At 36.9% G+C, this 1,058,263-nt stretch overlaps 2 protein-coding genes, 1 non-coding gene and 1 pseudogene across 3 annotated transcripts; 2 read left to right on the forward strand and 2 right to left on the reverse strand.

Moving 5' to 3' along the window:
• The first annotated feature begins 114,241 nt into the window (after nt 1–114,241).
• Nucleotides 114,242–952,454, forward strand: NKAIN3 (sodium/potassium transporting ATPase interacting 3). The gene is made up of 7 exons (XM_072604673.1): nt 114,242–114,889; nt 566,153–566,290; nt 573,577–573,657; nt 751,162–751,359; nt 891,798–891,858; nt 932,222–932,301; nt 951,580–952,454. The coding sequence occupies exons 1-7, from the start codon at nt 114,836–114,838 to the stop codon at nt 951,601–951,603; spliced, it is 636 nt and encodes a 211-aa protein (XP_072460774.1). The 5' UTR covers nt 114,242–114,835; the 3' UTR covers nt 951,604–952,454.
• On the reverse strand, nt 340,219–340,325 carry LOC140502949 (U6 spliceosomal RNA). The gene has a single exon (XR_011966666.1). It is a non-coding gene; the product is annotated as a U6 spliceosomal RNA (small nuclear RNA).
• On the forward strand, nt 853,110–854,910 carry LOC140501277 (N-acylneuraminate cytidylyltransferase pseudogene; annotated as a pseudogene).
• A 52,767-nt stretch (nt 952,455–1,005,221) lies between the features above and the next one.
• Nucleotides 1,005,222–1,023,085, reverse strand: GGH (gamma-glutamyl hydrolase). Its single transcript, XM_072604674.1, has 9 exons — nt 1,022,815–1,023,085; nt 1,020,196–1,020,310; nt 1,015,123–1,015,173; nt 1,012,773–1,012,857; nt 1,011,289–1,011,427; nt 1,009,357–1,009,463; nt 1,009,170–1,009,260; nt 1,007,440–1,007,577; nt 1,005,222–1,005,422 (listed from the first exon to the last, which is right to left on the reverse strand). Exons 1-9 carry the CDS (start codon nt 1,023,044–1,023,046, stop codon nt 1,005,301–1,005,303), a joined length of 1,080 nt encoding a protein of 359 aa, XP_072460775.1. The 5' UTR covers nt 1,023,047–1,023,085; the 3' UTR covers nt 1,005,222–1,005,300.
• Between the last annotated feature and the right edge of the window lie 35,178 nt (nt 1,023,086–1,058,263).

Raw genomic sequence — 1,058,263 nt, forward strand, 5'->3', positions numbered from 1 at the left:
TCAGAAAGGTAGGTCACTTACTCCTTGTCATAGAGCAATGTCTCTCTCCTTATTCCAAGCACAATATTGTATAAAGGGCTGCTAGGAGGCCAGTGCTAAATGATTTCTCAATCCCAGGAGCAAGAAGATGGCACTTTGCATTTAAAGAACTCATTAGTTCTATTTGCTGCTAGTACATAGCAAGAAGCAGAGTGCAGAAAAGAAAATAATAATAACCTCTTACTTCTGTACAGGCTCAGTGTAAACCCTCCACTGCTGGGCTGCTAGGAGGCCAGTGCTGAATGTAGAACTAGAGAGAGATCAAGAGGGGGCTTCTCCTCTGCCATGTTATGGAAAGACACTAAGAGCCTTCTTCTGAGGCTTTAGGATAACTGATCTGGTCCCTACATATGGGGAAGGGGACTTAATGTTGGCCAAGAAACACTGACTTTTCACACAGTATCTTCGTTCAAGATGGTGCAGTGTTAAGTATTCTATTCCCACTGCTTTGTAGGATATTCCACTAAAAGTGGGAGGCAGTGATGAATACCCACAACTCCAGGTAGATGTAATTACTACTGAATTTTTTTATCAGCAATTCTGAAAATACGTATTTTAGAGAAAATCTACCATTAAGAAAAATTGGAAGGTGTGAGGTGCCTTACTGGCCTATGATTTTTCTCTCAGAATCCCCTACCTCACTATTTCAAATTATTATTAACATTGCTTTGGAGCATTTCAAATTGTCCCTGGTGAGTGGTCTGTTACAAGCACTGGAGCCTCCTTCCAAGAAGAAGGAAGATTGAATATTTCTAAGCGGTGTCTAAAAGCTCCTTAGATCAATGACTTGTGAAGAAACTAAATGTGATATTTGGCCTTCATAGGACTCCCAAATCCTAGATCCAGCCAAGAGAACGACTGACTGATGGTCTCAGAGGAACAGCGTTGAAAAAAACCCACTTTGTGTTTAGCACTTTCCATCCCTATATTCTTTACCAACATTACTTATATTCCACTGATGAACTTGGGGAATATGTCACTTTTTGTGGCAGAGAAAGAGAGCTAAAGTGACTTGTTTAAAAACATTGTAGACAAAACACAGAATTAGAATTAGAATTCCAGAGCTCGAGTTCAGGCACATCATTCTCAAGTCTTTCTTAAACATGGAGGGTTTAAACTGAGCCTGTACAGGAAGTAAGAGGTTATTATTATTTTCTTTTCTGTGCTCTGCTCCTTGCTATATACTAGTAGCAAACAGAACTAATGAGTTCTTTAAATGTGAAGTGCTGTCTTCTTGCTCCTGGGATTGAGAAAAGCTTTGAATTGCACTAAGAGGGCGAAAGAGATAATATGAAACTTAGCACTGGTTAGAGTTTACCCATCGTGAGAAAATATTTCTTTATCCTTAGCTCTCAGTGCCAATAAGCAAAAAGAGAGGGTGCAGCATGGAGGTGAATGGATTGACATTAACCCCCTCCCCCCTGCCAAAGAAATACACATGTTTGTGGATATGAAAATGGTAGCTATAGAGAATCTCTTGGTACCTCTATTGAAATGAACAATGTTCAATTTAAAGGGGTTATCAGAAAAAGGAAGCAGAATGTAATACTATAAAATACAATAACAGTGCTGAGAAGGGAGAAATTTACCACAGTGTATCAGTCAATTTGAATTTTAAAAAGATGTATATAGAAGGTAGCATCATGAATGAGGAAAATTGGGAACAAGAGAAAAGTTCTTTTTGTTTGTTTTTATTTTTAACTTAAGAACAGTGCAGTGTTATGCTGCTTTGCTGAACTGGAGAAGACAGGGAGCCCTCATTTGTTCTCACACTTTTCTGGGTTAAGTTACTCCTCTCCTACGTTGTGACTTCTCCCAGTCACTCTTTCAGACCCTCTCCCTGGAGGAGGATTTTTCCTTTCAAACTGAGGAAGGAAAGGGCAAAGAAAATGGTGGACACTCCAGCTTAATATCATACATACACCACAACTCCTGACTCAAGCCTAGAGGACTCCAGTGTAAGTATTCTTTCTACCTTGTGAAGCACCAAAAATTAATCACCAAACTCTCTCCGGGACCCCAGACAGAGATTAAGTTCTGGCAAAAATCACAGTTTTAAATTTCTCTCTCTCCTTTTCTAGGAAGCTCTCTCTCAGTTGGCTCCAGATTCACAATGCCAGTAATTAATAGCATTTGTAATGATTTCTAATTTGAGAAACAATGTGAATGTTTAAGCACAGAAAGATAAACATGAGAAAGAGTGGAACCATTCCAGTGGTAGGGTGTGAGAGTGGAGAAAAGGCATCAGGCTCAAGGGTATAGACTTGCCTCCTTGGGAGGGCAAGGGAAAGCAGATTAAAATCACCTGGCTTTGTCTGCAGCCAAAAGGGGATTTTTGACAGCTTTTTCCTCAATCAAAGTCATGGCCCACCAGCCCTTAGGTGACGGCAAAGCTGCCTGAGAAATTGAGGAAGGGAAATTCTGGGAGACTTCAATCTAGTCATCAGGCATTCATCTGCAGCATCCTGTTGCATCCCACTATATTATAGACAAGAGGAGAATCAAAGAAAGTAAAGGCCTCCATTCAGGCTGCATGAGATGGGACAATGGTAACAGATGACAGAGAAAAGGGAGAACTGTTCTATTTTTCTTATACTTACTGCCAAGAAAAATAGTATTTTGCCTGGAAAGAGTAAAACAAAAAAGAATTAAGTGGGAATTGATGCTCAAGATAAGTAGAGAAATAGTAGGAAGGGAATTGGATGTCTTTGATGAGCTTGAATCCGAAGATTGAACCAGATGAGCTCATGATGTGGAAAAAGCTGACAGATGTGAGCACTGACCCATTGTCAGTAATCTGTGAAAGATCACGGTGCATGAGAGCTTTTAAAGTCTAGGTTTGGAAAAGAACATAAGTTGTGAATTTCAAAAAAGAAAGTGAAGTATGCAAATTTGAGGCCAGTGAACTCTCCCTTACCTCCTGGGGGAATTCCAGAACATATTATTAAAGGGAATATTGGTGAGCACTTTTAGAAGGAAGTGATGATTACAAAAAGACAGCACCTTCATGAAGAAATAGTCATGCTAATTCCAAAGGACTTATGATGAAAAAGATAATCCATCTCCAGAGAGAAAACTATTGAACTGCTGTGAGTACAAACTGAAGTATAATTTTTCACTTTCTTTACTTTACTTGCTTTTTTTGTGATATGATTAATATGGTTTTGACAATTACATATAGTTTAAGATCTACTACTACTAAACCTCCTTCCTTTACTTCTTTTTTCACTAGTTTCTTTGATATCCTTGACGTTTTTGTTCTTCCAGATGAATTTTGTTATTTTTTTCTAAATCAGTAAAATATTTTTGTAATATTCCACTGTTATGTAAATGCTTTTTATTTCTTAAGTTCAGAATAAAAATAAATAACATCTTTAAAATGATAAAAATATGGCTAATATAGAAATATGTTTTGCATGATCTCACATGTTTATATTGCCTGCCTTCTCAATGGATGGGAAAGGGGATAGGGGGAGCAGGGAAAGAATTTGGAACTCAAAATTTAAAAAAAAGAATGTTCAGAGTAAATAAAGAAAAGAAAAAAATAATCATGTAAAACTAACCTAATTTCTTTTATTCATGTGGTTACTGGATTAATAATTTAGGGGAATACCATACATCTATTTTATTTTTATATTTTAAAAGGGAGGCAATGTATATTTATTTTTATATATTATATATCTACAATATAATACGTGTGTATGTGTGTGTAAAACAGATACCAAGTTACCTTGTGAGGAAGGCAGTAGTAGCTGGGGAACTCATGAAATGCCTTATACAAAAGGTGGTTCTTGAGTGGAATGTTGAAGCAAACTAGGGGTCCTAAGAGGCTGAAGTGTGTAGAACATCTACATTCTAGGCAAGGGTATAGCCAGTGCAAATATATAAAGAGAAGATGTAAAGAAACAGTAAGATGACCAGTGTGACTAAAGTGTAGAATACATGGTAGATAGTAATGTACAAGAATAACGCAAGAAAAAAAAGAATGGAGCCAGGTTGTGAAGAGCTTTAAATACCAGAAGAGTAAGTATTTGATCCTATAATTTAGAGTCAGTGGAATTTTTGAATAGAGAGGGGGTGATATGTAATTTATTCATGGACCTTTGGGTAGACATATTCACACAATTACAAAATCTTATTGTCTGAAAGGTCCACAGAAGCCATATAATCAAACTGATACCAAGTGAGCAAGAATTTCTCTACAGCATATTCAATACATAATTATCTAGTCTTTATCTGAAGATTTCCTTTGAGTGGAAATTCACTTCCCACCAAAGCAGCCCCTTTCACGTGGTATCAGACTAGTTGTTAGCTTTTTTTCTTACATCAAGTCTAAATTTAAGCTACAAGCTACAAGCCAGAAGGATAAATGACTCTCGATTTCACTTCCTGTGAGTTTGGAGAGGGGGCGAATTTTGCAATCACCTTTATACTGGAGTTGTCTTTTTGCCACTGTTGATTAACTTATTTCTGCTCAATGTACAAATCAATCCCACTCCTACACTTGGACACTGTGCTTATCTGAAGCTATTGAAAAATGGAAGAAAGTCTTCAGTGTGAGAATAGGAGGAGGCAGAGGGGAATACTCATCTTGTCAGGAGGAGGAAGGGTGGAAGAAGATGGATCACTGAAGTCTTGGAATTAAGTGAGAGATAAAAGGCTCTTTCTGAGGAGGAGGAAGATTGACCTTCTGAGGAAGAAATAACCGCTGGTTCTCCAAGGAATTATAGAGCTGCAGAAGCTGGCAGCTGAGAACTTACCCAACAAGGGTTGGATAAAGAGAAATGAGTAATTGTTGGTGTCCTGGCAAGGTAATACTTAAGGTATGATTTTTTTTCTTCAAAACTCTTTGGGGCAGTAGAGAAGTTTGTTATCTTCCTGGAGACCTAGCTTAGAAAGGCCAAGGTCTCCACTGCATTCTGGGCCATCACCAGTCATCCTGATCTGTGTTTTGTCACTGGATTCCAATGACTCTGGAGGAGAGACTGAGGCACCTCTCTGCCTCACTTAAATCCAGTTTACTTGCAAGTCAGGACATCCTCCTCCTGATGTCTTTGATCGTTTTCGAAAACAAAGGGTGAACAACAACAACAATCTATAATGTGACAGAAAACTTCCCAAGATTTGTCAATCCACAAATAATACTGATGGAAAGAATTTCAAAGGATTATAAAGTCTAGAGCAAGAAAGAAAAGACCTTAAGGGAACAGGTAATGTTTCACCACTCCTTCCCTCCTAAGGCAAGGCATTTGGAAGAGGAAGACAGATTTGGGAATTGAACAGCTAGTTAAGAATATATTGTCTGATAAGAGAAGGTGGATTTCATGACTGTGGTTTGAAATAGAAAAATACAAGCCACCTGACCTGGTATTAAATGGTCCTAATTAGTATTGGTGACAATTATACTTGTCTCTAGTCTTACAAATCTAATCAAAATGGTTTGAAACTGACAAGGCAGGGGGAGAAAGAAAATGTCTACCTATATCCAGTAAGTTATCTAAACTGGAAAGTATACCAAGGGAGTAACTAGGATAGTTAAGGTTCTCTAGATCATGCTTTAGGTGAAGGATTATTTGAAAGGGGGAAAGAAGGAATAGGCATTTATATGGTGCCTGCCAAGTGCCAGGCACAGTGCTAAGTGCTTTGCAAATATCTCATTTTATTCTCACAACAACCTTGGAAGGTAGATACTATTATTATTTCCATTTTATGACTGAAGAAATTGAGGCAAACTGAGGTCAAGTGACTTGTCCAGGGTCATGCACTTTGAAAGTGTCAGTGACCAGATTTGAAATCAGGTCTTCCTGATTCTAGTACCAAAACTCTATCCCTTGAGGGATGTTAAGCTTGAAGAAAAGAAAAATTTTGGGGAAATATGGTCAAGTATTTGACAGGCTGTCATGTGGAAGAATGATTAGACTCAATCTGCTTGGCAAAAGAAGGCAGAATTAGGAGTAATTAATGGAATTTGAAGAGAGGCAGATTTAGGTGTTGAATAAAGAGGAAACACATGCCAACAATTAGAACTAGCTAAAAATGGGAAGGGATGTTGAGGGAGGTAGTTCCTCTTTTTGATATAGGTCCTCAAGCAAAGGCTGGATAACCGCTTGTTGGGGATGTTATGGAGGGCATTCTTATTCCGTTCTGGGTTGGTCTAGATGGACTCAGATCCCTTCCAGCTCAGTCATTCTGTAATTCTCTCATTATTTTTTGATTCTGTGACTCAGCTTCCTTGCTTGTAAATGAGAGAGTGGAATGGATGAGCTCTATGGCTTCATTCACTGCTAACATTTTTTGATTCAAAGTTTTGAGCCAGGGTAACTATATTGTTAATGCATTTTTAGTGTAATTAATGTATGTTTAATGGAATGGTAAGATTTTTCCCTTCTATTAACAGGCCTATGTGACCTGCATAAATTGTCACATGGAAACCTAAGTCACATGTGGTGAGAGGAGCTTGCTGAAAGACAGAACAGGAAAGGGTGGAGCAGGAGCAGAGCTGAGGGGAAGGTGGTCAGAGTAGTCAGAGCTGGGAAGGACAGAGGAAGCAGACAACTAGCATGAGTGGGAGAGCTAGTTGGTGATTTTATGTAAAAGAGCCTGTTTGTGGGAAGACCTGATGATGTGTATAGACTTCTTGGTTACTATGATGGATTTTTTTTGTTGCTATGATGGATTTAGTTTTCTGGTGGTGTAATGGCAATCAAAATATGATCTTTTGCTGTTTTTATTTTACTAAAAGTGGTTCTGATTGAATAATGTGATTAAAGAAGATCTTTCCTACCCATTGATGGGGATTAGGGGAGTTGTTTTGTAGGAGGGCTCTAAGAATGTTTTGCTTTTTCTATTGAGGCACTAGGTCAGAGTGTCATGGCCTCTGGCTCTAAAAAGTCAATAAATACTCTGAGGGTGAGGTTTTATTTTGGGGCTTGGTGTCTCACTTAAAGTGAGAATGTGATACCTTAGCTTGAAAGGGTCAGGGTCTCACATTGCATCCTGGGCCATCTCCAGTAGTCCTGATGAATATCAGGCCACTGGACCCAGATGGCTCAGGAGAAGAAAGTGAGGTTGGTGACCTTGTGCAGCCCTCCCTCACTCAAATCAAAGTCAACTGCAAGTCATGTCATCATTTTGATGTCATGGTCCTCTTTGAGAGCAAAGGACAAACACAACAACAAAAACTTTGGGGCTTACTGATTGGAAGTGTTTGTTTGACCAGATGAGGACTCTGGGAAGTCGCTTTAAGGAGCCCCTTGGCTTTGAGAACCCAGATGTCATGCTTCCCTCTCTGGTAATTATGGTCAAATATTTTTCTGCTGAACTATGGTCAGACATTTTAGAAGCATGTCTATTGACTTTTAATTTCTCTGTATTTTCTTCGGGGTGCTGACTCCCCTGAACTAGGTGAATGATATATGTGCTTGGTTAAAGGATTGATACATGTGCTTGATTAAAGAGATTGTTGACCCCTCAAAAGTTGCCTTTCCTTTTATGAATGAAGATCTAAGAACCTTTGATAGCTGACACCTCCCCATCCTGTGTATGTTGGGGTGCTTACTGTTATAGCTACTGGGATCCAGCTTTCTGGTATTTGAATAAATGTTGTGGTTTTGTGTTTCATGTGGAGAGTCTGTTATATTTTGTGATTCAGAACTGTGCTGGCATATTCATAGCCGCTGTAGGAGCTGTGACTATCACATTGGTGCTACAGTAACCAGTAATACAGTGATGCTGTTGAAAGGAATAGAGAAGCAGGAGCTGAATGATGACTGAAGCAGAGAAGTAATGAATTGCATTTTGGACATGTTGAATTGCAGGTGATGGCAGGGCATTGAAGCTTATGTCTAGGAGCTAGGAATCTAGGAATATTGGATGTGATTCTGGAAAAATACGTATCATCAGCTCTAGTGAATTTTTTTATTCAAAAATGTCTTAACCACACAAGTCCACCATGATCTCATTCTTTTATTCCATAGAACCATGGGGTGTGTGTGGGGATGTTCTGTGAGGGCTTGCTGAGGTCTTTTCGGGGCTGTGGAGAGTTTAGATCTTGGTCAGACATCAAAGAGGGCAAGGTCATCCACTACAACCCAGGCCATTGCCAGTCATCCTGACTTTTGTTTTACCACTAGATTTTGATGTCTCTGGAAGAAAGAGTGAGGCTGAAGACTTTGTGCAACTCTGCCTCAGTTAAATCCATGCATGAATCAAAACATCACCCCATGATATCATTAGTTCTCTTTGAAAATGAAGGCAAACAGCAACAGAATAACTCCACATTCCTATAGCTGTTTTATAATTTATAAAAGATAGCCATCCTGTGAAACAGTGAGGAAACTGGCACAGAGAAATGAAAGCATCAGAACCCTGAATCGAATTTAGTTCCCTCCAATGATGGACCTGGAATCAGGAAGACTCATCTTCCTGAGTTCAAATCTGGCCTCAGACACTTACTAGTATGACCCCGGGCAAGTTATTTAACACTGCTTGCCTCAGTTCCCTCTTCTGCAAATGAGTTGGAGTAGGAAATGACAAACTGCCCTGGTATCTTTGCCAAGAAAACCCCAAATAGAGTCATAGAATGTCAGACTCGATTGAACTTGATGAACAAGGCTGGGAAAAAGGCCAAAGTTCATGTCTTTGGTTTCATTTGTATACCTTATCGAACTTTCAACATCCTAGTACATAGGTCTGCAATAAATAACTATTCAATAGAAGTGAACTCCAAGTCAGGTCAAAAGGAATTCTGGCTCCTCAGTTCAATATTGTTGATTGAAAAAAATTGGTAGAGCTGCATGATACCAAGCTCTATAGTGAAGCTAAAGGGATGGAAAATCTGCCACACTCCAGACAGCATGAAGTAGAAACCCTAAGGCTTCAAGGGTGAAAATCGAGTATCTCTCTGAACAACAGTAACTGAAGTCATGACATGGGAGTTTGCATGGTTCAGTAAACAGTGACAGAGGAGGAAAAGAAACAGAGATCGAAACTGTTATGGAATTATTATAGAAGTACTATGACTTTCAAAGCAATTCCCACAGTAAAAGAGATTATTATGGTTCAAAGAAACCATAACAGAGAAGTCTAAGCAGATGGGAAAGTTCCTTGACTTAAAAACAAATCATGTATAGTATAGTTGGAGAGGGGTAACAGGAGGTTGTGGATTGAGGGCTGGCCTGGAGTCAGAAAGATCTGAGTTCAGGTTCTATCTCTGACACATACCAGCTATGTGACTTGGGATAAATTACTTAACTACTGAGCCAGTTCAGTAATTCACCAATTGATTCACAAATGGACACTAACCAAGTACTGCTATGTGCCAGGCAACATGCTAGGCATTGGAGTTACCAAGGCAAAAATAAAATAGAATTTACCTTTAAGGAGTAAAAATTTGATCAGGAAAGACAACATGCACTTACATAAGTACATATAGAATAAATACCAGGAGGAAGAATGGTGGGAAGAGTTACTAGCAGCTGGGAGAATCAAGAAAGGTTTTATGTAGAAAGTGGTGCTTGAGCTGAGTTTTGAAGAAAGCTAGAGATTCCAATATATGGAAGTGAGAACAGAGTTTATTCCAAGCATGGGTAACATTCAGTGCAAAGGTACCCTAAGACTATAAATTTCTAATCTGTATTAATAATGGGAATTTCCTCCCTATGAATTACTTATAGTGATGAGATCACCGAACGACACCAAAAATAAAACTGAGAATATGAACCTTTAGACAGGGACATTCTGACCCTACCCCCAAGGAACTTGTTATCCCAATACAGAGGATAAGACAAAGATTCGAACAGCCAGAAATCAAATGATAAAACATTAAGTTCAAACGAAAACTAAAGATGTTTTATAAGAAAGAAAAAATGCAGTCAGCTAGCAATCAAGGAATGCTTTATGGAAGGGGAGGCGTCTGAATAAGGCCTTTATGCAAATGGAGGAAAAGATGAATGAGAAAGAGGGAAATCATTATAATCACAGTTTGAGCAAATGCATCAAGACTAGGACACATGGAATGAGAAAGGACAGTGAGTAGCACTGTTTGAGGTAATATGCTAAATATATGACGTAGTATCTTGTGCAAGTTATTATGGTTCATCACAAGGTGAACATGTTAATTGTACTGATTTTTTTCTGATGACAATGACATTTATCCTAAAGTGTGTACACACTTTATACCAATAAGAGCTAATTTCTTAGTTCTAATTAAAGGTATACCTTAGCATTTTACAGAGGTAATTTAAGATTTTTGGCCAGGAGGGAACTATAGAAATCATCTAGATACATCCTGTCATTTTATAGATGTGGAAACTGAGTCTGAGAAAAGGGCAGTGACTTGACCAAGGTTGTCCAAATGGTGTGGGGCAGAGCTGGGACTTGAACTTTTCTGATCTTTTTTCTAGTACATCAATTGAAGCAGCCTTAATCTTTGGTGTAGTAGAGAGATTGAAATCCTACCTCTGACATATGACCATAGACTATTCACTTTACTTACTTTTCTCCCCTATAAAATGGAAGCACTTATATCTATGACCTTTCTTTTATAGGATTGTTGTGAAGATCAGATAGTGTGGGCAAACTAATTCCCAAACTTCAAAGTGCTATACAAATGATTGCTATTGGAATTATATTTACAAACCTTTAAAAAAACATAGTTAACTGATCTGAACACTCTATCTCCTTTCTCTTCTCCCTATTAGAGTTTATAATTGAGAACCTAGGATAATTTTTTGAAAACGTCCTGTTTAATTTTCCATCTATAGAACAGAACTCTGTGTATTCTGTGTTCATGGCATGAACAATCCATTGTACCCACAAAAAGGTGATAGTCATTCCTGAATGACTCCCATGAATTTACGTCTACCATTGGTGGATTTTTTTTTCTGAATACTTTTGTGTTGATTTAGAGATTTGCTCCTGAATCATTTGTCTTTTTAGAGTCAAACCACTAACTTGTTAGAACAAAGATCAAAGTTAGTACGAAGATAAAATAAAAATTAAAAGGAGAAAAGATATGATATGACATGCATGACCTAATTAAATGACTCATTAAATAAATGAGTTTATGAATAAAGTTGTTGTTTGTCCTTCATTTTCAAAAAGGACCCATGATATCACAGATGATATCTTGACTCCTGGGTAAATTGCATTTAAGTGAGGCAGAGTTGCACAAAGTCAGCCTCATTCTCTCTTATTAAAGTCCAGTGGCAGGACAAAAGTCAACACAATTGGCAACTGCCAGGGATGCAGTGGATGACCTTGACCTCTTTGATGTCTGGCCAAGCTCTAAGTACTCCACACATCAGCTTCCACTGCCTTCATGGTCATTGGCAATTGTTCTTACCCACTCATTCCATAAGGTGAAGTCTTCACCTACTTGGGGTAGATATCTCCTTAACTCACTTACTGGTCTGAAGCCTGTTGGTTACCCTCAACCTGGTTTAGCCCATCTGCCAAGATGGCTTATCCTAGTGTAACCACTGCCCTTGCTATAGTTTCTTGGAACCACAGGTGAGATTTAGGTGCCAGGTGGATACCAAAGTTGATGGTTCAGCAGCTCTGAAAGCGTCTTGGCAAGCCCTCACAGCAGAGGTGCTAGTCTTCTTAGAATGCCCCATACACCCTACTGTACTAAATAATGGGTCTACAAAGAGAAAAAATCAAATAGTCCTACTCTTAAAGAGCTCATACTCTTATTGAGGGATGCAACACATATACAAAAGTCCAGCTGTAGGAGGAATAAAAAGAAGGGAAAGTTTAAGGCCACAGAAGCAGGAGAGATGACAAGGTACAGAGATCCTTAGGGCAGTTGACAGGGACCATAGTTTATAAGGGCAGCCAGAGCAGGTGATAAGGACTGGAGGACTGGAGGATGCAGTGGCAAGGCAAATTTTAACCCTGATAGCCTTCCATTTCACTGTAAATCTCATAATTTTTGACTCCCGCCATATCTAAGTGATGGGAATAGCCATTCTAATCTTATAACCTGAATACTTTGTTTAAAAAAAAGAGGGTCTCAAGTTGGGGGTATGTTAGAGGCAAAGGGAAGACAAGGAGGAAAGGGGCATTACCAGCAGTTTTTCCCACACAGCTTCCTCAGGGGGATGGGATGGTCTGGAGGCAGTTAGGGAGATGTGAAAGAAAGGTAAGAGAAATGGGGGGAAAAGACATAGAGAGTACAATAATTCAACGCAGAAGTTTAATCAGCATATCTGAATTGTCACAAATGGAAGAAAGAACAAACTACGCAATGTGATCTTGAAGGCATTTAGAGATGAAAATGGAAATAAAAAGAATTGCAAAAGATCTGCATAGATTTTTATGATAAACTTATTTACCCTAAGGATGGTAAAGTCACCATACTTGGTCTCTTTATAGCCCCAGTTCTTATAGAAGAAGTAGAAATGGCATCAAGAAAACAAAAAAAGTACAAAGAAAGAAGAAAAGATAGCTGGATTAAATCAAGAATTCGTAGAGGAAAACCAAGTTGGAAGTGAAGTAGTTGCTGGAATATTAGGGGATCAATTCACAAGAAATCTGAAAGAGGATGACACCAAAGATGAGAAAAAAAAATGGACTCTCCTAATACCAAAAAAATCACCAAGAAAACTTAGAGGCATCATTAAATACTGAAAAATAAGTCTTCATAGATACATATATGTATGTTTATATGTATATATGTATGTGTGTATGTATATGTATACACACATATATTATACATATATAATTTCATGGGAATAATCTAAAAATGCTTTGAGATTCTCCTCAAAAGTGACTCTGATATGATATAGGCAGGTTTTAACAAGTAATATTTAGAGTAATCACATCTTTTACTTTATATGAATGAAAAATGTGGAGAAAATAAAATATCATTATGCAAATTGATTAGAATGTTGCTACCTTAAATACTCTTTTCCAGTTAGGTATCTCCAATTCATATGTAAAAATTATTAAAAATTCCTTGAAAGTTATAATAAAGACAACTTTGTTTGATGACTGATTAATATCTGATATGTTACAAAACAGAGACATATGCTCACCAAAAATGTTTATGACTCTCATGGAAGTGATCCAATTCAGAGTTCCAGCTGAGAAGGGTTTCCTTATAGTTGGTGAAACCTTCTAGATGCTTCTCTTTACAAATAAAATGGTATTCATTGCCTCAAGTCCTTGAATATTTCTGAACTTCCTAAGAGAGATCAAAAGAATTTGGATTAACTACCCACAGTGGAATATTCTACCTCTTTTATGGTTGTGAGTCTTGAAATATTATGGTCTCTGAAGAATTTAAAAAGTGATTACTGTCTATATGGCAGTAGAGAGGTCCATGGTAGAAGTGATAACACTGTAAAACATAAGTAATTTTGATGTCATGATCAAAAAGATGATGCCCTAGTCACATGCCAACAGTGGGAAATAACCAGAGGACAGCACATGAGCTTCATTGATATCTGCCTGATGTCAGAACATAAGAAAGGTCTTTATCACTGGATAAATCCACTGAAGTAAACTTGTGCTAGGGCATGAACAAAAGTTTCATAAGATGGACAGACATGTATGGGCTTTGACCTGCATTATTGGAAGACTGTGTGCATTGATGGGATCAGAGAGCCATTTCTCCTTTAAATGTAAGTTTCTCCCATTTCTGGAAATTAAGATATTATAGATTAATAAAAAGTATCTCCTCAAACCTTTTCTTTCTACATGAAGTCTTCACTAACAATCAAAAGTGAAAGAAAATCATCTTAAATTCTTGCCAAATAAAAACAGAGTTTCTATAACTTAGAATCTCATTCTTGGAGTTTGGGACTTGAAAGGAACTTGAAGATGATAATTTAATCTGATCCCATCATTTTATAGATGAGGAAACAGGTCAGAGAGTTTAAGTGACTTGCTCAGTCACATGGCTTAGGTTTACTCCAACTACCATTCTGTAATATTAATTTATTGCTTTCATTTATATATGCTTAACGTGCTACTTTTGTATTTGTTTAAGAGCTGTCTTGTTATCAAGATATATGATAATACATGATCAAATGAGATTATATGTCTAAAGTGCTTTGCAAACTTTAAAGCACGATTTAAACGTAAGCTACTATTACCTAACATATGTTTATATGCATCAATGCTGTTTCTTTAATTACAAGCTCTTTTAGAGCAGAGACTGTGTATTTAACTCTGTGGGATGTCAAATCATAATAGCTTACCTCATATAGAATTTAGTAGTTACAAAGCAGTCTTGCATATATATCTTAAGAAATCCTCACAGTAATTCTATGAGATAAGTTACACAAGGTCCCTTCTGTGATTTATGATTGGATATGGGTACACCTTCCATTGATGTAAATTATAACTCTTCCATGTCTCAGCAGATTCAGTGTATTTAATGAATTGCTGTGGCTGAAAAAATGTATATAAAGTAGCCAGTTTAATAGTGATGGGTTGTCTGAATTTAGCTGGTCCTAAAATAATAGAGACCAGACCAATTTTCAACAAACATTTTTTTAAAATCCCCGTTATACATATGAGGAAGCTCACAGGTTAAGTGACTTGCCCAAGGTCACATAACCAGAAAAAGTCACGTCTAGTACTCAAACTCAGAGTAGCATGGAATAGTAGGAAAAGCTCCAGATTTGGAATCAGAAAATCTGAATTAAAATCCTAGTAATGCCGATCACTATCTATATGGACCTTTGGCAAGTCTCTTAACCATTCTGAGCCTCAGTATCTGCATTTGAAAAATGAAAAGGTTGGAGTAACTACCTTTAAAGCAGCTTCTAGGTCTACCTCTATCATAGTCTCTGATAATAGTGTTTTCTTTTTACTAAAAGTCCAGAATTCTTTTACTATATTGTGATTCTTCCTGTGCCAATACATTGATACTTAGAAAAAAGAGCTTAACGTCAATCAATAAATGTTTATGAAGCACTTAGCAAGTTCCAGGCAGTGTGCAAAGTGCTGGGGGTACAAAAGGAGCAAAAGACACTCCTTGACCTCAAGGAGCATATGATCTAAGAGAGCAGACAACAAAAAGGAAACAAATATAAAGAAACAAGCTAAACACGGGATGAATAGGAAATAATTTATAGAGTGAAGATATTAGAATTAAAAGAGTTTGGGAAAGGTTTCCTGTAGAAGATAGGATTTTAATTGGGACTCAAAGGAAGCCAGGAGATGGAGATAAGGGGGGGGGAGCATTCCAGTCGTGCAGGAGAGCTAGATAAAATGCCTAGAGCCAAGTCTTGTTCATGGAAAACCTGGGAGGTCAGTGCAAATGGGATCAAAGAGTGTGAGGAAGGGAGTAAAGGTAGGATGGTTCTAGTTTAGGAAGGGCTTAGAATCTCAAGCGGAGGATTTTGTATTTGATCTTGGAAGAAATAGCCACTGAAGTGCCTCTGTTCTATTTAATTAACTGATTTAAGGCAAGTTCTTAAACTGGATACAAATACAATGAATGAAGCAATCCCTACTTTCAAGTAGCCTATAGTATTATCAGTGGGACAGCAAGTACATATAAATGTATATGCTGAATAAATATAAAGGGAACAAATACAAATAAATTTTTGTTGTTCAGTTGTTTTCAGTTGTGTCCAGTTCTTCATGACCCCATTTGCAGTTTTCTTGGCAGAGATATCAGAGTGGTTTGCCATTTTCTTTTCCAGCTCATTTTATAGATGAGGAAACTAAGGCAAACAGGGTTAGGTGACATACCTAGGGTCACACAGCTGGACAAGTGTCTGAGGCTGGATTGGAACTCAGATCTTTCTAACTGCAGGTCCCACACTGTATCACTGAGCTGCTGTACAAATAAAATAGTTAAATATCAGATAACTTTTGGGCGAAAAGGTAGTAGCCACTGGTGTGTGTGTGTGTGTGGGGTGGTAATCAAGAAAGCCTTTATATAATAGGTGGCATCTTGAAGAAAGAGAAAGATTATATTAGCAGAAATGAAGAGGGTATGCATTCTAGGCATGGAGGATAGCAAGTAAAATGGCATAGAGACAAGGGATGGTGTGTTGTGTATGGAAAATAGAAGGCTGAATTTCAAAGTTCAGGAAGCAGAAAATACAGGTTGTGGTGGCTACTATTTGATCATGGAGGCACTAGAGAATCCCTATAATTTATTAAGTCGAAGAGTGGCACAGTCAGATATGCATCTAAGAAAACTTTGGCAGTTGTGTGTGGGATAGACCGAAGTAGGGAGAAACTAGAGGCAAAGGACTATTTAGACAATTATTGAAATAATTTGTGGGAGGTGATGAGAACGTACATGAAGGTGGTAATTATGTGACTAGAAAGGGCTGAATGAGAGAGTTGTTGTGAAGGCAGAAATAGCAAGATTTGGCAACTGATTGAATATATGAAGTTGGAAAGAATGAGAAGTCAAAGATAATGCTGACGGTGTATGCAACCTGGGATGCTGGAAGAATGCGGGTGCGTTCAACAGAAATAGTGAAGTTTGGAAAACAGATTTGGGGGAAAATATAATTAGATATGTTTTGGACTTGTTATGCTTGACATGTCTCTGTTTAATATGTCAAAGATGCATTTGAGGTTAGAGACTAGGACTGGATATATTAATCTATGAGTCATCTGCATAAAGATGATAGTTAAACTTATGGGAGCTGATGAGAACATTGAGAGAAAACACAGAGAATGGGGAGAGGATTCTGGGAAGATGGCCGAGTGGGTCAGAAAATTTCAAGCTCTCAAGATTTTCCTCCACAAGAGAGATAAAACAGCCCCTCTGGGAGACCATAGGGCACAGAAACAAATAAGAGTAGGAGCAGAGCAGGGTTTCTCTTGGGACAATTGGAGATCAGAAGAAAATTCCTAGGATGAAATTTCCTCCTTGTGAAGAGTAAACACCTTCAGGCTTAAGTCAGCTTTAACAACCTGAGGCAAGCTGCTCAAACAACAGACACCAAGCCCTGAGGTTATTGGTTTGAAAAGCTACCTCAGCCCCAGCCGCTGGAACTCCCCTCCCCACCCTCTTTGATGAGGCGAGTTGGGCATCTGACCTAGGGAAGATCTGGGGAACCTCTGCTGACAAGGAATGCCAGACCCAGTGGTGCAGTAAAGAGTGGCAGGGGTGAGAAGGAAAGATCACACCCCCAGTCAGTGAAGTAGTGGAGCCAGGATGCCACTGACTGTGGGCACTTACAGGAGGCTGGAACTCGGCTCAAATTCAAAGTCAGAGGGGAGAACTGAAGAAGATCAGAGGCCAGAGGCACTATCCTCCACAGCCCAGGACTAGAGATGATTATAAAAAACTCATAGAGAAGAGAAAAGAGACTGGGTCAGAACTTTGGGGAATATTCTTAGGAGTGATATGGATGATGAACCAGTGAAGAAAATTGAAGAGTGGCCAGCTACGTAGAAAGAGAACCAAGAGAGAGCGACGTCATGAAAATCTCAAGGACAGAGAGTATTCAGGAGAAGAAGGGGATCCATAGGATCCAATCTATCACATAGATCGAGAAGATGAGACCTGGGAAAAGACCAGATTTTGGCAATATGCACCAGGGAAACAATAGCTTTGCTCAAATGATTGCAAAAGATAGGCATATTAATCTATTTATAACAATGATGGAGAAGCAATGCAGAGAAACAGTACTGTGTAGGGGCAACTAGGTGGAAAAGTGCTGGCCCTGGAGTCAGGAAGACTGATCTTCATAAATTCAAATCTAAATTCAGACCCTTACTAGTTGTATGACGGTGGGCAAGTCACTTAATCCTGTCTGCCTCAGTTTCTTCATCTGTAGAATAGGTTGGAGAAGGAAATGGCAAACTACTCTAGTATCTTTGCCAAGAAAACCCCAAATGGGGTTGTGAAGAGTCAGATATGACTGGACAACAAAAATAACATAAAACACTAGACTTTGAGGCAGGAGAAGCAATGTCAGATACTCCTTTCGATACTTACAAGCTACATGCCCACATGTCTGAACAAACAAACACTTTAACCTTTCTGAGCTTTCTTTACTGTACTGATTTGTTGGGAGGATAGTGTTTTGTAAAGGCAACAGGGGACTAGAAAAGCAGTGAACTAGGAAGCAACAGACCTAAGTTGGAATCCTAGCTCTCCTACTGTTTAAGTGAGTCTTTTCTTCCTGAGTCTATTTCCCTATCCACGATAGATAGGAGGACTAGATGGTCTCTAAAGTCTCTGTCAGTTTTAAGAGTTATCTGAGTCACAACCTTAAATGCCACTATAAATGTGTTATTATTATTACTTTAAAAATGAAGACTGTATCCACCAAGTCTTGACAAAAAGTAAAATGGTGAAGTTGAAAAAGTCTAACAAGATCTTTTGCATAGAGGCAACAGGAATTCACCATGGAGGTGGTTCATTTTCAAAGCAGTCCACATGATTATTTAAGGATTTCTTGTTGATATGTGCTGAATTGAGCTTCTGCTTTTGGGGGAGAAAAATCTCTTGTGGGGGAAAGGACTTTCCCAGATTTCTTAAGACTGAATCACTTTATCTATGTCAATAGCTTTAGGATGTCCATACATGACTCAAAGCATTTTCTTCCATTCTATCAATGGATGAGGCCTTGTATAGGCAGAGGCTGGGGAATATTCTGTCTAAAAATGTGCATAAAGGAATCTCCTATAATTTCAGAGTTGCCTCTTCAGTGTAGAACTTCCACTAGACCCTAAGCTTGTCACAAAGAATAATGATGCTTAGATTAAAAAAGAAATATCAGCACTGGTATAGTGCAGAGCCCACAAAGGGCAGGTCTATACATTTTTCTTTTACTCCAATTCCCATAAACTCAGTAGAACAGAACAATAAAACACACCAGATTATGACAATTGCACAAGGACAACTATATGTCACTGGTTCCTCATGAAGGATTCACAAATCTAGTCTAACTATTGCCACATGAGGACCCTACCCACTGATTTGCAGTCACTAGAGCATAAGGGATATGTTGGGAGAGGTATGGAATTACATTTGAAAGGTTGTTTTGCCAGCCAAGACAATGAAGGCTCAAGGCCAGGGCTTCTAATCCTGTGTGTGTGTGTGTATGTGTGTATGTGTGTGTGTGTGTGTTTGTGTGTGCGCGTGTGTGTATGTCTCTGTCTGTGTGTGTGTGTGATGGGCCATCTGATGAAGCCTAAGGATCTCTTCTCCGAATAATGTCTTTAAATAGGTAAAATACAAAGAATAGGATTACAAAGGACACCAAAAGTTAGTGAAATTCAAGATTTAACTTTTTTTCATCCTCATGGACCCTTCAAAAATCTATGCATGGATCTATAAGGTATCCATGGACCCCAGGTTAAGATCCCTTCATCTAGGCTTTCTTCCAGAAGGGAAACTCCAGGCACAGATCAGGGTATATCAAAGCTCAGATGGCAGAGTAATTCATTAGGGGTGGGGAACCTCGAGGCCACATGTGCTCCTCTAAGTCCTTAAGTGTGGCCCTTTGACTGAATCCAAACTTCACAGAAGTTTAATAAAAGGATTTGTTCTGTAAAACTTAGACTTAGTTAAAAGGCTGCACCCAAGGACCTGGAAGCCGATATATGGCCTTGAGGTCTCAGGTTCCCTGCCCCTGATTTAAGATTTAGCACATAAATCCTAAGGAATGCCTACAGAGCTCAAAAATTGAGACTTGCCCAGGTTTACCCAGTTAGTTAATGCTTTGGGCAGAATCTGAACCCTAACTTTTTCAAAACATCAAAATTATTTCTGTACCAGCATCTTCAAAACATCAGTGTATAATGACTACAAATGTATAACCTATGTCAGATTCCTTGCCTTCTCAAATGGGGGGGAGAAGGGAGAGAGGGAGGGAAAGAATTTGAAACTCAAAATCTGGAAAAGGAATATTACAATTGTTTTTACATGTAATTGGGGGAAAAATAAAATATTTAAAAGAAAAACATCAGCATAATGTTAATGAGACTGCAGAAGGGAACTGTGAACAGGAAACTCAACATTCTCTGACTCTCTTTTTTATTCTTGTTCTTTTTTATAAAAATATGAGGAATTTTGATTTTTAACCTCCAGAAAGATGATCATATTCTCTTAGCCATGAGATATGGGAAGCTGGGAAAGAGGCAGGGATGGAGAGAGCAGAATGAAGTTCACTGACACATACATGAGTGAGTGACCAATGCAAATTTGGCGTGTCAAATAGGATTTTTTTTTCAGGCCTCATTTTTAAAGCAGTTTTCAAGGCTTTGTTACCAAGTTTTTATTGCTATTCAGATAAAGCCTGAAATTGATTTTCTCCCTCCATGGAAGTGCTTGAGTAAGTTTGGTAGGTGGTCCATCTATTTAATCTTACCAAAATGTTAATGGTAAAATTAGATTTAAAAACTGCTCAGAGAACTCAGAGATACCTCTTTCTCTTATTTTTAAATAGCATTCTATTTGGTGCCTATTACTTCAGTGATCTGAATAATTTTTAGCTTTGGAGAGGGGGCTATTTAAAAAAATGGAATTATTTGAATATAGATGAATAATCATCAGCCTCATTGTACACACTTAATATCCCTCTCCAGCCTAACCCACCTACCCCAAGTGAAGCCAGTGTAGCCATAGATCATGGAACATGAAGCAATCTGAAGAATCACAGCTGTGGGACACCAAAAGGTATGGAAAGATTGGTAATTCTTTGTTATTATTATTGTCATTTTATTTGTTTTCAGTGTCTTATAATCACTTCCATATATCTTAGATTTTTCTCCTCCCTTCCCCACTTCCTTCCTACCTCCCCACTCTCTCCCTACAGTTTTATATAGTTTCTACACATACATAGCTATTAAATACATTTTCACCTTAGTATTCTTGCATAGAAGAGTTAAAATGAATGGGAGAAATCATAAAACAAACCAAAACATAGTAAAAAAGAAAATGATCTGCTTCATTCTGTGATTGAATTCCAGTGTTCTTTCCCTGGATGTGGAAGGCATTTTGCCGTAAGGGACCACAGGGAATTATTTAAGTCCTTGCACTGCAATGAAGTACCAAATCTACCAGAAAAATTTCTCATACACTGTTGGTTGTTGCTGTGTACAAAGTTCTCCTGGTTCTGCTCCTTTCACTCAGCATCAATTCATATAAGTCTTTCCAGGCCTCTCTGAAGTCTTCCAGTTCATCATTTCCTATAGCACAAGAGTATTCCATTGCATTCATATACCACAATTTATTCAGCCATTTCCCAATTGATGGGCACCCCCTTGATTTCCAGTTTTTGGCCACCACAAAGAGAGCTGCTATGAATATTTTTGTACAAAGACTAGTAATTCTAATTGTAGGTCTAACCATTTCACCTCCCTACTTCCAGAACCTTCAGTGGCTTCCCATTACCTCCAAGGTAGAACAGACTCCTCAGTTGAGCATTTAAGGTCCTTTCCAGTCTTACTGCAATCTATCTTTCCAGGCTAGTTGTACAAGACTTCCCCTTACATGCTCAGTGTTCCCTCCACGCAAAAAGACCAATTTGTTGTTTCTCATAAAAGATGTTTTATATCTCCCTAGGTAGAGGGGTTTCATATTCAGATAGATAATTCTGAAGGACCTCTAACTCAGAGATTCTGTGATTTCTAAGCTATGTTACCCACATCAAGAAACATGCAATCGTTAAACTTCTGTTAATGTCTATCTTATTGAATACCTACTATGTGTAGTTATCTAGGTTAGTGTTGGGATTGGAAGCTCAATTCCGTGTGGACGGTCTCGGGCGGGTAAAAGTGGGACTTCTAAATCTTAGAGTCTTATGAGGCCCTCCATGAACAGTGGGGGTTCGAGAAGGTCAGACTGAGCTAGCTCGGCTAGCTCGGGTATTTCCACCTCTCCCCTGGAGATACGTGATGGGTGGAGTCTCCCTGCCCTTGAGGTCGTCCCGGATTGGAGCACACCTAGTTACCTAACAGCACGGTATTGAGATGCAAACTGTGTGGCTGAAGATTAAGTAGGATTGAGGAAGCCAGAAAGCTCTCTCTTAGCACGTGTGAAGCCTAAGAGGACAGTAGGCTCCGCTCCTCTTCTTTCCTCTCTCCCCTCCCCCTCTCTCCCTGCTTGTACTTCTACTTCCAATCCAATAAGCTTAGCCTCCTTAGGAAATCTCCCCCTCTTCCTCCTAAGGAAGATTCCCCTGCACTTGTAACTAGACCCCTGTAATAAAGCTCAACCCCTGTTCGACTCTGGAATGTCCTTTCTCTCATATGTGCATCCGGCTTGGCCAGCCGAAGACCTTGGAGGTGAGGTAGGAAAGACTCGGGTAGCCCAATACAGGCCTCTAGGCCTGGCAGGTTAGTAACCTCATCCTCGGCTCCTCACTCTTTCTCATCCTGCACATCCAATCACTACCCACATCTTCTTAATTCTATCTACATAATATCTATCTTCTCTCCACTCAAGCACCCACTATTCTATGCCCTCATCATCCTTCTCTAGGCTAGTGAAATAGCTTCCTACCTGATCTCTCTACCTCATCTCTTTCCTCTCCAATCCATCCTTGATAGAGCTGCTGAATTGATATTGATAAAGCGCAGGTCTGAACATGTCACTTTCCTAATCAATGAACTTCCCTATTACTTCTAAGAAGAACCATATACTCCTCTGTTTGACATTTAAACCCCTTTTTAACTTGGCTCCAACCTACCTTTCCAACTTTCCTGTCATTTCTGTTTGTACACTCTATAATCTAGCCAAGGAAGTCTTCTTTCTGTTCTTCACACAGGGCATCACATCCCTATTTCTCTTTGTTTGCACCAACTTTCCCCATGCCTTTCTTCTCACCTTCATCTCGCCTCAGTTTCCTTGAAAGTTCATTTCAAGTACCATCTTATAAAGGAAATTTTTCTAGTACCTTTCCCTCATAATTACCTTGTAATTGTTTTGAATAGACACAAACATAGTCACTATAAGAAATGTGTCTATTTAAGGAACAGACTATTTCAGTTTTGTCTTTGTATCTCCAATAACTAATGCAGAGCTCAGCAGATATATAGTAGGCACTAAATAAATGTCTATTGATTGATTATAGAGCTTTGTGTTAAGCCAGGCTGCTTATGGCCCTAGGGCTGCTTGTGGCAAAACATGATTTCCAGTGGCCCACAACAAATGTAGAGAAAATATCCTTTGCATATAGAGGAAATCCTTTGACTTTTCACAAGCAACCCAAGCGTCACAAGCAGCCCACAGACACAGGTGGTACAGGCCTGTTAGGCACTACGAGGCAAAAAGATTTAATAAGAAATTTATGCTGACCTCACTTTACTCCCAACCTAATTAGATTGATGAAAACATATAATAAGTACATCAACAAAGTCAGTGACTTTGGGTATCTTCTATGACAGACGACTCATCATCAGTTCTCCAAATTTCACCACAGTAGTAGGAAAAGTGTTATATACATATATCTTCTAAGAACCTTATAACTATTAGGGCAGTAAGAAGGATTCTACACAGGAAGAAGGGTGAGTTAATTATGTTGGAAGGAAGTTAGGAATCATTGGAGCCTTTCTTAAAATGATTAGTAATATCTATCTAAAAGATATTACTAGAGAGCAAGCTTTATGTATAATGGGGATAAACTTGAAACCCTCCCAATAAGACCAGGACTGAAGCAAGGATGTCAATTATCACCAATATTATTCAATATTGTAGTAGAAATGCTAGCTATAGAAATAAGATAAGAAAAGAAAAGAAAGAAAAATTGAAGTAATAAAAATAGTCAATGAGGGAAAGAAAACTATCAGTTCAACCATTCTCCAATTGATGGGCATCCCTTCAATTTCTAATTCCTAGCTACCACAAAAAGAACTATTACAAATATTTTTGTACAAATTGGTCCTTTTCTCTTTTTTATCTCTTTGGTATGCAAACCTAGTAGTGGTAGTGCTGGGTGACACAGCAGATGATATGATGGTAGACTTAGAAAACCTTAGAGAATTAACTAAAAATCTAGTTGAAACAATGAACAACTTTAGCAGAGTTGAAGGATGGAAATAAACCCACTTAAATCATTAGCACTTCCATATATCACCAACAAAACTCAGAAGGAAGAAATAAAAAGAGAAACTGCATTTAAAAGAACTATAGAGAAATTTTTTTCACACAAAGACAGATATGAACAATTAGAAAATATTAATTGCTTATGGGTAGGCCAATACAAAGTCAATACAATAAAAATGGCAACTCTATCTGAGTTTGCTTACTTATTTAGTGCCATGCCAGTCAAACTACAAAAGAATTATTTTATAGAGATAGAAAAAATGCCACAAAATTCATCAGGAAGTAACAAAGGTCAAGAATATGAAGGGAATCAATTAAAAAACACGTGAGAGAAAGTGATCTACCAGTTCCAGATTTCAGCCTATATTTCAAAGCAGTGATCATCAAAACATTCTGGTTCTGACTAAGAAATAATGTAGTAGATCGGTGAAATAGATTAAGTCGTAGTAGCAAATGACTATAATCATTTAGTGTTTGATAAGCCCAAAGATCCAAGCTTTTGAGGTAAGAATTCAACATTTGACAAAATATCATGCCATAAACTAAGATAAGATCAAAATAGATAAATGATTTACACATAAAGAGTGATATCATAAGTAATTTGGAGGAGCATGGAAAAATGTACTTGTCTGATCTGTGGGTAAGAAAATACTTTATATACAAACAAGAGGTAGAGAAAATTCTGGGAAGTAAAGTAGATTGTTTTATTACATGACATGAAAAACCTTTTGCACAAACAAAACTAGTGCAGCCAACATCAGAAGGAAATCAGGAAAGTGAGAAATTTTTTTTACAAGTTTCTCTGATAAAGAGCTCATTTCTCAAACATATAGGAAACTGAGCCAAATTTATAAAAAAAAAAATAAGAGCCATTCCTCAGTTGATAAATGTCAAAGGATATTAATAGGCAGTTTTCAGAAGAAGAAATTAGTCACATACAAGCTGCTCCAAATTACTACTGATTAGAGAAATGTAAATTAATACAACTCTGAGATACCATTTCACACCTATTAGATTGGCTAACATGATAGAAAAGGAAAAATGATAAATACTAGAGGGGATATGGATAAATTGGGACACTTACGCGTTATTGGTAGAGCTGTGAATTAGTCCAACCATTCTGGAGAGTAATTCAGGAATTACCGACCCAGCAATACCACTACTAGGTTTGCATACCAAAGAGATAAAAAAAGAGAAAAGAAGCAATTTATACAAAAATATTAATAGTAGTTCTTTTTGTGGTGGCTAGGAATTGGAAATTGACAGGTTGTCCATAAGTTGGGGAAAGGTTGAACACGTTATGGTGTATGATTCTGATGGAATAATATTGTGCTATGGGAAATGATGATCAGGATGGTTTCAGAAAAACCTGTGAAGACTTTAATGAGTTCATTCAAAGTGAGATCAGAAGTACACAGTAGCAGCAATATTGTAAGGATAATCAACTTTGAAAGACTTAGCTATAATGATCAAGACAATGATTAAAGACAATTCCAAAGGACACGTGTTGAAAAATGCTATCCACTGCTGGAGAGAGAGAATTGATGATGGAAGCATACTTTTTAAACTTTATTTTTATTACCTTATTTGTGTTTTCTTTTGCAACATGGCTAATAGAGAAATATGTTTGGCATATTATATTATTTTTTGGGCTCTCCTGGGTCAGAGCAAATGTTAACAGTAGTTGTTTCTCTTTTGGCCAGCAACCCTGAGGGTCTTCCCCTTCCAGTTTGACTTTTTTCTTTTATTAAAGGGGACACCCCTTGATTCACTTCTTAAAGAGACCTATTCACTGAATGGGTGATAACTTACTCAAAGAGTGTAGGGTGTGTTCAGGGAAGATTAGTACCTTTGGCATAATGGCTGCTGAGCCCTTTTCAGGGCTCTTTCCACCTTTGGTGTCCGCCTGTTCCACCCAACTCTCACCTGTTGCTCCAAGAAGATGCAGCATGCGCAGTGGCCACACCGTGGCAAACCATTTCAGCAGATGGGCCAAACCAGGCTGAGTGTAACCAAGGGGTCTCAAACCAGTTGGTGAGTTGGGGGGATGTCTACCTCAAACATGTGAAGACTTCCCCTGATGGAATGGGAGGATGAGAATAATTTGTTCCAAGGGCCATGAAAGATCTGAAGCAGGCAATGTGGAGCACTTAGAGCTTGATTAGACACTGAAGATGCCAAGGCAATCCACTGCATCCTGAACTAATGCTGTTTGCTAAAATCTAATGCTTTGTGTTCTTGGTAAGACTTTGCATAATTAGAAGTTGTTACCACTCTGCTGGCCATGTTTGAAAACATAGGCCACGTATTAAACTAATACTGTAGTTGGGTACCATATTTCATCTAAGCAAATTATGTTTTATAAGAAAACAACACAATCAATTGCACTTATTTTCTTCTGAGAAAGAATGAAGTCAGCCTTCTATTACAAAGGAAATCTCATCACACATTTTTTCAATTGCATTTTCCTTTCTGGCTGCACTACCTGAAATTTTATTCAAGTGCTCATTTGTAGAGATATTAAAATCAAGTAAGACACAATGCTATTCCCCTCTTAGGTAGGAAAATCGACTAATCAAAAAGGTCACTTAGTGGGTGCTGAGAATATGATAATAACTGGTTATTAGAACTTTAGAAAATAAATGGGTGAAATGATGTTATGAAGAAGAAAAACTGTCTAAAATCCCAATGTTCCTTTTGGTTTCTATGTATTAATTCATTAACCAATTGATCCCAGGACAAACTCTTTCCTTTGCTATACAAATAGATATACTTGGGCATCCAGGACTAAGACTCATCAATGGAACGTAGTTCTTCAGTGTTGAATCACCAGACCAGCTAGCACCAGGGAAATCAGCAGAAGGAAAGGAAAAATTAGTCTCTCAAATACCTCAATGGGAATCTCTGATGGAACAACACTACTGGAAACAACATTACTACTGTTCTGGGGAGAGTAGCTTCTGGGGAGAGTAGATTTGATGCCACAAATCCACAAGCTCAAGCTAGTTTTGGACCTGTAACTATGCTATATCAGAGTTGAGCTAAGCTACAACCTGATCCCTTTCTTTTCTTTTCTTTTTTTTTTAATTTTAATTTTTTTATTTTTAATTTTATTTATTTATTTAACTTTTCAACATTCATTTCCACAAAATTTTGGGTTCCAAATTTTCTCCCCATTACTCCCCTCCCCCACCCCAAAACGCCAAGCATTCTAATTGCACCTATCACCAATCTCCCCTCTCTTCTAACATCCTTCCCTTCCCTTATCCCCATCTTCTCTTTTGTCCTGTAGGGCAAGATAAATTTCTATACCCCATTATCTGTATTTCTATTTCCTAGTTGCAAGAACAATACTCAACAGTTGTTCCTAAAACTTTGAGTTCCAACTTCTCCCCCTCCTTCCCTCCCCACCCCTTCCCTTTGGGAAGGCAGGCAATTCAATATAGGCCCTATCTGTGTAGTTTTGCAAATGACTTCCATAATAGTCGTGTTGTATAAGACTAACTATATTTCCCTCCATCCTATCCTGCCCCCCATAGCTTCTATTCTCTCTTTGGATCCTGTCCCTCCCCAAGTGTTGACTTCAAATTGCTCCCTCCTCCCACTGCCCTCCCTTCTATCATCCCCCCACCCTGCTGATCCCCTTCTCCCCTACTTTCCTGTATTGTAAGATAGGTTTTCATACCAAAATGAGTGTTCCTTTTATTCCTTCCTTTAGTGGAGTGTGATGAGAGTAAGCTTCATGTTTTTTCTCTCACCTCCCCTCTTTTTCCCTCCACTGAAAAGTCTTTTCTTTGCCTCTTTTATGAGAGATAACCTGCCCCATTCCATTTCTCCCTTTCTCCTCCTCATATATTTCTCTCTCACCACTTAATTTCATTTTTAAGATATGATCCCCTCCTATTTAATTCACCCTGTGCTCTGTGTGTGTGTGTGTGTGTGTGTGTGTGTGTAATCCCACTAACTACCCAGATACTGAAAAAAGTTTCAAGAGTTACAAATATTGTCTTTCCATGTAGGAATGTAAACAGTTCAACTTTAGTAAGTCCCTTATGACTTCTCTTTGCTGTTTACCTTTTCATGCTTCTCTTGATTCTTATGTTTGAAGGTCAAATTTTCTTTTCAGCTCTGGTCTTTTCATTAAGAATGTTTGAAAGTCCTCTATTTCATTGAAAGACCATTTTTTCCCCTGAAAAACTCAGGGGAATAAATACTCAGGGAGTATTTCCCCTGAAATACTCAGTTTTGCTGGGTAGGTGATTCTTAGTTTTAGTCCTAGTTCCTTTGACTTCTGGAATATCCTATTCCACACCCTTCGATCCCTTAATGTAGAAGCTGCTAGATCTTGTGTTATCCTGATTGTATTTCCACAATACTTGAATTGTTTCTTTCTAGCTGTTAGCAACATTTTCTCCTTGACCTGGGAACTCTGGAATTTGGCCACAATGTTCCTAGGAGTTTCTCTTTTTGGATCTCTTTCAGGTGGTGATCGGTGGATTCTTTCAATACTGATTTTGCCCTCTGGTTCTAGAATGTCAGGGCAGTTTTCCTTGATAATTTCGTGAAAGATGATGTCTAGGTTCTTTTTTTGATCATGGCTTTCAGGTAGTCCCATAATTTTTAAATTGTCTCTCCTGGATCTATTTTCCAGGTCAGTTATTTTTCCAATGAGATATTTCACATTATCTTCCATTTTTTCATTTTTTTGGTTTTGTTTTGTGATTTCTTGGTTTCTCATAAAGTCATTAGCCTCCATCTGTTCCATTCTAATTTTTAAAGAACTATTTCCTTCAGTGAGCTTCTGAACCTCCTTTTCCATTTGGCTAATTCTGCTTTTTAAAGCATTCTTCTCCTCAGTGGCTTTTTGAAACTCTTTTGCCAATTGAGTTAGCCTATTTTTCAAGGTATTATTTTCTTCAGCATTTTTTTGGGTCTCCTTTAGCAAGGTGTTGACCTGCTTTTCATGCTTTTCTTTCATCTCTCTCATTTCTCTTCCCAGTTTTTCCTCCACCTCTCTAACTTGATTTTCAAAATCCTTTTTGAGCTCTTCCATGGTCTGAGGCCATTGAATATTTATTTTGGATGTTTGGGATACAGAAGCTTTGACTTTTATGTCTTTCCCTGATGATAAGCATTGTTCTTCCTCATCTGAAAAGATGGGAGGAGATATTTGTTCACCAAGAAAGTAACCTTCTATAATCTTATTTTTTTTCCCTTTTTTGGGCATTTTCCCAACCAGTTACTTGACTTTTGGGTCGTTTGTCAATAGTAGGGTATACTCTGGGGACCTTTAAGATATCAGTTCCTCCAAGGTGGCACAATCAAGTGTGTGCTGGTCTGGGCGCAGGGAAGGATTTTTGTGCCTAGAATCTTAGCAGCGCTTCTTCTCTACAGGCACCTGACCTCCAGTTCTGCCAGACTAGCACTGGGGGATTCAGTCATGCTGTGGGGGCAGGGCCTCCATTCAGTGCGAGACAAAGACCTGCTGCCTCAGGGTGTCTACGCAGGGCTGAGGTAAGACTCAGCTCTTCAGGGCCCCAGGGGTTTTTACCATCCAGCTACGGTCTCAGGCTGCTGTAGGGGCTGCCACCTGCCTGATGTGAAGGCCCTTCTCCCTTCCTGGTCAGCTGAATAAATCCCGTCACTGACCTTTGTTGCCTGTGGGTTGAGGGATCTGCCGACCCTTTGCTGCTGGGACTGGGGATTCTGCGCATGGATATGCCACCCCAGAGGGCTGTTCATGAGTGGTGTGTGCTCAGCCAAAGCTGGGCTGGGCTCTGTGCTCCAAGCTCTGCTCTGCGTTGGTGCAACTGACGTTTCCTGTGGGTCTTTCAGGTCACTCTGGGCTGGAAATCTCCTCTACTCTGTTGTTCTCCACTTCTGCTGCTCCAAAATTTGTTGAGAGTCCCTCTCTACAGGTGTTTTATGGGCTGTGTGAGGGCAGCCTCCGTATGTGTGTCTTTCCACTCCGCCATCTTGGCTCCACCCCTCCTGATCTCTTTCTTCTGCCTAGAAAGTGACGTGGTAAAGGGTGGGAAAGTTATACTCTGCATGTTGGGGGAGTGTGGGCATATTTGTTATTATAATTTTGAAGTAAATATTTCTTTATAAAAATTGACCATGCTAAATGGAATTGTGGAATCCTACTCTTATGTTGGTGAAACACAGAACCAGTGGCAAAGTTTAGATACCCTAACCCCTTTTAAGGGTACTGATGAGCTCTGGAGGAGGAATGAAATATATTCCTGGTCTTCAACCAGACCATAGTTGTCACTGACATATTCTATTCTCATTTTTTTTCTGGTTAAAGTCTTGGTGCAAATACTGTCTTAGAAGATTTGTGGAGGGCTGACCCAAGATCTGGTCAATAGCAATCATTCTATCTTACTCCAAACTTCATAAGACTATGGATTTAGGTTAGATAGTGAATTCAGAGACCACCTTTGTCTAACCCCCTCATTTCATTGATTAGAAGACCAAAACCAATGAAAGCTAGAGTCACAAAGTTAGTAATGTGGCAGAGAAAAGATTTGAACTCATTTTCTAACTCTAGTGTGGGGATTTTCAAAATTATCTAATCTGCTAGAAAAACCACTGAGGTAGAGAGCTTTGAATCAATGGCACTTTATTAAAGGGTCCATGGCCCCCTCTAATGAAATGGACCTCAGATCTTCCTCATGATCTGATATATTCCCTTCCTCCAGGGCCTTAGCTTTATACTGCTTGACACCCTGACAATACAGGTGGAGCCAAAAATAGAGAGTCTAACTGGTGAGTAGACTTTGCCCTTGATCATCCAAGAAGATCTAGACAAAATACAGAATCTCACTGGTTGACAAATGGGCTAATGAACAGACCTTAACAAACTTATCTTGACTTTCCAAAAGGTCCTACCAAAGTTGATAAGCATGCTCATGGGGCTGAGCTGATGAGCAGATGCCAAAATATCTACATGGGCTGATGGGTTGGTAGAAGGGCAGGGAACAGGCTGGCAACCAGGGTCATTAACTGGCCATGTGCTCATAGTCATCTCCCCATGTTGGGCAATAGAGGAATGACAAGGGATAGAGGGGCAATAAAGATAGGTGGGAGACTTTCCATGTAATTGAGTCACCTCTGTCATACTGTGCTTGTTCATCATAACAAGGGTGGAGAGCCTCTAGTTAGTTTCCTATGATTAAGCAAATAAACTTAAAATCTGTGGTTCATAGCTCTGGTGCCTAAAATCAGAACTTATAGTCACCACCCCTGTGGAATATCAAACTGATTGAAACAGATTGTAATAAAACAGAGGTCCAATCAATCATCTACCACACTGGCGACAGTGTATTTTCCACTACTCCATGTTGCCCTGATTGTGGTCACCAAAGAAGATCACAGCCCTTCTATGCCTTGGGCTCCTCCGCACCCCACCAAGCAGAATATGTCTCTTAAAGGCAGGGGCTATTCTCTTTTGTTATTCTCTCTGCAACACTTAGCAGAGTATCTTGCATACAGTAGGTATTTATTTAATGTCCATTATTATTTTCTTTATGAGTTTCTGCAATCTAAAACACTAGCAACTGTAATAAACCTTCAGTAATGACCCTCCCTAACACAGAGTTTATTATCAGTTTGTCAGAATCTGTCCAAGATTTTGCATCTATGGTATTATCTTTAAAACTCAGGATTACCTCCAAGTTGCTTTAAAGTAGTGGAAGAGCATCTGAATGGAGATATTCTAACTTCATGCAGAATAAATATAGCTTAGGAAGTTGGGTGTAATGGATGGAAAATAGCTAAGTCAGGTATTGAGAGGTGATATTTTCAGTTTACTCCCTACATATAACACTTTTTAAGATTCACTGTAGGAATTTATTTCAATAGGAAAGGAAATTTATACTAGTTACTTAGGATTGAAGCTCTAAATCCATGTACCATTGGTAATTTAGATTAGATATAAGGAAGGATTTCCTAAGAGTAGGCTTGACTAAACAAGGAAACAGCTTCCTTAAAGGAAGCCATAGAATTCCTATCTTTTGAGTAATCTTTAAAAGTAGACTTGATGCATGTTTTTCAGCATGGGTAAAAGCATGAAACCACCTGAAGACAGGGGGATGGAATCAATGATCTGTCCAAGTCCTTTCTAGTCCTAAAGTGCTATGTCTGGTATTTCAAAAGCAATTGATGGAGTTAAGCAAAACTGAATGTAATCAGAATGGAAAGAGAGCAAATGTAAAATGTTCTAGTGGCAATTATGAGCATTTATAGTGTACTAAACTAATGCTGCTACTTAGAGAGAGAGCAAGACAGAGAGAGAGAGAGAGAGAGAGAGAGAGACAGAGAGAGAGAGAGAGACAGAGAGAGACAGAGAGAGACAGAGACAGAGAGACAGAGAGAGGCAGAGACAGAGACAGAAAGAGAGAGAGAGACAGAGAGAGACAGAAAGAGAGAGACAGAAAGAGAGAGACAGAGACAGAGAGAGACAGAGAGAGAGAGACAGAGACAGAGAATCTTTCTTAAAGAAAAATCCCTCAAGTCCAGAATTTTATTATAAAAAAGATTTAATATGAAGGTAACTGGTCGAAAAACATAATGATAAAGTGGATGGTTTTAGATTCACTATGTGAAAACATTCAAACATGAAAATTATACGTAAATATCTTATTTTAATATAGTTTCCTTCCTTCCCTTTTTGCTTCTTTCTTTCTTCCCTTCCGTCTTTCTTTCTTCCCTTCTTTCTTTCCTTCTTCCTTTCTTTCTTTCCTTCTTTCCTTCCTTCCTTCCTTCCTTCTTTCCTTCCTTCCTTCCTTCCTTCCTTCCTTCCTTCCTTCCTTCCTTCCTTCCTTCCTTCCTTCCTTCCTTCCTTCCTTCCTTCCATCTTTCTTTCTTTCTTTCTTTCTTTCTTTCTTTCTTTCTTTCTTTCTTTCTTTCTTTCTTTCTTTCTTTCTTTCTTTCTTTCTTTCTTTCTTTCTCTCTTTCTTTCTTTCTTTCCTTCTCTTACCAAAGTTTAATAATGTTGGTAGTTCTCAGCTAATAGCTGAATTGTGTTCCAAAGCCTACTCACAAGGCAGTTCTTTGGAACTTGGAATCAATTTTCTCAGAAGAAAAGTGTGACACATGATGACTTTGATTTTTAAACCAATCTACAAAAGCCTGTGAAAAATACAATGTAGCCAAAGTTTTTGATGGAAAAAGCATACTAAAGTCCATTTCCATACTAGTAAATAGACAAAGATAATAAAAAAGAAAATGAAATAAGTTTTTGTTTATCTTAAATACTAATGCAAAGGAGGCAGATGGCAATTGGCAGGAACCCTAATGAGGAATTTCTAAGCATTTCTACTATCCTGAGAGATTGATAGCTCTTGGTTCTACGTCTTAATTCACTGGATCATAAATTCAGAGCTAGGCAAAACCTTAAAGGTCATCTTGTCTAACACTTCATTTTAAAGATGAGGAAACCAAGATTCAGAAGTGTTAAATGACTTGCCAAAGGTCACGCAAGTAGAAAGAGGCAGAACTTCTATTTAAACTCAGGTCTGTGACTCCAAGTTCAGCACACTGTATTCCCATACCAGGATTCCTCTGATTCAGTTTTTAATGGCTTTTCCACAACACAGGTGTTCCCCTGGCACTTCCTCATTCTCAGACACAGTTGTGTCACAGTGGTAGTGAGGGTAGAAAAGAAACATTTCAGACTCACATGGGTTAGAGGAGGGAAAAACTGGGAAAAACTAGGAAAAGGAATATTGGTCAGAGCTGGCAGGGAAATGGCAGAAAGAATGGAAAAAAAAGGAAGTGGGTTAAATAAGATCTGTGTTTATAGACGAGAGATTGCCTGAGGTGGAATTAACTGAGCTGTGTGCAGTGAACAACAGGGGAAACAGCACAGCATTTGTATGGCTCCCCTGTGGGGGAAAAAGGAGGTCAAGATGGCGGAGTGGTCTTGAGGTGAGGGATCAAAGAATTCAAGGTTTTTATATAGGACATAGTTGAGTGTTTGCAATTCATGGAGGGCTTTACATGAAGGTTAGATTTACCAGGCACTGTCTTTGGCCACTTACAGTTCCTCAGGGCTTGCTTTACTATTACCTCTTGCTCCAGAAACCCTCTCTGGTGACCTATAGCTTCACAAGGCTTGCTTCCAGAACCCTCTGACACAAATTCTACCCCCTTTCCAGCCACTCACAGTTCCTGGTACCAGGACAATTCCACCAGAAACGGAAGTCCTGTGGATAAAGAAAACTTAAATGAACTCATTCCTCAATGATTAGCATACACATTCACCTCATTCCATTGATTGTGAATCTCAAGTCATCATCATTCAAACTCCATCCTCCCACCATTTCCTTATTTTCACCCTATTGAATACATATCCCTCCTTCCTAAACTGCCTCTCTAAAGCTACCCCGTTCTTCTACTGTGCTCTTCGATATGCCTACTCCATAGGTAACAAATCAGCTCTTAATGTAAACCTTTTCCTTTCTTGTACTGTCTATTTTATTTTTTTAAAATAAATTTACTTATTTATTTTAAGTTTTCAGCATTCACTTCCATAAGTTTTAAATTTTTTTTTGCTTCCTTCCCCTCCCCCTTCCCCTCTCCAAAAGATGGCATGCAATCTGATATAGGCTCTCTATATACATTCTCATTTAACATATTTTCACATTAGTCATGTTGTACAGAGGAATTAGAACAAGTGGGAGGAAACATGTGTAACAGCAAGGACCCCAGAACACACAGGAGGGCCTGCTATACAGGTTCTTAGATCTGTTTTTCTAAAAGAAAAGGTAACTTTTGAGGGGTCAACAACTACTTTAATCAAGGACATGTATAATTCACTTAGTTCAGAGGAAAAAGCCAGCACCCTGAACTTCAGGGAAAATACCAATTCAACATTGTTCAGGTGCCTACCAAATAATTGTAGCTGACATTTGTATACCACTTTATGGTTTACAAAGTCTTTTACATACATGGTGTCAATTGATTCCCAATATGTACCCTTGATGGAAGCAATGTGGTGCAGTCAAAAGAGTGTAAGCTCTAGAATCAGAGGAACTGCATTTAAATCACACCCCTGACACTTTCATGACTCTGAGCCAGAACCGTTTCAACTATAAAATGATTGAATTGGACCAGATGGCCTTTGAATTTCTTTTCAGCTCCATAGCTATGTTGAACAAAAAAAAATTTTTTTATTAAGTACTTACTATATGACAAACCCCATGCTAAATACTGGGATATAAATAGATACAGTTTCAGTTCACATTGTAATTGGGGAGACATCACCTAAAACAAAGCAGAGCTCTGAATATGTAGATATAATATTTATTAAATAATTATAATGAGACTCCATTCCAAGCAATAGGATTGCAAATAAAGTAGAGAGAGACAGACAGACAGAAATTGAAGACAGAGGGAGGGAGAGGAAGTACCCATGTAGAGGACAAAGTGAAAAAGTTCAGAGTGTCAGGGGTGAAGTCAGAAGAGAAGTGGGCATGGATGACTTAGTCTTTACATGAAAATGGTCTCAAGTAGGAACTCACCAATCATAGGAGGTGCCATCCACATGGGAGGAGCCATCTTAAGAGTGAGATAGCTATTGATTGGAAGGTGGAAGAGATTGGAGAGCTAGAAAGATAGCAAAGTCCAAAGGTCTTGGGTTACACATGTAGATCAGTTGACAGTGCTAGGGAAAGTAGGGCATTAGAAAGTAGGGCAGATAGTTAGGTCTAATGGCTTACCTTCTTTCCAACCCCCCTGTGGTCTCAGAAGGAATGGAGTGACTCCCAGCTCATTTAAGCCTTGGGGACAGTTAAGAGGCCCAGATGAAGGGGTAAAGTTGATGGGGAGTTTTTCTGTGGTAACTCTTCTCTTCATTTCTTACCTAGCCTTAATCACTGAATAGGTATTGCCTTAGTCAAACCGAGACCTGGGAAAGACCTTAGCTTAGAAAAGGTCAAGGTCTCCCACTGCAACTGGGCCATCTCCAGTCATTCTGATCTATGTCTTGCTACTGGACCCAGATGGCTCTGGAGGTGAGAATGAGACTGGTGACTTTGTACTTAAATCCAATTCACTTGCAAGTCATGACATCACCTTCCTGATGTCAGGGTCCTCTGGACAAACAACAATGACAATCTAGTTTTACTTCTATCAGGAAGACTTGGATGGATTCTGGAATAGCCCAGGACTGAGTTGGAAACTGACAGAAAACTGAAGCTAATGAAGTTAAGTGATTTGGCCGCTAATCCGCTCTACTTTTTTTAATGCAAAGCATCATTTCTGGCAAGCTACAAAAGCAGTCAAGGTTGCAAAAAGGTGGAAGAAGTCATTTCCCCTTTGAAAATAGAAAGAGGAAATTGGGGAAGTCTTGTAGGAAGGTGGCTACAGATTCTGGCCCTGAGGGAAATGAACTTCAAGATTAGAGTGAGGACGGGGAGGAGGAGAAATTCCATTCCAGACAGAGGGGACAATGTAAACAGAAGCATAGAGATGGAGGAGCATAGGATAAATGGTCGTCTGGTTGGAATATAGACTATATGAGGGAAAATGGCAGGAGATGACACTATTGCTGTGGTTCAGTTGTTCTGTTGTGTCTGACTCTTCTGTGACTCCAGGGACCATAGCATGCTAAGCCCTTCTATCCTCCACTACCTCTTGAAGTCTAATTTCATGTTCATTGTTTCCATGACCCTATCTGTCTATCTCATCGTCTGCCATCCTTTTTTCCTTTTGCTTTCAATCTTTCACATCATGGTCTTTTCCAATAAATCCCATCTTCTCATTATGTGGCTGAAGCATTTAAGTTTCAGCTTCAGTATTTGACCTTCCAGTGAATAGCCTGAATTAATTTCTTTAAGCACTGACTGATTTGACCTCTTTGCTGTCCAAGGAACTCTCAAAAGTCTTTTCCAGCACTGTAATTCAAAAGCATTGATTTTGCGGCACTGAGTCACAGAGGCAAATTGTAGACAGATTTGCTGAAGTTTGGCCTGAAAGAATGGCTATTTGCTTAGTCAGTTAGATAGAAATGTTTCTATGTGACTAGTTTGAAAATATATATTTTTTTATCTCCTGTGGATCTTCCAGTAACACAATTATATGCTGAAGAGCCTCAGGAGAAAACGGTTTGAGAAAGCCATATGACTGCAAAATTCAAGAGAGCATCAGTATGACCGCTGCTCCCCACACCTAAGAAGTCCCAGACAGTCATCAGCCAGGCTTGTGGGTATACAATGGAAAGAAACTAGGTTATTCTAGCAAAATGATTTATACTGTAGAGTTTCTTAAGAGTCATAATTGAGAATTATAAAAAGGCTGCATAATTTCTTGGAGGAAATGTACATTATTTTCACACATTCTATTTAGGTCTTTATCAGGAGTACTAAACTTCTGGCCTGCCAACTGGATCTGACTCTCAATATATATATTTTATTCAGCATATGACATAGTACCAGAGGGTGGGATCTTTTATGTTTCTAAGAGTAAACCAATTTTAAATGTCATAAAAATCCACAGGATAGGTATGCTATTTCATCAAATTGATCTCTGTGTTTCTGTTTGTGATTGTCTATCTCTGACTCTGCTTGTCTATTAGAGGCATAAAATTTTAAAGTATCCATGCCCAAGGAATTTTCTGCCTTGTCTTTTTGTGAAAGGGTGTGTGTGTGTGTGTGTGTGTGTGTGTGTGTGTGTGTGTGTGTGTGTGTGTGTGTGTATGTGTGTGTGTTTGGGTGTATGTCTATGTATCATTTCTTTTTCCTGTCTCTTACTGTTTATACATATGCATGCATATAAATACATATATCTATCTCTGCTTCACTGTCCATTTTCATGAATTTTTCTGTCTCTCTATCAATTTCCTCTTAATTTCTCCCATTTGCTTGTCCCTTATTCCTCAGTGTCTCTGGTTTTACTGCCTGTAATACACAAATGAAATATGTATTTATTATTTATTAAATATATTTTAATGTTCCTTAATCTTAATTTTCAAACATAATGGCAGGGCCATTTTGTAGTTTATGCTCTTAAAAAAAGTATTGTTTCTAGCCCAGTTAGAGGCAACAGGATATAGTGAATAAACTATTAGACTTGAGTAAGCCCTAGATTCAAATCCTGCCTCAGATACTTAACAACTTTGTGATCTTGAACAAATCACTGACCTTCTCCCTGCCTCATTTCCCTCATCTGTAAAATTAAGAGACACAGTCACTTGATGATCCCTTCTAACCCGAAAGCTGTGGTTCTATGATTCCTAGAATTTTTTCTTTTGATTTTCAACAGAAAAGAAATTCCCCACCTCTCATCTACAAAGACTGTTGTTCCTATTCTTTAAGAATTTTCCAATAAATATTTTATTACTTTTATATTTTATTATCCTGAGTTCTGCATAAATTTAGAGTATCCCCCCAAATGTTCACATGGACTACTTGTGTCCGACCTGTGGTATATCATTCCCAGCTTGCACTGGTGTGATCAGCTACAGTCAGACACACTGAAACTTGACTCTAGCATAGTGATGTCATTTTGGTCCTCTTCTAGAATGAAGGGCAACCATTCACTAACCATATTTTGTTATTATACTATAAATGATCATTTCCTGATATTTAACCTTTGTTCCTTTTCAAATTCACAGTCCTTACACCAAAAATATATTGCTAAGGAAGATAGACAAATTATATATACCAAGACAAAGGAGGTGAATGAAGTTTTCATTTCTTCCTTCCTTCCCTCCTTCCCTCCTTCCTTCCTTCCTTCCTTCCTTCCTTCCTTCCTTCCTTCCTTCCTTCCTTCCTTCCTTCCTTCCTTCCTTCCTTCCTTCCTTCCTTCCTCCTGTCTTCCTTCCCTTCCCTGCCTTATTATTTTATTTCTTCCTTCAGACATTTCTTAAGTCTCTACTACTCTATATTCCAGTTATAGGCACTGTGGCAAATACAGATGTGAAAATGTCATGGGTCCTGCCTTCAAAGACCAGTGAAAAACAGTGAAATGATGCTTTGAGTCAGCGTGGGTTTTTTTTTTTTTTTAGTCACGGTCTTATAATGAAAGACATTATCTTAACAGAAAATGAGCCTTTCCTGTTCTATCCCCCTCTCACATTTCCTCTTAGTGTTTTAACAACATCCATTTTAGTCGCCTCTGAGGGTTCTGTTTAATGTGAAGGTAAAAGTGGTTATCATATCTTTTAAAATTAGATGAATGGTAGACAGGGTTTATCTTGTGTCAGCCAGACCCCATGAAAAGAGAGTGTAAACAGTATTCCAGCCTACCTGATCCTCAGTACTTCTCCATTCATATTGAAGTAATGTAGGAATGTGTCATAGTGTTTCTTTAAATTAATGTCTGGAATTTAAACCACTGCTCATGTTTCCTGCTGATGGAAATGGTTAACTTATTATCCAACTCTAGTTTAGTGTGTACTAGAATATGTACATTCATCCTTATGAAAAGAAATTTATCCCATAAAATAGCAGAGAGATAAAAGGATATATGTATAACTTTGTCCACATCTTTCAGAATGTCTTTTATGTTATGGTTGTTCAGCTGTTTCAGACTATCTACGACCCCATTTGGGGTTTCCTTGCAGAGATGCTGAATGTGGTTTGCCATTTCCTTTTCCAGATGAGCAAATGAGGCAAGCAAGGTAAAGTGACTTGCCCAGGGTCACACAGTTAGTGAGTGTCAGAGGCCAAATTTGAACTCACAAAGGTAAGATGAATCTTCCTGACTTTAGGCCAAACACACTATCCACTGTACCACCTAGCTTCCCCTGTCCTGGCTCTTCCTAGTGAACATTTCACTTAATTCTGAATACTCCCAAGTAGCTAAGAATTATTTTTACTGTAATCTATATTTTTGTATGAATTTGTTTCTGTTTTCAAAAGCTATTCCAGTTTGGTGTTCCCTACAAGGCATGTGTGGGGGCTTCATTCTTCATAAGACTGTGTGTGTAAAGTACAACAGATATACCCAGCATAGACTGGTGGAAGGGGAACATTGGCAGTACTCTTAGTGAGAAGGTACAAGCTCTTTTGGGAGCCAAGGAGGGGGAAGGTTTAAGCCAGAACTGCAAAAGGGAGAAATGAGAGGGAACAAGAAAATGGCAGTTTGACTTTAATGATAGTGACAGAAACGGCACTCTCAACACTGACTAGGGCTTCTGTCACGGCTGCACTGAGAAGCCAGGCCATCTGCGCTGCTGCTCCTGCTTCTCCGAGAAGTCAATTCTCCCAAAATTTCTGCTATCATGCCATGATGGGCAGAGAGAGGAGCAGTCAGGCAGACTGCTTCCTAAGCCACCACATCTGGCAATACCAAGGGTATGAAGATGATAGCACATTACTGTAAAAGTTCCAGGACCATTTGGTGAGTGGCCGAATTGATTCAGGATCCTACAGGAGAAATGGGAAAAGAGGCTGTACAGATTTATTGCCAATCAAGCTTTATTTATGGTGTGTATGTAATGTTAATTTTATAAGTAATTACAACATATGCTAGTTTCTACTGTATATGAGCTATATGTATGGCCTAAAATATTATGCTCTTGTATATGACCTCTATATTTGATTATGTATGCAAAACAGACATGATGCTATACATGATGCATTGCCTGCTACTTCTGTATTTGGCTACTATATGCAATTCAGATGAGTGATGCTCTATGTCATATTTTATATAATTCTTCAATCTGTATGCCTAAAACCAGAAATTTTAAGTACAAGGTCTGTGAGTCCTATATCTGCCTCTACGGTTCCTCTTCTTCTCTGAATCTGGTTTTCATATGAATGATTTATGTTAAGGTCTATCTATAATTTATTTTATTTTCTATCCTATATATCCTAAAAGATGAGGGCCTACATCTGCATTATATGCTGATTTATTATTATTTATTACATAAAGGTGTGATTGACTTGTGCTGCAAACTCTTTATTTGAAAGAGGGTGTAAGGGTTATACTAATTTTGGCTGTTGGTGGAAAGTTGCCAGCTCCACCAAAGCCCACTCTTCTTTGTTGGTCCTGCTCCCAAATTGACTTGCAAGGCAATAAGGAACATATTTTGGTTCAAAGGAATCCCCTCATCACAGATCTACAGCTTCTGTGCATTTTTTGCCTGGCACATAGTAAGCTCTGTATTATTGCTGTTCAATCATTTAATTGTGTCCAACTCTTTGTGACCTCGTGAACCATAGCATACTAGGCCCTTCTATCCCCCGTGATCTCCCAAAGTCTGTCCAAGCTCATGTTTGCTGCTTCATTCATACTATCTGTCCATCTCATCCTCTGCCATCTCCTTCTCTATTTACCTTCAATATTTCCCAACATCAGGGTTTTTTTTTCTCCAGTGAAGCCTGTCTTCTCATTATGAGGACAAACTACTTAAGTTTCAACTTGAGTATTTGATTTTCCAATGAATACTTTGAATTAGTTTCTTTAAGTACTAACTGATTTGATCACCTTGTTGTTTAAGGGGCTCTCCAAAGTCTTCTACAGAACGCACTGTGGAAGGGTCATTTCTGGTGCTCAACTTTCTTTATAGCTATTTACTATTATTATTAAATTCTCCAGGATGATTCTAAGAATCCTTGGGCTAATAATCCAGGAAAAGAAAGAAGGTAAAGGAATGATTTTATTTTAAGTGAAATAAAAGTTTCTAAATAGAGATTTTTAGGGGCAGCAGGTAAAAAAAAAAAGGAGTTAAAAAAGGATAGATTTCATCTAAGCTGGAGGGCTTCTGTTGGCCTTAGGTTGACAGCCTAACAGATTTTATAACTAAAAGATCTGAGGTTTTTTCGTGCAAAGGTGGGAGAGAGAGGGGAGATGCATAACAGATGAACACTAGTGGATGGTAGCTAAGAAGAGTAGCACAAGCACATGGTATAGAGCAGCTTGGTAAGTCATGGTAGAGAGATCAGAGAAGCAGAGATGCTAATTTACTGGAGAAAAGAGCTCACCCAATGACATCAATCAATAAACATTTACTAATTGCCTACTATGTGACAGGCACTTTGTTAAGTACTAGAGTTACAAAAAAAGGCAAAAGACAATTCCTGTTCTCAAGAAGCTTACAATCTAATGGGAGAGACAACATACAAATACACAGAAAGAAGCTATATACAAGATAAATAGGAAATAATCAACATAGGGAAGACACTAGAATTATGAAGAGTTGGGGAAGGCTTTCTATAGAAAGTGGGATTTTAATTGGAACTTAAAGGAAGCCATAGAAGTCAGCAGTTGGAACAAAGGAGTGAGGGCAATCCAGGAAAGAGGAACAGCCAGAGACAATGCCTGGAACAAAGAGATGGAGTGTTTTGTTTATGGAACAGCCAGGAGGCCAGTGTCACTGGATCAAAGAGTATGTGTTGGGGAGTAAGATGTGAAAAGGCTGGATGGAACTAGCAACTAGGTTATGAAGAGTTTTGAATATCTAACAGAGCATTTCATATTTGCTCCTGGAGGCAATAGGAAGCCAATGGTATTTATTGAAAAGTAGGATGACATGATTCGAGCTGTGTTTTAAGAAAATCCCTGTAGTAGTTGAGTGAAGGGTGGACTGAAGTGGGGAGAAACTTGAGGCAGGCAGAACCACCAGCAGACTGTTGCAATAATCCAGGTGTGAGGTGATGAGGGCCTGTACTACAGTAGGGGCAATGTCAGAGGAGAGAATGGCGCACACTCAAGAGATGTTGCAAAGGTGAAATCAATAGACCTTGGCAACAGCTTGAATATGGGTAATGAGAGGTGGAGAGGAATCCAGAATGACTCCCACATTGTGAAATTGATGAATGGGAGGATGGTGTTTCCCTTTGGTGGGGGCAGTTAGGGAGAAAGAGAATGAGTTCTGTTTGGGATAGTGAATGTGAGATAGGGAGTTGATAAGGGAGGTACAGTAGGATGGCCTGGAAGGCAGTTGAGGTTCTGTAACATAAATTTGTAGTGATTTTCTCCACCTTCATTCAGTAGCAGGAAGAGGGAATAGGTATTTATATAACATCTACCATATGCTAGGCACTGAGTGAAATGTTTTTATAAATGTTATCATATTTGATCCTTAGAATAACCCTATGAGGTAGGTGTGTATTGCCAAGACAATACTCACAGAAGCAGCTATGGATATCCCAGAATATTTCCAGGTTTGAATTGCAAGATATAACAGACTCTCTTCATGGAAGATGGAGCCAAGATATTTATTCATACACTAGAAAGCCAGATCCATTATAGTAACCAAGAAGTTATCTTACACATTATCACTGCAGGGAGCACTGCCATCCCCAAGCCTTCTCTCCATCAGGCCTTCTCACAAACAGGCTCCCCTAAGCACAATCCCTTTTCTCACCCAAGTTGGCTGCTCTCTATCTCTCTGCTTCCTTTCTCCCTTTCTCCAAGCTCTAACTGACACCAACCTGTCCCACACCTTCCTGCTCTATGTTACTTAGACTCATGTGACTCAGGTTTCCATGTGACTGTAGCAGGTCATATAGGCCTATTAATAGATGGGAAAGATCTTCCCATCCCATTAACAATACATTAACAATACAAGGTACTATTATCTTTATTTTACAGTTGAGGAAACTGAGGCAAACAGGTTAGATGATTTACCCAGGGTCACACTGAAAGTATATGAGTCCAGACTTGAACTCAGGTCTTCTTGACTGGAGGCCCACTGCTCCACTAGCTGCCTTTAGGTTGCACATACTCTAATGTATAAATTGTTAATAGGGAAGGATTAATTGAAATTTCAATGATTTGTTTTGATTTTACATTACAAACATTTCCAGATTACTCCCACTCTAAGAGTAGTAGGAGAAAAGTGATAGATGAATGGTGGGAGTGATCCAAAGGTGAAGCCTGGCTGGGCATAATCAATAATATGAGAAGGAGGCTAGGGATTCAAGAGAATAGGACGATAGAGAATTGAATTGGTTTACCAAGGAGTCCTGATGGGGAAAAGAGGAGAGAATGGCTAGTGCAGGGGAGCTAGCTTGGGAAAGGATTACAGAGTTAAAGGATTGGAAGTCAGAGTATGGATGAACGGTAGTGTTCTGTAAGAGAAAGCAGAGGGGGAGATGAAAACCTAATAGATCACAGTTGGTTAAAGGGATTTCAGAATTCTTGTGGAGGTGTTACATTTGTGGGTGATGGCCAGATCAAGGATATGACCATCTTTGTGTGTGACTGAGGTGGGATGGAATAGCTCATGAGAAGGTAAGTAGGTTGAGGAACTGAATGATTAGGGAATTTGAGGGAGAATATATATATATATTCAAGTCCCCTAAAATGAGGGCAAGGGTTAAGGAGGAGAGAAAAATTTAAGCCAGATATCAAACTAAACAACCTAATCAAAGTACAGCAAGAACTCTGTGGGAAAGTAAGCAGCAGCTGTAGACCTGTTCCCTGTGCATGCTCCCTTTCCCCTGGTGTCCTGTGGGAGAGTGCACCCCTGCAAGTAGAAAGGCACTCCTTGTCACTCGTTTTGCTATACTATTTACTTAAATGACTTTTTCTTTAAATGAATGTTTCTTCAGATTGACGGTTAAAAGAAACACGTTTATTAGAGCTCACAGTCTACGGTTTTAGTGGATAGTACCCACACCCACATTATGCCTTGACCCTGGGTGACTTTCTAGGGGTCATGTGTAAAAGACGGCCCTGAATGAATACGTAGAGCTTCTCTGTTTGGCCCCTTTATATTCTCCCTGAACAATCGCAAACAGTCCTGTTCATACGGAATAAGGTTCTGCTACATAGAACTTCCCTAAAAGTCTGCTTCCCAAGCTATACAAGCCTCCAAGATACTTTCATTTGAATTAATCCTCATAAACATAATTATAAAAATGATGTCATTGTATTGCTAATTTTGCTTAATTGTTTTACTTTGTTACAAGAGAGCTCTTAGAGTGGGTGTAATCTGGAAATGTTTGTAATGTAAAATCAAAGCAAGTCATAGGAATTTCAATGAATCCTTTTCACAACTTGTATATTAGAGTGGAATGTGTTACTTAAAGGCAACTGGTGGAGCAGTGGGCCTGTCAGGAAGACATGAATTCACATCTGGACTCATACTTTCAGTGTGGCCCTGGGAAAAATCATCTAACCTCTATTTGCTTCAGTTTCCTCAACTGTAAAATAAAGATAATAATAGCACCTATCTCATAGGGCTATTCTCAGGATTAAATGAGTTAATATTTGTAAAAATGATGAGTTGATGGGACCTGAATCCCTAAAAGGAAAAGACCATGTCTTTGAAGGCTGCCCAGTCCCTGAATTTTCCCACACATTTCAGCAGCCCAGATCACTGGCATCTAGCCCAAGGCTTCTGGTCCATCCAGCCCACCTAGATATTCAACAGTCCTTTCATAGTGGTTCTCAGTCTACTCCAGACCTCTTAACTCCTTTCACTGTCCCCTCGTCCAAATCTTCTTACAATCTTTTTTTTTTATATAAGTATCATTCTCACCCCCATCAAGACACAGATTCTTAGAAATCTAGCCTGCTCTATTGTTGCTATAATAAACTTTGCCACTTTGATTGAAAGAAGGCTTGAGTGCTTGAATTCTTTCCAGGCAGACCCCCATATCCTGATATTTTGATGTTCCCAGAAAATCTAAATCATATCAAAAACACTTAGCTCAGTTCATGGCACATGGTAGATGTTACATAAATACTTATTCCCTTTTCTCCTCTTCCATGACTTCTGGAGAAAGTTGGAGAGATCTCATGTATAAGGTGGCATTTGAACTAAACTTTGAAGGAAATATTAGTCACGAGAATGAACCTAAAATCTGAATTGGTTTTAGAAAGAAATTTATTTGGTCATTGGGCAGAGGAAAGAAGAACAAAGCTCCCTTACAGGCTCTGCCAAGTTTATATTATATATGGTTTCACAGAAGACTGCTAGTAGATAAACTATTTAGTAGAGAGGCCAGGACCCAAGCAAAATCCATTGAGATGTATATCAGTATGCCTAAATTTCCAAATTAAGGGAATCCAGAACATAACCATTGGGTGGACCCAAGACCTAGATGGGATCCCAGCATTCCCTGCAGCTATCTAACCTCCCTGGGAGCATTTCTGAGGCAAGTCTCACCTCTAAGTAAAGTTTTGGGTTAGAAAATTGTTAGCCAGAGAAAACTAGGTTCAAATAGTATTAATAAATGTTTTCCAAACAATATAACAAAATATTTCCCTACAGAAACTAGAGATTCCAAGAGGTGGATGTGAAGAAGGAATTCATTTCAGACGTAAGACAACCTATTCAAAGGCATGAGAGTAGAATACCATGTGTGAAGAAGGGAAAAGTGACAAGTTAGGTTGGTCCTGAGATTAGGTGAAAGGGAATAATAGATGATATATCTGGAAAGGTAGATTAATGCTACATTGTGAAGTTTTCTTTAAATGCCAAATAGCAGGGTTTTTTTTGAGCTTTAAGGCAGTAGGTAACCACTGGAGCATACTAAGCAGGTAAATGATACCAATTAATTAATCAATATATACTTGTTAAATAGGCACCGGGAATATAAGTATAGTGAATAAAACAATTCCACCTCTAAAGAAGCTTACTTTCATGGCCTCATCTGTGTTTTAGGAATTTCTATTTGGCAACTATGTTGAGGATGGGTTAGAGAGGGGAGAGACTTCAGACAGGGAGATCATTTAATATAGAAGTTTATCACAAGGTTCAAAGGGTATATATTATTTAGTAACCTTTTGTATATAAAGGTTGCGCCCATTCTAGGTCTATCTATCCAAGAAAGAAGAAAAAGGTTCTTTATGTACAAAAATATTTATAGCAGTTCTGTGTGTGTGTGTGTGTATGTGTGTGTGTGTGTGTGTGTGTGTGTGTGTGTGTTTGTGTGTGTGTGTAATGGCAATCAAATTAGTATCTTTTGCTGTTTTTGTTTTACTAAATGTGCCTCTGATTGAATAATGTGACTGGGGAGGATCTTTCCCACCCATCGATGGGCCTGCCCATTGTGGGAAGCTTGATGGGGGAGTTGTTATGTAGGAGGGTCCCAAGTACCTTTTGCTGTTTTTTTTTTCTATTGAGGCACTGGCTCTGGCTCTAAAAAGTGTATAAATACCCTGAGAGTGAGGTTTTATTGACCTGCAGTGTTTCTTTGGCCGGAGAGACTCTGGGAAGCCGCTGAGGAGCCCCTCAGCTAAAACCCAGAAGCTGATCCTTCCCTCTCTGGTAACTGTATATGTATGTAATGGCCAGACATTTTGGAAGCATGTCTGTTGATTTTTGATTTCTCTGAATTTTCTTTGAAATTTTGATTTAGATTTTCTCTGATACCTGTGCTTGACTAAAGTGATTGGTAACCAATTGAAAGTTGCTTTCCTTTCATGAATGCAGACCTGAGAACCTGTGGTCACAGGTCCCCCTGTGTACTTTGGGATGCTTCCTGTTACAGTGTGGTGGAAAGTAGCTAGAAATTTAGAGGATGTCCAACAATTGGGAAATAGCTGAATAAAATGTGTTATATGAATGGATGGAGAACTACTATGTTACAGGAAATAAAGAAATCAACGATTTCAAAGAGACGTGGAAGGATTTCTATAAACTGATACAGAATGAAGTAAGCAGTATCAGGTGAACAAACAAATTATAAACTAACTAATTATCAACTGAACTAATTATAAACTAAAGAAGAATGAAATGAGCTGAATCAGAACAAGACAATAATGATAACAGTTTAAAAACAAACAGCTTTGAAAAATATTAAGAACTGTGATCAATAAAATGACCATTCGTAGTTCCAGAGGACCAATGATGAAATGTGCTACATATGAGAGATAGATTGATTTATGCTATAAAATTTTGTATGTATGTATGTACACATATATATGTATATAATATGTGTGTGTATTTATATCTATATATACATGCATTCATACACACACATATATATTGTGGATAGGTATGAGGTTTTTTTTTTTTTATTCTGAACATAAGAAATGAGATGAGCATTTGTATAACATGGTAGAATATTAAAAAAAAAGAATTGCACAGAAGCGGCAAATCTATTATGTACAACTTGCTATTTCTTTTAAATATAATAAAGTTACCCATCATCAGTGCTTATTAAGTGCCTACTATGTGCCAAGCACTGTGGTAAGCACTGAGAATACAAAAGGAGGCATAAGAAGTCTCTGCTTTCAAGGAGCTTACAACAACATGCAGAAAAGTATATATGAAACAAGAGATATATATCGGAGAAATAGGAATATATACAGGATAAATTTGGGTGATTTGTTTTGCTTGACTATATGTATTTATTAAATTTCCTTTCTTTTCCAAAGGAGTAGAAAGTTTAGAGGAAGAGAAAATAGATCTCTATCCATTCTTTTTTAAATAGAGAAGTTCGGGGTGTTATTGTTTTGCTACAGAAGTGTAATGTTGCATGCACTTTCAGATGAGGCTAGGGCATTATTAATTTACTTAATTGTTTTACTTTCTTATAACGGTTTTTTCACAATGTGGGGGTAATCTGTAAATGTTTGTAATGTTAAAACAAAACGTAGCAATAAAACTGAAAGAGACCAAAAATTCTTTAAAAATTCCATGGTAACTGATTATATATAGGAGACAAGGGATAGTAAGGAGCTTCATGATCGTATTTGTGTATAGAGCAATGCCAGCTGCCTGTCCTTCAGCAGTTATGGTGACCGTAGCAAAATATCTACTTTCTTCACTCAGTGGCCTTTCTAAGATCTCTCAAGGTACTGCTGAAACTTTCATACCAGGAGGTGCTCAAGGAGTTCTTTCTAATTATCCTGTTGTTTCTAGCCATGTTCAAAGGAGCAGTCAAGGGTTATGTCCAAGTGCCATATATCAAAGGACTGAAAGTAATTGGGGGAGGGTATATCAGGGTCAGAAGCAAAGGTTCAAAAGATAGAATTTGGATTTTTTCCCCAACAGAATATTTCTGGGCAGCGTAGGGTAATAGCCCCATGTAGTGTCATCAGAAGGGATCCGGATCTCAGTGATTGCCAGAGGATGAAGGGAATGAGAAAAGAAAAAAAATTAAATTGAAAGCAAATATGTTAATAAGAGGAAGCTAGGTGCTATAGTAGATAGAGCACTTGGCCCGAGTCAGGAGGACCTTATTAGTTGTATAACTCTAGGCAAGTCACTTACCCCTGATTGTCCCAGTTTCCTCATCTATAAAATGAGCTGGAGAAAGAAATGGCTGTGAGAAATAATTCATTTGAACCCCGACTCTATTCCAATCAGTATTAATCAGTTTGACATGAATTCACAGGGGTACTGATTATAAAATCTGTATATTAGGTCACAGACCTGTGAACTGCAAATTATAAGTTCACTTGCTTAATTATAGGCAGCTAGCTAGTGACCTTCCACCCTTGTTTTGCTTTGTTATGATGGCCAAGCCCAGTGTGGCAGAGGTGACTCAATTACATGGGAAGTCCCCCAACTTATTTTCGTACATCTGGACCACTCTCTCTTGTCCAGCATGAGCAGATAACCATCTTATGACCACTTAATCAGTGGAGATGCCCCATGCTTGTGATTCCCCTGCTGATATATCAATTTTTGACTCGTGAAACAAAGCCTATCAACCACTGAGATTCTGTACCTGGTATAGCTCCTCTAGAATTCTCAGGTATTAAATCTGGTATCAGACCCTATAAAAATAAGACCCTGAAAGAAGGGGGCATCTCAGATCATGAGGAAGATTTGAGGTCTACTTCATTAGAGGAAAGCATAGACCCTTTAAGAAAGTTCCATTGGCTCAAAGCTCTATCTCTGTCTCTTTTATTATAGGTTGGACAATTTTAATACCCACATGGGAAACCACATCAGTATCTTTGTCAAGAAAACTTCAAGTAGGGTCGTGAAGAGTTGGACATGACTAAAATGACTGAATTACAACAATAAATGTGTTAATAATGAAACAAACATTCCAGAGAGCACAGTGGTAGGTAGATATGGATAAGAACATTGTAGGGAAGCATAAGGTTGAGGTCAATGGGAGTAAAGGACTGGGTAGAGGGGAATGGGAAATGAGGTATGTCAAATGACAGGAACTGGGGAAGGTTCAGAATCATTGGAATTAGAAGAGTATGACAGGGTTTAAGTTTCCTGCCATTGAGGCAGAGCATCAGTGACTCGGGAGAGATCTGTGGAGGGAGGCAGGTGATTGGACTTTTCTAAGCCCTCTCATGAGGTCCAACCTAGTAATAGGTGGTAATATTGAGCTCTGTAAGCCCCAGGAAACTGAATTCCTAAATAGTCAGGACCAGGTAAAGGTACAGCTTTGGGGAGTCTGGGCGGGTAGCAATTTGGTGACCTGGTAAATGTCTCAGAACTGGAGCAGGCCTTGGGGTGGTCTGGATCAGGGATCACGCAGAGTCTCTGTGTCAAGTCTCTGACATGTGACCTTTTCTGTCTCCTTCATCACCTGGTGCCAGCTCCAGAGGTACCTGACAAGCAATTAAAAACAAGGTGGCGTTTATAATATATTCATGTTTGTCTTTTAAGACTTCATTACATCTAGACAGAGATAAAATAAGTCTTAAGACATGTCCCTATTACTCAGCAGGAATGACTCCTATTTTGAAAGATATGAAAAATTACAATTCTTACTGGCTAATCTCCTCTAACCATCTCTAGCAATCTGCACCTTCTTTTCAGTCTATTCGCTTGAGGGTAATGAAGCAAAATAATAACAGTCATGATAAGATTTTACAACTATCATGAGCTAAGCTCCAATAGAAGCGTCAGGTTTTTTCCTATTTTGATATTATAATTTTTAACAATGACTGATGATGTTGGAGAAAATTGAACTTTCAATAACTCCATGAATGCCTCAGGTTTTGGTAAACTGGAATCTGATTTTGGCATATACTTGAGTTCCACAGACTGTGAGGAGCACACTTCTTTTCAGGTCTCTCAATTTGTTTGTTTCAAGATAGAAGCGCAGTCTTTCAGCATACAAATCATAGGAATACACTGTTCTCAGTGTCTTTAATATGTATGCCCAGAACTAGCCATTTTAAGTACAAAGTCTGTATATTCAACATCCAACATGATGTCTGCGACATAGTAGGTTATCAATAAATCATTCTTGATTAATTTAATTTAAGAAAGGCACAATACTCCCTGCAGTTGTCAGTCTTTCACAGGATCCTGCCCTGCTCCATATTGACAGAAAACATGTTATGTCAGGAATCAATAAAATCTGCTTATAGCCAAGCAAAACACATGGTGCCTCAACATGATAGTTGTGAAGGTTGGCTGTAAAGCTGCTCTGTGCAAACACCTCCCTTATGTCACTGAATATCAAATAGCTAAAGGAATTCAAAAGGAAGAAAGCAATAGCATTGTGCCATAGTAACCCCAGCATGTGATCATTCACATCTAAATCATATTTAGGACAGGTCCCAGGAATTTGCCTTGGGTCTTCACTGGAGTGTCACATTGGTTAGAGATTGTCCTGGAGTCTAGGAGGCTTGGAGAAGAAAATAGAAACTCAGGCATCAGAAGAACATCCACAGGTCAACTGAATTCTGAAGAGTGAGAGTAGAAGGAAAAGCATCTTTTCACAGATCCTGACTTTTTTTTTAAATCAACACAAGGAAGAGAGGGTCAAGAAGTGTCCTCTTGCCAAACATGATTTTTTTTTTGGGGGGGGGCATGTTATTAAGCCCAATAATTGGGAGATGGGAAATAGATTTTCTACCAAAAGGGAGACAAAAGATAGGATCTCTCCTTTTCCAGCAGTGGCATAGTCAAGGAAGGAGAGTAGTTCTCTCTCCAGCACCACTTCCTTTTGGTTGTCTGGCCTCTAGCCAGGAAGACCAGCTATTCTCCTTAGACATAGATGCACCTTCCTGTCTAAGTTTAGAAAGATGCTCTAAAGAAAGAACATTGACAGGGAATTTAAAGGGCAATGAAAACAATAAAAACCATAAACGGGCCAATTGATCTAAGGGAGACTGGCAGGAGAAGCACGCTAAGCCTGTTGGCATTAGCGGACCAGAACTGCAGGTATAGAACATGCTTAGTCAAGTGATGCTTGAAATTACCAGTAGGAAAAAAAAAATTTTCTCCACTGTTAGAGAAGAATTGTTTTTTCCTACTGGTGATTTCAAGCACATCTGTCTCCAATGAATCTAAGTGAGAGAACTTTCATTCAGGGAAATCTTTTTGCTCTGTTGCCTGAATCTTCTCATGATGTCTAATATGGAGACACCAAATTTAGAGGCCTTTAGAGTAGCCAAGATAGATCCTGGTCAGACTGATTTTTTTAAAGGAGGTATTTTCTTTATGGCTCTCAGTTTTTGAAGGGAGAAAAAATTGTAGCATTTGCCAATTGTATTTTGTGCCATCCTGGGCACAACACAAAACCAAAGGAAAAGACCTAGCGCCTTATTAGAGACGTTTTCAGTCTCAATGAATGATATTGCAAGGAAACAGAAGAAAAAACAAAGAGGTAATAATACTTTCATCCCTCAGACATTTTTGCCACGTGGTCCTGGGCAAGTCACTACTTTCAACTTCAGTTTTCTCCTCTATACATGGGGATAATAATAGCAACTGAGCTGCTGTAAGTGTGAAATAAGAAAATGTATACAGGGTGTCCCAAAAGTCTTAGCACACACAGATTTAAGATGTTATAAGTGGGCAGGTAGGTGGCACAATGGTTAGAGTACTGTCCCTGGAGTCAAGAAGACTTGAGTTCAAATGTGACCTTAGACACTTACTAACACTGGGCAAGTCATTTAACTGTTTGCCTCAGTTTCCTCATCTGTAAAATGAGATGGAGGACATGGCAAACCATGCCAGTATTTCTGAGAAAACCCCAAATAGGATCACAAAAAATCAAACACAAGTGAAATCATTGAACAAGAAGAATAAGCCTTTATAAAACACTTTGCAAACTTTAGAACACTATGTAAGGGCCAGCTATGACTATTCTTTTTCTAAGTTCAAGGAGGTCATCCTACGCAGTCACATCTTGTCTAGAAGACTTCTTTCCTTCACTTTTACCCAGGCAATCACCACTGAACAGATGAGGAAACTATTCTCTAAATATGTTCATCTATGTTAGAACTTCATGAAGACAGATTCCAAATCTAATCAAAACTATAAAATTATAATAAATACGATATGTCCCAGAGAAAAATTTTTTTAAAAAATGTACCCTTTCCCTCTCTATGCAGGAGCAAGGTACCATGGGTGCATAATACTGCATGCATTATCAAACTTAGCTGGGTCGGTTTTGCATAATTGTCTTCTTTCTTTAAAAAAATTTTTAGAGAGTATGTTTTCCCTGGGTAGGGAAGCCATAAATACATTTAGAAATGAAAGCAATTTAAGAAGAAAGAATAATAGAATAAAAGAAAAAGAAAGATAGAATTAAAAAATTTAAAAAACAATAGAGGAATATTATATATAAACAAATATACACATGCACTTAAACCAGAATCAGAGGGTTGAGGGACACATCATCTAGTCTAACCCATTCCCTGAAAAGTAATTCCCTCCACAATATCCCAAAGAAATGAAAACTTCTATGGATGGGGAATATATTATCTCCAGAAGCAGTCATTGTAGTTTGTGAAAATGAATTATCAGGGAGATTCTCCTCACATCAGACAAAAATCTACTACCTTCTGAATTACAAAATCTCCAGTTCAGAAAAGGACCTTAGAGGCCATCTACTTGAGATCATAGGTAAACAATAATCAACTTTCCACCATCTCAAACAATGAGTCTCTGTGTTTGAATAACTCATGCAGCTCATTTCTCTTTCATTATAAGGGTCTTTTCCACCGTATATCAAATTTAAATCCACCACTCTTCCATTTCCACCTGCTGCTCTAAATTCTGCCTTCTGTGTCCAAACAGAACACAGTCATTGCCTTTTAGTTAAGCCATACCCCAGCTCAGTTCCTACAGCCTCCTGTTGTATTCTTTTCAGGGCTCACTTGTTCCCTTTAACCCATAATTCTTCCTCTTACATGCTTTTCAGCTGCTTGAAGGAAAGCTGATTCCCTCTGGAAGGACCTACCTATATTTTTAGTCACATTTTTCAGTGCTTTGATTTTCTTTCATTTGTCCATTCATTCCTTATCATCTGGACTACTGCAATAACCTTTTTATTGCTTTCCCTGCTTCAAGTTCCTCTCTATTTTAATTCCTCCCCTATTAGCTACCAGGGTGGTATAATGGTAATTTAAATGGGAAGATCTTTCCCATTCAATAATAGACCCATGTGACCTGCCTGGGTCTGAGTCACATGGAGCCTGTGGTGGGAGAAGCTTGCTGAATGGGTGGAACAGAAAGGGAGTCAGAGCAGTCAGAACTGAGAAGGACAGAGGAGGCAGGCAGCTGGCTGTGAGTGAGAGAAGGGCATTTTGCTTAGGGGAGTTTGTTTGTGGGAAGGCCTGATAATATGTATAGACTTCTTTGTTACTATGATGGATTTCTTTGTTGCTGTGATGGATTTGGCTTTTGGGTGTTGGAATTTGGCTTTCCGGTGTTTAAATAAATGTTTTTCTTCCCTTTTATATGAAGAGTCTGTTATACTTTGTGATTCAGAATTATGCCAGCATATTCATAGCTGCTGTAGGTATTGCATTGGCACTATACATGGTTTTTCTAAAGCATGTGTCTGATAATGTGAAATTCCCTTGTAGTACCACCTCCCCACCTTTGTTGTTATTTAGTCATTTCAGCCATAACTGTCTCTTCATGAGCCCCTTTTTTGGGGGGTTTTCTTGGCAAAGATACTGGAGTGATTTGCCATTTTCTTCTCCAGCTTATTTTACAGACGAGGAACTGAGGCAAACAAGATTAAGTCACTTGCCCAGAGTCACATAGTAAGTGTTTGAGGCTAGATTTGAACTCATGAAGATGATTATTCCTAATTCCAATTCCAGTATTCTATTCACTGCCACCTAACTGCCACCTCCCCATGTACTCCTACTCATTAAAAAGCTAGTTATTTTCCTATTACAAGAATCAGATGCAAAATCTTCTGCTTGACATTTAGAATTCTTCATTGCTTGGCCTCTGCCTAACTTTCTAGCTTTCTTACATCTTATTCCCCTCCACATACCTTAGGAATCTGGCTTCACTGGCCTAATTCTAGCTCCTTAAAGATGAAATTCTGTCTCTTGTGTATGGACCTTTATAGCAACCATCAATCATGAGGTACCTGTTTTTTATTTCTTCTTGGTTTGTCTGGTTTCCTCCAAGATTTTGCTCAAATTCCACCTTCTATAAGAGGTCCCTGACAAAATATTGGGTGGGTCACAAACCTTGCTGGGATTTGCTTCCTACTTTGGGAGGAAAAAAAAGTAATTTGAGATCAGCCTTTAGAGAAGGGTGGTGGTGAAGGAAATATTTTTCATGTATGGCAATGGCAGAAATTTGGGAGATTCTTTGGGAGAACAGGGATAAAAGAAGGGAAAGGCAGCTGTTGTCCTAGGCCAATCAGCAGCAGGAGGCAGGAACAGAAGCTGGTGTGGCCGAATCAGCAGTTCTCCTCTACAAGATCATGAGAGATAATCTCCTTCTGTATGGATGAACTGTGAAGTCCATGTGATTGTGTATTTTATAGCTTACCCAGGACCAGACGCCAGGAGCCAACATGAGAAGAGCCCTACTTGCTGCCAAAGTCCAACATCTATTTCTTTTGTCTTAAATTTATTGTTAGACAATCAATTTGATGGATTTTACATATTATTTCTTAAAAATATCTATAGTCAACCCTGTCCTTACATTGATGGATGTTCTTTTGTGGACAGAGGGTATAATGGAAACATTTAGCATAGAGAGGGAGAACCTATGGCCTCAAGGCAATGTCCTCAAGTGCAACCCTTTCATTGAATCCAAACTTCACAGGGCTGCACTTGAGGACCTAGAGGGCTACATGTGACCTGAAGGCCAAAGGTTCCCCACCCTTGAGTGACCACATAACTGGCACATATTAAATGCTTTATAAATACTTATTCTCTCCCAATGAGAGCCATAAAGGAGAGAGAGAGAGAGGGAGAAACTGACAGACAGAGACAGACAGACTTCCCAACTTTCCCTGGGGTATGTCTAGGAGCTCTAAACCCAGCCTGTTTTGAGAGTTTTGCCCTTTAAATAGGGTATAAGTCCAAGGAATTTCATAATTACACTTCTGAGTGAATAATTGCTATGTCTGTCTCTTCATGATCCCCTTTTTGGGAGGGTTTTCTTGGCAAAGATACTGGAGTGATTTGCCATTTTCTTCTCCAGCTTATTTTACAGATGAGGAACTGAGGCAAACAAGGCAGACACTGTGATATAAATCTACCTCAAGGAATCCAGATTACACCATATGTACATATACATATTCATACACACACATATATATGTATACATATATATATACATAGTATCTAAAATACAACCTATATACATGCACCTTGTATGTCCTTAATTATTTCCATGTTGTATTCTCTATTAGGGTGTTCATTACTTGAAATGAACTTGAAACTCTCCACTTTTTAAAATTCCTAGTAGTTAGGACAGTACAGAGTTCATGGTCATCATTTAATAAATGTTAGTTGATGAAAAGATTGATAATGATTGAAAGAAATACAGTTCACTCTTTGGAGATTTGGGTTTAGTTGAATCTGTTTTGCTTACAAGCAGATTTGGGAAAGAAACCTTCACAAGAACAAGATATCTATGATGAAGGGAAGTTCTTCTCTTAGAAATCACAATTAGATCATTTCTAGTCTCTTACCTAGAACTGGGAAAACAAACAAAAAGACAAAAGAGGGTAGCATAGATTTGGGACAATGAAGCACAGCCTCTCAGTTGTGGTTGGAACATGTAAGGATTAATTAATTAATCAATTAATTAATTAACATTAAGAGGATACTGTTAAAGCAAATTGAATAGGGTATTTCCATCGTTCAACCTAGAGAAAGGAAGGAAAGCATACTGTAGTAATTTTTCTCATAGGTTTTCAGGATTGCTAATAGTCTGGTCTAATTCTACTTTATAGTCACAACACAACAGGCAAGAAAGAGGAGTAGGACCCTTCAGACCTCAGAGTACATTTTAAAGCCCCAATGTCTCTTCTCAATTCAGTCTCTCATCACAAAGCACTCAAAAGACCTTTCAAATTAAATATTAATAAATAATAACCAACATTGAAATAGCACTTTTAAGTTTGCAAATTGCTTTACAAATGTTCTATTATTTTATCCTCACATTAACCCTGGGAAGTGGTTGCTATTATTATCTCCATTTCACAGATGAGAAAACATAGACAGAGGTTACTAAGTGACTTACCCAGGATCTTATAGCTAAGAAGGCTTTCTGAGGTTGGATTTGATCTTCAAGTTCACTGTGCAGTGGAGTTGCTGAGGTGGATATTCTAGAAACATCTTCAACTGAATTAAAGCTCATTATGTTCCCCCTACATCACCTGTTTCTGTGAAGTGTGGTCTCTCTGTCCTTACATGTTAATATTCTTAGTATCATCCTTGACTCTTTACTCACCCTCACCCCACAAATGCAAATAGTTGCCAAACATTATTGTTTCTTTCTCTGTAACATCTTTTGCATCTAATACCTTCTTTCCATTCACACAGCTACCATTTTATTTCTGGAATCAGGAATGCCTGAATTCAAATTCAGCCTCAGACACTAGTTTTGTGACCCTGGGCAAGTCACTTAACCCTGTTTGCCTCAGTTTCCATATCTGTAAAATGATATGAAGAAGCAAATGGCAAACCACTCCAGTATCTTTGCTAAGAAAGCTCCAAATGGAGCCCACATAGTTCTATATGAGTGAACAACACCACTTTGAGCTTAGTGTAGTTTAATAGCCTTCTAATTTGTCTCCCTGCCCTAAGTCTCTCACTACGCTAGTCTATCTTGCACACTGTTGTCAAAGTAATTTTCCTTATGTGCAGATCTGACCATGGGACTTCTCTTTTCAACCTGCTCCAATGGCTCCCTATTGCCTGTTTTTTGTTTACCTTTTAATACCCAAGTCTACCTTTGCATGCTCCTCGGACATAACTCCTACTCAATTCTCTGCAGTCCACCCAAATTGGTCTTCTCTCTGTTCTTTACACATAGAACTCCATCTTCCATCTCTGTGCCTTTCAAGTGACCCTCTCTCATCTTTACCTTAGCCTTAGGGACTCTCTCTCCTAACTTCTGAAAAAAATCTTTCCTGATCCTCTCCTTTCTGCCTCCCAAAGGCTAGTTCATTCACTCTCAAATTATCTTCTATTTAACTGATAAACAGACATGTATGTATTTATGTATATATATTTACTTTATATTTACATGTGTCCTTATCTCCTCCATTAGAATGTCAGTTTTTTGTGATTAGAGATTATTTCTTTTTTGGTGATTGTATCACTAGCACTTAGCCTTGTTCCTGGAATACAGTAAGTGATTCATAAATGCTTGTTGCTTGGTTATTGGATTTGGTTAAAAAAATAAGTTGGTCAGTGAAATTGACTGCCTAAACAAGAATCAGAAACAGCTGATCAGTGAGCATGATGTCCTTCAGATCACAGTCGATCTCAGGCACACACTTCACAGAAGCATAGAATCTCATCTTTAGAAGGACCTTGGAGACCAAACCTACATACTATCTAAAGGAGAAATGAAAAAAGAAGTTCAAGGAACTCAGTATCCCCAAAGAAGTTTATTTTGGCTATTTTTTCTCAGCCTATTCTGAGTTTTGTCCAAAAATCAAAAGGGAGAGTCCTAACCTTTTCTTTCTTTTTTTTTTGGTGGAGATATGGCTAGAAAAAAGAAATAAGATTTGGAAGAAATATCCACCAACCCTGCTGCTTGTATGAAAAGAAGGCATTAAAACTGAAGGGAAAATGTGAAATGAAGATTACTGAAGTGTAGACTAAAGAAAAGCTTGTTAGAGCTAAAAATTCCCTCCACAATCCATTTTACAGTCATTCAATGTGTCTTAGCATGAAGACATGCAACAAGGGAGGGCCAAGTTGATTACGACACACAGATGACTGCTGCTGCTGCTGCTGTTAGGTGGCACAATCCATAAAGCTCCAGGGCCTGAACTCAGGAAGACCCATTCATCTCATTGATTTGGAGACTCCAGGGCCTGCTCCTGACTACTCTGAGAAATTAGTGATATAGGACTTTAACGGAGAATCTCTTTTGCCCTAGGCTTTTAATTTTGACCTATTGGCAAAATTCCCTTATTAAGCTATAGTTAAAAATGAAAACTTGAAAGTACTGAATGAAATAAAAACTAGACAGATCTCGTTCCAAGAGTGTGTCATAATCTGAGCACTATAGAGTAAGTTCATTAGTATTTATACCTGGGATAGAGAATTCAGGTGAAAAGTGAGTTGGGTTCAGAGTTGAAGAGGAGTAAGGACAATTGGTGGTACAGTGGATAGAGTGTTGAACTTGGAGTTAGTAGGTTAGTAAGAGTTTGAATTCTCCCTCAGACACTTACTAGCTATGTGACCCTGGAAAAGTCACATAGCCTGTCTCAGCATCTGTTTCTCTGTCTATAAAATGGGAATAATAATAGTGACCATTTGAAAGACTTATTGTGAGCATCAAATGAGATCGTATATGTAAAGTACTTTGCAAACCTTAAAGGGCTGTGGTAATGCTAGCTGTCATCGTTTTTATTTAGATGAATTACCTAAATTCTGGGGATTTCAAAGCACCTTTAATGACACCAGGTTTCCCCTGGAAATAAAGACTTCTCATATTTTTAATACCAATAGATCAGTCTTAGTATTTCAATATTTGTGTGCCCTTCCATATTCATGTCAAATATATATCCAGAGCTTATGGTAGAATATGGTATAAAAACTGGTCTGAATTTTAATTTCTGCCAAATTGCTTTCCATTTTTTCCCCAGAAGTTTTTATCAAATGGGGAATTATTCCCCATTTAGCTTATGTTTTTAGGTTTATTGAATACTAGGTTATTGACTTTGAAGTTTCTGATTCTTTTTTACTAAGGTGGTTCTATTACTGTACCTTTCCATTTCTCTTTAACTCTTCCTGAAGAGTTTGATAATTGCTGCTTTTAAATATATTTTGAGTTCTAGAAGAGTCTCTTCCATAGTCCAATGATTTTGACATTCATAAGAAAAGAGATAGCTGTTATCAGAAGATGTGGCCAAGATTGTAGTGTCTTCCAGAAAGAGTCGAATTTCCTCGAAGAAGGAGAAAGCTAGTATGGTGATGACAGATAAGATAAAGGGGAATTTGTTAAACTAGAGTAGGTGCTTTAGAGAGCATAGCGAGATAGGACACCATAGGAAGACAGAATGTGAGGACTGGCCTGACTGAACGAATGGGGATGAGATATCAAGGCATGGTAGAGAGGAAAGGAGTTTTTGCATCACTATGAATTATATTTTTTTGTATTGTAATTCCTTGGAAGATCTATGCACTTAAAACAATAATGATGGATTCTTAGTCCAGTCTAATCCAATTTAAAAAATAGACATTTATTAAATGCTTACTATGTGCAAACAGTTACTATGGTCATTATGTCCAGATCTTAGTACTGTGTCTGACACATAGTAGGCTCATAATAAATGTGTTGTGTTGTATTATATCATATTGTAGCCTATCATCATATCAAATTGCAAGTCAGTGACCTGATCTTATGAACAAGGTAACACTTACAATGTCCAATGTAGAAGTGATCCCATAGATCAGTGAGCTGTAGCATAGTGTAAAAGTGATGTATTTTGAATCTAAAGATGCGGATGTAAGACACAAAATCTAGGGGGCAGAACCAAGATGGAGAAGTAGAAAGATGAACCTGCTTGAACTCTCCCCCACAGTCCATAAAATACCTATAAAAATGACTCTAAACAAATTCTAGAGCAACAGAAGCCACAAAATGACAGAACGAAACAAATTTCCAGCTCAAGACAGCCTGAAAGGCCATCAGGAAAAGTCTATCACACTGGACTCAGAGGGAAGCACAGGCCAGCCAGGACCACATGACAGGGACAGGACTGGAGCATGCTTCAGGGCATAGAATCACAGGTAGCAGCTGTGGTTCCCAGATTTCTCAACCCACAAACACCAAAGACAGCTTCAAAGGTCAGTGAGAAAGTTCTTTCACCTAGGTGAGAGGGGAACACAGTCAGGCCCCAGCCCCAGGGCAGCAGCAGCCATTGTGGCAGCAGCATCCACTTTTGGAGTCCTTGGTCTAAAGACCTTGGGGGAATCAAGTAACTGAACTGGGTCTCAGTTCTCAGTGGTGATCCTGAGGTGAGGAAGAGCTCTGGTGTGGTAGAGCTGGGGGTAGCTGTGGAGAGAGAACCCTAATCTCAGTTCCAGGGCAGAAAAGAGTGCTTGTGATTGCTCACAGTCCAGAGTGCAGGCCAGGAGAGGAATAAACTCCTCTGCCTTGATTGTGCCACCTTGGAGGGACTGAGAACTTATAGGTCCCTAGAATATATCCTTCACAAAGGACTCAAAAGTCAAGTAACTGGCCAGGAAAATGCCCCAAAAAGGGGAAAAATAAGACTACAGAAGGTTACTTTTTTTGGCAAAAAGGTGTTTTCTTCTATCCTTTTGGATGAGGAAGAACAAAACATACCATCAGAGGAAGACATCAAAGTCAAGGCTTCATCAACCAAAACCTCCAAAAAAATATGAAATAGTCTCAGACCATGCAAGAGCTCAAAAAGAATTTTGAAAATCAAGTAAGAGAGGTAGAGGAAAAATTGGGGAGAGAAATGAGAGTGATGTAAGAAAATCATGAAAAGCGAGTTAACAGCTTCTTAAAGGAGACCCAAAAAATGTTGAAGAAAATAACACCTTTAAAAATAGACTAACCCAAATGGCAAAAGAGGTCCAAAAAGCCAATGAGGAAAAGAATGCTTTAAAAATCAGAACAGGCCAAATGAAAAAGGAGGTTCGAAAGCTCACTGAAGAAAATCTTTAAAAATTAGAATGGAGCAGATGGAAGCTAATGACTTGATGAGAAACCAAAAAATGATAAAACAAAACCAAAAGAATGAAAAAAATATTAGACAATGTGAAATATCTCACTGGAAAAAACAACTGACCTGGAAAATAGATCCAGGAGAGATAATTTAAAAATTATTGGTCTACCTGAACACCATGATCAAAAAAAGCCTAAACATCATCTTCCAAGACATTATCAAGGAAAACTGAGCTGATACTCTAGAACCAGAGGGTAAAATAAAAATGGAAAGAATTCACTGAACACCTCCTGACAGAGATCTCAAAAGGAAAACTCCTAGGAACACTCCAGAGTTCCCAGGTCAAGGAGAAAATATTACAAGCAACCAGAAAGAAACAATTCAAGTATTGTGGAAATACAATCAGGATAACACAGGATTTAGCAGCTTCTACACTAAGGTATTGAAGGGTTTAGAATATGATATTCCAGAGGTCAAAGAAGATAAGATTAAAACCAAGAATCACCTACCCAGCAAATAATACTTCAGGGGGAAAATGGAATTTCAATGAAATAGAGGACTTTTAAGCATTCTTGTTGAAAAGCCAGAGCTGAATAGAAAATTTGACTTTTGAATATAAGAATCAAGAGAAACATGAAAATGTAAACAGGAAAGAGAGCCTTAAAGGATTCATTAAAGTTGAACTGTTTGCATTCCCACATGGAAAGATGTTATTTGAACTTTTTTTTCAATATTAGGGTATATATCTATCTATCTATGTCTATATCTATATCTATATAGATATAGATATATACACACACACACAGTGGGCACAGGATGAACTGAATATGAAGGAAGAACACCTAAAAAAATAAAATTTACTGTACTAGGAATAAGAGAAAGGGAGAGGTAGAATGTAGTAAATCATCTCACATAAAAGAGGGAGGAAAGAGCTTTTACAATGGAAGGGAAGAGGGAAGAGAAGAAAGAAAATAATTGAGCCTTACTCTCATGGGATTTGACTTAAGGAGGGAATAACACACATTCCCTTGGATATGGAAATCTATTTTATCCTGCAGGAAGGCAAAGGGGAAGGGGATAGGAGAGGAAAGATAATAGAATGCACAGCAAATTGGGGAAAAGGATAAACAGAAATAAACACTGTTGTGGGAGGACAGATCAAGGGAGAGAATGGAATAAATGAAGGACAGGATAGGACAGAGGAAAATGTGGTTAGTTAGTGTCAATAACTATTATGGAAGTGCTTTGCATTGTTACACATGTATGACCTATATTGAATTGCTTGTTTTCTCAATGAGGGTGGGTGGGGAGGGAAGATGAGAATATAGAACTCAAAGCTTTAGGAATGAATGTTAAAAATTGTTTTAGCATGCAACTGGAAATTGAGATCTACAGGTAATGGAGTATAGAAATCTATTTTGCCCTACAGAAAAATAGAGGGGAAGGGTGATGGAAGAAGGGTGGGCAATAGAAGGGAGGACAGAGTGGAGGAAGGGGTAGATGGGTTGCATGCTGTCCTGGGGTTGGGAGTGGGGAGAGATGGGGAGAAAATTTTGAATTCAAATTCTTGTGGAAGTGAATGTTGAGAACTGAAAATAAGTAAATTATATATTAAATCCCCAAATCTATAACATTACCACTTGTGGCCTCGGGCAAATCATTCCACCTTCTCTGGGCTTCTGTTTCTGCACTTGTGATAAAAATGAAGCTAAAAAGAGGGTAGCAGAGTAGATGATTTCTAAAGTCCTGTCCAGGTTTAGAATTCTGTGATCCCAGTTCACTGTGAAATTGCCCCCTGGGATAGTATGCCTATGGCTTAATTTTTTCTGACTTTTCTCTTAAAAATATTTTTGTCATATCCTTTTTTATTATCTAAGCTTCATTGCATTTTAAAATTCAGTTAAATATTTCTTAATTACATTTTTATATTTTATTTTTTTTTCAATTACATGTCAAACAATTTTTTCATTCATTTAAAAATATTTGAATTCTAAATTATTTCCCTTCATTTCTTTCCCCCTTCCCTTTGAGAAGGCAAGCAATTTGATATAGGCTATATAGTGCAGTTATGTAAAACCTATTTCTATATTAATTATGTTGTGAAATAAAAAAAAAAAGAGAACAAAACAAAACAAACCCAGAGAAAAATGAGGAAAAATATTATGATTTGATGTACATTCAGACTTTATTAATTCTTTCTCTGGAAGTGTATAGCATTTTTCATCATAGGCTCTTCGGAATTATCTTATATCTTTTTATTGCTGAGAATAGTTAAATCACTCACAGCTGGTCATCATACAACATAGATGTTCATTATGTACAGTGTTTTTCTGGCTCTATTCACTTAAATTTGCAGCACTTCATGTTTTTCCATGTTTTTCTGAAAGCATCCTGCTCATCATTTCTTAGAGCACAATAATATTCCATCACAACAATGTTCCATACGACAAACTGTTCAAGCCATTCCCCAAATGATGGTTATCCCTTCAGTTTCTAATTCTTTGCCATAATAAAAGGAGCTGCTATTACTTTTTGTACATATAAGTCTTTTTAAAAAACCAGTTTGGATTACAGACCTAGTAGTGGTACTGTTGGGTCAAAGGGTATGAACAGTTTTATAGTCCTTTGGGAAGAGTTCTAAATTACTCTACAGATTGATTGGATCAACAGTGCATTAGTGCCCCAATTAGAATAATTAAAACAAATGGGAGAAACCATGAGAAAACAAAACAAAACAAAGCAAAATATAACACAAGAGAAAAAATTCTACTTCATTCTGTGTTCTGATTCCATAGTTCTTTCTCTGGATGTGGATGGCATTTTGCATCAAGAATCTAAAGGTGTTATTTTCTTCTGTATTTTTTTTTTTGTGCCTCCCTTACTAACCTGTTGACTCATTTTTTCATGATTGTCTTATGTCACTCTCATTTCTTTTCCTAAGTTTTCCTCTACCTCTACTATTTGATTTTAAAAATCCTTTTTGAGGTCTTCTAGGGATTCTTTTTTTCTGTGGGGGAGAGGGAGAGATTGCGACCAAGCCACATTTTTATTTGAGGATCAGCATGTAGCTGTTTTGACAGTATCTTTTTTCCTGTGTTTGTATTTTGATCTTCCCTGTCACCATAGCAAATTTCTGTGGTCAGGTTCTTTTTTGTTGTTTGTTCATTTTCTAGCTTATTTTCTGCCTTTTAACTCTGTTCTCAGGGTGCAGGATCACTTCAAATTTTTTTTCATGCTGCTGTTTTCATCCCTAGAGATCTGTAAGTTTTCAGTTCTTCCAAGGTTCTGTGATTTAAACAGAGGTGTGGTCACTGCTCTCCTGTACCGTGGTCTGTTCTGTGAGTTACCACAAGCACTCTTTTCCAGGTTGGAACAGTGTCCAAGATCCCTGCTCCTGCTATTGCTCCTCCTAGCTTTGAGACTGTGATCCAGAACCATGTATGGGAAATGCAACAGAGTGTTGCTTTCAGTGTCAGCAAAGAGTCCCGTGTCATTTCTTGACCAGTTGTCTGACCCCCTTAATATCTATGGACTGACTGCTCTAGAAGGCTCCATTTCCACTGATTCATTTGCCCCCAGAGTATGCTGCTGGACTGCCAAGCCTGACCTGTGCTGGACTGTACTCCACTCTCACCCCAATGAGACCAACATTTCATGCCAATCTGAGTTTTCCTCAGCTGGAAAATTGTTTCATCCTGTCCTTTTGTTGACTTTGTCATTTCAGAATTTGTCTTGAGGTGTTATTTTAACATTTTTGGAGGGAAATTTAGAAGAACTCGGGTGAGTTCCTGCCTTTACACCACCATTACCATTTTTGCTATTTCTTTATTGTCATTCTTTACTTTCAACATGTAATTTACTTAACACCTTTATCTTACTGTGGTTTTTCTCTTTATTCCCCCCCCCGCCCCGTGTGTGTGTGTGTGTGTGTGTGTGTGTGTGTGTGTGTGTGTGTGTGTGTGTGTGTGCGCTTTGAGGGGAGGGAGTCTGGAGTAGCCTTTTCTTTTTTTTTTTCTTTTTTTTTTATTTAACTTTTAACATTTATTTTCACAAAATTTTGGGTTACAAATTTTCTCCCCTTTTATCCCCTCCCCCCCCAAACCCAAGCATTCTAATTGCCCCTGTGACCAATCTGCTCTCTCTTCTATCCTCCCTCTCTGCCCTTGTCTCCATCTTCTCTTTTGTCCTGTAGGGCCAGATAGCTTTCTTTACCCCTTAACCTGTATTTCTTATTTCCTAGTGGTAAGAACATTATAGTTGATCCTAACACTTTGAGTTCCAACTTCTTTAGCTCCCTCCCTCTCCACCCCTTCCCTTTGGAAGACAAGCAATTCAATATAGGCCAAATCTGTGTAGTTTTGCAAATGATTTCCATACTAGTTGTGTTGTATAGGACTAACTATACTTCCCTCCATCCTATCCTGTCCATTACTTCTATTCTCTTATGATCCTTTCCCTCCCCATGAGGGTCGACCTCGGATTGCATTCTCCTCCCCATGCCCTCCCCTCCATCCTTCCCCCCACCCTGCTTGTGCCCCTGGTCCCCACTCTCCTGTATTATGAGATAGGTTTTCCTATCAAAATGAGTGTGCATTTTATTCTTTCCTTTAGTGGAATGTGATGAGAGTAGACCTCATGTTTTTCTCTTGCCTCCCCTCTTTATCCCTCCACTAATAAGTCTTTTGCTTGCCTCTTTTATGAGAGATAATTTGCTCCATTGAATTTCTCCCTTTCTCTTCCCAATATTTCTCTCTCACTGCTTGATTTCATTTTTTTTTAAGATATGATCCCATCCTCTTCAATTCACTCTGTGCACTCTGTCTCTATGTATGTGTGCGTGTGTGCATGTGTGTGTGTGTATTCCCACCCAGTACCCAGATACTGAAATGTTTCAAGAGTTACGAATATTGTCTTTCCATGTAGGAATGTAAACAGTTCAACTTTAGTAAGTCCCTTATGACTTCTCTTTGCTGTTCACCTTTTCATGGTTCTCTTCATTCTTGTGTTAGAAAGTCAAATTTTCTTTTCAGCTCTGCTCTTTTCATCAAGAAAATTTGAAAATCCTCTATTTCATTGAAAGACCATTTTTTCTCCTGAAGTATTATACTCAGTTTTGCTGGGTAGGTGATTCTTGGTTTTAGTCCTAGTTCCTTTGACTTCTGGAATATCCTATTCCATTCCCTTCAATCCCTTATTGTAGAGGGTGCTAGATCTTGTGTTATCCTGATTGTATTTCCACAATATTTGAATTGTTTCTTTCTAGCTGCTTGCAATATTTTCTCTTTCACCTGGGAATTCTGGAATTTGGCCACAATGTTCCTAGGAGTTTCTCTTTTTGGATCTCTTTCATGCGGTGTTCTGTGGATTCCTTGAATATTTATTTTGCCCTCTGGTTCTAGAATCTCAGGGCAGTTTTCCTTGATAATTTCATGGAAGATGATGTCTAGGCTCTTCTTTTGATCATGGTTTTCAGGTAGTCCCAGAATTTTTACATTGTCTCTCCTGAATCTATTTTCCAGGTCAGTTGTTTTCCCAATAAGATATTTCACATTATCTTCCATTTTTCCAATCTTCTCGCTATGTTCTGTGATATCTGTCTTTCTCACAAAGTCCTTAGCGTCAATCTGTGCCATTCTAGTTTAGAAAGAACTATTTTCTTCAGTGAGCTTTTGAATCTCCTTTTCCATTTGGCTAATTCTGCTTTTGAAAGCATTCTTCTCCTCATTGGCTTTTTGAACCTCTTTTGCCAATTGAGTTAGGCTAGTTTTCAAGGTGTTAATTTCTTCAACATTTTTTTGGTTCTCCTTTAGCAGGGAGCTGATCTGCTTTTCATGCTTCTCTTTCATCCCTCTCATTTCTCTTCCAGTTTTTCCTCCACCTCTCTAACTTGATTTTCAAAATTCTTTTTGAGCCCTTCCATGGCCTGAGCCCATTGGGTGGGCTGGGACACAGAATCCTTGATTTCTGTGTCTTTGCCTGATGGTAAGCATTGTTCTTCCTCATCAGAAAGGAAGGGAGGAAATGTCTGTTCTCCAAGAAAGTAGCCTTCAATAGTTTTATTTCTTTTCCCTTTTCTGGGCATTTTTCAAGCCAGTGACTTGACCTCTGAATATTCTCCTCACACCCACCTCCCCTCCTGGTCCTCCCAGCCAGCCTTTGGGGTCTGAGATTCAAATGCTGCTTCCCGCCTTAGGGCTTTTGGCGGGGGCAGGGCTGCTATTCAGTGTGAGAATTAAGTTCAGGTGGTCAGGTGGGGCAGGGCCGCCTCTCAGGCTCAGTTCCCTCAGGGGGTTTATGTACAGACCTTCCACAATGCATCCAGGCTCCCGCCCGCTTGGGGAGCCCCTGTCTGCAGCCGCCTCTCAGCTTCTATCTCCCGGGGGGGCCCGAGCCATGGGGGCACCCCACTCCCCTCTCGACCCGCCAAAGAGACTCTCTCACCACCCCCCGTTGCCTGTGGGTGGAGGGGCTTGTGCGGCCGCTGGAGATCCCATCCCTGAAGCCTGCTCGGATTTGTACCTCTCAGAGCCGCGGCCCGCCGCAGGTCTGGGCTGGGCTCCGCGTCTGCAGCGCGACGGACCTTTTTCGAGAGGTTTGCAGGTCCCTCTGTGGGTGGAGGAACCCGTGTGGCCGCTGGAGATCCCGTCCCCATAGCCCACTCGGATCTTTTCCTCATGGTGTCGCGGCCGCTGCAGGGCTGCCCTCTGCTCCCAGTCCCAGCGCCCAGTCCGCAGCGCGAAGGACCCCCCGCGAGAGGTTTGCAGGTCTCTCCGGAACAGAAATCTCCCTCGCTCCAATATTCCGTGGCCTCTGGGTGCAGAATTCACCGTGATTTGGTCCCCTCTAGCCGTTCTGTGGGTTGTGGGTTCGGAGCTATGTGTATGTGCGTCTTTCTACTCCACCATCTTGGCTCCGCCCCCTGGAGTAGCCTTTTCTTATACTTGAAATACCACCAAGGTTGGGAGAACTTGAAGACATGCCCACCTCGTCATGAGAGCATTTCCTTTCTTTCAGGGCTTCAGCTGGCATTTTGTGTCACTATAGAGGGAAAGGAGGAAAACCGGATGAAGTGTTTCCTTACATTTTTTCTGACTTTGTTGTTTGTCTTTAATTCTCATGTTCTTCTGTAACCTTGATGGCTATTCCCCTGAACCTACTGGAATCCATTTGCCCAAAACTGAAGCTTTTTTTCCTTTTCCTTGGATCTGAAACTGTTGGTTTGTCATTGCTCTTCGTAAGGTGGTCAATATGATAGACTCGAAAGAGTTGACGTTGGCATCTGGAGCAAATGAAACATCTCATGCCTCAGTTTTATTGTCTCTAAAATGTACAGGTTAAACTAGTTGACATTTAAGGTGCGTCTGTCCCAGTTATGATTGTCTAAAAATCTCTCTTTAGATCATAAGCTGACTCTTCTCTCTTTCCAAATAATGAATTAATAACATATATATCTTAGCTAATTACTTTTTTCACACTAGAAATTGTTAGCAATGGACCCTGTTGACAGGGTATTTGCTGCTATGTTAATTCTAATATCTAAGTAGATATTAGATATTCACTGGGCTGTTTTGTGACTTGGTAGCACTGGCAGAGATATTACTAGTAGTAACTCTAAAAATCAGTTAATGGGAAGGGGTAGAACACAGTGACTACAGCATAGAGGACAGTCTGACTTTGGGTGCAGTTATGTCAGGAGGGAATATAGCCCATTTGGAAGGAAAAGGGAGGAGGGGAATATAAAGTGGGTTCTGAGAAAACTGGGTACCACAACAACAAAACCTTGGACATAGTGGCTTAGGGCCGCTTAATACTGTAGGACTGCTAAACAAGTACAGTAATGTCAGTGGCATTTCCCCTGAACATTGATACCTTGGGAAAAAGCTCTTTTCACTTCCCACTAATTACTTCTATTAGTGCTGATAAGGTACAGCAAGAAGGTAATATTTATAGGTGATAACTGGAAAATTCCACTTGCATAATTCTATGTATCATGAATCTTCTTCTTTTCCCTTTTACTTGCTTCTTTATCTACTGCCATTGGGTTTTGTGTGTGTGTGTGTGTGTGTGTGTGTGTGTGTGTGTGTGTATGTGTGTGAATCCCTTTTAGGTTTAATAGGATAATGGGCAGAAATGTCTTTTGATGAAATTTCACAGAAATTTGGGCAGAACAATTGGCTAAGACCTATAGTTTGGGTACTTATAAGTTTTGCAGTGTATAAAGGATCTGTTTGGATAAAAGCAAAGCATCAGCCTCATAAAGTAGATACCAATAATTGTCAAGGACAGCAAAAGGAAAAGTTCGCTAACTTCAGCATTTGATCCACTTATTAAACATATCCTTAGACCCTTAGTCTCTGTCTGTCTGTCTCTCTGTCTCTGTCTCTCTCTCTCTCTCCAGGCTTTGAAGATACTGGAAGAAAAGAGGAATGCAAAAACAATGAAATGGAAATAAATCATTAGACAATTTTCTTCCTTCTCTGAAAAGCTTTTCTCATTTTAAAAATTCAACATTATTTTTTTTTCAGCTTTGGAATCATTCCTTCCCCACCCTACTCCCCACCCCCCATGTTGAGAAAGCAAGAAAAACATAATCCCTGTAATAAACATACATAGGCAAGAAAAACAAAATTTCCCATTAGCTACGTCTACTCCCCCTTTCCCCTCTCAAACAAAACCCAAAGTACAGTTCCCAGTGTGCACTCTGAGTCTATCACCTCTCTGTCTGGAGGTTTATCATGAGTCCTCTAGAACTGCGGTTGATCACTGTGTTTGTAATTGTCTGGCAATTTTCTTCTCAGGGAAGGAGTTAAAACTACCGGTTACGAAAAAGCCTGTGGCTTACTTACTGCTGGTGTCATGGACATTTAAGAGGTGTTTTTATCTGACACTCTAGGTGACTGGTGCCCAGCTTGCCTTGTTACTTGCTAGTAGTCAACCCTTAGCAATGTGGGTACCTCAGGTCACTCATGAATAATAATAATATTCATATTTATATAGATCTTTAAGGTTTATCAGGTACTGTTGTCACAACAAGCCTATGAGATAAGAAAAGGTAGGATAATTATTCCCATTGAGGCCCGAAGAATTTTAACTTGGCCATGATCACACAGCAAGTCAGCAAAAATCGACCTGAGTCTTAGGTCTTCTGAATCTTAATTCAGGATCTTTCCCACGACATGAGGCTGCCTCTCCTACAGTTCAGTCATTAGCTAGGAGAGCGTCAAGGATGCTCAGTAAAGGTACCTGTTCACAGCTACACCTCTGTCCTTTTGTCTCATTTCTCCAAAATTGTTGTTGGAGTCATTCTTTGCCTCAAAAATGTCTTCATGTTTCCCAGCTATACTCATGATTTTCTCTCACATAACTGAGGTTTTTTTGGTGGATGTGGGGAGTTTCTCATTTAGTTATTTGCTTCCTTTAATTCTTTTATTTTGTTTTAATTTCAAGGTCATCAAAAATAAGAAGAGTGAGGTCTCCAGTGGAACCTGACAGTGAAATCAAGTTAAGTAAATGAAAGAGTAGAAGAGAAAAATAAAACAATGATTATTCATAATTTTTTTAATAGGGAAGGGAAGATATTTCATGACTTGAAGTCCCAATGAAATATTTTTTTTAAGCTGAAGCTATCTACATAATAAATCTTCACAGCAGGGCTTCTAGACATCTGTGAAACATGAAAGCTCTTAGAGAGAAGTGTTTTATTTGGGCAAGAACTTTGTCTTCTTAAAGTATTCAGTTTCTTCCTACCTTCCTTCCTTCCTTCCTTCCTTCCTTCCTTCCTTCCTTCCTTCCTTCCTTCCTTCCTTCCTTCCTTCCTTGCTTCCTTCTTTCCTTCCTTCTTTCCTTCCTTTCTTCTTTCTTACCTTCCGTCCCTCCTTTCTTTCCATCAGGGTCACATAGAGAGTAAGTATCTAAGGCAGGTTTTGAACTTGACACCCAGGTCCAAAAAGTCCAATTGCTATGCCACCTGACCACCAAGATTGACAACATAAAGTTCTTCCAAAAACTTCCGCACTAGGAAAACCAAACCCTGGGAGGTATCAGAGAGGAAGGGAACAGAAAGAAGTGATCTAGTTGCAATAATGCCCTTTGTAGGATCCCTCCAAGGCTTTGCCAGAAATGGAATTATAATCAATGACAGAGATGTGTTCAGATTCAACTGACCTTCCCCTCCCCTGACCCCATACATGATCTCATTTAATCCTCAAAAGAACTCTGTGTAGTAGGCATTGTAGATTTGTTTTCCAGACCTGTAAATTCTATTTATGTCAATTGAATGAATTTCTAGAGGGTCAAGAATTTACATGGGATTGATTTTGATATAACTGACTGCATTTGTAATCCTATTATGTATTTTACTTTGTGCATTTCATTTTGAAGAAGTTCATAGGGTTCACCAGATCACCCAAGGGATCTAGGATTCACAAAAGGACAAGAACCTGTGCTCTGATCCCTCCCGTGTCTCCTCTACCAAGGAGAGCTCATGATGCCAATGGAAACTTCAGGCAATTCCTTATTTTAAGAAATGCATTTTTATAATGATCCAAAAGCTGTATCTCTACAGCTAATTCTACCCTCTTAGGTCAATAATAAATTCAATCCCAGTTTAGTACAACAACCATTTACAAATATGAAGATATCAGTTATGTTCCTGAAGTCTATGCAAGTCCACAGCTGTGTTTTCTTCACTTGAGGGAGAAGGGAGTGTGGCTAACACTCAGCTGACATAAATGGAGCTCACGGGTCTGGAAAACAAAACTGCAATGCCTCTTTTGAGGATTAAATGAGATAATATATGGGCATAAAAAGCCAGGTTGAATCTCACCACATCTTTTTTATTGCTCATAATTCCATTCCTGGCAAATGTTGCGTGTGAAATCTGGGGCAGCGGGAGCTATTATTCTGAATTAATATTGAACCCTGCCCACCTGCTGACAACAACCCAGGGATCCAGCCCTAGAAACCTGAGTTCTTCTTTTCCCTATCTATTGACTGCAACCAGAGACATTGGATCCCTCCTCACCCTGTAGCAGCAGCTACTCCCATCACTTCCTACCTCACTGAGAATCCCAAGGGTTGGAGGAACTTTCCTAATTCTTTGGCCTCTCTGACCTCCAGCTATGGCACGAATCAGTAAAGGTTTCCATTCTAGCTATGACTAGTCCTGGATTTAGAAATCCCTGGATTTGCCCAGTGAGGTGTACAACACATGTATGCCAGGTGAACAGCATTTGCTGACCATGCTTATGTTAAGGGTACATCCTCTTTTTTTGAAAAAAAATCACATGTATATCCCAAGTGCCCATGAATGACTACTTATAAACCCATTACTTGCTGATCACAGGTACATGAAGTTCTGAACATAAAAGGATAATGAATATCTAGGTTGAGATGCAGTACTAGAACCTTGCTGTATCCTCTGACTGGCCCATATTCAAGTATCCTTTGTTCTTTCTGTAGAAGCTGGAAGCCAACCTCACACCTCTTCTCCCCCTGACCCACTCCCTCCTTCACCCATCAGTCCCAGATAGAAAACTACTTCCATCAGCTTCTCTGAGCTCCTTCCACCCAATGAGGATGTTAGCAGCTCAGAACCCTGTGCACTGACAGCTAAGGATCGCTTAATAAAAGCTTTACTCCCAAATGGACCTCAAGACTCCTCCTCTAATGACATGAGATCTGAGAAAGCAAGTTCAACAACCCCTTGTTATAAATGTACAGACACACATTGATCAGCCCCCTCCAGTTACCCAACCTGAACATCACTCATCTGTGGCTCATTGGCCCTGAGATCCCTTCTTTGGAAATGCAAACCCTTGGAGCTCATTGACTTCAACCAAAAATGACCACAACAGCCACTTACAGCCCTTCATACTCTGCTGAGGAGGACCCACCTCACTCTTCTAGTGTCAAGCCTCTTCTACCCTGAAAGGGAAAAAAAGCAATAGCCTTCCATAGCAATATTGAGGAGTCTGACCTTCTAATTGACAGGCATTCCAAGCACACTCACAGGAGACCCAAGCATGAATTGGGGACCTGGTTTCTGTCCCATTCCTCACAGTATTCACTTGGAAAACCGCTGTATGCTGACATGGACCCCAATCTAGGGATCTGTGGGCAGCAGCTGATACAAGCCCCACCTACCTCCTCTAGCCCCTCTCCTGCTCAACTTTGTTACCCCTTCCTAACATTCCCCTCCCCCCAGGTGGCTGCTATAAGTACCATCTATGAGCCCCTCTGAAGCCCTATTACTTGCTGCTCTCTCTGCAACCCAAAGCTCCTAACACAGAAGCTGAGACTCATATTCACTCATTTATTAGGACCAGAGATCACCACACCAGATTGTTACATCACCTCTCACTCTTCTGAGATGAACCTATGCCCAGTCATAGCAACTCCAAAGGCCCTCCTTCAGATTGAGGAGCTCCCTTTCCCCAGAATGGGCACCAGGGCATGAAGTAAAAGAAAAGAAAGAGATCTGTGAGGATCTTTTGATGGATGCAGGGTGCAGAAATGAGTGCCAACTGGCAGCTTTGTCACCAACAACCCAGTTCTGAGTCACAAATCCAGGTTTGACTAAGGAGGGTATCTATACCTAAGAGTGACAGAGATGGGAGGTCACCTAAGAGTTTGAAGCATTCTGATCACCAGTTATATGCCAAGGAAGGAACAAATGACAAAAAAGAGCAGTTATGTGAATCTCAACCCAGAACAGGAAGTCAGATTTAGCCTCTAGTTCAGGCTGAATGAAACCCATAGTAGAATAATTAAGGTAAGAATCCCAGAACAAAGGAGAACCTACACAGCCTCCCAGAAAACTTTATCAGTGGCTGAGTACATAGTCAGTACACTGAAAATGTTTCAAACCAGGGCCAAGCTGACAGACCCAAGCCTGGTTTAGTAACTTGTAGAATTCAGACCAGGAGGGCAGTAAGCAGACTTTAGTCTGAATCACATCAATTTAGGAACACTGAAAGCTTGCAGATATTCAGCTTGAACTGCAAAGGTCCAAGAAGAACACAAGAGGACAGAAGTTCAGCCCAGACATTCTCCCCAGAAGTATGCAGGGCTCAGCCCTGGCATAAAGTTGAGCATCAGGTCTGGAGGAGCAAACAAAAAAAGGATCTTCCCATGAAGAGTTATTATGTCAACAGGGATACTCAAGGCACAAACCCAGAAGGAGAGAATGACCAAAAAATTTATAAGCAGAACCTTGAACATAAACACAGCTAAGACGTAAGTCTGGCAAGAGTTCCTGGAAAAGATAATGCAAGAGTTTTAAAAAAAAGGTTCAAAAATTATTTTAAAAAACAAATTAGACCAGTAAAGTAAAAATGAGAGCTTTGGAAGAAAGATACAAAAAGAGAATTAATAGCTTGAAACAAGAAGTGCAAAACATTATCCAAGAAAATAACTCCCTGTAAATTAGAGTTAACTAGATACAAGTTAAGACTATGTCAAAAGACTGAAAACAATAGAAAAAAATATGATATCACATTGCAAAGCAACCAAGATTCCCTGGAAGCTACGGGCAAGATAAAGAGCCTAGAAATAATATTTCAAAAAGTCATAAAAGAAAACTGTCTACCTCTTAAAGCCAGAAAGAAGAAACTGAAAGAATCTACTGGTCACTTTCTGAAAGCAACCACCAAATGGAAATTCCCAGCAATATCACAGGTAAAATTGAGAGCTATCTCTCATCAAAGAAAAGAACAATACAAGTAGTCAGAAAGAAAGAATTCATGTGCCACTGAGTAACAGTTAGCATCACACAAAATTTAACAGCGACCATTCTTCAGAAGTAGAGATCTTGAAATATGATATTCCAGACAGCAAAAGATGCAGATTTATAAATAAGAATAACATCAGCATAATCTTACAAGAGAAAAAAATGGATCTCTAAGAAACTGAATACTTGCAAGCATTCCTAATGATAAAAACTGAGTAGAAAATTTGACACACAGAGAGTATACATATGGAGAGAGTATACATATATCCCCTCAGAACTGATGATCATCAGGGGAAATAGAGTAAATCAAATTAGACAGAGGGCCTAGGAGTGCTTTTTTATCTTTTGATGATCCTAAAAGGATAATGGAAACAGAGGGAAAGAGGAATACACTGGAAGGGGAAGAAGAGTAAGGACCAATAAGGAAATTATCTCATGTAAATGTGGTGCAAAAATAGAAGATTATGTAACATGAAACTTTCTTATATGAAATGGTCAAAGTAGGGAAGAATTCACTTATACACAGTTGAATATATAATTATGTTTTGCCAAAGAGGGAATTAGGAAGGAAAGCAATTAATGAAAGGGGAGAGGAATAAGAGGGAGGGAAAGTAAAAGGAGAGGTTACTGAGAAGCAAACTTTTTTTGTGAGGTGAGAGGAAGAAAGAAAGAGAAAAGTACAGGACATTAGCATGGAGAGAAATAGTAGCTAAAACTGTGAATATGAATGGGATGAACTCACAAAATGGAAGAAAATAGGAGAATGGATTGGAGATCAGAATTCAACAATCTTTTATATACAAAAATCACACTTGAAACAGAAGGTTACACACAGAGTCAAAATAAGGGGATGTAACAGAATCTATTATGTTTCCCCCCAAAAGGCAGAGATAACAGTTATGATCTCAGACAAAGAAATAAAAAATGAAAGAATCAAAAATAGATTCAACTAAAAGACATAAAAAGTTATAAAATTAATTGGAAACTAAATTACTTAATCTTAAAGAATAGATGGGTTAAAAACCAAATCATAGTGACAATTAATAATTTAATTAAAGATAATGATAATAATGAGACAATAGAGCAATTTTTTTGATGCAGTCAAAATATTGCTTAGAGGAAATTTACAACTTTAAACAGCTGCATCAGTAAAAGAAAGAACAGATCAAAGAATTGGCCAGGGGAATAGAATTGAGTCATTATCCCTTTCTTCTTCTACTCCAACTTTTAAAGAACTGCATTTATTCTTTTTCAAAAAGACTGCCCCCTGATGTAGACATTTGTGCATATCCACATCTCAAGAAGGAGTCTGAATAATAATTTCATATATATCCTAATATTTTTATATCTTTAGAAAAGACTATCATTTTATTCATCTGTGCAATTGTTGGCTAATAACCATTAAACATAGGATAACAATTGTGAGATAGAGGCTTTTTCTTGATCTCTCTCTGAATTCCATCAAATATAAAGAGAGAAGTATATTGAAGTATAATGTAGGATACCAAGGACACCAAGAAAACACATTTCTAGTTTGTTAGATATTGGGTTTACTCAGCTATGTTTTATTTAAGAGGCAGTGTGACACAATGGACAAAGAGACAACCTCAGAATCAGAAAGACCAAGGTTCAAGTCCTACCTCTGATACTTATGGGCTGTGTGACCCTGTGAGCCCCTATGTAACCTCACTGTATTTTTGGCAACTAGGACTCCAGGTTTCAGAGAAGGTTACCTGTAATGGGTGGAAAATGTTAAATCCCAAGTCTATTTTTTATTCCTATATTTTTCTAAATGCTGGGAGTTGATTCAGGATATTACCTCATATTTTACATGCTTATTTCATTAGTTGTCTGTTGATGATTATCAACAGGTAGCCTTGATTTTTTTTAAAGAGAAACAACAGAAGGATAGAAGACAAGGACAGGGACAATGCCTGTCTTTATAATAGCTCTCTCTTATGGTCCATTAGCTCTTAAATATCCCTCCTAGGGAATTTTCAGGAATTCTTTCCTTGAATCTCATTATCCCATTTGTTCTTCTCTTAAGCATTTATACCATTCTCCTTTATATAATGGTTCTTTGTATAAACAGTCTAGCTCACTGACTCGATTGCAGGTTAGTTCATGGTGGGCAGGGATCTTGTCTTAGCCATATTTGTCTTGCTTTATGAACTTCTGTGGTTTTGAACAAGGGCTGCTTAGAAAAATTGTGTTGAGAGACATTGTGATAAAACTGGTGCTATCCTGAAGCAGCTTCTTTCTTCATACAACCTGATAAGGCTTTGCCTCATGTAATGGGGCTCCATTCATACTCAGAACATCTAAAATAGGGACACCTATGTGGAAGACAGTTGAAACTTGCTTCTAGGAAAACGCATTCTGTATTCCCTACCACACAGAGAGAGCAACCTCTTTCCACTGATTGTGTACAGACTACATCTTTAAAACTATCAGATTGGGACAATCTTGCTTTTTAGAGTCATGGTGGGGGTGAAGGTCTGTTCACCCAGAGCATGGACACCATATACTAAACTGGGAGTTGGTGGAAGGTCTGTCTTCTCTTTAGGCCCTGTGGTTCTGAGAATCATACTTGGAATTTGGGTCTGTTTCATGTATCCTTTTCAGTTCTTGGTATAGGCTTAGACAGTGGAGTCTCAGACCTAGGAGCTTGACTTATAGAGATCTTAAAGCCAGGATCCTAGACTGGAAGTTGCTGCCAGTTGATTTTGGAAGTCCCAAAAAGCTAGGGTTCCAGAATGTAAGCCCAGGGAGGGCTTTGAATTTAGAACTTGATGGCACTATGCTATATAAGGCTGAGTGAAGCTGTGAACCTAATCCACTATTTTCCCCAGATATTGAAGAAGGATGAGGGAGGATTGTGCTCCTCCCTAGGTATTGGGGGAAATGTTTCAAAGTCTGCTCTTGTTATGCTTTTGAGGTGATTAATCCTTTGTAAAAAAAATTAAACTAATCACAGGATAGTTAAACAGGAGTAGAATATAGGGGACTCCTTAGACTGCAGATTCAGCTAGTGGGGCTTGAGCCAATGCAGAGAAAGGGGTGCCCCAACCTCCTTAAGGTCACTGGAGAACTTTGGATGAGGGGGTGAAATATATAGTTGGTATATTGAAATACCAATACCAAATATACCAAAATGAAATATACGTGGTAATCCTTTTTAAACCTAAAAGACCAGTCTGACCCTGGAAACTGATTGGCCTGTGTTCTTTGCCCCAGTTTTCTGAAAACAACTTCCTTCCCTGCTCCACACAACCAACATGAGTTAGGCCCAGGACAAAGCTGCCCTTGAGACCTGATTAACTCAGCCTTCCTTAATCTGGTCTCTTGGTCATCATCTAAGGGCACAGAAGTCCCATCCATGTGAAATTAAGGCCCCTTGAACTGGGTGGATTTTGAAGCCCCACAAGAGGCACCTCACCCTGTCCTAATGGCTATGTTCATTTCCGTGTAGAGCAGAGGGGAGGTATATACAGAAAAACTGAGTTCCACCATATCCTTGTTGTGTTAGGGCAAAACAAACTTTCTTGTATTAAATGTTCAGTACTCATGAGTGCTGTATTTCATACCAATATCAAACATGAATTAAGAGACTGCTGGCATTAAAGCTGTGCCTCTGGTGAGGATGATAATGACTTTGGTGAGAGAAAGTGTCAGAGTGAGTATGCCAATGTGTTTGATGAGAGCTAAAAGACAGAGTATTTAGAGGCAGGTGTGTCCATCGAAGTCTTATTTTCCTGTCAGATATCACGCTCGAAGTTGGAAAATAGATCTCATTCTGACTACTTCTGATGTTGCTTTTGTCCTACCTTCATTGCAGAATCTTAGAATGTCAGTTAGAGGAGATCTCAGTCCTTTCATCTAGTCTTATCCAAACCTGAAAATAAATAATAAAGTTTGTGAGTGAACAAGAATTTCTTCTATACATCCCAAAGAAGTTGTCATTCATCTTTTGCTGGGAATCTGAAGTGAGGTGGAAACCACTATTGCAGTTCCATTACTTCCTACCTATGCTTCTTTAGGTGAGTCACTTAGCTTTTCTGGATCCCAATTTCTTTATCTGCGAAGGAAAAGGGTTTGACTGAATTTCCCTTCTTGCTCTAATTCTGTTATGCCAGAATCACTTGAGATTGTCCATTCCCCTTTCAGACCACTCTAAAATAGAAGACTTAAAATCAGAAGGAACCTTAGGGGCCATCTAGTCCACCCCTTTATTTTAGAGATATGGAAACCAGGACCTTGAGAATCTAAATGATTTGCCCAAGGTCACAGAAGTAGTTAAGTGACAGAGATGGGATTTGAGACCAGGTCCCTTGGCTTCAAATCCATTGCCTTTTCCACTATGTCCTTGCTGCCTGTCATTTTTAGAACATTTTCCCTTTTGTCATGCTTAAATTTGTTTCACTGTAACTTCCACCCATTCCTCCTATTTTGCCCTATGGGCAGAACAGAATGATTCCCACTTCTACATGATAGCCCTTCAAATATCTTGAAGGTAGCTATCATGTCAGTCTGGTGGGGCATTTAGAGTTGTTCAGACTCCTATTTCAACAAAGAGCTTTTCCTGTCATGCAGTTTATCCTACAGTCTGTCGTTGCCAATCAAATAAGTTTGCTGAGTTCATCTTATGCCTGGTTGATAAAATTCTGACTGTGCCACATTTTCTTTCTTCCTTTTTTTTTTTTAATAAGTAGCAGTCTTTCTCTATAAAGTTCTCATCAGTCTGGACTTAGGGTTCAGAGTTAAGCCTTCCTTCCACTTCTAAGTAGCTTCTGAGACAGCACTGTCTCTGTCCTGTCAGATTCAATGTTATCTCGTGTCTTTTTTAATTTAGCAGCAGGTGCATTGCAGAAAAGGGAAAACAGCACAGCCTACTCAAGACTTCTGAAAGCTGCCATGTTGAAGAATGCTTAGTCAGTTTCACTTTACTGTCTACAACAGAGCCACTTGAAACATTTCATCAGTAAATCAGTCAGTACTTTGGCAAAATAAGTGTCCTAAGTCTCTTCCAGGGATGTATTCTAGCCTTCAACTTTCAACTGAAGGATAGAGTTCATAATAACCATTGAGATTTATGTTGCATTTTAAAGTTTGTAAATCCCCTCATATATATTGTCTCATTTAAACCTTCTAGTAGTGCTTCACAGTGGATATTACAGGACTTTTTTATTTCCAATATAGGGCTCACAGGATCATATCCTGAAAACTGGATGAGCTCTTAGAGATCATCTGGAATAGCCCCCTCATTTTGCAGTTGAGGAAACTTAGATACAGGTAGGATAATTGTTCCCAGGATTACATAGTTGGGAAATGACAGAGACAGGATTTGAGCATTTATAGCTCCAAATCTTGTACTTTCCCCCATTTTATAGGTTGCTACATTAAAGGACAATGAGGTAAAATGACTTTTCCATTTCTACATGGCCTATAGAAGTCAGAGTTTGAACTCATGTCTTCCTCGCTTAGTCCATCAGTCTATATCCCATGTTACACTATACTTTCTCTTCAATGGGGTGTTCTGATGAAGGGATCAGCATATGACATACGTTGGTCATGGATAATTTGTTCCTAGAAATTCTTATTCAGTCATCAGAATATCAGCACAGCACAACTAGTAAAATCCTCTACAAGGACATTGGATAACACTGATTGCCCTCTGTTCACATCCATCTTCAATGCTTTCTATGGAAGTCATCCTTAGCTCTTATATTCCAATTGTCATCCGAAGATCTAAGTACTTGACAAACATAAGTTAATTAGCTCTCAAGTCATTCTGCTGAAGTAAATAAATTGCAACATGAAGGCTTTGGCTCCAGAGTCCTGAGATAATGACTTAAAAGAGTCATTGGTGGCCTCTTTATTTTCTGCCTTTGGGGCATTCTAATGAAAAGTGTTTCTGCCAGCTTTTCTCTCTTACAGTACTTTATTTAATTAACCAGCTAATGTCTGGTTTATACAGTCAAAATGAAAAGGAGTATTACACAATTATCTGGATGATTCAGGCCAATACATTGTACAGCAGTGTTCCTTAATTCATAGAGCTAATCAGGCCACTCACTCTCTAATTCACTTGATGCAGTAAGGTAGCTTTCATACCCATGGCTAACTGGGCAGTTCTATTTCTCACAGACATATGTCAAACATTTTATTCATTCAACTTAGTCAAAATGGAAGCATTTGTTTAATTAGACCTCCTATCTCCTACTTAACTCCTCCAAAGGAATAGAAAACAAAAATCCAGGAGATTCATTCCAAAGAATTCAAGAACTACCTTATTGTTTCCCTCTTATGCTACCTATTTTATTATTATTTTTTTCACATTTATGACAAAAGCACCAGTTGGTTTTTTGGGGGGCAAATTTTCTTTTACTCTTTTCATCCTCTTTGCTACATTTTCTATGGGAAGTTGTTTGTCATATTTCTTATTCCATGTTACTGCTTGTTGTTTTTCACTTGTGTCACCAGTTGGCATAAAGTCACATTTCAGGGCAGAGTAGAGAGATTTACATTCCGTTCTTGCCCACCTCTTTGACCTTGAAGCTTGACATTTGAAATGACTGACAATATTGTTTCCCAATCTGAAAAAGCAAAAGCTTTGAAACCTTAGGAAAACTTTTGTGTTCAATTCTAAGGCAAACTACCTAGAAACTATGTCAACAGAATGATAAAGACACACTATATTTGATGATAATGATTATTGATTGTAATATATTCTTTGTTGTTCGGTTTCATTCATGTCTGACTCTTTGTGATCTCATTTGCTGTTTTCTTGACAAAGGTACTGGAGTGGTTTGCCATTGTCTTCTTCAGTTCATTTTACAAATGAGAAACTGAGGCAAACAGGTTAAGTAACTTGTCCAGGATCACATAGAGAGTAAGTGTCTGAGACCAGATTTGAACTCATAAATGTGAGTCTTCCTGAATCCAAGCCCAGTGCTCTGTCCATTGTACCCTGCTCTTGTAATAAGCTCTAGTATCATTCAAATCCTATGACTGAGATTTCTTGAAGGAAGGACAAGACAGAGTTGACTGTAATCTAGACTTTGTCATTTATCTTGCTATATGTGACTTTGATGTGAAAATTTAAAGGGAACTTTCACAAGTATTTTCTTCAATTCCTTTTCCTTTTGAAAAAAATAACAAGACGTTTTTGAAAACATTGTTCCTACCATATTATTGTTTTCTGTGGAATAAGAGACAATAGGAAAGGGCACTAGCCTGGGTATTAGGTTTTTCCAATCTATAATAGTCATCATCAAAAATGGTGTGTCTTTATCATTCTGTTGACTAGGTTGCTGGATATTTTGAAATTAAATGTTTAAATGTAACAGAATTTTCCTGGCCCTTTTTGAGAACTTGAGGAAAAGGAGAGGTGAAAGGAGTAATGTGATTGGGGTCCAGAGACCATCTTTGCTCCCTGTAATTCCACCTTTCATTTATCTCCCACTCCATCTGTTTCCATGGACCTTCCAACATCCTACCTCCTCCATAGCCTCGCCACTGCACAACCTCACTCAGCCTTCCTCACACTACCTTGATTGCAAAAAGAGTAGCAGGTGAATATGTTCAGCCCCATCTGAAATTTTCTTTTGGCCTAGAGAGCAAGTGATTAGCAGTACTGAGGGAGGTGTGGTGGTGGGGCTTTGGAGAATTAATAGTACCTCTGAAGGTCACAGTGACCTATCATTTCCCATCTATATTTTTTATCCCCACATTGTTGAAGTATCACTTTTATGAATTGTTATAAATCTAAATTGAGATTTCAACTATTTAAAGACAAGACAAAAGCAGCTCAGAATTTTTGATGTTATTGTTGTTACTTAAATTATGTGTTTAATTTTTCAGTTCATATTCATAGAGCTACACAGTTTACTCTGGTCAGATAACCAGCAAGACCTCCATATTCTACAACATGAACAAGTTCAAAATGCCTGTTCTCAGGGTCTATGTCATAGAAAACAATAGAAGTGAGAGGGACCAAGAGGGAGAAGGGAGATTGAAAGAAGATATTGGGAAGGCAAGAAAGTGATTGAAAGATAAAACAATTCAGGAGAGAAAAACTGGGTCTAAACTAAAGCCTGAAGGAAAAATGAATAAAAATTACTTAAAAGCTGAAGAAAAAATTAGGAAAAAAATTGAATCCATAGCACATTGGGTTATATTATAAGAGGAGTGAATTCCCTAGTGCAAAAGGAGAATTCGGAAAAATACAGAAACAACTTGAAACATTATCAAATCATTTAATAGAAGGTTAAATGTGAAGTGAGAAATTAGTCCAGAAGTTAGAGTTCTCAAAGCAGACCATCTATAGAGTAGATGGCTTAGAACACACAATAAACAATCTCTCAAAGATATTAGAAAATGGAAAAGAAAATGACAGATTTGGAATTCAAAAATATGGACCTGGAAGAGAATTTGGTAGAAAAGAAGCAAAAGGCAAAAACTCTGAAAGAACAAATGAATTCTACACAAGTATAAAACACAAAATGAGCCAGGCTGGTAAGAAAAGCTAAATGCAATAAGTTGTGTTTTATCTAAGGGAACGGTCATTCATTTTTTTAAGCTCTGTTGAGGAACAGGAAAGTAAAAGAAGCAACATGATTTTTGGTTTATGAAATGATTATAAAAGATAAAGAGACTGTTTGCTCTGTTAAGGAAGGATACACATTTATCAAAGGTTTTCTGTATGCCAAGCACTGTGTTAAATTCTATCTCATTTGAAAGAATAGACTTCTTTGGATTAAACTGTTTAATAAACAGTTGAAACAAGATAAATAAGGAATCAGTAAGAAAACACATCTGCCTTTGATGATTTCAAGTCATTGGGTTCAAATGAACTACTTTCCATGGTACTGAAAGAAATAGCCTATGTGATCACTGACAGGGATTGTTGAAAAGTAAAACAGCAAGCTCTCAAAAGAGTTCAGAAGAGACAGAAATGGTGCATGCAGAAGGGGAAGGGCCATTTCGTTATTTGAGACTGAATCAAAGAAGGAGAAAATGGGTGAAAATAGGTTTTTGAATGGTAGAGAAAAGGAGATGAAAGGATTCAATATTCTCTCTAAGTTTTTTTTTTTTAAAAGCAGTCATTGACTGAAAATAGGATATAAAGTCAAGCCCTCAGAAACTGACCATAAATTGAACCCTTTAGCAAATACTTTACTGATCATTTTGTTCTTGGGGTTGTTGAAAAAAATTGTTTTATGCATTGTGTTCTTCACACACAAAATGTTCTGTAAAGCAATGAGACTCATTTTCATATGCTTCTTGTAGAAATCAACTTTCTCATTGTTTAATCCTTGTTTTAAAAAACATAGTATCTAGATCTGGAACAGTCATTAAAGTGACTTAGTCCATCACTCATTATACAGGGGAAGCTTTTGAAGTTTCGGGAAGTAAAACGTCTTGTTCAACTACTCACAAGTTATTTAAGTAGCAGAGGCACGTTTGGAAACTCAGATCCTCCTACACTATAAACATCGCTATTTCCACTACACCATTGAGAACTTGGCAAGACTTTGTAAGTTCACATTATGTGAAAATATAGTTAGAACTTCCTAGTCTGATGTGTACTACTGCTTAATCCCACAACGTCTTTCAATACAAAATGTACATGCCCCATCTGAATCTGGAGAAAAATGGTAGTCTCTGACTAAACAACTCCTTTTCTTTCAAATTCACTTTCTTTGTCATCTTTCTGTTGTATAATAAAGAAAATTAAAATCAGTGATTGATGGTGTTCAAGTACATTATCATCACGACCGAACCCATAAACAACGTACCAAATGAAAAACTATTTAATCTCCTTCTCTACCCTGTGTATCTAACTCAGTATATCATGGGTCACATAACTGACATTTATTTTATTTGAAGGGGAAAAAGAAATTATTTTTTCAATAAGATTGTTTCTTCCACATCAAAACCTATTTTTATTTTATTTGTGGTATTCCTATTTGGGAAAATATAGAAAAATATTTTATTTTATTTATAAGTATTTAAATTTTAAAAGTATTTTGTTTTGTTTCTGTTTGCTATTTTTTGCCCTCAGAAAATTTCATTTTTTAATACTAAATTTAATATTTGATTTTGATACGATTTAATATTAATAATTTAATTTAATATTATTTGTTTTAATATTAAATTTAATATTTCCTCTAGTTTATGGTATATTTCTGTTCAACAAATCAATAAGCATTTATTAAATGCCTATATGCCAGGTACTGTGGTAAGTTCTAGAGACACAAAGAGAAGTGAACACTTTTTCAGATTTCAAGGAGCTCACATTTTAATGGGGGAGATAAGCATGCAAACATCTATGTGCACTTGTAACCTGTCCATTTGGAACAGTCTCTCCTTATTGATTGAGCATTTTTACTTTATGGGGAGTTGGCAAAAGCTTAGGGTGAGAGAGACCTATGTCTTCTGGCTTTCAGTTTTGAGTCAGGAGAGATGTGATGTCAAATTCTCTCCAGGGAAATATTCTTAGAGGAAGAGAAAGACTCCAAAGAAACCAACATGTAGAAGAGTCAGCACTTCAATTATGCTACATGCTTCAGGTAATTTCCCCTTGGATAACATCTCTGACTCTTATGGGTGAGCTGAGATCTTGCTCTCAGTGGGATAGTTCAATCACTTTCTATATTGTCTGGCATATTCTAATCTGTATAACCTATGATTTTTTTTTCTGCTTTAGGTTTGGAGAAATGGATTTATTTGCTATTCACTATACATGATGATCTTGGTGGAACTGGCATTTGATGGGAAGGGAGTCAAACATTTGGAATTCTACCTTGAAGCACATCTCCCTCCTTAAAGGAAAGCAATCAAGAGTAGATAAAATCTAAAATGATTTCCTCTAGACTAACAATAAGAAGGGTAGATAGACATAATTTTAGCCTGGAACACTCTTTCTGAGGAGAGCAGAATGGCCAGTCTTGGTTCCAGTGTCCTTTATCCATCCTGACAAGAATCAAAGTCTCCCTTAGAGAAGAATGACTGGAGGAGAATTTAGCTGTCTGTTTATACCTCCTGTATACCATATCTAGACAAAGTTTTTTGTAGAGAACTATAATCTACATAGGCATCGTGCAACCCTACATGTTGGAATAGTAACAAATACCTGATCAATTATTTTTGTGACAAAAAAAAAATAATACTTTGAACATTTTTTTTTGCTGTCCTTTTGAGGTTCTATAATATTTTGCCTCAGGAATGGCCCTTGATATCTTAATGGCTATATTTAATATCTTCAACATGAATAAATTGGGGATAGTGTCCTCAAGGCCTCAGAATTCAATTGAAAGGGGTCTGTCACTTCAGATTTATTTAGACTTTTGCTAACCTTTAATGGATTAAAGTTGGGATTTTTTTTCCCTAAAAGGTGTAGGGCTTACTATTTAAATTTTTTTGAGTAACTTTTTTTGAGAGTAACTTTGAAGGACAGATGTTTTGGACAGTTTTTCTCCTGTGATGGGAACTCTTTTGTTTCCATTTCTTATGTAGCCTTTTGCACTGGGTGCTGCCTCAGGCTATCAATCTGAGTGGGAGAAAACTTCTTTGACTTAGAGAACTTCAAACAGATTTTTCTCTTGTCAGTTTTATTTCAGAAGGATATTTTGCCCTTCTATTCTAGAAAACACATTTTTGTAACTCTTTTTTTTCCCTTCGTAGGAAGCAGATTTTGATTAGAGGCACAATTTTGTTTCTTCTTAGTTATCCTGGAATTTTTTTGTATGTAATTTTTATTCTGTTTTGTTTTATTTTTTTGAAGTATGATGAGTTTGCCCAAACTAACTTTGCTTTGCCCTAATGATATTAGCATGAAAATATTGTCATGAAAATGATAAATTTGTTGATGAATTTAAGTAGATCCTAGAAGTCTATGTGCTACTATATGTATAACTGGTATATGCAGCTACATGAAAAAAGTCATTGATGAGGTTTTCATGATTCTGCTCCTGTGTTTGTGTCTGTTGTATTACTAAATCGTACTATATTAATCTATGAATTCATTGTTTCCGTCAGGCTGAAATTTTTTATTTGTATTAATATTTGTGTATTAATATGGAAAAATCTCTAGAAAAGATGGGAACTAAGACAGTTAAGTGATACTACCTTGTTTCTGTACTTGAAAGACATAGAGGTTTCCAAATATAAGAAGTAGATCTAGGCCTTAAAAATGAAGACATTTTAAGGATAGTAGGAAGAAAAGTGAAATAAATGGGGAAGTGTAACTAAAATTAAGGCAGGTGAAACAATTCAGGAAGTTTTCCAGTTCTACCTGAGATTTTTTGATGATGGAGAAATAACTGACGATTTGACAGTATGAAGCTTTTTCTGAGAATTTCATACTAGTCTACCTTCTAAGGATGAAGATTGTTTCAAATGATAGGAGCCCTTCTAGTCAAAGGAGACTCTCCTATAGAGAAACAATGTAACAATTCTACTTCTCCAAATTCCCTTTCATCTGTGAGTAAGGATGAGACGATCATCCTTGAACTGCAAGATGCCAGGTATGAGTAAGGAGGAGATTAATTTCTATGACTTCATCTATGAGTAAAGATGAGACCATCAAACATCAAGAGATACCACTGGCCACCTCTTGGCTTTCTCTCAACCATGTCCCCCATGAGAACAACACTGGAAGATTTGAATTGAATAGACAAAGTGGACATGAGACACTGGTCATCGCCTGAGTCAAAGTGATGATATTGACCAGGAACTTAAGAGGAGATGCTGCAAGGGCAGTAAATAACTTCACTGATACACAGTCACCTGGCTTGAATATATACAAACTTTATCTGAGCTTCATCAGAGGGGTAGATCAGAAAAAGCTTATGCTAATTCATTCTCTCACTCTGGACAGCACAAAGAAGAGGAGGCTTTTCTTTAAGGTGGACTGATGTGTGCAGAAACTAATACAGATTGTGACTGTGGATCCTGAGATATGGGTCAAATTATATTATGGAGGCTGATTCGTTGTGTCATATATAAGCATCATGCATCTGATATCATCACAGTTATTCAGATACAGGAATATCTGAGATAAGATGCATACTCCTGAAATTCAGGGTTCAATATAAAAGAAAAGGTTCAACCTCAGAACGCATTTTTTGAGCATGAAAAACAGAAGTAAAGCAGGGGAACATCAATTCCAGCATAGGAGGCAAGTAATCATTTTCCACTAATGAGGAGAGTTTTATGCAAATAGGCTTGAGGCCTAAGTTACACATACAAGATCCATGCAGGATAAATTGGCATTAATCTCAGACGGAATTATATAATAGGAAAAGTCTGAAACTGGGTAGAACCAGGGTCCTGACCCTTTTCTTCTGGCTTCCAGATGCTGCTGTAAAGAAAACCAGTTAGATAGATGAAAACTGACAAAAGGATATTTTTGTGAATCACTCACAGATTCCCATGCCCCATCCCCACACTGTGTTCAACATTATTCTGATAAAAGGAGAAGGAGATGGGGTTTTCTAAGGTCACACACATTTCAAAGGTACACGTTTTTCTTTTGGTTTTATATTGAATAGTTTTCCAAATACTGAATGCTAGGAGAAAAATGAATGGAGATTTCAAAAGTGTCAGGTAATTAATATGTTTAAGGGCATAGTTTCTTCCAGTGAACCAGATTTTTCCTGTTTGCCTATTTTTCTTTGGAACTAAGATAAGTACCTCTACATGGGTGTGTGGTGAAGGTCATGCACTGTGTTAGGCACTATAAAAAGAGAGAAAAGTCAGAAGTCCATATGCTTTCTGAATACCTAATTTTCTTACAAGGATAAAACTATCTTATATGATGTTTTGTCTTTGGTTAATAAACCACATGATCTGGTCATAGGAAAACTGATCATTTTATTCTTGCTACCTTTAACCTTATGGTAACTGTACCACTGCAAGTAAAACAGACAGGCATTTTGCAGTGGTATCCATGTTTCAAATGACAACATGTTACCAACAAAACTTGGTTTTCATAAGGCAACAAAAATGCCTGATGCACTTGGGGGCAAGGTGTGAGGTTTATTAGTCAGTCAGAGGACGTAGTTACTTCAAAGTAAAGATATTTAGTAAAATAACTTAGTCAGAACATTATTAACACAGTATTTCCTCCATAAACTTCAGGTCCATTTTTCTATAAATATGAAAGCCACCAGTAGGAAGAGCTGACTCATGTAATATATGTCATGGAGGAACACATATATAGAGAAGGCATGTGACCAACACACACACAAGCACACACACACGCACACACACACACACACACAAATAGGACAACTCAGGACTCCTATACTGCAGGGACACTAATGTAATATAAAAGATGTCATCACCGTGTCCCCTGCTAGTCCTGCCTCCTATTGGTCCTGTGGGTTACTGCTGGTTGTTAATAGGCAAAGACTGATTGGGTATGATGATTTGGGGCTTCCAGCTTCTAGTTTCAACTAGAGGTTTCATAGGAGGATAGGGATCTGTTATTGCTCTTTTAAAACCCAGAGACTTTTCTGCTCCATCTCCTTTTATGAAAGCAAAAACTTTAACATATTTAGCCACTTAATTGAAGAAAACCCTTTGGGCATAAATCATTACTGCATTGCTTTTTCTCCTATAAAATATTCTAGTGGAAACTGACCAGACAAAAGCATTAAGAAACGAAGCCCAGACAGGAGTGTTAAACTCCTCCTAAGGAAGTAAATGAGTTCACCTAAAGAATAAGTAAGAATGGCTTGCTCTGGGCACAAAGTGGGTTTTCTTCCTATAAAAGTCTTTCTGTTTCTATTGGCATTGGTCTAAATAAGCATTTCCTCCATGATTATGGAGTATCATGGTCCATCAAGATGGTACCTCTATATGTTAAGTGTGTCTACTAATAGTAGCTGCTCTCATATTGTATAGTTGTTATTGCTGTTTTCTGCATCAGTCAACTTGAGGGATGAATATATACATGACTAGGAAGTGTGGCATAAAGTATTTGTGACCCATGATAAGATGCTCTTTATGGAGAAACTGGATCTGTTGGTCTCCACCAATCAATCAACCAACAAGCATTTATTAAAGGTACACAATATACCAGACACTGTACTAAGTGCTAAGGAAAGAAATACCAACAGCAGTTGCTCACAGGGGGCTTATATTCTAGTGTTCACAACTGACTAACATACATATATATATATGTATATTTTATATATATAGATCTGAAATGTACAATGTAATTTCTGGAGGTTGGTGATAAGAAATAGGGGAATCCAGAAAATAATACTGAAATAGTTACATTTGAGGAGGGAACAGAAGAGAGCTAGAAGTTCCAAGAGATGGCAGTGAGTAGGGAGATCTTTTCCAACTCTGATATTCTATGATTCTCTCTAAATCTAATAAATTTGTGTAACTTGCTTTGATTAGAAAAGAGTTGACGACTTCCTTCCCTTCCAAGATGCAAATAAATTGTGTTTTTAGCCTTGCTTCACCAACCACTTCTAAACATACTTGACCTTTAGTGGTAGATACTTTATTGTCCAGTTGTGTTTGAGTTTTGAGACATTTTCTTGTCTGTCTATATTTCTGGTATGTGTATTTCTATTTCAGTGTTATCTCGCAGGTGAGAAACTGGAATAGCATTCCTTTTTGTCTAGCATTTAGCATGGTATCTGTGCAATGAAGTATACAACAAATGCTTTGTGTTGGTGTTGATTTGGGAGTTATCAAAGGTAAATGTTATGTAACATATGATTTGCCAGGAGATGGTAGACAAAGGTCATATGGAGTTTAGTGAGTAGGCTTAACGGTAAAGCTATGTACACATATAGAAAGAAGATCTGCAAAACAGAGCTGCTGCACCTGAAATAGCATTAAAATGTTTTTAAATTGTATTATACTCAGATTATACAAGATGTTAAACATAGAAGAAAATGTTTTTAAATTAGACTAACTTTTCATTCCATTCCTACTCTCTTTTGATTTCATGTTCAGAGCCCAGAACAAAGCTTTCTAGGGATTATGAGCCAATCAATTTTAGTATTTAAAGTTGGCTATTATCTCATCATAGAGCCTAAATCAAGGCCTTTGTTTTCTTTTTTGAAATTATGACATTTTCACCAAACAATGAAAATGGAAAATATGACAAAATATATTTATCAAATACTTACTGTGTACAAAGCATGATTCTAGGTTCTGGGACAGATGCAGCATTTAGATATGACATGTTCCCTGCCTACAAGAAACTTTCATACTAATAATAAGACAACAAGACTTATAGACATAACACATAATATTCCAGGGTAAAGATATTACAGAACTTTATAAAATAAGGTACCGTGTGAGGTTTCAGAAGAAATGTAGCCTCAGAGTGGAACAGGGAAGCATCTGTGAATTGAGCTTTAAAGGACAGGAATTTAGTAGATGGAAAGAGTGGTAGTAAAATAGGAAATGGTCTGAGCAAAGGTATGAAGGAGGGAGAGTGTAGTGTATATCTGGTCAACATTTTGGCTAGAGTAGAGTACATGCATAGAAGGGATTCATGGGACATAAAGCTGGAAAGGTAGGAATGTGGGGGACTTCGAATACCAGGAAAAGGAGTTGAAACTACTATTATTTTTTTAACTCTTAACATAGTCCCTTGCTTTGTTTATTATTTTGGTGGTAGGTAAATAATTATTGAATCACAAAGAGGGGGAAAAGTCCCAAGTTTTAAAAACAAATGAAAACAAATTGGAAAAGTTTTGTGTTTACTGCTAAAGTCTAAAGTTTTGTGTTTACTGCTAAGTCTAGGTGGGTAAAATACTAGAAAATACTTGTCTGTGCTCATTATCTGTTTTCTCATCCGCCTCCCTCTTCACCTTTTGCCTTCTAGTTTTTTATGGTACCACTTCAGTGAAATGACTATATTGAAGGTTGCCAAAGATTTTTTAATTGTTATAGCCAACAACCTTTTCTCAGTTTTTTCTTCTTTGGCTTTCCACAGTTTTTGATAGTGTTAACTACCCAGGCCTAAATATTCACTTCTCCCTTGATTTTGGTGACGATGCCCTTTCCCGGTTCTCCTCCCATCTGCCTGACTCCTATCTTCTCAGTTTTCTTTGAAGCATCATTACCCATAGATGTCCACCAAATATTTTTCTTGGACCTTCTTTTCCTTCTTTAAACAAACTCTTGGTGTCTTGGGGATCTCATCATATGCATGGATTTAGTTATCACATCATTTAGATATTATTTATCCTTTAGTTATCATCTTTACACAGATGATGTCAAAATCTATTTATTCAGAAGTAATCTCTTGTCTGAACTCCAGTCCCACACTATCAAATAATTGCTAGATCTCTTTGAATGGATATCTCATAGATATCTCAAGTTGAACACTGGGAGTCAATGTGGTACAGTGGATAAACACCCTGGATTTGAAGTCAGAGCACCTATATTTAAGTTACAGTTTTATCACTTATTACAGGCATGACCTTGGACAAGTCACAAATGCTCTGGGCCTCAAGTTCCTTACTGATAAAATGAAGAGGTTGGATTAGATGACTTATAAGGTCCCTTTCAGTTCTAAACAAATGATCCCATGTCTAAAATGGACCTCATTATCTTCACCCCCAAAACTCACTCCTCTTTTAAACTTTCCTGTTTGTGTCATTTACCTCTATTTTTCCAATTACCAAAGTTCCCAGCCTCAGAGTGATTGTTGAATTTTCTCTTTCTTGGGCCCATTCATTCCCTAGCCAGGAAGTTACCAAATTCTACTGAATCTATTTGCACAATACCCTGGCATCTAACCCATCTATTCTACTCATTTTGTTTTTTAGTCATTTTTCAATGGTATCTGACCTTCATGACCCCATTTGGGCTTTCCTTGGCAGAGACACTGGAGTGGTTTGCCATTTCCTTCTCCATCTCATTTTACAGATGAGGAAACTGAGGCAAACAGGGGTAAGTGACTTTCCCAGGGTCACACATTAATTAGTGTCTGAGGCCAGAGTTGAACTCAGGAAGATCTTATGTGAATAAATTAATACAATTTACAAGAACAAAACTCTGAAGACACAAAAAGAAAAAAACAACAGCAGTTATCTGTACTATCTGAAGCTGCTTCTCTACCAGCTGGCCCCATTCTATTCTACATTTGCTTTGCTTCCGAGCAAAGCCACTCTCCTCTTTAGTTCTAGAGCCACTAAGCAATTAGATGCTCTTTAAGATCACAGCCACCTTTAACAGGATACTGAAAAAAAAGTGTTATACTTCTGTGAAAGCAGTTCCCTTTAACCAAAGAACTTGCAAGTTTCCCAAATAATTCTTTATCCAATCAGCTTCAAGTTCCTTTTCACTGAAATCATATCTTTCTCTCTCTGTTTCTTAAACGAGAAAAGTCAGTAGGGACTAACGTGGGTACTTCATGAGGCTTTCCTCATCTTAGGCTGTAGATGGCACTATAGAGCAGTAAGTCCAGGTAGGTCTTCACATAGCAGTAAGATTTAATTTTTTTTAATGAGCTTCTAGCATTACTCTAACCTTTCTCCAATAAATAAACAAAGCAATATTTCCGCCCCACCCCAATCAGCATGGTCCCATTAAAACAGCTTACGAGTCAGCTACCTCAATTGGCAGTCTTCTATGTCAGGTGCCCTTGGTTTCCTAGGTATCCTCCTACTTACTTACTTCCTGCATCATCTACTATGTCCTTCTATAGCTTTTTCTCTAGTGTCTTATACTTTTCTTCCTTTTAAAAATATTTATTGATGACTTGTGTTTCTTACATCATCATAATTATCCCAGGTATTTTTCCCTCTTCTCCCTGAGAGCTATACCATATAACACATATTTTTTAGAGAGAAAAAAAATTCATCATGATTGGATCTATACACTGAAAAAACCCCAAACCCGTGCAATGTAGACTTCTCACCTTCATGTATGGATGGGTTGGGAGTCATTTGAATCCTTCTTGATCTTACTCATCTTGTTACATTCATTTTTTTATTTTTTGGTGTTTATTCTTTCCAATTACATTGCTGTAATCACTGAATAGATTGTTTTCTTGACTCTCCTTACTTCACTCTGTATAAATTCATATAAATCTTTCCATGTTTCTCTGTATTTATTTATACACGTTATGGCACAACAATATTACATTACATTAATGTATCACAATTTGTTTAGCCATTTATCAATTGATAGACATTTACTTTTTTCCATTTCTTTTCAATGACAAAAAATGTTGCTATAAATATTGAATATTTTGGTGTATATGGACACTTTCTTCTTATCAATGGCTTCCTTGAGAAGTAAGTCCAGTAATGGAGTATCTGGTTCAAAGGATATGTATATTTTAGTCACTTTATTTGCACAATTCCAAATTGCTTTCCAAATGGTTATACTATTTCACAGCTCCATCAACAATGTATGAGTGTGTCTATCATTCCATAACCCTCTAACCCTAAGTATTGCCATTTGGGGTCATTTTTGTCAATTTACTGGGTGTGAGGTGAAACCTCAGAGTTTTTGATTTATATTTCTCTTCTTATTGGTGACTTAAGAACTTTCATTTGATTATGAATCCTTTGAAATTCTTTTCTTGAGAGCTGTTTGTTTATATCCTTTTGACCACTTATCTATTGGACATTGGCTATTAGTCATATATATATATGTGTGTGTATATAATTTTAATACCTTGGACATCAAACCATTATCAGAAAAAAATTGATACAAAGATTTTTTTCCCTCATTAAACCATTTCTCTCTTTATACTAGGTGTGTTAATATTGTCCATGTAGAAGCTTTTCAATTTCATAAAATCAAAGTTATCTATTTTATATTTTGTAATTACCTCTATTTCTTGTTTGCCTAAGAATATATCTCCTACCAATAACTGTGAAAGGTATATGATATTCTTCTAATTTTTTATAGTTTGGTCTATGATATTAAGGTAATATATCCTTTTAGAATATAGTATAGGATTTTTGTAAGGTGTTGGTCTAGCACTATTTTCAGTCAGTCTGCATTTCAATTTTCCTAGCAGGTTTTTTTTAAATCTAAAATAAGGAGTTTTGTCCTAGGCAATTTGTATTTTCCATTTTGTTAAGTAATAGGCTATTGAGTTTTTATTGTTCCTTTTTCTCCCGTATCTAATCTGTTTCATCGATCTCTTTATTTATTTTGTTAATGAATATAAGATTGGCTTTAATAACTGTTGCTTTCTAATATAGTTTTGAAGTGCTGTTCTCCCTTTATTCCTACTTCTTTTCACCATTTTCTTTGATATTCTGGATCTTTTATTTTCTAAATGAATTTTGTTGTTCTTTTATCAAGTTCTAGATAGTTTCTCCTTGGTAATTTGATTTGTAAAGAATTAAAAGTGAAAATCAATTTTTGTAGTATTATTATTTTAATTACATTGGTACGGCCTAGCCATGAGCACTCACTGCATATTCCTTCAGTTATTTAAGTTGTTCTTTGTTTCTTTAAGGAACACTTTGTAACTGAATCTATACAAGTTTTTGAGTTCTTTAGTAAGTCAATCCCCAGGTATTTTATGTATTGTTTAGTTATTTGAAATGGGATTTCCATTTCTAATATTGCTTCTTATGTTTTGTTATTATTGTATAAAAATATTGATTTTTGAGAGTTTCTTATGTAGCGTTCAAGCTATTTTCTCAATTAGTATTTTTGCTGATTCCCTATGATTTTCTAGGGCAGTTAGATGTGAGAGTGGATAGAGTGCTGGGCGTGAATTTAAAACTGGCCTCAGACACTTAGCAGCTCTATGGTTCCGAGCAAGTCACTTAACCCTGTTTGCCTCAGTTGCTTCGTTTGCAAAATGATCTGGAGAAGGAAATCACTCTAGTATCTTTGCCAAGAAAACACCAAATGAAATCACAAAGAATCAGACATGACTGAGATGATCGAACGGCAATCAACTGCAATGATATCCCAAGTATACTATCATATGATCCGCAGGTAGGGATAGTCTGGCTCATTTTTACCTAAATTTATGCCTTTGATATCTGTCTTTCATCTAAATGATGTTGCTACCATTTCCAGAACTATATTCAAGAATAGTGTGGAGAGTGGGCATTCTTGCTTCGTTCCTGTATTTGTTGCAAAAAATTTTAGATTATCTGCATTGAAAATGATGCTTGCTTTCCATTTAAAATAGATACTTTTTATGATATTTATAAAAAGTCCCTCTATGCCTATACATTGAAGTATTTTTTAGCATAAGAGAGTGTTATAATTTGTCAAAGGCTTTTTGGGGGTATCTATTGAGATGATCATGTGCTTTCGATTATTTGATTTTTAAAATGATTATGTTGATTGTTTCCCCAGTATTAAACCATACTTGCATCCCTAAAATAAATCCCATTTGTCCATAATGACTGATATCTTGGATAAATTGCTGTAGCCTGATTTTTTTTCTAATTTGAGTCAATATTCATTAATGATATTGTCCTGTAGATTTCCTTATGTGTATTTTTTTCCTTTCTTTGACCTAGGTATTATTACTATGTTGTCTCATAAAATATGCTTTTTTTCTCAATTTTTGAGAATAATTTGTGAATTATGGGCACTGATTTTTTTTTAATTTGGTAGATTTATTTTGTGAATCCTTTAAGACTAGGAGTTGTTTTCTTTTTAAACTTGGTTGTTTTCTTTCAGCTAGATCTATTTCCTCTTTTTGAGATTGGTTTACTTAAGATCTTTATCTGATTTTCTGGTAGTTTGGATAGTTTATATTTTTGAAAGTATTCTTTTTGCTTCTTTTGTATTTTCAAAATTGTTAGTATCTAACCATGAACAATATGTTCTGATTATTCTTGTTATTTCTTCTGGTTTTATTGTGATTTCATCTGCTTATTTGCTCTTTTTTTCCCTTAAAATTGTTTTGCTGGTCCCTTCTTTTTAAATCACTTTACCTAAGGACTTGTCACTTTTATTGGTCTTTCCAAAGAAGCAGGTTTAGTTTTATTTATAATTTCCATGTTTTTAATGTGTCCTCTTTCATGCTTGTTTTATGCTTGTTTATTAATTTGCATTCTAATTTTTAAAATCCATATTCATTTCAGAAATTTTCTTCTTTTCTTTTTTGTTAAGGTATGTTTACCTGGATGTTTTTCCTTTAAGAACTGTTTCAGTTATGTCCCAGAAAATTTGGTATATTTTTTCTGCATCATCATTTTCTTTTCCATAGTTTTTAATTGTTTCTCTAATTTGTTACTTGGCCAACTCATTATTTAGAATGAAATTTCTGTCTCCATTTGGATTTGTATCTTTTGTTTGTGGTCCCTGAACCAGTTGCTATTTTTGTTATACTACAGTGTACAAACAATGTATTAATTATTTCTATCTTTTTCTATTTGTTTGCAAAATCTCTGTTCCCTAGAATAGTGTCAGTTTCTGTAAAAATCTTATATGGTTTTGAGAAATATTTATATTTGTTTGCCTTCTCATTCAGAAGATACCACATATCTTTTAATTCTAGTTTCTTCAGCAGTTTTTTCAGTTCCATATTTTCCCTCCTTTTTAATCTTTCAGTTAGTTTTCCAAAACTGAGGGATACTGAAGGATTCCAACACTATTGTACTACTGTCTGTCTTCTTGTAGCTCAGATGTTTCCTTTATGAATTTGGATAAGGAAATCAGAGCGTATAAGTTTAATGCAGATATATTTTTGTCTATGTTTCCTTTCAGGCAAATATAGTCTCCTCAGTTTTATCTTGTGTACATTTAAAAAAATGTATTCCTTACTATACCCAAAAGACTATAAAACTGTGCATATTCTTTAACCCAGCAATGCTGCTGCTAGGTCTGTATCCCAAAGAGATCACGAAAATGGACAAATGAAGCACATATGCAAAAATATTTATAGCAGCTCTCTTTGTGGTGGCAAAAAATTAGAAATTGAGGGGGTGTCTTTCAATTGGGAAATGGCTCAACAAGTTGTGGTGCATGAATGTAATGGAATACTATTATGCTATAAAAATGATGAATAGGCACACTTCAGGAAAACCTGGAAAGACTTACACGAAAGGATGCTGAGTGAAATGAGAAAACCAGGAGAACATCGTACACAGTAACAGCCACAATGTGCAATGATTCGCTTTGATAGACTCAGTTCTTCTCAGCAATGCAAGGATCTAAGACAACTCCAAAAGACTCATGATGGAAAATCCTATCCACATCCAGAGAGAGAACTTTGACGTATGAATGCAAGTGGAAGCACACTATTTGTTCTCCTTTTCTTCTGTTGTTTCATTTTGTTTCTTCTTTCTTGTTGTCTCTCCCACTAGTTCTAATTATTCTTTACATAATGACTAATGTGAAAATATGTTTAATATGAATGTGTATGTAGAGCCTATATCAGATTGCACACTATCTTGGGGAAAGGTGAGGGGAGGGAAGGGGAGAAAATTTAAAACTCAAACTCTTATGGAAGTGAATGTTGAAAACTAAAAAATAAACAAATAAATAATTTTAGAAATAAAATATGTGTTGCTTTAAGCAACAGATGGTGGGGCTCTGTTTTTATCCAATGTTACTCTTTTTTGTTTTATTGTATTATTTAATTGGTTCATATTTGAAGATATGCATTAGATTTATATTTTCCTCTATTTTCTCTAAGAATGTTTCCTTTTTTAAAAATTAATTTTACCCACATGTTCTGCTTTAAACACAGAACTATGTTACTTCCAATATTTTAACTTAATCTTTTTTTTCAGAGGTGGCCCTGTTGCTCCTGGCTCTCTTCCTCTCATCCTTGGTCCTGTCTATTGTTTATTAGCCCTTTCCTTGGGAGGGTTTTTGTTATTAGTTCATTTTTATGTCCTGCTTATCTGGTTATATAATTCTTCCTCTTTTTTTCCTTCTTCGTTAGCCAAGGAGCTTTTTCCTTTCTTTTTCTGACCTTTCAGTAGTCCTATTCATTAGTTTTAAAATTTCACTTATTTTGCTCTCCTTCACAGAATTCCTCTTATTCTCTTCATTATCCATCCCCTCTTCCCATCTTCTCTAGATCCTCATTCCCTGATTTGTGACCTCCATACTTATTTAGTTTCCTTCCATGCTCTGTATTCCTCGTGCAATCAAAAGTTCCAAGGCATCCACTCTAGAATCTTCCCACTAAGCAGTTTCTGCCTTGTAGAAGTTGCCCCATAGATTATCTTTTTTTGTTGTATCTCACTCCTAGAACAATTACAATTCTTACAACTGCCAGAGAGGACACTGCCATGTGGCAGGGCCCCTTCATCGCATTCCTGATTTTGCATTCCTCTTCTGACCTGCATCCTCTTTTGGGTACCTTTCTCCCCCTCCCATTCATTTCCAAATCTCCTCTCTGAGCTCATACCCTCCTATTCTAAAAGGTTCCTAGCACTCCTAGAAACTCAGTCTATACCCTAAGTCTAGAACCTCTCTATGTGGAAGTGCATACCTTGCTCATCATTAGTTATCTGGAAGTATGGTTGGTTCCATTGTGTTGTTCAGAGTAACTAAATCTTTCAAAGTTATTTGTCTTCGTAGTATTGTTAGTATAAATTTTTTTTCCTGGTTCTGTTCACTTCAATTTGTTTCAGTTCATACACATCTCCCTAAATTTTTCTAAAACTGTCTTCATCTTTCTTAGAGCACACTAACACTGTATCACATGCCTATACCATAAGTGGTTTGGCTATTCTCCAATCCATGGGTAACCCTCAAATTCCAATTCTTTGCCTGCATGAAAAGAACTGCCATCGATATTGTACATATTGATCCTTTTCCTCTTTCTTTAATCTCTTAGGTATATGGAACCAGTAATGATATTGCTGTGTCAAAGAGTATGTGCAGTTTAGTAGCTTCTGAGGGGAGCATAGTTTCAAATTCCTTTTTAGAATGGATGGACCAGTTCTCAGAGAATCGTGGTCAAGCTGTGAATGAAATGGACATGGCTAGGGCCCCCTTTTAAATGGAGATATGGAGATCAGGAGAGTGGGAGCTTCAGGGTAGAGGATTCACTAGGATGGGAAGGCAGCTGACAAAGAAGGAAATGAGTAGTCAGAAGAGTGATTCAGTCTAGGGGCATATCACACTGATCAAAAACCTTAAGTGCCTCCCTATTGCCTCTGACATAAAATACAAACTCTCAATCTGATGTTTATAGCCCTGAACAATCTGTCTCTCACCTACCTTCTGAATATTTCATATTGCTTCTCTTTACACACACTATATTCCATTCATATTGGTCTACTTGCTATTGTCTAAACTCAACATTCATTCCATTTCCCACCTGCATGACTTTGTCTGCTAGACTTGCAGGGTACTCCTTTGTTATCTCTTCACTGCCTCCTGCTTGGTTTCACCTTCAACGTCATCATCACCTCCCTGCATGAGGGAGCCCCTTTCTCTTTTCTGCTACCTTTTATGTACCTTCCTCTCCATTAGATTGTAAGTTCCTTGAGAGCAGGAACCAGATTTTTTTTTTTAAATTTGTATCCCTAGCACTTAATACCATATTGTTCACATAGCAGGCATTTAAATGTTTATTATCATCACTTTTTCCCTTTTGAATTGTTAATTTCCTTTGAGAATCAGCTCAGATACCACCACCTATGCTAAGCTTTTATTTTTCTAATTCTCTTGAATTTTAGTTTTCCCTCCCTGCTTTACTTATCAGAGTGCATATTCTGTCCTCCCATCTCTGTAGTAGGTAAGCACCTTTGAAGGCAGGGAATGCTATTTTTCATATTTTTAAAAATATCTCTAGCAGATCATGGTGCGTTGTACATCATAAGTACTTAATAAATGTTTATTCAATCGAAATAAAACCATGAGGCCATAAGGAAAACAAGACTGTTGATAGAACAACTGCGTTCTAATTGGAGGAATAGTATGTAGGAGCTGGGGTGGGGTCAGGGAGCATCCAGAGTTCTAACCTGCAAACCCAAATTCATAATGCTAGAAAGCAGCATAGTATTGGAGAAATCATATTAACATCCTTTAGTCATCCAAATCAGATGTATTTTACAAATTAGATAGAAAGGTTATTTTTTATAGAAGAATTATTTAGCATTACCTTATTCACTTTAATGGCATTTATATAGAGGCTCAATAAAAGCACTATCAACTGGAAAGTGGTTATATATTTCAGCTGCAGTATGGTTGGGATTAAATGTCATATTTTCTGTGTATACTTTCCGTTAGTAGTTGTGTATTATCTTTTCTCCACATACTTTGTTCCTTTGAAGTCCTTGCATGCAGGGGAATCCTTATACAATCCAATCAGACTGATTTCATTTTTTATGGGAGGAAGAAGAGCAAAGTTTTTATCTTTATTGGATGGAATCATGATTGGTCAGTTAGTGTTGAGTTAGTATGATTTCCAGGACAATGTAACACAAGGATTTTCCTAAGCACCATGAACTGAAAATTAGAACATGAGACTTCAGAAATATTCACTTACTGGTTCTTTGAAAATGTCTATTAATACATAAACTCAACTGTGATATACTCTGCTTTTTATTTACTATTTTCTCTAGTGTGTTTGTTTCCACAGTATGGTAATAAGTTGTCAAAAGAAGTACCTGCCTATAATGATCTGATACAAATAAGAGTGAGTACAAAGTAATGCAGTTCCACATTAATTCAGATATACTGACTAAATTAGGCTTCAATGAATCCAGTTATGGGAACTGAAAACTGAAAATATATTTATTTCAAAGTGACACATAATTATATACTTCTATTTTGCTTTGTCTGGCTTAAATTACTTTATGCAAATCTCATTTTCAAGGATTATAGAGTGTAATTAGATAAACACTTAAGAACTAAGAAAAATAATTTTTAAATTGTCAGATATACATGTATGCATGCAAACACATAAATCGTTGAGTAAAAAGTAAATTGTAATTTGTAAAGATCTTTGAGTTAAATTCAATTTAAAGAAAATTGAGACTTGCTTAATTATTTTTGCTAATTTACTTTGTGTAGCCTGAACTCTCTCAAAGGAATAAAAAGATTAACAGCATAAAAATAAAGCAAAATAAAAAGATTATCTTAAATGGAATCTACCATTTACTAGCAATTAGAGTCAATAAAGAAGAAGTATTTTTTAAATATTGTGCCAATCACATAAAACTTTAACATCAGATTCCAAAAAAGGACTCATTTCATTTATTATTCAACAAATATTTATTAATTACCTATTATTACTCTGGAGAAGAAATAATGTAGTGAAGCTAATATTATTAGGAGACAATAAACCTGGGTCTTACTTCTTCTTCTGCTACCACATAGTTATGTGAGCTTAGAGGCATTGATTTAAGGACCTCAATTTTCCCATCTGTAAATTCTACCATGTAGAAGGAACTTCACGCAGGGAAGTATAAAATTAAAAATAATGTTCAAGGAGAGTTGGAATCCAAGAAAAGTCTGGAGATATTATGAGAACACTGAGTTGCTCTAAAGACAGTCTCTGGTAAACTGGAGATGGACATGTATTTGATTTTCAAAAAAGGAAAGGGGGTGGATACTTAAAACTTTACATCAATTCTAAAGGACCCATGATGAAAAACATTCCCCTCCTCCAGAGAAATGACTGATAGAGTCCAAATGCAGAATAAAGCATATTATTTTTTACTTCCTATATTTTGTGTGTGTGTGTGTGTGTGTGTGTGTGTTTTTCTCTTTGGATCTGTGTCTTCTTTCACATGACTAATATGGTAATATGTTTGGCATGATTGAACACATATAACCTATATCAAATTGTTTACCAGCTGAAGGAGGGGAGAGATGAGGGAGGGAGAGGGATAATCTGGAACTCAAAATTAAAAGAAATTAATATTAAAATTGTCTTCACATGTAGCCAGGGAAAATAAAATATTATTGAAAAAATAAAAGAGCATCACATAATTTTTTTTAATAATCCAAGAAGAGAAAGAAAAGGTATGAGAAGACACTTCCACTCTATCCTTTTGCAAAGGTGGGAAGTCAGTATGTGTTGTATGTCACTTATATTTTCATACTTTTTGATGTACTGATCAATTATGCAGATTTTTCCTCTTTTTTTCTTCTTATCTCAAAAATATTATAGGTTATATGCGTTCTATATGCACCTGAAGGGGGAGGGATTCTGGGGGAAGCTATAATGATATTAAGAAAAAATTGTCAAAAATTCGTTAAAAAATAAAACTATGTCAGTCTGTTTGCTATTGATTCTTGGTAAAATTCTGGACTACCTCTGAGCATTGAGGAAGGGAGGAGTAAAATCAAGAAGCATTTATTAACCATTTACCCTGTAGCAGGCACTGGGTTAAGAGGCACATGAAGAAAGGAAAGGTTAAAGTCGAAGGGTTCATTACAAGTAAGCTATGCCAGACTAACCTCTAATCTTTTTTTTTTGTTATTGATATTACATTAATATCTCAAAGGAATGACTTTCAGAGGTCATGAGGTAGAAGTGGGGTTATTTCATATGAGAAGCTGGCTAGAGATGTTTGCATGTCATTGGTGGGAACATAGATTTGAGCCCTCCCTCGCTCAAAACAAAGTCAAGTGCAAGTCATGTCATCATTTCTCTGATGGCATGGTCTTCTTTGGCAATGAAGGGCAAAGACAACATGTTTTTATAAGCGCTAGAAGATGGAAAGAGTGTGAGAAATAGCTGTCTAAGGTAAAATGAAGTTGGAAAGACATCCTAGAGAGTTTTTCCGTTAGAATCTCTGTCTCTCTTTGTCTGTCTTTCTGTGTCTCTCAGAACTTACTTCTAGGTTACAACTTTCTCTGCTATTTGGAAATATGAGTGAGAGATGATGGAAGGCCAGTCCATATGCTCTACAGATATCTTTGGGATACCCTGAAAACTCAAGAAAAGATGTGAAATGAAACCTACTAGCAATCAAGAATTTCACAGGATGGGGAGGCTCAGGTATGCTATGCTCTGCATTGCAAGAAGTACTCACATTGAAGAACTCATAGATCCACTTAGAAATAATTTCAGGAATCATAATTCACTTTAAGTTGTTTTCAAGAGATTTAGCAAAATGTCTTTCTGTTTTGTTTGTGTTTGTGTCTGTGAGTGTTTTTAAATGGGTTACTGATTATTCGTAATTCAAACTATTTTCTCAGTATTGGTAACCAAAAATTCATGTAAGACAGTGTTTCATTCCAGTGTAGGTTGCACGTTGCTATACAACCAACTGATTAGTGATACTCAGCACTGGTGCATGCCCATGAAGACCACTGTGGGAATGAGTAAGTGGAGCAAGAATCCAGAGAAAAGGGGAGAGGTCCATGGGGATCAGATATGAGCTGAACTATTTATTCCTCTGTAGCTCCTTGGTTTTGGAAAGATTTTGACAGATGTTATTTCTCATTGGGGAATCTGAGCAGATTTTTGGCTCGGGACCACAAGCATAGAGATATGCTTTAGAGTGATACATGTCCTTGATTTTATCTGAGGTGTTGAGCCAGAAGAAGGTTTCCTCTCTGCTTCATCTACTTATGTGACATTTGGGAGAGACCTTGAGGTGCCGCATTACTCCTGCATTCATCAGTGCAGTCTAATCTGTTGCACCTATTTGTGAATGACTTGTCCTCTATGGGAAGAAATAACAACAGAATCTATGTTATAATGTCCTCTGTCATTTGGGGGCTCAGAGCAATTAGATGATTTTCCTAAGTTACATAGTGGCAGTTCTAAGACTCTGGTCATTTGAAGTCTTGTTCAGTTGCTTGCTGTAACTCATGAGGCCCCCCAAAAGTCTCTGGGGTCACATAGACTGGTTTCATTGCTGGAAGCTGACTAAAAGAAATTCCTTTTGGGTGACTCATTGCTATACATATAATGTCACCATATATAACATTATATATTTTATATGATGTATATATATATATATATATATATATATATATATATATATATATATATATATATATATATATAATGGTTATTCATGGATGAACTCCATAGATTGTCCATTTTGTTGAATGCAATCCTCTGGACAATAGTCATTCTTTACGCACTTGGAGATTTATTGAACTTTGTCTATTCTTCTAAAGGCTAAGATGAGAACTGTAAATTGCATCCTAATAGCAGGTCTAGTTCATTTGGATTTTCTTTACTGATGATGTGTCAAAGACTTTTTATTGCTGTCTGTCTTCTATCCCAGGGCAAAAAGTGCATTGCTGTATCTCAGACTAAATTCAGAAGAGAGAAGTTCAGACCTATATTTTGTTGCCAGATCCTAAGAATCTTCTACTTTCCAAAAAGTTGAGTAAGTTTACACAAGCTATGCCTGGTTCATATGTAGGTCATGCTATGCAGTGTTGAATCTCTGCTTTGCTAGTGCTCTCCTCATCTAGGGTGTTTTAATAAAACTACCAGCCTCATTTTGCTTACAAAGATTATTCCTAAGACTAGTTAACTCATTCATTCTATGTAAACTGTCTCATTTTTAATGAAGAATGCTATTTCCTAGCAGGAGACAGAAGCATAAGATTTTAAAATTAGATCATTTATATGTCTGTCTTTGGAAGGATAAGTTGAAAATAGGATTTGCTAAAAACATGGGTGGTATAAAATATTCAATAGTTTCCATACAAAAAAAAAACTGCAGCAGAAAGAAAAAGTCTGTATTTTGTTCTCAAGGATAAAGTGGTCCAGCCTGGACAGAGGTGACAGGTGATCTAGATGATATTTTAGAGATAAAGAAATTGAGATTCAGGGATAGTGATGTGATTCGGGATATCATCAGGAGTGCTAGCAAATAAAAACACCAGACCAATATATTCTGGGGATCATTTAAGGAACTGGCCCCATGGATTTTATTTAGATACTTCCACAGAAACCAGGAGCAGCAACCTCGACATTTTTGCTTATGAAAAATTATTAATATTTTTGTAGTGTATTGCTCATTTGTTAAACTCTAAAGAAATGATGGAGAATCCTGCTATAACATGTCTGTATTATAACTGAAATGAAGCTTACTGTCATATAAAAGGGGGAAAAAGACTAATCTTTCATGTCCAATACCATTCCTGAACAGTGATTGAAAACTGCTCAACACTCTGATGGCCATCTTTGTTCACAAAAGGCAGAAAATAACATTCATTCATTTTCCACCCTCCATCCCACTATGTAAAATGCAAAGGTCAATCCCTTTATATCACTTATTTTACTGTAATAAAAAGGAATATATCCTCTTAAAGCCAGACACTTTGGGACTTACTGTAAATCTTCAATTGTTATTCATGAACAAGGAATTTATGTCCTGGAAAAAAATAGTGTGTATTTTAGTGATACAGTTATATAAGATGAAGAAAAAAAAGGATTTGTTTGGTCATTTTCCCTGAATATTTGACAAATTAGAGAAATAGTACTAACACATCAGATATGAATTAAAAAAATCCTTTGCAGACACACAAAAATGATAATGTTGCCATTCACAGTTAATGTCTATTAGTGCTGTGGGCTATATGAAGAATACAAGTTCACTTTTAAATAGGAATGGTGATTCCCCCCCAAAATTAGGGGGAATAAGCTAGGCATACAGTACTCTGAAATCTGGTCCATTCTAAGACTGCAATGGAAGACCTTATTTAAATTTCAGTAAAGATAGAAAAGTTGGAAAAAATATAACAATATAAATTCTAAACAGAAAAAATCTGATTTTGACTCCTTTCCCTTTGAGCTGAAAAGGTATTACCGATCCATATACCCAGGTCTGAACTAGAAAACTAATTATTTTATCTCCTTTCCAAATTTCCTACTACATTTAGTAGTACTTTGAGTACTTTACAGGTGCAAAAAAGTTGATCTTTAATCAAAATTGCATTCTGTGCTGTGTGGTTCTAGGACATGAGTGGCAGTGTTATTTATGAACAAATTTCCTTGTGAAAATTACTGGTCTCTCCACAGAACGTTGGAGGGAGGGAATAGAATATGCCTTGACACATTGAATGGAGATGCAGTAGACCTGGGCTGCCCTACTGGCTCTTTTACTAAGAAAGCTGTGTAGACAATTCACTTTAACTCTTTGAACCTGTTGCATCATTTGGAAAGTAGTTATGATAATGACTGTCCTCTGTGCTACAGAAGGACAGTGAGTTGGGTGCAGAATTGCATAGGAGGAGATAAGTCTTCCTTGAATTTCAGAAACTGCACAATTCTTTTACTGATCACAGTTGTTTACTACTTTTTTTAATTTATGGAGTTAAACAAGCATTTCCATAATATAGTATAATAAAAAAGATAATTGCACATGAAATTGAAAATCTATTATGTACAAGTTGATATTCCTTTTAAATATATAATAAAGTTATCATGTAAATTTCTTTTTTTCTCCTTTTTTTCTTCACTCCCATCCCCTGCCCTAGAGATGGCTATCATCAGACACAAATATGCATATATTTGTATATGTCTGTATACATATACACACATATGTAATCTTTCTACACATATTTCCATTTATCAATTCTTTCTCTGGATACAGATCCTCTCAGTGATGCTCTAACAACACTATGTGGGAAAATAAAAATTACAGATAATTCTGAGGGCAATGGAGAAATGTAAGGTGAATGCAAGTAGGATGAAGATGTTTCTAATAATGATTTGCTAAAGATGTGTCATTAACAAAAGTATGGAAATTTCCATGCCATGGAAAAAGAAATGGGCTGTCATATATCATATATCAAGAATGAAAGGCAACCTACAAACACCTGGGATGGTTCATTCACAGACTAAAAGAATGAGGGGAAGGTCTTCTTTTTGTTAGGAACTTGGATCATCTGTGGAGAGTACTCCCATACCCATAAAATCACACAGAAATCACTATAAGATTAGAGCTGGAAGGAATCTTAAGGTTAACTAGACCTCATTCATATATCCATCCTATCCAGAAATCTTGATATTTGTTTGTCACTATACAATCTGCCCTCTCTCTCCCTTCTTCTTTTTTTCAGAAAGACAAAAGAAGCCCAAAGAGGATGTGTGCACTGCCCACAGTTACAAAGACAGTAAGTTGCAGGGACAGAATTTGAATCCAGATTCTATGATTCCACAGTGTACACTCCTTCCAGTGTCTTAGACGTCAGGTGCTATGGTGGAAAAAGCACTGGTCCTAGAGTCAGGAAGACTCCTCTTTCTGTATTCAAATCTGGCTTTTGACACTTACTAGCTGTGTGACCCTGGACAAATCACTTCACCCCATTGGTCTCAGTTTTCTCATCTGCAAAAAGATCTGGAGAAGGAAATGACAAACCATTCCAGTATCTTTGCCAAGAAACCCTAAAAGGAGTCACAGAGAGTCAGACATGACTGAACAAAAAGAATGAAGCTTCCAACATGTGAGGGAGCCATGGAAGTGTCAAAGTAATGGCTACTATGCCTGAAGTATCTTGTACGGTTACTTTCAAGTTCAAATGAGAATAAATATGAAAGTATTTTGAAAAATATGAAGCAATTGAATTGCTTTATCTAGGGATTATTCTCACCCACATGTCTACTATATACCTTCACCAAGTCAAGAACAAAACCAGTCCTGTAGCCCACCAAAAGGGTTACATGGGCAAAGGAAGCAGGGGATGGACCTATGTTTTCCATTGTAACATTTATTCCTCTGGCAGCTTTCTCTTACTGTTTTCAAGGTTGCCCACTACTCACTACAGATGCAGACTACAGTTTTCTATGAAAATTGGATCTAAACCTCATCAGAGGCAAGCATTCAAGGAGGAGGTAGACAGGATCTGCCCGACTACCTGCATATTTCCCCAGAAGGGAAAAAAAAAGACTCGTTGGGTATTACATATTTTTTTTTTAATCAACCCATTTCAGTTTATAGATAAGTGTAGTGCCAATATATAACCTTTTGTGGCTTTCTCACCTTTTATTTATTCATATTGGGAGCTTTAGAATTTTGCCCTGGGACACTTACCTTACAGAGTACTTGTGAGGATCCAATGAGATCATACATGTACAGTGTTTTGCAGGACCTTAAAGAGCTAGATAATTGTAAATGATTAAGTGCTCATAACAACATGCATTCATATAAATACATAGAAAATATAAATGTTCACTGTACTTATGATGAGGTTTAAGTCCTGCCTCTGATACATACTAGCACTGTAATCATGTGTGAATGAATTAACCCCTTAGTATCTGAGATGATATTGTTTTCCAAGTTATATCTAAGTATTTCTAAATATCTAAGATTATAAAGTATAGATGAGTTGCCAATTCGTATCAGTGGAAGAAGTTTCCACACCAAGAGTTCCTAATGTTAATAAAATCTTAGGTCCAATGTTTGTCCTCCTCTCTAATATTCCCTATCCCACAACTTAAACATTTATGGGAGCTCTTTATCACTGTGTTATACACATGAACAATGTAATATACAGGACAGCCCAAGATGAGACTCAAAGTCCACTAAAGTGTAGTCTCATTTTGCAAACTGTACTTGACTCAGACAAGCTCCTACATTGATGCTTTTATTTGTAATTTATTTAGTCAAAATACACAGGCTCAGTGAGGATACATTTGGGACTTAGAAAATGTAAGGAAAAACAATAGAACTTAGCACTCAATGTCAGTTCTACTGAACTTCAAAGAAGCACTATAAAATTGTAGCATCTCACATGAGAGATTACTTCACCCTTTTAAAAAAAATCAATCTCAAATATTCATTTCCCCCTTTTGTGGATGTGGTATGAAAATTACGCAGTTATAAAATTTTAGATATTTTAGAGAAGGTCATCTAGGTTTTATAATAATAAAAAATAATACCATGTTCATTTTTAAAGAATGTTTGTCCCATCGTATATAAAAAATGCCACAACAATTTTGCAGTGAATCTGAAGGCATAATCATATTTCATTTTTAATTTAAAATGGCATATAAACTTTCTTTGTCACCTTCATTTACCAATATGTCCTTGACCACTTCCTCCCACTCTCCCAGAAAATAATTTCTTAAAATAAAGAATAAAAATGAGGGAGAAAAATAGTTCAATAAAATTAAGCAGCCCATTGACTGAGTCCAACATTATATATAATGTTCAGGGGATGTGTATGGAGTTTATTTTTTAATTTCTTTAGTAACTAAATGTTGTAAAACTCCATAAACAAATGAGAATATCCAAATTTTTTCCCTTGTTTTGGGAAAAAAATATCTATGAGTCAGTGTCCTTGAATTTGAAATTTCTAATGGACAGAGACAGATACCATCTTCGTTTGGACTATTCCAGTGTCACCTGTCTGTGAATGTTAATTTCATTTTATAAAGCTGTGAGGAAACTTATCTGGAAGGTCTGCTGCCAGACAAAGAGATTTTGTGCAATACTTGTGCTACTTTGACAACCCCTCCAAAACCCAATCTTTTCTTGACTTTTCTATTCCTGACTTAAGCCAGACCCCCCACCTTAGTTTTGTTGTAATGAATTGGATATGTAAGATGCTTTTCCTTTCCTTATTTATGACTTACTGTGTGACTTCAAGATCTAGCAAGAAGTTACATTAGTGCCACTCACTTCCTTTCAGCCACATTACCTAAGACCACTTGTGTGCTACTTCAAATTACTTCAAATTGTGAGGGGATGCTGCCATGCTCAGGCTTTTTGAAATCTCATAGAAGTAAACAGAAGATAGTTGAAGAGCTCCTTAATGCCACAAAGCAGGATCTGTATGACATCTTTATGAAGATTCTGATATATCTAAAATTCCCACTGACTGTCACTGACCACTTGGTAGTAAATAATGTGCTTAGAAAGAAAGACTCTTCTTGACCACTAGGCATACATTAATATTAACAACAACAACACTTTACATTTATAGAGTGCAATGTTTCAGCAAAACACAAAACACACCTTGCTTTAGTAGAACCAGACAGACTGTAATAGTAGCAGCATTATTGTAGCAATCTCAGGAAAAACCCAAATAACCAGTTACTGTCAAAATTTACTATTAACTCAAAGGTGGTTTTAGAAAATGGAGCTTAGACATCCAAAAAAAGGCTCAAAATGTCAATATAAGGATTATTTTATAAAAAAACTATGCAAAATCAGGGTCCAAACATGGTATAGGTAGGTATTAATGTCTTTTCTCTCCATGAACATCTCCTTGTGCCCCTGTGTAAATATCTGATAACTCAGAGAGCTATCACCTCCCAAGTTAATTGCATTTCAGCAGGGGTAATAATAACAGCTCACATTTCTATAGCTCTTTAAGTTTTTTGAAGAACTCTTTTCAGAAAATATTTTGCAGGCGAAGAAACACTTAGAGGGGTGAGGTAATTTGTCCAGGGTCACAGAGTCAATAAATATTAGAACTACTGTTTGAACGCACGTTTCTTGACTCCAAGTCCAGACTTCTTTCCATTATAAACCCTTGTTAATCAAAAGGATGAAGTTCTGACCAGAGAGATATCAGTTCCCAGGTGGAGACTATTTTGAAAGGGTACCTTTTTGGGCCCCTGAAGTATGCCCACAAGCAGGTTGTAAAAATGTGTGCAGTGCAGATATTATGGGTCTCTGCACAGTCTTTTCTAATGTGAATCATTTAAATGTTTTTTCAAGTAAAAAAGGTTCAGGGATGAGTTCACAAAGATGATTACTTCATCTTGACAGTTTCTCATAGACCCTACATTTAAAACACAAAGAACAAGTTTCTGCACCTACTGACAGAAACCTTCTCTTATAAGGTCCTTTCAATCCTCATCCCTACCTTTTGTAGCTTTCATAGCAAGGAATGGTTTGACCCTTTCTGGCAGCAGTAATACTCCCTGCTCTCTTTACTATGCTAAATTATTCATTGACTTGTGTCCATTTTCCTTCCTTATGGGTTCATTCCCCAAAGGGAGGTGGGCTTGTTCCCTTAGCTCAGGAGAACCAGTGATCTCATCATTTTGGCTGTGATACCATTAAGGACTACTGATCCCACTCCAGTCACTCCCTCTCTTCTCTACCCCTTCTTTTACTGGGCAGAAAAGGAAATCAGAAAGTAAGCATCCTCTACCCCTTCACTGTTCTTAATCATGGAGTTATTTATGAGCCCCTACAGGACTGGAAAGGAAATTGTAGTGATTTTCCTTGGGAGCTAATCACTATCTTTTAAGTTTAAATTGTGAACTCTGGAAGCAAAAAAAAAAAAAAAAAAGAGGCCCTTTTACTCAGTTAATTGGGAAAGAAATAGATCTACAGCAGAGTAATCACCATAGATTTTCAGCATCTCCCAAAAAACAACAAACAAAATCCTCATAAATGAATGAACTGTTAGGTTAGTATTTATAATGAAAGTTTTGTGTTCTGAGCCTTAAAACCCCCTTTCTATATCCTCTAATGCAAATCAGTAGCAAACTGCAGGAACAGGGAGGGGTGTATTTGAGGTTTAAGTCTAGCTCTGTCTGAAAGCCTCTGTCCTCTGCAAAGTACTAAGGAATCTCATTCATGTGTGGTTGCATTGAAGGTGTGTTTCAGATGCATTCAAAAAGAAAAGCTACCTGTCGCTAATTCCACCCATGGCACTAGATGCCAGTGAAATCAGAAATGAAATACTAGTGAGAGTCAGTCCTCTTCATTATTCTCCTACTCGGTTCCATAAAAGAGAAACAACTGCAGATTCTTTGCAGGTTATGCGTGTCGTTACCCCAGGTTCCGACCATCATTTATCCAGTCCTGCTTCAGAGATAGTCTCGGTCCAAATGTTTTCCGCAAAGTCTCTTCCAGAACTTGGACTCCTATTTTCTCCATTCTAACCTGTGCCTCAGTTCTCATCCTGCTTAAACACCTTCGTTCCTGCTTCTCATGGTGATGATATCGAGGGGCTTTAGTTCCACAAAGGAAGGCTCTCCTTAAGCTCTTTCACATCTTCCATCCAATCTAGAGTTCTCTTCATTTTTCTTAATGTTCAGTCTGTATTTCTCCCTACCTTTCTGATTTTCCCGAAGGTCCTCTTCGTCTCCTAGTTAATTCGATTCAACTTTTCCTGTGAACCTAGAGCATTAGCGCCCTTCAGGTAATCAGCTGTTGAAATGTCAGTACCCAGAGCAGCACCCTCCACCCTCTCCATATCCTCTGGTCCACAGCCATTCGCTTGCTCCCTCTTTCAGGTTCTCATCCAATCCACCTTTCTGTCCGCAATCTTCCACTTCCCGACATGACTCTCTTCCCAAAAAGGCAGTTACCCAAACTACCATCTTTTGCTGCTATCCTCTCTTATTCCCGTAGATTCGTACCTACCTTGACCCGTTTCCCCTGACCGACATCCCTCAATTTATAACTCTCCAGAGTCACCACTGCCTTTTCTCTACCCCAATGAGCACCTGCCTAACTGATTCCCTACACATACTCCCATCAGTTTGCAGGCACATTCATCTTCCTCACAAGGCATGTATGTATGGACAGAATTCCAAAGCCAGGCAGATCTATCTACTTCATCTCTTCAATTACACTCATATTCATTCACCACCACCACCAGTACCTTCGCTAACACCACACACACACACACACACACACACACACACACACACACTCACACTAAAAATATTCCGACATTCTGAACAAGACTAGCTGGTCCTCTCTGGTTACACTGTCTTTCATTCATTCCTTCCCACCTTCACACACACACACACACACACACACACACACACACACACACACACACACACAGAGACGCAGACACACACACACAGCTCCTTCAGCCCACTCCACTTACCAGACACCCACCTACTGTATACCCCTCCCCTAAACAGACATTCACCCACTCACCATCTGTAGCCTCCCTTCTCCCCCACCTCCGCCCACCCTCTGCTCCCCCTCCTCAAGAAGTAGACCTGCACAGTGGGGAGGCAAGGACCCCAGCCAGATGCTCCTGTCCTCCGGGCTGCACTGACCTCAGTTCTCTTAGTCCGAAGAAACTACAACAAAGGAGCAGAGAGACACCCCCTCCCCAATCCTTAGCCAAGAAACCACTGTCCCCAAGCCCAGAAACAGAAAGAGGAAAAAGAAAGCGCTTGGAGGCTGCAGAGGCGGTGGGGTCTGTCTGGAGGCAGTGAGCCTTCGCCCCAGTGTGGGGGCCAGGGTCGGTGCAGGAACCGGGGCAGGCTTAGGGGACTTGCATTAAAGAAGACAAGGAAGGAAGTACGCTTGCCGGAGCTTCGGGGCTTTCTCTCGGGCTCGGACGCCGCCAGTCACCATGGGATGCTGCACCGGGCGCTGCACTCTCATCTTCCTCTGTACTCTGCAGCTGGTGAGTGAGCACCAACCGAGTAAGCCACCTACTCTTAGTCTCTTCCTAGGACCTCCCTCGGGCACTACCAGTCTGCCTGGCGACCCGGAGGCCCCTCGACCCCTCCAGCCTGTCCTTTAGTCCCTCGAGTCCCTCTTGGGTGCGGAGCTCAGCTCCCCACCAGCTCTCCTCTTTGCGCTGTAACTCAGGACGTTGGGAGCGCTTGCGATCTAGTGTGTGGATTGAGTGATTGCTGTTTCTGCGGGCTCCCCGCCCCCACCGGTTCCCCCACCGGGGGATAAGCTGTCGGGAAGCCCGGTACTCGCCTCCGGTCACCCTCCTCTACAGCCTGTGAGCCTGGGCGCAACCTGCTTCTCCAACCCCACGTCGGGCTCCCCCACCCCCTCCCCAAGGCACTTGGGAACTAGCGCTCTCTCCCTCCTGGGGCGGTCACCTAGCCATGAGCTCCCCCAGTTGTTCTGGGGATGCTGCAAGGGACGCTGTGGCTGGTGAGTGCTTGCACCACTCCTCGCTTAGAGCCTGAAGACCGCCACCTCCCCTGTAGTGATATGAAAGTTTAGTGGCGTGGTGCGGGTTTTCTTTGGAAAAGTAACAGTTTTGCATGGGTTGAGTGTGTGTGTTGTGCGAGGAGGGCAAAGTGGGGTACAATTGCCCCAGATTCCCAGAGAGAGGAGAAGCATCCATTATGTAACTGTATTGAAAGGGTGAGGTGATTCTTACCAGACTTGGGTTAAAAGATAGTCATTGAAGTCTTTCAGAGCGCTGAAGGAGGATTTTTCTGTGTGCCTGGGTTACAGAATCCTCATCCCTTTTGTTTTGGTTCAGTTCAAATGTTACTCTTACACAGATTTACAGTTGTCCTTAAAGAGAGAACAAAGTAGGCAGGGCACGCTGTTGGGTACTGCTTGTTTGGGAAAGCAAGGCTAAAGGAGAGTTGAAAGATATTAAAAAAAACAAAACCCTGCAATTTTCTTATAGCATAGAGTACAATTATCTGTCTGTTTGTCTGTCTCTATATGCTCCTTTTACCACGCAGTATACTGGGACCTACACTCTTTTTGCTGTGTTTTTTTTCTTAGTCACTTTCTGGAGGTCAAGGTTATTGACCCTTTCTACCAGGCATTGAACTACATACTTCTTGTGGTGATGCATGAGAGGATCCACAGCACCTTCTAGGGCTTTTCTCCAATGTTTTACTATGTGTAAAAAACAAAACAAAACAAAACTCAATACATCTGTAACTAGCATAATCTGGGCTGTGATTTAATAATTTCTTTTGCTAAAGTTTGGGTATTTTTCCCAAGGAAAGAGATGTCAAGATGAACTTTACTGAGTAATAACAATCCCCTGTATGGCTCGTTAACTAAGGGATAAAAATAATACTGTTTTTTTTAAAGCAGTTAGTCCTTAGTCCCATGAGTGTTTTAAAAGGTTTTCACTTTTCCACTGCTTCAGAGTGCTTTCTTTTCTCTCCCTCCCCCCTTTTTGGAGACACAGTCTCGCTTTTTGATATGCTTTTCACTATGTATAAACAGTGCAAGGATGAACCTTTGTGTTCAGAAACTTGATAGTGTAGTTCATTTCTCTTAATATTTGACAAAGTACCTTCTGTTGCCTGACAAATTTTAAATCGGACCTATTGTGTATAATTATTTTACCATGAGAAAATGTTTCACTCAAACATGATTATTTCTATCTTACCAGGGAAAAGAATGTAAGAAAGACAAAATTTGCTTTACTCAGTAGGAGGAGAGTCTTTACTGGGAAGGCAGATAATGCAGTCAGCTCTTGATTATATGTCTTCGTGAAGAAGAGCAATGATGTGGAAATTCCATAGGAGTATAGAGTAGGAAAGTGATTTTTAGTAGAATAGAAATTTGTAACTGGAAAGAGGAGACTTTACAGATCATCAAGTCCTAACTTTTCATCTTATAGATGAAGAAACTGAGACCAGAGATCAGATTACTTGCTCATATAACTTTTTTTTTGTTCAACTATGTCCTATTCTTCATGACCTCATTTGGATCATGAACCCATTTGGGGTTTTCTTGGCAAAGACATTGGAGTAGTTTGCCATTTTCTTCTCCAGCTCATTTTACAGATAAGGAAAATGTGACTTTTAAGGTTTAAGTGACTTGCCCAGGGTCACACAGCTAGTAAACGTCTCAGGCCAAATTTGAACTCAGGTCTTCTTGGCTGCATGCCTGAAGCTCAATCCACTGTACCACCTAGCTGCTGGTCATTTAACTAGCAAGCGATACAACCAGTTCTAGGGAAATAGAACCGAATCTCTTGACTATGAGATTCTTTTAGCTTTACATTACTGTGCTTCTTCTGAACTGTGGACTCTGGGATATAGTGTTGTTTAGTTTGTCTAATGCATCAGATTTGTCTTCCTAAATATCCTTTTTGTTTTTAAAGATTCATATTAGCATCAGTTTGAACTCTGTGAGTACACACCACTGGAAGGGATGAGGAGGTTGTGTACAAGTGTTGAGTAGTAGTAGAAAACAGTCAACCTGTAATAAATTTTTTGCGAAGGAGAATGCCTGCTAAATATTGAAGTAACTCTAAATGACCCTTAGAAAGACAGAAGAGGATCAAGTTCTAAAAGTTAGAGAAAAAATAAAGCAGCATTATTGCATCAAATCCTATTCAATCCATAAACAACATACTTGGGAGCTCCAATGGATCAGACTAGGTAGTTGTGTTCTCATTCACTCTAGGTCTCAACCTACATGTAATTGTTGAAAGGTTAAATTTATATGAAGATATACCTATATGGTTAACTTTGTAAGGATGATTACATTGAAGAAATGAAGACAAAATGTGAATAAATCCAATTATTCTCTTTTCAGTTATTCTATTGAAAACTACTATCAACCATTTCACACCTTTAGGGCTTTTTAGGTCAAACCATTTAACAACTTCCAAATATCTAATTCTTTTAATACGTAAATCTTCTCTTGAGACATATTTTGTAATGTCATTACTTTTCTGTCAAATATAGGAAATCTAGAAGTTTGTTTTTAAAAAAATGGAAGCATACTTATAGTACATTATTATCTGGTACATACATGCTGCCGAATTGATACTTGTTGAATAATATTTTTATTCAATGAATAAGAAAAATGCTGCCAATATCACGTATATTTTAAGTAAAAACCCAGTAAGCAGAACCAGGTGTTCTGAGGGGTCCTGGTGGCAATATTGTTGAACTTATGTTCACGTGAGTTGTCCCCACAGTCAGGGGGAGGGCTATGAGGTCTTTGTTTAGCATGGAAGAGGTCACAGGTATAAAACATGTCAGGCAGAACTTGGTGCTAAGACGTTGTTATCACGAAGGAAGACTTCTTGAACTTTGAATCCACTTTTTGAGAGGTGAACATATTACTGAGGATAGGCAATGTTTAAGTCAAGAGGTAGAAACACAAAATACTTTAAGAAAATCAATTTGGAGTGACAAACAAAAATGATTCAGGTACATCAAATGCCCTTAGATGATATTCTTTTATTTAAGAAATAAAAGCAAACTTCTCTCTAATCAAAAACCTCCTCCCCTACACACCAAAGGAAAACATTTATTTTTACCTTTCCCTTCATGCTGCATGTGGGACAATTTGCAAACCTTTCCTTTGGCATAATATTGAAATAGCATGATAAGGATGTGCATGGAGAGGTCTGGATGACTGTTACTGCAATAGCGATTTTTTGCCTGAGCCCTGTGGAATGTAGTACTCACCTCTCCCTGGATGTTTGCCAGCTCATGAAGCAACAAGAAAGCTTTGTGCTCCACACAGAACATTTCCTTTACTATGTAGATTTACTGATATTTTTCATTTGAAAGCATTCGCATTTCCATTGGACCTTGTTTCTCCTTTTTTGTGTGATATAATCTGGCACATGTATAGAGTGCAGAATTTAAGAGTCAGGAAGGCCTGGGTTTGAATCCCAGGTACTGGAGGTCACAGAGTACAGTGAAAAGAGTACTGGCTCTAAAGTAATGGGGTCTGGGTTTAAATTTTACCTGTGATAGAAGCTGTGTGACTTTGGATGGTCTCTTAACCTCCCTGAACCTCAGTTTCCTCAATTGTTAAATGAGGAAGTTATACACTACATGGCTTCTGAGGTAGCTTCCAGTTCTAGATTTATGATCTCTATGATCTTTATGTTCCTGCAGTGTCGCCTTGGGTAAGTGTAAAATCGGGGGATTGGACTAGATGTCCCTTTTAGCTCTGAATCTTTGTTTCCTATGGATATTCCAGCTGTGTGACCTTGGGTAAGCCACTTTACCTCCATGGCGTCAGGTTCCTCAAGTGTAAATCAAGGGATTGAATTAGATGTTGCTTCAAGTCCCTTCTAGCTTTAAATATATGTTCCCTTATGAGTGTTCTGGCTGTGAGATACCCAGATAGTCATCTCACTCCTCTGAATCTTACTTTCTGCATCTATAAAATGGGGATGATAATACTATCTGTGCTACAGGGTTGTTGTCAGGATTCCATTGAGATAATTTATATAAATATTTTCCAGAACTTAAGGTGCCATATGGGTATTATCTATTTAATTCTTTTATTTTTCCTATGTACACATCCTAGGAATTATTTCAAAGACGTTAAAAAGATTATGGCTCTGGAAAATATAAGCATGAGAAATTATAATACTATGAAATGTACTTGATGTCAAAATTCTTATCCTATGTTAGTTTAACCATGTTTCCAGAGATGCCAAACTCTGCTTTACCTCTTTCTTGATGTATTAAATATGGACTTTGCTTAGAGAACATTGAATTCTGATGGCATTTTGCTTGTCCCGTGGTACTTACAGTCTGTCTTTCATTCTGGTGATTTGTATACCTATTTATCTCTTCTACTAGATGGCAAGTTCCCAGAAGTCAGGGACCGTATCTTAGACATCTTTGTATCTCAATTCTTACCAAAGGGTCTTCCTTTCACATAGCTCAATAAGTATTTTGCTGATTGAGTGAATATTACTTTGGAAAAATATCATAACTTCTACTAATAAAAAACCTTAAAAAGAACCTCCAACTGCAATGGTATTATAAAAGATTTGTCCCGTAATGTTGAAATCAATACTATCATTTAAATATATGTAAATTATAAAATATGTAACTTGCTCAGTTTTTGTAATCTCTCTAAATTCTGAACCTTCAAAGATGCCATTGGATATGCTTTCTGTCTATAATAAAGATGATGATGATGATAACATTAATATTGCAAATATTATATCATTTTATCCTCACAGTAGCTGTGAGAGGCAGGTGCTATTATTATCTACATTTTATAGAAGAAGAAACTGAGGCAAATAGAGGTTAAAGGACTGTCTGGAGTCACAGAGCAAGTAAGTATTTGCGATCTGATTTGAATTCTGGTCTTCCTGACTCCAGCAATCTATCCATTATGACACATAGCTGAAAGGAAGGTTTTTCCAGGAATGTGTAAATTAATAAACATATTTTATTAATCATTTCAGGAAGTGCTAAGCAATCATTTAAATTAATTTAACATAAAGTTGACAAACTTGAATCTAATTAAATTGAAATTTCAGTTCATTAGAATCTTATTCTGTAACTGACTTTTACAAGAAAAAAGAAAATGTTTGGAAATAATCTGATACCAGGTATTTTTAGGGAGAAAAATGCAACTTTTAGAATGTTCTGGTGTCAATACATATTCAAATAGGTCTCTGAAAACTTTAAAATCTATAGAATGGCAATCAATTTTAAAGTTTTCAGAGACCTATTTGAGAAGTGGTCTGGTAGAGGGGCCTGGGACCTGGATTCAGCAGAGTCCACTTCAAGTCTTGACTCTCTATACTTACCAACTATGTGATCATGACATGGGTAAGTCAATCTCTCTCTCAACCTCATTTTCTTTTTCTATAAAATAGGAGTAAATAGCATCTGTGCTACATATTTTATTGGTCTTTCATGAGAAAAGTGATCAATAGACCTCAAAATGCCGTTTAAGTATGAATAATTATTAATAATATTGAAATAAGTATGGAACTATGAATTGGCAAAGAAAGGTTTAATTTTGTTGATTGTACTCCTACTTAGGAGAAACTAAGTGGTGCAGTGGATGCAGTGTGAGCTCTGGAGTCAGGAAGACATCTTCCTGAGTTCAAATCTGGCCTTTGACACTTGCTGTGTGACCCTGGAAAAGTCACTTACCTTATTTTTCTTAGTTTCTCATCTGTAAAATGAGCTGGAGAAGAAAATAGCAAAATATTCAAGTATCTTTGCCTGTATCTTCGTGACACCCCTCCACCAAATGGGGTGACAAAGAGTCAGGAGTGACTGAATAACAACTCCTTCTTAGAAAGATCAGTAAATACGGGTAATAGATAGAAGGTTGGTCTCAGGGTTAGAAAGAACGTGACTAAAGATTCATCTCGGACACATATTGATTGATTAAGGTAAATATCTCAACTTCCTAGGGGCCCACGCAAATTTTAAAAATTAGAAGTTATGGAATAGTCACTGATACACATTGGTGGAGGGAGTTTCTTTATCAGACACTATCCACATTGGTGAAATTCTAGCTTTGGATCAAAAACCCCAAACAGAAAGAAACTGTATGTATGAAAATTTGATTAGGATGGAAAGGCAAATTAATACTATTCAGAAATATTTCAATAGTAATGGTGGAAAGAAAACTGGTTCATGGACTGATATCCCCAGATTGATGGGGAGATAAGATATCCAGGTGGAGAAATAAGGCTTATCCAGGCAAGCTAGAAGCCTGTATGTTTGGCTGGTGCCTGTAGATAATAGCAGTCAACTTGCTCAGGGCTTTGGAAGAGAGATTTGTTTGTCATTATGGTGAAAACAAAAGCAGGTCCATTGTCATCCTCATTATCATCATCTTCGTCATCTTCATCATCATCCTTGTTGTCATGATCACTAGCCTTCAAAAAGCACTTTAAGATTTGCAAAATGCTTTATGGATATTGTCTCATTTATTCCCACAACAAGAGATAGGTGCTCTTATCATCTTCATTTTACTGATGAGGAAACCAAGGCAAAGAGATGTTAAATGATTTGCCTAGGACCACAGAGCTGGTAAGTTTCTAAGACTACATTTGAACTCGGGTCTTCCTTACTCCAGGACTAGGTCTCTCTCCAGTGTTTCACTTAGCTGCCTCAGTGTAGACATGTAGACTACAGAAGAGTCTAGGAATATAGCTAATGCAGGGAGAGAAGATGTGTTCAAAGTGACAAAAATAGCTAGATGTTAGTTATACTTTCTACTACTGTGTCTACCTATACTCTATACATGCCTCAATCAGTACTAAACCTTCCTCTCCTGCTACCCCATCCCTACTAATAAGCATTCAGGTGAACTGTATTCTTACCAGGGGCAAGTCCTAGCAGTTTCTGAGCCTGAGAACCCTCCTGGGCTGTCAGAATGGTTGAATCTGAGTGGAGCAGTGTGTAGCCTTACAGGTTTTAGTAGTAAGGGAAGACACTAGCTGGGGTCACTGCTCTACAGCTGCTTCATTCATTAATGCAACACTAAAGAAAGAGAGTGTGTGTACCCCAGTTCCATGGCCACTCTGAACTAGTGTCCCAGGGTAGACAAAAGAGTGGGAATCTAAGATGTAAGCCATGGGGATCAAAGATCAGAGAAGACAGACAAAATATCAGGTCAACAAAAAAGGAAGGAGCAAATAGGATGTAAGAACAGGATATAAGAAGCAAAGAGGAATCCAGGGATGGTCAGATAACATGACCAAGACAAATTACAGACTGATAGCAATGTAGGAATGAAACATTTTGGTGGTCAAAGGGCTTACTCAGCCCTTAGCTACTGCTGGCCTAGAGGCCTGACAGTTTCTATTTGACTTAAGCCCTTCATAATCTGACCTTTTCCCACCATTTCAGTCTTCTTCTTCTTCCCTCGCCTCCATGCAACCTGCCATCCAGAGACACTGACCATCTTGCTATTGCTAGACAAGACAAAAACTCCATCTCCTGACTCCTACTGTTTTCACAAGCTGTCCCCCATGACTGGACCTCTGTCCTTCCTCTCTTTGTTCTGATTTTCCTCATTTCTTTTAAGGCTCAGCTCAAGTTCTACCTTCTGCAAAAAACCTTTTCTGGGCCTCCTTAATCTTAATTCCTTCCCTCTCAGACTTCTCCTAGTTTATCTTAGATGGATCTTGTTTATATGGGATTGTTTGTATGTTGACTTCCCCATTAGACTATGAGCTCCTCAAGAGCTGGGTTTGATTTTTCCCTTTCTTTGTGCTCACCAGGACTTAGTTCTTTGCATAGTGTTTGGAACATAGTATGTACCTAAAAAAATGTTTGCTGACTTGATTTGTATTATTGGCTATGAAGGAGCGCCAGAGATAAGTCTTTAAATTTTCTTCCCTCTTTGAATCTATGATTTATTCAAGGACATCAAATAACCCTCAAATCAATGCTCAAATTCCTGTACTCAGAAAAGCTCATTCCTTGAGCATTTCAGGTCATTTAGATTTTTCCTATATATTTACTTCTATTTATTTAGAAATAATACACCTGAGTAATGTTATACTCTGCATGGTGTGATGTTAGTAACTATGGCACAGTACTGTGTTATTATAAAAGTTGATACCATTCATAAGTCATTTGGGGGCATGATATGCAAATGAAATGCTTGTTATTCTTAATGGGGGAATTACTTCTGTAAAATGAGCAGAAAAAATTATTCAAAATTTGTAAACTTTTCATCCTTCTTCAGTCTTTAATTCTTAAAACTTGAAAAACTAAAGGCCGTAAACAGCATCACTGAAGTGGAGCTTCTGAACATCTTACAATACAGGTCACACAATGGAACCTAAGGGTTTTAAGATTACATATAAAGACAAATTTTCCAATTGAGGATACTGTTAGTTAATTGTTAGCAATGAAAAATAATCTGAATTTTTTTTCTTGGAGGTCATTATAAATGGGGTGGATTTGGCTGGGACGAATAAAATATGGTGACCCAGAATGTCACTACAGTGTTCACTGCTATTCCAGAACATGGTTAGGCGAGGCAGCAGACATTGGTGGAGGTCAGTAAGACCAAGAAGGTCATGTGGTTGGGGGAAGTGACTGGTATCAGGGATAGTTAGAGTCAGTTAGTCAAGGTCCAAGACAGGACAAGGCAAAGAAACAGAACACTCAGTTTCATTGGATCAGGGAAGTTTTAAGCAGTCAATCTAGTATCCAGTGTAACTAACTCCATGGTAAAGGGAGGTTGCTGTGGCAATTTCTTCGAGTGTATAGAGACAGACCTCAAATCCTGCTTATTTCAATCTATTCTCACTCTGAATATCTACTTATTAAAAAGCAACCTACCTCCTAGAGGTGCTATTTCCTCCCACTGGACTATCAGCTTCTTGAGAAGAGGAACTGTCTTTTTTTTTAATTTTTGTATCCCTACTCCTTGTATAGGAAACTCCTAGGTGGGAACACTCCCTCTTCTAATGTAGATGATCACTTTCTCTGCACCTTATGAGTTAATGACTTGCCATAGGTTTAGTTTCTATCCCTATCCTCAGTGCTTAGAATAGTGTCTAATGTAAAGTAAGTAAATAATAGATGTTTTTTTCATTTCTTGCTTCTATGACATATACTCCCTATGAAGTCAGAGAATCATGTCCATCTGTTATGATGAACTTTGTCTTTTTTATCCCTGGACCTAGCATAATAGCTGGCATATATGCTTAATAAATACTTGGCAATTAATGGATGCCATCAAAGAGAAATAATTCCCAACTGGGACTTCACTGGGATGCTGATGGGTTTGACTTGGTCCATGGGCCTTTGTGTCTTTGCCTTCACAAAATTGTTCCATCTTTTGGGCCTTCTCTCTAGAAAACAGAGATTCAATAGAGTAAAGCTTGAATAGTAGAATATAAGTTTCTTGAGTGGTTCACCTATATTTGTGTCCCTAGTATCTAGACCAGCACCTGGTCCATAATCTGTGTTTAATAAATTGCTTATTAGTTGATTGTTTCAATGGCAAATAACGAAAAGTTTCTTCACGTTCTGATTATACAGTTTTAGTTAAAGATATCTTATGAGGTAAAGAGAATAGACCTTTATTAAGTGCTTACTATGTACCAGGCATTGTGCTAAATGCTTTACAAATGTTGTTGGATATTATCTCATTTAATCTGCAGAACAACTTTGGGAGGTAGGCATTATTGTTATCCTCCTGAGTAGAAGAAACTGAGGCAGACAGAGGTTAAGTGACATGGCTAGGGCCACACAGGTAGTCAATGTCTGTGACTGGATTTAAATTTAGGTCTTCTTAATTCTAGACACAGTGCTCTGTCCATTGTACCATCTGACTATGATTGTATGGAAGATGGCATGGGACTTGTAACGCCTAGCAAAGATTTTCTAGATTTTGTCCATCTGGGTCCACTCAAGTGACTCTGAAGCCAATTGATGATGTGGAAACAATTGACTACCCCATCATAATATTTTAGGTTTGTAACCCTACAACTAACGATCTGAGATTCTGACATGAACTACGTTATTATGATGAGGTGTTTAATCTTTCAGAGTATCAGTTTCTTCAACAATAAAATGGAAGAAACTGAACCCTTTTTGTAATATATGTATGTTTTTGTATGTTCTTGCATTTTGTATGTTTGGACATCTAAACTCTGATGGCTTTGGTTGTCCTAATATAGCACTTAGTAGGTACATAATAAATGCTTGTTGATTGATTGCACAATCTACTTTACATGTAGGTTGTAATCCTGAAAGTTCTATATAAATATTAGCTATTATTATAATTTATTCTTTGTCAGCAGAACACCAACCTTGTTAAGTTCTGGGTTCTGGGCACAACTGAAACAAATGAACCTAATTCTGAAGGAGAGTAATCAAAATGGTAGCAGGTTTTGAAATTGTGCCACAGGATCATAGATGTAGAGCTGGATGTGAATTTAGTGATCAGTTAGGTCAATCTCCTCATTTTACAGATAAAAAATGAAAAGATAGATAACTTGTCAAGGGTCACATGGGTAGTAAATGGCACAGCTTGGATTTGAACACAAGTCTTCTGGCTTCAAATCGAGTGTGCTTTCTGTTGTATCCTGCTAAGAATGTATATCACAAAAAAGAGAAGACTGGGGTGAGGAAGCGACATTATCGGTGGTCTTCACATATTTTAAAATCTATCACATAGAAGAAAGGATAGAGTTATTTTGTATGAGAGAGCACAACTAGGAAAAATAGTTGGGAGTTACAAGCGGAGGAGCAATTTTGATTCAATATAAAAATTATAATACAGCTATTCAAAAATAGAATTGGCTTCTCCAAGGAGGAATGAAATGACTGCATGTTTCTTGGATGTTGTAGAGGGTATCCCTACATTAGATGGTAGGTGGTACCAGATGACTTTTGAGGTCCTTTCCAACTGTAATTCTCTGTGGGTCTGAGGGGAAGGTACAAGTATTTATCAAAATCTATTATATTTTATGAACTCTGCTAAGCAATAAAATAATAGTTATAGTAATAGCTAATATTTATGTAGCACTAACTTTGTTCTGGGTACTGTGTCAAGCATTTTACAAATATTATTTAATTTGATCCTCATAGCAGCTTGGAGGTAGGGGCTGTTATTATTTTATTTTAGAAATGAGGAAACTGAGGTGGGCAGAGGTAAAGAGACTTGGCCAGGGTCACACAGCTAGTAAATGTCTCAGGATGGATTAAAATTCTGGTCTTCCTGATTCCAAGCACAGCACTCTTATCCGCTCTTGCTTTTAGCTAAAGAATGGACTAATAAATAAAAATATGCTACATGTCATGTGCCTTTAAAAGCACTGTATAAGCATTAGCTATTATTATTTGAAATAATAATAACAATAATTCATGCCTTCTGTCCAATCCTTTCATCTATATTTAAGCTTTTATTAAGTGCTTACTAATTTCCAAGCACTATACTAAGCACTTGAGGATAAAACGAAATGCACAACATGGTTTCTGCTTTGAGGGAATTGACATTGTAATGGAGGGGACAACACACAAAAAATTATGAATTTATAAAATGTGTTCAGTGCAAATGGAAGGTAATTTCAGAGGGAAAGCAATGAGGTGGAAGCAATGAAGGAGGAGGGGAGAGCAAGGAAAACCTTCTACAGAAGGTAGTTTCAGATTTGATCTGAATCTTGAAGGAAGTCAAGAAAAGCCAGGAGGCAGAAGTAATAGAGAGAGTATTCTAGAAATGGGGGTCAGCCAATTCAAAGGCAAAGAGTAGGGAACCAGATTATCATACATGAAAAATAGGTATGTCAGTATCTGTGGATCATACAGTATGTGGATAGGAGTAAAAAAAAAAAGTCAGAAAGCTGGGATCATAGGAAGGGGACAGGTTGAAGAGCTTTAAATGACAAAGGACTTTACATTTGATACTGAGAGTAATCGGAAGCCACTGGATTTTATTGAGGGAGGGGAGTAACATGGTCAGATCTATGTTATAAGAAAATCATATTAGCCTCTGAGGGAGCATTTAGGAAGCAAAGTGGATAGAGCGTGGTCTGAAGTCAGACCTCAGACACTTACTAGCTGTGACGTCATTTAACCCTGATTTGCCTCAAGTTTTCATCTGTAAAATGAGCTGGAGAAGGCAATGGCAAACCATTCCAGTATCTTTGCCAAGAAAACTCTAAATGGAGTCATGGAGAATTGGACATGACTTAACAACAGCAACAACTGGAGACAGATTGGAGTGGGGAGAGATCAGAGGCAGGAAGACCAACCAGAAGGTCATTGCAATAATCCAGGTGTGTGGTGAGGAAAGGCTGACCAATGTGGCAGCTAGGTGAGTGGAGAGGAAGGCAGGCATGACACAGTTTGACAACACAAGGATTTGTGAGAGGAGAGTGAGAGAAGAGTTCAGTAGGATAGCAAGGGTGTGACCTTGAGGGGCTGGGAGGACAGTTGGTGCCCTAGACAGTGGCAGGAAAGCTAAGAGGACCAGATAATTCGGGAGACTAGAGAAGATCAACAGTTCTCTATCATGGTTTAAAGAATACCATATTTAGAGTTAGGCAATGTGTACTGGAATATGAGCTTTGTTACTTCCTGTCACCTTAGGCAGGTCATGTCATATCTGTGCCTTAATTTACACCTCTGTAGGAGGAGATTATCCCTAATTTCCTTTCATTTCTAAATCCTATGATTCCCAACTTCTGATTGGACTTTGTCATTTGTGTGTTCTGTCAGCACTTGACGTATCTAAAACTGACCTTATCCTCTTCTCTAAGTCAACTTTCTTTTCAGTCTTCTGGTTCTTATAAATGGTATCATCATTTCTTTGTCAACCAGATCAGAAACCTTGGAGCAGGCTCCAACTTATCCTTCTCCTTCCCAATATTTAGTAGGCCATCACTTTCTGTACATTTTGCCTTTGAAAAGTCTCTTGTACGTGTACTTGTTCCTTTATAAAAATGGCATTATTTTGTATTTAGATAATTGCCAGTCTTCTCTGAGCTACTGCCTATTAAGCAGCTAGTATGTTTACCTCCTAAATGAATTCCTTGAGTAGTGGTTCCTTCTCCTCCTGCTGCTCCTTCTGCTCCTCCTCCTCCACTTTCTCCTCTTCTCTCCATCCAGAATTGCTTATTGAACTTTCTTAAATACTACTTTGATCAGTTCAATTCAGCAAATGTTTATTAAATGGTCACTATGTGTAGGGCACTGGAAATATAAAGACAAAACCAAACTTTTCCTTGCCCACGAGGAGCTCATATTCTCATGGAGATATTTCTACCCATATTAAGAGAGGACAAAGAAAATTGAAAGAGGTGAGAACAGTAACAACTGGGGAATCAGAGAAGGCTTCATAGAAAAGGTGGCACCTCAGCTGGGCCTTGAAGGAAGGCAAGGAGCAATGATGAAGAAGGAATTCATGTCAGGAATAGCCTGGGAAAACAAGTGGAAGTGAGTGATGGATTGTTTAACTAAGGGCACGACTAATAGTTCAATTTGACTAGATATGGCCCCCTTTTGTCCAGCACCTCTCTACTAAAGTTTGAAGACATGGTTCATCATGAGCCATTTGTAGTTATGGTTATTTACAGCATTGAACAGAACATTTTTCACAGATATTTTCCTTTATGTTATTAAACTCATTATGTGTAAATCTTTGGATTTGGATTGTAAATCTTTATTCTTTGAGAAAAGAATATGACTATCAGGTTAAAAGATAATATTTCAACATGATAATAAATATAATAAAACAATAATAAATCAACATGTCAGTGAAATGGGATTGAAAACAAATTACCCATAGTGTGTAGTGTGTTAATTTCAAATCTTCGTCTCCCATATTTTGTGCTGGTTGTAGTCACTTCAACTCTGTGCCAGTTCATCCAATTCTATTCAGGTTTTCTCTCTTTCATTATTTCTAAGGGGAAACAATATTCAATCACAGTCATATAGCACAATTTGCTCAGCCACTCCTAACTGATGAGTATCCACTCTGTTTACAATTATTTGCTATCACAAAAGTGTAGCTATAAATATTTTTGCACATGTTGATAATTTCTCCTAACATATAAATAATCCAAAGAGGTACATGCTTAATAGTTGTGTTACTGGGTCAAAGGGTATGGATGTTTGGTCCTTCCCTCACCCTCTTTTAAAAGGGTAATTCCAATTTACTTTCCAGAATGACTGGACCAATTCAAAGCTTCACCAATGGTATATCAGTCTATTTGTCTTACTACAAAAATCGTATTCTCTTCAGCAATTGTTATGCAAAGCAGAATGTTACATAGCAATGTTCATTCTGAAGTATTCAGAGAAAGGATGATTTTTTTTAAAGTAGAACATTTGAAATTCATATCACTGTAGAAAAAATGCAAACTATAAGATGTACAAATTCCATCTATTCCATATCAATTTTATTTACATAATTATAAATTCTCACAATCATTTGAAAATTTCAATTTCTGTTTGAAAGTGAAATTAATTAATAATTTCATTAGGTTTTAAAGTTTATAACTCAGATGAGAAAGCAAGAAAGAAAACAATACATGTTTCTAGACTTTTACAGTTTAACTCTGTTAAAGCTGCATTTTAACATTTAATACTGACTTAATTTGTTATGTTAAGTTGTTCAAGTAATTTGTGTAAATTTGGAGGGGAAAGGGAGCTGGATGGTAAAAAGAAATAGAATATTTTTTCACATTATGAATTAAGAAACTGATGAATATTTTGGTAATGTTAAGAGATTAATTATTCTTTTGATGTGCTAAAGATTTATGTTTATAATCCCCATTAACATTAATTAGTGTAATATATGTAAATCTTCATGTATTAAGAAAAGAATATGTCCATTAGACTAAAAAATAGCATTTCAAAATTGATTAGCAATCAACATGCCAATTAAATGGTATTGAAAACAATTATGCATAGTGTGCAATGTCTCAATTTGAATTTTTCATCTCCCATATTTTGCACAGTAGAATAAAATGAAATTATAGCTAGTTACTAATTACCCTTTATGAAACATTTTGATCTTAGGCCAGTGCTGTTGAATGCATATGTTATAGTGGACATAATGCTAAATGTTTAGCTAATGGCACCGAGGTTTGCTAGATGTGATAAATTAGAGAAAGTAAAATCCTTGAACTGATAAATTGCTGCACCATTTGATGTTGGTGAAAGAATCACCAGTTCATTGATTAGGAGATGAAACATCTGTCCAATGGTAAAGGAAGATGAGGGGAAGGGGCATGAAAGGCCATGGTTAATGACACTGACAAATGTATTGATTGCAGGGTTTGGATGGATTGTTGTTCACAGAAGCAGGTGCAAGATAAGAACGGCAATGCTGGTTCAGCGTTAGAGAATTTTTTTTGTATATGGGGGCTGCTTTTAAAAAAATAACCTTCTTGACTGATTTCATACCTGAATCACTTGACTGATTTCATACCTGAATCTTTCTTCCCATCTCCTCCTTCTGAAGATCACATTATTATGAATGTTTTCCTACAGACACATAAACCTTTGATTAATATGAGGCAACGGAACAGAGTTGAACCATCACATTCTTAATTTGGGGAAAAATGAGAATAAAGTCATTAAAGTGAATGATGAATCATAACATTTCTGATGATACCATGTTCTAATTTCCTCTAGGAATTAGGGAGATGCTTTTGCTATAATAATGACCAAAATGTGGTAGACATAGAGGAGGAGGAAAAGGAGGAGTCCTAGATGGTTGATTTTCTCCTTGACATGATAATTCTGGAATTTGGCTATAATATTCCTTGACTTTTCAATTTGGGCTCTCTTTCAGGAGGTGATTGGTAGATTCTTTTGAGGACTATTTTACCTTCTGATTCTAGCACCTCATGGCAGTTTTCCTTGATAATTTCTTGGAAAATGCTGTGCAGGTTCTTTTTTTCATCATGGTTTTCAGGTAGACCAATAATTCTTAAATGATCTCTCCTGGATCTATTTTCCAGGCCAGCTGTTTTTCCAATGAGGTATTTTACCTTTTCTTCTTTTTTTGATTTTATTTGACTGATTCTTGATATCTCAGAGAGTCATTAGCTTGCACTTACCCAATTCTAATTTTTAACAAATAGTTTTCTTCAGCTGGCTTTTGGACCTTCTTTTCCATTTGGCCAGTTCTACTTTTTAAGAAGTTTTCTTCATTGTACTTTTTTCCCCATTCTGTCAATTATATTTTTAAAGGAATTGTTCAATTTTTCTTCTACCTCTCTAAGATGACTTTTAAAATCCTTCTTGAACTCTTCCAAGAAGGTTTTTTTGGGCTTGAGACCAATTCATATTTCCCTTTGAGGTTTCAGCTGTGGATATAGTGACAATGCTGTCCTCTTCTGAATTTGTGTTTTGATCTTCCCTGTCCCCATGAGAAGAATCTATGGTCTTTGATTTTCTATGTTGCTTCTTGCTCCCTGTTCTAGCCTTTTCCCTGTCTTTTTAAGTTGGTCTCTACCTCTGAGGGACAGGGGGCATTGAGCCACACTACTTGTGCTGGGGGGTAAGGGCCTGGTTATTGGCTTTGTGTGATGAGGTCTTTGGTTCTGGCAGCTGAAGACTGTAGCTTACCTGTTGCTGAGATTACCTGTTGTTGGTGGTATTGGCTGGTGTGTGCAGATGCTACATGGGGTTTTACTTCATTCCCTCTAGGTTACACAGAAGCTTGTGGATTGAGGTGTGGGAGTATCGGTGGTTGGGCCACTGGAGGTCATGTCCTTATCAGGGCTATGCTACAACTCTGGTAGGCTCAGTTGCTAGTGGACACCTGTCAGTCACACAAGTGGTGATTCTTCATGCTGGTGTCTGCATGTTCCCCATGCTGGTATCTGCCATTTGCCCCCTCTGCATAAAGGCTGAGCAGTGAGGAGTCTTGGTGCCAGCCCTTGTCTGCATCACTACCTTAGGTTTCATGGTCTCTCACTGGTTTGCTGAGGTAGGGCTTGCCAGGATGCCTCTTATCCTGTGCTGATTCCCTTAAGCCAGAGAAAGAGGGACCTTTCCTATTACTCCCCCATAGCCTTATGAGCTAAATAACTGCTGCACCCCATCTTTGTGCTTTCTCTAATGTTTCAGGATTTTTTCTGGGATAGTATTTTCTTAGTTTTTCAAAGCCAGTAAGGGAGAGTGAGAGTGACTTACTATTTACTCTGCCATCTTGGCTCCCAGAAGTCCCTACATAGTTGATTTTATAGAAATTTCCAGGGTAAAATTAGGAAATTACCTAGCACTGAGGGAATAGGTAAAATGGTGCTTTTGTATTTTGAAAACAGAATTCAATTGATCATACTTAATGTATGAGGAAATATCAATGTTATCTAAGATTATTTTTATAATTTATAGTTCTAGAATAATTCTCAATGATAGAGTGTTGACATAATTGAAGGAACTATATAGACATTCCTCTGTCTCCAGATAAGACTGTGTCCAACCCATCTAATAATAATGATGGCTAATGTTTATATAGCTCTTGAAGGCAGGGCTGTCTTGCTTTGCTTGTATTTGTTTCTCTAGTGCTTAGCACAATGTCAGGCACATAGCTAGTGCTTAATAAATGTTTATTTCTTTGCCTGCCTTTATGTTTATCTCATTTTGTTCTCATAACAATCTCCTGGGATGAGGATTTGAACCCAGATGTCCCTTAGCTGCCTCTTCTAAGTAGATGACTGTCTATATGATTGTTAAATATTTTGGGGAAGGAGATTTCATAATAGCTAGCAGTTGTAGCCTGCTCTAACTTTTGATCCTACCTACGAACAGAAAGTTTTTCCTTATTTATCTTTATCTTTCACTGGAATGGAGAACAGTAGGTGTGTGTCTTCATATTAGGGAGTCTAGTCATCTTTTCCATGAATGATGCTATACTAACAAACTATAATTATACAATGTTTTAAATTTCATAAAGTGATTTCTTTATAAAACACTGGCAGGAAGGAAGTATAATTATTTCATCTTTCATCTTTAACTTTGTTATCCTCCCTTTTCTTTTTAATCAGGTTGGTTAAAGTTTTATCACTTTTCTTAGCAATTTCAAAGAAATAGCATAGAGTTTTGTTTCATTGATTCTAGAGTGTTTTTATTTTCCAATTTATTTATTTCTCTAATTTTCAAGATTTCTTGTTTTGTCCTTATTCTAAGTAGGTGGTAAATTTTTTACTATCTCCATTTTACAGATGAGGAAGTTAAGTAGGTAAGAGATTACCCAGTGTCATATAGCTAATAAGAAGGGAGGATGAGATTAAAACCTTGGTATACATTATTGAAATTGAATGTTTTATCCTCTGCCTTTGAGGACTCTGTGAGGGGGGTGAGTATAAGGAAGTCAATTTATCAATACCACTCATGCGTTGCTATGCAGTGCAGAGTATGGAAAGAGTATTAACTCACATTTAATTCACCTTTTAATGTATCCTAGGAAAATGTTTATTTAAAAGGAGAATAAAAGAAAACACTAATCTTTCCCCTTCCTCTGCCATCATGCTAACCACCAAAACACTGGTATTCTCTGAAGTTAATGATCCTAGTTTTTCTTTGTAATTCTGATTTATAATTATGCTCATACCATTAGTTAAATTTCACAGAATCAAAATATGAGTATTCTTGTAAAAGTGTAGTTAAAAATAGTGAGATTGTTATTTTTCAGGACAGGTGAAATGTCATTTTTACAGAAAACAAAATGACATTAGAGTCTTCATGTATTTTGAAATAGATTGCTGATATGGGACTAAATAGTTTAGAATTTTTAATGGTTCACAAATTTCACATCTTGGTCACTGGTTTGAATCTAGTCCAATCAATGGCTTAAAGTCATTACTATTGGCTTAGTGTTGATTGGTTCCTATGAGTGAATTGAGAATCACACTCTAATATCCAGATCACTAGTTAACCTTCATGATTGGTCCTAATTAACTCTCCTACATGAGTGGCAAGTAATCAATGATCATAAAGATTAAATTGCCTGTTTATACTGATACTTCTGGGCCCTAAGCTGATGACTTAAAAAAAAACTCTTGTAATTTATCATTTATGGAACATATTTAATTATTCTTTCTGGAAAAAAAAAGAGTCTAAGGACTTTCTATATGTTATTTATTTTTAGTCATTGAGTTTTATTAATGCTTGTTCAGAGAACACACTTTGAAAGACATTTTCCAGGTAGCATTCACATTCTATAGTTTAGACAAAGGTGACTTTTGGCCTTCTAAGCAACAAAGCCAAGCAATAATCATAGCTTATTCTATTTTAGTCATTAAAATGAACCAGTTTTTGATTTAAGATCAGCCTTCACTACTGACACAATATTGTCTGTTTTCATGCAATTGTCCACATGGTACTAGAAGAATATGTAATTTTTTGGATGAAGATGTCAAAGTTTCATTATTAAAATATTCTTTCTAAAGAATGACAGGGATCTGACATCTTAAAGAAGCAAAGATATCATCAAAATCTTTGGGGCGTGCAATATCTTACAACCCCTACTGGACTGCAAGAATACCCTAAAGGCACTTGCTAGTCTTTGTATGTATACGTCCAACTGTAAAGCGTAACTTTTATAAACCTTTCCAGCTTCGCTATTTCATACATTAAGTTATGAACATTTTCATGTCTAATCTAGAAGGTCACAACACTAAGAGACAAAGATTTTTGCCTATTTATTGTGAGAATGTGGTTTTGTATCCTTTCAGTGGTATTTGAGAGTATTTGGCAGAGCTGAACTTTATTTTTGGAATCCCCCAGGAGGTACCCCAAATAATCTTGGAAAAAAAAGAATGAAATGTCAATCTCCACCAGGCAGAGTGTTCCATGATATTTTTGTCATATATTATTTTCATAAACATAATAAACTACATCTCACAAGAATTTCCCATTCTCTAGACAAGGACTAATAATTTTTCAGGCTACTACATTCACAAAAAAACCACATCTTTCTCCCTTAGAATTTATGTCATGAATGGTTTTTAACATCTGAGGAAAGATCCTTGCTGGTCCTTGAAGAACATGATTGTCAAAGGTCTAAATGGAGCAGTTCTGCCCTTGGCTTACTTCACAAATGCAGGCCCAATTCGAGAGGAACCATTTGATTCAGTCACTCAACCATTAGGAAGCAAAAAATAAAACTGGAACAATCTTTTGATCTAAAAAAGAACCGTGGTTGAAAATATATAGATGGAGTGATCCTCTAGGGATGAGTCCTTTCACACATTTGGGCTCTGTTAAAGCATTTCGCTAGTACAAGACTTAACATTTTATAACATTTCAGATGCCTACATCATACCCAATAGCACTGGTTATCTATTATTAATGCCTTCTCCCTCTCTAGATTATAAGTGTCTTCATCCGTATTTGTGTTAACCCTTTCACAACTAATAGTATTTTCATTAGAGTAGAGAGAATTGTTTGGCTTTGGTTGGAGGGATAAGTCATTTCATGATTCAATAACTCTATTTTCCTCCAGGACAAGCCAAAGAACAGAATATTGATTTTTGTAGCACACTTTCCTTTAAGGATGACAGACTGGTTTAGAGTTGCAAAAATTCTGCATGGATTCTAAGAGAAGAAGCATTTTTCTGGGAGGTAGAAAATAGACAATGATTATACTTTCACATGATCAAGAACAGACAAAGAATGAGGAGATACTAGCATTTAAATGATCCTTGATGGGCGAGCAACTAAAAAAGTTAGAAAAAGAACAAATTAAAAATCCCCAATTAAATGCCAAATTAGAAATAATGAAAACCAAAGGAGAGATTAATAAAAGTGAAATTAGGAAAACTATTGAACTAATAAATAAAACTAAGAGCTGGTTTTATGAAAAAATAAAATAGATAAACTTTTAGTTAATTTGATTAAAAAATCTTTTACATCTAAACTGAACATTTCTTATATTTGTATTCAACATAAAACTGATTTCTCTTTTGATTTGATACAATTTTGGTTGTTTAGCAACTATGAAAAAGTTCAGAGAAAAAAGTAGCCTATTTTAAATTTCATACATCAAAAATATCCTTAATTTTTAAAATTTAACATTGTCTTCTGTAGTGAATTATGATGATTAATATTTTATTTTGATTTGGAATAAGACTCATTCATAATACCTATGTGCCCCTCTTGACCTAAGTGGCAAGATAAAGTATGGAGGAAAAATACCTCACAGGTGTCAAGTTTATTCTCATGTATTTTAATTACAATGCACATTTATTTCTGAATGTTATAATAGTCATAGTATGGAGAATTGATAAAGAGTAGTCAATTGGCAGAAGTTCTGTAAATAGACAACTTACAGTGATATGACAATAATGGAAAGAGTGTTGCAATCAAAGACTGATTGACCCAGGATGAGGCAAAATAGAGGTGAGAGACAGTCTTAAATTGTGTTAGAGAAAAGATGATCTACGTGTCCATAATAACGATTGAAAACTGAATGGGCTTTGTTCTTTTCTAATGCATTCATTAAAAACCATTAGGGAAGAAACAACATGTAGAATTAGTCTAAATCTTTATTTATAAATGCTCCTGGTATATTAGCCATTTCAAAGTAGAGGAGATAAAAATCTGACTCTCAGTGAACCAAACATGATCAATAATACTACTATTTGAAAATGAACATGAAGATGGGATGCATAAACAAGAATGAAATAAGCAGAAAGCTACACTTCTCAAAACTGATTACCAGTGATCACAGAACTGGATGGAAAGAGAATTTAGGACATGTTCAGAAGAGAAAACGACATAAATGAGAAAAGGAGAGAGAATTTTTATCCCAGAGGATGAGCTGCAAGTCTAACAATTATTAAATAAAAAAGAAAGGATATAAAGGAGACAATTTTTCAGTCCTAATAAATGAAAACAAGAGGAAGGAGATTTAAATTATAGGAGGCAGACTTTGATTAGGTATCAGGGAAAAAAATGGGGACTTGTAGGTATTATGTGGGATTAAAATGAGTTACTGAGAGGACTACCATCTCTGGGGCTATCTCTATAAAAGACAGATACTTCCTAACTTAGTCCAAGATACTTGTCCTAATTTTTGTTTCTTTAGTTCTCCTATAACTTATTAGCATAACTGGATAAGAAAATAGGACAAGGGATATTTTTCAGGTGAAAAATGCAATGGGATACCTATAGTCCAAGTAATTTAAAAGGTGTCTCCCACCTATTCCTTCCATTTCCAGAATGATCTTATGCTGAAACAGGGACTGCTAAGGTCTCAGTGGCTAATCATATTTCTACTACACCCCACTAGAGAAGACCCACCGATGCAGCAAGATTCCAAGACTGGATGAGATGTAATTTGCTGTTTATTTGCTGTTATTAGTGACCCACCTGCTACTTCTTGCAATTCCATCCTTTCCTTTGACAGCAGCTGTGACTATGAAACTGTCTTTTTTTTTTTTTTTTACTTTTTGATTAATTTATTTAACTTTTAACATTCATTTTCATAAAATTTTGGGTTCCAAATTTTCTCCCCATTTATCCCCTCCCCCCATCCCAGAACACCAAGCATTCTAATTGCCCCTATCACCAATCTGCCCTCTCTTCTATCATCTCTCCCTTCCCTTGTCCCCATCTTCTCTTTTGTCCTGTAGGGCCAGGTAACTTTCTATACCCCATTGCCTGTATTTCTTATTTGCTGGTTGTGTGCAAGAACAATACTCAACAGTTATTCCTAAAACTTTGAGTTCCAACTTCTCTTCATCCCTCCCTCCCCATCCATTACCTTTGGAAAGCAAGCAATTCAATATAGGCCATATCTGTGTAGTTTTGCAAATGACTTCCATAACAGTTGTGTTGTGTAAGGCTAACTATATTTCCTTCCATCCTATCGTGCCCCGCATTGCTTCTATTCTCCCTTTGGATCCTGTCCCTCCCTAAGTGTTCACTTCAAATTGCTCCCTCCTCTCATTGCCCTCCTTTCCATCATCCCCCACTCCCTGCTTAACCCCTTCTCCCCCACTTTCCTGTATTGTAAAATAGGTTTTCATACCAAAATGAGTGTGCATTTTATTCCTTCCTTTAGTGGAATGTGACGAGAGTAAACTTCATGTTTTTCTCTCACCTCCCCTCTTTATCCCTCCACCCATAAGTCTTTTGCTTGCCTCTTTTATGAGAAATAATTTGCCCCATTCCATTTCTCCCTTTCTCCTTCCAATGTATTTCTCTCTCACTGCTTAATTTCAGTTTTTAAAGATATGATCCCATCCTATTCAATTCACTCTGTGCTCTGTGTGTGTGTGTGTGTGTGTGTGTGTGTGTGTGTGTGTGTGTGTAATCCCACCCAGTACCCAGATACTGAAAAGTTTCAAGAGTTACAAATATTGTCTTTCCATGTAGGAATGTAAACAGTTCAACTTTAGGAAGTCCCTTATGACTTCTCTTTGCTGTTCACCTTTTCATGCTTCTCTTCATTCTTGTGTTTGAAAGTCAAATTTTCTTTTCAGCTCTGGTCTTTTCATCAAGAATGCTTGAAAATCCTCTATTTCATTGAAAGACCATTTTTTCCCCTGAAGTATTATACTCAGTTTTGCTGGGTAGGTGATTCTTGGTTTTAGTCCTAGTTCCTTTGACTTCTGGAATATCATACTCCATGCCCTTGATCCCTTAATGTAGAAGCTGCTAGATCTTGTGTTATCCTGATTGTATTCCCACAATACTTGAATTGTTTCTTTCTAGCTGCTAGCAATATTTTCTCCTTGACCAGGGAACTCTGGAATTTGGCCACAATGTTCCTAGGAGTTTCTCTTTTTGGATCTCTTTCAGGAGGTGATTGGTGGATTCCTTGAATACTTATTTTGCCCTCTGGTTCTAGAATCTCAGGGCAGTTTTCCTTGATAATTTCATGAAAGATGATGTCTAGGCTCTTTTTTTTGATCATGGTTTCAGGTAGTCCCATAATTTTTAAATTGTCTCTTGGACCTATTTTCCAGGTCAGTTGTTTTTCCAGTGAGATATCTCACGTTATCTTCTATTTTTTCATTCTTTTGGTTTTGTTTTGTGATTTCTTGGTTTCTCATAAAGTCATTAGCCTCCATCTGTTCCATTCTAATTTTGAAAGAACTATTTTCTTCAGTGAGCTTTTGAACCTCCTTTTCCATTTGGCTAATTCTGCTTTTTAAAGCATTCTTCTCCTCAGTGGCTTTTTGACCCTCTTTTGCCAATTGAGTTAGCCTATTTTTCAAGGTGTTATTTTCTTCAGCATTTTTTGGGGTCTCCTTTAGCAAGGTGTTGACCTGCTTTTCATGCTTTTCTTGCATCTCTCTCATTTCTCTTCCCAGTTTTTCCTCCACCTCTCTAACTTGATTTTCAAAATCCTTTTTGAGCTCTTCCATGGCCTAACCCCATGGAATATTTCTTTTGGATGTTTGGGACACAGAAGCCTTGACTTCTGTGTCTTTCCCTGATGGTAAGCATTGTTCTTCCTCATCAGAAAGGAAGGGAGGAGATATCTGTTCACCAAGAAAGTAACCTTCTATGGTCTTACTTTTTCTCCCTTTTCTGGGCATTTTCCCCGCCAGTGACTTGACTTCTGAGCTTCCTCTTCACACCCACCTGGCCTCCAGATCCACCCAGCCAGTGCTTGGGGTCTGAGATTCAAATGCTGCTTCCCAGCCTCAGGGCTTTGGGTGGGGGCAGGGCTGCTATTCAGTGTGAGATTAAGTTCAGGTGCTCAGGTGGGGGCAAGGCCACCACAGGGGACTCAGTTCCCTCAGAGGGTTTATGCAGAGACCTTCAACAATGGATCTGAGCTCCTGCCTTCTTTGGGAGCCCCTGTCTGCTGATGCCTCCGCTGCTGCCTCCCAAGGGGGCCAGAGCCACGGGGACACCCCACTCTCTTCTCAGCCACCCAAAAAGACTCTCTCACCGACCCTTTTCACCTGTGGGTAGAGGAACCTGCATGGCCGCCAGAGATTCTGTCCCTGAAGCCTGCTCGGAACCACTTCTCTCGGTGCCCCGTGGCCAAGGCAGGGCTGGGCTCTGCTCCGGGTCTGATGCGCGATGGAACCTTCAGGTCAGTTTTTCAGGGCTCTCTGGAACAGAAATGTCCTCCACTCTGTTGTTCTGAGGCTTCTGCTGTTCCAGAATTTGTTGGGAGTTCTTCTTTACAGGTAATTTATGGGTTGTGGGTTTGGAGCTAGCATATGTGTATCTTTCTACTCTGCCATCTTAGCTCCTCCCCTGTGAAACTGTCTTAAGAGTCATTTATTCATTCATCAAAACGTTAATGGACACCCACTATATTAAGAGCACTGGAATAGAGCTTAAAAAGTCACAAAGTTTAAATTAAATGCAATCTCTGCCTTCTGAGAGCTCCTAGCCTTCTAGCCTTCAGAAGATGCCACTGGTAATATCTATAAGTAATCTATTTCTACACACATGGAGAGTATTGTTTTGTTTTCTTTTCAGAAGAGAAATGTTTTGTTAGGGACCTTCTTTTCTTCCCAGCCCCTCAATGGCATAATATATCAGTTAGAGACCTTTAAAATATAACGTTTCATTGCTAAAATTTGGTTAATTTAGTAGTTTGCTGACCATAACTCATCTACTCCTATTTATTTCTTCTCTTCCAAAATGATTTTTTGGGGGGGGCACATATACATATGGACAAAGATGCACTGTCTTCTAGAATTCAGAGTAAAATTACAGTCGGGGTCATTTGATGTCTTGTAATTTGATAAGAACATGCATGATACTTATTCTTTCACTTAATCATCTCCAATACAATGTGTGAGGCACTGATGATGGAAAGAGAAAGTGAAAAGATCCACTATCTATTGTATTCAATTTTTCAGAAGCAACAGAATCCTAGTATCTCAAAATTACATAGGTTATTTAGTATAGGCTTGAGCCTGAATATGAATCTCCTTTACAACAAAGCCAAAATGATCATCTAGACTTCTCTTGAAGGCTTCCAGTGAAGAGAGGACTTACCACCTATACTTTTCGACTGTCTTAATTGTGAGAAGCTTTTATTCTTCTATAAATTATGAATTCATCACTTTTAACTTTAACCTTTATTTATAGGTCTGCCTTCTGGAGACAAGAAATAAATTCTAATCTTCTTAAATGACAACCCTTCAATACTTGAATAATTCAGGTTCCCCTGAATTTCCTCTTTCCCAAACTTTTTCAACAAGACCTCAAATGTCATGGATAAATTGCTGTTCACCTTTACTTTCCTCCAATCTTTTTTTTTGAATTATCTTTCCCTTAATTGAGTCTGCTAGAAAATAAGAGAAAAGATAAAATTTGGAGACACTCTTTTGAATCAAGGTGTGTTCACAATGTATGGTGGACGGATGGTTTGGGCATTCTTAAGGAAGTTTTCAATGAAAAAATAAACACCTGTCTGAAATGATTTACTCCTCTTTTGGCAGAGGCAGATGCATTACACAACTCTAGAAGTTATTTTTCCAGATATTGACTACCTGCCGCTTGTAAAAATGTATTTTGGGCACATTTAAGATCATTCAAAATTGTGACATTCTTAATTGCATCATTCTAAATTGGGACCTAAATATATTTTGTATCTAGAGTCTCTCAGGTTGCAATAGATTTTTTTATAAATGTTTTTTCATAAATGTTTACATTCTTTCAGAAATATAGTGAAATTATATATGTATACATACATACATATATATGTGTATATATGTATAATTTTTCTCTGTTTTGAGCATGAGGAAATTCAAAACAATCCCAAGCTCAAAATATTATATTGAACCAGTTCAACTACCTTTGAGATTGTAAATAGATAAAAGAGAGTGAACTCAAAGATACAATTGCCACATTTATCCAACACACATAAACATTGCCTGAGGAAACTCATTGTCAGGTTATTCTATACCCTGCAAAATTGATATGAACAATTTCCATTGATTTCAAAGGAAGCTTCTTGTTTTGTTTAGCTCTTTCTGACAGATCAGAGTAAGGAAAGTATTAACATACCCAGTAACAGAAAATACTATATTTGTACAAGGGAGTGAATCATTATTGATTTGGAGGATCTCTTAAAATTGCTTAATGTTTATACTTTTAAAACAAGAATATTTTGTAACTTATTTATATAGTCTTTTCTATTTGATATGCTATTTATTCAGCAATAAGCCCCTTCCCTACCCCTATCACCCAAAATTAATCATTTGGGTACATTTATGAAGCCAGATCTACACAAAGTAACCCAGGTAATTATGAAGTGGTGCCAATTTGGTCTAATATTCAAGATTAATTATACTTGTTGACAAAATTTAGCTAGTTACAATAAGCCCCATTAAATAAGATATATCACTCTCAGCACTGGGAAAACTAGAGACCTTCACTTTTAGCTGGCTAGTATCTATACTATCCAGACATTTGGCTAATGACAAAATTCCGTAGCTTGTGGTAGATGCTTATCTTCCCCAGAAACTCTTCTGACTTCCTGTTTTGGAAGAAAGTAGCTTCATAATATTAGTTAGTGGTGTGTGTATATATATATGTATGTGTGTGTGTTTACTTTTAAGAAAGTAGAGAGAAGCAGTCAAATTACATGGAACAGATGTATTTGAAAGATAAGAAACAACCAAGATGTGGACAAGAAATGTAGATTTGTGAGAAATTCCAGTGTCTAGCTCAATTTATTTAATGGGAATAATTAAAGAATGCAATAAGATGTTGACTTATTGACATATCCACATTTAAAATTTTTTTTTGGAAATGTGAGAACATGAGCACTATGTGCTACAGATAAGTTAAATTGTAAAGATGCTACACCTGGATCATCCTCTTTAGGAATTTTCTATCTTTAAAGTCATGCAAGTTCTAGGCTATGCATTCCCCATCCCTGTTCTAGATCTGAGATCTTCCATTTAATTTCATAGAGAAGTCTTTTTATGTAATGACAATAAAGCACTTAAAATAGGAAGTAGAACACAAATACTAAATATTAACAATAATCACCAAGATGGCAGACTAGAAGGATGGACCTGTAGAAGCTCCCCTTCAAAGCCCATAAAATACCTGTAAAAAATGACTATAAGCAAATTTTAGAGCAGCAGAAGTCACAAAACAACAGAGTGAAAGAGATGTGCAGACCAAGACAGCCTGGAAGGTCTACAAGAAAGGTCAGTTGCATCGAACTTGGGGTGGAACTCAGTCCACGGAGCACAATCCACATCAGACAGGACTGGAACAGGCTTCAAGGCACCAACAGGAGCAGCAGTTCCCATATTGTTCAACCCACAAGTTCCAAAGACAGCACCAAAAGTCAGTGAGAAAGCTCTTTCACCTGAGTGAGAAGGGAATGCAGTCTGGCCCTACCACCAGCAGCCACTGCAGTGGCAGTGTTCATTTTTGGAATTTTCAGCTTAAAGACCCTGGGGGAATTGAGTGATTTATTTGGGTCTCAGCCCTGAGTGTCGACTCTTGGGTAAGAAGGAGCACTGGGTGGTGTGGTGGAGATGAGGGAGGTTCTTGAGAGGGAACCCTACTCTCAGATCCTGGGCAGAAGAGTGTCTATGGTTGCTCCCAGACCAGAGTGCAGGCCCTTGATCCCTTGATTGTTCCATCTTGGAGGAACTGAGAACTTACAGGTCCCCAGAGTATACCCTCCTGTTGAAAAAGGACTCAAATATCAAGTAACTGACTGAGAAAAAGGGAAAAAATAAGACTAGAGAAGGCTACTTTCTTGGTGAACAGGTATTTTCTTCCATTCCTTCTGATGGGGAAGAACAAAGCATACCATCAGAGGAAGACTCAAAAGTCAAGGCTTCTGCATCCAAAATCAGCAAAATAAATATGCAATGGTTTCAGACCATGGGAGAGCTCAAAGGGAATTTTGAAAATCAAGTAAGAGAGGTGGAGCAAAAATTGGAAAGAGAAATGAGAGCAATGTGAGAAAATCATGAAAGAGAGTCAATAACTTGCTAAAGGAGACCCAAAAAATGCTGAAGCAAATAATACCTTTAAAAATAGGATAACTCAACTGGCAAAAGAGTTCCAAAAAGCCAATTAGGAGAAGAATGCTTTAAAAACCAGAATGGGCCAAATGGAAAAGGAGGTTCAAAAGGTCACTGAAGAAAATAGTTCTTTAAAAATTAGAATGGAGCAGATGGAAGCTATGACTTTATGAGAAACCAAGAAATTACAAAACAAAACCCAAAGAATGAAAAAATAGAAGATAATGTGAAATATATCTTTGGAGAAACAATTGACCTGAAAAATAGATCCAGGAGAGACAATTTAAAAATTATGGGACGACCTGAAAGCTATGATCCAAAAATAGCCTAGACATCATCTTCCAAGAAATTATCAAGGAAAACTGCCCTGATATTCTAGAACCAGAGGGTAAAATAAATACTGAAAGAATTTACCAATCACCTCATGAAAGAAATCTGAAAAGAGAAACTCCTAGGAATATTATAGTCAAATTCCTTAGTTCCAAGGTCAAGGAGAAAATATTGCAAAGAGCCAGAAAGAAATGATTTGAGTATTATGGAAATACAATCAGGGTAACACAAAATCTAGCAGCTTCTACATTAAGAGATCAAAGGGCTTGGAATATGATGTTCCAGAAGTCAAACGAACTAGGATTAAAACCAAAAATCACCTACCCAGCAAAACTGAGTATACTACTTCAGGGGAAAAAATGGTCATTCAATAAAATACAGGACTTTCAAGCATTCTTGATGAAAAGACCAGAGTTGAATAGAAAATTTGACTTTCAAACACAAGACTCAAGAGAAGCATGAAAAGGTAAACAGGAAAGAGAAATCATAAAGGACTTACTAAAGTTGAACTGTTTGCATTCCTACATGGAAAGATAAAATCTGTAACTCTTGAAACTTTGTTCAGTGTTTGGATAGTTGGAGGGATTATACTATATATGTATATATATGGAGAGAGACAGAAAGACAGAGACAGACAGAGAGACAGAGAGACAGAGACAGAGAGAGACAGAGAGCACAGGGATGAATCAAAAGGGATGATATCTAAAAAATAAAATTAAGGGGTGAGAGAGGAATATATTGGGAGGTGAAAGAGAGAAATGGAATGGGGTCAAATTATCTCTCATAGAAAAGGCAAGAAAAAGCTTTTCCAATGGAAAGGAAAAAGGGGGAGGTGAGAGGGAAAAAGCGAAGCTTACTCTCATCACATTGGGCTTAAGGAGGGCATAACATGCACACTCAATTTTGTATGAAAATCTATCTTACCCTACGGCAAAGTAGGAGAGAAGGGGATAAGTAGACTGTGGGTTGGATGATCTAAGGGAGGCCAAATGAGAGGAGGGCGTAATTAGAAATAAACACTTTGGGGGAGAGACAAGGTCAAAAGAGATAATAGAATAAATGGGGGACAGGATAGGATTGAAGGAAATAGAGTTAATTATACACAGCATGCCAATTTTGGAAGTCTTTTGAAAAACTACACATATATAGCCTATATTGAATTGCTTGCCTTCTCAGTGGGGATGAGTGGGGAGGGAGGAAGGGAGAAAAGTTGGAACTCAAAGTCTTAGGAACAAATGTTGAGAATTGTTTTTTGCATGCAACTCGGAAATAAGAAATACAGGTAATAGGTCATAGAAATCTATCTTGCCCTACAAGAAAAAAGAGAAGATAGGGATAAGGGAAGGGAGGGGTGTGAAAGAAGGGAGGGCAGATTGGGGGAAGGGGTTATCAGAATGCATGACATTTTGGTTTGGGGGAAGGGAGAGATGTGGAGAAAACTTGGAACTCAAAATTTTGTGGAAATGAATGTTGAAAACTAAAAATAAATAAATAAACATTAAAAAACGAAAAAATAACAATAATCTTCCTTCTAGCTCTATAGACATTGTCAACATAGATTGGATAGTAAAGTTACATCATAAAAGCTTACATCCTCTTTATTGGGAATAAAAAATGCAAAGTTTCAATCTAAGTGGTAAAAATGAATGGTTGCCACCATTGAAATGATCTTAGTATAATTTTTGATGCTTTATCTCTTTCCTACAATATAACTTTAAACTCTCTATGTCAAAAAGTGAAACTACAAAAAATGTGTCTGTGTTTATGTATAATCAGCAAATTCTTTTGTGTTCTATTATCCAGGTGGATGAGATTAAAAATCCTGTTACCCCAGGCTAGGTTCCTGAATCACTCTTTTCCTACACAAGCATTTATTCCCAAATAGGAATGAAAATCTACACGTTTGTTTAGGATCTTTCCTTAACACTCTTGTGATCCAGAGAATTTCAATACTGTCTGTAGTACCAGTTCCAGAGAATCTGCCAGCATGAATGTAAAATCACTATATTTTAATATACCTTTAACTTTGAAGATGGTCACAACAATGATACTTCTATCAGTGGTTGCCAGTGTGACTTTAAAGACCTTTGGTCCTTTGTGTATAGCATGCCTATATGATTCAGTTTCTGAGTAGCCCCTGTCACCCCTTTCCTAAGCTGACCAGTATTTGGACAACCCTGGTAAAGCAATTTCATGTGAAGAAGAACTACAATCACCACATGAGGCCTTTTTACAGGAATTTCTCTGCTGGCTCCAAACGCATCTGTCTGATACTTTCATTTTCCAGTTCTTAACAGCTGTGCCACATTAAAAGTGCAACCTGGTGCAATGTGTCATTGTTCGTAAGGGATTTAGAGCCAAAGAGCAGTGTTGTTGTGGGGATAGAGTGCACTGTTGATTGCCAGCAGAATACTTATGTAAGTCAGGATTCAGACCTGGCAGACTTCATAGCATTCAATAGTTTTCTTTTGTCTTTGGTAATATACAATAGTTAAGTATATTTGAAAGCATGCAATTAATAATTAACCAATTTTATTAGTAGTAGTTGAAAATTACATTAAAGAAATTCTCTCAGGACTATTTGTAAGATAATTTAGGGAAGATAGATGGAGAAGTACCTGGTGTGCTTTAGTGGGCTTCAATATATTACAAATAGAATCACCATGGAAGTGGCTTAATTAGTTTCCATCAAAGAAATATCTGAGCAAAAAAAAAAATGAGCTGGTCACATGGCATGAACAAAAGATAACCAATGCTATCCTTGTGGATGTCAAGACAACCCCAGGACAACCCCAAATGCATTGGCTGGGGTGCTTCCTCTTGTGAATTGTGATAGGTTGAGTATGTGATAAGAGGCATGCTGGATGGACAGAAATGAATAGGTTATGATCTCCACTGGGGGATGCTGATGAGATCATGTTCTACTCCACTTTTCTACAGAATATGGCTCAAGTCAGCATGAACTGGTCCCTGATAGGAAATTTCTCTTATTTCAGTTTATGCAATAGGTGATATTTATTGCTATAGCTGTATATTCATGTTTATGAAGTAATTAATATTTATAAAAGCACACCAGGATTTATACACTTAACTGTTTGCTGTCCTCTCCATACTAGTCCCTTTGGAAGGCCATATACTCATTTTAATGATGGTACCATGGCTCAAAGCATGTTTTGAGCTCATGTTTATGAATCAAAGTTATGACCCAAATCATATTATCTGAATATGCTTGGTAGTGAGAAAATCTTTTTGAAGGTTTATTCACTTTTTTTGAATTAGTCAAAATAACGTGGTTGATAAAGCTAGACAATGGTGCTTTTGGTTAAATATTAGTTATGACAATTTCTTTTTTACTCATACACTGGATTTGAAGACAATTCTGCATTATGTCTAAAATATTTTGAGCAATTGAAACAGTTGATAGCACACCATTCCATGCTCCCCAGGTAACTACTTTGAAGGAGACAAAACTCATTTAAATATATAAATTCTTCTTCATTTCTTAGAAAGCAAGACTCATTTCCTTTTCCTATGCATGATACACAGTCATTTAAAAAAGGAATGAGGTTATATAAAGAAAAGTGTGAAAATATTGAAATATTTTAACATATAAAAACACTCTAAGTTCAGAGGTATGAATTTATTTTATGCTTTCAGAAATTAAAAATTTTTGCGTATGAGGCCATGAATGTATTTTTGTACATTTTTCCCTTTTAAGTATGGAAAAAGAATATGTATTTAAAAATATTCAGTATTTTATTTTTCTCCAGTTACATGTAAAAACAATTTTGACATTCACTTTTAAAACTTTGAGTTTGAAATTCTCTACATTCCTCCCACCCCCCCTAACCACCCCCCGCATTGAAAAGGCAAGCAATTCAATATAGGCTATACATGTGTAGTCATGAAAAACACTTCCATGATAGTCACGTGAAAGACTAACTATATTTCCCTTCATCCTGTCTTCCCCTCATTTATTTTATTCTCTCTCCTTTCTCACTTCCTCAAAAGTGTTTTATTTCTGACTACCCCTTCCCTAATCTGCCCTCCCTTCTATCAACCCCCATCCCTTTACCCCTTGCTTTCCTGTAGGGCACAATAGGTGTCTATACCCAATTGAGTGTATGTATATTCCCTCTTTGAGCCAATTCTGATGGCACTAAGATTCACTCCCTCCCTCTCACTTTCCCGCTCTTCCCCTCTACTGTAAAAGCTTTTTCTTGCCTCTTTTATGTGAGATAATTTACCCCAGTCTACCCAACCCTTTCTCTTTCTCCCAGTACATTTCTCTCTCACCCGTGAATTTTACTTTTTAGAGACCATCCCTTCATATACAACTCATACCTGTGCCCTCTGTAAATATATATTCTTTCTAACTACCCTAATAATGAAAAAAATCTTATCAGTTACAAATATCGTCTTCTCATGCAGGAATGTAAACAGTTTAACTTTACTAAGTCCCTTGTGATTTCTCCTTCCTGTTTATCTTTTTATGCTTCTCTTGAGCTTTGTATTTGAAAGTCAAATTTTCATTTAGCCCTGGTCTTTTCTCAACAATGCATGAAATTCCTCTATCTCATTAAATGTATATTTTTCCCCTCGTGGATTATACTCAGTTTTGCTGGATAGGTGATTTTTGGTTGTAATCCTGCTCCTTTGCCTTCCAGAATATCATATTCCAAGTTCTCCAGTCCTTTAATATGGAAGCTGCTGAATCTTGTGTTATTATGATTGTGGCTCCATGATACTTGAATTGTTTCTTTCTTGCTGCTTTCAGTATTTTCTCCTTGACTTGGGAGCTCTGGAGTTTGGCTATAATATTCCTGGCAGTTTTCATTTTGGGATCTCTTCCAGGAGGTGATCGGTAGATTTTTTTTCAATTTCTATTTTACCCTCTGGTTCTATAATATCAGGGTAGTTTTTCTTGACAATTTTTTGAAAGATGATGTCTAGGCTCCTTTCTTCACTTATGGCTTTCAGGTAGTCCAATAATTTTAAAATTATCTCTCCTGAATCTATTTTCCAGGTTAGTTGTTTTTCCAATGAGATATTTCACATTGTTTTCTATTTTTAAAATTCTTTTGGTTTTGTTTTATGATTTCTTGATTCCTCATAAAGTCATTAGCTTCCATTTGCTCCACCCTAATTTTTAAGAAATTATTTTCTTCAGTGAGCTTTTGAACTTCCTTTTCCATTTGACCCATTCTGCTTTTTAAGGCATTCTTTTTCTCACTGATCTTTTGGACCTCTTTTTGCTATTTGGCTTAGTCTATGTTTTAAGGTGTTATTTTCTTAAGTATTTTTTGGGTCTCCTTTACCAAGCTGTTGACTCATTTTTCATGATTTTCTTGCATCATTCTCATTTCTCTTCCCAATTTCTTCTCTACTTATCTTACTCGATTTTCAAAATCCTTTTTGAGCTTTTCCATGGCCTGAGACCAAGTCATATTTTTCTTGGAGGTTTTGAATATATAAGGTTTTTACTTTGTTGTCTTCTGAATGTGTGTTTTGATCCTCCTTATCACCAAAGTAAATTTCTGTAGTTAGAGTTTTTTTCCCATTGTTTACTCATTTCTCCAGCCTATTACTTGACTTTTAAACTCTTTGCTAAAATAGGGCTCTGCTTCCAGTGTGGAAGTCAAACTGTTCCAAACTTCAGGGTTTCCATGCAGTTGTTTTCAGAGATCTTTCTGGGGACCTGTAAATTTTCAGTTCTTCCAAGTTGATATGATCAAAGGAAAGGTGTTTTCTCCTCTCCCAACCTGTGCTCTGGTCTGTGAGTGACCAAAAGCACTCTTTTCTGCCCTGGAACTCTGAGGAGGGTTCCTTCTTCACTGCTGTCATAAGCTCTGCTATGCCAGTGCTCCTCCTAGTTTCAGGATTGCCACCCAGAACTATGACCCAGATCCAAGTATGTGAAAAACAATAGAATCCTGCGTCAGGGCCAGCAAAGAGATTCCTGTAATTTCCTTCTCATCAGTTGTTCAGTCTCCTTACTGTCTGTGGACTGAGAGCTATGGAAGCAGCCACCACCAATGCTGCTGCCACTGCCATCACCCTGGGGCTTATCTGTGCTCCCCTCTCATCCAGGCCCAACAGACCTTTCTTGCCAACCTTCTAAGCTGTCTGGTGTTTGTGGACTGAGAAGTCTGGAAACCACCAGTGATGCTAGTGGTTCAGTCCCCTGAGGCCTGATGCAGATTTGTTGGACCCAGTCTATGCTGGTGTGGCCTACACTGGACTGTGCTCCTCTCAGCCTAGTGCAACAGTTTTTTCCTGTCGACCTTCCAGGTTGTCTTGGCCTGAAAATTTGTTTGACTCTGTCTTTTTGTGTGTGTTTTGTTTAGAGTCATTTTTAAAGGTACTTGGAGGGGTTCAGGAGAGAGTTTCAGTGAGTCCTTACCTTTACTGAACCATCTTGGCTCTGTCCCACCCTAGATTTTCTCTAAGGGAAGTGCAGACTTTATTTCTTTTAACATTTTGCAAAGATGTAAATAGCTTTGTAGAAAACTAACTACGGGAAAGCACTTTTATAAACAATTCTCCCAGGGACTATTTGACTTTGTGGATATTGCAAGTTGGACCCTAGAATTAGTTTTTATAGAGACAGTTTTATAAATGATAGCTGTGGTCAAAATAAGACAATTACAAGTGTCCTTCAAGTATGGTCTAGGTTCAACTTTTGTGGACTAGCCTGAGAATTTAGCCAGAATTTGTTATGAGATATAAACTCTTTTCCAAATAACAGACTCAGAATTTGTTGGTGTGTAACCTGTCAAAAAGTTCATGAGTTTCTATTTCGTTTTTATAGCACCTTTAAAATCAGAGACTGCTATGAATTTCATTTATAAAAGGTCTAACGTAGTCATGCCAGGATATCTGAGACAACCTTTGTAGTGACCTTCGTTTGGAGTTTTCTGCCCTTCTGAGATGACTATTCAATCCTAATTGTTTTTTTATTGTGGTTCTTTTCCCATGCTTTATCTTATTTATTCGGCGTGTTAAGGTTCATGTTGCTATAAAAACGGTTTGGGACCCACAAGTCCTTAATGTCAGAGTACAGTTTTAATTATTTTGCTGCAGAATGCAGCTTTTATTAGACTCATTAAATGGTGTGAATTTCCTTATTATTCTTATAGTTTGTCAGTTGTACTGGTTAGTGAGGTCCTCCAAGCTAGGAATTATATTCATCTATCTTCTATGACTTCCATTGCATTAGGAGCCATACATTACACCGAGGGCCCTCCAGTGTCTGTTGATGTTGTCAATACAGCTCTTGGTGAGATAGTTCCTGTGAGATACTAAAATGTCCCTCCTAACTTACCCCTATAAATTAGTTTGAGACAGGGAGAGGAGAAACTATTGAATAGATGCAATCATGTATTTTTCAGTTACATAAATATATTCTTATATATGAAGGCTTTCTAAGTAAAATCTGGAGTGAAAAAAACTTTTTAAAAATCATTTTAAGATGGTTTCAACAGTGAATTTCATACACCTTCTTCCAAAAAGAGAAATAATCATGAAAGATTAGTGTATTAATTTTATTTCATCTTATCTGGATGTTCTTGTTTTGTTACACCAGTCATGCTTGCCCAAATCCCATAAAGGCTATGAATTTGGAGAACTTGACATGAATAACAAAGAGATATTGGTGAATCCTAAAGGATTATTTTTAGGTGTCAGAAAACAGAACAATTTTTAAGTTGTCAACTTTCTGAAGATCTAATATTAAGAGTATTCATAACTTTTTTTCTGCAATTTCATTTAAAAAAATAATTACATTTGAGTTACAGTTAGAAACAATTCAGTGTCAGAATCTCAACTCATCCCACTCTAAGTGGATCTCTTTTCCCAGTAGGTCATATTGTATAATATGAGCTACTGTGAATCAAACATTCTATAAACTAGTTCGTAACAACTAAATGTGAAACCAAATGACTTCTTTCTTGCAATAAACTTTTGGACCTTTCTGTTCTTGTTCTTGAAATTTCTTGTGAGATTTTGTCAGTTACATAAAAAAGAGAAATTTAGATGAAATGTTTAAATGACACTGATGACCCATATTCAGTGTCAATAATGACTAATTTCTTTACTTAGTAGCTCTCATGTTCTAATAAGAACAGGGATATAAATAAATCAAGATTAAGGTGTTATTATTCAAAGATTTATAATATGTTGATTGGGGTTTTTTGGTAGATTTTATTTTGACCCAGAAAATTTTAACTCATTCTCTTAATTCTTTCACCTAAGTTACTTGTTAGAATTAAATACGCCTTTATCAAGGAATTCAGGATTTAGTTCTATCAGAATATTAAAAGTATGATCTGAAATCATAAAATGAAAATGAAAACCACTGCTTTTCTACTTTATGTCTCGATTAGTGAACATGGTGTCTTGTGCATAGTACATCTTTATTATATGTTTAATTCAATTGAATGTAGGCAATACCTACTTTTTAAAAGAGTAAATCAAACATCTGAGAGGTTACATGAGTTATCTCATGAAGTATCTAGAATTTTCTATTCCATTCTTTTGGCTTGAGTGTTGAGTCTTGAGATGTAACATGACATGCTTAAGATCATTTGGCAAATGAGCATTTAATTTTTTTTCTTTTACTTTGAAATGGTAAACTTGTGATCTTTGAAAAGTCTTTATTTTTTTTCTTCCTGCATACAAGGAATTTGTCCTGTGTACAAGACAATTTAGATCTTGGATCAGATAGATTGACTCTGTATCTATGTCAGTTTGGTGCATGGCAATGTCATACCTAATGCTTATGTCAACTTTGCAGAATAGAGAGGAAGATGTGGCTGGTCGAGAATGAGTTATAAGAGCATAGTGGGATGACTGCCATCTAGTACTTGGAATATGGACTATGAAGAAAGCCTCTAGTCAGATATTGTCAAAATCAGAGAATCCTAGGTGACAGAGTTGGAAAGAACTTACTGAAAGGGTTATCTGGTTCAACCTCTGTTCCAATCCAGGCATTCTGTCTACATAGTCTTAATTTACTTGGAATCTTCTTTAGCATCTTTAGTGATGGGGCTTTATAATATGTATAATATCTTTTATTTTTTATTGACTTTTATTTAGTGTCCTTTTAAATTTTTAAATTTATAATATTTGTTTATTAATAGTATCATTTTTTGTTGGATACTTTTATTTCTCAGAATTTTTTTTTATGTTAAGACAAAGTTTGCTACCCCTCATTGACTTTATCTGGGTGTGTTCTCTAGAACAAAATGGAATGATTTGGAACATAGAATCATAGGTTTGGAGCTAGAAGGGGATCTAAAGATCATCAAGTTTAACTCTTTAATTTTACAGATGAGGAAATTGATGCCCAGAGTTGTTAAGTGTTTTGCCCAGGGTCACACAATTAGTAAGTGTCTGAAATCAGATTTGAAACAACCTCTCTGATTCCAAGTGCAGAACTTTGTTCGTTATACTACACTGCTTTTAGAAACAGTTGAATTTTCTCATTCTAAAGACAGGAGAACTGCATTTCATAGAGGTCAGGGGACTTGCCCATATGTAGTAAGTGGCAGAAAAAGAATTAGAATCCTATTTGTTTGATTTGCTTCCCTCTCCCGGCCATACCACAAAGCATCTTTCTTTTTTACATAAAAATATTCAAAACATTTTAAGATAAATTTGATGACCATGCTGAAATTTTCATGCCAAAGTTTCTCAGCTCCCTGAGCCATTCCTCAGATAATATAACACCCAGATCCTTTACATTGGCCTGGCTGTTTTACTTTCCACACACAGGATTTTATTGATATCCCTTTTACAATGTTTTATCAAAAACTGAAAACAGTACTCAGATATATTCTGACCTATGCAGAGGTCCTTGAGGCTTTAGCATTCCATGATCTGGAATACTAGAATAATTCAATCTTCATCTAGTTTAATAGCTATGAAAAGCTTTAACCCCCTCCATAACTTCTATGAACAAATTTGATCATGGAGAGCTAGCCCTTGTGGTAGGCTGTTAAATTTTCTAGAAAGTTCTAATGATTGGAAGTCTTTTCTTCAATTAATCTAAAAGCTCTCTCCTTGTAATTTCCATCCCTGATTCTAGTCATGCCCATTTGGGGCCATCTACAGTATGCCTAATTTCTATTACACTAGAAAATTAAATATTTGAAATTAATGTTTATTCTTCCCAACCACAGTTTTCTCTTTTTCAGGCTAATGATTCTCAGTTCCTTCAACTGATTTTAATGTGCTTTGATTTGAAAAGTCTTCTCATCATTTTGATCACATTTATCTGGACCACAGGAACTTGTGAGGGAATCTGCTAAAATGTGACACTTGGAGCAACAGATCATTCCAGATGTAGTTTTGCCTGTGTGTAATATTAGCAGTATATAATATTCCTCTTCTTATGGACGCTATGCTTACATAGCTTCTTTTTTGGTTGCCATGTTATAATTTTGATTACTATTGAGCTAGCAGTCCACTCAAATGTCTAGTGCTTCCCCCACCCACCATATAATGCTTTCTAGCCGTCATGTTTACCTCAACACTAAACTTATGAAACTGAATCTTTTAAACCTAACTGTAAAACTTTACATTTATCCTAATCATATTTCATCTTATCAAATTTGTCCCAGCTTGTTGGGATCTTTCTTGACCCAGACTCTCTGCTGGCCAATATAAAGTCATCCTTCCCTGATTGTTGTCAGCTGTAAATTTTATAAGTATACCATCTGTCTTCATCTAGGTGGTGCAGTGGATAGAGCAGCAGTGCAGGAATCAGGAGGACCTGAGTTCAAATCTCACCTCAGACACTTGACACTCACTAGCTGTGTGACCTTGGACAAGTCACTTAACCTCAGTTGCCTCATCCTGGGTCATCTCCAGGTCATCCTGATGAATATCTGGCCACTGGATTCAGATGTCTCTGGTGGAGAAGTGAGGCTAGTGACCTGTACAGCCCTCCTTCACTCTAAACAAAGTCAAGTGCAAGTCATGTCATCGTTTCTCTGATGGCATGGTCTTCTTCAGCACCAAAGGATGAACACACACACATAACTCAGTGATAAACATCTCAAAAGAAACTTCTCTCCAAGTTGATATCAAAACATCAAAATATAACTTTGTTGCTAACTATTAAATTGGTTATGAATCCACATTTCTTTTGTCCACAAGGAAGTGATGAAAATTTTGTCTTATTAATTACTCCAATATGAAAAAAAAAATACCAGGGGACCTGCTCCCTATCAAAAGTCATAAAATTGGAAATGGTAGAACAAACATGGGAAAGAATTAAAGAAAGAATGAGGAAAGAGTAGTCCTACTATGAGATAGACGGTATGTATAATATTAAAAAAATAAAGAATGGTTCAACTCCTAAAGTTTTTTTAAAATATTTATCAAGAAAAATAATCTTGAAAATGGAAAGAGTGAGAAAAAATTAGGTGACAAGAATTGAAGCCAAAAATAAGTTAGCTAGTAGGAGAGCAGCAAGCCACTTTTGAGTTCAGATCTCCAGATCTAGACGAATGACATCTCAGGGTGCTGAAAGGAACTTCGTGTAGTATAATAAAAATTATCAAGACATACAGTGATTACTGTATTTCTAATGACCCTAAGTTCTATTCTAATGACTGAATATAAAAGCTAAAGGCGAAATGCTATAAAATATTTACATCTTTCATATTAATTCCTAATTCACCTGCGTATAACATTGTGCATGTTAAAAATTACCTTTTTGTACCAAGTTAGCAAATTACTCAGTTCATTAGTTCATCATTTGTTATAATAAGTTAAAGGCAAGACATATTCCATAAAGTGCAAAGAAGTGTTAAAATTATATAGCCAGGGATTTACTGTTGCCAGCGATCATGCTAAAAATACATTGGAAGAGAGTGCCTTTCATTTTTTTGTGGCAGATATTACATTTTTCCTAATTTTGAACTGGACAATTCAGATTATTATTTAGTTTTCTTTTAGGTTTAATTGAAAATGTACTTTTCTCATCAATAGTAATTTTGACTAATTGAATGAAACTCATTTGGATTCTCCTATATTTTTATGCTATTCCATTTTCTCTATTGTGCCTTTAGCAGAAATGCTCTCATTTCATTCTTTGACCTTCTTTGACTTTGATTTTCATCCTTATTTATTAATTAATAGCTATGCCACATCTTCAGAACCATTGCCACAGTACTGCTTCTCTTATTGTGAACTTATCGTGTATTCAACAAGCGTTTTTCACTCTTTCATACTACTCCTCAAAACTAGAAAAAAATGTCTTGATGTATGGAAATGTGGCAACATTTTAATAATCTTTTAGAAAACTGTTCACCCTTTGGAACGTGCGGTGTAAAGAACATCTCACCTGCATTGAAAAGCCACAATTCAAGTCCTTGTTATGAGGCAGATTTGTTTGGTGACCATGAACACATCAGTTACATTCTCTGGACTCTAATTTTCTTCTCTGTAAAATGGAGCCAATAAAACTTGCCCTATCTCACAGAACAGTTGTGAGGGAAGTGTTTTGTAGATCTTAAAAACCATATGAAGATGAGGTATTATTGCATATTGAAAATAATGAGTGGCTATTGCACCACTAGCGTAATAGATAACTATACACTATATATGTGTATATATATATACACATATATATGTATATAATACTATATACATAGTATATAGAGAGCTGACTTTGGAGTTAAGAAGATCTTCACTCAAGACCTGCTTCCAGCATATCCTGGCTGTGTGATTCTGCAGTCTCTTCACTTCTCACTCTCTAAGTAACTCTCTAAGGTGATAAATTGCAGAGAATATACAAATATTTATTGATTTTGGAGGTTCTTGATCTGAGAGCTCCCTATAGCAATTAATTCATAACCTAGTCTATATCTCTATTATTAAACAAGAAATCTTTCTTTTCCACATTAACATTTTAATGTATATGTCTTTGCATTCATCAGATGGTTATGGGATTGTGGATGAACAGCACTGAGAACAAAAATCTCTTACATAATTCAAATCTTATCATACTCTGGTATTGAGAAAATGGGGTAGCCAGATGGCAGAGTGGATAGAGTGCTGGGCCTGGAGTCAGGAAGAGTCATCTTCATGAGTTCAAATTTGGACTTAGACACTAGCTAAGTGACCCTGGGCAAGTCATTTAACCCTGTTTGCCTCAGTTCTCTCATCTGTAAAATGAACTGGAGGGGAGAAATGACAAACTACTCCAGTATCTCTGACAGGAAAATACAAATTTGGATTTATGATGAATCAGACACAACTGAAAAGACTGAACAACAATGAACACATTAAGAAAATAGGTTTTAAGGTTTCTATTATTCAGAATAGCAATATTTTTTCTTGGAGTCATTAAGATTCATATCAAATTCTGAATAATTTATGTAGCTACTTTTGTGCAAGTACTCTATTGCTTGTTGATACGGATTGAATGTTCTGCCTTGACTTATGCAGATGGAGGTGTAGTCATAAGTATATTGTAGGTGACAGTCTCCCAGAGATAGTAATCCAGTGGCCACTCACCCAAGAAAAGATAGATCAAAACCAGCTTTTCTGAAGTGTTTCTCTGCTGGTGAGAAGTTAACCCTCGGAACTTAATTAGATCAAGATAATGAATCTGAATCCATAAATCAAGTGGATTCTTCTCCATTGAGTAATCAAGCAGAATTTTGAAGTCCAAGTTTTATATTCCTAATTTTACATGGGTATTCCTGGGAGATTTAAGCAAATGGGAATGAAGATCATCAAGATAGACTCTATGAGGTATAGACTTACCTTCTGGCCATGGAAGATGATCTTTTATGTTGGAGAAGGGGCATCAATTATATTTTTCCCATATTGTCTACTCATTCTACCTCTTCATCTTCAGAAGCTATAATGCTAGTAAAATTGAAAACTATTCTCTTCCTAGGATTCCTCTCTGAACCAACAGGGCCTCCTTTTGGCAGAGTACCTCAGATGTTGCAGACCAGATGAGATTAGTAATACCTTCTCAGGTTTGGTCTCTCCCAAAGTGGATCTGGATTCAAATGGAAGAGGTAGTTACATACAGAGGGATGTATTACTATTAGATTAGCTTGATTAGCCCTGCTAAACTTTGTACTTTATTGGCCTAGACTTGGAGAACTAGCACTCACTCCAGCACCAAAGTGAGAGATTGGGAAAGAAATTTAGTGGAGGTATCTCTTCTTACCTTTCCTAAATTCAACTTTCTTCTGTATTGAGGTCAGTGATAGTAAAGTAGATGTTTAATGAACATGTTTCCTTAATGATTACATATGCTAATCACACATTCTTCAGGATTGTCTGAATAGCCCTCTCTACAGACTCTTATTTTTAATGGTAGCTCATTGTAAACCCTTTTGCAATTAACTTTGGAGGAGGATGAATCAGATTGCTTTATGTGAAGTGGTTTCACTGTTTATCTAAATGTGTCATCACTCAGTGTGCCTCTTGGTAATTAAAGGAACTGTCATGTGGTATTCATTGACATGTGGCTTGTTTGCCACTGGGAAAGCAAAAGAAAGAGAATATTTTCTTTTTCAATGTCCCAGGCATCAACAACAACAAAAAACAGAAAATGAGCTAAGGTTGGTTTAAATGTGTCCTTGAAGTTAATGAAATCAAGTTAAAACTTGTCTCTCTGACAGCTTGTTGCAGATACAACTAGGTCCTAACTAGTGCAAGCAATGAATCCTGCAAGGTGGATGCACTATTTGAAGTTATATTTATATGAATAATAATAGTTCTAGCCCAATGGAAACATATTGTGCAAATTTGAATAATGGGAGCACTACAGAGGCCTTATCATTCTCACTAACTGAGACTCTGCTATACTCTCTGTGTAAATTCCTAAAGGTTGAATTCCTCTGGAATAACCTTGAAGAAGACAGACTCACTTTTATAGTATGATGTAACAACAGATAAAGACTTTGATGGACAGGTTTTTTTTCATTTAATAAAAATATATCCTTTCATTCTAGCTGGGCTTTCTTAGAGTCTCTTGTGAAAAATATTGATATAATTTTTCTATTAGTCTTAGGTCAAGTCTTCATTTGTTCCTTCCATTGAAAAGAATATAAAAAAATTTGCTTCCAATATAAGTATGTGCTATCATCCTTTTTTTCTTGTTCTACTAAATTGTTAATACATTTTTCATGTACTCCTGAAAGAAGGTCAATAAACGATCTTACTTTCAAGTGCTAACTTTCTTCTATTTCTGTACGTATACTGAAGTCTTGTAATTAACTCAAGGAAAGTTAGGAAATCACCTTTTAAACCTTGAAGTACCTTTTAAAAATACCTGCTAATTGACCAAGCAGGTGTGAGTACAACAGTACCTATTATTTCAGAGAGTCTACAAAGTACTTTAATCGTTTCTGGTGAAGGTACTATAGGTGCTGTTAGCCACAAGGATTTAAATTAATATGGAGGATGGAACACAATCCTTCAATATTCCAAATGATTTTTTGACACCTCATCATGAAATAAAGGAGAAAAATGTTTTTCCTTAAGGTTATTTCATATGCAAATTAGAATTGTATATTTGTGTAAAAAGTGCTAAATAGTTACAAGCTGGTCTGTATTTACTCCTAATCTATATCCTTCTAGTGAGGCAGCTAGGTGGTGCAGTGGATAGAGCACTAGTGCAGGAATCAGGAGGACCTAGTTCAAATCTCATCTCAGACACTTGACACTCACTAGCTGTGTGACCTTAGACAAGTCACTTAAACCCAATTGCCTCATCCTGGGTCATCTCCAGGTCATCCTGATGAATATCTGGTCACTGAATTCAGATGGCTCTGGAAGAGAAGTGAGGCTGGTGACCTGCACAGCCCTCCCTCACTCAAGACAAAGTCAAATACAAGTCATGTCATTATTTCTCTGATGGCATGGTCTTCTTTGGCAATGAAGGATGAACACACACACATATCCTTCTAGTATAAAAATGAGTTATGAATAAAAATGAAATATTGAAAAAAGAAAATTTCATACTTAGAAAATTCTGAAAAATTTTACTAGGATTTTAAGGCAGGCAGGGTTCTTACTAGAAGTTTTGTTGTTTAAACATACATTTAGAATTTTATATTTAACTATTAGTAAATGGGTGGGTAGGGCAGTTAGGTGGGGCAGTCGATAGAGTATTGGGCCTGAAGTCAGTAAGACTCATATTCCTGAGTTCAAATGCTTCAGATACTCACTAGTTTTGTGATGCTGGGCAAGTCACTTAATCCTGTTTGTTTCAGTTTTCTCATCTGTGAAATGAACTGGAGAAGGAAATGGCAAACCACTGCAGTACTGTTGCCAAGAACCCCAAATATGGTCTTGTAGAATTGGATGTGACTGAAATAACTGAACAAACTCAACAAGCTGATGGGGAATATTCCCAATTCTAACTGAGCTCAATTCTTGGCTCTGCCAAATACTATATGATCTTAAGCAAGACACTTGACTTCTCCTGACTTCAGTTTCCTCTGCAAAATGAGGAGTTGAATGAGATGATCTTTAAATTCCTTTATGCATTTGGATCCCATGACTCTGAGGTCATCATCTGAGAGGTCATTTTTTTGCCTTATCTTGTCTGGAACAGAGATTTCCACCTCACTTTTCATCCGTTCCCAAACTATACTGCCATGTACATACTGATGGGACCACCCTTTTCCTCTTCATGTGGTGCTTTCACTTATTAGAATGTAAGCTCCTTACATCCCTAGAGGCAGATACATGGTGAGTACTTAATGCTTTAATGTTCATTTATTCATAAGATAGAAGGTATGGGAAAGGTTTTGTAAAAAATAAAGCACAGCGTAAATGTTAGCTAACAAGAACCTGATAAGGAGCATGGTATAATGGCTAGACACCCAGTCTTGGAGTCAGGAAGACATATGTTCTAATTTAACTTCTTACATATACTGACTCTATGAGTCTCAGAGAGTCGCTTAACCACTCAGTGTCCCAGGAAACTGAAAGTTGTGGACTACATGCCCATCTGCATTAGTAGAGGGAGTATCTTAGACAGGAATTCCGTATTAAAGTTACACATTCAGTAAAAGCAAATAGAAATATTATTTCTGCTTTTCTTTAGTGAGAAAATTCAAAGAATATCTCTAAATATAAATTAGCATGATTATATGACTATATGCTTAATAAAAAAATATTTTTAAAAAAAAATATTAGAGTTTTCCAATCCCTTAAAGTTTTCCAATGTCTAATATCAGTCTTGAGTAAGACTCACATACTTTATTACACACACACACACACACACACACACACACATACACACACACACGTCACAGGTAATAAAACACTTTGCTGGGAGTTGAGAAGACCCAAGTTCAAATCTGGCCTCAGATATTCATTAGCTGGGTGACTTGGGGAAGTCACTTAACCTCTGTTTGCCTCAGCTTCCTCTTCTATAAAATGAATTTAATAATCGTACCTCCCTCTCGGGGTTATTGTGAGGATCAAATGAAATGATAATGGTAAAGCACTTACCACAGTGCCTAGCACATAGTAAACTCTTTATAAATATCATATATATACATATATATATACGTGTACATGTATATATCTGTGTATATGTATATGTGCCTTTATGTATACATACAGACATACACATATTTTTAAACCCTCCAGGCTTTAAAAGTATCCTAATTTTAAAAAAGTGTTATGATCCTGTATTGAAGAATATGTATTGTTAAATTGAAAAACTGGCAAATCACATTTTAGGAATTGTATTCGTGAAGATATAATTATAAACATATAGTCCAAAAATTCATTTACAGAAAGTTACGTGCCTTATAAAAAGATTAAACTGAAATAGAAATATGTGAAAACATTAATAGCTACTACTAAATGACAATGCCTTTTTCCCCTTAAGAATTCTGACATTATTGCACTTTACTCTAAAAATTGATTTAAAATATTTATGTTCATATATAATATATATTTGTCATACACATAAAGCCTATAAATATGCACACATATGTACAATACGTAAAACCTATATGTTATATATACACATGCGCACCCTGACACAAACCTTTCTAAAAGTATTTGTAAGTTCCTTTCACTTGTGACGATACAATTGTCCAAACATAGACTGCCCCTAAAAGTAAGCCATATTCCTAAAATGTGATCTTGTTGAAAGAAAAAAATCATAGATACATCCTGTAAAATTAAAAACAAATACTGTACCAGAACATGTTTACTGGGAAAGCTAAAAGAAATGCTTTCAAATCTGATAGACATTATCCATTCTTGTTATCATTAATCTTCATTTCACTATTTTCGTATTTTCATTTTAAGCATGATCATGCACTGTGCTTGGGTTTTGTAAAAGTCATATCTCAGGAAAACAGTGTTTTCTCCATTGGAATCAATAAAAATTATTTTATTCAATTTCTTTTATGTTTGTATTCATATGTATATGTGTGTGTGCTTGCATCTGTGCTTATATGTATATGTGTGCATGTGTGTGTATGTGTGTAAAAGCTGAGAGGTCAAATTAGACTTCAACTTCTTTGATTCCACATAATTCAGATTTTTACTCATTTATTAAATTGATAAAATGCCTCTTGATGTTTGGATTTAGAAATTTGTTCTATATAAATGCAAATGCTCTTTAACCAGTTGGTTCTAACTTTCAAATAGTGCAGTTGTTTTCTTTGTGAGCTTTCTTTCTCTCTCCAGTTACTCTTCTTTCTCTGCAATGAGACAGGTAGCATTAGATGATCTTTAAGTTTCTTCTGGTCCTGACAGTCAATGATCGAAGTCTTTGGGGCCAGCCATGTTTTTCAGGGGTAGTGCCTGGATGACTAGTTGATAGCTATGTTTCCTTGAGCATCCTCATTTGGGTACATGTTCTTCTTTCACGTCTCTTCTAACTTTGAGATCCTGTGATCTGTGATTTATTCTATACTTCTAGGAGTAGTTTCTATGGTTTACAGGTTCAAATAGAGGGCAAATTAAAAATTTATGGACAGAACAAAGCACAGACCATCAGAAGAAAGGAGACGATGGTACCACGTATCTGAAACAGATTATTAAAACTGGACAAATAATGTGATCTCAAGCACTTTCCATCTCCATTATGCTCTTTCTTTGTGATGATAAATTGGTTGGTAATAATTGTCTCATGGATTCCTGAAAAAGATAATTAAACTATTTTTTCTTTCAGTATTGCCTTTCGAGCAGTGAAGGCAAAATGGCAATGAGTTGCCTAGTTTTAGTTTTTAAATAGGAGAAAGCATGCAAATTTATCTACAGAGAAAATGTTTTCCCTGAAACTCAAGTAAGAGTTTTTCACATAGGCCCTTATATAAAGGACATTGAGGAGTGTAATAGTCAATATCTTCAACTACAGTTTTATAAAAGATATATAAATACTGTACCAATGGATAGTTCTCATGCCGACACTCCATAAAAGCAGAGGAACATTGCAATAAATCATAACTCAATGAAGACATTTCGCAAGAGGCTGAGTCTAAGAATTTTTCTCATGGTGTCTAATGGTAATAGAATCTAGAGAATTTCAGTGTAGGGATACTTAACATGGCCATTAGACTGTTTCAAACATAAGATGCTTTAAGCTAGCTCTTGGCAGGTTGTAAACTGCTGTAAATCTACATTTGGAACCTCTAACAAGTGTCTGTAATGTAGATATTATAGTGTTGGTTAAAGAGAAAACCACATATATTAGATACCAAGTGTAAAAAAAAAAGCAAAGTTGTCATCTTGTGGGTGGAAATTTTAGAACTTGACATGTATTCTCAGAGAGATAGAAAGCCTTCAGGAAGAGGCAATACATGCTATTTAATCACATTTTTTGTCTCTACTAAGAAAGAAATGATGTGTTTTTTATTTGAGAGTTATTTTTAGGGGGGGGGGAGGAATTGCTGACTTTCTTTTTACCCCATGGTTTTGTACAACTGAATCTAAATCAAAACCAGAAATTCTTTTAAGTACTCTTTTCAGTAAAATCTGTTTTTGCCAGTTCCCTATTTAATTATTGGTCTAGTCTAATTTCTATCTTGTGAGAAAACTTTATTTAATTGTGGGAACTGGGAGAAAATCTTATTCCATTGCTTGAACCTAGCCCTGGTTTGAACCTGTTACTGGAAAAGTCTACCATTTCTCTCTGATAGTTAGAGACCCTTAACCACAGATCTAGGTTATGCTGACCAGAAACTCAGTCAGATCCAAAGACTGATGCAAAGAGTTTTCTGACAATCATACAACTCAAGTAACCCGTATTTCTTACCTGAAAACTGGCCCCATACTGATCAGTCACTTATTTTTTCCATCTTCCTTTGATTGTTATAGACACTTGGTAGAAATAAGACACCTCTTTTTCTAAGTTCAAGGAATTGTAGCTGTTTGCTCTCCCTACCTTACTTGGAAAGTCCCTAACTTTTCATCCAATCAGAAATCAGATGACCTAATATCTTATTGTTTCCCTTTAATTAATTGACTTTATTTGATTGTTTTTAATGTATGAAAATCTACCTCCCTTTTTATTCAGGGGTCCAGCCCTAAGCTGAGGAATCAGCCTGGTCATAATTTGTTAGGCAATTGACAGACGTTGCTTAATATTTTTATTTGGAAAATCAAACCATTGTTTTCCTCAGCAATTTACTATTTCACTTGTCACCCTTAGTTGTGTTTTATTATTTTTTTTGCATCAATATTCATTAGGGAAATTGGCCAATAGTTTTCTTTCTCTGTTTTTGCTCTTCCTGGTTTGGGCATCCTCATGATATTTGTGTCATAAAAAGACTTTGGTAGGACTCCTTCTTTGCTTATTTTTTCCAAATAGTTTATATCACACTGGAATTCATTGTTCCTTAAAGGTTTGGGAGAATTCACTTATAAATCCATCTGTCTGGAATTTTTTCTTGGGAAGCTCATTTAAGACTTGTTCAATTTCTTTTTTCTAAGACGGGGTTATTTAGGTATTCTATTTCCTCTTCCACCAATGTGGGAAATTTATATTTTTTTAAAATATTCATCCATTTCACTTAGATTGTCAGATTTATTGGCATATAATTAGACAAGCTAGCTTCTAAAATTGCTTTAATTTCATCTTTATTTGGTGGTGAATTCGCCATTTTCATTTTTGATATTAGTAATTTTGTTTTCTCCTTTCTTTTAAAAATCAAATTAACCAATTATTTATCTATTTTATTATTTTTTCATAAAATCAGTTCCTAGTTTTATTTATTAGTTCATTGGTTTTCTTACTTTTAATTTTATTAATCTCTCCTTTGATTTTCAGGATTTTCAATTTGGTGTTTAATTGAGAATTTTATTCTTTTTAAGTTGCATGACTAATTAATTGATTACTCTTCCTTTAATTTATTGATGTAGGCATTTAGAGCTATAAATTTTCCCTTAAGTACTGCTTTGGCTGCACCCCATAAATTTTGGTGTTATCTCATTGTTGTCATTTTCTTTAATGAAATTATGAATTATTTCTATGATTTGCTCTTTGACTCACATTCTTTAGGATTAGATTATTTAGTTTCCAATCAATTTTTAATCTATTGAATATTTATTGAATATAATTATTATTGGATTATGGTAATGAATCTTCTTAAAGTCTATATCTTCTCACAGTGAAGCCATTGAGGCCATGAAAACCATTATCTAGCTAAGGTTCTAAAGAGGATAGAATATCAATGAATCTGTAACTTTGAATTAGAATGATATTAGAGCACTATGCCAAGTCTTAGATGATTTGATTTAATACAGAAATAAATTTTTAACCCTATATTTGATCATGTTCACAAATAATCAATAGCACAAATATAAGATGGGGAAGACATAGTAGGTAATAATTCTTTCAAAAAATTGAGGTTTTTATCAGACTAAAAGTACAATATGAGTCAAGGGTTTGATAAGACAGGCAAAAAAGTTAATATTATCATAGGCTATATTAAAAAAAAGACAGTATCCATAATGAGGCATAGTCAGAAACCAAATATCATCTTCCTTGTAATTACTCTTGCCTAGTGTCTTCACAAAACAAAATTAACAATACAGAGATAGTGGATTCAGGGGGTTTCCTGGTAAGTGACAAATGTTATGTGGTGATCTTTAGTGACTAGGTCATAGCTACTACATACAACTGCATACATACTACATACAACTCTCTCAGTGCCTCTTGCTTCTCTAGTTATTTCTTATATCTACAATAGGTAAAAATCAAAACTAGTTATCTATAATGCTGTCTTTATTTTAATCCAGTGTACTTGTTTTCATTATTCAACAGTATATAGATTTCTGTATTTGAATTCAGGAATACATGGGCACTTACTAGCTGTGTGAGCCTGGGCAAAGCCCAGCCTGTCTGAATCTGCTTCTTCATTTTTAAAAAAAAGAAGTAATGATAGTACCTGTTTCACAAGGTTATTGTGAGGATCAGATGAAATTTTATATTATTTACATCATAAAGATATACACATGAAATTATATATCATGTTATGTGTAGATTATGTAATTAAATTTTCTTATACACACAGATATATCTGTAAGTGTACATACATGTTATTACTTGTGTGTATATATGTATGTATACGTACTTTTTAATATAATCCTCATAAGAAATCTATGAGGTAAGTGCTATTATTAGCCCTGTATGTATGTGTGTACTTGTGTATATGACTTTTTAAACCTTAAAAGTAATTGTGAACCAACATTACGTAGATGTACATGGGTACCAGTATCTGTGTAGATGCACAGGCACGTACAGTGCTATATTTTTTTGGATAAATTTTGTTTTAAATTCTGCCATAATTGTCTCAAAACTCTTTAAAAATTATTATTCGCTTGTACCAGGACAAATTCTCTTTGCCTTGAAAAGTATGGGAAGTGGTAATATTGGACTCTTTTTCAACAAAGATTTCAGAGTTCTGCTATGAAAAGAATTATCTCAAATCAGTATTTACTGCGAGCTGTTTAATTCCTTCTGGGAATAAGAACTCTCTCCATATCAATAATGTGAAGTCTTATCAGAAAGATAAAAGGGTTCAGGTGGGCTAGTTCATGGGAAAATTGCAGCAGCTTATAAAGCAGTTCCTTGGCTACAGATAGAAAATAGAATACTCTGAATTTGAGTAAGGCAGTAATGTGAATAGAGGTGATAGGGGTAGATGAAAAGGAACTTGATTACTTATATTAAGTATCTAGGTATAACAATTCTACCCATTTCACTCTTTAGTGTCTATAAGGGTTTTTGGTTTGTTTTTTGTTTGAACCTATACTTTCATGAGGGTAAACTCCTGGGAGGGAAACTCCCCCTACATCACTGATGCAGATAGGTGCTACTTGTCTATAATTTATAATCTTATTTTAGTCAGTAAAGGTTAAGTGACTCGTCCAGGGTCACATGGTCAGTCTGTACCAGAGGTAGGGCTTTAAGCCCCTATTTTCTCTACTCCAAATTGGCCCTCTGTCTACCACAATGCCTTTCTGCAGCTTGAGTCATTTTTTTTTCTTTTTAGGATCCTTTGCCTTAATTTGGATTTTAAATCTTTCTGCCTAATAAATAATGGAGATAAGTTCAAGTGTTTTTGGCTTAATCTTGAATGCTTTACCTTATTGTGCAGGAAATGCACTAGAGCATATTGATAGGAGAAAAAATCTACAGGAATCTTTTGCTATTGTAAATGTTTCGAGTACATGACTTGATTCATTGATTAAAGGATTGAATTTCCAGGACTAATAAATGTAGAAATCACTGTTGAACCTGTAAATCTAGTAAATCTAAAGGTTTCTTCTCTCACCTCATACTTTGGAGTCTTGCATGTGAAACTGAGAAATGAGAACACAAGGTACTCTGGACAAAACTGAGAACAAGAAAAAAAGAATGTGACCCATTTATATCACTCTTATAGAACACATTGTGTCTCTGAATTGCCTTTAATGAAAGAAAATTGAGAGCCTTTCAAATTATTTGGTTTTCTATGATAGGGATAAGAATTGGACCTGTGATTTCATGGGTAATAGGGAACTCTTGTGTGAGGAAACTCTTCCCAGTAATTCAGGTCAGCATCTTCTATACAAACTACAGTCTTGGAGAGTCATTTTTAGCACGGAGAAATTGACTTCTCTAAAGTTACACAGCCAAAGGCAAGATTTGAACTCAAATCTTTTTGGTTCAAAGTCCAGCTGTCTATGCCATACTGTGTCTTATTTGATTTCCTCTAACTCCAAAATATTACAGAGAACAAACTACCCTACATCTTGATTTATTTATCTGTGTGAATTGTCTACTAATGATGATCTGGTAAAAGTTCTAACTTTTCACAGTCTCAGAGTCAGCCATGACCTTATAGGTTACTTAGGTGAACCAATACCTACCTAAAGGAATCCTTATGAAGTGGTCATTTACCTGTGATTGAAAATCTCTAGTGGTAAAGAACTTATTGCTTATTGAGGCAGATGATTCCACCTAAAAATGATTAGTTTATTTAGCTTTAGTTTTCAACATTCACTTCTATAAAATTTGAGTTTTAAATTTCCCCCGTCCCTTTTCTTCCCTCTCCCCAAGATGGCAATCTGATATAGGCTCTATTTATACAGTCATATTAAACATATTTTTACATTAGTCTTGATATAAAAAAGAATTAGAATGAATGGGAGAAATGATAAGAAAAAAGAAACAAAACAAAATAACAAAACGAAAGGAGAGCAAATAGTATGTTTCCATCTACATTTAGACTCCAAAGTTCTTTCTCTGGATATGGATAGAATTTTCCATCATGAGTATTTTGGAGTTGTTTTAAATCCTTGCATTGCTAAGAAGAGCTGAGTATATCAAAGTCAGTCATTGTACAATGTATGTGGTTGTTACTATGTACAGTGTTCTGGTTCTGTCCATTTTACTCAGTATCACTTCTTTGCAGGTTTTTCTGAAGTCTGCCTGCTTATCATTTCTTACAGCACAATAATATCTGATTACATTCTTATAGCACAATATTATTCCATTACATTCATATACCACAACTTATTTAGCCAATTCTTTGCCACCAAAATAAAGAGCTGCTAATAAAAATTTTTGTACATGTGCATCCTTTTCCAATTTTTATGATCTCTTTGGGACACAGACGTAGAAGTGGTACTGCTGGATCAAAGGGTATGCACAATTTTATAGCTCTTTGAACATAGTTTCAAATTGCTCTCCAGAATGGTTGGATCAATTCACAGCTTCACCAACAATGCATTAGTGTTCCAATTTTCCCACATCTTCTCCAGCATTTATAATTTTCCTCTTTTGTCATGTTAGTCTGATAGGGGTGGTGTGGTGTCTCAGAGCTGTTTTGATTTGCATTTCTCTAATCAATAGTGATTTAGAGCATTTTTATATGACTATATACAGCTTTAATTTCTTCCTCTAAAAACTGCCTGTTTATATCCTTTGACCATTTATCAAGTGGGGAATGACTTGCATTTTTATAAATTCGACTTTATCAGAAATACTGGCTGTAGAAATTGTTTTCCATGTTTTGCTCCCTCCTTTCTGATCTTGGTTGCATTGGTTTTGTTTGTGCAAAACCTTTTCAATTTCATGTAATCAAAATCATCTATTTTACATTTCATAATGTTCTCTCTCTTGTTTGGTCATGAATTCTTTCCTTTTCCATAGATTTGACAGGTAAACTATTCCTTGTTCTCCTACTTTGCTTATAATCAGCCTTCGTATCTAAATCATTAAAATCTAAATCTAAACTTTGACTTTATTTTGCTTTAGGGTGTAAGATGTTGGTCTATGCCTACTTTCTGCCATACTATTTTCAAGTTTTCCAAGCAGTTTTTGTTAAATAATGAGTTTTTTTCTCAGAGGCTAGAGTCTTTGAATTTATCAAAATAGTAGATCAGTATAGTAATTGGTTATTGTGTCTTGTATTCCTAATCTATTCCACTGATCCACCACTCTATTTCTTAGCCAGTTCCAAGTGATTTTTATGATTGCTGCTTTATAATACAGTTTAAGATCTGGTGCACATAGGTCATCTTCCCTTGCATTTCTTTGCATTAATTCCCTTGGTATTACAGAAATCTTGTTATTCCAGGTGAATTTTGTTATAGTTTTTTCCTAGCTCTATAAAGTATATTTTTTGTAATTTTATTGGTGAGGCACTGAATAAGTAAATTAATTTGGGTAGAATTGTCACTTTTATTATATTAACTAGACCTACCCATGATCAACTGACATTTTCCCCAATTATTTAGATGACTTTATTTGCATGACAAGTGTTTTATAATTGTGTTCACATAGTTCCTGAGTTTGTTTTAGCAGGTAGACTCCCAAATATTTTATAACTACAGTAACTTTAAATGGAATTTCTCTTTCTATCTCTTGTTGTTGGACTTTCTTAGTAATATGTAGAAATGCTCATGACTTATATGGGTTTATTTTATATCCTGCAACTTTGCTAAAGTTGCTTGTTATTTCAAGTAATTTATTTTTGATACTCTAGGATTCTGTAAGTATACCATCATATCATCTGCAAAGAGTGATAATTTTCTTCTTTGCCTATTCGAATTTCATTGATTTCTTTTTCTTCTCTTATTGCTAAAGCTAACATTTTTAGTACAATATTGAATAACAGTGATGATAATGGACATCCTTGCTTCACCACTGGTCTTATTGGAAATGCTTCTAGCTTATCCCTATTATATATGATGCTTGTTGATGGATTTACATAGATGTTATCTATCATTTTAAGGAAGACTCCATTTATTCTTACGTTTTCTAGTGTTTTTAATAGGAATGGGTGTTGTATTTTGTCAAAAGCTTTTTCTGCATCTATTGAGATAATCATGTGATTTCTGTTAGTTTTGTTGTTGACATAGTCAATTAAACTGATAGTTTTCCTAATATTGAAAGAGCCCTGCATTCCTGGTATAAATTCTACCTGGTCATAGTGTAGATATATAGGTGATAGTCAAAATAAGTTGCTGATATTTCCTTGCTATTATTTTATTTAAAAAATAATTTTGCATCTATATTTATTAGGCAAATTGGTCTATAATTTTCTTTCTCTTTTTTTGGCACTTCCCAGTTTAGATATCAGCACACTATTCATATCATAAAAAGAATCTGGTAGGACTCCTTCTTTGCCTATTTTCCCAAATAGAACTCAAATTAATTGTTCCTTAAATGTTTGATAGAATTCACTCATAAATCCATCTTTCCCTGAAGATTTTTTCTTAGGGAGTTCTTTGATGATCTGTTCAATTTCTTTGTCTGAAATAAGGTCACTTAAGTATTTTATTTCTTCTTCAATTAATCTGGGCAATTTATATTTTTATAAATATGCATCCATTTCACTGAGTTTCTCAAATTTATTGGCATGTAGTTGAGCAAAATAGTTCTTAATTATTGTTTTGATTTCCTTTTTATTGGTGGTAAATTTGTTCTTTTCCTTTTTAATGCTGATAATTTGGTTTTATTCTTTCTTTTATTTTTTTTATCAAATTAACCAAAGGTTTATCTATTTTATTGTTTTTTTTTAATAAAAGCAGCTTTTAGTTTTATTTTGATTATTATTTGTTTCTTAATTTAAATTTTATTAATCTCTCCTTTGGTTTTCAGAATTTCTAATTTGGTATTTAATTGGGGATTACTAATTTGTTCTTGTTTTGCTTTTTTACTTGCATGCCCAATTCATTGATCTTTTCTTTCTTTATTTTATTCATGTAAACATTTAGATATATAAAAATTGCCCTAAGAACCACTTTTGCTGCATCCCATTAGTTTTGCTATGTTGTCTCATTATTGTCATTTTCTTGAATAAGGTTAGTGATTATTTCTATAATTTGATGTTTGACTCACTCATTCTTTAGGATTAGATTTTTTAGCTCCCAATTAATTTTTTTCTATCTTTTCATGACCCTTTATTACATGTAATTTTTATTGCATCATGATCTGAAAAGCATGCATTTAATATTTCTGCCATTCTGTATTAGATTGTGGGGTTTTTAATGCCCTAATAGGTGGTCAATTTTGTGTAGGTGCCATATATCACTGAGAAAAAGGTATTTCTTTCTCTTCCCATTCAATTTTCTCCATATTAAACTTTTCTAAAATTCTATTCATATCCTTTACTTTTTTCCTTTTTATTTTGTGGTTAGATTTATCTAGTTCTGAGAAGGGAGGTTGAGGTCCCTCACTAGTATAGTTTTGTTTTCTGTTTCTTCCTAGAACTCCCTTAATTTCCAAGAATCTAGATGCTATACCACTTGGTGTATATATATTTAGTAATGATATTACTTCATTGTCTATAGTACCTTTTAGCAAGATAGGATTTTCTTCTTTACATCTTTTAGTTGAATCTATTTTTTGCTTTTTTTTTCTGAGATCAGCAATGATACCTTTGCTTTTTTTCACTTGAGTTGAAGCAAAATATATTTTTCTCCAGCTTTTTAACTTTATTATTTGTATTGCCCTCTGCTTCAGATGTGTTTCTTGTAAACAACATAATATAGGATTTTGGTTTTTAATCCACTCTGCTATCTGCCTTTGTTTTATGTGAGAGTTTAAGCCATTCCCATTCACAATAATGATTACTAACTGTGTCTCTCTCCATCCTATTTACCCCCTGTTTATGTTTTTCTTTCTCCTTTCTCCATTTCCCTCCTCACTAGAGTTTTGCTTTTGACCACTGCCTCCCTCAGTCTGCTCTCCCTTCTATTAGCCCCTTCTCTTTTCTTTTACTTTTCCCTTAATACTTCTTCCCTCCCTTCTATCCACTCCTCCCCTTTTCTTTTCTCTTTCCCCTCCTACTTCCTATAGGATAAGTTAGATTTCCATCCCTAACCAATTATATTACTCCCTCTTTGAGCCAAATCTGATGAGAGTAAGTCTTCTCTTCCCAGTTTGATTTTTTATTAAAGGGGCCATCCCTTGAGTAACTTAAAGAAGCCTATTCATTGAATGGTTATATCTCACTCAAAGTGAGAATGTGATAAGACCTTAGCCTGAAAGGGCCAGGATCTCACATTGTATCCTGACCTGTCTCCAGTCCGCCTGATGAATATCAGGCCACTGGACCTAGATGGCTCAGAAGATGGTGACCTTGCACAGCCCTCCCTCAATCAAATCAAAGTCAGCTGCAAGTCTTGTCATCATCTTGATGTCATGGTCCTCTTTGAGAATGAAGGACAAACACAAAAACAAAAAGCTAGAAAGTTTTTTATCATAATGAACCAAAGTCTTGCCTCACTGTGTCTAATTCTGCCGTCTTTAATTATTCTTGTTTAGTCCTCTTTCAGTTGTGTCTGACTCTTCATGACCCCATTTGGCTTTTTCTTGGCAAAGATACTAGAGTGGTTTGCATTTCATTCTCCAGACTATTTTACAAAGGGGAAAACTGAAGCAAACAGGATCAAATGACTTCCCAGATTCACACAGCTAGTAAGTGGCTGAGGTCAAATTTAATAATTGCAAATTACCATAATTTCATTGCCATCATTGACAGAATTTATAGGGGAAAGAACACTTGATTTAAAATCATAGCACGTGGGTTTTAATTCTAGCTCTGCTATCTGAGTGACCTGGGGCAATAAAAGCAATTAATAAATTAACACCATCTGGTGTTTTTTCATCTGCAAAATGAGAGGTAGACCATATACTAGGTGATCACTATGGTCCCTTCAGGTCTAAGTACTTAGAAATCTTCTAAATTTTCTCTTCTCCAGGTTAAACATCCTTATTTCAGCTTATCCTCATCTGATATGTGTATTGATAAAGGATAGCTTCCCATAACCCTCCTCCCACCATACATAGGCACCTCATACCCTTGGCCATAGAAGGTAAAATGATTTGCTTATGACACACTGTAATTGTTTCATGACTTTGAGCTCTCTGTGGGCCTTCCCTTTCCTTGTATCTCATGTGCTTGTCTATCTCCAGTGTTATAGTATAACTATAAAGGTATAAAATACATAGTTTTCCTATCGTGATTGATCACTGTAGAGTGCTTGATACATACTTGGCAGTTTCCCAACAGAACTCATTGATGTATTTGTGTTGACCCATGATGGCTGCAAAAATCACACATTTCTTTATTATTCCCTTAATTCCTTCTCTCTCATTTTCAGTCAAATGAACCTGCTAGCTCTTTTTGCATTTCTGTCTCTCTAATACTTACCTGAATGCCTGAAAAGTATTTCCCCCTCAGCTCTGCTTCTCAAAATCCTTACCTTCCTTAAAAGTTCAACTAAGTTTCATGTGGACTTTCCTGTGTATTGCTTTCTCTCTTGTCAAATTATTTGCTTTTACCTATCTGTAAATGTTGTATCTCACAGGAGAACATAACCTTCTTGAAGGAAGAGCTTATTTCCTTTTGGGGTACTGAATAAATGCTTATTGAATATAAGCATTATATTATGTCATACATATATTTATATTATATAAAATACTATCTTTTTTAGCATGATGTTTTCAGCCATGTTGTCAAATGCTTTCAGTGAGGATGAACATGGTATCAAGGTCAGCTACTGCACTGATGGTAAATTCTTCAACTTGAAAAGGTTACAAGCCAGGACCAAAGTGGAGGGACTGTTGGTGCATGGTTTTCTGTTTGCAGATGATTGTACACTCCATGTAGTCTCTGAAGTTGAGATGCAATAAAGTGTGGATCAATTCTCTGCTGCTTGTGCTAATTTTGGCCTAACAATTAACACCAAGAAAACACAGGTGCTCCACCAGCCAGTTCCACACCACCCATACAAGGAACCATATGCCTGTGAAAGCTGGACAGTCTACCAGCACCATGCCAGGAAACTGAATCACTTCCATTTGAATAAGAGAATAAGAATAAGAACACTGAGATCCTTATTCGAGTTTAACTGCCAAGCTTTCAAAGTTTGCTTCAGAGAGCGCAACTCCGATGGGCTGGCCATGTTGTTCAAATGCAAAATGTACACTTGCCAAAAAGTCTATTTTAAGGAGAACTCACACAGGGCAAGAGTTCACATGGTGGTCAGAAGAAGCGATATAGGGATACTTTTGAGGTGTCTCTCAAGAACTTTGGAATTGATTATGTGACATGGGGAAGACTGGCACAGGACCACTCAGTATGGCGTGCCCACATCAGAGAAGTTGCCATGCTCTATGAGCAAAGCAGAATTCAAACAGCTCAAAAGAAATTCAGGGTGTGCAAATTTAGAATATCCACTCCAAATGTTCATATGGACTGTTTGTGCCTAACCTGTGGTAGGGTATTCTGAACTCATATTGGTCTGATCAGCCCCAGTTGGCCACATTAAAACTTGTCTTTACCATAGTGACATCATTTTGGTCATCTTCAAGAATGAAGGACAACAATCAACCATTGAATATATTAACTAGAGAAATGTGACAGACACTACTTTATCTAAATGGAAAGGAAATTTGGTATATTCCCAGGCCACCTAAAAGAGCATCACTCATGCAGGATACTAAGGGACCTGTTTTCAAGAGACAGAAAAAGTGGCACAAAATTGGAGACATTCTTCATTTTTACAACATGTCTGGGAGAAGTCTTTTGGAATTGGCTGCATAACTGGAACTCTTCATGTCTTTGAAATTGCCTAGGCGTGATTTGAATGATCCTTTGCCTGAATTCACGTCCTAGAGTGAAGAACTCACAACTCACTCACAACAGGTGACATCATATGATAAAAGGGGAGGGCCTGAAATATAACATGGTTTAACTAAGGTCCCACTGACTGAAGCCTACCCTGTTACATCCTCCTTCTCCCCATTAGGTTCTTCAGTATTCTGAGAGGTTTGGGAAGTTCTTCCAGTTTTTAATGGCTTTAATAATTTAAAGTACCTCAATTCCATTTCACAGCTTAATATTAGATTAGCTATTTATTGCAAAAGAACATTTAATCCAAAGATAAAGCAAGAATAAACATGTAAACGTTTCCTCCAAAGTTTGGGTAGCATAATCTCTCTATACCACCTCAGTAACTGGTAGGAAGAGGGGATTAGGATCACAACTTAATTCATTGCATAAAGCCCATCAAGTTCAAGTCTAAATCCCCATTCAGTGAGTTTCCCTTGACCCTTGATCCTCAGGTCACCTGGCCTGGATTCCTGGATTCCTGGATTTACATGGCTCAGTCCCAGATTCGAGTCTTCATTCCTAGCACTTAGAAATGAAAAGCACAAATTAAGAAAATGCTCCAAAGCTCCATTTTACTTCTCAGGACCACATGGTCCATGGCATAGCTTGAGCCAGCCTTTGGTTATACAACCAATGGAAAAATTTACTCCCTGCCCAATGATAGTCTAATGCAAAATGTCTAATATGTTTCTGTCTCTTAGAAGCAGGACCCCTAGTGTCTTCTATCTGGGTGATGCTCTTTTAGGTAGTATAGACACACCCTAATTACGTAAATTAACAGTCTAGTGTGATCTATTAGCTTTAAGTGTTATAATTTCTTTGGCCCAACTCTGATACCTAAAACCTACAGCAGGATTTCACGCCTCTTTCCCATCTTTACCATCCACAATTAACTTTTAACTTAAGTAATCCTGACATACTTCCCTTCTAGGATTTAGCCAATCTTTTCTGTTTTTTCTTGGTCATACTCCCTTGCCTCTTTCTTCTGTGTATGTCTTCTCAGGCTGGTTGGTCCATATCAATTGTTTTAGACCATCCCTTTCCTTCCTAAGCAGAAACATCTGTGTTTACTTGGGTATAATCTAAAAAATGATATAATGATTTCTGTTGAAATCCAAGGCAAACCATTCAACATAATAGTAATACAAGTCTATGCTCCAACCACTGATACCAAAGAGGTCAAACTTGGTTAGTTCTATGAAGATGTATAACATTCTCTAGAAATAATACCAAAAAAAAATGATGTCACGTTTATCATAGGGGATTGGAATGCTAAAGTAGGAAACCAAAAGATAATTTGAATAACCAGCAACTTTGGCTTTGGAATACAAAGTGAAGCAAGGCAGAGACGAATAGCTTTTTATCAAGACAACTCATTGGTCATAGCAAATATCCTTTTCAATAGCCCAAAAGGCTACTCTCCAGATGGATATCACCAGATAGTCAATATTAAAATCAGACTAATTGTATACTTATAGCCAAAGGTGGAGAAGCTCTATACAGTCAGGTAAAACAAGACCTGGAGCTGACTGTGGTTCAGATCATGAGTTTATCTTTGCAAAATTCAGACTTAAACTGAAGAAATTAGGGAAAACCATCAGATCATATATAACATCCCCTATGAATATGAAATGGAAGTCATAAGTAGATTTAAGGGATTAGATCTAATAGAGAGACCAAAGAGCTATGGACAGAAGATCATAATGATGTACAGGAGTTAACAAAAATATTCCAAAGGAAAAACAAGGAAGAAAATTAAATGACTTTTGAGGCTTTAGAAATAACTGAGGAAAGAAAGAAAGCAAAAGGTAAAGAAGTAAGGAAAAGATATACTCAATTGGATGCAGAATTCCAGAAAATAGCAAGAAGAGATAATGAAGTTTTCTTAAATGAGCAGTGCAAAGAAATGAAAAGAAAAAAAACTATAGAGTTGGAAAGATTAGATTTCTTCAAGAAAATTGAAGATATCAAGGGAATATTTCATATAAAAATGGGTAAGAGGAAAACCAAAAATGATAAGAATTTAACAGAAATAGAAGAGAGTAAGAAAAAGTGGCAAGAATATATGGAAAAACTATGCAAGAAAAACCTTAACATCACTGATAACCATGATGGAATGGTTATTGATCTAAACCCAGATATCCTGGAGGATGAAGTCAAGTGGGCCTTAGAAAGCATTGCCAACAATAAGGTTAGTGGAAGTGACAGAATTCCTACTGGACAATTTAAAATCCTGAAAAGATGATGTTGTTAAAGTGCTGCACTCAAGAAGCCAACAAACTTGGAAAACTTAGCAGTGGCCACTGGATTGGAAAAGATCAGTTTACATTCCAATCCTAAAGAAGGGTAATGCCAAAGAATGTTCAAATTAAGGAACAATTGTATTCATTTCACATGCCACCAAGGTTATACTTAAGATTCTGTGAGCTAGGCTTTAGCATTATATGAACTGAGAATTACCAGACGTACAGGATGATTTTTGAAGAGAGAAACTGGAGACCAAATTCTCAACATTTGCTGGATTATGGAGAAAGCAAGAGAGTTGCAGAAAGCACACACACACACACACACACACACACACACAAACACACACACACACAAATCTACTTCTGCTTCATTGACTACATTAAAACCTTTGACTGTTTGGATCACAACAAAATGTGGCAAATCCTCAAAGAGATGAGAGTACAAGACACTCTTACTTGTCTCCTGAGGAACTTATGTGATAGTCAAGAAGAAACAGAATTGAACACAGAGCAATTGATTGGTTTAAAATTGGGAAAGGAATACAATAAAGCTGTATGTTGTCACTTTCATTGTTAAGTTATCTGCAGAGAACATTCTGCAAAATGCCAGGCTGGATGAAGTCAAAGCCAGAATTAAGGTTTTTGGGAGAAATATCAACAATCTCAAACATGCAAACCATACTTATCTTTGACTTCTTTGGAATAGGTGCCCAATACTAAGATTGCTTGGTAAAAGGACAGATGGTCAATTTCGATATGTGGCAGCTAGGTAGTGTAGTGGATATATCACTGGACTGGGAACTAGGAGGACAAGTTGAATTGAGGCATCAGAAACTTCTGACTTGTGTGACTGGTCAAGTCACTTAGCCTCTGTTTGACTAAGTTTTCTAAACTGAAAAATAGAGATGATAACAGCACCCACCTCCCAGGGTTGTTGTGATGATCAAATGAATTGATATCTGTAAAATGTGTAGCACAGGTCCTGGCACATCATATATACTTAATAAATGCTTCCTTCACTCCTTTTGTCCCTCCTTCCTTCCCTCCTGTCCTTCCTTCCTTTCCCCCTTTTATTGTATAATTCCAAATTGAGACCTAGAAATATTTCTATAACAATAATTTTTAAATGTACAGTGTATCCATACAAGAAAATAGCAAATAGGTGAAGACTGCCTGTTGTCCATACTATGAAATGCAGTTGGATTGACAATCCATGAGGGTGATCCACCAATATCTATATCTTGGACAAAACACTGCAGATAGACAACGAATGGGCCCTAGAACTGAATAGGACATCAGGCTAGTTTTCACTTTGGAAATGGCATAATTTTTAGTGGCTAAGAAAATATAATTACTGGTTTATGAAGAAAGCTATTTATTTTATTCCAACTCCCAATCCTGGTGGTCATGTACTGGAGATAATAGCGTAAACAAAAATTAAATGTCTATAAAATCTCTCCTGATTTCATCTAAAAATGACACTTTATTCCTTGAGTTCCTAGAACAACTCGTATCAATCAATCAATAAGAACTTAAGAAGTACTTACTATGTGCCAAGCACTGCGCTAAGTTCTGGGAATACAAAGAGCTGTACATTCTAATGGAAGAGATACCGCATGCATAAATTGGTGGAAAAGAAGATCCATATAGAGTAAATGAAAGGTCACCTTAGAGACAAAGACTTTATGATCCACATAACTCAGCTGGTAATTGATTATATACTTCCTGTTTTGTATGCATCTTCTATTTTATCTTAAACCATTACTAAATGTTAAATTTATTATGTTATTTTTCATGTGTTTAGGTCTTGTTTCCACTGCTAAAGTATAAGTATCCTAAAGTCTGAAACCATACACTTTGCAGTCTCCATGGTAACTAGCACGGTGTCTTACATATAGTGGGTGTTTAATAAATATTTATTGGTTATTTGATTGACCGAACTTGCTTTGCAAGTAACTCGTTATGGCACTCGGAGGGCCCATGAAAGACCACTTGGTAACTTCTGAGATTTTTTTCCAATTTATCTCTTATATAGCTTGTCTGTGGATAGTTGTTTGCATCCTCTCCTCTATTAGACTGTGAGATCCTTGAGAGTAGGGCTTGTTAGTGCTGTTTGCTTTTCTTTGTGTTCCTAAAGTGTGGCATAGAGTCTAGCATACAGTGATCACTCCATAAATATGTGTTCACTTAATTTCACTCCTCTGGACCTCAGTTTCCTTAACTGTAAAATGAAGAGGTTAGTTAAAATGATCCTTAAGATCTTAAGACCCCTCCCAACTCTAAATCTATGATTTAGGTCTATATGAGTATGTTTTATCCTTCTAGTTCTAATGCTCCAAATTTCCTGATTTGGTAATATTCCTTTGGACCCTCTTCAAATATCCCTCAAACACAAGCACAAGTATCAGTCCTTAGGGTCCTATGCAATACTATATCTATGAGAAAGAGTGCCATACAGTATGTTAGTACTTTCAGTGCTTGCTGTAGTTTGTCTTGTCTATATTTGCTACATTACGGCCATCCCTAAAAATTTAGATCCCCTTTATTTTTTTATTATTATTTTTTATTTTTTTATTAAACTTTTAACATTTATTTTCACACATTTTTGGGTTACAAATTTTCTCCCCTTTTTTCCCCTCCCCCCCCCCAGATCCAAGCTTTCTAATTGCCCCTGTGACCTATCTTCTCTCTCCTCTATCCTCCCTCCCTGCCCTTGTCTCCGTCTTCTCTTTTGTCCTGTAGGGCCGGATAGCTTTCTTGACCCCTTAACCTGTATTTCTTGTTACCCGGTGGTAATAACATTACATTTGGTCCTAACACTTTGAGTTCCAACTTCTTTGGCTCCCTCCCTCTCTACCCCTTCCCCTTGGAAGACAGGCAGTTCAATATAGGCCATATCTGTTTAGTTTTGCAAATGATTTCCATACTAGTTGTGTTGTATAGGACTAACTATATTTCCCTCCATCCTGTCCTGTCCCCCATTACTTCTATTTTCTTATGGTCCTTTCCCTCCCCATGAGTGTCGACCTCGTATAGCATTCTCCTCCCCATGCCCTCCCCTCTATCCTCCCCCCCATCCTACTTGTGCCCCTGTCCCCCACTCTCCTGTATTATGAGATAGGTTTTCCTATCAAAATGAGTGTGCATTATATTCTTTCCTTTAGTGGATTGTGATGAGAGTAGACCTCATGTTTTTCTCTTGCCTCCCCTCTTTATCCCACCACTAATAAGTCTTTTGCTTGCCTCTTTTATAAGAGATAATTTGCCTCATATAACTTCTCCCTTTCTCCTCCCAATATTTCTCTCTCACTGATTGATTTAATTTTTTTTTTTTTAGTATGTGATCCCATCCTCTTCAATTCACTCTGTGCACTCTGTCTCTATGTATGTGTGCGTGTGTGCATGTGTGTGTGTGTGTGTGTGTGTACTCCCACCCAGTGCCCAGATACTGAAATGTTTCAAGAGTTATAAATATTGTCTTTCCATGTAGGAATGTAAACAGTTGAACTTTAGTAAGTCCCTTATGATTTCTCTTTGCTGTTCGCCTTTTCATGGTTCTCTTCATTCTTGTGTTAGAAAGTCAAATTTTCTTTCCAGTTCTGGTCTTTTCATCAGGAAAATTTGAAAGTCTTCTATTTCATTGAAAGACCATTTTTTTTCCTGAAGTATTATACTCAGTTTTGCTGGGTAGGTGATTCTTGGCTTCAGTCCTATTTCCTTTGACTTCTGGAATATCCTATTCCATTCCCTTCTGTCCCTCAATGTAGAAGGTGCCAGATCTTGTACTATCCTGATTGTATTTCCACAATACTTGAATTGTTTCTTTCTAGCTGCTTGCAATATTTTCTCTTTCACCTGGGAATTCTGGAATTTGGCCACAATGCTCCTAGGAGTTTCTCTTTTTGGATCTCTTTCATGCGGTGTTCTGCGGATTCCTTGAATATTTATTTTGCCTTCTGGTTCTAGAATCTCAGGGCAGTTTTCCTTGATAATTTCATGGAAGATGATGTCTAGGCTCTTCTTTTGATCATGGTTTTCAGGTAGTCCCAGAATTTTTACATTGTCTCTCCTGATTCTATTTTCCAGGTCAGTTGTTTTTCCAATAAGATATTTCACCTTATCTTCCATTTTTCGAATCTGCGCGGTATGTTCTGAGATATCTGTCTTTCTCGAAAAGTCCAAAGCTTCCATCTGTACCATTCCAGATTTGAGAGATCTATTTTCTTCAGTAAGCTTTTGAATCTCCTTTTCCATTTGGTTAATTCTGCTTTTGAAAGCATTCTTCTCCTCATTGGCCCCTTGCACCTCCCTTGCCAGCTGAGTTAGGCTAGTTCTCAGGGTGCCAATTTCTTCAAGATTTTTTTGGTTCTCCTTTAGCAGGGAGCTGATCTGTTTTTCATGCTTCTCCCTCATCCCTCTCATTTCCCTTTCCAGTCTTTCCTCCACCTCTCTGACTTGATTTTCAAAATTCCTCTTGAGCTCTTCCATGGCCCGAGCCCATTGGGTGTGCTGGGACACAGAATCCTCGATTTCTGTGTCTTTGCCTGATGGCAAGTATTGTTCCTCCCCATCAGAAAGGAGGGGAGGAAGTGTTTTTTTCTCTGCGATAAAGTACCCTTCAATAGTTTTATTTCTTTTCCCTTTTCTTGGCATATTCTCCACCTAGTGGCCTGAACTCTGAATGTTCTCCTCACACCCACCTCACCTCCTACTCCTCCCAGCCAGCGTTTGGGAGGACTGAGATTCAAATGCTGCTTCCCGCCTTAGGGCTTTTGGCGGGGGCAGGGCTGTTATTCAGTGTTAAATTAAGTTCAGGTGGTCAGGGGCAGGGCCGCCTCTCTGGCTCAGTTCCCTCAGGCGGTTTATGCACAGACCTTCCACAATGGATCCAGGCTCCCGCCCGCTTGGGGATCCGCCGTCCGCAGCCGCCTCTCAGTCCCCACCTCCCGGGGGGGGGGGCCCCGAGCTATGGGGGCACCTCACTCCCCTCTCAACCTGCCAAAGAGACTCTCTCACCTACCCCCATCAGTCACCTGTTGGTGGGGGGGCCTGTGCAGCTGTTGAAGATCCCGCCTCTGGAGCCCTCTTAGGACTGTGCCTCTCAGAGCCGTGGCCGCCGCCACAGGTCCGGGCTGGGCTCCACGTCTGCAGCGCGAGGGACCTTTTGCAAGAGGTTTGCAGGTCCCTCTGTGGGTGGGGGGACCCGCGTGGCCGCTGGAGATCCCGTCTCGCAGCCCTCTCGGATCTTCTTCCCACGTTGTCGCTGCCGCGGTAGGGCTGCTCTCTGCTTCTCGCCCCGGCGCCCAGTCCACGGCGCGAAGGACCCCCACGAGAGGTTTGCAGGTCTCTCCGGAACAGAAATCTCCCTCGCTCCAATATTCCGTGGTCTCTGGGTGCAGAATTCGCCCTGGGTTAGTCCCCTCTGCCGTTCTGTGTTTTGTGGGTTTGGAGCTATGTGTATGTGCGTCTTTCTACTTCGCCATCTTGGCTCCGCCCCGATCCCCTTTATTTTTAACACCTTTTCCACCTTGGCATGAAGATGTGAATTTCAGTCAACTTTTTCAGAAACTCCTGACCCAGATCCTGGGAATGCTCTTTTGTAGGTGGGCAGATAGTCAAAGTGGTTTATGAATATTACAAAGGATATGAGACCTTGCACATATTGATGTCATGCGGGTTTCCATTTAGCATGTGCTCTCTAATGTATGCTTAATTTCTGTGTGAAGGTCTTTTTCTTTGTCATCATGCACCTAAGAAAAGCAGCAATTAGATCATGTTTTGAAAAGAAGTTGTAGAATATTAGAAGCAGAGGGGAAATCAACTACTCTAACCTCTTCATTTTATAGATAAGAAAACTAAGAGTTGAAGTGACAGAGCAGTGATCAGAATCCAGATATTTTCCCATCTAGTTGAGGACTATTTCCACAGCACTATTTGGTCTTTCTGTGTCAAGGGTTGTCATGTTTACTCACTTATATATTGTCCTTAATCAGTGGTTAGAATTTATTCTCCTAATTAAAATGTTCTTCAAGTGTTGCTTATCTGTATCATGAGAATCTTACTGTCTAGAAAATTGTTTTAATGCTTACATTCAGGAGGAAAATCATAGTACTTTTCAATTTTATATTGTACCTTATAAATGCTTCTTAAATGTGAATTGATAATTAAAAATGACATGCTCAGTCTTTGTACTATCTGGTTAAAATTTCTCCCTCTGACCAACACCGTCTTTACTATTATTGCGGTATCATGAAACAGTGCCATCAGTTTTTGAGAACCTTTCAGGAGCTGGTCTTTCCCTTCTTTTTCAGCTATAGCACTTTGCAATTCTTTTTTTAGATTAAGCCTGAGTACTCTTTGTAAGGGAGGGAAAACTCTCCCTCCTTTCTCACCAAGTTTCTGCCTTAATTGAGTCAATATTTCTGTCAAGTAGAGGTTTTAGTGTGATGGGGCTGCTCAGACTAAGGAGCTGTCATAGACCCGTTTTACAGTAAATGGATTCATGATGGATTAGTTCAGTGTTCCATCCCAGGGAGAGAGAGCCCCATATGACACCAACTGAAATGCACCACAACTCTTCAAACACTTCTGGGTCCCAGGGAGATGGATTCTTATATTATTTTTCCAGATCTAAAGGCTTCTCAAATCACGAATTCAGAATTGAAAGTACAATTCCTTGGATGATAGTTTCCTCCACTGGGAGGCTTCAGCATAAATATATTTGTTTTAAACCATCACTTCTTTCCACATGCAGAGATGGTTTGCATTTAGGTTAATTTATAGTTGCTGGCATTTGCATAAATTTACTTTGGGTGGGGTCAGTCAAAAGAGGAAACTCAGGTCTAATTATTTGTCATATTTCTTCCTTCTATTTATAATGTATAAGCCACAGTGATGCATTTAAATGAGCATTGTAGCACTGTAGGGTGCTGTTTACAATAATACTCTTCAAGAATGTAAAGAAATATGCATAAATTTTTATTGTTCATTTTCCCTTTTGATATTTCTCTTAGTCTCTTGTTACATGTTACTTACTTAATAGAAGAATTTTATATCCTAGATCTCATTAATGTAACTAATAAGATATTCAAATAAGTTTTTGATTGAGTTACTAGAACCAATTAGAGCTTTAAAACAAGTGTGAACAATTCCTAGACACTTCTGTTGAATCAATCAAGGTTTCACCTGATAAAGATATAAAGGCTGTAGAGCATCTTGTTAGTTACATTAATTGGGGTTGAGAAGGCATGAAACATCTATCTTTACATTTGAAATGATCAAGTCTTTGCACAGGCTACTTGGCTCTTTAGTACTGCTCTGGGAATTCTAATTTGTGCATTTTACATTAGAAGATCCACAACATTTCTTGATTAGTGACTGGCAGAATTTGAACAGTTTAGCTCGTTTGAAGTGCTGTAGCAGGTGCCTCAGTCTTGTTGTTTGATACTCACTTTGTGTTTAATCATTATCCCAGTGTGGGGACAGATTGGTTCATAGGAGCACCAAACACCTATTGCTTCCTAATATATTGTTTTGCACCCCAAATGTTATAAAGCTGATGATAATTACTTTCCCTGAATGTGGTTATAGAACTTGGGAGGAAAGTTACAATCAAATAAACCAGTATATTATCAACAAATTTTCCTATGTTATGTCCATACAACTATTGTTTTTTTTCTAATGTTAGTGTTGCCTCTACTTTACAAATCTTATCTTTAAAACAAAACTAAACTGTGGTCTTTGAAACTCAAGTTTGACCAAAATCCTTGTTCTCAATGAGCATCTACACCTTGAAGGAGCCCAAATCCAATAACTATGGTGACAGGATTAGAAAGGAGGGGGATAAGGCTTACTCAAGAAACAAACGAATAAGTAAACTCTGGAAGGGAAGAAGGAGTGTGGGAGAACACAAATCTTAACAGCAAGTCACAGTTCTTATTTTAAGTCAAAATACTCATGAATCTTCTTTGAAGATATATACAACGGAAATTAAAAAGTGAGGAAACATTTAAAAATAATCCAACATGTCACTTGGGCATCTCACAGGAGAAAAACTGAATTTCAGTATGAAGCTAAGATTATTCATCCCATGGAAGAAAGAAGAAGAGAACCTCCTTAATAAATTTTCTGTTGAGTTTCAAGTAAATTTAAAAATATAGATGTAATTTTTATTTCTGTTACGTCACAAGTATCATTCAAATATCAATACATTGCACCAAGTAAAAATAATATTAAAGGATTTTTGCTGATGAGACATTAATTGGAAGATTTTATTTCCCAGTTATACCATCTTTGGTTGCTATTCAGTCATTTCAGTCATGTCTGACTCTTTGAGACCCCATTTGGGGTTTTCTTTACAAAGAACTTGGAGTAGTTTGCCATTTCCTTGTCCAGCTTATTTTACAGATGGGGAAACTGAAGCAAACAGTATTAAGTGACTTGCCCAGGATCACACAGGAAGATGTCTTCCTGCCTCCAGGGCTGATATTCTATCCACTGCACCACCTAGCTGCCACAATTATACAATACTAGTCCTTATATTTTTTAGATTGAATGCTAAAGTGCAGTATTTGGCACCTGGAAGTCTAGTTAGAAAATCAGTCAATCAAAAAGTATTTATTAAGCACTTCCTGTTAAACCAGGCACTATGATAAGTACTAGTGATTCAAAGAAAGGAGGAAAAAAGTGGTTACTACCTTCAAGAGATAACATGCAAATGACGATTTATATGCAAGATGCGTACAGTGTAAATGGAAAGTAATTTTAGAAGGAAAGCATGAGCAAAGTGCATGTGGGGAAAGGACTTTTGGAAGAAATTTGGACTGTCCTGAAAGTAATGAAAATCTGAGAAAAGTATCTGTTTTTATAGGAACAATATCCTAAACCCTGATCCCATAAACAAGTTAGCTCACTTTTTCCTTAAAAGGTACTGAGACCATCCCAGGGACTTAATTAACTCAGGGGACGAAAGGCTCCTCTAAATATCCAGTGGGAGGGAACTCCATGAGCTTTGTGACATTCAGCTGGTGGATAATGATTGGCAACTCAGGCAAAGGGAACTGCTTAGCTGACTCAACTTGAGATTTCCTAAATGTTATCTTAGTGGAAGATCCTTCTACTTTGGCCAAGCAAATTTCCTTCTGTTAAGTGTTAAATGGCACCTGACTGTGTCTCATTTTGTTCCAGTGTTGAACCTCAATTATCAGAGGATGGGCCTGAGTGAGGTCCAACCCAGAAACAATGTGCTTAGCAGTATTCTTTATCAAGTGATAATTTGATTATAATTTATCATCTTGACATTTAATGTAAAATTGAACAACTGCATATACATAATTTGTACAAGTAAAATATGTGTGGATATGCTGTGTTTTGTGCCCATGTAAGTTATGTGTGTTTACATCTGTCTGTCTAGATGTGGCTCACAAGGAGGCAAGAATAGATATTTTCTAGAGTCTAGAAGGGAGACTGATTCCTGCTAGGAGGGAAAATAAGAGTTTGAGGCCAGAGACTGGCCACTCTACTCTTCTCATAGAAAGAGTAGCAACCTATAGTTTTAACTACCTGCTATCTACACTATTGATATACTATTTACTGCCTATATCTATCTATTCTCTTAAATATTTTTAGCAGAAGAAAAATAATTTTTTAGTTTAATTTTAGAACATCAAGTAGTGTTCTTGATCACTATCTGTTAATGGAAATTTCATGTGTTCTTTATTCTTGAAGAGGACTATTGCATCAAGGTGATGACATGACTTGCAGTTGACTTTGATTTGAGTGAAGGAGGGCTATGCAAAGTCACCAGCCTCAATTTCTCCTCTAGAGCCATCTGGGTCCAATAGCCAGATATTCATCAGTACCACTAGAGAGGACCCAGGATGCAATGTGAAACCCTGACCATTTTAAGCTAAAGTCCTATCACATTCTCATTTTGACTAAGATATGGCCATTCAATGAATAAATAGGCTTCTTTGAGTATCATATTGAATCCTAGGCCATCTCCAGTCATCCTGATGAATATCTGGCCACTGAACTCAAATAGTTCTGGAGAAGAAAGTGAGGTTGGTGACCTTGCACAGTCCTCCCTCACTCAAATCAAAGTCAATTTCAAGTCATGTCATCATCTTGTTATCATGGACCTCTTTGAGAACTAAGAACAAACACAACCTGTGAGTAGCATCTCTTCTCCTCTCTTCTATTCCCTCTCCTCTCCTCTCCTCTCTTCTCCTCTGTTCTCTCCTCTTTTCCTTTCCATCCTTGCCTGGGATGCTCTACCCAGGAAAAGGTACACTTCCATGGCCCAAAGCTGACTTCTTTCTTTTGGGTTTACTGGATAGATTTCTTGCTCAAAGACCAAGCTTTAATCACATTCACTTTGGAGCTCACATACAACAGGTCCCCACCTACCTAGCACAGAGTGAATGTAAGTACTAAATAGTGACTTACCCTTTTACTCACGAACCCTGAGGGTCTTCCTCTCCCAATTTTTTTTTTTTATTAAAGGGGTCCATTCCTGGAGTAACTTAATGGAAATTGAGTAGCCCAAGCTACATATCCAAGACTTCACTTCCATTCTACCAAATGCCAGTGCTACAATAAATACATCTAGTGGATAGCAAAGAAATCCATTTCTGTAAGTTGATAGCAAAACAGAAAGTATACAAAGGAGAAAGATACACCAGACAATACCAAGAGGGAATGAACTCTCTTATAGGGCATGATGTAACTGAACCAAGAGCTCAACCAAATCCCAGATCTCACTCAAGGGGAAATTTTTCAAAGTCTCTAGTATAGTAGTCTGGGGATAAGAACATGATAGGAGTTTCAGGATTCTCTACATGTCAGTTTCTTCCTAGCGTCTAGACTCAAATAAAGTCTAGAGCAGCGTTAATACTCTTGAAATTACAAGCCAGGAGACAAAGATCTCTCTTTTCTCAAGCTCTCAAATTCCACCCTAGCAGGCATGAAGACTTGAATAATTAATTTCCACCAATGAGGAAAGTAGCATGTGAATGGACTTTGAAGTACAGATTACATATATAATAACATCACTTTGATTTCATTATTACATTTATTTTGTCTCCTCGGTTAAGAAAGTATGCTTCCTGAAGGCAAGGATTTTTTTTTTTTGCCTTTCTTTGTGGTTTTAGTCCTTGACACAAAGTAAGCATTAAGTAAATGATTGTTAAATGACAATGGACAATATTTTAAAATTACATTCTGCATAAAACCAACTTATGCCCCATAATTCATTCCCTCAGGCTATTTTATAAAACCTACCATTGAGGTGCTTAATTCAGGTCAGCCTGGGCCCTTTATGCCCTGTTTTGGAACTCATGGCCATCCCTTTCCATATACGAGTTTCAGTTACCTTATTTAAAATGTGAAGCAGTTGCGCTTCAGGTAGTTATGTGACATTCCTTTTAGCTCAAAGTCAGATCATACTATGATACTTACCACCATCCTCTTATCATCCATTATGTCACCTGAGATGTAATAATTCTAAAGTTAAAAGAGAATGATAGATGGGAAAATAACAACAATGAGTTTATTCAGCTAAAGAGATTAATATTGTGTAATTTGTTATTAGTAGGGGGTTATAAATGAATCTTACTTTAAAATAGTTTTAAATATATATTATCGTTACATGTTAAACTATAGAAATTATTGCATATTATTATAGTGAAAATGATTTGATATTTTTAGTGATGTATAGCTTTGTTGTGGTTGAGAACATAAATATTTTTCTTATTTTTATTGTTTAATTTATATTAAACATTCTTATAATTGAGCATAAGGTCTGACTAAATGTATATACACAGTCACACATGCTCACATACATGGACATAAAGGCAAATAGCTCTTTATAATTGTCAATCACCATGTAGCCTTACTTCCATGTTCTCTTAATTAGCCTTCTCTAAGAAAAGGAACAGTATATGTTTATAAAAAATTCTGTCCCATTCTACAATTTTGCGACATAGGGCATCAAAGATTTTATTAGTCAGATAGGAAAGAGAATGGTAATTTGAGATTCTTTACTGGACTATCTTTGGCCCCTGAGAGATTATTCAAAGTAGGTACAGTTTTAAGCTGAAAAGTATGAGTATGTAAGATCTCAATGGGATATTACTTTCAGGAGCTGAATTGGATAGTCACTTGGACAGAGGCTGGGATATTCCATTTTAATTAGACTTCTGAGACTTGAAGAATGTGAAATCAAGCAGTCCATTGTTCACTGCAGATGACAAAACCCATATAAAATGCTCAGCAGTGCACTTGAGGAATAATTAGGAATTGCAGCTTCTTCAAGAGATGACTTCTTTACTGTTCATGTTGTCACGCATTAGGACTCCAGGGGTTGATCTAGGCATTTTCTTTATCTGGCTACAATAAAGATTTATGCTTTTTGTTAAATTCATTATCACTCTTTCAAAGCCCCAACCAATCAAAAAAAGTCACATGGCTCCTGCTTTCTTCTTTAGAGCCCTTCAACTTTATCCTTTTTGCAATTTTCCACTGGAGAGTGGTATAGGATGGATGACATGGGGGCTGTAGTTTGTAAGCAGTGTGTAAAATACAGAAGAAATGGTTTTGTATTGCCTGAAATAAAGCAGAACACTTCTATGATTCCTTTCAGTAAGTAAATACCTGGAAGACTTCACTGCAAGACAACTTTAACTGAGTGTGAAGCTCGGATTCCTTATCAAAAAGATATCAATAGTTATAATCCTTATTGAGCACAAGTAATTCACTAGATGTTGTGCAGAACATAAAATTGGGCATGATCTTTGCTCAGTGGGTTTATGGCTTGATAGAAATACCCCTAAGGAAAATAGTGACATTGGAGAAATGTGTAGTGATTTATCCAAGAGAAGAGGGGACAGCAACAAGAATTCAGTGATGATTTTGTAGTTCTTGTTTTTATTGGTAAATGACTCACTGAAAGGGGCAGCAAGGTCACTTTAGATATTTTGGATTCTGGTCTCTTTGACAGGATCCTGTTTTGTTTAGAAGGAAAAAACACAGCTGCTTCCCTGTAATCAGTTTAGAGGGAGAGTTGAAGCCTATCAGATGGAACTGTGTTAAAGGGGAGATACTCTTCAAAAGCCTAGGAGTGGTGTTTAGAAAGAGATAGGTATATTTTTTCAGTTTCTAACACAACCACTTCCCATTCTAGAAAGTACAGAAACAAACTAGTGATCCCCCACATCAATGACTGATCTAGAAATCCTGGCGATAAGCCAACCTCTGCTCCAGTTAAAAGTTTAGGGATGCCATCAGGTGAGGACAAAGCATCACAATCCTCTTTGCAATTTCTCTAGAATAGTTCTATGGACACTAATGCTGCCCTTTTGATTTATTACCTTGAATGATGGTAATTAATTAATGAAAGTATGAAATGGGGCAGACATGCTTGGTCCTTTAGGTACTTTCTGGGAAAGACTATGATGGCAGTGGGAAGTGAGGCTGTAATCACACTTTAATGAGGCATAGAGGATACAGAGGCAAATGGCACAGAGAAGGTACTAGAAGCTGGTGTTTTAGGGATGGACTAGAAAGTGGTGAAGTGAGGCAGACAGCAAAGGAAAGGAGGAGAAGGGAGAGACACATAGAGAATCACTTATGTGCTCATGGATTCAAGTTGCGAACACTTAGCACCATGGACCCAAATGACATGGAAAAGTGTTTGGGGTGGGGCAGAAACACAGAACACAGTTAAGCACACTTGCATTGACTGAATGACGAGTTAGACTAAACTTCGGATTTTTCACATGTGGCACATTTCACTGAATTACGATTTCCTTGGTTCAGGGGTCCTTTTTCATCACAGAAAAATAAAGCAAAGCAAAACAAAACAAATGCTATAATTATCACCAGTACTAACTGAGCTGGCAGCTAGGTGGTGCAGTGGATAGAGCACCAGTGCAGGAGTCAGGAGGACCTGAGTTCAAATCTCACCTCAGACACTTGACACTCACTAGTTGTGTGACCTTGGGCAAGTCGCTTAACCCCAATTGCCTCATCCTGGGTCATCTCCAGTCACTGGATTCAGATGGCTGTGGAGGAGAAGTGAGTCTGGTGACCTGCACAGCCCTCCCTCACTCAAAACAAAGTCAATTGCAAGTCGTGTCATCATTTCTCTGATGGCATGGTCTTCTTTGGCAATGAAGGATGAACACACGTACTAACTGAGCAAGATATTCACCAAATTGTCTTTCCACTCTGAATCCCTTCATGAAAATGGATTAGAGAAGACCACCTGCATATGATGTTGAGGTAGTCTTTCACTTGGTCACAGATGGCTGAGGATTCATTCAAAGGTGCTAGTTTGATCTTCATTTTGATCTTAGGAATTTTCTGGATTGTATCTTAAAAAATTCCTGTCTATGGAAAGTGGCAGATTCACCTCATGTCACAGCAATCTGTTGGCCTGTATACAACTAAATCATTTCCCATGCTTAGTAGGATTGCCTCTTTCCTTACAACTCATCAAATCATTCAAGTTTAATTGATTATTTTGAGCAGATATGTTCAGAATTCTCTTAGAAGGTTTTTTATTTTAAGGATAATTTAGCAGTATTTTCTCTTTGGGTTATCCAAGTGATCACATAGGATAATGAGCTACATTTGATTTGGGCCACTATTTATTGCTGGTTGTGTTTGTCCTTCATTTTCAAAGAGGACCATGACATCAAGATGATGACATGACTTGCAGTTGACTTTGAGTGAGGGAGGGCTGTGCAAGGTCACCAACCTCACTTTCTTCTCTTGAGTCATCTGAGTCCAGTGGTCTGATATTCATCAGGACAACTGCAGATGGCCCAGGATACAATGTGAGACTCTGGCCCTTTCAGGCTAAGGCCTTATCACATTATCACTTTGATTGAGATACACCCATTGAATGAATAGGCTTCTTTAAGTATTTACTCAAGGGATGGTCGTTTTAATAAAAAAAAATCAAACTGGGAGAGCAAGACCCTCAGGGTTCTTGGAAAAATGAGAAACAATTACCATTTAGTAATTACTATTTATTATAAAACAAAACACAACATTATAATTAGTCTTTCCACCTCCCTATTCTACTTCTTTTCTCAGCTGCATTTGGCCAACAAAGTAAGGGACAACTGCTTTTTTTTCTTCTCCATTTAATGAAGTCACGAGAGAGAGGACAAATATAAATAAGAAATGAACTGCATATGGATTATTCCTTGGCTCTTCCAAATATTCTACCAATACCTAATCTCTCTCTTGCTATTTTTCTATATATATTGTCAGTATTTTGCACATAGTAAGCACTTAACACATGCTTTTTAATTTTACAAAGTTGTTTTCTACATGGATGCAATCACAGTTCTAGACAAAATGGAGAAGGGTATGAAATGATAAGTCTTGTTGTTTATTTGTGTCCAACTCTTTGTAACCACATCTGGGATTTTCTTGGTAAAGATACTGGAATGGTTTTCCATTTCCTTCTCCAGTTCATTTTACAGATGAGGAAACTGAGGCAAACAGGGTGAAGTGACTTGCCTAAGGTCACATGGCAAGTGTCTGAGGCAGGATTTGAGCTCAGGAAGATGAGTCTTCTAGACTCCACACCTGGCACTCTACTCTGCTGAGAAATGGGTAATATATTTAAGAAGTGATTATTATGAAATTTGGTTGTGTTTTTCCTCAAGTGGCACTTTTAAGCATGGCACACTATTTCCTAGCAGATTTAGGATTCTCTGGCTTCCTTTAAGTCCCCACTAAAATTCTACTTTCTAAAGAAATTCTGTCCCCATCCCTACTCATTCTACTACCATTCCTCTGTCAATTATTTTCCATTTTTTCTGTATATAGATCGTACAAATTTACTTGTTGTGAGATTACATTGCAAACTTCCTGAGGGTAGGAACTCTCTTTTGCCTTTTTTTGTGTGTGTGTCTCCAGAATTTAGTACAGTGTCCAGCATAAGTGCTTAATCAATGCTTTTGACTGACTACCCAATGAGCTGGTATTTTAACAAGTGGATATTTGTTTTGTGTAATAAGAGGCAAATACTGAATATAGAGTTTTCCTCTTTTCAATATCTTCTTTTTATGGAATTATTACCAATAACTAGGCAGAATAGGTTGTTTTGAAATGTAGTAATAACTGATAAATCTCTTTTTAACATTTGCAAAGTTCTCCTTATACTCTATCTCATCTGACTTTCAGAAAAACCCTGTGAGTTCAGTTAATTCTATTTTACAGATACAGAAATTGAGGCTTAGAGCAATTAAGTTACTTGGTCAAGGTCATACAGTTAATAAATGTCAGAAGATGGATTTGAAAATGATTCTTCCTAATTTTAATTCTTATACTGCATTTGTTTTTCCAAGAGTAAACAATTATTTTCCTTAACATTTTAATTTTTACTTTATCTGACATTTTAATAGTGAAAGAAAAGCCCAAGTTGATAGTTATATCTGGATGCCTGTAAAAAATGAAAATAATTTGTAGCTACTCCTAACTTCTTATATCCCTCATAGTTTGGGAGATGAGGAAACTCACCTCATATATTACTGTATGAAAATTGAGGCCACTTACTGAGAATTCCCTCTTCTCTCCTCCTTATCTCACATCACCCAAGTGCCATCTGCCACTATCTCCTCCTTCACCTGTCTTCCATGAATAGGTGACTCTTCTTGCCAAGGCAAACCTCTCTATGTGCACAAGTGATTCCATCCAATTCTATTTTCTCCAGTAAATTGCCCCCTCTAAGACCCCCATTCTCTCACATCTTCAATCTCTCACTCTTTATTAGCTATTTCCCTACTGCAGACAAATATTCCTGTCTCCCCATCCTCAAAAAACCCCCTATCTCACTCCTGTGTCTTCACTAGCTATCATCTCATATCTCTCCTCCTTTTTGTAACTGATCTCAAGAGGCCATCTTCTCCCCTTCCTCTCATTCTTATCTTAACATTTTCTAGTCTGGCATCCAAGCTCATCATTCAACCAAAATTTCTCCAGATTTACTAAAGATCTCTTCATTGCTAAATCTAATGGCTTTCTTCATACTTTTTGACTTCTCTGCAGCTTTTGACATTGTTCATCACCTTTACTCCTTGATACTCTTTCCTCTAGAGGCTTTTGGGACATTATTGTCTCTTGGTTCTCCTACTTACCTGCTTGCTTATTCTGTTTCCTTTTCTGGATCTTGATCAAGATCATTCCTGCTAACTGTAATTGTCCGACAGCTTTCTCTTCTGGGCCCTCTTCTCCCTCAATACTATTTAACTTGATGATTTCATCAGGTGTCACAGATTGAATGATTAGCTCTATGCTGATGATTCTCCAGTTTAGTTACCCAACCCTGCTGACATTGTCCCACATCTCCAGATGTCTGCAGGTTATCTTTAGCTGGATGTCCTGTAGACCTCTTAAATTGAAAATTCCAAAAGTTAAATCATTATTTTCTCTCCTTTCATCCTCTCCCTTTCCAATCTTACCTAATATTTTTGAGAGCACTATCATCTTCCCAGTCACCAGCCTCCTAATTCAGGAATTATACTCAATCCTTCACTCTCTCATCACCTCCCTCCTTTTCATGTATCAAATCTCTTGCTAAGGCAATTTTTGATTTTTACATTTGTACCATCTCTCCCATGCTTCTCCTACTCTTTTCTGATATTGCTAAAACCTTGGTTCAGGCTCACATCACTTCATGCCCGGACTGCAAAAGCTTGCTGGTTGGTTTCCCTGATACAAGCCTCCCCAAACTCCAGTTTATCCTCCACTCAACTGTCAAAGTAATTTTCCTAAAGTGTATGTATTACTATGTCACCCACTTGCTCAATATGTCTTAGTAGATCCCTATCATCTTGAAGATCAAATCTATAATCTTGTTTGACATTCGTAACTCTTCAGAAACCCACTCCACCCAACTTTTCCAGTCTTTTTACACTTTATACTCCACCATGTACTCAGACATCGAGTAAATAATCCTTTGCTGTTTCTTGAACAATTGTGATTTCTAGACTCCAGGCATTTTTACTGCCTGTTTTCTGTGCCTGGGACTGAGTTAATTTTATTTTTGTTATGTGTGTTGATTAAGAAAAACATGATGGGGAAGGTTAATCTGATCATAAATCAATATTCTTTAGTCTTAAATTCCAAAGCTTTCCTGCTACTCATTTGCCTGATGATAGTAAGGTGTTTTTTTTTTTAATGTTTATGATAGAGATAATTATACCTGTTAATTGAGGTTTTCCTCTCTCTTGGCTATGCAATATTTCTTAAGAAAATATACATTTTTGCCAATTTTGAAATTTTCTGGAACTCCCTCTGTAAACTAATTATGTTGTGAATACCAACTAGTGAAATGAGAGTACAGAAAGCTTTAGCCAAATGATTACATGTACTTGGAAGGGAAGGAGGGGACTTTTGGTCTCCTGAAAACAACAAACTTAGAATTAGGACAAGGTAGAAGTTATTGTGAAAATATGCTCTCCAGGGGTTGATTAAGTGATTCCTTTGCAAGCACCTGTGGTCTTTGAAAGCTAGTTCTGTGACAATTAAAAGTGAAATGTGTGAAAATATTTGATTATTCCTGAGTATGCATAATGCACCTGAATATGCTTCATATTGTAAGATCTTTTCATTCTAATTTGCTAAAATTCTCACACAACTCTTGTAATATAACCTATCACTGAAGAGTTGATTTCCATCCTTCCATGCCCTACCTACTTCATGAATTTTTAATATGATCCAACCTCTCAAAAGGTGTCTCCTCATCCCTAACTATATTTCATAATACCCAAGTGGACCATTCCCAGCTGATATCATGCTATTTAATTGCAGATTAAATTGCCTTAAATTTGTGACTCTTTTTGGAATTTGTAGGTTAATGTGGTGAGAGTTTCAATTTATTATTTAATAGTAGAATAAAAATATAGTCGGTCAGAGAAGAACAGGACCAGCTAGCTCTGTGGTAACTGCTGATTCTCTTTAGTTTATTTTAGAGTTACTCTAGGCTGGCATATTTCTGCTGCCTTGTGCCTTTTAAACTACGGAATGAATTAACTTAGACTTTCCATCTCATTGTCTGAACTTAAATAATTGCAGACTGAGCTTCTAATTTTCAGTCTTATAGGATATAAAATTCACAAAATCTAAACTGAAATTCTAACTGAACATATTTAAGTGGCAAAGAATTAAACTTTTCACAGTATTTTAATACTAATTTTAGTCTTCTTGGATTTTAAATCCAGAATTATTTAGAATGATATTTTTGGGAAACTCATCAATTTAAGTTTTTACTTTTTGCCCTCATTTTCACATCCAGTCACCTAATACCTCCTAGTCTTTTAGACTGTCAACATATTTCCAGTTTCACCAGTCCACCAATCCATCCTGGGTTCTATGTTTTGTTGTTTCAATGATGAAACTTAACACTTCAGCAGAATTTTCCCATCTGACCAAAAAACATGCAAATCTCCCCAATCCTCCCCCACCAAGAAATTATTCCCTTGTCCTTTCTGATCTATTTTTCAACTTATCTTTTTTTCAATGTCAAGCTTCTGAAAATAAGTCTGTATTTCCTGCTTCCAATATCTCATCTTCCATTCATTCCTTGAACCCTTATAATCTTTCTTCAGTCCCTGTCACTCAATTGGAATTGCTGTCAGAGGTCATGAATGACTTCTTAATAGGGATAAGGACTAAACCTATGATTGCTTTGCCAGAGGGAACCCTTGGTAAGTAGCTTCCTCTATGTAGGTTAGCCCAGTCTCTAAAATTTATGGTCATAGACAGATACCTAGAGCGCTATCCATGGTCACACAGCCAATATGTGTGATGGGACTTGAACTCCCAGGTCTTCCTGACTCCAAGACTATCTTTCTATCCACCATGTCATACTGCCCTTCTATGCTGAATTGATGTAATTAATGGCATTTTTGGTTGATATATACCCATATTATACTCGGACTTCAAAGGAGTCCATAAAAATGGTTTTGTGCCTCCTAATAAAGATAATCTCTTTGTCCTTATTCCCTTGACCTTTTTGTTATTTTTGATAGTCAATCACTCCCTATTTGTAAGAAATTTGCATTCTTGTAAGTGTGTGTATGTGTGTGTGTAAACAGCAAGTACATGTTTACATTTATAAAAAATAAATATTAGGAGAACAAATATAAAGAAGTGCAAATTAGTTAAATATTAGGTAGTTTGAGAGGAAGAGCAATAGTAGTGAAAAAGGGTGGGAAAGGCTTTACCTAGACATTTGTGCTTCATCTTGAAGGAAGAGAGGGATTCTTTAAAGCAGAGGATTAAAAAAAGACATTCCAGGCATGGGTGGGGGCAGCTATTACAAAGGAAAAGAGATGTGAGTTGGGAGGTCATCACATATGAGAAACAGAGAGCTAGTCAGTTTGGCCTGAAAGCATCATGTATAAGGAGAATTAATATACAAAAAGGCTGGAAAGACAGGTTAGGACAAGAGTATAAATTAATATAAATAATATATATAATATATTAATATATATATAATATAGATAGTAACATAAATATAAATTAATTTACAAACTGAAGAGCTGAGTTTTTATTTTATCTGAGAGATAATAGGAAGCCACTAATCGATTGATTTGGGACTGACATGGTCAGATCAGGGCTTAAAGAAAATCATTTTGGCATCTTTGTGGAGGATGGATTTCAGTAGGGACACATTTGAGGCAGGGAGACCAATTGGGGGTTGTTGAAATGATCTAAGTAAGAGGTGATGAGGATCTGGTAGCTAGGGGAGTAGAGAGAATGAATCAAATCTTACTGATGTAGAGAGTTAAAAATTCAAAGATTTGGCAACTGATTAGCTGCTTAGAATGAACCTAAGAGACTACATAAAAAATGTTTATTGAATGTGGTATTTATTAAATCAGAGTAGGAAACTAGAATGGAAAAGGAATGGGATGCCTTTGACATAATGAAGTTTGGAAGAGGGATGGATTTTAGGGGAAAGATGCGCTAGGCATGTTGAATTTGAGGTCTCTCAGAATACAGTTTGAAATATCTGGAAGGCAATTAATTCATGATCGAATTAAATCTCAGGAAGGGACTGGGTCTGGATATATAAATCTGGGAGTCATCCATTGGACCCATGGGAGCTGATGAGTTTGTTAAACAGAGAGAAAACAGAGGAAGAAGGATAGGGGGCAAATGACAGAGCCCTGGAGAACACTCACTGTTAGGGGGAATGATCTGGATAAGGGAAAGAGGCTGAAAAGGATCTATTAGAACGGGGAGAGCAAGGAAACAGTATTGTCACAAATATCCAGAAAGAAGAGGGTGAAACAGAGGAGCGGTCAGTGGTGTCAAATAATTGAACAATGAATGTAAATTATTTCTAAGGCTCTTCCAAGCATTAAAATTATGATTTTAGGATTTCCTCTTTCTACTTCTTCCATATTCTACTACACAAAGTATTCAATTCTTTCTCTCAACATATTACTATCAATTGTGTCTGAAAATATTATCCAGTTTAAGAAATGGAATCTGGTTTTACAGCAAGATAAGAGAGAAAAGTAGTTTCACATAGATTTTGGCACTCCAAGGTGTTTCTAGAAACTGGTCAGATGCTTACAGACAAACAGAAAATACCACGCTCTTCTCACTGAGCAGACAGTTATGTGGAGGAAGTGATCTGTTGATAGAAAATCATGTATAACTCAATCAGATTGCGTTGTCCAATGGAAAAATAACTGGGCAGAATTTCTTTCTGTCATTCCTCATCATGGTCCCCTTAATTTCTGCATAGGTGGTTCAGGGAGCTGTTTAAATAGGTCATTTTAAGAGGTGTTGTGAGGGAAGCTCTGTATTCCCCAAAATATGTCCCTTCCCTATCCATGATGAAGCCATTTTTTTCTTCTCCTCAGCCTCAATTTTTCACTATTAAGGTTATTCCTTGGGTTATATAGCGAAGTCAAGATTATTGACTCCAGAAGACCATCAATGAAATGAAAATACATCACTTGGGACACAATGTGTCAGTGCATAGAGAACTAGCTTCAGAATCAGTTATAACTGAATTTCTGCTTCTGATATAGGTAGCCTTGGGCAAATCACTTAACATCTCAGTGCCTCTTATGATAATAGCTAGCATTTATATAGTCCTTAAATATTGTCTTATTTTATCTTCACATTACAAGCCTGGTGGTAGATACTATTATTATCTCCTTTATATAGAAAAGGAAATTGAGGGAGAAAGAAGTTAAATGACTTCCCCAGCATCTGTGTGAATGGATTTGAACATGGGCCTATTTGAATCTGTATCTAGTGCTTTATCCACTGTGCCACCAAGCTGCCTCTGAGGTTCTAACTTGCTATCTGTATAGGAAGATTCCTAACTGGAGTTCCCTGTATGAATGAAAGAGAGGTATCATCTAAAAAAGATTACCCAAGAGAAAAGAAGAGCTCTGGATTTGTGGTGGAAGTTAGGGGAGAAGGAAGAGAAGAGAAGGGGCACTCTTTCCATTAGCATAGTATAGATGAGTTCATTTACCTTAGAAATTAGTAAACAGGCACCAGAAGGGAAGGGGATCTAGATAAGATCAATGTTGATGGGAAATGAGGGAGGTCTAGAATAAAGTTTTCTTTTTCAGAAAAGCAATGGGCAATGTCCCATGGTATGGGAAGCCAGGGAACAGTGAAAAACACCATCAGATTGTTTGGTAGAAATGTGAGGCATACAAGGGTTATACTAAAACAGGAAAATAGGCAGCAATTTTGCTCTCTTTCTTACTGTGGTGTGGGGAATGAAATTGAAGCTACAGGTGGAAATGCTAAGTTACATGAAGAATAATTTTCTCATTATGTAGCGTTCCTAAGGCCTAATTTTAAATAATCCAGAGAATGTTCACTATGTCCACAGTAGACTGTCTTTTTTCTCTTAAGCAAAAACAGAAATCCTTGTGAGAGGTTATTTTATGTAAGCCTAGTGACCAAATTTCTATACTTGTCTAATTAGAAAAAATAACTCAGATGTTTACATTTAATTGGATGTTTCACAAAAAAAGAAGCTTTAAAAAGGTGTATGAGACATTAGGAATAGCCCTGATCTTGGAGTGAGAAGACCTATCTCGAGTCTGAACTCCAAAAATTAAATTATAAATAATATATATATTATATATATGTATATAAATTGTACGTTATAAATAAATCACTTAACTTCTCTGAGATTTAGTTTTCTAATTCATGAGATGGGGATAGTAAAATTTACACTAGCTCAAAGAGTTGCCATGATAACCATATGAGAGCATGTATGTCAATTCTTCATTACCATAGAACACTTTCTACCTGTTATTTTGAAAGTGTTGGGTAGTCCAGTCTCTGAGTAGTGGTTGTCATTTCATTGAGGTTAACTGTAGCAAGTACTTGCTCCACTTCAGTAATTCATTTGTGATGTGATTTATTCAAACTTAGTGGTTTTGTCACATTCTGTCACTTGCCAAAATTTCTGCTATCTCCATCTTCCTGTCCTTTTGATGACTGTGATTATCACTGGTTTAAATAAACCAAATACTTTGGATTTTACTTAACCCGGGATTAGAGTCAGGGTGAGTATTACTTGTTAACTGGAATAAATGTCTGGGAAATGGCGAATTTAAGGGGAGAGAGTATTTCATCAGATATATTGTGAAAGATGATTTTTGGTGTAAAATGCAATTTGTCTGGAGGATAAGTTAAAGCTAGACAAAAAACCAAAGGGAGCCAAAATGAAGTTAGTTGTACTGGGTCAAAGCAAATGGATGGATGAGTAACAGGAGACAAAGGAAATGTGACGAGAAATAGAACAGTAGAAAGAAACTTTGAATCCCAAAATGAGCCATATGTAGAAGAAAAGGAAAGTTAGTTTAAAGGAGAATCAGTTTCAGAGGTTAGTGACATGATTATCAAAATGGTATACAAGTAACATTTTTGGGCTGAGTTATAATATTAACTTCACTTTATTTCTTTCTTTGTTTTCTGATAGTATTTTTAAAACTATGGACTTTGTTCTTCTATAATGTATTTTTTAAAATAATTTTTCTTATCATTGAGTCATTTTAGTCATGGCCAACTCTTCATGACCCCATTTAGGGTTTTCTTGGCAAGAATACTGAAGTGGTTTGCCATTTCTTTCTCCAACTCATTTTATAGATGAGGAAACTGAGGCAAAGATATTAAGTAGCTTGCCCAGGGTCACACAGCTAGTAATTGTCTGATGTTCAATTTGAACTCAGGTCTTCCTGACTCTAGACCAGGCATTCTATTCACTGTGCCACCTAGCTGCCCTTAAAAAAATAACAAACATACTTAGGAAAATCCCAGTGCTATTCATGGCTTGCTATGATTATTTATAACTATAAAAGAAGAAATATTTCCTTCACATTCAACTCATGTGGGAACACATTCTTCTAGTTGTTATAATTGTTGGTGGCTATTTGAAAACAGACGAGTCTTTTGAATTTGTCCCCAGAACTTGAATATTTACAGATATGTTGGCAGAGTTTATCTGAGTTTTGAAGGTAGAAGGGAAAAGTGTTTTTTCCTTGGGAATTCCATAATAATGCAGAAAAAAGTTAACTGATGGCTATTACAAATTCTTAACAGTTGTAAAAAACAGTTTTCCTAGAGGTTAAAATATGGATAAAATATGTGATTTTAAATTTTAATATATTATTCTATATTGTCTCATAGATTATTTTCTTCACTGATGCAGACTCAATCCCTGGGGGACAATCTTTTTTTTTTCAAAGCAACTTTTAGTTTCTTTTGTGTAGAAGGTCTTCACTTCAACACAAGACTTCCTTAAAATGGACTATAGATTATCCAGAGCTCTATAAATTTACCCAGAGCTCTCTGTGCAATGATATCAGCTGGGTGCTTCTTATTTGGAGTGTCATTTTACCTTGAATCCCATCTTCTCTCTCTGTTGACTTTGCCACCATCTTACTTTTCACCTAGGCTCACAGCCTGACTCACCTTTGATTCTTATGGCTTCCCTCATCTCTCTGCCTTCAAATGTAATCAGTCAGTTTATATTTTTGTTATTTTACTTTGTAATCACTCTCCAAATATCCATTGAATTTCAACAACATAAAGCTATTACAAAAATATGATATTGCTGCAAGAAAGGGGGTGAAAATAAGAACCCAGTCTTATCCATTGGTTTGTTGATTATTCAATGCTTCTTTCAATAACATCATGACAAATAATGAGATTTGTCCTTTCTCAAGTGGTAAAATGTATCAGTTACAACTACTTGTAGTTATTAGCACTTATAATGAGATTAAGTTTGCCAGTAGAATTTTTGGAATATTTATTTAATAATTTGAGAATCTATAATTCCATGTTATATATCTTTACTAGTATAGACTCTAATGCCTCTAGGATTTGGTAGATGAGTCTTTCTGACTCCAGACCTGACCCTCTATTTACTGTACCACCTCCCTGGTGGTACGATAAAAGTTTTGATGTACCAAACTATTTCAGTTGATGCGCACAATAAGTGCTATAGGTATTACCACAAATGTGATAATATTTGTAAAGTGCTTAGCACACATTCTCTTCCCTTCTCCTTATTGTTCCTATTTTACAGATGAAGAAACTGAGAGCCAGAGAAGGTAACTGACTTACATGTGGTCACAGAGCCAACAAGTAGCAGAAGTAGGATATGAACTCAGGTCTTTTTAACTCAAAATCCAGCCCCTTATTCACTTTGCACTTCTACTCCTTAAGGGATGATTTTCATAGAGGGATGTGGACAAGAATAGTACAGAAAAAAGAATGCACAAATGCATTGCAAGTTGCAGTTTTAGAGGTAGCATCCACACCAGTGAGATTTGAGGTCCACTTGAGGGCAGAAGAATTTTGTGTGCGTGTTTTATTATTTTTTAAATTATTTTATTTGTTTTCAGGGTTCTACAATCACTTCCATATATCTTAGATTCTCCCCTCCCTCCCCCTTCTTCCCCTTCTCTCACACTCCCTTTGTTCTCCTCCTTCCCCCTCTCTCCCCACTCCCTCCCTGAGACAGCATACAATTTTATATAGGTTCTACAATACATTCCTTTTAAATACATTTTCACCTTAGTCATGTTGCATAGAAGAATTAAAATGAATGGGAGTAACCATAAAACAAAACAAAACATCACATAATACAAAAGAAAATGGTCTGCTTCATTCTGTGATCCAATTCTATCATTCCTTCTCTGGATGTGGAAGGTGTTTTACCTCAAGAGTCCATTGGGAATTTTTTAAGTCCTTGCATTGCTGTGAAGGACTAAGGCTACAGAAAAATTCCTCGTACACTGTGGTTGTTGCTGGGTACAAAGTTCTCCTGGTTCTGCTCCTTTCACTCAGCATCAGTTCATATAAGTTTTTTCAGGCCTCTCTGAACTCTCCCTGTTCATCATTTCTTATAGTACAATGATATTCCATTACATTCATATATCACATGTTCAGCCATTCCCCAATTGATGGGCATCTCCTTGATTTCCAGTTTTTGGCCACCACAAAGAGAGTTTCTACAAATATTTTTGTACATGTGGGACCCTTGCTCATTTTTATGATCTCTTTGGGATACAGTGATTTTGCTAGGTCAAAGGGTAGGCACATTTTTGTAGCCCTTTGGACATAGTTCCAAATTGCTCTCCAGAATGGTTGGATCAGCTCACAGCTCCACCAACAATGGATTAGTGTTCCAACTCTGCCACATCTTCTCCAACATTTATCATCTTCCTATTTTGTCATGTTAGCCAATCTGATAGGTGTGATGTGATGTGATGAGTTGTTTTGATTTTCATCTCTCTAATCAATAGTGATTTAGAAATTTTTTCACATGACCATAGATAGCTTTAATTTCTTCCTCTGAAAACTACCTGTTCATATCCTTTGACCTAACTGATAATCAATTGATGAGTGTGTGTGTGTGTTTTAGAAGCAAACTTGAATATTAGGTAGGGTGAAGGCCAAAAGATATGAGAGGTATATATGTGTTTATTTAAGATTACCAACTCAGCATGTAATCTTTCATTTTGGCTACAGTGATTATTCAGAGACATTCTTCTCAGGAGAGAACTTCTTGAATAATATGATACCAGGCTTTTAGGAGGAGTGTTTTATTCACTTCAAATTCTTCCTGTCTTACCTTTTTGTCCAGTATTGAAATTCTATGATGGACTCTTAATTCTTTTACCTTAATCACTTAATGCCTCTTAAAATGAAAGTTCCCTGAGTAAGGTAACATTTTGATTTAACAGTCATTTACTCTTTAGTGTGAAAGGATTTCATATTCTTTCTCCAGTAAATCAGTTAATACATAGTCAGTCCTAGTCAATGAACATTTATTAAGTGCTTACTATGTGGCAAGCACTGTAATAAACTCTGAGGATGCAAAAAAGTAGCTCACATGTTAATTAGGGGGAAAAAACATGTAAACGAGTACGTACAAACAAGCTAAAGAGATAGGTTGGAAATAATCAACAGAAGGAAGACATTAGAATGAAAGGGGAATGGCAATAGCTTCAGGTCTTTGATAATGAGAAAGCATGAGGACATTGAGGATAAGAGGAAGAGAGAGACAGACAGACAGACAGAAGGACTGATAGAAAGACAGACACAGAGACACAGAGACAGAGACAGACAGAAAGACAGAGCTGAAAAAGACCTAAACAAGTAGTCTGGAATTCAGAAGATGTATTTTGCCTTTTTCCCCTAGAACTAACTATAATTAAAAAAAAAAATTCACTATTTTGTTTTTCCATAATTACATGTAAAAACAATTTTCAATGTTCTTTTTAAAAATTTTGAGTTCCAAATTCTCTCCTCCCTGCCCACCCCCCTCATTGAGAAAGCAAATGATTTGATATCTTGTACATGTGTAGTCATGCAAAACATATTTCCATATTATTCATGTTATAAAAGAAAATATAGACCAAAAAAAAGAAAAGAAAGTTTTAAAAGTGTGCTTTCATTAGCATTCAGGCTCTATCAGTTCTTTTTCTGGAGGTGAATAGCATTTTTCATCATAAGTCCTTCAGAGTTGTCTTGGATTATTGGTTGAAAATAGCTAAGTCATTCACAGTCGATCATCATACAATATTACTTTTAACTGTGTACACAACATTCTCCTGATTCTACTCATTTTATTTTTTTATCAGTTTTTGTAAATTTTTACAAGTTTTTCTGAAAGCAACTAACTGTACTTTAGAAACTTTTGTTTATTAAGGTGAACTACTTTGTACCCTATGTAATATATGATATTAGTCCTCTGCATTCTAACTTTGGAAGCTATTTTGCTTCACCCCATATTAATTTTTCTATGGACTATAACTGAATTTTTATTTGAAAGTTGAACCACCTCATCTCTATAAAAGCCAGCATGTACCTGACAAGTCCATCCACTATGGAAAGAGCCCAAGACTCTGTACCCTAGAGTTTTAGGAATCACAATCTTTCTTGGTCAGCATTTGACCAACATTCCAAGTAGCAGTGCCTACAGAGATGCAACCTAGCAACGGCTCTTGCAGGTGCTATAGACTTATTTTTGAAGACATCTCCCACCATCAAGGCAGTTCTTGGTGCCAAAGTCCTTGACACTGTAAAATGATTGAACTTCAGAAATGGATTATGATTTTGTAAGTGGGAATGGCATTAAAGAAGAGGTATTACCATATATTTTGTTTGCCCCAAAGATTATTGGACATTTCCATCTGACTTGCAGCTGAAACCTAAAATATGTGTTGTCTTCTCCATTAGAATATGAGCTCCTTGAGAGCAGGGAATGTCTTATTTTTCTGTTTGTATCTCCAGTGCTTTGCACATATTAAACACTTAATAAATGCTTCATTCATTCATACATTTATTTTTTTCGTATGCCGTCATAAAAAGTAAACAGATTTCAAAAGTAGATGATACTCTAAATGAGCTGAGAACAATGGTTGTAAGACAGAACGCTACCTTGATGTTATTTAGCGTTTGGTTTGGTAAAAGTGAGAAAAAGAATTCTATTATGCATGAACATATAGACACACAGAAACAGATACATATTTATATAGCATGTTCATACAAATGCACACATATAAATGCATATACTTCTCACCAATATCTATTCCCCTCACCACATAAATACATATTAAATTGTATCTGTTAATAATCTTTGCTTTATTTCTTTCTTCTTTTCCTGATAGTATTTTTAAAACTAAGAACTTTGTTGTTATGGAATGCATTTTTGAAAAAAAAATCATTTTTGTTGTTGAGTCATTTCAGTTATGCCCAACTCTTTATGACACCATTTGGGGTTTTCTTGAAAAAGATTCTGTGGTGTTTTGACATTTTTCTTCTCCAGTTTATTTTGCAGATGAGGAAACTGAGGTAAACAGGATTAAATGACTTGCCCAGGGTCATACATCTAATAAGTGTGTGAGGCTGGATTTGAATTGAGGTCTTCCTGATTCCAGGGTGATTCCAGGCCAAGCACTCACGTGAGCCAACTAGCTGCCCTTAAAAAAGAACATACTTAAGATAATTTCATATCCTGCTTATACAGGGTGAGTTATAGACATAAAGTACTGTAATATAGAATTTTCACCAATGGTAAAAGAATTTTGTTTATTACCATAATAAAACATATTTATTTCCTTCTTAGGGATGTGAGTGATCTTTTTTTGCCATATGTTGACATTTAAAAGGGTGCTGTTGTTTGCTCCAAGGTTATCCTGAGAGTTGGTGACATTCAGACATGTAGGAAAATTAACATTTCTGGACTGTGGGATACTGAAAGACTTTTTAGCTTAAAATTTTTATCCTTGACAAAATTCTCTGGTAAAATAGCAAAAAGTACAAATCTAGAAGTTTCTTTTTGTAAAATGATGTTCCTTTTGGCCTCCTCCCTGTTTTAAAAAAAATTATAAAGTCCACAGATATATACTTTTCTAAACTTAAAACAGAGAAACAGTGGAGATTTAAGAAGATATTGATTTTCCTGCAACTTTTATTTCAGGGTTCACACTGACTCATAAGCTCCCTCAATTTATAGATGAAGAATTTGTTGTTGTTCAGTCATTTCAATTGTGCTTGACTCTTCATGACCCCATTTGGGGTTTTCTTGACAAAGCTACTGGAATGGTTTGCCATTTCTTTCTCCAGCTCATTTTACCTATCAGGAAACTGAGGCAAACACGGTTAAGTGATTTGCTTAGGTTCACTAATAAGTGTCTGGAGTCAGATTTGAACTCAGGAAGATGAGTCTTCCTGACTCCAGGCCTGGCACACTATCTGCTGCACCATCTAGCTTTCCCATAGATGAAGAAACTCAGTCCCAATGAAGTTAAGTGATTGGTCCAAGGTCACACAAGATCTTAAGCAGAAAATGACATTTTCAAAAAGGTATTGTGGCTGGCATCTCCAGTGTTTTCTCCAATAACTGATGCAGCATATTATTGGTGTTTATCTAGGAAATTCTAATTATCATGTTTCTGGAAAATATCTGATGCTTACTGGGATGAAAGCTGGAAAGTAGCAGAAAAAAGAAACTTTATTCCTTCTGCTAAAACAAACAAACAAACAAACTCTTGAGAATATTTAGACAATGATCAACCTAGCCTGTAAAAGATTTTCCTTTGGCAAAAAACTGCTCATCTAACTAAATAATTCGTAGACAGGAGACAAGATAATCACACACCTGGGGCAAAATGAGTTGGAAGAAGCTTTCATTGAGAATGTCATAAGCTACTTTTCATTTGAAAAATTGTAAATGGAAGACAAATGCTTGGACTGGTTTGTAATGGAGTCCAAGTCCTCATTCTGGAATGGACATGTTTACTTTTATATACTTAGGCATACAAGTACAAAAAATACAACAGAAATTTAAGTTTTCAGTGCTTCCCTATTTTTTAAAAGTTAGCTTAGCAAAGTGGAAATTGCCTAATTTGTTTTGCGTTGTCTAAAATGGAGCTCCCTGCCTATGCATAACTATGGAAGGAAGACTCCAATCCTCTGCTTTTCAAAGACAACTAGGAATTTATACTGGCCACTTGAACCATCAGTAAGGACTCTTCAATGAATGATACAGACTGCCTTGTTGCCTGCTGCTTATCAGCTTTGCTTCAAGCTTTATGCATTCTGCGCTTTCTGTCTCATTTACAAATATATTTAATGCAAACTGAGTCCATTTGTTTGGGAGAAAATTTCTATCATGATTTTTCTTCATCAATTAAAAATGCTTAATGACACATATGGAATCTTTATGACTTGTTTATTTTAACTTTGGTTCTGCCTTTAAACAACATGGAGGCCATTTGTATGTCTGATTTTCCTTTCATAGTGTCACAAAATGCTTTCATGAAAGAATCAACTATGTGATAAAGAGGAAATTTAAATTGAAAAAATCACTTGGAGACTCAGATAGGAGGTAGGGACAGGGATTGAATTTAATGTTGGAGTAATATGAAAATTTCTTCCCAATCTGTGCAGAGTATAGAGGGTTAGAGAATGATTATTTAACATTTAGTTTGGTTAATGGCAATACTAAAAACTGCAGTAGCATCTATAGTTTAGATGTAATTTGCCCTAAGGTCTTATCAAAGCATATTTTAGATACTGACCATTAGAAATCATAGAAGGTAAAATTTTAGAGTAAGAATAGAAAAATAGAACATATTTAAATAATTTAGATTCCTATTACTGTGGCAAGTAGCCATGTTAGATTGGTGCTGTTTCTTTAACTAACACACACACACACACACACACACACACACACACACACATACACACACCCCAGACCAAAAATCATTTTACAATTTAAAAACATTTTATCTTTAATATGAAATCTACATTCTTGGTATTAAGTATGACAATCAAAAAAGCTAATGTGATCTTGGTTTGTATTAAAAGAAGTATGGTGTTCAGAATAAGGGAGGGTAGAGACCCACTACTACCCCTTTCTTGAAGCTTTCCTTTTTTTACTTGATGCATAAAGTGGTTTCTCTGTCCTTCTATTTCTCATAGCATTTTGTACCTCTCTTTTCTACTTATTAGATGCTCTTTGTATTTTCCTTTAGGTTAAGGCTTATTCTTCTATCAACTGTAAGCTATATATGACAACTTTCTATAGTTCTAGAACTTGATATAGCACCTCCTACATATAGGTGTGTTTTGTTATTTTTTTTAATTTTTACTTGTTTGTTGAAATTCATATTTCATAGTTTTAATTGGTTTATAATTTTCAGTAGAGAAACTCAAAGCATCGAGTTAACTCTGGTGTCAAATGAGCTTCTAAGAGTCATTTTTCTTATTATGGATAACCTTGGGTGTCATTGAAACTTCTACCTCAGTTTCTCTCTCATACTGATAAGTTATGCCAGCTTGTCTGGGTTGGAGCATGAGATGAATTTGCCAGACAATAATCCAAGCACTCACACCCTTCTCCTATACCTCCCCACATGCTACCTACTTTACAAGATTTGCCATTACATTTGCATGAACAATTAAAAGGACATGCTAAAGATTTGAGAACTTTGAGAAGAGATTAAATTGACTGCCATTTATTCTACTTCTCTTTTAATAATAATGGAAAAGTTTGGAGTTTGAGGAGTCAGTCAACCAATAAGCATTTATTAAGTATTTATTGTATGACAGGTTCTGTTCTAGGCACAGGGAATGTAAAGGCAAAAATGAAACCTTCCTTGCCCTCAAGGATTTATATTCTGTTGAAGAAAATGTCACGTATAAATGTATTTTAAAAATCCATGCAAAAGAAACTAAGGTAAATACAGTCTACTCAGTAACTGGTCTTGAGTGAGAGCCTTTTCCCTGGTGATGGATGGAAGAAATGAATATTATAGGCAACAACTGTATATGGCATGCACAACATCTTAATGGTTTATTTGGTATAATCATAATAGATACAGCACTCATTTTGGAGTTGAGGATTGTGTTCAAATCCTTTCTCAGAGATTTATTCGTTATATGATTATGAACAAATGAATTAATGAATGCCTCCAAACTTTGGTTTCTTTACCTATAAGATGAAAATATTTTTTGACCTTATTTCAACATATAAAAGTGAATTGATACAATAATGATAGTGATGATGGTGATTTGATAATGATAATGATGATGGTGGTGATGATGATAGAGTCTTGTAGGTTTGTGATGAGCATTGCCTAGTCCACTGCAAATTAATATGTTCCAAAAACTAAATAAGTCAATACTAGTGGTGTCAGTAAGGGAATTCACTAAGTGACACACTTACCATAATACTACTCCCACTGGAATAAATATTTTGAATTTGTAACTTACAGCTGGACAGGGTCAAGATGACAGAGTAAACCTCACTTGAGGTCTCCCCCAAATCCCTCCAAATCCCTTTAAAATGACTCTAAACTAATTCTAGAGCAGCAGAACCCACAAAAAGATGGAATGAAACAAATTTCCAGCCCAAGACAGCTTGGAAGGTGAATTGTTAATGAATTTTTTGCTTAATTCTAAGATCTTTCCCGCTCATTAATAGGACCATGTGACCTGTTTAAATTACATGGAGGCCTAAGTCACATGTGGTGGGAGGAGCTTGTTGAACAGGTAGAACAGAAAAGGTGTGTAGCAAAGCTAAGAGGAAATTGGTGAGAACAGTTAGGGTGGAAGAGAGAGAGGACACAGGCTGGCACAGTTAATCGTCTGGCAAATTCATCTCATTTTGTGGGAAGGTCCTGACAGGAGGTGGGGGGGGAAGGCTTGTGAATGGCTTTGTTCCCTGCAGTGCTTATGCATATTGACTTCTTGTTTACTATGATGGATTTGGCTTTCTGGTGTTGGGATTTGGCTTTCTTGTGTCTGAATAAATGTTTTTCTTCTGCCTTCTATATGAAAAGTCTGTTATACTTTGTGGTTCAGAACTATGCCAGCATATCTGTAAGTCAACTTTTATGCTATGAATATTGCCTTGGCTATGCAGAAGGTTGGCAGAAAAGGTCTGACCAGGCTAAGAGAGAAGTACAGTTCAGCACAGGCATTGCCAGCACATACTATGCCTCAGCAAAACCCGAATAGGCCTCGGGGTGACTCAATCACTCACAGCATTGGTGTTTTCCAGACCTTTCATCCCACAGACACCAAAGACAACTTAGAAGGTCAGCAGGAAAGGTCTGTCACATCTGGGTGAGAGTGGAATGCAGCTGTGCAGGCCATGCCAGCACAGCCCTGGCCACAGCAAACCAGGAACAGGTCTTGGGAGTGACTAAATGAGCAGTGGCAGTGACAGCAGCAGCAGTGGATCCTCCTAGAGCACTGAGCCCACAGATGAGCTTGCCACCTTGGAAGGACTGACAACTTACAGGTCCCTAGAAGTATCCTTGAAAACAGCTGCCCAATTAAATCCCCTGAAACCTGGGGAAGTGAGCACTCCACCCTGGAAGCAGAGCCCTACTTTAACAGACTTAAAAGTCAACTAATAAACTGGTAAAATGAGCAAATAATGGGAAAAAAAACCCCAAATATCTAACTATGGTACTCTTTCTTTAAGTTTTGGAATTTGACTGGCACATATATTGTATCATGATGTAAGGCAGTTTTTCCTTAGAAGGAGTCCTCAGGGGCATAGGTGTCAGCAATTTTTTGAGAGCTAGTACTAATTATAAGCTCCATAGGACATTAGTATATATTACTAATGGGAATATTTGACAATGAGGGTTGTATTCGTTAAAAAAAGTTTGCTCCATTTTCAGGAATTTTCTCCACATTTCACTCATAAATTGAATGGCACTGAAAGTTCATATGTTTTGTACCTAAGATAGGAAAATTTCAGTTGCTTCCGTGAAAGACATTGTTAATTTACACATCTGGGCTCAAAGCATTAAAGCCCACTTTTCTTTCAGTTCTAATGTGTATATGCATACTTTTCTGGTATATGTTATATGTTAACCTATTGTCTGATTATTATCTTCTCAAGATTTAGAGGAGAGAAGAATGTTGAGTTTCAGACATCAAGATCTTCTCCTAATAATTAGTATGGAACTGGATACGCAGTTTTTGAGCAAGATTTTAATTGATTGGGGCAGAACTGGACTGGAAACAAAGTGGAAAAGATTGGAAAATGAAAAATTCTAGCCACAAATGGGTTTTTCAGTTACTTAAGAGAATTCCAGAGTAAAACTTTCACTTGCCTTGAAACCATATGATTCTAAACATGTGTGAATAAAAAAGAATGTGAGCTGTGGCTATAATCCTAGGTCACCAGGGACTTGTTTTAGTATTGGTTAACAGTGATATGTTTTTTTTTTTTTATCAGAAAGTCTAATTATACTTCTATACTTCTATAACAGTTCCATGATAAGTGAGGACACCTGGCTCCTATCTCCATGGATCTCAATGAGATCTCTGGGAGTACAAAGTCTATGTATGACAATGTATGACACCAGCATAATTTATTGAAGAAATATTGCCCTGTCTCAACTCTGTTACAAAGAGTCCCAGCCCAGGCTCTGTGTGATGAGAGACAAGAATTATAATATCAACATATCCTTGGATCTCCCTCCATGGTATTTCAGGATAGAAGCTTTTTTTATCACAATCCAAATCAATCAATCAATCAATCAATCAATCAATCTCTCTCTCTCAATTAAGACAGATCATTCATTTAGAACATTAGTGATCAGAATTCCTTTAGGTGTATAGTGACTTATGGAAATGCTTGTAATGATTTTAGCTGTCCAAAGGGACACATTTACAGATAAAAAGTCTCTCATAATTGAAGGTTATATGTGAAAACACATAGTACTCTCACATTTATCGAATGCTACTATATATCTACATTTATTTATATAGGATGGAATATGTCAAGGCACATGGGATGACAGACCAAGAACTGGAAGGGACTTCAAAGGTCATCTAGTCCAACCCTTATATTTTGTACATGAAGAAACTGGGGTCTATGAAGATTAAGGGGCTTGCCTAAGGTTATACATATAGTAAATGTCAGAAGTAGAATTTGAACCCAAGTCTTCTGACTTTTGACTCCAGAGTCAGGTGTTCCTTCCTTTGTACCAAATTATGATCAGGAAAAAAAATTGCCTGATATTATTAGTTTGATTATCATTTTTATTAGGAACCCTCCTCTCCCCGACCCACCATGTACTGTGCAATTGAATGACAGCTCATTGAGCTAATATATGTACGCATATATGTAACCATATATACATATGTGTGTATATATGCACACATTTTATATCTATACATACACACATTCTTATACATACACATAAACACACAGTAGCTATACCATATACATATCTATATATGCATTTATACAGAGGGACTTATGTGTGTATCATACAATTGCACACAACTATATTCTATAGAATATAAAGACATTGATTGTTTGTATGTTATATATACATACACATATAACATACACAGACACATATATCTTAGATGTAGATGAACAATATTATGGGAGATTTGGTTGGATCTCATTTGGGAAACTGCAGTGCTTTTAGGAATTCCAGTCTTTTAGTGATGTCAAGCTTCTTGTTTCTTCTAATCTTTAACTTTTTAGGACTAGTGTTCTTCTGATGGTCTCTGCCAACCACAGGGCAGCATGAGCTCAGAAGAGTTCAAATAGCAATTGAACTAAAGAGCAATGGAGGATGCATCTTAGATATGTGTAGAATGAAGTATATGGGCAATAATAAATTTATGTGAGAAGTAGTATAAATTCAGGGCATGTATGACTGAAGGGGAAATGACACATTCATGTTGTGAAAATGAGAGATAGTTGATAGACATTACAAGCAAAAAGTCAGATGAAACACTTCAGCACGTTGGGTGGGTTTCCTATGGAGAAATTTACCGATAGATATAAAGAAGACATTTAATTGTTGTGATCTGCTTCAAAAGAGGTTATCTATGTACCATTATGATTCTCCTTTGAGTGTAAGGCATTATGGTTTATCAGAAGGTTAAAACCTAAAAATCCTGGGTCATCCAAATAGCAATTTTCCTTTACAGATGGTGTTGTTTTGCCTATATTGAGCCCCGCTACCAGATTGTCTATGCTGGTTGTCTGATTACATTTGAAATGCAGGAATCTAGTTTGGCTCAATTTTTCAACAGGAATTTAACAAATGCCTAAGGGAGAAGTAGGATCATTGACTGATAAAATGTGGTTTCTCCAAAACTATGATTTAGATAAGGATATTTAGATAATAGCTGTTGCATAGCTATTTTTCACAGTTGTCTTAAAGAATTGTTTAACTAGTTTGGAAAATATTGCTTGAAATGGAGCTTAATGAAAACTATTATGGAATGAGCTTATAGGGGTCACCTTCACTTTTCTTATTATTTAAAAATAATGAAGTTAATGGTATTAGGCAAGGGACCAAGAGAATCTCCTCAATTTGCTTCTTGGATTTATGCCCAACTTAAATCATCTGAGTGGATCCTGAGCTACTTCATGGTTTGGACCATAGGATTTCATTGGTAACCCTTATAATTTGTCTGTGGACCCTAAACTGCCTGTTTCTGTTTCATTGGAACTGATAGAACAAAGAAAATATTTCTAGATAATTATTTTCTAAGGACAGTATGGTGTCCTTCCGTCCTTCCCAATTTGATCCTTCTCCTAGTCTCTGTCAATAGCCCCAAACTCATTCAGTGTGCTTGATATCTACTATAACTTAGATGAGATGGGAGTCATCAACAGTACTTTGTCCAGTGAGATAGAGGCTTTACCATATGCCCTGCCCCTGCCCTCTAACGTCTTTTGAGCCTTACCATCCCATCTGCTGATCTTCAATATCTTCCGGAACCATGCCCCTGTCATCTGACCTACCAATGTAATCTAAGGGTCCCTGCCATGGAACTTAACCTTTAGGTCTTTAGAGCTTTTCCATCTTCCCTCCAGCTGAATTCTCTTTACTTCATTTTTTTTTCTTTTTATATTTTTGTTCTTAAGCTTCACACAATGCTTGGCACATATTGAGTAATCTATACATATACACATATATACATATATATATTTAAATTCATTCATTCATACCTGCTTTTGGCTTAATGAGATGCAACACAGCAGAATGAAAACAGTTCAGAACTGCAAATTAAGAAGCCTGTCTCTGTCACTAATTAACTGCATGACTTTGGATATCTATTTATCTTCTTTGGACATGAATGTCTTCATTTGTGAAATAGGAAGGGTTGGGCTGACTAATCTTTAATGGTTAATCAAAGGAGATAATACTTGCAAGCCTTAAAGCCCTATATAATTGTTATCTATTATTAGTAATAATAATAATAATAGATAAGTAATAATAATAATGTTTTCCCAGAGGAGAAATAATGATAGATTTGGAATCATAGGAAATTTGAGTTCTGCTTCTATATGCTACTACACATGCAGTACATCATATTCATTTATAAAAATGTAGGCATTTAACTAGTTTACCTTGAATCATCCTATAATCATAAATCTCTGATTCTATGATTCAGAATCTAATATATTCAATGAGATGACTATGGGACAGGATAGTTAAAGAGAGGATCAACTGAAAAAAAGGCTAACCAATGCTTAAGAGAAATAGACTATAAACGAGTAAAGAGTGGCAGAGAGTAAAATAGGTTTGACATGGTTCTTATCAATAGCCTATGAAGCTTCATTTTGCAAGGATGGCAACAGTTATAAAATTAGTGACCCCCACCCAAGAGATGCACAATTCTTTTGGAATTTGTTGGTTAGTTTTGAAAAAATCAATTACCTGATTATTTTATAATAATGTATTACAATTCTAACAAAACAAAAGCACTTCCATTTCATTTTCTTGTATGGCCAGTATTTCAAGTACTTTGCTGAGTATAATGTGATGGAGTATTAAAATGAAAGGCATGAAGGAGTAGATGGTTTCAAAGAACTATGGAAAGACTTGTATGAACTGATAGAGAGTAAAGTAAGTTTGACTGGAAGGAGAATTTATACTATAACCTTAATACCATAAAATGAAAGATTTTGAAGACTTTTATAAATGAAGAAGATGAAATTAGCAGAACCCAGGAGAACAATTTATGCTGTAGCAAAACTCTTTAAAGGCACACAAATTTTAAAGCTGTAGGAACTATGGTCAATGAACTAACCATCAATGATTCCAGAGGACTAGTAATGAAGCATCCTATCAACCTCCTGAAAGAGAGACGATGGATTCAGGATATAGAATGAAACATATTGTTTACACATAACCAATGAGGGAATTTGTTTTGTTTGACTATGCATAACAATTACAAGAAATGTTTTTTTTTTTTTTTGTTCAGTGAATTGAAGTAGGAGGAAGGAAAAATAAATTTCTATTAAAAATGAAATTTTAATTTTACAAAATGAGAAAAATTCACTGACTTTAAGGAGCTTGTATTCTTTGGTGGAGATAGAACATTTATGCAAATAAGTGAAGATAATGTAATTGTAAAATTTAAAAAAATACTTTCAGGAAGGAAAAAATCCTAGTAAGCAGAAGGAGAGATCAGGAAAGTTTTTATGTAAAAGGTGACATGTGAGTTGTGCTTTTTGTTTTCATTCTTGCTTTGGATTAGGGGAGGTTGGAGGACACTATCAGTAAATATTACTGCAAGGATGCTCCATATGTTGGAATTATTTATTCCAGATTTTATTAATTTAAATGAGGCTAGGCTAAAGTTTATACTGCACTATGATTAAAGAGCTTGATAAGTAAATTAACAGTGTAAACAAGACCATATTGTATATGTTCAACTTGGATTTTAAAAAAATTCCTGCTTTTATGGATTTTAACTATCGACTAACATCATCAAAATAATTTTGAAATAATTTATTGAGTGTCTGTTGGGTATAAGGCACTGTGCCAGGCATTAAAGTGGTGGTGGTGGTGGAATACAAAGTAGAACAGAATAGGATCATTTCCCCATAAGCAGGTTTTGCTGCTAATTATATATGGATTTTATTTCTCCACCATGGTAGAGCTAATAGAGCTTCACCTTGAAGACATTTTTCAGGGGTTGGTTCTAGTTTATGGGATTCCACAGCCAACATATTTTTAGTGTCCCACCTACAGATAATGAGTTTCACCTTACTTCTCAAAACTGGTGCTTCGAAAACACACCAGTAATAAGACCAAGATCATACTTGAAGTCTTTCCAACATGGCAGAATCTGCCTGAGTTTGTGCTTTGCAGGCATCATTAAATTATTAAATCTTAAAGATGCATTAAACCTTCTGGGGCACCCACTGCAGATTTTAAGATTCCTTGCAGAATAAAGGGCTATAGCAGTCAGGAAAGTAGCCTAGAAATTGTACACACACACATGTACACACACATACACACACATACACGTACACACACACACGCACACACCTCCCCCTCTAAATATTGTTAGTCTGGGGGGGGGGGAAGTGAGTGTATTTGTTGTCTGACTTATCTGCTCTGACTCAGTTTCCTCATAAATAAAGAGAATAATGCTGACAGGGTTCTTACAACGCTTAAGTGAAATAATGGGGATGAAATTGCTTTGTAAATAACAATGCCCTATATAAATACAGGGTGACGTTATTACTGTTAGTGGCAATTTCAATAATAATAATATCAAAAGATGAAAGAGGAAGAGGGGGGAGGAAAGCAGGGAAGGAAGGAAGGAAGGAAGGAAGGAAGGAAGGAAGGAAGGGTGGAAGGGAGGAAGGGAGGAAGGGAGGACGGGAGGAAGGGAGGAAGGAAGGAAGGAAGGGAGGAAGGGAGGAAGGAAGGAAGGAAGGAAGGAAGGAAGGAAGGAAGGAAGGAAGGAAGGAAGGGAGGGAGGGAGGGAGGGAGGGAGGGAGGGAGGGAGGAAGGAAGGGAGGGAGGGAGGGAGGGAGGAAGGAAGGAAGGAAGGAAGGAAGGAAGGAAGGAAGGAAGGAAGGAAGGAAGGAAGGAAGGGAGGGAGGAAGGAAGGAAGGAAGGAAGGAATGAAGGAAGGAAGGAAGGAAGGAATGAAGGAAGGAAAGATAGTAAAGACAAGAACAAGTACCATTCTTCCCAAATGTCATTATCTTTGTATTCTAGGTTGAATTCAAAACATGGGATATGGAAGGAAGGGGCATGGTGCTATTTTATTACTCAGAACACATTAACGACATTTGCTTTATTTAAACGACATTATTAAACATAGCAACCAGGTCCTTTTAACTCATCTTTTAACCAGATCTACAGACAATCATGTTTCCATTCAGAATACTTGTAAGGAAGGACTAATCCCTGGCGGAGTCAACAGAGAAACAAGGCACATTTTAAACCATTCCGAAGTGTCTGCTCGCTAATCAACGGTGGGAACTCTGAAGATCAGCAATTTGATAAATGGTAAATACTCAATCAGAAAGAATGAGATGTAGCATTCTACCATTTTGCTGGCAGTCCAAAGTAGCAAATTGGTTATTCTCTCAGTTGTTTATTTGTTAGAAGCTTTGGGACTTTGTGTCTTTTCCTGATCTAGGATCTTTTCCTGATTCAAGGTACTAGAATCTCTTTGTCATTGTTTCTTTCTACACATCAAGTTTATTAAATAAATACTGTTTAATGTGTGTTTTTCCTGTGACTTCTCTTGGAAATAGTACAAAGCAAAGCCAGGAAAAGGAACAGGCAGGTAGAAGCTGCCTAGAATGCAGCACTCAGTACGGGTGCACTAATACACCATATTTAATATTATTTTCTATAAATTCACATATTTTGAACGCCAGGAATTCCCACTCTCCAAAGGACATGGGTGTATTTTGCAATGTCAAGTCTCATGTGTTACACTGAAAGCCCAAAGTCTCCAGTGGATTGTAAAATACAGAGGAGCAGATGTAAGGGATTGTGATTTTCAAACCTTGCCCAGGATGCACCAATGCTTTGTTGAGATTCTGGTTCAATTCCCATCATACCAAATTATTCTGTATTGAGCCTATTGCTATTCTGTAGTGAGCCCTGTGGCTAATTTTCAGTATTTGCTATCATCTAGTTCAAATATTGAGAGTACCGAATTTAGCCTTTCAAATACAGTGCGGCAATGATATTTGAGTGCTTTAGACAGTCCTTTATAAATGTGATTTTTCCATTGTTTTGATTTTCTTTTTTCAATTTTAATTGGAGATTTCATGTATCACCATCATAAATTAACTATTACTTCTAAGCATAATTTTCTAAATGTTATAATTTCAAAGCAATTAACTTAATAATGATTTTTCATATTGGTTCTGTCCTCAACACATTAATGACTCATTGTACCCTTGCTTTGTGTATTGATCTATCTATTGTGCTAGCTCATTTTATTCTTACGCATAGAGAAGTGCTTATCAATTGCACCCATGAGCCTCAATTTATTGGAACAGTTAAATGACATTTAATGCAGTGTAGCTGGGAAACAGTGTCAGTAGACAAACCTATTATTATACTAATGGAGTTTCTGAATCACATCTCCCTAAACTCAGCACTATCTGCTATAGTATTCACTAGCCCAATGATAGGTAAGATAGATTAATATCTTTTTGCCTTCTATATGGTCCTGATTTTCTTGCTTAATGGGCTTGCTATTTCCGAAATAGTTTTCTTTTATTTCTACTCAGTTTAAATGTTTTAAACTAATCATTAACCAATCAACAGGTCAATCATACAGCAATGGGAGTATTATGAGGGGAGGAACATCAGGAGTTGTTATCCATTCTTTCCCTCCTACCCCAAGATCCAGCAGATCCCAGTCCCAAATACCAGTCCCTCACTGGTTCTGCACTGCCTCTGCTTAGCCTCCTCAGTGTAGCTCCTTGCTGTATCTCCTTGTTATATACAGATCTTGGAATCTTAGAAAGTAATTCTTCCCGTTCCAGAGATCTGATGTTTCTTTTCTCTTCTCTCATTTCCCATCTTGTCCCCCAATACCAGGACCACTTCATTTTCCAGAATGAAACAAAGCAAGGAATAAAACAATGATTGCACGAATGATTTGCTGTCCATACTTGAATAGTATTGATGGGTTCCTTTCTATCATTGACATCCTTCCACTGATTAAATAAGAAGCATAGAATTGGACAGGAGGCAGACATATGCCCTTTTCCTTTTGAATAGGAATTTGGAGACCACAGGCAATGGTTGTAAATCTGTAGTGATTTTTGCAAGCAGAATTAATATTAATTTTTGAATGCTTTCATATATAATTGCCTATCTCTCCCCTCAGTCATCTCCCTTGATTCCTCTCTTCTTCTTTCCAAAGCAAACCCCTCTACATATATGATCCCATTCCATCACATCGTCTTCAGCAAATTGCTTCCTCTATCATATTTACTCTTGAATTAATCTCAGTCTCTCCCTATCAACTGCTTCCCTGCTGTCTATAAACATACTCATGTCTCCCTATCCTTAAAACAAACAAATAAAACAAGCAAGCAAACAAAACAAAACAAAAAACCTTGTACTTGATCTGTCCATCCTTGCTATCTGAGATTCCATGTATCTCCTCCTTTTGCTTGGCTAAACTTGAGAGCGTCACATACAATAAAGTACATGCTTCCACTACCTTTCCTCTCACTCTCTTCAACACTGCATTCTGGTTTCTGTTATCTTCAGTCGACTAAAACTACACTCTCCAAAGTTATTAGTGATCTCTTAATTGCCACATCTAATAACCTTTCCTCAATTCTCATCCTTGTCATTCTGTCTTAAACCTTTGACACTATCACCTTCTTCTGCATACAGTATCCTTTTTAGGTTCCAGTGTCACTGATGTCTCTTGGTTCTTCTTGTCTAACTGCTTCTCCTCTTTGCTGAATTTTCATCCAGGTCTTACCTGCCAACTGTGGGTAGCTCCCAAGGCTCTGTTCTGGGTCCTCTTCTCCATCTATACTGTTTTACTTGGTGATCTCATCAGTTTCCATGGATCTAACTATCATTTCCCTGAAGATGATTCTCATATATATATTTAGCCAGCCTAACCTTCATACTGACTGCCAGTTTCACAGCTCTAACTTTCTATTGGACATCTCAAGCTGGAGGACCCTTGGGCTTCTCAAATTCAACGTACAAAACAGAAGTTGGTACCTTTCCTCCCAAACCCATCCTCTCAGTCCCTGAGGTTTGCAACCTAGCTGTAAGTTTCAACTCTTCACTCTCTCTCATCCACAATATTAAATCTGCTGTCAAGGGCCGCCAATTCTACCTCCACAATATCTGTTGTGTATATCCTCCTTCTCCCTTCTGATGTTGTCATCTCCCTAGTTTAGGCCCTCATCACATCATGCCTGGACTGTTACAATAGCCTTCTGCTTGGTCTCCCTTCCTGAAGTCTCTCGCTATTCCAATCCATTCTCAACTAAGCTGCCAAAGTCATCTCCCTAAAGCACAGGTCAAACTATATCATTCTCTTATTCAATAAACTCTAGTGGCTCTCAAATCTTCTCTTTGGCTTTTAAAACCCTTCCATAACCTGCCACCTTCTGGCCTTTCCAGTCATCTTGTGTTTTCCTCCACTCTACACTCTGTAAAGTTTCCCCTGCAATGCAGAGACACTGGCTTCCTTATGTTCCTCACACAGCACTCTGCAGCTCCCAGCTCTGTGCCTTTGTATCTGCTCTCCCTTATACCTGGAACACCCTTCCTCCTCACCTTTGCTTTCTGCCCTCCCTTGCTTCCTTCAAACCTCAGATAAAATTTTACCTTCTTCAAAAAGTCTTTCCTGGTCCCTTTAATGCTCATATCTTCGTTCTGTAATTACTTTCAGTTTAATTAGTATGTATCTTAGATACACATGGCTGTTTACATGTAGTCTCCCCCATTAGAATATGAGCTTCTTTAACGTTGGGACTGTTTTTATTTTGTCTTTCTTTGCATTCCTACAGCTTAACACTTTGTCCTGTCATAAATTGTACATGTTTGTTGATAGACTGACTTTATGCCATGTTCTTTAGAGATGATTCAGTTGAGGAACATGCCATAAGGAGTTTCTATTACAATCAGTGGGAGCTCCTCAGTCGGATCAGTATTGCAGGAGCATTCATCAAGATGAGGAACACACCCTGACTGAAAACCACATAAATTTCAAAGGAAGTAATTAGGGCATATTCCCATTTGGATTCCAATACTAAACCTTTCCATTTTAATGCAGTGGAAACTGCATGGATTCTAGCTGAACAATTTCAGTGTAACTTTACATCACAGCTAGTAAAGGAATATGAAAAGAAAAATATAAAACCATATATACTTCAGAAATAGAACAAAAGTTGCTGTAATCATTCAATTCTTAGCTCCTTTCCATTGGCGCAAATTCTCATACCATATTGGGAGAAAGTAGCATCATTATCAAAGGACATTCATTTTACCTTCCCGGTTATAGATTCTCATACAAATTCTACTTTTCATATTGACTCTTAATAAGTGGTCTACTTGCTATTCATATTTGTGGACATGAAAAATAAACATTTTACCTTTGAAAAGATTAAGTATCCACATGTATTCAGGGGAGATACACTTTGCAAAATGTACTTCAGGTAAACTTTGATTTGGGAATAAAAAAGTCTTGGGTTCCAGTCCTGATTATACTGTTGAGATCTGGGCCCTCTCTGGTGCAACTGAAGCTGCTACCTACTATATTCATTAAGCATAGTGGAAATGTGTATAATTCAGTGCCTTTAAAGGTATTATTGGAACTTATACAAAAGTGGAGGCAGAAAGGTGAAGTTTTATTTTCACCCCTTTTCCCATTACATGGATTTTCTTTTTCTCATATTTGGTATAAGAGATAAAGTAGCCTGTAATGAAAGTTTTTTTCCCCTCAAATTTTCATTAATGCTCTTTAATTTAAAGGTTTATTTCACCTTTTTATGCCTCAAGAAATTAGATGTTTCTTGACATGACTACAAAAGATCATCATGATTGTTATTATTTATTTTTATAGCTCAGATGAATGTGATGGTAGCTCATTACATACATATGTGTTCAATTGGTCTAGTACATTACAACCTGGTAATACTGTGAATTACAGTAATGGTAGTAAAACACACTGGCAAAAATATCTGTATCTAGTGAAGCATACTGTAAAAGGGGCTGACACGTAATGGTTCATTAAGAAGTGTTACAAGCTCACCCCAAAGCTAGTTAGAGTTACATTTATTGATCTCTTTTTCCTATGTCCATGTTTAGACTGTCTCCTCTGAGCAGTGCTTAATCAGCATCACAGTTCCAATAGTGTTATGTCAGTATCTGTATTGCATACTTCTTTTGATGCCCAACCAATAGAAGGATCTTCTCAGAAAAAAGGAATTGGTTAGAAGCCAAATATCATGTCATAAGATCAGAGCTGTGAGATGGAAGCAGAGGAGTTGCTAGCTTAAAACATTTTCATAGTAATGTGGTTTCTGGTGGCTTCTAAGGCAAAGTGAATATGCTCAATTTGTGCTTCTTCTTGTCAGTAATTGGCCCTTTTGAATTCTCTTGACAGTGCCTTTGGTTTGGTTGAACCATGGAGTTGCTTACAAGAACGTCATTGAATCCTTGTGTACCCCTTTCACAAATGGAAATCCATATTGTATAAGAGGGCTTGCCATTTGAGGCATATGACATGGGAAAAAAAGCAATTTTGGAATAATTTTATATTTATAGAGTGCTTTAAGGTTTGCAAGATGCCTTACCTTGTATTATCTTGGATCAGAGTATGATGGTTATAGAGCTAGAAAGCACTTCAGATGCCATCTAATCAAATCTCGTCATTTTGTAAATGAGGAAACTGAGACCCAAGGAGGTTAGTTGACTTGCCTAAGGCCAGGCAGCTAGGAAGCATCAGAGGTGGAATTTTTGAACCCAAATTCTTTTACTCCAGAGCCACTCTTTCTTCAGAAATTATTGCTGCTATCCCATTTTACAGATGAGGAAACTGAGACAGAGAGGATAAAGGATTTTCCCAAGATCATACAGATAGTAAGAATGTAAGGCAAGACTGAAACTTTGGTTTTCTTTACCCAAATTCCAACATTCTATGCTTTATGCTACACAATAACTAATATAATCTTTGAACTCAGGCATGCATTCTCAAAAGTGGTCTCAGAATTTGCATACTGAATATTTTATAGTATCTCCTCCCTCCTACTGTCCCTTATGCCATGGAAATATGTAAATGTTATCACTATAATGAAATACATTTGGATGAGTAAGCCTGAAAGATCAGTTATCTCTTTTCCATTAAGCACTAAAATGTTTCTCCCATTATCACTCAAATTACAAAACAACTTTGACATCTGGACTTTTTCTCCATAAATTTGGATTGTTTCAAGTTTTAAAAATGTCTTTGTACAAATGAAATTCATTCCTAGAACTATGTCAGAGAGCATCCTGCATATATTTGTTGTTGTCATAAATTCCAAGTGATGAATAGATATAATAGGCTTTATGTAAGGAAAAGGCTCAAATGGGATTTCTTTTAGATGGAGAAGTTGGAAGGTCCCATTCTTGAAGAGATTTAGGAATCTTTCACTTTACTTTATGGTTAATTGCTAATTATATTTAAAATTTTCCTCTTAAGTTACATGACCAGAAATGGCAGCTCTTCACCTTAGTATTATTAGATTACTTTTAAAATGGCAGCCAGTGATAGCTGCTTAAATTAGTGCTCTCAGGACTCAAATAGGCAGCTGATCTGTTATCTACGTATCTAGCCTTTTATAGATAAGTTACTAGAAAAGTTGCAAAAAATAAAAATCCCAACAGCCTGGTAATTTACTGATTGGGATGATATTTTATTTTAATCTGGTAACTAGTAGTGTGGAATCTTCATTTCTGATTTTGATGAACTAAAATGACAGTCTACTTTCATATTTGTATCCCAAGTCCTTGAGAGGCAATTGGGTTATGATGGATAGAAGGAAGTATCAGAATGACTTGGATTCTAGTCTAATCCCTGAAACATAGTGATTGTATAGCCTTGGACAAGTTACTTAACCTCTCAGTGGCCAGGACATTTAAACCATTAAGTTATAGAATAGATCCTCATCTGTAGGGGGAGGAAAAATAATCTCTACCCGTAGATGCCTCCACCAATAAAATTACAAATTCAGGCTTCTCTCACCTCCTAACACTCACACCAAAAATCCTCATTGTCTGTAATATACTAGATACATAATGAATACTTGTTGATTGACTGGCATAAGATGCTTGAATGCAATTCCTTCATAAGTAACCCAGGCAGCATGCATTAACAGCAATGTATTAATGACATTGTGCATCAATGTTTACTATAAACATACATATAAAACTATAAATTGATTTGTTCCAGTTATACATTTTAGTATTTTTACTTTGTTAGAGAAGGAAAGATTGAAAAATGTGTCACTAAGTTTGAAAGTATGCTATCCATTGAAGAAGTTTATCATACTCTAAATATAATTTACTATGGAAATCACGGAAAATTATAGCTGGAAAGCATCTTAAAGATCCTCTAGTCCAGGGTCCTCAATATATATGAATAAATTGAGGCTTAGAGACTTTGAGCGATGTGCTTAGAACACAGGGCTGTTTAGTGGCAAGAACAAAGACTAGAATGCAAGTCTTCTTATTGCATATTCAGTGCCCTTATTGCTGCATGTTTCATCATAGGAGAATCAGATCACAGCAAGTGACCTTAGACAGTAGGTATTCCATCCTTCTCATTTTGTGCTATTAAAAATATTTCCCCAACACAATCAATCATGGGGCAAAGCAAAAAGTCAGCAATCTCCAGCTGCAAAAGATGTCAAGCAGAACAACATGAAGAATGGTGGTCAATGATTCTATTTTTGACTATGACATGAAGACTATGTTCATTAGCTTCAGCCAAGTAGCACCAATATTGTCCACTTTATTTGCCATAAATTCCTAGAGTTGAATTTAGAATGTAAAATTTTGGGGTTCTTTTTTCACTTGGCATCACTTCAGATAAGGTAGCACGTGTTGTTTTGTATTCTTCCTATTCGTCATTCCTTACAGAGCAATATCCCATTATGTGAATATAATCCAATTTACTGAACCATTCCCATCATTGGGCACAAAATTGATTATTATTTTTTTGCTATGATTCTCAGAGCCAATCTGACTAAGATTAGCTTTTGTCATCCTTTTATCTTCAGTGTCATTTTGATAAATATAAAGTGTCACCAGAGAGTTATTTGAATTTGCATTTTTTTCCTGATTGTTACTGCAGCTTAACATTTTTTTCAAGTGGTTGTTGGTAGTTTGGGTTTCTTCCTTCCTTTCTTCCTTTCTTCCTTCCTTCCTTCCTTCCTTCCTTCCTTCCTTCCTTCCTTCCTTTCTTTGTTTCTTTCTTTCTTTCTTTCTTTCTTTCTTTCTTTCTTTCTTTCTTTCTTTCTTTCTTTCTTTCCTTCTTTCTTTCTTTCCTTCTTTCCTTCTTTCTTTCTTTCCTTCTTTCTTTCTTTCCTTCTTTCCTTCTTTCTTTCTTTCCTTCTTTCTTTCTTTCTTTCTTTCTTTCTTTCTTTCTTTCTTTCTTTCTTTCTTTCTTTCTTTCTTTCTTTCTTTCTTTCTTTCTTTCTTTTTCCTTCTAGAGAATGGCTCTTAATCTAGAAGAAAGACATGTTTTTATTTCCTTTAGATTTGCAATAGCAGTCTTTTATCATAGAGATTTAAGCCAAAGATTTTTCTCAAGTGTGTATCTTTTTATTCTAGTTGCATTAATTTTATTTATTTGAAATTTTTTATTTTTATATAATCAAAATGGCCTATCTTGTATTTTATTTCTACACCCTTAGAAAACCACAAATCAACATTATCTATGTTCTATTGTATTTTTATTTACTTTATTAAATTTCCCAATTACATTTTAATAGTTTGGGCCAAAGAATACTATGCATGGGCCACTGTTTAACACCTCTGCTCCAGAAAACTCAGTAAAATTCATATGGAAGAACAGAAGGTAAGGATTAAGGGGGAAAAGTAGGAAGGAAAAGGAGATGGCACCACAAAATCTCAAGTTATACTAGATATAAAGTATAGCCCTACAAAAACTTAGGAAAGCAGATCATTAGATTGCTGTTGAACATTTAGAAATAGATGAGTACAGCAACCTAATTTTGGATAATCCCCCAAATACAAATTTGGGCAGCTAAGTGGCTCAGGGTATAGAGTGCCTGACTTGGATTCAGGAAAATCTGTGTTCTGCCTAGCCTGGAGTCAGGAAGGCCTGAGTTCAAAAACAGCCTTAGCTATTTAATAGCTGTATGACCCTGGGTAAATCATTTAACTCTTTTGCCTCTGTTTCCTCAACTGCATAATAAACTAGAGGAGGTAATGGCAAAACACTCTAATATTTTTGTCAAGAAAATTTGAAATGGAATCATGAAGAGTCAGACACATCTGAAATGAATGAACATTAAAAATACAAATTACGGGGGAAAGAATTCATTATTCAGCAAAATTTACTTAGAGAATTGGGTTGTATTTGGGTAGGAAATGGGATGAAACATGTAATGCAGTACTCTACAATAAATTCCGAATGAATCAATGATGCAAATATAAACAATCACAACATGATATTAGAGAAAAATGGAAGGTTGTATCTTTCTATGGAGAGGAGAAAAAGTTCTTAAACTGTTTATAATAGGAATGAAATACTTGAACATGTGTAGTAATCATTTGAGGTTCACGCTATTCAAATATAATCATCTCATCCAGATCTTGGTAACAGTTATCCATCAACCCCCAGGATATTTTTCTTCCTTCCTCAATGAATTTAGTGCCTGTCTATAGCCATTCTCTCCAATATACCTCCAGCCCTCGTACTAGAGAACTTCACCACAAATATTAATTTACTCAGTTTCCATGATCGATTCCTTCCTTCTACTTCATCTGTACACAGAGATGGCATTCCATGACTGACATGGTTTTCTTTCTCACTTCTGCCTGACTCTCAGCTCAGTTCCCATTTTCTGCAGGAGACCCTGTGTTATATTTCCCCACCTCCTTCCCACCACTACTAGTGCGCTCCCTTTGACAGATTAGCTTCCATTTGTAACTTGTTTCTGACACAGGAGGTACTGAATTCTTTGCTGAATGAATGATTGAATACTTACTCTACACCTTGTACTGTTTACAAGGTATGCAAGACAATAAGAACCGCATTTGGAATTCATGGATTAGGGTTAAATTCTCATTCATTATGTACTACATGTCATTTAATCCATAAATCAGCTAAGCTCTCTGGGCCTCAGTTTCTTTATTTGTTTATGAAGGAGCCAGACTGGACTATCTCTATGATAACTTTCAGCTCTAAAGCTATGACACTACCAATTGTTAAGTAATGTAAAATACAATATGAAACATTAAATTGACATTTAATTAGGGAATCAATGACACCATGTGTGATTCAAAATTTTGTACTCTTGGCCCAAATTTATCAGTAACTAATAAGTGAGCTTTTTTGCTATTTTAAATTTAGAAAGAGCAACTACCAGATCTCCCTGTTACCCATTCCCCCAAACACTCATAAAGACAAAATCCAAGTAAGCAGAGAGGTTATTTTTACTTTAAAATGTACTTTAAAATTCTTACTCATAATAATGTAGAATGTTATATAGCACTTGATGGAATGTATGTTTTCACAGGAAAGATTTGGGAAACCTTCTGAAAGCAGGGTATCCATGAAGACCAAAGCAAAGGAAACAATTCCAATCAAGCGTTTTCACTGTAACAAAAGTGCTAGTCTCTTGCTTCCTGAATTCATTAAAACTGTTTGAATATCTCTCTGTCACATATGGTTAGTCCCAGGGTTGGCTCACCAGTGCAGGAGCCTTGAGACTTCTGGACAAAGGAACTCTCAGAGCTCTTGATATTTCTGATCTAGTGGCACTCAATTACAGGACTCCTTTTATTGATGCACTGAATGGGAGAGAGGTTATCAAAACAGCCACAGCCAGTGTGGCATAGCCTGCCCACATTCTTTGTCATATTCCCTGAAAAGAATATATTACTGAAGTCAAAAGTTGAGTGGGGTTGTCAGTCACAGAAACAGTCTGACTTGGGAAGTTAAGATTAACTTTTCTGGAATGGATCCTTGGAAGATATGTGACTAGAGAGAGTCATAGGAGGCATTAGAAAGATGGAACTAGGCATTTAAAAAAATTTAGCCATTGATCATTCTGATTAAATGGATTTTTTTGGATGAGGAATGGACATTGTGAAAAATAGATTTGTATTGTCAATGAAAAGGAATGTGATAATTGAAGGTATAAGCATAGATTGTTACTCTGGCTTTTTAATTATTTCAAGACAGTCTTTTTTTAAAAACTGATTTTATATAACATGATTTCCTACTGAAGTATATTCTTTCTTATCTAGTAGCTTATTCATTAAGCTACTAGAACATATGCCTTTTAATTTCCCTGTTCAAGACATGTCCTATTTAGGGTTTTACATTTTTAATATAAATCAAAAATTGCCATTGAAAATATTTTTTCAGTTCCTTTTATATAGTTAATGCTAAGTAATCTCTTCAAGCGGGTGTGTGAATGTCCCCTCCAATTCTATAGATCTTAACCAAGCCTTGTCAAGGCAAATCAAATAAAGCCAAGTTGCACTTATTAAGTGCCTACTATGTGACAGTCACTATGCTCACCTCTAGTTGCCTGGCCATCCTGTGCGACTCTTGTCTAAGTCCTCTAGTAAATCTGCTACTGCTAATACCCCCTTTGCACTCATGATTTTCCTTACTTTTTTCTGACATTAAGAAAATACTAATGAAGAACATGGGCTGTCCACTGGTTATTCTTTCTTTTGGAAACACATGACCAGCCTATTTTCCTTTCCATCATATACTTCTTTAATTACATCCTTTATTTCAATTCTTCTTCACAGTTCCCTATTGTTTTAAAGCATTTTAGTCTGCACACTCTCATGCACTTCTTATGCGTCAGATATGCTAATATTACCTGACTCTCAGCCAGATAGCACTGGTAGAATACTCAAATTAAAAAATAAATCTTTGTTTTAGGGAAAACTTTAGGGTCATTAAATATGTTTTAAATTCCCCCCCCAAATAATCCACTTTGTTTTCCTCCTCCTCCTGCTTAATATTACATTCTGGACCAAGTTGTCCATCAAAGATGATATCTAGCTAGCTAGATAGCCTGACCTGAAGTCAGGAAGACTCATCTTCCTGAGCTCAAATCTGGCTTCTTGCTGTGTGATACTGGGCAAGTCATTTGACCCTGCTTGCCTCAGTTTCCTCATCTATAAAATGAGTTGGAAAAGGAAATGGCAAATCGTTCCAATATCTTTGTTAAGAAAACCCCAAATGTGGTGAAGCAGAGTTGGACATGACCAAAACAACTGAATGCCATGTATACATATACATATATACACACATACATAGATATTTATGCAGATATGTTGACTATATGGACATGCACACCGATACGTGAGTTCTATGTGTTGTTCAACTAAGTGCACATAATAATCTGAACAATATACATCTTTATTCCCTGTGAATAGTCAGAGTAAATTCCTTTGAATCTTTATGAATGTCTTACAATGCACTTTGCATTGTTTTCAGCTTGATTCAACAAGTAAGCCACAAAAAAAAAAAATCTGCAGGGCCTCATTATCTTAAGGAATTTTCTCTCTTCAACTTGAACCCTATGATAGATTTTCTTTATGGTAGCGGTGATCACCTTTGGTAAGTATATGTCTTTCTGTTTTATGCCTTGCCTGCATTATTTGATTACAGTGACACTGAGAAAGATTATTTGTGTTGTCATCTATTCCATCTTTCATGGAACCTTGAATTAACTAGGTATATGGAAAGGAGATTTCTTCTTGGAAATCAACAGTAACTACAGAGTAGAATATCATATTCTCTGCATCTTTATTCTTCTAATGAATGATTTTATAATGATGAAGATTCTTTTAGCAGTGAGATATCACTGGAAAAAATCCTGTACCCTTCTAATGACCTTATAAAAACTGACCATTCTGCATATGTATTCTATTCAAATAAAAATTTGATATCCATGAGAAAGTGGGCAAACAGGTCAATTCGTGATGTTCTCTCAGTTATCTCTTTGGGTGCTGTTAAGACCTAATATATTTCCCCTTCCTTTGCTATTTCACCTTCCTTCATATATTTTTAAAAATATATGATATGAATTGTCAGATTCTCAATGTTACCTTCAGCACTGACAGTCTCTCTCCTTGGTGTGATTCAGGTGCCTTTCCCATCTTTGTTCTCATTATTTCCATTCCAGCCTCCTCTATCATCTAGGACTGAGATGTTAGAATGAAATCATGATGACTCCTCTGTTCCTGATGGTGGAATTATTTTAGAAATAAAAATCTTTGCATATCTTTTCTATTTATCTCCACTTGTTGTCTTCCTATTTTCATCCTTAAATGTCTTTGAAAGACTTTGCTTATTTGGAATTTTCACCAAGCTTCCTTTAAATTGGTCTTACTGTTCCTTTTTTTTGCTTCTTGTTTTTTGAGTTAATATTGCCCAGAATCATCCCGTATCCTGACTGGGTGAAATAACATGGAAGCACTTTGCCAAACTTGAAGCACTATATGAATGCCAAATATTATTGTTACTATAATTGTCCTACTTAAGACTTTACAGATTAGTTTATCTTCTAAAATGATGTTTCCTATAGCTGTCATACCTTTCCTCTTGTCAAATAAGTTTCTATTTTATGGCAATTGAGTTACATCAGCTAAACTTCTATGTAGTCAATGTCTTTGGCTTTTCTTTCATAATATCATTTTTATTCTTTCTTTTAGCTTTGAACTACTTTGTTCATTTAATCTAACAAGTCTATGATATAATGATCTTAATTGGTGCTCAGACTGTACACAGATAGCTTATTCCAGAATGACTCACATTAGTAATGAGTCAGTTCTTCTCTATTAAAATATAATCAATTTCATTTTTTGAGTGATATTTGGTGCTTGCCGCATCTTGAGCCATCTGATTATTTTTCCACGATAAAATGTATTCATTGCATATCGACATGAGACTCACATGTAACATATAATTCTTTTTCCTCTCTTATTTCTTATTCCCAATTCATATTTTACAACAATCTTTTGCCATCCTCCTCTCTTTTTTCCTCTGCATTGAAGGCGCCAAGTATCAAAGAATATATAGATATAATTTGGAGGTTCTTTTTGAATTTTTCTGTAGAATTTCTCTACCTTTTCATTTTCTGCAACTAATATGGGTGCATAAGCTGCAAGTCTTTTCATAGTAGTCACTTTGAAAATATTTATCATTATTATTGCAGTGCAAGATGTCCAGATTTCATGAAATAATGTTTCTTATTGCTTTGAGGCACACGATAAAACTGATTCCATCAGTTCCTTTATTTACCCCTCCAAGGAGACCTTACGATCCATCTTTATATATACATTTAGAGTGAGAAAGTTAAGATAGGTCCTACAGTATTAAATCTACAATCAGTCATTGGCCAAGGATTTCACAGTTAGAGGGGCAACAGGTAATTCCAAGTAAGTATCCTACATTTACTACTAGTAAGCAGACCTTTACTGTCCTTTGTTTCCTTCTACTCCCACCCTCATTCCACCATTTTCACTGCAGATATGAATGGAAGTTGCACAGGACTGAGGGACATTTTCTGTTCCTCTTTTTTAAGGTTTGTTATGAAGTAGACCTCTTTATAAAAGAATATGATAAAATATGATCATAAGATTATAGCACTTTGTAGCTTATAAGTGCCTAATACTTTCATAAGCTCATTTTATCCTTACAACAATATGGTGAGGGAGGGAAGCAAAATAATATATTTTTTTTACTGGATGAATGGTTATGAGCATTTTACAAATGAGAAAACAGATTCAAAAACAGCTGACTTAAGAACCTCACCTCATGCCACAAAAAAAATGAGGCTACTTGCCAAAAGCTCCCTCTTCTTTCCTCCTTCTCATCTCACATTATTCAAATTCTCTATGCCACTATCCCTTCTTCCATCCCTATCTCACATGAAGAGGAAGTCTTTCTCCTTGCCTGAGCAAACTTGCTCTCTATGTACATGTGAGCCCATTCCATTCTCATTTCTCCAGCAGGTTGCCATATTTGTCATCCTCATTCTCAGCAATCTTCAATCTCTCCCTACCTGCTGGCTGCTTCCCTACTACCTACAAACATTCCCATGTCTATGCCATTGAAAAAAAACTCTCTGGATCTTAGCATCCTTATTAAATATCATTGCATGTCTTTCTTTCTCTTATGAATAAACTACTTGAGAAAGAATTCCATGATTAATACCTCATCCTTTTCCTTTTACACTATTAATCACCCTCTTCTGCTTGATACTCTCTTATCTCTAGGTTTCCATCACACTTCTCTTTCTTGATTCTCCTACTTCTCTGACTAGTCCTCAGTTTCCTTTGCTAGATTGTCTAAAATCTAGATTCACTCAATACAACTCCTAGACCCTCTTATTTTCTCCCTCTATATTATTTTGATTGGCCATCTCATCAACCCCAATAAATTCAGTTATCTATACTGATGTTTTTCAGATCTACCGATCTACTTCTAACCTCTCTCCTAGCCTCCAGTCTTATATCTCTGTTTCCTGAATGTCTCAAACTGAATGTCTTATAGACATCTTAAACTCAATATCTCCATAACTGAACTCATTTTTTTTCCCTTCACACCATCCCCTCTTCTAAATTTTCTTATTACTCTCAAAGACACTAATATTATGCTATCACCCAAGCTTTCAACCTAAGTATCAAATTCACCTCCTCAATCCCCACTCTATATTCAATGTATTACCAAGACCTGCCAATTTTAACTTCACTACACCCCATATCCTGCTCTTTTTCTCCCCTGGCACTGCCATTATCTTTGGAAAAGCCCTTATCACCTGGACTATTGAAATAACTTTCTAGTTAGGCTCTCTGTCTCATCTCTCCCTGGTCCAGTCCATCTTCCATTCAACTATAAATATGAGTTTCTTAAATTGCAGGTATGACCATGTTGCCTCTTCCTCCCACTCAATATACTCCAATAGTACTCTATTAAAACCTCTGTTTGGCATTCAAAGTCTATCATAATCTGCTCCCCTCCTACCTTTCCAATATTCTCACACCTTACTCATTGCTACATAATTTCTGATTTAGTGACTCTCTTCTTACTCTTCCTTGAACAAGACACTGCATTTCTTCACTATATATATTTTTATAGGTTGTCCTCAATGCCTCACACTTAACCCCTCCTCACTTTTCTGGTTTCCTTTGAATCCCAGCTAAATGCTGGTGCCTTTTCTTTGTTGATTAGCTCCAATTTATCCTGCATATATTGGATTCATATGTAATTGTTTCCATATTTTCTCCCCTGTTATATTCTGAGCTCGTTTAGAGCAAGACTGTCATTTAACCTTCTTTATATCCCCAATACTTAGCATAGTGCCTGACAATAAATCACTTGGGTGCTTTATAAATATGTATTGACAGACTGACTTTGCTAAGGTCACTCAGCTAATATGCAGAAGGGTTTAAATTTAGGTCTTAAACATCCAAGTCTCTTTCCACTATACTATGCTAACTTTTGCTAATTTTTAAAACCATTTTTGATTATTGCTTATTTTTTTCAAATTAAATTGTACTTAAGAAGCAACCTCAGCTAGTAGCAGATAGAAGAAAAAAGAAAATCATACTAAGCATTTGGTTTGAGATTGGAGTGCTTTGGTTTTGACTTTTATGGCTCACTCTTTTTTATCTGATAATGAAGAATGTGGGTAAATTTCCAAGTTGCAAATTTGACCCCAAGCATGCAATTTGCTGCCACTGATCTCCAGGACTTAAATGTTGCAGTTCTCTAAATGACACAATGTTCATTTCTAAAGATCCAAAGTGTGGATAATTATCACCATAGTAGTGTTCAAATTTTGTAGTATTTCAGTGTTCAACACCCAGAGACATGCTACCATTAAAAACATTACGACGTCAGGACATTACATCTCTACCTATAAAACAGCTCAATAGAAAGCTCAGCAATTATGCTCATTAGTCATTTAATAGTGAATTGCAAAAGTTCCCAAATATTTTGCTTCTCCTCTCTCTCATGGCAGTTCCTTTTAAGCTGGCAGGGGTGAAGGGTGGACTACGTAGCTTAATTATATGTTTCCAGATTTAATAGCTGCATACTCCACTCTGCAGCCTTTGTTGCTACGTAGCCCTGGTAGAAATCAGTATTTGCAATATATTGCCAAACAGGCTGTGATTCATTGTCAAAGCCGAGACAATGGGGGATGTATTATCAAATTTTAGGCATCTGTTTTGTGACACTTTATGAAAATTTCAGACTTCACTGCAACTCTTGTACATAACAGAACTGCATATCTTGGCACTAGAATGGTTTTAGAAAGAATAAATCACTCAAGTGCTTTAAGATTCTGTGTAGGCAGATGAATCAAGCAATCAGAGCTTATGTGGATGGGATGGGTGGACAGCTTTCAAAGGTCTAAAGACATGTTTTGAAAGTGGGGAAATGACACAAAATGGCCATTTCCCAGGCCATGTGCTTCATTTGTTTTTAGCTATCCATGGCTCCTATAACAATTGATGAGAAGTCATAAAGGTCACTTTGAACTCAGCTTTGTTGAAGCAGCTGCTCAACTTAGAACTCATCAGGTCTTGGCCAAAGAGGATTGAGTTTACTTTTTGTGCTTCTAAATGGTAAGTCAGAGGACACAGCAGTTTAGGAATCAGCCGTACAGTGTGCAGCCAATTCAGGATTCTAGAAATGAATGGTAGATTTCTTAAGGTCTTTGAAAGATCTTTTACTTACCTACTCCAACCAAATGTCCTATGGGGAAAAATGAAATTTAAAGCCATTTTATTATTGCTTATATTTTCAAATTAAATTTTACTTGTATTAAGAAACAACCTCAGCAAGTAGCAGACAACAGATGAAAGGAGAAAAATGATTTGCTTATTTATAAGAAAAAAGGCATTCCACTGGATATAGTTAAATGCCTTGAATCAAAGACATGAGTCAACAACAGTTTCTCCTTTGACTTTAGTGTGCCTTCTTCTAGATATGAAATCAAGATTGAGTTTGACCATGACCTATTTCTTTCTCATTTGACTTATTTTTTATTAGAAAGAGTTAGAAAGAGCAGTTGCTAGTGGTGCTGGCATTGGAATCAAATAATATTTTGGTCATCTATATCTGCACTAGATAAAAGGGTGATATGGACCAAATGGTTGCTGGTAACAGCTTCTATAAAGCTTCCAAATACTTACTATATAATATGACTTTCCTGATGGCAGGGATTATTTTTGTGTTTTGTTTTTATATTTCAGCAATTAGTACAGTACCTTGAACATAATAGAAGCATATTAATGCTTATTCAACTTGATCTTGAACAAGTAAACTGAAGACATTTTAGAAAAAGAATCCAGGGAAGAATCTTTGCCCCATGAGCATCCCAGAGAAATCCTTGCGTTGCATACTCTGAATCTACTGTAATATACTGCTTACTGCAGAGCCAGGACTAAGGATGGGAAAGATAAGCAGCCACACACAATTGGCACAATACAAAGAAGAAAAAACCAGGGACACTTTTAAGCATGGTATTTTATAAATGAATTACTTCATATTAAAAAATTCTGCTGTTCATGCTATGTAAGTATTTTCACATGTCATGTTATATTTGATATACTGAACGTTCAAAGCCTCCTATGGATAATAACACAGAAAGAACCAAATTTTTCTACCCTACCTCATATACCCAAGTGCTTTGTCACAGCAGTGGTTTATTGAATGGGATGAAGTGGATAGAGAATTTCTGCCAGGATAATATTGAAATTTGGAAACTACTGATATCTCCTTCCCTCTACTCACTCGCATAACCTTGCCATCCAGCAGGATTTATCAATTTTGTAAAGTCATTGGAAATCTGAGGAAGATACAGAAAAAAGTCTAAATAAAAGTAAAACCATATACTACAAAAGTGTGACGTAGAAAGGAGAGAAATAGAAAGAAGAACCTAGTAATTATCTGGACAAAATAACAAGGAAGAAAGCCAGGGACGGTATGTATTTTTATTGGGTATTCAGGTAACTTCTCCCTTGTTCATAAGGAAATTCTTTTATATATAAGGAAGAAGATGTGGACTTTGGGGAGAAGAGATCAAGACACTATATTCCATGCATAGCTAGAGAGAAGAGCATGTGTCTTTGTGGTTTCTTCAATGAACAAGTAGTAACAGTTAGAGACTTGATTAAAGAGAGATACTTGAGAGGAGTGTGTGTCTGTGTGTTTATGTGTGTGCTTGAGGAAGGAAGGAAGGGAGGAAGGAAGGAAGGAAGGAAGGAAGGAAGGAAGGAAGGAAGGAAGGAAGGAAGGAAGGAAGGAAGGAAGGAAGGAAGGAAGGAAAGAGTAGGGGAAAAAAGGAGACAGAGATAGCAGAGAGACTGACAGAGACAGGCACATACATGGGGGCAGATATGCCAGACAGGGGCATAGACATTTAGACTTGACAATAAATATATATGACCCCACAAAGGAAGAATCATCAGCCTAACAAGCATCTCTGCAGAAACAGAAGCAGTCCAGACCTATCCCTTTACTGAGTCTGTGAATTATATGCACTACATAGGTATCTAGGGAAATAGAGTACTATCAAAGGAGAAGTTGCCTCGACTCTCTTTGAAAAGAGGAGAGTTTTCCTGATGAACTCACTTTTCATTTTCCTTTAGATTAAATAATATTTGTACTGTATCTAGTGTCTTCTTATGCTCATTATTTGTAGGGAGACTAGATCTTTTTTGGGGGAAGAAAAATAAAAGTAGATATTTATATTCTCCTTGGTAAAGGCATGAAGTAGAAAGGTTGCATGCGAGAGACACACTTTCCAAAAAAAATTGTACTCAGTTCCATTGTTTCAGGGGCTAGAGCACAATTGACATGTGTTAAACATGTATGTATATCAATATGATATATAGGAAATAAAATGAACTTGAAATTGTAACACATTGAGGTAAATTTGCTATTATGATTAGGAATGGGACACATGACTAAAAACAGATACGAACTGGTATATTTTAATTCAGAGACACATCTAAAGTAGTCCTGCTTTTCATAATTACTCATCTTTCTGTCTGTATTTAACATATTGAATAAGAATTAAACAGATTTCTTCACTTGTAGAATGATCTCCCCATCACTGAATATCTTTGATTAGGTACTGGATATATTTTCAAGGGTATTGTGGTTGGGATCCGTGGTTCATATAGGCATTAAACTGTCATGGTAGAATGGTCCAATGTAAATTTGAGAGCAGGAACTATTTTCTTTTTTTTATTATATCCTCCATTGCTGAGCACTTATTAGGTGCATAATAAAAATTCATTTAGATATCTTAAGATTCTATGATTCAATGGTGAAAGGGAGTAACTAAAACACAAGTGGACATTTCAGACGATGGGGAGTTACAATGTGCTTAACATGGGTTGGATCAGAAAAAAGCTCTTGGTTGAAATTAACTGACTGCCTCTTCTCAGAGACATAGTACTGAGCTGAGTAGTCTGTGTGCAAGATTCCACTCAGTCTGTCTATGCTGCTATGGTGATATGTGGAGTCGTGTATTTCCATCTTCTTGAATGATGAGTTTGTGGTTCTCTGAGGGCTCCAGTTGGCTCAGATAGGAAGTGTATCTAATGTCTGTGTTCCCTTGGGAGAGTTCTGAGAGGAAAAATAATGCCTAGGATTATGGGTATGGTCAGAGCAGTATTATCATGGGGAAAACACTAGTAATGAAGCACCTCTCCTACCCACTCCAAGCCTGGGCTATTAGCCCTGTTCTTTATTCACTTGTAGTAATCCATACCCCCTATTATTGACAACCACAGCAGAAGCTTTTGACCTCTGACAGGGTAGTCGTACAAAATTGTGAAATGAGTTGTTACTGACACCAACCAAATCTTGGGATGTGTTGGATGGTCTTGAAGACTGAAGATTTTCAGTCTAGGACTTCATTAACTATTTCATTTAATGTGGATGAACTGCAGGGAGATGAGATATCCAAGAACTTCATCTGAATAAGGTTGAACTCACTCTTCTATATCTTATAAAGTCACTTATAAAGATATTTCTTTTGTTCTTTTTTATTTTTAAAATATAGTTTATTTAATTTCAGTTTTCAACATTCATTTCCACAAAATGTTAAATTCCAAATTTTCTCCTCACCTCTCCCCTCCCCCCACTCCAGGGCAGTGTGCATCCCAACCTTCCCTCCCTTCTATCACCCACCTTCTCCCATCCCCCTCTCCTCTGTTTTCCTGTAGGGCAAGATAGATTTCTATATCCCATTGCCTGGACATTTCCCATTTGCATGCCAAAATGATTTTTAACATTTATTTTTAAAGCTTTGAATTCCACATTCTCTCTCCTCTTCCCTCCCTACCCACCCTCATTGAGACAACAAGCAATTAGATATAGGTCACATCTGTGTAGCCAAGCAACACTTCCATAACAGTCATGTTGCAAAAGTCTAACCACATTTCCCTCTATTCTGTCGTGCCCTCCATTTATTCCATTCTTTCCCTTGATCTGTCCCCTTATAATAGTGGTTGTTTCTGATTACCCCTTTCCCCAATCTGCTGTCTGTTCTATTATCCTCCCTCTCTTATCCCTTTCCCCCCTACCTTCCTGCAGAGTAAGATAGATTTCATATCCAGTTGAATGTGTGTTATTCATTCCTTCAGTCAAATTCAGTGAGAGTAAGGCTCACTTATTTCCTCTCACCTCTCACTTTTCCCCCTCCATTCTTGCCTCTTTTATGTGAGATGATTTACTACATTCTACCTCTCCATTTCTCTTTCTCCCAGTACATTCCTCTCAACACCTAATTTTATTTTTAGGTATCCTCCTTTCATAGTCAGCTCACCCTGTTCTGTCTGTCTATACATATATACACACACAAAAATATACATGCATATAAATGTACCTACACACGTATATACATATACATATACATGCATATACACACATCTACACATATATAATATGTATACATATACACACATATATATTTGTATATGTATATCTATATACACATATATATTCCTTCTAACTACTCTAACACTGAAAAAAAGTCTCATGCGTTACAAACATCATCTTTCCATTTAAGAATGTAAGCAATTCAAATTCAATGAGTCCTTTATGACTTATCTTTCCTATTTACCTTTTCATGTTTCTCTTGATTCTCATATTTGCAAGTCAAATTTTCTTCTCAGCTCTGGTCTTTTTCAATAAGAATGTTTGGAAGTCCTCTATTTCATTGAAATTCCATTTTCCCCCCTGAAATATTACACTCAGTTTTGCTGAGTAGGTGATACTTGGTTTTAATCCCGTCTCCTTTGTCCTCCAGAATATCATATTCCAAGCCCTTCAGTCCCTTAGTGTAGAAAGCTACTAAATCCTGTGTTATCTTGATTGTGTTTCCACAATGCTTGAATTCTCTTTCCTATGTACCTTTTCATGCCTCTCTTGATTCTTGTGTTTGAAAGTCAAATTTTCTATTCAACTCTGGTCTTTTCATCAAGAATGCTTGAAAGTCCTCTATTTCATTGAATGACCATTTTTACCCTGAAGTATTATACTCAGTTTTGCTGGGTAGGTGATTCTTGGTTTTAATCCTAGCTCCTCTGACATCTAGAATATCATATTCCAAGCCCTATAATCCCTTAATGTAGAAGTTGCTAGATCTTGTGTTATCCTGATTGTATTTCTGTAGTACTTGAAATGTTTCTCACTGGCTGCTTTCAATATTTTCTCCTTGACCTGGGAGCTCTGGAGTTTGGCTATGATATTCCTAAGAGTTTTCCTTTTGGGATCTCTTTCAGGAGGCAATCAACGGATTCTTCCAATATTTATTTTACCCTCTGGTTCTACAGTATCAAGATAGTTTTCCTTGACAATTTCTTGAAAGATGATGTCTAGACTCTTTTTTTTTTGATCATGGCTTTCAGGTAATCCTATAATTTTAAATGGTATCTTCCAGGTCAGTTGTTTTTTCCAATGAGATATTTTACATTGTCTGCTATTTTTTAATTTCTTTGGTTTTGTTTTATAATTTCTTGATTTTTCATAAACTTATTAGCTTCCATCTGCTCCATTCTAATTTTTAAGGAATTGTTTTCTTCAGTGAGCTTTTGGACCTCCTTTCCCATCTGGCTGATTCTGCTTTTTAAGCCATTCTTCTCCTCACTGGCTCTTTGGACCTCTTACCATTTGGGTCAGTCTCTTTTTAAATGTGTCATTTTCTTAAGCATTTTAGGAGTCTCCTTTAGCAAGCTTCTCTTATCTTATTTTCAAAATTTTTTTGATCTCTTCCATGGCCTAAGACCAATTCATATTTTCCTTGAAAGCTTTGGATGTAGGAGGTTTGACCTTGCTGTTTTTCCTCTGGTTGTATGCTTTGATTTTCCTCATTATAAGAAAATACCTCTTCACCAAGAGAGTAACCTCTATAGCCTTATTTTTTTCCCTTTTTGGTCATTTTCACAGTCAAGTACTTGAATTTTGAGCTCTTTGTTAAGTGGAAGGTGTACTGTACCCAGTTTCAGGAGTTTTGTGCAGCTGTTTTCAAGAATGTCTTTAGGGACCTGTAAATTCTCGGTTTGTCCAAAGTGGTATGATCAAAGGAGGGGTGTTTACTCCTCCCCTGGCCTGCACTCTGGTGTATGAGCAGCCACAAGACCTCTTTTCTGGCCTGGAACTGTGAGTAGAATTCTCTTTCCACAGCCACCACCAGCTCTGCCATGCCAGCACTGTTTCTCATTTCCAGGACCACCACTCAGGACTGCAATCCAGATCAGCCATTTTATTCCTCCATCAGCTGATTCCCTTACTGACTGTAGGTTGACAACTCCAGAAGCAGTCTCCACAACGTCAGTGGCTGTCGCCCTGAGGACTGGGTTTCAGGCAGGGATGGGACCAAGTTCATCTCCCACGCAGAAAAAAAGAGCTTTCCCACTGATCTTTGAAGCTGTCTTTTGGCATTTGTGGGTTGATAAGTCTGGAAACTGTTACAGCTGTCAGTAATTTAGTGTCCTGAGACCTGTTCTAGACCAGTCTATGTGGATCACAACCCATGCTGGGCTGTGCTCGGCTCCACAATCAGTGTAATAGACTCTTTCTGTCATCATTCCAGATTTTCGTGGGCTGGAAATCTGTTTCACTCTGTCATTTTGTGACTTCTGTTTGTCTAGATTTGTTTGGAGTCATTTTTAAGGTATTTTAAGGGGTTTGGGGGAAGAGCTCATGCAAGTCCCTGCTTCTACTCCACCATCTTGGCTCCACCTCTAAAGATAAAACTTTTATTTATATAAAGCCACTTCTCAGAGTATAGCTGGTACAACTTGAGAGTGGACCAAGATACCATTAAAATATATTGTTATGTCACAGTTCTATGGTTCCACAAGACATCAAGTAGGGAAAAGAAGGAGTGGTAAATCCCCTCGATTAAGCTTGCCTGTAGTTTGATGATTCTGAAATTCTAGTTGCTATGTAGATGGTTAAAGTGTGTGTGGTTCTTTCTGCCTAGACCCTAATGAGGCATTAATGAGTTAATGGATGAAACATAATGAATTGCAAAGGCCAAATGGCATCAAGATATATGTAAATAGGATTTGATGAGTTTGCAGTAAGGATACTAGTTTTTTTATCTTTTATTTAATTATGGAGGCCTTATGGAACTGGCCAGTTAGAGGGCATCTCTATTCCAAGCAAAGTTCTGGGCATACAAGGGTTACATAGAGTCTAAGATAATCTTGTGAACTTGAGGGAATTGCTTCATCTCACGGTGACCTTCATCTTTTGGAGATCTTCGAAGTTCATCAATGAAATCCTATCAGTATTCAAGCAAGGATTAGTTTGAACGTGTAGGGCATACTCAGTTTGAATGGGGCACCAACTAGGTTGGGTGAAAACAAAGCATATTCTCTCTTAGTCCATAGAGAAGTTTGCTGGCTATAGTTTTATAACCTTGTTGGATCATGTATCTACATCATCAAAGCACTTGAAAGGCCAATATAATCCAACTTCTATATTTTCCAGACTAGCAAAAGGGAGCCTCTATCAGATGAAATATTATGGAGGTGAAATTACTTGTCTAAGATCACATAGACAACAAAAGAGATGTAGGATCTTAACCCAGATGTTCTAACTCCAAGACTAAAGTTCTTTATCCTGTATCATACTGTATATGAGGCTACAATCACAAAGACATAGAAATGTGTAAATAAGGTGTGTACTAGTACCAGCTATACTAAAGAAATAGACATAGTCACCACAGGTAAGAAGGACAAAAATTCAGACTGATAAAAACAGGAGCAAGAAAACCTAGTAAGGAGCTCTTCTGGGTAGTGATCATATGCTTATTTTGTGGTAAAGAAGAGAGACCTGAATGGACAAACTCAAGTTGTATCCATTGGATGGTAAGGAGTTACTCTTTCTTTTTTGTCAAGTTGGCAAAGATTTATTTTTATACTTTTCAGCAGGCAAAAGTTCTTAAGGAATCTGCGATATTAGAGGGGTACAGTTAAAGTTCATATATGATAAACTACAGTAAAACATACCAGATATGCTAGTTAGATGATTCAGGGTTGGAATAAGGAGTTGGTAAGGAGTGGTCAGTTCTTAAAGGAACATGCACTTTTTGTATGTACTGCGTGGTTTTATCTGAAGTTCACCAAAAAAAGCTCGAGGGGGAGAAGGTGTAATATCAAGCAAAGTAGGATTTTTTGCTGCTGTAGGATCTTGTTCCAGACTGAATTTTAGCCAGTCAAGTTCCTTTGACTAAGTCTTGCCTTTCTTTGAATAAATCAAGAGTCTTCGATTAGAAATAGTATCAGAGCTGAGAGAGAAACGATCATGAGTGGGCTAAGAGAACTTGTTTGTGGGGAGGCCTAGCAGAAAGAGAGTTTGTGATGTCGAAGCCCTGTCTGTTGGTCTGTCTTAATTTCTCAGACAGAAGCCCTGTCTGTTGGTCTTTATGAGTGGATTGAGATGATGCCATTGGTAATGTGTGTAAATATTTTTATAGCACTGTTAAGCTTTGTTTTCTTAGAAATGGGGAAAAGTTTGGAACAAAACAGTCCCAGTGAGTTGAGACAAGGAGCAGAAGAGAGCTGCCCGTGTGTGAACTCAAGCAAGAGCTGGGAGCAGTCAGCCTGCTGAGGAGGAGTCCATGGAAGAGGAGCCATGGGGTTTAGAAGACAGACTCAAATCAGATTGAGAGAAGACTTTATTGGAACACTGTGTATTGATTAAGGAGATTATTCTTTCAGTGTCCTAGGGGTGGATGGTGTGATATTTTCTGCTACCCCTTAAGGATGCATCATGCTGGGGAAGACCCTAGCCTAGGACTCCCTGACTATGGGAATGCAGCGATATATGCAATGTGCCATGTGACATACTGAGTGTTATGAACCATATATATACATATATGATATATTTTACTGAAGCATGTTGCTACGGATGTTGTATTTTACTTACATGAACAATGTTTAGTTTATTGCTGAATAAACAGAGTTCATTATACTACATGATTAGACCCTGAGAATCATTCACAGCGGCAATCTTCAGGAGCGCTGCCACGAGCGATTGGCTTTACAGGGGGCACAAGGAGGTGTGGTTTGGGGCCTGCTACATCACTAAGTTGACTAGTGGTCAGGGTCGACGGAGGATTGCCCAATCTAGCACCCATCAATGTCTTCCTTGACAAGAAAGATGTAGGGAGTGTATATATATACGTATATAGATATACACACACACACACACACGTGTGTATATATACATACACACATATATGCACACACATATGTATATACATACATGTATACACACATATATACATGTACACACATACACGTATATAAATATATACGTGTGTGTGTGTGTGTGTGTGTGTGTGTGTGTATATATATATAATGTCTAAAGTCTGGGATACACGTAATATAGTCCAGGATGCATATAATGAGGTAGGGAGTCAGTTTTTGGGACCTGGGAGCAGAAGCTCCAGGTTCTAGAGGTATGAGAGCAAGGACTAGGGAGAGGGGGTTGTGTGGAGAGGTTCATCTGCTTGTCTAGAGGGATAGGCTTCAGGGTGCCCAGGGTCCCAGGGCTGTTCCCCATGGGACTCCCCATGTAACTGCTGTACTTCTCCCCTCCTTTCAGCAGGTGGGAGTGGGAATTGCTCTTTTTATTGAGTGAGGGGACCCAGGCTCACTGAGTCATATTATTCTTTCTGTAGAGTCTTGAGTACAACTGTAACCATTCCATTATGACGAATGAAACTGTTCTGATATTGGTAGGCCAGTGGGGCTACAGGGTATCTAAGCCAAGAAGTCTGTTAGAACAGGCTCTAGGCAGAGTATTACTGAATACAGGTTTAAGGAAAAGATGTGGTTGAACAGAGTAAAGAACTAGACATAGGTATTAGACAAAGCAGATTGAAGGATAGGGACTAAGGAAATTTCAGGGTCAGAGTAGGAAACAAGGCATACTTTTTAGTCTGAGATTGTGGTGAAGGAAGAACTTAGTTTAGGACATTACTGGGTACATGGAGGTCAGAAGTGAATTCAAATACCAGTAATGCTAAGTCAATTATGTTAAAAACAGGTCAGGGTTGGGGCAATGGATAGCCAGTGGATTGAGTTACTGGTCCTGGAGTCAGGAGGTCATAAGTTCAAATTTGACTTCAGACACTTGACCCTTAACTAGCTATGTGACCCTGGTTAAGTCATTTGCCTTGCCAAAAAGAAAACAAACAAACAAAAACAAGTGAGGATATCAACAGGGACAGTAGGTTAAACATGTAAGTGGCAAGCCAGGCCTGAGGCAGGATCAAGAAGCAGGGAGGACATATCTAACCAGGTAGGATGAAGTATGGGGGTTTGAGGTAATCTCTATGAACAACCCTGAAGAGATTGCCCTGTCTATTAAGGATGATTATTTATCTGGAAGCAATTTGGGTATACTCCCTTTTGCCGATAACTGTCTGTGTGACTTTGGACTTGGCTTCTCTCAGTCTCAGTTTCCTTATCTGCAAAAAAAAAAAAAAAAGGAAATTGGACTAGATGGCTTCTAAGGTCCATTTCATGTCTAGTTCTACTCTTCTTGGTCTTAAAAAGTAAGGAGAATTAATGCTGTTTCGCATCCTGAATGTTAGAGACTATCTCCTCATTCACCTTTGCAAGACCCTTCTGTGCTTATAGCTGTGTGATGCCATAGCAATTCAAGAAATATGGGTCTCATTGAGAGGGTTCTAGTCTCTTGGCCATACTTTGGGGATCTTGGTCTTCCCTCCTGAGAATGGCATAGGATGGTGGAAATAGAATTAGACTTGGAGCTAGGAAATCTGTCTCGACTGTGTGACTAGAACCCAATCACTTAAAGTGTCTGAACTTCAATCTCCTTGTCTTTAAAAAGAGGAGAAAATGTTATAATGCCTATGTAACAGGGTTATTTTAACCCTCTGTCCAAAAAGATAATGTATGATCAGGACTTTGTAAGCTTTAACTTCATCCCTCCACATCTTCTCCTCCTTCTCTACTACTACCTTCCTCCTCCTCTTTCTCCTCTTCCCTTCTCCCCTCCTCCTTCTCTTCCTCCTTCTCCTCTTCTCCTCTTTCTTCTTTGTCATCTTCTTCTCTTTCTCCTTTACCTTCTTCTTCTCTTTCTCCTTTACCTTCTTCTTCTTCTTCTTCTTCTTCTTCTTCTTCTCCTCCTCCTCCTCCTCCTCCTCCTCCTCCTTCTTCTTTTTCTTCCTCATCATTTCCTTTTTCTCCTCCTTCTTCCATTATTATCTCTAATCAAACTTCAGTTAGTATTGTGTTTGTGTGTACGTGTGTGTAGATTTTTAATCCAAAAGAACAAGCACATATAGGCAGCTTTTTTTGGTAGTGAGTTGTCATTGGCATTGTCAAATCGGAGTGTATGTGCTCTTCTGTCAGGGACACTGATAAACACAAACGTCTATTGTTGTTATTATTGGCATTTATATATCACTTTATAATTTTTAAAGCACTTTATACATATTAGCTCATTTGAACCTCATAAAACCTTGTTTTGTGGACATTCTGGTAATAATATGTCTATTTTGCAGATTAGCAAACTGAGACTTTTAGAGAGAGGTCCATTGTCACACAGGTAGCAGTTTTCAGAAGCAGGACTTTTAGTAAGTTCTTCCTGACTCCAAGGGCATGATGCCTCAGGATGAGGGAGAGAGGCAGCAGCAGCTGAAGACATGAAGGGGAGGAGGGGGACTTGGCACATTGGGAGAAGAGATCACTAGAGGACTAATTGTAAGGTCCATTTCCACTGTAATATTCAAGGATTCCATGAAAAAATGAAGTTACCTCATTTTCAAAAAGTTTATCCTTGGAGATACAGCAGTAAAAGAGGACTATTTGTACACCCAAGAAGTAAATGTAAGCAATTCTACCTGATTCTGAAAACATTATTAATGATAAATCACCAACAGTTACTTTATAGTAACTTTAATTTTTTATTGCTTCCCTTTTTAAAAAAAATATTTTTCTCAATTACGTGTAATTTTTGAAACATTTGCTTTTTAAAATTTTGAGTTCCAAATTCTCCCCCTCAGTCCCCATCCTCCTACTCTTGTGAAGGCAAGCAATTTAATATAGATTATACATGTGAAGTCATTTAAAACATGTTTCCATATTAGCCATAGTGTCAAAGAAAAAACCCCAAGAAAATGAAAAAAAGGTTAAAAACTATGCCTTCATCTGCATTCAGATGCAGTTCTTTCTCTGCAGATGGATAACATTTTTCATCATGAGTCCTTTGGAATTGTTTTGGATCGTTGTATTGCTGAGAATGCCAAACCATTCAAAGTTGATCATTGTGCACCACTGCTATTACTGTGTGCGGTGTTCTCCTTTATGGTAACTTTATTCCAGTCTAAGGGAATTTGTTTTCTTATCCCTTTGAGAATCAGATTTATGACATTGTGTTCTGTGGTTGAACCAAAAGATCGGGGGTCTCTTCCACCTCTTCTCCACTACATAAAACAATTGAAATGTATAGATGTCCTAGGTCACAAAATATACTAGTCTGCTATCTGCTAGATCAGAACTATAAACTGCCAAAATAGGGTCCAGTGTAAAAATGGCCTGAGGCAACAAGATGTAGTGGTGAAAAATATGGAACTGTGGATTTCGAATCCTACCTTGCAGTCTTAGTCCTCTGGTGAATGTAGCACTGCTTAGGAAAGTATGGAATAATGTCAGTGTAGGATTCAGTTGAACAAATTCAATTCCATAAACATTTATTAATTATGTATCTTGTCATTTATGCCCATTGCAACTCTAGGTATAGGAGAGACAAAGATAAAAAGTGAAACTATTTTAAAGGAGCTCAGTGGATAATATGCTAGGCCTGGAGTCAGAAAGACTTGGGTTTAAATGTGCCCTCAGACACTGAGTAGCTTTGTGACCCTGGGCAAGTCACTTAACTGCTTCCTGCCTCAGTTTTCTCTAAAATGATGCTATAATGATAATATTTACCTCCCAGGGTTGTTGTGAGGATCAAATGGGATAATATTTGTAAAGTGCTTAACACAGTGTCTGGCATATAGATGTTTAGCAAATGCATGCATGCTTCCTTTCATGAAATAATACTGAAGTAAATCTGCTTTGACATCTGCTTAGTGCATACCAAACATAAGATATTAGCAAAGGAATTCAAGGGAATCCTTCAATTGCTATCTAGATTTTGACTTTTCTCAAAGAAATTCTATTTTATTAGAAGCATTGATAAAATTTGCCAAATACCAAAAATTTTGCTGAATGAATGGTGAAATAAAATCTTGCTAAATTAACAGGAAGAAAATTTAACATAGCCATAAGCTGCCAGAAGGGATTTCTTCATTGGAATGAAATGGCTGACATGATATTAAGTGAAATATTTCTATTCTAAAATAGAATATATCTAATGGATATAATCACTAGAACTGATAACAATAACAAGGACATAAAATTCAGGCATAATATAGACTGTGGTTTAAGGTCTCACAGGTGTGAGGTTAACGGGCTTTTTCTGGTTTGGGGGGAAGCCTTCGATATAGAACCTATAATTGAATGATTTCCTAGAGGAAGTGGGTGTACAATAGAGATGTGAAAGAAGAATAGGTGGTTATACTTGCGTCTGATCTGTTTAGAGATTTAGCTTGGCATGCTTGGAACCACGTTTTCACAAAGCAAAGAAAAAATGTGCCGGCTATCTTTGTTTCTTGAGAAAGAAGAAAAGAAAAAGAGATATTTTCTTTTCATATCTATATATTTCCCTAAGCTTTAGATAGATTTGCTTTGGAAAAATAGATTTTGAATTTTTAAATAAAAAAATAAAAGATGGTGTTTTACTAAAATACAGATATTTTCAATACAGACAATATTTTGAAGTATAAATTGAGTTTCATTGCTTTTTATGATTCATTGGCATAGTTTTTTAGTTAATTAGTTGTATCTTAATGTTTTGAAGTTTTCAAAGCATTTCGCTCTTTTCTGCCTCTGTACCTTTGCTCACATTTGTACCCCTACCTCAGGATTCCTATTTTTTTAAATTGAAATCTTACGCGTTGGCTGGGGTAGTTAGGTGGCATAGTGGATGAAGCACTGCGCCTGGATTCAGAAAGACCTGAGTTCAATTCTGACCTCAGAAACTTACAAGGTGTATTATCCTGGACATGTTCACTTAACCCTGTTTGCCTCAGTTTCCTCATCTGTAAAATGAACTGGAGAAAGAAAGGGCAAACCACTCCATTATCTTTGCCAAGAAAACCCTAAATGGGGTCGCAAAGAGTTGGACATAATTAAATGATTGAACAGAACATCCATTGACTTTTGGAAAGATAGGTACACTAATGTAAATTAATTCAACCATTTTGGAAAATAACTCATAATTGAATAAGTGACTAAAATATTCATACTCTTTGATCAGGAGATTCTACTGCTAGGCATATCCCTGAAGGAAATCACTTATATAAAGAAAGTTTCCGTATGTATAAAAGTATTTATGAATTTGTTTTATTGTAGGGAAGACTTAGAAACAAAGCTGATGACTATGAATCAGGGAATAGTTGGATAAATTGTGATACATGAATTAGTAGAATATTACTATAAGAAATGATGAACATGTTTAATACAAAGAAGCATGGAAATGACTAACATTAATTGATGCAAAGTGAAGTAAACAGCACCAAGAAAAGCATATATAAAGTCTATAACAATGTAAAAGGTAGCAACAAGAACCACAAGTCATTCACAAATTAATTTTATGAAATTACAAAGAAGAAATAGAGGATTGGAGAACATGAGAGAACCTAGAGATAGAGAGAGAATGACCAGTGTCATCACACGCATTGTCTTGACTCACATATGAATTGGATTTAAGTGAGGCAGAGTTGCACAAAGTTGTCAGCCTCACTCCTTCTTCCTGAGTCACTGAAGTCCAGTAGTAGGACAAAAGTCAAGGCAACTGGCAATGGTCCAGGATGCAGTGGGTGACCTTGGCATCTTTGATGCCTGACCAAGCTCTAAGTGTTCCAAAGCACCTGTTTCACCTGCCTTCATGGCCATTGGAATAAATTGTTCTTATTCACCCATTCCACCTGGGAAAGTCTTCACATGCTTAGGGCAGACATTCCCCTAACTCACCAACAGATCTGAAACCTCAGCCTGGTTTAGCCCATCTGCCAAGACAGTTTACTGGGATGGGGTTGCTGTGCTTGCTACACCTTCTTGGAGTCACCAGTCAGAGTTGTGGACACCTAAGCTGAATGGGCAGCCTTGAAAAGGGCTCAGCAAGCCTCACATTAGAAGGGCTAGTTCTCCCTGAACACATCCTCCTTGTATGGGCCACCACCAAGTCCCACAACAGAACCAAAGTCAATAATGGAACCAAAATTTGCACCCAGGCCTTTTGGCCTAGGCATTGCTCTTTTGACTGTGACTATCTTTGGAGATGTTTGTCCAAGTTATTTGCCTTACTAGAGTATACACTCCTTGAGCAAGAGGATCAGATGTCATGGCAATGTGGTGAAATGGAAAGTCCACTAGACATGGAGTCATTAAAGAACTGGGTTATGTCTGCCCCTTATTAATATGATCATGGGCAAATCACTTCTCAGACTTAGTTTTCCCATCTGTCAAATGTGGATAATAATACTTATAGATCTTTACTGAAGGAATTGCAAAAATACTTCTATACATAATCAAGACCCCTCCATATCCTAGTACTCCCTATGCCATTAACTAGCTACAAATCTTCAACTTGACACATCTGGGCACCTATTTCATCATCAATAAAATGGGTGAAGTGATCTCTAAGATCTAATCTGGAATGGTGGTATTGTAGTGAACACTAGAAATCTGAACTCTGTTTCTGATCAATATGGTGATATGTTGCTAATTTTAAGACTAGAACATACCCTGTTCTGGAACATCTGAGGTTCTCAGAAACCTCTGACTGCAGAACCACTGATATCTTCAGATGTTCTCATTAAACAAGTTGCTTTCTCAGCTGAACTGGAGTCCTCGGCTACTCTGTTTGCACTCTGCTGCTACTATGGATCTCCACTGGGTTTCTGTTGCTGAAGCTCTCTGCTACTCTCTGGTGGTCTTCAGTTTCTGTGTTGTGGTGGAGTGGCTTGCCCTCTCTTTAGTTTGGTAGTTTGGTAGCCTGTTTCCATTTTTATTTATTTTATGGTATAAACTCCTTAGTCAACAGCCTTTATCCAGCTATAGAAGTCCTTGAACATTAAGTTAAAGTTAATCTTTTAAAACTGTTTTCTCCTGCTATGGCTCCAAGTACCTTAGGCTAAACTTCTGTTATCCAAAACTCCTTTTAACTTGTCATTGGGTCACTAGCCCTGGGTTCCTTTAAATCCTCTTGTGTACTTTGCCAAATGCCAAAGGTACTGGCTGGAGCTTTGCCTAAAGATTTCTTTGGATACCATCATGTCCCTTCTTACTATGTTTCTATCTATTTCTCTGTCTGTCTGTTTCGGGTGAAGATGGAAAAGAACTGGTAACCTGTCTTATTCCATACTTCTGTCTTTTTAAGCATTCCCAGGAGTATGACAATTTCTGGTCTGTCTTCATTATCAATATCATCATCATCATCATCAATACTTCTATCACCATCACTTCACTGGTGAATGTAACAATAAACAACTCAGTCAAGCTGACACCATCTCTAGATTGTTCATTTTAAGTCCTTTCTTGATAAAAGAATAAATTAATAAAATTAAATAAGTTAAATTGTAAAGAATAAATACCCTCTTATTATCTTAAAACTTTAATTTGCGAGTTTGGTGGACTATTTTTATTTTAAATTTCACAAATGTTTTTGTTAAAGTGAAAACTAAGGCATAAAAACTTGATAAATAATGTTTTAATTTAAACATTTAATTTTACAGCAAGCCTTCTTGGAGATGAGATCTAGGGGGGGTTTAAAATTCATACTGTAAGTCAATATCAATCACTTGGCTCCACTCTTTAATTTGCCTGTGATGATTAGTCTTGACCTGTGATTTTATTGGTGTAGGGAACTCTTGGTATGGAAATATCTTTTAATACACATAGTATAACTCGTGTAATTTAGTCCAAAAGAGTTGCCTTAACAACAATTTCTCTAGAGTCTCAAATTTGGGATGGGAATTGTAAAGAACTAAAAAATGAACTTGCTTCTCCTAGCCATCCCCAACTCCTCCCACTCCACTATGTCCTGCTTCCTTATAATATCTGATAGATTTCATTGAATTAAAGAGTATTTTAGTATTAGACAAGATGTGAAGACTTCATCCAGTCAAATCTCTTCCTAGCATAGATAAGAAAAATAAGGTTTAATGTAATTAAGAGTCATTCCTAAGGTCACTAAACTAGATGGTAGTAGATCAAGGACTAGACTCCTGTGCCCCAATTCCTAGGTCAGTGCCCATTCTGCTATGATACCTTGTAATGAATATCTTACAGAAATAATGTGTGACTATACAATTGTTGTATATGTTAAGACTTTGTCATAGAGATCAAAGGATCTCTGATTTGTCGGTGCAGATCTTCCCTCCACAGTATACATAACAACTCATTTTTGCTGTCTTATCCTTGGTGAATCTTTTGCAATATGCAAACAACTACATACAAATGAGATAAGTACAGACTCAATTGGGGGTAATCTCAGATGGAAGACAATAATATTAAGGAGGATTAAGAAATCTTGTGCAAGGTGGGGCTGTAGATGAGATAGGGGGAAAACCAGGTGGGGATGAGGAGAAAAAGCATTGCAGGCATGGAGGACAGCCAGAAAAAATACTCAAAGTTGGGAGGTGGAAAAGCAATGGGGTTAGTATCATTGGAACTCAAGAGTACATAGAAGGGAGTAAGGTAGAAGAAAACCAGAACAGTAGGAAGGAGTTAGGCTATAAAGGGCTTTGAATATCAACTAGAGGATTTCATGTTTAATTCTAAAGGTAAAAATATAACAAAAACCCACTATTGTTCTTTGAATAAGGGACTTGTATTCTCTAGATCCTTTAACATTTTTTTTTTCAATATAGCATTTGGGATATGGATCTGTTGTCCATTTCTACTATTACTCTTTTCCTATTAGATTTTTCCTTTATCACTTCTCATGGCACTTATTGTAGATGGCAAATGGTTGAAATGTGTCTATCCCTTTCCCTTTGAGTCATCTGCAGTGTTCATATTTCAGACATAGTGTGATTTGAGGATTCACAAATTAGACAGCCCCACTGAGAAACACTCAGCATTGTGCCTATTGAGAAAATGTATGCTATTAATAGAGATATAAGCTGATACTGTTGGTAAAAAAAAAAAAAAAGGAAAAGAAAAGAAAAAAGAAAGGAAGAGAGGAAAGAAAAGAAAGAAGGAAGGAAGGGAGGAAAGAAAAGAAAGAAGGAAGGAAAGAAAAAAAAATTGAGAATTATAGGTTTAGACCCGCAAGGGACCTCAAAGCCATAGAGTCCATCTCCCTCATTTTACAGATGAGGAGACTGAGATGCAGAGAATTTAAATGACTTGCTCAGTATTACACTGCTAATAAGTGTCCGAGGCTGGATTAAAATGCACTGCTTCCAGTCCAGCATGCTACCCTTCAGACCATTTCGTTGTCTTCTAGAGTTTAATGCTAGTGAGTAACAATTTATGCAATTTCTCCAGTACAATATAGCTTACTGTTCTATTGAATTCATTTCATAAAAAAAATTAAAACATTCTTTTCAAACATCCCTATGTCTCTTACCTCACAACAACCTTGTTAAGTAGCTATTTTGGGATTATTATCCCCATTTGACATATGAGCAAATCGTAGATCAGGGAGATCAAAGACCTGGTCATAGTATGAGGAATTATGATAGGTGGGATTTCAGTGGTGGGAAATCAAGTTCTTCCTAACTCTAAATCCTATATTCTCTTTATTATCTCCATTTTTCCATTCCCACAATTTTTGTTCTTCAGCCATTTAAAAAGTGTTAAAATTGTACATTGAAGATTGTAAATTTATTGGTCTTTGGCTAAACCAGACATTAGTGGGGTTTGGACCTTGAGTTTAACACGTTATAAAATAACAAAAGTCTTCTAACGTCCTTCTCTGATTCTTCTTTATGGCATAGGAATTATCATGTGTTTTTAAGGTTTTGTTGTAGTTTTTCAGTTGTTTCAGTTGTATCTAAATCTTCGTGACGCCATTTGGGATTTTCTTGTCAAAGATACTGGAGTGATTTGCCATTTCCTTCCTCAGCTAATATTACAGATGAGCAAACTGAGACAAACAGGGTTAAGTGACTTGTCTAGGGTCACATAGCTAGTAAGTGTCTGAAACTGGATTTGAATTCATGAAAATGAGTCATCCTGAGTCCAAGCCCAGTGCTCTATCCAATATGCCACCCAGAGAGAATAGAGTTCATCTCTGATAGGTATTTCCCAACAAGAAAAATTTCAACTGTATCAGCCTGGTGACAACCTGTGTGCTATCTGAAGTCCAGTCTAGCTGGGTTCACAGAGAATCAGCAATGGATATTTAATACCAGTTGAACTCATGGAGTTCCTTTTTTCAGGCTTAGAGTGGTTTTAATCCGCATTACTTGAGTGCATAAGGTCAATTCAATAATAACTCCTTTACTGTTTTTAGAATTAATATAGGAAATGAAGCCAATAAATTCATCTAAGCATATAGCTATGTCTCGATTAGTGTGAATAGCAAATCCCCATAAGTGGTTTTGTGCATTTGAGTTGGAATTATTCAAATATATAATTCTGCAAAATGTGATAATTAGTCCCAGCCCAATGGAAATATGCAGTGTGAATTTGAATAACACTACCACTTCAGGGTAATTCATTATTCACGCTAATCAAAACCTAATCTGTATTTTCAAAGTATTTTATCTTAGAAATGTGAACAAAAATATTGTCAACTTCTCATTACAGAAAATACAGGTACTAATGTATTCTGATGTATTAATGATGGTCTGAGCATCAAAAAATATGATATGTAAAATCCTGTGAAAAATGAAAATTCACTTTGTTTATTGGCTTTCCTTGATATTATCATCTTGTAATGTAAGGGGATCCATGTGAAGATAAACATAAGTTATAGCTGACTAATCAAAATGAATAATTTTTAATACCCCAGTCCCATATATGGGAAAATACGGAATTGTTTCATTGATAGTTTCATCAAGAAATGCCTAAGTTCATTAAAGAGAATAGAAACTAATTAATGTGCTTTTTGGGTTTTTTTCCACTCAAAGGACCTGAAGATAGTAGTTGGATAATTAGACTGTTCTTCATTTTTAGACAGAAATTAGAGATGATTAGGAATGCTGAAGCCTGGTGCAGGTCAATTGCGCATCATTATTAAAGCCATTTAATGCATTTTAATGGTGGCTGATAAGGTGCAAAGTGCCACGTAAGCCCAAAGTAGACATTTTATTCCATTTTACGTTAAACGTAGGCACAAATAGACTCACATTTGCATTTTTTATACTTCAGCTCAGAAAACAGAAACTTGTTCTCCTATGATGGTAGAATAAGTAATTGCCAGTGACATAATCATTGCCGATGCCAGCATCTCCTAACACTTCACCTTAGGATTCTGAGGCAAATTGACATATTGTACTTTTATAGTAAAATAAAGAAAAAAAAGGGAGTGGTTTTAGTGCCTGCTTTATCTAAGGAGTCATTATTCAAGTTATAAACTCAATAGCTTCTGTGATGGTTTCTTCCTTCAGCTTAAATTTGATTCTAGAAATACAAAAATCTCCTTTGCATATGTTATTACTTGTATTTATATCAGGTTGTAAGTTTCAGCTTTATGGAGGTAGGAAGCAATTTGCATAAACAGTATCTTGGGTAGGGATTTTGTCATTTACTATCCTCAGTTGCTTCAGAGAAGAAAAATTAAATCCCACATTGTTTTTTTCAGTAAGAAATAAATAGCAACAGGATTTTGGAGATAGATGGGTCCTTAGGTATCATCTTGTCCAATCTCCTCATTTTCTATGAGAAAATTGAGGCTCAGAAAGGGGAAATGGTTTGACTGAGATGACAGAGCTGTTTGATTGTATTAGTATGTAGAATGTAAGTTTCCTGAGAACAAGGACTGCTTTAAAAATATGTCATAAACAGAATGAATGCTTATCTCACAGTGTCATGTTACCTTAATATTAATAAAGTTGCCTTGCCTTTTTTTTTTTTTGGTAGGAAAAGAGAAGGCAGAGTTATCACCCATTTCTATGTCTCTACTTTTTAAAAAAAGTCCTGGAAGGTCATACAAGGGGTGTGCTTTTAATGTATGTTGCTCTGAGGACAATACCATGAATGCCGCAAGCAATCATAAGGAAAGAATAGGAAACCTAATCTTGCTTTTAAACTGTTTTTGTTGTGCTTTCAAAGGGAAATGGAATCTGATGCTGACCTATACAGAAAACAGCTCCTTGTTAAGGGAGATAGATCCAGATCCCTGGGGCTGTCGTGATATAAATAGCAAAAAGGGCAAAGTTCCAAAGTCAAACAGTTCAAATCCTCTGAAACAGTCAGCCCCCAAATCTGTTTCTCACCTGTACTGGCTCTCAGGAGCTCCCACACATCAGATAAATCAGTCAAGCATGATACAACTTCTGCTGAAAATGGACTTGACAGAGGGTCCTTTCCAACTTGCACAATATGTAATAGTCTAAGGGAAATGCTGCCAGGAAGGAGAGCTGAAGATATCTGTCTTGATTAAGTAGTCTCTAGTTAATGAATCACACACTATGGAGACAAGTCTCTGCCACCTGAATTTTATAGATTGCCTCTCCACAATTTTTGGCCCGGAGGGGCAGTGTGCCGATTGAGATTCTCAAACGACTTGTATTGGGTTGCTTGAAACCTACTGGGATTCTTTGAAATCTCTAGAAAAGTGTCAAAGAGGAGTATGTAGATACATTATGAAGTCGTTCAGGAGTTGGACCATGACTAAGGCTGGGAAGTATTGGTTAATGCTTGAAAGATGCTATATGAGCCTTGTGTATGTGTCACCAATGGCTCTTAACAATGAAGCACTGTACCTATTGGCTTGAAGTATACCGCAGATTGTTTCTGAACATATTCCACATATTCTGGCAGTTACGTTCCTTGAAATTGTTGATACTTGGTATACAATATGGAAAAGAGAGTTATTTTTGTTATGTTGAGTTGTGAGTGATGGATGTCTTATAAGTTATATGGCAGTCAAATCCATTATTGAATCTAGGGCACTATTTTCAGCCAGGTGTTTCTTCACATCTATTTTTTTTTAAGTTAACAAACATTTATTAAATGCTTACCAGGTAGCAGAGACTGAACTAAGTGCCATGGAAACAACGAAAGGCAAAAGACAGTCCATGCTCTCAAGGAGCTGACAACCTAACAGGGAAGGAACATGGAATCAAGTATGTGGAAGTAAGGTATAGACAGGAAAAACTGAGATGTAAAGGACTAACATTAAGGAGGACCTGGAAAAGCTTCTTCTTTTGTCTTTAGATTTTAGTAGACAACAACAAAGAAACTCTACTGGAACCTCTATTAGAATTAGCCAACATATTTAGTGGGATATTAAAAAAAAATAGAACAATTATTCTTATCAACAGATGCTATCAATTGGTCAATAAACATATATTAACCTCTTACTATCTGCTAAGCACTGAGGATATAAAGAAATAAAAAAGTCAGACCCTATTCTCAAAGTGTTTACATTCTAAAGGGGGAGATGTTATACAAAGTACTATCTATGAACAAGCTACACTCAGTATAAATTGGTAATAATCCATACAGGAAAGGTGCTAGAATCATGGGGGATCAGGAAATTCTTAACTAGGACTTGGAGGAAGCCATGTGACTGAGACGAGGAGGCCTATTCTGGGCATGGAAGATAGGCAATGAAAATGACAAGGTTAAGAGATGTAGCGTCTTGCATGAAGAATAACTGAGACCAGGATCACTAGATCACATAATATGCTCTTGCTTGCAGAGGATGAATCTGATAACTTAGAATTTTTTTCAGCTTGATAAATTCATTGAATGATTTATTAAATGAGTCCTGTATTCTTAATGTAGTAACTTCGTTTACTTGATTAAAACATCAATATAGAAAACTAATAATTCCTTGTATTTATGTAACTTTTTGTATCCCTTTTCTCCAGTCTTATATCACTAATTACAGTAGTTAGCTCAGTGCTTTACATGTACTAGCCATTCAATAAATATTGACCTTGACTAGATTTGATTTTGATTAACAGAGATCTTTGATTTTCACTTATTCATTCAGCAAATATTTATCGAAGACCTATTATGTACAAGGCACTACAGAGTAATAAAAAGATGTCTAAGTTAGTTTCTCAAGATACAATAATCTAGTAGGGGAGAATAAAAATACACATGAATAATTATGACACAAAGTAATATGTGCCTAGTGCTACAAGAGTGGTATAACAAAATACTGGGGTAATTCAGGGAAGGAAGAGATAATATCTTATTGGATTGAGGACTTTTTCTTCCTTATTCTACTCCTGAATTTCTGGGTTTTATTAATGTGCCCCAGTTGCTGTTTCACCCTGGAATTTCTGTGAGTATCTTGGGCATCCTCACCCTGGAATATCCGTCTACTCTTGTGGCCTTCTCACCTTGGAGAATATGTCTGTCATGCAAGCACCCTTCTTCTATTGGTGAGTTCCTCTCAGTTCTTCCATCTTGTGAAGAGACCCAGGATGGCCAACCCTCAGTCTTCTCTTGTCTCTACCCAAGATTTTCTGGATGTACCTTCCCCATCCCCTCATCTTTTGTGTGTTATCTCAATTATTAGAATATAAACTTCTTGAGGCAAGAGACTATTTTTTCTTGTATACTTTTTTGTGTGTACTGTGTGTGTTTCCTCTGTATAGGTTATGTGTGTTCACTTGAGTCTGTCTAGAAAAGGAAGCAAGGGGAGCTCTAGAGTTTATTTCCCCCATTCTTCTTCCTGCTAGGAGGGGAATTAGGCAGTTGGGACCACTTTGATGTCCTCAGAGAAATGGTACCAGGCTAGAATTATATGTGTCTTCTCTCTTAAATATTTTAGGCTAGAAGAAATAATTTTGAAGTTCAATCTGACTCTTGATAGCTATCCTTTAATGAGGAAGGTGTGTTTTTGTTTTCGGTTGTTCATTCATGTCCAACTCTTCATGACTCCAAGGGCCATAGCATGCCAGGCCGTTCTGTCCTTCACTATATTCCAAAGTCCGTCCAAACTCATGCTTAGTATTTCCATGACATTACTAGCCATCTCCTCTACTGCCATTTCCTTCTCCTTTTGCCTCCAATCTTATCCCACGTAAGAGTCTTTCCCAATGAATCCTGTCTTCTTATTAGTCCTTATTAGTCCTGTCTTCTTATGGTCAAAGTATTTAAACTTCAGCTCTAGTATTTTTCCTTGCAATGAACAGTCTAAATTAATTTATTTAAGTATTGAATGATCTGATCGCATTGCTCTCCAGTGGCCTCTCATAAATTTTCTTTAGCATCACAATTTGAAAGCCTTGATTCTGTAGTACTCAGCTTTCCCTATAATCCAGCTTTCACTGCCGTACGTTACTTCTGGAAAAGATGGTGTTTCTGCTTTTTAGTATGCTGTCCAGATTTCTATAGCTTTTCCTTCAAGGAGCAAGTGTCTTAATTTGAGGATTGTACTCTCCATTTGTAGTGATCTTTGAGTCCAAGAAAATAAAATCTGACCTTGCTTCCATTTCTTCTTCCTCTATTTGCCAGGAATTGATGGGACACTTGACATGATCTTAGGTTTGTTTTGTTTTTGTTTTTTTTTTTTTTGTTAATCTCCAAGGCAGCTCTCATTCACCCTTACCAAGAGCCTTCTTAATTCTTTTTGCACTTTTTACCATGAGAGTGATATCATCTGCATATCTGAAATTGTGGCTCTTTTTCCCAGGAAACTTAAGTTTCAGTTTGTCCAGGGTGCATTTCACATGATGTACTCTGCACAGAAGTAAATAAAGAAAGTGACAATATATAGCCTTGTCATACTCCTTTCTTAATTTTAAACCAAACAATTGTTCCATATTTAGTTCTCACTGTTGCTTCTTGGCCCACATATGGGTTGCTCAGGAGACTAGTAAGATATTTAGTATCCCCATTTATTTAAGGACTTGCCACATTTTGTTGCGATACACAGTCAAAGGCTTTAGTATAGTCAATGAAGCAGAAGTATATGTTTTTTTTCCTGGAATTCCCTTGCTTTCTCCATAATCCGTTGATGTTGTTAATTTGGCGCCAGTATCTCTGCCTCTTCAAAAATCAGCCTCCAGTTCTGGTAATTCTCAGTTTACATATTGCTGAAGACTAGCTTTGTAATATCTTAAGTATAATCTTGCTGGGATATGAAATAAGAACAATCCTTTGGTAATTTGAACATTCTTTAGCATTCTTTAGGATTGAGACATAAACAATCTTTTCCAATCCAGTGGCAACTGTTGAATATTCTAAATTTGTAGTCATATTGAGTGTCACACTTTAACAGCATTATCTTTTAAAATTTTAAATAGCTTTAACTAGAACTCTGTTACCTCGAGTAGCTTTAATGTTAGCAATGCTTCTTAGGGTCTACTTGACTTCATTCTCTATGATGTATGGCTCTAGGTCAGTACCCACATCATTGTGGTTATCTGGTTATTGGTGATGTTAATATCTTTCTTGCATAGTTCTTCTGCGTGCTATTGCTACCTTTTCTTAATCTCTTCTGCTTCTGTTAAGTCCCTACATTTTTATCTTTTATCATGCCCATTTTTGTATGAAACATTCCCTTGATATCTCTCATTTTCTTGATGAGATCTTTTATCTTTCCCATTTTATCATTTCTATTACTGCTTTACATTATTCATTTAAGAAAACCTTATTCTCTGTCCTTACTGTCTCTAGGATTCTGCATTAAGTTGAGAATATTTCTTCCTTTCTTATCTGCTTTTTGCTTTCCTTCCTTCTTCATCAAATAGCTATTTTGCTTTTTTACTCTTCTATTTCTTGGCATTTTTTCTGCTTTCTATACAATAATGTAAATCTCTCTCCTTAGTTCTTCAGACACCCTGTATACCAGGTCTGGTTCCTTAAATCAATTCACCACCTCCCCTTTATATTCACAATGGCTGTTATTTTTAGGTCATATCTATATGACCTGATGGTTTTTCTCACTTTCTTCAATTTAAATCTAAATTTGCAATAAGAAGATCATGATCTGAGTCCTAGTCAGTTCAAGGTTTTGTTTTAACTGACTGTATTTAGCATCACCACGTTTAGTTGCAAAGTATATAGTCAGTCTAATTTTGTTATTGACCATTTGGTGATGGGCATCTGTAGAATTGCCTTTTGGACAATTGAAAAGGAGTCTTTGCTATGACCAGTGAGTTAACTTGACAAAACTCTATTAGTTTCTGCCGTTTCATTTTATATTTCTTCTCCATTATTCGAATTACTTTGACATTCCATTCCCTTATGATGAATTTGACATCTTTTTTTTTTTTTTTTTGGTGTTATTTCTAGAAATTGCAAGTCTTCATAGAACTGATCAGCTTTGGCCTCTTTGACATCAATGGTGCAGACATATTATTGTAATGCTGAATGGTTTGTCTTGGATTTAAACACATATCATTCTGTCATTTTTTGAGATTATGCTTCAGTACTGCTCTTCTCATCCTTTTATTATCTGTGAGGGCTACCCCACTTTTTCTAGGAGATTCTGGCACACAATAGTATATTTAATGATCACCTGAATGAATCCATTTAAGTTCACTGACATCCAAGATATTGAAATTTAAACTTGCCATCTCCTGTTTGACCACAATCAGTTTACCTTGGTTCATAGATCTTATATTCCATGTTCCTATGAAATACTGATTTTTGGAACATTGGACTTTTTTTAGTTAATAGACTCACCCACAGCTGAGCTTCTTTTCCAGCTTTGGCCCATGTGCTTCATTCTTTCTGGAGCTAATTACAGTTGTCCTTCGTTCTTCCCCAGTAATGTGCTAGGCACCTTTTGACCTGAAAGGTTTATCTTTTGATGTCATGTCTTCTGTCATTTTAGTACTGCTCATGGGATTTTCTTGGGAAAAAAATACTGGAATGTTTTGATGTTGTGATCTGTTCTTCTTGGATATCCCTCCATGACATAGCTCATAGTTCCACTGAGTTACTCAAGCCCTTCCACCACAACAAGGCAGTGATCCAGGAAGAGACAGGATAGGGAAAGTAATGTCTCAAGCTATATATTCAAGGTTTGACTTCCCACCAAATGCCAAATCCACAATGAACACATAGAAAATTGTGAATAAACCTGTTTATCCATGTTGATAACAAAACAGAAATCATAGAGGATATACATATGAAAATTTAACCTAACAATACAGTGTGAATGAGTTCTCCCACAGGAAATGAAATTACTCAATTTAAACAAGAGAGATTCTTAGCTCTCATCGAAAGGGAAATCCCTTAAAGTCTCCAGTTTAGTAAGCTGGGATAGTGACATAATCAGTGCTGGCTCCTCCATATTTTGGCTTCTTTCAAGAGAGGGTGTGTTATTTTCCCTTCAGGGACCTGAAGACAGTTTGAAACCGTGTCTTTTCCTTTGAAGCAAAAGTCAGAAAATTAAGACATCTCTCCTCTCAAGAAGATCTCACCAACTCCATTCATTATGAAAGCATAGATCAATCTCCAACCAATAAGGAGAGTTTTATGCAAATAGACTTTGAGGCTTGGGTTGCACTTGCGTTTTTAGCCTTAGCTTAACACAGTACCTGACACATAGTAAGTTTTTAACTTAATTAATTTTTGTTACCTTGCCTTTCCTTGAGAATTATTAAATTAGTCTGCTCAACTGTCTAGTCACACTCTGAAAAGTGTACAGAAATGAATGATGACTAATGCAAAAATTTGCTTAATGTGAATGTATATGTAGAACCTGTGTCAAATTGCATACCATCTTATAGTGGGGGAGGGGAGAGATAGGGAGAAAATATGGAACACAAAATTTAAATCTAAAAATAAGTAAACTTGTATAAAAAGAAATGAATGGCTTATCTGTAATGGTTAGTAGAAATTATCAAGGTGAGTAACCAGCTCTACCTCTTTATCTTTCTACTTTGAAGTACCATTGGATAAAAAAGAGCATAGAATCATGTGTATATGACAATGTGATCTTTAGGACATTCCTTCATTTATTTTCTGCTCCATAAGGGGAAAAATACGTATATGTATAAATATACATATGTACACATATAGGTATATATGCAATACATTATATACATATATATAAAAATATTGTGTGTGTATATAGTAGATATTTCACATGGCTCTCTTTGATCGCATCAAAGTATAGGGAACTAGTGAATTTTCATTAGCCATATTAATGAGTAAATGAATGACTTTCTGCATACAATATGTTGTATTTCATTAGACGGGAGCATTAAAACACATTAATGCATTATTTAATGTGGTATAAGCCTATTAGCATACAAAGGTCCATTAAGAAGATAAAAATTTGTAGTAATGCCACAAAGGTGAAATAATAAAGTATTTTGCAAGAGGGTTTTTTTTATTTTAAATTACAGCCTGTAACTTACATAGCAGTTTAGAAAGCATCTAATCATTAAAATCTTTAGAAAAATGAATATCCTCTTCCTGTTCCTATTATTCCTTTGAATAACTAATTTTAATTTCATTTTTATTTTTTACATTGACATACTGTTCCTCCAGTGTGTTCTTTTGGCACATTTCGTGGTATAGATTTTTACGTGATGCTTATTGATTGATTGATTGAACCAGGGAAAAGTGTAGAGTAACACTATTAATGGAGGAGAAGCACGCTATAAATCCAAGGAGCACCATCCCTAGCTGGTTCTATCTCATGCTGGTATCAGTAACAGACAAAAGATGAGAAAGGTTTCCACAAAGCTGGACTTTGTGACTACAGAAAGTATTTTAAGATTACAGAATTTTTTATTGGGAAAAGTGGCATTTTGTCAAAAGGTTAGCCATGGCTTGAGGGCAAATAAACATTTTTTTCCAGTGGCCTTAGAAGTGACCTTTAAATTTTGAACTTTTCCTGGCGGGAAAAGAATCATATATCAATCAATTAATCAATAAATGTTTATTGATCACGCACTACATGCCCAACACTATGGTAGACACTAGAATAGAAAGACTCATTTAGTAATAGACTAGGAATTCAGCTTAATGGTTTATCCTAATAGAAACTTGCTCAATTCAGTTTGTCCTATCTCCAGGAGATAAAGAAAAAAGCAAATGCTTGACAAAAGCAACCTAATCTTACCACTGCATCAACTACCTCCAGTTCCATTCCTAATTCCTCCTCTTTCAGTTGATGAGTTTATCCTGCTCACTTCTGAAATTCATTTTAGAAGTACCCATCCAAGTCATACTCATTTTTAACTCAAATCAGCTAGACTATTTTTCTGTCTCTTCTTTTTCTTTCCTCCCCCTTTCAAGTTCCTATCATGTGTTGGTTTTTGCCATTAAATGTAAGCTCCTTGAAGGCTTATTTTATTTTATTTTTTTTTGCTTCTGCTGTTTAGTACAGTCACCTAGTAGGTGGTAAATATCTACTTGATGAATCTTATCTAAAAACAGAATAACAAACTCAAAAAAATCAGCTCTACACAGCGTGTGGTTCATAGAAACTTAAAATGTTTGAAATATGTATTTGAGACCTTATGGAACATCCAATCCAATCCCTTATTTTCTAGCTAAGAAAACTGGGAGTCTGGTTGGTCAAGGGATTTGCTTAAGAAGGCATAGCTACTGTAGGTGCTTGATAAATCCTTGTTGAGCTGCATTGAACTTCACATAGAGAAGCCAGATTTGCTTTTGTACCAAGGCCCTCTGGAGAGGGTAAAAACTAAATTGGGCACTTTTCCACTAAGTAAGATATTAATGAATGTGTTTCCATTGTAGTCAGCCATGGCCATAAATTACATTACCTCAAAAGGTCCAAACATTAAAGGGTCTAGAGTCACTATATTGCTCTCTGGACTTGCCTTGGAACACATAATGTACCCTTCCCCTTAAACAAGATAATCTTTCACCTAGTAAGATGGTACCTTTTGTGGATTGTCTTTTGAATGACACTAGTGGGTGTGGAGATACTAGAGGACTTACTTCAAGAGTTTTACAGGAGAGAAAGAATGATTGTTTCCTTATATTTGTGTTTCACCATGATTTCAAAAAATATTTTCTGAGACATCAACACCAGAGGCATTGAGAAGATTCTCTTGTTAAGTTATTTAGGGAAGAAAGCCTTTGTAGCTCTTCAGAATGTGGAAGACACAATGGTGGCACTCTAGACTTTATACAAAGTCTAACCAGATGCCCTTAATTATACTCAGGCAATAATTTAGGTAAAATTCCACCTTAAAAGCCAACTCTTACATTAGGTTTTTTTCTGATTTCCTCCCCTATTATGCCAATGCTCCCTCATTATTACTTTGTATTTATTCATACACATGCAGTGGTGTATAAGTTCTTGAACTTAGAAACTATTTCCTTTTTGTCTTTGTATCCCCAGCACCTAACATAATACCTAGCACACATTAGACACTTTATAAAAAATTCTGGTATGTAGGTTGGTTGTAAAATCAGTAAAGCTTTGATGCAGAGAGAATATTATCCAAAATGTTTTGTCTTTTAATCTTTAGATGGAAATGACAGTGGTAAGTCAGGAAAGCATACAATGAATAATTAGGCAACATTATTTTTTTTTTAAATCACAGATGACATTTTAGCCAAAAATCTAACAAGAATTGTTCATGGATCTGCTTTAAGGCATCATTAGTACATTAGACCCAGTTTCCCTGGCAACTCTTAACACTATAATATGCAGAACTGTGACTGATCTGCTTAGGTAGAGGGAGTTCCCCAACCTATCTGTTCTTGTTAGCTTTTTTTTTTTTTCCAACCTATTTAGTAGGTACTGAGAAACTACTCAGAGGAAATGAGTGGAGGTTATTAGGCTCCAGCAACAGTCTAGTGATAAAGATTAGATTAAATAAGGTTCTTCTCCAAACAAATTCAGTTACTCAAATAGGTGGGTGACCTCTTGTCCATGGCCTCCTATAAGTTTGTCAGAAGAGGTCTGCCCAACATGCTGGTGCTATGTTCCCTTTCTCCTAATATACTGAGGACATTGACAGAGTACATAGTTGTCTGTTGGTTATCCCTTGCTCTCATCATACAAACAGCCCATATTCTTTTCCCATCACATATTTTTCTGATGAAATCACTGGTTTTTCTTTGAAGTTCCTTGTAGTGTATTCTAGTTTACCTGCACCTAACGTGTTCTTCTGCATGACCCAGTGAATGATAGCCATTTTTAATTTTTCAGAGATAATAATGTCCTAGGACCCATAGTCAGAAAAACACTGATAGGTAATTAGTACTAGCAGCATGTGCCTTGGTTTCAGGGAGAAGTTTTGGATCATTAAAGGAGTAGTGCATTGCTTGAAGGCAATCCTTCTTTACCCTTTGAATTATGATTCTAGTTTCTTATCTACTAGAACTGTTTTTTTTTCATATATACTGATGCATAAGTTCGGTAAGCTTGTTTTGTTCATGTTTTTTTTATGATGGTGATGTATATGATAGAATAGTGGGAAGTCATGCAAGTGGGAAAGGATATCAATGGCCATTTAATTTGTACCTGAAAAGAATTCCTCTTATGATCTACTTGATGAGCAAACTACCCACCTTTCTTTCCCCCAGTAACAATATTTCAGGTAAGTCTACTTTTTGAATAACTGTTACAACAGAGTTGTTACAGAGTTGTTTGGGTTATTTTTTTATAGAATTAGGAGCCCTTTGAACCATTTTGAGAAGCCTACTCCTATGAAGAATATTTTCCCCAGAATTAGTCCTACAAAATAAATCCAGATTTTTAATTAAGCCTTTTTTGACCACTTCCCATGAAAAAGTAGATGCTTTCAAAGTATTATACTGAGGAACCTATTTGATGAGCTTATAGAGGCAAGTCCTGGAGGCTTGCACCTTCTAAGCTTCCAGTGGCTGGGATACAACAGAATTTAGATCTGTGGTGATTTTCAGTTTGGGGCAAAGTATCTGCTATTTCTCTTCCATTCTTATAAATATGTGCAGTCATAAACCACAATCAAAAGACTAGCATTGCATATCCCATGAGAGCAGCAGGTGTATGCAGATGTATTTTCTGAGAGATTATTCTTATAGCGCTAAGCCACTGATGCTTCAGGGACAGCTGTTTTGTGGCTAACACTCTAAGGGAAGGAACACATCAGTCAAGAATCAGAGCTTTATGTTCAACATATATTTCTAGCACAGACTCAGAAGTCAAAAACTAAATAATAAATAGGTAAGAGGTGCTGTGGACAGAGCCTTGGATCCGGAGTCAGGAAGACTTAAGTTCAAATGCAACCTCAAACAATTAATATCTGTAATAATAATAATGCTTATTCATCTGTTTATTTGTTTATTGCTTTAAAATTGACTTTAAAGTCTTTACAAATTTCATTTGATCCTCACAGCAACCATGAGAGGCAGGTACTATTTTTACTTCCATTTTTCAAATAAGAAAGTATAGCAAACAGCTAGTAAGTATCTGGAGTTGGATTTCAACTCAAGTTTTTCTGACTCCAGGTTTAGTACTCTATCCACTGTACTCATAATATATAACACCATTGTTGATTGTTGACTGTTAGATTTTCTTCAGTTATGTGATTTATGACCAGCTATTGATAAGATTGAGTATAGCAAGGATTCAAATGGCTATAATCTCTGGGGATAGGTGTTACATAAGTTCCTTTGTTATTTTACATATTTATAAAATGTCGAAATTAGCTTTGTAGTATAGTGGAGAGCTAGGAAGATATGAGTTCAAGTCTTGTCTCTGACACATACCTACTATGTAACCTTTGTCAAATCACGTAAATTCTCCATGCCCCCAGCAGCACCACATTCTAATCTACCTTTTATGGGGAAGAATAATAGATTCTTCTCAGGGACTCCACTCAATGCACTTTTTGTTCAGGGGTGGGGAGCCTGTGGCCTTGCGGCCACATGGCCAAGGTTCTCAAGTGTGACTGGATTCAGTTAAAGGGCTGCACTTGAGAACCTACAGCACCACATGTAGCCTCAAGGCTGCAGGTTCCCCATCCCTGCATTAGTGTAATCCTTTATAGCCTGTGCAGTTGTTATTGTATTTGAACAAATCTGAAAATATTGTGACTCATGCATTCTCCATGTTCTGCTTACTCCTTTGACAAGATTTATCTGCTTGTATGTTATAGACTACATTGATATTTGTAATGGTAATTTAAATGGGGAGATCTTTCATATTCATTAATAGGTCCATGTGACCTGCCTGGGTCACATGAGTTTGAGTCATATGATGAGAGGAGTTTGCTGAATGGGTAGAAAAAGAAGAGGCAGAGCTAGAGCAGAGCTGAGAGGAAGTTAGTGAGTGAGCAGTTAGAGCTAGGAAGGATGCAGGTGAGTCCAACCAGGGCTGGCTGTAAGTGAGAGAAGGGCCTTTTGTTTAAAGGACGCCTGCCTGTGATTTGTTTAAGGGAGCTGATTTGTGGGAAGCCTGGCAGGGGGAAGGCTTGGGGATGGTGTTATTCTCTGCATTGTTATTATGTATAAATTTTTGTTACTATGATGGATTTGGCTTTCTGGCATCTGACTTAGTGTTTTGGTTCTACCTTCCATGTGGACAGTCTGTGGTATTTCATGATTCAGAATTATGCCAAGATATTCATGGTAGCCCTAGACACTGTGAATGACACATTGGTGCTACAATATTAGAAAGTGACTTTTAATTTCTATGATATGCAGTGACATAGTCTTATTTTCTAGGAACCTTACAAATGAAACATGATACATGCCAAATTTGGTTCAATGAAGAGATGTCACTGGAGAGTTTCTCAAAACAAAACAATATGGCATTGAAGAGAGCTTCCAGATATAAATTTTGGGTCAAAAGATTCATTTTGCAGTCTAAAGAGTACTTCCCTCACAAAATTGTTGATTCCAAGTAGGAAACTTAAATTTAAATCTCTGAAATAATGAAAAGTATACTTTCAATAACTTCATTATTTATTAAAATTTTGGTGATAAGTCCTGAAAAATCATATTATTTCATGTATTTGGCTCCATGGACTCTCAGGAAGTATAATATACTTGTTTCAGATTCCTTTATTCCCTTAGTTTAAAGATAGAAGCATGATTTGCATCCAAATCCCAGTCCTTGGATTGGCTGGTATCAAAGTGACTGATATTCCCCCAAGTGACGTAGCTCTTGCTCAGGATCTAGAGTAGTAGTTATACACAGTTTATCAGAAGTACTCAAGGGTTAAGTCAGTCAATAATAATTTATTAAGTGTTTACTATGTGCCAGGCTAAGCCCTAGTGATAGAAAGAAAGATAAAAACAAAGTTTCTGTCCTCAAAGATCTCACAGTCTCATGAGAGAGACAACATATAAGTAACTACTCAAAATATATGATAATTTCAGAAGGGGGAAAAAAACTAAAATTAAGTACTGGGCTAGACTTATAGAAAGTGGGATTTTTAATTAAAACCTGAAGGAAGCCCAGAAGCCCAGAAGGCAAAGATGTTGAAGAGTTTAGGTATGGGGGACAGTCAGTGAAAAAGCTTGGAGCTACGATATGAGTAAATAAGTCATTTTGACTATTATAAATACCTAAATTTAACTATTATAAGTACCCAAAGATATCTGCATGTAGAGAAAGAACTGATAGACAGAAATATGTATAGAATAGTTTTATATATGTATATATATATATATATATATATATATATACACCTATTTGTGTCTAATGGTAGCTATCTCTAGGGTGGGGGAGAAAAGAAAAAATTTATATTTAAATGGAACTACAAGTCGTACATAATAAATTTGCTGTTTCACAAACAGGCATCTTTTTTATTATACTATATTGTGGAATTGCTTGTTTTGTTTCATAAATTAAAAATAAGAAAAATTAAAAAAAATACATTGTATCTCATGTAAGGAACAGCAAGGAGACCATTGTCACTAGCTGATGGAGTATGTGGAGGAGAGTAAAATGTGAGACAACTAGAAAGATACCAGGAAACCAGGTTGTGAAGAACTCTACAATCCAAAAGGAGGTTTTCATATTTGATCATGAAGGTTATAGGCAGCTGCTGGGATTTACTTAATAGGGATGTAACATGGTTGGATCTATGCTTTAGGAAGACTGGTTGGTTAGCTGAGTGGTAAATGGATTGGAGTCCTTATAATAGTCCAGGTGTGATTTGGTGACAGCAGTGTGGTGGCAGTATCAGAAGGGAGGAGAAGGCAAAATGAAGGAAGAAAGCACAGATTTGGAAACTAATTGGATGTGAGTGTGTGGAAGAAGAAGTAGCGAGAGGGAGGGAACCTGTGGACTTGAGGCCACATGTGGCCCTCTAGGTCCTCAAGTGCAGCACTTTGACTGAACCCAAACTTCACAGAACAAATCCTCTTAATAAAAGGATTCTAAGATGACCTCTAGGTTCTGGACCAAGGAGAAAAGGCATAAATCTTCAAGGAGTTCAAAAAAAGTAAAATTGCATCACAATCCTTTCTTCCCTAAGGCAAAAAAAAAAAGCCTTTCTCTTTGAAAACTTTCCTGCTTTACCCTCAGATTTCCCAGATTACCTCTCTTTCTCTTTTATCAGGATGTTACTTCTAAGCAGGTTTATTGTGTCGGAAGATTTTCTTTAACAATAGGTTTTCAACTATCATACAGAACACTGTATTTTCCACCTTTTACTCCTTTCCATTGATTCACTTATCCTAATCATTTATCTGGCAGGGCACCATCTCAAACTGCCCTTCGAAAGGAATTAGTGAAGCTTGAAGTTTGTCTGTGCATTCTACTAGTTAGGAGATAATTTACTGATTTGTTGACTTCTGGAGACCTAAATGAGGTGTAGGAACCACAAAAGGATGATATCTTAAGATCAGCTAAGTCCAAGGTACTTTGTGTCTTCCATCACACCCTGCTCCCCACCCCCTTTATTGATGGCAATGCGTATAGTGTTTTGCCCAGAAGGTTTCCTAGGAAGAAATTTCTATTTTTCAGTTTAATTCTGAAAGAACAGTGGTAGTGAATATAAGCTTTTATGGAATTTGTTTTCTAGCGAACAGTCTTTAGGTATTTTTACTCTGCTGAAATGATGGAAAGTAATACATTGAAAAATACAACCCTGGTGCTTTCTAGACACTGTGATGGCCCTGGTGCAGGCTCTATCTCACCTCACAGCTGCATTTTTGCAATCATCTACTAGCTGGTCTCCCTGCCACAAGTCTCTTCCCACTTCAATTCATGTTTCATTCATTCATGTCACCCCCCACCACACACCCCCACCCTAATTCAATAAATTCTTTCTTTGTTAGCAAAATCTCAGTTTGTTCTTATCTAAAGACCTCATTCATCTATTGATAGGGAGGTCTTTATAGCCAAAAGGATAGAGAGGATGACAGATCTTAAATGAATAATATTGATCACATAAAAAAAAAAAAAACACCTTTTACATAAACAAAACCAATGCAGCCAAAGAGTAAAAATAAAATGGATAACTGCAGGAGTCAGGGTGGAGGGCACTTTGTAGCAAGTTTCTCTGAAAAAAAGGTCTACTTTCTATGATATATAGGGCACTGATTCAGGTTTTTAAGATTAAGAGCCACTGCTTAATTAACATCATCAAAGGATATGCATTGTTTTCAGAGGAAGAAATTGTTGTTTTTTGTTGTTCTTTATCCTCTGTTCTCAAAGAGGACCAATGACATCAAGAAGGTGATGTCATGACTTGCAAGTGAATTTGATTTAAGTGAGGCAGTGCTGAGCAAAGTCACCAGCCTCACTCTCTCCTCTGAAGCCATCTGGTTCCAGTGGCAAGATATAGATCAGGACAACTAAAGATGGTCCCAAATGCAGTGGGAGACCTTAGTGTTTTTAATCTAAGGTCTTTCCCAGGTCTCAGTTTATCTGAGGCAACACTTGTTTGGTGATTAAGGCTAGAAATAACCACAAAAAGAAATATGAATTAGCAAAATTCATATGATAAAAAATACTTCAAATAACTAATAATTAGAGAAATGCAAAATTCTGAATTTGCATCTCACACTAATCAACCTGACAAAATTGACCAAAAAAAAAAAAAGGAAAATGACAAATGCTGGCAGGACTCTTGGGGGAAAAAGACATAATAATGAACTGTTGTGTTGCTGTAAATTGTTCAAGCCAAAGCATTTTGAAACTGGGACCCAAAGTTTCTAAACTATGTGTGTCCTTTGTATATCCAGTAATAACACTACTAAGTCTAAACCTCAATGAGATCAAAGAAGGAGGTAAAGGACCCACATGTACGATAAGTATTTGTAGCAGGTCTTTCTGTAGTGGCAAAAAATTGAAACTAAAAAAAAAAGTGCCCATCCAATGAAGACTGGGTTAACAAATTATGGTATATTAATGTAATGCAATACTATAGCATTCTAAAGAATGATGAAGATGTTTTCAGAGAATCCTGAGAAAACTTGTATAAACTTATACAGAGGGAAATAAGCAATACCAAGGGGACAATTCATAGAAAATAAGGCAGCTAGCTGGTGCGGTGGATAGAGTGCTGGAGTTAGAGCCAGGAAGAATGGATTTCAAATCTGGTCTCAGAAACTTCCTGCATTACCTTGGCTGTCATTTAACCACTGCCTGCCTCAGCTTCCTCATCTATATAATAGGGATAATAACAGCACTTATCTCCCAGGGTTGTTGTGAGGATAAAATTGGATGATATGTATAAAGTACTTTGCAAAATTTAAAGTGCTACATGAATGAGAACTATTTTTGTTATTGTTGTTCCAGTTACACCAATGCTGTAAAGACAATTTTGAAAAACTTAAGAACTTTGATCAAGGCAATGGCCACCACTATTTCAGTGGTTGATCTACTATTCTATGGTTTATGATGATACACCCTTCCTAACAGAGAGATGAACTCAAGATGTAGATTGGAAAACTATCTATCCATCCATCTATCTATCTATCTATCTATCTATCTATCTATCTATCTATCTATCTATCTATCATCTATCATCTATCTATCCATCCATCCATCCATCTATCCATCCATCTATCTATCTATCTATCTATCTATCTATCTATCTATCTATCTATCTATCCATCTCTATAATTATCACCATCTATCTACATGACATGGTCAAATGTAGAATTAATTTTCTTGACTATTACATATTTGTAACAGGAGTTAGTTATTTTTTCCTAATGAGGGATGATGTACGGATCAGAGAAAATAGATTCTTGTTAACCAAATAACTAAATTTTAATTTAAAAAATAAAGAGCCAATTTACTCTCATATATTTTCTGATATAATCTCTTGTGTAGAAATCTGATTTTTCTTCAGTATTTGTTTGCATGCAGTTTACTATCTATTAACTATTTGTAAAGATCTTTTCTGTAAGTAGCAGTTAATGAGAAGAGAAGAGACCATGCTGATAGAAATAAATTTGAGATTCTCTTCCCTCTTAAAAGAAAGTGACCAAGAAAGAAACCTTTCAAATCTAAAAAAATAATTCCTATCCTGAGCACAGCAATATTTAGAGGGGGATTAATAATCTAGTTCATTATCCATTCTATGTCTCATTGAAAAAATAAGATTAACTAGTCATCCATGGCTCTCCTCAAGATAGGGATCACAGTCTCATTTGAAAAGGCTGGGCAAGATCCCAGAAATATCTATTCATGCTTCACCTCAGGCCCCTTGTCCACAGGTTTTGACATCCCATGGATATAATCTTCATGGGGCAACTCACACATTACACTTAAATCCAGTCTAATTTTGCATCTTTGATATTTTTACTACTCCTAATTATTTTCTCTGTGGCAGGCAGAACATACAATCTTGAACCTCATTAAGAATAGTTTCTGAAAATTATGTGGTGATGCTCATTCTGCACTCTACCTTGGTCAGACTACATCTGGATTATTTTGTTCAGTTTTGATTTGTAAAAATTAAATTAATTGATAAGCTGGAGAAAATCCAAAGGAGGACAGCTAGCATGATAAATGGAAATAGCAAAAAAAGGATATTAGCCTTGTTTTTCATGGGAAAAATAACTTCCTTACAATTGGAGCAGTCTAAAAGTAGAATGAGCTGCTTCAGGAGGTGGTAAATTGCCCTTCAGTGGATTACTTCAAGTACTCACATGAAGTACAGTATGGTAGGGTTTTTTTTTTTTGTATTTATATTGGGAATAGATGATGAGTAAAGTTCCTTCCAACTCTAAAACTCTGGGGATGTTTAGTGTGAAGAAGAGAAGACTGGTGGAACAAAACTGATGTCTTCAAATATTTAAAGTGCTATTGTATGGAACATAGATTAGACTTTACAAAACCACTAGGACTTTTGAGACATCCTGTATATATACTATAAGTGATTGTCTAGCCTCTACTTAAGACCTTAAGCTAGGAGGAGTCTACCATCTCATAAGGCAGTCCATTCTATGCTTGGTCAGCCCTAGTTGTTGATGTACCTGACATCAAGCCTCAATTGAAGTATAATACAAATATGGGAAACAGATCACATGCCTGGATCAGGAGCATGATACAGTATTGAAGGGAAACTTAAATTATGTAGCTTTCTTTTTTAATTTCTCTCTACCAAAAGCAGAACCAGGAATGACTTTTTTACAAGATATAGAAACCAAAACCAAATACTCAAGAAGCTTGTGTTTTCGTAGTGAAATATAACATTAACACAGACAAATACAGTATATACAAAGTAAGGGCAGCTAGATGGTGCAGTGGATAGACCTTGAGTCAGGAAGACCTAAGACAATTACTATCTAGGCAAGTCATTTAACCTTGTTTGCCTCAATTCTTCATCCATAAAATTCTCTAGAGAAGGAAATGGCAAAGCACTCCAATATTTTTGCAAAGAAAACCCCAAATGATCTTACAAAGAGTCAGGCATGACTACTCCAACAACAATATATAAAGTAAATAACTGATCTTTATATTTTTAAGTTGCATTGGTTCCCTTAATATTCTTCATATCCCAAATATACTTGATTGCTAACAACAGTTCAGTGGATTGTCTTCTACTTCTGTGAATTCATAGAAGTCATTCACCAAGTATGAAATGTCCTCCCTTTTTCTGTGAATATTTATCTTCCTTCATTAAGTAAGGTACCATATCCTTTGTGATGACAGGCCTGTTCTCACAGATACTAGTATACTCTCCCCTGTAAAACAAAAACAAAAAATCCAAAGCATAGTATCTAATTATCTGTGTATATGGAGTATCCTCTTTGTTAGAAACTAAACTCCTTGAGCTAAAGGATTGCCTCATTTTTTGCATTTTTTGCCCTAATCCCTAGAGAAGTTCCTTGTACCTAATAAGACTTAGAGAACCTAGGACATCAAAACTAATGATTATTTAAGAGGGGACTTACAGAGGCAGAGGCAATATGGCAAAGAACTACAGGTGAGCTCTGCAAGTATTTTCCTCCAAATAATTTTAAAATAATGCCTCAAATCAAATTCTTGAGCAGTATAGTCAATAAAAAGTTAAGGTGAGATTTTTTTCCAGCCCAGAACAACTTAGGATGTAGAAGGAAAGGCTTGTGACATTGGGGTGGGATGCTGGCTCTGAGCACATGTGGCAGCAATATTAGCTGTGGGCCTTGGAGGTGGCAACAGCAGCAGCAGCTTCTGAAGCTCACAGAAAAGAGACAATAAGGGGACCAGGCAACTGGTCATTAAGAGACTATAAAGGACCCTTGTGCTAGAACAGGGCACAGGCCAAACAACTTCTTTGCCTGTACCAACTTCTGGGTCACAATTCCAGGATGAAAAGGAACACTTTCAGTCACAAGAGAGCAGGGTTGCTGAGGAGCAGTATCCATTCCAGTTACAAGGGAGCAGTGAACACACCTCTCCCTAAATCACACCCCTTTTGAAGCACTGGAAACTTCCAAACCCTTAGAACTACTTTTTAAAACATCAATGAAAAGGTCTAAAACTTGGAACAGTGTCTCCCTGGCCCCTGGAAACAGTTCAACTTTTACGTAAAGTTCAAAGTCAGAAAATAGGTTGTAAAAATGAACAAACAATAGCAGAAAAGAACCTGAAAATAAAAATCTAATATGATAACAGGGAAGATTAAGACACAAACTCAGAAGAAGACAACCATATCAAAACAATTACAAGGAAAGCATAAAAAAAAAAAGTAAATTGGATACAAGTCCTACAAGAACTACTAGAAGAAGTAAAAATTATATTAGAACACAAATAAGAATATTAGAGGAAAATCTGGGAAAATAAAGAAGAGTGATGTGAGAACATTATGAAAAAAACAAATATTATCTTAGTAAAAGAAGCACAAAGAATACCAAGGAAAATAACTCCCTAAAACAAAGTAGAATTGATCAAATGGAAAAGAAGTACAAAAGTTCACTGAGGAAAATAATTTATTAAAATTTAGAATTGGGAAAGCAGAAGGTAATGATTCCAGAAAACATAAAGAAATAATAAAAGAAAATGTGAGATATCTCATCATAAAAAGAAATGACTTGGAAAGTAGATCAAGGAGATACAATTTAAGAATTGGAGTATTGCCATGATCAAAGAAATAGCCTACACATAGTTAATGTATTCAAGAAATTATAAAGGAAAACTTCCTCACTATCCTAGAACCAGAGGTTAGAATATAAATTGAGTGAATCCAGTGATAAATTCCTAGAAGCCTCAAAATGAAAACTCACAGGAATATTATAATCAAATTCTAAATTTTCCATATCAAAAAGAAAATGCTTCAAACAACTTGAAAGAAACCATTCAGATGTCACAGAACCAAAATCAGGACCACACAAGATTTAGCAGCTACTGTGTCAAAGGAGTTCATGTCTAGGAATAAAATAATCTGAAAGGCAAAAGATCTCGGAATATGAACAAGAAGAACCTACCTAGAAAAATTAAGTATAATCCTCCAAGGGAAAAATACGTATCTAACGAATCAAAGGACTTTCAAGCACTCCTGATGAAAAGACAGCACTAACTAGAAAATTTGACATTCAGACACAAAACTCAAGAGAAACATAAAAAGGTAAACTTGAAAGAGAAGAGGCAGCCATTTGGGGCAGTGGATTCAGCAGCAGACCTGGGATACTTGAATACAAATCTGACCTCAGACGCTTACTGGCTGTGTAACCCTGGACAAGTCACTTAACCCTGTTTGCCTCTGTTTTCTCATGTGTAAAAGGAGCTGGAAAGGAAATGGCAAACAATTCCAGTATCTTTGCAAAAAGCAAAACAAAACACCCCAAATGGAGTCATAGAGAATTGGACATGACCGAACAATGTGAAAGAGAAATAATGAGGCAATCAACAAGGTTTTTACACTATAATTGGGAAGATAATACACATGACTACCAATAACTTTATCATTATTAGGACAGGTAGATGGACTCTCCATAGACAGAGGCCATGGGTGTGAATTTATTATGTTGGGATAATCTCCAAAATTGAATGTTAAAAAAAAAAGGAATGCAGTGGGAGAAGATGGAAGGGAGAGGAAAAATGGGGAATTATATCTTATGTAACACAGGGACATAAGAAACAACTTTTATAGTGGAGCGGAAAATGTGGGAGGCAATGCTTGAACTTCATTTTCATCTGAATGTTCAAAGAGGAAAGAATGTGTATATATTTTACATTTATATATATATATACACACAAATACCCAATTGAGGGTGTGTGTATACATTCTTAGTCAATTAGCTGTAGAAATCTGTATTATCCAACATGGATCAGTTTCTATTAAAATGCTAGAAATTATAGAAATAAATGGAACCTTTTGTTAAAATGATAAGTAGCACCTCTCTAATACCAAGAATAAGCATTATCTGTAATGGAGATAAACTAGAAGCCTTCCAGTAACATCAGAGGTGAAGCAAGCATGTCCATTATCACTACTATTATACAACATTTCATTAGAAAAGCTAGTAATAACAGTAATTCCAGGGGAAAAACTAATTGAAGAAATAAAAATAGGCAATGAAATAAAAGTATCATCTTTTGCAGATGATATGATGGTATACTTTGGAAATCTTAACCTGGGAGTTTTTCCATGGAAATTCCAGAGCAGGGATGTAATGTTTCTTTTCCACTGGAATCTGAATCTTCAAGTAATATAATGCAACTTATATTAATACATATATTAATATATATTAAAAATACATGAAAAAATTAGCATCAGCAGTTGTAGGATATAAAATAAACCCACATAAATCACTAGCTCTTCTATATATTACTAACAAAATGCAGCAAGAAGAGATATAAAAAGAAATTCCATTTAAAATAACTGCAGACAATATGAAACACCTAGAAGTCCATCTGCCAAAATAAATTCAGAGACTATTTGAACACAATTGCAAAGTATTTTTTTCTCACAAATAAAGATGGGTCTTAACTATTGGAGAAATATTAATTGCTTGTGGGTAGGCAGAGCTAAAATAACAAAAATGACAATTCTACCTAAATTAATTTATTTGGTCTATGTCATACCAATCAAACTATCAATGAATTTTTTATACATCTAGAAAGCATAATTTTAAAATTCCAGGGGAACAAAAGATCAAAAATATCAAGGAAACCAATGGAAAAAAAACATGTGAAGGGAAGCAGCCCAGTAATACCAGATTTTAAACTGTATTACAAAATGATAATCAATAAGTATTGACTATGAAATAAAATGATGGATCAGTGCAATAGATTAGGGTGCACAATTCACGGTAGTAAATGATCATACAGACAAATCTAAAGATCCAAAACTACTGGGGCAAGACCTCACAATTTGACAAAATTTGCTAGGAAAATTGGAAAACAGTTTAGCAGAAACTAGACAAAGACCAACTTCTTACACTGTATACCAAAATAAGGTCAAAATGTGTTAATTATTTAGATATATAGGGTGATATTATTAGCAAATTAGGGGGGCATGAAAAAATAAACCTGTCAGATCTATGGATAAGGGAAAAGGTTATGACAAAACAGGAGATAGAGAAGATAAAGGGAAGTAAAATGTATAATTTTGATCACATGAAATTAAGACTTTTTCACAAACAGAACTAATGCAGCTAAAATTAGAAAGAAAGGAAGAAGTTGGCAGAATTTTTCAGTAAGTTTCTATAATAAAGATCTTTCTCAAATATAAAAGGAACTGATTTAAATTTATCAAAATAGCTATTCTTTAATTGATGAGTAAAACAAACAATCATTTTTTAAAATGAGTTTGTAATTCTCTCCCTCCATTCTATTCCTTTCACTTCCTTGAGAAGGCAAACCATTTGATGTCGACTAAACATGTGAATTCATGCAAAGCACATTTCTATATTAGTCATCACAACAGAACCTCTATTTATTTTTTTATACAATGGTTCAAACCCAGCCACAGACCTTTGAGGGGCAGGCTTCCTGGCCCTCCTGCGTATGCTCTACCTTGTGGTGGACTCAAAGACCCTTCTCCAAACCCATGAAATTTTCTGACTTTCCCAGCACCACATCCAGGTACACCTAGCCTGGGTATCTGTGAATATCCTCCCATACCCTAACTGGCACTGTGGCTAGTTCTGGGCCAAGTGAGGGGTGGGGGAGGTTCACAGCAGGCCACAGGCTTGAGGATGGTAGCTTCACTGTAACCCCAGACAGGGGCCTCCCATGAGACTGAATTTAGTGTTCCATTGTAGAATTCCTATCCTTGCTTCTTCTCAGTCCTTTACATGAATCTTTATTCTCTGACTCTAATAGGGGGAAGTGAGAATTTTATGTAAAGTAAAAGCACTGCCCGAGGTCACACACAGTATATCCTGGAGCAGCATCTGAGAGCCGGCAAGCCCATTCTCTGCCCAAGCATTTTTCAAGGAAGGCCCCCATTATTCATTGTGGTAATCAGGAACCTCTTATGCTATCATAGTCCAGCTTCAGACTTGGTGAGTGCAGATGAATCACTGTCCCGCTCAGGGATCCAACTGTCTTCAATTCATAAGGCACAGTGCTAGGCATCTTTGTCAAGAATCTAGTTCCTGTTGCCTCTAAGATAAAATAGATCCCCTTGTAGACATTTAAATCCCTCTTCTCTGGCTCCAACTGTCCCCCTTCACTCTCTCTACCTCTTAGAATCCCTGGTTGACTTCAGAGGTCAATTAAAGTGAGAGAAGCCTTTCTGATTTCCCCCAGCGATGACATTCTTCTTCCACCTTAGTGCCAACCCATCTCTAGTTGTCCCAATCTATGTCTGGCCACAGGACCCACATGGCTCCAGAGGAATGAGGCTGGTGACTTTGCACAGCCCTCCCTCACTTAAATCAATTCGCTTGCAAGTTGTGGCATCAGTTTCCTGAGGTCATGGTCCTCTTCAAGAACAAAGATCAAACAAAAAACAGCAACAAACCCACCCTCCAATTCCTTTATATCCACTCTCATGGTCAGCTAGGTGGTGCAGTGGATAGAACACTAGTGCAAGAGTCAGGAGGACCTGAGCTCAAATCTCACTTCAGACACTCACTACCTTGGCTAAGTCACTTAACCCCAACTGCCTCATCCTGGGTCATCTCCAGTCTGGTCACTGGATTCGGATGGCTGTGGAGGAGAAATGAGGCTGGTGACCTGCACAGCCCTCCCTCACTCAAAACAAAGTCAAGTGCAAGTCATGTCATTGTTTCTCTGATGGCACGGTCTTCTTTGGCAATAAAAGACTAACACACAATTATAAATTATCTTTGTGTCACTTTACAGTTTAAAGGAAAGTTCACATAGCTGATCTGTACTTTATTGTGGAGAAAGAGAGTCAGAAGATGATCACAAAATGATTGTTGCAGTTTGTATGAAATTATTGCACTTCTTAGAAGGAATAAAATTCTTGTCTTGCGTCTTTGATCCTTTTTTCTCCTTTAGTTTTGATCTTTCATTCCAAATATTATCTGACTACATGTAGAAAACTTCCAAGGGCTATCAAATGCCAATTTGAAATACTAATATCTTCATAAAATGTTCCAGATAAATAGCAGAAAACTTTTCCATCAAGAGTCTCTGATGACAGATTGCTTATAAAACAGAGAGAAAAAATTGCTTATCCATTTTATTTCCATTTTTAAGTTAAAGATTTTGAGCAAGTCATTTCATTTCTGTTAGTTAGCTGATAGAAATGCCATAGTATAACTGAAATTATGACTCATCTAATGTAAGGCTTACAAGACAAGCAAAGTTGATAAGCAATTTACTTAAATGAAAACTTAAACAATGCTTTTATTTCAATTAAGGAATAAAATGCTACTAATTGCAGCAGTCTGTTTAAATAGGCATTTTCTTATCATAAAGGATGCACTTTGATTTTACCCAGATGCAAAAAACTCCTATTACCTTCTTTTGAAATCATACTACTTGGCTCCTGAAAGTCTCTTCTAAAATACCATCCTTAAAACAAGAAAAATATCTGTGGTCATCTTTAGGAATAAATACTTTTGAGTGATGCTGTTCACCAAAAATTCAATTTCAAACATTTTCATTGGTGAAGGGAGAACCATCTGCAAATACTGAATATAGTTTATTAGTGCTGACAATCATAATCTCATTCTGGCCAACCTGAATTGCACAAGGTAAAGTTTAGAGTATGCTTGACTTCTACATTGGTGATACAATCTTGAGAGATGTCTCAAGGTTCAAGAGTGGTCAGAGGAGGATGGATTGGCACAAAGGTTGAAAAGTGAATGATGTCTTTATTTTAATGTTACAGCTATAAGTGTTATGTGTAAAAGACTACTTGACAACTAAATTACACATTGATGAACAAAGTTGTCTCAGTTATAAATACAGCCCAGGAGGCAGAGCCAAGATAGCAGAGTAAAGTCAGGGACTCACCTGATCTCCCCCCTAAACTTCTCTAAATAATGATTCTAAACAAATTCTGGAGCAGCAGAGCCCATAAAAGGATGGAGTGAAACAATTTTCCAGCCCAAGACAACTTAGAAGGTTGGCAAGAAAGGTCTGTTGTACGAGGGTGAGAGCAGTTCAGTCCAACATGGACCCAGCCAGCCTAGATCAGGTCCTAGGAAAATAGGAGTAGGCCTCAGGGCAACTGAATCTATAGTAGCAACAATGGTTTCCAGACCTCTCAACCTATAGACAATAAGAAGATCAGACAATGAGTCAGAAGGAATCCCCAGGGGCAGGACTTGTTTCAATGCCTATACTTGAATCCAGGCCACAGTCCTGAGTCTTAGTTCCAGTGTGAGGAGGAACACTAGAATAGCAGACTTTGCTCCTACATGTGAGCAGATACCCTGGTCACAGTTCCAAGGTTTAAAAGAGTGCTTGTGGTTAACCACAAACCTGTACACAGTATAGGGGAGTAGTAAACACACCTCTCCTTAGATCATATCTTCTTGGATAAATCAAAAACTTACAGGTCCCAAGAATTACCTCTGAAAACAGCTGCACAAAAAAGCCTGATGTTTGGGATGGTGCTTCCATCACTTGGAAAGCAGAGTCCCACTTTAGCACAGAGTTAAAAGTTAAGAAATAGACTGGAAAATAAGCAAACAACAGAAAAAATCTGACCATGGAAAGTTATTATGATGACGAAGATCAAAATATATACTCAGAAGACAACAAAGTTGGAATTATTGCATCCAAAGCCTCCAAGAAAAATATTAATTGATCTCAGGCCATGGAGGAGCTCAAAAAGGATTTTAAAAATCAAGTAAGAGAGGTAGAGGAAAACTTGGAAAGAAAAATGAGTGATGCAATAAAATCATGAAAAAAAGGGTCAACAGTTTGGTAAAAGAAGCACAAAAAATACCTAAGAAAATAACACTTCAAAAAAAAAAAAAAAACCAAGAATAGACTAAATGGTAAAAAGAGAAAAATACAATGAAGAAAAGAATGCCTTGAAAAGCAGAATTGATCAAATGGCAAACAATGCACAAAAATTTAACTGAAGAGAACTTCTTAAAAAGTAGAATTGGCCAAATGGAAAATAAAGTACAAAGCTAATTGAGGAAAAGAACACTTTGAAAGTTAAAATTGGGCAAATGGAAACTAATGGCATCAAGAAACAAACAAAATTGAACAAATGAAAAAAATAGAAGAAAATGTGAAATATCTCTTTGCAAACATAACTGACCTGGAAAATAGTTGCAGGAGAGATAGGCTGAAAATTATTGGACTACCTGAAAGTTATGATAAAAAAAAGACCTTAGATATAATCTTTCAAGAAATTGTCATGAAAACTAATGTACTATTCTAGAACCAGTGGATAAAATAGAAATTGAAAGAATCCACCAATCACCGACAGAAAGAGATCCCAAAATGAAAACTCCCAGGAGTTATATATATAATTAATATAATATAGTATAATATAATATAATATAGTATAATATAATATAATATAATATAATATAATATAATATAATATAATATAATATAATATAATATAATGTAATGTGATGTGATGTGATGTGATGTGATGTGATGTGATGTGATATGATATGATATGATATGATATGATATAATATAATATAATATAATATAATATAATATAATATAATATAATATAATATAATATAATATAATATAATATAATATAATATAATATAATATATAGCCAAATTCTAGAGCTCCCATAGCAAGGAGAAAATACTACAAGCAGCCAAAAAGGAACAATTCAAATATCATGGAGTCACTGTCAGGATAACACAAGATTTAGCAGCTTCTACACTAAAGGATCACAGGGCTTGGAATATCACATTCCAGAGGGAAAAATAGCTAGGATTACAATCAAGAATGATCTACCCAGCAAAACTGTGAATCATTCTGGGGAGGGAGAAGTGGATATTCAATGAAATAGAAGACTTTCATGCATTCCTGATGAAAATCCAGGGTCAAAAGAAATTTGATTTTCAAATATAAAACACACACAAAAAACATAAAGAGGTAAACAGGAAAGAAAAATCATAAGGTACTCAATAAGGTTGAATTGTTTATATTCCTGTATGGGAAAATTATAAGTTTTAAAAAAACTTTTTCATTATTAGGGCAGTTAGAATGAATATACACAGACAGAAAGCAGAGGCATGAGTTGAATGTGATGGTGCGACTGTATAAAAAATAAAATCAAGTGATGAGAAAGAAGAATGCACTGGAAGGGGAAAGAGACAGGTAGCATGGGATAAATTATCTGATGTGGCCTGAAAGAGATTTTATAGTAGAGGGGGAAATGGGGGAAGCAGGTAGGGGAGCAAATGAACCTTAGACTCATTAGAATTGGCTCAAAGAGAGAATAACATGCACACTCATTTGGGTATAGAAATTTATCTTACTATACAGGAAAGTAGGAAGGTGGGGATAAGAGAAGGGGGAGTGGAGCTGATAGAAGGGAGGGCAGTTTGGAAGAGGTAAAAGTCAGAAGAAAAATGGTTTTGAGAAGGGACAGGGTAAAGGAGAGAGAGAGAGAGAGAGAGAGAGAGAGAGAGAGAGAGAGAGAGAGAGAGAGAGAGAGAGAGAGAGAGAATGATAAATGGGAAAGTAGGATGGAGCAAATACATAATTGGTAATCCTGTGAAAACATTTTTACAGTGAATTTCTCTGATAAAGACCACTTCTCAAACATGTAGAAAATGTAGTCAAATTTTTTGAAATAAGAGCCATCCCTCAACTGATAAATGGTCAAAGGAAATGAACAGGCAGTTTTCAAAGTAATCAAAGCTATCTTTGGTCATATAAAAATGCTCTAAATTGCTATTAATGAGAGAAATGCAAATTGAAACAACTCTGAACTATTACTGTACACTTGTCAGATGGACTCATATGGAAGAAAAGGAAAATGACAAATATTGGAGGAGGTGTGGGAAAATTAAAGCACTATTGAAGTTGTGTACTGATTCAACTATTCTGGAGATCAGTTTAGAACTATGTCCAAAGGGCTATAAAACCACGTATACTCTTTGGCCAAGCAATAGCAATACTAGGTCTGTATGCCAAAGCAATGACATAATAAAAATGGAAAGGAAAAGGACCTGTGTGCACAAAAATTTCTATAGTAACTTCTTTAATGGTGGCAAAGAATTGGAAATTGAGGGGATGTTCATCAATTGAGGAATGGTTGAACAAGTTCCTGCATATTATTGTGATGGAATACTATAGTGCTATAAGAAATGATGAGCAGTATGCTCTTAGAAAAGATTTGGATGAACTAATGCAAAGTGAAATAAGCAGAACCATGAGAACATTGTACACAGTAACATCAATATTGTATAGTGATCTACTACAAATAACTTAGCCACTCTCAGAAAAACAATGATCCAAGACAATTCTGTAGAATTTATGATGAAAGCTAGTGCCCATCTCCAGAGAGAGAACTGGTAGAACCAGAATGCAGATCAAAATACATTTTCTTTATTTTTCTTGGTGTGTGTGTGTGTTCTTCCACAGAATGACTTGCATGGAAATGTGTTTGGCATGACTACTTATGTAAAACTTATATCAAAATTGCTTGCCTTTTCAGTGGAGGGGATGGAGGGAGAGAATTTGGAACTCAGAACTTGCAAAAAAAAAGAATGTAAAAATTATTTTTGCATATAATTGGGAAAAATAAAATTTTAAGTAAGATTTAAAAAGTAAAATAAAATATAGCCCAACATTTTAAACTTTGAAAGAAGTTCAGATAAATAAATCAACTATAGAGGTGCGGCATGTGGTGGTACATTGTAGAGATAGCAGTGAATTATAAGTCAGTGATGTCAAGTAAGAATAAGGCATATCTATTTAAATTTATTCAACAAACAAACAGTTAACAAACAGTTAATAAAACACATTATGTACAAAGTACTATATTAGATGCTTGGAGAGATACAGGGAGAAAACATGATGCTTGCCTCAGTTTACAGTTGTAAAAGAGACAAAAATTATATACAAAAATTAACAAAATTAGAATATGGCATTTAAAACATTAAAACATTCAGGATTGTGTCACCTTTTGCATGGATTATTTCCATATATCCTCTGTCTTGTCTTGTGACTATATTCATCTTTTTTAATGTCATTCCTACTTTTTCCTATACCACACTGAAGCTGAGATGTTAGACTCTAAATATTAGTAGTTTCACTCTCCTTAATGCAGTGTTATAGAAATATTGACAGATAGGTCATTTTTTTCTTGGGCATCTTTTGTATTCTGTAAAAGTTTGCTATAAATTTACCTGGAATGACCTGGCTTGATGGAATCTCATATCAAATTTTTTTCAGAGTACTTTTTCTTTCATGTTATGTACTGTTTTATGTGGCTATACGTACACAAATAGATACATAAATCTAGACAGACACGTCTTAACCTGTGATTTCATTACTATAGAGAATATCTACAAGACTATATTCCTACTCTTAGGGATTCAGTGACTTCTAAACTCAGTGACTTTTCTGAAGTGTTGAGAGCTTAAATGATCTACCCAGGGTCATATGGGTTTGAATCAAGGCTTGAAACTAGATCATTCAGGCTAAGGGTTGCTTCTATCCTTTATACCATTCTGTGGGAATACTGCTCATAAATGATAATAGCTAACATTTATGCCTTATTTTAAGGTTTAGTCAGTGTTTATACAGAAACACAAACATATTATATACACATAAGGTCACATATATACATATATATGCATATACATATATATATAGAAAGAGAATATATGCATAGTATGTGTAGTGTAGTGTATAGTATATATGTATATGTAATGCACATATATATACATATATATAATAGTGTGCATGATGTGTGTGTACGTGAAGTATGTACCTTATATGTTAAGTCCAAGTCTAAACTGTGCCCTATTTTACAGATGAAGAAACTGAGGCTAAGACAGATTATAATTTCTTCAGGGTCCTCCAGGAAAATTGAGGTATGATTCAAATTCAGGTCTTCCTAATTGCAAGAGCTTACCATGTGCAAGCTTTGCTCTATACTGCCTCTCTTCCATTATCTTTCCTGCTAAGATTTTGTAACTGAGTTTATATTCCAACTCAATGAGACTTTCTACCCCCATGTCTTTGGTGCCAAGAATATGCTGTTTGTGGGTCTCAAGAAGAATTGTTAAATATGTCATTGAAGATTCCTGTGCTAGAAAAGGATCTGCATAGGGTGGATCCTTTATGAAGGACCTGAGGGAACACATTGTCATGAATGGCACAAACCAAGGAACAGACAGGTTAGAATCTGCACTGCAGGTAGAAATACCCATATCAAAGAGATCCACTGAAATATTAAAAGGTAGAATATACTATGTGCATACAGGAATACAAGTTTTGTAGCATGAGGAAGTTATGAGATCAGATAAGTAACAATTCTATTTGTGACAATCTCAAGTTCTACCTGCTTCATTATAGTATTTTCTCTACATACATTTTGACATTGATAACTTTATCAGAAGGCATTGAACATGAAAGATGAAAGCAAAATACACTCATGATAGCAAACTATAATGTGTTGTAGCATTTGCGTGATATCTTTTCATTATACACATACACACATGTATACATACATACACATATGTTTGGTGGTGTCATTACCTATGTACTGCTTTGATGATAATACTCCCACATATTCTTTATCTTAAAAACACAATCTTGAATTAGAATTGAAATAAAATTCTAAAGTATTTTTTTCAAACTTGACACTTTCTATTAAAATATAAATAGTGTTTTGTAATGTGATTTTGACACAGGTATTTGATATACCATGAAACAGTATATGTGAACTACTCCCTTGTTAAGGGGTTTATTAAAGCATCCACTTGAAGTTGCTACTATCAAATACAGTTGACTGTATGAAGTCTGCCCTGTAGCCCCAAGATAATTAAAGGCCTGATAGGGAGCCTCTATCTGTATCTAGTACATCGGATAGATCATTTTTGAGGATTTCTGGGGTATTATGGATGAGAGGGCATGGGCAGGTTAATGATCTGCGCAGGTGGAGAGAGTACAGTATTCACATTGTAGCAAAATGTAAAATTACAGAATAGAAAATAATAGAAAAATATACAAAATATGAATTTTAATTCATATTAAAATCATTTCTTTATGTAGGATTAGAAAGTCCAAAATGTGATTTTAAAAAGCATTTTAAGTGTAGAATTATGTACAGAAAAGAGAAGTAAGTATAATTTAAGTTTTTCTATATTTAAGAGTGCAAAGTGCAGTCTAAAGCTGAGAGAAAGCACACTTGGGTCACCAGGCAGGCACAGCTTATTTGAGAAATGAGTGAAGCGTTCATTATATTACAGGACACTAATCACCTTTCTGACAGACTACCTATGAAATTCTTTTTTTTAATCTCTCCATACAAATAAATAAAATAGACATGTAAGGTATTTTAAAGAAAATATCTTACTGCTTGGATGGTAACTTAGACCAAGGTGAATTGGTTTTCAGAATAGCAGAATCTAATAAAACCAAAATAAGATCTAATATTTTGATATCCCCAGTCAAAGCCCTAAATATGCCCTAACTATACTTGGGGCCAGGCCCACGAAGCAAGTGACATGAATGACAAACTTTGTTGGAAGTGGAAAGTGGACATTACTCCATGGAGGGGATAGACCAAGATCTCAGGGGGTTATCATGAGACAACTAATGAGGAGGATGCCCATTCCCCACATCTACCCCTTGGCAGCTCATTTGGTAGCTTCCTATTGAAACATGATTCTTGATAACTAGAAGTTGAGGCTAGTTGTTTCTTTACATATAACATTCTGTGAAGTAGAGATTTGATAAGTAACCTTTTACAGCAAACAGAGAAATGCTTTTGAAGATGGGTGTAAAAGAGTGCTGGAAACTAAAATCTCTCTCCCTTCCCTCCCCCAAACTTTCAAGGTATCCTTTGACACCTGGACAGATACTCAGAGTTGAAATACAATGCTTTGATTTTTTTCAGAGACAGAAATTCAGGCCACTGGGAGCAAAGCAAGAATGCAAAGGAAGACTTAGTCACCTCTTACCAAAAGTGAAGGTGCGCTGAGGTAGAGTCAAATAGAGACCATATTTCATAGATTCACAAACTTAGAGATGATCAGAACATTCCTGGAATACTCTCTCTCTCCTTATATCCACTGCTTAGAATCACTGGCTTCCTTTAGGTCTCAGGTCAAGTACCACCTTCTGAAGGAATGAATTCCAGCTGCTAGTGTTTCCTCTCTAAGACTACCTTCTGTTTACTCTACATGTCCTTTGTATGTACCTGTGTATGTACTTGGTGCTTACCTATGAGATTGTAAGCCACCGTAGGGCATCCTTTCTTTGTATTCCCAGTACTTAGCACAATATCTGGTCCAGAGTAATCACTTAACAAGTGCTTTTTGACTGAATAATATCAAAGACTATTTTGTCCAACCTACTAATCTGCAGAGCAATCAATATTGGATCAAGGACCAGAAGCCAGTTTTCTTGATTCCTGGATTAGGACCTTTCCAGTCAGGTTTTAACAATTTATCTTCTATCAGGTCACAAGCTCTGACCCTTGCTGAGCAGAAGTTTGTAGTCTTAGGATTTTGTATCATTAGTTAATGGGAGGTGAGTGGGCCCTTTGGTCCTTCTGTCTGGCATCTATGCTCACCATTCCCCCAGTTTCCATATATTGGGAAAGTTTAAGCAGTTTGGAAAAACAAACCTTTGACAAGTTAAGTTGTTCATGAAGGAGAGGAGGCATTCTCAGAAAGGTTTTTCATCAAAGGCTGGATCCCCTTCTGCTGCCCTGCCTAAGGTTCTCCTATCCAGTCTTCCTTCTTTGTTGCTGGGAATGCTGTTCTGAGAGTCAGAGGAGAGATCCTAATCCTCAAGAAGCACTTTTCCTCTTTGGGGTAGCCTAACCCCTACAGAGATCCAGGACCCTGAAGTATTCTCTCCCCTTTCTTAACAGGACAGTCTAACACACTTTCGACTTGTCTTTTCTCAGCTCTTTTTTCCCCTTTTGAATGGGATATAGAGTGGTACAGGGGAAAGAGGTCCTGACTTCCTATCCTTGCTTTGCCTCCCTGATAACTGTGTGACCTTGGTCAAGTCACTTAATCACTCTGAGTCTCTCCTTCCCCATCTGGAAAATGGGATCATTTTCAGTGTTTTTTTTCCTATCTCTAAATCTGTGACCCTGTATTCTGTTCAAATAAAGAGCTTGGTATAGACTAAAGCAGGGAGAGACAAAATTTCCTTGGAAAGGCAAGTTCCCAGGGGAAGGGTGTCCTCAGGAATATATGATCCTCCAGCAGGGACAGAAATGTTTCCTTTTTTTCACTTGGCCTCCCCCAAAGAGGGGTCTCCCTTTCTATGGAAAGATCATGGGAGTGTTGGGGAGAAGCCTTTACAAATTTACAGTTGGTCCTGGTTGGGGTGAGATTTGAGGAGAGGTAATTTTCAAATGGAGTTGCAGCATTGAGAAGCCAGGATCACTTTCCACACCTAGTTTGGATGGGAACTTGGGTCCTACAAATCTCAGCCCTTTGCAGAAGAACCATTCTTCAGAGAAATATGCTAGAGGTCCTTTGGCTCTTCCTCTCTGGGGTAGCACCTTTGACCTTTGATCATTTGAAGTCCTCGTAATATCTAATCCAGGAAAACAAAATTAGAAGGAACTGCTATTTGTGTATACTATTTCAAAATCTCTGTGATTGACCACTTTTCTAGGATAAGAGCCATTGGAAGATTTTCCTAAGTTAGAAGGTTAAGTATGTGAAAATGTCATTCCTCTTGGCAGAGAAGAGGTGGGCTAGAGGCAAAGAATAAGATTTGCAGTTTCAAACAGGGCCAATGTATTGGTTTGTTTACTTGACTGGATATTTGTTACTATGGAGGGTATGTATAGATAGGTAACTTAAGGAAAAAAGGAGAATCAATAAAATATTTAATAAGGTAGAGAAGAAAACAAAAAAGTTAAATGAAGAGATGCAAAGGAATTTATTACTTCTTTGTTAAATTGTATGTGTGTGAATGCATAAATACATACATGCCTACATATGTGTGTATGTATGGCCCCAAACTCTACATAATAGAAGTTCGTAATTTCTTATACAATTCTTATACACTATTATATTGAAATGTGAAATTTTTAGTACTTAAATTAACAATAAAATATAAATATATTATTATATATTTAAAAGTCTATACTTAATCTTAATGGCCACAAGAATACAAACAGTGAGATTCTTATTTCCTAAAGAGATGGGCAATGCCTCAAACTAACTAGTCTGTTTACAGGTTTTGTATTGGAATAGAGTAGGCAACATAGGAGACAGCAGGAAATTAAATGGCTGTGAGTCAAATATGGAAGGCCTTACATGTCAGACTAAGGAGTTATGGATTCATCCTTTCAGTCTGTCAACAAGCACCATTAACAAAAATGTGTTAAGTACCTACTATGTTCTTAATATATGGCACTCTGCTAAGTGCTGGGGATATAAGGAAAGGCAAAAAGTAGCGCCTGCTCAAAAGGAGGTCAAAGTCAATATGCAAACAATTATGTCAATCAATAATCATTTATTGCTTGACTATAATGTGCCAGGAACTGGCGTTGAGTGCTAGGAATACAAATGAAAATAAAAGACAGTCCAAGCCCATAAGGAGCTTGCAAAGTCACTAAGTGCAAACAAAATATGTATAGGATGAGCTTGGGATAGTCCAAGAAAGAAGACACTAAGATTAAGGAGGACTGGGAAAGCCTTCTTGTATAAGGTGACACTTTAGCTGAGACTTGACAAGCTAGGAGGCAGAGATAAGTAGGGAGAGAATTCTAGGGGTGGAGGACAACCTTAGAAAGTGCAAAGAGTGCTGGGTTTGAGGAAAGTAAGGAGAGAGTTGTTACTGATTACAGAATATGTGAAGGGGAGATAGGTGTAAGAAGACCTGGAAAGGTAAAAAAGAGTCAGATTGTGCAGGACTTTAGAAATCAAGCATTGGATTTTGTGTTTGATACTGGAAGTCATAGGGAGCCATAGGAATTTATTGAAGAAAGAAGTGACAAAATCAGTCCTGCACTTCTGGAAAATTAATTTTACAACTGATTGGAGGACTGATTAGATTGGGGAGAACTTTGAGACAGGGGAAACTGTTTTATAGGTAATGGGGAGTTATTGAAGTTTTTAACAGAAGGTTCTATTGACTCAATCTCCAATTAATTAAAATGCTTAATTAACCAGAGCATCATAATTCTGGACCATGTTAGTTAAGTTTATTTAAATACGAGAATTAGGCAAAGAAATGAGATTAAATAAACAACTACCATAACTTTATATCATACCCAAACTTTCTCTAAAAAATTAAGTGATTTCATAAGGAATGAGGAATACAGAAAACACCTTTCTTCTTTAGAAATTAGCAAGTTCATAGTTCAACTTGATTTATTGTTTAACATAACTTTACATTTTACATTCTTTCAACTGGAAATGACATTTTTCTATGGGATTATACCAGGTTAAAATAGTAATTTCTGTAGGTGATGAATTTTGTTTATAATAAGCTTTTCCTCTGAAGAGTTCAAAGACAGGACACTAGAAACATCTACATTTAAGTATTCCAGAATGTTTTATGAAGTTCTTTCACTAGAGAATTGAGAAAACAAAGCAATGTTCTGACGGGAAGGTTAATGTAATGGAAAATTAACAATAGAACAAAATCCCATTTTACCATCTAATTAACATTTAATTAGAATTGAATTTTTATTCTGCAACATGAGAAAATGTTTCCAGAGAAATATAGTTTATATACTAATAATTTTATATTTCCCCTCATACCAAAACTTCTGACTCCCTCTTTCCAGTCTTTCTTTTTAAAATATTCACTTTTCTTCTTTAAAATTTCTTTTCTTTTTTCCTCTCAGAATTACTTTATCTATGATAATTCTCCCTCTTAAAAAAAAAAAAACAACTGTTTTACTCTATTTCTAAGCTTTTTAGCCATAGGAATACTTTTTGAAATCTGGTATATGTTGGCATACATACACATAATATGCATTTGTGTATGCACACACACACACACACATATTTATACTCCCATACACAGATCTTTGTGAGGTACAAAAATCTGTTAAAGGAACTGAGATTTCTTAGCCAGGAAAAGAAAAAGAAAGAGTTGAACCTTCCCTGTGGTTAATGATAGTTGTCAAATATATGAACCTATTCCCCACTAAGAACTAAATAAGAAATGGTCTTGATCTGGTTACCAAAGGAAGACTTTCTTATCAGTAAGAAAGAGGTATTAAATATCAAAATTGGTTATTGTGGAACAGTGGCATCTATTTCTTTGGAACTATTTAAAATAGGATAGAGTTTCCATGTGTTTTTGGAAGGTTTCATCAGTCCAAGGCTTGAAGAGAGAAAAGATAATCTTTCATATGATCAGTGTCTATTATATGAATTTTGAAGTTGCCAATATCTTATTAAAAGAGATCAGCTGGAGCTGGAGTCAAGATGGTGGAGTAAAAGGAGAATTCTGTTTGAACTCTCCAAACATTTTCCTCCAAACAGCTCTAAAAGAACTTATTAAATCAGTTTCTTGAGCAGCATAACCAATAAAAAGTTGGGATGAGACAATTTAGGAGGTTGGAAAAAGAGGTCTATGATATGCGGTTTGGGCTAGCTGGTATCATAGTGAAGCAGTAACACTAGTTGTAAGCCTTTGAGGCAGTGATAATGGTAGTGGTAGCAGCTGCAGCAATAGTAAAAGTTGTTACTGTCACCAAAATTGTAAGGACATTAGGTACTTGTTAAAAAAAGACTACAGAAAAGCAGGAAATTAAATGCATCATTTTCAGATTATAATGCAATAAAAATTATATTCAACAAAGGGTTATGGAAACATGGATAAAAAATTAATTGGAAACAAAATAATCTAAACATAAAAACTTGTGGTTCAAAGAAGAAATCATTGAAACAATCAATAACTTCATTAAATAAAATGACAAAAATAAGACAACATATCAAAAGTTGTGGGTTGCAGCTAAAAATAGAAATCTGAGGAAATTTTATGTCTCTAAATGCTCACATCAATAAAAGAAAAAGCAAACCAATGAATTCAATATTCAAATAAAAAAACTAGAAAAAGACAAATTTTACAATCTTCAATTAAACACCAAAACAGAAATCCTGAAAATCAACAGAGAGTATTGATGAAATTGAGAGAAAACCATTGAATTAATAAGTAAAGCTCAAAGCTAGTTTTATGAAAAAAAATAATATAAGCCACTGATTAATTTGATTTACAAATTTCAAAAAATTTACAAAATTCAAAAAATGAAAAGGTTGATTTCACCACCAATGAAGATGAAATTAAAGCAATCATTAGGAGTTATTTTGCCTAATCATATGCTAATACATCTGGCAATTTAAGTGAGATGGACAAATATTTGAAAAAATATAGGTTGCCTAGATTAACAGAAAAAGAAATAGAGTGCATAATAATCAAATCTTAGAAAAATAAATTGAATAAGCCAACAAAAAGCTCCAAAGGAAAAAAATCTCCAAGACCAGATGGATTTAGAAATAAAATCTACCAAACTTTTAAAGAACAATTCATTTCAGTACTATGTAAATTATATGGAAACATAGGCAAAGAATGAATCCTACCAAATTTTCTTTGCAGGATGAGTATGGTGCTGATATCTAAACCAGGAAAAGCAAAAATAGAGAAAGAAAACTATAGACCAATTTGTCTAATGAAAATTGATGAAAGAATTTAAATGAAATATTAGCAAGGAGATTATTACAAAGAAAATACATTCTAAACAGGTGGGATTTATACGAGGACTACATGACTGGTTCAATATTAGGAAAACTCTCAGTATTGTTAAACAATTAAACAAAATTGTTTGTTGTTAAACAAAAACAACAAAGTTCATGATTGTCTCGATAGATGCATAAAAAGCTTTTGATTAAATGCATTCTTGTTCCTATTAAAAACATTAGGAAGCATAAGAATAAACAGAACTTTCACTGAAATGATAAACAGTATCTATCTAAAATCATCAACAGATATTATGTGTATTAGAGATAGGCCAGTTTTCCCATTAAGGTCATGGGTGAAGCAAGAATTCACTATTGTTCTAGAAAGGTTAGCAATAGCATCAAGAGAAGAAATAAATGAAGGGATTAGAACAGGCAATGAGGAAATAAAGCTGTCACTCTTTGCAGATGATGTGTTGGTATACTAAGAGAATCCTAGAGCATCAACTAAAAAACCAGTTGAAATACTTAACAACTTCATCAAAGTTGTAGTATATAAAATAAATCCACATAAATGATTCAGCATTTCTATATAACAGAGCAAGTGATAGAAAAAGAAGATTCCATTTAAATTAAAAAGAAAAAATTCCATTTAAAATAACATTTAAAATGCAATATTAATACTTGTGAGTCTACCTTCTAAGACAAATCCAGGAAAATGATTACAAAATATTTTTATACAAACTCAGATTTAAACAATTGGAGAAATATTAATTGCTCATAGGCGGATCTAGCCAATACAATAAAAATGATAATTGTACCTAAATTAATTTGCTTATTTAGTTGTGAAACCAAATTGTCAAAAATATTTTATATAGGTAGAAAAATTAAAAACAAAAATTTATCTGGAACAATGAAAACAAGAATATTGTGAAAATCAATGAAAAAATATGAAGAAAATTGACTTAACAGTACCAGATCTCAAACTATATTGCAAAGTAGTAATCATCAAAACAATCTGGCATTGTATCAATGGAAGAAATTAGGTACACAATACATGGCAAATGACCATAATAATCTGGTGTTTGACAAACCAAAAATGCAAGATTTTGGACACTATTTGACAAAAATTCCTGGGACATTTGGAAAGAAGTTTTGTAAAAACTAGATATAGACCAACTTCTCACACTATCTACTGACATGAAGTCAAAATGGATATATGATTTAGACATAAAGGGTGATAACATAAGCAAATTAAAGGTGCATGGGGTATTTTAACAGTCAGATTTACAGATAAGGGAAGAATTTATGATCAAACAAGAGACAAGAAGCATTACAGGTTGTAAAATGGATAATATTTTGATTATATTACAAGCAAAATGAATGTAGCCAAAATTAGAAAGAAAACAGCAAATTAGGGAAAGTTTTGCAGCAAGTTTCTCTGATAAAGACCTCATTTTTCAAATACATAGACAAATTTGTAAGAATCCAAGTAATTCCCCAATTCATAAAATCCAAAGTCAAGAAATAGGCTAAGGAAAAAAGCAAACAATAACGATAAAACCACACCATAAAGAAAATGTTGTGGTGACAAGGAAGCTAAAGACAATTACAGAAAACAATGGGAAAAAAATCTGCAAGAAAAGCTTCAAAGAAAAACTAGACTGGACACAAGCCCAAAATGAATTCCTGGAAGAGTTAAAGAGAGAGATGGGGGAAACAGCAAATGATGACTAAAAATATCAAATAAAAGGAGTAGAGGGAAAAATGGGGGAAAATGAAAACAGTGCAAGAAAATTGTGAAAAGAGAATTAAGACCTTTCTTTAAGAGAACAATATATACTACTGAAAATGATTCCTTCAAGAAAATAGTCAAATGGTAAGGGGAAAAAAGGTACAAAAACTTCACTGACGAAAATAATTCCTTAAAAACTAGAAATGGTCAAGAAGAAGCCAGTGATTTCATAAGACTTCAGGAAAAAATAAGCCAAAGTAAAAAGAATGAAGACAATATGAAAAGTTTCATCAGAAAAACAACTGACATGGAAAATAGATTGAAGAAAGATGATTTAATTAATGAACTTCCTGAAAGCCATGATCAAAACATGATCCTAGGCATTATTTTCCCCCGGGAAATTAAAAAGGAGAACTGCTTAAAACCAGAATGTTAAATCTTAAAAAAACAAAAACAAAAACAAAAAACCTTGAAACTGGAAAACAAGATGAAAATTGTAAGAATGTACGTTTTGAAAGAGATCTCAAAATGAAAATTCCCAGGAATATGATAGCAAAATCCCAGATCTTCCAGAACAAGGAGACAATAGTTCAAATAGATATAAAGAAATAATTCAAATACCATGGAGCCTCAGTCAAAAATCATATAAGATTTAGTAGCTACCATACAAAAAGGCAAATATGATATCATGGAACCAAAGGAACTAGGATTACACCAAGAATAACCTTTCCAGCAAAACTGAGTATAATCCTTCAAGGAAAATGTAGACATTCAATGAAATACAGGATTTCCAGACATTCCCAGTAAAAAGATCAGAGATTAAAGAAAATTTATAACTCAAACCTAAGATTCTAGAGGCATAAACATGAGTGAGGAATCAAAAGAAACTTAATAAGGTTCCCAAAAGGAAGATGATAAATGTAACCCAGTTGGAAGGAGTATATATAGAAAAAAAGGGAATAGATGTAAGTCTGCTTTGATGGGATGATTTCAAAAGAAAAATGGAAGGTTGAGAAAGATATATGGGGAAAAGAAGAGGTAGAGAAAGAATGGGGAAATTATCTCATACAAAAGAGAAACAACAGGAAGAGTTTTACAATTGAGGGAAAAATGTGAGAGGAACACAGGCAAAGTTTGAACCTATTTTTCCTCTAAACTGATTCATACAGGCAAGAATAAATCTATACACTCACTTGGGTATAGAAATTCATCTCACCAAACAGGAAAATAAGAAGGAAAGGGGATAAGAAAAAGAGGGAATGATAAGAAGGAGAGTAGATTAAAGGAAACAGTGGTCAGAAGGAAAACAGACTTTTGAGGAGGGACAGGTTAGGGGAGAAAGAGAGAGAAAGAGAGAGAGAAACAGAAAAAAACAGGATGGAGGGAAAGACACTGTAAGTATCACTGTGAATATGAATGGTATGAATTCACCCATAAAGTGGAAATGGATAGCAGAATGGATTAGAATCCAACAGTATGTTGTTTACAACACACTTGAAGTAGAAAGGCATATAAAGAGTTAAAATAAGATTCTGGAGCAAAAACTATTCTTCTTTAGCTGAAGCAAAAAAGACAAGAGTAGCAATCATGATCTTGGACAAAGCAAAAGCCAAAATAGCTCTAACTTAAAAACAGTAATCAAGGAAATTGCATTTCACTAAAATGTACCATAAATAATGAAGTAATATCAATGCTAAATATATATATGCATCAAATGACATAGCATCCAAATTCTTAAAACTTAAATGAATTATAGGAGAAAATGTAAAATTAAACTATGTTATGGCTTTGATATCTAAACCAGAGAAAGAAAAAATAAAAAGAAAACTGTAAACCAATTTCTCTAATGAATATTGAAGCAAAAATTTTAAATAAAATACTAACAAGGAGACTATAGTAACATATCACAATTATACAATATGACCAGATAGGATTGGATGCTAGAAATGAAGGGTTGGTTCAGTATTAAGAAAACTAAGAATAATTGTCAATATCAATGACAATAAAAGCAAAAATCAAGTGATTATATCAATAGACACAGAAAATGCTTCTGATCCCTTCTTATTAAAAACACTAGGAAGCACAAGAGTCAATGGAGTGAAATGAGCAGAATCAAGAGAACGTGGTATATAGTAACAGCAATATTGTTTTAAAAACTTGAAAAAGCTTTCAGTGAATAAATTATTTTGACTATTATAAATATCTGTACTATAGAGGGCATGAAGAAAAATGCTATCTATATCCAGATAAAGAGCTAATAAATGGAAGTATGTATAAAATAATTTTACACACACACACACATACATATGTGTGGGTGTATGTGTAGCGAGATAGAGCTAGATATGTGTACATATCTAGGCTGGGGTTGAGGGGAGGGAAGAAAAAATTTACATGATAATTTTGTTATATATTTGAAAAAAATAGCAAGTTGTGCATAGTAGATTTGCCATTTCATATGTAATCATCTTTTTTATTACACTGTTATGGAAATGCTTGTTTTATCCCACAAATGAATTTTAAAAACTGAGAGTTAAGATTATAGAGAAGTGTTTAGAAGACTATAAAGAAGTCTTCGCAGTTCCTTAGGAGCTATGAGGTTTATCTACCAACTTGTTTGAAAAGTAGGGTTCCTTTGGCTGACTGAAGGAACAGCCCCAGCTCTGGTAGCCTTTAAAAAGTAAACTAACCAGCTCTTCAGAAGAGGGAATTTCTGGCACTTGAGAAGAAAGGTAACTACGGAGGAAGAACTCAGCTATTGAGAGGCCATTGCCCTTTATCTTTTTCAATGTGCCCCCTCCAGAGTGCTCTCAGGAAGAGAGAGGATGTCTCTTTTTCACATCCTACATCCTCTAAAACAATGGTGTCTTTATGTGAATTAATTGACCCAGTAGAAAATGCCAAGATTAGGAAAGAACTGACCTGGAGAGTTTATAGATTGAGTCAAAATGAGTAGGATATGCATGGAAAAAAAAATATATATATACACATACATACATACATATATACATATATATATACACACACATGCATATATATATAATGTGTGTGTGTGTATATATATATATATATATATATATACATATATTGGTCTGGACCTACGACTTCATCAGTAAAGAAAATTCCAGTTGTGGACAGATGTTTTCACCCCTGGCAAATCAGAAACTCTCTTTAGAGAGTTGCCTGAGACACCAAGAGGTTAAGTGATTTACCTGGAAACACCAAGCTGGCATACAGGAGAACCAAAGATTTCTTAACTCCAAAGCCTAAATTCTATCCTTTCAAGCTTTCTGCTTCTTGTATGGCGCACAGTAGGTCATTAATAAACATTTGCTGAAATAATTAAGAAGCTTTTAATGCCCAACACCTTTTGATACAATGTAAGCACTTACATGTTCATTGACTGAGGAATGTAAGCACTTCAGTATTCTACAGGCATAACAAAGACAGGCAAGATAGATTAAGATTGTACCTCAGAAGTAATGAGAGTGTGTAAATAAACAGAAATGTGTTTTTATATCTCTATCTTAAAAATTGAAATAACGTATAAAAAAGAGTCATTAAGACATAAAGTTTAATGGTTATCTTAAATTACCTATCAAATCTATTATAACTGTGCAGTTATATATGCTTAAACAATGAACATCTTAAAAGAATGAAATCATTTACTAAATGAACTCATTTACAAAAACAAAACCCAAATGTGAAGAGCATTTTCTACTTATCTGTTTATAGTTTGTTCCATTTAAAGCATAGCGTTTAAAAATACATCTTTGGGATTGGACAGTTATTATTGCTAAGTAAACAATGTAAAGAACTCATTTCTCATTAAAATAGCCTATATTGTCTTTGAATTTATATTATCTTCTTGTTATGCAGTTGTTTTCATTTAAAGTAACAATCTATTCTCCAATGTAAGAACTTAACTAGATTCAGAGAAAGATTGTAGCTATTTTCAAATTCTATTTAATTTCATATTTTAATTTTTATTTGCAGAGGAAGATCTAGCCGTGAAGACTAGGAAATAATGATAGGTAGCATCTATATAAAGGTTTTTTGGTTTGCAAAGTGTGTTGCATGCGTTATCTGATTTGATGTTCACAACTACAGGAGGGAGGTGCTATTATTATTATGCATATTAGGTTATATGATTTGCCTAAAGTCACATAGGTCGTGTTTTAGGCTGGATTTGAACTGAGGGCTTGACTTGAAGTTCAGAACTCTATTCACCAATACCTTTTAACTGCCTCTGTAAAAAGTGCTACCCACAATAATTCCTCTAAGGATTGCAATGTTTGAGCTTTTGTTTTGGTTTGTTCTATTAATTTTTTCTTGTTGGTGGTATTTAGTTTTATTACCTTCTCTGAAATAGGTCATTCTGGAATCTTTTCCTGGTTAATTAAATTCTGGAACCTGTTGCCCCTGCCCCATCTAAAAGTTCCACAAGTCACTTCTTTGAGCTTTGCTTTCCTCAACTATCAAATAAGGACAATCATACTACTACTACTACTACTACTACTACTACTACTACTACTACTACTACTACTAGTAATGCCATGTAGTATTGTTGAGAAAGTCAAATGGGGATATAAGTAAATGAACTTGGGAATTTTAAAGTTATTTAATGATGGCATAGATTCATAGATAGATTTGGAGGTAGATGGATCTTTAGAGTTATCCTATTAAACTCCTCTTTTATAAATGAAGAAAAAGAAATTCAGTAACTAGGTGGTGCAGTGGATAGAGTGAGTACTGGACATTCAGGAAGACCTTTCTGAGTTCAAATTTGGCCTCAGACACTTAGTAGCAGTGTGTTCCTGAATCTTATTTGCCTTAGTTTCCTAATCTGTAAAACGAGCTGGAGAAAATGGCAAACCATTCCAATATCTCTGTCAAGAAAATCCCAAATTGGGTCATAAAGAATCAGATACAACTGAAAATGACTGAAAAACAACAAAAAATAAATTCACCAAGATTTTATGACTTGCTCAAGAGAATATAAGTAATACTCAATAAAGCAAAGATCTGAATCCAACTCCTCCAGAGCCCAGGCTTTTTTCACTCTGGCACACAACCTCTGAAAGAGTCTTAGAGATGGTGGTGATAAAGGTGATTTTTATCATGGCAGTGGTCATGGTGATCATGGTCATCACTAAAATAACACTGAATCAAAGAAAAAAGCTGGAGACTAAAATGGAACAGAGAATTGTGCAGCTGTCTTCCAAGGGTATGTTGAAGAACATGTGATGATAAATATATGTTGGAAATGAAGGCTTATAAAAACACGTGTTCATTGAAAATTTTTATTTGTATAGATGAAAAAATATGAATAAGAGGCCACCCAACAGTCAATATGCCATAGAATTGATGGTCATTTTTTTCTTTTGGCAGGCAACATATAGGTTAATTAATACATTGCATTTCTTAGATATGCAGTGCAGGATGCATTTATTTTTTAAGTATTTTCAGTTTTCAACATTCACTTCCACAAAATTTTGAATTTTAAATTTTTTCCCCATTTCCCCCTCCCCCCACCAAAGGGACAGCATGTATTCTGATTACCCTTTCCTCTAATCTGCCCTCCCTTATATCATGCCCCGCCCCCATTCCTTTCCCTTCTATTTTGCTGTAGGGCAAGATAGATTTCTATACCCCATTGTCTATACATCTTATTTCCTAGTTGCATGTAAAAACAACTTTTAATATTAATTTTTAAAGCTTTCAGTTCCACATTCTTTCCCATTCCCCTTTCCAACCTACTTTCATTGAGAAGGCAAGCATTTTGATATAGATTATGCATGTGTAGTCATGCAAAGCACTTCCATAACAGTAATGTTATGAAAAAACTAATTATATTTCTCTCTATCCCGTACTGCCTTCCATTTATTCTATTCTCTCCTTTGACCAGTCCCTCTACAAAAGTGTTTGCTTCTGATTACCCCTTTCCCCAATCTGGCATCTCTTCTATTATCCCCCTTTCTTATCCCCTTTCTCCCTACTTCCCTGTATGATAATGTAGATTTCCATACTCAATTGAGTGTGTTTGTTATTCCCTTCTGAAGTCAAATCCAGTGAAAGTAAGGATCATTCAATCCCGTTCACCTTCCCCCTCTTCCCTTCCATTGTAAAGGTTTTTTCTTGCTTCTTTCATACGAGAAGATTTACTATATTCTATGTCTCCCTTTCTCTCTTTCCCAGTACATTCCTCTGAACATTTAATTTAATTTTTTAGATAACATCCCTTTCTATTCAACTCATGCTGTTCCCATCTCTGTCTCCGTCTACAGATACATATGTACACATGTATATACACATATGTATATACATACACATACACACGCATTGATATACAAATATATACATACATGCATAGATTCACATACACATATACTTACACACACACACACACACACGCACATATATATGTATATGTATATTCCCTCCAACTACCATAATACTGAGAAAGGTCTCATGAGTTATAAATATCATCTTCCCATGTAGGAATGTAAACAGTTCAACTTTAATAAGTCCCTTATGGTTTCTCTTTCCTGTTTATCTTTTCAGGTTTCTCTTGATTCTTGTATTTGAAAGTCAAATTTTCTATTCATCTCTGGTCTTTTCAACAAGAATTCTTGGAAGTCCTCTATTTCATTGAAATTCCATTTTTTCCCTAAAAGTATTGTATTCAGTTTTTTGGGTTGGTGATTCTTGGTTTTAATCCTATCTCCTTTGATCTCTGGAATATCATATTCCAAGCCCTTCAGTCCCTTGGTGTAGAAGCTGCTAAATCTTGTGTTATCCTGATTGTGTTTCCACAATAGTTGAATTGTTTCTTTCTGGCTGCTTGTAATATTTTCTCCTTGACCAGGGAACTCTGGAATTTGGTTACAATATTTCTAGGGATTTTCCTTTTGGGATCACTTTCAGGAGGTGATTGGTGGTTTCCATTTCTATTTTGCCCTCTGGTTCTAGAATATCAGGGCAGTTTTCCTTGATAATTTCTTGGAAGATGATTTCTAGGTTCTTTTTTATGATCATGGATTTCAGGTAGTCCAATAATTTTTAAATCATCTCTCCTGGATCCATTTTACAGGTCAGTTGTTTTTCAAATGAGATATTTCACACTGTCTTCTATTTTTTTTCATTCTTTTGGTTTTATTTTTATAATTTCTTGATTTCTCAGAGTCATTAGATTCCATTTGCTCCTTTCTAATTTTAAAGAATTATTTTCCTCAGTCAGCTTTTGGACCTCTTTCTCCTTTTGGCTTAATCCAGTTTTAAAAGTGATATTTTCTTCAACATTTTTTTGCGTCTCCTTTAGCAAGCTGTTGACTCATTTTCCATGATTTTCTTGTTTCTTGTTTGTCTTTCCCAATTCTTGTCTACTTCTCTCGCTTGATTTTTGGAATCCTTTTTGAGCTCTTCCATGGCCTGAGACCAATTGGTATTTTTCTTGGAAGCTTTGGATGGAGGAGCCTCAACTTTGTTTTCTTCTTCTGGTTGCATGCCTTGATCTTCCTCATCACCTAAGAAAATACCTTTTCACCAGGAAAATAAGAATCTATAGTTTGTTTATTTTTCTCCCTTGTTTGCTCATCTTCATAGCCAATTACTTGACCTTTGAGCTCTTTGTTAAGTGGAGGGCTTCAGGACAGTGATTGCTTTGGCAGCAGCTGAAACCAAGCCAAGCTCCCCTCTGAGCCAGGTGAGAGACCCTTCTCTCTAACCTTTGAAGAATTATGGAAACCACTGTAGCAACCAGAGAGTTAATCCCCTAAGGCGTGCTCCAGCTCTGTCTGTGCCAGTGCAACTTGCACTGAACTGTGCTCCACTCTCTGCCTGGTGCAATAGACCCTTCCTGTGAACCTTCCAGATTTTCTTGGGCTGGAAATTTGCTTCAGTCTGTCCTTTTGTGTCTTCAGCTGCACTAGAATTTGTTTAGACTCAATTTTTACATTTTTTTTAGGGGTTTGGGGAAAGAGCTCAAGCGAGGGCCTGATTCTACTCTGCCATCTTGGCTCTGCCCTCAGTTTGTCAAATTTTTAAGTTTTATTGTTTTAATTTGGGATTTTCCCCAGTGGTCTGATTTCCTTTCCAAAATATTACAGAATACATGGAAGTTGTACATATTCCTTTATCTTTTCCCAAAGGTCTATGGATGTTAATATGATTTTTTAAAGTGGCTAAAATTAGGTGTTCAATGAACTTTGCTTTCTGATTTATTTTAAAAGGCTGATTCATGGAACTATGAGCTATTTCAGTTTGTGGTATATGTTTACCTTTTAATTTATTTCAACTTTTGAACACTTTAAGTTACTGCAGAGTTTCCAATCTGTATCAGTGGAGGGAATTTCCATTAGAGGAGGTGGCTATACCGACAAATAAATGGCGATATTCTCTCCTCAAAAGTTGTCCACATTGGAAATCTGTCAGAGTATGCATGATAGTCATTAGAAATGTCATGCTCAAAACTATTATTCTAACTATTTTAACAAAGTTCCTGACGATGACTAATTTCCAAAGGATAAAGAAAAAATTGTTCTTTAGAAGTCAAGTGCAGGTATTTAAAAATATTGTGAAATCCAGTCAAAACAACCTATTTTCATAATTCCAAATTATCTCATTTTTGCCAAATCTAATGTTGTTGTTACTTGTGTCCAACTCTTCATGACCCCATTTGGGGTTTTCTTGATAGAGATACAGGAGTGGCTTACCATTTCCTTCTCTAGCTCATTTTACAGATGAGGAAACTGAGGCAAACAGGTGACTTGCCCAGGGTCACTTAGCTAGTAAATATATGAGGCCAGATATAAACTCAGGAACATGAATCTTCCTGAGCCCAGGCTTAGCGCTCTATCCACTTTGCCACCTAACTGCCCTCAGATCTAATGAGCACTTCTCAGTTGGCATCTTGACATCTCTGACATTTGACACGAGTGATGACCATCCCCTAGTTACTCTTTCCTTTGGATTTGTGACATTGATCTAACTTTATTTTCCTTCTGCGTGTCTGACCACTCCTTTGGTCCCATGAGGGTTTTAACCTAAGTCTCTTTCCTGGGCTCTCAACTTTTTTTCCTCTATAGACTATTGCACTTGGTTATCTGTCTCATCAGCTCTTATGATTAAATTATCATTTCTACATAGAGGCCTCCTGGATCTATGTATCCAGACTAAATCTTATTTTTATTTTTACACTTTTCAATTGATGATGACTATTGAATATTTTGAATTGGATGTCTGTAGGCAACTTGAACTCAACATATCTAAGACACAACTCATGATCTTTTCACCCTCTCCCCTACTCTAAAACTCAGGCCAACTTCCAAACCTCCTTATCTGGGAAATACTATCTTTTCAGTCACACAGATGCACAAGCTTGATGTTATCCTTAACTCCTCATTCTTACCACACATATCTAATCAGTTGGTAAATCTTGCTATTTCTTTCTCCATAAAATCTCTTGGATGTATCTTTCTGCTTTCACAACCACCACCCTAATTCATGTTCTCATTACCTCTTGCCTGAAGGATTTCAATAGCCTACTGCTTTTTTCTCCCTCTCTCAAGACTCTCTCCGCTCCAATCCATCTGCCACTCAGCTATACATACACGTGTATATATGTATATCTGTACATGTATACATATATACATACATATATGTGTATATACACATACATACATACATATGTGTGTATGTCTTTCAATGTCAACCCATTACTCAATAATTTCCAGTGACTCACTATCATTTCTAGGATGATATATAAGCTCCTCTGTTTGACACCTTCCCCTCAAGAAAGTTAATAGCCCTAGGGATACATAGGTCGTGAATTGGATGGATAACTAGGCCTTGAGTCAGGAAGGCAATTATTTTAATTCCAGTCTCTGACATATAGTAGCCCGCTGTGTGACCCTGGGCAAATCCCAACTTTTATCTCCTTCAGTTTCCTCAACTGTGTACAATAGTACCTGCCTTCCAGGGTTGTTGTGAGGATCTACTGAGACAATAATTATAAAGTGTTTAGCACAGTGCTCAGGCAGCAGGGGATACAGTGCCAAGTCTAGAGTCAGGAAGATTCATCTTCCTGAGTTCAAATACAGCTGAAGACACTTCCTAGCTGTGTGACCCAGGGCCAATCACTTAGTCCCATTTGCCTCAGTTTCCTCATCTGTAGAATGAACTGGAGAAGAAATGGCAAACCACTGCAGTATCTCTGTCAAGAAATCCCCACATGGGGTCATGAAGAGTCAGATTCACCGAAATGATTGAGCAATAATAAAGTAGCACAGGTCATTGCACATGGTAGGTGCTTTACAAATGTTTAACCCTCCCTTACCCCTCTCCATTCCAAATAGATCAGATAGTATCATTTTGTAGATAAGGTGAATCAAGTGAAGAGACTTTAAATGATTGATGGGAAAGAAAAACAACAATTTAGTGGCAGAGAGGGCAATGAGACTCAGGTCTCCTGACTGTCAATTCAGTGGATTTTTCTATTATATTGTACTAACTGAAGTACTTTTGTGTATAAGAAAAATTAGACATTCTGTGTCACTTTGAGGGATGGGCCAATAGGTAGAAATTATGTAAAGACCTGTTGTGACTCAAGATAAGACACTTCTTGAAAATTAGCAGTACACAAATGAGATGGGTTATTTTGTTAAATAGTGAAAACCTCATCCCTCAAAGTATCTGAGCAGAGGCAAGATGGCCAGGATCACTTGTTGGTTGCATAGATGTTACAAAGATTTTTTTTGCTTGAATGGGATATTGGATTAGATTGCCTTTAAGATCCTTCCTAACTTCAGGACCCTACAGAATTAATACATATAGCTATATAACAGAGACATAATGCAATCTATGTGTTTATGGCATCACATATCAAATGCTAGGCTTGGAGTTAATGTGCTTTCTTTGGGATTTACTGAGTGAGCATATTAAGAGCTTATTTAATCTAACTAAGCCTCAGTTTACTCAACTGTAAAAAGGGATAATCACACCTGTGTACAATTTATAGAGAGGTTCAAAAGAAATAATATATGTATTTTTAAGCTTTAGAAATCAGTTGTTATTATTCTGTCTACCTAATAGAAAAAGTAACTCTCAGGATACAATTTAGTTGTTTGGTAGAGTGCAATTAAATTTCTAAGTCCCTTGGGTATCACTAAGCATATTTCAGCAGTAATGCATTATCTCAAAGAGTGAGTGTTTCCCTTTTCTTATTCTTTGATTCTAAAGGATAGTCACTGCGGTGGGATAAGAGCTGTTTTATTGCTTTTCTGGTGCCTTTAAGGTCAAGTGATCCCAGGAGGCAATAGGACATCTGCCTGGTATCCTGCTGCACAATTGGCAACTATAGTTTATGAGAGGTAGCCAGGAAGAAATACTGATTTGCCACTTCTGGAAAGTCAGCTTAATGTCATGACATCATGTGGTGTTCAGATACTGATGGAACCTCAAATTTCGTACTCTGCTAATTGGTGCCCCATAGTTTTTCTCAGCACTTATTGGGATGCCAGGAATGTGTGTCTTTACCAACGCTTTTGAAATTTTTATCACATAGTTCTTTTAGAAGATCCCACAATTACTCATGTACAACTTCAGCCCATCTTCCCAAATATAATTGTGGAAAACTTTCCACGCCATTGAGATGAGAATGAAAGTAACATTTTTCCTTTGTTATAGCCCATTCAAAAAGTGAATTGATTCTCTCAAGAACTATATTGTACCTAAATTTGTAAGCTAGGTAGAGAAAAGAGAACTGAAGACAAAGACTAGCACTTCAACAAGTGGTAATAGAGGGACTTGGGTGAGAGCCAAGATAATAGTATGGGACAAAGTAGCTAAGAGCATTGCAGTGTAATATAGATGTAGACAGCTTGTTGAGCACTCACACTATTTCAGTCATACTTATAGTAACGAGTTCCGTAAAGCCCTTGTTTATTCCAAGTGGAATATTTACTATATTGATCATATTTAATATTTATTCAAATCACAGTGTATAATCAAAGATCTCTGCTATATTCCTTTGTTTTGCATTTAGAGTTCTTCATGATCAAATTTCTATCCTCTTTATACATTACTCTCTTTCCTGCACTCTACCATCCAGATAAATTAGCCTTATTATTTCTTCCAAATAACACCCCCATCTCTCATCTGTGTTTTTTTTTGCATTAACCATTCCTCATGCCCAGAATGTACTCCTTCCTCACCTGTTGGAATTTTGTACTTCGAGACTTTAAGTTCAAGACTCAACTCAAATACCATCTTCCCCAGGAAGCCTTTACCTTTCCTACTTCTAACTGGGTAATTGATTTCCTTCCCCAAATTACTAGTATTTATTTTGCATATATTCTGTATATGTAAAATATTTTTCTCCTGATACAATATAAGCTGTTTGAGGTCAGAGATAATTTCAGCTTTGTCTTTGCACCTCCAGTGCCTAAAGTGTGATGTTAAATTGTGTTCAACTCTTCGTGACATCATTTGGAGTTTTCTTCCTCTTTCCACTGTACCACACTGGTTCCCACTGTAGCTCTTAGACTCACTCTGTTGTGTGTTTCAGTAGAACCAATGACCATTGGTTACGGTTTATTCTCAGTGTAGAATATGATATATTTAAATATAGAAGGGACAAATATTAGGACTCATTTTTATTTTAAAGGTCAATTTCATAAGTATAAGGTGGAAGAGATCTGATTATATAGGAAGACAAATGATATGTAAGCTATTTGAGGACAGGGACTGTTTCATTTTTATCTCTGAATCCCAAGTCATTAGAATGGAGTCTGACACTTAATAAACATTTTTTTGATGAGTTGATTGATGGCAGTTCATCTGAAAAAGATCTCTGGATTTTAATGAACTGCCATTTCAGTATGAGTCAACTGTGATACAGACATCATAAAGGCAATATTAATAAAGGTACAGTGTCTAGTCAGAATGAAAGATGCCATTATCACACATTACACTTCCTTGGCCATGTCAAATCTGAGGTGTTGTGTACAGTACTTGGTGTTACATTTTAAGGAAGACATTTGATAAGCTACAAGCCAATGGTGGGGGAAGGGAGCAACCAGGATGATAGCAGGCCTTGAGATCATGTTACTCTTCAGATATATATTTTGAAAAATCAGCTTTTGAAACATATTGATCAGGAGCACCTGAAAGAATTTCAATAAGAGAATTGTCCATACAGAGGTAACACCTATGATAATTAACCCAATAATTGACATAGCAATAATACTAGTAGTAACTATGATAACCACAAATGAGTGACCAGTAGAAAGATCTCGAAACTGACTTTCTGGTCAGCCCTGGGCATCCTAGATCAAAGGATTGTTTGAAAAAACTGGAGATGCTTACCGTCATGAAAAGGAGACTTATGGAGGAGTTAGCTGTCATCAAGTAACTGAAAGGCTTCATATGAAAGAGGTATTGAGCCAGTTCTGTTTGGCTAAAAAGAACAGAATAAGCACCAATGAGTCAAAGTTGGAAAGAAACTTGAAATTAGGGCTGACGGTGGTGGAATTCTTAATAATCAGTGCAATGCAAGAGTAGAAGGAGCTGACTTGCAGGGTATAAGTTGGTCTTCTCTAGAGATTTTCAGACAAAGACTGGATATCTTCTTATTGGGTACAATGTAAAGGGATTCTTATTTAAGTAAATGTCAGACCTAGAAGTAGCTAGGTAGTGCAGTGGATAGAGTACTGGGCCTGGAGCCAGGAAGACTCATCTTTCTGAGTTCAAATCTGGCCTCGGATACTAGCTATGTGACCCTGGGCAAGCCAGTTTGGCTCAGTTTCCTCTTCTGTAAAAATGAACTGGAGAAGGAAATGGCAGCTCACTCTAGTATCTTTGCCAAAATACAAACAAACAAATAAAAACCCAACAACTTTAAAATGAAGTCATGAAGAGTTGAACATGGCTGAAACAATTCAGCAACAATGACAAAAGTGGGACTAGAGGTCTTACCACTTCCATCTCTTAGATTCTGTGGATAAATATTATGTATTATGTGGTTCAGTACTCATTGATTAACGTCAATTGCTTTTCATAGACTGGCAAAATCTTGCTTTAAACTGATAAGCTTTGTAGAGAATCTCTCCTTTTGTTGCTCTTTCTTTTGCTTCCTAAATCTCTGTCTATTTCCCTGATTTCTTGCTACTATCAGTTTGTCCATTTGTATTCTCTGTATTGGTCTTTATTTATGTGTCTCTGTTGCTTTTTATTGATCTCTATCTCTTGTCTCTCTGTCTCCAATCTCTCCTCTAAATTTCTACATTGCAATGGAAGATGTCCAAAAAGAACTAGTGTAATTATAAACTACTAAAGCTTAAAATACATTTATGTTTCAGAGTTCTTAAACTTTCTGCCTAACTTCAGCGTAATTCTCAATGGAAAAATTAAACACTGATCATAAAGAGAAATGGATATTTTTAAATTGAAAAAATGTATTTAGTGACAATGACATATTCCTTTTTAAAAAAATCTATGATTTGGCATATTTTAAGGCAATATTCAAGGCTTCTCAAAGCAATATGACAAAAGTTTGATAAGATTTTAATAATAAAATGGAAATATTTGCATAATTTTCTTACAATTTTGTATACATTAAGTTTAAAAAGTTGTTTTGCTTACCAAATCTCATGATTATGAAACGTGTATTATTGTTCATTATCTTCATCAAACCATTCAGTGGGAGTCCAGCAAGCCATTAAAACTAATAGATCAACTTAGAACAGGGTGGATATAGATGAAAAATCCCAAAGTGATTAGCTGTCGAAGTGTTACATCTGTTTGTCAAGATGAATGGGGGAGTCACACTTTTTGGTAATAGTCTTTCCATTTTGCTCCATTATAATGCATGTGTGGTTGTCATTTTTAAAAGTTGCAGATTAGAATGAAATGAAAATGTTACACTCTCCCCTGGAAACAACTCTAGAAATAAATTATATGATCTAAAGGTGTAGAAAACTGATTTTATATTCAGTGCTATTGGTTTCCTCAAGAACAACAGAGTGGGTGAGATAAGTCCCAGATCTTCATCTTAATAACCTGTACAGATATTTTCTTTTTTATGTTTTATTGGCCTTAAAGATCAAACAGACTTGAACAACAAAAAGAAATATCAATGAATAGCATTCTAAATACTGTTTCCGTTGATTACATGTTCTTTAAAAGTGGGAAGGAGCAATATCAAATTGTGTTGCATCAACATCATGTGGGTTGCCTTTTGCAAGAGGGATAAAAAAGCTGTCAGTTGTAATACTACTTACTTCAAGGTGCTTGTCTCAGGGGTAGACTTTTTCAGTGGTGAAGTCTCAAAATCATGTCTTGTTTTACAATCTTATTTTAGCATGAGTAATACTTTTACTGTAATTTTCAGTAATCAAATTGTTTACACAGTGAATAACTCTTTCATGACCACAGACTTTTTGCATATGCCTACATATAATTTTTTAATTTGTCATGAGGACCATTGAGAGAGTGAGAATATTTCAATGTACAGTATTAGCTAAACTGAAAAAAACCAAACACACCTGAATATGAAGGGCACCACAAGTGATCTCTATAGAATGAAATAAAGGGTTTTAGTGCACTAGAGTTTTTCAATGAAAACTCTGATTTAGACCTGTGAAAACTAGGAAAGGGAAGAGAAGCTCAATTAAATATACGCTTCTAAAAAATAACTCTAAATATTTTAAATCTCCCTTATAAGAACTAGAAATACCCTGATAAAATATTCTAAAAATAAATGAAGTCATCAGTCTTTTCTCCTCTCATGTCATATTCTGCTTCTCGTTCTGTGTGAATGAGCAAGTGCTTATTTCCAGGATATTTGTAATCCTAACAGGAAAATGGTAATGAGTGCCAGCTCTGAAAGTCTTTCTAATGCTATGCACAGAGGCAATATACATTTGGTTAATTCCTTTGTGATAGAGTGCATATTTCATTTTCTTTTTCCAAATAAAACAGTTACTATTGTATGCATTCATAGAGGGATTCACCTGGCCAAACATGTTAGATTTTGTTTCTGTCATGGTAACAATTTCCTTTAGGACTAACATTTATAAAGAATGTCATAATGCATCATGATGACTCTTTTAGAGAAAAGGTTATTTAATCTAACTACCAGAAATTCCATTTTTCAGCCACTCCCAATACTATCCTTAGTATGGTCTCATTACTTAGTCTTGGAGAATAATCCAAGAAAGTCAAATTTGCATCCCATCTATTAATATTGGTCTTTTGGACAACCGAAAATTGAATTAAATATAATTAAAGCTAGCTGTGCTAATTAATTATACCAACAGGTAGGGTTCACACATTTTAAGACTAGAAACAAAATTTATGTCAGGTAATATGAATATAAAAATATATAATAAACATGTCTAACAGTTTTGCCAAAGTGCAAAATAACCTTAATTTATTATTGCCTTCACTGTGACAAATAAGAATTATTTGGAGATGAGCAATTAGTGAATTTGGAAGTACATAATACTCCTAGGAGATTAAATTTGTGAATACTGTCATCTAATCTGAGAGATAAAACTCAAAAGGCTATATTCAACAGGGGGAATATGGTACCAGAAATTTCAAAATAGCAATTTAACTCCTGTTGTGCATTCGGTTCAGTAAGTCATTTCTTCACAACTACTTTGTGAGGCAAGTAGGCTTAGTACCATTATCCTCATTTTACAGATGAGGAAATGAGATAACTGATTATCTTCTTCTCCTCAGTCTTATGTAACAAAGTAGTCCCTCTTGTCAAGGCAATGATCTGTGCATGACTCTTTGATCCTTTCCTATTCCATTTTCAACAGTAGATTGCCTCTTTTATAATCTCTAATCTCACTAATCTTCAATCCCTTCTTATTTACTGAATTCTCTACTGCCTACAAATGTACTGACATATCCCTCATTCTCAAAAATAAAAACAAAATCCTTGCTTCATCAAACCATCCGCAATAGGTTTGATCTTCTATCTCTCCTCCATTTCATCACTAAACTCCTTGAGAAATCCATCTATAATTCAAACCTCCACTTCTTTCCCTTTCACAATTTGGTTTTTGTCCTAATCATTCAACTGAAACTATGAACTTTCCTTGCAAACCACAACCATTATGAACTAACTGTATGTTGAATCATTGATTATGGAGTTTTTCTAATTACCATACTTAGATTTGAATTATTTGCATCTATTTGACTCCAGAATTCTTTTTTGGACATGCGAATCAATGCCTTATATGTGTATGGATGAAGCAGCATCCAAAAGAAACAGATTAAAATAGAACTGGGAATGTCTGCATGGTAAAAACAGATAACTTGTTTATGAACAAACTACTTTTCTCTTAGTCACAGGTTTACAGGTGGAAGGAACTTAGAAGTTGTAAAGTCACTTCTGTAGCTCATTGCATCACATTATGGATAAGAAAGCATGGCCCAGTGAGATATGACGTTCTCAAAGTCATAAGGGTAGACAGAAGTAGGATTTGAAACCAGGTGTTCTGACTCTAAATTGAACACTCATAACAGAATAGATGCATCTTTGAAAAGTACCACTAAGGACGTTTACGTCAGTCTTCCCTGAATTAAAGGATTAAGATACTGAGACAGAAAAGTTAAATAACTTTCTCATGGCCACAAAGGCAGTAAATGTCTAAAGATGATCCCTTTGACTGTAGAGTCAATGCTTGTCTTTACCATAGCAGCTGAGTTCCCAACCATACAATTCCTAATACATGCAGTAATGGATCGAAAATAGCTGGCAGGCTAGAGATGAAGATTGCCATGGACCAGAGAACATTTCCTCTCCTCTTGAGTAAATGATGAAACAAGTGAACTCTGTTGTAGTGTCAGTGCAGCAGTGGTGGCAGTTGTTTATTTGTGTGTGTTTTCTCCTTGCCTCCCACACTGGTGACTTATGGAGGAAGTGGAGTTCCTTTTCCTGACTTCTTAACGATGATATAGATTTCCTGCTAGCAAGGCAGAAACCCTTCATGGTTCTCTAATTCCTTTTATTCTTCCTGGGTATTCTGAAAACCAATGGTACCATGGGTCCTTTGGCATGGCAAGGTACTCTGCTACCACAAATACTTAGCTTAAATAGAGTAGTTGGCTTTATTTTTTCAATATGCTTCTCACCTCAGTGTATCTTTTGTTATTTGATCATACCTGAGTTTCTATCAATTCTGAGTGGGGAATAAAGTTTTTGGATCTCTGTGAGGCCCAGTTTTTAAAGAAAGTCCAAGATAGTGCTTTATTATTTGGTCACAAGTAGCTCTTACCTTTTTGGTTTTGTGTACTGTCTAGTGGAGAGGATCCAGAAAAATATTATAGGGTTAAATAATTGGAAACACTTCCCTTGCATGGAAGCAGTAATAGAGAACTGACCTCTGCCAGTCAGTTATTTAAAAGATTTTTTCCTTGATAATTAGTAGTATGCGGTATTTTTCTTTAGAACAGTTGTCAAGTAGAAAAAATTCATAAAGTAAATGTACATCATTTATCATTCTAGTAGTACCAAACACTTGAGATATGTACTTAACTTTTTAATAAATGACTGTTTCCTTCAGGAGTTACATTAGTGATGGTGTAGTTCCTCCTGTAAATGATCCATTTTGGGAAATAGTTATGTGAAGGATACCCCATTTAATTTTATCTGACAAGAGAGGCCCCTGGAAAGAACATGAATGATTTACAGGATAGTTTAAATGAAAAGGAAGTAGGTGTCAGTTTCACGAGTGGTTAAAAATCCACATTTTCCCTAGAATCTTTTTTCTTTTTATTCTGTATCTTTACATTCATCCTCTCCTTGAATTTGTATGTATATATATGTATATTTATATATATGTGTGTGTGTGTGTTATTCACAATAGCATTAATATTGCATATGTCAGTATAGATTATAGCCATACTGACTCAATAGAATGTCTTTCAAAATTGTGGTCAAAAAAGTCTTTTGGTGACCAATTTTTTGATGATGAGACTTTCTGAACTTGCCTAGCTGTCTAGTTTTGAGATCTTAGTGCCTAATGAATACTTGTTGACTTGACTTGACTCATGGCTAGGTCCATACTCAAAGTCTTTCCAACTTGGTGGCATTTGTGAAAGCTTGTACTTCATTGGCATCATATTTGAAAACCCAGGGTCATGGCTATGACAAAAAGAAGCATTAGAGTTCAACTTTGGTGGAAAATGCTTGCATATTTAGAGAGGGTGTATGTGTGTTTTTATGTGTGTGTGCATGTATGTGTATGTTCATACATGTGTGTGTGCTAGATGCTTAAATGCTTACTGAAAAGTTTAAAAAATATAATCTCTTTATGCATACATGCATACATATATTAAATATATGAAGCATGATTTCCTTCCGAACAAAGCCTGTCAGGGGGGTATTTATCTCAACTAAATTTATTAATGTATTGATTGCACTCAGAAATAACTTACTTGAATTTCATTGGAACCACCATAGCATTTCCTTCCTCATCACATGTGCATGGACCAAGTAATACTGCCTCTGTAACTTAATAATTACATCAAAAAAGAGAATTTCTAAACTTTTTACAAAACAATAACACTATTCTTATTTTAAATTAAACTGAATACACTTCCAAGTTGCAAAAATATGTTATAATATTAAGGTAGATAGAATTGGTACTTTGGTAAATTTCTACAAGTTTTCAAGTATCCAATGTTTTTAATGATGAGTGTAGAAAAATTTACCATATCTACCCCATATTTCAAAATATATAAAATGCTAGTTAAAAACAAGAAATACAAATGGTTTATACCAGAAACTAGTGATGTGAATGAAGAGGAAGTGTGGATAAGTGACAACTCACTAGGGAAATCACTGGCATTCTCCAGAGTATTTCTCCACGCCCTCACTAACAGATGTGGAATCTCCCAGCAATAACGTTACAAAGGAACACAAAGTAAAACAATGTCTTAATGAATTATTCAGTTTGTCAATACCAAATCGAATATGGGGAATGGAGCTAGGATTCTGGTTAATACAGTGCTTTCTTGTCCATTACATCAGAAGAGTAATGTTGCACTTAAATTTATATTGATTAGCAACTGAAAGCTTAAAGTGCCAGCATCTAATTATCACTTCTATCTTCTCATTCTGTTTTAATTACCAGTCTTTTACCCAGTGTCTTCTGTACTAATGCTGGCTTACAATTAAGGAAGATAAGAACTGTTTGCCAAAACTAAATCCATTCCAAGTAGAATGTAATATTAAAGACTGCTTCTTTCAAAAGAGATCCAATGTGATGAGAAGTTATTAGTAAGTGATTATTATCTTAAAGGCTATCAAAACTTAGACAAAACAGTCTAAATATTATGTTATGAAATCTTGTTGTATTGTCTATACTCCCTATGCAATTTGGAGTTCTTTGTCTTATGACTGATGCTTTCATTGAGACAAATTGGCAGTGCGTAGCAGTTTCCAAAGCATGACTTAGAATTGTCGTTGGAAGTTTAGAAATGTTGCAATAGAAAGTGATATTCAATCATGCCCCCCAGTAGTTTTGTTATAAACAAAATGAAATAAAAATGCCATTTATAATAATTTTTCATTTGTTCTTCACATCTAAAGAAACATTTATATAATCACAGAACATTAGAGTAGGAAATAATTATAAAGGCCATGCCATCTGACAACTCCATGACAAGTGATCATACAGTCTTTTGTTGAAGAATGCTAGTGAAGTGGAAGTCATTCCATTCAAAGTAAGCCCATTCCATTTGGATACCACTTCAGTTGTAAGTATGCATTTTCTTACATTGACCTAAATCTGCTCTTCTGCAATTTCAATCTATTATTCCTACCTCTACCTTTTAGAGACAATCAGAATAAATCTAATCCCTCTTCTACATGAAAAACCTTTAAATACTTGCAGAATATCTATCATGTTTCCCTTATGTGTTTTCTTTTTTAATCTATACCTATGCAGTTTATGTCATAGTTTCAAGTTCCCTTAAAATGTTGGTCATTCTCCTCTAGACCTACTGTAGCTTATCCATGTCTTTCCTAAAATGTGACACTAACAAGTGGCCATAATTATACAAGTCTAGCCTGGTGAGGGCAGTGTATAGCAGGATTATTGCTTTCTGACCTGCCTTCTCTTAAGTCACCTAAGATCATATCCATTTTGTCATTGTTTTGCCACACTTCATTATGGCATATCAACTTTGCACTTCACATTTATTAAAAAGAACATTTCCATATCACATAAACTATCAACCACTGTCATCTCCCTCAGTCTAAAGTTAACTTTTATAAAACCTAAGTATTAAACTTTACATTTATGCCTGGTAAATTTCGTTTCATTAGGTTCATCTCATTGTTCTAGCCTGTTAAGATACTTTTGAGTCCTGCTATTACCATCCAATATGCTAGTTCTCCATCTTAGTTCTGTGTCACATGTAAAATTAATAAATATACTAGCCATATTTCAATCTATGTCATTGTTACAAATGTTATATAGAATAGGAACAAGGAATAAACTCTGAGGTACTTCCCTATGTACTTCCTTATAAAAGTAACTCGATTCATTAATGATTGTTCTGAGCAGGGGCAAAGATTATTCATTCAGTTAAGTTCTTTTTAATTTTAACTATGTATTTGCTTATTTTTAACTTATCTATTTTTCTTTTATTGTATTTTATTAGTCTCCTCAATATTATAGGTACGAGTTTATACCCTAATGTTCTTTTAACTTACATATCTTTGATTATAAAGGAGAAAAACATTGCTTTGAATGATTATTTCAGTTAACCAAAACTTATTTTTTCTACTTCCCTACCTCCAACTCCAGTGCAGAGGAAGGGTGCCCATGCATGTAGAACAGGGGTAGGGAACCTGTGGCCTTGAGGCCACATATAGCCCTCTAGCTCCTCAAATGTGGTCCTGTGACTGAATCCAAACTTCACAGAACACATCTCTTTAATAAAAGGATTTGTCCTGTAAAACTTGGACTCAGTCAAAAGGCTGCACCCAGGGAGTTAGAAGACTGCATGTGGCCTCAAGGTCGCAAGTTCCCCACCTCTGGTGTAGAACATTGTATACAATGTCAAATTTTTTTATGAGAAGTTGATTAGTTTTGCTGAATTTTTATCTGCATCTTTCTATCATTTTTATTTTTAAACAAATTGTTATAAAAGAGGTATTTCATTGACAAGGAAAGGGAGAAGGAACCTGAAGTAATCTAGGTGAAGTAAAAATTAAATATCAATAAAAAAGATATAATTAAGATAATCTGACATGGCTTACTCTTGAAATCATACTTGTATTTAGTGATCATCATTTTTTATGTCCTAGAAAAAGTGTTTTTTGCCTTGAGTCCATAAATTCCCAAGGAATCCATGGATAGATATCAGGCAGTTTGTGAACTCAGATGGAAAAAAGACATCTTTATTTTCTCTCATCTCTAACAGATATTTATCCTAAGAAGAAGAACAACAACATTTTTTCTGACAAGTTGTTCATTGATGACCAAAGAGGTCTATGATAGGAAAAATGTTAAAAGCGCTACAGTTCTACCAGAAATCAAAGCCAAGTCATAAATCAGTTAATTTTGTCTTTGTCTTTTGCATCTTTCCTCTTCTCTATGGTTTTCCAGTTCTTTCAAAACCTGTGACAGAGTTCATATGAGACTGATGATTTTACCTCAATGAAATCAGCTTAGGTCAAATATCTTTCCCCTTGGCAAAGAAAATGAAATTAACATCAAACCGAGTAGTTCTACCTTCTCTATATTACCTGTTATCATTCTCTTCAACTAGAACAGTGGCCCTTTCATTTTTTTGATCTTCCCTTGATCAGAGAGTAACTTTAAAAATTCCCTTTTGTTGTCTTTAGGATTTATTATTTATTATTTTATCGTAGTTCATTCTGAACTGTTGGAGATCCTGACACTATTTTTATAGGACTCCACTTCTTTTTCAGTGATAAAGGCTTTCCTAGAAGTTTTCAAGATAATTCTGTTTAAACCAGCAAACCAAGAGTGATTTCCAGGGATCCAGTAATGTAAAAATCAAAGGAGCCAAGTATGAAGATCCATGTCCAATAACACTTAGGCAATTGTGATATCAGAAAATTTAGGTTATTTTAATGTTATTATGTAACATAATCAAATATTAGGATAAGATTAGAGAAGTATCATCTGAAGTCTAAGATTCTGAAAATGAGTGATGACAGAATCACAAGAGAAAAGATAGGAACTATGGTAGCAGCATTAAAATAACAAAATTTTCAGAAGAATCAAAAAGAGGTACTTAGGAATAATTAGCTATATAGATTATGGAGGTGTTCTGATGCTTTTCTGCTATAGTACTCTAGCCCTACATACTCTTCTTTTTCCTGCCTTGTTAGCTTTTCTAGTCTTCAAGTAGGACTTCCTTATGTTCAACTTATGACCTTTGGTAAAAGTTTGGATAACTAATGTCCTTGGGAGCATCATAAATATGTACTGTGGGGTTAATTTTGAGATAGACCCTGTAATATTTGGGAAATTAGTTTGATGGATTGAGTGGAGTGATTGATCCCCAGGTTACATCTGTCAGAATTGTCTTCCAATGCCTGGGTCCTAGCCACAAAGATTCTGATAGATAGTTGGACATTACTGGAACAATCTCAGGCTTCAAGGCTTTTGGAACTACAACTTATTGAATGGATGCTTATTTTAAAATCTATAAATATGCATATTTTGTATGTATTCCCATATATGCCTATTGTATAGTTCTATCTATAAAATTGTCACCTGTTAAATTTATTCTCAAGTGTGTAACATATTCATGCATACAAATGGATTAAAAGCATTACTATAAAATTAAGGCTATAAATCTAAGTACACAACAGTTACGAAAACACCTCCAAATTAATTTTCATATTGTAATTGTTTAACTTTTTAATCCCTTTCATTTACTAATGAAAGAGATAAAAACTTAGGTCATTCAGACTCTCACAGACAGTAAATGCTTAACAGCACAGAGCCAAACACAGATACCTCAATAGAGACTGCCTTTCTATTTGATGCCAAACTATTACTATCTGCTTTGGGGTCTGACCACTTAATCAGTTCTAAATTTATGTAACTGTTTTCATCTAGCCCATGGCTATTTTGTCTATAAAATTTGCATGAGAGATTTTAACTACTTTGATAAAATCTAGGTAAACTATGTCTTTGGCACTCCTATAATGTACAAATCTATCAAGAAAGAAAATGAGATTCATCTATAATGACCTGAGCTTTAATATTCAATCAGTAGACAAGTTCTTTTGTTTCTGGACAGCTAGGTGGTACAGTGGATAGAATATTAGACCTGGAGTCAGGTAGACCTGAGTTCAAATCCAGCCTCAGATGTTTAATAATTGTATGACCCTGGGAAAGTCACTTAACTCTGTTTCCTCATCTGTAAAATGAGCTGGAGAAGGAAATAGAAAATCATTTCAGGGTCTTTGCCAAGAAAACCCCAAATGGGGTCATGAAGAGTTGGACATGACTGAGTTGACTGAATAATAAAAAACATCTGTCCTATAAGTTCCCTCCTCTTCTCTGATACTGCAGTCAGCTTGGTGTAGGCCTCATCTTATATCCGGACTATTGTAATAACCTGTTGGTTGCTCTTCTTGCCTCAATTCTTTTCCCACTCCAATTCATCCTTTATTTAGCTGTCAAATTGACCTTTCTAAAGCTGAAGTCTGACCATGTCACACTCCTGTTCAATAAATTCCAGTGGCTCCTCATGACCTCTAGTACCAAATATAAAACCCTCTGTTTAGCTTTTAAGGTCTTTCATGACCTGGTTTTTTCCTGCCATTCCAGTGCTCTTACACCTTACTTTCTGCAATCTGGTAACACTGCCCATTCTGCTGTTCCAAAACCACAACAGTCCATCTCTGGACTCTGAGCATTTTCACTGTCCTGGACCCTAAGCCTAGAACTTGCTCTCTCTTCATTATCACCTCCTGGGCTTCCCTGACTTCCTTCAAGAATCAACTGAAGCCTCACCTTCTTTAAGAAGCCTTTCCCAATCTGCCTGCTTCTTAGAGCTTTCCCCCAAGAACACTCAATTAGTTCTTCATACAATTTGTTTGTACATAGTTTGAATGTTGTCTCCCTCCTTAAACTGTGAAGATTTGGAGGGGAGGGACTGCTTTTTGTTTTGTTTTGTGTGATCTTTCTTTGTATCCTCAGCACTTAGTTATAGTACCTGGCACAAAGTACATACCTAATAAATGCTAGTTCATTTGCTGAAGATATGAATACTCTTCACCATTGTTTTTAGATGATCACTATTCTTTTAATAATGAATTTTAGATCTTTCGCAAGGTAAAAAAAAAACCTATTACTGGCCTATCATTTATACATTCTATTCTCCTTCCTCTTTTGAAATTTGGGGCAATCTTTGCCCTTCTCCAATTTTGTAAAACAGGGGCCTCTTTTGTCCTCCTGATTTTGATCTCTCAACAGTAACAACTGAATTGGAGATGGAAATTTGAGGGAGGAGGATGAAAATGTGATTTTGTCCATGTAGGGAACACCCAGTGAAAAATTTCCTTTACTCCATCAAATCAGCAGGTTCTTTGCAACATTTTTTAGTCTTAGTGAGTTGCCTGTGGCCCTGATAGATTTTACCCAGGATCAACTTGTCTCCCACTATGTGGAAGAGCTAAGATTTTGACCCAGGTCTTACCTTGAGGCTAGCTCTCTATCCTCTATGTTGTAAACTCTTTATTTTTCTAACACTAAAATCATACTTTTTGGCAGAAAAATATACACAGAAGCAAAATAAGAGTTGAGCCATTTTATCATGTCTCCAATCACTGTCTCATAGACCTTAAGCAATAATTATGTCTCTTCTCTCATCCTCCTCTTTTCTCCTATATAGCAAAATAAAATCAAAAAGGAAAAAAGGCCTTTCCACTTTTCTTAGTATGTCTTTCTAGGCTCAGTTAACCCTCAACTTTGATATGTATGAGACTATTCTTAGTAGACCAAGTCCTATTACCCTTGTTTGTCTTTTTAAAATTCAAAGTGGGCAATATGAGTCCATATCAGTCTTTTAAAATTACTCTTCTTTTCCTCTTCATCAGAAATAGTTCTGTTTTTATCTTCATAACATCATTCCCAGACTATTTTTTCTGTCCCTCCTGGGTTGACACCACTTGTAGAATTTTCATGAAAAGAGTCCTACACATTTCTTTAAAACTGACTGTCCAACACCTAGAATGAAATTTAAACTATATTTCCATTTTCTTCCCTATTCCATAACACTCCCAAGATTTTCATAGTTTTTATTTCAGTAACTAGTTCCTCTGTGTTGGTAAGAATCAAATCTGGATGCAGGAAAAACTTCTGACAAAATACAACACACATTCCTGTTAAAAACATGGGAGAGCATAGGAATAAATGGAACTTTCCACAAAATAATAAGTAGTATCTACCAGAAACCTTTAGCAAGCTTTATATACAATGGAAATAAGCTAGATGCATTTCCAGTGAACTCAGGGATGAAACAAGGATGTCCATTTTCACCATGGTACTAGAAATGCTAGCTATAGCAATCAAAGAAGATAAAGCAATTGAAGGAATTAGAATAGGCAAAGAAGAAACTAAGTTATCACTCTTTGCAGATGATAAGATGATATACTTAGAAAATCCCAGAGATTCAAGTAAAAAACTACTTGAAATAATAAACAACTTTGGCAAAGTTGCAGGTTGCAAAATAAACCTACACAAATCTTCTGCATTTGTATATATTACTAACAAAGTCAAAAAGCAAGAGACAGAAAGAGAAATCCCATTTAAAAATAGGGTAGACACTATAAAATATTTGGGAGTCTATCTGCCAAAACAAATTCAGAAAACTGGGAAAGAATTTTTGCAAGTAGTATCTGTGATAAAGGCCTCATTTCTAAAATATATAGAGAACTAAGTCAAATGTACAAGAATACAAGTCATTCTCCAATTGATAAATGGTCAAAGAATATGAACAGGCAGTTTTCAGAGGAAGAAATTAAAGCTATCTATACTCATATGAAAAAAAACACTCTAAATCACTATTGATTAGAGAGATGCAAATCAAAACAACTCTGAGATAACATATCATACCTATCAGATTGGCTAACATGACAGAACAGGAAGATGATAAATGGTGGAGAAGATGTGGGAGAGTTGGAACACTAATTCATTGTTGGTGGAGCTGTGAGCTGATCCAACCATATTGGAGAGCAATTTGGAACTATGCTCATAGGTCTACAAAAATGTACATACCCTTTCACCCAGCAATACTGCTTCTAGGACTGTATCCCCAACAAATCATAAAAATGAGAAAAGTCTCACATGTACAAAAATATTTATAGCAGCTCTCTTTGTGGTGGCCAAAAACAGGAAATCAAGGGGATGCCTGTCAATTGGGGAATGACTGAATAAATTATGGTATATGAATGTAATGGAATACTATTGTGCTATAAGAAATGATGAACAGGAAGACTTCAGAAAGTCCTAGAAAGACTGATATGATCTGATGCTGAGTGAAAGGAGCAGAACCAGGAGAACTTTGTACACAGAAACAACCACAGTGTCTGACGATTTTTTCTGGCAGACTTAGAACTTCATCATAATGCAAGGACTTAAAAAATTCCCGGTAGTCTTTTAAGGCAAAATGCCTTCCATATCCAGAGAAAGAACTATGGAATTCAATCACAGAATGTAGCAGATCATTTTCTCTTGTATTACATTTTGATATGTTATATGATTTCTCCCATTCATTTTAATTCTTCTATACAACATGACTATAGTGAAAATGTATTTAATAGGAATGTATGTATAGAACCTATATAAAATTGTATGGTGTCTCAGGGAGGGAGGGAGGGGGTGAGTAGGAAGGAGGGGAAGGGAGGGCAAAAAAATCTAAGTCATATGGTAGTGATTGTAAAACACTGAAAATAAATTTAAAAAAAGAATCAAATGTGGAGTCATAGTTTTCGTTATGGATTCCTTTGCCTTGAAAGCATGATATATCATTGAGGCACAGACAACATGTTTGTTTCAGCTTTACTTTTTGGAAGGAGGTGAAGAGCTCATCAGCAGAGAGCTATCCAGTCTTCTATTATTACTATGCCATAACTACATTCTAGGATTGTGAATTTCTATTTTAACTGCTCAACTATTATATATTTCTATCCAAATGGTCTATTTGCCTGACAATATTGCTCCTCTACTGCTTTAAACATCTACATAAATACTCTCTGCCATACTTTCCCTTTTTGGTTCATGCATTTTGTTATGTGACCATAGCTTCTTAAGAGGCTGTATTGTTTTGCTCTTTACCCAATATTCCCTTGCCTTATCCTTTTTCATCAGAAGAAGGATGCTCTTAGAGAGGCATATTTTAGTCATTATTCTTATTTCACCAGGTTTCATGGATAATTACAGGATAAGTTTTACTATCCTTCCTTTAATTAAGTTATTTATTTCATTTTCTAAGTTATCAGACTTTTAAGGCCATGGAATTCATTATTGGCATTTTTTTGTATGGGTCTCTTGCTAATATTTGGACATTCAAGTACTATTCTTCTTCTACTATGTCTCTCTTTACAGTTTGTAGCTTAATAGATGTAGGTACATAGTTATCTTCTTACCTTATCCTTTGAACTCTAAAGAACAGTTACAGAGAGAATTTGAAACTCAGAAATTTTTTAAAAAATGAATGTTAAAGGAGTGGAGCCAAGATGGTGAAGTAGAAAGGCAGAATTGTAGAAGCTCCCCCACGCAACCCATAAAATACCTGTAACAAATGTCTCTAAACAAATTCTGGAGCAGCAGAAGACAAAAAACAACAGAGTGAAAGAGATTTCCAGCCCAGGACAGCCTGGAAGGCTGACAAGAAGGATCTTTCATACCAGGAACAGAGCAGAGTGCAGCCAAAGATGCGCAGGGGATGGCAGGGGCAGAACCTGGAACAAACTTCAAGGAGCCACTGGCAGAAGCAGTTCCCAGATTGCTCAACCCACAAATACCAAAGTCAGCTTCAAAGGTCAGTGAGAAATCTCCTTCACCCAGAAGAAAGGAACATGGTCTGAACTGCCCACAGCAGCTACTGCAGCAGCAACATACATTTTTGGAGCCTTCCTCCTAAAGCCCCTGGGGGAATTGAGCAGTTGATCTTTATCTCAGCCCTGGGGGTAGGAGGAATGCTGGCATGTTGGAGCTGGAGGCAGTTGTGGAGAGGGAATTCTACTTGCAAATTCTGGGCAGAAAAGTTTTTGGTTGTTCCCAGACCAGTGCACAGGTGAGGAGAAGAGTAAACTCTTGCCTTGATTATGCCACCTTGGAGAAACTGAGAACTTACAGGTTCCCAGAGTATGTCTTCCTTTTGACAAAGGACTCAAAAGTCAAGTAAATCAAAAGTCAAGTAACTGGGAAAATGTCCAAAAAGGGGAAACAAAATAAGAACATAGAAGGTTACTTTCTTGGTGAACAGGTATTTTCTTCCATCCTTTCAAGTGAGGAAGAACAATGCATACCGTCAGAGTTCATTTCTGCATCCAAAACCTCTCAAATAAATATACAATGGTCTCAGGCCATGGGATAGCTCAAAAAGGATTTCAAAAAACAAGTAACAGAGGTGGAGGAAAAATTGGGAAGAGAAATGAGATCAATGCAAAGAAAATCATGAAAAGTGAGTCAACAGCTTGCTAAAGGAGACCCAAAGAATGTTGAAGAAAATAACACCTTTAAAAGTAGGCTAACTTAATTGGAAAAAGAGGTCCAAAAAGTCAATGAGGAGAAGAATGCTTTAAAAAGCAGAATTAACCAAATGGAAAAGGAGGTTCAAAAGTTCCCTGAAGAAAATAGTTTTTTAAAAAATTAGAATGGAGGCTCAGATGCAATCCAGCTCAGACTCTGTCTAGCTGGGATTCTATCTGGCCCACTTGTGAATACAAGCATTACAAATGCTTAGACTCCTTAAGAGGCAACTCAATTTGGCGAATCTTTGATAAACTTTGTTTTCTTTGGCTTTAAGAAGGCTTGAGTCAAATTCATTTGAGCATGACCTAGACTGTCGGTATTTGGAGGTCCCTGATCACCCCTGAACCTCTGCAATTTACTCATGGAAAATGATCCATTAAATCTCTTCATTTCATTCTGTGGAGAAGACAGCCCTACTAGTGCTATTGGACGTTGAAGATAAGATGGTGCTAAATGGAAAAGGTTAAGAATAAACTGTTTGCCTGAGCCTACAAGGAGCATACAGCTGACTCATGATTCCTCAAACTTCAAGACAGACCTGAGTTTGAATCTTCTTCTGACAATTTATGCTGAAACTATATTATTAGCTGTGTTACCATGGGCTTGTCATTTAATGTCTCTGAGCCTCAGTTTCTCCATCTGTTAAATGAGGATAATGATACAATAAAACCTACTTTGGGGAGTTTATTCAAACATCAAAAAAAAATTAGAATGGAGCAGATGGAAGATAATGACTTTATGAGAAACCAAAAAATCACAAAACAAAACCAAAAGAATGAAAAAATAGAAGACAATGTGAAATATCTCATCGGAAAAACAACTGACCTGAAAAATAGATCCAGGAGAGACAATTTAAAAACTATGAGATTACCTGAAAGCCATGGTCAAAAAAAAAAACCTAGACATCATCTTTCATGAAATTATCAAGGAAAAGTGCCCTCATATTCTAGAATCAGAGGGCAAAATAAATATTGAAAGAATCTATCAATCCCCTCCTGAAAGAGATCCAAAAAAGAGAAACTCCTAGAAACATTTTAGCCAAATTCCAGAGTTCCCAAGTCAAGGAGAAAATATTGCAAGCAGCTAAAAAGAAACAATTAGAATATTGTGGAAATACAATCAGGATAACACAAGATCTAGCAGCTTCTACTTTAAGGGATCGAAGAGTTTGGAGTATGATATTTCAGAAGTCAAAGGAACTAGGATTAAAAGGAAGAATCACCTGCCCAGAAAAACTGAGAATAATACTTCAGGAGAAAAATGGTCATTCAATGAAATAGAGAACTTTCAAGTATTCTTGATGAAAAGACCAGAACTTAATAGAAAATTTGACTGTCAAACACAAGCATCAAGGGAAGCATAAAAAGGTATACAGGAAAGAAAAATCATAAGGGACTTTCTAAAGTTGAACTGTTTATATTCCTGCATGGAAAGATAATATTTGTAGCTCTTGAGACTTTTCTCAGTATTTGGGTAGGTGGAAGGGAAGGAGAATCAGGGGGCCCACACAGTATTAGGAGAGATAATTGAGGATTTTATTCAGCAGGAGGTCACAGATATTTTGAATCAGTTCACCCAAAGGACTAGAGAGTTGTTATCTTGGATTGTGAGAATCAGTGAAAAGGATAAATTTTGGGGCAGAGCCAAGATAGCAGAGTAGAAAGACATAGAAACACTAGCTCTTCCCCCACAGCCCATAAAATACCTGTAAAGAATGACTTTCAACAAATCCCAGAGGAGAAGCCATAGAATGATGGAGTAGAGGAGACTTCCAGCCCTGGGTGTCCTGGAAGGCTGAAGGAAAAGGTCTGTTGCACTGGATGTGGAGTGGAGCACAGCCCAGCGTTGGTCCCAGGGCACTGGGAGGAGGATCAGAGGGAGCAGAATCTACAGAGGCAGCAGTGGTAGTTCACAGATCCCTCAACCCACAAGTGCTAAAGATCAGTGAGAGGGCTTTTTCAGCTGGCTGAGAAGGGAGCAGGATCCCCCCACAGCTCTGGCCCCAGGCGATGGCAGCAGAGGTGACTGCGGGCAGCAGCAGCTCCTATGGCAAGCAGCATCCATTGTTGGAGGCCTCATCATAACCTCTGGGATACTTGAGCAGCTGATCTAAACCTCAGCTCTGAGTTGTGGCCCTGCCCCAACCTAAAGCTCCTGGGGGAATTGAGCAGGTGATCTGAATCTCACACTGAGTGGCAGCCCTGCCCCTGCCTAAATACCCTGGGGATACTGAGAAGTTGATCTGAATCTCAGCCCTGACTGCTGGCATGGGGGAATTGAAGGCTAGGTGATTGTGGAGAGGAAATTCTACTACTTGAAGATTTTGGGCACAAAAGTTTCTGGTTGCTCCCAGACCAGTGTGCAGGCTTGATTGTGCCACCTAGGAGGAAATGAGATCTTACAGGTCCCCAGAGTATACTCTACTCTTGGCAAAGAACCCAAAAGTCAAGTAACTGTTGGGGAAATGCTCCAAAAAGGGGAAAAATTAGATTATGGAAGATTAATTTCCTGATGAACAGGTGCCTTCTCTCATCCTTTCAGATGAGTAAGAACAGTGCTTACCATCAGGAAAAGACATAAAAGTCAAGGCTTCTGTGTCCCAAACATCCAAAATAAATATTCAATGGTCTCAGGCCATGGAAGAGCTCAAAAAGGATTTTGAAAATCAAGTAAGAGAGGTGGAGAAAAGAATTGGGAAGAGAAATGAGAGTGATGCAAGAAATCATGAAAAGTGAGTAAACAGCTTGCTAAAGGAGACCCAAAATATGCTGAGAAAAATAACACCTTTAAAAATAGGCTAGCTCAATTGGTAAAGGAGATTCAAAAAAGCCAATGAGGAGAAGAATACTTTAAAAAGCAGAATTAGCCAAATGGAAAAGGAGAATCAAACCTCACTAAAGAAAATAGTTCTTTAAAAATTAGAATGGAACCAGATGGAAGCTAATGACTTTTTGAGAAACCAAGAAATCACAAAACAAAACCAAAAGAATGAAAAAATGGAAAATAATGTGAAATATATAATTGGACAAACAACTGACCTAGAAAATAGATCCAGGAGAGACAATTTAAAAATTATAGGACTACCTGAAAGTCATGATCAAAAAAAGAGCCTAGACATCATCCTTCATGAAATTATCAAGGAAAAGTGCCCTGATATTCTAGAATCAGAGGGCAAAAAAATATTGAAAGAATCCACAGATCACATCCTGAAAGAGATCCCCCCAAAAAAACCTCCTAGGAATATTATAGCCAAATTCTAGAGTTATCACGTCAAAGAGAAAATACTGTAAGGAGCTAGAAAGAAACAATTTGAGTGTTGTGGAAGTACAATCAAAATAACACAAGATCTAGCATCTTACACGTTAAGGAATCAAAGGGCATGGAATGTGATATTCTAAAATTCAAAGGAACTAGGATTAAAACCAAGAATCACATACCCAACAAAACTGAGTATAATACTTCAGGGGAAAAAAATGTTCTTTTAATGAAATGGAGGACTTTCAAGCATTCTTGATGAAAAGACCAGAGCTGAAAAGAAAATTTGACTTTCAAATACAAGAATCAAAAGAAGCATGGAAAGGTAAACAGGAAAGAGAAATCATAAGGAACTTACTAAAGTTGAACTGGTTACAATCCTACATGGAATTGTAATTCTTGAAACTTTTCTCAATATCTGGGTAGTTGGAGGGATTATACACACACACACACACACACACACACACACACACACACATACACACACAGTCAGAGAGCACAGAGTGAATTGAATAAGAAGGGATGATATCTCAAAAAAACAAAATTAAGGGTTAAGAGAGGAATATATTGGCACGAGAAAGGGAGAAATTAAATGGGCAAACTATCACTGATAAAAGAGGCAAAAATAAGCTTATTCAATGGAGGAGAATAGCGAGGAGGTGAGAGGGAAAAAGTGAAGCTTACTCTCTTCACACTTGGCTCACTCAATTTGGTATGAAAATATCTTACACTACAGGAAAGTAGGTGAGAAGGTGATAAGTGGGGTGGGGGATGATAAAAGGGAGGGCAAATGGGAGGAGGGAATAATTAGAAGCAAACACTTTTGAGGAGGGACAAGATCAAAAGAGAGAATAGAATAAATGCGGGGCAGGATAGGATGGAGGAAAATATAGTTAGTTTTACACATGACTATCATGGAAGTCTTTTGCAAAACTACGCATGTATAGCCTATATTGAAATGCTTGACTTCTCAATGTGGAACTCAAAGTTTTAGGAACAAATATTGAGAATTGTTTTTTCATACAACTGGGAAATAAGAAATACGCATAATTGGGTATAGATATCTTTCTTGCCCCACAAGAAAAGAGAGAAGATGGGAATAAGGGAAGGGAGGGGTGTGATAGAAGGGAGGGCACATTGAGGGAAAGGATAATCAGAATGCAAGGCGTTATGGGGTTGGGGGAGGGGAGCGATGGGGAGAAAATTTGGAACTCAAAATTCTGTGGAAATGAATGTTGAAAACTAAATATAAATAAACATACAAAAAAAGTAATTTTTAAACTCAAATTAACAAAATGAATGTTAAAAATCGCTTTTACATGAAAATGGGGAAAAAACCAAAATGTTGTTTAAAAGATAAAGAACATTCGATTAGATTGTTAAGTTTCCAGTCAAACTCATTTTTACAAGTTGTCATAAGGCAGACTTCATCTTTCTCTAAGTACTCATTATGCATATGTTTTGTGTCATGATCCAGAAATACAAATTTCTGACCCATTTGTTCAACTTCTGAACCAGGTTTTTTCTTCTTAAGTCTGCTATTCTCTCTTGAAGTCCTTACCTTCAATCAACAGCAGTGATGAAAACATTGGTTATGTCCCTTAGGTTTTTGCTGAAAACTTAATATTTGTCAAATTTCACTGAATCAAATGATTTAGAATTTCCATGGTTTTGCATATTTAAACCTGCACTCTTAATAATGTGTGAATACACTTTGAGGCAGAAATGAAAGATAGATTCAATTTAATTTAACTAATGTTTATTAAGCATGTTGATGGACATTGAATACCTACAAGAAAGCATGTTAGACTCCTGGCCAATTGTGAATTTTTGAAAATTTATTTTGTATGGGTATATTGTGTGTGTGTGTTGGGGTTAGTAGGAATACAGTGCTGAATGAAAATAAGATCCCCAACAAAAATGATGAAAATTTCTAAAATACTAGGAGAATAGTTTAGAGATCAATTTCTGTCATTTTAGAAAAAAAAATCAATTGCATGTTCAGGAGGAAAAGTAAGCTTCCCCAGATTTGGGATCAGTGTATATTTGGATTTTCACCAAATATACTTTTTTGTGTGAATTCACAAATACTTCAGAACATGGAGGATTATTAAAATATCTACATTGTCTATTTAAACATAGATAAACATCCCAAGTCATGCATACATATGTAAATAGGAATTTATACCCTTGCCACAAAATGATGGAATTATAAAATCCTTAAATACTCAACTAAATCAGGTAGTCAACCAACAATCAGTCAGAATTAGGTTTTAATGTGTAAACTAGAAATGCTTCTATCCCAATACCTTCATAAGGTTTGAATCCATCTCTCAACGAATATAAGACTACATTCATCGTTCAATATGAACAAATGTTAAAGAATTTTCTTAAGACCACGTGAATAAGTTTTTAATCAGAGAACCTTAGTTCTCCCACTCCTATTGGATAAAGACAGATGATACCATATAAGAAGCATCTTGTAATCTTGAGATTTGCTGAAAGAATCAGAAAACCCTTCCAAGGTTGTGTATGAAAACAACAATTAATTGAATGGTGAGACATTACAATACTCAAGGACTTCAAATTTTACAGTTGGGGATTTGTATCAGTAAGCACTCCAACATAAACTGGGGGGCCTGCTATCACAGGTTCTTAGATCTGCATTCATAAAAGGAAAGCAACTTTCAAAGGGTTTATAATCACTTTAATCAAGCACATGTGCCATTCCTTTAATCTACTTATATAACATATGTGTATATACACATATATCATTCAGTGAGTTCAGGGAGTCAGCACCCTAAATTTCAAAAAAAATACAGAAAAATCAAAAGATCAACAGACATGCTTCCAAATAAGTAGAAGGTTCACATTAAGAAAAATATTGAACTGATTTGCTATATGTAACACAATTCTACAGATATAATTTATCTAATGAGTAGGAAGTATATATCAAAAAAGACAGAGCATAGTCCAGGATGAGGCTATAGCACTTTCAGATTCCAATGCCTACTAACAAGGAACCAATGTTTTGCACTTGTAAAATTTGGGAATTTTTATAGAAAACCTTTTACACTACCAATATAAAGCATTCAAATTTGTTTTGGGCAAAATAACTAATGCAAAAATAATTAATTTATACAAAAATACATTTCTATCTTGTCACTGAAAGGAAATATACTCTATAGAAATCCATAAAATAAATTTCATTAAGCACAATTTGTTCTGCAAGGATGGTAACTGGGGGACATTCTGTCAAAACATTGAAATGTCATAGTTTAAAAAAAATGGATGACAGAACTGATATTGACTGTATTAATCTGTCTCCTATAGACACACAATAAAAATTGATTTAGGGATGTGGTTAGCTTTTATTTTTGCTTGAAAAATTTAATATGATTATCTTTTGTCACCTGTATATAAGCACAGTGGGAAAGAGATTGTTCATCACTTCTTTGTTGTTGTTTTTGTTTCTGATATTGGTCTCTATTCATATATGGTTCACAATTGTTCATAGTCCTATGAGGAATGTGTATTTTTATAAGGCTATTATTATAGTCTTATGTACAATGTATGTGTTGATTATTATTCAGTATTTCCATATTTAATTTAACATGTCTTTATTAAGGCTAAAATAATTCTTTGCTTCCAAGGAGCTCATGTACTTTTCAAGCTAACCTAGATTTCAGGTTTTCTTACACTCAGGCAATGGAATTTCTCATCACAGTCAATTTCTTCTCTTGAATATGAAAACAAATTGATCTTTCTCTTCCTTGCACCAATGTAGTAACTCAAATTCACCCCTTCTAGAAAAGAATGCAAGTTTCATAATAACTACATTGTTGTTTTCTCATATCTATTTATTTTAATTATATTAGCATGTTTAATTATATTTATGTATATATGCATATATATATATACATACCCATACATATATGCATACATACAAACACACACACATATACAAAGAGAGACAGACAGAGAGAGACACACACAGAGAGACACACAGAGAGACATACAGAGAGAGAGAAAAAGTTCATGTACTTCCTTCTCAGGAACATTATCTACTCCATGGATGATAATACACTTAGATTCCCCAATCCCAATGAGAGTTGTGGGAGATTAAATAATATGACTAATTTCCAGACAGGACAATGGGGATAAATTAGTATAGTAAGACTCTCAAAGTCATGGAGTGAAGATTATAATGAAATTCAGGATGGAAACTGACTCTCTAGACTCCCGATGAGAACTTCATCCATCAGGTCACACTGACTATCATTCATTACTTGGAAAATGAATGATCATTTTCATTTGGAGTGAATTCTCAATGATCTGTGCACAGAATGATCTGAGGTTAACAAGACTGATCCCTGGGATTCAGGCTTCCACAGCCTAGATGATTCAACTCTTTCAGTCCAACTGAATAAGGATTTATTAAGTGCTTACCATGTGAATGACAGTGAAACAAGCATAGTTTATAGAGATAGAAGAAGAAGATGATGATGAAGGCATTGTTCTGACTGATGGAAATAACAGGGAAAAATGGAGAGCTTTCATAGCCTCACGGAATTACATTTTATAACATGCCTTCACAAAAGGAAGTATGAGGTAAGGAAGGAGAACTAATCATTGAGGAGGAGGAGAGAACTAACAAGGGATGGGAGTAGGGGTGGAGGTGGAGGAATCAGAAAAAAAAGAGTTGATGCTGGAAGTAATGCAGGAGATCAGATTGGAATCAGGGAAGCTAAGAATATGAAGAAGTAGAAGTGAGGAGGACAGGCATGCAGAAAAGCACAGAGGCAGGAGGTAATTTCTAAGTCTCCTCAAATCTTTTATCCTGTGATTTTAGGATTTCCACTATAGAAACCAAATCAAATGCAGCATTATCCAACTAGTTTTACTCATTCCTGGGGGAAAGTCAGGGGAGAGCAGTAGAGGACAAAGGAGAAGGAATTCTTGTGGGGGGAAAGGTTAAGGTAGGAAAATCCAGTTTGAGAAGTGGCAAAAAAACAATTTAGATTTATGTTATGAATGCTACTGCCTCAATGGGAGTGAATATGTGAGGACTGACTGTGAATGGCATTGCATACTCATATGACTGTAGAGAAGTCATTTTTTCTTGAATCTTTCATAGCATTTCATAGACCTTAGTATGTCTGCTATACAGATATTATATTCTAATCTGTTATTTCTTTACACATCTTATCTCCCCTGCTGTATTGTATGTTCTTTGAAAGCAAGGGCATCATATCTTACTGATGTGTTCATTATAAGTGGGCGATGAATACATTTTGTTGAAAAGATTCAGATGGAGAAGTCTAAATTCCAGAGAGAAGGAATATCCTCTAAAACTATTGCAGTGATGAGAGTAAGCACTTATTTAGTAATCTGAGGCTTATATGGACTCTCTATATAAATTATGTATGCCTAGTGAGGGCAGATAAGTGTTGCAGTGAATAGAGTGCTACACCTGGAGTCAGGAAGCTCTGAGTTCAAATCTGTCCTCAGACATTTACTAGCTTGTGATCCTGGGCAAGTCATTTAACTCTATTTACCTCAGTTTCATCATCTGCAATATAATGCAGAAAACAGCAAACCACCCCAGTACCTTTGTCAAGAAAACCCCAAAAGGGGTCAAGAAGAGTCAGATACAACTGAAAAATTATTAAACAATAACAAAATACACTGTCTCATTGATCCTCACAATCATCCTCTGACATAGGTAAAATATTATTATCTCTTTCATATGGAAAAGGAAACTGAGGGTCAAAGAAGCAAAGTTACCATCTCAAGATGACATGTTTCAGAACTGAGAGTTGTTCAGGTGTCTTGGTTCCCACGCTGTTCTCTCTCATGTGTAAAATGGGAGTGATGAAACCAATATAGCTACCTCAGAGGGTTATGGTAAGGCTGAAATAACATAATAATAGATTTAAAGTGCTTTGTACACTTTGAAGCCCTATGTAGATGTTAGCTATAGTTCTTATTATGTTAGTCTCATTTTTTGTTATAGATTTAGATATAAACAGACCTGGGACAAGTCAGTTTTCTAATATTCATTTATATATAATATTCTGTGAACATTTTCTACACTATTTCATTACTAGATTAAAAAAAAACCCTGCTTTTGTTGTTGAATAAAATTATTGAGATGCAAGTTCATCCTCTGTAGGTTTATTAAGTACAGCTTCAGTACAACCCTTATAGTAGCAATAATTATTTTTATCATTATACTGTATTTCCTAAAATACAAAGATGCATTCCATGTGAATTTTTGGAAGAAAAACTATCAATTTCATGGTAAAAGTTAAGGGTTCATAACATGGTCAGCCCAAATGCCCCTACCCAATTAGTAATATATAGATCAATATGGGCAACGTGACAGTAGATGTTGCAGAGAAGGAAAAACCCTGGGAAGTTAGAAATTTTTTAAAAAGGCAGACATGTCTGGTTTCCCTCTTCCAATGGAATAAAGAAGAATTTTTTGGCCTACAACCTCAAAGAAAGTTATGATAGAAAATGTTTCATTATACTATCTTATTTTTATCCTAATTATTTTGGTTTTGGTGTTCTGGAATATTTGTGTAGGTTGCTAATTTTAGGATAGCATGTTATACTTTTGAATTCAGAAAATATTCACAATTCAGATAGAAGACTTTACTTGGTAGTTGAGTTGCCTAGAGAAAGACAGTAAGATGACCTTTTTCACAGAACAAAGTAACCCTGTGGCACAAAATGCATTCATATTTTCTTTGGAGAACTGTTGAGACAAGTGTTTGTTATAACATAAAGGCAAGGGTAAGTTTAGTTAAGTACTGCAGGAACTATATAAATGAATGACATGATTGTGAAAGGGGCCCTTGGTCATATTTTGAAGACAGCAGATTGACTTTTCCCCCTTCAGTGGTTTCCAATATGTGTAGTGATAAACTTTGATGAGGGCAAATATAATCTAGGCTGTTGTGTTACTGTTTTGTTTGTTTCTTTGGAGGGTATTATTTCTTCCCTTGCCTGACTATCAAAACAAGAATATTTATTTATCCATCTTTAATCCTTCTCCACTCTCCCAAAGAGATTCCCTTAATTCTATTTTGCCACAAAGCCAGCAGCACTACAAATAATCTTCTGTTCAAGGGCATACACACACACACACTCAAAACAAAAACAAGCAAAAAAAGTGATGGCAAAAAAAAAAAAATCCTCTTCAAAGACAATTGTGAGTTTTGTCATTGACAAACAATTATTATTTAATGTGGTGTCTGGCTATTTGTGTTCTTTTGTTTACTCTGACATTCTTTCAAACTGGATTCTCTCTCTCACATTGTAGATGTTGAAAAAACTGTGGGATTTCCGGTCCCACTGTATGTTTAACCTAATCTGGGAAATTTCACTATGTTTCTTAGCAGTATTACCTATAGAATCTTCTTGCCTGGATCATTTTGCTACCATCTAATGACTTCTAAATATAACTACAAATAGATTTTTTCAAATGAAGGGATTTTTGGAATTAAGCAGAAAAAAATATAAAAAACATTCCGTTGTTTTAATGTTATAGTTTCAATAAGTTTCTGTCCAATATAATTACTTTTTGCATCTGCCTAACCTAAGAGAAATAGATTGTTTATTTCAAAGTTTTTTGTTTTGTTAGCTCAGTATTTCCTACATAAAATTTCACAAGAGTCATAGTAACACTATATTTCCAGTGTTCTCAAATCTATAAATCCTTGGAGAACTATATTTGCATATCTGCATTGCTAATTTTGAGAATGGAAAAATATTTTGCATTGATAAGTACTTTGTGAATGCAAAACAGACTTTTGTCCTAGTTTTACATTCTTTAATATTAATATTGAATGCCTGCGTCTATGCCACATATCAATGTCAGTAAAATCGGTGGGTGGAACAAGATGTGAATAAATTATTTGTATGCAAGTAGGTACATTGATGTTTTTTTTCAAAAGCTGTACCTTGGGAAACGTTGAGATGAGACAAGAATGAGTGAATAGAATCTTTTTTTTCCAGGAAGAAATTGCAACAAAGCTTAACTTGTTAATTATTGAACGTCATAAACTTATATGAAGGCATTCATTAATGTTTAAAGGTGAAATGTAGAATCAATTTTCAAGTCTTGCAGATGAATAACCACATATGAGTTTTTAAGTCTAATTATACTCTTTTCTTTAAGAATTTGTTCCAATTTGAAAAAAAGATAACACCAAATACATGTTGAGGTAAGACAGTTCTACTGTTCTAGATCTTCATGTTACTTTGTGTTGTGCACATTATCAGAGTCTGTAAGAATTGAAAGAGGTTGAGAACTCATTAAAACCCTTAGATATCCCTAAGATTAAACCCCTAATTTTGGGGAGGGGAAAACAGAAAGTTTTTAAAAATAAAACATTGAATTACTGGCAGGAAGAATGTCTCATAACTAAAATTTAAAAATTTCTGATATGTTGAATATTGATAGTTATAATCTATATAAATTGATTAACCTACAAAAGCTCTTTGTGGTCCTTACTAATTTTTTTTAAAATATGGAACACCTCATGAATTTGCGTGTCATCCTTGCACAGGTGCCATGCTAATCTTCTCTGCATCATTCCAATTTTAGTATAAGTGCTGCTGAAGCAAGTACATCCTTAATAATTTTTAAAGATGCAAATGGGTACTGAGACCAAAAAGTTCAAGAACTGCAGGTTTGGGTTATAAGGAGAAGAAACAAAAGAAAATGAGAGGATGAGGATGCTGACTTCAAATCTCACCTAATTCAAAACTTTGCCTAAGGCTGGGTCTGCTCTTTGGAATTGTATTCATCCACAATTTTCCATCCACAATAAGGTTATAGCTTACTAGAAATTTCAGACCTTGTAAGATGTTCAGTTTTATTGTATGCTATTGTCCATTCTTGGGAAATTTCTGATGGAGTTTATGAAAGTTTGACCTAGGTATAGAATATCTGTCATGTAGAAATGTTCAAATATTTCTATAAAGCCTGCTAGAACAATTAGAAAATAATGAACATTGTATAAAGAGCGAGAAAAACTCAAAGTGAAATCAGGGATAGAGCATCAAATTCATCTTGTCCCAAACACAAATTGTGTCATCATGTACAGGTCACAACCTCTCATGACTTTAGTCTCCTCATCTGTAAAATTGGGATAATAATACTCGAGCTTCCTAACTACTTCACAGGCTTGTTATGAGGAAAGTGCTTTGTAGAAATTCGAGAGCTATATAAATGTATCCATTAAAATGAATTCATTCAAGTCCTGGTAAATATAAGTGAATAGCATGACAGGTAAAAAACTTCTTTTATCTTATTACATATCCTTTTATATGTCATCACTTAGCTATATAAGAGAAACTAATATTTTCCAATCTTAGAGGCAGTATAGTAAAAATTTTTTAAATGGCATTTTCTTGGCAAAGACACTGGAATGGTTTACCATTTCCTTCTCAAGCTCATTTTACAGATGAGAAGCTGAGGAAATTGGGGTTAAGTGACTTGCCCACAGTCACAGAGGTAGTAATTGTCTGAGGTCAGGTTTGAACTCATGGAGATGAATCTTCCTGATTCCAGGACCAGTGCTCTAGCCACTGTACCACCTTACTGAAGTCAAAAGAATCGTACTTTAAATCAAAAGGTATGGGTTTAAATCTTAGTCACCAGAGTTTATTGAGCAAGGAGGTGACATGATTGGACCTACTGATTAAATGTTTTGAAAAATATTAAGTACTTAGAAAGACAAATTCTATTTTTTTATTTATAGAATACCATCTTGCTAGAGGCAGAATAAAGTCTATTGAATACTCTTGATCTGGGGGATTCTGACTATTATGATAGTAAGATTAAAAAGACAGTATTTTAAAGAGAGAAGAGTTCCTTTGGCCTACCACATTCCTTTCTTCATGTCATTATGTCTTTATCAGGATAATGGTATGAATAATAAAGTTAATATTTCCAAACCTATTATCTATTATAATTGCAATAAGAGAAGCAGGATTAAAAGTTTAAAACTCAGTGCAAACAGTCATTTTAAAATTATTTTTCCAAAGACTTTTGTGAATGAAATCCCTGTTCCCATAATTAGGTAAAAGGCATATGGAGACTGAAACCATCTAAAACCTATTATCCAATAAGAAGACAGTGGGAATATTTGAGATAGCTGGACTGAATGAAACCCAGTAATATTTGTCAGGGAGCAGTTAAAAATGAACTTCAATAGAATTAGCTATTGATGACCACTTAATTACTTGATTTGAAAATTGTATAACATACCCATGCTTCATATATATTTGGGACTAGCTAACTTTGAAGACCTCTACCTGCTTTCCTCTTCTGTGATTATATGTCAATCAATGCACAACGTTTTTAAAAGCATTTATTACATTTCAGACATTGTAGAAAGTGCTGGGGATAGCAAGAAAAACAAAGATAATCCCTACCCTTAAATTGCTTACTTACTAATGGAGGAGACAGCATATAGGAACTTACAAGGTACATAACAGCTTTGATCTCTTTCAAGGGCAGATGGTGAAATTTTTAGATGTGGGAAATGATCTCAGAAAAACATGGAAAGACCTGCGTGAAATAATCAAGAGTGGAATGAGCCAAACCAAGAGAACATTACATACAGTAACAGCAATATTGTTTTATGAATGTCTTTGAACAATAAGTCATTTTCACTATTGACAATACTCAAATTAACTATAAGGGGCATATGAAGAAAGACTTTCTTTCTCTGCATCCAGAGTAAGAAATGGCAAATAGATGTATAGAATAATTTTATGTATACACACACACTTACATACACACACACACATTTGTGTGTCTAATGATAGCCATCTCTGGGGCAGGAGAGAGGGAAGGAAAGAAAAAGGGGAAAAAAGAAATTTATATAATTTTGTTGTGTATTTAAAAGGAAGAGTAAGTTGCAAATAGTGGATTTGAAGTTTCATGTGCAATAACCTTTTTCATTGTACTATGTTATGGAAATGTTTGTTTTATTCCATAAGTTAAAAATTTAAAATAAGAAGAATTTCCACATCAGAAATTGGCAGTGGCTACAAATCAGGGCACATTTCTTTGCTATGTTTATTGTCTAGATATAAGAAAGTGCTACTAATGCAGATTAACCTTTCAAGTTTGTATTCATAATTTTTTTCCCCTCTGGAAACACTGCCAAAAAAACATTTACCAACCATAACCCTCCTTGTCTTGCTCTATAAATACTGCTTGAGCTCAGCTGGTACATAGTGGAAGACTCAGAGAAAGAAGTTACCAAATTGGAGATCAGCTGAATGTAGGCTGCTGCTGCTGCTAATAAGGAAATGATAACTAGCATTTACATAGTGTTTTAAGTTTTGAAAAGGGTTTTAAATCCATTTTCTCCTACCACCTATAGGGAGAACCTGGAAAAGTTTTAGTAGATGACAGGGTTTAAGCTGAGTCTTTGAAGGAAACTGAGTGTTCCAACAGGCAGAGGTGAGGAGGGAGAGGATTGCTGGCCGAGTGGACAGCCATGTCTATGGAATATAGATGGCCACAAGTGAAAAATATCAAGTAGCTCAATACAGCTGGACCATAGAAGTGGAGAAAAGACATTATATAAGAAGATTGGGAAGACAAGAAGGGGTCAGACTGTGAGGACTTTTAAATGGCAAGCTGAGAGTTCATGTTTCATCCTAGATGTAACAGGAAAGCGTTGAAACACACTGGGTAGGTGTGTGTGTGTGTGTGTGTGTGTGTATGTGCGTGCACGTGTGTGTGTGTGTGTGTGTGTATAAAACAGACAGACAGAAAGACAGAGACAAAGAGACAGAGATGATTAGGTCTACACATTAGGAAAATCACTTTGGCAACTGTGAGGAGCATGGGTTGGAGAGGTGAGAGGGGAGGCAGGCTTTCCAAAATTTGGTATTTACCTACGTTTAGTAATTGGCCATTGAGTTTGACTATCAGAATCCAACAAAAAGGGAAAATGAGACATATTGTTTAAGAAATTTATTTTTGTTGTTGTTGATCTGAACCTGTGATTTCATTAGTGTATGGAATTCAGAGCAAGGAAACACCTTCTACAAATGCAAAATGGCAACTTTTCTGCCACTTATAGCCTTACAGAGTTTCCTGTGTTGCTGAGGCTAAATGACTTGTCCAGTGTTATGTAACCAGTATATGTAAGAGTTGGGAAGTGAACCAGCTTTTTCTGATGCTAAAGACAAATCTCTATGGTTATATTATATTTATACTAGGAGATGTAGATATAGTATGTTAATTTAAATATTATACTGGCTCTCAAATTTTCATTGTCTTCATGCACTTACTGTGTCATCATCTAAATATGGTGAATATTAATAGCCTAGCACTAGGGCCATGGCAGAAGACTTTTTTAACTGAATTTTTACATTTCAAAGCCCTATAGTCAATCTTATTTTGAATTCTATGCTTATAGGTCAATATCGCTTTGCATGAAGAGTTAAGTAGACTTTTCATAATAGAGAGACAAGTAACCTCTGTTCAATTAAGGGCTGTTAAGAGCTTGAAAGGAACTGTGACAGATGTAGGTTTTATGTGACACCTGAAGTGGTGTAGTAGCAGTAGCAGTCTGTGCTGACTGGTGTGTTGCCATCTTTACACCTAAAGGAAATCAAGATATCATTTTTTTAAAATCCAGTGAGAAAAGGCAATAAATAGTTTGTCTGACAGGCAGGGCTCTTCTCAAGACATCAATCAACGGGTCCCATCCAAGTTACTCTGACATCTGCACAGAAGATCCTTCACAAAAGACTTCAGGACCACCCACAGTCTATTAGAGGTGTGTTAGTCTGCAAACTCTCCAGTGGTTCCTTTCCCTATACCTGCAATATACATGGACATTGATCAGGTTATGATTTTTAATCTCTAGGGAGATATCAAACACTGCATAAGATGATAAAAATTGAAGAAAATAAAGGTCACTGGATCCAAATCCCATGTTACACCTGAGATGTACCTTCATTTCAATCTTAACCCCTCTCCACTTCACAGAAAACAGGCAAATAGCATCCTGTGGATGCTGATTTTATTGTATATTAAAAAAAATTTAAATGCTCCTCCATGGTATACTTCCTCTAATCTAATTAATCTTCCTGACTACCCTTATTATTCCTAGTGGCCTTGAGAGAGATACTGAGTTCCTGAAATCACAATTATATAGAGAAAAGGGCAAAGAGAGGGTATATGGATACATGTATGTGTTTGTGTGCATATGTGCCTGTGTAAATGCATGTGTGTGTGTGAGTGTGTGTGTGTGTGTGTGTCTAAGGTCCCAAGTTTAGACTTTAAAGTTTAAATAGGAAAGCAAGGTCAGTCCAGGGAGAAAGATGATATCCCTCCCCTCTCTTGAATTGAAAGTCTAACCCTTGAAGTATGCTTCCAAGAACCTGGTGCTGAAAGAAGTTCTGAGACAAGAGAGCAGTCTAAGCATGTTTTTGAAGTTACAAAAATTCAGTATCATTAACCTATTATAGTCTAAGAAATGTGAAAATGACTCAAGAAAATGTGATGTTGAAGTGTAACCGCTTAGTAATTTGTTCACCATACATGTTATATACACAGATTCATAAGCTGTATGAGTTGATGGTGGTTCAGGACTAACTCACAGGACCCCCAAAGTGTTGCTGAGATATCTACACCAATAAAGCAGGATAGTCATAACTCATAAACAATTTATTTCAGTTTCTTCTCTTATTCACTTTGGTCATTATAGAAAGAGTTCTGCTGATTCCACTTAGCAATAAAATGATTAAAATATGAAACATTAGACATTACTGCCAAATAGAATGAGTAAGTATAACAGATTTGGAGGAGATACATCAGGACCATATAGATATCTGGACATGATAGAGATTTCTGCTTTTAAAATTTCATTTTATTTCACAAACTATCTTAATGCCATCTGTTAAGTGACATCATAAAGTCAAAGTTAATAAGTCTTTATTAAAAATTTCCTCTGTAAGATAGCTAGGTGGTGCAATGAATAAAGCATTGGCCCTGGAGTCAAGAGGACCTTAGTTCAAATTCAACCTCAGACACTTGACACTTACTAGTTGTGTGACCTTGTGGAAGTCACTTAACCCTCAGTGCGTTGCCATCCCACCCCCACTAAAAATGTACCGGGTACACACTGTCTTAAACCCTGGGAGTACAAATGCAAGCAAAAGGAAAGACAATTCTTGCCTGCAAGGAGCTTGCATTAGGGAAAGACAGCACATAAAGGAATCTGAAGGGGTGTGAGAGGGAGAAGGTACCCATGCAAGAGCATGGGCAGAGAAAGTCAGTAGTGTCAGTAGTAGAGCTCAAAGAAGAATGCAAGACTTGCTAGCTCTCCTTAATATGGACATTCTGGAGGGAACTAGACAGTTAGCAGAAGATATGGCAGGGGTGGATTGTACTTCAGTGTGAGAAGGCATGTAAGGAAGTAAACTTCGAGGATGAGGAGGCTGCTGTGGTGTGGTAAAGTCCAGAGAATCAGGAGTGGGACTGGAGAGCATGGAAAGGAGTATATTCAGCAGGGGTACATACATTTATCACAAACACCCACACTTCTTAAATTCATACTGCCTATTGAATACATAAAGTTTGGAAAATGTTGCATTGGGTTTTGTAGGGATCTACAAGGAAAATAAAAGAGAAAATATCTTATCTTTAAGAAACTTATGATATATCTGGCTCCAAAGTATTTGGTAAACAGGAAGTCTTTATTTCTGTTTCAAATTAAGGATGTTTTGAACAAAGAAACAGAAAAAAGAAACATTTAGGTATTAGTTTTGATTACATGAAAGTAAAAAGCTTTTACACAAACAAAATCAGTGAATCAAAAAATTAGAAAGAAAACAAAAATCTGGGGGTAAAATTATAGAAAGTTTCTCTGATAAAGAACTCAATTCTCAAATATATAGAGAATTGAGTCAAATTTGTGAGAACAGGAGTCAGTCCCCAAACGATAATTGGTCAAAGGATATGAACCAGCAATTTTCAGAAGAAATCAAAGCTCTCTATAGTCATATAAAAATGCTCTACATCATTACTAATTAGAGAAATGCAAATTAAAACAACTCTGAGGTACCCCTTTCCCACTTATTAGATTGGCTAATATGACAGAGAAGGAAAATGACAAATGCTGGAGGGAATGTGCAAAAATAGGGATACTAATGCACTATTGGTGGGATTGTGAACTGATCCAACTACTCTGGAGAACAATTTGAAACTATGCCCAAAGGACTGTAAAATTATGCATATCCTTTAACTCAGCAACATTATTACCAGGTCTGTATCCCAAAGAGATTTTTAAAAAAGGAAAAGAACCTATGCGTACAAAAATATTTACAGCATCTCACTTTGTGGTGACAAAGAACTGGAAATTGAGGTGATGCCCATAAATTGGGGAATGAACAAATTGTAGGATATGATAGGGATGGAATACCATTATGCTATAAGAAATTACAAGCAGGATTCTTTCAGAAAAGCCTGAGAAGAGTTACATGAATTGATGCAAAGTAAAGTGAGCAGCACTGGGAGAACAGTGTACACTCTAATAGCAATAACGCATGATGATCTACTGTGAATGACTTAGCTATTCTCAATGATCAAAGACTATTCCAAAGGACTTATGATGAAAAATACTATTCACCTGCAGAGAAAGAACTGAAGGAGTCTGAGTGTAGATGAAAGCTTTCTTTATTTTTCTTGTTTTGTTTTGTTTTTTTCTCTGTATTTTCTTTTGCAACATGGCTAATAAGGAAACACGTTTCACAAGACTGCACATGTATGATCTATATCAGATTGCTTCCCTTCTCAAAGAGAAAGTTGGGGAGGGAGGCAGAGAATTTGGAACTCAAAATTTTAAAATGTGAATGTGAAAAAGTATTTCTACATGTAATTTAAAAAATAAAATGTAAAAATTTTCCAAAGATAATCTATCTGTTAAGAATACCTTTCTTTAAGAATGATGAGTCATGAGGATGTGGTATCAAGGGAGATTATAGACAATCATTTTTTGAGAAAAAAATAGCTAGCTAGATTTTGAGAATGGCTTTTAATATGGTCCTGCATTTTAAAATCTTTTGGTCAATAATATTTGTTGAACATCTATGCATGGCATATATAGCAGAGTTGTTGAGAGAGATTTAACAAATGTGTTGACTTGGCCATCACGCAGTTTATTAATATACTTTATGTTCTGCAGCTTTTCTTCCAATCCTCATTCACACTGGCTAATTGAGTCCCAAGAGCAATTGCTACTTGTGCCCTCCTAGTCCAAGGATATCCCAGAGGCTTTAGGCTGTTGTTTTTCTGAAGCTACAGCTCACAAGCCCCTATTGGCATGCTTCTTCCCTTCTCTGCAATATCAATTGATACAAATTGTTGTCAGATAATTATCTTTCAGAAATGGGTTTTTCCTGTGCAAAATCATTCCAATTCATCTAATACTTTTGAAGTAATCGAAATTGATCAAGGATCTTTCCTACTTAGTCTAAATCCAAGATCAGTTGATTCAATAAAGTCTAGGCCAGGGGTGGGGAACCCGAGGCCCAGAGGCCACAAGTGACTCTCTGGGTCTTCAAGTGTGGTCCTTTGACTGAATCTTTGCTCTGTGAAGTTTGGATTCCCTTGTTCCCAGTGTTGTTTTTAATCAATATATTAAATCAGTGATAGATTATTCTTACTTGATAAAAGTATCTGAGAGTACTATTTTGTCACTTACTTTAAGTAGACTGGGGACAAGTGATTGGTTCAGTCTAGCCCTATCCTTACAATGTAATAATCCATTGTATCTATCAAAACACCATTTACCATTGTTATTAACACTATCACCAAGTTGGAGAAGCACATACATATGGAACACACAAAATAATTTGTTCGAGAAAGGTAAGAAAATCTAAAATGCTGCCCTGGAGCCCCTTGATGAAAGATAGCATTCCATACTGGACAGAGTGCTAGAATTGGAGTCAGGAAGGCCTGGATTTGAGTGCTGTCTCATACTGACTAATTGTAGGTCCAAGGGGAAGTCACATGTCTCTAGGACTCAGATTTCCTATAAAATGGAAGAAATTATATATGTAGTACCTACTGAATATTATTGTGCATTTCAAATGCAGTTTTGTATTGATATGTACCTTTACAAACTATAATATTTTTTCTACTCCTACTCAGACTACCTTTCTGAACTTTTATGTTATTGGTGTTGGTGAGTCATTCGGTTGTATCTGACTCTATGTGTACCAAGGCCATTGTCCACGGGATTTTCTTGGCAAAGATACTGGAGTGGTTTGTCACTACCTTCTTTAATGTGTCCCCAATTTACAGTTGAGGAACTGAGGGAAATAGGGGACAAGTGACTTGCCCTGGATTTGAAATCAGATTTTCCTGATTCTAAGTCCATCCACTACTCCATCTGGCTGCTCCTGAACATTTGTAGAAAATTGTAATTAATTGTACTTCAAGAAATCCACTGAGGGGGGGGATGATAGAAGGGAGGGCATGGGGAGGAGAGTGCAATTTGAGGTCAACACTCATGGGGAGGGATAGGATCAAAAGAGAATAGAAGTAATGGGGGACAGGATAGGATGGAGGGAAATATAGTTAGTCCTATACAACACAACTATTATGGAAGTCATTTGCAAAACTACACAGATTTGGCCTATATTGAATTGCTTGCCTTCCAAAGGGAAGGGGTGGAGAGGGAGGGAGCTAAAGAAGTTGGAACTCAAAGTGTTAGGATCAGCTGTAATGTTCTTACCACTAGGAAATAAGAAATACAGGTAAAGGGGAATAGAAAGCTATCTGGCCCTACAGGACAAAAGAGAAGACAGAGACAAGGGCAGAGAGGGATGATAGAAGAGAGAGCAGATTGGTCATAGGGGCAATTAGAATGCTTGGCGTTTGGGGGGGGAGGGGAGAAAAGGGGAAAAATTTGAAACCCAAAATTTTGTGAAAATGAATGTTAAAAGCTAAATAAAAAAAAAAAAAGAAAAAAGAAGAAAAAAAAAGAAAAAAAAAAGAAGAAAAAAAAAGAGAAAAAAAAAAGAAAAAAAAAGAAAAAAAAAAGAAGGAAAAAAAAAAAAAAAAAAAGAAATCCACTGAAAAAACTACCATATAAAGCTGTTTCCAACAGTAGTTCACATACATCTTATTTTGTAGGCTTAATATGTTTACCAGCAATTTGTTACACAGTGAATATCTGTAGAAAAAATAATTTTTTTTCATTTACTTTCTATTGGAGATATCTTCCTCATAGAAAAAAATATTTGAGGCATGTACTTGTATAGCATTAGTCTTGCCTGTTTTGAAACATTAGGATTCCATTAGGATCCATCTACAGTATGACCTTTGCCAGAAGAACATTTTTAAAAATTCATTTTACAATGCAGAACAGTGTCCAAATGACAGAGTGACCTAAGAATTGGAACTAAAATTCCCTTAATATTGATTCATATCAAAATAAGTAACATAAGTATGGCCATTTTACTCCACCAGACTTTGTAGTTTTATGCGCTATTGTGGTAATCTAACCACTAGTCTTTAATACAAAGTTATGATCAGGTTAGCCTATACATTTTTGTCATCGGATATGACCATTATCACTGCCTTACTTCTCCTCTTGTTACTCATTAGCTATGAATCGAGTCCTAGAGCTGGGATCATCTTAGGCATCACCCTTTGACTCAGATATAACTTACTAAGTCCACTCCTTAAAGAGAACAAGGAAGGAGAGAAAAGACCCATATGTGCACAAATATTTGCAACAGCTCTTTTTGCAGTGTTAATGAACCAAAGCTAAAGAAGTTCCCATCAGCCAGAGGAAAGCTGTACAAATTAGGGCCTGTAAATACAATTGCCCCAGAAGAAATGATGAAAGGGATGGTTTCAGAGAAACCTGAGAATACTTGTATAAATTGTGGAAATGAGAAGAACCAGAACAACGTACACAATAACAACACTGAAAAGGTAAACTCAGTGCAAATCTGAGTACGAAAATTCTTAAAAAACTTAAGAACTCTGATCAATGCAATGATCAGCCATGATTCTAGAGGAGCAGTTATGAACTGTGCTATTACCCCCATGACAGAGATTCAAAATGCAGAATAAGATAGACATTTTTGGACACAGATAATATGAAATTTTGTTTTGTTTGACTATACTGATTTGTTACAAGGTATTTTTTAATGATAAAATAAATTTTGTTAAAAAAAACCCAAAAAGTTAAGGAAAACAAAACAAAAACAAAGAAAGCTTAATCTGATATTATGTAGAGTAATCAGGGCAGCTAAGTGGTGGAACACCAGTGCAGGAGTCAGGAGGACCTGAGTTTAAATCTCACCTCAGACTCTTGATACTCACTAGCTGTGTGACCTTGGGCAAGTCACTTAACCCCAATTACCTCATCCTGGGTCATCTCCAGTCATCCTGATGAATATCTGGTCACTGGATTCAGATGGCTCTGGTGACATGCACAACCCTCTCCCACTCAAAACAAAGTCAAGTGCAAGTCATGTCATTATTTCTCTGATGGCATCATTGTCTTCGGCAACGAAGGACGAACATACACACACAATGTAGACTAATCCCTGGCTTGATGGACAAACCCCTTATACATTAGCCAGCCTCTTATCTCCTCAAACCTTTTACCTTATCACACCTCTCACTCTGTCTGCTGAAAACTTGGCCTCATAGTTGAGGACCATTCTTACTGAGCATTCTTGTCCCCACTGCTCGGCCTCTAACAACCTATTGGCATCCCAGACTATTTCTTCTTTAATTACAGTTTCTGATTTAAAAAAAAAAAGATGGCCCTATTTCTTGCCATGGCCAACTTTTCTGTACATGCTCTATGTCTTTCATCTTATTCCCTCTTCTCCAGCAGATTGTTTACACTGTCATCCTCTTTCTCAAACTTTGAATTCTCCATATAAACTGGTTCCTTCTCTGGTGCTTATGAATATGCTCACATCTATTCCATACTTTAAAATCCTTACTAGTTACTACCATCCTCTCTAAATCTTGCCTTACAGTTCTCTTCCTTTGCTCATCTCAATTCTTTGAAAAGTCGTTTATACTTAGGGTCTCTACTTCCTGTCCTTTCAGTCTCCTCTAAACCCTCTGCAGTTTAGCTTCTGACATCAACAGAAAACCCAAACTACTCTCTTCTAGGGTCTTTAAACTGCAAATCAAATGTCTTTTTCCTAATTTTGGTCCTTCTTGACCCTTTTGTAATATTTGATATAGTTTACCATACTTCTCCTCTTGTAGTCTTTCTCCTCTCTTGGTTTTAATAATACTGTTCTTTATAGTTCTTCACTTACATTTTTTGTAGTTTTTTAAAACTTAAATAGATAATGAAAAAAGAAAAATAATTGACATGTACATAGCAAAACATAAGAGAAGATTTAATATAAAACAATACATTTCCATTTCAAGAAAACCTGTATAAGAAATATTACAGTTTTCAAAACTATTCAGATTTACTTTGCATCCTCGTAGTTATCCTCTTGTCCTCTGTTGTACACTTCTCACTTTTTTCCCCCAACATTCCCCTTAAAGAAGTCCACAATTAAGCATCACACACAGATATCTATAAACATACACATATATACAAAAATATCCTCATACACATATATGTGAGACTATACTAAACTTATTTCCACTTGCCATCTGTTTCTCTGAAATTGAATGGCATCTTGCTTCATAAGTGTAGGTCTTTCCATGTCTTTCTAAATCAACCAGCTCATCATTTCCTACACTACAGCAGTATTCCAATCCAATCACATCCTATCTGCCAGATTGTCTATAAAAGTTTCCCCCAGTTTTCTGCATTCCTTCTCTTCTTGGCTACACTGATTTTATTTTTAAAAGAAAATTTTAATTTAGAGTAATCCCAATTATCCATTTTACATTTCAACAATGCTTTCACCTTAGAATATGTTTGAAAGTCTGATATTACTGAATCTGCTTCCTTTACATTTTTGCCTTGTATTTTTGAAATTCCTGAACTTTTATTCTTCCAAATAAACTTTGTTATCATTTTTTCTAACTCAGTAAAAATTTTTGTTTTATTAATTTAATAGGGATGGCATTAAATAAATAGATTAGTTAGGTAAAACTGTCATTTTATATATTGACTTAACCAACCCACTTATAACATGTATTACTTCAATTATTCAGATCTGAATTTGTTTGTATCAAAAGTGTTTTATGTTTATGTTCATATAGTTCTTTTGTCTGCTTTGTCAGGTATACTCACAGATATTTTATAATGTCTAGATACTTTAAATGGTCTAAAACAACATTTTTTAGTATTTTATTTTTCCAATTACATGTAAAGGTAGTTTTCAACACACATTTTTAATAAAATTTTGAGTTTCAAATATTTTCTCCCTCCTATGCCCCTTCCTCAAGATGGCAAGCAATGTCTATTTATAGGTTATACATGTGCAATTATATAAACATATTTCCATATTAGTCACATTGTGAAAGAAGAAACAGAACAAAGGAGAAAAGTTACAAAAAATGAAAATAATATAGTTTCATCTGAATTCAGACTCCATAGCTCTTTATTCTGATGTAGTAAACATTTTCCATCATGAGTCTTTTGGACTTGTCTTGGATCCTTGTATTGCTTAGAAGAGCTAAGTGAATCAGTTTCTTTTACTGTATATAATGCTCTCCAAGTTTTGCTCACTTCATTCTGCATCAATTCATGTAAGGCTTTCCAGATCTTTCTGAAATCTGACTGCTCATTATTTCTTGTGGCAAAATGTATTTCATTATATTCATAGACCACAACTTGTTCAGCCATTCCCCACTTGATGAACATTCCTTCATTTTCCAGTTTTTTTGCCACCAAGAAAAGAGTTGCTATAAATATTTTTGTAGGAGTAGGTCTTTTTTCTCTTTTTTATCATCTCTTTGGGAGACAGATCTAGCAGGGGTAATGCTGTTTTAAAGGGCATATGCAATTTGATTGCCTTTTGGTCATAGTTCTAAATGCTTGGATCAGAATGATTGGATCAGTTTGAAACTCCACCAAAAATGCATTAGTGACTCAATTTTCCCATATCTTCAACATTTATCATTTTTTTTCTGTCATATTAGGCAGGCTGATAGGTCTGATGTGGTGACTCAGAGTTATTTTGATTTTCATTTCTCTAATCACTAGTGATTTAGAGCATTTTTTCATATGACTCAATCCTCCCTCACTCAAATTAAATTCTGCTGCAAGTTATGTCATCATCTCCCTGATGTCATGGTCCTCTTTGAAAATGAAGGACAAACACCACCTATGACTATAGATAGCTTTGTTTTCTACATTTGAAAGCTGCCTATTCATATCATTTGACCACTTATCAACATGTATTCTTAAAAATTCAACTCAATTCTTCATGTATTTGAGAAATTATGCCTTTATCAGAAACACTTGCTGCAAAAATTGTTTTCCATCTTTCTGCTTTCCTTTTAATTTTGGTTGCTTTGGTTTTGTTTGTGCAAATAACTTTTTTAATTTAATGCAATCAAAATTATCCACTTTGCATTTCATAATATTCTCTATCTCTTATTTGCTCATAAATTCTTCCCTTCTCGATAGACCTGACAGGTAAACTGTTCCTTGCTCCCCAATTCGCTTATGCTGTCAACCTTTATGTCTAAATTGTGTATCCATTTTGACCTTATATTGGTATACAGTGTGAGATATTGGTGTATGCTGTGCTATTTTCAGTTTTCCCAGGAGTTTTTGTCAAAGAGTGAGTTCTTATCCCAGAAGCTGGCCTTTTGAGTTTATCAAACAGTAGATTACTATAATAATTTGCTACTGTATCTTGGGTACCTGATCTATTTCACTGATCTATCATTCTATTTTGTAGACAGCACCAAATAGTTTTGATGATTGCTGCTTTATCATATGATTTTAGATCTGATATAGTTAGACCATCATCCTTGACATTCTTTTTTCATTAATTTTCTTGATACTCTTAATCTTTTGCCCTTCCAGACGAATTTTATTATTTTTTCTGCCTCTATAAAATATTTTTAGTACTTTGATTGGTAAGTGAATAGATAGATTAATTTAGGCAGAATTGTCATTTTTATTATATTAGTTCAGCCTACCATGAGCAATTGATAGTTTTCCAGTTGTTTAGATCTGATTTCATTTGTGTTTTGTAATTGTGTTCTTAGGTTTGCCTTGACAAGTAAATTCACAAATATTTAATATTGTCTACAGTTATTTTAAATGGCATTTCTCTTTCTATCTCTTCTTACGGAACTTTGTTGGTAATATATAGAAATGCTGATGATTTATGTGAGTTTATTTTGCATCCTCAACTTTGCTAAAGTTAATTACTTTGAGTAGTTTTTTAGTTGATTCTCTAAGCATACCACCATATCATCTACAAAGAGTGATAGCTTTGTTTTCTCATTGCTATTCTAATTCTTTCAGTTTCTTTTCCTTCTCTTATTGCTAAAGCTAACATTTCTAGTATAATATTGAATACTGATAGTACTGGGTATCTTTGTTTGACCCACAGTCTTATTTGGAAGGCTCCTAGCTTATCCTTATTACAAATAATGCTTACTATTGCTTTTAGATAGACACTGCTTATCTCCATTTATTCCTATATTCTCCAGTGTTTTTAATAGTAATGGGTGCTGGATTTTTTTCAAAAGCTTTTTCTGCATCTATTGACAAATTGAGATGACTTCTGGTGGTTTTGTTACTGATATGGTCAAGTATACTAATAGTTTTCTTAATATTGAATGAGTCCTGAGTTTCTAGTATAAATCCTACTTGGTCATAGTGAATTATCCTGGTGATAAGTTGCTATAATCACTCTGCTAATATTTTATTTAAAATTTTTGCGCAAGATTCTTTAGGGAAATTTTTCTATAATTTTCTATGTTTTGACTCTTTCTGATTTAGGATTCAGCACCACATTTGTGTAGAAATTTGGTAGGAGTCCTTCACCAACTATTTTTCCATATAGTCTATATAGTATTGGAATTAACTGTTCTTTAAATGTTTGTTAGAAATCACTTACAAGTCCATCTGGTCCTGGAGATTTTTTCCTATGGAGTTCATTGATGGCTTGTTCAATTTCTTCTTCTAAAATGGTGTTAAGTATGTATTTCCTCTTTTGCTAATGCGGACAATTTATATTTTTGTAAATATTCATCCATTTCACTTAGATTGTCAGATTTTTGGCATACAATTGGACATGATTGTTCTTCATTACTGCTTTCATTTCCTCTTCATTGGTGGTGAATTCAACCTTTTCATTTTTGATTCTGGTAATTTGGTTTTCTTCTTTCTTTAAACTAACCAAATGTCTGTCTATTTTATTGCTTTCTTTTCTCATAAAACCAGCTCTTAGTTTTATTTATTAGTTTAATAGTTTTCTTACTTTCAATTTTATTAATCTCTCATTTGATTTAAAGAATTTCTAATTTGGTATTTAATTTGAGATTTTTAATTTGTCTTTTTCTACTTTTCTAAATTTCATGCCAATTCATTGATCTTCTCTTTCTCTTTTTTATTCATTTAAGCATTTAGAGATATAAAATTTTCCCTAAGTACTGCTTTGGTTGCATCCCGTAAATTGCGATGTGTTGTCTCATTATTGTCATTTTTTGATGGATTATTGATGTTTCTGTGATTTGTTGCTTAATCCACTCATTCTTCAAGATTAGATTATTTAATTTCCAAGTAATTTTTATTCTATCTTTCCATGACCCTTTATTACATGTAATTTTTATTGCATCTTGATCTCAAAAGAATGCATTTAATATTTCTGCTTTTCTGCATTTTATCTTGAGGTTTTTATGCTCTTAATATACGGTCAAATTTTGTAGGTGCCATGCACCACTGAGGAAAAGGCACATTCCTTTCTATCCCCATTCAATTTTCTTCTGAGCTCTATGATAGTTAACTTTTAAAAGTTCTACTCACCTCCTTAACTTCTTTCTTGTTTATTTTGTGATTATACTTATTTAGTTCTGAGAGTGCAAAGTTTAAATGTGGCTGTCTATTTCTTCTTGTCCCTCAACTTCTCTAAAAATTTTGGTGCTATACCACTTGATGCATGTATATTTAGTATTGATATTAATTCATTGTCTATGGTACTTTTAAATTAGATGTAGTATCCTTCCTTGTGTCTTTTAATTAGGGCTATTTTGCTTTTTCTTTGTCTGAGATTAGGATTTCTATCACTGTTTCTATGTTTTTTACTTCAACTGAAGCATGATATATATTGCTACACTTTTTTACTTTTACTCTGTGTACATCTCTCTGCTTCATAAGCATTACTTGTAAACAAGATATTGTAGTATTCTGGTTTTTAATCCACTCTGTTATTTGCTTTTGTTTCATGATATGGTTCATCCCATTCACATTCACAGTTATGATTAACTATTTTCCTCTATTGTATTTCCCCATTTTTATACTTTTTTCTCTCCTTTCTTCCTATCCCTTCTCACCAGTGTTTTCCTTCTGACCACAGCCTCCCTCAATCTGCTCTGTCTTCTATCAGTCCTTCTTCCCATTTCTTTTGCCATTCTCCTCCTTCTTCCCTATAAAGTAAGATAGATTTCTCCCTCCTTGAGCCAAATTTGATGAATGTAATGCTCAAATAATTATCACCTAATCCCTTTTTCTCTCTACTCTAATAGACCTTTCATTCTTCTTCATGCGATATAACATGCCCCCATTCTTCCTCCCCCTTTTCCCTTTTTCCAGGACAATCCTTTGTGTCACCCCTTGGGTTTTTTTAATCATCACATCAAAGTCAACTTATACCCACACCCTCTGTCTAAGTGTACTCCTTCTAACTGCTCTAGTAGTTCTTAAGAGTATAAGTATCATCTTCCCATATAGCGTTGTAAATAGTTTAACCTTATTGAATGTCATGGATTTTTTCTTTCCTCTTTACCTTTTAATGCTTCTCTTGAGTCTTGTATTTGAAGATAAAAATTTTCTGTTCAACTCTAATCCTTTAAACAGGAAAGTTTTAAGCATCCCTTTTTTCACTGAATGCCATTTCCCCCCAAAAGATTATGCTCAATTTTGTTGAGTAGTTGATTCTTAGTTGTAACACAAGCTCATTTGCCTCCAGAATACCATCTTCCAAGACCTTTAATCATTTAATGTAGAAGCTGCTAAGTCCTGTGTAATCCTAACTGTGGCTCTTTGATATTTAAGTTGTTTCTTTCTGGATGCTTGCAGCATTTCTTCCTTGACCTGATGGTTCTGTCATTTGGCTACAATATTCCTTGGATTTTTCATTTGGGGATCTCTTTCAAGACGTGAGTGATAGATTTGGTGAGTATTTTACCCTCTGGTTCTAGGATGTCAAGGAAAATTTCCTTTAAAATTTCTTGAAAGATGCTGTCTGAGCTCTTATTTTTTAATCATAGCTTTCAGGTAGTACAATAATTCTTAAATTGTGCTTCCTTATTCTATTTCCAATGTCAGTTGATTTTCCCATGAGGTATTTTACATTTTCTCCTATTTTTTCATTGTTTTGATTTTGGTTGAATATTCCTTGATGTCTCATAGAGTCGTTAGCTTCCACTTGCCTACTCCTAATTTTTAAGGAATTATTTTCTTTTTTTAGCTTTTGTACGTCTTTTCCATTTGCCCAATTCTACTATTAAAGGAGTTATTTTCTTCAGTTGATTTTTTTCTCCATTTGGCCAATTATATTTTTCAAGGAGTTGTTTTCTTCAGTCAATTTTTGTGCTTCCTTTTCTAAGCTGTTGACTCTTTTTTCATAATTATCTTGCATAAATTTAATTTCTTTCCCCAATTTTTCTTCCATCTCTCTTACTTAATTTTAAAATCCTTTTTGACCTCTTCCAAGAAGACTTTTTCCCCTTTGAGGCTTCTGAGTTTGTGTTTATATATTCCCTGTTACCATAGTAGTTTTCTATGGTCAGGGCTCTTTTTTTGTTTTTTGCGCATTTTTAAAAGTTTCTCTCTACTCCTCGGGCCCAGGGGACATTGTTCCAAGCTTCTTGCACTGGGAGTAAGGGGCCTGGTCACTACCTTTCTGTGTTGGGGACAGTTTACCTGCTGTGCTGTGGATGAAGGCCTCACAGATGGGCTGCTGTACCACTGCTCTGCTGAGCCAAAACTGTGGGACCTCAGTTGCATATCTGTGCTGTAGCTAAAACACTCCCACTGGCTTCTCCAGACACAACCTGTGCTGAACTATCCTCCACTTTTAACCAAGACAGATGTTTACTAAAGTTTTTCTAAGTTCTCTTAGGCTGGAAAATTGTTTTACCCCATGTTTTTATATATTCTGTCACTCCAGATGCATTTAGAGTCTTGATTTAATGTTGTTTCTGAGGGAAACTGGGGAGCATTCAGGCAACTTCCTGGTTTCTCCCATCTAACATACATTTCTGATTTTTACTTTTCAGTCATATTTTTGCTGATTGTTCAAATATTTGACATTTTCTTTTAGTAGTATCTCCAAGGCATGCTTGTGGTATTTACCTAGCTATTCATCTTTATTGTCTTTCTTTCCAAGTGACCTGTTGCATGCTCCTATGGTAATATAGCTCCTGTTTTTGCCTCTTTATCTTCACCTAAATATTCTATTGCATTCTCTCTTCTCCTCTGATTTCTGGATTTCCTCACACGAACATAACTTCTTAATATATAATATTTTTGTGTCCCCCCCCTTTACTTCTCCTGTTCCTTTGGAAGAAAATGGAAACAAAGCATGAGTTTGATATGTTTACTTTCTCTCTATTAGAATAATAGAATGGTTATCTCACCACTCATCAAATATGTTGCAGAGGAAACTCTTGCCTTCAAATGTATAATGAACTAGGCAGCTTTTGAGTTCCTCCCTATTCTGTGATTCTGTGGTCCTAGTTCTACTCATTTGGAACAAATAGAATAAGGTACCTAAGTGGAAAGTGGATAGAATACTGAGTTTCACCTCAGAAAGATGACAGTTCAAATCCTTTGTCAAATACGTATTAACTGTGACCTAGGGTAGGTTATTTAATCTCTCCCAGCTTCAGTTCTTTTCTGCAATAAACTGTAGGAGCATGCCTCAATGGCCTCTAAATTCATTTCCAGCTCTAAGCCTAGGAGCTTATAAGTCCCATTTTATAATAAATATTTAAATAATTGAAGGTAAATATTGTCTTAAGTGTCCCCTCCAGGAAAAAAATATCCTTATATGACATGATTTTGAGTCTTCCTGACTATTCTCATTACCCTTCTCTGTAAAAACTTGTAAATATTATTACAAAATATCATGCCCAGAAGACAGTGCTTCAGATTTAGTCTAAGTCTAGGTAAGGTAGGACTGTCATTTCCCTGACTGGGGCAATTACAGTAATATTAAGGCAGAGTTTCTTTTGAAAGACACATCACACTCCCTTTTAGAGTTTGCTTACCATTAACAGCTCCAAATCTTTTTTGTCTCATAAATTGCTATCCTGTAACATTTTCCATTCCATACCTCTGTAGTTTGGGTTTTTTTGTCAATTCATAGGATTCTATATTTTATATTTGTCATTAATATATTTGATCTTGTTAGATTTGACCAACTGTTCCAGCCTGCTGAACTCTTTCTGGGTATTGATTCTGTTTTTAACATATTAGCCCTCTTTAGCTTCTCATCATCAGCAAATTTGAGAAACATTTATATATGTATATATATATATATTTATGCATAGTGATATATGTATGTATATATCTATATGTCTACACACACATATATATGTATACTTATATACACACACATATATACATACATATACACACACACATACACACATATCTTCATCAAGTCATAAATAAAGATGTTAGTCTAGGAGGAAGGGCAGAGCCTTTGGTTATGCCACTAGAGACTTCCCTCCAGATTGTTATTGACCCATCAATCAACCTCCTTAGGTTTTTTTGGTCCAATAAACTATATATCCACATAACTGTGCTATAATTCTTTCCGTATCTCTCCATTTTTATCTTTAAAAGTATAGCAAGAGTTTATTTGAAATCTATACAGAATGAGTCCAAAGATTTCCCCTGATCTACCAGGCAGCTAGCTCGTCGATAAAGGAAATGAAGCTCATCTAACAAGACTTGTTGCTAGCAAACCCATGCTGGCTTTTATTGATTGTTAAATGCATAGTCTCAGTTCTTTACACACATGCAAAAAATGTACCCAGTATGGGAAATAAAGGTATACTAGAAATCCCAAACCAAGAAACTGAATTCAACTTCAGAGCAATCACTGAGACCGGATAGTATGTGCCTTGTGCTTGGACAGGTGTAAAAGATACTGGAAAAGTAGAATCATTAGAATTTCTGGAAAATTATTTGATATGATCCTTGAGGGAAAGATCACTTAATAAATCCAAGGATACAAACATGGAAGGAGAGTATGAATAATTTTGTCACAGAAAAAATAGTGAAATCAGAAACAACGTCATACTTAAGAGGAAAAAGATACTACACAGTGCATAACCCATATCTGAGTTCTTGAAGTGAAAAAAACTATGTAAATCTAAGAAATCTATTACATTTATCTGATATCATGGGACTTTTTTTTCTTTTTTTTAAAATTAATTAATTTATTTAACTTTTAACATTCATTTTAACAAAATTTTGGGTTACTGGTTTTCTCCCTTTTTGTCCCCTCCCCCCCCAAACACCAAGTATTCTAATTACCCCTATGACCAATCTGCTCTCTCTTCTATCATCCCTCTCTGCCCTTGTCTCCATCTTCTCTTTTGTCCTGTAGGGCCAGATAACTTTCTATACCCCTTTACCTGTATTTCTTATTTCCTACTGGCAAGAACATTACTCGACAGTTGTTCCTAACACTTTGAGTTCCAACTTCTTTACTTCCCTCCCTCCCCACCCCTTCTCTTTGGAGGGCAAGCAATTCAATATAGGCCAAATCTGTGTAGTTTTGCAAATGACTTCCATAATAGTTGTGTTGTATAAGACTAGCTATATTTCCCTCCATCCTATCCTGTCCCCCATTACTTCTGTTCTCTCTTTGATCCTGTTCCTCCCCATGAGTACTGACCTCAAATTGCTCCCTCCTCCCCATGCCCTCCCTTCCATCATCCCCCCTACCCTGCTTATCCCCTTATCCCCCACTTTCCTGTATTGTAAGATAGGTTTTCATGCCAAAATGAGTGTGCATTTTATTCCTTCCTTTAGTGGAATGTGATGAGAGTAAGCTTCATGTTTTTCTCTCACCTCCTCTCTTTATCCCTCCACTAATAAGTCTTTTGCTTGCCTCTTTTATGAGAGATAATTTGCCCCATTCCATTTCTCTCTTTCTCCTCCCAATATATTTCTCTCTCACTGCTTGATTTCATTTTTTTAAGATATGATCCCATCCTCTTCAATTCACTCTGTGCACTCTGTCTCTATGGTTGTGTGCATGTGTGCATGTGTGTGTGTGTAATCCCACCCAGTACCCAGATACTGAAAAGTTTCAAGAGTTACAAATATTGTCTTTCCATGTAGGAATGTAAACAGTTCAACTTTAGTAAGTCCTTTATGACTTCTCTTTGCTGTTCACCTTTTCATGCTTCTTTTCATTCTTGTGTTTGAAAGTCAAATTTTCTTTTCAGTTCTGGTCTTTTCATCAAGAATGCTTTAAAGTCCTCTATTTCACTGAAAGACCAATTTTTCCCCTGAAGTATTACACTCAGTTTTGCTGGGTAGGTGATTCTTGGTTTTAGTCCTAGTTCCTTTGACTTCTGGAATATCCTATTCCATGCGCTTGATCCCTTAATGTAGAAGCTGCTAGATCTTGTGTTATCCTGATTGCATTTCCACAATACTTGAATTGTTTCTTTCTAGCTGCTTGCAATATTCTCTCCTTGACCTGGGAACTCTGGAATTTGGCCACAGTGTTCCTAGGAGTTTCTCTTTTTGGATCTCTTTCAGGCGGTGTTCTGTGGATTCCTTGAATATTTATTTTGCCCTCTGGTTCTAGAATCTCAGGGCAGTTTTCCTTGACAATTTCATGAAAGATGATGTCTAGGCTCTTTTTTTGATCATGGCTTTCAGGTAGGCCCATAATTTTTAAATTGTGTCTCCTGGATCTATTTTCCAGGTCAGTTGTTTTTCCAATGAGATATTTCACATTATCTTCCATTTTTTCATTCTTTTGGTTTTGTTTGGTGATTTCTTGGTTTCTCATAAAGTCTTTAGCCTCCATCTGTTCCATTCTAATTTGGAAAGAACTATTTTCTTCAGTGAGCTTTTGAATCTCCTTTTCCATTTGGCTAATTCTGCTTTTGAAAGCATTCTTCTCCTCATTGGCTTTTTGAACCTCTTTTGCCAATTGAGTTAGGCTAGTTTTCAAGGTGTTATTTTCTTCAGCATTTTTTGGGTCTCCTTTAGCAGGGTGCTGACCTGCTGTTCATGCTTTGACTGCATGTCTCTCAGTTCTCTTCCCAGCTTTTCCTCCACCTCTCTAACTTGATTTTCAAAATCCTTTTTGAGCTCTTCCATGGCCTGAGCCCATTGAGTGGGCTGGGATGTAGAAGCCTTGACTTCTGTGTCTTTGCCTGATGGTAAGCATTGTTCTTCCTCATCAGAAAGGAAGGGAGGAAATGCCTGTTCACCAAGAAAGTAGCCTTCTATAGCCTTATTTCTTTTCCCTTTTCTGGGCATTTTCCCAGCCAGTGACTTCACTTCTGAGTGTCCTCTCCACCCCCACCTCATCTCCCGATCCTCCCAGCCAGCACTTGGGGTCTGAGATTCAAATGCTGCTTCCCAGCCTCAGGGCTTTGGGCGGGGGCAGGGCTGCTATTCAATGTGAGATTAAGTTCAGGTGCTCAGGTGGGGGCAGGGCCGCCTCACAGGCTCAGTTCCCTCAGGGGGTTTATGCAGAGACCTTCAACAATGGATCCAGGCTCCTGCCTGCTTGGGGAGCCCCGGTCTGCTTCCACCTCCGTTGCTGCCTCCCGAGGGGGCCTGAGTTATGGGGGCACCCCACTCCCCTCTCGACCTGCCAAAGAGAGCCTTTCACTGACCCCCGTCACCTGTGGGTGAAGGGACCCGCGTGGCCGCTGGAGATCCCATCCCTGAAGCCTGCTCGGATCTGTTCCTCTCGGTGCCGCTGCTGCGGCAGGGCTGTACTTGGCTCCCAGTCTCCGGTGCCCAGTCCGCGGCGCAAAGGACCTTTTTCCAAGAGGTTTGCAGGTCCCTCTGGAACAGAAATCTCCTTCGCTCCAGTGTTCTGTGGCCTCTGGTGTTGCAGAATTCGCAGTAAGTTGCTATTTACAGATGTTCTATGGGTTGTGGGTTCAGAGCTATGTGTATGTGCATCTTTCTATTCCGCCATCTTGGCTCTGCCCCCAACTTTTTTTTCAAACCAGAGAAAGGCTGTTGTACTTTTGTCAGGACAGACATGAAAACTTTCGTACTGAGGGTTAAGAAGAATGTGTTTCTTTGGTTGTTGCTTTTTATTTTAAACAAAACATTGAATTTGCAATTTAAAGCTGTTGCACTCCAATTAGTGTATATTTGTTCACATACTGATGTTGAGAAGTCATTTAATGTTGTGATACAACTTTATTTACAAAACTATGAAAAGTCCAGTTTTATTTGGGAGATTTATAGAGCAACAGGTGGTCCCTTTCCTCCTCTAGTAATTGAGTGGTAGTGGTTTTTTTCAGATTTTGGGAAATCTCATCAGTGCCAACTATTTTGGAGGTTTCTTCTTATCATGTATATCTTGCATTAATTAACTGCATGTGAATCAAGAGAATTAGGCTTCTCTTCAAGTTCTTTATCATCATTAACATTAAGTAAGATAAAAAGCTTGTTGTATGTTATGGATTTGTCCAAAAAGAAAAAAAATAAAAGACTGAATAGTATATGAATAAATATTACATTATATTTAACTTGTCATTAGTTAGATTTAAAAGAGTTATTTTTATACTGTTATTAATTACATTGCTGCTGCTACTGCTATGGCCATCACTGGTTACCAGAATTTTGGAATCACATTATTTGGGATTTGAGGATGAAAACTGACCGCAAACTGTGGTTCATTACTCAATTAGAAAGGGGCTTTTATTTTAGAAATTTTAAAATATTTTAATAATTTTGCTTGTGGAAAGGGAAGAATATTTATCCTGATTTAAAAAAAGAACCTCCCTACTTGATGCACACTGCTATTCTGTGTATCAATGGAAACATTTTCTTAAAGAAAGCAAATAGACAATTTTAGGCTTATTACCTCATAGGGGCCACTGAGACTTTGCCTTTTGGCAGCTGCCTGAATCCCAGCTGTATCTCTGAGATTTTTTCCCCTCAGTCATGCTTACTTAAATGTTTTTTAAACTCCCCTAATTATTTCTGGCATCTATTAGGGCAAAACTTGGGCAGATAGCACTGATCAGATAGTGTTGATGGAGAATAATTATCTGTGACACATCAACAATCACTGCCATAATAGTAACAGCAACAACTAGTACTATAAGTGATAGAGGATTGGAACCAATTTCTAATTTCTTTAGTGTCTGCAGTATTTTTCTTTTAATTTTGATATTTTATGTTTCCAAATTAGATGTAAAAATGATTTTGATCTTTGTTGTTGTTTTTTTTTAACAATTTTGAGTTCCAAATTCTCTCCCACCCTCCTTCCCCTCACCCATCATTGAGAAGGGAAGCAATTTGATAAAGGTTATACATGTGCAGTCATGCAAAACATATTTCCATATTATGTCATGAGAAAATAAAACCCTAAGAAAAATAAAATTTAAAAAAGTGTACCCCTGTTTATCCTTCTCTCTTTCTCTCTCTCCTTTTACCCTGTCTTTCCTCAAAAGTATTGTGCTTCTGTCCACTGCCTCTCCCAATCCACCCTCCCTTGTATTCACCACCCTCCCCCACCTTGCTTCTCTTATTCCCTTCCCTTCTAACTTTCATGTAGGGTATGATAGATTTCTAGACCCAACTGAGTGAATTTGTTATTTCCTTTTTCAGGCAATTCCAATCAGAATAAGGTTCAAGCTGCCTGACACCCCTTCATATACTTCTCCATTGGAAAACCTCTTTTATATCTCTTTTATGTGAGATACTTTACCCCATTATCCCTTCCCCTTCCCCATTCTTTCAGTGCATTCCTCTTTCTCACCCCTCAGTTTTTTTATGTCATCCCATCACAGTCAACACACACATGTACTCTCTTTCTATGTATACTCCTTCAAATTGTTCAAATTGGTAGGCTCTTATAAGTATATTATCAAATTCCCATGTAGGAATATCAACTTTTAACCTTATTGAATCACTTCCAAATTCTCTTTCCTGCTCACCTTCTTATACGTCTCTTGAGTCTTGTATTTGAAAATCAAATATTTTATCCAGCTTTATTTTTTCTTCAAGAATGTTTAAAAGTCCTCTATTTCATTAAAAATCTACTTTTCCCCTAAAGGATTATATTTAGTTTCACTTAGTAGGCGATTCTTGGTTGTAATCCTATTTCCTTTGACCCCAGAATATCATAATCTAAGATAGAAACTGCAAAATCTTGTGTAATCGTGACTGTGGCTCCACAATATATTACATGTTTCTGCAATATTTTCTTCTTGATTAAGGAGCTCTGGAATTTAGTTGTAATATTCTTTGGAGATTTTGTTTTGGGATCTCTTTCAGGAAGTGAACAAAAGATTTTTTCAGTGACTATTTTGCCCTCGGGTTCTATGATATCAGGAAAATTTTCTTTGATAATTTCTTGAAACATTCTGTCTATGCTCTTTTTTTTTAAATTGTGGATTCCAGAGAGTCCAATAATTCTTAAATTACCTCTCACAAATCTATCTTCTAGGTCAGTTGTTTTGCCAGTGAGATATTTCACATTTTCTTCTATTTTTTTCTTGTTTCAATTTTTTAAAAATTGTTTCTTAATGTCTTGTGGAGTCATTAGATTACATTTGCCCAATTCCTATTTTTAAGGAATTACTTTCTTCAGTGAGCTTTTGTACCTCTTTTTTCATTTGATCAATTCTACTTTTTAAGGCATTGTTTTCTTCAGAAAATTTTTATATATCTTTTTACATTCAGTCAATTCTGCTTTTTAAAAAATTCTTCCCTTTAGAAGAGTCTTGTGCTTCTTTTGGCCTATTTGGCCTACTCTGTTTTTTAAGTATTATTTTCTTCTTGTGTCATTGTTATTTCTTTCCCCAGTTTTCCTCTACCTGTCTTGCTTAATCTTTAAAATCCTTTTTGAGCTCTTCCATGAGTTCTTTTCCATGAGGTCCTGAGATGAATGCATATTTTCCTTTGAGGCTTTGTATGTATCCATTTTGACATTGCTATCCTCTTCTGATTCTGTGTTTTGATCTTTCCTCTCAGAACAATAACTTTCTATGGTCAGGTTCTTTTGTTGCTGCTGACTCATTTTAAAGACTATTTCTTGACTTTTAACTTTATGTTAAATTAGACTCTGCTCCCAGGGTGGATATGACACTGTCCAAATCTTCACAGTTTTTTTTGTTTGTTTGTTTTCAGAACTAATTCTGGGAGTCTGTAAGTTTTCAGTTCTTCTGAGGTGATATGATCTGAGAAGAGATGTGCTCTCTGCTCTCTTGGCCTGTTCTTTAGTTTGTGAGCAACCACAAGCTGTCTGGGAATTGCAGCTAGTGTCCCTACTCCCTTGTAGATGGGAATTCTGGTACGCCAGTACTCTTCCTTGCCCTGGGCCTACAACCCAAAATGAGGTGTGGGTGATGTCAAAGAGTCCTATACCCAGAGCCAGCAAATGATCCCTTACAATCTACTTATGATGAATTGGCCTATCCTCTTGTGTTCTGTGGGCTGAGAGTTCTCGAAGTCACTGCTGTTGTTGATTTAGTTGCCCCCACGTCTTGCTGTTGGCTTGCACTAGGACTAAAAGCCTTGCTAGTGCCTGACATGATATGCTTTGGAGTGCATTCCCCTCTGACCCCAGTGAGATCAACCATTCCTGCTGACCAGATAATTTGTTTAGAGCTGGAATATCATTTCACCTGAACCTTTGTTATTTTCGTCACTCCATAATTTTTTTGAGGCATTATCTTAAAGTTGTTTGGATGGGAACTGGGGAGATGTTGGGTGAGTCCTTGCTTATATTCTATCTTCTTGTCTCCACCTTTCATTTATATCTGAAAGTAACTTCTAGTTTTAGTTATAAAAATGAATAAATTAGCACTTCCTGATATATGTATTGAAGGATTCTCCAGTTATTTCTTTTTCCTCAAACAATAAAATTTACCTGCAGCTTTAAAAAGAAGTCAAAGGCATTTCCCAATATACCACTGAACCCTCCATTTTGAAAAAAAAAATTCTACTGACCCCGCAATTGCTTGATAATATATGCAACTTTCCACAACTGTAGACTTTGACCTTTCCATCAAGAAGAGAGAAATGTTTCCTTTCTTGTATAAACCAAGATTGGTCATTGTTGTTATTCTGAGTCTCACAACCTTTTAGTTTTTCCTCATTTACAATATTATAATTGTATATTTTTTCTCTTAGTTCTGTTGTCCTTGCTTCTTGTCAGTTCAAATGAGTGTTTGAATATTTGCTGTTTCATGTTGTACAATAATATTCCATTACATTTGTACACTATACTTTGTTCAGTCATTTCTCCAGACTGTAGCATCTGCATTTATTCCAAGGTTGTGCTTCTTTTGTTTTTACTTTTATAAAGTTTACTGCAATGCGTATTTTGTTATGTAACTGGACATTTTATGTAGAAAACATACAAAAATCAATAAATTCTAAGACCAGAGAAACCAGAACCTATATTTAACCAATAACAAAATAAATTAGTCTTCATTCAAAAACCTAACTTTTAAATCCAAGCTCCTGAACATACATGAGAGGAAAGACTCCAGCAGTGGAGTTAGTCAGTTAATAAACATGTAAGCCCCTACTATGTGCCAGAAACTGTGCTGTCTTCACAGACAATATTTGTTTTGTCCTTCCATTTATATCTTTCATGAATGTCTCCTCTTGACCAGAACATGGATGTCTCATAAAGCTTGGCAGCTAGGGGCAAAGTATTTCTTGTCTAAGGATCATTTTATAGTTGAGGTATGGTCGCTATTCAAAAGTATTTATTAAGTGATTAAATAAATTAATTATGAAGGCTGCTAGAAAGGTAATATGGCATAGATGGTAGAAAGCCAGTCTCAGAGTCAATAATCATCTGGGTTCAGATCCTACCTCTGACACACCTCCAGAGTGATCCTGGGCAAGTCATTTATCACCAAAATGGCCTAGGCAATGCTCTAAGACTATGAGTTGCAGAACAAGTACTCATCTTCACTGGTAGAGTTTTCTCACAAAGAGTTTCCTATACTAATGAAATAGATTCAGATTAATATGCGCACATATATTTACATATATATGCATACATACATATATACATACATAGAGAGAAACAGAGATAGAGAGAGATTCAAAAACAGAGACTGAGAGTCCTTAAATCATTTCTTTGGCTTAGCTAAAAAAAATGCATATACTTGTATATTTTTACATACATATGAAATTTCTATGCAAAATACCATTTAACATGCATGTCAGTATGTGCGTATATGATAAATGTATGTGTGTGTATACTATCTACTATTTAGACAAATGAAGAATTTCAAAGACAGTTATTGATAATCTAAAGTAACATAAATGCATTCAAGTATGTTTTTGATCTTTCTCATGGTTTCTAATGACTTCAATGAGAGCTACCTATAAATAACTGAGTATTATTGAGTAGGTTACCCTGATAGAATATTTCTTTATTAGAAAATGAAACATGAATTAATGGACCATGTTATCACCCACTATCTCCATGCCTTTGAAAAACTCCAGATGGTTAGAAAATGATTTCTAGTATTAGTGTTCAATACAACTTATAATCACCAAAAATAAGCCAATTACACTTCCCAGTGCAATTGCAGTGCATTCTGCTCTAATATGCAAAGCTTGACTGTCTAGTACTCAAAGACTGAACTATGGTCAACCCAATTCAATTCAATAAACATTTATTAAGTGACAACTATGTGCCAGGCATTGTGCCTGGTGCTGAGTATATAAAATAAGAAAAAGGGAAAACGGTTTCTGTTCTCAAGGAGCTTATGGTCTTGTGGAAGAAAATAATACAGAAAAGAGAACTGAAAAGCATGCATGAGATACCTGGTGCACAAGAGTATGATATTACATCATTTGTTATTCACAATGGACCTGGAAGGTACATGCTATTATTATCCACATTTTTTAGTCAGGGAAACTAAGGTCAATCTAGGAGAAGTGACTTGGTCAAGGCCACACAGTTAATAAGTGCCAGAATTGAATACGATATTTGAGATGCAGACATGTTATAACATCCTTTAGTCTAAATGTTTTTCAATAAGCCCTCAGGTCAAGATTTTTTTAAAATGTAAAGTGGTTGACACTTTGTACCGCATTGAAACCTCCAAATAATCTTCCTATAAATTTTAATCTACCCATGACACCGTCATCTTATGGTTGTTAAATGGATTCTTTTTTAAAGCAATGTAAGTTGTTAAGAATTTTGGTTAAAACTCTAAAAATTGTTGGTTTCTGTTAAAGCTTCTATATGAGTAACATTTGGGGGAAGGGTTCTTCATCTTTTACATTTGTCAAGAATCAAATGTCATATTCAATGATTTCATTGTTTAGTAAAGAGAGATGGTCCGAGAATTCTTATGCTGACATCTCATACATGACCTTTGTATCATGAATCAACATTCCTGGTTTGGAAAGTTGTGGATTTTTTTTAATGCATTAACATACTTGGATAGTTTACTTTATCTTTAATCAAGCTAGTATTTAGTGTATGTAGGCACAATGAAAAGACTCTTAAGAGATGAATGGTTCTTACCCTATACAAAAGCTTTCCCCTTTTCCAGTGCATTTGTATCACTAGTTTCTTTGACTCATTGGTTAATGATTTTCTTTCTACCTGGAAAGGGGACTTCATGTACTCTCTGGTTCCCAGTAGCTACGGTACCTCAAATGAATGTGCAATTCAGAGCTGCTTGAAAACAATTCATTTCAGTGGAGTAGAAATGACCCTAGATCTGAAGTCACTAAATGTGAATTTAACTTCCAGTTTTGCTCCATTTGTGATCTTCAGAACTGACTTTAGTCTCCTCATACGCAAAGTAAGATCATCCTGAATGAATTTCTTGGTCATTTATAGCTCTCAATCCTGTGATCACTTCATGGTTGCTTCCTTTTAATTAAGGATACCCACATGATGATATGCCATTTATTCCCTGTGTATGTAAAAAGTTCAGGGGAGGGAGGGGAAGAAGAGTTACAATAATTTTTACTCTTTTGAATAAGAGGGTTAGGGGAATCCAAAGTTTTATGAGTAATTCTTGTATATGTAAAGGACGATCAGTATCTCAAGTGTTTTGGTGATAATAGAAATGAGTTCTCATTAATATTTTAATTACTAAATTATGTATGTTTAAAACTAGTTTTTTTCCTTGTGTTGTTAAATTGTCTACTCTTTTTAATCTTTGTGCTTGGTAGGTCTTCAGGGAGGATGCAAGTTTAACATAGCCTGCTCTTAGTATGTTCATATTTTCCATGGGGGACAAGACATGTATTCATGCCATCTAGAAAAATATACAAAGTTATTAGAGTTAAGTGTTACAGTATATAAGACCAAGTGAAATTTGATCAAAGTAAGGACAAATAAATATGGATTGCTTGTGGTGGATAAAGTCTTATGGAGAGACTTTATTTCTTTGGAAAGCACCTCTCCCCTTCCAAGTCACTCAGATTCACATGTTCAAAGTCAACCTCACTAATTCTTTCTCTCTCAATAATTCCCTGGGATGCAATCAATTGTCAAGTCTTACCAGTGCTGCCTTTTCTCTACTCACATCACAATCATTGAGGTTTGTTCAGCCTCCCATCATCTCTGGCCTGGGCTATTGTGATTTTTCCCAATTAGTTTCCCAGCCTCTTCATTCATCTACTTTTCAACCCATATTCTGCACAGCTGCTAAATTGATATTCTTGGAGCAGCAGACTAACCATGTCACCTCTCTGCCTGAGAAGCTCCTATGACTGATTTTTGCCTTTAGGATAAAAACATACTTTTCCATTTGGTTTTGAAAGGGCTTAACAACTTGGTCTTTACCTAACTTTCCAAGATATTACACATTATTCCCCTTGCAGGTGAAACTGACCTACTTGCCCCCCCTTCCATTTTTGCACAGATTGTCTTTCATGCCTCAAATATTCTTCCTCCCTACTTATTATTTCTTGGAATACAGCTCAGATATTGCTTCCTCAAAAAGTCCTTTCTTCATTCTCCCAGCTAGTGTTTGTGAAATAATTTTGTACCTATTGTGAATGTATTCTTTCTTTATTTTTAACTCATTTTTGATATAAACTCCTTGAGGTTGGGAGAGCTAGGTGGTGGAGTGGTGATCCAGTGCTGCGCCTGAAGTCAAGATGACTCATCTTCCCAAGTTCAAATTCGGCCTTAGACTCTAACTAGCTGTGTGACCCTGGGCAGCTTAACTCTGTTTGTCTCATTTTCCCTCATCTATAAGATGAGCGGAAGAAGGAAATGGCAAACTATCCTGGTATACTTGCCAAGAAAATCTCAAATGGGGCCTTGAAGAGTTGGACCGGATTGAAAAACTGCTGAACTATAACAAAACCTTGAATTTAGGAACTGTCTCATTTTTGTTTATGGATCACCAGTGACATAGAGAGATAAATGATTATGAATTGATAGAGAAAGTGAGACTTTTCCTGGCCTAGTAGAATTTAGATAAGAATGTCCTGGAGGATTTTTCAGGTTAGACAACAATTATGAAGAAGGAATTATGAAAATTTGATGTTTTTAGGGAAAATGAATAGCTAGAAATTTAGGAAGATGACATTTGTTCTAAAAGCAATAGTTAAATCACAGAATGGAGTCAGTAATATGTTTTTATAATTTTTTGAATGCTACTGTATCCATAGTGCTTCATACAAAGTGGATTTTCAGATTCTATCTAAGACACTGCATGAGTCAAGGAGAGTCGAAATTCTATGATTCCAACAATGAGTAGGACTTGCTCTATAATATTAGCATCCTCCAGATTGAGACAGTTTGGAAATCTGGGAAATGAGATCTATTAATTTGTTTAACAAAGACAGTTCAGCTACATCTGTTGGTTCTTAAAATTACATCTCTATTTTCCCTATAAAAGGTAAGCTTGCCTGACTTTCAAGAAAACATCTGAATAACCTTATTTTTTCTATGACATCCATATTCTTCTAGCTGCCTGAGGCTTTAGCTGAACTGATTAGTGTTAAATTGACTGAAATACATGACCAACAAAGAAGGTAGCACTGTACTTGAAAGTATGAATTCAGAGAAGTGAATGTCAGGAAATTATCTTAATTTCAGGTACAGAGCCCCTTTGACAGGCAGATTCAAATATCATAAAAGGAAACAAATGACATAACTATGACTGTCTTCACATTGGGCACCATTGCATCTAAAAAGCATTATTACTATAGTAATCGATTTCCTTTTACTCTCCAATAACAAAAGATGTTAAAAAATTTAGGCAACCTGAAAAAAGTGATTTATTTTCTACTGATTGTTGTTAGTAACTGATAGAAACAAGGAGTATAAAAGTGCCTTAGAGAATACTTAATTATCTTTTTGAGATGTCCTAAGAAGAACCAAAATAGTGGTTAATAAAAAAGAAAGCTTAATTAACTTGTCCTAAGAATGATACCCATCCAATTAAACTATAACCAATATGTAATTAACTTATGTTATAAACCTTTAGTTTTGGTATGTGAAAGATGATAATTTATGGAAAGAGAAAGAAAAGTGTACTGTCCATACTGGGGAGGCAAAGAAGATGTTTAAACATTGAACAGTTGATTTATCTTCATATCTTGGTCATTTATCATTGCTGTTTCTCCAACGGGAGATGGTGTAATCACCCCTAACATTCAAGGAGTTGTCCAAGAAAAGCCTCATCTTTCACAAACTCAAAGGTTCACTGTTATCAGAAGCCAAAAACCTGAATTTTTCCAAAGTAATTATGAAGTTGCAAATTAATTTCAGAAGTAATTTCAGTCAGTTTTGATTTTGTTTAATTTCTGAACTGGTTCATCTTTCTAATAGAGAACAATCCTAGAATAAGTGATTGTCATGTACTTTTGAGAAATGTAAATGGGAAATAGAAAATCCACTCCAAACAAAATTTATTTCCTGTAGCATAAGAATAACTGTAGTAGGCTACTTCTATTTGAGAAATATTGTTGAATCCGCTTAGAATTGTGATCCAGAAAATCTTTAGAAATAGTGATATGTCATCTAATGTGAACTCAGGAGAGGTCTGGATTAATCATGCCCCTGATACCTACTAGGTGTATTACATTGGTTGAGGAGGCAGCCAGGTGGCACAGTGGATAGAGCACTGGGCTTGGAGTCAGGAAGATTCATCTTCATGTGTTCAAATCTGACTTCAGACACTAATAGCTGTGTGATCCTAGACAAGTCACTTAACCCTGTTTGCCTCAGTTCCTCATATCTAAAATGAGCTGGAGAAAGCAACAGCAAGCTACTTCAGTATCTTTGCCAAGAAAACTCCAAATGGGGTCACGAAGAGTCAGACAGGACTGGAAAACAACTAAACAATAAGAACAAGCACTGGGGAGGGCGATTATCTCTCACAAACTCACCTTGTAATAGCCTGGTCCTCATCCCTTTCCTGGTACAGAGAGATGATAAATATTTCTTTGAAAATCTTTTGCGTAGCCTTCTCTGAACACAAAATGCTCTACGAATCTTGTGGGATTTGAAGGGGGGTATTAAGAGAAGAGTGGTGTAATTTGCCTGTTGGTAATGATTCTTTGAAGGTGAAAATATGATGAAAACTTTCTTCACAGTCTATGATTTCTTTAGGTATCACTTTATAATTCATTTAAAATCGGAATTGAATCATTGAGAAAACTTGGCTAATTTAACACTCAAAAACTTTAAAAATTGGTGCCTATTGCCATTATTATTATTTTTAAAACCAACCATTTCTTGATATGCCTAACCTAACCGGAAGTTCCCTCATAACAAAGAAAGCAGGGAAACAACTAAGTCTGACAGTCTAAATGCTAAGATGCTAAGAAGAGAGAAATGTATTTAATCCTCTTTTTTCAGGTGGGAGGGAATTGTTGATTTGAGTAAGATTGAGTCCAGCTTCCTGTCAAGCATTCATTTACATTATTTAATCATTACATTTCCTTCTCTTGGTCCTGCTCTCTTTATTTTGCTTTGGTTCATGAAATTCTTCCTAGGTTTCTCTGAATTTCTCCTTTTTTGGACCACTCCACATGACATGATAGTTTCCATATCATTCATATGCAGTAATTTATTGAACTATTTCCCAAGTGATGGGCATTTATTTTATTTCTAGTATTTTTCTATAACAAAAATTGTAATATGTGCTGAAGTTGTATCTTGTTCTGGTTCCTTGACCCCCTCTCCATTCTAGTCCATATGGTAAATTTATAAATAGCCAGTATAAAGGAGTAATAGCAGGAAATAGGATTTCAAAGGAGAAATCATGTACAAACTACCCTAGAGATCAAAGGAACATAATTTACATGTTATATCATATGTTAATCAAAATTCACTTCCTGGTAATATACGCTAAATCAGGGGAATCCATCTAGATGATGCTGTCAAGGATTTTGTTCCTATGATATGTAATTCCCAGACAAATTCCAGAGTTCAGTTCCACACCAGCAGAACATCCAAAGGTGCTGATAGCTTTGGCATGACATGGATATGTTCACTTCGCTGTTTTATGGAAAACTTTGAGATGATTGGGATGTATTAAGAAATGAACTCCAAGGTAGTACAGATAGGGTGATCTGTTCCCCCTCTCAAAGTAATATAAAAATGAGACCTCAAACTAAGGCATCCTAAGCAATCTTCCATCTCCATGGGGTCAATGCTGCAATGTTTCTAACTCTAATCCATGGTTACTTGGGTGAAACTCTTTGCCTCTCCCGTTTCACATCCTTTTCCCCATTCTACTTGCCTTTGTGACCCCATTTTTTGTGCCTATAATCACGATCTGCCTCTATATCCCCACTTTTCACTACTTGTCTCTATTTTCTGTGCTGTTTGCCCTCAGACCATTTGTGGGTATTAAAGTGTGATTGCCACCCCATTTTTCACTGCCAAACATGGTCTTTCTTGGCAAGTACCTAAAGAACTGGGCACGCCTGCCCCATTTCATAAAATAATTATTAATTCAAACTGCTATGAATATTTTGTGTATAGCAGACCTTTCTATCAATGACCTCTGAGTTGTTTCTTCAGTATAACATGAATAGTATAATATTACAAATTAAAAAAAAATAAATTCCATTAAAGATATATATATGTATATATATATACATATGTTTAGCATGTTGGAGTCAGAGAACACAAGTTCAAATTTGCACTCTGACCCTAACTACCTAGGTGTCCCTGACCAAGTACCTTCTCCCTTTTTAGTCCCAGTTTACATATCTATAAAAAGAGATTGGGCTAGATAATCTCTAAAATCTTCCTAGTTCTAAATATATACAGTTTGTGATATTCTATTCAATGATAACAAATGAATTTACAGGCAAGGAGGAAAGACAAGTTCATGAAGAAGTATTATATAGGAGAGGCATATATGGAGTCCAGTGGGAAAAAGGACAGAAGGTACCTTTCACTCCTTGCTTCAAAAAAAATTTTTTCCAGAGTGTTCCTAGAGCAACACCACCCCAAAGGTGCTGATATTAAAGGAAGAATACATTATGCTGAATGGAGAGACCTCCTCTACTAACTGGAGATCTTTAGAGAGGATGTTGTTCTTTCTGATGGGTGTCTAGAGGTAGGCCATTGGTGGATTCTAGCCAGCAGCTTTCTCAGGTTATCTGGTGTTGAGAAAAACCTACTCTATGAAGTAGGTGCTATTATTAACCGCATTTTACAGATGAAGAAAGGAAGGCTGAAAGATGCACAATGATTGATCAGGGCCCACAGCTAGCTTCCCCGATTTGGCACAGTCAAGATCTTCATTTAGAGATAAAGTTATGGTTTAGTAGGAACCACTGAAATCATCTTGTCCAATTTTACAGTTGAGGAAACTGGTAGTATAAGAATCTATTAATAGTTTTTAATCCCTTCTAAAGTCATTTTATAAAGAGACTCTTGGCTTAGAAAAACAATGAAGGCACTAATTATTCATGATTAGCTAGTTATTAAAGCACTTAACAGGATTACCCAAGACGTATTTCCCAGATTCTTTCTCTATCAGCAAGATTACTGTAGATAGTTTAAAGTAATACAACTGAATTTATTTAAAAGTGTTCTATATTTCTGGTGTTTCCTTAAACCAGACTTATCTAATCCTAATTACATTGAATTATAAAGATTTACTTTGCTTTTAAGGATTGTCAAAAAGAGAATCAGATAGGAATTTTATGGTCTACTACTATTTTTTTAAAAGAATAAACTACATAAAAATCATCTTGAATTGAAGCCTTGTGAAACTTTCAGACTCAAATAACTTTCTACTGGGGGTGGGGTTATCATATCTTGCTTGGTATGGAAGGAGCCATGAGTTCTCAAGGTCTCCAAAAATGGCAGTATTTGTTTGTTTTTAGTAATCTTTCTCATAGATTCAATTATCCTTCCCTGAAAGTAATGAATAGATTTGCATATCCAGCCCTTATCACTGTCCTAAACTGCAAGTGTTTATAACCAACTTCCTGCTGGAGACATTCACCTGAATATTCCACAGATATTTCAAAGTCCTCATGTACAAAACAGATCCATAGACACACGCTCCCCTTCCTGGTTTTCCTGTTTCTGTCAAGGACACCATCATCTTTCCTGCCATCCAAGTTCACAGCTTCAATCATCCTCAGTTGCCCTTTACCTTCATTCCTTCACTCATATCCAATAAATTTCTAATTCTTGTCAATTCTACCTCTGTAATATTTTCATCTTCTTTAAAATTTATGCATTCATCATTTTATTTATGGCTTCTCATCAGAACAATTTTAATAGCTTTCTATTTGACTGCTGGGGCTTCCACTCTTGGTTTTCTTTCCCTCTCCAATCCATCTTCCATGCAGCTACCAAATTTATATTCTGAACGCAAAGATATTATCATATCACTTCCCTGCTCAAGACGCCTCTTTGTCTCCCCATTGATTTTAGGACAAACTGCAAACTTCTGTTTAAATTCTTGCACAATCTGTTTCCCACCTCCCTTTTTAGACTGATCACATATTACTAGCCCAGCCCTTTATACTCTGAATTACAGTCAGACTGGCTTCTTCTTTGTTCCTGTACACAAAATTCCATGCCCTGCCTCTCCAACTTTACACAGGCTATTCCCAAAGCTGGAATCTTCTCCCAACTCATCTCTTTGAATCCCTTGTTCAGTTGTTTCAATCATGTCTGACTCTTGATGATCCCATTTGTTTTTTTTCCTTAGCAAATATACTGGGTGGTTTACCCTTCCTGCTCATTTTACAGATGAGGAAACTGAGGCAAATGGGGTTAACTGATTTGCTCAGGGTTACACAGCTAGTGAGTGTCTGAGGCTGGATTTGAATTCAAGAAAATGAGTCTTCTAACTTCAGGCCTGATGCTCTGTCTGCTACTTTTCTTTAAAGTGGAATTCTATCTCCTCTGGTGCCACCTCCTACATGGAACTTTTCCTGAAGTTGACCCACCAAAATTGCTTGTGTTTATTCTGGATATATTTTTAAAAACTCTTGGTGCACATTCTATTTTCTCCCCATTGGAACAGCAGCAACTTGAGGGTAGGGATGCTTTGGTCTTGTTTACAATCTGCACACCCACAATTTCTCAGCATAACATGTGGCAATGAGTAGGATCTCAAGAATGCTCAGTGATCTGATTTGAATTGAATTTCAAACAGGATCAGTTTTGGGCTGCATCTGCTTTCCAAGGAGTAGGCTATCACTATTCTGAGAAACATCATTAGAAAGTTATCATTTATCATGAATACCATCTGCAAAAACATGTGAGGAGGGGTTGAAATATGAGTGAAAACAAGTCGCTTTCATATTATATTTCAGAACTGACTACTGAGGGTAGACACACACAGGAGGCTGGAGGTCTTGGTTTCAGTTCAAGGTCAGAGGGGAGAACTGAAAAGTATCAGAAGTGAGAGGCACCATCTCCCATGCCCCAGGATTAGAAGTGATTATAAAAACTAAATTGTTACTATAAAAAAATGCACAGGCAAATGAGAAAGAATCCAACCATAGAGAACTGCTATATACTATACTACTATATACTATATACTATGGGAATAGAAAGACCAGGTTTCATCTTCAGAAGATCCTTAAACAAAAAAACTCTCTTCTGCTACAAAGAATAATGTCAAATGGTCACCTGCCAAAAAAAGAATTAATAGAATAACTTTAAAAAAGAACTTAAAAATCAAATGAGAAAGCCTGAAGAAAAATTAAAAAGAAAAATAAGAAGATTATGACAAGAAAGTCAACCAATTATAACAGCAATTTAATAACATCCTGCTTAAGAAAGGAAGAAAATGATTCCTTGAAAATCAGAATTGGGCTGAGAGAAGCCAGTGGAGTTATAAGAGAAAAAGAAAATTTTAAAAAAGACAAAATATAAAGAATGAAAAAATGTAAGAGAATATGAAACATCTGGTAAAAAAACAATGGATCTAGTGAACATATCAAGAAAAGAAAACACAAGAATAATTGAACTACCTGAAAGTTCTGATGAAAAAAACAATTGCTACAATAATACAAGAAATAATTAAAGAAAATAGATTCACATCCTAAGTGCACTGAATATCTTCAAGTAGATGTCCTCACCATTTCTTATCACCATTTTCTCAAAAATTTGTGTAGAAAAGTCACTGCACTGAAAGTTTGGTACAGTCACCAGAAAACAAATTAGCTATTTGATGCTTCAGTTTTGGGCACAGATTTATGCTAAGGTGTGGTCGGGGGGTGGTGGGGGTGGGTGTGGATGTGTGTTTGTATGTTTTACATTAAAATGGTTGTATTACAAAATTTTTCAACATTTCAGCTTGTGGAACATCTCAGGCACATAAATAAAGAGATTTATTTTTCCTTTCTTTACCTGCTTCTTGTTTGTTTCAAAAATTTCCAGCTACCATTTTCAAAGATTTATACATTCTGTCTCTGAGCTAGACTTAGAACTCAGGGAAGTGATTCTGCTCTTTTTCTAAAGTATGTCCTTTTCTCTATAACTTTCAGGGGGTCCAAGGTCAAGTGGTTCTTGAATTGGGAAAACAGTATTATCTCTCTTATTGATTTGTCAACACCTTTTTATTTACCTCCCACACAACACTGCAAGAACCCAGAAAATAAATCCTACAACTCAATCCAATCAATAGTAAAGTTGCTATAGGTGGATGAATGATATGACTTCTGTGGCCTTGCTGAGGATCAATTACCCTGAATCAAGGCATCATGGCCCTGATAAACACCCACTGGGGACAGCACTGGTAAAGATATTCATAGAGTTTAATAATAATAATGATAAATGATAATACTAACAAGGATGATGCAGCTAATTCACATAGTACTTCTTGTGCCAGATACTGTGCTAAGTGGTTTATAATTACTGCCTCATTTGATTGTTTGATTTGGTACTTTCTTGATAAGAAGCTATAAGAAGAATTTACTTTAGTGTCATAACAAAAGGAAGCAAATGTATTATGAGCAAAGGAAAAATTCAAATTTCCTCTTCCATTCATCTTTCATTATTCAAGATTTTTATTGATGACATACTATAAGAATGGCACTGCTTTTACTGTGATAGTGATCATGGTTCAATCACTTAAGTGTTTATTAATCACTCAGAGTACTATGTGACAGACACCATGCTGCATACTTCAGTCTTCCTGTTTCGAAGCTTGGTGCTCTATCCACTACACCACCTAGATGCCTGATCTTCCACTTACTAGCTATCTAACTTGGGTGAATCACTTCTTGTATTTAAAACTCATTCTCTCTTGACCTCTGAGAGTCCTTCTGGATCCAAATCTAAGATCTTTTGAAATAACTCTTTATTCTTAGCAGTTATAAAAATTATAGCTTAAGAATCAGAGGATGTTAGCCATCACCTAGCCTAACATCTACGGTCAAGTCATTTAACTTCTCTGGGCCTCAATTTCTCATATGTAAAAGAAGGGAGTTGGGTTTACTAGCCTCTATGGTCTCTGTGAGATATATATATCCATAAGCCTGTGGAATAAATAAGAATGCATCTTTTCCTCAATGAATTTGTTTGCTAAGATGTGTCTTTCTTTGATCCTTTCCTCACTTTCCTTTCTCTTCCCTCCTTTTTCTCTTTCCCCTTCCCATCCCTTTCTTCCTTGCTCCCAGAGGCTCATCATATTAGTGATGACTTAAAGTGAGCATCTAATCAGCTTAATCCCACTATAACTCGGAACTCCCAAACTCAAGGGATCTACCAGTCTCAGCTAAGATATATCTTAGTTCTCTAAGGATACTTTTCAAGTTACTTGTCAATTAAGTGTAATTAATTTACAGAATGCAATATTTATTTTAGACATTAGTAGCAGCAGTAGTAAACAGAAGTCATGATAGCTTTATTTTATTGATATTACTACATAATTTTATTATTTTATTTTGGCAAGGCTTGATTTCCTTGCCAGAGTTTTCCTCATCAATACAAATGGAAAATATCCTTAGCCACTCATATAACCCCTTGCATATAGTAGGCACCATGATAATGTTTGTTGAATTGAATTCATTTTGATTGAATCATATCTGGTCTTACAATATTATAGGCTACTAAGAGCATTGATCCATTCTAGTCTTATTTCATATTATTTCTCTGCTTTTGATTTTGTAGTCATTCTAAAATAAATTGTTGATTAGTGTTTTCCCAAAAGATCCTTTCTCAATGTATTTATGTAGGTCATCTCCTTGCCTTCACCGTACTCTCCCCTCATCTCTACCTGTTGAAATCCTCTTTCTTTATGGCCAAACTCAAGGACTGCTTCCCTTATAATGTTTTTGGTATTTTTTTGCGGTTGAGAATGATCTTTTCTCATCAGATTTCCCTAGCACACTTCGGTTTGATCTCTTCTTTTCACCCAACACTTTGTACCTTATATTTATTTATGCAATGCCATTTTTTCCCGTTACAGTGCAAACTCTGTGAAGCAGGAGTATAGCTAGAAGTGATTTGTAAAATGTAAATTTCCATGTGACTGTAAACTACTAGGATAATAGTATTTCAATCCTGAAGTGCCCTAAGAAGTGATCCTACTCAAACCCTTCATGTTATTGTTGTATTTGTCTGTCCTTCATTCTTGAAGAGGACTGGAACATCAAGATGCAGTTGACTTTGACTTGAGTGAGGGAGGGCTGTGCAAGGACACCAACCTCACTTTATCCTCCAGAGCCCTCTGGATTCAGTGACATGGTATTCATCAGGACTACTGTAGACAGCCTAGGATGAAATGTGAAACCCTGGCCATTTTAGGCTAAGGTCTTATCACATTCTCATTTTGAGTGAGATGGGTGAGGAAGCTAATGCACAGAGAGGGGAAGCAATTTGCCTAAGGTGATACAGGAGCAGAGGTAGGACTTTTGCCTAAGTGTTCAGACTCTGAACCCAATATTCTTCTCACTCTACCATTTTCTTTCCCTATTTGATATTTAGATGCAGTCTGGTATACTGGAACAGGGGAAACATTGTGGTATACTGAGTTCACTCAAGGGCCTTTGCTTCCTCATCTATAAAGTGAGAGGGGTTTCTTTAGATCTGTGGTTTTCAAAGTATGATCCAGGGACCCTTAGGTGTCTCCAAGACCATTTTAGGGAGTCTGGAAAATGAAAACTATTTTCATAATACTACTAAGATGCTTTCATTTCTAACACAGTAAATAGTGATAGATATAATCCTTATAAAACACAAGTTCTTGGGAGGTCCTTAATAATTTTTAACTTTATAAAGAGGTCTTGGGATCAAAAATTTTGAGGACTACTGATTTAGATAATTTCTAAGGTGCCTTCTGGTTATAAAATTCTTCATTACTTTTCAGTGTATCTGACTTAGTAAAATCACTTATTATGTTATATTTATCAAATCATATCACAAATTTTATTGAATTTTAGTGTATTTGTCAACAAATAATTCAGATAAGGCTATTAATATTATAAAAGAGCTCAATTACAGGAATAGGATGATGGCTACCTAACCCACTATAATAAGAGGATATAATTTGAATGCTTTTTTAAAAAAATCTATTTTTATTTTAATCTGTGAGGAAAAATAAATTGTTTGCATAGTAGATACACCTGAAAAGTTTTGATACTCATAAGTTTTCAGGCAACTAGGTGGTTCAGTAGGCAAAATTCTGGATCTGGAGTAAGGAAGACTTGTTACAAAGTATCCATCTGACATTTATTAGTTGTGTGGCTCTGGACAAGTCACTTGCCCTCTCAGTCTCAGTTTCTTCATCTGTGAAAAGGGAATAATGTCAGCATTATCTTATGGGTTGTTGTGAAAATAAAAGAAGATGATATTTGTAAAGCGCTTTGTAAATATCAGCATGACATACAAAAATATTCTAACTTATTAGATAATAAAAGAGGTATTATGAAATTGAGTTCAACACATATTAAGCAATTACTGTATGAAAAGCACTATGTGAAACACTGAGAAAATTATCCTCTTTTACATATCAGAAAAATCTTGACCTACAAATCAAAGTTTGTCAAATTATTATAAACATTCATCCCTCTTTCATTTGAGCTCAGGATGCATCATTGGATGGTGGGGTGAGGGGGGAGCTTCTCCTAACCTGATGTTCAGACATATAAAATTGACTCTCTTTGTCTTTAGAGTCTAAACAAATGAAGACAGCAATATATCCAGTCCTAATTTGTAGCATTTGTCAAACTCAGAGATGTAAGGACTCACACAGAAAATTTTTAACAACTGGCTCTCACATGCTGATATGAACCATTTCTAGCACAGTGCTGGACCTGGCCCATATAATAGAGTCAGAAGAGGAAATAAGTCCATCAAAAAGAAATCCCCCAAAAAGCTGCAACTAGTAGAATTTGACTCAAGACATTAACCAGAAAGGACCCATAAAAAGTCCAGAGCCTAAGGAGCTTCTGAAGGGTCAGAACAAAGTTACTTGCATGTATCATAGAGCAGAAATCACCAAGTTCCAAAGTCTGAGAGAAGAATTCTTCAGTGGAAATTAGGGGATGAAGCAAAGTTGTTAACTTTTCTCAGGCTATAAGTAGTCACTTTGAGATATGGCAGAATCCAGGGAGCCTGAGTCATAGGGCTTAGGAAGAAGGCATCTGCCCAGACTGAGATTTTCACATAATAACTGAGAACTGGAGAAGACATCACTTTTAGAGTATTGTGTTGAATTCTGGCTGCCATATTTAAGGAGACTGACAAAGTGGAGTCTGTCTAGAAGACGATAGCCAGCTTGGTGAGGAAACTAAATTATGTCATTCCAAGGCTTTTTTGGAAGAATATAGGATACTTAGTTTAGAGAAGATTTAGGTGGATATGCTAGCTATGATTTATACATTTAAATGTCTTTAATTTGGAAGAGAGATGAGATATCTTCTTGATCCCAAAGGGCAGAACTTGAAACAAGAGTTATAAATTGTAGAGAGAGAGGTATTGGCTTACATGAACTAAAAATTTCCAAATGATTAGAGCTAACCTTTCCAAAGAGGAACGTCCCACATTAACAAGCAGTACATTCCTCATCACTGGAGATCAACTGAAAGCAACTGGTAGTTTGTCAGGAAAATTGTAGTGAATATTATTACTCAGGCTTGAGTAGATGAATGCGAATGAGCATAGATATATTGTGAGAGGATCTAGATTTCCAATCCTAATGCACTATTTATTTATATTGTGACCCTTAACAAGTCATTCATCCTCTCTGAATCGGTGTCTTTTCCTGTAAAATGAAGGGGGTGGATTAAATTATCTCTAATGATCTTCTAAGTGCTAAATCTCTGATCCTACCATCTTGCCTGAGATAGCCATGAACAATGACGCTTTTATGCTTTTTTAGGAGGCAGTGTTCAAAGTAAATGTAATACTTCAAAGGGGACACCAAACAGGTGAGTCTAGAGTTGACCAATACTGTCATTCTTCCTTAATTATTTTAGTGTTGTCTCCTTTGATAATGGGCTAAAACAAACACCTCAACAATTTAGCAGGGTGAATTTAATAGAAAGTGATGGTGTCTTTTCACTCCCTTGAATTATTTGGTACAGTTTTAAGTATTTTATTAATTCATTGACTAAACTTGTATTTACTGTGTTCAGAATAATGCTAGTATTGTGAGATATGCTCCTAATCTGCATGGAATTTATATATGTTATTTCACATGCATAGAATGCCCACTCTTCCCTATTCCTCTTACATAAATCCTATTCAACTTTTATAAATCAGATAAAATTCTTTGTCCTCGGTGAAACTCTCCCAGTTCTCCCTATGTGTAAATGATCTTCCCCTCCTTATACATTACATAACTTAAAAAAACTGTATGGTGGATTTCTGTTTTGAAATTATCTACATTTCTCAGTGTATCCCTGCTTTTACCAATTTCCAGAGTTATACTTTATCATAAAGAAAAAAAAGATGGAGGCAAAAGTCCAACAAAACCATCCATCATAACATTCAACCCCTACCCCTAGTTGTGCTTATGACTTTCTAGACTTTACCATCCTGACTCATCCCTCTGCCAGGTCTACTCTCTTTTCCAGTTGGTGAGTTCTTTCCAGGTGCCTTCATTTTGTAGATAGGCCCAGGGAAACCGCATTTCATACCCTCCTCAGATGTGCTTCTGACTCTCTGGATTTGTGGCCGTGTTCTTCTTGAGGGTACCTTCTCTCCCTCCACTCCGAGGTTTTCTGCTCCCATTTGTCTATTTTCTTCCCACCTCCCCCAGTAGAATATAAGCTTATTGAGGGCAAAGACTGTCTTTCTTTTCTGTATTCTTTATATCTGGAGCCCTTAGCACAGGACTTGGTACATACTAAATACATAATAAATGCTATTCCCAGTTTATCCAATATAGAAAACTGCATGAGAAGTCAAACATTTTTTTATATGTTGCTTTTACTCACACATCCTTCTGCATGTACTTTTTTATTAAATGAGTTTAGGATCGTAGGCTTTATCATGTTTAATTTCCTATCATTTGTATATGTTTATCATATTCTATAAACTCCATAAGAGCAGAGAATTTGTATTATTTAATTTTGTACCTCCTTCAGCCCCCAAAACAGAGTTTTACACATAATAACATAAACAAATATTTAATGATTGGAATTGTTGAATTAAGAGAAGTCTGATATCAAATCCTAAAGTCTTAAATACCAACTTTTTTGTCCATAATCATAACTCCTTTTTTTTAAAAAAAAAAATTTTCAACCTGTGGAAATGTGTAGCATTGATAAAGTTAAGTGAATCTTGAAATCATGGAGATGTTACAAATTAAGGGTCCTTTTGTTTTTTTAAAGAAAAGGAATCTTCACTGATTGTTCCTAATATAGTAAGGCTAGAAGTAAAATTTCTTGAGTTATAGAATATTTTAAAGGAAATACATTTATATTCATTCCAAGTATGTGGGACAAGCACATAAGAAAGAAAAAGACAGTAGTTGCTATGTCTTAGAGAATTTCCTAAATGCTAAAGCAATTTAAAACAATATAAACCAATATAAATCATCTGTTCCTGCTCATTGCCCATTCTATGCAACAGTTTATTGCCTTTCACCCTTAAGTAGGTTGTCAAGCTATTGTGTGCACTAGGAACCTTTCACACACACATATACATAGTACAAAGGTTAACATTAGCTCAGTCTGTCAAATTTTTTTCAAATGACTGGACTCTAAAATAATGAAGTTTCATTGAATTGAACTTAGGAAGGAATAAAATTTCTGTACCTTTCCTTCCTCCACACTTATAGTAAGTAGCTCTTTGCCTCAGCAGTGAAGGGAGATAGGTAAATTTTAGTTCGAGATTTTTTTTGTGTGTGTGAGTACTAACTTCACCTCTCCAGCATAACTTGAGAATTGTAAAATAATTCAAATCTAGTTAACCCTAGAAACCTCGTTTGTTTAAAGTATTAAAAGCTATTTCTTAAAACTAAGATCTTCTTAACCTTATTTTAATGTGAAAAAGAAAGTAGAGTCAACCCTGTGAATTAGATCGAATAACAATTCTGTAGTTCCATCATCTTTGGAGTAACTTTGAATTATCCAGTAGTTTTCACTTAGAGGCATTAGGCTCTTAAATTTGTTGATAAAAAATGCTTCGTTAGTGAATTAATATCTTCATGAAGTAAAATCAACGTCTTTTCAGTTTTAACCAATTTTAATCAATGAGCCTCTTAGGTTGCATGTGAAAGACAAAGTCATTAGGTCATGACTAACCTTCAACTACCTTGGCCAGGTGGTGATCACAGATAATCATTATTTCAAGGAAAGACATGCAACAACCCTGAAAGTAAAGAATCAGAGCTAGAAAGTTACAAAAATTGTTACCTAGGGGTCAGACTTAATGTTGAACAGAGCAAGTGTCCTTTCTGGGAGAAAAAAGCATCACTGAAATTCAGCACACTTTCAATTATTTGTAGTTCTAGGGGATAGGGGATTACATGAATATTTGAAATCTGCATGTAATTCCCAAGTACATTTTAGTCATTACTTTTTCAACTTTTTCTCCCTACTAAATCCTTTATTGGAGATGGCAAGAAGGAGTAAAATAAAATAATTTGAGTATATTTTCCCTGCTTCACCTCTGTTGGAGGCACAAAGATGAGCAACAGGTACCATGAGGCAAAAAAAGGCAAACAAGAATATAATTCACAAACGAATTTCAACCAAATAACATGGGTAATTGGCAACCTTGCAGCCCTTATACAGCAAGAACATGGGGATTGGTTGGAATCTAGTTGATAGAAATTGTTCTTTCAAGTGGTGTGACAACGAGCAGGCAAAGAAGTGTGTGTTAATCAGGAAACAGCAAAAATTGTCAGTCAGTAAAATGCTTTGGTCAGGATCGCTTTCTATTACCTACATTCCTGGTGTCTCCTTGGTTATTTGTCTAGCAGTTATTCCCTTCTCTCTATTTTCTCATTTCTGCTACCCAAGTTCACAGATTCAAATGGAGTATTGTTAAGAGACTCTTAACAGCTTTCCTTGCCTTCGGTCTCTCCCATCTCTAAACAATCCTTTGTAAAGTTCCTAAAATAATTTAGATGTCATCCTGAGTAAGAGGAGGGTGTACTTCCAAAAATGGGAGTGTTGTTCAGTAATTTTTAAGTAGTGTCTGACACTTTGTGAACCCATTTGGGGTTTTCTTGGAGAATGCAGTAGAGTGGTTTGCCATTTCCTTCTCCAGATCATTTTACAGATGAGGAAACTGAAACAAACAGGGTTAAGTGACTTGCCCAGGGTCATACAGCCCTTAAGTGTGTGAGGTCAGATTTTTACTTAAGAAGACGAGTCTTCCTGACTCCAAGTCCAACACTCTATCTATCCACTGTGCTACCTAGCTACCAAGATTGAGGTACCATTTGCAAATGCAGGGAGGCAAGGTAAGGCAATATGAAACTAGAAAAATATTTAGTAGTCTAGTTTGAGCTGGAAGGTAATAATAATAATAGTTGACATTTGTATAGCACTTAAAAGTTTACAGAGTGTATTACATAAATGATCTCATTTACCGTTAGCTTGTTTTCTTTTACTGGTCACCTGGCACTTGAACCCTCCCCTTCCTAAGACCACCTGAAGATGCTTCTGTTTTTTACTAATCTGCCTGCTGAACCTTGTGACTATCCTTGAATTCCCGCATTGCTTCTCAAAAGAAGTCATTAGGCCTGCCTGTATTTGACAAGGATGACGCATTTAAATAAAACATCATCTTCACTTTGCTTTCTCATTTTGCCACATTCATTCTACATGCTCCATTGAAGTTCTCCACTGGAAAAAAAGACAACCGATTCCCAAAGATCTGATACACAATTCTGAAGAGTTATACTGGCTATGATGTGTAAGAATAATCCCAAGGGTCTGCAGAGAATTTTAAAGGAAGTCTTTTAGGCAAAAGTGCCTAAGATCTCTTAGACTGAAGCAAACATAAAGAAAAATGAGACTGGTCTTTTCTCTCATTTCTTTCTGGGTTTAAAATTGCGACCTTCAGGTATTTAGCATTTCCCACAGTTATACAGTCACACTTTAAGAGAAAATGGGGATTTGTTTACTGGCTCTTGGTTAAATAAATGCTTCCCAGGGCCAAGGGTTAAGTCTTTCATAATGCTGGTTTGATACTTTTGGCTGCCTTTATCCTTCTTACTTAACTCTCCCTGGAAACTCAAACTCTGCGTAGTTAATAGAATTCTGTGTTTGGATCTGTTGAGGTTACTTTCACTTTTGGCTCACATAGCATAGCACTTTTCAACTTTTAGTCTGTCCATCAGCCAATATGAAGCATCATATTCATACGTGCCCTACACACACACACACACACACACACACACACACACACACACACACACACACACATACACACATATACAGAGATGTATTTTGAAAATGTTTAGTATTTGATGTTTGACCAAGACATTGAATATTTAAGGTGTGCTAGAAATGTCAAATTATACATGATTTCTAGTGTCAGTTGATTCTGTTAGTGAAAAACCAAGATTTTTTGGCAAAAGTTATTTGATCTACTACTCTAGATGCATTTTCTTAGATTAGACATTTGTTGTATTTTCTAATATTTCTTGAGAATTTGTTTGAATGAAGGCAAGCATAAGGTTAGAAGTCAAGCTTGCTTTATCTGTTAAAAACTTGTCAGAGTTCATGAACCACAGTTCTAGCCAACTCACTATATCCCAATTTCTATCAGTATTTGACTGGAAGCATTAAAAAATAGCAAGGGTATAAAATATTTAAAGCCTACGAAACACTCAAGGCTGTCAAAATGATCTATTTCACACATATGGCACTCAGCTATTGCTTTTAGGGCAGGTTTTGTAGTTTTACACTCACTCTAGCTAGAATTGCTGCTTTCTTATATTTTATTGAATTCTGTCATAAAAATAACAATAAACTTTTGACTATACTTTAATGGTCTGCCTTCTCTTACTCTCTAGCCTTTGGGTAGTACATATCTGATTTAGAGAGGCAAAATACTTTTTCTTAATGAGCAAGTTTAAAATATTGGGGAAAAAACTAGAAAATAAATTGTTGTTTAGGGAAGACAAACAAAGTCTGTCCCATGAATGCCTGACTACTTTTGTGTCTTGCTGGGCTGTCAAAAATAACTTCACCCCTGCTTATTCAAATTCTAACAAACCGTATCATAATTTGTAAACTTCTTATATGTCCTGAAGGAAAACCAGTATGGCCTGCCACGTGTGGTCTTTCCATACTAGGACTGCCACTTATCATTAAAAGATTCAAATGTCTTTGAGAAACAAAGATGTTGTTTGCTGAATGATACTGAATGAGTATTCCAGAAGATCTTAGGAAAAAAGCAAAAACAAAAGTAATTAATTAAAAGAAAACAGACCCCAAATAAAGAAATACTAAAACTGCAACTAAACACAACCTCATAGCTATTGAAGTTAAAATTATATTACTTGTCATTTAAGATTAGTAGTGTTTCTTTTAGTGGTGGGTAGTTTTTTTTTATGTATTCTAGTTGAGATTTTCATCACCTTCTGAATTCTCATTCCCATAATACATGCACAATATTCTAACTCCTACCTGTCCAAGTTGCTGGCAGTTTGGCCAAGTTCAAGGAGTGCTGGTCTACAAGTCAGAAAAATGAGATTCTACACCTTTGTACCACTTAGTACTAATTGTGTAAACTTGGATCAAACACTGAGTTTTTCCATATCATGAACTTGTGACCCAATCCATAAAAAAGACTAATAAAAGAAATAAAATCATTTGAGATGAATTTCAATGGCCATCCTACTCTAACAAAGCAGAAAAATTTGAAAAAAGTTAAGATTTAAATCAGTCTATCACTGCAGTGTTTAATTTAAAGGAAGTTATTTGTTTCTACTCTGATTTAGACTAATACTGATAGTTTGAATTAGTTACCTACTCAACAAATATTTGTTATGCACGTAACATGTATCAGATTCATCCACATTTGTCAAAATTCATCCTATAAATTGGTAAGAGACTCAAAAAGATATGGGAAGGAAAGTTTTAAAAAATTACCCCAGGAATTCTTAGTCAACTGGGATGGAGAAAAATATGAACAGGAATAACTTTCTGTCCCCATCATCCATTGCTCTGAGGTTTCACCTCTCCTTTTGATGTCTAGTTCAGAGCCATTCATTTTGACCACTGAGGAGGTACTGTCATCCTCTGGCCCTAGACATCAGTTCTGATCCTAGCTGGCTTGGCATTTTTTGGCTGCCAGTCACCATGTAGTCTCAATCATTGGCTTCAGCCTCTATTCCTAATGGTTCCCACTATATCCTAGCTAGAAAAATAATTTCTTGTTATCTGAATGGGAATTCTGGTTTGGAAGTCATGTCATGGATAAGATAAGGTGGGAAATTAAGAAGTAGCAGGAAATGTTGGAAAAAAATAATCCAAAGGCAATTTACCTACATGGAAAATCCTAAATATACTGAAGATAATCAAAACCAGTGTCTTCCATTCTCTCTCTCTCTCCCTCTCTCTGTCTCTCTGTCTCTGTCTCTGTCTTTTCAAATACTATAAATCACAATTAGCCAAAAGTGTTCTTAAGGCTGCTTCCTCATGCAAAAGATGCATCTTTTGTGGACTTCTCCTGTTAGGGCAATGCAATTCAGTAAGGAGTCAGAATTCCAAATTCCTGCTAAAGCAACCTTGATCCAAACTCTGAAGACCTAACTTTGTCTTTACAAAGTACCCAACAAGCATACAACACTTTATACTTTAAAAACACTTACATTCGTTGAAAAAATCACAATAATATCTTAGTAAAAAAGGTAGGATAGTAATTCTTTTTTACCGGTTTTCCACATGAGGAAACTGGCCCAAATAGCAGTTGCTCACAGTTATGACTGGGTCAAGATAGAACCAGGAGCAGGACCCAGACCTCCTGACTCCTAGTCTATTGTTCTTCCTACTTCAAAAGGCAAAATATGAAGGATTTATAATACATTGTAAACCAGTTTTAAAAAAACAAAAATATTTACCTCGTTTACATCCAATGATGAATTTTCCTTTAATGGTTTATTTTGTTCCACCTTAGAAGAAGTATTACTGACATGCTTATGAGCTATGATCAGTTTTGAACATCCCATAGATATCATCCTAAACCAAAATAAAATGAAAACAAATAATTCTAGCCACTGCATCCCTCTCATTCCCCCTTCCCTTTCTTTTTACAAACTTAAAGCCCCTCCCAAGGTGTTTCATAGCCCGCTGTACATGGTTTATAAAAGAGGTGACAACCATCATACATAGTAGAAATGAGGAGAAAGCATGAGAATTGGCCTCAAAGGACTTAAGAATTCAATTTCTAAAGATTCAGATGCTTGTCCAAAGTTTATATATATTCATAGAAACATAAGTTATATTAAAATTGGGCTGGAAATTTGAGCAACACATTTTCCTCTGAGATCCTGAGCACAGACAGGCAAACCAAATACTGTAATACATTTCCAGAATGGTATGGGTATTGATGCTAGCTGAAAGAAACAAATATTTCTAAATGGCATTTGAAAATATATGATTCTGGAAATTGCCCTTACCAGTCTCATTTTTACTATTAACTCCTCAAACCCTCAGAGAAGGAAAATCTTCATTCCAAGGTCACTAATGATCTTCTAATTAGCTCTTCTTTTCTTTTTCTGAAGTTACAGAATAATCCAGGAGAACTTTGACCTCTTTGGACACCACTCATTTACAACTGATGACAGAAATGACTAAGAGTGATTGAAAAACTATGCCCAATGGTACAGCATGTTACCACACACTGCTAGAAAGGAAGGAATGATTACGCAGAAATAATTATTTCAAATTGAGTTAAACTTTCGGTGACTTTCTATTACCTAAGAGACAAAACAAAAATTTCAGGACTTGGCATTCAAAACCTGCTATCAACACACACACACACACACACACACACACACATACACACACTTGTATTTAGCACACTTATACTTGTATCATAATTATATATGTCATATCTCTGCTACTAGATTGTAAATTTCTTGAAGTCAGGGTTCCTCTGGTTTTTCATCTTTATATCACAAGTGTCTAGCATTGTAGCTTTAACAGAATGGGCATTTCACAAGTGAATTAAATGAATTACATGAAATAATGACCTCTGTACTCATTTGAACTTCTCTTTTTTTGTCAGTCCCCTCAGAACACCTCAGATGTAGGAGCTAAGACAGGAACATGAGGCTGAATCAAACTGGGACAGAAGCATGTTGCTAGCACCCTGAGAACAAGTTCTTCCTAAACTACTTATGCTTGACCGGCCTTTTATTTGAAAGAACTTGTGAAATGTGTCACAAAAATATTCATAGATCCCACATATCTAACTGTATCAAACAATGCAGGTAGATCATTTCCAGTATCTGGTAAGAATAAAGTCCTATTCTGCGTTTAATTTTTCAGTAAACTAAACTTCTTAATTATGAAAAGATTTTCTTTTAAATACCAATCATGTAAGGAAGAGAGAAGAATTGAACCTTATTAAAGGTACAATTGTACCTGATTAAAGGTACAATTTACTTACTTAGTACCTTGGTTTTAAGAGATTATGTCAGTAAACTTGTTCTGTATACTAGGTGGAAATAAACAAGAATGAAACATTCTTAAGATCGCTAATGACCTTTCTATGAATGAAAATTCCTTTATAGTCATGGCTAAGCAAGGGATCTGTCATTTCAATTTTTCCTGGTCACAAAGTATTTATGAGGAAAAGTTCAGAAAGTGAAATGGGAAAGAGTTCTGTCATGCAAAAAGAAAATATTAACCATAATTCTGTTATAACTTTTGGACTGTAAGTTGTAATGATGTAGAACACATAAAAAGATTCCATATTTACAAATGTAGTAAGAAGTTACAGATCATCATTTATCTTATTATGTGCTGGTGAATCTACACTTTATTTTTTCTGATATTTTAGCATCTTTAAATTTCATTTTGATACTTAATATATAATTAATTCCAGTTTCTAGAGGTGCTATTTCCTATCATTGTTCCCTTGCATTTACCACAGCCTCAATTTGGGCCTTAAGTGAAGTATAGCATGTATTTTTAAAGACACATTAAAGTAAATTAAAATTAAATTTGTTTTCATAATTACATGATAGCTCAGAGAAACCGTGTGAAATAATTAGAGATCCCCTGTTGTGTTACAAAATCAGGAAAGAGAATTACTGTACTAAAAGTAGTAGATTTTTAGGCTGGCAAATTTAAGCTGTTTTAATTGAATGCAGTATCAAGAATTTTCTTAAGAAATAATACAGGTACATTTTGCTTTATGAAATAGATAAATTCTTAAGAAGTTGAAAGTAAATCAAATGTATTTAACCCTTATTAGTAGATAATATTTTAAAAGCCCCCCAGTGCTCATTGTTTGAAAGAAACCAGTGGTGAATTCTTCTGTAAAAAATCCTTTTGTAATCTAAACAACCATTAATTACTTTTTATATTTGTAAGTTTGATTTTTGAATAGATCGAATTTTCTTAAAACAAGGCTCGGCTGCATTACAAAATAACGTTATGCAAGCACCCCTCTCTGTTTTTCATTATAACTAATTTTGTTAGTCAGTCACATCCAACACTTTGTGTCTACCGTCCATGAGGTTTTCTTGGCATATTCTGCAGTGATTTATCATTTCTTTCTCCAGTGGATCACAGCAAACAGAGGTTAAATGGTTTGGCCAAGTTCACACACCCCTGAGGCTGGAAGTGAACTCAGGTCTTTCTGACTCCAGGCTCAGTGCTCTATCCACTGAGCAACCCAGCTGCCTCCATTCTATCCTAGCTGCTTTTATACTTCGGCATCCTATAAAATCCAAGAATATTATCATTTTTATTATTTGTTTTAAATCTGTGTATGGATTTCCTGAGTTCTTTTATCACATTTTGGTTTTCTTAAGATTTAAATTGACTTATTTTTAGTTTTCAACATTCATTTCCACAAGATTTTGAGTTCCAAATTCTCTCCTCATCTTTCCCTTCCCTTCACCTAAGATGGCATGCATTCTGATTATCTCTTTCCCCAGTCTGCCCTCCCTTTTATCATCCTCCCTGCCTTATCCCTTTCCCCTTTACTTTCTTGAAAGGAAAGATAGATTTCTATGCTCCATTGTCTATATATCTTAATTCCTAGTTGCATGTAAAAATGTTTTTAACGTTTGGGTTAGTCTATTTTTAAGGTGCTATTTTCTTCAGTATTTTGGGGGGTCTTCTTTAGCAAGCTATTGACTCGATTGTCATGATTTTCTAGCGTCACTCTCATTTCTCTTCCCAATTTTTCCTCTACTTCTCTTACTTGATTTTCAAAGTCCTTTTTGAGCTCCTCCATGGTTTTTGATCAATTCCCAATCCTCTTGGAGGCTTTTGATGTGGGTGCTTTGACTCTGCTGTCCTTCTCTGGTTGTATGCCCTGATCTTCCTTGTCACCAAAACAAGATTCTATAATCTGAGTTCCTTTATGATGTTTACTCATCTTTCTAGCCAAACATTTGACTTTCTAACTCTTTGTCAAGGTAGGACTGCTTCCAGTGGGAGTGCAGGTGGGGAGAGGTGTACTGTCCCAGGCTTTAGGGATTCTGTATCATATGTGGGATCCCCCACTATGCATGGGCCCAGAGCTCTGGAAGCAGCCTCTGCTGCTACTGCTGCTACTGCTTCTGCCCCTCCTGGCTGTCATTGCCACCACCACCCCTAAAACCCTGGGGCTGGGGCTGGACTATGCAAGACCCAATGTGTTTCTCTTTCATCCAGGTCCCACAGAGTTTCCCCACTGACCTTTTTGGCATTTGGGGGTTGATAAGTCTGGAAACTGCCACAGCTGCCAATGTCCCCTGAGACTTGCTCTGGCCCATCTGTGCCAGTGCAGTCCATGCTGTACCAGCTCCACTCCCGACCCAGTGAGAAAAACTCTTCCTGTCAATTTTCCAGGTTGTCATGGGCTTGAAATTTGTTTCACTTTGTCATTTTGTGGGTTCTGTAGCTCTAGAACTTTTAGTGTCATTTTTTCACAGTTATTTAGAGGACTTTGGGTGAAAGCTCAGGGAAGTCCCTGCTTTTACTCCACCATTTTGGCTCTGCCCCCCAGAATGTTGTAATTTTTAAAAGAAAAAACTGACTCTTCCCTCCACTGAAGATTGATCCTTATATTAAAGAGTGAGAATTGGTATCATGGGTCCTGGGTCTAAACTGCACATCTACTAATAGGTAGGTTCTCCTCTTTGGACTTTAGCTTTCTCAACTGCAAATGAAATACTTAACTAAATGATAACTGTAGCACCTTCCATCTGTTAATTTGTGAACCTATTACTTTTCTGTGGCATCTACTTTGACTTTTAGAAGGTTGTTTCCTTTTAATTTCCAATTATCCAGAACAACTTCAGTTATATAATCATCAATGAATATGTATATAATACAATAATGCTAATATTCTCTCTTAATTTTTTTCTTTATATTTTTCATGTTTCTAGAAAAAACATAATGGCATCATGGGCTTGGAGTCTGGAGGACCTGTATTCAATTGCTCAGATCCTTCTTAGATTCTTACTAGCTGTTTGACGCTCAGCAAGTTACTTAGCCTCTGGTTGTCTCAGTTTCCTCCTCTGCAAAATGGTGGAAAGATGGACTTAATGACCTTTAAGATTCCTTCCTAGCATAAATCTATAATCTTGTAGAAATCCAGCATCTCTTAAATTGCAGACTGAGGCAAAACAATGTTATCACAGTTATGAATTTCTTTACATTTAACAGGTGTGGAGTATGTTCTCTTCATTTGTTATTTGTGTCTAAAGATAAAGACTTGTTGAAGATGAACCAGGCAGCCTGGACCAAAAAAGAAGTAACTTCCAAGATGAAAAGTGGAATCAAAATATTGAGTGATATGAAAAGACATATGTCAGAATAAATCATACATGGATTGGAAAGATTTCAGAACAGGTAGCTTTTTTCAGTGTTGAGTCAGATAAAGGGATGATTTTGACCTTCAAGAGTGTCAGAATTGTCAGGTATCATCTGAAACTCATCTTTGTCTCAGCCTCTGAAGAATTCTGTTATTATGTAGTTATATCAGTTCACTGTCTAGTCTTTTGTTTGAGGAAAGGAGGAAACTCTTCCCAAAATACTATTTTGGATGCACTCCAAAGTGACAATTTCATCATATTTTAGAAAGGGTCAGATACCCAGTAGGTGCTTGACCCATATTGAGTGAATTTAGAAGAAGTGTTTTGAAAAGTTTTATGTGCATTTCATTCACTTTAGATGGAGCCTGGTTCAGTTCCTGAGCACATCCTGTTGTTTAACAGGACACTATTTCATCTTGTAATTAAAGACACAATGATTTCGAGTTGTGGCATACCACCCTTGTTTATCATTTACTGGTAGAAAGGAACTTTATAATTTTGTTTGAAATAATTTTGTCAGTTTTCTAGCTATGGGCTGTGTGCCTTCTTCCTACCATCTTTCTGTCTATTATAATTGATTTAAAAAATTGAATAAAGAACAATTTAAATACAATTTACATTGATTAAAACTTACACCAAGACTTTTGATATATTAAATTAGGCAGATACAGATACAATCAGAAACAGTATTGGCCTGGTATGTATTGTAAATTACTTTTCCTTACCATAATCATTAACAGTTGCCCCTTGCTCAATTAAACCTCATTTAGGTGGAATTTACTCAAGTCTGTTTCAGTCTGATAAAACAGGCACATAGCCAAAAATACATGAGCCAATGCACTGTAATAGTTTTATTATTGATTACCTACAGATTTCCTGTCTCTTGTTTGGGCTGTATCCATAGGTAGATCCCAGAGGTGAGCAATGAGTATATTAATTCACTTCTAGCTGGTATTCAAGCTTTCTAGTTTTAGATGAAACAAAAATTTTGATGCAACAATCATCCATAAAAATCATGGAATCATCAGCCTGTCTGAGTATCTGCACATCTGTCTGTCTTTATGATGAACCTTTCTGTGTTTCTCTCCCTTTTTATATGCAGTTGCTGAGAAGGCATATTTCTTCGATCTCAGCCCTTTGATTTGAAGTCAGATTTTCAGTTTCATCCAGGCCAGATTCAGAAAATTGCCCCAGAAATATTTATGGGGACAGTCAGGACTAGACCTTGGTATGTTCAAGATAAGGCTTGAAAATTTCTACTCTTGTGTGTTTCTGACTGTTCATCAAAGACTTTGAGCTTTCCCTATAAGTCATAGGACTAGACATCACCAATTAAATATTTCCAGGAAATGGGAAGTGAGATTTTCTGGTATTAATAATATGTGTATTTATAATGCGAAAGGAGGTAACACAGCAGAGTAAAAAGAAGATTGACCTTGGAAGGAAGAAGACTTAGGTTAAAGTCCTCCCTGTCAAATATGCTGGCTATATGACCAGGGGTAAGACTCTTAATCCTTCAGTGACTCAGACAGCTCTAGAAGTCACAGAAGAGGTTTTGATTTGTATTGATGGAGAATTTCTATTCAAAGGAATTCCATAAATTAATGAAATCATATGTCAATATCAAAAAAAATTTTTTTTTTAAAATAATAGTATCTCTTCCTGAATTGTATTATACATTGTACCCTTGGAGATAATGTATCTTGCCTAAACACAAGCCCAATTATGGTAGTGGGTGTGGTGTGATATGGTATGGTATGGTATGGTATGGTATGGTATGGTATGGTATGGTATGGTATGGTATGGTATGGTAGATGTGGTATGGCATGGTATGGTAGATGTGGTATGGTATGGTAAATATGGCATGGCAAACAAAAATGTAAGTAACTGGTAGCAGAGAGAGAGAGGAGAACAAATATCTATTGGAGCCCAGATAGGGCAAGTTATCTAAATAATGTAGTCTGATTTTGGCCTCCAATTCTTTCCTAAACCTATTTTAGCAGTGTGTATAATAAGGGAGAGGTTGAAAATGTGGGAAAGAATGTTAAGAAGGTTAAGATTTGTGGAGATAAAGAGGAGAAATGAGATATTTTAGGGTCCCAGCATTTTGATCAATATTTATAAAACACAGCTGTTAGCAATGGCTCATGAGTGATAGATGGTTGGGGCTGTATATCTTCAATTTAACATGGGGACAGGGTGAGTAATGACTGTAAGTAACTCAGCACTAGATTGGCAGGAACCATTGCTGTTCAGGGCTAGAAGAAAGCATGTCCCGCCAGTCATCTTGATTTGGGAAAATAGCTGATGCAGACAGTTGCCAGTTACCTTTGGGAAACAAGGCTCATTTGTCATGTGGAAGTGCTTTCTGACTCCACAGAGGGAGTTGACCCCTTTAGCAAACACACCACCACCAAAAAAGCAAAGACAAGAAAACGAAATCAACAACTATTTATTACCTCCCTACTGTCTTCAAAGTGAACCTTTTAGCTGTAGAGGATACAGAAAGAATTCACTATGAAACATTCACTATTCAGTCACTGGGGAGAAAATAATACATCCTCATGTTCTTGGTTGACCTTTCTTCTGGGATGTAGGTATAAACTGTATTGAAGGCGAGTTACAAATAAAAGAAAATAGAAACACTGAGAGAATCTTGTTTCTTCAATAAGATGTTCCATCATTTTGTAGCATCAAACATTTGGCTGACATAATGATTATGTGAAAGTACAACCAGTTGCAAATCCTTGTGACACAGGAAAATGGAGAGAGGCTTGACAAGAGTACAGCATGAAGAAGAAGCAGGAGGTATATCAGACTCTGCCTGCAGATCTTTTCCTCCCTCTGACCCTTCCTGATGGTATTTGGGTTATTTTCCTCCATCCTATCTAGCTAGATTCTCCTAACGTACCTTCAGGTCTGTTTTTCCAGTGGGGAATTGGGGTATAGATGAGTTCAGTGAATTAAGTGCATCCTTAGATGGTTATAAATTTCTGGCCACAGCAGTAGAGTAAAGGTCACAACAGTAGAGTAAAGATCATGAAAACTTCAACCGTTTGGATTAAAGCCCTTTTATTAGGTGCTTTTGAGTTATATGCTAGGCCTTTGCTATTGTATTTTTTCTTTTTTCAAAAAGATAGAAATAAACTGGAAAACCTCAACAAAAATTATCCCCACCAAAAAATAATTCACCCTAAACACTCAGGTAATTCAATACCTCACTGAGCAAAGTGATCAAATATAAATAAAAGGGCAAAATGAAAGATCCCTGAAAGTTACTTCAACACTGAACAAATATTCTTAGTGCCTTTTTATCAATCTCTCTCCTTGGCCCCTGTTACTGTGGTATGTGCGTGTGTATGTGTGCGTGTGTACTCGTGTGATGCTATTCACTTGTTTCAGTTGTGGCTGATTCCTTGCAACCCCATTTTTTTTATTTTCTTGGTAGAGGTACTGAAATGGTTTGCTATTTCCTTCTCTAGCTCATTTTACAGATGAGAAACTGAGGCAAATAGGATTAAGTGACTTGTCCAGGGTCACACAGATAGTAAATATCAGAGGCTGGACTTGAACTCCTGAACGTGAGTCATTCTGATTACCAGCCCAGTACTCTACTCACTGTGCCACCTAGCTGCCTCCATATATATGTATATGTATATATATATATATAATATATACATACTCACACAAGAACATACATACACATATAAACATGTGTGTATACACACATATGTAGGTGGGTAGCTGGGTAGAAAGGGATGTATGTTTGTATGTGTTTATTACAGATTCCCCAATTGTACTGCCAACTCCTGAAGCAGGACATTCTTTCACCTTGGTATGTTTGATGCCATGCACAGAGCCTGTGACACAGTAGACATTTAATTATTGTTTGTTAAATTCATTTAATTTTAATAAGCAATGGCATAAGCTATAGATAGAGGTTAGATCATATCTGTGCTAAGAGGTAGTTAAATATAGAATAGGAGAGTCATGTCTTAGACAGTTTAAGTAGAATACTGCATGATTGCCCAAGAGTTGGACTATACCACTATCAGAATTTTAAAATAAAGTGCTTGTTCCTCTTCCCCCAAATGAGCTCGCATTTATTTTGGATGTATTTTATATGTAGTTCTATGCATACATACTTTCTTCTCAACAGAATGTAAGTTACCTGAAGGTTAGGACTGCTTCGTATTTATCTTTGAATCCCCTTTCCCTTATAGAATGCACACAAATGCTGATTGATTGGAGTTGTATTAAGAAAGTTAGATACCTTGTTTGCTAGAAGCTGTGGTATATTCAGAAACTCATATAAAGTAAAGATGTATAGAAAATAGAGAGCTAGGCAGCCAACGGAAAACTGAAGCTTATACCCAGTTTATGGAAGAATGAATTGCATGTCAAAAAAAAAAAAACTTATTTGGAATCTTGTGTCCAGTAGTGTAGCATACCAGATAAAGAGCCAACCTGGCAGTCAGAATGACCTGAGTTTAAGGCCCTTCTCAGACACATAACCCCTTTGGCAAACAACTTATCCCTTTAGTGCTTCCAGACAACTAAGATTATAAATTCTACAATATGTGCAGGTCTACAATGGCAGAAAGAATTGTCTAACCTGGGGATTTCCTATCTCAATGAAATCCCCAGATCCAAACTCTATTCAGAAAGGACATTGACAAGCTGAAGCTCCAGAGGAGAGTGACAAACATGGTATGTGGTATATTGCCTTGAGATCATTACATACAAGAATTGCTTGAAAGAACTGAAGGTGTTCAGCCTAGAGAACTCAATTCAACAAATATTTATTGAGTCACTCCTATGATACATCTTCATAAGACTACACATATCTTGCCCTCAAGTAACTTATATTCTACTGGGAAAATAAAGTTTAGAATTGAGGACTTGACATCATGAGCAGGACAGGCATGATACCTCTCTTCAAGTATATGAAAGGCTGTCATGGTGAAAAGAGAACTGTTCCTTGTCTCCAGATAGCAGAACTAAGATTAATGTATAGAAGAAAGACAAATTTCTGATTAATATATGGTGGAATATCTAAGCAATCAGAGCTATACAACAGTGGAATAGGCACTTTTGAGAGGTCACCATTCAAGTCTTCAAAGAGGCTGGATATATTATACAGAAGGGGAATTTAGAGTCAAAAGACTTGGGTTTGAGTTCTAACAGCCATTTCCTGTCCATATAATCTCTAACAGTACACAATCTCTCTGAACCTAAATTTGTTAATCTGTAAAATGGGACAGTGGCAATAGATGATCTCTACAACTCCTCTGTCAAATCTAATAGCCTTTTCTAAATACTCATCCTTCTTGAACTCACGCTTTTTGATCTCCCTCTTATCCTATGTATGTTTTTCACTCAGGATTTTCATGACATTGTTCTCTCCCAGTACTCATTCTATCTCTTTGAAAATTCCTTCTTAATATCCTCAGCTGGATCTTCATTCAAGCCAGGCCCACTCACCATGATGCCCCCACTATTCTGTCCTGGGCCCTCATCAGCTCTTACAGATTCAATAATCATCTCTATGCAGACGATTCTCAGATTTATTTATTCATCCCTAACATCTCTCTGGACGTCTAGTCTCATATATCCAACTTCCTTTTGAAAATCTTGAGCTGGATGGCCCATACATATCTAACAAGTTCAAAAGTGAACACATTTCCCTCCAAACCCTCTCTTCTTTCTAGCTTCCCTGTAGTGGTTGAGGGTACCGCCATAATCCCAGTCTCCTAGGCACACAACATAGGTATCATTCTTGACTTCTCGTTCTCCAATTGGTTGCCAACTCTTGTCAGTCTACTTTTGCAGCATCTCTTTTACACACTCCTTTTTTTTCTCTGGAGCTGTTATCAGTATGATGCTCATCAACTCATTCCTAGATTGTTTCAATAGCCTGATTGGTCTCCCTAATGCAAGCTTCCCCTATACAATCCATCCATTACTCAACTGTCAAAGTGATCTTTCTAAAGCTTAGAGGTTACCTTTCCCCCCAAACCCATTCAACAAACTCCAGTGACTCCCTGTCACATCCAAGATCAAATATAAAATTATTTCATTTAAAAAAAATCCTTCAAAACCTAGCCCCATTTTGCTTTTTCGTACTTCATACCTTAATCCCCCTGACACTGTGATCCAATAACACTGATCTTGTGGTTCCCCAGACCACTATCTTATCCCACTGAATCTTAAGCAGATAGTGGTCCATTTGTGGTCCTGTGGGATCTGTCCATTATGCTGAATAAGTGGGGAGGCATAGATGAATGTCCATGAATTGATGATGGTCATATTTATTTTTTGTGTTTTCACAGACTTAGCACTTTTACTTGTATGTTTCTGTTGCAAGTAGATTTTTTTACTCTCCAGTTATGAACTTCCCTGTCAAATTAACAAGAGGAGAAAAGTAGCAAAGGTTGCATTTTGTAGAAACTTCTCTGCATTTTCTGACCCTAATTAATGCTGAAACTGCTTATACATATTTGGCCTTTAGGTTTATTAGTCTTATGTATAGAAATACTACCTCTGGACTCAACTGATTGTTCCTCTCTTTTGAGTTTGGAAGAGGAAGAAGTTTTGAAGTCAAACTAATGTGGAATAAAATGAGAGGAGGCAAAGAAGAGTTTTTTGTTTGTTTTTTGCATAGAAACTACACTCCAGTAGACAAATTGCCTTTTGATCTAGCTCATGAAATTCAGGTCTGCATTGAAATGGACCTGGGGATCTGCTCTGGTTGAGAGTGGTGGTTGAGGTTCAACCTGTTTCTGGAAAGGTACAACAAATTCATACTTGGCAGATCCTAAGAGACTAGTTCAAAGTAGGGATTTAAGGAGACATCTCAAGATTAACCTAAATCAATCCTTCCTTTCTCGTTGGAGAGCTAAAGTGAATTTTGGGAATATCAAAGGAGTCTCTGATTTTGGGGTAAATGTTTCACATATAATCATCTCATCTTTTTGTTCTTAGATTATTATATCAGCTTACTATTAATTGGTCTTCCTGCTTCTAGTCTCTCCCACATCCAATATATCTTATACATGCTGTCAAATTATAATTGTTTATGGACAGTTATGATCCTATTCCTTCATGTTTAAAACTGTTCACTGGTTTCTCATTGTCTCTGTATTTAAATCCAATCTTTTTAGATTGGCATGCAAAGCCTCTCACCATTTCATTCAAATGAGTAAAACATCTCTTCCTGATAATATTGTCTTCCATTTATCTCCAGACTATACCTTTTGCTTGTCAGAAAGGTATGTTTACTGTTCTTCAGACACCTTGCACATTCCTACCTTCCCTTCAGTTATTCACTGCTTGTTTCTACCTTACCACTTCTGTTCTGTTGCCAAATCTGATCCATCCTTCAAGAACCAAATCAAAATCTATTTCCTTCATGAAGTTTTCCTAGATCATGGTTTTCTATACCCCCTCTATACTCAGACATCGGTGCGAGTCATAGATTTCTTCCCATCTTTTGATCTCAGTTTCCTCTGGCATAAAATCAACAGGGCAGACTAGATGATCTTTTAGGCTATTTCCAGCTTTGGAATTCTGTTAGATTTCAGATAAATACGTGGAAATGTTCCTTATTATGGTGTCATCCAAAAGGGGAAAGGGCTGCCTCAGAGAAGTGAAAGGATCATCACAGTTTTAGAGGCAAATACTGGATCAAAAATATCAATGAAGAGACACTATTTGGGCAAAGATCTGACAGTAGTCTGACATCCCTTCTAGCTCTGTGATACTATGATGCTGCACCAGCTTTTTCTACTTTAGCTTCCTGAATGCCAAATATTGCTAGAGAAAATACTGAAATTTCACTGATTGCTTTTACTAAGCGATCCCAGTGGGATTCTCACTGATGGTTGGTAATCATTTTATTTAAGGGTCTCCTTATTATACTTATCAGAGCAGTGATTCCAAACTGTTTCAACTTTCCTCAACCCTTAATCCAATGCTGGTACCCTTTACTTAGCAGGTGAGATAATTGCCTCCTGCTTTACTAAGATTGAGGCTATCCAACATGAATTCTTTCAATTTCCTTTTTACCTCAATTTTGTCTCTGCAGTTTCTCCTTTCCTTGGTTCCAGAAGTAGATGTGTCACACCACTCTCTTCCCAAGGCTAACTCCTTTATCAATGCCTTTGATCCCATCACCTCCTGCCCTCTTTGTGACAATGCTCCACCAATTCTCCTTTCTTTTCTTTTCCTTTGCTCTTTTGATTATGAACATGCTCACATCTTTCTTATCCTAAAAATCTTTCCATGACACAACTTTAAGAAACCAATCTAGCTGTGGCAATTAGGCAACAAACATTTATTAAGATTTTACTATATACCAGATGCTGTGCTAAGTATAAAGATACAAATATAAGCAAGAAGAAATCATTCCTTGCCTTCAAAAAGATAACATTCTAATAGGGGAAGATAGTACATAAAGGGGAGTTAAAAAACAAAGGAGAAGAAAAATGAGGTAACTGAAAGGGGCATAGTGGCAAAGTCTGAAGAGTCAGAAGCAAAGCAAGGAGGGAAATGAAGGGGACCCAGTGGGTGCCCTTCCACAAAATGAAGGTCCTCAAAGAAACTCATCGGTGGGAGAAGGGAACTGGAGCTGAAGGTTGTCTAGGGTGAAAAGGTCAGTTATGTCCCCACTTTTATTGACTATGCAAAAATATTATGTAATAGCTGACTCCATTTTGATATCACCCACATTCTTTTTTTTACCTTAGTTTTTTTAAACTAAAATACACAATAAGCAAAGAAAAAGAAACATAAATTTAAATACAAAATAAGAAAAGAAAAAAGCTTTGATATATATAGAGAGAGCATAAGAGAGGATTCAAAATATACAGCAATAAATTTTCATTTCAAGGAAACCTGTGTAAGTACTACACTTTGTGTTCAAAGCTGCCAATCTTTTCTTTGCTTTTTTGTAGGTTTTCTTTTGTTCTCTGCTGTGCCCTTTTAATTCGTTCTTTTTTCCGCCTTTCTCCTCCTCTTCCCCAAGAAGGATATGGAAGCATGGAAACACACACACATGCATATATGTGCACATACATATATGCATATATCATATATACATATACTTTTATATGCATACATATACATAGATATCTATAATCATACTCATATATAGACATATATATCCATACGTATCTATGTAAAACAGTACTATACTTGTTTGTCATCTGTTTCTTTGAGCATGGATAACATCTTCCTTCACAAGTCCAAGATATCACCCACATTCTTACTAGCTGTATGAATGACCTTGGGTAAGTCACTTTATCTCTGCTTGCTTCAGTTTTTCTTAGTCCTTATTCTCCTTGACATATCCATGACATCTGATCATTTCTTTTGGTATCTCCTTTTTGATAGATTCACTTCCCTTAGACATCATGATTTTGCACTTTTCTGGGCTTCTTTCTACCTATCTGGCCAATTAATGGCATTGGTTCCTCAATTCAGGTGGTCCTCAAGAGCTGACTGTTTTGCTCTCTACTCTCTGCTTTGTTCTCTGTCTCTACACCCCCTCCCTCATCAATCTTCTACTCATCTAGAAGTTCACCTTTCAACTATGAAAACGAATCAATGATTTTAGTCTCAAACCTCCTCTGAGCCCAAGACTGTTATTTACATTTTTTTCAGGATATTGTGCTTCTGACACATTCCCTACATGAACTTGAGCAAGTCACTTAAACTTCCTGGGTCTTCATTTTTTCATCTGTAAAATAGGAGGATTGAGTAAGTCACCTCTAAGATACTTCCCAACTCTAGCCTGACACTTAACATATCTAAAATTAAACCAATCATTTTTCACCAATTAAATTCAGCAAATAGTGTTACATGATATTTATGTATAAAGAAGGCATTATACCAGTTACCAGGGATAAAAAAATATTAAATAGTATTTATATTAAAGAAACATATTCCACTTGGTAATTATATTCTACTAGCTTCTTCCCTTGAATTCCTTGTTCCTCTTGAAAGAAGCAACATATTCCCATTGACACGACTTTTTCATCTTGGATTCTTTCTTCTCTCTTATTCTCTAACTTCTATTGATTCTTCCCTCCCTTCCCTCATATTTGTTCTCTCTGTAGGACAGGCCCTCTTCGCCATCCGCTTAGATCGTGCAGTAGCTTCCCAAGTAGTTATGCTAATATCCACTGTCTTTTGTCTTCCATCCAATATGCTACAGCCAGAAATATGTTCCCAAAGCACAGTTCTGGTCTTGTTTGTCACTATCTCCTTTTCTGGAAAGTCTTCAAAAGATCTCTATTGTCTACTAAGAAAAGTACAAAATAATGACTTTATCATAGAAGACCTTTCTAATCTACTGTCCCAATTTTCATTCTCACCATGCCCCTACACATGCTCTACAAGGCAACCAAATTCTTTCTAAATGCATCTAATGATTTTTTGTCATTGCTTATAGCCCTCCCTTTGCTTGAAAAACTTACCCCCTTCATCACTGGCTCTTAAAATTAAGTCAACAAGCGTTTTTAAGTGTCCATTGTCAACAAGACATTACGCTAACCACTTGGGATATAAAAACAAAAGCAAATGACAATCGCACAAGGCCTACTCTGAAGGAACTTAGGTCCTATTGAAGAATTTTCTTTCTATTAGTTTCTTATTCTGAATTCCTCCTAAGTACAAAAGGAATGTAAACTGCATGAGAGTAGGGGATTTGAATTTTCATACTTTGTGGACTTCTACTAGAACTAGGTACAATGTTGTGCATAGTACTTGAGCTTCTGAAGTTTGGCAAGATCCACCTTTACATACCTCAATTGCTTCATCTGAAAAGAATGGACACCACTTTTTGCACCCCTCATCTCGTGGAATTGTTTTGAGAATTGAACCAAAAGTGCACTTAGAGCAGTGGTATCAAATTCAAAAAGAAAGGAATCCCTGGTCTGTATGTTGCCCTAGAAAACCACAAATGAACATTATCTATCTGTATTATAATCATATTTATTTTGTCAAACTTTTCCCAATTATATCTTAATTGCTTCAGGTTGAACTTGGGAGTTTTTCTTACTCATTTGACACCTCTATATCATATAAATACAAATTATTACAATTTTTTAAATAAGTGACTGTTTAACTTGGTCGTGATTGGTCTTTTATAGAAGAGATTAGGAATATGTTCTTCTGAATAACATTAAGCTTTGATGGTTCTGACGTTCTAAATGTCTTGGGTGCAAGCTTCAGATCTGTAGCTATTTGGTGATAGAGTGCTTCATTTCTACACTTCAGTTCTTGTAAAAAGCAGAATAGCTATAAGGCAGTAGACCTGAAGTCAGGAAGACCTGGGATCAAATTCTGCCTCACATAATTGCTAACTGTAGCATGCTGGGCAAATCACTTAGCCACTCTATGCTTCAGTTTCTTTACCTGTAAAATGAGAAATTGAAATAGAGCTTAATGGATGTTTTTAAGAATCTATAACATTGATGCTAAAATGCATCAACAATGCTTAATCTTTACTTTACTTCAGAAATGTCTCATTACATGAAATTGTGCTCTGGTTGGTTTTTAAAGCCCTTCATAACTTGACTTCTTCCCAATTTTTCAAAGCTGTTTATCCCTTACTCCTTTCCCTGTACTATAATCCAGTGACATTGACTTCCTTACCATTCCTTGTACACATGAAACTCATCTACCTTCCCTCTAAGACTACCTCTAATTTATCATATATAAATATATATGTATATATATATATATATGTATGTATATTGTTTTTAAATGGTTACTTGCATGTTGTCTTCTCCATTAGACTGTTACAACAGGGACTGTTTCTTGACTTTGTTTGTATCTTTAGTGCTTAGTACAGTGCCTGGTACATAGTAGGTGCTTCATGAATGCTAGTTTACTAGATTAGCTTCAGTATTCTAAACAAAGTCCAGTAAAGATCTTGATGTTTTCCTGTTTTCTTTACTTCTGAAGCTGCCTCTTTGCTATACAGTTCTCCCATTTCCAATACAAGATTTCTCTCTTTCACTTGAATCATTTATAAATATATTCTATAGATAGTAGATAGATAGATAGGTAGATGAGAGAGAGAGAGAGAGAGAGAGAGAGAGAGAGAGAGAGAGAGAGAGAGAGAGAGACAGAGAGAGAGAGAGAAAGAGAGAAAGAGACAGAGAGAGAGAGAGAGAGAGAGAGAGAGAGAGAGAGAGAGAGAGAGAGAGAGAGAGAGAGAGAGAGAGAGAGGTGTATATTAAGGTTGGTTTTCACAGAAGTAAAGTAGAGAGGGAGTTAGTTAACACTGACTAATTCCTTATCCACAAAGTAGTTAGTTTTAACATTGGCCAGTGTTTGTTTTTTATCCTGTGTCTTAAACTCAAATGATATTTTTGTTCTGCTTCTTGCTTATGAGAAACGTTGTTCAGGAGGAACTGCCCTAAATATGAGCTTGAACTTTCTCTTTTATGATGATAATGAACACATACTAATGAAATCTCAAGTACTCTCTGTAGAAAAGAGAAACAGCTTTATAACACTTCAGGGAAATGTTCATTCGTCAAGGTATTGGCTTCTGGGGAGCCAGATCTGAATGTCTGAGAAAGCTTAGATATAAGGTATATTTAAAAAAATAATAACGATTTTTTTTGGAAATTTTTTTGAAAGTCTTTTCAGTTGTAACATCCCTCCCAAGCCTACTGTGTGAAGTATGGGGATAGCTCTCCCAGCCATCTGTGCAAGGAAATGTCTTCATCATCTCTATAATTTTACTTTGTTCTGAAGATGCAGAACCAGAGGAGGCTGTTGACTGATTTGGGGAAAAAAGACTTCTCTAAAAGAGGCCATAGCAGAGATACAGGAAGACAAAATTTCACAAGCCAGTTGGGAAAAGTAAAAAAAAGACAGAGATTGTTTGCCTTAAGAAAGGAAAGTTTAGGTCATGATATCAAGGCCCTGGTATAAAAGCAGTTTATGGAAAATGTTCTTTCCAGCTAAGAACTCTACATAATTTTGAATATGTGTATATGGGAGCGTGGGTCTTTGTGTATGAATCAACAATACTCAAAATATATTTAACAGGTTATAAATTCTTTTGCATAGTCCTTTATGAATTACAAAATGTAAAGTATGCACATCTTTTAATCCCAGCAACAACCTGATTCAATAGCTCAAATTACATTAAGAGAGCATTTTGCAAGCCTTAAATACTATATAAATACTACCTGTAAAAGTTCGTAGTGTTATTCTTAGTCCTGTTTTTCTCATCATGAAATAGACAAAGAAAGTAAAAAAATAGCCCTGAATTTGTAGTCAGAAGACATGGGTTTGGATTTTTACCTTGCCCATCACAACCTGTGAGTTGTGTGAGTTGGGTATATTCTTTGATGTTAGTCTACTCCTCTGTAAAATGAGGGAGAGACTTGGGGTGGTTGTTTTTAAGGTGTATTCCAATTCTGAGGTCCACCATACAAGATTGTTTGCCAATGGTCATGCAAGTAGCAGAACTGAGATTAGAATCCAGGTCATCTGAGTGTCAATTTAGTGCTGGTATATTGTTTTCAATATGTCATAAATATATTTCATGACTCAATAAGAGGAAAGAATAATTGTTAAATTTATTAAAGTATTCTTTTGATCAGCATTGACAAGGGAAAACATTTATTTAAAAGAAACCCTTCCTTCCTCAAGTTACTCTGTGGCCTTTAACAATGTTTGAATTTCTACAGGTATATTTAAATTTCAGTACTTACACACACACACACACACATACATATATGCATATATGTGTGTGTATACATATATATATATGTATACACATACACATGTTGCCTCCTTAGTTAAAGTGAAAGCACCTTCAAGACAGAGGCTGTTTTTGTTTTGGTGGCTAAATTAGTACAAATATTGAATCCCATGAAGTAATCCCATATATTCAAATTTAGAGAATTGAAGTTATAATTTTGTAAAATGTGGTAATTGGTTCCACATCAATGGAAACATTCACGGCAAATTTGATAATGCAGCCGCTTCAGGGTATTTATTATTCTCACTAATCTGGACCTAGCTGTACTTTGTATCCCTATCACTTAGCACAGTGCCTAGCATATAATAAGAGCTTAGTACATATTTGGTGATTGATTAATTGATTGGTTGAATCTCCATCTCCTTTCAAAGCTCAGCTTTAGTGTTATCTTCTAAAGAAAGCCTGTGGGGTTCCCCCAGTTGCAGGTAAATTACACTGTATTTACCATACTGCTTGTCACATTTAGTTATATATGTGTGTTCTGTTTCCCCCAGATAGAATTTAAACTTCTTGAGGGTAGGGATTGTTTCTTCTTCGTTTTTGCAGTGATAATGAAAATGTTGGAGGGGAAATACTTTTTGAAAACAAAAATGTTGGCTTGCAGGTCTAAATATGAAATTTGGTTACTTTTACCTTGAATTAGTAATAAATGCATGCCATATCTACTTCCTTGTGGTTCAACCCAATTTAAGTTTGTGTTTCTTTGCAAAAAAAAATGGCACTATGAATTCAAATATTCAAATTTTCAATTTACAGAATTGTTAGGAGCTTAATAGCATCTCATACTTTATGCTACTTGTTTTCAAAATGCTTTCACAGACATACTAATAAGAAATAATAACTGACATTAATATAGCACTCTACCGTTCACAAAATGCTTTACAGACGTTGTCTCATTTAATTCTCATAACAGCCTTGTGAAGCTGACCAGGCAAGTATTAATGTTAACATTCATAGAGGGGAGACTGGGGCTCACAGAGGTTATATCATTTGTGCAGAGGTCACATAACAACATAGACATTGTAGCTGCAACTCCAAGCTATGTGAATTAAGTTCAGGCCTCTGTCCTTCTGGTTGTTCTGAATTTAGAATACGGAAGTTGTTATTTTTTCCTTATCTAATACTCTAAATTAAATTTTTCCTCCTTCAAAAATGCATTTTAAAGGAAGACAATATAGAGGATTTTCAGATTAAAAAATTTTAAGAGATCACTTTGTAGCACTTTCAGAATATCCAAATGCTAACAATTTTATGGACTAAGTGGCTTATTTAGATCAATACTACCCAGCATCCCAACTTACATCTAATAATATACAATAACCATTATCATACACAGTATAAATAGTATAACATTATCAGATTTATGCTACCATTATCAGTTGCAAATGTATAATTAGTAGATTTTAAACTCTCGATATGCAGTAATTCAACATAATTACTTTAGCTCCATAAATGCATACTAATCAGTGCGAAATTACTTAAGTGAAACAAACAAATCCGTGCAACAACTGCAGAATAAGTAAATTTTGAGGAGAAAGAAATTCCAAAGCATTAATTACAACTCCCATGTTCTCTCACAGACATATCAGTGCAAAGCTCTATCTTACCATTGTGTATGAATGAAATCCATTCTTTTACTACTTTTTCTTATGAATTTCTTTCAAAATATCTGGATAAAATATCCAAAAGCTTATTAAATAGTCCAATTCTTCTCTGCATCTGTGATTCCATCACTGTGTGACAATTACCAGTGGTATACATCCATTCATATCTTGCCATTATATGTAATTCTTGTCTGTGGACCCTAGTAATTTTCCACAGGAGAATCCAAACTCTCTATTATTAGCACTGCCACATGTAAAGGGCAAGATTCTATGACTTGATTATTGAAGTTTCATTTGTATCTATCTACTCAAATACCAGTTCTGCTCAGTTTGCTTCCTAAGAAGAATGTGCAAACCATCTTAACATTTAATTACAACTTTCTTTTTATCTTCTAGTTATTTTAGAGTGAGCATGTCAAGATTAAAAATCACTAGGGTTCTGGAGTACCATGTCCATTTATCGACTACTGGACAAAGATCTCACATTTAGAAACGAACAAAGAAGTTAATATTTAGAGGTAGTTTAAAAAGAGAAGAGTATGATATATTGGCTAGGAAACAGCAGAACTCAGAACCAGAGAAACCTACATTCAAGATTTGTTTCTGACATATATTGTTTGTATGATCCTGGATAAGTCACTGAACTTCTCAGCATTCTGAACAATCCTTAAAGATTAAAAACTGGAGAGAATGTCAACCCATACTAGTACAAGGAATTTCTTCTGAGAGTTCCCAAAATCAACGAAAATATTCATCCAGCCTCTTTCCCCTTAAAAAGCTTATGAAATATTTGTTGATTCTTTGAGTCTATTTGGAATGCATTTTTCAGGGCTGACTCCAAGTGTCTACCAGTCTGATATTTATTGATGATACATATAAAATTCCTAGCTGGGTCACTCAAGCAGGAGTATGCTTCAGGCAGGCTAACTCTAAATTCCCATTGTCCATTCCTTTGCTTTCTTTCTATTGTATTGTGATTCCGACAAAGATAAGAGATACTGCTTTTAGAAACTTGATTTCTTTTCCAGTGTGGAGTTGAGAGAGTGGAACTCCAACTTGTACTATTCGACTATTAACTAAACTATATCTAATTAAATAATCTTAAGATGATCATTATTAGGCAGTATGGAAAATCGAGCATTTTATACTTCATATTCTGTTCTTAAACAGTAGATTCAGTCTTCCTTTTCCTTCAATATTTCCCTGAAACCACTACATTAATTAGGACAATTTTATAATTGAGACTATATTCTTATTCAAGGACTTGCCAGCAGATGAAATATAGATAAGATCAACTAATGACATTAAAACAAAAATGCAAATTATAAACCACTGCAATCATCTAAAAAGAATTACATTCTAAGCCCCATAAAAGTAGACATAAATGTATGTACATGTTGTTATGAAAGGGGCCCAAATGTACCATAAAGCATGTATGCAGCATGTAAAAGCATAACTATTGCATCATAAATTTAAACTAAAGCTAATATGCCACCGGTAATAACCATTAATTGTATATTTAATTAGCAACAATCATACCTTCCATCTTAAAACTTAAAACGGCTTAATTATAATATCTAAATGACCCAGGTCACTCCAAAAAATCCACCTACCTAAGGAAATTTGTGCTGGTTCTTTTTTTATAATCAGCATTATTTAGCAGAACAAGCAGAGCTATTGTCAGAGCTCCAAAAATGATTGTTACTCATAATTATGGTGTTTCTTCCACTGAATAGAGGTTTAAAAAGTAAATATTCATCTTATCATTTCTCCCCTTCATTCTCATCTACCATTCTCAGTGCTATAAAAGTAGCCTTTAATGATTAGGTCAAAAAAATAATCATTGAGCAACTGATCTTGCCCAGATAATAGTTCTATGCTTCAATTTATTCACTTGGAAAAAAAAGAGAGTTGGACTCCATGATTTATAAGTTGTCTTTCAACTCTATGATTATAAAATTCAGTATTATCAGAAAAGAAAATGCCATTAAATTCTTCTTATGTTTTCCCTTCTGTACCTGGTACTTATTCTATTTTAATAAGAACATTTTGCTTGATATACATGTCATTTATTAGGATGTTGGCATGGACCTTTTAGAAGTTTAAAATTGTTTCTCCCTAAGTACACTTTCAAAGCTAGGTATAAGACAATTTTCCAAGCTTGTATGCTACATGTGCAGTCACTTGTCTGTTTGGGTTTATTGGTGTAAAAAGTTGAACGGTGTTGTGTGTCCTTCATTCTTGAAGAGGACCATGATATCAGGAATCTGATGCCATGACTTACAAGTGAATTGGATTTAAGTGAGGGAGGGCTGCGCAAAGTCGCTAGTCTCATCTTCTCCAGAGCCTTCTGTGTCCAGTAGCAAGATATAGATCAGGACAATTAAAGATGGCCCCCATAAAGTTGAATAAAGTTGGAAGTGAGATCCAGATCTTAATTAGGGTGTGGCGAATGAGTGAAATCCAAAGTACCAAATAGTGAATGATGATACTCTCAAACATATCTTTTTTTTTATTGACAATAAATGAACTTGTCTATTTTTAGTTACACAGTTAAGCTAAATGAAATCCTGGATACAAAATTATTAGCTACTTGGGTGTCATAGAAGGAGCAGTAGATTTGGAGGAATTAGATTTGGATACAAATGCATGTTCTGCTACCTTCTACCCACATGACCTTGAGTAAGTTATTGAATGACTCTGGGCCTAGGGTTCCTTATCTGTACAATAAGGGAGTTGGACTAGATAACCCATAAGATCTTCCAACCACGCCACTCCATTCTACGTCTCATTTAGCACTCTAAACCAGTAGCGGGTCCTTGTGTTCCTGATTAATGAGAGTTCACCATTTTAGGTGGACCCAGGCATATTAAGGTTAATGCACTACATTCCTGGAAAGGTCATGTTAACCATTTTCCATGTATCTACTCACCAACTCTATGACTTGCCAGATCAAAATACTCCCCTGGGGCCATCACTGCCTTACATGTGTTGTCAACATGGCTGAGGCAGCTAAGTGGTATTGTGGGTAGAGAACTGGAAGTTCAGGAAGACCAGAGTTAAAATCTGACCTTCAGACACTCTCTGTGTAACCCTCAGGAAGCCACTTAAACTTTCCCAGCCTCAGTTTCCTCATCCATAAAATAAGGGCAATAATATCATCTACCTCATAGGATTGTTATGAGGATCAGATGAGATCATGTGATTAAAATTTAAGAATATCTGGAAGGGACAAATTATGTCATTTATACACCTGAAACATAGTAGGGTAAAAAAATTTCAAAGTAAAATTATGTTGCTTATAATTATTTCTATTTAAAATGCATTTTATAGTAAATTATACTAAAATTATTTTAAAATGCGAAAAAGGTATTGTGTCAAATAACACAATTTACATGCTTGGTACTTCTACTCTTTAAGTCCTTTATAGATGTAATTGGTAATCATTTTCTTCCCTTATTATAATGTAAGCTCCTTTTCTGCAGCAGCTACCTTGGTTTTTATATTTTATCTTCAGAATTTAACATAGTGTCTGACACATAGTGAGCAATTATTAAATGTCTTTTCATTCATTCTTTCTCTAATTCCTATGATCCTAAATACTGTGAAAGACTACAGAAGGAGTAAATGTTTGGCTCGTTGTGAGCAAAGACCTTGGGTTAATCCATATAGACTATCGTAAGTATTTGAAATGCAAAATACTTCAATAGAGACCCTTAAATACAAAATGTGCTTCAATGTTGCAATGGATTTGTGATGGAATTAATACGGTTATTTCACTCAGTGATACAGAATATAACCTATTCCTGCCTACTTATCCTGTATAACTCTTATCTACCTCGTCCATATTGTTCCATAACTCGCCATGCCTGGAGTAGGGGAAGGACTGCGCATTCAATGCACCAATGGCTTTCTGCACATCTCCTTTGTATTATATGGATTCTAGGGCTACATATATATTGTTCATGGATTGCCTTTACCTCTAATTTTTATGTGACTAGCCCACATTTCCCCCCATAATACAGAATACTAAAATAAAAAGTAAAAGACTAAAATGACATAATTCAGAGATAGACTATATAATGAGCATGGAAGAATGAAGATCAATGATCCTGAAAGACTAAAGGTTTAGTCAGTAGTAAGGATTAGAATCTTATGGTAATTAAGGAATTCTTGATGACACGTGGTTTCCATTGGGAGGAGGGGCTAGGTCTGCATAGCTTCTATACAATTACCTATATAAACTATGACATCCAAATAATGGAGAAATTGACCTTGAATTTACAGAAGCATTTTTTCGAAGAGTTGACAAAAGAAGTCTGATGGCCTTTATGCCTTAACATTTCTAAACAAAAAATTGGAATTCCATTTCTCCTAGCCAATTTTAATGCCTTTCAATGTTGTTATTTCATTAAAAGGGGACATTAGGTAAGTTAATGGATATTACATGACCTGTTGACCTTATTTTGGTCATTAGAAAATCAGTTTTGGCTAGAATATTTATTGGATTCTTTCCCTATGATTCATTCATACTCAGAACCTTCTGACTTCCTTGAATTCCTAATGAAATTCTAAATCTTTTAGCAATAAATTTCAAACACTACCATTTTCAATAACACTTCCCTCCCTGAATATATCTATGAGATTCTTGAAGCAAACTTTTAATCTTTACTTCTCACATCTACCAATAATATGAATATTAATAAAAATAGCCATTCCTATAGCTAATATTTATATAATATATAAAGTTCTTCAGATGTGTTATCTCATTTGATTCACCCAATAACCCTGGGAGGGAGATGTTATTAATATCCCCTTTTTACAGATGAGAAAACTGAGACAGAGATTAAATTGCTTACCCAGAGTCACACAGCTGGCAAATGTCTAAGGCAGGGAGTGGAATTCAGGTCTTCCCAACTCCAATGGGCACTCTATTCCTTACCTCCTAGCTGTCTCTAACAAATCCTAGGATGCTCCTATCTGACTACTATGCCTTCAAGTGTGCCCACTGAGTACGGATTACTGATTTCTCATTTATACCATATGACATAATAATGGGACAATTCTTACAAGCCCTCAGAAGAGAAAGGGGTACTTAAAAATTCTCTCCATTCTTATTTCGGTTCTTCATAGTTTGGTCAATAAAGTTATAATTCTCTCTACTATGACACCCCCATTCTTACCAATTGAGCCAAATACAAGTGGGAAATTTGGATTGGAATGAGGAATTGCCATGGGTTCTACTTTGCCAATTCAGTGGGCAACATGCATATGAGAAGGAAAGATTATTTGTAGATCTCTTGCCCAAATGCAAAAAAGTATTAATCATGATTTCTACCTTGTAGTGATCCTCTGGGGGCTTCTGATATGATACAATATCATCTTACTGCCATAACATGGAGGGATGTATTACTTGGGGAAGTATAGACATCTACCAGTTACAAAGTAAAAGTCATAGAAACATTCCAAAATGCCTTTGCAATCATACTGTGCTTGAAATAATCTTCCATAAAGAAAAATAACAATTCTTGTGGTGTGTTTGTCACTAATGTCTTATAAATTTTGACTAGCAGAGCAAATGATGTCTCTCAGCCTCTAATAAATGACTAATTGTTGGCAAAGTAAAATATTCCAGCAAGATAATCAACAAAGATGGACTTTCCTTTAGAATTATTGGTCAATGGCATCTCTCCCAAGTAAATTCAACTTTACTTCAGTGTACCCTTGGGTCTCTACAAAGTGTATCAGGACTATTTCAGAAGGGAGAGAACAGCTTCAGCTAGAGAGTCAGGGAAGACTCCATGAAGAAGTTAACAGCTGGGCTCAGCCTTATCTCAAAGGATGACAAGAAGTCTGAAAGAGATAAAGATGGAGACAGTGTCCTTGAATGAACGTGAATGGGAGATGAACATTAAGTCTGGAAAATAAAAAAAAAAAAGTAGTTCATATTGACAGAAAAGGAGAGTAAGTTAATAAAAAATCAGAAAGCATGTCAGGATTTTTGAACTTCTTAATAGAAACTGGACACTATTTTTGATTTTTTTTACATCTTAATTTATTATTATTAATTCATTCATTAATCGGTTGTATATTTATTATATAATTTATTAATTTATTATTTTTAACATTCTTTTAAAATTTTGAGTGCCAACTTTTCTTCCTTGCTTCAGTCTCCCCCACACACCAACACTTAGCAACATATCAATTATACATGTGAAATTTATGAAAAATATTTCCATATTTGTCATTTTTTAAAAGCAAGAAAAATAACAAAGTGAGATTATACTTCAGTTTGTACTCAGAGTTCATCAGTTCTGTCTCTGGAGTTGGATAGTATTTTTTCATCATTAGTCCTTTGGAATTGTCTTGGATCGTTATATTGACTAGAGTAGCCAGGACTTTCACAGTTGATTATCATTACAATATCACTGTTGGTATGTACAATGATCTCTTTGTTCTTCGCAATTCACTTTACATCAATTCATATGAGTTTTGCCATGTTTTTTCTGAAATGAACCCTCTTGTCATTTCCCATAGTACACACAATAGTACTCTATCATAACCATATGCCACAGCTAATTCAGCCGTTCTTTAATTGATGAACATTCCCTCAATTTCCAATTCTTTTCTACTACTAAAAGAATTGTTGCAACTATTTTTGCACATATATGTCCTTTTCTTTTTACTTTGATCTCTTTGGGATACAGACATAGTAATCATATTGCTGGGTCAAAGGGTATGCACAGTTTTTTATACTTTTGAACTGTTACATTTTTTCCCCAAAAGGGTTGGATCTGCTCACTAATGTATCTATTTTGCCTTCATCTTGTTCACCATTTATTATTTCCGATAGGTATGAGATAGTACCTCAGAGATGTTTTAATTTGTATTTCTCTAATCAATAGTGATTTAGAGCAATTTTATATGACTATAGATAGCTTAAATTTTTTCTTCTAAAAACTTCCTGTTTATATCCAATAAGAATGAGGTTCAAGCATTGCCCACCACCACCCCCATTTTTCTCTCCTTTATAAAAGCTTTTCCTTTTGTAGCTCTTTTATATGAGAAAAATTTCCCCATTCTACTTCTCACTTTCCCCTTCTCCTAGTGTATCAATCATTTTTACACCTTCATTTTTTGGGGGGAGAGATCACTTATGTAATAGACTTACACCTATGCTCTCTGTCTATGTCAAATCTCATTAATTACTAAATAATGATAAAATTCTTAGGAGTTATATATATATACATATATATATCATCTTTCCATATAATAAAAATAATTTAACTTTATTAAATCTCTTCTGATTACTCTTTCATATTTGCCTTTTTATGTCTCTCTTGAACCTTCTGTTTGAAAGTTAAATTTTCTACTCAGCTTTGATCTTTCCACAACGAATGCTTGAAAGTCTTCTATTTCATTAAATGTCCATTTTCCCTTGAAAGTTTTATACTCAGTTTTACTGGGTAGGTGATACTTGATTGTAATTCTATCTCCTTTGTTTTCTGAAATATTATATCCTAAGCCTTCTTTAATGTGGAAACCACTATATCTTATGTGATCTTGTCAGTGGCTCCCTGATATCTGAGTTGCTTCTTGTTGATTGAAGTATTTTCTCTTTGTCTGGGGAGCTCTGGAATTTGCCTATAATATTCCTGGGAGTTTTTATTTTTGGATCTCTTTCAGGAGGTGATCAGTAGATTCTTTCAATTTCTGTTTTTATCCTCTGGATTTGAGGTATCAGGGTGGTTTTCCTTGGTAATTTCTTGAAATGTGATGTCCAACTTCTATCTCTGACTATGGCTTTCAGACAGTCCCATAATTCCAAAATTCTCTCTCTTCAATCTATTGTCCAGATAAGTTATTTATTTTATGAGATATTTCGCCTTTTCTTCTATTTTTTTTCATTTTCAACTTTTTTTTTTGTTTCTTGATGTCTCATGGAATCATCAGCTTCCATTTGCCCAATTATAATTTTGAGAAATTATTTTTTTTAGTGACTTTGAGCTTCCCCCCCCCCCCCCCCCCATTTGGTCAATTCTACCTTTGAAAGAGTTCTCTTCAGTGGATTTTTGTGCTTCTTTTATTAAGCTGTTAATTCTCTCTTCACAATTTTCTTGCATTGTTCATTTCTTTTACAGTTTTTTCCTCTACCATTCTTATCTTTTTCTTTACCTCTTCCAGGAATTCTTGGGTTGGGTTTGGGCCCAATTAGCATTTTGGGGGTAGTTGTTTTCACCTTGTTGTCTTCTTCTTGGTTTATGTCTTGGTCTTCCCTGGCATTGTAGCAGCTTTTTGTCCTCAAATTATTTTTTGGTGTTTGCTCATTTTCTCAGCCTGTTTCTTGACTTTGAACTTTATATTAAAGTTGGGCAATGTACCAAGCTTTGAGCTTTTTTATGCTACTGTTTTCAGAGCTAGTTCTAGAGACCTGAAAGTTTTTGGTGCTTTCAAAGTGGTGTGATCCTGGAAGAGGCAAAGATCTCCTGTTCTTTATCCAAGAGGGGCCCCAATCTCTTGCAGCTGCAAGCACTAGCACTTCTCTTTGCTTTGAAAGTATGACCCTCTCCTTTTTAACTGACCACCATGATTTCCATACCCCTGGAACTATGACCTAGAACTGTATGAAATCAATAGAGTTGTCAATCAGCACCAGCTTCACCTAATGAGAGCAAAGGGTCACCTGTAATCTGTAGCAGATGTGTCCCCACGTGGCACAAGGGAGGTGGGAGAAGATAGGCCAACTCCGTTTATTGATCTGAGGGTCGGGGTATATATAGACAGAAGCTGCAAGTCTACGTGAAGTTCTGTTTGTCTCCTGTCCTATTGATTTGATCAGTCTTATTGTCTTAAAGACTGTTAGCCTAGAGGGCATCTATTTTACATGTTCCTTGTTTTCTGTAATTCTCTTGTTTGTCTCATGAAGACAGCAACATCCAGGGGTCACGGAGAGCCATTCCAGATGATAATAAGCACGGTCTCGAAGAACAGTTTCCCTGAAGGTCTATCCTGATCTTGTCAACTGCACTCCACCCTGGCCCTCAACAGTAATCTCTTTCTGATCAGTTGTTTCCTCTCTTTATAATCTCTTGGCTGATAGTTGCTGAAGGTGTTCCTATTGTCACTACCATGTGTGGGCACCAGACAGACCTTCAACTCGATGCAATACTCCTATTCTGCCAAACTCTGAAATTTTCTTAAGCTGGAAAAATATCTCACACTGACCCTTTGTTGGCTCTGCCGCTCCAAAATTTGATTTGAGGTGTTATTTTAAAGTTGTTTGAAGGAGAATGTTGGGAAAATTAATCTGCATGGCTACCCCTAATCCACTATCTTGGCTCCCTATGCCCTGGGAACTTTCCAACCACACAATTTCTGCTAATGGATAACCTAATGAAGTCTGTTGTAGAACTAATTTGTTGACAGTTCTGTATAATATTAAAGTGGTAGCCAGCTAAAGGACAGAGACAAAAATTTATTAGATATAAAAAACAGTATAGTGTAGGGTCCTAGCCCCTGGTAATCAAATACAGTCTGAGCCAAGAAAGTGTCTATTGGAGAAAATATGTATACCACAATATCAGTGGCAATGTTCCCATTTAGGTAAAATTATGTGCATTCACAACTTCTATTTTTCCCTGAATAAGTAGAGGTAAATAGGATGGACTCCAGATAAAACTATAATGTAAATAATATACATCTCCTCACTCAAAGTCTCCCATTTCTATGCTTTTTGTTTCTTTTGTTGGTGACCAAAATGGTGGTCAATAAGTCAAACTAATGATCTCTTGCTCATCTGCCCACTCTTTCCCCACTGTCTGATGATGTCATATTTAGCTTATTGATTGATTCCCTGCACCAGAGTATTAGTGAAAGTGTTACATTACCAGCTTTTTGTATTTGAAATTTTATTTCACCAATTTTGGAATAAAAGTCCTGGTTATTCTTATTAAGGAATATTAGAGATCAACAATACGCTAGAGGAAAATTTGAGAGACAGTAGTGAGCTGAAATTCTACTGTGACTGAGTTTAGCCCTGAAAGTGATATAGTCTATTGTTTTTAGGAGGACTGCATTAAGGAGAATCAGAAGAAACTCTTGGAGGTCAAGGTCTCCTTTCACCAGGCATTGAGAAAGACTACAAGGTTAATCCTAAGTGATGTTGAGAGCAGAAGAATAGATGCCCTTTGTTCACTGGTTTCTTCAAGTAGCTGGAGTCCTCTCTAACCTAACATCAGTCTGCCTGACTGATCCAACTCCCTTTCAGTTCTCCCAGGTTCTATGATATCAGTATGTTTAGGGGAGAAGGTGCCAAGTCAAGTCAGCTATGTGAAGTATTTCCTATGTGCCAGATACTATGCTAAATGTTAGGAATACACATACAAGCAGAAGCAAGACAGTTCTTGCCTTCAAAGAGCTTATATTTCAATGGGAGAAGAGAACCCATAAAAAAAGGAAGGGGGAAAAAAGGTGAAGGTACCTTGCATGCAGGAATTATAAAGAAAGTCTGAAGAGTCAAGAGTTCAACAAGGAGCAGGGTTTCGACTTGAGATTTCATCTGCATAGAGAACTTCTCACAAGTCCCACTACCAAAATGATGGATGTAGCAACTCTGTTTAGGGAACAACTTAGGGAAAATGAGTTTGTTCATGGTGACATAGCAATAATATGTCAGAGGCAAAATTTGAACATATTCCTCATTGACTATATAGTCTATATGCTGTATTGTATAGCCTTTATCATTATTTTATACTTTATTTTATTTTTGTACCAGAACTCTCCTTTACTTATGATCTGAAATGAATCCCTTTGCATCCTATTTCATTTTTGCCTCTGGATATTCAGCTTTTGACAATAACATTCCATTCAAGTACAACCTTCTCGTTTTGTGGAGGCATTTCTTATTTATTTCTTAATAACTTCAAGTCCACTATAATCCACCAAACTTCTCCCAGGTTAACTCAGTAAAACACTGCTTTATTGATTGGGTGCCTACTGATTGTTAACAAGTATACCTATACCACATTCCTATATCATCATATTTTTCACGGCTCTAGAGGTGGTATTAAAAATTATTCACTTTCATCTATAGGCTGCCTTTCAGATGCAGCCTGAAAGCTAGTAGTAGTCGTTAATGCTGTTAATTTGAAAACTGGGCTCTATATACAAATGAATAATCCTAAACCTGTGCAGAACTAAGCTGATCAAACAGGACTACACAAAAAAGTCTTAGCTTCTGAAAAGTATAACTGATCTGATTATTGCCTATAGCCATATTAAAGGGGAACGGTTTTTTAGGAAGGAAGGATGGACTCTCTTTATCCTGCTTTCATTTCAGTAAAGGTAGTGACAGGGACTGAGTTAGGTTTTGCTTAGTAGATTGACTTTATACAAGGTTCAAATCCTTCCTCGTCCTGCCAGCTAGACTGCAGGACCCAACGCTTTAGCTGATAGCATCTGATATCTGATGGCATTGCATATATTTAGAGAGATAGCATGCTCTATTCTTCCTAATCTTTTGGTTTCAATCATTTCTTGGTATTTGTATATTATTCAGTATTTGGTGTAAATGAGAATATTTTGATAATTTGATAGATTCAAGGTCTCATTAGCATGAGTGCTATCTCCTCCCATATGGTTTGCAAATTCCCCCCACCTCGTGCCATATCATCTTCTGTCAGTCAATCAAAAAGCATTTATTATTCTAATATGTTCTAGGCACTGTGCTAAGTGCTGAAGATACAAAAAAGGTAAAACTTCCTTGCCCTCAAGGAGCTCACCATCTAATGGGGGAAGCAAAATGCAAACAACTGTGTACAAACAAGGTATAAAGAAGACAAATAGGAAATAATCAATAGAGAGAAGGAACTGGAATTAACAGGGATTAGCAAAAGCTTCCTGTAGAAGTTGGGATTTTAGCTGGGACTTGAAGATGAGAAGGGAGAACAATCCAGGCAGGTGAGACAGTCAGTGAAAATTCATATTTCACAGATACTAGGACATTGCCTAGACTATTTCTTAATAATCACTCTTGCTACCTCATTGGCCCTTGGCCTCTGATGACGCATTTTACATGACTTTTCATTGGCAGTCATTATGATCAGTTTACTGCAGCCTACTTAAACCTGCCAGATGTTGTTCTATTGTCTTTTTGGGTCAATTGAACAATTTTGAGTCTTCTGAGATTACTGTATTTGCCATAATTCACAGGTATATCTATATTTTGATGAACTAACTTGGAATTTATTTAATACACATTTGCAGGGGATCACTAGAAGGAAACTATGCTGAAATATAACAGTGACATATTTTGTTTCAGTATTTTTAAAACTTAAATTATGTAAAATGGGACATGGTCCCTTTAAGACATGTTCTGTATCTGGAACAGACGCCAAGGCATTTAATTATGTTTTCATTTTAAATTTTACTTTGTTTCACATCTATATTATTTCCTTTTGCTTTACCTCTCTCCCAATTGAGAAACCAAGGAAAATAAAACTTTGATAAGTATGCACAATCAAAGAAAACAATCCCTGCTTTGCCCATGTTTCTGTCTGTTTTTTAATCAGAAAGTGGGTAGCATGTTTCTTTCTGAGTTTCTGGAATTTTGAATTGTGGTTAATTTGGTTGATCAGAGTTCCTAAGTATTTCAAAGATATTTGTCTTCAACTCTTCTGTTTGTCTTTACTTCATTCTGCATCAATTCATATTTCTTCCCAGATTTTTCTGAAACCATCCCCTCCTCCTTTCTTACATCATAATAGGTTTCCATTACATATCTATATCATAACTTGTTCAACCATTTTCCAATTGATGGGCATTTTCCCCATCGCCTCCACCCAGAATTCAATTCTTTGCTTCTATAAAACATAAAGGGAGGATGCTATAAATATTTTTTGGACAAGTGGATCAATTTCTCTCTTTTTTTTAATCTTCAGGGTATAGACTTAATAGTGTTATTACCGAGTCAAAGAATGTACAGAGTTTGATAGCTTTGTGAGGTCAATACTGCATTGTTTTAAGCTTTAGATCCACTAATGAGGGGACCTAGTGCATGCAAATTTCCTTATAACTTAGAAAGAAATTCTAAAGATCTTTAAAGTTACTAAAGAACTGTATTTAGGACCCAAGATTTTTGTAAACTGAGTGTGACCTTGGACATGTCACAAAATTCATGATATCACAAAATGTTAGATCTATAAGAGATCTTAGAGATCATCTAATCCTCACCATTGTGGGGAAAATTAGGAAACTGAGGCCCAGAGAGGAGGGGCTTATCAAGTATTTCAACATCATACAGCCAATAAGCATCAGATTTGGGACTTTGAAAAAAAATCTTTTCCCCTCACTCTACATGTTTAAGATTCAGTTTCTATGTCAAACTTTTTTTTTTTTTAATGTGGAAGGTTGTTTGTAAATTTTAAAGCATCATGTATGTGATCATTTGAGAAACTTTTTGGATAGCAAAAACATAGTCACAGTGAAGTCATATTCACAGTTATGTTGTGGGTGGCTTTGTATGTCCATGATTTTACTCTTTATGTTTCTTATTATGGAGGGAAAATATTCTAGCTGCTCAGAGAATGGAGGGAAAGATAACCTAAGGTCCTCCTTGGGATCAGCAGAAGGAAGTCATAGATATGACTCAATCCTTAACTCTTAAGAAAGCAGAAGGCAATTTGTTGGGCCCGGTTGTATGAGCAGTCAGTGAATAGGTATTGATTGATAGGTATTGTCTGGGGAGGGGGTGCTGAGTATTAGAGGTTAGCCCTCTCCACTGTTAGTTCATTAAATTTTTATTTTGTTATTCTTGTTTTTTAGACATAATTTCTATTTGAGGGTAATTCTGAGTGATACAGAAATCTGGAGAAAATCTCTAATCCTCCCTCTTTTTACTCAAATGACCTGGAAGAACTTGGAGATGTTTAATGTTAATCTGGCCTAAAGTTACAGGTTGTCACTTTGAGACATCTTGGAATTTCTTCTAATATTTATTAATAGACCTTTGTACTCTATGGTTTTATTCATTTTTCCTTTTGGTTTTAGAATCCTATTGATTTATCTGTTTATGTACTGGGCTTTTAGTAAAGATTTTCTCCATAGCTTTGGTGCTTCAGTCTTTTTGTGTATCCTTCTGTCATTTACTCCCTCCTTCTTTTGGTGACCAGAAACCAAAAAATGGTTCACAGGAGTACCATGTGCTCCTTGCTCTGACAGATACAAGATATCTAGTATGGGTCTCTGCTTTAACTTCTGGGGAAGGTAGAGGAGGGGAGACAGGAATCAATTCTGCCACTTCTTGAAGGATGGAGAACTCTGAGAGTGTTCATGTAAAGTGACAGCAGCATCAAAGTGTATACTCTTGGCCTGTAGGGCCCTGCAAAAGTCTATATGTTTGTATGTGCTCCTTACACTGACACATGGAAGCTGGCCAAGGGAAAAGGGTGCTGAATAATCCCTTTGAGTGTCAAAGTCTTCTGATATTAATTCCTAATGGAGTTTACTTTGTCAGAGATTCTGTCATTTGTAGATTTAGTTGTAAATACTCTACATTTAACATATATATACTTTCTTTTGGAGGATAGTTTGGAAGTGATGTTGAAGCATTTCAAGAAAGTGACTAATCCACCATCTTACTGGTCAAGACATCTGGAAGTCCCTAGACCTATGCCAAAAACTATTTTACTCTCAAAAAGACAGGTTATTCCAAAAATTTTAGCTATTCAAGCTCTAGTAGGCTTTAATAGCCTTGTCCAAGTTAAGCCATGAGAAAGAAAAACATCTACTTATACTGAGCAGTATTTATAGTTCTTTGAATTTTAACTGTAATTCTGTATGGTAATTATTTCTACCTTGCTGTTTTAATAAGATTTCTCTCTATAGTTTGAAACCAAGCAGAAATGTGAACTATATCCCATTTGTCTCAGTTAACTGTGTCTAGGTATAGCCTACCTTTTCCACCCATGAGGTCCTAGTATAGTACTTAGCATAGTGTCTGGCATATAATTATGTTCATTGATTGACTAATAAATGTTCATTCTTTGTCCAGGCAACACCCTATGCCTAGTAGCAATTTAGTCAAAATTTAGAAATAGCCCTTAGAAGTAAAACAATCTCTGGAATGTTAATATTACAAACTCAGATTTACGAGGTTTTAATAAATACCATACTAATATATAGTATTTAATGCTATCTTTTAAAATATTTTTAAAAGAAATGGACCTTAATAATATATCATTTCCACTTTGGAGATTTGGAAGTAAGGTAAGAAACATCCAGGTGGGCACACTGTATATACAATAGTCCTGCTAACTGCTGCTCTTTAATTCTTTTATTCAAATTAAATGCCTTCCAGCCATTCAGAAACTGTGAATTATGTTGCCACATCTTGCCATTGTCATAGCAGTTAATTAGCTCTTGGCAGGTTTGAGTGTGTGATGAGATTGGGAGGATGATTTGTAATTGTGCATTGAAGTGCAGCAAGTTGCTTCAGATAAACATGGTTTAACATCTATTGTTCTACATTTGTCAATTTCAGCACCATTTAGATTGTTGTTTCTGTGGCAGAAAATAGGAGACCTTATTTACTTTACATTCCTCTAGGTAGATCTGCCATTGCTATTTTTACCTGAACAAAGGAAGATTGTAAAACCAGAGAAAAATCATAAAAAGAAAAATAAGATCTTATGGAAGCAAACAGCCCAATAAAATGCGAAGAGGGTTTCTCTTGGTAGGACCCAAGGCATAAAATTGATTCTTACCACCCGTATTACTTTTCAAGGGGTCAAATTGGGGAGATTTATAGAGCAAGAAGTTTGTTCCCCATACTGTACAGAATAATGGTCAAGCTCAGCCTGACATTGAAAGCCTTCCATGATATTACCCCAACCCACCTTCCAGAATCAAGCTGATCTCCCAATGTTTTCCCAGCTTGAAGGCTATGATGCAGAAACAATGGTATAGTCACCCTTTCCCATATGTTGTTCAGTCATTTTCAGTCATTTCTGACTTTTTGTGACCCTATTTGCGATTTCCTTGGCAAAGATACTGCACAATTTTTCACCATGTGTCCCTTTCTCTGTGGAGTCAAGCGGAGAGGGTGTTATTTTTACTTCTTATCTGTGAAGATGTATTTGATGAAATAGGGAGACAGACATCAAAAGTGCTAACTTGAGAAAAAACAGAGATGTTTCTTATTATTCCTGGAGAGACAGTGAAGAAGACACAGTGGAAGGAGATGAAGAAATATTATTTTCTGGGACAGTGGAAAGAGATGAAGAAATATTATTTTCTGAGAAAGCTATTTTCAACTTTATCTTATGAAGAAGATTCAAGAGAAGAGGCAATATCTTGAGAGACAATGAATGTAATAATATCAAGTTTCAAGGTGACTGAAGAAAAGTCAGCTACACATTATGAAGGGGTTTAAAAGTTTTAGTGAAGATATTGATCATAGACAAAATATTGTAAATAAAAAATAACTCATATATATCTTTTAATATTAACTATTGATCTTGTTTGTTAGTAAATCACAAAGATCTAACAATTTTAATGCATATTTAAATGTACATAAATGACTAATTGTTGATGGAAGGAGATGGTAGAAGCCACAGTACTAGAAATATCTACTCACAGTAGTTACCCCTAGCATCCCATAGCAGCCACTCCTGCAAGCAAATTCCAATTTGCCAGTGAGTGCAGGTTGTGGAAAAGAAGCCCCAGAAAGAGTCAGCCTAGAGAACAGAGTGGTGGTGTACATGTTGTACAGAAGAGAAACTATGTTTGAATGAGACCAAGTAATTTTTACCAGGGTCAGAGAACAATTAAGGATCAGAGGTAGGATTTCAATGTGAGTCTTTGAAGCTCCAAGTCCAGCATTCCATGTACTATAGAATATTGTCATAATAGTTTCATCTCATATTCAAGAATAATTTCCAGGTGCTAGTTTTTCATTAGTATCAGAAAAGAGAAAATTTACATTTAGTTCTCCTTCTACAAAGAGGCATTTCTGCCCTCCAAGGCCTTTTTCTGGAAGAGAAGACCTTTCTGGTCACATTTATGCTAAAGTTTGTTTACTATAATCAGGATTCCTGCTTATAGAAAATTCATCCAAACCTACTTTTTATTGGCAAGTTATTTCTGGTCTACACCTATTTAAAGTTTTACTAACATGAATGAAAATTCTAGTATCTGTCTTTACTTTTATTTCCATGTACTTTCTGTAGCAGCAAGATGATAACTATAGCAACTCACACTTAGGTTGTTCTTTAAAGTTCTCAAAGTATCATCCAAATAATATCTCATTTGAACCTCCCAACAATCCTGGGATATAGGTACTGTGATTATCCCCATTTTACAATTGAAGAAACTGAGGAAGACAGAGATTAAGTGACTTGCTTGTGCTCACATAGCTAGTATGTATCTGAGGTCAAATTTAACCTTATATCTTCTTGACTATAGGTCTGACTGTTCTATCTGCTGTACCACTTAGTTGCCTGGATGAAAGACCTTTAAGACTGCCGTTCTTAAGTATCTTTCCATATTCCAAAAGAAGGTTGAGAGGACCTAGAAGAATTCCCACTATTCCTTTTCAGAATGTCCTGCAATGGGAAAGGGGTTGATAATGACTTGTAAGTTCCCCAAATATCAGTATATCTTTATTCAAACATGACTGAAGAGAATCTTCTCCATTCTTGGCTTTGAGTATATGCTGCATTTACCTACACTTTCTCCCCCAGGGATAGCTATTTGATTTAATTTGTCTTATATGCACATACACAGAACCATGAGCAAAAGGGAGAAATAATGGGCTGAGAGTGGTTAAAGTGTTTTGAACAATACAGATTATTGCAATCCACTCACTGATGACTATTTTGAGAGTGGAGAAAAGTATGTCATGATATAATTCCTTGATGCCAAATTTGTAACCTGTTTTATGAATTCATCATCTATCATCTCTTTCTATACAGGTATTCTGTAGTGTATTGAATTGTCAATTTCAGTTTGCCTTCATTCATCTTTATCCAAATATTTTTCTACCATGCCTTCTTCATGGATTGTCTTACATGGATATAGTTTCTTAATATACAATATAATCTGCATCATAGAAGGGAATACCCAATTTGATGAGACCCCATGTCCACTGGAATATTTCCCATCAAATTTATATGACACCTGTAAGGTTCATTTTGCCTCCTTGTGTTAGGATGTCTAACCTTTACAAGTTCACCTTGCTTGTTGATCATTCTTTGGTCGTTTGTATCTAGATATCTGAGCCCAGGAATTTTCAAAACTGACTTCTCTTTGTATTGTGCTTCCTGTGAATAACTAAGCATTCCTACTGACATTCTTTCTACAATGTTTCTTTTCTTTGTGATATTTAGCTTGGTGTTTGATGGACAATTTTACCCCTCTTCCTTTCAGATTTAAAGCTTATGAATTTATCCTGCATATAAATGCACATCAAAGATAATTTGCTTTTGGACAATTGTCCTTTTTGGATTAATGAATTAAAGTAATCACTTTCATTAGCACAGATATTAAATAAATGGATGTATCTCTAATTAGTAATTGGAAGTTTAATGCTTATATTACTGAGAAAGTAGAAACTATCCTATGGATGTAAATTTAGAGATTTTTTTTAAAGCTACTTTCAAGTGTTCTGCCTTATACACATATAAACAATATGAAAAAAAGCTTAAATAATGATAAAGCTAACTGGGAAGATTTGGTAATAAAGCTGATGAGAGTGGTAGCAAAAAAGACCCTCATTTGTAAATTTCAAGCAGGTCTATCACTCATAAGGACTACTCAGAGCTGAAATGAAAACATTTTAGCAATAAAAAGGTCCATAGATAATACCACATTACCTTAATATGAGAAGTAGCATTGTGTACATAACTGGTGGATATTCAATTAGCTTTCAAGGATAGTAAGCCTCTTGTCATGGTAAGAGAGTCAAAGTGCATGTCTGAGAAAGTAACATAAGGAGAATATTCCTTATTAAGAATAAGCCTTGAACCAATAAACTAGTGTGAATATTCTTTTCTAGTCTTTAGTTAATTTAGGAGATGGAAGCAAAAGAAAAAAAATGTGAAGTCTAATACCTAGGAGAGGTATTCACTAGATGGGGAACCCAGCCATGGGTCCTAAGAGATGAGAAACAATCAGGAAATGTACTATTGATTAGAACAAACCTCCTAGAAAGTAAATTTCTAGTGAGGATCAGGTAGATTATTCACTCAAGTCACATGGCAGGCAATATTTGATTACAGGACTAAGTAAACACATTATTGTTAAGAAAACTGGTTTTCTTACAAATTATTGTGTATTTTATCTGCCTCCTATAATTATAGGTTTTACCAACCTAAATTGAATTAGCTCTATCTTGATAGATGCAATCTAGCCTGAAATCTGAGCTCATGGTTATTTAATACTTAAAGTCTTAAATGAAGCCCGGAATCTTGTTTTCAATTTTCAGAATTTGTAATAATACTGCCGTTTGTCTTTCAAATGCATCTTCCCTATACAGTACCATTGTCTCTTCTCTCTTCTGACCAATCTTTCACCTTCTTCTTATCTTCAGTAGACCTTGGGAGCTTTGAAAGATTCCTATAACTGACTTATGAGAGTGTAACAGCCAGGACTCCAGCAAGAACTCCAGGAGAGCCTGCTGTATAGGTTCTTAGATCTACATTTCTAAAAGGAAAGTAGCTTTTGAAGGGTCAACAATCACTTTCATTAAAAACATGTGTCATTCACTTGGTTCAAGGGGAAAAGTCAGAACCTTGAACTTTAAAGAAAATACAAACAAAAATGAAGACCGAGAGATAGGGCTTCCAACTGTCTGACCATAAGCAGTGCATATATCACAGATCAACAGACAGATCTACCTGTCTGACCATTACCTACATGCATAGCTACCAGAGAGAAAAGCACCAAAATCTAGGTTTTCAAAAAGAGGGGGCATCCTTAGCAGCTACCCAGAGTCTCATCTGGCCAAACAAATACTTCCATTGAATAAACTCCCTAAAAAACCTTGTCTCAGAGTATATATACACTTTTCAGAGCCAGAGGGTATCATGACCCTTGAGAACCAGTGCCTCATTAGAAATTAACAAAAGGTGTGGGCTTTCCTATAAAACAAATCTCCCCTAATCAAGCTTCCTTTAGTGGGCAAGCCCATTAATGGGTGGGAAAGATCTTTAGCTATCTCATTGATGTTCCTGAGAGTAGGGGATTTGGACTCAGAGGATCTGAGTTCAAATCCTGAATTTGCTACTTACCACCTGAGTCACTTTAGGGAACCTGGCATCTCAGTTTCCTTCTCTGAAAAACCATTATATTTTAACTCAATTCCCCTTTAAAATCTCTTCCTTCTTTAATTAGGAAGATGCCATGAAAATCCCATGAAAACTAGATAAATTACATATAACTTCTAACTTTTAAAATTCTCATGGCACATGATGCTACCTCATTTGTCACATCGTAATCTGCTGTGAATAATTAGACTCTTGGTCAGCTTTAGGTCCAGTTTGGAGGAAATTTAGATACACTATAGAAAGATTAAGATGACCAGATGCCCTCCAAAGTCCCTTCTAGCTCAAAAATATGATCATATAATTTAAGTTTTGAAAACTGTGTGGTAATGTGCCTTTCATAGTAGGTATTATATCAAAATTTTTTAAAAATGAGTTTTATCCAGACACTTTATTTAGTAATGCATGTGGTTACAAAAACAAATCAGATCCAAGGCTCTTCATCTACCAAGGACATTGATCATTGCTTTCAACACAGTTGTTGTTGTTGATTCTTCATTCTTGAAGACCAATGACATCACAGGGCACTGTCTTGGCTTATGCATGAATTGGATTTAAGTGAGGCAGAACTGCACAAATTTATCAGGCTCACTGTCTACATAGTAAATATACAATTTGAAGGGAATGACAAAACAGGAAAAATAGTAGGTAGAGATTGAGACACCTGGTTTCTTATTGGTAAAGGGGATCCAGAGACACTGAGGTGAGAGAGAGAAGGGTAGTCTTGTGATATTCCTTAACTTTGGTGACCTTTGGGAGGACAGTAATCTTGTGACTTCCCTGAAATCGTATGACTTACAAGCAGCTGAAATTTGACTTCAGAAAATGGTGGATAAAGGCAAAATGGAGTCACTAATGGTATTTTAAAGTAGCATTAGGTCTGAAATGACTACAAAGATAAACGTGGCAGGAATATAAATTATTTATTTTATTCAGATGAAGTTTTAAAATTAATCCAAATTTTGTGATGATTTCTAGGTTGTTAAAACAGATAAGTCACCACCTGTGTTTTTGCTTTTCAAAGAATGTGGCAAATTAGCACAGTGAGTATGTTGGTAACTCACCAACACAGTCCCTTTTCTCTGGTTAATTTATTTTTTATCTTTCTATGTTTGTCCCTTCCTCCCCTTTCATCAATAATATGCTGCTTCCACCTGACATTCTAAAGGGGTTGTAGGCATTTTAAAGTGAATTGGTATACCAAGACAAGCTGGAATGTGAGGCAAGGGAGTATACTGGCTGAAGGATAGAATGATATGTGGTCTGACTACCAATGTAGGGGCAGCTTTGATTGAAGTGAAATATAGGAAAGGTACAAAAGCAATCAGAGGAAACTATTACAAATATCCTGGGCAAAATGGAAAGGTGGAACAGGAAGTTTTCATGCAGAGGGATGACAGGAAAAACAGCTGGTTAAAAGGCTAGAGTGCTAATCATGTCGGGAAATGTGCATAAAGCTCCAGCAAGGCAAGATTATGGCTCCCATTACAGGGCTGAAGCAAGGAAGGAGAAGGCTGGAGTAGGATTTTCACACAGAGGGAAAAAAAATCTTTTGTAGTCTTTTGCCAAGTAAAGTATCAATAGCACATCCTTGTTTCACTGGCAGTAAGAAACACTGACCTTATGAATAGGAAGAATAGGAGACTGAAGGCTTGCTCTGTGTAGGCCAATAAAGAGCATTTCAAGGGAACAGCATGGGTCATTATCTTTAGAGTTTCCATAAACAAGTTCCTGGCAGGTTTGCCCTGAACATCCCATCCCCACTCCCACCCCCACCCCCACCATGGTGTTCTATGACTTCCTTGTTTATAGGCCTCTGGGGATATTTGGAGAGGAAGGGTAGGGAACCTCTGGCTGAATCTGGCCCTCAGATCAATTTCACAAGTACCATGGATGAAGCATTGCTGTGATCTACTACCACTGTGGTTCAAGAGAACATTTCTCTAAACTGAGCTGCGTCCTTTCCCGTCAGCACCTCAAGCTTCAAGTCTCTTCTGGTAAAGTAATGAGAACGAGTTGAACCTTGCCCAGAGAGCAAATTTACACAGGGTCATAGGATTTGGGAAGCATAAAGAGTCAGATAAAAATTAACATGGGGAGAGACCTAAGAACAGGGACTCAGAGAATGGCCAAAAATGGTGTGTATAGTAACAATCACTGACGAGCATCAGGAAAAGTATAGTTATCCCTCTGACTGGGACAGGAAGAAAGCACAACACCATTGTAGGGAATAGGGGATGCCAGTCTAAGAAAGGAAGCAAAAGTGCTCGAGCAAAGCTTTAGGAGAAAAAAATGATCTCCTCAATAAGGATATGCTTGTATAAGGATAAGAATGTGACTATACTGAGCCTGGGTCACTGGATACCTGTCGTTTAATTTTAAATGATGCTTTTTATTGCAGGAGGGATTCCTACTTCAGGCAGATGTTGAAGGAGGTGACTTTCTACTCTGATATTCTAGGTTTTTGTGAAATCCACCTGACATTCATCATTGAAAATCAAAGTTAGGAGTTACAAATGCCAAACTTGAAATGAGAACTCTTCTTGGGTTTAAGACATTTGGAGATGGACAAATGACCAAAAAGTACATGGAGGAATATTGTAAGTTTGGCAAAGGAAAGTTAATTGACAAATATGACAGATGAGAAATGTTAAGGGAATTAAAGCCACCAGGGGCTGCATAAGTGTTAAGGTTGATCAAATGGTGCATTTTTGTGGCATTTTTTGCATAGCATATATGACAAATGGTACTTTGGACATAAGATAATCAGACAAAAGATAGAGCACCTAGGCTGTGATCGTCATGTTGTATATGCTCTTGTGACCTGAATCTCAAATTACTCCACCATAAAGAAGAATGACAAAGAAACAGGTCATCTAATAAACCCCAGGCAGTGTGCTTGGAAAGAAAATTCTCTGTAGAGAAGACATGTACTTTAGGAAATGAGAGAAAGATAAACTCATTTATTTTGACACCAGGGCAATAGATGGCTATGATTGAAATAAAATATTCCATTAAATAAATGAGAAACCTTTCAATGTCTAGGAAAAAGTCATTCACCTAGCATTTATTAAGCACCTACTGTTCTGTGAGGATCAAATGAGATTTTTGTAAAAAAATCAAAAAATGAAAAATAACAGCACAGTGCTGAAATATATCAGGTGCAAAATAGAGCTTATTCACTTCTCTTCTCCTTTCCCCTACTATATTCCAGGCACTGGGCTAAATCATAGGGATACAAGGAGAGGTAAAATAGCCCATCTTCTCCGAGAGTTCATCATAGGAGTGCCTAGTTTTTTTAAGGGACTAATGAAAAAAATATAGTTAAAGGACAGAACAGGAATGATGAGCCTAATTACACACCTGACTCGATTATCAGTCACATGTACAAAGAAGTCCAAAACATTCACATAGAGTATTGACACAGAAAAAGGTAATTGAAAAATACGAGTACTGAAGAAAATAAAGAAAATTAAATCATCGGATGCCCCAGAAATGGCAACTTGATTGAATGGTGTATTTTGGCATCATTATCCTTTGCTCGATATACATGCCAAATGGAGAATAAAATCTATTCATTGGATTTGAAATAAGAATTATTTTCTTTGGTTGAAGACCCCATTTCAAGAGCTTTATAAACAATTCTGAAACGACAGTGAGAGAATCAGAGAAATTGTTAACTTGTTCACCATTCCCAGGCAGTGATAGCACTCCATCATGATCCCAAAAAAGTGTTTGCTAAAGAAATTAAAAGTGGAAACCAAGTATGCATAATGAGAATGTCTATAGCTGTTTCTCCTAATCCTGGATAAAGTATTATCTCTCCCAAAGAGACAAGGAAACGAGAGGACATAATCTAATAACTAGGAAATTAGCAACTATGAAAGTCTTTAAGTAGCCAAAAGGGAGTAAGCATATGGGAGAGATTACTTTGAAGGACTGTTCCAACAAGGAGGATCACTGTGAGCCTAAGAGCTTCCATAGGCAGGCTGCAAAGTAAACAAGCACAGCAGGGACAGGGGTTCCATGATCCCTTCCTCAGACCATCCCTTTGCCGTAAATATAAGTTTTCTGTCTACCCTTCTATTTGACTGATACTTCATTCTTTGCTTTGATGCATTCAGAAGATACAAACTAACCTTAAATAGAGCATAGTATAAAAAAAGGAAACCTGCGACCCACCTATAATACATCCTACATTTCTGTGTATTTGGATTTTTTATTTTTACTTCTTATTATAAACTTATCCATTATCTATTAAAACAAACATTTTAATGTACAAAGTCAAAAGTTACATACAAAATTATGAATCATATATGTATTTACATATAATTTTAGCATATATATTAAATTTAACATAGTAGCAAAATTGGCCTGTATGTATTCCCCTTTGAACATATTTTTGTTTTCTTCAGTGCCTTTATTAGTTTTACCAATGGTCTTTATTTTCTTTCTAATTTTCTTTCCTTCTTTCTTTTTTTTCTTTCTTGTCATTTCCTGCTAAGTCAAGTATAACTGATTTTAATTTTATCCCTAAATTTTACATGATTTGCATCTCTGCTTCCTTTCTTCTCTGGTAATTCCAGAGAAGACTCTGCTAATAAAAATAAACAAGAAAAAAACCTTCCCTATGCCTCCCTAACTATTAGGGTTTAGTAGTGATGTTTATAAATAAAGGACTAAAAGGGACTTCAGATAATCTACTGTATTCTTCTCACATTGAATACAGCAAAATGAAATTCAGCAAACTTTACTAAGTGCCCACTATGTGCAGAATGTTTTTCTAGATACTGGTAAAATAAAATTTACGTAAATAACAGTAACTGCCTGGACCATGATCTTGCCAAGGATGACCCGAGTATCAAGAAATATGACGCACAGCATTCCATAAGAAGTGCAGTAGAGAAATGGAAAGCAGAGTTCACTGTGAGGTCTTGGGGGGAAGCTATTACTTTATAGGGGAGCAGTGACTTTTTGATGGAAATGCCATCTTGGAGGTATGCCTATTGAATAAAAATTGCCTTATTCAATTCAATAACAATTATTAAATGTCTACTCTGCAAGGTTCCATGTCTTATATATAGTATGTGAGAATCTTTCACTATTAAAATAAGTAAAAACAAACAAACAAACAGCCCATGTACTGAAGAAAGATTTGCTCCTTGCCTTGGTAAACTATTCCTCTAATAGCAATAACTCATTATTCAATAGCACTTTATATAGTCACAAACCCCTTCCCTAAATGTTATATCATTTGGTCATGACAATAATGCCTTGAGGTAGGCAGGCCAGCAGTATACAACTGGGATTATACTGCAAACTGAGACCCAGAGAAATTAGATATGCTCAAATTACAAAGATAAGAAGAAAATGGCAAAGTCTTGTATTGATTATAAACACGTCTTTTTACTTCAACTCTTAAGCTTGTTTTTCTATGTCACATTTTACATCCTCTGGTATCTTTGCTATTTTTCATCCCATCTTCTTGGACTTTCTGAGTTATTTAGACATTACATGCAGAAGTAGGTTAGATTAGAATGGGATAGATGAATATTCAAGGTCCACATGGTAGCTCTTTCAAATTCCTGATTTTATTCATTCACTCATTCTTTCATTCAGTCACTCATTCAACAAATGTAAAGTACTGTGGATCAGTTCTCAATATGCCAGAGATTATAACTATAGGTTGTTATTAAATTTAATGGTGAACTAAAAGTAGTTTTATATTAATAAACTAGCAACATATCTGATTCATTGTGTCACATGTTCTGTGGATTTAAAAAGAAATTATTGGCTCCCATCCCTCAGGAAAATGTTCATCTAGTAGAGGAGGTGGCATGACTACAAAACATTGATAAAAAGTAAATTATGAAGTTGCAAAGATCTGAACAAAATAGTTTTGTACTTAATATATTTGTGAAAGTGGAAATCTTCTTACAATGGACGTGGAATTGAAAGACCTGTGTTCAAATTTCAGTTTTCTCATCTGTAAAACAGGAATAATACTATCTGTCATGAAGCCATATGCTATATTAGAATAAACTCTCATTTATTTGAAATCAGAGGACAAGAGTTTAAATTTCAGCTATGCTACTTAAAACCTGAGTGCAATTGGGTTAGTCACTTTACTTCTCTTAATTCTCAATAACTCATCTCTAAAATTAAAGAATTGGTCCTGTCAGGCTTGATAAACCAGAAGAATCCAGCCTTCACCTCCATACCACAGTAAGACATCATAGTAAGAGGCTGAGTTCAGATATACCTTTGTAAAATCCCTACAAGGTAAATGTCACGTAAAGTGAGAAGAAAAGGCAGAAAGAATGTCCAACATGATCCACTTTTTTTTCTTGATGAGGAAACAAAATTCCAAAGAAATGATATGACTGTTCATAGTTACACAGAATCCTGGCAAATGTCTTTTGTATACCAAGCCACAATTTATATAAGACTTCTGTGAAGGGAATGCTTTAAAATGTGTCATAAGAAGCTGCTAGAATGTCATTTAAAGGAGAATGAATCCTAGGCTACTACACTGAAAGTAATTTTCACTCTCATTCTAGTACATTTTTTCTAGCTAGATATTAAACAAAGCAGCATGTGTATTCCATTGGTGTGTATTCTGAGCAAAGAAAAATAATACCCTTCCACTCACATACCACATATTCAGGCATACATACATATTTTTATGTTGTATTAAATTCTTATTTATTTTGTTAGATATTTTTCAATTTCATTTTAAATGATATTTGATTACAATTTACTTACAATTACATGTAAAAGCAATTTTTAACATTCTTTCCAAGTTTGTAGTTCCAAATGTTATCCTCTCCCTTCCCTTCCTCCTCTATAAGAGAGTAAGCAATCTGAGATAGGTTATACATGATGCCCATAAACATATTAAAGAGCACAATTTTATTTGATTTAGGATAACTCATCAGCATAAAATCACTACTAAGGTAGCTGAGCAAAGGCAGGAAAAAGAATTCTGGCTGAGGATGTGTTCATAAATTGGGAGATGGACAAGACTGAAAAATGATTTAACAATAACAATGTCATTATAGAAAAGATAGTTGCTAGCTTTAGGTTTGTTTGGGGTGGATATTTAGGAACTCTGCATTTATGTGTGAATGCTCTATAGCAAGAATGAATTTCTGGTGAGATGCGGAGGCAGATGTAGTAATGTGGGAACATATACCATTCACTTGTTGGAGATGAATCTTTGGGTAAAATGATTGAACAGCTTATCCCATACTTAGTTCGCTGCTACAAAAGAGCAGATGCCTAGCCATCTTTCTATTTTGTGATGGCAGAATATTACTGGGGCTTTTTCACAAAGCTGGAAGTTTGTACATATTATTGAAGATGAGTAAGGATCTTTACTATGGAGAATTTGAAAAGAAATTAATTCATATAGTTCTCCACTAAAGTTCTATCACAATGCCCCCATTTGATTGTGAAGGTAATCCAGAGTTCTTAAAGGCTATATGGTTTGAAGGCAATATCTGGAATGTCTTTCCAAGCTGAGAACGTGGTAGGTAAAAGATTGAGTGTCCCGTTGAGGGATAGTAGACTATGTAAATTTGGATGTTGGTTGCAGATTATATATTCTTCAAGCACATAAGCTCTCAGACTATATTCTAGGATGGAGAGTCACTGCAATCTGTCAGTGGACAGAAATTATATATCCTTGAAAAACAAAAGTATTTATAAAGTGCCTTTATAAAGTACATCATATACAATCACATTTGAATCTCACAACAACACTATGCAGTCAATAGTGAAAGTATGACTGCTGTCATTTTTCAGATGAGGAAACTGAGAAACCGACAAAGGGACCAGCTTGAGATCATACAGATGTTAAATGGCAGAGGTGGTCTTTAAGGGAAAGTCTTCTGATACTAACAAAAACATGCTGTTAATCAGTACATGTTGCTTCGACAGGAAGCCTTTGGAGTATTCCTAAGCTCTGCCCTCTTCTACTTATAAGATATTGGGAATTTTATTAGTATTTAATTGGTAATTTAATTATTGGTCATTAAATGGAAATATTAGTAATATTAATCATTAAATGGAAAGAAATTATCTCAAATCAGAGAATGTTGATCTGTGTTATGTGAAAAATGTATTATGTTATATGAAATATTCATTTAAAGTCATTTGAAAAAATTATTTCCAATGGAACTCCATTCATAAGTTTGATGGAAATGTCTGAGAGCTTTATTAAAGGTAGTAATGATAATAATAATAATAATGAGCCTAGCATTTATTTGTATAGCTCCTTAAGATTTGCAAAGTATTTCACAAATATTATCTTATTCAATCCTCACAACAACCAGGGGAGGTAGGTACTATTGTTATCACTGTTTTACAGCTGAGGAACTCAAGCAAACAAAAGTTAAGCTATTTGCCAAAGATCACGTAGCTGAGGCTGAATTTGAGCTCTATTATCTTACTGTATCCATTGTATCTCTTAATTGTCTATTTGTGGAAATGCCAGGAACTGTCAAAATAAATTGTGTTTTTGGGCTAATTTTTGATGGTGTATGTCAAAATACTTTGAAGCCTCAGAGTGTAAAGTGAATGCCAATTATCAGCATCATCATTTCATTCTTTTAATCTTTTTTTTGATGGGGCTCATAGAAAAATGATCCTAGGACAAGTCAATGTTCTTCAATTTTATGATTAGTGGTTGGTACCAATAAGCATAAAGTGATTGATTTAGTAATTCAAAAAAAGTATTGAGATAAAAGCTCATCTTTTGTAGATTTACTGAAACCCGGTCTTCTAGATAGCTAGAGGAGGAGATTGTATAACTGTAATGAGAGTTGTTGCCACATATTTTTAATTTCTTCTTTTAGCTTTCTATATTTTAAAAAGTGTTTCATTCCATTTTGTTTGAACATTGTGAGTATTTGTTAGGGTAAAATTGCTATGTAGATGATTATGGCTGAAGCTTTCATCTTTCATAGTGCTCTAGTCCCAGTATAGTTTATTAGAAGACTTCTCAAAGGTATCTTGAAGTGTGTAATTGTAGTATGGAAATTCATTATTTTTTAGTTTATGAAAAATATCTAGTTTCTGAAATGTAATTCTAGATGCTCACTCCTATCTTTCTAGGTCTTTGGTATGTGATAAATGAAATGCTATGAGCATCTACAATTTCTTAGAAAAAACTTGCTTCATAGTTAGTTTTCTGGTACAGGGATTTGATCATGTATTGTTTTAATGGCATCAGAGAAGGAAACAAGTATTTTTATTCAGTACTTACTATGTCTTAGGCATTATGCTAAGTGCTTCACAAATATCCCCTCATTTGATCCTTACAATAACCCTGGGCAGTAGATACTGTCATCTCTATCTTACAGTTTAGGAAAGTGAAACAGATGGGGGTTAAGTGACTTGTTTGGTGTCAAATTGGCTAGTAAGTGTCTGAGACCAGATTTGAACTCTTCCTGATTCCAAATGGTTTTGACTCAATCACCTTTTCAATATTTTCTTATCAACATATTATTGATTAGTTCATGTGATTATTACCCATGGGAAATACTTAGCTTTCATTCATACTCATTTAGTAAATTTCATTTGGTGACCATCTAACATCCCTTATGGTGTACAACCCCTCTGTGAAATACTATAAGTCTTTTCCATTATAAAGCTTCTATTTTCTACTAAAATACTTTTCTATTAATCTATAAAGTGGTATCTATGAGTTTTAAAAGTATTTCTTTTTTACATGTAAAAATAATTTTTAATATTCATTTTTAAAGCTTTGAGTTCCACATGTTCTCTCTTCCCCCCTCCTCACTCTCCCTCATTGAGAAGGCAAGCAATTTGATGTAGGTCATACATGTGTAGTCATGCAAAACACTTCCATAACAATCATGTCGTGAAAGACTAACTAAATTTCCCTCTACCCTGTCCTGCCCTCCATTTATTCTGTTCTCTTCTTTGACCTGTCCCTCTACCAAAATGCTTCATTCCAATTATCCCTTCCCCCAATCTGCTCTCTCTTCTGTTGTATCCCCTCTCTTATTCTCTTCCCCTCTGCTTATTGTTAGGTAAGATAAACTTCCATATCCAATTGAGTGTGTATGTTATTTCCTCATAAAGCCGAATTCGATGTAAGGAAGGCTAGCTTATTCCCTCTCACCTTCCCCTTTTTCCCCTCTATTGTAAAAGCTCTTTCTTTCCTCTTTTACGTGAGATGATTTATTACATTCTACCACTCCCTTTTCTCTTTCTTCTAGGGCATTCCTCTCTACAATTAATTTTCTTTTTTAGATATCATCCCTTCATATTCAGTTCACCCTGTGCCCTCTGTCTCTTATCTCTCTGTCTGTCTGTCTCTGTCTCTCTGTTTCTCTGTCTGTCTGTGTCTCTGTTTCTGTCTCTCTCTGTGTGTATAAATATATGTATACACATATATACATATGCATACACACATACATACACACACATATATGTATGCATATATATGCATATAGATAGATATCTATACCTATCTATCTATATCTTCCCTCTAACTATACTAATACTGAGAAAGGTCTCATGAGTTATAAAAATCATCTTTTCATGTAGGAATGTAAACAGTTAAACTTTAATAAGTTCCCTTTGGTTTCTCTTTCCTGTTTACCTTTTCATGCTTCTCTTGATTCTTACATTTGAAAGTCAATTTTTCTATTCAGCTCTGGTCTTTTCAACAAGAATGCTTGAAAGACTTCGATTTCATTGAATGTCCATTTTTTCCCCTGAAGTATTGTAACAGTAAGTACCTCAACATTCACAGGGGGACTTGCTATCACAGGTTCTTAGATCTCCATTTAGAAAAGTAAAAACAACTTCTGAGGGGTCAACAATCATTTTAATCAAGCACATGTATCATTCACTTAGTTCAGGGGGAAAAGTCAGAGCCCTGAACTTCAGAGAAAATACAGAGAAATCAAAGGTCAACAGATATGCTTCCAAATGTCTGACAGAAGCAATACATACATCACAATTCAACAGAGTGATGCAACTGCCTGACCATACAAACATGGTTACCAAGAGGTAAGCAGCAACATCTGGGTTTTTAAAGATGTGGAGCTGCTTAATGGCTTCCTAGAGTCTCATCTGATTCACAAAACTTCTTCTAAAAACCATGCCCCAAAGTAAAACCTCACCCTCAGAGTATTTATGCATTTTTTTTATAGCCAGAGGGCATCACAACCCTTGAGAAACAGTGCCTCATTAACAAAAGGCATGGGCCTTCCTACAAATCTTCCCAGGCCCATTAACAGGTGTGGAAGGTCTTCTTTAATCACATTATTCAATCAGAGGCACTTTATACTAAAACAAAAAACAGTAAAAGGTCCTATTTTGCTTGCCATCACTCTTCACCCTTCCAGGAGTGGCCTTACAATCTAAATGGCCATGGAACCTGGAACAAATAGAGGCATTATATTCCTTGATTATACTAAAACAAAAACAGAAAAAAATCCTACTTTCCTTGCCATTACAAGTATAATACTCAGTTTTATTGTGTAGGCAATACTTGGTTTTAATATTAGCTCCTTTGGTCTCTGGAATTATCATATTTCAAGCCCTCCAATCCCTTAGGGTAGATGCTGCTAAATCTTGTGTTATCCTAGTTGTGTTTCCACAGTCCTTGAATTGTTTCTCTCTGGCTGCTTGTAATATTTTCTCCTTGACCTGGGAACTTGAGCATTTGGCTACAATATTCCTTTTGGGATCTCTTTCAGGAGATGATCAGCATATTCTTTCCATGTCTATTTCTCCTCTGGTTTTAGAATATAAGGGCAGTTTTCCTTGACAATTTCTTGTAAGATGATGTCTAGGCTCTTTTTTTAAATCATGGTTTTCAGGTAGTCAACAATTATTAAATTATTTCTCAGTTATTTTTCCAATGAGATACTTCACATTGTCTTCTACTTTTTTTTATTATTCTTTTGTTTTTTTTTTTATAATTTCTTGATTTTTCATAAAGCCACTAACTTCCATTTACTTCCTTCTAATTTTTAAGGAATTATTTTCTTCAGTAAACTTTTGGACCTCTTTTTTCTTTTGGCCCATTCTGCTTTTTAAGGCACTCTTCTCCTCATTGGCTTTTTGGACCTCTTTTTCTATTTGGGTCAGTGTAATTTTAAAGGTGTGATTTTCTTTAGCATTTTGAGCATTTCCCCTAGCAAGCTGTTGACTCATTTTTCATGATTTTCTGCATCACTCTCATTTCTCTTCCCAATTTTTCCTCTACTTTTCTTACTTGATTTTCAAAATTCTGTTTGAGTTTGTCTATGGACTGAGACCAATGCATACTTTTCCTAGAGGCTTTTGATGCAGGAGCTTTGATTTTGTTGTCTTCTTGTACGTTTTGATCTTCCACATTACCAATGACGTAAGAAAATACGTCTTTACTGAGAAAGTAAGAATTTATAGTCTGTTTCTTTTTCCTCCTTTGTTCATTTTTCCAACCAATTTTGACTTTTGAGCTCTTTGTTAAATGGAGTGTTTCAGAAGCAGCTGCAGCTTTAGCAGTGGCTGCCTCCACCTTGGGTCTGGGGTTGGTGGCAGACCATGGTCCCCTCTCAGCCAGGTGAGAGATTCTTTCCACTGATCTTCCAAACTGTCTTTGGTGTTGTGGGTTGAGAAGTCCAGAAACCACAGCAGCTGCCAATGATTCAGTCCCTTAAGGCCTGCTCCAGTCCTGTCCATGGCAGCATGGTCCATGGCAAACTGTGCTCCATTCCCAACCCAGTGCAATAGAACCCTCCAATTGACCTTCCAGATTGTCTTGGACTGGAAATTTGGGCTGGAAATATATATGGAAATATAGATGACATAAAAATATATTAATGCAACTTTTAAAAAGAATAAAATAATTCTCACTCTAGTCATTTAAAAGCTCTTCTTTTGCTTTAGAGTAAACTTGGCCTTACACAAAATTTTAAAGCATTCGTAACACTGCCTGAATCTGACCACCCTTGCAGACCACTTCATTATTTTATGATGAGCATAAAATTGTCTTTTACTGTCTCTTTTTAATCATGTCAAATTAACCAGACTGCCTCATTCTTTGATGCTGATAATAAATGCACAATAATTTAAATTACTTTAAAAGCTAATAATTTGCTCTCAGCACATCAAGAGCATCCCAGCCTAATGAAAACTCCAGGCATTATTCTGTGTTATCATATGTTCAGAGAATATAGAAATTACAAGTAGAATACCTGGATTCCTGGCTGTAATTTACTAATTCCATAACACTTGGAATTCCCTCCATTATCTCCATTAACCTCCATTACCATATTTGTAAAATGGGGCACTCAGATCAAATAATGTATTCAAAGCAAATTGTAATCTGTGAAGTGCTATATACATGAGAATTACTACTGATGATGATGATGAGAGTGAGGGTGATGATGATGGTGGTGGTGATAAGAGATCTGAAGGTAATGAACTGTTGATTGGAAAGCACTAGTGTGTTTTGTTCATGATGGTCTCCAGGATAACCTAGGAAGCAAGGAAAATATACTAATCTCTCATGTAATCAATGCAAAGTCAAAAATGAGGATTTGGTGGGTGATCATTTATTCCAACTGTGATATGGCAAAGGATTGGAGCCTGAATGAGTTACAAACCAGAGCAAATATTGCACATTTTGGGTAGGAACTATGAAAGGGGAAGGAAGCAAATTATTTGATTCAAAGCAATCCCTGGTATGAAAAAAATATTAACTATCTCAAGACCATATAGAATTTTTAGAGGTTGATGTGTGTTGTATCCAGGGATGGGGGTGGGACATTTTTGCACACGAATAATTTTCTATTGATATTTCAGGAATTTTTCACTGAAAATTAAGCTCATTTTTTACACTGTTGCTTAACTCTCACTACATTTGATTTTCCCCCCAGTGAGCTATATGTAGCTGTAGCTACATGTGATGATGATTGATATTGATAACTTTCTTAGATATGACTAATAGATAGGAGTAGATTTATTCTGAAGCACTTGATATTATCACCACTGCTAAACTTTCTTTTTACTGGAGATCTTGTAAGCCAGTCATTCTCTTCACTCTGAGCTAAGTTGCTCTTTATAGTAAATGTGCCCAGCCACTCTGCAGTGTGTGATTGTGAATTGCAGAATGTGTATGGGGAAACAGAAAGGAGGGGGAATGATGAGATAACTATAAATCAGTTGCAGATCTCTGAGAGGTACTCAAATTTGAGGACTTCACTGTAGAAGATTACGAGGAAGTCAATTGCTTTGCTAAGGGATTTATTGCTCCATTTCATTTTTGGCAATGTTTTTATCTTAAAAGTTTATTTTTATGATCTAAAGAACTGCATTTTTAAATGGAAACTTTTAAAAATTTATACAATTTTAATTAAAATGGAATACAGGGGGCAAACTTAATTTTAAGTCTCTCTAAGAAGTATCCTCATGTACGCATGGGTATGAAAAGTGAAAATGAGGATCAACCAGAATCTTTCAAGGCTCTGTGATTGAAAAACAAAAGAAATATGACTTACAGGGCTATGAGTTTCAGTACCTTTTATTATGTTGGTGTGGAGGTGACCCTGAGCTATCAAAGTCAATACCACTAAAGCTCAGCCTCTGAGAGATGCTAACAATGGTGAAAACTTCAAGTGTGGACCTGGCAATAGGCTGCCATCTGAAGACCAAAGGAAAGCTAGCATGTGATGAGGTTTTTGCCTCACAAAGATTATTTGTTAAAATATGTAGGAGTTGCAATTTGTGATAGCTTCCCCCAAGGGTCAACTTATGTGTCCTACATGAGGCTTTGCTACATCTACTAGTGCCTTCCCTTGCCCCACATTCTCCAGATTACCTTGCATTTACTTGGCATGTGTGTGTATGTATACATATATATGTACACACACACACACATATATGTAAATAGTGTATGTATGAGAGATGGTATGGCCCAATGGAAAGAGTGCTAGACTAAGATTCCAGAAGATCTGAGGTCAAATGCAACTTTTCACAGCTACTAGCTGTGTGACTAAGGACAAATCACTAAATCTTTCTATCAATCAAATGCCTGGTAAGTCTTGACTGGTGACACCCAGGACATTCCCCTTCCTACTTCAGTGAGTTCAGTGCTTGCCAATAGATTATAATCAGATAAAGGAATAAGGACACATATTTTATTGTGAACTGTTTGTGAGGCATAACAACTAAGACAAATGCTGGCAAAGCGCTTACTATTTTTCCAAGTTTTATAAAATCTCATTATTTTTATTGCTGTATTTGCCTAATATAATGGTAACAAAGAAATCAATTAAAAGTTACTTAACATACTGAATTTAAAATATGCTTAGAAGGAGGATTTTGAGATATGTCCTCTACTTTGAATATGGAAGCTCTAAGATTATTTTATGCACTTCTTCCTTTAAGGATACAATCCAACACCTTTGGAGAACAGAAGTGAATTCCACTTGAAATGAAAAATTTTATACGTATTTGTGTTGTTGTTTTTTATAAAGTTAGAAACAATTTAGTCCTTCACAAAATCCATGACTGCATCGTTAAGGAAGAGTTTTTTACCAGTGCCAATAATAACCCTTCCATGCTCTAAGAGATAGGTTCATGTGTTGCTATGGCCAAATTTCTGGCCATTTCCTCTCTGCACTTAACTGACTTTCTTGAACAAATGTCTGTAGCTGAGCTAACAGTTATAATAATAACTAACATTCACATAGCACTTTACATAACACTTACATAGTATACCAACTTGACAGGACACATCAAAGGTTACACTCAGCATAACCTTGGATAAGACAGATTTACCTTTATATCTGAATGAGTCTTTAAGCAAGATGCTCGGGAGATCTTACGTTGTTAACAATACTCATGGAAAGCAAGACAATAAAATGTTGAAAAAACAATAATAGTCATATGGTCCTTGATCTAGAAGTAGAAGGGATCTCAGTAATCACCCAGGCAAACTCATTTTACAGATGAGGAAGCCAAGGCCCCAGGAAGGTAAAGCAAATGACCCCAGATTTCACGTGTAATGAGTAACAGGTTTGGAATTGGAGTCCATTCTTAAATCTCAGTCTAGAACTGCCTTTACTGCAAAACTGTTTTTTGTCTGAGCACTTAAAGGGATGAAAGTGACTAGAGTCTAGAGGAGGGAGGTTCTGGTATATGGGGCATGCAAGGCAATATATTTCATCATCATCACCAGGAATTCCATGTTCACATGATGGTGTTGCTCTTAAACGTTAGTAGAGGAATATGATTTTGATTGTTAGTGTAGAGTAAAATAAAAGTCACCTCCTTCACTCACTCCTTTTGGATCTTGCCCTGAAATTCAACCAAGGCCTTGAAAACAACCTCAATTCAGCTCCTTCCATATATTTTGCCTAAAATTTTTTCAAAATAGAATCATTAGGATTTATTTACTAGAAGGGACCCATAATAGTGATACAGAGGAGTTCAAAGTCATTTTAGACCATAAATTACTCAAATAAGAGTTTAGGCTCTGAAATCCCCACTTGCAAATAGACAATCTAAACCTGAAAATTCCTGTTCTCTGTGTGTTGGTTGTGACTGCAATATCACCTGGGGCTAAATGAGAGGCAGAGGGGAAAGGTGGCATTGCGGCTGTAATTCATGTCACCCAAAACTTCTCTCTGATAATGGTGGCACAATTTTTGAAAGAGGTAGTGTAGGGGTAGTATGGTTACGTAGTGTAGTGTAGGTTATGTGTCTGCATGGATCTATCCAGCTGTGGTTCTCAGGGAGTCAGGAATAGAACATTTCTGTTTTCTCATCCTATCCTTCTCCAAGGGAGATTTTTATTCCTGCCAGGAGGGGAAGCAGAAGGTTGGAACCAGAGGCTGATCAGTCTGTTTTCCTCAGGAAAAAAGTAGGCATTGGGATAGAAGAATACCTACCAGTTCCCCTCAATATTGTTAGTCTATGGGAGATAATTTTTAAGTTCAAGCTGGGCACCTGAACACTATCACTTAATGGGATAGGAGTACCCTAAGGTACTCCTTTGAATTTCTTCTCACCAAATTCCAGTTTCATAATGAACACATAATAGCAAACAAACTTATTTACACTAGTTGATAGGAAATAAAAACCAAAGAAAATATATAGATAAGAATATGCCAGACAATGCATAAAGCTCTCCTGTTTTAAGTAAGATACCTCAGCTCAACTAAGAGAATATCAGATCTCACCCAAAGATAAATTCCCTGAAGTAATATTCAGAGAATAGGAACACAATCACGGTGCTAGGTCTCTTCATGTCAGTCAACTTCCCAGAGTCTTTTTATTCCACTAGGAACCTAAAGAGAGTCTAAAACTATGTCTTTTTTCTTGACACTGGAAGCCAAAAGACCAGGATTCTCCTTCTCCCAAGCTCTTGCTAACTGTCCCTCATGTGAGCATGGAATGGAGCCTTGATTAAGCAATAGCCAACAATGAAGAGAATCTTATGCAAACTGATTTTGAGTGACAGGTTATAGTAGAATGTTTTTTTCGTAAAGCTCACCATTTTCTCTCTTCCCCTAGGAATGAGTCTCTAATGACAGTTTACCCTTATCATATTTCTCTCCACATAATTAAAACACAATTAGTACTGAAAACACATGACAAGTGGATTGTGGCTGTGGTCATCTCTTGGCATAGTACATATCTTCGTGGTCTTAATAGATAGTGTGGTCTGGGGTGGCTTTAAGTTTAGAAGCAATACATGCTTTGCATTAATCCCGTCATGCTCTGTAGATGTAACAGTTTTCAATAATGTTGTTTACTATATGTAAATACCAAAGGAAGACAAAACAATTATTAATTCTTTTGAGGAAACAAGTTATTTTAAGCCAACTCAATAATGAGTGTCCTTTCCTATAGTTTACAGATTATCATGAAAAAATGATGTAGTCAATGATCCCATTAGCACAGGCACATGGGAGGAATTGCATGTTTCAGTGACTCTGATGACTTTCTTTTTATGGTTTTGAATGCCATGAAAGTGGAATGGAATGCATTATCACAATACCCTTATTTAGCTGAGGCACAGTAGTGCAGGTTCTCCTACATGCTCAAATCTTGTGTGAGACCATTTTTCCTAGATGGAGAGAATTTGATACCTCTAGTATAAGGAGAAGGCTCATCTTTCTTAGGAAAATTCACCCACACAGCAGAGTCTATATTGAATAGACTTTGAATAAGACACAGAATAAGTACTTTAAAATGTCTATTGATCTATTGTTGATGATCAACATAAGAAAATGACTACACCAATTTTGTTAGAATACAGTCTTTAGCATTCCTGATGGATTTTAGTTGAAAAGACATTGAATCAGGAGTCAAAAGAACTGGACTGTAGTCTCAGTATGGTTACTAACTGGGTCTGTCTTTGAGTGAAGTCATTTAACTTCTCTGGTCCATGAATTAACTAATATTTAGTAAGTATCCAATTAGTATCAGATACTATAGAAATATAAAGGAAAGCAAAATCAAAACAAGAAGCTGTTTTCAGGGAGCTGTCATTCTAATTGAAGAGACAACATGAAAATATCTATGTACAAACTAGGTTTATACAAGATAAAGTGGGGATGATCTCAGAGATTAAGGGAAGCCAGGGGAGCTATGAGAAGGTAATTAGGAGAGGATCATTATGGTCATGGGAGACAGCTAGTGAAAATGCCTGGAGTCAGGCCAGTGTCATTGGATTGCAAAATATATGGAGAGGAATAAAGTATAAGAACATTGGAAAAGTAGGAAGGGATCAGGTTGTCAAGGGTTTTTAAAGTCAGAAGATTTTGTATTTGATTCTGGAGGTGATAAGTTGTCACTGGATTGTTGGAATGGGACTAGAGTGATAGAGTCAGACAAGTACTTGAAGATCAGTCTGATAGCTGAATGAACAAGTAGAGTAAGGAGAAACTTGAGACAAGGAGACTAACCAGAATTCTATTGCAATACTCCAGGTATGAGAGGATGATGGCTTTCATGAAGACAGTGGAAGTATCAGAGGAGAAGACAGAGTATATACAAGGGATATGACAAGGTTCAAATTGATAGTACTTGGCAACAGATTTGGATATGAAAGGTAAGAAAAAATGAGGACCCTAAGAAGTCACCAAGGTTTTGAACCTGAATGACTGAGAAAAGGCACCCTCAATAGTAATAGGGAAATCTGAAAAAAGAATGGAGTTGGAAAAAAAAATGAGTTCATATTTGAACAAGTTGAGTTTAAGAAATCTACAGGACATTTAAGATGTCTACAGGGACAGGTGGGTTGAGATATCTAACAAGCAGCTGGAAATGCAATTCTGAAGAATGGAACAGTTAAGACTGGACAAGTAGGTGTGAGAGTCAGCTGTAGAGATGATACATAAATCCGTGGAAAGTAATGAGATCAGCAAGTGGAATGCTACAGACAGGGCAGAGAAAGAGTGCTCAAGAAAGAGCCTTTGGATACTCCACTCCCCATGCCCATTGTTAGCAGGCATGACCTGATTAAAAAGCCAGCAAAAGATATCAAGAAGGAGGGGTCAGATCAGAAGAAGACATAGGAGAGAACATTTTCATGTAAAACTAGAAAGAAAAGACTATCAAAGGAAAGAGAGTGATCATTAGTGTCAAAGAAAACAGATAAAGAAGGATGATGATTAAGGAAAAGCCATTATATTTAGCAATTAAAAAGTCATTAGGGATTTTCAGATGAATGATGGGGTCAGAAGTCAGACTGCAAAAAGTTTGAAGAAAGTGAGGAGAAAGGAAGTAGAGGTGCCTGTTGTAGATGCCTTCTTATGGAATTTAGACACAAAAAGGGAGAAGACATAGGGAACAATAGTTAGCTGGGCTGGATGAGGTGAGGATGGATGAGGTGAGGGTATTTTATGAAGGAGGAAACATGGACATCTTTATACACAGTAGGGAATTAGTCAGTATAGAAGGAGAGATTTGGAAGAGAGTAGGAATGATAGAGGAAGTAGTCTACTGGAGAAGATAGGATGGTTTGCTTATGTAGAGGGGTTTGCCTTGACAAGGATAAGTGCTACCTAAAAGAAGATAGTGGTTGAAGGCATTTGAGTGATATAAAATGAGAAAGGAGAGAGGGGCTTTTGGCAAGTGATTCATTTTTTTTCAGTGAAATATGTGGCAAATTTATCAGCTGAGAGGGTTTGAGGAGGAGAAAGTGTGGGGAATTGGAAGAAGTATAAAAAAATTGAAAATGGTGATATGATGAGTACAATAATGAATCAATCAGGAAGGTGTAAACATATAGCTTTGCTGTAGTAAGGGCCCAGCCGAAATCATATAGCATAAACTTGCAGTGGACCTAGTCAGTACAGTTTCATATTTTTCTCCATTTTCATTCTGCAGCAGGTGAGTAGTTGAGAAAGACCAAGATTCAGCAAAGCAAGATTTTCAATAACATAAAGGGGAGTGGATTGTAAGAATAGAGAACATCATAAAGTTGAACTTTATGGGTCAAGATGGAGATGGGAAGAAAGCATAGTCAGTGATGGCCTGGGAAACAACTAAAGGTTAGAAAGAATGGAGGTCTTGGGAAGAGTGAAGAGAGGGTTTGGGGACTTTCAGACAGAGGAATGATAGTAGATTATGATCAGATATGGAGATTTGAAAGTTCATGAAAGTACAGAAATGGAATGCTTGTGGGTTTTACCAAGGTCAAAGATAGGACTACCTCTGCATGGAGCTATGGTAGAGTGGATGAAGGAACATCTAGAGGAAGGAGAGACTTGAGACAAGGAGACCAACCAGAATATATAACAACAAACTCTAGTATGAGAGTAAGAGTTGAGGAAAAGGAAAAAAAACTGAACCAGGCATTGGACTCTGTGAGGAAGGAAGGAAAATATCCTAGCAGTCTACAGAAAAATATAGAAAAAATTCAGCTACCTGAATCTTGTTTTTGTGATAAGGATGGATTGAATGAAACTCAAATGAGAAGAGGTTACTGAGTAATGGTAGATGGAGAATCCAGAAGTGGTGTTGGGGCACAAGGAATAGTCTTACTCATCTTCTAGCCCTTAGTCTCAGAATCTATAAAAGAGGGAATCTGGACTAAATGATCTCGAAAATCCAGCTTAAAAACACTGTACTTCAGATTAAAAGACCCAGAAAAGCTGACCCTGGGACTTGGAGCAAGTAGTTTTATAGGGTCACAGGATGAGGCAATTTTCCTTTTGGGGAGTCCTCATTTTTGTGGCTCTTGTTCAGTTATTTCTGACTCTTTGTGACCCCATTTGGGATTTTCTTGGAGAAGCTACTGGAATGGTTTGCCATTTCCTTTTCCAGATTTTATTTTTTACAGATGAGAAAACTGAAACAAACAAGAAGTGGCTTTTGAAGGGTCACATAGCTGGTAGGTGTCTGAGACCAGATTTCAACTCAGAAAGAGAAATTTTTCTGACTCCAGGCCTGGTGCTCTATCCACTGTACCACCCAGCTGATGAGTATGAATTTGGTAATCTACTACTCTGTTACTATGGGACAGCTAGGTGGTGCAGTGGACAGAGTACCAGTGCAGGAGTCAGGAGAATCTGAGTGCAAATCTCACCTCGGACACTTGAATCTCACTAGCTGTGTGACCTTTGGCAAGTCACTTAACCCCAACTGCCTCATCCTGGGTCATCTCCAATCATCCTGATGAATATCTGGTCACTGGAATAAGATGGCTCTAGAGGAGAAGTGAGGCTGGTGACCTGGACAGCCCTCCCTTACTCAAAACAAAGTCAAGTGCAAGTCATGTCTTTATTTTTCTGATGGCATGGTCTTCTTTTGCAACAAGGATAAACACACATCTGTGGACTCTGTTACTGAATAGGAGAGGTAGGACTGATGACAGAAAATATAGGGCGAAGTTTGGAATGCATGTTTAGAATAAAAAAAAAATCCCCAGATAGTCTAAGCCTTACCTGAAGCGTGAATCTATATTAGGATAGATCCCTAAGAAGTGGTTATCCAAGCTTTGATAGAATGCCTCTAACAATTGTGAATTCACTATCTCATCAATCAGATGATTTTATTCTTGGATGGTCCTAATTGTCACTGTGTAATAGTGTGTCTCTGTAAGTATGGAGAGTGGTCCTTGCATGATTACTTTCCACCACCTTTACCATTAGTTAATGACATCACAGAATGAGACTAGAAAGAATAGTGTGTTTTATATCAAATAATGGGTGCTATGTTTACTCAATGAGCATTTATTAAGTACCCATTATTTACTACAAAATGTGCTGAATGTCAGGGATACAAAGCAACATCTGCCCTGAAGAATTGGAAAATTTGGAAAAATAAACATATATAGAGTGTTTTTGTCTGTTTTTTTTTTTTCTGGGATGAGGGCAAGGGAGACCGAATCCATGGTTTCATTAGTATAAGCAGCTATGGGTAAAGAATTTCCTCAATCAATGCAAATCAACAACTTCTCTGAAAAATTACTTACCAACAGTTACATGAATAGTACATGTCACAACAATGACTTGAACCCAGGACTTCTGATTCCAAGAGTAGCTCTCTTGCCATATTGTCCCCTAAAGAAGGCAACATTTGAGCTGAGCTCTGAAGAAATTCAGGACAACAAGAAGGCAGAGATGAGAAGAGGGAGCTTTCTAGCCATGGGGGACAATCTACCAGGAGTGGGAAAACCTCTGCTCTGAGGTGACTCATGGCCCTCAGGGTCCTCAAGTGTGACCCCATGACTGAATTCAACATTCACAGAACAAATTATTTTATTAAGGGCCTTTTTATCAAAGGACAACACTTGAGGACCACATGTGTCCTCGAGGTCACAGATTCCCCTCCCCTCCATGAACTCAGGATGGGTGACATATAACATTTTTTTATTTCCTTCATTAACTTGCTTATCCTCCTTGGAATGTTCCTCAGCTTATCTAAGTTCCTATTAAAATGTAGTGCCTAGAATTGAATATCATACTCAAGGTACAGTGTGACCTGAAAAAAAATATTATGAAACTCTTATTTTTATCATCCTAGACATTTTACTTCTATTAATTCCAAGAATGCATTTGTCTTTTTTGGCAGCCACATAACAACATTGATTCATATTGAAATTGTAATCTGAAAACTTTTGTTTTTACACAAACCACTCTGTAATAATATTTCTATGATCTTTGTTCTTGTGTTACAATTAAAAAAATAAAACATAAGACTTTACATTTACCCCAAGACATTTCACCTTGCCAGATTTAGCCCATCACTCCAATCTTGACATTATCATCTAAAATACTGATGCCTTCAATAATTGTATGTCATCAACACAGCAATGTTTGTTTCAGTTTTTTCCCCAATTACATATTGAATGGTAATGTCAGTCAGAAGCATCTTTAGCCAAACAGCTGAAAGAAATGGTGAAGAGTTTTGAGCAGAGGACTCTAGTTACCATTAGAGACCTCCATCTTGTTTGACATTGATTCATTAATCAAAATTATTTGGTTATATTTGCTCAAATTCTGAATCTTTCTGAAACTGTGGTACCATAAAACCATGTCTTTGCATTTTTTACCCAAAGCTATTTAAAATATCTTGATAAAATAGAAAAATAGATTATCTATAGTATTCTCCTGAAGTATCAGTTCAGTAAAGTTGTCCAAAAAGGCAATGAGCTTGGTCTTATGTAATTTGTTTTGAGTGGCTCCATGCTGGCTCCTAGTGATCACTGCTTCTTTTTGGTAAGTGCTCATAAACCATCTGCCTAATAACCCCTGCTAGAGTTTTGCCTGGGAGAGTCCCCTTTCCAAAGAAGAAGAGTTAAAAGCATGTTGTGAAACATGATTAGAATAGGTTATAGTAATTCAAACTTCCTTTTCTGGCAGTAGAAGGTTCATTTGCTCTGTATTGTTTTATGCAATTAGTTTCCTAGCAGGGAATGTTTTTAATTTTGTTCTGTATCCTCTTCTTTTCCTGTTTCCTCACCAATGTAATGATTCCCTGGTATCTTAATAAGTACAATGAATATTGTACTCTGCTTAATGGCTGTGAGCATTAGAGAATAATGTCATTTGTGAAAACACTAAATGCATTTCACAATTAAGAAGGCATTGAAGTTCAAGGTCTAAAAAAACCCCTGATTTTCCTAATTATATTGTTTGCCTTCTGAGGGACTGATAATCTGGGAAAAAATGGTTTTTGTGCCTTTTCTTTTTCTCTTAGGCACAAATAAACTAATTTATGTTCTACCTTCAAGTAATTTGTTTTCCCAAATGCCATCACAGAGAAGTCTACATAATCCAAATTCATCTTTTTATGTTCTAGAAAATGTTTTTTAAGATTTTGCAGAGAAAAATGTAGTTTGACTAAAGAATAAAGAATTCCTTGACCCAATAAACGTAGTCTCTGTTTTTCTAGTTGGCTAAACATAGGAACCGTAGTAGAATAATCATATCAGAGAGTTCTCTCTGAGAGAGAAGGTACCTGTTCGATGACCAAGGGGGACTGCCATATTTTTACATCAAACACCAAACACAGGTCACTGTGGTGCCTCTGGCCTGGTTAGGTTGTCTGATTTTAAGTAGCATGCAATAATGGAAATGAATATTGGCCACATTCTGTGATTTACTCCCATTGTTCAAGGCTGAGTTTAATCATCAACCAATCCTTGGTGGAGATAGCTCAGAGATTGTATTCCAGATTCAAGGAGACCTACTCTAAATTGTAAAGAATTCTGAAAACCTTGTCTAGTCCCTCATTATCTCTGATTCAAGGGATCCCAGGAAACAAAATTGGAGCTGGGATTGAAGCTTGATCTACTTTAGAATGATATCAGGGCTCAGTCCTTAGTACCTGTTTATTTTTCAGGTCTTCTTTCTATTCATATAGCCTCCAGTACAGTTCAGGCACTGCTCATTTCCTGCTTAGATTGTTTCAACAGTCTTTTAATCTGTCTTCCATGCACAAGTTTCTCTCTACTTCAAACCATCCTTTACTTGTTGCCAAAACACAGGCTTGGCCACATGGCAAGCCCCTTCCTCCCAATAAACTCTGGATCAAATATCAAGTCCTGTGGTATTTAAAACTCTTCACAACCTTCTCCTTTCTACCCATCATTTTACACATTACTCTTTAAAAATGCATGTTATAATTTAGCCAGATTGACCTACTTGCTGTTACACACATGTCACTCTACTTCCTATATCCATGCCTTTATACAGACTCTCCCTATCCCTAGAACTCTCTCTCTTTTCCCTGTGTCTTAGTTGCTCTGGGTTCATTAAAAAACAAACAAACAAACATCTCAGATTTTGCCTTCTTCAGGAGAGCATTTCAAGTACCCCCAACTTATGGCGCTTCCTAGTTGAAGAGTGCCTTCAATCTACTCTGTGCATATCTTGTATGTATCTGGTTGTTTCCAGGTGGTGTTCCTCATTGGAATATAAGTTCCTTGAGGTCATGGACCCTGGTCACCATTAGTGACCTCCATCTTATTTGACCTTATTTTCTTTGTAAACTCAGCACTTGTCACGGTTCTTGGCACATGGGAATCACTTAATAAGTGCTTATGTAATGAATAACTTTGATGTACAGACACTCAACCCCAGTGGATTAAATGTAGTGCATTTTATTTGCACCTTCTGCTGTGTGTGACATTTCCACCTTCCTCCTGTAGCTACCAAAAGCTTAGCATTAACATCTGGAGACATCTTCATATACATATGATCCAGTCTTTCAAGTGATGTAGGAAGGCTAGTCCACTGTATTTTGTACTGTAGAATTTAAATCTCAGTCTGTTGGTGAGTATGTTTTATGTTTCTTACAGTGAGGCTAGGCACTCATAGTGCATTCGGCTAACTTTTAAAATGTGATAACATAACTGCTTTCAAAGTAAAAGGGACTTGGGCAGTCATAAGGTTTACTGGAATGAGCTTAAAGAGTCTAGTCAGTACTACCACTTTTAGAGGAATTAATAAAATAACAAATTTAAACAAGGAGCTGTTAAATTCCTCCCTCCTCCTTCCCTAGAAGCATACAGTGTTATTATTTCGTATCCTTCCTTACCACAAATATATCATTCAACCAATTTATTAATCACCTACCATGTGTTAGGTATTCTGCTAGGCAAATATAATAAATGAAACAAATAAAAATAAATGAAACAATCCCTTCTCACCAGGAACTTACATTTTTGGATCACTACAATAGTCTCCTGGCTTTCATTTTATCCTAATTCCAATACATTTCATATATGTAAACAAGAGTAGTTTTCATCAAACCTCATGTTTTCAAAGGATTCCAACACCTAGGAGGCTTTCTATGGCCTCTCAAGTTAAGTGTAACCTTTTGAAAACAGAATTCCAAATCCTCTCCTGTATGATGCCTCAACCATTCTTCTCTGCCCTTTCACTCTCTAACTTTACACAATCTATTCTTTACAGTGACATGAAATGTATTGATTCCTCTTGCTACTCAGGCCATTCCTTTTTGGAGAATATTTTCTTCCTGTCATTTCACTCCACTGCTTTATGTTTCTCAGTTCCTCCAAGAGCTGGGTCAAAGATCACCTTCTCTAGGAAGTCTTCTTTTCTTGGTATTCTACACAAGAAAGGTCAAACTTTCAGGCTATGCTTGCAAATTCTGTCCAGTGAGATCACTCTGTAAGTAAATCAGTAGGTTAAACAAAGTTCCAAATGCATGTGATTATATTCAGTTCAGTTAGAATCAGATGACTTTAGGCATGTAAATAGGCCTAGGTTTCTCTCTTTTACCTGGGTTTCCCACCTTTGGAGATCCTTCAGTCTCTCCTTCCTTCTGAGGAAAAGTATATTTCGCATTAGCCTTTTAGTGATAGGGGTTGCCATAGTAATATATTATTTTGTTTATAATTATTAAAGTCTGGAGTGTAAATAAAAGGCCAAGATCGTGACATCTATTGCATATATTTTAGGCCAGAGCTCTGCTTTAAGTAGGCCAGTGAGTTCCAAATTCAGTTTTATGATACCCTTGACTTTTCTAACAGACATGAAATTCTTGAAATAATGTTAATTTCAACTACAATTCAGAACATAAATATATTCTATGTGACACTTTAAGAAGGACAATTCAGTGAACAATTATAACAGAGGCTTAGGAGCAAGTTTGGTAAAATCTCAATAAAAACTTGTTAATTGGCAGTATCACAACTAGACTCACCATATCCTCTCCTGTAGTTCTTCTTCTTTATTAAGGATTAAGGCAGGCCAAATGATTTAGGACTCTGTCAGGATACTGATCTAGTAAAACCATGAAACCCTGGGTAAACAAGGACTGGGAGAGTATATTATAGCAAATCTTTTCTCTTGGTGTGTCCTTGTCTGCACAAGGGTTTTCAGTTTAGCAATTATTTTCTCTCTTTATTACATCTTATCATCATTGAAGCTTCCTCTAAGAACTTAGGCCAGGAGGTTAGAACTCAATTTATTTAAAGAACAAGACCAGCCTTTAACATAACATTTTATGGTTGACATTAGCGAAAGTGAAACATTTCATACAGGCACAGTTTGGTTGGGGATAAGCCATACGGGATGTTCTTATTGGCAAAGCTGTCATTCATGAATAAAATTATAAATACCATATTTTAAGGAAGAAAGGACCCTAGAGATGATTTATCTGCAGAAATTGAGTTACAACGAAGTCGTATCTTCTTCAAGGTCACCCAACTAGTTAGTGGTTCAGCTACGTGTAGAATCAAAATCATTCAATCAAGTATGTTTTATTCATATATCACACCGCCTCCAAGTCCTACTTATTTCAGCTCTGTCTCTTCATATGTTTATTTTGAAATGTTCAGAGATCTTAGATTTCTGTTATGTTTTGTTTACTGCTAATAATTATGCTTAGAATTTACATAGAAGATTTACACAACATTTGATATGGTCTCATTTGGTCTTCACAACACCTCTCTGAGACAGGCACTAGTATTATATCCATTTTATCTATGAGGAAAATAGACCGATATAAATTAAGTGATTTCCCTAAGGTCACAAAGGCTGTAAACACCTAAGGCAGAATTCAAACTCAATTGTTCTTGACTCCTCTATCACTACACACTGTGCAATTTAGGTGACTTCTTAGATATAGCCAAATATAAATGGAGCACAGTTTCTAAAAGCTAAAGGAAAAATTTTCTTTTTCCATTCTTGAAAAATCAATAGATATTTGTGGAGTACCAACTATATGCTAATTAGCTATTTTAAGATACAAAGGAATTATGACAGGGTTCCTGAATTTGATCAACTAATAGCATTGTTGGGGAAAGAAGAATAATACACTTGAAATAATTAGAGAAAAGGGACTTTGTGGCACTATTAGTAAAAGAGGAGAGTGAAGAGGAGGCAGGATCAGCATGAGTGTAGAATAACTGAAGAAAATGTCAGAAAGGCGGTTAGAATCAAGCCAAATCTTAAAGAATGCTGAGGGTTTTAACTTGGGGTAGAAGAGCAGGGAAGACATTCCAACTATAAGTCAACAGTGTAAGCAAAAACAGTGATAAGCCAAGGAGTAGCAATTTGGTGCTCAGAGTAGGGATAATGGTTTGTGTTTCATTGGACAAGAGAAAATGGGGGTTACTCTTCCAGAAGTAACTTAGAATAATGGTTTCTTTTAAACCTCAAAGTCTACAAATGTTTTGAAGCTCATTAAGAGTTGCCCTATCAAATGAAACTATTAATACTTTTTCAAACAAATGTGTTTTCTTTTATGTTGCTAATTAATAGCAACCATCCTTTTGTTTTTGTCCCTGTTTCCTAGTTAATTCACACATATGCATGTTTGTTACCCTCTATTAAGCTGTGAGCTTTTTGAAGGCAAAAACCCCCATACATTGTGCTTCTTAAAAAAAAAAAAAGGTTTCAAAATAAAATATCGTGTTTATTTTTTTCTCTTTCCCACTTCTCCTATCCGCTGAAAAATAAGAAATAAGAAAAGAAAGAAATAACATGCTCTTGTATTATATAAGCATAATCAAGGAAACAAATTCCATTTCTCTTTCTGCATATTTGACCACCATCTCTCTCTGATGAGTGGGCAGCATTCTTAGGCATCGTTTCATTGACCAGAGTTCTCAAGTGTTTCAAAACAGTTCATTTTTACATTACTGGTGCCAGGGTTTAAATTTTTGGCCTTTTTTTTTAAAACTTAATTCACATAGTTCATACAAATCTTTATGTCTCTTTGAAAATGTCTTCATTTTTTACAGTAAACTTGTTTTCCACTACATTAATATACCATAATTTGTTCAGCTGTTTCTTAACTTGTGGACACCCTAATTTTCAGACCTTTGCTATTGCAAAAAAGGGATGCTGTAGATATTTTTAGGTTCTTTTCCTTTTTGTTTCTGATCTCACTGGAGTATTGGTCTAGTAGTGATATTACTGGCTTAAGGGGTATGCACAGCTTAGCAACTTTTAGTACCAAATCACTTTCTAGAATAGTTGGATAAATTCATAGCTCTGTCAATAGCACGTTGATGTGTGTATTTACCCATTGCTCTTTCAACAAAGTGGATACAAAAAGAAAATTACAAATGTACCTCATTTTTCATATACAAAACATTGAGGATAGTTCTGGGACAAAAATGGATAAACTTAAACACTTGCTGAATGACTGAACTATGAGCTCAGAACCTTATTTGAACTAGTTATAACTCCCCTCCAATCACTCAAGGGCAAATATCTGTTTGTTCTTTGGAATTTCCTTTTCTAGGAGCAAAGTTATCAGGGATATCCCATTAGCTCTGTGCATTTTCTGAAATCCTCTTTTCTCTTTCCTGCTATCTTCCAATTTCCCCCTCCCCCTCTCTCTTCTATGATGATGGCATCTTTGTGTTTGTCCACATCTCGTGATATTTTCATGATTTCTTTTCTTCTCTACTTAGTCTAGTACCTCTTCTGTTGCTCCTAGTCATCTTTTGGGTTCAAGATCCTTCCTCTTTACCTACTTCCTTGTTTTTATTTTCCAACATGGGCATGTTTCCTGTTGTGAATTTTTTGTGCCTATCCTATGTCAGTCATACATCTGCTTCTTTCCTGGTGCCTCATTTCTTATTTTCCTCTTCATTTATTTATTCATTTATTTTTCTTTATTTCATTAACTCTAAACAGATATAAAAGAAAGTTTAGTGAGATACCTGAATTCACTAGACCATGCCTAAGGTGCTGAGGGATGAATTCAGTTCAATTCAATGTGAATTCATTGAGCTCTGCTGTGTATCAAGGCACTATGCTAAACAGTTGAGGGGGGAAAAAGATTAAAATAAAACTTTTTTTGTCCCAACAGAGCTTGCACTCTACTGAACGAAACAATATATGTGCTTAAAAGTACCGAAATTATATGTAGAACGTATACAAAGTAATTGGGGGAGGGCACTATTTATTAGGAGGTTTAGGAAAGACCTCAAGTACAAAGTGGCGTTTCAGTTGTATTTTGAAGGAAATTAGGGAATTTGTGTGATAGAGCTGGTGAGTTAAAACATTCCAGGCTTGGGAACATGGTTAGAGCATGTCTTGTGCATTGTGCACCACACATAGCCTTATGCAACGGAATGGAGGCTGGAGATAAAATCTTGTGTATGGAGAAGAGTCAATCAATAAACATTTTTTAGGCAATGTCAATGCATCCAGGACTGTGCTAAGCACTAGAAGAAGGCTGGTTTTGCTGGGATGCAGAATGAATAATGGGGAGGAATATAGATTTAGTTTGGAAAGATGAGTTGGAACCAGACGAGCTTATACTGTATATAATCATCACCACCACATAATTGTTACACCCTGTGTTGTCAGTTCAAAAATTAGTTTATAGTTTTTCATTGCATAATTGTCACATGCTATAATTCTGTTCATCATGCTGATGAAACAGAGCAGCAAGGTATTTAACAGTGGCATATGGATACGGATTTATCTCTCCTGCATTGTGAGCCCGGAGCCTGGAATTCTCAGCGCATAAGCATTGTCAGTAAAGCTGATGTGCACTGTTTGTTCAGAGCACTGCAATACTAACGGTGTCATCACTGTACCCAATGAAGAGGCGTAGGTATAAGGGGAGCAGGCAGGCAGGTGAAGCTGCCATAAGCAAGTCACATAAAATGGTAAGACTTGCACCTTCCTGCACTAACTAAACAGTTCATCTGCCAGTGATACATTAACGTATGAAGCATTTTTTTCTGATTATGGGTAAATATAAAAATTGTTCTGTGGACTTCAAGCTTAAAATGATTGTGTTCGTTCAGCAACATGGAAACAGTGTGGGAAGACGATTTCCAGTGAGTGAAAAGTTGGTGCAAGACTGGCAGAAATGAACAGACAAGCAATACCTGCACAGGCTTTTTTAGTTTCACTTAATGAGCTCACCACACTTTTTTGCAAGAAAAAAAGTCGTAAAATCTGTGATGATTATGTGGTAAAATAATAAAGATGATGTGACTTTAGATGATGTGACTAAAGATGACAGAACTTTAATGTTTGCATAGAACCTTAAAGCCATTGTATTATATCACCAGTGCTAATGAAATAGCTGCCTTTGGTTTCTACCACTGAAGTACTTGAGGTACTGCTTAGCATTGTACGTAACACAGAGTAGGGACTGAATACGTCTGTTGCTTGTTTGACTGTATTAGGAAGTAGAAATGAAATACCTGTGATAGACCAAGAATATTAAGTATCCTTATGTTTTGTGACATTATTTTGAGGACTCTTTTCTCTCTCTCTTTCACTTTGGGTGCCGTCTTCCTCCATTAGATTGTAAATTCCTTAAGGACAGGGCCTTTCTTTTTCTTGTTTTTATCCCTATAATTTAGCACAGTGCCTGGCACATAATAGATGTTTAAGAAATGTTTATTGAATTGAAATGACTTGAAAAACTTTGAAGGATTGGTTCCCCAGATATTTGAGAGGAGATAATGTTTGGGTAAAACATAAATGATGGATATTATTATTATTAACAAAAAAGGTAACTGTGAACATTTCAATTACTACTCATTCATACGGTTTCTTTCCCAAATGGATAAAATATTGTGAGAATTACCTACACACATATCAAAGGGTTTTTTGATATAGGTGTGAAGCAGGAACAGAAGAGCTTTTGCAAATGATCTTCTACCACACCTTTGTAGTTAATGTTAGTTAATAAGTGTTAGATTTGATATATCACTTTCAGGTTTGCAAAATGCTTTACAAATATTATCTCATTTGAGCTTCACCATAAACCTGAGGACATAGACACTTTTATTATCCCCATTTTACACATGAATGAGTAGTGAACTGCATAATTTTTGGAGAGATTACTTACACTGAGGGCATAGAAATATAAAGATAAAACATCAATACTTTTGAAGAAAAATAAGCTTTCCCTTTTCTATTTCATGGGTCTAACTATTCAAATAATTATTACAAATTGAAGGCATAATAGAATTATCTTTTTGGTTGTGCAAGTTCTAGCATTAAAGTTAATAAAAGTATATTAAGCCATGTCTAGGTTACAGAATTTTTCTCACTAGGTGCATTATAAATTTGAACACAAAAATAACTGGATTTGATGTTTAAGTTGAAAGACTTCCTTTTCTTTTTTAAATTGCTATATTACACGGATGGCAGCCAAGTTCCTCTGTCTGCAGCACACCATGTGGCCATTCCTACTGTTAAAGGCAGATGTTCCATCAAAGTGGTTTAGCACAGCAGTCTGACATCATCGATATCTTCATTACTAAGATTTCTAGCAAGGCTATGCACAGGAGGGCTTTAAACTTAGTTGGTGCCAATTAATATCAAGTGCATACATATTTTTTCCTACACTTATTCATATGCTGCATTCTAAATGTTCTTTGGTTGTTGCAGGTGTGTGTGTGTATGTGTATGCATACACATAGGTATTTAATAAAAACAACTGGAGAGAAGGATAGAAAATTATTATTGAAGGAGTCCTTTGAAGATCATCTAATTCCTCCATTTTGTAGATTAGGTAATGGAAAGCCAGAGAATACTGAATTACTCAAAATCATAGGATCAGTTACTGGCACAGTCAGGACTAGAACTGAGTTCCACTTTCTAGTTCAGTGATCTTTGCATAACCTTCCATTGATTAAAGTTTATTAGGGCCATTGTCAGTCTTCTATCTATGAGAGTCTTTATTAACAGCAGATGGAGCCGAACCCTGGACAGATAAAGTCAAAATTACTTTGTCCGTATTCAGTAGTAGAACTGGCATTCAGTGCTCGTCGCCTGACAATCCATGTTTCTGGGTCAATCAGTTATCTTTACAAGTTGTACTTTATCAGTTTGCTGTATAGTATTACCTCCAAACACCTCGTATTACCTCTAAACATCTAGTATTACCTCCAAACAAATGAGCAAAGTGACATAATCATCAAAACACCTCCATATTCTCAGAAGATTGTCAGCTGCTACTGATCTGCTACATTTGAGGCTTCTATTCTAACCAGAAATGAACAGTGCAGACAGGTTGCATTTCCTTGAAGTTCATTAATAAATCTCCCTCCCTGAGAAAACCTAAAAATACATGCATTGCCTCATGTCTTTGGAATAGTAATGTAAAAGGATGATATTATGTGACCTAGCAAATTGGTACTCCTATAGAAGCAAATCTTTTCTGTCTTGTCTTTGTACTATGTACATGTGTTGCAAGGAGTCACTGTGCATTTTCAGTGATAGACTCAATTACCTTCCCCCAGACTATTTTTTCATTCCTCTGCATTACCAAACACCTGATGGGGAATTGATAATAGGTTGAAAGGATCTATTTCATGTCTTTGACTGGAGGAATTTGAAGTAATAAAAATATCCAGCAGCATAGGGAAGCTTTCAGATAAATGACTGATGTTTATTGCTAATGTAAAATGTTTTTGATTGTGAACATGCTGCTTATGTGATCTGCTGAATGAAGATAATTTTGTACTGTGTGAATAATTTCTCATTGTTTGCAAAAGTGTTCAAGTGGTTAGAAGAAAGATTTCCATTCTTAGTTTGTCAATTTCACTTTACACAATTGGAGCAATCTTGGATATTGCAGATAGAAACCAGATGGATGTAAATTTCTGATTTGAGCATTGAATGAGAACCAAGCCTCAGATGCCCAGTCTTGGAAAGCAAGTTGCTATCTAAGCTCTAAGATCAATGAAATAGCCGGCATCAGCATTCCACAGTTTCATGAACACTTCAGAAACTCAGTAAATTATTTTTGGCTTAATTAAGTGGTAAAAACATTGTTAGACTTTTTTTTTCAGGGTCCAGTCTATACATCCCACTAACTATTGTGCAAAGCCAGGCTTAATTGTTATAAGACAAAAATGGGAAAGGATCCTTATAGGCTAATGCCTTATGCCACAATTTTTATGTTCTTTAAAATTAATATTTCATTTAGAACTTCCTTTTATTTCTCTGCAGCATCCATTGTATCTACCTTTTTTTTAGATGCTGTATGACTGGATTTGAATGTAAGATTCTCACCTTCTCTAGTAATGATACTGTTACAGTCCTCACTAGCAAGGAACAACAAACTAGCAATTATTTTTCTTCTTTTGTCCTGGGGGTTGTTGAGAAAGGCTAGAGATTGTCAAGAGGAAACAGTAATATGATGTCTTTGCCCTCTGTGGTACTAAACTGCTTCCACTTTCCCACAGATGGTACAAATTAGCCAGCAGATTAAAAGCTTTTCCTTGGTAAGCTCTGTGAAAGATATGACACCTTGTGCTAGACAACTCCATTGCAAGTGCCAGCAAGGGAGTAACATGCTTGGAGAGGGGAAGCATAAAAAAGAGACTGATGGTGAGATAACATCTGATGACCTTTGGAGAGACTCAGGCTAGTCAAGAGTTAGTGGCTGAAATTGCCCATTTTGAATGTAGTGAAATAAAAGTTGCTAAAAATATGGCATGATGTATAAAACACATATTTAGTACTGCCAGGCTCATTAGTTATAACTTTGGTGAACTGAGCTTCCCAAAAGAACTGTGATAAAGTTATATTTGTAAAGGAACATTTTTTTTAATACATTGTCCTCCTTGGATAGCTACTGAATGTGATGTACTGAGATGAAGATGGATCATAAGTGTCCCAGGGAAGTCTCTTTAAGCACAAAAGGATTTCTTAAGACATTTATTATATTGACTTCCTAGTTCATTGGGGAACAAAAGTTTCCTCCATGTTTCTGTTTCTTGGGTTTCTGTGTGTGTGCATGTGTGTGTGTGTGTATGTATGCATGTAAGTGTGTGCCTGTGCTTGGTTGATTCATTGTTTTCTTAGACCTACAGAATAGTCTAAAGTTGGACAGAATCTCAGAAATCCATCCTTCTTCTCCACTTCTCCATCTTGCTTCTTGGACAGCAGAATAGAAGCAGAATAGAATTAGTTGACTTGCTTCCAGGACGAGAATTCTGTTCTCCTAACTCTCATTTTTCTGTGCTTTCCTTATACTTTGGCAGCTGAGTTGGAATAGCTGGCTGTAGAGGTTCCATCCAACCCTAAAATTCTATTATTTGAAAGAAGCAATATTTATATATTTTCTCCAACTGAGCTTGGAAAAAATATTCTTTTCATGTAGAAATCAGAATATATGCTAAATCATATTTTTGCAAAGGAGATTTGGTTAGAAATGGATGAGATTGGTGTATATATGTGTATATATATATACATATATTTTACATATATGCAATATATATATATGTAATGTGTATATCCTTCATTTTTTAAGAGGACCAATGACATCATGAGGCAATTCACATGGCAAGTGAATTAGATTTAACTTAGGCAAAGTTGAACAAAGTTGTCAGCCTCACTCATCTAGAATCATCAAAGCTCAGTGACAAGACAAAATTCAAGATGACTGGTGATGGTCTGGGATGCAGTGGACAACCTTGGCATCTTTGATGTCTGACCAAATTCTAAGAATACCATAGCACCTGCTTCAACCACCTTCATGTAGTTTGAAAGAGACTGTCCTCATCTGCCCAAAACCTCTACCTATACATATAAGTGAATGTGTACACACATATAGGCATATATACATGTGTGTATATGTGTACATTGTGTGTGTACATACATACACATACATGTGTATGTGTGCAGGGGCAGCTAGGTGGGGATTTGAAGTCAGTAAGACTCATCTTCCTGAGCTCAAATATGGCCTCAGATACCAGGTGTGTGACCTTGAGCAAGTTACTTGCTTGCCTCAGTTTCCTCATCTGAAAAATGATCTGGAGAAGGAAATGGAAAACCATTCCTGTATCTTTGCCTAGAAAATCCTAAATAGGATCACGGAAAGTTGGATATGACTGAAACAAATGAAAAATATGTATATATACGTATACATACACACAGATACACACACGCACACACACACACACACACACACATATAGAGAGAGAGTTTCTGCTCATAGAGAGTGGACAAACTCAGTGAGATGGATGTTTGTTTATGAAGCAAGTGGGGAACAATTATTAAGCAGCATATAAGCTTGTATAAGACAATAAAGTAAATAATAAAATACATATGTTAAGGCTGAGGGAGGGGATTAAGTAAAGGAATGAAAACAGTGGTGGAAGAGTGAAAATAGGCTACTTTTCTGAATCAATATGAAATCAGTGACTAGAAAGACATTTATAGGCACATTTTGTCTCATTCTCTGCTTTGTGTTTCGTGGATAGTTCTGCTTTACTTTCTAAGAATAATTGCCTACCTACTGTACCATCTGCCCAGTTGGCATGCTTTGGCTGCCCTTACTTTTATCAGCCTTGGCCTGCCACTTGAACTGATTGTTCCAGTCCTTATTCTAGCTACCCTAATTGCCAATGTTGCACACCCTTGACTGGGAAAAAACATAGCCAAGTGTTCTATCAGGCACCTGCGATCTGAGTACTATTAACGAGGTACCAACAGTAGCTATAGCCTTATCTCTTGACATTGAAATGAACTCAACAGGCATCCAAACACCAGGAACGTCACACCAGATTAGACTGTAATATAAACTATCATTTATAAACTATAAACTATCATTATTAATGCTGCAGAGTCTTGCTGGTCTACTCCATTCCTCTTCTCAATGGTTTTGGTCAGTTTTATTGTTGGTATGCTGTAGGAATGCTTATTTTTGTGCTGTGAGGAGGCAGCTACATGGCTACAAGGCAAGTATGGTGACTCAGTGGCACTGGGTATGGAGTCAGAAAGACCTGAGTTAAAATCTGGTCTCAGACATTTACTAGCTCTGTGACTCTGGACAAGGCATCTAAACCTCTGTTTGCTTTAATCTACTTGGGAAGGAAATGGTAAACCACTCCAGTATCTTTGCCAAGAAAACCACATGGACAACATTGGTATACTATGGTAGATGTGGTCATGAAGAGTTGGACATGACTGAACAGCAGCAAGAGGCAGGTTTATTCCTATTAGAGGACTTAGGTACCCTATATAAAAGGGGCAGTTAGGTGGTATAGCGGATGGAGTGCTGGACCTGGAATCAAGAAGATTCATCTTCCTGAGTTTAAATCTGGCTTTAGACACTGGCTGTATGACCTGGACAAGTCACTTAACCCTGTTTGCCTCTGTTTCTCCTCTATAAAATGAACCAGAGAAGGAAATGGCAAACCACTCCAAAGTCTTTGCCAAGAAAACCCTAAAGGGGGTCACAAAGAGTTGGAGGTGACTGAAAGGACTCAACAAAAACATCCTATATAAAAGAGAATGAAGTCTTATCTTAATGATTCTATCCTCTTCTCTCTGACTAGCCCCTTTGAAGTTGAACTGTTCCTGGGCATTCTGGCTAGTTAGCGTATGGAACTGCAGGTTTAAAGCAGAATTTTTAAGGACATTAGACACCAGAACTTCTCATCCTTGATGATCCTGTCCTGTACTTCCTAATGCCTCTAATCCATTTATTTGACCCCTTTGAAACCTTGATTTGTGTCTGAAACCCTTTTTCTTCTCCACCATTTCTAAGTAGTTCAGTAGGGACCTTCATAGCATCTGCTCTTACCTTTTTCTCAGCTTTCCAGATAACTCCCCCTGTTTTTCTTATTTGATCCTGGAATTATACTAGGCTGCAAGCTACCAATTATTCATGGCATTTCACTTTTTGTTCCTAACTTTCCCAGCCCCAGAGCACTGAAGGCTCTCCAATTCCTTTACTAAACTTGCCTAGTTTGTTCTTTCTATACAGAGGCAGATTCAAGAAAGTAGGTACATTATGGAGCCCTCCTTGGCTCAGGACCCCCACTGCTCATGCACAACAGCTCTTGTTCATGGGCAAACTCATTTAAATTGCAGCAGCCTTGTGCTATCAGTCAGACTGTAACTCTAGGCTTTTGCAAATGTTCTCCTGTCCATCACCTATGTCTACTTCTGTAATCATGAATTTAAACTTATGAAACTCACTATCAACCCTATGCTGGTTTTCTCTTTTTGACAAAAGAAACTTACTTATCACAATTTTCCTTTTTTTGCTGAACAGATGGCATATTACTAGCAAGTGACAAGTAACTAATCTTCCCTACGAGTATTTAGAATTTTTAAAAAATCTATGGCAGTCAGGTGTTTTGGAAACTCAATAAGAAAATGATTTTATCATACTATTTGCTTTCCTACTGATATCATAAAAGACATTTTGGAAAAATATTAAATGCCAAGTGAAACTGATTTTGACAGCTCAGTTAACATCATGCCTATTTTCTTTTGAAGACAATTAATGGGAAAAATAAATAACTGTTTCTTGTCAAAACATCTGTGTTCCTAGAAGATGGCAGTAACCGTTTAGCATCACATAAGTAAATAATGGATTCCCTTATAATAAACAAAGGCTTCACATCTCCTGGGGGAAAAAACTGCAAAGAGCATTTACTTCAATTAAGTAGAACTTGGGATTCTGACAACATGGTAAGTGTTTCAACTTACTGCTCCTGGTTGTATTTAGCATCTTTACTCTTAACTTCAGTCTTGAAGATAAAGGTTCTAGATTCTAATGGTCAAAAATAGTCTTACTACCTTTTTGCCTGGTAGCTAGCAATGCCAGGTATTTTTTGTTTTCATCTCTACATTTTCAAGACATTGCCCTTTTAAACAGGCTTCCAGATGGCACAATGGAGCCTAGAACTGGAGTCAGGAAGACCTAAGTTAAAATCCATCCTTAGAGTCTTGATAGATGTGCAGCTCTAGGCAAACCACTTTACCTCTGACTGCCTTGATTTCTTAACTGTAAAGTGAGGATGGTAATAGCACCTATCCCCCAGGGTGAGTCAAATGGGAGAATATCTGTCAAACACTTAGCACATTGCCTTTCACATAAAAGGCAGTTAATAAATGATTATTCCTTTCCCAAACAAAATTTCACCATCTACGGTACAAGCCTCTTTGTTGTTATTAGCATATGAAAATGTTGCTGTTTGTTAAGTCCATAATTTTAAAAGACCACAGTTTAATTTTAAAAGATATTGACTTTTCTTTACTGAATGATCAAATCAGAACATACTTTGGAAGAAAAAATAAACTGAAAACAGGTAAATAAATAAATTGGAAGAAAAAATAAAAATAATATGTGATGGCACGAATAATCTGGTGTATACATCAAAAGTAGGTCATGAAAAATATGTATTAGACATGAGTTGAAAACATCATAGACTTTACACATACTGATTTATTAACCTAGAGATGGAAGGATTCTTATTGATCAACTAAACCAACACATTCATTTTACTGATTAGAAAACTATGGATCAGAAAGAGAAAATGACTTTATTAAGGAGACACATATGAGTAATCAGTAGAATCACAAATCCTGTTTCTCCAAATGGTGCTCTTAACCTTGACTTGTCAAACAATTGGGAAAGAGTAGTTAAAGTCTTTCTAATTTATGATTTCTGAAATCAACTCTTTTGGACTCTTCCCCAAAGAATAGAAAGTAGTAAGTTACATCTCTTTAGATAGTAGGTAGCCAGGACCAAAATTTATTGTAGAAAATGGTAAACAGCTCTAAGTTTTCATCCTAAATTATGTTGTGTTTTCAGAAGGCTAAATCTACTTCTTGTGATGATGGGGACTAATTTCTGTTTTTGAAATTCAGAATATAAAAATGGCATGAATCATCCATGCTTTGCACAGTAAAGATGTTCCCCAAATGTTTGTTGAATGCATTGATTCAGTGAATTTGTTTGTTCCAATGATTTTTATCCTTCAAATATAAGCCATGCTTCATACTTAACAAATAGAAAGGATGTGGAGCACCCTGTTCTTTAAAAGTTGTAGACTTGAGGGTCTTCCATTATTATTATTGTTATTACTATTATTTTAGTTATTAATATTTCTATCATTATTAATAATTTGTTGCAGAAAACATTTTTATTTTTTTAAAAGATTGGGTAGAAAGAAGTAGTTGAAAAAAAGCTTTTCATGATAGATGATTATTAATGAGTAGAAAAACAGGATTTTATTTTATAGAAAGAATGTCAAGATAATTGACTAGGTAGTGCTGATGAAAATCAATTAATCTTGAATGTGGACCACTATATGTAGTGAAATGTGCCATTCAAAATTAAGGAATTAATAAATGAATGGACAGTTAAGTCCATCCCTGGGACTTTTGGTGAACCACAGCTATCCCTTGGGATTGGCATGTAAGGCCCTGAACCAGTAATTCTGAATGCTTCACTCCCTTCTAACATTTTTATACAACTCCAGAATTTATCAGGCACCTACTACATGCCAGGCACTGGACTAATCTCCTTAAAAATAAATACCACATTTAATCTTCACAACAACCCTGTGAAATAGATGCTGTTACTATTCCAATTTTACAGATTAAAAAAACTCTGAAGATTGGAGAGATTATTGGATATGGGAGGTGAGAGAGCCAGAAGTTGAGTGAAATAAGGTTGATGAACACCAAAGGAAACTTGGAAAGAGAAGAAAGTTGCAACCTGTAGCATGGGGAGAATGTTTGTTTATTTGTCGGATGTAGACTGCCATTTTTTGGTGAAAGAAAAAAATTTGTGGACTGATTATAGGAAGAAGTGATTCATTCATTTTTTTCAGGAGTTGTTACCTTCTTCCTTCTCTGCTTGCTGCTTTTCTGTCTTCCTGCCAGCACCTTTAAACCACTCCAAAGAGGAAAGCCCAATGTGATTACCCCAGTTCACCACACCTTAAGATTGGCCCTCATAAAGATTATAATTCTATTGCTATGAATTAAATGATGGCCAAAACTGTGTTTAAACAGATGAATTCTTTTATTTAAAAGTTAATGGAAAGAACTACAAGTTGGTAGAACTTAGTATATTCTTATTGTGGAATGACAGCTTTATTTTTTTCCTTATTTTATTTTTTCTAATTACATGTAAAAACAATTTTCAACATTCATCTTAAAAAAATGAGCTCCAGATTTTTTCTCTTCTTCTTTCCCTCCTGTCCCCCTTCTCTGAGATGTCAATCAATTTGATATAGGTTATACTTATGCAGTCATACAAAGGAATGACAGCTTTAAAACAAATTCAAATGAACTTGTTTAGCAATAATGCTAAGAATTCAGTAAGGATTATCTTGATTAATGAAAGTTCAAAATAATTAGATGAATGGATAATTATATGCTTTTGGATGGAATTTATAGCTAAAAGTGGCTTTAGACATCATCTAGTGCAATTGCCTGAATTTTTAGATTAAGAAACTGAGACCTAGACATTTAAGCAGCTTGCCCAAGGTCACATAGATAGTAAGTGTCACAGTCAGAGTTCAAATTCAGGATCCTCTAATTCCAGATCCAATACTGTTTCCCTCTTTCCATTGTACAAGACTACCTCCTTATGTATATTTTGTATAAATTACATGAATAAAAAAATAAGTTACTGTTTGCTTTGCCAAGTACTCTGATAAGCACTGGTGATACACATACAGGAAACAAGACAGTCCCTGCCCCCAAGGAGCTTACATTTTAATAGGGAAAGATCACATATATTGGTCTGAGGCAAAGGCAGAGGGTGGAGCAAAGCAGCATGGCATGAAGAGGCATGAGAAGCAACATGTTGGGTTTGATTGAGGCTAGATATTCAAATTGTCACCATATATTTTGGTGTTTGTTACCAGATCATTAATTTCTGGACAGAGAAGATAGGAAAACATGAATTTTAGGAGCTATCACCAACTGAGCAACTTGGAAAGAAACTAGAATATTTCTAAAGTAATGTGATTCAATTTTCATTAGGATACGTCTTTGTTTTTCTGTAATCCATCAAAATCATTTTTGTTTATAAAGACAACAAGGAAGGGGAAAGAGAAGCACTTACTGTATGTCCCATCCTGTGCTAAGCAATTTACAAATATTATTTTATTTGTTCCTCACAACAGCCTTGAGGAGGTAGATGCTGTTTCTGTCATACTTTACAGCTGAAGAAACAGAGGCAGACATAAGGTCACACAGCTGGTGTCTAAGTCCACATTTATACTCATGTCTTTCTTACTCAAAGTTGAACTCTCTATCTACTGCATCATCTAGATGTCTCATGTGTCAATGGTAGTTTCTTTAACTGATGAAGTACTATAAATTACATCTAGCATGAATGACATATATGCTTTAACTGAGAAGCCTAACCATGAAAACTTAGCTAGAATAGATTTCCTTTTAGTGTCACAGAGCTTTTTGACTCCAACCGCTACAGTCTCCTTTATTTCAGTAAGTGACCTGATACAAGAGTTGATGTTGAAAATTGAAGTAAAAACTAGAACTAGAAATGGTGAGTTGTTTCAATAACTGAAACACATACACATGGAATGGGAATTTCCTGAGACTTTTCTAAAATTGGAAAATCGATTAAAGTAATTATTATTATTATCACTTATGTAGCACTTGAAGATTTGCAAAGCATGTTGCAAATATTATCTCATTTAATCCTCACAATAACCTAGGAGATAGGATCTATCATTATCCCTATTTTAGAGAGGAGGAAACTGAGGTACTTAGATTGAATGACTTGCCCAGTATTACATAGCTGCATTTGAACTCAGGACTTCCTGCCAAACTTAGATTTGACTCTCTATCTCCTTTGACACTTGGCAGAACTAAAGTCTTTGTTAAAAGAACAGAGGTGCATATGTTTTATTTGGTCCTCATAACCCAGATAAGTTATAAGTCAGATGGGAATGGGACCATAAGACAGCAATACAAGAAATTGAAAAGAAGGTGATTTTAGTTTAAATCTTAATTAACACCACAGATATGGCTGGTCTAATAGCATTTCCATAGTGTAGAGATGTATTGTCAAAATTTATTTCCTGAAATGCCTTGGTAATTTTTAATCATAATACTAATAATAGAATATAGAGAATGAACTGAAACATGCATTTTAAAATTAGTCAGAGGGTTATTCTTCACATCATGGAAAGGGAGCCACATATATGTAAGTATTTAATTAGATGATAATTTAACATTAGCAATGGCAATTAAGTTCATGAAAAAAAGAGGTCACCTTTTAGAATGTCAGAAAATGTCTTTCAAAATGCATATAGTCTCTTCAAAGCAAACACTGATGATGCAGTAGATAGAACATTAGACTTCCAAAAGAGGGTTTTAAAATGTAAGACTTTTTATTCAGTCAAGCTTTTGCTTCAACACCTGAATACAGAAAATGGTGATAGCATGAAGTGAGTTCAACAAGCCTGTATTGTCTACTACTATGCTCAAGTCATTGTTCGAGGCTCTGGAAATATATTCTCCACTCTCAAGGATCTTTTATTCTACTGAAGAGGCAAAATAAAAGTTCAAAATGTCTAAAATCTGAACCAAAAGAAAAAGAAAGAAGCATGAAATATCCAGAAATCGAATTTCTATACAAGACCTCACTGACAACTGAGGGCAATTTTTATTGACATCAGGGCTTTAGAAGGAATTTCTTAATGGCAGATCAAACACAGAATAGCAAGAGGACAAATAACATTAGAGAAAAAAAAAACTAAGCTCAAGAGCTCCCGGTACCTACGTAGGGAGCAGGCACTTTGCCATGGAAGTGAGTCATTAGAATTAGTCATGAGAACTAGCAGCATCCGTGACAGAACTAAGGATCTCAGTTCCAGGAAGTGTCATGGCATGTGCTTCGTTAATATCTCTGCTAATGCCCAGTAACAGCTACACTGGCACAAACTACTGCTCAGTTTTCTGATGGAAGAACAGGTCTTTACTGTCTGAGTTATCAAGGAGAGGGGACTTTTTACCTTTCATGGTTGCAGGGACATGAGAGTAGGAGACAAGTGGGTAAGACATTTGTTGCAGTGAATGCCCTTTAGAGGGGTGACTTGGCAAGAGAAAGTAAGGAAGCTTGGAGGTAGAGAGCCCTGAAGGGCTTATTGTGTGACTCCTTTCCCCACATGGGCAATGTGCATGGAAACTTGTGGCTTAATTTCTTTTGTGTCCTATGTCAAATCTCTCTTCCAGTTCTTTTTCCTCTTTTTTTCACATTTAAACTCTACTTTCATTGTTTCAGAGAATATTTTGTTCTCTCTCCTAGTCTGTAGAGGAAGACATTAACTGGTTAAAGACTGAAAAAGAAGGGAAATATGGACGGTCGTATTTTGTCTAATGAAAATGATTTTGCTTGTGGGCAGCTGGACATATTTCTGGACTTTATAATACAGGAGGAGAGTACTTCAGGGGCACCTAAAACTTCAAGTACTATATTGCCTACCTTTCCATGGTCCTAAATCAGGCTTCTCCTCCCCTCTTCCTATATCAATGGAAGCAATATTGTGTAAAGGAGAAGGAGCAGGATTTGGAGACAAAGCACCTGGGTTCAAAATCACAACCTTGTTAAGTTATTCTTTGTAACATGAGGGGCCCCATTCATTCTCACTTCACTTCTTGCTTAGCTAAGTGCTTTCTTTCTGGACTTCTCTGCCTCCATAACAACTTCTTTGTCTCACCCTTACTTTTGAAATTCCTGTTGTGTGTTTACTTCCAGTACTAGAGCATAAGCTTCTTGAAGTTAAGAATTGCTTTATTTTCTGGAATTTTTAGCCCTAACTATTGGCACAATACTTGGTATAGCAAGTGCTTAATGTGCGGTTTTTTTTTTAATTAACCTACAGAATGAAATTAGACTGATGATTTTGGTTTGTTGTAGGAAAAATTTCTTATAAAAACCCAAAGCAGAATGGAGTGCTTTAATAGTTAATAATCATTACGGTAAAGGTTCCTTGTATTACATTGAACCTTATCTTCCTCTACCTTTTACCTATTGGTTCTAAACCTGCTTTTGAGTCAGAAAATAAATTTCAATTCTCTTCCCCATGAGATCACTTCATATGTTTGAAGACATAGTGTCTACACACAGTTTTCATTTTTGTCAGCCTATCCATATCCAACTACCTCAACTACTTCCTTGTAGAGAATATGGTACAGTAGGAAGATAGGTGATCTTCAGTCCCAAAGACCTGCATTCAAGTCCCCATTTTGACTTTTATTAGTGTTGTGATCATATAAAAGCCACTTTATTTCTTTTAAGTTTCAGCTTCCTCATTAATAAAATGTGGATAAAAATATTTGTACTACCTTTTAGAAAATCATTTTATGCACTGTATTGTACCACAGTGGCATCAAATTCAAACATAAATGCAGACCATTAAACAATACATAAAAGTGCCTGCAAGATGCATACTGGCTTAGAAAATCACAAATTAATATTATCTGTATTTTATTGTATATTTATTTTTAAAAAATATTTCTCAGTTACATCTTTATCTGCTTCTGGCTGCACTTGGGTGTGTTGTAGGCTACATACAGCATAGCCTGTTTTTTTGACACCTCTGTTATAACACACCACATAAATGTGAATAGCTTATGTATGCCTCATGCTTGCGCACTTGTGTGTATGTATTTACAAACACAGCTTTTGTTTTCTAGATTTTTCCTGTCTTTGGTGTTTGTGCCAATGATTCTACCCAGCTCTGGTCTTCCCATCGGGAATATTTGAAAGTTGTCTATTATATTAAAGGTGATTTTTTCATCTATAGGAGTAAAATCCATTTTTGCAGAAAGGTAAATTATTTGGGGGTAAACTTCTATTTTGCTTTCTGTTATGCAATATCACAAAATTTCCTTTTCTTGATTTTAACCTCAGCAAAGTCTTGAGTGAGCCTGATGATATTTCTTTAATCTTTATGGCTGCCAGTAAATTATGAAAGTGAGTCATAAAAGCTCTTTCTTTGAAGCCTTTACAATTCTGTGCATGTTCCACTATAGAAGGGTGATTGGGGTGCAGTCTTGTCTGAAGTATGGGGGAGATTGAACAAATGTCAAGGTCTTTTCCAGATTTCTCATTGTATAATTCATATCCTGTGGATTCTTCACTATCTATGTTTAAATGTTGCTTTTGGTAATTCAACGTGTCATTTTGCCATCTTACAGAATGATATTTCAACATTTTAGAACATGATTTTGCTTAAAATATGATGGTTGGTAAACATGAGTTGAGATCTGAAAGTGGGAAAGTCTCAAGGAGGTATAATTAGTTTTTCATTGGGCACTAAAATGCACATAACTCTCTGAGAATCCAAAACACTGCATTTCAATGACACACAGAGCCTTGCCAATGCCAATAGCACATCTCTGGGAGGAATTATAGCAAAGCCTATGGATTCGGTTCTCAAATCATTACTTCAGTTTCATTTACCATTTAATCATCTTCACTGGGGTTGAATCGTGGATCAAAAAGAGCATCTTAAATCTGCACCTGTGTAGTAGCATCTGGTTCTCCACACCATCGTTTCTAATTTATCTCAGAAGACTCATTAGTGCTAAGTACTCAGGGGAAGTAAATTCAAAAAAGAGTGATACTGGAATTGGGTAGCATCCCGTTAATAGGATGTTAATCTGTATTATCAAGTAAGATTACAACAAAAGTTCTCTCCCAGGTCATTGTATTTTCCTTCCAGAGAAATTTCAATTCTGAAGCATTATGTTTACCTTTGAAATACAGGGAAATTTTACTTAATTTTAGCAAACATGTTAGCTAAATACTAAATACAAGTATAAGTATCCTAGCATAATGTGCTAGATAGTGCACTGGACTTATATTCAATAAGACTTGGGTTCAAATCTTCCTTCTTCCCCTAAATAGCTTTGTAACCACAGAGAGTAGCCTCTCTAAGCCTCAGACATCTTTCTAAGATTATCAGTTATAAAAGAATTGTGATATATGTTGGTAGAGGGAATTTGCTTACCAGCAAAATCTCATGCCCTAGTCTATATTCTAAACAATTTTGAAGGTGAATAGACATGGCCCCTGCCTTCAAACAAGTAAAGATGCTAATACAGATACAAATATAACTAGAAAAGGGGAAAAATATCTATATGGTCAACATCATTGAAATTCAAATAAGGTGTCAAAAATTCAGAAGGAGAGATCACTTCTGGTTGATACGAATGGAGGGAAATTTTCATGGAAAAGGTGATGTTCTAAGGACAAATCTACTTATTTTTCCTATGACAATTCCTATATGGATTCAACTTGCTTCAATCAATTTCTCAAGGAAAAAGGAACCAAGAGATTTTTTTAACCTTCTTTTTGATTCTCAGATTATCCATCCATAATACTAATTAATAAACTTGTACAAGATCTCTGTGACCGCAGAGTCATGTTTTGTTCACAGAATCTTAATTTCAATATTAGGGATTCTTTTTATTTTCTCAATAGAAACTATGAACATGTGGATTTGTCTCAGAAAGTTTTAGATCCAGTTTTAATGATAAATTTTAGGGGTTTTGGTTAAACTAGAGGTTAGAAAGTGGTAGTAGAGATGACAGGTCAAGTGATCCCTTATTATGACTCCAAATGGGTATGAATGTGAACAAGGATTGGCCTCTGGGAAGCTTGTGATAATATCAAGAGAACTGTGAATTCTAGTAATGATAAGGTTAAACCTGGGAGCAGGATTATTGTTGTTCATTCTTTCTGTTCAAAGAGGACCAAGGACATCATGAGGGTGATGCCCTGACAGGCCTGTGAATTGGATTTAAGTGAAACAGAGCTACATAAAGTCATTGGCTTTGTTTTCTCTTCCAGCACCATCAAAGTACAGCAGTAAAACAAAAGTCAAGATGACTGGTGATGGTATGGTATGCAATGGATGACTGTTATCTGTCTAAATTTAGGTGATTTCCCAAGCCCCAATTTGTCTAAGCAACGCCGATTTAATGATCAAAAGCTAGGAAAGAATTGAGACAGAAGATGGCCTAATTCTTAGTGTTCGGTCATGTCTGACTCTTTGTGACCCCATTTGGGGCTTTCTTGTAAAATATACTAAGATAATTTGCCATGTCCTTCTCCAGGTCATTTTACAGGCAAACAGGATCGCACAGCTATTACGTATCTGGGACTGGATTTGAACTCAGGTGTTCATCCAGGCATGATGCTCTATCCACTGTGCTAATTAACTGTCTTGGCCTAATTTTCATCACAAAAATATCTCTCTGGGTGGGAAAGAACCTCAAAGTTTTCTGCCAGAACAGAAAACAGTTATTATTTATTCTCCTTCTAAGCCATCAAAACTAACAATCAGTCACAGAGGCTCAGGGCTGGGCTATTATTGCCCATTCAATGAGAGCCAGAGTGATTTGGGTTTAAAGGCATAGTCAAATAGCTCCACTTGGTCCAGAAAAAGAATACTATAAAGCATCACAGGACAAAAGTAAAGTGTCCCAGATTTGGAGGAGGGGGAAATCTAGCCTCGACCCCCCAAATATCTTACCAAATAAAAGCAACCAAAATTATATTCCTATTGACAGAGCACCCACATATTAGGATATGATACCCCAAGTGAAGAATGGGACTCCATATGGCAAGGGGCTATAGTTTTGTACAACTGCAAGGGAGACAGAACAAACATCTCTAGACTCATCTTCTCTTATGCCTCTCCAAGAGAGACTTTCATTCCTGCCAGGTGCCTTTTTAGCTATACTTCTGGAGTTCTGCAAGTGCTCAGGTCTTCCAAGGTTTTCTATATATGATATTTGTATATTTCCCTGATTTTGTGATGCCTGAATGGGACTATGCTCATTAGCTGGCTGAAGGCTTATGAAACTCTTAACATATAACACCTTAACTGAGTTAAGAACATGAGGTTCTTCTTCTATACGTTCAATGTGACTGATATGCACAGTCACATACTTTCTCATCATCGTGGACCTGTAACAATGTCCTCCTGTAAATCCTTCAGACCGGGTCTATCCACCATGAGAGGACTTTCCTCTAGATCTCTGGATGCTGTGGAGATGTTGATATTGCACAGAGGGTAGCAATTAGCTACCTTTTGCTCTTGTTAAAGGGGCAGCATGGTATAGTGAGGAAAGGTCTTGAATGCACATAAAAACAAGATAGTTGTCCAAATAAGGTGATTTTAAGAACTCCATATACTTTTCAAGGTGATCTGGCCAACATTTTTATAGTCTATCATAATAACAATAGCTCCAAGCTTACTCCTTAAATGACTTCTTATTTGGGTCAAGAATATGCGTTTTAACTATTCTGCTGTTTGGATGAGTTAACAATTACCTAGCTAACATAGTAATAGAATCTGGCTTAAAAAGACATTTCCACCAACATAGCTAGGCGGTGTAGTAAACAGATGACTATACTTGAAAGACCTGAGTGTGAATCGTACCTCAGACACTTATTAGCTGTGTGATGATAATTTAGTCTCTTAAACCCCTCAGCCTATTTCCTCATCTGTAAGATAATGAAATTGGGCTTGAGGACCTCTAAGATCCCTTCCAGCTTTAAATCTTTTGAAATAAATGAGAAAAGGATCTTGAAGGAAATGGACAAGATTTGCTTTATTATGATGATTAGAAAGAACATTGGTTTTGGAATCGGGGGACCTGGTTTCAAATCTGAATTCATGAAATTATTAGCTGTGTGATGTTGGACAAGTATCTTTAATTCTCTGAGCCTTATTTATCTCATCTATGAGTAAAAACAAGTAGTCTATATAATATCTAAATCAATAAATTACCCACAATTCATTTGTTAAGCACCTTCTGTGTGCTGTGGGAAACAAGCGAAAGAATTCCATTTCCAGTATTAAAGCTCCTGCCAGCTTAGAATAATAGCAGAATCTAAATCAGAGGTAACTGGTTCTCATCAGAGAGCAGAACCAAGCTTCTGATCAGGTAAAATATCAGAAGCTTGTATGCATGCTTAATGAAGTATTTGAGGGGGAACCTATCAGGGAGGAAAATGTGAAGTGGATGGTTCAGGAGCTTTTGTCTAGCCAATGGAGAGAAAGGGGGGAAATTTAAATTGAGAACAGCATAAAAGATGTTGCATTTGTCTGAGCAAATGTGCTCTTCATCTGGGAGGGCCTCACTCACTAAGAATGTAGAAGAACTGACCAAAATAAAATGAGACCTTTCTTGGCTTCACAAAGTAGTGTGAGCATGTTTCTCACAGTTCCAGTTACTGAAACAATCTCAACTTGTAAGTAGCTTACATTCTAGTGGGGGAGACAAGAATATATGTAAAAAAAATGGAAAATAAATATAAAATGAATAAATGCAAAGTTGTTAAATGCAAGTCAATTTCAGAGGGAAAGCACTAACAACTGAGGGCATTAGGAAAGGCTTCATTTAGAAGACATGGTTTAAACTATATCTTGGATGGATAGGAATTTCATGATGTAGAGACAATAAAATATCTATTCCAAGTGTGAGGTATAGTCAATGTAAAGAGGGAATACTATATAAAAAACAAAAAGAAAGCCAATTTGCCTGTATCACAGAGTATGGGAGGGAAAGTAATGTCTAACTGTGCCAGAAAGAGCATACAGTAATCCATCTCTACTGTAGTGGAAAGGGAAAAGTTCTGTACAGCTAGAAGAACAGTTTGACAATGAATACCTGGGAGTTGTGACTTGGTGGTGGAGTAAAAGAGATAGACACCAAAAAAACAAAAGACTTATTCTAACTTCCCTAATGTGCTGAGGAATTTTCCTATCTGGGAAGGCAGTATAAACAGAGTTCAGCAGATATTTAAGTAGCACTCCAAAGTTTGCAAAGCACATTCCATATATTCTCCGATTTGAACCTTGGGACAACTTTGTGAAGTACCTATCACAGGTATAGCAGTCTTCATTTTACAACCGAGGAAGCAAAGATTCAGGGCTGTTAAGTGGTTTGTCACAGACATATAACTAGTGAGTGTCTGAGGAAGCACTGCACCATTAAAGATTTTTGAGTATGGGCATCTGTGACAAGTTCATATCTATTTTTCACATGTTAAAGTTGAGCTACTGTTTGGAGATTCAGTCACAGGGGAGTGATTTGAAGCAAGGAATACAATTAGGATGCTATGGAGTTAGTTCAGGTAAAAGGCACTAAAGAACTGAATTCAGGTAGAGGCTGGAAAGAAGAGGATAAATTCAAGAGATAAAATCTTACTAAATTTACTATCAATATAAAGACATTTCAGGCTTATTGAGATTCAACTGACTTAAATAAAAACAAACATACTATATTAGTGATTTTTCTAAAGATCCCCAGCGTCATTTCAGAAGCATATATGCTACAGAGATTTATGCTGCCATTTGGCCCAATTATGAATTAATGATTGGTTCATTTAAGAAATAACTCAACCAAATGGCAGTGAATTGAAAAATGAACATACCCTGAAGGGACATGGTGACAGTGATAACTAATTCTGCCTGTTGATGAGACTCAGCTTAGGTCATTCAGAAAATGGGATTGAAAGGAATACATTTTTCACCTTCATTTCACCATAGCCGTCTCACTGGTTTTGCTGCACTGATATTTTTTAACCCTCATGGCATGTCAAAGCCCACAAAACTTCAAAATACAAACATACCTTGTGAAAGTAGTTCTAGAATGTTTTAGGTTTATTTTTCCTCTTTTTCAAATATGAAAAAAACTCTTATATTTAAGCTCTTCAGTATAAAGAGCACTCTGTCCATTCCATTTGAAGTTTAGCCTACTCTGTACTCACTCTTGAGTACATCTTGACATTTTGAAAATGAATACCAGCCTCCAGAGGATCCTTAATATACTCAGATCTAACAGCTGTTCAAGTTTAGTGATGTATACAGTCATGTTAAAAATGTATTAATTGCGCATCAAGATTAACTCTGACTGAAAGGTGTATCAGAAATAGAGCCATCCAATAACAATCCACTATTGTGTCACTTCAGCCTTCACAGAGGCCCCTACAGAAGGGAGAGGGGAGAAGACACAAAGGTAGGATGAGTCCGTATATATTTCTTTAATCAGCAACAACTTCATAATCCCTGCTGTGAACCATCAACTACATTCAGATTAGCTTTAATGGAGAGCTATGTAGTAAGAATTCCTCCATCTAACCTCCTAATGAGACTTGATTACATTTTTTAATGCTTACTAGATTAGGCAATGCATACTTAAGAGCAAATTATAACCTTTGCAAAAGTTAGAATTTTTATGGAAACACAGAGAAAAGGAAAAGAAGAGACATTTTAAAAGGTACCTATGAAATCATCAAAGCAGGCATTCACTGATAATAAATATAACAAAGAATTCTTTGTGGCATTTAGTTTTCCTCCTGTTTGGGGAAGGGTTATTCACTCTTCTTGCAAATAAGATAATATCTTTATCTGGTCAGAAGTTTAAATCTATTGTTTGTCCAAATTTGATAGTGCTTCTGTGGTCAGCCAACCATAGAAATAGTTTCAAAAGATTTAAAATCTCATTTTTTTTACTAACTCACATTAAAAATTAAGTACTTTCATTTTTCCTTTTAGATCTGTCCTTAGTGAGTGACCAGTTCCAAGGTTATATAAGTATACTCCCTATTTTGTATGCTGTCAGTTTAGAGGATGTGCTAAAGATGACCATGCTCTTATTTTGATTTCTCTGTTAAATCCACAAGAATCCATGCTTCAAAGACCTTCCATCCCTTAGCTTCAAAGAGAAAGTCCTGTGTGATCTATTGGTAAGTTATGGTGAAAGGCATCTTCCACTCAGTTAACTATCGCATCTCACTTATTAAGCTACAGTCTCTACATTTCCACAGCCCTGTTTTCCTTAAAGAAGTAGCTACTAAGGGAGTTCTATGCACGACTGGAGAATGCAGGAATTAGAAGTCCTTTCCATTTACTTAGAGAGACCCAGAAAAGGAATGTTTAATGGTCAGGACTGCATAAGCAGATTTTGTTGTGGTACACATTTCATGCCAGAGTGATATTGACCTAACTGAACTGGGTTTACCATATTAAGTATCAGTGTAATTTTATTATATGCAGACCTTAAACTTAACATTACATGATAACAGATAGATAAATTCATTCTCTTTCTCACAAATTATTGTGGTTGGGAGATGGAGAACAATTCCAGATTAAACATAGCAAAACTAGACTATGAAGCTAATAGCATATTAATGGAGTTAGAATTATAAATCTTTAGAGATGGAAGGAGTCCTTAGATGAAATTGAATCCAGTTCCTCCATTTTTCAGATGAAGAAACTTAAGCTCAAAGAGAATTTTAAAAAATGATGTGGATTTACGTTGTCATTCACACTCCCATACCTTTCTTTTTGAGACTAAGAGCATATACCTTTGAGACAATGCATGCTTTAAAAACAGGCAGGCCAATTAGGTAGTTATTGCAAAAGTATAAGTGAGAGGTGCTGAGGGCCTGAACAATCTTTCCTCTGAGCAAATCCCACTTAACTCTATAGGTAAATTAATTTGTGACCTTGTTCCTTCAGTCCCCTGGATACCACCTATCATTTTGGTTTTCTCCAAGGTCTCAAATTATAAAAAGGAAAATTTTCAAGTATAAATCCTATAAATCATTGGGATATTCTTTTTTGGTCCTATACATTATGATTTCTTAGATTATTTTAAAAATTTCATTCTGAAAGTATTAAACACATTTTTCACATTAATAGCAACACAATCAAAGAAACAATACAAATGTATTGAGCATCTTGTTGGTACAAAGTGCTATACTATGAACTGATGCACAATGAAATGAGCAGAACCAGGAGAATAAAATTACAAATTGACCTTTGAAAGAGTAACAGCTTTGAAAGAATCAAGATCTCTGATCAATGCAATGACTAACCATAATTTTAGATGATTGATGAAAAACATGTTAACTGATTTCTGACAGAGAGGTAATAGATTCAAGAGGCAGAATGAAACATGCATTTTTTGGACATGTCTAATATTAGTTTTGCTTGACTATGTTACATATGTGTTACAGTGTTTTTTTTTCCCCTTTTCCCCCTTTAATTGGGGGCTGAGTAGGAAACAGAGAAAATACATCTTCATTATTTGAAAATAAAATAAGATGAAATGAAGAAAAGCAAAGTGCCACACAAGAGGTCATAAACATAAAGCTCTTGGCTATGGAATTCCACTGCCAGTCTGGGCCTATGACAGGGGTAGGCTAATTTTGTAGAAGGTAGTTTAAGTTAGGCCAGACATTTTTCTGGGCATTCTTTTGACACAGAGACAAGTCAAAGGGATTGTTGGCAGTTGTATCAGTGAAGCAGGCAAAAGTTAGGAAGTAAAATTTGAAGCAAATACAGGCAACACGTTAGTCTCAGAGTCAAAAGTCTAACCCAATTTGTCACTGAGAGTTTTGGGTAAATGAAATTCAGCACTCTGGATAACTCCCCAGGAGAGCCTTGGTGACCTTTTCTGCAGACATAATGCCAAGTTCTATCCTCCTCAGATCACTCATTCTCCCTCCTTTGCCTTACTTTTTCTGATTATACATATTGCAAGGAATTCTACTAATTGAGTGGTTTGTATTTTATACCAGATGTAGTCTCTATATAGTTGAGAAATTATCACTTTTCATCTTGAAATTTTACTTCCATAGCTACATGCTCATGTTCTCAAGAAGATTAGCAAGCTGATATAAGGGAACATATCTTTTATCATTGGACAGTTAATCTCCCAGAGTTTCACTTTTATAGACTTTTGTGCATGGGGTAAAAATATCTAAATAGTTTTCTAGGAAGGTTAAGATGTAAGTACTGCATCAGATCATTTGGCAGGAGATGGCAGAAAAGACTCTGGAAACCGAAGGACCAATTAAGAATCTCTTGTAATGGTCTAGGTTTGAGATGAGATTTGAAGTAGAATAGTCATGGTTAAGAATGGAAAAGGAGTGATAGATATTATGGACATTTCAAAAACAAGGTGATGGCTTGTAATTATGAGATGTGAGGAAGAGCAAGTATAAAAGAGTAGCTTACTGTATTTCTCAGTCTCTCTGTTTGGGTGACTAGTAATACACTGACAAAGGTGAAGTGAAAAGAGAGAGTTTGCTCAGAAGAAAAGGTAATGATCTTGAATTGAGACACGTTCAGCCCAAGGCAATCTTGGGATGATTTTATGGAAATATATGTAAGGTAACTGGAAATTGGAACTTGAACAATAAGTAAAAAGCAGACCTGGATATCTATATGAGGCAGAGATAATAGTCGAAGATATAGGAGTAGATGAGTTCATCGACAGAAAGAAAATAACAGTTGTCAGTTGTACCTTGGTCAATCTACATTTAGGAGGGAAGATGGAAAAAGAATGAGTTGTAAGAAGAGTAGGTAAAGAATTATGAGAAAGGGATAGCTCTTCAATAACTCATATTGGGCAATATTTCATTTGAAATAATCTAGATACTTCAATGTATTGTAAGCTCAATATAAGCAAACAGGATAACACTAATAAATGAGTTAAAGTTACTATCAGTTTCGTTAAAAGAAATATTGTACCCAGGACACAGAAGATCCATCAGTATTCAATCACAGTTGGATTTCATCAGGAGTATTTTGTTCAATTCTAGATTCCACATTTCAGGAAAGACTTTAATAACCTGGTAAGTTTCCAGAAGAAAGCAACCAGTCCATTTAAAAGGACTTAAGACAATTGCTAGATGATACTCAGTTGAAAGAAAAGATTTTTACACAGGAGAAGAGAAGATTTGGGAAGTATAAGATATGATTGCTGTCTTAAAGTATTTGAAGGGTTGTCCTATGGAAATGAATTAGGTATGTTCTGTTTATCCTCAGGGGGTACAACTATTAATAAATAGACATTTTAATGAAATGAGTATAAAGCACAATTTCTTACTGAAGTTAAGAACATTTATCTAAAAATGGAATAGCATAAGTTGTATCATAAGAGTGGTTGTTTTCTCCTCACTGGAGGTTGTTATGTGAAGATGGGTGATCACTTCTTCTAGACTTATAGAGGAAACAGCAAACCAGTGATTGAACTAGATGGCTTCTTCAGTCCCTTCCAACTGTGAAATTGTGACTCTAAATGTCATGGAAGTCAAGAGAAGAAAGGGTTTTAAAAAGGAAGCCATCAGTGTCAAAAGCCATAAAGAAATCACAGAACTCAAGGACAGATAAAAGAGCCATTGGATTTAGAAATTAGAAAGTCATTTGATGACATTGAAGAGCAAGGGGTGTGAGTTGACTGGGAAGTCAGATTGTTAGAGATTTTTGAAAAACTGAATAGTGAGAAAGAAAAAGAAGTTTTTGCAAACCATTCATTTGAACTACGATGTAAGCATTAGCATTTCATATGTATAGTTCTGAGATAATCTGTAATTTTGGAAAATTATTTTTATAATTGAATGAATTTTTAGAGAACATAATTATTTGAATATCAAAGGAACTTCATAAATATTACTACTCACTAATAGTTTCAGACTCTTTTTATTGTTTCAAATATTTGTAGTTAAGATTATGAACTTTTATTCCAAAATGGAAAGAACTATTTAACTTTTTTCTCTTAAAGAGACCATAAAAGTTTTAAAAACTGAAATTTTAAAATAACTTTATAAATGTAAGCATCATGCATGGATGCCCCATGCTCTGATCATTTTTTTTAATTGTTAGTAATATTCTCATCCTATTATATCTTTTAAGACTTACTTGTCTTTTGGATTGAGTTAGACACCATGGGAAAACTGAATGAGTACACTAATCAACTTATAAATGAATTTTTATTGAATGATTTCTAAATGAAGAGGACTAGGTTTAGCCTAGTGAAGCATTAAATAAAGAAGTCTCTTCCTTCAAAAAATATATGTTACTGATATGGAACGAGAGAAATAGTACTAGATTATCTGATAAATTCCCTAAGTCTCATAGTGTCTCCTGTTTTAAATTATGAAATTAACCATAGTTTGTATATCTCTGATAATTTGTTCTAATCGGTAAGTATTTACTAGGAAGTTTTTTGGTTTGTTTTTTTTTTTTTTTGTATAAAATACTGTACCTACCTCTAAGGAGACAAAGATAAAAATGAAACAATCTCTGTCCATAAGGCATTTACATACTATTGGGACTGTAATCTCATTGCTGTGGTTGCTTCTTCACTGGTGTGGAGAACATCCTATGCCTTTTTATCCTTTACGATACTTCTGTAGATCCTTCTAGAACTCATCTGAAGAGAACTTATCCTGTATACTGGAGTGCTTTCTATAGTATTTAAGTATTTTGAGGATACTAATTAGTACAAGACTTGGTACATACATATATACATACATATGTGTATATATATATATATATACATATATATATATATACATATTTGGATATCCTACCCATCCTTCTGGTTATACAGTCCGATAATCTTGTTTGCCTCAGTTCCTCATCTGTAAAAGAAGCTAGAGAAAGAAATGGCAAACTCTTTTAGCATCTTTGCCAAGAAAACCCCCAAATAAGGTCATGAAGTGGCAGAGATAATTAAAACAACTGAACAACACCACCAACACCATTAATAATGTTCTTTAGGACTTAATGTCCTCTATGTGTTTTTATTACCCTCTTTATCATCTAAATTTTTGAGTTTTTTGAGGTTATAATATTCCATGATTCCTAATCATATAGAATTAATGGAGAAATATTGGCACTGAGAAGATATATTTTTTTGACCAGAAAACTGTTGGGATCATTGAAAGTGGTGATAAATCTTCCAAGTACAATCTAGAAATTACAATTGCATTTTCCAAATACAGTTATTCTACTCCATACTGGATATATCTCATTGTCCATCTTCAGCTATCTGTCAAATATCTATGTACAGATGGACTAATTCAATTGACTTCTTGTCCAACTTCATGAAATAGTCTGGACAATACATATTCTTTACAAATTCTACTTGAGTTTGAATGTTGTGAATGACATGTCAACTCTGCATTAATATAATAAGTTTAGCTATTCAGTGATTTAACAGATATTTAAGAACATAAATTGTGTATGTTAATTATGTTGTCTAAAATTTTTGAAATTTGCTCTAAGTTATTTATCGTTACAATACCTTTATGTAAAACATAGAAGTGTATGCTGTTTATCCATTCTACAGTAGCAGTAAAATCTTCATAATGAACAATAATGAAATGAAGTACATGTTGGAAATTTTCAGCTCTGGTGCTAAAAATTGCAATGGTTTGTTTTTGTTTAAAAATACTTCATATCATTTTACTCTATTTCTCTATTTACTCTATTTCTATAGAAATAAAAAAAATAATGTATAATTCAAAAATACTTCAAAAAAATTCAGAAACTGGCACATATCCTGCTGTTAAGTATGTTTATTTTAACAGCAGTTATTTATAATTCAGCACAAATGCCCATTTATGAATTCTTTTACTATAAACAATAAGATTTCCTCCTCCAGAAACATCAATGTTTGATAGGCATCATCAAAAGTATAACAAATGAAATGCACCATTGATCAGGAAGTTGACCCAGAAGTTATTCTCTTTACTAAAAGTAATACTAAAATATTGATAAAAGACAGTGAGAAGAAAAGTGAAGATAAAGGTTATTCTCTTCAAAATGCTTTCTCCCTTAGTTTCTCATATTAGTTCCATTAAATATCAGAGGGTTTTAAAATGAAATGACTTTAAAGCTTTCAAAATATTTTTTAAAAAATAACTACATTGTTCACAATTATCAATGAATGAATGAAAAAGCATTTATTGAGAGGTTACTGTATTCCTGCAACTGTATATAGTGTGAGGACTGCCAATTTAAAAAAAAAGAAAAGAAAAAAACAAAAAAAAGCAAACCCCAAATGTCCCCTGTTCTTAAAGAGATTATTCTATAACAGAAAAAAAATATCAGATACAGGGGAGTGATTGCTAAGGAGGGATATGAAGCCATAGGGATGGTAAATGGAGTCTTAGAGCAATTGACTGACATGTCTGTTCTGTACAAAGCTAGATACATACACACATACATACATAAATACATGCATGCATAAAGAATACAGATATATGGATGTCAAAATTTTATTTTTGTCAATTACATTTGATAATTTTTACAGATATTTTTTAAAGTTTTGAGTTTCCAATTTTATCTCACCCTCCCTGAGATGTTAAGCAGTCAGATATAGTTTATCCATGTGCAATCATATAAAACATCTCCATATTAGTCATCTTGTATAAGAAGACCCAAATAAAAGAAAAAAGTAAAAAATACCATGCTTCACTCTTTATTCAGACAATATCAGTTCTTTCCCTGGCAACACTATGCATCATTATTAGACTTTTGGGATTGTCTTGGATCATTGTATTGCTGAGAAGAGCTAAGTCATCCACAGTTCATCATACAGTGTTGCTTTGTACAACGTTCTCTTGGTTCTACTCACTTCAATTTGTATCAGTTTGGGTAAATCTTTCCAGATTTTTCTGAAATCATCTTTCTTGTCATTTTTTATAGCACAATAATATTTTATTGCAATCATATATCACAGCTTGTTGAGCCATTTTCTAAATAATGGGCATCCCTTGGATTTCCAATTCTTAGCCACAACAAAAAAAGAGCTTCACACACAAACATGTCCTTTTCCCCCATTTTTTGATGTCTTTGGGATTTAGACCTAGCAGTGGTATTGCTAAATCAAAGGTATGCCCACTTTTATAGATCTTTGGAGATAGTTCCATATTGTTCTCCAGAGTGTTTTGATAAGTTCACAACTTCACCAATGGCACATTAGTGTCCCAGTTTTCCCATAGCCCATCCAAAATTTACCACAGACTTGTTTTAATTTGTGTTTCTCCAATCAGTAGTAATTTAGCACATTTTTTTCATATACCTATAGAAAGCTTTGATTCCTTTCTCTGAAAACTGCCTGTTTGTATCCTTCACTGACATATCTTTTCTAGGAATAGCAGTGGTGATTTGATCACTCTTACCACAGCTGAGATTGAACATAGGGAGGAAAAGGAACTGGAGAATCAACTTAGAGGTGGAGTCTAAAACACTGGAGCCGAGCATGAAATGGTCAGTGACCAGCATAATATGTCTAGTTTGGGAAAATATGATGAAATATCACTAATCAAAAGTCACCCCCACACACAAGAGATAAAGGTTCTGGAGAGCCAAGGAAGAGTGAAGTTTAAAGCACAAGAACATGGTCTGAAGATGCGTGTATATAAGCTAATGCTTTATTTATTTTATTAGTATGCAATAGATCTCACGAAAGTGAGATCATATACTCAATACGTACTCAAGTGCTTCATCAAGATATACAAGTGATACTTGGTGCTTGAAAGCTATACCAATGGGGTTAAAACTATGTGAGGTGACAGACTGTCCCTTCTTGCAAGGGGCCCAGTCTAGTTAAATTCATGGAAGTCCAACACCAAATGATAGGTCACTAAGACATGAATTTCTTTTGACTATAACAATTTATAAAAAAAAAAAAAATCCATTCCTGAGCTGTGGATCTATTGCACTTTTCTTTGGAAGAGATGGCATTCACACTGATGAAATCATGGGCATTTGACAGGCTGAAGTACTTATTTTGATATTACATGTTCAAAGATCTAAAATGTAGACAAAAATCACAATACAACCAAAGATCCATTTCATAGATTCACATTATACACACTTTCTTTTGTAGTTAGTGAATCTAAAACAAATTCACCCTAATAGAAAAGTCTCTCCTCAATTAAGAAAAAAATCATTTATTAACCATTTATTTTAATCCTGGCACTGTATAATCATGGGTTATACAAAGGAAGACAAACATAATCATTGCCCTCAAGGAACTCACATTTTATTGGGAATATACCAAGCCGCAAACAACTATTTGTGTACAAGACATATATTGTTCAAATTGCAGATGATTTCACAGGGAAGGCACTAGCATTAAGGGGCATCAGGAACGTCTTCCTGCAGAAGGCTGTGTTTTAGCTGGGACTTGAAGAAAGCCAGGGAAGAAGAGATAAGGAGTCATCTTTGGCATTCAAGAGGGCCACTTCTTCCAGGAAAGACTTCCAGGAGCCAAGATGGCAGAGTGATAGGTAGTTACTCTCTCCCTGCCCTTGTTGACCTTGATGAACCCAGAGCATATCTCCCAAGGAAAAATCCTAGAATAGTGGGAGCAGCAGAAAGGGCAAACAGTCTATTAGCATGTGAGGCTAGGAAAATCACTAAGCAAGGTCCCTTTTGCTGTGGCTGGAGGGGACCAGTGCAAGACCAGAGCTGTCCCAGACAGCCCCACCTCAACAAACTGGAAGGAAGGAGATCTTGAGCCCCAGGGGGTTGAAACCTACAACCACAAACACCAGGAACTCAGGCATGCCTCATTGCCCTAGGGGAATTGGGAAGACACTAGCACAGACAGGATCACCAACCACTGAACTTGCCTATGATCTAGCTCAACATAGAAAACCTCCTGCAGTCAGACCACTCCTCCCCTATAGTTAACTCCAGGGTAACTCCAGGGTAACTGTGGGGAAACCCAAAAAGACTTTATCTGGCCTCTGCTTTTCAATATCAGCCAGTTCAGCACAAGGTAAGCTGCAGTATTTTAGCTTCTAGCTGAAAGAATCAGAGGCTACAACATACAAAGTCTCAAGATTTAGGCACAAGAAATGTGATATAGAGGCCTCTGTGCCCAGTTGCAGAGATCTGCTTTAAAAGCTATCAAAAGGGTGATCATCATGAGTAAGAAGCAAAGTAGAAAAGAAAAGACCTTAGAATCTTTCTATGGGGACAAGGACCAAAACAAGAATACCAAAGAGGTCAGCATTGAGACTGTACTCCCATCTGAAACTGTGGAAGGGGATATAAACTGATCTGAAGCACAAAGAGCATTCTTGGAAGAGCTCAGGAAGGTTTTTAAAAGCTAAATTAGAGAAAGAAAAAAGACTGTCCAGTAATTTTAAAAATATGATGAAAAGAAATCACAGAAGAATTTAAAAGGAAAATTGGACACATGTAAAAGAAAGTACAAAACCTAACTGGAAAAAATAACTCCTTAAAAGGAACAATTGAACAGATGGAAAAGGAGAAGCAAAAGTTAACTGAAGAAAACAATTTGATAAAAATTAGAATCAGGCAAGTAGAAGCTAATGACTTTATGAGACATCAAGAATCAAACAGAATATAAAGAATGAAAACATAGAAGAAAATGTAAAATATCTAATTGGAGAAACAACTGACCAGGAAAATAGATCCAGGAGAGAAAAATCTAAGGCTTATTGGTCTACCAGAAAGCCATGATTTAAAAAAAAAGGAAAATTGCCCAGAAGTCCTAGATCAAGAGGGCAAAATAGTCAACAAAATAATCCACAGTTCAAGGGATCCCAAACTAAAAACACCAAGGAATATCATTGCCAAATTCCAGAGCTAACAAGTGAAGGAGAAAATACTGCAGGCAACCAGAAAGAAACAATTCAAACATCGAGGAGCTGCAGTCAAGATCACAAAGGACCTTGCAGCTTCTACATTAAAAGATTGGAGGAAATGGAATATGATATTATGTAAGACAAAGGAGCTGGGGCTACAACCAAGGATAAATTACCTAGCAATGTTGAACATAGTATTTCAGGCAAGGAGGTGGACGTTGGATGAAATAAAGGATTTCCAGACCTTCCTGATGAAAAGGGCAGAGCTCAATAGAAAATTTGATCTTCAAATACAGGTTTCAAGTGAGGCATAAAAAGGAAAACAAGAAAAAAACTGTTTACATCCCTATAAAGGAAGATAATGCCTGTTAATCTTGAGAGTTGTATATTTATTATGATATATAAAAGGGATATACATAGATAGAGGGAACAGGTATAATGTAAATGATGCATGATAACAATGTGATTTAATAGTGCCAAGGGATTGTAATGGGAGATGTGAAAAGGAGGAGCGAGAAAAAGGTAAGTTACATCACATGAAGAGGCACAAAAATATATTATAGTAGAGGGAAAGAAGGGAGGGATATGAGCATTGTTTCAGAGTTACTCTCATCTGATTGGGTTCAAGGAGGGTACAAAAAACTCAGTTAAGTATAGAAATACAATTAGTTCTAAAGGCAGTAGGAGGGGAAGGGGGAAAGAAAAGAAAAGGGAGTAAGGAGAAAGGGTATTATAAGTGAGGGGGGCTTAAAAAAAGGAAGGGAAGACAGGGAGGAAGTGGTAAAAAATTAAAACTGCTGTGGAGGGGAAGGGAAAATGGATTAAGAACATAAATGGGGGGAAAGTGGATGGAGGGAAAGATACAGATAGCAATCATAATTGTGAATGTGAATGGGATGAATTCTCCCATAAAACAGAGATAGAAAGCAGAATGGATTGAAAACCATATTTACAAAAAACACATTTGAAATGGGGGCATACACACAGAGTAAAGGTAAAAGGTTGGAGCAGAATATATGTACTTCAACTGATGTAAAACAAGCAAAGCTAGTGATCCTAATCTCAGACAAAGCATAAGCAGAAATAGATCTAATCAAAAGAGCAGCATAGACAATGAATCAGTTTCATTACTAAACATATATGCTACAAGTGGTATAGCTTCCATATTCTTAGAGGAGAAGTTATGGGAGTTACAGGAAGAAATAGACAGCAAAACTATACTACTGGGAGACCTCAACCTCCCCCTCTCTGAACTTGATATATCTAACCTCAAAATAAGCAAGAAAGAAGTTAAGGAGGTGAATAAAACTCTGGATAAGGTAGATATGACAGATCTCTGGAGAAAATTGAATGGGGATAGAAAGGTATACACCTTTCTCTCAGTGGTACATGGCACATATACAAAAATTGACCATTTACTAGGCCACAAAAACCTCACAATCCAGTGCAGAAAGGAAGAGATAGTCAATGCATCCTTCTCAGATCATAATGCAATGAAAACTATACATAATCAAAGACCATGGAAATATAAACCAAAAATTAATTGGAAACTAAACAATCCAATCTTAAAGAATGAGTGAGTTAAACAATAAATTATAGAAACAATCAATAACTTCATTCAAGAGAATGACAATGAAACAACCTACCAAATCTTATGGAATACTGCAAAATCAGTTCTTAGGGGAAGTTTTATATCTTTGAATGCCTACATGAACAAAATAGAGAAAGAGGAGATCAACGAACTGAGTATAAAGCTGAAAAAGCTAGAAAAAGAGCAAATTGAAAATCCCCAAGTAAATACTAAATTACTGAAAACCAAAGGAGAGAGAAATAAAAATGAAATTAAGAAAACTATTGAACTAACAAATAAAACTAAGAGTTGGTTTTATGAAAAAAACAATAAAATTGGTTTATAGGTTTATACCTTTGGTCAATTTGATTTAAAAAAAGAAAGAAAAAGCCAACTTACCAAGATAAAAAATGAAAAGGGTGAATTAACCTCCAATGAGGAGGACATTAAAAGATTAATTAGAAATTATTTTGCCTAATTGTATGCCCATAAATTCGACAATCTATATGAGATGGATGATTATTTTAAAAAATATATAAAATGCCCAGATTAACAGAAGAGAAACTTGAATTTTCAAATAACCCCATTTCAGGAAAAGAAGTTGAACAAACCACCAATGAACTCCATAGGAAAAAGTCTCCAGGGCTGAATGGATTTATAAGTGAATTCTTTCAAACACTTAAAGAACAGTTAATTCCAACACTACGTAGATTATTTGGGAAAATTGCCAAAGCAGCAGTCCTACCAAATTCTTTTTTTGATGTAAACACAGTTCTAATACCTAAACCGGGAAGAGCCAAAACAGAGAAAGAAAATATATACCAATTTCTCTAATAAATATAGATGCAAAAAATTCAAATAAGATATTAACAAAAAGAATACAGCAACTTAATATATTACGATCAGGTAGAATTTATACCAGGAATGCAGGTTTGGTTCAATATTAGGAAAACTATTAGCATTATTGATCATATCAACAACAAACTAACAGAAACCACATGATTTCCTCAATAGTTGCAGAAAAGGCTTTTGACAAAGTCCAACACCCATTCCTTTTGAAAACACTGGAAAGCATAGGAATAAATAGAACTTTCCATAAATAATAAGCAGTGTCTACCTAAAAGCATCAACAAGAATGATATGCAATGGGGATAAGCCAGATGAATTTCCAATAAGATCAGGGGTGAAACAAGGATATCCATTATGACCACTGTTATTCAATATGGTATTAGAAATGCTAGCTGTAGCAGTAAGAGAAGAAAAAGAAATTAAAGGATTTAGAAGAGGCAAAGAAGAAACTAAGTTATCACTCTGCAGATGATATGATGATATATTTAGAGAATCCCAGAGAATCAAGTAAAAACTAATTGAAATAATAAACAACTTTGGCAAAGTTGCAGGCTATAAAATACACCCTCACAAATCATCTGCATTTCTGTATATTACTAACAAAACCCAACAGCAAGAGATAGAAAGAGAAATTCCATTTAAAGTTAAGGTAGACACTATAAAATATCTGGGAGCCTACCTGCCAAAACAAACCCAGGGACTATATGAACACAATTACAAAACACTTCACACAAATAAAGTCAGATCTAAGTAAGTGGAAAAACAGCAGTTGTTCGTGGGTAGGCTGAGCTAATACAATAAAAATGACAATTCTACCTAAATTAATTTGCTTATTCAGTGCCATAACAATCAAACTACCAGATAATTATTTTTTTAGAGCTAGAAAAAAATCATATCAAAATTCATCTCAAAGAACAAAAGGTCCAGAATATCAAGGGAACTAATGAAAAGAAATGGTAGGGAAGGTGGTCTAGCACTACCAGATCCCAAATTATATTATAAAACAACAATCATCAAAACTATGTGCTACTGGCTAAAAAGCAGAAGGGCAGACCAGAATAATATGTTTGGTACCCAAGACACAGTAGTCAATGAATATAGCAATCTTCTGTTTTATAAACTCAAGGATCCCAGCTTCTAGGATAAGAACTCACTGTTTGACAAAAATCCTGGGAAAACTGGATAGTATGGCAGAAACTGGGCATAGACCAATGTCAGACACTGTACACAAGAATAAAGTCCAAGTGGATACATGATCTATGTATAAAGATTGATACTTTAAACAAATTAGGGGTGCAAGGAATAGTGTGTTTGTCATATTTATGGAGAACGGAGAAATTTATGACCAAACAAGAGATAGAGAACATTATAAAGCGCAAAATGGATAATTGTGATTACATTTAACTGAAAAATCTTTGCCCAAACAAACCCAATGCAGCCAAGATTAGCAGGGAAGCAAAAAACTAGGAAAGAATTTTTGCAACTAGTATCTGTGATGAAGGCCTCATTTCTAAAATATATAGAGAACTGAGTTAAATGTACAAGAATATAAGTCATTCCCCAATTGATAAATGGTCAAAGGATATCAACAGGCATTTTCAGAGGAAGAAATTAAACGTAACTATAACCATGAAAAAATGCTCTCAATTGTTATTGATTAGAATGATACAAATCAAAACAGCTCCTATCATTACACCTATCAGACTGGCTAACATGACAAAACAGGAAGATGATAAATGTTGGAGAAGATATGGGAGAGATGGAACACTAATACATTTTTGGTGGAGCTGTGAGCTAATTCAACCATTCTGGAGAGCAACTTGGAACTATGGCCAAAGGGCTACAAAAATGTGCATACCCTTTCACCCAGCAATATCACTTCTGGGACTCTATCCCAAAGAGATCATAGAAATGGGAAAGGGTCCCACATGTACAAAAATATTTATATCAGCACTTTTGGTGATGGCCCAAAACTGGAAATCAAAGGGATGTCCATCAATTGAGGAATGGCTGAACAAGTTGTGGTATATGAATGTAATGGAATGCTGTTGTGGTATGAGAAACAATGAACAGGAAGACTTCAGAGAGGCATGGAAACACATATAAACTGATGCTGAGTGAAAGGAGCAGAACCAGGAGAACTTTGTACACAGCAACAACTACAGTAAGTGAGGAATGTTTCTGGTAGACTTAGTGCTTCATTGCAATGCAAGGATTTAAAAAATTTCTAATGGACTCTTCAGACAAAATGCCTTCCACATCCAGAGAAAGAACTATGGAATTGGATTGCAAATAGAAGCAGACCGTTTTCTTTTGTATTATGCTTTGTTTTGTTTTATGGTTTCTCCCATTCATTTTCATTCTTCTATGCAGCATTATTTAATAGGAATATACATGTAGAACCTATATAAGATTGTTCACCATCTCAGGGAGGAAATGAAGAGGGAGAGGGGAATGAAAGAAAAGGAGGGAAAAATCTAAGATATATGAAAGTTTAGTTCTTTGGCAAAAGTAATATTCCACATCTGTCTGGCATATAATAATACTTGTAAAAATGATAATTTTTCATAGTCCTTCCCAATGGCTCCCATTCTTTGCAAAACCAAGGGTCTATGTATATATAATACTGTATACACTGTCAGAAGCATTGGATATTTTAGGGCTATAATTATAAATTGACTTTTTTCTTTTTTCTTATTTTCTGTTTCAATTCTGACCTTACTGAGTAGGAGAGAGAGAGAAGAATATTGAGAAATAAATTGATATAGGCACAAAACTGATAAATAAAATAACATTTAAAAATTAATCTAAAGAGAAATGTCATTATAGATATGTTATTATTCTAAAATGGATAACAATATTTATCAAGAAATTAAAGTTCTGTTAGGTGGTAGTATGACCTACCCTATTATCTCCTTCTTTGTGGTAGAAAAAACATGACAGTGAAATCAGTAATCTTGAGAACAGGATTTTATTCAACTTTATAGGTGCTCCATAAATAATTGTTGCCTGGTAGATAGTTTCATTTACATTGCAGTACAGCACCTTTTTTCCTCATCAGATTCACATTAGAAACATTGTGGTATATTAGGTAAGAGTACATTTACTGGCAGATATTTGATTCCTCCTGTAGATTTGGTTGATTGAGTGTTGCCTAAAAGTATACAATAGAACTCTTGATTTGCACTCATAATTTTATTTATGTCTTTTTCTATTCCTTTATGTAAGTAACATTCTTTCCTTGCATGTCCTATCAACATTATATGGCCCTAGGCACTTCCTCCCCTTCAATGTAAGATAAGAATCTATATATTATACATTGGTGACATATTATGAGCAACTCCCAGGTGAAGAAACTTCCCCTACCAATACAAGTTGGCACCTCCTTTGCAACTTACTATTTTCTGAGGTTTGGGAACCCCCTAAGATTCCCCAAAATTCCTTATGGGGATCTGAAAGTTTTATTTTCATAACATTACTAATATTTTAATTTCTATTGTTGTAAGTATAAAGAGATATAGATCATATTTTTAAAAATATATCCTGGGCAGGGTAGGGGGAATTTTGTCCAAAAAAAAAATTAAGTGTAAAAATGTCCTGAAACCAAATTGTTTGACAACCATTTATCCTCCTGTGCTATCTCTTGAGTAGGCTGAAGAACACTTAGAGGACCAATATAGTTCAGAGACAGGACTAGAACCCTGGTTTTGCTGGCTTCAAGACCTGGTGTCCATCTGTTCTATCATGCTGTGTGAATTTAATTATTGATTATAAAAATAACTTGCTAGAGATATAGCATAGCATAATGACACAGAGATGACCCCAGAGTTAAGGAAACCTGTGTTCAAGTTCCACCTTTGACATATACCACCCGAATGTACCACCCTGTAGAAGTTACTTAAATTCTTGGTGACCAGATAACTTCATGATCATAAATTGCCAATTGACATTGACAGAGGGAATTTCCATACCAGGATTTCCCCACATAATGAAATTACAGTCTCAGATCAAAATTAAAATAAAAATCCAACTTGCTGCGTAAAAGAGAAATCACAATATAAATGATAGGCTAAAATTTAGATTAACTGGTACAATCTTTTTTTTTTTTAATCATTATTTTTTTTTTATTTTGTAATGCTTAACAATCACTGCCATACAATTGTGATTTTATCCCCCCCCACCTACCCCCCACTCCCCCCCTCCCTCCCCACGACTGCATACAATTCTGTATAGATTCTACATATACTTTCCTATTGAGTATATTTTCACTATAGTCATGCTATGTAGTCAGACTAAAATAAATGAAAGAAATCGTATAACAAATCAGAACATAATACACAAACACATACACATACACAAACATGATCTGCTACAATATGTGAGTGACTTCCATATTTCTCTCTCTGAGTGTGGCAGGCATTTTGCCTTGAGATCCTCCATTGGGATTTTTTTTTTTTTTTTGGTAAGAAGTTCTTGTGTTATTACAAAAATCTAAGTCTACCAGAAAAAACTCTCACACACTGTGGTTGTTGCTGTGCATAAAGTTCTCCTGGTTCTGCTCCTTTCACTCAGCATCAGGTCATATAAGTCCTTCCAGGCCTCTCTGAAGTCTTCTTGTTCATCATTTCTTATGGCACAATAGTACTCTATTACATTCATATACCATGATTTATTCAGCCATTCCCCAATTGATGGACATCCCCTTGACTTCCAGTTTTTGGCAACTACATAGAGTGCTGCTATAAATATTTTTGTACATGTGGGACCCTTTCCCATTTTTATGATCTCTTGGGGATATAGTCCTAGTAGCGATATTGCTGGGTCAAAGGGTATGCACATTTTTGTAGCCCTTTGGGCATAGTTCCAAATTGCTCTCCAGAATGGTTGGATGCGCTCGCAGCTCCACCAACAATGAATTAGTGTTCCAACTTTCCCACATCCTCTCCAGCATTTATCATTTTCTTGTTCTGTCATGTTTGCCAATCTTATAGGTGTGATGTGGTACCTCAGAGTTGTTTTGATTTGCATCTCTCTAACCAATAGTGATTTAGAGCATTTTTTCATATGATTATAGATAGCCTTAACCTCTTCCTCTGAAAATTGCCTGTTCATATCCTTTGACCATTTATCAATTGGGGAATGACTTGTATGATTATACATTTGGATCAGTTCTCTATATATTCTAGAAATGAGGCCTTTATCCCCGAGCTTAGCTGTAAAAATTCTTTCCCAATTTACTGCATCCCTCCGGATTTTGGTTGCATTGGGTTTGGTTGTGCAAAAACTTCTCAGTTTAATGTAATCAAAGTTATCCATTTTGCATTTCATAATGCATTCTATCTCTCCTTTAGTAAAGAATTCTTCCCTTCTCCATAGATCTGATAAATTAACTGGTACAATCTTTAAATTGTATTCATTATTTGTGTACTTTCTGAATAAATTTGTATGTTTTTAAAGTAAAGCCTATTTCCCTAAATATTTAACTAAATTCTATTTACAAAATCTAAGTTGCTATATAAGAAGCAATTCACAGTGTACTAGGCTAAAATTTAGACTAAGCAATATAATATTTATATTTAAATTTTATTCACTATTTGTGTATTTCTTGAAAAAAATCTATTTTTAAGTAAAGCCTATTTAATTTGATCTACTAATTTTTAAAATTTCAGCTAATTTTAAGGTTTCTGAATCTATAGTGACACGTTTAACATTTTGCTACTAAAAATTCAGTTATTAATCTGCCTTCTTTAGAGACAGAATCTGTTATTTCTAGTGTTTTTATCCCTCCATTTGAAAAATACCTGGCAATCACCTGCCAGTTATTTCTCACAGGATCCTGTACAGAAAGAACATTGTTTGGCTTTTTTGGAAGAGTAGGGAGGAGGAAATATGAACAAATGGATGTAAGTGAACTAAACTGGGTTTGCCCTATCTGTAGCAAGAACTGTACACGTTGCTCAACATCTAATCACAGATTCTTGAGCTGAGCTGCCTAAAATTGTTTTCTCTCCTTGGGCTATACTCCATCATACTCAAGGTGGCAAGGAAAACTTGGACAAAACCCAGGTATCTTGTTTCCTGCCAAGTTTCATCATTTCTCTCTACTATGCATCACCTCAAATGACAGGACAGAATTTTCTAGTAATGAAGTCCAGGAGCAAAGTCGGTCCACCCTCTTTGGATTAATATGCCAAACCCAGGCATGTCTGGGGAATCACACTGGCAGTGGTGATGGAAATAGGCCTTGTCAGTTACAACAAATGAGCTCTTCAGTGCTGACCTTGTCATCTGTCCTCCTTTATTTATCCTCCTGGGCTATCTCTTGAGTAGGCTTAAGATTAGTTGGAGGCTCTATTCAGCCAATATTTACCAATGGAGTCTGTATAATCATCTACATTGTAGCACTATATCAGCATAATCAAGGATGCATTTGTCCCTTGTCCCAGTTCAGCAACAGTCTAATGGGCCTGGATAAAGTCAATAAAGAAAGGCATGTTTGGCATAGTGAAGAGAATCAATCATTTGATTGATGACTAGAATCCCAATTTCCTATGATAATTCTCATTGATGCTTGCTGACACTTCTGAGTTGAAACTTTATATATTCTGATTCAGCCCAAACAGGACAAATGTATTTATGTTGCAAACCCAAGGGGGAAAATAACATTATAAATACCTACCTTATTGTTAGTGAGGCATAATAAATGTATTGCTATAATTATTCATGTTTTCATAAAACGAAGAAGCTAATCTCTTTCAGAATTAGTGTCCCTAGCAGATGGCTCAGCATTTTGCATTTATTTTTGTGATGATGCCTGGCCTCATACTGTGTTTGTAAGCAACTTGATATTATTAGAATTAGTAATGTACTGTAATAATATTTTCTTTGGGGGAACCTGATCTCTGAATTTTTACCTCTATAAAAGAAAGGCACAGAATTCCTACGTGAAGCTTGTTTATGGGCCAGCACTCTGCAACCTTTTGTTCTTTCCTCTCCTAATATTCTAAATGGTGGGATGAAGATTCATGGACCTACAATTTAACGCAAGGCTGTGGGGAGCCCTTTTCACAAATCCTGTACTGTCATCCACTTTTCTCCATTCAGAGTAACCTTTGCAAGTGAAAAGTAGAGGAAGCAACAATGAGAAATTTCAGTGGTGACAGGCAAAATTGCCTACCTTGCAATGTGTCCCCACTGTCAGTCATAGTACAGAAAATTCCAGAAAAAAATATATTCAACTTTTGGATCTCTGAGCCTTGCGGAGTCTCCTATTTATATGCAAACTCCTTTGAATAGGAAGAGGATATCATTTGATTTGAGATCATGTTTGGAAAATTGTGCAGCACTTTTAGGAATGCTAATGATCAATGACACAAAGCAGTGTTTGCCTAATGATGCTGTAAAACTATGGAACACCACAATCTTAGAAGGCTTACAACTACAAATGTAGCACCCCTCTGGCCTACCTGGCACAACTCAAACTCAGAGTTAAGGTTCCTGGGGAGATGACTATTCAGGTCTCAAGGTACTTTGTGAATCTGCAATCCTAAAACTGTAGTTCATTTGACCTCCAATAGTGCATTAAACTTGACTCTAGTAAGGTAGAAGACACAATTGGCTCAAAGCAATGGCATTCATTGAGCTATTGTGGTTCAAACAGCAAAATCAAGACATCTTCCTCATATACCTGAGGCACACACTCCTAAAACTACCTATAGCCTTAGTGTAAAAAGTGGACACCCAAGGTTCTTAGGGGTGGAAGTAGACAGGTAGGGGGCGCATGGGGCCAAAGCATGTGTGAGAAGGGGCAGCTCATGTCTTTGATTCTGCAGGGCTTCCCCTGCAGTTGCACCGCTCCCACTGACCTGGGTCTTTAATTCTTAAGTTTTGAGTATTATATTGCTGGGGAAAGTCAGTCTCCAAAGATCCTCACTCAGGTGTGAGATAGATATTTCTCCCAATTCAGTGGCTATCATGCATTAAGTGTACCTCTTTTGGGTGCTTCTTTCATTAGCAGGTCATTGAACTTCAGATATTAGACTCATTTTTACCCTAGTCCATGGTGATCATGGCACATATGTGTGAATAAATGCAGTGGGGAACTTTGGTTGTGCTTAGAATATTCATAAGAATGAGATTTGTATCTAGAATTAAAGTCTCTGTTCACATAGGATTCTGAGTAAATAAAAGTGCTCCTCTAAGGGATTATGGAGACATCATACGCTATTACAGTCACTACAAAATAAGATCCAGGCATACAAGGTGACAAGCCCAAAAGAAAGCAGGTCATTTACAGTTAACAAGTCATAAAAATTGGAAACCATTATCCATGGGTAGGGGTGCCCAGGATCTTGAAATCCCCTGACATTTGCTGAATCAAAGAAAACAGTATGAGATGGCATACAAATAATTTGAGTGATAAACAGAGGGCCCAGGCTAACTTTCTTTTCTGTCAATTCTTATCTATATGACCTTGAGCAAAGCAAGTAATTACTCTGAGTCTCAGTTTTCTCATCTGTAAAATGGAGACAACTTTTCCCCGCCTGTCTCAAAAGTCTGGTCACAAGGGTCGAATGAGCATTTTTCAAAATCTGAAGCACAATACAAATCAATATTAACGGATTCAATCAGATAGACAGCGGAAGAGGAGAGAAGGTATTTTTGAAAAGCGTTGACCTCAGTGAAACTCTACAAATCTAGTCTCTTAGCAGCCCTCTGTTACTTCATCCTGCTGTCCTATGTGGAATATCATTGTTATGAGATGTGAGATACTGGAGACAGTTGACTATTTTCAAACTGGCACAGATAAAAACATGAATAGAAAGCTTGGTTCTCTACTTAAAAATCACCTTAATGAAGGAATAGTTTAGTTAATGCATCAGAAATGTAGGTGGGTCTTATGCAAATAGAGCTTTGGCCCATCAGTAATGCCAGTGTTGCATAGTTCTTCACATTTAAGCATTTCCTCTTTGCCAATGTGTTGATTTATGGATGGATTATGAGATCAAGCCACATTTCCATTTATCATTTTGTGATGGTGTGACTTTAGTTATAATTAAATATGGTTTTTATACACTAATAACCAAGAGAGGAACAATCCCATGGGTGGAATATAAAATTTAACAGTCTTTCTTTATAATTCATGGCTTGACAGCTAACTCCAGTTCTCCACATGACCTTTCAGGTCCACTTCTCTGCCATTCCCTGTCAGGGAAACACTTTTCTTTCTTTGTGGTACAAGTTTAATAACATTCCAATTATTTTTCCTCCTCATAGCATTTCAGATTTTCCCAAAAGAACTTCCCAAAGAGTTCATATATAACTCCTTGTGAAACCCCAGTTGGCCAAATATAACTATACCCATAGGATACTTATATTGAAATCCTGTTAAATTCCCATGCATCCTTTGTTTATGAGGAGCATTATTATAAAACTGGGATTTAGACTTTATTTATAGAGTTATTGCCACCATTCAGTTCAATACAGAGCAATTCCTCTGGTTACATTAGAAATTGGCAGAGCTACTGTGTCGAATTTTCAAACTGAATCTTCCTCATGCACTAACAACATGTCAAGGGGAATTCTACTGCTTTATTTCTAACTTTTAAAGTTTTTTTGTGCATGTCTATACCTTTGTGTATAACTAATAATGCCTTACAATGCAATGACAATGACATGAAGTACGTCCCATTACTATAATTGTAATTATTATGCATAATAAAATACAGTAATACCATTTAATTTAGTAGTAATATATAATACTATTATATATATTATTCTGAGTAGGAATTGTTTGGGGAATGATTTATAGGATATAAATAGAATCCTTGCCTCACTGTTCACAAAGTAGGATTCACTTAGAAAGAAGACAGGTGTCTGAACTTTTTCTGTGAAATAGATCTAGTTGCCAAGCCACTAGAATAAATTTCTTGGAGTAAGAACTGTCAGTTGCTTCTTCTTTCTTTTATCAAAATGTACCCAGAAGTAAAGGTGACTACCACGTTATTCAACAAATATCCATTCTTTATGTAGCTGAACTCTGGGAACACTCATAGTTTTCATATTAACTGGTTTCAACCATAACAAAAACAATGAAATTTCTGTTACTTCGTACCTTAATAGTCATCTTTTTTTTTAACTCAGGTAAATGCAAAATTTCAGAATGTCAAGAGCGTTATAGTTCATTCTTACATATGTCCAACAAAGATGAAATGTTTTCTGGTCTCTGTAAAGGACAGATTTAAAAATATTCTTGATGGATTTTGCTCTGAAGGTATGATTTGCATTATAATACACGATTGTATAGTGGATACAGCAATGTAATGAGGACCGGAGAACTTGGGTTGAAGTTATTCTCTGAGTCAGTTGTCTTCTCTGTAAAGTGGGATTAATAGTATTGACCTTCCCTATCCTTGCAATGTTTATGTTATGGAAAACACTTTGTAAATGGCAAAACTCTTCACAAAAGTGAATTATTATTACATAGATACCCACATGCCTCATCTTAATTTCTTGCACTTAATCAAAGAAAGATTCTCAAAAGTACCATTAAAATTGGTACCACCCAACAGAACAGGACTAAAAAGAATCAATAGACCAATAAATACATTAATGAAAACTTTACTATGTCACCACTTATGCTGAACTTATATGATACTATGCTACATTTAGGAACAGAACCTGTAATTTTATCAATACAGGAAATTCCCAGATGAGGACACCCCTATAAATTCATGTAGCTTTTAAGAGACTGAGTCACTTTTCCAGAGTCGTGTGGAAATATGTCATGGAGATTGGACCTGAATCCATCTCCTCATGGTTCTAAGTTCTTAGCCCTCCTATACCATCTTCCTCATGTTCCCTAATGTTGACCCTGATAAATAAATTCACATACACACATATAGACACCTTATATCACTCTGGCACAGAAACCCTGAATATTTACAGGATATGTTGCCCTCTGATCTATTATTTTTATCTCCATGATGGTGCCCAGTAAATACCTTAAGGTTAAGAGGAGAAAGTTTTCAATGATAAATTGAAAGGAATGGAAATAGGAAGGCTTCCTAAGTGTCTTGGACAAGAGCTTCCACTCCTGGGAGATATCTGAGGTCTTGAGTTGGCTAGAGTACTGTATACAACTAAGTCATCTCCTCAGATCTAAGTAACATCCCTATAAAATCCCTCATTCCTGAGGTGGAGTCAAGATGGCAAAGAAACAGCAGGACACTCCTGAGCTTTCCTCCAAACCCCTCCAAATATCTTTAAATAATGCTTCAATACAAATTATTGAGTGGCAGAACCCACAAAAGAATGGAGAGAAAAAATTTTCCAGCCTAAGACAACTTAGAAGATTGTCAGGAAAGGTCTGCTGCACTGGGGTCAGAGTAGAGCAAAAGTCAGGAGGCCAAGCCCCAACAAACTAGCAGTAGGTCTTGGGACAACTGAATCAGTGGTGGCAGTGGCAGTTTCTGAACCTCTCAGCTCACAAATGACAAGGGAGTCAGAAAATCAGCCAGAAGGAGATCATAGGGGTCCCTTTGCTGGCACCAGGGGCAGGATTCTGTTGCACTGCTCATACTTGGATTGGGGTTGCAGTCCTGGGTCTCAGTTCCAGGGTGAGGAAAAACATTAGCTTTCCAGAGCTTGTGGCCACAGAGAGGCTGGGACCCTGATCACATTTCCTGGATGGAAAAGAGTACTGGTGGTTGCTTACATACCCCAGCACATAGCAGGGAAGTAGTAAACATACCTCTCCCTAGATCTTACCACCTTGAAAGAACCAAAAACTTACAGACCCCAAGCACCAACTCTGAAAACAGCTACACAAAAAACCTGAAGCTTGAGACAGTACTCCCTCCACTCCAGAAGCAGAACCCCACTTTAGCATAGAGTTAAAAATTAAGAAACAGACTGGAAAAATGAACACACAACAGAAAAAAAAAATCCTGACTGTAGAAAGTTGCAATGGTGACAGGAAAGATTAAAGATAAAACCCAGAAGACAGCAAAGTCAAAATTTCTGCATCCAAACCCTCAAATTAAAACTGGAATTGGTCCCAGGCTATGGAAGAGCTCCAAAAGGATTTTAAAAATCAAGTAATGGAGGTAGAGGAAAAATTGGGAAGAGAAATGAGAGTAACTCAAGAAAATCATGAATAAAGAGTTAAAATTCCTCCTTCCTTCCTGATAATGATTCTTTTCTACTTTTATTTTTCCCCTTCTCATATTCCACTATAACTTTTTCAAAATCTTTACTCTGTCTTTCTAAATACAAACTCCTCTTTTTCACCATCATATCAGGTTATCTGACTTTTTATTTCACTCACAATAATGAGGCTTTCTGACATGAAATCTTTTAGCTCTCTTCCTCAGACCCATAGTCGAGGTCTATATTATCATTCCCCTTCTCCTCTTTCTTTTTGATCAGAGAAAAGGTACCCTACTCATCCCTAAAGCCCTCTCACTGTGCTCTTCGTGACATTTTCTATGCTCCAGCAATCATCCCATTTCTTTGTTCTGTCTTCAAATGCTCCCTTGCCTCTATAACCTTCTCATTCATCTTCAAACAGGTCAAAACCATCCTCAGTACACAAGAAATCCTTCCTTTCACCCTTCTACGCAGTGAAGTGAGACTTAAACAAAAGTTGAGACCACTAAACCATTTATAAACATCCTTGCAGGCCACATATTAACACTTTTACAATGTAATGTGATATTTTATTGTGTTCTAACTTATTTTGTTAAATATTTCCCAATTGCATTTTAATCTGATTCAGGCTACATTTAGGAGAGTGTTGTGGGCTGCATGCCATATATTTGACACCACTGCTCTAGCCTCTACAAGTGCTGCCCATCCAAAGGGACATTTCTTTGTGGGAACATGGAAGTAGGGGACTCTGCTCAGCCTTGGGGTCTTAGAGTAATTAAATTACTTAGCTGGAATGGGAGAGGTCTCTTCTGAGCTAGGCTATGGCAGTTTTGTCAGAAAAGGTTATATTGTAGATTAATATTAAATATGAAATGATACAACATAATATAAACTTTGCTCAAGTATAAATAACTTTTTCAAGAAATTTAGTGTAAAGGTTAAGAAAAGGTAACAGGAAAGAGCTGAGAACTTTTAGCCCACCTTCTCATTAAAATGTCTAGCAATGAGAATTGCCTTGCCTTTGCTAGGGGAAGTCCCAAAGAAGTACTGTCAGGAAGATAGACCTGCATTAAAAGGGGCCTATGACTCTTACTTGGCATCTTTGGTCATCTAAAAAGATCAGTGACCTCAATGTATTAGTTATTGCTAGCTTAACTAATAAATTGATTAATATACACAGAATTTTGTCACTTGGAATTTCATTTGGCACATACCTGATGCTTCCAACTACTGTCTTCTCCTTTTTGTCACTCTCTAGCTAATGCTCTAAGGTCATCAATTATCTGCTAATAACCAACTCCACCAACTTTCATTTTTTTCAGCTCAAATACTTCTTAACCTTTTCCATGTCATGTGTCCTAGAATTAAGGAAATCTGAGTTCAGATCTGATCTTAGACACATACCAGCTACATGACCTTAGGCAAATCACTTAGCATCTATATGCCTCGATTTCCTCAACAACTGTAAAATAACAGTATTAATAATAGCACAGAGTTGTTGTGAGGATAAAATGCGATATCTTTTTTTAAGGGCTTAGAATTGTGCCTGGCACATAATATTGCTATATAAGTGCTTATAATCTTCTACCTTCATGGAAGCCTTTCACAGTCTGATGAAAGCTAGGAACCCCTTCTCAGACTAGAGTTTTTAAATTCCTAAACTACTACGCAGGATTACAAAAGAAGTTAATTATATTGAAATATTATTGATCAAAAAAAAAAAAAAGCAAATCCACAGACTCCCGATTAAGAAGCTTTGTTTTGGATTTTTTTGCAGTTTATGATGACATTCTCCACCTAGTAGAACACTCTTTCTTCAAAACTACAAAACTCCCTTGATCTTCCTAACACTACTCTTCTCCCTTTCTTTTGACCCTTAATCATCTTCCTAACCCCATATGTAGATATTTCCTACAGTCCATCCTAACTCCTCTTATCTTTTCTCTTTGCACTCTTTCTTTTAAAAAATATTTTTAATCTATGGAAGAAAACAAACATTTCCATAACATAGTAAAGTAAAAAGATGATTGTACATGAAATTTCATTATGTAAATATATTTTTTCTCCCCCCCACCCCTGTCTTGTCCTCTTTCTTAGCCATCTCAATTACTCCCATGGTTTTAATTTCCATGTCTTTAATGCTACCATCTCCATGAAGATTTGCTTGGCCTCCCTACTTAGTTTCTGATGGCACATCACAAAATACTTTTTTTTCAAAACTATCTAATGCATTTTTCTAATAGAGTGTATTATAGCTGTCTGCATGGTATCTTTATCTTTTCCTACTAGACTATAAGCTTGACAAAGATAGTGACTGGGACCTAGCTTAAAATCATCTTTTTTGTGCCTCACACAGTGCCCTGCACATAACAAATGCTTAATGAACGATTTTTATTTTCATTACTATCTTTGCACCTTCAGACACATTATTAATATAATGATATACAAATACAAAAGAGGTCAGAATTAAATTATCAGAGTATTGTAACATGACAGCCCAATGGATAAAATGCTTTTGGAATTTGGGAATTTAAAATAGGATCTTGGAGTTCAGTAAGCTCCACTTTTAAAGTGGTATTTTGATGGTCTGTGGAAATAATATGTAAAGCTCTAACAAAAATATGGAAATCAGTAAAAAAATTTCATTGATTTAAGGGTCTCAGAAACAGTCAATGTGGGTATCTTTCAGTGCTTAATAAATGCCCTGTGGTGGCTAGTATTTATCTCCATTTTTCAAATAAAGTGTTGGAGATTAAAATAAGTAGATGAGGTAAATGATGCATGATTACAAATGCCAGAGAATGCAATTTGATCTCCTAGACCATGAGGCCAATTATGCAAAGTCCAAACAAAGCCTGAATGTTCTAATGTCAGAGGAACTAAAAATAGGTTTCCTGGCAACAATTATTATATACCTACAACATGCTCAAGATCATTTTAAGTGTTGAGTCTGAAGGCCAGTGCCAGTCAATACAATAGAATGAATGAATTAAAAAAAAATTAAGAATTTACTATGTGCCAAACACTGGGCTAATCACATGGGATAGAATGTCAAAAAGAGATAGTCTTGGACTCAAGGGGCTTCCAGTCAAGTTAAGGAGACAGATATATGTCAACAACTAAAGAGCAATATGGATCAGTTTATAATTGAGCATAAGAGTACTCTCTAAATATATTGGACTTCAGGTAACGGGAAGATTCTGATTTTGTCCAGAATTCTGAATTCTGAAAAGATGGGTCTTGATTGGGAAAAAGAAGGATGGGGGACATTTTGTATCAGATAGTGACCAACAGTGATTATTAACATATCATTCAAGCTATTAGTACTCCAAAATTCTTGGGAAGCTTGAAGTGATCAAGAAAATTTTCTGGTACCTTGATAGTCAATAAGAGGTTTCCTTTGTAATAATTCTAGACTTGGCTTAGTGACTAGATTATATAAGAAGATCCTGGACCTAACAATGTGTTTAACAGTTTCTCAGTCACATAATTTGTTTTTTTCTTTGTTAATTGCAATTTGTCTTGAACAAGTGTGTTAAAATTATGACATGGTTTCTGGTAAGACTGCAGGAAGCCAAGGCATTTTAAAGAGTCTAATACTTCTTGCTTTCAACTAGATGGAATGATGCACATGACAGCTTTACATAAGGACAAAATACTGATCAATCATACTCATTAATCTTAGAGGACTTATTATGCCCCTTCATTGGTGCTTGCCAGTAAGGAATTATCCATTAGAAAATAATAATGTGTTCTGTCCAGTATGTTTTTAAATGTCAAAAGTCATCAGTTTTTACTTAAAACAGTCCTCTCCAACCTTAGAAATTTTGCTCTTAGAAAGATTTTCAACGTAGTGAACCTAACTTTTACTTTCCTTAATTGGATCTCATTATTCTTTGTTATACCTGCTTAATTGCATCTCATGATCCTTAGTAATACCCTAAATAATTTTTTTTCCTATTTGGTATTCATATCCTTAACCTTACAGTCCCTCAATCAGTTCTCAATTCCTTGGAGCATTTAAGAAGTAGCACCTTGGAGCTGATTAGGAATTCTTTAGAAATCTGAGGAAATAAATTATGTTTGAAAAGGTACACCTAGGGCCCTGTCACCTGGGAAGTGGAGCTGATGTCTCTTAAAGTCAGCTCTCTTTTTCTGAATGACCTAGATCAAGTAGTTTTATTAAAGGAATTCCTTCTCGACACTAGATTTCTGAGGCCCTTCTGCTGGATATTGAATGTTTCTCTCTTCTTGACACAGCCTTAGACAAGTGCTTCTCAGTCTTGATGGCACTGCCTCATCTTTGTGCCTGTTCCAGTAGTGATGGCAACTGTGATTATAATGCACCATCTCCAGAGTCCAGAGCCTCTCTGCTAAAACGACTGATTGCTTAGCCTAGCCAGCAGCAAGTGTGTAGCTGCACAGAAAAGCAATAGGGAAGGAAATCCTGAGGGAGCTTCCATAAACACTGGTTGTGGCTGATCTGTGAATATGTACTTCAGGAAAGTGCTTTTTGTTCCAAAGAGGCCTATAAAATTTTTTCTCAATGTGAAGTAATAGTAGAAAGTCAAAAGAATCTTGGAGATGGAAGGGACCTTAGAGATCATCAGGTCTGATTTTTATAAATGAGAAAACTGAGACATAGTTTCGCACAGCTTTCAATAACCACCATTTACACAGTGCTTTAAGGATTACAAAGCATTTTTCAAATATTATCTCATTTTAACCTCACAACAAACCTGGAAGGTAGGTGGTGTTATTATTCGAATTTTACAGATAAAGAAATTGAAGCTCAAAGAGGTTGAGTGACTTGCCCAGAGACACACAGCTAGCAAGTATCTGAGGCTGGATTAGAACTCAGGGCTTCCTGAACTCCTAGTGTGACATTCTATCACTGTGTAATTTGGATATCTTGTAAGCGTCTGAGATAGGATTTGATCTCAAGTTTTCCTGACTCAACTCTAACAACACTGCCTCTGAAGAAGTATTTTATGAATAGTACTTTCTATAAAATTCTTGTTAATTTAAGAAATGAAAATCTTTCTTTCTGGGTTTTGGAATTCCTTACTTGATTTTCCTACTGTAGGCAACTTTCAAACGTTGTATAGCACTGACAGTAATGTCAGCCCTTGTGAACACTGAATAAAAATTATGAGTATCCTAAAACCTCCATTCCCAGCTCAATTCATTCTCTGGATAGAGCAAATCACTAACTTACCTTTCCCACTGGAGATGCCTCTGGGTCCTGGGTCCTGCTCTCCTGATTGGTGATTCCCTGTCCTAGACCTCCATTCTCAATATCTTCAGAAATCTTGCCCCTTCCCAATCTACCTCCCTGCTTTTAGAGCTCCCCTTCTTATTTTGTCTTTCTCTATTAAGACATAAACTCAGTGAGAGTAGAGATTATCTTGCTTGTTTGTATGTATATGTCCAACACTTAGCACAGTGCTTGGTACGTAGTAACTACTTAATAACTGTACAATCCTTGGTATACAGTAAGCACTTAATAAATGTTCTATCTTAGCTCAATGCCTAGTAACTAGTGCTTGTTGTCCTTCATTCTTGAAGAGGATAAAAATGAAATCATGATGATAAAGTCAAGTTTCAATGTGTCTGACTGTGGCTAATCAGACTACAACAAGCTCAGAATACTCTACTACAGATTGGGCACAAATAGTCAGCATGAACATTGGGGTGGATACTTTAAATTTGCGCATCCTGCATTTCCTTTGAGCTATTTCAATTCAGTTCTGCTCAGAGAGCACAGCACCTTTTCTGATGTTAGCATGCCATGCTGAGCAGTCTTGTGCCAGTGTCTCCCATGTTGCACAGTCAAATCCAAAGTTCTTGAGAGAGACCTTGAGAGTGTCTTGTATTGCTTCTTCTGACCACCATGTGATCACCTGCCCCATATCAATTCTCCATAAAATAGTCTTTTTGGCAAGCATACATTTTTCATTTGAACAATGTGTCCAGCCCACCAGAGTTGCACTCTCTGAAGCATAGTTTGAATGCTTGGCCCTTCAACTTGAGCAAGGACTTGTGTCTGGTGCCTTATCCTGCCAGGTGATCTTCAGAATCTCCCTAAGACAGTTCAAATGGAAGTGATTCAGTTTCCTGGCATGGTGTTGGTAGACTGTTCATGTTTCACAGGCATACTACAATGAGGTCAGCACAATGGCTCTGTAGACCTTCAGTTTGGTAGTCAGGCTAATACCTCTTCTCTCCCATACTTTCCTTCAGAGTCTCCCAAACATTAAGCTAGCTCTAATAATGCTTGTGTCAACCTCACTAGCAATGTGTACTTCACTGGAAAGTATCCTACCAAGTAAGTGAACTTATGCATAGTATTCAAAACTTCTCTATTTGCTGTAACCAATGATTCCACATATGGATGGTGTGGTGGTGGCTCATGGAGCACGTTTGTTTTCTTGGTTTTTATTGTTAGGCCAAAATTAGCACAAGCAGCAGAGAACTGATCCATACTTTGTTGTGTAAGCACTAGATAAATCTTCTGTCTACCATTTTAGCACAGTGTCTGGTACATAGCAAGCACTTAATAAATTATCTCTCTATCTCTCTATCTCTCTATCTGTCTGTCTGTCTGTCCATCCGTCTGTCCGTCCGTCCATCCATCCTTCCATCCATCCATCCATCCATCCATCCATCTCTCTCTCTCTCTCTCTCTCTCTCTCTCTCTCTCTACCTATCTCTCTATCTACTTACCTACCTATCATCTATTCATGACCTATTTAAAGCTAAGTCCCCTAACACAAACCCATTTTCCACTATTGCATACCAGATTTATAATCAAGATACCTGAGCTCAAATCTTAACTTTTCCATTAGCTAATTGGAGAAATCTCTTCAAAACTCTGGGTCTCAATTTTCTCATTTACAAAATGAGGCAGTTCAGAGTAGTTAAAATCTAAGATTTCTTCTAATTCTAAACCTAGCACCTGAGGGTCCTACTTTCTTGTCTCATTTAAGTAAGCATTTTAGATTACTGTATCACTTTTCAAAAAATATCTCTAATGATGTGACATATTTAAATGAGAGGGACATATAGCACCAGTCATAGAAAAGTGAGCCACCAGTAATAATAACTGGTCCCTATCATAGACAAAGTTAATGAAGGATACCAGATAATATGTAGGTCTTCTAATTCTTAATACTGAATCATTATTAAAATCACTTTAGTTAAAGGATTACATATGACTTTCATTAGTAGTGATAATACCTGGCATGTACATTGTGTTTTAAAGTTGGCAAAGTGCTTTAGAAATATCTCATTTCTTCTCACAACAATAGTCAGTTGGTAAGTGCTATTATGATCTCCACTTTAGAGATGAGGAAACTGAGGCACATAGAGGTTGGGTGACTTGCCCAGGATCATACAACTAGGAAGTGTCTGAGGTAGGATTTGAATTTAGGTCTTCCTTACTCTAATTCTTGCACTCTACCCTCTGTGCCACCTTGCTTATTAGTGTAAAATTAGTATAACACCTTGCCTCTGTAACCTTTGGCAAGTCACTTGGCCTCCTAACTTCAACATTCTCATCTCTAAAATGAGAAAGTTGGAATAGATGACCTCTTAAGATCCCTTCTTGCTCTAAATCTATGAACAATTCATTTTAGCTAAGTGTGGTATTTATGTATTGAAATATGGCTGGGGGTGAGCAATTAGGTAGCACAGTGGATAGAGTGCTAGGCCTGAAGACAGGAAAACTCCTTTTCCTGAGTTCAAATCCAGCTTCAGATTCTTACTAGCTGTACAACAATGAGCAAGTCACTTAACCCTGTTTGCCTCAGTTTCCTCATCTGTACAATGAACTGGAGAAGGAAATGGCAAACCACTCCAGTACCTTTGCCAAAAAAAACCCCAAATGGCGTCATGAAGAGTCAGACATGGCTGAAAAAAGTGAAAAAAACATGGGTACCTTGAACAATCTATGTTTTTTTTTTTTTAAGACAAGAATGCATAATTATAATATTATGGCACAAATATATGTGTATGTACATATACATGGATGATTAAGTCTTATTTTCCAGATTAAAAGAAAAATGGATGATAAAAGAGAGAGTTAAGTTTAACATGACTTTATCTCTCTGTACAAAATAAAATTGAAGTTAAGAATGAGAAGCTTTATTGATGAAAACAGATACAATTAAAACTTTAGGAATGTTTGGCTACATAACTTCATGAACTTTTATAGTCTAAGAAAAGAAGAATGTAAAAAATGAACCCAGGAAGTCATTTTTTTAAGTTCAAATAATTATAAAATTTTTACTTTATTATAGACTAAAATAATAACAAATATAACAACATAATATCAGAGACAACAATACCTCTAGGGAGTCATATCTGTGATAGGATGTCATATCTGTCCATTCTTAGGGAAACAAAGCTGATTAGTTAAAGTAACCCCTATGTCCACACTCACACCAATCTCTCCGTCTCACACAGAAGGTCCTGGTCTTTTAGAGTTTAAAAGAATTATTTCTCAAAGGGCCTCCTGAAAGTGGCTGAGCTGTTTTGAGGATGTTCTTCCCCTTTTCAACTAGAGGGAATAACTAACACCTATCCCAGCAGGCCTGTTGCATGGTCTGTAGCCCACATGTGAAAATGCAGGTATGGAATCTTTTGTGAATTGCTTAGTTTTCATTTTGTAAATATTGCTGCCTTATTATATTCCTTGCAGAGCAGCCAGCTTTGGAGAATGTGACTTGCCCAGTCCCCTGGTTGGGACAGATCCTATACATGAATAATGCACAATCTTCAAGAGTTACAAACTGTAATCTATGGAACTGGCAGCATTACCTGGCTACAGGCAATTAAGGGGGTCAGTCCAAGCCCTTACAGGACCTTCACTGTAAATGCGTGGCTCTTAGGGTTGCTTTTTTCTGACAGTAGTTATTTTTCAGCTATCCAAAACAGTGTATCTGTTCTTTCAACCATTTTGCACTATTTTCTTTCACTGCTTCCATTATCAGAATCTAATTTTATCTGAAAATGGTAAATGTTATCTGTGCTAGAATCTCTCATCTTACCTCATGGTCTTGTATTTTTTCCACCTTCCTTCCTTTCCTATGCCTGTTCTTCCTATTCAGCATCCTTTGCCTATGATTAGTGAGGATCATAGGCTAGAATAGTAATAATAATAATAAAGAATATTTATGCAACTTTTTAAGATTTTTATTGTCATTTTTCAGTTGAATCTCACTCTTCATGACCCAATTTAAGGTTTTCTTGGCAAAGATACTAGAGTGGTTTGCCTATTTCCTTCTCTAGTTCAGTTTATAAATGAGGAAACTGAGGCAAATAGGGTTCAGTAACTTGCCCAGGGTGACACAAATAGTAAGTATCTGAGGCTAGGTTTAAACTCAGGAACATGTCTTCCTGACTCCAGGTCTCTCACTCTATACACTGCATCACCTAGCTAACTCACTTTAAAATTTAAAAAGCACTTAATTGCTTAATTTACGTTACCTCATTTAATCCTCACAATATTCAGGGAAAGAATTACTGTAATTATTCTTCTTTTTTTGGAATGAAAAAAACTGAGAATGAGAAAGGTTATGTTGCATTTGACCCAGATTAAATACCTAGTAAGTATTTGGGAGAAGGGAAGAACTTTTAACCCAAATCTTGACCAAATCCAGAAAGATATTTGGGATGCCATATTTCCTCTTCATTTTTTTAAATGAGACATCATCTATTTTAAATAAATATCATATTTGGCTATAGGGCATCTTGCTACTACTCTATTGCCTCACAGTCAGCCAAATGTTTCTGCTCAGAAACTAGTATAACTAGTATAACTGTATTATATTCAAAGCTGGTTGGGCTCTCTCTGAGGTGTCCTAGAAGTATTAGTTATTCCCTTCCCACTCATTGGGTTTATGCTTCAACACACTTTTAAACCAATACAAGTCCCCCCCTTTTATGGCTGCCCTGTTTCTTCTACCCCCAGAAAGAAAATGTGGGCGTCCTCTCATTAGCCACTTTTTCCCCAGTGGCAATAGAGCAGAAATGTGTTGTAGGAAGACATGCTTCATCCACAGGGCTAATTGGGGGTCATGATAGCTTGACATTGTGGTTCAGCAGTGACACTGACCAAATTGATGACATACCTAGATACAATATCTATGGTAGTCATGTGGTAGAAGGTTCTCTCAGCTACCCTTAGGTAGTCACTTTGGTCTAGGATTTGATACTCTTTTGACACCACATGGTTTCCAATCTCCCAGTGGCCTTACTTAGGTTTTAATATGTTAGCTGGTCCACCATTATACAGCATTCTACCCTTTGAATTAGACTTGTGACTATACTAGTGTTCTTCCCCCATGCCTGGAACACATTCGCTCTTGTCTTTGCCACATAGATTTTCTCTCTTCCTTTAAGATACAACACAGGTATCATTTTTGTATGAAGCCTTTCTTGATCTCCCCAAGTACATCCCTTCAAAATTACTTTCTATTTTTGTATATGCATATATATATGTAATGTACATGTATACACTCATATATATATATATATATATATATATACACATCTTTGCTAACTTTATATTTGTTTTGTTTATTTTTAACCCATTAGCATCCAAATTCATTGTGAGTAGAGGTTTTATTCTTTGTACTTATATCCTCAGTGTCCAATAATAGTAACATTAATTAATTTATTTTTAGATTTCAACACACATTACCACAAGATTTTGAGTTGCAATTTTTCTCCCCATCTCACCCCTTCCTCACCCCAATACAACATGCATTTTGATTACCCTTGCCCCCACTCTGCCCTCCCTTCTATCACTCCCCTTTTCTTATTCCCTTCCCCTTCTATTTTTCTATGGAGCAAGATATATTTCTATACCCCATTGCCAATATATCTTATTTCTCACTTGCATGTAAAAACAATTTTTAACATTCATTTTAAAAACTTTGAGTTCCAAATTCTCTCCCTTCTTCCATCCCCACCCACCCTCACTGAGAAGGCAATCTATTCCATATAAGTTATACATGTGTTGTCATACAAAACACTTTCATAATAGTCATGTTGTGAAAGAAAATGTATTCCCCTCCATCCTATCCTGCCCTCCATTTATTCTGTCATCTCTTTTGACCCTGTCCCTCTTCAAAAGTGCTTGTCTCTGATTACCCCTCCCCCAATCAACCCTCCCCTCTATCTTCCCCCTTTGTCTTATTCTCTTCGCCCTTACTTTGTTGAGTAAAATAAACTTCCATACCCAATTGAACGTGTATGTTATTCCCTCCTTAAGTCAAATCCAATGAGAGTAACATTCACTCATTCCCTATCACCTCCACCCTATTCCCTTCCACTGTAAAAACTTTTTTCTTGTCTCTTTTATATGAGATAATTTATCCGTATATATTAACTATATGTACATATATATGTATGTATATATACATGTGTGTGTATTCCCTCCCACTACCCTAATATTAAGAAATGTCTCATAAGTTGCAAATATCATCTTTCTATGTAGGAATGTAAACAGTTCAACTTTAATAATTCTCTTATGATTTCTCTTTCCTGTTTACTTTTTCATGCTTCTCTTGATTCTTGTATTGAAAGTCAAATTCTCTATTCAGCTCTAGTCTTTTCATGAAGCATGCTTAAAAGTCCTCTATTTCACTGAATAGGATTATACTCAGTTTTACTGGATAGGTGATTCTTGGTTTTAATCCTAACTCCTTTGACATCTGGAATATCATACTACATACCCTCCAATCCCTCAATGTAGAAGCTGCTAAATATTGTGTTATCCTGACTGTATTTCCACAATACTTGAATTGTTTTTTTCTGGCTGCTTGTAATATTTTCTCCTTGACCTGGAAACTCTGGGATTTGGCTACAATTATTCCTGGGAGTTTTCATTTTGGGATCTGTTTCAGGAGATGATCAGTGGATTCTTTCAATTTATATTTTGCCCTCTGGTGCTGGAATATCAGGGCATATCAATTCCTCAATAATTTCTTGAAAGATGATTTCTAGGCTATTCTTTTGATCATGGCTTTCAGGGAGTCCAGTAATTTTTAAATTATCTTTTCTGGGTCTATTTTCCAGGTCAGTTGTTTTTTCAAAGAGACATTTTACATTGTCTTCTATGTTTTCATTCTTTTGATTTTGTTTTATAATTTCTTGATTTCTCATATAGTCAATAGTTTTTATTTGCTCCATTCTAATTTTTAAGGAATTATTTTCTTCACTGAGTTTTTGACCCTCCTTTTCCATTTGACCTATTTTGCTTTTTTAGGTATGCTTCTCCTCATTGGCTTTTTAGACCTCTTTTGCCATTTGAGTTATTTTATTTTTAAAGGGTTATTTTCTTCAGTATTTTGAGGGGTCTCTTTTATCACACTGTTCACTCATTTTTCATGATTTTCTTGCATCACTCTCATTTTTCTTCCCAATTTTTCCACTACTTGTCTTACTTGATTTTCTTTTTTTATTTATTATTTTATTTGTTTTCAGTGTTCTACAATCACTTCCATATAAGTTAGATTTTTTTCCCTTTCTTCCTCTCCCCTTCCCTATTCCCTTCCCAAGTCTGCATACAATTTTATATAGGTTCTACACATACATTCCTACTAAATACATTTTCACCTTAGTCATGTTGCATAGAAGAATTAAAATGAATGGGAGAAATCATAAAACAAACCAAAACGTGATCCAAAAGAAAATAATCTGCTACATTGTGTGACTGAATTTCATAGTTCTTTCTCTAGATGTGGAAGACATTTTGCCTTAAGTGATTATTGGAAATATTTTAAGTCTTTGCACTGCAATGAAGTTCTAAGTCTACCACAAAAAATTCTCACACACAGTGGTTGTTGCTGTGCACAAAGTTCTCCTGGTTCTGCTCCTTTCACTCACCATCAGATCATATAAGTCTTTCCAGGCCTCTCTGAAGTCTTCCTGTTCATCATTTCTTACAGCACAATAGTATTCCATTACATTCACATTCAACAATTTATTCAGGCATTCCCCCTATTGATGGGTATCCCCTTGATTTCCAGTTTTTGGCCACCACAAAGAGTGCTGCTATAAATATTTTTGCACATAGGGGACCCTTTCCCATCTTTATGATCTCTTGGGGATAAAGTCCTAGAAGTGATATTGCTGAGTTAAAGGGTATGCACATTTTTGTAGCCCTTTGGGCATAGTTCCAAGTTGCTCTCCAGAATGGCTACATCAGCTCATAGCTCCACCAGCAATGAATTAGTATTCCAACTCTCCCACATCTTCTCCAACATTTATCATCTTCCTGTTCTGTCATGTTAGCCAACCTGATAGGTGTGATGTGGTATCTCAGAGTTGTTTTGATTTGCATCTCTATTCAATAGTGATTTAGACCATTTTTTCATATAACTACATATAGTTTTGATTTCTTCCTTGTCTTACTTGATTTTCAAAATCCTTTTTGAGCTCTTCCATGTCCTAAGACCAAGTCGTATTTTTCTTAGAAACTTTGGATGTAGGCTAAGCTTTGACTTTGTTGTCTTCTTCTGGCTATATGTTTTGATCTTTGTCACAAAAGTAAGATTCTACAGTCTGATTCTTTTTCTGCTGTTTGCTCATTTTCCTAATCAATTACTTGACTAAGGTTGGACTCTGTTTCCAACATGGAAGGTGTACTGTCCCTTCAGGAGTTTTTAATGTACTTCTAGGGACCTGAAAGTTTTCAGTTCTTCTATGGTGGTATGATCTAAGGAGAGATGTTTACTCCTCTCCTAGTCTGTGCTCTGGTCTGTGAGTGACCACAAGCATTCTTTTCTGCCTTCAAATTATGAGGAGGATTCCCTCTCCACCACCGACATAAGCTCTGTCATACTAGCACTCCTCCTCATCCCAGGACCACCACCCAGGAACATAACTTTGATCCAAGCACGAGCAAACCAAGAGAATCCTCCCTTATCCACTCAATTCCTCCACTCTCTGTGGGCTAAGAGCTCTGAAAGCACACTCTCCGCCATTGCCATCACCACAGGGCTGGGGCCAAACTGTCCTCCTTTCTCATCTAAGTCCCACAGACCTTTCCTACTGATCTTCTAAGTTGTCTTTGGCCTGTGGGCTGAGAATTCTGGAAACTTCCATAGCTGCCACTGATTCATTCTCTCTGGATGGTGCCACTCTGTGCCTCCATGGTCCATGCACTCCTCTCCCAGTCTGTGCAACAGATCTTTCCTGCTGACCTTCCAGGTTGTCTTGGGCTGGAAATATGGTTCACTCCATCATTTTGTGGGTTCTTCTGCTCTAGAATTTGCCATTTTTCTTTTGGTTCTGTTTTATAATTTCTTGATTTCTCATAAAGTCAGTAGTTTCCATTTTCTCTATTATAATTTTGAAGGAGTTATTTTCTTCAGTGAGCTTTTGGACATCCTTTTCCATTTGGCCAGCTCTCCTTTTTAAGGCATTCTTCTCATTGTCTTTTTGGACTTCTTTTGCCATTTGGGTCCATGTTTAAGGAGTTATTTTCTTCAGTATTTTTAGGGGAGGAGGGTCTCCTTTAGCAAGCTGTTGACTTGATTTTAATGATTTTCTTGCATCTCTCTCATTTCTGTTCCCAATTCTTCCTCTACCTCTCTTACTTGATTTTCAAAATCCTTTTTGTGCTCCTCCATGAACTGCGACCAATTCATGTTACTCTTAGAGGCTTTTGATATAGGAGCTTTGACTCTATTGTCCTCCTGGTTGTATGTTCTGTTCTTATTTGTCACCAAAGTAAGATTCTATACTCTGAGGTTTTTATTGCAATGTTTACTCATCTTCTTAGTCAATCACTTGACTTCTTAATTCTTTTTTCAAGGTAGGGGGTAAGAGTTGGGGTGGGTGTACTGTGCCAGACTTCAGAGATTTTGGATAAGCTGCTTAATCCCCCATTGTCTGTGGATCCAGAACTCTGGAAGCAGCCTCTGTCTCTGCTGCTGCTATTGTCACCACCAGCCACCACCAACCCCCACCACCACCCTGACACTCTGGCCGCACCTGGCCAGACCATGTGCTCCTCTTTCACCCAGGTCCCACAGAGTTTTCCCACTGACTTTTCTGGCCTTTGTGGGAGCAGAAGTCCAGAAACTGCCACAGCAGCCAATGATTCACTACCCTGAGTCCTGCTCTTGCCAGTCTGTGCTAGTGTGGCCCAGGCCAGACTGAGGTCTGCTCCCTGCCTGGTGCAACAGACACTTCCTGTCAACTTTCCAGGTTGTCTTGGGCTGAGAATTTGTTTCACTCTATCATTTTGAGGGTTCTGTAGCTCTAGAATTTATTTAGAGTCATTTTCACTGGTATTTGGAGGGCTTTGGGGGAGAGCTCAGAGAAGTCCTTCTTTTTACTCCACCATCTTGGCTCTACCCCTAATAATAATAATATATAAAACTTTAAGGTTTGCAAAATAACTTATATATGTACATATGTGTATATGTATGTATATATATATATATAGATCCTTACAAAAATTTGCCATGTGAGATATATGTTAATATTACTCCTATTCTATATATGAGGAAATTGAAACTTAAATAGGTTAAATGACCTGAAAAAAGTTATATACATAGTAAATGTCTAAGGCAGGATTTGAACTCTGGTATTTAAGACTGCATGTAGTGCTCTCTAGTCATTGTACCAGCTTGCTGCCTTAGTGTCTGCTTTAAAGTGGGCACTTAGTGAATATTAACTGAATGACATGATGGAAATATGACCCTGGACAAACTTTTCTGGATACAAACCTGGTTCTTGGCAAATATGGTTTTGAGAAATTAATTTTTTAACTGGGGAATTCCATTTTTGTATTAGTACTTGTCATATCTTCTATTTTGGAAGGTTCATGTAGATCTATTCTATTTCACCTTGGTTTAAAAAAAATTATAATCATTGTATTGCTTTTTTAATTTAAGATATTCCATCTTTGTTTTCCTTCCATTCACACTGATGGGGGGGGAGGAGGGAGAGTGGGAAAATAATGAGAGATAAAAATGGATTTATGATGTGTGGTGTTTGACATACACTTAGTAAGCTGTCACGCTGGTGCTGACAGACGTGTGTCAAAGTAGCCAGCAAGCATTCAGAAGGTCTAAATATTGAATACTGGGATGTGTGCCAAAGTGACATATGGCTTCTTATAAATGATGAATATTCTATTATATGATGAGTGGCACCACACAGGGAAAGTAGAGTGGATTTGGGAAGGCCCAGTCCAGCTGAGCCTAGAACACAAAGCCCTTTTTACATTGGCAGTGCCCAACGTTTCAGATGGAAGTCAATGGACTTATCCAAATAAGAGAGACAAATGTAATCCCATTTGTGAAAGGCTTCTGTTTAAAAAGAAACAATGCAATATTAGTTGATCAATCCAATAGATTTTGAATTACTTGATATTTTCCCTAAATAACTTCAAATAAGCCAAGTATCATAGGTATTCAATTAAATTCCAACTCAATTCAGGAGGATTTATGAATCATCTAAAATCATTGGAATGCTTTACTGTGGAATGAGAAATGAAAAGGAAACATGTATAGCTTAGGGAAGACATTGTGCTTTCTTTTATGTAGAGTATTATATATTTCTATGACGTAAGAAGTTAGGCATTGACTCAAGCCAGGCCCTTTCTATCATGTAACAATTGAGGAGACTAAAAAGGTCTGGCCTTTTAGATGGCCTTGAATCAATTAATAATCTTCAGTATATTGATATGGTGAAACTCAGAGAAGTACAAAAAATTTACAAGAGTTAATATAGTCAGAGAAAATGCATTAAGGTGACACCATCTACTAAAAGAGTTTTCAAAATTGAGACAAAGGGGGACCCAGGAAACTGAAATTTGAAAGGTTAAGTGACCTATACAACACTAGACTGTTAGGAAATGCCAGAGGCAGAATTAGAACTCAGGCCTTCTGAATCTAAATATATCCCCATACTACCTTTCACAGGCAAAGTACTTTTTCCTCAAGAAAGAGAATATTTTACATGAGGACTGCGTTGGAGATGTTGCAGGTTTCATTCCAGACTACTGCAATAAAATGTATATTGCAATAAAGAGAGTCACACACTTTTTCGTGTGTTTGTGCAATAGTATTATGTCTAAATAAACAATGTATGTACCTCAATTTAAAAATACTTTATTGCTCAAAAATGCTATCATCACTAACTCATTATCTTTTTCCTGGTGGAGATCTTGCCTCAGTGTTGATGGCTGCTGACTGATCATGGTGGTGGTTGCTAAAGGATAAGGTGCCTGTGGCAGTTTCTTAAAATAAGACAAGTAATAAAGTTTGCCCATCAATTGACTCTTCCTTTCACTTGAGCCCTTCAAAACCTTTTAAGGTATTAATTGGCCTAATCTCAGTATTGTTGTGTCTCAGGGAATCATAAGTCAGAGGCAAGGGAGAAAGAGGAAGAATGGCCAGTCAGTGAAGCAGTCACAACATGCACATTTATCAGTTAAGTTTGCTGTCTCCTATAGATGCAGTTTGTGGTACCCCAAAAACAATTATCATAGTAACATCAAAGATCACAGATCACCATAACAGATATAATAACAGTAATAATGAAAAAGTATGAAATATTGTGAGAATTACCAAGACGTGACAGAGAGACATTATGTGAACAAATGGAAAAATGGTGCCAATAGACTTGCTTGACACAGGTTTGCTACAAATCTTCAATTTACAAAAACAGCCCACAATGTCTGCAAAGCGCAATAAAGAGAAGCACAATAAAATGAGGTATGCCTGTGTGCTTGGCAGCCACCAAAGCACTATTCAGAAAGAAGAGATAGGGAATCAGTTGGCAAAAAATTAATAAAGTCCTTTGATAGATGTAAGAAATAAAAACTGTCTTCTGGAGCCAATTCAATGCACTCTTTTTTTTCTTTAAAATGAGAAAAATAAGCTCATTAGGTTAATGAAGATTGGAATTTCTATCACTGAAAAGAAAATAATAACAATTGACATGTATAGAGTGCTTGATAGTTATAAAGTGCAAAATACAGATTTCTATGGTAAAAAATGTGAAAATATGTGTTTTTGAAGTTTCTATTTATGCCTGGAGAAGTGAGAGTATTCACTTGTTTGTCTATGGATTTTTGGATTGCATTCTTTCTTAGCATTTCGTTTGGTTCAGTGAAAGGCAGGCTGAACTTGGACTTGAGAGGTCTGGGGTCAAACCCTCGCTCTACTACTTACTTACCTTGAAACAACTTCGGTGAGTTTGGCAAATCACTTCTCTTTCAGCCTCAGTCTTCTTATCTGTAAAATGAGGAAGTTGAACTAACTGACCTCTAAGATTTCCCTTAGTTCTACATCTATGATCCTTTGATCTCAAATAAAATTTAACTACTCCTGGCTCCTCCCTGCTCCTTCTTTGCACAAGAAGGCCTTGATCACAGAGGCACCCAAAGTGTATAGGACTGACAAGCTTCCCTGTGGGTCAGAATTCCACAGAGTGAAATAGGTAGCTAACTTTCAAAGTGTTCTGTCATAATTGAATAACTTTAATGTTGAAAATGGCATTCCATATTGTAGAATTTAAATGTTACTTAGAATAATGTTTAAGAATACTGATGTAAAAATCAATAGAAGCCACATATGCTCTTTTTTCATAAATGTAGTTTCCATTTTAGACTACAATGCAGATAATTTTCTATTCTAATAGGATAGCACCATTTAAAAGAAGCCAGTTAAAAAAGTCTATTACTAAAATATTCATCATTCTTGTAAATAGGTTAAAAAGTGCTTTTGGCTTACAAATTGAACCCAACGGAAGCAGAATAAGAAAAGGTTTGACAAGATTTCCTCCAGAACTCCTGTGAACCATACTAATTTCTTATATGTAAAACAAAAAAATGACCAGTTCTACTTGGGAAACATCTCTACCTGAATCATTGTCTTAGGCCCTCTCCATTGAACACAAAATGTGCTTTTCTATTTAGTACTGTTATCCATGGAATTCTAACAAAAGTGTTGCTGTCTCCCTTATGATTTCTCCTTTTCTTAATCAGGCCAAGTGAGGCATGACTACAGACTGAGAAAATCACAGTGGGCATTCTCCTATTAGAGATGCCAGTTGATTTTATTAACTCAGGGTCACCTCCACACTTTGATAACTCATTGGAGTGGGACTTTTAGTAGAGGAGACATCATCATGACCAGTGGGAGGATGTTCATGCAAGTTTAAGGTGAAAATAACCTACCAGTGTATAAAAAGTCATTTGGGGGAATGCCTGCCTATTAATTTCATTCTTTCACCATCTAAACCCTTTAGAAAGATAACAGATAAGTATTTGGAGACTATAATTTCAATATTAGCAAGTGCTTGACTAGAAATAAACTAAATTTTAACCTCTACAAATATAATGGTAGATCCTCTCTGTACCTCTGTTTTAATAATCTCTTTAGGTATGTCAATGTATCTTCAACTAACTTAGCTGCAGCACATTTTTTTTGGAACTGAAAGTTATTGATGGAACATATGCATTATGGTTGTTCTGAGATAAATTTGCCTGGGACATGGGGAAGATACAGCAGGAGCTAACAAGGGATGTCCCAATGAAGGACCTCAGGAAATAGAGTAAGGTGCATCAGGAGCATGTCATCCCAGGATGGATTGGCTATAGGAGTATGGGGGACCCTTCCCTAGAGATATGAATAGGAGTAAAGGGGTTAGTACTTTGGTATCTAGAGGGTTTATGTAGCATAAGATTCAGAGAATTGCTTTCCTGTTTCACACAACCCAATTCAATGCATCATAAAGAATGGGAAATTTGAATTCATCTGGCAACAGCAGTGCTAAAACACTTTTCACTCTGCTTCTTCTAATCTCTTATTTCTGTTTCTCCTTCCATTCCAACACCCTTGACCAGCTGTCCTCATAGCAAGTGATAACTTGGTGTCCGTATCAAATCAGGGCTCTTAACTGAAATTTTCTTGGGGAATCTTCATAGATGCAAACACAAACCCAAAAGCCAACTCCACCTGAAAAAGAGCTGACATTCTACTTGCTGTTTCCCGTGATAGACTATACACTCTTTGAGGATATTAGATTTTTACCTCTGTGTTTCCAAAACCTGTACAATACCTGGCACATAGTAGGTATATTATAAGTGTTTATTGAATAAATGCTTGTTGAATGTATTGTAAGAATGTCAGAGTTCCAGTAAACACATTGTAGAAAATATTCAATAAGTTTATTCTGGCTACTTTAAAATATTTTCCCTCTTTTGATATCACTTATAATCCAGCCTAAGAAAAAGAAATTTGTCTGCTCATTTGTGTTTTTCTATAGTAAATTTTAAAAGTCAAATACATTTTCATATAGCACTTTTTCGTCTTCAAGTTTTGACTTTATCTAGACATACAGGTCTCTACTTACTGCTTTTTTGGCACTTTAAGTTGGTTTACAGAATATAGACCAGATTTGCTCCAGCAGTATTATTGCATTTTGTACAATTGATATGACTCACCTCATACTGCCTTCCTTCTATGTCTCACTTTCCCTACCAAATTGGAAGGAGTTGGGCAGGAAAGTAGATACCCCATGAATTCATTTCAACAGGTATGAAGTGTTTATTTTGTACTAAGTGCAAGAAGATAAACACGAAATGATGAAAAAATTGAAACAATAAAAATTCCAATAACTTATTTATAAAAGACTTTAGGATTCACAAATTGTTTTCCCTATAATACTTCTATGAGATAAGGAATGCAAATATTTCCATTTCTAAAAACAAGATATTCAGATAGGGAGAGCTTAAAGTGATTTGTCAAGGATCACATGGATAGTGTGTGTTCTAGTATTTGAACACTAATGTTTTGCTACCAACACTTTCCATTACATCGTATAGTCTAGGCATAAGTAGTCTTTGTTGCCAAGGGGCTTATGATGAATAAGGAGGTTGAGATGTGCATGTGAATGACACAGACAAGTTAAACATATAGGCAGGTCCAAACAAAGTGATATAAGAGATTCAAGAGGAAGGTGATCATTATACATGAAGGGAAAGGAATGGGTGAAATAAAACCTAAGCTATTATTCGAAGTAAATAGTAGATTTCAACAGACAGAGAGAAGAATAAAGACAATTCTGGACGTGAGAAATAACAGGCGCCAATTGTCCAAGATGGGAATGGCCAAGGATGAAAACTGGGAATGGTGAGAGTACTGCTTGATTGGAATGTATGCAGATCATGCAGAGCAGTATACAATCAGCCTAATAAGGTGGTTGGAATAGGATTGTGGAGGACCTTGAATGTCAAGACCAGATGTTTGTATTTTTATTCAGTGAGAAATAGAGGAACATTTAAAATTTCGACATAATCAGGGCTGGTTCTCTTCCCTGTGCAAAGCTGGACTACAGAGAGGAAGGGTTGGAGGTAAGGAGGACAGCTAGGAGGCTATTAAAACATTCCAGGTAAGAAGTGATAAGGGCCTAAATATGAATGATAATAATGGGAGTATAAAGGTGAAGGGAGAAGAAATTGTGGAGGCAGAATGGACAGGATTTGGTGACTTTAGAGCTACAGTGGAGAGAACAGTGTCTTCTATAATATTAGGCATTTGACAAGTTTTAGATAGATATTAAAATGATGACTCAAGGATCAGACTACTCATTGGTTTATATAATCACAGAATATTTTATCATTTTAAAAGGTCAGACAAAATGGGAGGGGATCTAAGGGTAGAATCCTTACTACTTAAGTAGAAGTTATAAGTTTGGGGAAATAGTTCAACCCAGACTATTGCTGTTTTATTGCAGAATACTAATCCATTTTAATTAATTAATCCTACTAATTCTTTATAGATTCTTAGAGTCAGAAAGGCCTTCCAAGGCCAACTAGTCCATCACATTCCTGAAAAAAAAATTTACAACATCACCCCTTCAGTGGTCTTCTAGTATTTTCTTGAAGAGCAGTTAGCAGAACTAACTACTCCTCACAGAAGCCTGATCCATTTTTGAAAAATAATAATTCTAATTGTTAAGAATGTTTTTCTATACATCGAGCTTTAAATATACCTCTTTATAACTCTATGCAATTGCTCCTAGTTTGGCACTCAGAATTCAAATAATCCTATGCTTTCTTCCACATATCAGTCTTTCAAATACTTCAAAACAATATAATATGTTTCCACAAAGTCTTCTCCAGGCTAAACATCTCTACTTCTGTCAAGTAGTCCTCGTATGACATGAACAATTCCAATTGCTCTCCTCCAGATGCACCACAGAGTATCAATATCCTTCCTAAAATATAATCCCCATGAGAGAATAAACACAATAATTCCAGGTATCTTCTGAGTGGGATGTAGCATAGCATAATAATTGCTTCCTTATTCCTGGATACTATGCCTTATTAACAGTTGTCTAAATTTCCATTAGCTTTCTTTGAAGCCTCATCATACTCTTAACTCATATAGAGCTTTCGGTCCACTAACCTCCCTCCATAACTTCTTCAGAAAACTTGCTACTTAATCACAACTCCACCATTTTGTAATTTTGACATTGATTTTTTAACCCACTTGTAAGACATTACATTTATCTCTATCTCATTAAATATTCTCTCTGGTCATGATATTTTTAAATTCTTTCACTTGGTGACCGGTTAGCTCATTCTTCTATCTGAGTGTCATCTGCAAATTTGATAAACATGCCCCCCATGGCTATATCCACATTGATCGTAAAACACATGAAAACATGGCACAAGATAAACAGACCCCAGGGCTATTCCTCTGAACATTTCCTTCTACTCTGACACTCAACCATTAATGACTAGGGTTTTTGTTTTTTGTGTTTTTTGATAGGGAAGAGGTCTTGCCATTCCACTAACACTGAGAATTTAATGTGCTTTCATCCCATATTTCATTATCTCAAAGAAACTCACAAGAGATTCTCAAATACTTTGCTAATGTATAGATAAACTCTATAGCAGTCACGGCCCCTTTTCCAAGTAAAAAATGGAACACATGTGGTCACATAGGTCTATAAATGGACAGGGAAGATCTTATATTCCCTTAATTCTTCACATACATACATCAAAAAGTCACAGAATAAAAGAACGTAAGAGGTGGGATGGATCTTAGAGAACACCTAATTCAGCCCATTCCTGACCAAGAATTCTATGCTCAAAACATCCCCAACAAATGGTCCTTTTTTTTTTTTTTGTATAAAGACCTGAAGTGAAGAGGAGCCCATTATCTCCAAAGTCCATTCATTCCACTTTCAGTTAGATCAAATAGTTAGAAAATTTGAGCTAAAAGGAGCTTTTGAGCAATAGATTATTTATGGGGATAATTCTGACCAAATCTAGGTATGATAATAGTAATGCAGGAGGAAAGGAGAGAGAAAAATATTAGGTTGGACCTCTGTAGGATACTTAATTTACCTGGAGGGATGTGAGTCCTAGGAGGATAGGTCCTCATTATAGCATATAATTATAAATGATCTGCCTCAGCTCAAGTTTTAGTGCCACAAAGATCCTACAAACAATTCTTATACTTATATCTCCTATAAACTCTCCTGGAGGATGATCATAAGGAGAAAAAAGTAGAACATAGGGCTGAAAGTAAAATATTTGAAATAAAGTGAAAAGAGAATGAACATAAATAAGCCTTTAGATACGAAGATTTGAGTTTAAATTTTTATATTCTAGAATTAGGCCATAATTTAGAAGAAATGTTCTGTTTTTATATATTTTATACATAAAATTTCCTATTTTTTAGACATTTGTTGCTTGTTAATTGTTAGAAGAAAAAAAGAGAAAGATTGAGGTAGTGTCTTAAAAATGAAGGAAAGTAGGAGTAAAATTTCCCTGATATTTGGTAATGGAATACGGAGCCTTTGAACTTGTCAACTTTTGACATTTCAACCCTGGCCTCCATGGTCAGATATGACTGAAAGCTATTACCACTGAGCACTTGTTTTGTGACCTTTCCAAAATGAGTTTATTACTTCAGTCTTAGCTCGCATTCAATAAGTATTTATTAACATAAAATGAACCAATGCAGTCTAGTACCTTCCTGATCATCTGCTTCAGCTTGGGAGATCATATGGAAGCAGCAGGCCAACACTTCCAAAGCTAATCTTGATACCACAGATCGCTTTTCAGTGCTCTCTCTCTCTCTCTCTTTCTTTCTCTCTCTCTCTCTCTCTCTCTCTCTCTCTCTCTCTCTCTCTCTCTCTCTCTCTCTCTCCCTCTCTCTCTCTCTCTCTCTCTCTCTCTCTCTCTCTCTATATATATATATATATATATATATATATATGTATATATATATGTGTGTGTGTGTGTGTGTGTGTATATATACATATACACACACACACACACACACACACACACACACACATATATATATATTTCCGATGCTCACTCCATTTGAATAACCTCTCAACTACAAATACTAGTTGGAACTTTATGAAACTGGACCACTGTTCTTAGACAATTTCAGTTTCTCTGCATAGAAGTTGTAGGTTTATATGTAGAGGGGGAGAGAGAAAGAAGGAGAGAGGAGGGAGGAAAAGAGAGAGGAAAAATGAGGGAGAGAAAAGAGACAAAAACGGAGTAAGAGAGAAGGAAGGGAGAGAAGTTCACTCATTCAACATTATTAATGATTTCTTGTGTATTAAATATTAGATACTCTAAGTGATGCTACAATGGTAGACGTGACATTTTCCTTTGAATTCCTTTTTTTTCTATTCAGGATAAAGAAGCACGTATCCAGGGAAGGTACACACAGATGTAATTACACAGAGAAGATTGTGCTTATTTACTGAATGAACACAAAGCAAGTGTAAGATCAGATTAGTCTTAGCATCTTTGATGCAATATTCTAAATCTCAAGCGATACTCAAGATTCATCTTCTCTATGTTCTTTTAAAAAAAATTGTGTTTGTGTACTATTTTGCTTTCCACTAATTATGTTCCAGGCATTGTTGACAACCACATGCGAGATCCTCAATAATTTTTTCTCCATCTCAATGCAAGTGCCCTCTAGTAGCTTTACAGTATTTATTTGAAACACTATTAACAGTGTTATATGGGCTTCAGTTGTAAAATGCATGCTTAGAATTGACCTATATGTTCCATGACACAGATCAGATTAAATTTAACCCATTTAAACAATCTCATCATTTGTCATAACTTTCTCATACTCTCATACTGTCACCCTCTCATCATTTGTCATAACACAATACCTCCAAACATATTATTCTTTGATCCTTGTCTTAGTTGGGCCATAAAAAAAAGAAAGATAGCTTAGTCTCAAGAAACAATTCATTAATGTTTTTATTTTATTTCTCTTTGTGATTTGAAGCTACTGATCATTTATCAGCGAAGCAGCCAGCTCTCATTAAAGCCCTTTCCTTGTTCCTTTGAATGGTACTATGCGGTGTGAAAAGGAAACCTGCTATTTCTTTGTCTGGTGCCAGGTCTCCCACTTTTCTTTCCTTCAGCTTGTCATGATGAAATCCTTAGTTAATGCTGTTGACAAGTATGTATACTTTTAGTTGCCAGCTGGGTCTTTCATCTCACAAAAGAATGGCAAAGAGAAGCTCCAGTTAAGATAGGGCTGCTGGGATAACCGCATCTTCCACTAAGAAATACTACCTTTCCCTTCAGGGCACTGTACTCTCAAAGGCTGCAATATAGCTAATCAGCTATGACTTGAATGTGAAAGTAAAGAGAAAATTGCTTGATTCATGGATGGCAAGGGTAGGGCCAGCTAAAGTTGCCAATAGAGTTATTGTCATGCTGGTAAATAAATAGGGGTTACCATGGAGAGGTCATTGTAAAAGGGGAAAAAAATGGTGCAAGGCCAGAGGAAAGAAATGGGCAAATTCTCCTTCAGACTAAAAATGATGAGGACTCAGGAATTCATTGGAGAGTATTTTTCCACAGATATTTATTGTGATTTTTTGTCATGTAATTGCAGAAATGATCAAGAACATTATTGTATTACTGGTATTCCTGAACCTCCAAGACCAGAAACATCTCCTCACTCTTTGTCCATCAAGCTATTTCTCTTCTCTCATCCAAAATTCACCGCCAGTTCTGAAAATTTAACCCAGACCCATTTTATCTATAGTCTTTCCTAATTATAGAAATGCAGCTTCTCAATCAATTACATATTCCTGCAGGCTCCTTACAAACAATTCTGCGTTTGCTTCTCCAGAGGAAAAAAAAGAAAACTTGGGCCACTTAATCAATGTTTATTTCATATCTATTATGTGAAAGATACTATATTAATGGTCTTATTTTGTTGAATTGTCTTTTTAGAATATAACCTGATAAAGGGTTAAAATCATTACAGTCTTGCCTTCTATACCCATTATTGTATATTACAATATAATTATATTATTATAGAAACTATATGTGTATATGCATATGTAGAGACAGACAGATGTACTTATATATGTCTGCATGTATATAGTGGATGTAGAACTGCCTTCCTATTCAGGAAACTTGAGTTCAAATGCCTCATCTGATAGCGGTTATATAAGTCCGATCAACTAATTTAACCTCTTACCTTCTAGGTGGCTCAGCAGATCGGGCACTGGGCCTGGAGTCAGCAAAACGGGAATTCAAATCTGGCCTCAGACACTTAGTACCCTGAGCAAGTCAATTAAGTCTTCATTTATCTCATTTTCCAACTATAAAATAGGGTAATAATAGACCTACTTCCCAGAATTATTGTCATATTGTTAAAGTGTTTAGCATGCTGCCTGACACATAGTAGGAACGTAATAAATGCTTATTCCATTCCATTCTAAAATTACAAGTTGCAGAGAAAGTGTTGGCCTACATTGAAAGACAGAGATTCTTTACCTGGCAGTTTTCTTTACCAATAAAATAATAGATCCAGTTTCTTATCTATAACACTATCTATGTATTGTTTCAAATGTTGGTAATGATGGTATAGTACTTTCCTACCAGCTATCAGTTAATTGAAATAAAGAAAAAAATAAAGTTAATAATAATAATAAAATGAATGAAAAATCAGAGATGATAAGGGAACATTTCTAATCATAATGCTACATTAAAATGCTCTAGCCTTGCCTCATCATGCTGAGAAGGTGACTCTGTGTTCTTGAAGGCTGTGCCTACTAAGCACAAACTCTCGTGAGATCCCATCTTTCTGGAAAGGTTTCAAGAGCATAGCCTATGATGGAACCATGCATCTGTTGTGTGATGCCCAATCTGTCTCTCTTGAGGAAGGCTTATTGTCAGCCTTGGGTGATGATTTGGGGGCGGGAGGTGTGCATGGAGGGAATAAAAACCTCATGAAAACCATCTGCTAATACTTGGCAGAGTTGTAATCTGCATGAGTGGCAGGAGCTTCCACCCTTATCAAATTCTAGGTCGTTGCTGTTTTTTGGATTTTTTTGTATTTCAATCATTCAATCAGAATATTTATTAAGTGTTTATCATGAGGCAGACTCTGTGCTGGGCTCTTTGGATACAAATACAAATAATGACACAAGCATAAACCCTACTGAAAAAAAGGTACTTTCACGTCATTGAAATAAGACATGAAATTTGATCGCAAGATCATTAGCAGAGCAATGGGTGCCTTAACTTTTCTTTATGAAGCAGAGTTTACTTTTTTCAATACTATAAAGCCAATAGGGAAAAGCTGAGGAATTTGGGAGAAAGAGAGGAGAAACAGGAAATATAATAAAACTACTCTCAGTAATCACATAAGAATTCTGACAAATATTTTCATCGTGGCATGTAAATTTGACTTAAACAACATATTGAAGTATGCCAGTGCTGCAGAGAATCAGACTAGCACTTCCCTAACTACTTGTCTATAGCTGTGAAGAATCTATATTGGAGTTCTTAACCTTTTTTGTGTATTTTGAACTCCTCTGACAGTCTGGTTAAAGCTTTGGACCCCTTGTCAGAATAATGTTTTTAAATACCTAACATAAAACAAGATTGCAAAAGAAACCAATCATTTTGAAATTCAGTTATCAAAATAGGTTTAAAAAGTTCATGCATTCCAAATTATTCTTAATAATATTCTTAGCCCTTATCTACATACTCATGACTTTGAAGTCATTGGCTAAGTAAATCTGAGTTGGAAAAGGACAAATGCCGAGATAACAGTAGCATCTATGCCATCTGAAGTACCCCAGTGAAACAGGTGACATCAGTGTCAATTACTCACTATCAGAATAACTGTGGAAGTAGCAGGTGGGACCTTTGTGTCAAGAAGTTATTGGAATAATATTAGCATCTCTACTCAGTATTTACTTACCATTTAGAGCTGTTTGAGATGACTAATGGGGGTCTGGGCTCAGGTAGTTTTATTCCACATCTTTGACTGTCATAGAAGCTCCCAGCACTGTCAGTATTACATTATGAAAATATAGCCTGCCATGTTGAGAATTCATTCATTATGATCACAGCGGAGCTGAATCAGTTAGTGTATTCAATTTTCTGCTGCACATATTTGTATAGGCACCGACAATAGCATAGCCAAGACCCTAGAGGCTGATGTCAGATTCTGCATCTGGGCATCTGGGAATTCCCTCTAATTTAGCAAGGTCATCTGGGACTGTGCCCTGGAAAAAGAACACCCAGACATCATGTACATTGATAGCGGTCATTTTGCAACTAGACACAATGCTTTTTTAACTGATGATCAAGGTGATGTACCTGCTTGCACCAAGCATACCCAGGCTACATTGGCTGATTTTTCCTGACACTGCAACATTGGAGGTTGTCATTGAATTAAATTAGATGACAGCACATTCCTCAGATATTTTTGGTGGAGGACAGATGTCAATAAGATGCCTGAACAAATGCTAGATGGTTACTTTAAGTGGTAACAGAAATTATACACAGAACTCAGAGTTAAGGGCCTAGGTTCAAATCCCTGATCTGTGTTTAACTCTGGGAAGTCATGTAGTATCTTTGGGCCTGTTTTATCATCTACAAAAATAAGAATATTGGACTTTGTGGTTTCTGAGGAACCTTCCTACTCTAAATCTCCAACTTGCAGAGAGGCAGAGAACAATCTGGTATACTATGACTGGCCTCTTCCAGCTTGCAGGGGATCAGACGGATGCAATTCCATCTCATGCTAGTCTTGTAGGATGCCCTCTTTCTGCTTACAAGGAACCCTTTTTTGCCTGCAGGGGACAAAGAGAAGCCATTCCAGTCTGCTTTCTTTACCTTTCATGCCTTCAGGGTAAAAAAGAAACATGATTCTATCAACTCTCCTTACTCTTCCCCTTATGTGGGGAACAACCTGAGAGGATTCTACCCTGAGGCTGAACCCCTTGGGATATCAATAACTCACCAGAATACATTCATTAATAGTTACCATTCCCACTGAGTCATATTCACCCCATACCAGTGATTCTGAACCCCTAGTGTGACATTTAAAAAGATTTAAGAGACAGTTTCTAGGTAATTAAATCTTTTTATTAATAAAGCCAGCAGGTTATTAATAAAGTGATGGTCATTTGGCCATCTGTCTTAGACTAAAGTCAATCATGGTGGTGAAATGCACAGTTTATATACTCTTCAAAACAGTAAGTACTCAATCAAAAAATAATCAAATCTAATTGGTTAATATGAATGGAGGTGGGCTATATTAAAATGAAGGGTTGAGTATCTCTTGGATAGGGAAAGTAGTTGATTGTTGTCTTTTGTTCTCAAAGAGAACCACGATGCTAGAGTCAAGCATCCATACATCCAACACTGTCTGATCAGACCAATAGGAGCTCACAATGCTCTATCACAGGTCAGGCACAAATAATTCATGGGAACACTTAGGGTGGATACCACAAATTTGTGCATCCTGTGTTTCCCTTGAGCTGTTTCAACTCTGCTTTGCTCATAGAGCACAGCACCTTCTCTGATGTGGGAATGCCATGCTAAGCAGTCCTGTGCCAATGTCTCCCATGTCACACAATCAATTCCAAAGTTCTTAAGCAAGCCCCCAAGAGTGTCCACATATCAACTGCTTCTTCTGACCACCATGTAAATGCTTGCTCTGTATGAGTTCTCCATAAAATTGTCTTTTTGGCAAGTATATTTTTTGCATTCGAACATCATATCTAGCCCATCAGAAGTTCTCTGAAGTAGAGTGTGAATGCTTGGCAGTTCAGTTCTATTAAGGACCTCAGTGTCTAGTACCTTGTCCTGCCAGGTGATCTTCAGAATCTTCCTAAGACAATTCAAATGGAAGTGATCCAATTTCCTGGCATAGCTCTGGTTTCACAGGTTCCACAGATATACAAAAATGAGGTCAGCACACTGGCTCTGAATTTCTTTAGTTTGGTAGTATAATACCTCTTCTCTCCCACACTTTCCTTCAGAGCCTTCCAAACACTGACCTAGCTCTGGTAATGCTTGTGTCAACCTCATTGTCAATGTGTACATCTCTGGAAAGTACACCCCCAAGGTAAGTAGACTTAATCCACAGTATTCAAAACTTCTCTATTTGCTGTAACCAATGGTTCCACATATGGATGTGTGTTAGTGGCTGATGGAGCACCTATGTTTTCTTGGTGTTAATTGTCAGACCAAAATTAGCACAGGCACCAGAGAATTGATCCATATTTCATTGCATCTCAGCTTCAGAGGCTGCATTGAGTGCACAATCATCTGCAAACAGAAAATCATGCACCAACACTCCCTCCACTTTTGTCTTGGCTTGTAACCTTTTCAAATTGAAGAACTTACCCTCAGTACATTAGTTGACCTTGATGCTGTGTTCATTCTCATTGAAAGCATTTGTCAACGTGACTTATCAGTAGTGTTCTACAGATGGAACTTTTAAAGGACTAAAGAAGAAGGGAAGAACTCTGAATCCCACCCCCGAATTATTGGCTATTAATAATCATTTTTCACATTAGCTGTCATTTTTTAAACCCTGTTCTCTATCCCTCACTTCCCACTCCCATTTGCCCATTCCTCTCAACCCCTAACTCACCAGCAGTGTCACATTCTTAAGCTATTCACCCATTCCACTGTATTCTCCAGAATGTATTATCAGAATGAATCTCCATAAGTAACAAATTTGCTCTCATCTTAAATCTTTTCCTTTCTTACTCCTTTTATTTTCTGACTCTCCTTTAGACTTGACTCCCTTGTGATGACATAGCTTCTCTGGATGTCTTTTGCAGCACTGATTTCACTTTCAGCTCATCTACAACCTCCCCACACCCACTGTATCAAGACTCACTGGTCCAGGTGAGGGAGTTAGAATAGTCTTTCCTTTCCAAACTCACTCTCTAATACCATCATTCAGTAATTTCTTCTCTTAAAAGAGAATCACTTCGTGTTCACCACCCAAACAAAATTCTGGTACCAGCTGTCTACCAACCTTCAGGACATTTCTTTCTCAGTGAGTTCAGTACCTTTCTCATAGTTTTTCTGTCCTCAAATCCTGCCTCTCATTAGGGGACTTTCAACATGCATATTGATACTTCCCCAAATATCCTAACCTTCCAGTTCCTTACCTTACTTATTTTCCAAGATGTTCTCTTTCACCCCATCACAACTATGTTGTGGTTTCGTAGTGTGTTGTGGAGTCATCTCAAAAGAATGCGCAGACTCAGACCATCTCCAACCCAAGCAAAGGCATTTATTGAGAATTACACTCTCCAGTGGGTTAAGTTCCAAAAAGGAACTGATAGTTTAATGATGGCAAGATGGATTTTTATTAGGCAAAAGATGTAATTACATAACAGAATATATGAATACTAAAAAGACAGGGGGGGTTATCAAGGGATTACAAAAATAGAGGAAGGGTCTCAGACTCCATGGAATTGCCCATAATACATACAGAAAAGCCCAAAAGAGGAGGGGGCATTAATATATTGTAATGATATTATAATAAGCCTATCTATGTCATAAGCTCATCTAAAGGACAGTTTTTGCTATTACTGTGCAGTTGTCTATGTAGGGAAAGTCGCTTCTATTGTTTTTTGGTCCACATGTGGCTCAGGCATATTGGTAGTGCTACTTTCTGATTGACTGGCTGAGATTAGATGGATGTGGTTATGGTTAAGTGCATGGACATGCCTGCTGTTTTTGTGAGAAATCTGAGAACTGAATCTGGGGACAGTGGATAACTGGAGGCACTGGCTAGGATTCCATTACATGGGCATGTCTGCTGTTCTACTGAGGCATATTGAGATATTGGGTCTGGGGGCTTTTGGTGTGGTTAAAGCCAGAATGAGTGGTCAAATCGGGACAAGCTTGTTGCTCGGTGAGGCCCATATGGAAGTTGGAATTGGGACCGGGGGCAGTTTTATTAGGATTCCATCAGTCACACAAGGAAATGGTCATACCTTCAATCTTGCCATCACCTCCAAATGCATGACTTCATGAACTCTGAAATTCCCTTATTTGATCCTAATCTGTCATTCCACCACATCTGGCTTGCAATCTCAAATCTTGCTCTTCATCCTTACCACAACCTACAATTCCTTTACCCTTTGGTTCTTTTTTAGGTCATCACCCCTGAACTGATTATGCTCTCTTACCTTCCCTTTCCTGTCTTTTTACACCTTATACCCTCCCAATCATGTTCTCTACCATGCTGATCTAGGGGCACTGGATTCCTTGCTTTGCCTCCAACAAGATACTCCATCTCCTAACAAGACATTTTCATTAACTCTCTCCCATCACTGGAATTCTTTTTCTCCTCATCTCCACTTCCATGTTTTCTTGGCTTTCTTTAATCCCCACTATCTCATTCTTCTCAATACATTTTTTTTTTTACAAGAAGCCTTTCCTGAAGCCCCTTACTCTTTCCTTCTGTTGATTATCTCTGATTTGTCCTATCTAGTTTGTACATAGTGGTTTGCATTCTATTTAATTAGACTGTGAATGCCTTGAAATCAGGAACTGTCTTTTTCTTTAATCTATCCCCAATACTTAGCACAGTGACTGACACATAGGAGTCACTTAAGTTTGTTGTCTAACCAACTGACTATAAAAATGGGGATGAGGATAGTTCTTTTCCTTGCAAGAATATTGTAGGATTAAATCTGGTGTTTTCAGTAAAGAGTTTTCTAAGCTTAAAATTTCATAAATATGAACTACTATTGATTCCTAGATCTCAACAAAGATGTGTGACCCTATTCAAGTCATTTAGCCTCTGTTAGTTTCTTTACCAAAAAGTGACCTGGTAATCAATAGGTTCTCTACTACCTCTAAATCCTAGAATCATGGAGTAGTAGGAGACATATTTGACTCAGGACACATTGAAATACAACTTCACTCAATACTTATAAAACTGGTATGACAGGGTAATACAGATCCTTGGAGGGCTAGACTAGACTGGAGAATTAGGTATTGTGGCCTTCCATATCTAATAAAGTACTGCTTTGAAAAATTCCATTGAATTGGAATGGGGAAGGTGAGTCACAGAGTTTTTAACATGCCTAAATTACAAGTACATTTTATTGATGTTTGTCATCCATTTTCAAAGCAGACCAATGACATCATAGGGTGATGTCTTGACTTGTGAGTGAATTGGATTTAAGTGAGGCAGTGTGTCACAAAATTGTCAGCCTCATTCTCTCTTCCAGAGTCATTGAAGTCCAATGGCAAGAAGAAAATCAAGATGGTCAGCAATGGCCTGAAATGCAATGGGTAGCCTTGGTGTCTTTGATATCTGACCAAGCTTTAAGCACTCCACAGTGTCTGCTTTAGCCATCTTCATGGACCTTGGGATAAATTGTTCTCATCCACATTTTCTACCACGGGAAACCTTCATTTGTTTGGAATAGACCTCCCTCTAACTTACCAATGGGTTTGAGGCTGGTTGGTTACCCTCAACCTGGTTTAGCCCATCTGCCCACACAGCTTTACGGGGGTGTGACTCCTGTGCGTACTATATACTATATGACTTTTTGGAGCCACAGGTGAATGTTAAGTGGCAAGTGAACACCAAAGGTGGATAAGCAGCCCTGAAAACGCTTTAGCAGCCCTCATACCAGAAGAACTAGTCCTTGAAGCCCAATGATCTAAACTCGTTGCTACGCATCAGACCAAACTGAAATTTCTGCTTTTTACAAAAGAAAACCTTTAAAGGGATTGTTATTACAGCCTGACAATTCAGAAAGTCACAGTTGTTATATACTTAGAAAAATGTCCAACAATTAGAAATAGTATGAATGGACTGCCTCATCAGAGAAACAACTGTTGCAGTTGCTACATTTATGTGCAGTTTAGAGGAGCTGATTGTGAATATCCAAATTTTTCTGCATAGTGTTAAAACCTTGAAACATTAGTAAAAAAAAGTATTGAGCACTGTGGGACTAAAGGGAAGGGGAGCACTCATAAGAACTGGTGTTTTACAATCCATTATTTTATTAGAGCCTCAAAGCATCCTTATGAAGAAGATATTATAAACTGAGGCTCAGAGAGGTTAAGCCATTTCCTCTTGGCCACATAGCCAATAAATGTGAGAGGTAGGATTTGATCTAGGTAATACAGTGAAAAGAGCTCATGGCTGGAGCCAGGAAGACTTATCTTCCCAAGTTCAAATCTGGCCTCAGACACTTACTAGCTGTATGACCCTGGACAAGTCACTTAACCCTGTTTGCCTCAGCTTCTCATCTGTGTAGTAAACTGGAAAAGGAAATAGCAAACCACTCCAGTGTCTTTGCCAAGAAAATGGGGTCACAAAGAGTTGGACACAAAGAAAAAAAACTGTATAACAAGGATTTGAGAATCTACCTCTCCCTGCTGATACATCCAGTTCTCTATCTCACCACACTATGTTTCTGCTTCTTCAAAATAAGTCTTCTTTGGTAGCCCCTCCTAGATTGATTTGTTTTTCTTTTTTTGACTAGGTAAAGGAGGCCATTCTTTGCCTTAATTCTTGCCTAGCCTTAATCACTGAATGAGCATTGCCTTAGTCAAACTGAGACCTGGGAAAGACCTTAGCTTAAAAATGCCAGTTTCTCCCACTGCATCTGGGGTCATCTCCAGCCAAGTTTATCTATATCTTGCCACTGAACTCGGGAGGAGAAAGTGAGGCTGGTGACTTTGAACAGCCCTCCCTCACTTAAATCTGATTCACCTGCAAGTCACAGCATCACCTTCCTGATGTCATGATCCTCTGAGAATGAACAAACAACAACCAAATTTGACTTTCAAAATCCATGAAATTTTGGCTGAAAAAATCAATGGATTTGCTATTTCAGACTTTCAGATTAGTTGACTTCCTCTCCAGAGTAAGCAGTGAAAATTGTTTAGAGGTTTTTAAAATAAAATACATCCAGTCAGATCAACAACAGATGTATGTGGGCTTGCCTTTTGCATGGAAATCTATGTTGTGTATAGCGTTTCTCATTTCACAGAGATTCTTGCAGGTGGTACCTCTTGTAAATACAAAAGAAAATAGACCTTTAAAGAACCTTTCAGCCCATAACCCATCTCCTCTGTCTTCTTATGCTGTGTTGGCATTTAAGTCAAACAACCATGGGAGTTTTAAATTCAACTGTAGGCATGTTCATTCCAGCTGTTTGTGAGACTGTATAGGTCAACCAGTCATGGGGCTCAACTTTAGTGCTCTTGGATCAGTTATGACTTCACTGGAGGGTTGAAATTCAATCTTCAATCACTGTTCTGTAACAAATTGGCACTGTGGGCTTTTGCTTAAATAGTTGCCTTTTTCCTGGCTTGAGCTATTCACAGATTGTAACTGCATTTTTATAAGGTCTGCTTGGTACAGTTGGAGTAGTTAGGCTGTGGTATAATCTGCTGGCAGAGGTAATATACTTGCAGGCTGAATTGCACAATGAAATCCCCCTGTTTGGAGATCAAAGAGCATCCTTGAACAAATATTAACAGATTCTCCCTTCTGCACACTTTTGTGAGATCCTATCCAGAGTATTATTGGCTTAGTAAGAAAGAGAAAGTGCCAGAACTTCCATACACCCTTGCCACATACACATATACTACCATTACAATATATTGTTAAGAGACTGTGATGATGGCTTTAGTACAGTTATAAATCTCCTAGAAGATGAACATAAAATTCCTTCCTTGAGAAAACACCCACTAATAAAATGCAGGTTTCTTTAAAGAAGAATCTTAAAGACAGGGAGCTGCCAACAGGAATATGTTTTTTAATATGTACTTAATTATGAGACTTCTGTTGGGACAAAAACTACTTTGGTTTAAAGCAGAAGTAGAGGGCAACATAATAGGAGACACTCTGTGTTAAAGAAATGGGAAGTGGCAAAGAAAATCCCAAAGAGTAGATGATCTAAAGACTATTAGACTGGTGGTAAAATCTTTAAATTAGTTCCTCTTGTCACTCTGTATTATTTCCTTCCTAATACTATTTAGCTTAGGTCAGGAATAAACAGTGATGGGCAGGAAGATGGCAGTTTAGACAGCGTGGTACATTGGAAATATCTATGGATCTGAAGTCATAAGACTTAGTTTCAAACCTTACCTCTGGCAATTACTAAGGTATTTTAGATAAGCCAGTTAACCTCCCTGAAGCTCAATTCCCTCATCTACAAAATGAGAGAATGGATCTAGAATCTCAGTAGTGTCAAACTCAAATAGTGCCATCACATATTGACTTAGAAAACCAGAAATTAACATTAGTTACATTGTATCATGTTTTTATTTATTTTGCTAAATTCTTCCCAATTACATTTTGATCCAGCATAGGCCACACTCATGGAGCTTCAGATCAGGGACCATGAATTTGACAATTATTCAAGATGATTTAAAAAAAAATGTTTATTTTATTTTTAATTTATGGAATAGAATAAACATTTCCATTATATGGTATAATTTTTAAAAGATAATTGCACATGAAGCTGAAAATCTATTACGTATAATTTTTTATTATTTTATATATATAATAAAGTTATCATGCAATTTTTTTCTTCCCTTTCTTCCCCTCCACTCTAGAGATGACTTCATTAGACACAAATGTGTGTGTGTGTGTGTGTGTGTGTGTGTGTGCACGCGTGTGTATAAAATCACTCTACACATACTTCTATTTATCAGTTCTTTCTCTGGATGCAGATAGATACCATCTTCCTTCATATGTCCTTTATAGGTTATTTATTTGGTTATTTATAATAGTCAAAATGACTTAATCACTCAAAGTTCTTAAAACAATATTGATGTTACTATATATATTGTTCTCTTGGTTCTACTCATTTATATTCATTATTTAACATGTTTATCTATGTTTTTTTCTGAAATCAATGAGCCAATCATTTCTTATAACTCAGCAATATTCCATCACAACCATATACCACAACATATTCAGCCATTTGCCAACTGATGACTTCTAAAATTTCTTCCAATTTTAAATCTATGGCTCTAGGATGCCTTGTGTGGAAGGGTGATGCAGACTGAATTTTAAAACCATATTGAGAGCAATCCCCAACATGTTTAAGCCATATATTGAAAACTAAAAGCTAACTGGGTTTTTATTTAGATGAAGGGAGAAAGACAGTTCACGAGTCAATTTCCCTAGACTGAGATAATGTATAATATTTTGGCAAATGTATCATTCATTTTATCATAATCCTGAACTGTGAAATTTGCAGATTAATAGAGGTGAGATTAATAAATCTCTAAACTGGAATGTCATTAATGTCCCCATGTAGATTTCTGTAGTTTTTGTCAAATATATACTAACTTCCTCCTAGCCAATAAAATGTGTTCCAAACTATGAAGTGGCAAAACAATTACAGGCTTTCTTTCAGCATGTGTTTTTTTAAAATTAATAATAGATATGACGATATCCAAAATATAGTTAATATTTGAAAAGTGCTTTGAACATGAAAAATGCAACAGAATTGCAAAGTATTGTTATTGATTATTAAAAAAGATTATATGCAGCATAAGTGAATGACTCACCTCCCTATTGGCATGAAGGCAACCTACTCTAGGCAGATGACAAAGTTTTATTTATACTGTTTTCATTTAGGTACATGATAATCTAGAAGCATGTGGCTACTCCTCCCACTTATTTTCATTATTGTTGTTTTTTGGTCTTTGCTGTTTATTTGTAGAACTTTGCAGATTTCATTATATTTGTAAAACATAAGTCCATTTTTTACTTGGGTTAACATCCCAAACATTTTATATAATCAATTTTAAATTATGACAGTAATGGCAACTGAAAATTATCAGAAAACAAAACTCTTTGAACAAAATTGATCTACATGTGAGGAGCTTCAGGGAAAATTGTAGGCTCGTCCCCAGTGGGCAGGTCACAGTAGCAACCAGAGAGGATGAAGAAGTGACGCTGTTTTAGAAAACTTCTTTTAGGAACAGGCCTGTGCTAGCAGAAAGGACTTGCTCCTTGGATTTTTTTCCTCTGTCAAATGGAGATAAAAACCTGAAAATTCTTATAAGAAATGTTAACTGCTGTACAAATGAAATTTGTTATTATCATTTTGGAGACTTTGTAAAATTTCTTTGAAAAAAATATTTGGCCTATGAGATGTATGAATAGAATTTGTGTAAATGGTCATCACCTATTTCCTACAATTTCATTATTGCTCTTCCAGTTGAAAATTAAATTAGATATGCCAAATAAATGCAATAAGACTTTTAAATGCTTATATAAATTGATGTGTTATACATCCGCTCATTTTATCCACTTTTCCTGGATTTTAACATCCATAACGTTTTATCAATTTTCACCGCAAAGTGATCTTTCAAGCAGAATCTTTCCTTGTCACCATTACCTACTTTTCCTTACACCATGTGAAAACGGATTTGTGCCACATGACAAATTCATTTGTTGGTCCTCCAAATTGTTCAGTGGACCTTATTGTTTACACAGGCAACACGATTTATTAGTTTCATAAAAGAATAGAAATGAAGACCTTGAGAGCTAATCCATCTCCCTACGCTCTAGGAAGATAGAAAAGACTCATCTAAGATCATGCAGCTGGTTAGTGACAATATTAATAATACTCAGGTGACTATATAAAGTATGGGAAACCAAAATATATAGAAAAAATCAGAGAATGGGCCTCAAAAAGCAGTGCCAATAATATCACCTAAAAAACTATTTCAGGGCTAGAGTTTACAAGTAGAGAAAGCATCCCTCTGTGCCACCAAGAGTCCTTGGTTCTGTTTTGGTCTCTAAATTTATTGAAACACTCTCATGTAGCTGTTGGTGAGTTCAAGTGGAGATCTTTTTATGGTCTCTGCTTCTTGCCAGAGGGCAGAAAGTATGAGAGAATAAATGAGTTCAATATTTTTATTATGAAGCAGAATCCCAAATGAGTATCATTTCTTCAGGATGAACATTCACTTTCACTTTGCTGTGGACATAAGCCCACTCTGTACTGTGATATATGCAAGGAAATGCCCAGAGATATACTTTACTACCTTTTCCCCTCTTTTCTCTATTAGCCCCTCTCTAGATGTCATCCTAGATCACAGTGGCTCCAGGAAGGGACGTCTCGACCCTAGGTCAGCTCCAAATTGGAGAAATTCTGAGTAGCTCATCATCGTATATACCACTGATCATCTTTCCTCCAGGGAGGAGAAATTCAACCCAGTGGCAAGGATCAGCTGCATGGCTCTAGGCTGAATGTGATACATGTTCCTGTTTAGATATCATTTGACCCAGATACCTGAAGAGCTGAACTTGATGAGAACTTTATTCGTGGACACCCAAGGAACAGAAATCTTCTTCATAGACTCCTAGATGTTTCCCCTAACTGATTCCACCAGTCAGTCAGCAGCCAGCACCATACTGAATAAACATAGAGAGACACCCGAAGAAACATCACACAACCTTGCCCAAGTGCTATCTCATTCCCTAGAGACTTACTTGGTCACATGCCTTACATTCTTCACATCCAATGTCAGCAAATATTGCTATATTTAAAAATTCCTTAAGCTCTGATTATATGTAAGGCATTGTGGTAGCACCAAAATCACACACACACACACACACACACACACAGACACACACACACACACACACACACACACACACACACACACACACACACATATATATATATACACACAAAAAAAACAGACCCTGTTCTCAAGGAGATTTCAATATGATGAGGGGGGAAATGAACACATGCAGGCATGCAGTGAATGGAGTGCTGAACTTTGAGTCAGGAAGACCTGAGTTCAAATTCAACCTTAGACATTTAGTAGCTGTGTAATCTTAAATAAATCAAAAACCTTCCTCTACCTCAGTTTCCTCATCTTTAAAATGGATGTAGTAATAGTACCTACCTCACAGGTTGCTGCAAGAATCAAAGCACTATATAAATGCTAGCTAGCTAGTCAACCAGCTCACTGTAGTAGCAGTGGTGGTAGTAGTAGTAGTAGTAGTAGTAGTAGTGGTAGTAGTAGTAGTAGTAGTAGTAGCAGTAGTAGTAGTAGTAGTAGTAGCAGTAGTAGTAGTAGTAGTAGTAGTAGTAGTAGTAGCAGTAGTAGTAGTAAATAGTAGTTGTCATCACAGTGGTAGTTGCAATCATAGTCAAAGTAGTAATATGGGACGTAGGTAGCATGGTGTAATGAATAGAGAGTTGGTCTTAGAGTGAGGAAGACCTGGATCATAGTCCCACCTTTACCATATACTGTCCTTGGTAGCCCGGATTTAACTGGTTGTTCTCCAAAATGACAAATTTGATGACAGAGAGAGAGAGAGATAAAGAGAGAGAGAGAGAGAGAGAGAGAGAGGGAGGGAGGGAGACAGAGGGGGGAGCCAAAGGAGGAGAAAGGGGAGGGAGAGGGAGGGGAGGAGGAGAGGGAGGGGGGGAGAAGGAGATCTCGTAAAGTGTTAGGAGAAATTCACAGAAGGAAAGATCAGTTTTACCTGGTTGGGAAAGCGCTATGGAAAGAAGGCTTCATGGAGAAGATCCCATCTGAATTGAGTCTTGAAATAAGAGAGAAATGTCCATAGACAGAAGGAAATTAGTGGAATTAGGGAAAGGAAGTGAGTCCATTCCAGGTGTGGGGGAGAAATATGCAAAGACAATGGCAGAGTAAGATGAGAATGGGGGAGAATGGAGGATGAAGAGTATTCAAGTGCGCCCATAACATAGACTACATACATTCAGAATAGTTGTATGAGAAAGTACTGGTGAGCAACTTAAATCTAGATTGTGATGGGCTTTAAATACCAGGGTGAGGAGCTTATACAGGCAGTGGAAAGGGAGAGTATCCTAGCAGTGTTTTAGGAAGATGGGAAGATGACTTGGGCAATGTTGAGAAAGATAGGTTGGATTAGGGAATGTCTGGAAGCAGAACAAATAGCTAGGATGCTTTTGCAGTGATGAAGAAGATGAGGGGCTAAGAAGAGATGAGGGGCAGAACTAGAGTGTCTGTAGTGGGACTGAAGGAGAGGGGAGATGGGAGAACCATTGATGAGGTAGAAATGACAAGACTAGGTAACTGAGTGGCATTGGGAGAATGAAAGGTAAGAAAAAGAAGCCAAGGCTACAAACCTCAATTCAATTCAGCCAGCATTTATTAAGTTTCTATTATGTGTTAGTTTAGCGCCAATGCAATATTCATAGTACCTGCAACAGCTATGAATTTGTCAGCACAGTTCCAAATCACAAAATGTAACAGACTCCACATGGAAGGCAGAACCAAAATATTTATTCAAACAACAGAAAGCCAAATCCCAGTGCCAGAAAACCAAATCCATCATACCAACAAAGAAATCTATAAACAATAACAATGCAGAGGGTACTGCCATCCCCAGGCCTTCCCTCTATTAGGCTTCCCACAAACCAGCTCCCTTAAACAATTCACAAATAGGCTCCCTCAAACAAAATAATAAGCAAGTTCTCCCACTCACGCCAGTTGCTGCCTGCTGTCTCTTTTCCAGTTCTGATTGCTCTGACTCATTTCTTGCTCCACCCCTTCTTGCTCTATCCATTCAGCAAACTCCTCCCACCATATACTCCATGTGACCTGTGTGGGTCTCATGAGTCTACTAATGGATGGGAAAGATCTTCCCATTTAAATTATCATTACAGTCAGGCACTGTGCTAGATATTAGGGATACATAAACAAAAACACTGTTTGATCTTGAGGATTTTCCATTCTATTTGGGAGAAAGCACATGGGTACAGATAAACAAACAAAAGATACATATAAAGTAATTTTTGGCTGAAGGGTTAAAAATAAGGGACATTAGAAACGGTCTTGTGTAGGAGGTCAGACTTTAGCTGATCTTCTGAAGTCAGAAAGGTGGTGGTATCTTTAATAGAAGTATCAGAATTAAGGAAAGGGAATTATCAAATAGTAGAAAACTTGGAGTGTATATGCCAGGGAAGCCAAGGGAAAAGAGGTTCAAGAAGGAAGGAGTATCCCCCTTTTCAAATGCCACAAATCAATAAAAGATAATTAGTTCAGAGGAGAACACTGATGTTGTTAAAAAGTTACAAAAAGCAGTTTCAGTAGATGCTGTGGACAAAAGCCAAATTACAAGTAGTTAAGAGGCATTGAGTTTATGAGAAGGAGGGTGCCAGAGTTAAGGGAAGTTTTTATTGATGTTGTTTTCATCTTAAGGAAAGTCGAAATTGAAGTATGTTTGTAGGTTGAGGGAAAGAGAACTATAAAAATGGGGAGACTGATGTTATGTACATGAAAAAAGATTGTTGTTGGAGTAAGGACATGAAGAGGGAGGAGGATGAAATCAAAGTCACTTATTAAGGGCTTAGCTCTAGCAAAAAGAAAGTCTATTTTCTCTGAAACTATAGGTTTCCCACTAGTGAGTCTTGAATTATAGAAATGTGGTTCTTGGGTCCCTCAGATAGAGCTAGAAGGGGAAAGGTGTTGCCAACACCATTTGGATGTTGCCAAGAGCTAAGTTTCAAGATTTGTGGTTAAGTCTAAACTCTGTCTACTTACACAAATTACTTCACCTCTCTCAGTCTCACTTTCCTCATGAGTAACATGAAGAGATTGAATTAGTAGACTTAAGAGGTCTTTTCCAATTATCTTGTGGAGATGCCATTTTCTATCTCGCTATTTCACATCACTTATCTCTTTAAGAATTTTTTTCTTGGGGGGTGGAGCCAAGATGGCGGAGTAGAAAGACGCACAGACACATAGCTCTGAACCCACAACCCACAGAACAGCTAGAGGGGACCAACTCACCGTGAATTCTGCACCCAGAGGCCACGGAATATTGGAGCGAGGGAGATTTCTGTTCTGGAGAGACCTGCAAACCTCTTGCGGGGGCTCCTTCGCGCTGCGGACTGGGCGCCGGGACTGGGAGCAGAGGGCAGCCCTGCAGCGGCCGCGACACTGTGAGGAAAAGATCCGAGCAGGCTACGGGGAGGGGATGTCCAGCTGCCACACGGCTCCCTCCACCCACAGAGGGACCTGCAAACCTCTCGCAAAAGGTCTGTCGCGCTGCAGACGCGGAGCCCAGCCCAGACCTGCGGTGGCCGTGGCTCCGAGAGGTACAGATCCGAGCAGGCTTCAGGGACGGGATCTCCAGCGGCGGCACAAGCCCCTCCACCCACAGGTGATGGGGGTTGGTGAGAGAGTCTCTTTGGAGGGTTGAGAGGGGAGTGGGGTGCCCCCATGGCTTGGGCCCCCCTGGGAGATAGAAGCTGAGAGGCGGCGGCAGACAGGGGCTCCACAAGCGGGCGGGAGCCTGGATGCATTGTGGAAGGTCTGTACATAAACCCCCTGAGGGAACTGAGCCTGAGAGGCGGCCCTGCCCCTACCTGACCATCTGAACTTAATTCTCACACTGAATAGCAGCCCTGCCCCCACCAAAAGCCCCAAGGCGGGAAGCAGCATTTGAATCTCAGTCCCCAAACGCTGGCTGGGAGGACCAGGAGGCGAGGTGGGTGTGAGGAGAATATTCAGAGGTCAAGTCACTGGCTGGGGAGAATGCCCAGAAAAGGGAAAAGAAATAAAACTATTGAAGGCTACTTTCTTGGAGAACAGACATTTCCTCCCTTCCTTTCTGATGAGGAAGAACAATGCTTACCATCAGGCAGAGAAACAGAAATCAAGGATTCTGTGTCCCAGCCCACCCAATGGGCTCAGGCCATGGAAGAGCTCAAAAAGAATTTTGAAAATCAAGTTAGAGAGGTGGAGGAAAAACTGGGAAGAGAAATGAGAGGGATGAAAGAGAAGCATGAAAAGCAGATCAGCTCCCTGCTAAAGGAGAACCAAAAAAATGTTGAAGAAATTAACACCTTGAAAACTAGCCTAACTCAATTGGCAAAAGAGGTTCAAAAAGCCAATGAGGAGAAGAATGCTTTCAAAAGCAGAATTAGCCAAATGGAAAAGGAGATTCAAAAGCTCACTGAAGAAAATAGTTCTTTCAAAACTAGAATGGCACAGATGGACGCTAAGGACTTTGTGAGAAAGACAGATATCACAGAACATAGCGAGAAGATTGGAAAAATGGAAGATAATGTGAAATATCTTATTGGAAAAACAACTGACCTGGAAAATAGATTCAGGAGAGACAATGTAAAAATTCTGGGACTACCTGAAAACCATGATCAAAAGAAGAGCCTAGACATCATCTTCCATGAAATTATCAAGGAAAACTGCCCTGAGATTCTAGAACCAGAGGGCAAAATAAATATTCAAGGAATCCACAGAACACCGCCTGAAAGAGATCCAAAAAGAGAAACTCCTAGGAACATTGTGGCCAAATTCCAGAATTCCCAGGTGAAAGAGAAAATATTGCAAGCAGCTAGAAAGAAACAATTCAAGTATTGTGGAAATACAATCAGGATAACACAAGATCTAGCACCCTCTACATTAAGGGATCGAAGATGAATGGAATAGGATATTCCAGAAGTCAAAGGAACTAGGACTAAAACCAAGAATCACCTACCCAGCAAAACTGAGTATAATACTTCAGGAGAAAAATTGGTCTTTCAATGAAATAGAGGATTTTCAAATTTTCTTGATGAAAAGACCAGAGCTGAAAAGAAAATTTGACTTTCTAACACAAGAATGAAGAGAACCATGAAAAGGTGAACAGCAAAGAGAAGTCATAAGGGACTTACTAAAGTTGAACTGTTTACATTCCTACATGGAAAGACAATATTTGTAACTCTTGAAACATTTCAGTATCTGGGTACTGGGTGGGAGTACACACACACACATGCACACACGCACACATACATAGAGACAGAGTGCACAGAGTGAATTGAAGAGGATGGGATCATATCTTAAAAAAAAAATGAAATCAAGCAGTGAGAGAAATATTGGGAGGAGAAAGGGAGAAATTGAATGGGGCAAATTATCTCTCATAAAAGAGGCAAGCAAAAGACTTATTAGTGGAGGGATAAAGAGGGGAGGCGAGAGAAAAGCATGAGGTCTACTCTCATCACTTTCCACTAAAGGAAAGAATAAAATGCACACTCATTTTGATAGGAAAACCTATCTCACAATACAGGAGAGTCGGGGACAAGGACACAAGCAGGGTGGGGGGGAGGCTAGAGCGGAGGGCATGGGGAGGAGAATGCAATCCGAGGTCGACACTCATGGGGAGGGAAAGGATCATAAGAGAATAGAAGTAATGGGGGACAGGATAGGATGGAGGGAAATATAGTTAGTCCTATACAACACAACTAGTATGGAAATCATTTGCAAAACTACACAGATTTGGCCTATATTGAATTGCTTGTCTTCCAAAGGGAAGGGGTGGAGAGGGAGGGAGCTAAAGAAGTTGGAGCTCAAAGTGTTAGGATCAACTGTAATGTTCTTACCACTAGGAAATAAGAAATACAGGTTAAGGGGTAAAGAAAGCTATCTGGCCCTACAGGACAAAAGAGAAGACGGAGACAAGGGCAGAGAGGGAGGATAGAAGAGAGAGCAGATTGGTCACAGGGGCAATTAGAATGCTTGGGTTTGGGGGGGGAGGGGAGAAAAGGGGAGAAAATTTGTAACCCAAAATTTTGTGAAAATAAATGTTAAAAGTGAAATAAAAAAAAAAAAGAATTTTTTTCTTGAAGCCATTCCCCAATATATAAATATCAAAAAAGTAGGAACAGGCAGTTTTTAAAGAAAGAAATCCAAGTTATCAACAACCATATAACATGGTCTGAAGTATTCATAAAGAAATGCAAAATAAACCATTAAAGGGAGGGAACTGTGGAGGATAGGTAACTGTACTTCTATGACAACAGTTGTGGGTTCAAAGTCACTGGGATAGGGAGAGTATAAGCAGCTAGGAATATTCTAACCTTTGAAGACTGAGTTCAGGCAGAATATCCCTAGATGGAGAGAAATCTATTGAGGGAGACTGATGATTAGACTGTTAATATTCTTCCTCCTGATTCAATTTATGGTCTACAGTCAAATAGGAAGCCCATTCCAGCAAAAGGGGAAGCAGAAGATGGAAGTTTTGACTAAGGGATTCTGGCTAAGAAGTAGGAGATGGCAACAGAAGATGGTAAAGGTCTGGGGATGGCCCCTGGAGCACTGGAGAAGGTCCTGACCTGAAGGCAGAAGTTAGGAGGTGGATACCCAACTCCTTGGTTAAATGCAGAGCCAAAAGTGTTTTCCTATGAAATTCATTTTCTTCATCTAAAAGATGAACAGTTGGACTGTGTGATTTCTAAGACATTTTCAGCTCTAAATCTAAATGATTCCTTCTGAAAAACAGATTTCCTAATACATAGTATCAATCTAATAGCTCTTCTGTTATGTGAGTTTTCTCATCCTCTTCTAAAATTAAATGTTAGCCATGCATTTCTTGACAGAAAGAAAATTGAGTTTTTACCCTCTGTTTGAAAAGTTCAGTTTAAATGTTTTTGTGATGCACCATAGCTCTTAAATCCGGCCACTTTTCACAGTGGGTTGCTTGCGATGGCTCTTCAAGGCTCTGATTGTCAGAGCATGCTGTTTCTGTTTTGTATATAAATGAGAGTTTGCTAGTAAGAGGCCAAGTTCACCAATGCTTCCATGTTAAGTCCTAAGTACAAGAAAACCAATTAGAATCACTAAACAAAAATAGGGTGGTGAGGTGGCACAATGGATAGAGTGTTAGCCCTAGAGTCATGAAAACTCATCTTCCTGAGTTCAAATCTGGCTTCAGACACTTATTAGCTATGTGACCTTGGGCAAGTCACTTAACTCTATTTGCCTTAGTTTCCTAATCTGTAAGATGACCTGGGGAAGGAACTGGCAAACCACTCCAATAGCTCTACCAAGAGCACCCCAAATTGACTCACCAAGAGTCTGACACCACTGAAAAACAACTGACCAAACATAAACAAACCAGAGAGGAAAATGTGCCATTTACTTACATTCCTCTCATCACTTTGTTTTTGGATCATTGTGGTCCATCTTCGTATCATGGATAAGAAAGAGTAGAATTACTTAATGAACATGAGGGACCAGGAAAATGAAGGAGGCCAAGGTGAGGATGCATGCAAGCATTGGGTCTTTTCTGTTCCATAAGACAGCTAATTGAAAGCAATTGCTGATGAAGGCAGATGAAGGTTCAGCACTGGAGTAAATGGCATTGTGTCTAAGGAAATTGAAATGCCTCAGACTGGATGCTTGTTTCAGATTATAACCAACAGGTTACCTTGTGGGTTGTCAGCATTACAAATGGGTACCACATAGCTAATAATCTTTACTGTGAAATTGTGTGTTTATCAAGGGAAATAAAGAAGATTATAAATGCTTAGTGTACAATTAAATGATGATGATGCTGCTTCTGAGAAAGAGAAGAAAGATAACAATGGAAATAGGAATAGAAACAGTAAAGTAATAGTTAATAGTAATAGTAATAATTCCCCTCAAACTCAAACCCATTGTCCATGTCATAGAAGTAGGATAGCAATGGCAAAGCAAACAAATGCCAGTAAGAGTGATCTACTGAATAGACTTTGTGGACCCTGAGACCTTTACCTACCATAGTTGGAAGAAACGTGGAAATACTGGATAATCCAATGCTTAGCACAGTGCCTGGAAGGTAGTATAATGAAATTGCTTCCACGAATCTATTAAATAGAGAGGGTGGCATAGAGTTAAAGGATAATCTTACTCAAAATTGGCATGATGGTCAGCTTGTCAGGTGTCAGCATGGAATAATTCATTTTCCTATTCTGATTCCATAAGAAAATGGTTTGCAAGAAATAAATCACCTTTTGGAAATACCTTAGTGTCAGTGGCACTAAATAGAAATATACACATAGCACGAGTACACATGAAATGGACTGAACCTGCAAATACTTTCATTTTTTACCAATCCCATATCATAACAGATTTGTAAAGAGGTCTGACCAGATATGGTCAGAGACTTTTTTTTTCAGAGCAGCTCTGATGCTCAAGTCTTTCAATAATGTATCAGGACAAGAAAATCATACAACAAAAAGGAGGGGGAAAACTTCACTCCTAAACCTAATATAGACAAGAGATGAAATTAAAATCATTAAATTTTTAACAGGAAAAAGCATAACATTCTGAAGTCTTTGAAGATTTTAACCTAATACATATTCCATGAAACACATGACAAAAGTCTCAAATAATTTTGAAAAGGAAATGGATACACAAGTTGGAATTCTGAAATGCCCTTGCTAAGAGTGATGCCAAGAATTCAACTAACAGACCAGTCATAACTAGACAGAGTAATTTATGAAAACTGGTTTTTGCCATGTCTATTAGAGGACCATATTTCTCCATAGTATTTGACAGAAATTCTGAAAATGTTTCAGGATATGTACATAGCAGTATGGTGTCGCTATAGCAAGAAAGGTGAGCTGTCAAGGAACATTGCTTAGAGCAGGTGTCAACCTACATCCTGGCAGGAGGAAATTGATGGAGCTATTGAAGTTCTGTGGGAAATATTGTTACCTATGCATGCAGTAGAAAACTTGAATATCATATTGCCCAGTTAAAAATCTCTCCTTCCCCCTCCACACACTCCAGAAAGCAATCTGGAAAATAAAAGTATATTAGAAAAATAGATTCCCTTAATCAGAAACTGAATGTAAAATGCAAAGGTTAAGGTCATCTAAGGAATTGAAGCAGCACAAAGAAATAATTAAATATTAATCAGAAATTTTACTATGGAATAAGAATAATAATTACAACCAAACATTTATACTATGCTCTAAGGTCCACAGAGTACTTTACAATTATTATTTTATCCTTACAATAACCTTGAGAATTATGTACTTTTATAATTTTCATTTTATAAATGAGAAAACTGAGGCAGGCAGAAGTTAAATGACTTTCCCAAGGTCACAAGTATCTGAGACCAGATTTAAACTGAAATCTTCCTGATTTCAGCTACAGTACTCTATCTACTGTGCCACCCAGCTACTAAGAAGCTTGCAGAGTAAAGAAATCCAGGGCAAGCCAGAATCTCTGAAGGAAGACATACAAAATTTTGGATTTTCTTTCTGGTTACAGGAAATTGAACTCAACAAAAACACAAAATGGATCAAATGAGAAACAGAAATATTAGACACAAAGAATATAATGCATGACAGAGCAAGTTATGTCAATGGGGGCTACTGAAACTTAAGCTACCCTACGAAACTGAAAAGCCGCAGGTCCAGATGAGAGCCATAGTTTCTGGCTAAAATGTTTCTTAGCATTGCATGAATTATTAGCAAGGTTCTTTATCATTTTCCTTCCAGCCAAAAGACTCATCCCACCTTTATAAACCAAAGGCATCATATATCTATTATCAAAGAATGAGCATTTCAACAGCCCTTCCAAATAAAGTCGAATTATGTATTTATGCATTTTATATAAAACATTCACAGCATGAGGAATAGAAAAAGGGTTCTTAAAAAATAAGAGCAATTTGTTTTCAGTTCAGTCATTTTTTTCAATCAGCTGCTAAAAAGCATGGTGACATATGTACTGTCTTTTTGATTAATGCCAAGCTTTTGGGTCAATTGCATTCTCGTGGCTTATCAATGGAAATAATACACATAAATAAAACACTTTGCAGACCTTAAGGCACTAGGGAAATGCTAGCTATTATTAGAATTATTATTTGCATACTACAAATATATGAAAGAAAGCCAAGTATGGTAAGAATGCTAGATTTCCACATGTAAAACTTTTCAGTAATAATAGCTAGCATTTATATGACACCAAATTTGTGACAGGCATTTTGTAACCACTTTGCAAATATTATCTCATTTGTTTCTCACAACATCCCTGAGAAGCAGGTTCTATCACCATCCCCATTTTACAGTTGAGGAAACTAAGGTCAAATGTCTTGCCCAAGGTCACACAGATAGTGAATATCTGAGGCTGGAATTGAACTCAGGTCTTCCCGACTCCAAGTTCATTGCTCTATCCACTGTACCACTTAAATACCTCATCATAACATCAAGAACCATTCCCATAAAATTTAGCATTTTTAAGGGAGATCATTTAATCCCATTTTAGTTCTGCCTAGCCTTGAATACATTGCCTTTTATATCTCCTAAGCATGGCTTCCAAATTAAGAGTCTAACCAAGATACTGTATTAATGATATGATGCATAGAGATGACATCAACCTGTACACGGCTATACCAAAAAGCAAATCAAACAGTTCCTTCATCTTACTACATATTTCTTCAATGATAACAGAATGTATTCCTTTTTACTAGATGAATGTGAAATTACTGACATGTTAAGTAGAGTTAAAGATGAAAAGCTTTCAGCTTGAATTCAGAGGTCATTTTCAACCAATTAGATGAAAGTGATAACTATAAATATCTTACATTCCTCTAAGCAAGCTTAAAGAGAAGGCTGTTCCCGAATATATTTAGGGACTTATTGGCCTTCAAAAATCAAAGCTGAAAGGGAAAAATATATTTTAAGCAATTAACATCGACATAATATCAGGCTAAATGTACACTTTCAAAATTCCAAAATGAACTTTCATGGATGTATAAAGTACTATTAGAAAACTTGTACAATATTAATAGAACACTGGGTCCATTATACTAAGGCAGGTCCAGAAAGATGAACACTTCAGTGCTAAAAATGGGGGAGAAGGTTGATAGACATTCTCAGAACACAGAACACACAGATCTGAATCCTACAGAAATACTTTGTGAATAAGCAGACATCACTCTACTAAGCAATAATAAAGTCTGTAAAGAGGGACCTGGCACTGGATTTGTTAAATGTAACCAAAAGTGACTTCCATCCAGATGGTTCCTATGAAATGACTAAGAATCAGAAGTGGAATCGAAAGGCCTGAAATGGTTGGCATCTGGATGGACTCAGCAGACAAAGAAACATCAAACAAGTGACTGAGTCAAGCAAACTGATTTATGGAAATGGACCAGCCAGTGATGGTATTTCAGGATCAAAAACTACAAAAACATCATAGCATTAGAAATTACAAGAGTTATCCTTAAGGAGCCTGGATTCAGTCATTAGTGTAGATATGGAAAGGAAATAGTGGGAATCATGTGCCTAATCACTGCAGACTATTAAAGTATAGTATCTATTGAGTGTTGAACAATTTAATTCTTCATGACTTTGTAACTGGAATTATATGTTTTATAAGCTTGCTATCTTTTGTGAACTGGCAGATGGCAAATCCCCATACTACAAATAAAGACCTCACAATATTCTGGAGAAGCCAACCAATAAACTCTATTGAAATTGGAGCATTATTACAATAAAATCTGTTGCCCACAAGCATCTGGCTATAACAATTTTCATAAAAAACTTAAGAACAATGCTTTAAATAGATATCACCATCATAATAACTCATAATCTCTTAGCTATGTGGTGTGAAAAACTTTTATATTATAGAACCTTGGCTGGGAAGATCAAAATCATGCAGGAATGAGATGAAGTACTGCTGGAGTTTTACCAGTGATGCTTTCAGTGAGACTACAGAGTACAAATTTATGTCCTAATACTTTGATTCAACTTTAGAAGTCATTTAATTAACCTCTGTGATAGTCAACAGAATACAGAAAATTAAAAAAAAAAATAGTATGAAGAAACTTTCCTTGGGACTGTTTCTAGCTATTGAACTTCATTGAACAAAATGAGTAAAATAAGAATCATATTTTAAATATGATAATTTAAATAATTCTCTCTCAGGAGTGTTACTGTAATCCTATAATCAATCAGTAATCAATCAGGAAACATTTATTAAGTGCCTGCTCTTTGCTAAGCACGATGATAAACTCTGAGGATACAAAAAGAGGCAAAAGACAGTTCTTGCTCTCAAGGGGGTTACAATCTAATGAGAGAGACAACATGCAAATACAAATCAAACTATAAATGAGATAAAGTGGAAATGTAACAGAAGGAATTAAGAGGAGTTGGGGAAGTCTTCATATAGAAGAGAGATTTTACTTGACCCTTAAAAGAAGACAGATAGGTCAGTAGTGAGAGGAAGGGGAGCCTTCCAAGTATAGGAGATAATCAGAAAATACCTAGAGCTGAAAGACTGTGATGGCAATCAAAATAGGATCTTTTGCTGTTTTTGTTTTAGTATAATCAAGTGCCTCTGATTGTATCTTGTCTTTATCAAGTAAGAGTCTTTACTAGAAGTTCCGAAACAAGAGTTTCTTTAACTAGAAACAGTATATGTATTTGTAGTGTTAATTATTTTAATGTGATTAAAGATCTTACCCACCAACTAATGGGCCTGTCCATTAAGGAGAGTTTGATTAGGGAAGATTTATAGGAAGGCCCACATCTTTTGTTAGTGGGTTGTGATGCTCTCTGGCTCTAAAAAAGGTATAAATACTCTGAGTTGAGGTTTTATTTTGGGCTTACTGGAAGTGTTTGGGCAGAAGAGGACTCTGGGAAGCCACTAAGGAGCCCCTCGGCTTTGAAAACTCAGATGTCAGTGTTTTTCCTCTCCGGCAACTATGGTCAGACAGTTGGGTCTGTCTGTTGATGATCAGGCAGAGGATGCCATGTAGGTTGATATTTGATTTCTCTGTATTTCCTTTGAAGTTCTGGATGCTGACTCCCCTGAACTAGGTGAATGATACACGTGCTTGATTAAAGTGACTGCTAACCCCTTGAAAGTTGTTTTCTTTTAAGGAATGCAGATCTAAGAACCTGTGGTAACAGCGCCCCCCCCCCGTATATGTTGGGGTGCTTACTGATACAGAGACAGAATGCCTTATTTATGGAACTACCAGGAGACCAGTATCACTGGATCAAAGATTATGTACCTTGGAAAGGTGATTATGTACACTAAATGCCAAGCAGGATTTTGTATTTGTTTCTGGAGGCAATAGGAAGCCATTGAAGTTTATTGAGTAGGGTCAGAGTTAGGTAATGTGGTCAGATCTGTGCTTTAGGAAAATGACTTTAATGACTGAATGGAGGATGAATTGGAATGGGGAGAGACTTGAGGCAGACACATGCACCAGGAAACTATTATAATAATCCAGGTGTTAGGTGATGAGCACCTGCACTAGAGTAGTGGTGATGTCAGAGAACAAAAGGGAACATATTTGAAAGATATTGCAAACGTAGTATGGGGGAGTGAAAGATAGTGAGAAATTCAGGATGATTCCTAGGTTGAGAGCCTGAAGGACTAGGAGGATGGTGTTGGCTTTTATTGTTTATCCTTTGTACACAAAGAGGACCAAGGACATCGTGATGTTGGGGTCAAGGTTTAGTGTGTTCAACTATGGTTGATCATCCAGTAATAGCTTGGAAGGTTCTACCACAAGTTGGGTACAAATAGTCCCTTTGAACATTTGGGGTAGAGATTTCTCTAGATTTGCACATCTCATTTCTTTTGTGCTACTGCTATTTTGTTTTGCTCATGGAGTGTGTATGTGTATATATACATAAATGTGTATATATATACATATGTATGTGTGTATATATACATATATGTGTACATATACAACACATATATACATGGAGAGAGAGAGAAATGAATCACAGTCAAATGTTTTCATCTACATATTCATATGATAAATTAGAGATAATCTCAGAGGGAAGTTATTAACATAAGGAGGATTAGGAAAAGCTTCTTACAGGCAGTGAGATTTTAGCTAAGACTTGAAAGAAGCCAGGGAAGCCAGGAGGTAGAAGTGAGGCAGGAAAGAATTTGAGAAATGGAGGCTCCCATCATGATGCCAAAGTGCCATCATTATATTGGAGTCAAGGTACAGTGTGTCCCATTGTGACTGATCAGTTCAATGTGAGCTCTACCAAATATCTGGTAGAAGTCAGGCACAAATATTTAATGTAGGAATGGGAGACAGCTAGTAAAATTTCATAGAGCTTCAAACAGATAAGTAATATGAAAAAGTATGAAGAAAGGAAAATACATTTTGGACTATGGAGATCACAAAAGGATTCCTGGAAGAGGGGTTTTAAAATTAGATCTCAACAGAAAAAAAAAAAAACCAGAAAAACAAAATTGGTATGATATGTTTCAAGTACGAATGTAGGAAAAGATGGCTCTGAGGGGAGGGACCACAAAGTCATATAGTAAGATTAGAGAATAGAATATTTTATGCAGAATTTGTGAGATAATGCTGACAAGTTCATACACTACCAGCTTCTGATGCACCTTAAATTCTAGGATGGGAAATTTAGATCCAAAATGGGAGTTATTGTGGGAATTTTCTACAAAGTGACCTGATCTGTTACTTGAACTCTGAATGAAGAGAGGGTTGGGCACTGGTCTTGTGATTTCATTGTTATAAAGAGCTCCCAGTGAATAATATCTTCCAGTGAATGTCAGTAAAGAGATGTTAAGTTCTTTTCCCACGGTCACTCAGCCAACATGTGTAAGGTGGATTGGATCTAGTTATTTCTTACTTCAAAGCCAGTTCTTTCTGCTATATAATTTATGCATAACAATGTAATTTTATAATAGCACAAAAGATAAAGTTCAACACTTGAAAATATATACTTAGTACATAGACTCTGCTCCCTTTTTCATTTAATTGTGATGATAAAGGTAATAGCATTTATATGGCACTTACGTTTCCAATCACTTTACAAATATTTTCTCATTTTATCCTGACAACAAGAATTGTTATGTTAATGTTGCTGCTGAAAGCATCATTATTATTCCCCATTTTACAGTTAAGGAAACAGGGACAGACAGAGGGAAAATGACGTTTCGGGGGTCACAAAGCTAGAAAGTTTCTGAGGATGGATTTGAACTCAGGTCTTTCTAACTCCAAATCTAGAACTCCATTCACTTTTTACTTATGACACCTTCAGCAGCAGCATTGGAAAGCACTTTTCTTCTTGTTCAGTCATTCAGTCGTGACTCTTCATGACGTTATGGACCATAGCATGCCAGATCTTTCTATCCTCCATCTCTCCAAATCTAAGTTCATATTCATATTCCCCTTCTCGTTTTGTCTTCAATATTTCCCAAAGTCAAAGTCTTTTCCAATTAGTCACACCTTCTCATTAAGTGTCCAATATATTTAAGCTTCAGTTTTAGTATTTGACCTTCCAATGAATAGCCTGAATTAATTTCTTTAAATATTGACTGTTTGGATCTCCTTGCTGTCCAAGGGATTCCCAAAAGTCTTCTCAAACACTGCAATGTGAAAGTGTCAATTCTGAGGTGCTCGGCTCTATCTGTTATGCCAGCTCACTGCCCTAAAAGCATTAACTTTGTATGTATTTGCCAATGAAATCACAGAGGTCAAGGAGCAGTTCCTTTCAAAATTACAGTGTTTCTATCAGTTCAGGTCTAATGCATTGAGATTAAGCCCCTCATTTTATTTTAAGTGCCTTGGTTTTGCCACATTAGACTTGTACTGAGAAAACTATTTGATTCACATAGTAGAACTTAGATTCAAATAACATTTCTCTGCAACTTTTCAACCATTTAGTAGATGGTAAGGAATGTATTTCCATTTATCTTCTTTCTTTGACTGTTTGTGTTGTCCATTATCTTGAAAACCAACTATTTCACTTTGAGCAATAATATTTAAAAGAATGTAGGTTGGAAGCCAGAAACAGTAAGTTTTACTAATGATGGGAAATGCCTATTCTTCTTAATAGCTCCACTCCCAGAGAGAATGCAAAGTGTTGACTTTTTTAAGGGGTTCAAACACCAGGCATGATGAAGAAATGTTTTCAATACCCTGGCAGTTGGACTAGACTTGGGAGAGAATGCTAAGTTCTCAGCAAATGGAGCTTTCCAGAGGGGCCAGGAGGGCTCTTTGACCTCCTCCAAGTCCTTGGTTGCTTTCACTATCCCGTGAATTTCTTGTGGAGAGGGAAGAGGGCATCTTCTGATAGTGAGAGAGAATTTGCCCAGGACTTTGACACAGCAAAATTTGTTTTAATTCAAAACTCTGAAGTTGTGAAGAATGAAATAAGTGCTATATGTTGAAATTTACATTGTATGCTAATATCTGGCATTTATTTTGTTCCAGCTCTCAGCGTTAGAGAGGCAGATCTTTGACTTCCTTGGCTTCCAGTGGGCACCAATTCTTGGAAATTTTCTGCACATAATAGTTGTCATTTTGGGCTTGTTTGGAACCATTCAGTTTAGACCTCGATATATAGTGGTGGTAAGTCTCCTACTTTTATCATGTCCTTAATTTACACAGAGAGGTAGGGCTATGTGTTGGGTAGAGAGCTGGCCTCTGAGATGGGAAGACCAGACTCTAATACTGTGATCCCAAGCAAGTCACTTAATTTTTCAGCACCTCAAGCAACTCTCCAAGACCACCTTACGGAGTTGGTCTTTATCTGCATGTTAGGAGTTCCCTATACTAGTGAATCACCTGGTCTAGTATATAAACTTTTCAATTAAGATTTAATTCCTCCTCTTAAACTGCTTCAGGGAAAAGTTAAATTCTTACATTCTGAGATTAAAAAAAAAAAATCTCACATCATCATCTACTCTAGCTTCCCAGGTGAGAGAATGAAGGCCTAGAGAGGCTATATGCCTTGCCCAAGGAAATATGAGGATATGAATTGAAATCCTTGGTGTCAAATCCACTGAATGAAAAGATTTCAATAATTTCTTTTAATGTTTTCTTGGCTCTACAGATGACTCCCTTATAAAACAGAATCTGGGAGAAAAGAAAATACATACATACATTTTCCATGTTATATGATAAGAAAGATTAATTGCATTAATAGATAGAGCATTAAGCATAACATTAATATTAAGCATGACTTAATACATGGTCTAGCAAGATATTTTTGTGACAGAATCTGACTATAGTCAGCTATCTATGATATTCATATTGTCATGGGGAAAGTTAATGGCATTTTAGTTATGAAATAAATGAAAAATTACAATAATTTCAAAAAGCACCCACATTATTTAATGTGTGGCCTTGGGAAATCACTTCATCTCCCCTCACCTCAGTTTCTACATATGTAAAGTGAGGGGGTAAGGTTCTATGGCCTCTAAGATCTCTTCCAACTTTAGATGTTATGATCTTAAGATGTTCCTCCTACAATTCGGACCTTTTGGCTCCTTTCTTTTCTTCAGTTATCTCAAAATTTCCCTTATATTTCCTTTAAAAAAATGGTACAGAAATCACAAATGTGTACTTCAATGGTTACTTTACAACATTAACCAGGTGGTGGAATAGATAGAGTATTGGTCTTAGAATCAGAAAGACCTGAGTTCAAATCTTGCCTCAGACACTTATTAGGTACCATCTTGGGCAGGTCACTTAACCTTTTTTTAGTCCTTAGTTCCTGTAAAATGGGGATAATAATATTTACCCCTACTGGTTGTTGTGAGGATGAAATGAGATGTATGTATGTATATGTATATGTAAAGTATTTAGCAAGTGTGACTCACAATGTAAATGCTAGGTATTGTAATTAAGTCACTAATGAACTTCATCCTGTTTTTAACTTAGCAATTTTTTTCATGTTTTCGGGATCATATTGAATTTAAACCCATTCTCTAAGATTACATTATGCTTTTTCAATTTGATGGACACATGCTTGGTTTTTATTGGTTTTTAAAAATGCAATGGGAATATTTTCAACTTCATTCTCTAGAGAATGGTCTTCTATGTGACTCATTTTCCCCATTTAAAAGTTGGGGACAATATTGTGAACCATCCTTGTGAGGTGGTTGTGAGAAGTAACAAGCCATATTTAAATTACAACATGCTAGAATGGTAACTACACGCTTTAAAAGACTCAGTAGAATAAAATATATCCCATGGGATTCTGCAGTCATTGCATACTCTGTTAATTTGATCATAAAACTTCTGATTCTCATTTCATTTTTTCAAATAAGACTGGAGGAAAAGTTCTGAATTTGCAGTCAGAGAAGCCAGGTTCAGTTGAGCTCTACCCCTAAATATTGTGTAATTCTGGTGAATCATTACCTTTCTGAATCTCAATTTCCTCATCTATACAGTGACTTAGGGTGGGGAACCTGCAGCCTTGAGTCCACATGTGGCCCTCTAGGTGCTCAAGTGTGCTGAATTCAAACCTCACAGAATAAATTCCCTTAATAAAATGATTTGTTCTGTGGAGTTTGGATTTAGCCAAAGGGTCACACTTGAAGACCTAGTGGGCCACATGTGGCTTTGAGGCTACAGGTTCCCCCTCCCCCCAATCTAGACCATAGAGCCTGTTTATTTATTTATTATGGGTCATATATTTGTAGATCAGAATCATTGATACCAGTTTATGACTTATTCTCATATAGTGCTAACCAAGAAACTTACCTCTTAAATAACAGCCAACTGAATTTATGAGATGAAATAATAAGAATCCTTATTGTGACAATTCACTCTTTTAAAAAATCCTCAGAAGAATCATATGAATATTGATTAAATATTAATTACTAAATAACCAGTATACTCAGAGGCGTATTTTGGAATTTAATGGAGTTTACTTTGATTCAGAAGCTTCTTATTCTCTAGTCACTATGAATGAGATAGTATTTGAAAAGCACTTAATATGGTGCTTGGCACATAGTCGGTACTTAATAAATGCTTATTCTCCCCTCACCCCACTATAGGACTCTAGGTCTACAGAGATCAAGAGGTATGAGAACCAATCATAATATGTTTCTCTTCTGTAGATAAAGGAAGAACAGAAGATTTCCTCATTCTCATCCTTCTCTAGAGTTTTTTTTTTTTAAATATCCATTAAACCTATCCCTCCTCCCCCTTTTTTTTTTTCTAATATTGCTTCCTTCCCTCTGTGGCTAACATGAAAAACTAAACTCTGATGGCTAATAATTTCTGAGCATGACTCCAGTGTGCAATCTTTAGGCAGTGGTGAGAATTAACATATACAGTTCTCCTCATCTTTATTGTTACTGCTTTAAACACTTAGCTGTTTCTCTTTCCTCCACAATGATGAATGATTATTTAGTACCTAATAAAGCTCTTTATTGAAGGAAGTGCTTCAACAGTTTTTAGTTTTCTTTATGTGTGAGGAAAGAGCTCTTAAAGGAGTTCTGCCCACTGCCTCCAACCCTCTTGGAGATCTTTGACTTCAGTATAGATCATGGCAACTTTGAAATATGTTGGCATAATACTATATAATTTCCTCATAACTTCTAAGACCAGTGTTTATCTATGAAATTTACTAATGGCTGCTTGAAAAAATATAAAGATGTCAGGTACATATCTGTATGCCTAAGGTGTGTTTTTTAATTGTCACCTTGAAAGAAAAATAAATATGGAAGTGCTAGTTTGACAAGAGATATTAAAATGAAGAAGGCAGCATTAGTTTCCAGTATTAAGAGCAAGGCATAAGAAGACAAGATTGTTTCTACCTCAATAGTATTTACCATGTTAAATCCTACCTAAATGGGATCTACCACATTGTTTCTATATAAATAACATTTAAATTTGTTGTTTTCTTGGACTGAGTTCTTTATCATTTACATAAAGCTTTCTAATGCCATGACACTTCTGACCAATAGAAGAAAAAATGAACAAGCAAGGTGAGAGGAGACCGGTGAAAGTTTAATTTTGAAGTTCAAGATGAAGTTCACCCATAAAAAATCTATTGGCATCTGTAGAGGAGCAATGGCCTAGAAACTGGCAGTGTTATTTGTTAGCAGTGTAATGACTGGCAAGACTCTTAGCTTCTGAGAATAAAAATACTTGTACTACCTATCTCACATAGTTCTTTGTGAGGTAAGCCTCTCCAGAGCTTTATGGGTATGAGCTAACATTATATTCTTCATATAATTATGAATATATTCATATAATTACTTCTGGTTTTATCATTATGTAGTTCTTCAAATTTAAGTATATTCACTAAATTACACTCTTACCACTTACTGATTAAATGTATATCCATACATTATAGTATAAATATTATAAATTTTTTAGTTATGATAAATAAATTTAAAATCATTAGAATCATAGATCTAGTTGAAAGGGAACTCCAAAGGCCATTCAGCCCAATCATCTCATTTTAGGCATAGACTCATTTGGTCATGCAAATAGTAAAGTACAGAACTGAGGCTCAAAATTTTGATTCATAATCTAGGAATCATTCCTCTACCATACTGGATGAGCCTCTGGGCTGAGAAGGTAAACAAACAAATGAAAACTAATGTAGGATGTTCCCATAGTAATAAGTTTGAATTTGTGTTAATAATCACCAGCAAAGAATGATTTGAATATTTGAATTTGCATGAGCCACCTACCACTCATAATAGAAGATATCAAGTATTTTCTAGGCCTTAAATATGTGCATAACATGTATATAAATGAGCATATGCAAAATAAATAATTATAGGATTTAAAAGCAATGAGTCATCAGTGAGTTAAGTTAGAAAGGGTCTGCAATTCATCAGCTTTTAAAATATTAGTCATATTCAAAAACTGCCAAATCAGAACATAAATATTAAGGGAAAAGCCATTTTAGAAGAGATTTTTTTTTTAAATTCAGATATTATGAAAAGAAAAGGGAGGAACTCAGGCTAATCATACTTTACATGGGATAAAGAAGAAAATCACTCCATGCAAACCAGTAACATTCTATTCTAAACCAGAAGATATTTACAAACTAATTTGCTATGGTCAAGATTAGAGCCTAGTGATGTTCTAATTATGTTAATTGATCAATCCAAAAATCAATAGCATTCATTAAATACCTACAATGTGCCAAACGCTATATTAGGTACTAAGAATGCCAAGATGAAAATGAAAGTGTCCCTGCCTTTGAGAAGCTTATATTTAATAGGGAAGGGAACATACATATAGATTTGTTGCTTCATTCATGCCTGACTCTTCGCAATCCATTTGGGGTTTTCTTGGCAAAGATACTTGAGTGGTTTGCCATTTCCTACTCCTGCTCATTTTGCAAATGAGGAAACTGAAACAAATAAGGTTAAATAAATTGCCCAGGGTCACACAGCTAGTAAGTGTGTAAACTCACTAAATCTGAGGCCAGATTTAAACTCAGGAGGCTGAATTTTCCTGACTCCAGTTCTGGCACTCTATCCACTGCACAACCCAGCTGCCCAAATGGATGTATGGACAAGAGAAATTCAAAATAAATATAAGAAAATGGATACAATGGTACTGTCAGCTGGGGGTCTGTAGAAGATAGCCCTTGAGCCGAGATTGAAAGGAAATTCGGGCTTCTAGGAGGCAGAGAGTGTTCCCTGCAAAGGGGGTTAGGGGTGCTGGGGTGTGGAATTAGGAGAGTTATACGTACGATAAAGTCAGGAAGAATGATTGGTGAGATAATAAGTACATAAATGACCATACCTAAAACAAAAATTAAATACAAGCTAATTTGGAGGGGAAAATACTAGCCCCTGGGGATAGTAGGAATAGACTCACATAGAACAGCACACTTAGAGGAAGCTGGAGATTTTAAAATGTGGAGATGAGGAAAAACTGAATCCTAGTTTGGTAGAGGGCAAAACTGCTCTCCCTCTGCAAAGACAGAGAGAGGAGACAAAGTATCATGTCATCTGTCAGCCACAAAAATGTCAATTTGGCCGAATCATTTAGACTGTGAAGGAGAATCATATATGATAAAGCTAGAATAATAGAGTGGAGAAAGGTTATAAAGGCTTTCAAATTCTAGTGAGAAAAGTTTATATTTGTCTCCAGAATTATTAGGAAACCACTGGGGTTTATTGTTTGGTGAAGGAAGTTAACTATTTACATATTCAAACCTGTGCCTTGGGAAAATCATTAAGGCAGCCACTTGGGTCTAGATCTGATCTAAGACAGACCCCTGAGAGTTGAGATTTTGATTTTAGAAGTTGCCTATCATTTGGCACCAGCTAAGCATCAAAATGTGCCTGGAGTTGCTCTGGGTTGCTTTGTACTCAGGCAGGCAGGTAGTAAACGTGTAGTCCTCTCAGTCAACCAAGTCTCAAGGATGGTCCCAATACCTTTAATGGAAAAATTGGCCTAACTTGCATAGAGACAGGGGTTAGGATATTTCCCCTGCTACAGCAGTGGCATGACGAATATATGGAATGGGAAGAAGCAAGCGGCAGGGAGACTAACTTCTAGTTTAAGAAGCAACAATCATTACTTCTGAAAGAAAGCACTGATTTTAATTATTAGTCCTATTAAAAAATAAAGTAGCAAAGCAAGGATTATAATTTTCTGAGTAAAGTAAAAAGAAATATTTTTAAAGTAAAGAGATCACCACTTGTATTTCCTGTGGTTGAGCATTCTTCCACGTTAAATATTTCTTTCATTCCAAGTGTTATAAACTTATTTATTATAACTAAGTAGTGTGATCTGGACATTTCCCAAAATGCAGTTAGTTATTAACAATAATATTACACTGAAACAGACAGTTATGCAATGCTTTGCAAAGAGCTTTATATACATTATTTCTTTTGATTATTATAATCCTTTGAGGTAGATACAGTTATGACCCCCATGAGGAATGTGACAAGAGGGTAGATTAGATCTCTGAGAATTCAAACTCGGTTCTTTCTGATTCTTCTCTATCCATTATATTCCACCACTTTTAAGCATTTGATTATGACCTTGAGGAGACTTTTGGGAAAGAAATTTTCAGGTTTTAAGAATGTATATTTTGAAGGTCCTTGCGACTGATTAGTGGCTCTTAGTTTTACGAGGTTCCATGTTGAAGTAAACAACATATAATTAACAAAATTATATAATTAGCGTATAATTAACAAAAAGCTTCTGTACTTCCCTTACAAAGAAAAATAGGCCAGGAAGTCCAATATTTAAACTACATATGATACCATAGATTAAAAGCTGAAATAAGCCTTAAAAACCAGTTAGTCAAACCCTCTCTTTTTGTAGATAAGGAAACTGAGGTCCGAAAAAATTACATGATTTGACCAATATCACACAGCTAGCATGTGAGAGAATGGCGATTTCAACCCAAGTCCTTTGATGTCAAATAGAGCACTTTTCCACTTTCCTAGAGAGCTGTTGTAAAGAAAGAGCTTTCCATTTTCAGGCAATAACCTGCATCAGAGCAATGGGGATGCTGGTATTTGACTCAAAGCCTTTAACGTCTGGCAGACCTAAGTCATTGTTAAATTATGGGTGACCCCACAGCAAGTTTGGATAATGGTGTTCATTGAAGGAGAAAATACTTAGAAAACAGTAATCAAGTCAAGGTTTTTGGATTTATTTGTGCTGTAGGCCAGTAATGCATGTTAAAGAATAAATCTAAGCCTTACTGTCATCTGCTAAAAGCTACGGAGAATATTGGATTTGTAATTTCTAGAGATCTTTGGAGACCTCCATAAGAAATCTTTTCCTGGGTTCTCCCTGTCCACTTCTTCCCAGAAGGCTTATGCTTATTGACATTTCTTATTATTGATCTATTTAATGTATGATCTTTTTATCTTCACATTTTTCTTCTTTTTCTCTTTTTTCTTTCTGTCTAGTACACGGTGTGGACTGCCCTCTGGGTCACCTGGAATGTTTTCATTATCTGCTTTTATTTAGAAGTAGGCGGGCTGTCTAAGGTGGGTTGATCATACTTTAACTTTGGGGTGAAGAAAATGCTTTGGCAAATGACAGGTATGATTCATAGAATTTTATTGCTGTCTCATTAACCTCAGAACCAAAAAGAAGATTATTCCTCTTTAAAACTGATATTTAGCCCTTAAAAGGAACTGGCATATATATATATATATATATATATGTTATATACATAGCTTGACTCATAGAAAACGTAACTTTCTCAGAAAAACGTAAATAAATACACAATGGAAAGCACATTTGGATCTTTATAATATAGTCTGATTTTTGATTGTCATATGCTGAAGTGGGCAACTGAGCTCTCAGCATGTCACTATGTTCAGCTGTAAAAGGTATAATGCCACAGTAGCTAGAGTTCTAAATGAGAGAGTGCAAAATGTATTTGAGTATTCTTGGGCTTGGAGCAGCCAAAGGGATTGAAGAGGTTAATGCAATGGCGTGCTGAACAAATTGGCAATACTATTGGAATGCTAATTCTGAAGAACTACGTGAAAAAGAGTGCTATCTTTTCACATTTGAATGGAGTATTCTATTACTTGCAACTAAAAGCTGTGGTGCAATGATTCCTATTTCTCACTCTTGAACAGACAGAAGACAGTGTCTTGGATGAACCTTATACAAATTTTATTTCCAACCACACAAAAGTAAATGTTAGGATCGTTGAGAGGTTCCATTATGACTTGTGCAAAAATATTTTTGATTGCCACCCAAATGTAAAGGCAGATTGCACTGCATTTTTATTTACATAATTTGAAATTATTTCTCCCCCTTCATGCACCAGCACAACCTGTTGCTATGGAGTAGAACCTTAGCAGCATCATTATAACAGGAAAATCATAGCTAATTTTTGTTTTAGGTTATTAGGTTTATTACCAGTTTGGAAGGACACAAGATGTGTATGGAGGGGAGGGCAGACTATTCCTGCCAGTAATTCCAACTATAAGACCAAAGGTGAGGGGTGGGAGGTGGGGAGGGCTGATCTGTTCTGCCCTAATAGGCCAATTTTAGGGATGCAGACCCTTTGAGATACCGAATAAAGAGGGGCCCATGCTAGGATGCTGATAAATACGTGTAGATTTATCAGGATTTGCTGGGCTAATTAGGTTGAGTTTAAACATGAGATCCATCTTTGGCAGCAGGGAGACAGAATGGTGTAATAGATCCCCTCCCCAACCTCAGGTCAGGTCAAATATCGTATAGAAAAAGAACAAAGAGGGCTAATGCTTGGGATGCTGCAGGGTCACACGCAAATATTCCCATGTGATAGCTGGAGCTTCTTTTGCTATTTATGTTTCCTCCAGGTAGCTTGCATTCCTCTATGAAGCCTTGGGTCACATTCCCACTCTGGCTGCTAGCATGCACACTTCTATCTGGGTAAAGGTGTTCTTTTGCTTCGAGGATGTCACACAGTCCTCTGAGGGCCATAGGGCCTCTCCTGAAAGCATTTGTAGATAAAATCTGGGAAAAATTTATACCAAAGCAGCCTATTGCTGCTAGACTCTATCTAACAAAAGTACTAGTGAAGTCCATTTTGTAATAAAAAGAATTCAGTGGAGTCAAGGTATGAGAAACCCCCAGAGGATTTTCTTGAAAACCTTTGTTCCATACAATAATAAATTTATAATTAGAAGCAGTCACCATTTTCTTATGTTGTCAAATGCATCCAGTTTTCACAATAAATTCAACATATATTGAAGATAATATTAATTTGTTTTCTATTATGAAGGTAACTAAAATAGTAAAAGTAAACACTAATCTTTCTGTTATCTTGGACAAATTTTAAAGTCATTTGAGCATTCAGATTTTCTGAATAAGGAGTCGCATCTGTTAAATTTAGACCCAGGACATTTGGAGTTGATTTGTGTTTTCTGTCTTATAGTTTTATTTATTTATATTTATTTATATTTCTATCTTATAGTTTTAAGCCATCAGTTTGAAGTAATATTTATTGGGTATTAGGAAATCATTTTTTATTCTTCCTGTATGTGTTAAGACTGGGAGGGATTTGTAAAATGTGATCACACATCTCTAAATGCTGACTCACTCTAAAACAAGAGTGTAAACCAAATGAGTCAATTTTATTGATTGATCTTTAAATGACACTCCAGGCTCGTCTAAGGTAAGGCATAGGACTTGTTAAGAAGTGACTTTCTGTCTCCCTGGAAGTTCTCTGACTGATGAATTAATATTTTCTCTACTCTGCTTGTATAATCCCTCCTTTTCCAAATTTGGCCTACACTCTTAGCTCTTCCTCTTGGGAATGTGTGTATAGCAGGCAAGGAAACCAAAATTGAGCTTTCTTCCTTCTTTACATAATCTAAAGCTCTATCAAATCCTCTAAACCCTCTTGAGCATTAGTGATTATTCTCTGAACTGGGGAAATTTAGGGACAGCAGGGTATTTGTGACTTTGTCAAAGGAAAATGCATTCAGTTCCCAAACCAGTAGTTGATGGCAGAAGGCAGCATTCAGCTGTTTTTTTCTTTGCAAACAACTATTTAAAACAAAACGATCCTCCTCCCTCCCACTTCCTGCATTCTGCGGTTAATGCTTTGTTTTTTGCAATGGGTTATGGCTTAACTTATAATGAAGCTTAACTCTTACTTGTATACGGTGCTTACAATGGGCCAGGCCCTATGTTAAGCACTTAACAATTATTATCTCATTCCATCCTCACCACAACTCTAGGGATACAGTTATTATTATCTCCATTTTACAGATGAGAAGTCTGAGGCAGACAGAGGCAGACTGACTTACCCAAGGTCCCACAACTAGTAAGTGTTTGAGGCTGGATTTGAACTCAGGACTTCCTGACTTAAGATCCAGCACTGAGTGACTTATCTGTCTGTTCTGCAAGATGCTTTTCTCCCCACAAAGCAATGATATCAAAAGAATTCATTTCTCACTTTGAGCACTAAATCATGCTCAAGTTATATAGACTAGATGAAAAATCTGCATAGTAACCTACTTCCTCAAGCATCTAGGGTTTGGGATCCATTTAAGATTTTTTAAAGTTCAGAGGGCAAACCTTAACAATCCTTTCTTTCTGTTTTAAAAGATGGTAGATTGATTCTATGCCAAGACTTGTCTTAGCAACCTATGTTTTACATACATCAGATCTTTTCTTTACAGAATCTGGGCAAACCCTACAGTGGTAACAACAAAATTCAAGAATTACCTTCCCTATCTTAAGAGGGATATCCTAGCTTAAAAGAAAATATATTTAAAGTTTTGTTTTACCTTTGGGATGTTTTTGGCTTGATAAATGAATATAGATGTGTTTAATGGACTAGAAAATCACAATATTACGTTCCAAACAAAATAATCAAGAGACACCGGTGTGTCTAATTCAAGAACCTGGAAATCCCTTTCCCCCATTTTCCATGCTAGGGAAAAACAGCATCATATGTCATTTGATTCAAAGTAGGAGCCATACCTATATTCCTTTCAATCTCTCTCTTTCTCTTTTTCTTAAAGACAAACATATTAGTCTCTATGGGAGCATAGAGGGACATACCAAAGAATCACATGAACCAGTGATACTAAGATCAATAGGCTGTCACTGGACACCTTTTAACTTACCTAAAGGGGAAATGCTTGTGAGTCAAGGTGACAGTCAGGAATGGAAGCCCAAGATAGGAAAGGACTAGAAGGGAAAGATACAATTAGAAGAGACACTGCCTTTTTGGTACAATAGTGCTTCCAAGAAGATACTAACTTTGTCCTCAATGTCCCCAGCTTTAGTGCTCTGATCCCTCCAAATCTGAGCAGAGACATCTTCAATACTGTTAGAGACACACTTGACACTAATAAGGTATCAAGAAAAATTTATTATAGCAGGGAATTGAACACTTTGACCAAAGTGGACCCCCACACTCTTTTCAGGAGAAGGGAGTAAGATGAGGTTATATATTGTTAGTTCAAGGCAGATCCTCCCACCAGGAGATGGATTAGGTCACCATCTTCTCTACATGCCCATTATGTAAACTGCCCCCCCCCCACCCAGTGTGATTCCTCCTCCCAAACATGCTTTAACATAAAATCCGTGATCAGGAAATGGAGGGATGATTTTATACGGGGTGTGTCTGATTACATACACGAAGTTCATTAAGCAAGCTGAGTGAAGAAAAGCCTTCTCCATGTAACTCTAGGTCATTTTTCTTGGCTGCTTCCAGCTAGCTGCAGATTTGGTTCTTTTATCAAAAACTCGGTAATTTTCTGAAGGCCCCTGTCTGTCTTTTGATTAGTTGAGTCCACCTGCAGTCGACTGGCCTTCATATTATCTAACTTATTCTCAATGACTTCGTTGATTAATAATAACTTACTGTGGAAACTTAACTTTTGCTGTCTCTCACAATACTCACTCATACTCACTGGCGCCAGTATCCAGAACCATCAAAATTAAGGCATGAGCTACCATACTTCTTGTATAAGGCCACACCATGCATTTGTGTAACCAAAGAGCTGGGCTAGATCCAGATATTTGTTAAAGAGAGTTGGAATCTTGCATATCCCTTATGCATTGGCATTTCACTTTCAGGGTTACAGATGAGGAGGCACCAATTATTAAAGTTGCATGGAAGATGGAACTCTAGCTGTAGACACAGAACGTTGAAGAAAAGGGAGGAGTACTAGGAAGGAGAGTCAGGGAATCAATAGTAGAGGAAAAAGCTGTTGCAAGAACAACTAGGCCTCCAAGCCACAGTTGTCTTCACACAAATACAACTGCTGTCTTTGGGCCTTACACAGTCTTCAGGTTGGAGAAGCTTAAATATTTTGGTTTGGAATACCTCCTGTTGTATTTCAGAGTATATAAGGAAAGAAAACAATAAACACCAGTTTGAAAGTTGTATTTAAAACTACTCTCTGCAATGTCAGTAAAAACATTTTCGTTAAATTATAGTGTAGATTTGCCCTATGGCCAAATATACTATCATAAGTCTATCTTTTGGGAAAATTGAGACATAACATTTTTTACATTTAGAACTTTGAGGCTACTCACTACTATAGGAATACTGCAGATGGGAAGATTGAATGAAGTGACTTTTTAAAAGACATTTAATAAGTTCTTGGTAGTAGACCCTAGAATCCAAATATCAGTCTCATATCTATGACCTTGTTAATTAGACCATGATGTTCTCCAGCGAGGTTGAAATATTGAAATAGAAATAGCTTCTCCTGTACTGCCTCTGTTACTCATCCAGAGAGTAAATTAAGCAACCTTGGAAGTGACTCAGGGTATGTCTCAGTCATTTATTATGACCATTAAGGGCACTATTAACAAGTTACTACTTCTGTTTTAGAACTCTTGGGAGCTTTTCTTTCTCTTTCTTGTGGTATATTTGGAACATAGAGCCATATATCCCTTTCCATTGGGTGCCTTTTATGAGACTGAAAAGGAAGTGATTTTGAGAACTTACACTGCACTGCACACTCTTTGATTACAAAGGGATTAGGCTGAGGTTATTAATGGCTTCTTTTATGTCTCAAATTAGCACTATAGGCTATTTAATATTTCCTTATTACTTACTTTTCATGGAGCCAGGCAGATCTTGTACATTAGTGAGCCTAGAGAGTTTTCACTGTATCTAGTTTCCATAGCTCTCAGGTAAAGCCTTTACATGACAGTGCAGAAATAATCTTGGAAATGATCGAAATGGGAAGGACTGATGTGAAGAAATGCTGGATTGGGTCAAGCATAAACTCTGATCAAATATGAGAAGCCATATGGGGAGGGGGCAGCACACATCCATCTGTTTCACCTCTTCTAAGAGTAATAAACACTTTTCCTCAAAGTTTTCCTTTTAATTACTTCATTAAAAATAACTATTGTAGACTTATAGGAGATTCACATATATCTGATTTTTAATGGATCTGTAATTTACCTAGTTTGGTGCAATGTAATATCATGGAATTCAGTAAGTAATTATATAACACAAAAATAAAAAAAATACAACTTCTGTTCCCTACAATTAAATAGGGGAACATGACATGAGAGGGATGGAATGGTTTTTTTCCACTAATACTTAATTTCTTCCTCATATAATTGCCCTACCTGAATGACTCAGAAAGGAGCTCAGGGTAATTTGAATGGGCCTACCCAGTTCACCCCAGAGGGACATACAGATCTCAAAAGGACAATTAAAAGGGGTTAGAAGTTGAGCAGCTCCAGAAAACCTCTAGCTACTTGGAATCTGGGGGAGAAAGCATATTAAATTGACAAATTTTCCTTAACTCAACCTGGTGCAGGCATGGAGCCTTCCCTGGAAGATTGGCAGAACTGTAGTACAAGGATTTAATCCTTCCTTGTCACTACCTTACAGTAAGCCGTAGAGAGACCAAGTGTTTCTCACCAAGACAGAGGAGATCTGGAAACTCTCCCAGAGATACAGGACTGGCATCTGACTGGGCAGGATACAGTCAGTTGAAGCTATAAGAAAGAATGGATAGCATTCATCAGCAACCTACAACTACAAGGAAGGTTTGTAGGTCAGTGGAAGAACCATGATGAGAAATAATGCTGAGGGATGATCTTTGCTATACCAGGGGAGCTATGGAATGCTATTGGCTGAGTGAAAAGTGATACCTTTCATTTATTCTGTCTATACGGTGTACGTACATAGTTGTTAACATATTGTCTCTCCCATTAGAATGTGGGGTCCTTGTGGGCCAGGATCATGCTTTTTACTTTCTCTGTTTTCCTAATGCTTAGCCACGATGATTGGCAAGTGGTAACTGCTTAATAAAAGCTTTTTGGATGATTGATCAATAACCAGAAGAACTGTGGAGGAGAGAACAAGGAGGAACTGGGCCTAGTACTGCATACTAGAGGAAATGTCATGTCTAGGACTTGATTTCAAGTGATTATAACTATATAAGCCTTTGAAAGAGGGTTGCTTATAGGTGTATGTAATTGTTTTCTATGACCTCTGTTGTGAGCCCTACTTACAAGATTTCTTTAACCAATAAATAAAATCACTCTTACTTCAAACCTTGTGAATCATGTGCTTGCAAGAAGTATTGAGTGTCACATAAAGAAGTTCCTGTATATTTTAAGTGGCAGCAATGGATCAGAGAAGTGAGAAATATTTCAGAGTACCCAGGCCAAGGGTAAGGAACCTGCAACCTCAAGGCCACATGTAGCCTTCTGGTTCTTTAGGTGAGGCTTTTCATTGGGTCCAAGTTTTACAGAGCAAATCCTTCTATTAAGGAGATTTGTAATGTAAAGTTTGGATTCAGTCAAAGGGCTGCACTTGAGGACCTAGAAGGCCACAGGTTCCTCACGCCTGGCCTAGGCCCTTTGTACCATTTGATAGCCACTGATATGAGAATTGTAGCCAAAGCAGATTGTGATAAGGACAAAGAAAGGAGCTAGTTAGTATTCTAAGAAAATATGAGGAGGAAATGATTACTTTAAACTTGAGGGTGAAGGGAAAGCTTTTTGTGGTGGTGGCACCTGAGTTACTTGAAGGAAGGATTTCAAAGAAATGAGGAGGAAGTGTTTTCCAGGTGTATTGGTCAGGCTATCTGAACAGAAAGACAAAAGAAGCCAAGATGAGTTGGGGAACAGCAAATAGTGAGGTTTGGTAGGAATGTATCCTGCATCTTATAATAAGCCTGGAAAGCCGAGGTCTCTCACTAATATAGTTTTGCTGTCTGTTTCTTCCTGTAACTCATTTAACTTCTCCTCTTAGAATCTGGATGCTATACCATTTAGTACATGTATGTTTCATATTGATATTACTTCATTGTCTATGGTACCTTGTAGCAAGATGTAGTTTCCTTCCTTATCTCTTAACATTCCTACATAAGAAGATGAGACTTGAAACTCATAAGAATTTTCTCATTATTAGGGCAATTAGAAGGAGTATATATAGACAGAGGGCACGGGTGTGAGTTGAACATGAAGGCATGATATATAAAAAAATAAAATTCAGGGCTGAGAGAGGAATACACTGGAAGAAAGGAAAGGTTAAGGTAAAATGGGGCAAATTATCTCAAACAAAAAAAGAGAAGAAAAAGCTTTTACAGTGAAGGAGAAGATGGAGGAGGCGAGAGGGAATAAGTAAGCCTTACTCTCATCACAATTGGCTCAAAGAGTTAATAACACATACACTCAATTGGTTATGGAAATCTATCTTGCCACACAGAAAAGTAGGAGGGAAAGGTGTTGAGAAAGGGGAGGGGAGGGAATAGAAGGAAGGACAGGGTAGTCAGAAGCAAAACTCTGGAGAGGGGAGATAGGATGAGGGAAATACAGTGAACAATTGTAGCCATGAAAAACATTTTGAAGCAAGTTTCTCTAATGAAGGCCTCATTTCTCAAACATATAGAGAACTTAGTAAAATTTATAAAAATAAGAGTCATTCCCCAATTGATAAATGGCTGAAAGATATGAACAGTTTTCAGATGAAGTAATCAAAGCTATCTATAGCAATATGAAAAAAATATTCGAATTCACTATTGATTGGAGAAATGCAAGTTAAAACAAGTCTGAAGTACTACCTCATTATCTCTTGGATTGGCTAAAAGGACAAAAAAAAGGAAAATGACAGATGCTGGAGGAGATGAGGGGAAAATGAGACATTAATGCACTGTTGGTGGAATTGTGACCTAATTCAGCCACTCTGCAGAGCAATTTGGAACTGTGCTCAAAGTACTATAAAACCGTGCATGCACTTTAACCTGGCAATACCACTATGGGTCTATATCCAAAAAGAAATAACGAAATAAAAAGGAAAAGAATCTATATGTACAAAAATATTTATAGCATCTCTTTTCTAGTGGTAAAGAAATTGAGAGGCTGCCAATAAATTGGGGAAGGGCTAAACAAATTGTGGTATGTGATTGTGATGAATGTTATTGCGCTATAAGAAATGATGAGCAAAATGGTCTCAGAAAAACTTGGAAGGTCTTATAGACGCTAAGACATATTGTATACAAAGTAACAGCAATATTGTAAGATGATCAGCTAAGAATGATTAAGCTGTTCTCAGCGATACAATGTTTCCAACTCTGAAGGACTTAGGATGAAAAGCAATCCATCCCAAGAGAAAGAACCGATGGTGTCTGAATGCAGACTGAAATCTTTTTCTACTTTCTTTATTTTTAATGAGAGATTTTTTTCTCTGTTTTCTTCCACAACATGACTAATATGGAAATATATTTTTGTGTGACTACGCATGTGTAACCTATTTCAAATTGCTTGCCTTCTCAGTGAGGTGGGTGGGGCAGGAGAGAATTTGGAACTTGAAGTTTTAAAAATGAATGTTAAAATGATTTTACATGTTATTGGGGAAGATAAAATACTCAGATTTTCAAAATGAATATTAAAAATGTCTTAAGATATAATTTAAAAATATATAATATTTTAAATGATGAGGAGACAAAATGAGAGTGTAAAGGAAGATTGGAAGTAACACTTAAAATGTCTTTAAAAGGTTAAGGAATTTGTATTTTGTTTATAGGCTGAAGGTTTAGGGTCAAGGGAGTTTAGACAATAATGTGATTTAACCAAAAAGGTCCTGGATTTAGTGCAAGAGACCTGGTTTGGGTGCCAGCTCCAAAGCTACCTGCAGGCCCTCAGGCCATTTACCTAACCTCTCAGAGATTCAGCAGTAAAAGTGGAATAAAAATACACTAATTACTTCCTAAGTTGATTGGGTGAAAAGCACTTTACAAATATAAAAGCTATGTAAATGTGATCTATTATGGTCACCCTTGTGCATTAGGGACTTCAGGTTAGTACCTGTATGGAAGACAGATTAGGGTTAGAAGAGAATAGTTACAGGGAGAGCAGTTAGGAGGATATTTTGAGAGATGAAGCTGTGTTTGCTCAGGAAGGTGTGCTCTTTAACTACCAAGAATCTTAAAGAGACCTAATGATTATTCCCCAAATGTCTAGAATAGACAGAACCATTCCCATTCTGTTTTAAGTTGAAACCATTCCCCATGAGAGCGATCTCCTGTGGCAAGTTTCAGCCCAATACTTCCCCTTAGCAGCTGGCAAGGGCTAACAAGACTTTTGCTCCCTAACTTAATTTATCTTTCTGAATGTTTCCTAAGCAAAATCTTCATCACACTGGAGGCTGATATTCAACACAAGTCTTTCCAGGTTGAATAGTTGGCACCAATTTGCTTGGTTAGGCATGTCATGTTCATGAGGAGGAAGAGGTGAGGGATTGGGGGATATGGTGATTTCAGAATTAAAAGGCACATTTCCCCTCAGGAACTTACAATCAATCTGATATTTTTTCTGCTTCTTAAAAGATCTACTTATATTTTGTCTCAGGATTCGTTTTTTAAGAAAGTTCTTAACTAAAATTGTTCCAATCTGTATACTTTAAAAGTGAATTCAATCTAAAATAACTAAATAATTCACTTTAGAATGCATTTTTAGAAATGGTATTTTACTACCTGCGTATCTATTCCAAAGAATCAAAGAATATGGGTTCAAATCCTATCTCTGTGACTGTGTGACCTTAGGCAAGTCACTTAGCCATTCTGGGTATCGGGTTTGTGATTTGTTCCTCTGTTATAGAGTGAAGGGGTCAGCCTAGATGATCTCTAAGATCCCTTTCTACTGAAAGTCCATAACCCTGGGAAGTACAGCTGTAATCTAGTAAGAGTTAGTCTGGTCACTGGTAACATTTAAACTGCTCTGGTTAGGCCATGATATGATTGTCCATCATCGCTCTAACCATCAATATGAACATCTCTTTAGAGAGTCTACCAAAGGAAACTTTTATAAATCTGAATAACGTATTACCCATGTTTGACAAGGAAATTTGAAGACCACCTTAAGCGCCTTAATGGTAAAAGTAAGCGTAAGGAAGTTCCAGAAAAGCATCATGTGGTACAAAAAGGACACTGGTAAATGCCACTGGGAACCTGTATCTTCTCCTTGCTATGCTAACTGACATGTTTAGCTAATAGGATCTATTGTTGGAAAACTTCAGTTAGGAGCATCATCCACATGACGCATATACAAAGAGCAATATCAGGTGACATTTAGGAGATATCACAAGATTATCAAAGGCAGCTTTATAAGCATGTTTATTTGCATTTCTATTTACAACAAGATGGCAGCATATGCCTCTGGGCATCTTTATAAAATAAAAGAGTGCAGCACAATTAAATGATAAAATATGAACATTCAATTGAAGAGCAAGTGAGTCTAGAATGCAATCTTTGTGTTAAGGTAACCATTACGGTAATAAATGAATCACTTGAATGTACCCCAGAAAGAGATATCAAACCCATTTAACTAATATTAATAATAGCTAGCATTTGTTTGGTATTTTCAGATTTATAAAGCATTTTACATGTTTTAACTTATTTTTTTCCCCACAACAACCTTTGGAAGCATGCTCATTTTATAGATGAGAACACTGAAGCATAGAGAGGTTAAGTGACTTGCTGGTAAATGTCTGAGGCTGGATTTAAACTTAGGTCTTCCTGACTGCAAGTCTTGCAGGCTATCCAATATGTTTACCAGCAATTTCTGCCCATTGACAAAATACATTGAAATCTACTCTCCTTTCAGAAAAAAACTCAATCTGCACAAATATGTATTTGTTAAATCAGAACAGTATGACTAGAGAAAGAAATAGAAAGCAAATTCTTCAGAAATGATTTGTTTATAGGGCACAGTTAAGGTGATTTGCTCATAGGACACACCCAATAAAAAATTGGTGATTTGGTTTGCTAGACGTGGTTCTTAAGATGCCTTTAAGGATTTGACACAATTTTCTAGAATCCTGGTATGGCAAAGGTGAATCTGAAGAAAAGGGAAAAGATTTAAGAAGGAGATGGGAAAGGGAGGAAGAGGAATCATTATTGGTTAGATCATCACTTGGACTGGGTGTAAGGGGATAAGGCAGGGGTGGGGAACCTGTGGCCTCAAGACCACGTGTGGCCTTCTAGGTCTTTAAATGTGTCCCTTTCACTGGATCCAAACTTCACAGGAAAAATCCCTTTAATTAAAAGATTTGTTCTATAAAACTTGAACTCAGTCAAAAGACCATACCCATGATGTTCCCCAGCCCTGGTGTAAGGATTTGAAACAAAATATCACCTGCTTTTGGTTTTAGAAGTGAGTGTTAGCATTATGGTAATTTAGATATATTTCCATTGGGAGTTACCTGCAAATGAAACTCCTTTATAATAAAATAATTTTCTGTTGGTCCATTTGTGATGTTTTAGTTAAAGTATCTCATAATACTAGCTAGCATTTCTCTAGTGCTTTAAGGTTGCAAAGTACTTTGCAAATATTATCTCATTTTATCCCCACAGTAAGGCAAACAGGTTAAGTGACTTGTCCAAAGTTACATAGTTATTAAGTATTTAAAGCCAGATTTAAACTCAGGGCTTCTGAAGTCTAGATCCAGCACTGTAGCCAGTGCACTACCTCGCTGCTTCTGGATGATTCAGGCATTTAGATGATCCCCAAAATCTCAACCCCTTAATTAATAGGATAATTGATTTATAATAGCTTTAATAATAAAAGGGGATTCAAAGTGATCTAATCCAGGGGTTTTTAACCCTTTCTGTGTCATGGACCCCTTTGGTAGTCTGGGAAAGCAGATAGACTAACCCCTTTCCAGAACAATGGCACCTACCTTCGTGAATTAATGAAAGAAGATACTCAGTTTCAGTTAGATGTTAGTAAAAAATATAGATGTGCTTTATTACTATCCAAGTTCCCCGAAATCTATGTATAGACCCCCAAGTTATGGACCCTGGAATAGTTCAACTTCCTCAAAGTACAGGTGAGAATATTGACATCCAGAGCTAGGTGATTTATCCAAGGTCACATAGGTATTAAGTCTCAGAACTGGGAATGCAACCCAGATCCCCAGACTCCAAATCTAAGGCTCTCCAATGATCCCAGATGACAGTCTACCATTATGGTAGTAAAACATCAATAAAAACAAGCAACCTCATCACTAAGAGTAATAAGAAATCTACATACAAACTGGTGGATAGGTTACAATATAGTGAACTGTCTGAAAGTGTTCTCTGAGAGAACAATAGGGAAGCTGTCAGGGTCATGACAGTGAAACTTTCCAAGCACAAGTGATGAATCTTCACAGCTGAAGGAGAGGAGGTAGGGAATGGTGTTTGGGAATGAACCAGTTTTGTTTCAAAGAAAAGAATTTCCCTGACTCCAAGTTCCCCCAACTCTGCCAAGAATCTCATCCTCCTAAGCCTCCAATTCAGAATGTCTCCACCCTTGTTTTCTAGGCTTACATAAGAACTTTTCATAAGAGCTACAGTTCTTTTCCATATATTTTTTTCTGATTTAAGGAAATTGATAAAAAGTTGTAGAACATAATCTAGTTCTCAGTCTTCCTTGTATTAACTTGTGACTTCCTAATTTCCAGGTCAAGATCTGAATGTATTAAATATCAGTATGTTAAATCACATGCTGACTAGATTACATTTTAAAAACTGATTTTTACCTAGAAACTTGAACTTAGTGTTATAGTCAGACTGACTTAATATACAGAAAGTAGAAATAAAGCTGAGGAGGGAAACAAAGTATTTAAAAAACTGAACCCCATTTTCATGCAGCAAAGGTACTTTAATCTAAGGGTTGTAAAAATGAATTTTATGTAACATGAACATACATGACTCCAAATGTCCCAAATTCCAAAATTCCAAGAGGAATTTTAATGGCTCAGTTTCTAATACTAAAAATGTATTCTTATAGATGGAAAAATGTCAGGGCTGATTTGTCATTGTGGTGAAGTTGAATTTTATTTTTAGATTTAGATGCAATTGATACATAGCAAAAATAATAAAAATTAATAATATGCCATTCATAAATGAAGACAGTTACTAACTTCCAATCAGCATAGCATTTGATTTTAGTTCTTCCACCAGTACCCCACTCTCTCTCTCTCACCTAGTATCCTTTATGAATTATGGCATATTGATATACTACGACTAGTACCAGTGATAGATTTGTTAGGCATGGAACATAGAAAAGTTAACTAATTTTTATAAGAGTTGTCTCCAGTCAACTGAGCTAACTTGTATAAGCAATTAACAGCATTAGCATTAAATGTATATGTTTTGGGAGGACAAGATTGGTTTTTAAAATGTAATGAGATTAATGTCATCATGGCACCATGAAATTGGCTTCTTAAGTCAAAGGAATATCCCCCAAAAGCAGGGTTTTTCTTACCACCATAATGGACTAATTTAATGAAAAGTCAATTCTGATAAGAGTTTGACAGCATCAAGCTGATAAGTCAAAAGCACCTACAGAAGAAATCCTTAATTTTTAACCTTGTACCATGGACCCATTGTGCAGTCTGGTGAAGCCAATGGATCCTTTCTCAGAATTAACTCTTAAATGCCTAAGATAAAATATAGTACACATGATTAGAAAAGAAATCAATGATATTAAAATAGTTTATAAATAAGGTTTTTTTTTTAATTTCATGGACTGGGGATTAAGAACCCCTACTCTACTGTGTGCCCAACATTGTGCTATATTCTTTAATACAATTTATTATGCTATCTTCTTTTTGGGTCAGCTAACCCTATTTTAGGTACAAGTTTGCTATAGTTTAAATGGAACTAATTCCAAGTGAGTCACATGGTATTTTAGCTCTCAGGCATTATAACTAATTAATGCATTATTTTATTTGAGTATAGAACTAATGTGGAAAAAAAGGTAATCTGTGTTGGGATTTGAAATCCTAGGGAACATTTAAACTATTAACTCTTGGCAGGAAAGGTGTTCTGAAGGGAAGCATGTGGATCCAAGCCCATTGCTTCATTAGAGAAATCCTAATTTTCTTCAGTTCTTTATGACAAAGAATCTCAATTTTTTTTCTCTAAGTATAGTGTTAATCATACATTTGAAGGGGGTGGAGGGAGAAAATTCTTGATTTTGGTTCTGTAAGAAAGACATACTACTGGTTCCCCAAATCAATGACTGTCAAAATTGCCTAAACACTGGATGATCTGCATGAATAATTTAAAGACAGCTTTGTTAACTTTTCAGTAGTCACGTTATCCATGCAGTGAGACACATTGTCATTGCCACCAATTTACTATGTTTTTGAAATCCACAGGCAGCAATTTACAGAAAAGATTAGAAGAGCTACTGTACTCATGTGACATCATCTTGATTTAAGCTGTCATTCTTGAGAGCTATTAACTGACAACTAGGATTGGGAATGAGGTTTTAAAGTTTAGTAGGAAACTGCTTTTATCTAAGCAGTGTCAAAAGATCAATGTGGGAGAACTCTGCATGCTATGTATCATCCTGGGGAAAAAACATATTCATATGAAAATGAGTATTTATCATAAATAAACAAACAATCAAGCAAATGAATGAATTAATAACATCATCCTTGTAAAAATGGTGTAGACAGAAGGCTAGCCTGAAACTCAGTGAGATCTGGATTCAGTTCCCTCTTCTGGTACATAATTGTGTGTGATCCTGGGCAAGTCATTTACCCTCTAGATGTTCTAATACTGTACTAATACTAACATAATAAGTAGCATAGAAAATACTTTCATTAGTAGAGGAAGTTTCCTTAGTCAGAAGTCTCCAATTCCTATCCTTCGTTAGCTTTTCCAATATCTTTATGGAGTCCAGATTTCTAATAGACTTGGTGTATAGATGGACAGCAAGGTGTTTCTGAAATATTTTCAGTCTTTGAAAATATACAAAATGCTTTCATTATAAGCATGGTATCTCAAAAGACAGTGCAGTTTTAAGTTATGAACGCTTAATATAGCACCAAGACTTCTGGGACACCCTCATATTTGAGCTCTGTATATTACTGATTTGGATAATCTCATTCTCCCTTGCCCCATTTTTAGCACCTCATCATAGGAAAAAGAAAAATGATTTCTTTTTCAATTTTTTTTGTACGTCTATCTCAACACCGATTTTGGCACATAAATAAAATGCTGGCTGATTGACTAAAAGCAACTGTCTTCATCTCCAAAATATCTTTAGAAAAAAAGGCACAGATCATAGATGTAGGACTAGAAAGGGTCTCAGAATCCATCTAGTCCAACTCCTTCATTTTACAGCAAAAGAAACTTTGCCTCAGGCAACGGTGGGAACTTGGGGCCTCAAGCCACATATGGCCCTCTAAGTCCTCAAGTGTGGTCCTCTGACCTAATCTAAATTTCACAGGAGAAATCCCATTAATGAAAGGATTTGTTCTGTAAAACTTGGACTCAGTCAAAAGGCTACACCCAAGGACATAGAATGCCACATTCTAGAGGCTGCAGTTTCCCCACCCCTGGCTCTGAGAGATCAAGTGATTTACCCAAGGCCACACAAGTAATGTCAGCAGAGGGATTGATCCTGCATTCTCTGATTCTTGAGTTAGTATTCTTTGTACTATTTCCTACCATTCCTTTTCTCTGACATTAGTCACATATTTCTTCTTTTTAATTTTTAAAAAAAATTAATTATGGATAAGTATTACTAAAGTATTTTCTTATACACAGAAGGATAGAAAGTAAGAATTGTAGATTAAGTAAAGCTTGCATTTTAAAAGAATTTGATAAGTTGTTTAATGTTAGTTTCAAAGTTATCCTGCTTATCTGGGTCTCCTTTGGGACTTCCTTTTTTTTTCTTTTTTTCCTTTGTGTGCTGAGTTCTTTTTATCAACTTAATTTTAATTATAAAAAGCATCAGGAAGGACAGCCATCAGTGCCTGGTTACTGGATCTTCCATAGATTTCTTTGTGCTCTTTCATAAAAAGTACTGGAGGATTGTCAGTATCTGTGTTTGGGGGCTGGAGGGGAGGCGTTGTCAAAAGCATAGGACATATCATTGTTGGAATACGGTAGGAGTTAATATGTGGTTGATTATTTTACTGTGGGTTGTTAATCAGTATCAATAAAAAGACTATTCATATCAATGAGATCATAAAGCCTTGAAGAATTGAAATGCTACAATAAATTATTCTCAGGCATGTTCTGACCTTATCTTCAGAACAGGAAGTCAGAGCACAATTATGATGATTAGAATGTGGCTTTGTACTTTTTTTGTTGTCACAGAGCTTAGCTACCTGCCAAAAAATTCTACTCCAAAACCTTATTACGTTATAGAGGTGAACTGAGGTACTCAAAAGGCTATACCTGCAAAAGGTAGTCTCTGGCAGGTTTCACCAAGCTTAAAGGACTTCAAGCATGAGCTTAGCCACAGACTATGTGTCTTCAGTTCACACATTGAACTAATTAAATGAAGACTCTGCCAGAAAGCTGACCACTTGATAAAATGGAGTCTAGAGTCATGTTGATATGGGCTTAAATTCCAGTTCTGCTATATTTGACCGTAAGCAAAGTTTCCTACATCTGGAAAATAAAATAAAATTATAAATGGTCCCCAGCCCTGAATGGTCCTCTACTACAGTTGTAACAGTGATAGATAGCATGATGGAAAATTGGAAAGAGCATGCTAAGAAACTCACAATTCTTTGCCTATCTAAAGAATAATATTTTAACTGTTAGTACTTGTGGTTGCCTGAAAAACATGTTCTGGGGGCACTACCCTTTTTTGGATAGGGTGCCTCTGTTATAGATAGACTTTTTCTCATGCTTAGTCCCTAACCTCTCCACCATCACCTCTCAACTTCCTAGCTAACTGGAGATATCTATTGTGACATTACTGGTGAGAAACCAATCAGATATATCTTAATGAAGTTTCATACCTACATATAAAACAAAGGCCTTCATCCTCATCCTAGAGAAACTCTATGCACAGCCTCATGAAACTGAGAAGGACAATAGCCTGGCATACCTTAGATGCTGGGTCCCAAGGGAGCCTCTAGTATCACCATCAATGTCTTTTCATGGTCTTGAGATCATCCCGTCCAAGGCCTACAGTCTCACAGTGGTTACGTTGAGGATGTATCCTGCCCCTCCAGAAAATTGGCTGTATCCTTATCTCTCAAGCAACTAGGGTCCCAAGTGATGTTGGTCTACCTTACCCCTCATGTTCCTGGCTATCATTACAAGACAAAAGCATATAGCCTTCAATAATGAATGACTGGTCTAGTCGTCTACAAAATATCTTGTAAGTCCCAAAACTACTGAATCAGATTAAAGTAGTGCTCTTATTGTACAATCATTTTCCAATAAAACAATGGTTTTGCACACTACTTGGGGAAATACATTGCATACATATTGACAAGGTAACTATATATGATGCCATAAATATAACATAAGGCATCATGGCATTGACCATAGAGGATCAATAGCTGACCTGTGAATCAAGAAGATTTGGACTTACGACCTGTCTCTGATGCATACTGGCAATAAAACCTTGGAAAAGTCACTTAAACCCCACGTGCCCCAGGAAATTCTCTAATAATTTACAGACAAGGTACAAATCTGCATTAGTAGAGAAAGCATCTCTCCAAGAGCTGCCTATGCTCATAAAATCACAAGTACAATTTTTTTTGAAGCCATATTAGGAAGTAGGAGCTAAAATGGAAGGATGTGTCAAAGGTGGTGGGATATAAATAAAAGAATTGCTACAGTTGGTTTCATTGGGTAACCAAAGGCAGTAAGAATCATCATTTCATAGGACATGAGCCATTCCACATTGCAGCACCCATTGTGACCATAAATAGACTGACCATCATGAAGGTAATTGTAGTTCATGAAACAATATTCATCATGGAAGTTGAAGAACCACCACTGATTAGATCTATCAAGATGTCAAAAATTGTTGCTATCAACAATAGATTCCTTAAAAATCATCTTGAAATCCTCTTAACAAGTCATGGTTCAGTAAGCCAGTGTTTTAATTATCATCCTTCCTCAGATACTTCATACCTATAATCACAATTCTGTATATAAATTTGAATTATAGAGTCGTTATTTGAAACCACATAGGCCCATAATCCCTATGTGTGTGAGGAATGGTCACTGTGGTTTAGCAGTGACATAATTCATAGGAAACTCCAAAGCAGTTTTCTCTGTTGCCTTCCCATCACTGAAGTGTACATATAATATGAGTATTTCAGATAAGTCTTAGCTTCGGGGTTGGATGATTTGTTTTAATATTCACTTTTTCATTCAGTTTTCTCTCAAAAGGAACCAGAATGATGATTGTTTAATAAATTACCTTTTTATCTCTTATCTCAACTTTGAAGAGCAAAATGGAAGATGCTGGACCTTTATCATAAAAGACAGAAACTAAAGTGTTTGGTGGGCAAAGATGAATATGAGTTCATTATTCTACCATCTCCTAAGATCTAAGATCAGTAACCTAGAAAGTGCAGATAAATAAGTTGGAATAATCTTGGTCTGCTCTCAATATTTTTTAGAAGTAATATCAAATTGGATAAGCAGATCTAATTATTTTCATACAAATATAGTGGTGTGGAAATTATCAGGTTATACTTTATTGACACACTTTTATTATCATATAATCATGGAAATATTTAATCCAAATTCCCTATTTTACAGATGAGAGAAATTAAGTCCAGAGAAATGTAATGATTTGACTGCGGAGCTAGGACCAGAATTCACCAATTTTGAACTGGAGTCCAGGGCTCTTTCCTAGCCATGTAAGCCTATCTTAGAAGCATGGGAGAAAATGTAATTAGTTTTCATGGACTAATTTCCATTGAATAATTATTAACTACTTCAAAGGTCATCCAAATATGAATTTAAATTATCTTAACCTGTATTATGGTTATTATCAAGGCAATGCATAAAATAGTTCTGGAATATAACTAGAAATAACCTCTTATAAAAATACAAATAGATTTGATTTTGAGAGTACTTTCTTTAAATCATGTGGATTGATAAAATTAAGTGATATTTAATTCCCTGCTTAAGCATGCACAGTAGCCCTCATCAATCAATAAACATTTCAACATATCACAAATTTTATTAAATACTTAGTGAATAATGAATTCATTTCACAAGTTCAGATGTCAGTCTCAGTCAGAAAAGGTATAATTTCAAGAAACATTGTCCTCAATACAGGGATACATGTAGAGACATATAAGAAAAATGAATCAATTGAATAACTATGTGAAAGGGAACAAAATAATTTTAAGTGAGATAAAGTTTGCCTTTTTATGGATGAGTCCTACTGTCAAGAATGAAGTCAATCACTAGTTTATATTTATTTTGCTAAAGGTAGGGTTCTGTTTTAATGATGGTGAAGGCCTTCAGCTCAAATCCATACAGCTCAACAAATACACCTGAAGCCATACAGAGTTTATATAAAATATGATTTTTACTTTCCTGGAGTTGAACAAAGGCTATGGCCCATGTGCAAATTACTCCAATACTCTAATGAATCTGTCATCTAATGCACATTTCAGTGTAACGGAAAGTTCCTTGATGGAAAGAATCACTGGGCTTTTTACCTTTCCTCGTAGGCACTTAGTATAGTTTCTGGTATTTAGCAAGCAATAGATTAGTGTTTATTGCACTGAATTAAGTGATTCAAACTACACCTAGGCATCTAGGTGGTACAGAGGGATAGGGTGCTGAGTTTGGAGTCAGGAGAACTCGTCTTCGTGAATTCAAATCTGACTACAGACACTTTTTAGTTGTGTCACTCTGGGCAAGTCATTTAACCTTGTTTGTCTGTAAAATGAGCTGGAGAAGGAAATGGCAAACCATTCCAGTATCTTTGCCACAAAAACCCCAAATGGGATCACAAAGAGTTAGACATGACTGAAATGACCAACCAACAAAAGCAACAAAAGTCTGCAGTCCTTATGCCCACCTATAGAACTTTTGTCTATGTTTTATCATTTGTTCTTTACAGGGGGTCCACCCAGCATTCTGAGTGCTTTCTTCTCATTTTTCTTAATATTGCATGGGTACCTACAATATAAATGAGTTATTCATTTGGTTATTCTTTGCTTTTCTTTTGTGACAGGCTCATTTTTCTCTTCATACATTTTACCGATGACATCTTTTACATGGTTTGAATATGTAATGGTCAATTTATAATGTTCTTCAGCCTGTTCAGACCCGGTATGGACTTCTCCATTTGCCTTTGGATGATACTTAACTTCAGTTCTTCAGAGAATGAGGGAAGGAAGGAAGGAAGGAAGGAAGGAAGGAAGGAAGGAAGGAAGGAAGGAAGGAAAGAATGAAAGAACATTTATTACACAATACATCCCAGTCAATATTCTAATTGCTATATACATTTACAAATAGCATACAAGTACATGTTATACAAAAGTATAAAAAGGCAAATGCAAAAGTGAGACAGAAAGTAGGTAGATACATACATAGGAGTGGTGTTCATGGACATAGTATCTTAGTAGTTATAATGACGGTGAATAGATCCATAAGTTAGTCGATCTATCTATCCTTTATAGAAATAACGATAATATAAGAACAATAATTTTTTATTAGCAAGCCGAAAGCAAGTATAAATCCTCGGGAGTTTATTGTAGGGGAGGAGAGACACACTCAGGGGCCGAGAGCATGGTAAGATAGTGGTGGCTACATGGTATAAGATGTATGGTCTTATCTAGTAGTATGGAGCTGAATTGTTATAGTAGATTAGTAGAGTCTGTACACTCTGGCCAATCAAGACAGCTTCTTGAAACGCAAATAATTTTAACATACAATAATGTATAAATATATACAAAAAGTGTAATGCATGAAGTTATAAGTTATATGAAATCATTGGTAATCAAGGACATTACCAACTTTGGGAATTAAGGAGTAGAAGGTAACTAAGTTAAGCTTTCAAGTTGGGTTTCCAAAACACTGGAGCATTGTAGACATAGGAGAACTGTATGACCAAAGGTTGGAAAGTATGTATCAGATCTAGTACTAAAATTGGAATAAAGAATAACTAGATGTTCCTCCCTTCTCTGACACCTAACCTCACACAGACTTGCTTTTCTCATGCGTAAAAATGGGATCAACCAAACAATATGCAAGCATTTATTAAGTAGCTTTAATGAGGCAGGCACTGCACTAAGTACTAGGGGTGCAGACAGAGGTAAAAAAAGACTATCTCTGCTTTAAGGAGTTTACAATCTAGTGGGGAAGACAACATGCAAATAAAGATAAACTAAACAAGCTATATACAAGATAAATAGGAAATGGTTAACAGAGGGAAGGCACTGGGATGAAAAGGGGTTGGAGAAGGCTCTCTGTACAAAGTAGAATTTTATCTGGGACTTGAAGGTATGGAGAGAAGTAGTTGCAGGAAAAGAAATAGAGTATCCCAGGAATGGGACACAGCAAGAAAAAATGCCCAGAGATGGAGTGTCATTCCTGGGACAGCCAATGTCACTAGATTGAAGTGTGTGTTGTAGAGTGAGGTATAAGAAGAATGGAAAGGAAGGAGGGGGCTAGGTAATGAAAGACTTTGAATGCCAAATAGAACATTTTGTACTTATTCCCAGAAGAATTAGGATAGTAAGACTAACTACAATTCCCTCCATCCTATCCTGCCCCTCATTGCTTCTGTTCTCTCTTTGGATCCTGTCCCTCCCCAAGAGTGTTGACCTCAAATTGCTCCCTCTTCCCATTGCCCTCCCCTCCATCATCCCCCCCCCACCCCTTCTATCCCCTTCTCCCCCACTTTCCTGTATTGTAAGATAGATTTTCATACCAAAATGAGTGTGCATTTTATTCCTTCCTTTAGTGGAATGTGATGAGAGTAAACTTCATGTTTTTCTCTCACCTCCCCTCTTTTTCCCTCCACTGAAAAGTCTTTTGCTTGCCTCTTTTATGAAGGATAATTTGCCCCATTCCATTTCTCCCTTTCTCCTCCCAATATATTTCTCTATCACTGCTTAATTTCATTTTTTTAAGATATGATCCCATCCTATTCAACTCACTCTGCTGTGCTGTGTGTGTGTGTGTGTGTGTGTGTGTGTGTGTGTAATCCCACCAACTACCCAGATACTGAAAAGTTTCAAGAGTTACAAATATTGTCTTTCCATGTAGGAATGTAAACAGTTCACTTTAGTGAGTCCCTTATGACTTCTCTTTGCTATTTACCTTTTCATGCTTCTTTTAATTCTTGTGTTTGAAGGTCTTACACAACATGACTATTATGGAAGTCATTTGCAAAACTACACAGATATGGCCTATACTGAATTGCTTGCTTCCCAAAGGGAATGGGTGGGGAGGGAGGGATGAAGAGAAGTTGGAACGCAAAGTTTTAGGAACAACTGTCAAGTATTGTTCTTAATACTAGGAAATAAGAAATACAGGCAATGGAGTATAGAAAGTTATCTGGCCCTACAGGACAAAAGAGAAGATGGGGACAAGGGAAGGGATGGATGTTAGAAGAGAGGACAGATCAGTGATAGGGGCAATTAGAATGCTTGGCGTTTTGGGGAAGGGAAGGGGAGAATTGGGGAAAAAATTTGGAACCCAAAATTTTGTGAAAATGAATGTTAAAAGTTAAAAAAATAAATTGAAAAAATAAAAATAAAAAAAGAATTAGGATAGTAATTTACCTTTTAGGATGGTTGTGAAGATCAAATAAAATAATGTATGAAAAACATTTTATGAATATTACAGTATAGGTTAATGTTAGCTGTAGTTATTTTTTATACTGGTACTACTACTACCATCAGGATAAATGAATAGTTCAATTTAATAGAAACTAAACAAATTACTTGTTGAATGAAAGGATAAATGACTTCCTGAAAACTTACTGTGGGTCAGATATGGTCAGTTGGACTTGAAAGAGGAGCTGATAACTTTATCTGTCACCGAGTTATTTTGTTATATTTTATGCACAACAAATGGTAATGATTTATTGTTAGCCTGCAATTCTATGATACTTTTTCTTCCAAGAGCTACAGATGCTTAACTGAATGTCTCAGTAACCATTGCAACTCTCTTGTCAGAGGAGATAGTAAACAATACTGTTATAACTACATAAACATGATACTTACCAGAAAATGCGCTTTTTTTATCTCAGTGATCATCTTAAAGCAATTCTGAATCTTTCACACATGCCTTATTTTTTCATATTGTCAAGTGTTAAACCATCCTTCCTCCATTTTTCCCACTTTGACTTTACCTCTCCACTCTCTTCTGTTTTCTCATATATGCCCTCTCATCCCAGCTCCTGGCTATCTTATCCTATTTCTGTTCTTATGGTTGGTTAGTTATCATACTTCATTCATGAAGAGGAAGAAAATGACATCATTATGTTAGAATCAAGTTCCAGTGTGTCTGACTGTGAGTGATCAGACCAATATGAGTTTGGAGTGCTTTACCACAGATTGGGTACAAGTAGTCCATATGAACATTGGGGGTGGATTCTCTAAATTTGCACATCTCACATTTGTTTTGAGCACTTCAATTCTGCTTTCTGCATAGAGCACAGCCCCTTCTCTGATGAGGGTACACTATGTTGGGTGATCTTGTGCCAATATCCCCCATGTCATGCAATCAATTCCAAAGTTCTTAAGAGAAACCTTGAGAGTGTCCTTATATTGCTTCTGGTCTCATAAGATCATAGTGTGAAGGGGTACACCTTTTAAATATGGACAGTTTTACTATTGGAAAGATGTAGAATCAAGGACAGTTGTGAGAAAAAGAATGGAAAAGTTGCCTCTCAGAGAAAGTCATTTTCAGTAAAGGCGTCTGAAGTGTCTTGTTAGCATTATTTTTGTATATTACTGCCATGAGAATTTTAAAGATAATTGGGAAATTCTGATTCTTAGAAATGCTTGTTGTCTATGGGATCAATGTATAGTGATTAGTTATGGAGGAGACAATGAGAATGTGGGTATTGTTTAACATGATGACTCAAGCTGTTCGCTGAAGAAAACAAAGCTTTCGACAAGTAGGATAGAGTTGAGTTGAGCTAAGCTGAGCTTAGGGGTCATAGAAGAGGATAAAACTGAGTGCTAATATCAGGAGAGATATCTTATTAGGACTGGAAAGAGATCTCAGAGAACATACTTTCATCTTGCTGCATGGAAGGGTGAACTAGAAGACAAGCTTTGCTTTCTCTTTTCCCTTCACTTTCACCTAGTACTTGAGAATTTAGCCAGGAAAGCAGACCTGGAGAAGCTCTATACATCCTAAGCATATGGTTTTCTCCTTTTCCTGAAAGAACATATTGTCTGATTGCCTGGCCAATGTAGTAGACCTGGAAAATCTCTATGAATCTCAGGTTTAGCATTTATTCTTCTGTTGAAAAAAAAAAAAATCACTGCCTTGGCAGCACCACTCAGCAGTAGAACATTTAAAGCCCAGGAAAGCAGTGTTTCCATTGGATTAGTCAACAGAGAAATGGTCCTGCCTATCATGAAATTACTTTACAGACTATTCCTGAGGAGGGAGGCAAAGGACATCACAGTTCACAATTTGTGTGTGCCTCAGGTGTGTGTGTGTGTTCTCTTTATATGTACTTTTCTTCTGTAGTTCTATATATATGTGCCTTCTATTTCCCAACACATACTATGTTTGTTGGTGGGATATGTCTTTGATTTGTGGGTAGAATGTTATTAGCACTGTTGTTTTGCCATTTGAGTTATAAATGTTTCTCATTAAGAGTTCATGGAGTTCAGCTGGCTCAATGACAGGTGCACAGGTGGAGACTCAGTGGTTCTAACATATAGTAGTAGAACTGTGTCCCCTCCCCTCCACACATACACAGTTCTAGAACCCAGAAACAGTGAATTTTAATAGTAAGTGAACCCTTTGGGAGCCCCTCACAAATCCCCAACCTGCTATTGATAAGGTATGGGCCCAAGCTGAGGTGTTTTTCTCTTACCCCAAAAGAGTTTTAGTCCCGTTTGTCTAAAGTGCCCTGAAAAACCTTACATTGAAAGCTCCTTGGATTTCCTCCTTGATCTGGCATTCTCTTGAGGCCCATAAGCTTTTCATTATCACTATGCCCAAATCTCTGTTATACCTTCCACCCTTCATCCTATCAAAATTCCATTCTCCAGGCTACTGGACACTCTCATCAAGATCTTCCCTAGATTACATCTTTATTCACCCCAGGGTGCTGGTCATACCCATCAAGACCTCTAGACACCCCAGGCTACTGACCACTCCCATCAAGACCATTCCTGGAACCCCCAGACTACTAGACCACCCTCAGAACCCTGCCACAGGCCTTCTGTATATAAGATCCTTCTTGTCTCCATTAAGGAGTTCATATTCAATCTGGCTCAGTTTCTATTTGGCCTACTTGTAAATACCAGTATCACAAATAAAGAGGATTTTTAAGAGTCAACCCAACATGGCGAATCTTTAATAAACTTTGCTTTACTTTGGCTGCAAGAAGGTTTGGGTTGAATTCATTCTAGGCGGACCCAGCATATTGGTATTTTGAGATCCCAAGCACCCCAAACCTCAACACTATGACTAAACCTCAACTTTGGATCTCAATTCCAGTAACTGGATCCTTGGTTTCTTCCCTTTGTCTGAACCCTGTTCTTGGTACTATACATGGTATCTTAATCCTTTGGGTCTGACTTTGCTTTCATCAATCCTTCCATGAGTCCTGAGATTGAATTTCATTGTTGTATAGGTTTGGTTCCTTGCCACCTGCCCCCAAACTTTCCCGATTTCTACCTGGATCTCCAACTATTGCTACAGCAAATCGTGCTGTTTTTATATAAATTGAAACTATGATGATCAGCACTACTACATTTCAGTAGGAATCTGATAGTCATTGTCATGAAATATTCTCTGTGGAGGCAGAGTAGAAAGACAGACCTGCTTTGGTCTCCCCCTATAGCCCATAAAATACTTGTAAAAAATGACTCTAAACAAATTTTAGAGCAGCAGAAGCCACAAAACAATAGAGTGAAAGAGATTTCCAGTCAAAGACAGACAGCCTGGAAGGCTGACAGGAAAGGTCTATCCACTGGGCTAGGAGTGGAGTGCAGCCCAGCCTGTGCCACATGGCAAGAAGTATGGCAGGCTTCAGGGCATGGAATCACAGGTAGTGGCTGTGGTTCCCAGATTTCTCAATGCACAAATACCAAAGACAGCTTCAAAGGTCAAGGAGAAAGCTCTTTCATCTGGGTGAGACAGGTGTGCAGTCTGGCCCCAGCCCTGGCCCCAGGGTGGCGGCAGCCACTGTGACAGCAGCATCCATTTTTGGAGCCCTCAGCCCAAAGATGCTGGGGAAATTGAGCAGCTGATCTGGGCCTCAGTCCTAAGCGGTGGTCCTGGGGTGAAGAGGAGCACTGGTGTGGTGGAGCTGGTGGAGGCTCTGAAGATAATCACCTACCTGGCAAAACTGAGTATAATACATCAGGGGAAAAAATGGAATTTCAATGAAATAGAGGACTTCTAAGCATTCTTGTTGAGAAGATCAGAGCTGGATAGAAAATCTGACTTTAAAATACAAGAATTAAGAGAAACATGAAAAGGTAAACAGGAAAGAAAAGCCTTAAGGAATTCATTAAAGTTGAACTGTTTACATTCCTGCATGGAAAGATGTTATTTGTTACTCATGAGATCTTTGTCAGTATTAGGATTGTTGGAGGGAATATTATATATATAGGTGTGTATGGGTGTGTATGTATGTATATATTATATATGTATAAATATGGATATGTACATGTGTGTATGTATATATGTATATACATACATATATACATACATACACACATAGACAAAGGGAACAGGGTGAGCTGAATATGAAGGGAGAATACCTAAAAAAAAATAAAATTTACTATTGAATGGAATGTACTAGGAGTAAGAGAAAGGGAGAGGGAGAATGTAGCAAATCATCTCACATACAAGAGGAAAGAAAGAGCTTCTACAAAGGAGAGGAAGATGGGGAGATATAAGCAAATAATTGAGCCTTAGTCTCATGGGATTTGGCTTAAGGAGGGAATAATACACACTCAGTTGGATATGGAAATCTATTTTACCCTGCAGGAAGGCAAGGGGCAAGAGAAGGAGAGGGAAGATAATAGAAGGGAAAGCAAATTGAGGAAAGGGATAATCAGAAGCGAACACCTTTGTGGGAGGTCAAGGGAGAGAATGGAATAAATGAAGGGCAGGATAGGACAGAGGGAAATGTAGTTAGTCTTTACAACATAGTCTTTACATCATGGAAGTGCTTTGCATTGTTACACATGTATGACCTGTATTGAATTGCTTGTTTTCTCAATGAGGGTGGGTGAAGAGGGAGGGAGAGAATATGGAACTCAAAGCTTTAAGAATGAATGTTAAAACTTGTTTTAGCATGCAAATGGAAATTAAACTATACAGGCAATGAAGTATAGAAATCTATTTTGCCCTCCAGGAAAATAGAGGGGAAGGGGGATGAAAGAAGGGTGGATAATAGAAGGAAGAACAGACTGGAGGAAGGGATGCATGGGGTACATGCTGTCCTGGGGTGGGAGGTGGGGAGAAATGTGGAGAAAATTTTGAATTCAAATTCTTGTGGAAGTGAATATTAACAACTGAAAAATAATGTATATATTTTTAAAAACAGGAAAAAAGAAGAAATATGCTCTGTGACATTGTATATACAGGAAGGATTGATCAAAAGTCTGTCAGCCAGAAATACTGTAGATGTAGGGTTTGCTTCTTTGTTTTGTCATGTTCTTAAAGCTTTTTATAAAGGTATATATAGCAATTTTCATGTTCTGCTTTTTAACTCCAAGATTCAAAGGGGATTTCATGGAAGATGATGTTGAAACATAAACTGTATTTTATCCAACCAAAACTTATGAATAAGCATTATTGGTCATCAACCATGCTGCTTCTAAGAGATGAAGAAAGTTAGGGGAAAGAGTTTCAATTCCCTTCGTAAATACATGAGCATTTCTTAATTGATAAAGTTTTAGATATTTTTACCTACTTTGATTATCACAGTCACTTTTCAGTAATAGGGAGTATTAATGATCTTGTTGATGTATCAGAGAATAGCCTTGAAAAGTCTGACATTTCCAAAAGTTTTCTGGTCAATAATTAAAGCAATGAAAGGTGCTGGTTAGGAAGACCAAGCCCATAAAAGCATCAAATGCAATCACTACTTGAAAGGTCAGGTAAATTAAAGGAAAATATAAGGTCACCCTTGGGGAGACTGAGTGCTGTGCTCCTGAGTGCTCTCAAAAGTGGTTAAAACTAGAAGAATTGGCATTAATTCCAGTCAGCTTCCTGGTATTGATTAAGAAGTAATACAAGTGCTCATTTGTGGTCAAGAAGGCAGATAAGTTCTTTTTAGAAGGCCATTTACGTTCTCCTCTTCTTAATTAATATTACTGTCTTGAAGACTTGCCATTAAATTGACCCATTAATTATACAAGTTATCAGGAGAGGAGGAAGGAATTATTTATTTAATTACCAACTGGAGGGAGTTGGGGGGAGTGGAGAGGTAATGTTGTAAATAATGCCCCTAGTTCCTCTTGCTTAAGGTCCTGTAATTGTGAAGGCTGAGTTCAATAGGTGATTATGACTTGATTTTCATTTTTATTCTTTAGGTTGGAATTATCATCACCTAATTTGCAAAAAAAAAAAATTTTCTTTGCCAAATGATACAGACAAACCAAGAAATTCTAGATGAAATAAGGACAACTGACTCTAGAAAGTGAGTTGTTTCTTTTTTAATTGTAAGGAAATGAGAAAGTCACTCCTCCTGACAGGGTACAGACTCTGGAAACTCCTTGAACTCTCCTTGAATTTTCCTACTTGATCAAGTCTCTGGCATTCACCTGAGGCTATAATCCTCTCAACAGGCCTGTCATCATCAATGCCCAATCTCCCAGTTCTCTGTTACTCCTAACCTAGCCCAGTCCTTCATTGTCTATTACCTTCAGATCCCCCCCAGCTACTTCCCGCCCTTGATCCTATCTAGACCCCAATCTCTTGTCCCAGGTGTTGGACCTTTAGTAAACCCAACCTATTGGCCACTCCTAGATTCCCTCCCACAGTCTTTCTGTTTTAAGATCCATCTTATTTCCTTTAAGTGGTTCAGATTCAATCTGGTCAGTTTGCATTAGGAATACAAATGCTGAGATTCCTTAAGAGTGTGGCCAATATAGAGGACTTTTAGAATCACACTTGCCTTGGATGGTGTTTTAATAAACCCTGTTTTTCTTTGGCTGAAAGAAGACTTTCATTCATTGGGGCAGAACCCACATATTGCTATTTTGGAGTCCCAGCCCCCCTAAACCTCAATACTCCCATATCTCATTGCCAGAAATCTATATGGTTCTGGTCTAATCTGAAAGGATGGGGATGAAAACTCTCTCAACCTCCCCTCACCCCAGCACACAACACATAGACAGAACCTATTCCCTTCCATGTAGTAGAGAAGTCTTTGAACAAATACCCATAGATGTCTTCCTTTTTACCCCCTTGCTACTTCTTTGTTTAATTGTGTTGTTGTGGTTATCCTTCTTTCTTGAAGATGACCAATGACAGCATACTATTTTTATATTGGTCCCAGTCTGAAAAGAGACTGTAATAAAATAGGAAGAATAATGAACTTGGAGTCATTTAAAGGCTGGGTTTAAATCCTTCCTTAATTGTTATATGCTCTTGAGAAATTCATTTAGTGATATATAGTCTTTTCCTTCATCTGTTAAATGGATAAAAAATATTTACAATACCTAAAGTATCTGCGGTAAGGAAAACACTTTGCAAACCTTAAAGCCCATGTACAGGTGAGTTATTGTGAGAGGTATCAGTTCAGTGCAATTATTGGCAATAGTATAAAACAACAGAAAATCAGAAAAGCTAAAACTTGTCCAGGAATTGAAATCATACTTACTCCCAGTGTGATCCTTCTTCTACTAAGGAAAGAGAAAATATACTTCATTAAAATTTAACACTTTTAACACTGTGTATAATCCAGCCAGTCCTAAATCAGATGGCCAGATTAGGGGATCAGATAATCATCACCAGTGACTTAGAATCTTTCTTGCATTTTTTCATAGGTTATTTGGATGTCATAATGACCAAAGGACAGGGAAGTTATATTTGAAGTTTGCAGAATCAATAACCATAAAATAGGCCATATAGAATAGAATATATAAAATGCTGGAGATGTGGTTTATTGACTGCAGGACTACATCCAATAGTGTTGTTGAATTCTAGATGGAAATAAAATGATTCCCAAATATAAAAAAAAAGAGGACAAGAATACAGGAAGTGAGTAGTTAGGTCATAGCATTCAAGATAATATATCACTGTGAGTTGAGATGATTTGGATGCACTTACATTGCAGCAAAAATATCCCTACACCAAAATGTAGTTGTGGATTTAGGTGAGAAGTCATAATAGATTAGAAATGAGGGGCATTAGGTATTTTAAATTCCATTTTTGTTGCAAAACCAGCCTAGCTAAATTCAGAGAGGCTCATCACCAGGTTGGCCTCAAGGTGATGAACTGCAGTGTAATTGCATCTCACAAAGACTGCCACCTAAGGCATGCAAGGGTTGAAATGAGTGCTAGAGGACAGAGTACCCACAACAATGAAATCTTGGGTCCCTGGAGTATTTAAGTATAGAAAGAAAACAATTCTGAGACTTCCTACAGTAAGGTGTTTTGCTTTGTTTTGTTTTGTTTCATCATGATAATATATATTTTTTAACCTTTAGAATTTGATATGACTTGTCTCTGTGGGAAGGGATATAGCAATCTAATGGGGAAAGTCTGAGTCATTCAGAACTGGTAATGCTGGCTGGGGATGAAACTGTAAAAGAGCCTGGAGCCAGCAAGTGATCAGCAGACCAGGAAATAGAAACATGAAGGAGAGGCTCTGGTGACTAGGTACTTGGAATCTGAAAAGACAAAATGGGGAAAGGCTATAAACCTAGAACCATAGTCATTAGTGGAGACATCTCTGCCCATTCTCTTTCAGGTGTTAGCCTAGAGCTTTGGGGAGTCCAGTTTGGGGAGGATAGGGAAGAAACTTTCATTTGAGATTATTATACTAATGGAATGAAGACAGCCCATTTAGAAAATGATCATGAATGTCAGAGTTTCTATTTGTTTTCCTGCTTCTTTCTGCCAAATTCTTTTTTTGTTTGCTTTTTGCCTATATGACCAGTTTTTAGTTTTTAATATTTATTTGTATCTTTTTAAAAAATTCCCCCAGATATGTGTAAAAATAATTTTAACATTCATTTTTAAAACTTCTCCCCTTCCTCCCTCCCTATCACCCCCACCCTCCTGCCATTGAGAAGGCAAGCAGTTTGATATAAGTTATACATGAATAGTCATGCAAAATAACTATAATAGTGATGTTATGAAAGAAAACAGAGGCAAAAGAAACCCAAAGAAAATTAAGTAAAAAAGTATGTTTCAATCTGTATTCAGATACCATCAGATCTTTCTCTGGGGATGGATAGCATTTTTCACCATAAGTCCTTCAGTTGTCTAGGACTGTTGTATTGCTAAGAATAGCTAAATCGTTCACAAGTCATCATCTTCCAGTAATGCTCTTACTTTGTACACAGTGCATTTCACTTTGCATCAGCTCACGGAAGTCTTTCAGGTTTTTCTGAGAGTATCCTACTCATCATTTCTTATAGTACAATAGTATTCCATCATAATTATATAGCATAGCTTATTCAACCTTTCCCCAATTAATGAAATTCTCCTCAATTTTAATTCTTTGCTCCCAGAAATGAGCTGCTATAAATATTTTTAGGTTCTTTTCCTTTTTTTATCTCTTTTGGGATACAGATCCAGAAGAGGTATTGCTAAATCAAAGGGCGTGCATGGCTTTATAACCCCTTGAGCATAGTTCCAAATTGCTCTATAGAATGGTTGAAACAGTTCACAACTCCACCAACAGTGCATTAACGTCTCATTTTTCCCACATTTCCAACATTTGTCACTTACCTTTTCTGTCTTATTATCCAGTCTAATAAGTATGAGGTAGTACCTCAGAATTGTTTTAGTTTGCATTTCTCTAATCAGTAGAGAGAATATTTTTTCATATGACTATAGATAGCTTTGCTTACTTCATATGAAAACCAATTATATCTTTTTTGCTTTTGTTTTTTGTTTGTTTAAATTAATTAATTTATTTTCAGTGTTCTACAATAACTACCATATAACTGAGATTATTATTTTCCTGTCCCTCTCCTGTGTTTACCCCTTCCTTCCCTGAGACAGCATACAATTTTATATAGGTTCTACACATACATTCCTATTAAATACATTTTTACTATAGTCATGCTGTGTTGAAGAATTAAAATGAGTGGGAGAAGTCATCTAATAAACCAAAACTCAATACACACATACACACACACACACACACACACACACACACACACACACACACACACGATCTGCTAAATTCTGGGATTGAATTCCATAATTCTTTCTCTGGATGTGGAAGGCATTTTGCCTTAGAAGACAATTGGGAATTGTTTTTAAGTCCTTGCATTGTAATGAAGTTCCAAACCTACCAGAAAAAACTCTCGCACACTGTGGTCATTGCTGTGCACAAAGATCTCCTGGTTCTGCTCCTTTCACTCAGCATCAGATCATATAAGTCTTGCCAGGCCTCTCTGAAGTCTTTCTGTTCATTATTTCTTATAGCACAATAGTATTCTATTACATTCATATACCATAATTTATTCAGCCATTCCCCAATTGATGGGCATCCCCTTGATTTCCAGTTTTTGGCCTCCACAAATAGTACTGCTATAAATACTTTTGTACACATGGGACCCTTTCCCATTTTTATGATCTCTTGGGGATATAGTCCTAGAAGCGCTATTGCTGGATCAAAGGGTATACACATTTTTGTAGTCCTTTGGGCATAGTAGCAAATTGCTCTCCAGAATGGTTGGGTCAGCTCACAGCTTCATCAGCAGTGTATTAGTCTTCCAACTCTCCCACATCCTCACCAACATTCATCATCTTCCTGTTCTGTCATGTTTGCCAATCTGATAGGTATGAGGTGGTACCTCAGAATTGTTTTTGTTTGCATCTCTCTAATCAAAAGTGATTTTGAGTATTTTTTCATATGAGTATAGATATCTTTCATTTCTTCCTCTGAAAATGGCCTGTTCATATCCTGTGACCATTTATCAACTGGGTAATGACTTGTATGTTTGTACATTTGACTCAGTTCTCTATATATTCTAGAAATGAGGCCTTTAACACTGACATTAGCTGTAAAAATTCTTTCCCAGTTTTCTACATCCCTTCAAATTTTGGTTGCATTGGGTTTGGTTGTGCAAAAACTTTTCAGTTTAATGTAATCAAAATTATTCATCTTACACTTCATAGAGAAACTGGTCTATAATTTTCTTTCTCGGTTTTGTCTCTTCCTGGTTTAGGTATCAAAACCATATTTGTATCTTAAAAAATAATTTAGGAGGACTCTTTCTTCCCCAATTTTCAAAAACAGTCTATATAGTATTGGAATTAACTTCTTTAAATGTTTGATAGAATTCGTTTGTAAATCCATCTGGCCCTGGAGAATTTTTCTTAGGGAGTTCATTGATGGCTTGTTCAATTTCTTTTTCTGAGATGGGGTTGTTTAAGTATTTAACTCCCTCTTTTGTTAATCTGGGCAATTTGTATGTTTTAAAATAATCATCCACCTCATTTAGATTCTCTAATTTATGGGCATAGAGTTGGGCAAAGTAATTTCTAATTATTGTTTTAATTTCCTCTTCATTGGAGGTGAGTTCACCCTTTTTGTTTTTGATATTAGTAATTTGATTTTCTTATTTCTTTTTTTAATCAATTTGACCAAAGGTTTATCAATTTTATTAGTTTTTTTTTCATAAATCCAATTATTGGTTTTATTTGTTAATTCAATATTTTTCTTACTTTCAATTTTATTAATCTCTCCTTTGGTTTTCAGTATTTCTAATTTGGTATTTACTTGGGGATTTTTAATTTGTTCTTTTTCTAGCTTTTTTTTTCAGCTGCAAACCCAAGCCATTGATCTTCTTTCTCTATTTTATTCATGTAGGCATTCAAAGATATAAAACTTTCCCTAAGAACTGCTTTTGTAATATCGCATAAGATTTGGTAGGTTGTCTCATTATTGTCATTCTCTTGAATGAAATTGTTGATTGTTTCTATGATTTCTTCTTTAATGTATTCCTTCTTTAGAATTAGATTATTTAATTTCCAATTGATTTTTGGTTTATCTTTCCATGGCCTTTCATTACATGTAATTTTTATTGCATTATGATCTGAGAAGGACGCATTGATTATCTCTGCCTTTCTGCACTGGATTGTGAGATTTTTATGTCCTAGTACATGGTCAATTTTTGTAAATGTTCCATGTACCACTGAGAAAAAGGTATATTCCTTTCTATTCCTATTCAGTTTTCTCCAGAGATCTATCATATCTACCTTATCCAGAATTTTATTTACCTCCTTAACCTTTTTCTTGTTTATTTTGAAGTTAGATTTATCAAGTTCAGAGAGGGGGAGGTTGAGGTCCCCCATTAGTATAGTTTTGCTGTCTATTTCTTCCTTCTACTCTCCCAACCTTCTCTCTAGGAATTTGGATGCTACACCACTTGGAGCATACATGTTTAGTAATGACATTGCTTCATTGTTTATTGTGCCTGTTAACAGGATATATTTTCCTTCTTTATCTCTTTTGATTAGATCTATTTCTGCTTTTGCTTTGTCTGAGATTAGAATTGCTACCTCTGCTTTTCTTACATCAGCTGAAGCAAAATATATTCTGCTCCAACCTTTTACCTTTACCCTATGTGTATCCCCCCATTTCAAATGTGTTACTTGTAAACAACATATTGTTGGATTATGGCTTTTAATCATTTCTGCTATCCATCTTCATTTTACGGGAGAGTTCATTCCATTCACATTCACAGTTATGATTGCAATCAGTGTCTTTCCCTCCATCCTCTTTCCCACCATTTTTGCTTTTAGTTCTCCCATCTCCCTTCCCCTTCTCAATAGAGTTTTTACTTTTTGCCACCATCTCCCACAGTCTTCTCTTCCTTCTTTCAGCCCCCCTCCCTTTTACTCCCCTTTACCCTTACTATTTCTTCCCTCCCTTTTAGCTTCCCCTCCCCTTTCTTCTCTCTTCCCCTCCTATTGCCTATAGAGCTAGTTGGAGTTATATACTTAATTAAGTTTATTGTTCCCTCCTTGAACCAAATCAGATGAGAGTACTTGTCAAACAATGCTCATTTCTCTCCCCTCTTTCTCTCTATTATAATTTTGTACTTCTTTCTGTGATGTAATTTACCATTTTCTGCTTCCTCCTTTTCACATCTCCTTTTACAATCCCTTCATACACTTAAATCATGTTTTTATCATCACATCATTTGCTTTATACCTGTTCCCTATATCCCTATATATATATATATATGTATATATATATATACATATATATATATACATATATATATCCCTTTTATATTTCATAATAGATGTGCAATTCTCAAGATTAAGAAGTATCATTTTCCCTTATAGGGAGGTAAACAGTTTGCCCAAATTGAGTAATTAGTTTTTCTTTTTCCCTGTTTATCTTTTTATGCCTCTCTTGAGACCTGCATTTGACAATCTAATTTTCTATTGAGTTCTGACCTTTTTGTCAGGAAGGTCTGGAATTTCCTAATGTCGCTGAATGTCCATCTCCTTGTCTGAAATGTTATGCTGAACTTTGCTAGGTAATTGATCCTTGGCTGTAGTCCCAGTTCCTTTGCCTTACAGAATGTTGAATTCCAATACCTTCAGTCTTTTAATGTAGAAGATGCAAGGTCCTATGTGATCCTGACTGTTGCTCTTCGATATTTGAATGTTTTCTTTCTGGCTGCCTGTAGTATTTTCTCCTTCACTTGATAGTTCTGGAATTTGGCAACAATATTTCTTGAGGTCTTTAATTTGGAATCCCTTTTGGGAGGTGAACAGTGAATTCTTTCTATGATTATTTTGCCCTCTGTATCTAGCACTTCTGGGCAGTTTTCTTGATGATTTCTTTTAAGATATTGTCCAGACTCTTTTTTTTTTCATTGTGGCTTTCTTGTAGGCCAATAATTCTTAAATTTTCTCTCCTGGATCTATTTTCCAGGTCAGTTGCTTTCCATTTAGATATTTTACATTTTCTTCTATCTTTTCATTCTTTAGATTTTATTTGACTGATTCTTAATGCCTCATAGATTCATTAGTTTCTACTTGTTCAATTCTAATTTTTATCAAATTGTTTTCTTCAGTTAACTTTTGCATCACCTTTTTCATTTGTCCAATTATTCCTTTTAAGGACTCATTTTCTCCAGTTAGGTTTTGTGCTTCCTTTTCCATTTGTTCAGCTTTCCTTTTTAAAGAGATGTTCTCTTCATGGAATTCTTTTCTCATACTTTCAAAATCATTGGTCAATTTTTCTTCTATTTCCTTCTTCAGCTGTTCCAGAAGAGATGTTTATGCATGCAAACAGTTCATGGTCCCTTCTGAAGTTTCAGATAGGAGTATAGTCTCACTGTTGACTTCTTTGGTATTCTTCTTTTGGTCCTTGTCCCCATAGAAAGATTCTATGGTTTTGTCTCCCTTGCTTTGCTTTTTCTTGCTCGTGATGGGGATTTGTGTTGTGGCTTCTGGCTCTTTCAGTTAGAACCTATAGAACTTGGTGTTGAGTTGAGTGGTGTGAGAAAACTTAGGGCAGGTGTCTTTTTATATTTTTGTTTTCTGTTTCCATGATCAGCCCTGGGGCCAGCTTGTTAAGCATGGGGGAGGGGTGGTCTAGTCTCTGGAGAACTCCTCAGCTGAGCTGAGGAGAAGGCAAGCTCAGGGATTGGTGATCCAGGCTTCCCTAATGTCTTTCCATTTCCCCTGGAGCACTGAGGCATGCCTGGGTCCTAGTGCAAATTTCCACCACCCTGGGGCCCCTCTCCTTCCTGTTTGCCTCTGCCATAGTAAGAGGAACCCCCCCCCCCTTAGCTATTTTCCTAGCCACAGGTGTTATGAGATTGTTTGCCCCTTCACTGTTCCTACTGATCCAGGATTTTTGTGGGGAAATATTTTATGGTTCTTTCGAGGTCAACAAGCGGGGAGGAGAAAGCATTTACTGATCACTCTGCTATTTTGGCTCCTGCAAGCAGGTGACTTATAGATGTTTAATCTGTGGGTTAAAAGTCTCAGGAACTGCTGCAGCTGATATCTGGGGCTCAGCAGCTGTCACTCACTTGGCTCTGCTGGTCTCTCACTCTGGGCTGCTGCTCTGCAGTTCCACTTGCTGCTGCCTCAGGCCTTCCTGGGGCTTTCCTGCTCTGCTGTGCTGGATGCACTGTGGTGTGTGCTATGGGGTCACCCCTGTGGAACAGATCCTTCCTGTCAACCTTTCAGTCTATCCTTGGCTGTGAATGTGCCACAGTCTGTCTGCTATTGGATTCTGCACCTCCAAAATTTGGTCAGATTCTCTTTTTAGAGGTATCTCACAGAGTTTGTCTAAGAGCTTAGGTGAGTCGTTGCTCTCAGTCCATCATCTTGACTCCATCACCTGATTATATCTTTTGATCATTTATCATTGGGGAATGATTCTTATCTTTATAAATTTGTCTCAGTTCTCTACATGTTTGTGAAATGAGACACTTATCAGAGAAACTTGCTTCAATTTTTTTCACAGTTACTATTTCTGTATTTCCTTTCATCCTTTCCCTTCCCCTGTTTATTTTATTCTTTCTCTCCTTTCACTCTGTCCTTAGTGTTTTCCTTATAACTACCCCCTTCCCCAATCCACCCTCTTCTCCATCACACATATTTCTTTCTCCCATCTCTTCCTTTCTCACTTTCCTGTAGAGTAAAATAGATTTTTATCAATTTCCCAATTGAATGTGTATGTTATTCCCTCTTTGAGCCAACTTTGTTGAGAGTATGATTCACTCACTCCCTTTTACCCTCCCCTTCTTCCCCTCCGTTGTAAAAACGTTTCCTTTCCTCTTTCATGTGAAATAGTTTATCACATTCTACCTCTCCCTTTCTCTTTCTCCCAGTACATTCCTCTTTCACCTTTGAATTTTATTTTTTTAGATATCATCCCTGTCCAACTCATACCTGTACCCTCTGTCTGTACATACTCCTTCAAAATACCCTAATAATGAGTAAGGTCTTCTGAGTTACAAATATCATCTTCCAATGGAAGAATGTAAACAGTTTAACCTTAATACTTGCCATATAATTTCCCTTTCCTGTTTACCTTTTCACGTTTCTCTTGAGTCTTGTATTATTGAAAGTCAAATTTTCTATTTAGCTCTGGTCTTTTTTCAAGAGTGGTTGAAATTCCTCACTCTCATTGAATATCAATTTTTCCCCTCATGAATTATATTCAGTTTTGCTGGCTAGGTGATTCTTGGTTGTAATCCTAGCTCCTTTGCACTGCAGAATATCATATTTCAAGTCCTCTGACCCTTTAATGTAGAAACTGCTAAATCTTGTGTTATCCTGATTGTGGATCCATAATACTTGAATTGTTTCTTTCTGACTGCTTGCAATATTTTCCCCTTGACCTGGGAATTCTGTGGGCTAAGAGCTCTGGAAGCAGCTGCTGCCATTCCTTCTGTTGCTACTACTGCTTATTCAGTGACTCCCACGGCCTGCTCCTAGTGTACTGGGGCCAGGTCTGTGCTGACACTGCCTGCATTAGATTATGTTCCTCTCTCATCTAGGTATGAAAGAACTTTTCTGCTGACCTTCTAAGTCAAGAGTGGGGAACCTAGAATCTCAAGGTGACATGTGACCCTGTAGGTCCTCGAATGTGGCTCTTTTACTAAATCCAAGTTTTACAGAACAATCTTTTTATTAAGGGAATTTTTTTCTGTGAAGTCCACATGTGGCCTAAAGGCTATATGTTCTTCACCCCTTTTCTAAGTTGTTTTTAGCATCTATGAACTGAGAGGTCTGGAAACTCCCACTACTGCCAGTGATTCAGCTGCCCTGAGGCCAGCTCCAGGTTTGCTGGGGCCTGGTCTGTGCTAGTCCAGCCTGTGCTGGATTGTATTCTTTTCTCACCCTGGTGCAACAGACTTTCCTGCCAAAGTTCCAAGTTGACTTGGGCTAGATATGTGTTTTACTCCATCTTTTTATGGTTTCTGCTACTCTAGAATTTGTTTAGAGCCATATTTTAAAGGTATTTGGAGGGTTTTGGGGGGAGTTTAGGAGTTCCTGCCTTTACTCCATCATCTTGGCTCTCCTTATTTCTTCCAAATTCTTATCTCCCTGGCTGAGAAAAATGACATCAGAAAAACACACTCAATTCACTCTTGGACTGTCAAGATAAAATAAATGATTGGCATGACTGTGATAAGAATAGATCAAATAAAGGCCTACATTTGAAAAATAGTGTGATATCATGGATTACAGAATAGGCCTTGGATTGAGGAAAACCTGGAATCAAGTCATATTCTTGATGCTCCTGGCTATGTGATCCTTGGCAAGTCAATTAACTTCTTTATGCTCTGAGGGAACTCTCTAAGACTAGAAATTGCAGAGTTGTTACTAAAGGACTTTGGTAGAGTGAGTAACTTTACTGAAGTTTCCCTCTGCCAATGAAATTATATATTAGGTCCCACCCCTCCACATCCCAAATAAATTGAGTGCAGTGGATATGTTGGTAGGCCTGGAGTCAAGAAGACCTGAGTTCAAATCTGGTCTCAGACATTTACTAGCTATGTGATCTGTGCAAGTCACTTAAAAGCCTTTTGCCTCAGTATCCACATCTGTAAAATAGAGGTAATAGGAGCACCTATCTCCTGGGGTTTTTGTGAGAACCGAATGAGATAATCATTGTATATTTAACTCAGTTCCTCACACACAGCAAGTGATATGTAAATATTAGTTATCATTATATTATTTTCCTATGTTTGTTATTATCATTATTTATATAGCATTTAAAAATTTATAAAGCACTTTCCTCACAACATCCCTGTGAAGTGTCTACTATAAGTATTACTGCATCCCTTTTATTAAAGTAGAAACAAATCTTCATAAGAACTATACAGTTAGTAAACGTGGTAGCTGTGGCTCAAACCCAGGACTCTCACTGAGACTGTGCCTTCATTACTATGCAACGCTACTTCTCAATAAAAGATTAAGTAATAAGATCTTGTTATGGAAAGGGACAATGATAAATTTCTCAGTAATATTAAAATTCTAAATTATATAATATTTGAGCAAATGGTGATTGTAAAAAGTAATTACACAATTCATCCATCTGTACAGGCTTAGTTTAAGTACACAGAAATGTTAATCCACAGATTTAGTGTTTTTCAAAGTTCATGACTCCATCTAATCTCTATAATTGTATAATTCCTCCCACATTCCATACTTCAATGCAAAACAAAAGAGATTAATGTATGAAATAAAACAACCTGAATCATTCGTGTGGGTGTATGGTCACATGAAAATCATACTGTTAACTGGAACCTAAATGGTGATTCTATATCAGTATCCACTCTTGGTTTACCATTTGAGAATAGATTGTTGTTCACTCATTTCAGTTGTGTCCAACTCTTTCTGACTGTATTTGGATTTTTTGTTTTTTGGAGGTTTTTGTTTAGTTTTGTTTTTGTTTTTTGGCAAACATAAGGGAGTAGTTTGCCATTTACTTTTGCAGTTCATTATTTTACAGATGAAAAACTGAGGAAAGCAGCATTAAGTGACTTGCCTGAGGTCATGGCAGTTAGTTAGTGTCTGAGGCCAGTTTTGAACTCAGGAAGATGAGTCTGCCTGACTTCAGACCCAGCACTGAGCCACCTAACTGAACTTCTATTTCAGAACAGATGGCCCAAGCTAAACATTACTCTCTAACTCAGTCCCATTTCTCCTTCATGTCTGGTTGATCCAATGCTGTACAACTTTCATCTGACCCTTTTCAACAGTCTCTTCTCAAGCTAAATTTATAACTCCTTTTTTCATCATTCTTGATCTTGCTAACATAAGGAAGATAACTTCAGTTGCTGTACGATAATCAGAATAGCCCATAGTGAACAGCCATCAACCCTATCCCTAGCATTTCCCTAGAGCCATACCCCTTAGCAAGACTATGTTAACTATGGAGAAGTTCTGTGCCTCTCCACAGAGCAACTCCATTGAAGCATGGTGGGGAAAAGTGATCCAGCTCCTTGTAACACAGACCCATATTTAGAGACAAGTCAAGTTTTAAACATGCACTGGGGATTTGTTCAAGATCACATAGCTAGTAAATGGTAGAACAGAGACTTCAAACTACTTTTCTTCATAAGCTTTATCTAAGGTTATCCCTCAGAAGGAAATGGAAGTTGAGGTTTAGGGATAAAAAGATAGGATGAACAGGTCATGACAGACTTAGAGAAAGTGGTGCTGAGAAGTTGGCTTGGAAGGAAATTGCATGAATATACAGGACTTCCATTGGGGTGGGGGTGGGGGGGAGGGGAGAGATTAGGAGATGATAGTAGAGAGAAGGGCAAAATTAGAGTTGTACCAGAGTTCTAGAGACATGCTTTGCTTGCTTTGTATTCCCATAAACTTCTAGTGATTTCCTTACTCCCTGTGCTGGTAAAGTCAGCTCAAATGTCTCCTTTGGCATGTGTTCCATAACCTACAGATGCATATCAAAGAAAAGAGACATTCTTACAAATGTTGAGCATATATAAATCAATCCATAAACATTTTGAAGCTCTTATTCTGTGCCTATTAAGTGGCAAAGTGGATATAGTGTTGGGCCTAAAATCAGACTCCACTTCTTGAGTTTAAATCTGGCCTCAGATACTTACTACCATGTGTGCCCCTGGGCAATCATTTAACTCTTTTGCCTCAGTTTCCTCATCTGTATATGGAGCTGGAAAAGAAAATGGCGAGCCACTTTATTATCTTTGGTAAGAAAACTCCAAATGGGGTCACAAAGCGTCAGATTTGACTGAAATGACTCAACAACAATAACAAATGTGCCAGCCATTGTGCTAAATGCTGGAAATAAAAAAGATAAAAATAAAGTAGTTCCTGCCTTCAAGGAGCTTGTTTTTTAAATGGGGGAGGAAATGAGAGAGGCAAGTTAGTACTTCTTTACTTTGTAAACAAAATTGATACAAAATAACACTGATTGAAAAGACACATTTCTATATGTTAGGATTATGACTCTGTAATCTTGATAGTGAATTTGGTACTTGAGCACACTGCCACACTAACAGTATATAACGATTATTTGGCATTGTTTTTTGGAATTTTTATTTTGTAATAATTTTTTTTTTTTTAGCCTAGAATTGGAAGACACTTTAGAGATCACCTAGTGTAACCTCCTTGTTTTAACAATGATTGATCTGATGCCCAGAGAAGTTAACATATTTGTCCAGGATGCAAAGACCAGTCAAGGGTAAAGCAGAGAATAACTAAAACCCAGATCACATTACTCCATTTCTTACCTCACTTTCTTGCATCCCTAATCTAATCTACCGACACCACCCACCAAAGATGTTTTACTCTAACCATGGGAGGCTCTAACTAGTTGCAAAACATCATGTTAACTTGCTCTGTTGATCTGTGCCTGCCACAGATCTGCCCTCTGTCAGTCTGAATGTCTCATGGTCAAAAAAATCCAGCTCAAGACATGGGGCTTTCTCCAAAGAAGATCTAAGGACAATCACTTCCTTGCTTTATACTGTTAAATATAGTTGTTCATTTGTACTGTGCTATCTTAATAGATCAAGTCACAATAACAAGAATTTACTGATATTCTCTATTTCAATCAACTGATCAGTCTGCAAAGATTTTTTGAGCACCTCTATCTATTCAACACCAACTCAGGCATTCCGGGAATGATAGTGTTCAGCCTGCCTCCTTGCATATCATTCCATCACCTGCTGTATTTGGTTATTACAGATTTCTTTCCTATTCATGTATCAATTAAGAATTCCTTTTTCCAGCTGTGAATTCTTGTTATGTATTGCTTAATCACCCTAAGCAAACCTTCCACCCTTCTTTTGTTATTACCTCTCAAATATTAATAAGCAGTTATGTATTATTCTCAGCATCACTTTATCTCTAAATCATGTATATTACATTTCTTTAATCTCTCTCCAAAGGTCATGGCCTTGATCATTTTTATCTCTTCAGTTTGTGTCCCAATTTATCAGGTTGGTTTCTCATTACAGTGAGCGCTTTTTCTTCTTCCCCTTTCTGTAACAACATGTATTAATCAATGATTTAGACTACCACTAAGGTTTTTGTTTTATTTATTTATTTTTTTTACTAAGGTCATATGTATGATAAAAACAAGCATTTATAATTTAATTCCACTTTTATTTAGGTTAAACCTAATGATCCTTTCAAATGTCAAAAAAAAAAGTCTTGCAATTTCTCTGAAAGTAGTATTCTTAATTAGATTTTGTATCTCTCAGGCAATGTTATTGCTAGCTTTAATAAAGCAAGACAACTTTCACAAAATGTCTTTGTTCAATTAGGAAGGGAGGAGTTTGTTATGTCTTCAAAGTATTTTTTTCTTCTTTTTAGAGACGAAGTGAAGCCTTTACTTCAGGTTGATTACTTGGTATTTCGTATTTGTTAGTTCCGTCCTGAGTATCAAAGGAACTCAGCTAATCTGATAAAATGTAATCCAACCTTAAAAGGTGTAAGTGTATACTGCTCGGGGTCTGGGCCCGAGCCCCCTGGATCCCCCTAACCCACAGGCCTCTGCATGCCTGTCAGTCTGAGCAATCGGTGAGCTTTGAAGGAAGGAGACTGGAGACAAGATGATCCAAGCAATAACTCTTTATTCAGTTGAGGGTTAGGGTTTATAAAGGCTGTATCCACCAATCACATACATGCTGAGCTCATCCCATTACTTCACCATCTCATGACTATTCCACATCCTTACACCTGCAGTAAGGAAGGAAGATTATCTTGTTCCTGCAGCTAGTTCCTGGGTTCCCAGGCTCACTTGTAACTTTACTGTACAGGACATCAGTATCTGCAGGAACATCAGGTTCCAGGGTCACACAGAATTTCTGCCAGGGTGTGCATCAGCACCTTTCCCATGGGAACAGGCTTTGCCTCTGACTTGCACCCCCTGGGACCCTCTGGGCCCCTTACAATATACCTGATCCAAAACAATCCAAGAAGCATTTAATAAACACCTTCTATGAGACACTGTGCTGTACTCTGTGGATGCATAATGAAATTATAAAAGTTCTTGAATTCAAGGAATCTATATTCTAATGGGAATATACAACATATAAGTGTACTGGAATGATTTGAGGAGAGAAGATGCACTGACAATTACAGATATCAGTAAAGAAATCTTGTAGTCACTGGCACATGAACTGGGCATTAAAAAAAAGAAGTGGAAGAAGAATGGAGAGTATTCTAATCATGCGGGACATTCAATGCAAAGATAGGGGGTGGGAGATAAAATATAAAATTCAAATGACCTAAAATTTAATTTGTGGCTCTCCATGGCATCTCGAAAGAAAATAATAGATAATGAAAGTTTTTAAATGATTATAACTTCTGTGCTTATTTTTGAGTACTTTTCAATTAAATCTGATGTGTGGGTAGAGGTTTCAGAGAGATATGAATGTATCATGTGAGGTTTACAGGTCATAGGATCATTAACAGTGCCCTAGATATAAACTATTAGATTAAACCAAAGTTTATGTAAAATATCTCTGTGTGTGTATATTACACATATTTACACATTTTTCCCCAGAGGCATTTCAAACTTACAAATATTCCCATTTTTAAAGGTACTCGTAGGTAAATGGGCATCTGTCAAAGGTAGCTTCAGTTTCAGTATTCATCTGGGCTCTTACCGAGATGAAGAGGACAAGTTATATTCTATTTCTACAGGGAGTAAATAGAGGTGAATTTCAAATATGCCATAAGACACTTAGGTCATGCATAAAGAAAATCTATCTTATGATAAGGTTCTGGAAAGAGTTATTAATAAAGATTGCAGAAGCCTCCTTTTGTGAGATGTGAAAAAGCTCCTTATTATCTCAAATACTGAATCACCTGAAAGTGTATACATTTTAATATTTAACATGAGTAATTATAAAGCTATATCAGGTTTTAATTTTCTTTTCTTAGTGGTAAAAAACTATTCAAACCACTACTCATACCAATATTTGGTCAAATGATAGTCAGAATATGCCCTGGATTTCAGGCCTCTTTGTCCCTGCAAGAGGAAGCAGTCAATGAGAGTCCTCAAGACTAAGGAAAGTTCTCTTTGACTCCTGTGAAGATCCATAACTCTCCCAACTCCCCTCAACCTGCCCAAGGACTATCTACACCCACTGCCTCCTGAATCTAGATAACAGAATTGTAGCACCAATGCAATATTCATAGCGCCTATGGCAGCTATGAATATGTCAGCACAGATCTGAATCACAAAATATAACAGACTCTCCACATAGAAGACAGAACCAAAACATTTATTCAAACACCAGAAAGTCAAAAACATCATAGCAACAAAGAAATTCATCCTAGTAACAAAGAAGTCCATAGACATTATCAGGCCTTCCCACAAACAAGCTCCCTAAACAAAATGCACTTCTCTCACTCACAGCCAACTGCCTGCTTCTTCTGTCCTTCCCAGCTCTGACTAGTCTGACCAGCTTCCTCTCATCTCTGTTCCAGCTCTGTCTCTTCCTGCTCCACCCCTTCCTGTTCCACCCATTCAGCAAACTCCTCCCACCACAGGCTTCATGGGACTCAAACTCATGTGACTCAGGCTTCCATGTGACTTAAACAAGTCACATAGTCCTATTAATGAATGGGAAAAGCCTTCCCATTCCATTAAAAATATATTAATTTCATTAAAAATGCATTAACAATGCAAGAATACATAAAATGAAGGATGCAAAGATATTGTTCTAGTGCCCCAGGTCTCTCCTGGGTCTCTGTGTCTCTCCAAGACAAAACGTATGTGGATTGGGGTTGGGGGGAGCAAGCTCAGAAACATCCATTCATAGGTAATACTTTCAGGGAACCTTCTTGGAGAGATCTCAGATGTCTTTTCAGACCTTGACATAACTGATTGACAATGTATACTTATGTTTTTAACTCTACTTTCATCCAATTTGGCTCTCAACTTCAAACTTTTGTCTCTTTTGTCCTATTTGCCTCTCCTGCTTACTTGTTTCTATAAGGAATCTCAGTCCCTACCTTCATCCGGTCTAGGCCACTGACCTTTCCTTACTTTGATTTTGATTTGTATCTTCCCAGTGTATCACTGTGATAATGTTATGTTTCCATTAAAAGACATCATGGTCTCTTCACCAACTGCCACATAAAGAACAACAGTTTAGTCATATTAAAAGACTACATACTCTGGCTCCTACTTACCATACCAACTTTATCTCCTCTTACAACCCTTCCTATCAACTGCCATTCAGTCAAACTGGACTACTCATGGTAATCATTTTTATTTAGTCTACTCTATTTCTGTATCTTTGTCCACAAGTGCTGGGCCTGGAGTCAGGAAGACCTGAGTTCAAATCTGGCTTCAGACACTGACTAGTTGTGTGACCCTGGTCAAGTCTTAGCCTTTGCCTGCATCAGTGTTCTGAACTGCAAAATGAGGCTTCATAATAGCACCTACCTCATAGGGTTGTTGTATCACATGAAAGAATATTTGTAAAATGATTAGAACAGTGCAAGGCGCATAGTAGATGCTTAATAAATACTTATTCCCTTCCCTTATTTCCACAGCATCATTATGTCCATATGTTGATCACAAGAGATAGGGTGAAGGTGAGACAATTGATGAGACTATATCGATGGGTCACTGTAGATTCATCCACAGTGAGAAAAGATCCAAATCCTTTCATTTGATAGATGAGTAAAGAGAGGTTTAGTGATTTGTCCTTGATACATAATTTACGCAATTAGTAAATGTTAGAGGTGAGATTTGAACCAATGTCTTTCATATACTCAGGTAAGAGTGTAATCCACTAATACAGAACCACTTAAATCACTTTTTAAAAAATTCTTTTGTAGTAGGGAAATTAGCTTCCAAAACTTGGATATGGGTTACTTGCAAAAAAGCTTAATTGATAAAGTACTTTTTAACATGTCTAATAATATTTCTGAGGCAATTGCTTCCAAATTGCATTCCAGCAAGAAATAGAGAGAAACATGAACTCTGGGAACATCATGAAGAGTGGAGCACTTTGTTTCAGGTGAAAACAAATGATGTGAGTACAATGAAGTGCAAATTGTAAAACCAGAGAAGTATAATGGGATTTAACCTAATTAGTGTTAAATTGTGACTTTCATTAAAAGAAGTACTTCATAATCATATAATAATGAAGGTTTAGTCCTCAAAGGCTAATGGATGACCTGATCTTAATATGTATAAAAATATTGATTCTACCTTCCTCATGTATATGCAATACATCACCAAAGTCTTCTATAGCCATGTGTTTATCTGAAACAGCCATAATACAATGACAACTTAATACTTATTTTTAAAATAAATATAGTAATCTGACTATGTTTTGTGTTTTCTAGTTCTACTGTACATGCTTTTACATACAGTTTTCATGGTATGATTTGATAGGATATAAGTGGGATGGATGTGTAAGTCACTTAACCCTGGTTGCCTCAGTTACTCATCAGTAAAAAGAGCTGGAGAAGAAAATGGCAAACCACTCCAGTACTTTTGGTAAGGAAAACCCAAACGGGGTCCCAAAAAGTTGGGCACAACTGAAAATGACTGAACAACTTCTTGATTCTAGGTCCAGTGTTCTATCTACTGCACCATCTATTTCACAAATGCTTTCCTCATCACTTACTGGCAATTGAAATGTTGGGAAAATCATTTGACTTCCCTCTATGTGTTTCCTTATCTGTAAAATTAGCACATTAGACTAGATACTCTCTAATGTTCCCTTGGTTCTAAATCTCTGGCTATACGACCACTCCAGAATATGTTGGTTTCTATCTCTTGGAATCATAAAACATGGAATCTTAGAGCTTGAAGAGATCTCATGAAATGAGGAGTCATCATCAAACCAAAGCTTGAGAAAAGAAAGGGACCCTGAAGGCCTTCAAGTTCCACCCTTTCATGGCTTAGAGTGATTATCAATAGCAACAGTTTCTCTTTCCCTCCCAGCATGATTTTATTATTTTTTTCTTTTGCTCATTAAAAGGGCCATTCTCTGAGTATTTCTTAAAGAGGTATATTCACTCAATGGGCATAACCTCCCCCTAAGTAAGTACCTGAAAAAGCCAGTCTCCCATTGCATCCTGGGTCATCTCCGGTCATTCTGATGAATATATGGTCATTGGATCCAGATGGCTCAGGAGGAAAAAATGAGGCTGGTGACCTTGCACAGCCTTCCCTCACTAAAAATAAAGTCAAGTGCGAGTCATGTCATCATTTCTCTGATGTCATGGTCTTCTTCAAAAATGAAGGATGAACACAATGAAGAAACTGAGAGAGGTTAAGGTTAAGTGACTCAACAGGTCACACACAACTAGAGAGTGTCCAAGGCAATCTCTTCGCATAGCCCCTTTCCACTCCAAGATCCTATCATTGATATAAGTTCAGTTTTTTTCCTTTTTCTTGTTGTATGAAATATTGAAGATGAAAATTGTCTCAGAAAAAAGATCTGTAAGATCTGTTTTATTTAAGCTCTTCATTATCTTTTCTTGAAGTCTATTTTACCTTAGGAAGAGTTTTAAACTTGAAAAAAAAAAGAATCACAACTGTTTCTTTTCCATTAGAATTTTGACAAGAAAACAAAATTAGTTTTTAATGGTGACACTATATAAAATGGTCATAAAGGCACAATAGAGTCTCTGTGTTTTTTACAAGTGTTGGAAAATAACGGATTTTTGTGGTTGTTGTTGTTATAAAAGTCTAAAGGTTACCACAGTGCCTCACACATGGTAAGAGCTTAATAAGCACATGTTGACTGACTGACAAGGACAGTTTTATTTATTAAAGAAAAAAATAAGTCTGTTACTATGCCACTAGAGAAGCAACAAAAAGCCATCCTGGGAACTATTCAACTTGCCTCTTAAGATGTCTTCTTGTACATTCCAAAATTAATCTTCACATAATCCAACAGAGTTGCAGTTTCTCATCCACATGGAATTTCCCTTTAAAGATTGCAAGATTGCATCCCATCCATGCCCACCCGTCCTATCAGAGTCTCATTTGTGTCCTCTTATAACTTTGCCACAACAGGACAATAGGACCACCCAATATCTTGAGAGCCTTCCTCACTTTCTCCCAACATCCTATTCAACACCAGTGAAGTCCTCAGAGCATTCACTGGTGATCCCTCATATTTTCTGCACATATTACACATAGGCTCAAGTAGGCTTGATGATTATTGGTATAACCTCCTGAAAATAAACACGCAATCAGATTTAGAGTGCTCCTAATAAGATGATCATTTGAATGTTCCTTGATTTTGCCAACATGCAGAACATTTCCATACCAACACAGGTCACAGATTGAAATTCAGTATATAAATAAAATGGAGTTGCCAAGACACATTGAGGTTATGTGATTCACTTAAGGTCACAAAGCTAGTAAATAGCAAAGACAACATTTGAACCAAGTAATTAATGGCTATGTGTCCAGAATTCCACTCATTAATTTGTGTTGTGTTTACGTCAGTGTTGAATGACTCACATGGTGGCATCTACTTATGCCATGGATGTTGAGTAATTTGTTATGCCCATATGTAGACATGTTTTAAAAATTGTGACCTAGACTGTTGTGAGACAATTAAAGATAAAAGTCTTCACTTTGAAAAAGCAGGTACAAATTTCTGAGTGATGCCTCAAAATTTGCTATTCTGCTATCATGAACTTCCAAGGTAAATTTATCCTATAACCAGATATTGACTCTATATCTTTAACATGAAAATCTAATTGTGTTTTCTTTATAGTTTTTTAAATTAATTTTTCCCCAGAGTCTACAGATTTACAGTGTACTACACACAAAATTCCAGTAGAGAGTAGGACTTGGGAATGAAAGGACGCAGAATAATGTGCAATTGCACAAGTTCATTTTGACAAACATTTATTAAGCACAAAAATAGTCAACTTTCTCTTTGTACCATTGATCTCTACAACCCTTTCTCCTTCTAAATACTATGATAATCTGATCCCTCTCTGCTCTGTGCAGTCTGGGTGTTTCTTAGTTCCAGTTCTGGAGGAAGGAGGAAAGTCATAGATGATGTTATATAGAAAAGCCATTGTTGGAACTGGGATCTGTGTTGTTGACCAGAAGAACTAGTAAAGGAAGCAGTTTCTGGAGAAGAATACTTGTATTTGTGACTTTGGAAAACTCTGTGTGGGAACTTGAATTCCTGTGTATTCCCATACCATACAGTAAGATCTTAACCCTCCTCCCATGTTCTGCCTCCTCTTTATGTGTTGTCTCTCTTTGAAGGTAAAGGTGTCGCTTGTTTGTTTCTGTATTCCTTGTGCTTAGCATAGTGCCTGGCACATAGTAAGTGCTTAATAAAGGCTTTTTCAGTTCATTTATTTTTCCATTATTTGATAGAAGTGCAGTTGCCTGAGGAACAGTGATTTCACTTGTGAAGTAAGACATAGGTAGTAAATATCAGAGCTGGAATTTGAACTCAGTTCTCCTCAATTCTAAATCCAGCACTTCCAACTGTGCTTGAATTTGGAAAGGAAGTAGGATCAAAATCATTTTCATTTCTGATGGGGCTTAAGAGAAGTAGGATAGTGATTTAGGCTACTGGTATTTGTTCCTCCACAGTCACTTTGCTTCTCTGAGACTCTTGTTTACTCATCTGTAGAATGAAAGATGAGATGACTTCTAGGTGTCATTCCATGTCCAAAGCTACAATTCCGTGACTGGACCAGAGAACTGAAAAATTAGTCAGGGTAGCATGTTGAAAAAGGTAAGATGGCATCATAACCTAGAAATAGCACTGGGTTAGGAATCAAGTTTTGACCCTCAACTATCACACTTTTTAGCTGTTTGACTTTGGAAAAGTAATTTTGTCTATCTGAGATTCAACTTCCCCGTACCATTAACCAGTAAATGCCTACTACAGTAGCTGGCATTGAGTAGGAACATAAACAAAATGCTGTTTGCTTCTAAGGATGAATAAATATGAATAATTATTGTAGTACTGAAATGATTGTTTGTAGTATTTGAATACCAAGAAGACCAAAGGAAACAAGTGTTTTGTTTCTTAAGGGCAACCTCAGCTCGTTTGTAAACTTTGATTTACAAACGTCGGTAATTAGGCACTAGATTTAAGCTACCCTGAAGAAGTGTGTATTACACAGAGCAGGAAAGCAAATGCACATCCTGTTGTGCTGAAAATGAGAAATGCTAATACTCAATGGAGATCTTCCTAGAATTTAATTAAAATGACACCCCTGACAGGTGTTTACAACCTAAGGGAAAATGTTCAATCTCAATCTTATTCTAAAAAGGATTGCCCAGGGAGCCAATCTAGAACTACCTACCACTATCCAAGGAAGAGCAGTAAAGCTCATGTCAATGACCCTCCTATTAAAAGAATTCAAGTTAAATTGAAAAATGTATCCAAAGACCCTTAAAATGCAAAAATGATACCATTAATGGAAATATTCTAGGAATTCTAGAAAAAAATATAGAAAGCCAGCAAAAGGTAATTTCTGCCTAGCAGTCAGAAGATTGTCTTTCCAGAAGTCATTTAATTTGTGCCTCAGTTTCTTCATCTGTCAAATGGGGATGATATTGCTAGCTCTGGCATGAAGATAAGGTGTAAGAAAGTATATGAAAGTATTAAGAAAATTAAACAATAAAAAGATAATCACATTTGCTGGGAATGTACTGTTCTTTCCTTTTCGCTCTGCCTTGGTGACCAAGGATATCTGCTACATCTCGGTCCTGGGCACTCTATTGACTTCCTTAGAAATTTATGCTCATTCAGTTCAGTGAGATATCTCCCAGAGATAGAACTCTTACCTATAATTCCCCTCCTTTCTCAGTCTCATACTTCTTGCCATGTTCAGGATATCTCTGTTGGTGTGCCCTGTTATCAAATCAAAGTAAGTATGCACCTGTTCACTCTAGAGATTTGTACTTCGTTTCCACCTTGCTTTGTATTTGGCTACACTTGAAGTGATGAAGGCAGAATAGAAAATGTACAGCTGATTCACAAAAGTACATTTCCCTTATGGATTGAAATTAGAGAGGAAACCACAGCAGCATGGAATATTTCCAACCCTAGCTCTTAGATCATGTCTTTCCTGCCAAGAGAATTACAGCACCTTAAAACACTAATGATTTTATCTCTTGGAATCCCCTGGACATCCTCCCTGCCACAAGCTTCTAGGTCTGCCTCACTACCTGCAATACATCTCCTAAGACAAGAGATTCTCTTTTTAGGGAGAGAATAATGTATGCCAACTTCACCCAAATAATATGTTGAATTGAATGGGGAAAAAATACCTCAAAGAGAGGGATTGAATAGAATGAATGAGATTTCTAGCTCAAAACTGAATAAAAGTTATTAAGATTTTCAAAATACCTGTGCCCAATGAATAATTTATGATGGTTATTATTATTATTTTCATGAAGATAACTGTGACTGCCATATTGCAAAATGTGTTATTCAGATATGACCCCTCCTTAGATTAGCAAAAAGGAAATGTGCTCTAAAGCATTAGTGGCTTAATAAGGATCACATCATTACTAACAGCATTTTTTCTTATTGTGATTAGGTATTTTACCACTAATCTCTCAGCTACAAAAATGCATTAACAGGGATAAGAGTAATCTGTATCATCTGGGCTTCAATTCACTTGCCAATTATCCAAGACCCTTCTGTTCTCAAATCAGAATTTACCCAACTGAAATATATATGTGTGTGTGTGTATGTGTGTGTGTGTGTAATATATACATATGTGTGTATGTGTATGTATATGTACATATGTGTGTGTATATATACATATATAATATTGCAAATTTTTACTCTATAAACAGTAATCAGCAATAAAAAAGCCATTAATGGTTTAATTTATTTAGCAAATTTTCTCTTAGCATGGTGTTAGAAACATATGGGTACATTTATCACTGTATGGAAAAGATGGCTTCTCTTCTCTTCCTGGAGTAAATAATCTATTTTTCCCATTGTACTGTTTTGACAATTATAATTAGCACTTCTCTAGTGTTTTGTGGTTGACAAAGCCCTTTACATAGATTATCTCAATTCATCCTTACAAGTCTCCGGTGTTCAGGTCAGCCTCAGGTGTCAGATCTGGTCAAATGAGTTTTTTCAGGGACATTTGTGGGACACACCTAAGTGGCAAAGGTCACCACTGAGAACTGGAACACAGCCAATCAACCCACCAGCCTCAAAGCTCTACTTTCTGGGCTGGATGGGAGGAGAGCTAGCAATAATATTTGACATTCATGTAGTGTTTTATGGCTTACAAAATGTTTGATGTACATTAGCTCATCTGATAAATAAAATTGACTCGATGGTGAGTTACAATGAAATGAGGCTGAATGACAGTGCTCTAACAAGAAATGTTAAAAAATGTTGGGCAAAAACTTTGGTCAACAAATACTTTTTGGGTACCTGCTAAGAGACCTAAGGGACATCCTGTTAGTCACTGTGAGTTATACCAGGAAATGAGAACTACGATTCCTCCTCCAACCCTGCTTCCAAGTTGAATATATACACTCTTCACTGGCCTCCTGCTTTGAGTCTCTCATCTCTCCAACCTGTCGTCTGCATAAATAAATATTTCTAAAACAAGTCTGACCATGCCACTTACTCCCATTCTCAGAAAGAATTAGGAGCTCCTCAGAGTCTTTAAGATAAAATTCAAATTCTTAACCTACCATAAGTCATCCACTGGTGAGTTAGAGCCTTCTCAAGTGAGCCAATTGTTAAATTTTCAATAACTATTCACACCTTCAGATGCAGCAAACACTACAAATTCAGGTTTCATTTATTGTTTTGTGATTGCCCAAACTTAAGAAAGTGGTAATGATGTAGATTAAATTTATAAGTGTGTTTTGGGTCCTTTTTTTTGTTTCCAGAGCCAGGTGTCACACAGCTACCAACCATGAGAGATCAAAAGTATGTTGGTGACTTGTCCAGGGACTATTTCTGTCTGATTTTTACTGATTACACAATGAGAAGAATGAGATAGTAATACTGTTTTCTCACAAATATCTGGGTGTAGCACTCATCAATAAAAAGAGCAATATTACTAATAAATGCTATACTTTATGTGCCTTACTATTTATACTTAACTGTATGCAACACCAAAATTTTTCAAAATATGAAGATTTAATAGAAGAAATCAAAGTCACATAAGAAAAGGTTAAAATGTAAATCGCCATCTTCCCTGTCTGCTAATTATCTTGAAGATAATTTTAGTAAACCTACAAGTCAATCGTTAAACATTTATAATCGGTCAATAAGCACTTATTAAACACCTCCTAGGTGCCAGACATTGATCCAATAACTGGAAATACAAAAGCAAATAGTCCCTGCCCTGAAGAAGCTCACAATCTAATGAGGGAGACAAGAAGTAAATAAATATGTGCAAACATATACATACTGGATAAATAGGAAATAATTAAGACAAGAAACTCACTAGAATTAAGAAGAGTTGGAAAAGACTTCCAGCAGAAGATGGGATTTTGGTTGGGACTTTAAGAAAGCCAGAGAAACCAACAGGCAGAGATGAGGGAAGAGAGTATTCCAGGTACTGGTGAAACTCAGAGAAAATATACGGAGCCAAGAGATAGAGTGTCTTATCTATGGAACAGCAAGGAGGCCAAAGTCATTGGATCGAAGATTATATGTTGAGGAGCAAGAAGACTGGAAATGTAGAAAAGGTCTAAATTATAAAGGACTTTAAGTGCCAAATAGTTTTTTTTAATTGATCCTGGAATCAATAGGGAGACACTGGAGTTTATTGAGTGGAGGGCTAAAGGAGGAGTATTATTATTGGAGCTACACTTAAGGAAAATACAGAGGATGGATGAGAGTAGGGAGAGGCTTGAGGCAGGCAGATGCACCAGTAGTCCAAACAAGAAGCAATGAGGATCTGCATCAGAGTCAAATGTCAGAGGAGAGAAGGAGGAATATTTGAGAGACATTGCAAAGGTTAAATCATCAGGCCCTGGCAATTGACAGGCAAGTGAGCTTATTTCTCAAATATATTATTCATTTATAAAAAAACAAAAAACAAAATAGTGACTTGTGTTAATACTATTTCTATATGAATTCCATTAAAAAAAAAAGTTGAGCAAAAATCATTAAACAAATAGCTCATTTGTTTGTGGAAATGGAACGACCAGACCTAAATTACAGTTTCAGAAGGGTTATCATTAAGGCAACCAAGCTGTAACCATTTGGCAGACAATCTCTGCCTTGTCTACAACCACCTGAATTTAGGGGAAAATGTAGCTTGTGAAAGGAAACATTTGAAATTTTACAAGTTGTAAGCATTTGACGCTTATTGAATAACCATCAAGAAATAATCTGGTGGTTCAAATGATACCTCAGAAGCTTGATATCTTTAAGTGACTGATGAATCCCTCCCTATACTATATACTCAGACCTCAAAATATCCTGGAAAACTCAATCATTAATCTATACTGGAGGTGGACCATTATCCCAAATCAAGTCTTTGTCCTTAATCACTCCCAAAATAACATTGATTCATAACACTTAAGAACATTTTTATATTGCCCTCCCAAATACTCAAAATCTGCAAATTACATGGAACAAAAATCTTTTAAAGTACAGAGACATGTCCAAGAAGCACAACATCATATGGGAACAAGGTGAGGTAAATATAATGGCTATTGGCTTGTTACTGGTTTTGTGCTGAGAATATTTTCACTGAATCTATGGAAGAGGAGCTTACCTCCCAATGCTTTAATTTAACTACAAAAGCAGTTATTTTAGACCTCAAAATGGTCCAACCCCCTCATTTTCTATTTATGGAAACTGAGACCCATAGAGATGAAATGACTTGCCCAAGGTCAAAGAGTTAGTACCTAGGGCAGGGAGATGAATTAATACAATGTGGAATTATTTTAAGGTGCCAGACTCCTATACTGTGATATATGTTAACCATATCATGCAGGCACTGTGCATTATTCTAAAGGACACTAAATATAAAAAAAAGAAATAGCAGAGTGATAAGTTGTCCAGAACTCTTTAGCTGAAACCCATCTAATAAAATGAGAAAAGTGAGATAACAATTATTATTATTATAACAAACTGAGTCAAAATCTGCTTACCTTTCATTTCCCTATATGGTTCTAGTTCTGCCTTGTGAGATTGAGTTTTTAAATTTAATCCGTCTTTCACAGGATATGAGCCTTCAAATATTTCAATATAGTTATCATATTTCTATTCTCTAGGCTAAATATCCCAAGTTCCCTCAATCTATCTCCAAATGCCAGAGTATCTAAGCATTTCACCATGCAGGTTCTCTTTCTACAACCAAGCTCTACCCTGTCTATACCATCTGAAAGCAAAACTAACTAACTAAAGAAATGAAAAATTAGAAGTGCAACTGCAAAAAAGAATAATACTGATATATGTAGATTACATGTACATTTTTATTCAAATATATGGTTTAGTTTTTCTGACCATGTTACAAGCCTTTCTCTGACCTTTTGCAATTCCCTAATGAGATTTGCTACCTCATTAGGGCAAGTCAGCTATGAATTTTCTTCTAGCTCCTTGGGCTAACAGACAAGCCCTGTCATTATTCTGCCATGTGGAAAAAACTGTATTTCTCAGATGTCACACATTTTCATAATGCAGCATGTTTAATGAGCAAACCAAATAGTTCTTCAATCTTCTGAAATATTAATAGTGCCATCCTGGAAAGTGATTGTCATGTACTTGGTAATTCACTTTGGGATTGGAGGAAAAGGACTGCTTAAAGTAAGTTTTTATAACTTTTCCATAATGGGATTTATAATGTTTGCTTAAAATGAAGTGCTTAAATGATATGATACCACAGTATAGAAGTCTGACTCCTTAAAATTATTCCACATTGTATTAATTCATCTTCTTGCCTTGGGCATTAACTAACTCTTTGACCTTGGGAAAGTCATTTTATCTCTATGGGTCTCAATTCCCTCAAATAGAAAATAAGGGGGTTGGACTATTTCTAGCTCTAAAATTCTATGTCCCTTGTATCCTTTCTGACTCCCCCTTTTACCCCTGCAGGAAGGTTTTCTGTCGATTATTTGCTGTTTTATTATTCATTATAAGCATCAGAAACATATCCATAACAAAGAAGAAGGTTTATAGATCTTCTCCCTGGCAAGAAACAAATAGAAGGCTCACTTTGACCAGGTGTACAAAGTGGCAGAGATCTTCACCGTAGAACAAGGTCTTATCCCAGTAGACTTGGAGCTAGTTGAGGATTCCTTAACAAGAATAAAGTTAGGGCTTGAAGAATATTTCTTGAGAGAAAGGAGGGGGGGAGGAAAGGAAGGAAAATGATAACTGCGTTTTATTTATTTTGTAAAGGATTCCAATCTAAGGAGTGAGATTCCCAGGTTATACCTTATCAATACATTTTCAAATGATAACCCTCCCATGAGGCCCAAAGCGCAAAAATACTTACCAAGGCGTGGTTTTCAGAGACAGAAGGAAGTTCATTTGCATGACCTTTTTTATCTTTGGGCAATACGCATATAACAACTGGTTTATCCAGGGCTGGTAAGAGGTTTATGCTCAAGGAGTGCTATTTCTATCCTGTCTTTAAAAGTTGCATAATTCATGCTTATTGGTTAATTGATGGATTGGCAAATATCTATTTAGAAAAAATATATTTTGGTTAAGGATAGCGTTCAACGACCTGCTTGGCCACTTTTTGTCTACATATCATTTAATTTTTACATTTTCCCTTAGGTTACAAACTTGATGCAGTATTTTTGTTTTTGTAATTAAAGATGATAATCAAGACTGAATAAATAGGGGACCTTGACATATGTCTATTAGCGCATAAAACAAGGACCTATATAACATAAAAACAAGGTATTTCACTTCTAGGAAACAAAAACACAATTCTTGCCTCTTTTTTTTTTTTTTTTTTACAAAATGGTAAAATAGAATTGAATCTATTTTAGTTTTCAAGGGTTAATTATGAAACAGTAAGAAGATTTACTAGCTATTGTGTTTTTTCAAAAATTACATCAATTTGCCATCACTAATTACTAGCATTATACAACATGAAGTTAAAGATTAATTGTGATTTCTGAGTTCTCTAATGAGGTCCCTTGTAGCCAGATTTACACCAATGACATAATTTCCTTTTATTTGGGAAATCAATATGCTGAAGATTTTATACATAATTTAGTACTCTGGAACTTAGCAATCTTGCTTTTATAAATGCTGTTTCTGGTACAAGGAAGCCCTACTTTAAAATGAGAGATTCTATCAATGTCAGTGTAGCTATTAAGGGGCATCCACTGAGAAACTGTGATATAGGCAAGCACCATTCACATATACGTGTGGATATACATATACATACATGTATACACATATACATATATGTACATATACACATGTGTATATGTATGTATGTGTATATATACATATATATAGTCTATTAATCTCAAAGAGTGCTTTGACATTCAGGCTGAGAGTTGTTTTTTCCTTGAATTTTCTAAGAATATGAATTATCAAGTTGGACACTATTCAGAGACATCTTTAAAATGCTAGTCTCTGTTGTTGTAAATTTCATTTTTAAAATACAAAAGGAGAATTGCTTTGGTCTCCTTCTCAAAACCTTGTGAATAAGTAGCATTAGGAATGTTCTGTTAGGGAAGAACAGTACTTTGATCTGTCCATAAATTCTCTAATGTGTCATGTGTCTAAATATTCTTGTGTATTTTTTCCCTAAGCAGGCCTCTTTATGTAGCCCATGGAAATTGTAGGAAAAGAAAAGGACACTGGCTTACTTTCTTAAGGCCACTTCAGAGTACATTCATCCTGAGGAATTGATAAAGAGTGACATTTTGTGGAGGTCCATGTCACAGAGGGGGGCATGGTTACTAGTGATAAAATGAATTAACTGAATTGAAAATTCTTGTCTTCCCAACCACAAGTCCCATCCTCAATTTATTTCTGTGGTTGGAAGAGAAAAGCAAAGTAATAGCCATGGTCACTGATATATTCTAGAAAAACGAACTGTCTATCACATGGTCAGACTCATCGGAAAGGCAAGACAGGGTATGCCTATTGAATGCATGAACTTTGTTATCATGTTGCAAAGGAAAATAAGGTCATTCACCTAAAGACAGGAAGATTCCCATTATCTGAGGATGAAAAGGAAAAGTTTTTAAAGTGAGTCTACTTAAAATAGGCTTGATATTTCATGTTAAGTAATTGCACATTTTATATGCAATATGATTTAGACTATATTTGGAATTATATGTTAATTTTTGGAATAAAAATGAATTTTTGAAGTGTAATTTTCTGATAAAATTGTATGATAGCACAAAAAAATTCCTTACATATCACATTTAACTTTTGTAGCAAAATCATAAAGAGGGTCGTTGTTGCACCACTATTCAAGGACTTCATCAGTTTCCCCAAGGGCTTTGCTTCATCCTTCAATACTCAAATCATTCTACTTTGAAGCCCCTGCTTTTAGAGGCAGAATGACTTGGAAGAGAGAAATTAATATCAAATTTGGAGGAATCTTTGGTTGTATTTATGTATATATGTATTTATGTTAAATTGCTTCAGTCATATTCCCATATCTTCATGACCCCAATTGGGAGTTTTCTTGGCAAAGCTTTGGAGTGATTTGCCATTTCCTTCTACATCTCATTTGACATATGAGGAAACTGAGGCAAACAAAGTTGAGTGACTTGCTTAGGGTCACACAGCTAGTATATGAGGTTGCATTTGAACTTAGGTCCTCCTGACTCGAGATACAGTGCTCTATCTACTGTACCACCTGGCACTGACTTTTAAATCTCTATTTAAGGAGGTTATCCAAGACAGCCATCTCTTCATCTCCCATCCTTGGTTGCTGTACTCCATTGTTTTCTCCATCTATGCCCAAGATATTTTCTACCATCTGCTTCCACCCAACACTTTTCAGCTTCCTTTTTCAGTCTTCCTCTTATCTTTCTTTTTTATATTTGTGTCTCCATCACTTAGTATATCATCTAGAACATAGTAGGTGTTTTAAAAATGTTTACTAAACAGCTCCTGACTCTAGAAGTCTACTTTTCCCTCTGTATAGTCCTCATGAAGTTGCTCTTAGGTGGAGCTCTCTATAGGCCACTAAGGCTAGATGTACCCCTCTCAGTCACAAGGAGGGTAACACTTTGCTCTTAGAGACCCTCAGGCTTGCAATGCAGGTGTTATCCTCAATTCCTCACTATCTCTCATCCCTCATACACAATTTATTGTTAAGATGTGTCAATTTCACCTTTGTCAAATTTCTTAAATAAGTTCACTTCTCTCCTTTGACATTACCATCACCCTGCAGTAGCAACCACACTAGCACATCGGGTGGGCTGCAAGCAAGGGCTCTTTGATCTGCTTTTCTAAAGGAAAGAGAGCTTCAAAGAGGTCCACAATCTTATTTAATTAAACAATGCAGACAGATAAGTAGAAAGAAGTATAGAAAATACAAGCAGAGAAATTAGTACAGAGATTCAACAGACAAGGTTCCAACTGTCTGAACAAAGTAATACAACCATCTGCATACATTCTCAGACCCAGAGAGCATCAATATCTGAATAATCAGGGGGCTCTTAACAAACTGCTACTCAGAGTCCTCTCCAGGGAAACAAAAGGTCCTTCTCATGATCAAACCCCCAAAGCAAAACTCCAACCTTCCAGAATATCTAACAAAGACTCAGCCACTGATTGGCTCAAAGCAAAAAGACACAAAACTTACGTGACTCAGCACAACTGTGAATTTTCAGGGATTAAAGGAGATTAATCCTTCAGATGTTTACAATTTAACCTGAGTCTGGGAAACTGAACTCCAAAAAGAAAACAACAAAAAATTCCACTTTGTTTGTGCTTACAAACCCTGGTGTGGGCTCTCATTACCTCATGCCTGCACTGTTATACACCTGCTGGTGGATCTCCCTGCTTCAAGGATCTTATCACTCTAATCCATTAAGCCACCAAAATGATTTTCCTAAGGCACAGGTCCAATCATGTCACACACACACACACACACACACACACACACACACACACACACACACACATACACATACACACTCACTTGCCAAATTCCAGTGGTCCTCTATTGCCTCTAGAATCAAATACAAAATCTTCTTGTTTTGCACCAAAGCCCTCTATAACCTGGCCTCTTCTTAACTTTCCAGTCTTCTTTTTTTAAAAAATGTTTATTTATTTATTTTTAGTTTTCAACATTCATTTCCACAAAATTTTAAGTTCCAAATTTTCTCCCCATCTCTCCCATCCCCCACCCCAAAATGCTGAGCATTTTGATTGCCCTTTCCACCAATCTGCCCTCCCTTCTAACACCCCTTCCTTCCCTTATCCACATCTTTTCTCTTGACTTCTGGGCAAGATAAATTTCTATACCCCATTACCTGTATTTCTTATTTCCCAGTTGTATACAAAAACAATTTTCAATATTTGTTCTTAAAACTTTGAGTTCCAACTTCTTTGCCTTCCTCCCTCCCCACCCATTCCCACTGAGAAGGCAAGAAATTCAAAATAACCTATATATGTATAGTTTTGCAAATGACTTCCATGATAGTCATGTTGTGTTAGACTAAATATATTTTCTTCAATCCTATCCTGCCCCCCATTTATTCTATTCTCTCTTTTGACCTTGTCCTTCCCCAAAAGTGTTTACTTTTAATTGATCCCTCCTCCCATTTGCCCTCCCTTCCATCATCCCCCCACACTGCTTATCCCCTTTCCCCCCTACTTTCCCGTTGTGTAAGATAGGTTTTCATACCAAATTGAGTGTGCATGTTATTCCTTCCTTGAGCTAAATATGATGACAGTAAGCTTCACTTTTTCTCTCTCATCTTGCCCTCCCTTTCCCCTCTTTTGAAAAAGCTTTTTCTTGCCTCTTTTATGACAGATAATTTACCCCATTCCATTTCTTCCTTTGTCCTCCTAATATATTTCTCTCACCCCTTAATTTTATTTTTTTTAGATATGATCCCTTCCTATTCAACTCACCCTGTGCTCTCTGTCTATATTGTGTGTGTGTGTGTGTGTCTGTATAATCCCTCCAACTAGTCAAATACTGAGAAAAGTTTCAAGAGTTCCAAATATTATCTTTTCATGTAGGAATGTAAACAGTTCAACTTTAGTAAATCCTTTATGATTTCTCTTTCCTGTTTACCTTTTCATGCTTCTCTTGATTCTTATGTTTGAAAGTCAATTTTTCTATTCATCTCTGATCCTTTCATCAACAATGCTTGAAAGTCCTCTATTTCATTGAATGATCATTTTTTCCCCTGAAGTATTATACTCAGTTTTGCTGGGTAGGTGATTCTTGGTTTTAATTCTAGTTCCTTTGACTTCTGGAATATCATATTCCAAGCCCTTCAATCCCTTAATGTAGAAGCTGCTAGATCTTGTGTTGTCCTGATTGTATTTCCACAATACTTGAATTGTTTCTTTCTAGGTACTTGCAATATTTTCTCCTTGACCAGGGAACTCTGGAATTTGGCTATGCTATTCCTAGAAGTTTCTCTTTTTGGATCTCTTTCAGGAAGTGATCAGTGAATTCTTTCAGTATTTATTTTGCCCTCTGGTTGTAGAATATCAGGGCAGTTTTCCTTGATAATTTCATGAAAGGTGAGTTTAGGCTCTTTTTTTGATCATGGCTTTCAGGTAGTCCCATAATTTTTAAATTATCTCTCCTGGATCTATTTTCCAGGTCAGGTGTTTTTTCCATTGAGATATTTCACATTATCTTCTATTTTTTCATTCTTTTGATTTTGTTTTGTAATTTCTTGGTTTCTCATAAAATCATTAGCTTCCATCTGTTCCATTCTAATTTTTAAAAAACTATTTTCTTCAGTGAGCTTTTGAACCTCCTTTTCTAATTTGGTAATTCTGCTTTTGAAAGCATTCTTCTCCTCACTGACTTTTTGAACCTCTTTTGCCAATTGAGTTAGCCTATTTTTAAAGGCATTTTTGGGGGCATTTTTTCAGCATTTTAGGGGGTCTCCTTTAGCAAGCTATTGACTCACTTTTCATGATTTTCTTGCATCACTCTCATTTCTCTTCCCAATTTTCCCTCTACCTCTCTTACCTGATTTTCAAAATCCTTTTTGAGCTCTTCCATGCTCTGAGACCATTGCATATTTATTTTGCGGGCCTCTGAGGGTAAGCATTGTTCTTCCTCATCTGAAAGGATGGAAGGAAATACCTGTTCACCAAGAAAGTAACCTTTTATAGTCTTATTTTTTCCCCTTTTTTGGACATTTCTTAGCCAGTGATTTGACTTTTGAGTCCTTTGTCAATAAGAAGGTATACTCTGGAGACCTTTAAGTTCTCAGTTCCTTCAGGGTGGTACAATCAAGGGAGAGGGGTTTACTCCTCTCCTGGTCTGCTCACTGGTCTGGGAGCAACCAAAAACTTTTCTGCCCAGAATCTAGGACTAGTGGAAGTCCCTCTCCACAATAGCCTCCAGCTCCATAGGCTGTCACTATTCCTCACTCCTGGGCTGGAAGATTCATATCAGCTTCTCAATTCCCCCAGGGACTTTAGGTAGAGGACAGGGCAGTCACTCAGGGCTGAGGTTCAGATCAGGTGCTCAATTCCCCAGGGGCTTTAGGCTGAGGGCTCCACAAATGGACGCTGCTGCTGCTACCTCCCTGCTGCTGCTTGGGGCCAGAGCTATGGCAGGACCCTGTTACCTTGTTACCCAGTTGAAAAAAACCCTCTCATTGATCTTTGAAGTTGTCCTTGGCATTTGTGGGTTGAGGGATCTGAGGACTGCTGCTGCTGCTGGGATTCTGCCCCCAAGGCCTGTTCTGGTCCTGTTCCTCCTGGTGCCACACAGCCAAGGCTGGGTTGGTTTTCTTTCCATGCCCCATGTAATAGACCTCTCCTGTAGGTCTTCCAGGCTATCTTGGGCTGGAAATCTCTTTCACTTTGTCATTCTGTGCCTTCTCCTGCTGTAGAATTTGTTGACTCTCAACAAATTTTTAGGGATATTTTATGGGCTGTGGGGGAAGAGCTAGAGTATGTGGGTCTTTCTACTCTGCCATCTTGGCTCCACTCCACATTCTGATCTTCTTCCACCTTACTCCCTATCACGAACCCTTTGATTCAGTGATACTATCCTCCTGGCTATTCTATGAACAAGACACTCTCTCTCTCAGCTCTGGGCATTTTCTCTGACTCTCCCCCAGGCACTCCTCCAGAGCTCTCTCCTTATCTGTGCCTACTGGCCTGCTTTAAGTTCCTACTAAAATTCCTTTTTCTACAAAAAAACCTTTCTCGACACTTTTTTTTTTATTATTTCCTATTTTTCCTGTACACAATTTGTTTATATATACTTGCGACTTGTTTGGACATATTTGTTTGCTTATTGTCTGTTTCATTATTTTGTGATCTCCTTGAAGGATGGAACTATAGTTTGCCTCTTTTTGTATCTCTGGTGTTTATCATAGTACCTTGCACAGAGTAGACACTTAATAAATGTTTATTGATGGACTTTTTTTGGGGACAATTTGATTGATAAAACCATATTTATTTCTGACATTGACTCATTTTGTCAGTGCCAAGAACTTTGATGGTGAAAATATCTTTTTCTGAACCTTTAGTAACTGTGACTGCTAAGTAGAAGTGGGTATGTGAGAAAAATTAATTTTAATGCTGTATCATTAGATTATTAATCTGTACTGTTCCATTTTCCATTAAGATTACCATCTCTTGCTTGATAAGAGATGTCTCCCATTCTTGCTGAGGAACATAATCCATTCCCAGCCACCAAGGCACCTACCTGGATAGGGATCCCTACTTTTGTTTACCTTGTAAACAGCCTGGAGCTAGGTTCCTCCCCTAGAGACACGGTCCTTTGTCCTTGCTATTCCCCTCATCAAGATTTGGGGTAGCCTAGTAACAAAAGAGGGGGAGAATAAGCCAGTAAAAACTTAGTGGCACAGGCAACTAGGTGGCTCAGTGGATAGAGCACTGACCCTGAATCAGGAGGATCTGTGTTTAAATCTGATCTCAGATATTTGATGCTTACTAGCTGTTTAACCCTTGGCAAGTGACTTACCCCCTGATTGCCACAAAAAACAAAAGCAAAAACAAAAAAAACAAAAAAAACCTGGTTGAGATGGCTTATGCTTTTCTGGCTCAGTTTGCTAGAGCCAAGTTGGGTTTCATAGACCAGCTGACATTCTGTTCCTTAAGATCCGGAGAAGAGCTAACCAGTCAGATTGGGAAGCCATTTTCCCTTGCTATAAATTGATTTCCACCTGAGGATTAGTCCTCCCCTAACCAATGAGGTAATGGGGAGGAGCTGGAGACTCTTGATCTACCTCTTCACTGAAGTATCCACCAACTGAGATTTCCAGAGAAGGTTCCAATGATGTACTGTTAAGCCAACTAGAAAGAAGACACACCTAGGTAAAACAGACAAAGCTACTGTAGGCCTTCACTCTGAATCTTTGACTCAAATGGAACCATGTCATTGACCTGTCCTTTATTAACAAATAGCATGCCCTATTAATAAGTGATATCATGCTCGAGGAATGGTTTCTTATTATTTAATCATTAAACTATGAGAAATAACTCATTCAGGCTCAGGAGGGGTGAAGATAAAAGATAAATAAGTTTATTATGCGACTACAGTGGCAGATGTCTCCTTGAATAGACACACCCTCTAGAAACAAAAATGAGGCTTAAAAACCTATGCCTGACTGCAAAGTCCCTCCCTTCTCTCTTCATTGATTGGTATACAGCTTTCTGATGCACCTACTACATAGTTCCCCTTGAAATGTTTCCCCTCCTGCTATATACATTGTATTACCATTAAAAGGAACCTTCAGTCCTCACAGAGTCCTCCTAATAAGCTTATTACACATGAGCATTCCAAGTAAGATGTAACTTCTATTTTACTTAGCTGACTTTTAACCTCAAAACATGATAAAAAACAGTTGGATCCTTGCTTTGCCCATTATCTTCTGTGTCAGACGTGGCTCCTTCATTATTGTCTCTCATCTTCTGATTGTTATTTATGGAAACAAATTTCTCCATTATATCTCTCAATTTCCCTCATCTTCTGCTAGAAGATAATCTAGTACTAATCTATGTTGATCCTGCCTTCTACAATCAATTTATTTTCTTGCATTTGTTGCATCAAAAGACTTTCCAGTATATATGGATCCCCTAGATTTCATAAGTCATGTATTACATAATTTTGTGGAAACAAAAGTTATAATCATTCCTCACAAAATTTCCCCCATGAGAGATATCTCTAACAGGATTGTTCAACTGTACAATGTTAGTGAAGTCAGACTAGAGGCACACACTGCTGTGTACGAGGTTCTTGGCTGTGACATCCTGGATAACTTCCTCTTCTGCGGCTATGGGGATGTGGTAGTTGTGGTTTTGTCATCTTCATTTATGTTGCCTCCTCTCTCTTGCTCAGGGGACCTTGATGCTTCAACTGAGCTGGCTTGCCAGTCTACCAGCTGTGGTTCATCTGAGGTTGACAGCATCAGGACTGTAAATTTACTCCATTTTATTGTCAATTATTCATTCTCTAGAGAAGAGATAGCATATCATAATGGTAATAGAGCTGACATCTGAATCAGGAAACCTGGATTCAAGTCCTACTTCTGACTCATGCTGGCTAATTAACCCCAGGCAGTCACTAAACTTCCATATGCTCTATGTAACTCCCTAGGAATATAAGTTGTAGAGAAGATACTTAGCTGCCTAAAAAAAATGAAATTGTTTTTCAAAGAATGTATTTATCCCTCATTCTCCTGTAGTTTTCACAATAATCTCTAAATGTAAAAAAAAAAAAAAAAGGCAAGTAGTTTATCTTAATGTGAACTGTGTTAAAACCAAATCAGACAGTCCTAAGTTTTTTGTATATACATATATACCACCCCAAGCAGCAAACTGTAATTGTGACCATTATTCTCCCATAGTTTGTCTCAAAGCCAATTGCAAATGCCTGAGTATGCTGTCAAATGGCAAACAAGGACATATTTCCTAGGCTAATGATAAAAGTGCCATTGAAAGTTTTGATAACAATGCCTGCCACTGACAAATTATTAACTGCTTGAAGTTTCAGAAGCCTTTTCTAGTTTAGTTTTAAACAATATTCTTTCTTTTAGGCTATTTTTTCTTAGATAAATTCATTATTTACTTACTTTTAGCATTCTTTTCTTTTTAAATTTTGAGTTCCAAATTCTCTTTCCCACTCACCCATTCCCCATCAACTGAGGAGGGAACAAAATTATTTCAATCATACATGTGAGTGAATTCATGTAAAACATATTTCTACATTAGACATATTACAATAAAAGAAAACAAAAAATAAGTGAGAAAATTATACTTTGAATTTGCTCACAGAGTTCACCAGTTCTGTCTCTCCAGGTAGATAGTATTTTTTTAACATGAGTTCTTTGGAATTTTCTTGGATCATTTTATTGATCAGAGTATGTGTATCTGTGTATAGGTGTCTGTGTGTGTATATGTATACATATAATTTTTAACAGTAAAAACTCTTGTGGCTTGTTTAGTTTATCAATATAGATACTGGATTCAAATCTGACACTGACTACCTAAGTGACCTTGGGCAAACTATCTAAGGTTCTTCAGGCTCAGATTCTGTGACTATGAAATAGACCGGATGGACTTGGTGGTCTAGGTAATCCCTTCCAGCTGAAGATTTCTGAGCTGATTCTGTGGTCCTTATGTCACAGATTTCAATGATGTACCCCTCATGGTTCTTCTGCCCCTCTAACCATTCCTCCTCTTTTTCTTCATGGGTTCTTCTTCCTCCCATCTCCTATATATAGTCATTCCCCTTGACTCTGCCTTTGACTCTTTTTTTCATAATACTCTTCACACAGAGTGATCCCATCTATTCCCAAACATGGAATGTGAAATTGAATAAATACATCAGATGCACATTAAATTTTATTTGCAATTGTCTATGCAATTTTCTTCTGGATCTGTATCTCCAGCTTTAACCTGGTTCCTGAGCTGCTATATTTTGTGCACCGGTCTTTGTATGTCCAACAGCCTGTTGGAAGTTTCCACCTGGAGGTCCCCTTGTCACATTTAATTAGATATCACTTTCTCCTGCTCAAAAATGTTCAACAGCTCCTAATTGCTAATGGAAGAAAAAGTAAAAATACTTCAAGCTGATATTCACAACTCTCTATCATATGAACTTGTATGTTGCCAAAATTATTGTGACTACTCCCTTGCATGTACTCTGTCCAGCAAGAAAATTAGGCTTTTCATTGTTTTGTGAACATAATACTCAGCACATACACATCCAGTAACTTTGCTGATGTAGCTCACTTTCATTGGAATGAATTCTTCTTTGTTGCTTTTCAGTTGTTTTTCATGTGTGACCTACTCTTTGTGACCCCATTTTGGGGTTTTCTTGGCAAAGATACTGCAGTGGTTTGCTGTTTCCTTCTCTAGCTCATTTTACAGATGAGAAACAGAGGCAATGTTAAGTGACTTGCCCAGGGTCACACAGCTACCAAATATCTGAGGCCAGATTTGAACTCAGAAAAATGACACTTCCTCATTCCAAACCCAGTGCTTTATGTACTACACCACCTAGCTACCCATAATATATTTGGTTAATTTGATTAAATTCATTTTTAATGTATTTATCCATTTGTACAAGTCTTCATGTATACAAATAAGATACATCCAGACAATTTTATTTATGTGCCCCACTACATTGATTAAACAGTTGTAGTTCCAGATCTTTCATACTTTGCTGCATAGAGAAGTGGGATACAACAGAAAGTGTAGTAGGTATTGATTTCAAAGTCCTGGGTTCAAGTAACAGCTTTGCTATTTATTCTCTGTAAAACAAAGAACAAAGGGTCTAATCTTACTGTGCTTCTTCATCTATAAAAAGAGGTCATTGCATTTAAAGGTCTTTAGGTTCCCTTTTATTTCTAGAGCAATGATCTTATGACTAATTTGTTAATATGCAAATTGAGAGAGTTGAATTAGAGGACCTTTAAGGTCTCTGCTACTTTTTAATCTATAATCCTAAATTCAGCACATTGAAATCAAACTGCATTTTTGAAACCAACCTAATCAATAGTTTCGAGAGACCCATAAAGGCAAACCACTCTAAAATTAATCAATCATTTCTTTCAAATTTGATGTTTTTGGGGGGTATTTCTAGCCATTTGGTTTTTTGGGCCACAAATTGACCAAGCCTCTGGAAATTTCAAATGAGTGACATCTTACTTTCTAATTTTGTATTCTTTTTTTTAAAATTTATTTATTTAACTTTTAACATTCATTTTCACAAAATTTTGGGTTCCAAATTTTCTCCCCATTTGTCCCCTCCCCTGACTCCAAAAAACCAAGCATTATTATTGCCCTTATCACCAATCTGCCCTCTCTTCTAACATCCCTCCCTTCCTTGTCCCCATCTTCTCTTTTGTCCCACAGAGACAGATAACTTTCTATACCCCATTATCTGTATTCCTTATTTCCTAGTAGCAAGAACAGTATTTGACAGTTGTTCCTAAAACTTTGAGTTCCAACTTCTCTTCCTCCCTCCCTCCCCACCCAATCCCTTTGGGAAGGCAAGCAATTCAATATAGGCTATATCTATGTAGTTTTGCAAATGACTTCCATAATAGACATGTTGTTTAAGACTAACGATATTTCCCTCCATCCTATCCTGCCTCCTATTGCTTCTATTCTCTCTTTTAATCCTGTCCCTCCCCAAGAGTGTTGGCTTCAAATTGCTCCCTCCTCTCACTGCCCTCCCTTCCATCATCCCCCCCACCCTGCTTATCCCCTTCTGCCCCACTTTACTGTATTGTAAGATAGGTTTTCATACAAAAATGAGTGTGAATTATATTCCTTCCTTTAGTGGAATGTGATGAGAGTAAGCTTCATGTTTTTCTCTCACCTCCCCTCTTTTTCCCTCCACTAAAAAGTCTTTTCCTTGCCTCTTTTATGAGAGATAATTTGCCCCATTCCATTTCTCCCTTTCTCCTCCCAATATATTTCTCTCTCACTGCTTAATTTCATTTTTTTAAAGATATGATCCCATCCTATTCAATTCACTCTGTGCTGTGCTGTGCTCTGTGTGTGTGTGTGTGTGTGTGTGTGTGTGTGTGTGTGTGTAATCCCACCTAGTACCCAGATACTGAAAAGTTTCAAGAGTTACAAATATTGTCTTTCCATGTAGGAATGTAAACAGTTCCACCTTAGTAAGTCCCTTATGACTTCTCTTTGCTGTTTACCTTTTCATGATTCTCTTCATTCTTGTGTTTGAAAGTCAAGTTTTCTTTTCAGCTCTACTCTTTTCATCAAGAATGCTTGGAAGTCCTCAATTCCATTGAAAGACCATTTTTCCCCTGAAGTATTATACTCAGTTTTGCTGGGTGGGTGATTCTTGGTTTTAGTCCTAGTTCCTTTGACTTCTGGAATATCATATTCCACGCCCTTTTATCCCTTAATGTAGAAGCTGCTAGATCTTGTGTTATCCTGATTGTATTTCCACAATACTTGAATTGTTTCTTTCTAGCTGCTTGCAATATTTTCTCCTTGACCAGGGAACTCTGGAATTTGGCCATGATATTCCTAGAAGTTTCTCTTTTTGGATCTCTTTCAGGAAGTGATCAGTGAATTCTTTCAGTATTTATTTTGCCCTCTGGTTGTAGAATATCAGGGCAGTTTTCCTTGATAATTTCATGAAAGGTGAGTTTAGGCTCTTTTTTTGATCATGGCTTTCAGGTAGTCCCATAATTTTTAAATTGTCTCTCCTGGATCTATTTTCCAGGTCAGTTGTTTTTCTAATGAGATATTTCACATTATCTTCCATTTTTTCATTCTTTTGGTTTTGTTTTTTGATTTCTTGGTTTCTCATAAAGTCATTAGCCTCCATCTCTTCCATTCTAATTTTGAAAGAACTATTTTCTTCAGTGAGCTTTTGAACCTCCTTTTCCATTTGGCTGATTCTGCTTTTGAAAGCATTCTTCTCCTCATTGGCTTTTTGAACCTCTTTTGCCAATTGAGTTAGCCTATTTTTCAAGGTGTTGTTTTCTTCAGCATTTTTCTGGGTCTCCTTTAGCAAGGTGTTGACCTGCTTTTCATGCTTTTCTTGCATCTCTCTCATTTCTCTTCCCAGTTTTTCCTTCACCTCTCTAACTTGATTTTCAAATTTCTTTTTGAGCTCTTCCATGGCCTGAGCCTATTGAATATTTATTTTGGATGTTTGGGATACAGAAGCCTTGACTCCTATATCTTTCCCTGATGGTAAGCATTGTTCTTCCTCATCTGAAAGGATGGGAGGAGATATCTGTTCCCCAAGAAAGTAACCTTCTATGGTCTTATTTTTTTTCCCTTTTCTGGGCATTTTCCCAGCCAGTGACTTGACTTCTGAGTTTCCTCTCCACACCCACTTGGCCTCCAGATCTGCCCAGCCAGGGCTTGGGGTCTGAGATTCAAATGCTGCTTCCCAGCCTTAGGGCTTCTGCAGGGCTGCTATTCAGTGTGAGATTAAGGTCAGGTGCTCAGGTTGGGGCAGGACAGCCACACAGGGCTTAGTTCCCTCAGGGGATTTATGTGGAGACCTTCAACAATGGATCCCAGCTCCTGCCTGCTTTGGGAGCCCCTGTCTGCTGCTGCCTCCACTGCTGCCTCCTGAGGGGGCCTGAGTTATGGAGACACTCCGCTCCCCTCTGGTCAAGCTGAAAAGACCCTTTCACTGACCTTTGGTGCCTGTGGGTGGAAGGTCCTGCGTGGCTGCTGGAGATTCTGCCCCTGAAGCCTGCTCATATCTGCTCCTCTCAGTGCCACTCGGCCAAGGCAGGGCTGGGCTCTGATCCAGGTCCAGTGTGTGACAGACCTTTGGGGTCAGTTTTTCAGATCTTTCTGGAACAGAGTCTCCTCCACTCTGTTGTTGTATGACTTCTGCTGCTCCAGAATTTGTTGGGAATTCTTCTTTACAGGTATTTTATGGGCTATGGGTTAGGAGCTAGCATATGTGTATCTTTCTACTCCACCATCTTGGCTCCTCCCCGCTAATTTTGTATTCTTTAAAGAAATAGAAAAAAAATGTGTGTAACAAAGGAGTCAACTGATAGTTATTTCAATGACATTCCTGCATCACTTAGCCTACTGTGATAAGTATAATGGATGGGTTGGTTTTTTGGGTGGGTAGTAGAAGGGAAGGGAAAGTCAGTGGTGTTGACCTGCATTTAGTAGCAGTGCTTTATTTAAATGAGAAAGAGGATAATAACTAGGCTTACCAGTGTAAAGTAGAGAGAAGTCCTGAGCACATACATTTGTAAATCCTATTTTTTGTAATGTCTTAGTGCATTAAAGAAAAAGGAAAGGAATGTTTTCAAACATCTGCTAAGCCCTGAGCTGCTGGTACATGTGTGTGTATGTGTGTATGTGTATGTGTGTGGTACAGAAAAGCTACAATCTCATGAAGCCCAAGAATTTTTTTAAAGAGTAGATTAATGTTTCTAAAGGGCTCCCTCCTACATCACCTGCCTTGGTCTGGACAGTTAAGGAGCTGTTCAGATTACCTCTTTGAACCACTATTTTCAGGCATTCAATCCAGTGTTGTGATGCAAATTAGCTGCAGCTCAAATTCGAAGTGTGAAGGCTCTGCCCCCAAAGCAATTTTTTTGGAAATATCAGATTTTCTAGTTAATCTAAGGACTCATTTGTAGATGTGAGAGAAATTAATATGTACTTCTCTAAGAAGTTGTTTCTTCAGCTGCCTTCTGCTTTATAATTAAGCCTGTGGCCTGTTACTTTGAAAAGTGGAGTGAGACCTTTTGGGATAGATGAGTTAATCTAGCAGATACTTTCCAAAGATAAAAATTAGCCACAAAGCAGATAAAAAGATGGAGCTGAGGCTTGGAGAGAAACTTTGGGGGAACATAGAATTCTAATGAGCAATAGTATTCTGAACACAAGTCAGATTCTAAAAGACTTGTCTTATATTTCTCCTTATCATTTCTCTCCATCCTACCACTTCTTCTTTTTCATCTCTCTCTTCCTCTCTTCCTTTTCCTTCCTCTCCTTCTCCTCCATCTTTCCTTTCCTCCTGCCTTTTTTTCCTTCCTTTCTTCTTTCCTCCCTTCCTTCTTTCCTTTCTGGCAGATTTGATCTGTAGATAAGTATATACCTGAGACATTTTCCTGATATTAGAACAATTGACCCACAAGGTCCTAGTACCCAGTACCCACACACACATTGCGGCTTGTGAGTAAAGATGGTTAGGTTCAAAGACTTATCTTGGCATATGTTGTGATGGTCTTTTACCCTCTGAAGTCAATTCCTACATTGCAAAAACAAGGATTAGAAGTCTATCTCCATGTAGTCAAGTCAGCAACCCCTTTTATATACACAAAGAGAAGGAGAAAAAGAAATAAGCATTTATTAAGCACCTACTACATGCCAGTCATTGTGCTAAGTGCTTTACAAACATTTTATTTGGTCAAAATCATCTGTTTACATTCAAAACTGCATAGGAGTGCACATAACACAGTTTAGAATGGTCCTTACCTTCTATGCACCAGTAAAGCTCCTTAGAGCACTTAGAGGACAAAAATGGTATATGTGAGCATAAAATATGCTTATTAAAATTATAACAGTTTATAAAAAAAACAATATTCAAAGCTAATTTATAAGGCTTTTAATGTTTATTAGCACATCACATTTATCCATCAGCAACAGACTAAAATTTCCATAAAACTGATTCATTGGAAATAGATTCCATTTTTAATGTGAGTACACATTTCATTATCGAGTCTCTCTGAGTGAGCCCTCCTTTACAATACTAAGAAATGTCATCAACAACTCATATTCAACAGATGACAAATAGTAATCAGGAGCAACAAATATAATAGAGAACAAGATTGAAGCACTTACTCTAAGTAGCACCAAATGCCAGAGAGTGGCTCATCTGAAACGGTGAGACCAGAATTTAAAAATAAAATCAGAAAATCTCTCAGTGGGTTAATGCAGCCATTAAAGAGTTGTAAAGAGCCACTGGCATACACACACAAAAAAGGAAAAAACAACAAATGTCAACACGGAGCAAAATAAACATGTAAAAACACATCCTTCATCTTTCATCTACTCTCATACCAGAGACAGTCACGTTCTAAGGCAAACAATATGGTACCAGGAGCTTGTTTTTTCACTCACCTTGAAATCCATTCTTAAAGGCCTAAGGCCTTCAGGTTTATATTTAAGGGCTCTCAATGTATAAAACAGAACCAAAGAAACTATGAAATACATAAGAATAACTACCTTCCTTTTCTGTGATGCTATTTCTTAGAAGTAATCAATGAATATTCTACATAAAATTCACTGTCTTAAAATCATTATTATTCAATTGAATTTAGTCATTTAAGTAGATCTTTTAAACAGCTGGACAAAGGCAATTTTAAACTCCACAGGTTCTCAATTTAATTCAGTTCAATTCAATAAGCATTTATTAAGCTTCCATTATGCTAGAAACAGGATATGGAAAGAAAATGAAATAGCCCTTACTCTCAAGGAACTTTATTCCATTTAGAGAGTTGCGTGGGACAACATGAAAGTCAACACACAAGATGCCCAAAGTTAACATAAAACAATTGTGAGGAAGGGCCTGTTCTTTGAGTTATTTCTGGAGGGATCAGTAAAGGTCTTTCACAGAAGATGGTACTTAAGCTGAAATTTGGAGGAAACTAGGAATGTTCTGTGTTCAGAGAGATAAAACCTTGGGCAGTGGGATTTGAAAGAGATCAAATATGAAGGAAAAGAATATTTCATTTCCAATTTTTTTCATTCAGACCCTCTTTTTACTTTTGTTCCCTCCATATTTGGAAAAATAGAAAATATGTGCTATTATTAAACAAATGGAAATGTGCATTCCATGAAGTAGAAGCCTTTAAGCCCAGGGTTTTGAACAACTAATTTTATGCCAAGTTAGTAAATTAAGACTTAGATCCTACATGATAATAACATCTGTGAAACAAAGAATGATGTGTGCTCAGTTCAGCCTTTATTGTAGTGAAATTTGCCAGACAAATTTGGGTCACCTTTGTTGGTGGCAAAAATTTGATCAAGGATGTTCACCAGAGCAATTTGTGATCATGACTGTGAGAATTTCCAATTAGTTTCTGTGAGTGAAAAAATACTAATTGAACATTGCTGTCAAGCTGACATCCCCATACAGGAGGGGTCATTAGTAATACATTTGATCATCCAAACATGATTGCTTTTGCCAGTACGTAGTGTTAGATATTAGAAAGAAGGCATGGACAAGTAATTCTTCATTGGACTCCCATTATTTTCAGTAATAAAATAAAAAGTGTTATTATAATTATAATTATTTTTATTATAATAATTTCTCATCTCACTTTTATCTTTTAAAATGGGATTCAATAAGAAATGGCTCTAGGACCAGTCACTAAATCATCATCATCATCATCATCATCATCATCATCATCATCATCATCATCGAGAGAGAGAGAGAGAAATGATTATTTTTCTATTATATTAATAACAGATTATTAAATTAGGATTTAAGTTTTTTTTTCTTTCTGTTTCCTCATTCATGGACCAGGGCTTGCAGGTCAGTCAGTCAATCTCTGAAGAATATTGCTGATAGATAAGATTACCTAAATTCTCTGGGTACATGCTTCATGATCTTGGGTGGGACTTCACTGTAGCTCTAACAGGCTTCCACATGGAAGACAGAACCAAAACATTTACTTAGACACCAGAAAGCCAAATCCATCATAGTAACAAATAAATCTTTACACAATAACAATGCAGAAGGCAACATCATCCCTAAGCCTTCACTTTGTTAGGCTTCCCACAGACCAGATCCCTTAAACAAGCCAGCTGCCTTTCCCAGCTCTGATTGCCCTAACTTCTTCTCAGCTCAGCTTCAGTTCTGCCTCTTCCTGTTCCACCCTTCATGCTCTATCTCTTTCTGTTCCATGTAACTTAGACTCATGTGACTCAGGCAGGTAACATGACTGAAGCAGGTAACATGAGCCCATTAATGAATGGGAAATGTCTTCCCATTAAGAAGCAAAATTACATTAACAATAAGTTAAAGTGCATTATCCATCCAAGGAGCTGACTTTTAATCCACCTCCTCATTAATAAACCCTCTCCCTCATTAATTGTTTGCCAATCAAAGTTGATTTTCACCTGTCAGTGGCACCTTTTTTTCCAAAGCTATTTCAGCATTCAGGATCTCCATGGTTTTGTCTTTGCTTACCAAGAGAGACCACTGACCATCAATTTATTGATTATTTGCCATTCTAATCAACAAATTGGTAATTAATTACCTAGAAACTCTGGCTCTCTGACTTTTCATTCATCACATATCATCATCATTGTCCTCGTCATCACTGTCTATTTCCATAAGGTCTTGACAGAAGTGGTTCTTGGATAAGTTGCTACCCTGCTATTATTATCTTATACCTGATATATTATGGGTTTATTTCATGAATGAATAAAATAATTGATTTTTATATTTGAATGAAAATATTACAGTTTATAACAGAGATTAGGGTAGTTAGATATTTTGCTAGTAATTTGTATACCACTGTGATATTTTTGAGCAAATAATTATGCATTTGATCCAAACTTGCTACTTTTTCAGAGACCCTAAAGTCTGAGTCATCTCCCATGGTTATTCTGTCATTCCCTTTTTTAAATGTTGCATAGATTCTCTGTTTTGTGTTTGATCCAACTTGGGCATTCTTTTTATTAAATTTCTTCTGACTATATCAACAATCAGAAATTTTTTACATTCCCCTCCATTATGATATTTTCTTTAGTTGATGCTGAACTACTTTGTTATGTGTACAGCTTTGCTTCTTTGAACCTATACAAATACATCTCTTTTTCAAAATCATTAAAGTTATTGACATATTTTTTTTCTATATAGTTCATTATAAGGAAGTACTTTTGGACTTTGGGTTATGTGTGGATTTCAACACCTTCATATTCTTAAGGTTTTCTTTCTTCAGATTTAAGTAACACCTACATTTATATTTAATTAATCTACCTTGGTTTAGAATTTGTTATTTTTTATGACTGCCAATATTAATTGGCAATGTTATATAACTATGAGCTGAAGATATAAATGACAAAAAAGCAGTGTAAAGTCTTCACTTAAATGGTAAGAAACTTCCAATTTTGTTAAAGCACTCATATCTTCAATCATTTCTAGGTCTCTTCTTTTTTTATCTGCAGTAGCAGTCAGTGTCAAATGTACCCAATCATTTTCAGAAGATCAGGAAATAACATTTCTGATTAGGTTCAGTTTATTGTGCTTCCTTATGGAACAAGAATATGAAGAAGGTCTGTTACTCGTCCAATTTAATAATAGCAAATATTTGCTATTTTTCCAGCTATATGCGTTGATCTGGGTATCATTTTATTTTTGTGTTCATCATCATTATTTTTGTCATTATTATTTTTTCTAGTCCCAATTCTTTATCCACGTCATGAGGGTGTAGTAATGACAAAGTATAGGAATGTCATCTAGAATGATTAACAGCAGGGACTTTGGGTGCCATGAGACCTCCATCCAACCCTAGTGGAGAAATCCTAAGTAGAATTTTGAAACAGAAATCAACCGAACCCTGGTGATACCATTGATTGAGTTAGCACTCTGCCCAGAGTGATTGATGGAAATGATTTGATAAATAGCATAGATTTGTACTCTGGCTGTCTTAGTGATGATAAGCTCTACAAAATAAAGGTCACAATAAGCAAGTTAGTAACAAGTAAAAAGATTACACTATAGAGCTTGAGAAGCAAAGAAATGAAAAGGGACCATTGGAAACCCTTCCCAGAGAAGTAAGATATAAAAGATTTCTGATCATTTATACAGTTAAAAGAAGAACAACATGAAGAAAGCCTAAACTTGATCTACTATGAAACAAGGAACTTTAGTACCTTTAATAAAATGAAGGATAGAATGCTTACATCATGGGAAAAGACTAAAACTATAACTTCTCAGCAACAATGAAAAGTGGCAGAACCAGATAAAAATCTATTTTCTTTTTACTCCAACTCTTCAAATTGGTGGATGAATTCCTAGCAAAGCAATTTGCCAGCTTTCTGTTGGACATGACTGAAGCCATCTTTTTTTTTTAATGAGGTATCATAAATATACTACTTAAAGTTGAGAATCCTGGGAACCCAGCAAAAAAATATATTTCCAATTACATTGCTATGTATTAGCTACAAACACTATTAAGAAAATACTATATTGATTGGGGAGCAAAAAGGGGTTATAAAAAAAACACCAGAGATATAATAAGCTACTACCAGCCCACATATTGTGTACCATAGTTTATTGTCATTCTTCCATCAGTGGGCATCGACTTTATTTCTAGTTCTTTACTACCCTAAGAATTGCTAATATGAATATTTTGTTGTATGTGGGACATTTTTGTCTTCAAATTGGATATATACCTATGAGTAGGCTATCTGGGTAAATAGATATGCACATTTTTATAACATTTTCTTTTCACTGATTTTGGAGATACCATAATTGAAATTGGCTTCCAACCTGAAGTCATACATTCATAAGGGACTCTACCAAATATTGTAGTACTGTGCACCAAGACATCAGTCATCTAACAATGTTGAAGCTTTTTTTAATGTGACATAAATAGATCTCAACTGAATGTCCTGAAGACTTTAATCTTAACATATCTAGAAATGATTGGCTATATTATTATTAATTTATTAACTTACTATTTCCCCAAAACCTTCCCCTGTTGCTAACTTTTCTCTTACTGTCAAGAGTTCCACCATCCTTCCAGTCTCCCAGACTTACATCCTAGATGTCATCTGTGATTCCTCACTCTCCTATTTCCCATTTCCAACCAGTTGCCACATCTTACCTTCATAACATTGTTCATTTATCTCCCTTTTCTGCTGTGATTCTGCTAGCTCCCTGATACAGGCCAATTCCTCACACCTGGACTATTACAATACCCATCTGCCTGGTCTCCCTGCCTTACATGTCTGTTCCATTCCATCTTCCCCTTCGCTATCAAAGTGATCTTTCTAAAGCACAGATATGAAGATATAACACTCTTATTCAGTAAATTCCTGTAACTCCCTATTACCTCACCTCCAGGATCAAAATCCTTTGTTTGGTTTTTAAAGCCCTTCATAACCTGGTCCCTTCCTACCTTTCCAGGCTTCTTATAGATTACTACCCCCAAAATACTTTGTAATCTAGGAACACTGGCCTCCTTCTTATTCCTCAAACATGATATTCCGTATCCTCACTCCATGCATTCTTACTGGCTGTTCCTCATGCCTGAAATTCTCTCCATTCTTATCTATATCTCCTGGATTGCCTGACTACTTTCAAGTCTTAACTAAAATCTCATCTTCTACAAGAAACTTTCCCTAATTCTGCCTAAAACTAGTACCTTCGCTCTATTGGTTCCATGCATTATTGGTGTATAGGTGTTTAAATGTTGTGTTCCCAACTTAGACTGTGAGCATATTGAGAACAAGGATGATCTTTCACCTCTCTTTGTGTTCCCAGAACTTAGCAGAGTTCTTGGCACATAAAAAGTATTTAATAAAAAAAAAACATAAAAAGCAACCTTACAACATTGTGAAAAAGCAACCTTACAACCTTGCAAAAAAAATGCCCCAAGCTGTAGTGTAAAGCAGCTGATTGGTTTCCCAACATGATTATTTATGGCTTCACCAGGTTTTTGGTGCTGAACATGAAATTTAAATAACCTGCTGATGAGTCAGGGTCATGTAGAAAGGAGCGTTTTCAAAGTGCTTCACATGTCTTAGTCATTAATAGAGCAAGATTAGTGAAGTATTTTATGGCATGTGGTTGCGATAAGCATTTACTTCCACTTAAGACACTCCATCTTATTTGATTGTTAAGAGAAAAATAGTCTGTTTATCTAAGTATCACAGCAATTTGTCAAACTGACATCAAACCCTTCAATGTGCCTTTAAGATTGTGCCCAGATTCTTAAACAAAAAACTAGGAACATATTTTTTAAATAATGATTTTAATGTACTTGATTTCCTTCATAATCCTAAGTATTTATTTTATGCTACTAAAAAAACAACATGGAGCACAGCCAAGATGGTGGAATAAAAGCAGAGTCTTGCTTGAGCTTCCCCCAAACTCCTCCAAGTACCAGTAAAAAATGACTGTAAGCAAATTCTAGAGCTGTGGAACCCACAAAATGATAGCGTGAAAAAAATCTCCAGCCCAAGACAGCCTGGAAGGTCAACAGGAAGCATCTATCACACCCAGCTAGGAGTGGAGCTCAGTCCAGCGTGAGCCTTGCCAACACAGAGGAGGCCTGAGCAGACCTCAAGGGACTGAATCACTGGCAGCTGTGGTGGTTTCCAGTCTTCTCAACCCCAAAACACCAAGGACAACATGGAAGGTTAGTAGAAAAAGCTTATAGGACCTGTGTGATTGAGTAAAGTGGTCTGGCCTGGAGTGGTAGAGGGGGCAGAGGAGCCTTGCAGTAGTAGCAGCATTAGCAACAGCACTGGTGGCTATTTCTAGAGATTCCAGCCCACAGATCGTGGGGGTTTCAATGAGCTGATCAGAGGGCAATTGCAGGAATCTCTTTGCTGGTGCTGAGGTAGGAGTCTCTCGCTTTGTCCTGCTTAGATCTGGGTAGCAGTCATGGATAGAGCTAAAAATTTGCAGGTCCCTGGAAGTACTTCTGAAAACAACTGCACAAAACACCTAAAACTTGGGACAGTAGGCCACCCCCACCCACTCCCCACTGAAAGCAGGGAACTACCTTGACAAAGAGCTCAAAAGTCAAGTAAATGGCTGGGCAAATGAGCAAATATCATTTTAAAAAATAAGACTATAAAATCTTACTTTGGTGACAAGGAAGATCAAAACATATAACAAGAAGGATACAGAAGAAAATCTTCAAGGAGGCAAAGAAAAGCTGTACAGCTTTGAAAACAGTGTTTAACATTAATTCTATAGGTTTTCTTGAAATAGAAATTTATTGCTTTATATTGAATCCTCTCATTTTCTGTTGTGTACATGGAAAGATTTTGGTTTTTTTTCTTTTCTTATTTTATGCTTGTTTAAAATAAATTTAAAACCTTAAAATACATATATTTTGAAGGCTTTTTATAGGTTTTATCAGGCTTCCAAAGGATTCCATGATCCCCCAAACAGATTAGGAAACTCTTCCTTAAAGAATAATTTGAAGCACAGGACATTAAATTAAATTCAAGGATTTTTAGACAGACTATGGTTTCCAGGGGTGGGGAACCTGCAGCCTTCGGTCACATGTGGCCCTGTAAGTCCAAAAGTGAGGCCTCAACTGAATCCAAATTCACAGAACAGAACTCCTTAATAAAAGGATTTGTTCTGTAAAACTTGGACTCAATCAAAAGGCCACACCCAAGGACCTAGAAGGCAACAAGTGACCCTGAGTCTGCATATTTCCCACCAAAGTTTAATCCAAAGGAATCAGTCTTTAATTATATAATTTCAAGTACTGTGGTAGGCCTTGGAGTAATTAGATTGAGATGAAGGAATATTCTCAGTACTTTTCCAATATGCCTCGCTAAGCAGGAACTCTCTTCCTTTCTATGGGGAAAGGGAAGCAAATAAATTAAAGAGATGCTTCTTCTTAGCATGTCAAAACCAAAACTAAGTTCAAGATGTTGAGCTCAGAAGAGAGTCATTCAAAACTATTCAAAACTAGACTTTAATCTAGAAGCATGATGATTAACAGAATGAATACTAGCCTGCCAGTCAGAAGACAGGGCTTTGATACATGTTGGAGAAGATATGGGAGAGTTGAAACACTAATTCATTGTTGGTGGAGCTGTGAGCTGATTCAACCTTTCTGGAGAGCAATTTGGAACTATTCCCAAAGGGCTACAAAAATGTGCATACCCTTTGACCAAGCAATACCGTTTCTAGGACTGTATCCCAAAGAAATTGCAAAAATGGGAAAAGGTCCCATGTGAACAAAAGTATTTATAGCAGCTCTTTTTGGGGTGGCCAAGAACTGGAAATCCAGGAGATGCCAATCAATTGGGGAATGGCTGAATAAATTGTGGTATATGAATGTAATGTAATACTATTATGCTATAAGAAATAAAGAACTTCAGAAAAACCTGTAAAGACTTAAATGATCTGATGCTGAGTGAGAGGAGCAGAACCAGGAGAACATTATACGCAATAAGAGTCACAATGGGTGAGGACTGTTTTTGATAAACTTAGCCCTTCACAGCAATGCAAAGTCCTGAAACATTTCCAAAGGACTCACAATGCCATCCACATCCAAAGAAAGAACTACAGAGTCAGAATGCAGAATGAAGCAGACTATTTTCTCTTTTGTTACGTTTTGGTTTGGTTTAATTTTTCTAATGGTTTCTCCCATTCGTTTTAATTCTTCCAGGAAACATGACTAACATGAAAATGTGTTTAATAAGAATGTATGTGTAGAACCTTTATAAGATCGCATGCCATCTTGGGGAAGGAGGGGGAAGGGAAAGGGAGGAAATTCAAAACATATGGAAATGATTGTTGAAAAACAAATAAATTAATAATAAAAATAAAAAATAGGGGTCTATTTCCAGCTCTGACACTATGGCTCTGTTTCTGCCTCTATGTTTATGACCTCGGACAAGTTTGTCCTCTCTTCTATACTTGTTTCCTCACCTACAAACCAAGGAATTGAACTAAATAATCTCTAAAGTCTTTTCAGTTTTCATATTCTGCCCATGGTCAGATGCTTAGGGCTCTATTTCCTTATTACTGGTTTATTTATGTGGGACTAGAATGCGTAGAAATCAATTGTAATGTTCCTACTACATTTTCAACATGCTGAGGAAGAGACTCAAGGCTTAAACCTACTTGGAAATAAATTCTAAGATTACTGGGTGTCTCACTCAGGACAGTGTTGTGGAAAATAAACTGGTTGGCAGCTTTCTTCCATGGAGTAGAACTGACTAAACCAAGCTTTTCAATAAATGAAAAATCTTTTCTGCCATTTCCTTTGGAGAAGAGACTTCCATTAGGAATACCTCCACTTTGTCTCTTTCCCTACCTTAATTGAGCCTTTGAACTACTTTAAAAACTCACAATACTTATGGTACCCAATAAGATATGTGTGTGTGTGTGTGTGCGTACATGTGTGTGTATATATAATGAATCTCCATTGGAATGTATTTTTCTGATTTCCTGCCAGCACCTGCAAAGAAAAAAATATATTCTTTTTTAATAGAAAAGAGAATACATTTGCAAGTTTAATTCCCCCTGGGAGAGGTGGGTTTTTCTGAGCAACTTTGATATGTTTTCTTTTTTGTGTCCTTGCAACTTATGATTTAATTTTTATTCACATTTTACATGAATATTTGCATGATAAAAGAGAAGCCACCTCTCCTTTCCTCAAAAAATGTCACCCCTTGATAGTCTGAATTGCTGAAAAAGATGCAGAGAATAAAATAGGAATGAAAAATTTTAAATCTCATTTTTGATCCATTTACATAATACTCTAATATTCACCATTCTTTAACTGGTGGAGAAAGCTTACTGTCTTCCTTATGCGAGGTTAGTGAGGAATGTTATTTTGCTATTTTTTCATGGCAGCTTTCTAACTTCATTCCATGCTTTTTTCATGGACTCACCACAATAAATGGAATTTTTGACCTTCAGTCTTAGAGATATCAGTTACATTTTCTCCTGATAGAAGGAAGCATTAAAACTGATTAACTTCCTTTCCAAGAGCTTCTTTCAACACTATGCATCTTAGCGAGAGGTCCTCTGGTGTAGAGGTCAGACTGCTAGACTCTCAGTCAGTAAACCTGGGCTTAAATCTTGTCTTAGACACAGGCACTTTTTGATCATGGTCAAGTTACTTAAGTGCTTAAACCTTGGTTTACCTCTATATAAATAGGAATAATAATACTTTCACTCCCCAGTTGGTAGTGTTGTTTCATGGGCTGAAGATGAACACTATAAAAAAAGGCAATAGAGAGGCATAAGGTACATGTGGCCAAGCTAATATATTAAACAAACAAGGACTTCAAAAGAGCAAAAGTAGAGGACATCATCAAGAAAATGAATACTGGAAAAAGAAGATGGGTTGTTCATTTGGTAAGGAAAAATGGATAAAGGGTGTGTTGTTGTAAGCTTTGCACAGAGAGAGCAAGGAAGACTCTCAGCATGTTGAGTTGAACCCTGTTAGCAAACTCATTAAAGGCTATGTATAAAAATTGCATAGTATGGGTAGGCATGGATGGGTTGCAATCTGCATCAGTGGAAGGAATATCTACACTGATAAAGATTACAGATGAATTGAAGTTATGTGAGTAATGACAACACTGCCCTGTCTGAACTCTGTAAAGAGAATTTGATTATTTAAGAGGTTCCAATTTCGTGAAATCAAGTAATTGCCCACACATTTAGGCAACAAAATTGACCTACATTTATAGCAGCCTCAAAAAGCAGGTTCAGATTTTTAAGCTGAATACATTCTCAGGGCTTATGCAATTTCACCTGGCACAATTTTATGATACGAATATCAATAAAGTATAGAAAACAGAGTATATGGTGACTGCCACTTGGTGTTTATGAACGCTGATCTCATTGCCTTTTTGTTTCACCTTCAATGTTTATTTACATTAAAAAATTTTATTTGGGACAGAATAGATTCTTTTAGCTTTTGAGTTAGTGAGCCAGTATCATGACATTTTGTTCCCTAAAGCTTCCTAGTCCTGTCCACTCTCCTATTGGTAAAAAAAAAAAAAAAAAAAGGTGCTTTTCATTCTTTCTATAGCTCTCTGTGCATTATTGTATTACCATAACTCCTTTTTGAAGCAAGAAATAGAGTGAGCTTCCTCTGCTTTGTTTGTTTTTGTATTTGCCTCATATTGATCTATCTACATGTACCCATAAAAAAGGAAAAGGCTTCAGATTGCAGAGAAAGAGAACACTACAAGATAATGTACCCACATATTATAATTTAATTTAATAGTTCTTTATCAGATGGCTGTTATGTACCTTTTGGCAAGATTATGACATGAAGTTGGGTGGACAGACCATTGAGATAGTTATTCTATACGTATCTTTTGGATAAGGACTGAAAATGGGTAGTGAGTTGGACTCAAAATTGAACAGGAGAGTAGAATGGATTGCATTTGGGAAATTACATAGTGTTTTTGATGATCCTTGGTTGCTTCCTTACTCAAAAACCCATTAGTACCAATAGTCATCCAGTGATGCAATATGGTTTTGAATTATAGAACACAACAATCTCAGAAGAATAAAATTACAGGTTATTCAAAGGGCAGAGGAGAGATGCATGGTGGCCATAAGTAGGTCACAGCACATTATTAACAATGATTTTTTGTGCAAGAAATAACAAAAAGATGCCATGGAGGAAATATATGATCAGAAAAAAGAGATGGGCCAGGTATGTAGAAGAAAGCAAGGAATAACAGATGGTCCCTGCAAGAAACTGAAAGATATAGAGGAAGGTCACTACCATATTGGGTAAGTACTTTCAAGAGGATATATGGGAAGATATAGATAAGAATCACAAAGAAGAGACAGTGTGGTTGAATGCTGAGCTATCCTGGATTTTTAAAAATATATACTTTATTTTAATATTCTTTTTTAGAAAAATTTGAGTTTCCAATTCTCTCCCTCCCTACATCCCCTCTCTCACTCATTGAGAAGCAAGTTGTGATATGAATTATACATGTGAAGTCATGCAAAGCATATTTCTATATTGGCCATGTTGGGAGGAAAAGTAAGAAAAATAAAGTGAGAAAAGCATGCTTCAGTCTGCACTCAGAGTTCATCAGTTGTCTCTATGGATATGGATAGCATTTTTCATTGTGAGTTCTTTGGATTTATCAATGCATGGATTAGAGCAGCTAAACCTTTCACAATTGGTGAGAGCATCCACATTGCTCTGATCGTAACTCAACTGAATATTACAATCTGCATGCTAAGTACCAGCTCAAGATAAACAAGACACAGACAAACAAGACCTCAAGGAGCTCCCAGTTCAGTAAGCAAAACATACACAAACAACTATCATAGGAAGTAGAGTATAAGTACATCAGAGAGGTACAAAATGCTATTAGAGGTATTCTAGGAGGAAAAAAATCAATGGAATTAAAATGAATAGTTCTGAAAAACTATTTTCTTCATGATTCCTATTACTCAAGCATTTGGGGAAGGGGAGAAACATTTCCAGGAATATGATTCAGTTTATGAATAACCTAGGATTTTTTTCTATTTTCTATTGCATTGCTCATTTTGTACATTACATAAACCATAATTCAAATATTTCAGCTTTTGTGATATTTAAAATATGTGCCATGATGTGGAATAGTACCTTTCAAGAATCCTATCTTAGCATGTCAGAAGCTTAGCATTGCTTATCAACTATTTGGCACAGATTTGTAAATATTTTATAAATGTATCATAAGTGCTTAGATGTCAGTATCCATTCAAAAAAAGAAATAATATATTATTTCTTGGATTTAATAATATTCATTTTGGTAGTCTGGATAGTCAATATCTTATATTTTCAAATTATACCCACTTGTAGCTGTGTTGTTGTATACATCATATAAGAAGGAGAAGCTTCTAGGAGAAACCTAGAAACTGTGACACAATGAATAACTTTTTCAGGTGGTTGGAGGTTCAGGGGGTGAGTAGAATTAGAGTATGCTTCAAAGGTGGTAGAAGGTAGCCCTTGAGATGTTTTGTAGAAAACCAGGAACTATAAAAGGCAGTGATGAGGAGATAAACTAATTCAGGACCAGGGACAAGGAGATGGAGATGGAACTTGGAGTATCTCATGTACAGAGCAGTACAATGGACTAGTAGCAATGAACCTGCTGGATAATGATGGTGACTGAGAAAACAGTACAGGTGAAAAATACCATAGACATAGAAATAACAAGATTTGGCAACTTATTAATTAAATGGAGCAAGAATGAGGAGTAACAAGGTTGGAAAACTTGAGTAATTAAGACTTTCTTAATAGATATAGGGAAGTTTGGAAGAGGGGTGAGTTTAGGGAAAAAATAATGTGTTCTGATTTGTATGTATTTGGCTCAAGAGAAAAGTTAAGGTTATACATATACACATATGTATATGTATATGTATATATATATATATATGTATATATATATATACATATATATATATATACACATATATGCAGATCTAGAAGGTACCTTCATAGAGAGATTATTGAATCCATAAAGACCTAAAGAAATGAGAGAGTATAGAGACTAAAAAATAAGAGCCCTGAACATAACCCTGGGATACACATGCATGTGCACACACACACACACACACACACACACACACACACACACACACACATCCATGGTGAGGAGAGAGAGAGTTAGCAGGTATGATATGGATGATAAAACATCAAAGGAGACCACGAAAGAGGTACTCAAACAGGTAGGAGAAAAACAAAACAGAGAGAGAAAGGTCATGAAAACCCAAACAGGAGAGAGTATCTAGGAGGAGGGGAATGGAGGTCAACAATATTGGATTCTACAGAGAGATGAAGAGGCCTTCAAATTTGACAACAAAGAGATCATTGGTCACTTTGTAGAAATCTATTTTGGTTGAGCGATGAAGGCAGAAGCCAGTTTGCAGAGGGTTAGAAAAGTGATAAGAATAAGTGGAGGTACTTACTGTAGATCACTTTTTTTCAAGGAGTTTAACTAGAAAATAGAGGAGAGATTTTACATGATAACTAGCTGGGATAGGTTTTTTTTTTTAAAGGATGGGAGAGACATAGGCATGTTTGTAGAGAGCAGGGAAGGAACTAGTAAATAGAGAGATATTGAAAGTTAGAGAAAGGTGCATTCTGATGGAGAAGATTGGAGGGGATAGGATCAAGGGTGCATGTAGAAGAGTTGACTTTAGCAAGAAAAAGTCTATCTAATTATGAGAGACTGGAGAAATGGAAAAGAAAATTGGGCGTGGTATCAAGGGGTTGTAGGATGTGGAGGAAAAGAGAAGAGCGAAGTAATGGTGAATGACCTTGATTTGCTGAGTAAAATAAATAGTGAGGACTTCTGCTGAAAGGGTGGGTAGAAGGAGTGCTTCAGAGGCAGAAGGAAATAAAAGAAATTTTGGAACAACTTTTGTGGAAGGTAAGATAGAGAATCAGTTAGGGAAAAGCAACTGAATGACATGGTCTGATTTGCTTTCAGAACACTAATTTGATAGGTTTGTGGAGGATGGGATAGAAGGGGAAAAAATGGAGGCAGGAGAATCATTTAACAATTTATAACAATAGACTCTAGCCAAGAGGTGATCGAGTGAAGAGGAAAGAATATTTGGATGTGAGAGATGTGGAAGCAGAATAGACAATCCTATTGGTAATTGGTAATTTTTATTGGTAAAATAAAGAATTATTGTTGGTAAAAGTGAAATTTATTTCTCATAGTATCCAAAGAATCTTAATTATATTTGTTCACATTTTATGGAAACTTCGGATCTACTAGAAATACATGAGAGAGGGTCTCAGCAGGGCTGTGCCCCTAGAATTTCATGCTGATGCCACATCTTCCTTGTCTGGGCTCACAAGGCATTTTTGTAGAGGAACAAAGAATTGATAATATTGTAAACAAACAAAAGGGTAAAGTTTTTTTTTTGAGCTGGTTGGTTTAATGTGAACATGTGTTTGTACTGAAAATGACAGGAATTTAAAGTAATCATTTATTCAATCAATCAACCCTTTCTATATGGCTTGTGGGAGTCAAAGAGAAGTATAATGAGGGCCCTCACTTGCTCTGGACAAGTTTGAATTGATGGTGCTTAGGGCACAATCCAAAAAGCATCTATCATTGTTGTTATCTGTCTTTTTGTGGGGCATAGGAAGTGTTCATCATTGGTGTACAGAATCAGCAAGTGTTCATAAGCCTAATTTATGGCAGTTGTGGCACATTGTATGTAAATGAGGCTACCATCCAGCTCTTTTGATGGTGCATTATATTTCTTGAATAAATGAATATATCACATCCACAAAGATATCTAACCATATATTGAATCTTTAAAGTAAGTACAAAATCCACTAGCTGCAGTCCCCCCTCTATTCTGTGATTTATCAGCATTGAAACTTGGGCTTTGAAAGTGTTGGTTTTGAGGTAATTTATTTGTTTTCTAGCTTACTGTATTCATTTATTTGGTTAGTGATTTTAATCTTCCCTGTGAAACTATTGGTTGGTGACCTGTTCACAGCATACCTTTAGAACTGAAGGATCATTGACTCATTTCTCTTCCTCACATTACAGGCTATGCTGTAATTCTAAGCTGTCCTTGTTTGGTAGACCCATATTTCCTAGTGTCAAAATGCTCTGCATATTTGTGGAAGTGTGTATCTGAAATGCAGGGCTTCTCAAACTCCTAAATGCCAAGTAATTAGGAACTTAAGGCAGCAATGAAAAAATGAAATTAAATTCATTGGGGTGTTCTACAGCATTCTCCTTCCTCTTTATGCAAGTGTTCTACATTAGAAATATTCCATTTGAATGAGAAATGTATTTAACATAGATTGCAAAATTGTGCCAATGAGAAAGCAGAAGTTGCAAAATTAGATCTGATGGTAAGGAAATATTTCCTAACAATTAGAGCTACTCAGAAGGAAAATAGGTTGTCTGAACTTTAAGCAGAGGCTAGATGATGATATGCTAGGTATGTTATAGTGGTCTCTTTTTCACATGTATGTTAGACTAGTTGGTTATTGGTCTTCATTTTTGAAGAGGATCAAAATAATGTCACTGTGCTAGGGTCAAGTTTCAGTGTGTTGGACTGTGGTTGATCAGACCAATACGAGTTCCAAATATTCTACCATAGGTCAGATACACAGTCCATGTGAACGTTTGGTGTGGATTCCCTAAATTTGCCTATCTTGTGTTTCTTTTGAGATATTTCAATTTTGCTTTGCTCATAGAGCATACCACCTTCTCTGACTAAATGGGCCCTGAAGTCCTTTCCATATCTGAATTTCTATAGTTCTGTGATTCCAAGAAAGGTCCTCATGGCACCATTCTTCTGGGCTGACTTGAGTCTGTAGAGCTCAGGCATAATCAGTTCATCCATGGGTACCAGAGGTGTGCCAAGTGTACCAACATTGGTCCTACTCCTTCCCCACCACAATTCACAAATCCCAGACTATGATCAGCTAAGTGTTGAGTTTTTGCTCTTATTTTCTCATGCTTTAATGAATAATTGATTTAATTAACTTGAATCAGTATTGATATCAATAGTGGTAATTGCTATTGAATAATAATAATGATAGCGATTTGAGTGTTGGGAGTTGTGTTCTTCATAGGCAACTGTGGGATGGAGAGCTCCAGATTTGTTTTATTCTGGCCTTAAGAACCAAATAAAATGTACATATATTGTACAACATTAAAGAGGATTATAAATAAAACTATACAAGTCTATTATTTCCTTTCTTTTGATTTTTTTAAATAATAAGTTCAACATATAGCTTTCAAAACCGTCCTGCTTGTCTGGGATTCTTTCTGGATTTCCCTCTATTTGCTTCTGTGTTTACAAAAAAATGATTCAATGGTTCCTTATTATTTTTTTAACTTTCTTTTTTTGTTGTTTATCTGATTCTTATCTTCCCCTCATCCCCCTCTCATTTTTAAAAAGAAAAACCTTTGTAGTAAATATGAATGTGCAAGCAAAACAAATTCCCACATTAGCCATGTGCAAAAATTTTGCCGTTTTCTCCATCTAGAACACATCTCTGCTGTGTCAAGAGTTGGATGTCATGCTTCATCATCAATTGTTTGAAATCATAGGGAGTTGTTGTATTTGAGTTCTAAGTCTTTCAAAGTTGTTTTTCTTTACAATGCTGTTATTGTATAAATGGTTTCCTAATTCTCTTACTTCACTTTGAGTCATTTCAGAAAAGTCTCCCCAAGTTTCTCTGAAATAGAATGGAGAGATTCCAGGATGGTCCATTGGGTCAAATGGAGAAAAGTGGCTAACTTAGTGTCATTGTTTTTAACATTTAACAATTAATACTTTCTGCACAACAGTTAAGGATATATTTGATAATTCAGTAGGCAGATTCTATGTGGTTTAAATACTGAAGTTGAACATCTTCACACTTATCTGAAATGAATCAACTAGTTAAAGTAGTAATGTGTTTTCGAAGGCTGAAAACGTGGATAGGAAATGGGAGCATGATATGAGTTTTAACCTTGGTTCAATCACTGATTTCGTAGGTGACATTTGGAAAATGACTTTCTTTTTTCCTTTCTTTATTTTAGTTTTCAACATTTTTATGAGATTTTGAGTTCCAAATTTCTCTCACTCTGTCCCAATCCTACTCTCCAAGACACCATGTAATCCCATATAGGCTATACATGTAAAATCTTATTAAACATTTCCACATTAGTCTTGTGAAAGAAGAATCAGAACAAAAGAGAAAAAACATAAGAAAGAAAAAAAAGAGAAAATGGTATGCTTCAATCTGCATTCAGACTCCATAGTTCTTTCTCTGTTTATGGACAGCTTTTTCCATTGAGTCTTTTGGAACTGTCTTAGATTATTGCATCACTCAGAAGAGCTAAGTCTAACAAAGTTAATTATCACACAATGCTGCTATTGTGTGCAGTGCTAATGTGTACAGTGTTCTTTCGGTTCTTCTCACTTCACTCAGCATCAGTTCAAGAAAGAATGACAAATTCTTACGTTTGATACTTCACAAAATGAAAATCATGGTTCTTCTTGTGTCTGTACCTCATAGGAATGCTGTAAACTTTAATATGGAACAAGCATTTGGAATATATGCAATTAAATTTGAAGAGGGTCCAAGTATATGGTCTCTGATGTCTTCTTAAGAAAATGGAAGATACTAATTATCAGGGTGTAGTGGTAAATGTTTAACAATCAGATCTCTGAAAAGAACATGTATGCACACCACACTTTTAAGTTCAATCTTCATTATTAACATTTTTCATTACTGTCTTAAGTGTAGACAATCAATAAATCATGCTCTGACTGATAATGCTTACCAATTTCTAAGTTATAAATGCATATGCTAAAAATTTAACATTCAGCCTTCACGAAAGAGTTTGAGTTGTGTCCATGCACCACTTTACAATTATACTTGATCTTTTCAAGTCAAAAAGTGGTCTTGTAAAGTACTGAAAACAAGTGAATGCTCGTGTGTTGAGGATGGCATAGAAGAGACTCTAATGGATCCCCTTTTATTATTTACCACATGAAATTTAAACTCTAGATACCAGGATTCAAAGGCTTTCACAATCTCTCTCCAACCTACCTTTACTTTATTAGGCCATAGACTTTTCTTCTGCATAGCTGTATTTCAGTGAAACTGGACTAATGATGATCCATTCTTGCTCTATGATTTCCTGTCTCTTTTCCTTAGTTAATATTGTCACCCTTTAGTAAAGCTGTCTTTGATTCCAATGTTTCTGTCCGTTGAAGACCTCCCTTCCTTCAAGATACAACTAAAGTATCATCTGTTTCATGAACATTAACTTCTGTCATCCCATGATTCAAAGATGAGTAATTGATCCAAAGGAGGGCCCCCTTTATTCTTCACAAGCACAATCTGGTGCCAAGCTTACCCACCCTAGGGAAAATATCCCACCAACCTTCTCCAAGGAAAGGACAGTCTTAGGCCTACTCTAGTGGGTGGAGGGTAGACTGAGTCATGGGGTATGAACAGTGTAAATGCCTTCTTCATCTAATGACGATGTAGTACATTGACTAAGTCCATTAATATTAATATATTGAACAAGTACTGGAGAATTGAGCCTGGAATTAAACAGGAGAAGGATAGTACGTTGGATTGCATTTGGAAAATTGTGAAGTAGTTTCAATGATACCTTGCAAAACATTCCCTGACAAAAATCTCTTTTAAACATGATATTCTTCCACCAAAACCAAAAACAGCTCTTAGTCATGTAACACTACAGTCTCTTAAGAATCAGCATTGTTGATTTTAAGGACTTTAAGAACAATGGATCCTAGACACAAATAGGCTATTGTCAGTTATCATTGATGGCTTACATGTAACAAGTGCTGTAAGGGATGTCATCTAGTGTTTGTATGATTGGAAAAAAAGAGATGGAAGAAAAGAATGCAGTGAGAGCCAAGAACAAGATACGCCAGACCAAATGTTCCATGGCAACCAATGAATGTTAAAAGACTTAAAGGAAAAGTGGATAGATCCTCCTTTGGATATTTATTTCTAAGAGGATATGGAGAATCATATAGGATAAGATAGCTTGCATGGATTGGTATTTGCACAACTGAAGAAAGAACCTAGATTATCAGCAAGAATATAGACCCATTAAAGTAGAAATATATTAAGGCTTTGTGTTTTCATGGTATTTAGTCTCCAAGGTGCTTCTACATTCATTATCTCTTTTGATGATTATAACAGTCCAGTGAAATGTTTTACACACTTTGTAGATAAGGACACTGAAGCTTTGACAAGGATAGGTCTGGGCCACATGACTTGAGAAATAGAGGAAATGGCAACACAGCCTTGTTACTCTGATTCTTACACATCCACTGTTTCAATATCCTGAACGGCTCTGCTCCCTGGGTGATATGAAACACATATGGTTGTATATTCACATACCATATGGTTTATATACATACATATATGTACAATATATCTATAATATAATCATTATATTTGCTACTTATGCATATACATAAAAGCTATAGAGTAATGAGGAAGAGAAGTGCATGAGCATTTACACTGCTCTTACTAGGTGCCAGGCACTGTGTTAAGCGCTTTATCAATATTATCCCATTTGAACCTCACAGCCTGGTCGGGTAAATACTGTTATCACCTCCATCTTATAATTGAGGAAACTGAAGCAAATACAGGTAAAGTGACTTGCCCAGGATCACATAACTAGTAAGTTTGAGGCCACATTTGAACTCAGGTCTTCTTGATCCCAGCCACAGCACTTTACTGTACCAGCTGTCTATTTTGATGGAGATATGTGCTTATACCTTGTTCCTAAGGGCTGCATTTGTTATGCGTTCCAATTCTGTTTGGATGGAAACAAGACACAACACTAATTCATGAACTTTTGTCAAAAATGGGAGATAATCCTCAGTGTTTTAGATGGTTATTGTACACATACAGACATGCAACTGCATTTTTGTAATATAATTGGGTAAACTTCTGGAATGTAAACTAAATTCATGATTGAATCAACACTAAACCATTCAACATATAGCAACACAAAATCTTCCATACTACTTTAAATAAAACTGCATTCCTGACACAACATTGTAACACTACAAAATGCTGTGGGGTTTTCAGCTATCAGCCAAAAGAAAGAAAAATAAACTTGGAGTACTTGTGATTACACCTTTTCTACGAGTTCCCACTGAAATTTAGGATTCTAATTTCTCTATCATTTTTTTAAAGACAAGATAATTAGGAAACACTTCCAAAGGAAAAACATTTCCTGAATTTTAACTCAAAGTACATCATTAATCCCATCTGAGATGATAATCAATCAATAAGCATTTGGATGATATGTTTTTTATTACTTTCTTGTGCTACAGTTCTCTTTCCTAAAGTCCTATTTTTGCTGCAATTTTAGGATTTTTCTCTTGAATGAGATTGTAGAGAATATGAGATTATACTGGCCTGGTTATGCATATCTACATGACCTTAGAAAGGGACTGGAGAAAGAGACTACATTTTCCAGAGAGAACCTAAGAGACTTCACATTCTATTCACCATCTCCTTCCATTTGGCTGGTTGGAACAACTGTCATTTCACATCTATCCATCTGGTGCAGCCGCATGGTGAGAACTCTATTGTGATGGATGGAACTGTCAGAAACCCTACTGAGTATTTAGATGTTTCGCCAATGTGTTAAATTTACAAACAGCTGCACTTCACAAAAGTAGGCTTGTCCTTTTTCCCTATGTTTGAACATTTTTTAGGTTAAGGCAGCAAGCTATCAGAAAAAAAAATCTATCCCTTGACAGCAGGCAATGAGATACTTTACTTCCCTGTTCTCGCCCCCCTATATAGCCTAAAATACAACTCAAAGCAGACTATCCAAAATTTCTGCTCACAGAGTTTTCAACTTAAAAAAAACTTGGGGAAAAAAAAACCTTACTAATCTCATCCAAGAATAATAGTAATGAATATTTATGTAACTGTATAAATATATGTACATATATATGTATGTAGGTATATACTTATATCTATACACATGTATGTATATGTGTATATAGTTACACAGATACACATTTATAAATATATTATGCACATATTTATTTCCGTTGTTCAGTCATCTCATGACCCCTTTGGGTGTTTTCTTGGCAAAGATTATGGAGTAGCATGCCATTTCCTTCTCCAGCTCATTTTACAAAGAGAAACTGAGGCAAACAGGATTAAATGACTTGCCCAGGGTCATAGAGATCGTGTCTGAGGTCAGATAGGTCCTCCTGACTCTCTTACAACTATCCGGCATGGTAGGTATTATAATTAGTGTTAGTCATATTTTACAGACAAACTAAGAATCAGAGAAGGTAAGGAACTTGTCTATACTCACAGAACCAGTATATCAGGGCCAAGACAGGAACTCAAGTTTCTTTTGATTCTGAATCCAATTTTCATTGCCTCATGCTACCTCAAGAAACAAACAAAAAATTCATACAAAAAAGTATTCAAAATAATCTTAGGGACCAGCTTCTATATTCAAAGTCAATGATGTCAAACCCCATTTGGAACTGGGCCACTAAACCATACATGAGGATTCCTGCAGGCCACTTATTGACTTAAAAATGACATGTTAGCATTATCTACGTTCTATTGCATTTTACTTGATTTTATTAAATATTTATTTTTCAGTTACTTTTTAATCTGGTTCTATGCCTCAGAAATGTTGCCGACCTTGGCACCTCTGTTGCCTTAACATATTGGAATGATATATTGATATTATTGACTAAAATCCTTGAGGACAAAGTCCTCTTAATTCAAATAATTTCCACTCCTTTTTTTCATTTTCATCCTGCAGTTTCTGAAGTGCATTAACAGAGCTCTTTTCTAAATGTCTCCTCTAATATTTAATCATGGTGAAGCGAGACTAGCTTCTTCAGAAGTTATTCTAGGTCACAAAATTAAAATGATTAAGCTTGGCCTCAAGACAAGAAAAAACACCTTCCTCTGCTTCTTTGAAGGATAGGGGATCACAGATTTGAAAAATTGCATATAATATCAGAGATTTTTGATACACAGGTTTGTTTTGCATTTTTGTTTATTTTTTCATCTTTTTATATTTTATTATAAATACCAGCTCTCAAGGATGGGGATGGGGAGAATTCAGTAGGAAATATAGAAGATGTAAGACAAGCAGTCAACTCTCATTTATTATGTGCTGCCTGTGTGGTTGCATTGCGCTGAGTATGGAGGAAACAAATATTTGCAAAAAGAGACTCCCTACCGTCAAGATGGGCAGTCAAGTGGTGCAGCCATTAAAGTACCAAGCCTGGAGTCAGAAAGACTCATCTTCCTGAGTTCAAATCTCGCCTTAGGTACCTATTAACTGTGTACCCTGGGCAAGTCACTTAACCCTCAGTTTCCATATCTGTGAAATGAGCTGGAAAAGGAAATGGAAAACCACTCCAGTATCTTTGCCAAGAAAAACCCAAGTAGAGTCAAAAAGTCATACATAACTGAAATGACTGAAGGATAGTAAAATAGTTTTAATTGGGGCAGTGAATGGGCACAGTGGATAGAGTATTAGGCCTGTAGTCAAGAAGATGAATCCTCCTGAATTCAAATCTCTCCTCAGATGCTTATTAATTACGTGATCCTGAGCGAGTCACTCAACCCTGTTTTCCGCAGTTTCCTCATCTGTAAAATGAGCTAGAGAAGGAAATGGCAAACCATTCCAGTAACTTTGCCAAGAAAACCATAAATGAGGTCACAAAAAGTTGAACACAACTGATAATAACTAAATAACAACAACACCCTCAAGATATATTCTAGGGAAAGAAAAGAGTGATGAAAAGTATAGGAGAAGGAGTTAGCAGACGCCTCTAGCGGGGCATGGAGGGGAATGCAATCTAGTGAGTTAGCACAGGCTGAAGTATAACCAGCCTAGGACCATCGCTTGAAAGAAGACTCCCAGAGGAACTGACCAATAGGAGGAGACGAGTATGATGTACAGATGTCCTAGGATAAGAAGGTACCAGGTACCAAGGAAAGTTCCAGGAGGAGAAGGCAACTGAGTTATGGTGACTGAAGTCTGCAGAGAAACACAGGAAGGAAGGGGAAAAGCAAAAGATATCAACATAAATTAATTTTTGTTGAAAATGAAAGGCTTAAGAGTGGAAGCCAAGTTCTTATAGATTCTAGGGAACTGAAAAGACTTTTGAATACAGACCAGTAACTGCCTTTGTCTGTTGTCAGGAGGACTGTGCTAGTTTGGTTCTGAGAGATTCATTACAAGATTAGCCATACGATGATAGATGTTTCTTTTTTCACTTGCAAAAACTGTCTACTGTTAAACTATGGAGGGCTGAAATCTGTTTCAGGATAAGGGTACCCTCATCAGATAAAATCAAAGATCTTTGTAATAATAAATCTTGAAAAATTTATGTTCATGTACTCATCACTTTTACTTTATGTTTCCATCTGACAGTTATTTCCATCCTCACATTCAACCTTTTTTCTCCTCCTAGTCTCCTCTTTGAGTTTTTGTCCATAATTCCATCTGGCTATTTTAAAATGGCAGGATTTAGTGCTTAAAGGGATCTTAGAGAGTTGATCTAGAGCCCAGTCCCCTCATTTTATAGAGAAGGGAATTGGAGTAAGTCCTGGGAAATAAACTTAGATTAACCCATATCACACAGGCAGCAGAGTTTAAACTTCACTCCAAAGTCCTCTTATTCCAAATCTAGTGCTCTTTCTACTACTCAAGAAATGAGATTACATTTCTTAAAGAGATTAACTGAACATAACTTTGTTACCTAATTCGACAGGTGTTTCCCTCACTTTTCACTCAGAATGGTTTCATTTCTTTCCAGAAGAGTCATTCAGTAAACACTTAATAAGCACCTAGTACATGTCAGACACTGTGTTAAGCATGAATTTTATAATTACTCAGAGCATTAGCCAGAAGAACATGTAAGCTATCCAGTCATGGAAAGAAGAGAACCTCTGTGATATATCTTTGAAAACCTGGTGAAAGTTTGAAGTGCTATTTTCAAAAATGTTTACTTGTGGCTCTCTGGACACTTCTGAATTTTAGTTGAAACAACAGAGCACAAGGAAATCTGCTATTTATTTTGTCTGATGCTCAAAGGCTCTTTTCTAGTGATTAATTATAAGAATAAAGCGAGAAATCCCACTCTAAATATGCTTCAATATAAAAAGCAAGATATGTCAGAGTCCTAGATAAACAAGATATGTCTGTGTATCAGTTATGTCATCAGCCTCACACAGTGGAAACTTGGAAGCTTCAGCATCTCGAACAAAAAGGAGGCTACCTAGGATGAGTACCAGTGGAGAGCAGGTCACATCTTTTCCCAAATCTCTCAGTAAGAGATTTTTGAAAGAAAAATTAGCATTGTACTCCTACATTTCATTTCTATGAAAGTCATTCAAGGCAAAAAACATTCTGTTCTTTCTGGCTGTCTTGACAACGGTCAAGGATTAGCTTTGTATAAAAACTAAAATTTGAGTCTGAAGACTTTACTGGCATGATGGATACTGATGAGAAGAAACACAAAAAGGACCCTTGTATGGAATATTATGAGACTGTTCTAAGATTCATTAGAGTTTCTTTCTTAGAATTAAAGTATGCTTTTGGAGAGAAGCAGACAGAATTATAAAACTAAAAAGCTATTTCAGTGTAGAATCTTTTGTATTATTTTCTTTCATTCCTGATATTTAAAATTGAAAAGGTTAAGTATCACATTCAAGATAATGTGGAATTAAATACAACAAAATCCATTCATTAGTGTGCTGAGTTCAGTGAATAACAATACCTACCTCAGAGATTAGAAGTGGCTCACATTTGATATCTCTCCAGAGCCCCAGACCTCTACCACCTGCTGCCTGGAGGGCATTTCTAAATGGATGTCCCATAAGCTTCTCAAGCCCTAGATATTCAAAACAAAAACTCATTATCTTCCTCCCCAGATCCTTTCCTTTTCTGAACTTCTCTCTTATGGTCAATGGCACCCTTCTCCCCTTCACCAGCACTGAGGTTCATAACCTCAATACCACACTTGACTCTGCACTCTATTTCAAGCGTTCAGTGAGCTGCCAAATTTTATGATGTCTACCTCTACACTCTTATCCCTCTCTTTGTCTGCTTACACAACCAGATCCTTATCACCTCTGGCCTGGTTTTGAAGTAATCTTTCAAGTGGTCTCTCTGCCTTGTCTCCCTCTCCCCACTCCAATCAATCCTACTGCCCAAGTGATTTCCCTAAAACAAAGGTCTGACCATCTTATCTCTTATTCGAAAAACTCCAGTAGTTCCTTATAGTTAGGAGGTCAACTATAAAATCTCCCATATGATGTTTAAAGTTCTTCAAACTTGTCTCCTTCCCATATTTCCAACGTCCTTATCCTTTACTCCCTTCCATATACTGATTCAGCCATATTGACCTAGAAGCTTTTCCTGACACGATTCTCCATTTCTAATTCTTTGCACTAGTTATCCCCTTTGCCTGCAATGACACCTCGCTCCCCCCCTCACCTCTTTGCCTTTCTGTTCTCAACATTTCACACAGTGCTTGGCATGTAGTAGGTGCTTAAAGAGTTTGCTGACCCAGTGACTGTCCCCCTGCTTACTTCAAGACCCAAGTCAACTATGAACTAATTCAGGAAGACTTTCTTGGTGCTAGATTCAACTGCTAGAACCTTCAAGCTAAGTTGTTTTCCATTTTCTCTGTATGTATCTTCTATGCATCTATTTATTTAAATATTTACTTTGCATCAGAATGTAAGTACCTGGAATAGGCTTTTGTTAACATTCTCAGCTCTTGTCACAACACCTGGCACATACTCCCCTAGTTTCTGCCCCTCCCCTAGACTTCCTAGATTGAGTTGGCCCAAAAACAATTTTTATAGACTCTTCAAAAGTGAAGTTATTATATTTATTTTCTAAAATAATATAAGTGCTTCCAACATATGATTTATGAGGGCACTCAACTAAGTACCTCTCTAGGTAAGAAAAAGGCAATGAAAACCAATTCATATATGATCCTGCTTTCTCCATATTCCACTACTATTTAATCGAAATGTTATGCTTTGATCCATTGTGCTCCAGTCCAAGCATATCTAGTCACATGTATGTAAAAAAAAAAAACCAAAGCCAATTATTTGATGTAATAAACATTTATTAGCGTGGCATCTACCAAAATCTCACAACTGCATTTGAGAGACCAGATGATGTAGTGCTTGGAGTGATGAGAAACTGGATTCAAATCCTGCCTCTCACACTAATTGGCTAACCCTGGACAACTCGTTTAACTTCTGTGAAAAAAAAGTAGTGATCGTACTAGGATCAAGGGTGGGGAACCTGTGGTCTAAAGACCACATGCATCCCTCTAGGTCCTCAAGTGTGGCCCTTTGACCGAATTAAAACTTCACAGAATAAATCCCCTTGAGAAAAGGATTTGTTTTGTGAAATCTGGATTCAGTCAACAGGTTACCTTTGAGAACTAGAGTGCCACATGTGTTCTCGAGGCCACAGGTTTCCCATCCCTGGGATGATCTCTAAGGTTTCTCCAAGTTCTATATTCTGGTTCTTAGTTCATGTGTAATATAAGTAGAGAGAAGAGTCAGACTTGGAACAAGTACTGTTATGAACTGAACAAATTAAGAATGTGGTGTTGACTAGTTTTTCCTATCAAATTCCCTGACATGGAAGGATTTATTTTTGTAATTTAAATAATACTGTCCTAGTTGTTTAAAACATAGTAGGTTTCAATATAATTTCCAGTATTTTTTTTATTTAGAAGTGATATTGTTACTGACTTTTTAAAAAGATGTTCTTTGAAAAAAATATTATGAGTCTGTTTTTAAACCATGGAATAATATTTTCTTATTGTGCTTAGTTGTTGGGTTTTTGCTATTAAATTTTAAAGACCCAGATGTTGGTTGTCCGGTTTTTCATACACTTTGGTTGTAGTTCAACACTCAATCTTTTAACTTTGGGGTGAGGGGGGGACATGAATTCTTATTCAGATATGAATTGGATAGAATATAGATAGTGAGGCCCTTTCTAGTTCTGACATTCCACAAATCTGCAACACTGCATCTTTCTGGGGGAAAGGTAGGATCAAGAACAGAAGTGCTCAAGGTAGGTGAGATCATTATCCATATTTTACAAATTAGGAAACAGAGACAAACAAAAGTTAAGTGACTATCCAGACTCAGACAACTATTAAGTATCTGAAGTTAGGTTTGAACAAGGTATTCCTGATTTCAAGTTCAGCATTCTATCCATTGCACAATCTGGCAGCTAGAAAAAGGAAGCAAAACGGAAAAAAGTTTTCCAAGTCCTATTACTGAAATACATTCTTAACACAAATGGTTCACTTGAGACACTTGCTTTGTTCTAACTGTGTCAATCAGTTATGAGATTAGGATTGATCCTTTGTGCAATAACTGGGTTTAACTATATTTAATGACTAAAACACCCCCATCATTTCATAATGAAAATCCAGCAGTAACTTTTTAAAATAATTAATGTGATCTTGAAAATTTGGTTGGCTGCCTAGTGCCTTATAAACCCACCTGAGATGAAGTATAATTGCTTAGAAATTCGCTGTCTGTTCTGTCTTGTCCTTAAGAATAATAAGGGAGCATATTTGTAATTATAGTGCTAGAACTTCTCCTGTAGTAAGAGCCATTAGTTGATAATTATCTATATCTTCTATCTCTTGAGTTTCATCATCATCAAGAAGTCTTAAAATTCCCATGTTACATAGTAATTAATCTTTGAGGGATCTAGGAACTTCCTGCAGATCCCTTGGTAATTATATTGAAGAGTTAATGGCTTTATATTTACATAATATCTTCCTTGTAATTGCTGAAATGAGTCCCTTGCTTAAAATACTTGGATGCGGGGAACCTCAAAATATGTGACACCCAAAAATAATTTGGAATTTTCTTTCTAGCTATCAGGTGTGACAACTTTAGAACCAATTAAATAAATGAATGGAAAACATAGTGACTTTTCTATCTCAGTTATATGATTGTCATCGTTTCTTGCCAAGTGAAGGCTTTCTAGGGCATTCTGACCATGCCACTGTTTCCTGATATGTTCAATGTATTCATCAACATGTATTAAAAGACCTGGTTTATTTCAAATCACTCCTTCTTGTCTTTGAAAGATATGAAAATGAACAGGATTCAGTAGCTCACTTTCTGGGGTTAACAAACTGCTTTTGGAAGTATATATACATTTTACATATAAAATAATAGAAGAAAAGAGTGTTTTGTCTTGCAAATCAACCACAAGCATTAGGCACTTAATATGGGCCAGGTACAGGAGAGAGAGACAAAGTGCTAAGGAAATTCTATGAAATGAGAGATTCCTTTATGCTTCTTAGAGGAGGTAGCATTTTAATTGGATCTTGAAAGGCAGGAAGGTTTTGATAGGCAGACATGAGCACAGAGAGCATTCTTAAGTAGTTGATAAGGTGGGTATTCCAAATAGAGGAACAACATGACAAACGAAAAGGATTTGGGGAAATGACAAAGGATATTCAATAAATAGGGAGAAGTCTAGCTTAGAAGTTTAACATCTAAAGAAGTTATGGGCAATGGAACCATGAAGAGTGTTGGGGCTCATTTGTAAAAGGCCTTGAATGCCATTTTTAGAATTTCTGCTAATGATTGATACAACTAAATAATCAAGACATTCACAGTTTATTCCAGGTAAAGGAACAAATGTTATAAGAGTACATATATGTAGTCAGATTTTTAAAAATTAGCTTCCGAAAAGAGTTTAGCAGTGCCTGTTAAGCTCTTACTCATCAATCAAAACATAGTCAATATTTTTTCTCCTCTCATAATAACCAATTACCAAGAACTCAACTGTAGTTTATCTCAGTTCATTTGTTTAAAACAATGAAAATAACTAGATAGTCCAGTTAATTCAGTCATTTTAACAAGTAAATCAGTTCAACTGTGTAGGAATTCAGCCATCTACTTACCAATGATCAGAAAAGTCAAGCTTGTCAGCTAGAGTTCTGAGTTCAGACTTCCAGGAACTTAAAAAAAAAACAAAGTTCATGTAAATAGTACAATATTTATGGAACCCTCATCACCACACTGTCACTTCTTTGATCAGTATGTTAAGCTCAGTATCCATCAACATTTCAGGGAATGGAAATTTATGTTGCATTTCACACCAAGTGGTAGCTCTGTGTCATCCATGGCATGGGACAGCTTTTGGCTTTAGGCAAGGCAAGGGCAAACCACAGAGAAGACTGCAGCAGTTAAAGCAAAGCCTGAGAGATCAAACACACACAAAATCTCCTATACTGGGACCACCCTATTCATAAAGGGCAATTGCTAATCCGCAAACATGGTTCTTCAGGTATAAGTAAGTGATACTATTTCTCTGTGACTACTCAGAGTAGAACTTTCTGTTCTTTGGCTCACTCCCCTGCACATGTTGCACTCCTCTAATAGGATGTAAGGTTCTTGAGAAAAGAGAATATCTTGCTTTGATAAGCATACAGCCCCTGGCCCATAGTAAGTGCTCAACCAATGCTTGTTCATTCATTCATTCATTCATTCCATGAAGCTTGACACTGATCACCATAGCTAGAAGTTATTCTCTGTCTTTTGAACTCTCATAGCCTCTTTTTATTTTTCTCATATACTTACATTTGCTTTTGCTTTAATATTGTGCTTATTTATATGTCTTATTTCCTACTCCTACTAGATTATGAACTCCTTCAATCCAGGGACTCAGTCTCTGATATTTACTACCTATGTGACCTTGACAAATCACTTAAGATTTGATTTAAAATCACTGAGATTTAGTTTAACAAACTTTATAAAATTAGACATCAGACTAGTGATTTCTGAGGTTACTTTCACGTCTAGACCTATGATTAGACAATCATATCATCCCATTTATTTTTGTGTCTTCTCAGGCAACAGTACTGCTTTTCACATGACAGACACTTTTTTGTTGAACAAGCTATCTATACTATAGAGGTGCAATGTTTATAAAGTCCAGTTGTCTGGATATCCCAACACAGTGGAGTAAAGCTAATGAACAAATTATGTAAAGTGAGAATACATCTTTAAGGATGTCTGAATTAAATGGTTTTCTGTAAAAGTATCAAATCATATTTCCAAACCATGTTTCTAGTAATATAAGTGATTATTGCTTTGTCATTTTTAATCCCCGTCTGTTAAAAAAAAAACTACACAAATACATCCTAAATTCCTTACTTTTATATAGCAGACAAGAGTTTAAGGACAACAGCAGTTTGGATAATTGTGTAACCAATAATTCTAACTAAATTCAAAGCCTGAAAAACAAAGTCCTGTAAGGTCTATTACTCTCTTAATGCTTTAAGGGTAATGGAGGACATCTTGTTCTGTCCTTCATTCTTGAGTGACATATTTTGAATAGGTACAAGAAGGCTCATTCTAGAGTGGAGACAGACATTCAGATGTTCTGTTGAAAAATTATTTGAAAGTGGCAAGAGTTAGCCATCAATTCAGCATCAATGCATCCATTTTATCCTGGCCCCTCAAGCCATGTTTCTATTTCTCATAGGTAAGTAAAAGTACAACTTCTGATTTTCTGTATGTAAAGTGAATATGTATGACAAATAACCTCAGTGGTGAAGGATGTTCTATGGTTTGAAAAAGTTAAAAATCTGAAATGCATAACTTTTATGCCAGATATTCTGTAAGAGATCAAGGAAAGAAACACATGTTGGATTTTCTGTTAAAACACTCACACACACACACACACACACACACACACACACACACACAACTGCTTTTCTCCATAGTGTTTTATAGTATGTTGTACATTTCTGAAAGGTCTTGCATTTTCTAAGAACTGACAGCAAAACACATTTGATACACAGACATTAAATATTTGTAGACAAGAAGCTGGTGTTTATCTTTATATGTCCAGGTGTGTATAAAATTCTATCTCAATATAGAAAAGAAAAGAAGAGAAAAAGAAAATAGTAAATGTAGCTCATGCTCTGGACTTGCTCTCACAAAATATTACTTGAGCTAGGTAGCTGGAACCTCCCAGCATGGCTACTACTTGTCCACTCAGAGGGTAAGAGTAGTCAGTCAGTCAATCAATAAGCATTTATTAAACACTTATCAAGTGTCAGTCAGTATGCTAAGTATTAGGGATACAAAAAATAAAAAAGGCAGTCTTTGCTGTCAAGGAGTTCACAGTCTCAGGGGGAAGATAACGTTCAAAAAGTTATGTACAAATATGCAAGATAAAGCAGAAACAGGGAAAGGCTTTAGAATTAAGATGGATTAGGAAAGGCTTCCTACAGAAGGTGAGATTTTAACTAGGAATTGTAGGAAACCCTAAGGAGTTGGAAAGGCATATTTCTCTAATGCTATACCTCACAAACCCCAAAGAGTGTACTTTCCCTATTGATTATTACCCGATATCAATCAGTCAGATAGATTTATTTAGCTTTTAGAAGGTAGTATTTACTAAAATGGTATAGTAAATACAACTGGTACAAAATATCCCCTATATACCTGACACATTCTCCTACCAGTAGTACACACAGAGTCCAAGGGAAATTGGGCAAAAGTTTAGGGTATATGTGATGGCAAAGGAATAGCTCACAGTACATGGAATTTCTTTTGCTGGAATTTGCAAGATGTTTTCAAAATATGGTTTAGCTTTTGCTATGGGATCCTTGTAGAGCCTCAAATCTACCTTTCTTCATCCTGTCCAATCTGTCCTCAATTCCTCATGCAGACATTGCCATCCACCATTGCTTTCCTGGGAATGTTGCTGATAAAAAATTCAAATCCTCTGGTACTGCAAGATCCTCCTCCAGTCAGGGGAGGGTAAGGAGACTAAGACACTTTCTTGCCCATTCAAATGACTCCTCCACATCTTGACTAGAGATTTGTACCATTAAGCTGCTAGAAGATGGACTTCTACGAATTTGGAACTGGCTTGACATATTCTAAAAATTGATTCACAGGGCATGCTCAAGTTTCCTCAACCAATCTGAACATGCTTCTGTGCAATATCATTCCAATTCATTCAGGGGCTTTCAAAGGCATGTAAACTTATCAAAGACTTTTTTTCCATTTAGTTTAATGACTACGGTTGATTTATTGATTTAATAGGAGTCTCAGACCTTGTTCAGACAAAGTTCATATGTTTTGTTGATTGATTTAATTGAGAAATCCAATCTTTGTTTACTTGCTGAGTTAGGATTATGGGATACTCCTCTTACATAGGGATATGTTGGCTTGTGAGTGTATTTTGTACAAAAACAAGTGTAAACTGGCAATAATTTAAACAAAGCACAAAGTAGGGGAAAACCTATCTAATTTACAATTAGAAAAGTACAGCTTTTTAAAAATATTTTTATTATGATCTTGGCAAAGAAGTAGGTTGGCATAGTGGAAAGAGATCCAGGAAGACCTAGTTTCAAATCCTGCCTTTGACTCATAATACCCTGAGCAAACAATTTAACTTCTCAGTGCTGTCTAGGCAAATCTGAAGTCATCAAGGGGTTTTCTCATGTGGGAGGTCCCTATACTAGTGAAATCATTGGTCCAGTTCTTAATATCATCACTACCAAATAAATCTCCCTAACAACTAACCCCTTCTCTAAGGGGTGAGAGAGGAATATATTGGGAGGAGAAAGGGAGAAATGGAATGGGGCAAATTTTCTCTCATAAAAGAGTCAAGAATAAGCTTATTCAATGGAGGAGAAAAGGAAGGAGATGAGAGGGAAAAAATGAAGCTTACTCTCTTCACATTTGGCTTAAGGAGGGAATAACATGCTCACTAAATATGGTAAGAAAATCTATCTTACACTACAGGAAAGTAGGGGAGAAGGGGATAAGCAGGGTGGGGGGATGATGGAAGGGAGGGCAAATGGGAAGAGGGAGCAATTAGAAGTAAACATTTTTGAGGAGGGACAAGTTCAAAAGAGAGAATAGAATAAATGAGGGGGGAAGAATAGGAATGAGGGCAATATAGTGAGTTTTACACAACATGACTATTATGGAAGTCTTGCAAAACTATATATGTATAGCCTGTGTTGAATTGCTTGCCTTCTCAGTGGGAATGGGTGGGGAGGGAGAGGAGGGAGATAAGTTGGTACTCAAAGTTTTAGGAAGGAATGTTGAGAATTGTTTTTGCATACAACTGGGAGATAAGAAATACAGGAGATGGGGTATAGAAATCAATCTTGCCCTACAGGAAAAGAGAGAAGATGGGGATAAGGGAAGGAAGTGGTATGATAGAAGAGAGGGCAAATTGAGCGAAAGGGTAATTAGAATGTAAGACATTAATGGGGTGGGGGAGGGGAGAGATGGGGAGAAAATTTGAAACTCAAAATGTTGTGGAAATGAATGTTGAAAGCTAAAAATAAATAAATAAACATTTTAAAAAAAACATCTAACCCCTTCTCAGTAGGAACTATGTCTTGTAACAAATACAAGATTTCAACAATCATATAATAATCTTGACTAATGGTATCTTTGATTGCCATGTCTCTTTCCTGTAAAAAACAAAAAGTCATAAGTTTCAGAATTTTAAATTTGAAAAGTACTGGTATTCTACTGTTAAAGATCTTGCGTAACAAGGAACTAAGTATTCATTGAAGCAGCCCATTCCATTTTGTACAGCATGAGTTCCTAAGATGTGTTTGTTTTGTTTTTAATATGGAAATGAATTTGCACCCTTTAAATTTAATTCTTCTCTCAAAGAACAATTATAACTTTAAACTTTCCTCCCAAGTGGTAATCTTTCAAATAATGGAATTCCATCCAACACAGGGAAGTTCCCAGATCATTTTGTGATAGGATGTATAGTGTGTCTTTCAAAAATGAAATAGGTTAGTCAATCAGATAACAAACATTTACTAAGCACTTACTATGTGCCAGATACTGTCCTAGGCAGTTCCAGGATTTTTGTGAGGATGAAGTAAGATAATATTTGTAATGCACTTTGCATACCTTAAAGCACAATATGAATGTTAGCTTTTTTTTCATAAGTAACAACAACAATACAGAGCAAAGCAAAAATAATTCTTACTCTCAAGGAACATACATTTCAATGGGAAAGATAACATGTAAACAACTAGGTACATACAAAATATACACAGAAGGCAAGGAAAGGGAAATTCATTAGCATCTGGGAGGAAAACGAAAGAAATTCTGCAGAAGGTACAATTTAAGCTGAGTATTTTTTTTTAGCTTTTATTTAGAATTTTATTTTTCCCCAGCTGCATGTAAAAACAATTTGTAATTTTCATTTTTAAAACTCTGAGTTCCAAATTCCCACCCTTCCAGCCTACCCACTACCCCTCATTGAAAAGGTAAGCAATTCAACATAGGTTATACATGTGTAATCATGAAAAAGATATCCATGATAGTTGTGTTGCAAAAGAAAATGTAGACAAGAAAAAAAACTCAAGAAAAGTAAAGAAAATTTTTTAAAAGTATGCCTTAATTTATATTTAGACCCCATCACTTTTTTCTCTGCAGATGGACAGCATTTATCATCATAAGTCCTTCAGAGTTGTCTTGGATTATTGTATTGCTGAGGATAGCTTAGTCATTCATAGCTCATCATCTTACAATATTATTACTTTGTGAGAGTACATTTCATTTTGCATCAGTCCATGGAAGTCTTAACAGGCTGTTTTTAGAGCATCCTGCTCACCATTAATTATAGTACAATAGTACTCCATCATAATCACATTCTACAATTTGTTCAGTCCTTCTGCAATTGATGGACATCCTCTCAACTTCTAATTCTTTACCCCCAGAAAAGAACTGCTACAGTATTTTTGTACAAATAGGTCCTTTTTTTCTTTCTTATCTCTTTTGGGATACAGACCTTGTAGTGATATTGCTAGGTCAAAGGGTATGCATGGTTTTATAGCCCTTTGGACATAGTTCCAAATTGCATACAGAATCATAGAATCAGTTCACAACTCCGCCAACAGTGTATTAAAGTCTTATTTTTCCCACAACCCCTCCAACATTTGTCATTTACCTTTTCTTTCCTACTGACCAGCATAGTAGATATGAGACAGTAATTCAGAATTGTTTTAATTTGCATTTCTCCAATCAATAGTGAGTTAGAGTATTTTTTATGTGGCTATAGATAGCTTTGAGTACTACATGTGAAAACTGATCATATCTTTTGATCATTTGTCAGTCGGGAAAGGCTATTATTTTCATAAATTTTACTCAGTTCTCTATATCTTTGAGAAATGAGGCCCTTATGAGAGAAACTTGCTTCAAAAAAATTTTTTAAGTTACCATTGCAAACTGTATTTCCCTCCATTCTATTCCCCCTCCCTCATGTATTCTATTTTCTCTCTTCTTTTACCCCATCCCTCCTCAGAAGAGTTTTGCTTCTGATTACTACCTCCCTTAATCTGGCCTCCTTTCTATTACTCCCTTTATCTTATCGCCTTCACCTCCTGCTTTCCTGTAGGGTAAGATAAATTTCTATAGCTGATTGAGTGTGTATGTTATTCCCTCTTTGAGCCAATTCTGATGAGAGTAAGGTTCAATCATTCCTCCTTACCTCTTCCCTCTTCTCCCTCATTGTAAAATCTTCTTCTGGCCTCTTTTATGTGAGATAATTGACCCCATTCTACCTCTCCCTTCCTCTTTCTCCTAGTACATTTCTTTCTCACCACTTAATTTTATTTTTAGACATCATTCCTTCATATTCAACTCACACCTGTGCCCTCTGTCTATATATACTCCTTCTAATTACCCTAACAATGAGAAAAGTCTTATGATTTACCGATGTAAACAGTTTAAACTTATTAAGTCCCTTATGATTTCCCTTTTCTATTTACCTTTTCATTCTTCTCCTGAGTTTTGTGTTTGAAAGTCAAAGTTTCTATTCAAGGCTGGCCTTTTCATCAAAAATTCTTGAAAATTCTCTATCTCATTGAATTTCCATTTTTTCCTCTGAAGGATTATATACTCAGTTTTGCTGGGTAGGTGATTCTTGGTTGTAATTCTAGCTCTTTTGCCCTCCAGAATATCAAATTACAAGCTCTACAATCATTTAATGTACAATCTGCTAAATCTTGTGTTACCTGTGCCTTCATAAATACTTGAATTGTTTCTTTCTGTCTGCTTGCAATATTTTCTCCTTGACCTGGAAACTCTGGAATTTGATGATAATATTCCTGGAAATTTCATTTTAGGATCTCTTTCAGGAGATGATTGGTAGATTCCTTCAATTTTTATTTTACCCTCTGGTTTTAGAATGTCAGGGCAGTTTTCATTGATAATTTCTTGAAAGATGATGTCTTGGTTCTTTTTTTGATCAGGGCTCTTAGGTAGTCCAATAATTTTTAAATTATCCCTCCTTGATCTCTTTTCCATTTCAGTTGTTTTTCCAATGAGTTATTTCATACTGACTTCTATTTTTTTCATTCCTTCAGTTTTGTTTTATTATTTCTTGATTCCTCATAAAGTCATTAGCTTCCATTTGTTCCATTCTAATTTTTAAGGAATTATTTTTTAGTGAGCTTTAAGACCTCCTTTTCCATTTGGCCCATTCTGCTTTTTAAGGCATTCTTTTCCTGATTGGCTTTTTGAACATCCTTTACCATTTGGTCTAGTCTGTTTTTAAGGTGTTATTTTCTTCAGTATTTTTTTATGTCTCCTTTACCAAGGTATTGACTCATATTTCATGATTTTCCTGCATCACTCTCATTTCTCTTCCCAATTTTGCCTCTACCTCTTTTACTTGGCTTTCAAAATCCTTTTTGAGCCTTTCCATGACCTGAGAACAATTTGCATTTTTCTTGGAGGCTTTGAATACAGGAACTTTGACTTTGCTATCTTCTTTTTCTGTTGTCTTCACAGTTATTCTGTGTTTTGTTCTTCCTTGCCACCATAGTAACTTTCAATAGTCAGAATTTTTTCTGCTGTTTTCTCATTTTCCCAGCCTATTATTTGACTTATAAGTCTTGGTTAAAGTAGAACTTCACTTCCAGGATGGAGGGTGCACCATCCCAAGCTTCGGGGGTTTTGTGCAACTGTTTTTAGAGACCTCTAGGGATTTGTATACATTTTCAGTTCTTCCAACGTGGTATGACCTAACAAGAGGTGTTTATTACTCTCCTGGTCTGCACTCTTGTCTGTGAGGGACCACAAGCACCCTTTTCTGCTTTGGAACTGTGAAGAGTATCACTGTTCCACTGCTATTACAGGCTCTGCTATGCTAGTGCTCCTTTTCACCCTGGAACTGCCACCCAGGAGTCTAATCCAGATTCAATTATGGGCAAAGTAATAGAATTCATTCTTAGTGTTAGCAAAAAGACCCCTATAATCCTCTGACCAGTTACCTAATTCCCTTACTCCCTGTGGGCTGAGAGCTCCAGAAGCAGTCACTGCCATTGCTACCACTGCTGCTGATTCAGTGACTCCAAAGACTTGTTCCTGATTTGCTGAGGCCAAATCTGTGCTGGTACAGCCTGTGTTGGACTGCGCTCTGCTCTCACTCAGGTGAGACAGACCTTTTCTGCTGACCTTGTAAGTTGTGTTTGGTATCTATGGGCTGAGGGGTCTGTAAACTGCCACTGCCTCCAGTGATTCAATCACTCCAGATCTGTTTGGGGTTTGCTAGAGCCCAGACTGCACTGACTTACCCTGTACTGGACTGTGCTCCTCTCTCACCCTGGTACAACAGACCTTTCCTGGCAACATTCCAAGTTGTCTTAGGCTGGAAATTTGTTTCACTCCATATTTTAGTGGCTTCTGCTGTTGTAGAATTTGTTTAGAGTCATTTTTTAAAGATATTTGGAGGAATTTGGGAGATAGCTCAAGTGAGTTCCTGCCTTTACTCTGCCATCTTAGCTCCACTAAGAGGTGGAGCTAATAAAACTAATAAGGCAACAGACAATTACATGCCTATGGAAAAGCAAGTGCTAAGGCAGAGAAATTGAAGATGTGTTATATTTGAGAAATTTCAAGCATTCCCTCAAAGATCTACCAGTATAAATATAATTCTTCCATCTATCCATATGACAACCTTTCAAGTTGTGGGAAGCCCTGGCTCATACCTGCTTACATAGGATGGTTTAAAGATCATGCTGTGACAGTGTTTATAAGATGCTTTTCAGGGGGGAAAAGTGTAGGTAACTTATCTGTTGAATTATCCTAACTACTTTTCTTCATTTCTGATGTTGAAAAGGAAACCAGCTATTTCCCCTTTCTGGGAGAACAAGCATTTCAAGAAGCCTCTCAAACCAAGGCTCCATCATTAAATAATTCAGAATTTCTTGTCAATGAGAGAAGAACAATGGTAATAGGAAGTCACTTTTATTTCAGTGAGTCCTTGTTAAAAGGTCAAACTTGTTCAAGTGTCTATGAATTTTAAGCACGTTTTATACTAAGATCCTAAGCTTATCACCAATTTTAACTATGACTTTTTTAAAAAAAGAATCTATTAATATGTCAGAGTTTAGGTCACAGAAACAGGAAATGGATGATAGCCAAGGTTAATGAAGTCTATGGTATAGTATGAAGTACATAAAGTATATAAAAAAGTGTAACATAAAGCAACATTTCCTTTATAGACAAAAATGGTAGATAAGAAGGATGGTGGAGATGTCGTTTGACTAGATTTTAGCCAGGTGTTTAATACGGTATCTTTGTCTAACCTTGTAGAAAAGACAGAGAGATATTAGCCAGCTGATAACATAATTACATTGATTCAGAACTGGTAGAATGGCCAGACTCAGAAGATAGTCATTAATTATTTGATAAAAGTGAAATGCCACAGGGATATATGCTTGGCAATGTACTTTTAAGGAATGTTTTAATAATTTAGATATGTACAGGTGGCATTGTTCTTCGGATTTAAAGATCATATGTAGCTAATACGCTGGAAGATGGTTGGGATTCTTTAGGTAAAAGTACACATACTTTCCATTTCTTTTCCTAACTGTTTCCCCATATGCCTGCATTTCCTGTGAGCAGATTATGTTTTTTTATTAATATTCCTCCAGAAAGCTAGACACTGTCTTTAGTCCAACTCTCTCATATTATAGATTGGAAAAGTGAAGTCCAAAGAATCATTATTACATATTTCTGTATTCTTCATTTACATACTTTTTTAAAACCCTGAAACTATCAATGAAATACATTTAATGAACTGTATGATTCAGTAGAAAAAAAAAAACAATGTAAGCCTAAGCATTTAAATTATAGCATATGCTAGAATTATCATCCATCTCCCCAAATCTCCTCTAGAATGGCTGTAACTTTAATTCTGTTGGAGAAAAATTCCACCTAAAAGACTTCTTTTTACTCTTTTCTGGGATAAGGGAACAAGGCTGGGATGAAAAAAACAATGAGAAAAAAAGAATAATTTACCTTAAAGAAAAAAATCTGTCCATGGCTTCTAATATTTAAGCAATTTCTGAAAGAAAAAAAAGTCTGGTTTTAAAACATATGCTAACAATGGAGAAAATCAAAGTTTCTTTTCAATTAGAATAAATTTCAAAAATCACCCTCTTGGTATTGTTCAACTTATTGTTCCTATTCCAGGAGGAGCAATTGGGGAAATCAGATTTATAGAACCTCAGGGTTTGAAGAAAGATGTGCCAGAAGAGATATATCCAAAGCGAAATCTCTGTTGTGCTAGTCATGAAAAAAATTGTCTACCTTTACATGGAGCCCTTCCATGGAGAGGAAACCAATACCTGCTATGACAGTCTATTTTACCTTTGTAAGCCTTCATGTGTTAGGAAATTCTTCTTTATATTACATCAAAATGTGTGTCTTCTATGTCTAACTATTTCTCTTAGTCCTGCCATTTGTGGTGGAGAAACTCTAGTTGACATAACATCCCTTCAAAATGCTTAAATACCCCATCTTATACACCTTTTCTTTACCCCATGAACACTCAGATCTTCTCTTCTCCAAGTTAACTATCCCCTAGTGCTCCCAAGACCCTCATATGGCATAACTTCCAATGCCTTATTCATCCTCCAGTTGTCAATGTCTTTTCTAAAGTATGGCACCTATTACTAAATATGATATTCAGGTGCAGTCTGATCAGGTCAAAGAATAATGGATCTCTTGTCTTGACTAATTTGCCCATGTAATTGTGATCTCCCCATAATGGCTCTTCATGACCCCATTTGCAGTTTTCTTGGCAAAGATGCTAGTAGTTTGCAATTTCTTTCTCAAGCTTATTTTATCAATGACTAAATTGAGGCATAGAGTGCTAAGTGACATGTCCATGGTCACACAGGTAGTAAGTGTCTGAGACCAGATTTGAATTTAGGAAGATGAGTCTTCCTGATTCCTAGCTCAGTTTTCTATCCATTGTGCTGTCTAACTGCCTCCTAGTATAAAAGCCTCCTAGTGGGTTTTCATTTCTCAAATCTCTCCACAATCCAATACATCTTCCACATAGAAACCAAAGTGATTTTCCTAAAGCACAGGTCCAGCCATATCATCTCCCTATTCTACAAATGCCAGTGACTCCCTGTTGCCTTTAGAATCAAATATAAATTCCCCTCTCTGACCCTGAAAGTTCTTCATAACCTGATGCCTTTCTATCTTTCCAGACTCATTATACATTATGTTCTACTCTCTTTAGTCCAGTCATATGATCCCACTTGATTTTCCTCACATTCAATGCCCCATCTCTGAGTTTTATACCATTGCACTGACTATCTCCCATTTCTGAAAGGCTCTACCTCCTCATAAATGATCTTTGGAATTTCTGCTTTATTTCTATACTCAGCTAAAGAGCCACCTTCTGAAGGAGGTCTTTCCAAGTTCCCCCTGGTTCTAGTGACTATCAAGGCTACATGTATCTGCATTGGGATTCTTATAATTACATGTTGTCTCCCTTGGTAGAATATAAACTCATTAAGGACAAGAGCTGCTACATTTTTCTCTTGGTGTCTCCAGTGCCTGGCAATGCTATTAGTGGATGTTTCACAAATGTCTATTGTTTGAAAGATTGAGTTTTGGCTGCTATGCCCCTTTGTTAATGTTTATTAAGTTTGCAATCCACACAAACTCCATTTTCCTAAACATGTCATCTGAGTTCCTTACTTCAGATTGCTTAGTTACCACTGATGTCCTAAACATGAGGGCAGAGATTTTCTAGATTCCAGATTTCATGATAACACCAAGCCTTTATAAGCATCTACTAGATGCCAAGGACTGTATTAAGTACTAGAGATACAAAGAAAGGCAAATAAATACTTGTCCTAGAAATCATATCATAAAAAGCTCTCTCAAACCCTCCCCCAGAGACAAGGTGTTATTGAAGGTTTTTATGTCTTCTCAGTTTTTTATCCTCTGAGGGTTAAGGGGAGAATCAGGCTCATTAAGTGTGATACTCAGGTGGAAGAACCTCTTCAGTCTCACTCATTTCACTATCTGATTATAAATAGTCATATTAGAAAAGTGCTATATCCATCCCTTGGCACTGATTTGAGGAGGCACCCTCTGCTTTATTCAATTTCATTAACTTTCCATTTCTCACAATTGAAGAAAATGAATACAATAAGCAGTGATTCTTTTCTCCAAAACTCATTGCCATGGTTCATTCTCTTTTGGAAATTAATCAATAATAGTCTTTCTTCCCCGGAAAGTATCACTGAGATTTCTCTTGTGTTTTTTTTCCTCTTTAAAAAGCAGGTTGGGGAATATTAGTTTGTTTTTTCCTCAGCTTTTCACTTAATATGGAAGATTTTATCTTTTCCCTTAAGCTTCATTGGTATTTATGGTCACAGTGGCATTCCAACAACCTCTTCAGAAGTTTTAATTTAAATTTTAATGGAATCTCTATAAAAGAGATTTGGCAGAGCTATATACATATATACATATATGTATATATATATTTACATATGAATGGTTTAAGACTTCTACCTAGCATAGGTGTGGAAATTCTGAGTAACAACCATAATTTTAATTAATAAAATAAAAAATCCTGACAATGTTATCAGTAAATTATTTGAACAACATTCCAATTTATTGTTTAGGCTTTTTAGAATATTTTAACCTACCTTTTCTCCACTCTTTTATTCTTCCCCCTTTCATCACCTTTACAGTAACACAGAGTTGTCATAGCCCTCATCATAAAACTCATGTAACTCATCCTTAGACTAGTAGGAGTTTACATTATTCCCCTCCTAGATCCCTTTATTGTTATAAAGGCTCTTAATTATCTAAGCTGGACAGGTCATAGTAGAGTGTTCTGACAAAAGGTGATCCACTGGAGCAGGAAACTGCAAATCACTCTAGTATTTTTGCAAGGAAAACCCCATGGACAATATTAAAATGATAAAAGATATGACATCAGAAGATAAGCCCCTCAGGTTTGAAGGTACCCAACATGTTATTGCAGAAGAGCAACAGACAATTATAAGCAGCTCTAGAAAGAATGAAGCAGTTGTGAGAAAGTCAAAAGGAAACTCAGTTGCAGGTGCGTCTGGTGACAAAATGCAAGTCCAGTACTGTAAAGATCACTGTTGTGTAGGTACCTGGATGGTAAGATCTATGATCCAAGGTAAACTGGATGTGGTCAAACAGGAGATGGAAAGATTCAACATCCAGCTCTTGAGTATCAGAGAACTTAAATGGGCAGAAATGGGTAGATTTAATTCAGGTTATCATTACATACACTACTATGGGCAAGAATCCCTCACAAGAAATGGAGTAGCCCTCATAGTCAAGAAAAGGTTGAAAAAAAGCAGTGCTGCAGTATAATCTAAAAACATGACAGAATGATTCCTTCTTGAATCCAAGGCAAACTGTTCAACATCACAGTAATACAATGCTGTGCTCCAACCACTGATTCCAAAGAGTCCAACATTAATATATTCTATGAAAACCTACAACATCTTCTAGAAATAACACCCCCAAAAATCACATTCATTCATCATAGGATACTGTAACACAAAAGGAAGAAATTGAAAGATAATTAGAGTAACAGGAAAGTTTGACCTTGGAGTACAAAATGAAGTAGGGCAGAAACTAATAAAGTTTTGTCAAGAAAACTTTCTGTTCGTAGGAAACAGTTTTTGAACAACTCAAAAGGTGAGCTAACACATGGGCATTACCAAATAGTCAATACTGAAATCAATTTGTTTACATGCTTTGCAGCCAAGGGTGAAGAAGCTTTATTTGGTCAGTTAAAACAAGACCTGGAACTGACTGTGCCTCAGATCACTAGCTTTTTATTGCAAAATTGAGACTTAAATTGAAAAAAAAAGTACAGAAAACCATTTAGATCACTTGGTATGATTAAATAACAACTCTTATGAATAGGAAGTAGAAGTGATTAATAGAGTGCCTGAAGAACTGTGGACAGAGGTTCACAATAATCTATAGGAAGCAGCAATAAAAAATATCTCAAAGGAAAAAGTAAAAAAACAAAAAGACTGATCAAGCTTTACAAATAATTGTGGGAAGAAGGAAAGAGAAGGGAGAAAGGGAAAAAGGAAAAGATGGAGAGTGAGAAAAAAAAATTTACCCATTAAAGTAGAATTCCAGAGAAAGCAAGGAGAGATAAGAAGCAATGCAGAGAAATAGGAGAAAGCAACAGAATGGGAAAGACAAGAGATCCTTTCAAGAAAATTTGAAATATCAAAGGAGCATTTCCTGCAAAAATGGTCATGATAGAAGACAAAAAGGTAAGAATACCACAAAAGTAGAAGAGATCAGGAAGAGATAGCAAGAATAAATAGAAGAATTAACCAGGAAAGATCTTAGCATCACCAATAACCATTGTTGTGTGGTTAATGATTTAGAGCCAGGCATCCTGGAGGATGAAGTAAAGTGAGCCTCAGGAAGCATTGTTAACAACAAGGCTAGTGGAAGTGATGAAATTCCAGCTGAGTTATTTAAACTCCTAAAAGATGATGCAGTTAAAGTGTTTTACTCAATATGCCAGCAAATTTGGAAAACTCAACATTATCACTGGATAGGAAAACATCAATTTGTGTCTCTATCCTAAGAAAAAGACAATACTAAAGAATGTTCAAATTATCAAACAACTGTACTCATTTCACACACCAGTGAGGCTATGTTTTCTTCTGTAAGCTAGGTTTTAACAATATATGAACCAAGAATAACCAGAAGTGCAGACTAGTTTTCGAAGAAGCAAAGAAACTAGAGACCAAATTGCCAACATTCGCTGGATTTATGAAGAGAGCAAGGGCATTCCAGAAGAAAAAAAAATCTACTTCTGCTTCATTGATTACACTAAAGCCTTATACTGTGTGGATCACAACAAAATGGGGCATGTCCTCAAAGAGATGGGAGTACCAGATCATCTTAATTTTTTCCTGAAGAACCTGTATGTGAACCAAGAAGCAATAGGTAGAGCCAAACATGGGATAACTTGATTGGTGCAAGATTGGAAAAGGGATACAAGTCTATATATTTTTGCCTTATTTATGTAACTTAGTTCAGAATAAATAATGTGAAATGCCAGGTTATATGAATCAAAAATTGAAGTTAAGGTTGCCAGGAGAAATATCAACAATCTCAGATATACAGATGATATCACTCTGATGGCAGAAAGAAGAATTATGGAGCCCCTTGATGCACACAAAAGAGGAGAGTGTAAAAGCTAGCTTGAAGCTTAACATAAAAAAATAAAAAAAACCTAAGATCTTTGCAACTGGTCCCATAACTTTCTGGCAAATAGAGGGAGAAAAATGGAAACCATGTCAGATTTTATATTCTTAGTCTCAAAGATCATTGTGGATGATGACTGCTCCTTGGAAGGAAAGCTATGGTGAATCTGGACTGCATACCTAAAAGCATTACCTTGGTGACAAAGGTCCTTTTAGCCAAAGTTATGTTTTGTTTTTCCTAGTAGCATGGCCCAGACTTGGACTCCAAGGAAAGCTGGACACTGCAGAATCGACACTTTTGAATTTTGGTGCTGGAGAAGACTTCTGAGAATGCCTTGGACAACAAAAAAAGATCAAATCAGCCAACACTTAAAGAAACTGATTCAGACTATTCACTGGAAAGTCAAGTACTGAAGCTGAAGTTTAAATACTTTGGCCATATTGTGATAAGTTAGGACTCATTGGAAAAGACCTTGATATTGGGAAAGATTGAAGGCAAAAGGAAAAGGGGACGGCAGAGGATGAGAGAGATAGATAGGGTCAAGGAAGCAATGAACATGAGCCAGGACAGACTTTGGGAGATAGTGGAGGATAGAAGGGCCTGACATACTATGGTCAATAGGGTCACAAAAAGTCAGACATAACTGAATAACACAAAAAAGCTTACATTATTATATAGTATGCTAAACTTTACAAAATGTTTCTCCACAAGAACTCTATGAGTTAGGTAGCAAAAGTATCATCTCTATTTTCAGAAGAGGAAACTGAGACTTAGACAGATTAAGTGACTTCCCTGTGGCCTCACAGAGAGTAGCAAAGGTCATAGTCAAAGTTCAAATACAAGTCATTTGACCCTACGCCCAGTCCACACATCTTCAATGGCTATTCCCCATGCCTATAATTCTCATCTCTGTCTCCTGGTTTTCTTCAAATCTCAGCTAAAATCTTATTTTCTAGAAGAAGCTTTTCCTGATCCCCATTAATGCAAGTGCCTTTCTTCTCTGAATATCTCCAATTTATCCTGTATATAACATCACATTAGTAAATATTTGTTTGCATGTTGTCTCCCCCCTTAGACTGTGAGCTCCATGAGGTTGGGAACTGTCTTCTACTTTTTGTTTCCTCCATACTTAACAATGCCAAGCACATAGTAAATGCCTAATGAATGCTTGTTGACTGACTTATATTTACTTCCAATTGAGATGTAAGGAGAGACTTGAGAATGGGTGTAGAGTTGACTAAATTCCCAGGAAAGCAGTCCTCAATTATCCTAACTACTTTTTAATGTTTAATTACCGTCTCTGTGCTAATGATTCTCATATCTACGTTGACATGTAATCATGCATTTCCAACTGCCTTTTAGACATCTTAAACTCAATATGTCCAAAATAGAACTCATTGTTTCTCCTGAGCCTCCCTGATTCCTACCGTTTTTATTTCTGTAGAGGGCAAAATCTAACACCATTGTCCCTGTCCCTCAGGTTCCCAAACTAAGAGTCATCCTTGATTCCTCATTATGTCTCACCCCCCATTTCCAATCTGCTGTAACACCTCTCTAATACAACCTCTTCTCTTCTCTGACATGTCTACCACTCTCATGAAAGACCTCCTCACCTAACATCTAGACTATTGTAATAGCCAGCGAGTGCATCTGCCTGCTTCAAGTCTCTTCCCTACTCCAATCCATATTTCTTATTTTCTTAAAGTATAGGTCCAATACAGCAGCTGGGTAGCTTAAGTGGATATAGCACTAGAACTGGAGTCAGGGACATCAAACCCTAGCTTTGTGACCCTGGATAAGTCTTTTAATCTCTGTTTTCCTTAATCCGCTAGAGAAGGAAATAACAAACCACTCCATTATCTTTGCTAAGAAAACCCTACAGATAGTAGTTTCCTCTTCTGTAAAATAGAGATACTTTTACTACCTAACTCATGACCCCTGGAGCATACTATCTGTGTACACAATTGAATGACAACAACCATGAGGTCCAATGACATTTCACATTCTCTGTTCCCCCTTTCCTCATCCCACTCAATAAATTTTAATGGCTCTCTGTTGCCCCCAGGATCAAGTACAAAATCATCTGTTTGGCATTCAAAGCCCTTCATAGCCTACTCCCTTTCCTCCCTTTCTTATATCTTTCTCCCCGCCTTAATCTTTGATCCAATGACATTCATCTCTTGGTTCTTACACAAACAAGACACCCCATCTGTCTGTTACATGCATTTTCTCTGGCTGTCCCCCATGACTGAAACACTCTCCCTTCTCTGCTCTGAATACTCACCTCCCTGGCTTCCTTCAATTTCCATCTAGCTTCTACGGTAAGTTTTCCCACATACCCCTTAATGCTAGTACCTTCTCTATATTATTTCCTATTTATCCTGTACACAGTTTGCTTTGCATATATTTGTTTGCATATTGCTTTCCACATTAGATTGGAACCTCCTTGAGGGCAGAGGCTATCTTTTCCATCTTTTTGTATTCCTAGCACTTAGTTCAGTGCCTAGCACATAGGCAGGAAGGGCTTAATAAATGTGACTGATTGATAGATCTTGAAGAAGCACCTGACTCTAACAGGAGAGGGAACTATAACAATAATCATAGCTAGCATTTATACTTGCAAACCTTAAGACTTGCAAAGCACTTTACAAATGTTAACTCTTGAGCTTCACACAACCCTTAAAGTTAGGTATTCTCGTTACCCCCATTTCACAGATGAGGAGCCTGAGACAGAGATGAACTGACTTACAAAGCTAAGTAAATATTTGAGGAGGGATCTGAACTCAGGTCTTCCCAATTCCAGGTCCAGCACTCCATCCACAATTCCATATAGCTGCCTTGCTACTGAGGAGGAGATGCCCAAGTGCATTTCCACCCACTTTGAATATCTACAAAATTTTTAAGATACATCATTTTATCATTATGGGCCTTCCTCCACCAATGCTGATAATATCTGCTCTATGTCTTAGTAGGTGGTCTTAATGAGTAAGATCAATATATTTGAAGAATAGAACCCTAAAGATCATTCTCTAAGACCCAGAAAAGGGAAGTAAGTAACCTTCCCCAAGTCACTCACATACCTAGAAAGTAGTCCAGTCATGATTTGATGCAAGGTCTCCTGACTTCAAACTCAAAGCTTTTCCCAAACTATGACCAAAAATAAATTACTTACCTGATGTACATCTTTCTCTGGATGGGCTTCTCCCAAATTAGCTAGACCAGTCTTTGGAAAATAGATATCATGCGTCATCTGATCTGTATTCAAAGTTTGTTGGAATTTGTTAAAGATGACCCTCTCCAGACAGAGGCCTTAAGGATTCAAAATTACTTTTGTTTGAGATTATTATGTTTCTAAATCATTGATCAGGACCTTGCGCTGCTCCTCAGCAATAACAGATGCTTAAAACATCTGTGTTGAACTAAATTGAACAAGGACAGCAGTTGTTCTACATTCTCCCAGAAGCCAAATAATAGAAACAGAGACATTTGGAGCATGATGGGCAGAAGTTACAGCTAGGAAGACTTGGGTCTAAAAGAAGAGAATTTCCTAACAATTAGGGCTTTTCAACAGTAGATTGGGAGGTCTTGGGATATGGTAAGTTCATCCCTAGAGGAAGACTAAATGAGGACTAAATGCAGTTACTAGATGATAAAGATGATGGAGAAAAGATTCTTAATCCAACTAGGAATTGGGTTAGATGGCCTCTAAGAGCCCTTTCCAAATCTAAGTTTCCTGATTAATTCCTATAAAATATATTATTATCCATATAGTATAACTGTATAATTTGTCAACAGTCAGTATTATGTAGCTCTCCCCTGATACCCCACTCAGAGTCGTGACTGGATAGGTTTTTTCCTTCACTAGCAAATCCCAGGGAGTAGCTACATGACACAGTGGATAGAGTACCAGACCTGGAGTCAGGAAGACTCCTCTTCCTGAGTTCAAATCCAGCCTCATATACTTACTAGCTGTGTGACACTGGGTAAGTCACTTAACCCTGTCTGCCTCAGTTTCCTCATCTGTAAGATGAGCTGGAGAAGGAATTAGCAAGTTACTCCAGTATCTTTGCCAAAAAAACCTCAAAAAGAGTCAAAGACTCAGACGTAACTGAAAAACTCAATAACAACAAAAATCAGATCCCAAGTCAAATTTTTATTTCCAAGTTGACCTAAGTAATCATGCTTTATACATTATGTAGCCCTTTTATCAAATAACTATGCATCTGACCCCCTTATCTTTATTCTCTCAGCTATTACTGCAGTTGGAGTTTTTATTTCTTCTCACCTGGACTAGTATAATAGACCTTTAATGGCTTTTCCTGTCTGAAATTTCTGCTCTCTCCTATCCATCTTCCATAGTATAGTCAAAATGATATTTCTAAAGCCCAGGGCAGACCAAGACACTTCCTTGTCCATAAAATATGACAATAGTTCCCTGTCCCCTCTAAGTTAAAATATTAAGTGCTGTGTGATGTTTAAAACCTTTCATTATCTGTCCCCAATTTGACATACACTCCATAGTCTAGTCAAACTGGTTTTCTTGTAGCTCCTCACTCATGATGTTCCATCTTCCATCCCTGTGCCTTTGGCCAGGCTGAGCTCCATGTTTATAATGGACTCTTTTCCTCACATTCAATGCTGAGAATCCCCTAGTTTGCTTCAAAGCTCAGCTCAAAGGCCTCTAACTCCTACATGTTAGGAGTTAGAGAGCCATCATGTAGTAAAGCAGCCATCATGTAGTAAAGAAGCTAGATTTGTTCTGTTAAGTTCTTGAAAGAAAAACCAGAAGCAATGGGTATCCTTCTTGATCCTCTCAGCTTCAAATTCCTTCCTCTAAAACTTTTCTTATGTTTATTTCACATACATTTGCTTATACTTAGATGTGAATGTATTGTCTCCTCAAAAGAATTTAAGACAGTTTCATTTTTGTCATTGCAATCCCAGTGTCTAGGACAGTGTCTGGTACATGGTAGGATCTGAAACATGCTTTCAGGCATAGGGAGAGGCTGGTCCTCTGTAGGACTCCTACAGCATCCTAGTGCTCTACTATTGTCAGATATCATCTGAAGTACTGTGTTCAGTTCTGGGGTTCATATTTTAAGGAAGACATTGCTAAACTGAAGAATGTCCAGAGGAGGCTAAGTATGACTGCAAAAGATTCCACGTCATACAAGAATCATTTGAAAGAAGTAGATAAATGTAGACCAATAACTGTTAAACTATGGGTCAAGGGTAAAATCTGGGCTGCAGCCTCTTTTTTGGACCCTGAACTAAAAACTGTTTTAACATTTTTTAATACAATAAAACTTTATTTTTTAAAATGTAAAAAGCATTCATAGGGCCCTGGTGTTTTAAAAATAGACTGGTCAAATTTGCCTATAGGCCATAGTTTGCCGGCCGTGGTTTAGACTGTAAAAAAGAAGGTCTGAGAAGGATGTGATAGTTTTGCTCAAATGAAGAGTCATCCTGTAGTAAAAAAGCTAGATTTGTTCTGTTAAGTTCTTGAAGGAAAAACCAGAAGCAATGGGTAGAAGTTGAAAAGAGACAATTTTAAGAAAAATTTCCTAACAATTTCAGTCTTGTCCAATTCTTCCTAACCTCACTTGGAGTGTTTCTGGCAAAGATGCTTGAGTGGTTTGCCATTTCTTCTTACAGCCCATTTTACAGATAAGGAAACCAAGGCAAACAGGATTAAGTGACTTGCCCAGTGTCATGCAGCTAGAAAATTCCTGAGGCCAGATTTGAACTCACAAAGATGAGTCTTTCTGACTCTGGGCTGGGTGCTTTATCCACTGCACTCCCTCACTGCCCCTTGTAACAATTAGAGCTGTCTCAAAGTGAAATAGGCCACCTAGAGTAGTGGATTGTTCTAATTCTCTTGATTGTTTTCATGCAGATGCTGGGCAGTCATTTGCATGGCATGTCACCATGCAGATTCTTTTCATCTAATTGGTTGGAAGGAATCATTTGGTCTCTTCCAACTCTCAGATTCTGTGAGACTGACTGAATAAACAGCAGATTTTAATTTCTTATCTCACACTCAATCTCAGAGCATTTCTTCATGGAGGAGAGGTAGGGAATATGCGCCAGTCTTAATTATTATTTTTCTACTTCTCCCATTCCACCTACCCTCACCCACTCCCTTTACTTTTGCCAAACGTATGTGGTTGAATTCACATATATTAATAAATAATAAATTAAATTCATCAATGCTCTTACTCTATTATGGTAGGCATCTAATAAATATTCATGGAATTGAATCCAATGGAATAATTTTATGTATAGTCCATACTTCAGGTACATGTCAGACTAGATAACATCTAAAAGCCCTTAAATCTACGTTTCTTTTTCCTTGGCACAAACCACTTCTCCTCTTCACCCCAATAAAACATGCTAGCCAAGCATTTCATTGAAATGTTTCAAATATTATTTACATTATCAAAGACTACAAATTTCTTCCATTTATTTCCTGTGTTCTTTACATGTGTTTGGTTTTTTTATTTGTTTTTTACTTGTTTTTTGCTTACTAATTTTTTCTCTAATCTCATTTCAACATAATCAGAATTTTGAAAAATACCTTACCTGTTGCGTAGATTATGATATGCAAATGGACCATCCAACTGACCAATCAGTACTTATGAATTAACAGATTCTAGAGTGGAATGAAGAGAGAATTAATCGATGAACTGAACCTAGAATTGAAAAGAATTATGTTTGAGATATTGTGCCCTAAGCTTTACCCTGAAATAAAGACTTACCTTTTTAGCTCTAACATTTTTTATATGGCTGGAAATTATTTAAGATGTGCTTGGTGATCATTTAACATATGGCTGGAGATCATAGAACACAAAAACATCTAAATATTAAAGTTTCAGGTTACCCCAAGAGTTATGGAAAGGGTCAAGGCATGAGTGGCATGGGCATGAGTGCTCCCCAGAATATTGTCAACAAAGAATGGGGTGGGAAAAGCATGATGCAATCAAGGAATCCAAGGACCAGAGAGGCAGTCAAAGCCACCTTAGTGCAACTGCAATGCTAATTAATTAGTAGCATTCAAACCATTAACAGAACACTTTCCTAATTAAAAATGGTCACCAGATGCTTGTGATCTTCCTTTCCCTGTCCTTCCCAGGAGTCCCCTTTCACCTGGATTAGAGAAGCAAGTTTGGACATGACTAGCGCAGTCGAGGCAACCAAATGCTTCTGAGTGACCCACTAATATTACAGGGTTGGAAGCTTTTATAGCAAGGTGTGATGTTTAAAAAGTTCAAGAGACACAATTTTGGGCTAGTAATTTTATTAACAGTGCTAGCATTCTAATAAAAGAGGTCAATGGCACTTCTGAATGCCGAAGACCTTCATGGCAGTGGTCTCAAGGCTTATACAGCCTTGGAAAAGTGGGTATTCCAGAGAGTGGCAATCAACTCTGATTGGTTAACAAGTAATGAGAGAGAATAAATATTACAATGAGGGAGTGGACCTATTCCAATGAACCTTGGTTATGTCATTTACTTCTAAATTACCCCTAGCTCGGGCAATCTAATTAAAGAAATTACATCCACTCAAAGCTGAATAGAACACAATGGGATCAAATTTCTTCTAAGGTTGAGTGAGGTCTGACCACGATTGAGGAGAGTCAATTCAGTTTTATTGTCAAAAATGTCCTGATGAATATCTGGCCACTGCATCCAGATGGCTCAGGAGAAGAAAGTGAGGCTGGTGATCTTGCACAGCCCTCCCTAATTCAAATCAAAGTCAAGTGCAAGTCATGTCATGATTTCTCGGATGTCATGGTCCTCTTTGAGAACAAAGGACAAACGCAAGAAGAATATCCTTCCAGAGATTGTACTCTTAAATAAGGACTACAGAAAAAAAGGAAACTCTGGATCTCCCCAAATCGTCGGTTATTAATAATGATTTCTCTCAAAGGCGAATGGAGGAAATCATGCCTCATCTTAAATGTGCCAGATTCGAAACAAGTAATAAAACCAAGTGCAAAAGGTGGCAGAATTCCTTTAGAATCAAGATCTGTACTCATGGGAGGATATCAGTCATTAAGTATCTTTATTTTATGTCCTCTACTTCCTCTTGAATAAAAGAACCCTCTTCTAATATGCCTGAATAAAAATGGTTTACAGGAACCGGAGATGGGCTATTCATATAGAGATACCCACAGATGAATCACATATTCTCTTCTGAAACGGGCATAGTTCACACAGACACACACACACACACACACACACACACACACACACACACAACCAAAATATAGACAGATACACCTCCTCTCTGCCGCTGCATTCACTAGGATAGTAATGCTGTTTCAGAAAAATTTCTGTCAAGACAGTTCCCCATCTTCAGGAACAACTATGCCCTATATCTACTCTTCATGCCTCAAGTGACAAGGAGTTAACACCTTAGTCCAATATATTAACCAAATTGTGAGTAAATCCTCTTGAAAGGAAACTAATCCCACATATTTAAGTAGATACTGCTCTTACTATAACTCCATTGGTACTCATGCAATACTTCCATGGAGAATTTATAGAAGACCATAATATAATGTAGTACATGATACAAAGGTGAGGATGGATTATTATCTAATATTCAAGGGAGTGACCACAAGAGGATAACATAGACCCACTGAAATATGAATATAGAAAGCAGCTGGTGGTATAATAGATAGAATATCAGATTTGGAATCAGGAAGATCTGAGTACAAATTCAGGCTTAGACATTTACTCACTATGTGACCCTGGGCAGCTCATTTAACCTCTGTCTACCTCAATTTCCTCATCCATAAAATTGGGATAATAATGGCGCCTACCTTACAGGGTTGTTGTAAGTATCAAATGAGATAATATTTGTAAAAATCTTTGCAAACCTTAAAGCACTATATAAGTGGTACCTCATGGGGTGGTTGGGAAGATCAAATGAGATAATGTTTGTACAGAGCTTTGCAAATCTGGAAGATCTATACCAAATGCTAGCTCTTATTGCAAGCTATTGTTGAAGTTCAATTCTATCCCCAGAGCAGATCATTTTATGTGCTGATCAATACATCCTTGAGGAACTCAGTTTAAAATCCTCCTAAAAAATGAACCCTCCTATTCCAAAAATATCTCTTTCCCTTTGTGAAGTGAATTTGCCTTTTAGCTAAGTAAGCTGCTACCTAAGAAGAGTACCTTGTCAAGAAATGTAAAATGTCCTCTCTAATTTGTTATTCAGTCATCTCTGACTCCTTGTGACCCTATTTGGGGTTTCCTGGGTAAAGATACTTGAGTGTTTTGCCATTTCCTTCTCCAGTTCATTTTATAGATGAGTAAATTAAGGTAAAGAGGGTTAAGTGACTTGCCCAGGGTCACACAACTAGCAAACGTCTGAGGTCAGATTTGAACTCAGGAAGATGAGTCCTCCTGACTCCAGGACCGGCACTCTAAGCACTATGGTGCCACCTATTGTCAACATTCTCTTTATTACTACTCATCTATCCAGGTGTTCTCTAGTGAAATGAGAACCCTGAGGGGAAGGGCTATTTTTGTTCTTTACATCATGAAGGCCTAGCATAGTGTATTGCATACTGTAGGCACTTAATAAAGATCCTTTATTGTGGTAGTTGTTGTTAATGCCGCCTTTCTTTTTCTGGGACTGACGAATACCAATTTGTTTTCTTTGAGTGTAATAATGATAGCCAGTAACAGCATTTTTATAGCATTTTTAAGGTTTGCAAAGTGCTTTGTATATGATATCTCATTTGGTCTCATAGTACAATGGACAGAACAACAGGTTAGAAAACCAGGAGATCCAAGTTCTAATCCCTGTGTTATCACTAGCTACCTACATGACTTTGGCAAATTATGTCTTGCTTTCTTCATCTGCAAACTGAGGTAGTTTGACTAGACCAGGGGTAGGGAGCCTTTGGTCTCAAGGTCACAGGTGGCACTTCTAGGTCCTGGAGTAGTCTTTTGACTGAGTCCAAGTTTTACATAACAAATCCTTTTTTAAAGGGAGATCCGTTCTGTAAAGTTTGGATTCAGTCAAAGGGCCACACTTGAGGACCTAGAGGGCCACATATGGCCTCCAAGCTGCAGGTTCCCCACCCCTGGACTAGACTACTCTCTAAGCCTCCTTCTTGCTCTAAAAGTCTTTGATCTGTTATCTCTGACTACCTAAGTCCCAGATATTTTTACCCTGAAATAAGTCAGTTATGACACATGGGTCACATGGGTCAGAGTTGTATTATCTGTGTGGTATCCAAATGAATGAAAACACTGACTCAGATACTTCAACAAACTCAATTTTAGCAAAGAAATGTAAAGAGTACAGATCATACTGGCCAGGGGAAAAAAGCTCAGGGAATTACATTCCCCAAGGAAAATAATGATTCACTTTGTACTTACTGTCTGGGATGGTTCCAGAAATCTCTCATTAGCATTTAACACTTTGGCTGTAGCACCACCATGGAAGAAGAGATGCTCAGGAGATTAGATAAGAGCAAACACATAAAGCTCCTAAGCCACGCAGGAGATGCACTTCTTTCCCTCTGTGACCCTTGAACCCCTCTATCTCAACTTGCTCTGAGTCAAGCAATTGCTTGATGGTGAATTCCACAAAGTCCCAGTGATGGCATTCCACCAGCTGAGCATATGTGCCAACTAGTGTACCTCCTGACTGCAAACATTTGCCAGAAGCTAAATTGGCAGGGGACAGAGGGTAACACAGGCAGATCCTTCTCACAAAAAGAAGAGAAAATGCCGTCCACCCACTGTGAATCAGTGTACTTGTTCTCACTGTCTCCCTTGTAAGGCTCATTCTCTGAAGTGCAAGCTATTATGCTCGGGCAGATGTACAATCTGGGACGTTTTCCAAACTCATCATTAAAAAACATGAGGTGTAGAGCATTCAGTACTCCACAGGAGTTCCCTCCCTGCTCTCTCCCTCCATGTCATTGGCTGCATGGAAGATGTACCCAGTTATCCAAAAGCGAGGCAGGTAGGAATGTGAGCATTTGGGTAGAAGCACTTCCATCCAGTCTCTCCATTTCCTGTGCTGTTAAGACTTTCTCAGACAGCTGTGCACATTTTACACTAGCAAAATGTTCCCATTGATGTGACAGCAGTCTGAGTTTGTCTGAATAAGCCACATTCTGGGATAATGTGAGAAGTTGTGAGCTATGCCATTCAGCATGGGGAAGCAGATGATGCAAGAGCAGTTGCTGCTTTTATTGTTGCTGGCACAGGTGGATGGTGACATTGTGTTTGTTAACTGTTTCACCAATCTCCGTTGTGCCACCTGATAATGATAGAAGCCACGAATCTTATTATGAAGAGGAGATTGTTTCCTTGATGTAAAGCCCCCAAAGTAACAAATGCGGCATCTTTATCATCTACAATGTTGGAGCGTGTTACATAGCTTACAAAGTACCTTTCAAAAACGCCACTTATCTTAGAGTTGGTGGATAGCTTGAGAATGATATGCCGCATGTTTTATCCTCAGATAATGGTAGAGTTTCAAGTAGATTTTCAAATGTTTCTTATGAAGAGTGATAAAACTTAGCACTGATACTTCTTTTTAATTTTTTTTATATACTATTACCTCACTCTCACCATTGAAAACATAAGAATGGAAATAGGTGTCAGTGTTAGAGAGCTTGAGACTATAAGGCCATTTGAGGTATTTTACGCACTGAGGCTTCTCAAGATGGTCTTAAACAGTGTGCTACATGGGAATATCTTTTGTTTCTGACTCTACTTGGCTGTCTCAAAAGGATAACTTACAGAAAACCTGAAATGACAGATAGCAGAGGAGGAGATGAAGGTTTCATTGTATGCTGGCTATTTTAGAGGGAAAGGAGGGCACTGTCAATGTGGTAAATCCATCAGTTCTCGAGTAGATTTTATAATTACCAGAGTCAGGAAGATTAAAACAATAATTCATAGAAGAACTATAAATTCAAGAAGCATAAATTTTAGACAAAATCTCTTTAAAAATCCAAATAATATCTATGTGGTTATGTACACACACACACACACACACACACACACATATATATATATGTATATATATATTTAAATATATGCTATTGAGAATAGGCCGCTCAGAAGACTCACCTGTTTTTTCAGGTGTGGGAGGCTGCCACTCTCTGATAAACATTGAATGAATTCTTCTTTTGTGCACCCAGCGTTCATTGATCTCTGTGATTTGCCCTACTTGAGTAGGTGATTCCTGCAAAAAGTGTTCTCTCCTTTCCATTACCATGAAGTAAGCTACTTAATGAGTTCCCAAAAAACTATTCAGGTGAGAATGAGACTCTTAGAGAAGTGGAGACAGGAGGGAAAAAGACTAAAACACACTGTTAGCCCCTGCTTGTAGACATAGACAGTAAAATTCAGAGTGACTCAAATGGTTCAGAATAGAAATAATTGCCATAGCTTTCTATGTCACTCAGTATTTAGCCCACCAAATGAGAATACCAATATTTGCTCCAAATTCATTTTAATTTTTTGAATACCCCAGAAATGCCATATGATGTGAGAAACCTTCAAAGTGATGCTATAAATATATTGTTGGACTTGTGTCAGCAAGATCTGAGTTCAAATCTTACCTCTGACACTAATTAGGTATGTGACCCTGGGCAAATCACTTAACATCTCTCAGCCTCAGTTTCCTTATCTGTAAAATAGAGATAATTCTAGCATTTATCTCAAAGGATTGTTGTAAGGATGAAATGAGACAACATGGGAAGTGCTTTGCAAACCTTAAAGCCTTATTATATAAATACCAACTTATTATTATTAATATGATTATTTCTTAATAATCATTCATGACCTGGCCCTCAGTCAACACATTCTCTTATTCTAAAAATAAGTAAATTATTAGCATACATTAACTTCTTCAGAAATTACCAGCCTGATAATTTGCGTCCTCACTAGAACCTATGGGGCATGAGAATCCTCTAGTCTTCTTCAGCCTCCATCATCCATTAGTATAGCTGGGCAATGGTTATATTCCATCCCTTTTCCATCCCAGTCAGTATCTTGATGGACCCATGTCCATCAAGGTTCAATTCTTTTATAAAAGGTCCTTTTTAGCCATTCAGGGAGCACTAGCTTTCTAAATGACTCTTAAGATACAGCTTCCATAAGCAGATGTCAAACAACCAACATTTGCTTCTTGGTTTATTTCATTGCCTACATTTGACATGTATTCCACTGGAGATACCTCCTACCAGTCTCAACTATAGAATTCATAGGAGTTTGAGATTATACTCTTCCTTAAAACAATCATCTTTGTCTAAAATATTTTCACCTAACTTTAACAGGTTTTATTTAAGTCTGGGCTCTAAAATACTGTAAGTTGAGGGGCCAGGGTTCCAGAATCAGGGTTAATGCCTCTTCAGAAATGCTGGATAAGTGTCATTGAAAGGTTTTATCATCACAGATTTAGACCTTACCAGAACTCTCATTCCTTGTCAAGTGGGGTTTGAAACAGATGTTGCCACAGAGACATCTTTGTGAAAGAAACTGTGTTAACAGACTCTCCCACAGCTGCCTCCCTATTGGTTGGCATACCAAGAAAGAGATGCTGAAACAATTCTACCTCAGTGAAAGATAACTCCAGGAACCTTAGACTATACTCTTCCTTACCTATGGAGATCCCCTTTGTATCATAATCTTACTTTGGAAACAAATTACTTCAGACCTACTCTGACTCATCAGCCACCAGGACACCTAGGTCAGGGACCACTCCCTAAAGGCTTTAACCCTTTCATCCCCCAACTTTACATCTTTTTTGCTAAGAAAATCACAAATGGGGTCATGGAGAGTTGGACATGACCGAAACAACAACACCAACAGCACTTTTGACTTAATCATAATTTAGTGTTCTTACTAAGTAAGGAAAATATCTATCATAATTTCAGACTTTTTCTTACTAGATATCAACTAGATTGAATTCAGCAAATATTTACTGAATCCTTACTGAGGGGAGAGCATGATATTGGATGCCAGGGGAGAATTAAAGTTTAAAGAAATCATGATCCCTCTCTTGATGAAGTTCACAATATAAGACATAAGAAAAAGCATAGATAAATGTAATATATAATGTTGCATGATCATTGTAATACAAATACATAATAAATTACTATATGAAGACTGGTAAAAGATCATTATTGCCTGGGTACAGTAGAAAAAGCAACATTTGATTGGGATTTATAAGAATGGGCTGGAATTCAAGACAAAGAATGAAAGGTTCTTCAGCTACCAGGAGCTACATGAACAAGACATCAAGAAATAAAATGAAGAATGTGTTCAATGGGCACAGCAGCCCAGTTTGGCTGCTGTATGGAATACATAGAATGTATGGAAACCTGGAAAGAAACAGTATAGGTCACTGGATTTTAGAAAGTGAAAACTGAACTTTATTGGCTAAGCAACAGGGAGCCATAGAAGAATTCTGAGCAGGATTGACATAACCAGATCGAGTCATACAGAAAATTAGTCTAGAATTGGCATGAAGAAGAGATTGGAAAGTAGAGGTGAGAAGAGCCTATTTCAATAAAATTTCTGTCCCATGCTTTATGTTTTTTTTTATCCTCTAAATCATATGATACAGTACAACATAGCAAGTACTTAAGAGATATTTGTTGATTGGAAGATTTTGTGTAGTGGAAGTCTGCCTGACATGTATGTGTCAAAAGTGTCAGAAAAGAAAATACATTTGAACATTAGGTAAATTAGGCAGAGAGACAAAGAGAGACAGATAACACAATTTCTAAGTGCTTGTTATATTCCAGACACTGTGGTAAGCACTGAGAATAAAAGTAGAGATTTGCCTTCATGGAGCTTATATTCACACTTAAAAAGATAACATATAAAGAGGAGAGCGAAGGCAGAGGTATAGGCCTCATAGTGTAGAGGAGTTCAGGAAGTGGTGTGGAGGCCTGGTTCTAGGCAAGATAACTCAACCATCAGAACCCAGGATGGTTCTGGACCATGGAATTCAGTGTTCCTGAAGGGAGTAGATTGGATGATGGTCAGAGTGGAGATAGGATGGCATGGATATAGCTCAAAAAATACATTAAAAATGACATCAATGATAGATAAGCAATGTACATATTATGAGTTGCCTAAAAGGGTAAGAAGGGTACAGAAATATGGTGCATTGAGAGAACAATATACGGAGACAAAAACATAACAGCAATGTTTCAGTCATCTATGGTAGGACAGATGGCTGGAGAGGGAACATGGAATGAACAGGTCTGACATGGAGAGGTATGAAGGAGGAAGAAGTGGGTCCAGGAAAGTGACATTTGACTTAGATAGCCTATGATTTTACATTTACCAAAACAGTCGCTTTCTTTACATTTCTGAATACATTTATAATTCTGTGTGGGCATTGTTTTGTTACATGTTTATTTGCATTTTTCACTGAGTTCACCAACAGCTTATTAGACTATAAACCTAACCAGAAAGTAAGTGTTCCATTGGGAATTTGATCTATTTGTAGTTTATGATCCAGACCACAAAAAAGAATTTCCGTGATGACTAGAATATTGCTTACTGAGCTTTTCGCATCTAAATGATAGAATTGGTGTTGATGATAATGTTTTCCCATATATTAATATAATAGCAAAGGAGAGGTCTCAGAAGAGCATCTTTGACCCATGAAGAAGAAAAGTAGCCCAGTTGATGAGTCCCTGGTCCTGCCTGGTAGGCAAGGCAGGGGCTGCTTTCCAGGACTTTTCATGTCTTACTTAAATCGACATTACCATTGCTTCTGTGAAGTAGATGACAGTGTACTTACTGCCTCGTATACCAATGGTTCTGAGTCGTAGGCCCCTTAAGCCAAATCATTACCCTTTCCCTCCTCCTTCCTACCTGAACATGTCAATCCTATTCATCCTATGTCCCTATCCCACTTTATTCTAACCTTCCCCACTGCCCTCATAAATCTCCATCTATTAATAACAAACTGCTCTTCATAGTAGACATATGTACCTTTCCTCAGGAATTACTTTTTCATATTTATATTTATATATGTGTACAATATACACTTATATGCTATATGAATATACACATATATGTTACACATACATACACATGTGCACATATATATACACACATATATATAGCTTGTGTCTTTGTATATAAATATATGAAAGAATGAAACAGGCCCTGCCCTTAAGTAAATTATATTCTGCTTGGAAGAAATAAAAAGTATATGTGTGTGAGGGAAAGCCTGTTTTATTTTGTCTTTTTATTGCCCAGGACCTAGCACAGTGTCTGGCATGAGCAGGTGATCAATAAATGGTTGTTTCTGGAATATGTCTCTCATCACAGTACATGACATCATGCATTTAATAAGCACTGAATATGTCCTGTTTGATGATAACCTGTGAATGTGTTTATAGATATAAGTACTTTAATATTTTTTTTAGCCCAATGCTTTTTTTGAGTGATCTATTACAATAAAGTTGAAAGATCAGGAGGTTAAATTTCAGTCCCATGGTCCTGGGAAATATCTATCAGTTACTCTCACCAGCCTTATTAAACTTTTAAGTAAGATCCAAGCATTCTTATCTGCCATCTTGTTGACTCTAATGAGTTCAATGAGTTGTTCTTCACCTTCTGAGAAGAAGTGAGATCAAAGTGATGGAAGAAACCCAAGGCTCCCAGAAAACGTGTCACTGTTGGTAACCAGACTTAGAGTGGGAGTATATTAATTATAATTATTACCTATCTCTGCCCTTGATCTGATTGAATGATTTAGGAAAATGGTTCTCCAGAAAGCGTCTATGTTTTACGTGACTATCATTGTGTTTGAGGAATAAAAACTTAACTATAAAGCTATAGTTTAAACTATAATTTATCATTATGCAAATGTCAAGTAGTATTATTGTGTCAAAATGTTTAATTTAGTAGCTGCAGGTTGCATTCCATTAATTCTACTCTGTGTTCACTCTACTTATGAGATGTAATTGATGATCGTAGTGACCATCAAACTTGGTAAAGGGCCTAGAAAGATGTAGGTGGCAGATGCCATGTAAAGAATCAGAGTACATGACTGTGCAAAGGACAGCCTTACTCTGATATAAAGGAAACTTATGTAGAAATATCTCTAAAAGTCCAATTAAATATTTTGTTTATCCAGTTAGCTTGTTGATGCTTCAGAGGAGCAACCGTTTTGATGTCACTCTGTTTTTAGTACTTGAGTGATGATTTGAAGAGTGGTAAAATTCTCCTTTTTATGAAATATAAAAGAGTTTAGAGCAAGATTATATCTGCCAAAGGAGCCAGTGTGATATTTTATGTACTCTTGTCATCCATTCAATATTTTATGGACCTTAGAAGCTCTGGGGGCTGTTATAAAGTCCCATAATGTTCCTTCATATCGTGTTCACATTTGGATTCTTTATTTAGGTGTAAAAACTACATGTGGCCAAATGGCTTTTCTGTAGACACCTGAGTGATCACTGAAAAGTAAATGGTTTCAGCTAAGGTCAGATTTACCATCAATAAACACTTCACATTATTATTTGAAAGGCAGCATGACACAGTGCTTGGAGAACTAGCCTCAGAGTCAGGAGGCTCCAGAGCTTGGAGTTCCCTACTTCTGGTACATACTGGCTCTGTGACCTTATGCAGGTCACTTAACTTTTCTGTGCTCCCAGATAACTCTCTAAGACTGCATGAAGCTGGGCACTAGGGGCTGGAGGACAGGAGGGTGGAAGGAGTTCTCTATCCCTGAAGAAATCACAGAGATGGTGATGAAGAAATCAAAATAGCTTGTTTTGAGGTTTTTCATTGTTCTGAAAGCTTTTCACTTTGAACTCTTTCCCCTCCGTTTGATAAAACTACCAACTGTAATGTGGTGAGTGTTGGGATGGAGACATCTGGGTATTTTAGAATATGGCACCACACCAACTGAGCCCCAGTTTGGAACAGAGTCTAGTGCTTCACCTCTTTAATGTATATTGAAGGCCAGATTGCAAAGATGCCCAGTGTGTAACTGATGACATAATATAACCCCATGTACTTTTGTCATGCTTTGTAACTCTCGATTAGAAATTCTCCAATGTAGTCATTAAAGTTTTATGAACTGAAGAAACACAGGGGGTCCTTCAGTTGGACAGAGTACTGAAAAACATTGGGGGCAGTTAAAAACAGATTAAGTAAGTCAAAGTACATATAGGATTGACTTTCCTAACTCTCCTTAGAGGACTATGTGAAGTTAAAGAAATTATTGGTTTTTGTATTTGGGAGAACCACTCAACTCTAAGCTTGGATCTGCACAATGGTGGAAGGATGTTGGTAGATAAACCATTTAGCAGCTCATTAAGATGATCTAGCAGACACACATCCTTACTTATGTAATTCTGAGGATGGTTCAGAGCAGAGGTTGCCAAACTTATTTGGCCTACTGCTCCCTTAATTCAATGCCCCACAACTACCCCTACAACTACACCACCACCATCCATCATTCTAGTGCTCCCTGGGGGGAACTCATGGTTCAGAGTAAACTATGAAATTGGAACACATCAAATCTGTGTATTTTAGAAATGGTCCTAAAGTCCTGAGGACTTTGGGATGTCTCTTTTTTAATACTATTGTCTTGATCCCACATTCTGGATGTGTTTCTCCTACTGTTAGCTTCTAGTGACTAATGTTCCAATTCTATCCAATGAACTAATATCAATTCACTTTTAAAAAGTGAAAAGATATTTGCTTCCAAGAAATAGAAAGAAGTAAAAAATATTTCCTCCCAGCACCTCAGGGGCACATTCTCACCTCTACCACATTAGTCTTAGACTTAGTACATTTACAATACAGTGTTAGTCTCACCAAGTTCATATCCAAATGTAGCATCACTGCTGAATGAAACCTTCTGTCAGCTGCTGCTACTATTACTACTACTACTGCTGCTGCTGCTGCTGCTGCTGCTGCTGCTGCTGCTGCTGCTGCTGCTGCTGCTGCTGCTGCTGCTGGATTCTGAAGCTAGCTCTTGCATCCTCAGGGCATTGATACTGGGCTAGCTGCAAATTCATCATGGATTAAGCTCTTGGTCTCATAGACTTTAATTCATTCTCTGTCTCTGTCTCTGTCTCTGTCTCTGTGACTCTCTCTATCTCTCTCTGTCTCTCTCTGTCTCTTTTTCTGTCTCTTTGTTTTTCTCTGTCTCTCTATCTCTCTCTTTCTCTGTCTCTGTGCATCTCTCTCTGTGTCTCTCTCTGTCTCTTTCTGTCTGTCTCTGTCACTGTCTCTCTCTCTCTCTCTTTCTGTCTCTCTCTCTCCTTACAAAGTCTCAAATTCCAATTTCCTTTACCTACAAGGAAAGAACAAGCACAAAAGCAAAGAACTAGAGCTCTTATTCATTCATCCACATGTCAGCCTCATATGTGGAGAGGGTCCAAGAGGAGTTCCTGATGTGGAGAGCATCCACAGTTTTGCTCCTTACAATATTGTCTCATATTAGATGTTATGAGCCAAGAAGAATTTGTGCTACGATGAGAGTCAAAACCAAGAGAAGAGGTTAAGACTCTGTACAACTAGTGCCTTTTGACTGCATCTCCAGCCAACCAAAAAGGTTCTTATTCAACACATGGTTAAAAGACTGGAACTATCTACAGAATATCTACATATGCTTCATCGTCTGTGCAAGGTATTTCCATCACATATCATCATGCCTCTCCCTATGCAAGTCCCCATCCTCTTTTACCTAGGGCATTCTGCATACTCTTAATGACCGAGTGTGGCGGCCAGATCACTATTACAGTACAATTCTGATTCAAGTCTTGTACTAAGAATTTCAATGGATGAAATAGGTCTGACTGGATTTTTCAAAAGTGAAGGTGTTATTTTGATAGTTTATATAATTATGCAATTTCCAAATAGAAATTCATAAATTGGAAGCCCACAAAAAATACAGCTATTGACAGCATAAAACAGAAATATACTGACATATAAAAAGCTTAAAATCAACAGGCACTCATCAGACTTTTTAAAACCCTATTACTGTGAATAAATGTTTTAAGTGCCTTGGAAAATATTTATAGAAGTAATGCCTATCAAAGAATTACCAAATGCTTTGTGGGAAATGAATTTCCCAAGGAAATTTAAAATTGCTTGTGTTGTCAGGGATGTAAGTGACTACATGCTACTCCTATCTTTGTCCTGATTTACATATTGAACAAAGGTTTGGGTGGGAGCCGGTAAGATGCTTTCACTACCATTTTAAATATATCTACAATGTTCAATCAGCCCTCAAAGATCCATTTGAAAAATCTGAGCCTAACTCTGTTCTAGACTTATCTTTTGGAGGGGCCAGTTTTTAAGGATCTCATTTAGCACCATCGAGGGTTATTTATATTATTTGGTTCTAGGGAATTGCGTTTCTGTGATTTAATTGTGATCCCCAAGTCAACTGAACAGTGCTACTGAATATAATGTGTATGCCACACAACACGCAAATGTGGACTTTAATGAAGTCATGTAATGATACATGAATAAAAAACAGAATTATGTTGCCATTAATCAGAATGTCAGCATTAATGATTGCCTCCATTTGCACCAATATTTCATTCCTTTCATTGTATAGCATCATGAGAACAAGCTCTATTAGGAAAATGTATTCCAGAAGAATTCGTTATGAAGGGAAGGAGGTATTGTTCCATGACAGCATTACTAAATTTAATTGAGTCTCTACAAGGTATATCAATGGATATATATACACACATATGTATTCACACATATGTAATATGTAGGTATTCACTGATTTAAATGGTTGTATGTATATATAAATATATGAAAATATTCATGCATGTATATGTAACATATATAACTATATAGAAATATTATATATGTTTATGTATGTGTATGTATAACATATATACACATATATAGTTATGTATTTAAATGCCCACATACTTATTGTCTAAATTCACAGTTAACTAAGTAATCTAATTGCAATTTCCAATGATTTTGGTCATTTTTCACTGAGTATTATCTGAAGCTTACCATCATTTCATAATATCAGTTTTATTGTTTGGAGTTTTAAAAACATAGACCATTCATCCAGAGTCAATAGGACACTTGAGCATGATGGCTTATATAGAAGCTCTTGTTGACTTTTCTTTACTCTCCAACATCCGCTAATGACAAAATTCAGACTAAGAATGCCATTTTAAATTGGCATAAAGTTCATCTTTATGACTCTAATTCAATGATCCGTGCAAACAACTTTCTGATTCTGACTTTTGGTCCTGCATTAAAATGAAGCTGTAAGCTAATGGGTAAACTTTATTAATAGCCAACATTTATATAGTTCTTTATGGCTACTAAGCACGTTGCACACATTATCTCACCATGTCCTTGCAACAACCCTGTAAGGTAGGTAGTATGAGTGTTATTATTTTCCAAATTTTACAGATAAAAGGACTGGGATAATCAAGTTTAAATTATTGATCCAAAGGCATATAGCTAACAAATAACAAGAGGGAGGTCTCAAATCTTAATCTTTTGGCTCCAAATTTGGGCTTTTCCAAGTGTACCACCCTATTTCTCTTATTCACAGAAATCAGATAGAATGTCAGGTCTCGTGCTTCTAGCTTTCTGGAAGCAGCCACCTTCTATATCACTAGGCACAGAATCTATAAATTTCCATGGGCAAGAAGTCTTTTGATCTCACATGGGTACTAATGTAGGATACAGGTTGCTCATTGATAATGACTCACTCTCATTAAATGACCAGCCTACCACCTTTAGTAGGCAGTCATTTCTCTGAAATTTCAATTTGCTTATATTGACAAAATATATAGTAAAGATATCCTTGTTGAAGTTATAAGAAAGGACAAAACAAAACAGGCTTTCACAAATTATATTCTACCAGAATATATGGTTACAGTCACAAAACTAAATGTGAGGGACAGATAATGTTAGGTATCACTATGCTTGCTATTTGTTGATATTAAAAATTATTTGAGAGAGAAAAATTTTACTTAAAAGTTGTCATCCAACTAGTTACTTTCTATGCATATGTTAAAGTCATGTAAGATTTCTTGAAAGTTTCACCAATTGATCAAGAAGGATGTATTAAGTCCATACTATGTGCTGGACAGTGTGCAAAGCTATGGAGATACAAAGAAAAAAATGTTCCATCTACTTAAGGAAATTCCATTCCATTAATAGACCCCTTATTATAAAGTAGTATCTCTGAAATACCTTTTAAAATGTTTCTCCTGAATGGTTCTACAATGGCAACATGATAAAGCCTATTCGTAGCAAATAGGTGGCTTTCCATTGCCCTTTGGAGGAAATTCTACTTCAATTGTTTGGATATTATGATATTTTGTGCTTTCCAAACATATAGTTTTATAATAAAAATATTGATATTTAAAAGATGGTTTAGTGTTTCAGCTAGAAGTTTGGAGGACATTAAAAATATTAAATAGGCAGAATGAAGTAGGAGGGAGCTTTGCAATTGAGCTATCCCAATATTGTACTCGAACAACTTTGAAATAATGCCTTGAATTGAATTTTGGAGTAGCATAACCAACAGAAGGTTGAGCTGAGACATTTGTCCCTCCAAGACAACTGAAGAGGTTGGAAAGAAAGGTCTATGACACTGAAGTTAGTGCTGACTCAGAATGCACATGTCAACAATACCAGCTGTGGGTATTGAAAGTAGCAGAAACAGTACCAGCAGCAACCTTGGGACTTTTTAGCCCAGAGACAGAAAGAAAATTGTATAGCTGATGAGAAGGAAATTATAGGGGACCCCTGTGCTAGCACTGGATGCACAAACAGCTGCTATTTGGAAAATCTATGGACCTTCCCTAATCCCAAGTCACAGTGAGAGGATTGTTTGTGGTCATGAGGGAATGGGGGTCTAGTTGCAGGTCCAGGGCAAGGAGGAGTGAAAATGCTTGTGATTACAAGAGAGCAAGAGCCTTTGTTTGGTAAGGACCAGAGCAGAAAACAGTAGAGCAGTGAGCACACCTTCCTTGGAATAACCAAACACTTACAAACCCCCAGAACTAGCTGTATTGCAAGAAAGCCTGAAGCTTGGGGCCGTGAACTGCCCCTCTACACACACACATACATGTCACACATACACACAGGTGAGCAGAACCCGATTATAACATAAAGATCAAAATCAAGAAATAGTCTGGTAAAAGGGGTAAATGACAAAAATGAACCTAACCATAAAAAGCTACAATGGTGCCAGGGAAGATCAAGACACAAACTCAAAAGAAGACAGTGGTATGAAGAAAGCTACAAGCAAAGTCTCAAAGAAAAAAAATAGAACAAAATCCCAAAAAGAGTTCTTTTAAAAAACTAAAGAAAAAGCAAAGAAAAAAAGATTTTTAAAATGGAGAAAGAAATAAGAATGATATAAGAAAATTATGGAAAGAAAATTAAAGCTTTGAAAAAGAGGCACACAAAAAATACTGAAGATAAAAGCACCTTAAAAAACAGAACTGACTAAATGATAAAAGAAGTACAAAACATCACTAATGAAAATAACTCCTTAAAAATTAGAATTGGGCAAGAGGATACATCCATGATACATCAAGAAACAATAAAATCAAATCAAAAGAATGAAAAAGTAGAAGAAAATGTGAAATATCTAATTGGAAAAACAACTGGCCTGGGAAATAGATTGAAAACAGAAAAATTAAGAATTATAGCACTACCTGAAATGTACTATAGCCTAGACATCATATTTCAAGAATTATAGAGGAAAAGTACTTCAACAACTTAGAATGAGAGTGTTAGAAACTGAAAGAAGCCACTGTTACCTTCCCGAGAGAGATAACAAAGCCTCCCAGGAATATTACAACCAAATTTCAATGTCTTGGGTCAAAGAGAAAATATTGCAAATAGCCAGAAAGAAAAAATATAAATATCATGGAATCACAGGCAGAATTACACAAGAGTTAGCAGGTACCATGTAAGAGAAATGTAGGGCATAAAATACAATAGGCAAAGGAGTTGAGTAATAATTTACTCAACAAAAGTGAATATAATACTTTAGGGGGGAAATAATTTATTTAATGAAATAGAGGGCTTTCAAGAATACTTGATTAAAAGACCAGAGCTGAATTGAAAATTTGACATTCAAACAACACTCAAGATAAGCATAAAAATGTAAATATGAAAGAGAAATTATAAGGAACTTAATAAGGTTAAACTATTTGCAATCTTATATGGGAAGAGGATACATATTAGTCTAAAAAACTTCCTCATCATTAGGACAGTTAGAAGGAGTCTACATAGACAGAAAGCATGGGTGTGGGTCAATTGTATTGGTATGATCTCAAAAAATGAAGGGGAGAAATGCACTAGGAGAAGGGGGAAGGGAGAGGAAGAATGGGGGAAATTATCTCACACAAAAGATAATAAATGGAAGAGCTTTTACGGTGGAGGGAGAAAACGATGGGGGCAGGTAGTACTTGAACGACACTTTTCTGAAAGAATATATATACATACTCATTTTTGTATAAAAATCTGTATTATTCAACAACAATATTGCTCATAATCTTCCATTCTCCTTTGTAAGATTTTATAAATGATTCTATATTGTTAACTGGTGCTACATATAGTTGATATTTCTCTCCACTTAGAGAGTAGATAATGCATTCACTGGCTGAGACATTTTCCAGCTTCTTTTTTGTTACCATGTGGTAGTGATTATTTCAACAAGATGATCTTCTTTAGGAAATAATATTAGTTTGTATATCTGTTAACTTATAATAATAACAATTATTATTACTAGAATTTATATGACACAATATAGGTCAGCCACTGTGTTAAACACTTTAAAAATGTAAACTCCTTTTTGCTCACAACAGCCCTGGGAGGATATGGTGTTTTTAATCTCCATTTCATGGTTGAGAAAGCTGACTTTCTCAAAGCCTCACAACTAGTAAGCATCTGAGACTGAATTTGAATTCAGGTCTTACTAACTGCAAAAGCAGTACTTGATCCATTAGGCCAACTATCTGCCTCTTTCACATTTTAAGGAGTTAAAAGTTTGTTTAAATATATGCCAATTTGGAGCTGTTCAAATCATTTGCCGTATTATTTTTTCATTTTTATTCTTTCCTCCAATTTGTCATTGACTTTATTTTTACTCTAATTAGTTCATGGTCAAATTACACACAAAATAAAAATTATGTCTAAATCAGTCATTTGTAATTTCCTGTCTGCATAGATCATATCAATTTCATTTTTTCTCAACTTTCTTCTTCATCTCCACCTCTAATAAGTGAGCCTTTCCTTATTTTGCCAAGGTACAAGCATCCACACCATTTCCCGGTTATATCATACCAAGCTGCTACAAGTACCTTCCATCTTGTCTTTTCAATGCCCTTTACATTTTTTCTTCCTACATTAAAATATTTCTGTATAAGAATATAAGCTCCTTAAGGACAGGGAACATCTTGCATTCTTGTATTTGTACCCCCAGCACTCATAACAGTTTCTGGAATCAAGTAAGTGCTTAATAAATCCTCTGTCTGTCTGTCTCTGTCTGTCTTTGTCCATCTGCCTGTCTTCTTAATGAAGGCATTTATGGCAGATATATGAAAGTATTTATGATAGATATGTGTGTACTTTGATCCTTCTTATTTCCCTTTGATCCCTTATTTCCCATTATCCTCAGCTTTCCTTCCAGACTCAATTCATTCAGAGCTTAAGCACTCTTGTCAATATTTTTAAAAGGATTATGCCACACTCGCATTCATCCCTTGTGGCTGCCCTCATTTCCATCTTCTGTGCATTTCTTCATCTTTACATTTATTTTCCATCAGTGACCTCTCTCTCTCTCTCTCTTTCTCTCTCTCTCTCTCTCTCCCCCTCTCTCTCCCTCTCTCTCATATTTATTCTTTTTGTATTCACCCTTCCTTACCAATCCCACCTATTACCATGCATACTCTTTCAGACAAACTCTTTATTTTTCCTACTTATTCAAATGGAAAAGTGAAAAAAACAAAATCAAATATCCCAAACTATATACATCTTGCCTATAGTGCCTATAGTGGTAGTAGAAAGTTCATGACTTATTAAAAGTGATGTCTTCCCCCTAAAGAATCTTAAAAGAGAGGGGGGGAGGGACGAAAGGAGAGAGAGAGAGAGAGAGGGAGAGGGAGAGGGAGGGGGAGGGAGAGAGAGAGAGAGAGAGAGAGAGAGAGAGAGAGAGAGAGAGAGAGAGAGGTGATGGGAGGATTGGGAGCACAATGAAACTGACAGGTCCATGGTTTATATACACTTGATCACTTGATCAAGTTCCAATGTGGTGTGTAGAACCTCACCCTTGTAGCTGAGGTTAACCAATAAAACAAAGCAGGTTCATTTTTCAGCTACCACAAGAAAAAATAATAAGAATCCTTCCCAAGGCAAATGAGAGAGGGCCAAACAAGATTAGAATCTGAGTTTGATATGACAGCCAGTTGCCATCACTGATATTTCTTTGTAATAAAACTGGAACTAAAGAGCGATGCCAACATTCAGCAGCTTAGAGATAACAGTGAATTCAGAGGGTAGAACATTTCCAAAGGGGAGCAAGCTGAGACATTTAATTTTTGTGCTTAGAATTTAAATCCATACAAGTTTATGAACCAGTAAATATAATATGCCTTATATGTTTTTATTCTTCTTTTTAGAAACCAGTCAGTTACTTGTCCAATAAAGTATCCTCTGCAGTGTACCAGTTAAAGTTGTGAGCCTGTGACAGTTTTGTCATTAAACAAAAATCTCCTCTTCAGAGATTTATACCTGAGATGGACAAATTTATTGAAGGCAAATTTTTATATATGCTGTGACAACAAGCATCCATTCCTTTTTTAATGTGTATCAGGTATTTTAATCGTAATTTTTAAAATCAAGTAACATGTTTCAATTTCATCTGATTCAAATATAGAAAAGTAACAAGGATGAAAATGGTTTTAATGATTTCTCAATGATTTTACAAATTATAGTACAAGAGGAATTAACTGACTTCTTAATGAGATTCTTCTGGCTCGTGGGCATTAATTCAGAAGTGTTCTCATTCCCAGCAAAGGCAAACTGAAGAGTTTTTCTGTATACATTGGGTGTTCCAAAAGTCTTTTATGGAGTTTTAAATTTTAATAGCTTAAATGGTTTACATTGCAGTACATTTTGGGTCATGCTGTGCATGTGCATATGCAGGTATATATGTATGTATGTATGTATGCATGTACGTATTGTGTATTTAAAGGTTATAAGGTGATGGCTTTTTAAAATTTTCTTAAAAAGTAGTAATTAGATTAACTTTCAGGAGAACAACAAAGTACTTTGTTTAATGACATAACTCTGTGAACTTTATGTTATCTCATTTAGATATAATTTAAGAAAGCACTTCAGTAGATAGGCAGCTCTTTTATTATTTTTTAAAGCATGCCATTATTTATAGCAATTCTCCACACTGGTGTAAAGAATGGAGGAGAGAATTAGATAATTTGGAATCTTCCAGTAACATTCAACCAACATTTTTTTTTCATTCTAACTACTTAAAGGCTTTTTTCTTCCCCAGTCATTTATTTTTTCTGGATGCTAGAGATAGAAAACCTCAAAGCCCCAGTTTTAAATAAGCCCAGTTAACTTTATATGTGGCTGCCTGTCCTGGAAGCCTAGCAGAAGAGTTTCTTCAACTCTTTGTGCCACACCAGATGGTGACAGACTCATCCTTATCCTCAGGACCCAACACCATCATTCCCAATGCTGCTAAACAACTAGGGATACAAGGACAGGACCCATCCCCTCATGTTAATGCCTAAGACTGACATAGAAAGATATATCTAAAAGGCCAATTGACTGAGTCCTGTAGAAGGGAAAATCTCCCAGTTCTACCACAGGATTTCTTAACCTGGGGTTCATAAACTTGATAACTGCATGTCAATATTATTGTCTTCCTTTGTGATCCAATGTGTTTTGTTTTAATGCTTAAAAAACATTATTCAGAGAAGGGTGCATAGGCTTCACTAGACTGGCCAACGGGTCCATGATATTGAAAGGGATAAGGGCCCTTATCCTATGAGGCCCCACAAGATTGTCCTCTAAGAGATCGTCTTAATTATAGGATCACATAAGTTTCTCATTCCACAGAAATGGGAATTAAGAAGTGGAATAGATTAATCATATCGCTAGTATTGGGTGGTTCTTCCAGTGATACCTGATATAACCCCAAAGGACTGACTTACAGCAGTGATGGAAGAGATGATGATAACTGACCCATGTGCCAGACTGCTTTTATGTTCCCCTTGATCCTACACAGCTACGCAAGCTGTGCCATTCTGCCTCTGTTATCACCAGCTGATTGGTGGTCTAGCTGCTTGCTGGGATGACTGTATTCTTGCACAGGTCCATACATCTGGTGTTCTGGGGGAATCTGCTTCTTGGCAGTTGTAGCAAAAGGCTGTTCCATTGACATTTGGATGAAAGGCACTGGGGGAGAAACAAGCATAGAGAAGAAGCACAAAAATGGTCCCTGCCTTGAAGCATCTAGCGCCAAGAAAGCAGGAGCAATAAACTCACATTTACATAAGTTTTAATATTTGCAAAGCATTTCCTATATATTATCTCACTTAATCCTCAGAACAATCTTGTGAAATAGTTACCATACTGTAGGGAAAACTAAGAGGAAAAGAAGTTAAAACTGGGGCAGGCAGGTGGCACAATAGAGTGCTTGGTCTAGAGTCAGAAAGGTCTGAGTTTGAATATAACCTCAAATACTTTATGTGAGCCTGGGCAACTCACTTAATCCCTGTTTGCCTCAGTTTCCTCATTTATAAAATGGGCATGATAATAACACCTACCTCACAGGTTGTTGTGTGAGAAAAAAATTCTAAAGTACTTAGCATGGTGCCTGGCATATAACAAGAACTATATTTATGTAATGCTCAACTATTCTTACAATTATTAAATCATTAGCTTGCCTAAGGGTCACATAACTAGGAAGTATGAGGAAACAAATTGAATCTAGGTCTTCCTGAATCCAGGTTTAAGTCTCTATCCATGAAGTCACATCAATGAGATGAAAGATCCATGAAGTTTCAAAGTTGAGGTCTGTAAGCAAATGCTGAGTAAGCATTTATTGGAAGTGCTGCAGGAGGGATTATCTTTTAGTTAAGGGTGGAACAAGATGACCTCCAAATGTGATTCTGTGATTCAATAGATAGATAGATAGATAGATAGATAGATAGATAGATAGATAGATAGATAGATAGATAGATGGATGGATGGATAAATGTTTCTCTCTCTCTCTGTATATATATATATATATGACCAACACAAAAGCATAGGAGTTCAGAGGAGGGAGAACTCAGGGATTTGGTATGGCTTCTAAAGAGGAAGTCAAAAAGATAAAAAAGACTTTCTCTCTTTTTCTGTCTTTCTTTTACTCTATCTCTTTCTCTCAAATGGATCTTCCTATCTCCCCTAGGCTGCAAGTAGAGGAGTTATTCACAGGACAGGCTCCACTCTGACCAACCTTTGATCTCATCTGCTTATTACCCAGCCCAGTTTGCCTCTTCTTAAGCAATGTGATTTCTTCTCCCACCCTACCCCACTCCCAGAGGCTCTCTATATTAATATAAAACTTAGTGTAGACATCTCATTCACTTTGTATACTGAAGTCCAAAACTCCTGAGCTCAAGAGATCTATCAGCCTTAATGTCTTAAGAAAGGTGATTGGCTATTTTTTTGACTCTGACAATCAAGTTGGGTTATTGATTCCAATGCACCATTTGCCATTTATTGACAAAACTGATTTTCAAATCATGCTGAAAATGCATGTACAGAAATGTAAAGAAGGCCCTAGAAAGGCCTAAAGTAATTTTAAATGCAACTCAGCAGTAAAATTACTAGCAGTTAGATAGGCATAAAGTTACCAACTTTTGACATATATTTTCAACTTGGCCATGTAGTCAGAAAGATCTGGTTTCAAATTGTACCTCTGATAGATACCGACTGTGTGAATCTGCCCAAGTCACTTAAACTCTCAATTATCTAGGACTACAAAATGCAGAAAAGTTGCCAACCTGACCTGATAGAGGGAGTTTCCTCACCTGGGAGTTCTGCATGCCAATGAAATCACAGGTTTCATTTCATCTAATATGAAATCTAAAGCTACTGGATCTAACTCTTGACTTTAGAAGATAGGCAAGTTCATTAGCTGAATAAAACCAGTTCATTAAGAGGAAGAATGGGGAAAAATTGCCTTGTGGATAGCTCCCAGATTGCCCCAGGTCTTCCTTTTTTTTTTTTTTTTTATACTTCAAATTGCTTTTCTTTCTTTCTTTTTTTATTTAACTTTTAACATTTATTTTCACAAAATTTTGGGTTACAAACTTTCTCTCCTTTTATCCCCTCCCCCCCCCAAACCCAAGCATTCTAGTTGCCCCTGTGACCAATCTGCTCTCTCCTCTATCCTCCCTCCCTGCCCTTGTCTCCGTCTTCTCTTTTGTCCTGTAGGGCCAGATAGCTTTCTTAACCCCTTAACCTGTACTTCTTATTTCCCAGTGGTAAGAACATTACATTTGATCCTAACACTTTGAGTTCCAACTTCTTTAGCTCCCTCCCTCTCCACCCTTCCCCTTGGAAGACAAGCAATTCAATATAGGCCAAATCTGTGTAGTTTTGCAAATGATTTCCATACTAGTTGTGTTGTATAGGACTAACTATATTTCCCTCCATCCTATCCTGTCCCCCATTACTTCTATTCTCTTATGATCCTTTCCCTCCCCATGAGTGTCGACCTCGGATTACATTCTCCTCCCCATGCCCTCCCCTCCATCCTCCCCCCCACCCTGCTTGTGCCCCTGTCCCCCACTCTCCTGTATTATGAGATAGGTTTTCCTATCAAAATGAGTGTGCATTTTATTCTTTCCTTTCGTGGAATGTGATGAGAGTAGACCTCATGTTTTTCTCTTGCCTCCCCTCTTTATCCCTCCATTAATAAGTCTTTTGCTTGCCTCTTTTATGAGAGATAATTTGCCCCATTCAACTTCTCCCTTTCTCCTCCCAATATTTCTCTCTCACTGCTTGATTTCATTTTTTTTTTTTAAGATATGGTCCCATCCTCTTCAATTCACTCTGTGCACTCTGTCTCTATGTATGTGTGCGTGTGTGCATGTGTGTGTATGTACTCCCACCCAGTACCCAGATACTGAAATGTTTCAAGAGTTACAAATATTGTCTTTCCATGTAGGAATGTACACAGTTCAACTTTAGTAAGTCCCTTATGACTTCTCTTTGCTGTTCACCTTTTCATGGTTCTCTTCATTCTTGTGTTAGAAAGTCAAATTTTCTTTTCAGCTCTGGTCTTTTCATCAAGAAAATTTGAAAATCCTCTATTTCATTGAAAGACCATTTTTTCTCCTGAAGTATTATACTCAGTTTTGCTGCATAGGTGATTCTTGGTTTTAGTCCTAGTTCCTTTGACTTCTGGAATATCCTATTCCATTCCCTTCGATCCCTTAATGTAGAGGGTGCTAGATCTTGTGTTATCCTGATTGTATTTCCGCAATACTTGAATTGTTTCTTTCTAGCTGCTTGCAATATTTTCTCTTTCACCTGGGAATTCTGGAATTTGGCCACAATGTTCCTAGGAGTTTCTCTTTTTGGATCTCTTTCATGCGGTGTTCTGTGGATTCCTTGAATATTTATTTTGCGCTCTGGTTCTAGAATCTCAGGGCAGTTTTCCTTGATAATTTCATGGAAGATGATGTCTAGGCTCTTCTTTTGATCATGGTTTTCAGGTAGTCCCAGAATTTTTACATTGTCTCTCCTGATTCTATTTTCCAGGTCAGTTGTTTTTCCAATAAGATATTTCACATTATCTTCCATTTTTCGAATCTTCTCGCTATGTTCTGTGATATCTGTCTTTCTCATAAAGTCCTTAGCGTCCATCTGTGCCATTCCAGTTTTGAAAGATCTATTTTCTTCAGTGAGCTTTTGAATCTCCTTTTCCATTTGGCTAATTCTGCTTTTGAAAGCATTCTTCTCCTCATTGGCCTTTTGAACCTCTTTTGCCAATTGAGTTAGGCTAGTTTTCAAGGTGTTAATTTCTTCAACATTTTTTTGGTTCTCCTTTAGCAGGGAGCTGATCTGCTTTTCATGCTTCTCTTTCATCCCTCTCATTTCTCTTCCCAGTTTTTCCTCCACCTCTCTAACTTGATTTTCAAAATTCTTTTTGAGCTCTTCCATGGCCTGAGCCCATTGGGTGGGCTGGGGCACAGAATCCTTGATTTCTGTGTCTTTGCCTGATGGTTAGCATTGTTCTTCCTCATCAGAAAGGAAGGGAGAAAGTGTCTTTTCTCCGAGAAAGTACTCTTCAATAGTTTTATTTCTTTTCCCTTTTCTGGGCATTCTCCCCAGCCAGTGGCTTGACCTCTGAATATTCTCCTCACACCGCAGGTCTTCCTTTAAGACAATGGTGTTTACTTATTCCCACTGAGAACTAAACAATATCAAACTAGCTTCTCTGTTCATTCCTGACCCTATGTATGCTCTTGCCTATTATGTCATGAACTGAAAAAATCAAACAACCAAAGATGGAATTTTAGAGGAGAAAAGGAGAAGAAACAATTCTATAACTAACAAATTGGCTAATCCTATCAATCTGCCCATCTAAGAAGACTGTGTGTCTGTATGATTCCCTGAGAGACCCCCTCAGCAATGAGTCAAATCCATTAGCCACAAATTGTGGCTTTGAGAGGCAGAATTGGAAAAGTAGACCATGAAGCTTATCAGTTCAACTGAAGGTTGGGATGGGAACAATTTTGGAGAATCCATCTTGCTATCAAAGCAATAATTTCACCACAGGATGTACTATGTGCCCAAGAAGTATGAGTGCAGTTTCAAGCTTTAATACCTTGCACTAAGACTTTTGAGATACCCTACAGATACAGTCTACATTTCATTGGCAATCAGACCATATGACACCTGTGATCTTTTTATATTCCCTTAATGGATTTCTGCTTCCCTTATACTTACTAGAACAAGAGATGAGCACTTAGATGGATCAATGATAGGTATACAAAGTTTGAAGATATGTGGACCATAAAATGGTGATGCCCATATCTCACTTGAAAAGTGATCAACTTTATTTAACGCATATTAGCAAGCACAAATGATCAGGATGTAACGTTCCTTAATGGGCCATTATATGTCTTTAATCCAGTAGAGTAAACTTTTGAAAAATACATGAGTTGGTGCCATACAGATCATTATCAGCCTTCAGCACTGCTATCCTATTATTAATGGGTTTTCTATCTTTGACAACAGAAATTCTGGGAAAGAACTCAGAGGATATTGGGTATTCAAATTAATCTTTCAAGAAATGGACTGAAGGTTTAACTATAAATTTGGGCCTTTTATTTAAGGGGTATCTTCCATTCTAAAAGTACATAGCGACTACACATGACTTCTGAATTATTGCAGTTTCAGCTCTACTTAATGAGTATCTCTAAAGTTCAAAGCTGGAGAGGATCTAAATTGGTCATTTAATTCAATATTACTACCTTACAGATGAGAAAAATGAGGCCTAAAGAAATTAAGTGACCTGTCCAAAGTTACACAGGTACTAAGAAGCAGAAGAAGGATATGAACCTAGGTCCTTCCACTCCAAATATCTCACTCTTTTCCACTCTACCACATCTGCTCTAAAGAAATGAACTCTTTGCTCTTAGATGAAAAGGAAGTTAATCATAAATGAGTTTTGAACTCTATCTGAAACTGGCTTAAATTATAGACTGTTACTGTGTGAAGAGTTGGCAGCCCTATGGGTTGTCACCCTTCTCTCTTCACTGCCACTCTCTATTGCTCACTCTAACTGGTCTCACATATCCAATCTGCTGCTAAAGCTTGTTTTTACTTTCACAACATATCTTATATGTACCCCCTTCTGTCCATTCACACAATTACAACCCTAATTCAGGCCTTCATCCCCTCTCTCCCAGACTAAGGCTAGTTTGCAATGGTCTTCACTTTGGTCTCCCTGCCTCAGCTTTCTCTCTATTTCAATCCATGCATCACTCAGCTGCCAAGATGATTTTCCAATGTACAGGTCTCATAACGACACATAGACTTCCTTTTATCCCTAGCACTTTACACATTGCCTGGCACATAGTAAATCTTGATGAATACTTATTGAATGACTGCCTGGTGCTGACACTGAATGGTAGAATAGTATAATGTTTGTATAGAGCAAGAATATGTGCATTGTTATATTTTAAATGTTATACAGATACATTGATGTGCAAATCAACTGGAACAAAATTAAATAATCAAATTTATTGAAATACAAGAAATCTTACACCCTCTTCTACCTTCAGAAAAATTTTTTTTACCATGCAACATGTCTTCCTTTTGCTAAGTTCATACCATTTGTCATTAAATTTACAATATTTTGACACATATTCTTTTGATCATTATAAAACCACATTTTACTACAATGGATCTTAAATGTACCTTTGGCAAAAAGTCCATTTTTCCACAGTGTAGCCTTGATTATAGTGGATGGGTTTTCACTGGGATGTAAATTGGGCATGTTCTGAAGTCAATGAAGCATGCTCACCTTCAACTTTTAGATAAACTTCTCAACCTTTCATGACAATAGGCATGGTACAAGGTTATGTCTCAGGACTACATCTCCAGTTAGGAAGGTCTGTTATTCAGGCGCAATGCTGCTACTCAGTACATTGCAATACTTCTCAGAGTTCATCATTACCTCAATGGGGACAAGATTTCCAGGACCTTCCTCTGACCATGCACCTTTTATCTCCTGCTGCTTGTGTCCTCTGAAGAAAAATGGCAAAAAAAAAAAAAAAAAAAAAAAGGCCTGGCCAAATTCCATCTGCTCCCCAGTGACTTCCCTCTGCCCTGAGAGACTTCCACTACCTGCTGCATCCATCTTATCTATAGCCTCAAGTGAGAAAAGAAAGCTCATCTTCCATCTCCTGCTGCATGTGTCCCCTGAGGAAAGGCAGCAATTGGCAGAGCTGAGTGACTTTCGTCTGTGTCAGCACAAGCAAATTTCATCTCCTGCTGCCAGACTAATAATCCAGCTAGGATGTGAAGACTCTCTAGTGCAAAGAGGATCAACTTTCCTTTTGACTCAGGCTTTCCATCTTCTACTGCACCCTTCCCTTGAGAGAAAAGAAAGAAGAAAATTGGTAGGGAGTAGGACTTCTATCTCCTACTGCAGAGTTTACTGACTAATCTCCAATTTTAGGAAAAAGAAGGAATAGTGAACTTGGGTCTCCCAACTGGCCTTCCATTCTGTGCTATTTTATCTCCAACTCAGTCTCTAGTCTTCTGTGAGAAGAAGAATTGTATTTTCCACTCAGCAATGAATATTTTCACACCTGGTTACACCCTTCACATCTCAATGATTTGGAACCCCTGTAGGTCATCATCCAAACCCCATTCCCCATCTCCCACCACTCCTTTCACTATTTCCATTCCCTTAACCATCCCACCCCAATATTCCAACCAAATATCTCCTACTACTTTCACTGTGCCCTCTGGAATGCCTCTTCTATAGGCAGCAAATCTTTCTTTATTCTAAATGGTTTCTTCTCATTGCTTTTATCTTTTAGCTATTGCTGAAACCTTCCTCCCCTCTAATGATATAGCCTCCCTGGATACATTTTTTAGTACTGGCTATACCTCCACTCATTCTTCTCAACTCACTGATCAAAGAAGGGGAATTAGAATACTCATTGCTCCCTATTGCCACTTTCAGGTTCTCCCTCTACCTTGATCACTTCTCATCCTTAGAAGTTCATGAAATTCACATCTACCAGTGAATCAAAATCCTTATAGCTCTTTCTAAAGACCTTTAGGTAGTTCCTCTTTCTTCTTCAATAAAACCAGTACATGGTTTACAAATTTTTTACTCTTTCCCAACTCCTACACTTGAACTAAGGGACTTCAACATACATACATACATAGCCCACCAACCTATCTAAACTGGAACATTGCAGAAAATTGCTGATCATGCACATAGATATACATATATATATGAGATCATGCCTGTCATAATCATATATTTATATGTCATATATACATATATACTTGTGCTTAATTATCATCTCTATGCAGATGAATCCATCTTTTTATATATAGTCTCTCTCTCAAGCTCTAGTCCCATATCACCAAACATTTATTGAACATATGGTTAGTTGGTTGATTGGCTGTTGTTCTTTGTTCTTGAAGAGGACCAAAATGACATCACTATGCTAGAGTCAAGTTACAGTGTGTCTGACGATGGCTGATCAGATCAATACAAGTTCAAAATGCCCTACCACAGGTCAGGCACAAATAGTCCATGTGAACATTTGGGATGGATTCCCTAAATTTGCGCATCTCATGTTTCTTTTGAGCTACTTCAATTCGGCTTTGCTCATAGAGCACAACACCTTCTCTGATGAGGGCACACCATGCTGGATAGTCCTATACTGGTGTCTCTCATGTCACATATTCAACACCAAAGTTCTTTAGAGACACCTTAAGAATGTCCTTGTATTGTTTCTTCCAACGCAATTGAACACATCATCTCTAACTCAAAGTTCGGTGTAAATGCCAACTTCTCTAGGAAACCTATCCTGATTCTCCCCTGTGCCTAGTAGTGTCTTCTCCCTGGAAATTACTTTTTATATTTTCATTCAATGTCCTTTGCAGGTTTTGTTTCTTCCACATTAGAATATGACTCATTCAGGGAACATATAGTTTCATTTTCATCTGTGCATTCACATTGCCTAAAAGAGTGTGAAATGTAGTAGGCATTTAAAGTAAATGCTCGTTGCATTGAATAGACTCCATGAGCTGGCTTGTCTGAACTAAATTTGTTATTTTCTCCCCCACCTTCACTACTACTAAATATGGTGCTCAACACACAGTAGGTGCTCAAAAAATGTTTGTGGAATTGAATATATATTATTTTATATTTTGTTATTCACTTTTGCAAAAGCTAGAGGATTATAGCTTTCAAGACTGAGAATCTGACTTTTACTAGGACCTATGTCTATTGTGTTTTGATTGCACCTGTCAGGAAAACAGTTTCATGATAAGTGGTTTCTTTAAGAAAGCAGATTGAGTGGCATTGATACCCCATGTCCTATCAAAAGAAGGTTACAGGTCAACATTTTTTGTCATTAAACAATTTACCTTCTCAGGGACCAAGGGATATGATGCATTTTTCTCCATCTACTCCATGGTTTGGGCCCCCATTTTTTTATCTTTTTTTTCCCCATTCATCATTATTGGTTTGATCAGATTCTCTCAGGATCTTGGCTAACACTTAATTTCTACCTCTTCTGGTTAATTTGGATGTGATGTTTCTGGCTTCCTTCCTACTCTGCTTGATCTAGCATTGATGAATTTGGCATGAACTAATGTCCCACCAGAATTCTCAGTCAGCCACAGCCTCCACTGTGGCTATTGGCTGCTAAAATCTTACCTCATGCCAATTTACATTGGACTTCTGACAGTAACTAAGTGATGTTAGCTGCACAGCATCTACTAATATGAAAAATTTGTAATTATCTACCTTATTTTATCAATGTTGGCACTCAAGTGGATTTTTGTAATTAATATAATTATTAATAATCTGTTTTCATGGTACCTTACAGTTATAGAGCATTTCATCTAATTATATCATTTGATTTCTCAGCATCTGTTGGAAAGTATAAGTAGTTCTCACCATTTGCAGAAAAAGAAACACTTGGAAATAAAAATGACTTTTTCAAAGTCAGAAGTAAGCAAATAGCAGAAGAAGCACACAAATCCAAGTATGTTGACTATAAGCACAATACTCCATCCACCATACCATTTAGCTTCCCAAATGAAATTTAGCAGAAAATTGACGAGTAATTTTTTTGTGTGCTGAATATCTAATATTAAAAAAAAACCTCTTTTTTTTTGGTATGGATATTAGTTGGTGGGAGAGGTTGAAAAAAAGAAAGACCTTGAAAAAATTCTAAAACTTTAGGATCAAATTGTTTTACTAGCTTAGATATGTGCGCTCTTAGGATATGATAGTGATAGTACAGAAGATCACAGTGAACACATTTACAAGGCCAATTTTTGGAGAAGCAGTTGGTCAGTCATTGATTAAGCACTTACTAGAGGCCAGGAAACGTGCTAAGCACTTTACAATTACTATATCATTTGATCCTCACAACAACCCTGGGAAGTAAATGCCATAATTATCCCCATTTTACAAATGAGGAAACTGAGGGTAAATGATTTGCCCAAGGTCACAGAACAAGTAAGTACCTGAAACCAGACTTGAACTCAGGTCTTTTTGACTCCAGGCCCAGCTCTCTTTCTACTTCACCCTTAACTCTCCCTTCTCACATAGTACACTAGTTCTTATTAGTTGTCAGGGTATGTAATGTTCCTTGGAGGCAACCTTAGGTTAGGTTTCAGTCCAGACTTTATATATTTAAAATAGCCTGAAATTTAAAGTGGAGGAAATCTATTTTCAGTCATTCTTTTCATCCTTCTGCCCATCTAATCTATGACTCCCTACAACTCTCCAGCATGTTGCCTGATCTAGCTGCAAGTGAGGCAAATGATGAGTGTGCAATCACTTCCAGTAAAAAGCCATTCTCCAACATAATGAAGCTCCCTGCTAGGAAATGGTGCCTGCTCATCAGCCCCAAATTGCCCTTGCTTCTTTTTCATTTTCATTCAATTGCTCCTCATTATGCCCAGTTGGGCCACTCTTGGGACACTGACCTGCAAGCTCAAGTATAGAGGAGAAGCACTGAAAAGGTCTGAAATAAATGAAAGCAGCTTCAACCACAACATTGTGGTACAGTGAGCTATCATCTTGTCTATTCAGCTCCTAGTCATCTATTTTATTTTTGTTTCCAAAAGTTTCTGAAAAACCTATCAGGTATTTTATAAATGACATATTGGAATCATGCTTTGACTGATATCTAGGTTGTGACTGTGACTGGTTCTTCATTTCCTTGTTGGTTTTCGTTTAGTTTGAATTTTTGCAAAAATGTGATGATAATGATGATGACTGACTGTGACTGACACACATCGTCAATTTAAATTTGGAGAAGCAGCATAGCATGATGGATAGAGAATTGATTTCCTAGCCAAAATACCCTCAATTTAAATCCTGCATCTGACTCACATGGGCTATATTACCTGGTCAAGTCACTTAACCTTGTAGTGCTCAAAGCTGATCTCAAAATGTAAGTTGCAAAGCGGAAATCAACCTGAATTGGTAGAGAGACTCTATATTGGGAGTTTCTTGTACTCTTAAAATCACAGGTTAGGTCTAAAATTTGCAAAGTGTTTTATATATAATACAATACCCATAAGGTAATTATCATATGCGCTATTATCATTTTATAGAAATGGGATTCAGAAAAGTCAGATTACTTGTCTGTGGTTCCATAAGCTGGTTATTATCAGAGTCAAAATTGGATGCCAGATCTTCCTAACTCATTCTGGTATTCTATCAACTAGAATATACACTTTCAAAATTAATAATGACATATGAGTTGCTGTCCTAAAAGGAGATCTGTTCTGGTGAGAGATATAAAAAAATAAACCATATAGATTGAACCAAAGCTATCATGAAATAAGATATTGTACAATGTATGTAATTGGGCTAGGAATAAGGTTAAATGGCTTGCCCAGAGTCACACAGCTAGTAAGTGTCTGAGGCCAGATTTGAACTAACTCCACATCCAGTGCTCTATCCATTGAGCCACCTAATGAGCCCACATCCAATCATATCCAAGTTGATTTTTTATTACTTCCTAAGGCTGTTTCCACTAAATTTCTAACCTAGTAATTAGTTATAAGTTGAGCTGACTGAGAGTGTCAAAGACTGTGCCAAAAGTACACACACTCTGGAAGGTCCTACTGAGCTGTGATAGCTAAAAGAGTTGATTGGTCTTACAAAGACCAGGCTGAGTGCAGAGAGACTCATCACAAGATGGTCAGATACCAAGTAATGAAAGAAATGCTTTTTGTTTTCACCACAGTCAGTAATGAAGACCTCCTACTTTGGCACCAAAAGGATAGAAAAGTCAAAATTCCTGGGTGAAAGTATTTTTATAATTTACACTCTGTCATGTTCATGTTAGATAATGTACAAATCTTTTTTTCTGGAGTCCCAGATAGATGTTAACTCCCTAAAAACTCCCTTTTCCCCTGATCTCAGACAGTCATTCTTTTGAATAAGCAGCATTTTTTTTTCCTTTATGTATCTCATCCCTAAAATCCAAGGGCAGCCTGAGTCATCAAACGGCCTCAACCATCCACTTCCTCTGACACATTTGGATTTCATTTGCATTTGACAACCCAAGGTGGAGATAGTTCTGCAAGATCTCAGGTTCTGAAATAGTGAAATGCAATGTATAGGGAGAGATGACTCAGGCAGAACCTAATAATGAACAATAGTTAACATTTATATAGCACCTACTATGTTACAGGCACCATGCTAAGTGCTTTATAATTACTTATCTGGGGCATCTACATGGTATAGTGGATAGAGTGCTGGACCTGGAGTCAGGAGATCTGAGTTCAAATCTGCCCTCAGATACTTACTAGACGTGTTACCCAGGGCAAGTCACAACTCTGATTTATTTCATTTCATCCTTGCAAGAATTCTGAGAGATAGGTGCCATTATTATCCCCATTTTACAAATGAAGGTACTAATGAGAACAGAGGTTAAGCCATTTGTCCAGGGTCACACAGCTAATATCTGAGACTAGATTTGAATTCAGGTCTTCCAGACTCCAGAACCAGCACTCTATCCCCTGTACCAGATAGCTGCACATAGCAATGAATACCAGACTTCATAGGTATGAGTCACGGTAACTCTAGAACAAAGGTTCTTTACCATTTAGTGTGTCTTGGCCTCCTTTGGCAGTCTGGCAAAGTCTATGATCCCCTTCTCAGAAAAGTCTTTCTAAATACATAAAAATAAATATTACAAAAACAACGGCAGTTTCAATATATCACAGGTTGCAATAAGAAATTAAACGGGAATTTGGGGGGAGTTTTGAGGAAGCCTCAAATGACTTGTGAGAGCCAGAAGAGCCTCTGACCAAATACTTCACCTAAATTCTATAATAAGGTGTTGTAAATACCCCATAAAATAAAAATAGAATTCAGATATCTTCTCTAGAACAAAGGGAGGGCCAAAAAATTTTATGTAGATTTCCTAGATTGTGAGGGTGCCTAACCCCTATGATATATAAGGGATAGATATATATTCAAATAGTTATGACTTATTTTTTAAGTTAACAGACCCCCAATAAAGAACCCCTGCTCTAGGAGGAAGGTTAACTGTGAGGTGAATTGGGAATGCTCAATCTCCTTCTAAATCTCCTTCTTAAAAACTTTGACCTACATAGAGATATCAGAGTTTTAATGGGAACATTGATAAAAACAATAATCATGTTATATTTGCTTCATTTTTGGAATATTGTCAAATAAACATCAAACATGGAAGAATTTCCCCAAAAGATCATTTCATTGACTGCCTCACCCAGATATAATTGGAACTACAAGAGTGGCAATGACCATTGGCTTCCCCAATTCCAAAAAGTTTTGTGCACCAGACATTCCAAATTGAGCCACTAGGCTTGTTCCCAAGGCCCTGATGACATCCCTTTTATTCCTGGAGGCTCTGATTAACCTCATTCCGCTCTACATATTAAGACTGGAGCCAGTGCACTAGAAACTAGTCTACAGGAATAGTTAAAAACAGGTGGACATCATCATCAGGGGGTCAGCTTTCTAGTAAATGGGTCCTGCATAGTTATCTATGTTGGTCCTTAGAGGGTAAGAAAAGGTAGTCTTTTATAATCTTTTCAAGTTGGTAAGATCATTCAGTTTTTGCACTTCAGTGGCATACCTAGGGTTACCACAATGTCATGCTAAGGCATCAGAGTAGGACTTAAGGGGAATAATTATTTTGTTTTAGAAAATTGGTACTGGGCCTGGTCTTATTAATGAATAGGAAATTATTTTCTTCTAAAATGTAAATTACAAGTACTCTTTCTAGATCTGAAGAAAGTACCCTATTCCTTATGATTCACAGATTTTTAAACCAGAAAAGACCTTAAAAATCATCCATTCTAAATCCCTCATTTTACACAAAAAAAGTAAGTCCCACAGAAGATAAATGACTTCTCCAAGGTCATGCAGCTACTAGGCAGAATCAATCCTACCACTCAAGTGTCCTGACATAAACTATAGCTCTTTCCACTGAACCAGGTCACTTCAAAAGTGAATAATTTAAAAAACAACATTTTGCATTCTACTTCCTTAATCACAAATATTAGCTATCCCTAACATTTTTTTCTCCCCTTTCTTAGCACTAACAACAAACAAATCAGGTTCTTCTTTCCCAAACTGTAGGATTTTTCTGCTTAAAATATAAAATAAACACTTCAGTTTTCCCAGATGATGAACTTGGCAACAACATCCATATTGAAGAAGAAATCCAATTTTTCAAATTTTTAGATCTGTGTATACAATATACAGCTGTATATGAATTATGAATGTACAGTGTTATAAATAGGATACACTAAAAACAAGTTATTTCAGAAGCAACATAATTACATTGTTTCCAAAGCTTAATTAGCATAAAAGGCATAACGGTGTAATCAAATAATTATTGATTAACACACAGGATCCAGATGTGTTGGATGGGAATGGCAATTATCTGAGAAAACTACAGGTGTTTAAAATTCATGGCCTATAAAAGAGATGCAGTCCCCCATCAGCATCATGTAGGAAAGCTCAGTGTTTGCAGGTAAAGCCCAATATGTTCAACGCAGTTCTAATATATCAAAACTTCAGATGTCTGAGTATTCCCCTCTTCAAGAGGGGCTTCGTAGAAAAATCTTATTCTGGGTATCACTAACATGGGATACTACCACAAGCCCTTTGACTGAATCTCCTAGAGGAGCAAGTCTTAACAGTGACATCCCTAAGACTTTGCAATCTTGAAAAAAAAATGAGACAGTATAATGAAGACAGACAGCTGGTGAATGAATGGTCAGCTACAGATGAGACAGAGGGAGAATGAAATGGAGTAGAAAAGCAAAGGTTATTAGCAAATTGCAGACCTTAACAGGCAGTTAAAGCTTCCCACCACCACCCTAGTGTAGACCTGCAGCTAAAGTAGGCTTCATTAACAGTAGTATACCCCATTTGTATCTAATGGGGATTAATGACTCCTTTAGATTAGACATTAGCGAACCAGAGATGCTTAGCTTTGTTCCTGCCAATTTAGTTGTGTGACCAATATAGACTTAATTCACAGTAGGGAATTATGAGAAATGATCTTCTTTTTGGAATTTCTCTACCCTGGGATAGCACAGAGTCTGACTTATTTTTAAATACACTTCAGGGATAGAGCTGATCTCTTGCCAAACTTCATTCTTTCCAGAAAATCTTGGAAGTTTTTAGTCAGAATCCTAATAAGGCTGATATGACCAATATGCTAGAGGTACCTTAAAAAAGCGGTCTCACAAATGGTGTGGCCACACCATGGGTGTAGTGTAAGGCTATTAGAAGGGGTGTCAGTCTACAATATTTTTAAGCACTTATTCTGTCTCAGACACTGTGTGTGAAGAATTTGCAATTTCCATGTATATGTATTAATTATATTTGCTTATATAAAAAAGGAAATTAAACTTACTAATATCTAGTATACTGATGAATGATCGCTGTATCAAATGAAAAAAATTGATATACTAATGATGTTTTTATACCTGACTATTTGAATTTGTGGATTAAATAGCTCTATCCACATGTAAACAAACATAGGTACATAAGTTAAAATAAACTAATCTTCATGAAATGTATACATGGCTTTAAAAGATTCCTATAAAGAAAATAAGATTAACAAGATTCTAAGAGCACAAATGAACAAAAATGTATGATGGAAGTATATGAGCCCTTTCGAGTATATGAGCAACATGGAGCTAAAAAGGAGTGATTTAACCAGTTTTGACAAGACATTTAGTGGTGAGTGACCATGAAAATATTTTGTACAGTGCAGGATTTTACCATTTATATCATCGCAAAATTTTTATTGCACTTAATAATGAATTAAACTTTTTTTTATAAAGAGGCAAATCTTTATAATTTGCTGATATTTTCAGAGAAGACTAGTAGCTATGAGTATGCTACCTAGATCATATTTTCAGAAAAAACCCACATATACACACATGCTCTTGCTATCCCTTCAAGATAAACATAATATTTTAATAGTAAGAAAGGAAGTGTTTTTCTAAAAAGAAACTTCTGCTGTTAAAAAAAATCTTTAAATGGGTTTTTCAGAATATATGATTTTGTTGCTAAAAATGACATTACCTATAAAAACTTTCAAATCTACATAATTTAAAAAAAATTTGAGGTAGAATTTCCTAACCTGCTTTTAAAAAGTTTCCAAACAATGAGTTTCAGGAGGTTTGAACCTATTTGTTAAAAATATGAAACTTTTAGTATCTTCTGATTAATTTGCAAGAAAAATTGAATGAACAAATTATATCATGGAAGAATGGAATTTACTGCTAAATTTTAACAAAAAAAAACTATGCATAATTGGGGAGTGGGATTGAAGAGTGAACGTTATGACTTAGTAAACATAGCCAATGATGCCTTTCTTTCATTTGAATCTGCACTTCTTTGTGAAGTAAGTTTTTCAGCTATAAAAGGTAACCATTAAGGCCAAGTATCAAAATAAACTTAATTTAGAAATTTTTCAAATTGTTGTAACACAAAATTCTAAATCAAAGTTTTCAGAAGAAATAAAACAGATTTACCCAAATTACTCTGACTTAAATATTGTTTGCAATAATATTCACTGACAGCAAAAAGGGATTTCTTGCCACTTCTGAATAAAATAAAAATCGTAAATAATGTTTCACATACATCACATTTTTAAAATTCATAGTTTAGTAATATCTTACAATATATCTTACCACAGTGGTGAATCTAGGCTAGTACCTCATTTAAGCAAATACATATGTATTGTGTGTATATGTCTATGTACATGTGTGTATACACATACATGTGTATATGTATTTATGTATATGTGTGTGTGTGTGCGCATGCACACACACACATACATACTACAATTCACTCAATCTCCCAGTGCCTCTATAAATGTACAAGTTTCATAGTAGATGTCAGTCTGCATTAGCAGAGAGAGATTTTTCACTGGGAGTCCCCTAGACTAATGAACTTCTAGATCCAGTTCCCCTCTGCCCCATCCAAAAAAGTAAAGAGAGGAATACCTGTAAGAATATGATTGTGATAGTCGAGGTGTAATAACGAAAATATGAGCCCTGGCGATAGCAAAGGAAATAAAAAAGGAAGAAATGGATGGGAGAAATATTGAAAACCTAACTGCCGCCTCTGATGCATTTATTTCTGAGGCGCTGAAGACACTGTCAAACCTAAACTCAAATTTTGCCCTCTCTTTGAAGCATCAATCCCCCTCCCTGTTAGCAGCTTTGTATCTGCCACTGCTGGGGATGGGACTAGGGGTGTTGAAGACATATGAACCTTTATCAGGAACTTTCACTCATCACTTCAGAATATCCAAGCAGAAGCCTTGACATCAGATAAAGGGGCTCTATCTACCTGTTCTTTACCTGGCTTATGCTGTATATAGATACTTCCCTGACTTCTTCCTTTGGGGTATTAAGAGGAACCCTTAGACTTTGAACCCCATAATCGTTTCTACAACTAGCAGCTTCTCACAGAGTAGTCATAGTGGGAGCATGAGCCAATAACCGTTAAAGCTAGGTGGAGGGGACAGTTGTTTCCTGGCAGATAGGTCAGTCTCCCCAAGCTGAATCTGAGTAAATCGTGAGGACCAATAAAAGGAAGGGACAAGAATAGATCACTAGTCCTGTGGCCTAAACTGCATGGTGCCTGGCTAGTCATTGTGCTAGACTGTATTTCTATGAACTCATGCCCCATCATTTTCTTTTACCGGGGTGTAAACTCCTACAGAGTTTGCTAATCTATTCAGTATTCTAGCTCCAGAGCTGCCTCTGATGTATTTACTTCAGTCACTGAGGGTAAAAATGGTACTATCTTTTAATGCATTTCTCTACCTCATATACAAGATTAGCTTGACAGGATTTTTCAAATGCCTCACTGAAGTCTAGTTCGACAGTGTTTACATCATTTCCTTGAGCCAGTCTATAAGTCACGCAAACATATCAAAGAAGAAAATTGAGCTCATCTGAAATCCATATTTTAGTGAATCTAGGGTACTACCTTAAAAGAAATATCATTATTATTATCATCATCATCATCTTTATAATTTCAAATTCTTAAATATGCTAATGAACTGTGATTTCACCAATCAGCCTATTTCTTCTAGTAATGATGACCCATATCTACCTATATGGGTCTCTATTGGTGATGCCCACTTCTAAATTTTGCCTCAGGGAATTCAACCAACATGCTAGAGTCCTTCCTTGAGTACTCCTTACATTGTAAATCTGAAAGTAGAGCACTATAGCTGTCATTCTTCAACCTTGCCATTTGTAGCAGCAAGTACCCTGGTATACACAGGAGGGCCTGCTGTACAGATTCTTAGGTCTGTTTTTCTAAAAGGAAAGCAAGTTTTTGAGGGGTCAACAATCTTCTTTAGTTACATTCACTAACAGAAAACACAAGCAGAAAAATAAATATCAAAAGACAAGGCTTTCAACTGGCTAACCATAAGCAATACATACATCACAGATCAACAGACAGATCCAGCTGTCTGATCAGTACGTACATACAGAGTTAACAGAGAAAGAAGCACCAACATCTGGGTTTTCAAGGTTGGGGCAGGGGTGGGGGAAGCAGGGGCTTCTTAATGGCTACCCAGCATCTCATCTGGCACATAAACCTTCTTCCAAAGAGCAAGCCCCAAAGTAAAACCTCACCTCAGACTATATGGACACTTTTCAGAGAAGGAGGGCATCAGGACCCTCTTGATCCAGTGATTCATTGAAATTAACCAAAGCTTCCCTTAATGGGCTGCAGGGTGGGGAAGATCTTTAACCCTAATGAACATTACACCATCTAACCCATCTTGTTCAGCAAGCAACTTTTAAATATCTGCTATGTTCAAGGCATTGTGTTACATGCCTAAGATGCAAAGATAAGAAGTGATACAGTTCTTCTGCTTGTGGAATTTATACTGCAATTTACAGTTACATAACTACATTGTGTTAACTAACAACTCTTTAGTTATTTATATGTAACTATATATATATGGCATATTCATGCATATAGACATATTATCATATTTATATGTATGTATACACACAGATCTTTATTCTCTCCCCATTAGAGTGTAAGCTGCTTAGGAGTAGAGAATGTCTCATTCACTGCATTTGGATCTCCAATGCCCAGCACAGTGCCTGGAAAAGTGCTTACTTATTAAATCCTTCTTGATTTGTTGATTGAGATAACATGTATCCAAGCAGTTATGATACCAAGCAAAATAAGATGGGCCATAGAAGAGATCCAGACCAAATGCTTTCCAAAAATTTGAGATCATCTTAAACTGATAGAATTGGGGAAGACTTCATGGGAAAGGTGACAATTAAGGTGAGCCTTAATGAAAGAGAAGGGTTTTAGTGACATTTCTTTTGCTATGTGTTCTACTATATTTTCCATTTCAGCCTGCTGCTTAACTTTTATTTCATGGAATGGTTATTATCATCACGGATGTTTCAGTGCCTACTGTGAGCAAAATACTTGAGAAAGGAGCAGTGGTCATCTAATCTTCCAAATTAGCATTCAGGAATTAATCACCTCTGAATTGACTTTGAAAAGGCAACTAGAAAATGTAAAGGTTTTAAGAAGTTTTAACTGTCCTGATTCTGTTAAAAGAGACATAAACCCAAAGGTAACTGTCTGAGATTGAACATAATCTAGTTCTTTAGCTGAAGGAGACCTCCTTCTCCAAGGTCACATTTATAGCAGAATGCCATTTTCACTTTTGAATGGGATAGATTCTGATAAAAGAAAATGAAAAGACAAAGAAAGTGGGGAACATTGTACGAAATGGATTTTAATGACCTTTTGAGCAGCAAATAAGGAGAGGCATAAAATGGGATTTTATTATCTGCAATAGGAAGACCATTTCTGGCAAGAGAGTGGATTAGCTACAGTTAAATTAAACTCCAAAGTGAAGGCAGTGCTAAAAACAAAGTGCATAAAAGCAGATTGGGTCTTTGATTTACGAGAAATCGCAAATTGGCATACTATGCAGATGTGAATATCCATTTTTTTCTAATGTCCTCTACATACCACAGTCAAAGATTCTTAGCATTTTAGAGTTGGAAGGAAAATGAGATCATCTTTTTCCAATTCTCTCTCATTTTACAGGTGGGGAAATCAAGTCTAAATCCTAAATAATTCCACCATATGAGGGAGGTAATTACTGGTACAAACAGAAGTACACCCCAGATCTTTTTATGCCCCGTCTGGTGTGTCTTGAACCCTACAACAAGCTGCCTGGAAAATTTTAGTGGTGTTTTTCATGTTTGGAAGTTCTACTGACACACTAATGTAGATTATAGATTTTTAAAAACACAGCATGCTTTTAAAACCCCATTTTATATAAATTTTGGTATTTGCCACATTAAAAACATGCCACAAAGTCTGAGATTCAAAATAATGGATTTTTAAAAAGGGGAAAGAAGAATTTAAAGAAGAAAAATCTGCAGCCTTGGATGAAACTGTTTATAGGATGAATAGTTGATGTATGGCTGCTAATTTTTTTCCTCTTAAATCCTTCTTGCTTTCATTTATGTGCATACGTAGATGGTACACACATATATACATATATTATGACAGGTATATATAGTACATTTGAGACTTAGTGTGATCGAGTAAATGAAAAGAAGTAGAAAACCTCCTTGAAGTCAAGAAGACATGGGATCATATCCTATGGTCTACCACCATCCCCACCCACACCAAAGTTTTCTCTCTAAAATAAACATTTCCATTTGCTTCAACAGACTCTCACATGTCATCCACTTGAGACCCTTCACCATCCTGGGTGTTCTTCAGGTTTTCAACGTCCTCTCTAAAATGTGCTACCTAATAATGAGCACAATAGTTCAGATATGGCCCGACCAAGGCACATGACAGCTTTGTGAGGGTGGAAAGGTTATTTAAATTCTCCATATGCACAAATAACTTTCTTAGACTCTTTTATAATTAAAAACCAATCTCCTGTTTGTTTGTCATTATAGATTTCCACATCTGTAGTGTTCCACACCACTATATTCTGTCTCACTCTCTCTGTCTCTCACTCTCTCTGTTTCTGTGTCTTTCTCCCTCCATCTCTCTGAAATTGTGTTCGTCCTTCATTGCAAAGAAGACCACGCCATCAGAGAAATGATGACAAGATTTGCACTTGACTTTGTTTTGAGTGGGGGAGGGCTGTGCGGGTCACCAGCCTCACTTCTCCTCCAGAACCATCTGAAATAAGCATACACACACACATACACATGCACACTTTTTATTATATTCAAAAGCCAAAATCTGGCTCCTTCTGTTTTAACTTTGGCTCAACCTAAAAAACCTACTGTTGTCCCTGCTTTATGTCTAGGAAGATTTTTTTCCACTTCCCACTCCAAGTTTGAATGAGCACCAATTGATATGTTTCAGTTAGCTTATACTGCTGAAGGACTATGTGGTAACAGTTGTTCAGTTGCTGAAGGCCAACTGCATACTACTGAACTAGGAAGCAGGGGAGGGGTCACTCAGTCACTGGGTTCTTTCCAGACTAGGCAGGCAGAACTCAGACACTGGACTCTACAAAAACCACAGTGTTTCCGGCCAATCTACTGCCCACTCTGTGTTGCCTCTGCAGTCTCCACTATCTCTAGCCTTTGGCTCAGCTAGGTCTTCTGTGCTCCTTTTACCAGGACTGTTACAGTGCTGTGTATTTTCAGGTGGAATATTACCATGTTCATTCAGCATGAGCAGTGAACTTTACCTAGGATTGCCAGAGGTCTTTCTTCTTTGATTCCCTGCAGGGCCTCAGCTCTGAAGTTTGTTGTATCCAGGGAGGAGCTAGAGAGGGATCTAGCCTGTGGTGTGTGGCAGAGTAGGTATTTCAAGAAGGAATCTCACTCTTCTTGGTAGTGACCAGCCTAGTTATATTTCCAAAATTCCTGATGTGGTCTTATGCAGATGAGTGACTGGGAACAAAGATACCCAGGCAGTCTGAGTCCCTGACAAATTCATTGCCTTCACTAACTTCAGTAGAGTCAATTGGCCTCAAACCCCTTCCAAAGTATAAGATGCTTCCTTTACATCTTAAAGAGCTTTTCCTATACATTTCAATGTTTCTATTTGTCCTTTATGGCTTCAACTTTAGTGAGGTTTAAACAGGACATACATAATACAGTGGATAGAACACCAGCCTGGAGTCAGGAAGACCTGAGTTCAAATCCAGCCTCAGGCATTTACAAGCTGTGTGACCTTGGGCAAGTCACTTAGCTCTATTTGCTTTGAATTTTCTCATCTATACAATGAGCTAGAGGAAGAAATAGCAAACTACTCCAGTAATATTGTCAAAAAAAACCCAAATGTCATAAAGAGTCAGACATGACTGAAAGAACTGAAAACATCAACAATTAGAGTTCACCCTCATCTATGTAAAATTCAGAAAGAAACAGGATGACATAGTGGGTAAAAACCTTAGAAAAATGTGTTCAAAACCTTTATATATATTGGTGATATCTCAATACCCCCAAGAAATTTTCTAAGATTATAATTTGCAGGAAAACTAGCATTCGGCACCTTTATTGGAAGCTCACTATACCATGAGGTTCAGGAGTAAAAAAAAATAGCAAAATATTCAGTAATTCAAATTTTGATGCTGCTCCCTTGTTTCAGTCATATTTGACTCTTTGTGACCCCGTTTGGAGTTTTTTCAGCAAAGATACTTAGTCATTTGCATTTCTTTTTCCAGCTCATTTTACAGATGAAGAAACTGAGGGTTAAGGGACTTGCCCAGGGTCACACAGCTAGTAAGTATCTGAGGCCAGATTTGAACTCAGATCTTCTTGACTTTAATCCTGGCACTCTATCCACTACACCAAGAATCATAAGGTCTTAAAATTCATTAGAGCTAAAAGGGACATTGGAGTTCATTTCATCTTTTCATTCCACTGTTATTCTTCTGAACACAATGCCTTGCTCTTCAGTTGACACTTTCCTAACTCATGGAATCTTTAAATTCTGACATCATGTACCTTTTCCAAGTTGAAATTTGGGTTCCAGCAGATGATTAATTTTATAGCTTACACATACCTGTCCATAGCTTAGTGTGCAGTATGGTGTTTAACATTCCTATGACCACCAAAGTAGCAGCTAAGACACAAAACTTCATGGACTCATGCACTTATAGGTTTTTCTAAAGAAAAAATAATGGGTCTATGTATTATATTTTCTTTCTTTTGTCCCATGTAGGAAACTAAATTGCTGCAGTTGCTCTTATGATTTAAAAGAAGGTGAGAATGTTTGGATCCATGTATATTCATATAGTTTCTATTGAGAGGATGGACTCACATCCAATCTTGTTATGTCACTTCACCAAGGATATATACAAAGAGATACAGCTTCCATTTACTTTGCTGCAAGTGGTCATTTTCATATTTTATTTCAGTCATTTCCAAGAGAGCTGGAGTTTATAAATAGGTTCTATTGCCATCTCTCATACTTCTGAATTAAGGGAGAATCACGGTGAAGAGTTTTTATGAACCTTACAGATCTGTATCATTAGTTCATAAATTCACCTGTTTTATACTGATAATATAAATTTGAATCAAAGCTATATTGAAAGACTTGTCTTTCTGAAGCAGAAAAAGGTACCATGAAAGAACACTTACAAAACAGAAATCACTGATGAATTTTAATAGATCATATTGGCTCATTCCGAAACTAATGAAGTCTACAGACATGGAGGATGATGCCTTCCCTGTAGTGATCAGGAGTGGCTGGTAGGAATTAAATTGGATTGCCAGGAAAGAGGACATTTGGAATGAAGCTAAACGAGGTTTGTTTGGAGTAAATCACTGTAAGTTAAGCTGAATTTAGTAGATAATGCAATCATGTCTCTGAAATGTGTTCTTTTCAAAATATACCTATGAGGCATCCATGTGGGGAAATCAACAGAAAAAAAATGTGTAAGTAACATCTTTAAAAGAAGATCTGATTATATTTACAAATTCCTTTGTTTGGCATTAAAGACATCCCAACTTGACTCCACCCTACCTTTACAGCCTCATATTACTCCCCTTCATATATTCAGTGGTCCAGCCACCATGGCTTTGTTACTGCTACTCATACATAGCACTCCCTCTCTCTTCTCTGAGCCTGCATATGGACTATTCCTCCTACATGGAATACACCCTTTCCTTACCTCCACTTCTAGGAATCCCCTTCAACAACAGCTTAAGTATCACCTCCTTCACAAGACCTTTCCTAACCCCCTAGCTACAAATGCTTTCCCCTCACTAAAATATCTTTCATTTCTGAATTTATCTTGCATATTATTTATATATGCTTATATATAAGCAGCTCGGTGGCACAGTGGATAAAGCATCGAGACTGGAGTTAGAAATTCATCTTCCTGAGTTCAAATCTGGCCTCAGATGCTTGCTAGCTTTGTGATTCTGAGCACGTCATTTGACTCAGTTTCCTCATCTGTAAAATGAGCTAGAGAGGAAATGGCAAACCATTCCAGTGTTTTTGCCAAGAAAACCCCAGATGGGGTCACAGAGAGTTGGATGCAACTGGAAAATGGCTGAATAACTGGAATATATGCATGTGTTTTAGCTCCCAGTAGAACATAAGCTCCTTGGGAGCAGGAACTGTTTTTTTTTTAATTTTTGTATTCCCAGTGCCTCACACAGTGCTTAGCACCTGATAGGTATGTAATAAATACTAGTTGATTGCTTTACATTTGTATTGCCTGATTTTTATATTCATATTTACTGAGGAGAGGGTAACGATGTAAGCATTTATTTAGCACCTACTGTTTACCAGACACTGTGGTAAGCACTTTACAAATATTATTTCATTGGCCTTCACAACAACCCTGTGAGGTAGGTACTATTATTATGCCCATTTATAGCTGAGGAAAATTAAGCAGACCGAGGTTAAGTGACTTGCTCAAGGTCACACAACTGTTACGTTTCTGAGGCCAGATTTGAACTGGTGTCTTCCTGACTCCAAGTTTAATGCCCTGTCCATTGTGCCACCAGATGCCTTCTGAGCTGAATAAACCTCAGATACAGAGCCTGAAAAACTCTAGGAAATCCTTCTTGGCCTAAGAAAGGGCATTAGGGTCTCCCTGAAGTCTTCTGCCCTGACACAAATCCTCATCTCCTCTCCTCCAAGATGAACCTCAGGAAAGCAACCTAATGAGAACTAAGCAGTCAGCAAAGCTTGTGTAGAAGCTATATTTAGTGAGCTTAAAATTGATTCTAATATTACAGCCCCTACTGAGGAATAAAGTATATGACAAGTTATTCAGCATAATTCATGAACATCCCCAGTCTTCATTGCAATGCAATCCAGTGCATTCCATTTCCTTCCACAAGTATTTGATGACTACTTCCTTTGGGAAAACTTGCCCTGCTCAGCACTGGTTCAAGCAGAAGCAGGTTGAACATTTGTCAATCAAAAATGTACTGAGTGCCTACTCTTTGCCATGCACAATGTTAGATTCTGCAGACACAGGACTCTAGGCCCTGGACTCTCTCCACTGCACCACCTAGCTGCTGATTATGTATACATTATCATATATTTGCTGCAAGAGATAATAATAATATTTTACGTTTACATAACACTTGAACATTTAGAAAAGTGCTTTACTTTAAGTATCTCATTTAGTGTTCAACACAATTCCATGAGACAGATACTCATTTTAAAGAGGTCTGACCAGGGATCTGGGCTCTGTTAACTAAACCAAGCTGTCTGGAGAACAGAAAGCATTGAAATAGAATGGTATGAGGAATTCACGCAAGGAAAGATCCCCAGTTACTGACAGATAACCAGAAAACTTTGGTCAAGAATCCACATTGATTTTGTAAGACTGATACATGTGAAAAACATCTTGATTATGAAAGATATCTCATAGTAGATCTAACTATTCATAGGTCTATCAAAATTTTCTGCCACAACAATTGAAGATCATACCTATTATTTGTAACACAAAGTACCAGACAATGGGTCTATCTACATTTACTTCAATTGACTGGAAAGGAATCTGCAAAAAAAGATCTTTATTCAGGCTATTACCACTATGCCTTGTTACTTTAAAGCAGATTGTCAGATTGAAAAGACGGTAAATATTTTTTAAAAGACTTTACGGTATGTATACTATTTAATTTGATGTATGATTATTATCAGATCATGAAGATAAAATAAAGTTATGCTAAAAACAAATATTTTTAGATTTGCACTTTGGCTTTTAAAGTTTGTGGTTTTTTTTTAAGTGGTATCCTATTCTTGAATATACAGATTTAAGGAAGAAAATAATATTTAATGAGACATAGTAATTAATGAAATGATGCTCTGAAGAAGATTAGTAAAAGTGGGCAAGACAATGCATTTTTCATTACGCACCATGTGAAAATGGAAAATATTCTATAATAAGAGTATATTCTGTTGGTTTAAAAATCAGCTAATGTCTCAATGTTTCTTAAATTGCCTTGAATTTTTCCATCTAGATTTAGATGGTAACTTATAAAGTGAACGAAAGCATTCTGAATATCGCTTAGTCTGAACCAATTCTTTATTCATTTTTTAACACAACACTTCTTCTTATCAATGAACCATTTAGTTATGTTTGCTGTTGAATCCCTGCACCATGGGAAATGGAGAGAGGGAAAGACCTGATACATTTCACTGATGAGGAATAACTAACAAATCCCAAGTAAAAGAACCTTTCAGAGAAAATAAAAATTTATTCTGAGACTTACCTGAGAGAACAAACAGAAAATTGGGTTGGACTTGGAATCAAGAAGACCTGAGTTCAAATACAGCTTTAGATATTTACTATCTGCTGAATTTTCAATTCTATTCAATAAACATTTATTAAGTACCTACTATGTGTCAGGTTCTGTGGTATGCACTGAGGATACACATAAAGGGGCAAATAAAGTCCCTGCCCTCAAGGAGATTACTATCAAATTGGGGAAAACAACACATAAAAGAAAACTGGTGGGGGCTGGGAGGAAGGATGCTAAGGTATGCCAGGAGAGAAGGCTTCTTGTTTCATGTATTTCTGACTAAACAGAACTACAGATGGAAAATGGAGTGGTCGGGGGAAGCCGAGGTCCTTCCCACTATAAAAGAAAGCTTTGGGTGGAGTTCAGTGCTCCACCTTCTGGTTTTCCAATCAGAAGGGAGAAGAGGTTGAGGGAGTTGCTGGTTCTGAGTGTCCAAGGCTGAGTTAAACAGTATAATGAGATTTGGCAACCTTAGTTTCCTCATGTGTAAAAAGGGCTTATTAATGTCAATTAGATTTTTGTGAAGATCAAATGAGGTAAAGTACTTTGCAAAATTTGAAGTAATATATAAATTTTTCTGTTTTTATTATTACTATTAAGATCTCTTGAGGTGATAAAATTTTAAAGACCTAGGAAAGATGTAAGATAGAAATTTAGCGCCAAAGGTCCAGTGGTGGAACATAAGCACGGAGGTAGTGGGAATATACTCCAAAGGATAACAGTGGGTATCAGCAAAATAAGACTGTTGCATGAAACTTCTCCACCTAGAACTACATTCATGTTAATCATACCCATTCTTTCTTCTGATGCATTGCCATTACCATGGTCATAGACACTTGTCACCATTTTTAAAGGTACAAATCCAAGTCATATAAGATTGAGAAAACAGGCGGGCATGGGTAAGGTAACCGGGCTGATTGGCTAAGAAATTCTTTCTTTCAGAGTGACATGAAGCAGAAAAAGAACCCTTAGAAACATTTTCTTTAGAGCCTGTGGGCATTTTTTTTCTGTACACCCCATGAAGACATATTTGGACCACAAAGCAAAGCTGCTAATAATTCTTCCCTTGCCACTGCAGCTGCGGAAGGTAGCCAGTTCCTTTGTTCAAAAGTTATAAAGATTAAAGAAAATCTGTCCTGGAGAAGAGTTTACTGTTTTCCAAGATTCCTGGCTAAACATCTTCATTCTTCTCAACAATTTCTTATTTGACATGCTTTATTGAACAATCACACATCCAAAGCATCTTGCTCTGGACGTGCTCCAATTTGTCAATGTCCCTTTTAAATGCGGACACAATACTATAAACATCTAATAATAATGCTATAATATAATAATAATAATACTATAAATATCTAATCATTGAGAAGCATGGTTGGACTATTCTCTTCATTCAGAAATATTCTATTAATATAGCATTATACCACCTTCAGGTACTTTTTAGCTGGTTTCAATTCAAACCCATATTCAAAAAGAGAGGATTTCCTACCACTGAAAATATTCAGAAGACTGTGGTGCAAATTTGCAAAGAAATTCCAAAGAATTATGTTCTGAAATATTGAAGTGATGGGATCATCATGTAGTCCTCCAGGGTAAACAGTTTTAGGCTTTTAATGGTATGATATAGTTAGAAGAGCAGGCAGCAAGGTGGTAGAATAATATATAAATAGGATAATGGACCTGGAATCAGGAAGGCTCATCTTTCTCAGTTCAAAAATGGCCTTGGACACTTATCAGCTATGTCATCCTAGGCAAGTCACTTAGCATTATTTGCCTCAGTGTCTTCATCTGTAAAATGAACTGGAGAAGAAAATGACAAATCACCCCAGCATCTTTGCCAAGAAAACCCCAAATGGGGTCACAAAGAGTTGGACACAACTGGAACAACAACAACACTTAGAAGAGAGCTGAACTTTAAATAAGACCTGGGTTCAAATCCAGCTTCCAAAACTCACCAGTGGTTTTGTTATTGGCTTGTAATTTAACTTCTCAAAAAGCCAATAATAAAGGTAGTCTTTCCTTATTCATAGAATTGTAAGAAACATATTCTGTGTATTTTTAGCTGCTGTGTTAGTTTGAGATTTTATCTGAGTGTATAAGTTCCAGTATGGTTGTTGAGATATCAGTCTCAATACTTTAGATAGACTATCATATGCACTGGTGCTTCACGAACATATATACACATATAGAAAACAATTTTTAAAATAAAACAACTAGAAGATCTAGTGTTTGAATTTCTGACTTCTTGAGACTTTGGAATTTACATCTCTCTCAGACAATTAGTTTCAGTAACGATAACCATAGTTCAATAGCTTAAACTTAGAATCTATAGGGGAGGGGGAGGAGGTTAATATCTCATATCCAAACAGATTATTTCACTTTTCCCCCTGCTGTTTTTAATTAAACACTGAAATTACATCTCTTCCTCTGAACTAAATTTGAGATGGTAATATAATAAGATCTTTCCTCTCTCCCTTTACTACATAGGATACCGATCTAATGACATTTAACATCTCAGTGCACCGGTCTTGGTGGCGAGAACATGGACCAGGCTGTGTACGGAGAGTACTGCCACCTTCGGCTCATGGAATGATGGATGACTACACTTACGTTTCGGTGACAGGCTGTGTGATTGACTTTCAGTACCTGGAGGTCATCCACAGTGCCATCCAAATACTTCTTTCTGTAAGTTTTCCTTTTTCCTGGCTGTTCCTTTCTGTATAAATATTGTGTTCCCTGACTTCTCTCACACATTGGTAACACCACAAAAGAAAATATGGAGAACGTTTTGCTTTTCATGTCTAGGGAATGATATATGTAGGTATAATTACTGATAGATTGTATCATTTTCTTTGAACCTTTGGGCACCCAGACATTTTGCTTTAGGGATCCGTTGCAGTCATTATCAACTACATACTATTTAATATAATGATGTTCTTGATCCTGCAGAAGACACATATTGTCCATTAGCAACTTCAGATTACTCTGCAAATGGATTCTTCCCTTGCATTCCAGGGAAAGAAAAGGTCTGGAAATCCTCAACCTCCTGAATTTATAGGTGGAAGTGATTTCACTTGGCAGAAAATGCAATCAATCTAATAAGTATCACATTGCAAAAACCTACAGAACTACTTTTTAGTCTCTCTAGAGTATTTTTCTCTTTGTTTTTGTTTTTTACAAGGCATTAATTATAGTAGTACATAGAAATGTTAGGTTAGGATGTTTATTCACTAAAGTAAGAGAAAAATTGGTATTTCAAAAGGGGAAATGGGTAATGGATTGCATTGTGCCTCTGTGGGGAGTCACAATTTCTGCCTGCTACTCTGCTGCTCCTGAACTATGCCAGGCACATCTGGAGTCTCATATTTATGGTTCAAAATTCATTCAAGGAATCACACATGTTTAAGAATGAACTGCCAATGTGATCAATAGGAAAGTGACCTAGAAGATATATCTACCTGTCCTTAAACTGTTCTGATCATGCTTTTCAAGCAAATCAGCTCATCTGAATATGTACAAAAACCTATGACTACCAAAATGAAAACTAAACAGAATGGCATGCCACATGACAAAAGCATCCCCCAAGTCACCAGCCCTGCTTATAAACCCCCCCCAATACCTCTTCAGTTTTGACATTGCTTTAGAGTTAACCTAAATGCTATTTCATTTCATTCCATAGAATATTGGAAAGACTAATCTGATCTGACTTAATTACTGGTGATATTGATATGTAATATTAATTTATAGACCTGCATTTTTATTTGGTAACAACTTTCAATTGAAATTGAATTATGGAAAGTTAAGTTAAAGAAAAATCAAAAATAAAGACTAAGATTCACCCTTGTTCCAACTGTATTATCATTAAAAAGTTTAAAACATATGCATTTACTCTACTAATTATCAAAAAATTACAAAAGATAAAATAAAGGTATGCTCCAAAAAGATTATTTTTAAAATTTTTACTTTGATTTTTAAAGCTGTTTTTAAACAAAGGAACCTCCTATTCACCCATATATAGACTTGCAAAAATCAAGATATATATTGTGACAAAATGATTAACTAAAAATGTTTCTCACTAAATAATAAAGATAATCCATAAAGTTGTCTTAAAGCATGAAAACTAATTATTTTCAGAAATTGCACCATGAGTTCATTTCCAAGATATGGTAGAACTTGCGAAAAACAGTCTTTCTTGCTAGGTAATCTATGTATATAGAATAATTAAAGAAATTTCAAATGATTGTTTAATCATAACAGAAAAGCAACAGTAAAACATGCACACAGGAAAACAAATAATTTTTAAAAATTGTTCTTTGAGTTTGGCATTACAGCTTTGAGGAGGTCTTTATTCCCTTTAATGAGGTCATAAAATTCAGGGCATGAATACTTTAACTTGTGCCATATGTGAAGTTCTACTTTCAAAATGTCAACTATTAATTCAGTGTGAGTCATGTGAATGAAGAAAAATAACTAGTGGCTTCCAGTTTGCCATCAATAATACTTAGACACACTAACAGCTCCAACAAAATGAAATTGCTTTATATTTCATCCCCTATTTAATGCTGCATAACTATATGTTTATTCATGTGTAGAGTCCCTTCTGGACCACCCTTACAAATCTCACTCAATGCTTGGGTCCTCTGGGGTTATGACTGTGCCAAGAATTCTGTAAGTCTATACTCCTAAATATACCTCAAGAGTACACACACAGATTCACTCCCTTCCATAGTCAAAGGACACATTTAGCTCAAAATAAAGGTAATTATCAAGATTGGATCATAAGAACAATAGCTATAATATACCCCTCCCCCAATAAACCTAGACCCTCTTCTTTCAGAAACACATACAATGCTGTTTGGAAGAGTGGGTACACAAGAACACCAGGACAGAGGCACAGATATGGGGGACACATGTGGCCAAGGCAATTCACACTGCTAGCACTACAGGGACCCAACAATTTTTCTCCTTGGGTTCTCACCATGCTCTCTGTGGGTGCAGAGTATCCACCGGACAGGTTGTTTGCCTCCAACTGCACATAAAAAACATTCTACAAACTCAATATAAAGCTAGTAATGGATCTTGCTACCAACTAGAGCCATAAATGGAATCTTGCCATGGGCAAATACCATACACTACATCTGGGACAAGCAACATAAATTAAGAAAACAAGCAAACAAGCTTGTCTACCCCGCATAAGAGTTAGTCAGAACAGTTCATGGAACTGTATCCATATGTGGAGAAATAACCTAGGAGAACAGATGAATGATAAAGAGAGAGAAATAAGAGAAAATGGAGACAACTTTCATATTTTAAAAAAGGCTTCTTAAAGATCTTTCTGGGAGACAAAATCCTGAGAATAATTTGCTGCCATTCAAACAACTCACAGAATAATATAATTCAACTTCAAGTCTAAAAAAAGGGATTTATATACTTCTCTAAAAGAGAACCAGAGGAACTGACAGAGATTGCTTATTAGAGATATCAAGTAGAGCATTTGAGATTTTAACTTTTTTTAGGAAAAAATAAACATGGAAGCCAGTGGGAGCACAAATTTCTCAGGGATTTGATTGTAAAACGATACAAACTAGGAGGGAGGTCTTTTCTATTTCATTAAAAGTAAATTAGACAACAAGGGATTGGTATGGAGATGCTTGATTCCTATATTCACAAGTATGAGATTATATTCTACTTGTTCTGAATGCCTGTCACTCATTCATTCTCTCCATTCATTGTCCTTTCCTTTAGTCTCCTTCTAGAGGGGTATATGATAGTGTTCAAATGTAGTACTTCAAAACTTGGTTGATATATTTGTAAAGGCACTTTTTTTCTTTTAAAAAGTTGTTCAGTTTATCTAGTAACTTCTGAGGGTAAAAACATTTATGGAGTAATTTGTAATGGACTCTAATAGTTTTTTCTAGAATGACTCTTTGATATTAAATGCATTTTTCTAGTATCTAGCATAAATGGAATGTTCCCTTTTTTGGTATTTATAGTAAATCATCATGCCAGCTTGTGGAATAATAAGAAGGTAACCAGCTGTTTTATAATGCAACAAAATTTATTGGTACAGAAATTATTTCTACGGACTAACTCCAATTCAAATGACTGGCAAGGTGAAAGTGTTTATTTGATGAAGAACTGAGGTACTGAAGGAAAAATATGCCCTAAGGGAGAAATGCTAATAAAAGTAGGGTTGTTACTGCCTAAAATCCTTGCCTTTAAATTTTTTTTCATCTTTTTTTTAGCAAGTAGTTATGCTCATGTATAATTCTGACTGTAGCATTCTGCCTCAGGATGTAAGTAGCTGCTTTCTAATTTCACTGGTAGAATGTATCTATGAGACCATCATTTCATTATTATATGATTAATCATTCAATCAGCAGTCATTTATAAAATGCCTATGATGTGCCGGGCAATGGGTTCGGTACCAAGACAGCAAGACAAAAATGAGACAGTTCTTGTTTCTATTGGAGAGATAATATGTACATGCATAAGGAAATATAAAATTGTTGTTTGTCCTTCATTTTCAAAGAGGACTGATGACATCACAGGTGATGTCTTGACTTGCACGTGAGTTGGATTTAAGTGAGGCGGAGTTGTACAAAGTAGTCAACTTCACTCTCTCTTCCTGAGTCATCAAAATCTAGTTGCAGGATAAAAGTCAAGACAGCTGGTGATGGCCCAAGATGCAGTGGATGAGCTTAGTCTTCAAGGCCTGACCAAGGTCTAAGCACTCCACAGAGCCTGCTTCAGCCACCTTCATGAAGGGTATATAATGTATATGCAAGATAAATAGACGGTCGATCATAGACTCAAAGCTAGAAGGGACCTTCAGGGTGATCCAATTAAAAGTCTTAGAGTTGAAGGAATCAGGTCTATATCATCACTGAAATGTGATCACTTAGCTTCAGCTTGAAAGCTTCTAGCAACAGAGAAACCCCTTCTTTTCACCAGGGATCCTCTTTTGGTTTTTTGACAGTGGTAATACCTAGGTAGTTCTTCCTTGTAATGAACCAGAACTCTCCTTCCTGTTGTTTCTAAGTATGGTGCAAATTCTGCTAACCAGATCAGGTAAATCTATTCCTTCCCAAAAGACTGCCCCTCAACTATTTGAAGACAGAAACTATAGATAGCATCTTCTCAAGCAAACGTTAATGTTGGCCATGGTATACTGTGTCCTTGTTTGTGTAGTTCTAAGGCTATTTGCATGGCACAGTTTTTGAAGTGTGAGGTGCATTGCTAATACTTCTTAAGTCTAGACAATTGACAAAACAATAAATCAAACCATGATTTGTAGTGTTTGCAGAGTTCTGAGGTGTAAATGGTCACACTGAATATTTAGTAGGCTCTTGAACCAGCTAATGGAGCTAGCTCCAAAATGCCTCTAGATTCCTCCTCTCTGCTTCAGATACAAGGTTGAGTTTCCTGGATAAATGGTTCCTAGATGCTGGCAACTTCCCAGTTGTTCCCCTGAATAGAACTTTATACTAGTATCAAACTCTGATTTCAACTCATCTGCTCCTAGCTGTTTAGATGTGGCAGCAATAACAAGTCCACTTGTGCCCTGCCCTCTGCCCATTCCTCTCAACCACCAACCCCAGCAACAACATTCTGCCATAGCCAGCATACAACACTGTTATAGCTATTTGCATTTATTGACAGAGATAGTCAAGTAATATCATAGCACATGGAATAATGCAAGAGAGTGTCTAAGAATACTTCCCACATTCTACCTACCTGAAAGTCCTTGGAAGTATTCCTGAACAATCAAACATTATTTAGATACAGCATTATTTAGCTCACTCTTTGTGACCCATTGCTATAAGTACAAACATCCAAGATTGACCAAAGGAATGGACAATTAACATGGGGATCTTATTTGCTCTTTAGGAGACTTGCTAATGAGAGAACATATTTGCTACATCACGTTGACAGCAAAAGGAATTATGCTGAAAGTCAGAAGACCTGTTTTCAAATCCTGTGACTTCCCATAGTACCCGTGTGACCTTGGACAAGTCATTCAACTTCTTTGGACCTAATTTTCTCATATGTAAAATTAGAGAGTTAGACTAAGATCCTTCACAAATCTAGAGTGTATGCCTCTTTATTACAGTCTTAGATCTAGAAAGTAGCTTTGAGAACCTCTAGTTTAATGTGTACCCTCTCACTTCCTCATTCCTAGATGACAATCAATAGGGTAGAACTTAGAAAGCATCTTTATTTTGTTCCATCTCTGATACAAAGGAAAAAGCTGTATTTAATTATGACCTCAAATAACACCCAAGTTATTTCCGACACAGAATCCAATTAGAGCAGTGATGTGAATGGGGAGAAAGGAAGCACAGAGACCATAACGTTTTCCAACTGGAAAACTGCTTTCCCAGTTGCTTCCCTATCTTTCCATGGTCTAAAGATTTTTTTTACTAGCTTAGTCATAGACTTACTTACCCTGCTTTCTTCAATCAAGGAAATTCACAGTCCCTATTGAAATGTATGCAGATACATTGCTAAGCCATACACTATGAATACACTTCAGATTATTTTCATCCTTGGTATTTCTACTTACATAACCTTCTCTTGTGTCTATCATCTTTTCTCCGCTCATGCAACCACCACCATAGCTGAGGACTTCATCCCTTCTTACTAGTATCATTGCAATGGACTTCTAACTGGTCTCCCTTTCTCAAGTCTCTCCCTGCTTTAGTCCATCCTCCACTCAAGTGACAGGGTGACTTTTCTAACATATAGATATGATCATGGCAGCCTCCTGATCACTAAGTTCCATTACCTCTAGGACCGAATATAAAAACTCTCAATAACAGGACCGACCCTTCCTACCTTTTCAGTCTTCTTACAATTTACCACTCTAGAATGCTGCCACACTAGCTTACTTGTTTTTTGCTCATAGCACTCCTCTTTGCATATTCAGTGTCTTTGGTCTCCATTTTCTATACCTGGAGTGATTTATCCACTCACCTCTGGCTCTCAGTTTCCATGGTTTCCTTCAAGATTTAGCTCAAGGAGGCAGAGGTAAAATGGTGGAGAAAGGCTAGGAAGTTTCCTGAGACCTTCCCACTTTCCCTCAGAAAAAAAATGTGAAATCAAGCCTCTAAAAAGATTCTGGAGTGACAGAGCCTACACAAAAATGGAGTGAAAGAAATTTCCAGCTTAAGATAACAGGGTTTCAGGAAATGTCTGTCTCAATTGCATAAAAGGGTGAGCACAGCCCAGTGCAAATGGTGTCTGGGCAAGCCAGAGGGAAGTTTTTAGCCATTGAACAGAATAGCAGCAGAGTCCCCTTGGTCCTGGCTCAACAATCCAAAGGTACAGCAGGCCAGCTGTGAGACCTCTAGCCCCCAGAGCAGAAGGCACCACAGGCATGACTAAGCCAAATTACCTGAGCACAGTGGGTAAGCTGCCAGCACCTGAGGCCACAGAACAGAAAACCAGTGCCCAGATCCCAAACCCCCAGCACAAGAAGATTGGAACAGTGACCTCTGTGTCCCAGGGACAGAGCTCAACTTTCAAAGTCACAAAATAGACTCAAAAATGTGCAAAAAAAAAAAAAAGAAAAAAGAAAGCCCTGACCATAAAAAGGTACTATGGTAACAGGGAAGATCAAAACACAAATCCATAAGAGGACAACAATGTCAAAATGCCTACATACAAAGTCTCAAAGGGGAAGATAAATTGGTCTCAGACTCAGAAAAAGCCTTCTTGGAAGAGCTCAAAAAGGATTTAAAAAATAAAGTAGGAGAAGCAGAAGAAAAATTAGGAAAAGAAATAAAGTTATGCAAGAGAGAGCTAACAACTTAGAAAAGGAAGGACAAAAATTGAATGAAGAAAAGATTTCCTTAAAAAATACAATTGATCAAATGGAAAAAAATCCACTGAAGAAAACAACTCCTTTAAAAGTAGTCTTGGCCAAATGTAAACAGGAAATACAAAGGCTAACTGAAGAAAACAATTCCTTTAAAATTAGACTTGGACACGTGGAAGCTAATGACTCTATCAGACATCTAAAATCAGTCAAACAAAATGAAAAGAATGAAAAATAGGGGGAAATGTAGAATACATCATTGGAAAAACAATGACCTGGAAAATAGATCCAGGAGAAAAAATTAAGAATTATTGAACTACCTGAAAGACATGGAGCCTGGACAGCATCCTTCAAGAACTTATCTAGGAAAACTGCCTTGATATTCTAGAACCAGAAGGTAAAAAGAGTCATTGAAAGAATCCACCCATGTCCTCCTAAAAGAGATCTCAAAATGGAAACTCCAAGGAATAATTTAGCCAAATTCCAGAATTATCAAGGCAAGGAGAAAATACTGCAAGCAACCAGAAGGAAACAACTCAAATATCAAGGAGTCATAATCAGGATTACACAGGATTTAGCAGATTCTACAGTAAAAGATTGGAGGACTTGGAATATGATATTCTGGAAGGCAAAGGAACTTGGATTACAACCAAGAATCAATTACCCAGCAAAACTGAGTATAAATTTTTTGGGGGAAAAGATGTACATTCAATGAAATAGGGGACTTTCAAACTTTCCTGATGAAACAACCAAAGCCAAACAGAAAATATGATCTTCAAATTGTATCAGGAAAGAGAAGCATAAAAAGGTAGACAGGAAAAAAAAACCATATTATTCAGTAAGATTAAACTGTTTACATACCCACATGGGAAGATGATACTTGTAACTCTTAAGAACTGTATCTCTACTAGGGCAGTTAGATGGAGTATACATAGACAGAGGGTGTGGGTATAAGTTCACTTTGATGTCATGATATAAAACAATTAAGGGCTGAAAAAAAGGATGGATTGGGAGAAGAAAAAAGAGGGAAGCAGAATAGGAAAAACATGATACATAAAGAGGAATGAAAAACCTATTAAAATGGAGGGAGAAAAGGAAGGGAGTGACCATTGTTTGAACCTTACTCTTATTTGATTTAGCTGAAAGAGGGAATAACATACATGCTTAGTTAGATATAGAAATTTATCTTGCCCAATAGGGAAGTAGACAGGAAAAGGGGAAAGAAAAAGGAGAGAGGTACTGATAGAAGAAAGCACAGAGTGAGAGAGGTGGTGTTCAAAAGGAAAACACTGGTGAAGAGTAACAGGGTGAAAGGAGGGGAAAAAAAGTATTAACAAGAGGGAAATAGGATAAAGGGAAATATACAGTTACTAATCATAATGGTGAATGTTATTAGGGTGAATTGTCCCGTAAAACAGAAGACAGCAGAATGGATTAAAAATCATAATCCTCCAGTATTTAAAAGAAACACATCTGAAGCAGAGAGACACACACCTAGTGATGGTAAAAGGCTGAAGCAAAATATATTATGCTTCAGCTGAAGTTTTAAAAAACAAAAAGCAGGGATCCTGATCTCAGGCAAAGCAAAAGGAAAATAAGATTTAGTTAAAATAGGTAAGCAAGGAAACTAAATCTTGTTAAAAAGTACCATAGAAAATGAAGTACCATCAGTGCTAAACATATATGCACCAAGTTGGATAGCATCCAGATTCTTAGAGGAGAAGCTAAGTGAATTTGAGGAAGAAATAGAGAACAATAATATTAGTGGGGGATTTCAACCTCTCCCTCTCAGAACTATATAAATATAACCACAAAATAAACAACACAGATGTTAAGGAGGCAAATAGAATTTTAGAAAAGTTAGATATTATAATCCTCTGAATGGGCATAGAAAGGAATATAACTTTTTTTCTCAGTGGCACATGGTACATACACACAAATTGTCCATGTATTAGCGCATAAAATCTCACAATCAAATGCAAAAAGGCAGAAATATGAAATGCACCCTTTTCAGATCATGATGCAATAAAAATTACGTGTAATAAAGGAATATAGAAAGAAAGATTAAAAATTAATTGGAAGCTAAATAATCTAATCCTAAAGGATGAGTGGGACAAACAACAAATTATAGAGACAATAATTTCATCAAAAAAGAATAAAAATAAAAGATAACATAAAAAATTTATGAGATGCAGCCAAAGCATTTCTCAGGAGAAATTTTATGTCTCTAAATGCTTACATGAATAGAATGGAGAAAGAGCAAGTCAATGAATTGGGCATACAACTAAAATAGAGAGAAAAAGAACAAATTAAAAATCCTAATTAAATACCAAATTAGAAATTCTGAAAATCAAAAGAGAGATGAATAAAATTTAAAGTAAGAAAACTATTGAATTAATAAATAAAATTAAGGATGTTTTAAAAAACAATAAAACAGATAAACATTTGATTAATTTAATTTAAAAGAAGAAAGGAGAAAACCAAATTACCAGTATCAAAAATAAGGATGAATTTACCACCAATGATGAGGAAACTAAAGATATAATAAGGAGCTATTTTCCCTAGCTGTATGCTAATAAATCTGCCAATCTAAGTAAAATGAATGAATATTTTTTCTGTTTTTTAAAATTTTATTAATTTATTATTTTTAGTTCTCAACATTCGTTTCCACAAGATTTTGAGTTCCAAATTTTCTTCCCATATCTCCCTCCCCCCACCCTGAGATGGCATGCATTCTGATTACCCCTTCCCCCAGTCTGCCCTCACTTTTATCACCTCCCCCCCACTATCCCTTTCCCCTTTACTTTCTTGTAGGGCAATATAGATTTCTATACTCCATTGCCCATATCTTATTTCCCATTTACATGTTAAAACAATTTTTAACATTTGTTTTTAAAGCTTTGAGTTCCAAATTCTATTCCTTCTTCCCTTTCCACCCATCCTCATTGAGAAGATAATCAATTCAATATAGGTTATTCATGTGTAATTATGCAAAACACTTCCATAATAGTCCTGTTGTGAAAGACTAATTATATTTCTCTCTATCCTGTCCCGCTCCCCACTTACTCCATTTTCAACTTTGACACTGTCGCTTTTCAAAAGTGTTTGTTTCTGACTACCCCTTCCCAAAGCTGCCCTCCCTTCTATTATGCCCTCCTTATCCCTTTCTTCTTTACTTTCCTGTAGGGTAAGATACCCAATTGAGTGTGTATTATTCCCTCCTTAATCCAAATCCCATGAGGATAAGATTAACTCGTTCCCTCTCACCTCCCCCCTCTTTCCCTCCATTGTGAAACCTTTTTCTGTCTCTTTTATGTGAGACAATATACCCCATTCTATTTCTCCCTTTCTTCTTCTCCTATACATTCCTCTCACCCCTTAATTTTATTTTTAGATATCATTTCCTCATATTCAACTCATCCCATGCCCTCTATCTATCTATCTATTAGATAGATAGATAGATAGATAGATAGATAGATAGATAGATAGATAGATGTATATATTTCCTCCAAATATCCTAATATTAAGCAAGGTCTCATGAGTTACAAATATCATTTTTCCATGTACGAATGTAAACAATTCAACTTTAATAAGTCCCTTATGATTTCTCTTTCCTGTTCACCTTTTCGTGCTTCTCTTGATTCTTGTATCTGAAAGTCAAATTTCCTATTCAGCTCTGGTCTTTTCAGCAAGAATACTTGAAAGTCATCTATTTCATTGAAATTCTGTTTTCCTCATGAAGTATTATACTCAGCTTTGCTGGGTAAGTGATTCTTGATTTTAATCCTAGTTCCTCTGACCTCTGGAATATCATATTCCAAGTCCTTCAGTCCCTTAATGTAGAAGCTGTTAGATCTTGTGTTAGCCTGATTGTATTTCCACAGTATTTGAATTGTTCCTTTCTTGCTGCTTGCAATATTTTCTCCTTGACCTGAGAATTCTGGAATTTGGCTACAATATTCCTAGAAGTTTTTCTTTTGGAATCTCTTTTAAGAGAAAATCAGTGAATTCTTTTGATTTCTATTTTACCCTCTGGTTCTAGAATATCAGGGCAGTTTTCCTTGATAATTTCTTGAAAGAAGATGTCTAGGTTCTTTTTTTGATCGTGGCTTTCAGGTAGTTGAATAATTTTTAAATTATCTCTCCTAGATCTATTTTCTAGATCAGTGGTTTTTCCAATGAGATATTTCACATTGCCTGTTATTTTTTCATTCTTTTGGTTCTGTTTTATAATTTCTTGATTTCTCATGAAGTTATTAGCTTCCATTTGATCCATTCTAATTTTGAAGGAATTATTTTCTTCAGTGAGCTTTAGGACCTCTTTTTCCAATACCATCCCCAAGCTTTCCCCCTGTTGGTCTTTCTACAGACCAGCTCCTTTAAACAAATCACAAGCAGGCTTCCCTTAAACAAAGCATAAATAGACTTTCCTTAAACAAAATGCCCTTCTCATGCTCCCAGCCAGCTGCTGGCTTGCCTGCATCCTTCAATTCTGACTATTCTATCATTAATTTCCTCTCAGTTCTGCTCTAGCTCTGCCTCTTCCTGTACCCATTCAGCAAACTCCTCCTACCACAGGCTCCATGTGACTCAGACTTCCACATGACTCAGGCACTAGGAGAAATGTCAATAGCCCTTGAGTAGGCCAAGCTAATATAACAAAAAATATCAATTCTATCTAAATTAATTTACCTATTCAGTGCCATACCAATCAAACTACCAAAAATTTATTTTATGGAGCTAGAAAAATTATAACAAAATTCATCTAGAAGAACAAGAGGTCAGGAATATCAATAGAATTAATGAAAAAAATGCAAAGGAAGGTGGCCTAGATGTACCACATCTAAAACTATATTATAAAGTGGCAATCATCAAACCCATTTGCTATTGACTAAGAAATAGAGTGGTGGATCAGAGGAATAAAATAGGTATACAAGACAGTAGGAAATGACTATAGTAATCTATTATTTGATAAACCCAAAGACTCTAGCTTCTAGGGTAAAAACTCACTATTTGACAAAAACTGCTGGGAAAACTAGAAAATAGCACAGCAGAAACTTGGCATAGACCAACATCTCACATGGAATAGCAAGATAAGGTCAAAATGGGTACATGATTTATAGGTTCCCAAAAGGGGTGATGCCACTCCCTGGGGAAATGGAATGATCCAGGGGGGAGGTGGGTGAAAGTACTCTCAGGTCCAATGGAGATGGGCATTGAACAAAAAATAAGGTGGCAAAGGAAGCATAAGGAAAGAAGAGAAGAGAAGAAAATTTTGAAAAATCGTTCATACATGTTTCATCTGTGGTACATCAGAGTTGAAGTCATAGTAATTACATTATTTTCCAAATGAACACACAAGATGCAAGTTATAACTGATTAGTGGTCAAGTTCGCTGAGAGGTCTTAACAAGCAAAGGTTGGCAGGTGAGTATATCATGCATTCTTAGAAGCCCAGTATGTGCATGTAATGACGTTTACAATATGATACTATATGCTTACATGACATAATATGACATCATCAAAATTTCAATGCAAAAAAAACTAAATTAACAATAAATTTACTTTTTTTTGCATTGAAATTTTATGCTTAAATTGTTAAATTTAAGATATGTCATTTTTTTTTTCAAATTCTATACTTTTTTGAAATGACACAAATTTCAAAAAAACATTCAGGGTTAAAGAAAGCAGATTTCCAGGGAGGCACTGAGTAATTTTTTTAAAGGGACAAAAAAGTTTGAGAACCTTTGGTTTAGACATAAAGTGTGTTACCGTAAGGAAATTAGGAGAGCAAGGAATAGTTTGGCTGTCAAATCTATGGAGAAGGGAAGATACAAAGGCCCTGAAGTCTGGGACAATACACCCACTCCTGTCCCCACCCCACTGGAAGCAGAGTGCTGCCTTGACAGAGTTAAAAAGTCAAGTATTTGGCTGGGAACATAAGCAAACAGCATAGAAAACCTCAGGCTGCCTGTTCGTATCCTTTGACCACTGAAGAATGACTTGTATTCTTATGAATTTGACTCAGTTCTCCACATCTCTTGTTTGGTCATAAATTCATCCATTCTCCATAAATGTGACAGATAAACTATTCCTTGCAAGCAAGAGAGAGAAAACATTATGAAATGCAAAATAGATAATTTTGATGACAATAAATTAAAAAGGTTTTAGACAAACAAAGAGGTCAAGAATATCAATAGAATTAATGAAAAAAATGCAAAGGAAGGTGGCCTAGATGTTCCACATCTAAAACTGTATTATAAAGTGGCAATCACCAAACCTATCTGGTATTGACTAAGAAATAGAGTGGTGGATCAGAGGAATAAAATAGGTATACAGGACAGTAGGAAATGACTATAGTAATCCACTATTTGATAAACCCAAAGACTCTAGCTTTCAGGGTAAGAATGCAACTAAGATTAGAAGTAAATCAGAAAGCTGGGAAACAACTTTTACAGTCAATATTTCTGAAAAAGCCCTTATTTATAAAATATGTGGAGAACTGAGTCAAATTTATATGAAAACAAGGCATTCTTCAATTGATAAATGGTCAAGGAATATGAACAGGCAGTTTCAGATGAAGACATTAAAGCTATCTGTAGTCATATACAAAATGTCCTAAATCACTAATGATTAGAGAAATGCAAATCAAAACAATTAAAACAACCATATCATACCTATCATGTTGGCTAACATGAAAAAACAGGAAAATGATAAATATTGAAGAAGATAGAGGGAAATTGGAACACTAATGCATTTTTGGTGGAGTTGTAAACTGATCCAACCAGTCTGGAGAGCAATTTGGAACTATGCCCAAATGGCAATCAAACTATGCATACTGTTTGATCCAGCAATACCACTTGTAAGTCTGGATCCCAAAGAGACCATGAAAAAAGGGAAAAGGACCCACATGTACAAAAATATTTACAGCAACGTTTTTTGTGCTGGCAAAAATTTGGAAATTGAGGGGATGCCCATCAATTGGAGAATGGCTAAACATGTTGTGGTATATGAATGTAATGGAATATTATTGTGCAATAAAAAATGATGAGCAGGTGGATTTCAGAAAAAAACTAGAAAGAATTACATGAATTGATATTGAGTGAAGTGAGAAGAATCAGGAGAACACAGTAACAGCAACATTATGCAATGACCAACTACGGTAGACTTAGCTCTACTTAGTAATCCAAGACAATTCCAAAAGACTCATGAGGGAAAATGCTATGTACAGGCAAGAAAGAACTATGGAGTCTGAATGCAAATTAAAGCATACCATTTTCAATTTATTTTGTTTCCTATTTTTTTCTTTCTCACAATTGTTCCCTTTTGTTCTGATTATTCTTTTCTTTCTTTTTTTCTTTTTTCTTTTTTTGAGTAGGTAAAAGAGGCTATTCTTTACCTCATTTCTTACCTATTCTTAATCACAGAATAGGGGTTGCCTCACAAACTTAGACCTAGGAAAGACCTTAACTTAAAAAGGCCACTGCATCCATGGCCATCTCCAGAGCAAAGAGTGAGGCTGGTGACTTTACATAGCCCTGCTTCGCTGAAATCTAATTCACTTGCAAATCATGACATCACCTTCCTTGATGTCATAGTCCTTTTCAAGAATGAAGGACAAACAATACCAATTCTTCTTTCTCAACATGATCAATGTGGACATATGTTTAACATGATTGTTCATGTATAACCTATATCAAATTGCTTGTTGTCTTGGGGGAGAAGGGGTTGGAGGAGATCAAGGGAGAAAAATTTGGAACTCAAAGCCTTATAAAAATGAATGTTGAAAAACATCTTTGTATGTAATTGGAAAAAAATACTATCAAGTGGGAGAAAAAAAAGACTTCAAACTTCATTGTCTGCAAGAGGTCTTTCCTGAGCTCATTGTTGCTAATGCCTTCCATTCCCAGATTATTCTCCACCTATTCTGTTTATACCTTGTATGTACCTCATTATTTACATGTTGTCTTCTCCATTAGAATGTAAGCTTTGAAGGCAGGAACTGTTTTTTATCTTTCTCTCTATCCCTAGTGCTGAATGCAGTACCTGGCAAATAGTAAGCACTCAATAACTCTTAGCTGACTGACTGCCTCAGAAATGAATATTGCAAATGTAGAGAAGAAAAAATAATAAAGTACTATAACTCAAAATATTTGAGGGAGAATCAAAAAGTAAACTATAACTCAATTTTAAAAGACTATTTCAGAAATACATAGCAACAATGAGTACTCATATAATAAGGAGAGCATGTGGTAATATCTACAATATAAGTAAATAATGGTAATGAGTAACAAAAAATTCACCTTGCTTGTTGACTCTCTTTTGTTATAGTATCTTCATTCACCACACAGGGCTCTAATCTTTGTTCCTTATTAGTATTTCTCTTGCCTTTTAGTATATTTCAAACGCATACTCTTCAAATTCTCTTAATCTTCAATATATGATTTAATTCAGTCTGTTGCCTTGAAAACTCATAGACTAGCGGAGTAAATGTTCTTGATGTTGATCAAGAAACCCAAATCTTGACCTGTTAACCCACCTAACTGTGGGTTCCTAACTGTTCCTAACATAATCATTCCTAACTGTTTGCTTCAAAGGTCTCTGTCCGTTTTAAGCCCAGTGCCTGGACTATTTACTTAGTGGAATTATTATAGTTATTAAATTAGATAACCCATATAGAATCCTTTGAAGTTATAGAAATATTACATATAATGGTTTTAAATAAAATATGCAGTACAAAGTGATTAAAGATTAGATTTTCTGTGAAAGATAGTAGTAAAACTAACTGTACCTTTAATACTTCTTTTTTACTGTGGTTAAAAATGAAGTGAAACATATCACACCACCTAAGATTTTTTGCTTTTATGCCTCATTTCCCACATGATTGATATGATAGCCGCATGCACAATCTCTCCAATCCCTAGATTATCAGCATTGTAATATTAGCCTGGTTCAGCACTAACAAAATAAATTTGTGGAGCTGGGACCATATCCAGCCACTATAGATTATATTAGCCAAATAAGAGCTTTTCTCTGGTCTTTTCTATAGAAATACCTTAGGTTCATATCAAGAGGAATAACCATTTAGTGAACCAATTCAGCTCTGATCTGACAAATTCAGATTATTTGGTGAAGTATTTTCTAAGGAAGGACAAGTATAAAGAATTAAACACCAGTTTGATAGAGAAAAAAGGAATTGTGTGATTTAGGTCAGATCATTCTGTCAATTAATCTTTGCTTTGACTGAACAGAATACTTTGTCTTATAACTTCCCAATTTACTCATCAGTTAACATTGTAGAATATAGTTATGAGGATTTCTGTCTTATTCCACTAGTAGACTGTAAGCTTTTTGAAAGCATGGACAGTATCTCTTATAAATTTTCCATTTGTCTCTATGTCTAACATAGTGCTCTGCACACAGTCAAGTTAATACACACAGTAAGGAGTTAATAAATGTTCATTGCTGTTAGTCTTTTTGATGCAAATCAAGTTCTGAGATCAGTGAATTATATAATAGTAAAGGAATGTTTCCCCCTTTGAATTTACATCAATTACTTACGGCATAGTGGGTAAAAGTACCAGGTGTGGAGTCATGGAAACATGAATCCATCTGACCTTTACTATACTAATCCTGGGCAAGTCACAACTCTCCCAGCCTCAGTTGCTTTGTCTATAAAATGAGCATAATAAAGGCACCCATTTCACAGGGTTATTGTGAGTGTTAAAGGTACAGCTCTTTGAAACACTTGAAGCACCATATAAATGACAGGTGTTATTGTTAGTATCGGTCAACACAAGTAAATGTGTCACAGGGACAGCCAGGTGGGTGGCACAGCGTAGAAAGTGCAGGATTTTGAGTGAGGAAGACCCGAAGTGAACCTGAGTTTGAAATCTGCTGCAGATACTCCCTAACTAGGAAATCACGGACAAGTTACTTACCCTCTCTGCGCCTCAATTCTCTCATCTGCAAAACGAAGATAATAGTGGCACCTACTACACAGAATTGTTGTGAGGATTAAATGAGTTAACATATATAACTTTGAAAATCTTAAAGTGTTCTATAACTGCTTTCCATTATCATTATAAGCTCAGATGCTCATTACACAGGCTATTAGATCAACAGGAATTTATAACAGGGAAAAAAACAGCTCTGTGGGATTAATAGATGCATCAAGCTAAAGGGGAACTTGAAAAGTCTATTTTAACCCATATTTATAACTCCTTTACATATTGGAACATCTTCCCTGTCAAGAAGTTCTGCCTTATTTCTAATAGGTGATGAGGCATTCTCCATAGCTTCTTAGATTCCTGCCATGGAGAAAATCCAACAATGTCTAGATCTGGGTATAATATCTTTCTTCTGTCCTTGGAAATCTAGCTGTCTGCTACGTTTATCATTGTGCTCTGCCCTTCATACCAGATACATTCAATTGAAAGACGATTTAAAACTAAATAGAGCAAGGGTGAAATGCAACATTAGACTGCAGTATATCCTGTGGATTCTTTATTCTCAAAAGGCTTCTTGGGTATCTGTTCCATCTGGTTGGAGTAACTTATACAAAGACAGAAGCAGATAACATTATTACTAATTTAATAGCTTCACATGGTACAGGGATGTCAAATCAAAATATAAATGAATTTTAAGCTCCAGAAATGAGTCGCAGTTATCACAAAAAAACTTAAATATATATGGTTAAAATTTGTCTTATTAAACTTGATATTGTTCCTTTTTTGGGCTTAACTCTTAGAAATGAAAAAAAGAGCTTCAATTTTCTAATGAAACTTTGTTTATGTAATAAAGCGTGTGGGGGTTCCATTTAATAGTGGTTATATCTACAGTTTCGTAGTTTTATTTTTTACTCTGGACCTTTAATTTGATCTATGTGGGGAGCTGTGACTAATGACACTTTTTCTACTTAATTAGATCTACAAAGGTTCTCCAATGTATAGTCCTAGAATTGCCTAGGACACTACAAAGTTAAGTGACTGCCCATGATCAAACAGCCAAGCATGCATCAGAGTCAATTCTTGAACCCAGGGCTTCCAGATTCCAAATTTCCCATTCACTATATTTCATCGCCTTTCATATTTACGTCAACCTGAAATGTCTGAAAGACAAAAAAAGAACCAATAATGTGATGATGCCCTAATCATTGAAGCCTTAAATGTTTAATATTAGCTCTGACCAAAACTCCCAACCACTATTTTTCCCACCAAAAGAAAATGAATATTCTATCATTTTAAATACAACAAAATAGCTTGGACTTTTGTTTATAAAGTTTGTCTCCCTTCTGTATTGTTGGGGACTGGTTGGCTGATAAGTTATAACAAAGCAATCCCTCTCCCCTAATAATAATTCTTTAAATTGAATAGATAAGTATATGTAACTCTCAGTTCTTCTCCTCCCCTTACCTCAGCTACCTACCTCAGGTTCTAGTTGCTTTGTGGTTCAGTATCCTCTCCAAATGATAGTTCTTGAATACTCACTAATGTGATTACTTTTATGAGTCTGCCAAATGGCATACTTACTTCATCTACAAAACTCCCACCTTAGTGCCCCATTGCCCTTCTTGATGAGTACCTCACATGGTCCACTAGATTTTGTCCAGCTCCAGCCATAGTTCATTTTACTCCCTAGGTAATTTTTTGTCTGCTTCTTTGTGACAAGTGCATATCTTCCATATCCATTCCAGATCTAAAGTTTTTTAGATTAATCAATCAATAAATAAACACTTCTTAATCAATTACTATGTGCCAGGAGCTGTGCTAAGTGCTAGGGATATAAAAAGAGGCAAAAGATGGTTCCTGCCCTCAAGGAGTTTATAATCTAATGGGAGGAACAAAATATAGGCAAATATATATACAAAGCAAATTATATACAGAATAAATAAGAAATGAAACAGGGAAGGTATTAGAACTAAGAGGGGTTGGGGAAGGCTTCCGGTAAAAGACAGGATTTTAGTTGGGACTTAAAAGAAGCCCAAGAAATCAGTACTCAGAGAGGAAGTGGGAGAGCATTCCCAGCATGGGGGACAGAAAATACTAGAAGCCAAGACATGGAGCATTTTATTTGTGGAACAACCAGATCCAAGACTATGTATTGGGTAAAAAAGGGTAAGAAGACTGGAAAGGTAGGGGAAGTGGCTAGGTTACAAAGGAATTTAAATGCCAGAACATTTTGTATTTGATTCTGGAAGCAATAGAGAACCACTGGTGTTTATGAAGTGTGGGGAAAATGACACAATTTGACTTGTACTTTAGGAAAATCACTTTAATGTCTAAATTGAGAATGGACTGGAGTGAGAAGAGCTGAGGCATGCAGATTAATTAGTAGTCAATTGCAATGATCCAAGCATGAGGTGAAAGAAGGGAGCATATTGGAGAGATGTTGCAAAAGTGAAAGTGAATTGATAGGTCCTCACAACAGATTAAATAAACATTTCTAAGTCCAGTTTGTTACCCAATTCTGCTATATGTCCCAGATATCCATACTGCTGAGCAAGTTCTATACGGTGTCTATCCAAATATATGTTAAGATTGGGGCAATAGATGTTTATCCACTTGTTCTTTCTGTGTGAAGAGACAAGTCAAATCCCTCCTTTGGATGACTACAGATCTCCTCTAGGAGGCTCTACGATGTCTTAGTATTTTGTGTCATCTGCAAACAGGAGCATCTGGAGAACCACACCATTCACAGGGAATCCCTCTTCAATCTGAACTACGAAATAAATCTCCATTATGGTGTTGAATACCTTTAGTGAGCACATATCTTTAGTGAGCATCCAGCACTTGGCACAGTGTACCGTACATCGCACATAGTATGCACTTAACAGGTTTATTGACTGACATCTCCTGGTTTTATCTCTTAATCATTGTTTATTGTCAGAAGATGATTGAACCAGGTTATTTATGTTGCTATATCTTCTGTAGAATCTTGAATAATTGTAATATACAGAGGAGAGACACCTGGTCTGTAAGGTGGAATTTTGTTCTACCAAGTGAAATGCTTTTTTTTTTTTTTACAAGAAAAGAACAATCAGATCTTAGAGTTCCTACATCCTTCTATTCATAATGAGGGGGTAAAAAGGTGGTCCACTACTGAATATTTCTTAGAAAAGCCTGCTTATTCCTACTATTATGGCCTTCAAAAATGCCCTTGATTTATATATAGATGACTGTCATAAAGATTTTGGACAAATGGAAAAGTAAGTAGGTAAACCTGTAGTTACTGAAGTTCTTTTGCTTTGCTTTCCTCAGTATTAATAAAGTTCTGAAAATTTTCCACACCTTTGATAACTTCTTCATGTGCTTAAAAAAAATTCATCAATAATATTGCCTCTAACACAGTTCTTTACATATACTTGATCCAATCTGGCTTCTTTTCTCATCTTTATCTCTTTAGTGTCATTTCTACTTCCTTAATGAGCACCCCAGGGACTGATATGGGTCCAACTGTGGTGATTCCACTCTTCTTGATGGAAGATACAGCTTTTTGAAAAGTCATTTCTAAATATTTTCCATTTTTGTTTCATTCATAGTGCTTTTCTTTTCATCCTTGAGTGCCCTTGGAATAACTTTGGTTAGTTAAATATCTTACCAAGCTTTATTTAAACATTTTATCTTCTTTCCACTGCTTCTGTTGCTTTTTGAAATGATATTACTCATAATGGTAAAAATTTTGTAAGATTTTCAGATGCCCTGAGTTGCTTTTGTCAATCATCTGTCTCCATTTGGCAAGCTAGTCAGATGATTACTGACTAACATGCTTCCTGGGTTCTTTTTGTCTCTTTGTTATGGCAACTCATTTATATCTCTAAATTTCTAGATTAAATTATTGTGTTTGATATTGATTTCATTTCTGTTGCTCATTACTATTAAAAAAAAAAACTTAAGAGAACATTCCTCCCACAAGGCATGAGCTAACTCTTCTACAATTGGACATATATTCAATGGAAAGAGTTCTCTCAGCACAGAGTTGGGGAGAGAGGTCACCCATGTGACCACCACATACCCAAAGGAAGGGACACACATGTAGATAATACATGTGACTAAGCACATTTGTAAATCAGTTCTAACATTCCACTGGTCCCCACCAAGCATTGCATTATAGCTACTACCCTTTGGTTATCTCTTCTGGTTCTTACCACAAATCATACTTAAATTCCAACATATCTTCAACTATCTAATTCAAACAATCTAATACTCTGTTCAACATCCAGCAGAAGAGCTATGTAAGACTTTCCAGTATAGGGAAGAATTAAGCTATGTCTAACAGTTCTTTCACTACCTCAGCCATTCGTTGAGGAATGTCATGGTTAATAAGCTTTTCCCCTGTATAGAGGGCAATAGCTTTTTCAATCTCCAACTCTCCTCAGCTAAGATGATATCTTTGGAGTCCCTTGAAATCATATTGTCAATCTATAAGAGATGCTGTGAGCAGTAAGTCTATGCCCTCTAAAGAAAACTAGCTATCTTTAGACTTCTCAGTCAAAGACTGTGGAGCTTTCCCTAATTCTTGGTATACAGCCCACTCAGGCAATGGCTATGATGGTTTCTTCTTCCCTGGCAATGCTAGAAGGTAACAGAATTCAAGTTAATGGAGGAAAAGCTGGGAAGAGAAATGAGAGACATGAAGTCAAAGCATGAACAGCAAATCAGCTCCCTGCTAAAGGAGACCCAAAAAAATGTTGAAGAAAATAACACCTTGAAAACTAGACTAACTCAATTGGCAAAAGAGGTTCAAAAAGCCAATGAGGAGAAGAATGCTTTCAAAAGCAGAATTAGCCAAATGGAAAAGGAGATTCAAAAGCTCACTGAAGAAAATAGTTCTTTAAAAATTAGAATGGCACAGATGGAGGCAAAGGACTTTATGAGAAAGCAAGAAATCATAGAACAAAGCCAGAAGAATGGAAAAATGGATGATAATGTGAAATATCTCATTGGAAAAACAACTGACCTGGAAAATAGATCCAGGAGAGACAATTTAAAAATTATGGGACTAACTGAAAGCCATGATCAAAAGAAGAGCCTAGACATCATCTTTCATGAAATTATCAAGGAAAACTGCCCTGAGATTCTAGAACCAGAGGGCAAAATAAATATTCAAGGAATCCACAGAACACCGCATGAAAGAGATCCAAAAAGAGAAACTCCTAGGAGCATTGTGGCCAAATTCCAGAGTTCCCAGGTCATGGAGAAAATATTGCAAGCAGCTAGAAAGAAACAATTCAAGTATTGTGGAAATACAATCAGGATCACACAAGATCTAGCAGCTTCTACATTAAGGGATCGAAAGGCGTGGAACAGGATATTCCAGAAGTCAAAGGAACTAGGACTAAAACCAAGAATCACCTACCCAGCAAAACTGAGTATAATACTTCACAGGAAAAATTGGTCTTTCAATGAAATAGAGGATTTTCAAGCATTCTTGATGAAAAGACCAGAGCTGATAAGAAAATTTGACTTCCAAACACAAGAATGAAGAGAACCATGAAAAGGTGAACAGCAAGGAGAAGTCATAAGGGACTTACTAGAGTTGAACTGTTTGCATTCCTACATGGAAAGACAATATTTGTAACTCTTGAAACATTTCAGTATCTGGGTACTGGGTGGGATTACACACACACACATGCACACACACATAGAGACAGAGTGCACAGAGTGAAATGAAGAGGATGGGATCATATCTTAAAAAATGAAATCAAGCAGTGAGAGAGAAATATATTGGGAGGAGAAAGGGAGAAATGGAATGGGGCAAATTATCTCTCATAAAAGAGGCAAGCAAAAGACTTATAAGTGGAGGGATAAAGAGGGGAGGTGAGAGAAAAACATGAAGTTTACTCTCATCACATTCCACTAAAGGAAAGAATAAAATGCACACTCATTTTGGTAGGAAAACCTATCTTACAATACAGGAAAGTGGGGGATAAGGGGATAAGCAGGGTGGGGGGGGGAATGATAGAAGGGAGGGCATGGGGAGGAGAGTGCAATTTGAGGTCAACACTCATGGGGAGGGATAGGATCAAAAGAGAATAGAAGTAATGGGGGACAGGATAGGATGGAGGGAAATATAGTTAGTCCTATACAACACAACTATTATGGAAGTCATTTGCAAAACTACACAGATTTGGCCTATATTGAATTGCTTGCCTTCCAAAGGGAAGGGGTGGAGAGGGAGGGAGGTAAAGAAGTTGGAACTCAAAGCGTTAGGATCAACTGTTGAGTAATGTTCTTGCCACTAGGAAATAAGAAATACAGGTAAAGGGGTATAGAAAGCTATCTGGCCCTACAGGACAAAAGAGAAGACAGAGACAAGGGCAGAGAGGGACGATAGAAGAGAGAGCAGATTGGTCATAGGGGCAATTAGAATGCTTGGTGTTTGAGGGGGGGGATAAAAGGGGAGAAAATTTGTAACCCAAAATTTTGTGAAAATGAATGTTAAAAGTTAAATAAAAAAAATAAAAGAATTCAAGTTAAGATCAAGTACGGTACAGTGATGCTTTATAGACCTCCTATCTTTTCACTTGGTTTTGTTTTCATTAATGTCTTAATCTCCTTGGAGTATCTCAGTAAGACTGTCAGCTAGGTTATAATCAGAAAAACACATGACCAGAACACTGAAAATCACATCAGAATAGCTTTTTCTGGTTTACATAGACCAACACAGTGAGTTATTTACTTATCTATATGCTACATTATCAGAACAGAACTCACAGAAAAAGGCTCAGCAAACAATAAAAATACCAAGTTAACTGTCTGGGTAAGGGAAATCAGCCTAGCCAACTCTTAAACAGCAAAGCAGCAGAAGTACCGATTTTTCCGCTTTCTGGTTTTCTTTTCTTCTTTTCTCTCTCATAGCATAGTGGAGCATAAAAGGGTAATATATGTTTCTGAGAAGTTTAATTAGTTTTAAGCTTTAGGTGGTGCTATAGGTCAATAGTCGAAACTGCAATCTTCAGCCCATCAGGAATCAGCAGAAAAAGAAGCCTTCTTGTTCTCTGACTTATCTCGTTGTTGGTCACTCCAAAGAACTTCAACAAACTATTTTCCAAACCACTGCCACTACCACCACCAAACCTTCCCCTTCCATCAGATTCTCCAGTCTTCAGCCTCAACCTCTTGCATCTCCTCTACCTCCTAAGACTTTCATTGGCTTAACTCAAAGTTTCTGAGACCTTAGTGACTCTGCTCTCAGTTAAATGGTAATTATTTCCCAAATTTCCCCTGAGAAATCAATAGTGCTTTTAAAATCATCATCTATTTCCAAATATACATGAGATTTCATGGTTTTATCCTCTTTAGTCAAAAAACAGTTAAATGCAGGTAGACTAAAGAATCATAATGTCCTACAGCTCTAAGTAAGTACTCAACATGACTCATCATCCTACTTAGTGTGCTTGAACTAGGTTTTTTTGTAATTATATGTATATATACATATATACACATACATATATATATATTTATATTAACTTTTAACAAATAAAAGCTCTTGTTCTCTGCTTCATTAAACCTCAAACTGTTTAGGGTTCATCCTACATTGTTCACAAGGTAAATGTTTATATGTATGCCGCCGTGACTTTTTTGTCTAAAATATGTCATCTCTATGGGAAAAACTCTAAAATACTCAAGCCTAATTCCAAACTCTCTCCAGAGATCCAGTTCCACATCTCTAGCTGCCTAACTATCCTGCCCATACCTTAAAACTGATGTGTTCAGCACACTTAATAGTCTGCCTTCCTCACATTTGTTCTCTGGAAATCATTGGACTACTTCTTTTAGTAACTTAAGTTATGAAAAACAATGTGTGCATGTAAATAAATCCATGATCGCACTGATATTTGTACTCTTTCTGACATCATGTTGTTTCATTGCATGGATACCAACTTAATGTAAATTCATACTCAATATTTTGAGATTACTTTTCTGTCCTTATTATAAAATTTACTGCCATTCTACCCAAAAGTTTATTTATGTTTGTTACCTGAACACTTCCAATCTCCCTCAAAACAAACATCTTGCTGCGTTTTGGGCTATCCACTTAGCTATTGTCACTTGTGACATGAATTTAGTAGTACTTTTCAATAATAGGTATCTAAACTCTGGATACCCATTATCAGACCTCAGGGGAAAACCTCATGATAAGTCCAAAGAGTATACTGTTCTTCATAAATTATTGCCAACCTAATTTTTCAAGGAATATTGTAAATGTTTATTATTGATTTCAGAAGTGAAATGTGACTTTCAGTAGATCTAAATGTTATTTCATCAGAGAAAAACAAAATGTAATTGAAAATATATTCTGAGCAACAGGAGTTGATACAGCAAATCAAATAAATGTATTAATAATTAATCAAGGCAAATATTGCAACTGTAAGGTTATAAGGAGATTGAAAGCAAGAAAACTAAATTTATTTTACAAATGATTTAATGATATTCAGATGTTGTCAGACTTTTCATCTTCAGCCCTAGGTAAAAATAATTCTAATTTTGACTTAGATCATTTTTCAAAAATGCCTGTATTGCATTCAGAATTCTTTCATTATCCTTCATGAAAACTCAGGCACCTTTCTGTAAGTTTTAGAAAAGGGATCTTGTTCTCTCATTCTCCTCCAAGCTCCTCATTCACAGGGTTCCAAAATGGCAGGTGGCAGATTCAGCCATTTAATCAACCAAAATTCATAGGGATTCTTGTAGGATCAAGACAATATGTTCTGGCTTTGGGAGGGAGACAAAGATAAATGAAACAATTTTTTCTCTTAAAGGGACTAAAATTGCATTGTTTTTAGGGGGTTTTGTTTGCTTATTAATGTTTTAGGAAATTTAACACAAAATTGCTTGTTTCTTTTATTACCTCAAACTCCAAATCTTTTTTTTAATTAACTTCTACCGAGCATTGAACACATGTGCATATTTTTAGAAAGGTCAGAATTTTATATGTATCCCTGTTAAATTTTGCCATGTTGGTTTCAACCTAGATTTATGGTCTATAAAGACTATTGAGAAACTTCTTCTTGTAATGGAGCATGAGTTCTCCCTTCCACCTATTGTCTCCATTTCATTGTCTGGTCCCTAGAGCCCAGCAGGTTTTCTTCTTTAAGGTACAAAGGATAATCTGCATGGCACATTGACTTGCTGTCCAAAGAGAGCCTCCATCACTTGTATATTCTCTTCTTCCTTGATGCCCATGACACTGGTCTCATGCAATTCTCCTATCCATCTGACTACTCAACCTCTGTTTTTTTTTCTAATTATCAGCCATCCACTGCCCTCTTATCATTGGTTTTCATCCAAAGCTCTGTCTTGGACCCTCTTCTATTCTTTCTTTACACTTTCTCATTTGGAAATATCATCAAGCTCCCATTAATTCACACAACATCTCTACATGATTATTCCCAATTCTGTATCTCAGTGCTAGGTCCACCCAGCATACTAAAGGCCTTCCTCTCTTTCTCCAGACAACTTGAAGATACAATTTAAATACGTAGGCTACCTTTCTGAGAAACACAAAGCAAGTTGAGGAGGTAAAAGAGTTCTAACATTTGAATATTAATCACAAATTTCAACTTCTTATTGAATATCTCCTCCAAAATGTCCTATGCAGGTCTTCAACTCAGTCCATTCCCAACAGAACTCATCTTCTGCACAAAACTTGCCCCTTCTTGCAAACTTTTCCGTGGTTGTAGGATTTCGTGGAAGTAGACCCTGGGAATTCAAAGACAAAAACAGCCCCTTCCACGAAGAAACTTTCATTCTGCTGGAAGGAAAAAATATTTACAAAGTGAAGGGCTCAAATACTCAAATGGATCTCATATCTCATCAATTTAGATATTCTTTCCAATGAAGCAGATTGCAACCTATCCATGTTTGCCCATCTTAGGCACCTCTCGTCCATGTCCTCTGACAAGACTGTCAGGCGTCTACCCAGCATATTAGAAGCCTTCCTCTCTTTGAAGATACAAGTGAAATATTTCAGCTATCTTTCCAAGAAGCACAAAGTAATTTGAGGAAATGAAAGAATACTAACATATGAAAAGAATAGGAAAGTCTTTGTGTAATAGAAGGTAACTGAGCAGAGCCTCACAGGAAGATAAGGATTCTGACAGGCTGGGTTAAGAGAAAAGTACATTCTATGCACCAAAGATAGAGTGTGTATATGTAAGGGGAGAATCCAGAGGTTGACTTTGAGGAGTAACAGTATTGGCTGATGTGTGTATGATGGGGATTCAAGAAAGCAAGAAAGTTGGTCATTAATCAGTGTGCTCTTTGAAAAATAATAGTTCAACCAGCCACAAATTCTTTCTAAAGGTACAGAGATGGATAATTGCTAATATAAAAAGTACTTGACCATACAGTTAAGTCTCAATAAATTAGTGGGTTATCTTGAATTCTTTTTCCTTCCAGCTGATTCCCAGGTTTTGTCTCCTTTGGTTCATTACTATCCTCCCATTACAAAATAGACAGGGGAAAAGAAAGATGAAATGTCAACTTGGCTCTATTTTAACATCTGCAGGAAGACACTTTCTTGAGAAGGAGGATGCTCAAAATAATAGTCTGGGGATTATCTCAGAATTTCAGTTATCCCAGTTACCTCCTTACCTCTTGGAACTGATCATTGAGAGATGGCTTCATAATTACTGTTCAAAAGGAAAAGGAACAATAGGTCTAAATCCAGACCTACAAAAAGAAACCTGGCCTCATGAAATTCAGAAGACAGTTGGCCCCTTTGTGATTTGGCTGGAATGCGTGTTCTCTAAGGAAAATCAAGAGTGTATACCCTCTCCACCCCATTTTTGCCTTAATAAAGTGAAATATTCAAAGTCGACAGCTGGGAGGTAGAGTCCCATCTACTTGGCTCTGTAGCTCTGAAGCGTCCATTTCAATGCATCAGTTTTTATGATCAAATAGACCTCAAAATGCCCAGGATAAAAGCAATGCTTTAAAAGACCGTCCTCTGTGATTTTAGCATATGCAAAGGATTTCCCTTGCAAAGTTGCGGGCATTTCCACGCTAAATTAAATCCATTCAGAAGAAATTCCTTTCATTTCAGGAAATACTCTTGAATACAAAAGCACATCTGCCCATCTCCAACTGTCTATTTATTTCAACTTTGATTTTGTAGCTAAATCCTAGAATCAGTATTTCAGTTTAGACTAAGATAAAGATTTTTTTTTTAAGCTAGGAAAAGTTTTGTGTTGCAAATAAATCGCATAAAAGAATATCAAAATAAAATAAGTTCAGAAAACATTCACTTCAGACACCAATACTGCATCTAGGTTTTATAAAGAGAGCACCTCCATTGCTTCAGACTGAAGAAGTTAAGAAATAGTAAGTTCCAGGGGGTTGGATCCAATTCACAATGTCAACAGGCTCTAAGACACTCATATCTTCTTCCCTAATGTTTGTATTCAAGTTTCAGTTGCTTAACATAGCTATAGATTGAGACTTCATTCAAGTGGTTCTAAACATTCATTTTGTTCATTTCATTCTAACCAGGTAGAAAAGATAAAGGGGAAAAAAAAAAGAAAGCTATGCAAAGTTGAACGCATGCTGCAGTGACAGATATCTAGACCTAGACTTAAATGTAATCCTGCCTCTGCTTCTTAAGATCTAGGACACATTCTAGTTATGTAACCTTGGACAAGTCCCTTAACCCTATTTGTCTCAGTTTTCTCATCTGAAAAATGATCTGGAAAAGGAAACAGCAAACCATTCCAGTATCTTTGCCAAGAAAACCCCAAATGGGGTCACAAAGAGTTGGACACAACTAAAACAACTCAACAACAAACCATGGATGAGGAGTTTAACCTTCTGAGTCTGAGGTTCTTCATCTATAATATGAAGGGATTAGGCTAAATGACCTGTAAGGTGTCTTCTATGATGTTCCATGCAGCTGTTCCAGGCAAAATGGTTGATGTGAAAGTTCTAGCCTGAGAAACAGAGGGAGAAAGTCTTAAGAGTTAGGAGATTTAGGGTCCTAAGATATCACCTCTTTTATCCCATCATTCAACTCCCACTTCCTTGTTCAAACCTTAGTTTTGCTTATGTCTTTCTCCATCTCATTGATTTCTAAATGAGTGGGATAGGTTTAGTGAAGACTTCTCAGATTGTAATTCTTCTCCCAGGGGTGAGGTAAGACCGAGAGGCTCAAGGTTACTATATTTTTAGAACAGAATAATTCCATATAAGGATATAAAACTATGTAGTACATTAGGGTCTCAATGATTGGATAAAGTTTACCTAATTCTTCAATGTCTTCATTTCAAAGGGATTGGTTAGATTTCATGTCTAGAATGTAAGATCATATTCTCAGCTAATGAGAATAATGGTCAGTGGGGGGGGAGGGACTTGCATTAGAGTCTATATAAATCACTGCCCTTTCTTTGTCTTCGGCTCTCCTACTCCAGGTGAACTGCTGTAGGATTGTCCAGATTCTCGAGAATCGAATAAATCTCTTTTCTGTCATCACTTTGAGAGGCCTCTGAGTAATTGATTTATGTAGGGACCTGAGCCATCCCACACATAAACTAATAAGTCATTTGTCTCCCAAAATTCAAAAAGTTTCTAGCCTCTCCCCTCTTAGAGGAAGCTTTCACAGATTATGTAGAAGAGTGTTGATTACACCTAACTAAGGTTAGTCATCACCTTTGCTCCATGATCTTTTCTCCAGGAAACAACTAGAACTATGGGTGGTACCCATTCTCCTCAGTCCTGAGGACATGCTGCTCTAACCTTCTGACCAAGAAGATGAGGACTTCCCTGAAGCCTTTTGTATTTCACCTGACATTCTTTAGTCATTGAGGAAAGACTCAGCCCTGTGAGACTCCATCCCAATCCAGGGCTCTGCAAATATAAGCCAGAGCCTCTTTCAGTTTGAAAGGTAATTAAAAATGCATCATTTCCTCTCTGAGTTTGAAGGGAATAGTTCTTGCTGATCCCTGGAAAGCCCCTCAGAAAAGATTCAATTGAGAGAAAAGCATTTTTGATGCAACAGCAACGTGATAACAGCACACAACTGCGAGATGTCTCTAGGCTCTAGGGCTCCATCCTTACATCTGACCTAGGAATTTCTGTTTCTAACATCTACCATATTTTCTCCTTATCCTTCTGGCATCTAGTCAGTCTTATCTAGTCCCATTCTTACACATTTTAACTTGAACACTTGGTCTAACAGATGACTAACTATACTGAAACCTACCTGTCTGCTGCTGTCAGCAGCCATTTTCTGTTCTCACCTACGTGTTGGCATTCCTTAACTCCCAACAAAGCAGTGTAGCATGGGGGAAAGAACAGTGACTCTGAAGTCAGAGGACCTGAATTAAAATTGAACCTCTGCATTCTGTGTGATCCTGGACAAGTCATTTAATATTGCTGGGCCTCAGTTTCCTTATAAAATGAAAAATTTAGGAGGCAGAGCCAAGATGGTGGAGTAGAAAGATGCACATACTATAGTTCTTTACCCACAACCCATAAAGTACCTGTAAAAAAAGACTCTCAACAAATTCTAGAGCAGCAGAAGCCACAGAATGACGGAGTGGAGGAGATTTCCAGCCCAAGGTGACCTGGAAGGTCAATGAGAAAGGTCTGTTGCACCAGGCACAGAGCAGAGCATAGCCCAGCCTTGGCCAACTAGCACTGGGAAGAGCAGGAATGGAGCAGGCCTCGGGGGTGGAATCCCCAGCAGATCCTTCAACCCACAGATGCCAAATGCAGCTTCAAAGGTCAGTGAGAAGGCTTTTCCAACTTGGCCAGAAGGGAGCAGGGTCCTAGGTGGCAGTGGCAGAGGCAGCAGCAGGGGAAGCAGGGGCTGTGGTGGCAGTGGCCACAGGCAGCAGCCAGTGTCCATTGTTCCATTATTGGAATGCTCAGCTTAAAGTCCCTGGGGGAACTGAGCAGCTGATCTGAATGTGAAGCATGAGCCAGGCCAGGGAGCAAACTCTTCTCCCTTGATTGTGCCACATTGGAGGAAATGAGAACTTACAGGTCCCAAGTATACTCTACTCTTGACAAAGGACCCCAAAGTCAAGTAACTGGTTGGGAAAATGCCCAAAAAAGGTGAAAAAAATAAGACTATAGAAGAAGACTACTTTCTTGGTGAACAGATATTCTCTCCCATCCTTTCTGAGGAGGAAGAACAATGTTTACCATCAGGGGCACACATAAAAGTCAAGGGTTCTGCATCCAAAACCTCCAATATGAATATGCAATGGTCTCAGGCCATGAAAGAGCTCAAAAAGGACTTTGAAAATCAAGTAAGAGAGGTGGAGGAAAAATTGGGAAGAAAAATGAGAGTGATGCAAGAAAAATCATGAAAAGTGAGTCAACATCTTGCTAAAGGAGACCCAAAAAAATGCTGAAGAAAAACACCTTGAAAAATAGACCAACTCAATTGGCAAAAGAGGTCCAAAAAGCCAATGAGGAGAAGAGTGTTTTAAAAAGCAGAATTAGCCAAATGGAAAAGGAGGTTCAAAAGCTCACTGAAGAAAATAGTTCTTTAAAAATTAAAATGGAACAGATGGAAGCTAAAGACTTTATAAGAAACCAAGAAATTAAAAAACAAAACCAAAGAATGAAAAAATGGAAGATAATGTAAAATATTTCATTGAAAAAAACAACTGATCAGGAAAATAGATCTTTGAGAGACAAGTTAAAAATTATAGGACTACCTGAAAGCCATGATCAAAAAAAGAGCCTAGACATCATCTTTCATGAAATTATCAAGGAAAACTGCCCTGATATTCTAGAACCAGAGTGCAAAATAAATATTGAAAGAATCCACTGATCACCTCCTGAAAGAGATTCAAAAAGAGAAACTCCTAGGAATATTGTGGCCAAATTCCAGAGTTCCCTGGTCAAGGAGAAAATATTGCAAGCAGCTAGAAAGAAACAATTCAAGTATTGTGGAAATACAATCAGGATAACACAAGATCTAGCAGCTTCTACCTTAAGGGATCAAAGGGCTTGTAATAGGATGTTCCAGAAGTCAAAGAAACAAGGATTAAAACCAAGAATCACCTGCCCAGAAAAACTGAGTATAATACTTCGGGGGAGAAAATGGTCGTACAATGAAATAGAGGACTTTCAAGCATTCTTGATGAAAAGATCAGAACTGAAAAGAAAATTTGACTTTCAAACACAAGAATCAAGAGAAGCATGAAAAGGTAAACAAGAAAGATAAATCACAAGGGACTTACTAAAGTTGAAATGTTTACATTCCTACATGGAAAGATAATATTGAAACTTGAAACTTTTCTTGGTATCTGGGTAGTTGGAAGGATTATTCATACACACACACACACACACACACACACACACACAGACATATATAGAGAGAGAGAGCACATGGTGAGTTGAATAGGAAAGGATCATATCTACAAAAATAAAATTATGGGATGAGAGAGGAGTATATTGGGAGAACAAAGGGAGAAATGGAATGGGGCCAAATTATCTCTCATAGAAAAGGCAAGAAAAAGCTTTTCCAATGGAAAGGAAAGGGGGGGGGGAGGTGAGAGGGAAAAAGTGAAGCTTGCTCTCATCACATTTGGCTCAAGGAAGGAATAACAGGCACACTCAATTTGGTATGAAAATCGATGAAAGTAGGGGAGAAGGAGATAAGCAGTGTGGGGCGAATGATGGAAGGGAGGGCAAATGGGAGGAGGGAGCAATTAGAAGTAAACACTCTTGAGGAGGGACAAGGTCAAAAGAGAGAATAGAAGAAATGGGATAGGATAGGAAGGAAATATAGTTAGTTAATATAGGATAGGATGGAAGGAAATATAGTTAGTATTACACAACATGACTATTATGGAAGTCATTTGCAAAACTACACATCTTTAGCCTATGTTGAATTTGCTTGCCTTCTCAGTGGGGATGAATGGGGAGGGAGGAAGGAAGAGAAGTTGGAACTCAAAGTTTTGGAACAAATGTTGAGAATTGTTTTTGCATACAACTGGGAATAAGCAATACAGGAAATGGGGTATAGAAATTTATCTTGCCGTACAGGACAAGAAAGAAGATGGGGATAAGGGAAGGGAGAAGAGTCAGAAGGGAGCGCACTTGGTGGAAGGGGCAATCAGAATACAAGGCATTTTGGGGTGGCAGGAGGAGAGAGATGAGGAGAAAATTTGGAACTCAAAATTTTGTGGAAATGAATGTTGAAAACTTAAAATTAATAAATTTAAAAAATAAAATAAAATGAAAAATTCAAATGATTTTATATTTGTGGGCCAACCCACTTTCACTGGAAATTGTTATTGTTTTTGTTGTTCAGTCATCCAGTCATGTCCAGCTCTGTCGGACTCTGTGGACCATGGCATGCCAATGCTGTTTCTTGGCAAAGATACTGGATTGGTTTGCCATTTCCATCTCCAGTGGATTAAGGCAAACAGAGGTTAAATGAATTGCCCAGCATCACACAGCTAGTAAATGTCAGAAGCCAGATATTAAACTCAGGCTTCCAAGACCAATACTGTATTCATTAAGTCATCTAACTGCCTCTTAGGCAAACAGACATTAAATGTTAAAGTTAAGTGCACGGTAACACAGCTAGTAAATAATCTGAGGCCAGATTTTGAACTCAAGTCTTTCTGATTCTATCAACTGAGCCATCCAGCTACACCTAATTTTGATGAAATGAAGAAGCTTTATTGTTCCACCTAGTGACCTATCTCTGCCTAGTTAGATTACCTACATTGCCCTTACAAGGAGTCCCAACATTATGGAAGACTTTAAAGTGAATAAAGTTTTTACGTCCCTCTTTCAGTTCTCATCGAACATTGTTTACCTTCTCCCAAGGTCTCAGTGAATCTTTATGTGATATCAGCCTCCTATTATGGAAAAACTAAATGTGATCAATTAACCCATGTTAAGGTATTAGTGACTAATCAGAGCCTAATTCATTATCTCTTCTGGATAACATTTCACCTTTAATGAGAATAGTTTAACTCACAGAAATTGGGGAATAATTTCAGACACATTGAGGACAAGTTGAGGAAGATACAAAGTATTTTTCTCAGCCCCCATCAAATCCTATCATATGGGCCAGAATTTATTCTGCTTTGTGGCTGACCCCTACCCTCAACATGATATCTTCACTGTCCACCCTCCAGCTAAATTTAGAGAGAGCTAGGTAGTATAGTGCCAAGAGGACAGCACTTGGAGCCAGGAAGACCTAAGTTCGAATTCTGTCTCAGACACTTACTTACGAGCTGTGTGACTCTAGACAAGTTACTTAATCTCGCTCAGTCTCATTTTCTTCATCTGTAAAATGGGAATAAGAGTAGCATAGCTATGGATCAAGAAAATAATAGATTAAAAGCACTTTGCAAGTCTTGAAGCAACATATAAATGTTAGTATTGCTATTAAATTCACTCATTTCATTGAACACGTATACTAAAAATATTTAGTTTATTTCATTGATGTATTTGTTAAACTCCTAACCTGTTTGCCTCCTTCCCTATAGCAAAGTGCTTTGCACATAGGAAGTACTTAATATCATTTGATCAGATTCAGTAACCTTAATATCTTCAACAAACATTTAATATCATCCTTGGCCTTAAGTTAGGTTATTACAATAATCTTGATTAGAGTTGATGAGAGCCTGGACCAAAGCGGTAGCTATGTGAATGGAGAGAAAAGTCAACGCATGACATGTTGTGGAGATAGAAACAGCAAGACATGATGAATGACTAGATATAATATAATCACAATAGCTATCATTTTAGATAATATTTTAGGATTTGCCAAGTGCTTTCCATATTATTTCAATTGATTCTTACAACTACCCTGTGAGGGAAGTATTATTACCATATCCAATTGAGGCTAAGAGAGGTTTGGTGACTTATACAGGCTCACACAGCTAAACCAGCATTTGCACTTAGGGCTTTCTGACTGTAATTCTGACACTCAGTATATTACACTATATAGCTAGCTGCCCCAGGATATAACATCACTAGTGATGTCATTGGTCCACTTCAAAAATGAAGGATGACAATTGGTCAAGGATAACACTGAGATTTTGAAACAGGAAGATTGGAAGGATAGATAAAAGAAAGTTTGGAAGAGAGATATGTTTGTAGGGAGAGATAATAAGTTCAAGTTAAGTAGACACCTCACAAGGTATTCTAAGATAAGCTCCAAATGAGTACAATACTTAGACATAAAGGGTGATATCATAAACAGAAAAACAAGGAAAAAATTACTTGTCAGATCTACATTTAGAGTTCATGATTAAGCAATGGACAAAGAACATCACAGAAGGTAAAATGAATGATTTTTATTACATAAAATTAAAAAGTTTTAGCACAAACAAAACCAATGTAGCTAAAATTTGAAGATAAACAAATAATATTAGCAAAGACAACAAAAATGGGAATAATCGATGTTCAAGGGTAATAGGGAAAAAGACATACTAATGCAATGTTGATAAATGTGTAAATCAGTATAATCCTTTGGAAAGTGATGTCTCTTTCTCACTGAGTCCATCATCCTTCTGTCATGTTTCATCACGAGTCCTCTGGAATTTTGGCTGATCATTATATTGACTGTAATTCTTAAATCTTTCCATTATACTGTTCTGGATCATACAGATAAATTAGTGAGACATTTTGTAAAATATTTTGATCACTTTTGGGGAAAGTGATACATAAAGTTAGATCTTTCAGCAATATTAAAAATAATATTAATGTAATAATAATGATCACTTTTATTACAGCTAGCATTTATATACTGCTCTAAGGCTCATGAAATTTTACATGTCATCTTATTTGGTCCTCACAACGACCCTAGGAGGTAGATATTATTGTCCCTATTTTATAGATTAGGAAACTAGGACTTAGAGAGGACTTGCTTGGGATCACACTGCTGGGAAATGCTTGAGGCAAGATTTGAACTCGGGTCTGTAACCTTTTTACAACTAAGTTTTATGAGATACCATGTCCAAAGACAGTCATTGTCTGGTAATGAACCACTTCTGAATATACCCAAGCTACTTGGTGGACAGATAGAATCTACTACTATCTTTTTATCCACAGTGATTTCCTCACCTATAAAACACAAACACATACACACACACACACACACACACACACACGCGCGCGCGCGCACGCACTGAAAGAGAGAGGGAGAGAGAGAGAGAGAGAGAGAGAGAAAGAGAGAGAGAGAGAGAGAGAGAGAGAGAGAGGGTGCTTTGAAGTTCTAAAACATGGATTCCATGACTTTCACATAGTAGACATTTAAGAAATATTTGTCAGATTGAATTGAGTTCATCAGCCCCACCAAAGCTTACCACAGCCTTTAAGAGTACAACCTGGCAAATGTTTAAAAGGATTTCATGACAGATTAATGGTCAAAGGATATATAAATTCACATTTCAAAGGGAAAAAATCCAAAGTATTAATAATTATATAAAATAATACTCTAAATCACTAAAACATAGAAAAATTACAGCTAAATCTAAAGTTCTACCTTACATCTGTCAAACTGGCAAAGAGAGCAAAAGAGAAAAAATGACAAATGTGACCAGACACACTAGTGCACTATTGGTGAGACTGTTCTGGAAAGCAATTTGAAACTATGCCCCATAAGTTACTAAACCACACAAACTTCTTGTCCCACCTATACCAATGGTATCAATATCCCCAAAGAGATTTTTTTTAAAAAAAGAGGAAAATGTCTCATATTTCCCACAAACATTTATAGCAGCTCTTTTCAAAGAAGCCAAAAAATCTAAAATTAAGGGACTATCCTCCTTTTAAGGAATGGCTAAATAAATTATGATATATGAATGTAATGGATTATTGCACCATGAGAAATAATAAAATGGACAGAATCAGAGGAAAGTAGAAAAACGTCTCTGAACCAATAGAGCATAAAGTGAATACAACTAGGAAAACAATATATAATAACATGAAGAAAAACAACTTTGAAGGACTTTAGAATTCCGAACAATGCAATGACAAACCATGAATACAAAAACCTGAAGATGAAACATGCCATGCACATCCTACCAGAGAGGTGATGAACTTAAAATTCAGAGAGAATGGCATGCTTGGCCCTTGGCCAGCGTAGGGATTTGTTTCACTGGACATGCATATTTATGATGAGAGTTTTTTTCCTTTGTTATTGGCAGGGAAAGGGTAAACTGGTAACGGGAGAGTCAGATTATAAATGCATGTAAAGTATGTTTGCTACAATGTGTGTATATATATATCACATATGTATATGTTTATGTTCTATGTGTATGTAATACACATACACTACCTATAATAAATACATGTATAATACACACTTTTTCTATAAAATACACACATGGACATACATACATACATGCATGCATACATATATACATACATACATACATACATACTTTTTTAAAGTACCCAGCCTATGTGACCACAGTATAATATCAGAGGAGTTCAATGGAGAATAAATGGTAGATGTAGAGTATAATATATATACTTAAACCAGGAAAAGTGCAGGCAGTGTCCCTTGTTTGAACCCCAGGGAAGCCGAATTAGTTTTGTTACTGAGTTTAAATAGGACTTCTTTGCAATGGTGAAAAATGATTTCCATATGTGGGCCCTGGCTTGATAGACTTTAATGTTGTGTGAGGGGAAGTGCTCACATTCTAACCCTGTTGTGGGCAGAATGCTTAGAGGGGTTGGATGAGACCCTACAGTGAGCCAATCACAGGTGATCCAGGGAGCTTGAACACAAGAGGACACCCAGTGAAGTGGCCTGGTAATTACATTCTGTCAATAGAGAAGCTAAGCAGTCAGCAGTTTTGCATCAGAATGCATTTGGTAATTCCCTTTACAATGGGCTGGTAATCCTATAAATATTTATCGCTGAACTTCACCATGTACACCAGAAGCTTTCGCTCTTTTCTTCAGCATGGGAAGAGCCTCTACTTTACTGGGCTGTCCTCCACAGCCCCCGTGCCTGTTCAACAGATAATGTGTCAGAGACAGTTTCCTCTAGGGAAATTTGTGGAAAATAAGACCATGCAAGTCCCAGTTACCGAAGCATTAATGGCCAGACTACGCTTCAGTTAATAAAATATCAAATATGCAGCTATTTTGCATTTCGGCCAGAAAAATCCTAGGTTTTTAGAGCTGGAAGAGAAACAGTGCAGGCCATATAGTTAGCTTCCTTACTTTACTCATGAGGAAACTTAGATGCACAGAGGTTGAGACTTGCCCATAGTTACTGTGCATAGAGTATGTTAAGGAGAGGGATATAAGAGCTGCCCCGAAAGGTAAAGTAGGGCCGGATTATGGAGGACTGTTAATTCCAGGCATAGTTCAAATTTTATTCAGTATGCAAAAAGAAGTCATTGAAGATATTTGTTTTGTTTTATTTTTATTTTTAATTTATGGCGTAAAACAAGCATTTCCTTAACATAGTGTAATAAAAAAGATTGCACATGAAACTGCAAATCCATTAATGTACAACTTGTTATTCTCTCTAAATATACAACAGTTATCGTGTAAATTTCTTTTTTTCTTTTTTCCCTCCCTCTACCATGGAGATGACCAATATTACACACACACACACACACACACGTACATACATAAATACATGTAAAATTATTCTATTCATACATCTACTTATCTTTTCTTTCTCTAGATGTAGATAGCATCTTCCTTCATATGTTCTTGGTAGATAATTTGGGTATTTATAATAGTCAAAATGATTTATTCGTTCAAAGTCATTCTTAAAACAATACTGCTATTACTGTATATGGTGTTTTCTTCGTTCTGTTCATTTTGCTCTTGATTATTTATGCAAGTCTTTCTATGTTTTTTTTCTAAAATCAGTTGAGCTCATTTTTTATACCACAGCAATATTCCATCACAATCATATACCACAGCTTGTTCAGCCATTCCCCAATTGACAGGAATCCTGAAAATTTCCAGATTTTTATCACCCCAAAAAAGAGCTGCTATTTTAGAACACCTGGGTTCTTTTCCTTTTTTCCCTAAACATCCTTAGAAATAGATCTGGATTGCCAGTACAAAGACTATAGGTAGTTTAATATCTCTCTGGGCATAATTCCAGATTTCTCCACAAAATGGTTGGATTTGTTCACAATTCTACCAATAATAAATTAGTTTCCCAATGTTTCTGCATCTCATCCAATATTTTTCCCTTTGAATCATTTTAGCCAATCTGGTAAGTATAAAATGATACTTCAAGGTTGTTTCAATTTGCATTTCTCTCATTAATAATGAAGATATTTGTGCATGACTAGAACTGAGTAAGGAATGTAGTAGTGGGCAGATGTATGCTAGCTGATGAATTGATGTGGTGTCAGAGTAGAAACACTCCATGATTCAGGTAGTTAGTAGTTGGGATCATAGTAGGATAATAGGCATGAGAAAAGAAGCAAAGAAATTGTAAATTGAAAACTGACAGGATTTGGTAGGTGATTGTCTGTGGGAGGAGGAGAGGGATATACCAAAAGCAATCTGGGCCAAGAGAAAACTGTTACTACCATTTTTTCTTACTTGGTTGCTAACTCAAAAGATTGGGTAAGTAAACTCAGGAGGAAGAACAGGTTCAGAGAGAAGGATAATGATCTCAATTTGAGACACATTCAGCATGTTGGAAAGAGTCCTGACCCAGGAGTCAGAGAATCTAGGTTCAAATCCAGCCTATACATATAAAATGAGAAGATTGGACCAGATGGTCTCTGAAGTCCCTTCTAGTTCCAAATGTATGAGCCTTTGATCCTATGTTGAATTTCAGATGACAATGGAACATCCAGGTGAAATTCTATAAGGAGTTAGAGGTACTGGTTTGAGAAGGGGGAGTGTCAAGAGGGAAAATTAAATATTTTAATAGTTAGACTTTTATGAAAACTGTGCAATCACATACATGTTTCTGATAAATGATATTGTCAAGGAAGAGAGTACAAAGAAAAAGAGTTGTGAACAGAAATTTGAAGGGCATCCATATTAAGGGTTAAGGATCTGATAAAAGAGGGATAGAAAGAGTAAAGTGGTAGGAGGAGACTCAGGAGAGTTGCAATTATCTCTGAGACTAAAGAAGAGACTATTCCATAGAAGATGTCAATAGTGTTAAGAGTTCTAGAGAATTCAAGTATTAAGGCTGACAAATGTCATTAGATTTGATGGTTGGGAGGCCACCGATGTCTTTAGAGAGAGCACTGGAGGGGGAAATAGAAGTTTGATTTCAAGAAGTTAAGTAACATTATTGCACAGTGAATAAGAGGAGGTATCAGCTGTTGACAGCTTTTTCCAAGAGATTTAGCATTGACAGGGAGAATATAAATATAATGGTAGCTGGTTGGACTAGAAAAAATCAAAGCAAAGTTTTTTTGAAGCTTAAGGAGAATTGAGAATGGTTATAGACATGTGAAGGAGTCAGTGGCAGGAAAGAGACTGAAAATATATGCGAGAAAAAAGTATGACACGAATCAACTACTTAGAGAAGGTGGGAGGAAATAGAAAGAATGTAGGAAGCTGACTGAATCTTATTAAATAGTAGATGTTTCTCATCTTCTCTCACAAGAGCTGAGAAAAGGAAAAGGAGTGATGGTCCTAATGTTTGAGGAAATGGGGGCACGAGTCTGAGGGAACTCATATCAGATGACCTCAATCTTTTCTCTAAGGTAGAAATCTAGGTCACCTCTTACATTTGACTGTGTGGTAGAGGCTAAGAGGAGAGAAAAAAGAGTTTGGAACAGACACTGTGGGGAATGAAATGAGCAACTAATAAGAGTGGATGAGTAGAAGGATTGTTAAGCATCAACCTAGCTGAGGGTTATGTACAGTAGCAGATGAGATCCATTCAATTTCATGATTTCCTCAAGTGATGTTTGGTAGACTTTGAGTAGGAGTAAGATTATGGGAGTGCCCAGAGATGAGGATTTACAGTGAGTGTAGAATATTGCATATACTCTCAGATACAAGCAATTTATTGCTTTTTTTGTTTTTGCTGAGATTTTTTTTCTCTTAAAAAATATTTGATACAAGGAATGATTTCCTGGAGTGGAAGGGGGAGCACATATTAAAAAATGAATGTGATGTAAAAAAAAGGCATTTTTAAAGGTTAAATTGTAACGGAAGGTCATAGGCTAAATGCTAAGTAAGAAAGTAAATCTTTCCTGAGTAGGGCAGATAGACTTAGAAATAGGGATGATTGAAAGAACTGATAGTTTTGATAAGGAAGAAGAGAAGGTTTATTGTGAATGAGAGAATGGCAGTTTAGAAAGATAGGATTTATGAGCTTAGAGTAAAGCTTCAGAGTTTTGTAATGACTATGACCCCTTCACAAGCATTATCTCATTTGGTCCTCGCAACAACCCAAGGAGAGGGGGAGTGTTAGTATTATCCCCATCATACAGATGAAGTAACTGAGACTGAGAGGGAGTAAGCAACATGCCCAAGGTCACCCAGCTAGTAAATAATGAGAGAATTGATTATTTCTCTCATATTAATAAGCATTTACTATTAGGGAGATCCAGGATCTTTCCTCTTCCTATTTCCTCATTTTCTAACATTCCCCCCAATCTTGTTCAGACCCTAAATTGAGAGAACTCATAAAGGATGACCTCAATCTTCTCTCTAAAACTGAAGTCTGGGTCATCTTTTGCTGATTGAAGGTATGGCTGAAACTGAGGGGACAACAGACCCTATAGAAGAGGAAAAGTCATTAAACAATAGTATGGTGGTACAAATGTAGTCTGTAAGGAAATAAGGATTATGCCTTTCCTTCTCTCTGTTCCTTTGACTCTAGGAGAGCAAGAAAAAATAGATTCCAGTGGAGGAGAATGCAAAGGATATGGTATCCTCAGGGAAGAAACAGGTGTTTGTTAAAGGAGTTCTACCAATAGTTTTCTTCTTCAGGTGTGCTTCTGATCTTTGACTAACAGAGTTGAACCTCTACAATTCCTTGGCCTGTCCAGTTTCTGGGAAGCCATTAGGAATGTTTCTCATAGCACATTTTGGAATGTTGCTCCTACTCTTCACATGCATACAATTGACACAGTCACTACTCAACAATAAATTTTTTAAAAATGTAATGCAGAGGATTTGAACATTAAGAAAACTAACAAAACTGTGAATGGTTAATTGGTTGCTGTTCTTTAATCCCAGAGAGGATCAAAATGACATCATTATGTTGGCATCAAGGTATACCTTGTCCAGCTGTGGTTGATCAGACCAATACTAGCTTGGAAGGCTCTACCACAGGTCAGACGCTAATTAATAGTCCATATATACATTTGGAGTGAAGATGTCTCTAAATTTGCACATCTCACATTTTTTTTTTTTTGAGCTACTGCAATTCTGCTTCACTCATGGAGCATAGAACCTTCTCTGTTGCAAGCACACCACATTGGTTCTTGAGTAGATGACCATTTTCCTGGTGAAAACCATGAATGACTCCAAAGAGAAAGTTGAAAAGTTAGTATATGGTAAGTAGAGGTTACCAAGATTAAATTTCTAGTAAAAAAAATAATACCAGCATTCAAGATGCTTGGAAATTAGAGCAAATTAGGTCTCCGTAGAGGCAGCTAGGTGGTATGGTATATAGATTGCTATACTTGGCATCAAGAATAAGAGTCCAAACACTGCCAAAGATATTTTACTAGTAGTTTAGCCCTGTGCAAATCTCTTAACCTCTCTTTGTCTCAGTTTCCTATTTTGTAAAATGGGAACAATTATAACATCTCCTGGGGTTGTTTGTGGATCAAATAGAATAATATATATTAGGCATTTTGTAAGTTTTAAAGTGCAACATGAACTGTAATTATTATCACATATTTTAGATATCATAACTAATGTTTTCCAAATGCAGTTAATACCTGAGTCATTTTTGAGAACTCAAATCCAAGATCTGTAAATATTCTTAAACTATTAACTTACTGTCAGCAAAGGAAAGAAATAATCATGATCCCAGGCAAGATTTACTGATCTAGGATAGAGATGGTACAAGTTGGGTCTGTCCTTTGTTCTTGAAGAAGACCATGACATCAAGATGATGACATGACTTGCAGTTGACTTTGATTTGAGTGAGGGAGGACGGTACAAGCTCACCAACTTCACTTTCTCCTCCTGAGCCATCTGGGTCCAGTGGTCTAATATTCATCAGGGCAACTGGAAATGGCCCAGGATGCAATGTGAGACCTGGGCCTTTTCAGGCTAAGGTCTTATATGTTCTCACGTTGAGTAAGATACACTCATTCAATGAATAGGCTTCTTTTATTACTCAAGGGATGGTCCCTTTAATAAAAAAAAAAATCAAACTGGGAGGGGAAGACCCTCAGGGTTCCTGGGTGAAAGAGAAACAATTACTATTTAGTAATTACATTTACAATGTGCTAGGTGGGTGGGGTCTTGTGGTCCACTGTATGAGGTCCAGAGTGAATTGGGTTTTATGGCTTGATCTTTGAGCAAGAAATGTAGCCAGTAAACCCAGAGGAAAAAAGGCAGCTTTTGGCCATGAAGTATACTTTCCCTTGGGTGGAACAGGAAAGGAGAGGAGAGGAGGCAAGAGGAGGAGAGAGGAGGGGAGATGAGGAGAGAGGAGCCACTACCCACTCACAAGTTGTGTTGGTCCTTCATTCTCAAAGAGGATCATGATATCAAGATGATGACGTGACTTGCAGTTGACTTTGATTTGAACAAGGTCAGCAACTTCACTTTCTTCTCCTGAGCCATCTGGGTCCAGTGATGGTACAAGTAGATGTCAGACAAAGAAACAAGAGTGATTCCAGCATACTCTGGCAGAAGAAGTTTAAGGATTATACCTGAAAAGAGAATAAATGGTACTGAAGACAAAGTAGAACGGGATGTTGATGTAAAAACAAATACTTTTAAAAATTAACTTCTGACTTTTATGTATATAATCTATTTATTAAACAGGTATCTCTTGTGTGGTCAATAGTCTGCTAGACACTGCTGGGGAAAGGAAAAATATATAGGATTCATATCAGAGAGAAGACAGGAGCAAAGGATTTGTTTTAGGGATAGGAGGCATGGGGCTTAGGATTCAAGACCTTATTTTTCCAGTGAAGCAACTTTTGATGGTTACAAAGGTAGTAAGTAGTAAATGTGTAATTTTCACACAAAAGAAGCACACTTCTTCCTCTTATCTAGAGCTCTTTCCATGGGATCCACTGGCCTTCATTTTCCCTGTCCTAGAGGAGTTTACTGTCTAAGACTGGGGAGAGGAATCTAACACAAATGAACGAATTCATTACAGGATGACAGTGGCCATGTGTCAAACATTGTGCTAGGTGCACTGGGCAGGCAAAAATAAAATGAAAAGTCACCACACTCAAGGAAATAACATTGGTAATAAAGGTCAATAAGAAGCCGTAATGGATTATGTTATTTTTATTATAACAAAAGCTGCTTCTTCATACACAGAGACACATTCATTTCAGAACAATGCCAGTCATAAAACTTGTTCAAAGTGATCAGTGAAAGTTTTTCTCCTTGGCAGTATAATTGGCAAAAAGCCAGGATTTCTGCTCCATAGAAGTACCACCTCTCATTGGCTTGATGGCAGGTAACACAACTTGACTGTGTTTTTGTCACCATGAGTGTGTTTGACACAGCCTTTAAGCCTCGAGTCCCCATATTATCATTTGCCCATGATAATGCCACCTGTGTGTCACATAGTACATTGCACTGCCTCAAAATATTTTAGATTAATAGTTTGGGCTACAGTCTCCAAAACATATGCTACAAGCTGATTATGTGTGGTAGCTCATGGCTTGAAATTTAAGTTTTGAAAACAGAACATCAAATGCATGCTCATGACATTAAACTTCCATCCATTAAGTCTCGGTTGATGTGCTTTCTTCATTTCTTAGCAAATCAGGATCTGTAAATAGGGTGCTTCAGCCAGACATAGTCTCTGAAGCTCAATTTACAGCAAACAGCCCAACACCAACTCCAGAATGTACAGTAAGTGTTTCCATCTTATTATTACTCAGAACACTGTACTACCCTAACGAAGCCTGACATTTCTGGGTTAAGTAATATTCATAATTACTGGTGTGCTTCAGAACCAGTGAAAGAAGATCACTAATTAAGTATTAACAGCAAGAAGCCCTGGTTTATTTAACTTAATTCTTCAGTATAGATAGGAGCTGACAGTGGGTCCTTTTAGAGCTCCTTACATTAGAAATAATTTCATCAAATTTCCTTCGAGCATAGAACATTAAAATGCCAGCTACTGCTGAGATGACATGTGTGTTACAATGCTGACAAGAGCTATACTCTCATTTTCCTGCCTTTTATTTTTTTCCCTTTGCCACCATTAGTAGCCTTTGAAAATGTGGCAGGCCATTTAAGCAAAAGAAGTAAGGTAGCCTGACTAGTAATAATTGGCTTCCTAATGAGACGATTATTTTTAACACATGTAGAATCTAGTTTAACTTCAGTGGATGTCAGATGGATCATAGGACAAATGTCAGATCAATGCCCCCTTCTCATTTCCAAATGTGATGTTTAAGTACTGTTAAAATGCATTCAACTATATTCATAAATGTATCTAGGGAATTTTTAAAGTTCCCAAGTAAAAATAGCTCTGCAACTGGCTACTTAGAGGATGCTCATCTCTCCCTGAGTTATTGCCATGGAACTTTAGACCAAAAAATTCTACCCCAGGTGCTGTTTTTGCATTCATTGTAGAATAAGAATGGTCTTTGCAAATGATACCATGATTCAAAAAAATGATGGTTATTATGTCATTTTAAAAAAGGATCTTAGGCACAGAGAACCCAATTTTGATAGAGTACATTGTATCCTTGTTGCATATCCTTGCCACCTTGGAATAAAATAAACCTCTTTTGTTAAATGTTCAATGACTTTCTAGTGCTTCACTTCATCCCAATGTTGAACATGAACTAAGAGGATGCTGGCATGAAAGCTTTACCTTCAACATACAATTAATCAATGAACATTTATTAAGCATCTACCGTGTGCCAGGCATGATGCTAAGAACTGGGGATATAAAAAAAGCAAAAGATAGTTTCTGCCCTATAGGAGATCATAATCTAACATGGGCAACAACATGCAAACAAATATCTACAAAGCAGGATGAAAAATACAAATACAGGATGAAAATAAAATAATTAACAAAAGGCACTAAATTTAAAAGGGATTAAGGAAGGCTTCCAGTAAATGATGGAATTTTAGTTAGGGTTTAAAGTAAGCCAAGGAGATCAGTAGGGAGAATGGAGAAAAAAAAGCATTCCAGGCAGTGGGAGACAGTCAGAGAAAATGCTTGGAGACAAGAGATGGTATCTTTTCTGTGCAACAGCCAGTTGGTTATAGTCGTTGTATCAAAGAGTAGATGTCTGGGTGTAAGATGCCTTTGAAAGTAGAAGGAAACCAGGTTATGAAGGGCATTGAATGCCAAAAAGAACACTTTGTATTTGATCTTAGAGACAATAAAAAGGCCCTGGAGTTCATTAAATAGGGGAGAATGACATGATCTGACCCACACTTTAGGAAAATCACTTTGGTGGCTAAATGGATGGAATGGCTAGAGACTTGAGACAGACCTACTACCATCAAGCTATTACAATAGTCCAGGCATGAGGTGATGAGGGCCTTCACTAGAGTGGTGGCAATGTCAGAGGAAAGAAGGGGGCATGACTCCAGGGCTGATGCTCTGTCCACAAAATGTGAGCTTCTTGAGGGTAATGTCCTTTCTCTTTTTTATCTTTGTATCCCACCTTCTAAGACAGTGCCTCATTGTTTGGTTGATTGGTCCATGCTCTCTCATGGGTAGTCTACAGGGCAGTTTACCCTAAATGTTGAGAGAATTCCTCTACTTCTCTTGACATTGTAAAGTTATGAATGGAGCGTGCAGATTGTCTACTGGTCATATCTTGCTTGTTTTATAGGGACCACTCATCTCCTTTTTCATAGTCCAACTTTAACATGCCCAAGGGTAATTGAGTGGCATAGCATATAGAGCACTGGACTTGGATTCAGAAATCTCTTAGTTTGAATCTTGCCTCAGGTGTTTTCAAGTTGTGGGATCCCAGATGAGTCATTTAATTTATCTGTGCCTCAGTTTCCTAATCTATAAAATGAAGGAGTTAGATTCAGTAGACTCTAAGGTCTCTTCCGATCTCTAAATTTTATAATCCTGTAATCTCATTAAGCAATGTAGTATATTATAGCTATTTGTCTCATCTCATCTCTTTATGAAATTGTAAGGTCCATGAGTTCAGAGACCTATAAATTATCTAAATTTTGTATCTGTCCTAATGTCTGGTGTATCCGTCTGAGTGCAGTGTTGCACACAGTAAGTAGGTGCTTAGTGAATGTATTTTGAATCAAATTAAACCAAATGAACTCAGAGTTCATGTGGTTCAAGCCATATCCATATTCTGTCATGAAGCTCATCTACAACATTCCCCCAAAGAGCCATCCAGCCTGTGCTCATAAAATTCCACTGAGAGGGAGCTCACTGGAGTTAGCCTATTCAATATTTTATCAACTTTAATTGTTAGAAAGATTTTCCTTGTGTTATACATTTGTGCCTCCCTATAACTATCCTTCATTGGTCCTCTATTATATTCACTATGTCCCCTATTGACCTGATTCCATCCCTCTCCCCACTAAAAGTAAAGGAGAAATACGTTTAAAATTCAAACTAATGAAATGATAAAAAAGAAAATGGTCAAATACTTTCTGCCATCCATGTCCCTATTTGGTTTTTTTTTTTCCATCCCTTTTAGGCTACAAAGATTTAGCTTTCTCTGACTATGTATACACAATAGACAGAATGGCCTTTGCAAATGATACTATAATTTTTTTTAAAAAATGATGGATTTATTCTGAGTCATTTCAAAAATAGCCCCAGGCATAAAAAGCCCAATTTTGAGCCATATCCCTGTAGATACATTATCACAGCCTGATGTCTGTTGAAATTGCATTTTAGTAATTGGTACTTCTCTAAACACATGGCTCTGGAAAAGAATTGACTCGGGCCTGACCTCACTATGCAAAATCACACACTCACTAGTGGATGACCTTGAGATTCCTGTCATTCTGAGCTTCTGCCTCTAGGAGTGAATGTGTGCTGGCAGTCTTACATAGCAGCAGTGTTATTTTTTTCACTGTTCTTTCTCTAATTATCTTTGCTCCTTTTTATACATTTATAACATTCATTTCTTTATCCATTCATTCATTCATCCTTCATTCAACATCCTATTCTATCCTATAAGACTTTCACAAAGTTGTAAAAAGTAGCAGAAAGATTATCAAAATTTCAGTTATTAGAGGACTTCAAATCTAGGTGCTGACATGTTAGCTGCGTGACTTCAGACACTTTACTTCTCTAGGATTCTTTTATTATCTCTAAAAAATGGACACAAAATTACATGGAGTATATGTCTGATGTACATAATTATTTGCCTTTCCTGATGCCTCCTGGGACCCACTGCTCCTGTGGCTGTTTGAAGTGGACAGAAGCGTACATTTCAGCAAGACAATCACATCTGAAAAGAATTCAGGCCTTTCTTGATTTGAAAATATATTATCACCATCTCCCCTCCCACCCCAATCACTGGATATTTATAGTGTATATATCCTTCACTGACTTCTCTGTGAACAAACAATAGCTTGCTGGTGTAAGTTCCTGGAGGGTAGGAACTGACTTGCTTTTTTATTTCTGCCCCTGGAGTCTAGCACAGTAATTCATAGAGCTGATGTGAGGGAAACAGGTTGTAATATACCAATTAAATCAGTCAGTCATCCTGAGTTTATTAAGAGCTTTCTACGTACCAGGCAGTGGGGTCAGTGTGGCAGATATAAAGAAAGGCAAAGTCAACATCCCTGCCCTGAAGGAGCTCCCATTCTAAGGGGCGGGGGATGGAGGAACAACTGTGTGCATGCAAGATATACACAGAGTAAAAGGAAGGTAATCTCTGAGGGAAGGCACTAGCAGTGCCTTTGTGAACTGATGCAGAGTGAAGAGAGCAAAACCGGAACAATTTAAAGCATGACAACATTGTAAGATAAATTGAAATAATTAGGAACTCTGATTATTCCAATGGCCAACCACTATGCCAGAAGACCAGTGATGAAGCAAAATTTATATCTCTTGACAGAGAGGTGTTATTTTACTTAACCATGGACATTTTTATAAGATTTTTCTTTTTCTCCTCTAATGTCAAGAGCAAGGGTGAAGAAAGAGAAAATGCAAGATTATGAATTTTTATACTTAAAGAGTTAGTACAAAAAACAAACAGACAAACAAACAAACCTTGAGCTTAGTCAGGTAAGATGATAGAATTGAATATTTGACATGAAGTTGGAAGCCTCCAAGCTTTGCCCCTTATTCTCTGTGTTATTTCATTCTTATGAGACTGTTCCCTCATCTGCAAAATTGATCTTAGGAAAATAATATATAGGGCCATTCCCGGCCCCCACAACCATGTTTCAGAATTTTCAAAAGTCTAAAATTGACTGAAGTGTGTTTCCTCAGTGAAATGAGCCACTAACTCAAATGCTGTTTCCTTAGCCAAAGGCTTACCAAAAAGCTTAACTTTCTTTATTTCTCTTTATGCCTGCTCACAAGTTAGACATTACAAGGAGTTTTAGCAGAAGCCAGGCTGGGCCAGCTGCTTTTTATGGCTATTTGGAGAGTGGACAGAGTTGTACATTTTGACAAGATAATTACATCTGAAAAGAACTCAGTGTTTCCGAGCACTTTTGCACTTGCCTTGATACAGAGGATGGATTCATAATGGTGGGAGCTGCTCCCTGGCATCTTGATGATAAAATGCTTCTTGAGATTTGGATTTTCAAAGAGAAGATTCTTTATTAAACCTTAAGACATGACCTCCCACAGATACCGGATCTTTGCAGAGGGGCTCACTCACCTTCCTTGTACTTTGCTGAAGAACAAATCTGTCAAAGCAGTCTGTCTGACCATAATGTAATTTATCAGAAAAGACATACAATTTATCAAGAAGAGGGAAATCACACTATTTGTCATACAATGAGTTTATTGAAGCTAAAAACAAAATGAAAGGCACAGTCATGAGGAACCTAACTTCTGGAGCACTGTTTATCATTACTTGCCGCTGCCATAGTTCAATCCAACTTTAACTTGACATGAAGTGACAGGTCACCTCGATTGAGCTATAGAAAGATTTCTTCAGAGTAAATCTCTGGAAGTTTATATGGATAGCATAGAGTTCTTCCACAGAAATAGGTTGAAATATTTTAATTCCCTTTTCTGTTCCCAGAACAAGTTTACAGAATCACAGGGTCTTAGAGGCAACCTAAAAGAGAACCCCTACTAAAACGTGCCCAAGAAATGATCATCTAGCCTCTGCTGGCATTTCTGTGGTGATGGGGAAACCCATTTCTTCCCAAGGCAACCTATTATCCTTTGGCTGTCTAATTGTACCAAAGTTTTCTCTAAATCAAGCCAAGTTTTCCTTCCTGCAACTTTTACAAATTATGCTCTCTAGGGCTAAACTGAACACAGTTTGTTCATGGACTATTCTTCTATGTTCTATGTGTGTCCTTGGAAAGAATATTCTGCATTGGGCTACACAGCTGAATGCTGCCTATGGTCTAATACACAAAGTACTGCAAAGGGTTGGTCAGCTTATCACTGGGTCTCTGATGAACTACAGTGTAGTAGGAAAAGAAACTCTTCATGAAGATCTGGGTTTACATCATCGTCTAATAATTAGCGGTTGTAAGACAAACAAAATGAAACAAAACCGAAGGAGCCTCTATGGGGCTTAGTTTTCTTGGCTGAAAAATAGGGGTTGGGGGGTGGAATAATGGACTAGGTGAACTTTAAGGTCTTTTCCAGGTCTAACTCTTCAGGGTCGCTTTCTCCTCTATGAAATCTGCCTTGAATCCCCTAAGCCAGAAATGCTTTCTTCCAGCTGTGAACCCTTTGTTGCTACACTTGATTATAATACAAATATCTATTCATGATGACTTCTACGCTGGGACAGCTGAGTGGTACAATGAATAGAGTGCCAGACCTGGAGTCAGAAACACCTGACCAGTTCAAATCCAGTCTCAAGTCACTTAACATTCTTTGCCTCAGTTTCCTTATCTGTACGATGAGCAGGAGAAGGATATTGCACACCACTCCACTATCTTTGCCAGTGTTAAAATTTATTATCTGAAATAAAAAGGAAACAGAACAAAATTATGGAACCATGTATGATTTAATTTGCAAAGCCAGTATTTGCATATCAAGTCAGATCACCTGACTCCTCAGAGACAAGGAATGATTTACAGGGCTGATTTTTATAACAGAAAAGAGGAATTTTTTTTTTAAATGACAGAACTTTGTTTAAAACAAAATTCCATTGGACAAGGAAGGTTACCTGACTAGTTAGCTTCTCCCAGTCTTTTTTAATCCTACCCAGAAGTCCTTGCCTTACAGATGATGCCTTTTATAATCAGAAAGTGCACTGGGAGAGAAGAAGTTATGGTCAGTAGCTAGCAGTCAACCCCCATCTTCCTTAGAACGTCCCATTACTCAACTTAGACTGTAGCTCAAGAAAAAAAAGGGGGAAGCTTATCTACTGAAACAGGATGGAGGAACTTAACCTCTGGCTAACCTTTGTCCAGCTGTCAGAAAGGGGAACTTAACCTTTGGTCAACACTCCTTTCTGATAGAAAAGGAATCCTACTCTTTTAAAAAGTCTTATAATCTTATGATTATTTTATTCTTCTAAATTATCTGCTAGTAAACAATAAAGTCTTCTCTATCTATTCACCAGATCTGTCAGTAACCCATACATAAGAGACTATCCATGTTAGTCTGGCTTAGCTATTAAGGCTAGCTTTTCCTAAAGAAAGTAACTTAACCTATAATAAAACTAAAGATAAATAAATAAAATCCATACTAATTGATTTCCTTCTCACCAAGAAAACCCCAAATGAGGTCATGACAACTTGGCCATGACAGAAACGACTTAGCAATAACAACTCCTGTTCTCCCTGAATCTTCTCTTCCCTAGCATAAACATCCTCATTTCCTTAATTTAATCTTTATGTGACATCAGCTCAAGATGCCTGAGTGGCTGACCTCTTCTGGACACTCTCTCACTAATCAATAGCCTTTCAAACTTTGGTGCCTAAATCTGAATTCAATAATTTATATATCATTTGAGAAGAGTAAAGGGGAGCAGTTCCCTTAGACCAAATCGGGACTAATCTGAGAGAAAGACAATTTAAGAAAAGTAAAGGAGGTGAAAGGAACACATTATTTACTTAACCTTTTAATTAGTGGGTTCTAGCAATTCACAATATCTACATTCTTATTTATAAATTTCACAAATGAAAACCTAATTTATTTATTTTTACTACTAATAAGAATGTGCTTTTTAGCTACATATATACCTGGAAGGATGTTATCACCGCTTGTATATCAGGATGAATCCATAGTCTCATCAATGGAGATCGTTTAATGGTACAGACCGGAAATTATATACACTTTGTGCATATTTGTCTACGTTCCCCCATAAATCCTTCATAAGATGTACTCCGGATGTGCTGGGCTCCTTCCTCTAAATCTCTTGGCTTCACGTAAGTATCAATGGAGCACCCACACTATCCATTGATTGCTTCTTACTATGACTACATAAGCATTCCTCCCCTCCACATCTCCCTGAATATATTTTCTATCACTTATTCAACATGATGTTTTTGTCAATATTCAATACCCTATCTTTATGCCCCATATACCTCTCTTTCTCTCCTTGAATTATCTGTAATGTTGCATCTGGTTTGGTAATCATTAATAATACAGAATCACCAGAGGAATACAGATGTTTAAAAAGTGGATTTTTGTGTTATAGAGAAACTTGGGGTCATTGAATGTACTACAAAGTTCCTTAATTCAATGGCTCTCTTTCTCCTATTAACTTCTGTATTCAGCTCATTGACTATCTATGATTCATATTTAAGATATGCATATTAACAGAGTAATTCAATAAGCTAACAATCCAATTGTATACCATAATCTGGACAATACATATGTTTTTATCCCTATGCTTTTTCCTATGTGAATCAATAGGTCAGTTACTTGAATTATCGTAGATTTCATTGTGGAGAGTTTGTAGTATTTGTAGAACTAAAGCAATCAGCACAATGTCATCTGCAAATAGAAGTAGAAGGGAGTCCACAAAGGAATTTGTTATCTTTCAAAAATAAAAAACTCTGAGATTGCAGGGCTTATGATCACAAGCTGAAAGGACATATGATTAACTGCTTATGTAAAAATTTCCATCTTTCTCAGAAACGTGGTGTGCATAAAGGCACTACCTGGCTTGAAATCTCCATAGGAAAATAAATTTACACTTGGAACTGGACTAATTTCACTCATTCTGAACCTGCTCTTTAGGACTCAGAAAGAAATTGTTTCTAAAGTCATAGGATCATACATTTAGAGCTAATAGAGACCTTAGAGGTCTCTCTACCCACCCCCTCATTTTTACTGATAAGAAAACCAAAGGGCAGTGATACACAGCTCATTAACTTTCTGAAGCAGGTTGTGAACCCAGGTCTACATGAAATACTGGCGTACTGGGGACTTGGAGTCTTTAGATCTCAGGCTATTCATCTTTTGATAAGAGTAAAAGACTTCCAGAATAACTAATGCCCATGGATCTAAATTGCTTTGTTTGCACTCATAACTTTCCCACCACATATAGTGATAACCCAGGCTACCCACACATGCACACAACCCAGGAAAAAAGCTGCTCCCTCAACTCTCTCCTCTCCAGATCTCTGGTGGACATGTCCATCTTAATGTCCCAGATGCAATATATTCAAAACAGAATTCATAATTGTTTCTCTTGAACCCACCTACCCTCCTGACTTCTCTCTTTCTCTCAAGGATTCCACCAGGATCATAATCTTAGAATCCTTTTTGGCTCTGCACACCCCTATCCCATATTCAATCAATTGCCAAGTCTTGTCCAGCCTACCTTCTCAACATCTCTTGTATCGATTTCCTTCTCCAATTATACCACAACCACATGAATGCAGCCTTCACTGTTACAGTAGCCTCTAAATTGGTCTCCTTAACTACTGTCTCTCTCTCTCCAAATCTATCTTCCACACAACTGTCAAGTGGACGTTACTAAGTTAACATCTAACCATGTCACTGTAACCAAAGTTGGCTTATCTAGTCCTCCACTCTCTTTTCTTTTTCTCTGGTGGCTATTCTTGTTCTTGTTTCTAGCAGGATATCAAGAGAAGTGAATGAACATGAAGTTTTCTTATAGAGGAGGCAAAGAAGGGTTGACAAAAGTGAGTAAGTCTAGGTGGAAAGTGAGAAATTAAAGTAGTCCCAGATGTCAGGAAAATGTAAGCTACCCATTTTCTTCCCCATATTAATCCATCAATGAACAGGTATGTGTTGTGTACCTGCTATGTGCTGGGGACTAGGGTAGGAGCTGGAAATACAACTAGGAGGAATGAAAATCTATACTTGCAAGGATCTCACATTTTAGCAAGAGAGACCACAAATACACACAAGTATACATAAAAATAAACAAGAAAGTCAAACACAAGGTAGTTCTGGCAGTAAGAGTTCTTGCAGTTGGAATCAGGTAAAGCTTTATATAGAAGTGGTGCTTGATCAGTGTTTTGAAGGGAAAAAAAAGAGATTCTATGAGGAAGCAGCAAAGAGGAAATATATTCCAGACATGGGGAATGGCCAGTGCAAAGTCATAAAGATGGGAGACAATGTACTGTTTGGGAGGATGAGAGAAAAGACCGGTTTTGCAGGATTGAAAGATATAAGAGGAATAGTAATGTTCAATAAAGTTGGAAAGATAGATTGGAGCCAAATGGCAAGAGGCTTTATAAGCTAAACAAAAATTTGTATTTAAATCTTAGAAACAATAGGGAAGCACAGGAGTTTATTTCTCCAATTCTTCTCATTCCCTCTTAGGCGCTAGATTCTATGTGGCTGCCATCTTTTGGGCCAGGGATGAAAAGACCATTCTTTGAACTCTTGTTACTCTTTCATACCCATTCTAACCAAATCTCTCAGTCAACACAGAAATGTGAGGTACACATGGCTAGGAATGCTAACTTTCTGCTCCAAAGTAAATACTATAGGACATAATATGACACCTGAATAAGTAACTCTTTAAGTTCTCAACTTTGAAAATGAAAGTATACCTTTAGCTAAATAATTTGCTGTTATGCCAGAGTGTTACAATTTTCATCAGGTTAAAAAATCATTCACAACATTTATTTCAACAGCAGTTAACATTATCCTGAAGCCAATTATAAGCAAGAATATTTTTAATTAATGCTGATTGCAGTTTACTCTGTACCACCTGCAAAATGTAAAACCTAATTATCTTCTCTGTAATGATGATTCTACCTGAGGAGTTTGAACTGTGGGGTGTATTTCTTAGCTTTCTACAAAATGAGAGTTGAGATAGGAATAATAGCCTACCATAGCTTTCTGGTGGCATACCTCTGGGTTGTCTTTTGTCAGGAGCTGCTGAGGTTCATTATGGATTCAGCTCTAAATTATCTCCCAATCAATGAACTACAAAGCAGATTATTATCTACAGCAAATCTTCAAGTTCTCACAATGAGATTTAAGATAGGGTTAAGACAGTGACTCCTCTGGTTTTAAACTCTCCCTTTCTTTGGGTCCTCTTAGACTGCATGTACTTGACAATCTAGCAGCACCTAGGAAGGAAGCAGGGTTTCTTATATCTCCAAACCCTGACCAGTCTAAGAGGAAAATCTTTTCAAATATAAGCACTCAGCTGTCTCCTATAACCTCAAGAAAAGCATATAACACATTTCTCCTTGATGGGGGACTAAGGGTCTGGAACAGGAGTGGGGAACCTATGGCCTCAAGGCCCTCAAGTGTGACCCACTGATTGTGGTGACATTTGAGGATCTAGAGTGCCTAACAGGTTGTTGTGTTTGTCCATTGTCCTCAAAGACGACCATGACATCAAGAAGATGATGACATGACTTGCACTTGACTTTGATCTGAGTGAGGGAGGTCTGTGCAAGGTCACCAACCTCACTTTCTCCTCCTGAGCCATCTGGATCCAGTGGCCAGATATTCATCAGGATGACTAGAGATGGCCCACGATGCAGGCCCTTGTAGGCTACGGTCTTTTCAGGTTCTCACTTTGAGTGAGATAATGCCCATTCAGCAAATAGTCCTCTTTAAGTAGTTAATCAAAGGAAGGCACCCAGAGAACCATTTGTGGCCTCAAGTCAGCAACTTCCCCATCCCTGGTCTGGAATGTTGCATGCTCTGTTATACATGATTGATTTGCTGATCTGTTTTACTTGCCTTTATTTTGCCAGCTTCCTAAGGGCAGGGACTGTCTTTTACCTTGCTTTGTATTTCCAGGCTTAGCAAAATGGCTGGCACATTGTAGACAAAATAAATGTTTATGTACTGAATGATTTGTTTCAAGGGAGGGTCCCTCCTCTAGGGGGAATATATTAGGAGATGATTATATTTTGCTTAAACCATAAACAAAAAAGTAAAAGTTTCAGACAGCCAGGTAATGAGAGTCAGAATGACGGAGAGATGGAGAGGACAGAAACAGAGAATGAGAAATAGCTCAACTCCCCTAAGTCAGGTGTCTTATATTATTCTAATATGTGATGCTGGTTCATTAACACTACAAGGTAAGGAATGGGGAGTTACTTAAAAGAATATAAGAAGGGAATAACTGAAAAACTTCCCAGCTCACATTGCTTGAAATCTTCTCAGAGTGACTTGAGTTATTTTTAAGCAGTAGGGGATTCTCAGACCAAACATTCATAGGTTCATAAACTTAGAGCCAGAAAGAAGGCCATCAAATCTAACCCTGTCATTTTAAAGGAAATTGAGGCCCACAGAGATTAAATGATTTGCCCAGGGTTACATAGCCAATAAGCATCTGAAGTGGAATTTGAAACCAAGTCTATTCCTTATTTCAAGTCTAATACTCTATATGCATTCTAAAGACACATAAATTTATTTTTCTACTCCTTTAGCATGAATATTTGAAAGATGCACTGTATCAAGTTGGTGAAACAATAGAAAACACAATATGATATCTCATCCAAAATTTCAACTGATCTTTCATCCTGATCTCTTCTATAGAAGAACAAAGGCAAGAGGTCCCTGTCAAGACCAGTCTGTCAGGCACTAAGGCCCTTAGCCTTCTTCCTGACAACTGCTAAGTCTTCACATAAAAAGGGGAAAATGTACAAAAAAGTACATAAAAAAGTGAATTGCTTTAGTGTTCTTCATAGAGGGGAAAAAAAGACACCTAAGGGTTTTCTTGGTTTTTCTCTTCCATGTCCTACCCTTTGGGCATGGCTATTGGAACATATTCTATAAAAGTCAAACGCAAAAGCAAAGGACTTAGGGCTTTAAAGACTTACTTCCAAGGTACAATTATGAAAAGCCAGCCTCTCACATCTGCAGCTTAAGACAGGGTGTGAGGTCAAAAATGGGTTAAGTAAGGTGGCCAATTGTTTCCGTTATCAAAACTCCACAGATTGTGAGAAGGAAAATGCATCAGCTGAACTGGTGACTGTTCTATTGCTGATGTTATCCTCTGGATGATGGGTTCCCTTTTATTTCCTCCCCTGAGGCTCAGAAGGAATATTTGAAGGGTGTTGAATAGAATGCTTCCTAAGCAAAATACTATTATAAGGAATAAAAACAGATGCAGCAGGTTTGGGGTAGGTGGGGTTGGTGGAATCCTTTGGTATGAATATTTCAACTCAACATGAGATGAATATGGTCTTAAGCCCTTTTAATGATATATGTCCCTTTCTCAATAAAAAGATCAGGGTATGTGGCAGGATATCAAACTCCTAGGATTCTTATTCAGTCAATGAATGAATCAACAAGTACTATGGTAGGCATGATGAACATGAGGACAAAGACCATATTTGGGGTTTTCTTTTAACTGCCTACTGTGTGCTGATACATATAAAACACGAAGATATATAAGAAACTATATCCCAGCATCCTCACAATAGGATCATATCCTACAATACATGGAAAAGAGAAATCTTTCCTAGTTAAAGTTTTTATCTGCATTACAAAACTGAAGGCCCATATATAAATTTCATTCTAATAGCCTAAAGAAAAGTCTACTTTTGGTTAAAAAAAAAACTTCCAATCAAATAAAGTCCCTTAGACCATTTTTTCTTTTGAAATTGTATCTATCAGATAAAAATCAAAGGCTTTTTACTCTGTTAATTGAAGGTCCTCCATGAACCGCCCCAAATCTATCATCCCAACAATCCTCCCCAACATGAACTCATTGCTCCAGCTAATTCAGTAGATTCACTCTTTTCCAAACACACACTGGTGATTCCTACTTCTGCACCTTTGTTCATCAAGCAGCCTCCAACTTAAAATGTATTCCTTTCTTCTTGCTCTATCAAGACCTATCCTTTGAGCCACAGTTCAAAGTGGTTTCAAAACCACCTATGTCCATAGTGAGCTCTCTTTTCTCTGAAGCCAAGGCCATTAATAATCTGTGTCACATTGTGATAAAATAGTTAGAATATCAATCTTGGTATTTTAAGTCCTGAATTTGAGATTTTATTCTAACACTTTCCAGTTGTGTGACCTTGAGCGAGTCATTTGATTTCTCTAAGCCTCATCTTAGGGCAGCTAGGTGGTGCAGTAAATAGAGTGTCAGACCTGGAGTCAGGAAGACTCATCTTCCTGAGTTCAAATCCAGTTTCAGACACCTGCTAGCTGTGTGACCCTGGGCAAATCTTTTAACCCTCTTTGCCTCAGCTTCCTCATCTGTAAAATGAGTTGGAGAAAGAAATGGCAAATCACTTCTTTATCTTTGCCAAGAAAACTCTACATGTCATAAAAAATTGGACACAACTGAAATAATTGAACAACAACAACAGCAAAGCCTCATAAGTAAAAAGAGAGTTACATCACTTGCATTCATCAGTTTCACTGAGGAGAAGGTGTATTGTAAACCTTAAAATTCTGCATAAATGTAGACTATGATTTATCAATGCACCAGGAAATAATTTTTGAAAATGACTCTGATTATTTGTATAAGTGTGATAGAACACATACATTTGTGGGAGTGGGTATATACTTCAATAATTCATTTCATTAATGCTGTCATAACCTCCACTGAAGCAGATTGCAAAGCACTGTCCAAACCACAAGATCATGTTGCTAGAGTGAGATGATTGTGATATTCTAAAGCGCAGGATCAGGCGTACACATCGCAGTGTTAAAATGCTCAAAATAAACTGAATGATGAAAAAGAAAAATAGTTGTATTACTAAATGTGATAAAGTTGCCATTATATTGAAGGGTTGTTGTGGGGGCTTTTTGCCAAAATTGTGATTTCACTGGTGTAGACAGCTCCTGATTGAAAACTCTGCTTCTGTAGATACTAACTGTTCGGTGATTTATAATCCTAGCATTGAATAGGTAACTGAGAAAGATTCTGTGATTTGCCCAGGGTCACAGAGCTGGTAGGTGTCATAGGCTGGATTTGAACCCAGGTTTTCCTGAGGATAGGTTTTTGTCTCTACTATATCATGCTACCAGGAAGAAAAGAAGGAAGGAACAGAGGAAGGGAGGAAGGAAGGAAGGAAGGAAGGAAGGAAGGAAGGAAGGAAGGAAGGAAGGAAGGAAGGAAGGAAGGAAGGAAGGAAGGAAGGAAGGAAGGAAGGACGGACTTAAGTTCTTCCTATGTAGTAGGAACTATGTTAGAGATACAAAAGCAAAAAGCACCATAGACTTCCAGGTCATGTGACCACCAAGAAGGAGGGCTATACATTTTCTCTTAACCCCATGATCTCTTAAACCTCTACAGAAAAAGAAATTATGCACCAAAGATAAAGCAACCTCAGCTATATCCATGGTCCAGGACAGCCAAACCTCAAAAATAGAATTAAAAAAGAATGAATTGCCATCTACCTGCCAGTGACCAGGAGAAAGACCTTCGAATACAAAGGAAAATTGAAATAATACAAGACCATTCTGTACTCACTTGAAAACACAGGAAACAATGGACTAATGTATTCTAAGAGCACTGGAGCTCTGGATTCAGGGAAAACTAACTATACTGCAAATCTATGCTTAACCATAAATGAAAAAGATGAGTTTTAATAATAAAGAGTCACTGGAAACATTCTTAGAAAGAAAACCAGACCCAAAGAGATTATATACTTCTCAAACACCTTAGACAACAGAAATGCTAAGTGAATAAATGAAGCAGCCTACAACAGTAGCAGCAGCAACAATCCAGAGACAGCAGGGAGACCACTAAGAGCTTTCTTTCTAAATGTACAAAAGGAGGCAGGGGTGAAGATGGAGCTCAGATGGATATAATAATACAAAGGTGGGTCATGGGGATTATGTACAGAACCTTGCGACTCCTTTCCTACAGGTGAATCAATGGGTTTTGTTTTGTGGGACTATATTATGAAATGGGAAAGTATGTGAAAGGGAGGAGAGGATAGATGGGAAAATGTGTGTACCTGGATCAAATCAAAGGATAGAAACAAAAAGAATTTGACCCTATGGTCTCTCAGAAAGAGAAGTAGGTAAGAAAGAGGGATGAAAGACTGAAAAAGGGAAGGGAGGAAAAGATGGAAGCCTAGCTTTGGTGGTGGAAGGGGGTTCCACTGATGAATGTTCTTATAAGTGAAGAGAGATGGAAAGCTGAGTCTTATTTAGATTTGATGTTTGAAAAGACTACTCACTCATATTACACTGGGAAGGAGGGACGAGAAGCTCCTAGAAATTTAGCATGTGCCAAAGTGAAGATTTTTAGTCAAATGGATGGAGTGGGGAGGTTGTATAATCAAAAATATGGAGCTGGGTCATACTATGAGGCAGTGCCCTTTCTGACATCTGCAGGAATTAACTTTTTTCTGAGAGTGAGGGAAAATGGAAAAGATTAATCCTCGGGCAAGCTGTACAAGGCAGAGGCAGAAACTGCCTGAAGGGGAGAACCTAGAATGGATTCCTTGGAAGTTTTGACTCCATGAGGAATACAAAGAATGCTGAGAGATAAATGAGATAATTATAGGGGTCATGAATCAGGGGATAAGTGTGTAGAGGAGACAGAAGAGGATGGATAATGAAGAAAGTGTCAATATAATAAAAATGGCAATACTACCAGTTAATTTATCTTTACATTTCCATACCAATCAAATTAGTATGAGAATATTTTAAAGAACTTTATAAAATAACAAAATTCATTTAAAAAAAGAAAAAGATCTATAATATCAAGGGAAATTATAAGGAGAAGTAGAGATGAAGGGGGAATAGTACTTCCTGACTTCAAATTATATCATAAAGTAGCAGTCATTAAAAAAATAGGTATTGATCAAAATAGAGAGGAACAGACACGATAAGGCAGAACCAGAAACAATGAAACATAGTAACCCAATGTTTGAGAAAGTAGAAAACATAAATCATCTGGGAAAAAAACTCCTTATTTGATTTAGAAAAAAACTTCTGGGACAAAGGCAATCAGTATGAAAGAAACTACGTTTGAACCAATACTTTGCACCTTATTCTTCAGTACATTCTAAATGAATATGTAACCTAAAAATTAAAAAATTAGCAGAGAATCAAATCATAAACTTTTCACAACAATAAATAGGAGATGCATTCTTAAACAGATAGAAGCAATTAAAGAGATAAAATAGAAAAACGGGATTACATGAAACTGAAAAAGCTTCTGCCCAGACAAAATTAATGCACCAATGATAAAAAGCGGGGTGTTTGTGTGGGGAAAAGCTTTGTATCAAATTTCTCTGATAAGAGTTTGGTATTCAAAATATAGAAACAATAAATATATATGATATTAATAGTCATTCCCCAGTAGATAAATGGTCAAAGGATATGAACAAACAATTTTCAGAAGTATTGCAAAATATTCATAGCCACATGAAAGAATGTTCTAAATCACCAATAATAAGAGAAATAAATGCAAAACAAAAAACCTTGAGGTTTTACCTTATACCCTACAAAGTGACAAAGATGATAAGAATGGCAATAGTCAATGTTAAAAGGGTTGTGAAATGACAGGAACACTAGTACATTATTGGTAGAACTGTGAAATGGTACAATTTTGGAGAAAATCTTAGAGTTGTGCAAATAACAGAACTAAAATGTACATCCTCTTTGAACCAGAGACTTCATTACTGGCCTTATATACCAATGAAGTTATTGATAAGAAGAAAGTCTCCATATATATCTAAGTACTTACAGAAATACTTTTTGTGATAGCAAAGAATTAGAAACAAAGTAAATGCCCATTGATTGGAGAACTGCTAAGCAAATTGTGGTACATGAATATAATGGAATATTATTTTGCCCTATGAGATGATGGATATGGTAAATACAAAGAGGTATGGAAAGATCTATGTGAACTGATGTAGAATGAAGTAAACAAAGCCAAGAAAACAGTATAGCTACAACAATGTAGATGGAAAGAAAAACCACACACAATAAAATCAAATATAACCAAATTATAAAGATCAAGCATGACTCAAATGAAAACATATGAAAGTATACTCACAATCTATCACTTTGTGGAAGTGAGAGGTTCACAGGTGTTATATATTACACACACATTTTCAGACATTTTCAATGCATTCATCAGTGTTTTTTTCTTTTCCTTTTTTTTTTTTTTTTTTTGTCTTTAAACATGTTTGTTAAATGGAATGGCTCTCTGGGAAGAAGAGAGGAAAGAATCCTAAGAATAACTATGATGATGAAAAAAACAAAAACCCAGAAGATCTAAATAAAAATTTATTTTAAAACAGAAGCAAAAAAAGCAAGCTAGTCCCTTAAGGGACTAGCTAAATATTTAACATTGAGTTGTAAGCTGGTTAGAGCTGACTCCAGCACACCCCTAAAGGGATGGATATGAAAATGTGAGCGGTTCAGCATTTCTCATTACTTATTGCCTAAGTCCCTTAAGGAATTTATATTCTATTCATGGAGGACAACAGATGTCCAGGAGTGGTATGTAGTGAACCACTGGGCAAATGATTGACCTTTCCAAGAATGTCATATTGATATATTGATGTTCCCAAAGTTAAAGGTAGAAAGGTAAATGGGACAGGAAGGGAAAAGTAAAAGGATATCTGATCAAAGGTGTGACATTAAGGAGAGGAGGGTCTGGTAAGCTATGGAGAACTTCCATCCATTGCTATGCAGGGACCCAGGGCAGGAAGCAAAGCTTGCAGATGACAATAAGCACCAAGGTAGGTCTGAGTCAGGCTAGTCATGGCGAGCTCTCACCAATCAGCTGAGCGAGGTCTCAGGGAGGGAGTAGGGAAGTGCAGTTTTCAGGCAGGAGGGATGAAGAAAGATGGTCAGAGAGTAGCATGGGTTATTGGAGGCGGCTGGCAAGAAGAAAGTAATTTCTCACTTACCTAAAGTTACAATGTGTCCCTAATGTTTTTGTCTGTGGGTGCTGCCTTTTTTGTTTGTTTTGCTTTTGGTTTTTGTTTTGTTTTTTTCATTTTTGTACAAATTGTGTAGCCATTGATCCATTGGGGAAGCAGTGGAAAGGCAAGAGGAATGAAGAATTTTAGACTCATTTTTGCTGCTCACCGGTTCTACAACATTGAGCAAGTTAACCAGTCCTCTATGTGTCTCAGTTTTCTTATCTGTAAAATAAGGATAATGAATTAGAATATTTTAAATGAATGAAAAATTGAGTCTATGTGAAACTTGCTCAAAGTCACACAGATAATAAGCGATGCGGGCCAAGATTCAAAGTCATGTCTTTTCTTTCAAATCCATAACAGGCAATGGAGAGGTGTATTATGGGTGTTCCCCTATACTAGTCAATGTGTTATATTTCCTTGTTCCTTTGGATGAATACAGACACAGAGAAAGTGGGATATCTCTTTCACAGACTTCAGGAAATTGTATCTGTTTGCTCTCCTCTCCCAACTTGGAAAGTCTCTAATCTTTCCGCAAGTTAGAAATCAGATTACCCAATTTTGTAATTTCATTGTTTCCTTTTAATTAATTGGTCTTATTTAATTATTTTTAATACATAAAAATATCTCTGTAGTCAGGGTCTTTGGATTGTCCTATTTATTATGAGTGCTTTGCTAATAAATCATATGGCTCAGACTGTTTCCTCAAATATTATTATCTACCACAAAAGGAGTATAGTTGTGTTATGAGGGTCAAACAAAATAATTGATATAAAGCATTTAATGGGAAAAGGAATAACTATTTGTTAAGTACTAGGCACTGTGATAAATGTTTTACAAATATCATCTCATTTGATCCTCACAAGGTGAGGTAGGTTATTATGACATAGGTGCTTATTTTACAATTTAGGAAATTGAGGTATACGGAAGTGAATTGACTTGCCCAGGGTCACACAGCTAATAAATGTCTAAGGCTGAATTTGATCTTAAATCCAATCTTCCTGATGCTAAATCTGGTGCTTTATCCACTGTGCCACCTAGATGCCTTTTTAGGCATATATTCTGATGATGACTCCATTCCCAGAGCCTTTTATGGTACTCCTGTTGAGCTTAAGAAACGTAGCAATATAGGGATGTGCTGGGAAATAGCTGACAACTAGAATCTCCAGGGAAAAAAATATGCTCATAAACTTTTTTTCTTAAATTTAGATGGTCAACAAAATTTTTTAAAAATCTAGCCCTGATTTGTTACAATTGCCAATTTGTGGGTGAGAAATTTTCATGCTAAATATTTAACATTGAGTTGTAAGCTGGTTAGAGCTGACTCCAGCACACCCCTGAAGGGATGGATATGAAAATATGAGCGGTTCAGCATTTCTCATTACTTATTGCCTAAGAAGTATATTTCTACCTTTCACTGGGTTAGTAATTATATCACAGTTCTCATTCTAATAACATAATGCAGTTGCAGTTCCATCCCCTTACTAGGATACCTACCTAGTAATTTGAAAAGAATCTAATATGTATAGCAATTGACTCTAAAGTAGGGTATGATCCATTCAGATGTAAGAATAAAATACCATAGATTTTTTCTAGGGTCTTTTTCCTAAAAAAGATAAGAAAGAAATTAAATCTTCATTATAGATCAAATATATAGACTCATAATGGTACCGTCACTCCATCTGTATGTCAGTTATATGTTATGTGTGGTACACAAAGTATCCTAAGGGAAACATGGGGGCTCCATCATATTGACAATAATTCAGTGCTACACCCCTTATTTGTTCACTTTTAGTCTATTGTGAGATATGCAGTTCATATGTGCCCTATTAAGTAGATTTATGAATTATTTTATCTACTTTAAACTAGTCACAAAATGAAAAGGTAGCTTTAAAAAAATCATGTAAATAAACTGTGGATTGAGCACAGTACTAGTAATACAAGCACAAGCAGCAATAAAAACAAAAAAAGCGTGGATGCTTCTACTATTCCTATGAACTCTTCATTAACCATATTATCAAATAAAAACTATGCCGATCTAATCACATTTGATCAGGTCAGCCAAAAATGGAAATTGCCAAGAGCATTATTAGAAAAATGAATTTACGTTCACTCCCATTAACAATGAACTTCATTATAAGTGAGGTTCGTAGTTAATAAGATATTAGCTGATTGTCTAAAACCATTATGATTAGCAAGAAATTGAAAAACTAAGTTTTTGTTGCTGAATACAGTAGAAGTGGGTTGTCTATTTAAACTCCCAAATAGATACTCTTAAAAATTGAGGACATAATTTTCCAACCTAGTTTAAAATACTTTTGTTTCAGTAATTTTTACGCAATTTGTTTAAAATATAAAAAGTTCACACCTAGTAAGCAAAAATAGCTGACTGAGATCATTGAAGATGAATGCATCATTGAACTGAATTTCAACAAAAATTTTGGAATAATTGATGGATGGTACGAAAAATGACTACTATGATTTAATAAGCTTAGCCAATAATGTAATTCTTCCATTTGTCAGCTTCTAAGAAGTATTAAAAACAACTAGAAACTGCATGAGTCACCAAGCGTTAAGCCAAAACTTTTATAATGAAATATATTCAATCACATTGTCTCACTGAATGAATTGAAAAAAAAAGATTTAGGTATTACTAATATAGAAAATAAAACAGTATGTTCTAAAATGCTTATTTCATGTTTATCTACTTTACATTTGTATTTTATAAATTGTACAATATGCATGATATATAACTACAGTTATATATTTATATATATAATTAATGAATTCATATGCATTTTGGGGGACACTCAAAAATGTTTTGCTGATGAGGTACATGATAACACACTGCTTTGGAGGCTTATAATATCATAACTTAAATTCTTTTTCCCAATTAGAGAAGCCAACTTAATTCCAGTAGCAACAGGGACTAGGAGAGTTGGGTGGTTCAGTAGATAGAGCTGTAGGCCTGGAGTTGGGAAGACCTGAATTAAATCTGGCCTCAGACACTTACTAGCTATGTCAAGTTATTTAACCTCTGTTTTCCTTAATCCACTGGAAAAGGAAATGGCAAATTAGTCCAGAATCTTTGCCAAGAAAACCCCATGGACGGTCTATGGTCCACAGGGTCAGAAAGAGTCATACAAAACTGAACAGGAAGGAGAGTACATATCGGACATAAATTAAATAGGAACTTTACCATCTGAGACGGCATTTACTTTTCATAATGAGAGTCCTTTTAAAATATTTTAAAAGGTAAATAGGTGGAATTACTTTCATTCAAATTTCTATCTGGGAAAGATGAAATATTCATTGCAGAAGCCGTCTTATTAACCACCTTTGGAAATTTGATAGACATTGCTTATTCTCTGCTACTTTTAATCAGTGTTTGGCATTAATTATTCTAGTGAAGTGTAGATTTTCCCATACCTTTAACTGAAGAATGGCACCCTTCTAATGGGGAAGGTCATCCTTTTCAATGGGAGCATGACATTGAAGAAATACGCATGAAGACAGGATGGAGGAATGAGACACATGCCTAACAATCTTGATCAAACTAGTCAGTCTTAGGGATCATAGATATAGTCAGTTTCTCCTATCTAATAGTTTTAATTCAATTTCATTTTATTTTTAGCTCTGAATTCTCTCCCTATCACCTCCCCAAACTGCCTACTGAGAAATAATCTTTAAAAAAAACTACAAGCATGTATAGTCAAGCAAAAGGTATTTCTGAATTAACTATGTAGCAAAACAAAATAAAACATAGACCCCAGCTGCATTTTGAGATGGGTACCTCAGATATCTACTTCTACCTGAGGGTGGACAGCATATTTCATCATGAGTCCTCTGGAACTGGGGTTGGTCATTGTGTTGAACAGAGTTCCTACGTGTTTCAAAGTTGGCAGTTTTTACGATGTTGTAATTATATAAATCATTCTCACCATTCTATTCACTTCACTTTGCCTTAATTTATACAAGCCTTAACAAATTTCTCTGAAACCATCCCTTTCATTATTTCTTACACAACAATACTTTTCCATGACATTCACATACCATGACAAAATTTGTTCAGTGATTCCCCCAGCTGATGGGAACTCTCTGTTTCCAAGTCTGTATCATTGAAAAGATCAACTATAAATATTTTCATACATATGGGTGATTTTTCTCTTTCTTTGATCTTTTTGATATATGAACCTAGTAGTGGTATCACTGGGTCAAAGGGCATGAATGGTTTATTTTGGGAGTAGTTCCAAATTGCTTTCCAGAATGGTCAGACCAGATCACAGCTCTACCAAAGATATGCTATACTTTAACCATCCTTTCAAGCAATATTCTGTCTTTCAATCCTTTTCCTATGCAAGGATCATGGTCATACATTTCTCTCTCTCTCTCTCTCTCTTTCTCTCTCTCTCTCTCTCTCTCTCTCTCTCTCTCTCTCTCTCTCTCTCGCACGCACGCACGCATGCACACACACACACACACAAACACACACACACACACACACACACACACTTATGCTTCCAGATATAAAGTACTCCATATTCTAAACCTATGTCTTTTCTACTGGCTGTTCCCTATACCTAGAATATTCACCCTCTTCACCTCTAGCTCTTGGCTTTACCATTACCTTCAAAACTCAGCTCAAAAGCCATTTTCTATATCAACAAAATGAAGGTATTGTACTCATTTAGGAGTCAGCAAATTATAGCTGGAAGACCAAATCCAGCCCACTGTCTCCCCATGAGAGCTGAGTGTTTTTATTTTATTTGTAATATGTGCGATAAAACAAGCATTTCCATAACGTAGTATAATAAAAAAAGATTGCACATAAAACTGTAAATCTATTATGTACAACTTACTATTATTCCTTTTAAAGTTATCATGTAAATACCTTTTTCCACTTTTTTTCTTCTCCCTTCCCTCCAGTTTAAAGATGGCTACTATTAGATACAAATGTGTGTGTGTGTGTGTGTGTGTGCATGTGCGTGTGTAAAATCATTCTATATACAATTCCACTTATCAGTTCTTTCTCTGGACACAGAAAGCATCTTCCTTTGTAGTTAATTTGGGTATTTATAATAGTCAAAATTCACTCAAAGTGTTCTTACAACAATGTCACTATCACTGTATACAGTATCCTCTTGTTTCTGCTTATTTAACTCTTCATTATTTTGTCCAAGCCTTTCCTTGTTTTTCTGAGCTCATCGAGCTGATCATTTCTTATAGCATAGTACTGCAGCACAATCACATCTACTATACCTTGTTCAGCCATTTGCCAATTAATGAGCATCCCCACAATTTCCACTTCTTTGCCACCACAAAGAGAGCTAGTATAAACATTTTAAAATATGTAGGTGTTTTCCTTTGAGTGGGTTTTACATTTTAAAAATACAATAAAATATAAAATAAAATACAACAAAAAAGGAATACATATGCATACATATGTATATATGCAGATATACACATATATACATATATGTGTATGTATATACATGTATATGTTTATAGAGTGTGTGTATCTTATAGGTACAGTTATTTGCATAGTGTCCCATTAGAATATGAGCTCCTTGAGAGAAGAGACTATGTTTTTGCCTCTTGGCACAGTGCCTGGCCCACAGTAAGTGCTTAAGAACTACTTGTTGACTCAGAATTGGAAGGGCATTCAGAAGTCATCCAGTCCAAACAGTACCTGAGCAAGAATCTCTTCTACTACATCTCTAACAAGTGATCATCCAGCCTGTGATAGAAAATCTCTAATGATGAGAAATTCATCAAGTCAGTTGTTCTCATTGTTGGGACTAGTTAATTGATGAAAACTTTTTGCCTTTCTGCAATTTTCACTGATTGTTTCTGCTACTAGTCTCTCTCCAATCCATCTTTCAGTCCGCTGCCAAACTGGTGTACCTTACAGGCAGATCTGGGCATATCAGCTTCTGTCACACTGCTAGGATCAAATTTAAACTCTTCTGGCCTTTAAAGTCCGTAAAACCAAGCCCCTTCCTAACGTATCAATCTTCTTATACCTTACTCCTCTCTATATATTCTGCAATCTAGTGACACTCAGCTCCCTGCTGTTCCTTCCACTCTGTCTTCTGACTCCAAGCATTTTCTCCTTCTGTCCCCCAAGTCTGTAATACTCTCCCTCCTCATCTCTGCCTCATTTCCTTCTCTTCTATCTCTTCCCTGACTTTCTTCAATTATCAAATTAAGTCCTAGTTTCTGAAAGAATACATTCCTGATCTCCTTTCATCTTAATGCCTTCCCTCTGAGACTATTCCCAGTTTATCCAGCATATTACATCTTGTTAGTACATAGTTAGTACATTGTCTTCATTAAACATCAGGCTTCTTGAGAGCAAGGACTACTTGTATTTTGCCCTTTCTTCGTATGCCCAATGCTTAGGACCTTGCCTAGAACAAAGTAGGTGCTTAATAAATGTTGATTAACTGAGTGACTGCCTTCTGGGACCAAACGAAAACAACAACAAGATTCTACATTCTACTTAATAGACCTTTAAATCATAAAATCAAAATGTAAGAGCTGCAAAGTGAATGTAGGGATCATTTAGTCCACCGGTCAATAAACTGTCCCCGAAACCATCTACCTATTTTTGGATAGCCCACAACTAAGAATGTTTAAAATTTTTAAATGTTTTATTGTATTTTAAAAATGTAAATTCTTAGCTCATGGGGAGGCAGTGGGCTGGATTTGGCACTTCAGCTGCAGTTTGCTGACTGGAGATAAGGAAACTGAGATCCAAGGAGGTTAAGTGAAATACTGCTGGTCATACCACCAACAGGTAGGAGAGCCAACATTTGAATCTGGGTCTTCTAAATTCAGGGCTAGTGTTCTTTCTGATGCACCACAACGTATCTTTCTTGGCACTAGTATTTATTCTAATAGTTTTCTGTATGAAAGTGAAACCAAAAAAAAAACCCCAAATAATTAAAATTAACATCATACAGAGGGCATCATACAGGAGAAGTGCACAGTAGATATGAGCTTGAATTTACCTCTTTATGTTAAGATCTATGCTAATAATGTTGTTGTTCATATGGGTCTGACTCTTTGTGATACTATCTGGGCTTTCTTGGCAGGGATAACTGAAGTGCTTTACCTTTTCTTTCTCCGGCTCATTTTACAGATGAGGAAACTGAGGCAAAGAGTGTTAAATGACTTGCCCAAGGTCACACAGCTAGCAGTTGTCTGAGGTTGGATTTGAAATCGGGAAGAGGAGCTTTCCTATCTTCAGCCCAAGCACCCTATCTACTGTACCACCTAGCTGCCCCATAATAATAAAAACTAACATTTATAGCATACTTTCAGTTTAGAAAAGTGTTTTATAAATATCATTTCTTCTCAATATACCTGGAAAGTAAGTACTACTCATCTGCATTTCATACATGAAGAAACAGGTTAAATGACTTGCCCAGGCTCACACAACTGAGGGCACATTTGAACTAAGTCTTCCTAACTCTAAATCTAGGGCTCCATCCACTGTGCCACCTCCTTGCTTAGACAGTCTCTTCTTTGAATTACTAGATCTCTTCACTGATAGGCTCCTACCTATGTTATATCTTTTACTCTCTGTGATATACACCTTGGTGGGTATCTGTAAGAATTTTCTCCTCCTTAGTTTGAAGCCCTATGTAGAGAAACAAGTGCTATCTCCTCCCAGCAATAAAAAGACTGTTTTTAAACATATAAACCTATAGAACGTAAACCTCTAACCAGTTCTCTGGAGAAAAAAACAACCCAAGTGATTACACTTAGACAAAGACCCAATCTCATTAATACCTGCTATTTTGTTGTGGGAAGAACAATTACACATGAAAGATACTGTTCTTTTAGAAATGATAATTGTCTATCGTTTATTGGGAAAATAAGGGAAGTACATAGAAAATAAAATAATTGACAGGCACAGAATCATGTAATCTTGGACTCTTTGACCTGGAAAAGTCTTCAGAGAGCATCCAACTTCTACTCAAACCTTGAATGCAATTTAGAGCATTCCTACCGGTGGCCACTACCTGCTAACAGAGAATTCATCCATCCCTAAGGAAGTCTGTGATGTCTCCTCCCCTCACCCGATTAGATTGTGAGCTCTTTGAGGGCAGGCAGCCAGGAACTCTTTCTTTTTATTAATGGTATCCTTAGCACTTAGCATAGTGCCTGGCACATATGGATTGGATTGGATGGTTCAGCTGCAATTTACAAGAAAAGACCCAGTAGTCCTAAGGGTATAGTAGCAAAGCAAACGAGTTCTAACAAATCTGAGGGTATATCAATATGTCAGATGGTAGTCTTAAAGGGTCTGGTGGATTAGCTGCAGTCAGATGGTAATGTCTAGCTGACTGGAGGTATAGTGGCAGGTCAGGTTAAAAGGTGTGCTTGAACTTGGGGCACAGTGGCAGGGTAGATGGTAAATCGCATACTCCTCTCTTTTATCCTAATGATTATAATTGTATCCATCAGGAGAAAGGAGGAGGGGATCTGGAAGGCCCCAGCATATTACTATTGAGAAGAGGGGAGTGGGTCTGAAGTTGAGGATGACCCACTGGGGATGGAGATAGGGATCAATTTACAGACAGGAAAGGGGAAAGGAGCATTATCCAAAAGGTTGGAGGGATAGGAGAAGGTTCCCCAGCTCCTGCAAGTTTGTGTAGGGGAGGAGCAAGGCATCCAAGGAAATTAAGAAAACAAAATAGATTTGGTGAATTCTGGACAGTTGGTTGAGATACTGTATTCCTTTGTAAGTACTAAAATAATGTTGTTACAGAATTTAAACAGTGAGATTTCTTAATTCCCTAAACAACTCATAATAAATTGAGGGAGGGAAGGTCAAAACAAATTCATTACAATAGAGTTAAGTAATATAATATACTTTTGGCTCTTTTGCTTTATTTATTGTCACAAGGTTTTTCTATGTTTAAAAGTGAATTAATTAATTTCTGAATTAGTTAAGAATAATACCTGTCATCTTACATACACCTCCATTTCTTAACTTCCCAAAGCTATCAATGCAGGAAATACTGTGCTTGCTGTCTTATCCCAAAGAGTCAGCACCAATAATCTAATGAAAATGAGCAGAAGTAAGTCAACCCAGCTGATTACAAAAGAATTTTAAAGAAGGCCAGTAATAACAGACATCAGGCATCTCTAGATCATAAATCCATTAATCCAACCACCATTTCTTGAGCACTTACTATGAATCAGTCATTGTTCTCAACCTTATAGAAAATATTAAGATGAAAGAATCATGGCAATGTATCTGCTCTCTAGGAATTTATAGTCTAAAGGAGAAAAAAATACAAAATAATTTTAATACAAAATGGAATGTTATAAGTGCACTGGGAGAGTCACAGAATTCTATGTGACTTCAGAAGACAGAGAAATAATTTCCAGTGATTGTGGAGCTTGGGGAAGAAATACAGCGGTTCATGAAAGATTTATGAAAAAAAGTGACTCTTAAGATGGTCCTTAAAGGAAAAGTAGGATTTTAATAGGCAAAGTAATTGTTGTTCAGTCTTATCTGATTCTTTGTGACCCCATGGACCATAGCATGCAAGGCCTTTCTATCCTCCACTATTTCTCAAAGTTTGTCCAAGTTCATATTGATTGTTTCCATGACACTTTCTATCCATCTCATCCTCTTTTACTTTTACTTTCAGTCTTTCCCAATGTCAATCTTTTCCAATGAGTTCTGTCTCTCATTATGTGGCCCAAGTATTTAAGCAGTAGAAAAAGACACTCCAGGTAGCAGGGACAATGTGAGCACAGCCAGGTAGCGGTAAAAGGGAGAGTCATATTAAGAAATAGTTATCCAATGTGGTTGAAACCATAGAGTTCTAAAAGAAGAGTAGTGGGAAGCAGGACTAGAAGTAAGTTTGAGCCAGATGGTAGAGGGCCTTGTATGCCAGTTTAAAGCATGTAGATTGTATTCAGGAAATGAAAAAAAGTGATGTGATTAGAGGACTGATTTAAGCAGATAAGAATAAAGGAGAAGCCAGAAGACCTGTCTGAAACCTACTGAAAGTCTAAGAGAGCAACAATAAGGAACTTAATTAGAATGGAGAAATCCGTGGAAAGTGGAACAAGACTGACAGTGATTTTTGTATTTTTACTTCAAAAGTCACCCCAGCCATCATAGAGTTACCAACCTTCTGGTAATGAGATTCTCTGTATTTGGATAGACTGATTCATGAACAACAGATGTGGTCATTGTTAGAATCAACCTTGAAGGTATTCTGACTTGATATGCCAAGTTCTTATACTCTTCTGAAATGACCTTTGTAAAGGGAATTGTGATTTTGAACCCATAATCAACTCTACAACATGAGGAAGCATAAGAATAGGTGGAGGATATTGTTTCCTGAGAGTCAATGTGGCATAATGGGTAGAAAGTCAGCCTCAGAGTCAGGAAGACTTGCGTTCAAGTCCCACCTATGACCTACCCTTTCTGTGTGACCCTGGGCAGCTCACAACTTCTCAGCACTCCAAGGCAACCCTTGAAGACTATTAAGTTGGACAAAAGGCACTCTGATTGACATTGGTAGAAGGAGATTCCCCATTGAGAGGTCAAAATACCAAAGAAATCATCTGGCCCAAAATAAATCGTTTCCTACAATTTCAAAATTTGAAGGGCACAAACTATAATAATATATGTTTCACATTATACATATGTTATATTAGTTTTATATATTATATATAATATATTGTATATAATATAATGATTATTTAATTGATAAAGTACTGTACATGGTGTCAGGACGAACTGTCTTCAAATCCCACCTCTGACACTTGTTGGAGTCTTGATGGACTCGACCTACATGTGCTTCAAAATAAAGTCCCTAAAATTTACCTACTAAGTCATAGATGGTTGCAATCATTATAAATGGAAGGAATTTCCACATGTGTAGTTCACTCATGCTGTCAAAATCACAGGTCCTAGACATAGAAAGGAAATAGAAAATTATATAAATTAAGTTTAGCAACAATATCAGTCATTTTAACTGTTTTGTCCATAAATATTGATCTGAACAAAAAGTCACACTGGACCCCACATCTACCTTCTAGAGAAACAAAGAGTCAAGAAATTTTCAGCAATCATTTCAGGCCATAGTAAAGTATAGGAATAATAGGATTTACCCCCCTGAAAACATGAGGCAGATCACAAAAGCCAGGGTGTGAGTGTGGGTGAGGAGCCAGGTCCACACAGATGTTAATTTCACAGGTATCTCCACCTCTTTAGCAAGCTTTCTAAGGATGACTACCAGATTTGGGGGACAGAGTAGATAGGAGGAAGTAACATTCTGCACACAATTATGCTCTTTATAAATATTTGTTGTATTAATGAATAAATGAAGACAGCTGAGGACTGAAAAAGTGTCCACAGTTGGTCCAAAGAGGAGGGCATAAAGATAAGCTATGATATTGTAAAAAGAATCAGGAGGCAGGAGTTTGAAGCTGCATGGTTTTAATTCATTAAACCTCTGTGGGTCTCAGTTTCCTTTTCTGTCAAAGGTTGCTCCCAACTCTATAATTCTTTGAATATGACAAATTTCATGTGTGTGTGTGTGTGTGTGTGTGTGTACACACACACACACACACACACACACACACACACACACACAAGACAGTAAGATCAAGAAGGCTGAAATATAAATTCCTAGTAAAGACCAGGTTTGCCTAGAAAAGTGAGGCATTATAGATACAGTTTCCATCAAGAGAATAAAAACTCTCTATTAAAATCACCTTGATGAGAACAGCAAGAAGAAGCTAGGTTTAGCTTCCACTTCTTTCTGGTACATTCGTGACTTTATTTGATATTTTTGAAAGATTCAGATGATCTTTGTTTTATCAGGAAAGATTAGCAAAGAGTACCAGGCTTCCCACGTGTTAGGTAGGGCCTTGTTAATGGCATTGCTTATAATGAATCAACATGCATATTTAATGACCACTATCTTGTTTCTGTCTGGGCAAACTTACATGAAATAGGTTAATTATATGGATCTTAACAAGATGAAGAATTTAGCACTTTCTCTACTGAAGGTTGAGAACATCTTTTATCATTTTTCATAAATTCTGATGTATTTGTGAGGAAAAATAATAAATAATGATACCAGAACTTTATGGTTTGCAAAGTACTTTACAAATATTATTTAATCCTCACAACAGTTCCCCCCCCCAAAGATGCTATTATTATCCTCATTTTACTCATGAGGAAACTGAGGCAGAGATGTGTCTTGCCCAAGGTCACACAGTTAGAATGGATGTTCCCAGTTGCTAAATTGCACATCACATTCTATGCTAAGAAGGCAGGCAAACCTTATGGATATATAAAAGAGATATGAAGCCTACCTAAATTCTCCCAAACTCAAACACCCAATAGCTTCTCAGTCCCCAATTCCAGATGTAGATCCTCATTAAGCAATCAAGCCATCTATTCTCTAGGAGGAAAAGGCAGTTGTCAGCATACACAGAAAGTTTACTACCACCCCCTCTTCTTAACTCCTTGTCATCTGTCTTCCACTCTCCCACTCCCACCCATCACAGCCACCTAAAAGAAAATGCTACCTCAAAGGTTACCAATGACCTCTTAATCACAAACTCACTGGCCTTTTCTCAGTCTTCATCTTCCACGATCTCGGCAATATTTTCCTCTACTAATCAATCTATAAAGGATTCACACCCATCCTTTGAAGCCAGACTTAAATATCATCTCCTAAATGAAACCTCTTCCAATTCTCCTATCAGTAACCATTGCAGTCAGTACTCAACAAGTACTTATGCAGTGCCTACTTTGTACCAGGCGCTGTGCTAGGTGCTGAAGATAGAAATAGGAAAGTAAAAGTTTCACACCTGAAAAAGCTTTTATTTGGTCAGAAATAACAGCTTGATAAATTCCATGTAAAATAAATACAAGGTAATGGCCTCTTCAAGCTTCAAATGACATTGTTTTGCAAGTTTTGATTCACTTACAAGTTATTTATATCTCTAGTAGGCTGTCGACTCCCATGATGTCAAGGACAATATTTTACCTAAATTTTGTCTCTTCTCCTACACATCTAACACAGTTCACTACATACAGCAAGTACAACATATACGTTGCTCGGGGTCAGGGCCCAAGTCCCCTGGATCCCCCTGACCCACGGGCTTCTAATCTGTGGGCCCTGAAGGAAGGAGACCCGAGACAAGATGATCCAAGCAACAACTCTCTATTCAGCTGAGGGTTAGGGTTTATAAAGGCTGTATCCACCAATCACATACATGCTGAGCTCATCCCATTACTTCACCACCTCATGACTATTCCACATCCTTACACCCGCAGTAAGGAAGGAAGCTTATCTTGTTCCTGCAGCTAGTTCCTGGGTTCCCAGGCTCACTTGTAACTTTACTGTACAGGACATCAGTATCTGCAGGAACATCAGGTTCCAGGGTCACACAGAATTTCTGCCAGGGTGTGCATCAGCACCTTTCCCATGGGAACAGGCTTTGCCTCTGACTTGCACCCCTGGGACCCTCTGGGCCCCTTACAATACATGTGTGTGTATGTATACATACTTCTTGAATTTTAATTGAAGTTTAATTTAAGATCCGTTCTACAATCTTGAAACAAAATAGGTGTTCATCCGATATTTTTATTTGTTAATTTCTCTATCCATTCTGACATATATAGAGTTCTAGGCTTAGAGTCAAGAAGAACTGAGCACATATACTAGACACATCATTGAACCTCTGCATTCTATGGTCTTCCATCTTCACTCTTGGACTTACCTATATTAAAGAATGTATAGGTTCCATGTAGTAGAGGAAGGCTATAAACGGACAAGTGTCAGAGCCTGAATATATTCATACACTATGTGAGCCAAATGGTAATGCAAAGATAAACATGGCCCCAAGCTTTCAAGAGTTTACACTAGTTGGAGAGTTTAGGAGACATACCCCAGGTGTTAACCAGGAACCTATATGATCGGAGGTACCTAGAACACGTTCTCTAGAGGATATGCAGTCTCCAACCAAAGGTCTTGTCACAAACTTCTTATTGAAGGAAAGGAGAAGGACCTCTGTTGCTGACCCCAAATTTATTACTCAAGATACATTAAAATTAAAAAAAAACTTTACTTGTCTAAGATCTGATACATTTTAAACTTGAAAATGAATAAATACAGAAAAACCAGATGTTCCGTTATCTCAGTTATCTCTTCCACATAGCTGTGGAGTATCAGACAGACCATAAGAGTTTAAAGTCTGGAAATTTTGATTAATCTCAGCTCTGCCCTTCCTAAGTGTGTCACTGTAGACAAGTTACTTTTCTCGTATTCATTCTTCCCAATTATAATATAGAAATCATGACCTTCATTGTTTTTTAAAGTTTTATTTATTGTATTTTTAATCTATTATTTATTTTTAATTTATTATTAAATTAATTTTATTTTTAATTATTTAATTTTAATTTAATAGTAAATATTTAATTTAATTTAAATTTTTAATTTTAATTAAAAAATAATATTTAATTTAAGTTCATTTAAATAACTAATCAAAATTTTCATTTAAATAAGACAAGCATTTATAGAACATAGTATAACAAAAAAAGATCATTGCACATAAAACTGCAAATCTAATATGCACAATTTGCTATTCCTGTTAAATATATAATAAAATTACGTACATTTATTTTTTCCTTTCTTTCCCTCTCCCCTACCCTAGAGATGGCTGCCGTTAGACACAAATATGTATATGTATGTATGTATATGCATATATATACATAATCATCACTCTACATATATTTCTATTTATCAATTATTTCTCGAATGCAGAGAGTGTCTTCATATGTCCCTTTGTAGTTAATTTGAGAATTTAAAATAGTCAAAATTACTTAGTCCCTTAAAGTTGTTCTTAAAATAATATTGCTTTTATGATACATACTGTTCTCTTGGTTCTGCCCTTTCACTCTTCATTATTTCATGCAAGTCTATCCCCATTTTTCTAAGATCATCAAGCTCCCCATTTCTTATAGCACAATAGTATTCCATCACAATCATATACCACAACTTGTTCAGTCATTCCCCATTGATGAGCATCCCTGCACTACCACAGACAGAGCTGCTATAAGAAAGAAAATATTTTATAAACCCTACATTTCTATACAAATGTGAGCTATCATCCTCATTTTAAATTATCATTATTCTTTTTTTTTTCTTCTTGGTGCCTTTCTACACTTCTCCTCCAGAAAGACAGAATGATAGACTGACTAATTTCTTCTGATCAACCTACTTTTCTGACTTAGCAACCCAATATTTGGTACAAGTTGATCTACGTACTTCTCTATGCCTATGGAATTTATCTTGTATCCAGAGCAGGAGAGTAAAATCAACAGATCATAGACATCTAGGCACCATAAAGTCTTTGAAATCTATTCCCAAAGGAGAAGATTAGACATGTGCCTAGTCAAGTAAAGTAGCCAGTCTACAATGTTTCTTAAGGTGACCCCATATGGGGATGCAAAAAATTTGGCAACAGTAAAAGGTTTCCAAACATGCGACTGAGCAAAAAATAATTAAAAGTCAAACTGGCAATGAATCCAAGATGTTTCTGGCAGTACATGCCCATGTTGCATTACATAGCTTCAGTGCAGCCTTGATGCTAAACACAGAGCATGGGGTGCATTGCACTGTGCATGCTTTCAGGCTATGTAATGCCAATCAATGCTGCTGAAATTTGAAAAGGGGTCTAGAACAGAAAAAGTTTAAGAAGCCCTGGATAAGACCAAAATGAGTGGTCAAGACAGTAAATGATATTGAAGTTGAATTGTCACCATGATCACCGTGAGCTGCAGTTGTGGGGCAAGACCTTGTAAAGCAGGGAAAACAGGGGAAGGAAAAAGAATAAGTTTTATGAAGTGCCTACTATGTGCCAGGCACTGTGCTAAGCAATTTTTTCAAATATTATCTCATTTAATCCTGACAACAACCCTGTGAGGTAGGTGTTATTAACTTCTACAGTTGAGGAAACTGAGGCAAACAGGGGTTAAGTGATTTACCCAGGGTTGTAATTCACACAGCTAATAAGTATCTGAGACCACACTTAAATTCAGGTATTCCTGACTCCAGGCCCAACATTCTATCTATTGTGTCACTAGCTGCCTCTGTGAAGCGGGAGGGAACAGTACTAGACCTTGAAAGACTTCTGAATTATAAGTAGGCAAAGCTTGTAACATTTACACTAAGTGAAATCATCCCCTTCCCCATTTCAGCTGATATTTATCATTAATCATGTTTCCACAGAAGTGGTTTGTAGTGAAATCCTACAAATTAACTAGTTAAAAGCTCTAGCAGAAAGGGACTGGTGAGTGGGGAAGGAGGAAGTAAACTACCTTTTAGGCAGCTTCTGCACCTGAAAGATGCCAACTCTTACATGTCAAATATACAAACCCAAACACTTTGCTACTATAACTCACATAAAAGAAATTGTGATAAATATCAGACAAAAAATAATCTTAACCATAGAAACTGGTTTCCAAGAGCGAAAACATAGAAATACTCCAGATTTAAGACTCTCTAAGTAACCTGACTGATTGGTGACAGACAACAAAGATGTTATCATAAAATATAACTGAATTTTCTCCTTCAAAAGCTTTGCTTTTTTATGTGAAAAAGATCAGTTCCAAATGAGAAAGACCCCAACGCTTAAATGTCAAATCTGGAAACGCTATCCTAAAAACTTTGGTAACACACATAAAAAGAACTGTGATAAATACAAGGTAAAGTCTTCAACCACTGAAGCAAGGGTTTTTCAAGGTTCATAGTGAAAATACAGAAGGTCTCTGAATTTAAGGCTTTCCAAGTAATCTTACTAGCTAATGCCAAACAGTGCATTTTGTCATGAAATATAACTGAAATTCCAGCTTCAAAAGTCTTGGGGTTTTTTTCTATACAAAAAAAAGCTCATTTCAGGTAAATATATTCATCTACATAAATAATCAGTTTTTCTTACAATCACAAGAGACACTCTAATCTCCTACCTTTATCAAAAGATTAAAGTTTGATGGCTATGAAGATAATCCTTTTTTATCCTCAAGAATTCATATAATTGTGATGATGTTACTGTTGCAGTTTTATGATGAGTGTATTAGTAGTTCTTATTTCCTAACAATTCAAAATCTTTCTAAATGTGATTCAAAAAGCCATTAGTTCCCAACACCGAATGTCTTTGAGTTGAAGCTTGATTAAACTCGTGGAGATGGGGTAAGAAATGAAGCCTACTCAGATACTGGGTTGGACTCCAGGTGGTATTGCTGAATACTGGAGGGCCCACAAAGCCTGGGGCACCAGAGGTAGGTTACCTGGAAGGAATTTGTGGACTCAGCATTGTTGAGGTCAAGGTAAAGATTTATAATGCTTTCCAGCTGGCAAGAGTTCTTAGGGAACCTGCAACCTTAGAGGGGTATAGGTAAAGTTTATATATGCTATTCTATAGGAAACATGTGCCAAATATGCTAAGTGTTTTGGGGTGGAATTAGGGAGTGGTTAAGGAGTGATCAGTTCTTAAAAGAACACGCACTTTTGCTATCTACTGTGCAGGTATTTTACCGAGAGTTCATTGGAAAATAGACCAAGGTGGGGCTAGATGGAGGTGTGGTTTTAGGCCTGAAAGTGACTAAGTCACCCAGCAGTCAGAGCTGACTGCGAAATAGCCAGGTTGCTCTCGTCAATATCTTGTCAGACAAGATTAATGTAAAGGAGTATATGTATGTCTAAGTCTAGAATATACATGATTGGTCAGTGAGTAGTAAATGTCATAATGACCCAGTGCACAGCCAGTTCAGTCATTACACAGCTAGTTCAGACTAATAAGTTCTATAGGTACAGCTGGCTACTGTATTAGGAAGGGAGATAATGGTTTTTACTGGGGTAGGCTGTGTCCTTGGGCTAGGGAGAAACTGCCCAGGGATAGTGTTTTGAGGCTACGGAGAAATGTGATTTTTAAAGAGAAATGTGATTTTAGAATTGGGGCCCAAGCACATGCACCCAAGCACCCCATCAGTATAATGGAAAGAGAAGGCTAGCCTTAGGCAGAAAGGACCTGGCTTCAAATCCTAACTTTGGCAGAAAGAAAGAAAGAAAGAAAGAAAGAAAGAAAGAAAGAAAGAAAGAAAGAAAGAAAGAAAGAAAGAAAGAAAGAAAGAAAGAAAGAAAGAAAGAAAGAAAGAAAGAAAGAAAGAAGAGAGAGAGAGAGAGAAAGAAAGAAAGAAAGAAAGAAAGAAAGAAAGAAAGAAAGAAAGAAAGAAAGAAAGAAAGGAAGGAAGGAAGGAAGGAAGGAAGGAAGGAAGGAAGGAAGGAAGGAAGGAAGGAAGGAAGGAAGGAAGAAAGAAAGAAAGAAAGAAAGAAAGAAAGAAAGAAAGAGAGAGAAAGAAAGAAAGAAAGGAGAGAGAGAGAGAAAGAAAGAAAGAAAGGAAAGAGAGAGAAAGAAAGAAAGAAAGAAATGAAGAAAGAAAGAAAGAATTCCCAGATCCTTTACAACTCTGAGATATTGCAAAACTATTGAAAACACTACCTTCAATTTAGTAGGTATATAATAACAGTCATACCTGAAGTTGTAGGACAAGTTGAATAAAGAAATAGCAATAAACATTTCTTATCACTTTAATTTATACCTTGGAGACAAAATTTAAAAAAAGCTTTGGAAATGAGTGGCTTAGTCTTCAAAAAGTCTAAGCTCATAATCACTAACTTCATTGAATTTGTCAATCACACAAAATTGCAATGGTATCTATCCCATCTTTATACAAGATTAGTAAAAAAAACAAAGAAACCAAACAAACCTTTTGCAAAAATTTTTGCCATTAGCATTAGTGGGAGTATGGCTTAGAAAAAGGAAGAATCTGTCAGTCAGGTCTTTCCAATGACCCAACCTCATCCCTTTGCATTAGAATTAGTTATAAAATAAATCAGTGTAAGAAGCTTGGCCACAGTTGCCAATGAAAACTAAAGCTCTATTCTCACTGTTTGAGACTTCTTCTCATTTGTTTGAATTTATTGATTTGGACTCAGACCCAGACATATCTGTAGATACTTCCACTCCTCCCACAGATCTAAGATTTTAAGGTGTTTCTTTTTCCCTAGCAAACTTGACTTTCTCTCTCTCTAAAGTTCTTGTATGTTTAAGAATTTGAGGGACTAAGTAAGGTATCCTGGTAAATATTTAATAATTGACTTTGCAAAGAAAATGTACACATGACACATTTATTAATTTAATCTGTATTATTAACATTTTCTCCATCACTTTGTTACATGTATTCTATCAACAAAACAATAAATAAAATCCTGAATTGTGGAGTTTGCCAAATTCTCAGGTACAAATGCTCCCACTGAAAATTTAGCAATTGGTTCTCTCAAACCCAAATGAGGTGGCTCCAATGCATTCCTGGTTATGAGAAAATAGTAACCCTAAAGAAGAAATTAGGAATATTAGGGGGAAAAAAATACTAGAATGGATTCAAGATATGTCTCTATTCCAATGCTCCACTTATTACCTCTGTTGTCATGAACAAATGACTTCAGTTTTATGTGTCTTAATTTTCTCCTTCTATAAAATGGCAGGATGGGTGGAGAGGGTGCACCAGATGATCTCCCAAATCTAGGTTTTTGATCCCTGATTTATTTTCCTTTTCTTCAGGCTTTTATACTTCCACTGCACTTTCTACATTCATTGATGCTAAACATGTCCGTAGGAGAACTTAAGAGGACAAGAATACGTGGAAGGAAAATTGAATGTTGGAAGGAAAAACTATCAGAATGTTGGTTGATTAGGCAGTGATGAAATGTCCCCCAATCTCTCACTTGCATGTGAAAATTTCCATAAAGTCATAATTTATCAAAATATCTCATGACCCCATTCTCATAGGAGTTTTATCTGCTTTCAATATTCAGTGACCCCAAAAAAGATTATGCAATGAACTTATTACCAGGTGGGTGGGAAATTGTACTGTCAAAGTCAGAAACAAAGTACATAATGACTGGCTATATCTCCAAACCCTCACTACTATGTTACTTCTTTGCCACCCTGAATGCCTGGTTCCTTCCTACAACTTACATTGACTTGATATAAGAAGAAGAATACAAATCTAAAAATAGGATGTAAAGTAATAATTCAATGGAACTGACATGATCATTAGTTCTTTTGGAGAGACAAAGGACATGGTACAGCATCCATCACTCTCAGCTAGGCATTAGCTGGCATTATACTTTGCTTTTCCTTCTGAGACTTACCTTCCAAAGAAACAAGCTATATATTGCATTCTCCATCTTTAGAAGACACTTTATCCATGATGCCTTCTGATCCCAGAATAGGCAAGTCAGTGGATACCCTGGCTTACCAATCTCTAGTTACCATGTCCTGAGGCCATTTGCCACTGTGAGTTGAAGCTATGAATACTTCATTTCTGTCTTACAATTTTCTTTCCTACAGTCTATATATAAATGCAAACCCTTTCTTCTTCATACAAATGAGATGCTGGAGGAATGAGAGAGAGCTTCAGAAGTGTCTCGTTAGTCATTAGGGTTCACTGGCTTTATATAAAAAGTCTATAAGCCAACAATAATAAATGATTTGAACCACTTTGCAACTACAAGATGAAGGGTAATTTGAATACTAAAGTAAATGATGACAGCCACAATAATTGCAACACCAAAAGCTAAAGCACCAACACAAATGTTCAGTGCCCAGGCAGAGGATCAGGGACCTGACAGAAGTAACTTGACTTTGCCTTAAATATTCTCTTTTCTTTTCTTAATAATGTCCACCAAAGACAACGGTACTTATTTCAGAGTATTTGAACAAAAAGAGTTTCAGTCTTATTCATCAATGCCATTAGGAAGGATTTCCCCAGGAAGATAGAAAATGAAACAATCCATGGGATAACCAGCACCATAGAAATAAATCATCAATACACCTTATCCAAAAAGGATAGTCTTCTTTACTGAACTGGACTACAGGGATCTTCAGAACGTGTTTGATAAACACTTTATATTTAAAGTTCATGTTAAAACTATACGTGTGGCATCCACAACAATATATTAGCCATAGGGTAGAAAAATTTTTAAGTAATTCAAGAATGAGGTAGAAAGAACTTGGGTCAAATAAGCTAATCTGAAGGTCTTCACTTCATCATTCCACCAGCTGTTTTAAAATGACTTCCCTACTCCAATATTAAAATGTCTTCCCTCCTCCAATACAGTGTTTTCAAAGTTTTAGTCCAGTTTTAAGCAATTAAAGATATTTTGTTGTCTTTCAGTCATTTTTCAGTTTTGTCTGACTTTTTGTGACCATTTGGGATTTTTTTTTTTATTTAACTTTTAACATTTATTTTCACAAAATTTTGGGTTACAAATTTTTCTCCCCTTTTTATCCCCTCCCCCCCCCAAACCCAAGCATTCTAATTGCCCCTGTGACCAATCTGCTCTCCCCTCTATCCTCCCTCCCTGCCCTTGTCTCCGTCTTCTCTTTTGTCCTGTAGGGCCAGATAGCTTTCTTGACCCCTTAACCTGTATTTCTTATTTCCCAGTGGTAAGAACATTACATTTGATCCTAACACTTTGAGTTCCAACATCTTTAGCTCCCTCCCTCTCCACCCCTTCCCCTTGGGAGACAAGCAATTCAATATAGGCCAATTCTGTGTAGTTTTGCAAATGATTTCCATACTAGTTGTGTTGTATAGGACTAACTATATTTCCCTCCATCCTATCCTGTCCCCCATTACTTCTATTCTCTTATGATCCTTTCCCTCCCCATGAGTGTCGACCTCGTATTGCATTCTCCTCCCCATGCTCTCCCCTCCATCCTCCCCCCCACCCTGCTTGTGCCCCTGTCCCCTACTCTCCTGTATTATGAGATAGGTTTTCCTACCAAAATGAGTGTGCATTTTATTCTTTCCTTTGGTGGAATGTGATGAGAGTAGACCTCATGTTTTTCTCTTGCCTCCCCTCTTTATCCCTCCACTAATAAGTCTTTTGCTTGCCTCTTTTATGAGAGATAATTTGCCCCATTCAACTTCTCCCCTTCTCCTCTCAATATTTCTCTCTCACTGCTTGATTTCATTTTTTTTTTTAAGATATGATCCCATCCTCTTCAATTCACTCTGTGCACTCTGTCTCTATGTATGTGTGCGTGTGTGCATGTGTGTGTGTGTGTACTCCCACCCAGTACCCAGATACTGAAATGTTTCAAGAGTTACAAATATTGTCTTTCCATGTAGGAATGTAAACAGTTCAACCTTAGTAAGTCCCTTATGACTTCTCTTTGCTGTTCACCTTTTCATGCTTCTCTTCATTCTTGTGTTTGAAAGTCAAATTTTCTTTTCAGCTCTGGTCTTTTCATCAAGAAAATTTGAAAATCCTCTATTTCATTGAAAGACCATTTTTTCTCCTGAAGTATTATACTCAGTTTTGCTGGGTAGGTGATTCTTGGTTTTAGTCCTAGTTCCTTTGACTTCTGGAATATCCTATTCCATTCCCTTCGATCCCTTAATGTAGAGGGTGCTAAATCTTGTGTTATCCTGATTGTATTTCCACAATACTTGAATTGTTTCTTTCTAGCTGCTTGCAATATTTTGTCTTTCACCTGGGAATTCTGGAATTTGGCCACAATGCTCCTAGGAGTTTCTCTTTTTGGATCTCTTTCAGGCGGTGTTCTGTGGATTCCTTGAATATTTATTTAGCCCTCTGGTTCTAGAATCTCAGGGCAGTTTTCCTTGATAATTTCATGGAAGATGATGTCTAGGCTCTTCTTTTGATCATGGTTTTCAGGTAGTCCCAGAATTTTTACATTGTCTCTTCTGATTCTATTTTCCAGGTCAGTTGTTTTTCCAATAAGATATTTCACATTATCTTCCATTTTTCGAATCTTCACGCTATGTTCTGTGATATCTGTCTTTCTCATAAAGTCCTTAGCGTCCATCTGTGCCATTCCAGTTTTGAAAGATCTATTTTCTTCAGTGAGCTTTTGAATCTTCTTTTCCATTTGGCTAATTCTGCTTTTGAAAGCATTCTTCTCCTCATTGGCTTTTTGAATCTCTTTTGCCAATTGAGTTAGTCTAGTTTTCAAGGTGTTAATTTCTTCAACATTTTTTTGGTTCTCCTTTAGCAGGGAGCTGATCTGCTTTTCATGCTTCTCTTTCATCCCTCTCATTTCTCTTCCCAGTTTTTCCTCCACCTCTCTAACTTGATTTTCAAAATTCTTTTTGAGCTCTTCCATGGCCTGAGCCCATTGGGTGGGCTGGGACACAGAAGCCTTGATTTCTGTGTCTTTGCCTGATGGTAAGCATTGTTCTTCCTCATCAGAAAGGAAGGGAGGAGGTGTCTTTTCTCCGAGAAAGTACCCTTCAATAGTTTTATTTCTTTTCCCTTTTCTGGGCATTCTCCCCAGCCAGTGGCTTGACCTCTGAATATTCTCCTCACACCCACCTCACCTCCTGATCCTCCCAGCCAGTGTTTGGGGACTGAGATTCAAATGCTGCTTCCAGCCTTAGGGCTTTTGGCGGGGGCAGGGCTGCTATTCAGTGTGAGAATTAAGTTCAGATGGTCAGGTCGGGGCAGGGCCGCCTCTCAGGCTCTGTTCCCTCAGGGGGTTTATGCACAGACCTTCCACAATGGATCCAGGCTCCCGCCCGCTTGGGGAGCCCCTGTCTGCAGCCGCCTCTCAGCTTCTATCTCCCGGGGGGGCCCAAGCCATGGGGGCACCCCACTCCCCTCTCGACCCACCAAAGAGACTCTCTCACCGACCCTCATCACCTGTGGGGGGGGGGGGGGGGGGCTTGTGCCACCGCTGGAGATCCTGTCTCTGAAGCCTGCTCAGATCTGTACCTCTCAGAGCCGCGGCCGCCGCAGGTCTGGGCTGGGCTCCGCGTCTGCAGCGTGACGGACCTTTTGCGGGAGGTTTGCAGGTCCCTCGGATCTTTTCCTCACGGTGTTGGGCCACTGCAAGGCTGCACTCAGCTCCCAGTCCCGGCGCCCAGTCCGCAGTGCGAAGGGCCCCCCCGCGAGAGGTTTGCAGGTCTCTCCGGAACAGAAATCTCCCTCGCTCCAATATTCCGTGGCCTCTGGGTGCAGAATTCACGGTGAGTTGGTCCCCTCTAGCAGTTCTGTGAATTGTGGGTTCGGAGCTATGTGTATGTGCGTCTTTCTACTCCGCCATCTTGGCTCCGCCCCCCATTTGGGATTTTCTTGACAAAGATACTTGCCCTTTCTTTCTCCAGCTCATTTTACAGATGAGGAAACTGAGGCAAACAGGGTAAAGTGAATTGCCCAGGGCTAGTTAGCATGTGAGGCCAGATTTGAATACAGGAAAATGATTCTTTCTGACCCTAGGCCAGGCACCTTCTCACCTGTACCACTTAGCTGAAAACCAAAGAAAAAATCAACAGATATATGTTATAATACTAAAAAGAAGTATATTTTCCACAGGAACCTGTTTGAGAGACAATAAAGGAGACAAGGAAGGGGAAGTACATAAGCATTTGTGTAGCCTCTACTATGTGCCAGGCACTATGTTAAGCACTGAAAAAATATCTCATTTAAGCTATTGAAGCATAAACTGGACTAAGACTTTTGGGGACTCCCTCTGTTACCAGAAGGTCTTATATGGGTCTTCAGAGATGTTTCTTTCTTTTTCTCTGACTCAGGTTAAAGGATAAGGAGTGTGGATCTTGAACTGGGTAAAGGTACATACATATAATATTCACAATGAGAAAGTGAAGCATATGATTTTTTGAAATATTAGTCAAGGAGGAAATGTTTTGAAAATGTCTGATCTATTTCAATACCAGGTAGTGATTTCATTAATATGAGTACTCCAAAGTTGCTACTTACATACTGAATCACAAATCTGTGGGCTTTTAATTTTTGTCTTTTGCTGACTCCAGTGGTAAGAGTCAATGTAGTCCAATGGGTACAGAGCTGGACTCAAAGCCAGGAAGACGTGGGTCCATGTTGCTCAAACTTTCAGTGATCTAGGCATCTCTTTAGGACTACAAGTTGCAGAGAAGCTGCCCACGTGCATTTGTGGAGGAATTTTCCTTGCCCAGGAGTTCCCCACACTAAGGAAATCACAAGTATAGTCTCTAATTCCCAGTACCTTGCACATAGGAGTTTCTTAATCAGGGCTTATTGAGTTGAAGTTTTAGTAGAGTTGCCTCCATTTGGATCATTCATGGCTTATGATCAGGATCAGGTTTTGTCTTATTGCAAAAGTATTTTGGTTTGCCTGGTGATGAAGCACATTATGCCCTTTGAACTGCAAAGTCTATTATCCAGGGAGAAATGGTATATAAGAAAAGAGTTTGTGGTCCCTAATATTTCCTATGGTGCATTCGATTCTACTTAAGACACAGTTTTGAAATTTACTGGCAGGTATTCTGATGCCACAGAATACAAATGCAGGAAAAACCAGCAGATAAATGCTATAGTACTCAAAGAAGTATGCTCTCCATAAGCACTAGTCTTTTTTTTGGAGCCAGTACAGTGTAAGGGAGAGGGAAGGAGAAAACAATAAGCATTTATATAGCACTGACTATATCCCAGGCACTGTGCTAAACACTTTAACAATATCTAATTCTACCCCCACAACATTCCTATAAGGTAGGTATTATTATCCCCATTTTACAATTGAGGAAACTGAGGCAAACAACAGGTAAGTGACTTGCTCAGGGTCACACATCTAGTAAATGCCTGAGACTGGATAAACTCAGGTCTTTCTGACTGTAAGCCCAGCGCTATCTCCCCTCCACCTAGCTCCCTGAGAGTGTAACTTATTTGTAGTCAGTAAACCTAGATTTCAATTCTAGTCCTACCAATTTCTTCTATGACTTTGGCTAGAGGGAAGGTAGGCTCTGTAAGAGGGGTGCCATGGTAATGGTTGTGTGTTCGTCCTTCAGGAGAAGACCATGTCATCAGAGAAATGATGACATGACTTGAACTTGACTTTGTTTTGAGTGAGGGAGGGCTGTGCTGGTCACCAGCCTCACTTCTCCTCCAGGGCCATCTGAATCCAGTGACCAGATAGATATTCATCAGGATGACTGGAGATGACCCAGGATGAGGCAGTTGGGGTTAAATGACTTGCCCAAGGTCACACAGCTAGTGAGTGTCAAGTGTCTGAAGTGAGATTTGAATTCAGGTCCTCCTGACTCCTGCACTGGTGCTGTATCCACTGCACCACCTACCTGCCCCATGGTAATGGTACTGGAGGGGTAAAGACCTGGTGTCAAGAAAGGGAAAGGGAATGGTCATAGGTCTGACTCATGAAAGAAACACCACACCTCCATATATTAGCACCTTGGTGCAAATCACTATTCGCCACATACTAGTTGCACTTCTGGGAAATTGTGGTGTTATGCTAGATTATTTAGAGATGACAGAATCTAATAAATGCTAAATTTCAAGTATTTTCTATGTGCTTATGTAATTTAAATTGTCTTGTTTTCAGGAAAGTTCTCCAAATACGTTCTGCAATGGTATCAAGGTAGATAAAAGTGAGGTAATTATTAAGAAGGTTGGACTGTTAACCTATCTGCAGATAAAATACCAATTGCTCACACCTGAGAATACTAGTAAGATTTGGCAGAGAGGAGAAAAACAGTGAATAGTACTATTTATAAATGCATGCTCAGAATTCCTTATCCAACTAGGAGCCCATTTATATGACAAAAAGAAATTTTCAATGACAATTAACAGGAGAAATGATCAGAGGGGGCCATAAAATATTTTAATCCAACCTATGACTCACCACTATTTCTCTGACTTGTAGTGTTCATACTCTGTCTTCCTATCAGAGACAAAAATCAAGTACACAAGACTGAATAAGAAAGTTCAGGGCCCTCAAATTTCACCAGTGCCAATAGAGGTTAGCAAAGACTTAACTTGCCTAAGATCTAACATTGACCAATTTTGGATATGTTAACATAAACTGAGGAAAAGTAGAAGAGCTTAAAGGCTTTACAAATATTAACTTGTTTGATCCTCACAACAGCCCTGTTTATCCCCATTTTACTGAGGTAAATTAAGTGACTTGGCCAGGGTCAAACAGCTAGGAAGTTCCTGAGGATGGATTTGAACACAAATTGTCCTGCCTCTCAGTCCAACATTTTACCTACTATGTAACCTAGCTGTCTCAATCAAGTGTCCAATCTAATGGGGAACCTGTCTGGGTCTGATGAATGATAACTCTCTGACATCCTGATTTAACTGTCATCCAATAGAAAGAGAAATCTGAAGAGGTCTATACTTCAAAAGCAGAAAAATGAGTATAACCTGATAAATGAGAGATACTCATTTTCTTACCATTTGCCATTTTTCTGATAATTAAGAAGATATAATCAATATAGTTCTAGAATATTGGAGTCATCCTTGACAGAATAGTAGTCCCAATCCAATATAGGTACATAATTGTTGATGAGGAAGATTTCAATGAAAAGGACTTTGAAGACCCCAAGAAGGCTAAGCCCTTGAAGTTTATCATTTGTTTCAATTCTTAACTAGTCCTTAGTCATTGAACGGGTGTTGCCTTAGACAAACTGAGGCCTGGGAAGACCTTAATTTAGAAAGACCAAGGTCATCCCCTGCATCCTGAGCCATTGTTAGTCATCTCGACTTTTGTCTTGCCATTGGACTTGGATGATTCTGGAGGAGAGGGCGAGGCTGATGACTTTGCTCAGCTCTGTCTCACTTAAATCCAATTCACTCACAAGTCAAGACACCACCTGTGAAGCGATTGGTCTTCTTCAAGAATGAAAGAAGAAGATGAACAACAACAATAACAATCTCCTAGAAGAAATTCAAATCTGGCCATGGTCCGTGGCATCTCTAGGCATCTAAAGGTCTCATTCTCCAGCCCCAAAGATGAGCAATTAAATTTTTTTTCTTGATTGTCCTCAATGAGAATTTATCTTCCCCCAAACATTGCATTTTAGGAGACATTGATAAGCTGGAAAGTGGCTAAAAAAGGCAAGTAGGATAATGAGAAGCTTCAAGTTCATTCCAAATGAGTATTGGTTGAAAGAAGTAGGCATATATAGCCAGAAGAAGATGCTTTAGAAGAGTTCACTATAGCTATTCTCAAGTATTTGAAGGACTGGCGTGTGGAAGAGGAATTAGACTAATTCTGCTTATCCTCATGGTACAGTGGATAGAACACCAGTGCAGCAGTCAGGAGGACCTGAGTTCAAATCTCACCTCAGATACTTGACACTCACTAGCTGTGTGACCTTGGGCAAGTCACTTAATTCCAATTGTCTCATCCTGGGTCATCTCCAGTCATCCTGATGAATATCTGGTCACTGGATTCAAATGGCTCTGGAGGAGAAGTGAGGATGGTGACCTGCACAGCCCTCCCTCACTCAAAACAAAGTCAAGTTCAAGTCATGTCATTATTTCTCTGATGGCATGGTCTTCTTTGGAAATGAAGGACAAACACGCTTTGCACCTTATCCTTATAGGGCAGAACAAGGGGCAATAAGAGGAAGACACAAAGAGACAAATTTAAGCTTGCTATAAGGAAAGATTTCCTGTCATTAGAGTTATTTTAAAAAGTGGAATGGTTTGATTTGGGTTATAGTTGGTTTCTCCTCAGTAGAAGTCTTCAAGCAAAAATTGGATAGCTTCTTCTCATTCTTGTTGCTAAGGACATCCTTGTTCATTCTTGTTATTGGCTGGATTTGCCATAATTTGAGATCCATTCCAATTCTAAAATTCTTAGTTTTTTGAAGGTTATTGTTACTTCATCATTTCAGTCATATTTGATTCTTCATGACCCCATCTGGAATTTTCTTGGTAAGGGTACTGGAGTAGTTTGCCATTTCCTTCTCCAGATCATTTTTCAAATGAGGAAACTGACGCAAACAGGGTTAAGTGACCCCAGGCCCAGAACTCCATCCACTGTACCACCTATTGTGGTTACTAGTTGTGTGACCCTGAGCAAGTCATTTAACCCTGTTCGCCTTAGCTTCCTCATCTGTAAAATGAGCTGGGAAAGGAAATGGCAAACCACTCCAGTATCTTTGCCAAGAAAACCCCAAATGGGGTCACAAAGAGTTAGACACAACTGAAATGACTGAATAACCCTTCTACTTTTGTCGTTGATATCTAGGGCAGCTAGGTAGAGCAGTGCATGGAGTACCTGGTCTAGAGTCAAGAAGACTCATCTTCCTGAGTTCAAATCCGGAGAAGGAAATGGCAAGTCACTCCAGTATCTTTGCCAAGAAAACCCCAAATGAGGTCACAGAGTCGGACAAGCCTGAAATGACAAGATAACAACCTTTGAAAGTACAGTTATTAATAATTTCAGGACACAGCTTTGAATATCAGGGAGTAGGACCTGATACAATCGGCCTTATTGCCTTCTCCTAAAGAAAAATATCCTTCTGGAGGAGCTGGTCAGGCACACATAGATAGTCTCAAAGGAAAATGACTTTATTTTCTTTCATTAATAGTTGCTTTCATAGCTATACTGTTTGCCTCAGATCCTGCTATACATCTTGATCCTCCTGCACCTATGGTTAATGACCCAATTAATTATTTTGGGGGACTTTAAATAGTATTTTATTTTTTCCTCACAATTACAAATCAAGAAAAATTTTAATATTCATTTCTACAAGATTTTGAGTTCCAAATTTTTCTTTCTTTCTCCTCTCCCCTCGTCTGAAAGGGTTGTGAGTTTGATATGATTTATACATATGCTATCATGTAAAACATAATTTCATATTCATTATGGTTGTAGAAGAAGAAAGAGATCAAAACTTTAAAAAGTCTTGAGAAAGAATAAAGTAAGTGAAAAAATATGCTTCAAAATGCATTCAGAGTCCATCAGTTCTTTTTCTGGATATGGATAGCATTTTCCTTCATGAGTCCTTTGTACTTGTCTTAGATCATCGTTTTTCTGAGAAAAGCTGAACCATTCCTAGTTGATCATCACATGATGTTGCTGATACTGTGTACAGTATTTTCCCAGTTCTGCTCATTTCACTTTGCATCAATTTGTATAAGTCTTTCCAGGTTTTCCTTTACTCTGTGTGTGTTTCTCTGCTTCAAGTGTGTTTCTTGTAAGCAGTGTATTGTAAGATATTGGTTTTTTGATCCACTCTTCTGTTTGTTTCTGTTTTATGGGAGAGTTCATCCCATTCACATTCACTGTTACAATTACTACCTGTATATTTCCCTCCATCCTACTATTCCTCCTGTTTGTCCTCTTTTTCCTTTCACCCTTTCCCAAATCACTAATGTTTTGCTTTTGTCTAGCACCTCCCCTGCTCTGCCCTCCCTTATATCAGTTTCCCCTCCCCCCTTTATTCAATCTCCTCCCCTCTTCCTTCCCTGTTGGGTAAAACAGATTTCCATATTCATCTAATTGTTCATATCATTCCCTCTTTGAGTCAATATTGATAAGAGTAAGGTTCAACCAATGCCCATTGCCCCACCTCCCATATTGCCCTCCACTGTAATAGGTCGTTCATACCTCTTCATGTGAGAAAATTTACCCTATTCAACTTCTCCCTTCCTTCTGCACCCATTTTACTCCTCTTTACTACTTTCATCCCTTATCTTTTACGTTGTTCCCTCAAAAACACCTTATATTCATTCCCCCTGTCTATGTTTATTCCTTCTTTCTGTACTGTTAGTGATGTGATTTTTAAGAATTACAAATATCATCTTGCTATGTAAGGATGTAAACAGTTTAGTTTTATTGAATCCCTTCTTTTTACCTATTCATACTTCTCTTGAGTCTTGATATTGGAGATCAAATTTTTGGTTTATTTCTGGTCATCTTATGAAAGCTTGAAATGCTTTTGTTGAACGTCCATTTTTAACCTTAATGTATTATGCTTAATTTTGCTGGGTAAGTGATTTTGTGTTGCAGTCCTAACTCTTTTGCCCTCAGGAGTATCATGTTCCAGGACCCCCAATCCTTTAATGCTGCAGCAGCCAAGTCCTGTGTGATCCTGATTGTGACTCCCCAATATTTAAACTGTTTCTTTCTGGCCACTTGCAGTATTTTTTCCTTAATATGATAGTTCTGAAATTTCGCTTTAGTGTTCCTTGGGGCTTTTATTTTGGAATTTCTTTCCTGAGGTGATTGGTGGATTCTTTTAATGCCTATTTTGCCCTCTGCTTCCAGAACATTAGAAAAATTTTCCTTGATAATTTCATAAAAGATGCTGTTCAGGTCCTCTTTTTATTATGGTTTTCAGATAGTTCTGTGATTCTGATTTGTCTCTCCTGGATCTGTTTTCCAGGTCACTTGTTTTTCCCATGAAGTATTTGACATTTCATTCCATTTTTTCATTCTTGTGAATTTGTTTGATTGATTCGTGATGTCTTATAGAGTCATTAGCTTCCACTTGCCCATTTCTAACTTTTAAGGTGTTGTTTTCCTCAATTATCTTTTGTACTTTCTTTTCCATTTGGCTAATTGTACTCTTTTAAGAAGATGTTTCCTTCAGTGGATTTTTGTACATCCTTTTCCATCTGGTCAATTCTACTTTTTAAGCAGTTTTCAAGCTGTTGGCTCTTTTTTTAAATAATTCCCTTGCACCACTTTCCATTTCTTTCCCTGTTTTCTTCTCTCTTATGTGATTTTAAAACTCCTTTTTGAGCTCTTCCATGAGTTTTTTTCTGGGCTAGAGATGACTTCTCATTTTCCTTTGGGATTTTGCCCATAGATATTTTGACATTGTTGTCCTCTTCTGAATTTATGTGTTGGTTTTTCCTGTCACCATAATAACTTTCTATGGTCAGATTCTTTTTTTATTGTTTTCTACTCTTTCCTCCTCTCCTTTTTATTTTTTGGCCTTTCTTCTTGTTTTAAAATTTGAGCTCTGTTCCCAGAGTCGAAGGGGCACTGTTTCTGGCTTCTTGTGTTAATAGCTGCAGGCCCTAGCTGTTGAATTGATACTATACTGATTTTGCCCTGAGGTCCATAGGAGACACTTGTTCTGGATCTATGCTGTGGGGTGAGGTAGGGGTTAGCTGATGCTGCTGGAGGCCACAGGGGGCTGTCAACTTACTTGGTGGTGAACTGGGGTCCTGGTGGTGGTGTCTAGTGTGTGTTGTAGCTTGGGGGAGGGGTTCTACATTTCTCTAAGGCTACACTGAAGCATGTGGAAGTCTGGACCCTGGAGGATGCCTATTTGCACTGGGCTGCATTTAAGCATGTGGAGGTCCTATCACTGGAAGACACCTGCCCACCAGGAGCCATGCTAAAGCATAAGGTGGTTCTCAGAGCTGGAGTCTGATAGTTCCCCTGGTTATGCTAAGGTACATGAGGAGTCCTAGTATGGGAGCTTTCCTGCTCCACCACCCTGTGGCTCAGGATCTCCCACTGATTTGCTGAGGTGAGGCTTATTACCGGCTTCTTGAGATGCTTCCTGTCCTGGAATGTGCTTCCTTTTATCCAAGATGGACTTTTCTTAGCAATCCTCCAAGTCTCCCAGGGTAAAAGACTGTTCCGCCCCATCTTTCCACTGGCTCTGCTGTTCTAGGATTTGTTCTGCTAGTTTATGGTTGGTTGGTTGGTTGGAGGTGGATATGGAAAAACTACAGCAATTTATTGCTTACTCTGCCATCTTGACTCCCAGAAGTCCTCACATGACCCAATTTCTTGTCAGTTGAACTTTCTATCCTTTTATGACCTCCTGCTCATACCAACCATTTGTATAGCCTTATCCTTGCCAATAGCTGCAACCCAACTTTTGCTTCTTAACTGTCAGTCCTAGCACTTAGCACAGTGCCTAGCACATAGAAAGAGCTTAATAAATGACTATTGATTCACTGACTCACTAACTCTACTTTTGACTAAGTCTTGTCTTTATCATAAGCCTATTAAGATATCATCTTTTGTGTTACTGTTCCCTGCTTATCTCCATCCCTGTTGCCCTGACCAATAAAAAACACTCCCCTATACCATACTTCAAGAATCTTTGACTTTTGCAGAGTGGGTCATCTCTCCTCTTATGCAGATCACAACCTTCCCACATATTAATGTAGGATATTTTAAGAGTTGTACTTGAATGAACCCATCATTTAGTGACCAACATTCTAATGATGAGCAGCTCCAAACATCTCTAGGTAGGTTTTCGGATAACAGTCACCTAATATGTCACTGGGATCCTATTCAAAATTCTTTGAACTTAGTATGATCTTCCAGAGTTTACAATTCATAGGAATCAATTTTAAGCACCCAAGATCACTTCAATGTTGTGTTAATACATTGTAATAGTAGGACTCCAGTGGAGGCTTCTGTAAAACACCACAAAAGTTCATCAGATGGAGCAACCTCTCACCCAATCAGGCATCTTCTCTTTACTGTAATTGCATATCCCTTATTCCTTCCTTCAGTTTGAATCAGGCTACAAATATTATGATAGTTCATTGTGCTATTTGAACAGTACCAGCTTAGTGACTGCCTTGTAAAAGAAATGACATATTTTTCCTTTCCCTTCCAGATGGTATTGAGTTTATTGCTATTTTATCTTTTCTTATTATATTAAGATCCTTGGCAGATTTTCTGTTAGACTATGCTGCCCTCAATCATTCAGCACTTACTTGATGTTTAAGTCGGTATGAGATCTTCAGGGTGAAACTTGGGCAGGTTGGAGTTACCCTGCTGCTTCTAAAAGGCCTGTAAGTGAACAAAGAATAAAGTGGACCCGTTTATCTCTATGAGATAAAAGGAATATGACTTGAAAAGCTCTTTTACCTGTTCTTTGGTGCAACTTGTGAAACAAATTGAGTATTTTAGTAACCATATGGCACATTTAGGGCTCAAATTGTTTCCTTATATCTGAAAACTGCTCCCTTCCTAACTAAATTTCTACATTCCCCATATTGACTTTACAGCAAATATGTTCTGTTTGGCTATTAATATTGATTAGGAAAAGGGAGAATTTGTCTGCAGGGAGACTCAAAATGAGGTAAATAGCATTAAAACTAAGCATCTGTCTCATTGTAATTTCCGGCAGTGTAAAAGATTTTTGATACCCGGTCATATGGCGAGTCCTCTATTTTATATAAACTCTGACTTTACAAAAGCAGGTATCCTGTTGAACTCTGAGTTGATGGCATGAGTAACAGAATAGGGTATGGGTAAAAGGGCAATAGATAAAAGCAGGAAAGCATAGCATACTCCAGCACTTACAGTCCAATGGCCACAGACAACTGGAAAATGAAAGGGAAATGCACAACCAATGAGATTAAAGAACTTCAATAGTAGGAAAATCATCACTGAGAATGAGGACCACCAGAATAATGTGGCAACAATACAAGATTTAGAAACAGAGAATCTGGTTTCAAATGGATCTGTTATTTGCTACCTGTGCAATCTTTGGACAATTTACTTAAACTTTCTGGGTCTTTGTTTCCCTAACTGAAAAAGCAGGATAGGATCCCTAACATTCACTTCAAACTCTAAATCATAGGATATTTAGATTTTGGATAGGACCTGTAATTTCACCACTTTACCCAACAATAGAGATCAATATCTCCTTTTCAACCTATGGTCTTAGAGAGTTATTGGTGGCACTGAAAGATTAAGTCTTTTACCTAGTTGGGGATTCATTAGATGTACCATTGTGGCCCTCGTCCTCCATTCAGCTGCCAAGATGGTTTTTCTAAAGAGTAGGCATGACCATATCATCGCACTGCTAAGTAAGTTTCACTGGTTCTCTTTTGTCTCCAAGATCAAATCTATGAAGTCCACTCTGGAACTGAAAGCCCTTTATAACCTGGTCCCTTCCTACCTTTCCGTTCTTCTCATACTTAACTCTTCTCCTCACAATCTGTGATTCAGCCACACTTGCTAACTTACTGTTCCTCACACAAGACATCCCTGCATTGCCACTGCCACTGCTGTTATTTTTGTTGTTTGTCCTTCCTTCTAGAAGAGGACCCATTTCCTGCCTCTCTGACTTGTTCCTTGCCTGGGATGCTCTGCTCTCTCAACTCCCCTTCTCAGTTTTCCTGTCTTCCTTCAGTAGTGGAGAGAGCACTGAGCCTGGAGTCAGGAAGACCCATCTTCTTCCAGTTCAAATCTGGCCTCAGACATTTACTAGTATGTGATCCTGGCCAAGTCATTTAACCTCTTTTGCCTCAGTTTCCTCATCTGTAAAATGAGTGGGAGAAGAAAATGGCAACCCACTCCAATATCTTTACCAAGAAAATCCCAAATGGAATCACAAAGAGTCATATACAACTGAAAAAAGCTTCCTTCAAGAGTAGGATCAAATCACACTACCTTGTGCAGGAGGCCTTTTCTGGTTCCCACCTACCCACCTCCCAACTGCTAGGACCTTCCCCTATGAGAGGACCTTCCCTCTCTACTTTACTACTACTGATTACCTAATCACACTCTATTTATGTCATGTTGATTAATTCAGTGGTTGTTGTCCTTCTCTCTTGAAGAGGACCACAAGGCCACAGGTTCCCCAACCCTGGTAGAGTTGTTTTAAATGGAGTATCTCTTGCTATCTCTTCTTGCAAGGTTTTATTTGTGCTAGATAGGAATGCTGATGGTGTATGTGGATTGACTTTACATCCTCCTACTTTACTAAAATTATCAGTTGTTTCAACTAATTTTTTAGTTCAATCTGGTATTTTTCATCATCTTATTGTCTACAAAAAGAGATAGCTTAATTACTACCTCATTCCCTATTTTGATTCCTTCTATTTCTTTTTTCTTCCATTGTTGCTGTTGTTAGGATTTCCAGTACAATACTGAATAATAGTGGTGACATTGGACATCTGGGTTTTCAAAGCCAGGGGACTCCTTTGTTCCTGCCCAGAATCTCCTCTGGCCAAATAAACACTTACAATCAGTAAGCCCCAAAGTAAAACCTCACCTCAGAGTACTTCTACATTTTTTAGAGCCAGAGGGCATCACAATCCTTGAGAACCACAGCCTTATTAGAAACTTAACAAAAGGTGTGGCCCTTCCTACAAATCTTCCCAGGCCCATTAATGGGTGGGGAAGATCTTCTTTAATCACATTAATATAATTAACAATACAAATATATATACTGTTTCAAGTTAAAGAAACTCTAGTTTCCATACTTTACTCCTAGTAAAGACTTTTGGTTGATGAAGGCCAGATTCAATCAGAGGCATTTGATTATACTAAAACAAAAACAGCAAAAAATCCTATTTTGGTTGCCATTATACTCCTAAACCCCAAGATATTTTGTGAAGTGTGACTAGGATACAGAAAGGTGGAGCAGGTCATAATAGAAATTGGTGCCAATTTATAGACCTTCTAGCCTTTTTTTTTATTACAACTCTAATTTCCTCAGTACAGGAAATTCCCATAAAAGAAGTACTCTCCACTGGTGCAGATCTCCCAACTGTTCTAAACACTATTCAGATTAGAGAGTTGCCTGTGGCACTGAGAGGCTTAAGTGACTTGTCCAGAGACACACAGCCAGTATGTCAGAAACAATACTTGAATCCACGTCTATCTGACCTACTGTTTCATGATTGTTTCTAGTTAATTAACAGAGCCAGGAGTTGAACCCAGGTCTCCCCATCACAATGCCCTTTAGACAGGATGGAGAGATGTGGGACAACCCTTTAGACAGGACAGAGATGTGGAGTAACTGGTGGTAAAGTTTGGTGTCAAGTAATACATCTTCTGAACTTCAGAGGGTCCATTATTTCATCTTGGGGACACTCCCTCCAGTAAAACCTTTGCCCATGTGAACCTTACTAGACAGATTCCTGAACCATCATGGGCAAAAATATCCATGATTGTCAGTGTTCTCGTGATCAGGTCCTTTGAACATTACTAGGCTGATCCTCTTGAGACACTGTCACTATGCTCAAAGTATTTTCAGTTCAGTTAAGACTTGCCAGAGCTCATATTCTGTTTGCATCTCCATTTAGAATCTGGGGCTCTCCAGGAAACTCCATTCCACAGGGACCTACCAGAGTAAGAATATACTACAAGAGCCAAGAAAAGTACTCTCTTAAATTGACATTCAAAATGCCATTACTTTTCAATTTTTTTATTTCATCTCTATAAGAACTAAATTAATAATGGTTATAGGAAAACCTGTAAGAAAAGAGGAAAACTCAATCCTTTTTCTTGACCACCCCCTCCTATTTCTAGTATACAGACTTTTCTTTGAAGTCAATCAGAACTGTGTCTATAGAAAAAATGAGTGTTTTTGTTGAGAGGATATGAATCAGGGTAATGGGAATAATATGCAAATATGAGTTTGTAATTGCCCTTGGAAAGAGCCTTGAAAAAGGCTGCTTAAGTCATACAGATGGAAGAATGCCACAGTAAGAAGCTTTTTAAATGGAAACTTAAGCAGTTAAAGCTGGGGAAAAAATGGTTAAAGCATTTCCTGGCATCCAGAGAAAGGAAAACTAGTTCTCTTTGGCAATAAGCAAATTAACTTGGAGAGAAGATTAATGGTATCTAAAATGTAATAATAAATAAGTAGAAGTCAACAATTGAAATAAGGCCAAGTCCTTGAAATCTAAAATAGACAAAAAGTATACAAAATTGTTGCTTAACCAAAGTAGGGAAATAATGCAAGAGTTAAAATGAGCATTAAAGGGCTGTGGATCTTCAGGGATGATAGAAAGAATGAGCATTACAAATATGAGGCTAGATACATAGCAGATACATTATTCAACTTTGGAAAACAGTTCCAGGAAACGATTTCCTCTCAGCTACTTCACTGATAGCCCAGCATGTTCCGATTTGGAGAAACTGAGATCAGTAGGCACTTAAACATTTGTTGAATTTAATTGAATTCAACTCTTTGGAGGCAGTAAACTGGGGTTACACTGATGGAATAAGACAGACAAGGAACTTGCAATGTCATTGGGTGAAGGGGAAGATATGACATGTACATATAAATATAATACAAAGCAGGATGTAAAAATTAAAAAGGAAAGGTCCAAATGAAGGAATACAAGAAATTTCAAGATCGCTTTTAGCTGAGTGTTAGTACAGGCATTGAGGAAGGGACAGCAATTACTCCCCTTTCCCCTATAAAAGGCAAAGATGGTGGGAACATGGAGAAGTATTGGAGGGAGAAGAAAGAGATATGTTACAAAAGAAGTTGAGAGAAATGGGCTGGATATAAGAATTAGGGTTGAGCTGAGGTGGCAAAGGAAGGGATCCTGGATGTGGCGGAGCGCCGGCAGCGGAGGAGAAAGAGGAGGGGAGGGCTGAAGATGGATTCGTCCGAGAAGGCAGCCGCCACCTCCTCCCCTCGAGGTCGGCCGCCCCGGGGCAGGCCCCCGAAGCTGCAGCGCAACGCCCGCAATGGCGTGGGCAAAGGTGGGGAGAAGACCCCGCGTATGGCAGCCTTGATTCTCGCGAGAGGAGGCAGCAAAGGCATCCCCCTGAAGAACATCAAGCGTCTGGCGGGGGTCCCGCTCATTGGCTGGGTGCTGCGCGCAGCCCAGGACGCCGGGGTCTTTCAGAGCATATAGGTTTCTACAGATCATGATGAAATTGAGAAGGTCGCCAAGCAATGTGGAGCACAAGTTCATCGGAGAAGCTCTGAAGTTTCTAAGGACAGCTCCACTTCTTTAGATGCCATATCAGAGTTTCTAAGTTACCATAATGAGGTTGATACTGTAGGAGATATTCAGGCTACTTCTCCGTGTTTACATCCTTCTGACCTTCAGAAAGTGGCAGAAATGGTCCGAGAAGATGGATAAGATTCTGTTTTCTCTGTTGCGAGGCGTCATCAATTTCGGTGGAGTGAAATTCAGAAAGGAGTAAGTGATGTGACAGAGCCTCTGAATTTGAATCCAGCCAAACGCCCTGGACGGCAAGCCTGGGATGGAGAATTATATGAAAATGGCTCCTTTTATTTTGCTAAAAAGACATTTGATAGAAACGGGCTACTTACAGGGTGGGAAGATCGCCTACTATGAAATGTGAGCGGAACACAGTGTAGATATTGATGTTGTTCTTGATTGGCCTATTGCGGAACGAAGAGTATTGAGATATGGCTATTTTGGCAAAGAGAAGCTTAAGGAAATAAAGCTCCTAGTTTGCAATATTGATGGATGTCTCACCAATGGTCATATTTATGTATCAGGAAACCAAGAAGAAATCATATCCTATGATGTTAGAGATTCAATTGGGATAAGTTTATTAAAGAAAAGTAATATTGAGGTGAGGTTAATCTCTGAAAGGGCCTGTTCAAAACAGACACTGTCCTCTTTAAAACTGGATGTGAGGATGGAAATTGGTATATCCAATAAGCTAGCAGTTGTAGATGAATGGAGAAAAGAAATGGGTTTATGTTGGAAAGAAGTGGCATATCTAGGAAATGAAGTTTCTGATGAAGAATGCTTGAAGAAAGCTGGCATGAGTGGGGTTCCTGCTGATGCTTGCTCCATTGCCCAAAAGGCTTCTGGGTATATTTGCAAATGCAGTGGAGGGCGAGGTGCCATCCGAGAGTTTGCAGAACACATCTTCCTACTGATGGAAAAAGTGAATTCATGCCAAAAATAGAACATAATGTGATGATGATGATGATGATGATGATGATGATGATAAAAAGGAAGAGGAAACTATATAGCCCTCTTCAACTGCTTTGTTTGATTTTGTTGGTTTTACTTCTGTGTTGTAATGTTTCAGAAATATGATTTGCTCTGTGGTATAGTTAAATAGCTTTAAAATGAAAACTTCTGAAATCATTAGCCCAAAATCTGTTGTAGAAAAGGAATGGTCTGTGTTACCATTTATTTGAATTCATCACTTAGGGTTGCTTCCAGTCTTTCCCAGATTTTTGTTAAACACAATTAGCAATATTGTCAGAAGGTTTAAAGCTTTGCATTGTGCCAGATAAGACTGCATGTTCATGTGCTTCAAAGTGATCCTTGAGTTTTATTTATTATGGGACTGTGTGTTTGGTAAGATTTGCACTGTCAATTAATAAAACTGTATTGCACAAAAAAAAAAAAAAGAATTAGGGTTGATATAGTACCTATCTTCACATATCTAAGATGATGTCATATACAAAAGAGATTACAATTGTTTTGCTGGGTGCTAACATTTCAGGAATGCTGTTGTGTGACTCTCCCATCAAAATTTATAATCATATATGGGAACTTTTAAACCCATGTTAGTAAAGTAACAATTTGAGCTATCCCAAAATAGATGGGACTAACTCGGAAGGTAGTGAATTCGTTGTCCTGTGGTCCTTATCCTGACATTTGATGACCATTTTCTGGAACATTTTCTGGGAAGTACATGGTTTAGGGAGCAGCTGAATTAAATGTGCTCTTAAGAGTCTATTATTCTAAGTTCACAGAGGAGAGGAGTTTAACTTTGATAACTAGGTACTTAGGTGTTTAGGTTTCACATTTAGCTTTAAAACAGTCCTAGAAATTATTTTTGAAATGGTCTCTGAGAAAGGATAATGAAGCATGCATACTTGAACAGTAGATAAGGAGAGATTGTTGCGAACAATTGTCAGACTCAGTCACTTGATTTTACTTCACAACTTCTTCATTACAAGGGAAGCTACAATTCTAGCTAGGTGATACACCTGGAAGTTATCATCATATAAAAACAAAAGTTACAATTAGTAAAATTTTGTTACAAATTGCCATGATGCAAGTAAATACTAATATTCCAGAAATTAGAAATTGTTTCATTTACGAAAACTGACTGTGTTGGAAAAAGAAAATATCCTATCAATTTGCAGTTTACACTTGGGAAAAAATAAGGGCACTTTTGTCCAGTTAGTAAAGGTTGTGCAATTTCTACTGCTGTCATGAATGGTTAAATTCTGTTGTAAACATATTAATATTATTTTTAATCTATAAATTCTCTGTATTATCTAAGTTTCACTACCACTTGCAGTAATCATAGCAATGATGATTTTCATGTCTTTTTTCCCAGAGGAAAGTATAAATTCATTGAAGGCAGAAACTGTTTCCTTTTTTGTCATTGTATCTCTAGGTTAGCACAGTTTCTAGCATATAATATTGTTCCTTAAGTACTTGTTGATTGAAATGAAATCAAAAAGTTGAATGAACTACCGCAGTAGGGAGAGTGTTCCCTAATACCTAAGATCTTTAAACAAAGACTGAGATAGCATCAGGGATAGTGGAAGTGACAAACCTATTTAGTTCTGAGTTGAATTAAATGGTCCTTTCTTCTTCTTCTTCTTCTTCTTCTTTCTCTTCTTTTTCTTCTTCTTCTTCTCCTTCTTCTTCTTCCTCTTCTTCCCCTTCTCCTTCTTCTTCTTCCTCTTCTTTCTCTTCTTCTGACTCTTCTTGGCAAAGACTCTGGCGAGGTTTGCCATTTCCTTCTCCAGAATATTTTACAGATGAGGAAACTGAGGCAAAAAGGAGTAAGAACACAGCTAGATTTCAACTCAGGTCTTCTTGACTTCCCAACTCCAGACCTGATGCTCTATCCACTGTGCCACCTAGCTGTAGTTTCTCCCAATTCTAAGATTTTGTGTGAATTGTTATAAAGAAGATGTTAACATTGGACTGATTCACATTATAGGATATTATAGGATCACAGTTTTTTAGAGCTAGGAAATAATCATAGAAATCATCTAAATCAACTTCCTCATTTTATAGATGTGGAAACAGAGATCTAAAAACACACTTATCTTTTAAAGACACAATGAAATCTCATCTTCTCTACAAAACCTTTTACGGCTAATTCAGATCACATTGATCTTTCCAATTTTGAGTTCTCCATGGACTTTTAGTTTGTATTCCTTCAGTCATGGACTACCTTGTTGTATTAAAGCATTCCAAACCACCCTTCAAATCCCAGCTTAATTCTTGTATTAAACCTGCTATGAGCAGCCAAGAAAGATTTAATCTTTATCCCACTCTGAATGCTGTAGCACTTGGAGTCTTTGCTACTCCTATAGCCTTGTTGCTTTATATTGTGCTTCTTTGTATACATAGATGTCTTTTCTTCTGAACCAGTAGTATCCTGAAAATCAGAGACTGTTGTAATTTTTTTCTGTGCTTGCCCATCCCAATTTTTCTCTATTATTTCCTCGGTGTCAACCTTCCAGGATGCTAACAAAAATTTTTAGCTATGGGACAAGGAATCATAGTTTCCCAATATGTAAGATATCTCATAATATTCACTCTCCTCCAAATCAAACATTGTTTTTATACCTAAACCAGGGAAGCATAAATCAGGGTAATAGACAGTGGTCTGCTGGAGCCAGCACTTACTGGCTTAGAACTGATTGTTAAATTTTCAATGTAAGCTTTTACAGCTCAGAAATTAGCAATCGCTACAAATCAGGGCTTGAGATTTATTTTATTGATTATCTGGACTTGAGGAAGTGATGGAGAGTCACTTAACCCTGTTCGCCTCAGTTTTCCCATCTGAAAAATGAGGTGGACAAAGAAATGGCAAACCACTCCAGTATCTTTTCCAAGAAAACCTCAATGGGATCGTGAAGTTTCAGACATGACTAGAAATGACTGAACAACAAAAGATTCCTGAAGCTATTGATTGTTTTAATTAGCGTAAGTCACTAGTTTTCATGAAAGTGCAATATACAAAAATCCACACAAAAAAAATCAGTCTTTATAGAGAATAATTTTTAAAACCTAAGAGAAAAAGAGAGAGGAATCCAATTCAAATATCTACAAAATACAAAAAAAATCTGGAATTTACTCACTACACATGCACTCACACACACAGACACACACACACACACACACACACACACACACACACACACACACCTGAAGAATGTTTCTTATAGAAATAAAGGAACATGATTGGTTTTAATTGTTCATGCTTTAATGTCAATACAATAAAAACAGTGACAGTACCTAAACTAATTTGCAGATTTAGTGTTAAACTAATCAAGATTCCAAGGAATTATATCATACCAAAAACAAAATAATAACAAAATTCATAGTCATGATAAGTAGAATTGAGAATGAAATTAGGATGACTGTACCAAATCTTAGATTATATTATATCAAAAAAAACTTTAAAACTATTCAGCATCAGTTAATAAATAGAAAAGTAGATTGGTGAAATAAGATAAATAAGATGGAGAGAAATGGATTCCAACATCCTAATATTTGTTTAACCTAATGATAAAGTTTACTGTGGCAAGGACTCCCTTCTTACTGAGAATTTTTGAGAATCTGTAACCTAATTTGGTTAAAGTAAGACAAATCAGCAACTTATACCACATATCACAATAATTTCTAACTATATACAGGAAAACAGAAGGCAATAATATTTAAAATTATAGGTAGAGGGAAATTTCTTAAGCAAACAGGAGAGAGATGAATACAAAAGATAAAATAGACAAATTCAATTAGATATACTGACAAGAAAAAACTTTTATGTAAGCCAGATCAATGCAGCTAGAAAAAGAAGATATGTTGTTGAGAGGGGCGGGGGGTAAACTTTGCCTAAAAATTGCTAATCAAGAATCTAACAAATAAGATACATGTAGGATTTAGGCAAATACATAAAGAGTAAATTTACTCTTTATAATCTAAAATCTATAATCTAAATCTTTATTTATAATCTAAAATTACCAAGAGTCATTTTCTAATGGATCAAAGGATACAAACTACCAACAACCATATAAAAGATTCTTCCAAATCGCTAATAAGTGAAAGGTAAATTAAAGCAAATGAAGATCTACCACTCCCTTCCCCTTTTAAGGGGCAAAGACTATTTTCAAAGATGGAAATAGTCAATGCTGGAGAGGCAACGGGAAGAAAGGCACCCTAACATATGACTGGCAAAGTCATAAATTTATTCAACCACTGAGGGGCAGTTTAGAAAAAAACAATTAAACTGTTCATATCCTTCGACCCAGTAGTTCCACTATTAGGCAATTAGGAAGTCAAAGATAAAATTTAAAGCCCTGTATATCATAAAACATTTCGAGCAACACTAAATATCTTTTTGTAATAGCAAAAATACTAGAAACCAAGTGAGTGCCTATTAGCTGCAGAATGGCTGAACAAATTGTGGAATGCAAATGTATTATATTTCTTATAAAAAATTATGAATATTAGGAATTCAGAGAAAAAAATTTGTGAACCAGTACAGAGTGAAATTAGTAAGACCAGGAGAAGAAATACACAATGACTATCATAATATAACAACATTAAGTGAAAACATTACAGTGTAGATAACGTCTGATTAATTCCTCAGATCCAGTATATAAGATGAAACTCACTTCCCTCCTTTTAAAGATATGAGATTATGGATAAGAAATGTATACCATACCAAAGGGCTATAAAACTGTGCATACCTTTTAATCCAGCAAAATGGAAAAAGATCCACATGTACAAAAATGTTTAGAGCAGTTCTTTTTGTGGTGGCACAGAACTGGAAATTGAAAACTATCTTTACATGTAATTGGAAAGAAAATAACATATTATTAAATACAAAATTTAAAAAAAAAAGAAGTATAGACTATGTCCCCAGATATGGTTTCTATTATCAGAAAATGACTGAGATTTTTTTTTAATAAAACAAAAAATAAGCACATGACAAAAATTTGAGGAGGGAAACAGCACTAACAGTCAGAGGGATCTGGAAAGACCACTGAGAATTCTAAGGGGCAGAAGTGAGGAGAGGGATTGCAAGGAATAAAGAGAGCGTGTACAAAAATGTGGCAGGAAATGGAACACAGGGCTCAGGGAAGTACTCCCTGCAGTCCATTTTGACTGGAGCATAGTTTCAGACACAATAGTAAGAAATTTTATGTACACAAAGTAAATCTGAAAGCCTACAACCAGGTTTTGAAGGGCTTTAAACGCAATGCTGAAAATTGTTTATTTTTTCCTCAACACGAGGATTTGTGAGAAGTCCTCAAGTAGGGAAATAACATGATAATGCAGTGTATAATGCATTTAACTTGAAATTAGGAAGATGTGGTTCATATCTCATCTTAGATACTTATGGTAGACTGAAGATCAACAAAGTTACTTAACCTTTCTCAACCTCAGTTTTCTCGTTTATAAAATGGGTATAATGATGGTACTCACCACACAGAGTTCTGTGGATCAATTGGGTTAACGTATGAAAAATGCTCTGCCAGCCTCAAATATGCCATAGAAATGCTAGCTGTTATATTATGGTGATGATCAGGAAGGTTTTTTTGGCAGTTGTATAGATGGATTAGAGCAGGGAGAGAGGAGAATCAGAAACTCTCCTTAGGAAGCTGTTCCTATATTGCATTATTGCACATTCACCTTCAGAACTGTGCATTTAGAAATATCTACAAAAATAATTTAAACATGTTATTCAGTTGAATAAGCTTTCAGCTTAGCTGACATTTCTAGCTATTGGTATCCTACATTTGCCATCTGGAATCAGTAGATCTTTAGCAATCTTAAAAATGTTTTAATAAACCCTCTTTGAAAGGCAGCATTCTTCTTGTAACTTAGCTAATGGCAGTCTGAGGAGTAGCCTTCTGTCAGGAGTGAAATAGACTCTCCCCTCTCCTACCCCCTACTGTCTCTTGGCTCTGTCTCAGACGGAGCATATTAAAGGCTTTGTTTTACTTTTTCTCTTTCCTTTTATTAGCTGGTTTGGATAACCACACTGTCACATAAGCCTATGCTATTTGGGCACATCACTTATCCAAGTTCTGTGTTCATATTCTTGGAAAAATGTGCTTTATACAGTAATCATTCCTTTTGAATGAATTTAAATCCATGATCCCTTTTTCTAGTTGAGGGAAAGATATTTTTCCTAGGATCTATTTTAAAAGTCCTGATTTCCATCTGCATGCTGTAACACAAAATGTAGAAGGAGCCCTTTGTATAAAATACTGTGAAACTAAAAGGACCAACTTTCAAAAAATGATTAAATTAATTTCTCATGTAATAGAACAAGACTAGATCACAGCCACCTAGCTTCTGGACTTCCCCCTTTCAGATTACCTTCATATAATTTGTAAATAATGTGTATGTACCTAGATAGTTATATGTGTCTCCCCAATAAACGTATATTCCTTGGGAGTAGGGACTATGGGACTCTGTTTTTGTTTTGGGGAGGGGGTTGTCTTTCTTTGTGTCCCCAGCACTTAGCACAGTGAATGGATCATAGAAAACACTTAATAAATGCTTGTTAACTAAGTGCCTAGCTACTTCACCACTGTCTAGGGATGCAAAAGCAATAGAAAATCCATTGACATTAAATCCTCATTTGCCCTTTTGAACAGAAGAGGAATTCATCCCTCAGTAATTAATTCATGCACTATTCTCATTTTGTATAGCACCATTGAAAATTCACAGAGTCTCTTCCCATTTTGTATGGCACCATTAAACTCTCTTGGGTCCACTATAAGGGTTCTTGTCTCATACAAGTATGGGGTAACTAAGAACCCAATTTCTCACTGGGTTCTGGACTGGCGTGGGAAAGGACACCAAAAAAAGATGCTTTCCTTTCCAGGGAGTGAAACTCCTTGGCTTTTCCTGCATGCTCCTTAAGATGAACCTTGCACAAGAAAACTCCCTTTATTAAATTGTCTAACAACCCTGCCAACATCCCTGATTAGCTCTCAGACAGAGGGCTGGGGGTGGAGATGGGAAGATCAGGGAAAGCTTCCAGAGGTGGTGAGGGTGGAATTGGTTTTAAAGATAAATCAGCAGGAGGCAGGAAGGAAATAAGCACTTATTGTTCTCAGCACTGTGCAAAGTACTTTAAAAATACTACTCCTTTGTCCTGCACAACAACCCTGAGAAGTGGGTGTCGGTTTTACCCTGTTTTTACAGCTGAGGAAATTGAGGTAGGTGGAAGTTAAGTGACTTGCCCAGAGCTACATAAGCTCACAAGTGTAAAAAGCTGCATTAGAATTCCCTTCTTTATGACTCAAGGCTCAGCACTCTATCTACATAGAAATTAATGTTGAGAAGGACAGAGGGCTTCCTTTCTTTGTATACCTACACTAGCTGAAGTCTGGGAGTATATGTGTGATAACCTTCTCAGCCCTTCTGAGGTGCTGATGGTAACTCTATTTGCCTAGTCTTCTTCATAATGTTGGAGGGGGAAGGGGACGCCTTAGAAAGTGAATAGATAGGGAAGAGACCAAGGGTGATAGAAGAGGGAATACACCTGGCCCCTGCCCTGCAGTCACTTACCTGGGTTAATACACTCTGGCACTTAAATAAGTTCAGGTGTGAGTAGTGAAGTCATTGTTATGAGATAAATTCTGATTGGTGCCTAAACAACCTATAATCTAAGTCCATCCACCTTTAAAAGGCCCTGCTGCAAACACATTTCTGACATCTAGCATTTCCTCCTTGAATGCCATACTCAAATCTGGATCTGGCTGCAAACCCAGCAAGTATAACTGATGTCACCGCATCAGGGGTGCAGATGGGGCTGTTTGGTGAATTTATGCCCTTCTATAGAGACACGTTCCTGCTAGTGAAATGTATAAAAAGTGTCAAATTCTCTTTTCCCTTTCACCAGAATTTGCTTATTCATGTCCTTTAAATGGAACTCCATACTCACCACTGATTCACGCACGGACAAGTGTCTAATAGTCCTTTTCTTTGTGACTCCTCAGATTTTAGATCTTGTGCTACAAATACTGACCTTAATATGTAACTCTATCAACGTTCTCATGTATGTTTTGTCTCCTCCCTTAGACTGGTAGTCAATTAGAATACCCTTAAGGGTAGGAATTACATACTGTATTACTTTTGTATCCACCTCCTTCTCTCTTAGTTCAAGTCTTCATGGCCATTCACTTTGTCCTGGTTTATCTCTACCTGTCTGACGCTCATGATCTTTCACCAACTCATCATCCACATCATACCCCCAATTGGCATTCTTCAAAGTTCTCTCCTGGGCCTTTTTTGCTTATCCATATTGTCTCTCTTGGAACCCTCATCATTACCCATGGGCTTAACTATCATCTCTACACAGACAACTCGGATTTATACATCCAGCTTGTCTCTCCCCTAAGATTCAACCTGACAGCATCAGTTGCCTATTGGATATTTCAAACTGGTTGTCTTGAAAAAAACTTAAACTCAACAAGTTTAAAACTGAACCCATTATTTAATTAAATATCATTTTAAATATTTTGTATAAATTTGTATTTATTCATTTTATATACTTAGATTTACATGCATTTACCATCTCCATCAGTAGAATGCAATCTCTTTGAAAGAAGAGATTGTTTCATTATTTGTACTGGAATCCCTAATGCCTAGGACAGCATCTGGCACATACTTTAGACATAAATCCTCCATAGCGACTGCAATGTCCTGTCCTGGCCCCATGCCAACTGCCTCTTCTTTTCCTTGTTGTCTTCCCCTACCCTCTGGTTCTTGCTATCTCCCACTGCTCTCTATCTCCCTTTTTTGCTTCATCATCATCTCTTGATCTCCGGTAATCTTTATGTGCTGTCCATCCTCATCCATGGTATTTCTAAACCCTTCTTCCTTCAAGGAAGAAAAGAAAAAAATGAGGGAGGTATGGAGGGAGGGAGGAAAAAAGGAAGTAATAATACATATGTTTTTATCTTGACTAGCATTTTTTAATGAATCCTGTCCTACATGAATCTTGTTGGGAGAAGAGGGCAATGGACAGGTGGTAGTACATGCAGGGGTGTGCTGATAAATGTTGAACAACCTGTACCACATACCCTTAAGTTTAATCTGCATTATTAACATTTTCTGCATCACTTTCTAGACAATCTAGACAATTAGTAAAACAATCAATCAATCCCAGATTTGTAGTTTGCAGATTTCTGAGGTATAAATGCTCACATTGAAAATTTAACAATTAGTTCTCCTACAAATGAGCTGGCTCCAGCACACCATTGAGTACATGTATATTTAAAGAGAATAAGAAAGCTAGGATCACTTAAGGGCAAAACAGAAAGAGTGACCCAAAGAATAAATAAGGTAATCACCAAGATCAATAAAAAGTTTGAGTGGAGGTCATCTGGAAAAAAAAATGTCAAGAACGTGGTAGCAATTTCCTTACTTGAAAATTTAGTCTAGAGACCATCTTTATCCTGGTATTTTCCATGTTTTTTCATCTCTTGCTACTAAAATTCACCATTTCTTATTACTATTCATTTGTCTATCATTCATTTCTTCTAGTATGCAACTACCTTGAATATCTTCATATGTTGGGTTTATAATTCCTATAATATCTTCATAATGTAACTGTTGTAGCAGAGTAGTCTTCCTAATATAATATGATAGGGCATATTTGGGGAAGTTCTTAACTCTTTGTCCTGTTTGCCCTCAGTGAAGTGAAACATGGGAACATCCATATACGTTATTCTCCCAAGGGCAGTCACCATTTCTCTCAACTATATGATTCTTGAGTCCCCATCCTATCCCAGGAATGTCACTGCATGACATCCTTTAATTGGATGTGAGCTAGATATGGAAGGCATCAGACCCAGAATAATTTTTAGTAACACAATAAAATGGATTGTCTCTTCAGTGTGACCTTCATTTCCCACCCCCATCCCTCTCATCTCAGAGAACTGCATGGTCCCCATGGCTCTGAGTACCCACCTATATGAGGCTTTTGCAAAGTGGGTTTTTCTTCACTTGGTCTACTAAGTTTTCTCCCAATAGGAATGAACCTTGCTGTGGTTATTATTCTGATCTCTATTGGCATCACGGTCTTTCATAATCACAGTTTTTAATTCTTCTTCACTGGTTTTGTGAATCCTGAAGGTTTGAAAGTCTCTGCTTACTGCTCCCAGTCAGTCTTCTCTCTAATAAGTCAGATGAGTCTACAAGCAACTCATGGCAGGTTTTCATCAGAATCCTTGATTTGGGGTCCTCTAGACTTCTTATATACCTTCTCTTCCTTTTACATAGGGTCCCACCACCCCATTCTACAAAGAGAGGTTTGGCCAGGTGCAATCCCTTTCTATACATCCTACCTAATTCAATTCTGGTTTCTCGTTTTGGCTAAGTCAATATGAATTTAACCCAGTTATGCAGACCTCTTACATGATCAGCACATTCTATTAAGATTGTTGGAAGTTCAGGAAGGTGTTCCTACCCCCTTTCCATTTGCCTTTCTACTTCCCATTGTCTTCCATGAGACTGGGTCAGCCCAATCTCATTATCCTGGTGGCTTCTCTGACAGGTGCCAGGAAGGAGTCAGTGGCTCTTGCCAGCCTCTGCAGCTGTGCTTCAGAAAGGAAACAGGGAAGCAACTGCACCACAGTAACAAAAATTTATGTCCATAGCACCAAAAAAGTTAGGAAAAAGCAATAAAAAAAAGAATACTTTGCATAGAAGGCATTTGCTGAATAAATAAATAATATTTATTAATAATAGTGCCGTGTTTTATAATCACTTAACAATTCTTCCTTTGAAAAGAGGCATTTTTCTCTAAAGATCACCAGGTAATTAAGAAAGAATGGTGCAGTGTAGTAAGTAATGCTATTTCACAGAATCAGCCTGATTCAGAAAGGCTCTGTCACTACCATCAGTTACAAAATACCTCTCTGGACCTCCTTAGATTCTGAGTTTCTATGCAAGAAATGGTCCCTGATCCAAAGAACCACGAAGTAGAAGATTTTATCAGACATTTAAAAGGTAGTTCTTATGAGTCTCCCAGTAAAAAATTTAAACCCGATTTTCAGGAAATCCAGGCATGAAAATGTACATCCTAAGCAAAGGGAATCAATGAAAGATGCTTGCCACTTGAGTTAAGAGAATAATGAATATAAGCATAAAAGAAGAAAGGTAGAAAAGAAGAGAGGAAATGAGGTACTCATGATAATGCTAATTCACCTAGCACTCTGCATATATTATCTCATGTGAGTCTTACAATAATTCTGTGGCAGTCATTAATAATATCCTCTTTTGACAAAGAAACTGAGACTCTGGGAAACTAAGTGACTTGGTTTTGGTTTGGGTTTTTTTTTATCCCCAATGACATGTATTAAGTGGCTTGTTAAGTCGCATAGTTACTTGGCAATGAACTTGAACTCAGATCTTTTCCCTCCAAATCCAGTGCCCTATACCAGACCAAAATTTCCATGAGGGAAGAGATGTGTCTTACCTAAATTTTGTGTCTCCCACAATACTTATAATAGCGGTCTGCACACAGTTGGCACTTAATAAATAACTGGACTAATACGCTATTTCTATAGCATTCCCCTGTTTTCCTAGTTTAATGCTCCTTTTGCAAAGAAAAATAGAACAAAGTTCATCTTGGCCAGTTATGCATAGTTTTTCCCCTTTGGCTGACACAGATTTCTAAGATGGTGTGATTAATCTCTTCTATGATTTTCAAGGTTGTCATGTGCACTTCATCAACCTTTCCTTCCTGTTGATCAAAATAAGATACAATAAAGTAATTTTCCTCATTGCTTCCTCTGTCTTAGAGATGAAATCAGCAATTGATCAGATGCTCTGTTTTGGACAACATGATATCTAAATAATTGACATTCCCTATAATTATTATGTCTCACCTCCATGACAAGTAAATGATTTATATCAAAAATTCCCCAATGATTCTCTTTTTCTTATATATTGGTTTATAAAATACCACCTCTCTCCTGTGATATCACTTTTGTTCCCCTCCTTTTATCTTTTACTAAATATTCTCCAGGGGCAGCTAGGTGGTACAATGGATAGAGCACCATTGCAGGAGTGAGAAGGACTTGAGTTCAAATCTCACCTCAGACACTTGACACTCACTAGCTGTGTGACCTTGGGCAAGTCACTTAACCCCAATTGCCTCATCCTGGGTCATCTCCTGTCATCCTGATGAATATCTGGTCACTGGATTCAGATGACTCTGGAGGAGAAGTGAGGCTGGTGACCTGCATAGCCCTCCCTCACTCAAAACAAAGTCAAGTATAAGCCATGTCATTATTTCCCTGATGGTCTGGTCTTCTTCAGCAACGAAGGATGAACACACAGAAATATTCTCCACCATATTTTCCCTCTTAGGTAAATATATTTTTACCATGGGTTTTCCTCTGTCACACTATCACTTCTCTTTGCTATATATAAGCGTACATTGTCACAATCACCATTCACTTTGTTATTAATAGTCTGTAAATTTATATCTAAACATCTGAGGTCACAAATTCCAATGACAACATGACACTCCAAGGAGAGGACTGGACTTCAAGTTGGAAAGCTTGAGTTAAAAATCCAGCTGAATCATTCATCTTTTGGCAATCTTTCTCAGCCATCGATCTACTAGCAAGTCACTTAATTTCTTTTGAAAAATGATAATCCTGAATCTCAGCACCATTGCATCTTATCCAAAGTCACATAGCTTATAAGAACCCAGGTATGAACTTGAATTGAACTATGAACAGATTTTTTGACAGAATGTTGAATATTATTCAAGTTGAAAACCAATTTCATCCTGTAGAGTACAAGACTTTGAATCAAGAAGACCTGAATTCAGGTTCTGTCTGACATTTAGTGTGACCATATATGAGTCCTTTAACATCTTTAAACTTCAGTTTTCTTGTTTAAAAAATTAGGGATGGAGGTCTAGGTGAATTTTCTAGTAGCAACAATACTGTTGGATAAGGTATAGAAACAGTCTCTTAAGCTGACTACTTTTATAGGGAAAAGTATTTGGAGGTTTGTGTTATAGAATATGTGTTTTAAAAAAAAAAAACCCAAAAAATGGGGATGATGATAACCTGCACTATCTCCCTTGTCACAAGGTTGTTGGAAGCCTTGAATTAAATAATATAAGCAAAGCATTAGATACATGTTTTTTTCTCCGAATTTAAAGTTCTTCACCTGTAAAGGGAGACTAGTAGCGCTCTAATTACCTACCTGAAACATTGCTGTGAACACTTTGTGAATTGTAAAGCTCTATGAAAATGGGAGCTAAGATCTCCATGAATTTCTCTTATGGTTTTCCTCACATGTCCCCTTTAATACTTATCATGTATTAATTAATGTTCATTATCATTACTTGTGTATCCTTGCCCATTAATGCTATTATGTGTCCTTGAGGGCAGGGACTGGGTAATGCTTCATATAAATTTCAATACTGATGTTTTATCCTTGTTCATACTTCTTAGTGCATTAATAAAGGCATATTAATTGATCAATTTAGATTGAAACTCTTCTACGCTTAAATAGCAGTTTTCATCTTCCTTACTATAATAAAAAAAAATCAGCAGATGGCTAGCCCTTTGGTAATAAGCCTCCCAACATTTAGCTAAGCTAGTCCTACAACAAGAGACATGGAAATCACCACAGGATTGTTCTCAGAATCATTCCAGCCTGAAAAGATCTGCCAAAGTATATACTCTGCTGATAGAATTTTTAAGAAATCAGGATTGGCTCCATGCCACAATGAGGAATCAAAAACAAACCATGAAAAAAAACTGTAGCAGCAACTTTGCAAATAGCAGCTCCCTAATAGATATTCATTGCTGCTGAAATATTCTTTCCCAACACTCTTCCTAATTTTTTTTTTTGCTATAAATTACTGAGCACTTTGGCTAATCTAATTCTTTCTAAGTTACTCTTCATATCCTACATAATATTTTTATTTAGAATTGTCCTAGATATTTTTCTCCCATCTCCTACATTTTCAGTTTAGAATCCTCTTAACTAAACTGGCAAATCTGCAACCAGGCATATATTTTGCATTCCTCACAGGATGCTTACCAAGACCTAGAGAGTAACAAATGCCACTGATAACATCTGTGTACATAGATGCTCATTTTCCTACATCTTCCTAAAAGAAATGGAAGGCTGAACACAGAAAGCTCTATATAACATTGAAAAGAATTGCTTATATTCCAACAGACAGGAAACAACTGATTATTCAAGGAATCATTTCAGAATCAGTTGAGTACAGTCAGATTATTAGTTTATTAATATCTAGTACAAAATTATACAATTTTTAAAAAAAAAATAAGATTGAGAGCACAGGATTATAAATTTAGAGCTGAAAGGAATCATAGGTGACTTTAAATTCAATCTCTTCATTTAAAGAAACTAAATCGCATCAGAAGTGAAGTGACTTGCTCAAAGTCTCTCAATTATTTGATTATAGATTCTCTGCCTCTAAATGCAGCATTTTCCATGATGACATCTAGTGTGAGACTGAAACAATCCCAATATGACCTTTTCAAACAACCTGCTGTTGTCACAAAAGAAAGCAAAAGAGATAAAATAAGTGACTTGTTATAAAGGCTACTGGCATAGATAGTGGGTGGTGGCTAGTGGGGCATAGAGGATAGAGTGCTAGGCCTGGAGTCCAGAAAACCTGAATTCAAATCTAACCTAAAAACTTATTAGCAGTGTGACCCAAGACAAGTCACTTAATCATGTTTGCCTCAGTTTCCTCACCTGAAGAATTATCTGGAGTATTCTAGTATTATCTTTGCCAAGAAAACCCCAAATGGAGTCATGAAGTCAGACACAGACACAAGTCAGACTGAACAACAACAATAAAGGCCATTATTGTTTCCTAAGGAATTTTAAAAAGATATATATAAAATGACACAATCAGAAGACCAAAAAAAAAATCTATATACTACCTGAGCATCCAGATCAAATATCTGATCACTTCAGCAGCCTAAGATAACAGCTTTTTTAAACATAAACTCATTTAACAAATCTAAGGGAAGGATGATAGATGGTTATGAGCAAAATTGACTCATAAAGCAACAAGAAGCAGTAGGAGAAAAATAAGATTTAGAGGAAGTTTGGTGAGAGGCCCAAATAAGTCCGATTATCCTTGGGGCAGTCAAGCCTAAAACTAAAATGAGAACAAGAAATCAAAATGGGGATGGGGGCAAACTCTGCAAATATGTCTCTAAAAAATTTTTTTCTCTAGCAATTATAGTCAAGTCAGAACATCTGGACTCTAACTTCACAGTCTCTGAGGAAGAGCACTAAAAAAAAAAAAAAAAAAAGATGGGAAGAGTACTTGGACGGACTAGAAGGCCTTGCCCAGGGAGGGGGTACATGATGTAATTTTGAAGGTGTTAATGAATTGATTCTTAAGATCAGTCATTTTATGGATAAATTATTGATTGACTCATCCATCAAACAAACATATAATAAGTGTTTGTTATGCCCAGGGCCCCATGATAGGTAGCATGGAAGAGGAGAAGGATGAGGAGGATGAGGAGGAATAGAAGAGGAAGAGGAAGAAAAATGAAACAAAGTACTTAGAAAAAAATCACTTAGCTCATTAGCAAAATAAAAGCAAATAAGAAACAGGCATGTGAGTAACTATTGGCCCATATGCCCACTTTCTCATCTCTACAAAATACGTTTTAGAATAATCTGCATGTATAATGGATAATATCATTGATGAAAGTATATGAAAGAACCAACTAGACTTTTGCAAGTGATTATTCTAAAGGAGATCTAGCTTTACAGTAACACAATTGATGGAAATATAAAGATAATATAAAATCCTACTGCTTTTATTGTTTCTTACTCTAAAATAAATAAAAATTCATTTTTAATGAAAAATAAATAAATAATTTCATTTGCTAGAGTAAAATGCTGCCATAAAGTTATACATTCCAATAAAGTGTCTTCCATCAATATGTTGATCATATAAAATTCCTTGAGAGATGTAAGTGTGGGATGGCAGTTTAAAAAGTTAGTGTCATCCTAGTTTCTATTAGAGACATAGGATCTATAACACAGGAGGTGATAGTCCTATTATACCCTACCCTACTCAGACTCTGTTTGGAATATGATGTTCAGTTTTGGGTGTCACAGGAAGGATATTGACAAGCTAGAGTACATACAGAGAAGAGCAACCAAGAGGGTGAGGGGACTGGGGACTGTAACGTAACAATCAGGTAGTACTTATTGAGCACCTACTATGTGCCAGTCATTGTGCTGGATGCTAGAGATACAAGTAGAAAGAATATAAGGAGTGTATGTGTGTTTGTATATAAATGTGTGCTTGTGTAAATATATCTACTCACATACCTCTGTGTGTATGTGCATGTAGTACTGCCTCTCTATTTTATAAAGTGTTTGGTTGCTGACTTTAGAAGAAAATTTACTTCTGCATAAAGAAAAAAGAAAGAATTTGACAGAGAAACAGTATAAGGTAATGCTCCTTTCATTGATAAACAGTACAATAGTTGAAGGGGACATGAAAAGAGCTTTTGTTTAATAAAAATTGCTAAAATGTATGTGGAAGGAAAATCATTTTCCGAAAAGTTATAAGTAACTTGTTTGCCAAAAGGGCAGAAAATGAACTGAAGCATATCACTTTGTAAGGGATATAAGATACTCATTTCTATGTAAACTGCTTGGTCATTAAAAGGAGCAGAAAAAGAATTTTTTTACTTCAAGATTAAAATATAAATATTAATAAACAGTTTTCAGAGTCGCAAACTAGAAAAAGAATATGTTCAGGATTTCAGAATGACAGAAACTGCAGGGACTTGTGGTCCCCCAGCTCATTTGTATGCAATGATTTTTAAACCTTAAGTGGTTGAACTCACAAAATAATAAATTAAATATCATTTGGGGATTATGGGATGACTAATAAAGACCATACTAATAAAGACTGAAAAAGGAAGTTTAGGAAATTTTCATCTTGCAAGGGAAAGGTGAGTCATTGAGTACCAGGAGGCTCTGACTGAAACCATTGAAGGTGGTGAAGAGTAGACAGAGTAATGATTGAAAAAACCTGAAGAAGACAGTGGACTAACCAGGTGAGAAGGAGCTGAGTGGAGAACACAGGAGGCAGAAAAGAATACAGCCAGAGTGCCAGGGGACAGGTCCGCTTCAGCCGCAGGACTGACTAGCTGGAGAAAGACTGAAGCTCATTGGAACATAGCTATTGCCCCTCAGCACCATGTATAGGTTGAGAGGGATAAAGTCCCTCAAAGGAGACTTGTTCTCTGATGTGTTCCTGGTTTGATAAGGAAAATCGGAAAAGGAAGGTTGGCTTTGCAATTGCTTTTCTATATAAGAAGGAATCCTGAGTTTTAACTGGAAAACACAAAATCCACGTGAGTGAAGAGTTATCTAGGTTCCTCTATCTTGTTCAGAGAGTAAATTTGGTGAATTTAACTGTGAACTCTGTTTGCTATGGACTGATCATATGACATAGAATCTGGGTGGGTGAAGAGCTGACTGAATTTGTCTGCATTGCACAACAAGAGCCAGTTTGATGAACACTGAAGTTCTCTGGCTTAAAAGGAACTGCTAGCCAATACAATAGCATAACCCTTTCTCAATATCCTTTTAAGGATGGTTATGAGTCTAAAATACTGATCACTGTTTCGTTGGTTCAAGTGTAGAAAAAGAGAGGATTTGTTTAGCAGAAGAGTAAGGACCAGAAGAAAAGCAGTTAATGAAAAAGCAACCTTAGATGGTTTAGATATTTCTGAATGGACCCATGACATTAAAGCATAAAGTCCAGACTTGTGGATCACCACAAGCCTATGGGTTTTCTTCACACATGTTAACTCCTTGATAAGTATGCATAAATATATGTCCCCTTTCCCTTACAAATACTGAGTGCATTGGTGGAAGATCATGACCCAGATTTACATGTGTACTGTAATGTATTTGTTATTCTTAAATTTAACTTATATTAGTACCTGTGGTATTATCATTATTATTGCTTTCACCTTATTATTAAGTAAATAATTATGTTTAAGATTTGATTTAACATCATTGTTACATTAGTTGTACAAAAAAGTTTGTGCAAATAGAAGCACACCAGTGGGAACTTGAGAGCTATGGTGATGATGAGGGGAACTATATCCCCCACAACAGGGCTATCCCTGTGACCTTAAAAAAGTTTGAGTTTAGCCAAATGATGATAGTCCTTTACCAATGTACACTTCCAATGTGACCAATGTTGACCTTTCAATGTGAGGTCAGGCTAGGATAAGACAACCAGGCTAGAAATTGAGAGTGAGAGTTTATGTAACCCATATACGTGAGTTACATAAGAACATGAGTTATGTGCAGAGAAATGGTAGGTAAACCTATGGGAACTGATGTGTTTGCCAATATAAAGAGCCTAAAGGGAGGAGAGAAAAGGACCTAACAAATAACTCTGGGGATGTGAGAAATAACTTTAAGGATATGATCTGGATGATAAGCTAGCAAAGGCAATTCTTAAGGAACAGTAAAATAGGTAGTCGAAGAACCAAAAGAGAGAAGTATCATGGAACTCAGAGAAAAGAGCGTATCTAGGAGAAGGTAGGCAACAGTATAAAATGTAGTAGGTGAGCTGAGAAGGTTGAAGACAGAGAAAAGACCATAAAATCTTGTAATTAAGATATCATTGATCATTTTGGAGAAAGTTATTTCTACTAAGTGATAACATCGGAAGCTAGTTCACAAAGAATTTAAAAGTGAATAAGAAAAGAGAAAATAGAAGCAAGGAAAGATAGATTTTTTCAAGAATTTTGTCTAAGAAAAGGAGGGAAAGTGGGGCAGCTAGGTGGGGCAGTGGATAGAGTACTGACCCTGGAATCAGAAGTACCTGAGTTCAAATCCAGCCTCAGACTCTTGACGCCTACTAGCTGTGTGACTCTGGACAAGTCACTTCATTCTCACTGCCAAGTCAAAAAAGGGGGAATTAAGGAGGAGAAATAAGAAATAGTGAAGGGTTTTTAAGGATGAGAAGACTTGTGTATGTTTAAAGATTATAGGTGGGGCAGCTAGGTGTACAATGGATAGAGCATTTAGGGTTTGGGGAGTCAGGAGGACCTGAGTTCAAATCCAATCTCTCAGATACTTTTAGCTGTGTGACCCTGGGCAAGTCACTTAACCTTGATTGCCTCAAAAAAAAAAAACTATAGGGAAGGAACCAGTTGATAGGGAAGGGTCAAAGAATTGAGAGAAATGGAGGAATATCAAGGATTCAATTTGCTCATAAGAGAGAAGGGGATGAAACTAAGAATATGTGCAAGAGGGAATAGCCTTAAAGAGAAGAGCCACCTTTCTGTCAGAGACTAGGGGAAAGGAAGACAGAATGAGGGATGATGTTATTCTTTAAAAATAGAAAATTTCCTTTTGTACCTGCTCAATCTCTTTTGAACCCTAATAGTTTACAGCTGTGCTGAGTCACTTAGGTTTCATGCCTACTGACTCTGAGCCAGTTAGGAGCTGCATCTTTGTTATAGATACTCTGAGGTGAGGTTTTGTTTTGGGGCTCACTCTTTGGAAGAAGGTTAATATGCCAGATGAGACTCTGGGTAGCCATTAAGGAGTCCCACCCCAGCTTTGAAAACCCAAATGCTGATGCTTCTCTCTCTAGTGACTATGTATGTATGTTATAGTCAGACAGAGCTGTCTGCTGGTCTTTATTTCTCTGCTTATGTTTTCTCTGTTTTGAATGTAATTTTAAAAGATTGTTGACCCCATAAACAACCATCTTTCCTGGTAAAGCAGATCCAAGAACCTGTGGTAGCAGCCATCCTGGGTATGCCAGTGTGGTTGCTATCACAACAGCTTGCTTGTACGTAGTTGTTTACATGTTGTCTGCCCCATTAGACTGTAAGTTCCTTGAAGGCAGGGGCTGCCTTCAACCTTTATTTGTTTCCTTAGCACTTAGCACAGGGCCTGGTACCTAGTAGGTATTTAACAAATGTTTATTGACTGATTACAGATGATTCTCAGATTTATTATTTGTCTATCCCTTACCTCTCTTCCAACCTCCAATCTCATATCTCTAACTACCTATTGGACATCTCTAACTGGATGGTCTGCAGAAGTATTTAGCCTATTACATCCCAAACTGAGCTTCTCATCTTTTCTCCAAAACTCTCCTGTCTTCCAAAATTTCCCGCTTTTGTGGAGAGTATCTCCCAGTCAACCTAAGTGTCAACCTCACTTTCTCACTCTCATTTTCCCATATGCGATCATTTGGCAAGATCATTTCTACCTTTATAACAAGTCCCCTAGGTATTCCCTACTCACCTCTGACAGTACGTGGTACAGATCCTCACCACCTCACACCTAGACTGTTGTAATAGTCTGTTAGTTAATCTACTTATCTCAAGTCTTGCCCCACTCAAGTCCATCATCCTCTCAGCTATAAGATAGCTCTTCCTAAAGGGGAAGTTTGACCATGTCACTCTCCTATTCAATCAACTCTCATGACTCTCTATTATTCCCAGGACCAAATATGAAGTCATCAGTCTCGCTTTTAAAAACCATCATAAGCTGGCCCCTTCCCAACCTTTCCAGTCTTCTTTGGCCTTTTGCCCAGCACCCAAGTACTCTGGGATCTAATGACACTGGCTTCCTTGTTGCCCCTTGTACAATACACTCCATCTCCAGCCTCTCAGTACTTTCACCAGCTGTCCTTATGCCTGGAATTCTCTCCCTCCTCATCTCCAATTCCTGTCTTAACTGAAGCAAGCCTGCAGGTCTTATATAAAGACCCACCAGATTCCGCAAGTCTTCCCTGATTGTCCTTAATGTTGATGCCTTCCCTCTGTTGAGTGTCTCCATTTTATTCTGAGTATATCCTCTTTATACATAGTCATTTGTATCAGTTGTATCCCCCATTAGAATGAGGGATCCTTGTGAGCAAAGACTGGTTTTTTGCCTTTCTTTGAAACCTCATGGCTTAGTTTACTGCCTGGCACATAGTAGGTGCTTCATAAATGCTAATTAACTAATTGACTGATGTATATATACATGTTTCCTTGAATAGAATGTAAGCTCCTTGAGATTAGAGACTGTTTGGTGTTTTTAATTGTCATTACATCCTCAGTGCCTTGCACACAGTAAGTGATTAACAATTGTTTTTAATTACTACTATACTATAAACATGACTTTATCAAATGCCCATTCAACACAATAAGCATTTATTAAATGTGGGCTCAATGACAGACACTATTCCCATTAAGATATCTTCTGTCAAGCTATCCATCAAACCATGTTTCTCCCTGCTCTGGGCTTCTACTCTATGGAAGAATTCAAACCTTTCATATTGTAAGTGAATAGATGTTCTGTCATAATGCACACCCTACCTAATGAGCTTGAAGCATTGCATCTTTAAAGAGGTCCTAACCCAGCATGATCTTTTAGATATATTCTTGAAACTCATAAAGCTTTATTTTCTCTTGCTGAGTTGAAAGCAACACAAACTTTTGCCCAGACTCCTTCTACATCTCATCTGAACTGGACTGAGCTGCAATGTATTTTGAGTGTTGTAATTCATAATAGCAAAATGAGCCACAAAACTGACTCTCCTCTATCCATTCAAGTATAAGTGAACTCTTCCACCACACACAGAACAGAATTTCCGCAGGACCAATAATAAGCCCTATTGTCATTCCCAAATTTTTCCTAAACTACCTGGAAAAAATAATAAATATAAGAATCACTTCGAAGAATCCTTTCTATATTTCTTTCCCTTTCCACAGATCAATTAGACTACAAGATTTTTTTTAATGACAACATAAGTTTATCCCCTGTTTGTTGTTGGCTCATTTTGGCCAGACCCATGATTTCGTTGGGGTAGGGAACTCCCAGGGAAGAAGTCCATCTTTCAATGCAGATCAGCAACTTTTCTGCAACCTGTACTCTTAGAAAGTTGCTTGGGCATCCTGAGAAGATCAGTGACTTGTCCATTGTCAGAAAGTCAGTAAATTGGAGTTGGAACTGGAGCCCAGGCTTTCTTAACTCTGATTCCAATCTCTGTCCATTGGAATCTGCTGCATCTTATTTCCCCTCTGAAAATTCACTGGTTCCTGGAAGCAAATGCGACACTAGTAAGGTTTTGTAAAACAATCTTTAAGAACTATTCCGTTGCCATTGTTGTTACTATTCTTGGTGTTGATGATGATGATGTTTTGTTATTGATGTTGTTATTGTAGATCCATTGTTTTCAAACAGAACCAACTGGCCTTCTATATGATACTCTAATGTCAATTTCCTCTTTCCTATTGACACTGTCCAATGTTAACCATAAACTCCTAAGACCTTGTGTCCACTCTTGGCCAGAGTTTGGTAAGGAATGAAAGCAAAAGATCACAAGATTTAGAGCTGGAAGGGACCAGCTCAAACCTTGGTCTTATGATACCAAATCCAATGTTCTTTCCATAGAACAATCCTGTGTCTCCATCCTTCACATAGCTGAGAATTTTGGCAACAGATAGCCTGCAATGTCTATCCATTCTGGACCAAGCCCAATTAACCAGAAGCTACTTTTTCATTATGTGACCTGCTCAAAGAGGAGCCCTCTTTCTAAATGGCAGAAACCATCCTGTGACCACATTTATAAACTCTTCACTGCGCCCACTTCTATACTTAACACCTTGTAATTATTTTATATTAAGAGGGATGAAGGTGAAACCTCACTCTTGCAGATTCAAGTCCCAGATCTGTTACTTGCAATCTACATGACTTTGGGCAAATCAAAATCTGTGTGAGCCTTTGTTTCTTCATCTGGTAATGGGAATAATATTGTCTGAACTGCCCACATCATAAAGCTCTTAAGAGGATGAAAGGAAATAAGATGTGTTAAGAAGCTATGAAAACTATCAACTGTTGTACAAATACCAACTGTCATTATTACTTACTACCTCACTGACATCACATTCGAACAACCTTATTCAGAATGTATTTGACATACATAATAATTTTTTAAAATAACCCTCTTTCCCAAATATGCTAATTCTCAAACATTAATCTCATAAATTCATAGACTCTTCTTGGTTTACGTGGAAGGATATTATAATGTAGTCTCAGAAATAACAATATGATAGCAATACCTGGTCCTGACACAGCATTTTCCTCCAAAGAACGCAAAACATCTTGACATATGGACCTAGCAGTTTCTAAACATGCTATTTCAATAGTTCCATAGAAAGATGATCAAGTATTTGGACAATGAGCATTTAATAAAGCCTGAGATAGACTGATCCATTTTAATGGATGCCTTTTATTTTTTTTTAAACAATTATCCCCATTCTCCAAGGACTGGCCACTAGAAAGAGTATTTTGCTGGCTAACTGACTAACAGGAAAATGAATCTCTTAGTGAAATTTGCTTGCATTTGGATCCCTTGTGAGAAGACTGGGAGAGCTGATGAGGCTGCAGAGTATCTGCATCACAAAGAAGCCTGGTTAAAAGTCTTATCTGACTTTAGAAACAAGCCAACCATTTGTTTTCCATTTTGATGCTGTCTGCACAAATGCTGCTTGTCTGCATAAGGGCAAGAAGTCCCCTGGGCTGGGAATAAATGGCATGCTGTCTGCCGTTGTGCATTTTTATGATCATCGTTGAAAAAACAATTTTATTTCCATATTCATTAATTCATTTGGAGTCCAGGGTGCCAAGGGGACTCTTAGGAGGGTGAACCAAATGTCTTCAAATAATTTCAAGCTTCACTTGGCATAGAACCCTTCCATAAGCAATGATAACTATGTCTGGCTGAGTCTGGAAGGGAAAGTAGGAGTAGTTTGATTTAGACCAAAGCAAATTGGGTATTCTTTGGGATGGGTACCATCCTCCTTTGCGACTGAAATAAATGAGAAGCTGGTCACTTTTAGGTCCTCGGCATTGTGTGGATCCCAGATTTCTCCTGTGCTGTGCATGAAGGAAAAAACAGATGGGTTTGGGTGACAATTGCATTGAAAAGGGCTCCAGGGAGGCATGCAGTAAGAAATGTATCACCACAGCATTGTTTAATGACAGCACACACCTGCTGCCGATTCTTCAGCCTCAGCTAGAATGGACTGGCAAACTATCTGAAAAGTAGGACTGAAGTACTGCTAGGAAACACCGTATGCAAAAGATGGGGAGTTTAACTCTTTAAAAGAATTGCACAAGATTTTAATCCCCTCAAAGAACAAGTGACAGAGTGATGGCTACTGTTAATCTCTTCATACTCTCTCTCCTCAGCACCATGCACACTTCCTCCGTACTCTGTGGCCCCCATGCTGATAAAGCACAAAGGCATATGCTACACTGAGACTTCCTGTGAATTACATTGTCATACCTATAACTGGGGCAATTTGTGGGGCATCACTGGGGAAAGCATCACCAAATGGGCCCAGGATAAGCAATATGAAATGCACCATCCATCAATTTTTTTAAGACAAATTTTATTGAAAAACTAACATGTGGAAAAAAGAATTGGATTTATTCTGCTTGAATCTGAAGGGCAGAATTAGGAGTATTAGGTGGGAATTATACAGCAGCAAATTTAGATTTGTTGTCAGGAAAGAAATCCTTAAAATTGCAGCTATCCACAGCTACAATGTGCTGCCTCTGGGGATCGTTGGTTCCCTTTTTCTGGAGGAGCAATTGGAGTCCTTTAAACAGAGGTTGCATGACTCTCTTTAGGGTATATTTATTATTGAGAGGATTTCTTTCATGCTTCATTCGTGAGTTGGATTAAATGGCTACTGAAGCCCCTTCCAACTCACAAATTCTGATTCTGTAACTGGTCCAATTGTGCAGTTTTATAGCCCTTTGGGCATAGTCCCAAATTGCTCTCCAGAATGGTTGGATCAACTCACAACTCTACCAACAGTGCATTAGCATTCTGATTTTTCCACATCCTCTCGAATATGTCATTTTCCTTTTCTGTCTTATTAACCATTCTGATAGTATGAGTGATACTTCAGAGCTGTTTTAATTTGCATTTCTCTAATCAACAGTGATTTAGAGCATTTTTTCATATTTCTATAGATAACTTTGATTTCTTTGTCTGAAAACTGCCTCTTCATACTTTTGTTTTTACCATTTATCAATTGGGGAATGACTTGTATTCTTATAAATTCTAATCAATTCTCAACATATCTGAGAAATGAAACCTTTAGCAGAGATATTTGCTATAAAAACTATTTCCCAGCTTTCTTCTTTCCTTCTAATCTTGGTTGTATTGGTTTTGTTTGTGCAAAGTCTTTTTAATTTAATAAAATTAAAACTGTTCGTTTTGTATCTAGTAATCCTCTCCATCTCTTGTTTGGTCATAAATTCTTCTTTTTTCCATAGATTTGACAGATAAACTATTCCTCACTTTTCTAATTTGCTTATGGCTTCACCCTTCATATTTAAATCATGTATCCATTTTGACCTGATTTTTGTATGTAGCGTAAGATACTGGTCTATACCTAGTTTCTGCCATACTGTTTTCCAGTTTTCCCAGCAGTTTTTATCAAATAGTAAGTTCTTGTCCCAAAAACTGAGGTCTTTGGATTTATGACATAGTAGATTACTGTGATCATTTACTACTGAGTTTTGTGTACCTATTCTATTCTTCTGAACCACCATTTATAGTTTTGATGATGATCACTTTATAATACAGTTTGAGATCTGGCACAGCTAGGGCACATTATTACAGTTTTTTTCATTAATTCCCTTGATATATTTGACCTTTTGTTCACCCAGATGAATTTTGTTATTATTTACCTAGCTCTATAAAATAACTTAGTACGTTGATTGGTATGGCACTGAATAACTAAATCTATTTATATAGAATTGCCATTCTTATCATATTGGCTCAGCCTACTCATGAGCAATTGATATTTTCCCAGCTATTTAGATCTGACTTTATTTGTATGAAAAGTGTTTTAGAACTATGTTCATATACTTTCTGGGTTTGTCTTGGCAGGTAGACTCACAAGTATTATATATTGCCTACCGTACTTTCAAATGGAATTTCTCTTTCTCTTCAATGCTGGATTTTCTTCCTGCTGGATTTTGTTTGGTAATATATAAAAATGAGCATGATTTATGTTGGGGTTTTTTATATCTTGCAACTTTTGCTGAAGTTGTTAATTATTTTCACTAGTTTTTTAGTTGATTGTTTAGAATTCTCTAAGTATACCATCTGCAAAGAATAATTGTTTTATTTCCTCTTTGCCTATTCTAATTCCTTCAATTTCTTTTTCTTCTTTATTATTACAGCTAACGTTTCTAGCACAATATTGAATAATAATGGTGATAATGGGGCATGTTTGCTTCATGCCTGATCTTACTGGGAAGGCTTCTAGCTTATCCCCATTACAGTTAATGCTTGCTGATAGTTTTAGATAATACGTATCATTTTAAGGAAAGCTCTATTTATTGCTATATCCTCTGGTGTTTTTAATATGAATCAGTGTGGTAGCTTTCATTTCCCACCTAGAGAACTTCATAGGATTTAGCTCTGGAAATGCCCTCAATCACATTCAGGTAAGTGAGCCTGAATTCAGACTCAAGTCAATTCCATTCCAATATGTCCCTCTTTCCACTATATTGTACTGTACTACTTCTGGGAAGCCCACACAGACTAGTAATCAGGCCCTAGGTTCACCTAGCTCCTAATTCCAGATCCTTTTGCTGAGGACAGAGAAAAACCCTGTACCCTTAGAAGAAGGTATGACTAAGAAACTTAAGCATGTGTCAATGCACGGACCAGTTCCACAGATATCATGTCTCCCCTTGGGGAGATGCTCCTAAGAGAGCTTGGTTACCTACAGAACGATAACACAGGAGAGGTTTGTTTTTAAGACCTGCAACAGCGTTCAGGCCCTTTCCTGTCTGACCAAATCAAGAGTGAACCTGTGTGCTGTCTTTATCTGTCTTACATTGATGTCATAACTATTTTTTTATGTGTTAACTATGGGCATATAAAATCAGTCTTTCCAGGCTAAAGAGCATGTTGGATCCCAAGTTAAAGCAGATCTAAATTCCATCCAGCTGAGTGAGAATGATTTGAGGTCCTTTTGTGTGCACTATGTAAGCAAAGCAGGGTCAAGGAGGACTGGGAAAGGTCAGAGAGACAGACCTGCTATAAATGTGAATGCAGTTTTGTTTGCACTGTAGAGATCAGGGTTTTTCTAAACCACACTGAAACTCCACCTCTGGACAGCTGAATATAAACTCATCCAAGGGGGGAACAAGTAAAACATTTTTCCCTAAAGGAACAGAGGCATCCCTCCACATCAGTTCATATAAGCTGGTGGTCTTTCTGGATATACCTTTGCTGCCAATCCCAGAATGATGAAAAAAAAAAGGGGATGGGGATGGGGATGTGAGGGAGGAAATAGGGGTCCATTGTTTTTCTAACTCAAGTGATTTTCACTGAATCTGACCCCTTCTAACATGATCAAAACCACCTTGGGGTAGCACAAAAACATGGGACTAGGTGGTCACTGAAAACCAACAGACATTGCCCTTTCTTTGGCCTTCTCAACAAGCTAACACCTAGGATTTACATTGTCAGTAATTGCTTTTTCAAAAGAAAGCTAAAGTAATCTCTGAATTCAAGCCTTCCTCTTGCCTGGCTCTACCACTCTGGTCTGTTGGCTAATCCTAGGGCTGGGCTTCTGCAAGCCTCTCAACCTGAAAATTAAAAGAAAGAGGAACACTCAATGAAGGGGGACAAGCATGATGTGCACAATTTAGTTCCTCTGCCACTTTATTTTTTCTTTTTTTAAAAAACCCTAAATGAACAGGAGTACCACTATTCCCAAATATCAGAGAAAGAGGTGCACTGAACTGGAGTAGGCACACAGGAGAATTAACAAAATAAAGCAAGCTGGTTTTGGTCACTCATAAGGGGAGACAGACATTTTCCAAGATAATGTAGTCTAGGTAGGGAGGGGAAATAGGGGCAGGCACAGAGTAGGGAGGAAGGAAAGAAGGGAGGAGAAAATTGTCTTTAACACAAAGGGCAGGAAACAGTGCCGAACAGTGAGACAGATGATTGAAACAGGACAGCCTGCTCCACCATCACCTTGCATTGCATGGCTAGCCTGGTTTAACCTCAGAGTTTTACATAATCAACCAGCAAAATCCACTTCTTTTCCTTCTGATTGCTAAAAGTGAATTTCTGAAAGAACAAATGAAAGACATTAGTAAATTTGACAAACTTTTGACCCAGAGGTCAAACTAAAATTGATATTCTCTCTCCCTCTCATTTCTTTCTTTCTCTCTTTTTTTGTTAGACTGATTATTTTATCAGTAAAATGAATTTCTGGAATGGAAATGCCCTCAACTGATCCAGATTAGAAACTCATTGGTTGTTTAAGTCCTAAGTAAATCAACTAGGGCACCTGAGGGTCTCTAACCCCCCATCTTCAACACCATCAACAGTGAGAAGTGTAAAGGAGGAAAAAAAATCATAAAACTTCAAAGAAGGAACAACTACATTTTTCTTTTCATAGATGGGAAGACTAAGGACCAATGATCTGCCAAGTCTCAGGATGTCTATGACCAAACTGAGTGGAATTAGTGTCCAAGTCCCTTGACTCAACTGGTGTTCTTCTTAAATCATCCTACAAAGCAGGCAAGATTTGACAAAGAATAGAAATGAAAAGAAGCTAGACTAGGCAGTATAGATAGCCACAACAATGTAAATGAAACAGACAATAAAATGAAGCCAAACTCTATATATTATAATAAGCAACCATATATTAAGAAATGACTGTCAAGTAAAAATGATTGGCATCAATGAATCAGCAGCATTATCAAAGATTATGTGTAGGTCAGAGGCTACCAACTCAAATAAAAATCAGAGACTTCTCAAGGTAGAAGCAAAGCAGCAAGATTTTATTACAATCTCACAAGAAAGGGCATCTGCTCTCTGATAAGTAATCAGAAGAGTGAAGCAATCACAGAAAGCAAAAATAGAGATTATATAGCCCTAATGAAGATCCCACCCCCACCCCCACTGGCCTTTTTCTCCCATTGGCTGGGTGGCAGGCTCACAGTCTAAACACGACAGTCTACCCTGTGAATAACCAATAGGCGTTATGTTGCTGTAGATGCTGATGTGGCAACCCAAGGGGGGGTTGTGTTATGCTGGTATGGCAACCCAAGGAGGCAACAGAGGGTTGTGACAGCAATCCAAGGGGAGTTGTGTTATGTTGATGTGGCATATGATTTCTGAGAAACTGAAACTTAGGCCTAACCATCTACTAAAAAAGCCTTTTGTTAAGCTCTGAGAAGTCTTCACTAACTTCATTCCATTCAATTACTTCAAAGCTGCTAGGCAGCTGGTTAGTTAGCACAGTGGGTAGAGAGCTAAAACTGGAGTCAGGAAGGCCAAAATTCAAATCTAGCCTCAGTGACTCACTATAGCTGCGTGACCCTGGACAAAGTCACCCAACTTCTGTCTGCCTCAGTTCCCACAACTGTAAGATGGGGATAAAAATTGTACTTGCCTCACAGAGTTGTTATTAGGATCAAATGAGATAAATCAATGAAGTGCTTAGCACAGAACCTGACACACAGTAGATGAGTGATAGATGTTTATTCTTTTCCTTTCTTCAAAATAGGCATGGCATTAAGAAAGTTCCAATGTGCTAGTTACCTAATATGTTTTCCCTGCCATGTAACTTTATGCTTTAACCATATTATACTAAAAATCCCTTAAGAAAGTCTTAAAAGTCTGATCTAAACACTTCGGATTTCAGAAAAACTGATAAGAAAAGTATTTTTCAACCAGGAAGAGGATAAGGTCTTTCCATGTTCCCTCAAATCATATCAACAATTCTATGTATGAATAAGTCTAGCCCTGCTTGGGTTATTCTAATTGGATTCATTATTTTTAACCTCGTGGTATTCCATCCTAAGGCTCATAAAATATCAGCCATGACTCACTCCTTTGATTTGATCTTAATAATACACATCCTGAACAACAGAACACCCTCCCCCACCCTTTATTTTTAAAAGTTCTGTTATTTGCAAATGTGAAAATAAACTAATCAATCCCTTACACAAACTCCACAGGCAAACTAATCAATTCTGTCTACAAACTCTCCATGTAAAATCTAATCATGTTCTCTTATATAACCCAGTGGGAAACTGGCATCTAAAGTTACTTCCCTTGCATTCCCCAAATATATCAAAGAAGATAGGGTTGATGGAGCCAGATTTTGAAGGTAAGGTAGGAGGAAAGGAAGAGAGCAGAAACACCCTGAATGAGATAGCAGCTACCTGCCTTTAATGGGAAAGAAAAGGATATCTTTAAGATTAATACCTCTTTCAAAGCTTTATTAAAACCAGGAATGATCAGGGTAATTATCCCTTAGATGATTTACATCATGTGGGTTTCCTATTGGCTAACATGCCTCTGGATCTATTTCTTGGCGCCAAGCAGAGGGCCAACAGGGTCTATTTCAGCTCAGATGCTGAGAAACCAAGAACCACACAACAATCAGCTCTCGGCAAATTGGTGATTAACATGATCGCTAGACAGGTTTGTAAGAGCATAATGTTATTAATTAAATAGCAGTTTATTTAATCAAGATAGCAAAAGTAATTTGCCAGGATAAATATTTTATTAATATACCTATCAATAATACAAAAGTAAAAGCAGAAATTTCAATTAATTTGTTTGTAATAATATTAAGGTTATGGCTAGGAAAAATCTCTTTGAGGACCTGCAGACAGCTGGATTTAAGACTTACACTATGGTGTGTCTTTGCTTTATTTTCAGCTATTACTATACATTTCACATGCATGGTCAAAATGCTTAGTGCATCATCTTTCAAGACAACAATAGTGTCCATTAATGAACTACTGTACTTGACAGTGGAATTTTAAGAGCTTCTTTCATTCCATATTGCTCCATTTTTCTTATAAGGGAAATTTCCATATTAAATTTGTAGGAAAGTGTTCACATGAGGGAGGACAGAGGAGAGAGAAGAACTGTCTGATGTCACTGGGATTAAAAAAAGCTACAATTTCCCTCCTGTCTATCAAAAAGTCCCTGTTCATACTATATATTATGGCAAAGAAGAAATAAATAAATTCCCTAACTCCTCCCAGGCTGAACAATGAGTCATTTTTAAAAAGTTACTTATTCAATAAATGCTTTTTGAGCATCTACTTCCTAAGCACTATACTAGGCTCTAAAGATATAAAGCTAAAATGGAAATGCCCCTGCCCTCAGTGTGCTCACATCTTATGATGAGAGATAATCTGTCAATAAATAAGCATATATGTGTATTGTTTTATAAATATACACATGTATTGTGTGTGCATGTGTGTGTTTGTATAGTTATACCTGTCAAGCTAGTATAAGTATGTACAAAATAAATACAAAATATGTTTTAGGGGAGAGAGAAAACAGTAGGGTGGAGGCTAGGAAAACTTTAATGTAGAAGGTGTTACTTTAAGTGGAATGTTGATGAAAATGAGGGATTCTAAGGGACCAGATGAGATGAGATTTCATTCCAGGTATGAGACCCATGCAAAGACCCAAACACAGAGAATGTCCTATCATGATGAAGGAACACAAGAAAGTCAGTCTGGCTTCACTAAAGAATGAGCAAAGAGGAGGGAACTATAAGATTAAGAAGGTAGGTTCAGGACAGATTTTGAAGAGCTTTAAAAGTCAAACGGAAATTATTTTTATTATTATTTTTTTAAATCTAGAAGTCATAGGAAGCTTCTAGAGTTTATTGAGTTTAGGAGTTATGTAGTTAGAAATGTACTTTTAAAAAACTAGTTTGGTAACTCTATGGAGTATGAATTGCCAAGGGGAAATACTTGAGGCAGTTGTGCATTTTTGGATTAGTCTATAGCTTTCATATGGTAGTGCAAGTAAATGAAAAGAATTCTATTTGTGTGTGTGTGTAAGCAAACCTCTTGAAAAAGTATCCAATTGAGCCTCTTCTTTCTATATGCCAGTGTATGCCTGTTGTCTTATTCCCAGACAGTCCTACCAATTTCCTTTTTCACCCAGAATGCATATTCTCCTTCCAAAGATCTGTGATGTCACTAGCATGGTGCAGAATACATCCCTCTGATTCACACCTTAACAAACTGTTTTCAAAAATTTCCATGGCCAAAAAAACATGTGTATGTGTGTGTGTGTGTGTGTGTGTGTGTGTGTGTGTGTGTGTGTGTGTGTATAATGCCTCATGGTAAACTTTTTGAAAAAAACTTTCAAAATTAGATTGACATTGATGTGTTGAAAATCATCCAGGGCAGAACAACCAGGGCCTTAAGTCCATGTCATGTGAGGATCAACTGGAGTGATGCTAGATGGCCTCTAGAAGACAAGACTTAAAGTGGATGTGATTTTACTTGTTGTGGCAGTGGTTGTTCAGTCATTCCAGTCATGTCTGACACTTAATGACCCAATTTGGATTTTTCTTGGCAAAGATACTGGAGTGGTTTGCCAGTTCCTTCACCAGCTCATTTTACAGACAAGGAACTGAGGCAAATGGGGTGAAGTGATTTGCCCAGGGTCCTGTGATGCCAATGCAGTGCTCATAGCAATCACTATGAATATGCATGCACATTTCCAGGATAAATTCGCAAAATATAAATAACTCTCTTCTTCAGAGACAAAACCAACATATTTATTCAGATGCCAGAAAGCCAAATCCATCATGGTAACAAAGAAGTTTTTACATACCACCAATCTAGGGAGCACCAAGCCTTTCCTTGGTTAGGCTTCCCCACAAACAAACTTCCTTAGGCAAAATTCCTCCCTCTCTCACTAATGCTAGATGCTCTGCCTCAGCTCTGCCTCACCCTCTCTTTCTGCTCCACTCTTCCTGTTCCACCTGCTCAGCAAGCCCCTCCCATCATGTATGTGACTCAGGCTCCATCATAGCAGTCGACTGGGCCCAGGTTCAAAGCAGGTCACATAGGCCTATTAATGGGCAGGAAAGATCTTCCCATTCCATTAACATTACAGGTCACAAAGTTAGTCAGTGTCTGAGGTCAAACTTGAATGGCAAGTCTTTCTAATTCTAGACCCAGCACCACTAGCAGCCCATGGAATATGGTAGCTTTCTTCAAGTACTTAAAGGGTAGTAAAGTAGAAGAACAATTTAATTTGACCCCAGCAGGAATAACTAAGAGCACTTGGGTAAAAGTTACACAGGAGCAAATTGACTAAGGATTGGAAGCATCCAAAAGAGGAATAGGTGCCTTTGGAGGTAATGGTTTCCCTCTAATTAGATTTCTTCATACAAAAGCTAGAGGTAGGGATTCTCTTGAAGGGTAGGGATCAGACAGGATGAATACCCAATGTGGTATTCCAAGTTTAAAGTTCCATGATTCTATGATTCTGTTCTTGAATAATAGTGAGTAGTCAAAGCATTTCTAGTTTGGTAGAACATGTCAAATTTTGTGTTCCACTGGCTTTAAGCAATCAAGGTTAACTTCAGTCATGAAGATACTTTGAGGGAGGATGTTAGTGAAGAAGCAGTCATTCATAATTCCAGTGTTCTGCTCATTAGAGTCTATCCCACCCCAGATAGAATCAGGGCTTCCACATCACTTGCATTTAGAAGTTATAGGGAAAAAAACAGGGTAGCAATCCTGAGCTCAGACAAAGCAAAAGCAAAAATACATCTGATTAAAAGAGATAAGAAAGGATACTACATCATGTTAAAAGGTATCATAGATAAAATTGTGTATACCCTTTGACCCAGCACTTCTAGACTAGGTCTAGGTCTGTATCCCAAAGAGATCATAAAAACAGGAAAAGGACCCACATGTGCAAAATATTTATAGCAACTCTTTCTGTGGTGGCAAAGAATTGGAATTGAGGGGATGTCCATCAATTGAGGAATGACTGAACAAGTTGTGGTATATGAATGTAATGAAAAACTATTATGCTATAAGAAATGATGAGCAGGCAGACCAGAAAAAACCAGGAAAGACTCATATGAACTGATACAGAGTGAAATGAGCAGAACCCAGAGAACACTGTACACAGTTAAAGCCACATTATGTGATAACTGACCTTGATAGATTTAGCTCTTTTCAGCAGTGCAAGGATCCAAGACATCTCCAAAAGACTCATGATAGAACATCCAGACAAAGAACTTTGAAGTCTGAATGCAGATGAAAGCGTACTATTTGCTCTCCTTTTCTTTGTTGTTTTACTTTCCTTCTTCTTTCTTGTGGTTCCTCCCATTAGTTCTAATTCTTCTTTACATCATGACTAATGTGAAAATATGTTTAATATGAATGTATAAGTGGAACCTATATCAGCTTGTACACTGTCTTGGGGAGAGGGGAGGAAAGGGTGGGAGAAAAAATTCAACACTCAAAATCTTACGGAAGTGAATGTTAAAAACTAAAAATAAATTAATTATTTATTTTAAAAAGTTAAAGGTCAAGTTCACCTGAATAGTGAATTCTTCCTTATCAGAGACCTCCAAGTTAAAGGATGGATGACCATTTTTCAGGCAGGTTGTAAAGGAGATTTGTATTCAGATATATTTATGCTGGATGACCTCTGGGGTCCCTTACAACTCTGAAATTCTGTGATTCTCTGAGTCAGCTTCTTTGTACTGATATATGATGCAAATATATTGGCACAGCCACTTCCAGGTTCCATCTCTGGGGACCCCTACATCAACCCCTCTGTTTTTCTTCCCCAATATTCCTCCAAATGCAATGCAGGACTACACATCATATCCCTAAGAATCTAATCCTACAATATTGATTGCACTTGGTAGTCTTGCTGAAGAAATGTTCAGATTGAAAGGAGTTCATTTGCATGCTGCATGGTCTCTGCAACTTGCTAGAAGTCAGTAATGTAGTTAATGTGGGAATTCTTCATTTGCATACCTTTGCTTGTCATTTACTTATGATGAGACAGCCAAGAAAACAGAATAAAAATTCATCTTACTGGGGCACTAAAACTGCTCTCCTTAGCAGAAAGGTGAAGGAGAGAGGGCTATATTTTACTTGAAGATTATATTATACTAGAACTATAGAAAATTAATAGACTTCCTAGAACCAAGGTACTAACAAGACCTTGGACTCACAATTGAAAAGGTCCCTAGCATAGAGCCAAAACATTTGGTGTATCTTCACTTCCCTCCCACCAAAACTGAGATGAAAAACACATCATGTGACTGCAGTTGTGATAAATCGTCCCTCAGCACTCCTGCTTATAGTACAAGATCAGTACAAGGGGCATGCTTAGAATTCTCATGGTGATTTCAGAGTTCTCCTGACATTCTAAATGAACATCCTTCAGTCTGAACTTGGTGCAGAGGAGAAAATCAAGTTACCAACAAAGCAACTGTACAGTAGTTATCCAATATGTAGAATGGCTCTCTTTCTCCCATTCTAAGTTAAGTATTACTTAATCCTTAATTCTAAATCTATACTAGCAAGGCAGCAAAATTAGTCCAAGATTTGTTTCGAATGTAAGCTTTCATCCGGCTTTAGGAATAATAACAAATAGCTAACATTTATGTAACACCTTCTAACATTTACTAATTGCTTTACACGTTATCTCAGATTTAAGATCATAATATGTGACAATTTGTCTTTATAGAATATTAGCTTTTTTGAGGGCAAATGAAGATTTCACTTCTGTCTATGTATTTCCAGTGCCTAGCAAAATGCCTAACACCACAGAGACCTTAAAAAATGCTTGCTGATTGATTTAAACCTCACTACAACCTTTCAAGGCTGAGGCTACAAATATCTTCCTTTTTATAAATGAAAAAACATGATAAGAAGGGTTAAATGATTTGCTCAGGGTCACAAAACCATTAAATGCCACATGCAAGAATCAAACCCAGATTCCTGAATTCATCAGTGTTCCTCCCCTCCTATATCCAAAGGATCATCAAGTAAGGTCAATTCTACTTCCACAACACCTCTTACATCTTTTTCCACACTCACATGATCAGCACCCTAATTTGAACCCTCATTACCTCTCACCCAGATTGTAACAATAGTCTCTCAATCTTCACTAAGCTTAGTTTTATCCCTTGCAGAGATATCTCTACAGCATAGAACTGATTATGTCACCTCTCTCCCCTCTCCAAAGCCACCCTTGGCTCCCTACTGCCTTTTAGAAAGTTATAGGATCATCATGTCATATATCTACTCAAAAGTCATAAAATACAATCTTCTGTGCTGAACATTTAAAGCCCTTCACAATCCAACTCCCACCAAACTTTCCTGGTATATATCACTAGTGATTTTCCTTTGAGGTAGAGAGACAAGCATTTCACTGAGTGAGAAGAAAATTCTTAAAGAAAGTCTCAGAAGAGAGATTTACTTCCCTCTTCTCTTCCATCCCCCCTAGCTCTCCCCCATCCCCAATCTCCCCACCACACACACACACACACACACACACACACCACTAGCTGTTGAGCCTGCCTTGCTCCTTAGCCCCACCTATTCCCTATGCATATCATCCATCTTTGTTCAGTCAAGTTGTGGTACTTGCTGTTCAAGCTTTTCCTTATGCCCTAAATGCAGTCCCTGCTCAATCTGCTTTTAAGAATTCTTAGCTTTCTCTGGAGATTAGCTCAAGTTCCTTCCTGATCCTCCGAGCTTCCAGGGCTTTCTCCGTCAAATGACTTTATATTTGCTATGTGTACGTTTTGTATCTATTTATGTTTACATAGGATTATAGGGCCATAGGGTTAGATTTGAAAGATGCCTTGAAGATCATTAACTCCAGCCCCCTCAATTTATGAATGAAAAGACACCACTTCCCGAAAATGAATGTAAACCTGAGAGTAAGGATTATTTTGTTTTGTTTTCATTTTTGTCGCTTCATCATCTAGAACCAGTCATAGCATGTTGTACTCAGTTAATAAATGCCTGCTGATTGATCCTCACAACAACCCTGTGAGATAAATAGTACATTTCCTTCAACGGTTAATTTCAAAATAAATATTCTGAAAAGTCGAATCATTCACAATTTAGTAACCATAGTCTCAGGTTTCAGTTAAATACCTAGGAGTCTGTTCAGGATATACCTGAGTAACTTTCTTTAATCCTATTAACACTAATGGGAATTGAATATGCATTTCAAGATGATAGCTGTTAGTTAAAAATACAAGAAGGCTTCTATTATCAAATGGTAGTAGTTATTTCAGGGCATCCTTTATCTGCTAATTGCACAAGCTGTAATTGAGATTCTTGCTTTACACAAATTTAGTACAGCTTTCTGACATGCATTGTTCTGTTTTCTCTTCTGCAGTTGATTGGCTTTGTGTATGCCTGTTATGTGATCAGTGTTTTCATGGAGGAAGAAGACAGCTGTAAGTACCGAATACACTCAGATCTCTGCAGCTACCAGAAGTGAGGCTCTTTCCTAGAGCTAACTGTTTACTGAGCTACTAAATTGCTCATCCTCAATCCTTTGGATTAAAAAGGATCCAAATCAGGATCAATAATGTGCTGATGCAAAGCTGGCTAAGCAAAGTTTACACCACATTATGTTGAATAATGCTGGTTGATTAATCCATTCAAATAACTGCACTGAGTGCCTGTTAGGTGCAAGGTATTGGGGTAGGCACTGAATAGCTCCCGCTAATTAATGATCAAGATTTTAAAAAGAGATGGAAAACTACCTTCTCCTTGGTAATCTATAAATAATGGGAAATGGGGAGTTTGATCATTCCCAGTTGTTGGTGCCACCACCAAATAATTTTGTATGTATCCCGTATTTACTGACATGCAAACATGCATCTGGGCAGCTGGTGATACAGTAGATATAGCACCAGACCTGAAGTCAGGAAAACTCATCTTTCTGAGTTTAAATCCTGCCTCAGACACTAGCTATGTGACCCTGAGCAATTCATTTAACCCTGTTTGCCTCAGTGTCCTCATCTGTAAAATGAGCTGGAGAAGGAAATGACAAACAACTCTAGTATCTTTGCTAAGAAAACTTTTGGGGTCACAAAGAGTTAAACACAACTGAAAATGATCCAACAACAAACCTATATCCACAAAGAATTTAAGTCCTTTAAAAGTGAGGACTATCTCATTTTGTATTTACATCACTAGAATGGTGGTTTGTACATAGTAAGCATTATTAGCTGTAAGCAGAGGGATGCAGAAAGGGAATGGATACTTGTTACAATGAATACACCTTGAAAAGTCACTGTTAATAGGTTGTCTGGAGAGATCTGAGGGCCAAGAAGAAAGTAACAGCAATGAAATACAACTTAAAACCAGAGATGGAAAAGAAGGGGGGGAACTCCAAAGAGCTTTGGAAATCAAAGCCAATGCCAAAAAGAGAACAAGTATAAAAATGCTTCACAGCAAATTGTGAGCTAGCTACCAGAATAAGAAGCAAAGATAACTTAGAACTATGGAGATAGAGACGTGCTAATAGACAAAGATTCATTCTCTTCTAATTGAACATGCTTTTAGGACCTTACCAGAACCATACAAATTATGCTTGAGTAAAATCGTACCCAAACCACATCAAATAGGCAATTGATAGCCTTAAAAGTCAGGGAAAACAAGTAAATAACCCAAGTAGTTAATTCTTTTGTAGAGTTTGGTTTTGAAATTGATTCTATCAAAGCCAGTATGAGTGTCTTTTTTTTTTTTATCTGTGGCCCAAATAGAGGTTGGGGTTTTCTTTAATCCCTGGACACTTGCCACCATTTCACAGATATAGAGCCAGAAGAAACCTTAAAGATTTTCAAGTCTAGCCCTTCATTTTACAGGTGTAAAAACTGAGCCCCAAAGAGGTTAAATAACTTGTACAGGATCACACAGATACTAAGTGGCAGACTTCTTTGACCCCAAGAGTGTTCTGCTGCACTATGTTGCCTCCATCAGTTGTATCTGGTACTAGAAGAAGGATGCAAAAAAAGAGGAATAGGTTCCTCTCACCACCAACATATCATAAAAACCTATTAAATCAATGGTGGCTTCCCCAAGTTGGGGTATCTAAAGAGACACTGATGAAGTGAAATTGGGCTTATCCTGAGATGGACTTGGAGAAAATATACGTAGTTGGCTCCAAAAATGTATTATATGTTAGAACTGTCCCCAGTTACCACAAACAAACTCTTACGGTGCAGTCTAGATGGGATACCAGGCAATTTATTACAGTTCAATATTTATTTTTATTCAAATAACTAGATATTTCAGAGAGTTGGAGAAAACACAATTTATCAACACAAACAGGTATTACCTTCTGGTGATTCATGTTATCGAGATGCAGGCTCAGTTTTCTTGGTAAATATTTCATAAATGTTTGAAGAGTGCCCTCTGTTCATGGATACATTTGAAAACAGTTCTGCTGTTCACTTGTGAGTAGTATATAATTTTGGCTTACCATCAGGTTGGCTCATATTGAAGGTGTTGCTTAGGGTCTGCCACTATCATCGAAAATTTCCTGCCCCCTGTAAGACACAAAACATTGCTTTCCTTTAAAAAATTGGGAATAGGGTGATGAGAGGGAGATATATAGGAATTTATTCTTTAGCCATAGGGCCTTCTATATGAAGCTAGGGGATTATATAGAAACTACACCAAATAATCAAAAGGAAGGAAAATTTGCTTAATTGAAATGATTTGTTTGATAGTCTGGTCATTTTTGTTCTCGTATAAGTATGTTATATTTTTATATATTATATATAGTGTTGTATAAGTATATCATATACTTATATAAGTATAGCATAGTCTAATATAAGCTTAAGTATACTATACATTTATATAAGTATGTTCTGGTAGTCTTTCATTAAAATTTTGATGAATCACGTTTAAAGTTAGCTTTTAACACTGTTGTAATATATATGCATATGTCATGTATATGTATATATACCAGATTCCACAGTTTAATTGTTTTTGAGACATTCTCTCCATGTCCCTCTCTCGTTCTCCATTTATAGCAGGCTTATTGAGTGCTCTTGCCAAGTATTCTTCTTTATATTCTTATGTAATCTCTATGATTCTAGGTGATGAAGTAGCGCAGTGCATAGAGTGATAAGCCTGGAGTCAGGAAGACGTGAGTTCAAATGTGACCTCACATACTTACAAGCTATGTGACTTTGGACACATCACTTAATTTCTGTCTACCTGTGTCCTCAGCTGCAAAAATAGAGATAATTAGCAACTACCTCACAGACCTGTTGTAAGAATCAAGTGAGATAATATTTATAAAGTGCTTACCACAGTGTATAGCATAAATTAAGCACTCTATTCAGGCTTATTCCGTCCCCCTCTTCATTTACATGGGTCATCCTCTCTCTTAAGCGCTTTTTACCAAATAATGCCAAAGCATGTTTAATCATTTAGAATATCTCATTTCAGTGCTTTTTATAAATAATACTTTTTGGTTTGAAAAAAAAAGCTCCATCCACTGAAAATTTTTCTATAAATTTATCAGAAGAATGAATATATTTTCCCACTAATTTGTTTATTCTTTTTCAAATAACTGGAGATCATTTTAAGGTTTAAGTTTTCCAGACTTAACAAGCATTGACTAAGTGTCTTACATGTTACTAAAACAGGAATCACTTCCAAAGGTATTTTAATGAATAAAAATATTAGAAACTAAGGTTATCTCATCTAGCTGTAGTCATCTGAGTACCTTCTCATACATCTCTCTCATTTTCTGTTTTTGTTTAGTGTGTGTTGTGTATATGTGTGTGTTTAGAGGGTAGGGAAGGGAAGTAAATCAATAGGCATTAGACTTTCCCTAAGGGCATCAACTATCTCATGCTATTACGATCAACTTCACAAGTTGTTCCATGTACCTACAACTCAACAGTTTCCTTCCTACTCAGTACTCCTTAAGAATTTTGGGCTGGAAAACCATCTTATCTAATCCCCTTATTTTAAAGCAAATTCATCTTTGTCGTTGTTGAGTTGTTTTTCAGTCATATTCAACTCATTGTGACCCCATTTGGGATTTTCTTGTCAAAGATACTGGTGTGGTTTGCCATTTCCTTCTCCAGCTCATTTTATAAATGAGAAACTGAGGCAAACAGGCTTAAGTGACTTGCCCAGGGTCACACAGCTAGTCAACGTCTAAGACCAGATCTTCCTGAATCTAGGCTGAACACTGTAACCACTATGCCACTTAGATGCCTTTCAAGCTACATAGCTGCAGCTAGCTATTCTCAAAATATGGCTTGGGAACTCTGGAAGGTCCCTAACATCCTTTCAGGTGATTCATGTGGTCAAAACTATTTTCATAATAATACCAAAATACTTTCATTTCTAATACAGTAAATATTGATAAGTAAAAAACCACATTTAAAGAAACCTCCTTGGTGTCTTCAATAATTTTAAGAGTTTCATGGGTCCTAAGACCAAAAAGTTTGAGATTGCTATTTTAGAGGGAAGAGGTAAAGCTATTTGCACAAGGTGATTTAGGTAAACTAAGAATTTAAATCAAGATCTTCCAACCCCAAGTCAAGAAGTGCTTAGAGCCCTTCCCTTTCTTCTAAGGGCCAAATACCCATCCTAGAATATACTATACTGGCATGCCCAAGGCACCCTTGGCTCATGCTCTATGTATACCCATGTCGCAATTTCATTACTTTTTCTTCTATCTTGTTACCTGTCCTTCCTACTATTTAGTTTTTTTTAAAGCACTATTTTGAAAAATGTAGCTAGAAATTAAAAATCCTAAAAGTAGTATGTGAGACCTTAGTTTGGATGAATACCTTCATAATGTACACCTCTTAAAATGAGAATTTCTCTACAGACATTATTTGTGATTCCTTTGGGAACAGAATTTTCCAGTACTCTCTGCTCCTGCCTCTTTATCTGTCTCCACCTTTGTCACCAGCCTTTCCTTCGCTGTTCAAAATTCAAGTTGAGCTTTGTAGATACCACTGTAACTACCATGATGCCATTGTTTTGGCGTTATTCCATTCCTGGAATATTTCATGAGATAAAGCCTAGTCATTCTTCTGCCTTCCCCTGGAGGAAAGAAATACAACTGGATGGCATTTTCCTTGAGATTTATAATAGTGCAAAAGGAACAGTGAAATAGAAAACCAATTCTGAATCCATAAGCCTTTTTTCAGGTCTTTCATCAGCTTTCTTTTGGGGTAATAATATGTGACTATGCAGAATATATTGATGCTGAAAAAGTGGGGGATTTCTACTAACTTTGATAGCTTCCATTGTCATAAGGTCCTCTAAGAGGTGCAGTGAATGTAATGCAGGGCCTAGAGACAGGAAGACTCATCTTTGTGATGACTCTCATCAAATCTGCTCTCAGATGCTTGCTAGCTGTGTGACTCTGGCCAAGTCACTCAACACTGCTTGTCTCAGTTCCTCTTCTATAAAATGAGCTGCAGAAGGAAATGGCAAAACACTCCAACATCTTAGCCAAGAGAACCCCAAACAGGGTCATGAAAAGACAGACATGATAATAATAACAAATCTAGGTGGCATAATGGATAGAATGTTGGACTTAAAGTCAGGGAAACCTGTCTTTACATCCTGCCTCAGACATCTCTTTGCTGGGTGATCCTGGGTGATCAATCAAATCATTGAACTTCTCTGAGCATCTGTATGGATTCCATAGCTTCTAAGAACCCTTCCACCTTTTCATCTATGATCCTGTACTAAGTCATCAGCAATAATATCAACCTATAATAAGCTCTTAGGGCAGCTAGGTGGCATGCTGGGTAGAATATAGGGCCTGAACACAGGAAGACTCCTTTTTTGTGAGTTCACATCCAGCCTCAGATACATACTAGCTGTGTGACCCTGCACAATTCACTGTTTGCCTCAGTTCTTTATCTGTAAAATTGACTGGAGAAGGAAATGGCAAACCACTCCAGTATTTTTGCCACAAAAACCTCAAATGGGTTCATGAAGAGTCAGTTGGACATGATTGCAATGACTGAACAACAAACAGAAATACCTGATCTAACTAATGGACTAGACTGCATACTTACTTGGTACTGAAGCCTCTGTTGCTATGTACTTTATTGGGATATTTATTATTTCTGCAGTCTCTTAAGCTTCTTGGCATCAGCTGAATGTATCAGTGATGTAGTACCATCACTCTAAATAATATTTAGAAGCAGAAATCTTGGAGTGATCCAAACAAAATAAATTTGTCCAAGAAAAACATGAAATGATCCAACACTGGAGAAGAGATGACAGAGAAGAACAGAAACTAATACCTTTTCACTCAATGCTTTTCAGGCTAAAGGAAATGGAAATGAAAAGTGGAAACCCAAAGTGCATTTTTATAATTAAACTATTCAAGTGCCTTCAGAAGGCAGATGTGGGCAAAAAGAGACTCTCACAATCAATAACAGTAACCTCATAGACTAGCACAATCTGGGCCAACTATTAGCTTTTAAGCAGAATAATTTTAAGCTGTCTTTAACAAATGAAGAAGATATTCCTGACCTGCACCTGTGCTTTGAGTCATTTTTTCCAGTATGTAAGCATAAACCTAAAATAATTACATAGGTGGCTTTCCTGTTTCCTCTAAGTATTCTGAGGTCCCTTCTCCATGTTTCTGGAAATCCCAACCTGTATGGTAATATCCAATGGGATATAATGTCATAGTGTTTTGGCAGAGGAAACATCCTGAGTCATTATGATTCAGACTCTAATGAAACAGATTGCATGAATGAAAGCACTGCATTATTCCATATGCATAAGCCTTGTTCTTAGAAAGAAACCTGTCAGATGGGCTTAAAAGTTAATAACAGCCACTCGATCACCAGTTATGCATTGCTTAAGTGGATCTATGGGACTAACATTATAGCTCATGGACACTTTCTGAAGGGTAACGAATGTCTGAGGAAACAGGTAGTTCCCAGATGGTTCTTCCCTTTTTCCTTACCATTTCTCTTCCCATAGTTAACTGTTACTTATAAAGAAGATGATTGCAGGTCAATGCACTGAAAAGAAAGGCATGGAAAAGGCACATTACTGGAACGGGGTTAATGCTTTGGATTGTTCATTGTAATGAAAAAGTCTATTTTTATCCTCTCCTTTCATTTTTTTCTTCATTTCTTCTTTTGTAGCTCTATCAATCTGTACAAAGTGCTTTTGAGAGACAAGATAATGTGAAGTCTGTAGTCATAAAAACCTGTCACTATCTTGTTTGTGAATCATCTGCTCTTAGAAATCAACTCTGGAGCTTGTTACCAACTTGTCAGACTTACTGAAAAGACTGTTTTTAATAAAGAAGAGTATGGAGGAGAGGCAAGATATAATGGGAGGGGAAAATTACTAACTTTTATTAGTGTAAGACTCCTTCAGTCGATCAATTGCTAACATTACTCTTTCTGGTATTAGATGGCAAATGTAACTTCTCCACGAGTTCATGAATGTCTGAGATTGCATATCCTGTACAGAGTGTGGGAAGTACATGGAATTCCAATAACTGAGTCTTGTCTGAGGCACAGTCCAGCATTTTAAATTATCAAGACAACAATAGTAATAAAAATAATGGCTAGCATTTATAGAGAGCCTACTATGTGCCAGGCATTGTGTTAAATACTTTACAAATATTATCTCATTAGATCCCCACAATAATGCTAAAAGGCAAGTGCTTTATTATTCCCATTTTACACTTGAGGAACCTGAGGCAGAAAAAATGAATTAACTTACCTAGGGTCCCACAGCTAGTAAGTGTGTGAGGCAGGATTTGAACTCAGATCTTTCTGACCTTTGAGTCCAGCACTCTATACCCTGAGCCCTCTAGATGCTCAATAGTCCTTCATGTAGCTATATAGAATACCACTCAGCTGCCAAGGTGATCTGTCAGTGAGCTCCTATGACTTCCTATTACCTTCACAATTACTTTCACCAAATAGAAAGTCTTCTATTTGGCATTCAAAACTCCTCATAATTTGGCTCCTTCCTCTCTTTCCAGTCTTCTTGTATCTTACTACCCTTCACACATTCAGTGATTCAGTCATAATGACCTCCCCTTGCTGCTTCTCAGACATGACATTTTATCTTCCACCTCCATGTTTTTTTCACTTACTGTCTCTGTAGCATTTTAGTCCCTTACCTTGACCTCTTAATTTTCATAGTTTCCTTCAAGACTCAGATTAAGGTCTATCTTTCATCTGCAGAAACTTTTCCTGGTCCTCCCAGGTGAAGATTCCTTTCATGTACTCTGTATATGAACAGCAACTGTGTTGTTGTTCAGTCCTTTTTCAGTCATATCTGACTCTTCACTACTCCATTGAAGTTTTCTTGGCAAAGATACTGGAGTCATTTGCCATTTCTTTCTGAAGCTCTTTCTACAGATTAGGAAACTAAGGCAAACAAGGTTAAGTGACTTGTCCAGGGTCATATAGTTAGTAAGTGTCTGAGGCTGGATTTGAACTCATATCTTCTTGACTCCAGGCCTAGTGCTCTATCCACTGAACCACCAAGGTGCATGTTGCCTTCCCCATCAAGATGCGTGCTCCTAGATGCCAAGGACTGGCTGGGTTTATCCTTTGTTTATGTTGCCTTCCTCTGTAACCCCAGTATAGAGAATAATTCCTGGAACATAGTAAATGCATAATGAATGCCTGTTGACTGCCTGCTTGACTGTCCGAACCTTCTTTTAAGAGGAACCCATGCACTTTGAGGAAACTTTCCATTCAGAGGAAGAATGGATATTGAAAAACTATTCTACAGACCTACTTCCCCCCAGGTTCCAGCTGGGCAGTGTTCATGTATTTGCCTGCCTGCACACAAATGTATTTGATGGGCCCTGGCAGCCATTACCATGGTAACAACATGATCAGGAAATAAAAATAATTTCTATCTTCTCTAAACCTTTCACTGGAACTGCACAAAAGTAAGGAAATTTCCCCATTTGAATTTTATTCTCTTTGCCCTTGCCTACTCTCCAGGGGAGAGACCTAGATCAAGTGCAGTGTCCTAGAGAGAAGGCAAGGAAAGACCTGGGTGAGTCACACTCAGGATAATGGCCCCAGAAAGACAAGCTAGGATTAGAGCAAACTCATTATCTAGCATTCTGGAGCAAACCCTGCCCTAGGTTATCATAACATGAGAGAATTGGGGAGCAATGCCCCACATGAGGACAACCAAACCAAAATTAGAAAATTAGCCTCTATCCTGCTGTAAAGGTGTTGAGGGGCATGCTAAATCACAATTGGAAATCACAGACTGTGCCCATTGCTCCACCGTTTCTGGAGCATCAGAGGAAAATTTCCTTTTGCATGCTGCTGCCTGCAGTCATCTCCTTGCCCTAAATCCTCTTACAGTGCTTTCCTGAATCCCTGCCACTGGCTGCTTGAGCTGTCAACCAACACTTAGCCATCCAGTGTACATAGTGCCAGCAATTAAAACTCTTGCCCACCTGTTGCTTATTAAGAGTTTTGTCCATCAGTTACATTGACTGAAAGACAGAGGAAAAGGTGGTCCCTTTCTCCCTACAGTTTTATGTTTGATAAATATTTCTGGCATACAACTAAATATAGCCTTACTCTGTTGGTATCCCTAAAGCATTCCAGCACTAAGCAGGAGAGGGGGGGATAAATCACACTATTTGATCCCGGCATCATCTTTTTTATATAGGGGAAAATCTGGTTAAAATAATCATTGAGGTCAACCATAAAGAAGAGGGGAGGAAATAAAACAAAAGTAAACTGCAGCCAAAAAGGAAGAGTAGACTTACCTTGTGATGTGGTGTGGACAAGGACAGAAACCACGTAGCTGGGAAACTGAGTCCTCTCTTTCCTACTCTCCAATTGTATAGAAGAATCCCAGCAGCACTTCCTTCTGACCACATCTATGGCCTTCTCATAGTTCTAGCCAACTAGTCCGTAGAGTAGCTTGACTTGTCTCCACCACAGTTTAGGAAGGCATTGGAGCCAATCTTCTCGTTTACCACATCCTATGACACCAAGACTAAACACACATCTGTCGGTTCCTACCTTTGTCTCCTAATTCTGTACTCTGCGGTCAAATAGAATAAGTCAAATCCCTTTTCTTTTTATTTGTGTCTTTTTAAAAAATGGTTTTATGGATACCTGATGTTTTATCAGTTAATTCTGGATATACTCTTCCCCTCCCTTCACAAGTGAAGCTTCCCTCATGATGATGAAAAAATAGTTTGATAAAAACAACACTTTAAACCTGGTTTGATGGCAGGCAACTTTTCAAACCCATAGTCCCTATGTTTGTAGAGAAAGGATAGTGGTGGAACAGCTAGGTGGTGCAGTGGATAGAGCACTGACCTTGGAGACTTCAAATCCAGCCTCAGACACTTAACACTTGCTAATTGATATTTGACCCTTATTATCTTGCCAAAAAAAGAGGGAAGAGAGGTCCAGTGGTACTCTAATTTCTTTTCCATGTGATAGCTTTTCAAATACTTGAAGATAACTATTGTGCCCCACATTCCTCCCCCTAAACCTTCTCTTCTCCAAACCCAACATTGCCAATTCATTCAATTGCTAGCTCATTGCTAGTTCTGACAAGTAGTGACCAATCAATAAGAATTTGTTAAGCATTTACTGTGTGCTAGGCTCTGGAAATAATATGACATATATGAAGTAGTCCTCATCCTTAAGGAGATAATAAGTACACACATATACAAGATAAACACCAGGTACTAGGGGGTGAGGGGGAGGCATTAGCAGCTGGACAATCAAGAAAGGCTTCATGTAGAAGGTGGCACTTGAACTGTTCTGAAGGAAATTAAAGATTCTAAGAGAGCCTGAGGAAGGAGTACATTCCAGGTGTAAGGGGGCAACCAGTACAAAAGTAAGGAGATAGGAGATGGGAGGTGGAGTTCTGTGAAGGAGCAAACCAAGCAGGATCATTTAGCTAGACCAAGGAGTGAATGACAAATCTAATCTTTAACTATTTGACCCAGCAGCAAAAATCAGAAAATAAATGAGGCACCCATCCATTCCAAAATTCTGTCTTGTCACTCATAAACCAATCACTTCAATTACCAGTCAATTGGGCTGGATGCAATTTTGTATTTAGAATTCAATGAGTTATTAAATTATGTGACATACAGGGAGTTTGAAGCTTTTAGAAATGAATAATGCATTTTAGTAATTTTAAGAATTTTAAGTAGAATAGATCCTAAACTTCCACTGATTCCTAACACCCTACTTCCTTTAAAATCAAATATGATCTCAACCACATCAAAACCAAATATTTTTAGAATCTGTTATATTTTGGTGCAAGAAGTATCAGATATCCAATTCAATTAATATAACAAACATTTCAAAAATGCCTACTGTGCAGGACACTGTGCTAAGTATTCAAGAAGATCAAATATAAATTCATCTCTTTGTCATAGTGTATAAATCCTTACTCTCTTTTATTCTCAAGCACTCTCTAGTCCAGCCAAACTGACTTTCATGCTGATCCCGGCTCACCACATTCCATCCCTTGTCTTTACCCATCTGCACTGTCTTTCTCTTATGGCTCAGATACGCTCCATCCTCACTTCTGCCTCTGAGAATCCCTCATTTCATTCAAAGCTTAGTTCAACTCAACGCTTTACCAAAAGTCTTTCCAGATTCTGCCAACTTCAATTTCCCCTCCCGCCCATAGTTTTTTATTGCAGAGATACTTATTTTGTATATACTTCGTGTGCATATTTTCCCCTAGAGAATGTAAACTTCTTGAAGGCAAAGACTATTTCATTTATAACTTTGTATCCATAGCATGTAGCAAAGTAACTGACATATATTGTTGTTCAGTTGTTCCAGTCATGTCCAACTCTTCATGACCCTATTTTGGGATTTTCTTGGCAAAGATACTGGAGTAGTTTGTCATTTCTTTCTCCAGCTCATTTTGAAGATGAAGAAACTGAGGCAGAGTTAAGTGACTCAGCTAGGGTCACAAAGGTAGTAAGTGTCTGAGGTCAAATTTGAACTCGAGTCCTTCCAGCTCCAGGACCAGGGCTCTCCCCACTACACCATCTGGCCACCTGGCTCACGAATAATAGACATTTAATACATATTGCTTACTTGATTAATGCAAAATTAAACCTTTGAACTTTGAACACATAATGTAGTATGGAATGATACTTACACAAATACTATGATTAAAAACATAGCATATAGTAAGAGTACAGGATCTAGAGAGAGGTGACCTGAGTATAAAATCCTACCTCTGCTACTTATTACTTGTGGTGACCTTGTTTAAACCTCCCTGGACCTCAGTTTACTCAACTATATGATTAAGGAGTGAGACAAGGTGGTCTCTAGGGTCTCTTCCAGCTATATCCCTTTGAGTCTTAAAAGCGTATTAGAGAAATTCAAATACAATTCTATATAAGGTCCTCATGAGAAAAAATCATTAAAAACTAGGGGAGTAAAGAAGGCTTCATAGATGAGTTGGCTTTGAGTTGGGCTTCATTCAACAGGTGAAGGAGTGAGATGGTACATTCATAAGGAATATGAGCAGAGGCACTGAAGCAGGATAGCACAGTGTCTGTTCAAGGAATAGCAGGGAATCCCAAACAGCTTGAGTCTAGGGTGGATAGAAGGGAATAGCCTAAGATCAGATGTGAAAAAGTAACATATTGTTTGATTATATCTAGCTTTTAATGCAAAGGAATTTGAACTTTACTCAATTGAGGACAAGGAGCCAGGGAAGATTTTTGAGTTAACTGGACAGATTCACAAGGAATTAATACGACAGTAATAAAAACATGAATTTGGATAGGCTATGAGGAAGAAGGAAAACAGTCTGACTAGATGAAATGGCTTAAAGAAAAACATGATGGGTAAGAAGAAAGGTGTATTTGTAAGTAAATCAATGTGACATAAACAGTATATTTGTCTAGGGAAATAGTGACCTATTAAACAGGAGAGGTTGGTTGGAGCCATATTGAAGGATGTTCAGAGTGACACATTATGGAAATATTTTTTGAAAGTTTGAGGTATTTTGAATAAATTCCTTTTCAAAATATCTTCTACTTGCTGCTAGACAACATGGGATAGTGCAAGTCTGTCTTTGGAAATCTACCATGTGCTTGTTATTCATAGTTTTCTCATATTCTTCTCTTGTGTGGAGCACCAAATGCCCAGTTGTTGTTCTCTGCTGTCACCTTTGGCAGTAGTACAACATCTAGGCCTTCTCACCCTGTCCAAAGTCCCATTTCTAAATGACCCCTCCTTCATCTTTCATGCGCAAAGGAATTCTTCCTCCCCACTTCCAAATCAATACTCTTATTTTATGGATCTTAAGAATCTGTTTAAAATAATTTTCATGAAGAAATGAATGCCTGATAGGTACTTAATGTGCTGATCATTCAGGATATTTCTTTTTAAAAGTCTGCTTATTAGGCCAAAGGACTGAATCTCTAATACTAGAATTTTGAGTATGGTGACTGATTAGTGTGTTATGTTTGGGGGCAAACTAGCCCTTGTGCTGTGCTGCCCCTTAAACCATACCATGATGGCTTATTCCTGCTATTACATTTTAACCCAATTAAAAAGAAAGAAGAATCTGTACTTATCACCTCTAGAGATTTCCATGACTGAAATGGGTCAAAGAAATCCCTAGTCAAACAGAATGGTGGTATAATTTTATGTAATTTTATTAAATGAATGACTTTTTTTTTTATAAGTAGTGTTATATATTTTCAGCACTAATGTTGCTGCATGGATGAATGCTTCTGAAGTGCATTCATCTGGAATTATAGCACATTACAAAAAGTTCATTACAAGAAGAACTCAAAATAGATGGCCAAATTCATATTCTTGCACATTATTCGTTGTGGGTGCATTGAGTATAACAGAACATTGAAATTCAAGATTAAATGGTCTATGGAGGAAAGAATCAGATAGGCAGGCTAACAATTGCTGAATGTCAGATTACCACTGGACATTAGAGTCCTGTGTGATTAGTTTACTTAGATTGCCAGTGATAAGTCACCCAAAGCCAGTTAGCCATTATTGGTCATTTCCTTCTATAAATGCACACAGGCCCTTGGGTAAAAATCCAACAGGCTGACCCTGAAATGCAATCAGAATTCACTTGACTGTAGGCACATTTCAAAAGTCATGTGGGAATTGGTAGAATGGCTCTTTCTTTTAAACTTATCATAAATGCATCTTTATTGACAATCTGTGTCAGGATATTACATAATAAAATACACTCCTGAATCCTGTGACTCAAGTGGAATTCAGGACATCTGCAGAAAGTTTTAAATGAAATCACCTCACTATGCGCATTTCTTATTAGAAGTAAAGTGGGGTAGTTTCTGTGCCTCTGAAATGTAAAAATATCCCATTTCCTATTAGCTTTTTTCTTAGCTTATTTCTAACACTGATGTCAGGGGTATGTTTTCTATAAAATTTTACTTAAAAACTGAATTAACTCTTTGACATTTGTGGGTTTGTCTCTGTTTTGTTCCTGATCAATAGTGATATCTGCTAATGCAAATGCCTTATTAGACTTAACAGGGAAAAGTGATGTGTTTGGGTTTTTCCTGAGAACAGGCATTATAGTCTACTCAATGAGCGGCCCTCCCATGAGGCCACTCAAGCCCCAGTTTTATTCCAACAACAGTCACTAGGAAATGACTTGTTGCCTTTCCTGGTTGGTGTGTTGTTAACATCACCCTGCTGCCCTCCCTAAGTAGATTTGTCTATAGCAAGGGGCACAGATTTCTACCTCTATGGTGTCCTTTTGTGTTTGAAACTGACACCCAATCCTTCATATTTTTATTGAAAAGTTGTTACAGCCATTTATGCAGAGATGTTACAGTTGAGTGGATAGGAGCTAGCCAAGCCTTATTGATTTGGAGCCAGAAGGTCTCAGGTCAAGACCAATCTCTTCCTGTTACTATCTGTGTGACCTTTAGCAAGTTATGTAATCTCTCTGTGCTTCAAATGGCCCGTTTGCAAAAGGAGAGGTTTGAACAAAATGACCTCTAAGGTCTTTTTCAGCTCTAAATCTATGATTCTTCAAGTCAGCAATATCTGGGTTTGTCTTGCCTCTAACTTACTAATTTTGTGACCCTGGGCAAGTTATTTAATTTCTTAGTGATCTAGGCAACTCTCTAAGATTATGTCTTAGAGTTGAGAGGCTGATCTGCAAAGGGAAAAGGAAAGGCAAGGAGGGGAACAAGGGAAGGGAAGAGGAGAGGAAACAGGAGGGAGCAAAAGAAAAGGGGGAAGAAATGATATACAAAGGTTTAAAACAGCAAAGGGAAAAATTAGAGAAGTCTTAAAATAAGCCCTCACCTTTCATGCAAATGTTCAGGGAATTAACCTGGATATTCTTGGATAATTTCCTTCTTCTAGCTCTCTTGCTTCCAGAATCAACCAGTTTCATACTGTTTGGACTAGATGGTAGATAAATGGAGGTATCTAGTGGAGCAGTGGAAAAATTGTTAGGTCACTTAATACTTGTGTGATCTTTTGTATCCCTTTAGTTCTCTGGGCCTCAGTTTCCTTACCTATAAAATAAAGGAGGGGGCAGGGGGTGAACTTGATAGCCTCTAAGGTTCCAATTATAAACTATGATCTTATGATTATAGGTATTCCATGTAAAATAGATTGAGATTACCAAGGCGGTTGGGATTCTCAGATTTTGATTTGGGTTTTGGTTTTTCCCCACATCTGCTTCCCAGATGTGGAATTGGTTGGTTGGTTGTTGTTCTTCATTCTCAAAGAGGACCAAAATGAGATCACTGTCCTAGAGTCAAGTTTCAATGTGGCTGATTGTGGCTGATCAGATCAATACGAGCTCAGGATGCTCTACCACAGGTTAGGCACATTTGGAGTGAATTCTCTAAATTTGCTCATCCTATGTTTCCTTCAAGCTCTTTCAAATCTACTTTGCTTGCAGAGCACAGAACCTTCTCTGATGTGGGCACACCACTCTGAGCGATCCTGTGCCCACGTCTCCCATGTCACACAATCAGTTCCAAAGTTCTTAAGAGAGACCCTGAGAGTGTCTTTGTATCTCTTCTTCTGACCACCATGTGAGTGTTTGCCCTATGTGAGTTCTCCATAAAATAATGTTTTTGTCAAGTGTAGGTTTTACTTTCAAACATTGTGGATGGCTCATCGGAAATAAAGTGTGCTTTTGAAATAAAGTGTGAATGCTTAGCAGTTTAGTTCGAGTAAGGACTTCAGTGTCTGATACCTTATCCTGCCAAGTGATCTTCAGAATCACCTTAAGACAATTCAAATGGAAGTGATTACCTAGTATGAAGAAGGTATTTCTATCTGCCTGTCTCCCAAAAACAGTTTTCAGGCCTTCTCTCAGCTCTTTCATTTTTCTAGAAATCTCAATGACTTCAGTCTCTGGAAGTTTTAATTTGCTCTTGATGAATTCCCTCTATCAAAGCTGGTTTTCCTGAAGTGAATTTACAAGCCAGCTCTACTCCCTGTTAGGCATAGTTTGGTTCCTTTACCTATTGCCCAGGACTGGAGTTGATCCCTCATTCTCTCTCAAGGCCATATGGCCTAGAGTCATGAGACCTAGGCTACCACCTTGAAGGGATCTCTCTTCCTGAGTCTGCTCTCCCTTTGACTCTTTTAGCAAGTTCTCTCTCTCCTCCTCAATTTCTCACCCCCATCCCCTCACTTCTTATATATCCTCCACTCCCTCCCCAACCCCCACCTACAACAATCCCCCCTAGCATATTTCTCTTGTCCAGAAATCCCTGATGGACCTGCCACCACATCCTTATTGTCTGGCTCCTAATGCAGTTGCAGAACTAGGAGGATAAATAGGTCCTGTGCTCAATGGATAAGCATAGTATATATAATCAGTACTACTTACTTTTCTGAGTGTTCATTCCCTAGGACTCTCTTTCCCACAAAGGATTAGTTTTCTAGACAAGTTTGTAAAAGAAAATGGACTTTGTACATACAGATATATACTGACCACCATCAGCTTTCAATCATATTGTTATTGACTCATGAAACTAAGTGTATGTATGACAGGGTAAAGAATGCTAGACCTCCCCTTTTCTTTTCAGGTAACTATAAGTGTGGATTGCTGCATAAAATATTAAACTTTTTAATATGTTTCTATTAACAAACTATTTTTTTCTCTTTTTTATTCTTTGTTATAAGAAATGACTCTCTGGGAGGGGAGAGGGAAGGATACCTTGGGAAATGTAGGTGATTTGAAAACAAAAGGTATCAATGTATTTTAAAGAGTGCTGAATTTGGAGCCAAAGGACCCCAGTTTGAACCTAGTTCTTCTACTTAACAACCAATGGAACTTGGGAAAGTCACTTTATTTCTTGAAATCTCAGTTTTTTTCCTCTGTAAAACGAAGAGGTTAGATTAGTTTAAGATCTCTTTTAGCTCTAAATGTCTGATCCTATGACCCTGTTGTAGCGTCATTTGCCTGGTAACCCATTTATAATATTATCCCTGTGGAACTAACTGCTGTTCTGGCATTATTTTGCCAAATATTATGCTTTATAGAATTCATTAACATTAGGTGAGGCACAGATACATAAATAATTACTGACACAGAGAGCATTTTAAGGTCTGCGAATCACTTTATATACACAATAAGATCAGAAAAACCTAGGAACCTTATTAGACCCATTTTACAGATAAAGAAACTAAATAACTTGCCCAGTATCACGTAATAAGTGCCAGAGGTCAGAGATGAACCTGTGTCTTCCTAACATTAAGTTGGGCACTCCAGCCACTATATCATGCAGTCAGTCAGTAATTAATGACATATGATTCCTTCTTCCTACCACAAATACCAGAAAAGGGCAGGATTATGATACACAAAAAGTCAAGGCAGATATTAAAACAAAGAATGTTTCTACTGTTTAGACAGAGAAGGAAGCATATGACAGAGCAAGGGGAATGTCATTCCAACATCCACATTCCTTTGATCCTTAAAATAATTTATAAATAATGAACCTAAAGTAGACTTTGAAAAATAGTCCTAACCTCTGGGCTCAGTATTAATGGCCAATGGCCTATGAAACACTATTTAAAACTTAAAACACCCCATCAAAATAAATACTCATTAGGATGCGCTCCTTGAGAACAGGGACTTGTTTGTTACTTATTTGGGGGTTTTTTTGCCATTCTTTCTATTGCCAGCACCTAGAAACGTAATAAATGTTATTGATTACTAACTGACATGTGCACATAGAAATATGTTAATATTACATCTCAAAACTGTAGTATTTCTAGTGTACAACCATGAGTTTGGGTACTTGGCTTCTCACTTCCCCCAGATTCAGAGGTTGTGTGGCATGTCCATGCAACGAGCCAAGAAAATGAATGAGCTACCATCCAGATGGTACAGAATGGAAGATGGGGGATTTGGGATCCAGATGTGATTATGAGGGAGGAGCAAATGCCAAAATATAAAAAAAATGATTTCTACTCACCCCAAATGTATGCTCAGAAAAAATGAGCTATAAGAATTTTATGAGTATCTTGTGTAATAATTTTATTCTGAGTTATTAGGGATGAAATTTAAAAGACCATAGGGGAAAAAGCTGCCAGATTTCACATTTACTCTAATAGAGTCCCCAGTGCTTCCTCTTTAATTCATACTAAAGAAGGAAATAATGTATCGACAAGTTAGAGAAGTAAGATGACCCAAACATTCTTAACATCTTGACTTGGCTGTAATGATCCTTCAGGACTACTAAGTGACTCAGAACTCACATTTCTATGTGACTTTAAGGTTTACAAAGTACTTTCCATAAAACAGTAATTCAAAGTAGGTAATGCAAGTATTATTATCCCAGTTTGACATAGTGGGAAACTGAGTCCCAGAAAGCTGAAGTGAATTCATCATTGTTATACAGCTAATAAGTGTTGGAGCTGGGATTCAAATCCAGGACTCCCAACTTTAGGTTCAATACATTTCAAGCTACTCCAAGCTGTATTTTTTAGAAACAGGACTTAACATTGATTAAATTCTTCTGTCTCTCCTCATGTATTTCATAGATTCAGAACTGAAAGAATCCTTAGAGGTCATCAAATCCAACCACCTTCATTTTACCCATGAGGAAATTGAGGCCCAGAGAGTTTAAGTGTCTTGTTCCAGGTCACACAAGCAGTAGATGACAAGATTCAATGATGTGAGAAGCAGCATCACAGAGTGAAAATAATGGTGTCAGAAAATCTGTTACAGTCATGATTCTTCAAGTCTCCTACTTCTGAGTCCCAGTTGCCTTTTCTGAAAAGTAGTAATCCTTGAACAACTTACTTTAAAGTTGTTGTTGCTTGTACTCCATTGTTGAAGAGGACCATGACATCAGGGAGATGATGCCATGATACACAGGTGAATTAGATTTAAGTGAGGGAGGACTATGCAAAGTCACCAGCCTCACTTTCTCCTCCAGAACCATCTGGGTCTAGTGGCAAGATATTGCAAGAAAAACACATTATATCTGTGAATTTGAATTTGAATTTGAATCTGTGTTATGATACATCTGAAGAATGTCACCTAAGCCTCCTGACCCATACATACAAACTTATGTCCTTGGACATATTATCGTACACGCCTGCACCTAATAAGATCCTGCTCTTGAGGCTCGGTTTAGCCTTGGGAAATTTTCCTTGAAACTTCTAACCAAGTGATACAAGTCTACAAACATATTTACCAAGATATTGATATTGTTTTGTTTTAATTAGGATGACAATTTTTATTGGGTTTTTCCCCAGTAGAAATAATTCCCTTATGCTGAATTTTCTCTCCTAGCCTCCTTTATACATACAATTTTCAAGAATTGAACATTTCATTTTAAAGATAGTTGAGCTTGGTTAGTATGTGGTCAAATAAGAGATTTGTCCCCATATACAGTTAACTTGTCTCAAATAACTGAGCTTAAGCATTTTGTCTGATTAATAATAATAACAACCAAGTTTTTTGATAGGACTTGACAAAAATGAAGTGGCCAGTGTGGTATAGTGTCAAAATAATTGAACTTGGACTCAGAAGATGCTTGGTTCTGATGCTTGCTGGTTGTGAAAACATAGACAATTCTGAGCCAAGGTTTTCTCATCTATAAAATAGTAATACTATTAGTGACCTCCTTTACAAGGATGAAGTGGGTATCAAATGAGATATTATATATAAAGTGGGGTATAAATGTCAGCTATTGCCTTCATCCATTTTTATAGATAAGGAAGCCACAATTGGAAATTAATTGGATTTCCCAGATCACCAGTAAGTGGAAGATCTAGGATTTGAACACAGGTCTTCTATCCATCCAGCCACATTGCCTCAGATTAGAACCAGGCTCTAACTAACTAGACTGACTAACAAGTTATATTCAGATTGCCACCAGTGAACAATGTTAAGCTTATGTGTAGACTTTGACCAGCAGATTTATCACTGGTTAAATTGGCAGAGATTCTATATGCAACATAGAGAAAGAAAATAAGAAAATAACAAAGGAAAATATTGGAAATATATGTAGAAAACAAGAAGAAGAAAAGAATAGGTTGATTTCTTAGGGCAGATGACACCAGATGACAGAGAGAATATAGAACCACTCAGTTATAATTGTGCCTCCATCTTTTCTATTACTTTGATTCAAACATTTTGACCACTTAATGAAGATGTTGTAGATAAGACTCATGATATGGGCCAAGGTGACTAGATGACCTCGAAGGTCTCTTCCAACTTTGAGCTAAATTCTATGATTTAGTGGTAGCTAGGGGGCACAATGGATAGGGCATTGGGGCTGGAGTCAGAAAGACCTGAGCTCAAATCCTGCCTCAGACATTTACTGTCTTTGTAACCCCGGGCAAGTTACTTAACCTCTCTCTACCTCAATTTCCTTACTTACAAAATGTGGCTCACAGTAGCACTGACCTCACAGGCTTGTTGTGAGGATCAAATGAGATATTTGTAAAGCAACCTTGAGCAATCACCATGCTGATCAGTCAGCAGCCATCAACAAGGAGGCAAGACCCTACCCCAGCAAAGATTATGACTTGCTGAAGGCTCAGATGATGGTTACCATTTTTTAGCAATAAAGTATTTTTAATTAAGTTAAGTACATTTTTAGGCATAATACTATTGTACACTTAATAGGCTGGAGTATAGTGTAAACATAACTTTTATATGCACAGGGAAACCAAAAATTCATGTAACTTGTTTTATTGTGATATTCACTTTATTATGGTGGTGTGAATGCTACCTAAACATAATTCCTAGAGCCCGGTGCATTCTATAGAGCTTTTGGAAGGCAGCTGCAGCCTTCCTGCTCTCCTAACTGAACTTTGTTGCTTCCTTGACTGTGACTACAGTTGGAATCCTTAATGAAAGGGTAGTGCATGCCATCACTTAACAGCAACTCAGTTATCCAGTTGGCCTCAAATGTAGTGCTCTGGATCGCTGCTCCTATAATCAATCTCACCCAGAACCTTTTATGAAGCTAAACTTAAGTTAGCCACCTCCTGTTTTTGTTCATATATTCATCATCCATATGTGGCACTTTGTTCACATGAGCTGATTTAATTCTAATCTTTCAGGTTCTATTAACTTAACTTTAGATGTGACCTAATTGCCACCTTCCCCCTCAAGATATTTTCTGCCTAAATTTTATCTACTCTTATATAGATACTATACCCTCCCCTCACTTTCATTAAATTAATCTTTCTCTGGGCTCCAGCTTCCCTCTCCTGAGTTTTGTTTCTTTTTGTTTGTTTTTAAATCATATCTAAAACCAGAGGGTAAATGTTTCCACTTTGCACCTTCCTAACTCCTCCACCTGTAGTTTCCTATTTCATACTTTTTCTCCCCATTGCAATTCTTCATGTTTTTTCCTTTATTTGACCCTGACTTCAGTCTGTTGAAGGAAATATCCTCTGTTTTTAAAGTCATGATAAGAAACCTTAACATTGGCTCATTAGAGCCATGCTGGACTTCAGTTTTTTTCTTCTGCAAAAGAATTCTTCCCATTTTTAATCTTCAGTTAAAATCACATAGACCAAGGGCTTCCTCTCATCCCTCCCTCTTCTTATACTGTGGCGATGGCCTACTCCTCCTTCAGCTCAGTGCTGCTGCTCCTGGGCCTCTGGTCACCCACTGCCCTGGCCAAGTTAGTTCACTTTATGAAATGCTGCTCTGAGGTTGGAAGAGGCCAGGAGGTGGAAGTGAATACCTGTTCCACTCAGCCCTGCAAATTGCACAGAGGGGAAGCTTGCATTGTCAATGTCATCTTCATCAGTGATGTCTGGTCTAAGAACAACACAGCTTTAGTGCATGGCATTGTGTTGAAGGTGGAAATACCTTTCCATATCCCTCAGTCTGATGAATGTAAGAGTGGCATTGAGTCCTGTTGAAAAAGATAAGATCTATAACTACTTGAACAAACTGCCAGTAATGAGCGAATTCCCCAATATAAAGTTGGTGGTGCAGTGGAAGCTTGGATGACAAAGTAAATGTTCTGTTATGTTGGAAGATCCCAATGGAAATTGCGCAAGCTGATGAGCTATATCCACCAATATGTTTATCCCAGGATGAGAGGAGGTGAGAGTGGGGAGTTGGGTACGAATGAAACCTGAAACAAGCTCAGTGACATATGAAAAAAAAGGATTTCAAATATTCTGCTTTATGCACCCAGACTCATGCTCACTGAAAGATCAAAAACTGTGCAGCTATATCATGTGAGCCCAGAGAGTACATGTGTGGACTGTCATCAGCATTCTCTATAGTTAGCATGGGGAGGGCCCAAGACAAGGCTAACTTTAGGGAAAGCTGTTTTGAGATGTCCAAGAAGTTGGCATTGGGTCATGGGACTCAGTTTCAAACTGTGGTGAGGCAGGTAGAATATTAACTCTCAAAGCTTTTCAACCTAAGTGTCTCATTGTGAGTTTATTATTCCTGTCTAATATCTGATATGATCACTCCCTGACCCTGGTTCCTATAACCAGAGCTTGAGTGTCATCTGCTTCCTTCTACTGAAGAGCTCAGGTATCAGGAGCTATAGATGGATGAATGGCTATTGGACTCAGTTGCTGTCAAATGTTTCTGCTTTAATTCTGCCTTAGGTGATGGATGATTTTTTTTTTTGCAGTAGTTTGTGGTGAATACACAGCAGCACATATTAGCTTAATAACCTCATTAACTTGCAAACATTTATGTACCTGGAAATTCCTTTGAATAAAGTCTCTATGAATCTTGAAAGAAATAACCTAGACCTTAGCATCACCATTATTCAGGTTCTGGTCTTCCATGCACAGTTCCTGTGTGAATTCTAAGAATTGTGGCTTACTAGTTTGAAAACTATTTTTAACAGAGTATGAAGCAAGATTGGAATGGCAATGTAATAATATATTATGAGATACTATAATAAGTAGGATAGTTTATAAAGTTAATTAATCTGGCCTTGCATCAGAACTGGGCTGTTCAATAAATTTTCCCGATTATAAGCTAGTGGTAAGGTTTGGGAGAATAGAAGTTGGATCATCTTAGCTCAGATAATATTCCCACTGCTACCTATTATGCCTATCCTGGCATCTTAGTTTAAAAGACTCTCAGGAATGAATCTGCATTTACAACTAAGACTCCCCAGTTCTCTGTAGTTCGGATCGGAAAGGAGAATCAGTCTTATTTATTATGTTGGTTTGGGTTTTGGCTACCAGCTCCAAGCAAGTGCTTTTTATAAATATCCCAGAGGGTTTCCCCATAAATTCTTTGCTTACACTTCTAGTCTTGTGGTTAAGCAGCTAACTCCTCCAGCTAAGGACTTGCAAAATCCAGAATCACTAAAACAGATTTGAAAGAGAAGGATCAGTTCCATTTTAAATGTATTAAATCTGTAAAGATAAAACACCATTTTCTCATAAATCCCCTTCCAAGTCCATAAATATGTATATGTGTATATGTATAATTGGAGATGTGTGTGCATGTACACACATATACACACACATGCACACCCACACATACACACAGATTTCTCCAATTACACATTCCCTTTGACATATAATGAAAATATACTGCAAATAGGACCAAAAACGAAAAGACATGATGAAATATCTATCTCCCATTCATTCCTATGCTACGTGTTGCAGTGCTAAGATAGCAGGGTATTCTAAACCGTCTCTGATATAGACATTTAGGTCTCATTTAGTAACAGACTCATGACTTAGCTAAGAATGTGTGGATAAAGTCTGGGATAAAGAAGGAGTAGTCAATTTCCCTTCTCAGTTTGATCAGCTCTACTTTGCTACTTTGATGAATCCATGATCTCAGTCATGTGGGGGCTTCTGCCACTAGCAGTTCAGATCACAGTCTTTCCATGCTGTTTTATTCTCTGTGATTCTTTCAATAAATCCTTTATGGAGTGTCCAACCAATGCACCAGAAGCCCACTCTGTTTCTTTGAATATGTCAATATACCTCTCAGACTGTCTATCTGTTGTCCCTTATTCTTGATTTATGATGCCCTACCTGTTTGTCTGGTTATACACATCCTTTCAGATGTCTTTACCAACCTTTCTCATGTGCAAACCATAGCTGGTAGTATTCTATGACCTACTTACTCCCTTTCCATTGTCTTTTGGATTATTTACAATTCTAATGATTACAAGATTATTATTTCATGACTCACAATCATATGTCTTCATTAAAATAATTTTGGGGTTCAAAAGGGACTTTTGCAACATCTCAGGCCTTGAGTCAGTAAGACTCATCTTCTTGAGTTCAAATCTAACCTCAGACACTTAGTAGCCATGTGACCCTAGACAAGTCACTTTACCCTGTTTGCCTCAGTTTCCTCTTCTGTAAAATGAGATGGAGAAGGAAATGGCAAACCATTCCAGTATCTTTTCCAAGAAAACCCCAAATGGGTTTATAAAGAGTTAGTCATGACTGAATAACAACTGCATTATTAGGTACCCTACAGTTCTTCAAAGACCTTTATAATTTTCTGAATGCAACACACTGATCACTTAATATTCAATTCTGGCCCTATTTGCCAAAAGTAAACTGATTGAAATTGGAATTTCATCACATCTGACCTTTTGGTTTTTGTCTGTGTTTTCACAAGAAAACCAACAGGCATTTCAGCAATCCTTAAAACTCTTGCTCCCTTGCAAGGGAGATTAGAAATATTCTAACAGTTGCTCATTTGGTTTCATGATTGTGATAAAGAACACAAAACTTCTAAAGTCCAGCCTCAAGAAGATTTAGCATTACCTCCATCCTGGTGGCAGAGGATGAGGCCAGCTGTCTGTGTCTCAGTCTCAGTTCAGTCCTAGTTCATCCTCCCAGAGTAGTTTCTCAACCTAAGGACCTTGAATCTTACAGCAGTTCAAAGGACCATAAATGTATACTAGAAAGGGCCACTAAGAGTCATCTCAGCAAAATCTTATTTTATAGATTAAGAGTCTGAGCCCCAGAAATATTAAGTAACTTACTCAAGGTCATGCATGGAGTATGTGGCCAAGATAGGATTCTGAGATGTTCTGGTTGTAAACCCAATGCTTTATAGGGGGGGCCTATTTCATGTTTTCTCCCCAGGGACACTTAAACTTGGCATATCTCATTAGCACAGCTGCTTTGCTGTCAACATTCTTAGTGTCTTGTTAGTTACTCATTCCACACCCTGGCTTTATTTATTCCGGTGTGGTCCTGTCTTGACTCTTGGTGCTGCTGTGGATACCTGCTTGCCTCCCTGGCATCCAAAGTCCCTTTCAGATACAGTAGCACACATGACTGTGAAGTTATTTTCCCACCATTGAGATTTATGATTTCCCTACTTACCATCTCACTACATGGATATCCCCTCTCCAATTAGAATAAAAGGAAGTCAGATTAAAAAAAAAGTTTTTTAAGTCCATAGTGAATTTCAAAGAATGAAATAAATATCAAGTAAACACTTTTTGATCTATGCAGTGTGATTACTTCTTAAATAAGAAACACCAAAGGAAGCAGGAAGTAATATGTGACCATGGAAACCCCATACTGTGAGAAGATCAATACTAATCGGGGGAAACAGGAGTGAAAATGAAGGTTTGGAGCAGCAGAGAACTTACCTAGAAATTATTTATGTATGTTCCTCAACCCCACACATTCGTGAAGTAAATAATGACATCAAACCTCACTATCTTGCTATCTTCCACGGAGGATACAGACTCGCCCTCCACCTCTTTCCTTACTACCCTGTGGCATTTGATGGAGTCCACCATATTCTGAATGCTAGGACTGCATTAGTGGTGCTAATATCTAATTATATTTTATGTCAGTTATAGCTTTACTGGTTAGGAGTCATAGCTTATGAAACATACATATATTTCGAATCAAATAATCTTAGAACTTCAGAGTTGAATGAAACCTCAGAGACCATTTTGTCTAATCTAAACCAGAACAAGAATTACTTTCATTCAAATTTTTTGAATATGTGTGTATAGGCACAACCCACATATTCATGAAACCTATGTGTACATACATGTATAACAATGTCCAAAAAAAAACCTGGATGATTTATTCTGGGCATATTATAGAGGAAATTCATTTTCTGGTTTAGGTTGGACTCAATGGTATCTGGGGTTCCTTCCAACTATAAAGTTTTATATTTCGTGATTCTATACAAATACACATTTGATATACCACATCTTCCTATATTTGTCCATTTAAACATGAATTGGCACTCCTGACTACTTACTTCCCTGACCCTATTTAATAATACAGCCCAAGTTTTAGAAGTCACTGGTGCTTGTGAACTTCATTCAACACCAAAGAGCCCTTCAGTGAAAAGCCAACCTCTGCAGAATTTTCAGTTGTTGTCAAGTGGTTTTTCAGTCATGTCTGACGTTTTGTTTGGTTTTTTGGTTGCTTTTTTTTGTTTTTGTTTTTTTTTGCAAATATACTGAAGTGGCTTACCATTTCCTTCTCTAGCTCATTTCACACATGAGGAAACTGAGGCAAACTGGTTTAAGTGACTTGTCTAGGATCACACAGTTAATGTGAGCATAATGTCTGGCGTCAAATCTGAGGTCAGATTTGAACTCAGGAAAATGAGCCTTCTTGACTCCAGGTTGGTGCTCTATCTGCTGCACCACCTTGCTGCCCATCAGTGTTCTCAGAGAGATGGCTAACTCTATGCTCTAACTCTGCCCTTTTTAGCACAAGAATAGGTGTGCAGATTTATTCAAAGAAACTTCTTCCCAGTGGGAAAATTCTCTTTTGACTCAGTGCTGCATTTCATTAAAATCATAATAATGTAGCATAACAGAGTTCTTAGCATAAGCACGATTTAACTATATGCATATATTTACTCGTAACCATGGAAGCAAAAGGAATAAAATTAAATATATCAAAACAGCTACCACATAGGCTGTATACCCATGGTTTTCCCTAGACCCAATTGTCCTTTAATTATGTCTATATCAAGGACATACCAAAGAGACATGCCAAAACCAGGAGTTCAGTTCAGGTGCTTAGACTCCCAACTATTTGCTTTCACCAGAAGCTAGCACAAATCCCAAATGCTATTCTACTCATGGTACCTTAGAAGGTCAATGTTCAATTGGTTGAGAGGACTCAGGATGCAGGGTACCAATTTCTCTTCTGGCCAGCTTTCTTCATCATGTTTCTTTGGATGGTTAGGACTTCCAAAGTCCTGCCATCTAACTCCTTCCCAACATGGATAGCTTATCAGTTCAGCTGTAATGTATAAGATCCCAGTCTCTTCCCATGGAATTCCTTATTATCAAAATGATAAAATGGGCTCAAAGGTGATCACAGGTATAGAGATGTCTCCCATGCCCATCATTCCTCCCTGATCCTCTTGAACCTTCTTTTTTCTAGTGTTCTTGTAATAGCCACAGCCTAAATCATTTCTGATCCTGGACCGGACACTCTCCCCACTCTGACCCTTTCATATTGTCAGCTTCAGGAGAATACATACTTTCTGAAGCATCATGAAAAGGGCCAACCAGAATCAGAATCCCCATGACTTTTAGTTCCTCTTCCCCCATTCACAGTGTAGCAAAGTAAAAAAGGGATGAAAACATATATACATATATAAAGTTAAGCCATACTTCAATTAAACACAGAAGACAGAAACCCAAAGATTAAAACCAATAAATCAGGTTTCTTTCCTTTTTTGGACCTGACCTGTCCAAATCAGTGCAGGCTGCCTCATAAACCAATTTAAGTGGGCACTTCCACTGTAAATTACCATTTTAAGGAGTTGCCTAATGAAAATTTAAGAGATTTGTCTAGGGTCACACAGTGGTATTAGAGGCGTTCCTGAAAGCAGGTCTTCCTCACTCCAAGATCAGCCCTCTGTCCACTATTTCTCTAAGAATGATTATTAGCATAAAATAAGAATCCATCACATTGTTCTCTTAAGCAGTATGTTCGACATAACTCAGTTTCAAAGCATGTGTTTGTATGTAACTTTTTAGGGAAAGCTTTCTCAAAGAGACTGATAGAAATGCAGAGAAAAACAGTGTGGCCTAATGGACAGAGATCTGTCTCCTTGGTGTCAGGAATACCTGGGTTCAAGTCCATTTCAAGATAATTATCATGGTTCAGAGCTTAAAACAAGTTAATAATAGTTCAAAGAAAAAATAGATTTTATGCAAGAGATCCATACAGGACAACGATATTTTTTTGGTAGGGTGGAGAAAAATAACGTTCTAGACAAGTGAAAACAAAAACAGTGCTTATATGGGAGTCAATAAGGACAACCACGAAAAAGAAATTGTATCTTTTGGAGGGGAAATGACCATATATCCTGCATATGAAATCATGACGACAATATTTCAATGCTGTCCAAATTTAATAGTTTATAAAAACAAAGAAAAGCAATCAGATGGTACCAAGCCCAAATAAACAAAATGATACATGTCATTTTTATTCTACTTAAAGTAGGATAAGAGAAGAGGAAGGAAAATTAATAGGGGGAGGTGTTACACCTGTCTAGATCCATTTTCAAGGATCTCTAATGCTTCAATTCAACATCCTTAAGACTCTGAAATGCACAAGGTGCTACTCTAGGAAATGAAGACTCAAATAGGAAAAAGAATGAAAGACTCTACCCTAAAGGAGCTTATTATTTAATCTGAGCATACAACATGTAGGAAAATAAGCATGCTACAAGGTAGAGTGTGCTAAAGGCAGTACTCCTAGGCAAACTCCCAATGGTAGGCACTATTTCATTTTTTCCCATGAATGTCAAAGTTAATACAGTGCTTTACACACAGAAGGCAATTAATATATGTTATGCTAATATTATAAATATGCTATTATATAAATTATATAAATAAATGTGCTATTATTGAATGCTATGGCATTGAGTTAAGCTGTTGAAACCTCAGGATATTTATTCTATTCTTAGAGATATTCATCTCTAGGTTAAATGTGAAAAGATCCAGATAAAACAGGCTAAGAAAATTTGAGAGACCTTTCCATCTAACTACTTATTTGGAAACTCACTAACCCTTTATACAGTCATACTTTGCTTTTGTGGCTCAGTCATTCTTCCCTCATGTCTGACTCTTGGTGACTCCATATTGCAACTGATGTGAAGTGACTGCCAACTATTACTCTGTCTCAATTCCACATTTGAATGTGGGTACACATTGGAACAACTGCCTTGCAGATTGTGGTTCAGTCATTTCAGTCATATCTGACTCTTGGTGACCCCATTCTTGGTTTTCTTTGGCAAAAACACTGGAGTGGTTTGCCATTTCCCTCTGCTTATTTTACAGATGAGGAAACTGAAGGAAACACAATTCAGTAATTTGCCCAGGCTCACACAGCTAATAAGTGTCTGAGACCAGATTTGAACTCAGGTCTTCCCGAATCCAGGTCCAGCACTCTATTCAGCACCTCCTAGCTGCCCACTCACAGATTAACCATAAGTCCACATGTGAGTACATTTTATTTTCAGTTTGTGAAGCTTTGCCCAACCACTTATAATATCTTCACATGTCTTTGCGATGGCTATGTATTACAATAGCATTCTGATGGCTGCTGCCGATATTTAATTTTATAGAATGAAATTCCCTCTTTCTCAAACCTTTCCTTTTGCCATCATTTTCCACATTCATTGAAGAGATTGGTATCTCCAGGAATAGATGAGATCATCTAATATTTCAGAGGTGTACTCAGTGCCATATTTTTCCAGAAAGAGAACGTGCTGTCCTGTGATATGTATATCTAGATGGTGTAGACATAGCTGGAGAGTAACCAATGCAAAAAACAAAACAAAACACCTCATAGTTTTAGTCACTTGCAGATGCCATACATATCAGCAGTGTAATGTGACAGTCAAAAGAGCTAATGCTGCATTAACAGAGATCTCGTGTTCAAAAGAGAGAGATAATTGTCCTACTACACTGTGCTCTGCTCAGACCACATCTGGAGATTTGCATCTTGTCTGTGGGCCAGAGTTTGACCAGAAGAAAGCCAGAATGGTAAGGAGACAGGAAACTATACTTTGTAGATGGAGCTGAGAACACTTAGCTTGGAGACAAGAAGATAATTGTCTTCAAGTATTTAAAAGTTTGTCAAGAGGAAGAATGGGTACCAGAGGGAAGGGAGAGGACTAAGGACTAAAGATTACTCACAGACGAACAGATATACCTAAAGGCCCATTATTTTGCCATCTGCTTCTTCCTAGAACCCTTAGTACTTCCACTGTCCCGAAGCAGAACATTCTCTTCTATGATGTCTCCTCCAACTAGGAGACCCAATGGATAGTCCTAGATTTGAAGCCAAAGAAACACAAGTTCAAATACTGCCTCAGTGTTTCTCACTAGTTGTGGGAGCCTAGGCAAGTCACTTAATTTCTCTCAGTTTCCTCATCTATAAAATGAAGATAATAATGGCACCTACCTCATAAGATCATTTTGAAGATAATATGAAAAGTGCTTTGTAAACCCTAAAACACTATATAAAACTACCAATTCCTATTGTTGGTGTAATGTGGGTCCCTCAAGAACAGAGACTCAGTTTTTATGTTTGCATCCCCAATATTTAGCACAGTGCTTAGCCCACGCATGATGCTTACTCATGCATTCATTCACCTCTTCCATATTTTTCATCTCTGCTGTCTCTCCTTACCTTTCTCCCACTCTCATTCTCTATGATCAATTCTGATGCTCTGAGCAAAGGGTGGGATGTGGTTTGGGACAATAATAGTGAATGAGAGACAGAGTTGGGATTAGCTCCAAAATCTCTGGACTCTCAATCAGATATGTCAGACCTCATTACCTTTCTGAACCCTGAGGTATGGTCACTATATATCCAGTCCCTTCAAATTCTGGCTCCTTCATCCCATTGTTCAAAAGTAAGGAGTCTGACCTTTTCAAGCTATCTCCTCTTTTCAACCTTTCCTAACTTCCCAGGTCCAGGAAAAGATTTGAAGTTCCCTGCATCAGAGTAAAAATGAAATGAGATGTAATAAAACATGCTCTTGGGTGTCATCTATCCAGCCTGAACAGTTCCCAAAGTTCTTAAAATTATTTACAACATCAGCACCACCTTCTTGAGTCAGCAGTATTTTACAGCCTGACCACTGAGGAAAACTATGATCGCCATCCTTCAAAGCTGCCAGAAAAGGAATCAAAAGCATCTTTAATGTGCTGTCCGCAGCAAGGAGTGCTGGTCACCATACCTCTTCCCCACTGGGCAAACGGAGCATTTTGAATGGATATTTTCCACTGGTCAGGTAGCAGTCAGCCAAAGAGGTGACCCTGCAGAGTAATGCAGCAACTTGAGAAATATGATAGGTTTTGGCTGCCAGCTACAGATAAAATAACTGGTTCCTTCTGTAAGCAGTCATTTATTATCAGTAGGATGCTGCAAAATTCTCTCCAGTCTTTTAAGCACCTCCCTGCAAGACATCGGTTGACTACTCAGTTCAACCTGGCATTCCCTTTATGTGACTTCACATCACACAACAGCTAAATTGCAATGTTAATGGCTCTGAGAGGTGTGTGCTCTTAGAAGCATGAACAATGGCTCCTTTAGACTTTATTCCTAGAGTAGGCAACTTTTAAAACAAGTACTTGTGAGAACACTCTATGAGCTCCACTGAGCTGGGAACACATGAGCTAATTAGTCTTCACTGTTGTATAGTCTTTCTTAAAAAATTAATAAGGATTATGTTATTGTTCCTTGTTTCTTAGCATAGCGAAAAGAAAGTGAGCATATAAGCTCAAAGATAGAGATTTTTTTTTTCTGGGGTCTATGAACTTTTATGTTAAAATATTTTGCTAAATCTATTTCAATATAACTTTTCTTTTATAATCTTACTTTTTTTTTATTTTCTGCATTTCAAAAGATTATTCTGATAAAGAAGTCCCTATGCCCCACCAAATTGTCAAAGTGGTCCATGATACCCCCCCTCAAAAAAAAAAGGTTAGAACCTCTGTTCTATGGGGATTAAAAATAACTTCTATTCTAGTTAAGTACTTAATGAGGATATCCAAGTACGCGGGCCACATGAGTTTTAACCCTCTCCCATTACAATCACCTGAGCTGATTACCCAGGAGATGCCATTAGTAGAGGCTTCATCATATCAGTGTTCTAATTAGAAGCGCAAGGGTATTATTATTCTACAGGCCTTGAAAACTTTAAAGCACTGTATACATTCTAACTGCTACTACTCCAGCCCTTTTCCTAGGAAATTCTAACCATATAACCTTCTAATCCTAAAATTCAGAATCCTCCCCCACCCTAGGTGAAAATCCTTTTCCCTGTAGCTTTGGACTTGGAGTCAGAGAGATCTGAGTTCGAATTCGACCTCAGAATCTTACTAGCTTTGTGATGGTGGACAAGTGATTTAATCTCTCTTATCCTTAGTATCCTCCTCTTTAAGAATGAGGAGATTGAATTTAATGACCACTAAGATCTGCAGTTTTAAAGCTATGATCTTATGATCCCCTTCTTCCCATACTATAATGTTAATTATGTTAATAAGAGGTAAAGATCTTCCCTATCCATTAATGGGCCTGCCCATTAAGGAAAACCTGATTAGAGGAGATTTGTTTTGTAAGAAGTCCCACATATTTTGTTAATTTCTAACGAGACACTGGTTCTCAAGGGTTGTGATGCCCTCTGGCTCTGAAAAGTGAGGTAAGGTTTTGTTTCGGGACTTACTCATTGGGCATGTTTGTTTGGCCAGATGAGGCTCCAGGTAGCTACTAAGGAGCCCCCTGGCTTTGGAAACCCAGATGTTGGTGCTTCTCTCTCTGGTAACTATGTATATATATGTAATGGTCAGACTGCTGGATCTGTCTGTTGATCTGTTATGTATGTTTTGCTTATGGTCAGACAGTTGGAAGCCCTGTCTGTTGGTCTTTATTTCTCTGTATTTTCTCTGAAGTTCAGGGTGCTGACTTTTCCCCCTGAACTAAATGAATGATATATGCATTTAATTAAAGTGATTGTTGATCCCTCAAAAGTTTCTTTCTTTTTAGAAAAACAGATCTAAGAACCTGTACAACAGGCCCTCCTGTGTGTGCTGGGGTACTTGCTGTTACACATACCTGTCTAACTCAGCCCAGTCAGTCAGCCTTCTCTATTATCCACTTCAACTTTGCCCTCTGAAACCTTATTTTATCTAATAAAATTGAGAGATTTCATAAATCTCTCATTTAAACTGTTCCTCTTAGACTCGGTGCAGGTAGAGCTGCACCAAGATGGGAAAGACTGAGACTTTGTTTGCTCCAGGAGAGAAAATGAAAGGAATATTAAGATTACAGTTTTAGGGGACTACTTCCTACCCTGTTTGCCCTGCCCTCACAAACCTGAAATTTCCAGATCTCCAATTGAATTCTTGTAGGATTTTCTTGGCTCTCAACTCATTGGCATGGCTAAGATAAAATGGTATACCTTAGGTTCTTAGAATACTTAGTTTTCTTCCAGGTTCCCTATACATTTCTCCAAAAGAACCCTTTCCTCTCTCCTAGTCTTTAAGACTGTCTCCTTTTACAAATTATCTTGTATTTGCCAGTTTGTATGTGTTACATTCCTCCAATATAATCTCTCTTTCCTGCCAAACTTTTTAGAGGAATTGACTATGTTCAAGGCCTCTACTTCTTCATACCTATTCATTCCTCAAGCCTTTGTAGTCTATGAGTCCACCACCCTCCTAAAAAAAACTCCCTCCAAGAACACCAATGAGCTATTAATCCAGTGGCTTTTTCTTAGTTCTCATCCTCATTGACCATTTTATGGCATTTGACACTGTTAACCACTCTCTCCTTCTATATACCTGCTCCTCCTTTGGTTTCTAGAACGTTGCTCTAGATCAATTTTCTTCTTCTCTGACTTCTGATCCTCAGATTCATTAGCTGACTGATCCTTCTACCCAAATACAGTTGTGCCTAAATGTAGTTGCCCCCAAAAGGCTTTGTCCTTGGTCCTTAAGATGCAGTTCAAATTCTAGCACTAGAATCATGGGACCTGGGTCTTATTCTACTACTTTCCCAATTCTGGTACTTTCCACCTGTATGACCTTAAAGAAATCACTGAAACTCTCTGGTCCTCAATTTCTTCATATGTAAAATAAAGAGGTTGGACTAAATGACTTCTAATGTATCTTCCAGTTTTAAATCTATAGATCTATGCTCCTTCTCTCTTTACACTCTCACCTTTGGTAATCTTAGCTTTCCCCAAGGACTCAGTTTTGACTTCTATGTAGCAATTCCCCAATCTACACATCCACCTTCAAATTCTCCCTTCGTAAATTCCATTCCCATATTTCCAACTATAAATTGGTACTAAAGACACTTCAAACTTGACATATTGAAAATAAAATGCATTGTTTTCCCCAAACAGTTTTTTCATTTTTATTTTTGTGTGCCCAGTACCTTGCACATAGTAGTAGATTAATACATTCTTTTTGACCATTTAAATTGACCCCCCCCAGATCCCCTTTTTTTATTTATTGTAGCCCCATCTTCCAGTGACCCAGGCTAGAAACCACAGAGTCATCCTTGAGTCTTCCCTCTCCCTTATCAATCCCCTGCAACAAATTTCCCAGTTCTCTTGATTTTTCTTCCATAACATCTCTAATCTGTCTTCTCACTCTGACTTCCACCAACCTACTCGAGAACTTTATCAACTCTTACCCAGACAAGTATAACAGCCTTTTATCTGCCTTTAGCCTCACCTATCTCCAGCCTATCCTTCATGTTGCCAAAATTGTTGTGCTAAATTATTGTTCTTTACCTAAATGACAGTGAACTGCTGATACCAAGAGATAAAAATCAAACTTCTTAGTCTGACTCTTCAGGTTCTATAACCAGGTTCCAATTTAACTTTCCCTCCTTATTCCCTATGATTCCCCTTCTTGTGCTCTACATTCTAACCAAACTGGACTATACTTAACTGTTTCCCAGTCTCATTCTACCCTTTCTTACCACTCAACATTAATGAAAATTGCAACCATGCCTCTGATAGCTTTCCTTAGCAGAGAGACAGTGTAATTTTGCAGACCTATGTTCACAATGACCCAGGTTCAAACCCTGTCTCTGAAAGTTATGAGCTAGGTGGCTCAGGGGATAGAATGCTGGACTGGGAGTCAGGAAGTTGTTATTGTTGTTCAGTCATGTCCAGCTCTTTGTGACCCCATGGACCATAGCGTGCCAGGCCCTTCTATCCTCCACTGTCTCTTGAAGTCTGTCCAAGTCCATGTTCATTGTTTCTGTGACACCATCTCATCTCATCCTCTGTTGTCCCCTTTTCTTTTTGCCTTCAATCTTTCCCAGCATCAGATTCTTTTCCAATGAATCCTGTCTTCTCATTATGTGACCAAAGTTGTTAGAGCTTCAACTTCAATATTTCACTTTCCAATGAATGGCCTGAATTAATTTCTTTAAGTATTGACTGATTTGATCTCCTTTCTGTCCAAGGGATTCTCAAAAATTTTCTCCAGCACCACAATTTGAAAGTGTCAGTTCTGCAGCATTTAGTTTTCCTTAGAGTCGAATTCTCACAGCTGTATATTGCTACTGGAAAAACCATAGTTTTGACTAAATGGACTTTTGTCAGAAAGGTGATGTCTTTGCTTTTTAGTATACTGTCCAGATTTTCCACAGCTTTCCTTCCAAGGAACAAACATCTTTTAATTTCATTGGCTGCCATCACTGACTGCAGTGATCTTTGAACCCAAGAATATAAAATCTGACACTGCTTCCCTTTCTTCTTCCTCTATTTGCCAGGAAGTGATGAGATCAGCAGATCTTGGATTTTTTTTAATGTTAAACATCAAGCCAGCTTTTACACTTCCTATTTCCATCTCATTAAAGGGCTATTTAATTCTTCTTCACTTTCTGCCATCAGAGTGGCTTATCTGTATATCTAAGTTGTCATTTCTCCTGGCAACCTTAATTCCAGTTTTTGATTCATCTAGTCTGACATTTCACATGATGTGCTCTGCATATAAGCTAAATAAATAATATACAACCTTGCCATCCTACTTTTCTAACCTTAAGTCAAGCAGTTGTTCCATGTTTGTTTCTAACTGTTTCTTCTTGGCCCACATACAGCTTCTTCAGGAGACTAGATGATCCAGTACTCTCATCTCTGTGAGGACTTGCCACATTCTGTCAGGAAGTTCACAACTGTACTCAGATTCTTCCTAGTTATATGACTTTGGGCAAGTCACTTTACATCTCTGTATTTCAATTACCTCAACCACAAAATTAGGCATTGAAATAGAAGGCCTCTTAGGTCTCTTCCAGCTCTAAGTAATAATAGTTAGCATTTCCCTTATGCCTAAAGTTTGCAAGATACTTCACAAATATTATCTCATTTGATCCCCTCAACAACCCTGTAAGATAGTTGATATTCTGATCCCCATTTCCTAGAAGAGGAAACTGAGGTAGACAATGATGAAGTGACTTATCCAGGATCACACAATGAGGAAGTGTCTTAGGGCACATTTAAATTCAGATATTCTTGACTCCATGTCCAGCACTCTATCCACTGAGTCACAGAGCTACCAATCTGTGATCCTGTGATATCTACCTGTTGAAAATATTTATTGAAGGCCCTCTACAATATGAAACCACTTCACCTTTCCAACCTTATCTCACATTCCTCTCCATCCATGCTGTTCTCTCTAATTAAACTATAAAGCTTTTTCCCCAATCACACTCCATACTTTTCCTGCCTTTGAGACTTTGCTCACTGTTCTCTAGAATATCCTGTCTTTCTCTTTTCATCTATTGAATTCCTATATATTCTTTAAAGCCAAATTCTTTCAAGAAAACCTCTTCCCATTCCTCCCTCTCTGCCACAGTAAGAGGGATCTTCCCCACAAACCCTTTCCCCAAATCTTACACTATACTTTTCTTTCACTTCTCTAATGCAATTATTTATTATTTGGGTCATATATGATGTTTATCTACCAGAGTATCAGCTCCATGAAAGCAGAGATACAAATCTTTTCTAAATTTTAAGATTTCAAATTTGAAGGAACCTTATAGTAATTTTCTTCAATCCATTCATTTTACCAAAAAAGGAAAACATCCCAGAGTTTCCTTTTTTGTAAAATGAATGGGCAAGCCACTTAACCCTGCTTGCCTCAGTTTCCTCATCTGTAAAATGAGCTAGAGAAGGAAATAGCAAACCACTCCAGTATCTCTGCACAAATGAAGTCATGAAGAGTCAGACATAACTGAAATGATAAAACAACAAAACAGCAAAGACCCAGACAGGTTAAATAATTTGCCCAAAACTACACAGCTGGTGTGTAAGAGATCCAGAATCTGAACTCAGTCCTTCAGGTTCCAAATCCATTATGTATCATCACCCTTGGTGTTTAGTATAATGCTCTTCCGTGGGAGTAGTAGTAGAGCACTCAGTGCCCTTAATGGAAGGCATTAAGCATATATTCACTTAATTGCCTTCCTATTGAATGCAATTTCCCAAATTTATAAATCAACTCAATTAAAATTAGAAAACAAATACAACAATCCAAGATATTTTCAGGGTTTTTTTTCATATTTCAAATCAGGGATATCTTGAAGGCAGCAAAAACGAATGGAACTTCCTAATATTTTTAATGATAATCATCTCTTATAAAATCTGAAGTACAGATATCACACTACAATAAAAATGGACTTATTTCAATATTAGTTCATTTCCCCCAAATGCATGCATGCATATATACAGAGAGAGAGAGAAAGATAGAGAGGGAGAGAAAAATCTACTCTGTACTCTTACTGCAGAAGAAGGCTCTTTATAGAAGAGCTATGCAATGGGTGAAGAAATGGAGAATCCCAAGTCCACAAAACTCTCTCTAGATATTACTTATAGATTTACTGTAAGAACCAATCTCATTTCCATAGGGGCAGGAAGGCATTAGCACTTAGATTGGGTCTGAACCACACCAAGAAACACTCAGCTGTAGGCGATTGCTCTCCCAGCTCCCAAGAAGCTAGAGCCTTCAGGTTCACAGGGCATGTGATGAATTATTTGTCATGTGAAGCTGTCAGGGTCAGTAATCAGCAGTGTTCATTATGCCCACCCTGCACATTTTTTACCCTGAAGACCAGCATGGGGAGAAGAGGGCAGAAATCAATCATCTTTGAGATCTCTTTAGCTTATGTATAACGCAAACTAGGTATGAGAAAACTGAGTAGGGAATTAAGCATGACTCTTGAGTACTGAATTATCCAAAGGAAATTTAGCTTATGAACTTAGCTTTCCTATAGACAAATAATGAAGTTTTAAGTGGTTGTATATCTTTTACAAGGTGAAAACACAATACTGCTCTCATGCAGCAAGATGTCACTATGAATATATAGCAACTCTTACAATCTACCTATCCACTTGGTTAGCATCCTTCTCAGAGATTTGAGGTGACTAGAGGGGGTAATTGCAAAGAGTCTCAATTACAAGAAGCATTATTTCTTCTAAGGGGTGACTTGGCAGTTATGTGCTTTGTTTGAGTTTGGCCTAGGAAATAGATTAGTAAGATCTAAAAGTAAAGGCGATCCTTGCTGACTCCTGAGCCAACGCTTATATGTAACATTTCACTTTCCCAGAATGGCTAAGGAATAGGGTATTTTAAATGACCAGCTATTTTTTAAACCATAATTGACATTAAATTTTTTAGCTTCAATTTTTTTTAGTCATTCCTCCTTCCTGCTCCCCACAAAGCTTGATCCTCACAAAGCCTGACTTACCAAAAACTAAAAGTATAATGAAGATATGATTAGTGGAAATTGGGATTGGAAGCACTTTGCCAGATGTTTTGAAGAACAAAAGTAGGGATGTGGGAGGTAAAATGGTGACTAAGATCTTATACTTTGCTCTATTAACATGACATAGTATTTTTCGCTATGGTTAGCCCCCATTATAAAACACCTTGCTATCACATGGATGCAGGCATGCTGTAGACGCGATCATGTCCCTGGGTACAAAATTATATTCAAGAAAGCATTTCTTTCCCTGTAGTATGATGTCTTCGTCTCTACAGCCCCTTCCTCAGTTGCTCTTCCATTATAATTAGTCTTTGATAATTTTTTAATTAGAATTATAACATTGAGTCAATTTAGAATTTGATTCATTCACAGAAACAGTTATACAATTTTGTAAAAGTAATAAAATGATTCACAATTTTGGGAGGAAGGAAGAGTGACTAAGGAAAATCCACACCCAAATCTAATTTCTAGTTGAGTTCTTGTTAATGAGAGTCAGTGTTGGTTCACCTAAGTGATTGCTGTTGGGATAGGTTATGACAAAGTCTTTGAATAAACTTTGGACACATTGTGTGTGTGCATAAGTTTGTGTATGTGTATGTATACACAGAGAAATATGTATATTTATGTTATTGTATATAGATATATGTCTGCAAATATAGGAATACACATAGAAAGCATTTTAGGAACAATAAATGACTTGAGGGATTCATGATGACTTCATGGAATTTAGAGCTAGAAGAATAGTGATCGTTTAGGGCAACCCCCTCATTTTTCATGTATTGAAACTGAGACTTAAAGCAAGTGCCTTTCCCAAGGTCACACAGGTATGTATTCAGACATGCACAGGGGCACTATTTGACATCATACCAGTTAAATATGTACTTATGTAATATAACTTAATCTTCATTCAAATTGATTGATAATTATAGAAGAACATAAGGACACCTGAGCTGCAGTTAAAATAAATTCGAATTAATGGTTGAAATAAGTATTGGACGAGAAGAGTTTGAGTGACACAGGAGGGATTCAGAACAAACACTTAGAAAGAAAATTCTAACCTGGGGAAGTGAGACATCTGGTAACTTTGCCAAGGTGGGGTATGAAAACTCCCTTGAATATTGTAAAGACAAAGTTAACTCTCTCTGGGATGTATTAAGAGGAGTCTTCTCAAGAGTCAAAGAGATTTATTAGGTGACTTCTTGAAAGACTTTTAAAAACATGAATAAAACATATTAGGAAAAAGTGGCGTCTGTAGCAAAAAAAAATAGGTTTTGACATATAAAAATGACTATTCTGAGGGCATTATAAATAAATCGATATTCTGATATTTTGTCTTTCACCAAAACCAATAAAAATAGGGGATTTTATTTTTCAGTCTAAAAGCTCCAAATGTCTCTTACATTTCCCCTGTCATTTATTTGTTCATTGACTTTATTGATTTTAGTCATGTATTAAAAACATTTATTTTCCATGTTATGGTAAATTTCAGACATGAATAATTTTTATTTCTGTATATTCTATTTTAAATCTTCAGTTTTATGTGTATTTTTCATTTCCATCTATATATTTATATTGGTTGTTATATTTTCAGTTGACTTCATAGGTGGACTTGACACACACTCCTATCATCAGTCCCCCCAGGATCATGTTGAATTAAAGCCTGTTAAACCTGTAAGTAAGGTTGTGATAAGTTGGAAAATATTAATCCTTCTAACTTGGCCAGAACTAACCTGAACCAGAATGAATTTGGACAAATTGCTACTAATTTTTATATTAACTTACAATCACTGATATTAAAGAAAGACATTTTACACATAGCCTGTTATTTTTTTTCAAAGGATAGGTTACCATTTCATTATCTAAATCATTTATTTAACTACAGGAAGAATAAAGACATGATGTTGTTTAGTCTGCTGAAGGGAACACTTAGGATCATAGATGTAGAAGTAGAAGGGATATCAGAGGTCATCTAGTCTAAACCTCCCATTTAAAGATGAGAAAACTAGAAGAGGTTAAATGAGTTTCCCAAGGTCACATGAGCAGCAAGTGGGAGAGGCAGGATTTTCAACCCCAACTCCTCTGACTCCAAATCCAGTGTTCTGTTCACTATATCATAGCATTTCTCTACCAGTTTCTACAGATTGACTCGGTGTCTTCCAAATAATGGAGGCAAATGGTAAGAGCAAAAGAAAGGGAGAACATCTTACTAAGTGATGTATATTCATTAATTGAGTTTATAACATGTCATGTAAAAGAAAAGCCTAGATCACCTTTTTACCAAAGATATAACAGGAATAAGAAGGAGGAAAAGAAAAAAGAGTAGGAAGGAAGGAAAGAAGGAAGAAAGGAGGGAGGGAGGGAAAGAAAGAAGGAAGGAAGGAAGGAAGGAAGGAAGGAAGGAAGGAAGGAAGGAAGGAAGGAAGGAAGGAAGGAAGGAAGGAAGGAAGGAAGAAAGGAAGGAAGGAAGGAAAGAAGATGAAAGGAAAAAGGTAAATGAGTAGGTAGGTAAGTAGACTGGTCCTAGAATAGATTTTGTAAGATCACATGGAAAAAGCCCAGGTTAAAAATAGGTAGCATACCATAAAGCAAAGAAATTTTTTTTCTGGGGAAGTTGGCTCAAAATGAATGGGAGATTTTCAAGAATGAGAGTCTGAAGACAAAAATGCAGATGATACTGATGAAGAAGAAAAGATGGAGTTGTCTAAAGAGACCATTTTAGTGGCTCAGGGAATTCATTAACCAATGCATATTTTAAAAAGACATTTATAGAATATGGAAGCAAGGGTAGATAACCAAGGATGAATAGTATGAATATAAAAGTGATCTTATAAGAATAATGTGAGGAATGACAAAGCCACAAATGAAATGAGGCTTGCAATGAATACTAATGAAAAGATTAAAAACAGAAATGACCTTTTTAAAGCTATACTGGGGGCAAGAAGCTCCAAGAAGAGAGAGGGACCCAGCTTGGGGTGGGGGGTAGAGATGAAAATGACAAGATGACAGAAAACAGAGCGTGAATCAACTCCTATTGTGTTTCCCTTTTTTTCTCTGCTGAAGAGAATGGCATTTATATGTGAAAGTATAGAACAAAAATTATTGAAAAGGAATTGAAAGCCAAGTATTTGGGATGATGAGAAAGGTGATGAATTTGGTATTAGAAGAGGACTTCGGTTTGAATTGTGGCTCAGTTACTTGCAAACTATGTGACAAATCACTAAAGCTTTCTGGAACTTGGTTCCTTTATCTATAAAGGGTTCAATTCACAATGTTTAAATTCCCTGTCATCTGTGCATCTATAATCCTATAACCTTAGAGCAGGAGTTTTTAACCTTCTTTTTAACCTTTTTGCCTTTGTCAATCTGATTTTTTGATTTTTTTTTTTTATTTAGCTTTTAATATTCATTTTCACAAAATTTTGGGTTACAAATTTTCTCCCCTTTTCTCCCCTCCCCCCCCAAACGCCAAGCATTCTAATTGCCTCTATGACCAATCTGCTCTCTCTTCTATCATCCCTCTCTGCCCTTGTCTCTGTCTTCTCTTTTGTCCTGTAGGGCCAGATAGCTTTCTATACCCCTTTACCTGTATTTCTTATTTCCTAGTGGTAAGAACATTACAGTTGATCCTAACACTTTGAGTTCCAACTTCTTTTCCTCCCTCCCTCTCCACCCCTTCCCTTTGGAAGGCAAGCAATTCAATATAGGCCAAATCTGTGTAGTTTTGCAAATGACTTCCATAATAGTTGTGTTGTATAGGACTAACTATATTTCCCTCCATCCTATCCTGTCCCCCATTACTTCTATTCTCTTTTGATCCTATGCCTCCCCATGAGTGCTGACCTCAAATTGCACTCTCCTCCCCATGCCCTCCCTTCTATCATCCCCCCCCACTCTGCTTATCCCCTTATTCTCCACTTTCCTGTATTGTAAGATAGGTTTTCATACCAAAATGAGTAGGCATTTTATTCTTTTCTTTAGTGGAATGTAATGAGAGTAGACTTCATGTTTTTCTCTCACCTCCCCTCTTTATCCCTCCACTAATGAGTCTTTTGCTTGCCTCTTTTATGAGAGATAATTTGCCCCATTCAATTCTCCCTTTCTCCTCCCAATATCTTTCTCTCTCACTGCTTGATTTCATTTTTTTTAAGATATGATCCCATCCTCTTCAATTCACTCTGTGCACTCTGTCTCTATGTGTGTGTGCGTGTGCATGTGCATGTGTGTGTGTGTAATCCCACCCAGTACCCAGATACTGAAATGTTTCAAGAGTTACAAATATTGTCTTTCCATGTAGGAATGTAAACAGTTCAACTTTAGTAAGTCCCTTATGACTTCTCTTTGCTGTTCACCTTTTCATGGTTCTCTTCATTCTTGTGTTTGGAAGTCAAATTTTCTTTTCAGCTCTGGTCTTTTCATCAAGAATGCTTGAAAATCCTCTATTTCATTGAAAGACCAATTTTTCCCCTGAAGTATTATACTCAGTTTTGCTGGGTAGGTGATTCTTGGTTTTAGTCCTAGTTCCTTTGACTTCTGGAATATCCTATTCCATGCCCTTCGATCCCTTAATGTAGAAGCTGCTAGATCTTGTGTTATCCTGATTGTATTTCCACAATACTTGAATTGTTTCTTTCTAGCTGCTTGCAATATTTTCTCTTTCACCTGGGAGTTCTGGAATTTGGCCACAATGTTCCTAGGAGTTTCTCTTTTTGGATCTCTTTCATGCGGTGTTCTGTGGATTCCTTGAATATTTATTTTGCCCTCTGGTTCTAGAATCTCAGGTGCCTTTGTCAATCTGATGAAATCTATGTACCCCTTCTTAGAATAGTATTTTTAAATGCATAAAATAAAATGTACAGGATCACAATGGAAATTACATTGAAATACAATTACCAAATTAACAAAATTTAAGCACCCTAGATTAAGAACCCTTGCCTTAGAAATAATCTGATCCACATATACTTTACAGGTAAAGAAACCAGAGCCCAGAAACGGTAAGAGATTTGCCCAACGTCATACTGCTGAATCCATATGAAGAAAGCACCTAGCTATCTTTAATAAGCATAAATGACTTCAGTGGCTCAGGTGAACTATGTATCCCTCTCAGACTGTTGCAGCAACCTTCTCTGAGGATCCCTACGTCCTAACTAGAACCTCTCCAGTTTTGACTCAAGTTAGGAATTCAGATGGGGTTGTTGGAGGACATATGAGGCAATCAGATTCTTGTCTATTTTCCTCATCAGTTGGAAGCATAAGTTATATAAAAGGGTGATTCTGTGGTAAACCAGTGGCCACACCAGAGAAGTGAAGGTCATCCCATACTCAAAGCTTACATGTGTGAAGCAAAATTTTTCATCACAAATGACTTTCATGGTTAGGCTAAAGGACACAGCTTCTGGTTTCTCTGTGATTCCTTGGGATAAAGGTATTTCTATTTAGTCTGTGGCTTTCCTAAATAATATACTAGACATTGATCCATTCCCCCATTAAACATAATATAGGGACCCAGTTTGTAAGCTGACAGCAGGAAAATGGCTTATAAGCATCTCCCTTATATACAGAAAAAGTCCCATCTCTGGCATATGTCGGTGACGCTCCATCAGTTTCCCTGCTTCCCAGGGACTCTAAGGCAATAATTGTTGAGAAGTCAAGTTGTTGTCTGTTGGTCCTGTTCCCAGAACTGTTTGAAATTCCTGGCTTCCTTTCAGGGTCAATAGAAAGGCCAATTGATGGTTACTTCTTTCCTGGCCCTCCAATCCACTTGACCCTTCCTATCTAAGGTTACCTTCCTTTCTCTTCATAAGTATTTTCTACCTACTAATCAATTTACATATTATATCCTCCCTTAGTGTGTAATCTTTTAGGGCAAGTACTATTTTTGTGATTTTGCCCTTTTTGTACCCCCAGCACTTGGCATCGGACAGCTAGTTGGAGCAACAGGACTGCCAGGAAGACTCATTTTCCTGAGTTCAAATCTGGCTTCAGATGAAGAGTTGGACACAAGTGAATAACAACAAAATGCATTTAGCACAGTGCTTGAAGGCCTACCAAACAGTCAACAGTGATATGCTTACTGCAGGCAGCTATATGACTCTGTGGATAGAGCACTATGCCTGGAGTAAGAAAACCTGAGTTCAAATCTTGCCCCAGATGCTTACTAGCTCTATGACCCTGTGCAAGTCACTTAACCCTATTTGCTTCAGTTTTCTCATCTGTAAAATAAGCTGGAGAAGGAAATGGCAAACCACTCCAGTGTCTTTGACAAGAAAAGCCCAAAAGATGTCACAAAGACTCAGACAGGACTAAACAACAACCATAGATGCTTATCCACTGATTAAATGATTGATTGAAAGGGCAAAGGAAAGAGAAAGGAATCAAGAATAATCTGTCTCATCTCATAGCTGATGTCATGAATTTATCAGCAGAGAAAGATGCCAGGCCTAAAGACCTTGAGCTGCAGGTCTATGAACCATTTTATCAGTATGTTCCTTGAAGTACGGGTAGCAAGTACCATGGGATATATTCCTTAACTTTGCCTTTCTTGATCCAGATGTTAGATATTGAAACATTCTATTAACAGATTAACCTTTGCTCAGGAATTTTGCTCACTACAAATTAGAGCATCACACCTGTGAAAAAGATTGGCAGGCGATGAAAACCCTACATTAACCATATCTACCCTGCACACGCACACACACCCACACATACCTTCAGCGTTTCTTCATTGTTGTTTCAGTTGTGTTGGACCATTCTGTCCATGAGGTTTTCTTGGCAAAGACACTAGAGTGGTTTGCAATTTCCTTCTCCAATGGATTAAGACAAACAGAGATTGACTTGCCCAGGGTCACATAGCTAATGAGTGTTTGAGGCCAGATTTGAACTCCAGTCTTCTTGACTCCAGGACCTGACTCTATCCACTCAGCCAACTAGCTGCCTTATTCTTCATTACCTACCAAATAAAATTCAAATTACTTTATCTTTCAAGACCTTCCACAGTTTACCTTAAACCAACTTTCCCAGTCACTTCCTTACTGTTCCCTGTTACAAAATTGATGCTCCTGCCAGATTATACTTCTTATAATAAGTGAATATACTCCTTTCCTACCTGTATTTAAGCTATTTTTTCTGTCTTTTTTTTTTCTCCTTCCTATCCCACTCTTGTGCTGACCAGGGATCAATCTTTCCCTGATCTCCCTATCAGAAGTGATTTCTTACTGCTCTGGGCTTTCCTAACACTTTAGTCTCTCATTCTTTGGTACTTTAGAGCTATTTGGGCATATGTCTTATCTCACCTCTTAGATGTTATTAAGCATTGGGGACACAAAGATGAAAAGCCACAGTCCCTACCTTAAAGGAGATTACAGTTTAATAGGAGGAATAAGGCATGTACATAAATGAGACTGAATCAAAGTAGTATGTAATCAGGACAAAGGAGAACAAAGATCTTTCCTCAACAAATGTGAGAAATCAGAGTTTATTTGCAGCTGTGAGAACTGAAGAGACTTCATGGACAGAGCATCTGCAGTGAGGCTTAAAAGATGAAAAAGGATTTTAACAGGAAGAGATAAGGAAAGAGTTTATTCCAAGTACATATGCCCATGCAAATGCATTGAGAATGGGAACGTTATCATAAGGTGTGAAACTGAGAAACATTTAGTGGGAAGGCAAGGGAAAAGAAAGGGAAAGGGAAAAGGAAAGGGAAAGAGAAAGCAAAAGGGAAAGGGGAAGGGAAAGGGAGAAGAGAAGGGGAAGGGAGAAAAGAAGGGAAAGGGAGAAGGGAAGGGAAAGAGGGAAGAAGGGAGGGGAAGAGGGAAGAGAAAAGGAAAAGGGAAAGAGAGAAAGAGAAGGGGAAAGGGAAGGGAAGGGGAAAAGAGGGAGAGAAGGAGGAAGCAAGGGAACAATGAAGCAAGAAGATGTCTTTCACTAAAAAACTTGATAGGAAAAAACACCCATCTAGTTGAGAAGGTTTACCTAGAGCACTGCTTGAAAGTAAAGGTCAAACATCTTTAAAAGGAAAGCGATGCATTAGACATAATTAAGGTCTTGTTCATCTCTGAGGTTTTAGGGAGAGATCAAATGTCCACCCAAGGTCACCTGGGGGCCATGCTTTAGCTGTCCCATTCTCCTTAACAAACAGATTCATTGTTTGAGATACAGAAGGCACTCACTCAGCTGTAGGTGGCATACAGCTACAGGATGTGGAAAGCAATAAAGCAAGCTTCTGTTTTGACAGATTATGTATATTATGTGTCAGATGAATATGAATATACCCTTTGTCTATGAAGGGAGCAAGGATTTCAAGGATCAAAGTAAATCTGAATTAAAGCCAATGGGTGGGAAACAATTTAGCCAGTGAACTGTGCCACCCACCAGTATGCAAATCCTGCCAGCATTTTTCTGTTCTGCACCAGCCTGTCTGCTTGATTTCTTTTAATAATCCACTTACTATTTTACTCAATTGTAAATGGTCCAGTAATGTTATAATGCCACCCAGTAGCTCAAGGGAGAAGCCTATCTTTTGTTCTGAATAGTCAGAGGTGGAAATGAACACTGGTTTTTAACTTTTATTAAGTCCCTTTAATCTCCTTGAAGCATAAAGCCAGGCTTTCTGAGATTAGGTCTTTGCTCATAAAACCAGGAGAATCCCCCTCATACCTACAGGTACCACTGCAGAACAGAGAGCTTTACCGGGATTAGAAAGGTAGCCTTATTTAGAAGGGCTGTTCCTTGTTTGTCTCCCCTAAAGTCTTAATTCAGGGCCCCAAAATGGCAGAATAGAGGTCTTGAATGGTTGAAGGCCATGCTGATTTCTATCAGGTGCTACCAAGCTAAAAAGACTTGGAATGCAGGCTCAAATTGTGTGTCTTTCATCTATGGGTTAGTCTAGTTACGCCTAGTTCATCATCAAAAGGTGTCCACTAGATATAATATGTGTTTATGTATATATATGTTATGTTAAAGTTTATGTATATGTCATATACATATGCATATAGACATCATTACAGGTTGTTCAGTTCTATATCTATATATCAAAAGACTAGCCACTAGATTTTATATGTGTGTGTCTGTGTGTGTGGAGAGATAGATGGATAGATAGATAGATAGATAGATAGATAGATAGATAGATAGATAGATAGATAGATAGGTAGGTAGGTAGGTAGGTAGATAGATAGATAGATAGATAGATAGATAGATAGATAGATAGATAGATAGATAGATAGATAGATAGATAGATAGATAGATAGATAGGTAGGTAGGTAGATAGATAGATAGATAGATAGATAGATAGATAGATAGATAGATAGATAGATAGATAGATAGATAGATAGGTAGGTAGGTAGGTAGGTAGGTAGGTAGGTAGGTAGGTAGGTAGGTAGGTAGGTAGGTAGGTAGGTAGATAGATAGATAGATAGATAGATAGATAGATAGATAGATAGATAGATAGATAGATAGATAGATAGATGATAGATAGATGGATAGACAGACAGATAGATGATAGATGGTAGATAGGTATTCTAATGGTTGACCTTCTGAGTTACATATAGACACAAAACTGAACAATACCTCATAATGTATGTATGTGTATATATACATATGTATTCTGCAAAAAGTCATAAAGATTCTGTATTAAGTCATGGAGGGGCTATAATCTGATGAAGGGAGGGAAAGGAATTCTTTGAAATATCAAAGTAATCCATATTTAACTTGCTTTTCTTGAGTTAAAATTAAAATTCACATCTTTTTAAGGGGAATATCTAAATTTGTTGAAGGAGGAAAAGGGGGAGAGGGATTTCAGGGCCATAAGAACAAGTCGGGATGATAGATTAATAGATTTGAAGCTAAAAGGGAACTGAGAGGCCAGCTCTCTCATTTTATAGACAAAGAAGCCAAGGCCCAGAGAGGTTAAGTGACTTACTTGTTTAAGGTATAGGACATAAGTAATAGAGCCAAGATTATGAACCTAGGTCATCTGACTTTACCACCAGAATTGTTTCCATTATATTATGTGATTGTCATGATTTTATAGGTTTGATTACTCCTCACACCTACAAAGATCCAACTCTTCATGCTTCTTGAGATGCAAAATATTATTCCCTAATGATTAATATTCTGATGACGAACATCTTTATACTTACTGAAGCTGATACTTTTAGATAACAACAGGAAAACAATCCACCAACATGTCAAGTAATTCAAGTAAGCCTGAATTTTCCTAGCTTTGTAGAATCTCTCTGAACATGTTCTCCCCTGATTTAGCCATCACAGAGCCATGATCAACTTTTCCATGTTGAGACATCAGGGCAAGATTTTTGTATAGGGATACTCTTGTATTCTTATACTACTCATGCTATTTCACTTGTCCATGGGATTTCCATTGAATATTTTATTCAGAAAGCATTTTTAAGCATTTTCTCCAACTTCAGAGGAAAAAAAAAAAGGGCAAAAGGCTGGATATGGTCCATCACTTTATTATGTATAAAGTAGCAATTGTAATAAGTAAATCTAATGGGTGAGCGACTATACATGCTCAAAGTGAGATTAACTATATGCCAGAATTCACTCAAAGATGACACAACTCATCAGAAATAGTACCAAATACTGTAGGTTCTGGTGAAGTCTAAGGAAATTTCTCAATCAATTATTAGGAGTCATGCCTGAATCTCTACAATCCATAGTTTTACTACCAAAATGATTAATAATAGTATTGAAAATCATTATTACAATTGAGTTTTTCCCTCTACTTTCACCTTCCTTCTTCTTTATGTCTATCATGTATATACCTATTGATGTATCATTTCTACCACAACCTCCCCCCACCCCTTACCATCTGGGTTCTTTGAGAGCAGAAACTGTTTCATACTTTCCTGGCACTTAACATAGTGCCTGGCATATGTTTAACAATGCTTAATAAATGCTTGTTGATTGATGGATTAATTATGTTTAAAAATACAAGATCCTGCTGTGCTCATGGGCAACTAGGTGGTACAATGGACAGAGCCCTGAGCCTGCAATCAGAAACACTTGAGCTCAAGTCCAGTCAAAGTTACTATGTGTGGGAGCTTGGGAAAGTCACTTAACCCCAATTTCCTCAAATGTAAAATGAGAACAATAATATCTATTTCCCATGGTTGCGAGAATCAAACGAGATAATATTTTTAAACTGCTTTACACAGTACTTGGCACATAGTCACTATATAAATGTTAGATGTTGTCATTATTGTTGACTTTTTAAAGCTTATTTGGCAGAAAAAAATGTACAAGATCATAGATGAAAAGGTGGAAGGGTTCTTAGAAGCCATGGAATCCAACTCCCTCATTTTACAGATTAGGAAATGGATGCCCAGAGAAGTCAAGTGATTTATCCAGGATCACACAGCAAGGAGATGTCTAGGTAGGAGGCAAACACAGGTTTTTCTGACTCTAAGTCCAGCATTCTATCCATTAGGCCACCTAGATTTGTTGTTGTTCTGTCGTGTCTGACTCTTCATGACCCCATTGGAGGTTTTCTTGGCAAAAATACTGGACTGGTTTTGCCATGTCCTCTTTGAGCTCATTTTACACATGAGAAAACTGAAGCAAACAGGGTTAAGTGACTTGCCCAGGATTACACAGCTGGTAAGTGTCTAGGGTCAGATTTGAACTCAGGAAGATGGATCTTCTTGACTCCAGGTCCAGCACTCTATGCACTGTGGTGTCACCTAACTGCCACCTAGATGGCACTTAAAAGCTATACTCTTAAAATATTCCTCTACTAACTATGGAGGGTGTGTGTGTGTGTGTGTGTGTGTGTGTGTGTGTGTGTGTAGATATCTGCTTTAAGGTCATATAAGATTACTTGGTATACATAATAGAGAAAATTGACCATCTTCTGATCATTGATATTAAACAAGAAATAAAACAAAAATACACGTGCTCACCAAAGGTGTTTGCCATGCTTGTGGATGATTTTCAGATGAAACTCTCTACAGATGATAAAGTTCAATTTCTGGTAAAAGCAAAAAGGATGATAATTTTTATCTTGTCTTAAAGATAATGTCATCCTTTAAAAGGTAGAAGAACCAAGATAAAGGACTTTTTATGCTACATTTCATTTTCTCCAAGGAAGTACTAGTTGCTGAGGTGAAAATCATGGAACCTTGGCTAGGGTATAACAAAAAGAAATGATTGCTTCACCTTGGAATTTAGGAAGTTTTTGTTTGGGAGTCCTGGGCCACTGGTGACTAATTATTTTTTCAATTTTTTCAAAAGACAACTTTCAGTTTAGAACATAAGGATAAATCAAAGGACAAAGCTAACTTGAAAGATACCTAGCAATTCACTATGAAATTGTAGAAAATGACAGTAATCATTAGGGGGCCTTTCACATGTATTGAAACTTTCTTAAGGTTTTTTAAATGTTTTCTACATAGCACTTATTAATTCTAAAAATCTGTCTTGCACTAAGTAGAAAAGATTGCATCAATTTTGTTATTCCATAGGGCCATTCATGCTCTCTGATCCCATTTCACCCTGATTACTAACAGAAAGATGTTTCAGGCAATATCCACCCCACCTGGTTACTAGCAAGTACCTCAGGAATTCAGAGTCCTAGCTCTGCCACTTACTATATGATGCAAGCTGGGCTTTGACCTAAAAATGCAGCTTCTACCTTGTAACACTCCCATCTATTAAACTAACTTTAATGGCTCCCTGTTAATTCCAGGATCAGACATAAAATTCTTTTTAAGCATTTAAAACCCTTCATAAACCTCTTTCTACTTTTCTAGTCTTCTTGTACTTCTTGTCTTTTAGCCTACAGTTCAGCTGTATAGGCTTACTTGCATTTTCCCAATTATGACAATCCATATTCCAATTCTGAAAATTACTTAGGACTAAAAGACCAAGTGATTTATTGTAGGGTTACAAAACTAATTGGTGTCAGATATAAGACTTGAATCCAGGTCTTCTCCACTGTGGGGCCAGTATTTTATCCACTTTGCCTTTCATATATCAATAGACATATATGAACTAAATTAAGAGGGGGAGAGATACTCTGAGGAAGTAGTTTTTAAAACAGAGTCAATTTTCTTTTTATGTTCTTTTCTTTGTTTCTTTTATTTTTCAGTTAAAAAGTGTTTTAACTATGCTTTCACTTTCCCCAGTGAAAAAATAGTTAAATAGAAAAACAAAACCTTTGCAAGTAATATACATAGTAAAGCAAAATAAATTCTCACATTGGCTCTGTTAAAGATGTGTTTCTCATTACGCATCTTGAGTCCATCACCTCTCTGCTAAGAGCTGGGTATCCTGATTCATCATCAGTCCTCTGAAAATGTGTCTGGTCATTTCATCGATCACAATTCTTTTTGCTTCTCTTTATCCAGACTGTCCTTCATTTCTGTGCATTTACATTCCTAATTAGTTATTCTTTCTTCTATCTCCTTGGTGAAATTTACCACCATGGGCTTAAGTTTTCTCTCTTCTGCTGATTTCTCCTGTACAGACCTTAAATACTAATTTTACAATTCTCATTTCTCTCTTGAAGCATTCAGGAACATTGTGGTATAGCTCTATATTCTCCTAAGAATCTTTAGATTCTCATTATGCTTCATCAGCTATCAATTCATTTTCCTATGTCTTATAATAGCCATTCACAGACATCTGTATTCATTTAGATGACTTGAAGGCTATTTTCTTTTCTGTTAATAATATCTTTCACTGGTTCATCTGCTTATCCTTAAGTTCTTTAACTGAGTTTTCTTCCTTCCAAGATCTTTCATAATTTCAGTCTTTTCTTCCCCTTAAGTTCCCCACTGGTCACTTTCTGACTCTTTCTCCTTTGATGACAAGTTTTTCCAAGGTCTGGACCTCATAGTTGTTTCAGCTCCCTCATACACTGGGCAATTCACATTTCACCAGTTACGTCTCTGTTACAAATGACTTCTGTGATGACAGAACTTGTCCCAGTTGGATGCCAGGCCTCTTTGTGTCAAATATGGCAGAGCCTCATGTTCTCTAGGGTCCTTCTCCAGTTCCTTCTGTTCCTCAGTTCTTCAACCGAATATTGTTGCCACACAGAGTGCTGCCATTACTGCCAAAGAAAGTTTCTGCCTTTTGGTTTTCCACAGTACAGGAAAATAGGAAAAGAGATGTTCAGAGCAGAGCTCTCTTACAAGCCTGTGTGCCAACTTGCAAGTACAGTCCTAGCAGAGAATGGTGCCTGGTGGGGAAAAGAGTGATAAATGAGCACATTAGGAATTAGACTTCTCTAGACTTGTACTTTGATTCACTGGGTTGTTTTCTCACTGGGTTCTTGGTATCTTAGACAAGTAAGACAACTGAAATTGTTTTGTTATATCTTCTGCATGTAATTCTTATCTTGGAGAGGTTTAAAAGGTCCTAAGATCTGGAAAAAGTGTCTAGTCCTCCATCTTGGTCACTTGACCCAGAAATCCTCCTCTAGTAAACTGATCACAGTTCTTAAGTTTTTTGAAGTTCGTTTTGCAATGTTGTTATTTCCACCAGTGCTCACCAAGATTCCAGAGGCTAACTTGACATCCCTGCCTCTGTTTTATTCTGCTTATATTCAGTTTTTAGTATTCACACTTGAATAAGGAGAGATGGGGATCAATTCTTTGCTGTGCAGTACCTGTTTATACTTAAATAGGGCTACCACTGCTCATTTCTCCAAAATTTTGTACTGAATAGTATATTCCCAGGTGTCTAAATCAGTCCCTAGAAGTAAAAAGGTCACTTAAGGACTCATTAACTCTCCAGGAAGAATCCAATCTGCTGAAGCAGTAATATGTTCTAAAGATTGTAATGCTTAGCTGATAATAGATAGCATTTATATAGAGCTTTAGAGTTTATTAAAAAAAAAACACTTTACAGATGTGAATTCATAACATGCTCCCCCTGAGCTTAACTTAACACCCTGCGAGTTTGGGGCTTATATCAGTATTTAGCTCCTTGGAATACTTTCCCTTTGACCCTGGCTACTGTAAGTTTTGGCTCAATCACTCAATCATGATTTTTCAGGACCCAAGTAGTGGTAGATGCATAAGATGATTGAACTGAGATTAATTTTCATGTGCGGTTATTGGAAATCAGACCTTTTATTTTATAGTTAATTATAAAATTATGTGCAAAGGTCCTATGGATACAAAAATGAAAACTGACATAGTCCCAGGCCTTCCCTCTAAGAATATACATTCTATTGGGAAAGGGAGGAGAGAGGAAGGGAAGACTGGAACTGATATGTACACAGATAACTGAGTTAGAATATAAAGTGTATTTTTATACATTGAAACAGAATGTCACAAGACACATAAGAAAGATGAGATCCAGTGATCTCAGCTGAAGGGGAAAAGGGAGGGCTATATGGATGAGATGTAATTCATTCATCCATTAATTCAACAAGAATTTATGAAATGCCTACCATGTTATGGACACTTTGCTAGGCTTGGGCTGAGCCTTACAGGAAGGGTAAGGGTTTCAACAAGTTTCCATAAAATGACAATCCAAGCATGGAGAATAGTGTACACAGCTGCAGAGAAGAAGGAGACAAAAGGATGAGCTGTTATTATCATTCTTAGTAGTTAAAAATTCAGTTGCCCACAGTATGGTTTGACACATAGATGCATGTGGCTAAAAAGATAAATGCACAACAACAAGCCTTTCTACAGTGTGTATGTAGAGAATGCCCATTTGACTGTGTGGTACAGAGTGGTATAAAGACACTAGCCTTAGACTCAAACAATCCAGCTTCAAGTTCCAGCTTTGCCACTTACTTGTGCCACTTACTTGTGCCACTTATTTCGTGTTTTTTGTTGTGTAGTCATGTTTAAGTCCTGTCTGACCCTTTGTGACCCCATCTGAGGTTTTCATGGCAAAGATATTAGAATGGTTGCTATTTCCTTCTCCAGCACATTTTGCAAGTGAGGCAAACAGGGTTATGTGACTTGCCCAGGTCACACAGCTAGTAAATGTCTAAGGCCAGATTTCAACTCAGATCTTCCTGACTCCAGGTCAAGTGTGCTATTCACTGTGCCACCTAGCTGCCCTTCACTATATACAGTATTTTTGAAATAATATTTTATTTTCCCCCAATTACAAATTAAAACAATTTTTAACATTTTTTTAAAGTTTTAAGTTCCAAACTTTCTCTCTCCCTCCCCACCCCCTGTAAGCAATCAGGTATAGGTTATACATATGGAATCATGTAAAACATTTCCATATTAGTCACTTTGTACAAGAAGACTCAAACAAAAAAAAAAAAGAATGAAAGAAAGTGAAAAATAGCATGCTTCAGTCTGTATTAAGACAATATCAGTTCTTTCTCTGGAGGCAGATAACCTGCTTCATCATGAGTCCTTTGGGATTGTCTTGGATAGTTGTCATTCACAGTTCTTCAGTTGCTGTTACTGTGTGCAATGTTCTCCTCCTTCTGCTTACCTCATTTCGCATCAGTTCATGTACATCTTTCCAGATTTTTTCAGAAATCATCCTTCTTGTCATTTCTTGTAGCGCAATAATATTCCATCACAATAATATGCCACAACTTGTTTGGCCATTCTCCAACGAATGGATATCCCCTTGATTTCCAATTCTTAGCTACCACAAATAGAACCACTATAAATATTTTTGTACAAACAGGTCTTTTTCCCTTTTTTTCATCTCTTTGGGATACAGACCTAGGAAGGGTATTGCTAGATCAAAGGGTATGCACAGTTTTATAGCCTTTTGGCATAGTTCCAAATTGCTCTCCAGAAAGGTTGGCTCAGTTCACAACTCCACCAGCAGTGCATTAGTGTCCCAATTTTCCCACATTCCTCCGACCATTTGTCATTTTCCTTTTTGTGTCATATTAGCCAATATGATAGGTATAAGGTGGTACCTCAGAGTTGTTTTAATTTGCATTTCTCTAATCAATAATGATTTAGGGCATTTTTATATGACTATAGATAGCTTTGATTTCTTCTTCTGAAAACTGCCTGTTCATATCCTTTGACCATTTATCAGTGGGGGAATGACTTGTATTCTTATAAATTTGATTCAGTTCTCTATATATTTGAAAAATGAGACCTTTATCAGAGACCCAGTTTGCAATTATTATCTTATTTGATGTTCATAACAACCCTGTGAGTTAGACGTTGTTATTGTTCCCATTTTACAGTTGAGAAAACCAAGGCAAATGGGCTAAGTGACTTGCCCAGGGTCACACAGCTAATTAAATGTTTGAGGCAGGATTTGAACTAAGGTCTTCCTAACTCCAGGCCTGGTACTCTATCCCCTGCCCCATGTATAATAACTCAGAGGGTGGTTGTGAAGAATGAATGAGATTATATACATAAAATGCTTTGCAAGCCATAAAAGCTATAAGTATAGCTTTTACTATTGTAGCCAAATTGGCCTACTTACTGTTACCTGAATGTCAGAGTTCGTCTCCCATTCTTGTGCCTGCAATGTTCTCCCTCACCATCTCAGTCTCTTAAAATCCTTCACCTTCCTTCAAGGCTCAGCTGAGGTTCAGCCTCCTCCTATGTGTTTCTCCTCAAATAGTCTCTATTCCTCAAATCACCAGACGTAGACTAACCTGCATACAAATTGTATTCCGCCCCTACCCACCCCCAGCAGAACATAAGCTTCTTGAAGACAGAGTCTAATATTCATTTTGATGTTGTACCCCAAATGCCCTAATACATAGCAGTTGCTTATTAAATGCTTCTTGGATGGGATCTTTATTTATTTCACTCTTTCTGTGTAGTTCTGTTTCTATTTGCCTTTCTACTTCTGTTTCCATCTTCCTTGATCTTTATCTCTCAGTCTTTTACTTTCTGTATGATTGTCTATTTCTTTCTGTACATTTTCCTTCTCCCCTTTTTACTGTCCCTTCCACATTTGACCCTTGACCCTTGTCTATCATTTGGCTGTCCATCATGTAGACATGAGGTACATTTTTTTAATTTGTCGTATTTATTAAATAGACTTGTACTTTATCTGTTCATGACTTTAAGAACCAACAGCTAAGACATTTTTCCTGAAAGGAAAATACACCAAAACTTTTTCTTAAATGATTCTTCATTTTTTCTGTGGGTTAGTGACCCTCAAAAGAAAAAAAAAAATAGATTCCTTACCCTTACTCTAAATCGATCTTATTATCAGTATATCATTGCCAAAGAAAGAAGAATGCTTCACTAAACCTCAGAGTCCTAAATCTCTTCTCAGCACACACTCCCACAGGAGAAGAAACTGTGGGCAGCAGGGGATTTCAAGTTAGACAAAGCCAGAAAAGGGAGACAGCACTTGAGTCCTTCCTATAGGTTCCATTGCCTTCTTCTTTCTTTCCCTCAAAGTTTTGCCCTACAAGACTTCTTAAACTTTTCTGCCAATGGTAGCCAGGAAGACTGAGTGATCTGGAAACAAGGATACAAGAACAGGCTAAATTTCAAAATCCTATCTGAAAACCCTAAGTCAAGAGACCTGGGTTTCAGTCAGGTGATCATTGGATAGAGCACAGCACTTAGAATGAACAAGACCTGAGTTTAAATCCTGCCTCAATCCCTTCCTAGCTGGACAAGTTACTTATTGTCTCTCAGCCTCAGTTTCCTCATCTGTAAAACAGAGAAAACATAAGCATTTATTTAACAGGGTTGTTGTTGTGAGGATATATGAAAAGCACTTTACAAATTGTAAAGCTTTATATAAATGCAAGATATTAGTCCCAGCTCTAAAATTAACTATAGGCCTCTTTTTTTCCTGCTCTGTAAAATAAAGGGATTGGAGAAGCTGGTTTCTAAGACCACATCCAGTTCTAACAGTCTCAGAAACTATCAGATTTGGGTTCGATTTGACTTTACCTCAGTTCATCCTTGATTTCAAGAAGAGTTGCCTGAAACTAACTCTGTGACAGGGAGCAAGTTATTTTCCTTTACTGGTTTTTAAATTTCTTCTGTAAAATAAAGGTTATCCCTATTATAAATAAAATAAGTAAATAAAGATTATCCCTATAATCACATTAGCTTTAAGATGGTACTTTGAGGGATTTGGAGAGGTGGGATTTGGAGGAAAGATGTTGGCTTTGAATTGCCTTCTCAATTCCTTCTTCCCTAGTTATCAAGAACCTACAAAATGACCCACTTTCTTAGAGTGAGAGAGGGAGTTGTAGAGGGCAGATTACTGAGAAGTAGTCTCCTAGTGTCCTAAGTCTTCCTTCCACAGGGGTGAGGTCGGAGTCAGGGTAACGTCCTAAGGTGTCTCTCCCCTCCCGCCAGAGTGGTGCCTTTCTCTCAGCTCAGGATGCCTTTCCTGACATTTGATCCAGGCATAGTTTGTGGGGCTTGCCCTAGGTACAAAAACTCCTAGTTGTAATTCTGCTCCTAGCTCTTTAAAGCTTAAAACTGCACTAAGACTTTTGGATAAGCTATGGCGGAGCTGAGATTATGGCTAACAGTGTTGGACAGGTGGAGTACAAATTGAAATATCTACTACCTTTGGCACTTTTTCAAAGGAAAGGCATTAACATAGTAGCAGCTGCCTACTCAGCTCTCTTTCCCTCTGCATCTCCCTTTTTCCCTTCCCTCCCCCCACACCACTTCCCACCATGGACACAGAAGAAGATACTTAATTCTCCATAAGCTATTTCTAGAATCTCTGTCCAACATTATATATTCTCATTCTATTCCGAAGTTCTAGTCTAATCCTGATCTCTACCAAAAAATGACCACACAGAACACTCCATGTAGTTGGAATGGGCAAACACCCATGTAGTGTGATTTTTAGGGGCACCTAGAAACTCCCCAGATGCTGAGACAATCTTTCCATATAGGTTGTCTCATGCTGGGATCATGCCATGAAAATTCCCCCTGTATCTTAAAAGTTGTTTTTTCAAGAAAGTATGAATACCTTCAACTATTATGAATAACGCTGTAAGGTATCGTTTATATACTAGAAACAGGATGTGATAGGCTCTGTTGGGACCATGAGGGAAATGGAAACCTGACGCGGAAAATTGACGCGGAAAATGGAGGAAATGCCCCTGGGGAGAAGAAAAGGTACAGAAAAGAGAATGCTAAGGACAAATTTGGACTAATTTACAGTTTTACCTTAACTGAACCCTGACTTAAAGAACTAGTATTGTAGCCTCTGACGAAAGATGATCAAGAGAAGCTTAAGTCTCAGTGTGATTGAACGACCTTTGAGCAATTGAGTTTACGCAAGAAAAAAGATTGAATAATTACAATAACTAAAGCATTTATAGGGCACTTTAAGGTTTGAAAAGTGCTTTGTAAATATCTATCATTTTATCATCAGAACAACCCAGAGAAGTAGGTGAAATTCTCATCCCTGTTTTACATGTGAGAAAACTGAAGCAGACAGCAGTTAAATGAATAGTACCTTAAGTAGTAAATAATTATAAAGGCTATTATGAGTAGTTGATTAATTAATTGTTCTGGGGCTTCATAATACACTTTGTTATTGTTTATAAGGATTTACAGAGCAAAAGTCATTGGGAACTACTTGCCTACCCCATAACACAACCAGTGCCAACGTCTGTACTCTACTGCCCTCACTTTTAGCTATGGTTACAATTTATTGTATCTCTCCCAAGAGCCCAATCCTGCCTTTTCCTTCAGATATGTGGTCCTCCTTCAACCTGAATATCAGAAATGTTAGGGTGTTAAACATTCTATACCCACCGATTTCAAGCAAACAGACTGGGGGAAGAAAGCACCGTCCCACAGAATCTTAGAATTAAGAGGACCCTGAAATATTATCTACTCCAACCTCCTGATCTAATGCATGAATGGCTTCTGTACCATCCTAACAAGTGGTCATTCAGCCTCTGCTGGAATACCTCTGTTGATGGGGAGCTCACTATCTCATGATGGTAAATGAGCAGGAAGAAGGTTGAACTACTTGCAGGAAGAAGGTTGAACTACTTGCTTTAAACAAATTCCTGTTTCTGTTTCAGGTCGAAATAAATAATGGACACTGACTCCATTCTGCAGCTGTGGAAGTCGATCTTGAAAGGAAAGCTCCCCCAAATTAAAAGTGCTTCTGAAGATGCAGCACATCTGGAATTCTTGATGGGGGCTGGACTGTTCCTCTCCGTTTTACCACATGTCACTGAATCCATCAGTCACAACATTTGTATTATTAGCATTGTCACTAGACAAATTGTAGGTGCTTAGGTGGGTATTTTTTAAATCATCATCTCCTTCAATGGACATTTGTAAATTGTTAAAAAAAAAAAAAGTTTTTAATTTTTTTGTATAATATCTAGTGTGAGGCATGGAAACAAAAAGAAACTACAGACAACTTCCAGGAGAATTATATGTGTGTACTGTTGAGATATTAAGTCAGCATTTCCTAAAGGACATGGGGTTGGACTGTGATGGGTAGAGTCTGTCAGCAAAGAATATCTGTGGAATATACGTGCCAGGGTAGACACTGTGACAAACGTCATATGTGTAAAAATGACTTAACAGGCATTGTGACTATTAATGGGTTATTTTTTCAAAATTATACAACATGGAATAATCTTTTGGCTTTGGCATTTCCAATGCTCAAAGAGTCATCATTCTACGTTGCCAAATTCCAATATCATTCCTTGCTCCTTTCCTGCTCCATTGTTGTTTGTTTAAAGGTTATGAATCTGAAGAAGACTCAAATGAATATAGTTGGCACAACATCTTTCACACCAGGGCTACCATATGTTACATGCCTGTAAGTTGCCCCCTTTCTACTTTTGACTCCACCCATGGATACTAAAAACAGTAGAGCTGGAAGAGCTGGAAATCGTGTAATTCAACCCTTTCTTTTGACAGGTGAGGAAACTGAGGCCTAGACAGGGAAGCAAGTTGTCCAAAGTCACAGTTCCAATAACAATCTTGAAACTTTCTTTGGGATACATTCCTTTTAGTATGTGTAATGTGAAATTCTTGTAAATATCTCTCACGAAGTAGTAACTATTAAGTACCTAGGTTTCCCAGTTCTTCTGACAGCTTAACTAAGAAAGTAAGTTAGAAAAATCATTTTCTGAGGTAGAAAGAACTGTCATGAATAATCTTGGTTTTCCTTAGCTTGACTTTATACTTATTAACTATTATTTTCTATGTAAAAGAAATTTTTATTCTGTGAAAAAGGGGGGAGATATCTTTTTTGCATCACAGACTTTCTTGGCCCACTAACTACTTGCCCAAATATGCCAATTTTTGGTTTAACTTAGAAGATGCCATTTGGAATGTGAGTTAATTATAATGACAGGAAGGTATTTGTGGACTTCTAAAAAATATGACAGCAATTACTTTGAGTTCACTTGTATTCCAAACTCTACCAAACACAAAATAAGTTTTCACAGTCATGGAAATTTCCTTTCATCATAATTATTAAAACACACACACATATGCTCACACATTCTAGCTGAAGAATAGCAGAATTTAAAGAGTAGTATTCAAATCCTTTTCCAGGCATTTACCAGTTGTGTGACCTTTGACAAATTATTTTGTCTCTGTAGGACTCAGTTTTCTCATCTGGAAAATGAAGGGCTGACAGCAAATCACCTTTAAGGTTCCTTGCAGTTCTAAAGCTATATTCCCTTGTGAATGTAGTGCTGGATGTGACCTTCATAAACTTTGAATCTTGACCTTCATTTTACCAGTGGGGCTAATTGATAAACAGAGAATTGAAGGGACTTATTAATTAGTGACAGAACCAGTTAGAATCCAGGTCTCAAAGAGTCACAATTATGTCTCTCTTTCTCTCTCTCTCTCCGTCTCTCACTCCTCAAGTGCTATAACAAGCCTATTGGAACAAAGCGGGCAAAAAAAATGATGTTTGGTTTGGTTTAAGTTGCCAATTTAAAAAAAAAACAAAACTGTGTTTCCAGAAAAGTCTGTTGAGGGCTGAAAACTGTTGCATGGCTGACTTCTTGGTCCTCTAGATATTTAACTTATTTGGGAAGGATATCAGCAACTATTAGCCAGCAATTCTCTCAAGTAAATGCCTATTTATTATACTGCAAAAGGCTTTGAAAAATCTCTTCACTTAAATAATAAGGTTGAATCATAAGATCGTTGATGTAGAAATAGGAGGAACCATAGAGATCATCTGGTAAGACCCAGAGAGATTAAGTGATTTGCCGTATCAAAGACCCCAGAGTCAAACTCAATTCCTCTGACTACAAATTAGGCACGTATTGTATACAGCTCAGGTTTCCAAGATTGTAGCCTTGGAATCTCTCTCTCACCCTTGACTTGTGCTCTGTGACCTTGTTAGTTGAAGCAATTCTGCTAGTTGTTTGTGATGGCTTGCACTGTCCTTATTAGTAAAGTTAGCATCTCTACCCTGTGGCACTAGAGTGGTATTGAGGCTCTGTTCTCTGAAAAATATGTAACCACAGGACAATGGAATCTCCTCTTATCCTCATCTTTTGAGGCTTCCCTCAAAACCAGTCCCCCTGACAGACCAACCTTCTCTGCCTGCTCAAAAGCCCTGCCCTCTGACGGTCTTCCCGTCAACTTCCTGTTCGGAAGGGCTGTGGGTCTCAGACCCAGATCACTTGCCATCATTGCAAACGATCTCTTCCTATTCCACTTTCAGTTTCAATGAAAGTTAAAGAAAGTTAACAGGCATGGGCCCCAGGGATGGAACCAGAAAGACTTCTCCCCATATACATACATTCTTTTTAGAGGTCAGATCTCTTGAAGTAAATCCTATTTTACAGTTATGGGATGATTCTAATCTGCATCACCAGCTCAGTAGACCTTTCTATTTCATATAACTTATAATATATCAAGGTCTTTTAGCTTATTGGGCTTACTCATTGATTCAATGAATAATAACACCTACTATGTGTCTCACTCTATGCTAAGTCCTGGGGCTACGAATACAAAAGCTAGGCAATCCTCACCCTGAGCAATCTGCATTTGACTGGAGCACAAGCTATAAACAGAAAATGCGAAGGAATCTGGGGGAATAGTTAAGATTCTACCTTGAGCTTGTTAACAAACCAGAGATCCATATGGGTCATGTCCACTGCATTCTCAATGTACTGAATCTCCACCTGGTCAGAAAGTTAAAGAGAAATTCAATTCAATTCAGTAAACACTGAAGTGTCTCTGATTTTGAAGGCCCTTAACTTATACTCAATGAAGCCCAACACTGATATAAACATTGTCCATGGATTCATTGATAGGTACTGCTGCCAATCATATTTATTAACATGAAGAAATATATAAACACTGGTTTATTACATGCTCAGAGCATAGACCCATGGCACACAAAAACCAGTGGGCCCCTATCAGCAGTCTTAAGCTACATTACATAGGTTTTGGTTATGTAGGCAACATGGATACAACAAAGGGCAGAAAGGAAAGGTCATGGTTTATGTATCAAAGAACAGAAAGCAGAAGGCAATGGCCTATGTCATGTGAAATAAGAAACTAGTCAGTATACGCTGAGGATAAAGCTAGAATTTGCTACTAACCATTAACACCAAAGCTATAGCTAATTACAAGACATACTCATCTTAAATAAATAGAGGTGATAAACCTGAACCAGAAATTCTCTTATCCCTCATTACAGGAGGTACATGTAGTTTAATATCTCATCTTGATTTCACAAATTCTATCTAGTTACATTACTTCATTGTCTTAAGCAAATGATGGGAATGAAGGAAGGCCGGAAATTCTCTTAAGGCAACACTCAATGAACCTATTAACAAACGCTACTACAAGTCCAAGGTCAAAGCAATTGCTTCCAGACAGTTCAGGCAGCTCAGGTACAAACATTGTCAGTTAACTTTAGTCATTTACAAGTTAAGAGGGTAATGAAAAGTCATCAAGTTAAGTCAACAGCCTTTTATTAAGGACTTATAATGTGCCAGGCATTGTGTTAAGCCCTGAAAATTCTATTGAACATCTTATTTTGACTACTCTAGTGTGATATCTTTTCTATATAATAGAGTCCCTCCCTTTCCATGTTTAGCATTGCTTGCTTCCTTTCGATAACCTATTAGCGTGATGTGGGATTAAGAGAACCTGGAACGTTGTTGACTTTCCATTCATACAGACAAAAGGAGAGTTGTATGGTAGAAGAAACATTGGACAATGTTGGACCTGGATTTAAGCACTGGCTCTGTCCACATACTGATGTTTTTGAGCAGGTCATTTAATCTCCAGGACCCTTGGTTTCTTCATCTGTAAAATGGACATAACAAGAAATGCCCTGTCTAGGTCTTAGGGTTGTGGTGAAGGTCAAAACATGATGTAAAGCATTGCTGCTGTTCTTGCTATCCTTTCTTGCTGCCAACTACCTCTTTAACCAGAATCATCACAAGGGGATTGGAGGGCCGGCCCAATCAATTCAACAGCCAAGCACCAATGGCCCTCTGGCTACTGTGCTAGGTGACAGATAAAAAGAAAGAAATGAACTGGTCCCTGCCTTCAAGGAACTTCATTTTGTAGTGAGGAGAACCACAACAGGTACACAAGGAAGTGAACAAAAGGTAATTTCAGGTAAGAGAGAACTGGAAGCATCAGGAAAAGTCCAGGGTGAGAGTTAGCAATTGAACAATGCTTTGCGGCAAAGAATCTATGAACTACGGATGAGCGAAGAGTACATTCTACACAGAGGAATGTTATGGAGAGGGAAAAGCTCCCAAGTCAGTTTGAACAGAACAGAGAGGAACTGACTGAAGGGGAAACAACACATAACACTGGAAAAATGTATAAGAGCAAATTTATGCAGAATTTCAAATGCCAGGTCAAGGACTTTTATTTTATCCTAGAGACAACAGGGAGTCAGTGAAGATTTGTTTGGAAGGGGGGCTGGAAGGGAGTGATATGATGAAATCTGTGTTTTAGAAATATCAATAAAATATGGAATGCTTCACAAATTTGCATCAGAGGGGTGGAAAAGACTACAGGAATAGATATCAAGGTGACAGTTTTCTCCTATGGGTAAAAAACATTCTGCATCAGAGAAGCCCTTGACATGGCTGGATAAATGCATTAAAAATTCATCCCAATGTATCTTTCCCCTAACATGTTGCAAAATTTACCAAAAAGAAATTTAACTCTAATAGAAATATATGTCTCTACCATTCAAACTCTGGAAGGCACTTAGACTCGTCTGATTCAAAGATCACTTGACATCTTTCCCAAGCAAATTTTGACTTTTTTTTTCCTTCAGAAAAATGAGCCCTGCTATTTCCTATAGACCTAAATAAAGAAGGCAGTCAACTTAAAGAGGCTAGAGTCTAACAAAATATGGCAAGGCTGCCATCTGTCTCACTTAATGCTCGGGACACTTCTGATTGAGAAGAATTTATCTTCATTAGAATCAGCTAAAACGCACACGGCAAAGTGAAGGGAAACCATCATGATTTTCATCTAAATTGAGAGGCAAATAAAAAACAAAATTGCACTTTTCAATCTTTTGTAAAATGGAAAGGAATCCTGCTCAGAATGAATGGATATGTATTTTATACTTAATTTTAAAGTCTCTCTGGAGTCCCCAGAAATATGAAGACAGTACCCCGTTACCATGTTGACTGATGGATTTTACAGGAAATCCTGATCTGTAATTTCAAAGCCACTTTAGGGTGTCTCTGAAGAGGAGAGAGATGTTTCAGGCCTGGAGATTAACCAATTGATCAGAGTTTGATTGGTTCAATTTGGAACTGACTTGACTTGACATCTTAACAGAGGTAACATCTGCTTTCAGCAAGCAAATGTGTTATCTAGGAAAACTAAAAATAATTTACCTTCCTAACCCTGGAAATGTGGAACTACTGTTTCACTTATTTTCTACCTACTTGAATCATCTTAAGTCTTTGTTCAGCCCAGAGAACTGTCCATTTGTTTATGAACCATATTTTAAAATTCTTGATACTATAGGCCTAGCATTTAAAGGAATGATATTCCCTAGAAGAAATAGATGTGAAAGTGCACCAGCACCATATAGGAAGCTGGGGAAGGAAAAGGCAATAAAAATTGTTTATAAAATATGTTTATGAATAATCCCATAAATATGAACAAATTCTGAACATATAAGAATGTATAGAGAAAGAAACAGATATTCAGCTCCCTCAATATTCGTGGTTATCAGATCCTCTGCCAATGTTTTACTGCCAATTTCTTTGGGGACCATAGTTGTAGGCCTTGAAAGGTTTCTTTGATGGGTAGAAAAGGTGACTTAAAGAAATAATAGGCAAAAATATGTTGCTATTAGCAAAAATGAATCAGAGCTCCATTCTTTAAATGGTCTTTACATGTTACACGCAGACAGATTCTAAGCTAAATGATTCCAGCTAAATCAGAAACACTAGAAAATAGTTCAGAAAAATCCAGGAGCTGATTTGCCCCATGTCAGATGAAAGGTGCCCAAAGAGATTGAAGAGGAAGAGCAGAATAGGAAGAACTTGGAGTCTGTCAGGGGTGAATCCTTGAAGGCGCCAAATTATTTTCCCATTTGCACTTAAGTACTTCATTTAAAATGAACATTGGCGTAGCTCTTCCTCCTTGTCTGTATCTCTTATGGACAGAGTACTATACTTAGAGCCAGGAAAGCTTTCTGCCTCTATGAACTGCTTAGGAGTTGGGTGATACTGGGCAAGTTACATAACCTCTCTGAGCCTCACTTTACTAACCTATAAAATGGGCACAATAATACATCAGCATGCCAAAGGATTGTGGTGAGGCTCACATGAGGCAATTGATGTGAAGTATTTTGTAAATATTAAAGCAAAATATAGATGTTGGTTACCATTTGTCCTGCCTTTAATACACACTGGCCGTGTGACCCTAGACAGATAACTCTACCTTTCAGTACTCTAAGCCAAAAGTGTCAAACATTAACAAATTAATGAAAATGCAGCAGAAAGTAGATAATCTTAATATGTGATTTTCTAAATCAATATGAGGCTATAGGGAGCCTTAAGTATGGTTTGGTAGCCCCTGGTTTCTATTTGAGTTGGACATCACTGCTCTGGACAATTCTCTAACTCGATGAATTACTGAGAAGGTACTGACCTGCATTAGAGAAGGAAGTTTTGTGGGGAATTTCCTATACCAATGAAGTCAGTCCTTATCCCTATTCCTGTCCTATCATTTGTCAGAGTCCATTCGTTTGACTTTAATACCAAAAGAAGGGCCAATCAATACAGAAAGTAATCATTTCTTACTTGGCTGGTGTAAGTTCAGGCCTTGTGGCTTGACTGAAAATACTTAAGGGGAGTGACAGGGGCCACAGGCATAATGAGAAGAAGGAACTAAGTCAATCCACTGATTTCCTTACACTGTGGCTGATTGATACCTACTAATTAGGTCAGCCCACAGACTCCAACTCCCCTCCTCTCTTCCCCTTCCCATTTGTTTGAGAACTGGCACTTTCTAAGAGTGACTGAGAAAAGGTAGGAAAGGGATACAGCCAGAGATGACATCATAGATCATCAGACTTGAGGGCTTTCATGCTGTGCCAACAGGTCTTAGACTCCTAGGGGGAATTTTGCCCCATGCTTCAGTGCTGCTCTGGGTTCAGGGATAGTTCTGGAGTCAGAACTGATCTAGGTATCTTATAGGGAGGGGAGAGAAGTATCTGATCTATCAGAGAGAGGCAGGGGGAAAAGGAGTGAACACTAGGGAGAAGCAGGGGCCAGGGCTCAGATATAGACCAGAGGTGTCAAACTTGGGGTTTAGCAAGGCCAAAATTCCTGAGCAATTAAACCAGATTAAAACCAGATTAAGCCATACTAAAATTTACTTGGGAAATATTTAACAAAAACACAATATAATATACATGTAGATGAAGTAAATTTGTGATTTTCTAAGTTGACTTACAGCCTACAGGGAATCATTTCTATTTGAGTTTGACATTAATTATGAAGATAAGTTATTGGGTTGAGAAAGACTAAGCCCCCAAAAAGAGGTATTTCCAAAGATTTTTCTTCTCCTCTAAATCTAAATAGTCTCTAAGATTCTTCTCTATTACTGAAGAGTGTCTGGCAAGCTAAATTTGATGTTCCAAACTAATTAGTTGACTTATAGAACTAGAATCCCACATAGGGCTACAGAATTATTTTTTAGTTGAAAGTTCATTTAATAATCATCTAGTCATATTTTTGTGGGTATTGTTCCACTTAGGAGTTAGGAAGAGCTGCTAGAATTCCGTCTCAGGCATTTACTATTGTCAGTCATGTGATGTATGGGGGAAGAGAAAGGGAACATATATTGGGCACCTACTATTTGTTAGGTGCTTTGCAAATTTTACCTCATTTGATCCTCTCAACAACACTGAGAGATAGAGGCTTCTCTTGTCTCCATTTTACAGTGAGGAACCTGAGACAGACAGAGGTTAAGTGACTTGCCCAGGGTCATAAAGTTAATAAGTGTCTGAGGTCATAGATAAACTCAGGACTTCCTGACTCTAGACAGAGTTCCATCCACTGCACCACCTGACTGCTGCCTATATGATCACATAGGTAATATGATCATAGATTTATAACCAGAAGCAATCTTAGAGCTCATCAAGCAAAATTTCCTCTTTGTACAAATGAGGGAACAGGCCCAGGGAGGTTAAGTGATTTGTGCAGCTAGAAAGTGACTGATACGAGAATAAAAGTTTCCTCATCTGCAAATATGAAGGACTGGATCTGATAACTTGTGAGGTCCATTCCAGCTATAAATTAATGATCCTTACTTTTTAGGAGAGGAAACTAATGCTCAATAAGGGTAAGTGACCTTCACAGTCAAGAAAGCTTATCTAATTTTATCAATACTAGAGACCAGATCTCCTAACTCCTGTTCAAGAACTCTTTCTATTATTACTTATCTTAATTATAATAATTTACTAAATACTATAATAAATTACTAAATGAAGAGTGCTTGATAAAGAAGTTTGCTCTCAACCTTTTAAAATCAATATTTTTGCCTCCTGATTGCCTGGTTTTTAGGGGAGAGGGTGGAGGAGAGGGAGAAGGAGACAGAGAGGGAAAGAGACAGAAACAGAAAAACAGAGGAAGATCACTAGAGAGAGATAGAGACTGAGAAGCAGAGAGACAAACAGAGAGACAGGAAAAGAGTATAGTATGCTAGATGCTGCTAGCTTCCCTGTAATTCTTGACAGCACAGTCCCTAGTCCATTTCCTTCCCCTACATCAGAAATCAAGTGAGTTCAAGTCTTAGTTCTCACTTCTAGAATCCTGGAAATGATACTGAACCTGGAGTTGACAGATTTGGTTTTAACTTCAAGTTCCCACACACACTAAAAAGTCCTGTCACCTCTAATCCTGACTTTCCTCATCTGTAAAATGGGAATAGCACTTGCATGACCTGCTTCTCGAGGTTATCATCAAGAAAGAGCTCTGCAGACTCTCACTGCACTCTCACAGACAATGAGCTATAATTCATAAAACAGAAGCAAGTGCTTTCTTGCATCATCTTCCGAAACACCCGGTGTGATAGCTACTGTTCTGAAATCTGTTTTGCCTATGGTCATACTGCTAATAAATACTAAATGCTGGAATCAAAGACATGTCTCTCCTGATTCCCAATCTAGCACTTTTCTGAAAAACACACTCCTCTAGGCTATCCACAGGCTCCTGCCACAACCCCAGGCCACCACACCTCTTCAAACACGTTGTTTTTCCCTCCCTGCCCTATACATTAAGCCTTAAAGTTACTAGAGAACATTTTGTGCTCAGTCCTTCCCCTTCTAGAGACCAGCTTCCTTTTATAATAATGATAACAATAATAATGTTTAAAGAGTGCCTTAAATTTTACAAAATTTTTACATATATTATCTCATTTGATCCTCACAACAACCCCATGAGGTAGGTGCTATTTTTGTCCACATTTTGTAAAGGAGGAAACTGAGTCTTAGAAACATTAAGTGACTTTCCAGGGTCACAAAACTAATAACTATCTGAGGCAGGATTTGAACTCAGGTCCTACAGATACCACGTCCAATACATTTTATATTACTACAGCACTTGACTTCTATCTTAGTGCTGTTATCTTCATTATTGCCTTTTTTCCAAGTCCCCTTTCCCTCCCGTTGCATGACAATACTCCCTTTACCAAAACACTTAATGACAAGTCCTGATAAAGAGCAGCCCTTAAATGATGCCACATTTTCTACCACACCAAGGTTAGGAAGGAATGGGAGATCAGTCACAGAATCACAGCAAACCGAAAGGTCCTCAGTCACCATCTAGTCTAACCCCTACAATTCTTTTATTCAACTCTTTAAAATCAATATTTTTCCTCCTGGTTGCCTGGTTTTTAGGAGAATGAGAGAGAGACTGAGAAGCAGAGAGATAGTATAGTGTGCTAGATCCTGCTATCTTCCCTGTAATTCTTGACAGCATATTTCCTCATTTCCTAGTCTAGTTCCTTCCTCCCTTTAAGAAAAGAATCCTCACTACCACATACCCAACAAATGGCCATGCAGTAAAGATTACTCTGGTAGCTTGAAGACCATCCCATGAACAAGAATCCTTTATCTCCAACTGAATCCCAGATATGGTAACTTGAATTGTTGGGAAAATTTTCTCAATGCTTAATCTAAATTCACCTCTTTACCACTTCTACCTGATACTCCTACTCCTACTCCCTGAGGCCAAGCAGAACAAGATTAATTAATTCTTCGTCCATCAAATACTTAAAGTCAACTCTCATCTTCAACTACTTCTTACTTGATGTGAATTCTAGGCCCTTTACCAAAATGATAGCCCTCCTCCAGATGTTCTGCAGCTTCTCAATGTCCTCCTAATTTGTTTTAGCCAGAATGAATACCATCTCCAGATGAGGACTGAGGACAGAGTAGACAACTATCCATTCCCTATCCATGATCTCCAGTCTAAGTCCCTATAGCTTCCATTCATCCACTAGGGCTATTAGCAGACTTTGCATCCTTGACTCGAATCCGTTCTTGCCCCACTCTACTTCACTCTTTTCAACCTTCCAATCATTTTAACTTTTTGGCCATTATCACAACTAAGATTTAAATAACCAATCTACAATAATAATAACTTCCAATTCAGATAATAATGTATATTCATAATTTATAAGGTGCTTTTCTTCCAACTCCCCTATAAAGTAAGAAGATTGAATATTATTTACCCTATTTTTCAAATGAGGAAAAAACAGTGTCTCTGAGAGATCAAGGAATTTGTCCGATGGAGTGCCATGCGTGGAATCAGGAAGACTCATCATCATGAGTTTAAGTCTGGCCTCAGATAACTAGCTGAGTGACCCTGAGAAAGTCACTTAACCCTGTTTGCCTCAGTTTCCTCATCTGTAAAATGAGCTGTAGAAGGAAATGACAAACCACTGTAGTGTGTGACCCCTGAATGGGTCACACAGAGTCAGACACAACTGAGAAAGGACTGGACAAAGCTTCCCCACAGCCTTCTCTTCTTTCCTCAGGTCTCCAATACCAACCCCTCAACAGAAGACTTAACCCCATACTTTGCTAAGAAAATAGAGACCATTTTCCCATGAGGTTCCTCTTCTCCCTTTTTCTGCATCTGAAAAGCCCTTGACATCATCCCCTTATTTTCTCCTTTACTCTAGTCTCTGATGATGAGCTGGGTCTTCTCCCCATCTGACGTTTATATAACAATCTCTGGTTGACATATCACTTTATTCGTTATAATCCTCACAAACAATGAGGTATATAAAATGTGCTATTATTAGCCTCATTTTAAAATAAGGAAACTGGGGCTCAGAGAGATTAAATAGCCTACCCAGGGTCACACAGTTAGTGCCTGAGTAGGGATTTGAAGCCAGATCTTCTTGACTCCATATCTAGCATGCTATCTATTATAGCAATTTTGCTTCTCATGGTCAGTTACTCCTATTATATAATCCAACTAGACTAAAAGGAATTATTACTACTGGTCATTATTGCTTTTCTGTTAACTTCATCCCATTATTGCCCACACTTTGATTTCCTTGGTGTAGGGAATTTCTAATAAGGAAACTCTTTGCACCAAACATAGATCAGTACTTTCTCTGTATCTTATGGTCTTGTAGAGTTGCTTGGGAACTTATAGAGTTAGTGACTTGCCCAGAGCTGCATGGTCAATATGTGTTGAAGACAAGACTTGATACTAGGCTTCCTCACTATGAGGACAGTACTCTATCCATCACATCATGCTTCCCCTCACAAGTCTTAGTAGGTCTTTTGTTGCCATGTTTCCAGTTTTTTTTGATAGCTAAGTTAAAAATGCACATATATATTCCCTTATCAGATAAGGGAAACAATAACAACAATGCTTTGCATTTGTATGATCCTTCACAGTTTTCAAATTGTTTTCCAGCAAATTATTTAATTTTATCTTTTCAATTTCTCTGTGAGGGTCAGAGTAAGAAAGGATTGTCATCCCCAATTTACAAGTACAGAGAGGTTAAAGTGATCTTACTAGTTAACAGCAGAGTCAGCCATGTAACTCAGCCCTGGTTTTTGATCCAGTAACCTTCCAATTAGGGTATACTGCCAAAGATAATTTAAGAGGACATTGATTCTAGTCTAGGGCATTAGATGCCACAAGTAAAACCCTGGCTCTTACCAGTTTTTGACGATACAACCTAAATCTCAGAACACCAAAGAAACCATTTAGTTTTGCTTCACTGACTGATGATTGGGAGATTAATAACAAATAGTATGAATTTTTCACTTTTCAGCTGGTTATTTTGGCTTACTACGGACACACCCTCATGGAAGAAGATAGAAAAGTTGAATATGGGGGAACTAAAGCATCTCATTATTCCCCAGAAATGGAAACCTATTGGCAAACTATTAAAGTTCCTTTGTGCCATTAGATTTACAAAGACTTAACTTTAAAAACTGACATTAAACTATATCAGAAAGGGGGCTTGAGTTTCATGGTTGTAGCAGAGTGACTGACAGGTTGAACTCCAGGATTCTGTTTCATTTTTTCCTCCTCATTTCATTCAGGGACCATCAGCATCCTTGATTTTACCCTGCCTGAGTCTTCCAATGCTGAATCTTTAAGTGGAACATGGTACAGCATAATAATTCCCACCTCTTGGGGAAATCTAAGATTCCATTTGAGAGATGCTAGAAGTGCAGAGTATTATTAGCAACAGGGATTCCTGTTGAATGAATATGCATTCATTCTTCTAAGACATACAGTGAAAAATGAAATCACTACGAAACTCAATGGGAATTTACCAGCTAACATTTCAAAATACTTTTAGAAACTTAGGGGGACTGGAAAAAGGAATAAAAAAACAAAGGCAGAAAGGATTAATATCTTCATCAATTCTTGGTGCTAGGTGCCTGGAAAAGAATAATGGATACAGCCTTTATCCTTTAGTTAGGATTGTGTGGGTGAGAATTCCCACAGGAGTCCGGAAAATACCATGGATTTTCTCCCATTGTGGAAGTGGTGAATGAAATTTGGTTATCTGTTTGTATCTTCCCATACTCTTATTCGCTTTCATTTTACACTACACTCTGACAAGTTTGGGTTTCTGGTATCTAAGCCTAAGTGTTTTGAAAATCCAAAATAAAACATTTAGAAAGGTATGCATACACATAGAGCATAGAGTAACTGAAAGGAAAGAAACAAAACAATTATTAAGAAGCAGACATAAAACCCACGAAGTTTGTGGAGAGTTTTACACACATTATCCCATTTTAGACATACAATAACCATGTAAAGTATTTACTACAAATTCTATTGTCTCTATTTTGCATATGAAGAAACTAAGATTCAGAGAAGCCTAGTTGATCTGCCCATAGTCATACAGTTTGTAATCAGGGTTTTAAACCTGATCTGCCTCGTTCCAAAGCAAGCACTTCTCCATGCTGCCTTTCCCACTGATTTACAAACAGCTCCAGAGAGGCAAATAATCCTATAGGTTTCAATAGACATAGTAAGTGATGTTGAGAACAATGACCCTGTCATAAGGAAAAGATTTATTCCTTTATTATGTATAGTATCCTTTATTTAACAGTAAGGTGCAGAAGATAGACCAATACTGGAGTCCAGAAGACTTGAGTTTAAATCCTGCCTCTGACACCTACCATGAGCAAGTCAGGTAACCTCTCAGTTTCCCCAAGTAACTCTCTTAGACTGTTAGATGTCTCACAATTTGCATTGGTGGAAGAAGTCTCAACAGCAGGAGCTTTTGAAGATGAAATCAGAAGTCCAGATTTGGGGGAGATGGGGAGAAGGGAGAGAAGAGAGTTCTCTATCCAAGGAACCAGCGGTAGATATTATATATTTTAGAAATATTTCATTCCAAAGAATTATAATTTTCTTCTTAAAGCTTTGATGCATTGAGAGGTGAGCTGTCAGCTGTCAAATCCAGCTGCATTACTCTGCTGAAATGGCCAGTTCCTAAGAATTCCAAATAACTGAGAGATTAACCATTTGCTACACATGATGAGAAACTGGCTTAAGAAAAAGGTATTGGTTTTCAAATATTGAAACCTGATACTAGACAGTTCTCTGTCATCTTTTATTCCTGTAATCTCCTAGATAAAAATTTATCCCTACAATTTAGCGTAGCTATCCTACAAGTGCAGGGAAATGTATGTAACAGAGATGTTTTCCTCAACAGAGGGGAAGGGATTGGAGGGAAAGCCTTTTGCAGAGAGCAATGCTGGGGATATGCTTTGGCTTTGAAAAGTGTCATGACCCCTATGCTATCTCACATGCACCCCCAGATGAGATACACTTGCTTTCTTTTTCATTTGTTTCCTAAGATCATTTGGTAAATGGAAGATCTGTCATGACTGAGGGGGTCAATGATGTTACATCATGTCATGTTGTTAAATTAAAATTGTCACATTTGCCTAACTTTAAAAGGCAAATAGCTCAGCACCCATGAAAAACATTTCTGTTCTTTGGTTTACTTGCCTGCTATAGCCCAGAGGGAGTTACAGATCAACAAGTAATATTTGTATGTACTTAAGAGGCTACTGTATATAGTAAGGTAGAGTTGAGATGGTCATTGAATGAAGGTTTGTCTGCTGTCACGGCTGCAGAGCTGTGTCAACCCTGCCATCTTATGGAAAAGATCAGAAGTACTGGAAGTACTAGTTAAAAGAATTGGCATTTGAACACTGACTCCAATACCAGGCCCTACACCTTAACAATTTTCTGAGAACAGAGAGCTTACAACCCAGCTTGTTCTCTGTCCCTATACAACAGAAGTCCTAGTCATCTCGTAGTTGCCCATTCTTGGTTTCAATCAGTCAATATGCATCAATGTATAACAATGAGCGATAAGTAAAAATGCACTAGTAATTAGTAATTGGTAAAATGTACCAAATTCTAGGGATACAAAAAAAAGATAAAAACATGGTTCCTACCCTGCAGAAGTTAATATTCTAATTGAGACAACATGGGAATAATTATGTATATATAAGATACACAAAATAAATTGGAGGTAATCTCAGAGGAATGATGTTTGCATTAAGGAGGACAGAAAGTCTTATAGGAGGTGGGGTTTTAAATGAGACTATGAAGGAAAGCAGTGAAGCATGGCAGTCACAAGGAGGCAGAAGCTCATTCCAGGCATGGGGGACAGTCATTAAAAAGGCATAGAGTCAGGAGGGTATGATGGCACACACCTGTGATCTCTGCTGTGGAGGAGATGAGGCAAGCCAATGCCTTGAACTTGGGAGTTCTGAGTTGCAGTAGGCTAAACTGATTAAGTGTCTGCAGTAAGTTCAACAATAAGGTGGGGAAGGAGGAAAGGGAAAGGGAAGGAGAAGGGAAGAAAGAAGAAAGGGGGAAAGGAGGGAAGAAGGGGAGGAAGAAGGAAAAGAAGAAAGGAAGGAAAGGGAAGGAAATAAAAGAAAAAGAAGGAGGAAAAAATAAAAAGAGGGAAAGGTGGGAAGGAAGGAAGGGAGGAAGGGAGGAAGGAAGGAAGGAAGGAAGGAAGGAAGGAAGGAAGGAAGGAAGGAAGGAAGGAAGGAAGGAAGGAAGGAAGGAAAGAAAGAGAGAGAGAGAGAGAGAGAGAAATGCTTATGTCTGTGAATGCTAGAAATAGTAACCAATATGTATGTATGCGGCCCATTCTTCACAACTCCAAGGCTTTTGAGGCTTTGGAGGAAGAATTAAACGCTAATATGTAACTAGAGAATGAGGATTACAGATGATGCAAGAACAAGTCAAGTTTATCTGTATTCACATAAAAACTAGAAGTTAAGTGAAAATGAGAGAAAATAAGCAAGGGGAATTAATTTAGTGTTGCTTAGAATTAATTTCATTTCAGCCCCATACTGTTATTGGAACTAGGGGGCTCCCCAATTTTGTGTGTGTGTGTGTTCTCTAGTTTTTGTTCATTAAATCATTGTGAACAACAAATCATTGAAATGCTCACGGAGATACTCTGAAAAAGAAGAACCTTGCTAAATAAAACAGCACACTGGAGACTTTAGTATGAAGGTGTGCTTACCATACAGCTCTGCCACCTTATGGAGGTCAGAAGCTCCTGAAGTGCTTGACTATTTTTACTTTTAAAATTTTTTTTCTAGTAATAAGCGTTTATGTATCTCTTTCCCTCCTGCCTCCCCATTCCTCCCCTACCATGCAAAAAGGAAAAACAAAAACCGAATCTCAATGTCCATTTGACTTTATTTTTAAATGAAGATACATTGAGCAGAGAGCATAGTAATAAAGGGATTTCCCCTCCTGCCGGTTTCTGCCAGTTTTTAACTTCCTCAGTTTAAACCAGCAGAAATCCTAGCAAGTCTCTTGATATTCAGAAGGTCCTCTATCCCATATGACCCATGACAAAAATGTTTCTGCTTTTCTGATATAAGTACTTGTGAAGTCTCATTGAAAATATATTGGGGATGTCAAATGCAGGTCTGGCTTTCCACAGTTCTTTAACCACCAAACAGTAAGATTTTATGATGAATCTCCATCTTTTGTATGGATTTGAGATGTGCTAGCTAGGTCTCTATGAATTGGGAAAGTCATATTGACTCATTTCTGGAATACTCTTATGTGACTATTGATGGGCTGTGGAAAATAATTGTCTTTTTAATCCTGTAAACTTGTATTCAGATTTGTTTGCACAGTTTGGTTTTTACATGGTGTGGGTGTGGGTATGAGTGTGTGTGTATGTGTGTATAATACATGTATATTATACTCACATTCAAATGTGACCAGAAAATGTTATGTATGGAAATACTATGTACATATTTTTATGTCTCTATGGACCCCTTGACTCTGGGGACGAAGGAACAATAAGTTAGAGTAACAGAATTATTCTTTTCAACTATGAATAAAATCTACATTGAAGTAGAAAGTGGCTGTTGCTGTTTTCAGAATGCTAACATCTGCATGGTTACTGTTGTTGTTGTTTTCCTGATCCTTATGTTTATCTGGATGAATGGAAAATGCTTTGGGCAGAAACTGAACATAACCATAGTTAACAACTTAAATACCAGGTGAATGTTTTGTATTTTAAATTTTTTCCACTGCCCTGGGTTATTTTCTAAAAATGTGTCAAAATAAGCATTATATATTGGGAAAAGGAGATCCATGATTCCTTTGGTTTATGGGCATTTTCAGTGAAGAAATTCCCTGACTCCCCTCTGCCATTGCAGACAAGCAGCTACTCTGAATCTTATGATTTTAGAAGGTAGTGCTACTCTCTAACTCACTGAAAGAGCTGTAAGTGACTTGTCCAAGGTCACACAGACATTACGTATCGGAGGTGAGATTTGAACCCAGATTTCACTGACTAATGTACACTAGCTCTCTTATCCACTATTGTCGTTTTGCTCTCTACATGTTATTAGTTATTTTTAGTAACATTATTAGTAATAATCATACATTAGTAGTAGTAACAATAATAAAAATTTACATTTATAAAGGACTTTAAAAGTTACAGAGGTTTCCTCATAACAATTCTGGCACAGATATAGTTCAATCTCCCCCATCTTAAAGATAAGATGAGCAAGGAATAGAGAGATGATATTGAGAGAAGAATGGAAACCTGGGCCTCTTGGATCCAACACAAAGTTTCAAGGAACCAAGCTGGTGCTTTCCACAATCATGCTTTCTATGACAATGAGATCCAAGGTCCAAAAGTCCAACTATAGATAATAGATTCATGGGATTTAAAGCTGAAAGGGACCTAAGAGGACAAATGTTTTATCTAGAGTTGTCATTTGATGGGCTATCTTCTTTATAATCATAAATATCACCTTTTCTAACTCTGAAAACTGAGTTTTCAAAAGACCTTCTGAAATGTCAGAATATCAAAACCAAAGGACAGACGATTAAATATAAAATAGCATATAGGTGGCACTTGTTTTACCAAATATTTTGTATTTAAAACCTGAATGCAATTCTTTGTATATACTGAATGACAATGGATAGAGAAATCAATGAAGATGAAAATTAGTAAAATATCTTTATTTAAATTAAAAAAAATATCAGAAAGTATATTTGTAGTAAATATACAGAATAAGCAGAATAAGGTAATATTATATATAATGGTATATATACCTATATATGTATTTAATTTTCGGTATATACCTAGTAAGCTTTATCTCTTTTCTAAAGACCACTCTACCTAATTACAGAAAGGCTTATTACCAAAACAATAGACTAGAAGATGAATTCTTTGGCCATATTCACCCATGAAAAAAACAAAAATTCAGAATGCTCCTAACTCCTGTATAGCCCCTTTTCACTTCCATAGTTTTTGGTGGCAAAGTAGTGGAAAGAGGAGCGAGGGTGCTACAAGATGCACAGGTGACCTATATTTGTTAAACAGACATGTCAATAATTCTTTAGTTTCAAAAAGACCTTATTTTGGATGACTAGTCTATATTCAGGTTTGGGAGAACAGGGGGAAAGTGCTAGAGGGCAGGACTCTGGCTGTGGCAGCAGTAATGGGGTGGACAGGAATGAAATTCTACCAACAGAAAGGGGATGCTCTAGGACCTTCTAAAAAAGGTCTCCTAGAGATGAGGGAATGCATCAGGGGTCTCATAGAAGTACCACAGGGAACATTAAACCCAGGGCAACGAAGGTATTTCTTGGGACCATAGCCTCTGAGCAAGCAAAAGTGAGTGAATCTCAACTTTTCTTTCCAATCTGGTTCTCCTCTACTGTGAAATTAAGTAAAGGAGTGCAAGTCTAGCTTTGTACTCTCTCTCTGTCTCTCTTTGTAAACATGTATGTGTACATGTATGTGGGTACATATATGTATGCATGTTTGTATATCTATAAACACATAGTGTGTGTATAATATGTAACCCAAGCCTCAAAGCCCATTGGTATGGGCCTCCCTCCTTACTGGAAGAGACTGATTGTTCAATGCTCCCTACTTAATATGAGAGGCAGAGTTGCTGAACACCAGAGAGAAGAGATATAATGATCTTCCAGCTTCCAGTTTCAAGAGAGAAGACACACAAATGCAACCTCCCTTCAATCTGAAGGGAGGGGAAGATTCTGGAAAGAAACCAATATGTACAGGAACTGGTCCTTTGATCATGTCCTTATAACCAGTTTTCTTCAAGGAGTTTTCCCTTGGGAGATATGGGACTCTTTCTCTCTCTCTCTCTCTCTCTCTCTCTCTCTCTCTCTCTCTCTCTCTCTCTCTGTCTCTTTCTCCCTCCTCCCCTCCACCCCCAATCATCTTGCTCCAAAATGGAAAGTTTGTTCACTCTATGTATATGCCCTGGCTACTTTTTAATCAGGCCTATTCAATAAATGGGCATTACCTCACCCTAAGTGAATACCTGCATAGACTTTGGCCTAAAGAGCCTAAGGCCTCCCAGTGCATCCTGGGTCATCGCCAGTCATCCTGATGAATATCTGGTCACTGGTTTCAGATGACTCCAGAGGAGAAGTGAGGCTGGTGACCTGCACAGCCCTCCCTCACTCAAAACAAAGTCAATTGCAAGTCATGTCATCATTTCTCTGATGGCATGGTCTTCTCTGGCAATGAAGGACAAACACAGCAATAGTCTGGAATATAGTTTCGTATGCTATATCTTTGCATAAATGAGTGTATTTGCTATTTGTAGGTGTGTTCACTATGGAATTGTCAATTGGTAATAAGGGTGCCCAGCCTTCGATATACAGCTTCCCCATTAAGCAGCAAAGAGAAGAGCTTAAATCTAAAAATCACTTCTCCTAGACTAACAATATTTAAGAGAACAGACAGACACAATTCCAGGGCAATCATCGTTCTCAGCGAGGAGAGCAGAGTAGCCAGCTTCCCAACCTTCTGCTGACCTTCCTAGCAGGAATCAAAGTCACCTTGGAAAAGTAGAAGGGGAGAAGATAGTCTAGCAGGGGAGGGGAGCCTGTGGCCTTAACTTCTAGGTCCTTAAGTACAGTCTTTTGATTGACTCCTTAAGGATTTGTTCTGTAAACTTGGATTCAGTTAAAAGGCCACACTTAAGTACCTAAAAGGCCACATGTGGGCTTAGGGCTGCAGTTAAGGATCTAGAAGGCCATATGGGGTCTTAAGGCCACAGGTTCCCCACCCCTAGTCTAGAGATATCTATTTTTACCTCTCTGTATCATCTAGATAGACTCATGTGGATACATATAACCTACATGGGCAAGACAAAACAGCCCTACCCCACCGCTTATAAATAGATGGATAGATAGGTAGAACTATGTCCATCTCTATCTCTCTATATCACTCTATCATCTAGTTAGCTAGCAAGATTTTATATATATATATATATATATATATATATATATATATATATATATATATATATACACACACACATCATGTATACACACACACACACACACACACACACACACATATCTTTTTATCTCCTTCTGCCCTGCCTCGATGTCTCTTTACTTCCTCTCTCCTGCTCTCACTTTCTTACAAGTGTCTTTGGGTACAAGTAAGGACCATTAAGCCTAGGACTGGTGTATAATCCATTGCAACTTTCCTTAGAAGAATCATTTTATGCCTTATAGGTTTAGGAGTATTGTTCAGTATTTTATGAATCATTGTGATAGATTTATACGTTCATTGCTGAGTCAGACGTTTCCCCCATAGTCTAAGTATTTCAAGCTGTACATTGAATGTCTCTCACAGAACACTGAATGTCTCTCTTTGTTTTATGAGTTATACTATTGCTCATGCTTTATGTACAAGATCTAAATAGATCCCAGAAGCACTGAGATGCAGCAGGTATGTTAACAAACCCACTCATGCAACAGGGACAGAAAAAAACCAGCAAAGCATCAAAGTTGTTACATTTGCCAGTAGGTTACCGAATCACTGGCAAGGAAACCCATTACTTCATCCATAAATGGTAGTTCTTGGCTTTGAAATCAGATATTCAGTTCCCAGATTATAGCATATATATATATATATATATATATATATATATAAATTTTAAACACAGACTGACAATACATGATACAGATATTCTAATCAGTTCTAAGATGCTGCCTGTCAGATACATATTGGGGAGTTAGCCAACTGTGAGTTCAGTATGTATTACCAGACAAGGAAAACTAATATGGTGGCAGATGTACTCTCTTGTAGGACTCAAAGGTCTGAAGCCATGGTGATACCATTGGTATCAGTCATGGTGAAAAGATAGCACAGAGAAAGATGATCTGTGACACAAGGGGAGACAGGCTGCTAACACGAAAGCATAACTGACATTTTAGGATTTGCACAGGAGAATATTACAAATTTTATGACATAAATTTTGTTGTTTTGAACTAAACCTTCTTGCTTCAGTTCCCAGTCAATAAACATTTATTAAGCCAGTCGCTGTGTTAAGAACTAGGGATACAAGGAAAAGCAATCAATCAGTAAATAAATGAGCAGATAGATAAATGAGTAAATAAATGGATGCATGGATGGATGGGTGGATGGATGGATGGATGGATGAACAGAAAAAAAACAAAAACCAGTCCCTGCTCTCTAGGGGCTCATGGGGAAGACAAACAAGAGGAGAACCAGGAGAGAGAGCAATGTTCCCAAAAACCTAGAGAAAAAAGGATGTTGGTATTTGAGCTTACCCTTGACTGAAGCTAGTAGTTCTAAGAAGCGGAACATAAGTATGGCAGGCAAGTATGGCGGTTTTGGGGGGAAGCACAAAGGTAGGAGATGGAAATGGCAAGCAGGTGAATTTGAATGCAAGTGCATTGTGAGCAGAAATTGTTTCATTCATTTCATTTGTATTCTAATCATCTAACATAGAACATGGAAAGTAGTAGGTACTTAATGAATATATGTTACTTGCTTGATTTGGCTAAAATATATAGTGAATTTGAGGGAGTGATATGTAATCAATCTGGAAAATTAGGCTTATGTGTGAAGAGATTTAAATGTCAGAGGAATTTAGATTTTATCCTAGGGATACTAGGTAGCTACTGAAGGTTCTTGATGTTCATACTTGTACTTTAGGAGTATGTGGAGACAGATTAGCAAGAAGCAGTCTGTGTATGTGACCACAATGTTATAACAACTCTCAACAGGGGAAAATTAATGGAGATGAGAGGAGTCTCTAGAAGGGAGAGAACCCTGCACAGATAAAGGAGAAGGGAGGCATAGGTGGATTTATTATGTGTTTACATATTATATTTATTTATTATGTGAGTATTATTATTATTATGCATTTTAGTCAACCAGGTCTGAGTAGATGTAGACTCCCTTTTGTCTACACTGCCCTAGGTGGGGTAGTCTGGATAAGAGATAAGTCTCTTTGTCCAAGACTGAATGATCATAGTCATATCCCCCAGCCTTTCATTAGAATAAATCTACCTCTCATTATAATAGTCATTCCTTTATTAATTGTTAACCAATCAGAGTTGATTCCCATGCTCAGGAATACCCTCTGTGGTCCTCCTTCCTCTTCCTAACTATGAAAGACATAAGAATTCTGATCAGTGCAATGACCAAATATGATTCCATGGGACTGATGGAGAAACATGCCACTCACTCTCTGATAGAAAGATGATAGATTCAATAGGCAGAATAATACATACATGTTTTGACATGACTAGTGTGGGAATTTGTTTTCCTTGACTATACATATTTGTTATAAGGGGGTTGTTTTTCTTTTTTTTAATGGAGGGAAAGAAAATAAATCCTTATTAATTACAAAAAACAGAATAACAAACATCAGTCCTCAAACTATGGAAAGCCATCTGGAAATAGTCATCTTGGACTATGTCCTACTCAAAGCCAAGCTCAACTTCTTAGATATACTTCATACACGCTCACATTCAGGCTAATAAACAGGAAAAAAAGGGGGAGGAGAGAGAGAAGAGTGAAAATAAAAAAGCCCAAATCATTCTGATGCTAACCAAGACCATTAAATGTACCATTTAGATGTTAAATATTGAAATGGGACTGCATAGATACCATGGAATTGTACCTGTGATGTACTAATCCAACAAAGTAATATAGCAAATAGTGAGATCAGAAATTTTGAGAAATTACCCAGGCTTTCCAACCCAGCTTTCCAACATGAGCACATTGCCATACGTAGTGATATCAAGTGAAATGGCCCTTTAAGCAGCTGCTTAATACAGCAGGGTTCAATGAGTTTGAATGAAAAGACAGATGGCTTATGGACATCTGAGAGTATTTTAATATTAACCAAATCAATGAAGATTTGAGGGGAGTGTCAAAGGCATATCCTATTGAATGCTTAATCATACAAAGTGGGTATTCCAAATGTTTATTTCCAATAATCTTTTACAATTTGTGCAAACTGGCATCAGCCAGGAAGCAATGGTTTGAAATAAATTAAAAGCAGCTTAAAGAAAAAGTGGACTGTGAAATAGCCAGGATTCCTATGAATATTGGAAATAGTGTTGTTGTTAAGCTGTTTTCAGTCATGTTTGACTCTTCATGATCCCATTTAGGGTTTTCCTGACAAAGATACTGGAAAAGTTTGTCATTTATTCTCCAGCTCATTATACAGATGAGGAAACTAAGGCAACCAGGACTAAGTGACTTGCTCAGGTCCCACAGCTAATAAGTGTCTGAGTCTAGATTTGAACTCAGAAAAATGAGTCTTCCTGACTCTAGACCCATCACTCTATCCATCTACTGCTCCCCCTAGCTGACTGTGCCACTTTTCCAGGACATAAATGCTGCATATTGGATGCATCACTAGGCAAAGAGCATAGAAGGATTCATTTAAAAAATAAAAATCGGGTGTCTTAATATCACTGATGTTTTCTTCAAAGCTGTAGCGGAGCATCATTTCCATGAAGTGCTTAACCTAACAGCCGTATTTCTCTCAATCCTATATATATCCTGTATATCAAGAAATATTGAAAGATAAGCCCTTACTCTATATAACCACTTCCAATTATTAGAAATTTCGTAACTATTCTATCTGTTAGGACTCCCCCACAAATTTTATTTTTAAATACAGAAATGGAAGAAACAGTATTCAGGCCTCACTAAATTAGCCTCCATACTCCCTTTCATTTTTCTGAAATTAATCATATAAGAAGGAATTCGAAGACAACAGAGCCTAGTTGTCACATAGGAAGAAAAGCAGAAAGCCAACAAGATTTATCAGGTCCCAACTATGTGTCAGACATTGTGCTAAACACATTACAAAAGTTATCTCAGTTGATCCTCACAAGTCTGGGAGTTACCTGCTACAATTAACCCCATTTTACACCTGAGGAAACTGAGGCATAGACACTTAAGTGAATTGCCCAGGGTTCACATGGCAAGTCAGTATCTGAATTAAGATTAAAGCTCAAGTCTTCTTGGCTCCATGCCCAATGGTCTATCCCAGAGGTCTAGCTACCCCTGGATATGGCATAGGCTATCTCCATTATTTTCAGTTGGCTTGCCATATTTTGAAGATGACTTTTTTTCCTCTTCCAAAGACTTTTTAATCACTTGTACTTTAACTTTTAAGCTACCATAGTCTCTGATATACGTTTTTAGCCTAGTGCAGAAAAAGTAACAAGGTAATGATGGTCTCATACCTTGAAAGTGATCAATGGCAAGAAGTAGTCAGTCAATCAACTGACATTTATTAAAGGTCTACTATGTGCCAAGCACTTTGCTAAGCACTGGGGAATGAAAAGAAAGGAAGGGAACAGACCCTGCTTTCAGGGAGCTCTTAGCTTAAAAAGGGAAGATAGTATTCGAACAACTATGTGCAAACAAAATATATAGAGGATAAATTGAAGGTAGCCTCAGAAGGAAGGCACTAAGATTAAGGAGGGCTGGGGAAACTTTATATTTTTGCAGAAAGTGAAGTATTAGCTAAGTTTTGAAGGAAGCTAGAGAAGTTAAGAAATGAATATGATATAGGAGAGAGTTCCAGGCATGAAAACAGCCAGAGAAAACTCTCCAGGTCAGGAGATGGGGTGTCATATGAGACAAACAGTGAGAAAGCCTGTGTCACTGGATTGTAGAGTGTGGAAGGGGGAGTACGGGTTAAGAAGAGGTAAAAAGGGGCCAGCTTAGGAAGGGCTTTGAAAGTTGAAAGTTAAAAGTTCCAGGATTTTATGTTTGATCCTGGAAGCAATAAGCCACCAGAATTCATTGAACAGTATAGAAAGAAAATGGCTGCCCTTTGCATCCATGCTTCCTTTTTACTGAACACATTCCCTTTTATTTGAACTGAACCCAAACCTCAGCTGTCATTTGGCATTGAAGCATCACGAAAGAAGAGATTGTTAACACCAATGCTATTTGATCTCAAATGGGTGAATTCTTTCCTTTTTCCCCCTCTACCTTCCTATATTTCATATAATGTCCTTCCTTTACAAGTCCAGCACTGTGACTATAACAAGACATTATCAGAATCAGTTCCTTCCTCTGTAAGCTGACAGGATTGAAGAAAATCAAGAAGGGAAGTTAAGAGGTTATCTAGTCCAACTTTCTCATTTTAAGACTTGAAAAACTGAAAGCCAGAGAGATAAAATGATTTGTTCATGATCATGGAGGTTGGAAGAAGTTGGAACAAGAATTTGAACTCAGAAACTAAAAATAAACTAATTTACTAAACAAAAAAAAAAAATTGTACTCAGATCCTCTCACTACAAATCCGGCACTGTCCCACACTGATATTTAAAGTGACTTCATCTATGATCTTAATGTCCTCCATGGTATAAAAATTGAAAGGGGCCTCAGGGAGTTTACAGAAGAATGGAAAAGTCTAATGTCCTCCCAGGTAGAAAGACCTGCAGGAAGATCCGTATGTAAATCTATATTGCAAATGTTATCTTTCTTATCTTATGAAATGGGGGAAAGATGTATTTCTAGATTTATGTTATTAGATTGTAAGCTCCTTGAGGTAAGGACAATCTTTTGCCTCTTTTTAAATTATTGGCAAGAGATCATAAAAATGGGAAAGGGTCCCACATGTACAAAAATAGCAGCACTCTTTGCAGTTGCCAAAAATTGTAAATCAAGGGGATGCCCATTCATTGGGGAATGGCTGAATAAATTATGGTATATGAATGTAATGGAGTACTATTGCACCATAAGAAATGATGAACAAGAAGACTTCAGAGAGGCCTGGAAGGACTTATACGATCTGATGCTGAGAGAAAGGAGAAGAACCAGGAGAACTTTGTGCACAGCAATGACCACAGTGTGTGAGAGTTTTTTCTGGTAGACTTGGAACTTCGTAACAATGCAAGAACTTAAAAAAAAATCCCAATGGTCTTCTAAGGCAAAATGCCTTACACACTCAGAAAGAAATATGGAATTCATTTGCAGAATGTAGCAGATCATTTTAGTGTGTGTGTGTGTGTATTATGTTTTGATTTGTTATATGATTTCTTCCATTTACTTTAGTTCGTCTACATAGCCTGACTATAGCGAAAACATATTCAATAGGAAAGTATGCGTAGATCCTAAAAAAAAAAAAAAAATTATTGGCACTTAGTGCAGTTCCTAGGACATAGCAGGTAAGTAATAAATGTTGATTGATTGATTCTCATCTCCAGAAGATAGAACTAGGGCAATTGGTGACAATTACAAGGAAGCTCATTTTCATTTATTATGAAGAACAACTTAAAAATTAAAGTATCATGAAAATAGAATGAGCTATTTCTTGATCCTGTCACTAGAAATATGTAAGCAAAGGCTGGATGACCACTTTTTCAGGATATTGTAGAGGGAATTCACCCATGATTCTGAGCTGGAATGACTGACCTCTAAGGTCTCTTCTAGTAGATTTCTAGGATTTTTTGTTGTATGTTGAAAGAGTTTGACCCAAAGAATTTTAAATGGAATGTTCTAGATATGTTGCAGATTCTGAATTAGCAAGAAGTTTGTATTTTCATTATGAAAGGGTTTAGATAGGATTCATTTCAAATCATTCATGAAATTCTACTGAGAAAAGAGAAATTGACCAATTAGAATTCATAGACATCTTCTACATTCAAAAACGTAAAAATGACCCAATTCAGTAAACTAGTAAGATTCCAGGGATTCCAGTTGCTCTAATTAGAAATGACAAAGCCTAAAATTATATTATCATAACCTATTTGCATTGACTTACTTTACTCATTTTTACAATATAAGATTAGATAAAAATATTTGCCTTTGAGGGGGAAAGCAGTGAAAGTATCCTGCAAATTGCCTTCAGTGAGACTTAAAACATCACTGAAAAATAACCCAGTCACTTCTGACACTATTTTTAATGACTTTTTTATACCCAACATAGACGACTATGAGACTTAAACATGATGTTGTAATTACATTATTTACATATCACTGTCTGATTCATTTCTTATTTATAGTGTCCTTTCTGAAAATGAAATTATTGCACTGAAAATGTAAAACATATGGCAAGAAAATAGTATAAATGATTTTATTTTATCATTACTCTTTTTCTAAACCACCATTTTTAAGTTCTGCAGTCAACGTGGGGGTAAAGGGTAAGCTTTCTTGACTTCATTCAAGTAAAGAAAACTTGAGTTGAAATTCCACTACTCACACCTCTAATTGCAAATTCATTAAATCTTTGGTGCCTCAGATAACCTCTTGAGGATCTATCTACTAAGTTAGAGAGGGGCTGAAATTGGCATGTTGAGAGAAGAGGGAATTCCCACATTGGGAATTGTGATGCCATCCTTTAAATGGTTTAGATAGCTGCTGTTTCAGCTAGTTGTTTTTATGCCAGTATCTAAAGGACAAACATAATAATAACATTTTAGAAATTTATTTTATTAATTATTTATATATTAAAGGAGACATGTAATATATTCTCAATTTTTTAATAAATAACTTAATTTTTTTAAATAAATTCTTAATAAAATAACTAACAATATTTTAAATAAAATAGCTATTTTTCAGAGGCATTTAATTTGGCTCAGAGCAATCACACTCAATTAGTAAAAGCTAAAAATGCCCATACCTTGGAACTACTTCCATTAAGAGAAATAAAAATGGCAGTCAATGTGTTGTGAACTGATTTAGGATACCATTTACATTTTTAAAAACACTGGTGTATGGTATCATAAAATTCTTCTTTGCTATTTTCTTAGAGCATTCAAGGAAATTTTTGTACATTAGGGTATAAATAGAAACATTTTACCACAAAATCAGCATGAGTTAACTATAAACAAGTCATGCAAATTTACTTCATTTACTTTTCTAAAGATATTATTTAGCTGGTAGACTAAGCAAGTGTTGTGGACTAATTTATTTGGCCAACGCACACTTTGGGGCTCAAAATATATTGATAGAACCCCCAAAAATGAAAAGTGCTATTACCAAGGCCATGGACACTTTAAGAATGGGAACATCAGTCTAAGCCAGAATTACTTCTCTGAGAAAAGATGGATGGAAAGTAAAATCATAAAGTAGATGGGAGAAAGACAAAAGAAGAAAAGGTGAGTACCCCTGACTCTTTGTCCTTTAAATCTACATCCCAGGGCAATTGCTAGATGGTTGGGAAATAGAAGGAAGCCCTTGGTTTTAAACAGCTTTCCTTGCATCAGGGATTTCATCTATTGAATTGGGAAGAGAGGTGGGAAGAGAGGTAGTTCCTTCATTTTCTCATGAAACCATTATTTGCATTTTATAGGGTGCATTCCCAGAAACAATTCTGGTAAAGAATTGTACCTTTATTTCAATGTGACAGAAATCTCTCATTATATCCTCGGGAAAATATAAAGAAATGTTAGTTTGTTGGAATATATAACTATACAAGTCCACAGCTGGTTAAACACCTATATCCAAAAAAATGTTGGTTAATGAATGGTTCTAGAATCATAGGATCTTTATCAGAAACACTTGCTGTAAAAAGTATCTCTCCTACTTCTGCTTTTCTTCTAAGCTTGGTTGCATTGGTTTTGTTTGTCCAAAACCTTTTTAATTTAATAAAATCAAAATGATCCTTTTTGCATTTCATAATGCTCTCTGTCTTTCATTTGATCACAAATTCTTTCCTTCTCTCTAAATCTGACAGGTAAAGTACTTCTTACTCTCCTAGTTTGCTTATGGTGTAACCCTTTACATCTAAATCATGCACCCATTTTGACCATATGTTGGTATATAGTGTGAGATGTTGGTCTATACTGAGTTTCTGCCATATTCTCTTCCAGTTTTCCCAGAAGTTTTTGTCAAATAGTGAGTTCTTATCCCAGAAGCTGGAATCTCTAGGTTTGTCAAATGGTAAATTACTATAGTCACTCCTGTGTCTTGAGCAACTAATTTATTCCACCAATCCACCACTCTCTTCTTAGCCAGTACCAAATAGATTTGATGATTGCTGTTTTATATTATAGTTTTAGATTCGTCATAGCTAAACCACCTTCCTTCACATTTTTTCATTAATTCCTTTGATATTCTTGACCTTTTGTTCTTTCAGATGAATTTTATTTTTTTTCTAGTTTTATAAAATAATTTTTAGTAGTTTGCTTGGTATGGCACTGAATAAGTAAATTAATTTACATAGAATTATAATTTTCATTATATTAGCTCAGCTTTTTCATGAGCAATTGATATTTTTCAAATTGTTTAGATCTCACTTTCTTTGTGTGAAAAGTGTTCTGCAATTGTATTCATATAGTTCCTGGGTTTATCTTAGCAGGTTGACTCCAAAATATTTTACATTGTCTATAGTTATTCTAATGGCATTTCTCTTTCTATCTCTTGGTACTGGGTTTTGCTGGTGATAAATAGAAATGCTGATAACTTATGTAGGTTTATTTTATATCTTGAAACTTTGCTAAAGTTGTTATTTATTTCAAGTAGTTTTTTAGTTGATTCTCTAGGATTCCCTAAGTATACCTTCATATCATCTACAAAGAATGATACTTTTGTTTCCTTACTGCCTATTCTAATTCCTTCAATTTCTTTTTCTTCTCTTATTTAAAGCTAACATTTCTAGTACAATATCCCCATTACAGAAAATGCTTGCTGGTGGTTTTAAACAGATATTACTTATTGATTTAAGGACTGGGTGGAGTCTTTACTTAGACAAAGTTACCTCCTTTACTAAGCTATTAATTCTCCTTCCATTTTATCCCACAATTTTCATTTCTTTTCTTATTTTTCCTTCTAATGTTCTAATTTAATTTTTAAAATAATTTTTACCCACTTATTTCTGCCACTATTTTCAATGGCTTTTTTAAAATATTCAATATAGGATATTATTTCATTTTTTCCAGGAATTTCTGACTGGACTTGTGCCCAAGCTGCGCTTTTCTTTCAGGTTGTGCAAAGAGATGTTTTGGAGGTCATTTTCTCCTCCTGGGTTTGTATCTTGAGCATTTTAGTCAGCATAATAAATCTTTATGGTAAAAATCTGTTTGTTAGTTTGTTTGCTCATTCTTTTTTTTTTTTAAATTAAATTTATTTATTTAACTTTTAACATTCATTTTCAAAAAATTTTGGGTTACAAATTTTCTCCCCTTTTATCCCCTCCCCCCCCAAACACCAAGCATTCTAATTGCCTCTATGACCAATCTGCTCTCTCTTCTATCATCCCTCTCTGTCCTTGTCTCTGTTTTCTCTTTTGTCCTGTAGGGCCAGATAGCTTTCTATACCCCTTTACGTGTATTTCTTATTTCCTAGTGGCAAGAACATTACTCGACAGTTGATCCTAACACTTTGAGTTCCAACTTCTTTACCTCCCTCCCTCTCCACCCCTTCCCTTTGGAAGGCAAGCAATTCAATATAGGCCAAATCTGTGTAGTTTTGCAAATGACTTCCATAATAGTTGTGTTGTATAGGACTAACTATATTTCCCTCCATCCTATCCTGTCCCCCATTACTTCTATTCTCTTTTGATCCTATCCCTCCCCATGAGTGTCAACCTCGAATTGCACTCTCCTCCCCATGCCCTCCCTTCTATCATCCCCCCACCCTGCTTGTCCCCTTATCCCCCACTTTCCTGTATTGTGAGATAGGTTTTCCTACCAAAATGAGTGTGCATTTTATTCTTTCCTTTAGTAGAATGTGATGAGAGTAGACTTCATGTTTTTCTCTCACCTCCCCTCTTTATCCCTCCACTAATGAGTCTTTTGCTTGCCTCTTTTATGAGATAATTTGCCCCATTCCATTTCTCCCTTTCTCCTCCCAATATATTTCTCTCTCACTGCTTGATTTCATTTTTTTTTAAGATATGATCCCATCCTCTTCAATTCACTCTGTGCACTCTGTCTTTATGTATGTGTGCGTGTGTGCATGTGTGTGTGTGTAATCCCACCCAGTACCCAGATACTGAAATGTTTCAAGAGTTACAAATATTGTCTTTCCATGTAGGAATGTAAACAGTTCAACTTTAGTAAGTCCCTTATGACTTCTCTTTGCTGTTCACCTTTTCATGGTTCTCTTCATTCTTGTGTTTGAAAGTCAAATTTTCTTTTCAGCTCTGGTCTTTTCATCAAGAATACTTGAAAATCCTCTATTTCATTGAAAGACAAATTTTTCCCCTGAAGTATTATACTCAGTTTTGCTGGGTAGGTGATTCTTGGTTTTAGTCCTAGTTCCTTTGACTTCTGGAATATCCTATTCCATGCCCTTCGATCCCTTAATGTAGAGGCTGCTAGATCTTGTGTTATCCTGATTGTATTTCCACAATACTTGAATTTTTTCTTTCTAGCTGCTTGCAATATTTTCTCCTTGACCTGGGAACTCTGGAATTTGGCCACAATGTTCCTAGGAGTTTCTCTTTTTGGATCTCTTTCAGGCGGTGTTCTGTGGATTCCTTGAATATTTATTTTGCCCTCTGGTTCTAGAATCTCAGGGCAGTTTTCCTTGATAATTTCATGAAAGATGATGCCTAGGCTCTTCTTTTGATCATGGCTTTCAGGTAGTCCCATAATTTTTAAATTGTCTCTCCTGGATCTATTTTCCAGGTCTGTTGTTTTTCCAATGAGATATTTCACATTATCTTCCATTTTTCTATTCTTCTCTCTTTGTTCTGTGATTTCTTGGTTTTGCATAAAGTCATTAGCCTCCATCTGTGCCATTCTAATTTTGAAAGAACTATTTTCTTCAGTGAGCTTTTGAATCTCCTTTTCCATTTGGCTAATTCTGCTTTTGAAAGCATTCTTCTCCTCATTGGCTTTTTGAACCTCTTTTGCCAATTGTGTTAGGCTAGTTTTCAAGGTGTTAATTTCTTCAACATTTTTTTGGTTCTCCTTTAGCAGGGAGCTGATCTGCTGTTCATGCTTTGACTTCATGTCTCTCATTTCTCTTCCCAGCTTTTCCTCTACCTCTCTAACTTGATTTTCAAAATTCTTTTTGAGCTCTTCCATGGCCTGAGCCCATTGGGTGGGCTGGGACACAGAAGCCTTGATTTCTGTGTCTTTGCCTGATGGTAAGCATTGTTCTTCCTCATCAGAAAGGAAGGGAGGAAATGCCTGTTCACCAAGAAAGTAACCTTCTATAGTCTTATTTCTTTTCCCTTTTCTGGGCATTTTCCCAGCCAGTGACTTGACCTCTGAATATTCTCCTCACACCCACCTCACCTCCTGATCCTCCCAGCCAGCGTTTGGGGTCTGAGATTCAAATGCTGCTTCCAGCCTTAGGGCTTTTGGTGGGGGCAGGGCTGCTATTCAGTGTGAGATTAAGTTCAGGTGGTCAGGTAGGGGCAGGGCCGCCTCTCAGGCTCAGTTCCCTCAGGGGGGTTATGCACAGACCTTCCACAATGGATCCAGGCTCCTGCCCCCTTGGGGAGCCCCGGTCTGCAGCCGCCTCTCAGCTTCTACCTCCCGGGGGGGGGCCTGAGTTATGGGGGCACCCACACCCCTCTCAACCCGCCAAAGAGACTCTCTCACGGACCCCCGTCACCTGTGGATGGAGGGACTTGTGCGGCTGCTGGAGATCCCGTCCCTGAAGCCTACTCAGATCTGTATCTCTCGGTGCTGAGGCTGGGGCAGGTCTGGGCTGGGCTCCGCGTCTGCAGTGCGATGGACCTTTTGTGAGAGGTTTACAGGTCCCTCTGTGGGTGGAGGGACCCGCGTGGCTGCTGGAGATCCTGTCCCTGAAGCTTGCTTGGATCTTTTCCTCTCGGTGCCACGGCCACGGCAGGGCTGCACTCAGCTCCCAGTCCCAGTGCCCAGTCCGCAGCGCGAAGGACCCCCCGCGAGAGGTTTGCAGGTCTCTCCAGAACAGAAATCTCCCTCGCTCCAATGTTCCGGGGCCTCTGGGTGCAGAATTCGCCGTGAGTTACTTCACTGTAGCCATTCTATGGGTTGTGGGTTCGGAGCTATGTGTATGTGCATCTTTCTACTCCGCCATCTTGGCTCCGCCCCCCCTGCTCATTCTTTTATATTACTTTATGACTTGAGACTATATTAGGTGAGCTTTTGTCCTGTTGGGTCTTTTATTGGAGTATCAAGTGTTGTATTATTCCCAGATCTCAGTTACAGTTCAGGCTGGAGATCTACAAGCTTTCAGTGCTCGCTGAGTGTCCCATCCAGGGTGGAATCTGATCACTGCTCTTCTTGGTATTCTGCAAATTCCTGAACTGCATTTGAATCTGAGCAGTTGTGCTGTCATTTTGGCCCTTTTGTGGAAATCTCAAAAAATTGCTACTGAACTCAACCACTAACAGTCAGATTTAGAGTTCTGCAGGTTCAGCGTGACAGTACTGTTTTCCCTTTGGTCTGGGATTCCTGTTACTATTTGCTTCTGTACATGTTTCTAAATAACTACGTAGCCTGGGGCCTCCCAACCACCCCTCATCCTTTATCCCACCCTAGACAAAGATCCCCTCCTCAGCCTACCCTGGCTGTATGTTTTTCATATCATACAGATACCTGTGACACATACCTGTTCCTGTAGCCTGCACAAAGTAATTTGGTATTTCTTCTTATTCTTGGGCACAATTTTTTTTCCTTCAGTCCTAGAATTCTCCGAACAGCATACTCCAGGTCACTTGTCCTCACAGTTCACAGACCTCTTTATCTGTCTCCCTATGCCTATCTGGACTGGAAAAATAACTCACTGAAATTTTTTTTTTAATTTCCTGACCAAGGCTCAGTCTGATGTGTTTTTAGATCTTCATGGCAGAAGTGTGGGAAAGGGCTCAGCTGTTCTTCCTGATGCAATTCCACTATGTTCTACCTGAGTGAAGCCAAAGAGAAAGGCTCTGAAGGGCAGATAAGAATAAGAAGTACGTGTTTTCCAGGCATGGGGGGTTGCCAGTACAAATGTGTGGCAGCATGTTTAGTTCAAGAAACAGCTAGTAGACCAGTTTCACTATATACCGAGTGTATGAACAGGGGAAATGTGTAATAAGGCTAGAAGAGAAAGAAAATAAGCTATGGAGAAACTAAAACACTAGGTTAAATAGTTTGTATTTTGTCCTATACATAATAGTGAACCATTGTAGGTTTTTGAGAATGGGGAAGTGATATAGTCAAACCAAAAAGCAGGGAGGTATCACTAACATTTCAAATGACAAGATGAGAATTCATAAAGATCTTAACAAGATAAAAATGATGCATTAACAAGACCACAAAGAGAAATTTATAGGGATAAATATAAAATCTTACATTTGGGTTCAAAAATTTAATTGCATGTGCACAATTAGTGCCTCTACTAAAACATTTATGTTCTAGAAATTTTCATTTACTATAAGCTCACCATGATGAGTTAACAATGTGATATAGTTAGAAAAAAAATGATAATTCAATCCTAAGCAACATTCATAGTAACATGGTACCCAGGTAAAGGGAAGTAATGGTCCTATTGTACTCCAAACTAGTGTAATGTTAATGGGATATAACATCTTCTCTGCCCATGAGGAGCCCATGAAGGAAAGCTTGCTTAGGGCAGGCTTGCTTGTAGGAAGGCTTGCACATCTTTTGACACTAAGTGATTAGGCACTAAGTCACAAAGGTAGTGATGCCTTCTGGCTCTGAAAAGTGTATACTCTGAGTTGATATTTTGCTTTGGGGCTCACTTATGAGAAGGACTTTGTGCTTCTCTGGTTGAGATTGAGCATGTTCAGACCCTCCAACTGCTCAGCTCTAAAGGCTGTCTCTGTCCAGCGGTGTATGTGAAGTGTTTAGCAATATTGCTTTGACTCAAGCAGTCAGAGTCCTGTCTATTGATCTTCATGCTAATTTCTCTGCTTGCATTTTTCTGACATTCATGGTGCTGACTTTTCCCCTGAACTATTGAATGTAATTAAAGAAGATTGTTGACCTCCTTAAAAGTTGCTTTCCTTTAAGAAAAGCAGATCCAAGAACCTGTGCTAGCAAGTCATCCTGGGTGTGTCAGAGTGCTTGCTGTTACACCTAGTTAAATCACATTTCAAGCACTATATTCACCTCTAAATACCACTTTTAAAAAGAATATTGGCAAACTGTAATAAGCCCAAATGAGAGTGACCAAGATGGTATAAGGTCCAGAAGAGAGTTTCTCAAAGGGTGTGCCAGGTATCGCACAGGTTTTGCCAGGCATCCTGATTTGTATGGAATATACATTTGTAACTTACAGGTGCAGATGCAGGCCTTCTTATTCTCCTTAAAAGTTACCAGCGTGTCATAATTCTTCATGCCAAAGAGCAATATTGTGCCATAAGTCCTCTCCCTCTCCATGAAAAAAAGTCAGAGGTCTATAAATTATGGCATATAAGGAATGTTTAAAAAAATTGGAATTCTGCTAGAGCAGGAAAAAAACATTGAAAATGGGGAGATCATGATAGTTGTTGTGAAATATTTAAATTACTTTATTTGGAACTAATAAATGAAAACTAGAGAAAGGCTTGCTTATGGACAATGATTCTTCAGAATCATATGGGGCCCAAAATGAGTTAGCTTTATGTTGAATTGTTCTCTGTATCAAAAGATATAAAAATGATGGTACAATCTACTGTGGAAATCAATTTTTAAAATATTAAAGATAGTTAGTTCTATTGATTCTGACTCCAGATTTGTTTTATGAATGAACATAATAACCTAGAGAGGGAGGGAGAAATGCACACATACTTGATGTTCAAGGAACTTAGTACTAAGATTAAAGGACAGCTGGGACAACCAATTACTGTATCTAATACTACCCATTGGATTTTAAAGGAAAACCAAGTTAGACAAAATACATATTTCATCCCAAAACATTCTAAATGTGTGATAGAAGAAAAATTGGATCTTATCATTTGAATTAGGATTTCAATACATCATTCTTCTTCTTGAGGTATGACAAAATACTTCCTTCCCATTGTAGAAGTAGGGCATCCAGGGACATCTCCACTCAGCCTGATCTATATCTTGCTTTTAGACCCAGATGGCTCCGGAGAAAGTGAGGCTGGTGACTTTGCACTGCCCTCTTTTACTTAATTCCAACTCACTTGAATGTCATGGCATCACCTTCTTGATGTCATGATTCTCTTCAAGAATGAAGGACAAACAATAAGAGGTGGGGGTTATGGATGTGGAATATTATAGGTGCTGTCAGTCACATATTCTGATAGACTGCTTTTTTTTCCCCTTTTAATCCTTCATTGTAAAGATTGTTGTCTGGATAGCAGAATACTGTGAAATAAAGATATTATAAAAGATATCAATTAAAACTTAAGGCTCCACATGTACAAAAATATCTATAGCAGCTCTCTTTGTGGTGGCCAACAACTGGAAATCAAGGGGATGCCCATCCACTGGGGAATGGCTGAGCAAGTTGTGGTATATGAATGTAATGGAATACTACTGTGCTATAAGAAATGATGAACAGGAAGACTTCAGAGAGGCCTGGAAGGATTCATATGAACTGAGTGAAAGGAGCAGAACCAGGAGAGCTTTGTATACCACAACAACCACAGTGTGCAAGGAATTTTTTTTGGTAGACTTAGCCCATCACAGCAATGCAAGGACCTAAAAAATTCCCAACGGACTCGAAGCAAAATGCCTTCCACATCCAGAGAAAGAACTATGGAATTGGATCACAAAATGAAGCAGAACCATTTTCTCTTGTGTTATGCTTTGTTTTGTTTTCATGGTTTTCCCATTCATTTTAATTCTTCTATGTGATATGACTAAGGTGAAAAGGTGTTTAGTAAGAATGTATGTGTAGAGAGGTGGAGCCAAGATGGTGGAGTGAGAGCAACTACTCACCTAAGCTCTAAGACAAACTCCTTCAGATTACCTCTAAAAAGAGAATCTGAACAAATTTTAGAGTGTCAGAATCCAGTAGGAGACCAAGTATGGCAGATTTCCAACCCAGGACAGACCAGAAGATCAACAGGAAGGATCTTTTGCATGGGGCAGGAGGAGCACACAGGCTGTGCTAGCACAGATCCTACCATAGCAAAGCCTAGCAGAAAGCCTCGGGCAGTCTGAAGCAGTAGCAGCACTGCAGAATCTCAAACGTATCAGTCTAGGATAGTAGTCCAGTGGAACTTAGTGACAGAAAACCAGCAGAACCCTAGGTAACTGCAGTAGCCACTCCTGAGACTATCAGCCCACTGATTAAATATTTGTAAGTCACCTAATTGAACTTCTGGGAGCGAAGAGTGATCAGTAAATGCTGTCTCCCTCCCCTTGTTGACATTGAAAAAAACCACAGAATATTTCCCCAGGAAGAATCCAGGAACAGTGAGATCAGCTAAAGGGGTAAACAGCCTCTTAACCTGTGAAGTTAGGAAAATTGCAAAGGGGGATCCCTCCTACTGTGACTGAAGGAGACCAGTGCAGGACTGGAGCAGTCCCAGACAGCCCCACCTCAGTGAACCAGGAGGAGATCCTGAGCCCCAGGGGGGTGCTGCCCATAATCACCAACACCAGGATCCCAGGCCTACCTTAGCATAGTCAGGGGAATTGGGAAGACACTAGCACAAATGGGTTCACCAACCATTGAGACTGCCTGTGCTCAGGAGAGGAGAACTCCTGTGGCCAGACCACCCCTCTCCCACACTTAATGCAGGGTAACTCTGAGGAAATTCAGAAAGACTGCACCTGGCCTCAGTTTTGGCACAGCAGCCATCTCAGCACCAGGTAAGCTAAAGCATTTTAGCTTCTAGCTGAAAGAACCAGAGGCCATAATACATAAAGCCCACAGTTCTAAGCACAAGACCTATGGGACAGAGCCCTCTGTACCCCAGAAGGAAAGATTCACTTTAAAAGCTAGGAAAAGAGTGATTACCATGAGCAAGAAGTAAAACAGAAAAAATAAGACCATAGAATCATTCTATGGGGACAAGGACCAAAATATGAATACCAAAGAAGTCAGCATTGAGACTGTACTCCCATCTGAAACCTCAGAAGGGAATATGAACTGGTCTCAAACCCAAAGAGCATTCTTGGAAGAGCTCAAGAAGGATTTTGAAAAGTCAAATTAGGGAATTAGAAGAAAAACTGGCCAATGATTTTTTTAAAAAATGATTTTAAATGATTTAAAATGAAAAAAGAAATCACAGAAGAATTTAAAAGGAAAATTGGACAAATGGAAAAGGAAGCACAAAACCTAACTGAGAAAAGTGGATAAATGAAAAAGGAAGCACAAAAACTAACTGGAGAAAATAACTCCTTAAAAGGAAAAATTGGACAGATGGAAAAGGAGATGCAAAAGTTAACTGAAGAAAATAATTTGTTAAAAATTAGAATTGGGCAAATAGAAGTTAATGACTCTATGAGACATCAAGAACCAGTCAAACCGGATCTAAAGAATGAAAAGATAAAAGAAAATGTAAACTATCTCATTGGACAAACAACTGACCTGGAAAATAGATCCAGGAAAGAAAACCTAAGAATTTTTGGTCTACCAAAAAGTCATGATAAAAAAAAGAGCCTGGACAATATCTTCCAAGAAATCAACAAGGAAAACTGCACAGATGTCCTAGATCCTGAGGGCAAAATATTCATTGAAAGAATCCACCATTCACATCCTGAAAGGAATCCCAAACTAAAAACACCAAGGAATATTGTTGCCAAATTCCAGAACTATCAAGTGAAGGAGAAAATACTGCAGGCAACCAGAAACAATTCAAATATTGAGGAGCTACAGTCAGGATCACACAGGACCTTGCAGTTTCCACATTAAAAGATCGGAGGGATTGGAACATGATATTCCATAAGGCAAAGGAGCTAGGACTACAACCAAGAACTAATAAATAAAACTAAGTTGGTTTTATGAAAAAAACAATAAAATTGATAAACCTTTGGTCAATTTGATTCAAAAAAAGAAAGAAGAAAACTGAATTACCAATATCAAAACTGAAAAGGGTAAACTCACCTCCAATGAGGAGGAAACAATAAGTAGAAATTACTTTGCCCAACTGTATGCCCATAAATTTGACAATCTAAATGAGATGGATAAATATTTTAAAAAATCTAAAATGCCAATTAACAGAAGAGGAAGTTGAATACTTAAATAACCTCATCCCAGAAAAAGAAATTAAATAAGCCATCAATGAACTCCCCAGGAAAAAAATCTCCAGGGTCAGATGGATTCACAAGTGAATTCTATCAAACATTTAAGGAACAGATAATTCCAATACTGGAATTCCAATAATTCCAATAGTCCAATATAGACTATTTGGGAAAACTGGTGAAGAAGGATTCCTGCCAAATTCTTTTTATGACACAAATATGGTTCTGATACCTACACCAGGAAGAGCCAAAACAGAGAAAGAAACGTATAGACCAATTTCTCTAATGAATATAGATGCGAAATTTTTAAATAAGATATTAGCAAAAGAATACAGCAACTTATCATGAGAAAAATAGGTGATGGTCAGGTAGGATTTATACCAGGAATGCAGGGCATTATTGATCATATCAACAACAAAACTAACAGAAACCATATGATTATCTCAATAGATGCAGAAAAGCCTTTGACAAAATACAACACCCATTCCTATTGAACACAATGGAGAGCATAGGAATAAATGGAGCCTTTCATAAAATAATAAACAGTATCTACCTAAAACCATCAGCAAGCATTATATGTAATGGGGATAAGCTGAATGCATTTCCAATAAGATCAGGGGTGAAACAAGAATGTCCATTATCAACACTGTTACTCAATATGATACTAGATGTATTAGCTTTAGCAATAAGAGAAGAAAAAGAAATTGAAGGAATAAGAATAGGCAAAGAAGAAACTAAATTATCACTCTTTGCAGATGATATGATGATATACTTAGAAAATCTCAGAGAATCAAGTAAACAACTACTTGAAATAATAAACAACTTTGGCAAAGTTGAAAGTTACAAAATAAACCCACATAAATCATCAGCATTTCTATATATTAGTAACAAAGCCCAACAGCAAGAGATAGGAAGAGAAATCCCATTTAAAGCTACAGTAGACATTATAAAATATATGGGAGTCTGCCTGCCAAAACAAACCCAGGGACTATATGAACGCAATTACAAAATACTTTTTGCACAAATAAAATCAGATCTAAGTAAGTGGGAAAACATCAGTTGCTCATGTGTAGGCCGAGCTAATATAATAAAAATGGCAATCCTACCAAATTAATTTACCTATTCAGTGCCATACCAATCCAACTACCAGATAGTAATTTTCTAGAGCTAAAAAAAATAATATCAAAATTCATCTGGAAGAACAAAAGGTTCAGAATATCAAGAGAACTAATGAAAAGAAATAGTAGGGAAGGTGGCCTAGCCCTACTAGATCTCAAATTGTATTATAAAGCAGTAATTATCGAAACCACTTGGTACTGGTGGAATAGATTAGGTACTCAAGACACAGCAATCAATAAATACAGCAATCTACTGTTTGATAAACCCAAGGACCCCCAGCTTCTGGGTTAAGAACTCACTGTTGTACAAAAATTGCTGTGAAAACTGGATAACAGTATGGTGGAAACTGGGCATAGACCAATGCCTGATGCCATACATAAGAATGAAGTCCAAATGGATACATGATCTAGGTATAAAGACTGATACTATAAACAAATTAGGGGAGTAAGGAATAGTGCATTTGTCAAATTTATGGAGAAAGGAGAATGTTTAACTAAACAAGAGGTAGAGAACATTACGAAGTGCAAAATGGATAATATTGATTGCATTAAACTGAAAAGTTTTTGCATAAACAAACCTAATGCAACCAAGATTAGGAGGGAAGCAGAATGCTGAGAAAGAATTTTTGCAACTAGTATCTGTGATAGAGGCCTCATTTCTAAAATATATAGAGAACTGAGGCAAATATAAAGAATACAAGTCATTCCCCAATTGATAAATGGTCAAAGGATATGAACAAGGAGTTTTCAGAGAAAGAAATTAAAGCTATCTATATTCATATGAAAGAAAGCTCTAAATCACTATTGATTAGAGAGATGCAAATCAAAACAGCTCAGAGGTACCATATCATACCTATCAGACTGGCTAACATAACAAAACAGAAAGATGATAAATGTCAGAGAAGATATGGGAGAGTTGGAATACTAATTCATTGTTGGTGGAGCTGTGAACTGATCCAACCTTTCTGGAGAACAATTAGGAACTATGCACAAAGGACTACAAAAATGTGCATACCCTTTGACTCAGCAATATATCTTCTAGGACTGTATCCCAAAAGATCATAGAAATGAGAAAGGGTCCCACATGTACAAAAATATTTATAGCAGCTCTCCTTGTGGTGGCCAACAACTGGAAATCAAGGGGATGCCCATCAATTGGGGAATGACTGAACAAGTTGCGATATATGAATGTCATGGAATACTATTGTGCTATAAGAAATGATGAACAGGAAGACTTCAAGAGAGGCCTGGAAGGACTTATATAAACTGATGCTAAGTGAAAGGTGCAGAACCAGGAGAACTTTGTACGCAGTAACAACCACAGTGTGTGAGGAATTTTTCTGGTAGAGTTAGCCTATCACACAGCAATGCAAGGACCTAAAAAATTCCCGATGGACTCTTGAGGCAAAATGCCTTCTACATCCAGAGAAAGAACTATGGAATTAGATCACAGAATCAAGCAGACCATTTTCTCTAGTGTTATGTTTTGTTTTCTTTCGTTATCATAGTTTCTCCCATTCATTTTAATTCTTCTATGCAACATTACTAAGTTGAAAATGTTTTTAATAAAAATGTATGTGTAGAACCTATATAAGATTGCACACTACCTAAGGGAGGGAGGGAAAAAAATCTAAGATATATGGAAGTGATTGTAGAAAACTGAAAACAAATTAATTAATAAAAAAACTTAAACGTAAAGTTTAAAAATTTAAGATTAAAACATAAAAATGAATAAACAGAACGTTTCTTCTCTCAACAGATAGTAGGTGTCCAATATACTCATTGCTTAGTTGTCCACCCTACATTAATGAGCCATTGCCACCCTTTCAACTGCCACGTTCTGAGTACGTACATATTCCTCTCTTTGACTCCAACCTACCTTTCTAGTGTTAACTACATTTCTTACACTGTAGTATGGCCAAACTGACCATCCTGCATTCCTCAGATGGGACACTTCTCCTATCTCTAGACCTTTGTACTGGAATACCTAGAATGTACTCTTTCCTCTCCTTTAACTCTCTGAATGCAACTGGAGATGTCCAGGTACTTGATTGGATAAGAATCTTATCTCTATCACTCACTGGGATACTCTAGAACCAAGTCAGACTTCACTGAAAACCTATTTGTATATTCACAGTGGTTCAGACCAACACTAATCAGTATCTGTGCTGGTCGGCAACAACCAAATGGTTTGATATTCCCCTTAGTTTGTGTTCCCTAGAGATGAGGAGATTTATCATTTTATTGATATAATTCTCCTTCACCAGCATTCAGTAAGAAAGGGCAAACATTGGCAGGAGGCAGCTTATATCCTAGAAAAGGTTGGTCTTTTACCTGGAAATATGTTTTATATGATTGCACATATATAACGTTGTCAAATTGTGTATCATTTTAGGGAGAGGGGAGGAAAGAGAGGAAAGAAAAAATATTGGAACTCAAAAAATTTTAAATAAATGTTAAAAATTGTCTTTATATGTAACTGGAACAAATGAAGTACTATTTAAAAAAGAACTCATTCCCCCCAAGAAGAAATGCTCCTGATGCTGTTGAAAGCTGTTGAAGTAGGAGACTCAGGACATCTGCATAAAGTTCTTGTAGCTCTACAACTTAGAGAACACATATCCGATCTTATTCTTATTTATTTTTTAAGACTAAGAATCTTTATACTACCCAGGATGAAAGTATAGGAGCTAGCTACGGGCCTGATCCCACCAGTGATTGACTCTGATGCTTTAACCTGCTCTGTTTCCAACTTGGGACAGTTTATCTCTCTTGGGCAACGTAGTGACCCCTGGCTCCTAAGGCTGACCACATTAATTCCCACAATTAGTGCAAACACAAAATTGTCCCAGACCACTGCAACTCTAGAGGTCAAGAGATCCTCCAGCCTTATATCTAGAATCATTCCCCTCCAGTGCTATTCTTAATATATTTTAGGCAAACAATTAGGATTAAAATAACTTCTATAACAATCATACTATTAAATGGTTTTTAAACTTTTGACAGTCAATTAAAAATCTATATTAATATTTCTAGATTATTGAATAAAAATAACCCTTTTAAATGATAAACTGGTTCTCTCCTGACACCTAGTGTTGTTTGAATACTACTACAGTCTGACTCCAGTTAATATATAACTTCCTTTATAATGAAAATGTAACTTTGAATAAATTCTTTACTTTAAAGGGCTGTTACCATACTAGATTTCATGTTAAATAATATGATAAAGTTCTTATGTCTAAGGAGATCAAAACAATTTTCTCTTTCACTACTTCCACATGAGAGCATTCTTAAAGCATAAATTCACTTGGTATACCAGAAATGATATAGGGACACAATGTGTTAAGTCATCAATATTGGATTACTTTCATCCACTGGTCACAGTTCACCCCTTTGAAAAGTCATATGTGCACAATCTCCTATTTCCTACACTAACATTTCTTTCACTAGACACACATGGGAAGAAGTAAAATGAGCTTGAGAAACACTATGAAGCAAGAACTTCCACAACTCCTCTAGGCCACAAATCATGATCAAGTTGCAATGACTTGTGTAGGAGGGCTAATCGGGTTAAGCCTGCCCTCTCCAAAGTATGACAATGGATAGCCACAGCCATCTCATCCTTTATCCCATTTGTTTGTTCTTCCCTGACTTTTTCCATTTTTTACAAATATTAATTCTCTCACATAGCTTTCATTTAGGGCTATTCCAAGGTGTGTTTTGGGGAGGGGGGAAGAGGGTGAGAGAGAAAAGAATGGACTTGAGGTTCAAGACCAATTTAAATCTCCTAACTTCCCTGTATTGGATTTAGACTCCTTTGAATAGTCCTAAATCAATCTAATTTTTCCTAAAGGATTCTTTTGGATAGGTTCCTTTAAACCACCTCTGTGGTTTGAAGCAGCAGCTGGAGAATCATTCCATCCAAATATAAAGCACTTACCATATGCCTAGTACTTTACCAGTCTCTGAGAGCAATATAGGACAATTTAAAAGATTTTTGTGACTCTGTGCCCTCAACTATCTCCTGTTCCTGGTACCTTCCATATTTATCTTTTGGTTCCTTCCTCTTTGCATTACTTCGAGGCACCACATTTCAGAAAGGCCATTAGCCAGCTGAAGTACATCTAGAAGATAGCTATAAGGATAGGGAGGGTAGCTGGGCACAGAACTGGCACTGTTTAGCCTGAAGGAGAAACATCCTAGGAGGTCATGCTGGTTATCTTCAAGTACTGTCAGGTGAAAGCTTGGTCCCAGAAGGTAGGACTATAAACATGGGGTGACAGTTGCAGAGGAAATGTTAATGTGACTAGCTATCTAAGAGTATTTGCTGCAGGGGTTAGTATGTTCCCCCTCATTTTGGTCTTTGTACAAAAGCATCATGACTGTTTGTAATAGAATCTAGGTACAGATTGGACCAAATGGACCCTGAGTTCCTTTCCAAGAAGGATTCTATGATATTTGGGGGCAAAGATGACACCTCATACCTGCCAAAGTGGCAAAGATTATTCTTTTTCATCCCCCCAAAAAGAGGGGCTGTGGGAAAACAAGTACATACATGGATTGTTGGTGAACCTGTGAATAGGTACATCAATTCTGAAAAACCACTTGGAATTATACACAAAAGTTACTAAACAGTGTATGTCCTTTGAATCAGGTATCCTCCTGCTTATTCCCAAGAGACATCAAAAAAAAGAAGAAAAGGTTCTTTAGCTATGAAAATATTTATAGCAGATTTTTTTTTAAGGAAAAAACAAGGAAACTAAAGTTATGTCCATTGACCGAGGAAAGGCTGAATAAGTTGTAGTCTATGAATGTAATGGTGTACTATTGTTCCATTCAAAAAGACAGGGAAGGACTTATAAAACAAGGGCTGTTACCCACATATAGCATGGCCAGGTTGTTGTATGCCTCAAGGGGAAGCAAAATAAACATCTAGCCTCTTCTTTCCCCATCCTTCTCCAAGGGAGACTTTATTTCCTACCAGAAGAAGAAACAGGACATTAGGGCTAGAAGCTTGGCCATTCTGCTCTCCTCAGAGAGAATTATAGGTTAGAATTATCTTCATCTGCTCTCTCAAATATTATTTGTCAGGGGATGCATTTTTCAGGTTCAAGCTAATGTGTGATCACTATTCCATTAATGCGGGAGAAGGACCCTGAGCTTAATATACAAGATTTGACTCCCTATCAAATGTCATTTTCACAATGAACACGTACAACAGTAGCCAAGAAATTAACTTATTCAATTCATTAACAAAACATAAATCAGAGAAAGTATGCATAGGACGATATATGCCAGACAATATAAAGTGAATCAGTTCTCCCATTTCAAGAGAGATAACTCAGCTCAACCAAGAAAGAAAATTCTAGATCTCAGCGAATGGAAGTTCCCAAAATCTCCAGTGTAGTTTCTAGTATCTCTAGTAGTGGGGATATGGTTGGTTGGTTGGTTATTGTCCGTACTCAAAGAGGACCAAAAGAGCATCACCATGAAAAAATGAAATTTCAGTGTGTCCAACTGTGGTTGACCAGAACAATATGAACTTAGAATGCTGTACCACAGATTTGGCACAGATAGTCCATGTAAATTTTTGGGGTGGATACTCCAAAATTGAGCATCCTACATTTCCTTTGTGCTGTCTCAATTCTGCTTTGCTCATAGAGCACAGGACCCTTTCTGATATGGGGATGTCATGTTGAGTGGTCCTGTGCCAGTGTCTTCCATGTTGCACAGTTCTTGAGAGAGACCTTGAGAGTGTCTTTGTATCGCCTCTTCTGACCGTCATGTGATCACCTGCCCCATGCGAGTTCTCCATAAAATAGTCTTTTTGGCAAGCGTACATTTTGCATTTGAACAGCATGGCCAGCCCATCGGAGTTGCGCTCTCTGAAGCATAGTTTGAATACTTGACGGTTCAGCTCAAGCAAGGACTTCAGTGCCTTGTACCTTATCCTGAATCTTCCTATGACAATTCAAATAGAAGTGATTCAGTTTCCTGGAAAAGCATTGGTAGACTGTCCATGTTTCACAGGCATACAACAATGAGGTCAGCACAACGGCTCTGTAGACCTTCAGTATGAGAGTCAGTCTAATACCTCTTCTCTCCCAAACTTTTCTGTGGGGATGTAGACTTGATGGAGACTTGCTCTTCTCAGGGCAGCTTATTCCCAGAGTCTTTTCCTTCAGGATCCTGAAGAGGGCATGGTATCTTCCATCTTCTGTCTCAAAGCTGGAAGTCAGAAATACTTGAGCAACTGCAGAGCCTGAAGAGACTTAAAGAGACTCAAAGTAGAACCAGCACTTGAAGAATACTAGAGAGCTCTCTTCTCTCTGGTTCTCTCTAACTCCACTCCCACCTTGCCCTCACTCACCCACACCCCATACTGACTTGGAGCATTGATCTGCACCAGTGATAACAATGGGTTTTGGGGACTTGTGTAACACTTATATGAACTGAGGCAGAATGAAGTAAGCAAAACCCAAACAACAAGTTATGTTGCAACACCATATTATTTTTTAAAAATGAACAATTTTGAGAACTTTTATAAGCAGATAAAGAGTAAAATGATGAAAACCAGGAGAATGATTTATATAACAACCTAGTTATGCGGTATAAACAAAAAACGTTGAAAGCTGTTAAGAACTATGATGAATATTAGAGAGGATGAGTGTTGAAACATACTATCTTACAGAAAGGTGTTGGATTTAGGGTATAAATACAAAGACAGATAGATGGATAGACAGACAGAGACTATAACATACTTATCATTAGTTATGTAATTATATACACAGTTTTATAATTTCATATAAATATATAGATATAGATTTCAATTATTGAGAGAATTTGTTTTGCTTTATTATGCATGATTTTTATAAAAAATTGTATTTTCCCTATTGGAGTGGGAAATGAGAAGAAGAAAAAATAGATTTCTGATAACTATTTTTTTAAATAAAGAGGTGTGGTGGATACTACAGATGTGAAACATTGCAGGTACTTTCAGGTGAAGTTGCTGTATTACTAGTTATATTTTGCTGTTTTGCCTTATTTCAAGAAACCTTTCATAAAGCAGGTGTGATCTATAGATATTCTTAATGTAAAAATGGAACATATCAATATAATTTTTTAAAAGAAATATGGGAATCCTATTTGTTTGAACTGGTGCAGAGTGAAGTGAGCAGAACTGAGGACAATTTCTAATAACACTGCAAAGACCAACAGCTTTGAAGGATTTCAGAACTCTGATCAATTCAATGACCAAACACGATTCCAGAAGACCAATGTGGAAGCATGTTACTTACCCACATTCTGACAGTGAGGTGATGGATCCAAGATGCAGAATGAAAAATATATTTTTTAGACAGGGACAGTGAAGGAATTTGTTTAGAAAATGCAAATTTGTTACAAGCATTTTGTTGTTGTTTTTTTTTCCAATGGGGGTGGAAAATGGAAGAAAAATTACGTGTGTTAAAAAAAATAGTCAGGAGAAATAAAATTGCAAATGTGTCTAATTCTCCATCTATGCCTAGCTCCAAGTCAGTATTTAACACACAGAATATTCTCAACAAACATATTTTGAGAGGAAAGAAGAAACATTTGAGAGGAGGGAATTTTTCTTGACATTTTGCCCCTGTAGTTATCATATTTCTTTCTCCGTTTATCTGTGGCCAGACGTTTCAAATAAATGCAACTATTCTTTCATTTCCTCTCCTCACATTCACTCCTTGAACATTTGCAATCTGACTTTTAGACTTAGCCTCCATCTTCTTATAACGGCTCTCTCCCAGGTAACCAGTAATCTCCTAACCAACAAATACAATGGTATTTTCTCAGTCCTCATCTTCTCGTCATTTCTACCTCCACAACACTTTGGATATCCATCCCATCCTCTTCCCTTCTACAGCCACCACCCCCAGTTCGGACCTTCATCAGTCTAGTCTACCACCTCTCTCTGCTCCTTCCTCCATCCCACTGCTACATTGTCTTACAGAGCAGCTTTGATTAAGTCCAATGGTTCCCTATCACTTCTAGGATCTTCCATAAACTGTTTGGTATTTAAAGCTCTCCACATCCTGGCGCTTAACCTTTATAAACTTATTACCCGTTTCTCTCCTTCATGTACATTATAATCCAGCCAAACTAGCCTTCTTATAGTTTCTCATCTCCCGCCTCAGAGCCTCTGAAATGGCTATCCGCCATGCCTTGAATGCCCTTCCTCCTCCCTTCTGCCTCTTAGAACCCCTAGTTACTTTGGAGATAAAGTTCAAACCCCATCTTCTGTGTAAAGTTTTCCCCCACCTCATGGACTGTGTACTTCTTCTATATATACTTCCATGGGTATATAACATGTAGGTTCCTTGAGGACAAGAACTATTTCCCTCTTTTACTCTCATACTCAGAATAGTTTCTGGTACACGGGAGGCACTTAGTAAATACTTCTATTTTGATGAAACAATGCAGCACTTGACACTCCTGATTACCCTTTCCTTGAGACTTTCTTCTGCTCTGGCCTCCATAGCACAGCATTATCTTGGTGCTCCTCCCTCCTGACTGTTCCTCTTGTACTACCCTGTTTCCTAAAATTCTGTCATTGGCCTTTGGTTCTTACTTTACACTAGCCCTTCCTCTCCCACTATGCTTCTGCCTCTTTCCCATCAGGACTCGGCTGCCTTCTCACACTTGAAGATCCCTCTGCTATGTCGGTTCCCTTTTCCCACTAGTGAGTTCCTTCCTGACCTGCCATTTTGGTTCTGCATCCAGACTGGCCTTGTTTCATTCCTCCTATGACTGTCTATGGACTTAACCACCATTACCCAGGGGGCACCTTCTCTACATGCAGCTTTTTAGTTCTCCTTTATATGCTGTCTTCTGACATTAGAATGTAAGCTCCTTAAGGGGAGGGACTAATTTCTTTTTCCTTATACTTATCTCCCAAGTACATATGTAGGTAGCACAATGCCTGGCACAAAGTTAGTACTTAATAAATCCTTGTTAACTGTTGCCTTCCTGACTCTGAACTCTTACAGTGTTTATTATCTATTCCATCTACTTGACTTTTACCTTGGCTTATATTGCTATTTAACTATTTAGGTATCTAATTTCTCTAACGAGGCTCCTTCAAAAAAAGAGATCTTGTCACATATTTTGTGCCCCCCCTCCACAGGGCTGAACACAATGCTACTCACAATAACCCTTATTAAATACCTGTTTGATGAATGTATTCACATTAGGGACAATATTATTGGCTTATAAGAAAAACACAATCTGTTTTGGCAATTTTTATTTTGAATATTGCATATTCATTAATTTTAATTAAATATGTTTTACCAAATAAAAAATAAAACGCTTTAAGTTTTAAATATTGATAACTTATTCATCACTACTACATTCTACATGTACAATGTATATGTTGCAAAGTTTTCAAGAGTGGATATTCAAGGTACATTAGCTATATGCATCATATGCACACCACTTTAGCAGTTTCTAAATTTCTGTCAAGGATCCCCTTTGGCTGACTAAATTTAAGGCATCTCCTTTTACTCCTTATAACATAAGAGTCAAGTGTCCTCTGTATGCTTGCTCCTTCTCTCCATGCTGCAAACAAGTGCTCTGTATACAGAATTCCTCTCCAGTGTCTACCCTTTACCACCACTTGTGCTCTCCTAACAAATCTCCTGATTCTGAGGACCAAAAGAAAGTGGAGCCTCATGGGAATCTGTTGCACTTTGCCAAACAAAGACAACATATTGAATTGTTTTGCTTAGCTGTATTTCTTCACTGGGAGGGAGGGTTCTATCTGGAGAGTGAGATAAGTCATTGGGAAGTGATAGTGATATACAAGTAAAGAGCATCCAGAAAACACTTAATGAAAATGATACTGGCATTCCTTACATGTAAAGCACTATGTAATATTAGTAACCTGATTCTAACAGTTCAGAAGCAACAGTTCAGAAACTTAATGATAGTATTACAAAAAAAACTGGGAGCAATTTTAAACAGGCAGTCTCTAACCTAATACAGCTTTACTTGGTCCCATCTGAAATAACATCTTGGAGAAAGTATTTAATGCACAGCTAGTCGATCAGTTCACAAATTTTTGTGGCCCATAGGACATTGTCCTAGGCATACAAAGGGTATAAATGATAACCTAAGGTAGCTATCCTCAAGTAGGTTACAAGCAAACTGGGGAGACAAGTCAAACCAATTTAAAAAGTAAAGAAATGGTGCTGGGCTCATTCAGTAAGTGCCAATGAGGGGCAACAAAAAGAGTTATGAAGGAGAGATCACTGTCATTTAGGACGCTCAAAGGGAAGTTTCACAAAGGAGGTGAGACTTAGAAGAAGGGTAGAAATAGGAAAGGCAGAGAGGATGATTTTCATAACCTCATCATGAAGTAAAAAGGTTAAGAGATCCTTATTACCATATTATAAATGGGGAAAGTGAAGCACAAAGGAAGTTAAGAACTTGATGATTACCTCATTTCAGTGTCAAAGCTGCTTCTGTTTCTCAGTTTTCTCAATTCCCACTCAACAACTTTTCCTCTTAATAAAAAAGAGTTCATAGTTCATCTGTTCACTTAGACTTTTAATATTCTGCTATAAACAAATGGTCAAAAAAGAAGGAGAAGCAGATAGGTGTGTCTCCCAGAAATACCTCACTGATTCCAAAATAGCAGTGACAAACATTAATGTGATTGGAACTTAGGACTTTATCAAGGTAAGAAGAGGATCTGTACTGGAAGACTTAGAACTTGATGGAAGCTTGGAGAGCTTTCATTCAAAAAAGGAATGGAAGTGAGTATTAAAGACCAGAGGCATTTCAGTTCAGAACCTAGTTCTGCGAGACCAGAAGAAAAATTAAATGGTGAGTATCTTCTTGGGCTCTTTAATATAAGAATTTCAATGATTTTAAAAAATCTCTAAAACACTCATCTGATCACTATCATTTATATGTGTGTATATATATGCATTTAAAGATATATATATATATATACATATATATATAATGGCAAAAAAAAATAAAGAACTATTAGCAGCAACATGAGTTAAAGTGTTTGACTAAAGACATATGCCTCTTTTATAAAGGATAATGGTTTGTTACTTTAGGGAAGCTCTTGGCGTATTGTTTATAGTTGTTTAACAGAAAAGTTTGAACCTAGGTTCTTCAAAGGAAATGCTACATGTCAAAAATTCAGTTTGTACGTTAAAACCTATTACTATACATACACTGATAAGCACTAATGACTGATCCATTGGACTACACATAAACTAACGATGTTTAAAGCTTGAATTATCCTACCCAGATGATAAAATCACCTGTGACATTTTACAGAATTTCTCCTTCATTTATGTGAGTAAAAATCCTTTTCTACATTGTGGTTTGGCTTGGTTGTTTGCTAATTTGCAGAAAGCAAGAAGAATATTACTCTCTCTATAATGACATTTTATTTCTGTTGTACATTAAAGTATAATGTAGAAGCCTAATCTCCTTGGTCCAAGGGAGGCAAACTATCATTGCTTTAATGAATGATTATCCTCGATAACAAAAGTGGAGAAAAGGACACTAAGATCTCCTCAGTCACTCTACATCCTACAACATGAATTCATGAATTTGTTTGTTGTTCTTCCCATGAGAATACTAACTAGTTAAATCAGTCTGAATTTACAAGAGGATAAGATGGTACATTTGAAGACATCTGCAATGACTTATTTTTTTAGTTTGCTGTCACAATGGTTATTTCTTGATTTTTATTAGCTGGACTATAATGTGATAATGGAAAATTGATGAAGGAAAAATCAGGCTCATGATTTTCTAGGTAGTACATGACTCATTTATTCTGTTTAAAAGTCTAAGTCATCCTTACATGAAAATGTGTTTTGCATGACTACATATGTGTAACCTATGTCAGATTGCTTGCTTTTTCAATGAGGGAGAGAGGGAAGTAGGAAGAGAATTTAGAAATTAAAATTTGAATAAAAATGTTAAAATTCTTTTTAATGTAATTGGGAAGAAAATGAAATGTAAAATTAATTTTTTTTAAAAGGGGGGGGAAGCCCAAGTCATCAGAGCAGCTAGGTGGTGCAGTGCATAGAGCATTGGTCCTAGAGTCAGGAGAACCTGAGTTCAAATCCAACCTCAGACTCTTATGTGACCCTGGGCAAGCCACTTAACCTAGACTGCCTCTGAAAAAAAGGGACTAAGTCATCTATAAACTATTAATTTGTAAGTTCTGCACTGTCCACTCTCCCAAAAGGTCTTATATAAAATGCAGAGAAACCTCATCTAAAATCACTTCCTAAGTTTTGATATCATCTTTGATAACCACAAGACAAGTGCTCACTTGACTAATTTGTTTCCTTCCATTTTGCTTAAGTCTCAAGATTAAAAAAAAAAAAAAAACTTGATCTTGCCAAGTATTTACTATTCTTCATAGAAATGCTAATAATGTTTAAAGTTTAAATTATCTTATCCAGATAATATTAATCACCTGTGATATTTTACAGAAATCCTTTTCTACATTTTCAACAAGCCATTTTATTATTTTTTCTAATTTGCAGAAAGCAAGAAGAATATTGCCATCTTTTTAAATCAAATGGAATTTTACATTCGTTGATTCAATACACCAGATGTGATCTAGAAGCTTCATTGCATGGAATGGAAACCTAGTCAGAGAAAGTCTAAAGGGCAAAAGCATAACATAACACAACAGAAAAAAAATGACATAGCTCCCTATTGTCATAGACATGAATAACAGTGTTTAATGACTCCATTAACAAATCACTGTGGTTCTAACAAAATTGTCCAAGGACATTTAATCAAAAAAATAGCATTGCTCAAATAGAGTCTTATTCCCAGTGAACACAGGAGTGTAATTGTAAATCAGTTCCTCAGCTGCTTCTTCTTCACTTGCAAAATGGTGGTGGCTTTTTCGAGCTAAAAATTATATAAAAAAGAAATATACAGAGAACATGTTGAATATTGGTATCAGTTTTTAAAAGCCATTTTATCCCACAATATTTCTTGCAATGTTTGTTCTTACGATAACAATTAGCATATCCAGGAGTATGGGGCAACAGCTCAAACCAGTTCAAGAGAGACAATTGTTAAGTTTTCAGTACAAGCCTTTATACTTTGGAAATCAGCAAACACTAAGAATCAGGGACTGAATTATTATTTCATTGATTGTTTAGACCTAAAGAAATTAAAGTTAAATATTAAAGTCATTAAACTTAAAAGTACGTCATAAGTGTATTTTTTTCAGAACCATTGGTTAAACATTTACCAGTACACTGTCAAGCATATCACTTTACAAATGGAAAAAAAAACATTTTGTTAACATTCCAAATAAAAGAGTGCTTGGCTTTCCCTCTCATCTATTGATTTCTGTTGATTACAGTTATAAAAATAGCTGCTTTTGTCGGGCTCTAGATTCAAGATTGGCTCTCATTAATAAGCTACTAGAAAGAAAAATACAAGAGTACAAGAAGCATTTTAATCCTCTTATGACCAAGTAAACTAATCTATCCTGTAAGTATTCATTAAACAACATTTACCTTGCTCTTTCACATCTATTAACAACAAAGTTTTTCATTGCTGGTCACATTGTCTACGTCACTTACTTTGGAGTGATACACTTTAAAAAAAAGAGTTGGGTTTTTGTATTAAACAACTTTCAATTCATCTTAGTGCCATTCTAGAAATAATAGAGCTAAGTATGATTTAATCTTATGCTCAGAGAATAAGCAGAAATATTTATGGCAAACAAAAACTCAAGGCAGCTTTGCAGACAGGCTAAGAGAGAATCTCAACATTACAAATCTACAAAATTTTTCACTTGACCCTCATAATTTCCATTCATTTGTCTATAATGCAGGCCTTCTTTAATTTCTTAAATGCCTGTGTAAATCAAATCATTAAACTAAAAACATAATCACCCATTTGCACCCAAATACCATCATCACTTGCAACTATAAACACAACTCCAAAGTGGGGTGGAGGAAGGGAAGAAAACACTTCATACTAGCTTTCTCTAAAACAAAGGATCTTAACCTAGATTCCACGGGCTACTGGAAGTTGGGTAGGGGAAAAAAAATTACATCTTTACTTGAGCTTAACTGGTTTTCTTTGTAATCCTACGTATTTTATTTTATGCATTTAAAATCATTATTCTGAGAAGAAGTCCATAGATTCCACCAGACTATCAAAGGGGTCTGTGATTCAAAACAGGTTAAGAAATTCTAAGGCTTTGGGGGAAAGATTTTAAAGTCACAAGTATCTGCATCTGAATGAAATTTATGTAATGCCTTAAAAGAATAATATTCAATTTTTCAGAGGATCATGTAAATTCTTCATCTTGTCAAAGAAAGGATAACTAGAAAGGATGTACATACCTCTAACATTCCTTCTACCTCTAAATCCTATACTCATTTTAAGGAGTGAACAAAACAGGACTCAGCATCAAAGCTTCAAGAGTTAGCAAAACTTGGAAAATGATATGGTGCTACTTAGCAAAATGAATTTTCCTACTTTCATTAGCATTCTACTCCTCAAATATAGGACTTTTGTACTATTTAGCTGTTCCTCCAGATTCTTTTCGACCTAGGTCATTTCTGAAACTTCTTCATTTCTTTACAAGGAAGCGTTTGACCCAGTGGTGCTGGTAAATGTCTAATGGGTGGCTCGGTTAAAAAAAAATGCACACAACACACTTCTAAGTTTAATCTGCATTACAAATATTTCTTCATCACTTCCTTAAGTCTAGACAATTAACAAAACAATAAATCAAGGTCTGATTTGTAGCTTTAGCCAACTACCAAGGTGTAAAAGGCTCACTCTGAAAATTTAACAATCAGCTCTCTCAAGCTGGTCTGAGCTAGTTGTAGCACACTCTTGATTCTACTTGAAATATGAGTTTCCATAAATAGAGAATTACAAAACTAATTTTTCTTACCTTCATTTACAAAGAAGTATGCCATGTAGAATGAAGATTTAATAGCCATTGGTGAATGGACTAAACCTGTTAAATTCTTCCATTCAAAAATACTCTTCTCTGGATGCCACTGGACACCATAAATGGGATAATCATTTGCTAGATTAAAAAAAAAGTTGGTAACCAGAATGCATTAAGATGCTATATGTACACTAGTCTTAAATTTAATCTCTATTTATAAATCATTCTTTTACATACTCCTATAATAATGTCCCATTCCAACCAATGCTTCATGGTAGCATGGAGGTGACCATGGGTGCTAGAAGATCATGTCAGTGGAATGTAAGTGCTGGGGTTTTCCAAATTTGAAATGCTTTCAAAAAGCTCAGGCTTAGAGACAGATTGTCTCCCAGCACTCTCAAGGCTATCCTAGTAAAATCTGGAGTGGTTCATTACTTGGCCACCAAGAGATGAATTTTAATGGCTATGGCAACTGTTGAAGGCAACATCCACACCGGTGACGTCACGGATCTTTCAAAGTGTTGAAGAAGCATACTTTAACACATGAAATGGAATATCTGCAACCAAGCTGATATCTTGAGAGTTTCAGCTAAATAAAAGGGCATCTGAAATTGGCAACAAAATATTTTATAAAAATGCAACTTTTTACAATATATTTAGTATGGTGTTCCTTTATTGATGAGCAGAGCACAAATAAACTCTAATTGTTAGATTTCATCTCGTATGAGGGCTAATCATGTATTTCATTAAATCCACATAAATACACTCATTGTTGACTAATGTTCAGATAATTCAAAGTCCTGCACCCTAGTTTGGTAGATACTTCAGTACTTCATGTATCTTCTTAACAAAATGACTCCCTCTACTGACTCACCCCATCATGGTTCTTCCCCACCTAATGAACCTTCTGACAATGAGCCTTTACAAACTTGGGTGAATACTGATAAAACAGACATGTAGTCCATCACTGGGCCTGATCTTGAATTTTGCAGATGGTAGATCTTCCAGAATTTACTTTCCACTGGTACAGTCTTTGAGAATCCAGGGTCACCTCCACACTAAAATGAGGTTATCAGAGTAGGCTTTCATGTTAAGAGTTTCACTTCTAAATTAACTGAGATGTCCCTGCTTCCTTATGCCATCCATCCTCCTCTACTCTATTCTGTTAATATACAGAAAAAAGTAAGTAGAAAAAAGGAGGTTAACATGATTTTTCTCCACCAGGCACATATCTAAAGGTATGTACACCAAAATGTTCATTCCATTTTATCCCTGCTTTCCTACTTCCCTTAATCGGTTGCTATTTTCGTTCTCTATCCACCCTTAGTCTTCGTTCCTCCCTTCTCTCCCTCTTTCTCTCTCCCTCTCCCTATCTCTCCCTCTCTCCCCCTCTCCTCTTTTTCTCTCTCTCTCCCCCTCTTTCCCCGCCCTTCTCTCTCCCTCCTCTCTCATTCAGTACACTCATCCCTCCTAAAGACTGAATCAGGTAAATGACTATGAAAAGATAGACAATGAGAGTGATATCAAACACAAGCACTTCTCTGACCCCAAGACAGGGTTCCAACCTCCTTTCTCACTTCCTCTATAGCCCTAAAAGTGACAAGTCTATTCTTAGGACTCAACAACTAAGACCAACACAGAATAATGTTGTATGACTATAAAGATTTTGAACTGAAGTAAGGTATATGTGTTAACTGTAAAATAAATTGAAATAAAATGCATGTGCATACCTTCCACTGTGGAGATAAATTCGATGTCTTTATATGTATTTGTAGATAAAACCTTATAAAACTCACTTAGCTTCTTATTCGTAGTAAAATTCTACGGTATAAAGATTTTTTTAATTACAATTTGTTTTTTCTACAGTTGAGACTAAACTCATCATCTTTATTCTTTAAAAAAAAATAATTGGAGTACCTTCAAGGAAAGGCTCCACGTATGAAAATTTGAAGTTATAGGTTCTGTGGCAAGAGCCTCTAACACGTCCTTAGGTATATTCTGGAACATCCTACTTTCAGTTACAGCTGAAATGGAAAAAAAAGATAAATGAATAAAACTGACCAGTGTCACTTGTGTTCAGTCTAGAGATAGCATTATTGGAATACGGTCAGTATGAATAAATTATTGACTAAATGCTAATATTCAGATGTTTCAAATCAAAGACAAAATGTATTATATACAGAAATCTAATTGAAGGGGGTAATTATAAGGCAGTGGACAGAGAATATATGGGTCTTGGAATCTAACAGGCCCAGATTCAAATTGTGCCAATTATGTAACCTTAGTCAAGGTCTTTGTTTCAGCCTCCGTTTTCTCATCTACAAAATCGAACTAATAATGCCAGGAACTCTTACCTCATAAAGTTGTAAGGCTCAAAAGAAATACATATGTTTATTTTTTAAAAGTAAGAAAAAGTAAATCACCCTCAAAGTGAAATAAAATTACCACGAAAATCTAATTAAACCCTAGCCACATTTAATATGTAACATTTTTCACCAACATTGCTAAGTAGAAGTTTTCTCAGCAAACTCATTATATTTATTTATACTCAAGAGAAAAGTCTACCTTCACCAAGAAATTATTTCAGAGGGATGATAGGATCATAGATTTGAAGCCAGAGAGATCTCAAATGTCATCTAGTTCAAATCTCTCTATTTTTCAATAAACATACCAAATCAATGAAGTTACTCACTAGGTAACAACTACAATTACTTACATAAATACAATGTGGGAAGAGGCTAGATAAATTGTCAATGAGCAATATAAATCACTTCCTGCCAGACCTATATCAGCCATCACCCCTTTCCTTCCAGATCTCAGTTGTTCCTACTCTAAGCATTTCTAGTCAAGAAAGAGTGATACAACCACCATCCCTTTTCCCCACAGATCATTTTCTTGTACAGACACTTAGGCACACAAACAGCCACATAAAAAATAAACAGAAGCAGTCTTCACTTCATCAGAATGTTGCTATAGCTGCTGTTGTTGGCTCTCTTAAGGGCAGAGCAGGGAGAAGTAACAGAAATTAAGTTTCATAGAGAAAAAACTCTTCTATCCAAACTGCAAGGTACAGTCCTGGCATTTGAAAGACCTGGGTTTAAGTCTTGCTTTAGATAGTTACTCATCATATGACCATGGCTAAGGTACTTAATGGCTCAGGGGCCCAGGAAACCACCTGCTTTAGTGGAGAGAGTTTCCAGAAATCTGTATGCAAAAACTACTAGCTCCCTATTCTAAATAGGTGAGTCCTAACAGTTAACTATAAATTGTCTCTCACTGCAGGAAGAAAGGGAGGGAGGTGCATATTATTTTTGAAAAAATCTGTCTCACTGAATGACTCAGTGTAAAAAAGAAGGAAACATACTTTCTGCAAAACATGTTTCAAGCTCATGTGTATTATTTTTCAAATTATAACGGTGTGATAAGTAAAATACAAAACATTTAAAAACATTAATGAATCCAAAATAGTATCTTGTCAAAGATTTCTTCACTCAATGGATACCAATACTACAATTAATATCAACATGAGAATTTTAAAAATTTGGGGATGTTAAAAAGAGATCCTCACATTTGAAAAAAGTTGAGATTTATTGTATTAGATCATACTGTAGTAGACATACTACTCTCTTTCTGTAAATAAGGATTTCTAAAATTCCCAAAATTCTTCAGACCATTTTTCCAAAGGAGTACAAAAATACTTATTCATTAAAAAAAAAAAATTTTTTACTACCTCACTCAAGTAACATGTTATGACCAGAGAGAATATCAAAGAATACCTTTGATAATTTTTGCTCAGTGATCTTGACAAATAATTGCAAACGGAGGAATCTTTAACAATGGAAAACTTACCTTCAGTAAAGTTTAGTGGTAAAGCAATTCCTTTAGTGTCAGTCACAGTTAGTAATAGCTTCCCACTGGTCAAGACAGTAAGCTCTTCAAATCCCAGGCATGTTCCCCAAATGGGAAAATAATCTCCTTTTTTATTAGCCTTTATGTAGAAAAAGAAAAAGAAACTAAGTTAATGTACTAACCTCAAAGGCAATAAAACATATAAGATGTCTTCCAAACTTGTCTGTTGTCTAAAGCTCATATTGCAATCTGTGATCCATGAACTTCTGAGGAGCTACAAGGAGGCTAGCTCACTGTAGGATTCAGTGTAATAAACGAGAAGACATACCTTCTATAGACAGAATGAATACTACGTCACAGCATATGTATGTTATTATTTTTCAGATGCCACCTAGTTGTTATTATTCACAGTAAAATACAAATCATCTAGAAACAATGCTGAATTCGAAGTAGCTTTTAGTCAGGAAGTAGTCTAGCAATCAGTGGATACTAACACCATATGAGGATCCACAAATGTATTTATATCAAAAAGGATTTTCATACTTGAAAAGGTTGGTAATCACTAGTCAAAAGTCTTTACATAAGTATATTTTAAATGTAGGATCACAAGTCGTTGGTCCTCTCATTAAAAAAAGGTTACTTGAAGGTCAGTTAATGAAAGTTTTATTGTACATAAATTTGAATTTACACAAGAGACAAACTAAAGTTAATTATTTACTTTACAAAATGGTTATTGGTAGGGTTCCTTTAAGTAGCAATTTTTTTACTACATTTTAAATTATTGCATTTGTAAAAATTCAAATTCACTCACGGATACTCACTCAATAAATTATTCAGCATCTATAATATGCAAAGTGCTAAAAGAGACAGAGCTATGTGTAAAAATAATTCAGGACTTTAAGCAGCTATTAAGAGAAATGAGACACTTGTATGATATGTCAGGAAAAGGTAAGCACTCCATGAACAATCCAAATAAAATTCTATGGGAAGTGAGAGAAGGAAGAAATTGCATGAATAATAAAGGACTTCACGGAAGAGGTAAAATTGATCTGAGCTTTAAGGAAGGTAGGCTTTGGTTAGAAAGAGATGAAGGTTGGAGAGAATGCATTTGATACAGCAAACAACAGCATGAGAAAATACATTGAGAGAGAGAAGTGTACATGAAGCTCCAGAAAGGACAAGTACACCCATTTGGCTAGAGCATGGGGCTTATGGAAGTAATGGAAAGGTAAAAAGTAAAAGTAAACTTGGAAAGGGAAGTTAGGACCAGACTATGAAGTGACTGTAATGTTAAGGCTAAGGAATTTAAAATGAATCCAGATAGCAACAGAAAGGCATTGAATATTTTAGAGGAAAGGAGTAGTATGATCAAAGCATTATTGCTAACAGAGAAAGATTAGAGAGAGGCAGGAAAATCAGTGGAGGGGAGAGAGGAAGGGTCAGGGCTATTATAATCTGGGAATGAAAGAACAATTGAAGATTACCTGCAGGGCCTTGTTATAAAACAGTCGGGCCACATAGCTATAGTCTGAAGTCTGAAGATTGACACCTCCACCAGGAAAAAGGATCCTGAAATCCAATATCAAATGTTTGGTTTGTTTCCACAGAAAACAGACAATTTACTTAATAAGTAAAATATGTAGTAAGTAAACACATGGAATAAAGGAACTATTAAGTCACAAGTTAAGTACAGTTAAAATTCCCAGGGTAGCAAAGTTTATATGAAAATGAAGACATTGGTGCTATTTAAGAAGTTTATAATTACAAGCAAGTTCTTATTCAGAAACAACATTATTTTATTTTTTCTTTTTAAATTATCAGAGATGTCAAGCTGGAAGCAACCTTAAATGTCATCAAATCCAACTCCTTTATTTTACAAATCAGGAAACGGAGGCCCAGAGAGATTAACTGATTTGTTAAGAGTTACAGATGTATGGAGTGTCTGAGGTGGAACTCAAATCCCAGTGCTCCTTGCTGCAAATCTAGGGCTCCATCAACAATACTACACTGCCTCTTAATATAAAATGCCTTTGAATATTAAAGAAACTTACTCATGTGAGGGTTACAGTTATATTCCCATATCTTAATCCCTGAAAGCTACTTTCGGTTGGGTCTGGATTTGGAGTGAGACGATTTTGGTTCAGACTCTGGGTTGGTCATTGTGAGTGATCTTTTAAGCAAGCCAATTGTCTGGGCCTCAGTTTGCTGATCTATAAAATGACAGGGTTCTCCAAGTTCTCTTCTATCTGTAAATCTATGGTCCCATATTCCTACTGTTCATATACTCCATTCATGTTCATATGCCACAGACAGTACTTGGCAGGAGAAAAATCACAGATAAATTCCTAACTATAAGTTCCTGCCCTCATTACCCATATTTAAGCAGGGGAGGGGAAAAGCGTGGTGTAGGTCCATGAAACAGAAAGGTGAGGAGTATGACTGACTTCCATTCCTTACTTACCAATCCTGACTGTCACTGTGAGGAAGCAAGATGGGATCTACGAAGGCACAATGCTGAGCCTATTCAAATAGTTTAGATCCCTCCCAAGCGGGAAACTGACAATTTATAGCAATTACTTCACATGCAAAGTCTTTGAGAAGCTCAAATGTAAGGAATCTATAGAATATTAGGTCCCTTCAGTGTATCAGAAAGCTATAGAGCTTAGTGCAAAAATGATTCAATCATAAACGAATCTTGATAAAGGAAGGGGAAAAGGAAGCTAACTCAGTAACAAGTAGGACTAAGAAAAAATCATTTGAGGCCTTCCCTCAGAATGGCAAGGCAGATCTCTTAGAGGGACTAGACAAATAACAGGAGATAAAGACCAGTATAAGAAAACCATGTTACCAATGATTTCTAAGTGATGCAGATAGATACTAGGGGAAAATCTGTGAAAGGCTTTAAATACTTGAGCCATAAATATCTCACCGAGAGACCTGGATAAGCAGTGGGTTAAGTTAATTTCAAAGCTTGGAAACCTTCTCTGCAGAAAAAAGAAAGGAAATTTTTCTCATAGAAAGAAAAGTCAAAATTTAAATACTGATTATTAGTAACTGAGTTTTAGTGAAAGATGGTACTATCTTTGGATTCATTGTATTCTTTTAAATCCAGCCTTGTATCTTGATTTAATTGGCTAAAAAAAAAAGATATTGTTATAGCAACAGTACAAATTATTAACAAAGAGCTACACTTGTATAGATGAGAATAATTGGCTGAATTGTTTACATATTTTTCTCAATTACATCTGAATAATGGTGTCAGGTACTATAATTAGAGTAAGAGTACCTAAGAAAAAGATTCACCTCTATGGAGTTGAAATTGTATATTCAAGTGTATCATGTGTTGGTTTTAGAATGCAGTTAAAAGCAGCATTGTTATCTTTTTCTGGGAACTCTCCAAAGCAAGAAAAAGGACATGTTTAAATGGCCCCTTAGACAAATCTAGGAAATAAAGACAATCATACCATAGGAATAGGGACCAGACCTGGGATTTTGCTGTTATCAGAAACTCCTTCCCTCTATCAATGCAAATGAGAAGCTTCTCTGCAACTTTTAATCTTGGAAAGCTGCCCAAAGCACTGAGAGGTAAGCTTGGGTCCACACAGATATTATGGGGCAGAAGTAACATATAAAATGATATCTTCTTGGCTCTGAGGCCAGATCCCTCTCTAAGCAGGTTGCATCTAAGAAACCCCTAAAGGAAAGGGATTATAGCCAAAGTACAGTATATATGCATGTACATTATACATATGTGCTGGTACTTAGGCAATAATTTTTTCATACACAATACTTGTGTCTCTATGTATACGTGTTACATACAACCTTGTAACTTACCCATTGATAGACTGAAAGAGTTTATCATATTCTTCGTCTGAAAGCTTTAACCTGAAACCAACAACAAAAATACTGACAGGGTAAATCTGCTTGAAACTTTAATGTTCTAATTACATGCCTAAAATAATAGCTTTTTAAAGATCAAAGTACCGTATGTAAATACTGTGTGTGTATTCACACATGCCACAAATACATACATATACACATGTATTTATAATTTAATGAACTTATAATGAAAGTATAATTTATATTAAATGTATACACACATATAAATATATTATATACATAGACACACACATATATAAATTTTATTCATTACTCGGGGGATAGAGTACTGGGAATCGAGTGAGGAAGATCTCAATTCAAATCTAGCTTATAACACTTCTAGTTATGTGACCATGAGCAAGGCATTTAACTGTGTTGCAGGTAACTGCCTAGAACCCATCCAATAAATCACAGAGAAGCTGTTAACTACACTGGAGAAAAGACTCCCCACACTAGAAGTTTCTTACTTCAATGAAACACAAAGCCTTTGTGTATTCACATAACTTCACAAAAACATATGAAGCACGTAAATAACACCAATATTATTCTTATCTCCATTTTGCAGATGAGGAAACTAAGACGGAGAGAGGTCACATAGCTCCCTAAGGTCACATAGGCACGGAGCCTAAGAGGCAGCACCCAGACTCAGATCAAAGCCTCCGCATCCAAATCTAGCGTTCTTTCCACTACCACACGTGTGTGAGAAAGAAAGAATGATGAGCACATCGTTAAGAAGCCAGCTTAAAAATAAATTTAAATGTTTAAGAAAAAACACTTTGCAGACCAAGGTGTTTGTTATCCCCTCTGCACTTTTAGAGTGCTGACAGTATTCTTTTCCTAACTAAGAAAATATCATACCTGCTGCATTCCTATCTGTGTGCTCACACATGCAAATACTGATGTTAATAATTGTTAAGTTTTATGAAGAAACATGAAGAGTAGCACAGGTTAGTGGAAAAGCAATGAACTTAGACTGAGGAGGTCTGGGTTCAAATCCTGATATTTACCAGCTGTGTCTTCCCAGGTAAGTCATTTAACGTCCCTAAGCCTCAGTTTCCTCGTATGTAACATGAGGCTAAAAATGCCTTCACTATCTCTCATATAAGGTTATTTTTCAGGGAATATTCTATGTAGCTTAAGGTACTATACAAATGTTTTACTATTACTGGAAATTTCCTGTGTGTAATTTTGTATAAGTAATATCACTATATTAAAAGAAAAAGTTTCCCTAGTGTGAAAATGAAGAGAGCTACGTCTCAGACGATCAACAATAATTTATAAGGGCAGCTAGGCAGCACAGCAGATAGAATGCTGCGTGACCATGGGCAAGTCACTTAACCTCTGTCTGCCTCAGTTTCCTCAACTATAAAATGGGAGTAATAATAGCCCTTGCCTTCCAAGGCTGATGTGAGGATCAAATAATTGTAAAGCACTTAGCCCAGAGTCTGACTCACCATAAGCACTATATAAATGCTAGCTTTTGTTATTGTTATTAGGCAGTGCTTACGGTGCATCAGGCACTCTGCTAACTGCTCCGGATACAAAGAAAAGCAAAACTGCGTTCTCCGCCCTCAAGAAGCTCCCATTCTAACTGGAGAGAGAAAATGCAAACAACTGTGCACAGATAAGAGACATACCAAGTGATAAAAGCTAACGTTAGAGGGAAGGCACTACTAGTGGGAAGGACCAGAGGTTTCCTACAGAAAGTGTGTTTGGAGCTGACCTAAAGGAAAGAAGAGAAACCAGTAAATGGAGCTGAGGAGGGAAAGCGTTACAAAAGCCAGGGACAGCCGGTGAAGAGGCAGTGAGTCAGAGGTGGTGTGACCTGTGTGCAGTACAGCAAGGAGGCAGGCATTGCTGGATCATAAAGTACGTAGAGGGAAGTAATGTGTTTGAAAGGAACAAAAACATGAGGTGAAAAAAGGAAGCTGGGAGTTTACTGACCACGACATCTAGGGAAAAGACACAGTGAGGAAACTTATTTTGATAGAAGTAGGGCTTCATGATAGTCATACCAGACACCAACTCGTTGGGAGTATGGATCCATTTGCCCAAGATACTTATGCCAACCTGTAAGGCCAGGTCAAGTTACGGTAGGATAAAATTTATATGTCCTATAAATTCAACAATTAGGTACACACTCTGTGTGTGTGTGTGTGTGTGTGTGTGTGTGTGCCTCCTTCGTTGTCAAAGAAGACCACGCCATCAGAGAAATGATGACATGACTTGCACTTGGCTTTGTTTTGAGTGAGGGAGGGCTGTGCAAGTCACCAGACTCACTTCTCCCCCAGAGCCATCTGAATCCAGTGACCAGATATTCATCAGGATGACTGGGGATGACCCACAATGAGGCAATTGGGGTTAAGTGACTTGGCCAAGGTCACACAGCTAGTGAGTGTCAAGTGTCTGAGATGAGATTTGAACTGGTGCTCTATCCACTGTATCACCTAGCTGCCCCAAGTGTTACTTTAGCTACCTTTCTCTTGATTGCTAGTTTGAAGAAAAAAAAAAAGCAAAGGTCAACCTTTTTTTCCTTAGGATGAGCTAGAGGAAAAGGAATGTGAGTTAGCTTAAGGATACTCACTCCCAATCTGAAATTCCAAATAAAAGATCTCCTGTCTTTATGGTAAGCTAGCTCCCTCTCTCAGTTATCTCCTCAGGTAAGTTTCTTTCTACCTTCTGGTCATGACAGTGGGCAAGGCCTCTATTTTATCTCCTAGTTCCCTCCATACAAAAGTACCTTCCCTCTTTGATTTCTTGAAGTTTGCCTCTAGAGAGTTCAATTCTCAAGAAAATTAGTCATTCTTTTACTTGTTCGCTTGAAAACTCCAGGTTCTGACTTTAAAAACTGTCTCTCATCTTTGACCTCTGCTCTCCGACATGACGGGTCTGAAGCAGGTTCTCTAGCTGCTTGTAAAAGTCTGCACTGGAATTATTTAGCAAAGTCAGCATCTCCTCACTGTGGCTGAAGGATGCTTACTCTGTGGAGAATAGAGGCCCCAGGACAATGGGATCTTCAATCTCCATGCCTGAGGCCGGCCTTTCCATTCATAATTCTGTTTTCTATTTAGTAAAACTGTGGATATCTGAGACCTTCAGAGTGTTGCTTCCCTCCTTCCTTTCCCAATTCATTGATAAGGTATAGAAAAACAGTAATGAGAAAATATGTCTGACTCATCATCAATTGACTTGCCACAATTGTGTGGGTGCTTATGTTTGCTTTATCCCACCACATTATCCTAAACATACCACATTCAGCGCACACAAATGGACCACTAGAGACAGGGCTAATGTGGGCTTGAACCACATGGAGTTGTTACCTCAATACTTTTTCACCCTGGGGTCCTTTATCTTCTAGGTCTTGTTAATTTTTACCATGTGTGCTGACCCTCTAGTCACTATCTGTCTAATATTTAAGCAATGGAATTTTGAGGACATTTTGAAAGCTTGTGGAGATGGTATTTGTAAGACTGTTCCAGAAAATCCTGGGCATATGTCACCTGAGACAGCAGCAGACACACCCTGAGCCCAGGTCAAACAGTGGACACCCTTTCTTGGCCTTACTCCACCCTTTCCAGTGAGCTACAGATTGTTGAGTCATGGATCAGGATTTTCCCTTTGAGAGTTCCTATTTAGATTCCAGTTTTTGCAATTAAAAATTCATATATATACGTATGTGTGCATGTGACACACATGTGTGTATGTATGTGTGTATATGTGCCAGAATACATACATTTATGCATATATATAGAACACAGTATCTCCTCTCCTCATAATGGCATCTTACATAATAAGACCTTGCAAAAACATTAAGCAAAGACATCAAGAAAATCACTAATAATCTGAACTAGGGTAATTAACCAAAAATATCAAAAATATTTGGAAGAAATGATCAAAAGTGAAGGTTACTAACACTCAATGCCTGCCTGCCTTGGGTTAGAAACATAGCTGAACCCAATTTTTAAAAACTGCTTTGCCAATATGATCAGAGTTCCAATTTTTAATATAAAATAATGGGGCAATGTAATAGGATTTATACGTTATAACCTATTTTAAAGTATTTCTATTCTGTAAAATGAGAGATTTCTAGAAACTCTTTGCAAAGCTTTGAAAAACTGAAACAAAATCTAGCCTTCATTTTCAATGGCAAAGATAAGATAAATCACTTCAACTCTGCTCAGGAGAGTATATTCTCACAAAATGATATACAATATGATATAATGCAATATAATACAAGCCTGGGATGTAACCTATAACTCAGGGGGATACATATTAGGTTACTGGTATATTGTGGGACATTTTGGAACATTTTAGACCATTGAGGCAAATTAAATATAGAAGAGCCCTTTTTGTGGGGAAATGGTGCTCTAATTTCTTGATAAAATATCCTTTAGCCCTACCAAAGCAAGCAGAACCATAAAGCCAGTTTTCATCTTATAAGAGTCTGTCATAGGCCACTGCCTCATTTTAGAGATGAAAAAACTAAGGCACAGAGAGGTTAAGTGACTTGCCCAGTACTACACAGCTTGAACTCAGGTCATCATGCATTGGCAAGGACGTGACTAGGAAAGAGGCAAAAGTTACAAAGATTCATTTGAAAAATCATATGTGAATTACCTGTGTTTTCCTTTCAAAAAATGATCCCTTTGTTCTGATGTTATAGGAGTGGGGTTTTTTAAAGTAGTTTCTTTTGTTCTATTTTAAATGAATTTTTTATATAAAATTCAAGTTACTTTTTGTTTGTCCTTTTTATGATAATATTCCATTCCTTTTCTATGTCCTCTCTGTGTGTGCCTTATCTAATCTGTTTTTTTGTATACTGTTTTTAGAAGCTAAGAGAATTTCATGTTAAGGAATCTATGCCTTGATACTGATAGTCAAAATTAGGTATAATACTGGAACAGAAAAAAATCCTCAAAATGACAGATTTTAGTCACAAGAATAGAACCACGATTACATGATGAACTTAATTTTAGCAGCAAAGCTTAGTATTTTCTACAGGCAGTATAAAGTTAACAAAAACTCTACCTGACTGGCACAACTCTTGCACCTGCAGACTCCAGATATTTTACATATGAAGCAGCAATATAATACTTTCCATAGTTTTGGAAGCTTTTCATGTGGTTAGCTTGTGCCAAGATTCCTACAAGTATTCCAAAAGAAAATAAAATGTTATTTCAAACAACAGCCTGTTTTACTACAAAAATTCAGTTTTATTTAAGAAAAAAAAGACAAATTCCACTGCAATTTTTATTCACAGAACTAAGTATATAACAAGTCTCAAGTACGTTAAATAGGTAGATTCAAGGGAAAGCCTACCAGAAGCTATATAAGGAGTCAAGGCAATGTTTCAGAAATCAATAGGTTTAAGAATATTAATTCTCAATGAAGTGTTGTCCAAATTTGGCCAAGAGTTGATCAATGCCATGAATCATAAGGATAGAATTGGTCAGAAATATCACCTAATCTCAATTCAAGGACAAAAACCCAATCACAAACAATCAAAGAACATAAGATTCAGATCTGGAAGGAAGTTTAGAGATTAAATCCAACCCTACCATTTGACAGATAAGGAAGTTGAGTCCCAGAGAAGTAAAGAGACTTGCCCCAGATCACATACTAAATGTCTGAAGTGGATTTGACTCGTTTTCCTGACTCCAAGTCCAGTGCCTTATCCCTGCTATCAGGAAAGCTCCTGTTCTACTTTTACTACTTGAAAGGTCAGTCAATGCTCCTACCAAGCGAATGGATTAGTGTCACCCAACTTCAATACTCTACTAGTTCTCAGGTCTCTCTAGTAACTTTAGCAAACAGACTGAGCTGGGCTAGAGGGGCTGGAGGTAGTGAGAGAAGGCAGGGTGGCCTGGGTGCCTCTGCTCTTTTAGTCTAGTGGGCTTGTGGACTGGCTTGCACAGCAGGGAGATGGCTCAAGGTCTATTCCTTCGATTATTGGCTTCTGAAGGAAGTTTCCTCAATGTCACTGAGCACATCTTTCTCTCAAGGTTCTACAGGATGCTCAGGGTGGCCCAGGGCAGCCCCAGTAAACCAGGTCCTATGCTTTGTCTGGCTAGGACATTCTAGTATCAGGAACTCTCATTCTACAATAAATGTCCAGGATGGCAAAGCAGAAGGTGAAGGTTCTGATGAACAAGATGAACAATGATGACAACAGAGACCTTGCAACTGAGTATGAAGCATCTGCCAACTGTGCTGACCATTACAAATGGAAATGTTGTAGGAAAATTTGTGGAAGTCAAACACAAAGACCAAATCTAAGCTTTCCTGGAAAAGCTGATCAACTGAACCTGGTGATCCTTTGTTTCTCCAAGAAGAGCTGTAACCCTTTTTTCACTGAGGCTTCTTGTGGTCTCCACGTATCTAGCTCCCACTGGCCCATCCTGTATCCTTCCAGGGAAGCATTCTTCATTGCCAAACATGGGAACCAAGAGTACTTCCTAGTTGTTTGATTGTAGAAGCATGGCAGGTAAGGAAATGGAGCTGGTGCTGACTGTTTTCTAACATTTCCTAAAGCCAACTGTATGACACAATGGAAAATTCGCTGGCCTTCAGAATCAGAGTCCAAAGTCCACGTCTTAAGATTATTATTTTCATGACCTGGACAAGTCCCAAACTTCCCAAGTCCCAATCACCTCATCTGTAAAATGAGACCAATACAAGTCTGCACATTTCAGATCACAAGAGTCCAGCTTCCAAGCATTATAAGACTGATCATAGGATCATAACTTTCCAGACAAAAGAGAACATGAGGGTGCTGTCATAAGCCCCTCATTTTACAGATGAATAAATCAGTCAATTTATCATCAATTTAATTATTTAATTAAGTTGAAATTATATAACTTCAATTCCGATTATATAACTTGAATTATAGTCATAACTTCAATTATGAGGTTAACGGACTTGCCCAAGGTCACACGGCCATCAAGTAGTAGGGCTGGCGTTTGAACCCCCTAATGACGTAGTTGAATACTTTTCAACTGTTCTTACTGCAGCTACGTCCTCCTCACCAGACGTATATGCTAACTAAAATAAGGGAAACGAAGTTTTCTGACATTTTCTAAAGCCAACAGGATGACCCAAGGGAAAGGAGTTCAAAGCTCCCCTGAAAAGGTGGACTATTTTCATGGCCTGGGCAAGTCCCAGACTTCCTGAGTCTCCATGACCTCATCCACAAAACAAGGCCCTGAAGTCCCTTCCAGCTCCAGACTGACCATCCTGCGATCACCCTACGAGCCGATCAGGCACGAAGGCTCACACCAGCGACTGTCCGCCACACTGACCAAGCCTAGCATTCACTAGGCTGCTGTTAGACCGGAGTGGCTGCAGGTGAGGATGCCCGGCTCCTGCATCTCAGCCAGTCCCAAATCTGGCCGCAGACTGATCCCGGACCAGCTGTTCCACCACCGGCTAGACGCGGGGCTCAGCCGCGTCTACACCGCCAAGCATGGTTCCCTGGGTGGTGAAGGAAGGGTTGGGAGGGGCTGGTGATGGAGCGGTGACTGCTGCTCCCCAGCCCACCCCCCGGGCATGGCTCCCGCGCTCAGTCCCAGGAGGTCCAGGCTCTTCCTTCCTCCTCCCGCCCGGGACCCTCAGCGCCCCTCCCCCACGCCCCGCGCCCCCTCCCCTCACCGATGACGGGCCTGTCATTGCTGCCCTCCTGCAGCAGCTCTGCCCCGACGCCGCAGAGGAGGACAGCTCCCAGCGCGCACAGACTCTGCCAAGGGCTCCCCATCGCGCGTCTCCGCGGCGGCCCCTGCCCGGCGAGTGCCTTCTCCCGCGGCGGACCGGCCAGACAATGGGCTGCTGCAAGGAGGCGTCCGCAGGTGCCGGGCTCCCTCCTGCTCTGGGCGGCGGCGCGCATCGGAAGCTTTATCAACTGCCCAGAAACTGGAGGGAGGGAGAATTGCCCCATGGGAAATGTAGTCCCGAGTACCCGCTGGGTGGGGCCACCCCCAGGGAAGACAGGCAAGTCCCTAGTCATCATGTAAAGAAATTATCTAGTGTAACGCCGTCATCTCGTGCGTGCGTGTCTGTGTGTGTGTGTGTGTGTGTGTGTGTGTGTGTGAGAGAGAGAGAGAGAGAGAGAGACGGAGAGAGAGAGAGGGAGAGAGAGAGAGAGAGAGAGACAGAGACAGAGACAGAGACAGAGACAGAGAGACAGAGAGAGAGACAGAAAGACAGAGAGACAGAGAGAGAGACAGAGACAGAGAGACAGAGAGAGAGAGAGAGAGACAGAGAGAGAGAGAGAGAGACAGAGAGAGAGAGAGAGAGACAGAGAGAGAGAGACAGAGAGAGACAGAGAGAGAGAGAGAGAGAGAGACAGAGAGAGAGAGAGACCACCTAGGAAAGACAAATTTGAAAACGGATGCCACCACAGCAAAGAGGGATCTTAAGTTCATGACAGCTTGCCCGTTGGTGGGTCCGTGTCAGTCCTCCTTTGGCCTTACAGTTTTGACCCAACTACAGGAACAGAATCCAGGACTCCCTGTTCTCAACTCAAGAAACATTTATGAAGTTCTGTTAAGAGGATTTTACTGAGCCAGTCTCTAACCTGAGAATGGCCAGAGACAAAGTGCTAGTAATCGGTAGCTGTTTCATTAATCCGTGTCATTTTGAGGAACCAATCTGCAAATCAAGAATTCTCCACTTTGCTGAAGAGAAGACCGAGTATGCATAAATCATAGATGAGAAGAGAGGGGAGGTGAATTACAAACAATCATGTAATGGCTTCCCCCGAGAAATCCGCCAATCTCACAAAACAACAATTCTGGAGTCAAGTCTTTGGGGGTCATGGCCACCTCTCCTAGGGTGTAGAAGGTTCTACGATCTTTGATTCGCTTCATTTCAACTACATAGGCAGTGATTGTGAGTGTAATCAAAGTCTGATTGTTCATTTTAAACTGCATTGCGAGCTGTCACTCACAAGCTGGAAAAGGCAATCTTGAGAATTCTAAATTATCAGTATATTAATTATGCATATCATATAGGTTAATATGAAAATCATAATTTCACATTCCCTCATTTTGGGCAAGGTTGGAATGACACTTGAAGGCCAATGAGGAATAATCATTTGAAACATGATTCTGATTTTATGTAAGAATAACTAAGTTACAAGTCGTAGATCAAAGAAAGGTGAGAGGGAAGCATGCTTCAGAATGTTTTGACCCTTCTTCCATAAATCTTTGGCTTGCTTGTTTTAGAACCCTAAGATATTCCTCTGTTTGAGAGGACTGGTTGACATAGAAACAATATCCTCCCCCAATGATCACACAGGACTCCTACCCCTGCCCCAGTTGTTAGGGTGACGAGCACCCAACGGTTTTGTAATACCAGGAGAGCAAGTGAATAAACCTGCTTTTGGAGGCCAGTGACAAGCTTCCCTGTATGCTCCAGGTCCATGGCTAGCTCTGCCCAGAGGTTCCCAACAGATAGATGGATACAGCATGCCAAAGGTGGCTGTGGTACCAGTCAGGGATCCGGTGGATGCCAACAGGGCTGCAATGGGCAGAAAAGCAAGCTTTCACTGCTGATGTAGGGACAACTTTAACCGGAAAGGACCTTCAGCAGAGTGGTTCCCTGGAACAGAGACAAATTGGACATTGTGTAGGCAAAAGCACAGAGGCCTTCCCCAGGATGGAGGGAGGCTGTGATATAGCATGGAGCCACATAAGAACAGTCCTGTGGAAGGGGACAATTCAAAGGCAAAGGAGCAGGTATCAGAGGGTGAATCCCAGGCAGAGTGAGTGAGGCTCATGGAGTTCTGTGCCTCCAAGTGTGGGTGTTAAGTTCTAGCATGGTTATGGAACAAGAGGCCTTTCTGGGATTCCCACACTAACCTGAAAATTGAATAGATGCCTTTACAGTTGTCTTTGTTGTGGGTAAAGGTCAGAAGTCTGATGCCTGATTTGGTAGGGCAGGTCCCTGCACTCCACTGGCTACAGGGGGCTTTTACAGCATTATGAGATGCTCCAATCCTATTCAGGAAAAATCTGTGGCCTCAGGAGCTAGCCAAAGGAATCAAGTGAGGCATTTAGGAAAACAACCCATCCACAGTTCAGAATAAAGGTAAAATTACGTTGCATGGGATTTAATGATTCAAGGTGAGGACCCATGTTGCTGCTCATGCCCTGGATGCAGAGTGGAACCTGTGTCCCTAGAGAGATCCCTGAGTGCAACAGACCATGTAGGTATGGGTTAGATATGCTAGGGATCCTAAAACCTCCTGTTAATTCCACTAATTCATGGTTAATATGCCCCCTTTGCTTATGGGCAGGTGTAGTGCTTGTAACTGTGGTATTGTCTTAAGAATGGGGATAAAAGTAATGGTAGGGGCATTAGCTGCTCCCTTCACATAAATTGGTGCTCTATGCAGCAGACCAGGACTGGGTGGATTTTCAGTCTGAGGAGGAGCAAGGGTTTGGAGAACATATTGTCTCAGAGGGCCAGAACCCTCCCCCTGGGGTCATGATCCAGGCTTCTAATGGGGTGGCTATGGCTAGAGCTTCAAGGGGTTGGGATATTAATAACATGTCAGATAAACTGAGTGAGCTAACAGGCCCTCCCAGAGTAATCTTGGCCATGGAAAGGCCCCCGGAACATTCCTCACAATGAAAGGTGGGCTTGATAAAAGACTGAGACCATAAAGGAGAGAGTGAGCATTGAACTTGCCAGACAAGTGAATTGGGACTCTGGAAAAAATCCAGTGGTGCCTGTCCCTTCTCCCCCATGCTGGAGAGCACGAGGCTGCACCCTATTTCCACTCCTTAAAAACTTCTGACACCAGTTAATGTTAACAGGAACCTGAGCCAGTCTTTAACCTGAGAATGATGAAACAGCTGGCCAGAGACAAAGTTCCAGTAATCAGGTAGCTGTTTCATTAATTAGTTTCATTATGAAGAACACAATTGCAAATCAGGAATTCTCCTGATCAGAATTCCACCTTGCTGAAGTGAAGCCAGCGTATGTACATAAATCACAAATGGGAAGGGAGCAGGGAAGAATGATAAAAATCATTTAGTGGTTTCCAAGGAGAAATCCACAAATCCCACAATACAACAATTCTAGAGTCGTCTTTGGGGATTGTGACCACCTTCCTTAGGGCACAGAACCAGAGTTCTGTGACGGAGCAGGTTCTACAATCTTCGATTTGCTTCACTTCAGGTACACAGGCAGTGATTGTGAATGTTGTCAAAGTTTGACTGATCATTTTAAGCTGCACTGTGAGCTCTAACTTACAAGCTAGAAAAGGCTATAATTCTTGAGAATTGTAAATTATTCTAAAGTATATTCATTACACATATCATATAGATTAATATGAAAATTATAATTCTACAGTGCCTACGACATGACAAATTATAGGGATGCAAAAAGTGGCAAAAGACACTCCTTACCTTCAAGGAACTTACCTTGAAAGTACATGGAGCTTATGGGGGAAACAACAGGAAAACAAATATAAGCAAAGCAATGATAAATAGAACATAATTTTAAAAGTTCTAGTTTGTAAGTAAACTGCCAGTCAAAAGTGAATGCTGAAGCAAATACAGGAGAACAGTGACAGGAAGGAGCTTGGACAATCTTTTAGAGAGGTCAATGAAGAAACTGGAAATAAACTGTAATCTATTTAATATAACATACCTGTTGTGATTTAAAATTTCTGTGAGTGTGGAGCACGTATTTCCGATAAGACAACCTCTTAAAGATATCAATAGTAACCAGGCAATATCAATAATCAGTATCATTAAGAATAGCAGAATCTCAGAGTTGAGATACCAGAAGCTAGCTAGTCCAACTGATATCTAAAAAAAAGATAGCCAGGTTGTAAAAAGCTTCACAGGCTTAATAAGCTTTAGATAAGAGAGGAGGCTTAGATCTAAACCTTGAACAAAATAGAAGGGGAGAAGGTCCCTTTTCCAAGTCTGAAATGACCAGAATCACAATAGAACTCAGATGGGTGAGCCGATATATTCATATATAACACTAGCTATACTCTGGAATTTTTTTCAGATTTGAAAAACACTTTACAAATATCATCTTGTTTAACTCTCAACTGCCATGATTATTCTCATTTTGCAGATGAGGAAACTGAGGCAGACAGAGGTTAAAAGACTTGCCTAATGTCTAGGGCAGAGTATATATGAACACATGTTTTCCTGACAGCAGGTTTGACCCTCCATAATTTTACAATTAATGGAAACAAAGTCCAGAGAGGTGTGACTTATCCAAAAACACAAAAGTAGCAGACCTGGGATTTGCTCTCTGATATTTTTAGACCAAATCCATTTCTCTTTTCAATGAACCATGATGAATCATAACAAATTGGATTTTAAGATTTCAAATAAAAATTATCTAGTCTAACCTAATTTGACAGATGAGGAAACTGAGGCCCAGAAAGGAAACAGTAACTTGCCTTAAGCTATGCTTGTAGTAAATGTCAAGGCAGACACTCAAATCCAGATTTTCTTACTGTCTTTGTCTTTGTGACCACATCATGATTCAGGGAGAAGCCTTGGCACTAACTTAAAAGCACCAAGCAATGGCCTAACCATTTTAAATGATGTCCAGCAAGAATGGGACTCTGCCACTAACTCACTAACTTACTTTATGACCCTGGGCAGCTCATTTTAACTTCCCTGAATCTTTTTCTCTAATGAGACAGCTGCCTAAATTACTAATTTACTAATTAGTAATTACTAATACATTAATACATTACATAATAAAAATTAGTAATTACTAATAATACATTACTAACAAAAGATATGCAAATTAAAACAACACCAAGGTTTTACTTCAGACCCAGAAATTCTCAAAGATGATAAACTCAAAATGATCCATGTTGGAGGGGCTTCGTGAAGATAGATATACATAGATATATATATAGCCTTGTTGGTGGACTGTGAAAACAATCCTGGAAAACAATTCAGAATTATATGTGAAGTGTTGTGAAACTATTCACAGTCTTTGACCCAACAATCCTACTGCTTGGCATATACCATAAGGTGGTCAATGAGAAAAAGAATGCCAAAATATTAATAGTAACACTTTGTGGTATCAGACATCTGGAAGCAAAGTGGGTGCCCATTGATTGCTGAATGAATAAGCAATTAGTGGTATGGGAATGTAATAGAATATTACCATGCTGTAGGAAACAATATATATGAGGGATTTAGATGGATACTTATATGAATTGATTCTGAATGAAGAAAGTAGAACCAGAAAACTACATGCACAATAACTTCAATAAAGTCAATGAAAATAGTGCTCAAAAGCAGGCAAACTCAGATAAATTGCAATGAACAAACTTGGCTAGAGAAAACAGAATGAAACATATATATACCTACTCTCGGTGGTAAGATGCTGGACCTTAGGTACAGAATTGCATACAAGTTATCACTGTGTCCACTGATGTTGCTGAAATGATTTTTCTTTGTTATAAGGCAGATTGCAATGGTTAGAGAAATGGGAGGAAAGATTTGGAAATGGATGATTTTTTTTTTAGAAGCATGGATTTAAAAAAAAAAAAGAATATTGCTAAGCTGGACTAGATCATGGCTCCCATTTATGTAGCACTTTAAGGCTGAATTTTGCATTTTGCTTCGGAACTATTGTTGGGTTTTTGTTTTGTTTTTGTCCAGATTTATAATTTTATTGGAATGGGGAATTGCTGGAATTTGACTAAATGAAATGTTAATTTTATTCAGATTCAATTAGAAATATATTTTGATGTTACAGTACAAAAGTCTTTAAAATACATAGATTCTAATCTTCAACTAGTTTATTAGTCATGTGATATATGATGTATGCCCATTCCTCAGCCTCTCAGAGCTAAACATTGTCAGTTCTTTCAACCTTTCTTTATACAGTGTGATCTCAAAGCCTGGTCCCTCTTCTGTGGATGTTTTTGTAGGTTGTCACTGTCCTTTCTAAAAGATACTTCCCTAAACTGAACAGTACCTCAAATATGTGCTGACCAGAACAGACAGAACTTTCACTTCCCTTCTAGATGCTTGTTTGTCCTTTGTTCTCAGAGGACCATGACATCAAGATGATGACATGGCTTGCAGTTGACTTTGACTTGAGTGAGGGAGGACTGTGTAAGGTCACCAGTCTCACTTCTCCTCTAGAGCCATCTGGGTCCAGTGGCCAGATATTCATCAGGACAACTGGAGATGGCCCAGGATACAACCCTTTTAGGATAAGGTCTTATCAGATTCTCATTTAAGGCCCCCTAGGTCCTCAGGTGTGGCCCTTTGAAACTTCACAGAACAAATCCCCTTAATAAAAGGATTTGTTCTATAAAACTTGGACTCAGTCAAAAGGCTGCTCCCAAAGACTTAGAAGGTCACATGTGGCCTCAAAGTCATAGGTTCCCCATCCCTGTCATGAACCTTTGTCCATGGGGTTTTCTTGGCAAAAGCATTTAGTAGTTTGCCATTTCCTTTTCCTGTATGTCCCTGTTGAGGTTTAGGAGTGCTGGGACCCAAAACAGCAACACACTGGGTCCTGCCTAAATGAATTCGGTCCAAGCCTTCTTTCAGTCAAAGTAAAAATAGTTTATTAAAGATCAGGTAGACTCTTAAGGAATCTGAGCATTTGTATGGCTAATGTAACAGGCCAAACTGAACCTTGAATCTTTGTAATGCTAATGTAAGCAGGTTAGATAGAAGCAGAGCACTTTTATGGAAACAAGATGAATCTTATATACAGAAAGACTGAGGAAAGAATCCAGGAGTGGGCAAGTAGTCTGGGGGATCCAGGGATGGTCTTGATGGGAGTGGTCAGTAGCCTGGGATGACTAGAGGTCAAATCTAGGGATAATCTTGCCAGGAATGACCAGTACCTTGGGGGTGACTAGAGACTGAATCTAGGGAGAATGTAGATGGGAGTGGCCAGGAGTCTGGAGAATGGCATTTTAATTGGCTCAAGTGTGGGAAGTAGCTGAAGGAAATTGGGAGGTAACAGAAATTTGGGCATTGTGATAATGAAAGGCTTATGGCCTCAGGCAAATGCCAGATCAAGTGGGAAGATTCAAAGAGAGTTCAAGAGGGTTTCCAGAGCCTATACCCCACCATCCCCATTCTACAGATGAGGAACTGAGGCAAAAAAGGGTTAATTGACTTGCGCAGTGTCACACAGTTACTAAGTGTCTGAGGCCAGATTTGAACTCAGATTTTCCTGGCTCCAAGCCTAGTACACTATCCACTACCCCACCTAGCTGCCCCTAAAGTGTGTGTGTGTGTGTGTGTGTGTGTGTTTATGTTGTACGCATGTGTATGTGCACATGCACAGGACATATTTTATTTGTGTCTATATATGTGTGGGTATGTATGTATGTATGTGTGTATATATATATGTATATATATTTTATATATATATATATATATATTATAGCTTTGTTTATAATATGGTAAGTGGCACAGGAAGAATTTAAATTAAAGATTCCTGATTCGAAATCCAGAGTATTTTGTACTACAACACCACTACATCTTTTTCATAGGATTTAAAGTTAACAGGATGCTCAGAAGAAATCTATTTAACTGTAAAAGACAGGCTCAACTTACATGTTGGATGAATAAACATCGGATCTGGAAGCTAGTATATTCCTTTTCAAAGGAAACTGTAATTTCTGCCTTTATGGGGAACAGGAGGAGAGCTATAGTGAAGTGTTCATTCCTTTCCTTGAGTACTTCCAAGAGTGGTTTGGAGCTAGAAGTCTATCTATCCACTGCACCTCAAATATTGATAGTCAAAGGGTAGGATGGGAGGGGGGTCGGTGACTAAGGTTCAGTGCCACTTTCCCTCTCTAGAGGAAGGTAATATTATTGCCAGCTTAGTTTCCTCTCATTAAATGTTAAACAAAAGACCCTCAAAAGCAGCTAGTAAAACTATTTTTCAAAGAAAGCAGGAAAAAAACTCAGAAATTGTTGAAGTTATACAGATTAGAGTAGGCAAAAAATTACACAAGAATAAATGAGCTCTTTGGGATGGAGATTAGAATTCTAAGGAGAGGCAAGATTTCACTAAGGGCAGTTCCATCCTATCAATCTCTAGGATTGCAAACCGAGGAGTTAAAGAACATGCTGGGGCCTAGGTTCCCCATGCATCTGTGGTTCCAAGAGCTCTGAGCAGCCATTTCAAAGTCTGCGCTAGCCTCTGGCCAGCTCTTTCAAAGTCCTCTGACCATCTTAAGAAACTCCTTTTGTGCTCTTGCATTAATGAAGCCTCATGATTCAATGTTCTCCCCCTGAGTCATATCATGTCCCTTTATACAGACTCCATATAGTACAGTCACAGAGCTGTCCTTGAGGGTACCATCCATCAATCAGTTTGGGCACGGTGTTGCGACATTCCACTCCTGAACAAGAACTTTTTGTACCCCCATGCAAATCATAGGTAAACTTGAAACCTGTATCTATATAGCATAAACACCAACTCCAGCACTTTAAAAGAACAAAATTGATTTTCCTGGCACTGAGTTAACTAACCTATGAAATCATTAAAATTGGAAAAATAAAAGGAAACACACATTTATTATGCAAGGCCCCACAACAAAACTGAGAGGTAGGTGTAATTATCCCTCATTTTACAATCAAGGAAACTGAGATTAAGAGACTTGCCTAGAACGATCTGACTAGTGTCTGAGGCCAGATTTAAATATAGTTCTTACTGAACCCAGGTCTGGTGCTCAATCTACCACACCACCTTTAGAAAACAAAAGAAAATAAATGAGCATTAACAACATATATAAGAAATATTCAAAGCATCACCTGACAGGGAACTTCGTGACAAAATGCTCAAGTTTTGTAGTCCAATATAGATATTTGTACCCAGTTCATATCCATAAGCTTATCCATGTTGTTGTTCAGTCGTGTCTGACTCTTCATGACCCTATGAACCATAGTCAGTGGTGAGTGTTTCTTCCTAAAGATACTGGAGTGACTTGCCATTTCCTTCTCCAGTTGATTAAAGTAAACAGAGGTTAAATGACTTGCCCAGGGTCATGTAGCTAGTAAGTGTCTGAGACTGGATTTGAACCTGTCTTCCTGACTCCAGGCCCAGTGCTCTATCCCCTGAACCACCTATCTGCTACTTCCTACATGCTTATCCATAGTATACAGCAATCAATCATTTAAAAAAAAAAAAAAGCTAAAATAAAGCAAAGTGAGTTGGGACAATAACAATCAAAAGCCTCATATGTAAAAAGTGCAGCTTAACTATAAGCATTAATTATGTATGCAAAAAACAATGAGCAAAGCATTTAGCAGACATTATTGTAGTATGAGCATAACAGCGGAAATAATAAACAGACTCAAACATGAAGTAATTAGCAAGTACAGCAATAAACATAAGCAATCATATGCAGGGTGCGGTTCAAATGAGCAGTCTCTAGAACTGTTGCCTGGATATGTGTGTGTCATTAGTGAGCAGTCTGTTAGTCAAGTCTAAGCTAGTCTAGGGACCAGTCGGTTAGATCGATCTCATTCCCTTGTATCTCTGATGCAATGCCTGAGTTAGTAGATGCTAAGGGTTGACCATCAGCATTATCATAGACTTGTCTGGCCATACCTGCATAGTATGTCTCTTACCAAGTCTAAGCAATTTCTAGGGTGGTAAGCATGAGAAGTCAAAGTACATATTGGAGCCCAGCTCCCTGCATGTCTGAGGCTCAGAGGACTTAGCAGGAATCATTATACAGTCCAAGCTTGCCTCTCATAGACACCTCTCTCAAAGTCCTCCAGCCATCTGAAGAAATTCCTTCTTTATGCACACAAATAATCAGCATGGTGACTTCGAGTTCTCCTAGTCATTTAGGAACCATATTCTTTTACACATACCAGTGCAGCACCTATCCTTACTGGCACCACCCATTGAGCCAATGGTAGTATTATAGAAGTATTTGTCAGGGGCAGAGGGCACTTCAGTTCTGATTTTTCTATTAATTCTAGCAGAATCTTGACTTATCCTTCATAATCTGACATTCACACAATGGAGTTATCTACAGAGTTTAGAAAATAAATTTTGTTTATTTAGGAGTCCAAAGCATTTCACAGATTGATAGAACGTCAGAACTGGAAGGAATCACAGAATTCCAGTACTCTGCCTGGCACATAGAGGTCAATAAACACATGCTGATTAATTGAATCATTAAAAATCATCTCCTGTGAGCCTCCTCCATCCTATTTTGCAGATGAATCTCAGAGAGATGAGATTGACTTCTGCAAAGTTAAAGGGCTTACAATTAGCAGAGCCTAGGACTTGGACCTAATCTCCCTGACTGACTGCTAGTCATCATGTGATGTTTCCTAGCTTAAGATCCACATCAAATTCAGAACAGAACAGATGGCTAAGAAAGCACAGTTATCCCTTTCACATGAGGATGGAGTGGAGGGCAATTTAGAGGTATGACTCTCCCATGGTCTGGAAAATCCATATGAATTTTTTGGCCCTGCCTTTGTACCAGATAAGAAGTGTGAATTTCTTTCTTTTTCGTTTATGGAGTGTTTACAGTACCTTATTGTAAAATCTGGGTTGAATACAATACTGTACATATATTTTGCACATTTCAGAGTTTCTAAACTTTTTTTGTATTGTCTGCTGACCTTTGAGTATCATAAGAGGCTTACACAAAACTCCCAAAAAATTCTCATTTAATTTCTTACACCAATCCGGGATATGTTGAAACTGCAATGAGAAAAGTCACAGTGTGGAAGGGATAACTGTAGAACAGTGTTTGGATCCCCTTTTCCCTCTTTGGTGCCTTCCCTATATTAACCATTTCTTATTTATCCCCAGGCAACTTGCTTTGCAATCTATTTGTTTGCATGTTGTCTCCCCCATCAAATTGCAAGTTCTCTGAAGGCAAGGACTTCCATTTGCTTATTTTTGTATCCTCGGTACTTGGCACAATGCCTCACATATAAGGCACTTTAGACATATAGGCACTTTAAAATGTTGATTGAGTTTAAAAAATTATTTCTTTAAAAAAAGAGCAAAGTTTGAGGTCAGAAGATATTAAGTTGTTCCAATTTGTCTTGAATTTCCTTGTTCTTTCCAGAGTATAAGGACTCACTAGACCTCTGGGAGATCATAGGGAAAGAATGTACTGAAGTAAGAGGGGTCAGCTGAACTGCTATCTGGCTACATGCTCCCCATTCCTTGGAAACAAAACCAGCTGAGATTCAGATCTGGGGAGACTTTGGGAATCTGAGCTATTTGGTTCAATACAGGTCATTGTAAACTATAACATTAGGATCTTAGAGTGAATGCCAATCCTTGATTCTTCAATAAAACAATCTAGGCTCTCTAAGTCCAGAGCTCTTTCCACTAAATTATGTTGAATCTAATGACACCAGCAGACTCTACAAATATATATAGTGAAAATAATCACTGACATTCAGTTTTATTACTTACAGAGCATTTTATATGTGTATAGATATAGATATATAACTTCATTTGATCTGTCTGTGAGACAGATTGTATGGACATCATTACATCTATTTTATTAATAAGGAACATGAACAATAAAGGTCAAGAGAAGTTAAGTGATTTTCCCATTGTCCCTCAGCAAATGTGTCAATAATAGTATGAGATTGAGACTAGGACTAAGTCTTCTGACACACTTGAGTCCAAAGCAGGAGGTCAGTTCATTAGTCAACAAACACTGATTAAGTGACTTGTGTATTATTAAGGCACCTTGCCAACGATAGCACAAAAGACAAAAGACAGCACCTGTCCTCAAGTTGCTCACAGTCTAACGGGAAAAGAACATGCAAACAATTTCATACGAACAAGACATAGGATAAATTAGGAGTATTCTCAGAAGAAAGGTACTAATTAAGTTGTCATGGGAAAGATTTCTTGCAGGAAGGGGACCTTTAGCTAAGACTTGGAGGAAGCCAGAGAAACCAGGAGACAGAGATGAGGAAGGAGAGAGTTGGGGGGTGTAGGGATCAGTGAGTAATATTCTGAGTTGGGAGATGGAGTGTCCTGAGTGAGGAATGGTCAGAAGGCCAAGTGTCACTGCATTCCAGAGTACAGGGAAAGGAGTAAGGTGTAAGGTGCAAGAGAACTAGAAAGGTAGAAAGGACCCAAGTTAGGAAGGGCTTTAAAAGTCCTTCATTAAAGAGAATTTATATTTTGATCCTGGAAGTATGAGGAACCGCTGATGTTTATTGAATAGAGGGGTGACATAGACTCTCCCTTTAGGAAGATCAGTTTGATAGCAGAATGGACAAAGACAGAGAACTATCACTTCCACCTAAGGTCCTCCAAGTCTTACCTGCTTCCATACTGTACATCCTGGACTTATCATCTGAACTACTGGTGTAACTTAAGGACATCAGGGCCTTGCTATCTTGCTCCTCCATGGTATCTTTAGAACTCTGCACTTTTTTGTCAACTCCATAGCTGAACTTACTCTTTGAGTGTGAGCTCCTTGAGAGCTAGACTATAGCTTTTTTTCCCCCAGTACTTGCTATATGATACATGCTTTTTCATTAATTTAATTCATGCTTTCAAAGAAGACAACCTATCATAATTGTAGTTACAGGTAAGATTCCCCGAGGGAAAACATTTGTCTTGCCAGTCTTTGATGAGTGTGTGTGTGTGTGTGTGTGTGTGCGCATGTGTGTGTGTGTGTGTACACGCGTGTGTGTGTTACTGAGCAGGATGGTCAACCCTGTGCTTTAGGAATATTACTTTGTCACTTGTGTGAAGACTAGCTTGAGGAAGAGAGAGACTAAAGGGTAAGGAGACCATTAGGGAAGGGTGTCAACTATTGGAATAGTTGAAGTGGGAGATAAGGAATGCATGAACTAAGATGGCAAATGATATTGTTAGTGGAAAGAAAAGGACTGATGTAAAAAGTATTGCGAAGGCAGACTTGATAAGAATTGGAAACTTGGTATATGCAGAGTGTGGAAGAGTGAGCAGTCAAGGCTGACTCAAGTTTCAAGCTTGAGTGACTGGAGTAATAGGAAAATTATTAAGAGGAATGAGTCTTGGAGAAAAGAGAGTGAGTTCTATTTTAGACATATTGAAATTAAGATGTCTTAATTTTGGAGTCAAAGGACCTGTGATAGTTTCTCCTTTTAGTTTAAGTCAGTCATCATATTCAGTTTAACTTATGCAAATTTTGTCCTTCTTTTCTCCAATGAATTTTTTTTATCAGCCCTCACTCTAATGCTCTTGCTTCTATCCTAATTTTCTTGTTTTTACTTTGTTGAAGAAAAACATACTAATACTATACTTTAGATTTTAGGCAGAAGTTTATTGGAAACAATTTTATATAATTTTCCATTTTTCTATATATACTACAGTTAGGTGGCACAGGACTGGACTTGGAGTCAAGATGACCTGAGTTTGAATCCAATCTCAGATGCTTACTAGATGTGCAAGTCACTTTTTAACCTGTCTGCCTCAGTTTCCTCATCTGTAAAATATGGATAATAATAGCATCTGCCTTACAGGGTTGTAGTGAGGATCGAACGAGATAACATGTAAAGTCTGCAAACTTTGAAGTGCTACATAAATCTTAGTTGCTATTATTATATCTAAGCATTTTCTAGCTCGGAGAAATATTTGATATAGTGTATCACACCACTTTCTGTGACATCTGACATCTCTCTCTCCCAAGTCAATCTGAAGTAACAGTTATAGGAATCTTGAATAAGGAAGAAAATAATATGTTAAAATATAGTTTGAGGTTAACTAAGACTAGATGGCCTCTGAGATCTTCCTAGCTTTAAGGTTTTATAACAAAATGTTTTATGTTGCTTTTTAATTCATTCCTGTGATCAGACTCAAAAACTGCTACAAAACGTCAGTTGTTATATTACTACTTTTTTTGGATGATCAGTCAATAAGTATCTTTTAAAAAATAACAGCTGACTATGTTTCAGGAACTCTGCAAATTAGGCTCTAAGTGTACAAAGAAAGACAAAACCAATCCCCACCCTAAAGGAGCTCATAAGCCAATGAAGGAGAAAACATGGAAATAAGTCAGTATATACAAGATACATACAGAAAATGGAAAGTAGTCTCAGAGATGGCTGAGAGTTGGGGCTGAAGGGAACTAGGAAGGGCCTTTTGAAGAAAGGTAGGATTTGAGATGAGTTTTGAAAGAGGTCAGGAAAATTATATGGAACAAGTGAAGATGGAGAGCACTCCAGCAATAGCGAACAGCCGGTGCAAAGGCACGGAGATGGAGTACATGCACTGTCATGTTTGAAGAACCACAAGTAGACCTGTATAGTCAGATTGTAGATTGTATGGGAGGGGTCTGATCAGCGTAAGACTGGAAAGACAGGAAGAGGCCAGTCACAAAGAGTTTGAAATGCCAAAGAGAATACTTTAACTTTTATCTTGCTAGGTTCAGTGATTACTAGCTAGTATGACTAGTAATAATCACAAATTCAAAAATAAATTCCATTTGTGTTTTCTGAGATGCAAAAGTTAAAAGTCAAATTCAACAGAACTAAAGACTTTCCCTCCTCTTTCCTACCTACGGAGTCACTACTAGACATTTTTGTACCTAGGGCAAGAGGTAGTAATGGTGCCCATGGACTGGTGAGCAGGGAAAGAGGAGGACAGAACAGAGCTAAGGACAACGGTATGAAGGTTAGGAGGAAAGGGAAATGAAGGGAACAAGCATTTATTAAGTGCCTACCAGTGTGTCAGGCACTGGGCTGAGTGCTGAGAATGCAGACAAATGAAAGACAGTCCTTGCTCTCAAGGAGCTCACAATCTAAAGGCGGGGAGACAATACGTGAACACTCATGTACAAAGAAATTATTTACAGAATGGACAAGACATAAGAAAGGGAAGGCATTAGAATTAAGAGGGATATTGTGAAATGCTGCATTTTAGCTGGGACTTGAAGGAAGTCAGAGAAGCCAGGAGTCAGAGATGAGGAGACATAGCATTCCAGGAATAAGGACAGCCAGTAAAAATGCCCAGTCTAGAGATGGAGTGTCTTATTAGAGGAAGGGCAAGGAGACCAATCACTGGATTAAAGAGCATGTGGGTGGTGGTGTAATCTGATCAGTATTTTTTTAAGAGCCTACTTTGTGTGAGGCACTGTGCTAGTGCAGATACAAAAACCAAACAGAAAACAATCTCCAACATCAATAAATTTGCTTTCTATTTGTTCAGGAATAGGGGCGGGAGGAGTGTGGCTAGGATACAACATATAAACAGTTTAATATATGATTGGTTGGTTGTTGTCCTTCCTCTTCAAAGAGTACCAAAATGACATCACCATGATAAAGTGAAATTTCAGTGTGTCCCACTGTGGCTAATCAGACCAATACAAGCTTGGAATGCTCTACCACAGGTTGGGCACAGATAGTCCGTGTGAATATTTAGGGTGGATATCCCAAATTTGCATGTCCTGCGTTTACTTTGTGCTGTCTCAATTCAACTTTGCTCAAAGAGCACAGCACCCTTTCTGATGTGGGCACACCAGGCTGAGCAGTCCTGTGCCAGTGTCTTCCATGTTGCACAGTCAAATCCAAAGTTCTTGAGAGAGACCTTGAGAGTGTCCTTATATTGCTTCTCCTGACCACCATGTGATCGCCTGCCCCATGTAAGTTCTCCATAAAATAGTCTTTTTGGCAAGCGCACATTTTGCATTTGAACAATGTGGCCAGCCCATCAGAATTGCTCTCTGATGTATAGTTTGAATGCTTGGCAGTTCAGTTCGAGCAAGGACTTCAGTGTCTGTTACCTTAACCTGCCAGGTGATCATCAGAATCTTCCTAAGATAGTTCAGATGGAAACGATTCAGTTTCCTAGCATGGCGCTGGTAGACTGTCCATGTTTCATAAGCATATAACAATGATGTCAGCACAATGGCTCTGTAGGCTTTCAGTTTGGTAGTCAGTCTAATACTTCTTCTCTCCCAAACACTGAGCTAGCTCTGGCAATGCATGCACTAACCTCATTGTCAATGTGTACATCTCTGGAAAGTACACTACCAAGGTAAGTGAACTTTTCCATAGCATTCAAAACTTCTCCAATTGTTGTAACTGATGGTTCCACATATGGATGGTGTGGTGGTGGCTGATGGAGCACCTGGTGTTAATTATTAGACCAAAATTAGCACAGGCAGCAGAGAATTGATCCATACTTGTTGAATCTCAGCTTCAGAGGATGCATTGAGTGCACTATCACTCCCTCCACTTTGGTCTTAGCTTGTAGCCTTTTCAAATTGTCAGTCATTTTTTTAGTTAAGTCTGACTCTCTGTGACCTCATTTGGAGTTTTCTTGGAAAAGATACTCAAGATGTTTTGCCATTTCCTTCTCTAGCTCATTTTACAGATTAGAAAACTAAGACAAACAGTTAAGGGAGTGCACAGGGTCACACAGCTAGCAATTGTTTGAGGTCCAATTTGGACTCAGGTATTCCTGACTTCAGGCCTGGCACACCATCCACTGTGCCATCTAGCTCTACCAAGACTGTTATAAAAATTTGAAAAGAGTGATTTCTGGCATGGGGGACAACTTGAGACACTTGTAGGTGGGAGATGGAATTCTGAGTTTGGACAGCAGAGAATAATAGGCCAGTTTCCACTATAGAAGCACTTTACATGTATAATCTTGTTGAAGAGAGATATGCTAGAGCTGGTTCAAAATGTGAATGAATTCACTTAGACCTTCTTTGTACCCATTGGGAGTTTTATTGACACAAAAGCAGTGGGCCTGAGATTTAGCAAGGAACTAAACAAAGGCAATGATATAGGAAAAAGGTCAAACTTATATAGGATGATTTTAGGGTTCCTTGTGGGGGTTGGAGATCTAGGGTAAGTCTTGCAAGATAAAGGAACAGGGTGAGGACTACGAATGACACAAGATATGGAAATCTCATTCCCCGGATGAAGTGGGGACAAGGAATTCCATGATCCAGAATAAGGGGGGAGTCTTATGGTAAAGGGAGACATTAGGGCACCTTCAGGTCAGAAAATAAACCAGGGACTTCACAAAGTCAATCCTTAATACTACTTTTAAATCTTAGGGCACTATTTCTGTCCACGTCAATCTCAGCTTATTTTCACAACACTGGAAGGCAGGTGCTATTATTATTCCCATTTTATTGATAATTTATTTACTGCTGAGGAGGCTGGAGCAAGTAGAGGTTGAGTAGCTTGCCCAAGGTCCTAGAAAGAATCTGAGACTTTGTCAGGAGGTAATAGTACTAACAGCCATGGGTAAAGCCTTCATAGAGGGACATGACAGTTGATTTGATCTTTAAAGGGAGTTACAGATTTCTTTTTTTAAATAGTATTTTATTTTTTCCAATTACATGTAAAGACAAAATTTAACATTCATTTAAAAAAAATTTGAGTTCTAAATTTTCTTCTTTTCTCCCTCATTTCCTCCCTCCCTAAGACAGGAATCAATTTGATATAGGTTATATATGTGCAATTGTGTAAAAATATTTCCATACTGAGTTATGGATTTCAAGAGGTAGAGATGAGGTGGAAGTGAATTCAAGACATTAGGTAGGAGGCAGCTTGTGCCAAGGCAAAGAAACAGGAGAGATGTGTATGACAAACAACAAGGAGACCAGTTTGACTGGAATATAGAGTGAAATGGAGTGATACGAAATCCATCTATAAAGCTAGGTCAGAGTCAGATTGTAAAGAGTTTTAAATACACACAGGAATTTGTATTTTATCCTGAATGTAACAGGGAGTCCTCAAGCTTTTTGAGCAAGTGTGTGACATGATAATGGGCGTTCAAGGGGCGGAGCCAAGATGGCGGAGTAGAAAGACACACATACGCTAGCTCCGAACCCACAACCTGTAAAATATCTGCAAAAAAAAAAAAACTCACAACAAATTATGGAGCAGAAGAAGCCACAGAACGACGGAGCACACAAGATTTCTGTTCCAGAGAGCCTGCAAACCTCTCGCAAAAGATCCTTCATGCTGCGGACCCAGAGCCGAGCCCAGCTTTGCCTTGGCCGCACGGCACCAAGAGGAGCAGATCTAAGCGGGCTTCAGGGACGGAATCTCCAGCAGCCGCGTGGGTCCCTCCACCCACAGGTGACAAGGGTCGGTGAGAGGGTCTCTTTGGCAGGTCGAGAGGAGAGTGGGATACCCCCACCCCTCGGGAGGCAGCATCAGAGGCAGGAGCAGACTGGGGCTCCCCAAGCAGGCAGTAGCCTGGATCCATTGTTGAAGGTCTCTGCATAAACCCCCTGAGTGAACTGAGCCCAAGAGACGGCCCTGCCCCCACCCAGGCAGCTGAACTTAATCTCACACTGAATAGCAGCCCTGCCCCTGCCGAAGCCCTGAGGCTGGGAAGCAGCATTTGAATCTCAGACCCCAAGCTCTGGCTGGGAGGATCTGGAGACCAAGTGGATGTGAAGAGAATACTCAGAAGTCAAGTCACTGGCTGGGAAAATGCCCAGAAAAGGGAAAAAAAATAAGACTATAAAAGGTTACTTTCTTGGTGAACAGGTATTTCCTTCCTTCCTTTCTGATGAGGAAGAACAACGCTTACCATCAGGGAAAGACACAGAAGTCAAGGCTTCTGTATCCCAGCCCACTCAATGGGCTCAGGCCATGGAAGAGCTCAAAAAGAATTTTGAAAATCAAGTTAAAGAGGTGGAGGAAAAACTGGGAAGAGAAATGAGAGACATGCAAGCAAAGTATGAAAAACAAATAAACACCCTGCTAAAGGAGACCCAAAAAAATGCTGAAGAAAATAACACCTTGAAAAATAGGCTAACTCAATTGGCAAAGGAGGTTCAAAAAGCCAATGAGGAGAAGAATGCTTTAAAAAGCAGAATTAATCATATGGAAAAGGAGATTCAAAAGCTCACTGAAGAAAATAGTTCTTTCAAAATTAGAATGGAACAGATGGAGGCTAATGACTTTATGAGAAACCAAGAAATCACAAAACAAAACCAAAAGAATGACAAAATGGAAGATAATGTGAAATATCTCATTGGAAAAACAACTGACCTGGAAAATAGATCCAGGAGAGACAATTTAAAAATTATGGGCCTACCTGAAAGCCATGATCAAAAAAAGAGCCTAGACATCATCTTTCATGAAATTATCAAGGAAAACTGCCCTGAGATTCTAGAACCACAGGGCAAAATAAGTATTCAAGGAATCCACTGATTACCACCTGAAAGAGATCCAAAAAGCGAAACTCCTTGGGACATTGTGGCCAAATTCCAGAGTTCCCAGGTCAAGGAGAAAATATTTCAAGCAGCTAGAAAGAAACAATTCAAGTATTGTGGAAATACAATCAGGATAACACAAGATCTGGCAGCTTCTACATTAAGGAATCAAAGGGCATGGAAGAGGATATTCCAGAAGTCAAAGGAACTAGGACTAAAACCAAGAGTCACCTACCCAGCAAAACTGAGTATAATATTTCAGGGGAAAAATTGGTCTCTCAATGAAATAGAGCTCTTTCAAGCATTCTTAATGAAAAGACCAGAGCTGAAAAGATAATGGGTGTTCAAGGAGGACTAGCACCTCTGGTGTGAGGGCCGAGCCCTTTTTAGGACTTGCTCATCCACCTTTAGTGTCTATCTGTCACTCAATTCTCAGATGTGGCTCCAAGAAGCTATAGCTTGAACAGTGGCCACAGCCTGGTAAAACCATCTCACAAGATTAGCTAAAGTAGGTGAGGGTAACCAACAGGCCTCAAACACATTGGTGATTTAGGGGGATGTCTTCTCCAAGTAGGCGAAGACTTCCCCAGTGGAATGAGCAGATGAGAACAGTTTGTTCCAATTGCCATGAAGGGAGCAGAAGTCAATGCTGTAGAGCACTTAGAGCTTGGTGAGACATCAAAGAAGCGAAGGTCATCCACTGCCTCCTGGGACATTGCCAGTCACTGAATTTTGATGATTCTGAAAGAGAGAGGCTGATGACTTTGTACAACTCTACCTAACTTAAATCTGATTCATGAGTAAGTGAAGACTTCACAGTGGTCCTTTTCTAAATGAAGATGAGCAATGAAAGTGGGTTAAAGGGAATAATATGAAATAAGCCTGGAAAGGCAAATTTGAGTAGGAATATGAAGGGCTTTAAAAACCGACTTCCTAACAATTAGAGCTCTCCAAGGGCTGAATGGGCTTGAGAGGTAGTGTTTTCCTCTGTCACTGAAGGTCGTTGGAAGCTGACTGACTTCCAGTTGGTGGAAATTATGGACAGAATTCATGAAGGGGTTGGGCTAGATGGCTTCAGAAGTTCCTTCTAAGTCTATTATCATGATTGTATTTCACTGGAATGGCTCTTTATAAACCATAAAGAGTTCAACAAATGAGTCATTTTCATATTATTCTTCTCAAACGCTGAAAGGGCCTCCTCCCAGTCATCAGTGTCATAACCCTTTCTGAATAACAGAAGAGGACACTCCCATTGAGTAAGTATCAGCGTAGCCAGTCACTTCAGAGGATCTAAACAAGATGGGAGATTCATTTAATTAATTTATCTTTTGTATTATTCACATAAATAAAGGGAAAGCCTACAATGGGTTTTAGTCTCAAGAATATATTATTTCTTAATATTTTCAATTTAACTAAAATGAGATTTTTAATATGATTAAACAGCCTATATAGTTTTTCTGTCTTATTTCCTTCTCATTTATTTATTTTTCCCAGCCCAGATTAAGGAATGATTTAAAATATTTCCTTCTACTTCATCCATCCTCTTTTTTAAAATTTCTTTATTTAACTTTTAACATTCATTTTCACAAAATTTTGGGTTCCCAATTTTCTCCCCATTTCTCCCCTCCCCAAAACACTGAGCATTCTAATTGCCCCTATCACTGCCCTCTCATCTAACATCCCTCCCTTCTCTTGTCCCCATCTTCTCTTTTGTCCTGTAGGGCCAGATAACTTTCTATACCGCATTACCTGTATTACTTATTTCCTAGTAGCAAGAACAATACTCAACAGTTGTTCCTAAAACCTTGAGTTCCAACTTCTCTTCATCCCTCCCTCCCCACCCATTCCCTTTGGGAAGGCAAGCAATTCAATATAGGCCATATCTGTGAAGTTTTGCAAATGACTTTCATAATAGTCGTGTTGTGTAAGACTAACTACATTTCCCTCCATCCTATCCTGCCCTCCATTGCTTCTATTATCTCTTTTGACCCTGTCCCTCCCCAAGAGTGTTGACTTCAAATTGCTCGCTCCTCCCATTGCCCTCCCTTCCATCCTTCCCCCCACCCTGCTTATCCCCTTCTCCCCCACTTTTCTGTATTGTAAGATAGGTTTTCATACCAAAATGAGTGTGCATTTTATTCCTTCCTTTAGTCGAATTTGATGAGAGTAAGCTTCATGTTTTTCTCTCACCTCCCCTCTTTTTCCCTCCACTGAAAAGTCTTTTGCTTGCCTCTTTTATGAGAGATAATTTGCCCCATTCCATTTCTCCCTTTCTCCTCCCAATATATTTCTCTCTCACCACTTAATTTCATTTTTTAAGATATGATCCCATCCTATTCAGTTCACTCTGTGCTGTGTGTGTGTGTGTGTGTGTGTGTGTGTGTGTAATCCCACCAACTACCCAGATACTGAAAAATTTCAAGAGTTACAAATATTTTCTTTCCATGTAGGAATGTAAACAGTTCAGTTTTAGTAAGTCCCTTATGACTTCTCTTTGCTGTTTACCTTTTCATGCTTCTCTTCATTCTTGTGTTAGAAAGTCAAATTTTCTTTTCAGCTCTGGTCTTTTCATCAAGAATGCTTGAAAGTCCCCAATTTCATTGAAAGACCATTTTTTCCCCTGAAGTATTATACTCAGTTTTTCTGGGTAGGTGACTCTTGGTTTTAATACTAGTTCCTTTGACTTCTGGAATATCCTATTCCATGCCCTTCGATCCCTTAATGTAGAAGCTGCTAGATCTTGTGTGATCCTGATTGTATTTCCACAATACTTGAATTGTTTCTTTCTAGCTGCTTGAAATATTTTCTCCTTGAGCAGGGAACTCTGGAATTTGGCCACAATGTTGCAAGGAGTTTCGCTTTTTGGATCTTTCAGGTGATGATCAGTGGATTCCTTGAATACTTATTTTGCTCTCTGGTTCTAGAATCTCAGGGCAGTTTTCCTTGATAATTTCATGAAAGATGATGTCTAGGCTCTTTTTTTGATCATGGCTTTCAGGTAGGCCCATAATTTTTAAATTGTCTCTCCTGGATCTATTTTCCAGGTCAGTTGTTTTTCCAATGAGATATTTCACATTATCTTCCATTTTGTCATTCTTTTGGTTTTGTTTTGTGATTTCTTGGTTTCTCATAAAGTCATTAGCCTCCATCTGTTCCATTCTAATTTTGAAAGAACTATTTTCTTCAGTGAGCTTTTGAACCTCCTTTTCCATTTGATTAATTCTGCTTTTTAAAGCATTCTTCTCCTCATTGGCTTTTTGAACCTCTTTTGCCAATTGAGTTAGCCTATTTTTCAAGGTGTTATTTTCTTCAGCATTTTTTTGGGTTTTCTTTAGCAAGGTGTTGACCTGCTTTTCATGCTTTTCTTGCATCTCTCTCATTTCTCTTCCCAGTTTTTCCTCCACCTCTCTAACTTGATTTTCAAAATCCTTTTTGAGCTCTTCCATGGTCTGAGCCCATTGAGTATTTATTTTGGATGCTTGGGATACAGAAGCCTTGACTTTTATGTTTTTCCCTGATGGTAAGCATTGTTCTTCCTCATTCGAAAAGATGGGAGGAGATATCTGTTCACCCAGAAAGTAACCTTCTATGCTTTTATTGTTTTTTCCCTTTTTTGGGCATTTTCCCAACCAGTTACTTGACTTTTGGGTCCTTTGTCAAGAGTAGGGTATACTCTGGGAATCTGTGAGATCTCAGTTCCTCCAAGGTGGCATGATCAAGTGTGTACTTGTCTGCACGCAGAGAGGGATTTTTATGCCCAGAATCTTAGCAATTACCTCTCCACAGCCACCTGTCCTCCAGTTCCACCAAGTCAGCACTGGGGGCTGATTTTCAGATAAGCTGGATGGGCAGGGCCACCATTCAGTGTGAGACAAAAACCAGCTTGCCCAGGGCCTCCACCCAGGGCTGAGGTAAGACTCAGCTCTTCAGTGCCCCCAGGGGATTTTATGCTCCAACAATGGGGTGGTCTACGTGCTGCTGTGCAGTCTCTGTGGCTGCTGCCTGTTGCTGGAGCAATGGGAAGGCCCTTTTCCCTTCCTGGCCAGCTGATAAACCCCCGTCATTGACCTTTGGCGCCTATGGTTTGAGGGATCTGAGACCCGCTGCTGAGACTGAAGATTCCACCCCTGAGGTGTCCTCCTCCCAGAGTCGCCTTGCGCTGGGTGGCCAAGGCTGGGCTGAGCTCCACTCCACGTCTGGCGCAACCTGCGTTTCTGTGGGCCTTGCAGGTTACCATGGGCTGGAAATCTCCTCCACTCTGTTGTCCTCCACTTCTGCTGCTCCAGAATTTGTTGAGAGTCCCTCTCTACAGGTATTTTATGGGTTGTGTGGGGAGACCCTGCATAAGTGTGGCTTTCTAGTTTGCCATCTTGGCTCCGCCCCCCATACATCCTCTTAATTTGAAATATATCTATCTATGATCAATTGATTGATAGATATGTATGTAAATATATAGATATATTGTAGCATCCAGCTTCATAGATTCTCTTTCTTACTCAGGGCATCAGCAGAGATGCTGAAGAGTGCAAAGAAAAAAAGTGTTAAAATGTTGATACACAATGTATTGCTACAATCCTCTTATAATTTTCTAGTATTTGATCCTCATGACCTTTTGAAAAGGATTTTGATAGGGCATGCTATGCTACATGTTAATTGGGTCCTTTCAGGAAATGCTTTCTTTAACCAGGATTGACTTTGAGAGGAGAGACTTCTCAACTCTGATGCTGCCACCTGGTGTAGGTCTTCATCACCTCACACCTGGATTATTGAACTAGCTTGCTAGTGGGTCAATCTGCCTTGAGCGTCTCCCCACCCGAATTCATACTGCTCAGTTTGTAGAACAGCATATAGTAGGCAATGAATAAATGCTTCTTGACTCTTTTATTGGCAGTTAAAAAAGAAACTATTGTAATTGTTTAGGTAAGAGGTGATGAAAACCTGAATATAGTGGTGGCTGTGTGAGTGGAGGAATGAATATGTATACAAGAAATGTTGTAATAGAAATAGAATCAGCAAGACGGGTGGTGTAAAGAGGAACCAAATTTCCTAAGGAGCTTGGCCTTCTTTAGAACTCCTAAGAATTGGCCCAGGTTGGAAACAGCAGGTTGGAGCTTCTGTGCTGATCAGTGGGAGAGTTGGCTGGTTAGTGGCTACTGCACTTCCAGCCTGTGTGAAATATGGAAGGAAGGAAGGAAGGAAGGAAGGAAGGAAGGAAGGAAGGAAGGAAGGAAGGAAGGGAAGGAAAAAGGAAGGAGGGAGGAAAGGAGTGAAGGAAGGAAGGAGGGAAGGACAGATTTTGCAAGACTGCCAAAGGGATTCATAACATACAGAAAGGATCCTTAAGGTCAGGATCTGTTTCATTTTTCCACTGCAACCCCAGTTCCTGGCACAGTGCCTAGCATACAATAAACAATTATTGAATTGTAGATATTCAACATCTTTAAAAAAAAGGTTCCCACTGATGTCTTCTGTTCCTTCTGGAAGGCAAAAAGTATGTACTTATGTCTAACTTACCCAGCAAAACTGAGTATGAATGCTGTAAGGATAAAAATGGACCTTTTTTGTTGAGAAAGAGGACTTCCAAATATTCTTGATGAAAAGAACAGACCAATGGAGAAAATTTGAAGTTCAAAGGCAGGAGTGAAGATTATCATTGAATAAGCAATGATAAAAGGACTAAAAAAGGATAAACTGTTTACATTCAACCATAGGGAGATGATATATGGGTCCCTTCTGAATTCTGTTATCACAGGGTTCATGAAGGGAGCCCAGTTAGACAAGGCCTGGTGGTGGGTATATTATGTCTTGATGATCTTGAGGAAAGAATGGAAAGAGAAGGAAGAGGAATTGGCTGGAGAGGGGGTGGGGGACGGGAAATGAAGGTTAGGGAAAATTATATCAAACGATGAAAGGAGTAAGAGTGAGAGGATGACACTTGAGCCTCACTTTTATCAAAACAGCTCAAAAGATGAAAGAACACACACACACACACACACTTAAATACACGTGAAATTGGATACAGAGTATACTTTACACAACAGGAAAACTGGAAGGGGGGAGGGAGAATTAGAGGAAAGGAAGAATAAAGGAAAGATTAGCCTTAAGTAAAACAAATTCTAAAGAATGAGAATCTGAGAGGATGCCCATAAAGGGGAGGATAGATGAACAAGTTATGGTATTCACATGTGATGGAATATGATTGTGTCACATTATTGTCAGAGTAAAGATGACCAATCAGCATTTCAGAAGACTAATGATAAAGCATACCATCCATCTCCTGATAAGAGGTGAAGAACTCAGAATGTAAAATAAAATATTTTTTTTTGACACAGCCAAAGTAGAAATTTGTTTCTGATTGACTTTTGCTTGATTTATAATGGATTTTGCTTTTCTTGTGTTCTCCATTTGCAGGGGAGAGTCTTATGGTGGAAGGGTGAGGAGGCAGATTCTGGATGATTAAAAATAAAAAATTTTGGGGTGGAGCCAAGATGGCAGAGTAGAAAGACACACATACACATAGCTCCGAACCCACAACCCATAGAACATCTGTAAAAAGTAACTCACGGTGAGTTCTGGAGCAGCGCAGCCCGCGGAGCAGTGGAGCAAAGGAGATTTCTGTTCCGAAGGGACCTGCAGGCCTCTCACAGGGGGTCCGTCGCGCTGTGGATGCGGAGCCTGGCCCAGCCCTGCCGCGGCCCTGGCACCAGGGGGAGCGGTTCCGAGCGGGCTTCGGGGATGGGGTCTCCAGCAGCCGCGTGGGTCCCTCCACCCACAGGTGGCAGGGGTCGGTGGGGGGGTCTCTTTGGTGGGTCGGGAGGGGAGTGGGGTGCCCCCATGGCTCGGGCCCCCTCGGGAGGCGGAGGTGGAGGCGGGAGCAGACGGAGGCTCCCCAGGTGGGCAGGAGCCTGGATCCATTGTTGAAGGTCTCTGCATAAACCCCCTGAGAGAACTGAGCCTGTGAGGCAGCCCTGCCCCCACCTGAGCACCTGAACTTAATCTCACACTGAATAGCAGCCCTGCCCCCACCCAAAGCCCTGAGGCTGGGAAGCAGCATTTGAGTCTCAGACACCAAGCGCTGGCTGGGAGGATCAGGAGGCAAGGTGGGTGTGAGGAGAATATTCAGAGGTCAAGTCACTGGCTGGGAAAATGCCTAGAAAAGGGAAAAAAACCAAGATTATAGAGGGTTACTTTCTTAGTGAACAGGTTTCTCCTCCCCTCCTTTCTGATGAGGAAGAGCAGTGCTCACCATCAGGGAAAGACACGGAAGTTAGCGTTTCTGTATCCCAGCCCTCTCAATGGGATCAGACCATGGAAAAGCTCAAAAAGGGCTCAGAAAATTTTGAAAATTATGTTAAGAGGACTGGAGGAAAAACTGGAAAGAGCAATAAAAGACGTGCAAGCAAAGTATGAACAGCAGATCAGCACCCTGCTAAAGGAGACCCAAAAAAATGCTGAAGAAAATAACACCTTGAAAAATAGGCTAACTCAATTGGCAAAGGAGGTTCAAAAAGCCAATGAGGAGAAGAATGCTTTAAAAAGCAGAATTAGACAAATGGAAAAGGAGATTCAAAAGCTCACTGAAGAAAATAGTTCTTTCAAAATTAGAATGGAACAGATGGAGGCTAATGACTTTATGAGAAACCAAGAAATCACAAAACAAAACCAAAAGAATGACAAAATGGAAGATAATGTGAAATATCTCATTGGAAAAACAACTGACCTGGAAAATAGATCCAGGAGAGACAATTTAAAAATTATGGGCCTACCTGAAAGCCATGATCAAAAAAAGAGCCTAGACATCATCTTTCATGAAATTATCAAGGAAAACTGCCCTGAGATTCTAGAACCAGAGAGCAAAATAAATATTCAAGGAATCCACAGAACACCGCCTGAAAGAGATCCAAAAAGCGAAACTCCTTGGAACATTGTGGCCAAATTCCAGAGTTCCCTGCTCAAGGAGAAAATATTTCAAGCAGCTAGAAAGAAACAATTCAAGTATTGTGGAAATACAATCAGGATCACACACGATCTAGCAGCTTCTACATTAAGGGATCGAAGGGCATGGAATAGGATATTCCAGAAGTCAAAGGAACTAGGACTAAAACCAAGAATCACTTACCCAGCAAAACTGAGTATAATACTTCAGGGGAAAAACAGGTCTTTCAATGAAATAGAGGACTTTCAAGCATTCTTGATGAAAAGACCAGAGCTGAAAAGAAAATTTGACTTTCAAACACAAGAATGAAGAAAAGCATGAAAAGGTGAACAGCAAAGAGAAGCCATAAGGGACTTACTAAAGTTGAACTGTTTACATTCCTACATGGAAAGACAATGTTTGTAACTCTTGAAACTTTTCAGTATCTGGGTACTGGGTGGGATTACACACACACATGCACACATGCACACATGCACACACACACACACACACATAGAGACAGAATGCACAAAGTGAATTGAAGAGGATGGGATCATATCTTAAAAAAATGAAATCAAGCAGTGAGAGAAATATATTGGGAGGAGAAAGGGAGAAATGGAATGGGGCAAATTATCTCTCATAAAAGAGGCAAGCAAAAGACTAATTAGTGGAGGGATAAAGAGGGGAGGTGAGAGAAAAACATGAAGTTTACTCTCATCACATTCCACTAAAGGAAGGAATAAAATGCACACTCATTTTGGTATGAAAACCTATCTTACAAAATAGGAAAGTGGGGGATAAGGGGATAAGCAGGGTGAGGGGGATGATGGAAGGGAGGGCATGGGGAGGAGGGAGCAATATGAGGTCAACACTCATGGGGAGGGACAGGATCAAAAGAAAATAGAAGTAATGGGGGACAGGATAGGATGGAGGGAAATATAGTTAGTCTTATACAACACAACTATTATGGAAGTCATTTGCAAAACTACACAGATTTGGCCTATATTGAATTGCTTGCCTTCCAAAGGGAAGAGGTGGGGAGGGAGGGAGGAAAAGAAGTTGGAACTCAAAGTGTTAGGATCAACTGTTGAGTACTGTTCTTGCCACTAGGAAATAAGAAATACAGGTAAAGGGGTATAGAAAGTTATCTGGCCCTCCAGGACAAAAGAGAAGACGGAGACAAGGGCAGAGAGGGATGATAGAAGAGAGAGCAGACTGGTCATAGGGGCAATTAGAATGCTTGGTGTGGGGGGGAGGGGAAAAAAGGGGAGAAAATTTGTAACCCAAAATTTTGTTAAAATGAATGTTAAAAGTTAAATAAATAAATAAACAAACAAACAAACAAATAAATAAATAAAAATTAAAAATAAAAATAAATAAAAATTTTTTTCAAGAACATGAATGGACAAAGAGTGCTGTAATGGGAAGGAGAGGAATTTCCTTTTTGTGTTTTATATAAATATGGGAGTATATAAATCCACATCACAGTCCTACCAACACCCCTGAGTTAACTGACATCAGTTCCACTTATGAGGTGTGCTACCTGGAGTGGTTGCAGGATGTAAGGAAGTCATAAGAAATTTCAGAGGTGTGTCTTTGTGTGTGTGAAGGAAAGGTGAGGGGATGTGGTTGATGGGAACAGATAGAAGACAGGATGATGGTATGGGCACAAGGTCCACCTGGTGATGCCCTCCAGTCACTTAACTGTGCTGTATTATTTTTTTTATTTGTCCTTCATCCTTGGAATTGAAACACTGGGTACCTAGTTTCCCTTTTGAGGAAACTGGCAATCTCGAAACAAAGAGCCCAGGGCAAGCCACGAGGGCAGATAAAGGAATGGTGAGGATTGCTAACTCTTGGGCCTCAGCTGTGTGAAGACTAGCCACTTTACAAGAGTGAAAAACCAACAGCTACAAATGTAAGGGAAACTGAAGGCCTATTCAGCTAAATGATTTTGACACCCAACTTTAATTAGGAAAGCGAATGCAGAGTGCAAAGGAACATGCTAATCCAACAACTTCCTAACTGGACTGACTTCTTTCCTGTCTCTCTCTGAGCAAATCCATCCTCCACAATTGCCAGATTAGTCCAATTTGATTAGTCCAAAGCACAATTTGATCCCATTCTTGAAGTTTCAGCAATTCCTTGTTTCCTCTAGAGAAAATATTCAGTCTTCTTTGTGGCATTCAAAACTCTTCATAACTTGGTTTCCAGCTAACTTTTGAAGATTTATTCCAAATTTCAAATTTCCTCTCCTTATTTAATAGGCTGTATGTTTCAGTCAAACAGAACCAGATCTTCCTTATGCTCTGCATTACATCTTCTGTTTTTTGTACAGACTATACTTCTGTTCTCTAATGCCCTCTCCTGGCTTCTGCTTGTTAGAATTCCCAGCATCTATCCAGGCTCAGCTCAGCTGCATCTTACATGAGGCTTTTTGGGATCCCCTAATTGTCAGGATTATCCTCTTTCTTAAGCAATTGCTATTCAATTATTTTTCAGTTGTATTGAATGCCTTTTTTTCTACACCAGTCATTTCCTGAACATAATAATATCATGTTCATATATCATATATCACATTCCTTAACCAGAGTTCCCCAACTATCTGAGAGGATAAATTTCACCATTTATTTTCTGGAACTGGGAAGTGAATCAGAATTTTTCTACCCTTTATTATTGTTTTCTTTGAGTGTCATTATATCATTGTAGTTGTGTATATTGTTCTCTTGATTGTAGCAACTTCACTCTGTACCAATTCATAAAAGTTCTTTTGAATCCTTCATATAATTTTTTATTCTGTTAAGAAATGTAACAGTCTCTTATATTCACATTCCATATTGTTCAGTCACTCCTCAGTCAACAGACACCCACTTGGTTCCAATTTTTTTGTACCACAAATAGTGATGCTATATAGATATGTTGGCATATATATGTGCTTTTCTTTCTGTCTTTGACCTTCTTAGTTTAAATGCCCACCAGCTGGTGGGATGACTATGTCAAAGGATATGGACAGTTTGGTGACATTTCCTACATAATTTCAAATTGTTTTCAATAATGGTTGAAAAAAATAGCCAAAATTGGCTATTTCTATTTTTTATTGTCTGTGGTGTTTTGAAGGCAGAGATGGACTAAGTAAAATAATTTATCTTTCTCTTATGTTTTTAGAGGAATCTTTTAAGTGGTTGTTAGTAGTTGTAATTATTCTAAAAACTGTTTATTCATGTCTTTTGCTCACTTCATCCACTGGGGAATGGATCTTGCTTTTACATATTTGTATTCTCTATAATATCTTATGAATTAGACTATACATATGTATATATACGTGCATCTATATAGTAAGTTTTTGTAGCTACATTTTGTTCTTGCTAGTTATTTTCTTGTTTTAAATTTTGTAGTTAAATTATTTCATTTTTATGTTTATCTCTTCTGAAAGATACTTTCTTCTGTTCTCTTATATATCCATTTGGAATTTATTGTGATATGTGATACTGATCACCTAAATCTTAATTTTTTACTGCATTCCAGTTTTCCCAGAAATTGTTATTGAAAAGGGCGTACTTACTGAAGTTATTTGTGGTGTGTTTCTCACACACAGGGCTACTGGGCTAAATTTTCTCTGGATTTTGTTTATCTAATTGCTCTAATGCTATAATTTTCTATTTTCTTAAACCTGTGTTTAATGGTTTTGAAGATTATAAGTGTAATATTATAATAGTTATCCCCACTTCATTCCTGCTTCCACTTTCTAATTATTTTCTGTGAAAATCTAGACCCTTTCCCACTTCACATTCATTCTGCTATTATTTTGTCTGTTAATATAATCTCTTGGAAGTTTTATTAGTATGACATCAAATCTGTAAACTATTTTAGCATCACCACTTTTATTGTATTGGCCCAGCCCAGCAATGAAAAATGAATTTCTCTCTAATTATTTGTCTTTATTTCTGTAAAGAGTATGTTGTACTTATATTTATATATGTATTGTTAAATTCCAGCTAGTTTATACATTTTGTAGACATTTTAAATTGAATTCCTCTTTATATCACTTTCCCAAACTTTAAATTCTGATTTTTTTTATTTATAATTTGCTACTTTTCCTGAAGGTATTGTTTTAATTGATTTCTCTATTAAGTCTCTTTCTAACCTTTGTGCCAGGTGTGTGCTGAGTGTTGAGGGCACAACAACAACAAAAAAGTTCTTTCAGTTTCCTCAACTATAAAATGGGCACTAATAACAGGCTGGGTGAGATAACTGTGAGAAAATCAGACTTAAACCAAAATAAATGTTATTGTCTTTGTCCTGCTTCTAAAATAGACTCTGGAAGGAGAGCTGGGTTCATATCCCAGGATTAAGTCTTCATAGATCTTGCATTCTATCAAAGGAAATATTATAGAGACATATAAGTACATATGCTATATATTAAGTAAAGGACAAATTATGTGGGAAGGAGTTGTGGAAAAGGTACTAATAGCTAAGGGAATCAGGAAGGCCTTGTGCAGAACGAAACATCTGAACAGAACTTTGAAAGAAACATGGGATTCTTTGAGGTGGACGTGAGGGGACTGCTGGAATATGAACCCAGCTCTCCTTTCAGAGTCTATTTTAGAAGCTGGTCAAAGACAATAATACATTTATTTTGGTTTAAGTCTGATTTCCTCATAATATCCCCACCTCTAACTATTTTACAGATGAGGAAACAGAAGCTAATAGAAGTGACCTACCCAGAATCACTCAACTGAGAGAAAGGATATAGATTCTATCTGCATATTCAAGTCAGTTTTCATTTCACCACAGTATGTTTAAAAATCTAAGAACTTATGTAGATCCCCTCTATCTGAATCAGCCTAAACAGCTTTAGATAGAATATATGTTTTAACTCAACTTAGATTTGTGGAGAAGTTATACCATGTGTCCTACTTTTTCCTTATTCCTGAGACTAGGTTGAAGCCTTGGATGATGATGTCAGGAAAAAAAATGTGTGTGTATCACATATATAATATATATACCCACATTATATATGTATAGGTACATTATATATACATATACATACATGCAAACATACATGTATATGAGACAGAGAAGCAGAGAGAATATCATGGTTTTAAATTTTCATGTCTTCATGCAGGAACATGTGGAAGGTACATTGTGCTAGCAACTCATTCATCTTTGGTGTCTGGCTACAATATCTCTGAGGGGAAATCACTAACTTGTGCAAAGTGCTTTATGTATCTCATTTACTCCTCACAACAAACCTATGTGGGAGGCATTATATTACCTCTTTCTTACAGATAAACAAACTGAAGCTAAGAGAGTTTAAGTGACTTGCTCGGGGTCATATGGCTAGTAAGTATTTGAACTCAGGTCTTCTTGACTCGAGGTCTAGTGTTCTTTCCACTGTCTAACCTACTTACCCAAAGTCCCACTCCATTCCCAGAAATTGTGTCTTTAGCATGGGACTGTCAAGATCCCCCAGAGGGTAGCCCTTTAAATTAAGTAAACTAGAACAGCAGTTTATTTAAGGAAACTGAGGGGCACTTTTGATTGAAGTATAGCTTGACTACCATGTTGGTCTCTTAGTATTTAAACTTTCTGTTCTCTATTAAAAGGAATACAAAAAATAAAAACCTTCAAATGCTAAGATTTTAGTATATTAAAAGACCATGCACAAAATGCCAAGAAAGGCCTGTGCAAGGCTCAGAGGACAGAGAATACAGGTGTTTTGGTGTTTCTTCAGTTTTCTGGCACACTGCTCATTTTTGCTGAACACAGGGGCTTCATTAGCCAGCACCACACCATCCATATGTGGAACCATCAGTTACACCAAATGGAGAAATTCTGAATACTATGAATAAGTTCACTTACCTTGGCAGTACACTTTTCAGGGATGTACATATTGATAATGAGGTTGATGCACACATTGCCAGAGCTAGCTCACTGTTTGGGAAGCTCCAAAGGAAAGTGTGGGAGGGAAGAGGTATCAGACTGACTATAGAGCTGCTGTGCTGACCTCATTGTTGTATGCCTGTGAAACCTGGACAGTATGCCAGCGCCATACCATTGCTTCCATTTGAATTGTCCTGGGAAAATTCTGAAGATCACTTGGCAAGATAAGATACCAGACACTGAGGTCTTTTCTCAAACTAAACTGCCAAGCATTCAAACTCTACTACAGAGATGGCAACTCCAATGGGCTGGCCATGGTGTTCAAATGCTAAACGTAAGTTTGCCAAAAAGATTATTTAATGAAGAACTTACACAGGGCCAGTGCTCACAGGGTGGTCAGAAGAAGCAATACAAGGACACTTTCAAGGTCTCTCTTGAGAACTCTGGAATTGATTGTGTGACATGGGAGACCCTGACAAAGGACCACCCAGTGTGACGTGCCCTCATCAGGGAAGGTGCTGTGCTGTATGAGCAAAGCAGAATTGAAGTAGCTCAAAAGAAACATCAGATGCGAAAACTTAGAGAATCCACCCCAACTGTTCACATGGACTATTTGTGCCTGACCTGTGGTAGAGAATTCTGAGCTCATACTGGTCTGATCAGTCACAGTCACACTGTAACTTGATTTTAACATAGTGATGTCATTTTGGTGCTTTTTTGAGAACAAAGGACAACCAACCAGTTTTCTGGCACACTGAAACAATTTTAGTCATTGTTTGTTAAAGTCACTTTCTGGAAGTAGACTTGTACAATTATCACTTGCTTTTGAAAAGAGAATAAAAAGTAGTGGGAAATTTTTTTGTTGATAAGAGGATTGTTCAAGTAATCAAAAACAACTCAGTACTAGGATTTATTTAGATTAAGAAGAGGGGTTGGTTTGAGGACAAAAGAGAATAAGATCTGTTTTGGACATGTCAAGTTTGAAATTATTATGACACAACTAGTTCAAAATGTTAAACTTGGGAGCTAGACAAGGGGTGAATATATAGATCTGGGAGTAACCTATACAGAGATTGATTACATTAGCTCCCATGAGAGTTAATGAGGCCATCTGGAATGTGTGTGTGTGTGTGTGTGTGTGTGTGTGTGTTTCAGTGTGTTGGGGGGAATGTAGAAATAATGGAGGGCCCAAGAGAAAATCTTGGGGCACGTCCACTGTTGGGAGTGAGATATGAATAATGAATAATATAGCAAAGGAGATTGAGAAGGAATAGTTAGGTAGGAGAACCATGAGAGATTAATATCATGAAAACTTGTTGGCTACCTCTTCAATAGGGACTGGAGTAAAACAAGACAAAATGGGAAATGATAATCAAGGGATTTACAAGTAGTAATAAACATAGCTTTTATATAGGACTTTAGTTTTATGAATAATTTCATATATTTGCATGTATTACATATGCAGATATGTATTTCATACTGCATCCTGGGCCACCTCCAATCATTCTGACAAATATCAGGCCTCTGGACCCAGGTGGCTCAGGAGAATAAAGTGAGGTTGGTGACCTTGTGCAGCCCTCCCTCACTCAAATCAAAGTCATGCAAGTCACGTCATCATCTTGATGTCGTCTTCAAGAACAAAGGACAAACACAATGATGAACACAACAATTACATAATCTTATTTGAGAGTCAGAGGGAATTCACAATGACTTCTATTTTGTCCATCAACAATGAGGTGAGTTTTACTGCTAAGAAGGTGAAGGAAGGGGTGATCTTAGAATCTTAAGAAAAGAAGAAAAATGTTTGAAATTATTACTGACTGCAGGGAGGACAACAGAGAATCGATTAGGGAAAGTAAAAGGATTATCTTACTGCCAAGAAGGCCCAGTGAAGATTAAATAACATAGATTTGCAGTAGACTCAGCACAATTCAATAGCATGTAAGTAGAAGGACGGTGAAAGAAATTCAGGTTTGGGCTTGGCAAGGCATTAGCAGTGATGGAAAAAAACGAGGAGAGATTTGAGAGTAGAGGACAGACTTTGGAAAGCAGTATTTGATGAGTGTGGTAGAGAACAGAATTTCTTCATTCTGAGTTCCTTTTATCAACAGAATCATAGGTCTAGATTCCTCCCCCCTCCCAAATTCTGT

This window comes from Notamacropus eugenii, chromosome 4 (assembly GCF_028372415.1).
Source record: "Notamacropus eugenii isolate mMacEug1 chromosome 4, mMacEug1.pri_v2, whole genome shotgun sequence".
Taxonomy (NCBI): Eukaryota; Metazoa; Chordata; class Mammalia; order Diprotodontia; family Macropodidae; genus Notamacropus; species Notamacropus eugenii.

Bases quoted from the DNA above. Each gene is read 5' to 3' on its own strand.
- NKAIN3 (XM_072604673.1), top strand. From the start codon at position 114,836: ATGGGATGCTGCACCGGGCGCTGCACTCTCATCTTCCTCTGTACTCTG. The intron at 566,291-573,576 runs GTAAGTCTCCTA...CTTTCTGTCTAG, and splicing joins GACCTCGATATATAGTGGTG to TACACGGTGTGGACTGCCCT. The intron at 573,658-751,161 runs GTGGGTTGATCA...TTTACTACATAG, and splicing joins AAGTAGGCGGGCTGTCTAAG to GATACCGATCTAATGACATT.
- GGH (XM_072604674.1), bottom strand. From the start codon at position 1,023,046: ATGCGCGCCGCCGCCCAGAGCAGGAGGGAGCCCGGCACCTGCGGACGC. The intron at 1,011,428-1,012,772 runs GTAATCTTCAAT...TTCTACATAAAG, and splicing joins TTTATAACAAGGCCCTGCAG to GCTAATAAAAAAGGAGATTA. The intron at 1,009,261-1,009,356 runs GTACTCCAATTA...TTTATACCGTAG, and splicing joins CGTGGAGCCTTTCCTTGAAG to AATTTTACTACGAATAAGAA.